The following is a 1,085,385-nucleotide window of genomic DNA, read 5'->3' on the forward strand; positions in this document are numbered from 1 at the left end:
AAAAAGGTTAGAAATTAATCACAGTTGGATGTAAAATTTTATTGTACTTCTTACTATTGTTAATACGTTGCAGAAATCCTTGAAGAAACTTTTCTCAGGTTTCTCGCGTTTTGCGTGAAAACGTCGCGTGCAATTATATTGTTTAGAACGCCGATATTCACCGTCAGAAGATCGATAAAATAAAGTAGGACACATGCACATGTGTGAATTTATATTTTCTTTTTATTTTTATAGTTTATAGTTATTTTTATAGTTTGGAATAAATTAGGGGGAAATATTTCTATTTAATGTCACAGTTTCTTTTAATAACAAGTACTCACACATACGCTGTATTCATTAATTATTTTTTGATGAATTGACATTCTCGCTTTAAGACAATTATATAAGAGATTATTATTGTTAATATTTGTATACCTCTTCTACATATAACGTAAAGCGCGTGTTTCTTTATCCTAATCAATATCACTTGCTGATTATTTTATTATGTCATATGCAAATGGCTTTATGCGAAATGTAGTACGCAATATGAATAGTCAGAAAACTTTCTTTGAGACTATATTATTACATTTAATCTACAGGACGATAAAATGTACAAATGAGTCACTTTTGTATAAATTTATGATGATACACAATGATTTACACACAAATTTGTATAAATAATATTCTTAATCTTATTTTATTGAATTATAATCGTGTCATTTTATTTGTTCATTTTTTTCAATTGATGGTGATATTTAATAATAAATTGACTGTAATTATATTTAGTATTAAATGTTCTCAATAAATCTTAATTCAAAAGTTTTGCAAAATTTAACATTTTTATTGCAAAAGGAAAAGAAATTTTATTCTGGCTTTTATAAAAAATTAAAATTTGATAATAAACAAAATTTAAGTTTTCATTCTGGATTCTTACGAAAGAAATGTTTCTAATCTAGTAATATAAATATTTAGTATCTAACGTAGCTGTACAGCATAAATATTCTCTTTTGATAGAACTAGAAATCACGTGAAGCCAATGTGCATAGCATCACACACTTATTCTTTCGTATGCGGTCATTCCCTTTGTCGTCTATAAGTACAGTAATCTATAATCTACTAAATCGCTGTTGTATTATCTATGCGCTGTACTTTTCCAGTTATTGATATTCTTTTTCTAGTCGTAAAGCTTAATCCTAATAGTTTCCTCAGAATATGTAAGTTAGCAAAAATTCTTTTTTCTATAAGCTGTCTATAAGCTATCTTTTTATTCTAGAAATTAATAAAATTGATTTAGTGATTAGTCTTCTCCACTTCTTCAACGAAATTATTTTAAATATGTTTATTAAGAATTGTAAGTTAAAAAAAATTTCCAAAAGAAGAAGAGACTTGTAGTGCTATAGTGATGATTGAAAAATATTTACAATAAAAAATCAAAGATAAATAACGTGCGAGGAATAGAATAAAATTTTCACTTTAATATGTATGTACGTCTTTTATAAAGTTCACACTTTCGCTTAAACTTAGCACAGTGTTAAATATGTAGAGTATACCTTACATAAGGAAACGAACGTAATCTGTGTTTTCCATATCATACGCTTGTAATGTACCGAATCATTAATTCAGAGAATGATTAGGGCGTATATTTGCACGAGATCGTTAAACATAATGGTTTAATACACTTGTTGCATCAATAAGATGAAAATTTAATGTGCAACTATGAATATAAAAAGATATTTTTTATTAATCGCGCAAAGTGGCCTACAATTATTATTAGCATATAATTATGATCTTCATATCACATTATTATGTTAGAGAAATTAAATTGCTTAATAATGAAATTATGATGTATTTAAATTCTAATGTATTTAAACGAAGACGATAAGGATTATGCATATCTTAATTTTTTATTGTAGGAGAACATTTTACTTAAAAATTTATTCGAGATCTGCAAATTTGTCGATGTTTGCTAAGCAATTTTTCGAGTTTCAGAACAGTCTCTCATTAAGTAAGGTTATCATATCATTATCGTAACATTATTATTAGTTATCGGAAATGATTATACTTACATCGGAGGATTTCTGTATTTTTTTTGAATGTGTAATATCGCCCTTGGACTCTTCACGAAAGTGTAGGTCTCCTTCTTCTGTGTATCGAAGGATATATCGTAAGACTGTAACCCCTGATGGCACATTCTGCACTGCTCCGTTGTTTTTGCAATCATTGTTAATTTTTCTTGCACAATTTAATTGCGCAGAAATTTTACTTTTGAAAGTATGATACAGTATCGCGCGATTTTTAGCCCTTTATAAAAGAAGATTTTTCAAGGCGGTTCTTGTTCACTACTGGACTGACTGAATTCTCAGTGTCTGTTGTTATAGAAACGGATCAACGCTGAAATTTATTGACTTACAGTTATTCGTATCCAAGATACGTAAACTATATTTCATGAATCTCATTTATTATGTATACGAATCAGAATTTTGATTTATTATTTATGGAAAGAGAAAGGATATTATATTTAATATAATAGTTTAATTTTTAAAATTATATATATATATATATATATATATATATATATATAAAATAATTCAACTATGATTTAATAATTTAATATTAATTTTATAATTTAATATTAATATTAATTTAATATTAATATACATATTTAAAATATAGAATATACGCACATATATATATGTATTTTATATATAGAATTTTGTATAAATTGTGTTAGTATAAATTGTGTTTGTATAAATAATGTTTTTTTTTATCACTATTACATTTTATTAATGTAATCGTGGCGTAATCTAGCGGAGCAAATTAAATTTAATTAAAAATTTGTTTTGATTTATATATAGAATTTTTTGAAGTTGTTAATTTTATGTAATTACAATGTCTAAAAAATATCTATACAATTTAAGAAAAAAATGTTTTTATCGAAATAAATTTAGCTATTCTAAGTAAGGTCAGTTTCTACCTGAAATAGGTCTGTCAAGTCGATAAGTATACCTATACTGAATAAAAGACCAATCAATACTTATACCGGGTGTTAATATACTTTAACTCATACTTTTCTACTTTACCGAGTTAGGTATCAAGTTGCGTCTATTGCCGACAGCGGCGCATCAAAGTAAGCGGTAAATCACGATGATAGATATTAACTAAGTGAAAATTTGAAAATACAAAATAGATTTAAATAGAGACCGTAAAAGTGATTTGGGCATCTATTTATACAATGACATTTGTAACTGACATAAAGTACTAACTATGGCTGTGTTCCAAAATTTACTGCCAGTACTGAAAATCTATAACGTATACCATAGATTTTCAGTACTAACAGTAAATTTTGGAACACAACCTATATTGTTATTTTTGATTTTTGATAAATTGATGATTGTGATAATATATTAATTACTCAATATAATTACATTTTATTAATGTAATCGTGGCGTAATCTAGCGGAGCAAATTTAATTTAATTAAAAATTTGTTTTGATTTGTATATAGAATTTTTTGAAGTTGTTAATTTTATGTAATTACAATGTGTACTAAAAAATATCTATACAAATATACAATTTAAGAAAAAAATGTTTTTATCGAAATAAATTTAGCTATTCTAAGAAAGGTCAGTTTCTACCTGAAATAGGTCTGTCAAGTCGATAAGTAAATCCTTTCTGAAGTGCCCTCATGAAATCAACAATTAGAAGTCACAAAAAAAAACATTTCCTTCTATTTACAGGTGTTTATATCGTAGTCTTTGTAGTGCATTATGAACGTTTAATGATATACGACCAGCAAAAGCCATTGTGCTTCATTTATCTTCTGAAAAAAATTATTAGGTGTTGGAATTAATTCATAGCGTTTTACAAGTGATGGGAAGTACTTTCATTAATGTATTTTTTAATGCTCATGTGAAATAAATAACATTCTTTCATTAAAAAACGCTACGAATTAATTCCAACACCTAATATTTCAAAATAATTCAAAGAAATAATCTTTTCTTTTGTTGAAAAGCATTTCTTTCAACGAAAAATGCTACTCATTTCACTGAAATTTACCATTAAATTGTTTGATGTGCATATAAATGCGTAAAAAAGCAATAAAATCTTTTTTCTCTAATACAGATGCATTGAATTCAGAAATGATTAATTGAATAACTGACAGGTACATTTTCATTTTCTTTAATATATGGACCAAATTATTATCGGTTTTTATTTAACTCTATTTTGTAAAGGAGGAACCGTCATTATGACATAGAATCAGATTAATTCATACTAACAAAAATTATATATGACAGGTAACAAAGCGAAATTGATATAATAATGTTATACAGAAAATTAATATTCAATAAATATCATAATTTTAATATTCAATTTAAACATTTTTTAATTATTGAATTTAAAAATAAAATAAAAATTATATGTCAAATCAAAAAATTAGTTATAATATTACATAGAAGTTGAATATTTTATAAGGATCATAATTGTAACATAAATAAATTTTAAAATTTTTGGAATTTGTCGAATTCTGAATGAATACAAAAATATTAATATAGAATATTACGATTCATCAAAAGACAATTCGACAATTTATCAAAAGTCAAATAACAGTATCAAGGATACTGTTCACGTGAAGAAGGTATCGACATTTATCTCAATGGTGAAGATGAGCTCGTCGAGGAAGCGCAGCTCGTCGAAGTAATAGAAGAGAAGAAGGAAGTCTGGGTGTAGGTGGTGATTCGATTTGGGTGAGGAGGAGGAAGAGGGCAGAGATTTTGGCACCCTGCTGCGCTTCCTAATTGCCTCGCCTTCCTTGCCTCGGCAACATCCACATCCAGCACGCCCTTGAACCTTCTCGTGGGTCCACGTAAGGCTCCTAAAAACCCACCGAGGCTTGGTTCTCCTTCTCCTCCTGTTCCTTTCCCTCCATATATCCCACCGCCGCCTCCGTCTCCTCCCAATCTCTTCTTTCTCTTCACCCGGGACGCTGAATAAGCAACATCATCTATCACACTGCGCGAAACGATATATTTGTTTTGTCGGACCTTCTTAATTATTTACAACCAGCCCACGAGCGGAATCTTCCGGGACCTACCTCGAGAAATTTTCGCTGGTTTTGGGGCGTTTAGGAATTTTTGGGAAAATTGAGATCGCGTTGACTAGCGATTAAGTTTTCATCGTTAGTCTGGTTTACATCGTATGATTAATCAGCTGTTTTTGTACAAGAAACAACTTGTAGAAGTGTATGATATTATTAAATTGTTATGAATGATTTTCTTCTCTCTCTCTCTCTCTCTCTCTCTCTCTCTCTCTCTCAACTGTCATCTTCTAAAATATTTAAAAATTCTAAAAAAAAAATTATATTTTATTTGTCAATATTTATTATATTTTAAATATGTTTTTGTCACATATTTTACAAGATTTACTATATTTAAAAATAAGATATTTATTATCTTTGTATATTAAAATAGACTCTCCACGGTGAAAATAATGAAATATATACAAGTAATATTTACATGATATTATTATCAAAATTTTTAATTAGGCAACGTATTTGATATTTTCAGTGATCGATTAATTTACAAGCACTGTGCTAATTAAAGTGCGCGTAATTTCGTGAAATACCTACACATCGTAAATTATAAAAAAATCGAAATTTCACGGGAAAAGATTTTGCACGTATGAGCGAAGGGATGGGTGTGATTATCTCTGTGGAATGTCAGTGTCGGAATTCTTGATGAAATTCGATCTCGGTATTGGAACCACCAGATAATGACTAGGAAGTCTGGAGGCGTGGTAATGAGGGTTGGCCCGAGGCCCTGAGGGGCCTAAGAGAGTGCACAGCACGGAGCGCATTCGTGGTCCCCTTTTTCGTGTCTCTCCTCTTTCTCTATTTTCCGTTCGTGTTTCTCTTCTTCGTGGGCCTGTGTGGCGGGACCTGCCGGTTTTCTAGCTAGTCTAGCTGGGTGATAAATTATGGTTGAGATATCGGCACCTCCTCCTGTCCATTCGTCAGGGGTATGTAGCGTTGCTCCGTTTAAAAGACAACTACACCACCCCTTTCCCCGAAGCTGCCCGAAGCACGTTTGCCATCCTTTAGGTCTCTCATTCTTCTTCTTAACCCACTTCGTCTTCTTTGGCAGTCTCATCTCGTCGGGACTGACTCGAGATAAGACATCAATCTTACGCGTTGCGAATTAGCACCAAGCGCGATTATCACGTTCGGTACCATTCGTAGATAAGACCATAATCGATTTACTCGAATACTTTTAAAGATATGTATTATCAATGCACACATATAATGCAAAAATTAAATTTCTTTCTTAGCAACGATTAATGTAAAAATTCAATAATTTTTCTTTTTCTTAATTCTTAGACATGATTGGATTATTCATGTTCTGCGCATTTCTTTTCTTTAAAATGCTATTATAGAAAAAACAAGTAATTATTTATGATACTTGAGGCGTGCCACGATAAAATGCTATTAATGCAAAATTGGTAATATTCGTTTTAAATGGATTATAAATGCTGTATTTTATTACATACTAATATTTGATGAAAAAAATTGTTAGACGTGGAGAAAATGAGTAGTGCAACTCAAAACATTATAAATCCATTGTGCAATTAGTACAATGGATTTTACTTAGATTTACAACATTTTGACTTATACTTTTACTTGAATTTACAACATTTTGAAACTTTAACACGATTTTTTTTCAATTAAAATTTCTTAATTAAAATTTTTTTAAGAGATTGATATTGCTCATGATATTTTTAATTATTACAGTAATTTTTTGAACTTTTGAAGTGATAGTTTTTTTTAAGGAAATAAGTTTTTCTCCCTCTTAAAAAATTGAAAAAATAACATTTTTGATTTAACACACCTTATTTATAAACAATTTTTTTTAAATTGTATACAATCTTATAAATATTTTCTAAAATTGGAAAATTAAAATAAAAATTAATTGGAGAAAAATTAAAAATCTATTAGACACACACATTCTTACATTCTTTTTCTTAAATTTTTTCTTAATATTTTACATCTGCATTTATAATAGTTTATGGTGAGTGATCCGAACATTAATATTTAAAATTTCAAGGAACTTCTCTTTACGCCTTTTTCTTTTCGAAAACCATTAAATGCTACCTTCGTATCATCATAAAGTCAAAATATTTTGAAATCTCGCATCAGGGGAATGACTAGGGATCGGAGCCGACATCTCGACAAATCGATCTATCCTTGTATTTGCATCAATATTTGCATCAACGCATACAATATTTTCACGCGGTATGAAAAACGAATTTGTTTGTTTTACCATACGAAGGTACAGCGAAGGCAAACAAACGAGTAGGTAATAGGTAGATGAAACAGAAGTGTGTCCTACTCATGGCACAACCCTTGTCTTCGCTACAGTGTGTTCGCTATTCGTACGATCTCGTTTACATGAGTTCCACAAGCCTGTTGTCCTCTACCTTTGTCTTGCTCTCACCTTACTTTCCTACCCCGCTTTTTTCCTTCTCATCTGTTCTTTTTCTCGATTGTGCGGTCCTTCGAGGGCGAGCCGTTGCATTCCTTGAAAGCGGTAGGTCGCGCGCACGACTCCAGCTCGAATTTGGAACAAGGACGACCTAATGCTGTGGACAATGTTAACTGATGAACGGGGAATCCGTTGTAAGGACATTGTCGGGTAAGGAAACGATGGGGGAAAAACAATGGGTGCCCATTAGCATCTACCTGAATCTTTGGGGACTTTATTGTTGCTTTCTTCTTTATCTTTCTCCTTCCTTTTTTCTTCTTTTTGTGTGTTTTCATTCTTTTATTGCTGAAACTATGTCGTAAGGAAGATTTGTCTTGATGTATTTACTCATTTCGTTATTTTTCAGATAGCTTAATGTCGTCGACGTTTTTCTTCGAAACTATGAAGTGTGTGAAATTTATTCTCGCTTTCTTTATTTTACAAATTGTTAAAAATTTTACATTATGTGAAATATTTGCGAAACTCGCTAAATTTAGACTATTTTTGTGAAACCATTTTTAACTAATGCGAAACTGTGTTATATTAATGAAATTATGAGGAATGAAAAAAACTATGTTTTGTCTAAAAAAAATAGGTTTTTTGGATTCTAAGAGCGATAGCGTTGTAGTTCCTATAGAAAATTTTGTCCTGATTTAGCGTAATTTTGATAACCTCAGCGGGTCATAAGAGAGATCCCTAAATGAGGTGGGAGGAAGAAAATTGACATGAGAAAATTGACACGACGCTTCTATTGTTTAAGGGCTAAAAAGATCTTCGGTGTTACGTTCTAGCAAATGAAATCTCGGCTTAAGATTTTACTCGTCAACGGAGCGAAATTATTACTAAGGAGATCCGGCGTTGTCGATTAGTGCCAAAATAAAAAAAATACTTTGATATCTACTAAATCAATTTTTGTGTTGACTGAATTTATACAGTATTGCATTAATAGATATTTTTGCAAAACGGTACTTAATATTCTTAGCACAATATTTTTATGTTTTGTACAAATACATATTTAGACTTCTAGAAACTTCTTTCTTATCAATTAATTGATTCTATCTATGCGCTGTTTTTGCCAAAATGTATGTTTGGTAATCGGTCTAGCAAATTTTCGCTTTGAATATTTAACTTGAGTTAGTTATTTGCATAAAACGAAAATTTGTATTCTGTGTGCACGTAATTTTTTGAATTATTAACAAAAGGAGAGGAAAGATTACATAAAATCGCTTTTAGCAAATTTTAGTGAATGTTTAAAACATAAATAGATATTTCTTCAACTATATTAGTATACCTATCACATTCATTACTACATTGTTCTATTTATATTTAATTAGTTATTATGTTTAATTATTAAATTAGTAAATTATTTAAATGATTTTACAATATTGAAATGAAAATATCTTCACAAACGCCATACAATTATTTTTTTTTCATGCTTATTTAAAGAAATAACTTTATCATAAGGTATGATTATAGTTGAATTCTTTTTCTTAATATTTCAAAAAACATTTTGAGACACTCTTATGAAGAACTCTTCAGTCACAGATAGAATCTCATAGATTGATTTAGAAAATTTTAGTCTGATTGTCACAGCGCTATACATTTTTAAGAGTATCGAAAAAAGGAGCTCGAAGACTGTAAAGACTAGATCCATTTATTTTCAAGACATATCATTTATCAGGGTTTTAAGCACATAATACAATATTCCAAATAAAAAAAAGAAAATATTTTGCATTGAAGGCGAAAAGAGGCAGAAGAGTTAACTTGTGACTATGCAGGATCGCGTCGTACTGAAATAGACTAGGTATAGATAATGTCCAACAGAGATAACGGTCGTTAGATAAAGCCGTGACTGACGTACGATGTACGTGCGCTTAGCGAAAAATTGATAATCCTCGAAAAGTGAGCTTAAACATTTTTCATCGCTCGACTGCGCTCGAGTGTTCATTATGTATGCGGTTAGTTCCCACCTGGCTTGTTTAACGCGTTCTTTCAAATTCATACATAATAATTTATAAGAATTGATGCATATGTATTCTAATAAAATATCTTTTAATCAAATCTCTTTCTTTTCTAATAAAAAATATCTTTATCTTTTAGATAAAATAGTTTCTGAAACTGATGATTATTTTCAACATCTCGCGAGATAACAACTAATTCATTTTTTTAAACATAATAATTATTTTTTTAAAAAGCAACATTGATGTTTTTTAATTTATTTCTTTAATGATCAACTATTATTGCATAATATGAGATTATTAAATGCTAGTAGCTTCATTGACAAATTACTTCACTGCCAGGAAAATTCTGACTCGCGTGAACAGAAAAACGTGAAATGGCAGCAGATAATGCTTATAAAGAAACACGTTGAATTCTGTGGCAAATACGAAGTAACTGGCCTCGGATAAGTGATCTCGCGGAATTCGATGAACGTCCGATCCCGTTGGGCTTAATTTCGCTCATGGATTTCCTTTCCTCGCTTACCCACGTCCTCCGTCGCGATTTCTCACGATCCTACCGTGATCGACCTGACCCACGAAGAAGATTAGATAGCTTTGTCGTCTCCGAATTCTGCAGCGTAACGGACAATCCACTTTGTCATTGCATGGATTCTACCTCCGGCAGTCGTCGAGAATCGGTTTCCACGATCTGTATCGTGTTGTCATTTAAGTGTCATGGTAGTACGTGCCTGTTCTGAAGCATGTTTGAGCGCCAAAATGAACTTAATTACCAGTTGTCCTCCTTCAGGCATACACTTTATATTATTTTATTTTATTAACGGTATCAAGAACACGGCAGGATTGACATGAACCGTTTTAAACCGTTACTTTAGTTTATATAATATCATATAATATATACTTGAGATTGTTTTTTTTAAAAATACTTTCATGATGTTAGTTGTAATGCAAAAACTATTAAGCATTTCACATTTATATTTATTTCATATTTATTAATAAATGAAACGCAAAAATCTATTTTCTAAGAGAGAGAGAGAGAGAGAGAGAGAGAGAAAGAGAGAGAGAGAGAGAGAGAGAGAGAGAGAGTCAAATAGAAATAAGTTGAATTATTAATTATCTATTAAAAGTTTGTCGTCAGTTACTCAGTTATAAAATGACGAATAACGTAATATACAGTGATTGCCAAAAGTTTCTGGTCAATAAGTAATTTTTTATTTTATTGTTCAGATAAAGAATCTTTACAAATAAAAATATAATATATAAATACTCAATATATTTTAGTATTTAAAATAAATCATATTTTTTTAATTGTAACAAGAATTTTATTAATTTGATGATTTTATTAATTTTTAAGATTTTTATTAATTTGTAAACTGAAGAATAGATTAACAAAAAATTATCGTAAAATTATATGTTGGCCGAAAACTTTCGGTAGTTGTTGTAACTTCCCGTAAAATTAGATCGAGTATAATTTAATCCATATTGCAACTACTATGCTCGGTTACTAAACGTATTTTAAATGGGTTGGATCCGCTAATGGGACGAAGAAAGCGTTTATCACGGACCTTATCACATCTCTGACGGACACGCTTGTCGTGTGGTAGGTGCGATTTCCGACGCACCTGTACGATCGTTTTTCTCTCTGCGGGGTGCAACAACGTGGGTTGAACTTTTCCGGCTTTACGCATCACGCCGTGACGCTGCTTTTATCCATGAAGGAAAGCACCAGGATAACCTGTCGTGCTGGCGGTGCTGATGTGCGACGTCGCACCCTCGGAGCGCTAAGACTGTCGGACAGGTATCGCCGTGAAGCGTGTTATTAAAATTAATCGAGTTTCACTGCTCTCTGACAGACCATTAAAATATTAAACGTTTGCGAACTGTTTAAACGTAATGCATTTAAGTATATCGAACATTATCAATTCTTATAAATACAATACTAAGTATTATTCTGATGTCATCTTCTGTGTTTAATTATATTGCTTAAAAAATTTATTATGTTATACCACTTTTTCTATAAGTCGTCATTTAAAACATTAATTATTTTAAGTTAATTATTAGGTGTTGGAATTAATTCGTAGCGTTTTTTAATGAAAGAATGTTATTTATTTCACATGAGCATTAAAAAATACATTAATGAAAGTACTTCCCATCACTTGTAAAACGCTACGAATTAATTCCAACACCTAATAAATAAATAATATTTTTTTTAGATACTCTGAGTGATACAAATATAATCTCTCATTTCTCTTTTTCGAATGAACTATTGCCTAACATCAGAATATCGATCACATGTAATTTTTTCTTTAGAGTGAAATTGACAAAAATTTTTATGTATGTATGTACACACACACACACACACACACACACACACACACACACACACACACACACACAAAATATCCACGTTCACGTTTCCGTCCTAGGAAAAAAGTTACATGATCGATACCCAGTAGGAAAAGCAGTTTTGCAATTATTATAAGATTCTTTAATGTAATTGAAATCATATATGAGGAACTAAGGATAAGGATCAATCATATTCAAGAATCACAATTGCAAAGCTGCTGAACACAGCCATTGTTAAAAAAAAGTAATACAATGACAATAACAAATATTTTTGTTTTTATCGGAGCAATTAAAATGGTGGTTCTTGTAGAACAACGAATTGTATGTGTGTGAGCTATCCATTATATCTGTCACCAGCTTGCAACTCCGACGTGACACGACGGACAAGACACGATCTGGGCAAGATGGTAGCCGTGGTCCTGAGGGATAGAAGAGATTTCTCTCTCTTGGGACCAACGAAGTAAGTATCCTCGATCGGCGGAAGATAACGACAGCAGCACGTAGATCATGTACCATGATCGCGATGGTGACCGGATAGGGCCACTTGCGTTTTGTTCTTTCGGCGATGAGAGCAAGGATCAGATAATCCTATCGGGGATAGCGGGAGTCGGAGGAAAGCAAAGGAAAAAAAACCTGACTTCGTTCTGCACCCGACGATTCCCGATACCGGAAAGCGAGAACGGCACGTTCGCGGTCAACCTGCTCGGCTTTGTCTCTCGTCTGTTCTCTGTCAGAGAGATAGATATAAAAGCGCGCCTTATCCTAGCGCGATCTCGGTGAAAAATGGATTTTTGCCATGATCAAGACGACGTGCCATAAACTGTTACGGTCAGTTGCAATACAAATGTATTCGTCCTTAATTTTATCTTATCTATACCTTATCTATGACTAACTGAGAATCCTGCGATTAATTTTTGACATTTTTTTATTTTTATTTATATTTGAACCTTCTTGAAATTCTTTTTATCTCTTTTTTCAAACCTGATATCTTGAAAGGCCAGTAAAGAACTTGCAAATGATATTGGAGCGATCTTTATCGAAATAGCCACTTGTATGACTGGCGTATGGATGGTGCTCTGAATTTTCCCGAGATCGATCGCCCAAATCGACCGTCCTCTCCTCCGTGTGTACCACGTATCACGATACGCAATGTAGATTCGTGTCGATCGGGTATCCTGTGCCGTAAAACGAACCTTCGTGAATATATCTTGAGCGATCGATGCCGCAGTTTCTCGCTGCGGCTTGTAAACGCGGTCGCACGTCGCAATGCCAACGGGGAAAAAAATCAAGATGAAGAAGGATAGGGTATGATATGAAGGATAGGCCAATGATATTAGGAATATAAAAAAAGGAGACAGCAGGAACGGTTTCTGACCTATGTATTAATATTTTCGAACTTATTTTGAAAATCTTTCGCGCAGCAATTAGTATTTATTTTTAAGTATTTATAAAATTTTATTTATAATTTTAATATATTAATTTTATTTATAGTTTTTTTTTTAAATATAGGTAATCATGAAACGATCCAGAGTTATTTCTGAATCAATTCTATTTCGTATAATACAAAAAAAGAAGAGTCGTCTAACTGATTTTGTTTAATACGATAAATCTTTAAATAAGTTAAAAATGGTCTAAAGATACACTATATCTGAAGTACCGTGGCCACCCCACCTATTCACCCCATCTATTCACTTAAAGGTTAATACAAAGTGACATTTCTGCAAGTTTTTTTTTTTAATATCACCGCGACTATATATAGATGCATGTCTACTGATGTTTCGTGAGTCTTGTTTGTCGCCCAAAGCGGTCTTTGGTAAGTCGAACATTCTGTAGAAGCGTAGTAGAATGGAAGCGAGCATTGATGGATCACAATCGTGCAAGATACATAAATGCATTTACGACTTCTTTTCCTTGTCTTTTGTCTTCCTTTTCTCTTCCTTCTCGACTTTCCTCCTTTTTTTCACCGCGTCACCATTTTGCCGCCTCCGATCTTTTTTCTATTCCGCGACTTATCTTTGTTGTAGCCCGGGACATCAGGCCGCTGTCCGATTCCTTATCGTGCTATATATCCCGCGTCGATGGCGAACGGTTGCCACACAGATAACGGTGAGCACATACATTATTCACGAATACGCCGCGCTCCGCGCATATTACGTATCGCCGCGACAATGCGTGGCCCGAAGTCTTATCGACGTCGCCATATCGCTTCTTGGTACCCTTACGTAAGGGCTCGTCGATGGCGAGCGTCGCTTATTGTTGTTGTCGCTCTCTGGCGAATTTTGCACCATGAAAACGAGATTCGGTATCGATTGCACCGCAATCGGATGTGATATGCGATCTGTTTTTATGCAGTTTACCTAATGTTTAGAATAACAATTGTCTGCCACTTATAAAGACGATTCTTAATCTGTGAATAATTCTTGGCATTTTCTCGTAATTAACATTACAAATAAAAAGAATATATATAACAATATCTTTGATTAGCTTTGTCAACTCATTTTGTAATTGCAGCTTGATTTTATTTTATTGTATTCTTCCAAAAAAATGCTTGCATAAACGCTTTCAAATACATTCTTACAAAAAATATTTTGTATCTAAAGTTTTCCAAAAATATTCTCAATAAGAAAATTTATAGAGTTGGATCTTATTTTAAAACTTAACAATTTTTTTTATTGTAAATTCTGATAGATAAATTTTGAAATCTGTAAAAGATAAATAAAACATAATCCAATTTCTACGACAGTAAAAATTTCCCGTTAAAGCTTTCAAATAGGTAAGAATATTTTCAAGTTTTTTTTGTCCGAAACAATAAAAAAAATCTGCGCTAAAAGGCGTGTTCCGATTCTCATCTGGGTGCTCTTCGAGTGTCACATCATCCTTGTTTAACGTTTGTTAAGGATGACATTACTCCCGGGGACACCTAGGTGGGAATCTGAACATGCCTAAAATTCGAAGAACCAGCTTGAAACACAAATGAAGAGTAAAAATTTTACATTGCCGACGAAGAGTTAGCTTTGACAATATCTGCCCAACGTCAATTAATTCGCTTTAATGATTGCGATAATATGTATTATTGTAATTTTACGTCTACTTAGCAATATTAATAAATCGCACTGTGCTTGCTCTTTGTGAATGATCTTCTGTACAATTTTGACGTAATGCTTATTTTGACATAAGATGCGATCTTACGCATGTACACTTGTAAAATTACAATAACATACTCGAAGCGACTCATTAAAGTTTAAAGATTAGTGTTCGCGATTTTTAGCAAATAAAGCACGCCGATGCAAAAGTCCCGTCATCCCACTCATTTTCTGTCGTTTTGCACACTATCATAATATAGTTTTAATTGATAGGACATGATATAAAGATGCGCATCGTACAATGTGATCGATGCAACAAGCACTTAAGTCCCCGAAAGTTATGAATCCAATGTAGCTTCCGCGGTCAGGTTGACACAATCTTCATCGCAAATCTCTATAGTTTTTTATTTCGCTACTACGTTCTTGGTCGCGGAGGATCCTCCCTTCGTTCGTTAACTCGTCGATCTATCGACGTGTCCATCTAAAGTGCGTTCCCCATTTTTCTCTTTTCGAGAAGAAATAGAGGAGTGAAGAAGCGAGAGAAAGAAAAAATACATGTGCATGCGCTTTGTTTCGCAGAAACAACGATCTTCCTTCTTCTTGGGTTTATCGCGCCACGAAAATCGACATGTATCACACGGAAAATCTACTTTAGAAAACGGGAAATAACGAAAGGTAGAAAAAGGTAGACCGTTGTCAGAAACACACCTACACGTGAAGCTACACAAAATCTGATGTATTGAAACCTGGGCATTGTGTGTAAACATCATGATCATTGATTTTTAAAAAACAGCATTGTCATTAAGTAGTTCTAATCTGTCAATTTGACAATTTTATGTACGACGTCTGCATTTACATTCAAATTTTAATTTATTAATTTATCTGATGTTGAACATTTTTTCTTCATGAGAAAAGCATCTAATCTTTTACTAAATTATTAAACATTTTCTCATGTTAAATATTTATAAAAATATTTCTTCTTCAGCTCTCGCATGCGCACTTTTTTTTTATTCTTATATTAAACTTAATCGAAAACTAAAACAGGAATTAATTGTCTTTTATCAAGTAATTTTTGTATGTTATGTTTATGTGTTTGGTACTTTTTGGATAGAATTTGATGTACTTTCAAAATGCACAGTAGCGCATAATTGCGCGACGGATATTTGCATGTCCAAGGAAATATTATCTCTATTCGCTTTTTGACTGCGCTTTGTGTACTTCGAGGATCCATATTGTCGTTGCTATCACTGTAGATAGCACCTTTGTAAGGACGTGAAGAATAAACGAGAGAAAGGGAGAGAAAGAGAGAAAGAGTCCAAACCCTCGATCGCGCTGCTAGGAAAGTGTGTCCAAATGATAAAGGAATATCTGCCGTTATAAAGGGAACGTGTCAAATTTCATTGCATTCGAGGGGGAGTTATAGGATGCTCTTCGTCGATGAAGGGGGTAGGAGAGGGACAGGAGAGGACGAGGGAGCGTTTCACGTTCGTAGAGAGAATTCAAAGGCGTGGGATTTCACCTGCATAAGCGCATCGCTCTTGGCGAAAAAAGGAAAAAAGAGAGGAGAGGAGGATCCTGCCACTGTCCTGCCGGGGTGACGTCTCTCCTCCCTAGGTGGCAGACCCATAAATAGTCCGGTTTTAGGTATTTAAGCGATAGATCATGTTTTAAACAAAAGTCGCGCTGATCCGCGCTGCAGGATGCATCAGAGAGGGTACAGGGGGTGCAAACGAAAAGAGAGGCCATTGAGAGGAAAGAGAGATGACACAAGAGAGAAAGAGAAAGAAAGAGGGGGGGACGGTGGAGGCACGCCCTCGCTTTTGCGTTGACCCGATATACCGAACCGACCCCATAAATCCTTCATCCAGCACCAACCGCTTCCATCCACGCGGCTGTTTTCTAATATTTTGATTTATGCCGCTTTCGCTGGGCTAATTTAGCGGCTTTTATCCTTTATTTGCGCGTTTAGGGGTGAAATTTGTCCTTCTGACGTGTTGCTCCGAGGGTTACCACACGGGAGGGTAAGAGCGGGAGGGAAAGTTGTTCCCAGAGTGCGATCACAATGCCCGAAAAACCGGGAATCGCTTTCCAACGCGCCATTGTGTTTACGCGACGTACATTTTTGTCCGCCGGCGATGCGTCGCGGAGGTAAACCATTGGGTAAACCATTGGGAGAGAAAGAGGAGGTAGTTGCAAAACCACTACTAACGTCAACGTGGGATACTAAAATATTTTCTAGTCTTCGGTCCGCTCCCGAGACCGGGCTCTTCGAGAGGCAGGCATGGATATATTGAGCGCCTCGGTCATCTTCACGGTCCAGCGCTGCCTCTGAATACATTCCTATTTTGGTTAACGCTGAACATGATGATCTTGTACATACAATTTCGAATCGTGCGAACGTTGAATACTAGGAAATAAAAATAAATAAATAATTTGAGAAAGTTGTGTCCAAGTCAAGAAACTCAAAAATACATTGAATTCTTCTTTAGTGGCCATTTATCAGGTAAAGATAATTTTGAATATTGTTACTGAAAGTGATATACATTCTAAAAAATGTATTTTATAAAAAAATATGTGTGAATTTAACATGTTTATATAAATTTTCATCATGTCCCCTTGCTCAACACCAACACAGTGAGGATTATATTATGATACCTATGGTGTTAAACTTATACGGATATTTTTTAGAATATACTTCTATCGATATTTTTAAAAAATTAATAATAAAATTTGTCTATTCTCAAATATTCGCTTCTAAAAACAATAATTTTATAAAATCTTTGAATTATTATATTATTAACTTAAGCAATTTAATGGATCTTCATTTGATTAATAAGAAAATTCCTTTGATTTTTCTTAATAAACTGATTGTATTAAAGAAACAATTTCACGTTGTCTTTTATCATAACATTGGATAATCTTTTTGTCAACTAAAAAAATCGAGAATGTATCCGGTGCGAGGGTACAGACCGGAGCACATTAGAACGGAATAACAAATCGTAAATTATTCCCGGTAATGTCCGGGATCCGCTTTCGTTCCGGGATCTCGGGTACTTAGATTTAGATATCACGTGTACGCGTTGCAGGAGAAAAAAAAAGGAAAATGGGGGAGCAGAGAATACTGTCTTTCTCTTCGGTGCGTTTCGCAAACTCCGTCGCGCTAAACTTCCTGAGGGTCCACGTGGCCATGCCATTGTGTCGCGATGGCACTAATGATTCGTTCTGATCCGGTATAGCCCCCCTCTCAGAGACCGTTTCCGCAATATCGCCATCGGAGTTTCGTAACGTTTTGTTAGGTGGATCACACCAGCTAGGGTGACTTTCTAGGGAGGTGACGGCAATTTTTAGTGCTGTCTGTAGAAATTATCTTTATACTTTTGATTGACATTAAAATATACCGTGCGTCATAAATAAAATTAAAAGTGATGTAAATCGATGTTTCAAGATTTATATATTATAATTTAACGAAAATCCATTAAACAGAAATATGTTTTTCATGTAGGCTATGCTGCTTTTATATATAATAAAATAATATGTCTTATTTTAAGTATTGATAAATTATGTTTAAAACAAATCCAACGGATTTTATAATTTATCAGTACTTATAAATGAGACATATTATATTGTTTTACTTTATTATAAAGATTCAATGAAGCACACATGAAATGTAATATATTTTTTTCACCGGAGTTTCTCAAATGTGCTATATTCGAGAGAAAAAAATTCAAGTTTTAAATTTATTTAAAAATTCTTTGCCAAAGAAAAATTGATCTCAAAATTCAGGAATGAATCTCTCCTTCTCTTCTGAAACAATGGACAAATATTTCCTTATTAATGTATTTCAGACATCGTTTGATAAATTTTAGTGACATAAAATTATCAATGACTTGAGTGTGTATTTATTCTCGTGTGATCTTTGAAGGGTGACTCCTTTAGCAACTTGGGATGAGTGACTGGATGTTGGGTCGCCCACGAGGAAGTAATGGCTCGGTAATATGATGGGGGAGAACACGCGCCGACCGGAAACGATTCAATCCAGAAACGGGATCTCCTTTCACTGTTACTGTTAATTTATTGTTCGATAAATGACGCAGCTTATACTGTATATGTAGGAATAAGAATATCGAGTCGTCTCGGATACATATATTGCTAACCCATGACAAACTGTTCCGTTCTTATTAATAGTGCTCGTGCAAATATCGATTTTTTTTTATACGTTTTTTTATCGTTACGTCCACATATTTAAGTGAAAAAAAAATATGTTAAAAAAACATTTAGATTTTAATACCAAATCTATAATTTTGAACTTAATCTTATTGCTGTGTCTAAATTTGAATTCTAAAATTATTTGAATTATTAGCTTTCTGAAAAAATAATTAATATTGCAATACAATTGGTAGTACATATTGCTTTGGTGAGACATCTTCTTCTGTAATTATTGATGGGTTTATTCATATAAAATCTCCGTTTGTGGTTGCTTTTCATTTGCGAACAATTTGAACGGACGACATCTGTCTAAAGATCCTCGTTATGCCACTTTTTGTCACATTGCTGCAGGCAATATTCTTAAGTTGGATTAGGATTTACTTTGAAGATTGACAAGATTGGGTCCAATCAGATGCGCATCTGTCTGTCGAAATTAAAGAAAGGATTCGAGGACAATTTAGACATAAAAGGCTAAGAATATAGTCAACGTTGTATTGAGAGAAAAAAATTCATAAGATTTTTCTAAAGATTAGAAATTAATAAAAAATTGCAAATTGTCACATCAAGAAAAAGCCTTTGTTTCGAATAAAAGCATAGATATAAATAATGTTTGCACTATTTAAGCCGTTCGCGCTAAATTGACTTCTACAATGTGCTTGATATATTTGAACAATTTTTTATGCCGGCTTTACTGGACATATCGATTTTCAGCATTAAAGCGCGCGCGTTGTCCGAGGAGGATTTATTCCATGGACTGATGATCTTTTATCTCTTAAACGGTGATCCAACCCGCCGACTGCCAACGACGAGGAAAGAAAATCGTGGAGAGCGTTCCATAGGCCCGCCACGGTCCGCAGAAGAATGGACCGTCGTTTATCAGCCGGGCGTGGGCGCACGGACGTAATAAATTATTTAATTAGTACGATATTTAATCAACGCTCTTCGCGCGCCCTCCGTAAATATCGGACAGGCCCCTCGTGGGTCACGGAAGAATGGTATAGGTCAATGATTGGTTGGCACCGGTGAGACCAGTTGGATCCATTCTATCCAGTGAGGCGCTAGCAGGTACAGTAAACCTCTATTATCTCGTTACAATAAGTTGCTGTATGCAGTCGTCACGTACTTTGCAACTTGCTTTTAACGAAAAGTCTTTGCATATTTCGACGTCACTGATTAGAATGAATTGATTCGTTATATTTAATATTAAAGAAGCATAATTGTCTCGAAAAAAAACGTTAAATATCTTCTTTGCTACATTTGTTACACCTTTCTAAACTTGTTTCTTCATTCTTTCTCATTGCATATATCTTTATTTCATCTCGCTTTCGATCTTGATAAAGCGAAATGTATATTTATATTCTTGCCATATCGATTTCTATTATGACCAACTAATTCGCACAGCAGCGTATAATCGCAAATTAAAAATGCGCCAGTGAGAATGATCAGCATATCGATTATCCTGCACACTTTTTTCAACGAGTCGTTTGATCAAAGATAGAAGAAAATAAGATGGGGGTGGGTTGCGGGGGAGAAAGGAAATACGGCCGCCGCCGCGCGAGTCCCGAATCCAGCGTTGAAGCAGGAATATCAGAATATAATGCATTGGGGTCCAGACAGGCCTTGTTTATAATGGGTTGAACAAGGGTGCTAGAAGCCAGTGGGGGCTCTGGCCCCCCTAAGGCGCGGGTCTTATGGGCCCCCATAGGGACCGACGGTGTTAACCGGCGGGCAGTCTCACTGCGGTCGCTGTTTGCTCATGAGCCGCGCATGGTATTTAGGGATAACAAGAGGGCCACTTCATCATCTGCAAGAACGACGACCCTACGATCCTTCGCTCTTTCTCTTTTTCTTTTCTTCCTTCTTCTTTCCTTTTCTTCTCCTACGATCGTTTGTCTCGCGCTCGCTATCGTCCTCGGCATATTTTTCGAAACTACTCGTTTCTCTCTTCATTCCTTGATCACTAGCTTTTATCTTTCATGAGTCGGAAATCCAGTGATCACTAAGTTTTAAATGAGAGAATAAGAAATTGGATACATCAATTTATTATTTAAAGAGTACCGTCAAACTAACCAAGATATTTTTAATAACTATGGCAAGTATATACTCATCGCATGTACAAGTATCAATCATGTTGATATTTTTATAACATTTTACATAGTCTTGGAAGATCGTGTACCTTTGGACAGGTTGAATATCGTTTATACGATCCATTAACCATCATCCAGGCCGCCGAGAGCCAACTTGGTTGGCAGCACAGCTTGACCGGTCTGACTCGACCGAAAAAATGGATCGCTCCGGGAATAGGTCCCGCTTATGGTAATCCCGTGTTTATGCGTTGACAGTCGTTCGAGCTTCCGAAGTGCAGGGAAAGTATGCAAATCCAGCGTAGTCAAAGATTGAATTTAATTTCATGCCTACCGGCGGCGCATCAAGAAAGAAAGGATCGAGAAAGAGCACGAGGAAGAGGGGTATTTCTTGGTCACCACTTTCGTGGCGTTTGACACATCCGCGTTTGCCGTGTGAGAGATAACCTTTCGTCACCCCGGCGAAATACCGAGTGACCTTTCGACATCGCCGGCTTCCTGCTTCCATATGCATTAAGCTCGGACGTCGGCGCAGTGGCGTTGGACGACGGACCTTTTGATACCGCGCTACGTCGCACCGGCGCAGTATGGCCGTTTTTAATCGACTGCGACAAATCTTTTCTCAATCGGAGCAGTGAATATTAGAATTAAGCCCTTCTAGAATGGCTAGAACAATACCCTTCGTCGATATTAGAAGATTTTGATCTGTCTTTAAAAATTATGAAGAACAAATTTTTAATTTTACTAATATAATTTTATTGTTAAAAATTCAGAAGACTCGTTTTTGTGTTATATTTATTAATTTTTTTTTTTAATATATACATATAATATATTAATAATATATAATTTTAATATATTGTTTTTCTTTATATTAAAAGTGACACAAGTAAAAAAATTAAGTTTTTAGAAAAAAGGGAAAATTATTTTTCAACTTAACAGAAAATTGACTAATCAAATAATATTCAGCAAAAAGATTATATTCTTAGAAACATGATTAAATGTTATTTTTGTCATTTTCGTTTTACAATTTTTTAAAAATCACCTTTTTTAAGCTGTGATGATTTTAAAAAAGTGTAATAAATTCAGAATAATTCTAAACAATAATATAATTCGAAATATCACCAATATTTATCTTGTGATCAGTTAAAATAATTAAACTAAAAATAAAATAATATCTTCTTCGATCATCAAAATAGTCTTAACTGTAAATGTTCTCTGTAGAAAAATTTTTTTTTATTTACAAAAACGACACAACTTAAAAATGTGTCACTTTTGTAGATACAATTACGATTCCTTTGAAAATCTTAAAAACGATACAAATGCTATTTAGTCAACGGACTGTGAAATTAAGTTAGTTTATTTTTGATAATTGATAGAGTAGTATTTCTAACTCATTTGCGTTAATAATTAATTTATGAAAATTACGTTTTTTAAGTTATGTCACTTTTAAAATAAGGGAATATAATCTGTTGCTAGTTATATTTTCATGCATATACAGTCAATTTTCAATTTGCTTTCTAAAGGATTAGTACATGTGAGACTATAAATGTAACACATTTTAAGAATGATTTTCCATCACTATGTCGAAAGTTACGAGATACTCTTAATTCTTATTTTTAGATAAAATCTATCGAAGTAATCTGTATGAAAACTATATATAGTATACATGCTGCTTTTATGATTTGAATAAAAACAAGATCTGTGCTTCACTGGTTGATCGCTTTCGATGCATAAATGCAAGAGTGAACTTATTTGACCTATAGCTAGTTGCTTTATCAGCAATGATATCAGTCTTTCCGGCTTACGTCGTCTAAAATCCGCGAAGGGCCGTTTATGCCCTCTGACATTCTGGAACTACATTTGCCGGACGTTGTAACTCGTTCTAATCTGCATTCGATAACATGAGATCGCACGTTTATCTGTAATCTCATTTCAAATCTTAACGTATGTTCGAAATGAAACAAAAATGGCAGATACAAGTATATCTTTTCTTCAATAAATTTGAGAATTCTCAAATCAATGTTCAAGTAAAAAAATAGAGATCGAATTTTATTTTTTAAATCACATTTTATTTATCTGCATGATAGGTCGTACATTATTTTAGTGCGAAATTGTAAATTATAAGTTTAATGTTTTCGACGAACACACATTTAAGAAATTACAAAATTAATAATACCCTAATTGACACATTATGCTTTATTACAGTCTTGTTTTTTTTTACAGTTGCCGTCTGAAAGACGTGACGTGCGACCTATATTTATCCCAAATCACATCGGACCGGGAATTACACCGGTATTACGTAAATTTCCGTGCGCGGATTAATGTTGATGCGATGCGACGCGGCGACACTCGTACGCTTTGATCGAGATCTTCGCGGTGGTTCATGAATTTCAAGAGTAAAGGAGGCGCGGTCTCGAGAGGAAAGAGAGACTGGAACGAATTTCGACGGGCATAATTTTTCCATTTAGCTGTTGCACGAGTCCGATCGTGAGATCGTTGATTTCCGTCGGGCCGGGACTGACATACGTATGTAAACAAACGTGTACTAATGCGAACTAATGCGCCACCGGTTGTAAACTAATGACCCGCTTAAAATGTCACCACCAGTTCGAGGGTACGAGCCCTTTAGCAGTCGTCGGTTTCGATCCTTCGATTGTCACCGATTTCGAAAGGTAGAGCGGCTTTCTCCTTTTGCATTCTTCGTATAGATCACGTCAACGATCTGTCACTCGTCAACGGTCTTACAGCCCTAGATATCGGTGATATCCTTTACGAATGGTCTGTTTCATCTCGAGCGCGAGTTCTTTCCCGCCCATTGAAGGACCGACTCGTTAATATCTTCAAATCGCTGAATCTCTCTCATGGTATTGCACGCAAAGCTTGCTAGATCTTTAGATGATAATTTATCAGATGATAATTTATCAGTGATTCTCAGACGTGAAAGGATTTGAAGGAATGAAGGAAAAGTCATCAAGATGTATTTTGGATAAAAATGTTTTCAAGTTACCCTCATTATTGAAACACGGACATAGCTTTTGCCTTTTGTTGTATATGCGTTCAAAAATGCATGCTGTTATTTTGTTTACTGTTTCTGTAAAATATAAGACAACTCTAATGGTATGTTCCATTTTTGACCTAAAGTATAATTTATTTTCTTACTAATATTTTATTAAAAATTTTTTCTCAAATATTTGATAATCTCATCTATTAATGTAAGATCTTTTTTCTGTGAAAATTTATTTTTTTATTATTTAGAATTTTTTAATTATGTTGATCCAAATGATATGATTGATTATATAGTAAATTTGAAGAGACTAACAGGATTAAAAGAAGGGTGAAAAAATGTCGCATATCTGTCATAAATTTAAATTATATTAATTTATTTTTAACCCTCTAGAAGTGGACGTTTCATACTTGCAATGTTTATTTTAAAATTAAATTCAGGATAAATATGGGATAGATTCAGAATCTGTGCAGAATAGTTATAGTTAAGAATAGAAGATGGAAATGCATGTAAGATTAAACATTGAAATATACTTCTATTTTCCAAGACTATATATCGTTATGTATTGATATATAACGATTCTGAATATCGATAGATTCTTCATAAGTAATTTTTTAAGTAAACAGTAACAAAATTGTTCTTTTTTAAATGACGCTGTTTCCAGAGATTACCGACCAGAGATTATCTGTTTATTTGAATAATCATTAATTTAATGAATAAAAAAATTTTATCGTATTATATATATTATAACAGTTAATTTTTATTGTTGGTGATGGCAAATCGCGCAAAAATTTCGTATTTAAATGATAATATTTATATGAAATTAATACGATATTGAATGAGAATTTATTAACTTGAATTAAGAGAGAGAGAGAGAGAGAGAGAGAGAGAGAGAAAGTGATATTATTTTTATTGACATGTATTGTCAACACGTGTATCCTAGAGAATCCGAGTCGTTTGCGATAAGATCGATATAGACGAGAGATCTATCTGGCATTCTTATCCACAAATCACCAATTGTACATATTGAACGTTGACGGTCTTACCAACCCTTCGAACGACTTCGGTATCTTTGATCGCTACATGCGTGTGGAAAAAATATTGGTGAGACCGATTTCAGATATTACGCAAGCTATTTCTCACCGTTTTTATTAATACTCCGAGCGCGTTCCCGGACCTCCGAGATGAACGCTGCTCCGGCAAATTAGGGGTGAAGCGCCGTTCCACTCGTGAATCTCTTCGACCCTTCGCCCGAAAAAGAAGATGACTATCGTTTTGTTCTTGAAGAACTACCGTTGCTACTGGCATGTCCTGCCAACGAAAACTCATGAAATTCGCTGCTAATTTATTATTGTCAAGACTGGCACTTCGATAGGTATTCTTCGAAACAGCGCACTCTTGTATGTGCAGGATGACTCTTCCTGAACTTATAAAGATTCGCGAGATATTGATCGTGTTTCTAAATATTTTCTAATAATAATTATGGAAATAATATTATGTACAGTTTTGTATGGGAAAGATGCAATGTTATACTTCAATATTTATCGATTTAATTTTGCGATCCGTTGAACTGTCTTTCTCGGTGGATCTTAAATGGCAGATGATTCTCGCAGAGGCAGGATCAAGCAAACAAGAAGGAAAGAAACTGTAGACGAAGAAGAAGAAGAAGAAGAAGCGGCGCGGCGCTCCGTGACGCGCTCGTGATTCCCTTTAGGCTCGAGCTACAGAGCATTCGCGATCCAGCGCAGCATCACTGATACACACAGACACACACGTACATACGAGGGGGGATAATAACCAATTATTTTCGAGTATATAATTAGAAAATTACGGAGTGAGCTCCGACACAACGCAAGGGACCCTGTTGGGCCTCGTCGCTCCTCCTCCCTCCCGCACAACCACCTCTTTTCCCTTCCTATTCTTTCCCCTGGTTTCCTTCTTAGCTCTTTCGTCCTGTCTCTCTTTGTCCTATGTATGCCACCTTCGTATGTTACGCCGTCAGAATTGAGATACAGATACAACGACGCAAAGTATAGACCGTGTAAGCCCGAGAGTCGCATGTGGACGATCCCTTCGTTTTCTTTCTTTCTCCTTCTTCTCTCGATAGTTTCCTTGCCTTCTTGTTCTCTTCTTCGTCTGCTACCAATCGTTGTTCTTCCTTCTCCTCCTTCACCTTCTGAGCGCGTGTAGGTGAGGGAGTAGAGGAGGTTCGACCTTATGGCCCTGGGCTACCGGGCTTCGTACCTACGCTGATTCATGTATACGGGGTGTCCTATATTGAAAAATGTGAGCACGCGTACAGATATTTTTTCCAGACATTTAATTATCATGAAATTACGATAATAATGTTTCTCATTAATCCTTTATCTAATTTGTATTAATTTGACATGGAAAGAACAACTTTGCTGCAATATCAAAATTTAGATAGAAACATAGATCTGAAAATAATTTTATTGAATGAAAAAAAAATATGTAGGAAACTTAAACATGATGAGCAATGCTGCAAAAAAGTTTGACATTGTGGTTGTTGAGTGTCCTATACAATAATTTTGATAATCTAACAAAATTATTTTCAAATCTGTATTTATAGTTAAATGTTTAGATATTTCAAAAAATTCTTCTTTCCACATATGTAAAATTATTGATTTGAAATTAAATAAGTGTGAGAATATTGCTTGTAATTTTTAATTGAGATTACTTATTATTTACCGTAATCTAACCGAATTTTTGACTATATTTATGAATGAATTAAAACGATTAGTGCAATATGATTTCAAGATATTATGAATCATCTGATCAATGAATATTGATTTTTAGTGTAATGATATGATTATTATAAAAAATGATTTTTTTAACGTCCTGTATACTTGCAACAGGTCACTATGCGCTTCTCGTGATTAGCTAAATTATTAATCCTAAATTCTGCTCAACCACCATAAGTCTCGCCGAGCGATTTTGAATTAATTCCTATTAGGCAGAGGTCAATCAGATTAATTCTTGGATAGTCTTCGACGTTCATTCCAATGCACTTGTAATTTAGAATCGAGTTGTCGTCATAATCATCAGTGGTCCCAGCACGACTGGTCGTGAGTGGCAAAACGGGTTATTAGGCGTGTTTCGTAACGAGGAATCATTGCCGATTAGAGAAGAAGCTGCTTGTTACGGAAAGGTAATCGACCGATACTCAGTCGAGTCGATTACATTCTATCGCCTTACTCCCGATTTCTCGGGCATAAATTGTGTCGACCTCTCATAATTCACGATTTGTCCGAAATCGGTTATGCAATGGTCGATGAAACTCCGCCGACGCAGTCGTCGACCTGTCGCGAAATCTCGCCGAGAAAATTCTTAAACCAGTTCCATAGATGCGAGTGAAATCCTGAGAAATTCGAGGGATTAGAGCGAACATAATTTATTAATAAAACTGAGATAATAAAATTCATTGTGTAATAAAATTCAAATTATTTTTCTTAGAGTTATTTAAATCATGTCTTTTGCATTTGATAAAAGCTTATGGTGCGATTTATTCCACGATGGGTTACACACCCGGTACAGAAGCTTCACCACCCACTCGACCAGCAGGAACAGCCCTGGTGGATCGTGATACCCCGCGGACTAATGCCGATAATTGCATTTTGCAGTTCGTGAATTCCTTCTTTTCTTCCTCGTCTGCTCCGTTCTCTCGCAGTATTCAACTCCTTTGCTCACCTTGATGCTCAGGTCCTTCGCATGGAAACAACTGGCTACCGACTGCTATCAGTTTTATACTGTTCTTTTAAAATCAAGAAAACATAGTTTTCCGAAAACATAGTTAACCGAAGTGACAAAATTTTTACGTATATAATTATGGCATATTTCCTGATTACGACATATTTTTCGATAACCTTGTTAAACTTGTCACTCTCTTACAAATGAAAGTTGAAATTAAATTCGATTTGCTTTATTCGATTAGCTTATTATTAAAGTTTCATTTTAATTAATATATTTCTTTTGATAATTCTTGCTTGCATATCTCTTTTAATTGCATAATTTTCTTCTATCAAAATCAGTGATCTCGACTAATCTTCAATGACTCTGCGCGAATACGGACGATACATTTTCGCAATTATATTCTGCTGCCGACTGCTATCAACTTGTTATGACAACGTTATTAATCACTTCCGCAGAAATGTTATAAATAAATTGTGTGTGAACACGTGATGCAAGTAAAGAACGACGATTTCACACTAACGAGCTTCGATGAGCTATATCAACAACAGAATATCCAGATTTAAAATCCTCTTGAAGCTCTGTTTGAATCATTGAGATAATATCAATAATGTTAGTGTTATATGAATAGTTATCTTCCCGCATATCGATTGTATATATAAAATATTGTTTTATAATTAAGGGGATGGATGGAATAAAGACACAATTCTACTTAGACCCTTTTTCCGGTAATTAGTTTTTTATAATATTGATCGTAATAGAAAAGATTTATAACATGTAACAAGATTTTATAATTAGACCTTTATTCCACCCACTCTTTCAATTAAAATCTTTCTGTTTCTGATATATTCTATTGTATAATACAATTCTAACTTCTCTGATTTCTTTGATGATATTTAACAAAAATTCATAAAAAATTCATAAATTATGAACTTGAAGCTATCAAAGTAAGTAAATTAAATATATTGCTAGAAAGAATATCTTTAACGATTTCGAAATTTTATCATTTCTTATCAAGCCATCACTTTTACATTGATCTGACCTTAATAAAACAAATTGAATCGTCGCCATTCCCGGGGGCGCACTGAACGTTAAGAAGAATCGACGTCTTCAAGCTGTCGAGGAATTCAACTTGTAATAACCTGCTACGTTTGTTTAAATTTATTGTTGCCTGTTCGGCCAATTAATTATCGCGATTGGAAGAGCGTTTTATCGACGAGTTACCTATGAGAGCAAGAGTAATCGTGAATAATGATAGCTGCGATATACAAGATTGAAGGATTAAAAGAATGCAACACGCGATTGTCGCAAGGGAACGGGATCCCTTAGATTATATAACTAACTAATAAATTCTAAGATATTGCAATCTAATAATGTACAATAGTTTTTTATGTTATAAAATTTTGTAATAAAAATTGTATCGTATTTCGAAATAAAAATCTAAAGCTAAGAAATAGATAAATAATTAGAGGAGAATATAAAGGAAGGAGGATATTTGATAAAGGAATTTTGATAATTTCCAATGATTTTGCTGAAGTGTCTGAAAATTTAATTAAATACAGATCTGACAATTTTATTGAATCATCAAAATAATTATGTAAGAAATTCAAGCATGGTGACTAATGCTGCGGATAATTTGGACATTTAGTAACCAGCTTGAGTGTTTATAATTATTTCTATATTATTTTCAGATTTAATCTAGCTAAATTTTTAGATATTTCAATAAAACTGTATTCTTTCCGTGCACTATTTTTAGAAATATTGATTTTTCTTTCGGAAAGAAATCCTGAAAATTAAGAAATGTGCATAAATAAAATTATAAATAAAATTATTTATAATTTTACTATTATAGCAGCATCTCATAGGAAATTGAAATTGTATTATTAAGTGTACAAATAAGTTTCCGCTGTTTTTAATAAAAAATTAAGTATTTATTGTGAAAGAACGATACATAATGTTTTATTGAAAGTATTGTCCATCGCTAGCCACTACTTTTTTCGTTTGACACGAATCTTCATTCAATAATGCTTCCAATTCCGCGTCTTCGTACACTTTCGGCCTTCCGCTACGTTCTTTGTCTTCGACGTCAAATTCACCGTTCTTAAATTTTTGAAACCATTCACAACTTCTCTCACTTAAGGCAGCCTCACCATATGCTTCTACAAGCAATCCATGAGCCTCAGCTGCAGATTTCTTCAAATTAAAGAAGTAAATCAAAAGTTCCCGCAAATGACGCTTATTCGGCTCAAAACTCGGCATTTTCGCACAAAAAAAAATATATGATGTGATACAAAATCGCTAGTATTTCAAGATTATGTTGTTGATAGATGTCCAACCTTACGATATAATGTTTTACATCATAATTTTAATCATAGCTTGCTAGTGGCGCCGTCTTTTGTCAAACGGCGGAAACTTATTTGTACACCTAATAGTTTTTGGACTTTAACTGGGCCTGGTGGCTTCGGGATGAGTTTGCGGTCCCAATCTTCTAATCCAGGATACATAGCATTCAATAGGGATGAAAACAGAGAAGAAAAGAGCAAAATAGTGAGCGGGTAAAGGGAGAAGTAGATAGAAAGAGAGTACGCGTTCCTTCGTGTACGTGCGTGACGTCAATATGTCGAGGGTAATAAGATGGCCGGCGATAAAGTGGTGGGTGTAGATACAAGATAACAATCAGCTGCAGTAGCTCCTGGCAATCTCATGATTACAGGCTTAGCCTCCAGTCTCTCCTTCTTCTGCACTCTCTTTCTGTCTCTCTCTCTCTCTCTCTCTCTCTCTCTCTCTCTCTCTCTCTCTCTCATTCTCTTTTCTGCTTGTTTCGTTTCGAAGCTGCTACCTTCCTGACCGTGCCTTTTCGAACAACGTCCCTCAACCCGCCATCCCCTACCTCCTCATCTTCGCGAAACTTTACGATATATTTCATAAGCAGTATAGATCGTCTGCCCACGAGGGCACGCCGATATTCCCCCTTTCTTCTCCTCTCTCTTCTGTTCGGTCCACAAGAATTCTATTCGTCCTCCTTTTCTCTTGTAATTTCTCTCCCTCTCCGTCCTCTTTCCTCTCTCCCGACTTTCCGATTTTCGCACATCGAATATTATAGGCTGATGGTGCAAAAGGAGCAGGAGCCGCCAGGTTTCGGTACGCCGGCGTCGACGGCGATATAGGGGTACAGAGGGGCTCTCTCCATTCCTCGGGCTCTCTCTTGACCACAGGTACCTCTTAATAATAATTTCGATCGGTAAATTGGCGTGGTGCATATTTCAGACTTCGATCGTTATCTCTCGCGAGACTGTCGGCTGCCCGTGCTCTCGCCGCGGTTCCGTTTTCGTGGGGGATGGAAGGACGACGCAGCCTCGGGGCTGCGCACGGACGAAGGACGAATCGTTCTCGAATTCGCAATTTCTGCCGTGGCTAGAACTAAGAATCAAAAATTTTCAATGCATTGCAGTCACAAAAAGTGCATACGTCAAGATTTTATGTTTCTTAATATATAGAAGACGATAATTGATTAACGTTTCTATTGAAATCTTACTGCTTTCGCGATCTTCGTCTCGTTATCATTCATATTATTAAAAAAATCATTTTGTTAAATCATTTGTTAAAATAATATCTTTATTAATATCTTCTACTCGTTTATCATTTTGTTACTATTATTTTTTGAGTTGTCTATATGTATACACGCTTTATTGACTACTTTTTGATGAATGTAAGAAATTAAGTACACTAGTACGATCGTAATAAATTATCCATTGTTACATCGTTTGATCAAGGAAACAGCAACGGCGAGCGAATACGTGCTAACTTTTAGCGGTAACGTCGCGAGCTGCTGGCTCGCTGCATTAAGCAAGAGCTCGAGCGCGGTGCTTATCGTCTCCTTAATCAACTATACCCAGAGCGTCGAAGTTTCCGCCGCAGTTAGCGGGTCCTTAGAGTGCAAGGATCAAATAGTCCGCGCCTGAGAGAGCGTCGAGCTCGAGCGACGAGAGAGGCCCCTCCTCTTCTCGATTTCAAACGCAAATTCGCGTACGGCGTGAGGTCTACCAGACTAGCGAATCCCGTGCGAGTTTCGTTCTCTTCTGCCAAGGATCCGCGGTCGACGAAGTTAGTTGAGACCGATTCGATCCGCCGGTGATTATAATCGAATCCAAGACGCCTAATCTATTCCACGGCTCGCTCCTCTTCTACGATCCCTCATGACGCTTTAACGAACAGCTCGGCACCTCTCTTCCCGTCCATCGGGAATTTCCATCCGTTTGCCTGGCTGGACACTGGTAGTGTAGTTCAGCATTCGCTTATGGCGACTACGAATTATATAATTCGAAACGTCTCGGCTACTGCTTGCGATTGCTGCGAATGTCGGATGCGCGAAGAGATGAATATTAACCCTCAGCTATAGCTATGAAGTTCTACAGAGTCTCGTTTGAAGTACAGAATGCAAGTGAACCTCCGTCTTATAGTGATTGACAGAGGAAGGTTCAAAGTTTTTTAAACTTACAATTTAGAATCTCATGGTACCAATTATACAGATGTATAATTATTTAAAATTTTCGTGTCTTGTCCAAATGACCTGTTGCTTTGGTCAAGAATTAATTTATAACTCAAAGACTTATGTAACGTTATATTTAACTATGGAACTATCAATCTATGGAACATTATTATCATACGTAGATTTCCATTGAAAAACTGATTACTCTTTCACGAGTATTTACGAAACAATAGTCGCAGCATTTTACAAGCGGCAATCTCGTCCTACTCGAGATTTATATCCTACACTTATATGGGGTGTCAGTGGTCTGGAGCAAATGTGGATGCCTTGTGCGACACAGTATGTCAGACTCATATGGTGACGTCATCGCGGGAATGAATCGGCGATCATAAAAATTCAGATCACGGACCAACTGTAGTAAATAAAACTATTGCCCCCTTTTCCTCTCTGCCCCATCCGCTGACATATTTCTTCGCGTTCCTTACAACCTTGCTCGCGTGAACTATCGATTCTCCTTCCGAACAGCCTAACGTTGCGCTGTGTGGCAGAACTTTTTAAAGTGGAAATTCACGATGAGGGAGGAATCTCACGGTCTTTCACCACGACCAGGATCTTGACGTGCAGTTTGAAATATCGTTTTAATTAAGTATTGATTGGTTACTAAACTTTTGAGAGATCAAAAAGACAAGAAAAGATTAGAAATAGATAGGATTGAAAAATTTGAGATATAAAGATGCGATTTTAACTTTGCTCCGAAAAATATTGAAACTGTAAACGAATACACTGGACACATAATCGGTATTATTAATTTTTATTACTGAATATAGATGTAATCAAAGATAAATCATTTTAATTATTGTAATATTGTTTAATAAAATTTCCAATAATTTTTGATAATGTGAACATTTTTTTTGTTTATGTTTAATTTATGTTTTATTTGAAGGTGAGATTAATTTGTTGTTGCAAATATAACGCAATTGAAATTATTAAAATATACATAATACGTATTATCTTCGAAGCTTCCTTTTCACGAAACTCTCCATTCATTCCATAGATGTCACCATATTTATCAACACATCTCTTTCTCGAGCAACCCCTTCGAAAGGGATATTCCATGAAGTTTCCTTCGCTTTGCGATGGCATAGCCGCGCGCTGCTGCCATCTCATTGTAGTTTTGCTTACTATACAACAATCCCCCTCCCCGCTTCCTTGAATGGCACTCTTGGTACCACCTCCTTCTGTTTTCTCGAACAGTCCCCACTATTCTTAATGCTACCTCCCTCTTTTCTGAACGTCAAATCTCACTACTCTCTCTTTCTCTCTCTCTCTCTCTCTCTCTCTCTCTCTCTCTCTCTCTCTCTCTCTCTACGCGCATAGAGATGCCCTTTTTTCCTCCTTTTCTTACTTCTGAAGGGGAGTAGAAGGAGTAGATATATCACAATAGGGAAAAGCTATAGCGCACCATAAACTCCCTCATAGCGTATTTCGTATTAAAATATTAAAATATTCATTTTGGGCATAAAAGCAACCAAATTACGTCGGTTAACGTTCTCCATTCACGTATGGGTGACGCGACGTTCCCATCCAGTTTTCCTTTTTTTGTTTTTACGACCATCGCGACCTACGACACGTTCTAAATATTCGTTTTTGTACACAAGCTTCTCCGCGAGGAACGCGCGTTGATTCGTAGAGATCGTCATGCGTTTTATTTCGACGATCGTTAAAGCGTGAATATCGTATATGTGTATGTTGTATACGTATGTGTAATCAAGTCACAACGACGATCCAACATTGTCACATGTTGCACTCTGTTTTAACAGACGATCAAATTCGCGCGAATTCGGGCGTGCACTTGCGCGGGATTTTTGGGATTCGTGCATATTTCGGAAAATGGATGCAACGAGATTTTGGTAGATTTTGGATCGTCGATAGAAACCAGAAACTATTTGCACGTCATGCTCTGTGCTTCTGATGACCGATGAAACGTGTTTGCTTAACGAAGATTCTAAAGTACACTGGCTCGTATCCATATATAGATGCTACATTTGTATTCGTTTTTACAGACTTTTATAACTAAACGACACATTCTAAAGTATCTGGATTAAACGCTTCTGACCGTTAAAAAAATTATCAAAATGTCGGTTAATTTATATGGGAATTTTATTTTTTATTAAGTTAATTGTCACAACACAAGTCTCGATGCAACACATAACGAATAGTGTGATTGTAATTTCAAAGATGCCCGAAATAGATGGTCCGACTATTCTTGTGTGCACATTCTATTATCATTACTTTCCACCATTGTCGACAATCATGAGCGTATTGTGTGCGTGCACTATGTATTTCTCTTTTCGAATTCACAAACGGATTTTCGTATGCAAATACGTTTTCTTAGCCACTGTAGTAAGCATTGTCGCATTTTAGTTGGGGGGAGGCGATTATTTGAAATTTATTTTTTCAAAGCGTCGCAAAGCGAGCGAGCGAGCGAGAGAGAGAGAGAGAGAGAGAGAGAGAGAGAGAGAAGAGCGCTAATTTTGGTGCTTACCGACTCTACGTCAGTCAGCGAGCAAATGTATACATATTAAAATTAAGAAGATAAAGGTCAGGGATATGTTTTGTTGCTCCATGTAATGTATGACCTGTTTAGTCTGTATGTAAAGTGTTGCTCAAAGTATGCTTTATGTTAAACACATTTGTATAATAATTTCTATTAATTATTTGAAAATAATTTATACTTTAAAATTACGATGAAATGCGCATGAATAGATGCTATAAGACACTTAAGTAAGATCGGCAAACATGAAAAGAAGAAAAGGCAGGTGATGGAAATTGAGCATTTAACGTTGGACAGAATCGATTTCATGGTGGTATTTTACACAAATGTTTTCGCACTTATATGGACCTCCGATCACGAGACAAGGCACAACTGACTCGTTTGAAGATCCCTTCAGGGTTAAACCATCAGGAAGGAACCATCTAAATTATGCGAGCAAATGTTCAGGTAGCAAAACATTTTCACATAGCCAAGACTAGCTCGTTAGTTATGTTGTTTTCTGCGTTTCCCTGTATCTATTCATTCTAGTCTTTTCTTTGTCTTCCTCTTTCACTATCATCTCTCTTTTTTCTTCCCAAGTTTATCTCGTGTGCCGTGTGTGAAGTGGAAACCAGCTAGAGCTACCTGTCAGATCCTAAGCAAATATTTCACGGCAGCATTCAATTCAATTTGACACAATGGGGGTACACGAAATCGAATTAAGGGTGCATTATAATGTCGCAGCTCACTCAATCGATTGAAACGATCCAAAGAGGAAATTTTTCGAGAGTGACTGATGCTATAAAGATAATAGTCGAAGAGATAGTACATTGCAATTAAATAAATCAAACAATTAAAGAAGTCTTTTCATTAAAAAAAAAAAAAACAACTAACATTGCAATTTTTTAAATCAAAATTTTAAAATAATTTTTATATTTATATATGTTCGAAAATCAAATAGTAGTTATTAATTACGCTCGTGTTAATCCTTAATAGTAATAATAATAATAATAATAATAATAATATAATAATAATCTTTCATCTTAGTCGTAATAATAAAATTTGATAGTTTTTTTTTATTTCGATCTTAACATGATGTCTTTTTGAAATATATATAACAATAAAACGAGGAGAATAAAAAATCAAGATTTGCTGTTGTAATTAATTCGTTTCAGCTATTATTATTAGGTGTTGGAATTAATTCGTAGCGTTTTTAATAAAAGAATGTTATTTATTTCACATGAGCATTAAAAAATACATTAATGAAAGTACTTCCCATCACTTGTAAAACGCTACGAATTAATTCCAACACCTAATATATATATTATCATCTTCTTCAAGCAACATAATTTTAAAAGAAGCATTAAACTGTCGAATCCTTTTTTGACTTGTATTTAAGCACAGGATTAGAACGTATAGAACTGTGTCCTCTTCTACTCTCACCCTTTCTCTCTGAAGCCTCTTCCTCTTTTATCCAATATTATGCTTTTGGTATTAAACACGAGAATGCGTGCGCATTACGTTAAAATCCGTTACATTCGTCAATATTATTTCAGTCGAACGAGCACTGTGAGAGACGTCTTCGGCATTTTAAACAGTGCCATTCATAATCTGTCAGTTCAGCAATAGATATGTAAAGACGATCCTATTATTGCTCCATCTTCCCTACAGTATCCTACGACGAGCAATGGCACTTGCAGCAACGAGATACCGTGTTGCGCGTAACGAACACGAATTTATACGCCTCGCGCGAGTCTTTCTATCAGCCGCTCATAGATCACTAATGTCGACATCGCCGTGAAAAGTTGGTGATATCGGAAGCACAAAAAGGAAGAAAGATGGCTAATCTTCCAATATTTCTAGTTGACTAATCAAAATTAGCTTTAAGATGATGTTAATTTGATATATAAGAAATTTATATTAGGATTTATGAGAATAATCTGTAGTATCATAAAAAATAAAAAAAAATTTAATTAATCCATTCTGATTTATCTACGTGTACAAACAGCATATATTTAATAATACATTTATTTAACATTTTTTTATAAGCATTTAATAGTATGTAAGATTTCAAATGTTTTGCTCAAAAACTTTGAAGACAAACCATGTGTACTCTTGAATATTTGCGGCAAAGGAATGGAGAAAGGGGACGAGGCGAGTGAAATTCCGGAGACCGTTCGCAGGTAACGTACACCCGCGTACACGCGGAATGCATAATTTCTCTCTCAACGACAGAGCTTTGCGGTCGCTGACGACGTGCCGTAGCGACGATAAAAAAGACGCGCAATAAAAGCCGTCGAAATAAAGTCTCGCGGATTCCAATTCGATTGTCGTTAGTGGACGACAAAGCCTATGAAACATCACAATATTTTGAGCATAACGAGCATCCACTGACCGACACGATTTCTCTAGAGCGCTAAGAGGGTCTCAGTTTTACCGTGTCGACCTAGAAACATCACGGCCAACTGTTGCACTTTGTAGAAAATTATTTGGAGAAGTCTTGCAGGGATTCTTCCAAATCACGAAATTTTTGAATTTTGTGCCTGTTTTCGAAATCATAAAATGTTTTAGCACAATTTTTTTAACGCAACTATAATATTCATCTTCTTTACGATTAAAAAATTGACGTGTGTATACATAATAACATTTAGGCTAATTTTAGTATAATCTTCGTATAATTTCTATATAATTTTAAATATAATATAAATTAATTAAAAATAGTTAAAATAATTGTAAATTTATAACGTTTATTCTTTATAGCGTATATTAGATAATCGACTAGCACATTATGAGTAATTATCGCTTTTTTAATTTTCTTATATTGTATTGCTGGGATCACACACAAGGCGAGAAGGACGAGTATCGCCCGTGCATCTGTATTTTTTTTTTTTTTTTTACCGTAACGCTTGAAGCGCAGAAGAACTTGCGTACGTCTCGTACAAGCGATAATTAGTCGCGCTTCCTCGCACGCGCGAATAATAAAGAACAAGAAAACGAAGGAAGTTAGTGGCAACAATAACGCGAATGGCCACAGGTGTGAAGGTGCGCAAAGCCAGTCGGGTAGTTGAAACAGACTACGACACAAGAGGATCCCGCGGCACACGATGATCTAACTCACCCCTCCTGAGGGGTAGCTGGCACGTACTGCATAATGCTGCTACCTGTGGCTCTCATTTAAATGTACTAAACCTCGCTCACTCGCGCATTCGTTTTCGACTACTCTCCTCCTCTCTTCTTCGCTCTTCTCAATACACTTACACGCTTTCGCTCGTTTCTGGTGTTCAGTTCGTTCTTATTGATACCACCCACCTCACGGGTGAGGTCGCGCGCCTGGGCAATCTTTCTCTATAATTAATTATCCTCAATGAGTACCTGTTGCTGTTGCGTAATCGGCAATTGATCAATTTATCTTTGCTTAGATTTCTCTTGAAAATTTTACATTAGCAAAATTTTTAATTATAAAACATAATAATAAAACATATTTTGAGAAATTTAAGTAAAGGAAAATATATATGGATCTTCTTAGTCCTCCGAGTCCTATTTTCTGGTCTGTTATGGAATATTGTATTTTTAGTATAGTCATATATATTTATTATAATTTTTTTTGTTATTTTAGAAGAATTTTGCTAGAATAATATAAATTGAGGTTTTGATCCAGTGACGCGACGGTTTTTATCCATTTCGATTTATCTTTTTTTTTCTCACTTACTATGAGATGCGATGATGATGTAGGTACAGAATATCGATAACGAAGGCGTGCGTAATCAGCGAACGAGCCGAAACCAACGGTTATCCGTGCACCTGTTGCACCGCGAGCTACGCGAAAAGGAAATGAAACTGTCGACGGGCAGAATTGTACCGCGGCGGTGCCTGAAAAATTGATCTTTCGTTTGCGTACGTGACGAGTATGCTATCATCGTTTTCGTGGAAGAATCATAGGACGCAGCAGAATAAACTCGCACAATCAGACATGCGTGTTCCAAAAGCTCGATGGAAACAATGAGACTCTTGTACAATAATTTGTGTCCTGACGGAAGATTCTCTATATGGTTTAGTTATTTTATATACTTTATAATTACTTGAATTAATAACGCCTTAAATGCGTGATTCCCACATACGATTCTCATAACCCCGGATATTCTCACAAGATATACCTATTTATCCCGAAGATGGGATTATTCGAACCGTGCGCATCGCGACGTCTACTATCTTCTTCGTCGTACATACAATTATTCGTTATTAAATCAGTACCTGTTGCGTGCGCGCGCGTGTACCGTGAGAGATCGCGACAATGATCACCGACCGTGATCGTGAAAAAATGTCTGAGGGCATCCGTTGTTAAAAAAAAAAAAATCGAGATAATCGGTGAGAGATATACATTAACGTGGAGAGCTGCATAGAGGTGAAAAATTGAATGCACCTGAGAAGTGAAGTCGCGGGAAGCTGCGTCAAATGCCGAACGTAGACGTGCGCTGGCCGTGTGTGTTGAATTGGTTCGAATCGCGCTTCTCCTAATCGCGACGGCAGAAACAGAACAGAGTGAAACGGTGCGGTTGCGGCACAGCGCAGCACGGCGCGATGTGGCACGGTACGGTGTGGCGGTGGTAGCGCGGCACGGTGTGGCAGCGCTGGCGCGGCGCGGCAGCAGCAACGTCGACAGCAACATCGGCGCTAACGGTGGCGGTGACGGTGGTGGTAGCGGCGGCGGCGGCGGCAACGGCGGCGGCGGCGACGGCAGCGGCGACGGCAACGGCGGCGGCGGTGGCGACGATGGTGGTGGTGACGATGGTGGTGGTGGTGATGGTGGTGGTGGCGGTGGCGGCAACGTCAGCGTCAGCGAACGAGCATTGTTAGCCAGGCGAAAACGTAGTCAAGCGACGGCAAGGGGGGGTCGAGAAGGACTGGCGCCTGGGGTGGCTTGCCTGCCTTTGTAGGCGCGGTCAGAGTAGGTTCCGCCTGATGCTGACGTACGTCGACGGCCACCTTGCGAGCTCGTCCAATTGCGAGCTGCGTAGCCAGCAGTAGTAGGGATGTGCACGACAGCGACGCGCATGACGAACTTCCACCACAAGCGGCTCCGGGAGCTCGGGAACCTCGGGCGAGCTGCGAGGCGAGGCAGTCAGTCGCTTTCAGCTACGACATGCATAACGCATGAGAGCCCGAGCGAGATCTTTCTAACCCGTCTCTCCTCCGTCGCCATACACACATACACATACACTTACACACATACATACTCTCTCACTCTTTCTCTCTTTCTCTCTCTCGCTCTCTTTTTTCCTTATACTCTCTCACCCACACACTCTTTCACATATACACGTATATCGTATGTATACGCACACGTACACTCACGTAAAGAGAGGGACATCTACCATCAGAAGGAACACATACGCACGACATACCTACTCTACTCCCGCCGAGTCGAGTCTCTTCCGTTCCGCGATTACCGTCGTACGTCCCTTTACGCCGAGCCAGTCGGTCGGTCGCTCGTTGCTCGGTCGTCGGTTCGCGGTGGCAACCCCCGAGTGCAGTCGCGTCGTGCATCGTCGTCATCGGTACGCGTCCACTACGTCTGAGCCACAAGCACGCCAGTGCGGAGTAATCCTCGCATCGCCGTGGACATCGCCGTCATCGTCATCATCGAGACAAGATTAGTGATTATTCGACAAGTTCGAATCCCCACCAGGGATGTGTGACCTCGGCTGAATCGATATCCTCGTCGCGAGTGACTTCCCGACTCGATTCGAGGGTTGGTCAGTACATAGCCAGGAAGCGAGCTTTTGTTTCACGTGTAATTTTCGTGCAGAAACGAGTGGCCGGGATAAGGCTGACAACAGAGGAAGAGAGTAAGAGGAAAAATTGAATTCAGGAGCGCCGCGGCAGAGCGGTGTTCCGATCTGGAGACGCGCTTTTCCTCCGCGGGGACCCACCCCGTCGGAGTGAACGAGAGAAATAGTATATATCGATAATCTTTTTTTCACTGCGAATTCGTCGATGTTTCCGTATTGTTGCATACATAACATTTTTGAGAAACTATGGACGAAACTTTGTCGAGAACGACCAGCTTCGTCTGGTCCTCGGTGCGTCGACGCAAATTGTGGATTGTGCAACGAGTGATCAGTGATTACTAAGAGATCTACTTTTCGAAAATCATTCGATCGTGAGGTGATTAAACATACAACTGATAAGAGTACAACTGATAAGTTGCATCTAAAGTCCTTCGAGAAGATTTTATCGACAGATTCTGTCTCGATTCGTTCTCGTGGGAATTCTTCATTAAATTATAAAAATCTTCATTTTTTTCATCTATAAACGAAAATAAGGAATTCACAGGACTATTTGCGAAAGGGGGGTGCAAACAAAAAACGTACCCCGTGGACAGTCCACGGTGGGGAACCATAGAGAGGGTTTCACGAAGCCTCTCGACGAGTAGGAAGTAGATGGCCGCTACCACGTACATGCCGGTTAGTAGCGCAGTGTCTACCGACCTGGATGGTGGTTCGGGTACAACGATCGGGATGAACATCGCCGTGGGTGGCTATTCCTCGGGCTCGCCCCGCAGCGCCGCCGACGCTGGTGAAATGAAGTACATGACGGCGCCGCAGCATCATCACCACCATCACCATCACCATCAGGTGACGTCTTCGCCGTCGCCAAACGGACTTTCCCATCCGGCGAGTCTTTCGTCGGCGAATCCCTGGGTGAGCTTACAGCCTGGCAGCGATCCTTGGGCGGCCTCGATGGGTATGCACCATACTAGCCATCATCCCCATCATCATCCCCATCAGGCAAATACGAGTCTCGATGTGAAGCCGTTGACCGCAGCGGCCGCGGCGACCGCGACGGACCAGGGTATGCACCATCGGGGGCCGCATCAGTCCCCGGGCATGGCCTCACCGCACTCTTGGCACGCACCGGTTGTCCCGTCGGCGCATTATAATCCGAGCGGTGGCGCGGCCTCGCCCACCACCCTTCAACAGTACCATGCAGCGATGAATGGTATGCTGCATCAGCACCCGCATCAGCATCCACATCAGCTGCACAACCATCAGACCGGTCTACCTCACCACTTGAGGGACGCGCACAATCATAGTCCACCGTCGGGGCATCCTTTGCACGCGGGCCATCCTCTCGATAGGGATCACAGCGCCGGCGAGGAGGACACACCGACATCGGATGATCTCGAGGCCTTCGCCAAGCAGTTCAAGCAACGGCGCATCAAACTCGGCTTCACCCAGGCGGACGTCGGTCTCGCGCTCGGTACTCTCTACGGCAACGTCTTTTCGCAGACGACAATATGTAGGTTCGAAGCTCTACAGTTGAGCTTTAAAAATATGTGCAAGCTGAAGCCGCTGCTGCAGAAGTGGCTCGAGGAAGCGGATTCGACGACCGGATCGCCGACGAGCATCGACAAGATTGCTGCCCAAGGTAGGAAGCGAAAGAAGAGGACGTCGATCGAAGTGTCGGTAAAGGGTGCGCTCGAGCAACATTTCCATAAACAGCCAAAACCGTCGGCCCAGGAAATCACTTCGCTGGCGGACTCATTGCAACTTGAAAAGGAAGTGGTCAGGGTGTGGTTCTGTAATCGGCGGCAAAAGGAAAAGAGGATGACGCCACCAAATACACTCGGCGACGGCATGATGGAGGGTATGCCACCGGGCCATCAGAGTCAGGGCGGCCTACACCAGGGTTATCATCCTCAAGATCACCTGCACGGTTCGCCTATGGGTCACAGCCACAGTCCACCAATGCTCAGCCCTCAGGCTCTCACGGCCCATTCGCTTGCGGCCCACTAGCGTTCGCCGGGGCCTCCCCCGTTGGGCCTCGCGGTAACCTCGCAGAACTCGGCGAATGTGTCGTCAACGGCAGAGACGACGACCTTGCCGCCGTTCTATCATCACTACCTTCAGGCACGCACCGGCAGTTACACGACCTCGTAGCTGACCGACTCGCGGCGCCCTTTCTATCTATCGGACAGCGGCGCTCGTTACCGAGACGAGGGTACGGAATGGTGGCTCGTTCGACGAGGTTCAACGGGGTTTAACGAGGCCGAGACCGGTCTACCGGGGAGGCTGAGGAGCTGACGCGCACGGTCGGTAATTTTTTGTCGACCTTGACCGCGCGCATAGACCTGGAGAGAGGATGAAAGCTGCGGATGAAACAGGCAGAACAAGAGAAATATGGAATAGGAGAGAACATATTGCCGTGACTATCGCAGCTGTCGGCGAACATCATGATCATTCTTCGTTCGAATTCTTCAAGATATCTTCGTCATCAAAAACTCATCCTCATCGTCATCGCCGTTATCGTCATCAACTCGTCGTTGCTCACATAGCTTCAGCTATTTATCGTCCAACGACGATGTCCCGGTGATAAGTGAAATGTCTTCATCGTGCTTTTCGCGACGCGACGCAAGAGGAGCCGCCAGTGGCGTTCTCTCGAAGGATATCATAGACGGACGTGGTGATGACGTTCCTCCTTCGCGCGGCCAGGTCGGAGCCCGTTCGTCCGTTCGTTAAGTCTGAGCTGGATTGCGAACCTTGTTGGCTGTTTGCTGTTGTTGTTGTTGTTATTTCATCATCGTCGGTGAGCGGAAGTGGTTAACTCAGCGGTCTCCGACGGGGACCCAGGAAAGGATGGTTAAATAACGAGGTGCGCGGACGCAAAGTGGACTCGGGTGAGGGTGCGGTTAAAAAGAATGGAGGTGTTCTCTGTCTCTCGCTCGCAAATAAAACGGGAATATCGGACACGAAATACGCATCGCAAAGGATGCCTTTTTTGCGCGCGTGCGATTTTCCCTTATCTCCCACAGGGTCCGATATTCGCGACGGACGAACGGGCGTCAAGAAAAGAACATACGTAAAGAGCGAGTGCTGTGTTCGCGCGGGATTTGCTCGAAGCAAACCCAGCGGATGATGTAACATAAGTAAATATGGACTGTAAATAATGTACTAGATAAAGCTAGTAAGTTAAGTGAGAGAGAGCATGAATCGTCGTCGTCATTGTCGACAACGGGCGAAAAAAAACAGACGCGGGAGCTGGAATAAACGGAGGAAGGAGATATAAAGAGAATTGAGAGGAGGGAGACAAGGAATATGCAGCGCGACAAAGTAAAAAAGAGGAACAGTTTATATATATATATATACATATATCATATATAAAGGGACAGGGTGCACATCGAAGAGAGACTGCGTATTGGAAAAGCGCGTGCGAAATCCTAGCGAGACAGCAAGACAGTTCCCCCCTCACGCGAAAAACCCCTTCTGTATAAAGAGTAAGTAACATAAATATATATGTATATATACACACACGAATCTATATATATAGATAAAGATATATTATATTATTATATATAAATAGAAAAAGGATATATATATGTATATGAAAACGCAGAATGGTGCGTTATATTCGAAAGCTCTATGTCTATGTATAAATCGGAAGGTTAGCTATGTCTTATCATTATTGTATTATTATTATGTTTATTATATTGCTATTATTATATACTATCATTATTATTATTATTATTATTATTATTATTATTATTATTATTATTATTATTATTATTATTATATTATTGTGACGTTCGTTGTCTTGAGAAAATGTTGTAATTGGCACAAATCCGGCGTTAACGCGGTGAATTTATTATTATCGCTATTTTAATTATTGTCACTTATTATTATTATTATTCCTTATTGCGATTATTATAATTTTAATTATTATTATTGTCGTCATCAATATTAATATCATCGATATCTGTACTACCCGGGAGTCGAGCGCGGAGTCGAGAATCTCGCGTCTTCCTATCTCGCTGCCGGGCATAATATCGAAGAATTCTTCCTTTCTCGCTCTCTCTGTCTTCCTTTGTCTTTCTACTTCTCGTCTCATTCATCTCCTCTCTTGTCTGGATTGTGTTTTTTTCAAAGAGGCTTAGGCAGATGGCGAGACTGACGTACACGGTTCGTACAGTACTATTTACTGAAAGTATCTTACGTCATGAAGTATAGTATTAGACGATTATAAACTGTGTGATTTACGTAGAAGTTATTAATTATCTGATCAGTTTATGGTGCAGTAATTGTATTGTAGAATGGGACGTATAATCTCATATTCATTTTCTGTTATTAAATTCTACTGTTTTTTTAAATATCATTATGACGACAAGCAGAAAAAGTTCAAATGGAATAATTATACGAATAGTGGAAAAATCCATTTATCGCATAGCTGGTTTATTTAGATTATTATGTATGTAGAATTTTAGATTATTTATGTATTGATCGGCTGCGCTTCTATCAAATTTTCTGTGGTTTGTTTGCCGATCGTCTCTACACGAATCGTCTCGCTCAGTTTTGATTTCTTTTTCTCTTTAGCTGCGAATTTTAACGCGCATAATTAATTCGCACTCATCACACGTGATACAAAATACACAGAGATATTTGGTCGAAGGTGACAAAGCTGTCATTCTTGCCGTCGGTAAAATCAAGTTTATTCTATGGCCTTTAAACTTCAAGTGAATGAAAAATAATGAGAATAGATGCATGAGAACTTCCTTTTATATCATATTTTTTGTAATAATCTTGTGTGATAAGATCACATATTTTACAGTGTCACATTTTATTATTGTAAGAATTGTGTTCAATGTTACTTCTCTAGAAATAATTTCGAGATCTCTTCTTTTTCTCCGCAAAATTGGATTTATATAGGAAGATTTACTTAATCTCGAATTAAAATCCTTGACAATGTTTTATTCCATAAAAGACCAATTTTACATCGGCAAATTTTCTAATGAGAAATAAATATGGCTTTATATGTTCTACGTGTGAAATTTAAATTGTGCCTCTCGACTAGTTGCATAAGCTAGAAATTGAGATGAGATCGATCGATTGTATCTTTTGTTTTTAGTCTCGCACTTTATCAAGATTTCACTTTCTGCTTTTTTAAAGCATTTTTTTAAGCCATTTGATGCGTACCTGCAGTTACGTGTCCGATGCTCCATCCAATACTTCTATCCCAAGTATCTACGCGATTTCTTTTGTGACACGCTCTCTCGTTTCGATAATCGAATGATATTGATATTTCCAATCCGTTCAGTAATATTTTCTATAATTCTCATATCATTAATTCTAGAGAGCGTACTTTAAATTTGCATACGGAAACATCCGTCGCGCGATGTATTCTATAAGAAGAACGTCCCATTTTTCTTCTCCGATTGTCGCGAATATTCCCGATCTCTTGATCTCTCTTTGTCAGTATCGCTTTGTTTCGTCGGTTTACATGTATATATTTTTATTTATCGAACCTTCTTTCGATCGATTCACCGCCTTTTTGCGGCTCTCTCTTGGCGTCGTGAAACGCGTAGGTGGTCGCGAACTCCGTAGCGCCGACGCACACCTTCGCCTTCTTGCTAGCGATTTATTTTCCACCTCAATCGTTGTGTGGTACTTGGTTGATCGCGCCAGTGTACTGAGTGCCCACGCGAAACGCGGCGTCGTCGTCTCCTTTTCTTTTTCATCACGGTAGGCTCGTTACGCGCTGTGTCGCGCGGATTTATTTGTTTGGCGTCATCAGCTGCTGCCATAGTCATTACTAGCGCATCTGCAGGTGCTGTTTTGATGTTGTTCGTTCGATATCCGATTAACGTTAACGAACGTTAATGAGAAATCATTAGATAAGATTTTGATTCTGGTTTTGCAAGCGTCTTATCCCACGATTTCGATTTTGTATGCTTCTTGCGAAAGTTTACATCGGTGATATAATTTTTCAGACTTCATTTCAAAAACGTTCTTATATAATTACTTCATGATCTTTTTATGATTCCACTATTGCACAGTATTCTTTGGTACACGAAATGCAGCATTAAGTTAAGAAAGTTTAGAAATTAAAATTAGAAGTTTATTATTGATTATGAGAATAATATTATTCCGCATATTCTTTGCTAATTGTTTAGTTATTAAAATAACTTTTGGTTATTAAAATAATCTTTAGTTATTCACTACGTATTCTGAATATATAGTTAATATTCTGTGTTGGAACGACAGAAAGATTATGACAGTACTAGCAACATATTGTAAATCGGGTCATCGTAAAAAGCATACCTGACGGTTGCGTTCTTATTTGATTAAGATAGTTCAATGAACTCGTTCGTCATCGTCTATTAATGCCTGGACCATTGCGTTGACATTATTCGTATTTACTGAAATACCGACGATAATTTATACACTTCCGCGGAGTCGTACTTGCGTCTGGCAGCCGGGACCGCATAACGATGCATTAGGTGTATATAAACTGCCCGGCGTTAATAGCACCTATAGTATCTACTTGCTGGGCTAAAAGAGTCGTTTAAGGGCGCAAACGCGCGCCGGGACCGCGGCTTGTAATTCACGGCCCAATTTGGGAAGAGAGAGATTTTTATGGGGACGCGATCGTTTTGTGGAGAGCGCGTCACGGGGCTTTAATAAGAAGGGCCCATCGTACTGGGGACTTTACGGACGGATCGACGTTACACAGCCACCTGCTAATCATCGTAATTCTTGATCGTTATAATACGCTTAACGCATCACGAGCTATTCATTTCCGTAATACTTCGACGTTTCCGTAATGACACGATATATTGGGCCCAACCTCCAGTTAGGCTCTATTTAGGAGGTTTACCTATTGCGCCTCTACAGCATGAAACTAGATTTCGAACGTTTGTCGAGTGAATCTAGTCCTCAGCACCATTATTTATAGAAAACTTCGGTGTTTTATTATAATAATGGCATGGGAATTATGAAATATTTTCATTTTATTACATAAAATTTTATTTATGAAATTGATAAGAACTAATAAGAATTTATCGTAATTCTTAAAAAATTAAAAGTTACTCTATTTTTCCGAATCATACCTATTCTCATTTGTTTGTGCGCTGATAATCTATATTCTCATTGCACCACGACCTTGAAAATTTAGCTCGTTCATTACGATCGATCGTAGCACGCGTTTCCCTTTACGGATTAACATTTCCTAACAAATCAGTTAACGTGTGTATCCGCTTTTCGTACTATCGTGCGAACGCTTTAAGGTCTTATCTATGACTATCATAGTGGATCGGTAGAAGCATATTTGCCTACGAGACGAGCTTCGGAATTTTATGAGATCCAATATTAGGCCATCCATCCTATGAGAATAGAGTCCTTCCCGCATTAGCGACGCTCGTTAGCCTTCTCGTTTGTTGGAATACAAACGTCCTTTTTGACCTAATCACCACGCTATCGTCGAGGACGAATCAAATCCTTGTTAGATCTATTTTACGATGCCGACGTAACAGAAACGTATCCATTCCTGCAGGTTTGCTCCAAGAAATTTCAAGCATTATGTTGTCATTAAGCTCGCGCTAATATATTTCATCAGCCTTACGTTTATTACGATATCTTTCCTTCAACAATCGTTTTTATCCATATGATCTTTTATCTATATGTATTTTGTTGTTTCGTAAACTCATAATCAATTCGGAAGATTATCAATTATAGAATGTATATCTCGAGAAATATAAATCTCAGCAGTTTTACTCATTAACTGGAAATCAATTTCTTATTCTTCACTAATAGTATATAATTCATAGTACAAATATCTGTTCTCACGAACGACAGGATTCGAATAAATCTGCTGCGTGACGAGTGATAATAATTTTGCATTATGGAAATGTTAGATTTCATCTGAGAAGAATTAAATTCGAATTGAATCTCGGAAATTTACTTAAGCATGTCGTATGAAAATATTTCAAAATGTGATGTTATATATAATAGATCTCTTTTTAATTAAAATCGAGAGCTCATCTTTTATATCTAGTAAAATATTGCTCTCTGCTCAAAACAACAATCTCTCTGCTATATATTACATACAATGATGATTATTGCAATTACGTATGCTATCAGTCATATAGCTTCTGTGATTACATATTTGCTCAATTGGCCGCTGATGTTTATCACCGTATTCTTCTCACATTTCCTCGACATATATCTTCGATTTCATTGGCTTTACTGCTTTGCGATGATCAAGCTCGCCCAAAAATTGTTGTCCGACGAGGAATTTCATTGGTGATATTGACATCACCGACCAAAATATTTTTAAACACATACGTTTTCATACGTATTATTGGTCGAACTCATTGTTGATGAAATAATACCGATGAGAATTGATGTCTTTGCCAGTATCTGTTCCTAACGACAAGTGCAATCTCGGTAATTTTAATTAAATGTAATAAATAATTACTGTTGCGAAATTCAAATTCATTTAAAAATGTCGCAAATTAACAGCATAAAAAGCACGTTTATGAATACTGTAGCTGCGAATTGACACGCGACGCTCATTATTAAAATGATTCAAAAGATTTCACTTGCGCCATTTGCAATATACATATGTATATTTTTTTATACGCTGTTCCGCATAATTCAATTGACGCTCGTGAATTATGAATTCCGCGCTGTGGAGATTGCACTGCACGTCGATTTTATGATGTGATCTTTTTTATTGTTGCATAAAAAGCTGTTAGCGAAACGAATATTGTTAGAGGAATCTTTTACCGAGAGGCGCATCGGCTACAAACTTTTCGCATTAGTCAGTTAATCGCGTATTATAACAATAATTGTGTCGTGTTACAAATCGTATAGAATACACGTTAACGAATATGTTAACGTGTATTCTATACGATTAACGGAGAGTTGTATGTGATATGTAAATTCATTCGTCATTTGTTATTGCATGCTAGTTTCTGTTATTATTTTTTGCTTTTTATGAAAGTTGTAGCAAAACAAAAATATACATACAATAGAAGAGGGCGAGAGGCGAGGAAGAGAAAAAGAGACGAGTAGACGCGTAATGTGCGAGAGATTTGTTGAGCCAACGAATCATCTGCCTTTGTGTTTAAATTTGTCGTGAAAAACAAGAAAACACAATCTGTAGCCACAAAATTTGGCAATATCTTCTTATAACGTTCCTTTTTGTTTTGTCTGTTTAATTGAGGAAGAAGGGGGAGCGATATGAGGAGGTAAATACGTGACTGGCAAAGTGATTTTGTTGTATCGACAAACGACTTTACCCATTGGCATCGATGCGCGAATGCGAATTGTTGCGAGAGCGACGGATGCTTATAATTTAACTTTCACGCAAAAAGAATGGGCGTCCCGGGATTGAAATTAACGGTGATTGATCGCACTGGATGATTTTATTGGCTGAACAAATCGGACTGTTCGTTTTTTCGGATGTCGAGACAAGAGTGAGGGAGACTGATGCGAAATTGCGAAACGATGAATGAGACGCTGCGCCAAAAAATTCGACATTATTTTTTTGTAAATGCAAAAAAAAAGAGCGGAAGAAAGGAGCGAAAAGCGAGTGAGAAAAAAAAAGTACGAGTGCGACCGTGTACGGCGTGCGATTGGTAGAAAATCGATGTTAATTGTTGCGATCGTGGCATCGTGCGATTGCCAGTGAACGTGTTCGGACATATGGAGGTCGAGGAGCGCGGTTGTTCGTTAAGGAAATTAAGGAAATTGTTTTTCCGGGCGAATTGGCACGCGCAAACGTAAAACTGGACAATTGCTAATTGGATAGTCCCGAGGTTTCTTTTTTCCTTTCTCTCTACGGAGTTAACAATAATCGTGATTTCGCGAAACAACCGCACTCTTCGATTCGCGTTCTTATCTCGCGTGAAGAGTGAAATCGGTATAATTTTGATAAATTCAATTTTATGTTGTATATACTATACTTATATATTACATATGCATACGATGATATGTACCGCTCATTTGCCACAGCAATGACATAATTAAGAAAGTTTTTTTTAGTTGCTTGTAAAAAAAAAACGATAACACGTTGAAAAGAGAAAACATATACTTTAAAAGTATATACTTTTATTCCTCTACATCAGTTATTACATCAAATTCATTTTTAAAAATTAATATTATACATTTTTAAAATAAATTAAAATATTTGAACTCATTTTCTGGAAATTTTGTTTTTTTTTTTAATTGTAACTCAGCAATATATTATATAAATATGTACGGTCGTATGTGTGTATGTATATACAATATTTAAAATAGCTCATAGGAATGCATATGTTAAATACTATTCTATTTATATTTTTTATAATAAATTTTTATTTTAGATTTGATAACTATTCTTTAGAATATTTTATGTTTATATTTCGTATTTGAATTGTATTCTTTTATATAGAAAATTATTTTTACGAAAAAATTGAAATAAGAATCGATAAAAATTATACCGATTTTGGTCCATGACTTCACGTTTTCTTGAAATATTAACGCGTGCGAATGTTGTGAATTATGATTGACATGCAAACAAGAGAAAAGCGACAGAAAGACATGTAAAGATACACCTTAAGTTACACGTATACACAAAACCGTTAAACGATCTGTAAATGATTCTTTTTCCCCCGCTCCTCTTTCCCCATACTGTATATTATTATATAATTAAATCTTAATTATTATATTAACGTAAAAATAAAAATCTGGCGAGTGATGGTGAACACATTTTGTTAAAATGGCGGAAGCTAAATTAATAATTAAATTTCGATTAATAAATGACATGAAAGTAATGTGCAACATACACCTGGCGTTTTGCTTTATTTGCCGGATTATCGTCACCTATGGTCGAGAAATTCTCACTTCTCTCTACCTCGTCGATATTCTATGTACGTCAGTGTCGTGAGAATAGAATCGTCCTACGGTTCCTCCTTGTAAATTACTTCTTGTTGTACCACAATGTTGATTGTTCAAATAAATGCGAAAGTGCGATATTCCTATTTGGTTTTTATCATTACTGGCAATCTACGTAATCTCTACATTTCTCGATTGACAAACATTCCATGCACGATATAAGGTTAATGGATTTTTAAGCGTTATTAGAAAGCTGTAGCGAATACGATTCGAAATTTTGTAAAAAAGAAAATTCACGAGACAACGTGATTGACCAAAATCAGTTAATCATTCATTTCATAATAATTACGGTTTCCACAGATTTTCTTTATTTCAATGGATAAATCTGAAACTCTTCGAGTTCTTTAAAGTTTTTTTTTTTTTTCGTCGGATCACCGTGGGCGAACACTTTTACTCTCGTGTCTCATTTCCATCCGTGATGTATCCATGAATAATTACGGTAAAAGTTCATTCGCGCGACTTAATCGTGGCGTGGTGGTATTGAAGTCTTTCATTGCATTAATTAAGAGCTTAATGAACAACGTGAGCGACGTAGGGAAACGACGAAAAATGTGTATTCGCACGCATAATCGATTGAACCTGAATAACTCTTCATCTCTCCAAGACCTTTTCCTCGCGATTGTCTCTCGTTTCCACGGACGAAGTCCGGGCTCTGTTTGTCGATCGACGGCGAGAGATACTTCACTCGATCGCTCGATTATTCTCTCCACACATTGCATCGCGTGTAATTATCACAAGATATGACGAAATTGCCGTGACGGCCAAGTGACAAGCGGGATAATGGCGCTTTGCAAAAAAAAAAAAAAACGATTGAGATAGTAATGTGCTAGTGAAATCCATTAAACGTTTATGATATTCTGGGACGGGCTTATCCTAGTATTTCTAATAAAGATATTCAATTCACGCTAAAACAATCAAAAGACGATCTCTCGTATGCGAAACGGGATTATTAATTACGTTACATATTGCATTCTAAAATTAATTAATAGTAAATTATATAATTAGAACTATGCGGTACGAATATATGTAAAAGTTTCATTGGTCGATATTTTAATAACTATTTTATGTGGTTAAAGATGTATAGTCTCTGCAAAAAGTAATTGAAATTAGAAATTTATATTTTCTATATAAAAAACGGACGTTATATACATATGAATATGAAACAGTTCAATAAGATTAATATTTAATATATTTAACAATATAATTTTATAGTTCAAATGAAAATTTTCTCATTTTATTTTAATTATTTTTTTCCAAAACATATCTTCTTATTAAAATAATTTTTAATTCAGGTTCTATATCTTCGTTAAACTTTTTATATTATTTTCAAGTACAATATAAAAAATTTGTAATTTTTTCATAGTTTTTTCATTTTACTAAAAAAATCTACATAATATATCTTTAATAATAACACTATATTTTTTTGTTATAATATTAACGCCTTATCTACTTACTTTACCTATGTTTTATATATTTATTTAATGTCTATATACTTTATATTCCGCAAATTTTGTAAATCCGCAAATGTTTTATCATTTAAAAATAGTCCATTACGCAAAGAAGGTTGGAAAACATTGCTCTAACGTTCGTGAGCTTCCAGCGAGAACTTGGTGTTTGCTCATCATTGAACGCGCATCGGACTGACTCTGAAGGTGTTTCTCGCTACGCCTACGGTTACGCATCGAAGGCTTGTGTCGTTGTTGCTTATCGCGAAATCGAATATCGTAGCACGTTTTACCTTGAAGAAGCAGTCGCCTCCTCCCAGGAATTTTATTGCCCGAGTCGAGTGATGCAATTTGAAACAAAAAAGACTCTAACACAAGCTTCATTCAATAATAATTAACATGTATTTCTTTTTTTATTTGTGAAGTTTTTGATTTAAATTTATAATTGTTTAATTACTGTTTACCGTCAATAGAATTCTGTAATCAGTCTCACTGTCCATAATCAAGCTATTTACAATGTGATCTGATTGAAAGATCTTGAAAAATATTGTGTGATATTACTTATTCTAATTCCTCTCCTCTGTTTATCTGTCCTGTGAACATTATATAAATAACTCGATCGATTAATAAACTGGAATCAACGTTAAAGTTTTAAGTTAAATTAAAAAAGCTGTACAAAGATAAAAATAGTAGACTAAAGAAAAAACAAACATGTTTACATATCCAGAAGAATTTATAATTAAAGATGAAGCATATGAGAAAATAAGATTAATGTTTTCTTCATAATTATTTTCATAATTAATTAACGTCTTAACCTCAGTAAAGGAAAATACCAATCTAATGTTTTCGTCTTTCGATGTATTATTTCAAAACATTTTGCACATTATGCTGCAATTTCGTCGATCGACGTTTAATTACGTATCTTCGATTGTGTTTTTCTCCTATCTAATATTGTTGCAGCAAATTACGAGAGTTCGATGAAACTAATCATTAAAACACTCTGAGAGCAAATAATAAATTATTATTGTAGCTAAAATCATTCTCGACTTAGCGTAATAAGATTCTGCTATCGCAATCAGTATGTCGATGTTCATCGTATCACAGGTGATCTCACGCTGATGCTTTTCGCTGAATTATTGATTGGCGCGACATGCTAAATCCAGAATCCAAAATATTTAGATCGATACACGTCACCCGATTTTGATAGTTTATTTGCACTATTTCTACGTGACTATTCTACGCGACCATGAATTAATTGGATGTATATCACGTTTGGTCCAATTTTTTCCACATTGAGTCGAATGATTGAAGAGGAGCCTTATTTTTATGCGACAAAAATATTACACACAATTACACAAAAATATCATACTGAGAACTTTACGATATTTCGCGATATATTGCTATTTATTTATCAAAAATAATATAATTCAAACACACCAATTTTTAATTTAATAAATATTATTTTAGATCATAAAATACATGAATTACAAACAGGTGATTTTGCTTAATCATCTGTTTATAATTCATTGTATAATTCATAATCACAGCTTAATGCATCCAAGTTAATCAAACTTAATAAGAAACTAATAGTAATATTAAGAATAATAATTAAGAGTAAACGGAAAGAACAATTTTGCTGAAATATCTAAAAATTTAACTAGATGTAGATGTAGAGCTGAGAATAATTTTATTAGACCATAAAAATATTTGTATAGAAAATTCAAGTATAATGAGCATTGCTGCAAAAAATTTTGATATTTTAGTAATTAGTTCGCGTGTTCTACATAATTTTGATGATTAAACAAAATTTATTCCCAGTTATTCAGCTAACTTTTTAGATACTTCAGCAAAACCATTCTTTCCATCCATAATATACAAAATATCTCTATAATGAGATTTTTGGAGTCAATTATTTTCTAATGAATGAATAATATAAATTTTGTCAGAGAGAAGAAAAAATCTATGTTCCTCAAACATTTCTCCTCAGTACGTCTGAGATATTTGACACGTTTTTTTGTTCTACAATTTAAATTATCTTTTTAATCTTTTTAATTGATTTGCAAAATTAGAAGATGAGGATCTGATAAAGACATTACCATAAATATAATATATCGATAGAACAAGTACGTAGCACATTGTTTATTACAATGCGATGCCCAATTATATAACGGGTTTAAAGCTCTTTAAGCACCTCTCTCACGCTAAATGACACGGAATACGACTGATCGTTATATTCTGAATGCGTGTGTTTGTCTCATAAATCTCGTCTGAGTAAGTCACAGTATCGTTTTTTTTTTTTTTACAATCTGCCGAATCTATTCGGGGGTATAATATATTCCTTCGTTTTTCGATGGAAAACTCGTATAGGACACCACTTTTGTCCGTTCCCGCATCTCACACGCAGTCACACGCGCGCGCGCGCGCGCACAAGGGTATTTTTACAGTCGGTTTTTACACGCATTGTTCGCGGTTTATGTCGCGCTTATTTTTACGGCCGTTAAAGGCGAAAGAGTGATCGCGCGACCGCGAAACAGCCCGTCGATTTCATTGCCTGCGTTCGCTTCCTGCTGCGGCTTCCCCGTTCGCAAACTAAGCATCTGATGCATTATTCAATGCTTCATCTCTTGTCTGAAAAGTCGCAAATAATTCCATTCAGAGTGAATCAAGTTTTATTAGAAAGTAATAAAGAAGAGTCATAGATTTATCTTGAAGATGTAATGTAAACGATGCAAAGTAGGAATTTTTCACATTCCTATACTCAATTTTAATCGTTCCCTTTTTTTAGTTTTAGTTTAGTGAGAAAGGAAGGAGCTGCAGATCGTCCTGTAAATTCTTGCTTACAAATTTTTGTAGATCGTAGATAAACGCGCTTATAATTTTCAGAATTAATTCCGAATAACATCACGGAAACCGTGCGACAATAATACACGTAGGGAAACGACGTAAAAAAAAATCTCCGAGACATTAATATGTAAATTTTGCGCGACGATTACGCTGGTGGCGAAGATCGCGGCTTCCTGAGAGTGTGCCGATCTCCGCCAATCGAGGCGAATGGGCGTCACGGCGAAGGTATCGCGTTACAATCTACTCACTTCGGAAGCGCGCAAACATGCTCCGGGTAATCTCTGCCGAGAGAGTAAAATACAGGCGGGGATAATACCGATAATCATAATCGCGGTCGATAGCTGAGACCCCGTGATCCGTCGCCATCGTTCGGATTGGTTACCTGTCGTGATATACCGAGCGTGTCGACCACCATCGTATCGACCTTGAGTGATATATTTTCTTAGATGAGTTTACGATCAATTTTTTTCCTCAGAAATATCAAATATGAAATATCAAATTAATATATTCCGGGTAATAAATCACTGAAAATAAGTGATTTTTTCTAGAATTAAATTTTGGAAAGATAGACATTACACCTGAAAGAAAGATCTATATATAATAATAGGCTTTAAGCGTTATGTGATGTAAATAATACAAGTCAAAATATTCTTTGGTTTAAATTAAAAATTCGTCATTAAGGAAGAATCTGTTCCAGATTAAAAAGCGTGTTATTAAAGATCGCTTCGGCGATGCGAACGATCCTGTTTTCGCATGCCGATGCACGCCAGTAATGTAGTCCGCAGAGGTGACGATCAGGTAGCTGACACGTACTTCCGGTTCCTAGTGCGAACGAAAGAACAGCGTTCTCCGATGCGCGACGTTTAAGTGCCGCTTCCATCCAGGCGTATCCACGCGAGACAGATTATTATGTTAATATGCGAATTTTGACTTTAATTATGTGTGGAAATGTACATCCGATTAAGATGCATCACGCAAGTGGTCGGGAGGGAGAAAGGCGAGATTCGCCGCGAAACGCAAGCGCTTTTAACTTAGTCTATGCATCATTGCTTCTCGGCGAAGAATAAGCGAAGCGCGAAGAATATACTGTGATTAAATCATTAAATACTTATATTAAATAATTTCCGAGTAGCGATTTGTGATAATCAAAATATGTTAGAATTATTATCATTTAAATTATTACAAATTATTCTTTATATATATTCTTTATATATAATTTTTTATATATAATTTTTATAAGATTGTTACACATTGATTTCATAGATATCTCTCTTCTCTTTTGAAATAATATCAAGAAATATTAATTATAACGCAAGATAATCATAATGATGAATTTTTTTCAGTATTTATTTCAATATCGAACCTGCTCTGATCATAACATGCACATTACAACTTTGACAAATCAGTTTAGAACTACGACAGCTTATTAGTTATTTCTTGTTTTTATCAATATCAATCATTTAAATATATCCTGCAATATACAACGTACGATTTATTGAAATTATATGTATTGTAATTTCGCGATAATATATCTCTGAACGTTTAAATCCCTTTTCAAATGACGTTCGTAAAAACATTACTCTTTAAACGTCGTTGTTATAAAACTATCTCTCTCATTCTACTAATTTCACCCCAACAGCTCTATTCGCCTCCTCTCCCCTTCTCTCTCCCCCCGGATGAGATCACAAACGTATACTAATTTGACGCTACACCTGTCACACCCTCGTTAGCTCCGTCGCCATTGACAGTGACATCGGTCACTTCCGTTGTCTCGTCACGATCCACCGATCGTATGCTCTACGACCGGTCAACGGTAACAACGGCTTCTGTGATGAAAGCAGACAAGGGAAAGAGACACAGGGAGATAGAGAGGAAAAAAGCAGCGCGCGAAACCAGGTGCCAGCCAGGAAATCGTCGGATGGTTTCACCTCGGCGATGCGTGACACGCGCGAACAATGAGCGGCGCGTATCGAAAGGGGGTGAAACTGACCGACAAGCGGGAGAAAGAAGGAGAGAAAGCGATAGACAGAGCCGCTTGATGAGGGAAAGAGCGAGGCAGGGGTGAAATTCGAGTCCTCCATGGAGAAAGAGAGGGAAAGTCGGGAGAAGAGAAAGGGAAACGCAAATGAAGGATAGACAAACGAGGAGAAAGATAGGATACGATGGGAGAAACGATGGATGGAAAGGGCGAAACCGACGAGGAGTGGAACGGAGGGAGTAGATGAGAAGAGGGGATGATAATGGAGTGGGGTGGCTGATAAGAGAGGGATACGTTTCTAGAGAAGGGAGGAAAGGGAGAAAGCGGAGGGATGAAGTAGAAGGACAAAATAGCGCAGGCGCTAATCAACCCCTATCAACCCCTCCAATTTACGGCAGACATGCGCTTTGGGGCTCGTGTTCGCGTTTCCTCCTCGTCCCCGTGTGTACTCCATCCCTTCTCCAATGGTGGTTTCGTTCACACCTACTGAAATTATTGTTATAGGCGTAGCACGACGTCTGTATGGGCTTACGCGTGCACGCTGCAATTTGCGCTGCGATGCTTTGTCCTCGGGATCTGTATCGTTTTCTTCGACGATACTGATCGATCGACAAATGTCGGCCTTCCTAGTTCTAAAACTGTAACGACTTCTTCAAATCTATCTTTCATTTGAATCTTTGATCTAATCTCTTTCCAGTATTTCATTTGCATTTTCTACGATTTTCTCGACGCATTGCAGTAATTTTTCCTTTGTTTTACTTGTGCACAGAAAATCATTCTCTTGAAAATTTGATATTTATCATATAGATATGTAATCAATGCATAACACAGAGATCTTCTTAAATAAATCTTAATAAACGAAAATAAAGTGTCAGCTAATAGGAAAGAAGAATAATATTTTGTGAATCTCAGAACGATCTCTATTTGAACGCTAAAATATCAGGAGACGTGAAAGGGTGGTTTAATGGAATCGACATACGGACAGATTCCGGTTCTCGTTATCACGGCGCCAATTCCAATCGCCTTCCTGACATTCCTCGGATCGTGCATTAGCGAGGCGTGAACGCCGTACGGCGATCGGCCGCCATTGCATTGATTTAATAGCCAATTGATAAAAGTGGCCGCTCGTACAAGAGACCAGTAGCCGTACAAAGTCGTTACTACACGTTACCCGACCTTATCTGGAATACCATAATTATACCTAGCGACACCTCTCTTGCACTTTATTGCATCTTCATCTTGAATCGCTGTCGTCGCGCTTTGTTCGCCTGACATTCTATGCGCGTACTCGCAAGGTATGAGTAGACCTCGATTTTGTTGCCATTGATACAGGCTGTTCCAAAGAAAACGATTAATGCTTTAAAAGCGTAAATGATTGTCAAGAACAAGAAGCTTTTCATTATTCTATTGTACGATGTTTGCATATATTTTAAAATTAAATTTAAATTTAAATTGTTATATCCTCCAATTTATTCTGAACTCTTTTTCTTTTCACAATAAGATGTTCTACGTAGTGAATGATGAGAATAGAAGATAACACGTACACGCGACTAGGTAACTGACTTTAATTATATGTAGAATATACACGCACGTGAGTCCCTCGTTCGAGCCACTCACGTCCGCAAATTGTCATTACTTTTGTTAGTTAGTTATTGACGAACATTTCGCCACTCCCTTTAATGACTTTCTTTCACTCTCTCTCTCTTTTTCTCTTGTTCTTTTTCTTGAGAAACACGGAGTATAACGAACGTATAGACGCATGTCGTTTTCACATGCGTGTATGGATGTTTAGACGGTGCGATGAGGAAATGGAAGTGCGATCGTTGCGAGAATAATGTGCGTTCAAACCGCAGAGCGCTATCCAAGTATTAGCTGAATAAGTCTTTTTCCCAAGTGCGGTCAGACGCAAACTTACTCACTCTTCCTTATTCATTCACAAATAACTTAAGCAATCCAGGAAACATTCTAAACGCAATTCTTTTTTCTATTTATATCCTAAAGGATAATTAATAAAAAGTAATTAATAAAATAATTAAAAAATACAGTTCTTGCTTATCGCATTTATCGAAGTAAATTGATGGTAGTTCTTTCACTCAATTTTATTCAATCATACTTTCTAAAATTTTTACAGTGAACTGTCACTTTAAAGAATGGAATTTCATTTTTAGAGATTGAAAATTGACTCTTTTTCGAGATTAGTTCAATTTTCACTCTTTAGAAGGAGATCTTATTCCAAAAAATTTAAAGATGAGAATTAATGATACAAAAATTATCTTATACAGGGTGGGCCATCTATTGGTACGTTTTTGAATTTCGTCGTATGGCAACACCGAACGAGCTACAGACCCGAAATTTTGACAGTTTATTAGTCATACCGTCCGCGGCACGAAACAACATGTTTTCTCTTGAAGAGCGTTTTGAAATTTTAAAAACTTATTTTCAAAGTCAGTGCTGTGTCGCCGAAACTGTACGAATTTTGAAAAGAAATATGGGTCGTGATAGAGCACCCACCGAAGGAGCTATACGCAAATTGGTGAGGAAAGTTCGTGAGAAAGGGATGTTAGTGGATGACATTATATTACGACTGTTTTGAGTGAAATTGGCGCCGAGGTAGTCCAAAATGTCATTAATAATTGGGGTGACCGAATGGCATACTGTAAGGCCAGTAGAGGGAGCCACATGAACGAAATCGTTTTTCATTCTTGACGCGGATACTTTTAGCTTCACAACAAAAAAAAAATTAATAAAAAATATCAATGTATGCTCATTTGATCGCATTTTTAAAAACGTACCAATAGATGGCCCACCCTGTATGTAAGATTCGATTTTATGAATCGATCACTCGTTTCACTTGCTTCCACGGGAGATATTCCACGCGACATTTCGATGGCATTCAGCACACATCTTAAAATCTCTGCTCATCGAGTAACTCGCAGGAAGAAGGTATCTTATCTACCCTTATGATTCGCGAGATTTCTTATACTGCAACAGCAGCCTCCTTCTCTCAAGGTAGTCGCCTCGTTGACATTCCACGAGTGTATTAATGAGGCGTGAACAGATCCTGACACCAGCGCATTGATTTAATAGCCGATGCCCACACTAGGATCTTCGCAGCGCATCGTCTTCTTTATACGAACGGACGTAGGTACGTACCTACGTACATACGCGACACGCGTGTGCGGAGGAAACAATTGAACGCCATCCTTCCCTCTCTCCGTTTTTCTCACTAGATCTCTCTTTTTCTCCCTTTGACTGCAGTTCTGTCATTCTCTCTCTCTCTTTCTCTCTCTTTCGTTGCAGTTGCCTCTCTCGTGCTCTGAAGCTTAATAAGCATCGCTACCTACATTCCATTTCCGGTGACGCTGACGTCACTCGACAATCCGGCTACGGAGAGCGAGCGTGAGCCGCGTACGCGAGACTTCATCTATCGTTTACATATCTCTGCACCGAATTTTTCATTGCGACTTCCTGCTTTAGGAATTAGGAAATGGCACAGTCTCGCGGTTAAATCGACGAAATAAACGACAGGATTAAATTGAGCGGTAGCGAAGGTTTTCTTCTTTTTCTAAGCGTTTATACATACATTACTCCGAAATGCTAAGATGATTTATTAGCTCAGTAAAAATACGTACCAATAGATGTGAATGTAAGAATATTGTAACGTATAATTATTTCGCCATCTTCAAATCCTTCGTCGATTTCCGGGGGTCAGTTTCATGAATCCAACATCGGCATGATCGAAAACGTCGACGCGAAACGACATCACCGTCTAACGATCGTTCTCGAGACTCTTCGGCCGCGCGAACTTGTCGATGTTAAGTACCGGATCCACTTTGCGGGAGATTCTTCGGGATCGTCCTTATGCCAATTTGTTCATCTCTCATCCATTCTTTTTTGTCGATTTTCTGTTTTCTTTTTTTTTTCTTGAGAGATTGTATAGTGGTCCCGATAAAACGAACCAAGAGAGAGAAAGAGAGGGGAGAGAGAGAGAGAGAGAGAGAGAGAAGAGAAAGAGAGTACAGGTAAAAGAAACGGGGAGGCCGAGGTGACGGAGCAAACGTAAAGATCGAAAGACAGACATAACGTAAGAAGGAAAGGAGAGAACCGATCGTGTGTCCGACGGCAACATAACCAGGTAGGCCTTGAACAGAAAAAAAAACTCGGGGACCCACGCGCATACAACTCTCTAGGAGTGTTGGCTCGTATATAGAGGCATTCTTGACTCGCGCTGCCGGGCAAAAGACAGATAAATAACTCAGCTATGGCATTGGCTAAGTAAACGAGCCTACGCATGCGCTCGTGAAACGTACACCTGTACGGTCTACGGTGTCGTGTATATGCGTGTACACGTTACACGTGTGTTACGTGTGTGCACACGCACGTCACTGTGAACGCGGTACATCTCTTGTACGGTACACGCTCGCGTGGGCGGATTTATCCGTGTTGCGATTTTTTTTCATTTCATCTGCACACGCACGCGTGCGTAGCTATGTATATACGCACTCGAAAACGTTCATGCGTGTATCGTTTACGCAGAGCCCACCGCACCGCGGCCGGTGCAGCGCGATAAAGATTGAACGCTTCTCTCTCTCTCTCTCTCTCTCTCTCTCTCTCTCTCTCTCGGCTCTTTTAGGTAGCCGAGATCACGTCGAGATCCACCGACGCTCGCTTGACTTATGCCCGCGTTATCTTACACCCGCGGAAACGCTCTTGGTTACGGAAATGACGGGACCGACACATTTGTCGAACTACAGAAGCGTGGGTGACGGCCTCTTCGCGACGCAACCTGATCGGCGCGATATTATCTCACTGAGAACTTTTAATACGCCCATGTTTTATTTTAAGAAATTATCTCGACTCTCAGCGCGAAGATAATCAATTAGGAATCTAGAATTGACTTTCAATCTTTCCAAGGTTTCTGATATACCTAGGTACCCGTCACTCCTTGAAAGGATTACATTGAAAAGTAATGATTACTTGTTGTCAAAGTAATGATTACTACCTGTCAACTGAATTGGCATGTACAAATCAATATTACTAAATTTATGAAATAGAGAATAAATATATAATAGTTTTATTATAGCTTCATGATATATATTCGTAAATTGTCTCACATTATATATATATTTTTTAAATTACTTATTGATCTCTAATAATTCGTGATTGACATCTATCTTAATATTATGTATCTACCGTCTTGAAAAGGATGAACGTGTCTTATGCACATATGGCAAATGGAATAAGCGTTCCGTGCAAATAATCTTCGTGCGTGCATTCTGCGAGCTCCACCGCTCTTCTGTAGCTCCATTACACCTCAATAAAAGTGCCCAACACCCGGTAGTGAGATTTGGCACTTGTAGAATGAACATCGCATGCAATGGAGATAGAAACGAACTGACGGATGGTCGGGCGCACGCCTCCTTACTCACTTATAAAGTTAATTGAGGGCAAACGTCCACCGCGGTCTCTACTGACTAACCCGAAAACATTCGTCGTGAAAAACTACGTGGAACCATCGTAGAAATTTGTTTCCGACGTATTTAGAAGATATTCTTGCCGCAAAATGTTTCTGTCATAAATATCGATGTGCATTATTCATCTATATTCATTTATACAGTTTTTAATATGTCCAATATAATTTATCGCAGAAACTGTGTTTGCGAAGCTATGGTTAATTTCGATTAGACGAGTATATTTACAAAATCGTTTTTAGTTTACTTCCAAGTAAAGTGCTGTGCCCCGTGAACGTCATGCGTCGCAAATGCATCTCGACTTCGCGAAATGCACTCCGTACGCGTAATGACAAGCTGACACGCCGTGACATAAACGCGACCCATATTCGTCAGTCACAAGACAACTGGAATTATTGATGTATGTGTAAATGTACATTCGTGTGTGTGTGTGTGTGTGCCTAAAAATAATGAAGAAGCTTTTATGATAATTTGCGACGTGTATTATTGACATGTAGCCAAGAGTTATGAAGTCATGAACGACAAACTTCTAACACGAACAATCACGTATGACGTGACAAATCTATCAATTCTTCTCTTTTGTAATACTCTCTCTTTCTTTCTTTCTCTTTCTCTCTGTTCCCTCGTCTCTTGCGCTTCTCTTCTCTCTCTTTTTTTGCTTCCCGTTTATAGAAATTAATGCCGAACAAAAGGAGATTTTCATTTATCACCGTAATCAGTGAATGTATCGACCATGATCACTTGTTTCGTTAGTTTATTATTTAACTGAGAATACTTGTTTTCCGTCGTTGCTGACCTTCGCAATTGCAAAGCTACTCTCCGAGAGTCTACGTTTTACGTTGAAATGCATTCACGATAAGTTATTACGTTACAGTGGCCTTCGGCAAAACTGGGGTCAAAACACAGATATCGACATGTCGAGACCAGTTTCTGCATTTTTCTTGAGAGCGGGCAAAGTTTGTTTTGAATTATTTATGAGAGTAGTGTCGCAGCATTATGATTATGGATTTTTAGTAGGTGGACTGTTGCTTAGAAAACATGTATTACTTAGAAAACAAATATATTATTAAAATTGAGAGGATGGGCGGAATAAAGGCCTAATTACAAAATCTTGATATTAGCAAAAATTAAAATAACTTGTTACTTTTTTTATTATACATAAATGGATACATTATGGATTAAATGAATTTATGTAATGTCTTTAAGAAGTTACATGTTATAAATCTTCTTTATTACGATCAATATTACATGAAAAAGCTAATTGCCCGAAAAAGGGCTTAAGTAGAATTGTATCTTTATTCCGCCCATCCCCTCAATAGTTATGATTTTTATATTACTAAAAGATTTATTTCTCACTTATAACTCGAAAGAGCACACTGGTGCTCTAAATATATATCTATTAAATTTTATATCTATTAAATTGATATTAAAATTAAAATCGTACCTGAGAGAAACGGACGGTATAATTATTTTTAGCTTACTCATTACTTGACGTAACATTTATCGATGTCGATATTCCTAGTCACTTATCTAAATGACAGTGGCAATTAGTCAAACATCTTGCGGATCGCTTTTTCGATGCTCGAAAAATTAATTCGCCCGTCACGTTTTTATGACTGTCCGAAGCTCATTCGTATTAGATTGACATGTACATCCATATGTCTCAATGCGGGGTCTATTTAATTACAGAGAGGTGTTATGATTCGCTGTAGCGAGAATTTACGGAAGATGATCGCGCTAATTTCATCGCGGCGCGTAGCCGCGTATTAATCATACATTTTTCGCCTGCGGGGCAGGATCGGGCTGACAAATCGCCAGATAGACGCGTGGTCGCCCTGATGAATTATAGTAACGGCGTGACAAGCTACAAATATTGAATCTAATTATGGTAATGCGTTAGCAATCTATTTGCATTGCTGAATAATGAAGACACACAGGTGGTACAGAAAGATCCCACTCCGATCATCGTGCGAATGGCCCATAGGGACGAAACCGGCAGAGAGGTCGAGATAGATATACAGAGAGACCGAGACATAAGTAGGATGATTACCGGATCAGCCGCAAGTGAGATAGGGAAGAGAATCTACTTTGAAGCCCTCATTGCTGCGATACCAGCAGCGATCACGAAATGAGTTCTCTGTATTGGCAAAGATAGAGAGAAAAAGGAAAAAGGGAACGGCGAAAGTGATCGAAAAATAATATTAAAGTTGATTAAAATTACACTAGGTTGTTTCTGGAACAATCAAACGATACCGAAAATATTTTCATTACGTTTTTTCTTTTTTTTAATAGAAGATATCACATCGACATTGGCAAAAACCTTTGTAAATTATCATTTATATAGAAAAATTCTTTGGTGCCCTCATTTTCCCGTTCTTTTTATTGCGTCACGATACGGATCGTTGATCTCGTGATTGATTGCGCGTGCATTTGAACCCTTTCGCCGTTTTTTTTTCCTATTCTTGCGCGCACAGTCGTCGCCGAGCTTACGAATCATTAATTAAATTATGTGTCACACGGATTCATGTCGTCACGCTTCAAATTGCGAACGAAACCGTCACAGGCCGCCTTTTTCCACGTTTCGCGACCTACAAGGCCGTTGCTTAATCGCACTCGTACGGCGACATGTGCACGCACTTTCGCGTGTGTTCCGTACAGAACGTGACCCGTGGGACCGATAAAACGCGTTCAGATTAGAGCGTGTTCCTTAGAAACTTTTCATAAATCTCATCGGACTTCTTTCCGTCTAATCGAAAATCTGTCGTAAAGTTTTTGCCTTCGGGAAGCTCTGTTCAGCGCCGGCACGATGATAAAGTGTCTCTGAGTGACCAATTCTGAATACAATATCGTTACAGTTTGGAGAATACTCTTCCACATTTTTCGAGGTCGGTTTTGTTTGTTTCCTGTCTCCAGAGAGCGATCATTCTGACTTATGTGTTTTTAATACGTCGAGTGAGAAATTTATGGAAATAAGGATTGCATTTTACATTCAATAAATTCACAATATAAGGCATTAAAAAAAAAATTTATTATACGTAAATCACGTGCATGCCATTATATCGCGAATACAGACTTTATCATTTTGAAGATATCAGAGAATATAGACCTTATCACTTTAAAGATATGAGCTATAAATAGAGATAATATATGTGAAAAGCAATTTCCATCAATTTTCCCGGAGAAAAGTCGCTTCTCTATTAAAATCGTTATCGAAAGAACCGCCTCGGAAGAAATTTCACTCCAAGCATGATGGTCTTTAAAAGAGCCAAACGGGCGCGTGTCCATCGTGCCGCGCGTGGAACGCGTGTCTCGTGCCGGCGATGCATTCCGCATGCCCGCGGGAGGGCGATAAAACGTATGCAGATTAAAACATTTTATTTGAATGATAATATAACACTTGTTGATGCAACCGCGTTGGCCTAGGTTAGCATAATAAACATTATGTAGATCTCCGCGCCGCCGCCGCCGTTCCGGCTACGTCCCGCCGTTACACAAACGTTAAACTCCGCCGTACGTGTGCGTGCGTATGCACGTGTATTGCGTGTACGTGTACACGCGTGCACATGTACTCGCCCCCTCCCATATCTCCCCGTTCTTCATATCCCTCTTCACCCACCCCGCCCTCGTGGGGCCCCTTACGCCCTCTCCCCCTCCTTCTTCTCTTTACTATATTCACGAGACGTTCATTCATTAAAAGCAGCAGACCGCGTGCATTCTCAATTTTATCGATGCTCCGATCGACTTACCGTTGCGTTCCCCTTTCACTCCGTCCGGCTCGCGGATCTGGACAGAGATTAACATGTTTTCCTCGTTGAATCTTCCAATCGTAACTGATTCCTTAAAAAAAATTTTTTTTTTTAATAAAATCGTAATTGACGTTTTGGTAATTGTTGTCCGATGATTTTATGTTGAAGTTACAACGCGGTTATATGTTTCGCATGCGAGATATTCATTCGCCAACACCTACAGCCTTCTGCGTAACGGATTTGCTTTTATGATATTACGTCTGCTACGTCAACTACATTTTACAATCGCTCTGTTGCTCGTAGCTAGATTCCTTCGGTGACGGATAGAAGGTGGAAGAATACGAGGTGGAAAAATATTTTACTGCGGCATGATTTGTTAGAGAACGCAATATCTCGAATTCCATATGTGACCGAGCTAATTTTTAAAAAATACATGTTACGAACGATTTCATTCATAAAGCTTTCTTCTACTTTTTCCCCAATGTATTTTGCGAGTCTTGTTTATTACAACTCAGCAAGCTGTTGTTATTTTGACGTCAAAATGATGACGACAAACATCAGTTTGCTACCTGGGAAGGATCGCAAATTGTCTGTTAAATATTTCTCATGACAAATTGTAGGATTTTTCAGAAGTTATAATAAATATTATTTATATTTTGCTCGAAAGAGAAGATTAGAAACTTTTTAAACTTCCAATAAAGCGGAATTGAAAAACGGTTTTATATCTAGTGGGACAGTTTGAAATAGGTCGAGTCGTACTATTGTATTCTCTCTTTCTCTCTTTCTCTCTCTCTCTCTCGTAGTACTTCAGCATCGGACAGACTGGTATCGTCATTCTGGCACCAAGTGGCCGCGATAATAGGACCTATGACACGCACATACGTGCATACACGCGCGCACGCCTAAGTTAAGTGGCCGGTACTCGCTGAAAATAATGTTCAATTCCGACGTAACTGCACCTATGACCCTGACCCCGCGATTTTACCTTGAGCGCTCATTCGGATATCCCGAGGAATACTTTCCGTATGTGTGTGTGTATGTGTGTGCACGCGTACGTATTGTTGCTACATTTAAATCATTCTTCATCTTAGAAATGTACGTGTGAAATGTTGGTATCTAATATATTGTTTTCCACATCTCCTCTCTTCATGGCACCAAAATATTTCTATTTTCGCAAATATTTCTATTGATATTGTATTATTTATTTTATCGAAAAGTTTTTCGATATTGAATTGATTTAGCATTAAGATGTTTTTCTTACAGATAGTCAACCATTAGAATAAAGTTTAATTGGAAATTTCAACTGAAGAGATCAGTATTGATTTAATTCAAGATAAATTAACATTATTGCGTATGTGCAGATTAGTGGATGTAAGTTATCTTTATTGCAAAGTATATCCGAGAACGATCTTGAAAATCTTGTAACGTACATGCAAGAAAAATAATTGCGAAAGATACAAACACACGTGTATACGCCTAATGAATTTATTGATATTATTACGTAATTACAGAAATCGTGTAGAATCTCGTGATTTACGATCATTTGTTAATTTTGTTCACAAGTCAACATTTTTCGTTAGATGACAGCGATATCGGTGATTTTCATTTTATCGGTACAGATATTTTCCTTCTTTTCTACATTGTTTTTAGACATGTGTCGTCTTAATGATAATGCACACACGCATACACACATGCACATACACAAAACAGATATTTTAATTTGATTTTAATTTGATAATTTAACTTACAATATATATATATATAATGATAATAAAATAAATTCTATTAATTCTATTATATTAATTATTCATTATACACACACACAAGTCTTATTTTCTATTTTGTTCTAATAATATATTTTGTAATTCTGCAAAATACAGAAAATATAATTTACATTATCTATAATTCACACGTGCCGTTCATACATAAAAATATCCATCGAATAGAAATCAGGATCGTCTGCTGAGCAAATGATCATTTTCTCAGTCGAACGACGGGACATGGCTCCCCTTGGTCCCTCTTTGGCTCGTCTGTCTCGTAAATAGCACTTAGCCGGGCGCGAAACGCAGCTCATTGGACGGAAGGAGTCGCTGAAACGTAGCCGGTGCACGCGTCGGAGTTAAGTGGCTAAAATAATGTCTAATTCCGACGTAAGTGCACCTACGCGTCCCTGATCCTCTGAGGAGGGGACCGGTCAACCCCCTCGGTTCCCTTCGCCCTTCGCCCTTCGCCCTTCGTCCTTCCACTTCCCATCTCCGGGTCCCACCACGGCCACGACCATGCTCGCCGCTTTCAGCCTGCGTTGTGCCGCAATCGGATGTAAATGCCATGCAAATTTCCAACAGGGGAGAGATAGAGATAGAGAGGGCCTCCGAGCACTCGGATGCAGGTACACTATCGGCATACCCGGCTACCGAATGTACCGGGTGGCGCGATAAACGGACCTGCTCTGCTATACCGCTCGGCTGCGGGGGGGGTGACCACCGACCCCCGGGGGGAATCGAGCACGAATTCTGAGCGCGGAACCTGCTGACAAATTTAATGGCCGTCCATTAAATCGTCTAAACCGCGATAACGACGAAATATTTACCTGCGGAAAAAAACGGAGCATTCTCTTTTTTGTTCCTCTTTTTCGATCTTCGTTCTTCGTTTCTCTCTACGAGAGTAATCGGAAACCGCGAGTACTCTTATCTTTAATGTATGCAGTATAACAAGGGTTTACTCTGTTTCTACACGTTTTTATTTTGCTACATGGAAAGAACGATTTTGCTGAAGTATTTAAAAATTCAGTTAAATGTAAATATCTGTAAATAATTTGGTTGAATTATTAAAATTATTTTGTAGGACTCTCAAATATAATGAGCAACACTGTAAAAAGTTTTGTTTCTTGTAATCAGCAAATATCTCTTGCTCTGTAATTGTTTTGGTGATTTAACAAAATTTATTTTCACAGATTTGTATCTAACAAAATTTTTAGATATTTTAGCAAAAATTATTTCCAAGCAGTATCGATAATAATAGTATAATAGTATGTGTTATTGAATTAAAGTGTGAGGAATAATTAATTATGAGCATATTAGTGCTTTACATAATCTATAATTTTATTTACAAAACGCATGTATAATGTATATATTTTATTTTAATTTTCTAAAAATATCTTACCACGTTTTCTGCTATCTTTATCTCTCCGTGTATAACCAGAAGAAACAGTCGACCTTGCGTTACAAGAAAACTACCAGGGAGTGCTCAAGTTCCTCTTGCCGGAACTCAATTTCTTACACTTGCTAGCTCTCTCTTTCTTGTGCGCGCGCACCCATCCTCAAGAGAATTTGCCGTAAGATTTGCATTTCCATCGCATCGATAGAAGCTTTCGTGAGCGCATCGGCCTTTCATGCATGTTCCGCACTTTCTGAATGCTTTGCTTTTCGTTGCTTCACATTTCATTTTTTATTAACGATATTATTTCCCGAGGATGTAAAATTGTTCATACTTTCAAAAGAGCAATCAACATCACACAGAAATTCCATGAGAAATTCTACGTTTAAAGTACTCGATTATAATTTTTGGCTCATAAGAGAGATTAATTTAAGTAAATCTGACAAAAATCTACATCTTCAAGATATTTAAAAAATATTCTTTTTCCATATTTTTTACATGTACGGGTCTTATTTTGCGAAACGTGAGACGCGAGAGCGTGCCGGGCAGATGGAGAGAATAGTTCGCAAAAACTCACAGAGCGGTCTCCTGAAATCCAATTCCAGGATAGTATAGTCAGATCTCGTTCGAGGGTAGATATGTAGGGTGTGGAAGCTGTGATGTATCGCAGCAGGAGGGGTGAGAGAAAACGTGAGGAATTAGCGGTTGGACGCGTGCAATGTGGACGCGGCCGCATTGTTGTCCGGTAGCATTAGCGGCGGTAACAATATGGTAGGTGAGAAGCTCTCTTTATCTCACTCTCGACTAGTGAAACATAGGAAGAAAGGGAGCGCATCCCCGGCGTGCAGCGTATCACCTTTGTTTGCGTTATAAATAAGGGGAGGCAGAATGGGGTTCGCGCGTCGAGCCATGGCGCCATCGAGAATTTTTCTAAGTGCATATTGCTGATTCTCGAGTGTACTTGATTAACAAGGAGCTCTTGTTTATCCATTATCCTTTTACTGCTGGCAATTGTCTGGTAATTATATAATTTTATTGTCTGCAATTACATTTTTAGAAAGCAAAACTGTCGGACATTAGTATTCTCTTATTATTCATTATTTGCAATTCTCTGACTAAAGACGTAACGTCACAATCGACAATCGTTCTCAGTAGCACTCTCGACACTCTCGTGTAAAACAAACTTGAGATATCTTCTTCGATCTCTCGCGGTTTCCCTGGGCGATCTTCCGTGACCAAGGATCGTCCACTTAGACTCATCGCGGATTCGTGACTCGTGCAATAGCGTGCGATGAAGATCGTCGTGAGTCACAACATCGGCGATAAAGTTGCAAGTGGTGGAGTCGCGTCCTTAGATTAATCGACTGCGGTCTAGCGCGGTAGTTTCACGCCGGTGATTTTCCAATCGTTGCTTCGGAATTTATGTTATCGAGGTTGGTTCTTGTCGTTGTTTCGTCATTTGCGTTGCGCAAAAAAAAAAACGATTACTAGGCAGCATTACTTTATAATATGCATAATTAATGCAATTTTCATTTAATAACAAATAATCGTAACACATTAGATTTTTGTTATTCCGCAAAAAAAATATCTTTCATTATTATTGATGTGTTGTATTAATGCGATTAATATGACATTTGCAAAATTAAGCACGTAATATGCAGTTTTTCTGTCTATACGATCTTGCGAGATAGAATCATAAAGGTATAACTACAAAGCAGTTTCATCGTATCGTCGCGATATCGCACTATGTGTGAGCTCGGAAATATATTCCATGAAATGTAATTGCGAGAGCGTAGCGACATTTCCTTCTGTAGACGTAGTAGATTTTCCTGATTAGGCGCCGCCATGCCGCTTATTTCCGCAAATTATTTTCCCCCTTGCTTCTGAACGTATGTCGTGTTTATTATACGAAAGAACATATGATTAAATAGAAATTAATTCATGACATCGTTTAATATATGCTCACTGTTAATCTCTATAATTTTCAAAAAGCGCCCGAGATTACTATCGTCGCAATTAACTAGTCAGCTTTTTAACACGCTTCTCGTTATTTATCCATTACTCCTCTTTTTCCTCCGTTACCTTGATTGGTTACATTCTATCGTGATGTGTGATAAAACGGACAATCTTATCAATTTCGGTTATGCAATACTCAATTAAAGGATGGAAACCGGTTTATTCTTCTTTTTTTTTCTAAACAAGTAACGAAGATACGTATTTGTTATATAAATGTAACTGTTAAGGAGAGGAAAGCCAATGTGTCATTGAGCACGATGTGGCTACCGGGTGTCCCTTTATTACGTCGTTCTGACGTGAAATGATGGAGCACGTTTTGTCAGGCTTTTCCAAGCCGATTTTTGGCACAGGACCGCGCTGGTTGTTCTCGCTTCGATCGACGCCTTTTGTGGATACACACCGTCACAATGTGGCTATTGTATGCGATCCATAGTTTTTGTCCGCGTGCATTTCCGCGCTCTCGATGGCACACGTCGTCGTAGTTTTATCCATGCTGTAGGGTCTGCCGTTTAAGGGGATCCATGATGCAGCTGTCCACGCTTAGTGTTCCACCGGAAAAATATTCTACTTCGAAGTCAAAAGATGTTGCTCCTTGACACAATTTTGTAATTATTCGCAACTTGTTTGTTGTGAAGTGACACTTATTAAAACATACGTCATAAGTAGACGATTTAAATTTGATACAATGTTTTTCGAAAATTTCGCAGGAAATCATTAACTTCCACTAAATAAATATACTTCGGAAGCTGTAATGATAAAGATTAAATTCATGCAAATTGCCAACATCAAAATATATGGTCTCTTATATTATACGTATAACATTAACTAAAGAGACGAGATTTATTTTTTGCGATTAAAATTGTATACTTTAAAATAGTTATTATTTTTCAATAAAATAATCCACGTAATAATCCTATCTTAATCATAGAGCTTTAACGCTAGATTTGAGATTTGATTCATTTAAAGCGACTACACCATGTAATTTCGCGATGACCGCGAATTTTGGTGTCAGTAAATAACGTGCTATTCAATTATCACAGTAGCCGATCACGCGACTTCGATAATTCATTCCTTTTTCCGTATTACGAGAACGAGCATAAATTTGCTTGTATCCGTGGGCACGATTTCGATCTCGGTCTTTCCATAAAAGAAGAACCCTGCGCCCGTAAGCGTGCAATAATTCTCCCTATTCTACATGGTGTTCATTAATTACGGATGGTACGCGCAAGAGGGAAAAGAGAAAGAGAAATTATGGATTCAGCTTTATCCATGCATCGCCCAGGCACGGTCCAAGGCAAAAGGGATGTACGCGCTCGCAATATTCATTTTTTTTTGCTGGTACACGTCGTGATAAAGCTCATACCGAAGGATATTTATTGCCAAAAAAATTCTTACGGTCGTTCATAACGTTCCTACTTGCGTCTCGACACGCGATCAGTCGTTTGTAAAATGTTGTTCAAACGATAGCGAATATGTAAACGCGATGTTCACAAACTTTAAAATATTATATTAATCACAAAATTATTCATGACATATAAAACACGCAACAATTATGAAAGTAAGTTGTTAAAATTTTTATTTATTAAACAGTCAGAAATGAAGCCAACATTTTAATTGTCGACCGTGGGGAAATTTCTTTCCCGTCGATGTTTGTATTGTACCTCGGCGGCGATGGTACAATTGGTATTTCATCGGATTTATGGAATAAAAATGTTCGCACGCGCAGCAGGGTTCACAAGAGAGGTAGACAAAATAGCGAGCGCAAAACACTAATACCAGATAAAAATAGTTTATAATCCGTAGAAGTTAAGATTATGCGACAATGGATCCTGCGGAGCGTATTAAAGGGTGCTTACAGGATTACATGGCTGACAGGTAAGCACATTTTGTGCGTGACGGACTAGGATTTCTTTATGAGAAAGAATAAAGAAAACGACGGGTAATAATATGGCTTTTCTTGACAAAGTAGTCAGAGATAATTGTTTGAAGTAAAGTCTTTGTCTCGTCACGAAAGAATTTAGAAATAATATTTATCATATAAATATATCTTATACATAAATGAAATGTATGCGAATAAAACATACATTTCTATAACATACGCACGATTTTATCGAGCAAACAATTGTCTTGGCGATTGCAGTTCCGAGTGAATTAAAAGCCTGGTGCCAATAGATATAAATTGCTGTTGCCCCCTGAATATTGATTCTAATATCGGCTAACGTGTAACCATAACAATAATCGTAACGAGTTGTGAATACGAGTTATCGTTACAAGAGATTCCGCGGGAAATGTAATAGCAATAAAAAAACCTACACAGACGTAACGCAGGGTGCATCGAATGCGATCGATCAATAGGGCTTTTCCTCGCGCGATTAGTAGGCGAACGGCGTTTACCCGTTAAATACGACGTTCGGTAGGACGTAACAGCGGTAATTACCGTGTCAATGGCTATGCTCACTGGCATCGATAGTCGCTTCGTATTTTCCGCCGTTTAATTATGCCTCGTTAAGATGTCGAAAACCCAATTCGATTCTAAACGATTATTTTCTTCGAAAACATTTCCTATGTTTTCTCTTTTTTAATTGTATTGTATTAGGAAAACATTTTCGAAAAAAGAAGCATAATTGTCTCCTTTCGTTATTCTTCGGTCAGATTTTTTACAGAAAGTGCAGCCCAAAATCCTTAAAAATTATCTGATCGCAAAAAGATTTATTATTTTTCGTAGTACAAATTGCTACCGAGTGCCTGATAACTCGACGGCTTCAGACGTGTCGCGTGTATGATAAAATATGGAGTCCAAACAAAGTGAATCTGAATAATAATGGACGCTACAATGGCGCATTAAAGAGTTACCAACATCTCGCTTCACGACAGACAGCTTCTCGTGGCTCTCTCTTCTCTCTCTCTCTCTCTCTCTCTCTCTCTCTCTCTCTCTCTTTCATTAATTTTTTTTCTCTCTTTTTTTCTAAAAACCTTCGATCTTTTGGCGTGGGCAAGCGCAGAATTCTAGCAAAGTTCGAAAGGAGCGTCCATTCTTCTGATCCTTCATTCGTTCTACATGAAAGAGGAAGCGAGAGAGCCACTATCGAAGAGCATGTAAAGGATATCTCTTACCACGCAGGCAAACTTTCGCTTAAAGGTACGCGTACGTGCCTAACGCAGAATCGTGGTTGTGAAGTCTAAGAAGAGGTAGTGCAACCTGGTGAGATGAAGGGATCTAAGGACGGATGGCAGAGCAAAGAGGGCTTATAATCCTACAACAGCGACTATTGGCACGCTCTTTTTCGGGTGCTGCGTTAGATTTAAGAACTCGAGAGGTACCAAAGAAATGTCTATCGCCGAGACCTGATAGTTTGTCTAAAAAAGGTTCAAAACGAAGTCAAAACTGTTGCTCTCCCATCATACCTTCCGATAGATATTTTGTTCATAATTTTCTCAAAGGATGCGATCGGGTCGTTTTATACAAAATTTTCATATTTTCTAAAGAAGTACGTGCGTTGTCGATGATTTCAATAGTGTTCTGACCTTTTGGAACATAATTCATTATCGTAGCACAAATGGAATTCCATTCTGAATTTCAACCTATTTTTATTTGTATTCTTGCGTGGATGTTTGTGTTGTATAGAGAAATCGTCTCGAGAAAGAAGCCGACGATAAATCTCTTGCTAGGTTGTGAAAAAATTTATATAATCTAAAACAATATAATAAGGATCGGAAATTGCATTAATAAAGGTCATATATTATATGTATTTACCTTGCGATAACAATAGACGATAACATCGCGATATCTAGTAGAGAGATCGTTATTGTAAATTGCATTTGTAACAACCCGCTCGACGGAGATCAGAGGGAGTATATTGTGCTCGTGTCTTCTGTTTTATAGTGAAAAACATCCGCCATTCTCACGAATGCAAGAGAAAACAATCCGGTGTAAGGTTTCCAGATGCGAGTCCGCAAGGGCGCGAGATATGGCCGATCGACCGATTAAAGATTAAAAAGTCAAGGTAAAACGTGCGGAACCGGTGCGGATAACTTCACGGACTTAATAGCTCGTGGAACCCGTTGATTCGTTTCACGCTTTATCGTCACTCGTCGATGTCTTTATACCCTTCGTTAAGCAATTCCGATTTTCGCCTTCTCCATTCGACGATCATCTCGACCATTTCCTGTGAGAATCCGGCCTCGTTGCAGTCTCGAGATATGGAACTTTGCAGTTATGTTTCTCGCCTCGTTCCCCTCTAATTTACGCGAACTTGAGTTAATATCGTAGTCCTCGGGAATGTATTCAGCGCACAGATCGCCGACTACCTACGCACGTTCGTCGAAGCTTTAGAATTGCGCACAGTCTGCTGTAATATTTCACATTGTATTCCACGATGCACGTTACTATTTTTAAATCTATGTGAAATCATGATAATCCGTCAAATTAGAATATTCTTAAAAAATTAAGATAATTGTCGGTATTACGATATCTTGTCGTTACTGGCGAAGCAAAGTCGAAAAAGTGCTCCCCAACTTTTCGCAGCAACGTGTGAGGCTTTTCCACTTTGGAATCTAATAGTGACAGATTGATCTCGCAGGATCGATCATAATGGACGTCTTCTGGAAATCACGCGGATCGCCTTTATATGTCGGTAGCTCTTTTGTCATCTCCTCGGTAGTCTCGGAAGAGCCTTAGAAAAGAAAGAAAGAGAGAGGGAGAGACAGGGCGAATTGTCGTTCTCAGCTTAGTCCACAGGGTGATTCGTCACGGGCGTGAGCTAACGACGACGACGTACGACGTTCCATCCTAATCACGTCATCGACGTCCGCAACGCTCGATTTTTTTCTCCATATCGAGATACTATGTGGCGTTATACGTTGTTACCACATACCATCGCGTCCTCGCTCGCGGGAGCCTTCGTCGTCGATCGGTTATACCGGATTGTCACGTTACCGGACATCAGCAGCCTGATTGTGCTGACGGAGGTACAACATGGCGGAATTTTTCAAAGTTGGAAATCCAGGCCTCACGTCGAAGGACAATGTGATTTTCTTTAGATAACGAATACGATGTATATATCGTGTGAAAGATGTTTATTCTCTTGAACGGAAAATAACGTGTTTATCGAGTAACATATATGATACGTATCTTTTCGAAAAGAAGGATCTCAGTTAAAGCGGATATCTGCGCGATAACATTCTATTGACTCACCTGAGAGATTCATGAAATTCATCGTGGAATTTATCGCGTGCTCAGAAAAAAAGCGTAAGACGTTAGTGGAGACGTCGCGAGTGCGAAAAATATATCGCCAACAACGATGACGGAGTGAAAGGAAGAGTCGCGAGTTAGTTCGAGTCGCATCCGTCATACGGTTGGTATTTTGAAACTGCAAAGATTGTGTGCCTCTCTCCCTCTCTGTCTTTCTTTTTCTCTGCGAATGTTTTTCCGTTACGTAAGAGCATGGTAGTTACACGACAATGAGAATCCGCCTCGCTCTTCCGACCTCGAGAGAGTAGCGACGACGACGATGGAGAGGCTGCGTCGGATTTCCCTCGCGCACCGTGCGAATAATTACATGAAATATCGATTTTCGACAGGCGACGGAGCGTGTTCGGGTACTTCTCTGCTTTGTCCGCCACACTTTCAGGAGCATTGGATAGACTCGAGTGTTCGAAAGAGCGAGGCTATTCGAAGAAAGAAAAAGAAAGATGGACAAAAAGAGAAAGAGAAGGAGAGAGAAGAGAAGAAGGAAGATCAGGTAGAGGATAATCGGCAGCTCGAACTGGCTAGTGAGTGCTCCGGATCTGACTGGACCGGTTTTGTTTGGATTCCCTAGGAGTTCTAGCCTTCGGGAGTCTGCAAGCCTGGCTCTCGGCTTTCTGGGATTCTCTTACTGGTCACCACCGGTTACCGGTCACAGAACTTTAGGACAGGCACTCGTCGCTCTCTCAGACTTCTTTCCCTTCTTCTCTTCTCTCTCTCTCTCTCTCTCTCTCTCTCTCTCTCTCTCTCTCTCTCTCTCTCTCTCTCTCTCTCTCTCTCTCTGTTGACTTTTTTTTTCCTCTTCTCCTGCGTCCGCCGAGGAGTTTCACGCCGCATCGTTGCTGGACGGTTTCAGCCGTTCTAGATTTCAACGTATCATTTATCATCGGACGAGGGCGGCAGCCGTTTGCACGCGCTTCTGATGACTTGATACCAAAGGCAACGATCTCGCGACATTGATACACCAAACTCCTATCTCGGTCCGTGCGGACTGAGCTAATTTGAGATTTCCCAAATGAATACGTGCCAGAGAGTGTGATTAATCGGAGAAGTATGATTAGGATTTGACGTCATGTTTTGGCTTTCGACGTTCTTTAAGCTTGCACTAAATTTTATTATTAAATTAATTATTAAATAATATTAATAATTTAGATTAGAATTAATTTATAATTAAAATAGTTTATAAGTCAGTAACTCTCGAACTTTCCGAAGGAAGACTTCGTCGCGATCTCACGTTAACTAGGGTTCGCTCTTCATCTTCGTTTCAAAATGTTTCGTCGAGATGTTGTCGTTGAAATCCAGTTTAGGAATCGAGTTCAGCATCCTGAAACGGTCCTGAACGACCGTTATAGATGACAACGGCGGAGATCTTCGTTCTGGAGAGGTAAACTGGTCAGCCAGTTGCGTCGTGGTTTTGTCTACTTAGTAATACGCGTGAAAAGAGGTGGTCGTTGAGAAAAAGGGTTACATGCAGGCTTTACTTCGCAGGGTGGCAAGCGGTCTTCTGCCTCATTGTGGGAACGTCCCGATGATGGATTCGATCATTAATTAAGTCAGCTAAGTGGGAACCTCCTGGCTCATTTTTTACTCGCATTCGAGGACCGAACTACTTGATACGCGATGTTTATCCCTGTCGTTTATTTATTATTTAACTACGCAGTGATTAAATTCAGGACTTCTAGCTGCTTATTTACTCTTTTAAATCTTGATATGTCATGTTAATTAACATGTTTAGTACCACATGAATTACTTAGTACCGCAAATAACATAAGGGAATTATGCACACCTAATTTTTTTCGTGCGATCACGCAGCAAGTCACGCAAAATTTATGCGCCATTGAACGTGTTGAATTATATAATTATTTCTACGTAATAAACTTTTCATAAGTGTAATACTTTATAACTGCTGGTTTATTCGCATTAATTTCGAGGGACTATAACTTTAATTCTCTGCTTTGTGCGTTAACAACTTTATTTACCTTATAATCTGCACGAGATCTTGTACTCAAAATTAAAGTACAAAAAATATGAGAGAAAGAGAAATTACAAACCGACGCATTCAAATTTTAATAAAGACAATAAAATTTAAGTTTCAAATCCATAGTGTTATTGAAGCTATAGTGACAGAGAAAAGCATAAGCAATGAAACGAAAACGAAAGCAGTAAGCGAATCGGTCAATTATGGTTGAGAAGGTAAGGTGATAATATTAAGCAGCAGCACATATAAAGAAATGTTGATTTGCTTATTGCTTACGTTTGTACTGCTCACATTTGTCTATATTTGTCTATTCATTAGCCTAAAGGATTTCGTTTTTGACAAAATAATTTTGTCAAAAAGTGTAAAGATAAAAGCAAAAGAAGATATATACACTTAATTATTGGTAGTCTAAGAAATTATTCAAGGAATAATTGAAAAACTCGGCGCATGTTTCTGAAAGGATCGAGTTGTAGGTCAAACTTCACTAAGTCATTGAGAATTATGCTACCTGCATGCTAACACATTTTTTGTATGTTGCGTGCCCGCCGCGTTAGCGCGCGTGGACGACAGGTGATACGCGTGACGCTCACACGAGATTTCGGAAAATCGTGCACATAGAAGGGTGCCCATGGAGTGGAACGTCGGGATTATCGTCGTTGTCTGGCGCTTTAGAAGTGTCATTAGCCACGGCATGTCACCGGTGGTAAAAGAGCGCAGCTGATGAATAGCGATGATCGCTCGCGTCGCATCGGTTTCGAAGAGGGTAAAGTCTACTCGACCGCGCCACTACACATTCATTATGCCACTCTTTTACGAAATAAAACCGGACATACGCACGTTGCTTCCGTAATGGCATTTACGTAATCACTGTGATGAATTTCTTTTTGAAAAAATTAATTTGACCTATGATCGGGATGATTCACCCGAATTTTTAAGATTCGAAATTTCGAACAAGACTTCGTCTAAAAAATTCTAAGAATTTAAATTATTAACATTTTAATATGATTTGCATCAAGGTGTTCGATAAAATTTGCGCAGTCAATATTGCACAGACGTCAATGAGAGTTGTCACGAATGTCGAGGCTTAATTAGCGGGCAGTAACAAACGGAGAGATTGCATCCATTTATTTATGCGACTCCAATCACAAACGGCGTGTTGGCCACGACACTTCGATGTCGTTAAACTTGCGGCAGTTGGCTATCAAAACGATGGATAAACAAAGCACTGAATCAGAAATCGATATGAAACGAGGCACTACGCTGCATCAGATGGTCAGTGATTAATAGTAAACGTGCCGGCTTGTCTAATTTATTCGCCCCGCCAGATCACATTTTTCCGTGCGCACGCCTTAATAACCGTTTAATGCTGTGCTAATGATGGCTCTTTGCCGAGACTAATGATTTTGATCATCCTGCGCTAACGACAGCATCATCGGCATTCAACAGTAACAGGGCTGCTGTACAACCGCACACGTCGATTATGTTGAAGATGAAGATTTATGTAAAAATATTCCACCGCTGAATAGTGCTAATAGTACAGACTCACTATTTCATTATAAAAACGACAACTGTAACTGTCTCAGGCCAATCTCTTCTAATTCATTGCCCATGCGATTATACTTGATAATAATAATGCAATTAATATAATCCTAATGATTATATGTGCTGTTTAAGTTGTTAGATATGTGTGTATATATATATATATATATATATATATATATATATATATATAGAGTTTATTACGACATATATTGGTAGCGCCGAGTCAGCTCCCGGTCATTAAAGCTAACATGTAGCAATAATGCCCGTAATAATGTTTACGCATATTTAACATCGCATTTGTACATTTTGTTTCGATGAGAAATCGTCACTCCTCGGTTCAAATCGCGATTTACATTCATGATTTTTATTAGCGTGGAGAAAGAGATAAATTGTCACTTGTTTGAGATTTATTTCATAAAAAATATAATTTCATATTCAATAATTTTGTTAATCTCTCAGTAACTTCAGAGTTATTTTTCGATTATTTATATACATGATGTGTGTGTATGTGATAATGATTGTTTAAATTATCTTACCTCTGATTGTATTTTACCGGATACTTTCAATGCATGTACCGAAATTTACGCACGATTTGCGTGTCGGAGAACACGCGGCGAGGTGATCGTGGACAACGGGCCTTGTTTTCTTAAAACGTAAAAATTAACGTTGCCTCTGGGCAGAGAAGAAGGAATCGAAGTAAAAGAAGAAAAAAAGAGATGCCCGTCCGATGCGGCTGATGCATCCACAACAATGATAATTACAAGTTGTTCTTTTCATGGCACCGCGCACGATTACCCGAAAATAAGCGTTTGTAATGGCATATCTTCCTCCCTCTTCTCCATTGCTATTCCCCCGGTAAGCCTTTCTTCGGCGCTTCTTCTCTTCCGCCTTTCATCCTTCGGGCACCTGGACAAGGAACCACTGGCTATCTTTCGATCGCGCGAGAGTCGTTGCATATTTTAATATAGCACGCTCCAAGAATCATTTATTTGATCGCGTTGCAACTAGAACGACAGGTGATTTATTAACGTTTTTTACTGTGCAGGTTTATTATACATTTTTCGAAATATAGGCTTTGATCCTTTATCGTATCTATTATATATAGGACACAAGATAATTTATTATAACAATTTATCACAATGAGAAAGATATACTATATTTTAATAAACATTCGTTTGAATAGTACTAACTTAACATGTACTTATAATATACAAATATATCTTTGATTTACTAAAAAAAAAAATGCTAGTCAAATCAAATTAATGGTCCTCGTATCACATAAATATATATTTACATTTAGTAAATATTTAGCTAAAATATTTCAATAAACATTTATTAAAATTTAATACATTTTTCTCTCGAATGGATGATAAAATTTTAAAAGAATAATTTAATAGAGATGAATATTTTTTCCGAAAAATATTTCGCCGATCGAGCAATAAGCTACGCTGAATCACAAAGGAGTTTTGCATCCGCCTGTATATCCGCGGATTCCATCTCATGGGCCCTACGGTGTAACAAGCGAACGCACATAATGATATTAATCAGGGCGGTGTGTTCGGCTTCCTTAAAATTGCCAGCAGGCTCAATTTCTCACTTAAAATCTAATTAGAGCTTGCCGGAGCCCGAGCTGCCGTAGGCCGACCGACGGGATTTAAGAGGGCGTGAGGGGGGGAACGGAACCGAGAGGGGTCCAGTTCCCTTCCTCGACACAAGTGGGCCGCGAATTTGACCTCGGAATAAAAACGAATCCCAACCTAAGGCCCTACTTTGCGAAATTGCAGTTTCCTGCCCTCGGATTGTCGATCGTCCCTCGGACCCATTTTTGGATCCACCGAACTCGACGATCGGCTCATCAGCCCGGCCACCGCCGTTCTGCCGGACTTCGGCCCCTAGTTGGGGCCCCCGAAGAAGCATCCAACCAGTCAAGGATCGATCATCAGGACTTTCGGGACGTCCGGGACAAGTTATCCGTCGATCGCGCGCAGTCAGGATATTCGGGCGGGCCCAAATATCGTCGGATTTGAGGTGAGACATTTTCCTATCATTATAAATCCTTATCATTAAAATATATAATTTTTTGAAAAACCACGTAATACCGAGACACACATCAATCAAAATTTTGGAATGTTACAATGAAAAAATGAAGGAAACATTAGTTATTTTATATATATTATCCCGACATGTTTTCTTTATTATCTCTGTGTTTCTTTATTATCTCTGTTGGATTTTAAAAAAATTATCGGCTTTACGTGATTGTCATGATATTTGATTGATGCATGGTCCGCAAATATTTGATCATCTGCGTGAGAGTTTCAGTAACGATAAAATACGTTTGCATTCCGCGATCGACAGGCTGGTGTCACTCATTTTCAGAATACATCGACGTTTAATGCATAATTATATGCATCGGACGCTAAATCGTGAGGGTCGCATATATTGGGGATGCATACACAACGATAAAAAATGCAAACGCGAAGAGGGTGAGAGGTGGGAGGGAGGAATGACAGAAGCAAAAAAAAAAGACGGCCAATCGTTAGCAAGGTACAAATTTTGCCATTTGCCGCAATAAACCTTCGAAGCCGCTTGTAACTTCTTCTTATGGGAGGCATGAGTAATCGCCTTGTTAGCCCTTATGGCCTATAGTCCTCATGCTTGCTCCCTCATCCGCAGGAGGGACAACAGCAACAACAACGGCGTTTGGATGCACGTATCGATATAGAAAAAAATAAAAAGAAAGAGGGAAGGTGAGAGAAAGAGAGGGAGAGATAGAGAAATAGAGGAAGAGAGGAAGAGAGGACGTAAAACGATAGGAGTACTAAACACACACGATATATGTACTCTATCGATACGAATGTACATGTAACGAGTAAAACAAAGAAACTGTGATGTAAAAGGAAGAGCAGGATAGAACGATGGAAAGACGAAAAAGGAGAGAGAAAGGAAGAGACGAAGAAAGAGAGAAAGCTGCATTGCAAGAAGAGAATAGAAAAAAATCAATGGGGACGACAGATAGAGAAGAGGTCTAGAAGGGGCGGGAAGATACAAGCGGATAAGAAAACGGCGGATCTTGGATAGATTCCCCTGGTGTCGCCACGTACCATTCTTCTATTTTCCGCGTTAAAAATCGAACTAGACGTATATATCACCGCTCGCATCTACGATATCTCTTGCGTCGCTCGTTTTCCATACGCTCCTTAATTAATAGCACATTAATAGAAGGGATAGTCTCGATAAATGAGACAGATGCGAGATACATATGTAATGTTAAAACAAAAACATGTATACACGTGATATGTTAAAACAAAAACATGTATACACGTGATACGTAATGGTAATACATAAAACAAAAACATGTGTTTATGTGCGTTTCTTAACTAGACTTTTCTTTAACAAATTCAAATTGCACTAAATGACTTTAATGATATTTAAGAATTGGACATACCGTTTATTGACTAAATTTTATCAATAAGTAGGAAATATTAATTGCGGCACTCAATGATATTTTGATGAAGAAACAAAAATGGGAAATAAAATCTAAAAAAAAAAGAGATTTTATTCTTGATTGTATTATCCTTCTTGATATCTCATACTTGTTGTGCATATTTGAATAAATGCACATTAATTATATTAGCGATCAGTATCATATCTGGATTACGTCAAATCAAGGACTTCTTACATCAAGAGTATTCCATGTATGTCTAGTAGCTTATTTTTATATATAATTAATAACGGATAATTAATAATGTTAATATGTGCGCATGTGAATCGTGGTACTTGTTAATTTCCATTCGATAATTAATTCGCAATGGAATTGTCTCTTGCGATTACCGATGATCATACGCACTACAACTTATAGATTATTACGTGTTATGATATGAAGTAGTTTCAAAAAGCAAAAAATTAATTTTAATTAATAATAAGTCTCTTACACAACAGTTTTGCTAAGACTTAAGAATTAAAACTATATCCGTAATTACGATACATATACAAAAAAACGTCATTTTTATTTAAAAAAAAATCGAAAGATTAGAAGAAATTCGGATAAGAGAAAAAAATTCCGATAAAAAATAAGTTTTAGAAAAAGATTATACTCGTTCACGTCTAATTGTCCGATGAAGTAGCAAGTTTTTTTTTAAGTGCAATTCGAAGCACGAACATTATTTTTATCAGAAGATATAAGATCGTGCATGTCGTATTTCTTGCAACATGAGGAATTTCGCCGGAAACGAGTTGTCTGTCCGTCGCGCGCACGGCGCCCTCGGGATTCCTTTTTCCTCGTAATTCTCACGGGACCTCCAACTTCGCGATACACGCACGTACACGCGCGCACATGCGCGCGAGGAAGTCGCGTGGCCCTATATCTTCAGAGGAAGCCAGGGGGGGTCCAGTCGAAGGACAGCGAATGGGGACTAACACTGTTTTATCGTGTAGCCAATTAATAACGTCTCCAGAATTCCCTCCACCTTCTCTCTCCGTTGCCACCAGCAGCCGCCTTCGCGAAGAAGAGATCTTGTTTTAGATATCTACCGACTCTCCCGTGGACCCCTTGAAGACGACATCTCGGGCCCCGTAACTGCTCGATCTTGTGCACTTTTTATTTGCGTGCCTCCCCCACGTCGTGCCGCAAGACAGTAATGAGTTAAAGCGTCACCATTGCAGAAATATTAACGATTTCATACTTATGTACTATAAAAACACATAAATTAGCCGTGAAAATAATCGAGTGCCGGTCATTGGAACACATCCAATAAGTATATCTGCCTTTGTGTTTTAGCTTACAGAGTTGTCTCGCATCGTCCTCCTGCAAGCAATCGTTCCAGAATCCAGTCCCAGCCAGGCATCGTGTCAGTGTGTGGAAATACATAATTATATAGAATTACGGTATAAGTTGTGTTAAATCAATGTTAATCGCTGTAGCGAAGTGGGGTATTATAATAAATACATTATTTTATGTATATTTGTCGCCTCGTTTTCCTCGAAGAAATTGCCATGTCCCAAGCACTTCGAAATGGGTATAAGTTCCGATAATAATTAAATGAAATTTTGATTATCGGATAAGGGTGATTGAATCTCTGATATTAATCGGATCATTATATTAATGTAAAAAAAACGCAAGAAAAATGCCAAAGTCGTGACAAAACTACTTTATTACCTGGAGACAAAATCTCATTCAAACTATTGAGTGCGCGGCTCATCGTTTAATTACAATTTTCCGAAGTCGTTCGGAATTTGACGGCAAACTACGCGAAAAATTTGTCGGACACGTTTAATTCTTCTTCCTCTTTCCGCGCGGTAAACGGATCGTGTTACGATTACGAGGCACGGTCGTAATCGCTTTTAAAGGCACTTACGGAGCTTACGGCCCGAACTTTTCCTCAGCTACAAAGAAGCTCAGCTTTTTTCCACGGTCGTTCACCGTGCACCGGGAGGGAAGAGTGGCTCGTAAAGAGCGGCTGCAATAGCCCGGCATCTGCGATGCGCAATTAACGAAAGGGTTTTCGCCTTCACCCCGACCGTCATCGTCCCCCTTATCCTCCCGCGGCAGCTTAAAGGCCAGCCACACCCGCTGACAAGGCGTTTGATTTATAACGAGCTTTTACTTTTTAATTCCGACGCAAGTGTCACCGCGTTTTTTCTTCTCTTCGAGTTACCGGGAACCCGTTGCGTTGCAAATGCGTTACGAGACAGCTTATAATTTATGCACGATCTTGTTCAGCTTCGGCTTCACGTAATAATGTTGAACGTCAGTGTCGAGATTAATCGTAGATGAAAATCTCAGCTACTATCTGTCGAATAAAAAAATTAATACGTCGTATTCGCAGACAAAAAATATGTCAATTTTTTTTAAAAAATTAGTATTTTTTTATCGCAACTTTAATCTTATATAACATTAAGCATATAATTTGACGCGAAAGATCAAACTGACATCTAAGCTTTAATTAAATTTTTAATGACGACATGACAAAATTAAATTTTGTAACAAAAATCTACTTCTTTCGAAGAGGAATTAAAGACAACTTATTAGGATATCGCGGCTTGTCTCAAGTCGCAGAAATAATCGACTGTGCCGTTTCTCGAGCAACTTTTCAGTATCAACTCTATAACTTTAATTGTCGAAAGATAAGACTAAGAGGAAGACGAAAGACGGGAAATGAGGAAGGAAAGAGATCGTGTCGTGAAAGTTTGAAGCTCTCAGTGGGTTCGCGCTTAACTCGGGATTTGGGACTCGAGGGGTACTTAACCCTCGGGATGGGTTATGAAATGACTTTATGGCAGATCAGAGGCTTGCTGTAGATTGCATAAGGGGGTCCAGGAGTACCCGCGTAGGGGTACATACTTTGGTCGCACCGACAAGTCCGAACTGGAAGGACGATCTCTACGGTATGACAACGAGGAGCCAGGCCCGAGAGAATTCCGCAAATGGAATCCTGATTACGAATAACATCGTCCTGTGACCTTTCGAAATCTCTGCACTTCGAACGCGTCATTCATGGATCGGTGGCTCCAATCCGTAAGTAAAATGTTTTTTGTATACTATAGTAGTAAAATTTAATATGAGAATATTTGTGTAAATAACTAAAGAAAAATATGAATAACTAAGAAAAATATTATCGTGATCAAGTGTGATACTATTGTAAAGCTGCACGCAAAATATTTTGCAACGTTCGCTAACTAAAAATAAATCAAGATTATTCCGTTTGAGCGCCTTTTTTATAGCTTTAAGAGAGCTGACTGGAGAGCTGACGCAGTTGGCTCATAATCGTGGTAGATTCAACATCAAATGTCTGACTTTGCATGATTATATGTGATACGTTGTTCATTGCATTTTAATAGTACTGTGTAAATCACTTTTATTTGTGTCAATAGAATTATTTTTATTTTATTTATTTTCTTTATTATACAAAAAGAATGATTTTACTGAAATATCTAAAAATTTAGAGAGATATAGATTTGAAAATAATTTTGTCAGGTCATCAAAATAATTATGTACGAAATTTAAATACGATGAGTAATACTGCAAAATATTTTAATATTCTAACAATTAATTTGCGCGTTTTACATAATTATTCTGATAACAACAAAATTATTTTTAGATGTGTATCTAGCTAATTTTTAGATACTTTAGCAGAACCGTTCTTTCTGTGTGTGCATGTTTGTGTATACATTTTTAGTAACGAAATAATATAAACAAGTAGATGATATAAACGAAATAGACGAGATATGGTCCCCATATTTTGTATTTACTAGAAAGTTATGCATTAAATTAAAGCAATGAGATCTTAATATGCACGATAATGCTTACTTTAGTTTAAATTATAGTTCAAACATTAATGTTTTTTTTTAAATTTAAGTTATAATTATGTCTAAAAAAATTGATCAGGTAACTATAACAATAATAATTGTAATCTGATATAAAAAGATCTAATTTAGTCTTTTGCGACAATTTTATCATGTTAAATTTGCATTGTACATATAACGACTCAGATTATTTCATTATTTAATACAGTTCCGTTCGTTTCACGGTGTAATCGATCGATTACATAGTATCATGCTAGTCTTTTTTTTTTATTCAAAACGAAACACTCGTCGCGTCCGGAATTTTCACAGCAACCTACCATCTCTATTTGCGTGACGGCAGATACGCGAGATAGCTCAGGTTTGAGCACCTCTTTGTAATTTTACGTTGCCGTGGGGTGGCTAAAGCTGACGCAGTGGGGTAGATGGTCGGTGGTATGCCCAGTAGCCAATTCCCGGCTTTGGGCTCGACTCGGCGGGTCCATTCATCGCCGTGCATTACGTGACCGGTTTACCAATCCAGCCCTTCCTGCACCACTGCTGCCGCCGCCGCCACCACCGCCGCTGCCACCATCACTACCATCACCACCACCAATGCCTGTATACCTCTTTTCCGTTACGAGAGCTGGCGCGGAAGGGCCGTCGGATACGTACCTGTGTGTACGTGTATCTGCCAAACAACCCCTAGAGTCATATCGACCGGTTGGAATAGTCCGAACTCCCTTCGCGATTCCGAAATTCGCTCGTAAACGATTTTCCAAGGTTTGATTCTACTGTCCGTTCCGTTCTGTTAAAAACGACGTTCCGCATGACGGTGGCTTCTCGTCTTGTCGCGCGAATCCTTTATTTGCGTCGCGTGTGGAGAGGTCGAGTCACATTCGTGATTCGAATCACGCGCGACCATGTGAATTTTTATGTCGTTGCCCAATGACCGATTGTTCCGTTTGCTCGTCTGAGAAAAATAAATTACGTATTTACTTAATTTTCTGGAATTTATATATAGACGTATATAAGTTTAGCAGTCATAATAATTATTTCGTAACAAAGACGTATAATTTTTGACGCTGAGATCGTGACATTACTCGTGCTTAGGAAGGACGAACTCGTTGCAGACGAATCGACTGGCCGCCGCAAAAAAGGACAACGCCGACGGGTAGGCGCGCGCAGGGCCTTAAAGTAATTATTCCGTCTATAAAACGGCCCGGCACGAATTTCCGTGACGAATTGTCCGCGATATCCAGCGCGAGCAAACGAAACGCCCACGAAGAAGAGGCCAGCTGAATCCGTGCGAGAGGAGACTTTCGAGAGGCAAGTCTTCACAGGAGGGCGTCACGTCTCTGGGTCTGATGACGACGGCACGTTCGACTTGCGAGCCTTGGACGAGCAGCTTGGCGAAGGAGCGAGAAGAAGGAGGAGAGGAGAAGGTTCACCTCGATCAGCTCGGTTTCTACACGATGATGACATGTTAATGTATGGACGCGTAGTACATAAGCGTGTCTGGAAGGAGGTGCCGGAGGAGGGCAAGTATGCTGGTGCCAAGCACGAGCCAAAGCAGGCAACCTCCCCTCCCTCTGTCCTCCGCCGAGCTCCGCGACACCCCTTTCGTGGCGGATGGATTTCTTTCGGTTTAAGACGAACGGGCCTAGGTCCCCGACCGTCGTCCCGAGTCATTGTCGCCCTGCCTTCTTCATCTGCATACAATGCTGGAGACATCCGCGCGGCACCGTTCCTCCTCGCTCTTCCTCTCCTGTTGAATTGACTCCCCCTCCCCCCCCCCCCGACGTATCATCGGGATGTCGTTAATGCGACCGCCTGTCGAAATTATCGAAGGAGAAACTGAGATCCCTGGGCATGGCAAAGCAGTCCGAGAGCTGAGAGACCGGGTTTTGGATTAAAGATGACGTCTAAATTAATCCAGCGAATTTTCGAGGCGGTGGGTGTTGTAAGAACAGTCAAAGAATTCGTACTGTTAAAGGAGTGGCTTAATAAATAAGGAACGTATCTATGATTTCTTTCGCTCTACTTTTTATAATGCTTTCTTTAAAATATTTGAAAAACATAATGCTGTGACGAAAATAGATAATAATTTTCGTATCTAACGTTATTGACAATTGTAATCTGATCGCAGATTTCAAGCCAGAGGGGAAGAACTCGATTAAGAATCTGACGCAGGGATTAGTCGCATCCATTGGAACTAAATAGAGGCAACAGTTGCGGTTTATGAAATTAAATCGTTGTTGACTTCTGAAACGAGGGTCAGCTTTGCCACTATACTTTATATTTTTACTATATTTTATATTTTTATTTTAAAAGAGAATCTATTCTTCTTTATAAAGTATCTTTTGTATATGATACGTTATTTTATAGATAATGTTTATTTCTTATCAAAATAATCAGAAAATTATGATTTAAAAAATGAAATTAATCATATTGTAATTAAACATAACAAACGATGTTTAAGATGATATAAAAGAACTTTGTTGAATATATTGATGTTATTATCCACCTCGCAAAATTTCCATTTTAATAAAGATTTAACTATACATAGGGTATATAGATGGTTTTTACATCTCCGTCGCATTGCTCCAACGTCTTATTCGGAATGAAGTAATGCGAAAGTTTTTAACGACGATAGGAAGGGGAGATTCAAAATGCTCGGATTTGTCAGAAAGGCAGGATTTATTTTTGGAGGGTCCTGTAGAGCGACACTTAGCTATATAATATCCAGTCTGAGCGCAGCCACCTTTATCTCTTCTATTAACCCCCGCGAGGTAATTAAATTAAATGATCCACGGTCCCTCTCGATCATCCGGCTCGTAAGTGCCTATTTATTCCGACACCCTTCGATGAGAATGAAAGCTTCTGCGGACACGTGCTACATATCAATTATAATTTATAAAAATGTATGTTTTATATTGCATGGCGTAAATATTTGTGTAATTGTTTTCCTTTTATTAACCTCTGAATTCTTTTTTATCAGCGCCAGTTAAATAACATATAATTGCTTATGTGAGAAATAATTCTTAGAACTTTGAATATTCTTTTTATTCTTTTTTCTTATTCACACGAGAGTCAATTTGTAAAACAGTGCGCATTGCGATTGAAGCCACAATCGCGAAGTCTCAATTGAATGGGCTAATCCAGACAGCAGTTTCATCACGCCGCTACGTTATCTGACTTGCCACAGAAATTTCAGAGAATGAAAGAATTCCGAAACATCTGGGTCGGGAAAAGCAAGCGCTCGTTTCTTCATTCGCTCGTACGTTCGTTCGAGGAATACATAGGAAATGCGTTCGCGTAAGGTACGAAGGGGCCCCTTCTGCCCTGACCTCCCGACCTCCCGACGAACGCAAGCCACGAAAAAGAAAACGGGGGGTGGCACCGAGGGGGCCCGGTTGCGCACGTGTTAGATAGAGGGTCGACCGAGCTGAGAAACTCCCGAGGGAGCTACGTACCATTTTGCATAAATCGCGAGACACCCCGTCGTACCAGAACCTCGGGGAGATTCTGGAATAGGTTGAATCCACTGGCGCCGTGTGATCACGAAGGGATGAAAGTGCCAGAGGTACCGAAGGTACTCGATATTTCACTCCTTTTTCTCGTTTTTTCTCTGTACCACGTGCGGTGAGAAATACGTACGAAAATGTTGAGGCGGTTCCGTCTTTTCCATCTTTTCGTTTCGCGAAGATGGTGCGAAGTTTAAGTGATGCTATCGTCAACGACTCGTTAATGGTTGATGGATAGAATTTATCACGTGTATGTTCCAAATGGAAAAAAAAATCGAAAAAGGAAAGATGTAATATCTTCTGTTGAACAGGTTTTTTATATTTCGCAGTATAGGTATATATTCAACAAAATATATAGTTAGAAGTTTTGAAAATTTTAATATATTAAAATATATTAAAAATTTAAGATTTGTTAAATTTTTGCATTAATATTAATCACATGAGCAGATCAATGTATCGAGTACATTCATGTTCATACGGCAAACTCTTCTTCGCAATGTAGCTTAATCCAACAATAACCGCAATATGTTCTTTCTCTCGTTGTAACAGAGCAGTATTGTTTTATAGCCAGTACGATGATTTTAAGCGGACTTCTGGCATGGGGATACGTTATCCCCACATATATTCGATGGGGGTGTGAGTGCCCATGGCGCCCTGAAATGAAAGGGAACAATAGCTCAGGGTGTAGTTAATGCTCGTCCTTTCTCGGGGTCTGCCATACCACAAATTATGTGTCTCTTGAAACTTCTACTTCGATGGGTTAGTTATTTTTGTACATTTACATATGCGCGATTTTTATTCCTTTCTGAATTTATTTCATTCGTAGAATACGCGATCAGTCAATAGTTAACTTGTTAACATGCAAGTAACGATACATTGCTCTTATTTTATATTTGTCTTCGCAATAAAGATTTAATTTATTCGTCGTCTATTTGCGGAAATTCGTTTCTTTTTATCATTAGCATTGGTATTATTTCTAGCATGCCCTCCTTTTACAAATGTTCCTAGTGACCATTTCTGGAGACGAGATCATTCACGAGCGCGATCGACAGATATATGCTCCGTGATTGAATACCCAATAAGGAGACTCCTATAGAACCGGTAACATGATATCCTTAGTTGTACCTTGAGTACTGAAGTTGTATTTCATTATTGCATCATTTTTACAGCGAGTTTATACTATCCTCAAACTCTCTATTCAATGTCGATTTTTTCTCGACTAAAGGATTAGTAATTTAACTACGAGACTTAATCAGGATAAATTATTGTTGATTATATAATTACATTAATTTTTTATATGTATAATTAAGAAACTATATACGTTGTATTTTTAGAAATTATATCTGATAAAAGTATGGGATTTAAAAAAAATCTATTTCGAAAATAATTTTTAGCTTTACAAAGTAAAGCTAAAAATTATCTTTCACTTTTGAGTTGAATTTTCACTTATCAGTGAAAATTCAAACTACAGTCAGATACACGATTTATCGAATGTTTCATGAAGGAAGAGAGCCCTCGTACACTGAAAATTAATTAATTTATCTTGTCGATTAGCGTATAGCGACAGGATCATTTATCGCGGTTATCGATGCTTGCCTGGCATTTCAGAAATTCGTGCCACTTTACTAGATTCAGGTGCACAAGGTTTCGAGAAAGGTGTCGGGGTGTGATGGTGGTTCCGGCAGACGAACGAGCAAACGGGCACTGCTGCGGGCAGGTAGTTGGTCGGGTACAGGCTTACGCAAGCCTTATACCTATAAGTTAAGATTAACTTTGCTTAGCGGTGTCCAAGAGAACGGGTCAGGGGGGGACCACAGGATCGAATAACGAATGAGGACATTTGACGGGATTAATTTATGTCCAGTTTGGTAACCGAGCGCAACGATACGCCCAGCCATATCAAGCGAAGAGATGGCAGAGAGACAGAGAAGAATCAATAGAGAAAGACAGAAAGAGAGAGACGGGAGGGGGAGGAGAAGGGAAGAGGAATATGTACAGGTCTCATCGTACACTCGTATGTTCGAACAGGGACTTCGGTTTTAGGAAATAACAAGTTTTGTTCCCCTCCGCCTTCCTCCTCGCTCGTAGATTCCGGTGTGATCTTCGAGCTCCCGCAAACCTATCTCAGGGGTTAACGGTGAATGGACCATCGACGTTGCCAAACCGGACATGCGATGAAACTCGTTTTTACGTAGAACTCGAGGACTTCTTCTTCTTCTTCTTCTTCTTCTTCTTCAGCAGCTGCCGGAAAGAGCGGGGAGCGATTGCTTTTTTCGCGGTGTCATTGATTCGGACCTGCACATATGATTCGACAAAGAACCTCGAGATCGGTTAGATGTTTTTGTGAATTAGAACGGCTGTGCTAAGATAGGATCGATGAAACGCCCATGAAAAAATTTGCTTGAATAGATTTTATGAGATAACTGCAACATTTTCTGAACGTACTCTGTTGAAAAGACCAATTGTATCAGAATCAGTAAAAAGATTTTGCGAAAATTCAAGAAACTTATACACTTGCAAATCAATCTGATCAAAAGCTGATTACTAATTAAAACGATTAGTTATCATATTAAGTATTATGACAATATTTAGTTCCATCACGCAATTAATATGTTAATATATACTAAATTATTAAAAAATTCTAATCAATTTAAATTTATATATCTTAATAAAATATATTTAAATAAATTAATTAATAAAACATATGTGCTAATTCTATTTTCATACCGTTTTATTTACCATCATCGGATTCATTCATCAAATCCCAGGTCAAACTTATACAGAACGGGTCCTTCAAAATTCTGTATATCAACCAAATTCCGTTCGTTATCGGCGACGCGTCCATTCCTACCGTAAATTAAGCGGTTGACACAGTTTTACGGACCGCTGTCTACAGGTATAGGACACTGTAACTTTTAATATATATACCGGCTTGTAATTTTCACGATCACGTACCGGTTCGTTGCCTTTTATTCATCGACGAAAAGGTATGGTCGATCGAGGTCCACGAAGGGGACATCAGGCAAATGCCTTGAGTACCTATCGTGCAGGCATGTGCATGTCCTCGAACCGAAAATAAGGGTTGCGTATTCCCTGGCTGTGCAAAAGCGAGTAGGCGAAAGAACGTTCAAGCTGGTGCCTCCGTCGCAACGCGATGTAATGCGGTGGTTAAATCCGCGAGTTTATGTGCATTTCGACAACCGCGCGCCGTCGTCAAGGTATTCGCCTGCACGCTTTTTTTCGCCTTCTACCAGCGACGACGATTTCCCCGTGCCGTCGCGTCCCCTCTCGGATATCGGGTTTTGGATATCTCGGATCCGATTCCAGATGCCAAAGTGGGTTATCGGCTACGATGCCGCGTGTGTCCATATCCGATACGACCGTGCGAGTAAACTCGACGGTATATAAAATCGTTGATGATTCCTATCGGCAATGCGATATTTGATTCGACACTCGTTTACCAGTTCAAACAATTTTACGCCCTTTATCTGCCGGCGAATTTTTATTTCTGAATAAAGCGCTCGAGAAGTTCCCAGTGATCGTCGTAAGACATTTACAAGAAGACTCGAGTTTTATTTATTCTTTAATGATGACGCGACTTTATGGGAATGTGATATACGTTGATTTTGTGCGACAAGCACAGCGAGACAATCTGTCGCACGTGATAATGTAGTCTTCATTATACACGTGTTTAATATTAATTTAACGCGATAGATGGTATAAACTACGCTGTCGATAATGACTACAGTGGAGAGAATTTTATTTCATAAAGATAATCTTCAACATTTTTTATGATTTTATACGAATATTTTTTATGCAGATTTATTTGCTTTGATTTCACAATAAATCAGGTTTTTGGATATCTTGAATCCAGTTCAAAAGTAGGTTAGCGTCTTACAGTCAAATGTTTGAAATACATGTGGTGAATTCAATCGATAATTCTGTCTGATTCAATCAATAATTTGTCTTTTGCAGCGCGCGTTTTAAAGTTGTTTATCTATTCAACGTACCAGAAATATTAGTCTTGATAGCTATTCAATTTTTCTTTTTTTTCTTCATCATTCACGTATAATGTTTGGCATGTAGTAATCAATGTCAGTCCTGTATGTTTAACGGTAAAAGTTGTGCTACATGTGCGACAGCCTGTGTGCGATCACACTATTAGATTTAGATACTTTATAAACATCGATATTATCGACACGCGATCATGATAAAGGCATGAATACGGTTTCGTCCCGGATCGTTGCGTATGACGTAATACGATCTATATGTTATAAGGAATTGATTTGCAAAGAGTAGATTAATAACGATTGTACTGCGAATTACAGCACTGCCTAGATACCCGTCTAATATGAATGTTAGTAATTGCAATGCTATGGTAATCTCGTCACTGATCTCGTTTATATTTTTTTTGCATAAATACAAAGGATGTCCTAACATAAAAAATTATTTAAGAAGATATCTTTACAATGTTTTAAAGATACTCATTATTTTTCAGTAATATTAATTTATGTTTGTTAATTTCAGTTATGGTGTTACGTGCTTCAGCTTCAATTTAGAATTGTGTTTCAAAATCGATAAATAATCGGCACACAGTTTGTTTCAACTGGAAATTATAAAATTCTTACAAAAATATTATCAGATACCACGATCCGTTTTGATCGAATATGGCTTTTTACTTATTTATGAAAATATCTTCACTTCTATATAAAAAAAAATTATGTAATATATAAAACGTTAATGTTGATATTTATTAATGTAGCTTAACTTTAATCTTTATTTAATCTACTTTTTACCTTTTTTTAAAAGAATTATAATATATAGAGTAAATTAAACCGAGATTAAGTTAATATTGTATACATTGATAGAAATATTACAAGTCATTTTTAAATAAATCTCTATTTATTTTTTCTACATATTTGCGAATGATCTGCATGGATATTTCATAAAAATAATGAATAAACAATAGAAAATTTGTCGAAAGTTAATCGCCATGCATGTTTAAAATGCAAAAGTTGAAAAAGACATTCTTGACGTACATAGCTCGCGCTGTTATGATTTTACGATCACATGAGAGAGAGAGAGAAAGAGAGAACGTGCCAGGAAAAACATTTCATAGAGATCTCGCATAAATACATTACGTGTAAGTTTTACATTCGCACATTACGAAGTGCCATTTACATGTTAGGTCGCTAATAATTGATAAATTATTAATTAAGCAATGTTACGTATGCCGAGAAGAAACGGACGTGTTGCGTATATGGCACGAGACGAGTTCGGGGCGATCTGTGCTCGGTGTTCTATCATCATCATCATGAAAAATCTCTTTTAAATCGTCCGTCTAATTTGACGACCTTGCATTCGTTTGGCCCGCGGCCTTTTCGTTGGGAATTAGATGAATCCTATCGCGTATTGTTCCGATCTTCGTTGATCATTAGAGAGCATGATCGATGATACAAGCGGGACGATAGAGAAGTCTTCGAATTTCACTATAAAAATGTGGTAAATTTATCTCAAAGAAAAAAACAAATACTTTAATTTTTAATACGTATATTAAACTGATATATATGAAATTTTATTTTGTTTCTTTTTTTACGTAATGAATATCTCAAGCAGCGTTTCTTCAATGGACTCCCGAATGTTTCTGCCGCGTCTAACATTATAAGCTCTTCCGCTCGTTCACGCAGCGAGTCTCCTCGCGTAGAATAGCTCGTTAAAGCCGATCGATCGATTTATTTATCGCGAGCGAGGAGCGAAAAGAAGAGGGCTTACAGGAGATTGGCCCGAACATCCGGTGTCCAGATCACCCGGATGATTGATAGTGATTTGACAGATACCGATCTGAGAGGTGTGCACCTGATCGAAAGAAAGAAGGAGAGAAGAAAGAGAGTATGAGTAAGATGGAGCGCTAAGGAGATAGCAGGGTGAAGGTTATCCTTGTTCGGTCAGCGAGAATAGGCTAAGACAGTCGAAGAGGCAGATAGGTGACTATAAGAAGGTTCTGCGGGACTATAAGAAACCCATAGAACCTATTATCCATGGTGGTCAACGACTATCAGCGGGCACCATCTTTCCGTGTGGGTGTCCGCGTCTGAACGCCCTTAAGACCCTATAAGTCGAGTCGTGCCACCCCGTTGAGAAAATCGCCCCCGCGGAGTAATGCCTAGACACCTCCTTAGACACCCTTTCAATTTCCTATATATCCGATAATCATCTGTCCGACCGGATCTCGCCACGGGGAGGACGTTGCCGTGTTCGCGTTTCTTTCTCCCCCGGTATATATATCTTTTCACTTCACACGTACACACACCTATACATTGCTCAGTCTATCCGTGATTTCCCTCCGAAAAATCCCGATTGGCCCAAATAAATCCTTTATTGATGATGGTTTGGAAGACAACCCTACCGTTGACTCATTATTGCCTCTCGATTGCTATAAATGATATCATAGGATGAATTATACACTTATTGGACACGAATAGTTATATAAATCGAATATAAATCCACTTCGCTATCGTTAATGCAAAAAAAAAACGACAATACGTACTTTTCTTTGTCCTACTATTGCGTCACAATTAATAGTTAGCTATTCGCTATTATGAAATGCATGTGTTTGTAGGCATTACAAAGTTTCATTGGTACACGTGGAAAAAAAGAGTAAAGGTTATCTGGCTACCAAACAGCGTGAGCTTCTCAATAAAAAAAAATGTCTGTATAATTATGTATGCAAATGTCGTCGTTGTTCGTTCGATTCTTAGATGGAAGAAGCGACACCGCGAAATATCCTCTGTCCGTAAGAATATCGGTCGTAACGGCTGTATGCGTTAGATCGAAAGCCTCTGTCGGACAATATTGTTTCCCTCGCGGGGTGTAATCTATAGCGCTTAAATTTTCTAAAGTACTCAATCACCCAGTGTATTTTCATGCAAACGTCGTTTCACGGGATTCCCCCCCTTCTTGCCCCCAGCTTTCTGGAGGACCCACGGAGAAACGGACGCACAATAAAGCCGTGACGTATGAATCCACTGGCGAAATAAACTTCGCGCGCATATTATTAGCCGCTATTCCCGGAGACTTATGCCGGCCCCTTAACCGCGGCCCGTAAGGCCCCCGGGGTCGATACATCCGCAGAGTCCACATGAATCGAAGACGTATCTTTCCCATCTGCGCTTGCAGGATCTATACTTCAGCCATCACGTCCATGATTTTAATCGCGGTATACGAATGTGATGACATACGAGGGAAGCTCGGTTGATAAAATATTGTCGACTGTATGAAATGTGCCTCTGTTTGATTATATTATTGTTCGAGTATATTATTGTCAAAATACGGATTATGTACACATATTTCTGTGTGAATTAAGAGCTGAGTTTGAATTCACGCGCGTACGTAACGAGATATGAAAGAAATAATTACTTAATCTGCTAGTGAAATACGATACGTTTGGAAGAGGAACGAAAATGTTTTATAGCGGTTGGCGCAAATATGCTTCGTGGGACCGCGCGGAGCATGGAAACGCGCAGCGTGTAAACTGTCCAATAAGTAAGATTCCGAACATGGGGCCTTACTTGTAGGCCTCCGCTCCTTGTACTTTGCGCATATACACTGTTGCCTGTGTTTATAACGTATGGCGCGCGTGTACGTAGGCACAGGAGAGGCAAAAGAAGGGGACGGTGAGGCCCTTGGGCTCGGCACTATAAAGAATATCCGAGAGACAAGAATAAAATCCGGTTGACTTATTTGAATCGCCGTGTTGGAAGGACGGAACGAGGACCAGGTAGCGGGAGGAGGAAACGCAGAGAGGAAGATTTGCGAGATTGGGGAAGGGAAACGAGTCAGGCCCTACGAGCGCCCGTATGTACCATCCTCGCAGAGACCTGTAGGAACGGCGTACAGGGCCCACAGAAGCGGTGGCCGAATACTGCTATTGCGCGACCTTTGTGATCCGAGCACACGTGCCCACACACGTTGCTACGTTGCGTCAGTGTTCACTTCTTGTACGATTCAACATTGCGGTAAAGACGTCACGCGAAGTGTTTCACTTGTACAGAGAATAAGAAACTCTATTTCTTGGCAATTCAAATATTTCCGATTATATATTGTATTACAGCACGCTCGCTATTTGAACTTTGTCCTTTGTTACGAGCAAGTTATGATCTGAAACGCAGTCTGGTGTAAAAGGATTGTATCCTTGATACATTGACCATGCCCCGATAAACATGCCCGTCTACGTTTTCTGAGAAAGGAGTTCCCGCGATAAATCATATGTTCGTTGCAACAAGTATATGCTATTTTCGTGCATCGCGCTTATCAAACATTAAACAATCTAAAAAGATCGCAGGTGCTACATCACGGACTCTTGAACTATGAACCTCATCACCGGTTTTTCTATTTCTATTTCTCTGTCTCCTAACTGTAAATATCAATGATTTAATAATATGGACATTATTGAGATAGGATCAATCAAGATAGTAGGATTTTCAATCGTCGAACACTTTGATGAGATAATCTACCAACTCACTATCACATGATATCAACGACGAACCTTAATGTACATACGTGATAATCTTGAAGGAAAAATATATTTCTACTTTTTCTTACTTCTTTTCATATAAGATATATCATCATAGGGATTATATAGCAAGTTAAGGCGATTGGTTTGCAGATTGATGTGCATCTCGCGCAACGTCGCGTCGTGCAGCCAAGCTTCGACCGATGAAGCGTTGAACGCGTCAGATACGCGTGGACGGGTCCTAGGAGTAGATGAAAGGCTGCGGCACTAAGTGATGGTAATTATCGTAAAAACAGTGATTTTTCGCAGTATTCTAGTCGGCTATTTTTAGAGACCGAGTCACGTCGACCAGTCTCCCACAAGGTTCTCGCTCTGCAGGGACTGGCGTGTCTAGGTGTGACACTCTCGCACGCACGCATACACGTACGCACGTTACCACGACCATATATCGTGCCAGACTTCCTAGTTTCGAGAAATCGGTCGTCTGCCGATCCGAACACCGGCACGCTTTCGCGAATACACAGAACGGTTCTCTTCCTTTTGCCGTCTACCACAAGCGTTCCGCTTGGAACGGCTTTCCCTGAAACGCCGCGAACTCAAATGCTGTTTCTGACTGTCGCAGCACTTGAATAATTGTATAAGATTTGTTTTAAAGAAATCAATAAACACGTGATCAATGTTTTTCACATACTACGTGCATGTGAATATATATGCATGATATTTGTATAGTAATAATACGTTATATTGATCAAGCGTGAATACTTTTACAAGATAATCAATCAATATATTATTAGGAAATAAAATGATAAATAATTATCCGCGCGATTTAAAATTTTTAAATTCGAATAAATAAATAATTACTTAACTAAACATATATTTGGTACAGTGAAAATACATTGCCATTGACGTCGAGGTCCACGTGGCTAGTTGTTTTGAAAGAAGGTCGTCTGTCTTCTAGCAAGTTGTCAAGAGCGTAAATCCATGAGTAGATGCGTACAGACGAAGGAAAGCGTGAAGGAAGAAGGCGAGACGAGGTCGAAGATGAGAAGTCTCGTAGAGTAAGGAGACAAGCGGATCTTTTCAGAAGCGGGAATGTTTATCGACGCAATATTTGCTCGTCCACACCATCCGGGTCTATACGCGATGGCGGAATTTGTTTAATTTGTTAAGTGTTAATCTTATTTAATTTTTTCTACAAACCTCGCGCGCGTTCGCGGTACTCCCAGAGCATACTCTAAATACCTATGCAAACATCGGGAGCAGGCGGTATGTTATTGGCTTCTTACAGTTGCGCAATTTCGTCATTTATTTCTTGCGTCTAGAATTGAGAAAGGAATCGAGATCTCAGGTTGGATTTATGCTTTGCTTCTCAAGATATGTAGCTTACTTATCTTGATATGTTATCAATGGGAAGAACATAATTAACATCTCGATCATCGATACTGATGAAATGGATAACACTCAACTAATTTATAAGAAATATCGTTTAAACATTAACTCTATTTATTTGACATTCGTATATTCATTTTCTAAAATACAAAATATAAGAAAAAATATTTTAAATCAATATAGATTTTACTGTAGACTTCGTTAAAAATAACTATGTAAGAATATCTTTCTTTCTTTTCTTTATAATTTGTATATATTTATAAAATAAAAAAAACTAAAAAAATATGTGCATGTATATGTTTTTTAAGATCATGTTTAAAAGCGTATTATAAATGTTTCACATTTCTGCTTTCTCAATGTTAGTCGTTGAAAACGTCCAACATAAATCGGCTTACGAGATACAAGTTGATTTTTTAAAAGCGTCAATATCAATCACACTAATTAAAATCCTTAAAATAAAAAATAAAGCGACTTGTTAAAGTTGACTTGTTAAAGTTGAAACCAGTCGATACTTAAAGCGTAAATCCGTTTATTGAGTGTACTCAACGTAACATTCTACCCAGTAAGTTCAATCTTACGCACTGGCATGGCGTACTACTGGAATGTCCTTTCCACTCTCGTTATCTGGGCACGTTTCACGGTCCGTCAGGTACGAGAACGATGATGTCCAAACGTCGTTCTGTCACCGCATGAAAATCGACTCCGAAGATATCAAGAGTCCGCAAATGCGAAGAGAGCGATGACTGCTTGAGGATTAAGGCTCTCGAGGAAAGTAAGTGCTCTCTGTACTCTAGCGAGGCTCGTGCAGATAACGAGCTAAATGCGTCAGAATAGCACATATAAGTTACGAATAATAAATTATACACTTAGGGATAAGCAAATTATTTTATAACTTCAAATTTTTGAGAGTATATAATTTGAGACTTTCTGTTTCACAATTTTTCATATTGTAATCGTGTGAATAACAATTAAGTATTAGTTTAAACGAATAGAAGTATGATTTTTATATCGCGGGCTTAAAAGCCGGATATTTTGATTACGGCTACGCGATTCTCGCATACACTATATTTCGCTTATATCGAATGTTCGATATAGATATTATCAGAGATTTTCCTTTCTTGATTCCTTGTTTTCGCTATGTGAGATAACTGTGCCTTCGATACATCGGTGTTTATTAAACTTATCAGTTTTCAATTAATTTCACTAATTATACTGGTCAACGGTGATTCGCATTGCAACGTGTAATAAAAACCAGTTATCCTCCGGTAATTTAATTAAATTCAATCAAGGGATTAAATCTCTTTGCTACTTTTACGTCTTAAACGTACGTATGCAGGAAACAAATAACACAAAAGCATCGCATTTTTCATTAATCAAGTCAGAATTTTATTAATAAGTCTGTTCTTTGTCCCTACTTTAAAACTTTCTATCTCGCATTCACTAAATTAAAATTATATATATATATTATTATATATTTACTTGAATTATAATTAAAAATTAGATCGAGGAGAATATGTATATAAATCAATTAAAAGAAATAATTCTATCTTTTTTATTTCATACAAGTATGCACTAATAAATATATACTGGTTACTAGTTCAATTGTAAAAAACAAACTTATAATCAAGTCATATTTCATAATTTTTACAATTATTATAATTTATCTATTAATAATATGCACTAATTCTTAAAAATCTGTCATATTCCTCATATTTCATATTGTATTTATTCTAAGTGCATTCGAAATAATTTCGTGAATATAATACTATAGCTCGAGGACTACGAATGGAATGCATTAATAGCGATTCTATTGATTTAATTTTTTTTTAATAACGAATGTCTTTACATAACTGCGCAACACAGTCGCTTATTAAAACTGCAATGCTATTGCGTTTCAATTAAAATTTTGCCACTCATATCGAATGCCGTATTCGTGGCGAGTAAAACGTATAAGCCCGGCATACGTCGGTCGAATATTGGCGAACATATAATGTGTAACGGCGCGCAACCAGAAGCTCGTATATATACATATAAACATAAAATTGTTAACGAGTGCACAATTACTTTTTACGCCTTTCATTATTACGTCGTTGTAATTTTCATTATACGTAGCGTGTGAGTTACTAAAGAGCCCAGCTTGTTTATTTATGAGCTCACTCATAAACTGCATTCGCATCATTTTGTACGATTCAGTTTGCAATTTGTTTCATCACGAATATTTGTCTTCGCTATCCTGCCATCTCGTTTAATCGCCAGATTTTTTAATATGTCCTTGAAATGAACGAGTTCATGGTGAACGCCAAGAGAAATATTCTTTCCAGACCATATTCTTACCATCGTGGTAGATCTTCACCGCTTTTCGGTGCCGAGTAGTCCAGCACCCTCCTGGAGGAAGGAGGGAGTGGGGCCGTTTCAACGTTTCGGGCCCCGGGCTACAAACGGCGATCCCCATCTGACCCATACACGTGAGAATTCTATCTTGCTGACCCGACTTCACCGCGACACTCATATACATACTCACGCAACACACATATACATATATATTCACATCACCTGTAAAAACGGCGCGCCCACGCGAATGAATCGTTTGGTTTTGGCAGACATAACGGGCAACGGGATAAGACGGTGAGAACCGTTGGTGAGACTAATTTCGCGTAAATTTATTACAGATATTTCGACAATCTTTTTATGGCGACATATTTAGCGTGAGGAGTTTTGTGTGAGGAGTTTTTGTCGCGGCTTCCCAAAAACGCAAAACATTTCGCATATGACCAAAGAAAAAAAATTGAGATGAACGCAATGCAAAAGGCGAATTTCTTGAGATAGAAAATGTGTAAAATAACATGTGTGTAAAATAACATGTGAAAAATGTTCATTGACATGACTCTGTATGGATTTTTTATACGATAACAAATGAGCACTTAAAATTAAATTATTATTTAAAATAATAATGTCTATGGATTCTGTAATTTTAATAATGACAGTGATTTGTGATTAGCGATGCGAGGACAAGGCAAATAATTAAATCTTGTGACGATTTAATTGATAGCTGGAAACTGATTATGTTCCCAAGTCCACAAATGTAATGCATATATACATGTATATTATGAAACGAGACATCCGTCGGAGTTTTCCATATTCATCCGCAATGCTTTATATTAATTGCCGTCACAATGGTGTACTTTTAATTAGCGACTCTGGCCGGCACGGCGCACGTTCCTCGTGGGAAGGCAACGATTTTGATAACACACTGTGCACTTTATTACGGCTATAATTCTCTTAATGTGTAGATAAGCGTTTCACTTATGCGGTTTTGCAAATTCAATAAGATGTCAAGTTGCATTCTTCTATAAAAGCGCGTGCGCGTCCCGTTTTGTCACGGTTAATAAAGTTAACAGCTCTTTGAATAACAGTGTATAACAGGCTTTCATATTCAATGGTCAGTTCACATTAGCATTACACATTCACCGATCTGGTAGCAGTCGTGCCGACCAATGGAGCCGCCATTAATCCTTCACCTTACCGCGCGCCACCATTAATCATCGCTTTATCATTTTCATATCATTTTAATAGAATATTCCTCGCGACAGGTGTAGGCCGAAACGTTCCCATACCTAGAACAGCTAATAGCACGGTTCGCCGGTCTTTGACTATCGATCCTCACATGGGATATCAAGCGCCTTTTCTTCTGCCGTCAGACAACGAATGGCTGATTCAAAAACTGTCAAACGCGGTACATGCCGAAGATGAGAGTGAAGTATACGCGGAAAAGTGGAAAAAGCCAACTTCTTCCTTGAGTATTCGCACGGGAATGCATCGCACGTGCATATATACACACGAATGGTGCATACGCGGCATACATTAGCATAGCTTTGCTCGGCACGGGCTGTTTCATAGGTGGTTAACTGGCACGCGACTGTGAGAGGCTCAGCATGGACGAGAGCATGAGCGAAGGCCACGAGAGAAAGGGGAAGGGGCACGTAGAGAGAAAGAGAGAGAGAGAGAGAGAGAGAGAGAGAGAGAGAGAGAGAGAGATTTAGGGTGCAATGTTTTTTGCAATCATCTAAACAAAGTCTCGTGCTTACATCGCTTGGCGCTCTAACTTGGGTAGTCCACGGGAAAAGTATATCATAGACTTTGAAGGAAGCCAAGCGATACACTGCCGGTAGTCACACGAAGGGAAAAAGAAGAGAACATTTCTCCTGGTCGGCCTTAAAGGTTTTTAATGTTATGCGGGATTCCCTTACTCCGTGAATGAAGCGAAGAGTGAGAAAGCGAGAGAGAGAGAGAGAGAGAGAGAGAGAGAGAGAGAGAGAGAGAGAGAGAGAGAGAAAAAGACAGTGGGACAGAAAGAGAGAAGGTCTGGGCCCGAGTCTCTCTGCCGTTCGTAGGAAGCCGTTAGCCCACTTGTTCGTCGTATACTAATGAGGATGAAAATGAGATGACTGCGTTTATTTTAATTTCATCAGGTGCAAAGGATGCCGGCCGTGGCGCAGACTACACCTGCTGGATGCAAGTGCCCAGACGCGTGTGTATCCGACTCGTTGTTGACTCGCATACTTCCTGTCACGTTTCACTTTTCCGCCGCTATACAATGGGATGATATCTTCGATTCAAGTCGATAAGTATCGACTTTAAAACGTCGATATTTAGTCATCGACATAACGATCTATTAAAAAAAAAACCGAAAAATATGCTCGTTTACTTTATTATAAATAAAGTAATTTCAGTCCACGAAGTAACGATTTTGGAGAAAAGAGATTTTCTCAGACTTCAAACACGTCGTTATTCATTCAGAGTCGTTAATTCAAACAACTTGGATGCCAACAAATTTTCACAAATGAAATGAAACTAATTCGCACTTTTATTTTAAAAGATTGTTTTAGATTAATTTTTAATGTTTTTGATAAAATATAAAAATAATTATAGATTTTACAATTTTTTACATAATATATAATAATTTATGAAAACACTGATGATTTTTTTTAAATTTTGGAACACTCATAACTTGTAGTACCCGTTCTATATATCTACCGCTCGAAATACGCGCATCGCAGAGAAATCAAATCGAATTTCATGTCGAATAAAATCACAAATCCGTATCCGTTAAAACTCGAGGAGACGCACAAGCGATGACGAGCGAATGACGTGGAAGTGAGGAAAAAACGGTTGAGGAAAAAGCTCTCTCGGCGAATGCTCGGCGGTTACTTCTTTTGCCTAACAAAAGAACTGTATGCTCTCCTCTTGTCGCTGTCTCGTTTCATCCTTCGTTCTTCATCTTGCTCCGTCACTATTGGTCCTGAACTCGCGCGGTGCTAAGGTCGGCATGAGAACATACCACGGCGTAGACGGACGAATGCTTTTTACATATGCACAATTGTCTCCTAGAGGGAAGGAAGGAAGCGAGGAGGTAGAAAGGACGATGCGGAAAGCCACGAGGAAACTGAGCGATGGGAGGGGGGGACGGGGGGAGGGCGAAGGTGCACTGTGGCAAGTGAGCGAGTGAGAGAAAAAGAGAGGGTTGAGTAAAGGGTTTCGACGTTTCCTCACGGTTCGGCGATGCCACGTTAGAACCATCTATCTCAGGGGTGTGATCTTCCTACTCTCCCCCTTCCTCTCCCTTCTTTCATGGGCGAGAACGGACGGCGGGGGTCACAATGGTTTGCATATACTTTCCCATAGGGATGACACCGCGCGTTCGCGGACGTATACCTGGACCTTTAAACGTGGCAGAGACAGCATAAAAAAAATAGGGAAGAGAAGAGGAGGATACATAACATATGGAGATCTATGCAAAATCGCGGCCTGAGGTACCTGAGGAAGGATATAGCCCGCTTGCGTCTCCGATCCTTACCGGGAGTCACCCTTTCTCCATGGTGCTTATTGTTCCAGATCGGAAGGAAGAAGGGTTGAAACGCGCGAGTGCGAAGCACTAGCTCTACTGCCCCTACTCCCTTAGTGTAGCGCCTCTCGCGTTCACCCCTTTCTCCCAGTAGTCACCCCTGAATTTTAAATTATGCAACGACCGGGCCAGCGTCGCGCACAGACCAGGGGCATATTCAAATGGGCATATTACCTGGGCTCTTCCTATTCAAACATCCGACTACCTTCTCTGTATCTCCCCCCTGTTTCCCCCTTCTTCCTCCTTCCGATCATCGGAGATTTATAATGAAAGCATCACCATGCGCCACCAGCGAAGACCGCTGCCGAAGATTCTCACGGTATCCGTGACTGCTGCTTTGCCTATCAGAAGAGGTGAGGAGGGAGGAGGGGCTCCCGATGCGACACGCATCTTGGGATCTACATGATGTTTGCGATCTTTCGCCGATCTGTTTAAAGGGTTCGATCTATCGTTCCGTTCTCCCACAGAAAACCGTTGCGCAAATTCGTTATTGGCTTCTAACGAAATCTTTTTAACGGATCAGCTGACAAACGCGAGTCGCGTATTTAAATACAACGTCATCATTACCGTGACGGTTGAATTATTCAGATAGAAATGGATATATTTGCATCAGTAATGTATTTGCAGTCAATATTACATTAAAATAATTTTTAGATTAACGTAATAATATAATAAAAATGAAATATTTGCATTAAGTAAAGTTAAAATCATGATTAACGTTTTTCGTTTTCACATTTTCTCGAATAACTCTAAATATAATTTTTATATGTAGGTACGTTTGTATCTTTATGAACAATTCAAAAAGATCAATCGTTTTTCAGTGCGCTTCTAGAAATAGGAGTTACCACGTGCCAATGTTTTCATCCAATGCGATAATCATATACGTCTGGTCCCTACGGTGGGTTAAGGTCATCCCCCTTGTCGCGGAATCGGGAATTAATGCAATGCAACGCAAGGATTGGCTACCTAAAGCTCGGCGTAATATGCAAATGTTGAGACTGGCTCGCGCTTGACGAAACGAGAAAGAGAGAAGAACTTGCTCATCTTCCTCCTCTACCTTTCTCGTCTTTTTCCCTCTTCCAACTCTTTGTCTGTCTTTCTTTTTCTCTTTCTCCTTTTGCGAACTGGACTCATCCAACTGAAGAAGGATGAAGGCACCTAACAACCTTTGTAATACTCTCCGATACGTGTTTCTTCTTCTTCTTCTCCTTCAACGCGAGTTCTTCCTTCCTTTTCCCTTTTTCCTCTTTTTACTCTCATCCTTCTCATACACTTGGCCGTTCCGACAAATAAATAATTCATCGAGGCTGCATGCTTTATGACGATTATGCTAATCCACGTGAACCTGTTACCGCCGCTTGCGCTCGCACGCGCGCACGCACGGCCTGAATGGACGACCGCAGGACGAAGGAATTGTAGGCGATCCTGGCGCACGCGTTCCCGACAACGTCAGAAGTATATATCTTATGAACTACTCCTCAATTCTCGACAGATTTCTTGACAGATTTGAAAATATTTAGTGAGGGGGGGAGGTTAGGGCCAGCAAAGGGAAACAGGCCGCTATAGAGGCTTTCTCGAGAAATGTAGGAAACTGATGACCCACTCTCTCTCTTTCGGCATCCCGTGGATCCTTTTGCCCTTGACACAATGACCGCTCTTTCTCTCTTACAAAGTTCTTTCTCGTTCCATTAAGATTACGCCACATCAAGGAAGCTGTCGCGAGAGGATATTAAAGAAGACGTCGCTATAAATAAACGTCCGAATAAATGCTCGTCCAGCAAGTCAATTTTCTTTTTCGTCTTTATAATTTCTTAGTATTACACGACTGGCACACCGTTGGAAGAATGGCGTTCAAAATAAAACTGAACTGAGAAACTGAACGTACTAGACACACTCCTCTGGAATAGTCCATTACTTTATATTACAAAATTAATGATCCCGTTTATAATCCTTGCTTACAAGTAACATTGTCAGACGCATTAAAATAACGCAGATCGTTTGTATTCGAAACGATTGATTTCCTGGGAACCCGACTACTCGCAAATTAAAAGATATCCCATTATGGAAACTCAGGCTGGTGGCAACCTACCGTTCGGACGATGGTCCGAACGTAACACTTACGGATATCTTATCGGTTGGACGGATAACTTATTAACTGTCGACAGCATGCTCTGCCTAGGGATCGCTATACGATGTCGCGATAATAACGTAGAAATGCTACGCGTGGAATGCGCCATGATATCGAACGTCGCGATGAAACGTAAGTATCTACAGATGTAGTGGGAGACGATGGCGTTTCGCTTTACAGCCTCCGGGATCGCTCGATTCCCAGCTGGATTAAACTCGTCGTCGTAAAACAGCTACGTAGACGACGACAATGACGACTACGACGTCGACGGTCAGCGATCTCCTCTTTCTCGCCAGGCAGTCGGAAAGAGTCGGAATCTCTTTCCGTCGCTCCCACGAGGAGCGAGCGATCTCACGCGTGGGAGGATCGTCGTCCTGCTGCAAGCGAGAGAGGATACAATCCGTGTGTAGCGTACTTCTAAACGCCTCGGTCGATGTGTGGTACGCGAAAACCCGGAAACCATTGGAGATCTCGTCGCAGTCTCTCTGTTATCGCGTTCTACCATCCTCCAACGACGAGCGTTATTAGCATTGGCAGTTATCCGGGACTATATAATAAATTGTTCGCAAAAGAGCGTGAATGCATGTGTGTGTTCACGGTTAGAGCACTCTTCGTTTTACTGGTCACTACGAGACGATCGCGTGGCATTCTATATATCGTTATTTCACACTGCTACAAAATTTTGGATTGTTTAATTTTCAGTTGTAAAATATGTTTAAAAAAATTACATCAAAATTAATTATTACGTTTTGTAAGAATGAGAAAGTACTATAGTACTCGGAAAAGAAACGCCTTTTCGATATACCATACTCGGATTTTTTACAGAGTTTTTTTAATGCTTTTACTATTACTTATGAATCTTTTTATTAATAAAAACATAATTAATTCTTTTTATTTATTTACGTTTATATTCACATATTTTTATGAAAGTTATAAACAATTGAATTGAATTGAGTTGCTATAATCCAGTATTATTCTCGTAGTGTGGTGTTTAAGAGTTGAAAATAAAATAAGTCTCTTGGGATAAAAACTGAAAACATATATTTTTATTATAACACGCAATGTAACAGTTGCACCGAGTTTACTCGCGTTCACAAAAGAATGACGATCGCGCGGTGCTTCTCGTTCATGGCAATTTTTCACGTAGGAAAAAGATTGCGACACACTACTTCCTCCTTTTTAAAGGTGCAGCTCGCAGTACCTGTTTAAACGGAATATCCGTAGATCAGACAATGCTCGTCTGAATAGATGACACTCGAATCCTCGGAGACGGAGACATCCGATCATTTTTATCCCCGATAGCATGTGGGCCAGATGCCCACACCCCTCGCTCAAATTGCGTCTAAACCCCGTAGGGGGCGTTGCCCCGACGCTGATGTAGCAGGTAGAGCAGGTAGTGAAGACCCGTGTGCCTCCCGGCTGCACCCTGCATTTTCTGCCAAGGGTCTTGCCACTGACGACGGCGATCAGGAAACAGCAGCAAGGATATCAGGACACGGAAAGAGAGAGAAAGAGAGAGAAAGAAAAAGAAAAAGAGAGAGAAAGGCCGTCAGTCAACCAATAGCCGCGGCTCAAGTTAATGCGTTTCTTTTATTATGCAACTCGTCGCAACTCGAGCCTACCAGCGGCAGCATACAAGGAGTGCTGCGGCAGGCCGGAACCGTTTAGGGAAATTTCCCGCTACTGTTATTCAAACGAGGGTCGTGCGTCGAAAAAATACCGTCCCGTACTCAGTCGCTGTCCCTTTGCCATACGAGGTAAACGTATGCATATCGATCATTCTTCGATCGAATGAATGCCGCGAACCAACGACGTTAACAGCGACCCTACCTTTCTCGTTACTCGCCTCGAAGGCGCCAACGGTTTTTTTTTAGACGCTGCTTGCTTCGTTGATGGAATTTCTGGTACGCTCGTGCGATGACGAAGTAGAATGTCATAGTTTGTATACTGTGAAATTGTTAAACGTTTTTAACGTATCTCTCTGAAAGTGATATATACGAAAGCGGGTATTGGGAATCTTCAGGCAGAAATAAATGCGCAAGTTTCAAGATACCAGCTTTTGAAACGATGGTCTATCTAAAATGCGCACGTTTCAACAGACCGCGGACTTGACGTGCGTGCGTTTTTAATCAGCTGCGCTTGGACAGAGTCTGAATGCGGGCTCTTACGAGATTTCTCCGCGAGCTAGAAGAAATATTCTGAAGATCCCTCGGACGCCGCGTCTGCGATGTAAAGGCAACACACAGGCATCGTGTGTCGTACACGCGGCAAATGATATTGTCTTTTATCGGCCTAAACTCATTTAACCTTGGTTTCCGGTGGCGTTAAACGAGGACTATTCATCGGGCGTTCCGTTCGTTTCGTCGCGTGCAAACACGAGCCAGGGAGATATGAGGGATATGTAGTCGGTAGTAGATGGTTGACCAGAACGATTCCAGCAGCCGCGTTCCCACTAGCATTTACGAATTCTCCTCTAACCCGATACACGACGGCACAGATGCGTGTGCGTTCTCCACCCCGGTGCGAATGTAGAAGGCGGAATCCAGAGACGTGGAGGCGCTGTTTGTGTTTGAGAAGTAAATTACAATAATTGAATAGACCACTAATTCCCCCTCGGCTTTCTACCGTACCGTTCCTCTCGTACTCGCCTCACGCTCTTTCCCGCCGTTTTCTCCATCTTCGTCTCTCGCATGAAGCCAGCGAGTTGGGATCTGCGAAGGTTAACCACCAGCCACAGCCACTGTCTCTCTACAGCAAGCACGCGGTGCGTTATCCAGGCACCGATCCACGCGTGTTGCACCGGTTCTGGTACACCACTGGCAAAGGGGGCGCGTGTCGTACGATTAATTTCATTTGCCGGTTTGTTTTCTCTCTTTCTCGCGTACACGTGGGTGGAAAGCTAAATTTTCTCCTTTTTTACTTCCCTCGCTCGCGGCTCGGCCGACCGCCACGGCATTTTTATTGTTATGCATCGTTTCGCATTGCTGAATCGGTGATACAGCGTATCTGACCTTTCGACGACACGACACCGACGAATCGAATTCGTCACCCGGCGATCAAGACGTCACGTGATATATATATTTCTTTTGTTTGCGGTGCGAATTTAGTTCTTGACATTTCCACGCGCATAAAATACGACACGTGTTGAGTCGTTGTTCCACGCGCATAAAATATGACACGTGTAAGAAGCTGTCAAGTCTTTCGTTTTTATAATCGATGGATTTCGTTTTTATAATCTTGTCGCATTAAAATAACTGCATATAAGCGCATACAATTTTTTTCAACATATACGTAAACACTTGAATTGTAATAATTCCATTTTTTAACGTATGTGCTTAAGCTCTCTGTTTAAGCTTGATCAAATTGAATTTAAATTGCACAAATCCTATGCCACATTTAAATTACGATTGTACGACGCTTTACCCTGAATCCGCAACGACCGTAACACGTAAATGTTATTGGGTTAAATTATTTTTAGATATTCTCTGGAATCGGAGGAATTCGTTGAAGCAAAGCGATTGCTGCGTTACAACCGGACGTAAATGCGCGATATCAGATATACGAGGTAATGTCGTAAAAAAAAAAAACTAGAATCAGGAATGTCACCTGTTTGTGCAAGTATTAACATTATCCCAGCGCAATTGCGGATAAAACACAACACCTCACACAACCGCGAAAGCAAAACAGGATATTATCTCGAAGGTAAAAAATTTCGTCTTGGGAAACGGCTTTTATCACTTTGATTTATGGCCTCGATCCGCAGCTTAGCGTGCGACGAGCTACGCGTGTAACCCCATTTTCAAGAAGTGCGCATGTAAGTAGAATGAAGGAAAGTGATCGGAATCGAAATGCTTCTGCAATAAACAGATCGTGCGATCAAATCGTCGATTAGCTTCGATTATCTCGGTATTTACGATAATGTCAAGGATTCGCCACGTAGTATTGCGAAACAACATAACGTCATGATGGAATAATTTTCTTCTGTATAATGATTTTAAGATATTTAATAATTTAATTAGTTAACCAAACTAAAACTTGTATGTGTAAAGAAATACAACAAAAATTATTAGATCTTTATTGTAAAATAAAGATGTAATAATTTTTATAATATATTTTTAATAAATTTTAGAAAATTTTGGTGACGCGACTAGAAATACTCTCATTTTTTGTACATAACTATAAAAGGCATACATATAAATGTATTTTTATATTTTATGTACGAAAATGTGAATACTTCTAGTCATATTAATTAAAATTTTTTAGAATTAGATATTAAAAATTAGATTTTGAATTTGTGTACAAAAATGAGAATATTTCTACTCGCATCACTAAAATTTTTCTCAAAACTTTTTTAAATATATATAGTCATAGCCAAAGTATTTAGGCACTCGTATCTTTTTCATTAATTTTCTAAATTCTTTTATCTGTATTGTTTCCTATTGATTATTGACATAAATTTAAGAGGTTCTTGAAATAAGGATAGTGTTTACAGCAAATGTCATAAATCAATTTTTGAATAAGCTGCCTAATATTTCTGGTCAATAAAAGCTGTATATATAAAAGAATGCATACTCTTTAGGTAATGTTAGTCGTGGTACTGTTCTACCTCGACGTTCCAATAAGAGTGCTAACTTATATTCGCACAGTTTTAAAACGCTTTCACATATTGTACACATCTCGCAGCCGTCCAGGTGGAGACGAATAGAGAGACATATTTGTAGAGTGTAGGAGCGAAGTGAAGTCCAGATATAGATAGATGTAGAAAAAGATGATGGAAAAGCGAGGAGGTGCAGATTGATAGAACGAGAAACAAAGAGGCAGAGGAAGTTCGATAAGAGGCTGAGTTCTCCAACGCGCGATGCTCAGCACACAGAACAGCCGATGGCCGCCATTACTCCGCACGATTCGTTCCAACTTCCAAGTATTCGTTATTTGTTTGCTTCTGCTGGACGGTGCCGGACTCAAGTCCACTCGTCTATTTTAGCGGGCGCTGCCACGTCGGACTCGCTCGGTCCACCTTAGTCTGAATACCAGGAATTTCGACGTTACCTAGACGACCCGTGGGCGCGGGTGAGAGAATGCCAGTAGTCTCCGACGAGCGGATCAGCGACTGCGTGTTTTGCAGGCCCGATCAAGGCCGACACCCCGAGGATACCGTTTTTGCACACGTTAAAAAGAAGTCGCAACCACTTTCCGGCATAGCGCCTTCAAACGAAAATAATGTCATTAATTTATTCTGGAAAATTCGTACCATTTTTTCTTGATGTAGATTTATCGATTTTAAATTGAAAAAAAACTGAAGGAAAAACGTATTCGTTGACGTATGCTTAATCGATTTTTTTCGTATCACGTTCTTACTCGTTCTTCACTTAATTCTAAATTAAAAATATCGACCAAAAGAGAAGCGCGTTTGGAATTCTCATGATCTTAGATCGTGAGTCTCGTTCTTTCTGAGATCGTTGAGTCCGTGGCACGTCGCTCTCGTAAAATCGTCGATGCCAAGTGGAATTGCGTCGCGTGATGTTGCATAACACAATCGCGTTTCAACACTTTCGCACTTGTACATCGATGTCATTCGAGATCCGCGTTTATTCTCGTTTACTCCTTATCTTTTGAACTCCAAGGATCATGACGAAATATAAAAACGCGAGGCTCGTGCCGTGCGACGTCGCGCGCAGCGATCATGCATCCTCCTCCCGCACGGTTTCGGAGAGTCAGTCGGAAACCAGTCTGAAGCCACATCGGGATCGGGTTTAGCAGGATTTTGGCGCTAACGTGCACGTTGGTGAAGCCGAAATAGCGCCCGGGAATGCTCGCGGCTAGAGGCGAAAGAGAAAGACAGAAGTGAAAGGGAAAGAAAGAAAAAGAGAAAGATAGAGAAGAGTCAGGCTTTCGGGGCCTGGTCCCCGAAGTACTGGCGACTGGCGATTATAAAGAACAGTAAAAAAGAAACGAGAGGAGACATGGAGAGAGCAGGAACGGGCGAAGTGGACGCGCCGAGGAGGGAACGAGACGGATAGGAGCGGTGTATAGGCATCGTCGTTGGCTGCGTTTAAAAAACCAGTTGTGCGAGCCGAGCCGACAGCGACGGCACTCATCGGGGCACCAAGAAAACCGGCGAGAAGAAGCGCGTGGGCCGCACCGGGTCCTACACGGGCCGCGTGCTTTCGGGCTCTTCGCTCTCCATTGGTGATGTTCGTTCAGTAGTCTGGACAGACACGACTCAACCCAATTCGATGCCATTCTCGCGATGATTTTACGTATCTTCATAGAAGAGTGGTATAATGACATTATATAGGAATAGAAAGTAAAAGTCTTTGTTAGAGATCCCTCAAGCATATATCATACTAATCAGAGATGCATTTCTTTTTTCTTCTTATTTTTACGATATCACGATAATACTAGTAGCATAATTTTATGCGTTCTAATACTTCATATTCAATAAAATTTATGCAAATTATAATAGAGCTATGCTATTCAAAGCTCTCATTGAGAGTGAATCAGGTGGATATTCATGATGTACAACGAAATGAAAGCGTGTGTACTTACGAGCAAGCGGATGTGACTATGCGTATTTTACGCGCGGTCAGGTGATTTTGGTGACGTCACCGTTGGCCGAGAGATTACGAGGCGCAAGATGCAACCAAAATTATGCAAATACGATGCAAATCCCGGCGCGCCGTGACGCTAATCCACGTCACAATATTGGAGGTAATTGGCCGACAGCTTTGTCGCAGTCTCTCTCTCTTTCTCTCTCTCTCTCTCCCCCCTCTCTCCTCTCTCTCTTTCTCTCTCTCTCTCTCTCTCTCTCTCTCTCTCTATTTATTTATCTCTTTAGCTTTCTTTTTCCGCCGTTTGTGAAACTTATAGTAACCCGAATGCCTGAAAATTCATCTTGAAGGAAGTCACAAGACGCTTCGCAATGATTTCTTTCTATATATACGTACATATTTATGAAATAAACAAAATAGGTTCACGTGAAATAAAATCGAAACTTGCGATTTTTTTTAACTTTTTTATCAGAAACAAAAAATTATACCTAAATCTAAAAATAAAATCATACATTTTGCATTTTATGATTAAGAAAATTTATAAGTACAAGAGAGAGAATCCATAAATATTTATCTCTGTGATTTTTGTAGTTTTCTAGAATAACCAATAATATATTTGTGTGGTTAAGAGAAAGTACAATTTCAATTTTTAGGAATTGGTCAACATAATTGCTGTTGATTTTGCAATTTTCGAAGTTTATAACATGTGATAATTTTCAAGGGTCTTCATACTAGCCTATTATACTGTTCAAGTTCAATTCTATTCAATGTATAAGTGATGTTAACAAATTGCAAGTCGCAGTTAGAGTTTCCAGAGACCTCGTAGGGATTAATCAGGAGAGATCATTCCGCATATCTGTCTAGTTCTTATCGACCCTTGTCCACCTTGTCTCATGCGCACGAAGCTACAAAAGGAGGGTACGTCGGGACGAAAGGTGGGCAGGTTCATTCATGCCGCAGAAGAAGAAGAATTATCTCGGTCGCTCCGTTATCTGCGGCGGCGTACGTGCGTGTGCATCGGGCCTAAAGGTAGTCACGCACCTCGAAAGAGATACCGCGATCTCGGACAGGGACCAAGCAAGAGAGAAAGAGAACGAGAAGGAGCGGACAGAAAAAGAGATGGTAAAGCGACAGAGACAGAATGATTCTTCGCGTCGCGGTTTCATCGTGGGGGTTGATGAATGACGGGCGGTCAGCCACGACCACGCTAAAGTTATCTAAGTAATCTGAGTAGGAGAGAGGTCCCACTGTCTTACGGTGGATTTTATTATCGCTCCTCTATTCGCGGCAAGAGTGAGGTCAGCGAGACGGTACAGGCATACATGCATCTCCTGTGCCGAGGCCTGAAAATGAGACTGGGTCAGGCTCGCGGTTGCATCAGAGATAGAGGAGAGATCCCGGCTACCCTACGCTGATGAACGTCTGCGAACAATGTACAAGGGCAAACTTGGGAATTTCTGCATCTCAAGTCCTTGACCTACTATCGGCACATCGTGATGCTTCACTGTGAATTGCATGTATTTGTAGCGACATCTTGCCATATTCACGATGGGCCTTTGGGGTATTTCACGAGATCGGTAACTCCGTACAAGGGGGTAAAAAAATGTAGCGCGCCGGAGAAGACGGCTTCATCCCCACGGATCCTTTTACCTCCCTTAGACTCCGTCGATAATAAAAGGGGCCCATTATAAAGTAGGTTCTACGCGAACTCGGTTCCGCTCGGGATCTTTTTTGTTATCGACTGAATTTTCATCCTTCTATTAATCAATATTATTATAATAATTTTCAAGCTAATGTAAGTAATTCTGCAAATTTATATATTATAAATTTGCGTGATATAACTTGTGCTTAGAAAATGACAATTTCCTAAATTAACAGCTACTCGCAGTATTCAATTCAATCAAAAACCGACTCTGCAAAAATACAAATTATTAATGAAAATTTAAAATTTTACAGAATTACATAGAAATCATATTTAAAATAAAAAAAGATAAGATAGAAAGACAGAACAAATGGATAAAATTGACCAGGGATCTCGTGTATCGGTCAAAATTATAAAAGTCATCGAACGGTGTGCTGGTCGACTTTTTGAAAGGTCAGACGGGTTTTCGTTACCCGTTAGTTCAGCTAAGATGGAAGCAATTTAGTGTACATCAGCTTTAGATTTTAAAGGAATTATAAAGTCGCGTTTGATCCACGGTCTTGATCGGTTCATTAGAGAATTTCTTCTCTTTATTTTCTTTCTCTGATACACACATATACATAAAACTTGCGCTAGAAAGGAATGAAGAACAACGTTGATCTTAACCTTTGAAGGAGCACTGTTCGTCTTCGTGGTGGCGCAGCGCGTGCCCGATCACGCGACGATAGAGAACAATTAATGATGAGATCCACTTGGACAAAAAGTAAATCTCGTCGCGGTTAACCGGGGGCATTAGTTCCCTAAAATGATGATATTTCGCCGCGGGTAATTACATGTCATTAAAATTTCGTCTCACAAAACGATTCAGGCCCGGGCTCGCGCCGGTGAGAATCCAGCCGGTCAACCGATTCGTCCCGTAATTGCCGTTGATGTGGGTTTCGATTGGGACTCCGAGGCCTAAGACAAGAAAACGAAAGCGATGAAGGTATAAGTGTGGTAATTATAAATGATTATAAACAGAACGTTTTTTAAGTAATAATAATAGCATTGTTTAGAGGTGCGGCGAATGTAATGATAGGAAGTGTCAAATATTTATTAGAATATTTATCAATTATGTATAGAAATCTCTATATTATTACAGCTATATCATTTCAATTTATTTTATATTCAAACTAATTGCAACTATCTAGTTTTTATCGAAGATTTATATGGGCACATTTAAAAAAAATCAATGCATTTAAGGAAACGAATAATTGACGGAAAACACCTTCGTCGTCCGATCGCAGCCGATTCACTTTTTGCACGCAGAACGACCTTGTTGGTGATGACGTCAACGAAGACACGGGTCTGTCGAGCATCCTGTGGTGGATTTGCTCGATGCCAAGCGAAGACGTGCAAAAAAGGCGCTGCTTAACAAGCAACGTTACAGCGATACGTGCGTCTACTTATAAAGAGGCCGTACACACAAAAAAAAAAGTTAAAAACGGAGAAAAATCTCAGGAAAAACTGGACAACTTGCATTCCTTTTCGGTCTTTCACTTTGATATTTATGCTCTCTCTCCTAAAGGGTGAAACTTATGTTCTCGTGATCCCCTCCTCTTTCCTCGAAACAATTGCAATTTTTAATTGTGATATAAATATGCGATAGAAATAATAGGGAGTTTCTATAATAACCTGAATCCAAATATGGTGAACGCTAAAGTCACGTTAAGTAGTTATTAAGAAAAAAATAATCTGACCTTAGCATTCACCGTATTTGGATAAACGGTACTGCAAAAACTCCCTAATTCTCCCTGTTTATCTATCTTAAATACAATATAAAATAAAATAATTTCTAGGATAACTTCTCAATTATTGTGCCTGTCCTTATTAACGCTTTTCGATAAGTCATAAAGAAAACTGATACAAATAAATAAGAAAAAATATATATTTTTTAATTAAATTATTAATGCTTACGATATCTCGAAAATAATATTTTATTTTTTGTATTAAAGTATTTTAAATATTTTTCGAACGATATGAGGAATTTATATGAATCCAGTAATACATACTACAAGATTTTAAGTTGTCCCTATTAATGTATGTTTTGTATTAGAGCTGAGAACTTTGTGTTATGAGTGTACTTTAAAATAAATATAATTAAAATAATGATTTATGTAATATTAACATAAACAATTTATTTAGTAACTATATGTTAAAATGAGTCAAATGTGGATAGGCACATTAATAGGGTCATCGCTGCTTAGAGGACTCACTAATATGGACAAAAACATGTTTTTTATTTTTGTCAAAACATCATAAAATATTAATTATTACATTTTTTAAATTAAAGAAATATTATAAGAAAAAAAAGTAGTTGAAAAACCGATATTGATTGCAAGTAGAAAATTAAAGCTACAATATTTAATAATTAACAATATTTAATATTTAATAATTAATTCAGTAATAAGCAAATTGGCTAAAAAGCACATTAATAGGAACCCTATTTGTAATTTGGAATCTTAATAAAGAAATTATTCTTCATTATAAATTAAGTTCAATTTGTTCTTTCGATTAACTTCTATAATACAATATATTACAAAATATCTATCAAATTATTGTATGTGGTTATATGGATATAATGCTGATTTGAGAATAAAAAAAAAATTATCGTCTGTTCAAACTTATTAATCGGAGTAAGCTGTCTTTATAATAATTGCTTGCATGAATCGACAGCTTATAGTGGCACTCTTAAATCACAGTAATTTTCGCAGCGGCGGCAGTGAAAATATCCTTGAAGGCTTAAAGGTGAGTTAAACTGTACGTTTAACTTTAAATGCCTCGTACACAATCGCGCGAAGTTTCTATCATTTTCTCAAACACCTTCACGTACGCGCGTCCTGAGTCATGCTCAGGAGCTTGAGATACGCGGAAATAATAAGACGCACGTATCCACGGATCAGTTTTAGAATAGCGATTGAGATGGCGAATGGCCTTTCCATTCGCTTTCCCGATAAGCAATTATTCGAATCGCTATTATTTGATATCGAGAAAGGAAACGGTAAAGCCGCATTCCAGATTGAGGTCACGACCGACGATCGCCTCCGGAAAATCCATAATGCGTTCTTGCAATAACTGTTCAGTAGTTGTGAACGGATGAATCTCGTTCACTTTCGTACCACCTAAAATCATTCGATGGCAAGTATTGTTCATCTATTAAATGAACGTCTCGCGTGGAACTGATCGAAACAAGAAAAAAAAATCAATAACTGATGGCGCGCCGTATTGCCGTACGCTTACTATACGCTCCTCGACGCCGCCATTCACCGGATCTCTATGAATGAACAGGGACGAACGCACGACGGCGACTTTATACGCGGCGCGTTGCAACGTTGTAGCAAGTAAGCTGGCCGGGCGAGCAAAAGACGAAGAAAGAGACGAGAGTGCGGCAGGAAGGTAAGCGAGCGAAGAGGAAAAAGGAAGAGCAAAACGCGGGTGGGAAAGGGATGGGATGCAGGTAAACGTATGCACATGTACACGCGAGCGTGGCCGGTCTCGCATTGTGTTATTATTCAATAGCGATAGAGTAATTGATCTCGCGCGGCATTCGTGTGTGTGCGGTACGTACGTATACGCGTGTATGCGAACACACTCGTGCACACAACCACGGCTCTGGCCGCTTGTCCATGGCGGAAACGCGCGCGAAAGTATATTCGCAGGGCTGGGAGCGAGACGGAGAGGGAAAGTATCGTTTAATGACTTTGATATGGGAGGCAGGCACGTCCCTCCGTGTAATCTTCATTATTCACGCGATGTCTCGGCGCCCGCGAAGCACCGCCGAGTGGCCGATGCCTCGCGGTTGAACCAGCGGGAGAGATAGCAATCTCTCCGAACCGATATCTTGATCGATAAATGCCACTCTCTCGCTTCGGGATGAACTCGACTTTTTGTCAAGCAAATCAGCTATGCCCTCGAGTGGCCCCTTATTTGGACGTAGCGTATCTCGAATGCGACAGACATGGAAGCAGCACGTCGGTATGAATCAACAATGAGTAGTCAATAATTGGTATAGAGTATTATATGGAGTCTATATAGAGTACATAATTATAGACTTTCATTTTTCTCGTAGTATACTTTTATTTTTAACTCTCCTTAGAGAAGATTTAGTTAACGTTGGATATGAGATCTAATATTGCTGCAATTTTGCAAAGCTACTGGAACATTGTAATGTTACTGTAATATTCCTGGATGTATATACAAGTACATATCTGGTTTGGTGTAAACTGCTCAATTTAATTTTAGATCGTGAAACATAGTTTTAAATTGAAATCTAATTGACTATTTTTTTATACAGATTTGATAAAAGTGTTGTATATGAATAAGGATGTATATCATTCTATATTTGTCAGCCCGCATCTACTCCCATACCGAGTTCTCGTTCTTCCTCCGTCTCCTCTGCATTCTCGCCATACTACCCAGACACAACGCATTCCCGTAAGTATAATTCCTGGCGTGCTGTTTGTATGCGCATGTAAATGCACGGGTATTGTGTTTGCCGATGTCACGGCACCGTAGGAGAGACGCACGATGTTCCGATTCAAGATGTCGCGACGCGACCTGTTAGACACGCATCGTCTACATCGTTTAATCACACTCGGTTCAGATAGTATATTATTATAATTGCAAAAATAAATTTGATGATTTTCTGAATACAAAAGACTGAAAAGGATCAAGTTTAACATATATGTACGTTAGTCATTTAAAACAATTGATGCAGTCTTGCAATGCTTGATATGACAAATGATAATATTATTTCAAAACAATAAACGCAGTAATTGTTCTTAAAGCAACCTGAAAGTTCTGTTATTCATCCAGAAACTACCTAGAGAGATAACACCAAAGAGAAAAATTTGCCGCACGTGGCACGAAAGAGAAAATAAGAGACAAGTGCCGTAGTGTATTGTTCGACATCAAAAATATGGTGGATCGGAGAAACGGAACAGCGATCGCTTACCAAATATTCTGTTACCCGTGTAAACCGATGCAAATATCGCGATGGATCGAATTCCCCGCAAGACGATATCGCCTCTCGCCGCGCCGCGAGACCAACTTGCTGGGGCACCGGCTCTTGTGAAGCGGACTTAACACCAGCCACGTTGCCAGCTGAACCATCCCGAGGCCCGACAACAGGAATGCCGTGTGTTAAAATGCCTCCGTGTCTATGTGCTTAAATCGTATGTGTGCCTCGTGCGTTGTGTTCCGTGCGCGTGTGTGCGTGCACGACGTAGGATGCGTAAAACGTGCGTCTGCGTTCGGTCTCTCTCACTTTATCTTTCCAAGTGCTCTCTCCTCTTCTTTCTTTCACTGCGTGTGTGCCTCAGGCCCAGCATCACCTGTCTTCCCTCTCCTATCTCTCCCCAGGCCCCATCTTTCCCTCTTCTCTTCTCCTTATCCCCCTGGACCTTTGGAACTTCTCTCTCTCTCTCCCCCCCTCTCTCCCCCTCTCTCTTTTCTTATCTCTTTCCTTCTTCGTGTCTTTCATTCTCGACTTCTTTCCTCAGTCCCCCGACTACATAAAAAAAAGACCAAAAATATATCCTTGTACGCGCTGTACGGATCTCCTAGAGGACTAGCCTTTAAATCCCGAATCCCTCGGTGAAGGCTTCTGATCCTCGCACGACGTCTTCCCTCTTCCTTCGATAGTTCAATCCAACAACTTTCGAATGCAGACGATACCACGGCTTAGCTTAACTCGCTTGTCCCATCTTTTTTTTTCTCAGCATATGCTTAAAATAAAAGTACTCTGTTATACTTACTGCGTAGTATTTTTTATTGGAAGAAAAAATATTTAGAAGAAAAAAGAAATATTTAAAAGGAATATTCCTTAATTAGTAAATATTTCTATTTGAAGTAAAGCAATCCTTCTAATATTGTTCTTTCGAATTGACGATTATCGTGAAGATTTTCATGATCATGGTGAACAAAATGGATTACTACTCGCTCGCGCGGGATTTCCGTGGCAACGACAGGCGCGTGCTTGCGTTTACGGCCGTTGCGGTTTTGCGGTTTTGCACACTGGGGCTCATTTCTCCGGTTGCTCGTTCCGTTCTTGTCTACTGTGTGCACGTTGCAATACCTCTTGCGTTACGCAGGAAAGCGTATACGAACGGCGCACCTGCATGCGGAGATTGTTAGCGGTCGGCGTGACGCTGGAAAGCACGGAAATAATTTGTAATAAGGACGATATTTGCGGTCGCACACACGTGGGATGCCCGCCTCTTCGCAGATATGAATCCGCGACTCGAGATCGCCTCGAAATGATCCGCGAGTGGGCAACAGTTACGTTATACGAAAGCATTCGAAGTTATCGTTGCAGCTGAAATGACTACACGTCCCGGATTCGCCTTACATTCTCACCTTCTCATATCATAGATATTCTGGTTTGAGAATCTTATCTATGAAAAAAAAAAAATCTTTTAAGAAATACGTCGAATTGTCTAATCATGATATTTCGACATAAAAATAGATAATCAGATGTACGACGAAGATGCGACTGTATGTCAATATAGTCTTGCAACGTTCGGCGACAAGAAGTCGGCTCATTGTCATTATGTAATGTACGTAATTGCACCATAATTACAGCCAATACAACGTCGAGTGAATCATATCAAATTCCGCTATGCGAATGCGTTTTTTTTATCTTCAATGTATCGCACTTTTTACAATGACGTCTAACTCACTGTCGCAATTAACGTAAGGAATACTTTCCGCATCGCGAATCTCAGTAATTACCGTCGAAGATCGGTTCGTTTAATTCGCTTTTTTTTTTCGACTGCACACGTCGCGCTCATCCCTTCATCGGTTCGCGCCTATTTCTTCGGGGCTCTCAAAATCAGGTACGAGCTAAACGTGCCTCGGGGATCTTGAGAAGAAAGGGTAAGAGGGCCACTTTTACTCTTCAATCTCCCTTCTGATGCATCTATAGGCAGTATCGAGACTAGCATCCTTCGTGCGCCATCTTCATTTTTATTTCGTATTAAACAAAATTAGGCAAAAAATGTACTTCCTATGATAAATACTTCAAAATATGCATTTTAATTCTAAATACACACAATGATTTTTAGGTCTTTCATTACATACGATGGGTTGTTTTTGTCTCGATTTAATTTTCATCACTTTTACAAGTATAGAAAAATTATTAAGTGATTTTTACTTTAATATCTAAAAAGTATTTATAAAATTGCATATTTATAAACTTGTAAATATTGTAGTTAATTACTTAATGCTCTTAATATTTCAAAGAAAAGAAATATGTAGAACATGAATAAACCAATCATGTGTATTAAAGATCAGAGTTGATAAAAATCATATTTTAAATGTTTAATCAATATTTTTAATATGCTTTAAACATGTTCTTTTATAATATTGTTTAAAACGTGTATGAAATATTAAAAACATGTTTAAAAAACACACAATATTATTCTTAAAAAAAAAAGGAACATTATCTTTTGTCAACCCTACTAAGGATTAAATCTGATATAAAATAGTATCATGAAACACCTCATTATTCTACTCTGTATTTTGCGTACTCTTGTAACCCGCATATTACAACACACGTTAAAAAAAAAAGGAGATTCACGCTCGATGTTGTGCACTCTTCCGTGAGGGACGTCGGATCGTTCAAGCGGCTCGTGCGTTTCGACTAGCGCCGGTATCCCGTAACTTTCTGTTCCGAACAGATCCACGGCGGTGCGTTTCCACACTTATGCCCGTATAGTCGAGGAGAGAGAGGCCCTCGACCTCGGAACACTGTTACGTGTCAGGTACCATAGCTGTACGCGTGAATAAGTTATGGTCGGTCTGCCATATCCACGAGGCAGCACGCGTGCATCAACCACGGTGCCATGCTTCTCTTCTTCTCTCGCTCGGGAGAAGTCGCGCGGTTTCTAGTATCCAAAAGATGTTGAAAACCGCTACGTTTCATCGTGACTTCATCATCATAACGTATGGTTATTATATTTATTTACCGTTATTTTTGCGACGGTATTCATTTCGTTGGGTGAAACGCTGATCGTCGAAGAAATGAATATTTAACAAGCCTATGCGAAATGATAAATGCAAGTGAATACATCATGTCCATCTCATATAACAAGACAACAAAGATGACGGATTCTTTTTATTGAAATATTACATAGTTTATCAAATTTTATTTTTTCTACGATATAAATTTTTTTACCATATAAATAAAAACAAACAAAAACTATGATAGATTATATTGATAGTATTATGCAATGTATATGAAGTTGATTAAACATCGAGGTATATATATATATATATATATATATATATATATATATCCCGATGTTTAAGATATATATTATGATGTTTAATATATTTTCCTTAGAGAGTGGAGGAGTGATTGTTAGTGAAATGACAATGGAACAGGGAAGAACAGGGAAGAAAGTGGATGACATGAGGGTGTTCCAAGGCTCCCCATCGCGAACGGTGGCGCAAGTTATCTCTTTCGAACATAATTCACGTTTCCAAGAGGGGGTGGGGCCTTACGTTTGCTTACTCGTTCGCATTGTCCTCCGGGGCCCACTCCCCTCTCTTCCGTGGCAAGCCTTTGAGCTCCCGCATTTTGCGTAGCGTCACTTTATAATATTTACAGCCCTCCGCCAAATTCCTTCCGCGCCGTTTTATTTCGCTGACTGGAAGAGGAGGCGGTCGGTGCCGTTTGCCTCCCTCATCCATCCCTCCCCCTTCGGCAGATAGTTCGTCGGGGCCCAGCGATCGCCTTTGCTTGATTTTCTCTTCTCTGGTCTGAGTTGTAGCTCGAGGGAAAGAAGGAAATAGACATTCTGAGCCAAAGGACCGAAGAACGAGAAGGAGAGTGAAAGAAAAAGAGAAAGAAAGGACGAACAGGAAAGAAGAAAAAAGAGATTACGTGGTGTGTGAGGGAAAGAGAGAAAGAGACAAAGGGTGTGCGTGCATCTTCTATTTGCTGGGAAGGGCCCCTCGGTGGGGTCCCCCCTAACTGCGGTCTCTCTTATAAGCTCGATGGGGGCCCCCAATCGGACACATGAAAGCCGAAAGTTGTCGTTGATCTAGTGCTTCACCGGCCGCTTAACTAGGGCTGATACCTTTGGATAAGGCGAGGGGCCAGCGCTGAACCCATCGATGTTTCGATGCTCGGAGAGGATTGCCGCCGTCATCTATTATATCCGCCATTCATCCTTTATCGAGATTCTTAACGCGAGACTATCTCTTTCCATGATTCCGCCGGCGCGACGCGAGGGTAAATGTATTTCTCGTCGTCGAAGATCAATGAGGATCGTCTCATGATTGGGACCGAAAATACAAAAATTTGAAATTTTTAGTTACTTTACGATTCACAGGTGTGGATGCAGTAAAATTGTATAATATTCTAAATAATAAGATGAAAATGATGCAATTTAATCTTCTGCCGGCAACATGAATTTTAACTCTTCCATCAGCAATAAGAGTCTTCAAGAAATAGAGCAATTTCTTTATTGTATTCCGGATTGTATAAAGATCTTAAAAAAATTTATATAAATATACCTACTTCAAAGCATTAATAACAATTTTTACTATCATCGAAGTCAAACTGTATTATTCTTATTTGTTATCTATTTAAATTAGTATGTTAAAATTCACAATCAAAATATTGATGACTGCCTATTAGTCAGTGAAGGGTTAAAGAATAATTAGGAAATAATGAATCCTATATTCAAGAATATTATTGACATTATTTAAATAGAGAGAAGTTCTCTTAAATTGAGACGTTCTATTAAATTAATATTTGCTAATTTTAATATTTTATGTTTGAAGAACTTTCCAATAAATATCTTTCTTTATTTCGGACGAAGGGACAATTGACACTTTTGAAAATAAATACGGCGCAGATGAGTGAAAGTTGAGCAAGTTGTGTGTGTCTTTCACGATATCAGTATCTATTATATGCATGATGCAGCATTATGAGAACTCACGTTAGGAACAGAGTAACTCCTATCGTCATGGGTGGAGAAAGAATTTTTCTCGGATAGTCTTATTTTACAGACAGACTGGGTTAAAGCGCGCGTATATACACGTAACATACGTGCGCGCTGTTTAAAACTTGGCAGCCAACCGAGATTCAAAGGATCGTGTTGCAACGTTCTTCCTCAAGGTTTTTCGCGCGAGCGTGCTATAAAGGTGTCCCGTAGGCGTCGAGCGTTAAACGCATTCCACCTTAGAGGTTACGCGTTGCGAAACCGCAACGCGTGAGTGTTGCGTCTCGTTAGCCGCGATTCGCGCGTCCTTGCCTCAAGTTCACATCGGTCACGACGCGCTGGAGGTGCTGATAAGGAAAAGAAGAAAAAGAAGAAAAAGAAGTCGTAGCTTCTCTCGAGAGATGAACGCACGACGATTAGCCACGGCTAATCGTCGATACATTATTATGATGACGTGGCAGTCGATCTATGAGAAGATTAATTCTTTTGTATCTGAGTCTCTATGTATTCAACAAAACAGAAAGAGAGAAAAATCGAAACTATCAATTGTGTGTCCTTTCGGTGTATATATTTTAATTTTTTTGTGTCTAGATTGATTTAAATCCATTTCTATCCATGACGCTTTCGAACTCTGACATTTCTGAGCTCATCTCTCGATAAGCTTCAAAAATTTTCGATCTTATGGTTTACCTTGTGAAATATTTATGTATATATGTACAAAAATCTTTTTATTTGTATTATTTATATCACGATCTAGTTTAACTTATTATTATTTAAAATTTTTTTACTTTAATATGTATACACTTTACGTCCCACAGTCAGGCAATATATCTTCTAACAGGACACTCACGGAATTTCAACGCTTGCATCAAGAATGAACTTAGAGATCGCGGAACGCTCGAAATGTCACCCGTCGTACTAAAAACAAAGGAAAGAGCCGACGATAATCGCGCTCTAAGGTGCCTCGGGACATGTATACCGCACTGCCTTAACGCCTTTGCTCGTCGTCATCTTAAGACTGGGACGACAAGGCATGTCAACGAAGCTTGAACGAGGTCGAATCGCGGCGCGAGGTCCGAGGGAAAGTTCAATTTATGACTCGATTTAAGAACGAATTGCCTGTTTCTAAATTCAAGCAAGTCCACGATAATCGTTATTAACATGGATGGAAAGGCAATAATCAAGAATTTGCCAAGCTACCATCATGGAATTTCGCGTCCACACATTCGATACAATTTCTGACTGAATTATTTCTCTTTATAGTAAGCAAATATACATTTCATCGTATTACATAGAGTGCGATGAAAGCTCGTAATAAAGTAACGTCATGTCACGTTCACGCTCAGCACGGAAATTGTCTTTACGTTAAAAGTCGCCCTGGAGAAACGTATATATGCACATAGAAAGAAAAAATTAACACCTTTATATATATAATATTGCATCTATTCGCAGGTTTGCCAAGAGCTCTGTGGAAATGTTCGACGAGCGGCCGAAGCCAACCAAACGACTTCTACTTATTGCGTAATTCCTTGGCGACGAAGGCGAGCAGGATCGCAGGTCGAGTCTCTATTTCTATATATACATACAAATGATCTTTTTATTAATTACATATATATAATATAAAATATATAATATATATAATACATATACTCAATATTATGTGAAGTTGGATGTTGGAGAAAAATATATTGTACATTTATTCGTGACAATGAAAATGAGATAATTGACGTAAGCGACTATTTCCATATTTATAGCATCGAAAAATGAACTCACTGAGATTATACCGGTTTTAAATCTTGCAAAATACATATAACGCGCCGTAACATACACCCACACACATCCGCGTTGCACAGCCGCCCTTTTCCTTTTCTCACCGTGTAGCTCCTTTCATTTCGCTATTTAATCGTTTCGTATCGAAGTTATCTCGATCAGCAGCTATCGACAGGTTTTTCCGCAGGTTTTGCAGATCAATAACGAGACATTTCGCGCGCCTGGAAATTTCCTGCGAGACTCGTCATGCAGGGTGTTGAAGAAACGCATAACTAAACATGATAGCGACCGATTGAGAGCACTTTTATGAAAAATGGCTCCGTATCGGATTCCACATAATTAGAAACGCAATATTAGCAAAAAATATACAAACTGTCTCGACGCGGAAGCAAATATCATTCATATTTAAATACGATTAAATGAGACAAGTATTAAACCTAGATATAAATAAGCCTTGATGGTCAAGTGCGACTTGCGTAGAAGTCATTCTATGTATATATAATAAAAAAATAATAAACTGGTATTGTACCGCGGTAAGAATCAATTTTGATCGTAGTTAAGTTGAAAAGTTACACTCGTTAAGAATCGCAATTTCCCAACTATGCTGGCCAACAGCTACATCATTGCGACAATTTGAGGCGAATACAAGTGAATTATTGTCAAGGCTTGCACAGATGAGAGTAGGCAGTAGCCTTATGATCGAGGCTTGATCGAGATAACGGGACTTAACGTACTAAAGACGTTTCGTCTAACACGACGCGCTTAAAGTGGAGCTCAAGGACAGCTGTCTATATAAGGGCTCGCTCTTTACTACGTCGGATTTCGATACCAGCGTTGATTAGATCTCTTCTTTAGCTCGCTCGTTTAGCCCGTCGAAAGATTAGAGTCACTTTTTAGCGGAAAAAGATGTTAATCCAATCGATTCGACGGTGAATAGTCGTAGTCGGGAAGAGATACGCTAATTACACGATACATTTGCGTATACTTGCCTGCACCCGGCCATCTGTATACATTATCTCGTTAAACCGCACGATCTCGTTAACCTACGATCTGTTAAATCGGCTGAGAAAATTATAACATATGTTAACTTGCGCGCCCAATTTGCATTTTATAAAGCGCATTTCTTCGAAATAGGTGCAAAGAATACTCTGCCGCCTACACCTACGGAATTAGTTTCTCTCTCAGGGATAATGATAGTATCGGCGAAATGAATTTCGGGTATAAGTCATCGTAGATCGTGATCGTTCGTTCGGGATAAACGGAAGCCAGACAACGTGGCATCGTGGTCGACCTTTTGGTCGGAGACCTTAAGAGTTGGGAGCGGCTCAGTGATGAAACTGGTTGCAGAGACCACTTGTTCTGCTATTTTTTGGAGCCTCTCTGACATTGTCGCCTAGTGTCATTCTGATACAAGATATTGAATAAAACAGCTGATATGATATAAGAAGATTTATAAAAGCATTTACTTGTCTAGTTTTGTTGGACCAATCTATTTTATTCTGAAAAAGTAGAACCTAAGATTGTCCTATTGAAAGAATTATGTGCAGAAAGAACAATACACATAAAAATATTTTTTTCTGCATTCCTTGTTCGTGATTTACATCACGTTGACTTGTATGTGTCTGAAAAGACAAAATGAAAGGATAAAATTAAAAAATGAATTTTAATTCTCATCTAGAGAAAAAATATAAAACTAATATTAATAGAAAATAACTCGCGGCAGGCATATGGCGTGAACTAATTTTCAGGTCGATATATACGAACGTTATTCGCAGTCTCTAAATGAACTTGTCCGAACGGAAGGGTACCGGAGGTATTTATGTGCGGCGGTTGCTTGTGCCGCACGAAAGCCACAAGGTCGGGCTGCATTAATAAAACAAACACAATGTATAACGCAATTCTGCATACAAGTAGGCTGTCCGTCCCCGAGGCGATGGTTTCCACGTACGATCGACAGGTACTATCTCGAAGTCCAATGGACACCGAGTAAGTTGCTTCAGTATCTCTATCTCTCCGGCTTCCTCGGTTCCCTCCTTTCGGACACGTCGTCGTTTCACAATGGATTTTCGTGCAGTCCAATCTCTTTGAGATCGTTTCACGATAGGGTCAATAATAGCACGGATTTTAACGCTGTTCCAGATAGCGACGCTTCCATTTCGATGCTCCGTGATGGAATTGTAAGGAAGAATTGAGAAGAATACAAGTGTCGATTGAAAAACACAAAGAGATGCATAATAATAACTCAAATATAACAAAGCATTTTCATTATCTTAAAAAATAATTGAGTAGAGAGAGATATTAGCCACAGAAGAGTCAATACAAAAACTTGATACACATCCTTATTATTTCAAGATAATATACGAGATTTACGTTCTTTTTTTTTTATAAAATCGCAAAGAACGCCAATACAACATTAAATATTAGTTTGAATTCTCATAAACTTCTATTTCCTTCAAAAAGATGACACACTTTTCCGCGCGTCTGTATAATTATTTAAAAATGTATAATTATTTAAATTACTAAATTTTAATAAAAATGTTTTGTTTGAATAGTACAAATTTTACTTACGGTAAAAAAATATTTATTAAATTAAAAAAATAATAGTTAAACCACAAAATTAATGATTCTTGTATAAAAAAAATATATATTTATATTTAGTAAATATTCAGCTCGTACTATTCAAATAAATATTATTAATTTACTACATTTTTTTCTCATTGTAGAAGTCGACTTCATCACTTTTGAATTGCGTTAATCTAAAGCATAGCATTGCCGTGACACAGCGGATATTCAGGAAGCTGCATTCAGGAAGTATCTTCATCTCCGATTGCGCATCTCGTCAATGTGATTGCGATTAAGCCCAATGTCTTCAGGATCCTCTTACGGCTCGTGCCACACCGCGTTATTATCCAATGCATTTGTAATGGGCACGCTCTCGCTCTTTGCTCTCGCCAGCCAGGTATCTCTAATGAATAGCTCGGTGAGAACACGAGACATTCATGAGACGCGTAGAAACGCATAAGGCCTCTCTAGTCATCCCTTCCAGTTTTCTTTCTACCACTCTATCTCCGTCTTTACTCTCTAGCGTGCTAGGCACGTATTATACACGAGGAATAGTTCTTTCGTTGCGATAAATTTGTCTCACCCTCAACTAGAGGTGCACCTAGAGATGTCCGTTTAATCTTCATCATGTTCAACTTCGCAAAGAAAAGCATTAAAAATAAAACAAATGTTAAATGTCAGATTTAATTTTCATTTCAATTAATAAATTAGTCACCGCAAATATTCGAATTGTTAAGTTTTAATTAGTAAATTATTTCAATTAGTAGATTTCAGTTTGTAGTCTCAATTAATAGGTTTAGTTGAAATCGTTTTTGTCTTCCAAGATGTTAAAATATTAAAACATTGCATAGAATTTTAAAATACGTGCAAATCTTTTAAAAGAGAAAACAAGGATAACAGAAACTTTACGAAATTGCACGGCTAGAACGACGTGACATCGGTCTGCTTGGTAATTTTCTTGGGTATCTACAGCGATCTGGTTCTGTCGATGATGTAACGACAGCTCGAAATGTCGTCGGCCTTCCAGGCATTCGTTCCCTCCAGTCTCCCGCGGAATCCGAAGATCGAGTCTTTCCCTTCGCTCCTGCGTCCCTGGCACGTTTCCTCATCAACGTTTCGTAAGTTCGGACTGTGCTGTGTCCTCTTCTTCGCATTTCGCACATCTCAAAGTCACCCCGATAGTCACTGGCGAATCAGTTCTCCAAAATCAGTTCATTTCCATCAAGAATTCCGATAAGTTATTAATTGATTTAATCTTTATACCAAATAATTATATAATTCTCGAATAAGATCACTATTCGAAGTTAATTTAAATATTAAACAATCATCATTTGTCTCTGTCAGCTTGAATCTTATTATTTAGATAAGATATTTCTATTATTACAATAGAGTATACCGAAATGATGGTTTTACTAAAATATTGTATTAAAAAATTTAATTAGATATACATTTAAAAATAATCTAATCAGATTAAAAAATAATTATGTAAGCTAAATTGATTGTTAGAATGTCAAAATTATTTTCGACGTTGTTCATCATACCTAAGTTATCAACATAATTATTTTGATGGATCAACAAAATTATTTTCAGATCTATATTCAATTAAAGTATTCAATTTTAGATATTTTAACAAAATTGTTCTTTTCGTGTATTTTTTGAATTACAGATGCAGCGTTTAATGCAGTCATCAGGACTGTCACAGTAATCATGGCATTCAATTGTTAGATTAGTGCATCATTGACATTGGATGTGTTAATATATATGCTTTATGAGATTTTGACTGACGCGACGATTGTTTCGCGACGGAATCGAGCGTGACCGAATGGACGCTCGTTAAGGTCTCTCGTGGACACCGATGACGTCGTTCGATGAATGTTGCGACACGTAACGGCCGCCGCTACAGCTTGCACCGCGCGGTAGACATCCTTGACTGCCCGTTTACACCGTGACAAAACTTGCGTCGTTTAAAACGCTACACGTATCCGTCCACGACAGTCGTTTTTATTGTTTATCGCCAGCTTTTATGGCACGACCAGAAAACCACCGATTTTCGCGAAATCGCATCATTTTGCGTGCGCAAGATGTCCGATCTCAAAGTTGTAATTCCGCAGGAACGTCAAATAAATATCGCTCAAATAAATATTGTATCAGCAATTATCTCCGCTATATACTTTTTCATTCATACATCTCTTTTCCGCACTTTTAAAATTCATCGATTCGGATTAACTGCTGCTGAATCGGTTAACATGAATGACTGATTCTCCTCAGTTTACAATTCTATGTGAGATGAACAAAAAAAAGAAATTAATCACCGATTAGACTGCTAATTTACGTCGCTGTACTGTCCCTGAACACGATGATAGCGAGAGCTTCTTGAAGTCCGACATGCGTACTGATGACGTAGTCGGATGGAAGTTGCGACACGAAGCGGACAGGATGGCGGCCATCCTTGAGTACTCGTGGCTCATTCCAACCACGGTAAAACGGTCTTCATATGAGAAGTGCATACGCCCGATACCGCGCAACTTGACTTTATTGCATCGTCGCGACCGGATCATCCAACTGTCAATAGCATTATTGAATAAGTTATTTGTTCTAGTTGTAATAGAAAAAAAACATTCTCGAGCTGCTGTTTTCTTGTCCACGTTTCAGGATCGCTAATAGAACCATTCTTTTGCGCTTGACGGCGAAATTTTTCACGATTCTGTCCCGAGTTCGAGTTTTATTCGATGCGAGTCTTGGAGTGCCATTTGAATTTGGAACGGAAATGGCGTTTGCAAAAGTAGGGCTCAGATGGCTCTAGAGAGCTATTTTAATTCCTTCCTATGATTGGGATTCTTCACGGGTCTCCGGAGGTCACCCCATTCGGATTCACGTTCTTCGACGATCGTCAGAATGAGCTAAACTTTTCGACCAGCGGGAGCGTAAAATTAGTGGAATCTTACCGGAGGTTGTAAATCTCGCATGAAAGCCGATCTTGTTGACCCTGATTGGACCAATGACAGAGACAGAAGACTAGTGAGGATCACTATCTCTGCTTATTTAATTTTCTAGGAGCGTGTAACGATAGAAATTATTAGCCGGTTATCGTCTTCAAATATCCAAAATAGATCGCGTTATCTTGAGACGATCATTTAAGGTCATCGTGTTACAAGATAAATCCATAAGATAAATCTCCTTTGATGACAGAAAAAAATTATAACGGCGAGCGATCGCTTAAAACGTGCAGGTTAATTAGAATAATCGTGACAACGGAATATCACGCCGCAATATTTCTTAATGATATATAATTAGTAGCCAGTTTTTTAACGATTTCACACTAATTGTTAAATAAACGATTATGACATTTAATTTAATAATTAGATTTATAATTATTTTGTAGATTATTAAGTCCACGCACCATCGCGAGATGTTCAGTGTCATCAACGTTTATCTTCGTGTCACAGAGCTCTTCTGATTGAGTCTACTTAGGTGCTATGCTTAGCGCGCGCGATCCTCAATTTACTATTCAAACATTTCACCGATTCTCACCGCCTCGGAAATCGCAGGAACTCGTCTCGGTGTAAACAAGAGAATAATGACGAGATGAGTCAGATGAAGAATAGAAGATTCTTCGAAGCAAAGGGTGTCTGTCAAGTAACTGATCCTGGATCATGGACATAGCGCTCATCGTTGGATACTCATCATTTTTCTTTGACAGATTCGAGAATATCGCTTGACTATCGACATAGAAAACAGCACGCTGGAAGTGATGGCACGTTGTGTGACGTAGACAGATATTTATATAGTCAATTCTTATATTTAAGACTGTCTTAAGGTGTCATGAACTAATCAGAGAGCGTCTTAAGATTACTTAAGATGGTCTTAAAATAAGAATAGATTATATATACAAAGATCTCTAATCTTCCCTTTGGGAGATTTTAATAAATTGGTTTGCGCAAGATGGATCAAACTGACGCATCTCCCGAAGAAAAAACGAAGTCGTAGTTTTCTCTCTCTCTCTCTCTCTCTCTCTCTCTCTCTCTCTCTCTCTCTCTTTCTCTCTCTTCCTTCTCTCACATCGATTAGAACCAACGTCGCGAACATGCCGAGGTCTCGCGATGACAAAGTGAGCGTTGGGTGCGCCGCGCAATCCGTAAAACGCACACGCATGTACCGGTCCACCTGTGTTCCACTGTGAGTAATTCATGTATAGTTCATCAGCGCACGCAAACATCATCGACGACGATCTAACCACTCACTTCGATATGCTTCATTTCTTCTCGCGTTTCGTATCTCAGCCATGTAGCTTCTGTGTGTTCGCGCGGCATAAAAATTGATAGATCACATCAACTAAATCCGCTTGTCAGGCAAAGGTTCTTCATAGGTCTCAATAAAAAAATAATTTAATTTCTGTTCTTTTTTAAAATAAAAAGCAAATTAAAAAAAAAATTGTTTTAATTTTTACTCAACATTGTTATTTCATTATTATTATTATTTTCATTTTTAGTTTTTGTAAAATAATAATGCTATTGTTTTATTTAAAAAATAATGAAATTTTCAAAGAAATTAAAAGCTGGGCTTTATCGGTTTTTAATTTGTGAAGTAATCTTTTCACAATTTTTTGAAGTAATATACGTTATGATGAATGCAATAGGAACGAACATGCTCACTTTCATATTATGTCAACGATTTGGCCTTGGCATACGCAGGAAAAGGTTGAGAAACATTGCTGTACGCGACGAACATGCGTGCAGCAACATTCAACCGTGGAGATATCTGTAAAATGTCTATGTTGTTACTAGTATTACTATAGCGATATCTGTCTACAGATCTCAAGGTTCGTGTATTTAAATATAAATTAATATTTCTAAAGAAATAAACTTTAATGTCAATTAACGGGTAATAGTGCGTTTCAGCACGATAAATGCCAATAATTTAAATGTTACAAGTAAAAGTATTACATTACTTCGCCAGTTGCAATTAACATGATCTGCGTCTGTCAGTAAATGGAACATCATAAGGTTTAATAGCAGTTTTGGTACAGATCTTTTAAATTTTTTGTGATTGTGTAATTTTATTAAAATTTATAAAAAAAATACCGTGAGAAATTATTCATCGCGACAATCTTTCAGAAATTCCATCTTCTTGTCGACTACATGGATTTATTTACGAGTTGCGGAAAGTAGTCATCAGCAAGATATGCAGATCGTATGGTAATTGTGTCGTAAGATAGACGCACGTGTGTATCACATCCTGAGAAGAGGTGAAAAAGATCGAATGATGTGTGAAAAAAAATGGTAGATTTTTAGTTAATGTTCACGCTCTCTGATGTAGAAACCTTTATATGTGCAGCTGAGAAGGTCACGAAAACAATTGTCCAGTAAAAAAAGTATATATATTCATAAATTTCGATCGACCTTAACTTGTGTCTTCTACTGTTGTATAACTGAGACATAAATCGTTCCACTTTGAACGTCACAACCAATTATGCATATTTCGACTGAGTTGGTCGACTTAAAGGACAGAAGAATCTTACGTTGTGATTGCAGTTAAAGTTAGGAACCTTCTAATAACAGTCTAGATTTGAGAGACAGCCAGTTTTGATTAGTTCGTTTCGATCATGTTTCGTCAACTCTCGAAAGAGCGAAAGAGATAAAAAAGAAATAAGAAAAAAATAAAAAAAGAGAAAGGGAAAAATAGTATATATGTATATATACCCTTCTCTTTTGGTTTTGACAAAACTGCGTGTTAGACACTAATTAGTGGATCTCTATTTAAAGTGAAAGCTGACATAAAAAAAATCTGTGGCTAAACACAAATTGTTGGATCTGTACGAAAAAAATTATTTTGCTAAAATATCTAGAAATTTAGCTAGATTTGAAAATAATTATGTTGCACTATCAAAATAATTATGTAGACGTTCATAACTGATTGCAGAATATCAAAACTTTTTGCAACATTGTTCATCATGCTTGAGATTTCTACATAATTACTTTGATTTGTCCAAATTATTTTCAAATTTGTATCTGGCTAAAATTTTTAGATATTTCTAGTAAAATCATTTTTTCCATATAATTGTAAGATGCTTCATGCAAGACAAATAACGATTTAATTTCCTTGATATTTTGTCTTTTTTAATTACGCGGCACTCTCCAGGATTATTCTATTTTACCAATGTAATGAAGATTTGTCTAACATAATCGAATGTAGCATTAACGTTTGGCACGTATACAAAATTACGCTACATCTTTCTGCGCGTGTACACCGTAAACTAATGATTAGGTGCTTATTTACTGGCGAGACGCCGGTAATAAGCGGCAATAAGTTAGAGCGCAATAACTCGAAAGGACGAGCAATACGGAACCGATCGTTGCGCGTATCATCGCTTCCTTTACGAGTCTGCGGGTGTTGCTACTTAATAATATTTAGTGAGCCATTATTACGCGGTTGGAGCCCGCGTTATGCCGGCGAAATGTGGTACATCTCTGGCGCAATTTCTACGTAACGTCGCGATATATTATGCGTCGTCAAACTGGTTTATTTACGTATGTCGGCGTCTTTAACGCTCGTCGAAAGGAACAGAGAGAAAGGAAGAAGGAGAACGAAAAGAGATATTTCACAAAACAGGAAAGGCAACCAGACCAGATCTGTATACCGGATTTTCCGGTATATCTAGACGCAATTGAAAGTTACGACAGATACGTACATGTGACATACGTGTCATCTCTGACTTTCCGCGATCTTTTGAATTGAATGGGTCTTGCACGCAGTGTACAATTTCGTGCTGTTCCAACGAAGGTCAGGTGTCAACGGACATGAAACAGTTGCGACCTCGGTTCTACGAACTATACGCTTCTCAGGATTGCACGTGGTGAGATCGTTTACGACACGCGGACGTAATGCCTCGCGAATAGCGAATCTTTCGAAACGGAGTTCCAGTTTCTGAAAGATATTAGATTATGAGGAAAACGATGGTAGATCGCGATTTCCAGGGACCTGAATTTCGCGGGTCAGTTGCGGTTTCCGCTCGGACGGCGCCTCATGCTTTCTTCCTTTTCAGGTCAGACACACATCAGGCAAATCCCTCGTTCGCAGCCTAAATCACGGGATTACCTATTTGTTTTCTCGTGCAATTAGCGCCGTTGTACTCGCGAAAATAATAACCGTTTCCGCGAACAGTATCGTCCACGTTCTACTTACAGCTTACAAGCAAGCTAGGAAAGGAGAGGCGATGCGATTATCGGAGGTTCGCTAAGGCAATCGAGATCACTGATCGTCGACAGCATCGTCTCCCGCGAGCGTGACAACACGCGCAACTCTCATTTCGAAAACGCGAGCGATCCTCCGTCGTACTTCTAACCGTGACCAGCAGTCGGCCATGGCCGCTGGTCAGAACAGCTTAATCGGCAGATTAATTATTTATGAGGCGTGTTTCATTCATTCATTAAAGTTCCCCGAAGCCTCCGCGAGAGATCATTATGACGTGATAATGTCTTAATTAACGGCGTTTAATGAATCCCTATCGCAGAATCACTTCGCTTTATAATGCGAGCGCGCGACCGCGCGGCTGGTCTCTAAACGGCGAATTAACCCGCGGTTAATAAACAGGACCAAGGGAAAGAAGCGCGTGCTCCTGGAATACACGCCGCGACATACAGAGCAATCGTGCGATCTGCCTGTCCCGCCGTGGTTGATCATTTTTGCCGGTCCACATGTTCGGGATGGCGCCAATTAACCCCCACACGAGGGACATTTGACGTTCAGTAATCGCGAGAAATTCTCGCGACCTTAAGTAAGCCCGATAAGATAGGCCTGGTATGCGGTTAGGGCAGTCACTAGCTGACTCCTAATTAATTTAAAAGCCCAACAGCGAACGCGAATTCCTTGCGTGATAAATCGTTTCTCGATAGCGTCGAGAGGAGAAGAACTAGTTCCGGATGCGCTTTCGATAAGAGTATGACCATTTTATCACAAGAACATTATACGTATAAAATATACTATTCTTAATTATGCTTTTAATATAAATGATATAATCTTGTTTCTTTATTGCTACTTTCAATTATTATAGATATTATTTATATAGTTTCTCATATTTATTTTAACACATGATAACATATTAAACTTATTTTTATTATGTATCTAGTTTCAAATGATTATGTTTAGATCATAAATATACCGATACGTGGCAGAAATGCATTATGAAGAACCAGTCGTACCCGTTTCTCTGAAATAGTATCACCGTCGTTGTCGAACACCTCGTGACTACCCGACGACTACCCGAGTTTCTTCGTATGTAACTCGTATTAATTATTTTGACGCGCCGGGCCCATGTTTGTAGTACTTCGCAACCTGCTCGCAGCGATAATTAATAGCGCCAGACGCGAATGAAATCATCGTAATGCGCCGTGACTGATTGCGTTAGGGTTACCGTGTATCAAGCCTTCTCAGTTGAAGGCATCACAACCGGAGGAATTCAAGATTAATACTGCTTGCTCACGATTCTCGGCGCTACAAGACCCTGTAACACCTATAATATGCCAAGTGCACTAATTACGATAGAAAACATCCAGGATAAATTGGTCATCGGAAAACTGATCTACTTTACAAGATGTTTCATTCAAACTTGTCGCAAAAATTATATTAAGATTTCAACAATAATATAGATTATATAGAGGACAAGATAGACAGATATAAATATATTATAAAATATTAGGTGTTGGAATTAATTCGTAGCGTTTTTAATGAAAGAATGTTATTTATTTCACATGAGCATTAAAAAATACATTAATGAAAGTACTTCCCATCACTTGTAAAACGCTACGAATTAATTCCAACACCTAATAATAAATTTAATTAAATCATAAAATTAAAGAAAAATTCGATCACAAGAGAATTAGATTAATTTATTTCTATGAATTATTATGTTCAGTATTATCATATTTTTATAAAATCGATTAAATAAGTTTTACATAATTAATAATATAATCTTAATATTTTTATTTTTTGAAAAATAATCGCATCTAGATTTAAATTTTTATTCAATCGCAATATTGTACGTTTATAAAGAATAATTTTATTGAAGTTTAATTAGATCTAAAAATAATTTTCTTGGATTATCAAAATAATTATATAAAACGTTCAAGCTAATTATCAGAATGTCAAAATTATTTGCAGCATTGCTTATCACGTTTGAGTTTCTTACAGAATTATTTTGATAATCCAAAAAAATTATTTTCATATCTGTATTTATTTAAATTTAAATATTTCAGTAAAATCTTATCATGTATTAATTAATTATAACGCGTCGTTGTCATGATGTTCGTAACACGTACAAAAAAGTGTCAGAACGTTAATTTCAGTTCGATACGCGGGTCAGATTTTTACAGAAGGGACACGAGACTATTCTCCGCACGAGCCGAAGTCCATGCTCTCTTTCTCTCTCATCCCCTCCTCACTCTTTCTCTCTCTCTCTCTCTCTCTCTCTCTCTCTCTCTCTCTCTCTCTCTCTCTCTCTCTCTCTCTACTGCCGATAATTCTATTATGTACGGTTTAATGTACAATTAACCGATCACTTAGAGGCTGACATTGCGCCGAGTCACGATGTCTTATTAAGTCTCTACCGAGCACCGGTTGGCCGAGAGCACGGTGGCGGTCTCTGAGAGCATCAGAAACGGTTTTAAATCGGGCCAGACCTCAGCTATTTAGCCTCAGCTCTGAGCTGGTCGCCGTCGATTTAATGAATGCTACCGTACTGATTTGTTATTTTGTGCATAAACGTATCCATAATCCGCGAGAATTATCGCAAGCCGTTGATTTACTGTAATGGGAAAGGAGTAATCAGTAAGCCATTCCTATCTTGTGTACATCGAGGATTTTATATTTATGGCGAGTATGGTAATTATATGTGCATCGCAAGATGTTCGGGCGTTAAGTACAAATCGCGATAAGGACGATGAATTCTCCGCGGAACTACCGCATCATTTTGTTCCTGTGCGTCAGCCGTTCACAAAGTAGCCACTGATACGAACAAGAAAAAAGAAATTAAAAAAATGAAGATAAATAAATCCTGCAGCTGCGCATCGCACGAAGATGACGCACGCCCGAGGCGCTCGTTCTGTTGAGCAATTATCTTGTAATTATTGTAAACGATAAAGAGAGAAAAACACGTACATTCTAACGCTTTTCACTCTTTTGCTTTAGCTTTCATCTTCTGGGGCTGAAAAATTATTGCAATTACTATTTGCCCGCACATAGTCAATAAGAATTTATGTACGTCCTATTAAATATATGTAACTATTAAAAATAAATTACGCTTTCTTAAATTATATTGAACGCATACACATACAAACAGTCTTCTTATTTAGAATAAGAAAATTTTATCACTATCGATACATCATTATTAAAGCAATTGTCGCACTCTTCGTTCTTCTTCTCACTTTTCCGAGTCTATTTCATGTATTGACGGTTAAAAAGAAATCTGATGATTTCAGAACGGTCTGTTAATATAATATATTGCTTCCGCAACGGAAATTCAGTACTGATCCGATCTCCCGCGAAGCTCGAGTCGACTCGCGGCGATCGTCTAATTTAAGAGTCCATAAAGTTGGCCAGTCCTTTAGTCCCTTGTCTGAGGATCCGATTCCCCTTTCTCTGCAGCAGCGACGGCGGCAAAACCCCACCTGAGACACATCGTGTACCATCGTCCCTAACGGACCCACACCGATGATATTTCAGTGTTAATTGCACCCAGTATCTACCGCTCTCAAGTCCGGAGCTGACTTCTAATCTCAGGTTCATTAAGAACTCCTACCCGGGACCAACCGAACTATTTTCAGATCAGGACACACGTACATATGTGGTAGCTTGGAGTCCATGAGAGGAACGAACAGGAGGGAAGAAGGAACAGAACGATGAAAAAGAGAAGGAGGAAGGATCGAAGGATGGTACATAGAGTAAGCGAAAACACGAGATGCACTTTGCGCGTATGCGTATACGTATGTGTGTGGATGTATATAGGTTTATATGTGTGTGGGATTCAGTGCAAGAGGAAGGACGAAGAGTACGATGAGGACGATGGGTGAATACAGAGTGGGAGTGAGGGGGAAGAAAGGCAGAGAGAGAAGATGGAAGAGAGAGAAAGAGAGAGAGAAACACATAGAGCGAGAAAGAGATGTGGCGAAGCAACGGCCATCCCCGATTTCCATTTTAATTGAACTCAACGCAACATCATACTTAATGCCAGAAACGCGTCAGAAACTCCAATTAAACGGCGACGCCATTTCACTTTATCTCCCTGCACATTCGTCCTGATTGCCGGACCGATCGTCGCCGAGGTAGCCATCGATTACTCCTCCCCCGAAATTTCTCGAAGAAGAAATGCTCCGCATGTGCGACGATTCACCACTGCGGGATTTATGTATCTGCTGCCGTGCGATCGCATGTCGTCGTCGATGAATCGTGCGCGATACCTCGAGGACAAACTTTGTTTGTCATACGTTTAACGATGAATGAACATTAGTTAAATTACGGATACATTGATAGGATTATTCATATCAAATCAAAGTGGCAAGTCATGTGGTAAAGAATATAAATATTCACATTGATGTAATTTAGACCTGTCCAATATGAGCTCTGGAGCCAAAGCGCAAAGCATCGATACAAAAAAATTCAATGTAAATTTTAGGAATTATAAAGTGTTGATAAGTGTCACTCAGATCTGTATCAACATTTTACAGTCCCTGAAATCTTACCCACATTGAATTTTTTTTACGTCGATGGCTTTGCGGTTTGGTTTCGGAGCTCAAATTGGACAGAACTGATGTAATTCTTCTAAAAAAACAAGGTTTCTTATAATTTGATTCAATTCATCCGTCAGCCTCAATAACTTATCGCATTTATAATATATAATGGAAATGTAAATAAATCACTATATTGTACCAGAAAAAAAATTCGCTTAATATTACTTAGAAAAAATTTATAAATCTTTCAGAAAAATTTCCAGAATGATTACAATAATATTTAAAATATGGGATAAATAAAGGTGAAATTCATTTAACTTTAAATGTCTCTGAAAATGGTCTTATAAACAATATTCTTCTTCTAACAACATAAAAGATCAAAATATCCGCTTTCGTTTGATACTGTCCGCTCTACGTGTTTCTTAAGCGTCTGACGAACTTCTTGCTTGAAAGGCGACGAACAAGCAGAACTGGCGGTTGAAACAAAGATATACGTATGTGTATGTATGTATGGCAGATCGCGCTTTTCCCAACTAACTACCGGATGTTGGAAATGCTAGTGGTGAGACGCGTTGACAACCTTCAGGATGACGTTTTTCTGAACGCGACTGACGACGAGACGGTATGAATAAGGAAGCAGCACGCGGCGACGACGACGACGAAGAAGACGAAGTCGCGAGCGGCGGTAACGGTGGCAGAAATGCCGAGACCGGCCCGCGGACTGGCTTGATTTATTGACGGGAAAATCTAGTCGGAGTCGTCGCAGTCGTCGTCGACGCCGTTGAGTCGGTTCGATTTACCTCACTGTCTTCTGCGCGCCTATGGCCAGTATCCTTCGGCCACTAAAATATAAAATATAAAAAAAAACACGTAGAAAGAAAAAAAAAGAGAGAATGAACACCAGTAGCTGTTTCGTGTTTGCCAGGAATCCTTGAGAAAGATTTCGCCGATGTGCTGTCGAGATACCAAAGAATACGTTTAACTTGATCGATTATAAGCGAAACTGCTTGTTCGCATTCTACGCTCTTAGACTAGGTTATTTTACCTTTCGATGAACTTCAGCTTACTCTTTTACTCTCTTATTCTTACGTCCATTAGTTATTACATTTATTCGAAAAAGCAATAATCGGCTCTTAATCTTCTATCGCTAAAAATCGGCGATATATGTTAAACTTTAAATTTTACGTATCTCCTATTAGTGTATAACTTAAATGTCAGTTTCATTTCAAAATTTTTACTTCGAATTTAGAGATACTACGCGATACAGAGTTAAGAGTATACACTTATCCTATACATATTTTACACAAATCATGTATGTACGGGAACTGTCAGATCAGAATGCGATTTTTATTCCTCTACGAAAAAATATGAAAATTTTGGATGTGCGATTGTCTATAACTCAAAACATAAAAATTCTGAATATATAACGGTCTGTACATCGTACTTGTAAAAATTCTGAATATATAATAGTTGAATATATATCGTATTTGTATCACTGGAATGCATTATACATATTGTAAATATCTGATTTTGTGGGTCGATGACATGCTCGACATTTTATATTCCTACCTCTTGCTCAATATATGCGGGAGCTTGAAAGTGTAAAATAACTGCACGTGTCGCTGTCGAACGTCACAAGCGATTCTATTAGACTTTAATTGCCTCAAGATACAGATTTATGTTCAAGTAATTGATTTTTCAAGAATTTTGCATGAGATTTCGACGCCGTTATATGTTGCGTTACGATGTCGATGATGTATATGAAAGAAGTTCTCGCGAACTCAGCTAAAAATTAATCGGCACTTTCGTGCCAATACAAATTGTGTCATCCACGTGTTCCCAAGACTAATGTGGATAACCTTTAATTAGCATTACTAAATCAGACGTAGTTCTTTCTAGCATTACGAGAAGATATCTTAAAAAAAATGTGAATTTAACGAATAAGTCAAAGGTAAAGAAAGCTGTCGGTCTTGAATATAATGAGGTAAAAAATGATCGAATCTTCGAAAGAAATATCATAAACTTTGTGCGAGTATACAACTTCGCATTGCCACACCTTCCGTTTATGGAAATACCGTAATTTATTATGCGACAGAATCAAGATTGCTGGTAACTTTATGGTATTAAATTAGTTTGAATCTTGCCAATTGCTATTATCAATATTTGATGTGAAGAACTCTTTTTTTTAAATATCGGTCAGTCGCTTAATAAATATTACAACATATTTCTACGAATTTAAGCGGATATACATTAATATATGTGCTGTATATATATATATGTGTGTATATATGTATAATATATATATATATGTATATATATATATTATATATATGTATATATATATATATTATATATACAGCACATATATTAATGTATATCCGCTTAAATTCGTAGAAATATGTTGTAATATATATATATATATATATATATATATATATATATATATATATATGTAATATATGTAATATACAATATATATATATATATATATATATATATAATGTCATATTTCTCTCTCTCTCTTTCTCTCTCTCTCTCTCTCTCTCTCTCTCTCTCTCTCTTTTTATCTGTCTATCTATCTATCTATCTATCTATCTATCTCTTAAATCCTGTTTGTTGCTCAAGACCTGTTCGGATTTGTTTATCCTAAGAAAGACAGAAACGAAGAGGAGTGAGAAGGAGAGAGATTCTCTCTCTCTCTCTCTCTCTCTCTCTCTCTCTCGCTCGCTCTCTCTCACACAGCAAGTTTGTGTTCCAGAGATTCCAATCAGGTATACCACGTTATAGATTCATTCCTGGATCGAAGGCTGTCTTGTCGAGTCGTCTGTCATCTGAGGAGAGGAAAAAGCGATAAGGAGTGTGCCAAACACGCAGGTGTAACGATTTCGACGAGTCTCATTAAGCAACTGCGTTACTCGTACAAAAATTTAGAAAAGGATAATCATTGCGAAACAGAAATTCACCGTAGTCTCGACAAATACTAAATTAAGCTAATTATTTATTAAGCAGTTAAAGAATAACTTCGCTATTTGACAACTTAGTTAAGAAGATTGATTCCCATTACTAAAAAAAGAGATCGAAATTAAATGAAGAATTGAAAAAGTTAATTGCGTTAAATGTAGTTCGTCAAATAGAAAGCCGTATGTTTTCAGTCAGCAACAGTATAGGTAATGAACAGAAATTTCTTAAGGATTTTATAATCGCTTTATCTTCCATCAAATTGTCATCTCTCGTCAGATTTATTCGCCATTTATTCGCTGATCCACTAAGACGCTTTTTTAGCTGTAGCGGACCGTGTTTAACGCGCTTATTTAACGTGCTATGGCATCACGGCAAGCGCATCACGGTGCGGCCGATTAGGCGAAAACACCGCCGCGGGCTACCGGTCTTGGTGCGTCGCAGGGCCGGCCCTTCGCCTCCACATCCTCCACCGGCCATCGATATCTCCGTGGCGAAGCAACATAGCTGCTCGAGGTGACTGCGAAGGCGCGTATGAGGACCGAAATCGGTTCCATTCGGCCCTCTCGTCTCGCACGGCTAAGGGCGAAGGCATTGAGATGCAGAGAGCGTTGGTGCTACCGTGCGATGGTCCCGATACCGCCTAATGGACCGTCCCCGCCTCCTTTTCCCTTCGCCCTCGTCGTCGTCGATTCTTCTTCTCCGCCCTCCAGCACCTTTCACACTCTCTCTTTCTTCCTCTCCGTCTTGCTGCCAGTATCCTACCACTGCTTTCTTCCCACCTTCTTGATTTCCTCTCCTCACTCTTTTCTTCGTCTCTACGGTTTCTTCTCCTTTTCTATCTTTTCTTCTCATCCACATCCTTCGTACCACCGGAACTTCCACGAAGTGCAGAAGAAGCAGAACATCAGCGAATCCTTCTGTCGCTTTGCGTGCTAAGTGCCTCAGCGATAACAACCTGTCTTTCGATCTGACCCCATGATATTTCTATCATGGACAACTGATCGAGACTTTTCTTACTTTCAAGAACATAACAGAAAAAAAAATAGCTAAAAATAGCTTTTTCTTACAAAGAGGCTTAAAGATCTTTTATAGTATATATTTTCTTTACTTTTAACGCTTCCTAAGGTACAAACTAAAAAGCTGTGATGTAAAATCTATATGTAGTAGAGGGATGTGGATAGGATCGTATCAGTCCCTATATATCTGAACTTTAGCTACGATTCACTTGATACTACAAATGCTACGAAACATTCTTTGAGGGGTCAATTAGTAAAATTCTTTTTCCCAATTGGTCAATCAAACGCGTCAAGTATTTGTAGTGTTAAGTAGATTACACCCCTAGTCAGAGAGTTACTTAGATCTGAAGATTCCTTTGTGATTTCCGTTAAATCAGTACGGAATACGAAATTTTTCGATATATACGGAATTTGATATTCGCAACCTATCGGTTACAAGTTCGTCACTCTCACGGAGCCACACGGCATGGCATCTCACAATTTGTATATATTGTAGAAAAACTTTAAAAATATAAGAAGTTGTGAAGAATTTCATCGATGCATCTTCAGGTTCGTTAAAATCACGACATCTACGACATGTTTCAGTCGTAGGCAGTGTATTATTGCCTGCTCCAAAACAAAAACCTATTGCGACAGGATGATCCAACCGCGAATCGGCGGCGACGTAACGGGAAATAAGCGAGATGAGAAACGCGTGTGCAGTACGAGATGATCGAAGCCAAGAAAGAAGCTCATCTATGCGTCGTGCGTTTTATGCTCTCGCATCCGCGCGCTACGAGAGACGAGGGGTTTGCACACACGGTAGCACTATAACTGCGTCGCGGCATCATTTATATTTACGAGACATCGCGAAGCCGTGCCCAGGCCGCATTGTTACTGCCCAAGGGCCTTATAGTCGCCGTCTGGGTCTTATAGGGCCGCCACGATATCTCTCTCGCTCCCTCTTTCCTTCCCTCCCGGGTGGACCAGACAAGTCCGCGGGACCGGCCCTGAACGCCGACCAGACGAAGGAGAGATGCTGGGATTGGGGTCCTGTTTCGATCTCGATTGATCGGATTTAGTGCGCGCAAACGCGCTTTCGTGGACGTCGACCCTCTAGAAACTCACGTAATTGGGTCGAGATGCTTGAAAGGTAAAGGAAAAGGAAGAATCGCACATGTATGACCAAGTTGATAAAAGGCATGACAACATTCGTAGCATTTCAAAATAATCTAAATATAGAAAGAGGTAAATGTGTATTGTATATAATTAAAATATACAACCTATAAAAAAGATATAAAAATCACACACATTAATAAACGTAGACAACTATTATAATTTGAGATAGATTATAAATTTGACAGTCGTGGCTCACTTTTCGGCTCCCAAGCGGAAGATTCTCGCTTGAAGCGAGCTGCTTATTCCAAAAAAATCTTTTCAGAATAATTCTGCCAAGAATTTAAGAATTTTTTAATTTGTGAATAAAAATAAATGATATTGTATCATATTTACACATGTTGCTATGTTTATTTACTATAACACAATATGATTATTCATCATAAACATCATAAACATACAAAAAATTGTTTGGAATCAATCGCTCTTCCCACTTAAGAACTTTTCTAGAAAATCAGTATACATGAAAAGTTAATCTTGACAAATTATAAAAGAATATAAAATCGTTTTGTGTTCGATTTCGCAGCAAATGCTCATCAGGTGTACAACAATAGTTCCTTTGTAATGGCTTTCAGAAAAACGGTCGGCAAAGTCCGTCGGGCCTTTCTAAATGGTGTTCTCAGAGGGGGGCGATCGAAGGAGGGAAGAAAGATTTACCGCGGCAATGGTTCGCGCCAATCAGACACGACGCGGCGCATTGCCGGCGCAGATATTTCACAGTTATGGCCAGATAAACCACGACCTTAGCGCCGGATGTACCGCCGTTTGGGGAATAGAGCGCATCAATGATGCAATGTTCGGCATCGAACACGCGTTTGTCTTCCTTACTGGGAGTTTATAGTCGCGCCTATCACGTATACAACTCCACTTATATATTATCTTTCTCACATATACGCCTACTGTATTCCGTAAACTTCCTCGAAATTCCAAAGAATCTTGCATTATGTAATTTATCATTGATTTGTATAAAAGACAAATTGCTAGAATGAGGAATCTTAGTCTTCTTTTATGATATGCGATAACGATTCGTTTAGAATCAGAAAATAATAATCTCGAAAGAAAAGATAATTTAAATAAACACTTTACAACTATGACTAGTGCAATGACTAGTGCAATGAAAAACCTACACAATTAAAAGACCTTCGTTAAAATTAAGCTTGATCTCTTTCTGATTAATTGACTAATACTCTCGATGGGAATTCCTTCATATCTATTGCTGAAAATAGAAGTTAAACTGTTTAAGTTTAAACTGTTTTGAAAAATCTTACAGATGGACAATCGGATAGATGGACGACTAAACTATTATTAAAAAATTATAAAATCATTGCACTACTTAATAATGAAGTGGTCAGTATACACATCCGATGATTAATATCAGAAACCAAACGTCTTCTCTTTCGTTCGAAAGAGTAGCCATTGACTGTAAAGATAACGCCTCAAAGGTGTCTTCTTCGAATGTAAGTAAAGTTAAGGGTTGCACTTTTTGCTGATCAACGTGCTGAATCTTGGTTTCTTGATGAAGTCAGACCGATCGAGAGAGAGAGAGAGAGAGAGAGAGAGAGAGAGAGAGAGAGAGAGAGAGAGAGAGAGAGAGAGAGAAGGAGAGGGAGAGGGAGAGGAAGAGGGAGAGAGAGAGGGAGAGAGAGAAAGAGAGAGAGAGAGAGGGAGAGAGAGAAAGAGAGAGAGAGAGAGAGAGAGAGAGAGAGAGAGAATCATGTGTGGGAGGGAATAGTAGTGAGTTTTAAACCACAACTCGATATCTGCTCGTTTCCGCGCCGTATACCAACCCCTGCTCGTATAAGTCTCTCCAGGGATTTCGATGGAAGCCGGAGGGATGCTCGACAGGATGTGTACGAACCGTACAAAAATGGGAAAACCAAACCGGCGTTGACACTTTCAAAGTCGTTTCTGATCGCACGGGTTAACGATGGTGGAAAAATGCCCTCGTCACCCCGATTTCGGTTAGGGTCGACTGAACGCGTTGTTACAATCGTGACGAGTGTGATAATTAAAACGTTCAATTTAATCCCCGAAAAACCAAGTTATTTCAAAATGATAGAGAATAATTTTAAAATAATTCGGACGTCCGTTATCTAAAGAATAATATTAAATACTTAAATTTATTTAAATTACACTTAAATTACATTTAAAAAAATATTGAGAGCGAATGTGGCAGAGTAGACAGCGCACTAGTCTTCTATGTTAGAGATCCCGGGTTCGATTCCCGGTAAAATCAAAATATTTTCATACGCTCATTTTCCTCTCAGAAGGAAGCGGTAATCCATTGAGAGTATTCTTGCCAAGAACACTTCTCTAAACGAAAACTTCATCGTTCTGAATTGACGTTAAGTCGACTGTAGGTCCCGTATGAACTGTGTATAATCAGCGTACGCACCATAGAGCATATGAGAGAAGTCACCATGCTTGGACATGAATAATAGGACTAAAGAGTATAGAAATTACATAAAATATCTTATAAAATATATAAAAATAATATACAGCAATAATAATAATGCAATGTTTGTATTATGCGAAAATAATATCCTCTTGTGTAATTTCTTTCGCAAGAGGATATTTCCACATAATACAAACAATTCATTATTATTATTGCTGTATATTATGTCGTGTAAGGGGACGTTCGGCTAGACGTTCCACTTGAGAAAGTTACTCGAAGGCTGAGAGAGAAGTCGGCATAGCACCCGATCCCCCGATAAGTTCAAAATCGTGTTGATATTCGGTGCTATAAATCGTTCAGTTGAGGATCGCTATTCGTGGACGAAGCAAGTCGAATCGGAAACGTGACCGAGCGCGGAAACGGGGACAAGAAATCAAGCAAAAAAAAAAAAAATATAAAATTCCATCAATTCGCGAGTCGACCGTGCCGATACAATTTCTCTCTCGTCTTGTGGCATTAAGAGGGTACACCGAGGGCTGCAATGGCACTATCGAAGTAGGTATGTATAATGTAGGAAAAAAAAGAGTGCGCGTTAGAATGGCGAACTTCGCCTTATGTGTGTTTGGGGTTTCAGGTCTTATTAATGATTGATCGAGGGATATCGACGTCTCCCCTCAGACGCAACTGATATATATATGGGGTGCGCGGGAGGAGAAAAAGGGTGGTAGGAGGGAGTTTGTCTATGCCTTCGCACGTGACACAATAAAATAGCACGGCCATATCGGTGGCTTATTGCGAGACTTTTTATCGATCCTGATAACTCCCCGGTTGTTGTTCCATCGAAGCGACGTCGATACGGAACTTTATATAAATCGCGCTCTTGTTGGGGACCGATTTTGTTTTGCCAGCAGATTAGCCGGAAGCGTCCCCAAATATCTATCTTAGAGAATATCGATGAGTCGTCGACGATAGCAGAGGATATTGCATTGATTTATTTATCTCGAAATAGTTAATACTACGTAGATATGTCATGGTTTATAAGCTAATTTTAATTAACATAAAGTAGATCAGCGATAATTTTTCTTTTCAATTTAATGATAATATAATTCAATTAAATCTAATAAAATATTAAGTATTATGATAGGTCTCGATTAAAGAGAAAAAAACAAAAAAAAGTTTTTCTATTTACTAAAGAGAATTTTTCCAAAGAATAAGGAAGGTTGTCACGCGCTCACAAAGACTTCGCTTTTATAAGTAAGCGTAGTCTTATCAACTGCAATTAATGTCAGGATCATAAACAATAATTCGGGTAAAGCTATTTCGAGCAAATGTCGACTAATCTTCGTAAAAGGTGAGCGAGGTCTTAAAAGTATAAGGCATAAAATCGCCCGAGCAAACACGGGGCTAGAGCGGGGTGAATACAGTGAAGGTGGAAAAGCCACGTGGATCCCCGAGGGTGGCATTAATCCGCCCTCACTCTCCCTGATGCTTACCCATCTAGACAACGGAGACGAAGCAATCATATTTTCCGCCCCAGAGGCACGATACGTGTCAATGCGAATCAGGCTTAGTGATCTAATGTGAATTCCGATAGTGTCTGATTTACTCTCGACGCTTCTCTCTAGGCAAGATATATTTTTATTCCGTCTGTGGAGATTGCAGCCGTCTGCTTGAGATTTAAAAAAAAATTGGATCGATGTCTCTTGATCGGTCCGATTTGGCGTTTCCATAAACGCTTCTCAAATAAATCCTTCGATATTGTTGTACATATCGATACATTAAAAAATTAATGTATAATATAAAAAATTATATTTCGACACAAGATTATTAAGGATGAGAAGTCTGTAAATAAAATTACGTTGGTTACTAAAGAAACTGATACTGTTATCAGCTACTTTTCGTGGCGTAATCGCGTAAACGATTGCTATCGTACTTTCGAATACGGCCTTTTAGGAAGAGAAAACGACGTAAGGATTTCGAAAGTTGGAAAATCCCTTGCGAGTAATCCGACGTCCCACCATCAGGCACGATCGTCGTTCGCGATGGACGGAAATTCGCGACTGACTTTTTTTCCCTCGCTTTCCACCGCCCTTTTCTCCCTACCTGGATCCTTTCTCTTCTCGTTTCTACTCTTGTCACGTATGTAGCGAGAAAAATTGCAGCCGAGCGCTTTGCCCAGTACTCGGTTCTGCACGCTCGGCTCCCTCGCCTCGTCTCTCTTTCTTCGCTTCCTGTGCCTGGATACGCTCCTGAAACCCGCGTGATGAATCTTATTGTTAGATAGAGACGCCCTTTTGTTCGACCAAGTATACGTTTATTGTTAGTTACGACGATACCTTTGTTGAATTGTTAATTTGTATTTTTCTCAATATAATTTATCATTATTATAAATTTTATTGCATGATTCTTTTTTTTAAACTTTATGAGTTCCAACAATTCCGAGAAGATAAAATTCACATAACTTATTATATCACTGTCTTGCGCTATATTGTTTTTCGATACGTTGTTCATATGATTTGAATGCTTGATTACGCTTGACAGTACGCATATCTTACGAACTTTAAAATGTAGATGGACTTCAGAAAGAAAATAAACTATTTTGTAGCTATACTTTTAATAACATCATTGCTTTCCCTTTCTCTTTCTCTTTTTTTTTAATGTAAAGGCATAATAAATCGCAAAGGAAAAAGGATCGAAAAAGAAACTAAAAATATCATGAACACTTTATAAATTTAAACATAATAACAATTTTTTAATTATAGTTAATAACAATTAGGTTAATTTCACTCCTAGATATAGCCAGCAAGATTCGATAATGTTGTGTTACAACGACGATTTTAACGAAAAAACGATTTAATTTTATTGCTCGTATTTCTAAGTACCGGAACACGCGATTGTGTCTAACGAGTTCACATAATAGTATCAGGAGGGCGACGAGGATCATCAGTAGTTACGTAGAAGCAGGCGATTACCTCTTGGACGATCTGGATACTATTCGTATAATATGTAAGTAGGTTTTCTCGAAGGCACATGATACGCTACTCTTCTACAACAATGCAATTTCAACATTACCCCTTCATTACAAAAAAGGGAAACTTTAGATTATATAGCGATACACTATCGATACTACCATCGATTTAATTAAACTCGATTTAACAAATCATTTTATTATTTGTTGACATACTACTTTTTACACGTTTCAAGTCAATTACACTATACAAGAAAAAAACATTTAATAAAATTATTTTATCAATTATAAGTTTATCGCTAAAGACTATAGTATCTATATGAAAAATGTTTAGAGTTAAAGTGATAAAGATTGATGATGCGGTGGTTTATTACGATATGGTGATTAAAAGAGAAAGATCTTGACCAGGAAATTGTTTCCGTGATTTCTTTGAAGTGATAAATGCACGTAAATTACAATCCTGCGTATGATCACTTGTGTGTTAGAAATTACTATAATTAATGTTGGAATCATATCCCTATCGTTTATAGAGAATTAATATCAGTCTGAGTTACTTTACATACATTATATATAATGATATATAATCTTAAAATTTTCGAAAGACTATAATTTGGAAAAGTTTAATATAAAATTGAAAAGTTTAATATAAAATTTGATATGATATTGCACGTTATCATTCAAAAGTATTATAAGAATAAGAAAAAAATTTTTTAAAAGGTGATTTTTAAAAGGAAAATATGCGCTCTTAAAAATTTTTGTAACTTTAGACATTTTCCTAGTCCTAGTACTGAGGAAACGATCTTTTATCCGTGATTCATATCTCTGGCTGGATCCTTACAATCTCAGACACACCCCGGCGGAAGTAGTCGCTCGCACTTTTATGTAACCGACACTACGTGTTTTTTTCCTGAACGATTTCTATCAAGGCGAACAGACTGTTAAGGGAAGACACGCGCATCCTGGGTAAGCCGTGACGACACGCGTGTCTGTCTCGACTTCCCTCCGACTCGCAGCCCCGGGTTTCCTTCGTCTCCTTCGCTTTCGTCACTACGTGAGTTTGATCCTTCGTTGATATCCATAGAAGTAAATTGCATGTAACTTACATGTAAGTTCCGCATAAAACCGTTTACATGACTAGCACGTGATAAATTAGATACTTTACCAAATATCGAATTAGAGCTTTAATTGTTTCTCGTAAAAAAAAAGAATTTTATTTGATTAGAGAGAAATTTGAAGAACCAGATGCGTTAGGGGATATTTCAATATAAAATCTACTTAAGATAACTAGACTGCTTATTGAATTATAGAAAGCAATAATCTTATGGAACATCGGGAAAAGAAAATTCGCGACGATGCAATAAATAGCAAAATGCTCGTAAACTACATCGATGAAGCATCGTTAAATCTTTTGTCTACTAGTCGCGCGAGGTGTCACGGGGAAGCAATAATTGTTTCTTATACATGATACCGTACCATGTCGATCCAACACTTCGATCCATTGCTTATCTTCGTGCCTGTCGATGGAAGTGTGTAAGAGCGAATTGTCAAGTATGCAAATGATGAAGCTACTTGTCCGTCACCTTAAGATCGACCGGCGTTGTTAGCAATGATTCGTAAGCCATCACGACCGTTAGTTAGTATAAAACATGGACTCTTCATGTTCGTGATGTGCACCACGTAACCGTGGATTGTAGATAATATTTCATGCTGCATCGTGCTTCGGACAATATTTCTTATCATTAAGATAATGCGATTGCCTGAAGCGGATAATAGCATGATCCAGACGACTGATTGATCTTTGAAGAGTTTCCGTCTGATTTCTTAAAATCGAGGATTACCTACGGAAGGATTATCACTGGAAAGCTTGTAATTGGTCACTAATTGTAGTTATACGTGCATTAATGGACATCTTCTATTGACAAAGGTAATGATTTAGTGAGTTTACTACAAAACGGTCCGTTGTGTAAATTTTATACACTATAAATCGTGAGGTATAATAATTAAACAAGTTGTCAGTCGAATGTATTTGGAAATAATAGCTATTGTTATTGAAAACTATTGGAGTAATAATAATTTTTATTTGAAGATGACTGATGAGCTGTAAACCATAAATTAAGTAAACGTATAAGCTTATTTCGTTAGTGTGAAATATTTTTTTAAATCTTTACAAGAGATAAACCATCGATGGTTCACTGATATTTTTCGAGAAGATACTGTTTTGTTTCTCCGTACTATTCAATTATCCGGCTGAACTTTCGTGCGGATGAATGCGCGTGATTATGCCAGTCTAATGAATCAGAATTATTCGTCAGACAGTCTCATTAGCGTCAGGACGTGCTGCGCACCAATGACTCCTGCGAAACATTCCTGACATAACACACACTTATCATACACGGTCATTCTTTTCCCGACTCATTGACATGAGTCTTCGAGCTACCTCTCTCGAACGTGTTTCGCTCGACTGAGTACTGATAAAGTCGCGCGATCATCACGGAGACGATCGCAACAGTAGCTTCGTTTCGTAAGCGTTCAAGCGACGCACACTATCAACCAAACTGATTAGCATCTCCAGGGCTGCAGACAACCGTCCCGTGAAAGCGCGCACAAGGTCGGCATACTATCTCTCAAACCAGCCGGCGTGGTAAGCGCAGAGAGGGTTGGTTCCTACCACCCCCGGGATGGGTGTTGCGTGTAGAACGCGGCATAAATATGTAAGAGCTACTCTCTCCCTCTCACCTCCTCTTCCCCCGTCCCTCAAGCTGTTAGCCCCCTCGGTACCCCGTCCTACGCAGCACCCTCCTCCCGTACGCCTCTCTCCTTACCCAGACCTTGCGCAATCCCTGTGCATGTACGCGAAAGAGATGGGGATGTCGATGGGGGTGACGTCAGAGTACGTCCACGTCACCGACTGGCTGCGTGCAACGTCAGTGATCGAAGTCAGCTGAACCAACAGTGGTGCTGGAATAAAAACTTTTGAGCTTACGTAGCCTTGCTGATTGATCTGTCCATTAATATTTATATTCACGCTAACCTCTATACACACTTTGCTGCAACTCTTTAAGGCGAGGGAATCGAAAAAAATGATCGGCTGAAAGTATCAGCTTTTAATTAAAGATTGCATCTTATTCATTAACCTGATAAAACATTAAACATTGATCACAATTGCATAACCATAGTAAATAATTCTAATCATGGTCTTATTATTAGCACTGAGATTAGACTGTTCTATCTAACAATTGTTTACCGATGGCGTGATGATCCTTTTGAGAACCAGCTTAGGTCTTTGGTGATAATCGAAAGGGGTTTCGACCCATCCACTTGAATGGGACGAGAGGCGGAAAGGAGCAGGACGAACAGCAAGGCAAGGTGCTCATTGTGATGAAGCATGAGTCTGACCTAGTGGGGTAGTGGGGCAGGTCGCAGCGGATGATACATACATATTTATGTCGCGCACCGCGTACCACCACCACTGGCAACCAGAGTACCACCGTGTCGGCGCTTCCACCATCAGACCAACCCCCTCCCTGGCTATTCTCTCGCTCTTTCCTTCTCTCTGTCTCTTTCGCACGGCACACTACCCCTTATACTCCTCGCGGAAGACCAGGCAGGCAGACAGGGTGCCATTGGCCTTCGCTCGGTCTGGGTTGCTAATCAGGCCGCGAAGGTGCGCATCCCGAGCACGCGCCGTTTTCACGTTGCCGTTGAAAAGCGCCACGAGGATGCCACGTGAGACGAAAGCGTGAGGATTCCCCCCCGCGTGGAAAGTGGAGCGCTTCCGGACGGCTGCCGCCGCTGGCTTTCGCACCGCCAACTGCCGGCACGAATGTACCTACGGGGGAACATCCCCCGGTTACCAAACTTTCACCACGTGGCTGACGAAAAGCTCCCCCGCTGTTCTCGTTCGACTATCGTCGATTTATCGAAAGCGCAGTTTCCGATTTGATCTTGTTATTATCTTTTTTGTTTTTTATATCCGTTATATACTTTCTTATTTTATATTTTACTGTTGCGATTTAATCTTTGGGAAGAGTCATTGATCTACTTATATTGATCTTAAAATGCGCAAAAGAAGTCTTTTTAATACAATAATAGTTTGCAATATTGATTTGTTGCATATAAAAAAAATTTTGATTAAATAAAAAAAATCCAATAAGAATGGCATTTTAGTGAGACTAAACTGAATTTATATATAATCAACAATGTGTTCAGTTTTATCAAAATGCCTTTGTTGGACCTTTTTATAGATTTAATTGGAACTTTTTTTCTCAGTGTAGTTTATTTCTTTTGCGAGGATTTTTTTTAATAGACAAAAATATGCTAGTAGTTATTATTCCAATTGTGTAGTTATTATTCCAATTGTGTTACATTAAATATTAAGTTCATTTAATTTATTAATGCACACGTTGTCAAAGATCATACAAGTGATTAAATAAAAATGTAAAAGTCCTCGCGCGTGCAGAATAGTATCAAATATTATCCATCGAAGTTGCGTAAAAAATTTTTGCTGCTGCAAGTATGAGTTATTAATCAGTGGATTCTTTGCATTACGTGGACGGTCGTCGAGGACCTGTCGTCCTATTAATCGTGCCCACTAATGGCTGGCTACTGGCGTAACACCATCATCGTCGTCAGCTAACGTCGCGTCGCAACGGTCACGCGATCCAGATCGCGTTTCAGGCCGTGCGACGTGCAATTATAACGAGAATGCGCCGCAAGCACGCACCATCACGCGGAACAAGCGTGTCCCCAGAGGAAAGGAGGGAGAGAGGACAATTTTATCCTTCCCTTTCCTCGCGAGAAGGAATCGATTTCGCTTACGACATCGTCCACGATCCCTGACATGACATCGAAGGCAGCGACGCTCCTTCCATTCCGGAACGTCCATCGTCGCGTTGTTCGCATTCGGTCGCACATTTACGACGCCTCAACGCGATAATGACCATCGGCTCGTGCGGCCACGCACGCAAGCATGCACCACGCACACACGCACACGTGCGTATTTACGTGTATATATATATATATATATATATATAAAATGTAAACACTGTGTGTACACACACACACACACACACACACACACACACACACAGTGTTTACGTTTAAGGTAATACGTGATATCTTACGATCCGTATCGCATTTAGAGAACACGATATGTTGATTGGAGGTGATCCTTTCTCATCTAAGTGACTGGCCTTTCGTTCTGCTATTATCGTGTTTCGGGTTATCGGTGCATCGTTACGCGAGACTCAATTAATTACACCGTATCCGCGATAAGTCCGATTACAATTTTGCGCTCGCGCGCGCGTCTCGACATCCCTATTTAAAAGATACCACATGATATTTACGATCGGCACGAGTATCTTACTCGCTGCCGCGGCGGTTGCGAATTCCATGCGAGTCTTTAATGAGAGAGTGAGGATCCGTGCAGAATTACACATCCCCAGGACAATCCAGATCGACGGGCCTGTGGATTTAGAAATTAAAGATGCGGCTTATCGCTTGAAGGGTGTTCTTGAGGCTGTTCTTAGCGAATAAAGAAAATACATCCCAAGAAGCATGCCAAGAAGAATAATTTATTTCGCTGACAAACACCAATATGTCTCGAAAAATAAGCTTATTATCTCTTTTTTCTAAATCAACATCGTATCTTCGTGTCTCAAATTTCATCTTTATTCATGTTTCTTCCGTTTATCCTTGAATTAAATCATTTGGTGACCATCTATCATTTTCATTTTATTCCTGATCACGATTACCATTTCTCTTAGAAGACGTTTTTGCGAGGGACGACGTGGTGCTATCAGGAATGCAGTTGGCCCGAAGAAAAACGAGGTGCGAGTTGACGATGCGTATGGAGACGGTTAAATAGAGATGGACATTACATTGCGTCGCGTCGCGTCGGTTTCTTCGCATGCACGATGTGCAATGATCGACGATAGGTCCGTGGTCTGGAAGATAGAACGGGAATAGAAGTGGACGGCGCGGGTTGTAGGTTCCGATTTATCGATTGATAATATCCTTACGTAAAGTGTTTATGCTATGGACGCACCATTAATAAAACCGTTTACTGTGCCTTTTCGACGGGCCTGCCTCATCTGCGATAACTGCTTCGGTGAATGGCTTGCATCCTTCCTTTTCTTCCTATACTTCTTCTCCACTATACTTCTTCATCTTCTTTTTCTTTTTCTTCTTTCTCTACCACTTCTATTCTGTTCATGAGCAACATCGTTATTCTGACATTTTTCGGTTGATCGTGATACTCGAGTATTTTGCAAGTTGTCATATGTAAACGTAACTGGTATTAATAAAACGAATTCGCGATAATTGTTGCATAGGATACATAGGGCAATCTATAAGTTTACAATCGTGCCAATTCTCTTGATAATGTTTATTTAAAAAATATGTTTTATGAATTTATATTGCGCGTCTCATTTCCACGTATTCTTTCGTGTGAGAACAAAAGTGCAAGGATTCACATAATCGCCGAAGAATCCAATATTCCAGAATCACGGATGCGATAAGTAATAAAACCGGTTTGCGTAAAACCGGTAAACGCTAATCTCTCGCGTTGTTAATCACAATAATCTGTGACAGAACGATCTCATTAGTTGAATCGTCGAATCACTTTATCTACGGGGTACGCTATGCACTTTTTGTAAGAATCTAATAAAAAAAAGTGTAGATCCAAAGTTGTTACTAGTTTTTTAATAAGCAATAAATCATTATTTTTTGTTTCATATAGTTTTCTAATATTTATCTTCTTGAATCACCATTTATGAAGATTAGGAAGAAGCCTAGTTGCGAGCAAAATAAAAGACCAACTCCTGACTTGTCTATTAGCCGTGACTTAGCGGTGGAAAAATAGTTTTTACTCTGGTACTGGAGCAAATAACAAATCCGGTCGATGTCGGATCTTGGTATCGAAGAATAAGAGTCTCAGGTTAATGCAAACAGGTTCTATCGGAGCACGCGGACTCATCCACGCCTACATGTTCGCCCAAATGTGCACAACGCTCGCGATTATCTGACGATACTTCGTAATCCGTGGGTTACCACCGTGATACCATCGGTATCATTCCCCAGGAATTGTTGGTCATCGCAAACCTTCGCCTTTGATTGCTTTTAGCTATCTCCATCGAACTGTTGAGCTCCCTTGTCCTGGAAATAATCCTGGGCATAGTACTTTTCGTATTATCAATATATCGTCTCCTGCCATCCTTGCTCTATATATGCAGATTTAATTTCTTGAAATAAAACTTCGATGATAGAATTTAGAAATTGTATTATGATAAATCGAGAATGATTGAGGAAAATGATAAATATGTGATTTCTTTGCGGAATGATAAACATGTCGATAAAAATACATACTATCTAATTAGCAACTTTTAATTTTTCCGTGATCTAATGCGCATATCGACGGAAATAACTTCTGATCGCGCAATCACGTGCCCAAGTTAGAATATAAAATCATAATCATATTACATTTATTAGTCGTTCTGTTATTTGCATATCTGCGTGAGTTTCGCTTGTTTAGAGGTATTTAGGTAAAAGATGTCCTTTCGTACTTCAAACAAAACCTGTTTTCCAATAAAGTTTCTGTAACCGAACCTTATTACGTAAGGCAAGATATATATGTGTCACCTTGACTCTCTCCCTACTCAATAACAAAAAATGACGTGAGTGCGAAAAGTAACAAGGACTCAATGTCAACTAACCGACAGATGCCTTGTCAGAGCATCTGATGAACAGCTGATGATGGCTTACAAATGCAATGTCAAAATGACGCGATAGCGGCGTCGGAGAGAACTGCCTTCAACAAGTCGATAACAGCAATTAACGCGATTATATCGCTCAATTCTTAATCATTAATAGTTGCTGCAATAGGAGTAATTACAGTTACGACGATTTATTGCAGATAATGGCGCGTAATAAGTTTGTGACAGTGGTGGCTAAGCTTCTACTTGCGTTCCTCATTCCTTTTCGCTTCTTTTCACGCGTTTCTACTCGCGGCTTTTTCTCTGTCTCGCCTCGTGTATCCGCACGCGGTACGATTACGTGGACGAGGACACATCTTGGCACTTTGCGATCAGTACTGCGAAGTCGGGACTCGGCGACTAGGTGTCCTTGCGCTTTAAATAAATGTGAAAATATCGCCTGCGCTGTACAGTGCGTCGCCGATACCGTGGCGCTCCTCTTACGTTTACTTTGAGAGAGGCGAGTTTCTTACACGCCTACGCTTATACGATCGCGATCAACGTTCTTCTCGTTTCTCCCTCCGTTCGGGATCTGTCGCCTATTCTCCATCTCTTATTGATGTAGATTAGAATTGTATTACAAGTGTCTTTGTGCAACGGTTATCAGATTGTAACAATAATTGAAATGTATTCTTTTGAAATTATGCCTTCATAGTAATCCACGCCCGTGGATAAAACCGTTTATATTAGAACAAATAAGTATTTAAAGTGCCAATTATTTTTTGACGAAAAAGGTATCTCGCAGTCTCGGCGTGTAAATATTAAATATGGTAATGATGTAGCCGATACGCATCGTTATCACGCTAATAAATTTGCCCAATCATCGCGGCGATTGATTAACGGCGAAACACGAGTAATCTGTGAATTTTCGGTTGCCGGGTTCGACGATTTTCGTTAATCGGCGTTCGCCGTAATTCGTGTGTTTGCACAGTCATTATTATTGAGCATTTTATGCAATGCCAGGTTCTTCGTCGCAGGTTAAATTTTGATAATTGATACCTGTGAACGCACCTGTATGCACTGTGACGAAAGGACAGCAATGCAGTTGCGCGACGGCAAAAAAAAAAGAAAACAACAGGAAAGAACGGAAGAGAAGAAGAAAAAGAAACGGAAAGACGGTTTCCCGAAGCAACACAAGGCCCGGGGCAAAACCGATCGCTTCTTTTCTACCGCACCCCAATTTTAATCAGGACCCGAAGTATGCAAGTAGGATGGATGCCTGCGAGCTCTCCCGGCGGTACTACCAGGCGTTACGATGCATGTAATTTATTTTTATTGCTACCAATTTTTTTTCTACCCCTCGATCAGCTCCTACTAATTCCGAGGAGGAGAGCACTGCGCGAGAGAGGCATCCAGGCGACCAGCCCGGGGTTATTCCGCGCTTGAAATATGCAGTTTCGAAATTTTCATCAAACGCCTGTTTAAATGCTGTCTTTTTATAATAAATGAAAGATTCCGTCTAAAAAAATTAAAAGATTATTTTACTGATAGAATTGTTAAATAATTGTTAAATATAATTGTTAACAACTCGTGAGCTTCGATAAAAATACACTCAGATTCACACGAGCAATGCTCCACGAATAGTTGAGAGGCCCATAGTATAAGAAACCCCGGCGATATTCTGGAATTGCCTGCCGGATTCCATTTGTGCAAATCTTCGCGGGAGCGGCAGCTCTTCTCTCGATGATCCACCCACGTGGTTTTCCACCTTCGAATCGCGTTTTCTTTGCTGCCTTCGGAAAAGCTGCCGTTCGAGTATCCAAGACACTTTCTTCCGGATTCCTCCACGCAAGGCCGCTCGCGCGTTTGTCCGATTTAGAGGTGCGTGAGATTTATAGCGAGTCAGGAACGTGTAAGAGGTGGAGCGGCAGCCAGTGATGGAGGATCCCGCAGGAAGGTTGGAAATGAAGAGCGGGGGCGGGGAGAGGTAAGAGAGATACATAGAGTGAACGGCGGGTTTTGAGTCTGAGCCGTGAGGGTTATTGCAGTAAGCCTTCTCTTGGGGGTTCAAGAATATTACGATCCGCGTGCTCGCGCGCGCGCGCACGCGGGGTCTACCCTACGCTTTCATCTAAACCATCCTCCCCTCTGCTGTTCACCCTCCATGCCGCCTTACTCGCGCGTTTCTTTCCCTTCGAAAGCCTGAAGCGAATGTGAGACGAGGAAGCCCGGAGACGAGGGAGGAAGAACGATTCCCTCGAAACCCAAGCGATCATACGTGCCTAGGCGATCTTTTTAAACGCGCCCCACTTAAAAGAACACGGTTTACGTTTATGGCCACTCATTCGGCGGGAGAATGAAGGGACGAGGAGAAATACTGGTAAGGGTGAGAGAGAGAGAGAAGGGGGGAGGGGAGGGGTGGAGGGAGGGGTCGGGGAGAGAGAGAGAGAGAGAGAGAGAGAGAGAGAGAGAGAGAGAGAGAGAGAGCGCAAACGATACAATTCCATGCAATTTCAGATGAAGGACAAAAACATTTGTATCGGCGGGAGATGCGCAAGCTGATAAGCAATAATAGTTGGATTAGAGTGAGGTGAGGGTAGTGTGTAGATACCTATGATTTCCATAAGAGCGTTTCATAATCAGAGGTATATTTCCTTGGCGAACAAATCCACGAATTTTTCTCGGTTGAACTTTTTGCAAGCTAGGTGGCCGCGAGCGAAGGTATGCGTGAATAAGAAAGAGTTAATTATACGGCAAATACTGTTTTAATGTGATATTGAATATGTACATGCGTTATTGCGCTATAATATCGATGAACGGGTCGCGTACATTCCCACATTCGCTATTCAGAATTTGCTGGAACCGATACCGGGTTTAGTCTCGCGTTGGATTTGTGTACCGAAACGAATGCATAGCGATGGCCTGTCGAACTGATACTTATTCTATGCAAGCAAAGCAAATACGGTCAAATAATCATAATGCAATTATAGTAATGGAATATTTTTCGATCAAAAATTTAATAATCATTACAAACACATTAATTATAGTTATTTGAGAAATATCTCGAAATAATTATTAATTACATCTCGCTGCTGCAAACAGCTTTTATTTCCGAAGAGAAATTAACATAAATTTTGTTGAGAAGATAGGTTTTACTTTCATTTGACAAAAACGCTTCAGGGTAATGCGGAACAATTTCTCTGTTCGGAAGTTATGAGGCTCTTTCATCCCTCGTTTCACTTTCTTCGCAGGCGCTTTGTTCCTCGCCGCTCCTCGATCCAGTAAGACAGGACACGGTCGAGTTAGTTAAAAAAATGAATTAAAAGTGTAATCCGCGCGCTGATTGCGAGGAGGACTTCCGAGATGGAGAACGGTCTCGCCTCGTGATTCTTTCCGCTCTCTTGGGGACCGACACGGCGGCGGAGGAAGCTGTCTAATTAAAGACGGGAGTCGATCCATGGGCACGAACGAGGCACTTTCTGACAGAAAAAGAATTCCTCCTCTTTCGAAAGAAAGGGAGAGGGGAGGACAAGGGTGGAAAAAAGAAACACAACATCGCCTTCCCCGTGACTCGCAGCAGTCGTTCGAATGGAAGCATTAACGTTCGTTGGAAATTCCCAACGGCGCTTTATTGACCGGTCGATATAACCCGCTTCGTAAAAATGCTCCTACCTCGCGCTAATTCGCAATTCCGGGTCGGCCCGGAAAACGATACGCTTCGTTAAAGTGGAGCGAGAGACGACGAGAGAGTCTCTTCCGATCTCTCAGGAGTACGGAACATCGCCTGGCCAGGAGATTATTGCTAGGATCAACGGCGCGGCTCAATTTACCACAATTTACCGCAGACTTTCCCCGATTCCGAATGCTCCCTGGGAATCTTACGTCTTCGGACCAAATCCCCCCACACGCACGAACGGCAAGAAGAGGCGAGACGAGGGTCGCTCTCGCCCTTCGGTATGCTACTCGCTGTGCTTCTTTAGAAACGCTTACGTCTGTAAACCACGCACTGATCTCCAGGCCTCGAAGCTTAGCCCAGTTTTATTTAACGCGTGTTTAAAACTAATAAAAGCCGGCAGAACTTCTCTCCTGGTAGATCCGCAATCAGAGTCTCAACGACGGACAACTGCATTATCCACCCCCAGTGTTTATGCCTTCTCTTTCTTCTCCATTTCTATGTGAGGGATGTTATTTTAAATTGTAGAACAACAGACAAAGAGAAAGCTAACGACTAAGTAATCTTCAAGTTTCGTTACGATGTTAACTGCTCAGGCGATTTAAATATTTATCGTTTATGCTTTTATCATTCTATATGAGTCACTTGTTTTCCTACGTATACATAAATTCAGACTATTCGATCAAAGTAAGAAGAAAATATGATAACCATTATCATATATGACAAGTTTAATGATAAGTTTTATTATGACTTAATATCATCCTGTTTATTGTCGCATTTCGATTTTTTGATCCATCATTCTTTCGATCTTCGAAATAAAATACACCGTGGTATATATCAGTATATACCGTTCTGTACCTACATGCAATTTTTTGCCTGCAAAAACAGAAGCGACAGAAAAATAACGTAGGAAAACAGCGGGATCGCTTAATCCGACGCGACGCGATCCATGCAGATTGATAAAACAGCCATGACTGAATTTCGCTTCCGATGCTGGTAGCCAGAATTTTGCCAGCCGGTCGCGAACGCAAATATAGAGTACTCTCCCGTTCGAGTTACGGCAAAAACAGCCGCAATTCCGGCGACTTTCGGCTCGCAGTTTGTTTTCCGTTTATAACCGTTTGCCGCCGTTCGCGTTCCGGTATTGGGAAAATTCGCCGCTGCTTCCTGCGAATTATCCGACGTTGCAGGTACATGGAAAAGTTTACCCGTCCACGCGGATTGTAAACGAAACGGTGCGTATACCACCATTGTCTACGAGCTGGTCGCTCGGCTGGATGACCTGCGTGTTGGTTATTTCGGCTAGCGGCCGTATTTACACGGGACCAGCGGGTGGTTCGGAACCAACCGTTACAACGAATCACACGCGCGCGCATGTTCGTTGAGATCCGCTTCCGTCGATGCTGTTACTGACGAGGCTGCTGAAAACATGCTGCCTTGTCGAAACTATTATGACTATTAACGTAATCGTTTTTTAACTTAAGTCAATTACTTTACTTCCACCCGCGTTTTAAATGATTGAATAAACATGGTCAACCAAAATCGAATTCTTTAAGGATTAAGTCTATTACAATTAGTATCTTATTATTTGCTATCATTACTATATATGAACTATCTTCATTGATGGTTTAAACGATTACTATTCACAAATCAAAGCCAAAACTATTTATTAACGTTACATTGTTAATTTAAACTTTTTATCTTATAAAACTTTTTATCTTAAAATTAATTTGTAAATTAATTGTAAATATCACAAATATGATTCTTTTTATTTAATGTATTCTTTATATTCTCTACACGAATTTCTCAAAATATAATTGTAATAATTTCAATTTTCTAATTATGTTCTAATTTTAATTTGTTTAAATCTGTTTTAATCACAACATACACACACTTTTAGTAATATGAAAGTATGTTGACATCATTTAAAAATTATGAACTATCTAAGCAATTAAAATGTCGCAGTTAAAGAAAAAAATTATTATTGATACAATAAGCTTATTCTTTTCAACTGAACTTGTATAGTTCAGCTTTCCTCTTTTTCTCTCTATGTTGAAGCATAAAAGAGAAATGATAAATGATATAAGAAGTTCAGTTAAAAAGAACAGGTCTAAATATATATACATAAATCCTGCATCTGACATGATTGTCAATCATCTGACAATTTGCAGGAACCCGTCTAAACAAAATAATTTAAACTGAAAAACTAAAAAAAATCTATTTTTTTGTTAGAGTTGTTTTTCTTTTCGCATTTTCTTTGAAATATTTAATGATTGTATGGTATAGTTGACAATACACAATCTGAGTTTTGTAAGCTATCTCAATACAAAAAGGACGGCAGATTCGAGAAGTATCCATAATTACGTCAAGCATCAAAACTGTTCGGGTGGAAGAAAACCTGAAAAAAGTCAAGGTATATGTCAATCAGATGTGATTGACGATCAAATATTGGAAGTTCGTAAAATGGCTGTATTTACAATCATATTCGGGATTTCAAAATTTAGTACTATATTTTTCTTATCGTTTCTTTCACGCCTTTAAATGATAATCTATTCTCACAAGCTGTTTCTGATTAAATATATGATCCATATTGCATGAACAATTATTATTTTTAATCAGTATGCTTCAAATAATTATCTTTGCAAGAGTCTAATTTCAAAAATATTTTTATGAAAAATAATATTAACCTGTATTAATTTTATATCCATGTCACATTAAAATTTATAACATTTTAAAATTTATAAGTATCAAAGATAAGCTTATTAATTATTAAGTTGATCAATTTTAAATAAATTCATGATATTGTTTTAATTAGATTTTTGCGCAATAATTATCGATGCGGTTGCGTAACTTTTTTCACCAGATATACATCAGACGCGATTTAGTATGCTATAACTTTTTGTTTTATAATAGGGATTAAAAAGATAATTGGCGTCATTCTGACTAATTTTATCATCAGCGAACTGTTCAAAATCCAAATCGGACTACGCCACGGAATCGTTAAAAAGCAAGTTAAACGCTCATAAAGGATTACTTTACAAATTTAGTATTCGGAAGTCTAAATTACTATATTAATTATAACGTAAACAAAGATTTCAGAAAATACACTTGACGGAATATGAGCTTTGTCCAAATGTATATTTATATAAATGTTATTTCTTTCTCCCAGAAGCACAATCCCTTATCCGCAACATATATTTCATTCGTGATTTATTTATTTAGAAAATTTCAAATTTGTTTAAGTTTAACATATTAAATATTATAATATAAATTCAACTTAAATAAATTAAATGGTTAAATAAATAATTGAGAAAAATTTTTGTGAGCACTATTACTTCTTTTACCCACATAAAAAAAATGAAACTATTTTTATTGCGATATTACGACGAGGATTACATTCTGAAATAAGTTGTTGTTAAGTCGCCAGGTACGAATTTAACAGAGAGCACACTCTGTCGTAACTATAATTAACATTTTCTCTAATTACAACGAATAACTCGCCGCGCTGGCTAATCTCTTTCGTTGCTTTCTCAACGGAGACACAAAGAGCGGGCGTGAAGAGAGAGAAATGCAAGAAGGAATAAGAACCTCTCTGAGAAAAAGGAGAAAATAAATCCTGCTCGCATGGCGAAAAGGAGGGAAGCGCGGGAAGGAATCAACCGACTAGTACCAAGAGGTGTTCTCCCTTAAAAGCAATCGGCTGTACTACTATTTTGAACATTTCGTCGCGGTTAGGGCCTGAGATATAACCACCTCGCGATGAAATTATAGCTGCTTCGCGCTAACCGAGTCTTTAACTTATGCGATGCACAGGCCATTAAATTATCTAACGCCCTCGTAAATATTGCACTGTTTCGCTCGCACAGGATGTTTCATTGTATCGATGTTAAATCGCGCCTCAACGTTTTATCCCTCTTGGTTTCTCGTCGAACTTGCGCGAACTTGTACCTCCGAATGGAGCAATTTGCTAAGTCTCGTTGGCCAAACAATATGAACTGTAAGAGAAGAAAACGAAACGATTTACACGATGATTTAACCATATATTATATTACATAATAGCATAATTTACGAAGGTAATATTGATGTAATTGGATACCTACATGATCTTATGTTTTGTAATGGATTAATAGCTTAATCCTTTTCCATCTACTCGATTTCATCAACATTGTATAAACTTAGTCACAGAATTTTTAGGCATATATAGAATATTCACAGTTCGTGGCCAAATTTATACAATGTGTTACTGAAGTCGAGTAGATGAAAAAAACTATAAATTTATTCTTGTTATTTCCGAAAATTTATTTAAAAATTATAACATTCAAAGATATGCGAGCAGAATGCATTTATTACTATTTCCAATAAAAATATTCAAAAGAATTCGACAGGATTCATTGGATGAATAAAAGCCTACATTCTTTTGAAAGAAAGACTTTTCGAATATTTGTTGTAATTATCGTTCTATTGTAACTATTGTTAAAGTGATTAATATTCTGTCTAACTGTCAAACTCTTTCAAATTTCTATTATAAATTCTATTAAATTATTGGAAATTCTATTAAAAATAATAAATGCATTTTGCTTGTAAACTCTTAAACGATTTAACTTTTTATTGAAACATTTTCGGACATAAATTTACATAAACTTTTTTTACTCGACCTCATTGACACATTATATAAGTTTGGCCTCGATCTTTGATTCTATATTATTTCGCAATTAAAATACCTGTATATTTTTGATATACAATAAGTGTAATCTTCATAACTGAGAAATTATTCCCGCCAACACTTGGTGTATACGAGAGCACAATTCAACCTTCCACCTTCGAGCTGGACGATTCGTTTTCCGATAACGGGGAACCATTTTTTCGAGTACAATTGCTTTTTAAAGAGATAACCGTAGAGAGTGCAAACGGGGACACGGTACGGCGGCACCTCTGTATCCGTCTGCCCTCGTCGCCCCGACCTAGTTCTTGTTACGCGATGTAAGAACGAGAGAAGAAAAATGAAAAGACTCGTAGAGTGAATGAAAGAAAGGATTGAGTAGTCCCAGGCTCGCGCAGCCTGGATGTAACCAACAAAGGGTGTGTCGAGAAGGGCAACGATGGCCCCTACAATGCCGTTCTGATAAACGAGGCGACATTGTCCGTCCGCGTCCGTACGTCTCTTTTTCTTTCTTTTTCTCTCCCCTCCCCCTCCCCTCTCTCTCTCTCTCTTCCTTCTAGACTTCCTCTTGCCATTCTTCACGCGCGAGAGGATGAGAGGTCCCGTCAATCACGGTACGACGATTCCTCCGCTTTTTCACAAAACGAAAATTGGATTCGTAAGTAGGCCGAGGAATCGGAGAGCCGTTTAGTGAATGGAAGGTACTTACTATCTTGCGCAACGAAGGTATTGTCTTATTTTCTATGTAACAATAATCAACGCAAAAACTACTTGAAAAAAGAGATAAGTAGAGATACTATTATCTGGCACTACGTATATAATTGTTTTTTTTTCCAATCGATATATCAATTAAACCCACAGGACAATCCAATTGCAGGAACATTTTCGACGTTAATTTAGAGGTTATGTATTCGGTTGACTCGTCTGATTAAAGCAACCGCGTTTCCACTTCTGCGAATGAACAGAAGTCCTCCTTAGCAGACCTAATCAATTTTCGATCGAGATGCATTGCGTTAATATGAGCCGCTTCATTTCTGGCGGCGTCACACACGAGAGAGATAGGACCGTTTTGCAGCGTCGAAATTGCAGCCGATCGGATGGTCGCGGATTTAAGGCGAGAAAGCGGGGCTGCACGAACAGCGAATGCCCGACGTGCCATGAGAGAGACGGCTCAAAGTTGCAATTTATGTTTAACTGCCCTGACAGTTCGTTAACGAGGCCCTGTTACGGTCTTTATAAGCGCGACGTATATCTACGATCGGTCGACTTGAGTGGACACGTTCCCGCGGCTTTCCTCTCATTTTTTTGCCTTCATATTTTCACTCGTTTAATATGCCCGCCAACACATAAATAAATCCCTAATTGGACCGAGGTCCTATTTGTTTCTCTTCTACATCACACAGCCATACTAAATCCCCTCCTCCTTCACCGTTCACGGCCCGTTGGAGATAAGAACCTAATTTTAAGAATTAGCGCAAGTTCCCCAATTCACCTGCTTCGCTACGGATTTCGTGACTCTCAGCAGTGTGTTGGAATTCTCAGTCAAAACCACGAAGTATTCAATTAAAGAATCAATAACAGAAGTTAAGATTGTAAAGAACATTATAAAGAATAAAAAAGAATAAACAACAAATTATTTAAAGTTATAAAACGTGAAAAATACATGAAACACATAAATAAAATAAAAAAATTTAATTTATAATTGTGATAATTTTGGTCAAAAAGTGCAATTAATCTAAATATTACACAGAAAATAAAATCTGATTAAACTTTTGATATAATACTTGTTATTATAAATTTTGGTAGCATAATGTTAATATATTATAGAAATACTTCACATCATCTCTACACTTGTTCATTCTGTTATTGGCAATATTAAACGGTCACGCCTTCGGATTTAAAGATTAAAGATTTTGAAATTCCGCAACAACAATAATAAATATTATAACGCAATCGATTAAAAATTGCTGGATATGATTGAGACGCGGCAATTTTTTTTTCTCCACTAAATTAGTCACCGCAAAAAATAATTAGCGGCGTAAAAAATTCGGATTTATAATACAAATCAAAACAAACGTACAATTTTCAATCTGATTTTCCTTGGTACGAGTGAAAATTTGTGTTTTATCGGAGCATCTATTGTAGAGTGTCAGTGTGACTAATGATGTGCATTTTGACCATTCGGATAAAAGTTGAAAATGAATTTCCTGAGGTACGATGACCTAACGTGGCCTGACCGTGCCCGATGATGTTTATTTCTCGATGTCGTGCGGGTCAATGCATTATTCATGTGCAAATCTACTCGTCATTCTTTCGCGTGACACGGATATGGATTTCGTCGTAAAATCGTCGGCGACTTTCAGCGAAATATGCGATTAGCGGTATTACGCTTCTCATTTAATCTGCGCCATCAGTCAGATCGTTGTCTATCTGAGAAAATAACGGAACTAATAAAGTACAATGCGATATTATATTGTATATAATACAGCATTATTCTCACAAAAGGAACAAATATAAGATTCTATAATTATCAATGCATCGATATTTAATGACTGTTACATCAATATCAATTCCGTAAAAATAATTTTATCAAAATACATTCACGCCTCTCTTTTGGGATACGCTTCATGGTCTCTTAGGATCATTTATAGCTCACGATATTATAAAAGACATCGGAGTTGGCTCTCCAAATCATCCGAACCCGTTTACTCGTAATCTCTATGGCTTGCAAGCCAAGCGGTAGATAGGGTGTTACCGCTTGTTTTTGCCACCGAGCATTGTCGTCGGAATTCTCGTAAAATAATTAAGAGAGCTACCGCGACGCATTTTAAAGGATCGTAAAAAGGACATTAAAACCGGCGTCATCTCTCTCCTTTTCACGGAAAGACATCCGCCAGCTGGAGAATCGCGAAATTCGTAATGATAAGTATCCTTCCGGATTTTCTCTGCTTTTTAGAACATGAATCGGCGTAATCATGAAAAGTTGTTCGTCATCGGACAAGGTCCAGAAATGCAATTAATAGCAACATCGATTGGCAAACGAAACATTTATTGCTGTCTAATTTAAAGAAATCTTATTTGCTACGCAATAATAATCGCTTTATTTCACAAGATGTCTCGCTATACAAAAATTTTTAACTATGGTAATAATGAAAGAGGAGGGTTAAAAAATGGAGGCGAATGTAATGGAGATAGTGTTTTTTTCTGCATTGTTAACAAAAAAAGAAGAGATCGCAAAAATCAACTGAAGCATCGTGCTTTGAACATTTGATGAAGATAGTAGGAAAGAGAGCGAGGAAACAGAAAGAGAGACGTAGACTAAGAGTACTGCAATTAATTATGTATACGCGATTAAAAGGAAGACTCGCGCGCTTTCGTGTCCATAAAGAAGTCGGACGGACGAGAGAAGGAAAAGAAGCAGAGGTAGGTGTTGCGTTCATGAATCGTGCATTCCTCGACGCACTAATTATCTCAAGAATCATATTGCATTATCACACATTAAACATAAATGGAATCGAAGAAGTGGGATCGTAAAGACATCTTATAAACGCCATTAACATGCGGAATCTCCGTTAAGCTTGTTTACTCATCTAGTAGTCTTACGTAAAAGTAAATGCTCTACTATGTCGATTAATTGACAGTCGAGTGGAATAATTGCACCCTATTAATACAAATAAATTGTGACAATGACGGGGTATAGAAATACGCATTCGCGCATTCATATAATTGCATATAAAACCGGAGTGCAAAGAGATACTGACACGTCGCTTGAAACTACAGAATATTTATATCATGATATATATAATATTATTTCCAGATTCATGTAAATGGTGCAAGTTTGTTTTAAGTCGTTCATTTGGTTTATATAATATGATATTACTATGTTATCAAGCCGGTTTACATAATTTGATCGGATACTATCTAAAAGAGAGGAGAAGGGAGGGGTAGTAAACGCGTCGCGTATTTTAATGAGACCCACGGAAGACCAAGCGTGCGTGGTTAACGATTGCATAACGACGAATAAAATTCGCATTCTATTGGTTAGCATTATATAAGAAGTTTTAGAATATCCCAAAAATCAAAGATCGTTGCCTTGTATTAGAATACTCGCGTGGTCGCCGTGACACGACGACGAAGACGAGTCGTAAAGTGGGCTGAGCCCGTAGTCTGGACGGCGGAACGAGTTTGGTGACATCGATAGGGTCTTTTCACAGGCCCACCTTACCACTTTCTGAGTTCGGCGGCCCCCCGAATATTGGACTTTTCGTGAGAGGCACAGCTTAGAGAAAGTGCGCGTTACACGCGTCGGTATCTCTAAGCACCTACTTCTTTTTTTCGTCGACCAAAAAAATACAAGGCCTTCGCTTCAAATGGCGCTATTTTTTACGACACATGCTTTCAGAATGCCTCGTGTCTACTTCGGGACATTGCGCGACATAGATGACAACTTTCGAAAACAGAACGCCTCGTAACTTTGACGTCAACGAAGACAACTAATGCGGAGCCTTGCCAGATATTCGTTATTTTATCGTCGATCGACAGCCAGTTACTTATTAAATTTATAAGTAGAATGGCAAGTTGTATAATGGTAAGATCGTATAATACTAGTATACATACTATCAGCATATATCATTGGCCATTAATTTCTGAACGTTCACAAAAGATAAAGTTTTTTAATAAAAGAATAAAATAGTGTCTATACCATAAACAATAGATTTTTTTATTATAAATTTTTATATTATAAATCACAATAAAGAGTATTTATGTGTACAAAAAAGCATTAGATCCATCTCGCTAATAAAATTAAAATAAACAAGGATTTTTGGCATTTTCTTTAGACTGATGATGCTAACATCTTGGACGTTACACTCAAATACAAATAAATACAAAATTAATCTCTTCTTATTCACTTCTTTTCGTTGAGAATAATTTAAAAGTGATCGAAACGCATACCATTCTTAAATATTGTATTTCTTTGCTAATGATACAGGATTGCCACAGAAAATAAATTTAAAAATTCCCTGATTTTTCCAGGTTTTCTAGATGAAAATGGAAAATTTTTCAATATAAAATATGTAAATTTTAACACATTTAAAGTCAAGAATTGTAGAAAAGCTAGCATATATTATAAAAAACAACGCAAAAAAGGTTAGTAGTACACTAAAATTTTGGGTGCAAATTCAAACAAAAAAAATTAGTATTGGAAAAAAGAATGCAGTTATAAAAAAGGACTATCAAATAAAAATACTGAATAAAATATAAATTTTAATTATTATATTTTATTAAAATCATTTAAAGTATGCGAGTTTTTGAATTTATTTTACTATAAACATTAGATATAATATTAAAAAATCAACAATTCTCTAGAATAAAAGCAGTTTAAGGAAACTGTGAGCAAATTTCAAAATTTCAGACTTTTTTACATTTTGCTCTGACTTTTCTCGGTTTTCCATGACCAATTTCAATTTCCTTGACTTTTCCCGGTTTTCCCAGTTTTTTCCAGGTCTGTGGCAACCCTGACGCGCGCGATCAATTATTAAATTATTATACCCTGAAAAATTTGAACATTAATTATCGTGCTGACTCCCAATATTAGAGATCCGTATTCTACTTTTTCATTTTGTAAAAAAATCTCTGTACAAAAAAATCAATATATATAAGATTTATAAGAATTATTTCTATAATATTATCTGAAACTTTCTTGAATTTGATAAATGTTTACAAATTAATAATCAGCTCAACAGTCTCGACATGTATTATGTAAAAAATTTTCAATCAAATAGGTACGATTATCGCATTTATCATCATCGTGTTGTTCCGCTTCTATAACAAGATCAAGCATTGTACTCTCATACTTCGCACATGATCGTCTCATCTCCTGCATTTTCGGAAAGAGTATCTCGAAGCATTATATCACAGAAATAAGTGTCTACGAGGATGGTGGTATCCCGCAAAGTACATCTTCGATCTGGTTCCTCACGATTACGTACATACATACGGAGCGTAACTCCTGGTACATATCCTTCGTTCGTGAAGTCCTTTAAGATCTTGCCCTTATCTTGCATCGGGTATTGTCGCTCGCGCTGGCTGACAGCGCCATAGGACTACCGAGGAAGGTATGAAAGTAAGGTAAGAAACGAAGACACGGAGAATCGCGCACCGTGTGTGTGAAGACGACGACGACGACGACGACGACGACGACGACGACGACGAGAGGACATCGTTGAGCGAAGGATGAGATCGGATGTCTCGAGCACGAGATGCGAGAACGAGCAGCAGATGCGCACTTGAGATCGGTCCACGATCGCGTTTGCGATCGAGAGCCGAGACCGTAGCCCGTCACTTGTCCTTTCGCGGACAAGTTGCGTCCGGCAGATTCTACAATTACTCGAGCGCCTTTTGCGAACTTACTCCACAAGCTTTTAACTTCGAGGATATGCGTCTCCTGTATTTCTGCGTATACAACAAGAATGATTCCTAGCTTATTCTCACGCACACGATATTTTATGCACACATTTTAGATATCAACGTGGATTAAAAAAAAAAAGGAAAAAGACGATGATTAGAAACATGCAGGAAGTTACGTCTTCTTGTGTTGTAATTTATTTTTTTGTTTATTTGGCTACGAGATACAAAGATATTGAAGACCATTCTTTAGCGCATTAAAGAACAAGGTTTTTTTTTAGCATACGTCAAGGCAACCGGTTCGGCTGTTTCTAGTGTTAAAATACGACTGATGTTACGTCCCGTGCCGGCTGCTCGTTCCACAGGCGTTTATGACAAAGTCGCGACGACGGGGCAGCTGCGCGATAAATAATTTATTCCCGATTTCGGTGAACATGCTCCCAGCTGTAAATAATGTCACCGGTAACCTCAAGGTTTTGCGATACACGCCTCGCGGGAATAGGCTCGGTTAACCTTCGCACGAGCCGCTCAAAAGAGATTGCAGTACGCCGTGGGATCCGCACAACGGTCAGGGAGGATATCCAATCCATGATTTCCGGTTTGCCCATCGTCACATAAATTGTTACGCCAAATGGGCATTGGTTTGTACGCGGACGGACGAAACCGCACTGCTATTCACGGTATTGGCCACGTGTACCACAATCCTAAAGAGATCGGCACGTTCGGGATAATCAAAAGGTACTGCCCAGTGCTGAGTACTAACTGAGTATAACACAGCGTGAATCTGTCAAGGATGTCGCGATGCCAGAACACACGAGGATTCTAAAAACGCGAAGGTGCACAATGTCAGAATACACGATCGTCCATATTTAGATAATCAATGATTCGTCTGACTCAATACTTTTATTCTTAAAAATCTGAAATTTTATTTTTTAAGACAAATTTATGCGCTCTGAAATTATTATACAACTAATGTGTAGACTTTTAATTTTAGATAACATTACAATCCGAAGCGCCACTACGGTCTAAGTATTAAGATGTTGAACTAATATATATATTATTCAAACGAATGAATTAATTTCAGAAATAATAATTACGTGTCGATATGGTTGTCGACATTAACGCAATTAATCTGAAATGTAATAATCCCCCCAAAATTCCCCAAATTAATCTTAAAAAACTGTAATAAACTTATTGCGAAAAAATATTGCCTCGGCCGGGAGTCGAACCCGGATCTCTTGCATTCCGTGCGAGCGTCCTGAGCCTTTAGACTACCGAGACCTTAGCAATAATTTTTCGCAATAACCGATATGTATCGAGAGTAACGCATTATTTCAGCGCGCGTTTATAAACAATAAGATAGGAAACAAGACCGTTTATATTAAATAACATTACAATCCGAAGCGCCACTACGGTCTAAGTATTAAGATGTTGAACTAATATATATATTATTCAAACGAATGAATTAATTTCAGAAATAATAATTACGTGTCGATATGGTTGTCGACATTAACGCAATTAATCTGAAATGTAATAATCCCCCCAAAATTCCCCAAATTAATCTTAAAAAACTGTAATAAACTTATTGCGAAAAAATATTGCCTCGGCCGGGAGTCGAACCCCGCTTTTTTCGCGTTTTTTCGCAATAAGTTTATTACAGTTTTTTAAGATTAATTTGGGGAATTTTGGGGGGATTATTACATTTCAGATTAATTGCGTTAATGTCGACAACCATATCGACATGTAATTATTATTTCTGAAATTAATTCATTCGTTTGAATAATATATATTAGTTCAACATCTTAATACTTAGACCGTAGTGGCGCTTCGGATTGTAATGTTATTTAATATAAACGGTCTTGTTTCCTATCTTATTGTTTATAAACGCGCGCTGAAATAATGCGTTACTCTCGATACATATCGGTTATTGCGAAAAATTATTGCTAAGGTCTCGGTAGTCTAAAGGCTCAGGACGCTCGCACGGAATGCAAGAGATCCGGGTTCGACTCCCGGCCGAGGCAATATTTTTTCGCAATAAGTTTATTACAGTTTTTTAAGATTAATTTGGGGAATTTTGGGGGGATTATTACATTTCAGATTAATTGCGTTAATGTCGACAACCATATCGACACGTAATTATTATTTCTGAAATTAATTCATTCGTTTGAATAATATATATATTAGTTCAACATCTTAATACTTAGACCGTAGTGGCGCTTCGGATTGTAATGTTATTTAATATAAACGGTCTTGTTTCCTATCTTATTATTTTAATTTTAGATTTAATTATGATATCATAGATAAAAAAATCCTAGAACGTTTTGAATCACATTACTATCTGTCAATATTTTATCTTTAAAAATCTGGAATCTTGTTTCTTATAATAAAATAATTAATTCCGAAATTATCATGAAAATGTTATTACTTTTAATATTCTATATTAAGATTTTTAATTATAAGATTATCATAGATTAAAATTCTGAAAATTCGTTTTGAATCATATTCAAAGTATGAAGTTGCTGAAGAGCTACAGCGAATAAAAATCTCGTGATTAGAATTCATCTAATTCTGAAGATTGATCAAAGGCTGTAAGAACAGATTTGTCGAAAACCACGGAAGTGCCACAAGGAGACAACTGAATCTCTCAATCATTGGGTATCTAACGAACTCATTTTAACAATCACACATACATGTGCGTACGTACACGCATTATACTCAACATACGTACGTGAATATATGTATACATCGGTAGTATCTCTCAGTTTCGTTAAAATGAGCGTCCCGACCAATGCCTTCGTCGTTTCTTTGGACCACGCGCGCGTCTGAGGTTCGATCGTATCGTTGTCGAGAAGGTACCTCCCCGCGATGTCGTGAAAGCTGGTTCGTTTTGGTTTCCCGGGATCATATATTGCGAATTTAGTGGGAAGCAGGGACCGTCAGAACGATCGGTTCGATCGTAGCTGGATCTTCGCCCAATGCTTTGCCGTCATTCCATCCCCCGCCGTCCCGTCCCGCTTCCTTTCGCTGCCCTTTTCCTTTTTTCTTTATATCGACGTACATATTCCGTGCCGCTTGTTTTTATCGGCACGAATGGGACTTTATGACGTCCCGTCACACTGCCGTGCCGCTCTCCGCGAGCTCTCCTCTCCTCCTCGTCTTGCAACCGTCGTCCTGCGATTCTTACCCGGATCGGATTTTATATCGGGAAGAACGTGGGACAACCACCCCGAAATCCCGCGAGGATTTTTTCGACCGCGAAGCTACTCACCCAGCTCCCTAAATTCTGCTGATTCGCGCGGATACAAATTCTCTCTCGGAAACGCGTGTTCTGCTTGTATTTTGAATCTGTTGTTCGCCTGACCCCTCGTATCCTCGACGGAAAAGTTACGGAATAACATCGGATTACTGCTTGATCGCGTTATTTGTTTGAATTAATTCGTAACATATTGATTTTTATTAACTCCATTATTCTATAGTATTTATGTTGCATACATTCACGTAATGAAAAGGAAACATCTAAAGATTATTTAAATAGAGTATTTTTTAAATTTACAAAAACGTGAAAATTCTTTCGAAAGTTACCTCTTTATATAATCGTTAGACTACATTTTTCTTCCAGGTTAAAGTTTACTCTCTATTCGCGCGTGTTCGTATCGCAAGTTATCGGACGCAGGAAATTCGACGCACGTCGTTTCGATCGAAGGTAATCAGATTAATTGCGATAGTGGTCTGATTTTTCTATCAAGTGACATATTGAAATGGCATATTATTTTTCTATTGAGTGGCATAATACGCGAGGTATGGCGTTCATTAAAGTTCGTCACTTTGATTTATAGTTTATATTCGTCACATATCGATGCGTGAACGATTCCAATGATCGCGAAATAGCAGGCGACAACTTCGATTACCATTAAACCTGACAACCATTAAAATTTATATATGTTTTTGGCATGGCATGCCGAGTTTCCATTAAACAAACATATATTTCTTAATTGACTAGACATTTCGTAATAGTTTCCAACATAAATTGGTCGTTAAAAACTAAAAAAGAAAACTGTGATTTTTAATGTTTACAAAAAATTTAATCTTTTTGCAAAAAAGGTACACACAAAAGTACCAAAGAAAAAAATATATTTCTGTTTTAAAAAATAGAATTAATAAATTTTATTCAGAATATATAGTTACAAGATATATATTATATTTAATATTTGATTAAAGCTTATCCATCAAAAAACATTGAAGTATAATATATTTTTTGTTTATCTTTAACTTGTTCTAAATAATAGCATCGCATCGTTATTTTGATACGGCTGATGAATATCGGTAATATTTATTTGGAAGTACCAGATGACTATCAAACAGTAACGCGATATATGATTATCGTCGCCATCATCGAATAAAGCTCAGTCACATAAAATGCACCATGTAATTGCATTGTCTCGTCATCGAAAATAAGTAGGCAAACGATTTGAATTATAAAATCTTCGATAAAAATAGCAAGCTGCAATTATTCGTAATTGCCGCACGTCAAAACAACGGCGGCGTTAAATTTCTAATATCGATCTGTTCGAAAAATGTCAAATCATTTATCATTCATAATCCATTCGGATCACCGGCTTTTTGCGACGTGTTGGAAGAACTTAATATTCCATCTGTAAACTGTCATGTGGCCTTAATCGCTAAAAGCTTAACTAGATTTAACGCTCTTGACATTTACCAGTTTATTGTAGAGTGTATGCGCGTTCTTGTTTCTCCCACTAACGGCGAGTATATAATATTATGCGATGCCATTTATTCCTAACGGCGCGCCACGATACAATTACAATGAAAAATAAAAGTACAGATAGGATCGATCGATCGATTATCTTTCATAACGTAAATTCAGCATGTAATTAACTTACGTCGCTCAGGGAAATGAAATACGGTAGAAAAATGCGAAAAATGACGAGTGCTATATTTACTTTTCACACAATATAATAATTTCGCGGTCGATTTAAGATTTTACGTATTAAGATACGCCTCCAAGATAAAATGCAACAAATTAGCGAGAAACATCTTTTAAATAATTCTTTCTCAATTCTCTCATAATAAAAATTCGATTAGTCGTTATGTTTTTTCGCAACTACTTTTCCAGTTGCTTTTTACTAGTCAATTTAGGATTTTGCGTGCTTCAAGACAGAATGCAACGAATTAAGAAACATCCTTTAAATAATTCCGAGTCAATTCTCTGATCATAGGAAAAATTCGATTGGCCGTCATGTTTTTTCGCGACTACTTTTCCAGTTGCCGTTTTCTAGTCCAGTCACGCAAGAACGTGCGCTCGGATTTTTTTTCCTTTTTTTTTTTTACGCGGGTGTTTGCGCGCGAGCACGCGCCTGACTGGTAACGGAGAACGCCTGGGAATTTTCCGCAGGTCCGACCGCACCTATGCAAGAGAGAACGAGAAATCGGATTATTTTTTTCCGGTATATTGCGACGCGGAAAACGCGTCGACGTCACCGTTGCGTCGTCGTTGCGGTCATCATCGGCCTTCTCTACGCGTCGCCGATTTCGCGCACACGTGATAATAAAGTGCCCGCGGGGCTCTCGATCTATCGAGATCCGACGTTACGATCTATGAATCGCTGCGGGCTGAGGCAAGGTGAAATTATCGCGATGTCCTTTGATGGATGTGATTGTCGTTAGACGTTACTAAAGAACCAGTGATCAACAGTGAGTAGCGATCGATGCGAATACGCAACACGTTTGTTCAAATTGAACTTTGACGTTACTACTCTCTTCACTATACCTGTATATCTCTTCACATTTTTCTATCTTTCCTAATTAATGTCAATTATATGAGTTGTATATATATATATATATATATATATATATATATATATATATAAACTTAATCTAAATAAAAGATATCATTCTTTTATTGATCAAGAGTCTTTTATTATTAAATAATATCATTATTATGTATTATTATTATATTGACGCATAATAATTTTTGTTCAACTTGAATGAACTTCGTCAACAAAAACAGGTGATATTGATATTTTTCAAATCGATTTCGACGAACTTTCAACGGATCGCGCGTGGCTGTTCGTGTCCTTCGCTGGTTTTAATACCAGTCGCCTCGGTTGCGTAAGCGATCGATCGGCTAGCGAACCACTACAGTAGACAGTATCGATATACTCGCAGCTTATACTGGAATTGAAACGATTATAAACGATTCAGGTTACGCCGCGGGCAGATTTCTGCTGTGCGCGGATCAGCTTGAAAAAATTCCGAAGCAACGACTCGTCGTTGCACGAGGGTAGGCAGACCGTGGTCAGGAATCACGTCGGTGGGACGAAATGGCACTCGGTTGGATCTGCTCCCGCGGATAATCGATAACAGTGATTAACGGTGCCAACGACGGGAACGGCAAACCAACTGGAATACTAAAAGTACACGTACGGAGGAAGCTGATTGGATCGAAGAGAACAAGGTAAGGGACGCCCTAAGCGTGAATGGTGTAAGTTATAAGTATAATGAAAAACATACACTTTTCTCTCTTTCTCCCTTCCTCTTATTTATTAGAAATTACTAATTGCCAATAATGGCTAAATTAGCAAATTCTTAATTCTCGCGGCTAATAAATATGGCCTTTTAAAAAACCATATAATTGATTATCTCAATTATATAAATTATAAAAATTTTTTATCAATAATTATTAAATATTAAAATACTTAATAATAATATGTTAAAAGAGGTATAAAAGATAATAAATAAATAATATTAAAATATTTTTAAAGTTTCAAGATCAAAAGGCAAAGTATCTTATTTGAAGCTTACTCGATCCATGGACGTATAACCTGATCGCGACAATTCGATCGACTATATTCGATCAGTTGAAGATCGGACATCGATAGTCGCCACATCGACGAATCTGCTGCAGAATGACGCGCGATGATTGGTTTTCGCGGCACGATCTGACCTAAAACCGAGCTCCGTTCGGTTGGCCTCTGCCCCTCCGTCTCTCTTGCTATCCCTGGTCGACTTTACCTCCTTAATCCTCTTTCTCCTCCTCTTTTATTGACTTCTCCCTCATCTTCTTCCTACATTCGTGATCTTAGTAGTGCCGGTTTCTGCGACGCGCTGGGAAAAACGTTGATTTCACTCGTCTGGAATGGTGACACGACAGCGTACACATCGGATTTATACGCGCGATTTCTTCGTCCCTGTCGCGATACAATTGTACAATTGTGGCTTCAACCACAAGGTATTATATGACCATCGCACTGTGGACGGTTATGGATGTCTGGAGAATCTGCCTAGTGTCTTTGAAGAACAATTTTGTAGTCGTGCGAGGTTATATACCAATAATAGCTTACAATTAAATTTCATATACTTTTTTATGTCTCTAATTTTTATACTTTTTAGTGTGGATATGTTCAACTTCATGGTTCAAAATTTACTTCGACAGATCTAATGGATAGGATTATTTTTGGGTTTTCTAATTTCAAAGCGTCATGTCTCTAATAAGTATAAAATTTATGATCCTAGTAATTTGCAGAGATCAGTTTCTACGTACTTATTTAGACTACTTGCTGAGTCAATTCAAGAAAATAAATCCAGTTAGCTATATATATATATATATATATATATATATATATATATATATATATATATCTCGATAACTTATTAAAACGGCTGGTAGTCACGAACGCCTCCGTGCAACCGATCTTCCTTTGCACGTTATAAATACTATTCCAGAGATATATACCGCCTTAAGCGCAATCGACGCAGCACATTTTGCAATTTATTGTGTCACACCAAACGAAACGCATGCATTTGGCCAGCAGATGTTGTCAGCTGCCTCACCTGCGTATGCAGCATTCCGGTGCAACATGCAGTCCTAAACGGTGCGCTGTATCGCGAGAAAGCAACTTCCCGCCCACGTCTTATCCTTTTCATACCATTCTATAGTTACTTATTTTTTAGTCTGGTTACTTTTTATAGAGCCTTCGTACATATCGACATCTGCATTTATGAAAATATTTATATGTCTAATAAAAAATGTTAACATTATAATCTCATTTCTTTGAATAATACATATATTTCCTAAATTATGAAAGCTAATTGTTTATATATATATATATATATGATATTTTATTAACAAATTGGAACAAAAATTCGTTCGATATTTCTTCAATAGATAGTAATGAAAGTATTAAAATTGTTCAAAAGTATGAGACTTCGCTGGTTAAACATTAAAGTTCCTGTCGCCAACGGCGATCAATCACTTTATAATTTTGCATGTAAACGAAAGGCTATCTCAGTATCATCCTATTACATCATATCCTTCAATTATACCAATCGCATTTTCTAAGAAGCAAGTGAGCGATCATTTCCCGATGATGAAATCCATCGAAACTTACCAGCGTTGCGCGTAGAAAGAGGGGGGGAGGAGAGAAAGAGAGGGGGGAGAGAAAGAAAGACAGAGAGAGAAAGAGAGAGAGAGAGAGTGAGTGAGAGGGAAGAGAGAGCAGCGAAGGCTAAGGGGATGAAGTGGGCGGAGATAAAAGTGGTTAAACGTGGCGGAAGAAATAAAGAAATATCAGCGCGGTACAACCGTGCACACTTGGTACCGGTGGCACCAGCCGCAGGTACTCGCGCGACTGCGGATGTGTGTAAGTGAAAAGGGTTAGTCTTGTCGAGGCACGAGAATGCGGTTATGATAATGCACCGGCCACCGTGCTACGCGAAAGACTTCGAAGGTAGACGTGGCGGCAACCTCGCCGGTGGGGAAGAAACTTCTGCATCGCATCGCCGAGATGCATCCTCTTCCTCTCCCGACGATGCGGCGACTCTTACTCCATAACGTACCGGGACACGCCGATAACCGATTTTGGCAAGGAACGGCATCGTCGTCGTTCTGATATCGTTTTCTTCCTCGCAGTTCTACCGCTTTCAGCGTGCGAAATCCGCGAGCGCGCAGATACCATCGTGGCTACGCACGGTGGAAACTTGCTCGAATCTCCCATTGTTCTTCCGAATGGTTGCACCGCGTCGCACCGAATCGAATCGAGCCGCACGTTTCTCGGTCGATTTTATTGTCGTGACTTTTTCGCCGCGCTTCTCGAGAATTTAGCGAACAATTGTCCTGGCTGTTTTATGGCGTCGCCAGTTTTTCTAAGTGGGCACTGTTCTTTATCCAAATTTGGATGAAATGGAGTAGAATAAAACTATTTGACATATGAAATAAAGCAATGATTTTTCTTTTTTTATTAATAAGATTTATTAAGATTCATAATCATTACACGTACAGAAGAACCTTTAGGATTGAAGGTGATAGTGAACCGATTCGTATGCATCTCTGTTGGGCGTTCTCAATCGTGTAGTATCGATAAAAGAACGAAGATAGGAAAGATAACGCTCCGAATGATGTGATATTATGGAAACTTTTGAGCGCGACTCGATAACAGCGACCCAAAATTTCGCTCACATCACATCGAACAGCGCTCTCTTGCACGATAAGTAGCGCGCACTTGGTTTTGCGCGTACAGAAAGAAAAGACCGCTTCGTTGCGCCAGTAGGGCTAGCCACGTGCGCGCGCGCATGAACTAAACGAATAAATTGTTTCCAGTCCATTAACTATTAACCGTACCGGGGATTTGGATTCGAGGTTTTCTCCGAGGTATCGTAAGACAATTCGCCACGAAGAAAAACGAATCGAAGAGACCGATGGTGTTAAAGTATAAGACATGCCGAAGGTGAAGAAAGAGGGAAGAAAAAGAAGATTCTCTTCTGTCAAGAAATAAGAAAGAGAGGTAGCAGATAGTTAAAAAAGAGTAGAAGGGAGAAAGAGAGAGTGAACGAGAGCGGGTATCACTGGTCCACCCGATAGCAGCCACCGCCATCGGTTTTGCCCATCCACTCGGGCGATGAGGTAGGGGTGGTTTTTAAATAATTCCACTATTTCCATGCATATTGCAGGAAACAATTACAACTGTAATTGCTAATAGAAGATTCCAGACGAGGCTAGGTTTATCTCAAGGTTCAAACCCGCTCCTTACCCGCCCATTTTGTTACCCACCTTACCCTCTTCCATCCCTATTGCTTGTCCCTTTGCTCAATATAGCTCTTCTTACTTGCAATCTTCTCAAACTTCCGATTCACCACGACCAATAGCACCGCATTTCTCCTTGTTTTACTTTCTCTCTCTCTTTCTCTTTCTTTCTTTTTCTCTACGAGAATGTAGCGCGATTGTGTAACTAGGTAGACGGTTTTACGACTGTTGGACACACCGTTTTCAACCAACGATTGTTCACAAATATATGTTATTGCAGTGCAAATTGTTATCCATTACGAATGATCGTTTATAATTTCGTATATTCGACCGGCGTTTACAACCTACTACTTTCACGCCAAGTTGCGATTTCGTTTGCTTTCACTAAAATTTCGCCCGAAAGGCTCCTGTAATTGTCCAAGGGGATCTAAACTGCAGTGGCAAATGTCACACGTGCTCTCTCCCTCTTTTGAGAATAGTATTCGTTGAAACGTCAGGGGATCGAAACCGATTGTGACTGATGTAATCATGATAAGCGTGGTTTTCGATATTTTAAATAGACTTTAAAAGACTGAAGTCATCGAATCAACAGCATAAAAAATCAAATGAGAATTATACGAGTTTTATACCGTTTTCACGTGAAGACAGATAGAAAGAAGCGTTTCGTCCGAAGCAAAAATACGAAGAAAGGGAGACGGACTAGCTACGGGAGATGGGTGGGTGGAAAGAAGAGGGTACAGGGGGAAGAGAGAAAAGTGAGAAAAGGACAAACATAGAGAACGAGAAGGAATGGAAGGAAAAAATCAAGCAAATTGGTATGCAGCACACAACAACCGGCGGGTGGAACGAAGGGGGAGTGAAGTTAGGCCAGCTAGGGGTTCCTGCTCCTGGAGGGAGGGTGGGATCAATACTCTCTCTCTTTCTCTTCCTCTCGTCTTCCCTTACACGCCAGCACGTACACGAGAGCGGGTGCGTAGACACGCGAACGCGTACATGCACGCGCTTCCCCCGTTCTCCTACTTTTCTTATTTTCCTTTCTTCCCTCCTTTATCGGTCGTCTCCGCGCAGCAGCCCGTGGCAAATCCCGAAACACACGTAGGATGGAATGAGATCCGCAAATGAAAAGAGAGAAAGAGAAGGTGGATTTGTTGCCGACGCGACGTGCCGATGGATCACTAGAGAGTTGGGATTCTCCCGGTCGCAGAGTTACCGAACTGTGGTATCAGGATAATTATATTCGATCGGAAGGATGCGAGGTACAATAACCCGGTATCCTGTTATTTATACCATTATGTGTAGGGGCGAAATTGTTTCGAACCGTGCACGGTTCCTGGACTCGCAGGAACACGATCATTTGCCGCCGAAAGTATCGCTCACGCAACCATTATATAGTGTACACAGTAACAACAGCGCGATTGATTAATTTAATGGAAGCTCGAGATAAAACGAACCTATAATATTAAATTAATTTTACATTTTAAATGATCTGTCTGTTCGCTTCTATCTCTTAAAAAAATATGAATTTGGGAAAATATTGAATATTTTGTTAAAGACAAATCAAAAAATGAAAAAAATGAAAAAAATAAAAAAATATATGTATTATATTTACTTTTACATGTAACGCACGCTCTTCTCCCTTAAATAGCGCTGTGACAAGGACCGGATGGCAAATTAGCTGGGCATGGAAAAAGCGAAGAATGGAGGTTGCGACTATCCTTCCATGGAATTTCGCGAGAAAATTTCAACGAGCCCGTACTAATATAATTACGATATTCCGCCAGAGCGGAATATACCGTGAGATTAACAAGGCATACATTCTTGTGAAACACCGGGCAAGTGGCGAAATCACCCTAATTCGAAACCAGGTCGCCATTTTGCGCTAACATTTGCTCTTTTCCTTGTCGGAAAAAGGTAGAAAATTCGCGAAGCTCGATGGTTGGCCTAAGTCATTTCGTTAATGAGATCACTCTTCTCCCTTTATAATTAAGCTCTTTGATGGCGTAAGCTCATACTTGGTAGCTTTGACGCTGTAAGAAGAAGCAGGAAATGAAGATGACAATGAAGATGACTTCTATGAAAAATATTGTGCAATATTGTATATACCCAGTTTACACGAGACGTACGTTTTAAGCAAACAAATTACTATTAATTGTGATATAAACCTGCATGATTTAGAAGATAAATTTTTCTTAAGAATGCGAATTCCCGATAGAGAGGATGAATAAGCGAAATGGATGAGAAAGGATAGACGAAAACTAGGAACGTGCGAGCGGTCGGTCACGTCCTGGGTTAATGCTGCATGCAGCAAAGTCACTAGGTTTATTAAACCGTGGAAGGAAGAACGGAAAGGAGTTGGCGACTAACTTTGAAGTCGCGCGTCGAATTAATGCATTAAAGCGGTAGCGCTTTCTTGCGGGTAATTTGTCTCAATGGCGATTAAGCTCGTGAAACTTGATTAATCTGTACCACCAAAGTTTTCACGAAGTCAAAAGCTTGTATTCCCATGTATTTATCATTCAAGATAGACAAGTTTGTATTCTCATGTACTTATCATTCAAGATAGACAAGACATAAAGAGTTTGATACTTACTCTTCAGTAGTATAAGTTTTGTGTATGAGAAAAAGTGAACTATTTATCGTGATTTATTTAGCGAAAATTAAATAAATACATCCTATCAACTGTTTTCTGGTTTTAATTTTATCACGCTATTCTTGTCGAGAAATTTATAAACGGGATCAAATTACAGTTGATGATATTTGATAATGGAAACTTTAAAATCAACTTCCTGCATGAAACGGCAATAATATATTTATTTTATTTCTAAAAATAACAATTATAGCATAAACATTTTGCATACGATTTGATATTATTCATGATTAAATAGAAATTTATAGGTACATATCAAATTATACAAATCATCTCGATTAAAAACACGCGAGTTAAAATTTTACAAAACTGTTCACTTGAGTAAACAAGTTGATGTTTCTATCATCATACATATCAATCTATCATTAAAATTTTTTTATTTCTTTATAAAATCTTATAGATTTATATATAACACAACATACAAATACAGACAAGGCAGTAAAATTTCAGTTATCAAATGTTGGATAAACAAAATTTTCACTAATGAATGTTTTTAATTCAAGTTTTATAAAAAAATATTTTTATAAAAATCAAAATAATTATACACACGTTTTATAAAACATAAACATAATTTTCTACGCTGCAGCTTTCAGCTAAATTTAAAAAATTTTAAAAATCAAGCATCTTGCAACTAGCCAAGTATAGAAAAGTAAAATATAACGAAAGATATGAGTCTTGTAAAATTCCACTTCAGGCGCGATTAACATAACGAAGAATCATCCGTTCGGGCATTTCCTGTTGAATGACCCGACAACGGAAGTCAGCAGGAAAAATCGGCGACATAGAATAATACGCACCGGCAAACAATGCGAAGTCTTTGCACATGGTATCGCGCGGCCAAGAGTTCACGGCTGTTGCCTGGGTTAGGGGTTAGGATTTCCGATATTATTTATTTTGGGGCCAAGGTTAACCACCTGACCTGATCATACTCCAAGTTATTTTAACTTGAATCACATAGACTTCCTCTATTAGAAAAAAAAAACAAAAGGGACGTCTCAAATATAGCATAAAGCTACAAAAATATTTATTGTTTCGAAAATTATCCTCAAATATCTTTTCAACTGAACTCACTTTAACTAGACTCACTTCAAATGATTTAGAATATAAATAATTTAAAATCTGATTTATCACGATCAAGTACTAATAATATACATAAGAAATTCTGAAAAAATCTATTGCGTATCTTGTTAATGTCGTTGCTTATTTTGCAGTGTATTTTTTTAAATGTATTATCCTTTGCGTGACACCGTGGCAAATAAATTTTCCTAACGATCGCGCGCAGTAACTTGTGCTGGCATTGATTTTATCCGAGTATAACATCTGGGAGCTTAGTGACAGGTACTGTGCCGCAGCAGTTGGTAACCGCCCATGGAGAATGGGAAGCTGATGGGTGAGGAGCGAAAAGGATGAGGAAAGTCGGTGGTTATGGTCAAAACGCACAATAAATAATAATAATTGCCGCTACGTGTTTGCACAATGCAGCCCGTCGCTTAGGCTGCTACATCGGTACAAAAAGATGGCTCGTATAGGCCATAGCTATGACTGCAGTTATGCTCGCGCGCTGGAAGGAAGCGGCGATTTTTCTATGAGGAGATTAAACGATCCTGCTCTCCCTCCTGTAGGCGAGAGAGAATTTTGCGTTGAAAGAGGAAGAAACCATTGAAACGTGAATACGCGACGAGAAAAAGCGCTTTTAAGAGTAATATCGCGCGGATATTTAAAATTAATGGTACGTAAAATGACCGCACAAATTTTTTAATCCCATATTGCAAAATTTTCGCGAATATGGATTACCAAGTTTATGGAGTAAAATATTTTTCATGCAAATGACGCTTGGTGCGCTGAGAGCTGTTTCATTGCAATACTCGACCGGTGACCCTTTTCGGGATTAATTAAAGAACCTTGCGGCGCGTTCTTGGAAGAACGGTGACTACAACGGCCGGTGTCGCTGTCGGCCAGCACAGGATCGCATGTTTCGGTCTAAATTCTTCGTGGTCTACATCGGTCATAAGAAAGCACCAATTTGGCGTCGGATGCACGAAAGTCCAACCACGTCGTTACGAAAATGCTCGAGCAGTTTTCCAAGCTCGTCAGAACTCGGTCAGAGAAGAAGAGAGAAAGAGAAGAAAAAGAGGGAGAATACCGGTCACACAAAAGAACCGCGTACGGATATGAATTCTTATTTTACCGATGAGGTAAAATATTGAAGCCGGTCGCATCCACCGGGGTGGGTCCACATCCATAAATAAGATTTCATCGTGTAATACGTAATATCGCGTGCGCCCTATCCATTGTGTATTTTTATCTTCATTCACTTTGCATAATTTCGCCCGCGGACCGCGTACTCGCCCTTAAATCGAGCCGCGGCGTCGTTCCACGTTGCGTAACCGAGAAAGATTGATCGATAACATCGATAATGTTTTTTTTTTTTTTTTTTTCGTACGAATCTAGTACTTCCGACTAAATCATTGTGAACAATTTTTCAATTGTTGTCTTACATAGGAACTTATAACAAATTAAGTGTGTATTCTAAGTCAATAACAAAGGCATTTTGTTTTCTAAAATGTTCGATGTTAAACAGTCAACGGAGTCCTTATTCAAAGATCAAAAGCTATGGAGAACCGCTAAAACTACATTCGCACTATTCGTTGAATGCTACTACGTGTTCTTTTTCCATTCTAGTCGTAAAAAAAATATATGAAAAAAATGCGCGCAGTGAAATTCCCTTGGGGAATACCGCGTTAAACGAGGGAATTAAGGCAGCTGAAGGGCGCTTGTGGTTTTTCATCATTCTTCATCTTTTATTCGAAGTAGAAGCACGCGATTCTCGGGACTCGGAGATGTCGGTGATGCCACGTTCCTAACGCGTATAAGCATAACTAGGTAATCTAGAAAATTGGCGAATAAATCTCGCGAAGAAGCGCATGCACTATCTGTAAAAAAATTTGTAAAAAAAAGCGAAACACATAAACGAATCTACAAAAATTATATTTTATCATTATCTATAAATTCATTTAGAAATGTAAAATATAAAATATAAACTACTTTGTTATATTCGAATAATTGAATTTATAAAATAATCTAAATTCCAATAAGAATTTCACTTTCCGTTAGCATACATATACAGACACGTAGGTACTATTCCCGACGATATTGCTTGCAAAACTCGCTATTCCACATCGCAAGACTGCATCGAGCGGAATAAGTAATCCAATCGGAAAGAGAACGGATCTTTTTGACTATTTACTTCGATTCTTATCGCATCGAGATTCTCTTGTGCGAGATTGCGCGATTTCCTCGGGGAAGAGTTCAGTGTGCAAGGGATCGGTTCGACGCGCGGAACCCCCATTCTAATGTTTACCATTTATCACGGAGCTCCAGATTGCCTTCCGGATGACAAAGAATCATGTGTAGGTTGCACTCCTTCTCTACTCTCCGTTCCTTTATATGACGCCCTTTTTTATTTTGCGGAAATGCGTGCGTGCCGGTGCATAACTTTCAGATGTCGTGTGGGCTTTATCGCGCGGACACCTGTCCTACTTACAGACTCGTTATTATCGGAACCTCTTATCTCGTGCCTCTGCCAATCTTTTCAAAGTGAAGGATTGCATCGTCGCGTTACTCGCCAGCTACTCGCCAACTTGTTTTCACAGCAAAATTAATAAAAGAAAGAAGGTAAGTATGCGAGAAACGAAGTGTACATTAATTCAATTACGTTGAATTCCCCTATACAGTTCCTTTCACTTTCACACAAACCCAGATCTAGATTACTGAGAATATAGATAATTACGTCTGTTAAAAAAAATGAATTTTTATGAAAAACGCATGCACTTAGCCTGTAAATGATTTTCTTAAATAGCAAATCATGTCGCATAGTTAATTCATTCGGACAATTCGTATTATTTTTTGTCGTACTCTTTTTTTTATGAAAAAATAATTATTAAAAATGTAATGAGTCGATTTTTAGTTGCTTATTATCTCATTGTATTATTCAATAATCAATTTTCACACTGGAAAAATCATCCCTCAATTGCATAGGGCGTTTCATAGCTGGATGCGCGTCGGGCGGACCATCGAAAGCATCGAATACCTATAATTAAACATATAGAATCAATTATATGATGGGGCTGAGAAAAAAAATTTCTGCATAGTCGATGCTATCCAGTGCTCTGTGGCATGCACGACGCACGTACGAAATAGCATTTAGTTAGGCCCAGTTATGGGATCCCGCTAGATTAGGGGTTATTAGGTGTTGGTGTCCCTGTGTTTCGAGTACGGCCCCTTACAGAGTGCTGTTTAGATCGGGCGTGTGTGTGCTGTGTTTTCGGTTTCGACGTTTTTGGGCCTCGCGGTCCCTGGCAGCCGCGTAACGTGTTATTACATGTCTGGCGGTCTGAGGGCCAAGAGGAAAGAAGAGAGCACGAGAAAAAAAGAAGGATCAGGAGAGGAAGGAACGAGAGAGCAGGATGGTGCGTGGCTCCACCTCAACTACAGCAACCCCTGAGCCAACTAAATCGAGGCCCGTTGTACCTCGCGGGCACAGAGTGCCATCAGTGTCTCTCAATAAAGATTATACAAATTGCTTAAAGACTCTTGGAAACGATTGCAGTATGTCCTCCTTCGGACGCCTCATCGATAAGAGAAGATTACAGAGAACGAAATAATGGCACATAATGCTTAGGTTGCAAATGTAGACAAGTTATAAAAATAGATATTATTATTATTGAATGTTAATAATATTAAATTTTATTATTATTAGTTATTATTATTATTATTAATAGTAAGTTATTAAGTAAGTAAAATCGAATGTTTAGGTCTTATGTTAAACATGGAGGGAACGGACTGACATTTCTATCATAGCTGTTATTTTACGTGTATATCGTGGAATAAAAAATAAGAGTCTATTATATATACAGGGCGAACGATGAAGGGGAGGCACTTTTAAAGGAAGCGCGATTAAAGGAAGCCTCGATCGTTCTTTCATGGCTATGATGAATTTCGTCATTTCGCTAAAACAAGGCAAAAGCGCAGCGATGCTCTGGGCGAATCTTTATTATGCGAGGATAGGGTTGCAGGTCGTTATATTATTCAATAGCTATGGAGTCGGGGAGAAGAAGCGTTTCTTCCAAGAAGCCGATGTAGTTTCAGATAATAGACCGGTGAATTGGGATATAACGTGTCTTAAATTGTCTAATGAGTGTCCGAAGGGTATTACGAGTCCAAGGTCACTCTATTTTTTCACAGAAAGGACTATTATCTTAGAAATGCATCGAGATAAAATATTAGTGAGATTAAATCTCAATAAATTGTGCTATAAAAAGGATCTGTACTTCCTATAATTTTCATACTATACGCTATGAAGTCATCATGTTTTTGAAAAACATGTTTGTCAACAGTTTGAACTATCAAACAATTTGTTATTCATCATCCTTTATCATTATAGTGATAAAGACTCTCATTTATCGAATATATGTGTAAAGCGAATATATTTGAATATATTTGCGGTTTTTTAAAAATAAAATTATTGAACTTGAATTTCGTTCTTTTGCAACGAAAGATTCTTCCTATGGCCGATCGTATTTTGAATCCTTCGCAAAGATAGAATAGGCAATGCGTCTTGTTGAGAAGAAGGGAACTAAAGGCGCGCGGGATTCGATCGATTTTTAAAGTAACCGCAATATTTGACAGCTATAGACCATGGTTTTGGCGCCACCTGTTTCACGACCCTCCGCCCTCCACTCATATACACACACATACACAATAACATAATGTATATATATGCATATATATGCGTTTCACGACTCACACACACACGTACGAGAGAAAGAGGGAAGTAGAATCCACTGGCGCGCGTCTGCGGTCCATGAGTAACTGCACCATGCCGGAAGACACGCCGCCAATAAGTGAACATCAGTTGTGTTCAACACCCTCGCTTTGTTCCACCCTCATCGCGCGCTTACGCACCATTCTGAAATCCAATGGCCCACGACATGCCGCAACGATCTCGATTCCAAGGCTGTCAAATCTATGCGATCAATTCAGTACTTCAGAGCTTGTATTTTTTAAAAATAAAACTACTCCTATGAACGCAGAAGAAAGTCACGTATCGAAGAAACGGATCAATATAACTAATAATCTGTAGATTCATAAATTGAATAAATTATCTACTTTAAGATTATGTTCTCTCTCCTAAAACTAATTATTGAATATTTATTAAAAAATTTGTCAGTTTGTAATTATTTGCAGTTACAAAAATAGGACAAGAATCAATGCTACATTGTAAACAAATTGGTTACGGAATCCACCTGACCGTGAATAGCTGAACGAAAGTTGAGTACGCAAGAAGGAGAATTGAGTTGACAACGTCAATGATGTATGTAGGAATGACCTCGAAGTCCGTGGGCGAGACCCTCCTGCGAATATATCGAGGCCTTTGGACGACATTGCGGTGTTATATGCGTAGTGTGGCACGGAGAGACATTGATTTATATGAGCCGAGAGTCAACGGGCTCGTAGAACATCTCGACCTTCTTGGAATATCCTTCGGCAGCGAATCTGCCACGAATTTTCCAAGCAAACTCTTCAAAGAAATGACTTTTTTTCAAGGAATGAGTCAGCTAAGCTGTTTTTTCATGAAGAAAAAATAACAATTTCCAACATTTTAGTCAAATAGTATTTTTTCTCAATTGTAAATGTGTAAAAAATTATTTTTTGTCTATTTGTTTGTATATTAAATTTAACAATATAATTTAAAACATTTTTTCTACAAATATGATTATAATAAAGTTAATAACATTTGCTCTATATTCAAAATGTACCACAGTCGAGAAAACTCACGCCAAAATCGAATATTATGTTCGCAGAGGATCGCAGGTTAAGTTCGGGGGTTAGTTTAGATAGGAATTTACGTATCGACTCGATTTTGACGGAACGTGGACATTATTTATTTTAACCCCAGCAGTATGGCCGATCGGATGGGACGATGGGTGCATTCTTACCAGGAGTCACGTATCCTAGAGGTGGTCGGAGGGGTGACGATGGAAGGCGATATATTGGCATACCTAAACCAAAAAGAATTTCCAACGTGTACGTATCCTCGTTCATCGTGGACTTTGTCCTCCTCGTTTTCTCGAAGCGCACGTCTTTCTGTCTGTCTATCTTTGCTCGTTGTTGGTCAGACTTCTCGCCGAAGCAACACGCTCAATTGCGGATGTCGAGGGTGTGATAGATGTCCTTCCGGCGTAGGAATGCGAGACGAGCCTGATGGAATGGAGGATGACACGTAGCGGAAATATTCGCGATCCCAAAATACCGATTCAGGAAATTCAACGTATACAAGCATTTTTTTGCAAGTTATTCTAAAAGTTGCAGAATTTCTCACATTTTGGATAAATTTAATCAAACATTAATCATGTTTGTATAATTTTAATCGAATTAAATTAAATAAAACTTTATAGTATTATAAGAACTAAAGAACATTGAAAAACAATCAATGATATTGTGAATCGAACATACTTTTTCATGAGATAATGCAAAAGATGTTTTTTTTATCATAAAGAAATGTTGCTTATCATATTCGATGCGATGAACATCTTGCGAATAAAACACGAGCCAGGCGTAGGCCGAAGTATAATCCAGGGTGGCACATAAAGCGACGTTCATCACGTACAATAGACAGCCATGAAGCAAAATGTTGAGCCGCGGCCGTAAACTGGAAATATGTCAAAGATAATAAAACAATTAGCCATAAAACATAACGACCCCCGTATGTGCCGTATATCCGATGTGATGCTGCGCGGTCGGTGAAGAACGATGAATGCGAGCAGCGGGAATGGCGCAGGAGGCCACAGGATGGCACGGCGATTGTAAGTGGAAAAAAGTCACCCGAAACAATGAAGCGAAGGGAGAGTATCCAACATCGATGTCTCGGGGAAGGAAGGGATTTACATATGTTTTCGTGGTAATAAGTGTTTCTCCTACAATCCTGTGCGTATTTCATGTAATCGCCCTCGAGATAAATATTGCCAGAACGTGCCAAGTAAATCGACCGTTTCCATATGCGTTATAAATGCATTATGCGCCGATTCAACGACTATCACATGCCGTGGTTCGATTCAATGACTATTAATGACGAATACAGGTAGTGTGATCGAGTGGATTGTTGTAAGTTGGAGTTAAATATGCCACGAAATAAATATAAATCGAAAACGGACTTTTCTTTCGTTGATATTAGTTACGAAAGAATTTTTGAGAAAGTGAGAGTAGGTTTGCAAAATCATGTCACGAACTCAAGGTCGTTCGAATTTCAGTCGAGAGAATAGGACGGCGAAAGAAAGAGGGAGAAGACGGGAGCCTAAAGGAAAGACCTTGGTCGAAGTGCGACTAGCGCGGCCGGAATGATAAATCGCTCGCGACGAAAGAGTCGCGAAAGAGTATTTAAACGAGACGATTCTCCTCGGACGCAGTGAAGAGATTAAAGCCACCGAATAAGTAATGTAGCTCTTAATAACAGTCACGTTACAGAATCCGGATCATAATCGCCACGGATGTCAACGCAACTAATTGCAGAGAGCATTATCTTTTACATGGCGCGCTCTTTAATAATTACTTCGTTTTTGTTTCTTTCAATGTTATTGATAGTTTCAATCATATATCGACTTGTCGAAGAAAATAAGGAGAGCAAGAATTTTAACTTTCGTAATATTAATTATCTTCATTTTATGTAGAGTCAGATTTCTTATTTAGCACTTTTATTGAACCAAATATTCATTTACACAAGTCTTCTGATAATTTACGTCAATATCGTGTTGATGATTACGGACGAAGGAAAAGAAACGGCTTTGAGGGTACATTTATTTCGACAGCTTGTCAGCTCCTAATACAAAGTGAATTCCTCGAGAAAAGAAAATGCGTTTCAGGACCAAGGGGGAGAAGGCTATCGAGCGAACCAAGGGATTCGTGGTCCTTTTCCGGCAGGGTATACACACGATGCACGGTCGCGCTGCATCAGCTAGGCAGTAATGAATTCGGAGATAAATGGCCGGAGATACCAGCCAATATGTAGAACTGTCGTTCCTTCGTTCCGTTCCTCGGACGCTTTATCGCCCGGGAGAGAAAAGAAAGGAACAGGAATGGTCTCTAGCAACTACCAGTCGCCGCATAACGTCTCCTTCCACGGGATCGTGTCTTTAACATATGAAAACACGTTGTCAGATAGCAGCCGCCGCGGGGTATACCAGTTCCGCTAACACACGGATCTTTCCTGGTGGGGAAATTTATTAGACCGGAATACGATTTAGAGTTAACTCTGCGGACATCTTGCCCTCGTGTTGTTTGAGCAAAACTGGTTCTGCAATCGATACACTATTAATACACATGATGTTATTCGCACTACGATCTAGAACTAGACGCATTTCATAACTGCAAATATCAATTCTTCTGCTACTAAAAAATAAGTTTCCTCCGAAAACATTAGATCTAAGCGGTTTTCCCACCATTAAAGTAAATAATTTTTTCAAGTAAATAATTTTTATTGTGATAGTTCAGGATTAAAATAAAGCGTGCTGGAATGGCGGCATAATTTTGTTCGAGTATATAGTAAAAAAAAGTGGAGAAAAAGGAATTAAAGAAAGTATATAACAACAAACGAGGAGACAAACGCAGCTCATCTCTTGCGATTCTTTTATAAGTTGTACAGGCAGGTCGATGTAATAATACCGTTCGACACAATGCATGGTAACATACTGTAACGGTTTTAGAGAGAGATAAAGCAAGGAAGCGAGAGAGAAGCTTCGCCTTTTGCCACTTGGTTCGTTTCCGGGATCGCGTCTCGAAATAGAAGTTGCAAACCACGACGCATCATTCTCGTTTTAACGCAGTTTTATGGCCTGCCTACGAGCTATCGGTTCGTTTGACGGCTATGAATCTCATCGTCGCCATCAATGTGGGTTTTTGACCACCGGCTGTCAAGCTCTCCGTACTCACGCGATTTGCGTACTTCGAAACCGAGAAAACGTCGTCGTAAAATTTATACAGCCAAACGGTATATGTTATTAGAAACATATCGGGTTTAATGCATTTGAAAGAAATGACAGCAGAAATTCGCAAAAAAATACATCACATTACAGCTTTCCACAAATTTAAATTTCGCTTAATTTACAACGAGAAAGTTTTCACAAATATTTTGAAGATTATAAATAATTCTTCTTAAAAAAATGCTGTCCTTATCATTATGACAATCCGTCATTATATTGTTACTCCAATCTTAGCAAATGCAAATGATGGATAGCAGATTTGATCTTCCTTAACGTTAAAACAACATCGCATTACCAAATGTTGCCAAGGATGTAAAAGAAAGTTACGAGCAGTGGAAGTTACAGCATTGTCTGCAGACCACTTTACGAAGTTCTGGTTCTCCTTATCAAGGCTCGGAGAAATGGTGACTCGACTGAGCGAACTAGCTTGTGACAAATCTTAGCGGGGATGCTTAAGCGCATAAAGCTCTCTCTTATCCCGAAAGGCGACGGTAGTCTTGGGAGGGTGAGACGTTGCTATATTTTCCATTTCATGCCGCTCATCTGTTCCTCCATCTGAGAATTTCGGTATACGAGTTTTTGGAGTCACAATATACGCTCAAGAGAAGAGAAACAAAAATTGTAGCGGTTCAGTAAAATGATTCTATTAATTTTTCCATCGGGAGCGGCACTCGTGCATGCCACCCCACGCTTCACGTGACATCATCTTTCAGATCTTTCCCCGCCGTTATTCTGTTGCAAAATCGTGTTCCAAATATTCTTCAGTTATGTTACGATTATAAACACGTTGCAATGTACTTAATATTGATAAAAAATCACCAATAGCTCTGTGCGTTACAAGATTGTTGCAAATCAAACATCTTCCATCTCCGTATATATAAGTATGTATATTTTATTTATTATATCAATTACGTTTCTATTACATGATTTAAAGATATAAGGGTACTTCAAAATATCAAGGTAGTAAATCTCCCGTTACCCTGATACTTGAATTTCCTTGTACGAATTATATGTACGATTATCACGTGATCACTATAACAACACTTAAATCCTACAGCCAAGTACTAGTACTGCCATGATCTTGAGTTATTTGCGTTTCCCTTCTGGATGAGATACAAGTCGAGGCCTAGCCAAGATATATACCGACAAAAGAGGCAAAGTATACGAAACAGAATGAACCTAAACTAAACATCGAGGGCTGAACGCGAGGAATGGAGGGAGGGGACCAAGAGGCGCCACCGTGACCTCCATCGACCCCAAACCATCCGTCACTCCATAGAATCAATGTGCCAGGAACGAAAAGGGCCGGGTCACGAGTCCGAGCCAGCCGAGGAGAACTCTCGTGTCCCTTCCCTCCCTTGTTCTTCTCTTTTGTCCATGCGGAGATTGTGCTCTCGCTCGTCTTCCGACACCATTAGATCCGCCGAATTATAAGGAGCAACGTCTCACTGCCATTTTTATTGGAATACGAAATGAATCTCGCGTGTCATCAACAACTATTGATAACTCGGAACGAAACATGGCCAGTATTATGTACGAAATGATTTTGCTTCGGCTTCAGACAGACCGGACGTGACATTCGAATTATCGCAAAGTGACTCATTCCGTTTTTCTCTTCTCGATATTTCCTTCTCCTTTCGTCGGAGACATTGCTCGGCTGTAGAAATACTTTCTATCTTCGCGCAATACGCCGCAATGTGCGGATTGTCTCGTCGCCGCCGTCGTTCATTATAATTTGTCTCCCATAGTCAGCACCGCGACCTACACATCGTACCTCGCAATGTGCGCTGGCACTACCTGCTTATATCTGCGTGTGCCGTGAGCCGAGGTTATTAGAGGTCCCCTATGCGTTTCATTGTTTAACGACAAAGAGAGGAGGGAACAAAGGGGGTCCCGTGGCTTTTTCTGCGCGTGGGCGCAAGGAGAGCCGATGTGTCCACGTGTGGTTAGGCAAGTCTGAAGTCACCGCCCTAACACATAGGTACATCTCGCCGTACGCTCATCTCAGAACACCGCAGAGGGGAGGCGAAGAGCGAAGCCAGACAGAGAAACGGAAAAGAGAGACAAGTCACATTCTCTTGAAGGGGCTTCAATTAATTCTACATGATGAAAAAAATAAGTTTGAATACGCCTTTGTATTTATCTTTTTTTTTCCTTTCATTCAAAATAACCATGATATTAATAAATAATTGATAAAAAACAATGATATTAAAAGGCACAGTTAATTTGTAGCATTAACATATAAAACAACAAAAGTCACATAGATTGTAAAAGCAAAGATGCCTTTTAGACTCCTGACAACGTCACATCCGGTTAATTTTCTTTACCGGCAGATTTCTTCGCAGTGGAGGTGTGGCGAGGTGCATCCTTGAGTGAAGAATCCATGTCTGAGTCCTCCTTCGTGTTTTCCCTGGTCCTCCGCCCCGACTACACGGCGACTTCGTCAGTATCGATAAGAGCAACACCTCCACATCCGCTCCTCGCGACCGACTTGATCTGACCTTCAGTGTGATCGCGGTTGCATTGTGGTCCACCATCTCTTTTCTGTGCTCCTTTCCACCTCCTTATAATCACGATCTCTTGAATTCACGGCGTCATCGTGTTCGCAGTCGGTGCGTACGAGGGAAAGACTGACATGAATGGAAGGAGTGAATGGGTGAACCAGGGTGAATGCATTCGAATTACGACGACGACGGGTTTCTTCATGGTCAAAGGGAGGGAAGCGGGGACAGAACAAGAGAGAGAGAGAGAGAGAGAGAGAGAGAGAGAGAGAGAGAGAGAAGTAGGACGGGTTCAGAGACAGGTCAACCCGGTACACTCGGCACGACGTGTTTACAAATTGTCTAATCTCGTCGACAAATCAGTACCAGGCCTGTTTTTCGTGCCCTCAGGGTGTACCCCCTCTCTTTCCTCGCAGTATATCGGTGTATACATGCTCGGTCCTCGAACGACAGCTCTCAAAGAGTCGAGGTTCATAAAATCTTGGTGGCTTCCAGAGTTCTAATCTTTAGATGGACAAGGCACGTGTCGATGCACATTTGTGAGACATGACAATAGATGTATGCAAAGCAATATCAACAGCCAGTTTAAAAAAATGTTCTATCTTAATTTAAAATTATAGTTTCTGTTGTTAAATTACAGTTAAGATTTACAAATAACTGAGTCAAGAGTCATTCAGCGACCTTAGAGCTAAATATACTTTGAAAACATTCACCTATTTCAAAGTTTATGTATACAGTTATAAGTTCAAATATATTCTTTAGACCATATGATCACTTGTTCGAAAAATTAGAAACGGACGGCAACGCAAACGAGCAGCCTCTGCCGTTCGTTCAGCTTCTCAGGTATGAGAAGTATAGTACGAACGCGACGAAACCGCAAATTAAATTAGCGAGTTGTAGAACGACTCGAGGCGGACAAGAAAGCGTTGGCTGCCCACTGTTTAACCCAGCTTAATTACCAATTAGCCAATAAAAAGCCACTGTACCCGGTCGCGCATTATGGCCGCCTTTAAGAACCCGTGGTTGCGCGTACCAAATGAACGAACGCTGTACTTACATGATCGTCTAAATGAAAAACGAGCTTGTATAATTATAACTGGCAAAGCAACAGACATATCGCAAGAGAGCTTCTTTCCACCCAGACTAGAGTCTTCTTGCAGCAAGTCGATACCAGAAAAGATCCTAAGGGTGTCCATCCTCGTGGATGAGCGAGCATGAAACGATTAGTGACTTCTGCATGTCTTTCTCATACTGTCCGTTACACGTTTATGCCCATTAGGAATTTACACATTCCTCATAACGCATTGACGTTCATATCTATCCAGTGTATTAAGTGCGTTTAATCAGAATACGGTTTAATTTATCTCCCAAGATATACATTTCTGTATAATATGTTTGATCAAAAGATCTGTTTTTAAAATTTGGTTAATAAATGTATTCGTTTTATATTCATTCCGAAGATAATCCATCTGGTGCGATAGAAAAAAAAATTCCATGCGGAGGAGGAAGAGGAGGAGACAAAAGAATATGGAGACTCTCTCTTCTCGTTTCTCAGGGGTTCTGATAATTGCCGTGCTCTTCAACTGTTATTATTAAGCCGATATTTTACCGAGGGGACACACGTTCGCGCATATAATTTAAGAAAGCCTCTAATTATGGGTTTAGTGGGTATGCGAACCGAACGAAGCGGGGGAAGCTCGAGTGAAAAGAATGGAGTTAGACAGTGCCAAGGAAAGGGCGAGGCTTCGTCGTGGGCCTTGCACTCTCGATTCGCCTACGCATTGCATCAGCCCGGGACTTTCCTTTTGTATCTTAATAGTAGTCATACAACGTCACTGGTATCTATTATTTTAACGATTATCGCCCGCCAAGGGAAAGAAATATGAATTCCGACGCGTATCGAGCAAATTTGTAAATGCCATCTGTTAAGTATGTTATAAGTTCCTCGATGCCGATTTAAAGATGATTGTAACTCACGTAGGCAATTTTATACAATTTCAATGCGGAAAAAGTGTTCTCTTTTATTATTAATTCAAAAACTTCGAAGAAATTGTTATAGAAATAATATTAGAAACAAATTTTACTGACAAAGATACGAACTATGAAAAAAAAAAATTTTTTAATATATCAAAAATCAATTCGATCAATAGCGATGAAGGACAATAATATCCAATCGAAAACGAATCGAAACGAGAATCGTGACGGATCGTCAAAAAAGAAGATGAGATAAGACTTTGGCTCCAACGTTGAAGACGTCGTGTCGCCGTGGCTCATTGTAAGTACGATCGACCGCGGGACATCGGGAGCGCGTCCCTTCGTCTATCTAGCACCTCTATCGATCGCGGTTTTTGTTCGGGGACACGTTGCACGAATTATCGTGCGCGGTTATAAATGATTGTTCGAGGAGCAGACGGGCGATCTGACAGTGAGACGAAGATGGCGAAGGCGGAAGGGGAGGAGGCAAAGGAGGAAGAAAAGAAGGAGAAGAAGAGATGCGGATCGAGGCGGTGGCGGCAGCAGCGGTTACCTCGCGGCTCGTGTTTCTCATAACTCCGGACCCCGGCAGGGCAGAAGAAGAGGAGCTTTTGAGTGACGTGAGTATAATGACGCGCCTCTGCACCGAGGTACGTATAGTATACCCGGCTCGAAAAACGTCGACGGCGCAAAGGGAGGATGAGAGGAAGCACGGCCGCGTCTTCGTACATGCCTCGGGGCACTTCCCGCCCAGGGAGCAAGGTGGAAACCGTAAGGTGAGATAAGGAATCTGCGATTTAATCGCTCCTTACTGATCCCACCATTAGACAGTGAACGAACTGTCGAGGAGCGAGGTCTAAGCATTCGCCGATCGAGATACCAACGGAGTTTACAATCAACGATCGAGCATACGGGCAGATCAATCGAGGACGACCACGATCGCCGTCCGCGCAGGACTTTTCCATGGACCTCCGTGCGTTAGTATCGACTTAACTGGCGTGTTTTCTCACGATCTAATCGATCGAACAAGACTATTTAAACGCACGTCCATCGTTCCATCGTCGCCGGCGCTCCTCATCGAGCAACTTGCTTCTTAGTGAATGTCCCAATACGACAAAGTTGGCAATGACCGCCGAGTTGATTCCTAAACGGGTTACCGTCGCTGCGAATGTGTGTCAGCCGCTGCGAGAGCGAGAGCGAATCATTCTCTCGACGTCGTTCAGAATTCAACGCTGTCCTTGATCCTTATCAAATTACCGATACTCATCGCAATCCCTTTAGTAAACCACACGTGTCCAGTCACCGATTGTGAAAGCCGTAAAACACGATTACATTTAAAATATATCTAAAATATATCAGGATACATTTCAGTTTATGATCATAAACATTAACTTATTCAACTGCGACGAAACTATCATTGCACTAAAATACTAGTAAAAACTATATGGCTTGCCACCATCATCGACGCCAGGAAACGTGGCGGAGACGGTCGGCAATACATCGATGTTTGTTTTCTTGTGGGCGGGCCGACAAGTCGAGCCAGCGAGCTGACTCGTGGGTAAGGCCCGGTTGCAAGTCACGAGCCAACAATAGTACAAATAATAACAAGCCCGTGCGGAGGTCTCCACTGTGGAGGAATCGTTTCAGCAGTGGCTACTACGCTACCCCTGTAAAGCTTCTTTCACATTAGTAATACGTTGTCCGTGTCTGGCGTTGAGCAAATCATTCTTGCCGCTAACATTATGTCATACATCAAACATTCTGAACAGACCACAGCCGCAAGAGATTCCAGAATCGATGATAGACTGCGTTAAGATAACGATTCGCGTGTCCAGACTGAAAATGAAAAACGTAGTCGTTCAGGCGGCTATGAAATAACTTTAAGAAATGCATAACCGACAGATTTTGGTGTGCGTGCATCTTTATCGGATCTATCGCGTTTCCAAGAGCCGCCAGTTCTACGAGACCGTGAAACCGAGCAGCGATGCTGCCCCTGTAGCTCTCTCGATGCCGTTGCAGTTGCTATCGTTCCTCTTTCGAGAGAGAGAGGCCCACCCACAACGCACGATCTCGGCTTGGACTCGCTACCGGTATTGAATCCGGCGCATTGTTTTTCTTCGGTCATGAGAGGAAGAAGATTATTTGCATCGGAGTTGAAGGCATCAAGTTGAGAGAGGAGAATGCTTTAGACCTTCCCCATGCTTGAACACATCCGTTAAAACTGTCCGGTTGTTTTCCGAGATGAAAAATACTTAAATATAAAAGAAACCCAAAGTCATGTAAGAAGTTCAGAATTTATTTATTTCAGATAATGAGAAAAACGGGACAAAGCGGTAGATTATGATACGTTACATTTTTGCAGAAAATGATAATAAAAACGCGCTACAACATCTTTATATATATATATATATATATATATATATATGTATATAATTGTTTTCCACGTTTATTTCATATGAAAATGTATAGAAAATTTCTCTTCTCTAGAGATTTTCAATTTTATCTTTGCATCTATATTAAACTTAGAAAATATTGTAAAGCAATAAATTGTACCTTATTCTCTAGCATGAAAATAATTAGGTACAGATATGAAACAAAAGATATCACAAAAATTTTCTATAAATATCAGAAGAGACGAATCAAAATGTACAGAAATTTCGCATTATATGATGCGAAAGAGTGGGAAAAATAAAGAAAAGGGTGATAATATGGAAAAAGAAAAAAGAAGGGGGCGGGCCTCCCGCGCGTAATGGCACCTGATAGGAACACGTGGGTACGGGAGAAAGGGCCCTCTCCGAGAGAGGAAGGTATAGTTTATAGTGATTACATGGGGTCAGGTCTCGGCAATAAACCATCTCATGGTGGCAATGGCTATAAGATCGGGTCTATGGTTGCGACCGTTCATTCTCGTCTCGGTCTCGGTCTCAAAGCTCGACGAGACCAAGAGAGTTGCGCCTACGCGCGGGCGGAGCAGAAGCAAAGCGACTTTGAAAAAGCAAAAGGATCAGTCGACGAGGGGCGACCGGTATACGAGAGCAAAAAGCGCGTGGCTGCGCGGCCATACGATGGCACGGGGAGAGAGAGGGTGGTGGGAGATGGCGCAAGAGGGAGGACAGAACCGCGATGGAGAGAAACAGAGCGAAAAGAAGAGGGAGATATGACGAAGGAGGAGGGAGCCGCAACACCGGGAGCCATCCTACTGGAATTTAAATAATAATTATAGTGTTTAATATCATACGCGCGGGCCTCAGCATCTCTCTGGTATCCCCCCTCGTTCTCTCTCCCGCCGCCGCCGCCGTCACCGCGGCTTCTCGAACTCCTCTCGCGTCTCAAGACTCCTCTTCTTGCGGTACGGCGACCAGAAGCCCGCCGGCCGCTGTTGGTTGGCCGATGGATACATACCCGGTAAGGTTCTTCTTCTCTTCCCTCGTAACGTAGACACGTGCAACCGTATGGCGTCCAGCCTGACCGGCCCACAGTCTGTAATAAGGCGTCCGCCAGATTGGAAAACGATCATGGTTCCCTCGGGAACTCGCCGATATAGATGCAACCATGCGAACGAGCCTAAATTTGATATCTAAAAATTTGATATCTCGTTATATAGAAATTATCGGGGCCGCTTTTCGTTCATTATTTCTAAAAGAATATATGGATAACTTTTATATATGCAGCGTGTATGTATTCGTAAGATATTGATTTAACTCGATAGTGTATTCTATAAATGGATCTTAAGACCATTCGTATAGCGGATTAGCATTTGAGCATGGGACATCGAAAATTAAATTTTATTTAAAAATGTTATAATGATTCAATTATTGAATAACAGCTTCTTTTTTTAATTACAGTTCAATCTATTAAATAAGAAAAGAAAAATGTGCTTGACTAAAAGCGTAGATCGAAGCATAGATAATTAGCCCTTAATTGGCTAAAGATGACAAGTCACTCGGCAAAAGCGATTCAATTACAATGTAAGAATAGAAATCAAGCGCCAGGTTTTCTTCAGGTACAAAGTACCGATGTGTGTCTGGTAGTCGCCACTGCTGTCACTTCGATGCTGCAAATGCATTAGTCGTGTTCTCCGGCGCTCCCGCTGACCACCAGGATCCCGGAAGACGGAGTGGTTTACCAGTCGCCGCAAAACGCTACCATTATCGCTACTTGCGGGCTTTACAGTCGAGAGAGAGAGAGAGAGAGAGAGAGAGAGAGAGAGAGAGAGAGATAAAGAGAGAGTGCGTTCTCTCTTTCGTCCCATCTCGGTGTCCATTCACGCACAATGCCGCCTGTCGTTATTGCCCTGCCACGAATGTATTAATAAAATTTATTGGTCGGCCTCCTGAGCGCGCAGCAAACGTTAATGGATTTCGAGCCACCGGTGGCCTCGCCGACGGCAGCAAACGACAGCAACGACAGCAAATGAGCCACTCGAGATGACTCCGGATGGTAACTCCTTCCACGCTTTAACGCGTTAAAACTTGACGGGAATGATATTACGGTACAGAACGACGTACGCGGCAAACGTCGACCACCTTGCACGTTTCTCTAAGAAACTTGTGAAAATCAATCGTGATGCACGAGCGATATGAGTACTTAAGCTTAGAGAAATTTCGATAACTGTATTATCTATTATTTAATATTTTAGCTGGCTATACATCTAAAAAAAAATTAGATTACTTTGCGTGAAATATATTATATTAATTGCCCATACATATATATTTAATTGTACAGGAAATTAAATATTTTCGTTACTTTAAATACGAAATGCCAATAGTGACACTTCATATTTAAAGTAATGTTATTTAACATAAACGGTCTCATTTCCAATATTATTGTAAATATTTTCGAACTGTCGTACATACAAGTGAAATATTGCTGTTCCAGAACATATCGATTTTTCTTTAAGAAAATACATTTTTTATTTTCAAAATGTTATCTTCTGTGCAAGAATAATAATAATAAAATAAATCTACGTTTAAAAATAATTTCTAAATACGTTTCGCGTGAAAATTTCCGAGGTGAGCGCGCGAATAGCAAAAACATCGATCGTCTTGCGAGACACGGTCGTTAAAGGTTCGACTCTCGTACAAATAACTTACATGACGCGAGTTATTCGTGAGCGGGGATAGGGGTGAAGGGGATGAACACAGACGGTCGCGGGGCCGAGTGAGAAGAAGAAGAGGAAAAACAAGAAGTCGACGAACGCCAGTACGTCAGTTTATCTTGTGGCATACGTCGACTATTAATCAACAGACCCTCCTAATCGCTTGACGAACCAATCGATAAATCAATAACTTTCATTCATCGTGCGGACGTTGAATAACCTAACGCTATATGCCGCGTGTCTAGGAGTTAAAAAGTTGCCCCATCGATATTTCGCTCCATTTCAGATGAGAGATCTAATCTTCATTTCGAGTCAAAATTGTTTTTTTGTTGTTGCATTTCTAACTTGGGACCTGTACGTTTTAGCACATAAGCTTCTCTTATAGCAAATTTTCTCCTTTAAAAAAAAAAGAGAAAAAAATGGTAGTTTGCACTCAGCATATTCAAACGGGTCCATCTGCTCTAAGAAAAAAATTGAGGATGAATGAAGCCTCGGAAGGGCAGTGACGAGCTCGTTATCCTTATTGGAGGCGAGATCAGAGGGTAATAGAAGAAACACAAGAGGAGAGATAATCCAGCTATTAGAGGTGTCCCCAGGAGATTCTAGGGGTCATAGCTTCCCGATAGATCGGGTCGTCGATGGACCCGCGAGCCGAGAGGTCACTCGAGGATACGTTGGGTTTGTCACGATGGCAGCTCCCAATTTGTCGTAACAGGCGACCGACACGTTTTTTTTCCAACTCCTTATCCTAAGACCCTACCTACCGCATCTCCTTCGAGTATCGCACAGTTCAGGTCTCCCTAACTGAGCAAACTGAATCACATTGATTGACCGTCTGCTGGGTGAAAAACTGTCGCGAAGAGCATTTCTCCTGAGAACGCGCTTTTTGTCTGTCGCAAACAGAAAACAGGCGGCCCTTAATGGAAAGATCCGTCAAATGAGAATGCTCGGATATCTTTAGTGTACACCTTGTGCATTTATCATGTTGAATAACTATATCGCATAATCGTTTAATTTAATGTCAAGTTGCGAAAATGAATAACTACAGATGTAGTATGTTACGTGATTAAAACCGAGAAATGACGCAATAACGAGAAAATTGTTTAAAGACCGGAGGTGAGAAACGGTCGTAACACGAAACATGCAGTATAACAGAGCCGATAAAGGCAGATATTCTAACGACATCATAAGTTTCGTAACGGAACGAGCCGCGTTAGGTGGGTGATGGGTGAATAGTGGCGAAGTTTTGCAAAGTCGATCATCATGCTTTACTCCTCCTCGGGCACTGATCGATTCGCAGGATCTTGAATAAATTAATTATTCGACAAGTTAATCGAGTTAGTTGGCCAATCACAACTCGGTGCTTTATTAACCGCTTCCCATTCGCAATCTGTCCGGATTAAAGGCCACGCTAACCCGCGGCAATACGAGGTATCGTACGACTCAGTCCATTCAATCGGCATCAAATAATGAAGTAATTTCATCATGCTCCATCGATCGCCGATACAACACACGATTGTCGATCATCGCCAACAGACGCGGCACTAGACACATAATCACATCGTTGCGGCGAATAAAATTGACATTGTTGTTCGATGATCTTTCGAGCAGTCTTAACAATGTCTTGCTAAAACGCTAAAAAAAAGATTCGAAAGTAAAGTAAGTACTCAGATGAGATTCTTTACCAAGAAGAATGTTTTTAGATTTGAAGAAACGCGATAGAGATCGGGAAATTTCGGGCTGATTTCAATCACGACGTATCCAATAAGGAACATCGAACTTTCTTCTTTTCTGAAATCGTGACTGCGGGATTTTTCGCCGCTGGACGGGAGTGCAGGGGTGAGTAACACGATGAGAGGGGAGGGAGATGAGATGCGGGGGTAGAGAACAGAGGGAAGGGAAAAAAAGGTATCGCAAAGAGAAAAACGGCAGCACGTACACCCCGGTGAGTTCGATTCCACGAGTTTAGTTGCAGGACGGGACAGGGCTGCCGCGCGGTCACCGGTGATTAATGATCCAGCCAATCAGATATAGTCGCTCGGTGAGGTGGAACCGAGACGGAAGGCGATCGAACGGAGACGGAACACGGTGATGGGAGCAGAGGGGTGACAAGGGGGTTACGCGCGAGAGAGACGAGGGGAGGCAGAGGTATAGGCAGCGCCCTGTGGAAAGAGAGACGCCCGGTATATGAAAGGGGAAGCGAGATAGAGCGGGAAAGAGAGCGGACGTACAGGCTGAGAGCACACCGCGGTTGATATGTTGCGCTGTCACTGCTCTGTACCTGCGCCGGTGGGATGTTGCCTGGATTGTAATATTGTATTGTACTGTTTGTTGCCCTGGTGTTCCACCGACCGTCTGCGCAGTCGACAGGCTGTCCAAATAGCCGCCACCGGCTTCGACGTAGGAACGTCGGACAAACGCGCTTGCCGCCGGTATGCAATCCGGTCGCGTTCCGCGTTCACTGGTGTTACACCCGCTGCGGGGGATCGTCAGCCTCTTACACGCTAAATATGTTGCATGTTTCAGCGACAAGCAACGATCCTTCACGTCAATCCTCTTGGCCGTTGCGAAAAAAAAATACTCTCGCTTTCATTGCGTCGTACAGCTAGAATAAGTTGAGACTTTGGCGATCAATATAAATGATTAACTTTTTCTCGCAGGCTCGAAATTCTATTAATTAAAAAAAATAGTATTTCGTGCTTTCTTTAAAAGCATTAATTTTTTTATCAGTGATGGACACGTGACAATAAAGATATGTATAAAAGCAATGCGCACGCGGTAACAGCCTACATCCACTGTGTCTCATCCTAGTCTGTGGCTTAGTCATCTCGTATAAGAAATTAGCGAATGCTTGGCTAGCCGTTAGCTTGAACGAGTAAGCGATATTAAATGGCAGCCCTGTTACGTTGCGCGCGCGCGCAAATCTCTCTCTTTCTGCTTGCCGTTCCTTCCTCCGCTGTCTTCGTTTCCAACGTCTCTCGCAGCGACGTTGCGGTCAGCAGCAACCAACGCTCAGCCTCAACATCAGCTTCAACAGCGTATAATCTCGGTGGTTATTAATGGCGATGCTTTGGGAAACTGCTACCGGGCCCGCTCATTCCCCTCTCATCTTCTTGCGATCGTGAGCGCTATCTCTTCCCTGCCTGCGGTCCAAATCTCTTCTTCTTCCTCTCTATCCCGCGATCCTTTCTCGCTCTTTCCAACATACACGCATCCACTTTGCTCCTCTTCCATCTGGTTTATTCTCTTTTCCCTCGCCACTTCAACCCGCTATGAAACTGCATTCCAAGCGTCGTTAAACCTCGCCCCGCGCCTATCGAAAGTTCGCGAAACGCGAGCCTAAGCGCGAGTCGCTTTAATTGCCTGTCTATGCCTGACGATGCCTTCTCGGCGCGCGCAATCTCGTCCGAACGTCCTCGAAAGAAGCATCGCTTCTTTAGGAAGCGACCTCGATTAATTATCGACTCTTATTCACTTGCTCCAAACTGCCCTAAAAAGCGTAACGTCCCCATCGTGAAAACACTCTTTGTGTACGCTCGCTTTGTAGCTTAGCGAGAAATATTTTTCATGCAACTCGTATACAATATAAAGCGAATTAATTAACAAAATAAACAAAGCCAAGGTAAAAGGATACGTCTGATAAATAATAGTCCACCGAGAAATTCATGCGAGATAACACGTACTTATGATACTTGATATTTTTACACTTTTATGAAACGTTCTGAGACACATACATTCATACACATACAAGCACTACGGATATTCCTAAGTAGATTTGCTTGGAATGATACTTTACAGTTATAATGAATATTAACTGCTTTTAAAACAAATAAGAAATTATTCTTTCATACATTTATGCTTTTCGTGGAGAACAATCTATGACTTATAAATTACACATATTTAATTTCCAAATTTACAATTTCATATTTATATTTTACATTTTATATTTTAGTACACATACACAAATTATATACATTAATTTCTAATTTTAATATTTTTTTAGAAAGTAGATTTATTATATAAGAAAGTTATTATATGTATATTACATTTGGATAACTCAAAATTTTTTCTCGCTCATATCTATTTCTGTATCTTATAATTATAGCCACGGATATATTGCTTAATGCAATTGTAACAAGAATCCCGCACAGGCTCGATTCACAGATTTTCTATCCAAAGCGAAACAAGTCACTTGTAAATTGGTAGAAAAGAAAGAGAGAGTAAATCGACGAGTCAACCTGGACGATATAAAAGAGCACGGGAAGTTCATTTAACAGGTTATAAAAAGGAGAAAAAGGGAGCAAAGATGCTCTCTCTCGCAATAGAACCTTTTGCCGCCGGCATCAGTCAGTTTTGTTCAAGAGAGTGCCAGAGGATTTGGAATTGGGTGCTAGCTAGTTGGAGTATGTTAGGGCCATGGGCTATCGGTGATCAACCTCGGGGGTCGAATCCAAAGGCTTATCTGGCCGAGAGGAAGGCTTACCAGGATAAACGTTGGGAGGGCGCGCCGCGAGAATCGCTTGTGCTTAGGTTCTTTCGCGGGATCGACCGCAGGATCGTTCGATCTTAATCTGTCCGAACCTACGCCCATTGCCATGGTATTCTCTAAAAGGAGGTCGACCGGCATTAACCGTTCTCGAGTATGGACCACAATTCATGCGGTGAGTTGGCAAAGATGGGCCTCTGATTGAGTTCTCAAGGAATAACGATCTGAGAGCTGATAGGAGGCAAACTTAATAGTTGTCCGGTATTACGTATAGAAACATTCTTTATTGCATAATAATCGGGAAATCTTTTTATTTAAAAAAAAAATGTATGATAATTCTCTTTTTTATTACGATTCATACAGGAAAAATGTAAAACACAAATAAAAGTTTTTCCATTAGAATATACAAATATATATGTAAAACATGTTTGATATAATATGAGTGCTATCCAATTCTGTTTATGCGGTATTTATCTTCACCCAAATCAAAGGTTGCATAATAGAAATTTCTCCTAGAAGTTATTGTCGAGTCGCGTTTGTTAGATGAGTATTTGGAAACAGAGAGACGATTTTTGCGACGTGCGTGATCTATACAGTTGTAGCACACGGTGAGACTCCCGACTAACGCTTTCCTCCACAAGAAAAGATACGCACGTTGCACGCCGAATGGCTTACCGCTAAGTATTGTCGGTGGTCATGCGCGACTCATAAACGCGCCATCGTCGAGGTTTCTAATATCATGAACCACAAACAGCTTTCTCTCTCTTGCTGATGTAGGTATAGTAGATCGAATATATCAACTAGCATATTACTCCATTATTCATAATAAAAAAGTATTTATAGTAAAAAATATTTATAACTCTTTGTTTCAATTAATTATTATTTTCTATGTATTTATTCTTCAATAATTATTTTTTTTTTATATATCTTATTTAGCATAGATACAATAATAGATAAAATAATTTTAAACCAAACGTTTGTCAAATTCTCAACTTAGCTCACAGATAAAAAAAATGGTTCATCGTTTACATAATTCTTGCATAGAAAAATGTGATGCGATAATCGCAATTTATTATATTTTTTTTTAGAGTTCTGAATTCTGTGTGGAGAATAAAAAATTGTTTTTACAATGCATGTCATTTCATGTTATCACGCCTGCGAGTGTAATATTCTTAAAATAGCTCCTACGTCTTCCGCATTGGGCTACTTCGCGGCGCAAAACAGTCGTATTCCAAGGATCGTAAAAAGGAGCGCGCGAGCGCATCGATGAAAATGCTTCGGCTTCGAAAGTTACGCAGCATTCCACGTTACGCTCGTAGGTCATGAGGCATTCGCACGTTGTTTCTCGCTCAGGTGCGTCTACGACCGTCCAAATGGACAAGAAATGTTCACGTTTTGACTCGCGACTTCGATCATTTTCTGGTCTGTACACGCGCTGATTGACTGATGCCGATTTTCCGGCCCGCCAACTACAGGGATCGTCATTGATCGGGAAGACATTACGCTAGGGATCGCGGTAGCTTCGCGCGACTTCTTTTTCGCCACTCTTCGCTGACGATGATTTCGCGAGGGTGATTTTATGGTGAAATGTATAGCAACAATCTTGGGAGCGTCGAAAGGTCGGCAATCCCATGCGGTCCTAAGAGCGAAATACAGAATTCTCAGAATTTGCAGCTTATAGTAATTGTGAGCGGAAAACCAGAGTACATGAGGAGCACAAATCATTTTATGTTTCTTGGTAACCCACTTTCCTTACGGAAATTTAATACTAGAAGGTAGTGATTAATTATTTATTTTAAATATTATAAACACTTGTTCAAGGCTTTTACTCAAAATGACTCAAAATGACTCAAATACTCAAAATGAATAATTTTCAAAATTAAATTAGATTTTGTAAGAGTTATCCATAACACATACATAGCTATATATTTCAAATGTATATGTTATATATTATAAATAAAATGTATCGACAGTATTAGATACTTGTAACTGCCGACATATTGTTGTCAGTGTGACTTGACAAATTAAAAAGTAAACGGACACTTAATCATTAATATCGCGCAATTTTTGGCAGCATTACATCTGCGCAGAATCAATCCCGCGATAACGAAGAGCTCGACATGGCAAAAGTGGTGGATGTCGACGTCAAACATGTTGGTAGAACGCCGGCGACAGTATTTTTACGAAAAAAAAAAAACGACAGCGCGGTGATCCAGGTGCGACGGTGTTTGCGTTAGCAAACCGTTTCCCGGACGGACAGGCTTCGTTGTGGCCGGGCGACACTGATTGCCAATCAATATGCCCATCTCGCTGGAGTCTAATTCGGCAACAATGTTGATCAATCAGTGCGCACACGGGCTGACCGGCCGGCCAGCCAAGCCGGGGAACTCCCGTTCCATTTCGCGTTCCGCTCGCAATTGCGCATCCACAACGACGAACGAATGAACGAACGAACGAACTAACAACGAACCGTTCTGCGGACAGTGGGGAGAGGGAGGAAACGCGCTACTTCCACCACTCTCTCGCTCTGATCATTTCCGTTTCCGGTCATACACCGTACAAACATCTAGCACTCCGATTTCTCGCCATCACCTGAGTCGCGTGAGATTCGCAAAGAATTACGCGATTACAATTACAGAAAGGTGAAACGTCACAGATTCTTCAAGATCTCAAAATTTTATTCTTTTTGCATACATTTCCGCTTCCAAAATGTATCAATGTAAGAAAATATTTGATAAAAGCTTAAGTAATAAAAGCTTAAGCGTATTTGCGTCATATCGTTTGACATTCAGCCTTCCTTCGTGAAACGTCAAAGTTTCCCGAAGGAGGTCAGAACGAGGTAACGAGAGTATGTCGCCCTTTAACACGCGTCGTTGGCTAACATACAAATAAGCCTGTTATGCTGTTAATTCGTTATTCTCGCAGCGACAAGGTAAGGAATCAAGGGCCGATTGAAAGGCAATCGTTACAACGAATGCCGGCGTATGTTGATGCACGTTTGTTCCCTTGACAATGCACATGTCAGCAGGATACAACAAAACATATTGATACGCATGGGGCCATGTTCGCACTCGATACAGTCGCGCCACTGATTGCATCTCTGTTTGTGCATTCGCACATTTCCAACGAGCGAACGGCGCGCTACTCCGTCACATCGACGTAAAAACGAAAATTCTAAACGATCACGTACGCTGGATCAGTTGACAGTTAGTAATACTTCTCGTGTCGCTATCGAATCGATTAAACCGTTGAGAATTATTCGAATAACATGTCTTCTGTTCTCAAATTGAAAGAAGGATAAGTATAATCATATCTGTTCGCACGTATGTCGAAGCAGACGAATCTTATAATACTCGTTATTATCCAACTCTGCCAATTATTAGAAAATGCCGTAATTAATCGGCATACTTATATCTCTTTATCTGACGTGACATTTTAATTGCAACACGACACGCGGCCTCAAGGGCTCTATAAGAGATCGAGATAAAATCTTAACTTCGATCTTGATATTAACGCATCGCGAGAGAAACGATTAATTAATTTCCAATTTTAATTAATTGGTGTTTCAAGCAAACTGCTGACTGAATCGCTCGGACATGCTGATCGATTCTCCTTACGGCACGTCAGAATCGATTGGTCGAAAGAAAACGGCCGCTAGACATAGACAAATGCTGCCCTTCCGCCGTCGTTACCGCGAAGGGTCAGCAGGCTAACCTGATATAGCGGACGCATATCCGCGGACTGGTCGTGGAGAAGATGTATGCCGACCGGAAGGCACCGTACCCGGAAACCATTACTGCCCCTCTAATTTCTTTACGATCACGATGCCATTGGTCACGCTCCCACTATGCCGTAGTTTACGGCCTAATCTCACGGTTGGGTCGCGGAAGGTTTGCCGAATAGCATTTTTTTCTCTCACGCCCGCAAATTGAGGATTTCCCTCCAAATACTTCAATCTTTGTAAAATCGCCGCTCATCTTATCATCGCGCTGCCGATCATTTTTCTTCTTCGTTTTCTTTCGAAAAATTACCAGCGAGTTACTATATAATCATTGGTACACCATAATTAAAATTTTTATGATAGATCTCATCGATTATAATAACAATCTATAAGGTTACAATTTCATTCGGGTTACAAAAAAATATTTAGGGACAATTTCATGGTCGAAGACAATGTGATTCAACAGAAATTGTGAAGTACCTGTTGATAAGAGAAAGATGATTGAAGACATGAGAGAGAACGACAAAAAGAGAGGAAAAAAAGAGAAAGAGATGCAGCGAAAGACAATGACTGGTATGGTGGTAGCTGATTCGTCGGTAGTGCTAGCAGATAGCACTGAATAGCTCGGGGCACAATGAGCCTATCAGATTATATTTCTATTTTCGACACGCGGCCTATCGCGCAATCCCATCTCTTCGAGGCGGCTACCGCGACGCTGTGCGCCATATACATGGGATACATGTCGATATATACTACACGTACGAACGCATACGCGTTACAGATCGCTGCGAAACATGAACAGCGTGTACGCCGCATCGAGCTGCATGGCACAGCAGGCACGCCACACCAGGCCAGGCCACGCCACGCCACGCCGCTTCGCGGGACCCATCTTACGTTGCCCGCGGGGCCCGCTGACGCTGATGCTGACTTCGATGCTACCACCGCTGCCACTCGCTGCCTCTATCGTGTACGTACGCGTATACACCATCGTAAGGACAACTACAAAACTTTTAGTATGCATATACTGCTCGAATATATCTGTGTCGACTCGCGCGATTAATAGATAAAATATCAGAAAAATGCCAGAAGTTACAACTCTTTATTGTCATCAAAAAGATTAAAAGAAATATGTTGAGAATGTCTCTTCAAATCCAAAACTATTTCATCGCGAATCATTATTTAACATGTAATCAAATCTATTATGGATCATTTGTTTCTTTCCAAGTATTCGCACCAATATCTCAACTCAAGTCAAATAGAGGAACGTACGGGAACTCGATGGCTAATGAATATAAGCAGAGCCGAACAAATGCCGTTTTTGATAGTTAATAACAAAAGGTACTAAAGGAGGGAGAGAGGGACAAGGATGCGACAAAAATAGTAATCATGAATGACGCTCTGGTCATTCGTTCAGATGAAACATAGCCGCAAGCATCGTAACCACGCGAAATACTTTCTTTTTGGTATGCGGCCGGTTCCGAAGCATTCTTCGATTCGAAGGAGGGCGCTGGTCATGCCGTTCGCAACTCGGATCTTGGTGGTAGCTCTCAGCTATTCCTACGAGACCGCGCAATTCAATCTGGGTCCTCCGCAGCCGGAAGGATTCGCGATATCAGGAGACAGCGCGGGCGCCTTTCATATTACGAGGTGCTCTTAAAATGCACCGATGAGCTCCCTTCGCTTTTTCGCATTCATTGCCCAGGCAAAGTTACGTTCTAAATCGCGAGGGTGATGACCACACCATGTTCGTCGTACGCGTGTACGCACGCATGCATGTATGCGTGATAGGTATGGTGGGAGCAAAAGAGATAGAAACAAGATGGAGAGGTTGAAGAAAGAACAGAGATGGAGAGTACTCGAACCGCTTTCTTTCCTTCGGGCGGTGCAGCTTCTCCTGCAACGTGTACTACTACGCCCCTCTCATCTCGTCTTTACCTTCTCTATCCCCTGTTCTTATCTTCTGTTCTTCGTTCTTCATCTTCTTCTTCTTCTTCTTCTTCTTCTTCTTCTTCTTCTTCTTCTTCTTCTGTGGCTGCTGCGCCGCTGTGTTGCTGCTGTTGCTTCTACCTTCTCTCGTTCTCTCGCATAAGCACGAGTAACGCGTTTTTAAAGAGATCGCATATTTCGCTCCGATGACGTTGTCAACGCGACATGCGTCGATTATCGGACTGAATAATCTTTTTAACTAGAGTAAACTAGCGAAGCGCACGTTAACGGACGTCTGAGTGATTTAAATTATTATCGTAATTAATCACCACACCTTCTGGACATTCTTGAAATTCGTATTAAACGTTCGTTATATTCAGCATCATAAATTTTATACAGTAGATTCAATTTATAGTATATATATTTGTAACATTTTATATACACACATACACTTTTACAATATATTTATTTTAATTTGAAGAAATCGCACAACACAAATTAACAAATTCTTCGCGACATACGCGATGGAATAAGCCCTTCTGATATATGCATGTAGATCTCATGCTGCCGCTTATATTTAGGGACGACTTTCCAAGAACGATTAAACCAGGGAGCGAAGTAAATTCCGCGTTTGGCAATCTCGAAACTACCATGACTCTTCCATCGAGACGTGGAGACGGCTCTCGGAAGATGATTGCGGAGAGAAAACGTCAAGACAAGACGTTGGTTGGAACACCTCGAGGTGTTCCTGGTCGACGTGATGGAAAGGACGTGCGACTTGGCAGATGGCTTCCGACCGCGATGGTGGAAGCCTGTCGTGCACCATGGAATGACGTCCAAAAAGCAAAAGAACTGGCTCAGGTCGCAGGGAGGAGGTGGAAAAGCACGGCAGTTATCACGACACTTCGCGCCGCGGATGTGCCTGATATGCCCACGTGCCGCCGATGCGTGTGTGTACGCACGACACTGTAAAATTACAGCGTCAAAAACAATTACGTTACAGCCCAACAGTTCGCATAACCCGACCATGAGACAATGAAGATGAACCAAACCACCACCAGCCAACCGTCGTTGCTGACGAAATACCTCACGCTTTTCCACCAAATCCGACTTCCGCATGACAAGTTGCCGTCGTAGCCGGGGATTAACTCGCATAATCGTCCGCTCGCGTTCTCTCCACTTTCTTCTGCAAAACCCCACGCAACGCATCGCGTCCATTTGACTAATTTTGAAAATTACTAGTCCGTACGCTGACGCAGCTTCGAAGCAATGACAGCGACTTCTATTTAACATCCGCGGATGATTCATTCGATAATGAAGCGTTATAGTGAAATGGTCGCTTGTTGATTGCTTCCTTAAACATTAGCATTTTATGATCTTCGTTTTACTTTAATGATGTACTATCTCTATTAGCAATCCTATTTTATCTTGCGATACATTATGTCAGAATATCTGAGAAATTAGCATTCAATTTTAAATAATAAAATGATTAAGAATAAAAAGTTCTTCTTATAATACTTTTTTTTATTAAAAGCTGATACGTCTGACAGTTTTATTTCACGATTATTAATTTCTATTCGTCATCGACGAGCCGTTCGTTTGATATTATCAACGATGTTGGTTCACTCATGGGGTGGAATCGAGGGGGCGGGGGTCGAGCCGCGGTGGCGCAGCGTTGTCGAGTGGAAAGGGGTCCAATCAATCAGCCGCAAATCAGTATGCACGGCACGTTCGCCTAATGCCGCCACTCTTTCATCATATTCATTTGATCGCGACCCCCTCAGCCTGTGCACGCAATCGTTAATGGCGCTATTTAAAGATCGCAACCGATCGATGTTGAGACGCGCGCGTCCGCGAAGAAGAGACATGAATGTGCAATCCGGTTAAAAATTACGTTTCTCTTTGTAGTCATGCGCCAATGCTCCAATACCATTTAACAGAAACGAGAACATGGTGAACAAGAGTAGAAAATATTTAAATTTGACGTTTAAGCAAAACTCTAAAATTTTAAATTCTGTAGATAAAAATTTGTAATTGTAATTATAAATAAATCATTTCCTTATATTTATCACTTATATATATATATATATATATATATATATATATATATATATATTAGGTGTTGGAATTAATTCGTAGCGTTTTACAAGTGATGGGAAGTACTTTCATTAATGTATTTTTTAATGCTCATGTGAAATAAATAACATTCTTTCATTAAAAAACGCTACGAATTAATTCCAACACTTAATATATATATATCAAATATTATTTGAATTTTATTCTCTTATTTGCACAACTTAAGTGACTGCAGAATATAATAAGTAAAATTTCCAAATTATAATCCCTTATACTTTTTTATAATCCTTTTTCCTTAAACATAAAAATTATAACGACATAAACATTACGACAATATCACCGAGATACCTATAATAAATCATTTCCTGAGTCAAGAACATGCGTTTTATAATAACCGCAAGCTACGTATCCAAGAGAGTCTCGTAATCAACGAAAAAGAAATCAAAATATTCGTAGTGTTTTTATTATAACTGCAGTTATACACATCGTGATAATAATATATCTATGTACACGGTCGATATACGTACGCTACACGCGTTTTCGTGGCTTCGCGAAACGACCGGCTGCCATTCGTAAAGCGTTAAACAGATTACAAACGGCAGACGGTGCGATGCCACGAGGCAAATACGTCTTTGGCTCCGACTGGCGTGAGATCGAGATGGCAGGAGGCAGAGAACCAGGCAAATACGTAATCCGGATTATCGTAGATCCGCTTACCTTACCGGACACTTGCACGGTGGAACGATACGGCGCCGATACCGGTGCCGGCTTCTCACTCTCTTCTTTCTATCTCCCTGTCCCTATCCCCTCGATCCCTACACTCCCCCGCACTTCCACACACCCGCAGCACTTTTAAGAGGATTGTCTTATAAGCCGTAATATTTTTAACGAGGCCTGAATTTTCTTGGTGTGTCCGGTCTGATGTGTGTTTGTAGAAACGCAACCTGTCGAAAAATAATCTTTATTCGCGACGGAAAAAGAAAAAAGGATAATATAATCCTCCTGAAAAAAAAACATTTCATATTAAAGCCAAAATTAATTTTTTCTTCGCTTATTACTTTGATCTTCTATATCATAATTTAATTCTACAAACACGTCTTGATTGTCGATAAAACGGTAGCAGCTTCCTGTATCAAATCGAGCCATCGAGGCGTAAGTCGCAGGAAGTAGATATAAAATGAGCGAAGATAGGCAACGGAAAGAGAAAGGGGAGGACGTTCAATTTAAACCGAGCCCACAGCACAAAAATGCTTCCGAAGGCTCTGGCTCGGTTCATTAAATGAAACCCAATAGCGGTTGTTTGCGTTGCCAGACAGCGAATCCGTCGCAAATTGAATGCCATATTGTATAGGATCCGCCCATGTTTCCTATATAGCTTATACACCGTAGTTTTATAAAATCGACGCAAATGGCGGTTGGCATATAGGTATCGTGCACGCTGTTTATCGTTAATTTGCAAGTTAGGCATTCTGGCGCAGGAACGACAGTATCGTAATGAAATAAAATGGATGATCTATCATTCTTTATTATCTCAAAGTAATTTAGTTATAGCGATGCAAAATTATGCAGTGTTTTCCGATATAGGAATTATTTCTTGGAGAATACGAGACTATTTTAGTCATTTCCTAATGACGCAACAACGCGCATCAAAGAATATTTTACGACAGTTTGAAACAATGGACGGGCTATCGCGACGATGTAGAGCGTAGTTAAAACACAATTACCGCGACGCCCTTCTACAACGACCCCACGACAGACCGCGGGCGTACCGCGCTGTCAAAATAGATAACGCTCGGAGTAAGTCACCCCGAAGTTAAAACCCATGCCTGCAACGGGCGGTGTAGGACTATTCACTTTGGGTTAACGTCGACAAAGGGTATACAGGAGGATAGGAGAAAAGCGGAGTCGGTGGGGAGAGGGATCGTTACGATGATACGCTCTGCGTATACGTTTTGTTACTTGCGAAGTTAGGGGTTGATATTGCGCGTTGCTAGGGTTGTCAGTGACGTCACATTGCCTGATTAACATAAACGGACATACGTATGTTGACAGAAGCGTTATCTTTTGTTGCCCGTAACTACCTTGCATAAGGAAATGTCAATTAAACGCGATAACTTATCAAATAATTCTTTGAAATTTTATTTCGCCGTTGATTTAAATAATGCGAGAATGAGCAACGATTGTTTAGCGAGAAACCGTGCTACGCCTCATTGATCCGTGGCTTATGACGAATCTTGGACGAAGGGATTAGTCTTCGGTGCGGATGACGCGCACGCATCAACCCTTTTATTACGAGACCGGATGACTGTAACTATCTAACGTGACGACATTAGCGAAACCTCGTTGGCTCCGGAATTATTATTATTATTCTATAAATGAATATCGTAGAGGGAGATTTAGATTATGGAACGCGGCTCGCATACCTATTAGAATAACATGCGTCGACTTTTATTTACTTGCATAGTTCCTGAATATTTCCCAACATCTTCAAAGTCTATAACAATAATCACATTTCGTTTTTCAATAAATTTTTTTTGTATTTCATATAATTACTTAATAAAATCTTTCTAAAATTACGTGAGTATGACTATTACTATTAAAATAAAACTTGTTTTTAAATATTTCCAAAAACACTTGACAGTTTTGAACATTAACAGATTTTAATCTAGAATATGCTATCTGGATTGTTGCATTTTTCAGACCCGGGGAGGGAAGGAGGATTCACTTTCTAATTTATTTATGGTTAGATTTAACCTGATGATAATGTAAAAATTGTGTTAATTATGATAATGTAAAAACTGATTTTGTAATAATAATTTTTAAAGTTAACCACTACAAAATCATTAATCTAGTGATTAAGCATAGCTAGAAAAACATAACTTTTACGTTACCATCAGACTAAATATAAATCATGTAAGTTTATCAGAAAATGAAAATTCGAGTTTCATGATTATCTGACAATGCGAACTCTAAATCTCAATTTATAGATCATTTATGGTTCAAGACCAACGTATCATGTTGATCGTAATGCGCACGATTATTTTAGAAAAAAAAAAGATACAGGTATTACAAATAAGGGTACAAAATAAATTTCTATTATGATCGATCTAGTGGTAATGCATGTAATCAGTTCTTGAAGATAAGTAACATAGAGACGTAAGGAAAAAAAAAGAGAGTGAGAGCGATTGCGTCGATGGGACGAAAGACGATCGGGGAACTTTATCTCATTCATACTTTTACATTTGAAAGCAAGGTAATTTATGCGCGCGGTGAAGTGAGATGGAATGCATCACAGAGAAACGAACGAGAGGGAGGAGAAGATAAGTGCGACGGCGACGGAGCGTGCGTATCGGCGTGTATGAGAAAGAGGCACAACGTCGCCATTATAATAGATATGTTAGCATGCAAACGCTGTCTTTTATACGTTTGCCAGTGCACGGTAGTGGTGGCGATCGTTCAGGACCGTGCGCTTTCCCTCATCGTACCCGAATTCATTCAGCTATTTATCGATGCCAAAAAAATCGATCGATGTTATTTTGGTAATACCAGTGATACCTTGTGGAATTTTCTCTCTATCTGTGTTTTTCATAGACATTGTCCAACTAAAGATGAAAAAGTGTATACATTATATGTATAAATATATCCACGAAGATTACACACTACATGACATTATAAAAACTTAAATCTCTCAAGTGAAATTAGACGGTAAAATATTTGATCAGAAAGTCCAAGATAAAGTTAATTGTATTATTACTTATTATTGTTTATTTTATTCATCATTTACATATTTATTAAAATTAATATCAGATTGAGCATCAAAATATTCTAGAATATTAGTGTTGACATATGATCATATCTTCATATCTTTATATCAGTTAAGAGAAGATCGACCCATTTGTTTGAGATGCAACGGGATTGTCGTTACGAGACATCGAGATTTGTCTAGCAGGTCCATAAAAAAGCGGAATTCTGATAAATCGGTGGATACGTCCCTGGAGCCTCGCGAGCGAAACGTGGAGGCGGTGCGAGAGGGGCGGCAAAGCACGGTTCGCCGGAGAGTGGTGAGAGGACAACGCGGTAGCAACTGCGACGGCGGGAGATCGGTGAACGGGGGAGGCCGACGGCGAGGCCTGGCGGGAGGCAGCGGGGGAACGCATGGGTTCCCTGAGGAGACGGGGGGAGGGGGTGGCGGTGGCAGGGGTGTATCTACTTACCATACTCCCAGTATACCAAAGTCCCGCGGTCGACTCGCTACGCGGCAGATAGTAGTCGCTGGCAAAGCACGCTTCTCGGCAGCAGCCGCGAGAACAACAAGAGGGGGAAGAGAAACAAAAAAAATATAGAGAGGCAGAGAAGGTTTAAGAGAGGTAGAGAGCGACACAGAGAGAGGGAAACAGAGGTCAAAGAGCGGAGAAAATTCGCTACACGTGTTCGCCGTTCGTTTTCCATGGGATACGAAAAAAAGGAGTAACAAAAGAGCGGAGATTCAACGAAGAGGAGATACCATGAATCGAGCGGATCGAGATAAAATGGCGGGACGGTAAACGAAAGAAAGTGGCTGGACGCATCGCGTGTGACAATATATCGTTGCGTGTCTCGTGCGGTCACATGGATCACGTGGTAGTCCGTGCCCCTTCCCTTCCTGACCGCAGGGATTTCTATGATGAGTGGTGGGGATCTCAACTGTGATTGGAAGGGATGTGGAAAAGGAGAAATGGTAGACGATTCTTAGAAAAAAAAGAGAAAGAAGAGGATGAAAAAGGATAAAAAAAATCTAAGAAGACATTGCTTGGACACCGATAATAATCGCGTGAGGTAAGTGTACAATATTACTTATTTATAAATTCTGTAATCGTAGTTTATTAAACAACTACTAGCAGAAAAAGATTATTAATATTCTCCAATGATAAAACAAGATGTATCATTCAACATTTATAAAAAAAATTTTTAAATCATATCATTCTACAATTTATCTTACTACAGAAAAACTAAGATAAAATAAAGAAATAACTCTTTAAGATGCAGAATAGATAAATGATACCATAAATTATTATCTGCGACAGACAATATATACACACGCGATATATCCCATTCTTTGCCACAAGATGTCGGCTTAAATCGTCGTTTGGCAATGCCTCCGGGGTTCCGACAACCCGCTTAAATCGTATACTTGGCACACAAGCTAATTGGTCGTATCTCGCGTTAGTCGGTGTGCTTTATCGCACCATCCGTAACCGGTCGAAAAGCATTCGCCAGCGTTCCAACGAGCAATTTAACGTAACGTAAAATGGGTAACGCGCTTGCCGCCATTCGATTTTTCACTCACAGCGCTCCCACGTGGCGCACAGGACCACGTGTTAACCGGAACATGTCTTACGATCGAGAACTTTTCGCTCATATTTTTCCAAACAATCGATATATCATAAATCGTTACAAGATATACACCAAAAAATTATATTTTGTGTAAAAAATAAAATTTAGAATCGATATTTATTTAAATTGAGTCATTCTTCTTAAATAATCTATTTATAAAAACATTTTTATGTCAAAAATATTTTTTATATATGTACTATCAAAAATTTACACTTTCCAAATTCATACATTTCGAAAATTCTTTTTCTTTATGAACATAATTATTTATAATAATCTCATTCATTATTTGAATTTAAGTTTTCAAAATATTTTCATTTCTTTTTCATTGATGCTTATTATTACATGTGGCGAATGCAAGTTTCTCATAGAACACGAGACAGCATCGGAAAGCTTGCTGCTTCTATGTCTAGCTGGCGAGCCGGACGTGAAATTGAATTCGTACCGTGAATAACGACTAACAAACCGCAGTTATATCGTAAAAAGCAATGCAGCGGGATGTGAATTAATTCTGACTCGCACCCCACAGGCCATCCCAGAGCCCTTTTTCCCTCTTCGTCTCTCTTCGCGCGTGCACACGAGCGTTTCTCGTTTCCTCTATCGCAGTACTTCTCTTCTCCAACTGGAACGGTCCCAAAATTCAATAAAGGCGAACGAGTACGAGGTCTCTCCCTCGTCTCCGTCGCTTTCTGTATGGGGTGGTGGCGGCTATGGGGTTAGGAGTACCGGAGTCATCGCGAGGACCGGAGTGTGAGATAGAGGTGCATACATTAGCGGGGGTAGCGTGTGGAGATATTGTCTGAACAAAGGGATTGGCTCGTACCTATCGAAAAGGCGATTAAGCGAGGATAAAGTTAACTTCGCCTTAGGCACTTGCACTGAAAGCATTCTCAGAAAGAACTTTCGTTTCATGATTTCTGATAATACTACGCGATATCGCAAATTTACAGCGATAAAATCTGATGCAATAAATGCACTAAAACTGTAGCAACAATTCACAAGAATCATGGATCATAAAATTATTTAATAACTGCTTAAATTTCGTGTAATTAAAATATGATAATAAATATGTGATAATATCACATATCAATGACATAAAGTGAATTTTTTCTTTCTAAAGAGAATTTTTTAATTCTCTTTAATATGCCATCCAAATTTCAAAAGTATTTGAATGAGTCAATTACAGTCTATTAAAGCCACATTTGCGAAGCGACGAAAAATTATTCACGATGAGTTATGCGATCTGGCAAACTTGACACTGTAGCCAAGACAATGAAGGTGGAAAAGCAAATCGCGCGAGGTGGAGAAAAATAGGACGATAGCGAGGATAGCGGGGCTGACAGGACACAATATTGCAATAACTTCAATTACGGCGACACGACGGATTGCTGTGGGGTGAATTCGACCGTCCTCCGCCTGCGCGCAGCCCGAAGCGAACCAGCCAGCCACCTCTGCCTGTTCTATCCATTTATATATCCGAGTGACACAAACGTCGTGGTCGAATTGGCTGTCGGATCTGAAAGGGGCTGCCTTTAAACAAGTGCTTCTTAATAAACCATTGACGCGCGAAACCACCCTCGAAAATTTGCCCCTCAGCGCTGTGTCGCCACCCTTCCTTAGTATCTAGCGCCACAAGGCTCTGTCGAGGGACTTTTAGCTTTCGTTACTTCGTTAAATTCAGAAAGACGAAACGCATTCCACGCTGCGGAATAAATGTAACGAACCGTCCTGACGCTTTTATTTTGAAAATTTGGATGCGCGTTTACAGATTTACAAATCAGAAACAATCTTATTGACACGACTCAATTATCGCAGTTTAGAAGTATATTCGACATTCTGCTTTATGCCTGATATATCTAATTCAATTTGATATCTATTTGTGCAACAAGGAACAATATGCATATCTATCTGTATATTATGTCGACTATAATTATTAATTTAATTCACAAATTAATTTATTTCCCTCAATAATTTTTATAAAATAAAAATTATAAAAACATAAATCGTTATCACAAATAAGCGGTATTTGATTCACATGTGACAATCAAGATTAGTATAAAACTTTCTCGTGGAAAGAATAAGAAACGCTTTTACATAATTTTTGAATGATAATATAGAAAAAGAATTCGTCCAACTCATTTTTGAGACAAGGCTGACGACCTTGCCGCGAAGTTTAGTCTAGTGGTGACTTATCGACCGCCCGCTGCAGGGAGAGCGAACTCTGGAAAAATTGTGCAGAGCCTTTTGCCCCGCGGGCTAAGGGTATTTCACTAGGGGTGGGCACGCACCCTTCTTCTTCACGTCCCACTCGAAATTTCGCTCGGCTAGCGCTTTTTTTAACATTTATTTGACAGCTGTCGTCCGCAATGCGTGCGCGTTTACCTACTACGCGGGGTTGTCTTCGTGTCGAAATCTTTCGAGAGCAGAAACGACCAGCTTAAACAGCACTCTTGAAAGAAATAGGGGTAGTAAAACCTTAAGACAAATGCTGACGATCGATCGAAACCACGTCAAGTTTCAGACAAAAAAGGAGCTTTTATGTTTTATTAAAATTTTTAAATTAATTTTTGCATGCATGGAAAATATTCAGTCTTCTTTTTAACGTAATATTCTACTGTCAATTTATTATACAATGCATTAGAATTTGTTCAAAAGTACGAAATTATAAGGTAGTGAAAAGAATTACATAATTGAACTTATATGGTTGTAAAAATCTTTCATGAGCATTTTTACAAGCAACAATTATGTACCAAGTATCTAACGTTTAAAATGTCAACCGTATATTTATAGCACGTTAATTATATTTCAGCTATCATTTCTTTATCAAATAAAAAAATATGCTAATAATATCTCTTGAAAATAATTACGTAATATAATTGTGCAATAAGACTAAGATGGAATAAAGATTAAATTTCTCGATATTTAAGACATTGCAGACAATTCCTTAAAGGAATTAAATATATTGAAGGCAAATTTCGCATTTTCTCATTCTTAACATTAATTTAATATACTCCAATTACTTATACCTAAGATTGCTAATTGCGGAACCACATTTTGTAAAAAATCAGCGAGGAAATAACTAATAATCACGTAATGAGTCTCCGAGAGTCTGTCACGCGATGCAAAACGAATTAATGATATCGTCGAGCCAGGTTAATTACTCCATGACCCGCGCGACAAAATGCATGGCCGCGACACCCTACTTTCTCTGTATTTATATTCGTACTTTTCAAAGCGTTAAGATACGTACGAAAATTGAATGCCATACGCAACACGACATAATGTAATCGTATTCGTCACATCATGTCTAATTATCTTATTTTCTATAAAAATTAATATTAATAAAAAAATAATCAAAAAATAACATGAATCAATTTGTTGTAATTTGTTTCTAGAAAAAAAAGTATTTAAAAAACCTTTTGTCATAATCTTTCTTTACAATTTTGTAGAAGAAGAAAGGACATTAAGAATTCTACGACATACGACAAATGTTTTATTTTTGCAATATTATATCATTATTTTATTGTTTAAAACGTTAATTTACGCCAAAAATAAATCGCATCTTTTATTGCTAAGATTTCATAAATCGATACCCGTGCGTCAAGGAGTCTTTTCCTTTCCTTATCGAGCATGTCCAGGAGAATGATTTAACGGATAGATAATCATAGAGACAGGAATTTCGATAAATCTAACACGATCTCGTTGACTCGACCCTTTCTCCAATTTAAGTTTATTTCGAATACAATTCCCAAAACGAAATCTCGATAACGAAGCAGAAATTCGCGCGTGTTTTCCTCCAAGTAATAAAAATAAAGAGATCAAGACTGCCACGGCGTTGCCGAGAATGTGACGTCCAAGCCTGAGAACTTTGTCAATTAGATAGCAACAATTAATTGTAGCTGCCAGACAGTAGTTACGAAGTGATAGGTAATAACTAATAACGGATCGTTGATTGCGATAACTTGTCTCTCTTTCAAGTGTGCCTTATGTGCGCTGCGAACTCGTTTAATATCGCGTTACAAGATGTCCAAAGAATGCAGTTTACCGCACAATGTTTCGTAATTGTCTGTTTTCCCAGATTTTTCTTCTATAAATGTTTTCGATTATTCATGAGTTTAATCCGAGCACTGATTAGAAGAAATGGTATGTCTTACAAAACGTTTAAATTTAGAAGTGAATACTTGATAAAGAACTATTTCTCTGAAACAAAGATCAAACAATATTGTAAAAATATTTGTTTATTATTAAGTTATCACGATAGTATATAGTCCTTTAACTATAGTTGTACACAACATAATTCTTTTATCAGTGCATAGATACACGCTATCCATATGGAATTTTAAAAATAAAAATTTTCATATTTTTTTGTGTGAATTTCATTTCGACATCTCAAAAATTATTTCGGATATTTTTCAAACAACAAAGAACAATTTTCTAAACTTATCTTGTTTTTACTTTTACATTTTTAACAAGAACTTTATGAAACACGATAGTGAAAAGATAAAAAATTATGCATTAACAGAAAAGCTAATTTTGTTTAATATTTTTTTTTTTAATATTAAGCTAAAAAAACAAAAATATATATGCGGATAACTAAGTAATATTCCAAACTCTAATATTTTTCATAATGATACATGAACAAATCTGTCATAATGATCATGCTCATAATGATACATGCACAAATAGTCTATAAGTAACATTTATCAAAGCAAAAAATTTTCGTTTAACAGATTCGAGGAGCAGGATAGTGTGGCTTAATAAACCTGCAATTATCGGCATCGCGCAAACACCGCGGAATTTTTCAAACGCTTCCTGTCGCAATAGAAAAAGAGAGAAAGAGAAGTCCACGGATAAAAATCAGTTAGAATGTCACGTCGACGGATGGCGCGCCTACTTTCCCGTGCGCACCATCTCTCGTCACAAGATTCCCATCGTCGTACTCCCTTTCCTTACACTCGTACCTTTCGCGAAGGATTCTTTCGATCAGTCAACGAGCGCCGGACTGCTGGCCGAAGAAAAACCCGGCTGCCAAGCTCGCTCTCGCGTACGTGAGTTACGTGACGCCGGATCGGCCGTCGATTTATCGTGCGATCGTGTACAACGTGTACGACGACAACAGCGGCACAGTCCGTCCAACCGGATGTGAGATTCGTTCCTTGACGATCGATGAATCCCGCACGAACGTGACGTTCTCTTTAGGGGACGCGTTATTACTACTTTCCGTTATTATTAATGTTTAATCGACCGCAAAATAATAATTTTTTTATCATGATACACTTTTTTTTCGCAAGAACATTACACTTGATATAAAGAGAAATGATTATCAAAATAGCATCGTTTTTGCTGATAAATAATAAGAACGATGCGTTTTAAAAGCACGCTTCACCAAATGAATGAGGGACTGAAAACGCTTGCATTCTCTAAAATCGAATCGCGGAAAGGAGAGGCATGCCGGAGCAATTTTCGGGATGGTCGCAAAATAATGATGATCTTTATCCCTAATGAAATTAGTCCTGCTGCTCCGGAGAGCGCAGGAATAGACATCGTACCGTGAAATTACTATAATAGGCGGCGGCGGGGCGGTAGATCCCCCTCCTAACACACGCACAGGCGTTACTCACATATAAAGACGCCAAAAAACGTTGCTTCACGTGTATATTATGTGCGTGAATTCGCGGGCACGAAAGAGCACGCGGGATGAGATCGGTTCGACTCGGTCCTCGAGCCGATGTGGAACGATCCCCTTGGCCTATTTAAAGAGAATACCTAAATATAGTTCGCTTTTTTACTGGAATTTAAAATTACGGTCGTAAAGAAGCCGAGGGCAAATTAACTGGGGATTCGACCTTCCAGAAGGGGGGCTGTTTCCAACCTCCTCCAAAATTGTGCATGAGTCGATTTTCCATCCTGAAAAGGCATATCTGATGACTGTATACGCAAAACTTTGCTTTTTTTCCGCTCAAGTAAATATATAACAAAGATATAAAGAAAATGAAAGTACAATAAGTGGGAATTATTTGAAAATTGATGTAAAAAAGTGAGATATAATGCACCTATATGTTGTCACCTTTATTATTCATTAAACTGCGTTAACGTTTATGGGTTCAAACGCGAAGTGAGTCGACAATGATTTCGTCGCACCTGCTTGAATGCTGTCCAATTCTATTACTTGAAACGCCATGACAATAGTATGCTCCTTAGCGTCCCGTGGCCTTGTCCAGCTCTTCAGGGTGATAGTGTCAGGACCCGCAGCCCTACGGGCTTGCTCTGGTGGAAACAATTGCTGCCGCGGGGCATCATTTACATCATAAGCAATCATAATGATCGAATTTTCGGCGAACGACGATGATCCAACGAGTGGAACGAGGGGAGCCAATTCAGAAGTGGGTACCCACTTACCGGCTGTACGAACTATGCGCTCGCGAGAGAGGGACTCTGACCCTCCTCCACCTCTTTCGACCCCATAGCTTCGGGCTACCTGCGCCCGTTTATATGAACTGGCATTCATTCTTCCCCCCTCCCCCTCCTCCAACTCTTTCTCTTTCGCTCTTTTTCCTCTTTAAATGTCCAGAGGAGCATTTCGAAAAAAGTAATTCTCCAAAAAATTTTGAGCATAAAAGACGGCATCCTATCAACTATCTACTCACGAATTATATGTTTAGTTACCTTCACAATACGCAATGCGTTGAAATAAATAACGTGACACGTGGTGATCCGTCGTCCAGTTCAGCATGTTAAAACAATCTATCAACTGTTCGTCCACGATTATTAACATGCAACGTCGTATACGAGCGAGCGGGCGAACGAGTGAACGTCCACCTAAAACGGCATACGAGTATTTTCACGTACCGTTAATGGGAAGTTACTGCGAACCGGCGCAGGCGGCGTGCTTGAAAACGCGGGTTCAATTTCCTGAGCGCGCACGAGCAGAACGATGTTCCGGAGGACGTTCACTTCCAGCCGGCGATAATATAAGGAATTCACGCGGGCTATTTGCGCTTTAAACGGCCGAGAAATTCGCGAAGTAGCCAGCTTAAAAATCGTTCGCACGAACGCAAATGATTTCTATCCTTCCTGGCGTGCTTCGATTTTCGAATTTCAGAGGAATCTCCCTCCCGTCGCAGGACGAGGACAAGAGAGTTGTAGAGAACGGTGTGACGACGGCAACGTTGCCGGTGTTTTCCAGACCAGGGTTTACCAAAGACGGTAAGAGCTCTGTTTTGGGCTTTGCCAACGCGCTCGCTCGCTCTCTCCGTATATACGACTGGACCTATCAGTATGCGGACCACGAAACGTGGTCGGAGGCCCCCTCGTCTTCCTTGTCCCTCTTAACCTCCTTCTTCGTCCCATGGAACCTCCCTCTCCCTATCTCTCTTTGACAAACATCGCGTCCCTCCGCGTTTCTCCTCTCTTGCTCTCTGCTCCTATTTGTCTCTTCTCTCGTTGCTCTTCCTCTCGCTTCAGCAACGTGAGAGGCGAAACGTAGGCTGTTTCGGAGAGAGTGTTTCCACTGTAATGCCGAAACAGTATTGATTGCAGCCCGCCTAGCTAAGTTCCTACTGCCGCTTACTGCATCTAACGCTCACACGTAAAGCCGCGCGTATTTTCGCATGACTGCCTCCGAAGACAAACGAAATTAACTATGCATATTAACTAACTGTCATCGGACGTGCGGCGCAAATATCGAGCAGTTTCTCCCTCCTGGCTGGATGTTATCGACTTATCGCGCATTGGCTTTTGCTCGATGTTCTTAACGACCTATATCTTACGAAATAACTTCTAGATTCTCCTATCCAGGCATAATTAAAGAGAACAATCTTGAATCTTTAAAACGGTGCACGTTGTTCGATACGCGTCCATTAATATCGACAAGCTACGATCATACGATTCGTGGAATGGTTCGCTCGCAAATCTGTTCTCGGTCGGTCATGACGGCGAGGCGAAAATCGTGCCCATCGTCCTGGACCGAAATTGGTTGGAGGGCCGTACTAAAGGGTAGTAACGATGTAACAATGACCCGGAAAGGGTAGTAGTCGGCATCGCTGACTCGATGGGAACGGCAATTCCGTCTTCGGGAAAATGGGGTTGCCCTATCGTGACTCGGCAGATAATTAGACGGGTAATCGAGATGGTCGAAGTTCCGAAGTATTACGGTAGTCTGCAATTTAATATAGGCTGGCAGGTCTGTCTTCCTAACTCGTTCTTTAACAGTGTCAATGACCCACCCACCCGAAATGTTATTGTTCATGTATAGATTACAGAATTTCTCATTATTACAGATGTAATATCTTGTTAAAAACACGTAACTAATTTTTTTGTTTTTTTTTTGTCGCATGGATAATTGGTGATAAAATTTTTTGATCTATAAAATCTCTGCTATGTTCAGAATTCTTTTGAAAATATTAGAACAATCACCATAAAAATATATCAAGACACTATCGCTGATAAATCAGGTTCGACAAACTGCCATGGACCTCGAAGGTCTTGACACGACCTTCGACACTCGTCCTAGAATGGTCATCCCGCTCGCATTTTTCCCATAAAAATAGGGTGTATGGAGTTCAGTGGGTTTCGTGTGACTCTGCGAAGTTTTTCGAGGGTTTGGTGACATAATGAGGCAGATCGATTGCTAAGTGCATTACCATTACAATAGTGGAGACCCCCGGAGACGCCTATGCTTAACACAATTGACGACGGGAATTTCGGAAGAAAACGGGAAAAAGCGGGAAACTATCATCCAAGGAAAAAGGAGAAAAAAGAAAGAGAGAAAGAGAAAAGAGAAAGAGAGCGCGGTCACACCAACGGGCTTATTAGTCAGCAATGTGATCTATTTGCCCTGTACTCGCATAAAGAACCTACATTATTGTGCCACTATGTTACGAAGGAGGGCGTTATTGCCCAACAGGGACCTCCAGTTAGGCTCCTACTACCGTGGCGACGTATGGTGTACGGTTATGGGCACCGTTCTTTCTCTCTTGTCTCGTTCTTCATTCTCCTCCATCATCGACCACCCGCGGGGTCTCGCTAATATGCCGGTAATATTTCCTCCATTCCGGATATCGCTTTATTATTTCCTGCCGGCACGCCACGGTTATCGACGATGAATTCTACATATGAAAAAAATAGCGTGAGAAATTTTCAAAGCCACGCGAAATGTATATCACGGCATCTGTATTAAACGCACAACAAAAAATCAGTCTTCTCTTACTACATAGATCATATATAATATTTTTGCATTGGACTATTCTTATTATATATTATATTTCATTTTAAAATAAAAAAATTTGCAAATATTGGAAGCTTTACAAAAATGTTAAAGTACGTTCTTATGCATTCGTCATTATACTGCCAAGACCAGTGGTTGCACTTAGCGACACCAGAAATAATTTAGCATCGTTACAGACACTGAATGCCGTTAATAACAGGATGGCGATACGGCCTTCATCCTCGACACTCCGTACTATTGTCGATTTTGGTCGTTCAGCGTGGTAGGCATTGTTTAGTATCCCGCGGATTCTCAGCTCTGTCTGACTCATAGCATCGGCTTCCATCCGCCTAACCGAATCGAATCGTCCGTCTGTCGACTCGCTCGTTTTGGTTCTCGCGCCTTCGGTCTTGCGAATGACAATGACGTCACATAATATACAAGGAATTTTCATTGTTCTCGACACGATACTGAGTGACGCGACTTTTGCGCGAAATTTATAGAAACAAGATACGCTCGATATGATAGATCTTAGCAAAAAAAAATGCTATATTTCATTTTGTATTTGATATAACTCAGAACTTTATAGTTTGTCAGAGATTTCAGTAGACGATCAGTGATACTTTCAGTATTATTTCGGCAGAAGGAAAGTTCGGCTCTTGGCTTATCACGCAAACTTTGACGGAGGCACGTCGAGAAAGGGGCGAGGCTCGCGGAGCAGCGAAACGCTTTCGGAAAATCCATAGCGTCAAGGAATATACAGGGTTCTGCTGTGGCGGAACACAATGGCGCGTTGTAGAAAGGTAGGGTGATAAGAGGAGCGAGCGAGATCGTTGGCTGGACAAGAGAAAAGAAAAGAGAGAGAAAGACAGAGACGCGGGGAGAGCTTGCGGCGTCGGTCTTTGCCCCGAGTACGTGCTTCGAGTGACAAAGCTTTCAGCATGGAGACCGACCGACCGACCGACCGTACGAACGCCAGAACGATACGATGCATCAAGGTCCTCGACGATCGATAGGCAGGTTCTACTCAACCTGGACTATCGTCGCGCGCGCCGCTCTTTGCCTCTATTTAATGTCTCAGGTAACTATCCGTGTTCGTTTGTACATTGCGAGATTTTTTCTTTGCAATCTCTGCACGGCAAGCTTAATAAAAATATTATGTATATTCAGCGAAAACTTCGAAATTATCTTCGAGCATGACAACAATATGTTTTAATTTTAATGTTTGAAGATCTGCGGCATTTCTCTTCACACAGATGCAGAATAAAGTCCTTATCAAGATGTAATTTTATTGTGATTTATGGTGACTTTCTCTTTTAAAAAATGATATCTCGATTAAGCATATGATTCTCCTTGATAGTCAACAATGGCGGATTAAGGGGGACCGCTGGTAGGTGTCGGCAGATCTGTATCTGACTCCATCGAGCTGGTCGCGCCCGCTCTCAGAAGCGTAAAATGAAATTTGACAGATCAGACTGAAAGACTCTCGCTCTCGGTTTCTCTATCCCCGTTGACAATCCCCCTCTGCCGCCCCCATCTCAGGTCATCTCACTCTTCTTATCACCCGGCAACTTCGAGAGCTGCAAAATGGCGTTGGTGCACTCGTCCCCCGGGTTTCCGCACCTTCGGGGTGCCCCACGGGCATCACCGTCCCTCGCGCACGTTACCCCTCCCCCCTCTCCATCTCGCTTTCTCGCGGCACCCCATTTTATACGATTCTCTTTTATCTGTTGCCTCCCTGCCGCCACCGCCGCCAGTTATGCTCCCTCGGGGGCATCCGTTGAAGCGGGTCTCCTTAGTTCCAACCCGACACCTTTTTACAAATACATCACACGGCCTTCTGGCCCTTCGCCACGTCTCACTCCGGGCCTCTTCGTATCGTATCGCTGTCCCATCGTAACGCTTCGTTGTGTCGGAAGTGCATAGTGGGTGCTCCATTTGCTTAAACACATCAACTGTTTTAGGCTCTCTCTACTCTCACTCACCTCGCTCAGCAGGTATAACATACTGTAACTACGTGAGCTTTAAAGGATACGGAGACATTATCGATGACGAGTTAATTATAATCGATAATATATACGTACGCTATATTGAATACCTATAGGATATATCTTTTAATACAAAATTAATATAACAGTGTATTTAGTAACCTGAATGAACATTTTTCTTTCTTTTCGTTCAATGTCGATGAACAAAACGAGTAACATTATTGCGCAGCGGGAATATCGTGATGCGATTTCGTCAAAACCTAACGAATTTTTTTCTTCTCGTCTTGCTCATCGACATGAGTAACACCCCTGTTCATCGACATGAGTAACATAATCTACGATCAAAGTACGGGAACGTCATCATCCGCGTTGACGATCGTCACCCCGCCTATCTCCTTTCTCGCGTCCAAACATCCGATCGTGTGACAGCTGTTCCCGCATCGGAAACCAAATTATATGCTCAAAGGATCGCTGATCTCTATTTAGATTCTTATCTCTCGCGCCGTGACGCAACGTGGAGATGTCACCGAAGCATCCGCAGTGACCATGATCGTCATTGGCACCTCGTTCCCTGGATATTATTGCTTATAGCACATGATAATGGAACGTGGATAGGCGTCCGATTTCCAGAGCGATTTAGTCGTGTCTCTTTGAAAGCACAGATAGCATCTAATGGGGATATAGTGTACATCAGGTCATGGGTACTTGCGTAAATAGCAGACTAGATCCCGAAATCTCGAGACGAGCTCATTTATTTCAACATCGTGCAACAATCTTTATAACGGAAGGAAGTGAAAATAATAATTTTCAGCGAATTTTCGCTTCTTTCCTGCAACGCGTGCACCAATCGCGTCTTCTTTTCTAATCGTTTCATAAGATATCGCACAATTTTCATTTCTTTTTCACAGTGAAAGATCGTTGTGGCATACGACGGCATCACGGATGATCCGTAAGTGGCGAAACGAGAAAGAAACGAAATGCTGAAACATAAAATTGAAAAGTTTGACGTACGGCGGTTTATGGGACTTTTAGAACGTAGTAAACTCATGCGTTATTCCTCCTTCCGCAAGCCGTTATATTTTTCTTCCCATAGTTCGTGGACACCCCACGGTGAATTTTTGTTGCCATGCTCGTTGCCGGAGTGTTTGTCGCTCAAACGAAATCTTTCCCCTCTCTTTTCCGACCTCTTTCCCGTTTTTACTCTCTTCAACGTGAGTTACCGCTTCGCCACTTGCGCGATGATTTATCACGAGCTACCGCCTCCATTTCTCGATTGAGATTTACTATACTTTCGAATTTCAATTTAATCTTATTCGTTTACGTTGGATTTACATTCTCTATAATAACTATTATTGCTTCTCTCATCATTGCAAGATTTAATAACAATTTCATCATTACGTTAACACATTAATAATAATTTATAATAGATAAACTATATACAAAAATTACAATAAAATTAATATAAAAATACAATTTGTATTTTATCGTTGTATTTTTTACATTTATATATAGTTTCTTCTTTATAATCATCTACTTCGTAAGTTTATCATTTAAACAAAAGAAGTCTGTTTTTAAAATCTTGTTTTGCTAAAGCTTTTGCTAAGCAAAATATATAATTTATTATTTCATTATGTATTGTGTGTGTGTGTGTGTGTGTGTGTGTGTGTGTGTGTGTGTGTGTGTGTGTGTGTGTGTGTGTGTGTGTGTGCGTGCGTGCGTGCGTGCGTGTGTGTGTGTGTGTATTTCTTGCTTCAAATATAACACATTTAAACGTCATTATAATGAGTTTCTCATCCTGTAAGGATTAGAACCTGTTCAGAATAAATTTTCGATAATTAGCATGGAACGCGGAAGTAGCGACAGCAAAGGTCCGTGTGGCCCTTCGATAGAACCTTCGCGCAAATAAAGAAGTTGTTCGGCATTCCAAACTCATTGAACGCTCGCATACCGAGATCCCAGAACGGTTAATTATCCGAGGATTTTTCGACCGTACCCTACCAACACCGAAGCCGACGAAGCGTGGGCCTAAGGGGTTAGCAATGAACTTCGACTCGGTAATGAAGCGCTCCCCCTCTTTGCCTAAACGAGTCGTCGCCTGCGCTTCGGATATATTTTATTGCGCGACCGGTCTGGTTTATTATCGCCACGGTTGCGCGCGATCTCCATCTCACTTTCGTCTGTAACGTCTTCTCACCCTCTACACTATAGCTCCACCCTTTGAACAAAGTGCAAGAGAAAGAGAGAGAGAGAGAGAGAGAGAGAGAGAGAGAGAGAGAGAGAGAGAGAGAGAGAGAAAGCATTAGGCGGTTCTGCCTAGATCAACCCTTCCTCACGCCCGACAACGACGATTCCAACCCTCGGAAAAACAGTGACGCTCAACGAGCCGTGCTGTTGCGCACGACTTCGAGCGATATAAAAGAGTTATAACCGTACGTCTTAATTCTGGAATACCACCATAAGAAACACTTTCAATTCACCTGGACATCTGGTTGAAATTCTGATGCATCGAATTATCGTGACATTTATACAAACAAGATAATTTCTCTTAATAAGAAAATAATCTTAGAGACATATACATCTGGTACTGCGGTTAAAGTAAGCATGCTGTACTTTTAATTTATAGTTAATAGTTCTCTCATTCATAGCATATCGCGAGTTAACGGAGCGTCCGATCTCGCATCGTTAACTTTTTAAGTGTGTATGCGGTAACTTTTAAACGAACTTACATCAAACGAATTATCCATAGAATATGAGAACCGGCGGCTTTTAACGGCACGAGCTTAAAACTATAATGCGCCCTAATCCGGCAATATCTCATGCTGTCTTGCGGGATTCGTCGCTCACGCACAACCGTCCCTATTTAGTGGATCATATATATTATACCATTCTCATCGGCGGATCAACCCCTCGTCGAAGACATTTTATCTTTTGCGATCGCGCACAGAATAATTCCAGAATAGATCGTCACGAACGGACTTATATAATATAAAAAAAAAATCGTCACAAATTTTGGTTACGGATAAATTTATTTGCGGTTTCTTGCTCAACATTTTCACGTTAACCTTGTAACACAAAGTGTTCGAAGTAATCAAAATCCAACGTTTGCCGAGTGTGAATAGTCACAGAGGAATAGAAAGAGGAGAGGGAGGAGGGGGGAGTAAGAGCGTCGTCTTAGCACCGCATCGGCATCTGTTCACGAAGGAATTACGACGTAACTTTGTCTCCCAAGATAGCGCGACGGTTCCTCTGGAGCTGAGTGTTACCCAGGATAGAGTGTAGGAGACGATGGAACTGTTGGGTTATGGGAGAGAGAAAGAGAACGGGGGTACGAAGGTTACGAAGGAGATGGAGTATAATCGAGAAAGACCGAGAGATGAAGGCGAGAGAGAGAGAGAGAGAGAGAGAGAGAGAGAGAGAGAGAGAGAGAGAGAGAGAGGGAGAGAGTACGGGCGACCGGTAAGCACGGGAGTGTGCATGATGGGTGAGGCTCCTCCGAGGCTTGAGTTTCCATTGGGGTTGGTTCTTGCGATATAAGCTCTCGGCAGCCACAGCATCGCCACCCATCCTGGGCCCGCCGCTACCCCCCCGACACCAGAGCACCGACAGAACCTCGCGCCACCTCCTGCCTCCCGTATCACCACGCAGTTCGCCCGCAGACCCCTGCGAGACATACAGCATACCCACTATCACCCACAGATAGTGGTGGTTCGGGTCGTCTCTCGGTGTGCTATGGGGTGTCGCGAGCCTCATACATATTCAGCGGATGCATCACCCTCCACCCACATTCACCCCTCCCCCTCTCCCTCACTCTGTACTCTCCCGTCCTCGCCCCCATGCTCGACCTCCACCCGAACCGCACCGGTCATCTATTGCCCCGGTGTCCCCGAGGACTCGCGTCATGCCAGATGCGGACGAAACTTTCGCCGGCCACTCGCTAAACTCGAATTACGGAGCAGTTTTCGAGACCGATTGATGTTTAGGCGTTTTATCAAAACCGAAAAGCGCCGCGGGAGCCGAGAGGCAGGCCGGCTGGACGTTCGCGTTAACGCTTTGTCGTTCAACCGATAGGCTTCCGAATCTCATATCTGCTGTTCCACCTATTCCCTATTTCGAACTCCGCACTCGCGACAGATCGATACGCAAACATATAGATCAACATCATCGTAAATAACGATATTAACAATAGGGACACAATGTTCATTTTATATTTATTTATATATTATATTTGCATTAAACATTTTACAGCGAATATCTGCAAATATTATAAAAATGAAATATTTCTTATATGTATTCTTCGAGGTGGCACATATTATATAAAAAAAATATCTCTTACGCATATCAATCTTTTTTTTTTTCAAGTCTCATTATTGGTGCAGTATGCACTAATGCGAGATATCTTTTTCCCGATAAAGAAAAAAAAATGCTACGTACCTATCCCGCCATGAACGAAGTGTTTAACGGCGGCCGCATAAATATTTACACGCGTCGCGATGTTTTTAGCCCGGGCGCAGAATCGAGATTACATCCAAATACATATGTAACAGTTCGCAACGATATTAGCAGCATTGCAGTATTTATGAAGCGAAGTTACGCCGAGTGATTTCCATCGCGCAGCAACAAATTCCTGCCCACTTCGCATTAAACGGACAGCGATGACGTATTTATAAAACCCACTTGCCGAATTTCCTCCCAACGAACTTTTTAAGCTAACTCTTGCGGTTACCACGTACAAACGTTTATTCCAATGAACGCAGTCTACTGTGCCTAGGTGAAATCTCTTTCGCGCTTAACGTATTTAACTCACTCGCGAAATTTCCATTTTACTATCCTATCCAACAGCCATGGTACCGCAGTGAAGTGGACAAATCCCAATATCGCATCGACCGCATTTTCGACCGTGCGTTTACGAATTATCCCCGATCGTCGATTCATATATACGTGGACAAAATTCGACACGACGAACACGCGTCGAACGACGCTTGCTTACAACGCGCTCGATGGCGCCGAAGTGCGCAAACGCGATTGCTGACATCCGACGCGACAGAACGGCCATTTACATAATAATCCGAGCCGCGGGAACGACACGTAATTGATATAAATACACCGGGCGATGATGGTACCGACAGACGTACGGCAGACTGTGGCCGCTGGCCAACCTATGGTATCCATGGACTGGCTCCGCATAACTTAGCATAAATAATAAATAATATTGTAAACGCGCGTGCCCCGGTGTTAACGCATGTGCGTCATTAATAGGCACATCCTGTCCCTTTCTCTCTCTCTCTCTCTCTCTCTCTCGCGCGCGCGCTTTCTCTCTCTTTTACTTCTGTCTTCTCTCGCCATCCTGTTGTTCCCTCCTCTCGTTCTCGATTCGCGCACTAACTCCACGTACATAGTATTATACTATATACTTATGTGCATGTACCTGCCAGCTCGCGCCTGTCTACCTTTGCCATCGACGCGCCGTCTCGCCGAGTTCATCGCCACGAGCACGTACTATACAATTCGTGGGGACGATTTATGCACCTTCGATGTATGCTCATCAAATACAACAATCGCCCAGACGCCGCAACGTTTGTTAACAGAAACTATCAAAATCATACTAAAATAGAGATCTATATTTAAATTATAATAACAAACTATAGATTTTATTATTCTACAGGATACTATTGCTTAAGAATTTATTTGTCAATTTTTTAAAGTTACGTGCTGCAAAAAGTAACAGAAAACTTGCTTGCTGTGCTGTGAGAAGAATTATTAACTACGGATCTCAGAAACGTACATCACGAATTATGAAAAATACATTATTCTTCGTAAATGATTAATAATGTTCGTATCGATCGATTTTCTATAAAAAAAAAAGGTAAATATAATCTGAAATATAACTAGTTTATCGCTGTATCGAAAAACAAGTCAGGAAACTAGCGATAATTTAGTAATAGAGGAAAAACACTCGTTATAGTATATTTATGTTCAGTAAGTCACCTATTTGTACCAAGATAATATATCGTTTTAAATACATAACATTATGTATCGCATACATTCGATGTTCAAAATGTCGACCAACGTTTGCATTCTCGAAAATTTTCAGATGGTTTTTATTTAACAAAAATTTGAAAATTGATCATTTCCGCGAAAACACTTAAATTCCAAATGACAAATAATTATATAGCTATTATTCACTCATATTATCAGTATTTCGTATAAAATACGCTACTTCTAAAGTGTAGTACACATCCGAGGATACGTATCTTTACGAGAGCGTACCAATGATACGGCTCGCTATACTTTGTCATTAAGCCGATTACGTCTAGTTCGCTGGATAGTCACTATCCGTATGTGTTCTCACTATCCGATAGAAACGGGTTCTACGCCGCAAGTCTCGCCGATAGGCGATTTCGTAATACATTATAGTGCTTCCGAAGCTGTTAAATCGCGCTGTACGCAAACTGCCGCATCGTCTCCACGAACTTGATCGCTCGATCGCAGGTAGCTTGTTCTTCGTGGTGGTTGTAATGATTGAGGAGAGAAGCGTCCGGTAGCCGGGTGTGAGTAACCGGGTGTCTCTTTCGCGTGTAACCGAATAGCGATGCTAATCTTGTCGCGGTACGTGGATACATGGAACGAGAGAGCCCTGCGTGTCTCACACCCATCTAGACCAGAGTTCCAGTTCACGTTCCAGGGCCGGAGGCGGCGACAACGGCGATGGTGGCGGCGGCAGCGTCGCTCTACCCGGGTGTTCGCTTCCAGTCCTAATACCCTTTATCGCGAATTAAGATGTTGTCGGGGTATAGTAGCCACTCGTTTTCCCTTTCCCCGAATCGACGGAGTCGATTCACCCAAAGTACCCCGCAGGTAGCAACACGCATACGCATGCACGCACATAAATCCAACATGTACGCGTAGGTGAATAACGAAGGCATGCTTAAGCGTTACCGGGAAGAAATAATGAGCGAGCGCGGCGCCACATCGGGCAGCGAGACGGATCGTTCGCTGAAGATAAGTGAAGATAGAGGTACGTAATGCCACGCAGCTTCTGCTCGTCCGAGCGGAATGTAAAGCGGTTCGGAAAATGTAAGGGATTAGACAACTCCGCAGCTTTCCATCTTACCGGCGGATATATATTATTACGTCCGCGCGCTGTACTTATATCTACCAGAGAAACTTCGAACGGTTTCGCGTCCCTACGCGATAGTAGTCTCCATGGCTCATCGATCGTACCGATTTATAACGAGCAGCCGTATTCGCGGCGAATGCATTGGTACTATTGGTAGCGAGCATTGCATCATTGCTATCGTCTTCTTTCGCGCTGTCGTGCAATCGGGAAACTCAACCTCCCGCGATACAGGCATCATATATCCCGCAACCTTCCCCCGTTGCATCCCCGACGTAAGTGCCAAGGGTCGTTGATGCACGAGGTCCCATTACTTCCTGGCACGCCGTAAATAACCGGAGCGGTATTTGCGTGCTGCGTAGTAAACATTCAATAAACGACCGAGATCCGTTTATGGGAATGCATAATATGCCAGCGGAAGGTCGACGACGTACCGAGGCAGTTTTTCGGCTCGAGATCACAATCCACTTCCAAACCGTTTCTCGAAGAGAAGCCAATGCGGGGTCCAAGCCGAATATTCTACGAAGGGAGCTAACTGCGACTACTTATTCGCGCGAAAGAGCCTGGCACGGAAAAACGAAAAACGTGCGAGGGTCTCGGTGTCGCCAAGTTTCTGTATATATGTACGCGCGTCAGTCCGTAACTTAGGATAATGGCACTCCCAGTAATATCTGCATATCGGTTATCGGTCCTGCCACGGCTCAGACTCTGCCCGTCCTTGTCATACCTTCGAAAATCGCACCCAATTTCTAAAGTCGCGAAATAGTGTACGTTGATAGTCGTCCAAAACTTTAAATATTATATTTGGTTATAGAAATCTATTGGTTATAACATAACTCTCTTTATTAGTAGAAATATTTATTTCATTATTTAATTTTAAAAAAATGAAAAAAGAAATGTACAATTAGAAATGTTAAATTTTACACAAGAAGGTGGAAAATCTTGTTTTTTGGAAGATCTTGTTTTTTTCTTCGTTGATAATGATCTCAAGTGTTAGTCAAAATGTTCGATTGTAAAGCAAGTCAAATATAATTTATCTATACATATGATCAATTTGTGCATTAAATACCGTACTGAACTCTTATTTGCCTGAATTTCCTATATTATATTAAATTTTAATTTTACTTCATGTGTATGAGACATTTGATAAAATCGGTGAACGGATGCGGAACGATCGCGATGGCAACTATACGCTACACATGTCATTAGAGAGTAATTATTGATCTAATTATCGATACTACTGGGACAACGTAATTTCTACGTCGGAACAAATCTTGTAGATTCGCGATCGAGAAGCTTCACGCGCATATCGATTAAACCGGAACCCAGTTAACTCGAACGCTAACTCAAAGTCAGATTCTGCGATTTCTCAAGGTCCGTCTGCAATCTCTGTAAGTCGATTTCTTTTCGTCTCGGCCGAATGTACCTGTGATAGGCGATCGCCCGGATGCTAAGAAGATTGCAGGAGCGAGCAATTTATCCACGATCGCCCTGAAGGAACCGATGATCCATGAGTGGCCCGAAGCTACGAGTAATCCGGTCGGTAATCAAGAATCGTGGCGTCGCCGATCGGAGTCGGACTGCGCGGACAGGTTTATCAATGCATATTGGAAACAAGTTGGCCGTTAAGAAACGAACCAGCAGAACGCGGCTGATTCAGTTGACGATGCTCGATCTTTCCCGTAATATTTTCCCCCTTTCGAAGATCGGTTCATTCTCCACGCTCAGTCTCTCTGCGCATGGCGGCACACGCGCCAATGGTTGTCTGAAATATGCCGTGCGTTGTGAGTTAGTTTAATATGCAAATGGCGAGAGAGATAACGGACCGATCCGCGAAGAGTGGAGAAGGCTAAGTCGTGATTCCGGTAGCCGTGTCTTCCCAGCCCTATGTGTCGCACTCCTCTTTCTTGCTCGCTCTTCGGCCTCCGGTTTTATCAAGCGACCGTAGAAGATGAGGAACTGCAAGCGCAGAAAGAAAGAGAGAGAAATTGAGAGAGTGCAAAGAGGAAAAATGCGAATCTCGCTCGCTCGCTCCCGATGAGTGAATTGAGAGATAAGAGGCCCACGCTTAGCCCCCCATGAAAGCGCAGGGACGCATCTTTCTGCAAAACTTAATAATTTAAGAAGATTTGTATTGAAAAGTGTTTTTTTGTAAATATTGATTTCTAAAAAATTTTTTGAGATAAAATAATTGCTTGAAAAATACATACATCTTGTTTAACTGTGAAGCTACAGAAGATAATAAACTTCTGAAAAAAATATTAATTAAATCAATAAAAAATCCAATAAGAATGGCATTTTGATGATTTACCAGAACATTTTTTTTTAGTGTAAAGTTTAACGTTTCTTCGAATATATATTAACATATCTCTATATCTGAGTGGTAATCTGTAAATGAAATTATATATTGATTTCAATATTCGTATACGCGTACGCGCACGCAATGCAAAACTCAGTTAATAAACCTATTCGACCCATATAAACTTCATCCCGTGCAGAATACGGAGGCGAGAACTCTCAGCAAGAGCCTACATCCCTGGCTACTTAATCCTGTAATGGTCCGAAGATGCGAGCGTATCGTACGGAGGTGAATCTACTCTCCGCCATTTCACAGTGATGGTAGTGGCAACCTTCGTCCTCTTCGCCTCGTTCTAGCATCACCAAGTCAACTGCGAAGCGTTTCAAAGATGAAAAGCGAAGAAGCAGCGATCGTTGTTGTCTTCATTTCCATCATCCTCGTTGTTTTCTTCTTCTTCTTCTTCAGCGTTCGCTTCTCAGAGAGAAAGAAAAGAAACTGTGACGTTGTGGTCCAGCATCAATGTTCACCGTGACCTCGGTTGGATATTCGTCAGTGTATGTCGGTGTAGGTGTGTGTGGGAGACACGAAGGGGCCAAGGGGGTTGGGAGCTAAGGTAGGTAAGCGCTTCATTAGGCCGCGAGAGCTCCCTAATTACACACGGCCTCATTAGCGGCTTCCATCCTCCCTCGCCTGCGCTCGTCTCTCCGCACTACTCTGTGCCACCTATATACGTGTATCCTCTGAAACCTCTTCGTCCTCTCTGTGCTATCTCTCACTCTTCGCATATATATATATACACACACACACACACACACACACACACACACACACACACACACACAGAGAGAGAGAGAGAGAGAGAGAGAGAGAGAGAGAGAGAGAGAGAGAGAGAGAGAGAGAGAGAGAGAGAGAACGTCAAGCACAAGCCAGACGGAGAACGAAAGAGACAAGTCGAGGGAGTTAGTGATACGTTGATGGAGCCAGAGGGAACGGAGAGGAGAGACCAAGGGAGCTCGAGGGAGCCACAACGCCGTGTTCGTCGCCGCAATGAGGTTCCCGACAACCGACCGCGTCTCTCTGTGTCTACCTAAACGAGCCAACAAACCGCCAAATGCCATCTGATCCCTCTTCCGAACATGGAGAAATTACTCGTTATTCTGACACAAGCCTGATAAACGTCGAAATTAATACTAATCAAATTTTTCAATCTCGTTATAATATTCAAATTTATAATATTTTAACTATCTGTTTGCAATTATATTTTTACTTCCTCCATCTAAGTTTTTTTACTGTCCTAAGCTTTTAAAAAAACGTGAAGAAATTTAGGATTATTTTTCAACATCTCTCTTACATTATTAAATTATTTTTTAAAATATTTTAGCAGGGAAAATTGAATTCCATTTTCCTTTATTTCAGAGAAATTTTGTCAAGGAAGACTCAAATTGTAAATGAAAGGTTAAAATATTTCACAAAATATTACAAATACAAAATTAAAAAATTATGATTTAGATAATTAAAAGCAATTTAAAAATAATTTACTTCCGACACTTAAATAAATAATGACTTTTGCAAATGTCATGTTTATACCCGCATCAAACGAAAGTTAATGTGAAATGCTATTACGTGACTTTGCTGAGACAAGTAAAACGAGGAAATGAAATGTTTACTGAGTTATAGAATTTCGAATCAGCAATTCGAATTAATTAACACTTCTTTCTCTCTCTCTCTCTCTCTCTCTCTCTCTCTCTCTCTCTCTCTCTCTCTCTCTCTCTCTTTCTCTCTCCCCTCCCTTCTGCGTTCCTCTAGGATCTCGGAAAAAAAATAAAAGTCATTCCGTCATCCTATGTGCAAACGTAATTCTATAGGTTCAATATCGCTGGACATTCCGGTAACAGGCTTCTCATTATTTATGCATTTAAAAGGGTCCTCCCTAATACAGGCACAACCCTTTCCTTGTAGAAGGATCAAAAATAGCTTCGGAACCACCCTCTCTACGCGTCCGACTGAAAAGGGTTCGTCAAGCGGCTTACCGCCGCAACACCCCCGCGTCTCCACATAGGTAAATTTAATCGTCACTTAACGCGTCATTAAGATCCTTCAAATCACTAATTTAAAACAGTAAATGCATCGACATCTCTTTATCGCAAAATTGAAGTGCTAACTTTTCTTTAAATAATATAACACGGTAAATTAATAAAATGACATCCGATATTATTAAATTCTTCGCTGCTAGTGCGGATTAGTCAAATTTCTGTTCACATTAGTTATAAATATCTCATACATACTATTAATTTTTTAATATAACGTAATCAAATATTATAAGGTGAAAGAAATTTATTATTCCCTCAGATAATACAATTACATTTTTAATAATGAAAAAAAAACTCGCAGATAAACAAATCGAAAATGGATTAGCGAAATCATTTTTCCGATCAAGCCTCACTGCGGAATGACCATTTTTTGGCCGTGCCGCCGGCGGCAAGAGCGCGCGAGCGGGAGAAATCAACGGCGCAAAGCCAAATAACACCGGGGGCAGGTACACCTGGTCATTCCGTTTCCCACTGATTGATGCGTGTCGTCTGATGCGGTCGGTCGGCTGCGCAGCCAGTCGCTTCGCCCAGTCCCGCTGGGGTTGAATGCAGTGAATCGCGCGGGCCTTCGCCGCGGCGTTCCGCCGCGCCGGAAACGGTCCATCACACGACCACGTGACCACGTGACGGTCTGGCCTTTGTTCCACGCGATCATTAGTCTGTCAATATGCCCAAACGACGCTCGCCCTCTATACGCTTCTCCTCTCGTCTCTCCCCTTCTCGTCGCCCCCTCCCGCGACGTATATACGTATGCGTTACCTATCTACACAATGCACCCATTGTCTTCCACACGCGTGCATTATACACCCCCATTATGCACGTGGACGCGTGCGTATTCGCTTACCTGCGCACGCATACACGCACGCACGTATGCACGCATACGCGGCATACCTAAAGCCTGCTCCGGTATCCAGCGTGATGAAGATCGCGGAAGATATGGAATGGACGTTAGGGCCCTCATCATGATAGAATTCGCAGATATGGACATACTAGGATCCCGATATAACGTAAGGATAATTGGATACGTCAGATTAATGGTGAATACATTTATGTAATAAATGCAATCGCATAATAATAATATTATACATAAAAGTATAGTCCATATAACATGCTTGCTCAAGACTACTCAAGAAGATCAATTTCAGAATGGCGACGTATTATATGCGACTGCTCTGTCGGCGCGCGATTCACGCCAGCCCTTCAGCTCGCTGAAAGATCCGTAAATCACATTCCGGTTCATTGGATAATCCGGCGGTGTTAATGTTCCTGCGTATCCCGTTGACACATACCTCCCGACCCGTCCTCTTTCTCGTCCTATTTCCCTCCGTACGTCTTCCATTCAAGCTCTTCGTTTTCCTTCTGTCTTCGGATGCATGCCAGCTTTCTCCGATGATCCCAAAGGCACCCTCTACGCGTATCCATCTCCAACGCAACGCGTCGCACCGAAGTAGGGAAGAGAGGCGGGAGCCGGAGCTAAATCCAGATATATGATGCGCGGCCGTGACATGCAAATCTGGTCAAAGCCCGGTGCCATTACGTTTTCAAATCTTTAAAGTGTGTTTAGACAGCCGACGAACGGTGACGAGCTCTCTCGAAGATTGCTGCTATGCTCTCAGGCGATCTCGAAAGATCGATCGTCGAACCAACGCACGTCATCCTCGTCGTCTAAATTTCGATCGCAGAAAAGAGAGTGTTCCAGAACGAATACGCATGAAGCAGTCCACTAACGTATTTTAAAATCAAATGATGTTTGCATTAAAAGTTAGTAGCACATTTATTTTGGAATGCCGAAAGAATAAAAAATAAAGTTTTATCTATAAATATACGATGTATTTTAATACATAAGTTTCTGAAAGAAACAAGATAGTCATAAATTTCTAAAATTACAATTTTTTTAAATGATACTTCCAGAAATAAAATGTACATTAATAAAAATAAATATATAACTTTCTGATATTTTCTCATGTCTCATACCAATTATCTTGAAATAAAGTGCATTCAGTTTAAGTTCTGACAGTTACTTATCACGAACCAAAAAAAATTAAAGATCAAAATTATAACGTTAAAAGTCAGAAGCAAGAATCGCGAAAATTGAAGTATTGTTTGAATGATACTGCAATACAACGCAATATACAATCCTTTTTAATCATCAAGGACAACGATCAAGCGTCGAATTGATGATTTACGTTGATTGGAGCACGGCTATCGATGCGAGAGGAATCGATGCTGCGCGATTGTTGGAGACAAGTTTTTGTCGAGACGATCGTGGTTTACTCCGACTCTTGATCCATGGAGCCGAACGAGCAGAATAGTTTACAGGAACAAACGGCGAGATCGAGCTTCGCGTGATGTTTATACTTTATAGCAGGTCCAATTAATGCCATGTAAAAATTTGGCGGATTTGAGGATGATCAACACTCATTATAAATTGCTAGTCGTTCGTGGGATGTCCCTCACGCGAGGTAGAGACCTTGTGAGGTCAAATCTGTTGAAGTTTAATGAGTTTCTAGTTGACAAAGATACGTGTTGTTCAAGGCGAATCGTGCTCATCCAGATGTCACTCGAAATGCCTGATAAGAAAACTGGGCCGTGATCTGGCCCGGTTTGTTTTTACTTGTCCTCTCCTCAATCAAGCATTCGATTCCGTTCGATTCATTGGCCTCGCCGATGGATCTTATCGATCGGCGAACGATCGAAGACAAAGAGACAAAACGATCATTTCGTGGTATTTCATTTCTTGTCCCGGCTCCGTGGACGTTCAGCCGAACGACGAGTGAATCGATAGCAATATCAAGGCAATGTCTATGTATCATTGTCTTTGTCAAGAAGGAAAATTAACTGGTCATTGTGCGAAGAGGCCATAATTATTTATTTTTTCAAATTAATCAAAAAAGGATTATATATTTCTTCTATAAGAATTTCTATAAGAATTTCTTTTATAAGAACATTACGAAATAATAAAAAGATAATACTATTTGAAATTACATTCATAAATATTTATATAAATTTTTAATTATTTCACTAAACTACGTACTTTATTAATAGCTTAGCACTTCCGGAATTATCTCTCTTTCTCTAAATGCATTATGTCATATATTCTTACGTTATGATAAAAAACTGATTATAAATACACACATACATATATTATACAAAAACGTATTTTTATTTTTATTTTATATATTTAATATTTGATATATATTTAAATATTTACAGATAAAAAACTTTCAATATATCATCGATGTCATATAAATATTAGTGCAATGCATCTAAAAAATCTAAAAAATCTAAAAAATAGTAATGGATTTCGGAATTGTTAGTAAACTTTAATCTACAGAACTTCTGTTTTAACTAAACAAAAATTACAAGGCATAAAGCGGTTGTACAAAGAGAATTCCTAAGTCCGATCAGGATATAATCACATATGCTTCTCCCCTCTCTCCTCCCCCACCCCCCTCTCGCCTGCTTGCGGCGGCATGAAATAATAATAAATACACGGCTGACCAAGTGATATTGCGCGCTAAACTGATTCGTAAGCGTGGAAGCCACGGAACAATGGGCGCGGACTTCGCGTCCCGATGGCAAACATGGGAAAGGAGGGCGGAAAGGGGATCGAGACGGTCGGTAGGACCTGAGAACGACCGCCAACACAATGGAGACCAAGTTGGCGGTCTGACCTCCGACCTCCCGGCTGCGCACCACCGACGTCCTGCATTCGCATTCGGATTCGTTGCTTCGATTGTGTGCTAATGCTTCGTGCAGTGTCCACTATCGCGGCCTTAAGACAGCACACCGCGAGTCTCGATCTCTTTCTGTCTTTCTACGATTCCTTAGTTTCCTTCTTCTGATCGTCACCATCGCCGCACCTCAACAGATATCGATGTTTTTGGAAATAATCAACGCGAAATTCCAAAATTTATTGTACATTGTGAAAAATAACTATGTCTATATAATCCTCACTATGTTAATATCAACACTAATATGATGTGGATTTAATATTGATGTTAAATCCATACTGATATTTTTTTAGAGTATATAAGTAACAAATAATTTTTTACAAATACATATATACATATATAATATATAATTATATTTTAAATTATTATAATTATATTTATATATTATATTTGAACAATCTTTCCTCTTCGTTATTTTAATTTTTCATCAATAAAAGATATCTTAATTTTCAATTAGAAAGAGAAAAGTTACATTTCGTTATATTAAATTCGTATTGGCGTCATCCTCTCTTTATCAGACGGTTCGCAAGGGAGTGGATCGAAATCATTTACTATCGCGATCAGTTGGTAGTGAGCGAGACGTCGGTCGGGTCGAATGGATTCGATTAGCAACGGTTCGCAGCGGTACCGTCCACCATCGCCATAATCGCTCCCGGCAGGCTCATAAGTCTTACTGTACCGCTAACAAACATTACTCTGGAATTCGGATCGATTCAGAATTCGAATCTTCGCTACGCATCGCATAACAAATTCATCATGGCACTTCAATTAGAAACATAATATTTACAATAATGTTTATTATTTTAAAGAAATGTATTATAAAAAGTATTAAAAAAAAAATTAAACTTGAAACATCAATGATGAAACCTACTGAAAGTAACATTCGTTTATGTTACTTAATTGTAACAGACGTAATTATGTCATTATTTTTACTATTACTTGCTAAAAGTCATTATTTTTACTATTACTTGCCAAATCTTCATTTTTTGAGTAACTTAAAGTAATTTTTTTTTCTTCCGTTCATTTGCTTAAAAAAAAAGAGTATATGATAATTTTAGAATGCATTATAAAGCAATAATGCGTAACAGAAACACTTGGCGCTACGCATAAATGATGAAAATCCGCAATTCACTGTCGAAGCGCTCCTATATCTCTTTGTGCGCGCGCGCAAACGCGTTACTGCAATTTTCGATAAATATGATAAGCAGCGAGTGACAACGTTCAATGTGTAGTAAGGTGTATCACGAGCCAGATGCGTGTTATGCATGTCGACCGTATATACAAGAGAATGAGAGAGAAAGAAAGTAGGAGAGAGAGAGAGAGAGAGAGAGAGAGAGAGAGAGAGAGAGAGAGAGAGAGAGAGAGAGAGAGAGCCCTGTAACAATGAGATAGATCTTTCCGTAACGCAGAGGAGGGTGAACTCGGTTTCCGGTGGCCTTGCACCCGAATTTGAAACTTTCCCCGTTACGTCGGTAGCGAAACCGCGCGCGCGATGCGCGCCGTCGGGGGAGGGGAGGGGGGGCAGAGCAACTGGGGGCGGCGGGGGCGGCAGGGAGGAGTGCCGGGACGAAGGTCAGTGTCTGCATAAAACCACCCGAGGCTACAGACTGTCGGTTCTAGACTGCCGAGGCGTTTGCTATGCGGGCTGCGCAAGCCGCGGCTACGTGCCCTGCCTGACGAGCTGCGACTCAAATTCAACTCAAACTCTGCTTTCTGCATCTGCTATTCCGCTTTCCTTCGCCGCTCTCTGTGTACTGTCGCTGACTCTCTATAATGTGTTCGGCCTGCAAAGATCCATGTTGTACATGTTATCGGTGGATGAGTCCAAGAAACCGCGAATGACATGTTACGATACTATTGAAATTATCACAAAAAGTGTAAAGTAATCTTAGGATTAAAAAACATTTAGTAAACTTCAAATAAGGATTCTGTTATACAACTGTTTAAAAAGTTACATTAACAATACTAAAATACTAAAAGTATCCCAAAGTCAAAGTTATGTATTGCAAAATGCGTAACTTTTCATTATTATCAATATTTTCTAACGGTACCAAGTCTTAAAAATTATGAAAAATCAAAGAGTAACAAGGAATGTTTAAAATAGATTTAAAATTATTATTCTTTTTGAGTTCTTCAAATTACGAAAAAGAATTTTCATTGTTCGTGATGGATATCCTTGTCTCCTTGGACTGCACTTATCCAATTATCATTCACATCGCATAGGTTGATCGCATCGTAAATATAATACCGTAATAGTCCACGATTGCTCGTACGAGACTCCGACCGAGTTGTACGTTGCACATACATTTCACGTGGGACACAAGAGGTCCCAGTTGTGGGACAAGCAAACGGGGGAGGCGAAATGACAGGAGGCGGCCGTTTACCTGGCGTTACGATAATTAAATCGAAACAAAAATCTATCCGCGATACGCGGTCGTCAATCCACGCAGTCGACATTTTACGTTGCCAATCGGCCACCCTCTCGCTACAACACGTTCACCACTTCCGCCCCCGCGCTCATAGTCCCCTTCCAGATCGTCGTGTTTTTTGTTCTCCGCGACGTTGACACGGCCTGCGTACTAATAACCCGCGCACGAAAATACATTCGCTTTTCATTCGTCTCTTTTTCCTCCAATAATGACTTCGACGAGGAAATCGAGTGAGTGCTTGTAGTATCCACTATCATGTATTATGTCATAGGGTTTAAAAAATTACGTATTCATGATAAAGCGTAAAAAAAGGGCGGCAGCAATTAAGTATCAGAGATTTATATAATGAATAAATAATTTTTCCGTGTCATAATGTATAACTATCTCTAAGATTCTATTTACTAGTAGATACTATAAAAAAAACTTGTCATTCTTATTTTATAATCTAGAAATTAATTTTTAAAATACTAAGAAAATCGAAAATTTTAATTAATTAAAATTTTAAAATTAATTAAATAAAATTTCCAGTCGACCATCATCTTCCAATTACGTTAAAATTACTGCAAAACATTGTGGCATAGCATTCTAGACGCCATTTTCGGCGACACGCTCACGAGGTTAATCCCACATGCGCGTCGCGTTGCGTCGTGGGAACTGCGAATGACGCGCGACGAGTAGTTACAGTTCAACGAAAGTAAGACTCGCGCGCGACGTTGACGGCAAGAGCGCCTAACCTCGGCCCTTCCCAGCATGTTAGCGACACGGAATCAGCTGACTAGCAAAACTGACCTAATTATTATGCATTTATTCGCGCGTATTCAAATGCGCCGGGCGGCGGTGCTCGTTGTCTCGCTTGCTCGTGCGCACGTTCTATCGCTCTCCTTCGAACCAACCGAGGTACTCAGTCGTCCGACGGAACCTAACACGCGATCGAAGATCTATGTTCTAAGGACCTTACGGGATTATTAATCTCTTTAATTGTGTCGAAAAGAATTAGAATTATATCTTAATCTTTAATTTATCATTTATATCTTTCATTATTTAATTGTTATTATTTAATTATTATGTCATTGATCTTTATGCTAATAATTTCTCTTATTGTAAAAACATTAAACCTGAAATATCATAGCAATTTACATTTTTAAAAAATGCATGAATAAATTAGCAAAAGAAAAAAACATTAATATAATTATAATTACTTTATTTTTAAAATCATCGATTTAATATTGACAATACTAACTTTAGAAGATTTAATATTAGTTTCAAAAAAATTGTTGTAATAATTTTTGCAAAAATAAGAATTAATCTTTAAATCAATTTTATATCACACAAAACAATAATATTGCATTCTTTTCTGTCTGTTGGTGTTTCAAAGAATAGTATAAAATTTTTAAATAATGCTGTGAAAAAACTGGAAAAGCCAAGCTAGCTTTAAGAAATTATGACATAGACACAACATCAACAATTTACGTCCATAATTTAAAAAGATATTGTCTCGCAACAGCTTAAACCATCATCGCGTGACTATATCAAAAGTCGCCTTGACAGATGAGAATAAAACTTCATCTAAACTTCATCAAGACAATTGTAAATTGAAACGGAGATCACCGATTAAACATATCGGTTCATTTTATCGCGACATTGTGGCAACTCCCTAACCTCTCTTCCCTTTCTAATGTTTGTATCGATCGTTTTAGTGACTTATCGAACCAGGAACTTCCGACAGCAAGATCTTTCTTCGAAATCACGTTCGTGTTAATCAGAAGGAGGGCGTGCCGATGACTTTGGGACAGGTATGCCAAAACACATCGTAAACCTCCACGCGATAAACAGGCATAACATACCCTAGAATACCTACCCCGTGTCTCTACGCGTTTGCCTGCTTGCCTACCTGCCTGCCTGTCGGTCTGTCGGTCGCTCGGTCGATGCTTTGGTTTCGCCAATGGTGAGTGTACACCCGCGCTAAGCACGCACACACGCGCGTGCACGCGCCCCGCGTGTACATATGTGCACACAACGAGCGCGTCGGGGAGGGTCGCGGGAGGGCGTCTCGGCGCCATGCTGATTTGCATGCGCCGCCATGACGGCCGCCACCGTTCGAGCGGGGGTTGCACGACGTTGCGGGAGGGAGGCTCGGAGAGTTAGGGGGTGAGCATCGATCGCTTTCTCCACTCTCGCGAGCTCGCCATCTACCCCTCCTAGTCCCTCCTCTAACCCCCTCCTCAGCCTCTGCTCTCTTTGTTACTCCCTTCGTCGGCCCTTTCGTTCCTCTCTTGCTACCATTCTCTACTTCGCTTTGCCCTTCTCTCTCTCCATCACTCCGCTCATATCTATACCCCACGTTCTCTTGTCGTTCCCCTCTCTCTTTTCGTCGCACATTCTCTTTTTCACCGTTTTGCTTCTTCTTCTCCGCCCCCCCCCCCTCTCTCTCTCTTTGCGAATTGCGACCGAACAACCCAGCCTAATAACCGCCACTAATGCCTAAAACTAGAAAACTCCGCACTTTCGTCTCTGCTTTTCTCTTGTTCCACTCAGCGGTCGTCTTTTTCAATTCCTTCCAAAATTTTTCGTTGTCTTATTCTTCACAACTTGAATTTTATTACGGGCTACTGGCAAAGTTTAGCTATATCAGTCCAGATAACTTGGTTACAAGTTGAATTTAGACATTAAAAATGCATTATTTTTCCTCACATTATTTTTCCCCTAAATCGATCTTCTCTGAAATAACCGTCTACATTGATGAGCCATAATATCTCTTTGATTACAAACTAGGAGCCGCAATATATACGATCGCTTTACACAAAGATGAAACGAAGCGATGTGACGAGGGGTAAGAGAGTTCTCGTTTCAAGAAACTACGTTGGTAGGTTAGAAAAAGTGATAGAGAGAAGACGAAGGGAGAACGAAAGCAGCAACGACCTGGCGAACAACGTCCACAGCCGTCTATTTACTTATGCAACGGGCGACGAAGTAAGAGGGCGGCGATTCGCGTGGTGGGTGTAAGGGGTCGGAGCCTCGGGCTCTGTTTGTTTTCGTTGGACCACATAGCGTGATACGTTTGCGTAATGCGCTACGTCCGTCGTCCTTTCCTCCGCCATATCCTCCTCCCAAGTCTCCACCAACCCTCTTCCCCTTTCCTCTTATCGCCCGTCCTTCTGCCCGTACCGTCATTCTCCGGGGGTAGCAACGACTGCGGTGGAATCTGCCAGGCGGTAACTCATCCGCACGGCCGTATTCTCGGATATGTTTTTGCTCGTTCTCTCTCATCCGTTTCAACCCTAGTACGTCCTCTCCTTTTCTTCTTTTTCCTCCATTTCCGTACATCTCTATCTTTCTCGTTGCAGATCTGCATTTGTCCGTTTGTCCGTCCTACGTTGTCATCGTGGTGTTCATTTTTTATAGTGGTTGCCGACGTCACCGCGGGTTGACAGAAAAAAAAAGAAGTTGCTTCTGCCGCGAGAGATGCGGAATGTTTGGTTGCGGGAACCGTGAGACTATATGAATTCACAGAAATATGATGATCACGGGGATTTACTGCGATTGTTTGTGGCTTTCTCAAACATGAGAGATTCTCATGAATCATGGAGTTTATCACGAATAACAAAATGTTATTTAAAATAGAAGAGTAGACTCTATACTCTATAACAAAATATAAAAGAGAAGACTACACTCTATACTCCATAACAAAATAATTCATAAATTACTCTCTCGCTATTTGAACATTCACGAAATTGTCAGTTGTTTATAATGAGGTACATATTAATTTATGACATTAACATTAATTTAATAAGAAAACACTTTAAATAATAAACAAAATTAAATTGTGCTATTTTTCCTGATGCAAAAAAGTGGACGCATTAACGCAAACAATGCTGATTGAACACGCCTATAATAAGATAATTATGCATTTTCCTCGGTGCCTTTCGATAGAGACTGCAGACGATATCAGGCGATGACAGCAATTTGGTTGTTCCAGCACGCCTAGCAAAGCGTTCACTTCCGTTCCTTCGTCTAGTAAGTCCCGATAAATCTCGCAGAGAATCTCTATGCAAGACGGTTAATTTCATAGCGAGCTGTTGAAAACGGTAAAGAGGAAGAAAGATCTCCCCATGCCATTCCGCAAAACTCGTGTATAAGGTGCTTGAACCGGACGAACGATCGCGCAGCTCTCCCTTAGCCTCCTTACAAACGAATGGTGAGCATTCGGGGGAACGGTAAAATGACAAGCCCGTAAAACACGATCTTCTTCTTTCGAACGACCTATCAATGGATAACATCGACTCGATGGGTAACGTGATTCGAATTCGGTCGCGATGTGCGCGCGTCCCGTTTGCATTCAGGAATCCGAAAACTTCTGGCGGAAGGTCGCGAGGGGTCAAGGGAGGACGGGAGAGAAGCAAAGAGAAAGCGAAATTCTCCGCGACTGCGAGAGCGGAGGAGGAACCGACGCGACGTGATCTTGATAAACGACGACGACGACGACGACGACAACGATGGCGACGGCACCGATAGTAAAATCGAAGAACGAAAGAGTTGACGCAAACGCAGGTTTTATAGTAATGTCTACCGGTCCTGGCGCGTCGGTGTATGCCTATGTAAATACGCGTCAACGATCTCGTGTGTAAAACGCACACTATCGTTTCCACTTCTCTCTCACTCTCTTTCTTTTCAGCCCTGCTCTCCTCCTCCTCTCACACACATTTTCCGCAATATCTACGTACGACGAGAAGAAGAGGAATTGGATGGAGAAGAACGAGAGAAAGATGGAGATAGAGAAAGTACGGGTTACATACTACCACCACACCGACTATGGAGCGGATGGCGTGGACCCCTTGGATGGCTGCCTCATGAAAGATGCATAAGACGACTCACCGGGGGCGCGATAAAGAGTCGACAACAGACAAACCGACAGTCACCCCTGTGCACCCCCTAATACCCGGTGCAATACACCGCCAGACGTTGGCGTGTAGGAATACGGCCGATGTGGCCGCCACCCGCCACAGGGGGTGGGGGAGGGTGGCTCCCACTATCAATTAATTATAATCTAGATTGATGGATCCGATCCACGCTGCTCGTAACGGAGATTAGTCTCGCTTCTGTCATTGTCGTGCTTGTCGTCGCTTTTCATTTCCTCTCCTCATCTTCCTCCCCTCCCCCCTCCTTTATCTTTCTTCACTTTTCGATAAATCAAAAAAATTCAGATATGTTAGTGATATCTCGACTGGTGTACCAATCTATCGGTTTCAATTGTCGAATTCGAAATAAAGTCAATAGCAACAATACGTCGATGAATGACGGAAGCATGAAGGAGAGGAACAAAGAGAAAGAGAGGGAGGGAGAGGGAGAGGGAGAGGGAGAGGGAGGGAGAGAGAGAGAGAGAGAGCGAGAAACACATCGTCGATGTAACACAGAGTTACGTTTGTCGAGGTCTGTGGGCTAATGGCATGCAAGTGAGCGGTGGCGATGGCGGCAGCCTCCCGACCCGTCGCGCGCCCGGGTCGATAGGAATTAGCATTTTTATGGGTCTATCTCGCTTACGCGCTACGGTGCCCCGTGGCACCTAGATTCTTCAGCATTGTTCACGCACGCTTCGTACGCACTCGCCGCCTATAAAACGCCCGTCAAACGCTCGCACATTCGCTCACGCCACGAGTTTCTCCACAAAAACATTCACCTTTCCGTGCCTTTCGGTCTGCGGCATCCAAACGTCCATTAATATATATTTTTATTCGTTCTCAGTGTTATAATTTCAGCCAATTTAAACAAATATCATTGTTACAAATAAATTTTATCCGTAACGAATATATGACAACAGGCGTAAAATATATATTTTTTCATGTCTATCACAACTTTTTTCTTTTTTTTTTCTTTTTTTTTTTTAGTGAATCAATAAGAAAAAGAATAAATAAATTCTCGAATATTGTGACCACAACGATAGCAACAATCTCTTGAATAGTGAAAAACTTGCGTATACTATCATGTATACAATCAATTTCTTGAGCAAATCGAGTGAGTTCAAAGAAACTAATTCGTGTTTTAACGTATAAAAACAACTGACAAATATGCCGAAAAAGTAAAGGATAACAAAAGAGCAACAAATTTATAAATAAATTCTCAAACTTTCTTTAATTATAAAAAGAAAATTATATTAATTTTCATAGCAATCATAGCTATTTTTTATGGAGTTACACATTTACAATTGATGTCATTTTATTCAAATGATTATTTTAAATTGGCTGATTCAGGAATGTAATATTTATAACAAAAAATGTCAACCTATAAATCAATGTCAAAAGATAAAAGATCTTTTCCACTTGAAAAAATATATCTTGTTTGAACAAAATATAATATATTGCTCGACTGTTATATTTATTATTTTAAGTAATTTCATCACGCTCTAGATATTTAACACTTTCCTAATTAGATTTTGTGAATGCATGAAAAATGTGAGATGCATCGATAACTTCCGGAGGTTCGTACAGACAAGCCTCGATCGTAAGTTGAGCGTATCTCGATCGACATTATGGCATTGTTCTTCTCTTCAAGGCGAACTTCAAGACATTATCGACGCCGAAACGCCTGGGCGGTATTGCGCCCGAAGAGTAAACACGCGCGTGCATCCATCCCCGTAAAGCCTACACATGGCCTATGGGGTGTTTAGTGCGTATTACGAAGAGAAGGCGGCCATGGGGATGGCCACGAGATCGGATGAGAAATGATGAAGACGAAGACAGACGGGTAGATAGACGAAGGGCGAAAGGGAAAAAGGGAGGTAGAGCGAGGGAAAGTAAGGGCGCGTAATAGAGAGAGGGTGAAAGAGGGATGACAAAGAGAACGCGAGAGAGAACCGGGCACTCGTCGAAGGGCCGAGGATCTTCGGCGAAAGGCGCTTGCGCGTTTCCATGGGCACCGTGTCTGTACGCCCCCTCTTCCGCAAAACACTGACAGGAAGAGAGGAGAAGGTATATGTCCCATTCCAACGCATTCGCAATCCCCCCTTTAGTCACTCCATCTCGTTCTGTCACTGCTCGTTCTCCGCGCCCTGGTGAGCACACTCCAGGAAATCCTCCGCGGCAGCCTCCCTCGCACCCTTCTTCTCTCGTTCGCCTTTCGTCGACTGTCGTTTCGCTGTCTTTTTTCTCTCGCGCCACGTCTACGCTGAATCTCGCGTGTGATGCGCACGAACGACGACTCGATGTTCGAAACGCAACAGCGAGAACTCGGACATACCTACACGATCTCTTAAATAGAATCGCTCGATATCTATTTCATCCTTCGCGAAGAGTTTTCGGTCATCTCGTTAAGTGATGACGTGCCATTCAATCTTATGACGACATTATAGAAGCTCACACTTCTGCGTTCATAGTCACTGAGATTAAGACCAGATGTTCCGAATTGGATAATATAATATTCAATTCATTAACTTTCCTCCAAATAAATTGGAATTAATTTATGCTAATTTTATTACGAGCCGAAACAACTCGCTGTTTGTAAGTATATCCCAAATCTTGAATGGGAGAAGATCCGATTGTATGTATGCAAGAAATTCGCGATGTCCGATCCGATTTCGCCGTTATAAAAACATCAGTCAACCGTCGCCGTTTCTGTTTTAACAAAGTCAGCTTGTTCACCGCAGCAGTTTTTCGGATCTTACATTCAGGTCCATGTTTTGTCCTCTGGGCCACTCGACGAGCGACGGACGTGAGATGGGGACAGGTATAAAAGGGGAGAGGTATAAAAAGCTGCTGCTGCTGCTGCACACTGAAAGTCGAGATGGAACCGACCGCCTACTTCGATCGCAAGACACGCTCCGTTACGCATGCACGGACATACGATCGCTTTTATATGTGTACATTGTTTCGTACGTCTCACGCGACACGATCGATTCGGGGGTTTCGATCCACCTTCTGGCAAAAAGCGAGAACAAGCATTCTGCACCGAGAAAATCCAGTACTGACAAATATTAAATATTTTTTAATATAAAATTTAAAAGCCATTACCAGCGCATATTCTTGAAAATATTATGATGGAAACAATTTTAATAAATACACTTTGTATTTCTTTTATATCTTCGTAAAGATAGCAAAAATTTTACAAATGATTGATATATTCATATAACCCTTAAATTGAATGCAAAATTATTGAACAAATCACAAAGATTTTATAGAAATTTCCCATTCAGAGAAGTACGATTAGAAACGATATTGCGTTTTGTAGTTCCAAGATCAATATTTACGTGTGGCGTAAGGCTTACGTACCTTAAATCTGGAATATGCGTGTATCTTTTATTTAAGCGTCGCCGAATTCACACAAATGCTTAGGATTTCTCTTACGCAACAACCTGTTTTACGAGGCACATTATCCCACGCGAATCGCGTCTCGCGTGGGATACGGCATTGACTGCCGATTGCATTTATGACGAAGTTGGCGAGTCGCAGAAGCGCGATAAACAACAGCTAGGCCCTCGAACGACTATTTACGTCGCGTAACGCTTCTATCGATATGTCCATATAAATGCATCGTACTATGTTCCACACGTTCATACACGTTTCACTTTTGTGTACCATTTTCGTAATTATTAGTTCCGTGATAATCGTGCTATACCTATTTATCGAACATCTTGTAATTGTCAATAATTATTTGCCGATAAAACGCTATTACGTTTGCCCTCAAAGACACGATGACACGCTGCGTCATCATATTCCAGAATAATTAATTATGACGTTCAAATATTCTATTTTATTATATACATAAATATATTTTTTAAAAGATAACACCACATAACTTTAAGCCTTAAATGAGATTCCTGCAGCATATGACATAAGATGTGTTTTATTTAAGTTTAAAAAGTTTAAGTTTACGAATTGATGTTTTCTCAAACGGAGGCAAATAGGTCATAAATACATATTTTTTACAGATTCAAAATAATCAATATTTGCACTGATCGTTTATATCATCAAAAGAGCATCCACGTAATACAAAGCACATTAACAACTAATTAATTATTTAATTTAATGCTGATTTCATTATATTCCATACAAATATAACAATATATCGGATTACAATACACGTTTCACAGATGCGTGATATCTCAATCTCAGTTCTGTATCATGAAATAAATATTTAATTATCTCGATAATCGGCCAGTCATGCGATGAAAAATTGACGGTCTCTCAGGGAGACTCAACGTTTCCTAAACGGAGCACGGCATGTCGAGCTGTACATGGAGGGTAGAGAGTCGTTCGAATAAAAAGGGCTGTTTATGATTTTTCTATTGAAGCGTAACTAGGTGGCACGCAAGGTGGTATGAGTAATAAAGTCCTTTACGCGGCAACTAACCGCGCCGGCGGGCCAGGGATTCAGCCAAGCGCCGCATGCGTTTACCGTTTACTATCGGTGTTACAGCCGGTCGTACACATAAATCGCTTTACGATCTGTCGCTAAAAACGGATTTCATGCGAAAGTAGGTAGCTGCCGGTAACCGCAACCGCGCGTCTTCGTATCGCCGTGCGACTCGTGAGAAGAAATCACCGCACAATCGTCAGATGACCATCAATATATACGAACATTAGCGGCGATTTCACAGCAGGCGGAATCGATCGGTCTGTTGTCGACGAAAGAATCGCGTTTCAATGGTTGTTTCGCACCGACTCACGAAACGTGCGCTAAAATTTCCATAATCACCTCGCGAACGTAACCAACGATCCGTCTCACCGCAAAACGGAATCGTGGAGTTGTATAGATGTAACGAACGATTCCTTTGAAGAAAGTGGAGTTTAAACGAAAGGCCACTATTGTTCCATTTTTATGAAAAATTCGCTTAGCTTCTCGGTAATAATAATTCACTCGATAAATTCTTTTAGTTGTTCATATTTATTTGAAATTATCAATTATTGTCATTGGTGATTCATTAGCTTATTACTGCATTTTTATTGTCGAAATTGACATAATTTGACTTGGTACATTTGAATACATTATCTTTTTTCTCGTTTCAACGGAAACGACGTCATTATCACGAGCGTTTTCAAAGATCGTCGATGCAGCGAACGCGAGAGATCGGAAACGACCAACGTGAGAAGCAAAAGATAGAAAGATGAAGAGGAGGAGGAGAGTGGGATGTGAGCGAAACGGAGGACAAGATGATGGATGGTCCCTCTCCACCCTTAGCTGCGCCGCGCGCGCGAAGTGAGGGCGTCCCGATGCTGACGACGATGCTGACGCTAATGAGCAAAATATGAGGCGCCACCCTACTACCCCTCTTTCGTCTTTTCGCCCTCTCGCTTTCTCGTTCCTCCTTGCCGAGTGCAGGCTCTCTACCTCGCCTGCCTCTCCATCTCCGGCCTCGCCAGGTATCGATTGTCGTTCGCGTTCGCCTAAAGACCAAGAAGAAGAAGGCGAGGCGAACGAAGAGGTGGAAAGGTTTCGTTCCGGAACGAAAACAAGACGATCTATTCGTCTGATTACTCGCGCCATCCTCCTCTGCCGCGATTCCTCACGTATATTCCATTCTCAGTTTGTCTACGTGCATTACCGTATCTTGATCGTCGTCGCAGTTCTGCTCGACAATAAATAATGACCCTGTATGCCATCCACGAAACTCTAGATACCGAGAGGAATCTTTGTTTTGTTCGAATAAATATCGGCGGCATGCGGTATACCACGTAATAAAATACAGTTGACGACGCGATCGTATCATACACAACTATAAAACACATTAAAGGTGCGCGAGAAAATATTAGAAAAAAATATCACTCGGGTCGCGCATCGCAAAATAGCGATTAATAAACATCATTTATCGTAATAAATATCGAGATAAATATCATCGTTAAAGAGACATGATAAATACGAGCGGCTTTCGATGGCGTTAAATGACGAAGTACAGCGGATAGAGCGAAACTGCGGCAAGCAGGACGCTCTTTGTTTGCTCCTTGGAACCTTCGTTCAGCGACACTAGCAGTCAACACCACCAGCACCACTGTCGCTATGGGGTTAGCGCTGGATGTCCACTCGTTTTTACCGCGAACGAGATGCTCCGACGACGAAAAAGGGGCCCGTTTAATTTCATTTTGCCGGTACCGCCCCTACTCTCGACGCCCGGAGCGACGAGGCACCGCGAAAAAGAAACTCTTCGACGTTTTACGAGCGTTCTCGGCTCCTATCCTCCACCATGTTCCAGCGTCGTTCACGCCAACCCCTCAAAGGGGATCTCGAAAATCTGCTTGTTGTCGCGGTGCAGCCCTTCGTTAAACGTCTTGAGACGCGCCCAGTATCTTCACAGTTCGCAACAGCGCGAAATTTCATCCTGTACTGCGCGATTCTTTATCATAACGACCTTCTGTCAACGCAATACATAATATTTGACTTGCAAATATCTGTAAGTTTGAAGGTCGTAGAATAACAATGTCACAAGGTGCACGGAAATACTCACATTCAAAATGTCATGCAATTTAATATCTAAAAATTCTCTCAGATTAAAATAGTAATGATTCTAAAAGTATATTACCATATGTCGCGGGATTTAGTAAATGAACTGGATGTTCCTGACGAAAGCCACATGAGTTATATAAAAAAATTTTACAACTCTTCGTAATGCAAATACCCTTTTTCTCGCGCGTCTCTACTTCTTTTATTGGGTTACTCCATTTTTGTGTTAACGATCCCGTTTTGGTGTCACGCCTACTACTACGGCCGAGACGTAAAAGAAAGGTTTTTGCGACGCGGCTCGCGGCGAGTGCTCGCTCGCAACCTCGTTAGAAATTACCGTACAGCCCATCCTTCTCGCCGTTAATGAAAGCCGGGTTCTGCGCGGCGAAGATTATTCGCGGTTTTTACATGCCGAGGCCATTCAACGCACCGGCTAAGACGCACAACCTCCTGGTCCAAAGGAAAATATATCAGAGACTGACAAAAGAGAGAGAGAGAGAGAGAGAGAGAGAGAGAGAGAGAGAGAGAGAGAAAGAGAGAGACGACAACGGGAGTAGGCTAATTAATTTGGCAAATCATCGCGTCGCAGTGTAAACAGGGTGGTTCGATCTGTCTTTCCCGCACAAAGGGGTGTCGGCCGGAATGAACAGGAGTGACGACGAGGATGGTGCAGGGAAGTTCGTCCGCCGCGAGGGTGATATCAAAGGGGAAGACGAGGGATATCAATCCCCGGAGAAGCCACGGACTCAGCCTCCGCCGACTGTATAGCCGATGCTTCCGCAGTTCTCAACCACGAAATCCTCCGTTTGAATTTATCGCCGTCGTAACCGAACACTTTCTTTCCAGTAAGCTCGTCTCCATAACGTGCGTCAAATCTTTTCCGCGTTTTTTCAAAACGATTGATTTTATCGATAGTACATTTCCCTTTCTTCTCGCCTCTTCCCTCCCCCCCGCTCTTTCTCTTTTTCACTCTTTTTCTTCAGATAATTCTTTATTTATATACAGCAGGATTTTCTCCAAAGCATTAAATCTTTTGAATAAAAATTACCAGATCAACCGGAAGTAGGCCCTCTCTCACGAACGTCTTGTCAAATCAGACATTACTCAGATAAACCGTGATGTTTCATTTCAAATTTTTTTCCAAGTGTATACATACAAAAAAATCTATACAAAATTAATGGTAATTTTATTTACCATTTTTGTATTACATATAACTATAATTGATTCGTTGAAATACGAATTAATTTGTATACACGACAATAATAAAATATCTATATTTATGTTGATCAATATTAATGTAAAAGCTGCACAGAAATACAAGTACTTTCACAAATTTTAAATCGTATGATTTTTATTCGAATTTGTAAGCGCGTACGCCAATTGCGTTCGCGTGACAATCACGAGTTCAGGTATCAACGGTGACACAAAAAACACCGTACTTTAGCGCCACGACTTAGTCTCTCCGCTGTTGTATCTTATCAGAGAATCGAGCTTGGTGCGAGGTCAAGGCGCGCTATCGTAACCACGCAAGCCACCTCAAGCTACCTATATATGAGGTCACCCTCTTCGATCTGGACGTCTTCCTTGCGGTAAAGTACGAGCGCTTCACGTGCCTCATCGAGGTCCGGTCGTGATCTCGTTCAAACATAAAATCTTGCTTTTTATTTGGTTAACTGGTTAGCTGGACGCATTAAAAATCCACGATTCTGCAGCAACGTGAAAAATTGCGATACGACGAAAATCTTTCTCTCATAAAGCGAAGATGTCTCTTGTCCTCTCTATGACCCAAATTCATCTAGTATATTTAATAATAATGACGAAGCGTAAGCAACGGTCGGAGGAAGAAACGACGACGACGATGACGACGACGACGGAAGTTGTCCGGAGCGGATACGGTATGATTCACCTGTAATATCATTCTCTAGAATTCTCGGGGAAGTTGGTATAATCTCGTGAGCGCGGTCGTCATCCGGAATCGTTGGCAGACGTCGTCGTTGCCTGGTTATCTTCGACCGTCGACAAAAGCCAACATAGAATATGAAGGAAATCGTGAGCACCCCTACAGATTCCTTTCCTCCCCCCGTTAGTGTCTCTCTATCTTTCTCGCTTGCTCTTTTTCCATGTCTTTCTCCTCTTTCTCTCTTACTCATTCGTCTATATATCCGAACAGCCATCGCTGTCTCTATCCTGTTTCCTTTCTCTCTATCGCGGAATAGAGGGAGAGAGGGGGGGGATCGAAGGGGTGCGCCGGGCGCGCGGGGTGGTTCTTTCCCTCCTGTGACGGAGGAGTTGAGAGTGCCGTTGAATATGCATGAGAAGCTCGGGCTCCTATCTACCATCCTAAAAACATTCAGTCGACGCTGAAGCGACCGATGCTCGGACCGACCGCGCGCCTCGTCGCTCGCCAATCAATGTCTCCGACAGGGGCTCGTCTTGCGAAAATTTCTGTGAGACGACGAGACGATTCCTTGTAACCACGAACTAGAGAGCGAAGAGAACTCAAGAACGTCTTTTCCGACCTAACGCTGCCATTGGCCACAGACGTGCACTGACATTTTTATTCCGTGGAAGAGAAACCGCGAGGTTCACTGTGCCCTGGGGAATGTTTATTTCACTGAATTTAGATCACCATTTTTTATTGACGTACCGCTACTTCACGACTGAATTTTTAATATTGAGGCTAAACAATTTAATATTTGAATAAGGAGTTAATATTAGAAAAACGATATATCTTGTTTTTTATCGAAATCACCGTTAGATTCTATTTTAGAAAAAAATATTTAAGATTAATCACAATTTCCGCGTTTTTTCTCCCGCAGATACATATACGATAAGTCCGGATAAGTATAATTATCCTCTGACGTAAATGAATACTTTCTATGTGAATCTTTTTTTGCCAGGACAGATTTGACATTGGAATCCGCCCGCACCGTTATAGATCAACTTTATCACAATCACCATCTCGGCCATAATTATGTTGTAACTGCGCGCATAAATGCCGGCGCGTAAAGTGAAGCGTGTTAAGCGTGACTCGATTATCTTTCGAATCAGACACGGAAGAACGCCGTGTCTGAAATATCGCTCTCGATCCCAAAGAACGAGCGCGATCTCGGCCGCGCGCGTGCACGCGTGCACACGCGCGCTACTTAACTACGCGCGAACGCATATATACGCAGGAATGCTTAATGCATTCAAATGATATTCACTCTCGCGCGCTGACGCGAATGCTTTCGACAAATTAACGCCGTGTATCGAATAACTATCTACCCGCTGTGAGAATGCGCGCGTGCGTGTATGCACGCGTATGTGTATGCGCGCGCCAACGCGCGCGGTTTCTCGAGCATCTTGTAAATCAAACACACGATCGGTAGTTCCGATAACGCCTCCCCGGCATTTCGCTCGATATAATTCCACAGAGGAACATTCGTGATTACGTGTAAACGCCTTCCCCCTCCGCGGCGCGCCGTCTAGTATTAATTCATATACCGTAGAAATCACGCTGTAACCCGATAACCCTTTCCAGTAGCTAGCGATAGTTAGTCAGTTAATCGCGTAATCATGTAAATCCATTTTGTGAACACGGTGCCGAAGAAGATAAGAAATAATCAAACTGATTGGAAGCTTCCGCTACTTTTACCGATATGTAGGGATCCCTTCTGAGGAGTATTTCCTCGTTGTATAACGAGGTTTCTGTAAAACGCTCGATTATTTTCTAACCGGAAGAAGTATTCTTCCGGTCCTTATCAGCGAGGTCCGATTAGACAGAACGTAGGTGGATGACATGGTTCTGTCGCCATCTCTCGGTGACGTTGGGAGACAAGGTAGCCATTTTGTTTCTGGAGGTGGCCAGAAGGTCGCCGTGGTGTCGCGGCACACCCGCGCATGTCCATTGGTCCCTCCTACGATGTCCTCCCGACGGCGGTAGCGGCGGCGGCGGCGGCGGCGGCGGCGGCAGCGGCGGCAGCGGCAGCGGCAGCGGCGGCGCGACGGTTTCTCTCCGCTTCGTTTCGTCTTGCCTAAGCGACAAGGCGAGAGACGATGTACCCCTCTACCATGATCCACGTTCTCCTCTTCCATCCCTCTACGCGACGGACTCCCCACTTTGTGCCCATGATTTCCCCACCTCGAGGAACCCGACCATCTTCCCTTTTGTACCCGCCGCACCCTCTGGCCGTCGTCGCCGCGGCGGAACGCTCCCCCTCTCCCTTGCCCCTTTCCTTCCCCTCACCGTCCACTACCGACACGACCACTACTATCGTCTTCTCCTCTGGCTCTCTTCCACCTCCAACGGCGACGATCCCACCCATCCCACCCTCGCGCGATATTATCACTCCGTTTTACTCGCGATTTATCGGCCTTTATCAACTACATTGCCACCGAACGGTGTGTATCGTTGCTGCCTGGCTGCCTGACTGCGATCGCGTAGCCAACGTTCCCCGTAGCTACGATCCGCGCCAGGTTCTCTCCACTGCGCTCGGCACGGCGTGCCCTCGTAAATCAGCGCTGATGGTTTATCGTCGTCGTCCGACTGAAAACCGCAGAACCGAGTTGCTCCCGCTTTCTCCGACCGTATCGTCCAAGGGTCGGCAATAGAGCGTCGAACTCTATGATGACTTTTTCTCATTTGCGCTATAGTGCGAATAGGTATCGAACAACTTCAACTAGCTTTAGATTTATTTTCAAATGCAAGAGAACAGATCTATTTGTATGGGGTTATTTAATCTGAGATAGTTTGCATACTGATAAATGCCAAAGTTAAAGCTATACGTCACGAAATACATGTGAGATCTTATGGACTATTACTGAATTCACATCGTTACTGAAAATATACATATATATTTTCAGAGAAAGTAAAAGAAAAATATAAATTTTGTACAATATTTCAGCAAGAAAATTTATGAAAATATACCATGAATCTCGCGCAATTATGCAAAGATAGTTGAAATAATTTCATTCAATTTGTTGTATTTTAGTTTGTATATGTCGCTCTTTTACTTTAAAAATGACACAACTCAAAAAATCAAGTTTCTCAAAAAAGGAAAAAACTATTTTTTCAACAGAAAATCACTGATTAATCAAATAACATTGTAGCAAAAAGAACATATGATCAAATATGAGCAAATGTCTTTGTTATTTTTCATTTTACTCTTTTTTTATTTTAACATTTTTTTTTAAACCATTTTTTTTAAGTGTGAGGATTTTTTAAATAAATTTATTTTTAATGATTGATAAAGTAATTCATAGTAACTAAAAAAATTAACATTTTTGTAATTGTGTCACTTTTTATGTTAAGGAAACGATATTAGCTAGTTTTAGAGAATTTATTCTTTAATGAATAAATTACTATATCTTTTAACAAATAATACATTATTACTAAAAAATAAACAAATGACACAACAATCGTACTAATTAAAAACTTATAGTCTCAAATGCCCGATAATTAAAGATATTCAAAGTTTTTCTCAGAAAGCCATCGAATTCTTAATACGAACTTCATTTAATGGAAATGTGATTCCTACATTTTATGTGGCGATTAGATGTTAGATTCTGACATTTTTCAGACCGCATATCATATTTTCATGGCTGTTTTTTAAGCCGCCTTAGCCGAGTTCAACTCTGCGAGTCCATACAGCACAGAAGTTTGCAGCAATATTACAGCTTATAATGTTACTGCTGGAACATTATAATGTTGCTGCAATATTGCTGGAATGATCTATGCTGTATGGTAGATGATTCGATCTCTAACTAGTGCATTTAATGCTAGATGTAACATTCGTGTCGCATTTTTCTTGACTTCGATCGAACTTGGAAATCGGACAAACGCGTAGAGCTCCTTCCATCGCTTTTATCTAACCCGGCAAAGTTATCCGCCATCCATCTACGTGGTTCTTTCCCTCTCGTTCCAACTTGGGAACAAAGGGATCGCTGCGCGATTCCATTTCCCGTCGTCATAGTCGTCACTTTACATCCTGTTCCTGACTCCACGATGTGCTCTCTCGCAAGCTCTAACGCGCGAGGGGACACCGCTCACTCGCGTGCGCTCTCGTTTTCGCGCATACGCGTATACATACGTGTATGAGTGAACATGCGACTCGTATGCATACGTGAAATATATACGTGTGTCGCTAGTATAGTCGCTTATACGTTCATATATGTATATATCTACATATACATGCATACGATGGGTAGGTATGCATACATCGGAGGCACCGATGCACGGTAGAGTGCTTTCGAGGCGAGTGCAGTAGAGACTCACGGTGCTGCACGGTCTGGTGATTAGCGCCGCCCCCTGGGGACGGCAACCGCCAATCGGTGGACGGCGTCGCGGCGCCCGCCGTCGTCGCTTCACCGTACGAAGCCGCCGCCGCCGCCGTTGCTGCTGCTGCTGCTGCTGCTGCTGCTGCCGCCGGGAGTCCCCTGCGGGTCCGCACAATCGCGGATATAGCGGATAGCGTCGGGCAAAGCCACGACAAAAATCAATCACTCGCTGCTTCCTCTTGTTCGCGAGATGCTCTCTCTCCCTCGCTCCTCTTCCATCCATCCGCCGCTTCTATTTCTGTTTCTCTCCGGTTACACGGCTCGTTCTCGCTTCCTCTCTTTCACCGTCCTCGTTTTCTCCACTGCCGTCAGCTCCACAGTGGCTGTCTATGCGAACCAAAACGCATCTATTTCCCCATATCCGGTTCTAGCTTATCTCCCGTAATATCCTGCATCCCTACAGGCATCATCCACTTTACGAAAGTTCACCAAAATCGTGACTTGACAGGTGCGGAAAAACAAAGAGAACTAATTGCAGAAAACTAATTGCAAAGTTCGCGATCGCGAACTTTGCAATGAATTCTCTTAAACATGTGTCTTTGAATTCTTTTAAACATATCGATGTTTAAAAAAATAGAAATTTTGTTTTCTCTTTGAACTTATTAATAAATTAATAATTAAAATAAAAAACCATCAACTTTTTGCACTATTTCCTTTCATAGTTTCATAATATTTTGATTTATGCTTCACTATGAAGATCACTGTTCACAGGAATTCTAAAGAAAGTATGTGGGAACGACTTCGTCGTGGAGCTTCACCGTCGTCTCGTCGAGACATCATACGAATCCTATCGTCGCAATAGTTGACCGATTTTTCTCGCGCTATCTTCCCACGTTCTCTCGCATCCCGCACACGCGCACGTATCATTCTTTGCCCGCGTCGATCCACGTCCTCGACGACATGCAAGAACGGGACAAGGACAAGCGAGATCCCGCCCGACCTACCGGACTGACCGACGACCCGCCTTGAATTTCATTCACACACCGCGAGGTCGACTCTCGGTACTTACGCGGAATACAAAACGATGTTCCCATAGATCGGACGATATGGCAATACGTCGGCATCAGCCGCCGAAATAAAAGGAGCAGTCGTCTCTTTCTTCTCTCTTCCTCTCTTCTCAAATATTTTCTAATATTAAATTTACGTCTTATGTTCACAATGTCAGAAATCAGTTCGAGATATCGGATAAAAAAAGAATTAATAAATTACATTTCGATCATATAACCAATTATTTAAACATGATCGATTAATTCTTTCTCTATCTGAAATCTCAAACCGATTTCTAGCATCGTGAATTTGAAGGCTTTAAACCATATTCATAATTGATCTTATTTTAAGACCGTCTTAAGTAATATCTTAACATGTTTGCGGCTTTGTGTGACATGTCGCTTACAATATCTTAAGACGGTTTGAAATCGACTATGAAAATATCAGCTTTAATCCCAAATTACAATCTAATATTTATGTTATGCGATTGACCTTGTCTTGCATATTAATTTCACTTTCTAAATTTAGATTTTTTTCACTTATTAATAAGTTTCAGTCATGGCTATGTTCAGTATTCATAGTCAGTTCTTATATTTAAGACTGTTTTAAGTGGTCTTAAAATGTCATAAACCAATTAGAGCCATAATGGCATCTTCTAAAACATTATTTAAAATAGTTTTGAAATAAAAACAGATTATAAATATCGACCAAAGACTCTTTTTCTGATGAGTCGAGTTGTAGGATTATTATTTTACAAATGCGGGATATAATTAATCTCATATCTTTAAATTTACAATTATTATCAGAGGTTAATTTGTTTCGTTTGTCTATTGCATATAATTTTCATTGTAGTATGAAATAAGAAAGCGAGAGAGTCTCAAAACTCTGTGAAATATGAAAGCGGTATTTTTCTTACTAAAGCGACTCTCGGTATATCGCTTAGCGAAGCCATCGTCACGTCGCAGCAGCGGACGTGGTTATGACACCAAATCGATCCGCGAGCTATCGAGCGGTGAACTTGCTGCGCGCACAGGTATCTGAAAGAATTTCCGCCGCCAATACCACGGTCGTAGATTCCCGAAGCAGCCAATTTCTACGGCCGCGTTACGCGATTTTCATAAATTAAGATCGGGAGGCGTGCATACACGGCACGGACACGGATATCGTGACAGCGATGTCGAATAGGAAGGAGAGTATGAGGAATGGAAAGAGAAACGACGATCAGAGAGGAGGACTGAAGCCCGTGACTGAAAACATCCCATGGCGATAAGAATCTCCCGGCGATTAATTGGTATGACAGCGGCACACGTTGCCGCCGCGTTAGATCGCGCAGTGCGCCAGCCGTGACAGTGTTCCCGTGTATCTCGCGCAATATCTTCTTATGACGACGCACGGTCGATGACTCCTTCGTCTCCTCCTTTACAATCGTCTTTTCACATCTTAGGTTCTTGTCTACCAGTGTAAAAAAAAAATTAAAAGAAGACGAAAACGACCCAATGTTTCCGAGGACGCCGATAAAGAAGGAATCACCACGTCGCAATGTACCGCAAGTTCTCACCGGAACTGTAGTTCCGGGAAAAGCCTGTAGGGAGGCCAGCTACCGGAAGTCGCCAGGCTGCGAAGCGCCGCGCTTTACCGCGAAAGCTCTCGCTCAGAGCGAGGAAGAGAGCTTCGCCCAATGCAGGGATCTACTTGCCTCTCGGGGGTTTGCATCCTCGATGCCAAACCCTCCTCCGCCCACCCTGTGGATGCGCATACCCACGTGGTAATGTAGGGATCTCGGGAAAGCTCGCAGGACCTTATCTTGAGGCCTGTGTCCTAGGCACCGATCTCGCGGTAACACAGCCAAAATGAGCTTTTCACTGCGAGTTTACCTTGCATCCACCGTGACAACGACATTGGATAATGAATTTTAAAACAGGAAGCACAGTTTTCGCAAACGAATATCCAGAAGTATTACAATTGTATATTTAAAAAAATACAATCGATTCTATGAAAAACCTAAAATTATGATTCCATTAAAGAAACTAAAGGAAGTATTGAAATATTCAATTAAATGATAATGTCATTCTGTATACTTTTTCATATCATCTAAAAAATATCGATGTGGATTTAATACTTCTGCTATGGATCCATGCGGTATCTATATAATTTTCACTGTATTAATCAATATTAGCACCAACATGGGGTGGATTTCAAATCTCTGGTTTATATCAACACCATGATGTAAATTTAAGATTCATGTTACATCCACATCATATTGGTGTTAACATCAACGTAGTGAAAATTATATAGATGCCGTTATTTTTTAGAGTGTATCAGACACATGAAAACTATTATCATAAATATTTAGAAAACTTGATTTAAGACATTCATTGTATAATACATATAAAATAACAGTAAGGATTAGTCCATGTACAAAAAAATATAAGATTATTATGAAGATTAATGTAAAGAAAGTAGCCGGAACTTTAAAAGTATTTCGAAATACGCGGAAATATCTAGCATTGAATATCAAGGAAATGTGATGAGATTGATTTAACGAGATATAGCTGTTAATCACCCCGTATCAGCGTTGAGTGATGCACGATCGGCCTTTGTACATCAGTACGCACACACACGAAACGATAAAGTGCAGCTGCAAGAGGAGTCTTGTCCGGATCTCTTCGATTGCCGCTCCGGTGTCCGAGGTCAGCGTGTTGGTTCGTGGGCCGTGCTGGCCCACGAGATCGTTGGTCCACCTGCTCCACGCGCACGCGGCAAGCCTTCACCTGCACTGGACGCCAAACTTACACTTTCATACGTACGCGACTATACACAAGAGATATCCATCTTTTGTCTGATCGCACGAACGCTACACGTTTCAATACCAGCGATTCCAAAAATCTTATATTAAATTTAATGAAATTCATTAATTCTCATACGATGGCTTTGTTATTTCAAAAGGCGTGTTGAAGTCGACAAAGCAATTAGTTTGTTCGCTGAATAGTTAAACATGATTGGTACTTACTCATAAATTCAATCAATCACATTCAGTTGCTCGGCAAATAGGCTAGCAGCTTTGATTAACTTGAATACGACTATTGACTTTATGTAAGAGACAATTTATCTTTTCAATTGCAATAAAAAATGTCGACATTTTAAACAATGCTTAAGCCAATATCATTCATGGTCGGTTTTTATATTTAAGACCATTTTAAGTGCAGTCTTAAAATGTTATAAACCAATTACAAAGCCATATTAGCATCTCAAGACTTAGAATACTTAAGATACGATCTTAAAATAAGAACAAATTATGAATACTGACCTTTAAGTCTAATTTTGTTAATTAACGGACCGTTTCCTTTTCAATGGAGAAGAAGAATATTGCATAAAAATATTTTTCCACATTTATTACATTGTTTCGGTTCTATTAAGCAGATCTACCATAGTGGTCGACGATGTATCTCAAATAGAAACACAATTTTCCTCGATATCAATTATATAATTATCCGTTTCATTTCATCGAGCGTATCATCGTAAGAAAGGAAGAAGAAGTTTGGAAGCACACCTTGCGCGACAGGTGCCATTCTCCTGGATAGCAGGCATAAGTAACAAGTACCCACGCGCGTTCGGCTCATACGGCTTCTCTTTTCCTCCAGCTCTATCTCTTTCGCATGATAAACGTGCGTCCACGATCACGCTCTTACTCCTCGCGTATATGCCTACCGGTCATCGTTGTCGTCGAGTTATATCGTTTTGGTGCGCGCGCTGACCGTGTCCGGTAGACGCTATCGTCGGTACTTAAAAATATGTTAGCGGCCGGCATATAAGCACCGTGACCTCCGTGATAAGATCTAAAGAGCCCAGGAGGCCTGCTGGGACAGCGCGTCAGATGCTTTTACACGCCGGCAGACAGGGTGGATTGCCAAGGGTGACACGGGAGAGAGAAAGCGAGAGGAAGACCATGACTATAACCGTCACGCCGAGCGTCGCCTATATCACCGGAAAAAGGCCGAAACGAAGACTGACCTATCTGATATGGTCTGAGACACCGGGCTCGTGCACGTGTTCGCACATCGTGGTCAAAATTAATGTGTAGAAGTTCCTTAATCTCTGTTATCGCAAGACCAGTCTTAGAAATGCATTATATTACATATTCTTATTACATTCGTTAATAAAATTACTTATTATCCGATTCATATCTTATTTGAGAAAAGCGCGGTCATTATTACCAGAAAATTCTGCACTAATGTGCTATTTAAAGATAAATATTACACGCTTAATATTCCCTAGAAAAATAATTTTCTCTTTAATATTTTTGAAACAAATTCACGAAGGCTCTTCAGGCAAAGCTACCATTAATAACGCGAAGTACAGAAGCTCTTTGTTTAACCGCGCGTCATTTGAACCCGCGATGTGTTAGCTTCTGGCAGGAAGTAAGAAATTGATAGATCCTCTCTGTATATCGGGTGAGAGATCGGGTAAGAAGGAAGTAGACGATAGTCTCCTTCGCGACATGGGGAGGCGGCAGTCGACGAGGCGAGGAGAAAAGAGGTCGCGTCATTGCTGGCCATGGCCGGTGATCGATGGCGCTGGGCGTTATCTTCGCTACCCCCTCTTGTTCCCGCGGTAATTCATCATCTCGGTCTGTTTTTCACTTACTTTATATGCAACATATTCCGTAATTTTTATTCAGTCAACCAGCCACCGCCATCGCCGCCGCCGCCGCTGCTGCCAACCATCTCCATACAGAATTCGTCTCATAAAACGGATCCAACTTCTGGTGGACCACCATCATCCCCCAAGTCACAAGGGATACTCACTGAAGAAGCAGACAGGGCGACTAACGTCTCTTTCGGTCCAAAGTAACTCCTCGGAACGAAGTCCGAGGGGTTACGCAAGCTTGCACTCTATATGCTAAGGAATTTCGATATGGAGATCCGGACCGGGCCGTTCTCCGGGACTGGTCAGTTTGATTTATTGGCTCGAAATCGGCCACGCTAAATTTCGGGGAAAATATGCTGTCCTCCGGCCGTGTCACGGCGTTCCCCCGTCTCGCTACCGAACGCGTTCTCCAACCGAGCTTTCCCGGTCGGCGATATTTCCATAAAATGAATTATTAGACTCTCAGATATATCCGGGAAAACGCGCGGGATGCGCCAGACTCTGTCCTCCGGCATAGTTTGACAGAAATCTCGGGGTGAATTTATGACGCCTAAGACAATCTCGCGAGAGTGGAAAGAGACCCGTATTTTAATGTCTCCTTCGAGAATTTATGAAGTCGAAACGTATGGAAAAATTTTGATTATATCAGAACATAGAGTATGTATACAACGCACACATATTCATAAAATTTATTAGAGATACAAAAAGAACGCGAATATGAAATGCGATTCAAACTATAAAATTGATTAAACTGCCGCATTGATTTATGCTAATAAGTAACTTATTTTTTATATTAATGAGAAAAATTAATTAATGTCATACAGCAAGCTATCAACAGCCTACGCTATGCGTAGTCATAATGTCAAATAAACACTTCTGTATTCAGTGAAATCCAAACAATCGGTCACCGATGGATATCCTTTTGGACGATACCCTAGAAGCCCTAAAGTGATTCTAAGCGCTAAGTAAATCGGAGGGGATGAGAAGTAGGACCAGCAAGAGACATGAAAGACATGAGAGGATGAGAAAACGGTAGATGCCAAAAGTTGAGAATAGGGAAAAGGTGAATCGTAGTAAGGGTGGAGTAAGGAAAGAGGGAAGAAGAGGAAGGTGTGAGAGTGATGCGAGCAAGGGGACTGAGGTGCTTTCCAGGTTCAAGAGTCGCGCGAAATCTGCATTTCAGCCTTCTATCCTTCCGTTTCAACCACCACCCTCTTTCGGTACGGACTCGCTGGAACCTGAGAGCTTTCGAACGGCTCGCAAACACTCCGCATCGCGAGAAAGCTTCCGTAGCTTCACACGGAGGTGGTATGTGCATTTGTGTATGTATGTATGTATACAACTATATGCGCTGTAAAGACTCCCCGATAATCTTCACGTCTCTGTCGTCCTCGTACTTTTACTTTCGTTCCAGTATTTGCCTTTCGAGAGAGGGCAATGCGAATCTTTTATTCGGCAAATCAGCATTTTGCGTACAAAAGAAAAAAACAAAAATAGATTCTTTAGCAATTAGACTATAGTTGTTGACGTATTAATATTTTCTTACGTATTAATATACTATTTAAGTATAAAGAATCTTATCAAAGATTTAGAAAATATAGTTTATATTTAAACACAATTGATTATATACGTGAATAATTGTTCGTACAACGTCTCAGAAACTTTAAATAACGACCGCAAAAGTCCGATGTACAAGACCGGAGGGACGAAACGCCACGCCAAACGCGGAATGAAAAATTGTTTACCGCGCTCGGCCAGCCGGAAGGGTGCAAGAGTCGGGAGAAGGATGGTGAAGAGACGGCCGGTAGGAAGAGGCAAAGGCGACGGGTAATTAATCCGCGGTTTTTCTCGTCTAATTAGTTGGATTTATTCCGTTGGTCCCCCTTATCCACAGACTCTCCTTCGCTCGTCGTATCTCGCTCGCCCGCGCCGTCGAGCGAGCGCCATCGCGCTCTCACCAAGCGTAACTGGATGGGTTGATATATGGAAATGTATGCGGGGAGATGGAGGTTCGCATTTTTCCAGGCACGGTGTGCCTTCATTTCCACCGCAGCTTGCTACACCCTGCCTGTAACCGTCCGGCTCCCCACCCATTCGGCTTATAGCCCCGTACCCAACACCCCCTTAATGACGCGTCTACTCGTTAAATTCGTGTCAGGCCACCGCTCTTTCTAGTCGCCGAGCTTCTCGAATCCGCGCGAGATCCCGCGTACTTAAGAACGAATCCGCTTCCACCTTAGCGAGGATTTTCACTTTCCATCCGTGAAAACCTTTTCCTTGATCTTTCGCAATGATCCTTGTTAAGCTGAGATCTCAGGGACTGTCTCCGAGTTCCATTAACATTCGCGAGAAATTATTTTGTTCAATGTAAATAATTATATAGTTAATAGAAAACGTAATATGTCAATTATATACGTCAATCTGTACTCTAAAGTACAATATTAACATTTAATATACTGATATTATAATTGATTTTCTATTATTTACGTTTTATTCAGACTATTAACAATGTATATCGTAATCTTATTAAATAAAATGGTTACTCTCTCTTTCTTGATGTTCTATCTAATGAAGAAAAAAAAGCTGATGTGCACAAAACAGTACTCAGCAGAGCGGTAAGACAAAAGAATCGCGTTTCCGTGCTTGAAGCCTTGAACGCATGATGTCCGGTCAAGATGACGACTCGAGAACATCCGGTATTCTATTAAAAAACGAAATACGGATAATGTAACATGCATGTACAGTACAAAAATTATCCAAATACGTATCATATATAACTTCGCTAAAATTCATTCGCAAAGTGAAATAGCAAAAATGCGTGATACTATTTTGTTACGAGTATTAAAAAGTCAGATAAAAGGATGCGATATATGCGCAATATGATATCACTTAGTATCAGGATAGATAAAAAAGTTCAATATAAAGACGCGTCAATCTTCGTGCAGCATTTGATTTTTATTTTAATAAAATAATTGTAGAAATTTTTCATTTTAATTAATATAACAGCTTCTAATCTAAGGAATTATCTTATTAAACATTGCTATCGAATAATTCGATAAATGACAAATAAAGAATATCTATTTCACAAGTTTTTCAGTTTTTTTTTTAAATAATAAGAAACATTTAACTTTTGTGTATTTTTATAGTACATTTATTTTTATCAAACTTTTTTTCCATATCAAACATTCATAATAAGATTCGGATGTATCAGGGAACCGTGTAAAGTACTGTCGTCATCTTCAACATCAGCCATCAAGACGACATTGCAACGATGGTAGACGGTTGCGGCAGTTACATTTCCCAACGCAGTCGAAGCGTTTCGACCAGTAAAAGCTCTCCCGTAGACGTGGAGCCGTGCGAGCGATACAGCGATACACACGCGAAACATACGCACACGCCGGCCGGCGAACAGAGAGCTCGCGTGTTGCGCGCCATAGTACACCGGATAGTTACAAAGGAGGGAGAAAGAGAGAAAACGGCACCAAGTTACGAGGAAGCCAGAAACGCGCGGCGTATCCGCGGCGATGCCCAGGCACGTACCTGGTAAGTAGTAGGTACGTAATGGGTAGCAGGCAGTAGGTGGCAAGGCTGCGTGACGAGGCGATTGCGGACCGTGACTAAAATATTTAAAAATATGTATCTTTCTGGCCGGACTGCCGTCCAGTTCCAGTTCCAGTCCCCGGTGCGGACTCCGCCTGCCGTTCCTCGCCGCATGCCGCTCCCAAGCTCGCCGCTGCGCCTCGCTATATTTATTTCGCGTTTCCTTCCTGCCACAGCGCAGCGGCCAGCGAAGGGGTGCTGTTGGCTAGCCTTTCTCGTGCTGAATTTCGCCTCCTCTCTACCGTACTCTATTTCCGAAGCTTACGCAAAGCGAGCACTTGGCTCTGTTTCTCAACGATGTACTCACTAAGAAGATCTATAAGATATTATTTACGATGAACAGCATAAACCTATCACGAAATAGAGTTGTTAATTAATGTTGATAGATATATTTAAATTAAAACGATTATTCTCTACATACCTTTTAAATGTCAATGTTTAAAAAATACAATCGTATTAATAAAACTGTATTTACTGATTGAAATTTACTATTGTAATAATTACAAAACATTTATTTTTTCGTTTAAAACTTTGTTTTATTTATATCTATCAGCACTATAATTACCATTATTCTGCAAGTAGTTTGTGAAGATTAAAGTCAGGCAAACATTTATCAATACGCGCTAATGGCAATGACGAAGCTAAGTTGCCTTGTCAGATAATCATATCATTAATAAAACTTGAACGTACATTCCTTACTGGTGGAACCTTATATCGCTTCATAATAATGGTTAATAATTTCACAGAATTGTCCCGTTATTGCCATTCAATTGCATTCATCTGTAATTACCCTCATACAAACACTTTTGATTATACGACGACGTTACGTTATTAGTAACAAAGTTTTAACGAGCGAGTATCAACATATACAGGATGTCCACAAATGTTGAAACCAAAGTTATATAGTACTAATGAAGTCGAGTAGGAAGAAGTTCATATAAATTTATATCTGAAAATGCTTTAGTAAAAAATATAAACACTTAAATATTTACAAATAAAATGTAGATATTTACTACCATTTTTAGTACAGCAAAAATATTCGAAAAAAGTTTTACAATTATTAGTTCAACAAATAGTAGTCTGTATTCCTTTAAAAAAGAATTTTTGAACATTTACATTTATTTAATATTTACTGATAACTATTGTAAGCAGTTGTTACAATAGTTACAATGAATAATTAAAATGTCGAAATAAAGACTTTCGAATATTCCTATTGTACTAGAAAAATAATAGTATAATAAATGTATTCTGTTTGTAAATCTTGGAACACTTATAATTTATTAATAAATCATTTTTAGACAAGTTTATGTGAACTTTTTTCACTTACTAGACTTCAAATACATTATAAATTTAATTCCTTTGCAGATATTCTCTGTACGTGCTTTTAAAAAAGTGATAGCTGAGATGTTAAATTTATCTAGTTTTAAGATAATTAAAATCATTTTTCATCGTCAAATATTGTATTATGCAGCATGATTATACTAAATACTATCGAAGCAGGTGAACATGTAAAAACACATATGCCTTTTTGTGAATATTATCATTGCAATTCCACCCCCAACGAAAATTTAAAAAATATTCTTACATTATCTGACATACAAGTAACATGCCTTTATATTATCCTCTCAAGATTACCCAATGCCATAAGTCAACGAGCAGGTGGATCGGTACATCATGTAGGCGCATTTACCGCTGGAAACCATACTAATTGACCTTCGAAAATTCGTTTGACCGCACAACTTCCCGCATCTCCGACACAGAATGCATTATGCAAAAATAAACACGCGAGCTACCCGAAGCTCCTCCATAACGCGAGGTCATTCGGTACCAATTACACAGTTATCTTAGAATCTATTCAACATGTCGCAAACCGATTATTCGGTCCAACCCTCATCAATTGTAATACTAAATACGGTTAGGCAGGTGAGTGAGCTAGGCAGCGGTATGCATTCGTAATTGCAATCTTATTTATCATGGGCCATACGGTTGAGAATGCCGAATGACCTCGACGATCCTCGGGGCCCTCGGGGCCCCGGATGGCCGGGTGCGAAACGCCGACAACAAACGGTTGTGCCCGGGGTCCGCCCAATGCATATTCATGATTCCTTTTTCTCTCCGATCGGCCATCGCGGGAAAGAGGAAGTGAGTTCTGTTAGGCGCAACGCTTGTCGTGACGCGTTGAGGACAGCCCGCAGGGCGCATCGCGATACGACAAGGCGCATACTAATCGCAATTTTCGGGATATCCGCCTGTCGGCCTTTCCGTCAACCTGCCCTCTCGAAACATGTGACTGTTACTGTGCTACCACGTGTACTTCTAGGTCTGCATAGGTCGAAAGTTAATGCGATGCAGCACGTGGTGGATCAAAACACAGTCGATTTTCTGGACGTATGTGTCGCAATATGTAAAAATGTTGCATAAATGTATTAGATTATCGAATATTATGCATTTTTCAATTTAAGCACGTTTAATCGCGAAAATAAAACCAACTGCATATTTAAAAGGATTTACTCCATCCATTTTTCAAATTTTAGTGTCAAATTCAATTTTTTTTCTAGTTAAAAAACTTCATAATAAAAATGGAGTCAGAGTTATATGTGCGAATTTTTTAATTGATTATGACAGCTCATTATAATTGATAAAACTGATACCATTATGAAAGTCAAAAAGAAGAAATCTATTGCTTTTAATAAATAAATTTCAAAGTAAATGTCTCGACGTGGTCTTCCGACAAGTAAGCTTCATAAAGCAATAAATTGTGGTCCAGGATACCCAGAGTTTCGGTCGCTAATGAATATTTTTATTTAATGCCCTATTAGTGTTCTTCCCGCCCCAACATTTACTCTATTCTAGTCCGCCCTCAGAACTTGTCGGGAATAATTGTTCAGGATGTTCCAGAGAAATATCCAGAGAATAATATATTGAATCACAAAGAAACCCCTTTTAATTAAGTATTTTTAAGAAGGCATTTTTTGAATTTTTATTGTCAAGAAATAATGAACATTTCGATAAATTATTAAAAGTTTTCGTCATGAAATTCTAAAATTAAAAAATATTCATTTATATATGCATTTAACTCATACATTTCTTTCATAATTTTAATTTGTTTATAATTTACCTTTTAAGACACATACAGATTTATTTATATATAAGATGATAAATAATAATTAAATATAATGTTTAAAATAAACAACATTCCAAGCACGCTGTCAAAAAATTTAAATTGTCGGGTTTATGTGATTTTTATAGCTTTCGTAATTATATACCTACTATAAAACTTAAGCAATTCTTCTCTCATGCAGATTTTCTTTTTACAACACCGACGAACGATTACGTTGAAAAAATGTAACGTGCCATTTCGCAGCCGCTTTTTCGATACTTTTAGATAAAATTGAACGTGATATTAAATAACGATGAGAAAATTTCAAGTTACATGACGGTTTTGCGCGAGTTTGAGGGAAAGGAAGGAACAGGGACCATCTCCGATGGCGTAGCGGGTAGCGGTAGCAGTTAGCGCCAAAATAAAATAAGGATGGTACAAAATGAAAGGCAGGAAAAATAAGTCGGCCCTTATCTCGTCCTCGTCCCGTTCCGTTTGGCCCATGCATATTCAGGAGCTTTGTTCTTTCTTTCACTCTTTCACTCGCAATCTAACTTCGTTCTCTCTTTCCCACTCTTTCCTTCCTCGTAGACTCAACGAGCCATCCCCCTTAGTTCTCGTGGTCGGTGCCACTGGCTCATACCACGAACTCTATACTTACCTACGTCCGCCACCCGCTAATTTCTAGGCTTCCTTCTTTAATTGCACCGGCGCGATAATAAGACCGTATACTCCCTCCCATATATGTGTGTATCTGTATACGTTTGAGGGAACGTGCGAGCGATTGTGTAAGTAGGTATACCGGGATACCGTGTAACGAGGTAACACCCATTCTTGCACCCTCGACCATCGAGATAATCTTTATTGTCCCAATGTCCGATGATACGTCATCAGTTATTATTTGATATGAGAAAAATTATGTTGACATTACTAACTCGAATTTTTGAATAAAAGAATAAAAAATTAAAAAATGAAATGAAAACCACAGATATAATGGAATCAGACTTAAATTTATCTCTAGGTTAAAAAGATCGTCTTCAAAAACATCTAAGGCTTTTAGTCATTTTCGGAAAAACGTTAGGTTAGGTTAATGCGTCCATGGCTGTAAGACGTGCGATTGTTCGCGTGAGAATATTCCTTGATAAGCTTAATCGCGATTATTATGTTTGTAGTACTTTAATTATAATAGCAATAGCACATACCAGTTACTATAATAATTAGTAATTGTAATCAATGCAAATAATTGTTAGATAAATATATGCTATGTGAGTATGAACCAATTTTCCATATAAATAGCATGTTAGCAGATTAGGATTTACATTCATTTAAAACTAAAACCAAAAATAATTTTCATGTAAAATTCGCAAAAATAGGGACATCAAATAGCCTGGACGAGAAAGAACGAAGAAGACGAAGAACTGACGAGTTATCGAAGGATACAGTGCGGTTAACACTCATTTATCATGCATATCACGTATTTTTTAGTGGAATAAGGTCACAAGACAGACTGGCTCGAGGCTCTCCTTCAAGTATGGTATCATTGAGCATCGAGCCGACGCAATGGCAAAGTCCCTCAGAATGGAACGAACACCGACGAGACGGATTTTGTACTACCTGAAAACGGGACGATAGTGTCACGCATCTTGTCGCATTCTTATAGCACGACCGGTATCTATTTATCGCAACGCGTATAGACAGTTTTACTCCCGCTTTACAGCTCGCGGTGATCGGTCACGGTCTATTATGGCGCTGGAAAACGGACCATCTATCGACAGCTGTATTGGACTACCTATATGCCGAGGATGGATGGCTTCATTAGAAGAGAGATATCAATAGATCGATTTGGTGTTCGACGAATTTGATACAACGATAATTTTCGACTTGCAGTGTACGAGAGACGAATGAAAAAATAATTCCGTTCATTAACTGTGATATCTTATATCTCCTGTATTAAAATAAATAAACGTACGCTCCCTAAAACTGGAAATATTAGAAAAATATAAAAATGAAGCTAACAGATGTAAAGGACAACAAAAATTTGCACTGCGCTTAGCGTTAAATATAATAACCATCGGATTTTAAATTTTCATTTCTGTATAAAGAAATTTATTTGATTATTAATATATAAATATATAAATAAAGAACTGTAATTATTTTTGAACGTCTAAAAATTAGTCTGTCTTTGCTTCGCATTTGGCTGAAGATAAGAAAATTCAAAAACAAAAGAGGAAATTCTATCATACGTGTGAAAGAAATTCTCTTTTATAGAAATCGAGCATCGATGATTAAGAAATAGTTGATGATTAATTTCATTAAGGAATAATGACGTGGTATGACAAACATATACAAAAAAAAAACGATATGTTAACAATATTAATCGACAATAGTCTAATCTTATTAATTCAATAACAATATTAATAAAATGATTATTATGCCCTTGTTTTAATAAAATGTTTCATTAATATTGCATTAACAAGTTTATTTTCAATTAAACTGCTGTTGACTAATACTGTTCACACAACATATTTTTTCTGTGTATCACTTAAAACCATATTTATGCTCCACAGCATTTTGAGTACCATCGACTATCAGGTTCCGCGTAGAAATTCTTGATCCCGTTAGGAGCTAATGACGCCGTAAATGTACATGGTTTACGATTTACATTGTAGACTAACTTTCACATACTAACAATTAGCAACCTTTGTTGAAATAATCCTCAAAGGAGTCTTTTTAAAGAGATAATGTAGCTTCATTAAATAAAATCAATATTTTATTTTTGATTTTTTCACATTTTTTTATTATCCTTTTTTTATTATAAGGAATTAATTCTTGATTTGTTCTGAAATATTGTAGTTAGATTTTATCATATATTGTTATCTATTTTTGATGTGCTCATCATAAAACAATTCCTATCAGTATTTCATGCAAAACACGAATGACAATGACAACGCCAGCGACAAGTTTCGAGTCCGCCGCTGGCAGGCTGAAAGTTGAACGCGTGGAAGTTTTCAGTCCCGTTAGGCACCGGCCTCGCCAAGATACGAAACGGTAAAACTTCGCGATGACTCCGAGTCACTCTCGCGATCGATTTAAAGCTCCGATTCCACCGCAACTGTGTCCTGATCGTCCCGATTATCAACCGTTTGTCGCTTCGCGTCGCTCAGGACTCGCGAACGAGCAAACAAGCGAGGCAGATCGTGAAAAGATGGGCGCGGCATACCGGCATTCCTCCTCGAAGAGTCCCGATGGCATTGTTCCATCGCGTCGCACCTCGATCACGCTTCACGCCTCTGTCACGTGGCCCACAATTCACAGGACGTGACTCCCCGGAACTCTTAAGGTGTCTGCCCAACGACCGCGGTCGCTCGTACGCACCATAAGCGCGTACATTGCTGCGACGCCAGCCATTATTTCGTTTTTGTCTGACGTCTCCCGTAATGTCACGTTGCATAAAAGTAACTGCATAATTTCGTTGAGATATACGACGGCAAAATCGACCCAGGCTACGCCCGTCAGGACAATCAAGAAAGAAAAAAAGACGGTACAACGTCGACTGTTAGTATCGATGTAATTTGATGTAAACGAGAGAAGAGTTGGAGAATGTAATTACAATTGAATGAAGCTTAGCCCTATGAAGATCATGTTGTTTCTACACATCATAATTAGGTACTGATTTAAGCCGAATCTATTAACATTAATGTCAACGTATAGATATTTTCTCATCTGTTTTATGTGCAGGATAATTATTAATATTTTCCGTTATAATACTTTATTCCATAAATAAACATCGCGAAAATTGTGTCGTCATTCTTGAGTACACACTCAAGAAAGTTAGCGTCATGAAATAATTAAGACGGAAGATTAAAAAGAGATCTCATTTTTATAAAAATAAATAATTAACGCAGTTCTTTTTTACGATTCGTCTAAGGAGAAAGAATGTACATCGAGCGCTACTTAAGAGATCGCATTTATATCCCTTGTCATAAGTCATGCATCAAATGCACTGAACGACCATGATACGCGGCTTATATTTAGTCATTTGCTCACTTATTCATTCACCTGTCGCTCATTAGAAGCCTTATCGTTAATTAATCCAACAATAGCATTACGGCTCTCGTGTCGTTCGTTGCCTTGCTTCTCCATCCTTCGCCAGGTTTCGCCTTCTATCCTTCTTCACTATCTCTCTCTGCCCTCCCTCCCGCAATTATAAGTATACTTCCTGAAGTCGTCACCCTAGTGTTGAAGCTGTTCGGGGTGCGAGCGGCAATTATGCGGCTTCTCATTTCGATACAAGATATTAACGAGTCTGCGAGAAGGGTTATTGGACGAGTTATCGCAAATCTTTCCGGTTCAAGTCAGCACCGATGCCAACAAAAAGATATATAAGTTATCTTAGACTGTCCAAACGATATTTCATGAACAATTTCTGCGTCCAATTCAATATATATGTGTTTTACTGGAATCGTCAAGTTATTAATGATTGTCAAAACTTTTCGACGATTGGATTAAATCGAAATGATGGAATCCCATTTGTTGTTTAATTTAAAGTAACCCTTACTTTATCGTGTGAAACTATATACATATGAATATATTGATTAGCTCTTGATTACAGCAAAAGCATTATTTAGACCCGAAAATTTTAAATGGTTGTACAATTTGTACTATTCGCACTATAAGGTTAATAAATTTTTAAAAAAACTTTAAATCTATTTTTTTATCAATCCTATAAGAATTGATAGAAGGTTTATTTGCATTCTGAACTTCGAACAGCACTCTTTAGAATTTAGGAATAGCTTTTATAGCTATAGTTGAGAATTAATAATTGATAAATTGCTGCTTACTCATGAAATATAGGTATTTTAGTACATTGCAAAGAAATATGCTTTTTTTATAATCTTAACAAAATTAATTCCTGTTCATCTAAATTGGGCTAAAGTCGGTAAGATGCTTTGACAGTATCACATATTTCTGCTTAAATGCAATCATCTCGCCGTCTTTCAATTTCTTCCCCGCGTCGATCGCATCGACAGCGACATTTACAGTAATGTATGCAGTCAATGTGTCAAGAACTGCCTGAATGGCTGCCGACGATTATCGCCAGTGTTGTTAAGTCCATTTAAATCCACGGTTACGCGACAGCTGGCGTAGGTCAGTATCATTATCTCGCGAGAGGAACGAGAGTGAAACGGCGAATCGATAAACGCGGACGTACGGGACATTAATAAACATGAAGAGACGAGCGCGAGCGAGCGAGTCGGCGGACCCTTCGCTGTCTCGTCGGCTTCTTCTTCTTCACAGGCCAACTTTTTCCTCGCTTTACAGAAAGGACTGATCGGATTTCTGTAAAGTAGTACCACTGCCACAGAATCCTCTCCACCAAAATATAAATACGGGAATGATCGAACACACCCCTTTCGCGTCGTTAATTCAGAATCATGGAATTTTAAATCCAATTCTCCTTTTCCGTCTTAAATGCGGCACACGGTTATCCAGTCTTTGTTTCTTGACAGTGAATCGTTTTTACGCACACAAAGTGGAGAAAGCGAGAAACTACCTGGCAACAAACAGCGAAAGCGATCACTTTCATTGATTCGTCTGTTCGGCAACTTTACATTAAATTATCTTTAATTCGCAAGCAAATCGCAGTAAGATTTCGATACATTCAGATAAGAGTTGATAATATATATGGGTATATAAAAACGCGTATACTGAGTTGTATTGTAAAAAGAAAAATCATGCAAAAGCGAAAGACTAATTACTACGAAAGTAGGTTATCATATTTCATCGCGCGAGAAGTCGCTCTTTCGTGACATACGTTTTTTACGATATTAGACATATAATATCTCGAGAGTAGCCGCCTAATCGTAAGTGTCGAACATATTAAGATTTAATCGACCATGACGCTTGCACACACACACACACACAGACGAAAGCATGAGAAGGACGAGGAGAACACCCATCATCTATGCACCGGTACCGGTACGCGAGCTCCTTGCACGCGGGCAAGGAGCCGGCAACTTGTTAATTATTAATCAGCATGTTTAATTCATATTGCGCGCGCCAGCTGTTTGTTTCCTTGATGCGCGCTAAGGTCTCGTACTTACTTATGGCAGCGCTTAAACGTTACCGCGGGTAAGCATTGCGCTCCGGGTGCTTAGGAATTCCTTCTCCTTCTCTTCCCGCTCCCACACCTGCGACTTTTTCTTTTGTCTTTTCTTCACTTTCCCGCGTCGCTCTTTCAACGCACAAGTCTATACGATTCTGCATACCAGACAGGCACACTGCAATGTGCACATATAGCTCGCTCACAAGGTCGTTCCCATCAACATTATCGATGTACGAAAATTCATTCCTTATAAATTTTATAGTCTAAATTCATCAAATTATGATATCAGAATTGGTAATAAGAACCGGATAAATTAAGGATCTGAATTCCAAATATTCGATGATTTTTATATTTCTAAAAAAATCGATCGTATCATGTACATTTTATTAAAGTATCTAAAAATTTGGACAATAATTTTGTTGAATTATCAAAATAATTATGTAAGAATTTCAAGCATGATAAGCAATGCAGCAAAAAATTATTTTGACATTTTAGCAGTTTGAGGGTCCTACACGATTATTTTGAACCTACAAAATTATTTTTACATCTGTATTTAGCTAAATTTTTAAATTTTAGCAAAATCTTTTTTCGTGTAGAAATAAGACCAAGATAATACGAGTACATTTAATTTTCATTTTAATCAGCAGCTTTTGGTAGTAGTAGTTCATTAATAAATATAGCTTTTTATTTTTATTTTTTGTATCTTAAGACAGAGAAATAACAAATAAACAATGTGATTACTTGACCTTTCTCAAAAAAAAAAAGAACGGTGAACTTCTTAATGACAAGGAAGATATTCTCGATTCGCCGAAATGACAAACTCAACTCTCTTGAAAGTTATTTCGAAGATAACGTGACGATCAATGTATCGCCGCGTGTATTCGTGGCTAACGTTCAGAGCGTGTGCACGGCATTTTATGTATCAATTCGGGAGGGGTGGCCTCGTCTATCTCTTGCCCCTGTTTACCGCCCCGCGCACTTTTTCTCAACGGGGGTGTTTATGGGTTTATTATACGACCGATCCCGTCCGCTCGGCCGCTCACACACACGCACGCGATATAGTATATGCACACCAGCATATGATTCAGTGCGTATGCACGCGTGTGTGAGAGTCCGTCCGTTGCGGATTGGGCGCGTGCGAGGTTCTTCCCTCTAGGACTACCCTGAACAGCGTCTATAACGCGTGCGGGACCATAAAAAAATATCCGTGGAGTGAAAATAAATCTAACCTCTGGGCCGAGAGACTAGCCGACCAGCCGCGCTCCCTTAACGCGAGGTAATAGAAACGAATGGTCGTGAGAGGCGGAGGAAAGACGTATACGAGGCAACGTACGTGAAAAAAACGACGCCGGGACTTTTTTCCGGCGGCGTCGCGACAGAATTTCTATTCTATTCAGTTTGTAACGCCTCGTTAGCACGGCGATATTCCGTGCATATCGCGCTCATTTAATGTGCACGTGAGGCCGCGTCAAGGCGTTTAAGCAAAAGGCTTTGAAGGTAAAAGTACACTATAGTCTCATATCAGTATGTATGAATATATATACAAAGTGTTCCATATTTTCTGTTCTATTTATTATGCAAGATTGAAAGAACGAGATAATGCAACTCCAATGAAAAATAGAAATAATTTTCTGATAGAAATTCATTTTCACTATCTTAAAAAAACTCTAACTGTAACACTTGTTAAATTCAATGTTTTACAACGTTTAACAATCTACGTTTCGAATGTTATTATGGAAAATACGAACAAATCTATCTGTCACTTGAAAGGCATTAACTCGAGCGCTCTTACTGTGTATAACCATGGAACACGTACACAATCGCCAAGCCGCAATGAAGCTCTCGCATGTTCTATACGTAAGACGCCATCCAGTTTCCACTATCTTCTCCCAACTAGTCCGAGAAAAAGGGAAAATGTTATTGAAAGATCGTAGATCGGGAAGAAGGAAGGCGGGTAGAGGGAGACGAGGAGAGATAATCGCGAGAGCAGAAAGAAGAGCATAAACGACGACAAAGAAGAGGACCACGGATGCTGAAGACAAGAGAAGGGAAGAACGGTGGGTTTACCGCAGAGCGGTACCACCCTTAGCGCGGTCTGAGTTCATTGCGCGAGTCATCAGTATCCATAAGCGATGAGTTACCCTTCGCTCGCTTTCCCTCCTTCTCTCCCTTATCCTCTCTGATCTCTCGCCCTCTTTCTCTCTCATCGCGAGAGTGCAACTCCCGTCGATGGAAGAGGAAGGTTAGGATCGGGGCACCTGGTTCGCTTGTTCACCGCAGCTTCTCTTCTCTCGGCTGGATGGTCGAAAGGATGGCGGGGCCACCGTCGGAGAAGGACGAAGGCCGAGGACGTACAGCTGGCGCTGCTGCCGATGGTAGTAGTGGGTGGTTGATTTTCTTAGGTCAACGTATAATCAAGCCACCGAGGAGAGGCACTACGGGGAGAGGGATAAAGAGAAAGAGGGAGAGAGAGGGAGGGAGGGAGGGAGGGAAGGAGGGAGGGGGAGAGAGAGAGAGAGAGAGAGAGAGAGAGAGAGAGAGAGAGAGAGAGAGAGAGAGAGAGAGCACGGATAGCTATCGTCCTAGACCAATCCCCGGGCTTCGTCGGCGAACAGCCCCCGAAAGCGGGGGCGAGCCAACCGGCGGCTCCACTTTGAGGAGAAGGAGCCTTCTCGAAGGAATCTTCCGAATGGAGGTACTACCTTTGGATATTCCGCTCCTCTTCGAGGAGAATACACTCTCTCTCGGTGAGCCGCGTCCGTAAACCACCCAACCCTTACCAGAAACGCCATCTCAGAACAACCACGTCTGCGATAGCTCTTACGTACTACGTGGTTACGGCTAAAGTTAATAACGGATAGTCCGCTAGTGCACACTACGACGATTGAATTAAACGAGCAGCTCGTCTCATCCCCAAATGTTCGCAGGACTACTGTGCGGTCTCTTTCAGAATGATTAGATTTCAGAAAGTCGACTCTGGTTGACTATGTGTTCGGAAGATCTTTCACTCGGAAGATATCGCTGGAAACGGAAATGTAATGCTTACCTTCCTAAGTGCGAAATTATTCGTTTTTATTGAAATATCTGATTATATTTCTTTCAAAGTCATTTCAACTCTGCTTTATTATTCTTTCATCTCAATATTTTTTATTACAACTACACTCAATTATTTCAAATGTAACATGATAAAACATTTTAAAATTAAATTTATAATACATTAAAGTTTTGGAAATTTTACATACACTATTCATCAAGATATTAATTCTTAAATATTTTAACAAATTTGTACAATACAAATTTGTACAATACAAATTTGTTGTTTTTTAAAACTATTTTGCACAAAATATATGATGTCGTTTTTTATTAATTAAATATTGTCTAACATCAATTCTAATCGCATTCCTTCTGCTACTCATAAAATTCGTGATGGCAATCTGATTGTAGACGTCGACTTAAGACGTCCCTTCAAATTTCGTGTCGCGTACAGGATATCGGTTGATGAGACCGACTGATTCGAAAGAAAGAATATAAAGGAGAAACTCGCTGAAAAGAGAGAGGGGGCAGAAATAGCCAGACGGCCAGCGGTCTCGAAACGTCGAAGTCCGTGTTCTTGAAGGCAACGGGGCGAGATGGAAAAATTGCCTCGATGTAAAAACATGAGAATCGCTTCTCTGCCGTCCACACTCAATAAAATGACCTCGATCTAAGAGATACGCGGTCCACTGTGCCGCATATACATGTAGAGGAAGAACTCGCGCAAACATACGGGAGAACGGTGTATACCGAGCGAAAAATATACACGACCACACAGGATCGCGCGTCCACTTGGACGGCTTCCTTTTGCAACATGGTGGAGGAAACGGGAACATGAGGGAAAGGACACACGAGGAACCAAGGGAGAAGGGAAGGAAGCAGTAGCATCCACATCCAGTCGAGTGGTCAGCTATCGAAACCTCCTACTCGCTGCCAATCCGTCCCACTCCCTTCGCCCCCGGGGGATCGGCTACATCGACCAATAATAAAAAATATACGAGATCTGTTCGGGCTCACACGGACGCAACCGACCGGCACGCCGATCTACGTAGACGTAGGCGAATTATACTTCGAGGCCGGTTCTAAGTGATCGCATTTCCACATAGACGAGCTGCCCCGATACGATATGAAAGACTGCCCGGTGCCGTTATTGCTGCGTAGCGAGGGGTTGAGAAAGGCCATCGCGTCGGCGGGGGGCGCTATGAGATCCGAAACGGAACATTATCGAGTCGAATATTTTCTTTTCTTTTCGAGATCTTTATGATTGCCGCTTGTGACGAAAAAATGTAGAAGAAATGGAGAATCATACAATCTATAGTAAAAACAAATGTTATTAAGTTCATGGCAGTCCTATGAATGTGCTGAAATCTTTATTGAGATATAATTTTATAAATCTATCTGAAATATTCTCTTTCTCTTCCCAATTTTTAATTTTTCATTAAGTAATAAAGAATCATTAAGAATTTTTAACTTTTCAACTTTTTAAAAGACAAATGTATAATTTTTTCTTATATTAAAAATACGTGTATGATGGCATAGTCCTTTAATAACTGGCAAAAATATGTACACATCGTTTTTAATATTTTATAATATTTTTCGAAAGAAAATTCCGTAGAAAGAAAATATTGAGTTCATTTGCACTGCAACTAACGAGCGCATACTAATGCGATGGCAAGAGAAGTAGTTGCCGGAAGAGCACAAAACAGTTGCACAAAATCTATCACCCGCGTTCGCTTTTGTGGTTCTGGCGCCCCAGTAGGGCCAAGTTAACGGAAGAAAGATGATCCATTCGTCATAATATAAAAATGGCTGTGACAGCGTTATCTGTGGCCATTTCCTGCAGTCGTAGCGCCAGTTCCCCGGGCTCACTTGTCACTATGCCGGAGGTAATGATCATTACTGAGGGTTTCAACCCTACGCGCAGTACAGAGATATACGAACCCTGAGAAAGAAAGTAGAGGATCACGTAAGTAGAGAGAGATCGTCCCTGTCAAAAAGAGAAGTCGAAAAAGAAAACACAGAGAAATGATGTAGGGAGAGAGGGAATTGCGGGAATGAAGAGCAAAAGACGATGATATAGACTGTGTTTTCGACCCTGCCTTTGCCTCCTCCGCGATCTCCCGACTACCCATCCCACAAGAGGGTGGAACAAGATGGCCGCTGGTAGGACTTCCCGGCCCAGGTCGGGTTTATGTGTCGTAATAAATGGTAATTTAAAACAGTGAGAACTAACAATTTCTTTCTTTATTTCTTCCCCAACGCTCCGCGCTCAAGAGCGCCCACGACGAACGCGTTCACCCAGCCGAGTGCTACGAACACACCGACACGCCGTGCAAACACACGTATACATACTGGGGGGCACCGCTCGCACCTAGAAGGGTAGATCTTTTCGAAGGTGGTAAACGGGAGAAAGGCGCAGCGAGGTCTGAGAGGATAGGGTGCTAGAACACTGAGCCACAGGAGTGGAAAAGGGGCTTGGTGGTGGTGGCACTTTCGTCGGGATATATCCAAGCCAAGAAACCGTGAACCAGCCAGTCAGCCAAGCAGTCCACGTAATATAAAGAGATATGTGCCGCGGAATGGCATTACCATTAGGAGATATAGTTTAGCGGAGGAGGCAGATGAAATGAGATACTGCGGCTGAATCATGCATGAAGCGAAGAAGGTGCGATTCGCCGTTCTCTTTTCGCTCGACAGTTTCCGTACACGCGTTTGCCTGCATGTATACACGCACACGTGTGTGCGCGTGTATATACAAACCGAGTGAACATCACAGTGATCTCCGCTTCGCCCCCTTGGCCGCGGATTTTCTCCGTCAACTTTCCCCGCCTTTTCTTACGCTTTTCTCTTTGCTACTGTTCGGCTCCGATTCTCCTCCATCTCTCTCTCTCTCTCTCTCTCTCTCTCTCTCTCTCTCTCTCTCTCTCTCTCTCTCACGTGCGCGCGCGCGCGCGTGCACACATTTCCTCTCTCTTTCTCTTATTCTCTTCCTCATCCCTTTGCCAACCCTCCGTCTCCTCCTCGCGCGGACTCGATGAGAAAAGTGAATATGCTACAATATTCAAATGGCAGCCGTGCGACACTTTATTAAACGCGCTATTTGCATCGCCGCCAACATCCCCCGCATGCCTCCCCTTCTATCACCCACTCCCTCTCGGCCGACGGTCGACGGTCCTTTTTGGTTGCCGACCAGACAGAGACGAGCACGTTACTCTGTGCCTGATTAAAAACTCGCCAACGGAGCCGTCGCAGTGATAGCGACGCGTTACGCTTCGCACGCTGAAAGCACTCGGATCGAGAATCGTTTTTCTATCATCGTCGTAATCGAAATCAGTAAAGTCTTAAAGTTAATTTAAAAAAAATTAATTTTAAAAAGTAATGATATGCTTTTAATTCAACTATTTTTGATAATAATTTCAAGGTAAAGAAGGTATACTGCTTATAAAAAAAGGATTTTGATTCATTATTGTGAGAGTCGTAGTGCATGCAGAGATACTAGAAGAGTATTCGAGCAGACCATCCCCGTAATTCTTCGCAGGGTGCCGTGCAGGCACACATTATGCTAATTTGTCTTTTAATCTCGTGGCACCACCGGTGCGTCTTCTCTTTTCGTTCAGAGAGGGAGACTCGTATCCCCCGACTAATACCAGAATACAATCTGAAAGTGTGCAAGCGTGCTATTTACTTTGGAGAACATGAGTGACTCGTACCATCATAATAATATTGTTTCTGTAGAAATCTTAGGGATCCTGTAGACTCGCGCATAGTTACAGAAATAGAACAATCTCAAATGGAAATAAAATAAAATAGGCGATAAATTTTTTCGAATATATGAATGAGAGGAGACATCTTTTTCTTGTCATTTTACTTTATATGTTTCTATAATATTCCTGTTGGAATTTAAGATAAAACATTCAGTATTTTTCACTGTCCGAATTCATACTAATGCAAAAGTGAAAATTCAACCTGCGAACGGGAGAAATTCCAGTGAGCGCAGGTTGAAGGGCAGAAAGCATCTTCGAGAAAAGAAACTCGGAATCACGACTCGAATGAAGTAGGCGGGAGGACCAGATGGTGGTGGCCCACGACAGAGTGGTAGTGGGAGCACTTATGCATTTATGCATTCATATTTCCGCGGTCTTCGTTCTCAAGACCGTAAGACGACGTCGTCGACGTTGGTTGTCGTCGTCTTCGTCGTCATAGGAGCGCCTGAACTACAACGATGCTCCACGCCATCGAAGAAGAGGAAAGGTAGGGAAACGAAAGAGGTGGGCGTAAAGTTGCTTCGGAATAATAATACACGCCGGCGCTCGCGCTAGCTCCGCTCACAGGAAAAAATCTGAATATATGAAACGTAATGACAGAGTGTGTACGCCTTCGCTCTCGCAGAACGTTCGCCAGATTCAGGATAGCCGTGTCGGCAGAAGCAGGTCCGCAGGAGCGCCGATAAATGTTCTTCGACTTTGTTACGACATCACTTCAGCCTGCAAGCTGCGATTGCAAAATATTCAACTCTTAACGAGAAGAAAAAGAGAGCTATTCAAAAAACTATATATATCAAAATATTAATTCAGTAGTAATTTATTTTCAGCAAGCAAAAACTACAATATCTATTTGAAATTAATGTGATATTTAAAATTCAAATTTACAATAAAAAGAAAAATAGTTACAATAACAAAAATATGTATTATATTGTTGTTATTCGACGAAATAATTGCAAATCGTTCCTAAGGATTGTGTCTAACTTAAGACCTGCGCACTCCGATAAATGATGATAATGATGATAGTGACTATCAAAGAACAAGGCTATCGAGACTAAAAAGGATGACGAGAGACTAGTCAGCGATGCCGATGACGTAAGGGTAGGAAGACAGATGGATGAAAGGAAGGAAGGAAGGAAGGAAGGAAGGAAGGAAGGAAGGAAGGAAGGAAGGAAGGAAGGAAGGAAGGGCGCCGTCGTAGCCCGGGTACCCGTGGCTCCGCCTATCGGCGCGCTGCCTCGCGGTGGTGAATACATTTAGCCTGGTTAGTTTACAAATGAATACAGCGATTGAAGCAACTTATAATATCAATGTACCTCCAGCCGTCTTGCTCGCACGCCGTGCGCCACCCCTTGCTAGCATCTCACTTCCACCCACTCTCTCGCGGGGTTCCATACAGAATGGCCATATTAACTTGATAATTAGCTCGGTTATACGACTTGCAGATGAGGAAAGACTCGGGACGGACGTCGGCTACCCCTACCAGGAGTGGTGCCAGTGTTCCTTGCTCTGCTCCCTATGCTATGCTCGACTCGGCCCGGCTCCTCGTCGCTCGTCGGATGGATATAGAACCCTTAGTTCGTATTCCTCTCCCTGTCTGCTAGGAACCCCGTCGTAGTTCGTCTCGCAGCCGGTAAATTCAACGCCATCGTCATCATCGCTGTCGTCTTCGTCCTCGTCCTTGTTATCGTGCTCATGCTCTCGAGACGTATCTTACGGAGTACTAATCTCTCAGTGAATTTTCAAAGTGCCTATCCTCATCCCGTAAGTGACAGGGTTAACCTAGGTGATCACGTGTGATCGCGACCACGTGCCATGAGATTTTTATAAGATTTGGAATGGCGAAGTTAACGTTATTATCAGCGAAGTTCTATCAGTCATCTTGCAGTCATAATAAAGAGGTACGTTTCTTGACCAAGGTAAAAAAATTATATTAAAAATGCAAAAATACCGATGCATCGCCACGACAGTCTACGAATCGCGACCGTCAGGTGACGACCTTCTTCCGACGATCAGATGACGGCAAAGCGAACATGCGTGTGCTAGATGGCGCCTTGAGGACTCAAAATGGCCGCACATTGGCTAGGCGAAAAGCGATATCTCGAGCGCGCGTTTCAAAATCGAGGTAGCGCAGCGAGCCGAGCTATATATGAGCCCTGTGATATCCTCCTTGAAGACTCGCGCTTACTGAAGGCCTTTCCGTGCACTGTGCGAGAATACAAACTACGAAATACGCGTACCAGCGTATTCCGGGAGATGACTGGAATTGAGAAAGCTCGCCTTTGGAGCCGCGCCCGACCGCTCGCTCGCTCGGCTACTCGCTTCACCGTCTACGACCGGAATGCAGAGAACGTGGCGGCCATATTAGGCCTCGCCTCTCTCTTTCTCCTTCCATCCGCCTCCTCTCTTCTTACTTTCTCATGCCTTTTCTTCTCTTTCTTTTCTTTTGCTTCGTTTTCATCATTAAAATAATTAAATTTTTACATCATCTTTACTTTTAGTGACATATTTATGATAAATACAAACAAATAGCACGTGGCATACACTTCTCTAAAGATGTCTATGTGACATCTCGTTACACTCTCGAATGACAAGCTTGAACATACATTATTTTTTTATGTTTATTATTTTATCTTTATCAAAGAAATTGGATAGACTTTTTATAATGAATATGACTCGAATTAGAACACATTTCCATCAAGAACAATTTCCATTTAATTTCATCATCGACTTACTTTCCATAAACACGAACGAATAGTGCTCATACGCAACCTTGGCTTTCAAACAGTCTATTGCATGCGTTTGTTTTATGCTTTCTTCATTATGAATGCCATTGCTAATAAATTTTTCTAAGATATAAAGATTTCTTAATCATCTCGCGTACAACGTTTAAATCCTACAATGCAATATGAAAGAAATGAGGAGAAAACAATTACGCGTAGATAAATTATCTTACTCTCATTAATATTACACATATATATCGCCAATTCAGCTAATGCATAATATTAAACATCACAGAATTATCAACTTAACTTTAAAATCGAATACTTTCATCCTAAACATTTGATTACAATGTCGCATCAAATTTAACAGATAAAGATTAATGTTATCGTGACATCATTATTAAATCGCACTATCACTACTGTCAACTTTATTTAAAAATTGGAAGCTTCGTAACTTCGCAAACGTTATGCGTTTTCATGCACTTGTAGCGATCGTGAACGATCGCTTTCATTTTCTCAACGCAATACTTCAGATTCGACAGCTCAATGGCGTCCACTATAAAATGATAGCAGCGAAATCGTCCTATCGCGAAACGAACGAACGCGGTAGCGAAAGAAGGCGGAGGAACGTCGGAGGCGGGCCCGGCGACACGATACGTACGTGCCGTCACGTACGCGACGGGGTTTTTCACTGAAATCAAATCTAAATAAAACGGCGAGTTCGTAACACGGCGATATACGAACGCCGCGAATTGTTCCCATGGCGGTGCCCGTGAGATACCGCCGCGTTTTATCGTTATCTCAATGTTTCGGTGTACACCGTCGCGTCGGTGCGCTGTTGTACTTGTTATACTCGAACCGAAATCTGAACAATCAGTTTCATTTTCAGTTCATACTTATACAATGTTAATTTTCCGCTAATCAGGTGGGATGTAACATACTCCAGTAAGATGAACTTCTATAATTTCTTAAAAAATATCACACCCAAGTTATCGATTTCGTGCAACTGGAGAATGCGTTATTATCAACCATACTAAATTATAATATTATATATTTATGATGAAATATAGCATGGAATATGAAATATTCTACATATGATCCATGGTGATTTTCCTTCTGGTTCGCGCGGAGGTTTAAGTTCCGGTCACAATATAGATGTAGTAATCCTTTAGCCTTTTTCTTTAAACTCCGAGTTGCAACGTTAATTTGCTCTAACAATAAGCTCTAAGCTTTACAGTTGGTATCTGATCAACTTACTTAAAGCTTAGGGATTTTGGCTTAAGACAGTGCCAAAAATATTTTTAACTGAAAAAAAAATGTTATAGTTTGGAGCTTAGAGCAAAAGACTAAACCTATTTTAGACTAGGATTAATACAACGGAGATTGAGAAAAAATTAAAGAAAAGGAAAAATTTTGAACATCGAGAAATCATTGATATTTTTTGAAACAATATGAAAGCAAATGTATGACGATTGAAATCTAGATATAATATAAATCAAATTTATGTCATAAGAACATTATTTAAAATAAAATCAAATATAATCGACTTAAGCTATAAAATTATTAAGATATCAGAAAAAATAATTCGCGATTTTCTATAAAAAAATCTTTCACTTAGATGCAAAAATAAATATCTACAATAAAGAACAAATTTTTTAATTCATTCCTCGCAATTTATCGAATGTATATGTATGCGTGTAACGATTTCAAAATACCGCTACATTACTGTCAACACAGTACGAGCTTTACCATTGGCCAACGAGACGCGAATGCGTTTGCGAGACTCCCGATTACGACCACGGCGATAATCGGCGTCACGTTGCACGCGGAAAACGAGTTTTCACGGGCGATAAATTCAAGGATAGCGTGAGCGCGACGAGGACTCGGCCAGTACCACAGGGTATACGGCAAACAACACCTGCCGCGACTCGCAGTGTGGGTGCTGTGAGGAGAGTATAGGGAGGCCTGACAAAAGTAATGTATGCACCCTTGTACGCTGTACAATGGAAACTCCGAGAGAGCGGAGCCACCTGAGCCTGCAGGCGAGCCAAGCGTCATTCGGACCGGCTGTTTGCAACCGACGACGCTGCAGTACCGCTAATTATTCGCGTAATTTCTCTCGTCAGTACGTCACGTGAGAATATTATTATCCTATTATTGTTACTTTTATCGAACAAGCTCGAGAAAAGAACAATCTTGATTCTGATATCCCACATCGGGTCGACTTAGCTGCGTTATTCGCTCCGGTTGCAACCGACGCCGTAATCTCGCTAATTATTCGCGTAATATCGCCCTATTACTATACGCATAATCGGCAATGCCACCAATTTCCACGTACATGTACATGTACATCCCGTACACGAGCAGTTCTCCTCTCTAATTACTCACTCGGCAGATAATAATGCGCGAGCGCGCTCGTTCGACGCGATAATAAGCCGGTCGACGCCATTATTTTTCCCTCATGCTCGTCCTCGGCGGAGGACTCATGGCGAATTCCCGACTAGCAAAAGGAAGAGGGAGGAGACGAGGGAGCGAACTGGAACGAGAAGTCAGGGCATTCAGCGTGGCTAATTGCTCAAATCATTAAGAAAAAAACATGAAATCTAAGCCTCGCCGTACAGTGGGAAGCCGTAGATAGCGATCGGCCGCGTTGTATACCGTAATGAAAATAATCACGGTAGTGCGGCAACGACTACGTTTCGAGCCAAATTTATCGCGGTTCGCCGCATTCTCTCTTTCGTTTGTCCTTGCGAGCGAGCACGTTAGATCCCCGATACACATTCGAGATTCCAATCGCGATGAAAATCCCTGCCAATTTCAATTTCGCATCGAACTTCCGTTTCACATTCAAGACTATAAATACAAGTTCTGTTTCTTCTAACAGTATCTCTTTTCACAGTTAATATGTAACAAACATATAGGTATATTACAACTCTTGTCAATTCATGTATATGCAGTTCTGAGTCCATTGATTTTTTTTCTCCTGGTTACCGTTCACGATCCTGCGAATCCACGTATACTCATGTAAACAGATCATTATGCAGGTGGAATGCTAATCCCACGAATGGAATTGCAAAAAGTAAAAGTAATGGCTCTCTCAGATTATTCATTATTCTCATACTCGACTACGGAAATCGAATCGAGATCGATGAGTCACATCGTTGGCGCGAAATTCGTCGCGGTGCAAAAATATCGCGGTGAAAAGTAAAAAAAAACGTAAGAAAAAAAGGTAGGAAGATAAAGAGGGGCGAACGCGCGAAGAAATAAGAAAACTGAGGAGTGCGGCCGCGCATTTGCGTATTGTTATGTTAACGCTCGCGCGAAGTAACAATCGGCACCAAGCACAATGGCGAAATCCCTGTTGAAAAGGGGGCAAGGAGGTTGTGGAAGCCGAAAGCAAGGGTTGGGGGCAGAACCAGGGAAATGCGGGACGGGAAACATTATCGCATTATCGTATTGCGGCGCCTCGTTGCCGAGACTCGCTTTGCCCTTACGTAAATTCCTGCAAACAAAGATTTACACCGATACACCGTGAGCACAGTACCGCTGTCCTCCCTGTTGCTTCCTCTTTCTCATTCTCCTTCTTCTCTTTTCCTCTTTTGCCTTCTATAGTGAGATTGCGAAACCATGTCGAGTAAACGGGAGGCGATGTCCACCGCCCACTTTAATATTCCTCGTTTCCATAAAAATATGACGTTCCTTGAGAATCTCAAGTCTCAAGACGAAGATTTACCACGAGCCGCTTGACCTGTGACGAAAATCGACTTCGATAATGACAGATACAATGAGATTACACGTCGATGCTTGTCTGTTATGAAATAAAGAAGCTACTCTTGTCATCTTTGCATCGTAACAAACTTGACTACGTCTAATGTCTGCAAATATGACAATCGAATACTGAAAATGTCTTAAACATGAAAAGATAAATTCTGAATAAAGAGACTAGAGACAACAATACTTATTATTAGTCAATAGTATAATTTTATTTCTTACAATACATTACTTATTGTAATATCTCAAATATTTTTCACAACTGCAAGAGTAAAAGTCTAAAAAAATTAACGATTTTTTATAATCTTTGGCTTCATTATATTAGGTGTTGGAATTAATTCGTAGCGTTTTTTAATGAAAGAATGTTATTTATTTCACATTAAAAAATACATTAATGAAAGTACTTCCCATCACTTGTAAAACGCTACGAATTAATTCCAACACCTAATATTTTCTTAATAATGCATTATAATTGTTTATCAAGTGTTTCAAGTTAGTGCGATCTTCCTCAATCGATGTATATATAACTGAGGCAAAACATACAGCCCCTGTGTTATAAGGGGTGGTCTCGGGAACTGAACGAAGAGCGGCGGGATGGACGGGACGGACGGTGGCGGGTCATGGGTGGGTGGTGAATATGCAAATGTAATTGATATTACTTTTTAAATATTCCCCACTCTACCCGACAGAGAGGGGCCACCCGTCTGTCGCTCGGTCGCTCGCTTGCAACAGAGGGTGCGCCTGCTTTATACACTCTTACTCTAAGTGCCTTTTACCCCCATGCCAACAGCCTCCCACCCTCACCCGTTTGGCTGCAACGTGCGACAGTGGCCTCGTAAGTAAAGGTAATTAATAGACCCCGAAGACCTATCGCGAGATTTCGCCAGATAAGCGGCGAACGGGCTATAGTTACCAGTGGACCGTGGCGAATTATCGCGTCTCGATAATTTGTGAAATTTCACTTCTGCTGGATAACTCCTTTTTAATTCTAAATTGCATGATTTCGTAATAAAATAACATGTAAAAATAAAAAAATAAAAATTTTTTTGTCGAGATTAATGTAACTTGCATAAAATTAATGTTAGAATGATGATGTAAAAATATCTAACAAGAAAATTATGGAAATTGTATAATATTAGATTCTTATATTTATTTTTTAGAAATGAACCACATTGTTTACGATTCAAATAAAGTCTACTTAAATAGCAAGTTGACATTATTTATCATCATTTCTTCAACCTGGGTAGACGAATAATTAAATTAAAATACGATATATTATAATATTTGTGTGCATATGTATGTCGAAGAACTCTTATAATAGTTATATACAATACAATATGCTGATTCTCGAAATAATTATGCAGGAATAGAAATGTATAATAATTAATTTATCAGGTGCGATATGGAGTTTATAATAGGAATAATTAATAGATCAGAATACCTGATACTCTTATATCTGCATTCGTGTTAATAGTCATAAGGGATTTAGCAATTCCGATATGAGCATTACTCTCGTTCATTTTTTTAATCCGTCGTTCCGTCAAACATCATCTCTCCCCTTCCTGATTGATCTAATTCTAGCTAGTAGCAAAATCTACTAAATTATCATACATTAATTTGCACACAATGGACAATGAATTTATTAGTTAAATGCATTGCGTTGACGTTACGCTAATTATAATTTATGGTGCAATAATAGACACGATGTATGATTGTCGAATGGAATGCAAGCGATATAATAATCAAGAGGCTACGACGAATCATTGCCAAAAATATAAAACTGCTGTCTACTAATTAACACTTTAACTGTCCTAAATGCTGAAAAAGCATTTTCGTAATTCTATTATTGCATGTCGAAGACATCACTATCAAATAAGGAGAAATCTTGAGTCGATTAGATTTTATATATTAGGTGTTGGAATTAATTCGTAGCGTTTTTTAATGAAAGAATGTTATTTATTTCACATGAGCATTAAAAAATACATTAATGAAAGTACTTCCCATCACTTGTAAAACGCTACGAATTAATTCCAACACCTAATATATATATATATATATATATATATATATACACATCAACATACATAAACTATACCCACAAAAACAAATAATTGTATTTAATTTTCAAGAATTAGTTATTGCCAATTCTAAAACAAAAGCCTCACTTACGAGTTTACATCGTATTGAAATTTTTCCATTAATCTTTCTTCGACTTTTTAATAAATGTCATAATTTCGACATTCACCGAAAAACTCATAAATAAAAAAGATGCAGATTATAAAATATACGCAGCAAGAATAGTTTTACTAAAATTTAAAAATTTATCTAGATCTGAAAATAATTTTCTCAGATTAAAATAATCATTTTTAGAATATCCAAACTGGTTACTAGAATGTTAAAACTTTTTGCGGCATTACTCATTATGCTTGATTATATTACATAATTATTTTGATGTTCCAACAAATTTATTTTCAGATCTGTGTGTCCAGCTAAATTTTTAAATACTTCAGCACGATTGCCGACGGCGGAATTCTTCTAGCAAAATGTCTCGTGTACACTAATTCGTGGCACATATATATCGAATATCACGAGCAGAGAGACTCAATGAGTATCTTTTCTCTTCATAAGTTCACCACCCACTCATGCATAACAGTCGCGGCTGATAGATTAAATAGCTTAAATAATTCGGCCGTGTTCGTAAAATCACCGTGTTATATATCGCCGTATACGTTATACTTCAGCACAATCACCGACGGCAAAGAAAGAGCGATCGGTCGCCATATTAATTCGTCGTACGAAGATTGTTAAAATCCGATGATTAAAAATTCTCCCGAGAATATTCGCTGTTATAATATTGTTATAAAGGTACATTGTACATTCTACCGCAAAAAAAAGCAATTCTCAGCAAAGACACTTAATGATATTATATCCTTTTAAAATAAAACTTTATCAATGATTAATAGCGAATATTATAACGAAATAAATTGAAAAATTCACTCAGAGTAGATAATAGACGAATAGGATATTTCTTACATTTAGACTTTGAGCCTCAAATTCAACGTCTATTAATAATAATATTTCTCATGATATAATCTCGTATGCAATAAGGTGTACCTCCTTCCAAATATAGATACTCATTAGAATACAATACGATCGTTCTTATATCGATGAAAGTAATCCTTTTTCCTGCAACTTGCTGCAGTTTTACGCGAATCCTTTCGAGCAGGTGTCAGTAAGATTTACGATAATTGGCTAGACTATTGAATAATTAGCAAGAAGTATATAACGGCACGCGTTATAGAATTCTACGAGTCTCACAATCAGCATTCGCTCAATTAAATTGACAGGACAAATATGACTTAAAGGTCGCAATAACGAGTATGTTTTCGTAGCGATAAAATAGTGTAACTAGATGCGACTTGTGACATTAAAAATTTATGCGTCAAACTCGTAAGCGTACGTAAAGGATTGAAACTACGACCCGCACTCGTTGAATAACGAATGGTGAAGGAATATCGTAAAGATTTATGACTAATTACGTGGTGATTTGAATTCGCGGCATTTAGACAGCCGACGATGATTAATTAATTGGCCCAAGCTCGCATCGCGATACGACGGGTTAATTGTTGTTTACGCTTATTATGCGGCATAACATTATCGCGTTTGATGATCGATAAAATTTCGCGCATCGCGCCGACGGTTTTCGACGATTTTTCGATGAGAAACGAATGACAAACGAGCGGATGTATCATTTCCCTCTCTCTTTTTTTTCCTTTTTCCTTCGTTCTACCAAATAAATGCGGAATTAATTTGTAACGAATTCATCGACGATCGATGATTATTATGCAGAATTATACAAAATTACCTCGATTTTCACGATTTATTTTGTTGCCAGCGGTGTGTAATATTGAAATAACGCGTGGAACAGACGCCATAGTCATCGACGACGTAGGCGTTCGCATACAAGCACAGTGCTCCATCGAGCGTGCACACCGTCGGTGATTATCGGGTTTCCTGTCGCACCATTTCAAAATGGTGGGTTATCTAATGGTTTTTGCGCCACGCAATGGTGTTCACTTAGAGGCCGTAAATCGCATAAAGAAATAATTTCTTTCCCGCAGCATCGCGTACACGATGCGTTCAGAGAAGACTGATCGTTGGCCGACACTACTCGCCTGTCGCATGAGGAATTACACACACATAGATACGTATTGTACGTGCGTGTGGCTAGATGCGCTCATAATTGCACGTCAGCGCGAATATAGAAGCAGCGAGTAATTATCGCGTTTCCTATCGTACGACGCGCGCAATGGCGAACGGCACTCCAAAGATGTACACTTCGCCATTGCGAATTCGCCTTCGTTAAAACGTACAGATGTTACGTGAGATAATTCGCCGCGATCGAAAATTAACTCCGTCATTTTTCTCATAGAGATTTTTTTTCTTTTCTCAAACTAATTGCCGCGTCCGATGAACAAGAAGAGGATCCAAACGATAGGACTTAAATCAATAGGCGAGATGACCTATCTCATAATTACGCCGGTTATCCTTCTCGCTCTATCCTCGCGATCTCAATAATTATTATTGTCGGCAGTGTATCTCAGTATCGGATGATAACCGGGTGCGATGTTTGCCGATGCCGCGCGATGGAATTTTAATTTCCGCCACGGTGACGTGGGAAATTGAAATAACATTACGTAAATAATGCACGCAATAGTAATGCACTTTTACCGTCATAATTCTGCAAATACAAACACTGCAATTGCGGACTATGTGTGCATTCGGTCGTGTGTTCCTATTTTTCGAAAACGGAACTCTAAAACTAACGTAAAATGATTAATATTGATAAACAGTCTTTAACAAAACACTTCATAAATACTTAAAATAACCGCTTTATAGATATATCCTATTACTCGGTTAAAAACTGTTTTCATTATTAAATGAATAAAGTTAATTAGGCTTATCTTAAACTTCAGCCAACTTCAACGAATGTTTAAAGATAATTCCAATTATTTATATACTCTTTTTTATTTATATACTATTTATCTCTTTTTTTTTTTAAATGATCCTCGTGCGTTTAAGAAGATTATAATCGCGTGTGAAAGAAAATTAACAATCGCGATCGATGTGATCTTCTTGCGGCTCTTCAAATCCTTCAACCGCTCCGGAACCAATTGGCATAAATCGGCGTGGCGATGCGTATCCGGTTCGAGCCCCATATACCGCTGTGACACCTATCTATCTAACGTTGAGAAAGTAGCTAGCCTGAACAAGCCCGAGCGGAAATCACCGGAATATACGTACCGCCATCGCGAGCAACAACAACAACAACAACAACAATGATGACGCGGAGTCGGGGAAGAGCTGACGATGGAGCATTCGTGCACTATAACATGGTGCGCACATAGGTCGCACATCCACACGACATCGTGCACACCATGCACACATACGTGTGTACGAAGTTGCGTGCCGCGGATAATTATCAGGTTTCGCCGTAGTAACGCACCAGCGATGGCGGATCCGCCTGCGTATAGCCGCGGCGGGATTCAAGCATTCGGGCATTCGGGCGACGCCACCGGCACACACGGTGTGTTCCCGTCACACCGTTGGTTTCAACGCCAATTAAACACCCGCTTGTCAAGGAAATCGGGGGCCGTGCACGAGGCGTAAGGGGGCCCGCCGTCGCCGCCGCCAGCACGCCGTCCGATTCCCTGCGATTCGCTCGCTGTCGCACGCGATGCGTTACCGGGCGTTATTATTACGTGTCATTGCCACCCACGCGATGGCGGTTTGGAGAGAACGCAGTTAGGAGAAATCTACGTGGGAAGAAAACGCGCTACAAGCGAACTGCAGATGCTTAGAATCTGAGCTGAATTGTGACACGTGTCATACATGCATTGCGTTATACATTCTTTGTAGTATTTCAAAAACTAAGAACTCCCTAAAACTGAGAAGAGTTCCCTAAATCAAGGATAGAAAATATAGCGATAAAGTTATATAATAAATTATATAATAAATCTTTAAATGTCACAAAGTCCATATCAGAAATTGAGATCAAAATTGAAATTGATTAATCGGAAAAAGATCAATATAAGTTTAATAACTTTGCTTTAATTAATCAAATTCGATTTCAATTTCAATCTTTAGTCTCATATGAGCATAATGCGATAAAATAAATTAAATAATAAAATAAATTATTTGTATGTAATCGACTGCAATAATTATTTCGCAATGGCTTCAATTGTTATTGTATTATATTTCGGTGGCTACTTTGAAAAATTCAGATGACTTATAAATTCATTAGAAAGTGCATATAATCATAAACACGAAAATAATCATAGAAGAAATGGGGCTGCGAAAACATCGATGCAGATTTCCTTCGCCCACTATCGCGTGGCATAATTTTCCAGACCGGAAACGTCTGAAGACAGAATAAGTACGCACTTGTTTAGATGAAAGGAAAGGCGGTAGCCGTGCGATATCGGGGATTGTCGTAAATCCTCCGACAGGCCTCTGGCGCGCTGCGTGCAATTAACGCTTGTAACGAAAAATATGCGGGGAAAGTAATATTCGTGATAAAACGGGCCACGTCGTGCACGGAATAAAATTTGCCCCGCAGGGAATGTTGCGACAAATGTCGTTCGCACTGCGTATAACCGTACGCGCTCGTTTCCAGTGCGTATCGTCCAATCACACCACGCACCTGGATTTTTCCAGCCACCCCCTGCCGTGCCCAATCGCAAGAGGGAAAAATTGTGAATGCATATAGGTCGCGGCTGAGTAGGCAATACTCACGATAACAGCCGCTGTACGTGCCCCGATAAAAAATATGTCGTAACGTGTGTGTCGGTCATATGTTCGCCTTGGATTTACGTGTTAACAAAGAGGAAAAAAAAAGAAAAAAGGAAAACGTATCTTGATAATGTAAGTCGCGAGTGTTTCGCGAATCGTTAGGGCTGCTTAAGTACGACGACATAGCGGTACTCGTAATTGAATGGAATATTATTTCTCATGCCGTATTTTTTGTCGCATTTTTATGCATGATATTATTCAATTTAGATTATGACATTTTATGCGAAGCTTCTATTGCGGTGTAACAGCCGTCTGTCGCGATTACACGCTCCATTTATGTCTACGTAATTTTTAGCGATAACTCGTGGTTTTCTAAATATCTTCTTATATATTTACAAACTTTTCTGTATACACACATTCGTACGAAAAGTTTTAATCAGAAGATTAGTATTGTTAATTACTAGATATATATCGTACTTATAGTAGTACCTAGGGTAATTTTATTTTATTTTTATAAAATATTAACCTTTTTGATAAAGAAAATAAAAATTAAATAAAAATTAATTTCTTTCATAATTAGCGATTATTCATAAATCATTTAATCCTATGAGGACCCTATCCTGAACACTGCGTTATACACGCGCTCGTGACAAGGATGTAAAAAATTGTCAATTTCGGAACGTCACATATGCTAGATAAGTTGTTATCGTTCAACTGACAGCAGATACTAAAATAAGAACACCTTTTACCGGTGATTTGTACCTGTCCAAGTTAACCAATTATCTTATTCAACGTCCTCGACATGCCAAATTCGACATAAAAACTTTTTCCATCATATTGTTATCTTCAATCTTTATCGTGATCTACGATGCAAAGCGATGTCAACATTGTCAAAGTACTTTGGCATACTATCATCAGAAAAATATGTGTCATACGTTTCACCATACAATTTTATCGCTTGGCAGAATTCTTCAAGAAAAATGAATACCTTGAGCGCAACTGTAAAAGTTCATTATCTATTAAATATCACTAAACAAAGTAAAACTAGAAATCTTTTTTATAAACGTCCAATTTATAAAGGTAAAAATCATAAAGGCAAAAATGTTTATAAGATGCTTTTTGAGACAAAAATTGAGATGATTTTAAAAATATAGTACTTATATCTGTCACGTGTTATTTTTTTAATTTCTATGTACGTAGATGATAACGATTAAATTTTCGGCAAATAGATTTGTTAAATTTTTTAAGACACACTTAATAAGAAGTGAAAGCGCCGCAATGAAGATTCGATGGCATGACGACATCTCGGTAAATTAGCCTAAACACGGGGTAAGGGCGACTCTTCTCACCCTCTGACAATCAGCCCCCCGTGGCTTCGGCACCGTCAATTCAACGCTAGTTTTAATCACGTCACAGTCATGGGGCGCTGCAGTAGTGCTATCACCCATTGGGGCCATTTCGTCGAAACACCGGATCCGCTCGCGGATTATCCAACTGCTTTATTAGCGCCATTCGTGTCTTCTGCTTGCTCTTTTCCCCCGACTGCGAAACGAAAATTAAAAAATACACGCCTCGCGTGCTCCGTCGATCACGGATTGCACGATCGTGGCGTGCAATTAACTACGGCTTAAAGTCGCAGTTTTACCGTTACAATTGGAATACCGGCAAATTATAGTCATAGTTGTAGAACAACGAAACATGCTTTACCTTCACTCACAGCCAATTTATGTTTTTATTTTCGTCACGTATCAACGTTTCGCGATATGCGGTTGCCCTTTATGTTTTTTTAACACCGTCGTGACCTTTCACTTCTAAACAATTACATGCTACTCTTTCTATCTCGATAAGAATTAAGATATAATTCTGAATTACAAAACAATATTTTTATTAATGTAATATTGATTCTTATTAATGTTATCAATGCCATAGTGTTTATTAGACATATAGTCCATTAAAAAAGTCACTTGTTATGCGCATATCACGATCTTCTTTAAATAAAATATTTATTTATATCTATGCAGAGTTGATTTGTTAAAATTAATCCTTATGTAACGCTAATGAATAATTTTTTTATTTATTTTCTCGACTTAATTATATTAGAACGATTTAGAAAAACGACCGGCAAAACACACGTTACAAGTCTTGGTATGACCTCTCACATATTACAAGCAAAAAACCGATACCTCGATATAGATTCCATGCCCGCAATCATGCTACGAGCTCCGCTTTCGACGCAGAGCCGTTTATGATTCGATTTGCATGTTTGATAAGATCCGCATTGCTAGGATAATGACCGTTAGACCTTAAAAGCAACGCGTGTGACGTTAAAGCGGAAATTACGCTTACGAGCACAGATAATAATCGTTTCCGACAATGCTTACAAACGTCCTCTCTTTCTCTTTTTCTCTCTCGTTTCAGGTTACGTAATATCCAAATCCGAGTTTTCAAGCATACACATTTGAGACAGTTATATATTTCAAAAAGATTTATATGTTCCGGTTATAAATATATATTCAATAAAAAAAATACATATGCTTATGGATTGTACTTTTATATTGAAATACGATAATATATCGCTCATTTGTTATAACAATGACTCAAAAAACAAAATTTTCTAAAAAAATAATTTTGAATATTTTGAATCATTAAAATTTTGTAATATCAATTTAAAAATACAAGTTTAATGTAATAACTGTTTAAAGAGGAATAAAAGTATATTCTTTTAAAGTATGTTTTTTTTTCTTTGTATTTTTTCTCTTTTTCTGCAAGCAAACAATGAAAAAATGATAATTTTTTAATTACGTCGTTGAAGCAAATGAGAATATCTAATAATATATTTTTGTATGCGCGAAAGACAATACACGTTGAAAGAAGAAATAAACATTCGAAGGCTCAATTCTAGTTAGGAAATCATAATCAATTTACAGAAGAAATCGTTATTCCTATCTAGGTAAGACATGTCGATATTGCCATTGGCACCGTCGCAATTGAAGCCGTTTAGCTTTTTCTACTTGACGTCTTGCAGAAAACGCAACCATATTACATTCGCGGCGTATCGTGGTATCTTGATAATCAACTCTAGTTCTCTCTGCGTGCCACTACCCATCCTGCTTACCTATCTACGCAACAACGGAGATCGTTGGTCATGTCGCGATATGACTGGCAGATAAAGGTGGATGGTTGATAATTTTTTTTTTTGCGTATACGACGAATTCTTGCATAAGAGGAAGGCCGCGCACGCTATCGCGGCGGATCGGCGTTTCGCACGCTAATTACCCATCGTGCCTGGCAAATGGCTTCCGCAGGTTACTCGGGAGCGTGCCCGTTGATAAGGCGCAAATTTTCAGAAATCGACGCAGCAAGATCACAGAACTTTCTTCGCACGATAACGTAACTATGTTTTCAAGATACCGTAACTTTGTTTCAACAACAGATATCATCCAACCGTCGATAACGAAAAGTTATGATCACATTCAATCTCTGCTTGATTTGATGAATAGATATGCGTTAATGCATAGATATTATATAGGTTTTTATAAAGTTATAAAGTTCTATATAGTTTTTGTGACAATTGATTCCACGAATTATTTTCTGATAATAATAAAATATCTATTATGCTTTAGAAATAAATTTATTTAGAAATTTTATCGGTTTTCTCCGATAAAATGACTTTAAAAAAATGCAAATTATTACCTAAATGCTCTTGTTCTAATTTACGTATATCGATAGATCGCAATGTAATGCGATGCGCGTTCTACAACGTCGAATTAAAATACGATGCTTGTCGAAGAATGAAATGGGAGCGATACTTCACGGTTATCTCTTCGAAAGCGCTTCAAAGACAGACATTAAAATGCACTCGTTATCGAAGTTTAGCATAACGTTTAAAGTTCAGCGTTTGATATTTAAAGAAAGTATCTTGTTACATAAAAGTCCATTATTATGGAAGCTTATCGTAGATAAGTCTCACAGTTACTTTTCGAGTAAAAATAAAGGCAAAGACAAAGATATAAAATTTTTACCTGAAGACTTTAAAGTAATCTTTTCAAAGCTGACAACTCATATTTATAGTCCTTATAGTAAGGAATCTTTATAATCAACAAACGTTTTATTTTAATTTAATGCTATTAAATAAATAAGAACCTGATTCTTTTTTGCATAGTTTGAAAGGGTTATTCAATTTATCATTAATCTCTTCAAGAGAGAAATTATTATAATGGTTAATCTCTTGAAAAGATTAGTCAATATAATAAATTCTATCTCGTAAATCGACTTCTAAATTTTTCATTGCTGACGTTAATCTCGAAACTGTCATACTGAATCGAAACTTAAGATCCACGTAAACACACGAAAAAAAAGTACAAGTTATCGAGTCAAATATCGTCCCCGAAACTCGTTTTGCCGTTACAGGAAGGATTTCGAGGATTTATGAGTATTTTCTCGTACGATTGACGCGCACATCATGCAGACATCAGTCCCGTCGCGAACCAGCCGCATCGGGCTTCTTTATTAAAGCCCAACCTCGGGGCTCCCCTTGGCCCCTCGTGCCCAAGCTTATCCCGGAGAGACCTTCCATCATTTTAAAGCCCGCCGTGATAAAATTAGACGGACAATTTCATCCGAAGACCTCGAATGCCACGATCGTGCGGGTACGCGTAGGTAGGTGACGGTTTAATTTCATGCCTAGGGGTGATTCGACATCCCTCGACGTACGCGAGCACAATAGGCGCCATGTGCCTATTGCGTTAACAGATTGGCCGACAGAAATTTGAAATAACTCTATTACTATCTCCAACCTAAAGCGAATTCCGGCAAATTTTTTCGAAGACACTGAATATCGAAAGAACTGACTAAAAGATATAAATCATCCATTGCAAGTACAAGATTATAATAATTTAGATAATTATGTTCGAGCTTTGAACGTAGAAAACTTTTCGTGTCATATATCTCGTTTCTGAACAACATCCGTTATTACAATTGATAATATTGATGAAAATATCGTGATAAGAATGACAAGATTCGTTTATATTTATGGCCGCCTGTCGCCTTAAGCTTTCTTGTCAGAAGTGTAGTAGCGACGGAAGTGACATTTATTGCAGCACAACGTGTGCAGCTTGAAGGAAACACGGGAGGTAAATGAGGGGACGCGTAATCGTGATATAACTTAACATACATGAAGTGCGCACCTCGCGACATAGTATGGATTTAATGCTGCACAGCAATACGAATAATGATTTGAGTCTTGCTTTTACTTGGAAAAATACAAAACAAAAGTAGTTAGTTCGATAAAGCGTGTAAAATTATTTTAAAGTTATCTCCTTATAAAACCTTGAAAATTGAAACAAATTACGATAACATTGCATATGCACAGCAAATAATTACAATTAACTGTTAAAGGATGAGATATATTTTTAAAATCTTACAACTTTTCCTTAAATAAGATTTATTTATAATTCATTATTTTTCATTGTATCTTCAAGAGAGGACACTTTCAGCATCTTTATTTCATCCCGAAAGATTAAGTTAAAATTGAATTAATAATAAATTTCGTGTAAACATGTGATGCAATAGCATAATCCAAATGACTTGATTCTTCGATAATATACGTTCTGTTTCCATAATTTACACAAATCTATATAATCTAGAAAACTATCAAACAACGTTCTGATGAGCTCTCGTTTTTCATCCGGCTCGCATAAAGATAACTTAAGAACAAACGAACGAACGGCAAGCGCGCATGCATTCGCACACGTGGAATAATAATTAGCCGGTGCTGATACACGTTCCACACAAATGACGTGTCAGGTGCAGCTGTTGCGCATCGTTCCGCAATGCGGGCCAATGTACCTCTCCTTCTTACCCAGCGGCTCTCCTTTTCTCACTCTCTTTCTCTCTTTTTCTCTCTTTCTCTTTAACTCACCCCAAACTATACCGTCTACTTAACTTCGTTCCACCCTTTGTCTCATGGTTTCATAATGTCTCCCTCGGCAATCTCGGGTCCCAAAGTGCGAACCTACATGCGACGCGCGATCGCGTGCTACTTGTCATTAGACTCTCGACGGACTTGAAGAACGACTACAACTATACCTATATACCATAATGTTCTTCACCTCGTCCACTATAGTCTCTCTTCTATGGATGCACTTCCTGCCTTCATAATTAAGAATTATGCTTGCGACTTATACATCAATTTTTCACAATAAAGTAATATTTTTTAGTCTTGGTTAAGTAATAAAAAGAATAAATATACAAAATTGTTTGCTCTGAATTGTATATTATTTGATATTAAAATAATAAATTGAAGAAGTCTCAACACTCCTATCTTTTAGATTCTATTTTGCCTCAAAATTATTCTACATTTATTACAAAGAAAAAAACACTGAGATAAAAAATAGCCTTTTTGCACTAGAAAAAAACTTATGTGTTTTTATAGAAGAATATAATTTCGTTATTTGAAACATTAATAAAACGAATCTCACGTCCTGAAAGGATACTTTTCAAGAAGCAGCAAGTCGGACACGAGGAATACATGCGGTTCATACTCCACTTATGAAGCGGCATTAGTTGAAGCATGTCTCGATCGTGCCGCTGTTCCGATCCGAAACAGTTAGATCTGATCGGATCTCATGGAGCGGATTAACAGGAATCGCCAGTCGTTTTCGTGGCAGGACTATCGCGAGGGAGGAGATGAAAGAGCAACCGGCAAACGGGCAACGGCATTGCGGCATAGGTCGTTCATTACCCCGTTGCCCGTAATCGAGAGGAAGACACGGAGAACGCGCCGGAATAGAAAAAGAGGAGGGAAAGCGAAATGGAAGCCAACGTGGCTTCCCACGGCGATTCGTGGCGGCCGTCACGAATCGCATGACGACGTGACGGCGACGATGGCGACCAGTCGTCGAGGACAATACGTCTCCCTTCCCAAACTCGGTGCCGTTCCCTCGACTCGTTCTTAGCCGCATCATCAACACTGCATCGCCATGAACACAAGCAGCGAGACGGTGCACAGAATGCCAAGGGGAAGAAAGAGAAAAGAGAGGGTGATGTGATGAGAGGGGAAGGTCTCTGGACGCTTCTAGCCTAGATCAAAACCCGTAATCACGACGTAATAATACCCGATCACGGAAGATATTGCACATTTCCCCGGAATCACTGCTATTCCCAGGGAAGATGCCCCCGTCGGGGTTGTTTGGGAGGTCTTACTGTTCCTCGACATGCAATCCCGAATTCGCTATATCTCTTCCTTCTTTGCCAGCCGATTCTTACACGCCGCTCGACTTTGCCCTGGGTCATACCGCCGTACTCTCTCCCCTTCCTATCCTTCGTACCTATAGTACCTATAGTTTCGTCCTGTAATTTCCTTTTTTTTTAGCTCGTAGCTAGCGATTACACGCCTTCGCGGAAGACAGACTAATGCGTTCGCACCGTCAACGATTTTATTTCTCAGATAAAACAATTTTTCGTAAAAATAGTTGCTCTAGGCCTTGCGAAAGTCTTAATATATATATGACCTCTATTCAATGTAAGCTGAAAATCTCGAAAACTTTAAAGCATGTAAAATTATTAAATTATAAATACAGACGTAAAACAGAACGTACGTCTAAGCGATATAAAAATACAGATACTTTTTGATTATGTGTACAGTAATAAATATAAAAGAAAATATAAGAGTTAAGGAAGAAGCAAAGTCGTGTATACGTCATCGTGCTCTTGTTAATGCATTAAATTATTGGAAATTTAAACGAGAAATGGGAACATCTCTGCAAGCAATTTACAAATAGCGTTAACTACCCGCAAGCCACACATCGAGTAACGTAAATGTAAAAACGGAAAGCCAAAGCTAGATCTTAATGAAGTTCGCGATTGTAAGATACGCAAAGTAATCTAAATATTTAATCTAGATTAAATGGAAAAGACAGGATGAAGATAGGAACACAGACAGACAGACGGACGAGCGGATGAGATATGGTTGGCAGGGGCAATGCGGGTTTAACATTGTACGCTTTTTTACATGGTAACCGAACAGTTCGTCGGCCGGCTCGTGTACCGCGAGTTCCAAAGCCCCCGGAGCCGTTGGGCCCAAGATGGGCCGGTAGCACGTAGTGACGGAGGCCGCGAATGGATGTAGGCGGTGGGGCACACACGAGGAAAGAAGAGAGAGGAGCAGAGGGGCAGAGGAGAATTGGAAAACAAGGTGGAAGAGTGCCCCGAGCCAGCGCCGTACCATTAATCATCAGGATAATTCCATAGATGGCTCTTTGCTGTTAAAAGGAGCGAGCAATGCATGCCTAACTTACCTCATCCGTCGAACGACCTGCGAAAAGACGCATTCGTTTCTGCATTTTATACAATCCATGGCGCGTTTTTCATATTGTGATGAAGTCTAGACTAATTAAAAAGACAGAGTAAAAAAAAAGTTCCGTAAAAACCAAAGAGAAAAATATAATCATTCGCCTCTATAATCATTCAATCTAATCGATTAAATTTTCCTTTTAAACCGGAAAAATAGATATATTAAGTACTTTGCACATCGAGGGAATATTAATTTCTGCAAATAACTTATTATATTTGACACTTATATTGTCCATGTCATTATTCTATTTGCACGTGTGTGTGTGTATGTGTTCTAATGTATCTATACAATCACTCTCTCTCAACTTACAAAATACACGCAACAAGACTGCCTGTCAATTTAATCTCGAGTCGAGGTGTATTACCCGCGTTCTTTTCACATCTCCTGTATATTTATGCCATATTACAGAATATTAACGACACGCCAGCTATCGCGTTTATTAAGATATTGTAGAATCGATAGTACATATCCACGTTAATCAAATAAGAATCAAAAAGGAAAAGCGTTAGAATTTTTTACCTACATGATAGATGTTATCTTTCCGAACTATAATTTATGATTAATCAATATTTATATTTTGAATTGAATACCTCCATCTTTTCTTTCACTTTGCTTCATCACCTGTCTTCTGTGAACTATGAAATCGATCTTAATTTATAACCGTCACCAAATGTTCTCTCAATGTGATGAGTAAGATAATTGCAACGGAATTTTATCGTGATTAGATCTTCCGAAGTATTCGTTAAACAACGTCAAATTTTACTTCGCTAAATTCTTGACCAACAATCGGATCATCACTGGCCGCCGATCGCATGAAACACCGATTGTCGAACATAAAGTACGAGTTACGATTCGCAGTCCGCGAAGTGACGAGACAAAAATGAAAGGGAGAACGGACGGTGCGGCAAAAAAAGGGCCAGCTCTCGGACCTGCGGAGACACGGTGGCCACCGAGTCGTCCGAACGATGTCAGCAGTTTAATCAATGCATTTAGCCGAATTCCCGTCTGGCCCAAATAAAAGGCGAGACAGGAGGAGATTAAACGCAAAAAACGCTGTGCGCGCGACGAGTCTCGTTCGGCCCTCTCTCGGCTTCTTTTCACCGTGCTGCAAACTTTTGGGACCTCTACGACAAGCTTCATGGTCCCTCCTTGATGTCCCAAAACTCCCAAAGTCGTTAGGTATTCTGCGAGCGTACGTTTCTGCTGTCCTCCTCTTCGTCCCCCCTTCGTCGTATCCTCGCGGGAGGAACTCTTCTTCGAATAACATATACGTCAGCCATGAAGACGACTACGAGACGAAAACCGGTGGCTCCACAAATCTTCGAGTTGGTCTTTTCATTCACTGTTTCTTCTTCTTCCGTCCTTCCGAAATTGTCCGTTACAGAATACTGTCTTGCCGCGCGACGTTATCTATATTTTATTCTTCGTAATTTCTCCTACTAATTTTTGGAGTTTTCAATGTTAACGAAATTAAGGAGATTGAACCTCTTTTAATTAAACTTCGATATTATTCAAAATTTTTTTTTAGTAAACTTAGTGATTCCTACTTTCATCATTAATAATTTTGTTTAACGCTAAAAATTCCATAAAAAGTTAATATTTAGAAAATCTTTTTTTTATGTCTCGTTTTTAAATATTGAATATTTTGCATATTTAGCGCTATAAATGTAAATATAAATGTTTTGTACATATCTGAAGCATAACTACGTATTCGAGTCATTGATAGTCAACGAGTCGAGCATCCTGTCTGAATCTACTATCTCGTTAAACATCATCTAACAGTGAACCTAAAGTTGTTTTGTGAAACGTGACAAAGAAACCGACGGAGGTAAAAGAGATGTCAGAAAGCGATCTTCCCTTTTTCCTTTAAAATTACGCGTTTCGTATTAAAAACATATGAATTTATAAATATCTATTCTATAAGAAACACACACATCAATTTTTTTTGTTCTTGATTCTTTGTCATGATTTACGTATACAGAGATAATATATAGAAAGAAGAATTTTGCTGTTTAAAAAATTAGCTATAGCTAGATCTGAAAATAATTTTATTGATTCATCAAAATAATTATATAGAAAACTAAAGTATAATATGATAAGCAATGTAGCAAAAAATTTTGACATTCTAACAACCAACTTGGGCATAACTATTTTGATTGATCAATAAAATTGTTTTTGATCTGTATTTAGTTAAATTTTTAGATTTTTAGCAAACTTTTCGCATAATTTTATGCAATGATTGAAAATGAGACGTAAATAAAAAAAGAGTCAGAGATAACAATCTCTTAAATTATTCATATAAATACCTAATATGTATATGTATTTCATAAAATTCTCTATGTTTTTGTTACATTATAAGTAAGTGATCATTTATAGTGTTTTAACATATTTCTAACCTTCGCACATGCAATATAGCCTTCGAGCCGAAAAGACAATTTCCATAGCATCGCGCGTGTAATCTTATTTATATCAAGTCTTCAATTTGAAGGCGGAAACTGAGCGCAGATGCAGGTATACGGTTTATTTGCGCAACGAAAAGCAAACCGCGATATTCTTATTGATTTATCCTTTTCATTATTTCTTTTTTTGTGCAGGCGATGGATGCATGACGCCGCGCTCTGACCGCAAGCTCGTTACGTCTGTCGGAAGTATAAATCAACCGCAAAGTTATTCCACTGTGCTGTCGGGAACTCCCCGTAGGGCGCCTCGTTGGAAACTGCTACCACCTTCTTGTCCACGATATCGTTCGCGCAGGTAAGTCTGTCTCACGTGATCGCGTCATAAGCGATTTATAAAAATCGCAACGACAGGTAGTGCAGAGTTAGCGTGACGACTCTCCGTCAAACCTGTCGCTAATTTTCCACATGAAAAAAAAGCCCAATCTCCTCCCATTTGTTCTGCGTCTATTTTTAGCATTCTTTACTTTTCTCTCTGAAGTACCTTATTTTATTTCAAAAGAGGTGCCTCGTCAAAATGAACGGAGTCATGCAACGCTACTCTGTTTAATAGCAATTAATATGACTTATCGCCACCGCAGCGCCATGGGATTTTGCGGTAATTATAATTTACGGCCACTTAGGACGCGTATACATTGATAGTTTTAACTGTATTTTCTTTCGATTATCTCTCTCGTCCAGGTCATGTGCACGCACGCACATCAGCGCAACGAGACACAGCAATAGCGGTGCCCTCATAACACCCTGAGAATCTAATTGTAAGGTTGCCGCGCGCGAGAGCAGGTCGCATTTTCTCGATAACAAAGACGTAAGTAATGATAATGTGGTAACGACCCCGAGGCCGGTACAGTTACTCGCAACGGCACGCGGAGAAAAAAATTATTTCCTAACTAATACAATCACAAGAGATAAGACGTGGTTATAATAAGCAACATTGTACCGACGTAATACATAATTACCGATCCGGTGAGATCTGATAATCGTTACGCCGGTAATTGGCACTGGCAAGAATAACATTTCTCCAATGGTCCCAACGTCCCGATTTCTCACGAGAAATGTTCGAGGAGCATCTACAGTTTATGTTCGTTTAACAGAATTAACTTTTTTTTTATTCAAAGTATAGATATATCCAGTTGCTAATCCTAACGGATCTACGAGGAAGGCAAGCATATATGGCTGAATGTTGCGAGCACGCGAAAGGGCGAAAACTTAGAAAAGTCGAGTTCCTAGTAAACCCGGAATCGTAGGATAATCCGAGATGATCGCCTAATAGCTTTAGGAAAGAATCAATTGGGGATGACTACTTTAAATTACCATAAGCCCCGACTCTTTCTAGTTAACGAGCAGAAGAGACGAGACCCCAAAAGTGTTAAAACTAGCAACGGTTGAAACCGTCGGAATAAGGGGAACGACAAAAATCGATGATGATACTGTGCACCAATATTATTATGAAAGAGAAGAGTCTAATTCTATGTAATAATATAGGGAAAACAGTAAAATCAAGAAAAAAGTTTGGTCGATCTACACAAATGGTTTATAAACATTATCTCTCAGCGATGTACATCGTCTCAAATTTGCTCGCAGCTAAGCGTTCAGGTTAAAAGAAATAATTTGGCGATGCAAATTTATACATTTATTGCTTTTTATCGGGAATATATAGAAATTGATAATTTTCTCTTAGCAAATTCTGTATTCTGTACCCAAGAGAAAGCGCATGGGGGCATCTGATATATCCTATATACTCATTTTAATAAATAAGTACGCGTTGACACACAAAGCAATCGTGAGATTGGCTTTATTAATTAAATACGTTAATTAATTTATGGATAAGGGGAGAGCCTGAATAATTTCTCAGTCTAGTCGCAATCGCGGTGAACAAATATAATGCAGATCGATACACATCGTAAAGCACTGTAGACACGGCAACAAAACAACATTTCTCAGTCTGCGTCAGTCCAGAGACTCTCCTATGATTATATCAGCTATCCTTCCGTGTGTTAATAATTATCTCCCGATTTCTTCTCTAATTTAACGGCGCATATGTTACACGCGTAGCGTTCCGGTTACGCACTGCTAAAATCTAAGAGCCGCGCCTCCTTTAATTGGCCCCGAACAAGAGTGATTTACAATTGTAGGAAAAGAAAAGAAAGTATCTCGTTTCTTTCACGCTTTTCCCATTGAGATAACAAATAACGAGTATTTAATATAATATTAACGCACACGCGTCTTAATTACGTGTCTGGCCGTCTCTTTCTCAAGCGCAGCGCGGTATAACCATCGCGGAAACGTCCCAAACGAATATTTCATGAAACTCACTGACGCAGATGAGATATTTATCACAGAATCAAACGAGAATTCACTGCTTCTCCTATAAAAAAGACATCCCTCTTTCCGAGTCCACCGAAAGTCGTAAAATGTCCAGCACCCACGTAGAAACTGGTATCACGTACCGCCGTACTAAGGCCGAACCTTTTGTGTGCTCGCGTGTATTATCACGTGTGCATACAGTCGCTACCACAAATAGATCCGAGACTCTTGTGTCTCGCGTGGCCGTTCGAAGCTCCAATCTCGTTTTAAATCACGGAAATATTGGATAAGTACTTGGCCGAAAACACAGCCTGCCACGAAACGTCCCGTGATCTTTACGAACTTCAATTTTTGCGAAATTGGAACAAGGCCATACTAATGCTACTGCCACTAAATCTTTTTGACAGAATTCACGGCGATATTTGTAATCATAATAAGAAAGATATTGCTGTTGCAGTTCTTCCATTTTCCTATAATCTAATTTATTTCATTACGTCTTTTCTGCATATGTTTTTGTTATAAATTCTCGGTTAAAAAAAATTAAAAAAAACTTCTCTTCATATAAAAATTTGTTCACTACAGTTCTTATAAAAAAAAATAAGGTTTATTCACGGTTGAGACTGTACCATACATGTGGACGTTCTATGTGTGTCGTACGTGCCTGTGTCGTCCGTCCGTCCGTCCGTCCGTCCGTCCGTCATGAGTGCGTGCGCGAACGTCCGGGCTCGTCGACTCGTCGGAGGACTGCTCACTAGCTTGTTCACTTTGCTCGATCATGGGACAAAAGTTGAGCCTACGTCTCGTGGGAACGCAAAAGTCACGCTCGCTCAAAAACCAATCGTCGTGCAACACGTATTAAATTGAGTGCGAGCGGCTTTATGGCGACTCGGCCGAAGCATCGTTTCAAAGTATACCAAATGCTGAAAATGTTCTTGAAATTATTAATAAAGACTGTATGTATATATATATATATATATATATATATATATATATATATATATATATACATAAATAAAACAATAGTTAGAACTCAATAGTTGAGTGAGTAGGTACTTGCTGTTATCGGTATATTCTAAAACATATCCGTATGGATTTAACGCTGTGCGGTATCTGTATAATTCTTACCGCATTGGTGTTAATATTAATATAGTGAGAATTATGTAGACACCATACGCGTAAGATCTTAAATTCACACCGATATTTTTTAGAGTGTATATTCTAGATCATCCAATCAGACCTTCATTAGACTAGAAGAGTACATAAACAGCAGCGAGTGCTCACTCAACTATTGAGTCTGCTGAACGCGCCTAATAATTATTATATATTTTTATATACACAATTGTAGATACATAAAAAAAAACAATATATTAATAAATATCTTACTGCTATGGAATTTTTCCAATTTAATGAATGAAAAACAAAGAAATTAACTTTAAATTGAATTTAAAGAAATTGGCGATAAAAAAATTATTATCAAACAATAAAACCTATAAGAAAATGATGACATCAAATTTCTATTACAATATGTAATGCGCGTTGGCATTCTAATAACACTCGGCTATTAAAATCACATAAAATCAGTTCGATTTGCAAAGACACGTACCATATTCATTATCGTAAATTCATAGCATCGATAATTCCGACACTGATGGTGAGAAGGATAAGGATTATGATAAATGCGGTATAATTAACTTACTTTTTCTGCGCGTGCAGTCAATAATCGTCGCAATCTCGATTTCATGCGGGTACATATATACACGGCGCGCAATAATACGTGGTGCATCATGCGCGAAGCCTTGATTATCTCGTAATTCGTGAAAGTATCTCGCGCTTTTACGCGAGGAGAGTTGCGCACTTGCTGATAATAGAGACACCGAGGTATAATCCGCATCGCTTATAGCCGCGTCGTTGGTCAGGTGCGTCGGTCTCACTCTCCTGGCTGGATGTGCATCCTGACACGGTGCACCTGTCCGCGCGCAGGCTGCCCCGTTTTATAGAAGGCTACTTTCTATATCGCCGATCTATCAAATTGGTCCCGGCAGATAAGAAATTAGGGGAAGCGATCGTACCTTAAAAGCGCCGTGACGGGACATCCCTGGCTGTTATTTAGCCAGCGTCACCCTCGTCTCGCTCACGGAATTTTACGGCTCTTCAGTTCACCTGCTGCTCGCTACCACGAAGCAACGTCCCTAACCATTGCTTAAGTTATCATCGGTTCCTTGAAACTGCGTAAATTACTTATTAACGATTTATTTTACGCGATACATATTATCGAAATGATTTCAGAGGTTTGAAGCGGAAGTGAACTGAATTATAATTCTAATCCCGTATTAATCCTAATCCCGTAATTCCTAATAACCGCTTTTTGTTGTGAGAGAGATTTTATCTCACGTGTTTTTTTTTGTTTCTCCAAACAAAAGCAAGCAGTCCGCTCGCTCGTGAATTCGAAATGTTTCGCGCTCGAGAAAACATTTAAACGTTCGAGACATTCACGAGTATTTGCAGAAAAAGTAAAAAATAACTCGACGGCAGTAGCGGCAGCGGTGTCTTAAAAATGGAAACGCATTGTGAGATAATAACTTGATTACGCGGCGTGTTTTATCAAAAAATCATAAAGCAATTAATAACGTTCATTAGAGACGATCGCGCGCGCGATAATAATTCCGTTTGATAGGTAATTAGACGAGGGAGCGAGTAATTGCATTAATTGAGACCGAGACCGAGCGCGCGCACGTTGCGCAAAGCTTGGCTAGATATATGGAACCGTTCCACACGCACGCCGCAGTCCGTAATCGTTCTAATCGCGGTTCTTCTTGCTGGAAATACCTCACCTCGCCTTTAGACTTGTTCCAGAGCCCTTTCGCCCACACAGTGCTTTTCTTTCTTCCTGCGAAAGTCACGCGAAAAAAAGTTACCTGCCAACGATCCATAGAGATCGCTAACTTTTACGCCTAGCATCGTGCAGTCACTAACGACTTGGCGTCCCATAACCGTGCTTTGAATTATGTTCAGGTTAAAACATTAAAATGATTGATTTACATACACCAAAATACGAATAAATTTTATCCCCATAAAATATCGCTATAAAAACTATAATGATCGCGACAACTAAAATTCAATTAAATATTCTGATCATCTGCTTACACATTTGATACCGCAAAATATTCAACACACATGAATGAAAAATGCCATATTCGATCACGGTTCTTCATACTTAATATTTCTTATTTAGATGATTTCTAATTCAAGAGCTAACTGTGCATCAATTATTTATTAAAACACGGTCCTAATCGAAGCTGAAGTAATAATATCATAAATTAATTTCACAAACAATTTAATATTATTGCTGTAAATAAGCATCTTAGAAAGCTGTTAATGATTTAAGATACTAATAAACATCTTACAAAATTTTTAAATATTCAATTAAATTTAAATTTCATTTAAATTAAATTTTTGTTATATTGAAATTTTGTCAGGAACCATTGCAGATCTCGACTATTTCTTTACATACATTTGTTGTTTGACTGATAAATACTATAAGGTACATCCAACAGAACGATAAACACTCATCAAGATTATTCCCGCAAGTTTCCGTTTCCCAGCTGCTTTTTTCGAAGGGCACAGGTCGCACATTTCTGGCGACACCAAAGTTCATACATGTATTTATACATAATGGAGAATCGTCCCGCGTGGTGCGTAGACACTTATAACAGCGACATCCTGGACATCTGCCGACCCTGGCCTCTTCATCTCGACTTTCCTGTATTTTTTTTTCTTCCGGAGAATGTCGCTCAATAAAGCCGCTGCCGTCGGCATAATACGGCAGTAAGCCCTACCGATATTTGCTATTTTATGTAACGTGTACTTATGCAATCTGCCTCATATTAAACAAACACGAAAGATACGAGTATGTATTGTAGGAAGAAGCGAGAAAGCAAAACTTGATTCTCTGTTTCGAGGACGTTCATTCACTTTTCTTCTTATTTCATTCCGAACATCGCAAATAATAAAGCAAAACATTTATAATCGATCTTTACGATTTAATGCTTCATGTAGAAACATGAAGATCCGTATACCAATTAAAGACATTGTAAATTCTACACCGGATACTATCGCCTCTAAAGTGATCGAAAACAAATTTTCGCATTAGCATAACTAGATATCATTATAACTTAATCCATCCGTAAATGTACATAACACGTCCAAAGCAAGATATCATCATGAAACTGACGAATTTGAGTAATGGTGATCGAAAATATGTTAATGTCAATTGAAGGGGATTAATGAGAACGTCAATAATTTATATCCTGTTGTCAGTACATCTCGACCGGATTTTAAAACAACTTGATCGACATCTATCGTGGAGATACCGATAACGGAAGAATGTTAACGTCACGTCATCTCTACAGCGTCAACTAATCATACGTGCGATTAATTAACATACTTAGATAATTTATTAACGTCGAAACACTTATAATACGTTCTATAAATTTACGCTGTTCGGGCGCTTATTAACGACCGTAGTTAAACGTAATTACGGTCGGAATGTTTACGCACAAGTATCAATTACTGGAATTATTATATCCGAGTATTTACGTAGATACGCTCGGCGCGTGCATAATCCGCCTGTAATTTGTGCAATGCAAATTTCTATCCCGGCAAACGTGCACTTATTAATACTTTCGACATAACGACGCGACGATAGTCCTCTTCTTACATGTAATGTTTACACGCGCATCATTCATCGGGATCATCGTTAACGAGAGCATAAATATGCATTCGATTTGCCTTCATATACGTCATTTTCTTATTACTACCGAAATAAATCTACATAATTTAGAAAACGGCAGTTTTAGAAGTACTAAACTCGATGTAATTAAATACATGACTATTATTTAATTAATTTGTGTAATAAATTATTACATAATTTTTTACATAGGTATATATAAAATTCAGATTTAATTAATCACTCAATCAAGCGTTAATGCTTCTCGTAACGTTCTCGTATTTTTTTGCAATAAACTGTGCAACATAACACTGATAAAATCTTTGCGTGTCAAGGTAAGAACTTATCAGCAGATAAATTTTCGTTTATTTATATACCGTAGCTGATTTTATCGCTCATTAGGAAAAATTTCTGTTTGAAAATAAACAAAAAAAGATTCTAATCATATCGATCAAAATTTTTATGATTATCTATAATGATAATAGACTCTCAATCAGAATTCCAATTAATATAGATTCTTTTTTCAATACGTGCAATTGCTTATTAACAGCAAAACGGAAAAAAAACAATCGTCGACAGATTTCACGGCGATTCCTGATTCATGGAATGTCGAGACGGGGAGGAAACATTTTACGTGAAAAAAAGAAGAAGTCCCAAGGGAAAACGATTTCGGAAAGGGCAGTACGTGGGCGGTCCCGTTCGCGGGCGGAAAAAGTCGCCGGCGGAACGTCGGTCTTCGTAGGTGCGGATTATTCCGGCGTTCATTAATTTTGTACCGTTGTCACCGGGAGAAATATGCGTATTCATGAGACACACCGAGGCTTATAAACGTCGGGCTATTAGTGATACGATTAAAATGTGCATTTCTTGTTGTTTTAAACGCAACACCCGACCCGTGACTCCGCCCGGCCGCGGCACGGTACACGTGCGCGTATATTTCACATACACGATATTTTATTCCCGCTGCCGCACGCAGTTTTATCTACCGGAAGAAATAATAATGCAGCCGCATCGCCTCTCGGTGGTTTGCGCGCCGCGCCGCGTCGCCAATTAATTTCTTTGCGTTTCACTCAGTTATCACGCGACGGAGCGACGCGTACGACATCGATACGTAAAATCGCCAATGCAATTTCATTACACGCTTGAGAGACGAATTGCGTATCTAGAAACAATGACATATCGAATCACGTGTATTGTAACAGTACGGAAGTGAAAAATAGAATAAAAAGTCGTGTGTATTGTCGACAAAAAAGTTAGTTAATTTTTTTCATTTTAAAAAGTGGAAACATCATATTAAAATAAAATAGTAATATTTGTGACTCCAAAATAAATCCAATGCAAGAAAAATATCTATTTGCCTCCACATAAGTACATCCCAATTGGTTGCGAATTGTATTTTATTGCATTATAAATAATTTACGCATCACCAATCTCAGAATATTTTTCTCGTATTGAAAAAACATTATTATTGGTGTCATTCGACAAGGCGGATTAAACAAAACGTGAGAGAGAAAATTGAACTAGGATCGTAAATTATTCGAAATCACCTATAATTCTTATTAAAGAATAAGAAATAAATAATGTTCTTATATTCATAAAATTAGTCCCTATCGTAACGCAGTCTTTACTTTTTTATTAAAAGTCCAGTGAATGACGACAAAACTGATTTTCATCGCGAAGATATCTACATCAATAATAGTCCATATCAGCAGTAGAGAAGATTTGGCTAGGGCGCCAAAAAAAAGAAGAAAAACAACGTACATATCGTATAAATCTTCTCAATCCTTTCCCCCGATTTTTCGCGAACGAACCAGCTCGAAAAACGAGCCACGCATGGAGATCGGCATGCGCATTATATATATATATATCCGCACAACTGCATCGCGAACACGGAGGAATACGCGAGCGAAGTGGCCGGGCCGGTTCGTACTCTCTCCCTCCCCTTATCCTGCCGCGCGTCGCCGGCAAAACGGATGCATTTCGGATGCAGCTGCAAGTTCGTTAGAGCATCTAACGCGCGGGTGCACGAATTGTTTATGCGTCGTGACGTCGCGTCGGCGGCGTCGGCGGCCCGGTCGTCCGTCGTCCGGGGTGGAGCCCCGGGACCGCGCGCACCACTCGGTATAGTATATATTTCGCAGGAAGCGCGCATACGCGTATCAGAGAGCGATGAATATGCATACCTTAATTCGCGGGGCTAATTGAATAATTTGTAAAACGCGACGGGCCGGCCCGGGCCGCGACCTTTTTGCATTCCCCTCCTCTTGATGCAAACGGCGCAACGTGCCGACAACGTGTCCCCGTGCTTGCCTTGCCTTGCCTTGTCTGCCCGACTGCCTACCGGCTGACAGGACGAGCCGGCGGAATGATATCCTTACCCTTACCTATGCTGGAAGCTAAGGTATGCTGTGAATAACTCGCCTAAAATGTGGTTTGGCACTCGTATAGCTGTCGGGAAGAACGCTGCCACTGCGATCCTATGCCTCGTGAATCATTCCGTCGAGTACGTCAGAAAGATACTAACTTTATTCGCGTCCGAAAAAGCCAGAGAATAACCAACAGTTCTATGATGTCAGATATAATTTATTTTGTATTTTTTATTTTAGCGATCTGGTAGCAAACGATTATATGTTGACTCGAGAACAATTTTACAAAATATATAGACACTGTTAAATTGACGCAATGATCATTAATCTTGATAATGATTCAGCATGTTAGCAAGACGAAACGTTTCTATAGATTACTGAAAGTGAAATAAAGGTCACGTCCATACAAGTTGCGCGTTATGCTAATGCTTGAGCTCTAAAAGGAAACTGGACTGAGGATCGTTTTCCTTATGAAAACTAAAAAAGATATCGGTCAATAATTTTTCGCAATGACAAATTTGTATTTAAAAAGATCAAGTTAGCATCTGGTTGCCGAAATTTTTAACTCGAGTCAAAGAAGCTCTTTCGACGAGTGGTTTCAGAGGGCCTAGTCCCCCGGTTAGCCGATGAATCGGCTCAAGGCCCTCCTTACTTATGCGATACGTGCTTTCGTCGGCATACATCACTGCCAGTGAACGTTTTTACAGGACACGATGCGAGCAAGAATACGCTTACGCGCGTTAACATTCTCGGAATATCATTTGTCTACTGCCCAAGGACCCTTAGTCGGCGCCATACTATATTTTTTCATGACACGAATTAACAACGCGCGTAACAAGAATCGAAAGGTTCAATTAACTCATTAACGAATTAATTATATCTGCTAAGGAATTCTATTCAAGCATTGTGTAAAACCACTAAAATTTAAAAATAGGAATATAAAGATTGTTTTTATATTTTTATTTACGATATATTACTTATTAGTCTTAGAATACTTAAGTCATGAATAGAATATCATTCTTGAGAAAACTCTCGATATTTTGCATTAAAAAATTAATCTTATATAATTTAAAAATAAGATCTCGTGAGACTTATGTTCATAATACTGATTTTATCGTTCTTCATTATCATTAGTAAAGTCAAGATAAATACTTAGGTTATTCAATCAATCCAAAGGATTAGTAGCTTTGCTTTAAAATCTGATTATTAACGAGTTATTAAGATTCCACGAATATTTGGAAAGCGAAATCGCGCATTGTCGACAAAAGCAAACACGAACGGCAAAGTCAGTCGATAGATTTGGTGCATCTCGCCAAACCTATGGCAGGAAGTAACACGAGTAGTTGAAATCTCGCGTCGAAGAAAGAAATCAGCCGTACGATCGACGATTTAACGACAAAGATCACGATATCGAAGATCTGAAGTTGGCTGTCGTGATGAGAGCCTTTTTAGATGCGAGCCAGAGGTTGACGGCGAATCCCTCTGCTCTATTTCGGACTGTCTCTGGGTCTTTCTCTTTCTCTATGCCTGTTTCCCCTTTCTCTCTGTCTCTCTTCCTACTTCCCTCTCTGCCTTCCCATCACTCATTCCCGAAGAGAAGAGAGACGTAAGCCTGGCAGAGGGCCTTTGATCCTCCGCACTCGGTGTCGGCAAACAGGAGCTCCGCTGGTGAACGCAGCCACCGCGCTTTAATACCTCATGCAAATTTCAGGAAAAGGGCACCCCTCGTACCTTCCCCCTTTCCGGGGGCCCCCACGCTCGCCCCGCGCGCTCATCCGCGCCTCCTTCGTCGCCTCGTACTCCTCCACAACGGTGATAACCCGCTATATTGCTTTTCGAACAAATCACTATCCGCCTGCCACGGGAAATGCACCGATCGAACCGTCTGCCGGAAAAAATTTCGAAATTCCCGTCGGAATGCATCACTCGTCTGGACATCGCGCTATTGCGAAGAAATATAATATTATATTGCACAAAACGAAAAATATTTTAAACAAAAATATTTCATTCGCACATATACTAATCTCCAGAAAGCTTTCTTATCCAGAACAATACATAATTAACAGCGATAATTATGATTCACGTAGCTTCTGCTAAAGTCTCTGACAATATATTTTTCGAATATTTCAGAATAAAAATATAAGGGAAATGAATCAAGGTAAGATTTTTGATAAAAATAGAAGAAATAGTAGTTAACAAGAAAAAAGAAATGTATACGATTAAATATATCAATTATAGTGTATATATTTTTAATCGTTATCGATATGGTTGACAAATGAACTCAGGCAATAAAAAAGTATGTAATCAAATATCATGTTACTATTAATGATACAAATCTCTTAACCGAATTCGAACTAAAACGGATTCCCTCCTTATTTCTTATTCTCATCGTCACTTCCTCGCAGTTCCCCTCTAACTAGCATTGTTTCTCTCTAGGTATGTGAGATCTCCCTTTCCCCTTTTCTTCATCATCTCGTCTACACCACCCGATATACATACAATGCAACGTATGCAATGTCAGATCAGAGACATACGTAGGTGTGACCAAATCTTTTTTCCCCCCTTTGAGGCCCGCGAGTGGCACAAGAGAGAATTTATGCGTCGTGAATTACCAACCCGACACGTGGCTCGCGACTTCAACATCTAAAATGCACGACAGACGTTGGAGAACCAATCGTTGGCCATCGCAACCGCAGCTGAAATTAAATAGCAAAAAATAAATTTCTATCTGCAGTTGTTATGACACAATAGAAATCGACAACCAAATTTTTTAATTCTAGAAATTGAATACTAATATATTTTAAATCCTATTGATTAAAACACCCATTAAATTCCCCATTAAAATAGTAAATTGTAATAGCAAATGTTCAATTCAAGAGCATTTTTATTAGAAAAGTTGAATTTCATTTTTAATTAGAAAAATTGCTTTTCATTTTATATAGCAGTTTTCTTAATAAAAATTAAAAATTATTTCGTAATGCAATTATAATAGACAAGTGATTTTTACAACGCTATTTTTAATATCCTACAAATATGATTTATTTAGATAATAATAAAAAAAGATAGAATTAAAAAAGGAATAAAGCAACGAGAATTGCCAAATGAAGAGCAGACGCTTATTGGTGACATCAATTTCGCGCTTTAATAATATTGGTAATTTTATGGAATTACCAAGCTAGTTTAAAGTTGCTCCCGTGTTTGTTGGGCCATAATATTCTGCTATAGTAGAAGTTGTAGACGTGTGTCCCTGGAGCGATTTTGAAGTTCCGTGATTTGGGAAACGGCCACTGGCGAATACGGATACACCGTTATATGTATATATTTGTCTACGTATTCATGCCCCAAAACCGTCGGTCTCAACCAACGAACCGCATAATCCTTGACGAGTGAATCTCGTCAATCACGTCCCCAACGCATCGGACGAATCGATAGGAATTCACCCGCGGCTACCGCGACAATCGCGATTCCCATCCTCGTTTCTCCCGTCATGACCGCAAAGCTCACGAATTGAACCGATTTTTTAAACCGAGTCTTCGATCGTTTGAATAATCGCTAGCTTTCTCCAAGGAAAGAGATCCTATAATTGTAAGTCACTGATTTAATCGCCGAGAAATGGACGAAACGACGAATCTATTAAATGTGAATTATTGCACAAGTATGAATATAGTAAACGGACAAGTACTACAAAAAGATAACTTTGTAGCTATTTGAGAATAACGATAAATAATTGTTATCTAATATCAAGATACATCGACAGATATTTGACGATATCTTTCCTAGTGATAAATAGAGATGTTTTCTCCTCGGGATTTTATTAAGATCGAAATTTTTCACGTGCTTGACGTAGTTATTATCGTGAACTCTTAGATGCATCAAAGTCAAAGATAGATCGCTCAGTATAATAATTCACGAACTCGCTTTTGGCCCGTACAGTTTCGGGGGCACAAAGTCAAACCACGACGCCGTCAGAGTTTCACAGCATCGCGTATAAGTTCCACCGTTGCACGTGCAAAGGACAGGCAGGGAGCGAGTTCGCGAAAGCGGCGGGAGAAGGTCCCCCTCTGGAGGAGGTCTCTGCTGGACCAAGGTAGGTATCAGGAGGGTATCGGAGGACACCAGACCCCGGGAGGAAGCATGGAGTCCTCTTCTGGGAACGGATGCCTTTTTTGTCCCGCGATATGGCCCGGGGAATGTCATCCAATGAGGGTGAAGTAAAGGGAAAACAAGTAAAATAATGATAAAAGGCGGAGCCCGCGGCGTGATTTGATTGGTCGAGATATCGCCGGCGTTCGGAGTCACAACCCGAGGAAGAAGAGGGGGTTGTCCTCTCTCTCCTCTCTCTACGTCTTTTATCTCTGTCCCGCGCTCTGACGCGCGGCCGCTCTCCGCTCTATCTCTATCTGCGGCCTCTCTCTCTTTCTCTCGCCTTCCTCCAGCGTTTCTCTTTACCGCACCTTCGCCGTCGTCGCGCTGTGTTCCTCCTTCCCTTTCTTGCTTACGCCCGGTACCCTCTTTATATCCTCTTCTTCCTCCTTCATCCCGTATGTAGAAGCACATACACGCATATATACAGAGGAGGTTACTTTATTCTCCTCTCCGTACAGGTCCATGGTCCACGATCGTGTCCTGACTCTGACAGGAGTATCGGTTTTCTCTCCCACCTTCGTAACTCTCCTCCCTCCTTTCCTCGTATTCCCTTTTGTCGCCTTCTTCATCATCTTCTCTTCTCTTCTCTTCTCTTCTCTTCTCTTCTCTTCTCTTCTCTTCTCTTCTCTTCTCTTCTCTTCTCTTCTCTTCTCTTCTCTTCTCTTCTCTTCTCTTCTCTTCTCTTCTCTTCTCTTCTCTTCTCTTCTTCTCTTCTTCTCTTCTTCTCTTCTTCCCTTTTCTCTTCTCTTCTCTTCTCTTCTCTTCTCTTCTCTTCTCTTCTCTTCTCTTCTCTTTTCTTCTTCTTCTTCTTTCCTTTCCTTCGCGTTCTCCTCTCCTGTTCGTCGTTGTATACTCAGACAAGTTCGAGTATACCGCATGTCGTATAAGTACGTGCACGGATAGTTCGTCGTATTTAAGTGAAATGTAGATTCGCAATGATCGCAGTAAACCTTGAGAAAGAAACATCGGGCACGGAATAATATCGTCTTATGAGAGGCGCCGTCTCGCAATACTTTCCACGAAGTAAATCGTAAAGGATGATAGAGTTAATAAATATCACGCGTTAGTTAATTGCAAGACACAGCAATACTATTGAAGTTAGTAATAAATAAGAGGTTTTCTTTTATAATATTACATGCACATCAATAATAGCTTTAATATCATCTAGCACTAACAAAATAATCATTGAGATTAAAAATCATGATTTATATACTTTTAAATATACAATAGTTCTAAAATTTTATTAACGATATAATCTCTCATTCCCCATAAAATATTTCTATAATATATTGCTTTGTGATATTTTAGGTAAGATTATTTTAGCGCGTTTATTCAGCGATTTCTCTACCTTAATCAATGAACAACCATATGCGATAGACGCAAGTCCAAAGAAATAATTAGCGGTCGTAACGAAAATTCAGAGAACACGTCACGTGTTCCCGCAATGCGAGGGTTTCGTGGTGGAAAAGTATATTGACTCGTGATACGCCATCTGTGCCGAGAGAAGGCACCCTCGCGGCGTTATTGGCAAAATTAATAATCCCCGCTATATCGCGGTCTGTCGAAACGGGAAGCGGTTAATTCGGTCCGCCGCTCATTGATCCGCTGTATTGGCAGATTAGAAACGTTTCCAAACGAATGGAAACTGTTTGCCCGATGGCTTCGACGGGACCGCAATTGTACTCTCTTGCGGAGGGGAATACTTCGAAAGCCGACCCGGCAGCGGAAGCCGCCTCATCTCCCGAAGAAACAACCGCGATGAACGATCACTGCTACAAACGACGAATCAACATCCGGCGTACTTATCCGGCTACATCGCAGAGTACTTATTGCAACGCATTAAGCGAGACGAGTTTTCTGTATACACGGCCGACGGTCGTTTGACTAATTGCAATACTGATTTGTCGTGATCTGATGTATAGCTGATGTAATATTAATATATCATCTTTTTTCAAGCGTTCTTTTGAACACAATAGTTAAATAATTATTGATAACTACCGCAGTAAATGACTAAAAATTCAACAGTAAACACGCAACACAAGTATAAATCAATATCGAAACAATAATTAATAAGAGAATTTTAATAATACGATTTTTGCAATATATCAACAAAATTTCAATATCTTTCGATATATTTCGAATAATAAAAATATGAAAAAAATAGAAAGGCAAATTAGAGTCAAATTTGAATTTAGATATATGTAATAATCAGTTAAATATTTTATATTTTTAATAAATTTCTATGGAATATAGATATGATTAGTAAGAATACATTACATGTTTCGGTAAATTGTTAGAAAAAGAATAAGAATTAAAAATGCATAACTCTCTATACATATCGGTTATTACGAAAAATATTGCTAAGGTCTCGATAGTCTAAAGGCTCAGGACGCTCGCACGGAATGCAAGAGATCCAGGTTCGACTCCCAGCCGAGGCAATATTTTCCGCAATAAGTTTATTACAGTTTTTTAAGATTAATTTGGCAAATTTGAGAGGATTATTAATATTTCAGATCAATTGCGTTAATGCCGATAACTATATCGGCACGTAATTATCATTTCTGAAATTAATTCATTTGTTTGAAAGTATATAATATTATATATTAGTTCAACATCTCAATACTCAGACCGTAGTGGCGCTTCGGATTTTAAGATAATGTTAGATAACATCATATTTTAGCGAAATTCTGCGAGAGAGAAAGAGATATACGGTCTCAGTCTATCCAACAGACTGTCAGTTTTAGAGTTAGGTGCAATAGCATTGAACGACATAAATACGTAAAGGTACATTGATAAAAATAAAATTATCGAAATTATTTTAGAAATATGGTTGCATATACAATACCGTTTTGTAACAATTCATTAAAAAAAGGAAATATGAAAATAATTCTGAAAGACACAGAACGCCGAATGAATTGGTTAAAGAGTATAAATGGCAAATATAAAAATTGGATACCGTCAAAAAATTCATGTGTATATGAGGTAAAATAATTTATTCTTTATAAATAATGAATTTAAAATATTAAAATAAAAATGTAACATAAAATATACACAGATTAATTATAATATCTCAAGACACGGTAGTGTCTTGGCACTAAGTATATGTATAGTCATCACATTAGTACGAATTTAATTCTTTCTCTTTTTGTCGTAATCTTTTCAATTATATCATTGCATTGTGAGTCTAAATCAAATAATATGATAATTACGATATTTAATATATAATATTTTATGAAATGGTATATATACATATAATATTTTTCTGAATTTTTGATTTTCTTTTATATTATTACAGATGCATTTTGCTCCTAAAATGTAGGAACAGAGAATGGATAACTAAATTAGCGCATTTAATAACGCAAATAATGTGCAATAAATAACGTTTTGTATAAAGTAATGTGCAATATTACAAAATGTACAATATTGCAATAGTACAAAATAAATGAAATTTTATAATAATTAATATATGTAAAAGTTTTATTTTATATACAATATTTATTTATTATCATTTTTTAATTTGTCACAATTTTTGAGCATTTTTTAGCATGAATTCAAAATTTAGAAAATAATGCGTTTAAAAAACTGGAGGGAATGGCTAAAACATGGCGGACCCATCACAAGTGATATCCGTACGGCATCACTCTAATTGTAGGCTCTCTAAGGTCTCGGTAGTCTAAAGGCTCAGGACGCTCGCATGGAATGCAAGAGGTTCAACTCCCGGCCGAAGCAATATTTTTCGCAATAAGTTTATTACAATTTTTTAAGATTAATTTGGGAAATTTGGAGGGATTATTAATATTTCAGATTGATTGCGTTGAAAGTCCGACAACCATATCGGCACGTAATTATCATTTCTGAAATTAATTCATTTATATGAATATCAATAATTTACTTACCGACTCGATGCGCAACAGCAAAGTCGCTACGATGATTCTGTAACAAACAGATATGAAATCCAAATTAAAGCACAGCAAAAAACTAATCAATATTTCAAAAAATAAATGCATGCAGTTTTCTCAAAAATAACGTAATTTTCAAAATATAATTTTTAAAAGCACATCAAATTTTATTCAATTAAATATTTATGAAAATAATCACACATTTTCCGAAAAAAATCTTAATTAAAATAAATTTGCATAAAATTTTAAATTATTTCTCTGTTTTTCTCTAGTTTTTTTTTTGTATTGAAATAATGCAAAGAGCCAATATTATATGATCGTGTATATAAATGCATTTATGGAATGGATAATATAGAAGTAGACATTTCAATCCTACATTTACATTCTTTTCAATACATAACTTGAATGTAATTACAAAAAACAAATATAAACAATAAATGCGCTTATATATACACACACCTTTATCTAGTATCTTATTGATATTATTTCAATTTCATTGATTTGTTTTCTATAGAGCATAAATTTATTCATATTATTTATTCATATTTTCAAATTATTATGAAATACAATATAATTAAGATTAAACAAGAAAAAGGACCAATTTTGTACAAGTAAAAAAATATCTATCGTAAGATTGCTCCGCTGACGCCCGATACCTTTCCTAGACCATCTTTTCCTCCTCTCAGATTGTCATCTTATTGTCAGATTTATTTCCTCAATATGACACTGTATCATTATTTCTCAAACATTTAAAAAAAATGATTCAATTAAAAAAAAAAATAAGGGCAAAAATTATTATATAACGTAATATAACGATCTCTCGTAATATAAACATCTCTCATTACTATATTATCAATACGTTACTAAAATTATTTGCAGTAAATGTTATTTGAACATTAAATACTTCAAATAACTCTATTTCAGTATTTTATTACTGATAATAAGATATAATATATTAATCCCAAAATAAGCTACAAAAATAAATTCATACATATATTGCGCTTAATTTTTGTATTCTAAATAAGTATACAATATTTAATACAATATTTAAATAAGTAATATTTCGATGTGTGTATATGATGGATGGACGGAATACTCTTTACACCCTAACGCGCTCACGCATGGATCGTTTGAGGACAGAACGGTTGCCGACGCATTGCGGCGCGGCATCGAAAATTAACGCCACCGCGAATCAAGACGACAATGTGATTCATCAGTTAAATCCGCGTGCATAATCCTTTACACAGCGTCCGATCCCCGGTCCAGCGCCGTGAATGGGGTGGATCGTGGGATATGAAGAGGAAGGAGGGGGATGGAAGGGAAGAGAGGATAGCAGAGAGCGGGTGGCTCTGTCAGAGCTGCGAATTATAATCACAGTTGTGGTTGGCGCGATGAGGAGACACCGGGGGTGTGAGGGGTACACGGTGATGGGCCAGGAGGAGCGAAGGACGATGGCGACGACGAGCGTCCGCTTCCAGAGGGATGGAAAAGGGTGTATTTACCCACCATCGTACACACCGACGCTGGCACCGAGGACGGACCTAGATGGAAATCTGCGGCATTCGGAGGCACTGGCCAAGAAAATTGGCTGACAACATTTCGCACGGGCTCTGAATTGCCGAACCGATCTCCTATCCCCCCCTCTTACACGCTACCCCCCTTTTTGGACGGTACGGTGGCGACGTTCAAATTTGTGGTCCAGTCTGCTGCATCTACATGGATAATGTCGCGTGTTTCAACAATTTATAAATAAATTTAAAAAAATATAGATTAAAATATATAGATTAAAATAAAATACTCTAGTATATGCATAATATTAAAAGCCTTTATCTTTGAAAGTTAAACACAATAAAAATTTAAACAAAGAGAAAAAGTCTTGCTGTTACTAAACGTAATATATTTTCACTAAAAGCATATATTTATTCTCATTAAGAATAAAGAATTATTACATAAATTGTGTTAAGAAATATATATTATATATATATATTTTTTTACAATTTGTTGATTTAATTTTAATGACGGATTCATTGACGAATTTGTAGCCATTTCCGCGTATAAGATGTAAAATCGTAGCATTTTTACTACTGTGCAAATTGCATAGGCACTAACTAGTGGTATTATGCGTACAAAGGCGCGGTAATGTCAAATAAACGTGCTCAGTCTGATAAAAAAGGCTTAAAGGCATTTCTACAGTGGGAAGCTTTAATGAGCGCCTCGTGCCGTCGACAAGCGCCGAATCCCGGACAAAATAAATCCGACTTGATTGAATCATTGTTAAGCGAAACCGCGTTAAATACCCGTGAAATTAACCCGGCTGATCAGTGGCCGGCACGCGATCGCTGCTGATTGGCTTGAGGATATCGCCTTTAAAGCGTCATTAGAGCGCCTCATGCTGTCGACTGACGATTAATGATGCGTTCGCAAGGATGTGTCTGACTCAGGTGCCGTTCCGGCCGTAACGTCTTTCGAAAGGAACGAGTCACCCATCCCACGAGAGCATGTCTGGAAAATATGTTTCGTGTTTGACGTCAACGATGAAGTCGGGGTAATTTGCCAAGAAGATTACACCGACATAATACTTAATGTGCTACACAAGTATCCCAGTATTACGAAATGTAACGCTGCAAAGCATAATTACTCAACTTTTGAAAAGCAGAAAATCGTGTTAGACTATAATTCTCCAGTGTACACTGTGTTAAATATAAAAGAAGCAATGATAATTTAATCTTTTAAGTTAAAAATTAACATTTATTATTTTTAACTTCCATGTGTATAAAAATATAAATTATTTCATTTCTGTGGTTAGATTCAAGGTAAACAATTGCACTTAAATTAAGTAAGTAATATAAATTAAATTTAAGTAAAATTTACATTAAGAAAAAAAATCGAAATATAATATTTGTAAGCAATGTTACATATGAGATTATCTTCGATTTTTTTGTCCTTACAAAAAATTTTACTGTAAGGACAAAATATACATTTCTGTGAAATATATTTTATTAATTGTAAAAAAATTAAATAGATGATTTATTTGCTAAGAATAAATTTCATTTCATATTTAAATAAGGATTTATTTCAGTGAAATAAACTTTATAATAGCATCAAACAATTTTTAAGTATCTTTCATCATTGTCAATGTAATACATTTTCTGAAGTTAAATCATTTAATTCTATTATTTTGATTAATATTGAGTAAGAGTAACGGCGGTTTACCGCCGAAATGATTAAGAATAATCATTGAGTACAATTTGAATTATGAATTTAACAGTGTATCAAATCGTCTGAAAGTTATACTTTTGATAGTCAGAATCACTAAGGTTCACGTATGATGTATAAGTCACTATTTCGCAAAATTATCAAGAATCTTGCTTCATTTACCGGAATTTAATCTTTTATTGCTTTAGAACTTTAGAAAATAGAATTCTCTCTCTCGCATAAAATAAAGTAATACGATGATAGCTATTTGAACTCATTCATTTATTTCATCGGTCCGAAATGCGACCGCACCCGTGGTGAATTCTCAGCGTCAATGAACCGGTACAAATTTACTATAGCTGCCGTGACTTAACGAGATCGGCGCACCCGTAAATATCTCTCCATCGGGATCATCTCTACTCATTTTCGAGAGGGACGAGATCGCCCTTTACCGATCTCTCGTAAGCCTATCCAGATTCTTCTTCCAGCTTGCGCCTCCCGTGCAGATTCCATCTTCCAGACGTCGTCACACTGCACCCTGCGGATGGACAGTCGAAATTAGGGTGAGTACCATCGTGGTAGCGTGGACATATGGGAGCACCATGTGGTCACCACCGTATCGTTCGTTCAGCCAACGAAAACTAAAACCAACCCCGTGCGCGAACGGGGAGGAGTCGATGGGGGAATATAGGAAGCCGCAGATTCGGCCGGACGGCTAAACGCCCGCCGCAATTTGTAGCAATTTGTTAAGTAGCCGGCCAGAACATTACCTATATTACGTTTACTCCCCCTTGGACACCAAGATATACGGCGTACACGCAGATTTATCGTTTCTGTGGAGAGAATCTGAACGGAGGTTGCGAGATTCTGGGACGCTGTGTTTCGCTCGTTTTAAGTTATCGCAGTGCTTAACCCTTTCGACAATGCGAAATAGTTGCGATCGATCCATTTGTTTGGTAATTCATTGTCGTAAATAGCAGATGATACAGTTTAGGCAATGCTCTTTATGCTAGGTATTGTGATTATTTGCCAAGATTTTGTAAATTTTACGCTATTTATAAAATCAAATTATACTCTACTAATTGAGTTATTTTTAATCATTTCTAAGTCATTACTCATACTCAGTATGTTATTATAATTCAATTAAATTTTGTGTGTGTGTGTGTGTGTGTGTGTGTGTGTGTGTGTGTGTGTGTGTGTGTGTGTGTGTCATATTAATTAAAATTATATAATTAAAATAATGGAATTGAATAATTTAATTCAAGAAAATGTATTAAATTTTACTCAAATTTAGTTTATTATTTACTAAATACGCTTACTTAAAAATTAAGCGAAAACGTAGATTAATTTATATTTTGACACAACGGAAGTCAAAAATAATGAATTGTTATTTAACTCAAGAGATTGGGTTACCAATGATATCTAATAAAATGTAATATTTTTATAAAGAGTTAAAAATACTGCTATATACAATCCAGTTTGTACATAAATTTCCACGAATTCAAACGAATGTCTCGTTTAAATGAATGTAATTATCTAGTAAAGCGTATTCAAGTTAAAGATACAAGAGTACTTCAACTTCTCGATTTTCTTTCAAGAAAATCAAACAAGTCAAGAGAGACCAAGAGAAATCATCGGACGACGAAGCTTTTTTTTTGGCTGCGTCTCTCGGATCGCGGGATAATTTAAACCGAAGGTAAACATCAAGAGCACTCGCTTTATCTCCGTCCATCTCGTCTTCGTGACGAGTGGCCTCCCTGCTCTTCACGAGTGAGAGGAGCTTCCATAACGGCGTAGATTCGAGAATAAACCGAAACGACTTCGGTCGCTTCCGCGAATGCTTTTAGTCGATGAGTTCACTTCCCTATATATCCCGTGTCGTTTTCGTCTCGTTCCGCGTAACGCCGTACTGTCCTGGCCTAACCCAGCTTTCTCATCCATATGTAACAGTCGCCTGGTATTAATGACAAGGGGAGAGAACGAGTAGGACACTGTGGGTTCTTTATCCTACAAAGGACTGTCCTTCTCCCACCGTGGACTACTTCAGATTTCCCTCGCACTTACACGCTATTGCAGTTTTATCGTTGTCCTTTCATTATCTGATAGATGTAATGGAATTGTTTATTCGTCGTTTGTTCGCCCGTTACGTCGAAACTCACAACAAGAATCGCGATATACAGTCCATTAATCTTAAGTAATGTGCTAAATCTCAAAAAATAAATATCTACACTAAAATCATTATTTCTAAAGTTTTTTAAATATATATTTTAAATGGATATAAGCTTACTTTTAATTATATTAAATAAATATACTGATAAAGTAATAAATAAAAAAATAATAATAAAAAATAATCTTTAGTAAAGAATATGATACAAAAGTGTGACGAAATATACATTAAATTATATTCGAGCCGCCAATCCGTCAAAAAATTGCCAACATCCGCCGACTGATTATTTTTCGTGGAACTCAAACTGCTCAGATCGAACAACAATTTTACGGCTGAATGCAACATCGATCGATATTTATGATCAATATTATACGTAGCAATGAATAACTACTACTTTCCTTTTTGGAGATTAGTTGGCCAAAAACTATGAACTCTATAGAAAGCGTTAAAGGAATAATTTTCACAGATTTACATAGAAAATTAGAATTCACAGACGAATCCTAGAATCACTTCGCCTTCAGCAACATTGGACCACCCAGTCAATATCGTTCATCAAAATAAAATAATTCCTAATTTCCATTTTTAAATTTTGAAATTTTCATGCTCACAACTTTCCCGATTTTTCTCGTGTGCGGAATCTCGAGAAGATCCCCAAGCAACGTATCTGAATGCGATGGATGCTTTTGTGAGCAGCACGCACATATGTCAGAATTAGTGACGATGAGCGGCACGGATCGAAAGCAGAAGAGACAAACAGGGTGAAGAAAAGAGAAGGTGACATCAAGGATAACCCAGCCGTTTTCTGTCACCGTGTTCGAAGTACTTGATGAACGGCCAGCAATCGGTTAGTCTTTTTAAATGGCTCGTGATGACGGATCTCCACCTGCGAGCCAGTGGCACTCCAGCTGACCGGCGACAATAGAATGAAAGGAGCAGGAAGAAGATTGGAAGGGATACGTATATACGTACGGATGTTTGTCTGATTCAATGGCTTGCATTCGTCGACATCAGTTACGCTATCTCATTGACCACTTTCTTTTCGAGTGTCGTCCGCAATATATTGTGTAATTTGTTGTCCCTATTCACAAATAATGACCAAAAAATGTCTGAGAACATGATACCAGAAATTTTTGAGCCAAATTAATATTCACGTAAGAGTTAGCAATATTTTTTTTATTGTTTTTAATTTTAGCAATACTGTCTAAATAATAAATTCGTAAGTAATTTAAAATTATTTATTTATTTATTTAATTATGATGTTAACCATAATTAAATAATTTTTAATTATTTCCTGTTGAGTATTACATGTACACGGAGAGAATTTTTTCTTAGAATTTATCCTGATATGACAGTCGTGAAACAACATTGTATTTCGAAGAATTTTAATTTAAACCTCTCATTAATAAAACTACAATACAATAAAATATAAGATAAGTTTGATCAATTTTACTGAAGTGCAACCATGATAAAAATCTTTAAAATATTGTATTGTACTACAACTACCATATTTTCCGAGTAAATTTTAAAAGAAAATTCTCTCCGTGTATATATATATATATATATATAATATATATATATATATATATATTAAATTTTAAACAGTAAAAATTTTTATGCAAATTTCGTTATAGCCTTAAAACCCGATTTTTCGAAACAATAAGGAATAGTAGTGCACAGATTTTATCTCATTTTCAACTTTTACCTTTTTGACGGGAATCTTGGAAAACACGACAGTGAAAAACTAAAAAATTATGCTTTGACAAAAAAATTAATGAGTTTGCAAGATTTTGATAAAAATCAAGTAATAATGACACTCCACCCCCAAGCAATGGTAATTCGAATTAAGTATTGTTAATATCCTTCATATTAGTCGCCATTTGTCGGGATCTTTTGGGTGCTGACTGACATAAGGTACCATTAACAGCTAAGTAGGAACAATTCGATCGTCGAGAATGGTCCCAGTGCTGCAGTTAGTCCTGTGTAAATTGTCACCGTCGTTCTCCTGCATTCTATCTCTTTCTATCTTTTTTTCCGTCTATCTTTTTTCTCTCTTTTGATGAGCATCAACCGTACGAATTACATATGACGAGGGCTCCATACGTCCTCGGGCACCGAGTGCCCCGCGGGTCCATCGGATGTATCAGCGACAGAGGAACGAAAAAAGGGAGTCAAGACTCGAACATGTGGCATCATTTGTTACGTGCGAAGTGGGATTTCCAAGCCCATCAAGCTATACCTTATCTAAGCTTGTTTAAAAGCGTCTACGTATCCGGAAATCCAAAGACGTAAAGGAGCAAGAGATCGTTCGAGTATGTAAACGATCCATCGTCTCCTATTCGAAGAATGTCAGCTATTCGAAGAAGGGTCGACAATTCGATTTAACCGAGGGAGACAACTCACGATTATGATACAACCAATAACAATATTTCTTAATAATAACTCACGATATATATTATGATATAGATATGTAACTATATTTCGTACTTAATTAACTACTGAATTTAGTTATCCAAGCAAATAGAGAAAACCAAGATTAATTTATTCATTATATAAAATCAATCAATGTTAAAACAAGAAAATTAATTATTTGATTTTAGCAAATCCCCCCTAATTTTTTTTTATTTAAAAAATAAACTTCGTTTCAAATTCGATTTCGAAAACATATTAAAGATATCACCATAGCAATCGAGGTCGCTTCATTTCGCGCAACGTCATCGAAACAACGCGTGACAACTATCCTCTACATACGGGGGCGAGAATCCGTGTGGAACGCGCTCGATGGGGATCTCGGTTTCCGTGGACATATGGTCAGCCCGTGCTTCACCGCGACAAAAAAAGCGCTACAGAAACAGCGACAGAAGTTGGGAGTGTCGGCGGGCGATATATCAGGGCTTAAACTGTCCCGTCGCAGCAAGCATGTCCTACCAGCGTGGTTCTGCGCACCCTGTCTGACCGACTGGATAGTTGGTTGGTTGGTCGGTCGGTCGGTCGGCTCGCTGGTGCACGTATGGCATTGCGTTCAACAGGGGTGCTGGCATTAGTTAATAGCTCGGGTGCAATACTGGGGACACGTTAATGCGAGAGAGCGAAAAAGAGAGAGAGAAACAGGATAAGGGTGATCGACGTCTAACCAAATGTGGTTTCCAATCTATTGCGTTTTTACGCAGCGCGTCTAACGCGTTCCGGGCATTAACGCTCACATTCACCGCTTTTGGGAAACATCTTTTGTGAGAAAGAAGAACTACCTGTCAAGAATGGCAAAAGATATGAATATATTTGCACGACATTAAGTTAAACCTGATTCTTAATATCGAAAACAGGAATCAATTTTTCAAACGATATAATAAATTCGAAAAATTAATATTTTAATATGTCTAAAGAGATAACACTTTAATCAAATATTAAAAAATATAAAAAAATTGTTATTGCTAATTAAATGTAATGTCCTCGAGTCAACAAGAATCTGCGTCAAAAAATGTTCGAAGAAACGAGCTAGGATTTGAACATGGAACGACGATGTACGATATGGGGTGGCAAAGAAGTCTGCCAACACAGACTGTAGTCATTATAAAAATAATCAAAGTTTCTCGGGGCAAGAGGGATGGATGATGGGTCGCGAAACGTTCCGGCGACCAGCGTCTCATTACGTTTGACGATTATGCGTTAATTTGCGCCTAGCAATACTTCAAAAGATTTTTATTCATTGCACGAGCTTTGCCGTCGTCCTAGGCTGGAAGTCACGCGACGTTCCCTAGTAGCCTCTCGGAGCCTCTGCGTTCCGTCACGGAGACGACTCCTCAAGTTTTATATTTTTCCTGTCTTTCACGTCGAGGATCGAGTGTCCTCGTCAAAGGATCCGGGAGATATGATAATCTCGACACCACGCTGAATGCGTAACGAGTTTTTCGCCGACGACGAGAAGTGGACTCGCTTCTGATTAGCTTTGCCTTTACGTACTCCGAGGGGATGAGGGCAACTCGGTTCCTCGCGATCAGGCGTCCTCGCGGGTTGGTTATTTATGGAAGCAAACTGCAACGGAATCGTCTTGTGCTAATATCATTTTGTTACGTGCTCAACAAATATGCAAAATATTAAATCAAGAGATGCAGCAGGAAGATTTTCTTAAGTGCGCTTTTTCCGTTATAAAGAAATATCGTGCTTTATTAATTTTCTTCTTATCTCAAATCCTCATTTTGTTTTTTATCTCCTTATTAGAGCCTCGACTGATATTCCTAATATACTTTAGAGAAAGCTGATTCAAATTCTTCTAAATATTTCCATGTCATATCTGATCTTTCCAACCTGTCATCGCGGTGACGAGTTACGGTCATGTTCTTTCGATCAAGCCGCCAATCAAAAATCAACGAAGCGTAAGGAACATGTAGTGCGCTTAAAAAACATTTTGCCATGGCCACGGCGAGAGAAAGCGCGAGAACAAATCGACAGAACTGACTCTCTGTCTCCCTCGCGCTCGGGAAGCCGGACCCGGTACATGGGCACGCTTTTTCCACGGTGCTTACGTAACCCTTGCTCGATGCCGGATCACGATGCTGGTATCAATTAATTCCGTCCGTATATCTCGGAGAGAGAAGCCGTCGGGCCGCGCCATTGTAACGGCGACTGCCGATATACTCTCGCCAGTCTCGATACTACCACGCTCGAATACGCTTCGGCCGACGGTCGCTCTCTCGTTTTGTAGCACGGTGGCACGTGCCGCTCACAATGGCACCGAGTGACTCCCGATGTTCTGTCTTTTTTCCTCTTCCTCCAAGAGCGAGATCAGCATCGTCATCAATCGACACGGTCTCTCGCCCTTACGTACGCACGCCCACCCGACCCTGCGAAATACCGAAGGCAAACAAGAGGAGCAATGCCAAAAAGCATTTATTCCCGATTCTTTATCTGACATTCGCCCGCGCGTTCCTCCCTTTCTCTCTTTCTCTCTCTCCTTCTCGCTGCGGTCGTTTCTCTCGATGCACACGCGTGTCCTGGGCGTGCCTGCCTCTCACGCGTGCACCCGTAGACCGGAGCGCCGTTCCCGCTTTTATTGCCGTCGGAAATTAATGAGATCGCGAAGCGATACGACAGATATGGGCAAGCGAACGATTCAACTAGCAGCACGTTCGATTCGGCTTACGCGTTGCGTTCGCACATTCGCTTTCATTAAGCGATATCCTTCGAGATGTGAATCGCAATCAACGAGCGCATGCTACACCTTCAAACAAGCCGACTGATTAAGAAATCGTGCGTAAATCCTGTACAACTTGCGCCATAATTAACAGACGTACTTTACAAATTGCGTATTGATGTTTGTACTACTATGACACGATTAAACGATCATAGATCGTTAGTTCACCGATTTATCACTTGTGTGATGCCAAGCGAAACCGAATCATTCACCGATCGCGAGATCGAGAAGGGGGCGTAAATCCCAGTGACGAGTGAATGCGATCGCGCGTGAAGACATTTTCCACGTTCGATTTGACGCTATCGCGATGATGAATCGCAACGTTACACCGACGCGAAAACTTCTCTCGCGATCGCCAACCGCGATCAACAACGGTACATCTGGCGTTCCAGTAGCGGGGAAAACCGCAGTGGAATCTTTCTCGTCCGATGAAAACCGAAGGTGCAGCTGATGGATGAAGATCGATGTCATGTACGCGACGCTGCATGCATCCTCGTCTATATTTCGATACCACACCCTCTCTTTTCATCCCCCTTCTCTCTGCCCCCCTCACGTGATGTCGTTACACCTCATATCCTTCTCCTTCGGCTTAATATCCTTCAGCACGTGTGGAGATTCCAACGCGAAGAGAAGCGCGTCAGGTGCCTTCTGCACCTAAAAATTCACCGATATTTGACGAGACGCCGCTGTTCGAGAAACGATTATCCCTCTCTTTGAATAAACTCGAGGTATACACCGGGATACCCAAGTAGGTGTAAAAAGGCGTTACGAACTTATATATTATATTTAAGATTATAAAATATAATATCCGATATAATCCTCTTAATTTAATCAGTTCCTCTGGAGCTGATGTCAAAATCTATAACACAATCACTGACGTTAGATTTGTAACATTTATATATATATATATATATATATATATATATATATAAAATTTACGTTAATTAAAACACACTAATTAATTTCAAGAAATCAAAATGACCTAACTCATGCAAAAAAAAATGATTATTCAGTATTTTAATGAGAATAAGCCAAATATGCAAATATAACATAAAGAAAATTGAATTATCTGACATTTTTGATGAAAAAAAAAATGTATAATTGAGTGATTCATCATTAGTTCCGGAAGTTAAATAATAAGTTACAACTTGTAGTCTGATAATATTAATTATTAATCGCATATAATCAGTGAATGAATAATTATATTTTCATTCAGAAATATAAAAAATATTTCCTATATACAATCTTTTAAGAAATTCTGTCAAACTTTCCCGAATATAAATATCTGATGTGGTCGGATATACGTTTCGTGTTTTATGCTGTTTCAGCAAGAAGTTTCAAAGCTTCTCTGTGACCATTCGGCATATTGATATAAAAAGATATCCAAGTTGCCTATGAGAAAGTCAAATAAATTGCAAAACTTTCCGACGGCAGCGAGACAAATTGCCCGAGAGAATCGACGAAAACCAGCGAGTTGCTTCTTTTCGTAGAATTAAATCTGTCCTTTTTCTCGATTATTTTCCGGCAAAACTACTTATTCGATCAAGGAATATGTTGGTGACACATGCTTGTTTACGAATGCACCGCATCTTTTCCACCAGTTCTTGCCTCCTTCTATCTCGTTGTACTCTCCAGCATTCCCCAAATTATTCTTTCTATTTTTTAATCTCGTAACATATAAAATATTTAAGATACAATTAGATAAAATATAACTATTCGACGGAGATAATAAAGATATCACACGTTGTAGAGATTAAGTATAAGAGCGAGATGATGAGCATTCGCGATGATTATTACGCGATAATTAATCGCCATGAAGATGGTATAAGCTTGATTAGAAATCAGCGAGTAACCATTCTCAGCGTGCGATGTTTACCGGACGATCCGGGTGGATCGAAAACCTAGAAAGACTCCCGCTGGCTGGAATCGGCTGAGCTGTCAGACGAGCGATTATTGATGATGCACATTGATGGCTATCGAGAAAGAAAGAGCTGACCGCGGTCTTCGTAGCGCTTGGCAACGCTTGCTAACGCGGATATAATATGCCGGGTTCTCTGCCCTCTTCTAAGGGCGTCCAACAATACAATTTTCATTTTCGGTCGAAGGGTAAACGTTTCCCCCATACATCGCGTCATTCTTCTCGTTCTTTTCTTCGTTTCTCTCCTTTCTCTCGAACGACCTGTGACTCTCCCTCTCTTGTCTGATCTAGTACGAAGCTCTCTCCCCTGCCTCGATCATTTTCCATACGAGTGGAATATTCACTATGACGAGCCACCATCGTGGATGTCGCTCTTCATGGTCGTAGCCGTAGTAGTCTAGCTTGTCGCTCCGCAGACACGTCGGAGGTAATGGCGTGTGCCCTTTTCGAGAACCCTTCGTCACGGACGATTTTGCCGGTCGATGACGTTATTTATCACTTATTTCCAGTAAGATTCCACGTACATTCTTCTTTTTAAAGCTTTCTTTCGCGAGAAGACTAACAATAAGAAGTTAATTGTGCTTGTATATTTATCTGCGGGCTTATAAAGATTGCATTAGCATACAATTTTTATTATATTAACTCTCTAATCCCTTCCATTTAAATCACTTTCGCGCAAGAGGGGCAAGCAAATCCCTCGTTAACGCTGCATATTTCACGATATAAGCCACTTTATTTTTAATAAACACAATTCAATTTAATTACGTATATACAGAAACGGTCGTATAATCGTGAAATTTATAATCGAGCATTCGCGAAAGAAGTCAACCTACGTTGCTAGAATTTGTAACGTAAATCACAGTTACACATAAATATCGCAAGTCCTCTAGTAATCACTAATTTAAAAACTTTTTACTTTAGTTAGCTTATACTCATGGAAATTGTTTGTTCTTTATTTTTAGTATCTATGTTTGTACACGCACGTATATTTGAGTTATGGGTGAAGAAGCAGCAATTGTATAATTTTGCATCCCGTTTTCCAGCCATTTCAATCAATTCCAATCCTATCTGACTCCAATTGGAGATCATTGCTCGTTCAAGCGAGCGACTCGCGCAAACAAAGCTGACGCAAAGAGCACGACGCATGCACGTGTGTTTGCTGCTACCCGCCGCGCCCTGTGAGAGGTCCAGGGGAGATACAGACCTCTCGCCCCCCGCGCGAATGAAGCTCTCGGTATCCATCGAGAAGAGATCTCGTCTGGCTACCTAACGCAGGGAACGAAACGGGCCGTGGCCGTTGCGTAAATCCGTAAAGGGGAGCTCGCGACTCCATGCCGCTGCGGAAGGGATCAGAGTGCCACGTGACGGACGTGTTTGCTGGGTACACAGAACTCGGTGTTTGGTACACACGGCCTTGGAAGGCACAATGCTCGATGGGTTACCAAAACAGCGACGCGACGTCAGCATAAGCGATATTTGTGTCAGCATAAAGGACCCCCTGAAGCCGCGTTAAAAGAACAACCGAGGCTCCCTCCTCCGCGGCCGCGTCGAGTACGGTATAAGTCAGTTATGGATCAGAAATAAGATGGTGTCATTTTTTGCCATGAGTCTAGGCTGCGACGTAATATGGAGAATAATATATTTCATTGACACCCAAAATATTTGGAATCGGATTAAGTTTTTTTTTTCTGTTTTGTTCTGTTTAATCAGAAAAAACAAAGAAACAATTCAATAATTACATACCTCTATATCGATAATTAATTAAGGTAACTTCGATATATACGCCGCACCTATCGAAAACTTAATTTATTAAGTATTATTTACTATGATTAAAGTAAACGAACTATATCAGTAAAAATTTTGTACTGTCTATTATTATGAAAAAAAATATTAAAAATCCGAAATATTTATATTTCGTATTAAAAAATGAACTTTTTTAAACTCTTGCATTTTTGCCGTATTCCATAGGAGTGGGATATATGGCTGCTTATAAAGGGAGAGGGGTATGTACGGTTCACAAAAAATTTTCAAATAATGCATATAAATAAGACGTAAAATGACACAATAACATATAAAATGTGTATATAAAGTTTTATTAAGGAATAAGAATGGTAAATATGTATAGGAAATAATAAATAATAATTACAATCTTCCTACATATATTACAAGTGACATATTTCATATAATGAATTTATTACATTTAGTGCACTGAATTCAATCTATGCACTTTGTATGTTTTGGGCATAAATCCCGCCCGTTAAAAATGCCATATATCCCAAACAGATGGGATACAAAACAACAAACTAAACGAAGAATACGAAAACAAAGTACTTGTATTTTGCTATATAACATGCTTTTCTATTTTACTACACGTATGTATCACGAAATAACCACTAAGTCTTTACTCGCTCTACAATAATCATTTTATGTAGATTATAATTTATGATGGCGTTACTTATTACAGTGACACAAATCGATTCAACTCACAATAATTTCATTAATATTACAATAGTAAGAAGCTGAAATCACAATATTAATATAACATAACGGCATGTAACAGAGTAGTTGCGAGAAAATTATCCCCACTCCTTTTATTTTTTCTGACTTCTGCGGCGTAAATCCCAGCGCGGCGTATTTGCCGGAGTTACCCTAATTGTAAGTTGATAAAAATATAGATAGAATAATTCAAAGATTGTCTTATCCTTATTTTCAAGTCGATGCACGTAACACCAGTCATAAACCGCCACTTTTCCTCTGTCTTCGCGCAGTTTTCAAACATTCTAACTATTTAACGCGAGACAACATTCCAGAAGCGTGACTCGCAACCGTAAGAAGAGTTCTCGACTTTCGTGCGAAAGTACAGCTGAAAAAATTCTGCTCGCAACAAGGCGGAACCCGATGTACGCGTCCTGGAAGGATTTTCGAGGTAAACGACCGTTGGCTAATGTTCGCCTGCGAAGTCCTGCCTGCACCCGATTTCAGCAGGACGACGACAGTCGCATTAGCCACAGGACGAGCTTACAATGGACCCCTCTGTTTTTCACGCATGATCGGGACAGCCAACGGGGGTTCGTGGCCCCCTCGATCTCTTGCCTGGAACCCCGTACTTAGCGGAGGAGATTTGTGAATCGGGGGGTGTCGCGCCCGAAATAAGTAAAAAATTGATCGATGATACTATAGTTCGTTTTTTTCGTTCTTCTTATTGTCAGAAATTCTAAAAATCATTCAGCTAATTTTCTGATAATTAAAGATAATTTCTATTTTTGTCCCCTCGAGAACTTATAAAATATAAGTTCTTGCATTCAAACGCAAAGATCTATTTGTAGGCGTGAAACAAAAAGTTGTAATAAATTCTAATGTAAAAAATAGGTAACATATAACAGTAAAAACTCGATAAAAATATCATAAAAATCAGATTCCTACTGCTACATATTATTTAGAATACTTTTAATTGTTGAGTTATTATGGTTGAGGAAATAAGAATAATAAATATAGTGCTAAAAGAATAAAAGCCAAAGCAATTTTAAAAATTAACCGGAAGCTACAACAATCGCGTTACAAAATGACGAACTGTCGCGTCGATAATTTTTCTTTTCGACCCGTTGGTCGTTCAACGAACGCACGAACTGGTTTTACACTGTCGGTGTCACGCTAAATCTCCGGCGCATTGTTCGCGCCCCCTCTTACCGTCACGATTTTCCATCAGCACCCCTCCGAAAAGCCTGCCACAGTCAACTCCCACCCCTCTTCGTTCCACCCTCATCGTAAACCTCCACGAAACTTAGCCCCTGATCGTCGTCCTCTTCGTGATCGCCGCACGAGACATGGATTTGTCAAAAATCGTGCATTTGACCATATCGATAAATCATTATTTTGTGCAATATTATCTCTTTATTTCGTCCAGAATTTCGATTTGCATATAGAGACAAAATATTAAAATTATAATTCATTGTCGAGTTGTCATACGTCTGCCAATAAATAATTATGTTTTCAGTTTTGCAATGAGTAAAATTTTTTTATCATATATAATTTATGTATCATTTTTCGTGCATTCGATATTGCTCTTTTGAATTCTATTTATGTATAATATTATATAAGAAAGTGAAGTAAATAAAAAATTTTCCGTTATCACATTTCGCGAGATAACTGCCAAAATTTTTAATTTAGGAAGCGTATTATTTAACTAGAGAAAGTTTATAAAGTCTAAATAATACTCCGCTTCGTTTCTATGCAGCAAACTTAATTTTAAGATCCAAAGTAACTCCTAACGAGACTTTAATGCATCTTTTTTACCCGTGTATCATCATCCTTATTGCGCAACTTCCTTAAATACACGTTTTCTTAAACATGCATCCCTTTATCCATTAGCTCCCGCCATAAATCACCGACGAAGGAACGATCAAGGAAACAGATGAATTCCTGTGATTATTGTATTCGGCGCGGTATTCCCCGTATTCGGCGATACTCGCTGTATCTGAGATATGGCCGTCGGGCGGGCGTTGCCGATTGGCTTGATGAACGAGTGCGATTAATAATTAAGATCACCGAAGCCGAGTGGAGCCCTAAAAACCCGCGGGCGTTCTCTCTCTCCTCTGGTCGGGAACAGCGGGTAATGGCAATTTACGCGTCCCGCGGGACCAGATAACTTCATATCTTCGCGGTAATCATTTATTCTCTCAATGTGCATGATATTGCCAAATTGAATTAGATAAGCGCCGCACATGCATCTTTCGCGTGTACGTGCGCGCACGGAAAAGAATTCGCAATGGTGATGTTACCACGCAATATTATCCATTTCGTGCGCTTATCTAGGGATTGATTTCCGCGCTATTCATTAGAGAAACGTTGCTCTAGAGTCAGCTACTCGTTAATAAACTCGTTTCGAATCTTATGCAATGCGTTTTAAAGAAATTCAGAACATATAATAATCGTGATTTCTAAAAAACAATGTCCAATGGATATTTCTGCAAAAAAAAAACCGTATTATATGAATCATATGAATCACCGTTATATAAATAAAAGATCAATTTGTGATATTGTAGAATATTCAATTTGTGATATTTTTTTTCATTTCGTATATATTAAATGTATATATTGAATATATTAAATAATAGAATAATCAAGTTTACAATGTGTAATTAAAATAAAAAAAAATTGTTTATTATGAAAAATCACGTTGGATAATAACTATTAAATGCTATTATTATTATTATATTATTAGGCACATCAATTCTTTTATCGATATTAGACATTATCGATATTAGATCAATATTAGACATTACCACAAAATTAAATTTCCTAATTTACTTCTCTAGTATATCTTTTCTTCTTTTTTATACTATATAAATATTTTTATATCAACATTAAATTTCAACATTTCTCGTGTATTTCGATGTTTCTGTCCTTCGTAATGCGCGCATGAACGAACAGGCCGTTCGGCTACAGAAAATCACACCCCGATAAATTGACCCTCCATTGCTAAATACCTCCCTTTGACATTGTCGATCGGGGTAAGAGAGTTGTATAGGGACAGTATAGGGTGCCTCATAAAGGTCCACGTGGTACAAGGGAGAGAATCGCATCGCACCGTGAATAGTTCACTATTCTCGTGTCACGGAAAATCTATTGATGCCGTCCATCAGTTTTTCCAGGATTCATGATCATCATTGACAGATTAGTCCGATTCACCGCGGTTGCGAAATCCATCCATGTATCACGAGAAACATTTGCCACGTTTTATAATTAAGATTATCCAATCTATTTTCGTAGAGGGAGAAACAGAATTTTCGTAAAAATTAAAGACTCCTATATTTTTTCCGCGTATCTAGTAGATATCAAGAGAAAGTAATTGTTTTTCTAGAATTTGTTTTTCATATTATACTTTTGGTACTCGGCTGTATTTTTTACGAATATAACTTTGCCACTCTTGAAATAAACTCGCCATGTATTACGTAAGGCACTATGTTTCCTGTTTGGAGAAGGAAGATAATAAATAGTATAAATAGTAGGACGATTTAGGCGTCATCGTGACTGTTGTCCCTCGAAACAGCGGGTACGTCAATGCAGGCCACGTGGGGCAGGGTACACGCTGTTTTGTTACCAGCGTGCGACCCGCGCCACGTGTCTGAGATTAATGTGTTTTGATTTTTAGACTTCACATTATATCCGCCCGTAAGCCTTCGCCACATTGTGCGCACTGAAGTCGCTCCGCCCGGTTCCGCACAGTGAAATCGTGATACGCAAAGTGGCCGAGAGACCGCAGAACTTTTGCAAGCCACAGTATACAGGCAGTATATCGCTTTCTTTTGCATATTCAAATCCTTGCGAATCGCAAATAACACTAGTCTTCCGTTCATTTATTGCGCTGTTACACAGACGAGAAAATAGATAGGATATGTATAATTGTGTAACGTGTATTATAATTTATAATGTAATTGAAAAACAATTAATACGACATTATGATGTATCGTATTCTTTTCCACAATTCATTCTTTAGCATTAACATGTGATAATCGATGGTAATCCGTGACAGAACATTGGCGAGAAAAACCACGAGAGGCCGGTACATTCAGGCCGTTTCAGTTTATCTCTGGTTTTTAACATTTCAATTTAATTGACGGCACTTGGGAGTGAGGACCCGCGAACCTTTAAAAGGGAGGAAAAGGAGGAGAAAGAAGAGACGAGGGAGAACGAGACGACCCGATTAATTCCTTTGTCGCCTATCCGCCGCTGAAATAACAAACCTCTTCGGCGGACGGGAGTCGAGAGGATACAAGGACGATAAAATCACGAGGGTCCATGGAATAAAAAAAGCTGGAGAATGGTAGAAGAGAAGGGGGTAACAGAGGGCTCGACGGGATGAAAACCGGCGAGAGGAGGATGGTTTGCAGTCCTCTGGCTCTCCCTTCATTTTCCAGAATCGTCCGTTGCCCAACGACGACGACGACGACGACGACGACGACGACGACTACGACAACGACGGCGGCGGTGGTGGCAGAGGGAGGAATAGCAATTAAAAGTATCTGGCACAATCTTCGTTAAACTTCTTCCTCGCTCCACCCTACCGGAGAAAAGGCATTATTAAAACGTGCCGTCGGCTGCAACCGCTACATAGCCCCGTCGGCCGCGCAGCATCCCTCAACCCGCGTTTTCAACTCTTTTGCATAGAAAATGCGGCCTCCTAGCCGAATCTAGACTTGTAAGTGTAGCTCCGTTATTCCTGAATCTCGACGTCCTCCTTCGAAAACATCTGCGCTCATTGGACCGCTCATGTCATCGTCACAAGATCGACTGGAGATATCTTTTAACTGCTAATAAATTATTAGTGTTAAACGTTATTAAAATGTAACTGCTTAAAAATGAAAAAATAAGATGAATACAAAAAGATTTTTAATTAGAAGATATTAAGTGAAATAATCTTTCAATCAAAAAAATACTAAAATAATATTCTTAAAATATTGCAAGAGCTGTTATTTTCACATTTTTATTCGTATTCTTAGCGCAAATTAACAGATATCGCGGCCATACAATAATGCCTCGTCGAGGCATTCCAACGAAAATCCCGATTTATCGAGAATTTTGAGAATGGTAATGCAGGAGGGAATGGCGTCGATAGGAACGTGGAAGCCGAGAGGTTTGAGAAAGGTAAGAAAGGGAGAAGTTCTCGAGGTCTCTCGAAGTAATCCTACTGCCGGTACGCGCGGAGGCCGGAGAATATAGGATGAAAATACCTGGAGTTAGGGAGGTCTTACTTGTCCCACCCTTTCCAGTCTGGTCTCTCATACCCACCGCGGGCGATGCCGCCCCAAATAAGACAGAAGTCATCATATAATTCCACGACTAACACTGGCGCGCGTTAAGACCCGTGCTAGAGAGGCTTACCGAGTATCCTCGATTTTTTTTCAAGCCAGCCGAGGAAATTAGCACGCCGTTCTGCCTCGCGACGCATTCAATATGCAAATAGCGCACGTAATCGGCACGTAACCCTTCACGGAAGCTTACGGCCCTTTAATACGATCGAAATACGTCTAACACCCCTGCTTGTAAAATACTGATTCACTTCGAAAATTCTCTTACAAATTATTAATATAATTTTTTAGATACATTTAAATTTTATTACCCACACGGAAAAAAATGTTTGATTAACTAGAATTCTGGTGGAAAACGAACCATCCAGAATTTTTAAATCTACTAGGTTTCTGGTGAATCTATTAAATGTTGGTTATCAATTAGAATTTTAATAGATTTAACCAGGAATATCTTGTAGATTTATATATATAACTGGAATTCTGGATCGTTTCTTTCTATCAGAATTCTAGTTAATTCAATCAAACTTTTTTTTCTGTACACATACACACATACACACACACACACACACACACACACATACACACACACACACACATAAATATATATATATATATATATATATACTGAATACGTAACTTTAATCTATAAGACATATATTTTTATATGTATATAAAATTGCATTTAACACAAAATTAATCTTAAATTTTATAGCGAAATTTTTTCGTATATAAGATAGGTGATATCTGTAACCCGGATTGTATGTCTGATTTCTCAGAATTCTCTAATGGAACAGAGAACTTTATACTGATAATATTAAAATGACAGAATTACTCAACATTACCATCAGAGGAATTATGTCACAGTTGTCGAGAACAGCTCTGACTTGGATGTACGAATTGCAATAGTAAGAACTGCTAAGATATCGTATAATTTCTCCAGAAAAGTTATATTAAAATGCAAGAAATTTTGCTCAGCAGACTTTGAAGAACCTTAGAGAAATCTTTTACTCTTTCCCTTTTAATCTTTGCCATCTTGAAACATTCCAATTTACAAAATCGATTCTGTGAAATTAATGTAATCATTATTATCGATATCAATCATTACGAGTTTAGTATTCGGAAAACGTATTAAAAATCAATAAAATATATTTAAGTCGAAAACACACTTCCAGCAAAAACGGAGACATATTTTTATTATCGTCCGCATATTGAACGCCAACGACATACGGTGTCTCGTAAATTTGCCGGTATCAGGACGAGTCGAAAAACTCGAATATCAGTAGAGAACTCAGCGGCACTCGACTTCGACGAGGGGTTGAAAACGAACAGACGAAGAATGAAAAAGAATTCCGTCACGACCTCGTCCGCGCTTACTTTGTCCCGACTCTTTGATTTCTTCTCTTCGATGCTCCACGACTGAGAAAGAGAAAAACAGAGGGTGTCGGATAGAAACGGACAAGTGCAGTAGAAATGAGAGAAAAAGACGTATCGAGAGAGCGGGATGTAGAGCGAGAGGCTTCGCTTACTTCGGTACCGGGAGAGTGAGCGATATTTACATGCGATTTGCATACTAGTTGATCTCTATTGCTTCCATCTCCAACGACCCGGCAGGGGTGGCGGCGTATTCGCAACCCCTCCGTCAGATTTCATCCTCTGCCTCTCTTCCTCCCGTTGTTGCGCTCGCGATTCCCGACGAACCTCTCTATCGCTATCTCTTTACTTCACGACAAGTAGTAGTAGCTTTCACACGTTCAGACCGATGACGAAAGCGAATAAGCGAAATCCTTAACACCGAAACGAATCCGCGCGACGAAGGAGTTCGGCGTTCTTCGAATCCTGCCGTTGCCTCGTTATCGCTCGTCTTAATGAAGTGTCCTTCCCCACGAAGAGCACTAAGAAGAGCGAAATCTTTATTCCATTCTATCCCATTCTTGTGTTTATCCCAAGAAAGAATTCTCGATAACAAAAATGTTGCAAATGATCAAAAATGTTGTAACTAAACCTTCTTCATCCTCCTTTATTTCTCTTAATGTCAAACATCGATATCATACTTTTTACGTAATTGTATAATAATATATACTGTTAATATATAACTGTATAATATGTTGTCATTACATTTTCCCAAATGAATTCCGATATTTAATTAATTAATTTTAATATAATATTTAAATCTCAAAAAAGCTTTTAAAATAAATGTATAATAACTTCAATAATTACAGATTTCGTATTAAATATTTCTCTTAAAATATCAATAAACGATTGCATTAATGACGTTTACACAGAACAAGAATGATTAACAAAAAGATTTTGAACGAACGCAAATTTTGTGATTACAAATTCCTCAGATTAAATGAAATTGTGGAAGCAATGTAATCAGTTCATATAAATATATGCTGGCTAATTATGGATAACCAGAGATCCTTTAAAAAGAATAAAAAAACGAAGAAGATCTCCAGTTAATGAACACAAGAAAATTTTAATTTGCTTTTGTCTCGAAGCCAGGCTTATGGCAAAGATAGAATTAACCAGAATAATCAAGAGAGTAGAACAAGATAAAATTACTAATAAATGTCTCGTTTCTTTTATCGTGGGAAGTGTTGCGATCTCTTTACACGCAATTTAACACATGAAAAAAGCGATTTTGCTTGAACTTATCTAAAAATTTAGACAAGTATAGGTTTGAAAATAATTTGTTAGACCATCAAAATAATTATGTATAGAAAATTCAAGCATAATGAACAAAAGTTTTAGCTGCAAAAAGTTTTAACATTCTACTTGAGCGTCTTACACAATTATTTTGATAAAAAATTGATTCCAATAAAATTATTTTCAAATCTGTAACTAGCTACATTTTTAGGTACTTCAGTAAAATTGTTCTGCAATGACATATACAATGAAGAATTGACACTCGGAAATATCCAATTATACAGATAGATCAATTCAAATCATTTCTGGTCAAAGAGATCTCGTATTCTGATTAATTCTATCTTTGCCATACGGGTTCGAGATAAAAGCAAATAAGAATCTTCTGTTCATTAACTAGAGACCTTCGTCACTTTATTTTTTTTTTTTTAAGGATTTCTGGTTATCCATAATTAGCCAGTACATTTATATGAACTAATTACATTGCTTCCACAATTTCATTTAATCTGAGGAATTCGTAATCAAAATTTTTATACCTAATGACATGAGATAAAAAAGTGGATAAAAAAGTGAAAGATCTACGGGAGAAGAGCAAAGAAAGGAGCGAGAATGGGAACGAGGTGGGAATCTTTTAAGAAAACCGGACGCTCTGTGGTCCATTTAAGAACGTGGAGGGGCGATTGATATCTGGGCCTCGTGCCACTTGAGCGACCGCCGAAGCGCAGCGTCTAATTAACTCCGTGACTGTGTGGCTGACCCTGTGTGACCCATAGGATTGTTGCATGCCTCATGTGGCGCTTGTGTGCCCTAACACGCGAACGAACGCATCTACGTGTTGCATCGTTCGCACACGTAACGGACTGTTGGCCGCTTCATCGAGGATAGAGACATCATCGTGCCACCGATCCTACTCGTATCCCTACCTTAAAATACAATCTTTTGCGACCCTAAGTAAAAAGAATTCCCCTTTTGCTTACCTATATATTAAAACTATACATTAAAATAACGCGAGACGTATAGTCATCACTCATCACGCAACTATTTTGACGAAAGGAAAAATTAAAGTTTAATTATGAAAACAGAATTTAAATAACAACGAAATTCGTTTAATAAAAATTTTTTGTTCTCTTTCGATAATGTAAATGACGTTATAAATTAAAAAATAATCATTTCCCCTTAACAAAAGCGCGCGTGCTAATTATAAAAATCTGAATAAGAATTAATACGTAATGAATATGGAAAGTATCCTATGTATTATAAAGCGAGCGTTTTGGTAATCGCTGTCGATTTATGTCGCGTATCTCCCGTAAAGTGTGCGGATCGCGACAAAAATGATTGACAATACAAATTCCAGACTCGGAGCACGGCCGAGCGGTCGCATTTGCAACGGTGTCGGAAAGATCGACGTGCCGTATCGGTTACCCTCTCTGTGTGTTTCGTTAATTAAAACGAACGAGCGAACGCGCGCGCGAGCTGGTTAATTTTATGCAGGTGGCGCGAATCGGACCGGCGTGCATGGCTTTCCCATTACCGGCGCGTTTGCCTCCCTCTCGCGCCGATTGGTCATCGGTGTCACAAAACGATCATGTCCCGATTCCGTGGCATCACGGTATTGTTAAATATCGTCGCTTCTCCTCCTTCGAGCGCGGCGCGGATTTGATACGTGCCACAGCGTCCATTTAACGTCCTGATGTTTAATAAGCGGGCGGACCACTCTCTGTTTTTCTCTTTATCTCTCCCTCTCTATCTCCCTCTCCTCCCCCCTCCCCCCTCTCCCCTCTCTCTCTCTCTCTTTCCCCGATTTAATAAAATTCCGGAATATAAATTATCGCGTGTAAAGCAACGACCGGAATTTATCGTGCCGAATTACAACGTGCATGACGAATTATCGACATTATCGACGTAGATAAATTTGCGAGTCAAAAGGAGCATACAAATTCATGTTTTGCGCTGCTGAACGCGAAATATATTTCTAGCGAGCGATTCATTGTTTTACTTCCGTTTTTTATTGTCCACGAATATCACGATGCGCCGTTACGAAAGGATGATACGATTTGTTTTGCTTAAGTTCATGAAAAAAAAAATCCCGATGGGTATACCGCTTAATGTGCCGGGAAAACAGTGATACACCGTTTATTGCCGACAGCTCGGCGGAATTTAGAGTAGGAGTGGCAATGCCAGATATACAAGTACATCGCCGTATCATCATCTCCCTGACATTTTTATTAAGCACTCGGAAACAAAGAATTCTTATCCGGGTTAAATCTTCGCGATTTTAAATTCAAATTGTTTCCCATATCTAAAAGAGTTCACATTTCGTTACGCGTTTACGCGACTCGCCCATGATTTGAGCACTCCCGACAACAGCAAAGAATGTACCAATTATGCGAATAGCAAGTGTTGAAAATTCGAGAGAGAGAGAGAGAGAGAGAGAGAGAGAGAGATATTTAATTGCATCATAACATTATATTAATACTTAACATTATACCTTGATAAAATGTACTTGTAAAATCATTTAACGGTGTAGTTGAGTAAATAGTAAACAATAAACTTCTCACTAAATACTAAAATAAAATTTACGAATTATTTTCCTAATCTTTATTTAATACAAGAAATTTATTTTAATATGACGTAAAATTACTGTTGCAAAATCAGAATAATGTATCTTCAATGCGAAGTCTTCCGGCAATATCCGAGCAAAAATATTCACCGATGGCGGTTGTTCTCGAATCGAACGCATCGAGGCTACACCAAGCCGGCGCATTTTATTTGATTCTTTTTTTATTTTTTTTTTTATTTTTTTTTTTTTTTTTAGAAAAATTGTTTTGCGCTAGGGAGAACGATTTCAAAATTCCAATCGGTCGTAGTGAGGAAACGCGACCGACTGGGCATCGAGAATGTGTGTGCATGTGTATGTATGCAAGTACGGGGGATGATTTCAATGCGGAAAACAGGGTGTGGCGCGTGAGAGCTGGCTCACCTGAAACAACACAACGTTTTCAGATCGCTGATCCCATAAGCGTCCACGTTTGATCCCACTGTTGTTTTGTCGAGCGCGCGCTCTCCCGCTCGTTTAATTCGCGAAAAACTGTAGCAACGTTCTTCGATTTTGAGAGGAAGCATCCAAGCGTGAAGTATCCAAACCTATCATGGCACGTTTTATGTATCGATACGTCTCTACATCTGATTACAAAATATTTGCAAATTATAAGAATAATCCTCAAATATCGTTATGTCGAATCTCTTTCTAATTTCTAAGTTTGTTCTAAGTTTGTAAGTTTACTATTGTTTGATGCGTAAGATAAATGTTTTTAATTTAATACGACGTGATAAAATTTTCCATGATAATTTGAAAACACTCTCGATTTACTCGAAGTGCAATGTCGTCGTTAAAAAAATTATTTTAAAAATCATCACGTTCCCCATCGCGTCGATGAAATAAAAAAAATTGATTGTGAGAGGGAGAAAAGGAACGTGACGTTGGACGAGACTCGTCAACTCGTGTACAATGGTGGAGATATATCGTGTCGTAATATGCAAAGCGGATCGGATGTACCCAGCGGGGGGTGAAAGCGGGAGCCAAGGGGTGATTAGCGGGACAAAAGCCGGCGCCGCTACAAGTGGAACCAAATTGGTAGAAAATTGATAATCAACCGCCAATATCAACCTCCATTGGGAGCTGGCGGTCTTCGTTCTTGAGAAGAGAACAGAGAGGGGAAACATTATGGAGGAAATATACATATTTTCCCATGCAATAAAAATAATAAATTTGTCATAAAAGCATCTCGTTTGTCATATAAAGATCTCTAAAAAGAATTACGTAAAAAAAGTATTCCTTTTGTTTCTAAATAAAATTCTAAAAATGAAATAATTGTTCAGATATACATATATACATATATAAATAAAAGATTTAACGCAATCTTTTTTAATCCTACACCATTTATATGTATATATATGTATATATATTAGGTGTTGGAATTAATTCGTAGCGTTTTACAAGTGATGGGAAGTACTTTCATTAATGTATTTTTTAATGCTCATGTGAAATAAATAACATTCTTTCATTAAAAACGCTACGAATTAATTCCAACACCTAATATATATATATATATAAAATTAATAAAAGTTAAAAACAATTATATAATTAATTCGTGATAATGTTTAAGATTGACAAAAAGTTATGCTCTTAGCTCGCTGGTTATTAATTAGCGATCGCGAGTTAAAGTCTTGTGCGGGCGTGTCGTGAATTTTAAACGATTCGTCGGGCATCGAGTTATTTCAGGGAAACTTAACCGTGCAACATCGTCAAGCCAAGGAACGTTGAAAGCAACCACAATCGAAGGAGAAAGGAGAAAGGAAAAATTTGAAAGGAAAAATAAAAAGGGATCGAATATGTCGCGCGTAAGAGACACTTCGTCGAAGCGAACTATGCGGCCGTTCTGGTGTGAATGGAACACGTGTACGGTGTCACATCTATCTGAAAAGTTCATCGTTACTGGAGGATCCTCTCAAAGAGTTTTCTAGAATGCGAGCTAACTTGACGGGCACACGGCGCGTCGCGAGTGTGTAATCGAAAGAATCGTAGAGCACTTTTCTCATGCAAATACCCGACCGATGCGGGACGTGGGGCGCGAGAAGACGGCGAACTTTTTCTTTGGTCCGCTTAAAACTCCGAACTTAGATCCTTTTAAATTTAAATGCTTTCCCCGCCGTCGCCATTCGTGGGCCTGCTTGCATGTTTTACCGTCTCGAGATGGCTCGTGAAGGTGAAGCAGATAGTAATAAAGAACAGCACGAGAAGAAAGATGAGGGACGCGAACAGATAGGCTGGCGAAAGTCAAGAAAAAGTAACTGAGCCTCTTTTGCGCTCGATAAGTATCGCAAAGAACAGTAATTCGCATAGAAAATAAAAAAGTTCACTCATCATTTTTTATAAATAATTTTATAATTTACGAACCAGAAAACGCAATGTTATTTAATAAAAATATTATTTAAGAATAATATTAGGTGTTGGAATTAATTCGTAGCGTTTTACAAGTGATGGGAAGTACTTTCATTAATGTATTTTTTAATGCTCATGTGAAATAAATAACATTCTTTCATTAAAAAACGCTACGAATTAATTCCAACACCTAATATAATAACGTATAATACTGAATTACTCGAAATTAAGAATTACGTTTAATAATAATATTAATATTAATAGCATATAAAATATTGATATTAATAATTTCAGAATTAAAGATGTTATATTTGTATAACTTGATGTATAACTTGTATGTCAAAAGATTGAAATAATCACAAGCAACAGATGAAAGAAGAGTAAGAAAAAGAGCGGCTGTTTGCTAACGCAAGCATAACACGTACGGACAGCGAGAAAGTGGAAGAGACGAGTTATTAAAATGTAAATATGAGAATCGACAATCTGTAACGCATCTAGTCGCGTTAAGCGCGTGTGCGCTGCTGTGTGGATAAACGTGTCGCGAATGTACGCGAGAGTACGATGACATCCGCAAATGGGCTCGACAGAGGACTTAATCGAACGGATTTTTCTCACGCATAATTCCCCATCATAGCCGCCAATGTTGACGCCCTTTAGGCGTCGCAAACGCGGCTTATACGCACCGTAATTTCTCGGGATAACTTTTTTATCATGCAATTTTCAAAGTGTTAACTTTTCAGAAACTTCTTTTTTTTCTACATTAAAAATTGCATCATATAAGTAATATAAAATTTGATATTATTTTTTTGTCATATTTATAACGTAATGTCTATAATTTTTTTCATAAAATCATAGGATAATCATCATCTGACATTAATAGCGTATCAATTGATATCCATTTCCCATATCCAGGATCAACAGGATCCTGCTAATCTGATAGTCTCTTGGAATGCCTCGGCAAATGCTGGAAATAAAATTCTGCTTCTGTTTTTTTACGGAGACCGCCATAAATTCGTGCAACCGATTCCACGCCCGCCTTCCTTCTCTCAAGAAGATTCTTTCTCTTCCTCCGTCCCGTCTGTTAGCAGATTTATGGGCTTATAGATTCTTCTTCCTCTAAAAACCTCCCTGAAATTTCACGGAGGTAGAGTTCCGCCCTGACCATCGGCCATTCCACCCTTATTTACCTCTTTTTATTTTCTACGATTTTCTCCGTCGTCATCCTCAATTCTTCTAAGTGTTTAGTGCTACGTAGATGCGAATTACATACGCGAGAGTAGAATAAGCATAGATTTATCCGTTTTGAATTGTCAAATTTTTCAATTCATTTTTTATTTAATCCTGATAAGTATTCTATACTGAACTTTTCTGTAAATTAAAAATGTTTCGCATTACCTATTAATTTCGTATTTCTCTTATATTATACTTCTATATATATTTGCATCGCATGGACTTTGATACTCCGAACGTAATTACGTCCACCGGAATGGCGCATCTTTGACGAAGTCGAGAGCGAAAATCGTAATCCCGCGGGATGACAGCAACCGCAGCCGGTTCCTTTCCACGCTCGCCGAAATCTCATTCTTCGTCCCCTTGGCGGCGACATCCTCTGGCCCCTCCGAGCCCCCGTAGCAACGTGGCCAAAGGGTCTCTTTACCATCTCCTTCGCACTCTTACCCTCCTACGTCACTCTCTCAGTCTCTCTCTCCCTCTCTTCGTTTCTCCGCGCCAGCGAGCGACCGCGATGGCTCATAAATATTCAATGGCCACGCGGCCAAGATAAACTAATTAAAACTTAGATCTCGGTAGTCACTTTAGATTTTTACTTACACAAGAAGCATTTCAGCGTGGCTGCTCGTCGCTCGGAAAAAAAGTCTACACGGTCCTGTCCTTTCGAAGCCGCGAATCCGATTCGACTTCTCCGTGAATGCAACGCAGAGAGGGAGGTAGGCACGATGACAACGCAAGGAGAGGACGGACGAAAGGCGGTTTGGCAAAAGGAGATGCAAAGAAAGCTTTACTCTGTACTTCTCATTAAGAAAACCACGCTCTTTCTTTCCTCTTTCGTCGTTCAAGGAAGCGAGAGCCGTTTCTTAGTGCTCCGTGAGCACCTTTTTTTCTCGCAGACGCGAAATCTTAACGGGTGTCGAAAGGGAACGACAAAGAAACGTAAAAGTCACTGCTTTTGTTGCAAATTCTCACTTTGTGTCATCATAACACGTACCATATATCGTATGCAAATAGCTTCTTTCTCTTTCTCTTACAAATGACTATATAGATAAGACAGAAGACAGTTTTGCTGCAGTAAAAATTTAATTACGTACAGATCTGAAAATGATTTTGTTAGATCGTCAAAATAATTATGTAGGACTCAAACCAGTTGTTAGAATGTCAAAACTTTTTGCAGCATTACTCATCGTGCTTGAGATTGCTCTACTCTACGTAATTATTTTAATAATCTACGTAAAATTATTTTCAAATCCGTATTTAATTAAATTTTTAGACTTCTTTCTTTCTTCGTTTCTTTTCGTATTTTTTTCACGCAAGATAATATTTCAGTAGAAAATAATTTCTCGAAAGAGATGGTGGATCTTTGAATTATTCACACATGTTCTACGTACATTAATAATTATTTCATCACATTACTTTCTATTAACTTTCTAAAATAATTTTTCACTTCCGATTGCCATCCAAACTCCAGACAATCTTTGGTCCCGCAATCTCTTTTTTCTGTTCGCTAGTATTTTAATTCGTCGACCGTGTTTTCGCGTAACCCCCTCAAAGTCTCTCCCTCCAGCGACTCTCTCTCGTCTGACGCAACTTATTTTTTCCTCCTTTACTCTGAGCCAGGTTTACTTAAGATATTAAAGCGCTCACCCTCTTGCCGAAGCTTTTCTTCCGTTTCCCTTTTCACTTAGTCTTCTTCTTTCTACCGATAGTCGGTCTTCTTCATGGCATTCTTCCGTGAGAATTCGGAAGCCTCCACGCTTAATTTGTAAGCAGATTTTTGCACTAATCAACGGATTTAAGGAGCTCGGATTGTCTCGTAGGCAAAAGAGAGAACGAGAAGACAGTGACACCAAAGATAGGGGACAAGAAAGTCATTTGAATTTATTTTAATTATCCTAACGAACAAGTCTCGAGGAAGCCTTAACGAATTATTTGCTCGAATATGATTGTGCAGAATTTCTAACGAAGGATCGACCGATCGTCGCTTCTCTTTAGGGTCCCTAATGTTCCTCCCTCTCCTCCCTTCCCGTTCTTTCTTTCATCAATCATCGACAGTGGAATGCGTGATTCATAAATCGATCGTTTTTCATTTCAATGGAAAAAAATTTGGCCTAGATACAATGATACAATATTTAGACCATGTTAATATATGAAACTATCGAAATGCAATAAAATTTTTCTAAAATTGTAACCGTACATTTAGAATCATTTATTGTATATGTATTATCTCCATTTTTTATCACAAATTTTTTTCATTAAAGAATATGGCATGCAACAATTTTGCATATAACAAAAATCTTGCATGCTACAAAATAATAGCAAGTACTGATCCATGTCGTTTCTGCTTCTCCCCCGAAAATAGATAGAAACGTATATACTCGAGATAGTTTGTCGGCCGCTTTTACGGGAGAACTGCGTACGACGTATAGAAAACTGTGACGTATAATATGATAGATCGCAACGATTCTTTACGGACCTCACCCATTGTGTTCTCTCCATTGCGATCGACTAGCGTGACCAGCGCGCGACAGGGTGACTCGGCCTTTTCTATGCTACAGAAAAATCCGAGGCCATACAGAATAATCCGTCTGCATAAAGTATAATACTAGCAACATAAAATGCAACTTATCTCGCATTTAATCTTTAATCTTTAATTGAAACACCTCGTTTTATGCTACTTTTTGCATTATACATTGCCATATTTTCAAGCAACAATTATTATCAAAATCATATATTTTATAATAGAAATTATATAAATTTTACATATTATACACTGATATAGACATTAATATACGTCTAATAACAAGTTGCAGTATATTTAATGACATGAGTTACTAAAGTAATTTTTCAAATAAAAAATATAAAGATCAATGGGCGAAGGTCTACATGAGAAAAAGAACAGAGAAAAATTTAAATACTACTCGAGAAACAATGTACAAGATATTCTTAAGAATTGTACTGCTAAAGTTACGAGTAAAATGTCAACATGATCTTCGTGACTGCACTGCTCTAGTAGAATTAATTTTCAATTATACATCTCATTAATATCGAAGCAAGCTAAGACGGTCCAAAAAGTAACGCCTGGTGTGTAAATCTATATCCATCCTACGCGGATCACATCGTTAGAGTTGTCTCGTGCCGTGATTCATCCGACGCAGGCCTCGGATATAGCATCGAACTCGCACACGCGGCCGATTTCCCCGTAAAACGTGCACGCTCTGACGTCGTCCTCTGGTGTGTCTGACTGTGGGCGGAGTGGGTTGCACATTTGCAATGCAAACGATAACACGGCGTATCGCACGAAAACGTGCACACAGAGACGCAGCCGGACGGACGTCGGAAGAGAGAGAACGAGTGGCGAAGTATCGAGAAAAGAGAATTGTCACCCTCTCTCGAGAGGATTCCGAGCGCGGACATGATCTCTCTCTCTCTTCCTCTCTTTCCCTCTTGTTCCTTTTTCTCGCGCCTCCTCTCGCGCTGCCACCGCCGCGGATGGATCTGATTATCGGATGGACCACCTCGATGAAGTTATTCGCGATTTCCGTAATCTGTCTGGATTTGTCTCGGTTAGGAGATTTTACAGCTCGTTTTATCGGGATTATTTCGCGTAGTCGTGATGACGCATATTGTATCGCGCCATTATCCGAAAGGGATGCCATCACGTTTTATTATTGTCGATTAACATATTTCTATCGTTGCCGGCCTCGAAAAATTTTCTTTAATCGCCGTGATTTCGACGTCTAAATGAGTACTTTTTATATAAAGTACACTTAAATCTATCCTAAGAGAAAACCTCTCAGTTTCTTTACTCATTATTTAAAGAAAAATAAATATAAAGTTGGTTTACATATAATATTTTGGATCTTTTAGTTTTTTTCATCACTATAAATAATATATTGTACTTTGTTCGGTTACCAAGGTTTTTCTTTCTTTCCTGATTCAAATGTGTGAAACCTACAAGTGCCAGTTTGCACTTCTTTTATATTCTACTATCTATAATTATATATATTTAAAAAGTATAAAATAAATTATTTTATAAAAAAAAAATTCTGTTTTCGCATTCCCTCGCTCTGCAAGAAAGAGAACGATGTGCCCCTCCCTTTCCCTCTTCAACATTTCTCAGACGCGCACGGAAACTTTGCGCCCCATCAATCAACGGGAGAACAAAGTACAAACTTTTTTCTGGCACATACCACATTTCATTTACGCCGACCAGCGACGGTATCTTACGATCTCTCTGCGAAACGGTGCTGCGCCACAGCCACGCGAGTTGAACCAAGCCGGCCCAACTACGAACCTGCAGGCAACCCCTTACGGCCCCGTCATCCTTCATAGCTACACTTACGCAACCCTCTTGCGCGATAGAGGCAAGCGGCAAAGTGGCAGCAACGTCGAGGTACCGAATACCGTTCCGTGGCACGCGGAACACGGAATATCCGTTTTAGAAATGAGCTTACTTTAAGGCCGCCCGACAACCCTCCTTCGTACGTATATACGTGGGATCCCTCTGCGCGATGGAGATCGGTAATTAATCATTTAGGGCGGTGGTCTCACGAGGGGGTGGACGCTGCTACCGAGGTTGGAATAGGCTAGGGATGGCACGGATCTTTTCGCGAGCGATTTTCAAACTCAGAAAAAGTAAACTCAGATCTCTTTTAAATTTTATTAATTTACTGGCAATTTAATAATTTACTAACACACAAAACTATAAATAGAATAATCCTGCTTCTTGAATAAGGTAGTCACTAAATTTTCTCACATATGCAACTAAATGAAAGATCAGAAAAGTATGTTTTATATATATATATATATCTTTCAACTTTAATTCTAATTATTCAATTCGTGTATTCAATTGTAATTAATTATATAATTTCAATAATAAAAAATGTGTCAAGTTTTTCATTTTAATTATTAATTTTAAAAAGGAACATGGATATGTAATACAAATGATTGATCAAATCTGGGTTAAACGCTCGGATCGAATCCATTCCTAGCAAGCAAATAAAAGGCCAACCTCTAGACGAGTGTGCACGAGGTAGGAAACGCCAAGTGGCTAGCGTTGGACTGAGATTGGCTCGAGCCACGCACAGGCATATATACGAAATCAGAACTTCCTCGACGCTTTCGTGTCGACGTCGCAGTATCATACGTATGTGGAAAGTTTAGGGCCTCTTACGTACACACAATAGGACTTGCTTACACACAATATGCAAACGATCAAAGTTGTTGCGTATTGATCATGATGGAAAGTCTACGTTGGTTGACGTATCACGCCTCGCGAACAAATCAAACTGACATCCACATCTTTCGAAGATGTACGCAATTACAACTCGTTTTCTTTCGACATTATAAGAGTTGATATGTTCCTCGTTTTCAAAATGTTGGGAAACTATGAATAAAATTTATTTTTACTTTTCTTCAAGCTCGCTCTCTTTAATTACTTATTTTAACGTAAAAATAAAATAAAAATCTTTCGAGAAATTATAAAGCAAATAAACTTTTAACCCTCCCTCACTATATAAATTAATCCATAAATTATACAACACATACACACACACATATATATATATATATTCTCTAAAACTTTAAAAGTAAATCTCATTCTAAAAAAATGAAATCTCACTTTTAAAGATTGAAAATTGAGTTTACTCTTTTTCAAGACGGTCTCAATTTTTACTCTTTAAAATGAGATTCCACTGCAAAGAGTTTGCAGTTTTTATGTAGAAATATATTTATGTAGAAATATATTTCATTCAAGATATATATGTAATAATGAGACTCTTGTATTAAAAATTAAATATTCCAACATCAAAGATTTCAAAGCGCATAATGATAAAAAAATAATATCAATTTTTTGTCGTCTGTTTTCCACGAATAGATAAAAATTCTACAAGATTGTATAACAAAACAGTCAAAATCTATATATTATTTATAGATTTTGATTATATTGACACAGATTCCAGCATATACGCGCAATGTGACCAACACGATCTTGAAAGAAAAACGAATACGCAAAGTGACGGTAATGTTTCTCCGAGCTCTTTCCTGCGTAATGGAAAGGTACGTTCACGCTAAGTACTATGGCGGTACATACGTACTACACATACGTAAACCGTGTATCCGACGTATGTTCCAGTCGTTATCGCAATCTCGACCCCGTTTGATATAACAGTCACTGTGACGACTATCGTCTTCCGACACGCAAGGCCACCGTCGCAGCCGCCGGACTTTGCAAACTCGCGAGGGTCCGCTATAAAATTGTTACAATGCGTGGAGTAACTAATGGCGACGGTGATAACGCTGATCGGTATGGTAGGTAGAAACGGCCATGTTGCGATACATCGCAATGAACGGTGAACAGGAAAACAGAGAAATAGTTATCTCGTCGTAATATAGCCAATCCTTTGTCATCGCGACATTTACGCGTTAATGACGTTTCTCAAAAATGGTTCATTGCGCCACTACGTGCTACAACGGAAATATCAGTTACGAGTGCAATTAATTGAAAGCCGCACGTGATGGGAATACATTATGCTTGAGTTAAGTGAAGAGATTCTTTAACAGATATCCTGGTATAATTGTGAGAATTAATCTTTCAGAAACGCAATATTCATTATTATAACGTTACATGTGGCATTTATGATTGTTCTATATATATCACGTAAAGCACTTTACATTGATTATGTGTGTTAACAAAGTATATATTAAATCACTCTACATTATAGTACATTAGTGAGCCTTCTTTTCGTTGCAAAAAATTATATAAACAAAAATGAACAAATAATAAAATGCTGGAATTAAAAATTATATTGTTAATTAATATTTCTCTCTCCAACTGATTTAACACACCGTTTGAAAGTTGTGTAATTTGTACACTATGACTGCAGGCAGAAGAGTGCACTGATTCGCGAAATATGCAATTTATTTGCAGTTTGATGAACCAATATGCTTCGATATTTAAATCATTTTCCTACCTATATTTGTAAAAAGTTTGTACTAAAACTGCTTTTCTAAACTCCTAACAAAAGGGAATTAGCGTAAATTCTAATTTTTTTCTTTATTATTTTAGCTATATATTCTTTATCCTTCATCTTAAATAATTCGGTCTTTGACTATAATTCTCTTATTTTGCTCACGCATGACCAATCAAACTCATAAATAAAGTTATTCAGCGGCAGAGGAACAGTAAATTAACGCGAGGATAGCTCTAATTAGTTGCCAAGGAGTCGGAAGGGTCGGTAAAGACGATATGGGATGACGGTTAGATTTCCTGACAGAATTCATAAATGCGACCGCGATGATCCGGGACAGTTAGGAGGTCGCTAACGAGTGTTTCCTCGCGAAGATCTATCCTTCAAATCCGAGCGATGTCCCTGGGGCTGCCATTATCGTTGACTTGGTCGTCTCCGCCATTATCCACCATGACTACAGTACCCCGTAGCTACATCCTCCCTCTAGTCGTCCACCCCTCCGAATCACGGCCCTCCTCGTTAACCTCGAAACGATCGTTTCGAGGGCTCTCTCTCCCTCTATCCTTCTACGAAGCCCTTCTACTCTTGCGTTTTGCTCCACCTTCGCCCACCCTCTTCTGCAACGCACAAATACATTTAGTAACGTCAACGCAGGAGAATCCGAAAGAGGGTGGCCTCCCGAGAGTATTCTAATGAGCGCGAGCTTGTCTGATTTGTATAAATACATGCAACTATCATTTTCCTTAGAAAACACTGAAATAATTTTTCTACATTCTATCATACTTAATGAACGTAATTTTTTTTTAATAAAGACACATTAAAATATAATAAAATTTGATAACGGCAGTATTAATTAAATAAAAAAAAAAGTTTAAGCTCATAAACATTTAAAAGAGTTCGAGTAATCGCCTTTGTTACCGATTACATTTTTTTTTTGCGACCTTATAGATTTTCAAATATCTACAGAACCTTAATTTCGTTTACGAATCTTTCGAAAGACCTTTTTCTTTCCCAATGCATTCGCACGGACGAAACAGCAACCGAATATTTTTTTTCGGATGTATTTTCTTTTTTTAACGCAAACTCGCATGCGGTATTCCGCGGCACGCAAACCGATCAAGTTTGCCTGCCGCGAAAACAAGCTGCTCTTGTTTTCGCGCGATGATCAGTCCACCGTGAATCGCCTCCATCTCCCGCATCTCTCCCTGTTTTTGCGCGCAGAGAAACAACAGTTTCGACGTTCTCTCAACGATAACAAAGGAACGATGAACGGGCCGGATCCGTTCATTTCACCGAGTCGTGAAAAAATATACTTTCGCCGACGACGAGAACGACGCGAAATATCTGAGGCGTGCGAAGCACAGTTTACATCAGAGTTCCATGTTTTCCCGGAAGGTACAGCCACGAAGTTACAAAAATTGCCATCGGCCAACTCCGAATACCACTCGTGTAGGACATATTATTTTACCCCATTTAATCGGAGCATGCTTTATTTTTCTTAAAAATGCCCACGAAATATAATGTCGATTATCACATCTGGAAAAATTAAAAATCTATAATCGCATAATTTTTCTCCGTGAAAATAGACGGTGAAAAATTTGTATGCTTTTTGCACATATCACGCATGCGATATTAAAAACTATGGCGTTTGATGGGAACGCATTGATTGCGCCGCGCTTCGCCACGGCACGGCGGTTGGCGATTAAACGTTGATTAGAACTAATTATCGAGCGGCGCGCATTTACAGAAGATCCGTCATTTATAATTCCCCTCGGAAGGAGGAGGTTTCCCATAAGATTCGCCTCGGAATTCCACATGCGGACGCGCGCATAGACACGCACTGGAAAATCCACGCATTCGATAAACGCACGCCGTACGTTGAACTCATTCGCCATATTCATCGACGAAGAAGGGGGCAAAAACCCTGAAGAGCCTATATCACGGAAAAGTTCTTTAGTAACCTTCTAAACCCTTGATTAAAAATAAACGCGCGGGAAAGGACCGAGGCGACATCGAGGAGGAACGACAGAAACCACGCGCTAACTGATTATTTCATCTCATCATCGCGTTGTTTGCGCCGTCTAATCACAGGATAGACTGCATTCTTCCGAAACGCACGTCTTCCTATGATTTATCAGAAATTTCGCACGACTGCGTGCAGACGTGGCGCCTCCTCGTAACGACTTCCAATTAATTATCTAATTAACTTCCAAGTAACGGTAATGCTGTTTGTCCTGACACAAAATGCAGGTAAACGCGATGTGTGGCGTATCGTGCGGAAAAAAAGGAGTTACGTTTTTATATAGATGCTTCTTTTAATGAAGGAGAGAAACGAGATCGCAACAGTTCTTAATGTTACAATAGTCAATTATTTTATTCGTAATTAAAAAAGCCTACCTAATCTCACATAAATTTTGTCTAATCTCACATAAATAAATTATTTCTATTTCTGTTAGCTAAAAGATTAAAATACCTATCACATATAGAGTATAAAAAATTATTATTTACTTATGTAGGCATTTCGTATGCTACGAAATAAATTTAAGAAAACTTAAACAGAATTATAAAATATAAATTTTGCATTATCTCAAATAATCACAAATCGTATTATTACAATTGTCGGAACGCAAATCCTCCATACAAGGAGGATTTCCTCGCAATCGCGATCCCAACTTTATTCACTTTAAATCAAAGTTCCACGATTTGCATCATCTCTGAGGAAAAAAAAAACGAGGATTTTTCGCGAACTCGGCGTGATACAACTTCGTCGAGATGCACCCTCTGAGGCTGATCCCGTACAAGAACGAGAAACGAGAAGAAGAGGACACGTCGTCGTCGGCGGACGGTCGCGGTAGAAGAAGTAGAAGAGGAAAAGGAAGAAGAAGTAGCGGGGCGGAGACGGAACTCCGTCGTAAATCACCGACAGTACGGAATAACTGGCAAAAGCGCGATAAATCAGGGATCCCCGGGCACCGAATTAGGAAATTGCCTGCTTAAAAACCGCAATGACGTTAATCCCGGCGTGCCAGCCAGCGAGCCAGCCAGAGAGCTGCCGTTCGACGCGCGTATATATCGGCAATCCGGAAAATAAAACTGATTCGGCCAAGGAGCGATTCCTGGGTAGAATAATGCAGAATAAAATCAACGTAACTCAATCGCGCTTGTCTTTCGAGATCAGCCTCCCCGTCTTCGCCATTGATAAATGTACGATATACACCACGGAGTACCTGTATACGGAAGTAGCTCGTTTTTCTAATTTTCTGCGTCTGTGCTGCGGGTACATTTAGGAAAAAACGTTGTTTGGGGAAGTATCCAAGACACTATGGTGATATTCGATTCGAACTACGGTCTCATGAAAACGAAATCTCACGCCAGTTCTCATGCTGACAAGATCCCAAGGAAAGATAATTAATATTTTTATAAGATTATTCTCAATTACGTTTTTCAACCTGTTCTTAGCCAAATTATGAATTCTTTTTAGAAGGTACAATAAATCTGTTCGCGTTGTTTGAAATTCTCGAAAATTATACTTAAAATGAGATAAATATATGCATATTCGGGCGATGGAGAGAAAAAAAGGCGAAAATATTTAGTGCAAAAAGTACAGACAACGCGAACAGACCTAAAGAACCTTATCTAGAAACTTCATATCTATTATTTACTAACTTCAACTTCATTTGTTTAAAGTTCTTTATTTATTAAACTTAACCCTCTCCTAGCAACATTAAAATTTCAACTCTCTTCCATCAGCAGTAAGAATCTTCGAGAAACAGAACAATTTTTTTATTATTCCGGATTATATATAAAAAAATTCTGATACAATTGTCAAAGCTTTAACAAAAAATTTTTACATTATATAAATCAGATTATATTTTCCTTATTTCTTAGAAATTAAATTTTACCAGAATTCACAACCAAAATATCAATGGTGTCTTTAAAGACCCCAGTTGTCGGCGGAGAATTAACAAAAGTAAATTCGCGAGAGAGAGAGAGAGAGAGAGAGAGAGAGAGAGAGAGAGAGAGTTAAATCTCTTAAATTCTATAATGACATTTATACACGTTCGTCAACGATCCTCGCGACCGTCGTTTCGAGAATTCGAAACGCATAATGCACAGCTGATAGACATCTACGACCGACTGTCGTGACATTCAATATTGCCAGATTTTCGATGTGATAATTGACAATGTATCTGACAGTGTATCTGACAATTGACCGGAATTAATGACGACCCGGTGCACGAACCGATCGTCAGCCGGTCCAACTTCCCTTTCGGAATATGAAATGACTCGCTAATGAGTTTTGCCCCGCGGCAACGGGCCTAAACATACATAAACGTAAGCGAGCCGTGCCGGTGCGATGAGCGGTAAGCATAAGCGATCGGTAGCGACATTATACGACGCAGTATAATCGATTACGACGCAATCGACTACCGGCGTAAACGCGAGATATCCACGAGTTGGCGGGCCGCGGCAGGCCGGACCTGACGAGCACGAATGGACAGACGTTCCGCTTCGACGCATTAATCAAGTTATTAATTATGTAGTCCTCATGCTAATTGAGCCTGTAATCTGCTCGCGCTGCCGTAAAATATCCACGCCGATTTACGCGGGGTCGAGCGCGACAACAATACGTTATCATTGTTATTATCGCCATTCTACCGTAACGCATTCCGCTTCCGCCTTGAAATTACGACGCCTTGAATCTACTTTCTATAAAAGTGGAAAATGAGATTCAATAAGAGATGCCACGATGTAATTTTTTTATAAAACGTCAAAATTATATTTGATTTTTCTATTTATGCCCTGCACTTATATCTTTTTTTATCATCTAATAAACATTTCTGTCAATATAGATTAATTTTAATTTCGGTTTAATTTATTCTTTATCTTTTCCTAATTTTTAGAACTAAGGAGAAAAAATTAAATCAAAATTAAAGTTACATTGATAGAAATGAACATCAGTTCCCTATTCGATTACACCTATAATAAAATGCTAGATAAAATATTAATAACTTTTCAAAACTTTCATACAATGCTTCGTATATAACTATTAAACATAATCGCTTAAATTTCTGTTACAGAAGATAGCGACCAGGAAATGGAGAAAAGCCGAAAAAGCGATAATCAGCAGGCAAAGGATGCAAGAGGATATTCTTAACTTCGAGAACGAATTTATTCTTGCGCAACTTCTGTTCCACGATCGAGTTTAACAAAGTATCTTGCGTTTCGCTCGTATAATAAATAAATATTCCAACTCACTGGGAGCTCTTATCTTCCAGCAAAAACTCTATGATCCTTCGATAACCGCGATGCGAACTCACTAATCTGCGATCAAATTAATTGGAATGAGCATTTCTGCACATTGATAAAAAATGTCTGCCGAAACATGTCAGCTTCAGAACATTAATCAAGAACGAAACAAAAAGATAGAAAGATAATATTAGTGCTAGTCGGTAACAGTGGTCGACATCAAAGAACTTCCCCTTTCTTTCTCGTTTACAGTGATGTACTTAGAATTTTTAGATTCTTATGGGAGGTCTATTTCAGCCTTGTTAACATCAAAAATAATTTTAGATCTTTATGTTTTAAAATATTATTACTATTATAACAACAGTGCCAATGATTAAAAATAAAAATCTAATACAATTTTATAACGCTAAAAGAAAAGTTTCTAGCCGCAAAGCTCTTTAAAATAAATATGTTGCACAACAATGTGTTATAATAATACCAACCAAAAGGTTTAATATGCAAATAAGATCCTAATTTAATGACTCCATTCTTTAGAATATTTTTTAAATACAATTTTCTTTTAAAGTTAATCGCCCTGCTTATATTCTTCATCGTCACTATTCATTTCGCAATAGCTACGGGCCTGATCGGCTTGCTTCCCTTCGCCGACGTGATCGTTTTAGAATCCTCGGCGGCACCTGCCGTGCAACCTGGGGCACCGCACTCTGCACGTAAGTATATACGAGTAAGTATACACTTAGTCCCCGTGTGCAGGCTGCGTGCCGCGCGGAGAGGCCGCGCGGCTACGGTTATTACACGCGTCACGCGGCATTCCATACGGTCACGCACCCTCCCTCCTTCCTTCTCCCTCCCACGGAAGCTGCCGAAGGAGGGACTCTTATCGTCACCCTCTATCTTGTCAGCCATATGCAACCCCATTAAACCACTTGCGATGTGCCTTACATGACCCAAGAGCCGTGGTCGTCCATTCCGAGGAACAAGACTTGTACACGAAGCCAATCGCTAATTCTCTACTTTAAATATACGCAATTCGAGCTGGAAAATGCAAAACAATACCGATTACAGTTTTACAAGACATAAAAATATTCGAATACAAAATGAAACGAATAATTCACGAAAAATCATTACTGCACTAAAAAAACTGTTTTAAATTTTAATAAATCATTTGTTTAAGTATCAATTAAATATTTATTAAAAAGATAGGTTTATTTGGTATAAGAATCATTAATTTGATTTAACAATTACTTTTATATTAAATAAATATTTATTTATTGTAAGTGAATATTTAGTTGATACTATTTAAATAAATGTTTATTAAAATTTAATTTTTTTTTCAATACGTAAATAAGTTAAATAAATATAATATTTATAAACAGAAAAGTAGTCAATAAAGATGAAATAAAATATTATGCACTATAAAAAAAAAATCGTCGTAAAACCATCCTTCTCCTCGCTCTTTTACTTAAGCATGGGCGAAAAAATTAAGATCGACACCTGCGTCGCCTCACACAACTTTGGCGAGATAGAAATCAAATAAAACTTCTTTTCATATTGCTCTTTCTTTCAAAAGAACTTTGGCCATTGATTATATATGACAATCTAAATAATTGCAGAACAATTATTCGATATATTCAATGAAAAAGTATTTTACATTATGCTTGTATACTCTTGATTATTTAATATTTTGTTATAAAGCCACTTTCTTCATTTGTGTGTATTCTATTTTATTTTAAGTATTCTCAATTATCATTTGTCAATTCAGAAATGGAATCAGATGTAATTACAATTCATTCCCCAAATCTTTTCCTTATCAAATTCTTAAATTCTTCTACTCTTTTAAGTTTCTTTTTGAAATTTAGAAAAATAAACACATATTTTAAAATAAAATGAAAATATGTAAAATTTTTTTATTTTATATAACATTTTCTTTCTCTGATTATGAATTTTTCGAGGAGTAAATTTAATACGAGAATGTAATGTGATCAGAAAAGATTTTTATGTTCAATGATAATTTTTTTTATAATTTTGTGATTTTTACAAGCTTATTAATTCTATGGAATATTTTACAAAAAATATATCGAACCAAGAATGTTCTCGTTATGTCAGTAGCTAAAGTCATAACCGGAACGTGTCAAAGAGCCGTAATATTCCTCGAATATTATCCTTCTGAGAAGTCTAAGATCTCACCCCGAATAAACTTCGTCCGGTGAAATTTCCGAATTACCACGCGCGACGTGAGCAATTCCGTCAAGCTATCGGCCACCAATATCAAAAGTGAACATCGAGAAACGGCCGAACGATCTCTAGCATCTATCGAGAGGGAAGAAGCGAGAAAATTTTCTCAGCCGAGAAAAAGAAGATGGTCGATTTTCGTAGAGAGAGCGGTGGCGGAACGGACACGATATAGTCACTGATGGGCTTACATATATATGTATATATGTACATACATACGTACGTACATACGTACACCTCTCCTTGATATAGTGAGCGAAATCGTAGCGTCTTGAGGAGGCGGAAGGCGGAGAGAAGAACCGCCACCGTTATCAGCTCGCGGCGGGATTGGCCGAGCAGGGGGACGCGGGGCTTTGTCGGCGGCCAATGGCGTTCTGGTCTCGGCTTTTCAAGGATTCTGCCCCCCGAAATCCGGCGTGTCCTGTGCGCGACGTACACGCGCGCGCGAACATCCTCGATGTACACGAAACTCCGACTTTTCCAACCCCATGCACACATACATCAAGGCCGCTGCCCACCGGTCGCCAGGGTTCACCGTCGCCACCGACGGTCGAATGTCCAGCTATTTCGTATATTCCACCCTCGGCCAACCCCACGACGACCTCGCTCGTCGCTCTCCATCCGGTCCGTCCTTCCCCTTTCTTACGAGCATCTCTCCAGGAAGCATCTCCGATTCGCGCCACAATGATTCAGCTTTTTCTCCGCTTTCTGGAACTCCGAGGAAGCTCGAATGGTTGATGATGGCGGTAAGATGTTACAAAAGAAAGAAAACGCGACCTGTATAGCTTTCAAACACATTTCAGGATAACGCGAATAGAATTTATAAGTTTTTATAAATTTCTTAGTACATATAAACATAATTACTTGGATCTATTTTCCTGAGAATCAATGAAGAGTCGATTCATCTTTAATGAATTTATATTTTTCACGTACTTTATTCTCATTGCCAATATGTGAGATATATATTAATTATTAAAAAATATTGATATTTGCTTTGAATGAACTTATTTTATCATAGATATTATTTAAATTTTAAAAACATTAAAAAATTTGACGTTGAAAAGTTAACACTACATATGATTACAGATTTAATATTACAGATTTAAAAAACGCTGTATTATAAGATAATAATGAAAAATTATTTTGATTTATCTAATTATCATAGACTGTCAAAGAAAATTTATATCAAAATATTTAATATCTGATGTGCAATTTTTTTACAGTAGATAAGAAAATATCAAAATTAAAATCGTTTAAGAAATTGGTAAGTGAGTAGAAATATAAGAGATGACAAAATCGCAGCTCCCACTTCAAGACACTTTCCGCCAGTTGCCACAACTGTTTCTCCACTTGCGGAAAGAATTATGAAGGCGCTGCGAGTGACATCGCGATGCCAACAACAATATATGAGAGCATCTTTAAAGACACCCACCCACTCTTATCTTCTAGAGTTCCCCGATATTTTCCACGGTTTCTTTAACCAGCTTTTTATCGGCAACTATGGATAAATACGAAAAAGCAAATATAGCAAAAGTATCTATGATATGATTTCTTGCAACGATTAAACAAGACACTGAAGAAGACGTCGAAACAGAAATATTTTTAACCGAATTTTCTAATATAACATTAATATAAAACGCAACAATAGGTCCATTGTGAAACGAATCGAAAAAATAACGCGGCGTCGTGCTCGTTAAAAATACATGCATCAATTTTTGCGTCATTAACGTATCTCTAATATCATATAACGCTCTAATATATTCGTCTTGGGGCATTAATCGGCTAAGTAACTTTCACATCAGGTGTGTTTTTCTACATGGCGATCACACCGTTACGGTACGATCTGCGGCTTTTGTGTCCAATTAACGCTAAAGATCTCTCAAGACGGCACTCTCGGCGATACAGGTGAGCGATAAACGCGGGCTGTAAATAAGCGCGGTCAGCTGAGAGAGAAAGAGAGAGAAAGAAACGAGTCGCACGAAGGAAAACAAGACTATGCTATTGATAACATTATCATAAAAGCGACGTTAAATGGTCAGTCGCGATGTTACACCAACGCCACGCACCGCTGCTGGCGAACGACTCTATAAATGCGTTTACTTTGAACCGTAAAAGTGCCGTACTTCGTCTGGCACCGTTAAACGTACATTGGCGGGCACATACGTAGCACATACACACGACACACACGTATGGATGCAATGTATACTTCGGTGTCTGTGTGTGTTTGTACGATGCAGGAAGGAACGGGAACGTCGACGAAGCACCCGGCGCTTTACGGTAAAAGCCCTCTTTGAGTGATCCGTTTATTGGTTGCTAAACATCGATATATTGCTTTCGGGGTTGCGCAAAGAGCCACGCTATGTCCTCCCCGTATACATATATATATATATACGTATACGGTAGGTACGTCTCTTTCTTTCTCTCTTTCGCGTGCGAACGAGTGTGTATGTATGTACACACATACACATACACAGACGTGTTTCATATATATATATATATATATGAAATACGAGATGCGCATATAATACCGTAGTCCCGAGCGTATCACGCTTTCTGAGCTTTTGAAAGCACCGCGACAACATCGCGGGTCGCCGGCGCGCCGTGAGGCGAATAAATATCTACGAACCTCCTCTCCGAGCAGATACTGCCGATTTCACGATAAATCCCGCGAAAATACCGCGTTAACACCTTGAGCCGTTATTTTCGCCATGCGTCCACCGCTAAATGTCTTTCAAACATGACCTTATTCAATCCTTTTATTATACCTCAGATGCTTGAAGAATATAAAAGTGTTTTCACCATATATTTTCCTCTTCCTCTTTTGTAAATTCTTTTTATAAATAAAGCAAGATGTAATCAAGATGTATCTATTTTTACTTGAAATTACGCAACAAACTTGAATTAATAAATGAGAATGTTGTGATATCTACATGAAGAAAAACAATTTTGTTGAAGATTAAAATTATTATATTTTATTGGACTATCTAAATAATTATTAGATGTTCCAACGAGTTATAATGTAGAAGTTTCTTACATTATTATTGTTATGCTTGAATGTCCCTAGAGAATTAGTGATAGTCCAATATAATTATCTTCAGATCTATATATCTTCAAATTTTTAGATATTTCAACAAAACCATTTTTTCCGTGTATTTATTTTAATATCTATCTCAAAAGATATCAAATACGATAATATTGCTTCTTTTGACCAAAGTACTTTAAGATATTCTGATCGTGTAACGAAACGTATCAACGGCAATTCACGCAATACACGTGTAGATTGCAACGTATGATGAATACACACGGATTTGCTGACATGTGCATGTGTGTACACTAAAGACGTGTCTTTAGGGAAGAGTGACGGATGATCGATTGACGATTTCTCGGGATAAAACATGGAATCAACGTGGCTTCATCTAGCTTCATCGAGACGTCCGAAGTTTCCCCACATTCATCATGATCTTGAAGAATGCCCTCGGTCAAAACATAAGGAAGAATAATCATAAGGAACAGATATAGATATCAGAAGATGGATATAACGATAATATATATAATTGTCTGTTTTGTAATATCTATTTCCTATTATCTTAATTGTAAGAGTAGAGGCTCTTAATTGTAAGGGTAGATAAAAAAAAAAGAAACAGTTTCTTCATTTAAACATTAAAATCATTTAAACATCAAAATTTTCTTCCATGATTAATAATCATTTGGAAAAGAATATGTGACAGCATTGTCATGAAACAAACATCTCGTATTTCATATGAATTAAAATCGTACGTATCGCGACATCAATATTATGCGGATCTTAAAATGCCCGAAAATCTTGGGCTCAACAGCAAGCCGTTACCGCAACGACCTCAAAATTTACATGAAATTGCTTATTAAATTACTAAGTTTTTTGGGATGATTTAATGGTACCAAAGGCCATTTGTCTCCTCGGCTTTTATTTTCTTCTTCCCTGTTAATAAAGCGATGCGGTTAGGCTTTACGCCCATACTTGAAACTTTACGGCATAATTCTCTACTTCCGCTAATTCCGCTAAACGAATTTACGTAACTTAATCGTGCATTTTCTCAATGAGCATTTCTTCAACTTAAAGGCATCCATCTTTATACAAATTTTGAAACCCATATCGAATCAAGTCTACAAAGATTCAATTCAAAAGCAAATTGTGCAATAAGTTCTTTCAAAGTGATGAGAAGGTCTTATCGGTCTAAACTTAATGCTTAAATAATATTTCGGTGTGAATTTATATATGCAGTTCTGTATAGAACGCATGGAAGTATTATTTAAGCATGAAGATCCAGCTCAAATCGATAAGGCTTTTTTTACTTTGAAAGAACTTATTGTATAATTTGCTTTTGAATTGAATTCTTTATTGTTAGTTGTGTATTCATATGCGGTCTAATATCATTTATTGTTTTTTTTCAAAATATTCTTTGCTGTAAATTTCAAAGGTAAACCTGCACAAAAATGAATGCGTATATTAATTTGAAAACATTTCTTTCTTAGGAGAACAACATGAAGTAAGGTATATATCATAGCTATAGAAAATAATAATGCTTTTTGTATATCACTTTATTATATATTCTAAAAACTTCAGTCACGATATCAGCTAAAAATATAAGAATATCGCCTGCAAATTTTTACACGCATTTTTTCCTCTTTCAGTATCGAATCCATCAATATTGCGACGCAACATGACATCCGCGACATTTTTGTTTGAATACCTAAATACTGAGATTGTGCCATGGATGAAAACGAACAATCTTCCCTTTTCGAACAGTGCGGTATAGCCGTGGATAGTAATAATAGTAGCGGGAATATTCGACGGTATGTTATGCGCGGGTGTGCGCGGCTTTGCGGGAAGTCAGTTGGCAACATGTGGTTCGACGAACGCAATCTGGCACTGACATTTCGAATTAAACTTGTTGAAGACCAACCCTCTCCTGTAACTTTTACCAGCAGAAAGAGACAAAAAAAAGAGAGAGAGAGAGAGAGAATCGGTCGCCGAATATGATGAAATTTATGTGAAACCGGAGCGCCGAATTTGATAGATAAAATTTCCTATCGAGATCCAATCAATCGACAATAAAAGAAATTTCTTGATGGGAGAAATTTCGCGCTCGTTTTAATGGAAAAATTTAAGAATACCATAGATTTTCCGAATTAGTAGTTATCATATTGCAATTTTTAAGTCAAAAATCGTAGTGTAATAATTACTAATTCGAAAGCCCTGCTGTTGTATATAAATAAAAATTAAATTAAATTTTTATATTAAAACGAATGAAGAAATCTCGCATTAATTATATGGAAAATTGATCAAATGAATTCGTTTTCATATATGTGTAATTTAGAATATGTAAACAAAAGATGTAATAGATACAAAGCTCAATAATGGACAGTTTTTGAGTTATAAATCTCAAAAGTGCTCTATTTTAGATCTTTAATACAAAACAGCTCGAAAATTATTGATGTGTTTATTACATCTTTCGTTACATCACCTTATAAATTATAATATATAAATGTAAAAAAAAAAAATCATTTCAGTAAGACCAAATGTTTCATACAATTAGCACAAGGTCCTTTATATTACGATAATATTGTGGTTTAAAAATAAACCTGCAGAACATATTCAGTCAATTCGTCATGAAAATGCAGCGTGACGCCCTGCTACACGCGACACATGCAATTATCACATATAAATATCGAGCATTTGACCAGATTTCACGATAGTGTGCTTGACGTTCGCTCATATTCATTTTGACCAATGTAGATTAACTGTAATCTCGATTTAATTAACTCGTTATCTTTTTCTAATTCCCATTTCAATATAGATTAACTTTAATTTACTTTTTTATCTTTCTCTAATTCTTAGAAGAAGATAAAAAGCAAATTAACCTTTAGTAGGTAGGCCACAGCACTCTATGCATAATTATATCTTAAAAACCAAGTTCTGAAAAAAGAAAATAAAAAGAACTGATTAGAAGTCTTAAAGTTAATTATTTTTATATTACTCTTTGTCTCATAAGAATATAAATAATATAAATTTAATTATACATACATGTTAAAAAATGTAATTATAAAAATAAAATTTGTTTAGGATTCTGAGCACTCCACTTATTAAAGATTAAATTAAAATTAAAGTTAATCTATACATTGGTATAAATGAACATACTTCTTATGCTACAATATAGATTAACTTTAGTCTTAGTTTAACTCACTTTTTGTTTTTCTAGTTTTAAGAATAAGAAAAAAAAAAATAAAGAGTAAGTTAAACCAAGATTAAAGTTAATCTACATTGATAGAAATGAACATTAGAGAGCACCGGCTTCACGGTCTATCGCGAAAAATATGCGGATTCTTCCGCTTTCCTTCGACTGCAGAGTCGAGCTCGCGAGCACCAAAAAAGGGTTCTCAACGGCCGTTCCTCTTAGTCTCAGCTAAGCCGATATGCATTCATTATAATAAGAAATGGAAGGCGCGAGCGCCGAGTGAAAAGTTCGAACGCGCACCCCGGCTTATCAACTTCCTCTGAATTTTATATTATTTAAGGGGGTTATACTTACTCCCAGTTAACCCTGCATCCACTGGCATCTGCGCTCCTCTTTCCTCATCCCCCGATGACGCTATTCTCGTTGCGGCACGTAGACGCGGAAAGACTTCTCAACTTTTCCTTTTCCGATATGGCGCGCAAAGACGAGGATACGCGATATTCGAGAAGTTCGTCGCAGTTCATCGCCGGAGTACTTGTTATCATATTTATCTGTCACTCTCGAATGTGAGACTTGTACGTGAACGCCATATTTATTCGCTATCGGATTCACTTTGCGTTACTCCGCGATTAAATTGAAAAACGCGACTAATACAATAATTAAGCCGTTACGTTTTAATGGCGGTCCCACGAGTCTTGTCTCGCGATTCCGCGTATCGTCCATACTAGCGCCACCTGTAAGCACACATACGCACCTAATAAGACTTAAGCAGGTCGATAACGTCTGTAATACCGACTATCGATTTGCGTGAAAGAAATCTATTTTTTATTCTCGCATTAGAAATTTTTCTTGTTTTTATCAAATATTGAAAAACGAACATCTATTTCACTTCTAGACTCGTTCAGCTGGAAACAAACCTAAGACAAAATAATCTATCCAAGGCCTTAGGCCAGTATTCATAGTCGTTTCTTATTTCAAGACCGTCTTAAGTAATGTTTTAAGACGCTAATGCAGCTCTCTGACTGGTTCGTGACTTCTTAAAACATATTTAAGACGATCTTGAATATAAGATCTGACTATGAATTCCGGTAAATTTAAAAAGTATTTAAAAAATTTAGAAAGTATTTTAAAAGTAAATCTAAATGTATTTACATACTATATATAAATAATGTCAATATGGGCTGCGTTCAGAAAAAGCAGCTTTACAACTATTGTAAAATTCTTCAATACGATTGATTTACAGTTTGCACATTTAGATCTATAAGAAATCAAAAGTAAGAACCAATCGTATTGAAGAATTTTTACAACAATTGCAAAGCTGTTTTCTCTGCTGAACGCAACCAGTATAAAAATATATTTTAAAAATCATTTAATGCAAAAAATGTTTATTTAAAATAAATCTTTGAATCATGTATTATATCGATTTATAATTCTGAATCTCTTTTAACTTTATTATCTTACTTTTAAACTCTCTTTACAATCAACAACGCTGTAAATAAAACATGCAAATTTAAATTAACAATATAAAAAAAAAACAATTAGTACGATACCAAAAGTAAAAAGCATTGCAAACTGCGGAGTAAAGATAATACGTTCTGCACATTTTTTATTGAGTTAAGATAAACATCGCGCCGCCATGTAATAACATTACACTTGGTGCTTGTATCGACATCAAAAAATAGGCAAGAGAGAAAAAGTAATGCATGTGTGTTCATCGGCGGTATCTTTGCAGCACTACTTATGTCAAATTACATTACTTAATGCTGCAACGCAACGATACAATCTCGTAATTAAAAAATCGTTATTCTCTCTCTTTTTTCGTTCGCTCCGCGTGGCGGTTGCGGCGATACGCAAAGTGGCCACGCGTATGCGTCCACCGTTGTAAGTCATAAATGACGTAAAAAAGTACCATAAATAACATATAAAATGTTTGCATGTAGAACATAGGAGTTAAATGCAGGTAACGAGGCATGCGAGTCATGTCGCGCGACATGCGGAACGTTTATCGCTCGCTGCGGTACACAAGTGACGTAAGTCGAGTCACACCAAAAAGAACATGTAGCAGCTCGTGATTTCATATCTTCGTGATTTAACAAGACACATTAAATCTGTATCTAAAGCTTAATAGTTCTTTGGTTGATTTTCCTTAATACGCGACGCATAAAACACCTTCTACAAGATCCCATTCCTTACTTGCCTTTCTTTTCTCGAAGACATTGTTAATAAAGTCGGTATTTATAGTAAACAGTCTTATTTTTAAGACTGTCTTAAGTACAATCTTAAGATCAATCATAAGCCAATCATGAAGTATTAATATATTATTAGGTATTGGAATTAATTCGTAGCGTTTTTAATGAAAGAATGTTATTTATTTCACATGAGCATTAAAAAATACATTAATGAAAGTACTTCCCATCACTTGTAAAACGCTACGAATTAATTCCAACACCTAATTAAGACATTATTTAAGATAATCTTAAATAATGTAAAATAAGAACTGACTATCCCCGATATTCATAGGCCGATATTTATAGTACATTCTTATTTCAAAATCGTCTTAAGTAATGTCTTAAGATGCTAATAGGACCCTCTAATTGGTTCGTGACATCTTCAGAATGTACTTAAGATGGTCTTGAATGTAAGAATCGACTATGAATACCGCCCATAATCAAATCTTATATTCAAGATCATCTTAAGTTCAATCTTAAGAAGTCATAAACTAATCAGAGGACCGCAGTAGGCACACAAAAAAAAACTTAAGCAAGTAAGCAGAATTGATCAATCACGGTAGAATCCGTAAGACCTAATGTAAGCAATAGCCAATCCAACATGTTGATTTTCATACTACTTACTACTTTAAGTTTTTTGTGTGCCATGGTCTTTAGTGTCTTAAGATATTACTTAAGACGATCTTGAAATAAGAACTGATTATGAATACCAATCTTAGCTAGTATAAAAAATCCTATTCATATTTGTTGACATTGCGATTTAACAGTTCAAAAATATTCAACCAAGCCGATAAAATATTATGAAAAATTTGTTTCATGGAAGTTCTCCAACTGCTAAAATTTAAACTGAAAACTTGAAAATTGACTCTCTTTTCTTCTCTCTATCTTTGGCTTGTAATATTAATTTTATATTTTATTATCTTAATTCACAATATAATTTGTGGTAATATTATTTCTGATTAAATCACCAGACTCTCTCTTTCGAATGTTTAAAGAAATCTACACGTTGGTTTAACAAAGTGTTGACTATGCATCAATAAAACTATTTAATTCTTTGCTTGTATCATACTTTTAGTTCCTTCGTTTGCAATTTGAGTTTTTTGTCCAATCTAGTCTTTTCTACTTTCTCTAAATTTTCAAAAAAAAATTCAAGATTACTTTTCAACATCTCTATTACATATTATCAAATATAACTCAAATATATCTCAACTCAAATGTTAAAAGCTTTATTTTATAAAAATTAAAATTTGAATAAAAATAATAGAAATTTGCGAATTAAATTTTGCTTGTGCCAAAAAAAATTCAGATTGCAGATGAAGGGTTAACATCAATATATTTTCAAGTATTATATTAAATCAAAACTTTTAACAAAAGTACAGTTAATAAAAGTTTCTTTTACTTAAAGAATCTTTTCTTTCATTTAAAACTACTATCAGATTATATATGTCATTTGACAAATTTTCAATATTATAGAAATCAATTACTTACTACTTCACGTGACAATATTCAATTGTTACTGAATTAGAAAGAAACATATTATGTTATGAATACTATAAAGTAAATACCTCAAATAGAAAACATCAAATATATATAGAAAACTTCATGAATAATATTAAATATCATATAATTTTTCTTCCTTCTTTCCTTCTCCCTCATCCTTTTTCTCTTTTTCTCACAATAATTTAATAGATCTGTTGATAAAACCTGTAATTATAAATATACATATAATGTAAAATAACATACGTATATATTAATAAATAATTAAAAATAACAATATAACGTACTTTTGTTAATATCAGTAATGCTAGCAAAAACTAAAAAGATGGCTTCTTCTGGTAGTCCCACAATAAACGAATCGATAATCAAGAATAGGTTCCCTACCGTATTGTACAAAATTACACCAACGGTATATACATCCGAGCTACGCCGCGGGCATGATTCCGCTGAATTTAGTTTTTGTAATTCCGCGTGAATAAACCCAACAGGCAGCACTTCCCACGCAACCATGATTTAAGCATCGTTAATTCGGGATACCAGAGGAGTGAGGAAGCTTCGTCCGATCTGTGGTCATCGCCGGAAGCCAAGAGATGCTATGTTTTCCCGCGCGATTCGTAATTATCAGCTGAGACGAGCGCCATCTAGGAACCAATGTGAAAAACGTATTCGTAAACGATGATTTAGCCCACGAAGGGTAAATCAAACTATATAAACGATACATTTTTATCAACTGTTAGTGCACTAGCACACGCTAATTGTTGAAAAAAAACATTGAGTATTATATGAGTTTTAAAATACTAACAGTTTGTAATTAGTCTTGTAAAAGATATTTTTTTTAATAACTGGATATAGTTATAATTATTTGAAAGAAGATAACCATATATATATATATATATAGAGAGAGAGAGAGAGAGAGAGAGAGAGAGAGAGAGAGAAAGAGAGGAAAGAGAGAGCGATGTATTAAAAAAAATAAATCTAAATACATTGCTGATATTTTTCAAACATATAATATATAATTAATATATACATATATATATATATACTATATATACGTATATATGTTCTATATAACATTCTATATATTTTCCTGTATGAAATAATCATGTAAAAGAATAATTTTTAAATATGTAATATTTGTGATACATAATTAAAAAATAAAATGTAAAATAAAAATATATTAGTTATAAAAGCAAAATTATGAATATAAGTACAAGCGCACAGTAATTAATAAGTCTATTTTTTTAATAATTGCAGTGGACTGCACTATATTATTTTTTTATATACATATTTTTTTATATACATATTTTTTTATATACAAGGTGTTGATTATTTCGTACAAACTTTAACATAGTACGTTCCATAAATTAAAATAAGAAAAAAGAAAAATATATAAACATACAGGTCTTTAAATGCTTAAATTATAGCAGAAAAATATAAAAAGTATAACAAAACAATATTTATTGTAGTACAAGATGTTAGCAATATTTAATTTTATTTAACCGAAGAAGAGTTTGAAGATGAACAACATCAATTAATGAAGTTTAAAATTATTTGCTTGTAAATTTTTGTTTACTAAGGATGGTTCGAGAACCGAAACGTTTGAAGTATTTTGTGAAAGTAAAGATTTAGTTGCACTGTCATCGTGCTAAGCTCATTGTCCTTACATAGATTCTATTATTTTGTAAAAAATGTTTTTATGTTATACCTGACCTTGAAGAGAGCATTCTTGACTATATTGACGTTCCGTTAAAGTTTTATTTCGTTACGTTGACGATATTGTTACGATGATTCCTATTGCTGCAATTGATAATTTTTAAAAATTGTTTAACTCGGTACATATAAAGTTACAGTTCACAATTGAGATAGGAGGTGATAAAATTAATTTTCTAGATACAACTATATTAATAAAACACAACAGAGTGATATTTGACTGCTATCAGAAATCAACTTTCTCAGGTAGATATCTGCTTGAATTTTTTATCTAGATTTTATCTTTTTTATCTCTTTTTATGTTTTCTCGTTATAAAAGGAGTCTTATAAACTTGATCGATAAGGATTTTTTCATCTCTGATCCGGAATTTTATCAGAAAAACTTTGAATTGATTATCAACATTTTACTAAATAATAACTATCCTTTAGATTTTATTTTTAACATAATTTCTCAGAGATTAAAAGATCTTTTAAAAAATAGAAATATCAGGAATAAGGCTAAACAAATTTCAAATACAAGAAAGAAAATTGTTTGGTTTATGATTCCCTTTGTTAACAAAAATTTCGGACAAATTTAAAAAAATAATCAATGGTATGGTTTCAAAAATTGTTTTTACAGCATTAACAAACTTCGTTGTCTGATTAAAATTCAGAAAGATTCATTACCAATTCAATCAATTTACAAAAAAACGTCTACAAGATTGCTTGCAAAGATTGCGAGGCCTCTTATGTAGAAATTAAAGATCGACAATTAAAGACACATATTTTTGAATATCGAAATCATATTACGAGGCAAACTTCTACTTACTCTGTTATTACAGATCATGAAAGTTACATTATGACGATCAATTCGATTGAGAAAATGTGCAGATTTTGGATAGAGAAAGAAATTGCAGTAAAAGATTACAGTTAAAAGAATCTTTTTAGTATAGTGAATGAAGTAAGTCGAAACGTGTACGAAAGATCGAAGATATACATTAAAGTTTTTGTCATCATATATGAATTTTTAATCTTTTATTATTATACTTGCGCAAAGTATCGCATTGATTCTTACTTCCCTATATATTTTGTTTTTTAAAAAAATTGTTTGCCTCAATTTACTTTGAAAGTTGTACGTTATAAAATTTATACATTTTTTCTCGATATATCAGAAGAGTTTAAGCGTTTACTTTGCGCTTTACGTTCAACTCGTGCATTTCTACTCCATTTTCGATCTATTTAATATTTTCAGAGCAAAGGAAAAGGGTACTCCTCCATCCTCTCTCCGCGCCGTTTTTTGATATAAACCGTATACGTAATATAATGACTCCCACATTCCATCAACCGTTATATGTATAAGAAAAACACTTTTCATCGTCTCGATACGGACAGATTAGGTCAGTCGATGCATAATGTATATACCATGAGATTAGAAGTAGGGATCGCGAAACTACACATATGATGAAGTTGCTTTATGTCTAAGAGTTTGCTGAATGCATATACTCGCTCTCCTCTCCCCCCTCACTTTCACCTTAGACCCTTTTTTCGCGATAAAGGAAGATAGACTAAGATATACATATGTAGTTGTTTTTCGAACATCATATTTTATCCCTTAATACACACCTTTGGGTCATTTGTGGCCTGCGCATTTCTTTTCTTTGAAATACTGAAAGCGTCTGGTCAAATAACGGTCTCTTTTATGTTCCTAAAAAAAAGTTTGGCATCTAGAGAACAAGTTTTGTGCCGGCCTCAATTCATGCGTATCCTTTAACTGGCATAGTTCACCTCTGGATCACAAATGACCCAACTTGTATACAGAATGTACATTTTTTGTAATTACAAAATTTTTATTTTTTTTTTATTTTCAACTAATTCTCGATTGTATTAGGGGAATAACTTCGCGAATTATTAAAAAAACAATTTAACTCTAGAACAACACATTAGTCCTTAATAAACACGATTTTTTATTAAAATGTCAGTAATATTATACATATATTATGTTATCTGTAATGTTATAAAAAATATTTTCTTAATAAATTAATAGTTTATAAATTAATAAATTATAAGTTCTTTTAATACAATAGCAATAATAAAATTTATTTAAAATGTAAATGCAATATATCTTCAATTTATAGCCATTCATGCATATTAAAAAAACATTTTTAGGTTACTCAATTATTAAACTTTTTGGACAGCCGACATTTGAACTATTCTTTTTTTTTTGTAGTTTGGAATATCAATTTTAAGATATTAAACTATATTTTTCTTTTAAATCTTTTTGTTTCAGAATTTTACATTTTCATATAAAACAGTGCATTTTTCTTATTTTATTAACTATATAATATATTTAGTTATAACAATTTATCTACAATTTATTATAAATATATAACTGTACAAATACTTTTTAAATATGTCAAAATATATGTAAAAATTGTTTAATAATTTTTTTATATATACTTGTAAAAGTAATGAAAATTAATCCAGGACACGAATGACCGAATATGTGTAGCGTGACAAAAACTAAGGTACAGAGTTGCGTAAAATGTATTTCAAATTCCATTTAAAATACTAATTGTAAAATACTTTTAAAAGGCGTATTTAAAAAATGCAAAATACAAAATAGGTTTTTCCAATCTATTTTTAATGTAAAATGGATAAATAGGTATTTTAAATAGTTTTTGAATACAAAATGATTTTTCTTGCCCTAGCGAAGAAAAATTTTTACAAAAAAGTATAGAAAAACTATAGATTGAGACAAGATCTTAGAAATTTTTAATTTTTCATAGATTTGTAGTGAGACATAAAATGAGTTTTGTTTGTCTCAGAAATCTATAATTTTTCGTAGATATTTGTAGCGAGATGTAGAGTGATGTTGTTTAAGAGCGGAGAATTTCTTAGTTTTTCAAATAAACAATGCTACTGTACGTCCCACTACGAACATCTGCAAAAATTAAAAATTTCTAAGATTCTTGTTTCAATCTATGTAATTTTTCGTAAAAACTTTTCGCCAGAGTGGTATACATTTTTCAAAAATATTTTACGTTTGAACGGAATCTATTTTCAACGGAATTCAAAACTTTAACTATAGTGTTATAAATAAAGTATTTCTGACGGGAATATTTTAAATTTTTTAATATTATAATTTGGAAACAGGATCGTTTACTTGAATAAACCAAATTAATATGAGAAGCATCGATTACAGTCAAAATTAGATGTTAAAAATAATATACATTTTTAGAAATCTATATAGTATTTTACATAAAACTGGAACATTCGTTTTTTTATTAAGATTCGATATTCATGACTATCTGAAATTAATTTTCTCTTTACAGCTAATTTGCAGTTTGTTTAAATATTCATAAAAATTTTTAGCCAATCATGGAACTTGGTTTTTCTTATACATCAATGATTCTACGAAAAATTTGTGAAAATATATAGGAAAACCATTTATCTATTTTATAAATAGTTAAATGATAGACATGATTCCATTTCAAATGTAAAATGAAAATAGTTTTCCAAAAACCATTTAAAATTGAAAATACAAAATGCCATTTCCATTTTAAATACATATTCAAAACTACATATTTAACTATTTGAAATATTACCCTACTCAGACAACACATTGAGACAAAGACGTCTTATTTATCTTTTTTGGATATTTTATGTTATCTGGGAGCCCTAAGGTATATACTAAGAATTAATGCCTCTTTTATTCAAAATAAAGAATAGCATATATATTGTTCGATCTTACAAAAATAACACTCCCTGCTGACAATCCCTTTGTTCAAGTTTAGTCTCGTATTTGTATAATATAAGATATAGTTATCCGACCTATTAAAATGAGTTACGGCATGCGGTGATATAGATCGAATATATCGTATAAATATCTTAAATTAAACGTTCCTAAAATATCTGTGTAAATAACTTTATTATACCTATATAACCGTGCATGCCCATAATGCTCTTATTTAAAAAAGTTGCCAATAAAGATATGTTCCATGAAAAGGAAGTAGAAAAAGAGCAAACAACTCTTTTAAATGCTGCTTTAATTATAGTGAAGTGGCAGTAAAAAATCAGCTTTCTTTCACTGCATATTTGACTTCCTTTTTTCTATCATAAATCACGTGTTAGAAAGAACATAATAGTTTAACAGTATTAAAGATAAATTCAAAGTTAATCGCCTTGCGTGCCGGAAGGTCGCACAGCAGGCCATAAAAAAAACAAAACAAATACATTTTTCTCCACTAATATTATAATAGTGAATAGTATTGTCAGTATTGACTGTATCCATTTATCTTTTTCACTTTCTACAACCTATTATATGACCTTCAAACTGCTGCAGATTCGAACCACCAGATTTTTCTAGAACGTTTGAACACAGTCAAACTGTTTTCTTTCAAAATATGCTATGAAAATACTTAATGTTTAATGTTAAAAGATAGTAGTTGCTGGAAAAATACTATTGGATTAATTTATAAAACTTAGCTGTAATTGAAATTAATAGTGTACGATAATATAATGTCGGATACAAATTTTTCAATTTTTCGCAAATCCATCGTTAGAAATTTCCTTTGTTGGAAAAATAATAAATAATTTACAACAGAAAGATCAAAAAACGGTAACGAATTATTTGTAACGCCATTTTCGTTAACGAATTTTTTTTCGGTAATGGTCGTTATTTTTTTATCTATAAATGATAAAGACAACGTTATTACATTTTTATAATAATGTGGTTACGAATTCAACTGTTACTTTCATTGTTATATTTTAATTCGTTATTATAATCTCTATAACTACTCGGATAGCATTATTTTTAATTAGTTAGAAATATTTTCTAATAAAAATTTAAATATTAAAAAATGTTTTGTCTTTTTTATTTTAGGCTACATAATTCCAGTACAGTTATTATTAAAAATTTGTAATATATATGTGAATATATGTATACATATGTAGTATTATGTAAATGAATTATAAAGTTTTATTATTGACAGACAATATTTGGAATGCGCTGTTATAACAACATTAATCTTTAAAAACAATGTTTAATAAAATCTGCATTTGTAAATTATAATTTAATTTCCTAAAAATAAGCACATATTAAAAAATCAATAAAATAAAATTCATTTTGCCTTTTTGAGCCAAACACAGAATGTTGATATAGAAGATAATTTATTCAATTATTTAACATCCTAGCCATACATTTCATTAAAAATTAAAATATTAATATAAAAATTATAGATTTATTAATTGATTTAAAAAAAGGTTGCTATATAAAGTACTATAATCTTTTTTTCATGTGCATCTAAATATAATGCACTTATGAACGTGTATCTCTAATCGTTCAAAATCATGATCTCTAATATAAAGGCTATAATCTAAATTGATTGTTTTAATATTAATTATTACAATTAATATTGATTATTAAATAAAGTAATTTTTAAATCTATCTTACTTTAATATCACAAAAAGTAACAAAAAATGAATCATTATTTAAATAATCAATAATGAATTATTTTTATAAAAGCTAGTAAAAAATACTTCCAAGCTTGCTTTTAAAACACATTTTATTGCAACAATATTCTGTAGTATTGTAGCATATAATATTGTGTGTAGCATTTTTTAATTTTTTTCAAATATATTTAAAAATAATTGGTAGAATCTAAAGGTAAAATTTTTTAAACAGTTATAATTATTTTTATATTGCAATTAATTAATAAATATTTCATAAAACGAGTACGTTTTCCATGTTGCTTTTTATTTTAGTTATAAAACAAATCCGTAATTTATCTTAATTTTAAGACTTCTTTCTCTCTCCTCCCCTCCTTCCTCTATATATATATATATATATATATATATATATATATATATATATATATATAGAGAGAGAGAGAGAGAGAGAGAGAGAGAGAGAGAGAGAGAGAGAGAGAGAGATAATGAGATATATATAAATATATATATATATAAAAAGAACTAAATACATTTACTTGATGGATCAGGACACGACGCAATTTTTTCACCTTGGATATCGGCGACATCTAAATCTCAAGTTCTACAATAATCAAGCGGCAGAAATGAAGCAAATATTTGATCGACCTTCCTTGAAGGAATCTTCTTTTTGATATCACATGGACCTACCAATGTTATACTTCAAGGTATTCCGAATTGCTCCAAGTTCAGCAATGTTCAGAACATTTGTATTCCCGTTGTCGGTTATCAATTATTAATAATATCGAGAATGATCGAATTGCAGTCGCACATTCCCCTCTCATTCAATAGTAAGAGAGGAATACTCGACTGTGATTAGTCAATTCGTACAGATTATAAGCATACAATGTACGGATAGAAACGCTCCCTTAGTTTAGAAATTCTAAGATGGCAAAGTTTTGAATCAGGCTCTGTCATTGGCTAGCAAAAAATGCGCGCGCACAAAACTTCCTTTATTACTTCCACGACGGTACCGAGTACGGATGCCTATGGTGACCAGTCGAGTGAGTCTAGTCTTCACTCTTTATTAGACCACGGTGCTGTGCAGTCGTACCATCGTACCGACGATCGCTACAGAACGTTCATGTTCATGCTCGTTTTCGCACTGCATGTGACCGCCGGGGCATGAACACGCGCGTCTCATAATCGGGCCGAATCAGTTTTTTTTATTTTATTTTAATTGTGCCGCGACGAAGTGTGATCGACAGTTTCATTATTTTCGTATACGCCGTTGTACCACGCGACCGCGCGAAATCGTGTCACGCCGCCATAACGAGACGTTGAAAATAACGTGTGGTGTCGACAAACCTGTGATCGTCGCCGAACCCAGAATCACCGGAGCTTCAGGCCCCACGATTCGTGCGATTTTTAATGTTTTGTACCAATTGTGGAAACGAAGATGGATATTCGAAACGAGGTAAGTCACCATAGCCGACTCGTAAGCGAGACAAAACGTGAAAGTGCATGCTTTTCGCGCGACCAAGCGTGGCCGTCGAGGTTAGGTAGCCGCGTCTCTCGGACAGAATTCGCCGAGGATTTCTCATTAATAATCATCGTTTTAATGCTTTCTATGAGTTATTTCACGAAGTCATCGATAGACGGAATCGTCTTATGTTTCGACACAATTGGATTTCCAAGAATTTCGTTCTAGACGCCTCCACGTGCGCCACTTAACAATGTCTCTATAGAATATTCGATTGTTGAGAATGTTTAGTAGTAATTTACGAGTTTCTGATTAACTCGCGTCGATAGCTAGCCGCTCATAATTGTACGATGCAAGTTTGATAAAATATCGTTTTTTTTTAATTATCGTTGATTCGTGACTCGCTTCTATGATACTACATAAGATGGCTGCATTTGGAAGAATTTATTGCTGATGATTTATTTTTGAATACCCTTTGTAACATGTTACGTTTTTTGCACGTGCCTTTAACATTCTAGAAAAAAATAATCATTTTTTTTTTAGTTAATTTATTCGGAGATGCACCTAGTAGGAAATTATATTATTACAAAATTTTTGTTTGTCGAAACCAGTTCATCTTTTATAATAAACTTTCATCGGTTAATGTTCTTTATTTTATCGAATAATTCAGAAGAAATATACATGTATTTTTTATTTCTAACTGCACTAGAACTTTTTTTAGAACTTTTTCGCTTTCGTGAAATATTAACTTTCTAGATCATTGCTATTATATTAATTTTAATTTTTTTCAATATTCTGCCAAATTCCAAGACAATGATTTTTTATACCTGAACATTAGTTTTACGATGTTTCTGGTTCGACAATGTATTGTACGTTTTATATTATTCAATTTGACAATTTTAGTGATTTATTCTAGAGTGAAATTGCTATTTGGTTAATTTCTAAGTATTGAAGAAATCTAAACGCTCTCCCTTGCTAGAATAGGAATATCTATTTCATTATTTGAACAATACATTTTCTATGCATGTCCATCTTATATTGGTTTTACTGGCTTTATTGAAATTTTTTTATTTATTGCTTTAGAATCTTTATTTTTTTATTTTTTCTCAAACATAACTCATATTTCATTGGCTTTCTTTTACTCGGAATAAGAGATAGTATATAATATGTTATTCTAAAAATGAAAATAAATAGAAGGATAAAATTTTTATTATTTTCACAATAAAAGTTTCTGGTTCGACAATGTATTGTACGTTTTATATTATTCAATTTGACAATTTTAGTGATTTATTCTAGAGTGAAATTGCTATTTGGTTAATTTCTAAGTATTGAAGAAATCTAAACGCTCTCCCTTGCCAGAATAGGAATATCTGTTTCATTATTTGAACAATACATTTTCTATGCATGTCCATCTTATATTGGTTTTACTGACTTTATTGAAATTTTTTTATTTATTGCTTTAGAATCTTTATTCTTTTATTTTTTCTCAAACATAACTCATATTTCATTGGCTTTCTTTTACTCGGAATAAGAGATAGTATATAATGTTATTCTAAAAATGAAAATAAATAGAAGAATAAAAGTTTTTATTATTTTCACAATAAAAGAAAAACATATCACGCTGCTATTATTTCATTTCAAACTCCAAAAATGATTTGCCATTATTAGGGTACCTCAGGTAGTAATTCAGGTATAGAAAATAGACCTTTCATTTTTAATGATTCTTTACTTTATCCGCTTTGAATAAAATGAGATAATAGCAGCTACAGAAATATCTCGAAAATATTTCTATAAAATATTTCTAGAAATCTTAAGATACTAAAATAGTCATAAAAGTAGGAATTGTTAGTAGATTTTACTATTTATTTATTTATTAAAATTTTCTTTTACTCGAAAAAAACGATATTTTCTTTAGTATTCATCAAGATATTTATTGTTTAATGTGAGAAATATCAATGCATCCACCGTAAATTAATACCTACAAATAGCAAGGAAATTTTTTAATCCTAATTAAGTTGAGACTTTCTGATAAATTTTTTATGATAAATAATATTGATAATGTCGAATTGTATATTAAATTAATAATGCAAAATTATAATATTTCTAATTTTGAAAAAAAAAAGTTTGGGAACGAATAATAATCAATATTTTTATATTCTAACAATAAATATAAAAGCAAAATATATTTAAAAATGTTCAAAAATTTATTAGATATAAAATTTTGCTTAATAATTGAAATTTTTTTATATTATTTATGTTAAACTTACAATATATGTTTTATTTTAACTTTTTATTTTTTATCACTTACTATATGAGAGACGTATTTCTTAATTATAACGAAATATTAAGCGTCAAGAATATAAGATTTTAATGTATACAGTTGTCGAAATAAAAATATATTAGGTGTTGGAATTAATTCGTAGCGTTTTTAATGAAAGAATGTTATTTATTTCACATGAGCATTAAAAAATACATTAATGAAAGTACTTCCCATCACTTGTAAAACGCTACGAATTAATTCCAACACCTAATAATTAGAATGGAAAGATAATTTTGAAGATACTTGCGAAAAGAGATGAAATCTTTGAAAGTTAGAAAAGATAAATGTGAAAAATTATTTTTCACAAATTAGTTATAATTATTGTAAATATAGTTTTTTTAATGATAATCTCACATTTAGGGAAAAATGCGATACCAAACACTGCAAAGACGTTTATTGAAAAATATAAATATAATATTCAAAAAAGATTTTGTTTTGTCACAATTGAACAATTTTATCGTGAAATTTGAAATGTGACAAATAATATTTTTTAGAATAAATTTTTTATTAATTACATCTTCGAAATAAAGTTTTGTTGACAAAATAGTTATAAAACTAATTTCTTTAGAATTTTTAAAAAATATTCTTTTAGAATATTTAAGAAGGAAATTGTTTTTTTTAACGATATTTAAATTTAATTTATATAAAATTTGATTATAAAAGATTTTTAACAAGAGAAAAAAAAGAAAGATTTTTAAGAAAGATTCATTGTGATATCAATTATCATATTAAAGAATCCTCGTCTCAATATAAATTATATTCTTGATAAATGATAGTAAAACTAAAATGAAATTGCAGAAAAATGTAATTTTGAGAAAAATGCCTTTTAAAGTTTTAGTTGATTTTCAATGTAATAAAATATCTTTCCGGCTCAAAATTTTTCTTTGTTAAAAAATGTAGTATTGAGAAGTCCTTTAATAATGAATAGTTTTTTATTATCAATTAAACATTAAATAAAAATTAATTTTTTATGTTTTGTGATACAAAAATTACAAATTTAAATTTCGCGATTTTGAACTGCGCTGAATTGTAAATAATAGTTTTAAAAAATGTAAATGTTGCATGATATAGTATAATTTATTGCAAGAATCGCAAACGTTATGTACGAATATGAATATGCATTGTGTAATTATCTAATGTAATTTCTAATATAACATTTATTTACATTTAACATATTTCTATCTTTTCTCTTTTAGATGAATTTTCAGTTTTTAGATTTACATGATTTAACTGATAATGATAAGCGTCAGATATTTACCATTCTTAAATCTGACATTACTGAAGCCTTAAAACTACCATGGGACGCGAAAGATATAGAGGGTAATAACAATAACGTTGATTCTGTTGGAATAGCACAAGTACCCGAACTTCAACAACATCATTGGTATAATGGTGAATATACTTGCATTTCTATAAATTTTATTATATAAAAATTTTATTCTATGTTTTTATATGATCCTTTAAAATATATTAAGATATGTTTAAAGCGAATTTTTTTAAAATATAGATTAAATATAATAAATAAATATAATAGCCAGTTAATATCTTAGATGATATAATATATGCATTTATTCATGCATTTTGAAAAATCAAAAAATTTTTTTAATGTTAAAATTGCCTCTTATTTGTAGCTATGCCACCGGCGCCTACTTATCCGCAACAATTGATGACGCAAATGTGTAATGACTGGCAAGCATCAATGTACAATGTTTCCGCGAACGGCCACATTCCGCCGTTTATATCTGGAGTAGCATATGCCCATCCTGGATATAATCTTGGCGCTGAGATTCAAGAAATGAATTACAGTAGGGAAAATGGACGCCGCAACAGTCGGGGCAGAGGTATAAGGAGAGATAATTATAATCGAATACTTAATCCCACTAACGAAGTCCAGTCGGGATACATCGGCGATCAAACGCAATATCAGATACCGATCATGTACATCTATCCTGATCATTCTGTCTCTACACAACAACATCAAGTAGCTACCGGACAGGTCTATTTCACACAACCAATGTATTCAACGATTCCTCATCCACATCCAAATGCGCAATCAGCTTCATCCAATTCGCATGCACATCCAACTTATCCTCAACCGAATCATCAAGCGCCGCAGATAAATAGATCTGTGCGACAATCTGTACCATCCCAACAACCGAATCAAGAACCCACGAAAGAACCTGTTCCATTTCAAAAATATGTGCAAAGCACTCCTGATAAATCAACGCATCAAATAAATGAAGATAATTCCTTGCCAAGTAACGTCGCTAATACCATTATTGTAAATAATCCTACGTTAGAGTCCCCTGTGAAAAACATAAATGAAAACACTGCCGATAAAAAAAATGTGACTAATAATGAAAAGATCGATGCAAAGCTTCAAAATATTGTATGGACTGTAAATGAGAATTGTAATGGCACGGAAAAAGTTGATGTGCCATCTGTAATAAATACTAACATTGACGTCAAGGTAAACCAAAATAATGAGGCGGATAAAAAGTTTAAAAATGAAACTGTACCCAATATTACAACAAATGCCGTCAAAACTTCGCCTAAACCTATCTCTATAAAGATAGAAAAAAATGAAACGCAAATTGAGGAAAATATTGCATTGAAAGATTCCCAAGATAAGACTATTATTAAATCGCCAAACAACTCCTCTGCTATGCCAAATGACTCTTTAAGCACACCAAGTACTTCATCATCATCTATACCTGAAATACCACCTGCGGCTCCAATCATCAGATCCTTTGCTAGTCTTTTTAAGAAAGACAATACATCAGAGACACATACTTCATGCAAACCCATAGAACATACAATTTGTCAAAATGAATCACCAAAAACCCTGGTTCAAAAAGAATCAACTAGTCCTGTTCGTACTCCAGAGAATCAGAATAATTCATCTAGCACACCAACTTTACAAAATGGCATACTACAGAATTGTTATGACGATCCTAATACGTACAGGATAGGTGGTAAGTACAAAAGGCGATCCAATCTTTTAAAATAATAAATTGTTGAGATCTACATATGTATATACATTGAATACAAATTTCTTAAATAAATATTATTTGTGTCTTAGAATTTTTGTTGGATTATCAAATGGACAAGCAAACAGTGAGCTTATTACCGAGGGGATTAACAAATCGCAGCAATTACTGTTACATCAATAGTATCTTACAAGCTTTACTGGCTTGTCCACCATTCTATAATCTTCTCACAGCTTTGCCACTTCCTAAAAACCGAGGCAGAAATTCTGCTACGCCTTTGATTGATAACATGTAAGTAATTACAGTAATATTAAAAAAATACTTAATATAATATAATATTTATTATTATATATAAAATATATATAAATATTATATATAATATTTATTATAATATTTTTCTGTAGATCTTATATAAAAATGATGTTCGTATTTAAAATTGTTTTATTTTGTTAAGGGGCAAGTTTGTTCGTGAGTTTACACCCTTGACAGAGGCCGCTCGTATGCCCAGGAAAGATAGAGTTAAACGAGGAGAAGATACTGTCATGGACATATATAGCGGTGTTGCGTTTGAACCAGCATATGTATATACAATGTTAAAACACACTTCGGCTTTTTCTGTGGAAGGACGACAGGAAGATGCGGAAGAATTCCTATCATGTCTTTTAAATGGAATCAATGATGAAATGTTGGATGTATGTATATACACATTATTATAAAAATATAAATCAATATTTTTTAATTAATTTTTTTAATTTAGATAGCTACTAAAAAAAATTATTTTTTTGCAGGTGACCAAATTAATTAACAACGATCAAAATGCAATCGGTAATGCGAAAAATATCAGCAACGATCACGATGAGGAAGAGTGGCAGGTAAGATATTTTAACAATATATTTTAAAAAGTTATTAATATTATATAAATATCTTTCAAGTTTATTACAATATCAATCAAAATTTATAAAAAAACATTTGTTTTATTCTATTTTTAAATTAAAATTACATTCATTTATATTTTTTTACATTACATTATTTGTTCCTATTTTAATATAGGTAATGGGACCAAAAAATAAAGGAGCTGTCACGCGGTGTACAGAATTCGAAAGAACACCAATATCTGATATTTTCCGCGGACAATTACGATCCAGAGTGTCAAGAGCAGGAGAACAGCCAACGGATAATGTACAACCGTTTTTCACATTGCAGTTGGATGTTCAAGTTAGTACTAAGACTTTTGAATGAATTAAATTGTAATACGAAATTTTTTATAACTAATACAATATAATATATTACAGAAAGCCGAATCCGTAAAACACGCTCTTGAAATTCTCGTCGGTAAAGATCAGGTAGAAGGACTGACCTGCAGTAAGACGAGACAACAAATAGAGGCTTGGAAACAAGTCACTTTAGAGGAATTGCCAGTCATCCTCATATTACATCTAAAATGGTTCGTGTATAAGTTCGATAAATATTCAAATGGTTGCTCCAAAATATTAAAGACCATGGAATTCCCAATCGACTTGAAAATTGATGGCAGTAAGTATATTGAATAATTTCAATCCATCTTGCTCTACTCTAATTTCTATGAGGCAAGCGTAACGTGGAAATTATTTTTGTAGAATTTTTATCACCGAACACCGCGAAAAAATTAGGAGCCAAACAAAAACAATATAAATTATTCGCGGTGACATATCACGATGGGAAGGAAGCCACCAAGGGACATTACTTCACCGATGCCTTCCACGTAGGATATGGCTGCTGGGTTAGGTATGACGACAGTACGGTGAAGAGTGTTACAGAGAATAACGTACTGAGGCCCACCTCACCTAGGGTACCTTATTTACTCTATTACCGAAGATGTGACACGATTGGAAATAATCAATCAAGTAGTGCGAAAGCACATTGAAAAATTTTGTATAGAAAACTTATGTATGTATAGAAAAAAACCTACGTTCCATTTGAGATGGAACGAAAAAAAAATTCTTTTTACAATTTCAAAGTTCTTGTTGATATTTATAAGTAAATAGAAATCTATATAAATAAAGAGAGCTTTTATATTATCTACAATAGCGTGGAAAGTAGAAATATATTAAACCCGCTGTACTTCCATGAAATACTTCTATTAAGATTGTTATTACACGTATACATAGTTCCCGCCCCTTAAAAATCATGAAATAAACGTAGGTAATGTTAAGGCTCGTCAAGTGTTCCAATCTGGGTTCACGTTTTCTAGTGAATCTAAAAAAACGTTATATATTAAATGCTTTATACGTTGCAGTTTGTGAGATATTAGAGCGTCTTACGTGTGTATATAATTTTTCTTTCTGAATAAGATTACTGTAAATGTTACTGGTTTTCCAATTTCTTTAAGAAGACAAACAAAAGTGTGAAAAAGATTTTGAAGTTTGTGACAATGTGTGTATAAAGTATAGAAATAGATATTACATGTAGTTTATTTTTTTATATAATCTTCCTGTACAATGGAAATCAATTTCACCTTTTGCCAGTCATTCTTAAATATATATTACAATTTTTATATTAAAAAATATGTTTTACGTGTATATGTATAAATATTTAATATAAATATATATGCATATATTATATACATACATATATATTATTTATTATATACATATATTTCCAAATGATGTAGAACAATATCATACACACACATTTGACAAAATCTTTATATGGATTTCTTTTTTTATCGAATATATTTAAATCATTTTAATAATTGAGAAGACTGGCAAGATTTGTAAAAGACTTAACAGGAAGATTGTATGTACAATTATTAAACATTTTATATTTAATCTTTCCTGGATATGCAATACCGTTTCATAATAACTCTTAAAACTCAAGTGTTCAATCAGGTTTGTTTATTAATTGCGTTTAAATTGTATCGTATTTTGTTATCTCATAGTCTCTGATTAACTGTATAATGTGCCCTGTACGCAAATAAAATACCACTTATTTGCGACATAAGTTTTATTATTAAATAACTTTGAAAAATCAGAATTATATAAGTTTCTATATATATATATATATATATATATATATATGTATGTATATATGTGTGTATATATATATATATATGTATATATACACGCACATACATATTCATTATATCTAGCTTATATGTTTGTACAATATAGATAAGAAGTAAGATGTATTCTAAGTTTTGAATCTAATTATAATTTACGCATTAAACATAATACCTCTCATTTATTTCCGGTTTTGTAAATAAATATTCGAAGTTTATAACAAAAAGTAAAACTGTACATATGTTAAAATTTAATTATGATCAAGAAATATATATACATATATACATATATATTTCAAATATGTATTGAGTTTTATTTCAGTTTTCCCTTGTGTTTATTTGAAAACTATTATGATTTTATTAATATGTTATTTTGTTATACAACACTAGAAAAGATTCTAAAATGTAGAATTCCAACACTGTTCCTAAACTATTCACATATTCTTCAAGGACATTGATATATATTATAATTTAAAGAATCCTTTTATCTGTACAGCTCTTTTATAAAAGATTATTAAATACTAACTTATTAAATACTAATTGCTATAATTAATCCTTATAGTATTTTAACCTACTTAATATAGTAGAGTTTAATACAACCTCCATTAAAGCTTTATAAAATTGTTATTGTAAGATGAAAAAAATTATGTATCATGAATATAAACGATACTGAATAATATTAGTGTAAATGTCAATAGAAGATAATTAACAAGTATTTCTGCTATGGAACAATGCTAAAAATGTGGTAGACAAACTTTGCCTGCAAAAAGCTCGGAAATTACTGTGATCCATAGAGCCAGAACAAACAAGATGTAAGCAATTCCAACTTGATGTGAATTAGGCAACTGATATGGTTGCCCGCCAATCTCATTAATATGAAATCCCATTGGAAATATAACTGCTGCGTTACAAAACAGTATCACTGCAATTTAATGTCATTTAATATACAACACAATACATTGTAACCATACATAAATTTTGCATTAATAATTTATCATCCAAGATTCTCAAATATAACCAACTATATTATAGAGCGGTGTTTTTATAATTTAATTATTTTATGACTTTATATAAATACTATGGTTATTCCGTACATGTATTACTTCCATATTTTATTGTGCTAAATATTGTATTTTTCTGATACGTACTGGCACTGAATCCTACCCAACGTGCAAATGGAATGACGGTACGGTCCCAATGCGAAAGTATCAATAATATTACGGTTGCTGTGATCAGAATGCAACCAATAAATATGCAGACCAGTGCCATCATCCATTCTGACTCCAGCTGTGATTTAAAACAGACTTGTGGTCTGTTGTACAAAGTCATACATGACCACATGAGACCTAATCTTGTATCACCTATTAGAGAGGAAGGAAAACACAATTAAAATGATGTTCTCAAACATCATGTGGTTTTTTCGCAATTCACAATTCACATTTCGCAATTCAACTTCGAATTGATTCAGAGTGACTTTAATCTTTATTTCATCGGCGTAAATAAATGATGTGCAAGGCCATGGTGAGTAAAGGTAATGAAAAAAAAAGATTGCATTTCTGCAATTACCGCCGACGTCAGTAATGATCCAGTCTGGCATGGAGATGCTGATTATGGCGGAGATATCCGCGAGAAAGAAGAGTATCACCGAGATGATAGTTAACTTGTCCATTTTTCGCGCTCAGGATACTCGACAATCAAAAGTGAGATGACAGAGAGTTGGCACGTTGTTCGGAGCATAAGCTAATTGCCACCATATTTACGCGTCGTTTACTGTCAATTCGTCCATGCAACACGACTATCCCCCGGTGATCCCGGAATCGTCATCCGCGAATGCACAAGTGCCATTTCTTTATTGACAGTTACTGACAATTAAACACGCAGAAGTGTCAGGAGTAAACAAGTCGACAGAAACCGGAGATGCAGTACGGGATGACCATCACATGGGATGACGTTTGATCGATTAATGCCAGAGTTCGGTACGATTTGCACTTTTCGACCGATTTTCGACTTGACTCCGCCTTTCGCTACTCTTCTCACCTCATCACCCCGCGTGCAATCCAAATGCCGCTTAGGAGCGTATAACACTCGTAGACGTGAAGTCCATCTGCTTTGGGTGCTCACTCTGTAAATTCTATCTCTTTTTTTCATTCATTATATAACTAAGATAGAATGAAGCAACGCGCGTAAGCGCTCAATTTTATGCGCGTTACTTCATTCTATCTTAGTTATGTATGTGAACGAAAAAAAAAAGATAGAATGAAGTTTACAACGTGAGCACCCAAAGCAGGTGGACCTCATGTCTACGAATGTTATACGCTCCTAAGCATCGAGTGGATTGCATGCGGATGATAGGTGAAAAGAGTAGCGAAAGGCGGAGCCGAGTCGAAAATCGGCCGAGAAGTGTAAAACGTGCCGAGCAATTAATCAAATTAAGTCGAGAATTCGATTTCTCGTCTCGTTTGAAAATCGATTATTTTCGAATTTGCTTTCATTCAGAGAGAAATCTGAGAGAGGACACGAAGGTCTTTTTCCTGTGACCGCAAAATGCCTCCGCGCACTACTGTCCTCTGAAGAAGTGGATATCAACTACACGACATCCATTCTTTTGTAATGCTCCTGATGGAAATAAATCGTTGAAATCATTGAAATCTCTATTAATTTGATAGATTTATTTCAGCAATTTCAGCATAAACGGATTACTATAAATTATAGTGGCCCTTTTTTGCGGGTGTTTATATATTCATTTTTTTACATTTATACAATATTTTTATTTTATTTATTTACTTTATTTCACTAATCATTTTGCTAAACATTTGTATTAATATACAAATTTTAATATTATCTTCGATGAAAAAAAAGGCTGCTCTGTTTTTACCAAATATATTTTTGCAATTTGCAAAAAAAAGTTTAATTTCAGAGGAACTGAAAAATTAATGAAAATTCAAAATTAATTTAAATTTAAAAAATTTACAATTAATTTGGCTTATTTTCATATTTGATAATTGAAACGGGATAATTAAATAAAATTTAAAAGTAATTAAAAATTTTATTTAATTTTTAATCCCTTCTTTCCAATTATCAAGTATATACATATGATATCTATGTATCCCTATCTACATGTCACATAGTTCATTTAAATTTATTATATAATATCTTTTATATTCATTATACTTATTTTTTTTAAATAAAATTTAATTATCCAATCGCGAAATTTATTTAAGTGTAATTTTATTGTAATAATTTAATTTTTTAATTTAAAATGATTGTGTTTATCTCTATCTATCCATACTTGTTCTACCTACTCATATTTTCATTTATTCGTGTTTATTCGCGTATCCTATCTCTAAGCATATATTCCTACCTACTTATTTCATCAATGTAATAACACCGTAATATAATACGTTAATGACTGCGTTTTTAGCAGAGAAAGCAGCTTTGCAAATGTTGTAAAATTCTTTAATACGATTCTGGCTTTTGGTTCTTTATAGAATAAATCAATCATATTGAAGAATTTTACAACAGTTGCAAAGTTGCTTTCTCTGCTGAATGTAGCAGCTAATGCCTAACATATTCTATCGCGTACTGATAAATTCAGCGGAACAACCTAATCACGATCACATTAAATAAATAAGCAATAAATAATAAAAATTAAAATAGACTTTCAATCTTTAAAATACAAAAAAAAACAAATAACAGGATTAACGAGAGTCAGTCTTGGATAATCAAGAGCAAGTTTTGTAGATAAAAAAAGAAAAAATAACTACCTAAATACTTTGCGCTTGATTATCTGCACTGGCTCTCATTAGCTCTGTTGTTTTTTTATTAATTTTTGTATTTTAAATAAAAAATAAGAACTCGCAGTTCGCAATTGCGATTTGCGAGCAAGTTACCCTCCCGAATGTAGTCACAGATTTTTATATCTTTATACATATACTTTATAAAAACTTAAATTGATGTTACACATCAAATTACTTCGTATAGATCTCTTCTTTCTTCTGGCCAGATTGAACTCACCTTTCGTTGCTACTGGCCAATATTGTGGCTTCATATGCCAGAAATCGACAACAAAGAGAAATACTCCTTTTTGCTGCCGATTAACATTGTCAGCAATAAGCATAAAATTTTACACTTTTGTATGATATGTAACACGAAGTGTTTTGCGTCGCAAAAAGGACATCGTATTAATGAAAATTAACTAAAATATTAATTAGGTCTCAAATATTAATATGAACAATTAATAATAATAATAATAATAATTCCGTTAATATAGGAAGAAATAAATTTCGCGTTTATTCTCTATTCGCATTTATTCAAAATTAAAAATATAAATATTTGACAAAAAAAACAAATTTTAATTTTAAAAATCTTCAAATTTTAATTTCAAAAGTTTCAAATATTGTGAAACTACATAAAATGTCTTAATATAAATTTCACAAACAATAAAATTATTAATTAAATTATTAATTTAAAAATAAACTGAAAATTATTAAATCGATTAAATTCAGGACCTGACAAAATTCAAGGCCCATGCACGTATTTTTAACGATTCGAACAATTTGTTGCTGAATATCTATTTTTATCATACTTTTGAGATTGAATTACTTAGAGAGTATTAAATTGAACTTGAATGACTTACAATTATAGTATCAAAGTGTTCACATTAACGTATGAATTTATAATAAGTAAACAAAATTTTAGCCTTTAATAATTTCCTTGAGTTAAATAGTTTTACTCCATTGTTTTTAGTTAAATTAACGAGTTATTGAGTAAAAGTAGTGGCAATTTATAAAAATGATTAAAAATAACTCAAACTGGGTATAACAAATGTGATATTGTAAATTTAACAGTAGTGCATACACAATAAAAAAATAAATTCTACAATTAAGAGGTATCCAAGATTAAGTTTAGCCCAATCTGTTATAACTTATCCATTTTAAGGCAACGGATGTTTGAAATGCTATACATACATTTATCCGAATATTTTTATTAAATTGATGCACATATAAATCTAGATTTATAATATATTAATAAAATGACCATACATCCGTTACCTTAATAAAAACATTAATTCATCACTCACCAATCCGATGCGCAACAGCGGAGTTATATCTGCAACGTCGCTACGATGATTCTGTAACAAATAAATTAAAATCCAAATTAAAACAGAGCAGAAAAAATGAATCAATATTTTAAAAAATATTTACTAAATATACAGTTCTCTTGAAAATAATTATATAATATTCAAAATATATAATTTTTATATAAGCATCGAATTTTTTAATTCACCATTCAGTTAGTTTATAAAAATAATTACATTTTCTAAAAAAGATCTTAAAAGTGCATTATAAATGTATATAAAATTTGTAAATAATCCTTTTCCTCTAATTATCATTTTTAAATCATTACAAAATAAAACGACTCAAGAATAAACAGCAGAAAGATACTGATTTTACATAAGCAAAAAATGATATTTACCGCAAGGTTGCTCCGCCGATGCCCGATGCCTCTTCCAGACCTCCTCCTCCTCTCAGAATTGGGTTGACATCCTCTCGCACAGGACACTCACGTGAAACACTCGCGAATAATACATTACAATCGCACGCGGACTAATTGTTTAGAAAAGTCTTTCACGTCGAAGTAAAATTCTATCGAATGGGCTTTGTGAAAAGTCCATTAGTCCGATAACTTGAACGGCACTCCCGAAGCAAACGCGCGACGCGATGAACCGGCTGCGGTTCGTTCACTTTCAATTAAATCGACGACGATAGCTTCCCCTTCGTTGGATTTTTACATGAAAAGAATGATTTTGCTCAAGTATCTAAAAATTTACCTAGACATATCGTTTAGATTCGAAAATTTTTAGATTTAAAAAAACCGTTCTTTTTGTGTATATCCTTCGGATTGAATTCTCTCACTACGTCAAGGTCGTATCCATGAGAGGAAAGAATCAAATTGAAAAATATTACATACAGCTATTGTCTGTATTATCGGTTAACTTTTAGAAATGTATATCAAACACGTGTCAATTCATCATCATTGCGAAATAAATTCAGAGCGAATAAAAGGCCGAATCTCTTATACGATGTCTATAAGATATGATTAAAGTCGATGGAATGGGCTAGAAGTAAATAAAAAAGAGAAATATTTCTTTTATTACAAATAGTTCCAAAGTACGCTTAATTTTTTATACAGTATAACGAAAGATGTATGAAAACGAAAAATTAATTAAATTATTAATTACACAAACTATATTAGTTCTGAAAGTAGGAATAGCTTGAATTATATTATTTGCACGAGAGTAACGTTGCTTTTTTATAATTCATATAATACCGTTTGATGCATAATCGAGAGTTATATATACTTAAGCAAGCGAAAAATTTTACGTTAAACAAAAATAATTATCGTCCGTAATTATCGCGAAATTGTAATACAATTCTACTTTTCATCGCGTTTTATTTCAAATGAATGAACCGTACGAAATATCTGTTTCGTGATATATGATTGTTATCTCGATTCTTTTATGAATAATTAATCGTATACTGTGAGTATTCATAAAATATAACGTTTCATATTATACGTAACATTTGTCGCGATGTATTTCAAAAAGAAATGTGAAGAAGAGCGGCACGCGGTAAACAACTACCCGCCTGTACGAGCTGCGATAAGAGAATGACTGCGTGGTAACTTTACACAAACATGACGCGTCACGTCGCGTCGCTCGCCCGTCCTTCATTGCCAAAACAATCCCCAAGGCCACGCGCCGATCATTTAGCTAACTGCCGAAATATTAATGCCTATTTGCAAAATAATCTATTCGTAAAATAATCTATTCGTTACATTACTCGTTTTACATTACTCGTTTTAATATTCTCCGATGAATAGGCTTTTTATATATTGCACGATTTTTTTACTTTTTACATTCATCACGCACACAATTCATCCATGTATTAGATATTTTAAATTGTATTACAATTAGCGATTATTTATAGTTTGTAACAACTTTTTGTTACATGGAATCCGTGCAATGTACGCAATATTTTTAACAAAAGATTAACGTATTGTGGCTTTTTGTTACTTATGTGAATCATTTAATTCTGTCATTCACATCTTATTTTGCATTCTTATTCTCTGGAAAAAGTAATAAATAATTATATTTAAATTATATATCTCTAAATATATATATAAATGCTATTTATATATATTATTCTATTTAGTCCAAATCATTATTTAATTAAAAAAAAATGTTTGTATTTATTTAAAAGATGTATAACTTATTATTAATCTTTATTTAATTTTAAATCATCAAAGAGTAATAAAAATTGAGATATACTATTGGAATGTCAAAAACATTTCACGTGCAATTATGTAAAATAACTTATTTGCTATCTTTGCTTTTCATCAGCACATTAGTTTATATGAAATATTTAAAATTATAAAATAAATATTATACATTCTTCGTTGTATCTCGATGTAATTACGATATCACATCAAATGACTCGTGCCGTTAAAACTAAACTGCCTATTAATCTTTAAAATTTATCTCTTACATTCTTTTCGTTCGACTTACCGTTTCGTGATAATCAATCATTTGAATATACACACGAGCCACGTTTTTCGTCAATTTTTGAAACTTAAAGGTAAGCATAACTTCGTAAAAACATTAAAAAATTTTTTCGCAAAACACGTGTCTGATTTTTTAATGTCTAGAAATCCGCAAAATTTTAAGATTCAGAATCTTCGATTTTTTTTTATTAAAAAGTGCCCGATTTGACGTGGAGTGATCGATATATAGGTCTATTTTTTAGCTGATTTGGACTTGGTTCTTTTCTCCTTTTTTTTTAACAACAAAAAAACAGAAAAAATGAATCATCATAAATTCAGTTAAAAATAACAGGTCTAAGCTTTTTTTGCGGTGTTCAATTTTATTTACAAGATGTATGATTATATTAGGTGTTGGAATTAATTCGTAGCGTTTTTTAATGAAAGAATGTTATTTATTTCACATGAGCATTAAAAAATACATTAATGAAAGTACTTCCCATCACTTGTAAAACGCTACGAATTAATTCCAACACCTAATATTTTATATTGCGTTTTACTTATACAAAATTTTGTGCTGTGTTTTATTAATACAATATAATATTTTATTAAACATATTCTATAATTAATAAATGAAGAATATAGTAAAAGAACTAAATAAAGATAAAGATTTATACATTGAGACATGTAGCTTAAAATTATTTAAAAAAAAACAGTATCAAAAAACTAATTATGAAAAACTAATGTCAAATATCTATCGCGGAATTACGAAGGAAAGTTTTGCAGCATGACTGATAAAAACAAAACTGATAAATGCCAACATTTGTAGGAAAAGGAAAGGTAATCTATATTTGTGATCAATAAACATTGACAAGGATGATCAATTAACAAATTATTTTGAAAGCTTTCAATATATATGTAATCGATTATAAAAATTTCGTGCTATTTACAAATTAGATATAATACAGAAAAAGTCCACATGAAAACAAGTGAGTGACAGACGCAAATACCTAATAAGGAAGACACTATCACAGTTAAAACGTGCTAGAGTATACAGAATAATTCCGACGTTTAAACTTTTTGCAGTTCGGCTCGGTTTGAACACAACCAGTTTGTTCGCTACCTGTAATATAAACAATCTAATCATTTCAAAACTTTTCATTAAGAATTCTCTATATTCTACACATCGTTTTATTAACAAAGTTACAAGTTATTTTGTGATAACATTACTTACTGTCGTCCATCGAAGCGGAATCTGCAATTTCTGTAGTGGTTTCTGTGGTCGAGCTATTAACTGTTCCGTCCAAGGTGCTTTTACTCATATCCCCGTTATCCGAATCATCACCATCACTCTTAGGAGAAAAATTCGTCGGTGAGTTGTCGACGAAATATTTGTGTGAATTCTCCTCGAAGGTGGAACTGAATACACTTTCCTCGTCAAATGAGATATCCATGGATTCTGGCGTGTACTCGCCGGATGTCTCCATCGACAATTCGCTCGATCTACTGTTATTCATTGTAGTGTTTGTGATAATCTGTAGTAAAGCAGAAGGATCATCGATACCCAACATCCTGCAGAATCGGGTAGTCTGATCGTTTATCAGCAATCGTGGCCATTCGATCCGAGTATTCATGTCACACGGATCATATGGTTTGACAGTTCGAGTGAAGTTGAGAGGAATTCGTAGATTGGAGCCAAACTTCTCATACACGATCTGCTTCTCCTTTGCCGTGGGTGTGTACGTCCATCTGCCGCCGCCATATTGACCGGGCATATAATGGATACTGCTCTTGATGCTCAACAGATGATTTGTCAGATGAAGTATTGTCAACCATTCTAGATCGTAGTTCAATTGTATTGGACCGTCTTCCTGTGAACGCACCTCCAGCACTTGAAGAAATTTCCGTTTCGGCAGACATTTGTCCAGCGCTAAAAACTTTGTCACTCGTGCTCCTCCCTTCTCAGGAACAAGTGCTGCAAATTTGCAATGCAAATGCGCGGAGAACCAGTAGGACGGATAAAGACGTTCTAGTAGTTCCATACATGGAGGACTGCCAAGCGTATTGCTTTCTATGTCATCCCTAAAATAGCAAAGTGTAATTAATATTGAAATAGTGTAATTAATATTGAATTTTAACCGTTGAAATATGTCTATCGAATTTCAATAGAATTTTGCATTAATGTTTAGTCTTGTCATTGAAAACTTACTTAAAAAATGGTTTTTGTTTCAGTAATATATCTTCATCTCCATATTTTGTTACTCCTGCTGGCCAATCATGTGATAAAAAAATATCAATTTTGCCAGAAAGCTAAAAACAAAAAAATCTATATGTAATTTTCCAACTATCTAAGAACATTTATAATTTTATCTAAAATTGTATGATTAGCTGAAGAAGTATAGAAATATATTAGGTGTTGGAATTAATTCGTAGCGTTTTACAAGTGATGGGAAGTACTTTCATTAATGTATTTTTTAATGCTCATGTGAAATAAATAACATTCTTTCATTAAAAACGCTACGAATTAATTCCAACACCTAATACAATTTCATTAATCAACGTGATAATTAATACCTACTTGTTTTAGTCTAAACACTTCTATATTTCTGATATGATAAACACTTCGTATAGTACTATCAGTGTAGGGAGGCTTCTCATAATGTCCCTGCATCCAATGTCGACTCTTATATATACCAGAAAGTCCTGCAATTCTGATTCCAGCTACTTGTATCACACCTGCGTATCCAAGATAATAAATATTAGGTGCAACCCATCCTCCATATGGCAATTCCTGCAGATAATTTGATGCTTCATGATTGCCTCCAATAAAAATGGTTAATATAGGAGCTTTCTTTTCACCAGAATAATATCTGTAATATAACATCAATATTATAAAAATATGTTGTTTTCTTATTAAATATCATTAAACATATAAATAGCTTATCTGAATAATCAAGTAAAAAATTTGTTCAAAATAAATTTTGCTAAATATCCATTGCAATATCCGCAAACTTTATCAGTAGAATGCTAGCAAAAGTAATGAAATATAATAGCAAAATAATTGTAGAAACCAAGCATAATCTGCCATTTTGTAATCATTTTAATCATTTGATATGTTCTACTTAATATAAAATTAATTCTGTTTGGTTTCTATTAACAATCTGCTTACTTTAGCACTTTAGCATTCTGCCAACAAGATAATGAATAACAAATTTAAGATGATATTATTATTATTTATGACAAATTTTTCAAATCTATTAATCTTTTTAAATCTTGTTTGGCTGTAAGATAAAGATTCTAGAATCTTTCTATCCTATAGCTAACTAACACGCTTGAAACTAACAGATGCAATTGATGTCACTCTGCTACAATATGTTGATCTACTGGCAGATTGCTAACATACTGCCAACTGTTTGCTTTTTAAGTAATGCTATGAATAGCTTACATTTAGTTTAACCAACTCTTGCTTAAACAATACTCACTTGTAAAATGTACACATATCCTTGTACTTGTCCGATATTGCCATACATTTTAGATCATTTAAATTTCTGGCAGCTTGAAAATCGCCGCAGCAAATAAGCAAATCTATCTTCCTTCCATCGATTTTTTCTATTTCCTGTATAGTCTCGTAAATAATGTCCAGTTCGCCATGAGCGCAACCTTCCACAGCGATTCTCATTTTCGAAACTCAATCGTAAAATCAAGATCTACACGATCTTGCGATTAATGTCATATATGTTTTTCCCAAACGTACGACTATGAATACGATGGCTAGAATCACCTGTAACGCCTGTAAACAACCTCATTACACAATCATCGGCACATAAACTTAACCTCACACGAGAATACAACCGCAGACTACTCCATGACCATTGTAACATAGATTGGAAACAATACCGATCTCGCGATACCGCGATAATATTTCCAAGAGTAGAAGTAAATGATGATTGGCAGGAAAATTATTTTTTTAATTGTACATCGGAACGTATTATTTTAAAATGTGTGAATAAGAGGCTCGATTGTGTATTTTAAAATGAGATGAAAATTACTCTAATAGCACAAACGTCGATATGTCGACTATAAGTTGACTTTGTTAAATCAGGCCTTTAAAGTCGACTGTAAGTCGACTTTATACAGACGTCCTTCCAATATCGACTTTAAGACGATCTAGTGCGATTTAAAACAGTTTCATATATATATATATATACATATATTTTTTTAATTATCGCATTTTATTTTATTGGGTCATCTAAAAAGTATCCGCGGTATTTTGTCACTAGATATATGACCATCAACACACATCTAGTGACAAAAAACCGCGGATACTTTTTAGATGACCCAATAAAATAAAATGCGATAATTAAAATATATATATATATATGAAACTATTATCTTTTCTACGTAAATTTTATTTTAAATATTTTGTCTAAATAATCAGAAATCAATACTTTTCAACCAGAATATTATTAGAGAATAAATCCTTTTATTTTTTTGTTCTGTTTAAATATTACATTCACATTTTATATAAGCGTGTCAATGTACTTACATCTAAGACTGCATTTTTGTTTTTATAATTTTTGTGTTCATTGAAGTAATATTTTTTTCAATATCTTAATGTGTACAAAAATCTCAAATTTCTTTAATCCATTGTATTGCTATTATTAATATGGTTCACTGAAATTCTAATTGATTATGGAATGAATACAAAAAAAAGTCATTCTACATTCTTAGTGATCAAATACTAAATAATTACTAAAATACATGTGATAACAACTATTTGATTATAAAATGTGATTATTCAATTTGCAAAAATAAATTTTATGTTTTATGTTTACTGTTTAAAGTTTATAAGCAAGATATATTAAAAATATATAAAATGTTAAAATATATTTTACATTTTGCGTAATGTCATATAACTTTATAATTAAACTTATAGTTTGTTTCTTTAAGAATATTTAAGTCAAATCTATCACAATTACAAAAATTCTTCACACCAATCAGTGAGACATTGATAACAATCTGTTGACTGTTTCGCATTCGCCGAACAAGCATCTTTCATCCATTCTTGAAATAGCTCCTTATTCTTCTTTAACACTAAGTACTGTCCCAGGACTACATATGCCTATTAATAAAATTCATAATTAATTCATTATTAATTCATATTCAAAAAGACTGATAAAAAATCATGTAATTATTGTCTTTTACCACAATTATAAATGTGGGAATACTCTTTCAATTATAATATAAACTACTACAAACTTTAACTAAATTTTTATTAGATTAATTAGTCCAACTAGCAGAAATATTTACAGCAAAAGTATCATATAATTATAATCAAGTCAATCATATAATTTATAATATACTAAAATACTGCTACTTGATAAGATACGATTAAATTAGAATTTGTTTAAGAGTCACACTAAGAGTGATTCAGATTTCTTTACATTCAACTAAAATTATGAATGTAAAGAAATATTTACCTTATCAAAGCCTGCAGCCTCTAATCTTTTTCCTAGCACCTCTCCGACACCAGCTAGTTCGGTCACAGGTTTGTCTCCCATCGGCTCAGCCACGAAGTTTCTGTGCTTCTGTGATGTAGTAGACATTTTGACCTGTAATAGCAAAAATTTTATTTTTTTTCTAATACATCATTAAACAAAGCTCATTTATATATCAAACAAAGTGTTTAATCTATGTAACAAGAACTTATATTAAAAAATTCATTACTAATTTACTGCACTGTTTTAGCATTATAACCTTAATGTAATAAACGTAATAAAATCGTTCAACTACAAGTTCAATTACTGTTCGATAAGATATAAATAATTTACGAAAGTATTTTGTATAAAACTTTACGACAAACGACAGATAAGAGAGCTGGGAGATATAGATATAAACAAAATGATAAACTGAACAAATTAATAAAAGAGATAAGGGACGACTACTTACGATTGTGAGATTGCTTCCCGATTGTTTCTGATTATGAATTGTTGTCAATTATGATGGTTATGAACTGCGATCGTCGAAATAAGTTTTAGGAATACCAAAAAATTCAAAATTTGAACATAAATGAGACACAATTCTTTCTGTTTCGTTCAGACTTTGAATGGCCTTGATTGTCATAAGTTCAATGTAATCAAAAATTGCTTAATTCTATGTCCTATGGTCCCATTCTCATTCATCGAACGTGGAACAAATATATAAGTAGAATGAAGCGCATCAATTCTTTTGATTCAACAACTTGGGGTCACGTGTGTGAACGGTTTCGCAATACTGGTTTAAATTCGACTACTATTTTATTATGTAGGAATATATATATATATTTATAAAAATAAAACCTGTAGGTATTTTTACGGATAAAAACCATCAGATACGCGTAAAGAAATCTCCAAAATTGTAAAATTGATTGCCGCCAAAAAAATTTGGACAAAACGAGAAATCAGCCAATCAGGACGCAATGTTTGAAAAAAATGTCCTTCCAATTATCTGGATATCAATCATGAAACTTTTTTCCTAGGATGAAAAGTAAAGTGAAAAATTTCTCTATCAACTTCAATGGTTAAAATTTTCACTTTTCACTTTCCATCCTAGGGATAAAGTTTCATGGTAATATCCAGATAATTGGGACATTTTTTTCAAACATTGCGTCCTGGTTGATATCTCATTTTGTTCAAATTTTTTGATACCCTGATTCTTTGCGATCTGAAATTTTTTAAATTAATTTGGAATTAGGATAATAAATGACTAAAACATATTAAATATTATTTTTACTAATTTCAAACTTTAATAATTAAGGGCGACTTTAACCAAACTCCCATTAATTTGATCAGTGATTAATTCAATCAGGAGCTAACTTAAAATTTTTAACTATATAATTCATTATTTTCAATTTAATCGTTTTTTTCAAATATTAACAAAAACTTAATTCTATCTACGTAAATAAAATAATATATACAACTATTTGATAAGTTAATTGACGTTTGATCAAAGTTATCCTAAACACACGTTCGTTTAATAATTCTTAATACGGATAGAATAAATTTTTTGTTACTTAATGAAAAACAAGATTAAATTAAGGATAACGAATTACATATAGCTAGAGATCTTACAGCAAAACTGCCGATTGAATCAGTCTCTGATTAAATTAATTGGAGTCTGGTCAAAGTCACCCTAAGACCACATCTTTCTCCACAGTAATTGTAATGGAAGGATGCCATTTCTTCTCTGTAATGTTGGGTGAAAAACGTCAAAGTCTACATTTTTTAATTCTTCTAAATAATTTTCCACGCAAACTGTCGGTAGAAATATCACGTTAAGATTCTTCCCAGTCGTCTTTCTAAGCGATGTTACCTAAAACAAAAAAAATATTAGGTGTTGGAATTAATTCGTAGCGTTTTTTAATGAAAGAATGTTATTTATTTCACATGAGCATTAAAAAATACATTAATGAAAGTACTTCCCATCACTTGTAAAACGCTACGAATTAATTCCAACACCTAATAATATCGTACAAATCGGAAACTTTCCCAACCTTTTCATTTAAATGCAAAAACATGAAAATTGCGAGTCATAGACGCAGATTGACTTGATATCAATTAAATTCCATGTATATTACTAAATTATCTATTGCCTACCACTTTCAGATGCTGCTTGGCACAAGATGCAATTTCAAGTATAGCATCTTTAAATCCAGCACTTGATTGTCCCTGAAAGATGGATTCAGAGGAAATGCTGTGTTTTAGCAGAACATCCTGTGGCAATATTATGACTCGTTTCCGGGCATTATATGGCACAGAACGTATCAAGGTGACTAGACCATGTGCTTTGCCGAAGTGGCTAGCTGCATGATCAGCATTGACGCTTGCTATACCCTGTGCCTCTAGCAGCAAGTAATAAATTGATGATGTAGTATAATCACAATATCTTTCGAGCGATTCCAAATCCATAAATATAGAGCTGCTTAGCTTGCTCAAGCGAGCGTCAATCAAGCGCTTGAAATAGCGTTTAGATAGTTTGTGTTGCTGAAGAATCTGCAAGTGCGAAAGATCTCTGATTTTTAGCAACAGTCATACGAATGTATCTTGGAACAATAAGATCTATTTATATACCCTATGTAATTCCAATGCCACGGGACTCTTCGGAGGATTACCATTATAAATTCTGTTCAGAGCATCTGTCCAAAACTGTAATCGCATAGCACCTATCTTACTGTCACTCACTTGATCTTCCACTTGTGCCACTTCGACATTAAACGCACGTACAGCAAAAGCCGTCGATTTAATACTATGAGGAAGTAATAGCGTACATAGAAAGTTCTCATAATCGCTCTTCCTAGAAAAACAATTTTGAGTAGATTTTGTTGGAGCTTTTGCTGATTTTGTTATATACAAACTTGCACAATTATTTTGATGTATCTTGCAAAAAATTTTATTTAGTTTTATTCCAAAGAAATACAACTAAGTATATCTATTCTTCAAGAAATAGAAATTTTGAAAAATTTATTTAAATATGTTAAGTAAATGCAATACTACAATATCTGGAATGTATGTACTAATATTATATTATATATTAAAATAATATTGTTACATTTATTACATAAATGTACAATTCTTGTTTATATTTGTGCAGCTTCAATTTAACAAAGTAAAAACAAGTACCTAACCAACTGCAAACAATACTCGGTTGGAGTTTGTTTTTGTCTTGCACTAGTCGTATTCATACGAATTATACATCGCAACTGTGTTCGTACATTTTTCTCGATAACTGTTAATTTATACATATTTTCTAAAAAAAAAAAAATAAAAATTTGTTTTATTGAATCTAACAATAAAAGCGATCACACAATTATCCCAACGAAAACGCTAACGACAGTATATTAAATTTATCTAACGTGAAATCATATTTTAATATTTTTTTATTACAATTTAGAGTATACAATCTCGGAGTATACAACCTATAAACTAATGTATAGTGTATTCAAAACAATCAAGATTGCCAAAGTATTTTTTTGTAAATTCCTAGATCCTGATGCCATAAATTAAACTAGGACATATCGAGTGACTTTAAATGTTGGCGACCCTACCGAATCGACTTTAGTCAACTTCACGCTTTACTTACAGAAGTAAATATGGCAAATTTGACGAAGTTATTAGGGTTGGATAAATTTGCGACGTTATTTCGTACAATACGCGACCATGGTGGTATTATCGGTTCCTTCAAAACGTTTTTCAGGTTATTAGGCATATTAGCAGTTATATTAGTAATACAGCGAATGTTCAAAATAGTATCACTTTGATCAGTATTGTGTAACTCTGTTCTGTATTTGACTTTGATCTCTTGCAGCTTGTTCAAATTTTACTAATGTATTATAACATTTCTGCAGAAAATATTTTGCAATATAAATGCAATGTGTCAACATAATATTCTTACAATTAATGTAGTGAATATACAATAAATTCATTTCAGAGTGGATGAATTGAAGAGTGGTACCTTGATCGGAGAAGACAAGTATGGCAATCGATACTATGAGAATAATATGTACTTTTTAGGTCAGTTATTATTAAGTAATATACATTAATATGTACACTATAAGTATAAATGTCAGATTAATATAAATGTCTATACATCTAGCAAACAAGAATAGCTTGAAATAAATTGAAATGGATTCAGATTTTTAGAAATATTGATTCACGAATGTGAAAATGTAATGTAAAATGAATGTTTTTCAATTCTGAATGCATTTTTATTCATTTATAGGAATTGCATAAAGTATATCTCTATCCTTTTAATCTAAAAATAATATTAGCTTTTTCTACGCATACAAACATAATTGTCAATTCAAAATTTTGAATAGGAAAGTTTTTCAATCCAATTGCATTCAATTGAATCTAATTGAATCCAATTGAATCCAATTAAATCTATAAAAAAAGTATTCGCTATTCAAAATATGCATTCAAATAGAAAAAAATTTTAATTCATTTTAATCCATTCTCATTTATTGGATATACATGTCACTTTTATTAAGATACTTTTCAGCAAGACACTGACTGTATTTAATTTGATTGCTCAAGCAATGTTTTCGCTTCATTTTTTTCGCTCATTATGTATCACATAAGAAAGATAGAATGAGATTTATAGGGCATGAGCATCTAAACTGAACATTGAAAGCTAATGTAACTTAGTAAATCATTATATCCTTGTTTGCTAATATTAAACAAAGATGAAATAATTTACTGTGTTATACTGTTGCTTTCCAGCAAGAGATAATGATCATGTTATTTAACATTAGTAAATAACAAGGTTAGTATAATAAGTATAGTAATTTATTGTTATTTATCTCTTGCTAGAAAGCATCCTTAATCTTATAGTCTTGAAAGTATATAACAGTGTAAAATACAGTTAATATCATGTTTATTTAATATTCTTTATAGGTCGTAACAGATGGGTGATATATGCAGATAAAGTTGGATTGAATTATGATGGTTCACAAGTCCCACCTGAATGGTTTGGTTGGTTGCATTACAAGACAGATTTACCACCACACGAAGATCCATCTCGACCAAAGTATAAATGGATGATGGATCATCAACCAAATATGAGTGGCACAGATCAAGCTTACATGCCTTACAGCACCACAAGATCAAAGATTGAACCTTGGCGGCCACCACAGTGATCTTTATTGGAATAGCAGTGAGATATAAAGAATAAAGTAGCTACTTCATAATTATAGTTACATAAAATATTATTCAATGTAAATAAAATTACTATTAAGAGATAAAAAGATTGTAGATATTTAAAGAGAAAATTTTTATTCGTCCTTTTTTCACTAGTTTGCAGTATGATAATGCAGTAATAAAATAATTTAGTAACCGAGTAATAACATTTAATTCATTTCTAATTATAGTGCGTATAAGGAATAATGAAAGCATCTATTTTTATACATTCCTTTTAAATATTTATTTGGATTTTATTGGACTAGGCCAATATTAAACTATATCGATTTCATTTGTTTTGCTGGCTTCATTTCTTTTATACGATTCATGCATTGTTTCAAGTAGTTGATCCGTTTTTTTACATTGTCTTGTGCACTGAAGTTTTCATAAGAAAGTGTTATGATTTCGTATCCTCTGGCTTTTAATAATTGCGTATATAAATATTGCGATCCTACGAGATCATTCTGTCCTATGCAATAATCGTGGTAATCGTACATCATTATTGCTATTCTGAAAGTTATATATGATCGTTATTAATTTATTATTAATTTATATCTAAATAAAATTTTATAATTTTTTATCACTTGGAAATGAATAGAATATCTTAAAATTTTGACTAAATTATAGAATAATTTTCACTAAAACAATATTAAAATATAGCTCTTTTTATTAATAATACATACCTTCGTACATTATTTGATCGTTCATTCCAATCTTCCACTTTCATAAACCTGTGTTCACTATCTATGCAATATTCAGCATCTAAAAATAGTATTCTTTTATTTAACAAAATTGTATTTACTTACTCCAAATTTCATTTTGTTAAAAAAAATAAATTAGTATATAATTTCGCCGAATTTATTTAGATAGCAATAGATTAATGGTTTATTTATGAATAAATGAAATGCAATATTTAACATATTTTTCTTAACACATTTACAATTTTGAAATCAAATTTTAGGAAATTATACTGGCATTAATTTTTGGTTTAAAAAACTTACCTAATAAAAAGCCCATGTTTGTATCAAAATTTATTTTAAAATAAGACGAAGATGGTAACATTTCTGTTAATGTTTCCAATAATGCGTTTATATACATTTGTTTTTCCTTTGATTTAACTATAGATACATTATTAAATTCTGAATCTTTCTTTAAAAAAGGTCCTGTAATTTAAAACAATATAAATATTGATGAAGTATTATTGAAAATATATACTAAAATATGTACATATCCGAATGTATACCTTCATAATCCTTCAGTACAAACTGTGCAACAGCGTTGATATTTAATAATTTTAATATCTTTGATATATTTAACTGATTAAAGGCTATAAAAGTCACAAGAAATTAATGTCATTGATACAATATAGATACAAAATAAATTTTAGATACATTATTTAAGTAGATACAAACCATTTTTTTCCATTAATAAAGGGTCCAACAGGTTTTGTATGTGTTGTGGTTTCACTACATCTAAAACTGCTAAGGCCCAAATAATATCCAGCCATTCAATCCAAGACGTTTCAAATGGACTTATATATTCTGTAAATTTCTAATCACAAAAATAATAAAATTATATATATTTGTATCAAAGAAAATAAAATTTTCTTACGTTCGAAGAGAAACTTCAAATATTTAAAATAAAAATAGAAACATTATGAAATTGTCTCAATATACCTCGAGAAACAAGTTTGTTTTCTGGGATTTATACTGTAGGGCCGCAAACGTTTGTATTATTGATGAATAATGCAGAAATTTATAATCTATTGATTTCATATATAAGGTGTCACAGAATGCATCAAGTATATCAGTATTTTTATAACGTAGAAATCCTAGTGACGTTATTATGGATTTGTTTAAAGCAGCGTTCCTGTTTTTTGGTATATACTTCAATAAGTCAGATGCAATTTTTTCCAACAAGACCTATTGCATATGTTATAATTTACAAACCTGATTCTTATGTTTTCATATATATATATATATATATATATATATATATATATATATCCATATAAATATGATATGCATACCTTGTCTGGAAAATTAAGTATGGCCATACTATACAACAAAGTCGCACATTGGTTTAAAGTTAATGTTACATTGTATTTGACAATATTGTACGACAACATCTTTAATAGTGGAGTATTTCTGTCTCTTTGTTCTCTCAACGATGCTATCACCTTCATCATATAAAAATATGTGAATACATATATTCAATATACATAGTACCTACTGCAATTATTGCAGATGTAGATAACTGCAAATATTGCAGGCATAGACTCTCATATAAAAATATATCAACTTTTATACGTGTTAAAATTGTATAATCATACAAATATCATACTCACAGTAATCATTGCAGGTGTGGCTAATTGAGAGTATTTAGACAAATTATTTGATTTTTCATAAATGTTCACCTCATCACTCTTATCACTCTTAACTATCTTCCTGAGGTGAATAAATCGTTCATCAGCCTCAATGTCTGATATCTCTGATTTCCCACTATTTATCTGATTAGTTATGCTCGATATCAGCTTCAGAGCATTATTTGTAGACAGGTTTGGTAATACTGCCAAGTCCAACAAATCGTTTACAGACTTGGCGGCTTGAAATTGCTTGAAAAATACTGAGTTGCTGTCATTCAATCGTTTCCTCCTACCATTTCTTTCTTCTGTCGTATGAAATGTCGACTGGAAATTCATATCCTTAGGTTGCTGCTCTTTTTTTTTCTGCACGATATCTTCTATTTTTGAAAGATTAGCATTGTTGTCTTCCTAAACAAAAAGCCACATATAGTCTTTTTTTCCAAAAAAATTGTGAATGAAATGTGAAGATTGTTACCAGATTGAGCTTATCAAAAAAAAAAAAAAAATTAGATCGTTGTTAATTGTACTTTACATTCGTAGCGGGTTGCTCGCTGGTGACTGCCGTACTGGAGTTGCAGGCCACAAGAGCGGTGAAACGCCAAGATGAGCGAGGTGCGATCCTAGCAGTCGCAGTGTACAGCATCGCGCTGAACTGCAGCATTGTCATTAATCTGAAAAATGGTTATTTATATAATTGTTGCGATCGGGGACATCTGCGATGACGGTTCAGGCTCATCGATTCATGACAATCATGACACTCGCACGAAACGACGACAGTATAATTGCTCTGTACGACTTACGTTGCAAACGGGTGCAGGAATAAGTAGCGTTATCGCGAAAATAAATAATTATCGTGAATGATCTCGGGTACACCAGGTATGCATATTTAGGTTAGGAAATCACCATGCATCCGGTCATAGATATAGAGAAGTTAGATGCGCGGTTGCGAGTTAAAATCGCACTATCGTCTTTTAATGGAATCTCTCGATCCTTTCAGTTCATTTTAAAAATTTAAAAGAATATCAATTTAAATCGATGAATAATAATAAAATCATGTATGATTTTACAAAACAATTCGAGAGCGCATATTAATATTTAAAGAAAATTATTTTAAGGAAAAATTAATGAATTAATAAATTAAGAAGGCTAAATAAGATCTAAAAAAATATCACTCAGATATTCTATAAATTTTTTTTCTTTATTATATCTCTTTATGTAGATATTATTTAGCTGCGAAGAAGCTTAATAATTAAGAATTTTTATGAAGTTTATTTCCATTATAATATTTTTATATTTGCAAAATGAAACAAATTATTATAGTATTATGCGCTATTTTATTTATCAGTATTTATTATATTATTTCATTAAATTTATTAAATGTATAATTATATTATTTATCAATATAAATATTTTTCAATAATTTCAATAATAACAAAATTAAATTTAATAATAATATAACACTTTTTTTTTAAGACAAAAGGAGTAAAAGAAAGATATAAAGAAAACATATAAGAAAACAGAAAATACTTGTATAATTGATTGTTTTTTTACAGTTGAACTTTTTGTAATTTTTATCTTCCTCTCTTTCTCTAGTATCTGATTATATATTATATAATAATTAAAAAATTGTAATAATCAAGAAATAAATATATTTTACATTATTATTTGTTTATTATTTACACATCATTATCGCGTCATTTTACTCTGTTACTTTTCTAAATACTTTTTATAAATCTAATAATATATTTTATTGATATAATTATACAAAAGATATATATATATATATTTTATTTTATTTTAAGTACCAAATGTATAATGTATAACGTAATTAAAAAAAAATAGATTTAAAAAATGTCAGAGCTCGCTGTCGTCAAATCACTGCACTGTATTGAGTAAACACTACATAAGTATTAACTTGAAGTTATTTAATATGTACAGTATAGATTATAGAACAGCCTAGACTCCAAAGTCCAAAATATTCTGTAACAGTCTTTTTGAATGACTCAGCAGGGGTGAACGTATTCTTGGTTCGAACGCTTCGGTCCGAGGGTTTCATCATCTTCAATTTTTCAAAGTTCCTGTCGTAATTCCTGTATTTGTGAATTACGACAATTACAATTGGTTACGTCAATCTCGGTGCAGAAATCAAGATCAATCGAAAGAAGGAGATAGCGCGACAACAGGTGCCGGTTGTTACAAGTCGCGGACGTGAATTGTGGCAAGTGTGTCAGAAGCGCGAATCAGCTGGTCAACTATGCATTCCGCGAAGACACCGCGTATTCTTTCGATCCAGAGTCATGTAGTGTCAGGCTACGTCGGCAATAAGAGCGCTACTTTTCCGTTGCAGGTGATTCCTGTGGAGGAATTTTATGATTGTCTTTTCATCAAATTCCCATCGACGACGATCCTTCCCTTCCAATTCATGAATTGTCAGTTGCAAATCCCACGACAATCCAATATCATTATTTTTTTTTGCATGGAGTAAAGGCATGTAAAACATTACAGATAAGATACGAATATTTAGAGATAAAATGCTTTCATCAGAGAAAAAAAAATTCCAATGACGATGACAGATCTTACTATTATATTTAGCATTTATATATTAATTTAGAAATTAATTTGATATCTTTTTATGATTCTTTCCGATTTAAATATAATTCTTGCTGATGCTTAATTTGTTTCCGCTAAGCTATTGTCTAGACTAGTTTTAAAATTTTTAGAATAAGTAACAATTGAACAAATAATTTTATATACTTGATGAAACACGAGTGAATTAAAACAATACTAATATATTAAGTAGTTAATAAGTTTATAATTTATATATTAATAATATGTATTAAGTTTAAAATTTATGTATTGATATTAAGAGATAAATTTGTTTCTATTAGTTATTAGGCTTTGAGGTCGATGCAATAAATTCTGTACAGTTGTCTAATCATACTGGTTACAAAGCATTTAAAGGCCAAGTACTCAATGATAAAGATTTAGGTAAAAATTTGATGGGAAATAAATGACGCAAATATGCTTATTTAGCAACGAGATATATCTATAGTTTAATTCTAATGTAATTATTGTTTTAGAGGACCTAGTTGATGGTTTAGTGCAAAATGACTTAGACAATTATACACACTTATTAACTGGATATATCGGTTCTGCCTCCTTCTTGAAAAGAGTGGCATTACTAGTCACAACTTTGAAAGCCAAAAATCCAAATCTTATATATGGTACATTATCTTTTAACAGTAATTTTTATGTGATCAAATTTTTTTCACGAATTTTATTTATTATACGTTTTTCATATTAGTTTGCGATCCTGTTATGGGTGACAATGGCAAGATGTATGTCCCAGAAGCACTGAAAGAAATTTACAAAGAGGAGATAATACCATTAGCGGATATAGTAACTCCAAACCAGTTTGAATTAGAGTATGTGTGATATTTAACATAGTGATATTAATTTCCATTTATTGATCATTATTACAATTGCATAAATTGCTAATAACTTTTAAAAATTAATGTGTATTCTCTTGATGATCACTTATGTATTGCTTTTATTCATTTTTTCAGATTACTTACAGATGAAAAAATCACTAATATGAGTGAATTGCAGAATGCTATTAAAAAATTACATCGTAATGGACCAAAAACTGTAGTTATATCGTCAACTGATCTTAGTGAAAAACTGACGGCAGTAGTGAGCGCGGCAGAAGGTTGATCATGCACTACAAGATAAAACGAACTTTGAATTGATTATAGATTTGCATTATTTTTCTTTATTTCAGATAATACATTAATAAAGGTAGATATTCCTAAAATACCAGCAACTTTCACAGGTTCGGGAGACCTCTTTGCTGCGTTATTTCTTGCCCACGTATACTTACAAAATGATATGAAAGTCACCATGGAAAAAACTATTAATTCTCTATATGGCGTGTTGCTTAATACATATGAATATTCTAAAGGTAAATAATATTTTTACAATACGAAAAAAATCTTCAGTATTATTCCTAACACAAACAATTATTTGCAGCGTATATAGATACCGAAGCACAACCAGCCAAGAAAATCGAATTACGACTTATACAAAGTAAAAACAGTATTGAAAATCCAAAAATTCGTCTACTTGCAGAATTCTTATAACATTTAAAGTTATAGAAAATAATTAAAATAAATGTTTAAAATGTTACTTATATGTAATATTTTTAAAATTTTTGATGCTATATTACATATAGTTTATAGAAAGATTTATCTCAATAATTGAACACATGTTAAGGTGCGTATTAATTAAGCATTTATTAAGATATATATCTTAACATGCGTGTGCATACATATATATAGAGAGTATAAGAGTGGCCGATTCATAGTTTATGAAATTTGAGTTTGAGCTCAATCCACGTATTCGATTTGTAAAAAGTTAATAGAAAAATTGAAGGTAGTGAATGATTTTATTGTGAACGTAACTCGTGTTGGGAATCCATTTATCAACTATTTATAATGTAAAAAAACATTTGTTGACATTTACAATAACACGCGGAGATGTATTCTCCAATAATCAAACCCCAAAGACCAATGTACGTCTTCCAAAATATATACAACTTATTTATGTATATAATCCGCAATAGATTCTTATATGACAGATAACAAATACAATTTTTACTTTAGAAAGATTTAAATAAATCTAAAATTGTAAAAACTTTGTGTTTATGTATGTATTGAACCAAATCCAAACTGTTCTTGTATTTTATTGAAATTCTTTTAAAATTGCTGAAACGTGATTTTTATTTATGTTCTTATTTACATTTATATTTCCTTATGCTATACAATCAATCACAATAATCTTTTAAAGATAAACGAGGTACTACGTTCATGGACTGCAGTTCTTGAAATAATAATTTACAAGCATAAGGCATTGTTATCGTAGAAACGGAAGAGCTGGATTTACACCTCTGGCACCAACCGTTGTATCCTATCAAACCGCATTTATTACATACATCAACCTTAAAAGCATCGCTCGATATCATGAGCCTCTCTACTAATAACATGCTAGCTCCGTAACCGATCAGACAGTCTCGCTCCATTTCACCTAATCGCAAGCCACCTTCCCTAGAACGTCCTTCTGTCGGTTGACGTGTGAGGACTACCCTTGGACCTCTGGCTCGAGCGTGCATTTTATCTTGCACCATATGTTTCAATTTTTGATAATAAACCTACAAATCACATTTTTAACGTTACACGAGAAATATCAAATATGTTCATCTATTTATCTGCATTAGAAATAAAAAATATTTTAAATATATATACATATACACACATACACACACACACGCACACACACACACATATTCTATTACTATTTTAATTAAGATGGATAGAATTCTTACAAAAATATATGCTTTTTAACAATGTATTTATTATTCATATAAAAAAATTAAATTATATATTTACTTATTTTCTATTTTTTAAAAATAAATTTCTTATCTAAAATTAATTTAAATGACAATCTATTTATCCATGAGAAAAAACTTACTGGTCCAGAGTAGATGTATCCTATCAGTGGTTTCCCAGTCATGCCATTATAGAAGAAATCTTTACCTAAATAATTATAACCATTCTTTGCTAATTCTTCGCGGATATCTTCCACTTTGGCGCCACCGAACGCTATCAAATGAAAATAATAATATTAAACATAGCATTAAACATTAAATATATTAGTCATTTTCTTTTAAGATATACCTGTTGCATCATGAAATTTTCCATTCACGACGCCAGCTTTGCCTGCAAGTAGCTCTATTAGCTTACCAACAGTCATTCTAGAAGGAAAGCCATGCGGGTTCATAATTATGTCGGGACATATTCCATGATCATTGAATGGCATATCTTCTTGTTCTACAATTAAACCTAAATGGACATTATCGAAGATTAGTACGTTTTTCTTGCATTTATATAATACGAAATATCGTGCGCGCGAAAAATAATTATACCTATAACTCCCTTCTGTCCATGGCGACTACTGAACTTATCACCGATCTCTGGTCTTCGAGTTTGCCTTAGTAACAATTTTGTTAAAAAGCAATCATCTGCATTACTAGTTACTATAACTTTTTCCACATATGCTGGAACCATGCCTTTGAACGGGATTTCTGCGTTCCGATATTCCACTGCTTGTGTTTGTATAGTGCCAGAACTCACTGGACCGATATTCTCACTCGGCGTTGGAACCGACTTGTTTACCATTACCTACATATATAGCATAATATTACAATGTAATGAAATATCTAATATTGTTCAAATAGATAATACTTACGGTTTTGTTTTCCACCATCTCACCAGGTAAAACAATTCCATCGACATCAAGTACTTCATGCTTCGTTATAGGTTTTTTAGTATTACCATCTAGCATTGGTCCCATAATTGTGTCTTGAGTTCGATTGGCATATTTTTTGAGTATACATTTTGCATTTCGATACACTAAGCATCTTCCGTATCCTCTATCAATGGAAGCTTTATTGAAGATCAATGCATCTTCGATATCATATCCACTGTATGACATTACAGCGACAATCGCATTTTCACCGGCTGGTAATTTGTCGTAATTAATTAACTCGATTGCTCGAGTTTTCACTATAGGCGTTTGCGGATATACCAGATTGTACATCACTGTGTCGATGCGGTTACGTTGATTGTATCCTATGATCCCCATAGCCTGTTTACCCATAGCGCATTGATAAGTATTTCTCGGGCTCTGATTGTGATGCGGGTATGGTATCAATCCTGCACACACTCCCAGTATAGTGAATTCCGCGATTTCCAGATGCGTTGTATTTTCATTGATTTCTGATTCCGTGCATGCGATTAAACTATCATTCTCTTCATTCACATCTAAATATTCTATCAATCCTAAATAATAACAAAATATGCAATGAATAACAAACGAATAATTACGTAGCTAGAAAAAAAATATCTATGTAAATGCAATAAAATTAATTTGAATTATTTACCATCATAAAGGAAGTCTTCAAATGATGTGATATTTCGTTCAAGATTCTCTATGTGCTTTGGTTTAACAAGAGATTTTGCATTCTTAACGATAATTAATGGTCTGCACAATCGCCCGCCATCAGAACTGATTTGAATGCATTTATGCCGATGTTGCGTATATATCGATACGAAACTGTTAATATATCCTCTCCTCCGCAACAATCTGAACTGACGTACCAGTCTTTTATGATTCTGCACGATGCCCACCATGATACCGTTCACAAAAACGGAATATATATCTTCGCTAGTTAGTTCTTCTCCAGCAAGAGTATAAATATTCTCCACACCAAGATTAAGCACCAGTTTTATTATTAATTCTTCTGGTACTTCCGTAGTAATATGAGCCATCAAAGCCAGATTCTTCACTAAACCACAAGCTTCTCCTTCGGGTGTATCGTTCGGGCACAACATGCCCCATTGCGAGCCCTGTAATGATCGTGGACCAGAGACTTTCCTGGTCTTTTCAAACTGAGAATGGACTCGCGTCATCATGCCAAGTGCCGAAATGTACGACAGTCGTGATAGTACCTGAGTCACACCATGCCTTTCCATTCTAAATCTCTTGATTGTCCAATTACCCGATGATATAGCAAAAACCAGCCCATTGGTAATGAGATCGTGTCTCATGTGATTAACAATGTCAAATGCTGCCGCTTTAGTCTTGGGAATATTTTTATTGGCAATTTTCTTGAGTTCCCAGTTAAATCTTTTAAACAAATCTTCGAACATTAGAGCGAGAAGGGAGCCAGCTAGTTCTAGACGTTTATTACCATAATAATCCTTGTCATCAATGAGACTATGATCAGATTGTGCATTTATAACTCTTCTGATCATTAAGGCAAGGTACAACGCCTTCGGTCTGAAATTGAAGTCGACAACAGGTACATGAGATAATATATTCGTTGCTAATACATCTTTCATCTCATCAGTGACATGAGATTTTGGTACATGGAATCTCATCTGTTTTCGTTTGTTATTGAGGTATTTTAACGCTTGATTTTGTGAAAAGATGCCTAATTCTTGGCAATCTTCTAGACTAGCTGCAAATTTATTTAAATATGTTTCTTGTGTTCCGACCATTTGCATGATCTCCAAGTCGCTTACGATACCCATAGCTTTGAAAATAATAGTAATCAGTATGTCATCTTGGAACATATTGTGTCTTATGTAATATTTTCCAGTTTTGCCCACAACATTAGTTTTAGTCTTTTTGTCGTGAGTAAAACTGTTGCACGCCGCAACAATACAATTTTTACTATCTTCTTCTAAAATAATTCTATTCCTAACCATTTGTTCTTGTATTAATATAACTTTTTCTTGGCCATTTATGATGAAATAACCACCAGAATCATATAGACATTCGTTCATTTTGGCTAACTCGGATTCAGACTTTTTAGTTAACACACAGTTAGAACTGCGCAACATTATTGGCATCCTGTAAACATTTACAATTATATAATATTATATCTTAATACTTTACATATTTATTATTATATATTAGGTGTAGTAAAAAGAAATCCATTATTTTTCCAATAGATGGCTTTAGTAATCTGTATCACGTGTAGACGAGATACAGATTACTAAAGCCATCTATTGGAAAAATAATGGATTTTTTTTTACTACACCTAATATTTTATATTTATTGTTCTTACTTTCCAATAACCATATTATGCCTTATTATCCGCTGATTACTTCTTATATATTCAACATCTACTATAATTGAGGCAGAATAATTTAAATCTCTTAAGCGACATTCGTGTGGTGTAGTTGGTATAGTCCTAATAGAGTTGGATGATTCCTGAACTTCAGGCAAGCCTACTTTTATATTTAAGTATCTGGAATATGAGAAAAAAATCTGTTAAGAGTCTGCAATGTTTCTACAATTGTATCTTTCGAAAGTACATGATAATGCTCTTACTTCAAATAAAAATGTGGATCTTCATCGCTTTGAACCTTTTCATTTGCTTTAACAATGTTTTTGATTTCTTCATTAATGAAATAATTGTAAGAATCTATGTGTTGATTTACTAAACCTTTGTTCCGAAGAAATGCAGCTACTAATTTCCATTTATCCTGATAATATGTAAGATTAACAATAATTTAATAATTAGTAATAGTTATTTGCAAATCTCTAACACGTGAGGACAAAAGTAAAAAATTTTAAGTAACACTGTAGATACACAGTACATGCATCATCAATGATCTTTTTATAATTCATACATTTTATATATGATGTATAAAAAACAAATTCATTAAACAATTATTTAAAAAAAGAGATAAAAAAATAAGAACACTATTTTCAATATATATATTATATATATATATATATGTATATATTACAACTCTGAAAAATAAAATTTGAATGGAAATGATGTTCTTATTTTTTTATCTCTTTCTTTTTTTAAATAATTGTTGAATGAATTTGTTTTTTATAGATCATATAAAATGTATGAATATATATACACCATACACACACACAAACACACACACACACACACATACGAGTTGAAAAACGAAGCGCCACATTTACATACCTCCATTCTTTTCGTTTGTCTTGTTCTTCACGAATATGAAAATTATATTAGATAAAATTAATACTTTTCACCTGTTCTAAAAAAAGCCGGCAACATGCTTGGCAAGTTGGCGAAACATCACCAACCACACTACAAAATCATAATGTAAAAATGCATTCACATGCAAGCGTGCAAACATCAAGCAGCGGAAGCAGCAACCAATCAGCTGGGCGATAAGGCAGTGATATATTGGGTCATCTAAAAAGTATCCGCGGTTTTTTGTCACTAGATGTGTGTTGATGGTCATATATCTGTGACAAAGTACTGCGGATACTTTTTAGATGACCCAATAAAAATATTTTTTATATCACTGTAAAAATCACCTCGTTGATTACTTGACGATTGCATGTGAATGCACCTTAAAAATGAAATCATGACAACAATCTCCATCGGCTATTGGCTAACACTAAATTTGTTGCTTAGGGGTTCCGCACAATAAACACTGTAGTCAAAGTCTTGCTACAAATATTTTGAAGCATTTAATAAACCGATTAGAAGAAAGAATTTTACAAACTGACCAGTTAAAAAATGCTTTAAAGCATTTGCAGCATCGCGTTGACCGTATCCAAAAGGAACAGAAGACAGAGAATAAGAATTTCAACCTATCAGAAATCATATATTGTGGAATACACAGTTTCTGATAGATTAAAATTCTTATTCTCTGTTTCGCTGTTTCTTTTATTGTGCGGAACCCCTTACACTGGACTAGTTTCCACCGAGGATTTAAACCGAATTAGAATGTAAGACCCAACCAACTACACTCGAGTATTCCCCTGTTACAGTCGAACGAATACTTGACTGTAGTTGGTTGGTTCTTACATTCTGATCCGGTTTAAACCCTCAGTGGAAACTAGGCCAATGACATTATAATACAATAATACATGAGTGTACCACAAACATAATTTATATTAATATATATAATTTGATTGGTTATGTATGCCTTGTCCCCCTTCTCACGCTTATCTCAAATATGAATGTGCACATTCATGTGTCAGCACTTTCACGTAGTTCAGTAACTCAGAATTTCAGAACTCTTAAGTCTATCCTATGACGAGGTCTCTTATCGATTTTTTTTTATTATCGATTAAGATCATTTAATTATAATATTTATGTATAAACGCTTTTTATTAATTCTCTTACAAATAACATAAAATTTTCGCGCGTGTTCACAAGTGTTTCTCCCCAGCAACGAGTAAAGTATTTCTAAATCACTATTTCTAATATCGATCAACGAGAGATATAATGATTTTGTTGCGATATTCCATTGTTTCGCGGCACCTCGCGAATCGCGCCGGTAAAATTGGTGCATGTCACGTATCGAATTATTGCAAAATCGACGAAAGTGTCCTTGGGTTGAACGATGAACAGAAAGAGGTTAGCAATTAGATCGATCATACTGATAGCCTGCGCATAATGGAGGAAATATTAGGAATATTAAGATTTCAACCTTTTAATAGGTTGAAATACTTAATATTTATTAATATCTGATTAATATCTATTCCCTATTTTAAAATGTTTGATGCATTGTGCATTGGTCCTATGAAGTAAGAATAAGAAATTGACCGAGTCACAGTCAATTATTTTTTTCATATCTGACTGCGGTTGATCGATTTCTTGTTTGACTTATATAAAGTACTTTTACATTGCAGCATCGAGCGTCAGAGCATGCACAGTAATATATGTTTAATAATTTTACTGAGATTGAATTTAATGTACGAGATACACTACAATAATGAAATTTTGTAGTTTACACTATATAATGTAAATAAATATAAATTTTCAGCATTATATATTGGAATAATAGTGTATATCAAAACATAATCTTTCATAATTTATCATTTTGCGTCAAGAAGCTGTGCAGAAAAAATTATTGCGCAAGAGCCTGGAGATTCAAACTTCTGCGCAATAATCTTCTGCGCAGATGCTCGACATTTGCATCAACTTATTCTACAATATTAATCTTGTTCTTTTCAACTGAACTTTTGCACCAATTTATCTTTCTTCCTCTTTTTTCTTCCTGGAGAGAAAAAGAAGAAAGATGAACTGGTGCAAACATTCAGTTAAAAAGAATAGGCCTGATGTAAACAAATATGCATTGAGTGCATCCATGCATTGCTGTGCAATCGCGACGGAAATTTAATTAAAACAAATTTGCACAATGAATATGTATATAAATGTTTGTGTAAGTTATTATTTGCATTGCAGTTTACACGCAGTTGTATGTTATAAGCATTTATTTACGTATAATTATCCGGGAAAAAATGTTTCATATATAATTATATATAATTATAATATATAAAATTATATAAAATTATATATAATTATATATAATTACGCAAAATTGTATAAAATTATATACAATTATATATAAAATATGTCCATAATAACATTTTTTCTTGGGTATTATAAGATTTGGTAGTACATAACTAATTAGTTAGTTAAAAATTAAGTAATATAATTAAAAAGTTAATAACTTTTTACTTATTTTTGTTAATTTTAAATAAATTAACTTTTAATTTCAATTAGTTATGTTGTAAAAACATTAAATTTTAACACGTATATAAAAAGACCATATTATCAATTTTAACTTATTCATTTTTTTAAGTTAAAGATCGATATTTAATATTTATTTTCAAAATATTAGGAATTCAATAAAAATTTTACAGAGTGTTCTATCATTATCTGTAGCCATATTTGTAACAATCACTATTCTTTTTTAGCTTCGTTCGCTCGTTTTCAATTTTGCACAAAAGGAGTTGGCAACTAAAGCTGCTGAAATCGATCAGAAAAATAATTTCGATGAATTGAAAGTAAGTGCTCCTTTTATGCACCGATTTTGAGGGAAAGAAATATAAATAACTAACAAACCATAATGAATTAATTAAATTCTATCTTCCGTGATGTCCTAATCAACGATTCAATTAAAAAAAAAATAATGTGATCGCGCAGACATTTTGGAAACAAATGGGTAAACTGGGCCTGTTAGGTCCGACGGTAAAACCAGAATATGGAGGCGCAGGCTGCACATATCTCGATCATGTAATTATCATGGAAGAAATTAGCAGAGCATCTGCCGCTATCGGGCTCAGTTACGGTGCACATTCGAATCTCTGTGTTAATCAAATTCATCGAAATGGCACGGAAGAACAAAAGCAAAAATATTTACCTAAGGTAGCTCACGCCAAACAATGTATGTACATATTTTTAGAGAATCTTATATCAGAAGAAAACATATATATATAATATGCATACAAATTAGTTTCGAATAAATTGTAATTTCGATTGTTAAAGTAAATAGTATATCTACAATTGTACATGTAAATCATAAAAAGTTTTTTAATTCGTTTTGACATATGCGCTTAATATTCTTGAAAAGTTTTATATGAAAAAAATACATGTGTAATATTTTAGTGAATAAATATATCTTGGTGAATAAATTGTAATTAACAGTTGTAAAAAAATAGGTTGGGTATTTCCAATTGGGTTATACAAATTTGAAATTATAGATAGCTTTTTCACGGAAATTAAGAAACGCCTTTGATATCTTCATCAATAGGATTAACTCATGTCGCTCGCGCGATTATTGATAAATAAAATATTCTTGTTATATGAAAAATTCTATAGCTATGCAGTGGTGAACACATCGGGGCGTTGGCGATGTCGGAATCGGGTGCCGGATCCGATGTTGTCTCCATGAAATTGCGGGCCGAGAGAAAGGGGGACTACTATGTCCTCAATGGCAACAAGTTCTGGATTACCAATGCTCCGGACGCGGATACACTAATCGTCTACGCGAGAACGGATCCGAATGTGGACAAGCCGAAGCATGGTATCACTGCTTTCATCGTTGAACGTGATACAGAGGGTTTCAGCACGGGAGAGAAGCTGGACAAGCTTGGCATGCGCGGCTCCAACACGGGCGAACTGATTTTCGAGGATTGCAAAGTGCCAGGTAAGTCCGGCGCTCGAATGAGAAACGCGGAAAAGATATAAAGATTTGTTACAATAAAATTAATTTGTTCAAATAGAATAGAGTAAGAACTGTAAGATATTTTAACATTTTATAATATTAAGTTTATTGACTCATTAAAATCGATCATTATCCTTTTGTCTTCTAAAAGTCTTTCCTTATTTAAAATTTTTGTAAAATTGTGAATTTCTGTTACAGCTGCAAATGTTTTAGGAGAAATTAATAAAGGTATTTATGTGCTCTTTAGTGGACTGGATCTGGAACGATTAATACTATGTGGCGGACCTTTGGGGTAAGTAGGAAAACAACGAATGTATAACACAAAATTTAACTTGATTATTAACTTTTAGTATTTTTGTATTTGGATTTTGCACGTTAAAAGCAGCTTTCTAAAAACTATTGAATATACTTTTTGTGATTAATGAAATGAAAATTATACTTTTTGAAAGTTTGCTTGTATAAATAGCGTGTTAAATACAAATTTTTACATTTCGATGTGTCTTATAGAATGACAGATTTAGACACTTTAATATTAAATATCTATTTTTATCAGATTATTAATAAGAAATTATTTAAGCTTTATTCATAAACGAGCGTTTATATTTGACTATGTGCGATTTGAAACGTAATTCTAGAATAATGCAAGCTTGTTGCGACGTTGCTTTCGAATACGCTCATACAAGACAGCAATTTGGCCAGTATCTTGCGAAATTTCAGATGATACAGGTAAAGCAAGAATTATCTTGTCTTCTTAAAAATTTTTTGCAATCTTCCATTGATTTAATCATATCGTTATAGGCAAAAATAGCGAACATGTACACAGCTCTGAGTGCGAGCAGAAGCTATGTGTACTCTGTCGCTAGGTCCTGCGATGCCGGTCATATAAATCGCAAAAATTGCGCCGCGGTGTTGCTCTTTTCCGCCGAGAATGCAATGAAAATGGCATCAGATGCTGTACAGATACTCGGTAAATCTATTTAAAAAAAAATTATTATAACAGTAATAAATTATTTCAGACAATAATAATCATAATTATATCAGAAAAAAACATAGAGGATATAAGAACTTAGTAGAGAAAATAGATGTTTAGCAAGATGTTTAATGAGAATGACAGTCGCGCTTTTAAAAAATTTTTTTACAGGTGGCAATGGCTACACCAATGATTATGCGACGGGGAGACTACTGCGAGACGCGAAGCTCTACGAAATCGGTGCGGGCACCAGTGAAGTACGACGTATAGTCATCAGCCGAGCGATCACCGAGGAATATCTGAAATAAGTTATAGTCCCGATTTGATGATTGTATGAGAAGAATGATTCTATTGAAGTATTTAAAAACTTAGATACAAATCTGAAAATAATTTTAGATACCTTTAAGGCTTTCACGGATATTTTCTTCAGAGGATTATTGCCATGTCGTGATCCATTGCTAATGCCAATGTTTCGTGAATCTTGCCGTTCACTTAATCAGGATAAGGAGCGCACTGATACTGAGCTGCTCCTTCGAAGGACTCTCTTTATATAAACTCCCTTTATACAATATAAGATAAATTTGTTAGACCATTAACATATTTACGTAGGAAGCATGATAATTGATAATGCAAAAAGTTTTGACATTTATAAACAACAATTTGAACGTCCTATGCAATTTTGACAAAATCATTTTCAGATGTAATTTAACTAAATTTTTAGATGCTTCAACAAAACCTCTCTGTCTACAATCATGCATGATAAATGCGTAACGTAACATATAAATTCGTAAATTTAAATTGATGATTGGAAGTTAAAAAGACAACTATTATAACATCGTATTAGATTTGCTGCATTTCAATGATTGACGAATTATTCATGCAATTATTCGTTCATTCATACATGTTACTGATATATATATATATTTCTTATAATTTATATATTTTTTTTATAGAATATGGTTTGTTATTTTTATAAGATTTTTAATTTTTATTATATTTAGCAGAAGAATAGGCAAGAGGAGACTTATCAGATTTATTAGAATTATATTTTATATAACAAAAATGGTGATATGATTTCCACGAAATCGCAGATGTACTAAACTGATTCTGACGATTAAATCTTTTTTTCTCTCTTTTTTTTTTAAGTTTATCTGCAATACATAATTAAATGATGATTCATTATCGTCGACTGCCAATGTTGGACATATCGCATATTGACGATATGTGTTAATGATTCTATAAATTAAGGTAAAGTGAGTCACTAGACCGATTGACTAACCTTTCGCGCTATAGGTTGCTAATTTAAGTCATACAAACACGCGTTCTTTCTCCCTCTGTCTCATTATTTCACTCTCTTTCTTTCTCTCTCATCTCTGGTTCTCTAGTCTTCGTTAATTACAGTGCAGCCAAACTAATTGCATCGAAACGGCCCGCATAGGGGAGAAGTTTCTCGTCGTCCGTGAACGTATTAGCACGGCGGAAGAAGAGTGAGTGTCTTATCTAAACGGGGGGGAAAACGCGACTAGAATCAAATTTTCGAGAATGGCTCTCAAATTCTCCATAGGCCACTTTTACGAAACTTATGTAAGTACGAAGAATACGTAACCCGTAAGAAATCCTTTTGATTTTCTTTCTAATTATACTCCAATTTATACTCCAATTTATATTCCAATCATTTGGCTACCGAAATTATCGATTTCTGATGATAGAGTTTTTTAAAGAAGTCTAGATAGCAATCATGTAACCTCTTTTTCTAGGAAATATGAGAAGTGAAAAATTTCTCCATTACTTGTAAAGAAAATTTTCACTTTTCACATTTCCACCTTAGGAAAAAAATAGAGTCGTTCTTTGTCTTGCGGAAAATGTGATAAATCATTAACTGAAGTTACATTAAAACAAATATAATTTATCGATTAAATAAATGGCTTAAAACAATGATAGCAAAAAATATTTGATAATAGAAATAAAGCGACAATTTGAATTTTGAAAATATGAATAAAATATCTCCGAATATCTAGTTCTGTTAATTACAAACAGTTAATTGTAATTTCATGTATGAAATAAATTAACAAATGAATCTTTTCTGAAATTCGACGTCGAATTTGTGAATAAAGAAGCTGTTGTGTAAATATGTAGCACGACAAAATGCATTTCATTTGCCAGCTTTCATTGTGAATACTAAGCTGTATATAATAAGACTGTCCCACTTACAATAGTTCGCTTATGAAACATGTGTCGAACACATTTCGAACTGAGTCAATAAAGTTACGTTATATGCATGAAAGAATTATTATATTAGAAATTATTTCGATATTTTTGTCATGTCCATTTCAATTCCTTTCTCGATATTCGTTTATCGCTCGCGCGCGCTGTATGTCAACTTATGTCATACATAAAATTCGTATAAAATCTTAGTACTCTACATTATGGCATCTTACATTGTTGCCACTAATAATTTCTGTAAATTATTGTGATAAATAGTTTCGCATAATGTTACAAAATTAAAGCTACATTTAATCCTATGTATCTCCTTAATCCTACTGAAGAAGTTTTTTGGAGAGATGATGTCCAGAATTATTAGATTTCAATGGTATTACACTTTAGACTCATGTAGGGATCTTCGATTCAAATTTTAATTTATTTTGCCGCCTGTTGATTTTGCCACTTGATTCATTTTTATTAGATTAAGTTGCCATGTTGAATTAATTGAAAGCAATTGTTTTAAATACCGATTTAAAAGAGTCACAGAAGAAATCATCATTGTTTTAACTATTATAAAAGCGATATTAAGAAGTAATGATTATTAGAAATGTTCTTTTCCAACCGCGCATTCTGATGTTGCTGAAGTATAATTATGTAGTTATTTAAGATTTTTTTCTTTAATTAACTAGTTTGTTTAAAATTATGTAAAAATTCAAATAACAAGAAATAAATTTTTTTTTTGTAGAATTGTTTCATCTTTATAGTATATCATCTTCAAGGATTTCTCGCGGTAGTTCATATTCATTCTTCACTAATAGTTTGATTTTCTCTTTCAAGGCGAGACTAAAACATTTATGCACGTACACACGCATACATTTAGTAAATACCAAAGAAACGAGTGCGAATCGGACCATCAGAACAATACGCCAACTCGAAATGGGGCCAGAATAGTGAAGAAAGAAACAGAGAGACTAGAGGCGGTGGTCTCTCCGTTAGAATTGAGCAACTAAAGTTCTCTCTTTCCCTCCTTCTCCCTATCTTTCTCGCTTTCCGCTCAGGGCTCTGTCAAAGTCGGCATATAGTCGGCAAGTGTTACAGCTGCAGCTACTATCTCAGTAGCGAAGCAGAGAGCGATCACGATCCGGGAGATTCATCGCTCGCGACTGTTCGCGGGAGGTCTTTTCTTCTTCTGAAAGAGTCTTTGACTCTTTTTTCTTCTTGGAACTTACTCCCTTTTTTATCTCTTTTTGCCTCTCTCTCTCTCTCGTCGTTTTGCCTACATAGTGCATCTCGCGATTAATTAAGTGCTTGTGTCGTGGCTATTTGTTGTGTTATTGTTGGTGGTGGTGTTAACTGAACCGAGTTTAGAGTATGACGAGAAGGCACACATTAATTGTGAAACTTAAGAGATCTAGCACCGGTAGGCCATGGGGCATAAGGATCGCCGGAGGCGCAGATCTGGGCACGCCGATTGTTGTCACCCGCGTGAGTCTGCTTCTTCTTCTCATCTTAATTTCTGCCCGATCTCCTCACACATCTTTAATTAATTTTTGATTTAAATTGTGTTACAATTCTCCTAACAAGGTTTTAAATTAATTGCTTCAATGTTAAACCTAAATTTGTTCTGAAATTTTATGGTCTTTAAAGAAAGGATGATATAAATAGTAATAAAAATATGATAAATGTAAAGAAAAAGATAAATATAATGAAAAATAAAAATAATGAATTTTTTAATGTTTTAAATAGAAGCAATAAAAATAATTGTATTTTGGGACAAGTTGATCAATTAATTAAAGAAACTATAAATGAATAAAATTATGTATATATAAAAGAAATTATATATAAACAATTATAATTTTACATCATGTTTATAATTTATTTCTCATAGTACTTCAGTGATATAAAGTCCTAAGTCAGTACTTTATGCTTCTAATTGTAAAAGCTAGTAATCAATGAGTCCTCAAATATGCGTTTCGTAAAGAAAGTATGCAAATCTCTTTTTTTACGGCATTTGATAACGGATTTTGTTATATTCGGGCAATGATTTTTATCCGGGAAGAATGAGACGTTTTTCTCATTATGGAGACTTCGTTACGGTATCCGCTTACTTGGCTTTGATACGATTTCGCACTGGCGAATGACGCGGCGGAACAATAGAGGTGGACGTAATGCAATCCCTGTGAACATTTGAAATGGAGAAGGCTGCCAAGGAATTCTCAAATCAACGATTTGATCTAGCGCCGTTGACATTGATATCCCCGGCGCATTGCATTCCGGATCTTACGCTGAAACAATCCAATGAGATGACAAAAGCGTCTTTTTGTTAAGCGTAAAATCGTATACGCTTAAAATTGAGGATTGAACTCATATTGTTAAAAAAATATTCTTAATTCTTTACTTTTGTCTTATTTGTTTCTGTTTTTATTAATAAACTGACAAATAATTCGAATATTATTTATTACCAAATTCTGTTTTGCCCCATAATATTTCGTAATTTATCTCATTCTATAACATTTCGGCAATCTTTCTTTTATGAGTGTCTTTTCATACATTAATTTTTTTGAATTTTTGAAAACGTATCTGCCATTAAATTATAATGACAAATAACAAGATAATATTATTCTTTTATTTTGACTATTACTTTTTAAAACCTGTTTAGACAATATCTTACAATTTCAAAAGAAGTAAATGAACTATTAACCTTGCTGATCTATTTAAATTTACTATAATTATAATCATTTAGATTAATAAGCTCTAAAAAATAAAAAATAAATTTTCACAAAAAAAGGATTTTATCTAAGAAAAAATTTTTAAATAAAACATTAGTAAAAATAAATTATATTTTGAGTCAAATAGAACTAAACGGAACAGCAGAATTGAAGCAGATTTTTATCTTTTGTCACATATTTTAGATGTTTGATATTACTTTTAATTATTTCTTAAACACAATAATTGAAAAGTTAGCACAGAGACAATAATTATTGCTAACAACGTCGGGGCGATGATCTGCTTGCAGTCGGAGAACGAGGCGCTCCAGAAGGGTGACATGATCAAGAAAATTGACGATTACGACGCGCGTGATGTGAGGCATGTAGACGCACAGAATCTCCTCCAAAACTCCGAAACCATAAAGCTAGTTATCGAAAGGTCTGAGCCATCGAGAGTATCATCACGTACAACCACCGACACTACCATCACTACGTCACCATCACCACCCACGATTTTCAGGCCGATCGTTGGAAACGGGGCTGCGGCCACTAGTCTGTCAGAATGCAATATTATTTCTATACGCGTTTTTTTTCACAATACTGCCACAGCAATGACACCGCGTTGCCGCCGCAATATCGCAGCACGCCACTGATTAATTCGATTAATCAGTTTCTCTCTTCGCATAAAGCACGACTGACATTTTTGGCCGCTGCTTTGAAACTTCTACCATTTACTTTTGCACCTCGGCGATCGTCTTTAACCGATAAAGAATTTCAATTTACGTTTGAAAAATGTTTAACCGAAATGGTTTTTATGATGTATAAAAATATTAAATATTAAATTTATTAAACAAACTAATATTAATATAAATTCAGGCAAATAAGCGAGAACACGAGTTATTATTTGTGTTTAATTTACAATATTTTTTTTTAATTCGTACAAACAAAAGATCAACGTTTTGGTTGTTATTTGCAACCATCTTCAAGGGGGATAATATAAAATAAACTCTTAAAATCCAATAATTCGCAATCAATATAAAAATTTGTATCTAATTATTCTTAATAAAACAGAAGAATGCAAGTATAACTTCTCAAAACCTCGAGTGATTAGCGTCAAAAACACAATTAATGATACATAAAAGTTACAGGTCAATGTGCCAAAAAGACAATAAATATATAGAAATAAAAACAGCAAACATTGCATTACAAATATAATCTATTTCAAAAACATTAATTGTTAATTAAATTGGCTGAGAATTAATGTTGCTATGGTGAAAGACGTGAACACAGTCTAATGACTTTCCTAAGATACATTAATTTTGAAAAGAAATTTTATAACAGAATGAAAGAATCATTTTTAAAAACCGATGAGTTGATTAATGTCTATCTTTTTGTACGATAGAATACGTGTTTTTATAATTATTTTGTTTTGCCATTTATAGCACGTAACAATTTTGATATTGATTATGAAGAGCTGTACTCACATTCTAATGAAGAACTATTCGAGGTTTTAAGAAGTTATATTTACATTCTTCTGTTTTATTAAGAATAATTAGGTACAAATTTTTATATTGATTACGAATTATTGGATTTTAAAAGTTTATTTTGTATTATCCTGAAGATGATTGCAAATTGCAACCAAAATTGATCTTTTGTTTGTATAGATTAAAGAAAAAAATTTTGTATAATTAGACAAAAATAATAACTATGTTCTAGCTTTTATTTGCCTGAATTTATATTAAGTTATTTATATATATTAGTTTGTTTATTGAGAGTCTCTTTTTTTATTACTATTGTTTATTAAACATATTTTGAACATAACTGTATTACTTGGGTTCTCTTGAACATGTTTTCCCGAGTTATACACAGTTAAGAATCATTTTTATACAATTAATTCTGTACAATTAATACATTTTTACTTTAATGTTCATCCTGCACGATCGGAGTCTTTAATTTTTTTTTTGCAATATCACAGTTAATCGATCTTTTTAATGTGTAAAAGGCGATGATCGTCGAGGACCCACCACGAAGCTGCTTGTGTTCTGCTGCTACTGCGACACAAATACGCGATCTGCTATATTATATTAATGTTTCTTTCATTTCTTTCACGCAGATACAAACAGCCGAAGGAGTATCCGCAAGAATTACCAAAGAGCCCAATTCGGCCGCCTTCGGTCGAGGAGTACAGGTCAACGCCAACTCCGGAATATACTCTTCGCAGTACGATTATTACGCCGCATGAACACCTCGACGAGATTCGCGAGGAAAGAGTTCATTTGTCGCAGGTATTAAATTATTTTTTACTATTTTTATCAACAAAAAGACTTATATATAAAAAGATTAAATTAAAAATTTAAATATAAGGAGTAAAAAATTGAAAGTAATTAAATATATAAATAAATTATATTAGAAATAAGAGAAATAAGTTATGTCGAAATTCTCAATTTGATCTTACAAAGAATTGGTTTGTAGAATTTCCTTTGTTAGAAATAAATCTTCATTAAATCGATAAAAGCATTTTGTGTTTTTGAGTAAAATCTTGATTGTGTAATTTAAAGCCAGCCAGTCTCGCTTAACTACTGTTGGATTTGTTTAGATTCAACGATAAAATCGGTAATGGTTCTTGAGCATTCTAAGGAATCTGGAACGAAAGTGCATTTAGTCTTTGAAAATCAAATTTTCAAGCACGTGTCGGTAATACAAATTCGCTGGAGAGTTCATTGATCCGCGCGAAGGAAGTCGGCTTTATTTTAGTATATAAATCAAGAACTGACGTATTTACTTCTTTCCCAGAAAATAGCCTACATTAGTAAAACAGCGTGGCCATATCTTTGAAAAATATCTCTCTTCCAATCTTAATGTTAATATAATCTTAATGCATTAATTTTAATGTAATCTAAACACGCAGAGAAATTATATATATATAAATAATAAGATGTACTAAGATATATTTTAAAACGTAATAATATTTAGGAAAAAAAAGTTTTATCATATCGAAATTTATCATTTAAGTATAGCTGAAGAAAGAAAGAAATGCGCGTTGTACGTAAAATTATCGATATCAGCAGACGCTATGATTCGGTAAAACGTAATTGACAGCTTCGAAATTATGCAAGCGAAAGCTAAAAGTAGATACGAAATACAGATCTGAAACCGTCTCGTCGTAATTTCTTGCTTATAACATAAATGTCTTTTTCATTTATTTTCCAAGAGTTCTTTGGGATTTTCTCTGTAACGAATTGTTGAAACATCGCGAAAATTGTATAAATCAATATGGATTGCTCTTACATCTGAAAATGTTTTTCTTCTTTTCTTGAATAATTATTTGAAAAATACGAAGAGCTTAGCTCTACAGGATTCATTGAAGGGAAGAAACGAAAGAATCGTAATCCTAAGTAATGTGTTTGTAATACGAAGTTCCGTTTGAAGATTTGGAAAAACAGATTGAAGTACATATCATAAAATAAGTATATAGACACGGCTGTGTCAGAAGCACGCGAATTACTGTAATAAGAGTCTGAACTCTGGTTTCTCGAGTCAGTATGATCGTGGCGTCTGGCAAGTTTGAGCTCGTTCCGAAATACCCTTCTGTACTTTGAAATTCAATAACTCATTGTCGAATCACGGATGTAGTGTGACAGGACATTTGTTGCGTTTAATCCGTCTCCCACTTATTTCGAAACGGCATTTCAGGTGACGAAATTTTGGCCCGTCGTGATAATCAATAATATAATCGGTGACGAAATTATGTGACGGCCCTTATAAAAATTTTGCAAAAGAGGTTTCGTAAACGGCAGTTTCAATTAAAATTGGTTCAATTAATAACGTAAATGTGTGATCAATTCGACTAACTCATAGAGGCAGAGAAAAAAGTCGCGGACTGCGAGGTTTTAGAAAAATATTGAAATTTTGCGATTTTAACAACAACGGGGGAATGATTTGCGATATCGCGATTTCGCATCCAGATGTCTCCCGTCGTTTAACGAAACGTTTTAACAGGTTTTGCGAGATACCGACGAGAAAGAGAGAGAGATAGAGATAGAAAGAGAGAAAGAGAGAAGCGCGTCATCGCATTTATTACGACGACATCGCGTATATCGCGATACCAAGGTGCACCGTGCATCGCTGCGAAGCGACGGAGGTGCCTTTATTCGTGGGAAGTCCGAAGTGTGAATATATTTTTGTTGGCCCGCCACGATGCCGGAAAGTCCGTCGCCACTAGTAGAGCCGGTTGCCATACGCTATAAATATCGCTTTTGCATCGAAATCACCTCTGCCTGTCCCGATCTGATACGTCCCGCAGATTCAGGACTTTCGCTTTCTACATTCTCCGTACGGTGGAATTCATTTTTCTTTTGCGACCCCAAATAAAGAAGCAAATCTTTCCCTGATATATTAAAAAATATTTAAAAAATATTAAAAATAATGTACTCTCTCGAAATTTTTTTTTAATTATACCCTAATGATATTAGATATTTTTGATTACGAAAAAAATGCGATATTTAAAACATTTGACGTTGTTTAATAAATAAATGGGATAAATGAAAGATTTATCGAGATCTCATTTTGGCGATTGAAATTTACACACTCTCGAGTAACTCTCTCATTAATCTCGTCACGGAATTTTGTTGCCAAAGAAAACGGTTGCCTTCTTCGATCATTCTGTGGTAATAATTATACAGCTTGTAAGAAATTTTAAAAGCTAAGAACATGAATAAAAATATTGGTTATAAATAATTTTATTTAAAAAAAAAAGTCTAAGGAATTTTGAAGGTATTTTAAAAAATACATTTAAAAAGTTCATCTTTCTTCCTCTTCTTTTCTCCTGGAGAGAAAAGAAAGAAAAATGAACTGGTGCAAAAGTTTAGTAAAAAAGAACAGGCTCATTTTTTTCTTTTATGGATTTCAGAAGCTCGGTCAGCTTTTCTCATAAAGCGGTTGAATGTAAAATGGTTAGATCTATAAGTAAGAACCAGTTGCTTGGTTGCATTTTGAAATCTATCGAAAAAAAAACAAAACCTTGCAGAAGGTTGTAACCTTTTAACTTGAAAACAACCATTTAATTGATAAAAGTGTATACATTAAAAAAGAGTACATTCTTCAGCAAGAATGTACTTTGACTTAAAAACCCGACATATCTTTATTTATTTATAAACGTATTTACTCTTATTTCTTAAAATCAGATGATAATTCTATTGGTCGCTGCGTCTGAGATTACCGAAGAACATTTGACTTGTGACGTTTTTTTCGGTGTCAAGAGCTTTTACGAAAGCGAACGAATTTCAAGAGAGGTCTCCGGAGAGAAAGAGAGAGAGAGAGAGAGAGAGAGAGGAGTCGCTTGAAAAAGGCCAGAGTTAGTGCCGCCCGCGCTCGCGTCGAGCCAGTAGTGCTTAAGCGCGAATAATCCCGCGATAGTCGCGAACGAGGGACGACGTGAGAACGAGGACGATTGCGAGATCCACGAAAGGGTTGCCGCGCGCGAAAGGGGTGACATAAGGTCGGTGGTTGCGAGGGAAGCTCTCTCCGCGGGACGCCTCTCGGACGGAGACGAGAAGATGCCCGCTTACACGACCGTCTATCGTTACAACATCGAGCATCATCCGAAGGAGGAGGAAGCGGCTGTTTACTGGGTAAAGAGAAGTGGCGAAAGAGAAGTTTCATTGGTTTTGTTTAGGCTCATTAAAGGAGGAAGAATCATCGGATGATTCTCTTCTTTGCCCTTGAACGTGCACCTTTTTCGTGGCCAAGATGTGCTTGCGGATTTCGCGCGCGAGTGACGAGCTACATTGTTGAAAAAGCATCACGGAGACGTCCGAAAAATACGTTAATGTAAAAGTAGTTTTGTTCTTATTTTTTCAAAATTCTTTTCCAGAATTTCCGATCCAAACGAATATTTCTAGATTAGAGATAGCACAAGTCACGTGCATTTTAGAGTAAAATTTGTATTCTTGCGATGTCAAATTCTCTCTTGATAGAGATATCTCTTAGAAGAATTTTTTTCATTTAACGTCCAATTATTTTAAGCCTTTTTTAATTGATTAAATAATTCACATTATAGGTGAAACTATATATGGGGCAATTATTTATTTAGTAATTTATTTATTAGTTATTTAATTATACAAATAAGAAGAATAAATATAAATTAAAAGTATAGTAATGTTCACATATAAGTAGATTTATTTATTATTTAAAAATGATGTTCTTTTAAGTGATTTTCTCTCACGATTTTCTCTTCTCATTTGAAAGCAGCATTACACTTGTTATAAATAACATTCTCACCTTGTTTTATAAAATTTGTTGTTTTTTCGTCTGGATGACATTTATGTATTCTTGTCCACGATAAGATATAACAACCATAAAGCTCGAGCTTAAGAATGTCGCTGGATCACAAAATGTATCTATGATCTAAAAATATCAAAATTCAATAGCAAGTTTTAGCTTCACCCGTCGACACGTCGATATCGAATAACGATAATAAGCAATAAGATCGCTAGATGATCTAGATTTCGCGTTGTTCAACCTTGACACAGTACACAAACGTGTCCGCAGAACAATTCTGCCATTCGCAATGGAACTTGATTAATTTCGCCTATCCCGCCCCCGAGAAGGGCAGATACGCCAATTTCGGAGTTAATCGGAGCAACCCAGATGAAAGGCAGACTTGCGCGGGCGTTAATAACACGCTATGCAATAAAACGCACGTAGGCATCGCCATTACGGATGCCGTTCATCGGTATCGCGTTCTATTTTCGTGAACGAGATCTGGGTTACTCACGAACACGCAGGAGAAGTCGTCATACAAAGACACACCCACAGTCCGTGTTTTTCAAACTTACCTCCCGTTCGAAAAATCGAAAGACTTTTCAAAAAGCAATGTTTTTAATGTGATGATTAATTAGCTTCAACGAGTTCCAGAATTAGTGATCGTTTTTTTATTTCCTGAATAACATTTAAATAGAAATGTATCATTATTTTTGGATACATAAAGCGATAATTTATATATATATAATATATATATTCTGTACCATGATAGAAAAATTTATTTTTAACCATGATAGATAAATTTATTATTTATTTTAAATTTATTTTTAAAATTTTTCTTTCTTGTTGGAATAGGACTGCAACAAAACGTTTAAATTTGAGGAAAAAACTGAGAAATATAAAAAATAAGAAATAGTGTATCTTTATATATTAAATATGTTTAGTTATTTTAATTATTTTAATTTATTTATTCTTAATTTGACAATATGGTTTTTAAAATCAGAAAACGATGTAATGAACTAACGACGATTTGACATTAACTATTTTTACATCAGAAATGGAACAAATCGGAATTTACTGGTTATAAAATTAATTCAAAGATTATTTTAATTATGTATCTTCCAGTATGTGTTAATGAAGTTGAAACATCTGTTCGTTAGCGTGCCTCTTGCCAATGTGCTCCAATCAGTTTCCAAAGAGTTCAAGTTTCATCTCGACGCCAAGCAATAAACACTTCGTGAACAGCTGTTTTGCTCCGTCTGAATTTAGTTTGAAAGATCTTTTACAAAACGACGCATGAGCGTGCGCACGCTCACGCAAATCTTCTAAAAAAAGAAAAAGATCGTAGATTTGCAAAATAAAAGTTTCGTTGATTAATTAAATCAATCAACCGAACTCGATTTTTAAATAATCTTTATATACTTTATCACTTTTAGAGGAGACAATCAGTCCCTCTTCTTCAAATATTAAACTTCATACGAATAAAAACTTCAGCATTTCATTTTTTAAATTTAAAGGAATAAAATTAAGTAATAAATTTAATATTAAGTAATATAATTTCTCGCGTTTAATTGATTAATAATTTTAGATCTTTAAAGTTTAAAAAGCATAGAAAAATTTTGTATAACAATATTGAATAGAATCGATTTCATCCAGATTTAAAATAAATATATCTAATAAATACTTCCATTCATTTCAAATATTGAGACATTTGTTATCGATGGCAAAATGGAAGTAAGACGCCCTTTGGGCTTTAGGCAGCTTTGCATCCGACTCATTCCTTTCTTCTCAATTATCGTGCGACCTTGCCAATGTTCCCCGTCCAAGAATGAAACGGGCGGAACGCTTCCTGGTGAAAAAGTCACGGGCGGAAAGAAGCGGACAAGAGAGGTTCGTGGGGATAAGCGGTTTTTGTGGCTCAGGGTGCGTGTTATTTTTGCCGACCGGAGGCCTTCATCTATTTCGAGAGAGTCACTCGTGGCTCACCCTCTAACATAATGGAACATTTCTGACCCATTTATAATGGAATCATCGTTATCGTGCGATTTCATGTCGTGAAACTTGCGCGCGAACTTGCAACCGCAACCGCGATTCTAAAATTGTGAAATGTTTTAACGTGCACATTGGCTGCGTTCAGCGGAAAAAGCACAGCTGTTTTCTCTAAAATTTTTTAATATCACTAGGTTTGTCGTTATAGTTCCTTATTGGATTTAAATGTATAAATTAATCATATTATAAATCTTAGTTGTGTAAAGCTGCTTTTTTTGCTAAAATGTAGCCAATACCTCTGAACAATGTATGCATAATTCAACTCTACTGAAGAGATCGAACTTCATAAATTATACAGGAAATTTTGTATTTTTATATAAATTGAAATATATTTATTATTTAATCTATTAAGCAATTATTTGTTAAACTTCTTTATTATCTTCAGTTGTTCAAGTGATGACCAATTTTTAATTGGTCATTGTAAAGATAATAATATTTTTTATAATTATACTTCTTATTTCTTATTATATTTTATATCTTCGATTAATCCAGGCAGAACACAGTGACATAATAAAATTATAATGATATTATAGGACGTCATCATGATGTCACTTGATATTAAAAAAAATAAACTTATAAATAATAAATAAAATCATGATGATATCCTTATGATATTATTACGGCCTTTTTTTTATATATTCTACTTGAAAAGAGATTAATCTAAAAAGTTGCAAAGGCAAAAAAGTGAGAGAAATTTTGTTACCAGATAAAGATACGTGATATTAACACGTACATCTGTAATATTTCTCCATTGTATTCTGAAGCTCAAGATAATAATTTCAAAACTGACGAAAACGTTACTGTTGAATTGTTCATAAATCTCAAGCCGCTCTTCAGAAACGATTAAACGTGATCTTTACTTGAAAAGTAAAATGAGAAATTGTTTTCCAAGAAAATATTACGAAAAGTTTTATTTACGATTCTCTCCAAAGGTCGCGATAATAATGCCTGGCATTTCCAAATTTTCATTCTGGCTTGAGACTACGCGAGAATATCCGCGACAGAATATTACAGAGAATTCGTCTGAGATTTCATCTCGCGTTGTTTTCACGGATGTTTCAGTAACTCGTATTGTAAACATAGAAGATCCGCGTGGCGAATCGACGATATACGACGATGCACCTGCAAATTTGCGTAATTTCGTAATATCGCGCAAAAACGACGGCACGTGACGGAACGACTCGTAACTTGGCAAGTCGAATTCGTCCGCCACGAGGATGACCGTTTATTTGATATAATTTTCTCATTGTGAGCCAGCTGCGCGAAATTTTTGCTTCTTTAGAGACAATCATAATGATATCATTTCCTGTTCGTAACGTCATTAGCCAGAAATATTCGACCTATTAGAACATTATTTATACTACGAAAATATAGAAAATATATAGAATATTTATAATGAAGTTATTTATTTGATTTAAGAAGTTAAATATTCACTGTTTCTTTTCTTAAATGATTTAGAATAGAACAATTTGGAAATAAAAGAAGTAGGTATTCATGAAAGGAAGATTTTATTCGTCACAATGTGATGTTATCTAGTCATTAATTATTGTAAAATATGTTTTAAAAAAATATAAAACCGCGATTAGTAATTGATACATGTTTTTTTATGATACTTTTTTTAATTTGCATTTCACCTCATTAATATTATGAAATGGGATCACTGTCAAATTAATCTGTGATATCATCATCATTATTTATTTTTGTCGTTGCTCGGAATTATGCGACGTAAGAAGCGTCAGGAATTAATGAGCCACCTTTCGATCACCATGGCCTCTATTGCAGTTTATTTTAAATCTCGTTAGTTAATTAATTGGCACCGCTTCGACAGGATATTATTTCATCTGCCCTATTAACTATTACTTGCATAGTTATCATTATTATCGTTAATGTCAGTTTATACGACAACCAGATATTAATTCTATAATTTATTATACAATAAGATATTGCATATTAATAAACATGAATAATATTATATTTATGGACGTATTTAGAGAAATTTGGGAGGTCCAAAATCCCGAAAATTTTTATTTATTTTTTCATTCTTGATTATAAAAAAATACAACTTTTTTCCATTTCGTTTTTAATAATTGTATTTTGTTTATATTTTCTTCAGGAAAAAAAATTATATAGTTTACAAAATATAATATTTATTATTCAAAAAACAGGTATAAGAAGGAGACATTTGAAAAATATAAAATATCTAAAAAAGCAATTTATTAATGTAAACAATATTGCTCATATGGAGACAACAGAATTGATAACCCTTTTCCCCTAAAAAATTTTTGATACACTTATGAATAATTATATATATAAAATAGTAAAATATAATATACCGATGCCGATAGAGTTACAATTGTGAAATTTTTCAGCCCTACCGTACGACTCCTCTGGTCTTGCCAGGTGCCAAGGTCAAGAAGGATGCCCCTATCGGTGAATGTTACCTACGACATCATCCGAATCCGATGATCAGGGCAGCACCCCATCATTACGAACCAGCTCATCCTGAAGTTGCTATGAAACAAAAGGTAATTCGGCGTTATAAAATCATCCGAATACATTCAATCCCTCCGACTTGCAAATAAATTCTTCTATTTTTTTGGAGATGCATTTGTCAAGTCAGGATTTAAATTGTATTTTATTTGCACGTCGTCTGAGCAGGTGGCAGAAAGAGTACTTCACCGTGTCGTGGGACCGAATGAAGTTCCAAAGGTTTGGATCACTTCCGTTGTTTACTTTCGTAAGCCGCTTCTGCTTCGAGAAACGCTTACGCTTTCTGGACAACCGATATATATCTGCAAGAAACTTGAGTTTCGTTTGACGAAATATCCCCGCTATTATGATATTTTCTGCTAATAACTAATAATAATTATAATCGCGATGTTAACGCGATTATTACAGGATTAATACAAGATCCTCTGGATTCATTTGTTGATAATCCGAAAAATAATACCAACGTATCGATTACACTGTGAATCGATACAGCTTGCATCAACTCCTATTTATGATTAAAGTTAATTGAATTGAATTATTTTAATAATTAAATCCAATTTAATTTGTAATATAAATTAATTCGATTATCAAAAATTCTTATTTTGAATAACATTAATTTACCGATAAAAGTATTGCTTTAATTGTCACTAACGTGTTTCGAAATATGAAAATTCTGGAGGTACAAGATGTAACAAAACCGTGACGATTATAGTTACATTATTTTGTAATGGAGGTGCTTTGTAGAATAATAAGCATCGCGTGAGTCAAGCTCATTTGTTAATACTGCGAAATTCTGACATAATGGAAACTTGGCATTAGTCAAATATTCATTCTGTCCACAGTGCCAACAAACTAGAGTTATGTATATATTTTTTACAGTGCTATATTATCATAACGTAATACCGTAGTCGTAAGCGACACGACTCGAGGACAGATCGCAACAACACAATACGCAACATCTTTAGTGAATATTCTCTAGTAAACATTCACATAATGCGTTAAATTAATATATAGATTCCGCTTATACTATATAAAAGTTTCAAAACATCCATATACTGTGTATATAGCATTATTTTTCAAACGTTGTGTCTTTAAATAAAAATTAAAATAAAAAAAGAAAAACGAAAATAATCTCTTTTGCGCTTCTACTTACAAAACTGTCATTTTTGGTCGTGTTGTTTCAAACCACGAGAGCTGTTTCAAGTTCTATGCGACATATACCGTAAATTCTGTATTATATCGATCGTAAACGTTAATTGTGTCTTTCTAGATTGTCCACAAGCAATTCAACTCGCCGATCGGACTTTATTCGGATCAAAACATCGCAGACACTATCAAGTGCCAAGCGTCCGCCGTACCGTAAGTAGTCAATTTACTTATGCGAGTGTCCACTGGTTCTCTCTTAACTATTCTTTAACCACTGAACATATTTAAGCATATACATATATATAACGAATCGCTAATGCCGTGATGCTTGCAGCAATCATAGGTTAATACAATTAATATAAAATTGGCTTCACCGCTGAATGCCGCTCACACTCACGTAAATCACCATCATATAATAAAAATCGTGTGCGAGAAAATCTAATTGTCACGTGAATTGAAATTAACAGGTTAATTCGCACGGTTGATAATCGCAGTGGAAGACAATAATGTGAAAAATAATTGGAGTGAATTCAAAGAAATCTACATGAATTTATTCTGGGAAAAAAAATGAATTTTTATTAATCTGTATTAATCCATTTATTTTGTATAGACGTGCTTTTTAATCAAACGTCCATGAAGCATTAATGATTTACGCCAAAATAATTTTCTGAGACTTGTTTTTAGAAAATAACGGAACGCGAATGAAAAAAATTATCCTTTTCGGAAGACGACGTTTCCATGAAGGCTGTAATTCGGGAAAAGAAATTACCAATTGGAGAAATATAAATCGAGTTTACTCGGAGGACGCACGATCGTCGATCGTTAAACGAGAAAGGATATCGGCTCCTTTTCTCTTTTTTCCTGTACGGCTCTCTCAGATCCTTCTGATGATTGATTACTTACGTAGCGGTTTGTTTGTTTTCCAGCATTTTCATAGACTTTTCCTTCCTGAAACAGAAACAGGAAATACAGGAGCAAGCGAGAATCTTGAAAGAACAGGCGAAGGCCGCCGCCTCGAAGAATGTGTGGCCGCAATTCAATAAACCAAATTAAAAATTGTCGAGAGACGTTCGAGACGTTTTCCGATGCTTCTCGTACGTCGGATCTACGACGGCAGAGTTTCCCAATTTTCACGTGAATTCATTGGGCACGTTCTCTTATTAAAACATAGAAAATTATGCATATTATCTGTCGAAATTGTTAAATTAACAAAATTTTGCAATACAGTTTAATGAGAAAAATTTTTAAATAACTTTATTAATTAATTGAGATTATTGAAAATATTGAGAAATAATTATCACAAGTCAACAGAAATATTTTGTATTCATTCAATTAACAATTCAATTATTCGCGATGCTGTCATTAAAATCTTACAATTGAATTATTTATCTCAAATATAGAAAATCTTTCCGATTGCTATCAATATTTGAATTAAATCTGAGTAATTAATTTAAACCATTAGTTTAATTGTCGATGTATTTAACACAGCGAACGTGGCCATTGAGTATGCGAGTCCCTCGAAATGATTGTGCGATTATTATTTTGGGTTAGTTTGCCGTTCATATTACACATATAGTAGAAATCATAGACATGAATTATTTGACAAAATTGTAAATTTCGTAAGGTCTTCGCGAGTCCGTGCAAAAAAGCTTTTCTTTTAGCAGTAAAGTCTTGCATGTAGCAGAGTAGTGAATAATCAATAATGTGAATATAGTAGTTGAGAATATGTGAGAATATCTACTAACTTCGTCGTTTCCTTAACGAGTGTTCGTAGATGCTTGTATCGTAGATATCGTGCACGAATAATTCGAGACGACTTTTGAAAATTGCGCCATTGCGGAAATCTATTTTTGCTGCTTCTATTTTTTTGAGATGACGAGCACCGCAGAGAATTTAATGGGAATAAAAATAATCTGAAAATTATATTTGCAAAAATATTAATTAATAATAAGGATATAAATAAAAATATATTAAGAGCATCTTTTATGAGACATTTTCCTCTTATTTTTTTTCATTAATATATGATTTAATTTATTTATTCTCTTTTTTTTTATCGATAAGAAATTATCATCGTAGAATTAAAACAAAGTTTTGCTGGTGAGAAATAAAATTACGAACATATTTTGTTTTAAATTAAAGATATTGGAAAGTGTTTTGGAAGGCTGCTAATGTTTTCTCAGATCTTATTTTCTTATAACAAGAGATTATTTTTGCATCTACTATTTTTCGAATATTTTTTTTCCAAAGATGAAAGGCGCAATTTTTGAAGTGTCCGACGAACGCGTTCTTCTTGATCGGGCATGCACGCAGGGTTTGCACGATGAGGAATGACTCTTTCTCGATTGAACTCGACTGAAGGACGCGTCTGAAAGTCGCTCTCGAACAGACTAAAGCATAATTAAATGTGCAAGTGCAAATTGACAAATTGTAACCCCGGCCGCTGCTAACCGATCTGGATAGAAAACACAAAACAAAAAGAAAAGAGAAAGATAAAAGTCACACGTGAGAGAGAATAAAAGAGAAATTAAAAGTCGTCCCCTGTGTACACATGCGGTACGTGCAGCCTGAAGAAACCAGTCAAGTACGATCCCAGCAAGAGCGAGGCGTACAAGGCCCTGCAAGAGGAGGAATACGGGGATCAGGTACAGGAAGTCAGACAGCCGGCTCGCACCGGTGTCTTCACGCCACAGAAATCGAGCAGAGTACGTAAATTTTTTCTTCTCGGCAATTCGACGCTCAATTTTTTCGTCTTGAATCAATAAATTCTTCTCTTTTCACTGGTAAAAAAATTTTTCATATCCGGTAATATTTTTAAGAATTTTTTAAGTTTGTGAAGATTTCTGAAAACTACTTTTAGATTTCGTTGGAAATTTTTCTTTGGAAATTATACAATGAAAAATTTCAGAATTCACATACTTATATAAAGAATTCTAGGAAAATCTAGACTTCCTCAGTATTTCTGAAAAATCTAATTTATATAATATAAAAACTCAGAAATGTTGTAAAAAGTTATAAAATTATATACAGAAATTTTGAAAAAAATCTGAAATTTATATAGAAATTATGAAAAATTATATGAAGAATTTGAGGAAAAATTTAAGAAACTGCGATACTATTCTACTTCAACGATACTATTTGTTGTACAGGTATACCAGGCTCCGCCCAAGAGTCCTGCATATGTAAGTATCCGCATTATTCTCGATCAGATTCACGATCGATTTTGCGGAACGCACAGTAGAAAATATTTTGCCGGGCTGAGATCACGCGGAAATGCATTTCTCACTCGCATGTCGCCGCATGGGTTCTGTGCAAGAATTTCAGAGCTGTCGCTGCAGCTGCGTAGACTACTATATTCTCGACGCGAATTTGAGAATCTTTACATTTCGCGCGAAATCGGTCGGCTGTATTGCTCACCTCGCAGATCTGTAGAGAAACGTCGAATTGTTGAAAAAAATTTTCAACGATTTCGACAAGGAAAATATTTTGAGAATATTTCTTTCGTCGTTAAAATAGCAAGATCACAATCATTTTTCACGTTACTCAATTACCGGGTCACTTTTTACTTCGCCATTTATTTATCGAAATGATTTATCGATCACTGGCTCGGCACCACGTACTCTTATAAGTTACCCAACGCAGCCGGACGATAAAACGGCATCGAATTATATAAGCGACTTGGCACGAGACGCTATTTCTTCTGTTCTTCTTTCTTTTTCGTCTACTGAAACACCGTGCCAAGTCATCTCTCGGTAATAATCGCCCGCCGCATCTCACCGACGGAATATTGCGCGAAGGATTTGATACTTCCTTCTTTAAGGATGTATTATACGCATTTTTTAACAAAACAAAAAAATTATATTTTTCTATATCGCGTTTGAGAGCAATATAAAACGTTTAGAGACGATTTAAACAAAACTGGATCAAAAATTATTTCATAAAAAATAATTAAGATAAAATGAGAAAATTTTCATTTAAACTAAAAAATTGCTAAATATTGACCTTATTCAATTGTTTTGTATGTATTGACATTCATTTTTAAGTCTTTATACAAAAAGTATAAGTACTACAAATATTTGATTTGTCATTTTTTGCAGATTATACATTTAATACATCCTTAAATTTTCAAAGACATATTTTTCGTCAAATCGTTCCGATTGTTTAACGATAATTACCTCGTGTTAGTACATCTAATATACATTATCGTCACTAACGTTAACCATCATAGTCAAAGACTCCATCGATCTAATCTTCGGCATCTGTTTCATTAAGGGTGGATCATATAGACGTCCTTTTCCTCTCCCTTTCGTTAAGGATCTTATCAACGACTATTAAAATTTCCGCAGAAACTTGTACGTGCATTTTCTGATACTTTTACATTAAATGCTCACCTGCTTCTGCGTAGATAAATTAATTCATAGGATAAATACGCTCTCACTGCAATACTATATGTTTTCTACATACTGCGCATTAATTCACTACGAATATATGCATGCCGTTTTGCGAGATAGAAAATACGCCTTAATACAGATTAAAACATAGCTCATTTGTGGAGCATCTTTATAATTTGAAGACGTGGAGAGCGGAATAATTCAATTTTCAGATAAACGTGCTCGATGATGATGGCGAGAAGATCCATCAGAGCAACAGCTTCAAGAGGATTATGTACAGTGTGCTGGGGCAGACCGAATTTTAAGCCGAACTGACGCTATAAATATATTACATTGTTTATTTATATTATAAATAAATCTATATATTTTATTTATTGTACTACGCAAAAAAAAACGAGTGTCGAGCGTGTCCAGTTTAGGCAATTAAATTACATTATTGCACCAGCGAAGATTTAGAAGCGCGAATTTGACGGAATTCTAGGTCTGTTCTTTTTCCATCCCAAGTTCTGAACTGTTGTACACTGATGTAATAAATTAGAGCGAGATAGGTATAGTTTGTTTCACTCTAACTTATTGCACTAGTTCTTCGGAAAAGAACATTTTCTACTTGATATTCATTGCTTATCCGATGAAATGCAGTGCCGTGTATTTCTTAAGCGTAATAATATTTACTTTAATACGCGCTGTTAGTAGTACGTGGCTTGCAACATTGCATTCTACTCGAGATTAATACTTTTCGCTGGCTTGCACAAAAATAGCTTACTCTTTTCTTTCCACATATTTCGATGTATCTATTTTTTGACACTCTATTTACACACTATATTATACTTTTAACATCACGCACAATGAAAAATTAATTTTCACAAATATGTCGAGTTTTTTAATCCTCCTTTCCTTTCTAATATTTCAATTTATGAAATCAATTTTTTTTCTTACGATTTGAATACTTATTATTAAATAGGTATCAACATATCGCATTTCTTAACGTTCTGAAAAATATCTATGCAATACGAGCTACATTTTCTTTCTATTATTATGTTTCAAGGAACTATTTCGAAGGGAGCAAGATTGATCACGACACGTGGAGACGATGAGACAATTTAATTCAATTAGCAATAATACGCTACAATATCGGGTGTAATATCAGTGGTATTTGCTAAATAAAATTTTTAATATCAGACATTATTTGTTTGACAGAAAATTTGTTTTAAGCATATACGTATTCCGTGTATTACAATTACGCATATATGACGGATGCAACGGATAGGAACAAGTAGAACGATATTGTGTCTTTTGTTGAACTAACAATAATATCGTGCTAGATCAATAGAGATATCACATAACTATCATTTTGTAAGATATCAAGTAAAATATAAGACCGCTTTCTTGTCAGCACCTGCTTTCCAACAATACAAAACGAATATTACAAGGTCTCTTTTGATCAGCGCAAAGATCGTGCATAGCGTCTCAAGATTCTTCGTGCGTTCCATTTTTCAAACGATCCAGATAGAAGAATATTAAATACTACGCACTTTCACTACACTATACACGCGAACCACGGCCTTTTTTCGGCTAAATTATTATTATTAAAATTAATTTCTAAACGCTATTAGATATTACTAATTTGTCTTCCACTCTCAACATTTTTTACTGAGAGCTGCATCCGTCGACACTGTCCATGGGGTAGCACTAGGGCGTCGGTCGCGCAATCAAGTTTAAACCAAGATCAAAGATCCGAGTTCGATGTGCTTCTATTACTAGCATCTAATGTGTCACCGTGTCAGTACAACCGAAGCCAAGTAGAGATATATCTCGAAGGATTAGTGCTACGTCACACTTCTTTTGCGTCGAGAACGCTGCATAATCCGCCAATCATTTAATTTTTTATAAAAATACAGCGACGATAAAAAGTTAAAGTGATTGGCAACAGTCTCATGGCGCATAAATAAATTACTAGAGAAAAAAAATTGGCCATTATGTACCACGTAGCCTTTTGCCATAGACAGTCTCTTCGGTCCGAAGTGTACTACAGGACTATACGCTACTACACGTTAAAATGTACGCGCTGCGTAACATTGCATAAATTAATAATACTTTCCCTTTCTGTAAAATCTTATTGACTTCACAAAATTAATTTAGAATTAAAGTATAAACAGGCTGAAGTACAGAGAACAATGAACGTACAAATGTTTCACGTTTACGTAGATTAATGGACTAGCAAGTTTCTCTTTTGCTTATTTATATATATATATCTATAAAATGATATATATCTAAATTTCCAACAAACCCAATCACACGCATTAAGCATATCATTCAGACCTACATATGAAAACGCGCAGATTCCAGAAAAAAATGCATAAAAATCACATTCAAACATAGGTAAAAAGAATTAAATCACATGTAAATGAGTAATTGATTGAGAGACAGCATGAGCTAAAAGCTAATATAAATTAATAATCAATATTCAAGTATATTAATGGAAAGCTGTCACAGTTTAGCCTGTAAAACTGTGATAGCTATGTATATACATGCGTTAATAGGAAAAAAAAGAAAAATTAAGAAACAAGAGAAAAAAAATATATTTCAAATAAACGAGCGTGAAACATTTGTGCGCGCTACGAACTTAAATAGGACTTCGCCATTGTGTTCGAAGAAATCATTTAATCGGCTATGATAATATAATCTCTGTTCTGTGGTGTATGTCGAGCAAGACACAAAATTGTCATAATGTGTACATTAAGAGAAAAATAAATAAACTTTCAGTTCTACATGTAGTGCCACAAAGGATTATTAAAAGTTGAGGGAGTCATCGAGCAACTGTTTGAGTTCTTTGAGGTGTTGCATTTTGCTTCCAGTGGCAGGTGACGATGCAGTGGGACGTCCAGCGTACCTAAAACACCAATACAGATTTTGCTCAAAATATGAATATTACTTTTAAAATGCGATACAATTACAATATACACTGATAATATCACTCGATTCCAACAAATAAAGAAAACATTAAAGTATGTATTCAAAGTGTAAACATTATCATTGGCAGCAAATTTATAATTAATTTATAATTAATTTAATTTACCGCAACTTCATAATTATTTCAAATAAAATATATTTTCATGTTTTTAATGTAATTGCAATATTATAAATTTTGTAACATATAATCATAAATAAAAATAATATTTCAATGATTCGTTCATGATATTTTTAAAATAAATATATCTAAATGGAAATTAATTCACAATAATTTTATATTAATACAATCTTCCATTGATTATCTTGCCGATATTACCTCACTGTTCTTTGCTTTGGTTCCGTTGGTTCCGTTGTTTGCGGCTTTGACACAGTTGTGGTTTCAATCGGTTTAGTCGACGAGAACAAACCGGCAAACCACCCTTGACCATTTGAGTTTGACGCGCTACTGCAACACGGCCCAAATTTTCATTTTATTTTAATAGAACATATAAAACGAGGAAAGCAAACGGTTGTCTTTATAACTCATAATAAAGAGATAACTTATAACAAAAGCGCGTTACTCTCCAAATATATCGATTGCGAAATTTTGACATCGCACTCATTATCGCAAAATAAAAAAGTGGGCCGTGTAAACAGTTAAAGGTATAAATATAAAAAACTAAAACGCAATATAGTGTAACATGGGTGCATTCATACACACACATACATATATTTCAGTGTACATATTTTCGGCTGCAGTGAATTTGAATCGATCCGAGATTGATTGAGTAAAGTTGATTGATTAAAGACCGTAAGTGATCTCGTTCAAAAACCAAAATAAACCATATGACTTTAATCAACTATGAATTCAAAATCACTGCAGTTGAAAACGCTATCAGTTTTTGATACTTACACTACGTTTCGGATGCCATTAAGCGCCGTGTGGAACCTAGGTTGCACGTAAGTCCATGCGCCTTGGTTCTTATGCTCTTCCTGAGCCCAGATCAACTCTGCATTCGGATACTTAGCAGCCTCTATCTTGACGAGGTCGTACGGGAAAGGCGAGATCTATAGCAGAATCGATTAAAATGTTGACATGCATTGAATATTTCAAATTTATAATTAATTATGTAATTAAATTTCATTTAATTACATAATGATTGATGATTAACATTCTAAAAATAACAACTGACCTGTTCCACTCTCGCAATCGCGACTTTGTCTTCCAAATTCTGTTCTGTGCGCGCTTTCTTCAGATCATAATAGACTTTTCCGGAGCAGAACAGCAACCTCTTAACGCCGTTGGGATTCTGAACTGCCGTACCTTCTTCAGGTATCACTCTGAGAAATTGTGTATCCTCTAGCATCAAGTCGAAGTTAGACTTAGCCTCTGGATGACGGAGCAGCGACTTTGGTGTCATCAGAATCAATGGTTTCCTGAACGGTAATGCAATTTGACGTCGGAGAATGTGGAAATAATTCGCTGGTGTGCTGCAATTAGCGACGATCCAGTTACTATCGTGCAACTGACGAACAGCAAACTCCTCACTTTCCGGTGGGAAATAATCCGAATCATCAGCGGACATTTGAAGAAATCGTTCCAAACGAGCACTAGAATGCTCGGGACCCTACAAAAAAAAAAGAATGCAAATTTGAAGCCAATAAATAAATTATATTATTGCAAACGATTGACTTGTTAGATTGATTCATATGTATGCCTCGATTATATAAGATTAGAAGATTGAAGTTGTGTAAGTGAATATGAGGTGAATGGTAACCGGTTTCCATGTCATATTTCAAAAAATAAATTATATACATCATAAAATAATTTAATAATTTTATAGATTTACCATTCCTTCGAGACCGTGTGGTTGCAACATGACAAGACCGGATTGTCTAACCCACTTGGCTTGACCGCTGCTGATGAACTGATCAATTATACATTGCGCCGTATTGTTAAAGTCTCCGAATTGAGCTTCCCAGCATACCAAAGCATTAGGATTCGTCATAGAATAACCTAGCTCAAATCCTATAATTACAAATTATTTTAATATGAAAAAATTATGAGTACTTAATATATATAGTACATTTCGAAATACACTAACCATTAAAAATTTATAATTCACATTATAAATGCTGCAGATTTTCAGTACAGTTACTACATTGAGAATGTATTATAATTATATATAAGATTGTAAAAACTATAATTTCTCTTACCGAGAACGCCAAATTCGGATAAAGAACTGTTGCACACTGTGTAAGGTGCCTGATCAGGATATAAATAGCAGAGTGGTCTATAAGTTGCCTTATCTACAGTCTGATGATGCAATACGTGGTGCCTGTGAGAGAACGTGCCTCTTTCCACATCCTGACCTGACAAACGAACGTGAATACCTTCCTTGAGAAGAGATCCGAAAGCCATAGCTTCGCCAAGAGCCCAGTCGACAGTTCTAGCCTCAATCATTTCCATACGAGATTTCAAAATACGCTCGATACCTGTAATAAAATAATTGCCGTTTTTCCTAACTCTATTGTATAAATTATATATTGCTACATGAATTACTATATAAATTTGTTATAAGTTATATTATTATATATATTTTTATAAGTTTGTAATTTTAATTTTTTATTATGTTTTATTTCAGGTTTATTTTAATTTAATATATCTTTTTATTAGAAAAAAAATATTATCACATTCATCTTTTAACGCTGCTCTACTCACCTTTGTGGATGACAAATTCAGCAGCATTCGGTGGCGGCGATGAGAATTTCTTTCCAATATGTATAAGCGTGTCTTCCTTGATACCAGTAGGCGAAACCTTCAACGGGTCTTTTCCTTCAAAGAAACCTGACCATGGCGAATCCAACCAATCTTTGTACTTAATGTGTGTTTCCTGCCTAGCATTGTTATATGCTTCTTCGCAGATCTTTTCGTACTTGGCTTTGACATCCTATAAAGAATAAGCGCTTTTATATTGCAAAAGTAATTATATAAAATATTTGCTATAAAATGAAATTGCTTTATATGGTTTGAGCTGGATGTTTATTTTTTAGTTTTATTTTCACGTAACAGTCTTAAAAACACTGTTTAATATAAAATATATTGTGTGCGTGAGAGAGAGAGAGAGAGAGAGAGAGAGAGAGAGAGAGAGAGAGAGAGAGAGACTGACTGACTGACTTGCTGACTTCATACCTCAACTTCCGCAGGAGTGACGACAGTACTTTCGATGAGCGAGTTGGCATATTTGTCAAGAGCTGACAAAGTATCTTTGATCTTACGATACATCAGAGGCTGAGTGAACATCGGTTCGTCAATCTCGTTGTGGCCATTGCGCCTGTAGGAGACCAAATCGATCACAACGTCCTTGTGGAAGGTAGCCCTCCATTCTGCCGCAACTTTACACACATGCATTACGGCTTCGGGATCGTCGGAATTCACATGGAAGATGGGTGCGTTTACTACTCGAGCCACATCTGATAAATAAATTCGTGAGAATTACTGCTATTACAGAAAAAACATAAATCAGTTTTCACTAGTAAATACCAACCAGTGCAATATGGCGACGATCGTGAATGCCTCGGATCGGTGGTAAAACCGATCTGATTATTCACAACAATATGAATAGTGCCGTGGGTTGTGTAATCAGGCAGATCAGATAGATGCATTGTTTCGAAGACAATACCTTGACCACAGAACGCAGCATCTCCATGAAGAAGAATGGACATGACCTAGAGACAAATAAAATTATATTCATCAAAATTAATTAATATTTATAAACAAATCAAGATTATATTATTAAGATAATATAGCTGCACTATATTATTTGATATCCAATAATCAATAATATTTAATCATTTTAATAATTATTTAATCTCATAACTTAAATTTTTAAAGTCATTTTTCTTTATTTAGTATCCGCTCATTGCCACCTAATTACAAAAAGTATTCAAGGTACAATTTTATTTATATGTATTGCTTACTTTTTTGCCTTCGCCATCGCCACGGTAAAATTGCTCGGCGCGTGTTTTGCCTTGAACCACCGGATCTACGGCCTCCAAGTGCGATGGATTTGCAACCACAGCCAGACGAATGTTCTTGTTCGTCACTCGATTAAGACGTTCTATGTAAGTGCCCAAATGATATTTCACATCGCCAGAACCCTGGAATCACTTTACCGTTACCAAGAATCTCAAATCGACAAATTAGCCGCGATAGCAAAATACACTTTCTATAATTAAATTCTATAATTAAATAAACACAATTCGTTTTATGCTTACATCATCAGCGGCTTCGAGAGCAGCAAATTGTGTAAAAATTTGACTCAGTGGCTTACGACAGACATTAGCGAGAACATTGAGACGACCACGGTGAGGCATACCCATGACAATCGACTCAACTCCCAATTCCGTGGATTTATCAATCACTTGCTTCATAGCTGGAATTAAAATTTCGCAACCCTCCAAACCAAATCTCTTCTCCGAGGACCATTTGCGTGCCAAGAATGCCTCGAATCTGTGATTTAGACACTTGCTAGTTATATAGTTATATTTCCTAATTATATTTCTTAGACGCTAAGCAAATATGTGAGAAACTAAATTCCATACTTTTACATGTCGATTTAATTTTTCTTTAAAAAGTTATTTTAGAAAAAAATTCCATTTAAATATAAATTATGACAAAAAAGATTATAAAATATAAAAAAATACAAATAAGGACTAAATACTTTGGGTTTCCTAAAAATTGTCAACTTCAAAGCTAGCACTATTTTTGGAATTCATTTAATTAGCGCCGATGTTATTACCCGGTTGCACGTGTCAATCTGGCTAAAATAAGTCTCTTCTCGTCATTCGTCATTTCCATGATTCCGGGTGTTTCCATCTTTTGCCTGATCCAATTGCACTGCTCCAAAGAGTTAATGAACATGAACTCAACACCGATGTGACCGCAGTAAGCCGCTTCGAGCCGTTTCAGAATCTCACGCAACGGCAATGATTTCTCCTTGCCGCCAATAAATGTGGTGGATGGCAATTTGAAAACACGATCCATGTCCGACTCCTCTGTATTAAGCAATTGAAATAAAAAATACATGCGTTTTATAAATCAACATTCATAATAAAAAATTACAATTCTAATATATTTATAGATATTACTGTAAGATGTTTAAATACATCGCGCGTTTCTATTTATTTAATATCAAATAATTCATTTATAATAAATAAAATGTAATTGTATAAGTTTAACTGTACTAAAATATACTTTTTTTAATTTGTTCTTTTTAAAACTGATACTGAAAATGTCTTTAAAACTTCATTTTCAACAGTAATTACTTTCTTGTAGTAAAAACAGAATAATTATTTTTAATTTAAAAAATATTTAATATACATCGCATATATATATATAAATATTTCTTTAATAGACACAATATTTACATACTGCAAAATATCTGCTGAAACGAACATGCAGTATATTTTGGAAAATATGTAAGGATATTGATGGTCACAACATATCACTATACGCACGACAGTGCAAACAAATACGAAACTCAAAGAAAAACAAAGTTCTTTGATGCAAAAGAAAAGCTGTGAGCTTAAGTAAAGCATCATTAGTTCAAACAACAACCACCATTGAGTCAACCATTTGAAAATGTTTCAAACTAACTAAAAAGATGTAATAAAAAATATACAGCAAAAAAGACAATATAAATAAGAACACAAGATAAAAAGAAAAAAATATATATTAGAAAAATTTCAGAGATAATATACGCCACACTTTGATTTAATAGACAGGAGAGAAAGTAAAACAAAATTATTTTTTTTTTTAAGTTTTACATCCGTATTCATAGTCCATCTATATTAAGATATTCGTAACTCGACATCGATACTCAAATGTCTCTCCTCTAATTCCTGTACGGAAAACGTTTGAAAACTAGCTGTTGTTTGCGAATATCTTTATATAGTCGAGAAGTTTACGCAGAAGAACCCAAGCACCTGTATACAGGCTTTCGGCCAAAAATTATCTTGATTCAAACTCAAGATAAACCAGTGCCTCCCAATATGCTAGCATAAGTAAAAGAGCGGGAAACTCCCGTTTTGGGTGGCGACTACATACTTTGCATTAGGACAGCTCGGTATTGAAGTTGCTGCGAGAAAGTAGTGCGTGGTCTCTTCCCTGTGGACATTAGACTCAAACTCAACGATCGGATCGAAATTAATCCCAAGGATTCAGGATTCTTTGCAAGGACCTGCTGCATTCAGCTCATACTTACTCGTAATAAAACGAGAAATTTAATAAATTAACCGATAAATCTAGATCTCTGCTTATATAAATATTAAATTAAACGTATGTTGCACACTACCTTTCAATGATATCTTTTTTTGGTACCAGCAATACCAAACCAACAATTTATTCACAAATAAAGAAAATAAAAAGTAAATATATAATATAAAAAAGTGTTATATTAAAAGAATTTTGTGTGTTATATTAAGTGTTATATTAAAACAAGCGATAAATTAATATACTGAATAACATAGTGAATTAATAATGCGAAAAAAACTTTATAGTATGTTTCCATTTGTATAAGTTACTTGAAAGAATGAAATATTCACTCCACATTTGAATTAAACAAGAAAGAAGAAATTAAATGCAGTTTTATACAATAGCAGCCTATAAATAAATTTTATAGAGAAAATTAATAGACAAAAACATTCGAAGATATATAACTGTGATTGTTACATCATTATCGTTTAATATTCGATAGTCATTCGATTACTAGTTTTCAAATGCACCGATGATGCATTTTTGCATCGAAACGTTTCGAGAGTAATTCTTTTTACTCTTCTCTATTTACGCAGAAACACGTTCAATTAAGCTTACCGAATGAATAATGGGTATAGAGCAATTCTTGCGGATGTCTATCATCAAGATCAGCGCTGTTGATGCCGAGTGGATCCAATTTAGCGATATGATGGCCACGAATCTGTCAATTTAACGCCACATTCATGCGAACCAAATCATTTTCAAATTCTCATTTGATTTAAGTACATTTAATCAAAATATAAATTACTATATTTGATGTTCTACTCAAAGAATGTGCATCATGACATAGATAATACATGGTATTCGATGCAAGCTATCGTCATGCTCTTTAAGAAAACATCATCACAGTAATTAATATTAAATACGCACAACATACGAAGCTAATATCTTAACGTTTGTAAATGTTATCTGCTCCTTAACTTCCCTATTATTAATATGTTATATTTGTTTAATTATATGTTATATTTAATTTAAGATATAATAATAAGTGTCTGCTCAAACATCCCCTTATTTATTGCAACTCACACAAGAAAAAATAATCGCGTGCAGTATGTTAGTGTATACAAATTTTATAAAGACAAGCATACTAGACGAAAAATATGTGCAGATGTCCAAAAGCAATACATATACAATAACATATATAAATCATACATGCAAAAAAATCAACATAAATTCCTTTATTCTTACCTCCAACGTTTTACTCATATATTATTGGGCAATGTACATTTATCTATTTTTACTTTTTGTCAAATATAAACACAATGAATGCATTATGATAAATGTCATACTCGACAATGTCTGCGCATGTATATGAATATTCAAATTACGAAATCCTTAGATAATTGATAATTATGAGATAAAAGATGAGACGCATTCATTTTTGTGATTCCTAAAATGAGTACAATGTTTTTCCAAACATTTTCAGTATCAGTATGCCACAAGACTCGCTTTTTCTTTTGTAATACATAATATTTAGATTTGTATAATTCTTTTTAATTACTAGGAATAAATTATTTGTAAGGTATTTTCAATAAAAAAAAAACTTAAAATAATTTCCAAAAATATCAAAAAAATAATAACTGATTATTTCTTATTTTACTTTATATAGATATTACTTCAATATAATTTTGAAATACGTTCCATACGTTGTAGAGAAAATCATTAAGATAAAATTGCGTCGCCTAAAATTGTATCAAAATTATAAATAATTTTCGTAGTTATTTTCTAAAAAGATTGAAATTTTATCTAAAGTAGAAAAATTCTATTTTATGGTCCTTAGAATTTTATCTAAAATTAAAAAATTCTTTCAACTTGGCAAAAGTGAGATTAATATGTGAAGATGATTACATAAAATGATAATACTGAATGTATTATGAATAAAATTACAGTAAACATGAACCGAGTAATTTACGGCTATATGTATATACCACATCACTCCAAATCAAGTACAATGCGATTCTCATATACGTATGGCACGTATGGCAAGAAAACGCGTCTTTAAAACAAAAGCCCGCGTAAAATGCTTAGGAAGAAAAATCTTACCAAGCATATACTGTCGCAACACTTGTTCTGGAGATCCTTTGCGTGCTGCATAATGAGTGTGTATCAGGTCTGTTTGCATAATACCCAGCGGATCCAGATCAGCAACTAAGTGACCTCGGGCCTATACGCCAATAATCCCGAAAAAAACCTCACATTTATATAAACTGTGTCTATTCTCACAACTATGCTGTACACATAATTACAATGTAGAAAAAAAAGAAAAAAATACAGCAGCTATATACAGCAAAATTAGCAAACAAATATCCCAATTATATTTACTTATAGCATACACTAAGATAACACATATTATTGATATTTATTGCAACAATGTTTGTGAAGAAATGGATTCTGTTTTTCGTTTATTTCATGATTATAATTTCACTATAGTAAAAAAAAAATAGAATCATTGTTATAATAAATATAGTTATCATAGTTTTAATAAAATGATTAGAAATAGTGTGCTGCTGCTTCTTCCTTGATAGGAGTATCTATATGTATTGAGAAGAAGGAAAAAGATTAAGACATAAAAAATCATAATTTAAAAAATTATCCATTTTTTTTGTTGAAAAAAATATAAAAATGCAAGACATGCTTGAAATAGAAGATGCAGTGAGTCACTAGTATAGTCATACAAAAAATGAGGCTATTATGCAATATTCATAATATTTGCTATTTGTATTCAATATATTTATCATGTGTTAATACTTGAGACAAACAGAATGTCAGAAAATTTGGAAACACACATGATAGCCCCTAACATTAAGCAGAAATACAACAAAAAAAACATTCCACGTCCCAGACTCATATAGATATATTCTCGCATAAAGTTTATAATCGCGCAAAATACATAAATATAAATTTTAACACATACATATTATCAAAAAACATTCTATCTGTTCCATGGAAATGAAACTGAGACACAAAAGATATTAAAATATTTTCTTCAATGAAATTTACAATGTATCTACATATACGTATGCATGTAAACTTCATTGAACGAATAAATGGCTGTATAAATGCATGCCATGGCAATTTCCGTAATATATGAATACATTTCAAAATATAATAAGAAATAGCTTTCGTTTTGGTAATGGCAAAGTTGAGAAATCGTAAACTTTTATCGCATTAAAATTTTTTTAACATTCAACTACAAATATCAATGGCCGGTATTTATAGTCGTAGTTTTTCAAGACTATCTTAAGTGTATTCCTAAAATGTTATAAATTATAACATTTTAGGAATACACTTAAAATAGTGTTTATTATTAATGTTCCAATTATTAATGTTCATTTCTATTAATATAGATTAGCATCTTAAGATCTTTAAGACGGATATCTTTAAGACGATCTTAAAATAAAAACATACACCATAAAAATACTTGCCTTATATTTTTAACATATTGCTATTATATATATTTTTATACATGCAGCTTTTAATGGACCAATTTAGTATGATTCAAAAGCAGATTTCTCCAGGTTCCCATTTAATTTATTAAATGTTATATAATAGTAAAAGAATATTACATTATTTTACATTACGACATTATTATTTATATAGATAATAGAGATAGGAGCAGAAATTTATTAAAAAATAGTATTTTTAATTTATGCATAATAATCAATATTAAAAAGCAATTTTTACTGTTATTAATTATCATTTAAATTATACATGACTGAATAAAATAATCTTGCAAACAAAAATAATGCAAGTAGTAATGATTACGTGAATTATCAATCACTCTTAAATATTCTTCATAATCTTACACACGATAAATTATCATATCCAAAATATGTATTTGTTTGCAAGAGTAGCACATCTATATTCATTACCAGGAGTAAAGTAAACAAAATATCGTACCTGATAAGAACGAATGATAGCTTGCACCGCTAGATGGTCATCAATAATTTTTTCATTGACAGGCGCCTGGCCGAGTTGCGTTCCGCCACCCAGGGGCAACAACGCTCCGAGTGGTACTTGATTGTAACTTGGAGCGAGGGATGGTGGTGCCTGATATGCGAATCCTGGGGCAGCTCCAGCGGTGCTGTTTCGAAAGAAGGAATCCCATGACTACAAATAAACAAGAACAAAATAAATTTAAGCAAAATCTTTCCATCTATAATATAAACAACCGACACAATTAAATAGTTTTTACAAAAGAAAACAGTAAAAATAATAAATAGACACTCTTTTTATCTTTCGTCGGGTTTTAATTTCCCTTGTAATAAAAAATTGATTTGAATGTTTGTGCAAAGATGCATTTAAATTTATTTACCACGTGCACACTGTGTGGATCTTGCAGCCACGCGTTGTACATCTCTTCCACGTAAGAGCTGGTGCTGCCATTCAAGAAGGGTTCGGTTGCTACTCGGCTATTGTATTTGCGCGCGGGCTCCGTGAAAATCAACTGGCTGGTCCTAGTCAATGAATGACTACGGACCACCCAGGATGCGTATCTTTCGGGCCCGCATATGCGCGGCGCCAAAGGGACCAGCGTACTGAATACTGTCCTTGCTTTATACATTTTCACCTGGAACATAACACGGCAAATCATTCAATGCCTTATCTTGCTTCATATCGAAGAGATGTAAATAATGAAATTGCGTAAACATAGTTACCGATAAGGCATACCCAAATTTTATGTATCATTTAAATATCTAAAGTTATTAAATGGATATGCGCTGTCTTAAGACCGCAATTGCAATTAAATTAAACAAAGATTCAAATGTCATGCCCGGTCATGAGGCATTAATGAGAATATAAACTTTGATAAGCGCAGTAGCAACGTATATTAAACAAATCTTACACGTACAATCACAATCTGGCTTTATCTATTATAGTCTGTCATCTTATCATTGTTCTCATTGCATCACTGAAATTCTAGACTTTGCCTTTATGTCATCCATTGATTACTAAGAAATGCGGAGAATATCAAAGGCGCATTTTGCAATTGTGTAAGCATGATTGGTGCATTTAGCTGTTCTCATATGTTGCAATATATATGTATATGCGCGCTTGTTTGTGCATAAGGTTAAATAAAACCTGAGTCGATATATGTATAGACGTATTCGTAGCATTCGTTATACTGTATCTTATCATGTAAACATAATTGCGTCATTATTAAATGTAATACGTCAAATTTGACATACAATTAATATTCATAAAAGTAAAGTATCAATAAAATGTAACTTTACAAGTATAACTATTGTACAATTTCCCGGAACTTCAATAAAAGATTATTATATAAAATTTCAGAAAATATATTTATCATTAAGACATACAAATAATTGATAATCATAATAAATAAAATTGAGCTCTCGAGATATCTAATAAGTATTATAAATTACTGTCAGGTGATTGAGAGCAGAATTATGACGCAGTTATTCGAGCTATATATAAAATTGTATTTTATAATGCGCTTTAAAGGAGATCAGAGGGGTTTAAAATTTCGAGAAACTGAACTTTTTGTTTTTTATATATTCTAACAGTGTGACTTTTTAAGAATATTTTCCTGTTTGCTTTTTTGAGAAATTTATAAAATTGAGCTCAGGAGAACCAAAAATAGAGGACAATGAAAATACAAGGGATCCCCATCGGAATCCCTTGTATTTCTCTTATTTTCTGTGAAGCTCGATCCTAAAGAAGGGAACGATAACAAAATTCGATACACAGTACATTTATTATCATAAACACTGAGATATTACTATTCTATTTTTATTCTAAGAACTGGCCAGTTTTCAAATTGCGTAACAATGTTCGAGGAAAAAAAAATGCAATGAGGTTTGTCACAGCAAAACATAACTCCTTTCTAATTTTCAAAAAAAAAAAAAGTTATTTAAAAAATTTTATTAAAAAATACTGTATATAAATAAAGACTATATATAAGACTGTATATAATAACTAAAGACATAAGCAATTAATCTCTACAAAATTTTAGTTAATTTTAATTTTTAAAAAATTAGGTTGAAGTTAAAATTTTAAAACGTAAGTCCAAGTAAAAATGCCAATGGCACAATTTATGACGTTTTGAATTGCACTATTCATTTTTCTCCACTTATAATAGCAACTTTTCACGCTAAATATTAATGTGTCATAACACAGAATTTACAATCCATTCATATAATTATACATTCGTATAATTTTGACATTTTGATGTTTTTTGATGTCGTAACACACCTTAAATATTTCGGAGAAAAAATTATAATAAATTAAAAAATATTATTAAGAGAACACATATTTCCTATATACTTCTGCATAAATATAAAATTGCATACGTCAACAGATTCTCACGACAATATATTTGTAGTAATGCACAAAATGTTATCTAAAGTACTTCCTTTAAAAAGTAGAGTAAAGATTAGAAAGCATAGTACACAAGTAAATCCAAAGTTTGCATTATCAGGACTTCACGGAGTTCCAGATAAGCTTTGATAAATGTCATTGTATCTGTCAGAAACGCAATAATAGTCTAACAATGAGTTAAAATACTATGAAATATTGCTTTTTCTTAACATAAAAAAGAAGTGTTTCTTCTAAAAAAAGAATCTTATTATTGTTTCAAGCTAGACAGTCAAATTTTAATTAAAATAATTGTATATTTATTATGGAATATTTATTAAATATTTATGAATACATATTAACTCGAAACCTTGAGAGCTTTTAACGTATAAAAGTAATTACGATTAGAATATTTCTCAATAATCATATCTAAAATGGCAAATATCATCTATTATTTATTTAACAGCGAAATCTCTAATTAGATCCTGCTTATCAATCGAGATAATTCACTTAGAGAGGCGGAACATCTGGCGTCACGTACATGCTCCTCTTTTTTTCGAAGATTAGATTACAAGATAAAAAACCTATCAAGACAAGAGTAACGAAAAAGAAAGTAGAAAAAAATTCGCAGATTAATTTTACTTCCTTTCACTTTAACAGTAAATAAAATCAGAAACTTAAGGAACGAAGGCGAGGCCATCGAGTATCGTTTTTTCTCCACAGTTGTATCCTTACAAGACACATGCCGCGTTTACCTTCAGAAGTCCTATTCGTCTTCTTTTATCCGACGCTCAAAATATGTGGAAAAATGTGGAAAAAAGATATAGTCGAGAAGAATAATTCAAAGTCCTAGTGACACACGCGATAAGATTGTCTCGGAATTCGTTTCGAGGCGATTACTGGCCTCGTTCAGGCACATGTGACTATCGGGAAAAACTGCGGGCTCTCCCCGTCTCTTTACATAGGAGAACCTCCGTGAGATCGCAATGACTGGAAGTGGGGAATACCTGATTGTCGTTTGCGATCACGTCAGAAATGCAGATGCGATCACGTCGGTCTTAAGAACGTAGCCGCTCCGTTACTTAAATATATACATACCACGACAATTTTTGTACGTCTGATATAATAAAAGCAAATCAGCAAATTAAATATAGTTATCAGTAAGTTTACCAATCAATTTATCAACGATAAGGACAATTAACATATCTTTACTAAAGTAAATGTACATATTTTTTGCTAACAGTATTAACAGTAACGTGTTCGTTTTTTACTCTTTAAAATCTTAAAATTACAACTGTATATATTTACCAAATTACAGTAAATTAATTTATGTGACACATTGACGAAGATAAGATCTATCATGTAAATTATACAATTTAATTACACGAGTTCGTTTCTTCCAATTATTTCCAATTCTATCGATTTGAAACAGACACATTATCATAATTTTTGGGAAAAAAGGAGATTTAGGAGAAGTGAGAAAGCGAGGAACTTCCAGATTACGTGTACGATCTATTTACTTGTCAGAATTTTTGAAATAAAAAAGGAATTACAAAAAACTTCTAGACCAGGAAATACTATATTTATGAAGTGTACAATTCGTTTGTTCGCTGCCAGAACTTCGAGAAAAGAGGGAAAGTTACGAATTTCCAAGCTACGATCTTCAATTTACTATTAATATATTTATTGTCAATATTTTTGAGAAGAAAAAGGAATTGCAAGAAATTTCTAGGCCACGTGAATGATCTATTTACTTTGTTAAAATTTTTAGAAAAAGGTGGAGTTGCAAGGAACTTCCAGATGTCTACGATCTATTTTCTCAATGGAAAAGAAAGGGAATCTTTCAGACCACGTACATGACCTACTTCTGACAGCACGTGTCTACACTCTACGTTTACCGCGCTTTTACTCTTTTCTCTTTTCTCCTTGCCGTTCTCTCTCGGGACTGCGATAATCGTATCACTTAAATTTCACAGGAAAGCGGATGATGCAAGCATTCGTACGTTTTTCTTTTACGAACAAAATTGTATCTTTGCAAGCGGAAGAAAGTCAAAGAGCATAAATAACGTAAGACGCAAAACTAGAGATGTAAACGACGGAAAAATCCTAAAATTTATTGCTATAGAAGTTATTTACAGTAAAAAAAAACTAGTTTTTTACTTGATACTTTTTTCCGAAGTAAAAAATACCGTTTTTTTTACATCTCTACGCAAAACGATCGCTGTAATTCGGGGAGAAATCAAACGCGCGTACACACAACTGTAATAAAAAAAAAAACCGACCCCTCTGAATCGCTAACAAGAAACGAGAGTGCTAACAATATTGCTAACAAGCCTTTAACGCCTATTAACGTCCTAATAATTCGCGGAAAATACGGATGATTTATATCACAATCTGTACCGTGAAGAGAAAACACGCGGGAGAAAACTAAACGATTAAACGTGTATCTCTTAACCTACGAACTCGCCCACGCCTCCCCTTCTCATCACAAAAATGACGAGGGATGAGGGGTTAGGATTTCGTCACGAGGCGCGCGAGATCGAAACCGATCTGACTGGGTGAACCCCTTATCACGAATTGTCACGAATGTTTCTCTTTTTTTTCGTCCCCTTTCGATAAGACTATACAAAATAGATAGGAAGAGAAGGGGAAGGCGCGAGATCGTGAAGTCAGGTGACTATTTTCGGTCCGTGGCGAATTTTTACGTAACCGAGCATAATCCCATAAAACGACGCGATCGATCGGTCAACCGACCGGCGACAATCTCGGATGACGTCGACGTTACCAGTCGACAAGAGACGCGACGCAATCTCGACAACGTCGTCCGTCGGCTGGAGTTCACCTACCTGATGTTAACGCGACGAGGGTCAAATACTGTCCACCATTTGCAACTCGATACCACTCACTTCTCGCTTGCACTTACTCTGCCACCGCCACTGTACGCTTCCCTAAAATACACTCGCGAAGAGAACCCGAGCGCGACCTAGCGACGAAAAGTTCCCTCGCGGTCACGTGACAGAAGCGCGCGAATTGCTCGAGAAATCTCGAAATTTAAATTCGACCTCGAGAAATACAATATCTCGTGCGCGAGTTTGATCAAATTCCATTTTTTTTTTATTAATTTGTTTAATATCTATTATTTATAACATAGATAGAGTTATTTTTTGCTGTTTAATATATGGGACAAAAATAGAATTTTGCTTCTTAAATGATTATACTATTCAAATTAATTAGAATTTGGTCAAAGTCGCCATTTACTTCATTTTATAATTGCTTTAGTTTCAGTAAAATTAATAATAATTATAATTATAATGAGAAAATCTGAATTCGCGATTCGAGAACAAACGTCACGAAACGGCAAATTAAATTTTGAGATAAATTTGATTTTTTTAACTATTCGTAATGATTTCACTTCTTTTAATAAAATTTCAAAGAATACATATACGGATTCTAATTTTAATTGTCGTCACTACATTAAAATTTTTGATACTTTCGTTATCAAATTGTATATAAGTTGAATTTGCTTCTTTATGAATTTTTCAAAACAAAAAAGAATTCGTGCGACAAGAGAACGATGTGATCGTCCAACGTGTTGTGTAACTGTAACCTACGTATTATTTTTTTTAATTTTGTACGTATATTTTATATGTATGTACTGCGAGAAATCATTTTTAAAACGACAAAAACAGTGTAATTTAACGTAAATTTTGAATAATGTATGTAAAATTTAATTGTATATTAAATTGCGTGAGTGAAAATTAAGAAAAATTTGATGTAACCAACATGAATGTTCATGACGATATAAGTGAAACTTTTGGTAATGAATAATAAATAAATATAATAAAATCGTGATAGAGATGAACATCTTAAAAAAAAATCTATAATTAAATATCATACTTAACATTGATTTTTTTTAATTTCTATATATTATGTCATATTTTTGCTTTCAGAATTACCTCTGAAAAATCAATTCGAAATGCAATCATGCAAAATAGATGAACCAGAAAGCAGATCAAACATCGCATTAAAAAGTATCATCTATAAAAACCAAATTTTTTAAATATTTATATATTGACATTATATTATATGAATTTTTATCTATTAATGTTATGCTGAGATTCTAAATCTCTCTCTCTCTCTCTCTCTCTCTCTCCTCGATAATTCTATCAAATTCTAGATGTCCAAAAGCGGTTTATATAAAAAATATATACAATTGTTAAAGGATTTTCAAAATTACAAGTTAAAATTTTACAAATTAAAAATTTATGAAAGTACCGCAGCACGATAATTGTTGTGCATAAATTTCAACTTGTTATGTATTATACATAAGTTACATTGATTATATTAGCTTAATCCAGTGAACAAAATAAAATTTGTGAGCAAATGATTATATCGCGCTGCAATTTCATAGCCTTTCAATTTGTAATATTTTAATATGAAAAATAATTTAAACAATGCCAGCTACTATTAACTTCATTTAGGGATCGGACTGGAATTGGATAAAGCGGAGACCAAATGTTTCACGTTAAAATCAGAATTAAATTACATGATGGATGTTTGTCGAAAGGCTCAAACGGAAATAAAAGGAAGTAAAGAAGTTTCTGACATTTCGTCAATAATGTCATTTAAAAATTCAGATTCAAAGTCTTCATTCGAACGTAATGACTATAACAGCGAAATTATGGATGTCAATAGAACTACAAATTGTAACATCTCTCAGAGAATTCATAACATGGAATTGAAAGCTGAAGAAAATTTTGGTAAAAAATTTTTTCAGAATTAGAATCAATCTGTATATTTAAACATCTATGTTTTCGTAGATGCATTCAATTTGAGTCCAAAGTCTGCACAGTTTTCACTTAGAAAAAACATAAACGATAATGGTACTATCAAGGGATCTGATGAGAATTTGATGGAGGGAAGTCAAAAAGAATTATTGAACGTTACAATTACACCGAAAACTCAATTAGATAAGAAACTTCCTCGTTTGATAATAATGCCAACTCAGAACATGGAAGAAGGCGTACGAGATTATGTTTTATAAATATATGTGTATTTTAAGTATATATATATTGTTGTATTTACATGCTCGATGATACAAATAGGCGAGTAAAGAATATGAAAGTTATTACTTTCCGTCGAAAATGTCGCTCGAGCGAATGACATTGCAAGCTGACGACGAGAGTTATATCCATGCAACGCCGTGCTCTGCGAGGCCAAGTGTCAAAGATATTGAAGATGTTGAAGATTCGAAATTGAATTTGAATTCTGAATCTCTGCATACCACAAAAACTAGACGATTAGTGAAAAGTAGATCGAAAACGGGGAGAAGCGAAATAAACTCCGTGCGGAAGGTGAATAACGCGGGGCCTAAAGTGCGAAAGAGAAAGACGAAGTTACGAAGTTCCATTTCCAAGAGCACAGTTACTACCAGAGACACGGGTTTTATTGGTAGAAAAGAGGCGAAGAGGCGCCGGCATAAAGGTGAAAAATCTCACACAGCACATTTTTCCGAGGGGATGTTCTGAAAAACGCCCTTACGATGTAGGACGTCCCTTGGAGATCCGGGTATATTGATCGTATAATTTTTTCTCTAAAGCGAAAATGTGAAAAGTGTACATTTTTATATATGTATATGTATGTACATAAAACACAGATGCATACAAAAAATTTTCACTTTCCACATTTCCGCTCTTGAAAAAAAATTACATGATTGATCCTCTGCGCTTCTTGGAGTCGAGTTTATGTACAATCTGTCTACATATCTGTTTACAATTATATTTATCTCTTCAGAGATAAATCTCTGTTATTTGTGATAATTTTTGACGCAGGTCTTCTTATTAATTGTCAACCTCTCATCAATCGCTCATCAAATACTTGTCAACCAATCCATCAACCACCATCCAATCCGCCAAAGTATATGAAGAAGTCCAATGATGTTGTAGAGATTTTTCATAATAATAAATTAAAGAATAACAATTTCGAGGTATCCATTAAACAATCTAAAGACGATGAAGTTAAGTATGAAAAAAAACCACATCTTCCTGAAGTCAAGGAAAATCCAAAGAGAATTCAAGAGACAGTGTTGAATTCAAAAGATAGACGTTCTGAAAATATTAATCAGAAATGTGAATCCCATGATAAGAAAAATAAACCGGATCATTGTCTTCAGATGTTAAATCATCAAAACAATACATTATCAAAGTAATTGCATAATAGTACTTATAGTTACTGTAATCGTTACGTTATCGTAATTAGTGATGGTCAACATTATAATTATTTACATTTCTCTCTATTACCATTATTATTATTATTATTACTCTCAAAGTTCCATCATTCCATCATTATTACTTATTAAATCTTGAATCTTTTTCTCTCATAGAGCGAAGCCCCAGATTACACAAGAACAAGATAAATTAGAAAAGCCGATCCATTCCACACACAACAATCTTGATCCATCGATACAGGATGAAACGCAACAATGCAAACGAGTTTTCAATAGATACGACGATCCATTGTTCACGCCCAACTATGAGATGCCGACTTTGGCGTCGAAATTAAAACGCTCGAACAGATCGTATTTCAGCGGGTTTAATTTCCAAAATATTCCGTTTGTGGTGGGAACTTCGGTGACCCCGAGTTACAATCTCGGATTGAATATTCAACAAGTGAGCTGACGAAATTCAGCGAAAAGCAAGCGAGTTATCTAAAAAAAACATTCTCCTGAAACGTAGGTGTTGAGCATAATGAAGACGAGACAGCCGATCACGAGCGATGTCACCCCGTTATTAATCCGCAAAGTGAGCAAAGGCATGAGGCCGATGTCGGTTCTTCTGGGCCAGATGAACGATGACTATAAGGAATCCGTCCCCAACGAGAGCTTGCAAATGACTGGAATGCTTAAATTTAACAGCAAGGAGAACCTCGGTCGAGATAAAAGATTGTCTATGTTTAATTTACACGTGGGAAAGACGCAAAGTGGTCGTATGCCAAAAACGTTCACGAATGCAGAAATTATTTTTGAAAAGGAGAATAATATTTCTAAACAGCTTTATAAAGAGAAAGTTGATTCTTTCAATCATAAAATTAAACAGCAATCTTCTTCCGCTGTGAGCAAAAGCGACACTCCGACGAATCCTAAAATTCAACAAGGAACTTCGAGGATATCATTAAAGGTAAATCGCATTCTAGCAGTTTATTTTAAAGCATATTATGACATGTTGATGTCGTAGGGTAATATTGGCAATCACAAAATGCATATTCCTGATTTGCACAATTCTAAGGAGATACATGACGTCCTGACCAATCTTCACGATCAATTTGAAGAGATGAACAAGTGAGTGTATTGGGTCTATTAAAGGATCCTGTATTGATTAAATTGAGTCCTGGTGAGTTATAGTTTTCACATATAATATAGCTTATAATATAATGAACAAAAGATGTTATAAATAGGCTCAATATTACTCTAATAGCACAGATCTCCAAGAAACGTTCCAAAGAACATTCAGAGAATATCCCTATGTTTTAAGAACGTTCGCCAGAATAAAGTTATCCTATTTGGATAATGATTAATTTTTTTAATTATGGTGTAAAAATGTAAAACTGTGCTATGATATCTTTTGTATACCATTTATTATATATATTATATTTATTATAAGTTACATTAGGATATTAGATTTAGATTCTCTTCCAAGTGCCATTCACTTTAGGTATCATTTTATTCTTGTTGTTTATCAAATATTAAACAAGGATAAAATGATATCTGAGTGACTTGGATGGGAATCTGAACATAGCTTTACAATAAAAACTAACTCATTTCACCAAGGCTCAATTTCTTATTAAAAATAATTTTGATAAATATATTACACTTATGTTTTTTATAGAAAATATGAGAAATTACAATCAGAAGTGGACAAATCCAACGATAAATCTTTAACGAAGGAATTATCCTCTCTGGAGAAGGAACTTAATGTCAAGGAAGAAGAAATCAACGCTGTTGTAGGTCTCTACAAAGAGGTAAGAGCCATTATTGAATATTTATGTATTCCGTAATCACGCATACATTGTTTTTTCAATGACAATGCAAAAACAGGTAATGACGCTGAAACAGCAAATGAAGACATTGCACGAAAGAAACAGTCTGGTTTGTATCGCGACCGAATCGGTCAAGAAAACCAACAAGGATTCTTTTTCCATATCTATTATACCTGAAAAATCGCAGATTTTTGGTCGAAGAAAAATTCTCAATGCCACACGAGAGCCGCCCGTTTCTATGCAGTTGGCTGCGTTATTACGGCAGATTCAAACTTTTCATAAACAATTGCAGCTTGTGTCGTAACGTCACGAGTTATGATAAAAGAGTAAGAAAATGGAATAAAATTAGTTATTTTATCAAACTGCCTACACGTTGATATAGCGGAATTTTAGTATGTCCCGCAGGATAGAGGACATTAATTTTTTCTTCCATGATATGAAAAATATATTTAAAAGTGTGTTCGGATTTCCCAAAAAGGTCTCATGTATTATTTTATTTTTGTTTAACATTTAAGGTGAATTCCATTTTGCGCTCACAGCGTTTGTAAGCACTATTTGTCATTCTTAGTGAATAATAAGGAAATGACAGGGAGACCCTCGAATGGAGAATCCGAACAAAGAACGTTTGGGAGGGATTTCTACTTTTTCTTCTTTAGGGCGATAAAAAAACACAAACATTTTCAGCAGATCATATTCCATTTTATTCAATTCTGTCTACTATCCCATAATAATGTGTATTATTCGTTCGTATGCGTGTTACGATTGTATGTAATTCATATATACGCAACTCTGCTTTGTGTATGTGTGTATGTTTGTTTATGTGTATACCTCTATACATATAATATATTTATATATATGTATATACAGAATCAACATGTGTGTGTAAAACGCCGAAGGTGATTTTCTTAACTCCTGCTAGAGACGGATTCATCGTCGTCGCGGCTTCCACGATCGATTGTAATTTGTCAGTTGCAGTTACGTACGACGATATCCAAGAGAAATTGAATGTTACGCTACTGATTTCATTTTTTTACGCTTTTTTCGTTTCTTTCTGTCGTAAGATTCTAATCTCTCTAGATATGTTCGTAAATCATGTGATCCGCATGATGTATCTAGCATTCTTTCTTTTTTAGTATTAATTAAATGATTCGTAATCTAGCCTGTCTCTTAGCTTCGCTAAATAAAATGATTTTTGCTTCCTTCTGTATTCTGGCTTCTTTTCAAAAGTATTCCTGCTTATCTCTCTCTCTCCCTTCCTTTCAAAGCGTCTACACAGAATCACGCGATCTATATTTATGCGTTAAAGATACTATCCGCTACAAAATGTATCTTAGTTAACGTTAATATAAAATGTTATCTTAGATCTATATATATATATATATACTAAGATATATATATATATAGATCTGAGATATATATATATATATATACACACGATAATACTAATTTGCTCTCTCTCTTTCTTACTAGTGGAGGGGCGCTTAGGTGCACCCGCGAGAAATAAAAACATTCCTGTGGGCATCAAATATAAAATTAATTTTCTCTCATGTGAATAGCGTAGTCCTTTTGGCAGTACGGATGGAGGACAAGTTATGTGACGAACGCGGAAATGATCTCGTCACGGGAATAAAGTGCTCTTACTGTCGCACATTTTTGTTGCTACATACAAATGATGGAATAATTATAAAATGGCAACAGATAAGACAGACTTAATTTCAAGGATTGTCAATCAACAAAATGATATATCCTTATTGGATTTCTTATGTCAATATTTATATTCGAATAATATTTATTTTCTTATTCACTCCAATTATTGATGCGTCTTTATTGATAAAAAATCCATTTTCTTACTTCTCCTTATTCTCTAAGATTACTCTGTCTCCAACCGTTCTTTCGAAAAAGGACTCTGCTTTATGCTGTCGTCATCGCTATAAGATCTCCTGAAGATATCGCCGACTTCAATCATCTCTTGCAAAGAAAACAGCGGAAAAATCATCTCCTTTTATTCCAATCTTCTACAAAATTGTTTTCGCAAAAGGAAGAAGAAAATAGAAACGGAACCAAGTACTCCACACACACATTCTCCCATCTTAACGCAAATATATCTCTCATTATATCACAGACTAAAAAATGCTTTGGTCTAAAGAATTGTCTTGTTCTTTTTTATTTTTTTTTCACTCACTTTTGTTAATTAGAACGAACACACATTTACGTGTTCGCGACTGGCTTCGCTGCCGCGCGTCGGTGTATAATTATTTTCAAAAATGTTAATTTTTGCTTGCAGGGGAATACGAAATCAGCAAATCATTCACGAATTTTCGTTTCCTGCTTGATATCGAAAAGATTAAAACCACCTTGATCTTGTTGTCTCAATTATATATCAGAACTTTCGAATTTGAAACAGTGGCTGATTTCGTCATTGTGTCGTGGTAAAATGAGAAAAAACACCTTCGGCGCAGTTGCAACTTATCGTCAGTGAAATTCGCAAAGCATTTCTTTCATATTAGCCGGCATATGGTAGAACTCAAGCCATTAGCACCCTTGATTCTCGAGATTCTATGTGAAAAAATCGATCCAAGTGGAATTTTAAGGCGTTTTTACGATAGTAATCCCTAGTTGGTTGTGTGTGTATACATTGCGAACGGCCTTAAAATCGTACTTGTACAAAAATATAAACGCAAAAATCAACGAGCTTTTCTTAGTGAATATTCTTTTTTTTCTTTCTCTTTTAATACGTTATTAAGATCGTAACATTTTATAGTACTCTACAATATTACAACATGTGATATCTCTTACAAGGTACTTATATTACGAGTATAACCCCACAGATTCGTTCTTTACTCTTTCAGCATTACACTTCTGCGATTTATTTAAGATGATAAAATAAATATCGGGTCCATTATAAACATGTTAATCATTATATGGATACCCGTTCTCTCCTATCTTTTCCTTTTCAAGTTTTATCGATCTTATGATAATCGTCAAGTTTATCGCCAGTGAGAAAAATTCGACTCTTTACGAGCAATAAAACTAAACTAAACACGTTTCTCACAGTTGTATGATATACTTCGTTATATTTGTCGGAAAAATCTTGATTTGTTTTAACGATTCAAAATGACAAATTGGACTTCGTTCGTTCGATATCTGTTCTTGTGTTAACCGTTATAAAACTTGATACTTTAAGTACAAACAAGTTTAGAAATCTTTGCAACAAATATATATATATATATATATATATATATATATATATATATACATATAAAATATAAGTACATTTTTTTATATATTTAACTAACTGATCAATTTCACGAACTGTAAATGTATCAAAATAAGCATCCAATTTCTCGTTAGCATAAAAAATGTATCATTAATGCTGCATATACAATGAAATGAATGGAGGACAATCAAATGGAAATCTTCCATTGCAAATGAATACAAAATGAACAAGATGTACGCGATTATATCATCGAACAATTATTTTATATTATGTCATAATAATTAGTTTAAGTTACAGAATTATTAGCGTTTAAAAAGTTCAAATGTACTACCATGATACCATGCTCTTATTCTGTAGACATACTATTGCTCACTATAAGTTGCGCATTTTCGATATATCGATTATGTTGATCAAAAACGATGTTGTAAAAAAGATGCGTTACTTTAAACATTGAAAACATTCGGTATTATTTTTCCAGCGTCGTAACGCGAACGGAATCTTATGCAATCGAAAGAGAAACCGTATAAGAGGATATACGGCACGATTTTATGAAAGCGAAATAAATCCTACACTAGAATGTATTATTCACTTTCATATTTTTGTTCTCGAAATCTTTTGATTTTATATGATAAATTCTCGTTGCGTTACAATAGTATTCTTCGTTCAGGCAGATATTGTTTCTCTTCAGGCCTTTTTAATCGCATAATGCTAAAATTGCAGATAGCGATAAATGTGCCTGCGACAGCTGTATCTTCTTACAGATATTTAAAGATCATTTAACAATGTTGTTTCAACAATGTTGTTTCAAATCAGTTCTTCATTATTCGTGAATTAAATACTACGTCAAGCCTTTTTAGCTATGAGGGCGTCAATCAGTCTCAATTTCGCTTTCGCCTGCTTGTACGATTCATACACGGTAGTGACTTGCGGTCCACGATCCTCACGTTGCATACGACGACCAGCTCGAGCTTCAAATTGCGCTTCTAATTCTTTCAACGCTCTACGAAGCCGCTTTTTCTCCTCTCGAGTAGCCCGTTGTTGTATCAATAATTCTTCTCTGTAAAAAAAAGGAGATAATGTTTAACGAAAATTGTCAGCAAATATGTTTTAATTTAAATGTTGTTTTTTTATTAGAAATCATTTCTAATGTTTTTATTTTATAAATCTTTTCTGAGAGCGTAAGTATATAATTAATCCTCCGTCTATAATCTTATTTTTCTCCCCATTCGCAATCTATTATTTTGTTACAGATTTTCAAATGTGAAAACATTCAGAATTACTTTTCAACATTTCTATTACATTATCAAATAGTTTTTGTAAATATTTTAAAAGAGGAAATCGAATTCCTTCTTTATTTCGGAGAAATTTCAGAATAAAATTTCACGTGTGTCAAAAGACTTAGATTACAGAAAAGAGTTAGTATCATAAGCAAACAGAACCTAAAAAAGTATATATTGAAAGTGTTAATTTAATATTTTTTTATATATCTATATGTGTATAACATTTTCATATTAAACAAACAGAATTTTTATATTATATATAATTTTAATCTAAACTTACTGAGGAAGAGCATGAAGACCTTCACCGGCATCGCTACTACTATGCTGGCTATCGCTATCAGTTGGCAACTGATCTACGGGATCGATACAGTCCAAGATGCCTCGATGTGACATATCAGGTTCGCTGGCTCTTCTATCAGTTTCCACAGAATTTCCTGGAAGATTCGATGACGTAAAATCCATCGTTTCGTGCTCTAGGATCGTGGCCAGTTCGGTAACGCTGTCCTTATTTTTACTCTACAACATGTACAGAACACATTGTCATTTTTTTCCAAAAGTTATTTTAAATTATATTTAGTTAACAACAATTAATTATTCTTACCGCACCCGCTCTAATGAGCAGTCTCTTTAAGGTCCTGTACCGATCGTATAATGGTCGAACAACTGTTCTATCTTCCTTAGAGACTGGTCTGCCGAAAGTGTTCTCGATGTGGAGCAATGCTTTCTGCACGGCCGTCTTTTCGTCTAATAATTGATCGTAACTGAGTTCGTCCATGTTATCGGGTCGGTTGTACTTAATACGCTTCTCGCTAAGTTTTTTCTCCGCTTCCTTGATCACTTCCTCCATTGTCTGAGATTTCTCGTGACCATTATTGTTGTTTATGGGACTACCGGTAGTATTCAGTCGATTATTGGCATTAGCCAGAAGCGCACCTATTGGATCTTCCTTCAATAATTTGTGTTCTTTCCGAAGCTTATTCAGCTCCGTGCACAGCCGTTTGATGTCGCGATTGCTCATTTTATCAGAATGACTCGGTCGATAGCCAAAGTTTTCCTCAAATTCATCCTCATACTTTTTGATCTTCTTCTTCAGGCCGTTAATATGCTTTGCAAGATTTTTTAGTCCCATTTCCGATGGACTAAGTGTATTTGATTGTATTTCCTCTTCGGAGTAAAATCTCCTGGGGAGCAACAGCGAATTCCTTGGCGAGAGCATAGCTTCCACTCGAGCGTCCACGGCTTCTTCCTACAAATTCCAATTGATACATATAATTAATATACGTAAAAAAGTTTAAACATTTATTTTTTATAAAAATTTTGACTTGTATATAGGGTGTCCCATTTCAAATAATGCATTGAGATTTCTCGAAAACTATGATAGATATGGAAAAATGTTTCAAACAAAAGTTGTATGAATCGAAGGGAGACATAAGAAAGTACCATTGATTTGATTTTGGCGTCGCCAAGGCTAGGTCAAAGTCACATCGATTTTTTTTAAATGGAACCCCCTATTTTTCATTACATATTCTTATAGCTTACCTCGAGAGCTTTTCAAAACACTATAATAAAATATTTTTTCTTTAAGTGCTTTTTGTTTTTATGAGAATTGAAAGTTACATATCGTCAGTATTAGCACGAAAGGTGTCAGATTATTCCTCTTATTTTCATTTCACTAAAAATTCATTTTTACGTTAAAATGAAAATAAAAGTACAATCTCCAATGGCTTTGATCTTAACAAATGTTATCCAGAACATGATCCTGAACAGCATTCAAGAGATTTTAACCATCGGTCGGATACCTTGCGTAATGCTAATACTAGCGGTATTGTAACTTTCAAACCTTGTAACTCGAAAAGTATGTAATGAAAAATAACTTTATTACAGTGTTATTTACAGTGGTATACAATTTTTTCTATATATCTCTATTCACATAATTCTTAGGCCGGGTTCACATCTTGATGGAAAAGCGGAAGCCAATCAGAACTCGCGGAAAGACAGAAGCAGACAAGCGAAATATAAATATTAGGAGATCAAAACAGGCGGAACAGAACACACGGAAACGCGGAAATCTAGACTAAAGTTAATTTCGTCTTCCGCGTTTCCGCATTTCCATGCTTCGTGTATTGATATCCTTAATCTTTCGACTGAAATTACATTTAATTGTTAATAATTTTGTGTAGAATAATTTCTTAATAATTATCATTACATAATCTCTAATTTTTAATTAATTTATATATTATATAAAATTAAATATATTTACATTTCCTTCCAAATGTTGAAAGCCCCAATTAGTCAAACTGGGATTATTAACGTCTTCGTGATCGACGGTCGGTGGACGAGCTGGCGAAGGTGATCTGCTCGGTCCGCTGCTCAACATCTCCAAAAAGCTTTGAGCTGGCGAGCCATTATGACTATTAGGACTCGGTGACACATTGGAGATGTACATATTTTCAGATTCCTCTTCGTTTTCCTAAAGAAATAAAACTCTTAATTTTTCTTATCAAATGTAATTCGTGATATACAGAATATGAATTATTTTAACCATCGCGATATTATCATTTCAACATCTGTAAAGTTCTATTAAAAATATTACAAAGGGTAAAGTATAAGTGATTGACCACGATACAATCATGGGGCTCTTTTTAGTTAAACTTTTGGCACAGTTTATCTTTTCTCTTTTTCTCTCCAACGTAGAGAGAAAAAGAAGAAAGATGAACTGTGCATAGAACTTTAGTTAAAAAGAACAGACTTATGATGGAAGAAGCAAGGTATAATAATAATGCGCATATGCGTATTGTGCATGATCTTCTACGTTATGATCAACTATTAAAAAATACTAGTAAAAATTAATGTTCCTATAATAAAAGTTAGAACAAACCGCCGCCATTAATAGTCAAATACTACAGACTATAAATGAATAGTCAAATACTACTACAGAGACTATAGATGATATACAGAAAATACGACACGTCAAACACATCTTCTTCCACTATGGATACAGTGATTGACTATTTGTTACATATTAAATTTGTCTACAAAATATTAAAATCCAAGTCAAATTAACAGCTAATTTCACAACATCGTAATAACTCCCTGTCCTATACTTGGAAAAGAAGAGAATACATTAATCACATTCATTTTCTTCGTTATTTTGATGGTATTTATACTAATAGTCAATTACTGTACACTTTATCCTATATATTTTGCGTATATATGAGTTTCATGATTATACCAAAATTTAATTATACTAATTTTAGTAGTACTTTTATGGAATATCAAAATCTATTTTACTGTAATTAAATTTTAATTAAAATTAACTTTTTAACACCACATAATATTATGTACGAGTCTAAATATTAATTAACGTTTCTCTGTAATGAAAGATTTTATTTACCTTACTGGAACTCTGGTCAATATCTGGGATTCTGTGCACTCTTCTTCTGCGTGCTTGTCTTCTACCTCTCGGGGTAAGACTTCTACTAAAGCGTTCGCTATTTCTCAATTTTTCGGCGTCGCAGTCATATTTTTCAGTCGCAACAACTACTTCGCACGGTGAAGGTACTGACGACGATTTTTTCGATACTGGCGAAACGTTGGTTCTCTCATGGAGCGGTAATCCGCCACATCTCTGTGCCACATCAAATCACGAATCAATTAGCAATTGAAAAGTTTGCATTTTGCTTATAATAAAATTGTGCAACTCTAAAAATATTAATTTATTATATATCAAAACATATTCTCTATATACATAAAGTGAAATAATTCATGTATTATACGATAATTAAACTTTTGATATGTTTGATAATGAAATAAAGGAACGTTTATTAATAGATAATCAGTTCTATTACAAAAATATCTTTCTAGAATTACATATAAAGTAGATCTGATATATTTAATAATTACATAAAAATTATACAAAAATGTCAATTTTTTTTTAGAATCGAATCTTAATTATTGTGATTATATACTCACCACACCGTGACCCATGTCTTGGCCGAGTTGCGATAAAATGTGCAAATGTTCCTGGCTATTGAAATCTTCGTGGCTGCTCACACGTCTGATCGTATCCGCGACGTCAGTGGGACTGTCAAGAACACGTTCTTCACTGCTACTCCTGAAAGATATAGTCGTAGCATTCTATGTACAATTCTAAATTCGTCGCAACGCTATACTAGTGAAGACGAACAATGCTCGCAAACATATCTATAAAATTCAAGTCGTACGAAAACTTAGCAAATAGACATTTTATATTTTTGCATCGCGTATAATTCTTGTATGCAAATTTGTATTCAATATTTATTGTTACAGCAATAAATTAAAAGTTACACAATTCAATAACACGCGAATGAGAGAAATCAAAACTAAGTAAAATTCGGAATAATGTAATCTTTTACCGCATGTGTAAAACACTCTCACAGTTATTATACTTAACAGGCCATTACATTTTATAATTAACACGACATAATTCACACGACATTTAAAATAAACAGCAAATGTTTTGGAGAAAATTGTAACATCTAAGCGCGCGATAAAATTTACATAAATTATGAAATTGATTTCATCAATAAATAATAATTCAATCCAATTCAAAACGTTTTTGTCGAAACATAATGTTTAATGATATCAAAATTCACTAACAATATAGATAAATTTTCATGAGTTGCTCAAATCGGCTGTTTCAGCGATAAAAAGGATTACAAAATTGACATCCAAATTAATGAATATCAAGCGTCTATTTTGATCACATGATTCTTTTTATCGTTAAAACAGCCGGTTAGAGCAGCTCATAAAAATTTACCTTAAGATCAAATTAACTCTCGAACACACATGAGTTTCTCAGAGCCAATCGAAATTTCACTTGCTCCGTACACGAAGAAAAGAAAAGTAAGGAATTTTATTTTATAACTTAAGAATATAAAACTTTTTGGCATTACAATCTATGCAAGTATATTTCTAAATCTCATAACTTCAAAATAAAAAAAAGAGTCTAAAAATATTTATCTAAATTGAACTTACAGTGGATTTTCCAGACCCATAGGGTGTTTTCAGAATTTTTCGGAACGGTGTGTGTTCTAGAGTTAAGAATATTATGAATGACATTAAAGGATCTGTATGATTTTAGTATGCAATTATAAATACCTTATTAGCTTCCGTTCTTGGCAGCAGGATTCGCGACGTTCCTTGCGCTTACGCGGTTTCAGTGCACAGAGCAGGGAGGCACCCTCGGAGTCCTTCGGTTCGTCTCTCGTATCCTTGCAAATCTTACAGTCGCCGGCAGGTACCAAGCCGTTCACCGTATTCTCACGAATACTGTAGCCATACAGGGACAGAGAAGAAAAAAAGAAACCAGGTCAGATCGTAGAAACAAAGCGCGACGATCTTGAAGGTGTCAACCTTCGAACTTAATCGACTGCCGTTTCAGTCAGTCGGCCGTAGTAAAAGCGCAATTTACGAGCGTGGATATGAGACTGCGGAAACGAGCGAAACGTCGATATATTAAAAAAAAATACGGTAAGAATTCCGAGTCGCAGAATTAAAAAAAAAAAGAAGTTAAAAGGTAAATTTAATTTTTCACGGCGATTGAACGTGGCGAATCGCACTTACTTTCGATAGTCGGTGTACTGAATTTTCCATTCACGCAAAATACTATATAGTCTCCGTTTTTTTTCCCCCACCGTTAATGTCGAATAAAGCGATCTATCGTTGTTACATTGTGTCATACGTAGGATACGTGATGACAGACGCGACGAACAACAACGGAGGCAAGGAAAATGTGTGCAGCTATAACAATATAATCATGAGCAAGACACTCGAGAACAATGTGAAACACGTACAGTAATTAGACTAATGCGGCAGGTGAGCATGTTTACTCTGCATTTAGACATCAAACAAAAAAACAGTAATTACAAAACGGCTGGCTCAGGTGTTTCGATGGGAAAGAGCCACTATCGCGTTTAGTTTTCTTATCACTTCGAAATACAAACCGGATTCAACCGGCTAAAGTGCGTTTTCGTGCACGGGAAAAAATATCGTTCGCATCCTTGCGGGTTATTGCTATAACAAGGCGACGTAATTGCAACCCGCGGTTCGTACCGAGGGTAGTTTCCTGGGTGAATAATGTTCTCGCGCGATGCGAGTACACGACTACTAATTGTGTGCCATTAAATCATAACGGACCAATAAAAATCACAAAATATTTATTTCACATTCTCGGCTCTGAGGAATATGATGCTAGGTCACAAAAGATTGTTTCAACACAAATACAGACAACAATCGAAAAATTGCTGAAAGTAAATAAATAACTATTATCTTATAATAAAAATGGATAGAATCAAATAAACTATTCTACAAAGAAATTTGTCATTTTAGCAAAAAGAAAACATACGTAAACATTATTAAGACATAAGAAATTATTATATTTATATTATATATGAATACATTAAGTACGATAGGTGACGTCATCACGGTCAAAGTTAGATGTTTCGAATAATACAATATATATTCTTTATTAGATCAATTTATTTCAGATTGCACGCCGGTTACTTTCGGACTTTCAACATAATCAGTCTAAAACGTTAATAATTCTACCTAAATTAAATTAGAAAAATGGTAAAGTACTTATTGTACGAAAAATATTACCTTAGCCAGGATTCATGGAACCTGAGACCTCTCGATTTTTCGGGACAAGTGTCTTAACTAACTTGATGATTGAAACGGAAATATTTTTCGCAATAACTGATATATATAGAGAGAACGCGTTATATAGCCGCGTGTATATGAAAAAAAATTAAAAACTTAAGAAACGACTGTACATGAATGTCGCAATAAGTTCTTTAGTTTTTCTAAGTCGCAATAAGTTCTTTAGTTCTTCTTTAGTTCTTCTCTATTGTATTTGATAATATAAACTCGCAAAAATAAATATTTAAAAAAGCCAACAATTCGGCTGTCTAATATGTATGTATTTTAGAATTGATTACTATCTAAAGTTGGACAATTACAAATTTATAAATACATATTTTTTTATAATATGGGCTAATGAAAATGATAGATTTCTTTTAGTATTTATTTTATTCTATCCGTTCATTGTATAAAATAAGCTATTTATCTTCAACAACTTTTCAATCACCTTGTACAAATCACGTAGCTTAAAAATCTTCAAAATGTCCTCTTCACAAATAATTTTATATTCAATATTAGACATTATCCTCTCCAATTTATAAATTGTCACATAAAAAATCTGTTTAAAAATATATAGTTGCCTTAATGCCAACCATTTCATTCAGATTTAGATTTTTCCTGGCAGCATGTGAATTACGTTTACCTTATTGCACTTAATTTTACGGTCTAATCCTAACATTCTTTTTCCAGATGCAATTCTCGTTCTCGGCAAAAGTTTCCTCGTGCGCAAAAGTATTATCACAGTCAGCGAAATCTAGTTACCATTCTAAGGTTACATTCGCAACTATGATTTAAATTCACATTTCGCGAATCTAATCTTTCCACGTAATCATTTTTCCTTGCAAACGTGTAAAATTAAAATTGTTCATCTCAGTTTGCCATAACTTTCTCTCATAAACGCTAATTGACATTTAATAAAAAATGTTAAATTTTGCGCGATAGCGCTATCTTAATTTTGAAAAAATAATTTTTTTTCTTCCTGTAAATCGAAATTTTTTTCATCTCGTGAATTCAGGTCATCCTCGACGTTTTGTATCACAAATCGTGATCCGAGTAGCGGCGTATACTTAAATGAAACATTAGGCGATAAATACTTTCATTGTGACTCATCAAACCGCGTGGTAGCTTCTTCGTGCAGAAACGAAGCTTGCGGAAATAAAGACATGATGCAACAATATACGTCTCAATTTTCGTCGATTCTTCTGACAAAAGTATTAAATATAATGAAAATAAAAATTAAGATTCAGTCATTTCGCAAGTCTTTATCATTCTTAAACAATGTCTTTTATTTTAACAATTTCATAGTTCAAAAAAATATCCATCAATTTTTTAACATGTCGATTAAATTAGCTACCCAAAATTATAAATAATATATTGCTAAAAACAGTTTATATACAACATAAAATGTATATATTTATATAGTAAAATTAGTAAAATTATTAGCAATATTATAATTTAAAATATTGCCTAAATGATATAAAAAAATGTTTGCAGTGTTTCTTATAATTTTAATATGTAATTAAAAGCTGCTAATCAAAGTATGCAAATAAGTTTTTTTTTTAGTTAAAAACGATTGTTTTTAAAGTTCAAAGAGAAAACACTTCAATATACATATATGCTTAGAAATATTCAAGGCGATATTTATAGCAACGTTTAAATATCGCAATAAAATATATTATGAAGTATGTAACAAGAAAAGGAAATATCCTAATCAAATGTCATTCAGACTCAATTAAAGCCTCGAAGCGAGTCAAACATCGTAGTAACTGCATTATATGCTCTGAATATAATTTCTTCACATGCATATATGTATATAAATATTACTTGTATATCTATCAAGAGTTGGGAAAATTCCAACGGTATAGTATCATTGTTTTGCTACATCGTACTTTCGATGATCACAGGTTGGAAAGTATCGCAGGAATATCAACACAACCACGAGCCAATTACACCGTCATTCACGCCGGTGATGCGCCGTTAATAGCTGAGCGATCAATCCTTAATGAATGCGCGTCAATTTAGCAATGGTGCTTCGCAAACGCTGCTGTTACTCTGAACGTTCGTGCAAACACAGATAAAACAGAGATATAATATGTATCATTGCAAAATGGTAGTCTTACATAAGAGATGATTAATAAATTTGTAAAAAAATATTTGCATTAATTATTAACTGAGGAATGGACTAATATTATTTGTATTAGTGTATTGATAAAGAATATTGCATTTTTATCAAACTGATAAGAGCTAATTATGTATTACAGCGTTCTTGGTGATAACAAAAAAAATCCCGACAACAGCACTTTTCATTTCGATTAGCTTCTCGATCCTCCGATTATGACAGAACAGATTTTTTGCTTTCCTTCATATCGGATATTGACCGATTGATAGATCAAGACACTATATTCGCTCGCGATATTTTTATGATAATGAACAATTAAAATAATGGATAAAAAAAAGTACGACAAAATGGAGGGTGCTGATTTGCGAAGGAGCGTAAGCCTATTGAGAGACAATCGAGGTGACGCGATGATGAGGATGATCATGATGATGTATCGTCTGCGTCGTCACAAATAAATTGGCAAGCCGAACTCGCACAAGACATAATCCGATTAATTCGCCAATGAACGACTAGACTCTCGCGTTTGTCAACTTTGTTCCACGTAGATTAATGTCAATTAGCAACATAAACGAGATCTCGTGATAGCCGTTTACTATGAATCACCATATCTTCTAGAGAGACTTCTACACAATTTATTTACTCTTAGAAAAATCCAAACCTGTGCAACATCCGTCGTAAATTTATGATACTAAATTTCTAGATAATTTCTTTTAAAAATATCAAAGCAATTGAAACAATGACTAAATAAGTTTACATAAACTGTATAGGAATTTATTACATTTTATTTTAAAAATTTATAATATTTTTCTAACAATTTAATACATTTTAATAATTTATCGATTTCTCGTCTTGACATACTCTCGTTATTTGATCAAGGTAGCATTAAACGATAATTGAGCAGATCAAATTCTCTCGTGATATCGCTTCTAAAAATAAAAGGTCACTTCTCTCGTGTCAGCTATTGTTACCATCTAGCCATTGCATAAGAAATTTCCCGGGGTGAGCGATATCAAGGTGCATAATAAGCGACGCGCGAACGTTATCCAATCCAATGTAATTCCGTGCGGTACTTGCACTTTTGCCACGGTTAATAAATTTCGATTAAGGGCAACGTGGAAATCTACTCTTCGCTGCGAACTCCGGCGCGTTCTAACAAGGCCTCAGCTCTTTTACGAATTACCATGGATTATGGCGCCGAGGCGCCACTCGGCGAGACGATGTGCCGTGCGATCAAACGCCTTCTAATGTATCATGATACACTGAGAAAAAAATGCTGTTGATTCAATTAAAGTCTATATTATGGGCTGTCATTAACATAAGTGATTAATTAAAAATGTATATTTTTATTGACATAAAGACATAAATTATTATTTAATAATCAAAGTCTTTATGTCAATGAAAATATACATGAATTAATCACTTATGTTAGTGATAGCCCGTAATATAAAATTTAATTGAATCAACAGCATTTTTTTCTCAGTGTACAAACGATAGATGCAGAATATATGCTGTTGCGATCTGCCGACATTGTAGAGAGTAAAATCAAAATGTTTCAAGAATTTCAATATCTTAAAAAGAATCCCGAAATTTCTGAAATGTTTTGGGTTTTACTTTTTATAACTCCTTGCGATACAATTCCGTTAGTTTTGGAACGATCGAAACTAAAATTTATTTTTTTTTATAGAAAGTACATGAATGGCGTAAAATTAGAATATTGTAGAAACTATTTTTACAACAGTAAAATAAAATTACAAAATAAAAATATAGTTTATATTAAGAACCTTCGGATCGGAGTCGTTCTTGCAATTAAAATTAAATTGTCAATTTTACATGTACTTATAGATCATAAAGAGTCTGTTAAAACTCCATCAACATGAAATTATGGAGACTTTTAATGGCATTAAATTAGTGTTTAAATATTTTATTATTATTTTAGATGTTATGATGTATCATCCTCTTTTTACTCCTTTTTTTAAGTGCTATTGTTTTTTTATAATTCTGCGTCGTTTAGTATGTTATATGCTTCTAGCGGTTTTTTTATCGATATAAGTGTATTTTTATTTTAGCATTAGCTCGATACTTAAAAAAAATATCATGGCCTTTGAGATTAGTTTTCAGAGAAAATAATAAGTAGAATCGATTATCTTAATCTTGTTTTAATGTACTTTTAATGTGTTTTAGCATAAGTTCGATATTTTGAAAAAAGAATATCATAGCCTGAGATTAGTTTTCAAAGAAAATAATGTATAGGCGATTATCTTAATCCTATTTTAATGTAGCACAAAATTGGAATTGCACAATTGTTGAAATATACAAATTCTGTATAATATATTCAAATATCAGTCCGTCTATCTCGTCGCAGAGAATCTTGTAACAGCCTAGAAAGTCGATTATATTCAAGAATTGAAGCGACACGATCTCGATACCGCAAAAAGGAATTCTTACGTTTATCTGACAACGAATTGAAATAAACTTCCGCTTTTCCGCATTCACAACCAGCGGTCGAAAATAAGGTCGAAAATTAAGTTCATCGAAATTGAAACAAGCCCCTCAGGGGCACAATCAGAATTTCAGGTTTCCACCCGAGTGCCTCTCACGTTTTATTTTTTTATTGCTCATCGAATATTAAACATGGAAAAATGACACATGCGGAGCATTCGGGTGGAATCCGAACGTAGCTGAGCTGATTCGTTACTACTCGTTTCCGGCCGCCTCGCTTCCGATCGTCCTCAATTCAATACCGCCACGGATAAACCGGATCGGATCGCGATAACGTCAACGTCATCGCGTGCAAAGTCATCGCCCCGCAAAATTACGCTAAATGTGCAACTCACTGGCCCGCAGGTCCCCCGTTGTCGCGTGTTCCGCTCATGTAATCGCGAGCGCCAACTTTCTTTTCCAACGACGGAGCAGCGCAACCGGCAGAACGGAGACGAGTCTCTCGGTGACTCGATGAAACATTTATATGGTCGTCTGCACGTGGGACTGCACACAGATGAGAAAAGCGAACACACAAACACACACAATGCACAGACGAACGACAGTGGTAATCTCGATATGTATGATCACGAGGAACGGCGTTGCACGACGATGATCGGCGATGTAATGCCCTGTGTGGTTTTGCTTTCCCCTAGAGGAACGCACTTACGCTCGAGAAAAGCGACTCGTTCTTTTTCCGCTCGTCGATTGACTGCCAGCAGCTGCATAGTAACACAGAAAGAGTTCCTAAAGCACCGCCTGCACGCTGGTGAAGATTTCCGAACGATTATCCCAGTCATTACGCCGATGACGTTTGCAGATGTCGATACAGAGTGATCCGCTTTTACTGCTACTACCGTTACTATCGCCGCGATTAATTTTAACTTTGAAATATTGACGGATGAACGAGTATAAATCAAAACATTAATAACGGTACGATAACGCGTGATATGAAATTAGCCCGGAAAAGTGATGAACAGCTGGAAACGATTCCTATACATTGATAGAAACCATATACGCCAAGATTAATAGCACTACCGTGTGAATGCATGCAAAATCGTTCTATTTATTTTCACATGAGAGAAAACATTAAAGGAGATTCTTTTTCAATTTGAATTTCTATCTTTTATTCGGCATTCATTTTTTTATATGTAATCATTACATTGAAGAAAAATTTACTAAATTTTAATATTTATTCGAACAATATTAACATAACATTTACTTACAATAAATATTTACTCAATACAAAAATAATACTTAAATTAATGATTCTTGAGCCAAATAAATATATGTTTACATTATTTAGTAAATATTTAGTCAGTACTCTATTCGAACAAACATTTATTATAAGGTTTAATAAATTTTTTTCGGTGTAAAAATAATTCACTCTTGGGTTCCATTAAAAATTAGATGAGATAGAAAATAACACTGACAAGTCACTCTGTATACTGCAACCTATCCATCATCGACTCTAACTGACAACGTAAAGTAATCCAATCCGTGAGGACAAAGCACCCGTCAATGTTCGCGCTGCGAAAGCTATTCTGAAAATCGCTTTTCTTTGCGAAATTCAAGAATAAATCTGTCTGCTCTCATTTTCGTTCAAATCTCTGACAAACGGATAAATTACGAGATCTCTCGCGGAAATCTTGTTATCACATTAGCTTCTGAGTGCCGGAATTCCGGGAAATACCGCTCAGAAAGTTTCAGCACTCTGGAATGGATGCTCTTGGAAAGTTTGGTTTCGAGGTCAACTTCGAATACGTCTGAGGATTTATTTTCGGTAAATTTCAGTCAATTCTTTTTTTGACTGTAAGTTGCGTAAAGCCCTGATTTATGTACACACGAATGATAACTAATGTCTCTTATTTTGAGCAACGCTTTCGACATTCACGGACTCAAACCTGTGTCAGCCGATCGGCGATCGAAACTGCGGTAACTAACGATCGAAGCTGCATTACAACTTAATTAAATTATCCGAATTACGGTCTTACCCGCAACACGCAGCCGGACGGAGAAAATTTGGTTAACCAAAGTTAGCGTTCTCGGTGGACGGACATTCGTAGCCGCGAGTGAGCCGATTCCGCCGGCTCTTCAATTAACGATCCTCGGCTTGCGCTCGCGCCTAATTGCAGCGAGCGCGATTAATTAGGAGCGGATCAGGGTGATCGTGGTGACGCGATGCCGGTCACGCGGTCTCTCATCGCATTGTTCGAACACTGTTTCTTTAAAGCGGCGTCTACGATAAAATTTTAAGGCATAAAATTTGTTTGGGCTATAATAAGCCGTTAAGTCTTCTAAGCTTTAAGTCTTAAGCCGTAAAAGAATTACCAATCGCAGTCGATTATTCTCCTTCTCATATTCAACTGTGATTGATCAAATTCTTACGGCTTAAGAATTCTTACTTGAAACTTAGATAATGGTTTATTGTAGAAAGTCTATTAAATTTTAAGCCTTGAGTCGTAAGAAATCGACCGATCACAGTTGATTATCTTTCTCATATTCGATCGTCATTGGTCAATTTCTTACTTGAGTTCTAGCTTGAGTCTTAAAAGCTTAAGATAAAATTCACGCGTTAAAATTTCATTATAGACTCCGTTTAAACTGCGACTGTGGTGCTTCTTTACCTCGGTTTCCAAGTAGAGAAGAGACAGGAGGAGTCACGCGTACACGAGTGCTCGTCAAGGACGATTTTCGCGTCTCGCGCTTTCACGTTCACGGGCACGCCATACACAGCACACAGCATAATACATGCGAATCGCCGTACCTTCTCTTGCATATGCACGCACGATGCTGGCAGAAAACCGACTGCACCACTTGCCGCTCGGGCCTTCGTCTATATCGCGCTGTCGCGTCGCACGTCGCGCGTGCACGTGACAGAACGACTCGTGCACGCGATTCTTTCTCTGTGTTACAGCATGCAATCGCACGATCGCACGAGAATTACACGCGACCACTTCGGGATCGAATAGATCAATTGCTCCAAAAATAAAAAGAAATTGCTATGTATATCGTATAGGTAAAAATTTCGTTCCAAGTTTTCGACTTTTTTTCATGTAGAATTATTTTTTATTCTTTTCCTGATTACACTAGAAGACAAATGAACCGGTCAGTGAATAGTTAATGGATATGACCCAATTATTGGATAAAATATAAAAAAAATTTAATGTAAGTTTTTAATAATATGTATGACGTTAAATAAATTCGTTGTTTATGAAAATTTAATAAGACGAATTTATTTAGAGTTTACATATCATTATAAATTTGATATCAAAAATTTTGGTTATTTCATCTAATAATTGGGTCACGTTCACTGTATGTATAACTGTATTTACCTTACCAATTCGTGAACAGGTTTTAATTTTCTATATTTGGTATTCAAAAGTTTCAATATTGTGTAATATATGACATGTGCTTCGTTTACTTTTCATACTGAATTGTCCAAATGACCCAAAATTTGAGGACGAGTTTAAAAAGCTGTTTGTCTTATTAATATCATTAGCGATTTTGAAATCTAACCGTAGAAGGAAGCGGAGATTTCTAATGAAAATTTCGTGAAAAAGTTGAAAAACGTAGTACTGTTTTCGGGAGTCGTGTCGTTGAATTATGCATGGAGTTCTCTCGACTGCGGGATGCAGTCGTAATGAACTTTACAGTGAATCATAAATTGCAAAGAAAACCGAGGTCCTTTTTCTTCCTATAGCCGGTTGACAGGCCAAGTTGTGGTCGTTTACCACATATGCACACGATATGTGTGACGCATGTTCATGTTCATGAGAGAAACACATACACGTTTCGGAACCGGTTTTCGAAGCTCGTTCCCGAGCTGTAAGCTTTACGGCCGAAAGAAAGCAAGTCTCGAATCTTGATGCATCACCTTCTATACTGCACTTGAAAAGCTCGGGTGGATATATTTTTTGAAGTTTTCGACTGAAAAATCGAATTCCCCATCCGACTGATTGTGAAAAAAATATTTAAGGCGAAGATTATCAATTTTCTATTAATTTTCTATTCTGTCATATTAAAATCAGATTAAGAATTAACTCTCTTAAAATTAATTAACCTACATTATTTTTGATGGACACGAGAGGAAAAATATTCATCATTAGAGAATATGTATGTACTGGACATACAATTATGTTTGTTCTCGTAAAATATGTAAACTTCCCTGTGTCCGGACATTAAAGATTTGCGTCTCTTTTAAATATATAATACGTAATTTATTAACAGCATTTAAATAAAGGAAAAGGAAGATTCGATTTGATATGCAAATTGAAATATTTATTCGGCATTGCACGAGAGAACTAAATAAATATAAATGAGGCTGCGCCAATCGATACGTCATTCGGTATAACACGCCGGTAATTATTTATCTACAGTCAGTCGATCCAAAACAATTCTCAATTCGGATATGCCGTTGTTATATATCAATCGAGACAGAGGAGAGGGCGAGAGGGAGTAAGATGAAAAATAGATTCGCTGTCACAAGATATCTGCAAAACGGTTAAGCTATTTCTTCGATGAAATTACGTTGTAAAATTGCGCTATTTGAATAAATATTTGAAAACAGCGATGCCGCTGCAAGCTCGTCGCGATCGTGTCTAACAATAAAGAAAAGAGAGCAAGTTCAGCTACGTCAGTCGTAGGTGAACTCGTGTGAGTAACTCTACGTATTTGATTATATACAATTATTGGTAAAATAATCTTACGTGCGAATATATCCACTTTGCCAGTTGGCAATGTTCTCTTGGATTTTTCAAAGGTATGAATTGTGATGTAAAATGCAAGAAAATTGAACAGTATCGCGATCCGACAAGTTATGCGAATGAATATAGTCGCGTTTGGAAAATTAAGTTTTCAAAATAACCATCCCCTTCGCGATGGAAAATTTAGAATCGTGCGAGATATTAAAATAATAGTATTTAAAATATTGACAGCGGAGAATAAAAAAGATATTTAATATTCAGAAATTTGTCAAATAAAAAAATAGGATTACGTATAAATTTTTATATTAAAAAGTATTTTATAATTTAATAAATTAAAAATTAGATAATTCTTTTGCAATTAATCAGATAAAAATATATTGCGCTCTTTTTCTTTTATCTAGTACGACGCTTTCGGCAAATTAGATCATTTAGATGTATCTAAAAACTTGTATCGATCAAAAGAGAGATTGTATTTCACAATCTTCAGCGCTTGTTTTCTCTATTACAATAACAAACATATCCGATTGTTATCGATCTCTCACTTCTATTCGAAGACGTCCAAAATTAAACCGAGATCGATATGTCGCAAGAGTTACCGGAAGGACGGTAGCTCGTTTTAACGTCGGGGTTCGTTTTAGCTCGTTTATGCGACGTATACACGACAGGCACGCAATTCGTGGCCAGTAGTAATGCTTGCTGTGCCGAATGCAATCATTATGCCTGTATGTTCGCAATCTTGTGCGCGCGCGCGTTCGGTACCCTTGACGTCAATGGCTCTATTTTCAGTCGTCGTACATTTAGCGCCGGGCGTACATCGTAAAATCTAACAACCGAGCTGTGTGTTCATAACTAAATTGCACTTCGCAAAAATTTTCTCTCCGTCCCCTAAGAGAATTCCTAAGATTGGTAATTCTACGTCGAAAATTAATTCACTGATGGGACTCCCATTTAAAACTTAATTTGATTCAAAATAAAAAATTATTTGTTATATAATAAGACATTATAAAATCACTTATTTTCTGATCAAAAAAACAGAGAAAATTCATCTATTAAAATAAAAAGTTTTCCTTTATATATAAAAAATAAAGAAAAGTTTCTGTTTTTTATCTTTATACGCAAAAGATAAAAAACATAGAAATTTTCGTCAGTATCTATTTTTAAATATTTTTAAAAATACATACATACTTATTTTTATATATTGCCTTCAAATAATTTTTATCAATTTTTCATCTTAATTGTTTATACATAATATTATGTTATTATTTACCTGATAGAACTAATTACATTTACTGCCGCGCGATATTATATAAATAGTTATATAATATCAACTAAACAAATATTTGTTTTTTTAACAAAAAAATAAACAATTTTTAAATTTATATCATAAATAATTGTAAGAAAAAAAATAATTGTGATCAATGATTCGTGATCGCAAATTTGTGACTAATAAAAAAAAGAGGCAATAAAAGAGAGATAACAAGCTGTTTGTTGCCTGCAAAACTTCAAAGGAGTCGTTCGCGTATATGAGTCCAACGTATAAAACAAATTATTTTTCCATCATACGTTTCAAAGTTGGTACACCCACAACGGGATGCTGAAAAAAAGCCCGAGTTATTATTGCGTGATTTATAATCGTATATTTCACGTAATCATTTCTTTGTGATGTTAATTTCTGATATTTAATTCTCCAAAAAGTAGAACGTATAGATCTGTATTTCATTTTCCGATTTTTCAAAGTTCTTTGACTTTTTTTATGTCGTTATAATTAACCAAAAAAATTTCGTTTTGTCGTCTCAATATTAATTATATCACCGCGATAAAAATACGAGCGAACTTGGGAAAATTTAGGAACGAGTAACGAAGTAATTAATGTAATCGGTCTGCTCCCCATTTCCGTGAAGTGCAGACAAACTATTAATTTTCTCGAAATTAAATAGCCTTGAGCATTCAAAAGCAATTTGCATAAAACATCACATAACTAATATCTATAATCCTTCATTTCCTGACGTTGTTACAAAATTTTGTATAACAAACATTTATATAATATTAAATCTAATTCATGATAATTATATTTTCAAAATAATATTATGATTATATAATAAAAGTTAAACGTATCTTCTAAAAATATCTGCCTTCTGTAAACAGATATTACGCCAAATATTACACATAAATATAAAGATACTATTTTTACATTACTGCAGCTTCGAAAACAGGATTTATGATTCTATTGCCTGATTTATATGTTATCAATTTTTCAATTGATATCGAAAAAAGTAGCTGCGCACGGTAATTGTGTTATTTATATTACCAGACATGACTCAAAACTAGCTTTTTTTTTAAGTGGATGTTTCCTTTGTCAATCGTGCCAAGTTTAGTTGAAGTTTCCGATGAAATCTATTAGAAAACGTTACGTCATACTTGGACCGCTGCCTGCGACGGAAGAACATAAACCGGACACATAACGATAATACATAATTGCATTAATTTATCGTTGTCTATTCGTCAAAAAGAGGAATTTTTCTAGATAGGAATTCAAAATAATATTTTCTAACTTCGTTTTTAATTTATTTGCACTTGAGAGAATCTTTTTAAATATTTAAGTTTTCGTTATTGTATATAATTATAAATAATAATAATAAGTTAATAAATAATAGCCTTTAAAGAGCATAATAAATTGAAGTAAATATTTACTATAAGAAGAAAAATACGAGATTATTGTGAGTTAGTCGATTCCAATGATATCGAATTAATTACAATGAAAGATTATTGAACATTTTGATAGCTATAGTAATCATATATGATATGAGATAACGGATAAGATTAATATGATGATAGAGGTTTAATAATTATAAACGTAATGAATATATTATACAAAAAGCACTAATTTATGTGTTTTAAAGTATATTAAATAATAATTAATAATTTAATTTGCGAAATTATAATATTTTATAGAGAGATTGTTGCTTTAGACCAGGCCTATCCAATTTGAATTCTAGAACCAAAACATAAAGCAAAAAATTTATCAACGCAAAAAAATTTAATGTGATTAAGATTTCGGAGGTTGTAAAGTGTTGATACATATCTGAATGACGCTTATCAACATTTTATAGTTTTTAAAATCTTACTCACATTGAATTTTTTTTGCGTCGATGACTGCGTTTTGGCTCCAAAGCTTAAAAAAAATTGGACAAGCCTGCTTTAGACTACTCGGAATATACTATCATTTTATAAGGTATCTCAAATTCATTAAAGTCCCGATAGTCATGAATTTAGTTATCACAAAATTTCAAATAGATATTATTATATATAAAATCTAATCTAAATTTACTACTTTACTAATGTTAAGTTAGAATTTCAAGATAAACCAAACTATGTATATGTATAATATATGAAATTCAAAATAAAAGAAATTAATAAATTATAAATAATTGTGATAAATAATTATATTTATTTTTGGTTATATTTATTTCTTATTATATTTATTTCTGTTACATTTATTTCTGTGTGCCTGTCTAATCTTGGTTACTTTTAATTTTCGCTCCACGAACATTCCGAACTTCAATTACATAAAAATCTTTTATTATTTATTTCTAATCTTTGATATTAAAATTAATTTCAACTTTTATTAAAAACTTTGATAGGGTGCAATAAATATCAATATTGATATTTTTTGGAATCTCTTCCAATGTCGAAACAATAATTTCAAGATCGTATACGTCCACGATCCAAATGGAATTTTCCTATGAACCGGATGCGAAGGTGAGAACTTCTTTTTATTTTCATAAAACACATCATCCAATTCAGGATAAACGGGAGAAGTAGTATTCAAGGTCAACGAGAGTGTGTATGTATGAGTACATTGTGATTCATTCGCCCATGAAAGAGAGAAGACGTCTAAGATGCACGGAAGAAAAGAACGGATGGATTCGAGCAGCAGATCCACTTCCTCGACTTGTCTATTGATGTAAATGCATGTTCAGAATAATAACATTTCGCGATAACCTTTCGCATACATCAATAAACTCAAACTAAGTGGGATGGAAATAAATGAGTTTCGATCGCAAATTTTAGTTTCAAGATAATAAAACACAATAATAAAACACACACTATAAGTGTTTTCTAAATAAAAATAATATTCAAAAAATTTCAGATTGATAGTTTATTCTAAATTGATGTGGCAATATATATATATATATGTATATATATGGCGTTGCAAAAATAATATCACTTTAAAACTGGTTAAACGTAAAAGTTCAAGTTTCGAATTATAAGAGAATTAAAAGTTTATCCTACACGGAGAGAATTTTTTCTTAGAGTTTATTCTGAAAATGTGATAGTCATGGGACAACATTGTATTTCGAAGAATTATTTTAATGTAAATCTCTCTCATTCATTATAAGTTCATTCATAATAAAACTACAATAAAGTATAAAATAAGTTTGATTAATTTTACTGAAGTGTATGGTAAAAATCTTCAAAATATTATATTGTACCACAACTATCATATTTTCAGAGTAAATTTTAAAAGAAAATTCTCTCCATGTAGATATATCAAATTGTAGTTATAGACTGGTTTTGAACTTGAATGAGGGGAAGATACAGTTCATAAAGAATATAAAAGAATTGTTTCAGAAATGTGTCGAATAAAAAAATTGTGTCAAAGAAAAAACTCCAGTTTGAAAATATAGGACATAATTTGGAATCTTTCTCCCATACTGCGGAAATCTCTTGCAAGTTGTAACTATAGCAAATATCAAGGTATGTAATAATGTACATGGAAAAAAATTGTTAAAACAATTAAAAACTTCGTTGAATCAGCAAATCTACAGTTATAATATACGGACAACCAGTTTGTATGTTAAAATGGCAAAATTATACAGCTGAATGAAATTGAGATTATAAGTAATCATATTTGATGTAAAATACAGCAAATTTATTAATACAGCAAGAATAACTTTCTATAAAAATCAATTCAATATATAGATTAAATTTTTTAACAAAACATGCTAACTAGCGCGTATTTTTGCTGCTGTAATGAAGATAACTTGTTACATTAGCAATTTTCATTGTAGCAAAGAATTAGCTGAATTAGCATAGTGATAATTGCTTATAGATAATTTCTTTATTAAATCATCAAATCTTTTTAATTATAGATCTTGAACTTACACAGTATAGCTTTGCTGAATCATTCAATCTTTTTTTGTAATTATACATATAAAATAATGATAAGCATACATTTTATTTTGTAAGATTATTATAATTCAAGTAAGAATTTGTAAGTTTTAATCCTGTTCTCAGATCGCATGGTTATTAAGAAGTAAATTTGACAGGAAAAATTTCCATCAAGTCATCAATTAACTCACCTCGTCAATTATCGTCTATCGCAGATGTTATTCAAGACATTTATTATCGATATTATCGTCGATGTAGGAAGTTGGCTGTTATAAACTTCATAAAAGTCCGCGGAGGATAACAACGATGGTCATTCAAGTGTCACTATAATTAGACTCACAATCTATTTTCGCAGTACAGTGTATTTTCTTGAAACTATCGACATCAGTTGATGGACGACTGATTAAGCTATGATCTCGAGACATAAAATGCCGCTATCAGTACGTCCGATAAGTTACGAGACGTGTCTCATACTGAGTGATGTAATTAATGCCACGGCAGTAATATACCTTGCGATTAGTGGTTGTGAAAACATTCATCAGATCCCGAAAATATATTGTCTTATCAGCAATGCAAATTACTTTTCTGGATAATTTTCTCGCAAATCGGTAAATCGACTGTGTGCGATTTACACACGCTCTTCTTTATTATACTTCCCTCTCTTTCCTTTTCTCCAGAGTAACTTATCTCGCTTCCATCAATCAATAGCGACTCAAGACAATCTGATAAAAACTACTCGAAACTTCTTTGATTCTCTCAGACTTTCAATCTTATACGTTTTTTTTTAAGTTAATAAAATTACTATGTTTTTTTAACTTACAGCATCAAACGTGATATTTTTATACTGGATCTTGTGAGTTTCGAGGACACACGTTTTCAATAGATATGAAAATATAAGAAAGAAAAAGAAGTTGGCGAAAAGAAGGATTCGAATACTGTTGACTCACATAAAGTATGAAAAGTAATTTATACGATAAAATAAATATACATAAAAAGGAACATAAAAAGTAACATAAATAAAAATTTGAATGCTTGGTAATCTCTCGTGTCTGTTCTGAACTTTTGCGAAAATAATTTCATCTGAAGAGCCTCTAAATGAGAAGATGCGAGAGATGTGAAAATTTTACTGTCAACATTTTGCACGCGTGCATTATTTGCACTATATTCGGTGAGAATCGGATATTTCGAGTTCTGAAACAAAAAGACGAAGAGGCGCGTCATAAAATGTCACGTTGCTAACAAGATGACGTACTTGTTTTCAGCTCGTCGAAACCAGAAAGGAGCAGTTTTAGATGAAGGTTTTCAGTAAAAAACTTTCCGATGTTTGTGTGTCTTCTGCTTTATTTTCTCTCGTATCAGTCAGCATCTTATCGATTCATGTTAACACAGAATCAGCATCTTGACCCTCCAAACTACGTTCTATTTCCGGATCAAGAGCTATTTCTCCGAAGTTTATACGATCATTTAATTCATGACGGCTATCATAAGTGCAATAAAGTCGTTCCTACGTCAGAAACATAAGGTGTTTGCCATTATGTGATCGACATTGGCTTTTTATATCAGTACTACGTAAATAACAATTTATAAGAATAGCTCGTTAAATATCCCTAAATACAACAAAGTATCTATTTCAAAAAATCTATTTAAAAATCAACATTGGAAATGTTAAAGTAAATTTTACTTTATTTGCAGTTTTATATTTAAATGTTAAACTCTATGAATTAAAATTATATCATAAAAGCGTAAATTTTTATTTGCGCCATATTTCTAATTATCTCATTATTAAATTAATAATTAGAAATAATTAGAGAATTTTTCAATAAAATAGTTGTATTATTAATAAAATTTTTATCAATACTAAATTCATATTGGCATTCAAATCTTGATTGAATTCTAAAATCAGTAAATTAATTAAAATCCTCAGTTAATTAATTTTCTTTGTACATCTTTAGGTAAATTTTTGGTTGTTTTTTTCTGAATAATAACAGATATTTTCAATTTTTTATCAAATTGTCTCGGCTTATCAAATCGTTCGGTTGTTCAATCAAAGCTAATTCTGCAGTTACGCAATAGCTATAATTGAGCAATTTAAACTCATCTCTATCACTCATCGATTTTCTATGCTAGAGAAATTATTGACTGAGAAGCGAAGACGACGGGATAAAATACAAAAAAATTCTTTCAAGAGAATGTCTGACCATGATGACGGAATAGGAAGACGCACTTTTTTGTGGTGGAACCGCTACGGAATTACGGCGTGGAATGTGGCCGGAGACCGTCGATGCTTAAAATGAAGTCCTGGTCTGCTGCCAGGATCATATTCACGAAGTCGTGCGCGAGAAAAAGAGATTCCGATGAACTCTTCTCACACTGAACTAAAGAAAACTGCGCAATTTTCTATCTACGCAAAGGTAATCCTAGAACATTATGCCGGTCAAGTATCATCACAGTTTCTAACTTAACAGTTAGTACGTTGAAATCTTTGCATTATCGAAAAAAGAAAGGAAATATTAATATCTCACATATTTAAAATAATTTAGAATAGTTTGCCTAACCAATATCTTTTTATTTCTAGACTTCGTAAAAATGTTAAAATGGACTCTCAAACGAAAAAATATTTAGGGCGAATAAAGACGATACGAGCGTAGTTTATTTTTGTTGATGGCCATCGCTTGTGCGTGTTTAGCTATTATGTAAGATTGATAAGCATCGCATTAAATCTTCAGATACGCAATTAGATCTGATATCGCAAATTTCGTGCAAAACTCGCAAAACTACGCGTGCAAAAATTCTCGATAATTATTTCTTATTAACATAATCTGTCCAATACGTTTATTAACTGTTTATTATATTATGAACTTTGCAGTTTGTATATTAAAATTAAATCTCATCGATAATTCCTGGCGTGTATAATTGTGAAACGAACTTTCCGCGAACAGAAGCAACGTCAATATTGCGATGGGGAAGAAAAATATTTTTGAAAGCCGAGAGCTGAACGTATTTTTTACGGACACAACTCTATATAAATAACTTTGCTATCAACATTGCCACCGATAATACGTATAGCTTTTATAAACTGATACAACGTAGGTATCTTTTTACTAATATTTGCACTCTAACATTCAACAAATTACTATTTTTTTCAGCATTGCAGATTATTCAAAGAGATTTTATTTAAATAAAAATTTCTATTTTGTTTGATAATTCTTTTACAAATATTTTTTAATTTATTTTATAATATAAATCCCAAAAAATGTATATGATAAATGTTACCAAAATAATTTTAATTTTACGTTACAAAAATTTCAACTTTAATTTTTGTTAGTCAGACGTTTAATTAAGTTTCGTATAATGGCAAAAGTATATGAATTTAATTCATTATGCGTGATTTTGTAAGATTAACAAAATCCATTCGATACATCTGCTTTAAATTAATCGACGAATTGACGTGAATGACGTGCGGAAAATTCATGATATTGCGTGTCGTCGACGAGTTCGTTACTCTGATCTCTGGGATCGTGCGCTTAATCGATCCGTGGCTTCTGATTGTAATCGGCAGCTTTATCCGATCCGGGTATATCGTGTGTCACGGCATTGTTACTAATCGAATTGGCTCAGAGAGAAATCCGAGTGCATCATGTTTTGCTCACACGCTCGCGCGTACATATGTAATAAAACGCGTCGCGAGTTCCGCGGACGCTAATAATTTCGGATTTTTATCACTGTCTTTTATTTCCACAACGCTTGGTTGTGTCATATGCGTCAAGTGTAAAATAAACTCGCGTTAAAATTGAAAATGATTTTGTATTTAACTATTTCTAACACATAAAAGGCGTCCGGAACGCGTTTCTACTGCAACTCTCCATGACAATCCCATCATAATTCATTCAAAAATAGGTGTCGAAGTCATCCTACGCATAAGTTATTCATTACCTTATCGAGAAATATTATCTCTCGTTGTGATATTTATTTTATTGTATCCTTATCTAGACTGCAATGCACCAATGAGAAAGTTTAATTCATTTTCGATATTTCACTACGAGGAATTCTTAGATAACTTGATAAATGACGCAAAGAATGACGCAATCAGAAAACAAAGAGATCAAATCTTTCTCCTAAAAAATTTATGGATGTAACAAATCTATAGACATTTTTAATAAACCTTGACAATTATATATTATACGGTTTAGAGAATCGAGTATTGATTCGTCTACGTGCGGCCGCGCGGAACCCACTTGTGAGATTTATTCTTTTTTTTTTTCATAATCAATTGCGCGAAATTTCAAGAGAAGAAAAAATTCAAGTCAATAAAAATTTCATGCAACAGCAATATGTTATACATTCTTTGCATATATCTATAATTAATTAATTTTAAAAAATGCAACACATGTACTACGTTGCAGAAATATTTTTTGTGTTATATATTTTACATTTGCATAAAATACGAATATACTCTCGTTCTTTAAACAAAAATATTTTTTTTGTATTTTAATTAAAAATAACAATAATAACCGATTCAAGGCTTTGTATTTTAACGTACAATTATTGAGAAAAAGCTATATAAAGGTACAAAATTAATAAAAAAAAAATCTTACGATGACATATTGTCCGTGAAATAAATTGTCGAAAACCTCGAGAGTATAAGAGATGTACGAGTGTTCTTTTACAATGCCTTGCCAAACTAAGATTGAAGAAGTTGCTACAGTATCTTTGGATTCAAAAGGGATGCCAGGGACAACAATACTAGAAAATAGAAGGTCACTTGGGCAACACGTGAACAGAATTTAATCGCACGTCTTCCGTTGCGATCGAACACGTGCGATCGCAATGTTAGACGATGCAGTTTGCGTCGTACCTACTAATAAGCATGATATGACGTCAGTTAAGATTGACAGATTTGGCGCCTATTAATCAAATCGAAAGTAATCAATGAACTATGTATAACCTACGAATTCTTAGAAGTGCAATTTCTCTTAGAGATCCAGAGTCTATCATTTCTTCTGAACCTCACAGATATTTTGTTAAAAGTTTTCGCAATTACTTTCAATTTAAGCAAATTTAAAATTTTGCATTCGTGATTAATGCAAATTAAATTGTTAATTATTTTAATAATAAGTCTTCAAATATTTTATATTTTATAATAATTTATTTACACCGAAGGAAATTTTTAGATATCTTTTAGAAATCTTTGTAGATTTTGATTTCTTGATAGATTTTGATAAAAATTACGTCTTATTCTGTTACAGCTTTATTAATGGCACTTAGTTTATCGTCGAGAAATTCGATTGGTCTCGCCATCTCACTGTCGGTCTTGATACAAATAGTGTATTCATATTGCATCGAGTGTATAATCAATGCGATACTGCGTATCGATCAGATGCGATTGGGAGGATGATTTTGGAGCTTGTTCAAAGCAATTGATTGAGGATAGATAAAGCGAGCACGGAATTGTCCATCGTACTATGGAATATTCACGGTAGATCACCTCAATTGTGCTTGCATACATTAGTCCGTAAATTGCGAGAAGAAACTCCAATTCGGCTAAAAAATCTTTTATCAGGTGAGTCTTCTCTGAAAGAACTCGTTCTAACCGGTTTCCGTGGCTATACTAGAGTTTCTGTATTGCGTCTTTGTTTCGTTTACGCGAAGCTTTAAATAACGATCGTTTCATTATCATTTTTATTTTTATTTTCGTAAAATTCTTTCTTGATATTTTTATATAAATCTTACATTTTTTAAAATGTTAAGACACAAATATTTTCTTTTAAATTTTCCAACGTCTAAAACGTTGAACTTTGCAGTAATTTCATAAAATTGTTTAGAATTTTCTCGTTATTACTACATATGCTTTTAACGATCTTTACTCCTTTATGTAAACTTTATACGCTCTTAAATCTTTCAATCCTCTTCAACGCTTTGAATAAGAAAGCGAATTTCACGAGCACGATACAGTTAAAATCGTGATAACATAACGACGTTTCTGTAATCTTTTTATATGCACTCGCAAGTCTCATGATTAGTTAATTGGAACTTTATATGCCGCGCCAACCATCTCTGAAAAAGTTGAAGAGATTTTTGGACAGAGACCAAGTGCATATGGCGCGGGGAGCGTGAAATATTCATGCACACGATGCACTATTCATGGACGCTGCTCGACGGTGTCGGCGGCGATGATGCAAGATCTATGGAAACGCATGACCGTGCATAACACCGATTACCTTAAGCCAATACCCCAAAACGAGGTCTCCATCGATCGAGAACGTGCAATATCTCATAGGTATCTCTCTTTCTCTCTTCGGCAACTTACCTGCTCGCTGGCAGGTTCACTTTATCATCGCTATCTCCATTGCGAAATGCAGTGTGTGTCACAACTAAAGGCTACTTAGATAGAATTTTTATTCAATTTACCTGTAATTAATATATCACTCCTCATTTTATCGTCGTTAATATAAGTGACATAAAAGTTCTCTCTCTTGCAATCTTGTTTAATCAATTTACTCGATTCAACTTATGGATTTATCCGCAACATAATTCATGCGACTACATGTAACAAATCTTTCATGCGTGAATAATCCGTTTATCACTTATGTGTCTTTTTAATTCCTTTATCGCACAACAAAATGATTAAACGTGACGTTAATTTCCGTCTGTCGTGTATTAGCAGATTTAATCTATATAATAAAATTCAATGACGATAGTTTGTCGTCTACCCACGCTTGTACGATATAGTAAGTAGATTTATAAATCGCTTTCCTCCGAAGTCTGTTCTTTATAATTTTATAAGGTCTAATTCTAAGTAGAATCATAAGACTCGTAACTTATTCTCGTAAGACTTGTAAGAGAACTGACTTGTAAGAAATGGAAGACTGGAATGTTTATGCAACTTTATGCAACATCTTTACAGACAGCGTCTTGCTAGCCGTAATGAGCTTTCTACAATAAGACGGTAATAATAGATCAAAAGTCAGGAATGAGTTGCAATATGTCATAAAGCAATAACAGGTCAGTAATAAGTGACTGCATGGAGATAGCCAAATTTCATTTCTTACAATTTAAAACTTAGATTACGTTATGACTGATCATATAATTTATTGTTATTAGTCCTGAGAACTGCCACTTTTTTCTGATTGGCTAAAACATTGATGAAACGATCTAATATGATTTAGATATTCTGGATGTAAGTTTCCTAAGATTTATTACTTTTGATTCTGACTTATTATTAGTATGATAGGAATGGTGACTTATTTGTAGAAAGCCTATAAGATTTATGAGAAATCGTAGATATAAATGATCGTACGTCTTCAAATCGGCATCAAATTACAATTCTAGTTATAAGTTCTTACAAATCTTAAACCGTGTATACACTTAGCGAACGCAAAAGTATATGTTGTTATTTGTTACATAAAAGTTACACAAGTTTAATTGCTATATGCAACGAACATCGAATCTAATCGAATACTAATATTCGGTACAATTAAGAAAAATAATAAACTGCTCAACAAACACAAACACAAATGTCCAAATTTCCATTAGCATTCGGTGTTCATTCGCTGAATGTATACGCGACTTTACGAGAACAAGTTACGAGCCTTGCAATTCTGTTTAGAATCGACTCATTAATTTATCGTTTTCTTAATATGCTAGCATGTGCCAGTACAAAAGAACACACAAGTAATTAAAAATTTCAAATCATACATGAGATTAATAAATACTATACCAAAGTTTAATATTCATCGATGATATAATTACAGTCATTTGAATAATTCCTTGAGTCATTAGTAACACTAACGATTCATTGATCGTAGAACTATATCTTGAACGATTACAACATTGTTCCACATGCCTATCATAGTCTATTGTGTCTGATGAAGCACGCGGTATAGTTCGCCAATCTCGCGTGATAGTCTCGAGAAGCGCGATCAATCTTGGATATTGTTTTTTTTTTTTTTACCGGGAAAAAGAGCACTGTACTCTCTTAAAAATATTTATTATCAAGCTTTATTATCGGCTTTTTTACGTGTCGTTCATGTGAGTAAAGTGGCAATCTTTTTTCTATCGCACGACACGTTTAAGTATTTTACAAGCTAAGATTAATCGCTCGCATACAGTTTCATTTAACTACAAGGGATTCTAAATGCGTTGCTTTAAGCGCAAGGAGCTGAATACCATTATCAATCTTGCAAATTATTTAGTTAATATAAAAATCGGTGTTATAATCTTTTATATATGAAAGTCGGACGAGAAAGAAAACGTGCATAACGTGTATGCAATGAGAACGTACATACATATTGCACATATCTTACATATAGCTACTGTATATTATTATCTATAGAATCTCTCTATAATTATACTATTTAACTTTCAATTTATTTATTTAGATTATTTGTCTATAATAATTTAATATCTCCTATTTTATTTTATTCAAAATTTTATATCTTATACTCTCGAACAAAACAAAAGTCTTTGAAGTACCTATAATAATGAAATAAAATACTAATTAGAATTAAGAATAGGCATTCGATCAAAAAATTAACATTACTTAATTACGAAACACTTTGATATTATCACCAATATTAAATCAACTGTGCACTGTCCTTTTATCAAGAACTTTTTTGCGTAGAAATTTATTAATAGCAACAAATAATTTTACGTCGTTCTCGATATTTTCAATACGCAGAAAAATACAATTGTTAGAGAAAATTCAATACTTAATATGTACTATTAGATTACTATCAAATCATAAAAGCTCAGTGCTCTGTATCTAAAAATTTGTGTAAAAATATATTTTTTCAGATTGTTCAGATAGTCATTATAGATAATAAATCATAGCGATGAATTTCTTAATATAATCATAGAGTCGATAATTTTTAACTTAGTACAATCAATATTATCATATAGTAGACAGCTAATAGATATCCAAGAACAATGGAACAATAGAAAGTGCTGTCGGAACAATTATTATTTTTTGGAAATTAATAAAATACCGTGCTAACTTCACAGACATCGTATTTCTATCAATTTTCAATGTCGAACTCTGAAACATATTTAAATTGCAAATAGCGAAGATTCATTACTGCGAGATAAAAATTCTTTTTGAGGAAATGCGGCGAGACATGTATTAAAAAGGTAGGTGTAACTACATTAAAGTTAATGCGAGTAAGAAACTGATACATTCATCAAAAAACGCTGCTATGTGGGAGGAAAAGAAATATATCGAGCGTGCATTCAAGTACGCCTGCGTCAATGACGCGCGACAAGGCCAAGGATCGCAATTCTGTATCATGTCTTAAACGTCTCAATGACGGTGAGATATGTAACGATAAAATTAATCGTGTAGAAGGTCGCGAATATTCTCAAGCGCGTTTCCCACTTACGTCTGTATAATCCGACGCCAGCAATTTGCTAATGCATTTTTGTGACTTTTCCACTTATTTAATAACTAATTCGCAAGCGCTTGAAATAAAAAAAATAGTCACGCGCAAAAATAACTCGAGCTAACTTTAGGTTTGTTTTTTGTTGCTGCACTGGACTGCACTAAAACTTTCCTTTTCGCTCTTGCTAAATATAAAATATAAATTTACTTTTTAAATACAAAAAGTGTACCCTCTAGTTTTCAGCTATAAAAACAGATATCTATAATATATATTTTATTTTTATCGAAGTATGTGTGCGTCGAATTTGAGTAAAACCCGCGGAGGGTTTTCTAAATGAGGAATTTTTATACCGTTAGTCGTTTTAATATTTACAGTTAAAATAAGTATTAAAAAATGTATTGTCTACATTTATTATATTATTTAACTCATTTTTATTTTTATTTCTATTTCATCAAATCGTTAGATTTTACAGATCGTTAACCAGTTACAATAAATAGAAGAAAAAATAGAGGCGTTGGAATTCTATATAAATATAATAATTCCAAATGCACAACAAATAAATGCCCACCCGCTTTACCAATTTCGTGTCGCTTCCCGCGTGATCCGAATTATCGATGCTGCTTAACATGTTTTTTGCGTAATTCAGTAGCTTTCGTTACGCGATGAAATCGTACTGTTTGTACGTGAAGAGAGAGAAGCCCTTCATATCCACGCGAGAAATACGGAGTTTTTTCACATACGTGCGCAAGAATCGAATTGAATTTATAGATTCACCATACAAGACGCAGCGCGATAACGTTTATTTAATTTTAATATATATATTTGCAGATTTCTCTTTTATTTATCTCTTATCTCAATACAATCTAATCATAATTGGTTTCCGCTTAAGGCTTCTGATGACTAATCGCCGCGAGCGGATATAAGAATTATGACGTCATAAGAGAAATTTTAACATATCATTTCTCGTTTACACTGTTAAATATCAAAGAAGCAATAGTAACGTAATCCCCTGAGGCAAATAACATTTTATTTTTAATTTCCATCTATATCAAAATGTAAATCAATCTATTTCTGTAGTCTATAAGTTTCAAAGTAAACATCGTCCATATTACTTGTTTGTAAATAGTGAACTAGATTTAAGTCAAATTGAATGAATTAAGTTTCTTGAGTTTAAATTGTTTAACCTTATTATTTCAATCAAATTAACGATTAACCACTAGATAGAAACAGTGGCGACCCATAAATTAGTATAGATATCTATGATTAAAAATAAATTGGATATAATTTAACATAATAAATTTAGCAGTGTATGACGTCACGATTATAGCCGCGACCAGTCAGTAAACCTTAAAGAAAAATATATCTTAAAAAAAAATACATTGAAGTATAAACTTCAGTTTAATAGCAAGCACCTATTTTTTCTGTTTCATTCTTATATATTCTGCGGCTGCTGCGGATATACGAAAAAAAACAAGAAATTATAAACGCACTTGATCTCTTCATAGAGACTTGTCCAAGCGATCGAGATGTAATCGTGGTGAAGGAACAAGCGGAATGCCCCACGGGTTAGAAAATAATATCTAGATGTCGGCCCTTAGTCGAGAGAGAGAATCTCTCGAGTATAAGTAGAAGAGTCCAATTAGACAGCCGGCTGTCGAGAAGCAGACGTCCGCGGAAATTCTGCTTCGTTTGTGATTTCGAAGAGAGGAACAGTTTATCGAAATAATATAGATCCTTCAGCCGCGAGCTAAAGGGAATAAACGTTGGAAATGTGAGCAATATCGCGAGACGATCAGACAGCGCGGCAAGAAAATCGAAACACCAATGTACGTTAAGAGAGTTACGTGCACAAGCACGACGCGGTTGCGCCGTGCTTTCCGCAGAGTGTGCTTTATAATTTATCTTGCAGCAACGTTGGCGAACCGACGCATTCAAATGTGTTGCTCTTGCGTAATTCACAGCACGATTAATACACGACGTGGCGACCAGATCGGATTTTCAGATGAGTAAAGTCAGAGTCATTGTACTTTGTCGATTTATTCGACTCGAACGAATGTTGAGTAACCGTAAATTGTGGCAAGTCTCGTTGGTGAAATATTAAAAAAAAACTACGTAGAATATTCCATGCTATGTATTGTAATAAATTAAATGAAACTTTTCTATAATTCTTAACTACTTTTCGTATTAATTATTATAATAAATTTATTTCAAATTTTATTTCACTGTTTTTCATTAAAATTCCTTTTAATTCTGGTTAAAAATGCTTGAAATTAAGAATTTAAAAAAAATTCTTCTCAGAGCCAGAATAAATACATGTGTAATTAAGCTCAATAAAATTGTATTACGTTTCATGTAATAAATATTCAAATATTTTCATTTTCGAAAATTTCGAGGTAATAAAAAGAATTAAAAACATTTATTTTACAAGCGAACAAATATCGGAATATGAATTCTGATCTATTAAATGAGAAACGTATGATTGATTTCATTGTTATATTCTGATATAATATGCTTGTACTTTTTTTTTATAATCTGACAGTTTAATCTTTCCACCTTTTATCGCGTAAATAAAAAGTCATGTGAGATCTCACGCTGATAAGTCCCTTTATTTTATTCACAAAAAAGATGAGCAACCGACCGAAGGATATTGATCAGCACGTGCAACGGTGCATGAACAGACCATAAAGTTAGGTATGCGAATGTAGTTAGCCGCACTTTATCGTGATTTTGTGCTAACAAGGTTTTTTCACGATTTCAAGAACGCTCGCAAAATTACCAATTTAACGCAAATCAACTACTGTATTTTACATAATCTTTTCTCATGCAAAAATTAAATTAATATTTTCTCAAAATTTTCTTTTACATCAATACAAAACTAGGCAAGTCTTTCAAAAGATTAGAATTTAATAGGAACATAATGTTTTAAAAAAAAGTGTAAAACTTGACGTTTATATTTTTTTAAAAATTCGATTTATACAAAATATTCGACATTTTTTATTATTGCTTAACGTATATCATAAATTACCATAAATTATTTTTTCTTTGAGAGCTATTTTTTCAAGGAATATATTGTGCATAGTCTTAATGATTATAAAATAAGAAATGAAAATGCATGAGACAGAATAGACATACCGCTCGTTTCCTCGTCGCTGGTGAAGTACATAAGTTCCTCGCGTGAGGAACGTTATTTTGCGAGACTTCCGAGACATTATGTTAAGAGAATCATCATATGTCACTCACCAGTCGGGAAAGAGCACTGGTGCCTCGGCGAGGATATCCCGCAGAAGGGTAGTCGCAGGCGGAACGTGAGGCAGAATGACGGGTGCAAAAACACCGCAAACTCCGGCGCTGCGTCCGTGTCGTGCCTCATAGCGACTAAGGTAAATCGTCAGGTAGCCAAGCAGATGATAATGCGAGGATGGCAGAGTCGACAGCAGCTCCTTCGTCGAGGCGATCCACGAGTCGTGATCGTTCGCATAGCTCTCTGTGACAGATAGTTTTAATAATAACAAAAAGAATAAAAAAGACAGACCGCAGGATTTGTTGCGTGAGAAATAAGAGATTTAATAAAATTATTATTTACATATCGATAGTTACGTTAAACATCGTGATCAATATTACATATTTCCGCTACGAGACCGATCTTCAGATATCCAAAAACGCGGTAATGGTGAGAAAGTTCTCCCATGCATAAGTCAATCAGACCAAAGTGAATGACAAAAACAGTGCTCGTAAACAGTTGAAAGACCGTACGGAGCAACTTTCTGGATATTCTTGTGTTGCACAATATTGATAGCATGCACATCAAAAAATTGTATAAACAATAGTTCGAAGAATAGTCAAAAAGTGAATAAAACTAAGAGTACAGAACAAATAGTTAAAATTAATTGTTCAAAAGTATTAAGATTATGTTAAAAAATTAAGTTGAAAAATAAAAATTGTAAATACAATATCTTATTTTTAAAGAAATTTTCATCGATCCAAAGAAATAATTTTTTCTAATGCGAACAAAGAAATATTTCTTTAAAATTACGATTTTTTTCAGTGCATCAATGACGACAGACAAACACTGATCCGATTTTTTTAAACACTAAACAAATATTTGTATTATAGATTTTATACGTCACACAAAAGTGACGAAATTCAATCAGAATTGTGGTAAGGTTGTGTAGCAAAGTTTCCCTTTAATACTAAAACATTCTGTGGTAATTTAAATTTTTTAATGAAAATTTAAATTTTTTAAATTGAGACCACATTTGTACGTGAGGTATTCCGGAATAGACGTCTCATTGCCAATGGAGTTCCTCGTTCTCGAATCCTGAATTATTTTGTGAAATTGGTAGGATTATGGATTCTCACGAGTGTGAATGTTGAGCAGTCTGCCGACGATGGTGGATGGTACGACCGGCTGCGGCAATTCCTTCAGATATTGACGGAGAAGGGTCGCGGCAGTCGGTGGGCACCCGGCTGCCTCTAGATCGGCGTCACCCCGTCGCTCGAAGGCCGCCCTCAGTCGCTCTGCAAGCCGAGGACTGCCACCAGACAGACGAAACACCGCCGCGCTCTGGAAGCCGTGCACCTCGATGTAGCTGCATAACCGGTGCACCACGTACGGTACACCTGTGTCGAGATATGACTCGACCAGCTCCAGCCGGGTGCCGAAGATCCTGCTGGAGCCAGCACCGCGGCCCAACAGCGAACCCGCCAGGACGCGCTTTACACGAGCGAGACGAGACTCGTCCTGAAACAAGCGACGTTTGATAGGTCGCTTAGGTCTTGAGCATTTATTAAATAATTATTATTTAGTTACAATGTTATTTATATTTTATGTCATATATACAATTGTACAATATACTTAATAATTAAATATAATACACAACATTGTGCAGTTGCGCATTACAATTCAATTAATTTCGTTCTAGATAAAATCTATATCTATATAAAATTGGAAAACTTTGATAGAGTACATTTTGGTCTCCATATTTATTTTTCTTAACTCATTCAAATGCCATTTTACATCCACTTTGCATGGATTTTACATTCTCTACGTCAAGGATCGAGCAATAATTGATATTTCCGACATTCGCAAGACATTTATGTACGGGTCGTATAAATGATTAGTAAAGTGACAGGGAACGAGAAAGCATATAATCGACGAACGGTCGCTAACTGTTGAAAAGGAATACCTCGACAAAGTGGAGTAACGAATAGATATAGACTTCGCATTCTCGTTCAATGCAGTAAAAGGACCGGAAAGTTTCTATAGCCGTATCTCGAATATAGAAACTGCTATGCGTCATTGTTTATTTATTAAGACTGCACTATAGGAACTTTACGCAGCAGTTCTTCTAATCATTTAAAAATAACAAACATAAAACGATAAAGCTTGAAGATTGAAAAAAAAAACGCAAGTTTATCGAATAAAAAATAATTATGTCATTATTATTCATATTAAAAAATACACAATTTCACAAAATATACATATATTGAAATACATATGCACTTGTAATATTTTCTGGGCGCATCAGATGTTTATCAAAACGACTAATAATTATAAAAAAACATTGGAAAGAAAGTTCTGACTTCTCGTTAAATATGAAATTGCAGTAAATGCCAAAAAAAGCACTTACCTTATCGTGTGTTTGACGAGAACACGTGGGGCTTGTTGAGGATCCATGGTGATGGTGATGATGGTGGTGGTGATGATGATGATGTTCTTGCTGAGGGCGTCTCATCCCACTTTGTCTACACCGCGACCCGCTGCCGCACTAACAAAAGCGACGGGCAAACTTGTAAGTCGCACAATATGCGACGGCATATAAAACAACGGTCACTCAAAGATTCATTTTTCACTCTCATTCTTATATCTTCAATTGCGATTTATATTCATGGTCGAATTAGGTTAGAAATATCAAATAGAAAACTCTTTCTGAATACAAAGACTATTTTACAAATATAAAATATATAACATATAAAGAATATTTTATATGCTAGAGAGGGCTAATTTTATATAGAAAATTTCGAATGATATAATGTCGAAAAATTCAATACCAATTGTTTGCACATCGAAGGATAATGGATATAAATTAAAATAAATACAAATCTTTTTCAGAAGTAAAAGCAGATTGTAAAAATGACGAAAAAAATTACTGATCCTTTTTTAGATTAGTATGTTTTATATCGATCTAACGCGTGATAACTGCCGTACACGATCGTACTGAAGAAACACAGAATGTCAGTACATCGACATTGGCGGAACAATCGTGGGGGTAATTTCAATATTTTCGCAAGCGCGCGATCGATAAGCGCGTGACGAGAAATGCGCATTTCATAACACAGGAAAAGCTCCACTTAAATAGATCGATGAATCGTAAATGTTATCGTTATTACTCCTTTATCAATAACTATCATAAAAAATATGTGATTAACTATTACATCGTAATGAATATTTCCGTAATAAATACATATCTATTAATTATTCTTAGTATTTTCTTTTTTTAAATATAATATCTTTATAATATTTGTGTCAAAGAGAATTGGTAATTCTCTTTCTTTAATTAGAATGTTCTACTTTGTTTTAATTATTATTGCAAAATGTTGTATTTATAACGCGATTCCTTCGGGGCGTATTACATTTCAGTTTGCAAAGTCCAAAGAAATTATTCATCGAAAGTCCTTGACAATTGCCGGCTCTCTTAAATAGATAAATTTTTCTGCGACGTAAATTTCCAGCGATACAAAGTATGTTATCGAAAATAACCCGCCGACCGTTGCACCGATAACCGATAACCGCGATCGATCAATTTACCTTGTCATCCCTTTTTGCGTGAGAGAAAGATGCGCAGTTTCGAAGGGCGATTACGAGACGGTTAATGATCGCTGATGATGCTCGCGCGCGACTGAGACGAGGAAATTTTACGTGAAACGGATTACTCATGTACCAAAATTGTGCCAAAATTTCATGATTACGTAATCGAAGAGGCAGACGCATAGAAGCTCTTGCGTGTGCGCGACATAAATGTGGCTTTTAATCCATTAATCACCTATATACTGAATTTGTGACGCAAAATGGAAAATTACTGTAGTGTCGGTTTTTAACCACACATGAGTCGCGCCAAACATTTTGAATGTTTGCCATCAGAAAACAGATCTATATAAAGTTCTTTGATAAAGACACGAAACATTATATTTTATTATTTCTGTAGAGACATTATAAAAACTACTAATTAATAAAAAAAAAAGATATATTTGTAAAACAGTTCCATAAAACTGAGCTATCATACTTTAATCATTTTAAATATATCATTGAACATCTTTCACGAGTTTGATAAAAAAAAAAAAAAAAAACAAACTCTAATATTTAATACTTCATATTAAAATAAATATCAAATTTTTTAACATCTCAATAAATAAATAAATTAGTATATAAATTAGTAATAACTAATTTATATAAATAAATTGGTAATAAAACCAATAAAAAATAAGATTAGGACTTTTGTATATTTAATTTGATTAAAATCACATTTGCTTCATTGATTTGTACATTGGTTAATCGACTAATTAAAAAAAAAAATTAATTAATTATATATAATAATACAATATATATTCTATTATTCATATCGCTTTTATCGAATATCTTAAACATCATAAACTAAGTTAAGGTGTTAAAGAGAAATACTTACAATGCACTCTTTCGCGATCCTCCACAGGTTGAAGTACACTGAGCTCAGCGTGACAGCTGTCTCGTTCTGCTCTTCCCTCCTTTCTTCCCTTCGTCTGGGTTCGCCGTGAGTATGTACTGACAACGTCTCTTCCGGGTTATGATCGTGCTCCTTCGATCCGGCCAGTTCCGGCGACTGGGATCACGGATTTATGTATCGAATACCGCGAGTACCGAGTACCGAACGCGAGACCGTGTAAACACTTCCTCGCTTAAAAATGGCCCGTTACGTCGGGATTTTAATTTATCTCGAAATAAGGAGAAAAGAGGAGTCGTTCTTGTTCGTTTTCGTGGTTGGAAGAGCAAGGAACGACTCGTGGGGATGAGTGTGGTGTATATGTATGTACGTATATATGCGAAACTTTCGCAGAGAGAGAGAGAGAGAGAGAGAGAGAGAGAGAGAGAGAGAGGTTCGTCGAAGAAGAAGAAAAGTCCTTCTTGCGTGAGAAAATTTTGAACGACCGTATGTATATTTTTTCGTTTTTCTTACGACGACGGCGACGGCGACGGTAACGCCGTTGAGCGGAGATCGTGCGACTCGACTAGTAGTTCTGGGTTCATGTCCCTATCACGGCACATCGCATCGAGCCCTTTCTCTAAGGCAAAGGGCACTGCCTATGGCTGCTTCAGGAAATGAGTCGACACCAGCCGTAGCGTAAGCATCGAGGGTCGGAGCCGGGATGAGGTCTAGGTCACCACTCCGCCCCTGGCCCTGGCATGGTCTACGTACCTTCTGCTCGGGCGCTTACTGCACCCGCTGCGCTCTGAAAGCAGAAAATACAAAAAAGATTCTTCTATGTTCGCTATAATTGAAGAAGAAATACTTTAGCATCAATGTATCCCTTTGTAAAGAGCCTTTTCTATTAAAATACATCTTGTAAGTATATTTAATATAAATTTTCTATACATATTTAATGTAAACTGTATTTAATGTAACTGTATTTAATGTAAACTATCTTTTAGGTCACGATTTTACTCGCGTGGGAAGTATTAGGCTGATTTGATTTTTAGTCCGATATTAATTTAATCCATTCTGTGTTAGCTTGATGTTAACTCGTTTAGTATTAATATTATAATAATAACAAGCTGTAATAATAGCTCCTGACGATATGATATATATTTAAAATAATTTATATCTATGTATAAGGCTATCGTGCTATTTTTGCGTGCGCGGCACATGCATAATTACATTATGCATATATTATTTGACAAGCATAACAGGTCATTCGCATTTAACTGGTGAACACACATCAATAATTGAACACGATACAATCCACATTACAATGCCTCATCAGATGATTTGTTTCATTGATATCTATTTTTAAAAGAAAGATAGAATTATTTGACACATAACAAAACGAACTCATATGTATTCTGTTCTGAAAAATATTTGTCAATTTTTATAAATATTCTCCTTATGCATATTTTGTAAGGAAATAAACTATAAAAGTTAGAATAGATTCGTCGTTTCTCATGCTTCGTACTCGTGGAAGCCACAAGATCACAACTAATCCTGACACGTAACACGCTCCAATTTGATTATGTCCACTGATTCGTTTAACGTGTACGGTCTCCGTGGACTATGACTATCTTTGAAAAATATACATCGCAATTGAGAAGAAAATGGAGAAATACGTCTTATCGACTTTTTTGCAGCTATAAATAATTTTCTCGTGACGCAAAGGGTTTAAAAGATTATTTAAATCTGAGCTTTAATTAACCTAGCGATAAAGAAATTGATTAAGCATGTATTGGTTATATTAGCGGCATGAAATAATAATATATTTATATGGAAGACTAGATAAATCAAGCTTCTGTCAAATTTACATTGATACGTTTTATTATGCGTATGAAGCGAGAATTATGAACACTGCGATTTTATAGAGATATACACGACGAGTCGACGTTAATGCGTTTTACAGCAGAAGAGTGTGTAATTAATTGTAGTTATCAAACTTTTCAGTACACACGACAGCTTACGAATTAATTAACGCCCGTAGTACTCGAATTTAATTTAATTAATATTCATCATTCGTCGATTTGCAACACTCGTCATCGCAACCTGACAGCAACTGTAATCGACTATTATCTTAAAGATATTTCTGTAAGTATATTTTTGTCATGAAATACAGAGATTCTCGTGATAAAATTTTAATTCGATTTATTTCAGCAGATGCAAATAAAGTAAATTTCACAAGAGACTGTTTAATATTTATATATCTAATAATTTTATTTAAATATTTTATTAATTTAAATAACACGATTTATTTAAAGATCAAATTATTATTAATTAGAATGCTTCGTTGTGATTATTAAATTATTTTATAATATTTTATATTACATATAAAATACTTTTCCCCGAAGTCTTGAAGTGTAGTGAATGTTTTATTGGCTCAATCACATAGCTATTTTATTTTCAAAGGGGCCTAAGATTTATTTCTTTTATAAAAATTTGTAAAAAAATTGATGACTTTCAAAATAAATTCTCAATACTATATTTTATTTCCTTTTCTGCGGTGTTTCGAAACGACACAAGGGATTTCTCGAACAGCTTACATACAGTCGAGTGAAAATGAAATTTGCGCAAGTCGCCTCGCTTTTGCGCGCGATTCTCTAAACTCTCTCACATTTTGACAACCACGTTACGTGTGAAACAAAATTTAATTTCCATGAATAATTACGCGTAAAATGCGTTCGGCGAGTTTAATAATGTTACATAATGGTCCATTTAATGCTCATTTAAATTATCTTCAAGATCGAACCTTAAAGCAATAAAGAATAGTAACATTGACAAAATCCTGCAATCTGTGAAGCATTCATAAATCTTATGTAATTTTGGTATACACAGCGCTCGCAAATTACAGGAAAGAGTTACCTGCGTCACTCTTCCCCCAACTTCGTATGCACCACATTGATACGGAAACTACACTACCTCGGTACGGAAACTGCTCGCAAATGTACAACATATTTACTTAATTCAGTGATATTACATCCGTAATAGCAATGCAGTATCAGCAAAATGTGACTGTTTGTTTCTATGCTTACTCTACGTAGAGAACACCTTTGACAAATAAGACAAGACAAATAAGATTCTGATTCAAAGACACAGAGAAAATTGACAGTCATGTCTTCGTACATAGGTAATCGAGTTTCGCAGTCAACAAATTGCACTGTGAGCATTGTATCGGTAAATACAAAACACAAAGACGATCAATTTTACAAAGACGAATAAATTTGAAGAAAATCAAATCTATCAATCAACTAGATCTCTTTTAAAGCACAGAATATCAGAATACTTTAGTATCCAATATTACATTTTCAATATTACATCCTTACAAGCAAAAATCAATATTAGTCGGAAAACAAATCTTTTGAAACCGATCTTTTGAATATTTTAATAGTTTTTCGACATTAAATATTATCGACGTTTATATAAGACGAAAAAGTTCGCTTGAGAACACTGACCTAATGCACCCAGTGGAAAATTGCATAGTGGAAAGATTCGTGCGCGGACGATCGATTCGCTCGAATGCGAGATATCGTGCGTGCATCAGCTCAGCGGTGCATGCCCGTGTAGGGTGTCTGCGATCGATATTTCCTGCGAGGGTAAATGGAATGAGCGTTTAATTTCGTACAACGGAAGAGCCGGCGTTCTCCCGGCAATGACGTGACGATCAAACGAGATGCACCTGTTTGCGAAGACGTAACCCACAAAATCATATGTTCGAGGCAGCAGGACAAGTAATCTTCGCAAGTAATTCGTTCCTTATTTCCTTACGAAAGATGTAAGGAATTAAATGTGAGGGAGGAAACATACGCGACTTGTTTATTCGCGTTTCAAATTCAGGACTTCTGCCTTAAGTCCGTAATCCGTAAGAGCTATTTTACAAGGCGGATTTTGCGTTTCTGTGAGAAATATATAAAAGGGAATTTAAGGAGAGGATCTCGTAAGTGGATATTTTACGCGGATTTTGTAAATCTTGAAAAGCAAAAGATGAGCAAAAGTGAATCTAGATTATAAATTTACTAATTACACGGAGTTATTACGGACTTAATGACAGTACTTTAGTTCCTGATACACTGGATATATATATTGTACCTTTGAGAATTTTATACAATGCTTATACGTATAATTTAATATTTCTTCCCTTGCGTGCTCTTTATTTCTTACACCCTCACATTTCATTTTTATAGTTCATTGTGCCACGACTCTTGCACCTGCGTCTTGGTGAAGAAGAAGAGGGCGGCGGGAGCACGTTGCGCTTAGCAACAACCGCACATTTTTATGTAACCATAGAGAAGAAATCGAATTCCGTCGGGTCGATGTGTTCGTTGTCGCCTGTTTACACGTTCTTCGAGATAAGGCTTCTTTCTTTACTCTTAAATACTTATAATGCCTGTTAATCTTTGTTTAATCTTTGTAAACTAACTCTTCATCTTTTTATAGTCCTAAGAGTTAAAAAAAGATGAAAAGCAAGTTGAACCGCAATTAAAGTTAATCTACATTAATAGAAATGGGCATTATACGTATATCTATATGAAAGAAATCGGCCTTCTAAAGAGCTTTCACCCCTTCTCACGTATAGTTGCATAAAACGTACGGATACTTCGCGCAATCTGCCTCTAGACGGTACCTTCTTATAGCCTTTCCGGGTTAATGGACGTTGTATCGAGGTCATTTAATTTCACGCGACAAAACACAAATTTCAATGCAGCGACAAGTGTGATATAACGATCCATAGTCACTTCCGCTTGCGCGTTCTACTTGACTTGCTTTGCCATTACCGAAATACGTAATGATAACAAAGTAAAGAAATATAATATTTCTTCTCGCTATCTCGATATATATATCTCTCTAGATTGGTTCACTTTCGATTCGAATACAAGAACGACGTCATCAGACGATTCGATTATTATATAAAAATTAATTGTTCGTTTCTGCTTATAAAATATCGGTTTTTTATTTGTAAGTGAAGATAATTGATAAAAAAATAATTTTTCCCCACATTATAATTCTACATAAAAAATATATATGTATGTGTGCTGTGTGTGTGTGTGTGTGTGTGCACGTCATAATTGTTATATTATAATTCTATCTGCAATATCGACGAAACATGAAGAATATGTCAAACGCAGCTGATCCAATTTTTAATTTACGTATAGCTTGCACAGCTGCATCAGCAAGCTTTTCTGCACTTAACACCAATTTCAGCCTTTTGCGCAGTTGTCGATATCAAACTGTATTCACTTGTAGTAGTGAATTAGTTTTCGCCGAAATCAACCGCATTTAACACGAACGAGTATTAAATCATTCGTCATCTGAATTCGCGAGAAAAGGAGCGTTAATTGTGATTAGAGTCAACTAACATTGTTAGCTTCGCGAATTCGCGAAACTGCGTCGCTCAATCGCGGTGGTAAACATAGACAGAAACCACCCTCTACAAACTCTATCCAGAAACACCAGTCTAGAATAAAAATCTCGGTTTTTTTTTTTTGGAGAATTTCATAAATTAATTTTAGAATATCAAATTTTCTCTCAAAGCGTTAAAATTACATTGGAATGAATAAATTAAATAAATCAAATGTTGCCTTAGTGTGCACAGAGTGTCACAGAGATTAATAATTCAGGACAGTATTTTCGAACAGTTCGCAGCAAGTGACGACACGTAAGCACTGTGAATTATAATAACAAAAGAGACAAACAAAGATCACCGTTTACTTTATCATTTCGAATTCACCATCTTGCGCACTGACGCGCAAAAGAACGCAAGAGTTCCGCTCTCAATTTAATTCACAGAAATTATTTCTTGCTCATGACAGTCGATATACCATCCACTGAAATATCAAACTTATCCACAGTGAGACTCTCTGTGCGCAATAAATCTTAAATGATTAACGACGCAAATCTAAGGAATAACGGTTTTTCATGAATAAGCGCTGAATCGAAGATGCGTTTAGATGCGTTTAGATGCGTTTCGATCGAGATGAGATACGCACTTGAATACGCAACGCACGAGTTATGTCAATGTCGATTGTACCTGATGATGTGCGGGATAAAGGAAGTCATGATGACCGACCGAAAAAGATGAGTCTGACCGCGACACAGACGCCACACAAATGAGACTGAGTCTCCGCCGCGATCCTCGGTAACCCTCTCTCTTTCTCTCTCCATCCGCCATCCTTCATCACTACCCTCCTCCTCGTAACCCTCCTCCTCGCAACCCACCTCCTCGCAACCCCTGACCGCCTCACTAGCGCTTGAACACGCCGCCACCCCCCCATCGGCAATGGGGATTGAGGGAATTCTCGAATTTTACGTCGAGTACGACGAATCCGATTAAATTTTTTTGGATTTGTACGCGATCGTCAAATGGACTCTTCTTAACTCGTTATTGATATTAAAAAGATTGGATGAAAGAGAGAGAGCGATGAAGATTGGCAAAGAATTGCAAAATCCAAGTCGACGTTAAGAAGTTTTAAGGACAAACGAATATTGGATAAGAAATGTAAATCAATGAAATAGTGACAAATAAAAAATAATAGCAACTGAGAATAATTATAATTGCAGGAAAAATTCGGAAGCTTTTGATATTTGTGTCCTGTTTATTTCGTTAAAAGGCAGATTCGAAGAATAAAATATGTTGTCAGCTAAATCAATAATTTCCACTTAAAACAGTAGACAATAATAATGTTTAAAATATTGGTATCGTGATTACATATACAAACGCAAAAAAGTATCTATTTTAAAATGCTATTATTGAATTACGACAATTTTGTATATTTAAAGGAGATTTTTAAGATTCCAAAAACTGCACATTGATTCCAATTTAATTAAGCTCTCTAATTTATTTAGATAATCAATATATAAAAAAATATTCAATCTATAAAATAGCGTAAAAATCCAGCAAATAAAATATTTATGCGATACTTTAAATAAAACTGCTTACAATACGTGTTTGAACCGCCATTATATAATACTTATTTTATTCGTAACGCCTACAATTTTTTAGACTCTGCTTCAGCAATTACTTATTTCATCCTATCATAAAAGTGTACCATCACCATAAAAATACATAAAAACCACTACCGACTACGTTCAGTTTCTATCGCTATCTTTCCCTTTCTCTCTCCCTCTCTCCGTCTCTTTCTCGACGTCCTACGTTCCCCGACAGCATCCCGCTTCCACCCTCGCCGACATCCCCTCCACCGGGACTTCCTCCAAACTGATCCCCTCCAACGCGTACAAACCCCTTGACAGCAGAGATCGCGTGCACGAGGGCGCATGCACTACCCTCGAGGAATCAATAGACTGTCCCGGTCACGTGAATCGCGAGGTGGAGGAGGACAGACGAAGGGGTAGAAGGAGAGAGAGGTTCAGAGTCTAAACGAGCCAAGAAGGGATTGGGAGATCGAAGGAGGGAAGGAGAGAGAAGAAGAAGAAGGAGGAGGGGGGGGGGGAGAGAAAGAGAGAGGCAAAGGACGGCCGCTGGTCGCGGAGGGTTGCCCGAAGGTTTGTTGACGATTATACGCGCGTATGTGGGTAAACAGCAACACGAGTTCACCCGATGGAAATGCATAATGTAAGCATTTCTCCCCATTGTGAGGAGAGTGAAAGGGCATGTGGGGAAACGATGAGTAGTGGAAGGACAATGCTTACTACGCTTCATTTCTGTAATATGATACCTTCGAACACGAAACGATCGAAACGATTTACGTCTTAACCGATATACCAAAGTCAAAACGCACGCAATAATCGATCACCAGAGTGATCGTTATTTCGAAACCACGCAATTGACGTTAACATTTGAAATTATACCGCTTCATACTTCGTTATATTCCAGCGAATTCACATTTATATTTATCGTTCTTTATTTTCAGTTTCCATTGATTATTTGCCCGCCCCACGCATCCTAAAATATACTTCCGACGATTCCTTGTATTTACGTTTAAAATACGAAAAAAATTATGATATATTTCATACAGTATTCACAGGGCGAAAAGCTATAAATATTGTATTTCGAGATGAAAAATATCTTTCTGTATATTTCTGTATGTGAAGATCGTAAAGTAATTTTTTCAAATGTATAAAATGTATTATTTGCATAAAAGTCTTAAAAAAATGACTTTTTCCTAAAAGAAAGATTCCTATTCTCGACTTTATTTGTCGACTTTTATACTCATTCTGTGATTTATGTAAAGTGGAAGTTATATAATAATTTTAAAAAGTGAAGACTGAAACACATCAAGAAATTTCGCTTATCGACGAATTATCTTAATTGTTTGAATATAAAATCCTATTCGTTCGAAAAACGTATAATTTAATTAATTAACTGATGAATATAATTACTATTAATCACTTATTCATTTAATCACTTCAATTTCCTCATGATTCAAAAATTAAATTTATACGAATGCAGTTATAAAAGTCGTATTTTCCCAATTAATCATAAATTTCTTGTCTTTTGAATTGATTTATGAAAATCTCTTGTAAAATTCCAACCGAGGTTCCAACATTCCGAATCTTTCATCAACTTATTGAATAATATTAAAGAGCTCTCTGCTTTTTGCGGTTCAAGTTACGTAACGTTTTGCACCACGTAGACGTACATTTCAAACGTAATTCTCTATGCAACGTCCGGCATCGATTGCATTCGAAAGTGCGTAACTTTTCGCGAGGGGATGCGTGACCTTCAACTTCAAATCCTTTCCCCGCAGGAAAGGATTCCCGGTCCTCCCTGTTCGTCCTCGAGACCCCATTAAAGCCAACGAATCCCATGAATGGAGTGACTTCACTTCCCTCACCATTCTGGGATTCTATATACGCAGCAATGCTTTTGCGCTGCGTAATATTTCCTGGGGTTTTATCGCCTTTCACATTCTCTTTTTATTCCAGCTTCTAAAGAAAATATCGCGAAAAACATCGCGAGAAATTTTATAGATTTCAGAATATAATCAAACAATAAAGATTGATGCAACTTATTATTAATTATTACATATTAATTATAATTTCAAGTCTCAAAACACATTTTATCAAAGTGTCATTCTTGGACAATTTTCTTGTCAAATTATAAAAAGAGCAATGGCTTTCGCTCGTAAATAATAATAACAAAAATAACAATGATTGGGAATGGTTTGATAAAATATCGCAATACCGAGAAATTTTCGAAATTTCAGAATATAATCAACCTATAAAGATTGAGAGATGCGAGTTAATATTATATATAATTATTATTATAATTATTATAATTATTATTATAATGTCTCAAAACACATTTGATTAAAGTCAGATAATTTTCTCATCAAGCTGATGAGGAAGAAAAGAGCAAAAGCTTTTTCGCTCGTAAACAATATAAATAATAATTTATAGTAAAAAATAAAATCATCGTGAAATGTTCAAAAATATTACTTGACATACAAAAATTGTTGTCTTGAATGAATTATAGCTAATCAATAAATAAATATAGAGAACGCTTGTAAAATGTTTCTTTCATCATCGATAAAAAAAAGGTCGCAACTATGCGTATTTCAGTACAAAGAAGACAGGTGTTACGCAAACAGTTCTACAACTTGCGATATGCGACGAGATATTTTTTCGTTAATTTTTTATTAATACTTCAATAATTTAATTATCGCTCCCGCGATTTTGAATGCGATGTTAATTTGGCAGATGGTAATAAATAAAAAAATGTAATTTAATCACGTAATTTTCCGCAATTTTTCTTGTTATCTCGCGCTGTGTGTGCGTATGTGTATATGTGGGTGCGCGTGTGTGTGTGTTACATATTCACGAAAAAAACACCTCGTTTCACCCCGAAGCGCACTTTGCCGCTCCTTGTCAGCGAATGTATTAGTGATGGGAATAGAACACGTGCGGGCAATGACCCCGCATGCAACGTTGCGCATATCACGTAAACTAGCGAGCGCATGCATATATCCGTGCATATGCACGCATACATACGCCGTCACTTGAATAGCGAACTTTTCGTACGACGGGTATTTATCGATTGTATAATACATGAAGCCTTGCGATGCAAGATAATGAGGTACGGACGCGCGAGATTACTCGGCATTTATCAACATTCAACGGGCGCGAGTCTTTTGAACGTTCTATTATTTTTTTCTAATCAATATCTACGATTGTTCGTTAGAGAAGCAAGAAAAATAACGTCGATCAACTTTTCTTCTCAGCTCTCCTGATGAAAACAAAGCGTCGAGCTTATTGAGAATAGAATTATGAATTTTCTGCATTATACGTATTTGCGAGAATTTTTGTGTGTTTAGAATTTTAGTCGTTTCTCGTTTCCTTTTTATTTTCTTTATTTTTCAAGCCGCGTGAGTCGCTCGTAAATTATTACGAGTGGTTGTAAAGCGATTTTAAAATTCAAACACGTGACGAAAAATTCAGCTTAAAATTCGTAGATATTATTATATTTGCGTAGCATAAAAATACCGTAGCAATCAAGACCGCGAAGAGAAAATTTTTATATGTTCCTTGATGTTATCAACTGTATAAATTAAATAAAGTTAATAAGATATTAAATAAAGTCGAAATATTTATGTAGCGAAATCATGTAGTGAAAACACTTGAGTAAATACACTTGTTTGAATGTTTAAAATTGTACATGCTAATAATAATTGCTATGTTGCTCTCAGCAGCCTTTTCTTATTATTAATTTATTTTAAATAAGAATCTTATTTTTAATCTAATTATTAAGAATCTTATTATTCATATTTATTTTAAAGATATTAAGAGTCAGAACAAGAAATGTTTTATTACTCTCATTTTTTGTCAAAAAGCAATAAATTCCGACAATTTCGTTAATATATTATATAAACATTTGCAAAAAAAAAACGCTATGAAAGTCGAGATGATTTTCTCGCGCGAATCTCCTAAAGAAGTCGTAACAATTTGCGTGCTTTGTCAATCATTGACGCAAGCCAGTTGTCAGCGAAGTGAAAGGAATGCCGCGGACCGCCGCAGGAACACAGAATCGCATCCAGGTCGAAGATGTGATCCGGATCGATTTCACGTCATGGGATTGACGCTCGACGAGAAATATCTCCGGAAAAGTGTACGCAGCGTATTGCGTAGACTATCGCGTATAGCAACTTTGATATTGTAAGAGGATAAACGTCCGATCGATATCAGACTTCTCATCGAAATAACACTGGGTTCATCGTCATCGCGTCAATATAAGAATGTCCGTCAGTTCGTAAATAAGAGGTATATAGATTAAAAAAAAATACGCCGCTTTTATAGATCCAGTCCGTGTTTGTTTTTTATTTAGTAGTTACGTGGTTTATTATTTACTATCAATTGTAAAAAATATTAAATAAAAAATATAACTTTGACCAATATAGTTCTTAAAAAATAGCAATGTTTATCGATAAAAGAAGAGAGAGAAAATTTGAAATATAATTAAGAGATAGATTAAATATATATTAATGTAAATAGAATATTCAATAAAGTGTATTATATGCAAATAATATTGAAATATGATTATAAACTAAATATATATATAGATATTCTCTAACTTTTTTTTAAGTGAAATTTCACGCCAAAGTGCGAAAACTGAACCAGTCTTGAAAAAGAATGGCTCAGTTTTCAATTTTTAGAATAAAATTTTACTCTTTAAAATGAGATTCATTCTAAAAGTTTTAAAAAGTAAATATATAAATTACATACACACACACACACACATATATATATATATATATGTGTGTGTGTGTGTATTAGACTTATGTATAGAATGTCATGTATAATCACGTTCAAAATTTACACAATGTAATAACGTCCGTCGACATTAAGTAGAACATTATCTCGAAAGAGACTATAAAAGCATATTAAAACAAAATGAATATGTCTCCTGCGCATATCGTTTGATATGAACAAAGATACATAAAATGTAGATAAAACTAAATGGACGACGCCAGTCGACAAGAGTCGTGACTGCATTTCTATGCGTTTTGATTGTACAATCGATTTTTCCAGTGCCATTTTATTAGCGGTACCAATTCACATATAACTTTATATTAATATTCACATCGCATTCTTACCGTAAACCCGATAAAAGAAAGATAAAGAAACGCTCTTCCGGGAAAAGGATGACCGTTGTATAAATATGACACTTTAATCGACTCAAAAGTCACGAATTTCGCGATTTGGCATTGCCATGTCGCGTAATAATATATATTTGCCGACGTCGGCACGGCATTTATGACTTACCTTGGACAGCGACCGGACGGGCGGAGACGAAGCGTCGTAGCGGATTCTCCGCGGATCGAACGATGCACTTCCACTTGACTTGTTCAGCAATGAACCAAACGAACGTGTCGCGAGGACGCGGCTTGGCCGACGAAGGGGTCGCGCGCCAGCGTCAGCTCCATCATCCGCGATGGCACATCGCCACCGACACGGGATGCTGATCGATAATAACTCGAGGTCGACGCCGAGGAGCGCCGTGCGCGGTACGCGAGACCGCGAGATATCCGAAGTTTGAGGTATACCGAGATCGGGCAACTTCCGAGAATTGAGAAAAAGAGAAAGAATAGAAAGGAGAAAAAAAAATATATATATATATGTGGTGTGTGTGTGTGTATATATATATATATACGCGAATGGCGTCGTGCGACTCGTACGTACACGCTCGCGTGCGTTTCGCACGCGTTTTCACGACTTCGAGAGAGTTTGAGATACGAGCGTAAATCACTGCGATAGGCAGAGCAATACCGGCGCGGGTACGCGTTCCGCCATATTATCGCAATCGCACATTTTATAGGGGACGAGATCGACTACTCCAACTTTAGTTCGACTAGCAGCCGCATCGAGGGAACTGAAGGAGACCGACCGACTGACCGTTCGTCCATCCTTGACTCGGTCGCTCTTTTATCGACGCCATCGAAATTCGTCATCGATGGAGCGCTCGATCAACTCGCGTTTATTAATCATTTTTTTGATTTTCTTCCTCCTTTCTCTCATCTTGTTCGCCTTGACAATCCAATTTTCGCACAGCTCTGAAAAATATCTTTGCTTGTAATTCATGTATCGTTAATGTATTAAGATTTATTATATATATATTCTATTTATTATTTATTATACATACTCGTGATTTCTCGGCGCGTTTCACATTTATCACTTGATGCTGTTTAGAACGCTATAAATAGTATAGATTTTAAACTGAGCACAATTCTTGATTATATTTGAATCCTACGGCACGAATTATATACAACAGTCTAGATAAGTAAGAGATTGGACTCCAACAACCTTTAAACAACTTTTGATTGGTCCGCCATGTGTTTAAAGTCGAAATCACATTATGCATTGAAAATTGAGATTAAAATTTGACCAATAAAAGCAAATTACATTATTGTCGCTTGACTGTAACAGGGGACTGTAGTGTACTCGACTGTAGTTTGTTGGTTCTTACATTCTGATTCGGTTCGAATCCTTGGTGGAAACTAAGCCACTGATTAATAATTAATTTCTATTTACAATAGTTTAACACCCACGATAAATACTGAATCTATTATTAATATTGTATGGGTACTATAAATGTATATTTATTGCAATAATACACACATATTATGCACAATTATTTTAGTAATAAAAAATATTATTAATATTTTATTAACACATTCTTTGCCGTAGTCATTTACAAGCAGAACAACAAATCATTAAAATGATATCAAAATGATCATTTTTTAAGAATTTCCGATTTATTTTAATGTCATTTTGATGATGTTGCTGTTATTCAGGGGATCTATTGTGTATCTTGAAATGAGATAAAAATTAAAAATCAAAAGTAAACAAATTCACTAGAATATTCATAATTTAATTGGTCAATACCTAGTAATCATTGCTCATTTTTGTAATTTTCACCTCATTTCAAAATACACAATCGAGTCCCTACTTGGATTACCGACGATCAGGAACGGCGACTTGTCGATTCGCCATGTGTGAAGTTGGACAACTTAATTATGAGGGATAGAGAAAAGAGAATTTCAAGACAATGTCTGAATTTCAAGACATTGTTATAATTATAACAGATCATCGTTATGCTGAGCACAATTTAAATGATTAAATTATTGTTTGGGTCCAACTAAGTACAATAGACGATAATGAAATTCTTAATTTTGGATAACGGTCTAGAGATGATTCATTGATAATATTGGGTCATCTAAAAAGTATCCGCGGTTTTTTGTCACTAGATGTGTGTTGATGGTCATATATCTAGTGACAAAGTACCGCGGATACTTTTTAGATGACCTAATATTTACCTCATTGTGTTACAACGCATCAATTTTGATTCCGATGAGTAATTGTTACACTGAAGATGACCTAATCTTATGGTCGAAACGTGGTGATTGACATATATCTTATTTTTGACTACACAAGTACAAATGTCGGTTCTCAGTGACTTTATATTCTTTTATAGATTTGATCTTTAAGCCTTTTTTAATTTTAATTTTAATTATAAATTTGATGAAATTTAAAACATATGTAACCAAAGACGATAACCAATCAGACCCTCGCTTTTCTGATAATTTTCATTGGTTGTTCAGACTCCATCTAGTGTCGCGTAGTTCTGGGTCGTCATATCGTTGCATTGGCGTCCATTTGCGTTCATTGCAGTTCATTGGCGTCACAAACGTTTTTTTCTCATTTTTCTGATGCGAGCACGCGATATTAATTCTCGTGTCCTTTCCGCTTAGGGTTTCAAGATGGTAAGTTTGTCAGGCATCGCGAAATCTGTCTAAATCACGCGTATATGATGTGAATCTGTTTGATACGCAAAAGAAATAGGTAGTGTACATTTTTGTGCGTCGGATGGTATATTTATGAAATATTAAATGCGTTCTGGTGCTGTGAAAACGACAGTGATATTGCGACGTGTCACACTGCTTCGTTTTGTTTCCTTCCGAATTTCTTGGTATTTTCTAATGGAATCTATCGTGTTACGATTCCATCGAAATTATTCTATAGCAATGCATGAAAAATTATATTTTTATTCAAATTAAAATTACTTCCATTTACTCACATAAATGGAATAAATATCAACTAACCTAAATTTAGAGTTAACCTAAATTTCACGACGAACACCGTTCGTTATTTCTCATTCTAATCGCATGGATGGTGTTAAAAATTTTACTTTAGCACAAAAATGTAAACTAAAGCTTTACATTTTTGTGCTAAGAAGTTTTAGTTTTGACAATTGTTTTCTATATTTGCATTTTGTATGATTATAGATTTAAATTTTTTCAGCAAATATTATCTATAATTGTTTTTATAAATTGTAACCATGGTGTTATCAGTTTAATGAAAGCAATAATTTCGTGTTTATATGAGAAAATTGTTTATATTACATCAATATACAGATGAATCTTACAGTTGTAATTGCACAATACTATGTTTATTCAATTGAAGTCTGACTTAAATCTTATTAATTTTTAATTATATCATTAATTTTTTAATCGGGAAAATAATTATTAATTTTTATCATTAATTATATTTAATTTCAAAATATTCTTAATATAATACAAAATTTTTTCAGGCTCGTGGTCCAAAGAAGCATCTCAAGCGTCTTAATGCACCGAAAGCATGGATGTTGGACAAACTGGGGGGTGTGTATGCCCCTCGACCATCTACTGGTCCACACAAACTCAGGGAATCACTTCCTTTGGTTATCTTCCTCCGTAATAGATTGAAATATGCTTTGACAAATTGCGAAGTTACTAAGATCGTGATGCAGCGTTTGATCAAGGTTGATGGAAAGATTCGCACTGATCCCAATTATCCTGCTGGTTTTATGGGTGAGTGATTTTGATATCTCATGTCCACTTAATATTACAAATGCTTCGACATTTAATTAATCAATTAAAAGAAAGAATTTTGCTAATTGATTAAGCAAAGAATTTCAAAACATTCATAGCATTAAGTGGATCATAGCCTGTATCTATTATAATACTTTTTCTGCTTTTATGTTATAAAATGTTTGATGAAAATGGGCCATATCGAAGATATGATACTTATAATATCAAGAGTAGCATAGTCAAAAAATGGCCAATAATAAAACATGTTCTTCATAATGGTCACAGATTAAATTATGTATTTTTTTCTGTATTACCCAAGAAGTGCACAAAAATATTTTGTAGCTTATATACAGAGATGTAGGTATAAACAATTGTGGATTAATATCATTATGATTCATTTTAGATGTTATTACAATTGAGAAAACTGGTGAATTTTTCCGCTTGATCTATGACGTTAAAGGACGTTTTACTACCCATCGTATTACTGCTGAAGAAGCCAAGGTAATTCATTATTGCATACTCAATTTCTACTCTTTTCATCTAATGATAGAAAGGGGCCTTATCGAAGCTATGGTATTTACAATATCAAGAATATCATAGTCAAAAAATGGCCAATAGTAAAGCAAGTTCTTCATTTTGGTCACAGATTGAATTGCATATTCTTTCTGTATTACCCAAGAAGAGCATAAAAATTATGTATTTACAATGTATCTATAATATGATGTTATATTTTATAGTACAAATTGTGCAAGGTAAAGCGCGTCCAGACTGGTCCTAAAGGAATACCGTTTTTAGTTACGCATGACGGTAGAACAATTCGATATCCCGACCCTGTTATAAAAGTTAATGATACTATTCATCTTGACATCGCCACTAGCAAAATTTTGGATTCCATCAGATTTGATTCTGGTAATTATTTGCCTATGAAATTGAAGAAATATGAATTAACGAGAAAAAAATATTGAGCATAATTTTCTTTTGCTTGATTGCCAGGTAATTTATGTATGATTACCGGAGGAAGGAATTTGGGTCGCGTTGGTACTGTCGTGAGTCGCGAGCGTCACCCTGGTTCTTTTGACATTTGCCACATAAAAGATGCTCAAGGGCATACTTTCGCCACGAGGTACTGAAAATAAGATTTTTAGTTGTCCAATCTGCATTGTTCTTTGTATATAATGTAAATTGTTTGCGTAGGTTGAATAACGTTTTCATCATTGGTAAAGGCACAAAGGCGTATGTAAGCTTACCAAGAGATAAGGGTGTGAAACTGTCGATCGCTGAAGAACGTGACAAGAGATTAGCAGCGAAGGGAGTGAATTAATAAATGTACATTTTCAAGAAAACATGAAATAAACCGAGATTGATTTGGTAAATCTCTCCATCCTCTTATAGATGATTTTCATTATAATAATTTATTGTCAAAAAACAATAACGTAATGCCAAAATTACCATCATTTTCCCCATTTCTTTAAAATAAATTTACAAATTCAACATTTGAAATATTTTGTTGAACAAGGCCTAATAAAGGAAATTAAATGTAAAGCTCATACCTATAGATTCATATTTTGTTCCCTTAAAAAAGTATATGATTTTTGAATTATTACCATGAATGATTTCGATAAAGAATTTAGTTATTTAACTGATCAAGGTAAAATATAAATATCGAGATTAAATATAAATTATTGATGATATTTTGAGTTATATCTTTTGAATTATTCTAGATTATTTGTTGTATTTTTTAGATATTAAAATCGTCACAATTCAAAAAGTGATTTTTTTTTTAATTTTTATAAAACGAAAATCATAAAAATATTTTAATCATATTTCGAGTATATTTTTTCGCTGCTATTTGAAAAAACAAATTTTTTTCTTGAAAAATTAATTTTTTGAGTTATTTATTAATTATAATAAGGGAGCAATATCATATAACTGTTTTAATAATCTTTTTGATATATTTGAAAGATTAAAGATAAAAAATACATGATAAAGTGATACAAATATATAGAATTCGTATTCGAAAAGTATGTATGAATAATGCGTTGCGTTCAAGTGCGTTCAATTTACAGATAGAAACGTGAAGTATGCAACGCGCATGCTCGGCGGCCATGTTAGTTACAGCTACTACGGATCGAGTGTGACTTGCGGACGCGTTCTCTCGCGAATTTTAATAAAAAATTTACAACATGTCCCAATTTTACATCGGGATTAGGAAGGAAAGTTTAGGACTATCGTCACGTCGTACTTATCCGCATTTGCAATCGTCTGCTATTACGTATTTTCGTCGCGATAACGAATTCTCGCCCGCCAAAGATTTATCGAATAAATCGGGGACCACACGAGTGATCGCACGACTTGTTAAAACAACGCACACGACCGGTAAGCGAATGCAATTTATTATTTTATCATTTGTTATGTATTTTTAAATCATACACGCATATAGTATATGCAAGTAGGTATCTCACATTTAACGATATCGCGATTGATTGTAACAATAATTTGTATTCATGATTGTATGTAGAACGTCGCGTTTCTTCCGGAAATTCGAGTTGTTGCAAATGAAGTGGGAAGAATTAGCCGAACGCTGAAAGTTGAAAGAGTAATTATACGGATCAACGAAACGCTTGGTGAGTTAGAAATTTAATTTATTATTATTAATAGAGGATCCGTGTAATGTGATTCTTTAGATGCATTTTGGCATGCTAAATGTGGTCATCTGTAATAATGAATAAATTTGTGTGTAGAATAATTGTTATGTAATAATAATAAAATTATAAAAAATATTAGTAAATAATTTAATTATTTAATATTAATTAATGATTTAAATCAAATAATTCATTAGAGAGAGGTAAAAATATTGTTATAATAATAATAAGCTCACAAAAATTTGAATAATTATAACAATACGAAGTCAAAAAAAATTATGAAAAATCAATTATAATGTTGCAGTTGTTATTATCATTGAATTAATACAATGATGTAGTAATAAAATAATTTTATTTGCAAATTGAGCATGAGATGGCTACATTTAACGCTAAATGATTAACAATGCGAATCTAACTGCTTAATGAATAATTACAATTACTTTTTAAATATATATTAAATATGATGTATAGTAAAGATCGATGGAATGAAAAAATGCACGTTTAATATAATGTGCATTAAACATCATACGAAATATTTCTTAAAATAACACTATATATGAGCAAGCGTAAAATAAATTTGAACATCGTGAGCAAAAAATCCAGACTCCTAGGTTTTTACTTTTCTGGCAGCCAAATTTCTGTATTTAATTCGAGTGCTTTTCGCAAAAGAGCATTGCACTGCTCGTCCGTGAGTTTTTCGTTCCTCTGCTGCACTTCCTTTGCAGCTTTTAAATATCTATTTGAAAGAAAAATTTATTATAAGATTGTCGCACACATTTTTATACTTCGTATTTATACTTCAATAGTTTTGTATTGTCATAATTAAATGCGTTAATTTTTTATTCGATACTTAGAGTTGTCACTTATTTCAATTTTTTTGAAAAAAATTGTAAGTTCGCTCTCGATAGCTTTGAGACAACTCATAAAAATTAAAGAATTAGATATCGAAGATTAAAGATTACTTTTGTATAGACAGGACCATGTTCTTGATTTCATTTTCAACAATTCTGGGTGACGGTCTCGTATATTCCGTATTCTCCATATGTTTCATCCGAATAAACGGGCAAATACGAATCCATCCGCCTTCTCTTACGCAGGAAGTCCTCCAATCTCTACCATTATCCCAAATCGGCGATGACGCATGATTCTCGATCGTATTTCCTTTATATCGATGTATGTATTTGTCCATTAACAGCTGGTTGTAATGGCGTGGCCAGGTAGTAGGACAAACTTCCGGTGGTGATTGTCGCAACTGAAAGAAAATTACAGCAATTACCAGCAAGATATGTTATTTTTCCTTTTTTGAATAAATAATACATATTAATCTTTCTCGATATTAGTATTAATCATTTTTATTTAAATGTTTTGTTTTTTTACTTGGAATTAATTTTTTCTTTTTTTGTCGTAATTTAATATATTATTTGTGCAATTTCGATTGTACAAAAGGCAGAAGATTCGCTCGCGATTTATTACCGTGGCTTGGGTCTCCGAGGAAAAATTTAGAAAAGTTTCAGCTTCTCGTCCGAGTTTCGATCTCTTTTTCACGGAACGACCGAATTTGGAAGACACTTCGCCCTCATCCTCCTCGATGCGGTCGGGAGAGGACCAGATTGTAAACAGAGAGAGTCCGGTATTGCATACTGGAAGACCCAATAAATCAAACAAATCATGCAACAGGGGTTTTTTCACTTCTGAATCGACTTCGCAGTCGTTACTTAAAGCCGGACTTAAGTTCACCTGGAATTTATTAAATTGTTTATCTGATTCAATTATTTTATTTTGTTTTTTCAAACGACACTTTATTTACTTCTAAAAGCCACGGCTTTAAATTTTCGTCAATCAGCACGTCGAAGCCAAAAAATTCAAAACAATTCGAAGATTTAGGAATGCCTGCTGCTTGACTTAGAATTGTTAAAGTTACGAGACAGGAGATTCTCTGCCACAGAATCCAATCAAAGTATCCTGACTGTTCGAAATATCTCCGCAATTGTCTAAATGTCCATTTGCATCCTAAAAATTAAAAAAATTTGTGTATTATTTTTAAATCTTCTTTTAACTTTTGCGTGCAGTATAGAATACAAATATAATAAAATTAATAAAGAAGGTAGTTAACGTATAAAAATACCGGCACCGATGCGTTCTTTCTTTTCTGAATAACCTGGTCCCAGTTTGTTTAGAGAAAAATTTGTGAGATGTCGAAAGGGATCATCTAATCGCTCCAAGGAAAACTTTTCAGTGGCAAAACGAGCCAGACCTTCCTTGTACAAATAAATCGTTAACGGACGATACGATGGCACGCATACATATAAACGAAGATCGAATTTGTATCCTCCGATTAGCAAAGGATTCTCGATATATCTTTGTACAACCGCGGCATTGTCATACGATAGATCGCTTAATTTCTGAAAAAATATATTTATTATCTAATTTATACGATTTGTATTTCGATTTCCATTTAAAAGCCTCACGCGAAATAAAAAGATTCCTCTCCCTTGACTTTGGCCGACCGGTTTGCAAATCCAAATTTTATCATCTTTCTCGTAACGACTACACTCTTCGGCCAATTTTGTATATTCAGAAGGCAGGTTATATCCTACGGGACTAATATGATGAATAAATATCAAACAGAGATAATCTTACATTCAACTTGCAATTTTTTATTATTATTATTACTATATATATATTTATATTTTATTGAGAAATAATAATTATATTTTATTGAGAATTTTTGCAAAAATTCGATTTTAACTTCACACGTTTTAATTGAAAAAATATTTGAAACAATTTCATTGATGAAGATAATAATTTTTACAAGAAAAAAGCTTTATGCTAACGCAGGCAAACTTAATTAAAAGTTTATTTATGTACCTGAAATCATATATCGCACCATGGACTTTTTTCATGCACTTTAAGTGACGGATAAGCTTATCCTTTCGACAGATGGAATTTCCCTTTGGTATTCGATTGACGAACTGTTCGAAAAATAATTCGACATACTATTTGAGCAATTCTTTTTAATTAAGAGAGATTTTTTAATTTAGATAATTAGAAAAATTATGTGTGAAATAAATAGTTAATTTTATATTAAATTTAAAAAATTATATAATCAATTAATTAATAATAAATTAATTATTAAAAATGGATAGAGCATCAAATATTATCACAAATATTAATAAGTCAAAGTTATAATAACTTTTGTAGATAAACTTGGGAGAATCACAATGATTTAAAAAAATACAAATTTACATAATAAGAAAATTAGGATTTTTCAGGAAAGGATTGAAAGAACGATCCCTTCCCTGATCGTTCGTTGTTTACGATTTGAAGAGAATTCGAGATTTCATAAAACTTAGCTTAGATATTGCGTTATTACCTGGCAGGGGAATAATGGCCTGTAATGTGATGTGGGGAAACCGCCGGACCGCCACCATAAATTCCATCGATCTTTGAATACATTATTTTCACCGGCGTACTCCCGCCATCCCCTTTCCGTGCAAACCTACAAAAGAAAACATCCGCGATAGCGAAAGGATGGCTGATATTACGTCGATGTTTATTCCGAGGGCCGGGTATACTATATACTTATATAATCCGTCTCAGATTTCAATATACGCGTGAGTGCTCATTTTTTTCTGCTGTCAGACGGCAACAACAAAAGCAACTAATCTTTTCTGTATTATTTGCGACAACGTGAAACGCTAAACGTCATGATGAAACGCAATCGTTATTCTTGTGTGAGTACATCAATTTCGAAAAGACAGCGATCGATATGTTTATTTATATTAACAGATTTATAATAATTTAAAATTGAATTGCGTAATTTTGAAGTAAATTCGTAGAATGACCACGTTGGATGAAAATAGTAGTTTTATCGATGCAATCGATTTCTAGATATATAAATATTCTCACAAATAAATTCGTAGAGAGTACGACTTATTTTAGAATCTTGCTAAATATGCGCTTATACCAGAGGTTACAACCAAAATATCATAATCGATATCTATTTAATTCACACAGATGTGTTGCATCGATTTCTCTATTTGGCCAAATTGATAGAGTGTAATCACTTTCAGTTTGGTAACCGAAAGTGCATTCCTTAATTCCAGATATCTACGCATTCTGAAGTTTCAAAACTTTCGAGGGTGAGGCACGAAAATAGCGACGACCGCCCTTGATTTATTGTCGTGTTATTAGAACATTAGGGATGACTGTTTGTATCAAAACGAACCAAGGCCTCTGATTATAATTAAATCGGTATGCACGATAGATCTCTTTAATTGAAAAATTTATTTTTAAATCATCTCATAAAATTCATATTTTTTAGAAACAAAGAGTTTATACACTTATAAACTTAAAAGATTTTATAGCTTATCATTATTTTCGACTCTAAAGTGATTTAAAAGTAACCTCTAATTACGCGCGTAATTAGAGATTACTTCTAAATAACTTCTAAATAAATTTACGAAGCACTTAGGCAACTCGAGAATGATTATTTTTATTTCTGCAGTTTGAATTTCAAAAAAATGTATTTTATTTATTATAATTTAATTGTCTTTTTGTTTTCGAATTGGAAACAAAAATAATTTCTTAAACATGATACAAATTTTCCTGCGTCATGCAAACTTCGAAAGTATGATATTTTCTCTTCAGAATGTCATTTAATTTGATCAATCACACGTTGTGTGAAACACAATTGAGTTACTTTCGTAGCTTCAGAGTTCATTTTAGCATACATTTATGCAAACCATCGTATAAATCACGAATTACACATTACTATTGACAAATCTCTATTTTTTAAGTCTTTCTTTCTGGAATAATCCAATTTTTTTTTGCTCTCTTTTAACTTTTCCCGTTAATGATCCAAGACAAACAAATAATGTAATAAATTAACGAATTGGATGAAAAAAATTAGATTTTATTTAAATAATAACAATATGCGAATTTTCGAATAAGTCTTAATTAATAAATTACGCGAAGTTATTTCCAAAGTAAATGCGAAGTTTAATTATGTGACAATTCACTTACAAAAAATTTTTCGACTGACATGGAATTTTTATTACTGTTGACTAATTGCAAAACATGTTAACTTTGTGCTACATTATCGATACACTTATTATCATATATTTAAAAGAAAATATTAAGAAGAAATAATATCAATTAAAAGAACAATGTGTGATATCTTTCTAAATCTTATCACTTCTTTTAATAATAATTTAATATTTACACAGGATGTATTTTGATTTTTAATGTAAATTTCAAATAAAAGATTCAGGATTTTTTTAAATTAAAATATTATTATTTTTTAAATTAAAATATTGAGGAAATAACAACTTCTCTTACAGAAAATCTAATTTAATTTTGAAAATTACTTATTTTGAACAGCAGTGTTTTTAATATTCAAAAAATAAATAGTATATTCTTCCGTATTATTATAAATAGTATATTCTTCAGTATTTTTGTAAGAATTGTACATTATAAGCGGTCATATAAATATTTAATTGTATTAAATAAATTAAATTGCAAGATTTTATTTATATAAATTCGACTTTATCTTCTTGATAATTATTATTGATTTAATTATTGAATGTAAAAAATTCACGGCAATTTTCGTGATTAAATGATCTCTCGAAATTTTATTAAAAAACGATACATTCCAAATGAAAGAATCAACCATTAAAATTCAATTGTAAGATAGTCTATACTTAGTACTTGGACTTAATACTTGTTAATCACTTTTTGTAATGTATACAACAGAGCATACCAATAGTTATAAAATATGAAATAGTACGGAGATCACAAATCTGGCGCCGGAAATTTTCACGAAGTTCAACTTATTGTTAGTCCTTTAGTTTTCTACTTTTGTTTTTTACCATTGCATGTCGCACTTACCTAATCATCGCGTCTAAAAGCGGCAAATGCACGCAGAGGCGCGTTGCAGGTATGCATGTATGTATCGCATACCTTGAAAAGTATTTGGTTCAAGGGCGCTAAGTCTAAGTTTGTAACCATGCCGTGAATAAATTCTAAGGGACATAAAAAAACTAAAGCTAGAGGAGGCCTATCTCTGCGTTTATCGCGGTATATTACATTACATTATCCGTCGAAGCCGACGACCTTTCGCGTCGAATCGTATCGATTATCCGCGATCCATCGCGCGGCAACGCGTACAGCCGCGTATCGGCATTTGTACGCCGAATGAATGACGTGCAGATTTACAATCGAATTACAATTAGTCTATGATTTAAATTGTGCTTTATCGAGGACTTCATCGTTCGTTTCTGAGATTGTAGGAATTTCATCTAAACCAATTATACCTGTACAAGTAGATGCGGTCCGGTACCGTTGTCATTTAGTCTGAACACAAAAGGCCCTTCCATACATTTTACTGCCATGCCGAAGCATCGTATTCTTTTTGAGATACAACGAACTTCCGGTTTAATTACGTCGATATTGCATTATATTTAAGAAGCTCATTATAATATGCAATCTAAGAAAAAGAATAATTAAATTAATTAAATATTTTGTGTTAGCAAACGCATTGATAAGTTAATTACGCTATCATTTTTATTGTTTCGAAGTAGCACTTGTAGATAGCTAAAACCATTGTTTTTTTTTATCAAAACATAAAAGAGTTTAATTTCATATTTTCTTCACTGCGGAGCTCGTAATAAAACAAAATATGCAAATATCTGTGATAATAACTATTTTTATTTGTTTTCGAAAAAATTCAATAAATATTATCTCGTGCTTTTTAATAAATAACACAAAACTAAATAAATATAATAATTTTGTTGAAAATACAAATTTCTATAATAGAGATAATTAATGTGGATTTGTTTTTATTTATTTTTATATTATTTATTGCATATTGAAAATAAATACGGATTAAAAAATTAAGCGTGGAGTACTTTATCGATATTAATTATAAATTAATAACGCGTTGTGTTTCTATTAATATGCTAGCATGTGTGTCATATAGATGTACCAAGTATCCTCCAATGTCGAGGATATTTTGAAATGTAAAGCGTATATATCGTGGACAACACCACGTGTGTTGTGTCTATCGTTCAACTCTTATAGTATAAGCAAAATAGAAGGTAATATACAGGAGAAATCTTACCTTTACAGATGATAAACCTTTTGTCAATAATTCCAATTCTCATATACTGAGAGTTATCTGCAAAAATGAATATTATATTACGTTATTTATGAATTTGTAGAAATCAATCATTACACATAACACATAAATATACTCAAGATCACAATTTGTTGTATATGTAAATACTAATAAATTATATCATATGGGATACAAAATGTAAAAGTTTAAAATTAATATTACTATTTTCTATGAATTGTAATTCTATTTGTTAACATTTATAAAGAACTTACACAGAGGTAACAGATGTAAATAAATTTACTGCCAACTCTGCTACCATTTTGACTTGATGAATCGAGAATCGTTCGTAGCTTCGATACATCGAAGCTTATTTTTTTCCCCGCGAAGTTTCTCGCTGAGATGGTTAGTGTAGACAAGGCGGGATCTCGGTTCTCACTGGTACGCGGCCACGTTCTGGTCTACGCAATCGCTTTCGGCTGATTCTCGCAGGTGCGCAGGCTACCGCTGTGAGCCGCTTGCAGCTTTTATGCGCTTTCCACCACGATTGCCGCAAGGGACGGCAAGGCCGCTAGATGAGAATGTCGGTTGAGATATGTAATAGGCGGTCAGAAACAGCTCGTTGTGGAAGGATCCGAGAGAATTTAGATAATTCGAATTTATGGAAGGTTATTAGAAGCACGCGACGGGCACTGTCGTTCTTTCTCGTCAAGGTACAGGGATGCATGTGGCAAAACTAATAAAGCTCTAGACTTCTTCAATTGAAATATAGTATTACATTGAAATCATATAGCGTAATATTAAATTGAATACTTTCCGACAATTAACAAAAGTATTCGACTTTTGTTTTGAGTCCTGTCTCTAAAATTTAACAAAGTAAATATAATAGTAAAATATTAATTAATAAAATATTATCAGAACGATGAAATTATAGTCTCAAAAAGTAAAATATTTTTAAAGGGAATTTTAGAAATTTCGGAAATATTCTTAAGTTTTTCACATTAGATGTATATCATTTTAATTATTAATATTTATAATTAATTTAGAGTATCTGAGAGATCTATAAAATACTTAATCCAACCCTGTGTCTCCGATGAGTATTTTAGGCTTTAAAGACAGTTTCAATTATTTCAGCTCGAACGCGAGATTGAACTTTTCTCTAACATTTCCGCGTGCTTTTAAAGTCTCTTTTAATGGTCGACGCATTTTTAATGAGGGATAATTATAATCGATGTTTGCAAAAATTCTGACAGAGATAAAAGAACATTCAGATGTCACGCGACGATAAATGCGGGAATAATTAAAGTTCGTGAAAAAATATTATAATTTCAGTAATTATGTTTAATTAGGACGTTTGATTATCCAAATTAAAAATGAAAAAGTTTTTACTGCGGAACGATGTGCGATATCATTATATTGATTGTGCTTAACAATCAATTAGAGCTCACTGACGACCAATGGATGTGTGAAGGACACAATTGCGGATTAGGTGATTGTACTTAAAGATGAGGACTGTGTATATCTCAGGTATAGGAAAATCGACAAAAGTTCGAAAGGGCGAGCTGACGTCGCAACGACTTCACGTCAAATGTCAAATGTCTCGCGTTAAATTAAATTCCTCACCGGATACTTTTTTTACCGCAATCATCCGTGCAAAGGAGTAGTTAGGCACTAGAATATTTGATATTATATTTAGAATCGAAGCAAATGAGAAAAAAGACAAGGATTTTAGTTACAAAAATATACAAGAAGGAAAATTGTAAGAATTTCTATATTTAAAAAATCACTCGAAAATTTCGGATAAAAATCTCGATATTTGCAAATATGAAATTTGAAATACCTTTTTTTATATAAAATTTAATGATTCTAACTTGTTTTATTTTCTTTTGCTTTATATGTTTTTTTACGTCAATACGTTTTTTTATCGAAGTGTATTGTTGTCCAAAATTAATCTTTTATAAAAGTCTTTTAAAAAGTTTTTAATATCTAACTCTAATTTTTATTTATGAAATATTCTGAAATATTTAATTTCTGAAGAAGCAAAAGACTGTCTTTCATCAGTCTCTTTCGAAGACAGATACCGCGAGGTCGTACTAATGATAAATCCATGAAACAAAGAGTAGCAACTTTGATCGAAAAATCTGAATTGATTTGATCATTCTTATTGAAGATCTTATTCCAATCATGCATCGATCTCTTTTGAAATCGTCGATAAATGTAGAAGATAGTTGATGTTGTGATATGCTCGTGGTTCTTCGCTATTTCTCAATCTATTTCATGACATAATCAATATTCTTAGTTATTAAAATACTAAGTGCCAGTTGTAAATAACACTCGTAAATAATTACGGTTGTTTGTACGTTTTATACCTTACTGGATTTTTATTATATATCTCATTGTACACGCAAATCTCCCGTAAAATTTGCTTCAACTGACTTCATAAAAGAATCTTAAGAACGCTTTTTACATGCGTTTCGATAAATAAATTCAGAAGAAATAGTAAATATATGTACGCATACTATGAATTTAGATGATCAAATTATTTTTTGAATTAAGCTCGATACAATGAAATGGATGTTAAATATGTATAGAATTAATATAAAAACGGAAAAAGACATAATCATATATATTGAAAATTTATTTTAAATATGTTTAAATGTATTTAAAATAAGAGTTAACAGATTTCTATAAAATTATTAAAAATTACAAAAATGTTTTTTAAAATTCTATCTTTTAACAAGTAAATTTGTAATAATTTAATAATCAATTCCAAAATATCCTAATGTCAGCAAAACAGAGAGGATAAGAAACTTGGAACTCTCGAGTGAATATTTTCTTTTATTTCATAAGCAACACGTAACACGCATACAGAAGTGCGATGCTCAGCTGATAGTCAGCCAAACAAAAATTGAAATTTCGTGGTCCGCGCCGTTATATGATTGTCGATGATTTGATCGAACGGCGATAGTCGATCGATTGTTCGTTGTCGATGATTATTTGCGATCGTGCAGGTAAAGTTAAATTCTTTGCACATCATACTTTCTTTCCTTTTTTCAGAATTATCCCCAACGCAACTTAAAACACTTACATACTATATAATTATACTATATACTCGTTCCACGCAAATAAACGAGTTCTGTTCAAGTCTCTCGCACATATACTCCTTTTCTCTTTCTTTTCTCATTCACAAAGAAAGAATAATTACGCAATAACAGAAGCGCACGCAGATGGCACAATCGGTAACATATTAGAAGTAATGTAATAATATGACAATATCTGCCATTAGAATCTCTTATTTCGTAAAATAGAGCCGACAACTAGAAATCAACAATATTTTATTCCGCGTATCGTCATATCCTGGAAAAGATTTCTTTCATTGATTTGTAAGAATATTTGTAGTGAAGTAGATCTAGAAATTTAATTATTATAATCCCCCCCCCCCCATCAAAAAACCATAAACTTAAATATTATAGTTTCAAAAAATTAAGAAAATTTAAAAATTTAAAAACTATGAAATTTCGAAATTACGAATTCTGATTATTATATTATTTAAAACACAATTCAATATATATGTTTCAAAAAATTTAAAAACACGAATTTATTTCAAAGAATTTAATGACAATTTTAGGGAGAGAGTTCTCTTTAACAAAAGACTGATGTAGAGGTTACAGTAGTTAGGAGTTTAAAGAGTTAAGAATTGTCAGCAGGTCGTTCCTACCGTGCGAATTTTAGCCTTTCGTTTTTCTAACTTGCAAATCGATCGGCTGATTAAATGAAAGCCCGAATGCATGTTGAACCTGTTATCAGTCTCGGCTTTAATCGGCTGATTCCAGGGTACGGCAGATTCGCGGATGACTTACGGTGAAGTTTGCATGCACTAAGATTATATATTTGCTCGTCGTTGATTTAGTAAAGCTATTAAGTATCTTCGGCAAATAATCCTTAACGATCTACATGCACAAAATATGTCGAATTAACTTTCATAAATTAATATTACTCGCTTCTTCTTCTGCCTATATATTTCTTTCGTCTATAAATTAAGAACAATTTGTTGTTATTATATGAAAAATGTTCATAAATTTAAGAATGGAATTTTCAACATTTGACTAGCATATATTTCCGAGTATGCAAATTTCAACTGTTTGTTAAACATTATGACATTTCTCATGGATTAATAATGACTTTAGAACTAAATTAATTCTTTTGTTATTAAAAATAAATAATAATATTATTTAATGTGACATTTAATTTCAAAAGTTTGCGTTTGTAATTATTTTAAAATATATCCACAATAGAATTTGCAATTGTTGGACTATTTTAAGAATATAACAAATTTTGATAATTACAAGACTAAATCTTATAAAAAACAAAGCAAATAAAGTCAAATTACTTGAATTTGTTTTATTATTATCATTAATCTTATATCGGAATTGTACGTGTTTAAAATTTGATCGCATGCAATTTGCCATCGCATGCAATTTTGATTGCTCAGAAACCATGTAATCATTTTCTCTCTTTATGTGTAATTAACGCATTTACTCGTCATTCATACTTCCAATCTGACTTCTACAATCATTTGTTCTATTTTTTCACGATTGTGCTCTCTTTTTCTCGTCACGATGCACCGCCGTCGTCGATTGTCAAGCAAAGAAATGCTATCTGAGATTTTGTTATCGCTCACTACTTTCCGATGCACCTTGGAAATACGAAATTATGCCCACGTAATACTAATTGTTCTGATGACCTTTGCGTGATCCATGATCGAGACGACTCCGCTGACGGCTCGTTCGTTATGTGTTGTATCGTCCCAGTGTTTCCTGCCGTGAACGATTTTACGAGATATTCCGCTAATCCTGTTAGAATCGCGATTAGGCTTCCTGTTATTAAACGGGAACCGCAAAGTGCAAGGATACATCATTAAACGTCCTCAACGTAATTAATTGTTCTGCTCTGTTCGCTCGCGGTTGATGTCAATGTCATGACGCAAAGTATGACGATAATTCAATATTCGTAAACGGAATTGTTAAAAACAAGACTGCATGTTAATAGACGCAAGATCATTTAATTCTAAAGAGCACAAATGAATGAATGTTTAACGAAAGTTATGCGACATATATAAAATCATGATAAAATTAACGCTCTTTTTAAAAAATATTTGATTAAAGGAAACTGTATATTTATATAGTTTCTTATATAGTTTCTTTTGACTGCACCTTTTAGAAAGATTATATATGAATGAAAGATTAATAAATTATTAAATTTTATAGATCTCCATTGAACTCTTTAGAGTTGAGATGATTGATGGTCTCCTGCGCCATTTTTAATTAAGCTAGGTAATAAATATTAATAATAAATCTCTCTCGTAGCTGGGCGACGCGCGACATTAGTAGTATTCGTGTGCATTGCGTAAAATTAATTAAGGTGATTGGTGACGCTGAAAAAATTTAATATTTAAATCATTTAGTATTATTGAACCATCGCTTTTTAAAATTCTATTTTTATTACTTTATATTTTATGATGTATCTATTCTATAAATATAGTCACATTTTTCGTTCATTTACTGATATTGCGATTTATTATTAGACTCAGTGATAAAGAAGTTTCGTTGTCAAAATCACCCTTAATTAATCCTGTATTTTTGTAGCTATACGAAGGATCGCTTGTGGATTTAACAAAGGGTTAGTTAAAGTGATTTTGATCGAAGACACAGAAAAAAAATAATCACGATAAAGTAATTGATGCATTAACATTGTATGCTTCTTTCTTTCGTTGCACTTTCCCTTCATTTCTTTGCTCTTTCCTATTTTTTCTCCTCTTGTCATCCCATCGATAGTCGAGGATTATTTTAACGTGCGTGATTTTTGCAAAAAGGACGACCGCCTTTCGCATAAAAACTTTGGCCCTCGAGATTCTTCTTACACATCTAATACATCAACAAAAAAAGATAAACGCTCATATTAATCTTCAAATAATTTTACATCGGTTTAATAGATTTAGAGATTCCCTGTAGATTTCGATGCACGATAAAAATGATAAAGCTTTAAAAAACGAGTAAAAATAATATAAAATAAAAAATAGAATGTTGACACTTCTAAAAATAGAATGTTGACTCTTCTAAAAATTATTATTTACCGTGCAGTTGAAGCACTGGCTGTGATAGTTGTTGTTTAGAGCTTCCACCCAACGGTCGCCAACCTCGACTGGGAATCCACACGCAAAGCATTTCGTGGTAAACAGCTCGTTCCAATCTATATTGAGAAAAAGATTGCCACTTATAATTTTGCATATTTAATTGAATATGTAATTTAATATGTAATAAATGTAACTTAAATAAAAGTATTTTAAATATAATGCATATTATTATTATATTTTTTCGCCGTGATACACTTTACGTTTTTTTTTGTTTTATCGCGGAAATACTAACCAGCTTCGCAATAAGGCAATCCTTCCTCCAAGAAGAACGGACTGTTACCAAAGAGTTTGCCACAATAAGCACAGTTGAAGCATTCAGGGTGGAAGTGCTTTCCAATCGCGTTCAAGCAATCCTGTACATTAAAATGAAAAGGATTATTAATATATCGAATCATAATCAACGATAAGTCACTTATAATACTGTACTTACGCCCTTGATTTTGTTGTTGCACTTGTTACACGTAGGAGCAATAAATTTCTCGAAACAATATTCGCAATAGAGTTGTCCTTTTTCCTCAACGAAGCCGATGTCTTGAAGAGGACGACGGCATTGGGCGTTAACGCAGACAAAATGATCGGGGCACCAAATTTGGCCCAAAGCGGTGATGAAAGGCCCTCTATAATTATATTATAATTAATTTGGTGTCGTAATATATATGTATGTATTTTTTTAAAAAACGAAGTGTTAATAGATATTTGCAAAGTAAAGTTTTATACAAACCTTGTGCACTCTTTGCCGTCTTTACAACACACTGGTTTTAGAGTGAAGCCGTTCGACTTGTGATTAGTATTTTTTTCATTAGCTGTCAACAATACATGCAACGGAAATTATGTTAATCACTTAGACAATTACTGATACAAACAAATGCAATGAATTTTCGTATATCATTCTGATAAACATAATGCAGAAATATAACAAAAAATATTATCAATATAAAAAATAAGTTTTAAAAAATATTGTTTAACAAAATATAAAATTTTAATAGTAAGATATCTGGAAAAATTGCAAAACATAACATTGTGTATAATAAAATTAAATAATATAGAAAGAATTGAAATTGCGTTTCAATATAATGACATAAAATTTTTTTAATTAAGTATATGTAATTACATCTATATAGTAATATATTTTTACATTATTTATATTATCTAAAATAGTGCATAACTGTATAAATTAATTCAAAAATAAGCCTGAGAACCTAATTCGAATAAGCTGCAGGTGAAAGATGCAAAAATATGATTGCTTTAATTTTTCTAAAAATTCTTCGAATAATTTAAAATAGGAAAAACGCCTAAGAATAATAAAAACAACATCAACAAAAAATAAGAATAGATTCACACGCACACACACACACACACATGCACACTAATATGTACAAGCATCAATGAAAACGAGGACGAATAAAGAAAAAACGTTTGTAAGAAGTAAAACATATATGTCTAGAACAAAATACGAAAAGCAACAACGAAAGTAGCAAACATTGTTATCGATCCGGACAATCCTAAGTACCTGACATATGAGTTGCAGTGAGCGCACAGGGGTATACGCGATCCCGCTCCGACAGCCTGATTCAGGATACCCCGTCCACGTTTGGGTGCACTGCTACCAGCGAACGATCCAGTCTTAGAACCCGCGCTGCCGAGGCCACCGATTCCAGTACCTAGATCCGGGTGGGACGACAAATTTGGTGGGTCTACTAAATTCTGGGTTTCACTAAGGGGATCACAATGGATCTGGTCTTGGCAGCGGTTCTGAGTGTTCTGGCAATGATTGCCGGATTCGCAGTGGGTTTCGCGGTAGCTCTGAGTGTGATAATAAGTGTCTTCGGTGTAACTCTGGGGCTGAAGAGTCTGAGTCTGAATCGGTTCGGTCTGGATCGATTTGTAAAGCTGTACCATAGGCCCGTTTGATTGGCCGTTCTTGGCGGTCAATCGGGCAAGCTGACCACTTAAGTTAGTGCGAGGTTTGAAGCTAGGAACTGAACATTGAGGAGCTGATGGGGGAATTTCTTCATAGGGAAGCGGGATTTGAGGGAAGGGAAGATTTGCCTTGGATTGATTCGGACCAAGTTTTTTGCAAGGTGCCACGCAAACAGAACCATCGGCACACGGAGTTACGCAGATGTCAGAACTTGGACAGTTGGAGATATTGAAATCGCAACTGGATTCGCGACCGCAAGTACCTGATGGTTGACCACAGATACCGGATCGCATACCGAACGAAGGCGACACGCACACGCCTGATTGATCTTTCGTGGCTGTCACGCAGATTCCGGATCTAGAACAGGTCTGAGAATCATCGCAGGGCACTACGACGATGCCGGCTTTGATTCCCTGATTAGAATATGCTTTGCAAGGTAGAACGGTCACTCCTGTTTCCGGACAAGGTTTCGGTGAAGGAGTCTCATATCGCACATGTCGCACTTCGGTGGAACTACTATAGGTTGGTCTAACTGGCGCAGATGATATCATAGGACATGATAAAGTGGGCTTCGTATGGCTCACCTTATTTATGGCACAGGTGCTTGGTTTCGGCTTTTGCGGTGATGATGCCACTGGTAATATCTCTTTTTGCTGACATTTCTCGTAATCTTCGAGTACTTGAAGCGCTTTCTTTACGTGAGTCGCAATATTTTTCTGCTCGCTAATTTCTTCACTTGTCATACACCGTGTTTCCTGGAACTGGGCATAAAGTGCCTCCGTCGGACCTGCTTTGAGACTGCTGGTCTCCTTCTCATCGTAGTTGACAGTCCTCGAAGCAGAATATTCCTGCTTCCTGTGACCACTATCAGTATCTTCCTCTACATGGTAAGAGATGGTCTTACGCGAAGGAAAATGTACTCCACCGCGTTTCGATGGTGGTGGATCCTCTCGAATTCTTGGGGCTCGAGTTTTTACGTAACACGCTGGTGGCTCGGGCGGTCCTTGAGCAGGTGACTTAGATCTGCGAGGCGTTGGAGTAGGTGTTCTACTGGGAATGAATGGCTGACCCTCTACAGGTCCTTTCTTCATCGCCACTAAATTCTTCTGATAGGCCGGTATGGCGTCTGGCTTTTTTAGACAAGCTGTAAAAGATTTAGATGATTTGAGAATTTCTGGTCTCGCAGCAGGTGATGCTGAAGAGTCTCTCAGACGATAATCAGGTGGCGGAGTAGGTAAAGGTCGCGGTCTCGATTCCTTGACTTCTTTCTTCATATATATCTGTTCTCGCGCGTAAGATTCCCCCGTTGTACTCTCTTTACCGTATAGAATACCTAACGGTGGGCAGTATTCTCCATTTTGTAACTGAAGACTTGGAGTCTGCGATCTAGTAGCAATTTGTTGATCTTCTGGTCCGATTTCACGACTCAGAGGAGTGTAGGATCGTTCAGGCGCTATCGTTAACGCTTGCTGGAAAGGTGAAATTGGTCGGATCTCCTTTTTGGGCGGCGGTGTCTTAGGGCGACATCTGTGGTCTAGGTAGATGGTTTCTTCGGTATATAATTCTTTTACGCTGGAAGTGGCATTCAGCGGCGTGTAAGGACGATCAGATGCAGTTGTCAAGGCGTTCACCATCTCGGATTTCCACTCCTTGGGTGTGGAATTTTTTACAGGCGTGTCAGACAGAGGTTTCGGCCCCGTCTCCGTCTCTTTCAAGAATTGCACCTTTTTCTTACAAGATTCCATGGTCTCTTGAGATTGCTGTCCATATCTCGCGACAACATTTCGTCTCTCCGGCGCCTGTTGATCTCGAAGACTTTGATGAACCTCTACTTGCTCACGCAAACTCTTTCTACGTTCGTCTTCTACGGCTCCTCTTTTTCTGACGCGTTCCTGAACCAGCACTTCTTCAGTAATCTCTTCGTATGTCTCTTTTGTGATTTTGCAACGTCCTGGAGTAGATCCGTCTGACTCTGTAATGCGTTCTTCTCGTACGACAGTTCTGCCCAGCGGCTGCTCTCGCACTTCTTCAATCTCTTCATCCTCTGCGCTGAAAGTCACATGCTTTTTATTCTTCTCCTCTTCTTCTCGTTTCCTCTTTTCTTCTTCTTCTTGACGTCTTTGTTCTTCTTCCTCACGCTTTCTTCTTTCTTCTTCTTCCTTTTTTCGCTCTTCTTCTTCTTCTTTTTTCTTTCTTTCCTCTTCCTCTTGCTTTGCTTTTTCCAACATCTGCTGAGCGTCAATAGCCGACGTAACCATCTCAGCGGACTTCTCCACAGTTCGTTCCGTTGTGTCTTCCACCTTTCGATCGATGTATTTTTCAGTTCTTCTCGCGAAACACTGAGACTCCATCTTGTCTTCCGCTTTCTCTATCATAGGAATATTATATTTCTCCATCGGCGATGATATCCTCTCCACAGTCTTTTCAAAAGTTGCCGATTGCTTCGTGTGCATACCGTCCACCGTCTCTTCGGCCGTCTCGGTGATCAGATCATGTTCACCCTGAATACCTTTTGAAACTTCCCCTTCATCCGTCTCGTCACCTCTTAGATTGGTTACCTCAGTGTCTATTTCTTTAACCGTCTCTGCTGGCTCTTGCTTAGGTGTGGGTAAGGGCGGTTTCGGGCAGATTTGCTCCCTTCGACAGATCTCTGTTCTGTAAGCTCGTTGTTCTTCCCGATGTTCCTTGCTGCCCGATATACGTTCTTGACAAACTTCCCGCTGCGTGAATTTCTTGTAAATTTGTCCTGCAGGCTGTTCTTGTTGTGCCGATATTGCATAACTCTGCTGATAGAGATTGGTACCTCCGCTGCTGACGGTCGCAGTCCACGGTTTTGGAATCGGTTGAACGATTCTGGTGGGTGTCAGCGACCTTCGGACGCTATCAGTTGAACTTGGCCTCGAGGTTGTCATATCCGATCGAGAGGTTCTATTGGTGTCCCACAGCTCGATACGCCGATATACTGGCTGTCCAGGACAACTCAGTCGCTCCATCACGTCAGTTTCGTGCTGATGACCGTTTTCTCTCAATACCCTTTCGACCTCTCGATCGATGCTTTCGCTTCGATGTCTCTCGGTTCTACGGCTCAAAGCTCGCTCGCAAGCCTCAATACTAGCGCGTTTCTCTTTGATTTGATAGCACCTTTTATCGAGAATAGGATTCGGATTGATATATAGAGGACTGGCAGTGGGATATGTAATATCTTCGATAGATTTCGGAGGTGGCCAAAGGAGGCTCCGACGGGATCTTACGGAGCCGGAATGGGAGGACTGATCTTTCGTGTTTTCTACGACCTCGTGATAATAGGATCTTTCGTAAGTCTCGCTGTTGGAGGTTTCTGAGATGGCAAATGGGGATGGCGGTAAGCGATAAAGATAACTCGCCGGAATTGCAGGGAAGAGAAAACACGACACACAAAAAGTGTATAATACACACGTTCGAGAGGATAAGTGATTAGATTTGTCAGGGTACGTTAGAAAGAACAGACAAAAAAACAGAGAAATTTGCAGTAAGTAAGAAGCACGATGAACCGTGCGCGCCCGTGGTCTCTTTCCGAATATATAAAAGTATATATGTATTTTAAATTTTAAATATGCAAACGCAATAAATAATTCTTACAATTAGAGATTGATTAGTTTGTTTTATCTTAAGTAGTGCTCATCTTAGTAATTATGATAAAGAAATGTGGATGAGAAAATGTAATTAAATATTTTTTAAATAATAATATTTATTATAATACTATCGATATTTTATTTTATATATAATATAAAAATATATTTATTATATCTGTCATTATATATTTGTGCAAATATATCTTAAATAAAAGATTTTGCTTACCTTTTTTACTATAAAAAATTTATAAAATACTAATTATTAATTTTTAATTACTAATTATTAATTTTTTATTTGTAAAATATTTTGCTAAAATAAAATATTCAAAAAATAACAAAATGGGACAGAGTTATATTAATTCAATTAATAAATAATTCTATTTGATTTGATGATTTTTTTGACGGAAGAGGACCACAAGCGCAACCCGGTATGCAAAATTAAGAAAAGAAGCAGAATTATAAGGTATTAAATTAAAGATTTAGTTTTCGTGAAAAGATCTTTTATAATATATAATTATTATTTAAATCAACTGTGCATTTCTTGTGATAATCACTCGGTACTTGATACTTCAAAGCAGCGTGAAAGCTGCGTGCCTTCGTGTGTTAAACATCGCTTTCAAACCGGTCGTAAGTAGCAAAAAGATTCTACGAGAACAATGCGTATTATAGCATCAATACACCTCGAATATTTGAGATCATTGATGTAAAGCGAAGAAAAACGCTGTAAATGTCAATTCATGGTCATGTATTGAAGAAATGATGTGACGCAATGTAAAAAAAAATCAAAGATGTAGATGTACGTTCTACGAAGAACTTGTGCTTTATTTCGCATCTGCATTTATTTATTCAACATCCTGGATTGATGACAAAATGTGTCATCAAATAGAAGCAGAAATCGATGTGTGCTATCTCATGATTTTTTTTTAGAAAAGATAAAACAATTCCAAATATGATCAGAATATAATATAATAAGCACTGCAATATTATATTGTTAAACTGATAGACATATTTCAAAATAACTAAAGAAAAATAACTTTTTTCTCATCCATGATATTTAATTAAAAAACTCGAAAGAAAAATCGTGAATAGTGAAATCATAGTCTGGCACTTTTATCATCTGGATCGTGTTTGCATTTCGGTTGCCAGCATGAAGACGACGACGGCGCCATTGAGAGCTATTGATTCATGCGAATGTGAGGGAGAAGGGTCTGGGTTTCGGGTTGAAAGACGGACCGGCTGAAAAAAGATAAAAGAAAGATTATGCGCGGAAAGAAAAAGCACGATAACACGCGGTTAAATTGCAAGAGTAGACATGGGGAACGATCTATGTATTTTCCAGAAAAGTTAATGCTAGATTTTCTTAAATATAATATTTCTATGATGAAGTTAATAATATAAAATTTCTTTATTGAAAATAATACTTTAAAAAACTCACTTTTAATATAAAAAATTATATTATATCTGAAGTAATAAACTAAACATTAACTATAAAAACATATATTACATAAATTTTTTCAAAGAAAAAGTATCATATAAAAATTATGAGAAAGAAGAAAGATTACAAAGGAGAGTATTTATTTTCTTAATGAACATAAATATTATTATTATTATTATTATTATTATTAAATATTAGATTTCTAATTTGATCTTATCTCTCACAATGGCATATTTAAAATAATTAAAATACAGCTATTATGAATAATTTTCCGAGTGTATCGTGCAAATTTTGAAATGAAAGTAAAAAGGGATGAAAGCATATATATATTGAAAGGTCGTTACAAACTGTCATAGCTCTCAGAGTTCGCCGTCGTCGTCGAGATAACGACGAATGATAAGGAGCCAAGAATGAGACGATCAAAACTATGAGACCTTCCTCCTTTTCTCTCTCTCTATCACTATTTAAAGAGACCATCACAATGTATAGACCAGCGAGGACCAAATGATCGATCGATCGATAATATGAGACATGTATATACGAGCTGCGTGCAAGGGAGAAAGAGCGATATAAAATATGAGAATGTAAGCCAAAGGAGGCGTATCAGCCAAAGCTCGAAACTCGGTCAACCGACGGCTCTAATCTATTCGTCGTACCTCTGAAAGGCGAACTTTTTGGCTTTGGCAGGGTAGAGTACCGACCTATTTGCAAGAATCGAAGGCAGAGTTAGGACAAGGACGTATAAGACAAGATCACGATTATCTTAAATCGATTATGAAATTGCTTCTTCGAACTTCTCAGATAACTACGTAAAATCGACGCAGTTCTCCGAATCAAAAAAAAATGATGAAGAAAAGAGGCGATAGTCTTGAATAAAATTGTCTTTCTCTCTCTGTTGTTCTCTATCCGAATATTTCGATTTATCGCAGAAAAGATTTTAATACATCTTTAAAAGTAACGTCATCTTACATTACCTTAAAATTCCTCTTTTATACTCGAGATAAATACTTTTAAGCGATATTACGTAACGTGAATTATATAAATATACAGATCTGAGCATGGATTTTGCAATATTTTTTATCAAACACTGATCTTAAAAAATACATGAGTTTTCGTCATCCTATATTGCATCAGTTCTTTAAGTTTATATCATACCTATTTATATTTATAATAATAAGATTGACCTACCTGTCACAGTCTGGCTTTGAGGACGTGGCAAGATATTGCTTCCGGAATTCAATGTCGGAGTCGGAGACAAATTCGATGAGAAACCTCCACTCGATCCACCGAAGGGCTTAGGACCAACGAGATTGTTGCTCGTTGGTGCCTGTAAATTTACAAATTTTCTTCTTTAATTGCCATTATTGTAATATATATGTTTTAATTTTTGATAAAAAAATGGAGCATTGTGCACTTAAACAATGTTTTAATACAGTAATTTATATCACATTAATTATTTCTTTTTTAAAATATTATGATAATTCTTGAATCAAATAAATAAAGTACTTTCTTATTCTATAAGAAACGAGGTATAAATTTAAATCACAACCACAGAATTAACAGATTGTAAAAAGTTGTCAGTGCCAAATATAGCGGAACATGCGAGATTTCGCTGCTTTGATAACGTCTGTTAATGCAAAAGTGCGATAGGTTAATCAGTGACCCATATCGCGCAAAGTCTCAAGGAACATTGCACTCCTCCCGTGCTTAAAACTGTTATTTCCGCTATGGAGGTCACATGCAAGCAATTGCATTGCACACAATTTGATTATAAGCTTATGAAATTTTTGGGATAACTAATTGCTACATTCTTGTGCATATTATATATCATGAAGGTAATTTTACACCCGTTTAAAAATTTTACTTTGTATATTTTAATTTTTATTATTTATATTTAGAACCACGAAATTTAAAAAATATGCATAATAAAAATTGTATTTTTATACAAATGGAATAATTTTGACCAACTTTTAAATAAATTAAAGCAAATATATTATCTTTACATTTATCAATTATTTTAAAACTTCGTTTTACATTTCGTTTTAGATTATGTCAAATTTGAATTTAGATTTTCATAAGTTGAAAGTTCATTGTCCAAAAAAAGAAGAAAACAGTTTAGCAGTTTGAAATTTAAGTTTTTCATATTTTTGATAATAGAGAAAATAGAAAGAAGACATCAAGGTACATTATACTTGAAATATGCTCTAAGGTTTACAATTTTCACTGATTAAATGTCACTTTATAGTTAATTATGATATCTTGATACATTTTCGATGACAATTTGAATTAATTTCCGCGTTGAATCAAAGCAATGATGTCTCGAATAACAATTTGTATGGGATAAATTATATACTGACGATCTTGAAGGGCGATCGAGATCAATTAGAACGTTACGAATCGTGCTGGGACTTTACCTGGACTGATCGTAAGCTCGGTGAATCGACGGGCGGGATGCCAAAACGGGTGGTGGGCTGCACAAAACGACACATCGATGTCATGTGGGACGAATAATTAAAAACAAGATGAGAGAGAAAGAGAGAGAGAGAGAGAGAGGGGGGTGGGGAAAGAGTGGGAGAGAGAAAAGACGAATTGGCAGAAACGTTCCCAATTACGACAGACTAATTAGTCACGAGTTCGAAATAGTCGGTCGCGAATATAATTATTAATATATTTACGTAATCGACTGATTCAAAGACATTTTAGTAATATCATAATGATTTTTGCTTCAGTATATATGATTGATGTTTATTAGTGTATTAATCATTAAAAATTTTTAGATATATTTCTCGTTTTGTATAATCAATGAATAAAAAATGTATAAATTATATATACATATATATATACACACACACACACACACATACATATATGTATTATATTTTATATATATATATATATATATATGTGTATGTATATGTATATGTAGAAGACAACATGACACAGCAGAAAAAGTTTATCACAATTCAAGCGATATTTCTCGTTAATTTTAACTGAGTTCTATGTTCTAAAATCATTTTTAAACAGAGCTCCGACGATATATAGATTTTAAAATAATTTTCATATTTTCAGTTTTGATTTTTAATATAAAAAATGCAAAACTTTTTTTCATTTTTATAAGGAACTGTAAAAATATGAAAACTACTGGAACTGTCATTGTTTTATTAATATGAAAAAAATAATGACAGTTCTAATAGCACTCTCTCTTTTTAAAGTTTTACATTTCTTTATAAAAATAAAAAGATTCTGCATCTTTATATTAAAAAATCAAAATTTGAAAATGTGACATACTAACATTTAATTTAATGTATATACATATATCATAATGCAATATTTTATGATATACAATATATAACGAAAAATTACTGTACAATGTTTTATCTTGATTACGCCAATTTGGTTTTGTAATTATTTGATAACTATTTACACAAGGAAATCATGATGAAAAGTACGTTAGCATGAGCGAATGCAGAAATCGAGTATTTTCGAGCACATTGCCAACCTCTGTGCCACCTGTTTGGATGGTGATCGTACTCGTGAACGTTTTCGACTCGCCGTTGCATTCACCATTCTTGATGCATCCATTCGTATTCGAAGTTGATCGCCACGTATGCTGAAATCCGGACTCGGGGCTCGTACGATTGCACGCCTGGAAAAGCGATTAGTGCCAAGCAAGGACCACACTTGTTAAACTCTCAAGATAAGCGCGCGCATTTAGCTTGTCGGAAATAGATCTTTCGTGGCACACGGTGTAATAATCGTGAAATTATAATAATTAAATATTTTATCATTTATCGTGAAGAAAATTTCAAAGTCGTAAATTATTTCCGTACTATTATATTTTATTCCGTATTATTATGTTTTACCGATTAAGAATGTGAAAGGGATAAATACGATTGTCTCATAATTAGTATTTAAAATACACACGGAGATACATTTTTAAATATTCGATACATGAATATTTTAACGAACTCTCTTTCTATTTAACCATTAAAATTATTCTCAAATTTTTTCTTTTAAAAATGCTATGCCATTGTTTTCTCCATATAAAATTCGAGAGAGAGAAATCGTTAATGAGCGAGAAATTTCGCTGCGACCTTCGCCCGATTTGCGATCATAAGAAATTCCATGAAATCACGCGCAGCAAAGCCACACGCTCAATACAAAATGCTCGCTTCATAAGCCATGCCAAAACAGGCAAGAAAATGCGTGCGCGAAAAAATTCGCTCGTGACCATGCCTCGTAAAGAGAATCAAATTATGATGAAGCAACTCACGGAGAATGGCTGAGGCGACGATCCATGATTGCTGAGGGGTGGCGATAAAGGTGCACTCGCCAATGCCGCGCTAATGGTACTAGCTGGTGCTTTGCCACCTCTGTCGAATCGTAAAGGATATATCTTTTCAATTATTTGCATTTCATTATCATCCTAACTTATTCATTATTTATTTATACATTTATTTGTATTTCTACTTGTGTTTTATATCGTATATATACATATATTATATCGTAATTTTTTATTTTTATTTTTTTATAAAACTTTGTATTAAATTTTTCAAGCGTGTAACATTTAAGAACGAATACTATACGTTATATAACTTACGGTGGTATAGTAAGAGGTACAAGACCAGCCGGAGCATTTTGCCTAGCGACGAGTTTCGCGTGAATATCGCAGTATAATTTATTGTTGATATTGTAGTAACCGACATTCTTTAGGGATGTGCCACAAGTTGAGCACTTGAAGCATTCCACGTGGAGGTTCTTGTCCTTGATCCTGACGAAGACACCTCTGAGAAAGAATAAGTAGGTTAATAACGTAGTTATTTTGCATCTCAGTGCAGTAATTGATTTTCTTTAATGTAACAACAATAAACGACGAGATGATGGCGCGTCGCATGTGCCACGAGTTTTGAATTTTATTACTATTCACTCTAGAAAAAGGAGAGAAAGAGACGTAAGAAACTCGATACCTCGACGAAGGAGGCCGGGAATAGCTATTAATTAATTATTTATATATGATTTCCGTGAACATTATATTCGAATGAGAACGATGAAACAAATAAAGCTACAAAAACGTACTTAAAGTTGATTTTTGTAGCGGAGTGGCTATCTCAAAAAATATAACACCGTAAAAAATAATTTAATATTCGAAACTAGGTAGATGATAATATGTGAATGTTTTGAAAAGTAATGTTGAGTTGTATTGTGTGATATTGTATTATATTCTTTATAGTAATCAAGCTTATAATTTGTTTCTTAAAAAAAAATTAAATATATTTAACATAACATCTATAATGTTGCAAAAAAATAATGAATTTAGATAGTCTTTGTCGGTCGTAAAATATGTTGTCGATCTGTAAATTTTTTTCGTACAAAAAAAGATTGTTTTCCCTCGTCGAGCATAGAAAAAAATTAGAGATAGAAAAGTATCACAAAAAAATTTTGTTCTAAAAAAATATGAACAAAAATAAAAATCCACAAAAATATTCACAACATCGAAAGCAGTTTTCTTTTATACGTTATCAGTCATTCAGTGTGCTATAAATGCGCGAAAGGTGCTATTAAGAGAGTAAAGTGCAGAGAATAAAGAAACATTTAGATAGGGCTGCATTCAAGCTGTGAGCGAGTGAGAAATTTTCTTCTCGCCCAGATACGACTTCCAGTAGGTTGTAAGCTATAAGCTCGAATGATCAGAATTCTTCCAGAGATAATAGTGATAACAAAAATGCATAACGATCGAAGTGCTTGTTCTTCCTGAACAAGCGATGTTGACGAAAAGTGGCGATAGAGAAAGGCGTGCTTCGAACACATAATCAAGGAGATAAATGTGCACTTCTTTTTATCGCGTAAATTAATTTTTACAAACTATGAAATTACGCAAATTTGTATCATTTATTTATAGTATAATTTCTCTATTCCCGTTTATTATTAGGCTGATATTATTGTTATTCGATATAAAATGTTTATTATATATTGTTATTCGATGACACAACTCTACATTTTTATAACTATATATAATTTAAGTACAATAGGAAGGGAAAGAGATGTGCACATGTTCTCTTCGAATCGGAATCTTCAAGATGATACTAGCATACGACAATCGAGCAACTCAGAACGGCGTCGCTTTTGACGATTGTACGAGGTGCATTAATCGCCAACTCTGAGAACGATGAGATTACGAATTACATTTACTATTTTCTATAATTACGAATTATTATTATTATTTTCTATAATTATTTTGTATAATATTTCACACTTATTAACACTTTTAATATTTAAAACAGACTAATGCTATTAAAATATTATAATTAAAAAAATATCTCTTATTAAGCTCAACTCAAATTTTTATTAATAATAATATTTACTTTTAACTTGTGTGAAGTTTTTGTTCCACAACTTTTGAAAAATTAACTTTCTATAGCTCATTCAATTGTTATGGTATGCAAACGAAAATATGAAATGTGCAAATGGGTAATCGAATGAGCCGTAGGAAGTTAATTTTTTCAAAAGCTGATGGCAATTGACAACTTCATATGAATTTAGTTTAATTTAATTTATTATTTAATTTAATTTATCAAAATAAATTTATTAATAATTTATTGTTTAAATAATTTTTGCAAATTTATCATTAACAAGAACTTTGCTTTATAATTAATAATTAAGTCGCGTGAGCGACTTTCAATATAAATAATCTTTTGCGATTGATAGACTCTCTAAGAATCTGAACCATCACAGTTAATAGTTTCTATAAACTTTCGCATCGTATCGCTCTCGGTATGCGAATGTCAACACCTTAAAAACGTCAAAACGAAACCCGCCGTGGCCGTCTCGTGCACAAGGGTGGCAAGAGTCTCGCTCGTAAATAGTTACACGATCACTCGGTCGCAGTTGCTACAAACGACCCCGCCCGGTGTCGACGAGCCCGACCCGGCAGAAGATTCCTGCTTTTGCGGTTGTGGTTCTCGATTCTTCCCGTACGATTCGTCTCTCCATACAAAGTGCCTGCTATCGGCAGGTGCGCTACCACCACCACCCATAGCATGAAACAGAGGCGTAGGTGACCTCGGTGAAGTGGCCCTTCCGCCAACCGCGTGGCTCACCGAGGAGTAAAATTCTGTCCTTGAAGGAACTACGACATGGAAGTAGAGAAAAAGCTCCATAACAACTGGACAGCAACAGGGAAGTGTCGAATCAAATATGACTGGTCAACGAAGGCGATCGCGTTCGCCGGTTCATGCGAGTTCATTTCTACATACATTCTCAGATTAAAACCGTGGTTATTAAATAATTCAAAAGAGACTTCCATAGATTTTATTTAATATATAATTAATTTATCTAAAAATTAAATTAATATAGATATTAAATAGATATAAATCTCATAAATTGCAAAATTCTAATCTGAGAAACTGAAAATTCGCATGACATTCGATACGCAAATGGAAAACGATTGTTGTCGTAGGATACCATCGTAATCGTCGGCATTATCTCCTCTCGCCTTATCTAGCCTCTGAAAATAAAAACCAAAACGCGTCCCGAGTATACGTAAACTTACACGATGAGCCTTTCGCACTCGGCACAAATGTTCTGTCCTGGTGGTAGACTCGTTTGCGGCGTCGATGGTGTCTGTGGCTTCGTTTCCGGCGCCTGGACGGGCCTCAGTCCTGCCAGGGCGGGCGAGGATGGCGTTATCACGCCGCTCACGACATTTGGCTCCGCTATTTCGCAAACAAGTTATCGTATCGGCATGCAACAGGTTGGCTGGAACCGATTCTGGCCCAGCCGAAGAATGCATCGATTTTTTAGATAGATAAATTTAGAAAAATTTATTTAATGATTCAAAATTAACTTATTATTTCAGATAAATAAATTTCAGGTAGAATAATTTTTAAATAGATTTTATTTTTTTTTTTATTTAATTTTGCAAAATATCTTCTATGTACCAAATGTAGATACCGCAAATCAAAAGATTATAGTTGCAGTAAAATAGAGGAGATAAAAAACAAATTATTCGATTTGCGAAAATTTCACTATAAAAGTTTGACATTGCAATATTTTTAAGAAAAGTAAAAGTTATTTAAGTTGCATCGTAGACTAATGATTTTAACAAATAATATTAATATACTCGAACGGGCATGAATTTTGAACAATATATACTCTTTAGCGATCTCGTATACCTTTTGTGTCTGTGTACTTGCATAGTAAAACTAATTACATATATTAATATTAATGAATACAATTTTTTCAGAAATTATATTATGAGAAATTATATTAGAATGTTACTAACCAGGTTCTGGGGTCTTTGGTTCCTTGTCCGCTTCTTGGACCATTTTGAAAACCTCGCTGTTCTCAGCATTGTAATTCTTCTCATTCTTTTTGAAATTTACCCTGCAATATTTACATTTATTGATAAATATTATAAATATTTTTTTAACTCATAAAGCTAACCAGCAAAATTAACTGATTAATAACACTTTTATTGAAGAGAGTAACTTTTTTGATAATGATTATAAAATTTGATCTTAATCGTGTAATTTCAATCTAAAAATAATTTTAGAAAACTTAAAGAAATATTTTAATCCCACATCATTAATTATTCCACGATTTTACCCAAGGACACCTCCGGCAAGGACCTCTGCTTGAGCGGACAGTGTCTCCGCGATTGTTTCCTCGCTGTAGATCCCCACGGGGCTGTTGTACTGTTTGTTCACGATGGACTTAATTGGACCGTCGCCGGTGCCGTTCAGCTGAAAATTATTACGTTCCGGTGTAGAAAAATAACTAACTGCTTTTCGTGTTTTTGTTGCAGAATCAGTGCAACGAACAGACGCGGATTAACGGTCGATACTAACGAATGGCTTGGGGCTGAAATTGTGTCCGCTGCCGATGAGAGGTCCGTCCTGTTTTTTCACTGCCAAAGAAGTCTTTGTGACTGGCGTGATGTTACCCGCGGGTGCGGTGTGCATCGGAGACGGTAAACTTGTGGTTGCAGGCGTCACATGCGGTTTCCAGGTACTACCGCCTCTGTAATAATTATTTATCGCCCGTTAAAACACAGCGGTGGGCTTCGAATTATATATCGATCGCAATTTTTTAAATAAAAGCATAACATTCCTATTATGAAAATAACGTACATTTGTTCAGAATTAAATAATTTTTTACGAAAGCCGAGATTTTGTGTAAATAGAAATTGATTTTTTTATTTTTCATAAGACTCTTAAAAGACTTTGTACTAATCATACACAAAAAATGATTTTAATTAAATTATTAGGTGTTGGAATTAATTCGTAGCGTTTTTTAATGAAAGAATGTTATTTATTTCACATGAGCATTAAAAAATACATTAATGAAAGTACTTTTAAAACTTATAAATACTTTGTAAAACGCTACGAATTAATTCCAACACCTAATAGATATTTTATAATATAGATAGAATATAAAATGCTTTTTAAAAATCTCCATAGACATAACCATAATAAATTATGGTTTACCAATATAAATTATTTATTTTTTGCTAACTGTATCTTAATACTTTTATACCCAAAATAATAAAGAGGATCAATTGATGAAAAAAAATACATAATTGTTTTCTCAAAGAGGATATGTAGTTGCATATTATACATAATTTTTTTAAAAAGCAAACATGTTTTTTTTACATCAAGTGATTCATTATTTTATGCATTAAAGTATTAAGTTATATATATAAGTTATATATAGTTACTGAAGTGCATTAAAGTATTAAGTTTTATATATATATATATATATATATATATATATATATATATATATATATAAGTTATATATAGTTACCGAAAAATAAATAGTTTAATAGATAAAAGTATTTTCATTAAATCTAAAATAGCAGCGTCCAAATGGTGTGTGTTACACTAAAATCTGTCCTTTTTATGGTTATACATATGGAGACTTTTAAACAGTTCATAATTTACAAAATATTACAGTTTCAGCTAATTTAATTAAAGCCGCTTTTTTATATGATTAGTAATGCTTTTATAATCATGAAGCATTTTAGAATAATGAATGACGTGATATTTTTGCTGATTAACGCAATAATGTTGATTAGACATTAATGTTTGACGTAAGTCAAGCCGAGATCGTTGAAGTATATTTTTAAATACTGAATCATTCGTTTATCAAGTGTTATGCTTTGTTATGCTCAGCGTTTTACCTTTGGACAGTTATTTCGAAATTATTTCCGGCCTTGACTATGACATCCTGCGCGTCCTTGTGCCTCAAATTGTACATGTCAGTGGTGTTGACTCTAATAACCGCATCGCCAGCTTTAAGACCGGCAGCTTCCGCCGGAGAACCACTGTTAACCTGTAATTAAAGTAGACTCGTATTTATGACTCATATTTCGAGAAAAATCTGGATTAACAAATTATCATTACATCGATTACAATTATATCTTTTATACATTGACCAAGTAGACGCACTCTAAAAAATATTAATATAGATTAATATGGATTAACACTATGCGATGTCTATATAATTCTCATTATTAGTATCAATATTAACCTGGTGTTAATATTAACATTCACACGGTGAGAATTATATATAAATAGTATTATATCCGCTTAGCATTAAATCCACTTTAGAGTGCAGTGTTAATCTGAAAATATAATAAAAGAAGGACTTGATCAGCTGCAACTTTTAAAACTCCTGTCTCGAATCTCCGGTTTATTTTTATGAGGCACGTCGCCGAAACTTTCTTCTCTTCTCCAGAGTCCAGACTCCAGACTCCAAAGCCACTATATTTAAGTGCACGCGCGTCATTACGCTTCGAATGTCGGACACTGTGCATCCATTCACGTTAGAGACAGTATTGTTGTCAGGGGGCGGAGAGACGGTTGACAAAAAGGAGATGGGGTGAAGAAAGTTGACAGAAAACAGAAGAACGCCCAAATTAAAAAATCAAGCGGTCTTTTTTGTGAACGATCTTTCGTCGGCGTTTTTATCGAGCGTGCTAATTACGAACTCGGCTCGATGATGATGATGAGGGTAATATTAACAAAGATTTTTCTATGCGTCGACTAATATAATTACGAATAAAAAACTAGCAAAGAATTTATGTGAGCTTATTGAATATCATTGATATAAAAATGTAAAAATATGAGAAACCTCACCTAATATTGACTTTATTTAATTAATTCATCGCTTTGTACAAGTGATATAATTTTAATATTTTATGTGTAGAAAGTTGAAAATAAACAATCCAAATATTAAACTTTGAATAAAATATTGAATATATTTTAGGAAAATAATTTGAAATGACAATCGATAATTTTTTTTAATTATCTTACTAAATTAAAATGCATCGTAATATTTTTTCGTATTTTTACAAATTACTCATTGATTTTGTAAGATCACGTTCAAAATAATTAATTTAGACCGTTAATCACCGGATAAAAAATGTATTATTCATTGCATGCGACAGATACGATAACTGAGTAGTGAGGAAAGATACACGCGAATGGTTCGTTATTGAGTCAGTCATAATTCTTCGATATTCTGGCAGAGCATCGGAAATAATTAATAGACTTCGACCTAATTGTAAGCAATCGTACGAAGATGGCCTCCAGCTCTTTTTCTTTCTATAAATATATGTGTCGTAATATATCGTTATTTTTATTAGTCACACGACTGGAGCAATCGTCTTCCCGTAAAATATCCCAATGAAATAGAGTTTATTTCGTTCACCTCCTTCTCGAAAAGTGGGTCACTTCGTAGACAGTTGGAAATACTTATGACACGATATATATTTTGCATTCTATAAATCATAAATATGATGACGAACGAAGAAAATTATGTCAGCGAATTTTTATTACTGTTTATTTGCAAATCGTATATATTAGTATTTCCAAAGTCATTATTTTAGTAAACAGTTTAATGAATAGATATTAAAAAGAATCATAAAAGTGTCCTTGCATAATTTATCGGAGGCATTGTGCTTCCGATAAATTTGCAATGTTTCTTTTAAAGATCTAGATCGAAAATTATATGTGTATGTGTAATTTGAAAACAAAATTTCAACAATCATCACTTTAAATATAGATACCACGGCATTTGAAAAAAGTGTCGTGCTGATAATTTATTGCAATTTCAACATTTCTCATTAAGTTCTAGCAAAATTTTATGCTCTACAATCATTTTTTACAAACAGAATCCCAGCTGTTACTTTTTCAATTTAGTTAAAAAAAAAAATGCGGAACTTTTTTATTTCTGTAAGGCACGCACTACTGGAACGGTTTAATAGAAGGAAATGGAAGAGTCTACAGTCATAAAAATGCCACTTTCGAAAATATATAGTCTATAACATGCTATAGTTAAAAATCTCATCTATTACTTTCTCGGATTTTCATTAATCTTTCTCATTAAAGTTAAGATTTCTCTGAGATCTCTTTAAGATTGGATTCTCTTTATCTTAAAATTCGCTATTTAATCTCAAGATTTTCGACATACATACGCAGAACTTCACATCAGTGCGAAATCGGAACATGAGCTTGAGAGAATAGTTTGATCTGTAGTTGCCACAAATAGAAGCTCGAAAGCTTGCGTCATCGCCCTGTGTGATCGTAATACCTAGTTTTACTGTTCAGCCTCGTCTTCGATTTCGATAAACTCCGATAGTCTAAAGCACACAACTTTGAAACGATCTTCACATTTAAAATCTTTACGATCATGATATTCTCTATAGGTACGTGTACTGTATATGAAATTTCCAAACATCATTGTTCTTTATTTGATGTGTGTTTAATTAAAGTAGGACGATATAATATGATTTAACAAAGTACAATTTTACGTCGTTAAAATGTTCGTGAATAATAAAAAATTGGTTTTATCTTTCGCTGTTATCATTAATGAATAATAATCATTATGTATCGTAATTTATAACAATTATGATAAACGAATAGCACGCTTTGTGAGTGACGAGGGATTGAATGTCAAAAATTTTAATGTGGCCGGAAAGTATGCCGCGTGTTTCGTGCATTGCTCATTTTCTGGCGACCGCATGTCTTTCGGCTGATGCGCTTAATGGTCCACCGATCTTCGCGGTGTCCCTGCGATGTCCACGAAGACATAGGGACGTAAGTCAGGGTTAAGCTGCCGGTGGGCAGGCCGCTTCTAAAAATAATCTTGGACCGGTCTAAAAATAACCTCCTCGAACACGTTGTGGTTGTTACGTACATTCGCAATCAAATCGCAGCAGCAGCCGAGAAGTAGAATGCATCAAGGTGTATCAAAAGCTCGTTCCGATGCACGCGATACGTCCACGGCCGCAATCGTTTCCATTCAGCGGGTAATTGTGGCGTCAATGCGAGAGTCGATGAATGAACGCGCGCAAGAATGTCTTGGGACGTGCAACGATCGTTTCCGCGAAACGTAGTTCGTAAAGAATCGAAAAATTACTTGCGACATCTCTCTTTTTCCTCTCATTCTGAGAATTAACGAATTAAAGGGAATTAAAATTGTTCTACAAGTATATCTTGAATTTGTAAATTGATTCATGATTACAATGTGAACGGATATTTTTTATTTCACATGGAAAATGATTTTGCTGAAAGATATAAAATTTTGCTGGATACTGAAAATAATTTTGTTGGAAGTACAAACTGGTTGCTAGAATATCAAAATTTTTTTCAGCATTTTGCTCATCATTTTTCAATTTCTAATGTAATTATTTTGATGGTTCAACAAAATTATTTTCAGATCCGTATCCAGCAAAATTTTAGATCTTTCAGCAAAATTGTTCTTTTCATGTCTTTTTGTATGGTTTTGATTAATTCTTTCCCATTTATTCTTTAAAGGAAATATTGCAATGTTAATAAGATAAATTGCAATATATTTTTATTCTTTGTCTTCCAAGATGCAAATAATAAAATATAAATAATATAACGAATTAAATTCGCTTTCATATAATTTTCATATTCACAGTGCGTTTTGCGCCTTTTTTATTTGGTATTGAACAATTATATTCTCACACACACATACACACACACACACACACACACACACACACACACACACACACACACACACACACACATATACACCATTGAACAATTATGTCGTAATCAATGCCACATATTTGATCTCGCGATTTACCCAACGAATAAATTCTCGGATGTCAGTTATTGCATCCGAAACACTATCACATGTCCGCCTGTTAAAATTGCTCTAAAAATAACTGCCGAATATCCGCGACATATGTATGTGTGTGTGTGTGTGTATATGTGTGTGTGAAGGTAGATGCAGGTAGATGTTGGTGTGTAGTGAAACTGAGAGGGAGAATACACCAAGGTGTACGAGGTACGCATTCCAATGGGCGGGTTATCAGAGACGGATCCATCCCACCTTTCCATGTTGGAATGCATCTGTTCTTTTTTCTCTATCTCTCTCTCTCTCTGTCTCTCCTTTACTTTCTCTGTCTCACTTAAGCTTAAGACGAGGACTGTTAAGGCTCGTTCATACGTGCAATATCCTCAAAAACGTCGCGCCGACAGGGAACGTCGTTCGTGCGAACCAGTTGCATTTTATACCGGCAAAACGTGCAGAAACGCGAGACGCGTTTCACATTTTTCTGTACACAGTGGTTTCCTTTGTCGATGCACCGAGAGAAACTCTGAAACGTACGCATTTTTAGCCCACTTTTAAATCGCAATTGATATAAGAATATTTCATTTTTAAATTTAGCTGTATATGTTAATGTTTTATTATTACTTTTATACCTTTCAGTTTTTGTGATTTATGTTTTAACATTTTTTGCAAAATTTCGTTGATGCGTCAACATATAATAATATTATGACAGTAGATGTAAATGTTGCAGTATTCGATTTTTTATTTTAATTATACAGACATATACATAAAAATGTATTTAAGAAATAGATTAAATAATAATAAAAGTAAATTTTTAAATCATAGATATTTCATACAATTATATAAGCAAAAAATGATTTTATTGAAATATATTTTATGTTAATACTTCTGTATTATAAAGATAAATTTAAATGCGGAAAGAGACGGAATAAATTTTCCGACCTTTGTTATTGCTTGAGTCATTTCGCTTCGAGGTCGAATATATCGATGCGGCGATGACGAAATAAATATCGAAGAGAAACTAAGCTAAATGCCTTCGCCGGCTCTTGTCGGTAGGAGAAATAGGACAGTAAAGCTAATCACACACACACACATACACACACACTTTCCGTAACAGTAAGATTTTCGATCAATCGCGTTGCTCGATTCTTATGGTTACGGATGACCGAATCGGGCAATGCGATCGAAAACCAACGTTACGTTTACGGTTATTGTTACGAAAAGTGTGTGTGACTAGCTTAACATCAGACCGAAATTATCGGCGCACGGTCGACCGCGCACACTGCTCTTATCTCTTTAAACAAGCTATTCGTTATTATTACCGTAAAATATAACAATAGACGAATGCATATCCGTAATACAATGCGCGAAAAATCATATGGTTTTATTTGCAAAGTGCTAAATATCGATGATGTTGATCTATGCGATAGATACTTAAAATAAATATTACTCTAAAAGATTTCTTGGATTATTCTGATTTTTTATTTTAAGTTTAATTCTCGTATGGAGATGCGTAGTAGTACGCAAAGATTTGAAATTGAGAATAATCTCAGAATTGCGTTAATGATCATGGAATATCAATTGCCAGGAAACGAAAACGAGAAAACGGAGGTCAACGGGACCGTGAAAGTAAAATCGATTCTCAGAGGTGCGTATGAGTCGGCATGACATGGAGGAGATAGTTGAGAGGAATCACAAAGGATTGTAGAGGAGTGTACCGTCAGAATGCATTCGAGATCAATGCCAAACGCGTGTGACATTCGAGAAATATTCAGAAACCGATATTGATTGAAGCAAAATTAATTTCATTTAGGGCCAGTTGTTCCATCTTTAGATAAACTATATGGTTATTTACTTATTAGATAAACAGAAGAGTAAAAGAGTAAAATATAAAAGAATAAGAGAGCTAAGACAGTGAGCTAAAGTTTACCGAAAGGTAGAACAACCCAGCCTTAATTTCTTTAATTTAATTTTTTCTTAAAATAACATTCTTTTCTCTTTCGTAGTAATAGCTAGGACACAGAGATGTTACACTGTGTTCCATTGTGTAAAATACTTGCTGGAACGCAGTTTAGTTTCATAGTGTAACACCAGAATGCATTGCATTCTTCCATTCTATTCTTATAATTATATTTAGCGTATCAATAATAGATTTATAATTTTTATTTAGACTTAAATTATAATTTTTTCAGAATTGACGATTTTCGAAGGTTTTGCAAAATAAGTACAGCTACCAAATAATTTTTTGAAAAGTTGATAACATTGACATATTTTACACGCTCGTACTTAGCTTTTTAGTGTGTCGAGCAGTGTAACACTGTGTCATAGTTGTAACACTTTGTGTCACCTGTGTACGTTGTTGGAAAACACCCATTATTAGTAATCGCGAGATTTCGAATGTTCTATGTCTCCTAAATTTTTTTTAGAGAAAAACAAAATTTAGAAAGTAGAACCTGAAAATGGGATGTTGCAATTTCGGAGAACGAAAATGTTTCCGTTGCAAGCTGAACGAATCCATTTGCGATTATTTCACGAAGCAGGGAGCAGATCGGTTTTCGCAAACACGGCGCGAGTGTTTATTTGCGCGTAAGCGCGGGTGAGTTACTCGACTACCATGGAAAAAAAATACTGAAAGCGTTTTCAGTCACTCTCTTGATTCATCAGACCAGTCGAGGTTCCACGAAGCATTTAAGCTAATATTTGTATACGCCGACTGCAGCGAAAGGAAGAGTATACGTGGATGCGAAGGTACGTTTCGGTGCCTGGATGATTCATGTCTGATGAATGAATTCTGATAACTTCAGGAATTCCGGCACATGATGAGCTCATGTCAAAAACCGTCCGTAAAAGTGACGAATGATGACGTTTGTCACGTGCGTTTTAACATAAACTCAACTGAGCATAAATACGACGATGATTTCATCTCGGATTGCATCGTTGAATTGCGCTTAGATGTGAATTCTCCTGCTTATTATTCACTTAGTTGAATCATTGACAAGATGAAATTATGTGCCAAGCGAGTCCCAGTTTTTTATATAATTTTTTATGAGATTTTTTTTTTTATTAACTTTGATTAAATTTTTCCACTAAAAACGTGAGGATATTTATCGTATTCTTTTTTCAAGGAAGAATTTTAAACTAAATAAAAAATATTTTTATTGATTCAATATACCAAATATTTGGAATTGAAAAAAAAACAGAAATCTTATAATTCAAATACAAAAAAAATAGAAATTTTGTAAATGCACGTGTTGAAAAATATAATCAGCTTTCGAATTTCGTTTGGATTGGCAGCAGTTTAATTTGAAAGTTCAAGCAATGCCTTCGCATGCTTTTAGTAATACTAAGTAAAATCGGACAAATGTTTACGCGCACAACGAAGACATGTGGCGCCCGATATCAGCAATTCTGCTTTTCTACGACGCGAATTCGTAAATGTATATATAGTTCAACGCAGAGTTCGACTATCCACAGTCGTAATCGTGACACAACCGCCGTCGCGATGGGGGTGTCGCGTTACCAATGGATTCACGAGGTGGTATGGCCACGACAAACAAACGGGAGAAGACCGATTTCTGCCACGACTTTTGGCAAGTTTCCCACAACCGCCTCCTACTATCTTCTCTCCATTCTCGAAATCGAATCGACATTTACGACAATAGTGCACTGAAATCTTCGACTTCGTCATCGAGATACAATTTCACACGCTGAGTTTTCCGCCGATTTATTAGTCGCTTCTACTAATTTTTTCTAGTCTAAGAAGTACTTTATTCGGTTTAGACGATTCGAGAATTAATTAATTTAATATTTATTGTCAATTCTTCTACATTACTTTTCATTTATTTGCAAGACAATATTGTCCGATAATTCTAATAAAAGAATCTCTTATAATTTGATTCCTATATTAATACACGCACCGTTGTTATCAATCGTCTTTCTTTCGTCTGATTTATCATCATAAGAATGATATTTCTCATGATAGTTCTGATAAATTCATATCACCCTAGTTTATTGCTTATTAAAAACTGTTTTATAAAGTATTTAAATGCAATGGCAATATAATCAATTTTAACAATAAAATAATACATGTATATTCTCTTAAATAACGTATCAATATTTATTAGGTATTTAATCGTTTTAAACATTTATATATATATATTTAATTTTGTAAATTTCATGCACTTTTTAATATGCACTATTCTAGTGTAATCTAAGTGACCGAATTCGCTATTATATTCATATCTTAGATATGTATCGACAATGATCTTTTTTCCAAATTGCGACTGACTGAATTTTTTTCTTGGAAATTTCATTCCTCCGCCGGCCAATCACATCACACCATTGCTGCTCGTGCAAAGAGAGTTTGCTACGAGAATGCCTGAGAGGAAGCCCAGTCCGTGGATATTAATAGAGGCTGAGACCCGGTGGCGGACGCGCGCCACCGAGCTTACTCCCGTGGATATAAAAATATCGCTTTTATTTCTCACCGTGGCGTCTCGTCGAGTCGCTGAGACTTTTTTTCTTCTCCTCCCTTTCGCTACCGTTCGCCATACACATGACTCGATCTTTCGCAAAGTATCCGCGTTATCCCCATTATTATTTCAATATCATTTGTCGCAAGTTCTACCATAAGTGATATTAAAATGGATATTTATGCGTCAATTTTTCAAAAATGTGACACTTTTATTCTCGATGTAAATTAATATAAAATATGATTATTCTCAAATTAAGTCATTTCCGTTGATATTTGAAATTGCGAAGAATTGGGGACTATCTATAAATTAAAGATTTATGTAATATATATTTAATACTTATTCACGATTGGAATGTTTATTTAGAATCATATTTAAGAATTATAATTACAGTAAAAAAGAATGCATGAAGCGTTCGTTTACTAATATTCTGTTTCGCATTCGGAATGTCGTTGTATCGTGTGCAATGTCATCCTCTCGCTCGAATCTCCAAAAGAGTTGAGCCAAAACACCTACGCAACGCAAATCTCTCATCACTGTGCTTGCCTCTCTCCACATTCTTTTTCTTTCTTATTATGTTGTTACTTACTCTCCTGAATATCACCTGGTTCGCTAGAGCAGCCAAAAATCCCGAGTTTTCATCTCACGGGAATTTAAATTCGTGCCATATTTACGCGTAAAATATGCATAACTCTTGTCAAAACAATGTAAATTAATCACTGGCTCTTTGTTCGCCTTTCCTGAGAACACACAGTCATGTTACATGTGCGGGGGATTTAATTTACCATGACTAATTAACTTAATTACCTGATGCTATAAGCGATTAATTTTAATTGCTATATACAATGTGAGTAATTAATTATCTTGTTCTTTCACATGTCACGCATTAATTTTAAACATAAAATTATCAATATTTGCAAACAAATTATTTTTTAACAGTGGTAAATTTAGAATAATTATAACTTATTAATTTGTCTTGGCTAGTAATATATTGCTCTTATGCTACTTTGATATTATTTATATTCTGCGGGAATTGCTGGAAAACTGTGCAATTTTTCGTGACATAAACGGAAGAAAATAAATTGGCTTTCAAGCGAGTTTATCGCTCTTGGATCGTTGGCCAAGGATTCACGGACGATTTTCTCGATTTTTGTCCTCATTTAAACACGACAAATCGCACGCGAATGCACTTCGCGGAAATCCAAATTGGATGCTCGTCTTCCGCCCTCATCGATGTCGTCGTTCGGTCGAATCACCACGAATGGTCCATTACGAGAGCCGTGAACATCCTGCGCGTGAAATCCGATTCACTCTCGCCTTATAATCTGCAAACAAATCGCACCCGTAATTTCCCAGTTGTATCGCGCAATGGTACGGATGCAGCCGCGTAAACAGAACTTGCAATTGCCGATGCACAGCCGCAGTTGCTCGGAGGGATAATTTTAGATAGTCGATGAAAAAGTCAAATATTTATCGTTGAATAGAAACCAAAGGGCACTTCCTGCTTGATAAGAAACTAGATAAGATTTGAGATATTTGATGAACACCTTCTTGTATCTAAAAACTCACACTTGACAGCTTATCATCATTAATAGTGGTACCTACACATATTGTCATTAGATAGCTTAATCGCTTAAAAATAAAGATTATTTCCTTCAGTGTTGCTTAAAACTATTTCATCGTGTTGTATGTCTTGTAATATTTTACAATTTTGTAATTACTTTAATCATAAGAATGTCGGTACATTTAAATAATTAATCTTAATTATTTAAAAAAATTAAAAGGATGACATTTAACTTTAATATAACTTTCTATTTAACAGCTCTGTAATAATAATATAATAAAGAGAACGCTTCTAGTTTATTTTTGTACAATGACATTTATCGAATTAAGACAAGCAATTGTTTTTGCGATGTATACCAGAGCTGGTTTCAAATTTTGCCAACAGCGAAAATGATTGCACAGATTCATATCGCAATTGGAACACAATATTTCTGAAAGCGATCGTTCTTGTAAGAAACAATATAATCCTTCACATTTAATAAACTACTTTATTGCGCTACTTTATTGGATGAAGATGGCACATTATTATAAAGATTTTCTTTTCAAGATGGAACGCATCTATTCTCGCGTTGAAGCATCCACGTGTTTGGCAAATTGTCAACTGTTGCACACATCGTATATTCACCTTTATCAGAAAGATTTATTTAATTTTATTTATAGATTCTTGAATTATTCGAAATTACTTAAAAATTTCAGACAATAGATATATAAAATTGTCAATTGACATTTATAGGTTTAATTGTAACTTTAATTTTCAGCTCGAAATTCCTATGCATTTTTAAAAAAGTTTAAATATGAAAATTCACATTAAAACTTTAATATATTCATTAATGAATTTAATTTATCTCCAACAACAGTTGTTTGTAATAAAATAAATTTTCTTGCTCAGTGTAGTCAATAAATACGCCTATACAACGCTGAGGCGCAATGCAAAATGCTTTCTTGCATGGCCTCGTTAAATCTCCATTATATACATAACGCATGAGGAGGTCCAGTTTAATTAGCAGAACGATACATAATTAGCAGGTCAATGTGCGTGACGTTAGTAAACGCCGAAAAATTCCTTTGAAATCAGGTCTTTTTCTCGTCACGCGTTCACTTACAGCGGTCTCCTCGCACCTGGAAAAATCCTTATCAACGGTATGACGTCGACTAGCATTCACAATTCGTGTCGAGTCCTTCCACGATGCGATAACGCAACACGTGTGCGTGCTCGCCGTTTTCCAGCAAAATATTCGCGTAACGCAAACACCCACGCTTTGATGCATCACCGCAACGAAACGCATCGTGCTCACCGTGGAAACACGGAAAGCGCAAGCAGATAGAATCTCTCTTTTTCGCAAGAAGAATATTTTACACTAAAAACTTCCTGCATGACAAATCTTAATAATTTTTGAGAAATTTTTGTAAAAGGGAAGATCAAGGTGCATCGGATATCTTAAATGTTTTCGACATTTTATTTTTTTAAAAAACGACAAAAATTAAATGTAATATACATAATATAAAACATTAGTCTTATATCAAAACACTTTCTTAATTGCATTTTTTTTAAATGAAAATAATCAAGATTTTTATATTTTAAATGTTTTTACATTTTTTTTTTAATTAGAAGGTGATTTTGAACTGACATATATTTTTTAAAAACATTTTTTTTAAGTTTCACTGTTGTCTGTTCATGATTTTATTATTATATCTTCTGTTCCTATTTAAATAACTTTTAATCCATCTCTTAATATACTTTTGGAATAGAATATCATTCATTCGTCTTTCTTATGTTCTTCCTTATTATTTTCATAACAATAATATCATTCTCTCGCTTTCCTATTTACTTCATATTATAGAAGATCTATGCTTCGTATTTTCCCCATATTCTAGAATAAAACACAGCTGTTAGAAGCCAAATCTCGTTGACTACTTGGGTTGTCCGATAGGCTACCGCCCATTTCATGATCTAATATCGAATGATGTGCAACGAAAGAACGACGTACGAAATAAGTAGTTTTTAAATAAGAAAGATTTTAAACTCACAATTTATAAAATAATAAATTTATATTGGTGAATTAGAAACGAAGTTCTACATTTAATTATGTGATTGATTGAAAGTTATAATCTAGCATAAACAATAACTAAATAATAAAATATACAATACTCTATCTTCAATGTGAAGAAGTCTTAACTCTCAGGTGGATTTATCAATTACTTAACAAATACTGCCACGTTTCTAAATCTTTAAACAGTTTTTATCCGTAATACTAGCTGTTAAAATTTAATGCTTGCAATTAAAAACGATGAAGAAATTTCATCATATATATTATATGTATACACATATATATGCATACACAAGAAATATAATATTAAAGTACAATTAAAAAAAATAAAACGTATTATGGGAGGTGCACAATAAATTAAATTAAATTATTACAACTGATGCATAAATGATCATTCAATTAAAATTAAAAAATTGATATTTTACACGTCATTGATATTAAAAATTTTATTAACTTTCTTTATACTAAAATTATATTGTTGATATTTTGTTGTATTCATTATATAAAAAATACGTAAGAAAAGTTGGAAATGAAGTCGTCCTATCTGAGATTATACTGAAGATATTTGCTTACCATTCCTATCTCGTAAGTAGGAGGAGATACGTATTTTTGTCGATTTACACGAGTTTGATCGGTCTGCTGATGAAAATATTTATTGCCGCGATGAGGCTCGCGTGCTCACATTGTCCATAGTTACTCATAAATCACGTTAAACGCGCCCTAACATCTTTTATGCAGCCTCCAAAAATGCGCGTCTAAATATTTTTCTGTCCGCGCTGGTCGACGGAAATCGTTTTGACTTCGTTTCAACGGGATCGCAAACCGGATACGCGCGACCGCATTATTTGTCTCGGAAAGAAAACGTGGGTCCCGTGAAGACGACGTCGCCGTCGAAATCGCTGCCATCATCGTGGCGAGCGAGGCCCGACCCGGCTCGCGCGGGTTTCGCAAAGGCACCTTCTCGAAATAGAACGCCCAAATAATTTGCCTCGGATTACCAGCGACGTACGACGATGCTCTCTCTTCTTCTCTTCCTCATCGGAGCTAATCCTCGTGGACGCATTTTTTTCCAACTTTCAAAACAAGATCACGGAGTTATCATACAGAATCTCTCGCGAACGATATAACATTGGAATGCAAAAGTCACTTATATAATAAATACATTTCCTCCGTGAATATGCCAGTTTTTAATTAAAATATGAGGAAAAGAGAAAGTAGTCACCACTTTATAATTTCTGTTACTAAACTTTTCTACACAAGCGAGAAATCTGACGTAATTGATAAAAACGAGTAACAATGAAATGAAAAATTAAATTCTTATCGAACCATCGTGATTTTCATCGTGATTTTGATATCGCGGAAGTATTATGCAAATATTGCATTTCAAAATTGCCGACGATAGTATATAAATATTTCGCAGATGTCCATATCGTATTTCCTTGTCGACACTCCGTCGAAAATACACTCTTTACGACCGAAGAAAACGCGTATGATCAATTATTCGCGCGATTGAAGGGTTGGAAATTATCGCGGCTACGCTAAATGGTATTATTCATAATCGGCGTTTCGAACTTGGCCTTCTTCGTAGCGCACCACGTGGTTCGTTTATTTTACGAGGCCACAAATACGGCGAGCGTCCGGCCGCCCCAGGCTTTCTCGGAAAGGCAAGAAATATGAGTCCGACGGTGTCAAAGGCGTCTTGTGCAGATTCTCGCGGTGAAACGATCGCCGATCCGATTTCTACTTCGTAATTCGAGGTACTTGAATTCGATCGCGCGATACCGCGACGTCTTTTACCGAAACGCGTTAAGATCCGCGAAACGATCTCAGCGTGCGACAGGAAACCCGAGGAATCTGCCGTCTTTGCACTGAACAAAATTTCTGGTTGAAAATGAACGAATCAGATTTTTCTTTAAATTTATTAGAATTTTGATTGATACAATATTTCTGCTAAAATCTACTACAATTCTTATTTTTATCAGAATAATTATATATATATATATCATAATTCTAGTTATCTCGACTAGAATTCTAGTAAATTTAACCAGAAAATTCTGATTTGTTCTATTGAAATCCATTTTCCACGAGAATCACTATTCAATCCAACCAGACCATTTTTCTTAGTGTGAGACCCGAATTATAATGATTTAGTGTCGAAATATATTTCATGCAGAACACAAAAGTATCCTCCTCTTAAGAATCAAATACAAAGTTATCATTTGTATGAGAGTTACATATATTCCTTAAATATTCTTTGGAATTTCACTTTAAAGCAAAATTAAGCCAGTCTTCAAAAAGAATGACTTAATTTTCAATTCTTTAGAATATAAGATTTTACTCTTCAGAATTCATTTTAAAAGTTTTAGAGATTTATGTATTACAGGAGAATTTTTATTTTTTTTTCCTCAACGGTAAAACAATAATTACACTTTTTTATTATTTAATTAACGATTATTACGCGTGTATTTTGTAACAATTACGTTTTAGATATCACCCGAACGGCCTTCGGAGCGAAATGAGTCTACAACAATCTGAGTTTTTAAAATTCCTATATGGCGAGTAGACGAAATAGCGTAAACATACTTCTGTCAACAAAACGTTCGCGCGGGAAATTATTTGACTACGATAGCACGAGAATGTTGTCGAATATCTGACAGTTTGCGCGTGAAAGCTGTCGCTAAATCCGCGACGGTCGCCGCTGCTCGACATTGGCACTCTCTTAATAATAGCGCTTATGGTCGTATAACGCTCGGAAAAAGTTACTTGGGGAAAGAATCCGCAATTCGCGTTTCTACATGTTCGCCAAAAGCTTCTCGTGTTACAGCGCCAAGCATCGCCAAAACACGTCGGAGGCGGCGGTGGAGGCGACGGCGGCGGCGAGCCCGGCGTTTCGCACGTAGTTGGCAACGATTTCTGCCGATGCGCGTGAAATAATTTGGCATTTGCTACTGCATTACGTAACGCGTACGTGGCTTCTCTATAGATCGTAATATCAAAACACACCCGCGATCATGTCTCACGGTCGTGAAAGACTAGAAGACAAAAATCTCATGCACGCAGGAAAACTCGCTTTTTGAATCGGCTTTCCTTTTGAAAACGAGAGTTTTGCTGATTGTATTAATGATGAGAGATTCGTAAGTCAGATAAAAGAGAATAATGATAAACAGAATGATAATGATCAAATAAACTGCTCCGATTTTTAGCAGTTTTCTCAATTTGATTTCAAATTGGGCAAAATTTAAAGGAATATTCTGATTTTTTTATATTAATGATATTTTCTATGAATTATGTATACTTGAAATGTATTTCATCGCGTAAAACAAGAGACCAACGAGTGATTTCAACATCCTAATTTCCGTTGTAATTGACTTCGGTATTTTAGATCGCATACTGGAGAAAACGAGGAGTTCGTGTTACGAAACATCAACACGTGCCCGTCTGCCTGTCAACTTCAGCCTTTGATACTGATTTCATTTCCGAGGACGAGTCGCGAGGGATCCCGTTTGCGTTTCACTTTCGTCTCGCTCTTACTTTCGGAGTTCATTATCGTTATACGCTTCCGCGTACCGGAGATTCACAAATGTTCATTCACACGTCGCAGGATAAATTTACATCACAAAATTCATAAAAATCTCCAATGCAATAGGTATGACGGAAGATATCGCATAATTGCATTAAAATTGAATTTTAGGATTATGTGTGTAATATTAAATTTATTTTAATTATAATAAAATCTGACAAATATCAGATTATATTATAATTAGAAAATAAAAATTATATAGATATTCTGTAGATGTTTGATATAGATATTTCAATAGAAAATGTGTCGACGTCTTAAGAGAGATTAATCGTTGCAGTAATGGAAGCGCTGCTACTCGCGATGATTTCAATTGTCAAATGGAAATATTGATCGATCCTCGTGTTCAATGAAAATTCTATTCCGCTCGAGTTGTGGCAATTGATATCTTGCGAGCAACACGCGAAGGAAGGATGCAAACGAGAAAGAAGTCTAGAAGTGAATGCACAGAGAAGCATTATATATATATATATATATATATATATATATATACGTACATACATACATATATATATATATATATATATATATATATATATATATATATATATATATATATATAGAGCACCTCTTAATTTTACAGTCGGCATTTCGTGACATCGAGGCCGATCCTCTCTACTGTTGAATTATTCGACTATCGAGAAACGTTATAGAGGCGAACGACAAGGAACCGCAGATGAAAATAGCCATATAAAACATCGCTATATATAAACGGCTGCAAGAAATATTTTTACTACTGCTTCTGCCTCAGTCAACTTGAGATCCAACTCAAGTGGCTTCTTGAAAATGCTCCTTCAAAATCCCTCAAAAAGTCTCTCGCGATTCTTTCATGATGATTCAATGATATAAGAAACCTCGTATATAATAAGCCAATCATTGAAATAAGACAGAACACGCATAAATAATTCTATGAATAGGAAGCGCATTTGTCAACAGAAACTCATAGAAAAATATAAAATACATTTAAGTCGCATTTAAATCTCAATCATAATGTTATGTATATTTTTGCATGATATTATTTAACATTTGAAATACATATAACATAATATGTAGGTAGATTATTTATTAAAATTTGCTTTTTATAATATATTTTATATATTAATATAATGATCGAACATTCTTTTTAAAATTTTACGAATATTGTAACGCTAGTTTGATGACAAGAGAAATACGTTATAAAAGAGATTTAGGAAGACCTACGTTATCACTTGTATTCGTATCACAATTGATAAAATACTTGAAAAATAAATATTAACTGATGTAAAATCCCATCATAAAATAGGGGGTCAAATAGACGATCCAGATTGACTCACCTTTTGGACGATGAGCGGTGTGCCAAAATCCTTGCCGCCTTGCAAACGGAAACCCCAGGGGGATCCATCGAACCTGGACAGCTTGACGCTGATCAGTTGTGCCATATCACTGTCTTGCCTGAACTTGTCGCCCGTATGTCGAGATAAACGATCGTATGAACGGTGAACGGTCTTGAAAACTGTCGACGGCTATTGGTGAACGAGCCCTTAGCTCGGCTCAGCTATCTTGGAGGTATCGCGATGCACCACTGACAATTGGGTCGACAATGTCCGTTTGTTAGCCGTTTGTGTATACGTACTTTATAAAAGGGGGGTATATGTATCGCGCTCTCTCGAGTGGAACGTGAAACGGGCACGTACGTTCCCTGAAGAACGCGCAGACCGGAGTAAAGGTATAAGAGGCGCCGAGGACGGTCAGTCGGGCAGCGGGGCCTCCTCCGTCCTCGCCACGCGATTCGGAACGAAGAGGAGGAGTACGAGAGCGCGGAAGGAAAGGGAAGGAACAGCAGGAGGGAGACAGCAGGAAGAAGGAGGGAAATGCGTGGATAGTGGACAGCTGGCGGGGATAGGGAGAGGAAGAGAGAGCAATTTATTATTATATGTATGTTCTGGCAGAAATCTCTTCGGAGACATATTTTAGCGACATATCGTGAAAATGAATGACGAAATTTCATTAAAAGAGTATTAAGTTCCGACCAATTTCAAAATCGGCACTTGGACAGGGCACTTCCCGACAGAACAGGTTCAACTTTGAACCCGAGTCTGAAATCGTTCGGAAAGAAGATATCCGGATTCAGCTACGATAACGAAATAAAAGAACGAAGAATGATTTCTTATTAGCGAAAGAGGAACAAAAAAGTCAATCACTTCACCTTATAATGCAAACTGTTTCGCTGGAATCTTAATGTCCGAACTGTACAACGAATTCTTTGGATGACGATCATCTTTGTTGCAATGTTATGAAGCGAAGACAATTGGGTTCTGAAATAAGATCGCGGAATAATAGTCTGCGACGGAATGCTATTGAGCGATCTAAATAGAGTCCTAAATAGAGACTAAAGAACCAAGGTAGCGAGATTAGCGAGTGAAAGAGAAAATTAAACATTTTCTTAATTAATTATTAAAATAATAGATTGAATTTATTAATAAGTTAATCTAGACCGCTATATGAATAAATCTTGTCTTTTATTATTATCCATTATAAAATTCCCAGAATTCTATCGACCGAACGTGTCTACAGACGTTGCATCCGGTGCATCGTGCAAGGTGCTTCTTACACCGCGACGATGGGAATCAAGGAGCGGAAGATGTAGGCAATAAGATATAACGCCGAGGCGGAAAAGGAGGACTAGATTGCAGGAAAAGGATGGAACAAGATCGGGAATGTCAAGTTGACCATCTCGATGACCATAATAAAAAGATCGCGCAAGCATTTTGCGTTTTTCCGTTCTTCTTTGCTATTAATTACGTTATTCTCTCTCTCTCTCTCTCTCTCTCTCTCTCTCTCTCTCTCTCTCTCTCTCTCTCTCTCTCCCTTCCCCTCCCCCTTCTCTTTCTCTTTCTCTCTGTCTGGCTTTGTTTGACGTGGTCCAATTATTTTAAAGGTGATATGGCAATTGAAATTTCGTTAAATTATTAATTAATTAAAAAAAAAATTCTAAATATTTTCTTTATTGAACAAACTCTTATTTTGTCTTACTATTTATAAAGATTCAACATACACACAGTTATTTATGAATCAATTAAAATTTAAAATTCCAAGCTATTTTAAAAATTAATCAAAATATAAAGGAAAAAAAGTTTTATTATTTTTTTCGAGAGTTATATTATTCTCTCTTGATTATTATTTTATTTTTTTAAATTTATTCTCATATCTCTTGAAAGACAAACTGTTTTTATTTATTTATTGTTGATATGTATATTCTTAGAATACGATATTCCGGTCCTTTACACATATCGAAATGAAAATTAATTTTCATTACTTTTACAAGTGTATATGAAGAATATTAAATGATTCTTTAAAGTGAATAGATAAGAATCGTCGAAACTTAAACATGTTAAAATTTAAACATATTAAAAAATACGTATAAAATTGTATAGAGCTGAAGCAATAAACTATTATAAAAATGAGACTCATGTATTCAGGGTTAAAAAAGGAATGTGCGTGTATAAAAAGGAATTGAATTTTTAAAATATATGAGCATGTTTAGAATTTCTCGAAGGCTATCTTCCAATGCATGAGAATATAATATAAAATGGATCTAGTCATCGTCGTCGATAGGTCGCGTAGGAGGTCATGAATGGAAACTTGTTAAATAAATCCTAGCGCTGTCACATGCTTCCCATTAAATCTCTCGGCAATCAGATATGAATTTATCGAAATTGACGTGCGGCGAAAACATGTGAATGAATTATATTTATCGAAGAAAATAATCTCCTCCTTATTCCTCCGTACAACTGAAAAAGATTATATGACTTTTTTATCTTACTTTAACATTAATAACAGACGAGAGAGTACAAGTTGCATTATGCTTAAATATAGTTAGAACAAAATGCATTTTTTCCATATGTACATTCTATATATACATTAATGTAACGTGTGAGTTCGAAAAATCGCAGACACCTTGATGGACGCACCCGTGCTCGCGGCGACTGCATTCTGCGCCGGTGGCGGTCACGAGGGCGCGAACTAGTTCGTGAATCATGCTTAGAATGCTTTACATAAATTGCTCGAGGCCGACGTCACGATCGGAGAACCCTAAGCGAGCAAGAGTGAGAGGGAGAGAGAGAGAGAGAGAGAGAAGGGGGGAAGTAAAAGAGAGAGAAAGAGAAGGAGAAAACTAAAAAGAAGTTCATCGGCCAGGAAGGCAGACGTGACTCAACCCATCGTACGCATACGCGAGACGCGGATAACAGAGACCTCGGAAACCCCGGAAAGGAGAAAGTATGTTCCGCGACTCATCCGCGAATTTCCAAGCGAGCGGACAATCGCGGTCGTTTTACTTGGAAATTTGCCTTTCTAGGTCGACTTCAATTATCACGTGTACCGTAAGATCCAGCAATTCGGAGATCGCCGCGGTTAATCCGCATTGTGTGGAATGTTGGTTCCGCGTACAATGAGAAACAATGGTACACAGAGTGTATCCAACCGCTTCGAGAAATCAATGAAAACTAATGGTGACAGGTAATGTTATCGGTTCCCGCGTATAACAAGCATGCGATTTGACAAACGGATCCTTCAGCTTATACTAATAATTTAGTGTCCTCTTATTAGCGAACACAAATGTCAATACAGAGTGAAATGGACGGAACGCAACTTTCACGTACTTCACTTTCTAAATCACTTTCCTTGAAAATCAATTAATTACCAGGCACAACTACGCACCTGTTACGTACCTCATCATACCTGATTATTAAGTGATCTGTATATGATATATAGAAATATGTATTGTTGGTAAAAAAGTAATTAATGCCATTTTGAGAAGCATAATGCTTGATTTTATTCTGGTAGGATATAAGATTTCTTGATTTTGCAATTTACAATTATAGACAAGTACGGTATCAAGACATAGCCACAGCGCAAATTAATTAAATATTTATTAGATTTTAAATACATTTTATATATTTAACCCTGCTGATTCATTCAAATTTACTATTAATTATATCATTTAAATCAATATGATTAAAAAGTTTTAAAAAATAAAACATAAAAAATGTTTGAAAAAAAGGATTTTACATTAACAGACAAAGTCATTAAATATTAGAGAAAAAGTTTTTAAATAAATTATTAATAAGAAAATTAATTAATACATTTTAAATCAAATAGATCCAAACAGATCAACAGGGATAAATGTTTGTTGAATTAATTGATCTGAATGTAAATTTATCCAGAAATGACTGTAGATTTCTTTATTGCGGAGAAAATCTTTCTCGAGGCGGTTTGAATACAAACGTATTTATACGTACACGTGCTTAGAATTATTACATTATTTGTATTGATGATAACATTCTTCAGACGCGATTGACATGCCAAATAATTACATTTCTAGTAATTCCTAGTGGTTTTCTTGAACTTTTAAGATACGTAGATTTAACACATCCTTCAAATATACATAAATTTCTTGCGTATACTATCATATTACATTCTGATCATTTATAATCGCTGTTGCATTAGTGGCTGACGCTTCGAGCGCTCCTGTCGTCTGTAACACTCAACGCCGGTGATTTCTGAAAATATATTAAGAAATAATATTTTCCTTTTCCCTTGGTTAGTAATATTGATAATAATCTTAAATTATCTACTTAATCTTATAATTTGATTGAATTATTACGGATTAAATACTTGAAGTTGTTTACTCACAGACAGATTACATCATCTGTTCTAATTAATTTAAAATAAGATAAAAATGTAATTTTTATAGGATCAAATAACATAATTATATCGGGATGACAATGATTAATTGGCAATGCTACCAACAATTTCATTAAAATGTTTCCGTAAACATATTTAAAATCGCTTAAGAAATATATTTTGGTTGTCAATTAACGGTTTTACAATTAATTATCATCACCTCCATTCTGCCTAGGCGATTTATATTGACAGCCGTGAAAAATTACAAAGAGAGGCTTACAACTCTTTCGATTATATCTTCCGCCGCATTGACTTTAGCGGGTCTGACGGGGATACCCCTTTTCGGTTCTCGCTCCATTTTATGAATCATCTTATAAACACTCGAATTCATCAGGTAATCATAATTTGGTAAATTCGTCTTCTCATACTTCTTGAAGTTCACTCTGTACAATCGATTAATTTAATACCTTTTAAAACAGTCGCAACATCTTTCTTGAGATTTCTTTCCATCCTGCAGTACAATTTTGATTCGTTTTGAAATTGTTTTGAATAAAATTGTACTTACCCCATTGCTTTACCACGAATAACTTCCGCCTGACAGGTCAACACTTCCGCTATCATCTCATCGTTGAAGAAATCATTCGGGCATCTCCATCGGCGACCTTGCGTAAGTTCGAGTTGCTTAGCCTGCGGCCACAGTTCTTGCGAATGCTTTTTGCCTTTCTTGTGCACCCTTTGCTGAAAATTAAAACATAACAAATTAATGGTTTTGCTCGAATTTGAATGTTCACCATGCATCAATCGCGTAAAAGGAAACAAAATTACGAAATTCACATGTACAAACTATTTTAATATCAATATAGAAATCTATTTATGGCAAAGAGGTGATGCAGGAACGATAAATTCACAAAATAGGAATATCAACCGTAAAAATGATACATATTTTAATTCATCGTGCATTTACGCAATTAACTCATTAAGGATTTTAAAACAGGGTGAACTTTCATCAATATTTAACGAGTTTGTAATTTTTTAGCACGAATAATATAAAGAGGAATCATTTCATCCTAAGACACAGATCATTTTATTCATCGGATACCTGGAATTCCTGTATAACTTGGTCTTTTGGTGACAGTTTAGGATCTGGTTCGAAACTTCCTATAATGTAGCATTGTTGTATTTTACAACATTGTTTTATATCTGACTCAAACATAACGCGAAAAATAATATTTTAATATCGCAAAATTTTACGCACTTAAGTTATACTTCACTGTTTAGTTATAGTTTTTTTGCAAAATTTGAGACCAATAGAGAATTCATGCATGAGTATAAATAATATTGATAGTTACCGTGCGATGGTGCTGGACTGGGCGATTTTAGAACTTTAGTTTCATAAGAGACGATAAATTTCTTCACTCTACTTCCTTCCTCGTTCGCGCTCTTCACGGAAATCATACCGTCCAGTTCTTTCGTCTCCGCTTCCTCTTCCTCCATTTCCCCTTCGTCATCACTGGGCTCGATCACTTGCGGTGTTGACCTCGATGACGTCCTTCGTTCCAAACACGCAATCTCTTCGATGTAATCGTAAGTCTCCGTGAATTCCTCGTCCTCTTCATCAGTATCCTCCTCCTGCTGCTTCAACTCTTCCTCGTCCTTTTGCCGTGGCATGGTATTCTCTTCTGAATGAAACGAATCTAAAATTACAAATTAAAAAATTTAAAGTATTCTCTATTTAATCTAGGCTTTATTTTCACATACACTTGAATTGATCTAAATATGAATGAGTTAAATTAAAAAAAAAAGTGTAAAATATCGAAACAATGTTTTGTTTGAAAAAATATTTAATTTTGATAAAACGCAATTTTATTTTTTAATTTAATCATTTTTCAATCATTTTTTAAATTTAATATTGACGCGAGAATTGGCATCCACTCAGAATCGAAGTCACATAGCGACGAACTCGAAAATATGCCTAGAAAATAATCGTCAAGGTCCGCTCTGGCTATTTTGAACACGATTACGAATCTCGGTCACCTGACAACCCGCGGCAGTCACCGTTTCCGTTGCCAAAGGATCGCTGTACGCCACTAAGTTCCATGATCATGTGCAGTTGCTCGGACACAATCTTCAGGTGATTTTCGATTTCACTTGGAAGCTGTTTCAGAGCGAGCAATTGTCGCTGCACGTTCTCCAATTGTTGCTCGAGGCTGATCTCCGTGGATACCAGTTGCTTGATCTTCTCTTTGTTATTGGTTTTTACTGCCACCGGATCTGATGTGGAGACGCTCGAATCTTCCTCGGCTACTGTTTGCTCGTCCTGCGTTAATCTTGCCTTACAAGATTCGGGACGATCCTCCTCCTTGAATTCTGGTCTTTCTTTTGCTTCAACCTCGTCGACCTCGTCGCTTTCCTTTTCTTCTGTTTCTTCTGCCTTTGATGCGGGACGTGAATCAGATTTTCCCTCTTCCTCTGCCCTGCATATGAACTCTTGTGTCGCTGAAGTTGTTGTCTAAATCGTAAGAAAAATTTAAATTATAGAGAATATACTGGATAAAAGTGTATTTGTTATTAAAGGATTTTATATTATTATATGAAAGAATTTCATCTCCGAATGACTTTTGTCAAAGATTTTTTAATTTTTCGATCTTTTTAACATATATCTTTTAAGATATTATTTAAATCTTTAGAACAGTAATTTTTAATTTTTCATAAAATTTTTTCATAAGTTATATTAACTGATACATTTTGGTCTGTGTAACAAAGAATAATTGTTTTTGATAAAACGAAATGTGAGATATATGTCAAAAGCTATTTTATGCAGTAAATTATGCTACATAATAGTTTTTAATTTGTAAAAAATAGAGAAAAAGATAGCATATCTTTGAAATTTTTATCGGAAATGAATAAATTAATAATTTTATTTTTCTTTGAAAAGTATTATTTGTATGTTAAATATAATTATTTTAAAAAATTATTTTGAAAATAATAAAACTATATTTTTTAATATTATTATAAAAAATTAATAGCTGTGCAATTAATCTTTTCATTAAAAAAGTTATGCAATGTTTAAGAATTATGATCTTTTTATGGTAATCTTTTTATGGTAATTGATAAATATTGTAATTTTTATTTTTAAAAAAGCGTTAGAAAAATATAATATTGAACATGTACCTACCTTTTCAAGTCAAATCAACGTTGAACATCTTGTTTTGAAAGTACTGCACTGAATCGGCACTTATGTAATGTATGATTTAATTATATTGTATTGTATGTTATAAGATCAGGCAACAAAAATTAAATTAATAATAAATGCTAATAAATCAATAATAAATAGAATAAAAAATAAATAAGTTGTAATACGATAATTATAGCTCATATATGTATAATAGAACGTAAAATTGTAATCTTCTTTTTTGTTGCGGTTTATATTTTTTTATGTAAGAAGAACGATTGATATGTATATGTATATCAACAGATATAAAAAAGTTAAATATGAATTACCAGTTTCAATAATTTAATTACTTAATATATTTCACACAATTGAGGAGTAGTATTGAATCGTCACATTAGATATCTTTGCATTCCGATTATTCTACTATGGATTATTCACTCTAACACTTATTCTAATGACAAAAACAAAACATATGATTACATATGATTAAAATTTGAGGATACATCATTATTTACGAGACATTTTTATATACACGGGTACCAATGCGTGTTTTACGTAGATCTATAAATATCTATGAAATTAGGACAAATATCTATTTAAATTTAAATATACAATCATGAGATACATTTGTATTAATCTAAATTACGATTAATTAAATCAAACTAAAACGAACTGACGCGATATTAAATTTTTAAGTAAAATCAAAACTGAGTTTCTATATCGATTATAATTACGTCTACAGTTTAATTATGTTGATTGCATCAAAACAAGGTACAAACGTCATTAGATGATTATTAGATGATAATACTACTTATACATATACAGAAGGATAATTGAAGTACAAGGTACGAAGGCGTAAACCACAAATTTTGTGAAATCGATGCCGATGCGATTCGTGATATCCCGATAGAGAATTGTTGGCACGAATGATAATCTTCGATTGTCGAGTTCGATTTCGGAATCAATTTTCTCCTCACAATCTTCGATATGTTTTGTATTTTTCTTGGTGATTCTGAACGAAAACCAAGGCAGATTGAGGTGCATATTCTTCAAACCGCCCCACAGAGTAGGAGCTGCAAGGGAAACAGATTCCCTTCTAAACGATCTTGATAATCTCCTACTTCCACGATGGAACATCTCGCTGGAGACATAATTGCTGGTCGAGCGGAGGACACTTGTAAGAACATCCTCTTCTCCTTGCTCTTCTCGTTTGTGTGATCTTGAAAGTCGCCTGCTACCACGATGGAAGACCTCGGTGGAAACGTAATCCTCAGCCGATTGTAGGAATTTCGACAACGTCTTATCATCTTCTTTGGAAGTGATATCGACAGATTTACGCGATCTTGAAAGTCGCCTGCTACCACGATGGAAGACCTCGGCGGAAACGTAATCCTCAGCCGATTGTAGGAATTTCGACAATGCCTTATCATTTTCCTTGGAGGTATCGATAGATTTCCGGGATTTTGAGAGTCGTCTGTTACCACGATGGAAGACCTCGGCGGAAACGTAATCCTCAGCCGACTGTAGGAATTTCGACAACGTCTCGTCATCTTCTTTGGAGGTGATATCGACAGATTTACGCGGTCTTGAAAGTCGCCTGCTACCACGGTGGAAGACCTCGGCGGAAACGTAATCTTCGGCCGACTGTAGAAATTTCGACAATGCCTTATCATTTTCCTTGGAGGTATCAATAGATTTCCGGGATTTTGAGAGTCGTCTGCTACCACGATGGAAGACCTCGGTGGAAACGTAATCCTCGGCCGACTGCAAGAATTTTGAAACAGCGTCTTCTGGGACCACGTCTGTAGGTTTGGCCAAGTCGGTACATTCATTGGTTTCTTCGAATAAGACTGGATTGCTATTGCATTCGAGAATCTGGCGATCATTTTCAATAATTTCTTCTTCGACTGGATCTGAATTGTTGGAAGTGTTAATGATAAGGGGTTCTTTTTGCAATGGACAGGCTGGACCGTCCTCGTGCCATTCGGAGATTTTTAAATCGGAGGCATCTTTATCAATTTCCTCTTCATTTAGAATTGAATCATTGACAATGTCATTGGAAGTACCGACGGTGGCAACAGGAAATTCATTTCGTGATGTGCACGACAAACCATCCTCGAGCCATTGGGAGATTCTGGAACAAATGTATTCCACGAACAATTCAAGTATCTCGAGATTTCTACGAATTAACCGCTCGATATATCGACCTTTCATTGTACTTTTCATTCTTGATGATTTGGTGATAGTGAAGAGATTATCAAGACTCCTCTTCACGTAATCAAGAAGATTCATTAAAGCGAATTTCAAACGCAGATTCTGTCGATGGAGACATTTTTTTATGTAATATCCTTTCGTCCTGGTAGATTTTAGTTCCTCTTTTTCCTTTTCAAACATCTTTAATTGATCATCGATGAAACATGTCTCATTGACGCATTCAAGGACAGGAGCGACATTCTTCTGAAGAACGTGTTCAAAGTATCGACCCTTGAAACTCAAACGTCGTTCATGAATCTTCGACAAGTTCGATGACTCGGAGACGCTTGGTCTCTGTAATAAAAACTGGAACAATGTCGTAATCAAGGACATTAGCCAGAGACTTTTGCGTCTCAGATATGTCGCCAGATATCTTCCCTTCATTCTAGAGACGAAGACGCGCGTCATCTTTGGTTTTGGACGAAAGTGTGTAACAACAGCGCTAACGTTTTGAAGCAGAATCCTTTCTACGTAATGTGCTCGTGCACATCTGCTTGTTCTTCTTTTAGTCTCGCTTGATGAAAAACCGTCGAGGCCAATATTTTTTAGACCATCATACTTCTTCAAGTATATACTTCCCGGTTTAGTGTTCGCGAACTCATCGACTTGTCGATCACGAAGAATGCATGAACGAGTGTAACCGCGAAGGAGGTTCTCCAAGTAGCGACCCTTGAACAGCGATCTCGCTCCGACTTCATCATATCTAGTACTGTATCTTCGAGAATGACTCGGTTTAACATAGCATTGCTCTGATTTGCATTTATGTGTCTCGCGATGCGCTAGTTGATCCTCAGAGGTGAGAAATTCATTTGAATCAGATTCCGAAAGACATGGGGACAACAGTGAATTGTTATTGGAAGAACAGGTTGAACACGAGGAATTTGAATCAGACACGGTAAGGGGATGATTTTCTTCGAGTTTATTTTCCGTTTCATGCATCTTTACCTTAGATGGTTCCGGTGGTTCCGGTGTCTTGATGATGATTGATTCTGATCCTGGCGGCAATAAACCCTTTTCCACGAGACGTGCGATTACTGTCTTCTTGTCCTGTTTCTTAATCACAACCTTGTAAGTTTCTCCCTCGTCCTCTTCCACTTTCGACTCGCTCTTCACCTTCGGTATTGGTCGTTGCGGCTTTTGCAGGAAAGTGGAAGTGCGCTTCAATTCTTGCACTCGCTCGGGCTCAGCTATCGCGATATTCTGCAGCTCCTCCAGAACTTTTGAATCTTTCAGGATTGAGGCTCGCGGTTTTAATTTCTTGAAGTTTACTCTATCGTGTCAAAGGCACAGAAAAAATAAAAGTTTTTATTATTATTACTAAAAAAATTCGTATTTTAACACTTCTAAAAAGTATACAATTTGAAGAAAATATACAAGAATGACGTTCTATATATTCTTGAAATAGAATTTCAATTATTACTGTGAGATGAAAATTTTACAAATAAAAATAAATGAAAAGTTTTCGATTTTTAGCACTGAGAGAAAAGTTTGTTAGATTACTAACAAAATATATCAAAAAGAATGACATTTTGGTGAAGAAATTTTGTTTTGTTTCATTAAAATATCATTCTTGTTGGTATATTTTGTTGGTTTAATCAAAATATTTTTCCCAATAATTAATATAAATATACCCTAATATTTTCTGAATGTTGAAGATTCTTCAATATTTAAACTATTTTTAATTAATTTTTAGAAAAAAATCTTTTACTTGTATTCTTTAAATGAAAAATATAGCAAGGGGATGAATTCTCAATCGCAGTTTCATCATCAGTCGATTCGATAATCCCAGAAATATACCCCAATAATCCTTTATCGGACAAGAGCTCCTCCTCCTCGAGGATCAGCTGAGCGATCTCATCATCCGTAAGATTTTTGTTGGTCACTATTTCGCTATTGGCGTCTACCGGTTTCTCCTCCGCGAGCTTCTCCTTCTCTTTCCTGATCTCGTCCTCAGCGGACAATGGCTCGACGACGATATTCTCTTCTTCGTATCGCTCGATCACTGTCTCCTCCTTTAAGATCTGTTCTGGGAAGACCGGCGGTAAGTCTGCAAGCTAATAAGCAAACTCGACGTCATCATCTCGTCGCCACTTTCTCTGGTACACCATATCTCTCTTTAAATGTCAAGCGGATTTGAGATCACAGATTTTCCCCGTTGAAAGGCGAGGTTTAACTTTCGATGATAAATATCGCAATATTTTTTCGTAGATAGGAAGCAAGTAGGAATCATGCTGTTACAAGTGCTGTTAACGTTTAAAAAAATATACTTAATTCATCATAATTAAGTTAGACATTCTAGGAATTATAAAAAAATGTTTTGTGACATAAAATGATATAAAATTTTTTTTAAACTCTATGAAAATATGTCTGCTATTATATGAATTTTAAACATTTGTTAAAATATGAAAATATATATATAACTATACAATAACAGAAAAATTTATGGTTGAAACAAACCAGAAAATTTTAATCATATTAATCAAAATTCTGGTTATCTTGACTAGAATGATAACAGATGCAACTATTTTGATTTTCATTTTTAATCAGAAATTCAACATCTAATACAACTAATACAACCATCTCTTTTTTCAGTGTAACAGGTTCTTTTCACTCTTATCTGATGACGTGTGAATACTTATTTTCTTCTCATATAATTTTTAAAATCATTCAGACAGAATTAATTTTTCTTTTCATATAGGAACTCGTGTAAAAATTTTCAAAGTTTCGCGAACGTGAGAAAGTACACGGGCAAGAGTCGGATGTGTCTCGGGAAGAAGATGGGGACGTCGCGTAGTCCTCGTCACCAGTTAAGAGTGCAATAGGGATGCTGTTTACCTTTCATCTCACGAATATACTCACGGCGATCTTATATGGGACGATGGTCTCTTCCGATATCGCTTCGGCGGCCTTTCGTGTCTCCTCCTCTCTGCGCAACAAACACAGCGACCAAGAAAATAGACTTTCTCCTGCTCGCAATGAGATCGACTGGTATTATGCGCGCGGATGCAATTATACGCTGAATACACCGCGTGCGCGGATTCCAAGTGTCGATCTCTCGCTCTCACGGTCTATCCTGCGCGCAAGTAGCGGATCCCGCGAATGCGACAAATGGCAAAAGACGGGCCGCGACCGGGGACCAGTAATAAAATCGCCAACCAATGATAAACAGATCTCTCATTCTGGGTCACCTATTTATAGGTTTCGCAATACATTGCTACACACGTAGCTCATACGCCGGGATATTCTTGCAGCGTCGCCGAAGTTATTATCGAGAGTATGCCGGTGATGAATGACGCGTACCGCCCGTTCTTCTTCATTAGGCACGAGATCGGGAGTCTCGTTAAATTTGATCACGGCCTTTGGTTATCATGCTTCGAAATTAAATTCGATTTTGGTAACATGTAAGACAATCGAAAGAATTCGCTAATTCGCTCGGCAGTTCTTGAATGTCTCTATATTATTCTATTGTATTAGTACCATCAGCCAAAAAATAGATAATATTTAAGGATTGATAATATATTTTAAATATTTTATTTATTTTCCTCATATATATTTTATTTTGTATTTTTTATTTTATATATATATATATATATATATATATATATATATATATATGTGTATGTATGTATAATATGCTTTATATTGGATATTAAAAATTTTTTGCAGCAGCGAGAAAAAATAAATCGAGACTCGGTAATAAATTGCGCATTAATATCGTAAATATTTTATCGCTGTTTCGACACGTGGCGCAATTTCACTATCAACAATCTCAAGAACTAATATTGGTTAAGAGCGATTTCTCCCGGGAGAGACCGTATGGGACAAGAGCCTAATTTATGCGAGTCGCGTTCGACTTAGCTGTTGCATTTATGTACCCGCTTATTCTTCGTCTTGGCCGCGGTGCAACCGGCGCAATCGAGCGTAATTTATCTCCATTTCCTGTTTTGTTATTATCCAATGTAAACATTATGTATATGTATGCATGAATCTGATTAATGTGTATTTTTTAATAGCAATATAAAATGATTTTTTTTATCTAGTAATTTCTAATGGATAAAACAAATGAAAGCATTTGAAAGAATTTATTAATTGAGATTTTAAATGATGTAATTTAAGAAGTTAAGAACATTTCAATTTTTCCAGCTTTTCTGAGTTACATCCTATATAAATACATACATTTACAATTATGTTCAGAGTACATTTTAAATAGAAAACAAAAAATTCGAGTTATGAATTACTTTCGAAATTGAAATAATATAGGAAATAATATAGTTTCCATTCTTCTGTGGAAACCATTTTTTCTTTGTTATCTCGCTGATGATGACTTGAAGTATTGGTCATCGATTTGGATGTAAAGCAAATTAAATACAATTTATCTACACATTTAATTAATGTTTGTTCATTAATGATGCGTTCGGGGAGATGCTACTTCTGTTATTCTATCTTTATTGTTTATTAGACATAAAACAAGGATAGAATGATGCTATTAGCACTAATAGCATCTCCCCGAACGCACTTTAAGTATCACACTCTTATTTGCCTGATTTTCCTATATTATTTGAAAGAAAAAAAATTGTATATAAGATGCTACGATTAATCTTCCTTATGTTCGCGCATAATCGATGATCCTTGCGAGAGACTTACCTTTGTACACCTAAAACGAAATTGTTGCCAGCGTGCACTAGTGCTTCATGCGCTTGTCCGTGAGTCAAGTTGATAATCGATTGATCGTTCAATCTTACTACGACATCTCCGACCTTTAAACCCATACATTCGCCCAGGCTTCCCTCCGTGACCTGTAGATTACGATTTTCTCAATTTTAATTTTATCCTATTTTTCTTTTAATTTTTAAGATTTAATTACTGAAACAATAATCAAAACAATGATATTTTAAATAATTAAATTGTTACGAATGAAATAAGAACTGTCATATCCTATATTTACGTCCTATATTTTCATGTTCAGAATATGAAAATAATTAATATTACTTGAATTATAATTTTGTGATTTTAACGTTCACATTAAAACATTAATAATCGTTAGATAAGGAAAATATAAAACTCACTCTGATAACAGTAAGTGGCTGCGGAAAATCACTGCCACCAGCTAGTCGAAAGCCCCATGGTGTGTTGTCAAATTTTGTAAATTTTATATTGATTGCCATGATGCTCTACATCTGAAATTGTATCTAATAGACTCATTTTTACAATAAGGTGATAAAGTCAATGAAATTTATATGTATAATATAACACTTTCTTTTTGCAGAATCCTAAATGTTACGTAATAATGATACGGCAACACGAAAGTCGGATACGGGCTTTTTGCAAATTCCAGTGCTATTTTAATGTTGTTTACGAACGTAGCCGAGGAAGCAAATAATCCTACATGTATATCCTGATGAATGATAAAAATATGCGTCATTTAGAGAGGGGTCAACGATTCAGTGTTATGCGAAGTGCCAAGGTAAGATATATCTAAAAATATAATCATAACTCTTAAATAGAATCCAAGCCGGCAAATAGGTTTTAATTGGCAAGCGAGCAACATGTGTGACGAAATCAAATATCATCAAATGATTGATGATATATCTTTTTAACTTTGTTATAATTATTAAATCAATATGACTGAAATAAAATCAAAGTTTTGTACAACGTCTTTTCTTCTTTATAAATTCAAAACATCAAATGAAATCGCGATAATAGATTTGGCAAGTGCTGGAGTTTTGCGCAATATAATCGAAATTGTAATCTCGATTCAAATTTCGATTTATCTGCAATAATATACGTATAAGCATCTTTTAAAATTTTTAGAGTGAATCTCTGTAGAGTGAAATCTTACTCCTAAGAATTGAAAATTAAGTCACTGTTTTTCAAGACTAGCTCAATTTTCAATCTTTAGAGTAAGTAGATTCCATTCTAAAACAATTTAAAGTTCACAGCGGAAAAATCGAATTCTTTCATCGAGTAACTCACAATTTTTGTTATACGTACACGATTCGTCGGAAGTATTCGACTTTCAATTCATTTGCAGCTACAATTCAACTTTTGTATACAACGAATTATATACTCTCAAAATTTTTTTTAGTGGAATCTTATTCTAAAAAAGAAAAATTGAACTTTTCAGTCTTGAAGAGTTAGCTTTCGCTCTTCAGAGTAAGATTCACTCTAAAAGTTTCAGAGAGTAATTTAAATCTTTCTTGCAAAAGCTCGTAATAAGTAGCATAATCCGGACGGATCAACATCGCAATCTCTCCTTCCGTTTTATTCCCGTGCGCGCTTCGCCGCGCCGACCCGCAAATCCACGCTATGCCGACGCGGAAGCGGTGGTATCCGAATATAGAGTGTATGACGAGGTGATCCCGTATGCCGATGGTACGATATATCTCGCTTGGTGATGTCGTGTATATTACTTGCCGAGAAGCGGCGAACCGAGCTTATCTAGTACAAGTTATCCAAGGCGAGTCGGGAGGGGTGGCTGCTCGATCGGATACAACGCGTGCCGCGTGGACGAGAATGTACGCGCGATCCGGGGGACTCACCGCATTCGCTGGTGCATGACACGACCGAGACGCGCGAAACGACCGCTGGAGCCGGGCGAGCCGTGCGACTAGTGCGGAATAAAGCCGACGGTGACGGAAGGATGGGCCGGGCCCCGGCCGTTACCCGGCGCAATGCGACTGAAACGGTGTCACGACAAGCTTTGCCAGAGGGCAAGACGCACCGGAGCTTGCAAGCTGCAAATACTACACGAGGGGCACGAGCACCCGATGACGCGGCCACACGATCTCGCGCCGGCTCGAGGTCTATTTACTGATCGATCTATATTGGATTTGAGCCTCGATTTCCGGTAGCGAATTACGCCCGCCTCCGTCTGGAGGAATCTGCGGATCCGAGTGGATCCTAAATGGAATAATGCTCTCGAAAGAGAAAGAATTTATATGTAATCGAAATATTTTCTATATTCTTCAATTGTATTGCAAAAAAAATTCTTTATGCTTAAGAATGAATTTTACATATATATCTTGAGATGATAAGAAAAATATAAATCTTAAATAATAAAAATGTGACTATATAATATCGAAATATTTTGTAAGGAATTTGAATATTTGTGGATTTATTATGAAGGTTTCTTCAATAATTGAAACTTAGATGAATAAATTGAATCTCTATTTGCGAATTATTGTATATACTTAAATTGAATATTTCTTTGAAAAAAAACTAACTCTCTAACATATATATCTTGAGATGACAAGAAAAATATAAATCTTAAATAATAAAAATATGACTATATAATATCGGAATATTTTGTAGGGAATTTGAATATTTGTGGATTTATTATGAAGGTTTCTTCAATAATTGAAACTTAGATGAATAAATTGAATCTCTATTTGCGAATTATTGTGTATACTTAAATTGAATATTTCTTTGAAAAAAAACTAACTCTCTAAACTTTAAAATTTTGAGTACTCTGAAAAGTAAACGAATAAACTTTTAACGATGGAAAATTAAGCCACTGTTTTTTAAGAATGCTCAATTTTTAAGAGACGTTTAAGATAAAATATAGAGAGAAATTGTATTGGCTGTGCTATGATTTTTCTCGTTTTTTATGCATTTTATACGCATGAATTAGTTATACTGCATTTTGATACGTTTTGATGTAAAATATTTCTTATAATGATAACGCACGTGAACATTAGTATTCAATTCCTAGTAAATTCTCCCAAATTTGAACACTTTATGATTATCTGTGTGATTTTCATATCTTGATCATGTGTCATATCAGTTAGAGAAAATGAAATTGAGATGAATTTAACGAGACATTTGTGTATTTACGTGTTCGCAATAACATTATGTGTATCAAATATGTTAATTATGTAGGATCTATTTACTGATTGATATATTTAGACGCATGGGCGTCGCGATATCACTTATTCTGACGTATTCTGTACTACTTATATGTTTCACACATGACGTAGTTTGAAAGATAAGGAATTGTGATAAAGACCATTTTTGACTCCCCCTTACAATTCAAACAAAACTGGGAGAAATGTACCTCCATATCGGTCTTCCCCAGAAAAATGTGATCCTAAATCTCATCATTATGTACGTGTGTGTACGTGTGCGTGCGTGTGTGTGTGCGTGCGTGTGTGTGTGTGCGTGCGTGCGTGTGTGTGCGTGTGTGTGTGTACACTAGGATTGGTACTTTTTTTTTTAAGAATAAATTTTTTTATTAAATATATTTTTAATCCTACAAATATACTTTAAACAGTATTATAAAAAAACATATTAAAAACATCAATTAAGCATGTTTTAAACTGTTTAAAACATGTTTAAAACATGTTTTTTACCAACCTTAGTGTACACATATACACGCTCGCAGGGAGAGAGAGAGAGAGAGAGAGTGTGTGCTGATTTTAGCGCTTCGGGTGAATTTTTTAATAAGTTAACTCTTGGAGCATCATGAAAATAAAATTTATTCACATTTATTAATACGTACAAATTATTTTTGAATATATGATCGAAATTATGAATATATAAAAACGATATAAAAATATTTTATCACTGTCTTATCTAGACCCAATTAGACTTTTTATTTTGATCTTTATTTTTTCCTTTATCTTCTACATCTTCTTGATTATCTGCGTCATCTTCTTCATCTTTTTTGTCTTTACTATCTCCTTCATCGTTATCTCTTTCAGACATCTCATTTTCAAAATCTTCCAGTGATCGTGAAATTGACTTGTTTTGATATGTTTTGCTAATTTCAGTACTAATATTTTCCAATAAACTTGATGCACCGATTCTAAAATAATCGCTTGTCAACCAATCATTCCCCAATTCTTCCTTAATCAAGACCATCCATTCTAAAGCATCTTGCGCAGTCTTAATTCCTCCGGCAGGTTTAAAGCCAGTCTGTGAAAATTAATTAAAGCTATATTATACAAATCTCGAGATTATCACAAATAATTAAATTGCTATTTAATATACCTTTATTCCAGCCAGTCTTTGAAACTCTTTTATCGCTCTACACATAACAATTCCCGCTTGCAAAGTCGCATTAACTAAATCTTTTCCTGTAGATGTCTTAATGAAATCAGCACCAGCAAATAGAGCTACCATGGATGCCTTATATACATCTTTCAAATTGAACAATTCTCCTGATGATATTATAACTTTTAAACATACTGTCCTTTCCTTATTCTTAGGCAAAAGTGCACGAATAGATAGCAACTCTTGATACAGCATCATCCATTGATGATTTAAAACTAACGATCGATCGATCACAATATCTATTTCTTGTGCTCCATACTCTATTGCTAAACGCACTTCCTCTATTCGAGTCTCCAATGGAAATAATCCAGAAGGAAATCCTGCTGCCACTGATGCAAAAAATATATTAGATAATATTGTTACTCATACCAGGAAGAAATGATTAATATTTCGTACCACTAGCGATCTTAATTATATTCGTTTTCTTCAATCTCTTTAAGGTATTCATTGCATCTTTTATTTTGGATGGATAAACACAAATAGCAGCAGTATGAAGTGGTTTATCCCATAGAAACGGAAGGTCCTTTATAGGATTTGCAGCCTGTAATATTAATTAAGTGATCAATTATAGATATTATATTCACATTAAAGTAAAGAATAATAACTCCATGTTTCAATTTACATTTTCACACAATTGTTCTATGGTGCTAGTTGTATCGTCGTTATTCAAAGTAGTTAAATCAATGAAACTTATTGCCTTTAGTAACCAAGCAATTTTATTATCATCTGTTATTGTGGTTGCTAAATAAGATATTTGTCGAACACATTTGTTTATTGCTGGTTCATTAATATATGCCTCCAAACTTGTTAACCAGGCTAAAAAATAAAATTGAAATATAATATATTAATATTTATATAATATACAATATATTATAACTTCATATATATATTCCTATTATTTTTACACACACACATACACACACACACACACACACATATATATATTGTACAAAAAAATAATATATGCTTGCATAAAATAATATAGAATTAGAGAATTATTAATAGCATTAATTAATTACTTTGAATTGCGTCTTTCGAATTGAACTCTGGGCAACGATAATCCATGATTTCGGAAAAAAACTTGGATAAACTTATATGAAAACTATATTAAATTAGCAGGCCGTGATTATCGTACACATCCAACAATGTCCCTGTTGATCTGTTTTCTTTTCTTCTTTTTATCGGCTATCCCCGGCCCCAGACCTTTCTTCGTCTGATATATCCAATGTTCCGTTGATTTGTGTTTTCGTTTGAAATAAGATGTGCAATTACGTATTCTCCACTGCTATAAGTGATAAGCATGATAGGCACGATATGCAAGAGGTACAGAATGATACAGAACTATAGGCACTCATAACACGTGATACATACACAAATTTTTTCGCATTTAGGACTAGAGATAACAATTTCAAGCATATTTCTTGTATTTATATATTTTCAAAAAGTTTATTTTGTGTTTTTATATTGTGGATCGGTAAACTGTTGGAAGAAATACACAGACTTTTAGAGTTATACACATATGGACACACACATACATACAATCTACCTCATCGAGAGACAGTGAGTTCTATAATATACTGGAACACGTTTTCTCTATATTAAATTATAAAAAACTGCAGTCTGGCAGAGAAAGGCAGGCAAATACTTGTCCTTCTAACTCTTTTCTACTTATGTAAAATAACATTCAACAAATCCTCCCTCCCAAAAAAAACAGTACAATCTTTTGCACCAGTGTCACTGTTAGAAATCGGGACATTCTTTTCTCAATAATTCGCTCCAATATATCACTAGGCTTACTGAATCCGTAGATAATTAAAATACCAATATGACCGATAGTCGATAATCAAATCTGCAAAGATATGACATTCGATCTCGATATTATTGTAATATAGCAAAGAAACGAATAATCAACAAACGTCATCAGTGCAAAATTTCATTTAATTGAAATATATATACATATACCTACACAAATACAAACATATATATTTGCATTAGGGCAATTTTTTTGGCATTCAATAGGATTTTTTGCACATAAATCATATAAATAAAATTAATGATTAGAGGTAATCTTCAAGGAACTTGCGTTCCTAACAAAATAATTTACGAAGTAAAATACTGAAAGCGCGAAAGTTAACGCTTCAAACGTAAAGCGCACACCTGATGAAAACTTAAATAACTACTCGCAAGAGATCGTTTTATAAAATTACAATCATCATTAACAATCTTTAGTTTTAAGTGAGTGGGAATTCGTACGGAGCCACATAAATCTATTTGTACTAGTTTTAACACCATCATTATCTGTGGTGTTCCCACTGCTCCCAATACTGTGAGGTCTGCATCTCAGCCAAACGCGATACGGTACGATCGAACGCGAAGATTTCCTCTTCTCCAGTAAAGATGTTTGCCTTGTGATCCTCCTGAAAACAAAATTAACATAATGTAATAATTTTTCATACGAGATTTTTTGCGTCATTATTGTAAAATCGACGTCTACCGAGCCATGCGTAATCTTCAAATCGTCCATCAGCATCCTTTTCTCATCGGTATATTCGGACTCGGTTTCTGATAAAAATAACTGTGTGTGTGGTACAGCCGCTGACATAACTACCCGTACCTGCAATTTAATAAACTTTCGTTAGTCACATATTGGCTCTGGTAAAAAATTTGTTCCGAATAATTTTTTAGAAAATTTCTTAGATTTTTTATACAAATTAAAGTCGAAAAAGACTATAATTTTTTTAGAATTTTGCATATACATGAATTTTGAAATATTTTAAATTTCTAAAATTTTTCTCATTCTATAATTTCTGATAAAATTTTATAAAATCTAAGAAAAGTTTACGGTATTTTTTAAAAAATTATAGAGTGAGAAACCTTTAAATTTTTCAGAACTCACATATTTGAAAAATTCTAAGAAAAAAATGTAAGTTTTCTTAATATTTCTAAAGTTTCAATTTACACGAAAATTCTTGTTTGAAGAAAATTTTCATCCTATTTGCGTTAGCCAAAATTCTGTCTCTTCTCTTTTATCAAAATTTTCGGTACTTATTATATAATTGAACCTCTAATGTCTCAAATCGCAAATATTATTTAATTTGTAATTAAAGCCGCATAATTCTTACCTTATTATCGTACAATGTATCGATAAGAGTAATGAATCGTCTAGCTTGAGATTTAAGTCTTAGGTTCAATTGAGGCATGTCCCTTATTATGACAGTATGAAAAATTTGACTCAACTGCAAATAATCGCTTGCTCCAAGAGGCTACATGGAGATCAATATCATATATAGTTCTATAATCAACATAGAATATAAATACTAGATCACAAAAAAGATCTCTCACCCTGTCACATAATTCCTCGAAAGTGGAGTCCAGCACCTGCCCGCAGGTTTTTCGAAAAGTGACATTGCGTCCTCTTATGGAAATCGTGCGCGATCGTATCACGTCGTTCTCCATGGAGCACAGGTATTTGAAGACTTTATCCACGTCGTTCGTGGCATCTTTACCTTTTCTTGTATAATTAAACGGCTTGTTAGACGGCAACAATATAGACAGTTATCACAAATTGTACACATTAATTTCTACACACATGAAGTAAATCTTCTTATTTCCGGATCCCGATTTTAGTCTGTAATCTATCCCAGAGTCCAAATTACTAACGAGGCAGTGATCTTTCAGCACTTTTATAAATGGTACAAAATTTCCTCTCTGCAGTCCATTCTTATACAGATCATCTGGCGATCTGTTACTAGTCGCGACCACTATCACGCCATTATCGAACAGCTCCGTGAACAGCCGTTTCAATATCATCGCGTCTGCGATATCCGTTACCTGCAACGCATCTGTTTTCATTGATCTTTTATTTTTAATTATACCTTACAAGTAATATTTGTTTTCTTGAAATAATATGAATCTGAACCTGAAATTCGTCGAAACACAACAGCCAAGTCTCTTCTGCAATGCCAGAGGCGACTGGAGGTATCGGATCAAAAGGTTGCAGCTTGGTACTAGTCATATCTCGTACAATGGTCTTCTTTACCTCGTGCACTCTACTATGCACATCCAGCATGAAAGAATGAAAGTGGACCCTTTTCTTATTTTCAATCTGAAACATTTTTATTCGAAAGTATGTTACATTGTACTTTGAAAAAAATTTCATTTTTGTTCTGTACTATACATGGAAAGCCATAATATGTGTTAATCTTCAACTATATACATATGGATTGCTAATGCCAATTTGATATCTGATATAATGTTGCACTTCATTATCTAAATGTAATAAATCAAGAATCAATAACACATAAAAATATTTAAAGGTACCTAAAACATCAATACGCAAAAAATATGCATTCATTATTTTATTAAAGATGATTTGAATGTACATGGTCTGTCTTGAAAACGAATACAATTTCATATTTTATCTCTTATATTTGGGAGAAATAAACGAAAAATTAATTTCAGTTTAAAGTTGATATAATATATGAAAAGTGGGAGGTACTAGCAATCCATGTGCATTGTAGATGTCAATCAAGTGACTTATTTATTCTGAACGATTTATTTTTATTTAAACTTTTATTTTAACTTGTTTGTTTCAATTTTAAAAATCTCTTATGATATCTCATTGCACAATTATCTATCTGTTACTTTAATAATAAACAACAAGTCGTGCAAATTACACAAGAATTGTTATCTCTACTTTTAGATTGTGCAAAAAAAACATGTGTTGTCACATTGAACAGATTAAGGTATAAATTTAGCCTTCCATGCACAGTGCTTATGCATACAGCAACCAGAGAGATACCTGGCAACAATTGTAAAATAGGTCCATCAACATTGTTTTACCTCCACCCACTGCTCCGTAAATGTACAACCCTTTCGGCGCATCTCTCCGCTTGCTGTAAAACCATTTTTCCAACATATTTAATTGTTGCGGCTTATAATCTTGAACTTCTTGGTAAATTTGCTGCAGGGTCTGTGCCACTTTCGTCTGGTACGTATCGTTCATCAGCTTGCCCCTAGCTATTTTCTGCTTTAGAATACTGACTGGTCCACCATTCAAATTTATGTTTATATCATGAGTGTAGCTAAATCTCTTAATACAAATCATAGGTCGTACATGTGTCAACACATGACAGAGACTATTCGTGCTAGCACACGTTTTTGCGAAATGATAAGACATAATTGCAGGAATATTACCTGGAAAGCAAAAAAGCTACCTATTAAGATGTATGATTCATCATGTTATTCAAGTATTACACTTATAATATGCTACAAGCTTGAATGTGTAGGACAACTTAGCTTCAATTAATTACTTGACAACTAATTCAACTGACAGAATCACTTCAAATTAAATCTCCAATAACTACATAATTCATCATTCCTAATCTTTTTTTCCGTATAATTAAAATTAATAATTGTGTTATCAAATATATGTATTACTTGACAACCATGATCATTAATAACGATTAAGTTAATCGGAGTTTGGTCGAGGTCGCCCATAGTCTCAGAAATCTGGCAGAGTAATCCTTTCATCGATGTTATCATCGGTATTATATCAGTTTTATATCTATTAATGTATAGATGCGATAACCTTGAACGGAAAAAAAAACAGGCACGTACACGTGCCTGACCTAAATTAGACACTCACACATGTGGAGAGCCGGACAGGTCACGTCGTTTCACTTGATCTCACACTCACAACCAGAGCTGACCGGATCGCGGCACTGACAGAATCGACTAAGTCGAGGTCCACGTCCACAGAGCTTCAATACAGGAGGAAAGGCCTGCTTTCCCCCCGCTTCGTGACTATCCTAGACTATCCGTTTAAACCATACGTGCGAATTGTCCCGCGCACCTGTCACGCGCTTCTGCCATCCGTATTCATTCGCTGGCGAGGACGTGTATTTTGAAAGATTTCGTTCGCGCCGTCATGAAAGCGAATTCATACCACGAAGTAACTATCCCGGCAGTTTGGCACAGCTTGACCAATCCGCGTCATCGGTATGACTGACATCATTCTGCGCTTATTTGCAGTCTAGTAGACCAAGGCGTATGATCAACGCGATGTTGCAAACGCTTTGAAGCGGTTTTTAATTGGTCAGTTTGTAAAATTCTTTCTTTTAATTGGTCCATTAAACGCTTCAAAATTTTTTCCATTTGTAGCCAGACTGATCACAGCCCAAGAATACGCTACTGATGGTACGCGATTATTTTATTTTTTATTTTATTTTATTAATTGATCAATCGTATTTATGCTCAAATATAATCTTGCTCCGTAAAAGCTGAGGAAGTCGGTATATTTATAATTTCATTGGTCAAAACTTAAATTCATTTTAATTTTCATCTCGTTTAAAAATGCACAATTAATTCCTTGTATTTGCACATAACACATTATATAATTAATCAATCGACGAAAATTCACCTTGTTACAATTTTAATCCACAAGCTTTTCACACTGTTGAGAAATCATTGTAGGATATTCTATATTAATTTAACAAAAAAATGTAATGTATATATATTTTTATATAATTATATTTTGCTAATAACAAGATATAGATTATATTATGTTACATTATAAAACAATTGTATACAATGCGACGTTTCTACAATATAGATACGTGAAAAATATATCGAATACCTAATATATTTTTATCTACATTGCATTGATAGTTGTCTTTCTTTTTTTTTTTGAGCACATCTGACAAAATACTTCCATGGGAAGATTAGGAATGTGAATAAGAAATGCGAGATCGATAGTCTTGCAATACTTAATTCGCGCAATCCTATAACGCTTCGTGTCACAAGAACAATTGTTCTGTATAACAAGAAATAAGATTCAGATCTCTTGATACTCAGTGGCACTCTTGGCACTCAGTCGTTATGATAAAACTTTGGATAGATCGAAGAAGTATATAGTGGTGGCCTTCGTTTATCAGGACTGATCGCTTCTTTGGAGGAATAGTAACGTCTTTCGATAACTTTATCGAAGAATCTACTGAGCTTCACGGACGAACTGGAGCCTGCTGCCAAAGATCTTATCTGATGGCAATCCTATTACAATAATGTAAAACAGAAACATTAGTCACATGTTGATTAAAAATTTTAATATATCGAATTAAATTTTAATTAATTTTTTTTAAATGGCGAGTCTCTCAGGTAAGTAATCCTTACCAAAAATATTTCGTCGGCACCACATTCTTCTGCGATGGTTGCAGAACGTCTGTGTATGTTGGATTTTACGAAATTAGAGTCCGAGATTAGATCAAATTTCGTGCCAATGACTAAAATTGGAATCTAGGAATAAGTGTTATTTATTATATTTATGTAATTTGACATTAATATATCACAATAGTTTGGAAAATTATTGCCACCTGCGTTGAACCCACAAACTTCTCAGGATCAAAATCCTCGAACTTAGACTTTGAGGAAGTCCCATCTTTACTTAAAACCTCCTCCAGCCATTTCTGCAGATTCTGCTGTGATTTACGATTCGTTAAATCGTGGACTAATATTATGCCTAGTTGTAAACGACATATATTTGCAATCACTGTTATATTCTGTTGCAATTATGCATTCGTATATCAAAGAAATATAGATGTTGTACATTTAATCATTATAAAATATAGGTACCGTTTGTGGGATTGTAAAATACAGATCTTATGTTTTTATGACTTTGGCTGCCACCAACATCCCATAGCTCGACAAAATATCTTCTTTGATTAGGTGTGCCTTCCTTGTACTCGTGCAACTTGACTTCTACTGAGCAACCTATTGTCCAAGCAGGATTGCCGATAGGTTGCTGTTGGCATATTAAGTGTGTCAGCGATGTTTTACCGACCCCTGCAATAATAAAGATATTTATCATTGTTACAATTTATCATTATTATTATATTTATATAATATATTGTTATATTTATCATTATTATCTATGATACATTTTCTCATAAAAGTAATAATTCTTCTTACAACACTTTCTAATCTGTACATATTAGATTTGTTTTTTATCACTGCACTGCTCTAAAATTTTCCTTCTCACTTTTGTCAAATATATAAAAACATTAATTAAATCTACACTTTTTAACTTCTTGCACAATTTATTTTTTTTTCTTTTCTTTATTCAATGTAAAAAGAAAAAAAGGAAAGATAAATTGTGCAAGAAGTTCAGTTAAAAGGAAAGGACTAATAATTTCTTTTTAAATACAAAGAGTACTCACCAGTTTAGTTATAAAAAACATATATATTATACATAATTATACATAACCTAAATGTATAAATATTAGAAATATCTTTGATATTAATAAAAATATTAACGACAAGAAATATTTTTATCATAATATGTATCCTAAGTTTCATTTGATTTCATTCACATAAAATATTACAGAATATCGATAATAATCCAGAAAAAAGATTATTGTATGTTTAAAATATTAAATATTTTTCTTATGCTTACCTGAGTCGCCTACTACGATAATTTTAACTTTATCGATCGCTGCCATTAACAAATCTTATTAAAATTCTTTATACGTGAATTATTTGTGTGAAAATTTATTGACATTTGATTTTGATCGCAATCATTTAGCAGACGTGTGTTGATAGTAGTTTCACGACTGCCACGCAGTTTTCCATGCAACACGCATGCGCGTGTCTTCCAGTGGAAAAGACTAATGAGATGTAAGGAAATGTCATCTCTTTATTTTCTTCTTCTTTTTCTTTCAAACCCCTGTATAGATTTCCGATCTTTTACAAGTCACAATATATGTGTTATTTGATATTACGATCTAGTTTTTGCCTCTTCGAGAGCAGACACAACTTAATTTCTCTGATTTCCAAAATAATCTTCAAAATACTTCAGAGTCCTCTATGAGACTTCGCTCGAACGAAGGTATCTTTTTATTTTCCTTGTCAATATTTTCTTTCAAGTAGGGAATGTAGAGAGAGTATTCTATTTTTTTTTTAAATAAATTTATATTAATAAAAGAACATCACAATGCTTCCAAAGATCAACCTGTAAATAAATTTAATTTTCCTAGGGATTTATTCGAGGAGCATAGTCTACGCATGCGTAGTCGCGCGACTACCACTGGCAGACGCGTTCTCGGAGCCGCGCACGTATTCCGCCGTGCGCGCTCACAGCACTGTGGTGCATCATGCGGCGCAAATGGCGCAATACCGCAATTGCGGGATTTTCCTGATTCTAACCTAAAGACACTCCAAGATAGTCGCGACATAAATTCACCGCGCATCGACGGGCGATATTAGGTCTGTTTTTAATTGCTGCACTCTAAACCGATGCAATAAGTTGAAGTGAAACAAATGTATATTTGTTTCATTTAAACTTATTGCACTGTGTATACCAGTTCAGAAAGCGCAGCAATAAAAAATAGACCTATTGTGTTCTTGTGATTTTTCCAACATTCCTGAAACGTAGAGCGACGTTCTAGCTTAGGATATAACGAGAGAAGAAGAAGAAAAACAGGAGAAAATTCTGATCATTGTAAGAATTCGTAATGTAATATTTGTATTCATGAAACTTTTGTATTTTCCATTTGTCGATATTTTACTATAAAATATTTATTTTTAACAAAGTAGATCTGATTTCTAGAAGAAAAATGAAGATGCGCTTACAATTTTACAAGTATAACGATCGTATTTTTGGAGAATGCGGTGTGTGTGCTTATCGTAAAGTGCGTTTGATATGAAATTGTGAACTTAGTCTGTGAACGGACAGTAAACGTAATATTATAATAATAACGATTATAATATTATTGGTAAAATTATTGTTATTCGGTAACGATATCGATTGTTAGAAAACCATTTTTATCATCTGAAATATGAGCGCCGAGGAGAGACTTGTCACTGAGGTACCTAGTAGCTTGAAGAAACTGGCACGTCTTGTTGTACGTGGGTTTTATTCGATTGAAGATGCTTTAATTGTAGATATGCTGGTTAGAAATCCATGTAAGTAATTATATACTGATTTAGAAAATATTTCATGTAATTGGAATAATATTTTATAATAAAATACCACCAGGTATGAAAGAAGATGACATTTGTGAATTGCTTAAGTTTGAACGCAAGATGTTAAGAGCCAGAATATCCACATTGCGAAATGATAAGTTCATTCAAGTGAGATTGAAGATGGAGACAGGATCAGATGGCAAAGCACAGAAAGTCAACTATTACTTTATTAATTATAAAGTAGGTAACATGGTTACGATTCTCTTTAACTTGATAGAAAATGCTAGCAAATAGAAGAATGAATAAAAAGAGTTTGTGTCTTTGTTTTAGACGTTTGTAAATGTGGTGAAGTATAAACTTGATTTAATGAGAAAAAGAATGGAAACTGAAGAGAGAGATGCAACTAGTAGAGCTAGCTTTAAGTGTCCGAGTTGTTTAAAGACATTTACTGATCTTGAAGTAAGTATAGCAATGTGATAAGCTTGATGTAATCTTAAGAATTGAATTAAGAAAATTTCTTTTTTAAGATAAAACAGTTTTTATTTTGTTTTATTATATTATAATTAAGATAATATATGTATGTATATATATATATATATATATATATATATATAAAACTAAAACAATATGACAGTTTAAACAGACTTATTATAATACATTATATTATAATAATAGATGTTTTTTTTTACTTCTGTACTAAACTGCATTAGAACTGTCTCTTGCTTTCACCAAATATTAAATATATCTATTTCACTTTAAGTTCCAAAAGTACATTAAACAAGAAATCTTTTAATTTAAAGTACATGATATATGTTACACAGATTTGATTTAATTTTTGTACAGGCTGATCAACTTTTTGACATGAGAACTGGCGAATTTAGATGTACATATTGTCGAGAGATAGTGGAAGAAGATCAGTCTGCTCTTCCAAAGAAAGATTCCAGATTATTATTAGCAAAATTTAATGAACAATTGGAGCCACTCTATATACTATTAAGGGAAGTAGAAGGGATCAAATTGGCGCCTGAAATACTGGAACCGGAACCCATTGATATCAATACTATTCGAGGGTATGTGTTTCTAAAGAAATGTTCATGTATAACGATATTTATTAAAATAATTATTTTGAATAGTATTGACACAAGAAAACCAAGCAGTCTTAGAGCACCTAGCGAACAGTGGTCGGGTGAAGCTACTAGAATGACAGGCTTTATAGTGGAGGATACTAGAGTGGATGTTACTATTGGAGACGAATCTCCCGATGATGCGTCGAATCACAGAAAGGAGAGACCCATATGGATGAGGGAAAGTACAGTTATCAATTCCGATGGTTCACAGGTATTATTTCTGTTGTTCTATTGCATCTTTTTCTGTAGCTTGAGATACAATTTAAGGCACAATTGAAAAACGCAGGCAAATGGAACATGAAATAACAAATCAAGCTGTTAGAAACTGTGTTCTAATAGATTGAAATCTCTTGTTCTGGTTGCTTTTCAATTGTATCTTAAGTTATATAGATCTTAATCTTTATTTTCGAATGTCTTACAGCCTGATGGCGTGAATGCGCAAGACAGCATTTTGGACAAAGCTGCAGCCACTGCCACAAACATGACTACGACGAATAATAAACAGGGCGAAGACATTATGTCAGTGTTATTGGCTCACGAGAAGAAGGGCGGGACCAATTCCGCGGCGTCTATCAAAGCAGCGCTTCCACAGGAATCTAGCGACAGTAGCGATAACGAGGAGGAAGAAATGCAGACAGTTGATACTGGTGAGACATAAAATTTATCAAAAGATTCCGAATTGTTCGCGACAATCAATTGTCTGAAGAGAGAATAATATACAAAAGACTTCGAAAGTGAAAAATTATTATATAAAAATGAAACTTGCAGAATATTCGAATGATTTCTAATTAATCTGTATCTTGTTAAATTTTACTATTACCGAATCTATTTTTAGGTGAGATAGAGGCAATGGATTCCGAAGACGATGAACTAGTACCGACCGTCAGTGTCGGCGGCAAAACCGTTGCGATCACCGACGTTAACGACACCTTAATTGCGGAAATGACGCCCATAGAGAAGGAATCTTATATCCAGACGTATCAGGAATATTATTCGCATATGTACGACTAGGCGAAGAACAACGAGAGTCGTCTTCATAATGCTCTGCATAAGACTGATATTGATTTGGTATCGTTGTTCTCTGTAATATTTTGTATAGCCACAAAATATATATAATTTTCGATAATGATGCGATGATCTTTTATAGTGACGTAGCAATCCTGACAGGTTCGTCCTGTATGTATTTTTCTATATCGATAATGTAGCAGGTGCATGTATTCGCTGTAGCATCTGAAGTATTTGAAAAATCGATTTGAATAGAGAAAAGATAAAGGTGCATTTTTTTTACAATTTCATATGTATTTTCTAATGTAGTTGCAACTGAACAATATCGTTAATCAACAGTTCTTTGTTAATAAATAAATAATTTAATGTGTGGAATATCATAAAACATAAGAAATTAATTGGGACGAATAATATACATACCATGTCACTTCTGGTAAAACGGGAAATTCTTAAACTTAATATTACAATTATTAAATTTACTTGACATTTTTTTTGTTCATCTTGCAATGAATTTCTGTCCAATCACCACCATTGCACAGAAATTCCGAGACGATTTTTTTTATATTTAGTTATCTTTTCGCTTTTTTTTGTATTTTTTTCATTTTTTTTTCTTCAGTAACAGTTTCATAATATTATACAGTTAATTTTTCTTGAATAGTGTTCTTTTTTACCTACATTCATTTAATACAGCTCGTTTTATTAGGAACCAAGTCAAAAGAATCCAAAGAGACGAAAATTTTAAGTAAATTATAATATCTCAAGTTATATGTTTTTTAATTATGTGTAATTAATTTTAGGTTTAATAATTGAAAAATGAAATTTTTTATTTTAAACACGAAAGATAATTCACTATGAATAGAAAGCTTAGGATTCTTTTAAAATAATCGCAAAATAAAAAACGTTAAAATTTTTCACTTTTTTCTTCTATCTCTTTGTCTCTCTGGTTTACTCTGGTTCATTCAAGCGCAAACGAGCAAAGTCTTCAAATATGATATTATCATCATCATCATTGGCGTAGCAGGAGTTCTCATATCGTGCTCTGTCAATACTCTTGCTTTTCTTCAATATAGCATTTTCTCTTTCCATGGCACCTGTAGAAAGAAAGAAAATGCTTGAATAAATCTGAATTGAATATTTAAAATGTTTTATTTAAATTTTAAATGCTTTCGTCTAAAAATGGAAGTAAACTTTGTTTTGTTCAATTAAGATATTTACAGTAATCTATATACATAGTATCTATAATTATAATACATATACAATATCAAAATATTTTAAACAACATACCAGGAGCTGGATGCATCAGTTTGAATGGAACATCTGTAACCAGCTCACCACCCAAAGTACCGCAATTCAACTTTACTCGGATTGAATAAGAGATTACAATACCCAAAGCTTCAGTTGGACACTTGCCTTCGGCTACCAAAGTTGAGGATGCTAAATTTACGTCGTCATCCTAAACAGATTACTCAAGATGAATTTTTTTATATTATTATTAGTACATATATTAATTTTTTTATATATTTATATGTCATATTAACACATTAATTTTTATAAGTTTATATATCGTATTTATATAAACAATATTTTTAAATAAATATACTTTGTAATATGGGCAATGTTTATGTTGTATAATCTTTTATATATTTTAACAGCATAATATAAGAAAAGAGTCATTGATTAATAAAATAATTACGTTTAATCATTTCAAGCTTATTTAAGCTTATTACGCACTTTGAGATGCCCGTCGAGAGCGATGCCACGCCGATCTTTGTTGCTGCTGGCCAGAGGCACAAGATAGAATTGTTTCGTGAAGGATGCACCTGGTGTGATTGGACAACCCTCGCGAGTCTCCAAACTAGCCACATGTCGCGAAAATTGGGCGTTTACCATGGTCACCTCGCAATGTTGAACAACGTACAACTACGAAGAAAACAGGATAGCGTAAAATGCAAACACTTTGATTTAATTTTGATCGATTCATGAGAAAAAGATAGAATTTAATTTTAGAATGTACCTTAATGTTCTTTACTGCCTTTCGCGAATTATTCGTAATTGTGACGTTCGCCGCGACTTTCTCGCCGTGATAATAGAGCTCTTTGTCCAGTGTAACTTCTAGATTCAATTTGCCCTGGGAGAAAGTGAATCCCTTATAAACCAAAGAGCTGGGAAGTCGGCGACCTCGTATTGGTGGAGCGTACTGTAACTTCTTGATGGCCAATGAAACAGAAGACCTTTTGTGTCCCTGATAAAATATAAAGTAGATTTTTGCAATAATTTTGGTTTAAATTATTAATTTGTTTTTATATCGCACATTAATTTCTCATATTTATGTATGTCTCATTTCCCATTTCTATACCTTGTCTTCTTCGTTATCTCCAACAAATATTTTCACAGCGTACTCGACTCCTAAGGGTTTCCCTTGATCATCATCACCGGGTTGGAGAGTGACCGAACAAGGAGCCGTCTGCGGAAAATGAAACATGAATGGATATGCATTTGAACCCAAGCGCTTTAATAAACGATCCTGTATTGATGTAGTCTCCTGCTTCTCCTTCTTCACCGGTATTATCTGATCGCGACACAAGACCAGCTCCTTGCTGAATTTGACTCCCATAACTTCGTCCTCTTCACGGCCATATCGGTAGGTTGTCGAGACCTAAATACAATATATAACGTTATAATATTATATATTAATGAGAAATATGCTGGACGACTTTCAGGAATCATATCTGAGAACATTTTTATAATTACATGTCTTTTATACTTTACCTACCTGACCAAAGACCTTGCGTCCTTGAAGGTAGTCATTTTCCACGACGATAACACCGTCGATGGGATCAGTGCGATCTAGATGGTCGATAAAATCTCTTTTGCCCAGATATACCGTAATTTTGCCTATAAGATATTTTAACGTGATTTTTATTATTAAGCGCAGCTCATTAAGGAAGATAAATAACATTTTGAAGAAGTCTCAATAGAAGTGTACTCAAGCGTACTCACCATTAGGAGTGGTCTTTTTAAATACTTTAATGGCTACAACGAAGACCAAAAATAATATAGGGAACATTTGGCACTGTTTTTTTTTTTCTAAACGAACGAAGTGTTTTAGCAGAGAAATTTATTTCCCGCCCAGAAGTGACACGTCTCCGATATCCAGTGCGGATTCATATAGTCTTGCCGGGGCTTCCCTCGAAGCCATACTATTAATAATACTGCTAATGGAATTACTTCGTTATAAAACTGATTTAAGAGGATTGCGAGTTATGTGTGACAGAAAGAATCGTCGTGTACATTTTCGATTATTGCACATTTTCGGTCAAGACATAAATATTTAATACCAGTAATATTGTAATATGAAACATTTATGTATAAGTATATAATATATTTCTTCGCAATATGTTACCTGCAAATAATAAAGTAAATCGTTTGTGACAATTATGTCTTGTATAGAAAAATGGTAACAATTTTATTGAGAGGAAAATAATAATCTTACACCTTTTCAGTCTTAAGTTTATTTCGATAATGAATGTTTACATAATATAATACGGAGGTATTTTCTGCAGCTTAAATGAAATCCCCTGAATTTTTCAAACGATCGCTCACGTGTGTCCACGATTTTCTTTAACGCGTATCTATCGCGAACGTCAAGTAGACATTACTTAGCATTAATAATTGAACCCGCTTATATTTCTTCGTATTTATTCTTCTTTTTTCTCACAATCAATAGTCGGTAGACAGTCGACGTAACATAGTATATATTTTTCTGTGTTTACGTGTGTGGGCGTGAACACCATCGGCGTACGATGCTCCAAAAAATATTGTGGTAACTGAGAGACACTTTCTTTCTTTTCTTTTACGCAATATGAAAAAGGCAGTAGTAATTCGAATGCCCATCGAAATCGTACGACATATCATTTCCTCGACAGTCGTGACCATAGGCATAGTCGATCGAAAATCACTTTACATTGTGCTTACAACTTTCGACAGAACTTTCTACTTGGTGCTTTAAATGCCTTTTTTCAATACTCGGCGAAACAAAAATTTTCACGCTAGGATATAAAAAAAATGCACGCAGCCACCAAGATTCGTAGAACCCTATCTTAATCGAGTAAAAAAAGAAAAAGAAAACATCGCGCGCAGTATATAGTACTACAACGTAATGAGAATTGCTACAAACTATAAAAAAATTTTTTACGACGGCGATAACAGTAAATAATAACATAATAATAATCGTGACAAACATGTCTAATAATAGGCACAGTTAGAATACAGTATATAGTTATATTCATTACTCAGCACTTTTTTTTTTAATTACAACTACAGAAATTCGTTGCTACCAGGGAACAGAAATGCTGTGTGTGACGAGATTTTATGAAATCTTTATTCCAAATAGTCACGCTTCACAATGCCTTCATACAATATCTACTATAGTCTACAATATTATCCCGACACTTTTACAGCTCTTCGTAACGTTTATCTTAAATGAGATCTTTATTTTGTTTTTTACAAGAATTTTCGATAAAAAATAAAAAAATTGCAAAAACATTTTCAATTTTATTTTTCTGTATATCTATGTGAAATGGGAAATTTTCTAGTCAAAAGAAAAAATCGTAGAATCTAATACGAATAATATTATAACTTCAAAACTAAACAAAACAAATTTACTATCAATTTAACAAGTTATTATACTAATGTAGCTTTCTTGTAAATTTTAATTTACAAGTAAAAGTCGTAGAATTATTTAATCTCTTAATTTTAATTTATACGCAATCATACATTGGATTCTAAATGTTAGCCCGCTCTTCGCTGAGCAGATAGGATTCAAAAAGGCAATCCTTTTATTCGCGAATGCACATTATCTCCAGCCTTGAAATTCATAAGATGCATCCAACACATTTGTGATAAGATGCTTAGAGCATTGGTTGCCGTATATATTTGAGCAATGTCTAAACTGTCGTAGCGTCAAGATGAACAAACGAAAAACTTATTGAAATACCTTACTTAGTATTCGACACAATGCTCTATCTATACGACATGCGCAAAGTGTCTCAAATTTTCGTTTACATTTTACAATATTCCAAACAAGCTAAGAGAAAAATATATTCATGTGTGTGTGTGTGTGTGTATGTGTGTATGTTATGTGACAAGCTAGAAAGAAACCTTTCAGTTTTCTCTCTTGCTCTCTTTTTTCAGCTGGATATCAAGTTTCGCGCTTTAACCTTGCACATATATCGTATTTTTAACCGTAATAACATTTGTACATAAGTAGAATCAGTTCCCTGATACCAGCGCACTTCTAATGTCGAACAGTACAAATATTGTTAGTCTCGAAAGTATACATGGTAAATTTTCGTAATATGTTTACAATTCACTGCAATTTGCTCTTTTTTTCTCTCTCTTTCACTCTCACTCTCTTTCTCTCTACGAACTTACATTACAATCATTTTTTTTTATTTTTCCCCGTTCTCACCTTTTTTAGTTCTTTTTTTTTTTATTAGACACTGCTGAAACCATTTATCTTTTTAGAGGTGATTCCTGAAGCGAGGCGGCGCTGCGAACCTCGGCGCAAGCAAAATTTGTCTCACACAGTAAAAATCTATAAAATGACAAAATGTTTTTTAAAAAAGTAGTAATAGATTTCTGCTTTATATCTTATTAATTAAATGTTTCATCGTTTTCTGTAGGAAAAAAAAGAACATGTTCACAAAATTTACCTAATACTCCTCACAGAAATGTCTTCTTATAAATAAGAAACTTTTCTTATGATAGATCTGGAAATATAAAAATCATGTAGAGAAAAATGATACAAGAAAAACAAAAGGCGTGCAGACATCATCGTTCTTAAAGTACTTACAACTCGGTGTAGCTGAGGATTCAAATCTTTTTTGTATCTGATCGTATGTGAATTTAACAAAAGCGTCATACTGTTCGGAGAGCTTTAAATGTAAGATCTTATCATACTCTTCTCGGATTTGTGTTTCTTGTTCTTTGAGCATTCGCTCACAGATCAAACCAACCTATAACATCAATCTTATGAGCATATCAATAAAATCAAAACTTTTACTTATAATAATAGATATTTATCCCTAATGAAGTAATCCCAACTCTATACAGATCATTCCAGCAATATTGTAAATGTTGCAGCAATGTTCCTGCAAGTTTCTGTGCTATACGGGAACGTAAACAAAAAGTGATCCACATATTTGTATTTGCTATTGAGATATACAAATGATTAGAAGATTTTACCTGTCTAAATGTGAAAAGTGATTTTTCTTTTCCACTAGTGTTATGACTAAGGAGAGTTAAAGAAGAGCCAGATGGACCAGAAGGACTAGAAGGTCCTTCCATGTCTGATGAATCACCACTGTTTGTTTGAGGCTGAAAGTGCAATTGTTTACGTCGCTGCAATCTGCGGATTTCTTCTCTGATGTTGGCAGCCATCTTTTCTGTATAAACAAATATACACTGTTTAAAAATATATATATATATTTTTTTTTTATATTAAATTTGGATTAATTTTCAATAAAATGCACAGGTTAAAACGTCAAATTAACGTACAATTTATAATAATAATATACAAGAAAATAAATGTGTTTATCAAGGACTTTCTCTCTTTAAAATAACAAAAATAAAGATAATCTAGCTACTAATCAACGCAGAAATAGTGCGCAAAAAATTTTTAAGTAATATTGATTATTACTCCATTTGATGTTAAACAATAGTATGCAATATTTATCCAGATAAATGTTATATTTATAAGGAGGGATCGTATTCACAATAACATTAAAAATATGTACTTTATTGACTCCTATTTATGAGAAATTAACAGTTTCTATTTTTATAGTAATAAGACTACTTGTAACAAAATTTTATGTAAAAAAAATATTTAAATTTAAATATTAAAATATTTGTTCGGATAAATACTTAAGGATGATTTGGCGAAAGTTAAAATGACTTTTCAACAGTTTGTTTCTTTTACATTTCATTACATACTTATATTATTCATTTTATATTGAAATTTCATAATTATTAATACAATTATATGACTAAAATTAATATTAGGTAGTAAAAAGAAATCCATTATTTTTCCAATAGATAGCTTTAGTAATCTGTATCTCGTCTACGTGTGATATTATATATACCTAATATAATAACATGTCATTTATATGAAACAATATCCATCATAATATAAATTTGTAAAATATTTGAACATTTTTTTTAAGTATTTAAATGTATATTATACATATACTTAAATAATTTCTTGTCTAAATAAAATAATCAAATTATATATTATATTAAATTTATTGACATTTTTTTCAGAGATGCCAAAGAGTTTGCGGGTTATTACCATGTCATGATACATTATTAAAGGGCTTCTCGCCCTGATAAAGTGAACGGCAAGATTCACAAAACGTTGACATTAGCAATGGATCATGATATAGTGATAAGCCCTTTGATTTATTATATTATATAAAGATTTAATATATTACATAAAATATCATGTATCGTCCAGGTATGTCGCATGCTATGTAATGACTTATAAGATCTAATAATTTAATGATATGCATATAGCTATTTTTATAAATGCACTTGTAATGTTTTTTTATGACAACTTGTGGCATGTTGACTGGATTAGTTATCGTTTCTGTCTCAATTTACTATCTGCTCATTCCATTCGTAGTTTTTATCTTATATTTCACTGGCACGCTTCTAATAGCTGTTTTCGTTTCTCTCAATTTTTCTCAATTGTGATTTTTGTGTTTTCGACTGATTACGCAGGTTTAACAATTTATTCAGCGGTGTACCTGAACAATACCTTATTTTCCATCCTTCAATATATTCTAAATCGTCCAATCATGTCTCTGAAGTATTCCTATTGACAAGACGGACGCGTTAGCGATAACTCTCTTTAAAAAATGAAACATCACTTTCAATATGTATATGTATATATATATATATATATATATATATATATATATATATATATATATATGTATGTGTGTGTGTGTGTGTGTGTGTGTGTGTGTGTGTGTGTGTGTGTGTGTGTGTGTGTAATGATCTCTTGCATTAGCATATATATATATATATATATATATATATATATATATATATATATATATATATATATGTACTATCCAGACTGTGGCGTGTGTATGGAAAGTAGAAAACGCTATTCCAGACGCATCTTTGCGGGCTTCCTTTCGCAGCACGGAAAAACCGGAGAAGAAAAAAGAAAAAAAAGGGGGGAGGAGAGGAAAACCCGAATCCCCAAGCGCGTCCGTTACTACATTACCATATGATTTACGCGTGCCCTCCCCTCTCCCCCACCTCCAGTGTGGACGGGTTTTAAATCGCTGGAGCTTAGCCGCCCCTACTCGCTGTCTCTCTCTTTCGCCCAATCTTTCCTCCTATCCCTTCACGCCCCTTCACGCTCATTCTCTCTATGCGCAAGGAAGATAAATACGCGTGCGAGGGAGGGACGGAGAGAGAGAGAGAGCGATCGAGAGAGAAAGAGACAGAGAAAGAAAACGACAGGAAGGCAAAAGGAGAGAGGAGAATGAAAGACAGAGATAAACATAGGGGAAATGCGACGGGTGCGACAAAGAACGAGAGAAAAAATGGCCGTAGCCTGCGGTGTAATTACCAGGCGTCAATTTGTTAGCTATCTCGCCGAATGGCGACGATTTCTGCGGCAGCGATCCACTGCGTGGTGACGACGCGGAAGCGCCGGGCGAGGCACACGACATCGGCATGCACCTCCGTCGTTTGCTGGGCCGACCATGGCTGTGTACCGGGTCGAATTCCAAGGACCTCTTGAGCGTGGCGCACGCCATGGTGCTACTGCTGTCGGTGGTGGCGCAGTGTTCTCGGACTTACCCGTCTCGTGTGTCCCGTGCGCGACTGACACCCAGTCGCGAGGGCCGTGGCCCCCCCCCCTTCGGGGGAAGAGAAGGGTGGGGCGCGGAACCGACGTTGGCTACAAGAAGCTCAAGAGGGTGAGGGGAGGGGAGGAGTAGCGGGGAAAGCGGGGTGTCTTGAATATGACAAAACACCGACGTCCGTCAGCGAATTTAAATGGATGCGATGATGGTCCTCGTGATTGCTTGAGATTTCCCACAATCTGCCAGCTTGCTTGATAAGAGACGCAGGGACGGGATTCGTATACGTGCGCGCGCGCACGCATGGGACCAACGCGCAGCTTCCACCGACAAAACAAACACTACGCTCGATCGCGGCAATATGGCCGCGACGATTCCTCACTTTCTCTCTCTCTCTCTCTCTTTCTCCTCCTCCTTCTCTCTCTCTCTCTCTCTTCTTCTCGCCTCCAGCTGGCCGACTCACTAGTCACCGCCGCTTGCTCCCTCTCTCTTTTTCTTCTTCTTTTAGTTGACATGAGGCTTGTTCTTTTTAACTGAACTTCTGTACGATTCATTTATTCTTTTTTTCCTTTTTATATTGGAAAGAAAAAGAGAATAGAGAAACTGTAGGTCTGTTTGCATTGTTTGAAATTCTCAACAATTTTTGTACTTAAAATGAGATAGATATATATATTGTACAATATTTGGATATTAAAAAGAGAAAATGCGAAGGTGCTAAGTGCAAAAAGTGCAATCAATGCGAACAAACCATGTATAAAAAGTTCAGCTGAAAAGAACAGACTTAGGAAAATAGTCATGACACATACAAATATCTAAAATTTGGATGATTCGCAATGTTCGATATTCAATGTCCAACAGGAGAATACGATTTCTAGGGACTTTTGCTAAGGATCGTGTAAATATGTTTTGTTATGAAATATTGAACTTTCCGCATTGATATGTAGAGGAGTGGTTCACTTACACACTGTTGCAATTGGCACTGCCAATCACATTGACTGCCAATACAGCCGATTTGTAGTTGCAAAAATAAAAGAGAAAACACAATTTTAATTTTATCTAAATCTAATACAAAAGAATAACTTATTTATTTTAATAATAGCATGGCTTCAGTCTCCTGTATGACTTCAGGGGGTCGATTCTGTAGCTTCAAACAAGGTGAAAATTACAAAAGCGAGCAAATTTACTAGGTGTTCGCCAATGAAATAATCAGTATTCTAGTAAATTTGCTTACTTTTGTAATTTTCACCTCGTTTCAAGATACAGAATCGATCCCCAGAATTGATCCCTAGGGAGCTGATTACGGTTCTTTAGACGAAATGAAAATTACAAAAATGAGCAAACTCATTAGGTATTAACCAATGAAGTATTGTATTACTTTATCCTTGTTGTTCACCAAATATTAAACAAAGATCAAGGGCTACATCAAATAAAATTTCTGTAATGCTGATTCTACAATGAGGCTGTGGTCAAAGTCTCGTTACAAATGCTTTGAAGCATTTGATGGACCAATTAGAAGAAAGAATTTTACAAACTAACCAATTAAAAAACATTATTTTAAAGTGTTTGTAGCATCGCGTTAATCGTATCCCGAGTCGATAGTCAGAAGTCTTAAATCGGAATCAGACTACGCATTGAAGAATGAGATTGAAAATTGAAAGAATAAAGTTTGACCAATCAGAACAAAAGGAATTCAAACTTTTTTGTCCTCATTGGTGAAATTTCAATCTTTAATCTTTAATCTCAATCTTCAATGCATAGTCTGATTCCGACTTTAGTCTTAATCGGTGAAGTTGGCCAATCAGCTTTAGTCGTACAAGTTGGCTATTGATCAACTTCACCGATAAGACTAATCAATTAGTGACTCATTGTAGAATCAGCGTAACAGTAACCTTAAGAATGAACTTAAGCCAATCAGAACACTGCTTTAGATCTACGTACTCTAACGGAAATAGAAATAGCAGTAAATTTATCCATAAGACGTTTCAACTGGTTGAAATTCACTTTATTACAAGATTATGGATAAATTTACTGTTATTTCCATTTCTGTTAGATTACGTAATCTAAGCAGTATCCTGATTGGTTTATTGGCTTAAATTTACACTTTACGCATACTGTTACGGAATTTTGTGTGCAGCAGCCTTAATGCACCCAACAGTTGAATGAGCGCTCGCTATTATTAGAATATTCTTCTATATTATCCAATGAGACGTTTAAATCTAAAAGACTACACCAATACGCAACGAGCATGCACTCAACTGTTGAATCTGCTGAATTCGCCCAATGGTTGACACATTCATAGAAACAGTGATATGTGTACACACATTATGCTATATGCATAATACGTATAATAACATATACATATGCGATTAGTTAGTATGCTCGCGCTTGCGTTGTTACAGGTGATTATTCGGCCGAATCCGTCGAATACGGAGCAGTACGGAACGCAAAGGTCATTCTACACCTGTCTACATCGATAAAATGTCGATATTTCCGAGTCTTATGGTCGAGCATTAATCTTTTACAATTTACGTAGACGTGTCTGATCACTTGGATCGCGTGCGAGTCGCAGTGAAGAGCGGTACGTCACATTTTAGGGATCTCGAGTCACCTCAAGCAACCTCAAGATATCTTTGATTGGAGGGGGAATTGACGTGCGTGCGTGCGTACGTATATGCGTGCGAATCTCTTTTACCTGCATAGTGCTGTTTCATACGTGCTTGTGTATATATCATCATCTTACCCTCGTCGCGTCGCGTCATTTGGCGGCGGACGTGCGGTAGGGAAAGGAAGATTGTAGGTTATGAAAAAATCGTGCAAACACTGTACAAGCGTGAGTAACATATCGACGGTGTGTCTGCCGAAGACGAATCGTAATCGCGCGACGAGTCTCGGGGACGACAGTCTTTTGAACCTCGATATGAAGGAGCAGGATATACCCGAGTATCTAGAGGGCTGCGGATTATCGGCTTGTACGGCTAGCAACGAGATATCCGAGGACGTGGAACTTCAACTGATGCATGACAAAAAGTTCTCCACCATGTCATCCTTTGGAAGTAGCAGCAGTAGCAGTCTGGTCGACTCCAAGAAGATCGTTATGATCAAACATCCAGACTCGAACAAGCTGAAACCCGCTGGTAAGAAGACCAAGCCGATCCAGGCGGAGTTGGACGTGGGCAAGGAGTTCATCCGATGTAGGGAAGACTGCGTGAGGCGGTTGGACCTGAGCAAGGCCTGTATCACGACTTTACCTAGTTCCGTAAAGGAACTGAAGCACCTACGAGAGTTCTATCTCTATGGCAACAAGCTGACGACTCTGCCACCCGAGATTGGCTACCTGTCGAATCTGGAGACGCTCGCGTTGAGCGAAAACTCGCTCACCAATTTGCCCAACACTCTGGAGAATCTCAAGTCGCTGCGGGTGCTAGATCTCAGACACAACAAGCTCATCGTGATTCCAGATGTAGTGTACAAACTCACGTCGCTCACTACGTTGTTCCTGCGCTTCAACCGTGTCAAATATGTCAAAAACAACATATGTAACCTGACGAATCTTACCATGCTGAGCTTTCGGGAGAACAAGATCAAGGAACTGCCTGCAGGGATAGGCGAGTTGGTCAATCTTCTCACCTTTGATGTCTCGCATAATCATTTGGAGCATTTACCTCCGGAAATTGGCAAGTGCGTGCAATTGTCTACCCTGGATGTGCAACACAACGAACTGCTCGACTTGCCGGATACAATCGGCAATCTGGTGTCGTTAACGAGACTAGGAATCCGATACAATAAACTGACAAGTATTCCTAAATCATTGGCGAACTGCAAGTTGATGGATGAATTCAGTGTAGAGGGCAATCAAATATCGCATCTACCAGACGGACTGTTGGCTAGTCTGTCATATCTTACGACAATCACTCTGTCTAGAAATTTGTTTACTTCGTATCCTGCAGGTGGTCCAGGCCAATTCGTCAATGCTTATTCCATCAATGTAGAGCACAATGAGATCGACAAGATACCCTATGGCATCTTCTCACGATCCAAGAACCTTACAAAATTGAACATGAAGGAAAATAAGCTGAACACTTTGCCGCTGGATATCGGTTCGTGGGTGGCAATGGTCGAGCTGAATCTTGGAACGAATCAGCTGACAAAGCTCCCAGATGACATACAGTGCCTGCAAAGCCTGGAGATATTGATTCTCTCTAACAATGGACTGAAACATATTCCGACCACTATAGTGAATCTCCAAAAGCTGCGGGTGCTGGACCTGGAAGAGAATTACATTGACGTGTTGCCGAACGAGATTGGGTTGATGACCGAATTACAAAAGCTGATCTTGCAATCGAATAAGCTTACAGAGTTGCCACGCACAATCGGTCATCTGAGGAATCTCACATATCTCAGCGTAGGCGAGAATCAACTAACTTATTTGCCAGAAGAGGTTGGCACCTTAGAGAGCTTAGAGTCACTCTACCTCAACGACAACAAGTCCTTGCACAATCTGCCATTTGAACTGGCATTGTGCAAGAATCTCGGTATTATGTCAATTGAAAATTGTCCGCTGTCGCATATACCAATGGAAATTGTAGCCGGTGGACCATCACTGGTGATTCAATTTCTTAAGATGCAAGGTCCTTATCGACCAACATAATTGTTTTATTATTTTATTTTATCGCGTTTTTTTTTTATGGTTATATAGATGTCGATTCTTAATTATAAGAGATAAATAGAGAGAAAGAGAAAGAGAGAGAGAGAGAGAGAGAGAGAGAGAGAGAGAGAGAGAGAGAAACAGAAACAGGAAAGTTCGATGACATACGAGAGAAATGTATTTATAATAATGACATACATATGTCGATTTAAATTCTCATTTTAATGATCTCATTTTAAGGAAATATATAAGCAATGCTATCACATTACACTATATAAAACACGAAACACACAATTCACTTTGTTTCCATATCGTAAGAAAAATATCTCTTTCCGGGTGCAGGAAGATGTAATGTATAACATAAAGTTGAGTAAGAATTTTTTTTTTCAAACAAGAGGAAGATATATAGAGTAACTCTTGTACAATTCTAACGAAATATTTTAGATATCATGGTAGATGATAATTTTATTAAAGTATTAAAGTATAAAAAATATATATCGTATTTATATATTTTATATTTGCGCTTTTAGTTTGCGTTTTATATTTATCAAAACGTATAATCCGATGTTGATAGAATTATCAACAAAATACTGTATAAAAGTATATGTTTTTATAAAATGCAATGAACCGGATTTTTTTATATATACATATATATGAAATATAAGAGTTCTTTATATATTAACGTATTAAGTTCGTTATTAATAATATTAATTATTACTTAGATTTGTTAAATATATAATGCATATTGTATTTTTATCGTTAATAATTGGTTTAATACTTAAAATACTTTTGTATTTTAACATTGCTTTTGATTGCAAATTAACTCTTTTATTATTATACACAGAAAAAAAATTTTAATTAAGTAACTGACATATAAGATATTATAAATGCATATATTGCAATTATTTTTTAAAACTTCGTAAATCAAATAACGATTTATTTTTATATTCCACTTGAAAAAGTTGAACAGTTTAGAAATATTTTAATGTTTTTATACGCAACAAAATTGCGTAAGAACGCGTGTTGTTATAAAAAGGAATAATAAACGTCCTACAAATATAAAAAAATAAGATCTTTAATTTATAAATGATAAAGAAACATTAAGAATCGGCATCATTTACATAACATTGTTTACTATATAAAGGTTGAAACTTCGTATATAAGCAAAAAAAAGATATTTTACTAAAGTATTTAAATCGGGAAATTGTGACTATGAGCATATGAAACGAAACATATACGTAAATTTCTACACACATTTTCTCATTCTCCGATATCATATTTGTCGATATGCGGTATTGTTTGTCTTTCGTCAATGCATGTTACCTTGTAAGGTACAAAATTGTAGATGTAAGATCTTCTGTGGGAAATCACTGATACATAAAACTATATAGCTCTATTTATCTGATACAACAGTTCGCATCGATAATGGAGACTGTGAAGGTAAGGATTTATGTACAGAAAGCAAAAAGAACAAAAAGCGATGATTTACGCTTATGAAATAATGGTGAAGTACGACATCGCGCATACCAGAATTTAAGATTTACTCTTATAATATAATTTACAGTAACGAACAACGATTATGCGTTTCGTCGAGATTCATGGAGTAATTGTAAGATGAATTCTATGTGCAATTATTCCTATGTAAAGTAGCGCGAGATTTCTCATGGTAATTCGCATCTTTCTGTGTTTAAATTAGGTAAATATAGATATAAGAGCTGGAAAAAAGAGGGAGCGCATCCGAGCGTAAAATGCATATTACGGTTTGTAGATTATCAAAGAAATTTTTGAAACAAAAGTGATATTAGACAAGAAAATGATAACGGTGAAAATATCCTGTAATTGTACAAAAAAAAAACGGAAATAATATGGATCTTATTCTATTTGATTTATTCTGTATGACAATTAAAGCAACGAAATCTCTGTACTGTTTCAGGATGTGTTTTTATTAGATTAAAGAGATTGTGCTGCCAAGTGTAAACGTTAAAAAAAGAATGAAGAAGACATTGAGCATTTTCTTGAGATTATATTCTGCTAAGTTCCATAAAGCGATCAATGTTGCGACTACATTTCATCTCATTCTCTTTCCTTCTCTCTCTCTTTCTCTCTCACATACGCTCGCACATTGTTGTTATTCTGCTTTTGTCTTTACACAAAGAAATAGTGCCAATGTAATTATAAAATTACATGTATTATACATCCATAAATATTTGTACGTCCGTTTTATTAATTAAAAATAAGTATTATCGTACGTATATTATATAAATAGGCTCGCATTTAACAATGTGCCTATAGATCTTAAGAGTTTTGAATTCTAAGATCTATAGCTTATCTGATTTCTTCATTCTGAACAGTCTTTTCACTTGTGCATGTGTTATAAGAGATGTGCGAATCAAAGTTTTTTAACACCGAATCGAATCGAATTAAATTTAATCAAATTACTAAAACATAAGTTTTAACTAACAACAATTATTGTTAGATTGAATTTTACATAGATAGTAAAAAAATTTTTATCTGTTTACTTACTAGTGGAATTTTATAAGATTGTTAAATATGTAATTTGTATTCAAATCTTTTAGATTCAACATTTTTGAATAGTTCGGATTCGAATTATACAGATCTTATCTGATTCGATTCGTATAGTTCGTACATTTCTAATGTTATTGAATTGTTTCTCTATATACATATATGTCAAGTGGCGTAGTCGTGTAACATGCACTAAGATGTCATAATTTGCATATTTGTAATTAGCTAATTTGTTCTTATTACATCGTTTCCTATGTCTTGTGGCTTACTTAAGTGTCGAGTCTTTACTGTTATCGCATATTTAACACTACGCAATCGTGTAATTAATTAAATTAATTAATTTAATTGTAGAAATTAGTGCTTTTTCGATAGGAGATAATTTCATTTAGTATTAAATATGCGAGCATAATCGGGATTATCGCATGCTTCATAATAACTATCGAAAACTAAATTATAATTACGTTTTAATATGTGTTCAATTGTGAAATCAATCATACGTGATCTCTGTTAATGTGCGACATTCGCCGAAGATGATTTGCGAAAATATAGCTTCGTTTGCAAATATGCATTCAGCATTGTTTGTATTTGTTGCAAATGCTAGATTATTTGGTGGCCGCCGACATATCAATTATTGACGCGTTCTAATAATCAATAAACATTGAGTATTGTAAAAATCTTCATGTATCATAGTTGAAGATATTAATTCCACACAAAAGAGGCGTCTGCCGTAATCTCTATTGTCCGCAAATAGACAATAGGTATATCTTGTAAAAAAATTGCAACTACTATGGCTGTGCGATAATTTTTATTTAAGTGCTGCAATTATCTCTGTATATCAATAATCCATATTAATAATCCTTATTCTTTTTTTCTTTCGCTCTACATATATGTGTATGTCATAAATTTTAAGCTCCTGTTTTCCATTATGTAACAGTTTCTAACTGTGAATTAAAGAATTTTCTTCGATGTCTATCGAAAGCCGCTCAATAATAAATTTATAATATTTTAGATATTCTAATTTTTTTCTTCGATCTTTAACGCGACGAAATTCGATATTAGATGTTGCTATTGTATAATTTGTAATTTATTACAAATTTTATTAGACATTTCATGATCTATTAATTGTTATTTTAATGAAGTTAATAGAAGTATTCCTTCGCGTTAAGGTTCAATACGTTACAAATTTCGTTTCTGTATATGAATATATCTATCTGTTTGTATGCTATCAGTCAGTATGTGTATCTATGTTTTTTGAAAGAATGAAGTATGCACCTCGCAAGGATCGCGATGAGATTCGTCTCTTGGCTTCCTGTTTTAAGTAAGAATCTTTATCGCTGAAAGATTGCATGTAAAATACATTAATTTGCAAGTTCTCTCCATTAGACTGTACATACGAGGGCGTTTCGACGTGGTCGGGTTTGCGAATTAAAAGTGATTAGTGATGAACGATAATTAAAGATTCGTTCTCTCGCAAAGATTATTTATAATCCATTATGATGATATGAGCATGTTATGAAGGAGGAGACGTTGTAAAACTTAATTAGTACAATTTAAAAGAGCACGTCGGACAAGCGTTGCGAAGGTTCTTGCTAATTAATGAGTATGTCAGATATTTTAAGTCTGAAAGTGAAAACTTCTTTCATTGTATTATAGAGGATAAAGGTTGCGATATAACGGTCGCCATGAGCTCCCACTTATGCGAACTATTAATAGTGAAATGCGTCGACTATTATCGAAGACGTAAGCGGTTCATCGATATTAAACAAAAGATTTTCTTTTTTTAAAAGTATGACGTAATTTATTCAACGTTATGTAATGTTAGAAATAGTGCGCAGTGTGTGCATTATTTTAAAATGGAAATGTTGGAATTTTATAATAATAAGTAATATAATTTTGTATGTTTATTGCTTTTAGTGTATTTTACACGTTGTATATGTTATCTACAATTATAAGGATATATTATTATATCAGTGCTTTTGTATTTTTTCATTTTATGCATTTCGATTATTAAATTTATTTATTTATTGTTGAAAATGTTACATGAAGGAGTTAAATGAAAATACCAAATCACGATATCGATACTTATATATATTTTAATTTATAGATACATGTAAATTAAAATATACATATTAAAATAAAGACAAATTGAATTAAAATTTTAAACTTAAAATTTTTAATTGCATTTTCAATTTAACAAAGAAAGTGTCCGAAAAATTTATATAATAGAAAAAGTACGAACATTAGCATGTTCGATAAATAAAGGCTGCAATTTAAAAAAAATTTAATTAGATTAATTAATGTTAATGTTTTTTACGATGTTATCGAAACGACGTGACGTGGCGACCGTTTAAATTAGTTTCTAGCTATTGTAATGAAAGTCTTCTCATGTAGAAAATTCATCGAGTCATTCACATATAAGTTGTCAAGATCGTTGATACAATACGATCTAACTGTTATAAACAGTTAAAAAAAGAAATAAAGAAACAAAACAAATTGATAAACGCGGCACATAATCCACGTGCAAGTGATAAGTTTACCGTGACGATTGTAAACGCCCAGTACACTATTTCAAGTAAATAAACGCTTGTTGAATAGTTCATTGCGTAACATACGATATTGTGTTAATTGTGTATAATTCCAAGAATGTAATATTAAATGTAACTCAATGTATATTACGTGACTTTACGTCAGACGCTGTATAAATATTTCTAAACATGCAAATATATTATAAAATATTTTCCCGAAAATCTCTCTTATTTCTCCGTTTCTGCGCGATCTTTCTCCGATATTATAAAACTTTGCGTATAATTTTAAGTTTATATTTAATTTTTTTATTACAATGTAACAGTTAAGATAATAATTAAAACAAATTTTTATTATTAATTATTAATTATTATTAATTACTATTAATTATTATTTTATTATTAATTATTGATTTTTAAAATTAAATTTTTAATATTTATATTGAAAATCAAAATATCCCTTAATCATCTTTAATCATTTGTGCGAATATGCTTGTCGAAATCAGTTATAATTAATACTTATGCTTGTGATATTGTTGAAATTTGATAGAAATCTCGCTGCGTTTCTTGAGAGTAAAATTTTGGGATTTCTTGTTGCTTGTAGACTGTAATCGCCATTAATGCATATCTCATTATTGCAATACAAACATAAAGTAGTCAATAGAGAAAAGAAATAATTTTGAAATTATTACTTCTATAGATGTGTTCGTGATTATTGTGTTCGCAGTAAATATGATACTTCTCTCAAGCGACAATTCGGGATAATTCTTAGGAACTGTAAATACGAATTTCTTCTTAGGCATAAAATTCGATTTGTCGTTTTTCATTTGTTCTAAAAAAAAACAAATATGAAAACCAAAAATGCAAAAATGCAATAATTAATGGAAAAGTATTCTGACAAGAATGATATGCTAAAGAAATCATTGCACTGATTGATTACATCCATTAATTAAATTGATTTAATTAGAATTACATTGGAACGTACTTGCGCAACCTGAATCATTCTTGCGTCGTTTGACTTTATTTCCATTATTAGAAATTATTTCATCATATATCGGCATCGATATCGTTTTAAGTTTGTACGAAGACTGCGGAGAACATATCAATCTAGAATTAAGTGATAAATTTTCTTATACAGATATCGTTATAATAGTTTTAGGCCCAGTTCTACTAATGTAAGATTAACTTTAATCTCGATTTATCTTTTAATGTTTATGTTTTTCTAATTTTTGGAATTAAAAAAAGATAAAGAGTAAATTGAACCGAGATTAAAATTAATTACACTGATGAATTCAGTTGTACCTCAATAATTCCGTGACATCATCCGAGATTAATTGCAACTTTCGTAATTTTGTTAAAGCATTTTCCACCTCTCGTTTAACGCTTTTTCCTTGATTAAGATCAATCATTTCTGCTTTGATAACATCGATTTCATTTACGAGATCAATCAGTTCGGAGCTCCTTTTCGTATCTAACAGAATTATCTTCGGTTTAACGCGCGCGTGCGAGTGAAAGAATCTGAACCCTTTAAGAGTAACCTCGACCGTACTAATAAGCGATTAACTTAATCGATAAAATTAACTTAGCAAATAATATTGTTTCGTTAAAATGTATAGAATTAGAATTATCATCTTTTTTATATGAAAAAAAGATTAAATTCGAGATTATAAATATCGTATAGTTGAATATTGTATTTTAAATAGATAATTTTGCCAATTAATTTAATTCTCGATTAACTTAATAGGTAATTGACTTACAAATACTTATAATATATTGTTGTATATTTTATTAATATGGATAGAATTATTAATTTTTTTGTTTTTTAATATGTGGTAAAAAAATCGGATCACACAAGGAATTATATAAAAATTTATTTTATATAATTCTGTTGGTTGAATCAATTGTCGAAGTTAATCAAAGTGCCAAAGGTCAAAGTTGCCAAAATTTTTAATTTTTATATGATCCCACCATCTTTACAGTTGCTCCTTGGCTTTTCACAATTTGTAACAAAATGATGATATTGAAAGATAACAGCAAAATCATGTTCATGTGAGAATCGCCATATCTGTTCGCATAATGAGTCTTCCAGCGACCACACTTGATAATTTAATTTCTCCTGAATTAAAAAAAAATATCTCGTGCATTTAATGCAATTAAGAGATGAGTCACAATTTAACAATTTAAATTAGACATAGTCCAATAAAATATTAAATTTGACAAAAGTCAATTATTTAATTAAATAACTATTATAATAACTTTAATTTATATAATTTAAATTTATATTTTAATTTATATTCAAAACTTCATATTTAAATTTATAGAACTAATAATCTCGTATAAATTAATGCAAATAATTTCTGCAAATATTTAAAGAAAAATTTGAAATTATTTAGGCAGAATTTTATCAATGGATTTATCACCAGCTCTCGTTTTTCTTCCTCCAGTATCTTTTTCTTCTCCAGAAAGCTATCTCGATACATACTTATTGCGTCCTTCGTGATTCTCAATTCTACATATTTATTTCCGTATGCGATTAGAAAAGGATCAGGAGCAAGATTTTTCGTACTGCTCGAAGAATCATTCTTGGAATCAATCATTTTTGTCGTTTGCTACATCAAAGTAAAATGAAATTATCTAAAATTATAGCTACATATATCATCAAAGTCGTTTTTTGTTCATAAGGTTTCTCAAGTATATAAGAGTTTGGACCTTGCTTATAGATACTTTTTTTTGGTTCTCAAAATTATTAATAACTACAAAGAAATTTATATTTTATCATTATTTTTTAATATATTTTTATTATTATTATAGCTATAATATTTATATGTATAAACTTTAAATTAAATTAAATCAGTTTTATATTAATAAATTTGTAGACAATAAACTCTGTATATAATTTAAACATTTTAATAAAAAATATTGCAGTTAATTAAAAATATGTTTAAATTCTTACTTGAAGAATTTTAAGTCCTTTTCGACCAATTTGCAGAGCACTTGCGTGGGCAGTCAAATCAGAAAATCGATTGTATTTTGAAATGAAATAAAAATTATAAAAGTGATTAAAAAAATTCACTAGAATATTTATAACTTCATTGGTCAATACCCAGTAAATTTGCTCACTTTTATAATTTTCACACGATACACAATCAACTCTCAACTGTTCTCAATTGTTGAGTCGAATCGACGAATGAGAAACCGTTATGTCTTTCGAGTTTCGACGCGCATTGAAAACCGTACATAAACTTCTCAGCACATAAACAAACTTCAAACATGCGAGTGCATGATAAAACGTGATCGTGCGGTCTGAGATCTTTCATTCATTATACAATTATTGAAGGTTATACGTACAAGACGAAAACCAACCTCATGAACTGGAACGGGATGAAACTGTTGAAGAAACCGTAAGTTTATATTTCGAAATAAGTTACATTTGCATGATATCAAAGATTCCACGTAACCTTGAAATATTATGAATCAATGACGCGAGTCTAACACGCCAAGACAAGGCGGGAACAGATGATATTGTTATAGTAATTCCTCTAATTTCTATCACTGTATTTGCAGCGATCCGCGATCTGCATATCCCCAGGGAGTGCGATGCCAAAAGTGTCTGGAGATGGGACACTGGAGTTACGAATGCAAAGGCAAGAGGAAATACCTACATAGATCTTCTCGCACTTCGCAGCTGAAGAAAGCTATACAAAAGCAAGAGAATGGTGATGAGTATGTCGTTTAAATTCTTCCATTTTATATATATATATATATATATATATATATATATATATATGTATACAGGACATTTTTTATTGAATCAATATATTTAATATATTTCCTTTAGAACTTTAGAACAAGGAAATATATCTCGACTTATTTAATAAACTAGATTATTTTAAGCAATGTTTGTTCTTCATAAAGGATATATAAACCGAGACAATATATCAGATATTTTTTTAAATTTTGATCTTGATACGAGATAACATATCTGTAGTTAGGCTAAAGAATGTTTTTCAACAAAGATATAATTGACATAGAGGGATATCATCTTGTTGATGGATTTATAAAGGATTTATAGTGAATTGTATCATTCTTGTTTAATATTAATAAATAACCAAGGTATAACGATTCTGTATTATATTAGACCTGTTCTGTTTAATTGAACTTTTTGCATCACTTATCTTTTCTCTTTTTTTCTTCAACATGGAGAAAAAAAGAGGAAAAATAAACTTTGCAAAAAATTCAATAAATTATTACTCTTGTTATTAATGTTAAATTTGGATGAAATGATTTACTGTCATCTGTGTTTTACTGGAAAACATTCAAATTGAGGAAGATCTTAATGTATTATTGTGTCATGCTTTAGTCAAGAGCAAGAAAAAGAAGCAAAGCATCATCACAACAGCAAGAAAATGAGGAAAGAGGATTCCAGCAATTCAAGTGATTGGAATAGCAGTTGTAGCACCTCCAGCAGCGATAGTAGCATAAGTTCTAGTAGCAGTAGTAGTAGTAGTAGTAGCAGTAGTTCCTCGGATAGCGAATCGGATTCTAGCGATAGTGTGTCTAGTAGCAGTAATAGCAGTACTACTAGTAGCAACAGCAGTCATGGTTCCTACAAAAAGAAATAACACAGATGCTATTGCGTGAAGTCGAGAAGAAATTTTTTTTCGACTATCTCTGGCTTTTGACAAAATATCATTGTCCTATCTGAGTACAATGCCATTTTGTCTTTAAGCAAAATAACTCGATAGATGAAAGAGCAAGTTGGCGACAAAATTCTTTATGCCTTTTGTACAGTAACAAATATTTTTATTTTAACATCGAAGATGTTTGCTTAAAACAAAAATTTCAATAATAAATTAATTTTTTCTTTTTCTTTAATTTTGTAATCTAATCACATTAAGATGATTCATTATATTTCTGCTATTTAGCTTTTTTATGACATGTATAATTTGTTATATTTCTACTATTTAGTTTTTCTATGATATATAATACATATACGTGTGATCACTTAATTTTGTTCACTAAATGGTTGAACAAGATAATGCATCATATATATCATGTGTGAAACAGAATACATATTATATCTTATTATATGAGAACTTTTTCTTTGACATTATTTGCGAGAATTCGTATTATGTTAATAACTGTCATTTCTTTCATAAGGGCTTTAAAATGTTTTATAGTAAATATAAATGTGAAATCAATTGCTAGTTGTATAGAATTGATATTTAAATAGAATGTATTAGTTTTGTACTGTTGTGTGTACGCACATAGATATATGATAGAAAAAACTATTTCATTTGTTAGAAACGTTAATATATTTAATGACAAGTCACAATAATTAAATTTATATAATATTTGATAATGATAAAAATGTTAATGAGCGCTCTGTCAGACATTTCAACATTAATGTATCGAAAAATTTTATGTGTGAGATAAAAAAAAATCGCTGTTTTAGTATAATTTAAATACATGTGCAAAAATACGACGCCGCTTTTCTCCGGATTAATCTTCAATATCTTCGGGCAGAGTCTGTATTATTACTTTCCTTCTTCGCTCGTAAATAAAATTATTTGTCTTGAATATGTCACTCTCGTAGAACGGATGTAAATTATGTATGTCGATTTGTTTCGCCTGCAATCAAAACACTTTATATATTAGCAAAATGCGCTTATCTTCCCACACAGGGAAAAATGAATGAAGTTGTCATGTAAACCTTTATAAATAATGTAAGATAATATTCTTATGTAAACTATTTTTTTAAACTAATTAGGACAAATAAAGTTTTTTTAGCCCAAATCATTTTGATATAATTTTCTAATTAAGTGTAATTATATTTGTTAAATTCTTTCCCCCTCTTTTCCTTTCTCATTTTTGCGCGAACGTATTAAATTAAATATAATAATATAATTTGCATTACCCGATCCAACAGATCCTTCTCAGAGATCTCGACGGTCGTGATACGTCCGCCGTGCAAAGCTTTTTGAAATGCCAAAGTGTCTAAAGTGATTTGTCGCAGTATATAATACAAAAGTTCGCTGTGATCTTTCTTATACGATAGGTATTTCTGGAATGTCTGTAACGAGATTAAGAGCACGCGTTAAGATAGAAAGTAAAAATAAACATAAATTGAAAGTGCAAACGAATAAATAGAAATGAAGAGATACCTGACGCATAGATTTCATAACGGAATATTTCTGCGTGTCGACAAAACTATCGAGAACCATCCTAATGGCCAGATTCATATCACTCTCCTGAACATGATCCCTCAGATGCATCTTGGCACTAGCCTCCGCCATACGAATAATGCTTTCTATGTGGCGGACGGTGATTGGCAAACTCCCAGTCGCCTAAAATGTGATCATCAAAAACAATCATATTGCAATGCATCAAAATCTTTTTTACATTATTTAATAATACTAATATTTTTTTATTAATCTTCTAAGATTATAAATAGATATATTCTTTCCTTTGTTTTACTGACTCACCAAGCTTTCCTGCCTCAACTGGCTGTACAATTTCGCCACTTTGTCTTGATCGATGCTGGTTAGTTTTGGATGTACATTCTGCTTCGCGTAAACGATATACTTTTTTAAAAGATCTTGGGGAATGCATAGATTTTGCGTGGCTGGATCCAATATTACAGCTTGTGTTCTCTCCGTTCTTTCTGAATTATCTGTCGGGTGATGTTTGATGTGCGAATTTACGACAAATTTGGCCAGATGACGATCTTGCATGGGATCAACCTCATCCTTGACTATACATAATACATCAAATCGCGAGAGAATCGGTTCCGATAGGTCCACCTATATGCAATTTAATATATAACATATATAATTATCATTTAATCCCACATGTTTGTACAATCTTTAAGGAAGATTCTAATTTTATAATATTATAAATCTATAATTTTATATTTCCATGATATATTTCGCATATATTTTACATTTTACAATTTTATTTACAAATTATAATTTTGTGCAATCGCAAATTAAAAAGTGCTAAAAATACATACATTTTCCGCAAAGGTCATACTGGGGTCGTATCGACCACCGATGGGATTAGACGCCGCTATCACTGCGCATCTGGCATGAAGAGATGTAACGATACCGGCCTTCGAAATAGAAATACTCTGTTGCTCCATAGCTTCATGGATAGACGTTCTGTCCTGATCATTCATCTAGAAAAAATTTATGTGTTGTTTCTAATAACTATATTCAAATTTTGTAATATAAATTATATAAAACTAAACATAATTTTGATATTATATATAAATAGTCTATATATTTAGATGAAAACTATAAACTTCTCCTTTTCTCTCTTTATAACAGTCGTTATTATAATAACAAAAAAAAAGTACGATATTTATAGATATTTATCTTATGAATGAGTTTATTAGTCGCATAAATTATATAAATTTATACTTTGTCGAACTCATCGATAAGGCATATTCCGTGATCGGCGAGAACCAAAGCTCCAGCTTCTAAGGTCCATTCTCTGTTGATAGATGATCTCCTAACGTAAGCAGTCAAACCAACGGCCGAAGCACCCTGACCTGTAGTGAAGACAACTCTCGGTGCCACTTTCTCTACGTATTTCAAAAATTGTGACTTAGCGGTGCCAGGATCTCCGCACAGCAGGACGTTTATATCACCGCGAACTTTATGCTTGTTGCCTACATGTTGCAATATGATGCAAATAAGAAGGAAGAATATATAGAAAACTGATAGGATAATTCAAAGAAGAAATAAATACCAGGATTCTTCGGCTCGCCACCAAATATCGCCAGTGCTAAGGCTCTCTTTATATTTTCATGACCGTAAATCGAAGGCGCGATACTCGCGACTATACGATCTGTGATGCGCTGATCTTTACTTAGAGCGAGTATACTCGAGATGTCCTCTTCCGTTAGCGAATCTACGATTTCTTTCGAATCTTTCACAAATAAATGATTGGCTAATAGAACTGTGGAGAATACTGGAAAGCCCTGTAATACAAAATACAGTAGATATAATCTTATCCCTGTAAAAAGTTACTCTTCTGAGACAAACTTGTGGAATAGATAAATGTAATATAAAAAAAAACATAATTAATATATGCAACAAAAATTTAATCCCACCTGTTCAGTGTTCAAAGAACCATCATAATTATTGGTATAAATAGCTGTGACGTCTATCTCGTCCCCTGGTTTGCAACGATCACACAGGTCGGATAGCAGAATGCAATCTTTGCTGCGCGGTATTCTGCCAGCGGGTATTCTACCCGGGGATTCTTGTATCGTTATTTTTTGATAATTTCTATATATAGTTTGCTCCATATTGATCTGATATATATACACGCGATACATTGTACATAAGTAAATGTGATAATTTTAAAATTAGCTATAGCAATCAAACGTAGAATTCTTTGACTTACTGTGAATGGACCGGCACTCTGACATTCGGGACAAGAGCCTGGTTTAACTTCTGTGTTTTGAGATTGGACGAACGGTCCAAGAATGTAGTTGCATTTTGTACAGTCGTACTTCACCACCGACAATTGCGGCAGGACTCCCGTAGTTGCCGTTACCACTCCAAGAGTTCGAACTAATTGATTCAAGTGGAGTTTTCTGTTGTAACAAAGTAATAGCGACGTCATTTCATACATATTGTATTTGTATTGCTGAGTAAAAATAATATTAATTAGATGATGCATATAACATATTTTTACCTGAATGTGCGTAATTCTTCGATCAACGGCAATTCCGATATTCTCACGTGAATCTCCGACGTGACTCTCTCGTAACTGGGAAAAATTGTAAGCACCAATTCCTTTGCCACTTCATCAAATATCTCAAGCATTTGATATGGCGCTTCTGGTAAAAAATAGGCTAAAACATGTTCCTTACTGGCGAGAATAGGAAATTCCACTATGAAACTGGACTATTAAAATAAATATAAAAACCTCCATAAAATAAAAACTTAAATAAAAAAATTAATATATACAATAAAATATAAACATTTTATTTTATTAGAAATAAAAAATCTTATTTGTATAACTATAAAAGATTGCTATATAAGTTATAAAATAAAATATTCTATAATCCCAAATATCATAAAAAAAATAAAATATATATATAAAAAAGTATATTTTTTAAATTAAAACTTAAATTACATTAGAATTATGTAAGAAATTCGATATACCTGATTGCTCTCACACATATGGCGAATACGTTCTTTATACATGTATTGTCCCTTGGAATTTGTATGAGTGCGAAGAAAGCTTTTAAAGCGATTCGAAATTTCCGTTCGTGGTCCTAACATCATAACCCATTCCTTTACTGAATGTCCTTTGGTATCCTCTAAATTTTCAATGGATTCGATCATCTGAAATAATCAATAGAGCTCATTATTTAAATTATAGATACATTTTTTTACATGAAAATTGAAAGGATTTTACTTCTGCATCCTCCAATATGCCAGTAGCAGCCTTTTCAGCCATACGTCGTTTACGTGCTTGTACATCTTCTTCGTCAGTTTCATCTAAAAGTACAAAGAAAAATATTTATATAAAGATATTTAATTTTATAAGTACACTTTTGAAACTTAAGAGATCAATGTAATACAAAGTTAATTCAGTATATTTATTTTATCTTTAGATATCAGTAACTAATGAAACAAAATTACCATAAAGAAGATCACGATCATCCCTTATGATGCCAGCCGCACGATCTCTTTTTCGCATTTCCGTTTCCGCGGCTAAACGTTCGCCCTGAGACATTTCTGAATACTCTTCGTCATCCAATAAATTAGGATCATATCTATCTAACCCTGACATTGGTCGATAATCTCTGTCAAAAAAAATATATAATTTTATTAATATCTTTGAGTATTTTTCTTGTTCACATAAAATAATTCAACAAGATAAATCATTTCTTCTTATTAAAGTTTCTAAAATTTATTTATAGATATTAAATTGATTTATTCTTATTGTAAGTTACTATTTTTATATATTAAAACATTTTATACATATAAAAACATAATATATCCTTACGCCTCCATATTATCTCCAAATAATTCTTCTCCTTCTTCCTCATTATCAACATTGTCTCCATCAAGTAAATCAGATTCATCTTCAAATGGCTCGTCTATATCAGGTGCAGGAGAAGTTTGTTGGCTTATTGGATCAGTGTGTCTCTCAGAATGAATAGGAGAACTTGGTTGACTCTGATATATATAAAATTAAGTATTATTTTAATTTTTAAAAATTACGAATTCAATAAGCCATATTATTTAATGCATGTATATGATAAAAATATATAATTATATATAATTCTAAATATATTCAAATATATGTATTTATTTGTTTACTTATGTGTTTACAAAATTTTTATATGTAATATATACTATATTTATTTGCCGTAATTTCTTTTATTTGCATTTATAATTATATCATATTTTATTTGTTTATAATATGCGTATATACATATATGTGTAATATATATATATGTCAGTAATAATACACAATTTTTGTAAGTTTACCATGTTGCTGTTTATATGCTATCGTCGTGAAAGAAATCCTGCTCCTATATTATTGCAAAATATTCAATATAATGACGTTTTCCTTCTTCTGTAACAAAACTGGCGACACAGGAATTAAACTATCAAACCATCTGCCACACAAGCCACGCTTAGCTTTGGTCACGCTTCTTCTTGAAAGTCCTTGTCTGGATTTATAAATTGATATTGGCCACACTTGGCGGGAACACTTCATAAAGAATTATATCATAGAATATCGATAATAAAGGTAAGCATGTCACTTGAAATCCTAATTAATAAAATTTGTCCAATACTGAATCAGCTTTCATTTAATCTCATGAGGGTATGTATTGGGTCATCTAAAAAGTATCCGCGGTTTTTGTCACTAGATGTGTGTTGATGGTCATATATCTAGTGACAAAGCACCGCGGATACTTTTTAGATGACCCAATATATTGTAGAATTATGCATTCAAAACGGATCCTGATCAGAATTATTCCCTAGATTTCTATTGGGTGCATTCAGAACGACACTGAGTGCTTAGTGAGCTCTTTCATATGATTGATCTATATTTTAGAATCTAATGGAACATGCCAATCAGATGAAAAAGCTTACTGAACACTTAGTGAACAATCGTGCTTTTTGAATCATGATGCACCTATTCTGAATGCACCTATTGGTGCATTCAGCGAACTCAACAGTTGAGTAAGCGCTCGCTGTCATATTCTTTTAGATCATTCAATCAGCATTTTAGATCTAGAAGAATACATCAATTGCAGCGAGCGCTCACTCAACTGTTCCGAATGAACGCAGCCATTATGTTTTCTAGCGAAAACAAAATAATTCCGCTCAGAATCCAATTCGACTTGTTCCATAATCTGTTTTTTATTCCTGCACTTTTTGAACTGGGAGTCGATTCTGTATCTTCAAACAAGATGAAAATTACAAAAGTGAGCAAATTTACTAGGTGTTGATCAATAAAATTATTAATAAATTCGTTCACTTTTGTAATTTTCACCTTGTTTCAAGATACAGAATCGATTCCCTAGTGCGGAAATAAAGAACAGACCTTATGATAAGTGCCAACATAGTTTAAATTTTTCGGAAAAGTATAGATTTAAAAATTTAAGAAGATACTTCAGTATCTTCTTTTTTTCCTTGAAATTGGAAAGAGAAGATTCATATATTTATCAAATAAAAGACATTAGAAAGAAAGATTAAAAATAATATACTTCACGTTGTATTTTTTTAATAAATATTAAAAATATTCTAATTTCTATAAAAACGAAAATTCATTTTTGTTCTGTTGTAATGGTTTACTAATTATATAATTTTAATATTTTTACAATGTGTACATACACAAATTTTTTTATTAAAACGTAATTTATTATAAAATATAAAACTTATTAATATTTAATGAATTTCACATTTTACATACATTACAAACATTTCATACAATTTCATTACATTTTTTTAATATTATTTTAAAAATATTACTTGAACAATCGATTAATATATACACATAAGGAGCAGACTCAAAATGTGTTCTTTCTAAAATTTAAATTAATAAGTAATTTTCAGAAAATGAGAAAAAACTATGCATACAAGAAAAAACTACGCACTGTACAGAAAATAACAATGTCAATTAAAATGTAAAATATTAAACAAAATTGCTTAACAATTGCTAAAAATGTTAAACAAATACATCTTGTTTGTCCCTAGTTAAAAAATATAATGCACTTCAAAATGTCTATGATTTTTCAGCGTATAAATTAATGATGAAAAAAAAAATGTTTTCTAAACATGTCAGAGTAGTTTATAATTCAACATTAAATATTACACTGTCTCTAGCTAAAAAAAATGAAATTTTTGACAAAATGTATTTTGAAAGTCTGCTCCTCATATCCTTTATGTTTAATTTTTTAATCGCGAATTATATAAGTAGGAAGCGTCAAATAAAAACAGCTATGACTTTAACCAATTTTAACTAAAATTATGGAATGAAATAAAATTAAACAAAAAATGAAGTTATATTCTAATCATTAAGACCTGATGTACTGCTACTACCGCTTCTACTCGTACCATTATTAAAGTGTAATTTTCTCATTTCGTCTAGATAATCATCATCTGTAACAAAAGTCATATGTTATAAGAATTTCATACAAATTAAAATTGCCTAACTCGTTACATTGATATCATATATAATATAATTATATTAAATATGATATCATATTTATTTATATATATTATTTAACATAATAATTTTTAACTTTTCTTCATTGTCTGATTCATTACCTGATTCATTATCGCTCAACTGACGTGGCGAAAATTTACATCCTCGTGCTAAGTATTGCTTCAATTTGCCAACACTGGCTAAAATTAGACCGAGGAATGGTGGCGATGGTTTTAATGGCCTTGACAAATATTCAGGATGAAATTGAACAGCTACATAATAACTGTGTCCTTCTAATTCGGCAATTTCCATTCGTATACTTTCATCATCGTCGCGACCTATAAGAGTGTTGAATTATATTCTTCCTATTATCTTAATTATGTACACCTAAAATTGTTATATTTAATGAAAAAACTGTAATTTTATCAGGAGATGCAAACTAACTCACCTACGAATTTTAAACCAGCCGCTTCTAAGTCATTGACAAAATCCGGATTTATCTCATATCTATGTCTGTGCCTTTCTTCAATAATTTCCTTATTGTCGTACAATTTTTCTAAAGAATTGAGAATTATAAATGAAAAAATATATCGATATGGAAAAGTAAATTAACTCAATCTCAATGAATTCTATTACTTACTTAGGATAGAATCACCATTGTAAAATCGAGTTTGTCTTTTGCCCAGTCTCATCGTTCCGCCCATAATACCATGAGTATGTTCTGGCATATCTATCACTACGGGACTGTTAGTCTCTGGATCGATTTCTGTGGAATTTGCTGTTTCAAGACGTAAGACATTTCGCGCAAATTCAATGACCGCAGCTTGCAAACCCAAACAAATCCCGAGGAATGGCTTGTCGTTCAATCTGCACCACTCGCAAGCCTTTATTTTTCCATTCATTCCTCTCTTCCCGAATCCACCCGGTACAATAACGCCGCTGGATACAACGAAAATTTTAATTTAATATAATCTTGTATGATCAAGAATTATGTGAATAATACATATTGAAAAATAGATCATAAAAATATTACAATGAAATATACTTACTTGCTTTTACAAAGCTGTTGCCAAGCTTCATGATATAGGACTGGATTCTCAGATAGTGTAGTTTGTTCTAGATTAGCAGCTTCTATGAACTATAACGATAATCCAATACTTAAATATATATATGTGTGATCAAGCGTGCATGATACATGGTATATAATCATAATAATTGCAACACTTTACTGTCAAGTTTAGTCTATATCCAGCCCCAATGGCAGCATGTTGCAATGCTTTTGTAACGGAAGCATAGGAGTCCTCGAGTTTCGTGTATTTACCCACTAGAGCAATGTTAACGTCTTTTCGTAGATGATCAACGCGTTCAGCTAAATCCCGCCATTTTCGCATAAAGCATCGCGGACGTGGAACTCCGATATTCAATTGCAATCGATCATTAAGGAACTCTATGACACCTTGATATTCCATAAGAAGTGGTACTCGATATATGGATGTTAAATCATGAATAGTTATGACCTGATTAAATAAGATATAAGCATACATACGTTAATATTATCATTAATGTTTTCATAACAATACATTGTAATATTAAATATTTTTTATAGTTTACCTGCTCCGGCGCCACATGGCAGAAATTCGAAATTTTCTCCTTAACGGAATTACCAATAGGCTGTTCTGATCTACAAACTATTAGATCAGGTGACAAACCTAATCCTCTTAACTCCCTAACGCTGGATTGCGTCGGCTTGGTTTTAGGTTCACCCGTCGATTTTGGCTAATAAACCCAAGCAGAACACAAGTCATTATGACATAAAAATGATGTGAAAATGGTTCCAAAATGTTTACTAAAAGTCACTTTTCAATTATAGCTATGATTCGTTTTAATGTCATTTTAACGTCATTATTTGTGGATATTCACATTACTGTAATTGTTCAGAAGAAATTATTCTCATAAAAATCATTCATAGAGTTTTGCAAAAATTATTCGTGCACTTATTATTGAGTGTATTTGTAGAAGAAACTTACATAAGTATGTAAAGATCATAATAGTTACCTGTGGCACTAGAGATACATGCGCCACACAGAAATTTTCTTTTTTTACTCTAAATTGAAATTGCCTAAATGCTTCTACAAATGGCATTCCCTCTATATCCCCTATTGTGCCTCCCAATTCCAATATGCAAACCTATAAAGGATTAATATACAATTAAAATAATTATATTATACATTTATACACATAAAATATTATTTAAAAAATATCTATTATTTAAATTTATATTTGTATTTATATTTTTTGGGGAATTATCTAATTGTACATAATAATAAAAATTCACAAATTAACAATACTTCTGGTTTAGTTCCATCTTCTGTTACAGATTGATTCGCGACTCTCTCCACCCATTCCTGAATAGCATCTGTAATATGGGGCACCACTAAAAAACAAGATATTCTTTTTTTATTAACTTCTATATAACTCAACGTACGACAGACATCTGCAATAGATAATATAAATAGATTTGTAACCTTGTACTGTTTTTCCTAAGTAATCTCCCCGTCTCTCCTTCGTAATAACATATTGGTAAATTTTTCCAGTTGTTATGTTATTGTCTCTATGAAGAGTGATGTCCAGGAAGCGTTCGTAATTACCCAAGTCCAGATCCACCTCTCCACCATCATCAAGTACATAAACTTCACCTGTTTAACATCAAGAGAACCCTAGAATGCACGTTTACAGATAGAAAGACAGCAAAGGTGCGGAAATAAAAGCGGATGCGTCTATAGGAAATCAGTAACATATGAACGTTTTCCTTCAAGGAATTCTTGTACCTGACAGCTGACTGCATATCTGACTGAACAATGGGACGGGCGTATTATGTTTCACTTACATTAAATATCTATCATTCTCATTGAATGGTAAAGATAACTATAGGAATATAAGCATTTATGATAATTAAATTTTAACAATAGTTTTCTACCAAAGTGATTATACGTATGATATTAAATTTTCTGTTTTGTTTTGTGCAGTTAAAATTACAATAAATAATTTATTATTAGCATAAACAATATTGTTTTAATCAATAAGAAATATTTTAATTATAACGTAATCATGAATAAAATACAATTTTAAACGTAAACCTTATAATTTGTAATGAAAATGTTTTCTCACAAATTTTAATGTAAATTTTTAATTGACTTCCCTTTTTTGTTATCTTTTCTTTTTTAAATTACATGTTTCATACTTTTCTCGTATTCAAAAATTAAATATGAGATTATTTTATTTCATTATGTAAAAATTTAGTAATCTTATCCTTATCGCAATCAATTTGACGATATCTAGCTATGCAGGAAATATGCTTTGATTATTCTAATTCCTCATATAGAAAAGAATTATTTAATATAAACTTAAAAAAATTAACGGCTGATTTTTGTACAGATCAACGTGACAATCAAAATTTAATTAATCATAAACAAATTAAAATTCAATTTTTCATTTTCTGTTTACAATATAAAAAAGCTATAAATTGTAATAACGGTTCGTTAACTTGACGTCAGCTAAATTATTGGATCAGAAGAAACTAAACTGATCAACTCTGATTAATTTTATTGATTCTATTTATATTATACATTGATTAATTTATCAATATTATTTGGCTAACATGAATTAGCTATTAATTTTCTTTGATATACAGAAAAAGATCAAATTAAACGAGTTCAAAAATTTTTTTTATGACCCGGTTAAATTAATCTCTGATTAGGTTAATCAGAATTAACTTATGTTCGTTTCTACTAATGTAGATTATCTTTAATTTCGCTTTACATTTTTTTTCTTTCTCATTTTTAGAAAAAAATTCTAATTTTCTAAAAAAAAATCTAATTTTAGAAAAAGATTAAAAGTAAGTTAAACCAAGATTAAAGTTGTTCTACGTTAGTAGAAACAGATATAAAAATTGAAAAAAAAATGAAGAGCAAATTGAACAGAGATTAAAATTAATCTACATTGATAGAAATGAACTTCAGTCGCCCTAAAAATATTTTTGCAAGTCGCAAACGAATTAAGTTCAAAATCAAGGCGGGTTATAACATATATTTGCACTTCTCTGCGGCGGAGTCATAATTATAAGCGATTGTAAAATGTTACGATATTGACAGAAAATGGCGACGCGCCAGCACATGGCTGAAAATTTTACCGCCACAGAAGGCTGCCGCATTATCAATATTTTTTAGGATCTTTATCATATAATCATATGACAAGTTTCATTCGGATGACAAATTAATTTTTTTTCTGCTCTCAACGACGAAAAGATTGAATATGAATAAACGGGATTCGACACCGGTGAATTTATTCGAATTTAACCTCGTGATCTTTCGATATTCCTCGAAAAACTTAATATATTAAATAAATGTAATAAAACATTTAATATTTTAAATAAATATAATATATCGTTTGAATGGAGAAATCGCAACAATAAAAAAAGAGAAGTTTCGAATTATTTTTAGCGTCGAGACGCTCGAGATTCCGCTGCGATTTTTCCATATCGAACGGACATGAGTGAAATCGATGAGATCGAATTCGACGAAAATCCCGCCAATATTCATGACATTGAAGCCGTGTCTGTCACCATGCTCGTAGGGCGAGAACGTCCCGGCGTCTATGTTAATGTAGGGATCGATTTTGATGGACGTCACGCGGATGTTGCAATGTTTGAGGATGGTGCCGAACGAGCTGGCGATGACACCCTTGCCCACACCACTGATCACACCACCGGTCACTAAAATGTACTTCATGGTTGCCGAATTTGACCAGACTCGTTCACGATGCGAGAAAGAGGAGAGATTCGTCCGCGCATACGCGCGCGAAAATCTCTACTGGTCTCTACGGTCCGGAGCGAACTAAAGTCAAGTTCAGTTACTGAACGAAGCGGACCGGACGGAATGCAGAATACTTCTATATATGTAATGTGTATATTAGATCTGTTCTTTGTGGTTGTACTGTGCTGTACTTTCGCTCCTAAAATGAGACAGATATATAATTGACGATGCGAAAAAAAAGATGGAAAAGTGTTAAAAGATTACAAGGAACGAACTTGTAATGTCTGGTGAAACAGTAAAGATAATATTAAAAAGAGGTCTATCCGCAAAAAATCAATTTTACTTCAAAATCAAAATAGCAATATTTTATTCCAACATTTACATTGTTAATTTTATATAAATAGTACATATTATGTATATACATACACTATATATTGTATATATATATATATAAAACATAAAATATATATAACATATAATTATGTAGCATATATTTATGTAGCTTTAACCTTTTATCAATGTTTTAATTTTTAAAGAGAAATTGTAATTACAGAGTTTTTCACTAAAATTAAAATTACAAAGATATTGCGATATAGACTATATACATTTGTTTTTCTTTTTCATCTAGCAATGCATAAAATTTCATAAAATAATCTTGAAATAAATTTAACAATTTAAAAAAAGCATAGGATAAAATAATTATCAATTATCTATATAACATATTTAAAAATGTAGGACTATGTAAAATGTTCAAATATTAATGACAGACCATATGAATAATTCTTTGAACATGTACATATTAAAAAAAAAAGTTTGGACTATTCCAGGTAGCAAGCTACGTCATTTTGTCGTCATTTTGACGTCAGCTTGCTATCAAAGTATGTTACACTCGATATTAGGATGTACACAGAGACGTATACAAACTATACAATTTTAAAAATATCTTTTTACTTTTTTAATATTGTTACAAGTTTAAAATAAACGCAAAATCTAATAGATTTATTTAATAGTTAAAATAATTGAATTTTATTCCTACTGAGAAAACAATTATTTGCATTGGTGACACAAGTCGAAGAGAAATATCACTTATATATCTATATATTATACTTATATCTATTAGGGATGCACCGGATATTCGAAAAGTATTCCGGTATTCGGTATTATTCGGCACTTTCTTACTATCTGACCGGATAGTTGAATATCATTAGTATTTGGGAATATGTCCGACTGAAATTTTATCATTAAATTGTTGATTTTTTATTATATAAATGTTCTATAAATAAGTATGCACTAATAATGCTAGCGATGGGCATTATCTGTTACTGAATAACCATTATTGAGAAATAACTTCAATAAGTTATCAAATTTGAAAAATAAACATTATCAATCTTAAATGATTAATTTTAGATTTTATAAGTCAATAAAAGATAAATAGTAATGTTTAAGATCTTGCTATTTAATTTTTTTGCCAGAAGTGCTATCGCTGCTGCTGTATCAAGCTAAGGGTCTGAGCACAAGAATTGTTGTAACACTTAGAGACTTAAGTTGTAGACGTAAGTAACACACAAGCTTTAGCGTATGACGTACGATTTATTGCAGTCTCTTGGAGACACGACAATAAGTTGTACGTGAAAGCTTGTGCGTTACTTACGTCTACATTTAAGTCTAAGTAAGTGTTATGACAATTCTTGTGCTCAGATCCTAACATTACATGCGTCCATTTTTTGTCGTAAAACAAATTTTTCAAGCCTGTTGATTTTGGCTGTAAAACAAAGAAGTTCGAGATCCTCTGTTTTTTCAGTCAATTAACAAGCTTGAAAAATTCGTCGTACGATAAAAAACGAACGCATGTAATATTGACTTACATCAAATTAACATCTATCTTTTGCACAAAATTTAACATTTTATATTTATTTGTTTACACAAATATTTCAAATAGTTAAATATTTCAAAATAGATTTCTTAGATGAATTAAGTAATAAGAAATAATCCCAAAAATGTGACTACTGACTAGAGAGTATAGAATATTATAAAAAATAATCGTTTATATAATTGATAATTATTTAAAAATAATTGATTATTTTGAAGTAACAATAACTGTTATAATCGTTAATAAAAAAATAACCGTTTAGCCTATCTCTACTGTATATTGCTACAAAATTATAATGTTTTAATGTCTTAACCCTTAATAACTCGATTCACGAGATCGATCGCCGCTTTTTTGCCAGATTTTTTTCGTTTTAAGTGAAAACATGTCGAATAAGTCTATTTTTATTAAGATTTGAGAGGGAGGGTATTCTGTAAATAATTACCCAATTTTTTGTCCAGATTTTTTTTTAAAGAAGACATTGTCTCGGAATCTGGTCGGATATCCAATTTGGAAAGTTGCCTTCCCTGATATTCAACCGAATGTCTGATGTTACATTCTTTTCGGATATTCGATATCCGATAATTTTACAATGGTGCATCCCTAATATCTATTATATATCTATATACATATATATTACCTAGCTATCCTCTATATACATAAAAATACATTATGCTCTCAAGTTTGAGAACTGTCTTCAACATAATGCTGCCAATTTTCGGACTGTGTTCAAGTCACGAAGGAGCATCTGGACCGTCTGCTTAGTACGAGGTTGTACAAGCGGATCTGATACAAGTTCATCCGGGTCCATTGCCTCTAGAGCTGTGTATTAAAACATATGTATTAATACCAATTTAATCTTAAATCCCAAACAATAGGTGTAGTAAGTTTTAAACCATAAGATATCGGCTAATCACAGTTGAATATAAGGAAAATAATTGACTATAATATATTTTTTACAATTTAAGGCTCATTGCACCTACTGTTTCGGAACTAACATATTTTTTAAACAAATGCATGTGTCACATTTCTTTGTGTTATATATGTATTTTTTTTTATTACGTACCAAAAATTTGCGTTTCTATGGATGTTAATCTCGAATCAATGTGACATTGAAAATGCTCAATATGTTCTAACAATCGCATTCGGCATTCGGCTGGATCAATCGGTGCTTCGGGCTCTGGTATAAAAGGCTGCGGAAGTGCGGAGACTTCATTCTCGACGGTTATACTAGTTTCTTGTTGTACGTTGTCGATAATAAGCGATCCAGAATTGAGATTCTCAGGTACAGGATTAGCAATAATAGTTTTGTCAGCTAACAAATCTGCATAAAAATATCGTATAATATGTATAACGCAGTTGTATTTATTATCTTGTATGTTAAAAATTTAATTCTATCGGTAAAAAAATAGAAGGCTTATAATTTTTTTTCTATTTCGACTGCACTATACCTATTTCTATTTCACTGTACCTGCTTCTTCCGCTTTAATGTCTGACGTAGTAATGTCCTTTTCTTTTATGTCTGAATTACTACTCGTTAATGCGTCTAAAAGTATATGGCTGTCTTTCGAATTCAAGCCTTCCTTCTTGATAATCCTGGATTCATCAGAATGTGTGCTATCCTCTTCCAAAATTTTCATCAATTCCGAATCAGAAGCGATCGATTTTTCATCTTGATCATCCTTCGACAACTTGATATCAGTCTTTGTCTCGACACGTCGCGGAATTTCCGAACCTGTATTAGTAAAACTTGCCACTTTAGTTATTTCCATTACTGGTACTGGTTCCATATCTATTTTTGACATATCCATTTTTTCCCAATTCTTGGCCCAAAGATATAGTTTCGGATGATCTTTCTTTCTGTATAAATTTAAACAAATTAGTCACTATAACGCAAACATAATTTTTCCAAAAAAAGATATAACTTACTGTGCTACGTTGATTTTTACACGCAAACTATGAAGAAGTTGTTGGATTTGTAAAAGTGCAGCAACTAAGTCATAAGAACGCTTCAACATTGCAATCCTTTGATTGATCATATACTGATTTCGAGTTCGATTAGGTAAACTGCAAATAAAAAAAAATAAATAGATTATTATATATACATAATTATTGTACACAATCGAAGTACAAACATGAATAAACTACCTTGGCAATTTTCCTTCCTTAATCCAGTCCTGATCGTGAAAATATTTCTTAGAAGGCCGTTGTCGATGTGGATTTCGGCATATGTAACAAATATATTTTTCAGGAACATCCTTTTCCTTTTCAATGAAATTACAATGACCATGTTGCCAGCAGAGACAGAGATCGCACTGTATCATCAAACCGTCCTCTTCCATAAAACCACACGTGCAATTTATTATTTCTTCTCTTCGAAGCTGTTCTACTTTTACCAGTTCGCCATTGATCATCATCATCACTCCTTCACTTTCTATGATACGAAGTCAACACATTTATTTATGTAAAATTTACATAAAATTTTATAGACATGTGAGAGGTGTATATTAAGTACTAATGTGTATTTCTTGCGAGCATATAAAATAAAATGTAACAACGAAAATAAGATTGGCAATACATTAAATCATGAAACAAAGTCAATAAAAGATTAAAAAAAAAAAAAAAATAAACAATGTACCTTCTGCATCATTATTAATATCTGTTTTGATTGCATCCCCTTTTAGGGGATCAGCTTTATCAATGCGTGAATCATTTAGTTGACCTAAGAAACAACAGAAATAATACAATAGTAAATATTATACAACGTATTTCCTGCTTTAAAGAATCCCAAGTACATAGTTGCATTAAATTAAAGAAAAAAAGCATATCTAAAACAAAATAATTGTTTTCGTAACGTATGGCTTTGTAAAATATAGCAAAACGCTCACACTTACTATTCTGGCTATTTTCGTCGCTCTTTGAATCGGATTTTCTACGGCTATATCTATACATAAGTGCCGTAGGTCCTTCGACGTCCATAGCACTGTCGTCTAAATCACCGAAACTATCGGTAAGATCTGGCATACCTACTCAAAGGAATATTGAATGTTATGTAATCTTTTTTCATAAATAATTAATGAAATATAGAACTTGCCTTAAAAAGCAAAAATCTTGTAAAAATGTGGAAGTTTCTTACCATGTCGCTTCTTTGTTTTAACTGACAAATCCACATTATGTTCAGTAAGCCTTTTTTTCTGATTTTTTGCGCGCTCACCGTGCGTCATATCATCTAGAGGTTTTGTCCTATCGGTCCTTTGCACCTCCGATGCTGCGACTGGTCTTACAGGCAACAGAGTTTTAATGCCACCTTGCGCTTTTTCTTCTTTTACTTTCATGTCAAATAATGTACCAGGAGACAATGCACAGACATTCTCCCTTTTCTTTTCAATATCTTCATCTATCTCCGTACTGTGATTAGATATAGGTGACATTGTTTCAATTTTCATATCCTCCTTCTGCGAATCATTACACTTTGTTAATTGATCCATTTCCTCTTCTTCTGGCATCACTGGACCAGGTATTGACGGAGATGTTGGTTGCATAGTATTTAATGTTGATTGTAATAAAGTAGATGGCGATTTTTCAGGAAGAGATTTCTTTTTCGCAGATTTATTCATTTTCTCCATGAATGTCGGTTTTTTAGGAATTATATCTTCTATAGATTCCCCGATCGTTCTTGCATAAGCTAAATCTTCAACTTTTGGAGTAGAGCCCAGAAATTTGGAATATTCAGGATGATAATGTTTGATATGCATTTGCAGCAAATTTTCTTTCCGAAAATTTTTATTGCATCCTTCTTTGGGACATTTATAAGCACTGTCTTCCATTTCTACACGAAGTCCACCACGAAGTCCAATAAAAACAGCTATTTAAAAGAAAATTAATAAAAAAATTATATTATAAAATATTCAAAGATTTATATTATGTTTTATAAAACCACATCTACTTAATTTATATAATATAATTTATATAATTTATATAATTTATATAATCTTATTAATTTCAGCAATAAACAAGATAAAGAAAGATTAATTGTTTTTAAAAAAGAATACATAAGCTTATATTTGTTATACTTCGCTGAGTCTTAATTTTGCAAAAATACAATATCTATGAGTACTTACAATAGATCATCTCTGTTGAATTAGTAGAATGTAAAAAACATTGCAAAGATTAAAATGTGATGTGCATTAAAACGTAATATATTGCAAAAATCTTACCACCATCCGTAGATGTACTAGACATGGAGGTAACTGGTGTAGTGTCGATATTAGTCACCGTCGTAAGTAATGTATTCTCAGGTGTTTTTGTTTTAGGCAATAAGGTTTTGATCTTCTTTGGTGTAACTTCTGATGCAACTTCCTGTTTCACACGATGCAGGTGGTTTCGTTTTCTGCGATGTATACAGAAGTCGAATTTTTCGGGGTCAAAGTCGTACTGCCCTTGATTCTCCATGAATATTCTGATGTCATTTCTCGATCTGAACTTCTTCCCAGTCTGTTTACTTTTATAAAAAATTGTACACAAATTTTATTTCATATAAAAATTTCATTATTAATCATTGTGAATAAAATATATCTTTTATCTTACTGTATAAACAAGACGTCCCATTTTCCAGCAGATGAGCCAGCTTTTCTCTGTGTAAAGTGTTTTTCCCAACCAGGAGGCAATCTCTTGTCTGGTACTATTATAGATCGGCGAGGCCCTGAAATATTTTCCATATTTTAATTAGTAAAAAGACTATGAAATTATACTTATATCAAATTATTAATTAGGAGCATAAAAATCAAAGCTGGTTCTTTTTGTGAAATTAATTTCTTCTGTCATTATTATTATATAGTTAATTTACAAATGTTCAGATCTCTGATGGTTAGACCACTTTCAGTATGTCAGGTAAACAATGTACACATATAAAATTATTAATAAATAAATTTCCATGTTATATTAAAATATTATTATATCTTTACAGACTTAAAAATATTTTTAATGAAATTCCACTGTAACTCACCATCATTGCCATCTACAATATAAGATTCTGTTCCTTGTGGTTCTCCATCAATCCATTCAGGACCAACGTTTTCTTCAATTTGATCCGTTTCAACCTTGGGTACTTCTTTCTTGCTTTTCTTTGAATATGATTTGATTTTTGAGGGATTAGTTTCAAAACCTTTCAACAAATCTGTTCCTGGGTCATAACAAGGACCGTATTGGGTACCATCCATCTCGATCTTATTCTCTGAAGAGGTTTCTCCACTTTCCTTGACGACAGTCTCCTCCTTTTTTGGTGTTTTGTCAATATCTTGTTTCGTGCGTTTCCTTGAGTGAGTGTTAAACAACTCCATAACTATATGTTTCCTTTTCTTATCCCTTCTTTCTTGTTTACTGCCAATATATCCATCCAGTTCACTTAATTGCTTATGTAAAAAAAAAAATTATCTTAGAAATCATGTCAATAGAATATAACATAAGATTTATTTTTTTTTTTAGTTGGACTTTTTGAACAATTTATTATTTTCAGAAATTTTTTTCATTTTCATTCAAAAAAAAAACAGACTTAATACAAAAATCTTCTGAAAAATTATAAGAATCTCAATTAAAAAATTTCATCTGCAACACAGCTTGTTCCAAGTTTCTGCTGTAGAATCACTTTTGCATTCATACGACTTATTGAAGTAGTAGTTAAAAAATAAAATAAAATGATACAAGATTCACTATGGAAGTACTATTTGGTTTTACCAATTCAGGATTTCTTTGAATAACTGAAAAATAACAACATAACCTCAATCTAGAAATCTATACCTTTGAATTTCCAGCGATCTTGGTCATTTTCGACGACTTGACGATCTTTGCGTATCCATCGTCGAAAAGTACGTTATACCTGTCTGAGAAAAAAAGGATTTACTTAGGACCACCTCTAAGCCACATCGGGACAGAAAAAAATGTTAAGTATATCCACAGATTCGTCTCTGAATATAGCCAAACGTCAAATCTATGGGAACGCAATCTAGCCTCTCCGCTCGTGCGGCTAGGTTAGGTTAGGTGACTTACCATTCGTCAGGACCGCGCTCACTTTGGCTGGATATTTTTTGCCATCCGCCCACGTAGCAAGTATCCTTTCGCCCACCGAAAATTCTTTCATCTTCACTTCCCTGCGGGTGCGAAATTTTCGCATTATACACGCGTAACAGAAAACACGACGATCAACGATACAATACGCACACGAATTTTAGCAAAACGGAGGGAAAACTACAAATGAGGGTTGGAGAGGGGAGGCAGGAAAAATATGAGTCGCGTCGTTAGGGTTTCTCATTTTTTCCCCCTCTCCCCGAGAACTTGACTCCTAGAGGGCTAGAATGTCCATAGAATTCAATTGTTAGCCATTGGAGATTTGTCCGACTTTGAAAGTCTGGATTCAACGTTTTGATAGAAAATTGTTATAATACATTTGAAATGTGATAACGTAAGTATATCGATGAAAACGAGATATATAGTAATTATACAATGCTCGTACGTATCAGGCAATGCATGCGAGACACGATGCAATGCATAATTAGTATTACATTACATTACACAATGTAAAGAAAGTTTCCTCTTATCCTATGTTATCCGCAATGATAAGTCGATATTTTTATTTTTACTTTATATATTTTTGCTTGTGTAACATAAAGAAATCAAAGTCGATGTACACAGTGTAAAGTGAACATTTTATTTGTGTATTCCGTTGTTTGAGATATGTGGATAATGGGTCAATATTTACCATCCTTGCCAAATCAATATGAAGATTCTAAATAGTATTTAACTCTTGTTAATTGCAGCACATAAACAAGTAAAACAATAAACTATTATAGCTATCAAGTATTAGAACTATTCATTAACGCAATTTCAACTTACGGAGATGGCGGAATCCAAGCCTGTTCGCTTTAAGGAAAGACAAATGACAATAGCTTAAGATATAATCCTTTTAGACCTTTGGCTAATATGGAAGATTCTTATTTAATACTATCTTAAATATAATCTTTAAATGTCATGAACCAATAAGAAAGCTGCATTAGCGTCTTAAATATTACTTAAGATGGTCTTAAAATAAAAACAAACTATAAATACTGGCCAGAATCTATTCTTATTTCAAAATCATTTTAAGGGGATGCTAAAGTGACCAAATTATATTGTATAAAAATTTTCAAATTAATTAAACGGAATCATAAATCCTTTTACAGAATTAAAGTAGACGCAAAATTAGGAGTGTAGTGGACTTTACACTAAAATCGAAAAAAAGTAAAAACAACTTTTTTTTTAATTTAGTATAAAGTCCATTGTATCATCTCTCATTCAGTCAATTCGAGATTTTTATATGTTAATGTCGATAATTTGGTCACTCCAGCATTCCCTTAAGTAATATTTTAAGATGTTAATACTACTCTGTCGCCAGTATTAATAGTCTACTCTTACTTTGAGACTATTTTATGTAGCGATTTCAAATGCTAATATAGCTCTGTAATTGGCTTATGACATTTCAAGGCTATACTTAAAATTATTTTAAATATGTGAATTGACTATGAATACCAATCTGTGATTTAATTAAGTTATTAAATAATTTATGATATCTTAAGATAAGTTTAAATAAGAATCGACTTTGAGAAAAATATAGAAATGAATGAAATAATTTATACGAATCATCGATGCTGTTACGACACTTTCAGTGACAAAATTAGAGCACCAACTTACTTTTGTGGGGTTTGCAATACACGTAGTCTGGAACTGTCCATTGGTATCCATTCATCAAATCTCGAACTCCATTTGTCAAAGTGTATTAAAACTTCCCTCTCGTCCCAATCTGTTTCTACCACTTTTGCAGAATACCTGCGCATAAATATTAATCAATATATATTTATTTCATCAAAACTTTTAACATAATTTTTAATTTGTCTTGTCCATATAAAATTGCAAGTATTTTTTGTACTGCAATAATTTCTCGTGTCTTCTTCTAATAAACATTTTTTATTGAAATTGTACCCGATGATACTTGCCACTTATCATTAAAGTCTTTCGCTTCCAATTTGGCACCAGGAAAAAATTTCAAATCACCACGATTTAAAACCTTTGGTTTCAATTCTTCCGATTTGTCGAATTCCTTGTTGCCAGATAATTTTAATTCCTCCTTTGCTATTAGATCTTTGGCACTAGTCTTCATTTCCGTTTCTGGCTCGACGATACCAAGTTGCATCGCTACTGTATTCACTTTATTATCCGAATTTTTGCTCGGTTTATCCGTCTCGGATATTTTTCTTTCTTCTTTCGAATTTATCATTTTGTATTCATTATCTGTTACGTCCGAGTTATCAGGGAGATTTAAGGAGTCTGCTGACGACTCAGGTCTGGAATAACACGTTTCACCGCAACTGTCGGATTTAGGTGTTCTCGCCTCAGATAATAATGGTGAGGCAGAATGTTCCAAATTTAGTATTTCCGAATTGATCAGGTCCAAATCTTCTTGAGCGTACGATGTTGAAGACTTCACCGACATGATAACAGGATCTGAAAAGGAAATATAATTGTTCTTATCTTAATAAAAATATACAATCTTTATCCATGTGAAAAAAATCAATTAAAATAAAACAAAACCTGATAAAGTTATTTTAAGAAATTGTTCTTCCCAAGAAAAAAAGAACATTTTTTTATTTTCATAAAGATAAGCTAACGAGGCTGTACAAGATATCCCAAAGTATCGAAAGTTTCATCTCTTTTATAATAGGTTTGAAAAATTTTAAATAAATGGAGTTTTTTAAAAATATCGAAACGTCAATAATTTCTGGATTAGGAAGTTCATTTCCTGTGAACTAAATTTCAAATAGAAGAAATGAATAAGAAAATTGTATTATTTATTAAATGACGTTCCCTTCAAATTTCAATAATTTCCAGATTAGGAAGTTTGTTTCTCGAGAAATAAATTTCAAATAAAAGAAATAAAAACTTGTATTCTTTAGTGAATCTCAAGTGGAACTTCCTCCAAATTTTAATTTTTTTCTTTTGCTTAGGAAAAATAAATTTAAAGTCAAAGAATCTCATTGTGAAACATGTGATTTTTTTTAGATGTGTGTGTGTGTGTGTGTGTGAGTGTGTAATCAAATTTGCGATGTAAATGTTACAGTGAATTACAGTGAAAGCATAAAATTCAATAATTATATATTTTGAAATCCAATAATTGTACTAGTAAATATATACAAATATTTAAAGTACTAATAAGTCTAAAAAATAAAAATATATTTACTGTCATTAATAAATTTACGCTTATCAGCAAATGTATACACATAATAATGCACTATGTCATATCAATTGACATAAATTCTTGCAAAATTGCACATTTTATTGTATTAATAAACGATTTATTATTTGAATTGCATAAATAATTTAATATTTTCTCATTTAATTAAAATAAAGAAATAAGGATAAAATTTTTTTTTAATAGAAAACAAATGAATATTTTTATTACATTATTTAGCAAAATATAATCTTCGTTCATTGCACAACACAAGTGGACATCGCACTTTGAAGTGTGCTTCATTTTGTATCATTTGTAATGTTCCATTTAAAAACACCTGTTACATTAGAATAGCAAATGTATACATTTGTCAATGTATCGATTTGGCTTTTAACATTTTTGAATGATAACATTAGTAAGTACACGTAGCTTCCTAATGATCGACCATTGATTTCATGCTTTTATTATAAAACACTAAAAATGCTGTCGCGTTACATTGCGAGTACCGGCTTGGCGAGTTATCGCCGGTGAACATTCGAACGTCGCTGATTACTCGATTTCATTCTCACGCGAGCGTTCGTTAACGCTATCAGGCGACAATGACACACCGGTGTGTTGTTAGAAAAAACGGACTTTTTAGAATAGAGTACTACTGGCATGACGCCGGTGCGACGTGACACGTTCCCTCGGCGAACTCGAAGCTGGCGCTCCTCAGCGCTCCTATATGCATGAAACAGACTCCCGGGAAGGGACAGGACGAGGAGAGCCGAGAGGTGAGGGAAATTGGAAGAACAACACTGAACGGGGAAGGCACAAGATAAAACGAGGCGAGGGAGAGAGGAAGGAAAGAGCGCGCGCGCGCGCGCCAGAGAGTGAGTAAATGAGAGAGAGAGAGAGAGAGATAGAGAGAGAGAGACGAATGCGCGAAACGCAACTACGTTTGCACTTCGCTCTCGCGGCACTAGGCGAGCAGACGTCTCTCTTCCCTCGTCCGGTCTCGCCGCGTCACACGTACCGGGATGATCGTCATAGTCCGCGAAAATCGTGGGTATACTGCCCCGCTTGAGCAAGAGCTTGTGACCGCCCCGCGCGGTCTCGTAGTCGGCACGTTTAAAATGCCTATGGCAGACGACCTGGCCTGGCGTCGGCTTGAAATTCGTCTCGAAGCCGCCGCTGGCCAACCACCTGTCCCTTAGCGCGGTGTCCTTGGGGAACTTATGTAGCGGCAATCCTTTGGCGCGTGCCTCCCGCACGTCCGTCTTGCAGCTATCAACGCAGCATTTGCGCGCCATTCCCATCGCCCCCGCCGCCGCCGTCGCCGCTGCCGCCGCAGAAGTCGCCGCAGCCGCGGTTACGGCGGACGATACCCTCCTCTCGATATGCGAGCGCGGTATACGCCGCTTCATTTACACCGCCGGCCGCTACATAGCGGTTTACGCAGGAAACGTTCCGCAGCGCGGAAACCGCACGTACCCGGTTTCCGCGGTGCGGACACTTCACACTCGCGTTAGACAACACACTCTCTTGCACCGCTCCGCGTGGAACGCGGTGGAACGCGACCTTAACGCTTCGCGCGGGATGCCGTGAATCGCTCTTTCTTTTTCTCTCACACTCTCCTTTCTCCCTCACGCCGCTTATACGAGAGCAGCGATATATTCCGGTTGACTCCGGTACTTGTGCGGTCTGCTCCGCCGCTGAAAACGCCCGCGAGACGACCGTTCGACCAAACGTTTCGGCTACACGCACGACACTGATCAACCGATCGATACGGCAGCATCGAGCAGTCGGAATCTCCGATGTCGCCGTAGTCGCTGTCGCTGCGACCCACAGACTCAGTGGCGCTGGCGTCGTCGCAAGTGCGCCTGCGCACGTGTCAGGCCCGCGGAAAACTATCGCACGTGTACCCCTCTACAATACAAATAATAAAATATGGAGTATTTCTTTCTGGAGGCTCTCTGGAGCATCTCTTGCGACTCACGGTGAGTCTCACGCCATTGTTGCATCATGAATTGCTGATATTTCCAAGAGAATCGCGCGTCCATCTGTTCTTCATCGAATAAAGGAAACAGTTAATGTGGATTAATTAACTACAAAAAAAGGCTGAAAGGATCGTTTAAATATGGTAAAGTTTATTTAATAACATCACAGATACAATAATTATGTACATAAGAAAGCGCCAGCATTTTCGGGCTGTACACTTCCGTCTCTATCTCACTTGTCAACACTGTAAGCACTGAAGTACTAAGTTTCGGGAAATAAAGGTGCTGCGTATAAGGGCGGATATTTAACGACTTCGACAAGGATAATTCCGCTCCGAGTTACGAAATCGTATAGTTTAAAAATCATCACGCGTCCGGGACGCGCTTCATAATTCCGAACCGTGAAATTTGGCTAATCACCTTCCAAACGCACGGATTTTTTTTAACGACCGTTTCCGTCTCCGAAGTATTATAGATTGTCCTCGGACGAAGACAATTTGTCGAATACGTAAAGTTTCAGTTGAGCATCGTGCCTCTGCGGTGGCGCGGTAGAGTCGGGCTTCGCCATTTGCGAGGCACATGGAGGATCTATGGTACGGGGTAACAGAGTGCGGTTGAGCTCGGCCACCGAGGCAGTTGGGTCCTTCAAGGGTAGAGTAACTTCTCTTAAAGAGTCCGTAGGTGAGGAAGGAAGCACCACTTTCTCGGGAGCATTTTGAATAAATATCACCCTGGAATAGTTGGACGTAAAATAATTTAGGACGAATTTTTACTTCAGCGATATTGTAACGCTGCTGCAATATTACTGGAATGCTACCTACATATAAAAATGGAAGGAAGTGGAAAAATATGACACCTACCTATTAAATGCTCGCCACTTTCTGCATAATGTAATATACGCTTTGCATTGAATATACATAAAAACTAATCCGCCAGTAGAACCAATCACGACGACTATCAATTTGGTCCAGAAGGACCAGTCGACGAATCCGCGTCGGGCCTCCTCTACAGATCGTTCAACGAGTACATATAATGACCATGCCACGCAGAGCGCGGCCACAGCATGAAAAGCAACTGCGCACCATAATTTCCGCACTTCCAGCGCGGACATCTCGAGCTTCTCCCACTGCAAAGATATACCTCATTTATACTTATATCGTTAGACAAATTGTAGCATGACAGGTACTTTTAATTCTCGGAAGAAACTTTCCTATGATGAAACAAGTTTGCCTACCTCGCAAAACGGTTTTGTCTTAGCATGCATAATAAATGTGAATTTGCACAATTCGCAGGCGCGCGTGTCTGAAGCTTTTATCCATTGTTGAAGGCAAGCTTGATGCACGTAGCGTAGACTGCCACTGCAATAGCAAGGTGCTAACAAAGGGGCGCCTTCCTCACCCTCGCAATGGCAGATCCTATTTTACAAAATGCATGATTTTCTCACAATGAAATAAAGATTGTACACGTATATGTATATAGCTATAAATAGTACACTGTACAATCGTATATAGTAACGATAAGTACAGGATAGAACTACGGTCTATTTACCTGCAAATATCATGGTTGGTCGAAGATAATGTGTTCACGGATGAGTGGCAATCATCTGGTATAATAGTAACTACTGTACCATAAGCAAAATTCTGAAATGAGTATATTTCTGAGTCACGGGAAGAAGTTATTATCAAGATACTCTTTATCTTTCTATACAATTTATGTCAACGCATAAGTACTTCCCAGATAATATGTTATCGAGCTACATTAATAATTATCAAGGTGACAAAATTATAATATTTAAGAATATAAAATATCTCATTTCAAACTTTGCGCTTTATGTCTTTGTTTTCGCAATATTGCTTTTGTGCCTTTATTGATTCAATTTTTTTGGAACATAATATACAACGTGACTTCTACTAACTTTTTAAACTGCAGAATCTTTAGTCTATATTTTGAAAATAAAAAGCGAAATAAATTATCATTTGTCATAAAATAATGTATCTTTGTATTTAAGTCTTAAGTTAGAATTTTGTCAAAATATAGTTTGAAAATTGACTTGAAATTAATTGAAAAATATGATTTTATTTTTTGTTGCATTTTCAAAAAAATTTTTATTTCCAATCATATAAAATAATTCAAAATTACAGTTAAGTAGAATTAACGTTTCTGCATAAAGAAAAACTCTACACAAAGACTCTGCAATTTGCAGAAAAAAAGCACATAGTAAAAGATATTTCATATTTTCCACAAAGATTTAAAAGAGCTAAATAAAGTAATGCATATTAATTCTCAATAGAAGGATCACCTGTGGTATCCATTCTGATAAAGCTTCTCCACCAGCAGGACTTGTATTATTGGAAGGACCAATTGACAATGGTGGTTGCCAATCAGGCGGATTAACATTAATCTGATGAACCGGCATTACTCTCCAACCTCGCCAAATATAGTAATCACTGACAATAAAATTTGATTAAATGTATCTTGGATACATGGTTATTACGTTTTTTGGTATGTGTTTTGACACCAAAATTGTAGTATTATATTATTCGTATCTTTCAAGCATTATTCAGCCTTTAACATCAAATGTGTATAGCCTGAAATCAGATATACAAGTGTTACGTTTATAAACACATCTATAAATAACATACATAAAGTTATTTGGTACAAAACATTACATGCACACACACAACATACATCTATACATATATGCTATAAGCTACAGCTACATTTAAATGCAAATTCTTTACATAATTATATAACTATAATCTGTTTGCAGTGGCAATTTTTATCCACACATACACACACACACATACGTGCGCGCGCGCACACACACATCACATATACGTACGTACGCACACGCGCACATACATACATACATATATATGTTATGTATACATTTTACCAATATGCTGCCAAACGTATTCAATTTATAAATGTCTACTTAACGAATGAATAATTAACTTCAGATTAAAACGATCCGTTTAGCAAATATTCCGACAATAGTTTAACAGATAAACTCGACGAATAATCAGTTTGTCAACAACATATCCAATGACATTTAGCATAAGTTTAAATAAGACAGATTTTTTTCTTCTCGAGGAAATTTATGGTAATCGAGCATTGTTAAATCAAGTTGCTCCACGAACGAGGATCGGGGAAGCGACAAAGGTAACTGGCGTGCGTCGCGCTGCGTCGCAAATCGCGAAGTCTCTTCGTGTTTTGTCCGAGATCGAGCCGCATAAAAATGCTCGTCGATATCGCCCCGCACGAGGGATTTCAGCGGCGCACTGCAGGAGGAACAAGAAAAGAAGAAGGAAAACAAAGCGCACACCGATACATCACGTACATACACGCTCCTGCCCAGTCGTCCGTCGTGTGTTGTCCCTCGATCGGAGTCTTCTGTCGGCCAAGTGACGAGAATCTGCCGGGCCGGGCGGCGAAATTATTCACGGACCGTTTTAATATATTACGTCGCGATGACGGAGGAGAGAAATGGGCGAAAAACGAGCACGAGCCAGATTTTGACACTTCGCCCTGAGTCAATGACACGACAAACGGGAGGATGTGTCGCTCGGTGTGTCTCTCCCTGCAATTCCGCGTGTGCGCCCGCGCCCGCGTGCACGCGCGCGCGCGTCGGAGTGTGACAGCGAAGCCAAGCGAAGTTTAATCGCGTGCCTTGGCACGGCGGCTGGCATCTACGTAACACCGTCGCGAGTGTGAAAACGCGCTGACACTCGCCGCAATAACTCGCGAGACGACAACACTATGCGCCGTCCTCATCGCAATGCGCTACCCTTCCACCCCCGCACGGCAAAACAGACAACAGTCAAAAGACAGCTGCGCGTGAACGCCATGAACCCCGTCCGTCCGTCTGCTACGCCGCCATGACGTGCCGCGGCCTTGGACGCGCCCGGCCAATGGCCGGCCGCGTGAGCGCTGTCGGGTAACGTCTCGCCAATAATACCGCGCGATTTCGAATCCCGCTGCTAAGCTGCTATTCGCGGCTACTCAACACCGGCTGATTATCTTTATCGATAAATACACGAGAGTTCCTGCGATTATTCGCCATTATTCGCTGTCCAATCACGATAATGTCACGCTCCACATGTCGTTTATCTCAAATTAAGGAATATCTATTTATGAAATTTTCATATCTTCAGTTTTTTGAACCGCGCGCGAGCATGGGCGAATCTGCTTAATTTGCGCGAAGATATAGGAAAGAATTGAAAACGTAATCAATAATATAATAAGTCAAAGGATAATAATTCAAGAATAATAACAATTCGGAGAATACGAATTCAAAGATTTGCAGATAATCTAGAGTAAAAATTAAGCCTTTTCATTTCGCGCATTAAGCAAAGATAAAAATATACTCATCTCTACACATATACATAATATACACATATGTATATACATTAAATATGTGTGTATGTATATATATATATATATAAAATATATTGTATAATGTGCATTATATGATAATACATATTATAATATATTACATACAATACATTAATACATGTTGCTCTTAGATCGTAGAAGTATATAACATACATGCTTATGTATATATAGTATTTAGAACTATTTGTAAAAAATTTCATCAATCTTCTTGGTAACTGATTTGATTGCAATGTCAAATTGTTCCGAATTGTCTTTATATATGTGTAGAGTGTGTGTGTGTGTGTGTGTGTGTGTGTGTGTGTGTGTGTGTGTGTGTGTGTGTACGATGTATATAGCATAATTTTTTCCTCTGTATCGCGACTGTTATTCATTAAGTAGATATGTATTCGTTTTTTTTATAACAGATTTTGTTAATTATCACCTAGTAGAATGCGTAAAAGTCGAAAACTTATTTCCTTTTTGTTATGTCATTTATTAATTTTTATATTCATATTTCAAAATTATTCGATGCTGGTTCAATACTGTTTTAGTTGATCTAAAAAAAAAACGTGAAATTCTGAAAATTTTTATTTCTCTAGACCAAGTAGCGGTAGAAATTTATGCACACCGTGAATAATGACCGAGTATATTAATAAAAACCTTTAATATAGACACCTCATTATTTACAGAGTCGATTATATTTCGTTTTGTCATTTATCTTGGTATTGGCTGTATTCCAATATACTCATCCACTGAACTGTAATAGATATATTATTATTACAAGATAACAATCTTTCAAAATATACTCCAACTATAAAGAATATTTACTTGTAATTCAGATAAAATTGTACGATAGAAATTCAAATTGAGTGAGGCAAATCCGATAATTTACTCACTTAAAAATCCTACAACAGTTCCAATGAAAAATAATATTGTATCATGAACATTGTCTATATATTCCTTTTTCTTTGAAAACGTTAAAAGAATACATCATACCTTTTCAAAGTAGATTTTAATTTGAAACAAGATTGCGTTACTGTGTCTAAGCAGAGAATAGGAAGTAATTATTCTCTTATGACAGTTAACAGATATCACAAGGTTACATACTCAAATAACGTAAACAAATAATATATACATTTTGGGTCATTGTATAAATAAGAAAACATATACACTTATATATTAAATTACGAATGTAATTATATTAAATTAAATTAAGACAATTAAAAGGTGTACTAAATCTCTTTCTAATTACATTTTAATATTGTAGCATAAAATACATAATTTGTTATTTTGAAAATATTTTATAACTAATTATGGTAATAAACTAACTTGATTTTGTAATCGCTTTCTCTTAAAAATTAAAATTTGTTTATATAGGCTAACAAAAATAAAAAAATTTCAGCACTTCTCTTAATATTATAAATTTACAATGCTATGTCCAGAGTAATGAATCAATTCTAAGCAGAATCGTAAAACTTGTAAGAACTTATGACTAATATTCTAATTTTGTGCGTACGTATTGCAAGACATATGATTATTAATTTTAATCATAAAGTTTACAAGAAATCATAGATATTTACGAATAATCGTACGTAAGAAGCTGTCTAAAAATATAAAGGTATAAGTACTTAAAAATTCTTACAAGAATATGTTACGATTTTGCTTATAATTTAGACATAAGTTACCAAATAAAATATAAATTAATTGAACGTATATATTACATGTTTTCTTAAACGATAAAATATTGTAAAAAAAACCTCTCTATGAAAAGTTTTTTTAATGTATAAAAACAAAATTTACAAAACAAGATTTACAATTGCCAATTTATGTATATATAAATAATTACAAAATATGAAATACTACCAAAAGATATGGAACGGCTTGTATAATGTTTTACAATATTTAAAAATATAAACGAGTACAAGATTTTAAAGCTATAGTTGTTTTACAAGTTGGGCATTTTTTAGCTGTCTGAAGGAATGTCTGCAAACATTCTAAGCAAAATAGATGTCCACAACGAGTAGTATAAGGTTTCAGTTTGGAAGATAATGCTTCAAAACATATTGGGCATGTAAGAGGTACTGGTTCTTTAATATCTGATTGAACTGAATAACATATTTTATCTTCTTCAATAGTATCGTCAAGGATCAAAACTTCACTTGTAGCCTGAGAAACTCTTTCTTTCTTTCTAGTACTTTTCCTAAAAATATATTTTTAGTTTTAAAATAAATCTATTTACTTTTCGTTAAGAAATCAATAAGATATATATACAAACATTTGGGTATCTTGTGTATTTCCTAAAACAATGGGAGGTATAGGCCTTTGATCTGAATTGCTGGTTACATTATTGCTAGAAGATACATTTTCGACATTTCTCTGACGTGATTTTCTTAAAGGTCTGACTGAACTTGGTGATTCCTTAGTTAAATCAATAACATCTATTGAAGGGGAAACATCTATTACTGAATCATCCATGAAATTATTTGTATCTTCCATTATATGTATATATATATATGTCAATCTAAAAAATGTAGAAAATTAGGATATTTTTATATATTTCATTTTGCTGCTAATTATAAAAACATTCAAAATTATACTTATACTAACTATACACTAATTATACTTATTATAATTAAATATAATTAAATTATTATTCATTATATTTATTATTATAAAAATAAATCGGTAGAAGCTGTTTTATGTAAAATGTGACATCTTTTATACGATGACAAAATCATGTAGGTTAAGTTATAGATATGATGATATATAATGACATTATACATTTCCATAATTCCAAATCGCGAAGATAAGGACATATGTCGTTAACAGGCATATGAGGCACATACTTACTTTGCACAAATTATTTTAAGATTTCCGGTTACACTTCGTCGCGTTTATAATTGTTTTTCAAATCTCAGCTGTCTCTTCTCTCTCCAAGTGTCTCCAACTGTCTGAAACTACTCTTACAATGGGCGCATTCAACGGACTCAACAGTTGAGTGACAATTCGCTGTTATTGGTGTATTCTTTTCGACTATCCAATCAGAAATTTAGATCTAGAAGAAATGTCAATTGCGCTCATTCAACTGTTAAGTCTGCAGTTTATAATCCCCATATCACATGAAATTGCATTGAAATTGCGTCTATATTTGCGTCTCTTGACTTAAGCTAGTCACACACATTTTTCGTAACAATAACCGTAAACGTAATGTAGGTTTTCGTAGCCAATCGCGTTGCTCGATTCGGTCGTCCGTAACCGTAGGGGTATATCCACACATATTTGCATAGCCGCATAAACGTAAGCAGAAAATTATCCAATCGCATTTCTCTTATGAAGTCGCACGTAAAATGTGATTGGATAATTTTCTATATTATTTATGCATATGTTTATACGGCTATACAAGTTATGTGGATGTACCTTAATCGAGCGATCAAAATCTTATTGTAAGGGGCTCCGCACAATAAAAAGAGTAGGAAACAAAGGATAAGAATTTTTCAATCTATCAGAAACTGTGTATTCCACAATACATGATATCTGATAGATTGAAATTCCTATTCTCTGTTCTCTGTTTCCTCTCTCTTATTGTGATACATGGCTACAATTAGCAGTAGCAGTAGTGGATTAAGGAGTAGGCGTAGAAATCGACCAATCATAGTTGAATGTAAGAAAAATAATCAACTATGATTTGGTCGATTTCTACGCCTACTCCTTAATCCAGTACTGCTACTGCCCATTGTAGACCATGCATTACGGAAAGTGTGTGATTAGCTTAATTAAAAAGAAGCTGTTGGCGCAGACGGCAATCTTCAATTCCTAGTTGATAATTTAGGAACATTCAAGATCATAGATTTTTTTTCCTGTCCTGCCTTAAATGCACTAGAATATTTTAAAGACGCGGTATGTTATTGGTATGCTATGGTGTGCTAACCAACAAGTTTATTTTGAGAGAATCAGAGTCATAAAGATTTATATTGTCAAGTTAATTCACTTCTTCGTATTCACGAAGTGGAAAAATGTCAGACGACAAGGAAAAGGACGAAGAAAAACCTGTAGTGCCAAAAACAGCCGTGGATCTGCAAAGATTGAAATTAATGAAATTAATGAAGAACGTTGTAAGAAGGCTTGCATATTTATCTATTGATTTATGCGTTATTTGAATCAGAATTGTATTATATAATTTGTGTTTTAATTGTACAGGATAAACCAGTTATACTACCAGAACGTCCAAAGGCCAAGAATACACCTTCTGTACCAGAATTTGTTCGTAATGTTATGGGTAGCAGTGCTGGAGCAGGTAGTGGAGAGTTTCACGTGTACAGACATCTGCGACGTAAGGAGTATGCGCGACAAAAATTTATTCAGGAGAAGGCATATAAGGTGATTATTGTATAATATACATACATCTAGAGTTGCCTAAAAATCACATATTTTTTTCCTGTTGATTACAATTTTCTTTTGTCAAAATTATAGGAACTTTTAGATGACGAATACCATCAGAAATTGGAAGAGAATAGAAGATTGGCAGAGGAGACAACAGCAAAGAAACGTGCTAAGAGATTGAGGAAGAAGCAGGGACGTAAGCAGAAGAAACTTAAAGCTAATAATAAGGAGGACAATGCTGTCTTGGACGAAAAGTATAGTGAGGATGACAGTTCAGATGAGAATGAAGAAACTAAAACTGTAGAAAATAATAAGGTAACTGAAGAAAATGACAGTTATCCTAAGAACATTTCCATGAATGAAAGTGAAGTAACGTTAGCGACAGAAAAGGAATCATCATTACTTGTGGGAGAAAATCAAGAAGATATGTTAAAGACACAATCTGAGGTATCAAGCGAAAATATTCAATGTGAAGATGGCACTTGACATGTATATTAATGGTCCGATATTTTTTGTTGAATTTGAAATTGATCTAGTTTCCACTGAATCATTCGATGTGGAGTACGCTCAAAGTCTGGAAATATGATTGACTCATTTCACTTTTGCTTTGATCCACAAATCTAATGAAAAAATATTACTCTAAATTTGCATTGTAGTGGAACCGAACTGAAGATTTCAGTGAAAACTAGAACATTGATAGATTTTTTAAAGCAATGTATCAGTTATTCATTCACAATTAAAATTGTATATCATACTGTATTATATATCATTATAATACAATTTTATATTGGTATGGATTTTTTGAACAATATTAAAGTAACTAATTTACATGTATATATTTTTAATTCCACTGATATCAAGCTTTCTTTATTAATAAAAATTGTAAATTGCAGTAAATAGCTGGTAAAAAAAATGTTAAAAAATATATTACATTGCTTTATTTTTTTTTTCTTCATCATTTTAGTTGTATATACAATTCTATATCGTAGAGGTAATGGCATCTAGATTGTCATAGCGATTAGTCTTCTCGAATATATTTGCCAAAGATTGAGCGATTTGTCGTTCTTCAACAGAATGTGCATTTTTCACATGCTGTGCTAATTGGACTTTTGCTTTAATTAAATCTCCTAGCTTTTCAGGTAAAACAGTCTCCTACAAAATTTCAATACATCAAAATTATAAAATTATGTTCGTCTTGTATATTTGATTTAATAATTATATTTTGTATAACACACTATACCTGAAATTGTTTCATGAAATTAGAAATTTCTTCTAAATGGTCGCCAATCTCTATCCAAAGACTTTGTAGTTCGGATTTTTCTGTATGGGCAGCTACACAACTAAGAGTAAGGCACAACTGAAAAATATTTTCTGCTTGTTAAATAATAATTAAAAAGTATATATTTTTTGTATTAATACATAACCAATAATATTCCAAGAATATTGTTATGTATTATAAGAAAAAGCATACTTACTTGCTGAATGAGTGCATCTCGATGCGGATATTCAACGTAGCTTGGTACATGTTGAGCATTTTCAAATGCTAATACAATATTTTTCCACAACATTACAGTATATTTACCGTAGTCATTACATGAAGATAGTGCCCATGCGGCGTTAGTTCGTACTTTAAAATTAGGACTATCGCATATCAAAGTCGAAAGCGCTGGAAATACTTGATCCTATAAAAATATCTAGTTTTACACATTTACACAAGATAAATTCACTAATCACATTTTTCCAAGTACATACTTTCCAAGAAGATGGCAATATCGCGTCCGGATCGTGGCTCAAAACCAATCCTAAAGCTCGGCAAGCGTTCCATCGTACCTAATGTTATAAATAAAAAAGATTTATTTTTATTAAGTAAATCAAGAAATATTTATTGCAGCTACACACTTCATTATTGCAAAATAATAACAAAACATTTAATGCATAAGTATCGAGATAATGGGATTTGATCATAAATAAATCTATTTTGAGTTAAAAAATATATACATAAATAATTATGGAAATTAATATTATAATAATAATTATTATGAAATCATTAGAACTTTTCTCTTACTTTCATATCGTTTCCTAAAACGGCACATTTGATAAGTGCGTCCAACCCTATTGTCGTGTCGGAAAGTATATGTTTCTGTGGACATAAATGTAAAATAGTTCCAATTGCTCTGACGGCGTTACACTTCACTTTATCATTATCTTTTGTAGCCTTAACGCTTATATGATACAGTTTGGGTAATAAATCTTCTAAAGGAAATGGTTCCACATCTTCATGCTGTCTGGATAAAAGATATATTTTTATATAAATAGAGAAGACATCGCGTGCAAAGAAGATAATGAAAGAAGGCAGTCTGAAAAACAAACTTTTGCCTGGAAAGACAGTCACACAAATTCGCCAATGCCCAAGCACTTTTTACACGAACACCAAGATTTTTGTCCTCAAAAGCTGAACAAACCGTATCAGCCAGATCCATGAGAAAGCCGGTATCGTGTTCCAAAGACGGTAAAGTTACCAACATTCCTAATGCACGTAAGCCGGCTGCTCTTACAGCACTTTCTTCATCACGAACTGCTCCAAATAGAATTGTAATTATTAATATAACTCTTTGTCTCTGCAAATATAAATGAAAATAAAGCAGAATATTAGAGATGACATGAAAAATATTTAGCTTGATGAATGTCATAAGTTCATAAAAGAAATAAAAATTTGGATAATTACATTCTTTTTGTTTCAATTATTCTTACCGATAATTGTGTGAATACATTTCCACTGATGCTACCTAGACAATCGCAAGCAGCTTCTCGCAATATGGTCCGTGATGTTTGGGCGAGTGATATTATAGGTTCAAATATAATGTTCCAAAATAATATACCATTACTATAAGTTTCAGTATTTGTGAGGCAACCAGACATAATTTCTAAAACTCGACATGCGTGCAATATTACTTGGTTTTCTGTTTCCTCCATAACCGAAATTAAAACCGTAGTCACATTCTCCAAATGAGGAAATATAAGATTTCCTGTATTAAATACCAGTCTGCCCATAAGTTTTAAAGATTGAAGTCGTACAGGTATTTTAACTAACTAAAATGGAACAAATTAATTTAAGTAATTTTTTCAGTTTGACTGACAACTACTTTAATTACAAAATCTTCAAATGTGAAAAACAAAAGTATAATGTGTATCGTTTATATATACCTTATTAGATATATTTTGTAAACAAACGCGAACCAGCAAACAAGCATTTTCATCTTTTGATATTGATGTGATCTCATTATAGCTATTTGTCGAATTTTCGATATCCTCGATATCTATTTCCTCTTCTTCTGTTCCAATGTCACTGATGGGACTAGTATCAAACTGCGAACTTTCTGATCCTATTTCACCCACAGTTTGCTTAGCTAATATGTTTAATATTTCTTGCGTTATAGGTTCATTTGAGGCAAATGCTTCAAAAATAGATAGTGCCGCAACTCGTACAGTTGGATCTAGAAAAATAACTTGACTATAATGAAAGTAATAAATTAAAAATTAAATAGAATAATAAAGGCAAAATATACCTTTGTGAAATATATGCGGCTTACAATTCCTAACTAATTTGGTAGCCAAACCTGGTTTCAGTCGTTCGTATGATGTGCCCTGTACAAGAGCTGCTGTGCATTTTAACGCGTGCGTTAATACAGCTACATTTTTTTCAGCCAGTAAAATTAATGATAATGTAAAATGTAGTTCCTTGACCATTAAACATACTGTGCCGAAGAATGTGATGAAAGAGGTATGATTGGTATCCTCGGCGTGTATTAAAAATGGTTTAGCACCTATCAACAATTCAGTTAATGCACACAATACATTCTGTCGCACTTTAGACACAGGTTCAACTAGTATGCTTCTTGTCAATACTCTTGCGTCATTTCGTGAACCGGTAGCTACGATTTGTGGCCAGTATCCAAAAATCTCTTTACTTCGAGTGATTTCTATTAGAATCTGCAATAAACGTACAGCTCCCAATCTTACTTTGGAATCGATGTGGATAGAATTATTAATCTCTGTATCCGAAGTATCTGAATCACTGGAATATTTGGAAATTCCTGTATGTTCTAGAATGGCATTATTTCCTGAATCGGACGTATTTTTCTTGGCTAATGTTTTTCTAGATCTTGCTTTATGATTTTTAAGATTCTTGCATTTGGGAACTATGTGAACTCGTTCTGGGAGATTCATAGCAGCTGGACGAAGTAATTGTGGCCTTGTAACTGAATAACCTTTGATGCCATAAAATAGGAACGCTTGCACCACTCCTAATATTTCTCCAATAAGATCAGGAGATTTAAGGATCAATTTTTCAATGATCATACAATGTAAAATGTGCAAGCATAAATTTATGATCTATAAATGTACAAGCAACTCTATGAAATATGTATATATGTATATATATACCTTTTGAATTGTACAAAAAGTAAATTATATACCTTACTGTAGTAAAGCTTATCATCATTATGATATGGTAGAAGTGATAAAATTTTAAAAATTATATTTTTTATCAAATATGTAAATTCATCTGATAAGCAATAATCGTTGCTTTTGTTTGTTACAATTTCTTCTAAACATCCAAGTGCATGAAAATTAATTTCAGACCATGGATTACATAATGGATTTAAATGCTTCATTAACAAACCCTTATCTTTAAGTAACAGACGTACATGCTGAAACATCAAGCAGTTACCTAATTTTATATAATGATATAATAATTTAATTTAATAATCTTTGTTGTTGAAAAAGAAGCCATATACTAACATGATTGATATCATCAAAATAACCAAAATGTAAAAAACTTTTTATAGCAATTAATACATCAACTTGTGCCAGTGGGTCAGAAAACTCCAATGCTTCTAAAATCCATCGTTTGCAAGTTACAAATGTCCGACCATGAAGCTTGATGTTGCTCTGAGTTAAATTGTACAGAAATTTGCAAACATTTTGAACTAAAGATGTTTCTGTAGGTAGAACTGCTGCACAAAGTTGATTCACCAATAATAATATTGCCTGGAAATAGATGTAATCTTAATAAATAACAAAATATAGTTTGAGCTGCAACTAGTACAAGTGTTTTATATTAATCAACAAAATATCAAATATTCCTTACATCATTATTTATAATATTGAGACATCTGTAATCTAGTTCGTTGAGATCATTTAAGCACGTATTGATCTGTTTCTTGTTGCTGAGTTTTGTACTAGTTAACGAAAGTAGTCTTTCGATTAACGAACAAAACTGTGTCGTAGTATCACTAATTGTACGATTTACGAGTAACGAGGCCATGATCACCGTTTACATATAATTTTGTTATTTAAGACAGCATAAATAACTTCAATTATGTTGTAATTTGTATATTACTACATGACATTGCACGATTTTTAATAAATTATAAAAAACAATGTATTTACTCCGTATAGAAATAAAACCTGAGAGCACCCATTGTATAAGCCCGGATCCTCATTCAGACAACAGTGCTTTGACACAGAGCGCTGATTGGTGAAAAGCCAGTTGTGGAGATAAAATTTACCTCCATCACCCGTTTTTCACCAATCAACATTCGATGTCAAAGCGCTGTTGACCGTATGAGGATCCGGGCTAAGATATTCTTATGCTATGAGAGCACCCATTCCGGCCTTTTTCGTGACATCACACCATACGGCACAAAACTCTCGTACACTAGCGACACCAATATCTATTTAATAAAATAGATATGAAGTATCACAATGATATGTATGTATCGACATTGCTGATAAAATCATACTGTTGATCATGAATGTGATACGAGTCCTGCTATATCCACAAATTGTGGATAAAAAGATAGATAATAATATACAGGGTTGGCCATATTCGACGGAAAGATCTGGCAAACACTGTAACTTTTGACAGAGATGTTAGATCGAGTAACGACGTTTCCCATGATTGAAAAAAAAAACATCTTTCCGTCGAATATGGCCAACCCTGTACATATAGAATTATATGTATATATTTATGCCTACGTAATTTTTCTTTTGCTCTAGCCTACAGAAAGCGTCTAATTTTTTAATCATGAAGGAAGAAAAATAATACAGGATCACCTAGTTAACATCCTATCATTCTGGAAAATGTGTGTGTGTGTGAAATAGATAATATTTATAACACTAAAAAAAATTTATTTTAATTTAATAAATTGATATCAATAATATAAATTTATACATTATACTGTCTTAAATTTAAAATTGTTTTTTTTTTATATTCTATTAAAAATTATTTTGTGTTCTATTTTGAAAAATTATTTTGTGTTCTTAAAAAATATATTACATTGTATGCCTTTACAATGTAATGTATATATAAGTATTTTTATATATTTTTCATAAAAATATAAAACAATATAAGAATAAAAATAAATGGAATGTTGTTCCAGAAGAAAGAATATCGTATATATACATTATGTAACTAACATTTTAAATAAACTAAATTTTTATGTTATATATTTACAAAACGCGAATATACAATAGTTGCGTCACAAGTTAAAATTATGAAATAGTTAAATGCATTCAGTTTTATACGAATACAATAAAGCATATGTACGAGTGTCGATGGAAGTTTTTTAACCGCATTTGCAATTTTTAACGCGTGTAGCTTTACTCGCCTTTTGCATTTCATGCTTTATTATATGATCCGATTACACAAAGATCATAGATATATTAAATTTGTTACTAGAAACATTGAGGTTTTTATTTAAAAAGGTTACGGAGTTGAAACTTTATTTAAATACATGTAAGAGCACTAATTACATTCATGAAAATTTTATTTAATTTTAGTTGCCCAAATTATTTATTTATTAATAATTTAAATCTTTTTAATAACAATTCAAAGAAAAATATTTAAAATATAGAAATACTGTACAACAATCTTAAATCACAGTTATAATCATTTTAGTAATATATTGCTAACATACTGAAATTATGATACATTGATAATGTATGGAATCAAATCTTTCAGTAACTTGCAGTGGTCAATTGACACTATCCGTGCCGTCGCATATCTACAAACTATATTTATTATATTAACAGAGAAAAAGATTTATTGTAAAACTATCTACTTGAATGTATATTTGTAACGTATGTAATTGTTTTCATTGGCATTAATAATTGCGTACGAAATGCTGTTCTTTACAATTGTCAATTGCAAGCTTTAGGTATGGCGCTGTATGCAGGAAATGCGCAAATGAGTGCTGATACACATTGACAAGCACATCAGAATACTTTTGCACATTTTGTATATATACGAGATATTTTACGATTATAAAAGAAATAGAAAATGTTTTTACGTGTAAAAAATAAATAAATAATTTAATGCTCATTTTTGATGCATGTATCACATTTGATAGCATGCTTAATTATGCAATAATTTGGCAGTTAAAAGGAATGGTAACATTACAAATGGGTCAGACTCGAAAAACTTTAGCAAATTTTACATGTTACGATGAGAATCTTGTGCTATCAAGCCAAACAAATTTTCTCAAGTTTCGTTACGTGTTCAATCAACCAACTTTCTAAATCTTTTTGCACTGTGTCATTAAACTGTGCTTATTAATTAATATACAAATAACTGCACTCTTGAACTAGTCTCTAAAGCTTTACCATTGTTTTGTTCAAGATACATCAATAATACCGTGTTATTCAAGAATATTTCCATCGCTAAACGATATTATTCAATGATACGATTTTGCACTTTGCGTTTGTGAAATATATAAATTTACGATTGATTTGGTTGACAGGCCGCATATATTGGTCTTGCTTTTTCCTTTGCTAAATCCGTAGCTTTCTTAGCAGCGTCTTTGACCTTCTCTGCTTTACCCTGTAAAGAATGTTGTAAGTCCTCTGCAAGGCTCGGTTTTATCATAACACCATCATCTGCAATGCTGTGGCTGGCTTGCACCGAAAAACTCGTCTGAGACAGTTTCGGATTTAGAAACTGTGTTGTATGGGGAAACATATTTGCGAGAACGTAATTGAAGCCCTCCGACATTTTGGCGCAATTCTTTTTAAACCGATCTAAGCCGAAGGCTTGAATCGCTCTGCTAAAACCAAAGACTTGACTATCTATCCATGCTGATCTTTTTGCAATTGTCCAGTCTGGATTTTCATCGGAGATCTGATAAACCACTTTCTCGACGATGCTCTGAAAAAAATTATAATTCTGTTGAAAACTTAATTACCAATGATAATTATAATTGTTTTCTTTATCAAGATTATCAATTTTTAAATGTTTTTTACTATTAAACAATCAAACAGATAAAAGAATTTATAACTAAAAGTTTTATAAATTTTGTACGTTTGGTATTATTTAATTTATACCAATTCATTTAAAATAGGACTTTTGAAAAAAAAAATCTTCATTATCTATTTCTCTAAAATTTAAATCACCTAGGAAATAAGCTAGGAAGTTATCGTTTTAACATTTGTCCTAAAATAATGATAATATTGTTTTCTAAGTAGCCTACCATAACTTTGGTGTATCCCAAATTCCTTGTATACGTAGTCAGAGTCTTTGCTTCTGGATCGACAATACTCTCTTCCACAATTTTTACAATGTTTTTACTAATGAATCTTTCACCCCATTTGGGTACTCTGTTGGTTTTTGTTAGCAGCCGCTTGGAGTAGAGCTTTCCATTTTTAATTTCTCTGGAGATTGTATCCTCAGTGAGAACGTGTGAACTGAAAATCGTATTGCATTGTGAATTCCGATGAATGCACAATGTTATGTAATATTTGTATTTTAGTTACGCATATGATGTAATGTGTTCAATCACCTGTGCGGATTCGGATATCTCTGAAAGAATCCTCGAACGACCTGCGTCCAATCGAACTTGAAGATTGTGATATTCTCATAATATTTCACCATCGTGCAAGGACGACGAATCTGTTTTTATTCGGCAGGGAAAAGGGTCTGTGAAGAAAGCAACGATAGTGCGAATCTTCACGAGAGATTGACACAGATTACCGCGAGAATACGGTCGGTAATGGATCTGAATGGATCAGAATCCCCGGCGAATACGCCGCTTGTCGAACATAACGAAGATTGTGTATTTAACACGCGATTACGTGCATTAAAGCAATATGCAGTGATAAGAATGTGGTAAGGAGAGGGAGGAAATCATAGAAATAGAAGAAGTGAGAGTAGCGATCGCGCTAGGAATCATCAAAACCATTGATGTGATATTATGGAGGATAGAGACTAAAGAAATCACACGATGCTCGATTTCTTGAATGATAAACATGCATATACACATGCATACTGCTATGCTTGCTTTGAATGCTTGACGTTTGATAAATATCTATGAAATTAGCAATTATTTCTTTTGATGCGTGTAAAGAAATAATGAAGTAATCCATAATAAATATAAAAATCATATATATGCAGCATGCAGCACTCAATGTATGAACGAATTTTAGAATACATCAGAGTAGGCATGATTGTATGCATGCTATCATTCAAAAAATTGAGTATCATGTGTTCCATTTTAAGGAGGCCGAACTTATTGTATATGGATGAGGCCGTCAAAAAGCGTGTTCAAAAGTGATCATCTGAATCAGTTCGATCGAGATGTCATTTTCGTTCCATACACACCTAAAGTCACTAGATAACAAATAACGCGATGAGAAAATTCACTGAATTAACATTTGAAGCCAAAACGACATTGAAATGCTATCCTAAAGCCATAAGCAAGGGAATAGCGATAGCGATAAGAATAACACGATTTCAATCTATTGGAAATCGGATATATCGCAAAAAACAGTTTCTGATAGACGTGTTATTTCTATCGCTATCGCTATTTCCTCGCATTGTGTCTTGGACTTAACCTGATTCTGTTGTAAGATCGGAAATCCATACAAGGGTCTGGAAGAAAAAGAAGAAGAACTTAATTCTGTTATTATCGAAAATGTCCGGTTGCTGTGTTGAAAATTGCAAACCGCAGCGAAAGAGATTGAAGTTTTGAATAATCGCGCGTCATGGAGCCAAAATGGCGGCAGTTTGCGGTACTTTGTTATTCTAGTGATTTTAACGACACCGTTCTCGCAGTTTGCATGGTGGTTCATACCAATTTTATATGAAGAATGCTCCATTCTTCATGCAGTTTTTTTAATGGCAATTTATGTGAATTTCGTTTTTCTACTATTGTCAAAGCATGATGTCAAAGAATAACATCTCTATTCTTAGGTTATGTATGTTCGGTTGTGTTATTTAAACATATGGAGGAGTTTTGCGATTTGAACGCTATCTATCGAGCACTACCAATATCAATTCAAAAACTTGATTTTGAACACACTTTTCAAACCCTAATTTGGTTTCCTCAGATCTCCTTAGTCCCCATCCTCCATGGATATTATTAAAGATATAAATCGTCAATTTATATATTTGAGATTGTTTTTTAAGATGTTATAAGTCAATCAGAAAGCTACATTAGCACCGTATGTTGTAATTACTTGAGATGGTTTTAAAATAAGAACAAACTATGAATATAAAAATTGATTTGTTTTCTATTCCTGCAATTAGACTAGAACTCTCTTTTTCGCTTTAAACAAATATCAAATGTATATCTACAGACATGTTCTTTTCAAAACTGAACTTTTGCATCAGTTCATCTTTTTTCCTTTTATCTTTAGGAGAAAAGAAGAAGAAGAAAGATGAATTGGTACAAAAGTTTATCCAAAAAGAACAGGCTTTATCTCACTTTAAGTTCCAAAAGTGGTCAGCTAGGTCAACTACAGAAAACAGACCTAATTTTTGTGATCAATGGGACTTGGAAATAATTAAAAAATGATATTGTTAATTGTTGAATATAATTTTTTCGATTACATATTTACAAAAATTGCTAAAATTAACAAAAAAAATTAAATGCAAACGTATGTAAATATTTTTAAAAATTAAATGTTTAAGGAAATCTTTTAAAATCATCTGTATTTTACTAATTATTTTTTAATAAGTCTTTTTCTAACTCATATAGATTTAAAAACTCCTTTTTACAATTATAAACAATATAATCCAAACCAATTGATTTTAAATATATCGAAATAATATGTCCAAAAATAAGATATAAGATATTTTAAAAACGTTTTAAAGACTTTTTTTAAAAGACATCTTTATGATTCGCCTATTTGGATATCTTATATCTCAATTTTGGACTTTTTCTTATCTAGGATGGTCAATGGTCAATTGAACGCGTTTGCGCGGTTCGACTTCGGCGAATCAGGCGGATGTGCTGTGGCACATCTATCGTTTCATAGTCTATGGTGTGATCAACTTCCTTTCCTACGGTACGAAAAAGCCGTGAGGTGCGTGATACGTATTGCTGTATAGAATAATCCGTAAGCATCGGGTATTTTAACGGTTTTTCCGCTACATTTCGCATCGCGTTTGCGATCAATGTGCAACGCGGTTCCCATTCACATGTTAATGTTTAATTCTTGTTCTCAAAATATATTTGCTACCAGACAATCGCGGGGTTAACCTCTTTGGTCGAGCCCCACGTCGCGTTCCACAACGACCGGCTGCTCGGTTGTCATCAATTTCTCATGATTTCGTTACTTCTTGGAATGTCACACTACGTAACGTGACGCCTCTGGTTTTTCTTTTCTTTTCTTGGATTATAAATTTGTCTGTCACGCGACACGAGAGGTTATGTGATGCTTGATATGTTAAGATGTTTACATTGCCAGCAAGAATTAATCTCGATATGATTGGCTTTAGATGAAAAATAGTGACACTAATGTTTTCGATTCTATAAAAACATTCGTTAGAATATAATTTATAGTTATGTCATAGTTTGAAATTTCTTATCTTATAATTTATAATTTGTAATTGATATGTCTTGTTTCTTTTTCAGCATACAAGATGGTGAAGATTATGAAAATAGGGAAAGTCGTGCTGGTCCTCAGTGGCCGGTACGCAGGAAGAAAAGCTATCGTTATGCGTAATTATGATGAGGGTACAGCAGAAAAACAATATGGACATGCTATGGTTGCAGGCATTGACCGGTACCCACGCAAAGTTCACAAAAGGATGGGCAAGGGTAAACTGCATAAACGGTCTAAAATCAAGCCCTTTGTTAAGGTACATTTTCTCATTCTCATGAAATTCTTTTTGGAAATCTTGGATAAAGTTGAAATTTTCCATTGTGCAATTTTCAATATTTTTATTATATCTTTTCATTTCAATATTTTATTCAATATTTTTTTTCATATTTAATATTTTTATTATATCTTTTCATTTATTTGTAAAACATTTTAGATCCTAAATTATAATCATTTAATGCCAACGAGATATACAGTGGATCTACAGTTGGAAAAAGTGGCTCCTAAAGATCTTAAGGACCCAATGAAGCGCAAGAAGGTTCGTTTCCAGACGCGTGTCAAATTCGAAGAGAGGTACGTAATTTAACATACTGCTGTCACCTCAAAATCCGTGCATCATAATCATAATTATTATCTAATTTTTGATCGTATTTTCTAGGTATAAAAACGGTAAAAACAAATGGTTTTTCCAGAAATTAAGATTCTAATTGTTTCTAAATAAAAGTCTGATATACAGATGTAAAAAGGTGAATACAATTTTTTCCATCACATTATCCTATGTAAACAAGATATACTGAACCTTTATATATATTTTTATTACCTTCTATTTTATCTGACTTTTAATTTAATCAACTTATACTTAAGTTATACTTCATAAGCTCGTTAACTCTCCTACCATTCGTATCACACATATACATATACATATATATATATATATATATAATCAATAAAACTTGTAAGTTTTTTTTACTGAAATTCCAGTTTTATTTTAATTTGCATGTTTTATTACATGAAGTTATATTTCTTATGTTTGTGCATTGCATATCTAAACGACTTTAGTAGGCTTTTATTTCAGTAATTATACTGTAAAAATTAAATGTTATACTATAACAAGATATTCAAGAAGAAATAATGAAATAATCGTGGGGTATAAGGCAAAATATATAGAATTTATAAATCATATTAAATAAACAATAACTTAACTTGATAGAAATATATAAAGACTCCGAGTATATAAAGCGATTTTTATAAATTGATCTAGCTGCGTTTTACGACTAGATTTCTACTTTAATTTGTTCAGTTTTTTGACACGTTCATCAAGCAACGCCAAGTTGCTTTTTATGACCTCCATATTAGAAGCAAAACTTTCCTGAACTCCCTTCAGTAAAGATTTGTTACTTTCTAATCCCGACGAGATTTCTACTTGCAGCTCCTCTAATTTTATTAAAGATTTACTGAAAGCAGCAGCTGAAATACAATACATTTTCTTAGAATGCATTTTTAGACAAGCATACATTCGCCATCGTTGATTAGTTATACCTTGTTGATGAATATCACTCAATGCCAATAATCTTTCTACTGTTTGCGGTAATATTTGTGATATAGCATCCGTTTTTTTCATTATTTCATACATTTCAGAGATCTGTAAAAAAAAATGCGAAAGAAATGATTTATTATGCAAGATATATTGTAAAGTTAAAAACACTCGGTTGGTACCTTTTGCTCTTGCTCTGATTCTTGTTCCGTTGTTGCTCTTTTCTGTGCAATACTGTCCATCCGATAAATCAATGTGCCTAATCTCGTTTCAATGGTGTCTAATTGATTAACATCTAACAACGAAGCCTTTGCTTCTAATTGTTGCACAGCTTCCATGACGCCCTGACATTTAAGATTCTGTGAAGAAAAATGAAGTTACAAATCTTTTTAAAATATGTATGCTTGAAAAATTTTAATAACTCCTACCTGTGAGAATTTCGAAAGCTTGTCATTACTTGTTCCTATGATATTTTCTAGACAGCAAAGTCTTTGCTCGAGCTGTGCGATCCTAGCAGCTTCCTGCATTCTTGCCTTTTCTGGCAAATACATCATCTGATACTTAAGAGTACCAGGCTCAACCAACTCGTCCGTCTTTTTACTCTCCGACGTTTTGGTGGGAGGCATACTGGTTTGCTTAAACAATTCTATCTGCGATATCAATTGCCTGTAAAATTAATATCATTCTATAACAAAGGAACAATTCTTCAAAGGAAAAATGACATTTGTACATAATAGTAAGTTTTCAATTTCATACTTAAGTATAGTGCCTTGTGGATCTGATAGACTTGCAACTACATCAGGTCCTAAACACTCTTCCAATTTCAGAGAAACCAATTGTTTTTCTATCTGTTGTGCTTGAGCAATGATTTCGCTTACAGATTTGATCTCTTCCTCATCCTTAGATTTTTCCTGCATATATTATCAATGTATATTAATTCTTAGAATGTTATTATGAACAAAATAATTTTAGCATATTCTATTGACAACGATAGTTTACCTTTAATTCATTCAATTCTTCGTACAATTCCTTAATTTCACATTGTAGTCGTTGGAACTTTTGGAGAGGAGTCTCTTTCTCGCCCTCACCAGCAAGTTCCCAATCGCCGAATCTGAAAATACTTGTGTTTATACATTGTTCTAGATTGTTAAACATATTGTTAGAACAGCTCACTTGTATCCTGTTCTTGGCTTGTTAGATAGACGATCTGAGAAATCAACCGGCTTTCCGACAATCTGCTTGCCCTTGAACTTGTTGAATGCTTCTTTGGCACTGATGTGTAGCTGTTCCACGCAAGAGCTATCAGGTTCATCCTAAACAAATCGATCAATTAATATAATAAACGTTATGTACAATATATATTTTATGTCTTTTACCTCGCAGTACATTTGCATTTGCTCCGATTCTGGCAAATCACTTGTCTCATAAACGTCAAGCTGGTCGTACGCCTAGAACATTCATTCAGTGTACGACATAAAACTGTTTATTCATGAAATGCATAAAAATTATAATAAACGTGTAAAGTAGGTATAAGAAAACTTACAATTCCAGGTAAATCAGCGTATTTGGGGTCCGCCATTTCTTGCGATTTCCTAAGGAATTCAGAAATAATACGGAGTGTTGTCACTGTTGTCAGAGCTTTGGTAAGACGTCTGTAAGTATACACCTGTGTACACTATGGGCGCATTCAGTGAACTTAACAGTTTAGTGAGCGCTCGCTGTTATTGGTGTATTCTTTTAGATTGTCCAATCAGATCTTTAGATCTAGAAGAATACACCAATAACAGCGGGCGCTCACTTAACTGTATGTCCATCGAATACGCTCAATGAAATGATCACGTATGTATGCCATGCATTAATTCAGGTCATAGTAGTGGCTTGACTTACCGATGTTGAGTCGATAATTTATATAATATAATTTATTATCAGAAGGGATTATATATCGACTCAACATCGGCAAGTCAAATCGCTATTTGTACGGCATTGAATTAAATTTTATAACTATGATTAACGGTAGATGATAAGAATGTGAAATTTGAGTTTTATTTATTTTTTATAATTTTCTAAAAAATCGCATTTTTAAAGCAGTTTTCTAGTTCCTAACGATTCAAAATAAAAAAAAACTTAATGATTTAATTGTGCTTATCACAACATTGTGTAGCTATTCATATAAAGTTAAGTAGATTTTTAATAAGAAATAATTTTTATGATTTAATTTAATATTTTTATTTTAGTTTATATTTCTTTCTTCTGAAGAATTTATGTTATAAAAATATAATAATGTCTTTAATTTATCATTTTAGAAAGTGTGAAGTCCTTGAAAACATTTTGAGGAAGAGTAAAATTTAATATCGCGGGTGATTTGTCGCGTAAAGTAAAGTTAATATAGTACAAATTCTGTAAAACAGAGGAATGTAAATAAGTTTACATTCCTTTACAATTTATATGTTTCAATTTTTCTCTTTCCTCTCTCTTTTTCTTACCGGTTTTATTATATAGATGCACGAAATGCCTTCAATAAATATTTTTCTGATAACAGTCCGAGTTTGTTATTAGACTGCTAACGTTATGTACATGTGTATAATTAAAGTTCGTTTAAATTATTTATGAAACATTACATTTTTATGAAATTGTTCTGACGCCATAAATCACAAGGTAATATTTCTTTAACAGTATATCCGACACTTTTAATATTTTTATTTATTTTAAAATAAAATAAAGAGCTATAAAATAAAAATTGCTTTCCACGCTTTGAATCGTATCATAAAATTAATACAAGCAGAAAGCATTTTGAAAACCTCTCTCGATATAAGCTACATTATAAGACAATAGTGAATTTAATTAGTTCGCAAAGATAAATACCGCACGAAACAAGTTCCACATATTGTTTCTCTTGATGTTCAACTTGTACACTCTCTTTTCTTCAACCTCGTTTCCACGTAAAAGTCGCATTATTATTCTACGCTGTAGATAGAAGAGAATAAATCGCGAAATTCCTGAGCAATTGATTCTGTGCGTACATTTTAAATTGTTTTGTCGTGGTCGGCTTTTTGATAATCACTTTCACCAACAAATCGAGAAAGAAAAGCCGGCTTATTGTGGTTTTATATATAAAATTTCAGTAGCTTTCACAGAAAAAAATTATTACTATCATAAATCGGAGAAAAGTTTATTGAGTCTCATTAAAACAAAAAGAATTTACCAATTTAATAAATTTTTATTTATTTAAAAAAATAAAAGAAAGGAAAATAAATATAAAACTTATAATTTATTTAATTTTATAAGTATATAATATATATACATATAAAATTAAATTATATTGTACCTTACACACACACAATTATATCACACAAAATTAAAAGTAAATTTTTGGAGAATTATTTCAGTGAGACGGTAAAATTCGACGTTTTGTTAAATTTACTGCGATATAATGCAAATATTAATAGCAAAATTAAAAATAATTATAATTCGAAAAGAAGGATCATCTAGTGATATTTGACCTTGACTATACTTCCTTCTGGACGGCGATACTTCCTTCCGCGGAGAAATCTTTTGCCAAAAATATCTCAATCGATCCGTTTTGCATACGAATTTCGTCATTAGTTTTGAGAATTTTCATTTATCGTATAATACAGTTTTCTTATCTATCTATCTCTCAATTACTGGCATGCTGTTACACGTTTTGCATGGAAATATGCTGCAAGTGAGCGTGCAAGGACGGCGTCTTTTGTAGGTGCGGAGCTACAATGTGTTATACGTACTTATCAAAAATAAAACGCGTTCATTTGATTTTTGCTTGACGCCGCACCAGAACTAGTCCCGTGTCTTGTCATGCATGCGTTTCCTTCGTTCTTTTCCCATTGGCATTAAAAAAATATCTAGTTCCTTTCGCTTTCGACTGGGTAGTTTAGACGTTGTCCAATCTATTCATCAATTTGATAGTAATTTTTAACATAAATAATTTTAACTCGTTTGACTACTCGTTATATATACTTCCGCATCTTAAGTTAGTTTATAATTAATCGCTTTTTGGAATATTTTTTGTCGCATACTCTTTTTAGACGAGCTGACTTTCTCTTAAAAATTATGAGTAGATACTTTTTGAATAATTAATAATTAATCACAAAGAATTTTAGTCATACTAAATTAAGTTTCGAAAGAAGAAATATGAGGAAGAAGATTCCATTCCGTTTCGTTCTATTAATATTATAGACATCTTGGTTTAATAAAAAAAATAAAATAATTAATTATAAAAATTGCGTACTGTACCTGCTAAGAGACCAACAGGTGTAAGTAAGTGCTAAAGCATGACAAGCGAAACGAACGACGGCGAAACAATCGGAAATAGAGAGAAGAGTCGAGTGATCGCGCGCGGAGAACCCGGAAGGAACAGGTCGTCCTCTCATCTGCCGCTGGCAGGATCTACGCTAGCCAGGTGAGCACAGGTGAGTATACCCGGCCCAGTGTACGGTCGGCCGTCGGCACGGCAAGAAGCGTATGTAAAAGCGATAGGCTGAAGAGCCCCGAGTGCATTCAACTCGGGGAATCGTGTATCGTGTATCGTGAATCGCGAATAGCGTGCGACGAGACGAGAGTGACGAGACGAGACGCGACGCGACGCGACGCGACGCATTCGCAATACTTACTTACTCCCGGCGAAGAAGGATCGAGGAATATGTTTGGGATATATCGCATTGGTGAATACGCATTACTGGTAAGTGAAGTCGATTCGTCATGACTTTTGTCGTCAGCCTGGCTATTTCGTTCATTAGTTTCGGTCGCGGTAAGCATAGACTCATGAAATACGAACGCGTGCCGCGTAACTTTCGCAATGATTTCTTAACTAGTGTTCTTATACAATTATGATTTTTTACATATGCGGAAGCACGTTTGTTTACGTCTGCAAAAATACCATTCTAATACGTAAGTATTTTCTATTCTGCTTGAAACGATCTACAATTTGTGCTGTAGATATTATAGGATCGAATATAATTTTAGACAATCTGTAATTCGTGTCAAATTTTTATGATTCAAATTTTTACAATTCTACTTGTAATTTATTAATTTATTTTATAATTAATAAACCAACAAATTAAAGAATAAACCAATAAATCGTAGAATAAATCAATTTTAATATGTAAATTATAGATCACTTTTATAATTTTATATTATATAGTTGCTTATATTAATATGTTTACATTATTTAATATATATATATATTTTTTTTCTAAAATACGTGATATTTGTGAATGTATTCTGATTTCTTAAACATTTTTTATGTTACATCTCTCACGTAAAATTATGAAAATAATTCTATCTTGAACCTTATACGAATTATAAATTCTCTAAAATAAGGGTTAAAAAATAGCTGATCAATTTTTATTAACATTTAGATACAAATAATTTAAAACATGTTTTATTGATAATTGTAGAATAAACTATGTAAATTGTTTTAAACAAAAGACTTTTGTCCAATATCTCGTGTAAAACCAGATTTCTGTATGTACTCACAAATTTTGTGTGTATTACATATGTAATCTGATTTTTTTAAATTCTTATATTAATCTTTTTTAGACAATCTGTAATTCGTGTCAAATTTAAGAATATAATTGTATTTATAATTTTATATGCTGTATATTTTTTGACGTATACTTCTACAATTTAATTTTATTTTAATTCTTTTTATTTTAATTCTTATTTTAAATAATTTTTATATTACATTGCATGTAATATTATTACATGATGGAATAAAATTCCTAAATTCTGATATGAATAAATTACAAATTATCTAAAAGGGACTTAATATAAAAAATCTAATGATCGTAAGTCCAAGTATCATTTTCACAAATTCATTACATATGTAAAAATGGAACGCACATCAAAAGTTACATAATTAGGTACGCTTCATTGCATTATATAAACTATAAAAAATATTTTAATTAATTTAATTAATAATTATATTAAAATTTTTGTAAAGTGTACAATTCCTAAATGTATTGAACGACATTTCGAATTTTTGCACGCGAGCAATTTGCCCGAAAACAGGTTACGGGGCTAGTGGTTGGCGAAGTAAAAAAAAAAAAAATACAAAGGGGAGCGACAGAAGAGAATAAAATAGCATCCTTATTCCATGGCGATCGAGCGTAGAAGCGTCGCTTGAATTTTAACTCAAGCCGCTCTCACATCGTTTACAAACAGCCGCAAAGTGGAGTGGACTGAAAGCGCAGGTCAGCGAGCGCTCTCGTTTTAGGAAACTTCTTGAGAAGGTGACAAGGTCAAGGTTCACCGTCGTCAAAGAGATCTGCGTTCGGGGAAGAGAACGGAAGAGAGTACATTAAAAAATACCTGGTCAGTGATGCAGTGTGTTTATAGATTATAATTTATAGATTATTTCATAATAATCGATGCAGGCACTTCCGTGAAGAGATGATTAATCATTTTCCTTGAAATTACGAGAGCAATTTTACTTTATACAATATACTGAATTTAATTATAAGAATAATTACATAATAATCAAAATATTATAATATTATAATACCGCTCTAAATTTAACCCTTATAGATAATAATATAGATAATGATTTTCTGCTCCTTTACTATACACGATAGATCATTCATTCTGGATTAATTTTTATTATTCTTCACGTTAACAAATATGCAAAAATTATTAAGTGTTTCTTACCTACTTTAAGATCTTTAGAAAGTACTTTCAAGGTTGTGTATTTCAAAAAAATGCATATAAATGTTATAACTAATGTTATTTGATGTTTCCAGTTTTCGAAGAAATAAAATGTGTAGGACACGAATAACCCAATCGTGTGTATTAAGAATTATTATATTTAACAAAAATGTAAATATGCTTTTGTGATTTTATATATTTAAAAGTTTGTATTATCTTATATAAATATTATCTTATATAAATAAATTAGCTGGGAAGTGCTTTCTATCTATGGAAAGTTAGATTTCTATAAATATTTATAAATTTTTAAGCGTCAGTTTTAAAAGTGAAGATAAACGAGAATGTGTCCCAAGGAAGTTATAAAGCATAATTTTACGTTTTAGTTTATCTTGAAGTAGCAAATCTATGATACAATTTAAAGTCGCAAGAAACAACGCGATAAATTGTTATCGCTCGGTACTGTACGACTTCCTTCTGTTACACTCATCTCTAACATATATAAACTTTGAATCCAGATTACAATATAACGGGTCATTTTTCAATACGGACGAATAGTTCACCAGTTAAATTTATGAGATATAAAGAAATACGAAATTCCATATTTTTACTTTTGGCAATATTTTTTTTTGAAAATATTTCAATGTGCGATGCTTTCACACGTGCAATTATTCGAAAACAATGCAAAAACGTAAGACATTTTTGTGATAATAAATTCTTATAATTTTATACAAAATAATAAATAATATAATCACTGATGATTTTTTTATGAAATAAAATTGAAAAGTTTGAAGTTAATCTTTTTTAATTGTCGACACTATTTTCCAAAGAAATACTTTTCTATACTTGTAACATATCAATTGATTACGTATTGCACGTCTCGATCTTTAAGGTTTATTACAAATAATTACATAATTACATAATATCATCTTCTGGATATAACAGTTAACAAAACCGACGTTGTTTAAATTCATTCGGAATGTAAGGTCATTGTAAGTGTTTGTACAGATACAGATTCGCGTGTTTGCTCGCGGGATTCTAACATCTTGTTAGAGAAACTTGGATGGCATATGTTTATCTAAACTTCTGCTCGCACCGTAATATTATGTCTCTTCGCGAAAGGACTTATTACGTGCACAGGTTAAACGGTACTACCGGTGCAACCAGCGGCAATTACCGAGACACTCGGTTAGCCTTGCTAAGACGTCGCAATACAGGCCAGCGCGATTACTTGATATCCGCATGAAAGACCGGAATTCAACACGGTTATCAGGACGCGCATCGCTAATTCGTGTTAGGAGTATCGTAAGCAAGTTGTCGCAAGCGCTAAGTCTTCTTGGAGAGGAAGGCGTGGATATGTTAACTTTGGTTAACCCCGGAGTACTAACTACAATTTATCCTGACGTAACATACTGAAATGAGAGAAAGAGCGGGAGAGACTAATATGTGAACTACAACATATTACACACGTACGTCCAAATTGATAGGTATTGATTTAATTGTAATTGATACCCGTGAAAATTCTTGTTGCAATTAACGTTAAATTCTGGAATAATTATCGACACTTTGACCGACGTAAGTATCACTTCGAAAGCTGTCGACTAGCTATCGGTGGTTGCATTTCGATTGAATTTTTCATCGCTTACACTAATTGCGTAATTTTATTGCAACGGACCGGATCCGGGCACCGCTGCACCGATGTGGTGGAAATTGTGGCAGCGGTTGATCTGGGTCCCGTCCTAACTCTCCAATGCACGTGCAAGCGAGTATTTCGTTCTCGTGGTATTCTCTGCGAAAGGGCACGTGGAAATTCACACGCGTGTTCTTCCGCATCTGCCGTGCGAAATGGTGCTGTGGTGGCCAAAAAGCATGATCCGTAGCATTTAAGGGAATTTTTATTAAATGCCAAATGTAACATTGTCGTATGTGGTATTTCAATCAATTTTTACGTATATACACACACACGCACACACAGACACACAAATATATCTACATTTCTTTGAATAGAACTAAGAAAACATTTGCTTACAGTAAATAAATATTTACTCCATAAAAACCAAATAGTTAAATAATAGTTGTTTAATTTTATTTTTAATTCTTTTTAATTTCACAATATTTTTTCTAAATTAGTTTTTAGAATAAATTATAAAATTAATTTATAATAATATAAGTTTTAAATTATTAAAATTATATTGACCTGGTCAGTATTGTAAGTAATTGGTGTCAAGTGAAATTGTGTAGGTTTTTCTAATATATTGCAGTAGAGCATACTTAATACCTGTAGGAACGCGGTCATCGCAGTGCTGACCTTAGTGTTGACCTTAGAACTCTACGCATGAATCTGTGAGACTCGGTGAAAATTTCCAGTCGCTAGCATTCTTGAACATTTCTTCTTGTTAAATTTCTTATTTGTACGTTGCAGTAGGATTTAAATTTGACTTTTATAAATATATATTCTAATTGCTGTTCATGTTAAAACTAAAAGAATTGATATGATACTTGGAATATGCATTCGAATATGCAGAATGACATTCTATACATATAGTATTAATTTGAAAATTAATATAGTTAATAATAATAATTGGAATATATACACACATATAATTGGAATATTTTGTACATATAGGACAGTGTTTAAAGTTTAATTTATCAAATTTTTCGCGAATAAAGAATGTGGATTGTGTAATTATTATTAATAATTAATAATCGCATTCATTTGCGTATTCAGTTAATAGCGAAGTAAAGTTACGAGAATAGGACATCCGTATTGCTTGCGCTCGGCGCTCGAGATATCTGCTGAATCGAGTGCATCATTGAAGCTTCGTTCCGCTAAACCCGTCGGCAAAATCCTTCATTAGTCTAAGAGATGATCTGCTCGAGCGTGTCTCTCCTCGCGACGGTGCATTCGCCGATGATCCTTCGAGCGTGACGCACGACGGTCCATCGTGGTCTACTATCATGGTCCAATGATCTTTAGTAGTTTCTTATCCGCTACGCTCACGTCTTCCTGAATATCCCTAAACGTTAAACGCGGAAACCAAATCGAGATCGAGAACTGGAATCTAGACAAAACTGGAATGATGCTTGATCGATGCTGCAAAATTTCAGATTTCAAACGAACTAGAACGTCGTATAACTTTCAAGTATCTACAGAGCAGAGTCCGTTTATACTCGTTGAAGTTGTTGTTTAAGATGATCAGTAATATTGAAACATGTATTTCTCAATTTTATTTCTTTTCTTTACGAGTTTACACGACTCACGTCGGTATAACTCACTTCCGGATATTGAAATGTCAGATAGAAAGTCGACATAATATAGATTATATTATACAATGAGATATTAATAGAAATATCACTTATTCGTGTATTATTAAAATATTATTTGTCTTTCCTAAGAAAAAATTAAAATTTAAAGACCAAAATTATGCAAAAACACTTTTCTCGCTTTAGAATCTTATCTAAAGGTAAACAATTTTGGCAAGAATAAATAATAGAAAATTTCCTTATGTGGAAAACAAATACGTTCAATAATCTTTCATTTGTATATCTCATTCTCGATGAAATTAATAGATAAAGAATCCAATTTTACTCTCGAATCCAAATAATATTGTTGATTATGTGTGTATGTGTTTCTGCAATAATAACAATTTATCGAATCATCAGGTCTTCGTCAAGTATGAGATTTTAAAGTGGAATATATATAGAATAGGTAGTTCTCACGTCTTTGGTACGTTTATTTCATTTTCCAGCGGCATGATCCGAGTTATCGTCCTTGGATACGACCGCCATTTCGGGATAAAGTGTAATCAGCCGCGACGGATAATACCTCCTTGATCCGAACGCTCGCTGCTATGAACGGAGAGAGCGTCCCCTTGAACTCTGAGGCGAGAGGAAAGTTCGGATAAAGTGAAAAATCGATGCGGATCAGTGCGAGCCGCGAGGTACTTTCCTCGATGCTTTCGATTGATTTTAAAGTGCGCGAGACGTCGTCGTCCGAGAAAAGCGCCGACATTGTCCGGCGCAGCAGGCACCTCACGATTTATCGTAAATTGCGAGAAAGAAAAATTGTATTTCCCCGCCTTGCGCGGCGCGGCGGCCCGCTTTTCACACATTCCGGAGTCAGCGATGCTGAGAAGAATATATTCACGAACCACGCGATTCTTCGCATGTATCAGCAAATGTCTTCACGTGAATAATAATTATTACTACTACTGTGAAAATTTGTCTCTTAATGATTAAATACTTATCGAATGCTATGAAAATTTTATTGTTAAATAATCATCGTATATAATCGTCTCTTTTAATTCGCAAATATATCATCGTGAACATTTGGAATTTATTGCAAGCTCCTTGTCTCTAGGAAGTCGAATATCTTTGTAACTAAGTCTTATTATTCTCAAATATCGTAAATCTGTTCAAGTCAAGTCCATTTGAAATTCAATGGAGGATAATCTTTCGCCATGTGCTCGCACGTAATTTAACTTCCAAAGAGTTCTTTATTTATAGTCGATCATAACTCAGGGAATATTGGCTTCTCGATATTTTTGTCAAGAAAAGGTTTCCAAATTGATCAAAGAATTATAAGAAACGGTAAGGTAGGTCTGGGACATTTTGTATAGTTGATGTTCACATTGGAAACACTCGTGGCGACTTGCAGCCCTGCTGGCACGGAATTCTCTTAAATACTGACTTGTGTGCGACCTGTCCGCTGCAGTTTCGCTCCGAGGCTCTAAGATCGGCTGCGAAAAACTGATGCGGCATGTGCGATGCAGTCGCGCGATCGATTATTTCGACAGCTGTAAAATAATCGGATTTCGCGTCGGCCTAAGTCATTAGGAATCGTTTTATCGTAAATGAGGCCAAGGCCGAGAGATGCAAAATACGATGTTGCTTCCCGACATTTGGTGACTTTGCGAATTTTGAGAAGAGAAATGGAGTATTTGGCCGTACGATACGCGAATAATAGGCGAATAATAAATACCGTGCAATACATCACGCAGGACGTTGCACAAGAAAACAGTCTCGATGACAGGTTTGCCACTTATATAAAAGGGGAGCGATCCATGTCAATGACACAATTCATATGCGATATCTACGTAATTTTGTTACTTTGACGATTGCTTCTGACGTTAGATATTTCCTTTCACTTTTACGTTCTGTGAAGTTAAAGTTTGGACTACGGCAATATTCTGTTTGTTTTGTATACATGTAAAGTAACGCAGGGAAGGATTAATTTGAGTGATTTTTTAAGGTTATTGAATTAATCTACGAAAAAATATTGTTTGCAAATATTATTAAGCACGAAAAATCATGTTTTGTATTTACTGTCATCTCTCCCCCAAATGTAAGGGCAAGATGTCATTGTAATTTTTACGCATAGAAGAATATTACAAATTGTAATTTATATCAGTTTATACATTTAGATGACTAGGAATCATTAATAAAAAATCATACATATTGCTGGGCTTTATTCTTGTGTTATACTACGCATTGAAGATTGAGGATTGTGAATTAAAGATCAGAATTTGATAATATTAAGTCAGATAATATTAATTTCAATCCGTTTTGTTCTGATTGGCTGAATTCTAATCTTCAATTCGCGCAATTCTTTATCTCTAATGTAGTGTGACACGGATATTACAGTAAGCACTGAAGCATAGATTTTAAAGCTATTAGCGTATCAAATGTTATAAAGATTATAGGAGGAATCCGTAGATTACTCCAGATGATTACTTTCGAGATGATCTTAAGCTAGAACTAAAGATGTCAAACGGCGGTGATCATTTCCGTTCCTATTTTAAGATCGTCTTAAGTAATGTTTTAAGATGCTAATACACAGTTCTCTGATTAGTTCGTGACAAGTTAGATTGTACTTTAGACAGTCCTAAATATAAGATCTGACTAGAAATACCGTATTAGTCTTATAGAGCCGTATTAGCATCTTAAAACGTTGCTTGAAAAGAATCTTGAAGAATGAACTATGAATATTCATATTTCAGACATACTTTTTTACATTTTGTTAAATCTTTTTCGACGTCGACTGGCACAAACATTTCCGTCTCCGCTGATAACACAATTATTTGTCACACACTTGTTCAGAATAGCCAACGCCCCGAGTTATATTATAACGGGCAATTTAAATAATCTTTTCATCCAAACTATTTGCTCCCACCGATCGCTTGCAAAGTCATAAAGATGAAGGCAAGGGCAAAGAGTGCGAAGGAAAAAACAAAAGTCATCTTTAGACGAGACGGCGCCAATGGTTATTATCCTTTTCCCATACGACAAACAAGTTGTGCAACGTAATGGTCCAGTAACATAATAAGAAGAGCGAAAACATTCGGTGAAATTCGCATTTATTATAACATTCAAGTGCAAGTGTGATTCGAGATCTTTTAATTCGCAAGCTGGTCCGTATATTATCATTAATTTTGTAGTATGACAGATGAAAATTAGCGGCCAGAGGTGAACTGAACGAAAGTGCCGCCGAAGACTTTCTTGTCTCTTGGCACGCTCGATAATGTTATGCAAATGTCAAAGTGGTGAAACGGTTCTGCCATCACTTGCGAAAAGCTCATTATGCGAACAGATAAACTCTATGGCCTGTCACAGTGAAATCCGTGTTATTATCTGGATTCGCGATTGCGCTGTTGCGCTTGTTATGCTGACTGATTGATCTTCTTATACTTTATTAGATGTGTCTCACATCGCATTACATCTAATAAAAAGTAAATCGGTCAATTAGATGCATTTTTAAAGTCTCTTTTAATAAAAAAAAGAACAAAAAATGTGACATAAAAAGTCATCTTATGAACAGTTCTGTTTATGGTTAGTCATTATAGTAGTCATTATAATTATAATTGAAATTCGTAATTATTGTTATTCTATCCTTGATAAATCACAGAAAAAACGTTGCTTTGAGGATATTTACTACTACAATAAAAATAGTGCAATAAAATGCACACATATATATATATATATATATATATAAATCAATTGAGAAATTTGTCCTTATTTCTTGAAGACATTACAGTCTAGAACCTTCTAAAAACACATACCATTGGTCTGAAAGATCCATTATAATTGATAGATCGGAGTTGAGATTAATATTTAGGCCCAATTTTTCGTTATCTGGTCAATTTGTTAAGCTGAACCTGATTCCACTCAAAGGAACTTCACCCATGACATCATAAATAAAGCTCAGCGAATAAAACATCAGGTTAAGCCTAATTACAAATTAAGAAAATGACAAACTGGGCCTTTAGACTCTATTTTTTATTTTGAAGCTCTCTTTAGGAATATACCTGCGCATAGGTCGTAATGCCAAAAAGTTTTGTTATAAAATAAAACTCTCCTTTTTTTTTGTGTACGGAACAAACAAAATTTTAATTGGGTCTGAGAAACCCAATATGTTCTAGGCTTAATTAATCTCAACTTTAGACGAGAGAGAGAGCGAAAGGCCCATGAACTTGACATGAATGTCATAATAATGTAATGCACCTTCGGCCTTTTGAACGCCCGAGGATCTAAAGTCAGACCGCTAGCTATTACGAGGCGATCTATCAAAGAGCGGTGCACCGCAGGAGGTCCCAAAGTGAAGGAAGTAAGGTTCCTTCACGGTGCTACACGGCAAGCAGGGTAATGGTGGTCAGTGGCCGCGCTGAAAGCGAAAGGACGTCCGTGCTCCGCTCGAGAAAGGGGGGTAAACTAAGAGAGTAGGTACATAGCTATAGTTGTGTACGTGTAGTGGACATTTAGCCATACCTCCTAGAGAGGTGTTCGAGACTCGTAGGAGCGGCGCTGATCGGATCACCTGAAATCGATTGAACCGGGGACTCGCAGAAATCTCCCTCCCGTCGGAGGGAACGCAGGTGCGTGTATCGAAAGTGGTGAACACGAGCGCGGATCAACATCCAGCTGCGGCCAATGCCAGTCACTTGTGAAACGTGAAACGCGAAACTGGGCGAAAGTTTTGCGCCGTGCCCACCGAGGTGGACATCGAAAAAGAGAGACAGAGAGAGAGAGAGGGAGAGGGAAAGAGAGAAAGAAGGGTAATACATTCGGAGGAATCCCGGAGGAGATTTCATTCGACAAACGACCGTGTCATATGCTCGTTTCTTATTATTATCTTTCAGTAACGAGTAACAAGTCGGACGACAAGTTACGATCAGAGTGCGCGTGGAGTGTCCTCGGTGTGCACGTGAGACCTTGGGTTTCCGGTGCAACTGAAAGAAGAATTCGGAGCTGCCGTTGCCACTGAACGTCAGCGATTGAGCAAGGTCAGTGAAGAATCGTGCACGTCCAGCTTTCTCGGATAATTGAATTTTTGCAATTTTTGGTTTTTTGCGCGGGCGAAGGGCCGTGACGGAGAGCCGTGATGGACAGCGATAGTGTAAATTCGCAGAGTTACAAGAGAATTCGATCCTTCGTTGGCATCCACGCGACAATCGCTCGCCGCTGACCACTCTGCATCGACGATGTGTACACTCGCCAGTCGACCGCGACAAATCTCTCGTTCACTCGTGAAGCACGAACTAGAGCGAGATTTTCGCTATGTTGTATTTTGTTACTAGCGAACGAAAAACGATGTCGCGACCAGCTTGATATCGCTCGGTTTGGAAATCCGGGTTGCAGAAGAAAATACCCGTGCCCCGCAATTCTTTTTTCGGTGTTGCGTTAAGATATCTCGTAAAGATATCTTATTATGAATTATTTCCAGGTAAAAATATATGTTTAACAAAATAGATGAGAAATTTCTCGCGATAATTTGTTTCAGCTCTTAAAAAGATATTAAGTCATTTATTTTTATGTCATGAAATTTTCCATTTTTAATTTGTAATTAGAAAAAAATCAAGCAATTAAAATTGAAACCTATACGAAGAATCGTTCTTCAGCTTTACCATAAATTCGAAAGTGAAGATAATGAGAGCTTTACTTTTCTACTCTTCAAATAGTCCTTTGCATTTGCGTGCAAGTGCATACAAATTATCGTATCATGCACGTCTCCTATTCTGGTCAATGCCGTTTGTCTCCCAGTACGTTGTCATCTCGATAATCGCTCGTTTCCTTTCTTTTCCCGTTAATAAAGATTTTCTCATGTATGATCAAAGTACAAAATTGGTTGCTGTGTGATGAATGGACAAGTACCGTCTATTTTTCTATCGGTTCGATGACGCCTGAAAACTTCATCCGAGCATGACAATTACCGTTCGCTCGCGAAACGTGAAACACGTAATAGCGAAAGTTTTCCTGGCGCATTCCTGCTATTACACATATGTAGGAAGTGTATCGACTATACAGTATACAATGTGCATCAATATATACATCACACAAGCCGTAAGAATTTGAAAGAAACGTGCTCGAGAGAGCATGAGATCCTACTCGCTTTTCGCGCTGATCATTCGAACGGCACCGAAAGTGCACTTGAACCGTCATTCGCATCTGAACACTTACGCAGTGCAGATACAGCCTCCTATATCAACCATCCATGTCCCAAACAGCTGATTTTTATTATTCGGACCGGCGCAACGACATGGCGGTCGATAAGCATTATCTCTTTCGCGGAGCAGTAGGTTATATATAAATGGATTACATTACGTTTCATTGCCTCCCGACATTTTCTTGCGAAGATAGACGTCGTATAGCGGAATCATTTTCAATTCGTGGTAAATATAATTCATTCGCGAAATGCGAAATCTTTGCTGGTAATCTCGGGCGAAAGTTCTACCCATTGAATCTTCCTAAAAGACGTCGCGCGAAGTGGTACGTTCCTTATAAAAAGAAATACGGATAATGTCCTGAATATCCCATCGCACTCTCACTCATGCTCATTTTATCTTTTTCATATAAGATAAAAGTCATATACATTCTTTAGGATGAAATAAGTACGCAAAAAGATGGTATACTTTTCTTTATCCGGCTGAAAAGAATGATTAAATGTCAATTTAAATTGACTAAATGTTATGACTAATCTGTTTTGAAAATTTATCTTTTCAGTACATTTTAGATGATATTGTATGTTTTACTCGTTCTTGGCAATAATTTTTCCTGTTTTATTAGTTAAAAAAATAATTTTTTATAAAACAAATATTTATATATATATTTATATATTTATTTTCCTTCAAATCATACAAATGCATCTGCCATTAAAAACAAAACTAGAAAATGATACATGCAATTTTTATTTATATTGTTTTACTAAATAATTTATGTAACAACAGAAAATTTTAAAGAAAACGATAAGTTTTAAGATTTTTATTTTTAGCATAATTTATTTAATGTATTATTTTGTAAAACAAAGTTTTAGAACACTTTTGGACTCTCATTTTTCACACTTATCTAGTGTTTTTCTTTTCAATTTTTTCTTAAATAAATCTTTTACCTCTTAAATTTTGCTTCGAGGTTTTGGTAGCATCTCGTATAATCGATAATGCGTGGCACGCGCATGTGACCTGTATCTGGCCGAGAGAAATGAGATTCGCTCGCGAAACACGATGCATGAAACGGAGCGAAAGTTTTCACCTTTTACCTTAACAAAGGCGGATTGAATAAATGCGATACAAGCGCGATGAAGAGAAACGAGAAAATCATAATCGGAAGTTTCTCCATCCTGATGAATTCTCTGCGCGAACGTTTCAAGAGCGATTTAAATTTAATATAGATCGTATCTCTTTTTGTTTATCCGAAAATACAGGCGGAACGATTGCTCGATACCCGAGAGTATTCTTCAGTAAATATGAAATTGATTGACAAGCACGAATCGTGTAACGCCAATTTGTTCGAGTTACGGTCGCTTGTTCCGTTGAAAGTGAAATCGCAGTATGCAAGAACCTCGGCATAGATCTTCATGTTGATTTGTCGTTGTGTTTTTCGCATTTTGTACACGCAAGCTTCTTTATGATAATCGACAATATCAAATTGAGTACTATGAAATTGATATGTTATTTTAGAAGCATTTGTTCTGTTATTTCATAAGAGATCGATAAAATTGTATTTTAGATTTTAAGAATTAATATATAATTACACATATTATGAAACTTACATCATAAAAAAGCTAACGATTATTGGATAATTATAATAGCGGCGATTAAATTTTCAGGTCATTTCAAAATGATTTAGACGATTTGAAGTGCATAAGTTTATCTAAAATATTGTGTTATTAAAACACTAACAAAATATATAAACATATAATTTACGGTTAGAAATGATTTCGATAAACTACATACTAATTTTTTGCAACACTGAATTAATTTTGTTCGAAGGAAATTGATTCCATCGACTCGATTGAATCTCGTTCATAGTGAAAAAAAGAGATTCTGAAGAATTGATTAAAGAGAATCTGCCGTCAGAAAATATAATACGGTAAAAGTGAAACATTTTATACGGAGTGTTGTATTCTATTAAATGATAAAAGAACTCATATTTCTATATATATATATATATCTTTCATCTATGCGCAAGAGAAAATCCTTGATCATATAATCATTAAGATCATATAATCATGAGAAAATCATAACTGAATATAATGAATTTCTTCCGATATAATGAAACGGTGTGCAATGCAATTTCGAAACTTGCGAATGCACCGGCGAGACTGAATCTCGCGTGGGTCTTTTGCAACACGAATGCGTTACTTTCCGTACACCACGGTTAATCTTTTGCGCAGGGAAGAGGTAAATAAACCTTTCCCTTCCCCGTGCCGTATCGGAACGCGATTGTTTCTCCCTTGATCGTGGAGCGCGTGTAAGAGCCTTTTACATAAGACGCGCGTGGCTACCTACGTAGGATGCACTTTACAATTAGTGCAACCTGCGAGGATGCATCGTCACGGTTCTGCGCCTGCCGGCAGCCAGGTTCGCCAGTCGTCGACTCACCGTGAATAATTTCAGGGATGTACGTGGCTACAACGTGACTGACGCGCACCGGAAGCAGAGAGGAAGCCAAAAATGTCGCTGCGAAGGAGGACGTCTACCTTTCCACCGCAGCATTCCTGGCTGATCACGGTGGTTCTGCTGATTTTTTCCGTCCAAGTTCAGCGAGTAACAGGTATGTGCGCGCGTTGATTTCCGTAATTTTTATTCTTTCCTTTCTTTTATTCTTTCTTTTTCGAAAAAGGTTTTCGACAGAAAAATTAATTGTGAATAAAAGAGTAAATTGTGTTGATTTTTTTAAAGATTTTAAAGGAGAAATTAATTATTATATTACTGTTTTTATTTTTATTTAATTTATAATTAATAGTTACTAAAATTAATTAAGTTGTTAAAACGTTTTAATGTATATTTGAAAGTTGCATTGAATGTTGATTTTTTTTTCCGATGCTACTTCGCTACGATTTATTTAAGCAATGAAATATAAAAATTAAAAAACAAAATAATTTCATTTTGTATTACAATCAAAGATACAAAAATATATATTAGGTGTTGGAATTAATTCGTAGCGTTTTACAAGTGATGGGAAGTACTTTCATTAATGTATTTTTTAATGCTCATGTGAAATAAATAACATTCTTTCATTAAAAAACGCTACGAATTAATTCCAACACCTAATATATTATGCAATAATTAAAAAATTATGTATAATAATATTGTAAATTTATAAACAAATATCTTACAGGTTAAAAGATTATATTCTTGCAATCATAGACATATTAATATTAATTGTAAATTAATTTGAAACACAATGTATGACAGATGTCGAATGTACAGAGCAAAAATTTGTAATTGCGATTAATTGTACTTTAAACTCTCTTATAAAAATTGAATCTTTTAGTAAATATTTAAGTAATAAAAATCTAACACTGAAAATTATTAATGAATATTCTGAAATTCTTACGCTTCTCTAAGTAATAATAGATAAAAATATTTATATCGATTTATGAGAACTGCTTCTCATAGCGATAGATATGATTTGCTGATTATTTAATGCGGAAAAAGTTAATGTTTCAAGACGTAACTATGTTAGTTAGGCGATTTAGCCTATCAATCATCTAAAGATGATTGAAAATTTTATCTAAAATCTAATTAGTAGTTACATAGAACAGTCTGTACTCGATATAGCAGCATACCTTTGTGCAGCTTACTTATTGTCGCCGGTAACAATGCAAACGTACGTGTACGTGCGCCAATTTGCACATACAGGGTGCAAGCGAAACTGGTAAAGGCTTCGCCTTACCGAAGATGGACTGTTAATTCCCATCGTTACCATTTTAGATCGTGAGATTGCGGTCGGGCCTACATCAATTTGTCGGCGCGAGTTAATGAATCTTTGTCGGTTCCCGCCTATTCCGGCCTCTAAGAGAATCTGCAATATCTCGGCAGTTCATGGATATAAATATTCGATTGCCGATGCGTATATACCGTTGTGCATAATAGATTGATTCGCGCGAGAATCAACGTCGATGCAACATTTGTGCGGCGTTTGCCTCCGGCAAAAATCCAAGCAGTCATCCATTACAGCTTCATAGCTCCGACGATGCACTGCGGAAGTTGACTCCATAGAATAAAGCTCCATAAAGAATATAAGTCCCGTAAAATACGGTTTAATGTACCTTAGGTCTGATTGCAAACCAACGTTATTTTAATTTTAAGAGAGGTTTAAAACTCTCTCCCTTTCTGCCTCTCTCTCTCTCTCTCTCTCTCTCTCTCTCGATTTTAAAAAGAGAGAGAGACAGAGTTTTAAGCCTCACTTAAGGCCTGTTCTTTTTAATTCATTTTTCTTCCTTTTCTCTTCAGGAGGAAAAAAAAGAAGAAAGATGCATTGCAAAAGTTCAGCCAAAAAGAACTGGCCTTTAAAATCAAAATAATGTTGGTTCAATTAAAAAATTATTATTTAACTGAAATGATACATTGCCCTTACAGAAATCTAATACAGAATAATAGCCAATTTATTAATATTAAAAAACACAGTAATAATTAATTACTTATTTTATATATTAAAAGTATTAAAATTCTTATTCAATACTTAGTAACTCCAAATAAGTTACGGTTTACTCCAAATAATTATTATTTTTCTGTAATAGACTGATCCATAGATTTCTGCAAGTATAAATTTTGTATATTTGATAATAACAATTTTATTAAATACATATTGAATACATACTTATGAATACATATTTATTGAATACATACAAACAAGCATTTGGTCAAAGTATTGCACGTGAAAAATACATGAATAGCGAATACATGTACAAAAGAAAGAAATATAAATTTACAAAAAAAATTAAATTAATAACATTTCGTAATAATTAAATCTAGTTAATTGAGCTATCTAGTTAATGGAAATGATATGAAGTCAAATTCCTTAAAACAGAAAGAAAGTATAAAATATTTGAAATTATTATTACTGGAATATCTCTTATCGCTTATATTATTAATTAGAAGAATACATAAAATTTATGAAACGTTTATATACATATATGGATATCGTATAATCTTCATGCTATGAAAATGCATGTGTTATACGTAGAGCTACCACGGTGTCCGTCCCAAACTGAAGACGTTACGAAAGCATACAAAAAGTAGGCTAACCTTGGCCCATTTTTATTAAAGCTTTGGAGAGCAGCGGGCTTATTCCTGTAAATGCAACGACACGCATACATATGTATGTATGCTGTGTATGACAGGCAAGCATATCTATTGTCGCAAACAATATATAACGTGCAGCTGGCTGAAGATGTGTCCGTGTGTGTGCCGAATACTTGCTCGCGATTTTCTTGGCCTGCTCGCCTTTCAAAAGTAATCTCCCTCTCGCGCATCGACTCGAGAAATAGACATGGAAGAAAGATAGCTAGATAGAGAGAAAGGGGAAAGAGAGAGAGAGAGAGGGGGGGGAGAGAGAGAGAGAGAGAGAGAGACGTGATTCTCACGAAGTGATTCCTTTAAAACGTTCGCAATTCTTTTGGAAAGTGAAGTTTCGAGAGATTTAATGCTGACCACAAAACAGCTAACTTAGAATTTACTTATAGTTTGAGATAAATACTTTCATAACAATTATGCTATTAAGAAGTCAGACAAAAATTAAAAAATCAAATAAGTAAGAAAGTGCCAAATAAATGGTCGAGGCTAGATACTACCTAATAATATTTTTGTGTAAATAAATACATCTTTTATTTATAACTACGCTTTAATTACTAGACTTGAAACGCTGATTCACAACTGAAATAATAATCTTATAAATTAATTGATTGTTGATTAAGAATAATGCACCTCAAAATCGTGTAAAGAATTTATTGGAAAAATATTATTTCAGCTAGAATTCAAAATTAGAAAAATTGAAAATTGATGATTACGTGAATTAGCAAAGTATCAATGTTATCGATGTATAAGCACTATAACAATAATACGACAGTAACATTACAATATAACATTACGCTGTTATAACAGAAGTCTAATAAAAGAGTAGATTTAAACATACAACAAACAATTTTTTCAAGTTATACTATTATTATTGTATATAAATTAACACTAAAATATTTAAGCACGAAGAAGAGATCCACTTTGACTGAAAATAGGATTATTTCTTTTCACTGATTTATTATTATATGATACATAATTATATTATATGAAAAGTTCATGGGGAATATAGATTTCATGGTTGAAATCTTTGGTAGCAATTTATACCGCTCATGACTGCTCAAGCAATGTTCGCATTAAATTTCTTGGCATCGCATTATTCACGCATATTACACACGTAATCTGCCAGCATTTGAATCAGAAAGTGGCAAGTAGAAGCTTGGACCGGCACGTTCGCACCTCCCAAGAAAACGCCTCGATTGGCGTCGCCTGAGACGGTTAGAAAGTGCAAAGTTATTTTTAACCGTATCTACAATATTGATGATAATTAGACTTAGAATTAAGTTTCACAATTAGTTCCGCCATGTAAGTAAATTCCTAATTAAGGTATAACTGATTCGTGTTTGACGTGACATCGCGCATATCAGCGTAAAATCACCGCCGCTGAAAAACCACCGAGAATATTATAGATTGGAAGTAATCGCGTGTAATCGATAGCAGATCGATATGATTTATATAATGAAGCAGGTGTTACTACTTTATTTATCTTTCAGAGTAAATGTTATGAGAAACGTAAGTGAAGGTACTTAGAGATTTACTCGCTCGTGCCCGAAATTAAAGCCTATTCTACAATGCTCTTTGTTTCCTGTTTCTTGCTTTTTGCCTCCCGCTTCTTCCACCCTTTGCAACAGTTTTATCGACAATTGTATTTCTTGCTGCGTGTTTCCTGTTTCTTCTGAAGTTCGTTAACTTTTATATCTCGGGCGACATAAAACAAAAAACCGGATAAAAAGCAAAAAGACAAGATTTTAAAAAGTATCAAAATCTAGAAACAGAAAACGAAAAGCACATTGTAAAATAACCGTAAGACTTCCGTACAAGATACTTATCAAAAATCGTTACGAAAGTATAGTCGAAGGAAACTTCAGTCAGTCGCACGTTGACGAGAAAAAAAACAACGAGGTCTGCATGGCGAGGTACGCATGAGCGCGCGTCCACCTCATAATCGGAGTATGGCTACATTCACCGTGCGATAAGGTGAAAGTCCGATAAGTGATAAGTACAAACGGTCACCTGCAGCACGAGCTAACTGAGACGGCAAATGCCGAAGTGGCAACAAAACGCGGAGATCGGCACTTGTCGTCGTCATCGTCGTGAAAGACCGAGCTTATAAAGTGGGATAACTAATGATAGCCGGGTTAACCCACCGCGACGTAAATAGGGCAAAATAACAATACATCAAGTCCGAACTCACCTTCGAGTGGATTGAGATTTATGAGATCAGGATACGATAATGTTACGCAAGAAATATCCTAACGCGAGTCGGCTCTTCTCGCATCCGTTGTACAGAACGATTGAAAAGAGTAACGGCGAGAAGTTGCCAAGAGCTTATTACAAACTTCTTCTCTTTTTATTCGTAAAATAAATAATTCGTATAAACGTTTGCCGTAATAATTTTGATTTGGCAGAGATAGTGCTTGAAATATTCTGTAGCAAACCTTCTATTTTGTAACTCGTAACAAGACTTAGTATCCGTATTGTTATATTATCATTGAGCAGCTTTTTTTTACCATACATACGCAATGATAATTCATGTCATTGACGACGATATTGTCATTAAGAGTTATAAAATAGTGGCTTGACTGGATTCTCTTTTTAGATTTTTTTTCTTTTTAAAGTACTTAGATGTATGTACGTACATATTTTACGTGTTTTATTATAACTGTATTTACTGCGTGTAATTAGAATTATATAATATACCTCACACATAGTAAAATTATGGAAAATTTAAATGCAGAAAGTTTCTTATATTTTGTTCATTTTTACATAACGTCTGTCGACGAATGACTTCATCTTTGGTACACACTTATATTTCTGTGAGTTCTTTTTTGTGTGATTGCATATACAGAACGGGGAAATGTTTACATCGTGCAATTGTTCAACTCGTCGGAGTGCCGGGGAAAAAGTACGGACGAGGATAAAATGATGATCTGCGCGTTACGTTGGTAGTGTAATTACAAAGATACTGTGCTCTCGAAAGGAATCGTCGGCCTGTGACGTTTTTACGACGGGGGTGGAGATAAAGCCGCAGTTCGCGAGGGAGTTGTAAATGTATCTTAACACGAAACGCGAGGAACGAATCGTCTCGAGAATCTACGAATATATCGCAGGTAGCCATCACGATTCTTCCTCCGACTCGATCTGATCGGCTGAACGATCGCAGTTCAGAATAAATTGAGATAAAATCAAGGCGCGAGCTTCCTTCGTTGTTGCCAGATAAGCGCACGCTCCGCTATCCGTCTCTCAATCCGTTCCCTTTCGCAGTCGGAAGCGATGTTTCACTCTCGCGTCCAGATTATGCTGGATAATTAGTTGGTCGTGTTTCCCTGCGTGGATTTCAACGCGTACGCAACAATAGTGTAAATCCAGAAGATCGTTTACGTGCCAGAAGATGCGTTATGTCGGTTTTGAATGACGAAACGTACAGCAGATCTGAAAACCTCATTATATGAGATAAAATGTATGAAATAATACCGTTCATATAACGGTTTACTCGATTCGTTTTTGTCTTATTTGGAGGGTGTATTGTGTTGCGAAAATAAAAAAACCTACAATATATTCTATATATACTTTTTGAGGTAAAAGTATAAAATTGTAGGAGTATCCTCGATTAGAAAATGATTTTTCTTTATAAACAACTCAATAAACATCAATTATCAGTAACATAACTTACATAACGTAAATGTTAAAATTTCGCATTCAACAATATAAATGCAACTCATATGTTACATAACAGTTACATGTGAAATTGTATCATTGATGTTATGTTATTTTTAGTGCTTAATGACAAATGTATTGATAGACGCTGATACTGTTCGGATGCAAGTTATTATAAAAATATTAAGTATAAGATTTTGTCGGCGATTTGATAACTTTATTCTACATATTTATCATTTCCTTAACATGAGGATCGCATGACGTTCGCGTTACCGATCTTCCTGACATTTTTCGTGCACGAAGTATTTATCTACCTGATACACTATACAAGTTAGAAAATGTCTATTATTTAAGTATCACGGAGAAATTTAATCGGAAAGAAAGTTTATGTTTTTCAAGTATATTTATTTAGTATTACATGTAAATAATGCATAAACGATGAATAAAATATTTATTGTGCTCTTATGTCCATTTCTATTGATGCAGTAGAGTAACTTTAATCTCGATTTACTTTTTATCTTGTTCTAGTTCTAAGAATCAGAAAAAGAGTGAGTTGAACCAAGATTACAGTTAATTTATATTGGTAGAGAAATGGACATTAAACTTTTTTCAATAACTTTGACTTGTTCTTTGATTATGACTAAAAGTAACATCTTTTATTATATCGGAGATTCTATACGTATTTTTCTGCATAGAAATGTTTGAAAGAGAATTTAAGTAAGGAATTTATGACACAACTCCAATTGGAAAGTCCAAAATATTTTATTTTGGCTGTATATATATCGACTTTTCCTTGTCATAAACTTTAAAAATAAATTGAGGAGAAGCAAAGTTTATCGACAAGTAGGTGGAAATTGAGGCAAAACTGGCCAAGGCAAACAACGCTGTTTATATTGTCGTATTCGACATTGTATTCAACACGGCAATGCCTTTTTACTTCTTATCTGATGGTAGAGAGAAATAAAAGTAGAAATAAAACTGACTCGATTACTTCTACTCTGTTGAAGGAGTACATCGGCATGTTCTTATTTCCGCAATGCATAACAGTGTATTTCGCGAACTCCATTCTCCGTATTTTCATTCCGGCGTCTCGCGACTGCTCACGCTCGCTTTTAATCAATTTACGTGCAAGCTTAACGTTGCGTTTTCCTCCTTGTTAGGATGTCAGTTTTATCCTGTCGGAGAGTACCTGAAATTCGTGAGGGTACCGGAGAATCTGGAAACAGGGACTGAAATTCTTTCGCTAGAGGCACATCCTAGAAATCGACTCTCCATTACGCCGGTCGACAAGGTACGTCATCATCTCAGTGTACTAATCTTATTTATTTGAAGCGTAAAAAAAATAAATCTCGTATAGGAGGAAGACGCCGGCTTCTTCGCTTACAAGGAAACGAACGAGACGCACGTTTCTCTGATTTTGGCGCAATCCCTGGAAGATCTAGTGGATGCGGAGTCTCCAAGGAACCTATTAAAATTTCGAGTCTCCTGCGACTTCGGCTCTGGTGACTCACTGGTAAAGACATGAAGCTACGTATCATACGCTTCGTCGGTCGTCGACCTCGCAATCATAGACAATCATGAGAAGAATAGACAATAATAAGAAGAAAACTGCGCATTCCTATGAAATTGTCACTATCGATTTAGAAAAAATGAGAAGTTTGAATCGTATCGCGCTGTCTCTTTCTAAAGTATCGAATTGAAGTGAGTTGCTGATAAAAGTCGTAAAGAGATGCTGATTGTTCAATTCTTTCTAACGGAGCTAAGATCTAACAGATGCTATATATAATGATCGTGGAATGCGCAGCCTTTTCATTACGTTGACGTTTGCAATAATCAAATTCGAAATAACGGTTCCCATCAGTGCATACAGCAAAATACTTACTGTACACAAGTAATAATTACTTTTAAATATTTTATAATATAAAAGTTTATATATCCGCAAATCTATTGTGAGTTTATCATAAGTATAAAATTTATTCAAAACATATTCTGAATTTTATAAAATAGTGAGTTTAATACTTCAATCAAGATAATTAAATTGAAATAAATTCGATTTATTTATTATATAAAATTGCTTCTTCGCTTCAAAAGAAAATGAATTCTTATTTTAGTACATAAAAATTTGTAATGAGTATATTTTGAGATTATCATTAAGAAACTATTTTTTGTTAAAGACCGTTACTTAAAAGGAAGAAAGTAAATGAAATAATCAGTTTTCTTATCAATAGAATGATATTTTGCGTGATAATTTAATCGTGTTTTACACGTATTGCCGTGGATATCGTTCGTTATTCTTTGAAAGATTGTTATAACGCGCGCGAATTTTTTGATTTTGGATTCGAGCGTGCAATTAGAACGTGTGTGAACCGGTTTAATTGCAGGGGGAAAAAAAACGAACGAACGGGGCGAATTTACCGGTTTCAAGCTCTTTTTCGCGTGGTAATAAACGTTTACGTAACGACTCCCGCGCGCGGAATACCGAAGCGAGTAAGAGTTGTTAACGCACGCAACGCTTAACATCTCCCTAAATATTGATCCGGGATTTCGTCGTATTTTCACGTATTTTCGGACACCGAAACATTTTCATTTCGGCGCGCAAATTGACGGATGCAAATCGACGTTTCTCGCGGTCCACTTTTTAATAATTCAGCGCCCGATTTACTTGCTTTCGAAGATACTCGGCCGCGACGAGCGTAACGCGCGAGGAAACGAGCGGAAAGTGGTGATCGATAGCGCGCCATAGATCTTGCCGTCTGCCGTACACTATTTACTCGACTTGATTACCGATGATTATGGCTTTCGCGTGAACGGCCGCGCGCTAAATCTCTGCTTAACTCGCCATCCACGTCGAATATGCACGCGCCTAAACGCCATTCCGCGGGTGTAGCTCGTGGACCGCCAGAGTACCGTTTCCCGGGGAAACTATCGATCCTTTTTTCATTTCCCGAACGCGATAACATCACGTTTTATGATCCGCGCCGTAAAACGTGCCCTGAGACGTTGAATTGTGTCGACGCATAATTCAGCATGGATTAGAGATGGCGATGGTCGACCGACGATCAGGTGCAGCCACCGAGTGTGACTTATGTTCTGCCGTTTATGCTCAGGTATCGTCGCATTTGTCGGTGACGATCTACGTGGAGGATATAAACGATCACGCGCCACAATTTGTCGATGCGCCTTATCACGTGACGGTGGACGAGCTTACGCCAGTCGGTGAGATATTAGACCCACTAGCGATACCATAAATCGCTCCTGCCGCACCTGAATGTCACATAATTGATATCCTCGCTTTTGCATAAATATAGGTATATGTCGCGTAATCCACGATCGCGGAAATAAAATGTTACTTGACGCTGTTACACGGTCCGCTGCACGTCGAGAGGGCTTTTTAGAATCTGATATTTCATATTCTCCCCAGATATTTTCCCGAGACCGGACGTGCACAGTTTCGTCATATCAAATTCCATTTTTCCAAATTCTGTCGTGAATCGCGCAGTGATTTTTCTTTCGGATTTCCTCGCTTTTCTGTTCGATAAGTTGACATAAAGCGCGACATAAAGATTCGAAATGAACTCGCAGGTGTGACGATATTTCGCGGGATTCACGCGCTGGATGGCGACAAGCCGAACACGCCGAACAGCGACGTTTATTATGCTATCGTGAAGGGAAACGAACAAGGCAAATTTTCTCTCGAGTCCGGGCACAGAACCGCCCTGATACTCCGGAAGCCAGTCGACTACGACAGCGGAGATCGCGAATTCACCTTGGTTATTACTGCGACGGTGAGTAATATGACGTACCTGAAAATATATAATATAGCTTTTTTTTTTACTTTATGAAATTGTTCCGCTGAATATGAAAAGTTAAATGACTGTTGCGTTCTGCAACAGTCGACATTTGTAAGAAATTGCAACTCAGCAATGAATGACAACCGGATTGATTTGCAATAGTAATTCCTGACGTAACACATGATGCAATTCCTTAGGATCGTGGTGTCCCTGCCAGGAGCACGAACAGCACCGTAAAAATTACTGTGGTGGACAACGATGATCTTGATCCGAAATTCACGCAAGATATCTACAAGGCGAAAATTTATGAATTTTATCCTATGCCGGTACGATTATAAAAATTATTCTCTTGCATTTGCAATGCGCGAAGTGTTTTAGAAATTATTCAATTATCATGAACGTATTTAAGCAAAAATAATAAATATCTCATGTAGTCAGAATTAAATATAGTTATTTAATGTTCAAAAATAAATTTAAATGAGATTTTATTTTAGAAATTTAACTGTCAATATGCCTGAAATGAACTGAAAATTGAACAAATTAAAATCAACGAATGTTCGTGAATATTTTTCGAGTTTGGCCTTCAATGAAGCATTTAATCCAGTAATCATCTGAAATGTTTTTTTATCTCAGCAAAAAAAGCAGCAAAAAAAATGTGAATTGTTGTAAAATATTATTTTGTATGAATATTATTTAACATATTTTCTTTCTTTTTAATAACAAAAGAGTATTTATAAAGCAAAAATAACATTTCTTAGACACTGCAAATTTTTAATAATATTTTTTAATACAATATTTTTAAATTTCGGAATGTAATGTTATTTTCTTTTGCAGGAATATCCAATCTTTACAGAGATAAACTTTACCAATCCGATCCACGCGGCCGATCGCGATCGAGATATAAATGTGCCAGTACGATACGATATAATATCCGGCAATGAGAGAGGTTTCTTCCATCTTGATCCAAAAAATGGATCGCTATTTCTGAAACGTGCGATTGATCTCGACGCCGAGCAAAGCTTGCCGGGCAATACATTTAATCTTCAAGTTCACGCGTCACAGGTGGATAATCCATTGAAAATGACCGTCGCGCGGGTTGAGGTGGAAGTGTTGGACCTGAATGACAATCTACCGCAGTTCGAGGTCGATCTTTACAATATCAGCATCGTGGAGAATCTGCCGAATGGCTTCAGCGTGCTGCAGGTGATCGCACGTGACAAGGACCAAGGCGAGAACGGGGAGTTCGATTATCAGCTGGAGGATTTGTCTGGTGCCTTCTCTGTAGACCCACAGTCTGGCTGGCTCACCGTAAAGGACCAGACAATTCTAGATCGCGAGAAGCGCGATCATCTGAAGATGAAGGTCTACGCTGTGGAGCATAGACCGAGCGTCGTTGTGACGGGCGATGGATCCAAAGGATCTTCCGTGGATGTCGAAATTACTCTTCTCGACGCTAACGACAACAATCCCATTTTCGTGCCAGGCAATCTTTACGAATTAGTGGCGAGGAGTGACGTGAAAGTCGGCACCGTGCTGGGTCAAGTGCATGCGGTAGACGACGATTTGGGTCCCAACGGATTGGTCCGCTATCGATTGCAGAAACCTGGCAACTCCACACTTCGGAAACCACCGTTCTTGGTGAATGAGAGCACGGGCCTGATCACGGTGTCGGAAAGTCCGATACTCGAAGGTAGACACGCGATTTTCGTGGAAGCAGCTGATCAGCCGGCGAATCCCAGCGAGAGGAGATTCTCTTTAGCGGTTGTCACGGTGGATGTCTTTCGTGCGGACGGTAAGTCTGAAATTTAAGACAGTGATAGAATTAATGAACAAACACTGTCTAATTTAAATGACAGATGTAATTATGAGAGCCTTTGTTTGTAATTGAATAACAGTAAGCATCATTATTCGAGTTAAAAACAATAGTTCCTAATAAAGGAAAACTTTCAGGTACCATCTATTGTTTTTTCACTGTTTAATGATATAATTATTATTTTTTTAAAGAACAAATAAATAACTTAAATGCTCTTTAAAGTGTTTTCAATGACGATAGATCCGTATTTACGTAGACATTTTCAATTGCTTGTAAACACTATAAACTTTTACTAATTGTGAGACATTATTCGAAACATCCATGTGTTTCAGGTCCAAATTCGTGGGAACCAGATTTCGTCGGTGCGCCCTACGAGTTCTGGGTCGGTGCGAACGTGCCCGTAGGTACCAGTGTCGGACAGATTCGCGTAAACGACGCTGTTAAAACTAACGACCTTATCTACGATCTTCTACACGGTTACGAAGAGGGAGGTACGTATAAACGTGACAGTGACGTGCGCGTTGAGTTAATTAATCCATAGCTCTCGCAGGAATTAAAAGTTACACACGTCGCGACTTCTTAACGGTCTAATAAACCCCCGCACTGGGGATATCCCAAGAAGCGTCCTAATTTCAATTCAACGCCTCCGCGACCGGAAACACACTATGCGCAAAATGCCTATATTATTCATGCAAATACGTAACACATGCTGCATACATATATGATGGGATTTCAGTTCCATTTGCCGTGGAGGAGCGCTCAGGCACAATAACGGTTGTGGAAGAGATCGAGCGCTTTGATCGTTCCATGTACGACTTCGAAGCGATCGTCAGCGACGAAAGGGAACTGACACTGATCACGAACGTTTCGATCCACGTGGTGGATCCGAATGACAATCGGGGTATCTTCACAAAGTGAGTGAAATTGCATAGCATTTAATTTGTTCTTAACGACTTTTATGACATTTTCGACGAATAAGAATGGAGCAAAATATATGAAACACGTCCTTTTACATTTTCTTTAATTGTTGATTACGTTCTAGGAAGCTTTGCTGATTAACGTCTGACTGATTTGTTAGCTATTTGATATTCAAGTAAAAATTACTACTCTAGTAGCATAATTCATTAATGCAATATTGACCCAATATATCTCGAATGCATGCCAATGTTTAATCAATGTCTTATCAATGAATTGTGCTATTAGGATAATAATTGTCATATTATGTGGTTCTTTTCTTGGCAAATTATATTATTTTCCACAATGATCTGATCTTTCGGTATCGCTATTAAGTAATATCCTTTGAGAGGCTTGTGCCTTGTCGCGTCTTCCAATAACATATCTCTCTCATGAAATCGATACGCCAGATTTGCCGACTTCGTTGGACGCGTCGAAAGGTCAAAGGTCCGGTGACTTGGATGGCTACCCATTTGCTTATTCAAAAGTCAATGACCGTTGATTGCAGGGGAACGACCACTGCTCCTTTGATTTTCCATGTAAAGGAGAATGTTCCCGGCGCATTGATCGGCCAAGTGCTTCCGTATAATGGCACAACGGCGGCTATGTCCGGTACTCAGTTTCTTATTGTCAATCAGCAGGATGTGCCCGATATCGCCATTATGGATGACGGTTCTCTCTATGCTCCTCAAGGTTTGGATCGCGAGGCAAGGGAGAATTATAGTATCACCGTGATTGCCGAGAGCTTACGCGGCGTGGGCGTGTTTCAAGTAAGTTTGTCATTCGCAAATCGAGCCACGATCCGTTTTATTTGTTCGTCTGTCGTTCTAATCGTTGGATTTACGACTCTAATCCTCAGGTGCGAATAATCGTGGACGACGAAAACGATCACGCGCCGGAATTCACGTTGTCCGCTTACGAAGGCCGGATTATGGAGAACAGTCCTGCGGGAACGGAAGTTACTCTGACAAATCCGATTGCGGCGAGCGATAAAGACGAGGGCGAAAATCGAGACTTTACGTTTGCATTGCAAGGCGATGGTAGCAGCCAGTTTAGAATCGATCCGATAATGGGCCAAGTGTACTTCGAGGGTATCGATGACAGTGTTCTAGATCGCGAGACAAGGGCGAACTACGAATTCCAAGTTATTGCCACTGATAGAGGTAAATCCTCTGATAATCCGTATTTCTATTAATATCGGTTAAACATTCAAGCATTTATTACAACGATATTTAATTCTCACAATAATGAGTTATTTGGATCCAAAGTGAAAATTTTAGATTATCGGTTGTATTATCTGTATTAACTGTGAGGTTCTAAATTGTACGTAAAAAAAAAACTTTGATGAATCTTCCTCTGTCATTTGTCATAAAACGGAAGTTCACTCTGTATTTCAAATAGGACGCTTTAAAATTTAAATGTATTTATAGCTGTAATTGAAGATTAATAATTGTAGTTGAGATTTAAGATATAGTTTTTAAAAATTCGAGGTATAATCGAAAATAAGTTATTTATTTCTCGTACAGGCGGATTGCAGTCAGAGAGTACTTTGAGGATAACGGTGCTCGACGAGAATGACAATCCTCCGAAGTTCATACGGATGGTAGTCCTGCCGGATCAGGGTGTGCGCGTATCGTACAATCCAAGTGACGATACATCTTCCGAGAAGGATGAGATAGAAGACGTAGAAGCTCAACCTGAAAATTCAGATAGTGAACGGCGCTCACCGTTACTGTTGGTGCCAGAAAATACGACGATTGGCGTACCGATAATACGTCTGTTGGCGGACGACAAAGACGAAGGCGCGAACGCGGCGATAACGTACAGTCTAGGGAATGAGACGACTTCCAGCGGGGCTCGATCGCGTCGTTATGATGCGACTAGCCGTCGTTACTTTCATCTCGATCCGCGCATAGGCGAGATATCTGTCGCTCGGAGCTTACCGCCGGAAAAGAATATTCGATTGTTCGTCTTGGCAAGGGACTCTGACGGTCTTACGGATAATATCACCGTCAGGATCCACGTGACGGATGTAAATGACCACGCGCCTGTTTTTGACAAATCCTGGTATACCTTTGATGTGGCTGAGGGCACTTACTCCAATTACGCTATCGGTACGGTGCAAGCGCTCGATGCCGATTTCGGTGAAAACGCTAATCTCAGTTACGAGCTGATCACTAGCCATGAGGATTCGAAACAAGTCAACAACGCGTCACGATCGTTCGAGGTAGATCCATATCAAGGAGTGATACAAGTGAGCGGGACTCTTGATCGAGAGAGAGCTATGACTCATCGTCTTCTCGTAATCGCTCGCGATCAAGGCTCACCAAGTTTGAGCTCTTCTGTGGAAGTGGAGATAAATGTATTGGATGTAAACGATAACGCGCCAATGTTCCACGGTTACGACGAACTTGAGGAGGGTGATCAGTTGCCGGTTTATCGGGTTTCCGTCCTGGAGAACAGTCCAATCGGCACGCAAATTGCCAAAGTATACGCAAACGATAGCGATTTCGCTGGTAATGGAAACGGGTTAATCCTATTTGATCTGAGTTATGAGGATCACGCGGACAAACAATATTTTGCGGTAGACAGTAAGGAGGGCATTATCACGACTATTGCTAAGCTCGACTACGAGACCAAGAGTAATCATCGTTTGATTATCACGGCGAGCGATCTCGGCTCGCCGATTAGTTTGACTTCCTCAGCTGTGGTCCTTGTCACGGTATTGAACGTTGACGATGATGACGAGGAGGCGGACAACGAGGTGCACAAGATGCCAACTTTCCGACATCGATATTACGAAGTGGAGGTTGACGAGAACGCTTCCGTGCCGTTGCTGATTGCACAACTCGATCTCATCGATGATCGGCATGGTGATTATATAAGATATAGCGTCGTAGCTGATGGGTCTGACGGCAGAGATCACTTCTCAATCGATCCTAAGAACGGCTCCCTATATCTGACGACGGAGATCGATCGAGAAGTCAGAGATCGGTATGAGGTGAAGGTCAGAGTCGACAGATTAAAGCTCGGCCGTGGAATGCCAGTGATGATCTATCCGGTCGTTGGTGAGAGGCTGAATGGACTCGCGCCTAATGAAGCTAGAGTGGTCGTCAGAGTAAAGGACGTGAACGACAACGCTCCCAGATTCAAGACAAAAGACAAGCCCATCCTCGCCGTTATACCTACTACTGCTCATTATGGTTACGAGGTCGTCAAAGTGGAGGTATGTATGCGCGAGTCAAAGCGAGCTCGTTTTAATCCATTTTGGTTTTTACATCGGTCTTTCATATCTTCTCTCTACTTTTTCATATTCGGTCTTGATGTCTCTATTTTCAGATTTTATTTAATTTTCTGAAGTTATTTCTCTTGTTAAATTACTTTATCTTCATCTATATATAGGTCATTCTATTAATTGCGATGTAACGTAATGAAATATGCTAATGAAACAAGTAATATTGCATTCGTATTATGTCTGAAATAGAATTTTTATTAAGAATTGATGACTCTCGAGTTAAAGATTTGAAACTTAAAAAATCAGCCATCAGCTTTAACGCTGGAATTTATTTGGACCCATTTGGCGAATCGCAGGCCGAGGATCCGGATCTGGGAATAAATGGTGAAATACGTTATCAAATTCTTGGCCGAGAGGATGCTCCGCGTTTCGCCATTGACCCACTCAGCGGTCAAGTGCGATCTGTAGCGAGTTTTGGCCGCGACGCCGGTCGCGTCTTCGGTTTCGACGTCAAGGCCACTGATAGACAGGGCGCCGAGAACGGGCGCAGCAGCATTACCAATGTCTTCGTAAGTTCACATTCTGTACTCCCACGTACTTTTCACGCGGTGTATCTTAATTACTCTCCGTTAGAGATAGTGCCCGGGCTAATTTCCCCGCGAGGAAATGGGATGTTTCAAAGGACGGAAACTCCCTCGCTCCCTCTCACTTCACTCGGCGCCGACCTTGACAGTTTATCGTACCATCCAGTACGTATCTCGCTTTTGAATTCGTAGGTGTACGTGTTGGACGATCAGAAGCAAGTCGTCATGGTCGTGGGTCGGAAGCCTATCGAGATCGAGCCAGAACTCGAGAACATCACTATGTAAGTTCTGCTTCGTGATATTCGTAACAAGCATGACGACACATACTAATTGTTTTTCAGAGCGTTGCAGAATGTCACTGGCTTGGACGTACGGGTAAGGAAGTTGGAGCCCCACATTGAGAAGAACTTGATCGATGCAGCCTCGTAAGTGATTTGTTCGATGAGTGATACAGTCAAGTGATTCAGTTGATTGTTATATTTTGAATTATTTTTTAGTACCGATGTTTATCTGTATGCGATCGATCCACATTTGAATGTTATGATAGACATGGAAACCTTGCACAGGTAATCAATCGTATTATTATCGAATGTAAAATATATTTTAAATTCGTTCTCCTTATATAATATAACTTTTATTATTTAATTTATTAATTAATTGAAAGTTTTTCCAACAATTTAATACAATACTTAATTATAAATAAATCACTAAAAATTTAATTAAAATTTTATATAAATTTTCAAGTCAATTTTTCAATATTTGATATTCAAATATAATAACACAGTAATCTGATTTTTTAATAATACATATACGCGTGTCTTTTTAGCGTTTTTAATACCAAGAAAGCAGACATAAAACGCGAACTAGATGAATATCGTGTACTGGAAATCGCTGGAAATGCCCCACGTAGAGGTAGTCAGCGTTATTTGCTGTCCGCCCTCGAAGTAGGCGTCGTGGTACTCGCCTGCGTCGTCTTCGTAGGTGCCCTCGTAACCGCCCTGTGTATTACCTGTGTTCGTCGCAACAAACGGTACGCGGAATATGGTTTTGCTCGCTCGCCACCTCGCCTAAGGTCAACACAACGCTTATCTGCGTTGTCGTACTAACTCCTGGACAATGTTGGCTAAAGGGTCTTATCATCTTTTTTTTCTTTTCTTACCGCTTTGACATACCAAAAAGTCGAACTATCTATTAACAATTATTAACATATATATATTACATTATTCTATTTAAACTCATGGCAACGCTTAATTATATAAAAAAGAATTGCGGAATAAAATAATGGCATGGGGGATCGAATCGATGTCTTGTTGGTATTTGATCGGCATCGGCTAATTTAAATGCCAATTCTTTTTATCTTCGACACAAAGTTCGCGTTCTGAATCGGGAGTCTCGAATTCCATTCGTTAGTCGTAGACGACGAGACAAGGCCATGTTCTCGACGGTTGGTCCGGTCGGATTTGCTCTAACAGACCCCGCCGGCACTCTGCAAAAGCCACCGCTCTTTCCTACCTTCGTCGACGGTCTCCATTACGACCCGGAACCCTTCTGCACCGAGATGTCTAGGCGACAGAGCATGTGCGAGCACGGCAATTGCGTCCGCTTTCACACGTAAGTCTGACCTGATTAAAGATTATTAAATAGTGAGGAAATTTTGTGACTTTAATTATTTATGTCAGATATATTAATCTTTTTATGATGTAGATATATATAAAAATATGTATTGAATTTAATTAATATATACTAATTTTATGAGATTATATAATTATTTTAAACTTAATTTTATTTTTCACCTTAGAAAATCTATATAAACTTGTTTTGTTATCTATAACAGCATTTGACGCATTAACATTTACGAACAAATAAGTTATCATTTTAATATTAAATATTTAATATTAAATATTTTGTAATGAATTTTCTATTAGTATAAAATCTATTTACATTTTAATAAAGAAAACGCTTATATTTGTAGAAGAATAATCTTCAATAACTCTTTTATGTACAAATAGAGTCATCAATATGTTCAATAATTATGATAGTGGATAAACTATATCGTTTCATATTTTTAATAAAAATCTGATTTTTCGAAGATATGCTGACGTTAGGAATATGAAATTGGAATATATTATGTAATCGGTATACTCGAAGGCTTGCACAGACTTATCTTTATAGACTATATATAGTGTCGGGAAATTTCTGAGTATCTTACATAGATGCTACTACCACGGGCTATTTTCAGGATGGGCGGAGGCGGAAAACACGCGGTGAGATCGACGGGAACCTTGAAAGGCCTCGAGGCATCCGCGACATCCCTGCATTCCAGTGGTCAGGACTCTGGTATCGTAGCGCGCACTTCTTGTCGTTGCAGTCACTCGTCTAGCCCTTCTAGTGGCGAGAGCAGCAAGTAAGTTGGGTTTCTAAGTAGAAATTTTTGTCAGTCGAACGCAAAACTTCCCCGATAAAAAGCTCGAATTTACTTACATCATGTCGAATTTGGCAAATGTTTTGCATTGTGAAATAAAGAAAAGTAATAAATTACAGCAATATATGGAATATATGGAATTATAAATTATAAAAATATATGAAGAAAATAAGAAGTAAAAATTATCGTGTGCTTAAATAACATATTTTAATCGCTACATAATAAATTTTGCTGAATCCAATGTAATATATATGTATACATCTATAATTGTCCCAATTTATTTAACACGAGCTTCGTACTTCTCACCCTCCTCCTCCTGTGGCAAAAATTTCCTCTATTTTCTTTTAGCGGGTACGAAGATTCGCTAAAGTCCCTTCAACGTCGCGAGAGATGCAATGACGTTTCCCGTGGCAGTCACGAAACCTCCAGCGTGGTCGGGAGACGTGCAACGGCGGCGAAACGGCGGCAGCGGTTTCACTCCTTCTCGAACGCCGAATCCGTTTATACCCACGAGATGACCCTGCAGCGAGAGCAGCAGCAGCAGCAGCAGCAGCAGCAGCAACATTGCTGCATCGGTACGGCGAAGAGACAAAAAGCGGAGCATCGCCGTGCTCATTCCGAGGCGGAGAACAATATCACGGAGACGGTGATACACGAGCACCCGGGCACGGAGATATCGTTAGTGGGCTCCCTGCCGAATACATCGACTATGCATGGTAGGTCAATATGGCCAAAAACAAGAAGTATTATTGATAAATATGGAAAACAAATACAATTTTAATGTTATAAAATAAAAGTATCAAAAACGGCTTACTGCCGTTTATTGAATTAAAGTAACGATAATCCAACAAAATTGAACAAATAATCAATTCGCAGGTTCACAATCAAGAACCAGCCACATGCTCTATTAGCAGTATCGATTTGTAAAAAGAGGAGGAGCTTCCAAGGAGCACCGAGATACAGCGGTTATTTTTATTCGATAATTTAACGTCCTCCTTTGTAAATTCGCGTATAAATTGCTGTTGTACCTTGCATGCTCATGGCGTGTCATCTCGTTGCCAAAGTCTTCGTACGTCGTCACAAACCAGAGAATCATTCATTCTGTAAATACACGGCATCGTCTTTGGTATTCGATCTTCCATGTTCTTTTTAACTAATCGAGATAGATTAGGTAACGGCGTGACAATTGTTGTTAAGATTATTTATCGCGCTAATGTTACAATGTGAGATGCAAATGTTTATGTACAATATTAATATATTGTATATTAAGATAATTTGTTGTGTAGATTATGTACAGATACATTTGCGGTAAGTCCATTTTGCGATGAGTTATTACCTTGACGTGTTAGCAGAAGATTTATTTAATATATCTATACGTAATATGTACGTTTGTGTAAAATGTAACATAGTGTAACATACGTGTAATTTATGTCTTAATTAAGTTGTCTTTTCTTATTTGATAATATGTCATAAAAAGTTTAATATTATAAGTAATAAATTTTCTTTGCTTTTATTCTAATATGCTGGCAAATAATTAAAATTTATTAATGATGAATGTACCTATCATTGAGATGAAATGTCTATTATAAATAAAATAATTTTAAAATAATAAATCACTTTTTACTTTTCGTTGATTTTCTATAAATAAATCACTTTTAATCTTTATTTATGTCCGTTTCTTTAACCATTAATATATTTATTTATTGTATCACTTTAGATATAACAAGCTTATATTTTTTTACATAATAAATATATTTAGTATGTAATCTATGTTGTAATTGGAAAGATTTTGGAAAATTTCTGATCGAGAAACTTTCTTTTGACTTTTGAAAAATGAAATATGATTCTTTTAATCTTAAATTTGTTTAAGTATTTACTTGATTTTAATATTATAGGAAATTTTTCAAAATTATAATTTAATTAAAATTTGTATGCTATAATTATAGCTTTTTTAGTGGGTTGAAATAGCTGCTGTACATTCACGGGCGCAATCACGGCCGTCGTCAAACCTGACCTTCGAAGACTCGTCAAAATGCCGATATCCCGCAATTCCTCTCAAAGTCCTCCCCGATGTCTGAGGAATTTCTCCACTTAATTAAATCAGCGAGGGTGTTTTAATTACGATAAATCAAATCAGCGTGCAGGAGCGTTATTAATTCCTCTTTAAAGGGAAATATCGGGAGAACGCTGTAAATTATTAATAATACTGCCAGCGTGAGTAAAGTCGTTTTTGATCGACTTTTTATTACGATTTGCTTTAGATAATGGATGATTGTCTATCCACACCCGTTTTTAAAACGCGACAAAAATGTTCTCCCTCTTTTGTTTTCCACGGCAAAAACAATAACCAATACCATTTACGAGAAAGACGGTCAGTTGCAAGAAGTTCTTTCTCAGTAATCACAATATCGTTAACTTTTTACGTAATTACAGTAAGTAAAGTTTAATTCCGCCAGATAAATAATCAATAATATCGTTTTACAAACGCCACAGTTACTGAAAAAATATCTTTTTCAGTTGTTATATCTACTATCTTTATAATTGGTTAATTGATACAGGTAGATTTTAGATATTTATTCTAATCATAATAGAGGATCGGTGATTTGTTGACTAAACATGACTGAACGTCCAGAAGAATGTTCTTCGGGTGCCAAATAGGTTCGGTAAATAAGTTTTAAGCGCTCGATCGAGCACTCAACTGAATCAAATTATGTCATCGATTATGGAATCAAGCGCATGGTTTAAAAGATCACCGATTAACGTTGATGATCTCGACCTCAAGCTAGAAGGATCCAGAGGCCTAATCTAACCCTAAGTCTAATCTAATCTAACTTGACCTAACTTAACCAAACCTAACACTAACTTAACCTAACCTAACCCGACCTAATTCGATCCAACCCGAACTAACGTAACCTAAACTGACCTAATCCGATCTAACATAACCTAACCTAACCTAAACCGACCTAACCTAACCTAACCTAACCCGATCTAAACTAACCTAACCCGACCTAAACCGACCTAACCTAACTCGACATAACCTAACCTAACCTAACCGGACCAAACCTAACCTAACCTGACCTAACCTAACCTGACCTAGCACTAAACCGACCTAACCTAACCTAACCCGACCTAATCTATCTAACCAAACCTGAACTAACCCGACCTAACCCGACCTAACCTAACCTAACCTAACCCGACCTAACCCGACCTAACCTAACCCGACCTAACCCGACCTAACCCGACCTAACCTAACCTAACCTAACCCGACCTAACCCGACCTAACCTAACCCGACCTAACCCGACCTAACCTAACCTAACCTAACCTAACCTAACCCGACCTAACCAAACCTAACCTAACCCGACCTAACCCGACCTAACCAAACCCGACCTAACCCGACCTAACCTAACCTAACCTAACCCGACCTAACCCGACCTAACCCGACCTAACCCGACCTAACCTAACCTAACCTAACCCGACCTAACCCGACCTAACCCGACCTAACCTAACCTAACCTAACCCGATCTAACCCGACCTAACCTAACCTAACCCGACCTAACCTAACCCGACCTAACCTAACCCGACCTATCCTAACTCGACCTAACCTAACCTAACCTACCTAACCGAATCCGACCTAACCGAATCCGACCTAACCTAACCTAACCTAACCTACCTAACCTAACCTAACCCTACCTAACCTAACCTAATCTAAGCCGACGTAACCCGATCTAACCTAACCTAACTCTAACCTAACTCTAACCCAACCTAAGCCGACCTAACCTAACCTAACCTATCCAAACCTGACCTAACCTTACCTGACCTAACTTAACCTTAACCTAACCCAATCTTATCCTAACCTAACCTATCCGAACCTAACCTAACTCTAACCCTGAGGGAGATGTCGCATATCTCGAGAGGACAGAAATCACAGATCCTAATGCAAAAAGTGGGAAGCTTTCTGTGATGCGCGTAACATGAAATTAGGTATCTAATATTTCATTCAAGTATTCGAATAACGTTCTTGTCGGAGCTCAGTTGTGATGAAAGATGCGATCTCAGTCAGTTATTGAACAAGATCGTAACCTTCGATTCTGCGATTGGAATTTTCGATTCATTTTCAGCATTTCTGCTCTCCTTTCATTTATTCACGACTTTGGTCAGGGAGATCTGTCACTCTTCTGAACCTTTACCATTGTGTTAAACGCTAATCAACATTAACGCTTAGAAACATCTATGGTAAAAACATTCTTTTTCAGCAATAAAAATATCATTAACTTTTTAACGTTGTTATAATATAAAATTTAATTATTTCTTCTGATATAAACACTTAATGATCATCATGTAAATTTTGCCAATGTCTTCTTAATAATTTTTTTACATATATTATTTTGATAGTTATCTTACCTATCCGTATCTCACTGTGTAATGATATTAAATTCGAGAACCTATTAAGGAACTAGCAAGTCAGATTGATATTCTTGACATATTTTAAATGACAAACTGAATAACTATACGAAATTAAAATTTGATCGAAATTCACAACATAAAAAAATGTTTTTTTTATTCACAATTGTAAATATATATATATATATATATATATATATATATATATATATATATGCGTGTATGCTTCGAGATTTCTAGCTAGATTTGCCATAATTGGATTACAAAGAGATATCACTGCAAAATAATGATCTCGAAAAAAGAAACAGGGTACATAAATATATATTTGTCATTAAAAAACATGTTTTTTGTTTTTGTATGTTTGCATAAACTAACTCGAAACTTCACTTTCGTACATTTACTCAGTTTGTTGTAAAAAATTATCAAAAATTTCAAGCAATCTTACTCTCCAGTCTCTAAAATAAAGACAGTATTTAAGAAAATTCGGATTAAAGCAGAGATAAAAAGGAGAAGGATATAATTTTATTCGGCCACTACGATGAAATTTATCATTCTGCTTTGCTGCAAAGAAAACTCATTTTTGTACAAGCACGTTCGCAGCATTAGTATCTCTCCACACAATGCGTTATATTATGAATATACGATACACTTAGGTGGAAATGCATCTCGAGTAGCCAACACCCGCTGGCTCGCATCCGGAAAACGCCCGATGGATTCTCGGAGACTCTTAAGTATCGATCCATGGGAAAATGAATGACTTGTTTCGTGCTTTGGGCGTCAAGGCGAGCTAATTCGCATATTCAATCGTATGCATTAAAGTCGGGCAGCTATTAGGTGCACGTGAAGCAAGCATGATGTAGCAGCCAGCAGCCGCAACCTGAACTCGATCGCTCGATTACACGCAGTTCGGTTGCCTAATATCGTGCCAAAAGTTACAGGTCGTGTATCATGTAACGACCTTATCCATAATCCCTACGCCGTGACCATCCGATTAAAGGTCCATCGAGAAAATTTGAGAAAAACGACGATGGGAACTATCTTCAATCAACGAGCGATTCCTGAGGGCCAGATGGGGAATGCCGGTTTAAAATTGCCTGAAATTCTTCTGCGATAGTTTTGCCACAGGCGATTAATTCGCGAATTCCCGCGGCTGCAAAAGTCGCAAGTGGGAGAATATAAAGTCGCGAAGCGCGTGCGAAGGACGCGTTCGAGACACTTGAGTCCCAAGTCTTGGGACATTTGATAAATTCAAGAGAAAGAAACAGAATGAAAATGAGTGAGAGTGCGAAGCAAACGAATTTTCAAAGTGCAATTTTTCACTGATGACTAAGAAGATGCGTGGAATGAGAGCTGTGCGCTTTTCGAGGACAAAGAAAAAATCCGTCCTTTTCGGCGGGCACGAGTCATCTATAATGTAACTTGTACTAACGAAGGGAGTGTCCTTGTCTCATTGTGTGCCGAGGGAAAGAGATCGTCGCTGAGATCGCCGGCGAGATCTGAAATCTGAACAGTCTCTTTTGAGATTCTCGCCCGGATAATAGCGACGGAGATGAAAGTGGATTGCAGCGGGGGAAGAAGAGCCGAGTGATATAAGCGGGCAGGATAGGAAGGGGATACCGATAATTCTCTCGCCCTCTCCGAACTGCGTCCAAGTATCACGAAAAATACCGCAGAATTTCGAACGCGACGTTCATATTCACGCTTTCATGATTTTTAATGTACTTCGATTGAAAAGACACACACCACGAATGATGCTGTTTTAAAGAGATGTATATAAATCGGGTTACCAGTCACCTAGAGATAACTGATGCGGCATCGTCAATAATAATTGTGATCCGATAATCCTAAATCCTACGGATCTTTTCAACTTCTCTCTCTCTCTCTCTCTCTCTCTCTCTCTCTCTCTCTCTCTCTGTCTGTCTCTGTCTCTTTTCCTTCGTTTTCGCTCTCGTTCTCGCTTTCACTGTGGAGACAATCCGGCGATAAATTCAACACAGTCGGATCTCCAGTTTTCCGTTTAGTGTGATGGAAAATTATCGTCCTTCGAGGATCCTGTGCTTGCTTGCCGGATTTGAAAACGCTCACGAGTCCGAATCCGGGTCTTAACCAAGCTTGCCAATAATGCAGTTCTCCATTGCACCACTTGGAAAATCCTCTTCGTACGATTAGGTTTATATATTTGCCGGGCTCTGAAAACGTTGTGCTGCCGACGAGGTGGTATTCCGGAAGCGCGTTTAACTTTTTCCACTGGCGTTTGCCAGTAAAACAAGTCGATACTCGAGTCTGCATCGCGTATTGCAGTTGGATCCATCAGCAACGGTTCGGAACTTATGATTCGTTCCTCGAAGTTTTCGCGCTGTGCTTTCTCCCGCCATTGTCCCAAACATCTTTCCGCGATACGACTTGCAATCTTGTACGCGAATAAAGAAGGTAATCTCAGTGGAATCGCAGTCACACGAGAATATAACAAGACGAAATATAAGGCAGCTATTTTGATGGGAGTTACAAAGCCCAATATGAAAAAGAGAATGACAGTTAGCTATATCGATGTTGCATCGTGACTTTAGACATTGATATTTTTTTTCCTCTCGCACTTCATATCGCAAGACCATTTTCCTTTATGGGATGGTTATATTAAGAATGTGATAGGACAAAATACATATAGCTATTTTGGCAATAAATAAATGAAGCATAAAAGAAATGGAAATCGTCGCGAATTTTAGCTATTGTAATTTGTGTTTCTTTGCAATATGAAGACAAAAGATTTTTATAATATTAAGAAGGTAGACTTGTAAAATTTAAAAAACATTTTTACAAATAATATTTAATAATAATTATTATAATAATTTTAGTTATTCTATTTTACATATACGAGGACGAAATTATTGATTATTTTTATTTGTTTAGATTGAACTTTTTTTTGGGAATTAACCTTTTCCAGTTTTATGAATGCAATTAGATAGAAATCTATTTTCTTTGTCTCTAGATTTAAATAAATTTTAATGTTCTCATATCAAACTTATTTATGTAAAATCAAATATAAATATCAAATAATCGAATTTAAATTTAAATGTGATATTTCATTTATAAATATATCATTATGTTTAATAATATTTAACTTAACAAAAAAAAAAAATAAAAATAAATAATGTCATTTAAATTCTTGTTGGGAGAAAATTTACTCCAATGTGCAAAAAATGTTCTTAGATAAAGATTAATATTATTTATTGTTGGATTTTATATATATATATATACATATAAATTATGAACTAATTAAAATAAACATTGTTGGCACAATTTTAAGTAAACAGGAAAAAATTTACAACTTTTAATAGAGAACATATGAGTAAATGATGAGAATAAACCAAGTATGATGAAACTTGGTAAATGATGATAGGGAAGGGATTAAACGAGATTCTAATTGAGTTGTCGGGATAATCGTGTTATCATCGATAATTCGAAACGATGCCGGGAGAACAGGAGGATCTTTTTAACAAATTTCAGCTGACAAACGTTTAATAACCACTAATTTTATTTGGACAATTTATTTCACTGAGCGTCCTTGGAAATACGATTCAATTAGCCGCTTAGCTGTCGCTCGCAGTAACGTTGTTCTAGAAACCGGAAATTTGGGCAATTTCGCCGGAGTCATACGATCCTACATAATCAGCGAAAGACGACGACGGTGGGCGTCACGCTGCAAAAAACGTAAACGAAATCAAGCTGATGAATGGAGAGACATAAGACGAATGACGTAATGTGGAAAGGAAAGGAGAAAGTAAGGAGAATGGGGAGAATTACGACCAAGTAGAAGAGAGAAAGAGATTAATAGGAGCTGCACACACTGCTACGTGCGACTGTATTTGTCTCGAATGTGCATTGCAGTGCCGCAATTGATCCGTCGCGCTGACAGTGAACCGACACAGAGTGGATACTCTCCTTTGCCTTTCCAAAATTTATGTCGTAATAGTAATATTTACCCATGCATCTTACAGTTGATGGCATGTCTTAATCCCGAATGCATTTCCACGCCAGCAAACATTTGATTATTTTTGATAATCGATGTACAAACAATACGCAGATGTATGACATAACGTTTTGTCAAATTTAAATAAATAGCAGATAATAATCCTAAAAAAATTAATTAGATCCTAAAATTATTGTATGTAATAAATACAGTCACTTGTAAAAAATTGATTGAAATTTTTAAAAATTAAAAGTATTTAATATAAAAAGAAGAAAAGAAGAAATTAGATATGCAAAAGCAAATTCTCATAATTTGTATATTATGTAAAAATTCTGAATAATATATTTTTTAAATGATAAAACTTTCGAATACGCACAATTTTTTCTAATTTTCAAAACACTCGATCAACTTTGTGTGTCAATGTATACATTTCAGTAAGTACTTTGTATGTGACGACTGGACATTTTCTATCAAAATCTCTATATTCTACACTAGGTCAAGTGTCGAATGTTTTGTAAATTTATTTATAACCTGTGTCTGATATTGGAGAAAAAGATGCCCTCTTCTGCTATTTGTTGTAACACCAACTTGCTAGAAATAGAACGAACTAGAGCATTGCGATAAGAAATGCGTAATAAAAGCATAAGCAAAAATGCTGTGCTGTTATAAAAATTAAATACATAACTTGTAAATAAAATATTATAAATATATATTATAATAATATTTATAATATTATTATAATATGTACTAAAAACATTCTATTTATTATGTTAAAGAAAGACGAATTTTATTGAAATTGAGCAGAATCAATGATTGAGGCTCGTCACGCAGTCGTCTTCTTTAAACGACCCAGAAAAGCTCTTTAAAACTGATAAGTCCCATTATCTCTGGAACAATTATGAAGAATTAATTATTATTAGGTCATTATTAGTCGATTATCATCGATAAATCAGGAACAAGTTAATAATGAGGCATGATCTCTCTTGTTGTTTGTGTAATATATTTCAAGATTATAAATCAATCGTTCAAATCAAAATTATTAGAGAATAATATTTAAAAACAAAAAATTGCTTGAGAAAACCTCTTCAAGAATAGTAACAATCCCTTCACTATGATATTTCACGGGCACAATACGTTGTTAAAACTATCATGGCTAAAGTGTTGAATCCAAGTGTTCTCTCATAGAAATATCTATTTGTTTTTCCAATATAACGTATTACTTCTTTTATAATTTTTAATAAAAGATAATTGAAACGTTTCTATAAAACTTTTATAAACTAACTTGAAAAAATGTGAATTAATTCAGAATATAATAAATAATTTAATATACACAAGCGCATATCCAGAGAAATTAAAGAGGTTTCACTCTCAAAATTTTTTACTTATTTTTTTATTTTTAATTAACATATAAATAATACAACTTATATGAAAAATATAACTTTACCTGTACCTCCTAGTAATTTTATTGTCTAAGGTATAAAATATTTGTTTCTCTCCGTTACGATTGTATAAAGAATTTTCGGAATTTCCGTTAATTAAAACTTTGACAAAGTACTCAATACAATAAGGATAATTTTTACAAAAGTTTTGAGCTTAGGAAAACAATATGTGCTGAGATATTAATGAGAATATTTATTGACAACTACATATTATGTTTTTAATAGCTATATCTTTCCATATCTTCTTCAGAAAAAAAATTATGATTTACAAAAACTAATATTTTTCCTAAAATATTAAAAAAGCATTTCATTAACGCAAAAAATTGCTGTTTATATAACAGAATTGATAAAGAATCTTTCTCCTTCCGAAAAAAATCTTGGATACACAGATGTTAATATGTGATGATAAAAATGATGATAAAAATTAAAGATTATTATACTTTGTAAAAGAATTCAGAGATGTTTATCGATACAGTTGTTTCATTTAAGAAAAGAAAACAAAACTTGTCATTTGAAGACAGATATCCAACATGAGAGATTCATTCGACGAAATTCCGTCGCAAGATAAGAAACACCTGCTACAGAAATATTTCAACGTCAATGGAAAGAGCTGCGAGATTCCTTTAAAATTACATATCTCCGATATTTCATATTTTCTGTATACCTTTTTTATAATAGTACGGTGAAATTAATCAAACATATACATATCTCTATACGATCTACGGTTTCTATAATCATTTTAACTGACATTAGTTTTACTATGAGAAAGTTATTCAATAATCGTGAGAAAAATATTAAAATTGCATTGTTAAAAAGATAATAATATCAATTTAACAAAAAAATTATTTCTTATAATGTTAGTTAATAGAAGGGTGTTTTCAAAGCATATTGTGCTCATCAAAGTGACGTAAAACATTCATGAAACGCGTCTCTTTCGAGTTACAGTCACTTTTGGCACAGACTTCACGTCAGTATAGCAACAGTATTTGTTGACAGCGTTAAAACTACGCAAACGTAATGTGTCTCTTTTGGGTTACGGTTTTAGTTTTGGTTCTGACACATTCAGGAAATTTTGAGCGTATGTGCGTTTTCAGTGGAACATTCAGCTCTGCAACGCATTGGACGCCCACAAAGGTTGAATATCTCTTATAAAAAAATATACCGACTTTTTACTATCCTTGTTCATTTGTTGCAATTGAATAATTTGATTTATTGTAGAATTCATTAAGAATGCAACACACTTGGTGTAACTTTTTTATCGTTCATACGATTTTTCAAAATATTATTTTACTGACAAATTCTTTTGACAAATTCTTTGACAAATTTGATTACGATTTAGTTGATTATTTTATTACTATTATTTAGATCCTATTCATAACTTTGAGATAAATATTTCATATTTTTTCCTTTCTAAAATTTAAATGTTATCATTATAGATCCAGGATTTAATACTATCTTATCAATAACGCTATTAATCAGTTTATGGATTGTCGAGATGTCAGTTTTCTCGTTCCTCTTTGTATATTATTGTCTGCTTTCTTAGCTTCAAAATATATATATAATTCGAAGTGATGATATAAGAGCAATAAACGTGGACGATGCACTTGAAGAACGTGCGGCAAAATCGCTTGGCGACATTTGGCTAAAGGGGTAAAAGGGATGGGGAGTTCCGACGGGGGCGCCGAGTCGGCGATGCGAGCGATGCCAACGGAGGGGGTTTTACGAATTCGTCGCGCGTATTTCGGCAGAAGGATGGACGGCACAGGAGGATGGACGATGAAGGATGGACACGCGCGACCGCTCTCTGTGCGATTGCGGAGCAGCCGCGTCGCGCTGTCATCGTCGCCAACACTCTTCCTATTTTCCCAGAGTTTTGCTCGCACAGTAGTCTCTAGTGGGTTATAGTGCGCGAGCACATTCGCATGCGGGTGCATGTGCCGCTGGATGTAACGCTTGCGCAGTCGTGGAGCATCGCCAGACAGCTCGCCGCGACGGGTGCATCTCGCAGCAGTTCGCGGTCGTCCTCTAAAGCAGGCCCATTAGTCGCTCAGCATCCCCGGCCGCGGCAAATACACGTTTTTCATACATATACTCTTTCCTCACTTCGTTATCCATTTCCTCCCTGTCCCATCATTCGACGAATCACTTAGTTCGATCACTTTAGACTCTTGCTACTTCAATTTTCACCCTCGATCGCATCTCTCCGGCAATTCGGAGAGTGGTCCCGGGTCCCGGGTCCCGGTTAGATGGACTTTGGCACACGTGCAAAACGCGCTCAGTTAGACCACGCGTATCCTTCAGCATTCGATCTACGCGTGTAGATACTCATCAGATATCCCCAAGAAAGAAATCGATGCCGAAAGTCATCCTCCATCGACGCATTGTTTTCGGCAATCGAACGATCGTTTGCGCGAGTTTCTCGCGTTTGTCAATCTAATCGGTCGCTGATTGGAGCATGGACTTCCGAGTGCGAGGAAGTCTGTAGAAGAAGCTATCGAGTGAAAGCTAACGAGACGACGTCGTTCACCGCGACCGGAAGGTCGCGTAGGTGTCGAGGTTGGCCGGGGTTGTCGACACGACGGCGAGCGCGTCGAGGAGGAGAAACGACGGTGGCCACGGTTAGCGTTTCGGCTAATGGTCGAAACGTCAATCCGTCAGTATACGCTCAAGTTCTCGATGCTGCAGCCACCGTCTCCCCTCCTGGAGATGGCGTCCCTGAGACTACCGGATTCGGAGGAGTTTGACGTTGATACGCGCCGCAGGAGTAATAACGGCAACGTGCCGGCCACGACAGTCGCGACCGTGCCGCCGGGTACCGGTACCTTCCTGCAGATGAGGGACGATCTGGGTGATTATTTCAACAATCTGATCACGGAAGCGATCGCAACGACGAGTCCGCGTGCCACTATGGAGGATCAAGTCCTATTGTTCAATGCCAGTAAGAACCTGTCGGTGATCGAGCACGCGTCCGATCGGTTTTACAGGCACAGCGTGGCCATGTCAGCGGTCTACTGTGTGGCGTACGTAGTCGTCTTCGTAGTCGGTCTGATCGGCAATAGTTGCGTTATCGCCGTGGTGTATCGGTCACCTCGCATGCGGACCGTCACGAATTTCTTCATTGTCAATCTCGCGGTAGCCGACGTGCTCGTCATTGTCTTCTGTCTGCCGGCCACGTTGATGAGCAACATTTTTGTCCGTGAGTATCAAGATACTTTTTCTTTCACTCTTTGAGGATTATTTTTACTTAAAGCTAAATAAATTTACAGCGAAACAGATATTTCTAGTATTTTTTGTAGATTCAAAAACGTATAAACGTTTTATTTTCCAGATGTTACTTTTCCAGAGGTTACTTTTACAGTCGTCGATATTCTATATCAAATTTCTGTGTTGTTTTTAAATTGCATGTTGTTCACTGTATTATTTTTTTACATTCATCAGTAGATTTAATCAGCATTGATCGCGAGATCAATTTGTAAGTCATTTTTCACTCCCACGTGAAGCGCAAGAAATGTTCCTTCGAGCATAACGAAAATATTTATGAGCTACCCTCCAACGCTAAGTGTGCTCTATTTAGAAGAAGGAAGATTCTCAAGGGCAGTTAAGTGGTCGTCACAATGGTCGCATACAATTCTAATTTGACGTTGTGAAATTTTCGTTTCAACCCCCTTTCCGGGTCGTGTAAGGGGGGTTGGTCCTAAGCCAAAGTGGGAAGGTGGTGCATTCCTTTCGTATTACTGTAAAATCGATCTCCGCGTCTCTCATTCCCTCTGCCACCGTTGGCACTCGAAGCAACTCTCCAATTCTCGACGAGTCGACAGTCGGATCGCGAGTAATCGGCTCGTTCTTGGATAATAGCGCCCGGCCCGAGTTAATGACGTGCGGCATGAATTACGAAACGGCGCGAGAAATAGACGAATAGCGTGCAAATTTAGACGTTATCTTATGTCGAATGGTATCGACATTATCGATAAGCGAGAGAGTGGATGTCCAATCCGAAGTAATGCAAACAGATCGCAGACTTACGACACCGATCGCAATTTGAGCAAACAAACGGCGTATTTGCATTTCCACGAACAGCATCACGCGGCTGACGCTCGAGTAGAGAGAAAACAGAAGAAAAAACACGTGGTTTGCCGCTCTTTAGAAAATCAACGGATCGTAACTCCGGTGTAATTCCGTCTGTTAATACGTGCGTGAAAATCACGCGGTTTGCACGCATCGCCATATCGCCATACGAGCTTCCAATTAACTCGTGCTGTAAGCTTCATAAAAATTCACATTTTTCACATGCTTTGATCGAGCGATATGTCGCCGTAAAAAACTGATGCATTAATACCGTAATATTCAAATATTAGACATCTAATTATTTCATTAAATTACTACTAATATATTTGCACGATAATTTCAAATAACGCACATATAAGATAATTATATACATAAAATGTTTTTAATGATATTTTAATTATTTTAGATAATATTTTTTTTACAATTGGAATAAATTTTAAAAGATATTTATAAATGTAAAAACATTTTCTAAAGAAAGCGGGTAATAAATTATTAAAGAAGTTTTAGAATGATAATACTCGTACTAATTTCCTGTTGCTGTTTCTTTGATTGACCTTGTACGTCGAATTTTCTGGAGCTTTTGTTCTCTTACTATCGATTGTACGTGATATTGCCATGTAATGCGTTTTGTTTTATCTTTAGCTTATATAAGTGCGTATTTAAAAGTAGAGACATTTGCAATTTTAATTTATACCACACAACGTGTGTCACGTAAAGTGAATGCAACATACGTATGGCCAACCATGTGGGAACGCCTTTCTGCCCTTGCCGGACTTATCTTATATAGCGTATATTTCGCCAGTTACACGTCAATACATACATACACACATACATACGTACATTTATATATGTACACACATATAAAATAATATATTTGATATATAATGCACATATAAATATCATATTGCTAAATATACATATAGAGACTCCATAGATATTTATATCTAACACTAGATCACTGACTCGCTTATATATCGTGCATAAAAATTGATTCCAAAACCTATGCATTAACGTGATATAGGAGAAAACGGTCACGTGATCACACAATGTGTAATGGCCGATAGGGCCACACATCAGCCACATGTTTGCATTATATATTCATGCTTTTACGTTAAAAGTTACAATATCGATATCTTGCCGCGTGAAAAGTTGTCACAGTTTAAGTGGAAAAAATTCGGAGATAATATTATCATAGATAAGTTGCAATCAATCATGGTATACGGTGTCGATGTAACATATATATGGACTTACATGCGCATGCGTTGACTAGTAATGTTCCTACGTCAGGCACCATAAGTTTAGTATATATTTTTCGGAATCATATATTAGAACCAAGTCAACGATCTAGTATTAGATACAGGATTGATAAAAATATATTTAATATGTATTTTAAACACTTTAAAACATGCTTAATTTTTAATATGCTTTAAATATGATTTTTTTTATAGTACTGTTTAAAGCATATTTGAAACATTAAAAAGATATTTAAGAAAAGACACAATACGTTTTATTCTTAAAAAAAAAAACATTAGTCTTTACCAACCCTGGTTAGATATATATAAATATCTATGATAGACTCCCTCTCTGAAACTTTTAGAGCGAATCTCACTCTGTAGAATAAACTCTCAAAGATTGAAAATTGAGCTACTCCTTTTTCAAGACTGGTTCAATTTTCATTCATTGAAATGAAACTAAAGAATTCAGAAAAAAATGTATTTTATTTTCCAAATTTTGTAAAGTTCTTCTGGTACCCTGGAAACACGTAATCAACGGTATTATGTTCCGTTACTAATCGTCATCAGGTTTATGAATGTAAAAGCCACCTGTCTATACGTAGCCACGCTCTGCACAGTACTTGCATAATTACGGTAGCGAAGCGTACGATCTTAAGGCGCGCAATCGTAAATGGGAACGTAAAAGCGTGTTTTTACGATCGTATTTCGTTTCCTATCGAAGACATGCCGTTTTATCGGCAGTTACTGGGAATGCGCTATTAGGCCCGTCAGATTCTCTCGGCTATCTCAAACCAGGCGCCGCAACGCGGGGATTCACTATCACACCCCTTTCGATTAATCCACGATCAAAGCCAGCCGTCTTGTGTATCGCGAGTCTTGTATATCCCTCTGATAGAGGATCAATTTGCTGCTAACGAAAATATCGAAGATGTTTTTGCTCGCATTGATAGCTCTTAGCAACAGAAGAAGCTCTGCAATTCTTAATTTTCTATCGAATGTCCTTTGAAGGTCCATGTTGGTTGAGTCTCGATTCTTCTTCTATTTTTCCTAATACGCTGAAAGCCTATCCAAATAAATCTACATGACGGCATAACAAATACGAGCGAAGAATTTAATCAAATGTAAAAGAAATTGCTGTATTATATTATTCATATTTTATTGGATAATATGGTACAAGTCTAGGTAAATTTATAAATTTTTAAATTTTAGAAGCGCTACGTGTTTTTGCAAAGTATAAACGAATATGATTTAACGAAAAACAAGTAGATACACAGTGAAATTTTTAAATTATTGGTGATGCGCGTTGAGAAATAAAATACGAAAAATAAAATACCACCTTCTTACCGAATCTTTTATCTAAGCAATCATTCGTTCAGTAGGAAAGTAGCTTCGCAGCTGGTACAAAATTTTTTAATATGATTGGTTTATACATTTCTCGTAAGGAACTAAAGGGCTAAAACCAATCATATTAAGCTATCACCATACTATAAGTTAGTTGAAGTTTCTGGTTATATTTTAACCAATCATGATGCAGTTAGTCCGTATTCTAAAATAGAATTGTCAACCGAAAATTGTAACCGGCAACCTATAATGTGATTACGGCTTTAAAGAATTTTACAACAATTTCAAAGCTGTTTTCTCTATTTAACGCAGCTATTAATTACATGATCGATGGTATCACTGAGAGGTGTCCCTGTTTCTCATTGAGAATTCATGATCATCGAGCGGTTCATCACGAACAGACTCATTACGCGGCATTACGTGTACGCACGCGACGTGTGTGTGTATATATATATATATACACACACACACACACAATACATCTTACATTCTGTGGGTGGGAATGACGATATGTTAACGCGCCAGTTTCGTTTTCGTTCGTGGAATACGCAACGAATTTCCGCGCTATCGATCCCGATATAGTCTACAGTCACTACTGTTGGCTTGTGTCGCTCTTACTACCATTCGTCGATTATTTACGAGACGAAAAGTAGAATGTGACTGTGCGCCGAACGTGTAAGTGTGTCCCTCGATAATAGGTCGTTATCGATAAAGCCGATGGCGCGGATCATTTCGGTGAAAGTCGTTCGTTCGCCTCCGGATGAGAGACTCCGTTGGCTGTGAGAGCTTTCTTTCAAGGAGCAATCTCGTTTCTATGAGAGCCACGTTTAATTTTCGCTCCCCTGCGTACTTTATTGAGCGGAGCGATTTACAGGACGGACGCGACAGATCTGTACGTGTGGGCTTAAAAAATGTCTTTGCGGAAATTAGACTTCTCACGGAACTTGAAATAGGAATTAATAACAGAGATGTGGTTTTTTCTTATAAGAAAAAAACCACATAAAACATGTGGAAAGAGAGGTTTTGCTAAAATATTAAAAAATTTAGTTAAATACAGATATGAAAATAATTTTGTTGGACTATCAAAATAATTATGTAGGACACTCAAGTAGTTACATTTTACTGAGTAGCAAAATGTCGAAACCTGTTACAGCATTATCATCAACGCTTAAGCATTTTCCATTTTGGTTCAACAATTGTCATTTATATAGTATCTAAATTTTTTTATATATTTTAGTAAAACTATTTTTTCTGCGTAGCCTATGAAGGTTTCATAAATAATAGGTTTAATAATTAATAATTACTGAACAAATGCATTATGTTTACATACCATAGATAAATTTATTATTCTATTCAAAAATGCTATAAAGAAAAGATAACAATGATGAGTAATTAACTATTAACGCTTGATAAGCGTTGCATCTTACGAAGGCGAAGATAAGAGCTACTTTGAGACACGTTAAACGGCAGTTAATGCTCTATTCTTTACGCGAATATTTAAGTGTTTCTTGTTAAGAATGTCTTCGAAACACCTATAAAATATTAACGTGTTTATAGCATGTTTATGATGTTTATAAAAGCACGTGTGTTAATGTGTGCATACCTTCTCACGCGTGCGTTTTCGTACAGTGAGAAGAGCTGTTTCCCGTTCGCTTTGACATGGAAATTGGCAGCGATCTGGGGATTTTGAACTAATGACACGGCAAATCGAATTACTTGCTTTCAAAGTCGATCACCACATCACCAAACCGCGAGCTCAACGTAAATAAAATCACATTTGCCAAATACCGCAAATGGCCACGAACGAATAATACGTTATAATAGAATAATCTTCGCCCGCTCGGAAAAATTACAGTATACGGAAAGAATTTTCTCTTACAATTTATTCTGAAAATATGGTAGTTGTAGGACAACATTGTATTTCGAAGCATTATATATAAATCTCTCTCATTTACTAGTAAAATTACAATAAAATGTAAAATAAGTTTGATTAATTTTACTGAAGTGCATGATAAAAATCTTTAAAATATTGCATTGTATATCACAACTGTTATATTTTTAGGGTAAATTTTAAGAGAAAATATTTCCTTGTTATTTAACGTGGCCCCGTTTAGCACGATCTTGTTTCAGCGCTCATTAACCCTTCATTACTCGCGAGGCAGAACACAGCTCCCGCCTTATAAATTAGCTAAATGTTATTTAAAAAAAATATTTTGCATGTACCTTTATCTAAAGAATGTATAGAATATTATTAATTTCCATTTAATTGCAAACCATCAAAGAGAATAATAAAAATTAAGATATAATGTTATAATAAGGTGTTAGAAACACCCCACTCGAGTAATTACATTAAAAAGAAATCACGCGAATAATGTAGAGTTAACTTTCATGATTACAATCTGACTATTAAATCATTTTTTTAAAAAACCTATTTTCATATCAACTATATTTGAGTCTTTCTATCCAATATTGAATAATACCTCGTTTAAGTAGTGCTCCACTTTCTAGGAATGTATGTTAAATGCTAAGCTCGGGATATTATTGTCCATGTTCTGCGGTTATATCTAGAAAAGAAAGAACGATTGACGGTTCTTATCGATTGATCTATCATTATGAAGGAGGTTTTCATTTATCTTCGCCGTAAATCACGCTTTTATGACCTTGGGTGGGCAAGTGTCTCGACATAAGTAAATCGGTTGCCTTAACATTAATTCTATAACGTGAGTATCATTAATTATGCTTCGGGTCACGGTGAGGAGAGAAACATGAAAGTCTTACCGAGGCACCCAAACCGGGTCGTTTTTCCGAAGTGGCTGCAAAGTGGCAAGTGCCTTCTTCAACGTGCGCTTCACAAAGTCCCGAGTTACAAATAGTTCTAATAAAGCGGTGATACAAAACCCCGCTATCGTTAATCAATGCCCACACCTTCTTGTGCCTATCTTGTTGCGAACGTTGTTTTTCGGTAACAAGCCACATCGCGCGACTGAATTTAAGGTCTCTCGTCGGTAAGCCGATAAATCACGGCCACAGAAATTCGCTCGGCATAAATTTTGCTCAAGTCGCTTTTTTGTTTGTATTGCAAGAGGAGATGCGCCAATGCAATACCGCGACACGGTGATGTAGTGAGGATCAATCCTTCCTTTTTACATTCCCTACTCACTAGTTTTAATTTCCTCGCCGTATCGATTAATTCTCAAGCATTAGCACGAAATGTGAGGTGCAAAATATTATTTTATATGCAGATATTTGAATTATTTTCATAAAATTTAAATAATTCAGATAACGTATCACAGCCCTTCCGGTCGGACGCGTTATGCGCGGGCACTAAACTCTTTATCTTCCTACAAGACTACCATAAAGCATGTTGAGTCCGGTTTGATGTGGCGACCACAAAGGACGGAGGCATTTCGCGAATGTTGTCGAAGCACAGCGTTCTAGATAGTTGTTATACCACACACGTATACAGACACATCCGAGTAGTTCACACAGAGACGCAAAACGGCTGTATCGAGTATCGCTGGCTGCAAATTGCGTGCGTGTGTATGTATGTGCGGCACAGGGTGAACGCCCCGAAGTGACCGCCTCCCGCACCTCCCTTATACGGGGCTCCCTAACCCCGTCGGAAACTAGAGCTCGTCGGCTCTCCGCGCGCCGCGTCGGCTTCCGGTTCGATCCTTTCTTTTATTCCGTGCTCAAATCCTCTCCCAAATATCTTTTTCGCGCCATCCGTGCGTAGCCCCCATTAGCAACTTTTACTGTTTATCAACGTCATTTAGTAGAAATCCACAAAAGCGCGACCTCCTTCCGAGTCACGGATATCCTTCGCGTTTGACTTCGAATCCTCGTTTCCGAATATTAAATGTTTGCGAGATCGTTCAATCGTATCAGCATTAAAAATAGAATTACTTCAATTATGGATTTATGAGAGAAAATGAGGTTACTTCAATTATGGATTTGTAAGAAGCAGAAAACGGATAGACTATTTCATAACTCAACTTTAAAGATACAGAAAAATAGGTTACTTAAATTATGAATCTTCAAAATAAAAGAAATAGGATATGCGTACTTCGATTCATGATCTTTTTATTTATTTTTCTAATCTACTATTATATTTTAATACAAATGTTTTATTTTATTAAATATGCAATCAATAAAATTGGAAAGCACTTCAATGCGATTCATATACATATATATGTTGTACAAAAATACATATTTTTATTTCAATTTATTTGAAGATGCAGAAATAACGTATTTTGAATTCAGTAAATTATTTCAATTATTTTTATCTATCGGTGATCTTATAAGGTGATCACAATATTTATAAAAAATAAACAGGTTCTAAAGAAATAAATCTAAATCGAGAAGTTTAAGTCAATGAGAACTAATACAAGATGATAGTGTAAAAATTTCTTTGTATTATTTATTCTATATAAACGTTTCAATCCTTGCTTTGAGTCCTCTTCAATTTATCACTGAGTTAACAAATTAATGATCTCGCAATACAGTACGCCAATAAAATTGTTAATACATAATATTATAATAATTGTTTATACATAAGTGTCTAAAAATTTTTTTACACATGGTCACCGTTGTGTTGGTTTTCATTGGCTTAAACCATATTTATTATAGGAACTTTATGCTATTTGCTTTCTGATACAGAAATACCTACTGAGAGATAACAGAGAATTTTGATATAAAAACATTCAAAAGTCGAGCATCGTCTTAGATATCCCTTCACTGATGCCATTTATCTTATTGATAATTCAACCGATGTCGAACGCTGCAGTAACGTCATCGATTTACGATTGAGTGTTTCGAAGATTCCTCAATCGACTTTGTTTGCTTATTTACCGATTGTTTTCCCTGTTGTTTGCGGGTTTTACTGTCGCCACGATTGTCTACTTCCTCAGCCTATGATGTAATTGATAGCTATACTTGTCAATAGAAACTTTTCTATATACAGTATCACGTTGAATATTTGTGAAATGAAATAAAATAAAAATTGATAAGAATTGATAAGAAGAAAAAGGACTCTTAATTTCAATAAATAAATAAATATATTAAAGGGCATATAAGGATCTAAATTTCAAATTTTATGTTAAGAAAAATGATAGAGTATATTACATAATAAATACTATTATATTCTATAATCGATTAAAAATATTACACATTAGATTTTAAGTCTTCTTGAGATATACAATAATAAAAAACGCAGTAATGTTACTAAAATATGATCGTAGTAAACTTCGTACTAAACTTGGAAATCATTGTATACGTAGTACATTGTATTACGAGAGATCAATTAAAAGCGCCACAGATTGAGGAACGGAAATTGTTCATCAAAAGATTAGACGACCAATTGAACAGAATTTCTTGATGTTCTAGTAAAATAATCTATTTAATTAATTATCTTAAGTTAAAAAGCAAGCAAATACGTCTCCTCGGAAAACTTACCGCTCTGGTTTAAAGTTCTGGTTCTGTTGTATTATATGTCGATGATATACGATACTTGTTAAAAAAATTCTAATAGTGTAGTAATAAAAAATGTATAACCGTAGTCAGAAAATAAAAATACAAAAGTTATAGTCAATCTAAAAATAAATTGTTTAATATCAAAATTATTTAAAGTAAAAATTAAAGTTGTATATGAAGACGTAAAATTAGTTAAGAAATAAAATTAAAAATGTATAGCTGTTAAATAAACAAACAATAACTAAGAGAAAAATAATAGATAGAATGTAGTCTTGATAATGCAAAGTTAGACCTTGTTTACGAAATATATCCTTTATATAGGCCTTCTGCATCGGTTTTGAGATTAAGACTGTTTTTTGTTTTTTAATATAAAGAACATTTCCGAAATTAAACGTTTATTATAGCAAGGTTCTTCGTCTAAAATTTCAATATTATTCCAATCGAAATCATGCTCTAGTTGTAATCTGTGCTTGGAAATAAAATAAGCTTCTTCGTAAACTGTACTATTAATAAAACGAGGTTTCGCTCTTAAGATACTAGGCTGAATGAAGAAGGATATGCGCTGCACAAAATTGTGTCAATTCCATTATCGACTCATCTGCTTTTAAACGAACTAAAATTGAGTTCTGTTAATTAACGTTGTTATAAATGAAGGTTTGTCTAAAATTAGATCGAGATATTTATTGCATAAACATTTTATTGATACTGTTATTGGATTCTTTCTAAAATTAGTTCACGATATAAATAATGCTACGAATTGTGATCAAGGTTTGTAAAACCCACATATTGAATTGATGTAAAAGGAAAAAGTGACTGTTAAAAATGTCATTCTCGTTCAATGTCTCTATTTACGTAATGGCTGTTGTTAATAGCAAGAATATGACGAAGTTGGGAGAAGCAACGTTATTTCGAATGATGTTTGTCCAACGAGAACAGCTGTAATGCATCAGGATGGAAATGCATCGAAAGACAAAAGTTGATTTATGCTGTTTCTTGTCTATTTTCTCTTCCTGCGCGAAGCGAGAATTTGTCGCGGCCTCGACGGGATTTCCGGCTGAACGAACGCGACAAATGTAAGAAAATGAGAAACAACGTCATGATGTTTCCTCAGCTGAGACACGTAGATCCAGCACGGTGTACACAATTGGTATCGTCTTCTAATCGAATGCGAGCGCGAATGTCGCCATCAGGGCGCCTTATAATTACATACAAACGTGCTATTAAGCGGACAATGCGCGATATCGTAAAACATCTGAAGTTAATACAATGAATCATGCGACGTATGTTCTCAGAACAAGGAAACATTGAAGGTGTGAAATGGAAAATTCTCAACTTTAGGGTAAACTTGAGTAAGGTGACCATCTTATCCAAGTTCACCTTTTTTTAATTTCGGTGATGACTTAATTTCGGACATGAATTAATGATTAATATTATTGCAATAATGAGTTTTTATGAACATGAGCAAAATTTGCATGTTCACATTTGATACGTCAAGGATTTTCTTATTGCAAAATTTCGTTAAGAATTTAAGCATATGCCAAAATTTTGTTTTTCTCTCAACAAAAATGTAGATTTGCCACAATACTTTACTGTAACAAAATTACTTCATAATTTCGATCTTTTGAATATTGGACGAATTCTTGAGATAACATCGTTTTTTGCTTAATTAAACTGTCCAACATATAATCTGTAGACGATTACAAACGAAAGACTTTGCGCGAAATGAGATTTAGGCCAGGTGAATTTCAATGAATATCAAGTAAGTTTTACCTCAGCAGTGCAGCAGTGTCTTAATTTGAAGCTTTGTTATTGAGGTAATTAATAGCGAATAATTACGTGAAAATAATTACAAAGACGATTCAATTAAAAAAAAGAGATGAAACCATTCCATTTGTATAAAATGCGAGTAAAATCCGCCGAAATTTTCTCTAAGGGAACTCAGCGATGAATTTGACTTTGAAATTAAGATTGAAGATTCTCCGAGATATTTCTTGTATATTATATTGAGGCGCTTTGTGCACGGCGAGTTATATGAATTGCGTCGATAATCTTATGTGTACATAACAGTGTGAAATGAACTGCGATTACCTTGACTGTGTAAGAAAGTTGTCTATATAATTTATGGATTTACCATATGCATCATTCTGTCTCATGCACGCAAATTCACAAGTTTGTGTATTGATATTTAGAAATGGAGAGAAACCGTACAATGCTGGTCTCGATGTAACCGGTGCCAAAATTGTGTAAAGCGAGAGAATATCAAAAGTGAATTCAATAACTTCGTCTGGTTATATAAAATAGTTGCTTGTGTTAATCTTCTACTGTTAATTCCGGCGCGGTATAAATTTGCAGCTTTCCAATAATCTTCTGTAATCCTTCATCGGGATTTCGAGGATCCGCGGAAATTAATTCGGGAAACCAGGATATAAGACGGACTCAAGGCAATCTTCGAGAGTGAATCAAAAATCGCAGGAAATCCATTGCTCATTCGACGGTTGTACGAATAACTGTCGCGCCTTACGTATTCTTCCCTGGAGACGACGTGGTGTAACGATTTTCTCGATACATGATACTACGAATTATGGGTGGCTCGATTGTCTCCGCCTTTTGAATTCTTGCACACACATCTTATCCGCTTCGTAGAATTTGAAAAGTGCGACAGCACACCGATAAGCTGACCCAAACCGAGATCCATACAACCTGTATTCGTGTCAAGGCGAAAGGGGCCAACACTCTCGCCTGGCCTACATCGGCCGATCGCACTCCAACCCCTCGACTTCGACCCCGTTCGCGACCCATCGTTTCTACGTCCCGACTACCCGCGCGCATCTATTCTTCGTCTTGCGTACCGTACGCCGCGATGCATCCAATGAATATGATTTCAGATTTTCAGATTTTTCCAGAGAGATCGTAGAAATCCCCCGAAGACATGACCTCACATCAACGATAACAGTTAATTCGCTAGATTAATATTGGTTTACTGCGTTTGCAATTTAAATTCGGACGATCGATCAGATTATTTCTGTCATTGTTCAGTAACGAGATCTTACGTGCGATGCGAGGAGACGTGAATCCCGTTTGTCCGATTTCACCGAGCGTCGTTTCAACGTGACCCCAAAGAAACGTAATAATCGACCCGCGTGCGAGGGTATATTGGCGGTGCCGGTCGCGTCGTGATAAGGAAGAAATTCGCAACGTTTTATTAGCGAAGAATTCGCGTGTTGCGTGCCGCAGGATTGCACGAAATAAAATTACGCGTATATCTACACGGCAATATGCCGCGGCCGCGTCACACCGCGCCGGCAGACCTGCATCCGGCGATACGGGTGTGTTGGCACCGTGTCTACAGGTGAACTAACTAGGTCGGCGTCCCACTTGACTAGGGGTTGGAGGGTGGCGGCAGAGGGGCGATCGCTGGATGGGCAGGGAGTTTACCCGAAGGCGATTAGCTAACGGCGCGTGCCTTTTTTTTTCTCTCTCGATAGAATGCAAGCGATAGACTACTATTCTCTGCTTTCTTTCGCCGAACGAATCATCCACATTTCTTCGAAATGTCATTCTCGAACGTTTCTGTCAGTTCGATTATCCTGCACTTTCGAGATAAAGGATTACTTTTATTTGCGAAGCTGAAAAATCGATTTGGCAGGAACAGTTTCACTTGCATTCCGATATTCCTGAGTTTCTTGAACCACTGGTGCAAAAAGCCGCGGATGACCGAGCAGATGACTCGCTCGAAGTGAACCTGGTAGACAGAGACATGGCCCAGTTCAGATTTGGTCCGTTCAAGGTCGTGCCACGCGAAAAGATAATTACGTATTTGGGTCAGACGAGTGAATATCTGTAGTTTGGTCTTGATACAGTCAGGCAGATTCGTGCCCATATATATATATATATGCGGCGGCCTATTAATTTTTATTGCCTCTAATGTAGCGTTGCAGTCAAACTTTACAAAGCCTGCTTTCCTTTTAGTAGACACGGTCGACTCCAACTAGTTCTATCCTTTTTGACATTCAATGAATAACAAAGACAGAATGATACTTGTGTCCTCTGAAAGGAAAACAGCCAAAATTATCTGGTCTTTGACGTGATATGTAACGTAGTATTTCATTGCAAACGGCACAGTAATCATCATCACGGTGATAAATGTATTCAACTCATATCGTATAGCCGGTGGAATCTGGGATGGTCTGATTCTTTAAGAAATAACACGTTTACTTAGATTCACAAGAAAATATGTGCGATTTATATACGCTCTTTTGTGAGTCTTTCGGAGATAGACAGCTAACATACATCATGTGGAGTAACAAAATTTCGACGAACGGAGGCTGAAAAGAATGCGTTGTAAAAGCTTCGGACTGAGCATTTCAAGAACGCAACTTTAACGATTTCCTATATTCATTTAAAAGCTGTCCCATTCAGGATAGAATTATTACAACGATACATCTCGAATTTAGATTATTATCACAATTGATGTGGTTGGTGTTTTCCGTTCGATAGTCTCTTTCGACACTATACAGTTGATCAAAGGTCTCCGTAAGCAATTTCGCGTGACATATGTTATTCCGGTACTTTATGGTTGCATTGCAAACTCCACGGAAGCGGATCTCGTCGCGGTTCCACTCAGGCGTGCTCCGCCTTCTTGTATCCCGATTGCAGTCACTAACTTATCGTTTCCGTGGACGTCTACAAGAGCCAAAGACGTACATACATGGATCCATCCACCGCTAAGCTGTCATGCACGCACGGTGTCAGTCTCAAACAAGCGTCGAGACAGCGCTGTGTTTCCGACAATTCGTAACTTGCGACATTGACTTTGCGGGAACTATTATCCGGAAATTTGTCGGGAGACGCGCGTGAATTGCGAACTGCTTGCCAAGGACGAATATAAATCTAGTCAATGTAATTGAGGATGGTGGCGCCGATAGACTGCGTTTTTGGTAAAAATATACGGATGTAATATCACGCAAATCGGTAAAATTCCATGGACAATAAGTTACGAAAAAATACCTTACAAAATACCATTATTTTTAATCGAATAATTAAAGAAATAAACTAGTTGGAAAATTTCAATGTAGTCTTCCCCTTTTTTTCTCTTTTTGAAAAGACCAGGTGTAAATTTTTATATTGATAATTTTGTCCTATACTATATATAACATAATACATGAAATAATTAAGTAACATTAATACAGCAATTGGTTTATTCTTGTACATTTTAAGTATCTATCCAATGTAATCGGAAATGATGGTGCCAATAGACTGTGTTTCTGGTAAGAATATACTCTTTCGAAAACTTTTAAAATGAATCTCTCTCTTAAAGATTGAAATTGAGCTAATGTTTTTAAAGATTGGTTCAATTTCCATTTTTCATTTTAAAAAATTTACAGAATGTCACGGATGTACGTGACTTTATGTATTATAAATTGGTGATTAATTATATGGACAATAAGTTATATTCCGAAATCTTACGAAATACTATTAATTAAACGATTAAAAATTACTTGTTGGAAAATTTGAAAGTGTAGATCTCCCTTTTTTCTTTCTCCGAGAAGAGTAGATCTAAATTTATATTTATAATTTTTCATTCCTAATGAAATAAAATCTAAAATACATAAAATAATTAAGTAACAGTAACAAAGTAATTGGTTTATTCTTGTACATCCTAAGTATCGATGTCACGACCAGAGACGTGCATGATAAATCTACCTGTCCACATATTGTCATTGAGATTATAGTCTCAATCAACTATAATCTTGATGTGATCTGCTTTAGTTACATAATAGGCTGTACACTCGATATAGGATAGAGGTCGATGCCAGCTCATCATCGGAGGTTGACCCTATCAACGGATACTTTTTCGTAGGATCTTAAATTCGATATTACGCGAAGGGTCGATATATATGGTTGTTTCCTTTTCGAGCATCCCTCAGGACTTCGTGTCTCTTTTCTCGACCTCGACGTGTTCGAAGTCACTTTGTGCTCCCGAAGAGGGTAGAGGCCAGTGGGACAAACCGCCGGCACACACCTGTATTGTGCCGGTATTCGGGTCATGCATCTCGGCCACTTGTACTAGGTCACTACCTCCCTCGTTCGTTTCATTGCGTACCCTCCCTCTCGTCAACTTTTTAATCGGCATATACACAGGAGCCAAGCTATTTGATACTGTGAATTAATTTTTGTTTATTTAATTTTGAAAGAAGACTACGCGTACGTCGGTATAAGTATGGCACACGCAGAATTCGATTGTACAGAAACTTGGGGTCGACTCTCTGGGTTACGCGTCTCAGCGTCGCGAATAATGAATACGTAGGAATTGGTGACCCGACGATAAATCAGGACTGGGGGTGGAGAAGAAGGGATAGAGTGTAATCGTTGTAATCGGGGATGCTTGTGCTAGGCGAAGGCCAAATCGCGGCTCGCAGCATGCGAGATGTCGATACGAGGACGCACAATGAAACGCGACCAGGAGTTGAAGATATACGATTTCGGTGGCTTCGTTTCTTGTACACGCGATGTACAATTAATGTGGCATCGAAATAGTCAGATTATATCGTCGATTCTTTTTTTTTAGCGATTTAACGTGCAAGAATTTTTTTCAAATTCTTGAGAACTATTTAGAATTTTAATGCTCAAGTTTAATTTCCAAGATATTCAATATTGAAGACGTTCAGAAAATACGAGATAAAAGGTTCGATCAAATTTACATTGAGGGCAAAGTCCAAGTTGTTCGAGGAATCTATAAATGAAAAGAAGAAACGTGACATCGTTTAGATATTAGGAAGATCGATGGCATAAAGAGGAAAAAAGAAAGAAGAAAAAGAGATGTATACATCTATATATATCTATATATAGTGATACCATTATAGTTATACAATTAAAAGTTTGATAAAGTCATAACCAACTCGGTACACTGTTGACTGTCTGTTGGCCCAGTTCGATCACGTGCAATACGGAAGGTATCCGCTTTTGCAGTGATTCGCCATCAATCATGCGTAAATGTTTTTTCATTCAACATCGAGCCATTCGATGTTGATGTCAATATATGTTCGAATCTTCGTCGTTCATGTCATGTTGGAAAAATGTCGAGAAACGGCGGCGCGGATGGTGGAGAACTCGATTAACCCAGGGTAGGAGCGATGCTACCGCTTCCAGTGCGTCCTAGCACCTGGCTTTGGCGAACGCGGTGGGATCGTGTCGCGTTGCCGCGCCAGCGAGACCTTGAAGGTATTCGAAACCGGGGCAGTGTCCCGAAGAGAGGTCTCACGCAGTCGCAGTACGCGGGATGATCTAACACACCGAGCTGCCCTACATACAAGCTGCTACAACATCGAAACCTCACGCTCGCGCTCTCAGCGAATCTAGATCAAAACCCTAGGTTCGAATCCCTCGAGAGAGCATGCCTTTATCCGTTATTCATGCATTTTCCTACAAATATATCGTTCCTTCGGATTAGCGTACCGTTATTAATACAATTGACTCTCGTCGCTTTAAAAAATTATATCGTCGGTCGATATCCTAAATTTCTAATTATAAGTAGCACAGAAAACGAGGACAACCAAAATACAAGACATAAGAGTTAATGAGTATGAATAAAAAAAGAAAAGAAGACATTCTTTTTATAATTAGAAAGGACAATGTTTCAACTGGTTTTATTCATATATGAGATTTTTAAAATTAATCGTTAATAATTCGCTTATGTCGATGCAATTATTTTAGTGATAAAATGAATCAAAATTTTGAATGATTATAAATTTTGTAAATTTAAATTGTTCTTTGCTATTTAACCGCCAATCATCAAATCATTTATGATTGATACGTTCTCATCTACATCAACTTTTACATTAACTTTTCGATAAGCAATCTGCAGAAAGTGCTGAGAAGGTACTGAGAAATCATAATTCGCAAACTGCATATAATGGCGACAAATAAATTATTACGAATAATCTTAAAATCCAATGATATCTATTCATTCTTTTTCCTTTCTGTCGATCTTTGCTTTCCTTTCGCACTTTTACTTTTCTCTGTAATCTTTGATTTAATGTGTAAGAAATTATTAAATACTGTTACATTTTTTTTTCAATATAAATCGGTAAATGAGAGAGAGAGAGAGAGGGAGAGAGAGAGAGAGAGAGAGAATTTTTATATCGTGCTGTATATATTTACGCTAGATTTCTTATAAGTACTTAAAAGATAATTTTTACTCAACGAAAATATTTGAGCAATAATAATTTTTGAATAATTAATTGAGTGTATTCCTTTTTCTTATCGTGATTTCTAAGTATTTATGCTTTGTCATATAACTCATTCAGCACCTACAACATGGCAATCGGATCAACATATCGCACCATCGAATAACAACTTTGCAGCATAAGTTTCTTGCTAAGAAAAATTTTTCAATATTATTATACACAATGCCTTAGAACCACCTAATGTTTTTTTTAATAAGAGATTCTTTGGTTATAATTTAGAACTGACTTTTTAAATTAAAATATCAATTAAGATATCAATAATTTTTACAAGCGATCGAAAAGGAATATAAATTTGATTAATTAAATAATATTTTTAATGTTAGATAGAATTTATTTAATAATTTGAAATCCATTTAACAAAGATTTAAATCTTTCGTGAATTAAAATCCAGGATATAAGTAATGAAATTATATTCTTAAATTTAAATGATGAATAATTATATTTTTAAATTAATTAGAAATAAATATATATATTATTTTATAATAGAATTAATTTAAAACTTGTAATTATGAATGTAATGTTAAAGAAAATTTTATTAAATAGCGCCTTTCTCATCATTTCCGTTGAGGAAAAAATCAATCAAATTTTTTAAAGAATCCATTGTTAAGCGTTACTTGGCAGAGACAAGATACGGAATATGTTACATCATGAGTGTTGAGAAAAAAAAATGTGAATCCGCGCAATGTTTCATTAAGAGGAACCTTTATTAAAAAAAAGCTCAAAAAGCTCTGATGCAACTGTGTTGGGAATGAAGTATATTAGACCTCGGATTTATTAGAGGTTCATTATCTTGTTAGCTATAATTTTCGATATTATATAATTTTAGCTATTTCTTCCCTCTCTTTTCTATAACAACCTGGTTAATGAAATTTAAAAGAGATAGATTTAACGAATAAATGTTACTGTCTTGATCTCTATTCATTCTGTCTATCTCCGCATCTGATCTTTATATTTTTTTTAGCGAATTTCGTTACGTGAAAAATACTGATTCGAGAAAGTTATATTGTAACAATATAAATATAGTTGCTTGATCTTTTCACGATCAATTTTTTTTGAAAAAAAGAAATGTCCAAGTATTTAAAAAAATTTTTTGTATGGCTAAAAATATGAAAACAGAAATTCAAAATGAATTCAATATAATGGATGCAAAAAATATATTTTATATTTTCAATAAAATTGTATATCACATGCTTTCTGCGGTCGTTGAATGTAGAAATAACGCTGAAACATAAAAAGTTTTATAGCGAATTCAATGTAGCAAATGCAAAATAACCAATATAAATTCTCGTTAAAAGTATAATCTCATTATCTTTTACTTCTACAATTTTGATAGTCGTTCTGTGTCCACTGGGTGACACACGTGATTTAAACTAATAATACAATAGCACGGTTCTGTGTCTTGGAACACGCTGATATTATCGTGATACACGAAAACAAAGTCGTGTGCGCGCGCATGTTCAGTTAAGCTACCATCGACCTGAAAATTCGCAATCGTCACGCGACGTGCTAATTTACTTTTATTTTCTTATTGTAAGTACACTCTAATGCCAGGTCTGTTTTAAAATAAAAAAAAAAAAAAAAAAAAAAATAAGAACCTCACTGGCCGAAAGTTCATACCGCGCGATCAATCTCTATGAATTTTCTAGTTTGGAAAAGGCAATCCTCGAAGAGATAGGGGATATTCCGATATCGTTTGGTTACGGGGTCACGGCTTTTCGATTGAAATTCCTTCTACTTCACTGACGTTACGAAGATCAACTATCATCGCAACCAACATGGTACCCAGACAGGCACATGTTCAAAGATACATCAGCAATTTCTCTCGAAATTGTACATCTTGAATAAAAAACAGAAAAAATATTAACGAAATTATATGTACGAAATTATATACACAATGTTTATTCTTCATTTCTAAATATTAATTTCCAAATATTATAATTTTAAATAATATACATTGCAACAATTTTTTTTTCTGAACATTCATAAAATGCATGAAATGCTTGAACACAATGAAATCTTGGGTTTATTGCACTTTTTGTAGCCTCATATAAAAAAATCATATTTAGTTTCAGATTTGAAATATGTCATTAAACTAGAGAATTTCTACAGAGACACACTACATCTGTTACCTATTATCTTTCTCTTAGTCTATATGAATAATCATGACGTTGAGCAATACGGTGAAACTTCTTTATGATTATTCATGAACTAAGAAAAGAAATGAAAAAACTGTTACGTTCCGTCGCTTGACAACATTTTCTTAAAAATACCGGAAACGTCTGTGCTTTTCATTGCTCATACAGTATAAAATAAAAATTTAATAACGTACATTGTTATATAAAAGTTACCAGCATGGAATTTTGACTTCCGTGTTTTCTCTCTTTCCTTTTATCTTCCTTTCTCTGTTTAAAATTTTTGATACCTTACAAAAATGTTAAATCGAGGAATGTGTAATGAGTTCATATCACGTCACTTGATAGCGGCCGCAGTCAATGCAAATTTCTGCAAATCGTAATTCGTAAACAAATCATAACACGTCTCTTTACATTGCAAGATGCATCAAATCTCACTTGAGTCGACTCATCGCAACGAAGCGAAACGCGCGGAATTAATAACACAACCGGGACATTATTCTTTTAACAATAATCTCTTTATAGCTGCATGCGTAGCCTTTATAGAGCCCCGAGAAAAATTGTTAGGTATACTTAAGCGCTGGTTTGAGTACGGAATGGAATTTCCACGATGCAGAACTTTTACAAGCAACTGAAATGTCTCTCGCGAATGGTAAAATTCAAGATGTTATCATCCGCACTCGGTGCACAGGGTCTTATTGCAATGCACTTCCGCCGGAGAGATCCGACTATGTATATTTGACGATGACGAACGCGAAAGGGGAATCCCGCCGACTATGCTTTCCAAGCTGCGAAAATTTCAATCCTTCCATCCCCGTCTTACCCCCTTCGGCGATGTCTCATGTACGTACATTACGAAGTATACGATAAGTTTTCTCGCCCTCTTTCATCCCTCCTTTCCGTCGGGTCCGGATATTAAAAAGAATCGAAACAGCGCGTTTCCATAACTCCGTAAGTCCACAGTTCGACACTCTACAAATTATAGGTGCCGTAACATCGACAAGCGAGGTTGGATTTAACAACACAGAAAACATCATAAATTTGAGATTCATGGTACATACCATTTCGCGTTACAAGACGGATGAGTTTTAGAAATATGGATCTATATTTACATTGTTTCGAGTACCTCAGAGAATTTCAAGTGAGACAAAGATAGATTACATGTAAAACAGGATCAGTACTAACTTATAGTAACAACATGGTATAATAATAATACAGGGTCATTTATATTATTAATCCATTAATAATCTATTTCCTAAAACTTTTAGAGTAAATGTCACTCCTAAGAATAAATCTCACTCTTAAAGATTAAAAATTGAGTCACTTTTTTTCAAAACTCGATTTTCACTCTTTAGAGAGAGTGAGATTTCATTTTAAAGAATAGAGAACAGATTTTTATTTTTAATTTTTAATGAATAATGTAAGAAACAATTGGTATTACAATTAACGATATAAAAATTAAAATGTCATTTGTTTATAAATGAGGACCATCATGGGTTAATTACTCAAAACAGTATTATCTTATTACAAAAATTCAAGTATGTATTTTTGTATTTTGCAGTTCTTAAAGTAACGAGTGATTCTTTATTTTCAGTAGTATATTTTTAATCAATTTCAGCTATCTGAATGATATCACCGCTGAACTATTAAAACCACATTTCACAAAGCGTGATATCTCGCGTATGCGTAAGTCGATAGTTATGTCGTGGTTCAGATAACATTTTCAGGCCGTTTCGCGCAATTCGAAACGGAATGTGAAAAACAAATAGTCGACATTGGGAGCGATACCGCGGAAGCGAAACTGCGAAATTCGCACAATGGCAGACGTCTGTGCGGACGTCAACGCTGATTCATCACGCGACATCGCACCTGTACTTTTTCTCTTATTTCCTACTCGATAGGAAGGGTCCCAATCTGTCCGAGAACATATTGCGGTCCAGGGCACTGCCAGCGCGTGTCCGAGCCTATACGACGAGCACTCGTCTTCGGCGCTTTATGGCAACATCATGGACTTCACGATTATTTCTTCATACAGTCTCGCGATCGAGGTATTATATAGTATTATGGGAGCCTCATGTAATTATTTCGTTAAACGTAGTCGGCATTGACTAACTTGAATATATTAAAATTAGTAGTATCACTCTTTTGCCAAATCTATTGTATATATTAGGTGTTGGAATTAATTCGTAGCGTTTTTTAATGAAAGAATGTTATTTATTTCACATGAGCATTAAAAAATACATTAATGAAAGTACTTTTAAAACTTATAAATACTTTGTAAAACGCTACGAATTAATTCCAACATCTAATACATATAGTAAACTTTTAATAGTTACTGTTATTATTATTTTTAATTTATAGAAGTAAATTTGTAGAGAATTTTCTTCAATATAATAAAATAAACCTATCTATTTCGCTTAACAATATTGCAAATCGAGAATAATTTTTCCATATCAATTGATGATTAATTTTCAATTGATGGTTAAATTGATTTTAAGATTTTAATAAAACATCTTGTATTGCTCGTATATTTAGTCGTTGATATTTCAATTGTTTTGCTGTAGAAAAAAGTATTTTGGAAATCTAATTTAAATAAACATGTATATGTAAAAATGTTCTATTTAATATTCCTATAAAAAAAAGATAACATAATTTTTTAATTAAAGAAAATTGTGTCTTCTTTTAATAAAGAAAATCGTAGAAAATTTTTAAGAATTCTGATTCTGATTAACTTAGATATAAAAAAATGTAAAAATCGTTTATTTATGATAATCATTGTTGGTTTCGTTAAAAAGAAAGTAGCGTTACTACGTCTTATGACCATAAATTAAAGTACAGTTTTTGCACAGAGATATTAAAACATCATAAAGATGTTTAAGAGAGTTTCCTACTTTTTCAGATGTTGTTTGAACTTTTCTGTTTTTAATAAACCACTTTCAATGAGTCCCAAATTTAATAACTTCTTCTTGATAAAGAAGAAAGATTCCAAAGGACTTTTTGATGACCCTGATCTTAACTTAATCTACGATCTGGCCCTTAACCTAAGTTGGCTCGACTCCAATCTAAAAACCGTGAAGTAAATTCCATCGGCGAGTTGGTAAAAAGTATTAAGTTGACATCTACATTTACAGTCGTGATATATATCTTCAATATGGCTCTTAAAGATTTTAACGCACTCTTAAAAAAATCAATAGGAAAATTTCGCATATCTCAATAAAAACATTATCTTATTTATGCTAGAAATCCTTTTTATAATACATATCCTTCGTACAATAATCGAATCAATGAGATGCGGGCGCATTCGGAAAGCGTCCGAAAGGGTTGTAATTCATTTTTAGTTAATCGATACTCAATGTGGCTCTTGCCATTTAACTGTCTCGTCCGTGTAATTGAATCGTGTTACGGTAACGCTACACTTCTGAGTCTGCTAAAAAGCTACAAAAACCGTAGACTATTCTTTCCGTTCTCATTAATTGTAAGCGAATAGTGCACTGTACTTATGTGGTGTAGTGTAGATCGTGGGGTCATAGCCACGCCGACGGTGCGTATATAGATTATATCTGGCTAGCAGCTTATCCAATCGAGCGTAGACAGTGAAAGTAATATGCAGAGACGGCATTGCACGTGTATATTGCATCTATACGTATATGATACATAATATACACGCGCAGACGGCGTGATTGTAAAAATTTGACATTTAAAATCGTGAACGTGACTTTGGGATAATTCGCTACTACCGGTCGATTAGCCGGACCTTGTTTCCACAGTGGACAATTAAAAGCGATGATTTTTTTCTCTTTTATACCGGCGACGAAGGCTACTGTGGAAAAAGGGTCGTTAATGCATGACATTGTGCGTTTCTGAGATTAACTTAACTTCCATCACATGCGATCGTTTTTCATACCGCGCAATAGACTTCAATTGAGACGATAGCCATAAAAAGGGTTTTACTTGTAAAGAAAAGTGTACTAAAAAAGTCGATAGGAGATATTCCGTTAAGTTACGAATTTGATGGGCGAACTTGATACGAATTGTTCGAAATTATGAGTTCGAGAGTTAAAGTTATGAGAATTGTTCTTATTTTGTAACAATAGTTCTATTATTCGACGTTAGTTCAAAAGGCAATCACATTCACTTTTCGAACGTTTCTGTTTACTACTTCAAATAGTGTCACGTGTACACTCCTTGTATTAAAGATATGAATTTTGTAAAAAAATTGGACACGTAACTCCATTGAGTCAATGGAATGAAACATTTTGGCGCACAAAAAGGCTCTGATGAAAATAGGCCAAGGCCATTTTCCAATTATTGCCTTAATTTTCACTCTGACATAATATCCATAATTAACTATTAATTACCATAAAACATAAATGACAGCTGTGAGACGAAAATTATATATTATTAACGGCTAGACGAACAGAAAAGAGAAAACCTGAACTAATAAGATACTTGGTTAAAATTGACCAATAATACTTACCAGATTTTCAAGTTCGAATACATGACCAAGCATTAATTTAAATAATGAAAAAATAGCAAATGGCCGCATTACTGGTAAGCCTTATCAGTGGCCTTGTCTCTTTATTGAGAAATATCCCGCCACGAAAAAGTATAAATAAAAATAATACACATGCTCGAATCGCTTTCCACGAAGTGGTGGCCGAGCATTTATCACCATTATCAATCGTTATTGCACGTTGCATTAGAGTTATGAAACTGGTTCTACGTGCGTTAGCCTTTGTAAAGTGGCGCAATCGACATTTCTTTCGCCGTGGAACAGAAGGGAAAATACTAAGCCGCGGGACGATTATGTAATTACATACCTACGGACGACCAATAAACGGCTTTATGTAGTACGAGGCTATTTTTTTCCATCTCATAAGTTATTCACGTCGACGCGACGTATCAGCCACCTAACGAACTTTAGTATCCCGAAGTTTAAATATGTTGTCCGCTACCTTTTCGCCAGCGTAAAACTTTTCCTGACGGTAAAAGATTGGAGCGATAAGTTCCAAAGCCGAAGAAACAAAGCATTGATTTTATTTTAAATCGACGGTTCACTCTCACACATTCATTTTGAAATGGTTCGGAAATTCCGTACAAGTCCCGGCGCAAGTCACGTATATACGATCGCGCGTTATTCAGCGAAAAACTTTTTGAATGTCCCATCGGAAGCCGCCGGTTGGAGTGTCCGAATAAGAGGGTTTCTTCATGAAAGAGTGAATTTTGCGAAAGTTTTCCTGCGACGCGAAATCTAACTTCCATCATCCGTGACGCGCGTACGTATTAGCTCGACAATGACCACGGTGTTTTTGTCGATAAGTTCTAAAACTGACACCGTACGAAAGTCTTTCGTAAAATTATATAGCCGGAAGTTAGAACTTAAATCAAGACCAACTAGGCGAATGAAACGGAACTGGTATTCGATAAAAGCGAATTTTTGAGCTTGGGAGCCGAAAATCGAATTGCCGAATTGGATCTGAACTTTTCGAGGTCTCTTTAATTTTGTTCCAGTCTATCATCATCTTTTTACTTGAGAAGCTATATGCGTGATAATTTTATTTAAACTTTCATATGTATTTTACGAGTCTTTGGGGTCCGCGATATTACATTTGATTCAATATTATAAAAAAAGCGTTTTATGTGTCCGAGAGTTAATTACTTCTGTGGAATAGAATGTAGAATCTTCAATTAAACGATGAATATGCATGGAGAAAAAAATTCATTTTTACATATATCTAGATGCTCTTTTTTGTAATTTTATAAAAGTTAACATGACTGGTATTTATAGTTCATTCTTATATTTAAGATCGTCTTAATCCTGCTGACTCTGATCTATTTGATCCAAAATGTAATTCACTTTTTTGTTAATATTTTATTTAGAAACTTTTTTCTCATTTGAAGTCTTCGTCAATTAATATAAGATCTATCAATATAAGATTTTTTTCTGTAAAAATCTTTTATTTTTTATCTTTAAAACTCAAAAAACTCTGATTGAAAATTATGTTGACTTAAATGATATAATCGTATAATATAAGCAGGTCAGTAGGATTATGTACAGTTATGTACAGTTTTAAAGTGTTATAAATCAATCGTAATAAAGCTGTATTAGCATCTTAAGTCTTTACTTAAGACTGTCTTGAAATATAAGAACCGACTATAAATATCAGCCTAATCGTCTAGGCATCAAATGAAAATCTCGTTGATTTGATATTAATTAAAATGAATGAGGCTTACTTTACAGAAATTACCGATGACTGTTTCACGCCGCGAGCGGTTAACATTCCCTCCCCCGCGCAATTCGTATTGTCTATTATCTCTCGCGAGCGGATGCATATTAATGCAATACGATAGTCGGACTTGCTTTATCGAGAAATTACGTATTCGACGGAATAAATAATTATCGGCTTAACGGCCGCGATTTGCACAGGAGGTTCCCTTCTATGTGACCTCGTACACCATTCACTTCGTGCACAATACTCCATGGCCGGATTGTATCGGCCCGAACGTGTCGTCGTACGATTAGAGCAAGCGGAACATCGAACGAATTCGATAAACAAGCGTTTCGACATTCTCTGAATAACACATCCTCCATACTCCATTTCTGTTAAGCAAGCAGGATCAAATAAACAAAATTGAAGAAATTGAACCATTTAGTGTTCATTTTGTGGTAATTTGTGCTACAAAACATAATTCTGTATCACGCCATTTAGAAGACACTCGTGGCATTGCTAATTTAATATTAAACTAAAACTCTGCCGCTGCAATTTTCGCCCGCGACGATTGTTGTTACTTATTATTTGTGGCGTCGTGCATTATGCACGAGAGTTGACGACAGCACGAATCGTCTCGTTTCGTTCAACTCTATTTCATAACTGTTAGAATTTACGACATGGTTGTTCGAAACCACAGTAGCGCGAAATCCGGTCGCAAGCATACCGTCGACTAGCGATGATCACAAAGAGATTGGAATGGAGTCAGTCGAAAATCGAGAATAATCCTTGTTTGCACTTCGCATTTCTTGATGCGATGTTACACGGTAGGTAGATGCTCGATATTTATGAGCAATCTTTCCTTTGATGGGTCTATCTACTCCTCTCCCTCCACGTAATCCTATTATTCTGAGGACGGGATAAACTTTCCCATCGATCATATTATACTACCAAATGCTTTCAATATTGTATTATGTGAGATAATTATTTATCGTATCATCAATCGCAGACAATGATGGATGGCTCTGAAAATTTTCCCTCTCTGTCTCTCTTGATGAAAATTCTCTTGTTTTGAGCTTCCTTCATTTTCGGGTACGGGATTAATTATTTTCTTCTCGAAAGAGAATATAATAGTCGTTGCACGCGTATAGAAAAGTGACGGGTAATAAAATTGATACACGCTGTCTGGCTTTTTTCTAAAAAATAGGTCACTCGGATTTATAATGTTGTAACTACCACACGATGATACTATCATTCAGATATTATTTCGTTCAAAAATAACGAGATTTTTAGAAAATAATTTTATTTATTTATTTATTTTATTTGTAATAGGAATAAAGCAGCGTAATAAATTTTTCTCACGCTGACGGCATTACAATACGATGACACACACAATTAAGCATGTACTAATTAATTTCAAATATAAATATTTTTTCTCTCTATTCTATTATTTGTGTCATCACGACATCCTAAATTGTCTTCAAATAATCCATTTAAACTCACTTCAAACTATTATAATATAGGATACACTCAATGAATCGCAACTTTCCGTTAATTAGTTCGTGTAATTAGTTGAAAATTGCGAATAGAATTCCCGCTTCTTGAAACGATCAATTTTTCCGAAAGCTAGCTATGTACGTAAGATTGTATATTGTACAAAAATTTGGGATACATCAAGTCTAATAGTCTTAGCAAAAAGTGACTGAAATTGAAAATTTATATTTTTTGTAAAAAATTAATGTTATATACATGAAATAATTAATTGACAATAAAGTTAAAGGTATTTATATCTAACAATACAATTTTATAGTTTAAATTCTCTCATTTCATAATTAATATAGTTTAAATTCTCTCATTCCTTAATTATTTTTTAAACATCTCTACTTCTAATTGAAACAATTTTTTATCCAGATTCTAAGTTACCGCCAAACTTTTTATATTTCAAATACAATTTAGAAAAATTTCGAACTTTTTCATTTTATTAAAGAATACTTTTATATACATCCTTAAACAAACTTACGATTTTTATAACTATTCGCGTAATACGATACAATTAATATCTTTGGCAAGTATCCTTAGACTTAGCGTTCCTCGCTTTTACTCTGAGTACGTTCGGCCCTCGTAAGTCGGCCGCTCCCGCAGTAGTCCCTAAAAAGCCCTTCGGCGGCCGCCCAAAGTTCCAAGAGCGATACTCGAAACAATAAATTACGGACTTGTGTTTCAGCGTGGATCCTGGGATGGTTCATGTGCAAAGCGGTTGCTTATATACAGGGCGTCTCCGTAGCAGCCTCCGTCTACAGCTTGGTTGCGGTCTCTCTGGACAGGTAAGTGTTACTTTTTATATCTATATACAGAGATCGTGTATGGATGTAGTGCATATGGGAAGGTATTTAATACACCTACTCTTCACGGACGCGCTAGATTGATAGATCGAGTCGCTTATGCTAATCAAAGACGATATCGTTTATATGTCGATTTTTTTTTAATCTTGAACATTGAAAGTGAGATTAAAGTTGCCTTAAATTCAATAATTGAGTGGCCATGCGCGTGCCATTATCGACTACTGTAAAGTAATTTGACAAGTTTTGACAGACAAACCCAAATTTTTACAGACAAACCTGTTATACAAACCGGATAAATTAAATGGAAAATTATGTATAATTATCTAGACGAGATACTAATGAATTCTTATATTATTTTGACATGGACTTACAGTAAGGTTACTAAAAATATACAAATCTGTCCTTATGTCTGATGAAATCTAACGCTTTTCTTGCGGCAGCTCCGTAACGGGTTCCACCGTGACATATTTATCTCTCATCAGCAATGCAATGCGCTCACGGACAATAATTATAGATCGCGGTGTAACGCACATATTATCGACATGTTTTCATTATGGTATATTAATCGTGATAATGGGCACACATTATACCCACACTCAAAATTTATCATGTAATATATAATGTGGTATTAATAGGGGAAACAATGCGTTTCAGTGTGTCGCGTGATATATCGTAACACGTATCGCATTATCGGTATTATATTGAAGGTTTATTAACTATCGTTAATACATAGTTTTCACATCGAACTTATTTCATATGAAAATCGCGCACGTTTGTAGACATTAACTTTTATACGCAAACGATATGTGCGCGGCACCTTACGTGACACTTCCGTTTTATGAGAGAATAAAACGTAGCCTTCGTATCTCATTCATGGTACAAATTATTACTATCTATTCGCCCGATGTATCATAAAGATGCACCTGATCAATTGAATGGTACTCGTGCGAAAGACCAGAGTTAAAAGCTCCTAACAGTCTAAAAAAATTATCTCTAATCGCAAATATAACGAAAAAAAATCAGAGAGAATAAGTTGGAGAAGCGAAATATAAAGAGACTAAGTTAGACTAGAGAATCGAAACTTATTATAGGTATCGTATTTGAATTTTTTGAAGAAAAATAATCTGATATCAATTTCACACACATTAGAAGATAAGACTTTTACCGTGAATCCGAGGAACAGTTTTATAGAATCTACAGAAACGATCGATCTTCCGTGAATTGCTTAGTGAGAGGGACCGTGCCAAACCTGGAAAATTGTCTTTCGCCTACCACGTGCGCAAATGTATCTTCCTCTTGTCACGTGATCGACGATGCAACCAAGAGCGCTGAAAATATATCTTCCTCCTGTCCCATACGCCTTGCAACGAGAAATAGCAGGGAAACCTTTGAGCTTGTACCTGAGAAAAATCCGAGGGGATATCGCGCATTGACTGGACCTCGCATCGAAATTGCAATGTCATTGTTGCAATTCTTTGCAAACCATGCGAAACCTAAATTACACCAGCTCGTTTATTTCGCGAAATAAATTTCGCGCATGAGAGGAAATATTCTATTTGCGAGCAGCGTTATTTCCCCTTATTGAAAACTTTCAATATGTCGGATAAAAGCGGAGCTTCGATGCTGAAAATTTTACAGGATCTTATTTTTGTTACGATTTCTCGTAGGAATACATGTGCATCTGTATTGTAAGATATTGCTGCATCTAAAACACACACGCACTCTTAACGTTCTCTCGTTATGGATGGTTAACTCTATCTCTAACTGCTATAAGAATCGTTGCGAAATTGAAGAGGATTATTTCAATGTTGTCTGTGATTTACCTAGGACATTAACGGCCGATGATAAATAAAAGTGCATTCGGTTTTTGTACATTAAAAAAAATTTTATTAAATTTTAAATATTTCTTTGAATATGGTATTAACTAAATATTTGCTATATGTAAACATATATTTATTTGATACAAGAATTATTAATTTGATTTAAATATCATTTTTTTATTGAGTAAATATTTATTTATTTATTATAAGTAAATATTTAGTTATTACTATTTGAACAGATATTCATTAAAAGTTAGTAAATTTTTTTAATGTATCATTTTGCACTGCGCACACATATATACATATATACACACATGTATACATATACAAGGAGACTCTAAAAAGTATCGATTTGACCCGCGATATTTGATCGCACTTGTCGTGCCGCTGTTTCACGACGCGTTCGTAATTCGAGTCCTAATATCACGCCGCGTTATTCAATCTGCTGTTAATTTACGCAACACTTTCCATTGATAAAAGTTTCATTTCACGCTCCGGACGAAGAATCTCTGGAGACTCTTACTGCGGCTAGGATCTGCTGCTCCCTGATGTGTGGTGTTGCGCGAATTAAATTGCTCTTCCTCTAATTTCAGATTCGCTTAGCGAATGACAGGAACTATTCTAATCTCCGTGATTTCCCGAACCGTTGCGTCGAACTTCCAACCATAGATTTCAAGTACGACTGGAAATAATTTAATTCGTAAGAAATAATGAGACTAGATGAATAGCAAAATTTGATCAAAGCTCAGCTTATTTAGATTGATCAAAATCTTGATATTTTAATCAATCATGATAATTTATACGAAGTATGTACGTTTATATCTGTACTGAACATTAAATGATGTAAGTTAGCTAAATGCTCTAAAAATTATAAGTAACAAAAATGACATTTCAAGTTTTTTCTTTGTAAAAATATTATATATTAATTTCATTTATTTGATAGAAATTTTTTATCAATTCATAAAGCTTCACAATTATGTAATTATGTAATTATTTAGGGAAATGCATCAAATATTTATTATAATTATTTAGTCAAATCTGGAAATGAATATTGAATGATATTGCAATTGATAATTAATATTAATAATTAATATTGAAACAATATTGTAATAAAATAATATTGTGAATAAAATAAAAACGCGCGACATTTAAAGTTTTATTCTGTAAAATGTTAATATATAATATGTGTCGCATCAAATATTGGTCACTACATCAAATTATTTTATAAATGCATCTTTTCTAACAGACCCTGTATTTATAAAATTAATCGAGATCGATTACATTTATAAAATTAATCAATCAATTACAATTTTATAAAAGTAATGCTTGCTAAAAGAGGCGTTTATAAAATAGCTTGACATACTGACCAACATGTTGATGTGTAACACGCGGTATATTAATTTTATTTATTCCGATAGAAGTTTTCCATAACTCCTAAAGCATAATTATCTAGGAAGATACATCAAATATGTATTTTATGTAATTACTTAGCAAAGCATTGGCACACGGCCATCCTATTAATATTCTAAATCTTGGTGCTTGATTATCTTGCGAAATGTTTGTACAAGAGAAAGAAATTTTAAAATATTGCATTCAGTTGACATCTGACCGTGGTTCTCTAATTAAAATTTATAGAATTGCATTACAACTTTAAATCTCGTAAAGTTTTACAAATAAATTTCTTGCTTTTCGCAAAAATTCTTAGATTCGAGAAACAAAGTTTCTATCTCAACTTAGCTTCATTTCGAGACTTCATCGATAAATGCTCTCACAGCATCCGACGTTTGAAAAAATACAAAAAAGGTCGTAGATTTAGACTTTGGCTGCATCTTTATGGAACACATTTGCATTTGCCGGCGGACACTAGTCGCGATTTTTCTTCCTGCATATGTATTATTTACCCCACACACTCACACATCCGCTTCGTGTCAGGTATCGCTGGTATCGGTTCTGCGTATCTTAATACAGGAGTGTCTTAACCCAATTCTCGCAATAAACGCGAAGGGTTGAAAGCACATTATTGGCGAACCGGTGAGACGATCAGACTAGTATCATGGAGACGATTGGTCCACCAGCTATCCCACCATGTCCAGTGACCGGCTGACTCAACTAACTGGCGCCTATCGTCATATAGATATCTCAGGTCACGTGATCAAATTTATGGCGATTTTAAAAAATTCCATGCGGTATATAAGGCTTCCAAGTCGCCGAAACGGACATAAGCTGTCTTTGCTTCCAAGAAGTAACAAGCTATCCCCAACCAATCAACATGTTCAAGCTGGTAAGCTAAAACTTCATTTTATTTTATAATCTTTCTATATATAAAAAATTTATCTAATTATAAGCTTTCTAAATTTGTCTACAAGTTTCTTTCTTACAATTACAAGACGTTCGAACGGAATAAATAGCGTTTTCGCTTGTTTGTCGACCATCGCATCCTTTGTCAACTTAACGTACCGATTGACTATCGATGAAAACGCAAATACCGTAAAGTATACGCGTCACAGATATCCTAATAGAATTGTCGATCGATTTTCCGAGATGTAAATTTTCCACAAATAGGACGACAGTATTTCCGCTGACTGATTTTACGGAGGCATCGTCGCGATTACTGTTCCTCCGGTTCGTTCTCTCTCGGATCTTCGTTGCAAACATGATTCCTACGTCATGTCGCACCCATCATTCATTGATCCGAAAAGAAGAAATCATTACGGGAGGATCCGCCAAAAGACGTTACGGTTTTAGCGAGAAACGCGCCCGTTTATCTTTCAACTCCGAGTCGAGATTTTCTTTTCGCCGGCTCGGAATGACGCGTCTGTATATCCCGAGTAAACAGTGCCTCTAATACACCGTCGCTGGGGACTCCTTTCGTCCTCACTCTCGCACCTCCTGTGATCGATAAAGAGACGGGCAGCTATCCCACGGTGTACATATATGTAAACACAAGAAAAAAAGATTCCCGGCCTCTCCCACCCTTGGCTTTCGCGTTTGCTGCGACCTTTCCGCTTTGGCATGCAAGCGCGTATACGACACGACGACGAACCCGCCCTTACACCGTTCACCGGTCTCACAGCGCAATGGCATCCGAGTCTTTGCAGCGGAAATCTACGCGAACGAAATCACTGAAGCATGCATATTGTTAGCAGTGGTGGTGGTGCCGCCGACGTCACTGCCACTAAAGCGGAATGCTATTTGCGTGTCGCATTTTTTTAACGCAGTTCCACCGATCGACCTCGTATTCTCTGTCGCGATTTCTTGCGAAACGATGTTCGATATTGTATCCCACGCGTTTTTAATCGATCGATTGAATTAGCGCGATGTCTGACATGATCGAGAAGATCGGATAATTGTGAAACCAATTTGAATATTCATATATAAATATGATTGCAATAGTATTTAACCAATTTAGTGCAATTTTAATTATTTTGCAATGTTGTTGTTTTTATAAATAATACGGTGAATTTTCTGTAATTTTAATTATTGTCTTTATGAACAACGTGATGATCGGGACCATGAATTACACGGAACATCCAACGGAAAATACATACACAAGCTCATCGTAGGATAACTTTCGGACGGATTATTATAGAAGACTATTAAGAAGAGCAGTATAACTCTCTAAATCCACCTTATAATCTTCTTCATAGGCTGTCTTCGCTGCCATCCTGGCTGTCGCCGTCGCCTATCCCGGTGGTCTCACCGGCGTAGCCATCAGCCATGGTCTCGGTCCGATCCACGCCCCGCAGGTCGTTGCTGCTGCCCCAGCGATCTCCCACGGCGCCGTTGTCGTTGCCCAGCCCATTGCTCCCGTTGTTCATACTCCCGCTGTTGTCACCAAGACCGTCTTGGCAGGCCACGGTTTCTCTCTGCACGGTTAATCTAGGAGAACCAGCGTAAACTCACCACCACCACCACCGAGTCACGACGACGCAGCCTGGAAGAAAAAAAAACACATCCCCTACTTCCTCTTAATGTGAAGGAAAGACAACAAATTTAGCACGCAATTCTCATCGCCGATTTCGACTTCTTCACACTTTATCCTCGCCGTTATCCACGCGTGAACCATCAGGCCCAACACTCCGCGTGGGATCGGTCAAATTCCCGTCTCCCTATTTGTCTTTTCTTTGTATTTCATCGACAAAATTTTCGGACTCTCACCTGGATCATTCCGCCATCATCCCGAACCCTCCCCTCGTTCATATGAAATTTTAATAAAATTTTAATTACAAACCAAAATGAGTCTTATTGTTCGCGCAATTTCTAATCCCAGAGGTAGCTCGCTTTAAATAATAAAGGAAGGAGAATAACGCTGCTATAAAGATAATATCCTTGCTGGCCCTGCGAAAAGATTTTTATGCCTTCCGTTCGCCATTCTGCGTCTGCCGACGTTATCCGACCTTATCCACAATATTTCCATGCTAGTAGCAATTTTATTGAACGCACGTACATTATTAAGGGCATAATAAATCGGAGCGCGCGTAAACGTATTTTTTTGTTCTCCCGATATAGATATTATAGATACATCGAAGCATATCTTGTTTACACACAGACAAATGGAATACAGTTAACACACGCCATCTGTAACTAGTGCAGAGTCCGAGCTTTGCTTTACGAGCGTCTCTGCCGAATTATTCTCGAAATAATTCCTCTTTTATCCTTCGTCCTTCCGAAAATATTTCTATTTGACGAGATGCTTGCTACGTTGTATTCGGTTTATCTTATCAGATGCTACGTCGAATATTGCGCCTGGAACGAGTCATAGGCGCAGGGAGAATGCCATTTTATGGCTCGTATAAAAGTGACATTGGGATTTGTGAAAATTAACGAACAAAAGGGACACAAAGTCCTTCTTTGTAATCCCGTATTTTATCTAAAAATATAAATCCCGGTGATTGTACATGATGCATTAATGCATTTTATTTCTCACTTGTTTGATTTGTGAAGCTCTCTTATTTTCATGTACTTAAAAAAGTAAATTCTTTTTATTTATTTTAAGCAAAGGGACAGTTTTCTGAGGAAACCTACTCCCATCGGTTATACTTATGTATCATTCGTATAGAGCATAAGTTCTTCAGCTAAAATATCGAAGGTTGTCAATTTTTGGTGATAATGTAAGACATTATTTTTTTTACAGTGATAGTGTAAAGAAGCAACAGTCCATACGAAATATATATCACAAAATTATATTTAATAATTTTATAATAATCGGAAATGTCATTTTTTAACGATTTTATACGAAAATTTTTCATATTTCACGCGATATCGTATAAAATTATTAATAAATTTAACATTACATGTTTTCAACACATTTTTCTTATATAATTCATGTTTTCATTCATGTATCTTCAGGTTATCTAACGATAAGTTATGGAGCTGAGGCTCATTAAGATTATAGATGATCCAAAATAAATCGTCGCGAAAAGGGAAACATTTTTCCCGTTATGAGCATTTAATCTTGTTGCTTTATGCTTTTGTTCACATCTGTTTCCTATTTGCTTCACATTATTTGCGCGGAATTGTTTATTGCGGCATAGCGCATACTACAGAATGCGAGATCAAAATTTAACATACTATCCTGAAAATGTATCGTTGGCAGATAATGGGTTAAAACGGAATTACTTGTCCGCGAACAGCGCGATTATGCGGTATAATGCGTGTTGTTTCATAAATTTTACCGGCGAACAAACGTACGAAATTGATGGGCCGCTCGATAACGCGGAGTCTGCCAAAAGCTCGGACGAGAGATCCTCTTTCGCGAAGCAGTATTAACGGCTGTAGGCTGGAAAAGAGGATGGGTAGGAGAGAAGGCAGATGGAGATCGTCATAGTCGAGCACACTGCGGCGTTTGCGACAAGAGAATATTTTATTTTAGAAATGTTCCACGATTCAGAATCATTTGGCGCGTTGCGGTGAGTCGCGTTATACGAGAAAACTACGATGGTGTTGGTGATCCACTGAATAGTCTGGATAGTACAAATCGATGTTAGTAAGCGTACGCCGAGCCTGGAAACTTGTTGTAGTAGCCATTATAATAACCGTTATAGCCAAGGTTATACGCCAAGGGGACCGGTTGATATGGGTACACCTTCACGTAAGGTGCAGTGTAGATCACCGGGTAAGGAGCCAACAATGGCGGCAGAGGACCTGGTGCCGGTGCTGGTACCGGTTCCGGCATCGGTGCGCATGTGACCGCTACCACCGCGATAGCCATTAGAATCTGGAAAGCAATAAGGATGATTACATTTTGAAATCGGAACACGTCACTTAAATCTCACGTCCGGTCTGCCTATCACTCTTCCCCCCATCATTTCCCGATTCCTGGTTTTTATGGGCACTATGAAAAATGTCGAGGGTGTGCTTGAGCGAGCAAGTGAGGCGCATTTAGCGTCGTCGATGTGACTTTGGCGACGCTTGATCGGCCTGTTTTTTTGCAACCGCGAGCTTGATATCACCTCGCTCCAATTAATCACCGGGACGATCGCACGTGCCAAGAACGATCTCTTTTTTTCCATTTTCCTCGATCCTCGATGATAGCGCCCTGCTTTTATTTTTCTTCTTTTATGGTAATTCAATTATCCGTTTAACACGGACGTCTCGCGAAAATTTCGAAAACATTTCTGCGGTACTTCGATTTCGACGGCACTGTAATTTCACGATAACGTTTTCCTCTTTCCATTCTGGATATTCCGCTTTGAAAAGGATTACACGGATTGATCGATCGTGGACGCTTTTACGTACGAAGCGAAGTGTTTGAGCGTTCTCGATTCGGGAGAACTCGACGAATTTATGAAGCGAAAGCGCCTCTGTCGATACGTTTATTAGCGAAATTGAACAGTACTCTGTAGTCGTAATGTTAATGCTTAGAAAAGCATTAAAGGCGCAGAATGTATCCAGTACTCGGATTTTACTCCAAATTTTATTTGATGCACTGAACAAAACTTTATATTGAACATTAAAGATTGTGCTCCAATGACAATTTTGATGTATGAATTTTTCAAGAATCTCACATAACGCGATACTTTGTTGCCAATACTTGAGAACTAAAGCTGATATTCATAGTTAGTTCTTATATTTAAAACTGTCTCTAGGTATAGTCTTAAGATGTCAATCGCAGAATCATTTAGGCACGATGAAAGGAATAAGAAGTAAGGAATATTCAATTTCTAGGTTGAACTCTATTAATCCTTGCTTCTCATTACTTCAGATCAATATTTTATAGGCAGGTATTTATAGTCAGATCTTATATTCATGATCGTTTTAAGAAGTCACGAATTAGAGGGCCATATTAGTGTCTTAAAGATAGTCTTGAAATAAGAATGGACTATAAATACCGCCCATAGAGGGCCCTATATAGTCAATTTTTATTTCAAGACCTTAAGTAATATCTTAAGATTCTAGTACGACTCTCTAGCTAATATTCATAGTCCAGTCTTACATTTGAGACTATCTTAAGTACAGTCTTAAGATAGATCATCAGAAGGCTGTATTAAGACATTTAAGACGATCTTAAAAAAAGAATAAACTACGAATACTGCCCTCTGTCTCTTTCATGATATCTTCGCCAAGACGTCAGTAAGATAAATATAAGAATCTGCATGAACAAATATCGGTCTATAAATACTGGCCTAAGTCATAGAAATATCCTCGTGACTGGAAGTGAATCGGACACACTACAAATAGATATAGACGAATGTATACGGTGGATATACTTGCCAGTTTGAACATGTTAAGCGTTTTATCAGCTTTATTCCCGTTAAAGAACACACAGAACGACACTGTTCGATACTGTAGTTGCAACTACGGGAAATCGATCCCTTTATATAGATACATGTCTCCGGGATCATCATTGCGAACGTCTCATTGTTCGCCCCACCGCGCGACCATAGGCAGCCTTGAGCAAGCTAGATTTCCGCGTTGGCTATTTTTTTCAACTTTTCTCGCCGTCTGGCTTCTCGTCGTTGAGTGGATATCAGATTCGGAGGTTCGTTGTTTATATCGAGATAAGTGCGATGTACACGCGCCGCTACTCGGAAGTGACGTGGCATTCCGTGAGAACGCTTGCAGATCGGTATCGGACTCATTGATTTATGGAAGGTCACGACGACAAGTATTTAAAGTTTATTCATTGAATTGAAGGTCACAACGACGAAGATGCAGTCGATGATGCCGATAACACGGAGAGAAGGGCGGCGCTTGTAATCGCGGTATAGCGGAGGCGGAAAATCCGCGACTGTTGGTGTGAGTGGTAAAATGGCGATTTAATGAATTCGGAAGCTGTACGATCTGTACGGGCATCGCGAGAGAGAAACGTTCATTAAAGATAGTATTCGACGTTTCTCCGTGGGCGGGGACCATTTAATTAATGAGGAAAAAGAAATACCCCCGCCTTTCGCGCGACTTGATGAGTGTCCCGCTTTTATGGCTTCTTTGCATCACAAAGACGCGCGCACTTTATCCCGCGCGAATCTCCTCCGAATCTGAACGTGCTTCATAAGACTCTGAAACGAAAGAATCGTCAATTGCTCTCACCTTGCGTCACCGTCGTCATCGTCGTTGTCGTCGTAGTCGTAATCGATGGTCTGCGGATCCTAACTACTTTGATAGCAATTTATGCGATTTTTATCCTATGTTCTTATCTCACGATCTTAAAATAGCGAACACAATTTATATGATTTTAGAATTTAACGAATAAATTGCTCTTCCCCATATTATGTCATTATTTTTTTCTTGTTTCAATATACATATTTTATATGAGAAAAAAATTGATTTTTTTAATTAAAAGGGATTATTTTTAATCAATCTTTTTGTAAAGAATCGCTTTCTTTTTTAACAAAGAGAATTATTTTAAAACTATTTTTTCGCAAAAAATCGATTTTTAGCGAATTGATTTGGAGTACATCCCTATTTGTACACATTTTAACAAAGTACGATGTAAGATAAATTGTTTATATAATTTTCACTGTGTTGATATAAACAGATAGAAATGTCTTTTCATGATATACGAAGCTAATACTTGTATACGTCAAGATATGTAATGTAATGTAAAAAGGATAAATATAACATTAACTGTCATTATAGAACCAATAATTACGCTGTAAGAAAAATGGATGTAGGAATTTAACACCATGCGATATTTATATAATTTTCTTGTTATTTATATCAATACTAACACGGTGAGAATTATATAACCTGTATGGTGTTAATTTCCCACCCATATTTTTTAGAGTATAATTATCAGCTTTATAATAAGAGTTAAAAAAATGTTATACTTATGTTTTTCTCTTACATCACATCACATATGTTTTACTTATATAAGTATTAGCTTCGTGTGTCGTAGAAAAATTTCTAAGACATTTCTATGATAGCAACTATAATTACTTCTGAACTTATTATCTTTTGTCTTAGAATGTAATGGTTGGTTCATTCACTTGAAGGTGATCAGCTCCATCGACATCGAAACGAAAACATGCCTCAACAGATTTTTCTCAAAATAATCCAACTTGTCTTAAATGATCCAGACGCTAATTCTTAAGTCATATAAGACATGTTACTCATATATAACTCGCGGCATGCCCATCGAAGCGTAACGGGTACGAGTGTCTTTCGAAACAGCGAATGGAATATTTGTTGGCAATTCCGTATATAAAGTCTAAAAATGGCGACGACCTGCCTGATATGCAACGGGACAGCGATTTTCTACGCGCGTAGGTGTCCGAACCTGTCCTGGTGCCTGTAAAATGGCTATTCTGCATTCTTCGTACGATACAATAAATTAAACGGTTATCTAATGCGCAAGTATATTTTGTGTAAAAAGGGGGTACAAGTTTATCGCTGATAAGATAGTTGCTAATAATTAGAAACTTGTCTGATCAAAAGGTATCATTCCCTTCTTATATCCTTTTACACTAAAAATCTTGTTTTTTCGCGACAGGCTTGACGTATATTTTAATCATTATTTAATAATGGAATAGTCATTACTTGATTTCAATAGTTATTATACATATATTTTTTTTGATGTATTATTGCACTAATTATTGCATACGTATTTCTTTTGAAGTTTTATTAATAAATTATATGAGAGATAAAACTGTGCGTATTTATTCTTTTTATCTACTAAATATTTTATCTACTAAATTCCTTTTATCTATTTCAACAAAATGAGATTATGACGCGAGATGTTGGACCAAGAATCTTTGATATATTAAATAAATTCTACTAATTAATACGTTAAAAAAGGCAATTTTTAAAATTGAATTGTTTCTACCTTTTGATAAATCTTAGCTCTTTCTTACTCTTTATAATCTTATTCTTTTACACTCTTACTTATTCATTATATAGATAAATTATCATATAATTTAGCCGAAGATGAAACAATCGGTCTTAAATGCTTAAATATAATTTTTTGTGTAGTTTTATATATCTCGAAAATTTCCAATTTTTTTTTAAACACACATATATATATATATATATATATACATATTATATTTAGAATTATTTCAGATGAATATATTTTAAATTTTCTCTTAAGAATTCTCTTAAGCGGATTCTTAATTTAAATTTAATCGATTTGTATGAGTGTATAAATATAAATATCTAATATCATTTATTTATGTTATAACTTTTAAACTAACGATTTTTATGTGATTTAAGCTTTTATTTTTAAAATTGACGAATAAAATGATGATAATAATTAACGACTTATGCGGTTTATCTTTTTCAGGTTTTTGGCAATCTGGTGGCCGTTAAAATGTCAAATCACGAAGCGGCGAGCTCGCATGATAATCGTCGTAATCTGGTTCATCGCTCTGACAATGACGTCACCCTGGTTGCTATTTTTTGACTTGGTCTCCATCTACGACGATGATCCCGATTTACGTTTCTGTCTGGAAAAGTGGCCGCATCCTAAGGACGGCTCACTATTCTTTCTGATTGGCAATTTAATTCTTTGTTACGTGTTACCGATGATACTCATATCTCTCTGCTATATTCTCATCTGGATCAAGGTGTGGCGCAGGCATATACCCACCGATACTAAGGACGCTCAGATGGAGAGGATACAGCAGAAGTCAAAGGTGAAAGTGGTCAAGATGTTGGTCGTGGTCGTGATACTCTTCGTCCTCTCATGGTTGCCTCTCTACGTGATCTTTGCTGTAGTCAAACTGGGTGGCGACGTGGCTGAGAGGGAGGACGAAATTCTGCCGATCGCCACGCCGATCGCTCAGTGGCTGGGTGCCAGCAATTCCTGCATAAATCCGATCCTTTACGCTTTCTTCAACAAGAAGTACCGGCGCGGCTTCATCGCCATCCTAAAAAGCGGCCGGTGCTGCGGCAAACTCAGGTACTACGAGACCGTCGCGATGATGTCCTCCTCAACGAGCATGAGGAAATCCTCTTATTATGTCAACAACAATAACAACTCATCGACGAGACGCTGGCACGGACCACCAGTCCATCAGGATAGCAACGTTTCTTACATATTCAATCACACTGGTGTGTAATTGTAGCCATGTGAGTCGAAGGTGCCCTGAGGTAGCCTTTATTGTGCTGATTTGATACCCGATCAACGGTAGACAAACTGAAAGAGAACGCGGTGGCCTTTGCATCTCGATCGGCCACTCTAACGTATGATCGAAGCCAAAATCTGGCCGAAGTCAGCCAGTCCGAGAATTATGGGTCATCTTGGATGATCGACATGATTGTTACTCGGGCCGGAAGTAGTCAATGGAAAAAACGGAGAGCCGGAGGAGAAGAAGCCTTTCCCGGCAGACCACGAATCGTTGCCCTGCCATTGCCCTTACAAAAGACATCATTATTTGGATTTTGTCACAATGTTAGCCACTGCGTATCCTACGTAATATATTCTAGTTGTTAAGACGAGTTCACCGCTGCGAGCGGTTGTACAATTGTTCGTCCAACGACACGACGAAGTAGCTTTCTAGATGATCCAAGAGACGAGATTTACGCTTCAATGAATCTTAGAACTTCTTCTATGTTTGAGATATTTGTACGGTACGTTTGAACGAAGAGTCTAGTTAAGTCTATCAATTAAATGTAAAGTAGGATGGGGTTTGTTACGATTGCGGCGGATGCATGCACCCTTGTATGTCGAGTACGTCAGTACGTAATTAGCGCGACAGCGGTGAGTGGCGATGATGATTCGTGTGAACGCGAATACGAATTGAGTCGTTGTCTCTTGATAATAGACACACTGCATTTCCGTCATGAAAACAATTAAGCCGATCCTCATCAGTGGGATATCGTAATTAAGGAGGCAGAGTGGAGGTATGTGCACCAATTAACATGGAGCTTTATCGAATATACGACGGAAGGCACAGCATAGTGTAAGACTCGATTTTGTTTCGTATTTCATACGAGTGGTCTTCGAACAGAATAAGATATTGATAAAATAAATCGCATAAGGCATTATCTACGCGTGTATCTAATACTGCATACCGCAGATTCATTCGTACACGTCTCGTACACGTTGAGATCACCAGTTGCACTAAAAATCGAGATTAGATAACACGAATCCATAGCGAGACGAACGAGCACATAATAATTTGCAGATTGTCATTAATGGTCAATATTGTGATTAAAAAGAATAATTTGTTTATATTTTTCAGAAGAAACTATTGGTCAATATATCATGATTGGTTTCTTTGTAAGACTACAACTTACGTCATTCTCAATATGTATCTCTAATATCCATTTAAATTTTTCATTCTATAATATATTTATTCTTAGAGTAAAATAAGAATAAAATTAATTTACTAGTAATGAGTTAAATTAATCGATCTTTGTAAATACTACCAGTACATACAGTTTGTTTACATGTATTTTCCAGAAGAAAATATTGGTCAATAAATCATTGGACTATAACTCACGCCATTCTCTAATATGCATCTCTGATGTGCATTTAAATTTTTCATTCATAATTTTAAATTTATAATTCATATATTCATTCTTTGTGGAGCAGAATAAGAAAATAATTAATTTGAAGTAACAATGAAATAATTGATCTTTGCAAATACTACCGATACATGTGATTTAAAATTATAATTACTAAAGTTACGTATGTATATGTTCTTACCGAGACATTAATCTGAGATATCTGTTTATAATCTGTGCAAACGTCGTTGGTCTCCACATTTGCGACTCGTGCCAAGGACACGAGATAAACTTATGATAATGCAAATGTGTGAGATAAAGACGGTTTCTTTTTTCCGACGTTTTTTCCTTTAAAGACGTTTTTAAAGACATTTTTTGCATTCTTGTATAATCGAGAAACTAAATAACCAAGTGGCAGTCCAAAGTAGATCCTATCACTATCACTATCATCATAGGCGTTTGTTCGTTCTTGCTGGATTAATTGACAGGGTTTTTTCGAGCTTGATCGTTTACACCATCGCGTTTGCACATCGAGACTAATCCAGATTTTCCGAGGGCATTTCCCATAGCCTTCTGAAGCCGCAACATTTATCGCACGCTTGTCACAGCTCGTTATTTCGTCGCACGTGATTATCCGTCGACGATAAAAGAACAAAAGGACGTACTTTGTTCATTGGCATCGCGATCGATCAGATCGCGGATTTCCGGGCGCGTCGATGACGTGATAGAGTGATCGAATGATCGTGTAATTCGTTACATTTTAAGGGCCAAGATCGGCTTTTGCTTTTTCTCCAAGGGCAGCGGGATTACTTTGAATCCTTATAATTGTAAGATGGTAACGCCGTAAGCGAATTGCCGGATTTTACGGATAGAGTAATTATTTTCGTAAGGTTTTTATACGAGAGACGATACGAAAACTGTAGATTTAACTGCAGATGTTGCGAATTATTACAAAATCACCGAGTCTATTCCAATTCATATCCATCGGTGGCGATTAAGTGTAACAATGATAATAAAATAGGACGGGAAAATAAAAGAAGGATGCGATCAGCGGTGATAGCAATTAACTGAAGGAACGTAGAAACAATCAGGATTTTAAAATTGATACAATTTTTGGCTAGTTTTAAATTTCGATGCTATAGACACTTACACATACATACGTGCACACTCGCGTGCAGAAATGATATCTGAATGTACATCCAAATTGATGTGAAATATGTTTTTTGGTATCTGTAGCATCGGCAACTCGCACCGAAATTACGCCGGTTATAACACTTGGCGATAATCTTGGACTGCAACTATACAACAAATATGAAATGCCGAATACGTGTTACGAATAATCAAGTGTACGAGCATGAATATAACTGATCACGTAGTATGCATGTAAGGATCAAACGTAAGTCTATCCGCTCTGCATGTACGTACTATATGTACTGTTGCTACGTTGTGTTAAATATACATTAACACGTTCCAAGTTTATCGTTCCGTCGAGGATCCTTTTTGTACTGTTGATTGTTAATTACTATTATTGATCTTTGTCGCACGCACGGAGTATCTTCTATACGCACATATTTTAATAGATTTTTTGTAACTTTTAGAAAAAAAGCTTTTGTTTATAAAGCAATTAACAAACGTAAATTCGTTGGAAGAATTATCTCCCTTCAGCGTGCGATTATTTTTTAGAAATGCATTGCATAATTGTCTATGATAAATTGTTTATTAAGAGATAATGAACATTTTAATTATATATATATAGCGAGATAAGAACTACGTTGGTCGCATTTGTAAATTAGATGCATGCAAGAAGATGTTGTAACAAATAAATGTAAAAAAGTTTATAATAGAGCTATGTAAAGTAAATTTTTGAAATCCTGGTACGTTTGAATATTTGAATATTTAGATATTACTGCAATCCGATTTTGAGATGCGAATAATTCTATTTCAGATAGAAGACGAATAGTCGAATAATTCGAGTACTTCAAATATCATGCATATTTTCAGACGGTTGAATTGTTGCCATGTTTGTACTGGTACCGTCATTTTGCAGTATATATATTTCCATATTTATTATATATTTCCATATTTGTGATATTTTTGACCAATTCTACATAGACTATCTGTATATATTTAAATAGATGCAGATTATCTTGATATTCAGATACTTGAAATATTCAGCTATTTTTTATCGGAAATCTCATGTTGAAGTTTCACCGAATTATCCGAATAACTGCAGAATTACTCGAACATCTACAACTCACTCCTACTCATGCTTAAGTTCTGTCACTTACGAGATGCAATAAAAAAGTTTCCGGACTAACGCTGTAAAAAAATAATTAATTCTATTTTCTCCCTTCAAAGTAATTCCTTTCAAAGTAATCTTCTTAGACAGCAATTCTTAACTGGTGATGTGAAAAAAAGTAAAGAAAGTTTAATACAATTAATAATCTCTCAGTTTTTTTACTTTCTTTAGATTTTTTTTTTTAGTTTTTTCAGAACATATAATGTTAATCATTATAAAGATTATAATGATTAACATTATCCGCGTTTCGCGGGTTTTCTCCATGTCCTGATAGTATCAGGATGCTTCTCGTCTTGATGAAGTGGACTGCAAAGTTCACGAAACGTTGACAAGAATGAATCTGGACACGGAGAAAACCTGCGATACACATAATCTTTATATAGAAAGCATCCGTGGAAGCCTCAAGAATGTTAATCATTTTTATTGATCATCTAAGAAATTTAATAATATAAAAAATAGGAAAGAAATATTGTCGTATTAAAATTAATGCTTTTGATTATTTAAAAATTTATGAACAAGAACTAGAAGACAAAATTTAAATTCTTTGGAAAATCTCTCAAATACCTTCTTAGGTAAGAATTAAGTAAGCGATCAGTCTAAGAATTAATTTTGTACCTCGTATGATTGACATCAAAATGGTTGAGACAGTTTTTTTTAGTGATCTTTGAAACATTTTCGATACTTAAGAGACGCTGTTTCATCCATTTTGGATTTTGACATTGAAACCGGTATTTATAGTCAAATCTTATATTTAAGATCGTCTTAAGTACAGTCTTAAGATGTCATGAACCAATTAGAGAGCCACATTAGTGACTTAAGACATTACTTAAGACAGTCTTAAAATAAAAACCGACTATGAATATTGATACATAATAAACCATAATAATATGTGTTCGAGAAATTCATGATCATGCCTTAATCGCGACAATTGAACCAGTCCTGTTGTTAATAATGCTTTTTCTCTTATAAGGATTTAATATTAATTTAAAAATAACACGTTTTACACACATATACAACGTATACTGTTGGCATCTGCCAAGGATTTTATCAAACGTAACGTAGATTAGATTACAAGATACTGCGAATTTATATCATAATAACGTATCGCGTTTATCGCATATTTCTACTTAGCGTTGGTCCTTGACATACAATTATTTTATTTGGTTATTCTTTCGATTATAATTCAGAAACGTAAATCACGTATTTAAAAGAGTCATGTTGATGAGTATTTCAAAAATAATAATTTAATAGTTAATTTTATTAACATAATTATCCAGGATATTGATATAAATATTTTCTATATTCGATTGATAATAAAATAGGTACTTTTCAAACGATATTTTTCTACAAAAATATTACTTCAATAATAGAAGAAGATACATTTTTGTTGGAACATTTTATTAAAAAAGTATACTTTTTTTATCATAGAATCTCTTATATAATATATTGCCGATATTGTGAATCATTTATGAGATATTTCAAGATGAGTTGAAGATACCGTCTAAAATTAATTCTCAGAGGCAGCAGGAAAATTGCGTAGAGTATCTGAAGCCAACGCTTAAAGGTTAATCTATCGTTGTGAGCCTTTTTTCTGATAGCGCGTAAGATGAGGGAAGACGATAACATGAACTAACATTTCTCTCGATAGACATAAGCATTCTGTTATACAATTTTTTATAATCGTTTGCGAGACACTCCCTGTTATATTCTTAGGTAATCTCGTATCTAAGCAGGACACGGAATACGAATAATTAAGCGTTTAATTAATAGAACGTATTTACGGTTATTGGTATATTATTAGTGTCAGTTGCGTGTGAAGTGGCTAAGTGTGTTTAATGACGTTGGCAGAGCCTTGATACATACAAGTGAGATTTTCACGGAGAGATATTGGAAATGCACATTTGTAGCTGCAAAATAATGTTTTTGTATATTTGAAATACCTTCTTTTTGTAGCGAAAAGTACTACAATAATGCGAAAGAGACGTTATTTACGTATTCATCATAAACTATAAATTATTATCTGCAAAAGAGAGGAGGAGGAGTAGATTGTCGGAGTACTTGTCAAATAACATTACATCTAGATTTTTATTAATTAACGTGAAACATCAGTTTCAATCACTTTTCTTTGTAATATGTAGAGAAGTTTAAGTGTCTTTTCCAGTAATTAAAATAATTGAATTTATTTTAAGTGGAATTTAGTGGAAGATTTTTTTGTACTAACTTTATAATTAAGTCTCACACGCGCGCGCGCGCACACACACACACACACATACACACACACACACACACACACACACAAAATAGAATATCGCTTTTGAAAACTTGCATAAGTGTCATGGTCAAATTGATACTTTCGTTGCACGCGTTACCGAATAAATAAAGATCAAAAATACTAGCGATTTGAATTGAGCTCACGCTTTATGAGACGGCTATAATATAAAATCTTCTACATAACATCTCGAACGATATACCATCTTCTTTCCTTTCCGTTATTTTATTTTATTGACGGTTACGCGTTATATGGATAAGCGCAACGTTATCTGTATAACAATGAAATAATAGAAACATACTAGAAGGTAAGATGACGATTGCAGATGAAGTGTCGATAAGTGTTTAGCATCCTATCAGAATATGTATGTAACGTACCAACAAAAAAATGTTATCGATGTCGATGACCTTCATCCATAACTTATTGATAAAAAAATAACGAAAATACTTACGATTAAGACGAATACGTAAATACCACGAAAGATAGTCTTCGTTTGTGTATGTTTTGAATATATGTATATGTATATACATATATAGATGAATGTAAAACAACTGGCGATTCGGTGTTACCGCTTGTCAGCCGAGACGCCACTCTCTGTCCACTGTTCAAATTAGCAATAAATTTTAATTTTCCTAACTTTGCTGTCATTTTATAGGAGATGTCGTGGTAACGTCGAATCGTATCCCAGGTAGCTAAAAATGTATCGAGTTGCGAGTATAAGTACACTTATTTTCTCAGAAAAAAAACACATTAAAATATTAAATATTATATTATATATATATAATAAAATATCTCCATTGTGTATATGCTTTTATATAATTCTCCTAATTCCTATTAAAATTATTATTTATGCGAGTTATTAACTGAAGAGAAAGACAGGCAAGCAATTTTTTAATTAATATGAATTATAGGAAATTAATCTGCATAAAATTATAAAATTTCATGAAAATATAATATATAAATAAATTATTAATTTATATGATAAATTTTATATTCATATCTCTTTAATTTTAATTTAATATACAGATAATCGGATGACAACGTGCTAATAAAAATGTCAAATTTTTTCTACAGAATAGTATTCAATTAATTTTATTTTGTTCACTTATTACAATCTAATAGATATCTAGTTTTAGCAATATTCCGATTATTAACCTATAAGTTACAAACATCTAAATTTTCTACGTTTTAACTGAAATTTATTGTAAAATGTGAAATCAAGTTTAAAATTTGCTTAAACGTGTAAATCAATTTTCTTTAACAAGTTTCTGTTTCCTACCTGGAGTTGCTGAAAACTGCAAAGCTAGCCGATGCTGCTTTAAAGAGATTTACAGATATCTTGCATTTCTCCTTTCAACTTTTTTATTAGTAGTATAAATACAAATCTCCAGCGATAATTATAATTTTAATTTTTACACCAATAAAATTTTTATTAAAGTTCAAGTAAAATGCACTTGTTGTTTAAAAAAACTTATCATACGACTATTATTCGAATTGTCACATATTAACATGTGAAAATTTAAAACACCCACGAGATACGATATCTAGCAACTACAATCAACGACTGATATCTTTTGCCTCTGCAAGAAGCATTCTGTTATCGCATGATTTTTTTGCTACATTTCCAATCCCTATTTCTTCAGAAAATTCTCTTTAGAATCTTGTGAATGTAACACCTGTAGGAAAGATTGAAGAGTATATATGCAGTAACGTGTATCTTTTTATATTTCTTTATGCCACTCGCGAGCGCAAAGACGGTTTTAATCTAAATATACTTACGAATAGAGTTCGTCGACAGCGCGAATACATTAACATTGCATGTTCCTCTTCACGAGAAAGGAGGAGGGTATGTACTCCGTAATAATGCAGTCCTTCTATTCCGTGATACCACTAGCATGATAATAGGCTGGAATAATAGAAGGGGAAATAACTCGATCAAAGATTATGCCACGATTGCTATAGTATACGTCTGTTATTACGTATCTTTCAGATGTATTATTGTAGTGTGCGATACCACGAATCTCGTTAATACGGCATAACTGCCGAAGTAGCAGTCGGTGCATGATGATGATGAAGAATGTGAAGAAGAATAAGTTTCTATCGATACGATTAGTGAGGTTTCTCATGAGGGTTACCGGTTTCTGGCCTGCCGAGTCAAAAACTGAGAAACGATTGTTGAATGGAGTTTTGAGTTATACAATATGTATAAGTAGTATATCTTTGTGGTTAGAAGCAACCGAACTATATCTAGGTAAAGGTGATTTTTATGTAAGTATCAAAATTTATATCTAATAATACAAATAAGAAAATGATAAAATTGACCAACGGCTAATATCACTGGATTAATAATATTTACTTAATAATATTTACTTATGCACAATAGTAGTCAAAATTTAAAATTGGAAAGTAATACTTTACTTGTATTACCGTTACTTTACTTTTTTTGTAATAAAAACGTATCGTATCGGGAGCGTTATTTTTTATTTTGTAATAGTAACGTAAGTTACATTTTTTCAATAATGTAAACAAATTTAACAGTTAACTTTTACCGCTATTTTTTAATGTAATCCATTATATATTTTTTTAAGATCATCTTTTAACTCATTAAGGAGATCCTTTTCTACTTTAAATCTTGTCTATTTTATTTCTACAGTAATTTTTATTGATATTAAGGTTTTTATATTATATATTATTTATATATTTATATATATATTTTTATATATTTATTTATATATATATTTTTAATTATATATATATTTTTTATAGAATTAATGTAAAATTATTTTCTTATTTTTCAGTAGTATAATTTATATAAAAAGTAAGAACTCAGTAACAAAAATTGTATTGATATTTTAGGCTCTTACGTACACTGCTTGCAGTTCTATGCCAGTAGTCATAATAATGCTGAAGATAATTTTCTTCCTTCGTTATCGAAAAGAACTGTTGAATATGTTAAAATATACACAGAATAATTTTTGGTACCCTCAATATGATGAGTATGGTAGCGAAATTTTGGAAAAGATTAATAAAAAGGGATTAATATTAATGTGCACGTTTACATTCTTCGTTCAAGGAACTGTTTGCACCTATATCCTGACTCCTATACTCGGTATCCTGAATCTAAATTTACATCGCCTACTTACAATTAGTAGAGAATAGAACACGAACGCGATAAAAAGTCTTAGTTCAGGTACTAAGCACTTTTGTTCGTAAACTGATGCGCAAACAAGGATATCATATTTCTCTTTTACGTTACATTTTTATAGAAAATATAGGGAAAAACGAAAGCGACAGAATTCTTCCTTTTAATGTCTGGATTGGAATTTCAACAACCGTTTCGCCTATCTTTGAAATAATGTTTACTATCGAGGTAATACAGTATGATCCTTCAAAATTGTGTTGCAATAGAAACATTCAATTCTGTATTAATTTTTTATAAAGCTGCGACAAATGTTAAGACTTTATTGTGATATTAATTAAGTTTTTGAAGAATTAATAATATTAATAGTTATGTCAGCAATTGCATTTGATGTAGCATTTCGTTGCCGACATTTTGCTGAAGTATAAAATTTTATTTAGACACAGATCTGAAAATAATTTTGTTGGACTAAAAAATTATATGCAGGACATTTAAACTAATTATTAGAATATCAAAACTTTTATCAACGTTGCTCATGCTTGAAATTTGAGATTTTTAAGTAATTATTTTGATTGTTCTCAGATCTGTATCGAGCTAAATTTTTTAATACTTTAGCCAAATTATATTTTCCGTGCGTAAATATTTTCTTTTAGAGTGTATGATTTTATAGATTTCAGCACTCATTCACTGTGGCATATGCTTCTGTTGTTTCGATAATCTTTTGGGTCTATTAAATTTACACACTGCTGGCCAGTTCAAAATTTTACAACACCGATTGAAAAGTATCCTCATGAGAGTCGAACGGACCGATACCGTAAAGTTACTTATCGAGAAACAGAAACAGAAAGTATACGAAAAGCTCAGAGAATGTGTCATATTGCATCACGAATTGATATGGTACAGCGAAAAAATGGAACAAATTTTCATGTACTCGACTCTTTGCCAGCTGTTGGTGTCCGGCATCATGCTTTGCGTTGCGGGTTTTCAAGTGTTTTTGGTAAGTACCTACGTGTAGTTGTAATGAATGAGAGAGAAAAGACAAGATGTATATACATATCGGAACCCTTTATTCATAAAACGACGTTAGATAAGTAAAGGTAATGTAAGAGAGAGAGATAAACGTAATATAGCTTATCCGTGTTACTTACTGACTTTCTCTACGTGTCTTTATTGGAAAAGGCTCGAGGTACTTTGATCAGACGACTGATATTCATCGCTCATACAAATGGTTGCTTTGTCCAACTGTTCGTGGTCACACTGACGGCGACTGATTTAATGAATGAGAGTCGTGCTGTCGGAGATGCGGCGTACAACGCCAATTGGCAGGTTCTATCCCACGAGGAGAACAGGGGAGTCAGAACAGCTGTTCTGATGATTATGATACGATCAGCACATGCTTGTTCCATATCCGCTGGCGGTTTCTTCCCGGTGTCTCTCGAGACGTTTATGGCGGTAAATCTGGTGTAAAATATACAATTACAAGCAAACACTTTCCTTAATACAACAATATTTCTTTCTTTCTTCAGGTATTGAGCACAGCGGCGTCCTATTTTACATTGCTTCGCAAATTCGTGGAATGAGCGCTCGAATTTAAAGTTATATAAGGAATAAATTGAGGCAAAAGCTTAGAAGTATTTAGAACATAAGAATATTTAGTTTTTGACTAACTGAGAAATTTCCGACGTTGCGTGTAATCTTAGATATTGAAAAATACAATGTTTATACAATATTTGAAATGTATCTATGTAACTGTAATATTCTATAGAATGTCAAGGATAAAAAATTACTCAATTTTATTTTTAATGACGTTTTCTAAAAACTAATGTAAATAAAATCAATCTTTCTTCTGATAGAAATACCTCGCAGAAATATTTTTTTCCTTCGTGTAAAATTGTTCGAAAAAGAAATGTGCGCAAATAAAACTTTGGTTATTATGCGATATAATTAATAAGCTAAAGCTCGTTTGTAAATACTACATTACCTCTAACAATACCGTACGTAGCCGTCCAATTTATGATAAAGTTTGATAGCTCGCAGTCGGGATACTACTGACGCATGACGGAAGCGGCGGAGAGAAAGGGCTACGGCATTGTCCACCGAAGATCGAACTTAATACATGTACTATCAACTGATTGCCTTCAGCAAAGGAGACGCGTACGATTACAGCCTGTCACTAGGTAAGTGCGCGCCAATTTTCCTGCTTGTTAGCATAATGGGCTTCCACTTATATCGAAATGGCACGGCTATTCGGATGCACTTAAGACCGTAGCGGCGTAAGAAAATCACGAGGTTCGGTATGACACGAAGTAAGGAGTACCGATCGGTGAATATTACACGGCTCTTTATGAAAGTAGTCGGACTCTGGTATGTCGAGACACCGAAAGAAAGATTGCTCTTGCGTGTTGTGTTCGGCTATACTGTTTGGGCGATCGTTTTCGCCATTCTCGTCGAGGGCGTTGATCTGTATCACTGCATAGGTGACTTTTACGTGAGTGACGCAGCGATTGCTTTCGCAGTTCTATCTTGACGGACGTAGAAACAGCACGTTCTTGAATTTATTTTGATATTTAAAGTATTACTTTAATTTTTACTGTGTATTATTTTCAGTTGTTAAATTAAATTATTAAACGTATAAACTAATTAACATTCCCAGTTTTGAAAAAAGTAGTATAGACGAGTATAGTAGATAGTAGTTAATAGTAGAGAGTATATGTGTATTTTATTTTTATATATTTTTTAAAAATATTTTTCTTCTATTTCGGTGAATTGAAATTGTTATAATTGGAAAAGTATAATTAGAGAGTTTTTGATGCTGTACGTGTATTTGTGAAAGTATGTATGTAAAAAGTGTATCTTACCTCAAATGAAAATTTTACGTAACAGTTTTTAATTGACATAATTGCATGTCAAAGAGATTGTAAGATATCATGTTTTGTTTTTTATAATTTTATTCTATCTTAAAAAATGTTTTTTATGCTAAAACTAATATGATATTATAGTAATATTTAATGTTATATATGAGAATATTTATAGCATAAAAACTATCATGTGCGAAATACTTCTTAAACAAATAAACAGAAAACCAATATCATTAATATTATTATTTCCGCAAAATTTTTATTTTTAATACTTACAGCTTTTTAATATCAAATCTCTCTTTTTTACAATTTCATTAATGTAATTAATTAATTATGTCCTTAATAACGTGCCTGTTATAACATTAGCGAAATTATTTTTATTATCTGTTTATTTATGAATTTGCATTCTCACAGCAGCAGAATGTTCATATGAGGGACAAGATTTATTTAATTCTTGGTACTTTTATTACTCATAGGCTGTCACATCCAACTTGTGTGCAACGTTGCTCTTGATAATGATACTATTGAAGCTAGGTAGTTTTATGTTCTATCGTGACATGATAATGGGCTTGATTCATTTTGCTGAGAAGAATTTTTGGGGTGTCACTTATGACGAAGCTAGCGCGCAAATTTTAAAAGGATACGACAAACTAGGGATGACTATGATCTACACTTTTACATTTATGGTTTACATCGCGACTTTTAATTACATCTTCGCACCTTTCTTTGGTATAATTTACTTTTCCGCTTACACTGTACTGACGAATTGTAATGCTACTTTTCAAACTGCTACGTGAAACGACGCTGTACAGCGCGTCAAATATTTCTTTGCTGTTTGTAATAGAGCCTCAAGAAAAGAACGAAACGGAGAAAGTTTTACCTTTCAAACTGTGGATCGACTTTCCGTATCACTCACCGTACTACGAAATTACTTACACTATACAGGTAATGAAACAATGTATGAAATGATGAATTTTACTCAATTCATGTTAATAACAATTTTATTGATACAATTAATAATTAATTAAATGTTTTTTTATTCATTTTCAACAAAGAACATTTTTTTTGTTAGAATAAATTACTTAATTATATAAAAGTATTATTTTAAATTAATAATTGTTAAAGTCGAAGATTGCAATACATATGTTAACCTCTCTACTACTTTTATTGTTTCAAATTAACATTTTTAATTTTTCATATAAAAATTTAATTTGCATTATTTTGGTTACGTTTGTAGTCACTTTCGACGATGCATTCGGGTATCTGTACTTTTTGCTTTGATAATTTTGTAAGTACGTTCAACATTCACGCAGCCGCGCAGCTGAAAATCTTGGCTCATAAAGTGGAAGTCATTGCCGAACATTGTATCGGAGATACGATGGACCAGAAACGTCCGTTGGAAACGGATGTTGCAGTTCTGGCGTTCAAAAAATTGCGAGACTGTGTAAAGCAGCACCTCACGCTCATATGTTACGTGCGTAACATGCAACGCGTGTTCGCCATTATATTGCTCGGACAGTTGCTGCTTTCCAGTGTAGTCATCTGCTTCGGTGGATTTCAGTTCCTCGTGAGCTTTGGAATTTTATCGCCTCCTTATTTCACGTTCCGCTGTGCTTACTCGCCAGTTAACTCTATTATATTTCCACTGCAGCGTTTTCTCAAAGTGAAAAGCAATTAGATCTGATAAATTCAATTCTGCGTTTAAATGATATTGAATTCTTCAACTCTCTTATATTTATTTCCAACGTTTATAATTTGTAAACATAAGTATTAGTCTACTGCGAAATTAAAAATTTTAGAAAAAATTCTGAAAATATTTATGATCATAAAAAATATTAAATTAAAAAAAATAATTGTAAACTTCATAAATACTAAAAAGATTAACATTATCTCGTTTTCTAAAATTTTCAGTCTGACATTTTTGTTTGCAGGCGACGGATGTGATTATCAGAAAGTGTATTTTTGCCTTTCATTTCGTGGGCGGTCTTATCCAGTTGCTTATTTATACATGGACGTGTAATGATATAATTGTGCAAAGCACAGCTATCTCTGATGCCGTTTATAATTCTAAGTGGTATCTTTTACCCGATAATGATCTAGGAAGGGCAGTGAAGAGAGGGTTAATTACGATTATGATTAGAGCACGTCGGCCATGCATATTAACCGCTGGAAATTTTGCAGTTATGTCCTTGGACACTTTTATGGGGGTAAATATGACGCAACAAATGGCTCTTTAAAATTTTCCCAAAGAAATTTATTTATTGTAAGTTGTAAAAAGCACCGCTGTATCGGAGTCAGTTATTTCTTTGCAATGCTATACACTCGCACTTTACATTTTTGCGTAGTTGTAAAATATGTCGATAAGAAAATATATCTCACACTCTGGCACTTTTCTTATTTAAAGTTTTAGCTTAATCTTTACGTTAATCCTTATCCATATGACACTTTAAATTCAAAAGTTTTTTAGTTCTTAAAATAGTCCATCAAACGCTGTTAGATTCCTACTCTTCCGGTAATTTTATGGATTAATGTGCTAGAGAGAGAATAAAATTTAAATTTAAAATATTTAAATATAAGAATTATTCCACTATTATTCGATAGTCAGATTACTTAGATACCCATGTAGGAAAAACTATAAGATAAATTGTAAATAATATATAGTAAAAGAATATTTTTTATATTTTTCTATTTTTGACTAAAACAATTATCTTTACATGATTAATTTATCCTACTTGATTTTATGCATTTCTAAATAATTATGCTTACTAAATAATTATAACAATATAATAGTATTTATACTTGCAACAGATATTGAGTACAGCGATGTCGTATTTTACGTTATTACGACAAATGAGTGAAGATGATGTATAGTTATAAAATATAGTCTTATAGGAGAGATTCCTAGTATTGAAGTTGGAAAAATTCATCTTAATATCTCATAATTCATTTTAATATCTCATAAAATTTCATATTTGATTTTTAATGAGATATATGCTTAATAAAATTCCAATTCAAGGCAGCGAACATTTTACATCGCTAGAATCTTTTCTGTCGGTAAGTGTGCAATTATATTGAATATCTTTATGATGATAATATTTACTATTTATGAAAATAAAGGTATTTTTATAAAAAATAGAAGGCTATTTTTATTTTAACTTTTGTGTAAAGTATATAATTTTTAAAGTAATAGTTCTTCTACTATGAATTGTTATACTTACCTTTCATGTAAATATACAATATATATAACAAATAAAAATTAATAATTATTAAAACAATGTTGAATTTGATATTCTAAGGATCAAATTAATTTATATCAATATTGTATCAAAATTTACTGAGAAAAATATATAAACAATTAAATAGAACAACAAGATATTGCAGGTAGAAACGGGTTCCAATATTCCATACTAAGCTTTGTATAATCTTCAGAAGATCATTACCCGACGTACGATATAATGAGATAATATGTTGAATGTGAATTTTAAAAGAGAGAATTATCTAGGCAACATGCAATATCTAGAAGATATCTTTAAAATGCTTTTTAGATATTTTTTGATCCCAATGTACATCCTAAAAAACATCTTCATGATGTCTTTATGACGTCTTTTAGATATGTAGTCTGTAAAATTTTAGTATAGTCGCATAAAAATCGCGTTGCCATCAGTCGGCATGTTACTCATCTTTGATGTTTTACGTTTTCAACGTACGAAAACAATAAGAAATTGTAGGAATTACATATAGTACAATTTAAAACTATATAATCAAAAGATATCATGTTTTCAAATTAATATGACACTATTTATGTTATAGTAGATAACAACTTATTATTTTTATTTTATGCTATATTTATCAGCGTTATTTTTATTTGTTCGTATTCTTACTTTCGTTCTTTTAATTTAATATATTTTCTTTTTAATTAGAAAACTTATATCGTAGTTTCAAGTTTATCGATTTATTTATGTGTTAAAGATTAAGTATTAATAACTGAGTAACTCTTTTTAATGTTTTCCATTAAGAATTCAGATTTTTAATTCTATTATCTTTAATTTTTAATTCTCGTTAATACTATATATATATATATATATATATATATATATATATATATCTCAAAATTAGCACTCTTTTAATCTGTTTAACAATCATAATTTATTTATACAAAGTCAAAGTCTATAATACATAATAATTCTAGAAGAAAAAATACTGTAAAAATAATACAGTATCAATGTATTGTACAGCTATTCAATCTATGCGACGAAATTACGTCTTTTTTTTATAGTGTTCGACGAGGTCTGCGAATGCCTTCATACCAACGCTTTCGAGATCACTGTAATTAGGAATTTCAGCTTGGATCTTAATAAACCATCTCAGAATGTTGCTATATTTACTCAAGTCATAGTCCACAAGCTGTAAAAAAAAAATATTAAATTGCTAATTTAATATTATTTTGTTGTAATAACTTTCTTGCGAAGCTATATCTTTGTTAAAATTTATGTTTTTAATTTTGTTTGTCATATCAAAATACTTGTTTATATATAGCGAAGTGTTATAAACTTAGAATAAAGTTTTACTTAAATTATAATAGTATTAAAAAAAATAATAATAATAAATTATAAATAATAAAACTAATATTTAATTTAGAAACAAGAGATGCTTTTTTATGTCTAAATCTATAGACGTGTTTTTTCCCTACGCTATTTTATCGATTTAATAAATGTTTTAATGAATAAGTAGTGTTGTATAAAACTATATTTTCCTACCGGAAAATTAGAAACGGAGACGACCAAGGTAATATCAGCGAGAGTTAGAGTTTTTCCTGCTACATAATTTTCCCCTTCCAGGAATTTATCCAAGAGAGACAAGGCTTCGTGCAGTTTATCATATTTTGCTTGCTCCGGAGTGATGCCGGTGAAAATTATTGGATACTGCGATTAATGTATGTACATACATTATATACGTGTATCATTTCTATTAATCTTAGATATTAAATATGATTTATGAAGTATTATACGTTCCAAGAATAACTTACGTAATAATCAGCGAACGATCGATATAGAGTTCCCATATCGAAGTAAAGTTTTTGGTCCACCATAGCTCGTTTTTTCGGATCATTTGGGTACAGAGAATCGTTCTTGCCGTATTGATTAACTAGATAAGTCATAATTGCGCGGCTGCAAAGCGATGCAAGCGCGTAAATAATTTATTATAATAATAAATGACTATTGATTTTACTAAAGAATTTAAAGAAAAATATATGACAAAGACAGTTAGATACAAAAATATATTTATTTTATATGTGTGTAAAAATTAGACTTGTGGACATTCACTAAATTTTAATATAAAAAGATTAAAAGATAAACACCTTTCACACAAATATAAGCCATCATCGTCCAATGTAGGTACTGTATGTTGTGGGTTCATCTATTATATAAATATATATATATATATATATATATATATATTATAAAAATATGTAACAAAATAACAATTAGAGTGCGTTCGCCTCTGTACATAAATCTATACGAAACTATCTAATCCGTATCTTTCCATATCTCCTCCTTCTTAATCCTTTTTTTTTTTAAATAAATTCTCGGAGTTTTTGTTGCATGTTCTACAACTTTATAGAGTGAAAACTCACTCTAAAGAGTGAAATCTCATTCGTAAAAATTGAAAATTGAGCCAAGTTTTAAAAAGTGTGGTTTAATTTTCATTCTTTAGAATGAGAATCCATTCCAAAAAATTTAAAGAGTAACAACATAAAAATAATTTAATTTAAGAATTCATATTGTATTTATATTAAAAAAAAATTTTATTATAAGTCACCTTAATAAATTCGGATTTTAGGTGTTCGCCGGCAGAGAGATCCACATTTTTCACATTTAAATCAACTCCTACAGCTGCCGCTGTTAAGAGAACGGCCCGACATGGCGGACTTCCGGTAAGTTGGTAAAGATCGATGGGCATCTTGAAATCTGCGAAGACGATATGCACGATATGCTATTAATGAAGTGGCGATAATACGCGCCACATGTGTTTTTGTATTTAAAAGAGTAATTAATTATGCGAGTATGACTGAAAAACAGAAAGAAACGAAGAAGAGTAATCAAAATATCAGACACAATCAGGCAACATTGTCTCAAATAAATCTAATTTACGGCACATAATTTGCGTTAATTAATTAGTCAAAAGAAAACTTGTCAATTATAGGCCACAAGTTATAACGAAAAGTGGACCGTGGCTTCACAAATTTAATTATGCACTAGGCAGATATGGAAAATGATTCAGTAAGTTTCTAAGTTCATAAATTATCGCGTAATGAAGTACGATTCATACACTCGTCGAATTCCAAAAATTATAAAAGTCAATATCGCACATTAAGAATCACAATTCGCAATCGTTCAAGTATAGTCTTATCACTTCAGCGGTTTTGGTGAATTATTTATGGCAGGTAAAGAGAGATGGAAATGAAAAATCACATCGAACCGAACCTGCAGATTGTCTGGAGATGCGTAGCGAGATTATGACAGACTGTCTAATCAACTTGTTTGTCGGAGCTATATAAATAGTTCGCGAAGTGTCTGTGTAACAAGGAATAGTTCTGTATTGCACACATGCAAGAGTGAGATTAATTATCATTGAGAATTCTCCATACTTACTAGTAGTCTTGTTTGTTTCAAACAAGCTATTTTATTATGAGTTACTACTACGCTTCCTCTTGCATCAGAAAACAATAAACAACAGTTTTGTATTGCGTGTGATTCAATGTCAGTCGACGATATAAGCTGACATTGAATATCGTGAATGCATGAAAAGTTGTTTTCTCTTACATATAAAATCTGCACGATTTAAAAAAAAATTACAATTTTTATAACTTTGTAACGAAAAAGTATATTGAGACTTATGTAAATTATAATGATTTTTATGGTGTATAATTTGTTAAATCAGTCTAGTTAATTGGTGATTTGCTTCGCTTTTCAATTTCAAAATGAAAATAATTCCCTTTTTTATGTTTTTTTTTTGCAATAAGAAATACCGCATTTATGTTTTTATTTTATTAAACCCAGCAAAAATTATAAAAATTAACAATAATAAAATTAGAAATAAGACCATTTATACGAGTATATCACCTAAATGTTGTAAAAATTAAGAATTTATAATAAAACTTAATATCAAAATTTATTTTTAATTACTTTTTTCACCAATCAATAAAAATTAATCTAATTCACCTCGGTCTACTTTACTTTGCGCTAATCGACTTTTACGATCACTTAATTGCTTTTGCTTTTGATATTATTATTACGCTTAATTTAGTGTCATAAATTAATTATTTTAATATCGAAATGCGAATAATTACGTTTGCAATAGGTACATCTATTCATAAAATTACGCAGAGTTATACGAAAAAGCTTTGTTAATCTAAGTTGATCTTACTTGGACAGAGTTCTGACAAGCCTCGCAAGTTTAAATACTCGTTAACTTGATTACGTTGCAGTTATTTTGCAATTCAATCTATCAATATTTTTGATATATTAATTTTATCGATTAACAATTTGAGGTTCGACGGTACAAAACCGTCGCGTAAGAACATCAGTCTTATTGATATATACCATCATCTATCATTATTATATGCAACAACTGTTATCAGGAGACATGGTAATGTCTCATCGCTAAGAACACGCATTATAGGTAAAAAACAAAAACATTATATATATATATATGTGTGTGTGTGTGTATGTTTAAACAAAACAATGTGAACGGCGTAATTAGACGGTATGTGATACAAAATGTCAGTATATCATAGCTATAGTTCGTTACAGTCAGATGATGTAACGTATATTGCAAGTGTTAACCAGCGTTAATTAGTTCCAGCATGATTTGTCATCATATATAAAATTTGCAAATCATGTTCTTCTTTACACATCATGACGAAACTCTTAGTTTTTTAAAGCATTGTTAGGTAACTAATTTAAAATATTGGCAATGTAAAAAAATAACCATGAATAATTATATAGTTACATGTATAAATTATAAATAATAATCACATGAAATTTATATCGATTATAAATAGAATTATTATAAATTATAAGCAGTATGACTTGTAGTGATAGATGTGGGATGAGAGCAACATTATTTGATATTAACTTTTTAATAAACGAATACTTTTTATAAATAATAATTCTTTTATAAATAAATGAGTATATAGTATAAATGAGTAAATAGTATAATAAGAAATTCTTTAAAAATCTTTAAATACTTTTAAATCTTTATTTACTTTTAAAAATATTAACTTTATTGTTTATTAAACTTTTCAAAAAATAGAGATAATTAGAGGGTTTGACGTGAATTTTCTATTTTACAAAGTCTGCAATACGTTTCTTAGAATACAATGCTACAGATACACATTTATTTCCATTTTTTTAAAAATACATAAGTTTTACGATATTTGTACAGAATACTATTTTTTAAAGAAGCCGACAATAGACAACCGTTTGATAGCAAATGAAAGCATTAATCTGAGCGTTTGCAAGGCCTTGAATCTCAAGGTTTCGCCTTCCCACATTAATGTATGCATTCGATGTGTTGCGCATAGCATTATAAGCATGCAACAAAAATGAAATACTTGGAAATTACTATTAATATATCCGGAGCAATGCTGCGACTTCGACTAAACTATGATTAATTTATTCAACATTATGATTTAGTTAATCAGTTGCTTAAATCGTATTTTGCAGCATGTTACGAAAAAGCTTAGAATAAATTAATTTTAATTAATATATATATTAGGTGTTGGAATTAATTCGTAGCGTTTTACAAGAGATGGGAAGTACTTTCATTAATGTATTTTTTAATGCTCATGTGAAATAAATAACATTCTTTCATTAAAAAACGCTACGAATTAATTCCAACACCTAATATATATTTCTTTTCTTTAATTTTTAATTCTTTTTGTTGTAACTATTACATGTCCTTAAATTAATCTACTTATAACAATGATAATTTATTTATAACAAATTAAAATATGTAATATATAAAAATATTGAAAAAATTATCGTGAAAATGTTAAAGCACTGATGCATTATATAATTGTTAAATAAATGCTACGATTTTACAATTTTTTTTTAAAGGGTTCGGCGAAATCAGCGAACACCTTCATACCGACACTTTCGATTTCATTGTATTTAGGAGCTTCGGCTTGGATCTTAGAATACCATTTCAGAATATTGCTATATTTATTCAAATCATAGTCCATAAGCTGCAAGAAGAAAAATGTTTAAATCGTTAATTCGATGTTATTTTCATTATAATAATTTGCGAAGTTATATCATCGATAAATTTATGGTTTTAATTTTGTTTATCAAATAATTATTATATGTATGTATATTGTACAACAAAGTGTTACAAATCTAAAAAGCGTAACAATTTACTTAAATAAATATTAAAAATAATAATAAAACTAATAAAATTTGATTTTTTAACAAAAAATAATTTTTTTTTATGTCTAAATCTATAGAAATATTTTTGTCTTGTATACTTATTTACTGACTTAATGAATATTTCGAATCAGTGATGTGTTGTGTAAAACTAGTTTTTTACCTTAAAATTAGAAACAGTGACGACCAAGGCAAGATCAGCGAGAGTTAGAGTTTTTCCCGCTACATAATTTTCTCCTTCTAGAAATTTATTCAAGAAAGTCAAGGCTTCGTTCATCTTAGCGTATGTTGCTTTTTGTGGAGTGGCGCCGGTGAACATTATCGAATACTGCAATTAATATATATATATATATATATATATATATATATATATATACATATATATATACTATGAATATTTCAAAAATGTAAAAAATGAATGTGGTTGGTTATAATTTCAAAAATATGAAAAGAAAGAGCATAAAGAACCACAGCACAAGATGTAGTTAGTGATATTTAATTATTCTTGCATTACGAATTAGAATAAAAACATTAAATGTTTCTGGCCACCTTCAGTAAAATTAATAATATTCTTAAGACGCAGAGTTACATCAAGTTGGAATTAAATTCAATCCTCGTGTGTTATAATTGTAAAGATCGTGTTTGCATCAAAGCGACGCTGCTTCATATAATAATGTTAGAACGTCAGAAGTCATGTAGTAAAAAGTGTAGAACGAGATTCTAATTTACAATAATTTATTTTATTATTAATATCTTTTAAAACGGAATATAAAGGAAACATTACCTGTTTTACAGCAAAATAATCGATGAATTATAAGTATACTCATTTCACAGATAGAAATTTGTCGTGACACTATGTGTTGTTATTGGTCGTATCACATATTTTTCCGCTATTTATATCTATGAGAAATGATACACATTAAAAACCAAATAAGTGAGATCAATAAACAAAGTGATACTGAAGGTTTGCCTGATGTTTATCTTCCTCTTCTAAAGAAAGATCTCTCTCGCACTTAATAAATAATTCTAGAACTTTCTAAACTATTTGACTCATGGATATAAATAGCGGAAAAATATGTGATACGACCAATAACAACATATAGTGTCACGACAAATTTCTATCTATGAAATGAGTATACTTATAATTCATCGATTATTTTGCTGTAAAACAGGTAATGTTTCCTTTATACTCCATTTTAAAAGATATTAATAATAAAATAAATTATTGTAAATTAGAATCTCGTTCTACACTTTTTACTACATGACTTCTGACGTTCTAACATTATTATATGAAGCAGCGTCGCTTTGATGCAAACACGATCTTTACAATTATAACACACGAGGATTGAATTTAATTCCAACTTGATGTAACTCTGCGTCTTAAGAATATTATTAATTTTACTGAAGGTGGCCAGATTGTGGCCGAAACATTTAATGTTTTTATTCTAATTCGTAATGCAAGAATAATTAAATATCACTAACTACATCTTGTGCTGTGGTTCTTTCTTTTCATATTTTTATATATGTATTTTATTAAAATATTTTTTTTTATAATATGGTAAAAATAGGATTTCGATATTTCGCATAGTTTCAAAAAAATTTAAGTACGTTGATTAAAATTAGACACATTATATATATATGTGTGTGTGTGTGTGTGTTTTGTGTGTTGTGTGTGTGTGTGTGTGTAATTATTAATTTTATCAATTATAATATTAAATATTATAAAATTTAAGAATAATTTACATAATAATCGGAGAATGATTTATACAGCGTTCCCAAGTCGAAGAATAATCTCTGATCAACCAAAGCTCGTTTTTTTGGATCTTTTGGATAAAGAGAATCTTTTTTGTCATATTGATTGGCTAAGTAAGTCATAATCGCACGACTGCAAATTGATGCAAACTCTTAATTAATTAAAATCATAATAATGTAGAATGTTATTAAACAATTTGTAAATAAAATATTTATTTAATATGTAGAAATCTGAAATTAACTTATTTTGCCCAAATATTGGATTTCATACCAAATAAATAAACTTAAAAAAGTATAGCAAAGTTGTACAATTATACAATTATAAAAAGTATATATTTATTTTACGTTTATTTTACAAAAATCAGATATTTATTAAATGTTGTTAATATAAAAAATTTAAAGAAGAGTACCTTTCACATAAATAAAAGCCGCCGTCATCCAATGTAGGTATTGTATGTTGTGGGTTCATCTATTAAGAGCAATACATATAAAATAACAATTATTTTAAATTATCTTGAAATTTGAAATACATTTTTATTCGATAAGTAAATTTATAAAAATCTAGAAACACAACAGATCTTTTTGATATTAAGAGAAAGTTTAAGAAAAATACGTTTGAAGAATTTTCAGGTCCAATTATAAATTACTTATTTTTCTTCCGGCATTATTTTTTTTTCTTTCAAAAAAACGTAAATAAATCCTTGTGGTTTGGAACATAACAATCACAGATAATTTAATTTAAAGAATTCACTTGTATCTTTAAATGCTTTATTTTGTAAAAAATTTTATTACGAATTACCTTAATAAATTCAGATTTTAGGTGTTCGCCGGTAGCGATATCCACCTTTTTCAAATTTAAATCCACTTCTAAGGCTGCCGCCGTCAAGAGCACGGCCCGACATGGCGGACTTCCAGCAAGTTGGTAAAGATCAGGCATCTTGAAATCTGTAGAAATGCGCAACACTATTAATAAAGTAATCACTATGATCTCTAGCGTGTCGAAAGTATTCGAGCGACGCGAAACTCTTTTCGATGATATGGGAGTTTTTCATGTTTAAAAGAGCATTGAAAAATAGAAAAAAATGAAGAAGAATAATTAAAATATCAGATACAATCTGTTGACATTATCTGATACAAATTTAACTCGAGGTACATAAATTTGCGTTATTAAGTTAATTAGTTAAAAGCAAACTTGTTAATTATAGACCGGAAATTACGACGAACCGTAGCGTTACATTTAACTATGTACTGAGCAGAACGTGGAAAATAAATCAAAAATTTTATAAATAAAATTTGTTTTATAAAGAATATTCATAAATTATTGTAATAAAAAACGATTTAAGCATTCGCCGAATTACAGTCGTTTTCGCGCACTGTGAACGTGTATTCACGAATATTCACAATTGTTCAAGTAGTTTTATCACTCTAGCAGTTTTGGCGAACTATTGATAACAGGTAGAAAGAAATGCAATTACAACGGACCAGCAGATTGTATTCTCTAGAGACGTAGCAAGATTAGACTGTGTAACCAACTTGCTTGTCTGAGGTATTTATAAAGCTCGTGTAACATGGAACAACCTTTACGTACATATGAGTGAGATCGATGATTGAGTATGTTGAGGTTCTCAATTTTTGTTAATAGTCGAAGGTGTTGCCATTTTCTGCTTCAAATGTTCCATTTACATAATAAACAATAATCATAATTGCATAATAAACAATAAGAAATTTTTTACAATAGATAAACATAATCGATATATATTATTAAGAGAGAAAACACCTAAAGTAAAAAAGTAATGCTTTATTTTGTGTGAATTGACCTTATTGATTACTCAACCGCTCTTGCTCATGATGTAACGCTTTTATCATTATACGCTTATCTAATTGCATATACGTAGCTAAAAGTTATTGATAAAGTTATATATAAACAGGTTTTGTAAGTTTATGTTGTCTGAAATATAAAATAAATAAATTTACGTTAACATTCCTAATAACTTCAACTATTGTAAAATAATATAACTTTTAACATTTTTAAAAAAGGAAATATTTATAGTTAATGTTTTCCTAATCAACAATTTCCTAATCAGCATTTTTGTTTTTTTAATAATCGGCATTAATTAATTTCGATACGCACATGATTTGTTATCTTATAAAAAATTTGCAAGTCATGCTTTTCTTTACATGTTTGCATTCATTACATTGTATTCATGAGAAAACGTTAAAAGTTTAGTATTGATTATCAGACGAATGACTCAGTTAAATTTGTATTAGTAGCGGAAAAAAATAATGTTCGTTTCAAAAAAACAATCTCGTTTCACTATCATTGGCTACAATATCAACTCTTTGGATGACAAAAATTTTTTATATTACAAAGTCTACAAAGTAATAGCGAAATACAATGCTACAGACACACACTTATTTTCATTTTTTTAAAGCTCATGTAAGTTTTACAATTAAAAATTGTAAATCTTACATAAATGTAAATTGCTTTTGTATGTAAAATATCATCTTTCAAAGAATTCAGCAGACAAACCATTTGATAGTAAATGAAAACATTTGCTGTCTTTGTGATCTTGAGCTTCAAAATTTCTTCTTACTTCAATATACATTTGATAAGTTGCGCGTAGCATCGCGTGAATGTAAAGAATGAAAACGATATATCTTGATATCATCGTTAGCATTGGAAACAAAAACTACGTAGGCGAAAATAATGGTAAAAAAGGAAATCAATAATTTTAATAGCCGAGTATAATTCCCTTGAGAAATTAGTGATGGAAGATATTAGCTTTTCTAACAATAAGTTGCAACAGAGGTAAATTCTTCTTTCCCATTCTTTCTACTGTTTCTGTATATAATTTTATATAAATAAACTTTTTGTTTATCCTAAGTGATATTTATAATATTTGGAGGCTGAATACGAAGGTACTTCTGTTTATATATTAAAAAATAAATCCTTCTTAACTTAATATTTGCTACAGAAAAATACTGCAAATAACCCATAACTAACTGGAGCATCAAAACATTTTATGTATGCGTTTATATATGTCTATGCTCGCGCATGCGCTCAATTGTTTATTTATTTTTACAGAGATCGGTCGATCGGTCCCGACAAGTTATTTTTATAGAGATTCAATTGTACTTATAATAAAATATTAAAAGCTTTGATAACAACGTCTTATCGCTAGATGATAATGATTGTGTTAAAGTTAAAAATACACTTTTTCGAAGTAGAAACATTTATATGAGTAACCATATTTATTCAACATTCCAATAAATACTATGTTCACAATTTTTATTGCTTCATGTTATGTTTATTTTTTTGATATTCTTACATGCTATATTTATATAATATGATTTATATAATATTCTTTAATTACACAATTTTATTGTACAATTCAATAATTGTACATATTAATATATTTATTAATTTAATATTTAATTACTTATAAAAATAAATGTATTTTTATTTCAACTTTTTGTATGAAGTACATATGATAAAATAACAATTTTTTATGACTATTATGAGTTGCAACTTGTGTTTCTATCATAAATCAATTGAAGAGTAATCATTATTTAAACAATGTTGTATTTCATATATATTCCAAGAATTAAATAAATTCCTATTAATCCTGTTAGGTTAAAATTTATTGAACAAAATATAAAAATAATTAATTAAATAAGATGTAAATAAAGATATAAATTAAGTTATAAATAAAAATAGGTTTCCTATAATGTGTATGGATTTTGTAATCTTTAAAAGATACCCGACATACGACACAGACGGAGTGACATATGTTAAATGTGAATAACGTAGAATTTTAGTAGCGTTGCCATCAGTCGGCATATTATTCATCTTTGATGTTTTAAATTTTCAATAAAAAAAAAGTATAGAAATTTAAAAAATTATAAGAAATTATAGGAATTATATATAGTATAATTTGAAATTAATCGAATGATGTAATTTTTTCAAATATATTAATATAATACTAAGACTTATTATTATTATATTAATAATTTACTTTTTTATCTTATAATATATTATGCTAGCAGACAATATATACTTCTTCATTTGTTTGTATTCTTATTTTTATATTTATAAAATATATTTATAAAATATATTTATAAAATGTGCAAAAGTGCAGAAATTTAAATAATATTAAATGCGTTTAAAAATCAATGTACAATCATTTTAAATATGAGTTTTGATAAAAACCTTATGCAATAGATAATATTTTTTTTTACACAATTACATTTAATTATTAGCATTACAATTTAATTAATAGCATTACACGTAAATGTTTTATATATTTAATATGTGTTTAGTTTCGAATTAAAATAATATATTACGTATATTATTCATTTTCTTCTTCTCCTTCAGCTTCTTTTTCTTTTTCTTCTTCTTCTGCTTCTTCTCCTCCTCCTTCTCCTTCTTCTGTGTTGCCTTGTGAAGCTTGAACCATTTGCTTGAACATCTCGACAGGTTCACCATTAGCTTTCTCGTATCCAGGTGCAGATGTTTGTATTCTCTCCAACCAATCAGAAATGTTATTGTATTCTCCCAAATCAAACCCAAAAATCTAACAAACAATCGATTAGTTTTGCAGATCTCAAAATGAATTCAAAATATGTGACAACTGACAACAAAGCAACTAAAATCATATAAAATTACTAATAGGAGAGGGAGAATAATCTTAAAAAATATCTACAAAAAAGGAAGATTACACCAAAGAATTGACATGCAGCATTTTGTCGTTTTAGTTTGTTCTAAAAATAATTATAGTCAATTAATATTACATAACATTATTAAAATTACCATCGCTGTTGTTACTGACGCAACTAAGGAAAGATCGGCGATCGTTAAATTATCTCCAGCCACGTAAGCTTGTCCTTCAAGAAAATTGTTCATGATTTGAAAATTTTCTATTAGTTTTTCAAACTGTGCTGGATCACACGTATCGATTTCCTTTCTGAGAACTTTCAACTATGATCACAGAATGTGCAATGATTGGTTACATGCAGCCTCAATATGGTTTATTTAGAAATAATGAAATGTATACGTACGTAACAATCAAATATATTCGGAAAAAGATTGCCAAGATCGAAATATAATCGTTGATTAACTAAAGCACGTGCCTCTATATTGCGCGGATATAATGTATCATCCTGGCCATATTGATCGACCAAATAAGCCATGATAGCTCGGCTAAAATGTCATTTCTTGATGAAAATAGTAATATATATATATATATATATATATATATATATATATATATAAATATTATATATTATATATAAATATTATAAGATGAATTACATAACACTTATTAAGACGCTTCTACAGACCTTTCCGATATTTTAAGATCATCGTCGATTAGAAAAGGAACTGTCTTTTGTGGATTCAACTAAAAATAAAATTATGCTCTTTCTAATATTAAAAAATATAGTGCTTTCCAATAATATTTTCTATTTAAATTACAAAATTATCTAAAATAGCAGAAGTATTTTTACTGAGTAATATTTAAACACTATTAATTTTTCATACCTCCTCGTATTCCGGTGTCAAATGCTCACCAGTCATTGTGTTCAATACTACTAATTCCATTTCGAGTCCTATTGCCTCTACCACGAGCATGACAGCTCGGGAAGGTGGACTCAGAGGAAAATAATATAATACAGGCATTATTTGTTTTTAAAATAACTCAATTTGTTCGATTGATATATATGATATTCACGTAATTTATAATGTGTACAAAACCTCTTTTTGTTAATTCTAAATTAATAAGTATAAAGTATTCGTTTTTTCGCGAAAACAATTGCGTGCACAGATCCAGGTTTGTACGAAGACTGAACAGTTCTGGACTATAACTTTTCATTGAATCGATATACTGCCTTGTATTTAAATATTACTGTCAGCCTGTAGCTTTGACCTTTATTAGATTTTTATGACGGATAGGCGCAGATAGATGGATAGCTTTACTTACGGTTTTTTTTTGTAGGATTGGAAACTATGTTATGAACAATTATAAAATGCAGTTTAAGTAAGATAAAAAAAAAGAAGCTATATGTATAATTCATATATAATTTTAAAAATATTAAAATTAATTTAAAATCTAATTAATTTATATAGCATTAATGAATATAAGTTTTAATATCTTTTTGTGCACTGCACTTGAGTCTCATAAATTAAAATGTTTACATAGTATTATTTTTACAATATTTGTAACAAATTCTACAATCATCGACAAAATACGATTGATGCAAACACAGACTCTTATATTGTAATTGCTATCGTTATTTAGAGAGTAGAGTCGAATGAACATTAAATTTAAGACAAACTACCAGTGACAAATTACGAGCATAATGAGAATAGACGAATTCACGGTTTGAAAGACTCGTTAATATCGAGTGTTCGAAGATCGTTATAAAAGGTGAAGGAGAAATAAAAATTCTTTTCAGTTGTTAGAAAAGTTATTAATATTAAAAAATTTCAATAAATTTTTAGAAATAATTTGTATTTAAAGAATTATACGATACTTTCTATTTTAGAAATTGTAGTCTTTTAGTCAAATTGCTTTAAACATATTAATTAAAAAGTATTCAATATAATGATATTTATATATCATGAACAGTTGTTATAAATATAAAATCTTTAAAGTAGAGAAACAGTGAAAGAGCTTATACGCGAGTCGAAAAAGTTATTTCTGATATGAAGAATCACATTGTACATGTCGTATGAGCGAATTCTGTGATATTCTTTGTATACAATATAAAAATTTTTTCATATACATAATAATAAATAAATAAATCCTAATAGATTAAATAAGAAAGAAATTTTTATTAGAATAAAATTTATGACTACATTATTAATCTAGTAGTTTTTAAATTTGTTTTGCATATATACAACATAACTTTGCAACGGTCGATATGATGGAATTTGCCTACGACGTTTCCAGTGGAAAGAAGAAGATTTTGGGCTGGTCGTGAAAACTTTTTGTTCGCGACAAAGCTATGCACAAGCTAGGTCAAGATTCTCTAAGAGCAGACCGTTCATGGAAACTATGCTAAAGTTTTCCTATTATTAAATGACCAGTAGAGGTGAGAATTCTCAACTTTATACCCATGAAATTTTGCGGAGAGAACATGTATTATCTTGTAATATTTTAATTATAACTTTCCTTAGATATTATAAGAGGTAATTGCAAATAGGATATTAAGTAATTTTATATTTGGAAACATATAGTGTAAAATAGCACAACTTTTGTGTTATCTGCAATTGTATGTATTTATATAGAATTAAAATCAGTTCTTATGTACATAATAATTTTTTATTACGTTCTGTTAGATTAATATGTGTGTTTAAAAAAAAAATCCATAGTAATAATCATACTATCGTCACATTATTTAATTTTTTAAATGCAATATATTTTCTTTATATTTTTTTTTATATCATAGTTCCAAGTTTATTAATATACTTATACGTTAAAATTTATTATTAATAATAAAACAACATTTTAATATTTTTCAGATTTTTTATTCTATTTTCTTAAGAGTTTTTTGTTAGAACCATGTATTTTTTCTAAAAAGTTTTAAAAGATAAATCTCACTCTGAAAAATGAAATCTCACTTTTAAAGATTAAAAATTAGGCCACTCTGTTTCAAGATTGGCTCAATTCTCAGTCTTTAGAGTGAAAATCCACGCCAAAGAATTTAGAGAGATACATATCTTTAAATTAGTATTATTTTTAACTGTTTAACAATACATAATAATTTATTTATTTAAAAATTCGAAATTTATGATATATAAAAATATTGTAAGACAAACTATTATTTCATAAAAATATGAAAGCACCAATGCATTACACAACTGTTAAAACAATGTCACGAGATTACTTCTTTTTTCTAGCATTTTCGACGAGATCTCTGAATGCCTTTATACCAACGCCTTCGACTTCATTGTATTTAGGAGCTTCGGCTTGGATCTTGGCAAACCATCTCAAAATGTTGCTGTATTTACTCAAATCATGATCCACAATCTGTAAGAAAAGAAATGTTAATATTTAAATTGCTAATTTGATTATTTTTGCTATAATGATTTACAAAACTATTTTTTTGATAAATTTATATTTTAGATTTTATTTATAATTAAAATATATACATATTATACTATATAATGAAGTGTTACAAATTTAAAAGTGCAAAAATTTATTACTTGAAATTAATATTGCAAATAATAATAAAACTATTCATATTTGATTTTTCAAAAACAATTTTTTTTGTTTAAATCTGTAAAAATATTTTTTCTTCCACGTTCACAATTTACTGTATTTAATTAATGTATGTTTCAATAAACCGGTGATGTATACTTGTGTAAATCTAATTTTCTACCTGATAATTAGAAATGGTGACGGCTAAGGCAAGATCGGCGAGAGTTAAAGTTTTTCCTGCCACATAATTTTCCCCTTCTAGGAATTTATCCAAGAAAGATAAGGCATCATTCATTTTATCGTATTTTGCTTGCTCCGGAGTGACGCCGGTAACTACCAGTTGATACTGTAATTAATGTTTATTATATCTATATCGTCATCGATTTTGTTAACCATTACATATTGCGAAACATTATATGATCCAAGAATAACTTACATAATAATTGATAAAAGATTGGTACAGAGTTCCCAAGTCAAAATATAGTCTCTGATCAACCAAGGCTCGTTTCTTTGGATCTTTTGGGTAAAGAGAACCGTTCTTATCATACTGATTAGCCAGGTAAGTCATAATCGCGCGGCTGCAAATTAATGCGAGCATGTAAATAAATGAATAATAAATGTTATAATAATAATAATTAACTAACACTAATTTTAAAGAATTTGTATATGATTTTGTAAATCTGAAAGAATTCGTAAATCTAAATTAGCTTTAAGCAAATATAGAATCTAATACCATGGGAATTTAATATCAAGTAAATTAAACTATAACAAAATGTAAGTCATTAATTATTATAGAGAAAGTATATTTATTTTATATGTATGAATGTCAATGACATTCGCTAAATGTTGAAGTAAAAAAAATTAGGAAATACATACCTTTCCCATAAATGTAGGCCATTATCATCCAATGTAGGCACCGTATGTTGTGGATTCATCTATAAACAAAATATATAACAAAATAATAATTATTTTTAATTTATTTTGAAATTTGAAGTGTATTTCTATTCGACAAATTAATTATAAGAACTTACAAAACAGAAAGGATCTGCCTTTTTTATATTTAAAAAAACAGTTTTTAAAGAAAACATGTTTGAATAATGCAGTTAATTGTACATTACCGTATCTGTATTTTTAGTATTAACATATCGATGTTATTGGAAAGCAAATTTATATACAAAAAATTAGTATGAAATAAAAACATTATACGTAAACAGAATGTTTAAGTTTTCGTTATAATAAACATTTTGTTATTTATATAAAATGTTTTTACACCTTTAATATTAATTGCTTTTAACCCTTAGTACCCGCAAAGGATTAGTGTAACCCTTCTCCCCCTTTTCATAGACTTTTTTCCGACTTCTTTTCACTTATTGCAAAACATCTTTTGTGCTATGATATTTTAGACTTTTAACTAAAAAATTTTTTTTTTCAGTCTTCAAACGATAGATTAAAAAAAAAAGTTAGTTAAAATCGATGCACTACAATCTGTGATACAAGCAAAAGAAAACGCTGGGTTACAAATATGATGTGGATAGATAGGGACTTTTTTGAGATGTGGGTACTGAGGTATTTTTAATATCAGGAATATTAAAAACAGTAGTACGTCAATAAATATTGCTCAATATAAACATTGCTGTTTACGTATTAAAAAAGAAATGCTTAAGCAATTTGCAATTAAAACTCTCAGAAAGTTAAAAAACTGTTAATTAAAGAAAACATAAATTTTTAAATAAGTTATTTTTAGAAAAAAAGTTATAAATACTACATATTTTTGCGTCTTTGATATTGTTACGTAAAAATGTGAAAAATCTTTCATGTGATAAGATAAGAAAAAACAAATAAAATATGATTTTTGTCAGATTTGTTTGGTTATTAGCAATCAAATTTGACACCAATGCGTGCTGTAAGATTTGAAATCTTGAAAAGAATTTGATAATGAGCAAATATTGCCTAAACAAATATGTTGTCTTCCTAATGAATGTGGAGTCTCGACGCGGGTCTACGATTTTTGTAGAATCCTCAATAAATGCACGGTTTCCATTGTTCTGTATAAAGCTCTATTTAGGGTACTCAGTTCTGAAAGACAATGGAGACGTTGAATGGCGTTGCGTGGCTTCATACGTTGCATGGTCGTCTGATAGTTGAGTTCCGGTTTCAATCCTAGCTTTCACCTCCACACTATGCTTCATTAAGAGGTCGGTATTTTTCCATGAATTAAGAAATGATAATTCCATACGCGCGCGCGGACTAAGAACATTGTGTTCTAATACCTTTTATGAATATCTTTTATGAATAAATTTAATATTAAGGTATCAAGAGAGCTTTCTTGAGGAGACTTATAACTCAATTTCAATAAAGCGAGTACTGCAACCTTTAAAATATATAAAGTTAGAAATCCAAATAGAGGCAATAGAGGAAAAACAAAAATTTGCCGACGTATTCTTGATACATATCAAGAGAAATTAAATTAAATCTCGAATAACGGAGTAATTAAAATCACAAATCGATCAAACTTTAATGGACATTTGAGTTCCATCGGTTCGTAGAATCTATAAATTCAGAGCGAATGCTAAGCATATCTGGAATGGACAAAACAGGTGAGAGAGAGAGAGAGAGAGAGAGAGAGAGAGAGAGAGAGTGTGCGCAAACTTCAGGAGAAAACTCTAGCTAAAAAATATGAACAGCTTAAATTTAGTTATCGCTCTCTGTTTTTTTGCTCTACAGTTCCGGATCCTCCAGTTGATATAGAATTTCTTTCTAGTGAACTTTCTAGTGAACGATTTCTCTTCTTGTTTTCTCGTTTGACTACCTTCCGCCGAACGGAATTCACCCTTCATCCACTTTAACTGAATGAATATTTTCCTCCTTCTATTTCTTCTATTTCCCTATCATCGTATGCTTCTGTTTACTTCTCTGAACAATTTTACGTTCTCCTCTTCACATATTTCACAACTTCGAAGGTAAAATTTGTAGGAAAAATTTCTGTCTCTTCTTCTCTCCCTAGATATAACTTTAGACAACACAATTCACTAGAATCACAAATATCTCAATTTCCTCAATTAATTATCTCGCTATCCCTTGACTTATACAATCGATATACCCGACAATTTCAACATCGATAAAATTGGATCTATTTCTGAACAAGACTTTGATGTTGAAATTTTTATTTTTCTCTTTCTCTCTTCTTTTCCTTATTCAATTCCCCTAGTATTTTTTAAATATTTTTCTCCTTTTCTCGGCTATAATTAAGGAAACAGATTTATTATATTTAATTCTTTCTCTACTCCTATAAATTCATACTATATGTTAACACATTTATTTTATTTGATTATTAATTATTCACAAAAATTAAAATATATATGTTACTCAGCATTAGTAACATAAATTGACAATTTCATTACTAAATCTTAGATGTTAAATAATGCCGCGCGTCGCGCTATTTCTATCTATTTAAGTTAAAGTCCTTACTCTTAATTCCTTATCTTATAAATATCGCACAAGGTCAATAATCACAGATTATTGGAATTAAATCCTTTGATTGGAAAAGATCAATATTTAATATTAAGGTATCAAGAGAGCTTTCTTGAGAAGACTTCTGCTATAACTCAATTTCAATAAAGCGAGTACTGTGACCTTTAAAATATATAAAGTTAGAAATCCAAATAGAAGCAATAGAAGAAAAACAAAAATCAAATTTGCTGATGTATTCTTGATGCATATCAAGAGAAATTAAATTAAATCTCGAATAACAGAGTAATTAAAATCATAAATCGATCAAACTTTAATGGACATTTGAGTTCCATCGGTTCGTAGAATCCATAAATTCAGCGAATGCTAAGTATATCTGGAATGGACAACATCGCACTACTTTACAAAAAAGATACTATAGAATTTTTTTCGAGGACGTTGGTCTATATTCCAAAGTCATAAAAGCTATATTTGATTCGCAACACGCTCCTATATACCTGCAGTGTCTAACCCCCAACCTTTCATACTCCCTAGTCTTTTCTCTTTTAAAATAAACGTAAATGAATCCTCATGGCACATAAATGTACAATATAAAGACATAACAATATAAACATAATTTAATTTAAAGATTCATTTGCACTTATGCTTATATGTTTTATATTTTACAAAATTACAAGTCACCTTAATAAATTCAGGTTTCAGGTGTTCGCCAGCCTTGAGGTCCACGTTCTTCAGGTTTAAATCCACTCCTATGGCCGCTGCTGCCAAGCGCACGGCTCGACATGGCGCACTTCCGACAACCAAGTAAAGATCGATGGGCATCTTGAAATCTGCGAAAATGCGGGACGCTCTATTAATGAAGTGGCCAATGTGATCGATCCGCACGTCAAGCATTCCAGAGTATTTGAGCGACGCGAAACTATTTTCAATGGAACGTACTTTTTATATTTAAAGGAGCAACTAATTATCCACGCGTGATTAAAAAAAAATAGAAAGAAATGAAGAAGAGTAATCGAAATATCGGATGACACAATTTGATTAGATATTATCAATCTCAAAGCAATTCAAATGTGAGATACATCAATTTGCGTTATTAATCAGTCGAAAGAAAACTTGTCAATTATAGGCTACAAGTTACATTGAACAAGTGTCCCAGCTTTACACATTCAATTATGCATTAACTGAGTAGACATGAAAAATGAATAAACTACAATCCGCAGGTTTCCATGTTCATAAATTATCACATAACGAGGAACGATTCAAACACTCGCCGAATTCTACGTATATTACAAAGTCGATCTCGCGCATTATAAATCACAAATATTCACAATCAAATTTAAGTAGTCTTGTCACTTTAGCAGTTTTGACGAATTATTTGTAATAGGAGACAGGTGAAGAGAAATGGAGATGAAAAATCATATTAGACCGAACCTGCAGATTGTATTCTCTGGAGACTAGTAGCGAGATTATGGCAGACTGTGTAACCAACTTGCTTGTCTGAGGTATTTATAAAGCTCGTGTAACACGGAACAACCTGTGTATTCGCACGCACGCGAGAGTGAGATCGATTATGGGTCGAGGGTTCTCAATACTTGTTAGTAGTCGTTAGTAGTGTCGGGGACATTGCCACCTTTTGTCGCGACTTTCTTGATCCCAAAATGTTCTATTTACATAATAGCGATAAATGATAAAAATTCTCTCGCAAGCAGTGACATTATCGTTACATTTAATTTACATAAATTTATTATTCTCTCAGTGCTTTAGTATTGAAATATTAATAATTATATTCGTAAAATATCTATTTGCAAAATTGTGTTAAATTGTTTTTAGAAAAGAACACTGCTAAATTGGAACGATTGGTCCTATTTGGGAAGAACTCTGATATACATTATTAAAGCCTTGCATGTTCGGGTATTCGTGAACTTGATTAAGCTATAATTTGATTTGCGATTCAATCAGCATTTTTAATGTACATACTCGTATAATATTGATCTTTTATTGGCTAACCGGTGTCAATTAGTTTTCAGTATATCGATGATTCGTCGCTGTATAAAAAAATTTGCAAATCATGCTCTTTACACATTATGAGGAAACTTTAACGTTCTAACACTGCCATTATCAGGCGACTGATTCAGCAAGATTTGTATCGACAAAGGAAAAAATAATGATCTCCTTCCATACCTACTTCCTCCCCATTCAGTAATACAATATCAGCTTCTTAACGGACATCTTATTTCTCGCAAAAAAAATAATTTTATTATAAATAAAATGGTTTTAATAACACGGAATTTTTCTTTTAAAACTTTTAGTATTTAATTTTAAGGACATTAACTTAACTATTTAGTTAAAGTCTTTAGAAGACAGAGATAATTATAGTTGGGCAAGAATTTTCTGTATTACAAAGTCTGCAGTAAGTTTACGAAATAATAGCGGAATACTATTATACAGACACACTTATTTCGATTCTTCTGAGGCGAATGTATCGCCACTACCAGCTGCAATTCAAGTATAATAAAACGACATTTTAAGTAAAAGTATTCGGAGAAGATAGCATGTACGTGATTCGCGAGAAATATTTTATATATATATATATATATATATATATATATATATAATATTTCTCGCGAATTATTACGAAACCCGCTCAGCTGTTCGAGCGCGAGGAAAAAAAGATAAACACACGAGTAGTGTTGCAAATGGCAGGCTAGAAGATTAATATCTGCTAAAACGTTTAAATGATATATAATTAGATTGCTTTAGGAATTACGGTGCACATTATTTTTTGTTATAGCCGAATTGTTAACATGACTATAAGCTTCGTGTGAATTTAGCACAAATAGCATATGCTGTATAAGTTGATTTGATAGGAAAAAAGAATTGCGTCAATTTTAAATGGAAACAACGAAATTGTCTCAAGCGACCGAGAGATAAATACAATAGATTTTTAGGAGACGGGTCACTCGACTGCCCGCGGGCAGAACGTTGACATCTTTTGAATCGTGCAAACGCAAAATCAGACTGGACTAAAATAAAGATACACACTCATCACTCAATGGAAGTTTCATTTCTATTCTTTGATCATCCGTTCCTTGTATCAGTGACTATACTTCTAAAAATTATATAAATTTCAATTATATAAATTTCAGTCATTTATTTATACGGAATTCCATTTTCTGGAGAAGCCAACGGTAGACAACCACTTGATAGCAAGTGAAAGTATTGGTTCAAGTATCTGTGTAGCCATGACTCTCAAGGTTTCACCTTCCTACATCAACGCACATTTGATAAATTGTATTATTAATTTGATAAATTGCGCGCATCATCATACGGATATAAAGAATGGGAAACTGTGTATTTTGATAGTACACTGTTAATGCTGGAAACAAGAATTACATAGGCGAAAGTAAAAGTAAAAAAGAAAATCAGTAATTTTAATGGCCAAATATGATTCTCTTGAGAAATTAGCGATGGAAGATATCAACTTTTCTAATATTAAGTTACAATAGCGAACTCTTTTCTCTCTCCTTTTTCATTTCCTCTACTTCTTTATTTAATTTCAAACAACTTTACGTTTGTTCTAAATGATGTTTATTTGAGAGTTGAGTACTGGATACTTCGGTTTGTGTATTAAAAAGATGGGTTTCTCCTAACTTAATATTTACTAAAGAAAAATACTGCAGATAATCCGTAACTGAATGGAACACCCGAACGCATGTGTGTGTTATATGTGCACGCGCTCCAGTATGTCGTATTCAATTTTATTTTTCCATTTATACACTATGACGTTTTAACCTTTGTGTACGCCTATAAATTGTACACTAACACGCTTTTACGTTTCGTGACTCTTTTGCGAATAAATAATTGTCAGTTGGAACGCCAAAATTTTGCTTTTTTCAAATGTTCAATCAAACTTTTCGCTCTTTAAAAATAAAATATTACTTATTTTATTTAGAATTGTATAAAATACAGTAACATTGAAATTTGTATAATCTTCGTTCTGCAATAATTCTATGTAATTTCTTGATACATCAGATATGATTATAGTTTGAACAGAATAATACAATTTTAACATATGTATATGTACATATAGCATTAATACACAATGCTGTAATTGTTATAATTATCATCTGCGAAAGTATATAGAAGTTAAGTGTGATTCTATGTAAGTTTATAAAACAAAAGGAATTTTGATTATTTTGCCAACTGTAGTCAGCGACAAATGACCTAACGTAATCGATTGTGTTGATTTACGTAAGTAATTGTTGTAAAATTGTGGCACATTCTTTTCTAGAACTACACAGAATTAATGTTGTATTCCCATGCAAACATGCAGCGCATAAGATGTTAAGATATAATATATAAGTAATAAATACTAAAAAAGCTATTTCAAATTAACATTTGCTCTAAATTCAAGAGACACATCTTGATCAAAAACGGATGGATGGTTTTAATTGTTCGCGGTTGACCGTCTAACAACTTCTCCGGAAAACATGAGAAGCATTATCGCATAAGTAGCTCTATCGAATTATTAGCTAGTTGCGGTTCGGCCGCATGTTTAAACTTTTAACACAATTATACTTGGAAATTTTCTACAAAGCAAATTAATTCTTCGCGAAACTAACTAACATAAAGCGATTAAGTTAATAAAGTCGATAGGTTAGCATAAGCGGTTAGATCAGATTCATTTGTTAAAAATTTTTTCTCACATAACAGCATTAAAATTATTATATATATATCCATATATGTATATTATATATAACTTTGTTAGTTTTCTACTACATGTAAAATATATTGAGAAGAATTGAGATTTATGCAATGGGAATATATTTTTATTTAAAAAAATTTACATTTTGTGGGCGCAAAAGAATAAAATTTCTAGGAAGCTTATTTCTTTTCTAATTTTTTATAAGAAAAAGCCTAGATTCACCTCGTATAGATCGTTCTTCTAAGCAGTTAAAGTTAAGTGGATTTTAACGGCCATGATTCTCGTAACATAAAGTATGCGTGTTCTTAAGTCTGCTACTGCAAGTCAAGTAAAAACTATAGTTTATTTTTGAAAAAGTTTTTTCGTATAGTTACTTATTAATTAATATATATGTTTAAAATATACTTTATGTACATGTATACATAATATAATGTTTATATAATAACATATTATGTGTATAAAATTTGAAACTATTATAATAATTACAAGGTTATACATATATAAATATAAATATATACATGTAAAGTATTATTATATGTATAATAAAACAACAATTTTTTTTATACCTCTATAAATTATAACAATCAAATAATATAATAACTGCATGTATTACTCCAATGAAGACATAATATCGTTTATACATTTAATGAATTATAAATATCTGATTATTAATGAGGAAAGGTAAAATTGCTTTATCATGTATCGACAAATGAGATAAGCTTCTTGCCAGTCTAGAATGGATTGAATTCTATTTGACTGTAAAATTCTCGTTTCGTTATCGTCATACACTGCTTACTCACTGGTTGTTACGTAATTATTTGTAATAATAGAGCAGAGGCAATCATACATGTTTATACTCAATATCAGGCAGTATCAACGGAGATAAACGATTAAACGATTATACACGCAAGATACGAGTCTACGAGAATATTTAAAACCGTCAAAGTAATCAAATAATATAAAGCGTAAAATAATTGAATGTAAATAAAGAAAGAAACTAAATAAAAGAACTTATTTTGTAATAAAAAATATTTATATTAAAATTATACTGTACAGTTTATGTATCATCGCTATATGCAGCACTTATATAATTATATTTTATATAGCAGTATTACAAAAATAATGCATACGAAATATAACTTTTTATAAGTTATTATTTTTTTTAACGTAATACATATGTATATTTTATAAATTTTCTTGTTTGTACATAAGGTATTTCGTTTACATTTCAACAACAAAAATTTTTAACCGATCGATCAATGTCAAGAACGAGTTGTGCCAAAAGCTGATTTACTTAACCCTTTTTAAATCATCGAATTTTAATAAAATGACTCAATATAAAAAAAAATTATATAAAGATATATATAATTTTATATAATTCTATATAACTAGACGTATTTTATATTGTGCATATAATTAAATATATTTATATATTATATAATTATATAAAATTATACATAATTATATAAAATGTCCATTTATATAAAAATATATATAAAATTATATATAATTTTATATAATTTTATATAATTATATATAAAATATTTTTTTCCGAGATTACATCACAAATGTACTCACGACAAGATATTTTATCACAAATGTACTAAACGATAAGATATTTTAAAGATATGGTTTTAATTAAAAAACAACGTTTTATATTGCCATTGCGATAATGTTGTGATTATGTTGTTAAAATAAAAAAATAATCCAACTATTTTTAAAATAATAATAAGAATAATTAATAAAAATAATTATTAAATTTTATTGTTGGGAAATAGAAAATGATGACTAAAATAAAAAATAATACTATGTAAAAAATTGCTAAATTTTTTTATTTTAATTACAAAATATAAATGTGAAAAAAGAATTCAGAAATTAGATAGTTTATATTTTAATTAATTTAAAACTAACCATTTTAATTATATATTGTTGGAAGTAAAAACATTTACCTGCATAACCATGTCTATTAAATTTTCCAGTGACTATTAACGTGTAGCAGTGTCTATAATTTTTTTAATTGTTGTATATGTACGTGTGTGTTCCATACTATTTATGATTTTTTGGCACTACTTACTATGTCTAAAGTAGGTTGATATTATAATTCTTTATTTATACAATTCTATTATTATTAAAATACAATTCAACAATTATATATAATATTAAATTAAATATATATTTTTTCAATATAAACATGAACGTTGCGTTATTTATACTTACTCTTGAAATTTGAATCATAAAATCTTCTCTTTTTCAATAGTTCATAATTTCAAAAATATTATTTATCTAATATATAATTAAAATGGTCAGTTTCAAATTAATCAAAATATAAGTTATCTAATTTGTGAACTCTATTTTTATAATTCTCTATTTTATAATTAAATCAAAATAAAAAATCTAGCGACATATTTTGCGTAGTATTAATTTCTATTTCAATAATTATTTTCAACTTTCTAACGACAAAAAATTTAGAGATTATTTTTATAGAAAATATAAGTAAGCTATGTAAAATTTGAATATTACGTGCGCGACAATCCGTAAGTACGATCTATTCGTTTTTCTCTTGCTTATGTAAAGATATAATGGAAAAAAAACTTAGGTTTGAATAGACTTATTCTTTTCCTCATTTATTGATTCGTCATCTTTTTCTAATGCTTTTTTATTGTCATCTACAGCCACTAATATGTCTGTACTATAGCTTATTTTCAATATGTTAATGTTTATTCAATTCTTAACAGACTTAAAATTAATACAAAATATTATTTTTTCTGTTTTAAAGCTTAACTCTTAAACATTCATCACGTATTAGGCTTTTATCTTGTTTCAATGATTGTTATCTATTTAGTCCCAACACGCTAAAGAAGAATAATACGTTTAATGCATGTGAAAACTTTTATGCTTCGCATGACTAGACGTCACGCTGTAATTAAGAAAATGAAGTGTAATGATGACAAAGCGAGATATGCGGTACCATTGACTTTATATAATTCGCGGCTCGACGCTGCCATTATATTCTTTCAATGTTCGCAGGATGAATATTGATTCTTGTTAGCTTTATAAATTTCATTGTGAATACCATCTACGGGAAGTGTGGCTATAAAACTAATGAGAGTTGAAGTATTGAGGAAGATAAAAGACCTAAGAAGAAGTAAGTTTTAGTTACAAAACTAATTATAAATTAATTTCTATAAATGTATATTTTTATCAAACTTAATTTTATATATATTTTAACACATTTTATTGTAGTTTTTTGCTTTATCATGTACAGAGAAAGAAATTATAAATATTGCAGAATATAAGCTCTAGGCGAAGGATCAGCTAGGTAAGCTAAGTATGCAATAACAACAACACTTTGAGAGCACTTATATTATCTGGTTTATTATAACAGAGCTGTTGAAACGCCGAGGAACGCGAAGGTAAAAAGTGAATTTTAAATTCTATAAAGTATAATAATGAGATTCCATGTCTAATCTCGATCTCAGGTAAACGAGTTACTATCGATCCTTCGCTTTAGGCGTGCACAAATATCCATATTCACGTTAACTAGATTCTTGTAGGTTCGCGTGGTACATCTCGGTAAACGCTTTAACACCCATAGCGTGCACCTCCTCGAACCCGAATCTCTCCAGGGTTTCCTTGCAACGCTCGTAATACGCGGCAACGTTATCGTAACGGCTGATGTCGAAGTCAAAACACTGCAATTAAAAAATCGGCTTCGGTTTATTTGGCTACAACTGATCGATAAAATCATCCTTCGCAAAGATATAGACTTACTAGTAGTACACAAATAGTTGTACTGATAGTGAAATCGGCGATGGTTAGATTATCACCGATCGCAAATTCTTTGCCATCGAGAAAAGCGTTGAACACTTCAAACGATTTCTCTAATTGAGCTACATCTGCTTCATTAACTGAATCCGCTTGACCTCGACAAAGTGGCATCTAAACGATGACAATTTTATCCAATGTTTCTCGTGTCAACAAATAATATTATATATAAAAAAAGAATTGTGTAATTTTGAATGGTCCAAAAAAACAGACGATATTTTTTAATTATAATTAAATGAATTATAAAAAATAGTAAAAAAATTAATTTACTGAATACAGCTGAATAAAAAAACTAACAAGAAAAATCAATTTCATTAAGGATAAAGATTATAACATACTACATAATTCCGAATGTTCCAAAAATATAGATGATATTTTGTAATTATAATTAAATGATGTAAAAAAGATAAATTTACTGAATGCAACTGAATAAAAACTCACGAGAAAAATCAATTTTATTAAGGATAAACGTTGCAAATTCAATTGTAATATTAATTAATTAAATTTTAGAATAAAAATCAATACGTACATAACAATTAAATACTTTGGGCCAAAGAGTGCCACCATCAAAGTACATCATTTGATCGACTTTTGCCCTTTCTTTCGTATCTTTCGGGTAAAGAGAGTCATTTCTCGCGTATTTGCTCACTAAATAAGCCATAATAGCACGACTGTAATGACACAAATTGCGAAATAATGCTAAGTGCTTGATTATAGATTAGAATATAAATCCATCGCCTACCTTTCCCACAAAATAAAACCGTTGTCATCGATGACTGGTATTGTGTGTTGCGGATTAATCTAAAATAAAACTAAATTAAAATTTGATTCTTAAGTATCAGTATTGTTTCACCACGTCACAATATGTCACAGTACAATAGATATTACGTATGTAAAACTAAAGTGACAAATATTGTCAATAATAGATTATTACGTACGTAAAACTAAAGTGACAAATATTGTCATTAATACTGATCGTGTAAGGTTGTAAAGAACGTAAGGTTGTAAAAATATTGATGCATATTGTATTACTGATTCAATATTATTGATCGTGTCACCTTAAGCGATACTAAATCTTTTGCAAAAAACAGTATAAACTGAAACACCTGTAAAAATTCCGGCTTTAAATGCTCCCCCATTGGAACGTTTACGATCTTCAGGTTAAAGTGAATGCCTAGTGCTTTTGCGAGTAATATAATAGTGCGACTGGGTGGACTTATAGGGAAGTAATAACAATCAATTGGCATCTTGCTGCTTGTCTTTGCTTATCTGTTGCTCGTTGTCTTTTCCCCTCACGTTTCTCTTCTCTGTTTCAGATTTTTATACTGCAACTTTAACCAGAGAGAAAAACTTTTTAAATTTGTAGACCTTAGATCTACATCCCAGCTGCGTTCAGAAACTTCACTTGGATCTATCCAGGTGTCATTTTATCCTTGTTTAACATTCAGTGTGTAACAGGAATAAAATGATGTACTCTGAATTCCTGAACACACCCCTGTGCACCGCCGCTGCGTACGAATTTTCATCGTGTCTAGTTTTAAAGCAGGATGAGATACCTTTACAGGTAACTTTTCCTATCATTTCCGCACGAGACACGCATAATATTTGACAAATGAATACAATTTATTACAAACGAGAACATTGTAGGTAAAAAAAAAGTGTCTCTCTTTAATAATTAATAAATTCGTAATAATTAAAGTATCAAAAACAAAATTAAAGCGTTGAAATAATAATGAAGCTGAGTGTAAAAAATAAGATAAGAGAAAAGGTGAGGATAATTAAATTTTCTGTTATAAAGGAACAAGTTTATTATAAACGTTATTTATTAATTCAGAATATTAAATTAAGCATTAATAGTGCAAAGGGATATTTGTGGTACGCAAATAACGTGAATAGTTACATCTCGCGAGAGCGTAGCAATCGCTCCGTTCCAATTACCGTTAATGCAGTAATTCCGCTAATTAATGCGTCGTTTAAATGGCTTTCAAATGTGACCCTTACCTGTGACCCCGCTCAAACTCGACCAATTGATACGAATCGATGATACTTGCAACTGTTAGACATCAGCTTAATTAATTAGCTTATCGTTCATTCAGGCGATGTATGTTTATACCGGAAATATGTCGCTCATCGCCTCTTGTAATGGTAATAGTTGATTGTAAGAATTATTCGCGACGTGTACAAAAGTGAAGAAAATGCGCGCGCACAAACAAGGCGCAAAGTTACCATAGCAATAGCGTATCGCCAAACAAAACCGCGAAACTCCAACGTTGACATTATCCGTTACGATCGAAAGTTCCCGTAAGGTCGATCGATCGGTTAATAAAAACAGAAAAGAACTTGCCCAGTAAATGGAACTTTACTATACTGGTGAAATATATAGTAAATGGAGCAGCGGAAAACATGTTGAAAGATGTATTCTTTTATTTGAATTTTATTCGATATTTTATTCAAAAATAGAACGATTGGCTAGATACGTATTTTGTTTTGAAAGGAGTTAAAATTTCATACGTCAAATGTATATTTTTGATATATTTCACACGTATAACCTTCATCCCCTTGTCTATAAAATATTTTATAAAGAATTAATCAAGGTATTTGTTTCTAGCTGCATACTAGTACAGTGAATATAAAAAGTATTTGTACGGAAAGCCTTATTAAAAAATTAGAAAAAAGCCTTATTTATAGAAAATAAATACTGATTAGCAATTTTTTACAACAAGTACAATTTGTCATATCTTGCAACTATGCGAGTTTCTGATGCTAGAAGCTAAATTTCTTGATTGTATGTATATTTTTTGTGAATCTAAATAACACAATTTTTCATTTTCGTTTATTAAGATAATAAATTTTAATTATTATATATCTTTATGATAAAGTAGTTTTGAAAAATATACATAATCTTATTTTTTATTAATGAGTTACTAATTAGTTTATTTTTAAAAACAAGATTTTTAAAAGAATGTCTTCCCAATACTGAATACTTTTTGCATTCACTATATGTTCTCGAGATACTGTAAATTCTCGACAAAATATATTTCTGTGAGTAATCCACGAGTAACTTTTGCTATCAAAGATTGTACTCGGCAAGCTGTTACGTTAATCGACAATTATGTCGGGCTTTACGTTGACCGTTAGGTAGGTTCCTTAATTCTCCAGCGCGAAAGTGGTAATTTCGGTGCAACGTGGTCGGCGCTTTTACGTCGCATCGCGTTAACGACGTATTCCCGTAGTTCTCATGGTTTTGTTTGCGCCCCGCCATTCATCTCAATAAATTTCTTCCGTTATTGCCGTCATCGCGATAGGACGCTATGGTCGTCGACCTCATTTTTTAGAATGAACCTCCGTTACGCTAATATGACGTATTCGCGCCATGCGGCGATATAATTTTAATTAGCTTTAGAAATGCATGCTCGGATGAGAAGATCGGAACGACATCGCAGTGTCGTCGCGTGCCAATTCAATAAAGCGCATACGCAGACCATTGCTAATTGCCTCGGTTTAGTTCCGGCAGCAATTTGCGGCGGACACGACGCTCTATTGACCAACACGAAAGAAAACGGAGTGCATGGATTCGATCGGACGTTACATGGACGCGCGATCAACTGTATTCCCAGCAACCGGATGTAACCAGCTGACGGTACCAGTTTAGCGATGACTTCTGCAGTCGATAGCGCGTAGATGGAACTTGATCAAGTCATTATTGAAGGAATCTTACATTTATCCACAATACTGTCTAGATATTTTTTATGTTTTTATGATGTCTTTTAGACATGCGTATTGTCTGAGGAATAATGTTTGAAAAAACATAAGTTCGTCGTGTATATATATATATATATATATATATATATATATATATATATATATATATATATATATTATATATATATAGATCAAATTTTTTTCAGATTTAAATGTAATATTAATATAAGAAATCAATTAGAGTAAACTAATTTCAATAGGATTTGATACGCGTGAATATCGATAAATCGCTAGACGACAGAAAATGCCTGGAAAAAAGTTGTACACTAAAAAGAATTTCTGGTTGAAAATGAACGAACCAGGAAATTCTGATTAATCAGAATTCTGGTTACTTTAACTAGAATTATAATAGATTCAATCAGAAAATTCTTGTCCATTTTCAATCAAAATTCCAATTAATGCAATCAAACTTTTTTATATTAATATATATATATATGTTTAAGAGGCTCCCAATTTTTGACATCTTTCGCACTTTTACACGCAGACGAGATCTCTCGCGTAGAATTTTGTTAAATTCGTACAATTTATAACTTCGAGAAAATAATTTTGTTGCAGAGGTAAGAACCAAGGCTGCCGACTGTTGATAACGTTGCGGAATGGTCGCGATGGGCGAAGTTGGTTTTCCATTCGCTTGCCTGTTATCGCAGCGAGCGTCGGGCGTGTCTGTGGTGCGATTATCGATTAGCCCCGGCAAATCCACTGAGATGGAAAATGAAATAGCCGCGCACCCCGTGCTCGGCTCATCGACGGGGCGTCAGGGAAATGCGTGATCTATCAACCCTATCGGCGTTACGCTCGCATTCTAGGCTCGTTGAGTTGCCGCGCGGCGGACGCCGGTAATATGTTTTAATAATGGGAGCATAATGCGCGTAAAATGCACCGCGCGTCGATACATACACTCGTATTGGATCGGATACCCGACGGTATGTTTTATTGGGATTATCAACGTACAATGAGAGAGAGCTGCGATCTCAATGTCGTACGCTTGTTTCGCATCCAGTCAATATAATACCCACCCCGCCCCGCATCCGCCGGGGAAATCCGACACACTTTTGTTCGCATCATACCTGAAATATTAAATGAGCGCTGGAGAAACGCACGATAATTATTGCCGCGCGATACTAAAACGCTTGTAACATTGATGCATCGAGCGTCGCGCATGTATGTTTATCTGAATTATCCCCTTATGAACGAATAATGGAGAACTTGGCACGGCTCGCTGCCAATATTATACGTGCCCATAAATATCACATTTCGAGTTCATCGAAGATGATCGAACAATTAAGCCAAAAATTATTGTTGCCAATGGATTAACAGGCGTTTCGACGTTGATAAGTCCGATATTATATTAGTCGACCGTGCTCGTTCGACAAAGGACCAAAGGGATAAAATTCTCGTTTCATCGCGCACCGATTCGACGCGCTCACCAACGATTTAATTCGCTTTCGACGAAGCTTATAACGACGAGTAATTATAACGTTGCTCCGAACGATGTAAGCGCACTTTGTTTTGTCGGGGCAAATTTGATTTAACGAGTGAAGAAATACGATTCCTTCGTGCCATCTTTCTTCTTCCTAACGTGGCCTTTTGGTCAACTATGTCAAAGACACCATGTCCAAAGTAACAAAATGACGTTTGAACGTCCGTCCGTTCAGTTGTGGGAGCACATCCCTCGATGCTCGATGGCATCGCGACACGTAAAAGATCAAAGCGTCAGACTGCGAAGATGTGTGCTGGGCGATGCGTACGCGACAGGGAAACGTCGCTTTATGCCTTTTCAACCTGTTCCGCTGTTGTCACTCGAGAAATAGCAAAGATGTTACCAGTTCCAACGAGTTCCAAGGAGTTACGAACTGCTCCCAGCCCTCAATGTTAGTTTTCGTTCGCTTTCTCGCTACACCGCCAGGGGAGTCGGTTGTTACGGGACGCGATTCCCCATGTTGGAATCATGGCCTGGGTGAGTGTTACGTCAAACTAGTAGAAACGCTTTTCCCTCTTGTTTAATCGTCACTAATGCTGGCACGATGTGCTTATATTCAATTCATCAGCTGTGTATGTAGGTATTTTTCATTATTCTGGTCAAATATAGACCATTTGGTCTAATCTAATCTTTTTTTTGCTGCTTTTCAGTAAAATATTAAATAACTTTTATCACATAAAATCGAGTGGTGTCTATTGATAGAAATGAATTGACACTTGGACTTGATAAAAATAAATTCTATGTTTATTATATGAGATTCTATATTTTTTTTAAAATAAATTCTATATCTGTTATATAAGAGTTCAATCATATTAATTTTGTCTCATTTTCATTATTTTAAAATTTATTAATACAATTTTTTGTATTTTATACAAAGGAGAAGGGGAGAGCCAGGGAGGGAGAGAGAGAGAGGGAGAGAGAGAGAGAGAGAGAGAGAGAGAGAGAGAGAGAAACTGTGTATGAAATCAATTCTCATAATTGAAGAATTGCCCTTCGACATGAAAATGCAAACGTCATAGTTAGCCGACAGGACATTACTTTAAGAAACTTGAGCTCTTGGAAATAATTTTCGACCGGATGGGAAACGAGAACTTCACGGACTCGCGAAAGTTATTTCATACTACTTTGATGCAGCGTGCTCCGCTCGACGAGGCTCCCGGCTTGGCTATACAAAGACACTCGAGTTTCGAAGTTGGTGGATTACAACCAACTTCTCCCGCAATATGTAACTTATAGAATTTACAGATACTTCGGCGGAAACGGTCGAGAGCCATTAACCGTTCTCGACATGTTTCCTAGACCCGGAGAAACATACTTACTACATAAGCCTAATCTAGACTAGTGTCAAGTCTCTATCTACCTTGTTCACGCTGAAAATTCATGTTTTGCTCGTCAGATATACATACGTTAGGTAGCTGATAACTATTGTTATTTGTAGAATTTCCTTAATAAGTTACGTTTTTTATTTTAATAGATTTTTTAAGACTCTTTAAAATAAAATTTAGTTTTTAAAATAAATTATATATATATATATATGTACTACATAAACATAATAAAAGCCTAACTATAAGTTTGATAATATATATAACTTTTGTCGAGGCGCTCTTAGTAAGTAATTTCCATCTACTGTATTTCAAAGAGAAAATATGCTTACATTTTGTTAAAAAATTATATTAGAGGATAAAAAAAGTTATGGGCTTCATCAAAATTCTTTACAGTCTTTATACCATTATACCTTTATCATGGGTAACTTTTAATAAATTAAATTCGCGGAAGTCCCAAAATGATCTCAGTTGGATTTCGCATTTGGCAACATCAAACCTGTCGGTGTTTATTTGTTTTCTCGATAGTTCCAAAACAGAGCTGCGGTAATATACGGAAATCGGTCATCCTTCGAGATACGTATACGCGGGCATGGATATTAATACAGCGGGCAACAGCATAGGATCCAGTGACGCTAACTCTTCGTAACGACGCGTGTAGTGGAAACGCATGTAAGCAAATGGACAAGTACAAAATACACGGCGAAGCACAAACGAGCTGGCCCGCGTTTCGCTGGGAGCTATACGCGCAGGTTGCATACAGTATACTAGTACACTGATCTAAAAGCCGAATAAGCATCCGTCGGCTAATGAGAAACAGCTAATCATATGCCGCACCGTGTATCATGTTTTATTACGCGTATTTGTACAATATGCGCGCGTCTATCCAGCCGATGTCTTGGGAAATACTAAACGTATCAAAAACAGCCTCACGCCTTCCTATTAAACACATCGCCGTCGTAAATCACCGTCCGATATTTCGCGCGTTAACTCGTCCCACGTTCCGGAATATATTTTATCTCGCGTTATCCCGCAGTTGGAGTGCTTTACGGCAGCCCGTGCTGTTATTTCCACTCCGTCATATCGTTCTGGCGAAGAAACTCCACCGATGCCGGAGTTGCGTGAGGAAAACACGAGTAGAGGAAAATTTGCATAATATTAATACGACGTTATTTATATATATATATACATATACATACATATATATATATATATATATATATATATATATATATATAAAAGCACGCGCGTACAATGCCCTTTTTTCATTCGTGCATTGTAATTAGCATACTTTCGCCCCTTCAACATGACTCTTCGCCGACAAGCGGTGACATTATCGCGCTTATCTTCGCCCTGTTATCTCGAATTTTGTCGCGTACGATCATTTTATACGAAATGCCAACGCGAGTTATGCAATATGTAATTCCCGGACTATTTCGGAGGACCGACTGTTGAAGCGCGACTGATTACCGGCGGAATATTCACGATTCCGCAGCTGTGTACATCTCCGTCGCGCACACGTGTGCACGTCCTACACGTTGTATATTTCACGAGAATTTGTACACAGCCGCCGCCGTCCTCGCCGTTGCTGCCGCCGTTTGGTTTGCTCTAATCAAACAACTGATACAATGTCTCCGGAGTGAGAGAGAGAGAGAGAGAGAGAGAGAATCTTTGCTAACGTCGTCATCGCGTTTGAATATTTCTAATTTGTATGTAAGTCAGGATATCCTCAAACGCATCGATACTCGAAACGCAATTTCTGTCACGCGCCTTGCCGTTTGGTCGTAGCAGAGAAAACGCGTGCTCACACAATCCGCCGAAGTAAATTCCGCTGATCCTAGTTCAATTCCACCCTTTCTCTCTCTCTCTCTCTCTCTTTTTCTTTTTCTTTTTCTTTCTTTTCTTTGGAGTCCTTCTTTCGCATGAGCAACACACGGAAGGAGCAGATGTGCCCGAGCGCGTTCGGCAAATCCAAAAGGAAAGAGGCAAAGAGAGGCGAAAGTAGCGAGAGAGAACGAAGGGGATCAAACTTTACGCTTGCTTCCTTTCTCTTTCTCTCTCTCTCTCTCTCTCCTTTTCCTTTCTCTTCTCGATGCGGGTGAGACCGGTGAGACTCGCCTTATCTATGTAACCATTCGGCACAGTATCCTACTTTACTTTTCCGCGTACGTACTTCCCGTTTTGACAGCGAGGCGCGGGAGAAGCGAATCTCCGCCACGCTAGCTGCGAAATCCCTCGCGTTTCGTCATAGTCACCCAATTCCGCGGCGTATGCGGTACGTGGATGCGCGAGTGGGATGAAATATGCTCGACTAACCCGCGCTTACGTACGTTATCCACGCGGGTGTTACTTGGATATTTACGATATTTCGAGATTGCGGAGTATCGGCTTTTTGAGGAGAATATCTGGTAACGTGTCTTACTCGGCGAAAGAAAATATCGAGAAACAAACCGATGGATTCTTTTGGAGAAATTATATCGGGCACGTACCTGGTACGTTTTGAGAAAATCGTATTACTCGCGATGTTTACGGCGCATTCACGTATTCAATGAATAAAAATATTCCGATATTTCCTTATTAATTTTAAACATTTTTCTCCCCGAGAAATATTTCATAGATATGACATTCGATACCGAAACATTAATATTTCGACTCGGATACTGAATATCTTATGCAAATGTTATATATTACTCGATTATTGCGCGACGTATTGATGCGTTTTTCGGAAAAATAATAGCGTCAATTTATTTACGATATTTTCTTACATAATATGAAGTGGAAATATCGACGTTTCGTTAAATGTAAAGAGTCTGCGGGTATATATACGCGCGGCGCGTTACTTCCGTCTTCTCAGACACGAAAGCCGGAAGCGGGTATTGCCGTTACTCTCGTTCGCTGACAAAATTAGTACCATCTCCACCCTGGGCTTTGCGATGCGACCTGTTCCTTATCTGTAACCACCATACCGCCACCACAGACCGGTATCCACTATATCATCCGACTGGCACTCTCCACGGACTTTGTGCCTATCTTCTTCCCTTCCCCAACCCCTGTTTCCTCGCTCACGCATACCGGCGTATGCACACAACTCCCACGGATTTGGTTACCACGCGCCGATGCGCCGGTTAGGCGGGTCTGTTCGAAACATATGCTTTGGTATTAATTTCTCTATAGTCTACCGATATGCGCGTTTTGACAAGCATATTCAACGTCGAGGGCAACCAGGTGAATAATTAGGCATCTATTTAACCTTTTGAACGCTGCATTTGCAGCGATAATTCCTAAAGCTTTTTAAAGCTAAATTTCAAGTTGATAGAGACAAACTTAAAATCTTACGGTATTTATGAATTCACATAAATTCCTCGTATCTTTCGAAAAATGTTTATTATACTTTAATAGTTAAAAAATAGAATATTATTTTTAGTATCGTGTACATTAACAATTGAATTTAGTAAAACAAAACTTTTTCGTATTTATCTGCGCTAATTTTCTTTATGGCTTACTTAAATACAAAGATACACTAATAGACACAGACATAATAGAGATAGTTATCCTTTAGTCGATTGTCTTTTCGACGTTAATTCTCCAGCAAAGTCAATTTTTCGTTAGCAGAAATATTTAAAAAGAGTCATTTTATTGGCCACATCTCCGATATTACGTGACTATTAGAATTAAATTGTAAATTAAATCTAATTAATAAAGAGAGAAGTTATCGGTTATCATTTATTTTCATTTTTATAATTTAATATAGAAGTTTAAAACGTGTTAACGTTCTTAAGACGTTAATGCAATAATATAATATAATCGTTCTTTGATGAACACATCAGTAGATTTAATATTTTATGTATAAACAAAGGGCAAAATAAACTGTAACACAAAAAATATTATACGTGAAGAATGCTATAAAAGAAGACTATAAAAACAATTTCCACAGCGAAATACAATCATTAATAAGATCCTTATAAAAGTTTACAACCATCGTTAAATTTCAGCATCGATTCTAGAGCATAAAAGGTAATACTTCTTCTTCAAACAATCAGAATACGCTATTACAAGCGAACGCGGAAGTTGTTCCTTGTGCTGTTGTACAAGTACCTGCTTATGAGCTTACAGAACATATCGAAAACGGTACATTTTTCCCTCGTTACAAATTCTTTATAGAAGGTTTAACGTTTGAAGATTTAATCAACAATTCGGTCGAAAATCATCTACTTTATTTGCAACCTTTTAGTTTTTAGATACAATGGATATTAGCTAAAAATATAGAAAAATAATGGGAAAAATATAATATAATAATTCATAATATATAATTTATAATATAATGACTCTTGAAATATAATGGTTAATAACTTTTGGAGTACAAAAAGATTGGATCTTTACAATTAATTTTCCTTAAAGCTTTTGTCCAACTTAAAAATTATTACTAAACTTAAAAATTATTAAAGTAAAAGGAATAATAAACACTAAGTGACAAAAAGGATTTTTCGATCTGAGATCGATAAATCTTAATACTTAAATAATATTTCAGTGTAAATTTATATACACATTTAGTTTTACAATTGTGCTCCGAAATCATTTTTAGTCTTTAAATTCAATCTTACACGCCAGATTGGGGTAGTAATATCACAAATTAAATTGCCAAGCAGTTTAATATCGATGCTAATAAGCGTCCTAAAGAGCTGTAATTAATTTGATGCTAATAAGGCATTTTAAAGGGCTATAAATAATTTATTGCAAAAGTAGATGATAAAGAAATATAAAATATAATACGTTGTAAATATGCATCTGCGATCGAGAGTAAGGTCAGGCAAGAGAACATTTCATATCCGGTTTGAGGAAAATTGTAACGCAACGTTACTATTTTTATGAAGACGCGAGTCGACGTATGCGTCAATGTAAAGCCAAAGAAATGTCATTGCAGAAACGCGGAAAATTGAACGAACAAGAAAAGAACGAATAAAAGAACGACAAGAATATATATACATACACACATATACACGATCGAGGACATCAGGCTGAAAGCAACGGGCATGACAGTTAATAGAAATGTTCTAAGCAACAATCATATTCACCATATGTGGAACCGGCATGACATTAGCAGCAGTTGAGTGCCAAAGAAATAGCATGTCCGTCAGACAAGAGCGTGAATAAATAGAAACCAGTACAGAAGACATAGGAAAATACATGGAAGAACATGGAGGGACTCTCGGCTGAGGGGATCGAAGGAAGCGCACTTGATTTCTGGTTAATAAAACGTTATGCCAGACATAAAGTGATACGGCAATGTATCGCGAGTTATAGCACAATCGAGGCAGGATGAGGAGGAGGGAGAGGGAGACGATGGTAGAGAAAGCCACTACGAGGCTACGTGTTGCGGTGGCGAGAGACTCGGTCCGGGGCTGTAGATAGACGGCAGGGGTCTCAGGGGTGTACGCGGTGCGAGAAAGCAGAAGAGAGAAGGATTGGCAGGAGAAAAGAGAAACAGAGAGAGAAAGAGAGGGGGGGGGAGAGGGAGAGAGAGAGAGAGAGGAGGGAGAGACAGAGAGAGAGAAAAAGAGACACCAGCCTCTCTTCCCACACGTATGCGATACGTACGCGTAAAGAGCGTGTTGTCTCACGGTCACGCGTGTGCAAGGTACGTAATGGGTTGAAGAGAGCAGAGAGGGCGCAGTCGCGAAGCTGGAGCCACCCTCGCGACCCCCAGCAAGCAGCGCCGGTATCGGCGGCGGCGGCGGCGGCGGCGGCGGCGGCGGCGGCGGCGTCAACCCCACCGGAACACCGTCCCGAGGAGGTAGCGAGTTCGACTCGTGCCGGGTTGCGAACCGCACACGGTTCGTCGATCGTTCACCTTGCAAAAGTGAGGGGGTGTTTTCGCTGAAGGGAGGAAGCGTCGCGAAGCGACGCGGCGCGACGCGGAGCGCGGCAATTTTCGTCGCTGTCACTCCTTTTCTCTTTTTCTCCGTCTGTCGTCGATGCATATTGCGGATATAACGTGCTACAACCGCGTTGCAAATTCACGAAACGAATAAGGAAATCGGTGCTCAGGAATAAATATACGATTTATCTTATCGCGAGTGCGGAAAGGACTTTACGGTGCCATCGGGAGCGGAAGAGGAAGAACACGGACGAGTTAGGGATTGTTCGCCGGCGGCGAAGAATGATTCGAGTGGGGAAGAAACGTTGAAGACTCTATCTTCTGGGGAACGATATATAAACCGCGCCGGTTGGAACCGCTCTGTGATTTATAAGCTGCGATCGTAAATCCGCTCGCGCGATCGGTAGAAAAAGGAAGGAAAAAGGTGTGTGTAGGTGTACCAAGTGTGTACGTGTGTTCTTCGGTATGACCAGTCACGAGTGAGAGGCTCCCGGTACCCGACATCCATTCTCGCGGAATCACACGAACACGTAAGTGCTGATTGCCTTTCGTCCGCAGTCGTACGGCGAGGTCTTTATTACTTCGGTAAACGCGTCGGTTCAAAAGGCGTAAAGCGGAATGAGTCCTGTCGTTCGAGCCCACATAAGAGTCTGTGTATAATTGCTCAAGTTGGAAACTCCTTCGCGTTTGCCGACGGAAAGGGATGGGTAATTTTATCAGTTGAAAACGTTCTCAACACCTTATTCGTTGGAAAGTCTCGAAGAATTCCGAGGGATATTGATATATATCTGCAATAATCTCTTCGACATCGAGATACTCGGATCGAAATTCAGAATATCATCTATCAGCAAATTGCTGGAAGATGATATTTCGAATTTCGGCAAAAGAAATATTTCAAATGGAAATATTACTTCTTTAATTATTTTAGACGAATAACTTATAAAATAGCAAACCAAATATTTTGGAATGTTAGTACAATAATAAATTGTACATTTGGAAGTGAATTTCGCATATTTTAGTCGTTTAAGAGAAGAGAATTAATGTGTGAATTTGACATTTAGCTGATATTATGAAGTATATTTCTCAATCACATTTTGGACGGCTTGGCATCGATTGTAATAATTTACCGGGTTTTGAACTGCTCATCGCAAAATCATTTTGGAATTTGAAACAATATATTTTATATTTGGCGAAAGTGAGAAAAAGAATTCTAGTCCAGTCTAATGTAAAAATAAAAAACATATCTCACGATAAAAAAATAACATTAAGTAGCTTTGTATACAAATAGTGTATAAACATTCGACTTTTTTAAACTTTTCTTCTTTTATTCTCTTTTTTTCTGATTTTTTTCTGTACATACAAATTCTTTATTCATGTAAATATTTAGCATACAAATTTAACGTACATTATCTCAAAACATTTCTACCTCTTCTTTTTCTGCGAGTATGTCATCTTGCAGTTTATAGTGAATTAGAAAATTTAAGAATTTGTTTAACGAAAAGATTGAAATATTATTTTATCGCAATGGCTCTTTTTCGTTTAATAATAAACAATATAAAATATATCTAATGGATTTTTTTCTTCTATTTGATAAATAAATCATAAATATCGTTCATGTCTTCTTTCTCAATATTCAATATTTAAAACGAATGCATTTTTTAGTGCTCACAGATGCAAAAAGTAATAAATTTGTTGATTAATTAATTTTGAGAAAGCTCGCAAAGAAATTTCTTTATTTTGCTTCGCCGAAATGTAAATTCATTGATTTTCTGACTTTCAATGTCGTGAAATGTTAAATTGACATCCGTTATAATTGAGTTCAAGCTTCTCTACTCCTAATTCATTACTTTCCTTAAACGCTGCATCCAATTTACACTGGCGCTCAGTGAAATCAGAATTTCGTGGAAGAACTAACTTCAGAATTTTATTTTTCACAAATGGAATTATAAGTCTTTTTCAAATTACGTTTATTTATTGAAATGGCCGACAGAAATATGAGAATTTGTCGTACGAATACTGGAGCAGTGATGTATGAAAATTCGAAATTTCAAATAAAATTACACAGTAATTTTTTAACAAAAGTACAGTTAAACGCAATGCGCAAGATTATTTAATAAGATTCTATGGTTCTTGTCTTTTTCATCAGCTATAATATTCAGCTATAATATTCGTGTAATATTCAGCTGTAATATATTACGTAATCGGCGCCCGCCGTATCTTGCGAATGTGATTTTCCCAAAGCTGGAGAACACGGAAGTTGATTGAGTCGTCTAATTGGCAACCAGGCGCGGCTTTGATCTGGGAAATTGCAATTTCTGTTGTCTTGAGCGCGGTTGAATTGTTCCTGGTAGGAACTGTCTGTTTGCGCGGCGCGTTATCGTTAAACGTAACAATCGGTCCTCCGTTGCCCTGTAAAGAACTTAAACTTTACTTTAAAACGTCCTAACGGAAGATAAATTATTACGAATCCGCGTTAAACCCACGTGGCGGCAGTCGGGGATGCACAAGGAATACATTAATGCGAAATGCATCACGCGCTTTCGCGGCTGCACCGCGCTCGCGAATGCAAAACTAACATCTGCGTTATCCTCGAGAAACGCAAAATCGCTTAAGCGCGTCTTAAGCGGAGAGGCGAAACTTTCGCTATATCCATCTGACAGTTATCCGATACATTACACGGCGGGATACCCGATATATTATGCTCAGCTAATATACATATATATATATATATATATACATATATATATATATATATATACCGTGCCACGTACACGTTGCGGCCGGATAATTTTATTCTAACACGCGAATTCTGGCGTGGCACGCGCGAATATTACGCTTTTTCTTCGAGCCGATCATACATTTCAGCTCCTATGCGAATCTCGCGGCGCGAATGGAATCGCGGACCGATTTGCGGCGTAATGATATTACACGCCATAAATTTTACGCTCCGACGAGGAAGGAAGGGGACGAGGGCTGAGAGGTATAGAGATGCGGTAAACTCTTGAACATCGACCGATGTACCAGACGTGTGTTAGCCTCGCTTTCATCTCGTTACAACCTCTAATGTGCGCGCGTTGCGGCTGCATCTGCCAGAGCCTCCATGACGTGCGCTCCGCCGAATTCGCGAATAAGCGCCTCGCTCCAGCTTTGTACGGTTAATCGACGTTTCCGTCAGCCACATCTTTCCCCATCCGAACAGTGCTCAGCCTGCTGTACCATATTGTATGGTGACCTCTTTCCGGTTCCGACGTGACAATGACTTGACACACATATCGAATTAGATGAAACAATTATTCGTCTAAGGATTACAGAATAGAAATTGTACCGCAAGTAGTAGTTGAAAGTTCTATAAACTTAGCACATTCGCCGCTCCACCGGTGACGTTTTTCGCATTGTATTCCATAGAAATGCAAGTGAAGACGAAAAAGTTTGCAAACTGTTGTTAGCTAACGTTGTAAACAAACGATACTCGGAGCGTATTTTTGTTTTTCTTGTATTTTTATTTTAGTTCGTTTCGTTGTTTTATCATTTTAATATCCTTTTATGCAATTTTGAAGAAACTCATAGAAATACCAGCATGAAAATTACGCGGTTTAGTCGGTTTTTTTTTTTGCTACGATGTAGTGGAGCTTATTAGACGTTATATTTCGCAAGTTTTTGCATTAGTGCGAAACTTGTTAAAAATAGTTGTGATGTTCGTACGGATGTGCAAGCACGGCGATACAGCCATCGGGTACATATTACCGAACAAGTTTCTCAAAAGAAAAATTCCATAACGAAACATAATAGGCTGACTCGGCTGTTTGCAGTAATATCGTATCAACCCTCGAAAGGTATACCTTTCGGAAATCGTTTTTGATCTGTATTCTATTGGATAATAATTGGATAAAAATTGCTTCGTGTATAAATATACACGAAGGGATAATAGCAGCAAAAAGTTTTCGATCGACATATAATTTTACGATCATTTTTGTCAATCTCTTTTGCAATTTAAATTATGAGTTAATAAGACATTCAGTTAATAAGATATTCTTGTTAGAATAAAACTAAAAACACAATATTTTTAATACTAGAATGTATTAAGTACTTAAATATATATTATTATTTACTATATAAATCTATACTATTCTACTATATTTAGAATATTACTATATTATTCTACTATTCTACTATATTTATTCTACTATTTTTTTTATAGATTTTTATTTATAAAGATTATTTATTTAAGCAATTGAATAAAATTATTCACTGGAAATAGGCAGTTACTACACTTACAATCAGTTGATAAAACAACAGTTGGAAAAAGCAGTTTTTAATTTTTTATATCCTTGCAATGTAAAGAGAATGTACGAATTAATCTTTGAAAACAAACGAATATCGAGTTTCATGGTGTGTGTGTGTGTGTGTGTGTGTGTGTGTGGGGCGCGCGCGCGCGCGCGGGTGTATGTGTGTGAGAGATCCAGCCACCGTTCAAGGGTTCGTAAAAATGATATCCTGTATTATATTAGTGACACTTATCGATATCTTAATTGTCAGGAAACGTTGTACGAAATAGCAATAGAAATAAAACGCTATGATGCCATTGTTTCGACGGGTCGAAATAAATTGAAGCACTTACTGCTGCAGTGATCGCAAATAATATTCTTCAATAATTTAAAGTTTTTATTTTCTTCACTGCAGTTGTATTAAATTATGATATCAAAAACGAAAAGTTACGAAAACTTTTTTTATACTATTTTGAAATAAATGAGATCTTTTCGCTTATATAGCATTGATAAAATATACCAATCTCTACTTTTAATTTGTAAATTAATAAATAGTCATAAATTTTATCGCAAGGTTTATATTTGCTGGGAATATAGGGCGCATTAAATTATATGCTCGTTTACTAACACAAAATAGAAAAGAGGGAATGTTTTTTGAATCTTTTACTTATAGGATTTATATATAGCTATTAAGTGTGTGTATATGGTGGCGTATAAAAAGATTAATTTATAGCGATATATATAATGCACAAAAGAATACGATTCCTCGCTTTCTGACTTCATAATTCACTTCAATATAACTGCAAATAGAAAATGAATGATTAAGCGCTGAAATATTATATATAAATATATATTGTAATATATATATTATATATATATATATATGTATGTATATAATTATGTACATAGATGTTAAATATATATATTTATATAATATATTATATACAGGGTGTTTCAGACTCGATGCATCTGCTAATGGTAGATTCTTGAAGTCATTTTGAGATGAAAATTCTAATCCCTCAAAAAAATCTCGAGACTATAATAATATTTTAATCACAATCATTTAAAACTATATAACAAATTATACCGTCTAAAATTTGAGCGTTCAAATCTGATACAACGCAAAGTGCTAAAAGTAAAAGCTAATAATTTACTTCTTATTAATATCGATATAAATATTATGTAAGCGAAGATAAACCTCTTGTTAATATCGATATAAATGTTATGTAAGCAAAGATAAAATTACTGATATTTCTATTATTGATATTTATTTTGTTAGAAGAAAATATTTATCCTGGACATTATGGTATTAGAATTTTCGTATCAAAATGATTTTAAGAATCTGTCATTATCATTGGTGCATCGAGTTTAAAACATCTTGTATAATATACTATTATATATATATATATTGCATATGTATGCTTATATATAGAATACTGCTGCAAGTATATAAACTCAGAAGAGAAGAGTGCAGCTCAAATTCAACACTTGCTTTTTGAGGAAGGATGACTATGCTATAGTGTTTCACAGGCATCGCTTTTGTCATCATCAAGAGACTCATGTGGTGGCAGGTTGACGTGCCTGCAGGTTCTGTGGAAACTACCATATAAATGGAATTAAAAGAATTTTGCGAGATTCCATTCTATAAAACTGATAACCTAACGTACAAAAGAAATAGAAATTATTAAAAAGAATAATTAGAATTTTATTTTATTCTTTTTATTTTCAACATATTATCCTAGTTTATAAAAGCAATTAGATAAATATATGATCTAATTTCTACGGAATAGAAAGCGTAGGCTACACTTAATAAACGTCCATTGTCAAGTTTCGTGAAATAAATTTACTGTAACATATTTTAATCTTTGTGAAGACTTTATATAATCTCGTTAAAGATTAAAGTGTTAATCAAAAGATGAAGAGATTTAAAATTAATTAAATTAACTTTAAATTAAAAATTTAATTTCTTTGGAATTGAAATCCATTTTTACAGGCATTATTATGTGATGAGTCTACGGTCAATTTAGATTTCTATACTGCAGTACCATTGTATTGTCTCTTCAGTAAGTCTTTTACGAACGATACTTATCACTTGCGAACGCAACGTTCTCACGGTAATCCGTTTGCGCTTGTCAGAGTAACAGACGTCGCTTTTGTTTCTAGTGAGACATTTAGAGATTATTTCATCTCACGCAACGAAGTAGTGTCGAGAAACTGAAGAACATTTTTCGAATTATTATATTATTCTGCATTATATCAACATTCGCACCGACGAAGATTCTCGAGATGGAAACCCGATTCTTGTGATTAATTTGAGTTTCAGATTAACGATGGATACACGACACTTTCAATCTCATTAATATTTGATGCAGAAATAGCGAGAAAGAAAGAACAAGAGAGAGAGAGAGAGAGAGAGAGAGAAAGGGGGGGAGAGAAGGAGAGACAGACAACGCGATGAGAAAGCTGCGCGCGATGATAGATGGAATGCGACGTAAATCTTATTTGCCTCTATCTACGTCCATACCATAGCACCTCGCTGCCAATATTGTCCGTTTTCGTATGCAACTTTTAACAGTCGAGATGTGTCGCTGTCATGCAAGTTTTCGTTTCTCCTGTATGCGTTCTCACGTATATCGATGCAACGCTGCACAAATCCGCGAAGAAGCGACGCGTACGGACTTATAAGTGATAAGCGTAACTCGTCGGAGTACCTGAAAATATCGGAATGGTTGAATACGCATTCACATACACGTACACACCCACACAGTCTAGTCGTTTTCAGCGTTACACGATATTTCGCTACACTAAGGGGAAGCCGTCAAATGTCGTCTTCTTTTCATAAAGCTCAATACGATGCCGGGACGCGTCGCAACCTTTGACGTTAATGCTGGATAATAAAGTTTTTTTTTTTACTTGCACTCTTCGTTAGAGAGTTCGCGGAAAATCTTGCATTTTTAATTCTTTGTAACTTGAGACTAGTAGCGCTACGACATTTTAGTTAATGAAAAATCGACCGCAACTTGATTAAAGACTCTACTATTTAAATTAAGGTCAGCGTTTCAGAACTTTCTATGTAGAATATTGATGGGACAAACGCTTTGATGCATAACCGTTTAAGGAATATTGATTGATAGCGCACTATCTTCGTAAAATTGAAATGTTATTGTTATCGCAAATGTTTATCAATAAACTACGGGAATATACCATAAATATACATTTTTATGAAATATCAATAATGAATTAAGATTACCTTTAATATGCATTTCATCATTTATAAACAGGAAATCATTTCTGCATTTTCGCAAATTTAATTTAGGTAATATTCAATTATTATTTTAATTAATAATTTATCTTTCAATAACTCTCCAAATAAATTTAAAATATATTATAAAAATTGATCACATTTAGATTCGACAAATAAACAGAATTCATCTTTCGAATCTCATCGATATGTTTTCTTAAAACTCTGGTACAATGTTGATTTGTTTTGGTAACAGATATTGTTTCCTTTTCAATTGTAGTACCACGGCAGTCAAATCCATCTGTTGACATAAAGAAGTAATTTACAATCGATTATTTATTGCAGAGTAAGATTGCATCGCTTGGTTCGATATCGAAAGAAATAAGAGATCGTGAATTTTGCTTTTTGTTCCCAAACTCTGAATCGTTTTTGCAATCTTGAGCTGGCCAAGGGGCCGGCCATATCCGTCGGTGAGAACAGCTCGCGAGGGATAACGTTGCACATCCGGTCACACGGAAAGCGTTAAGAGCTATCATCTCGGGAGACTCGTTTCGCGTGTCGTAAATCACGGCGAAAAGTCTCGTCGACTATTTGACGCGTTTTATAACGCCTTAAAAGTGACCATTAATTATCGTCGGCACACACATAGTTGAATGCGTTGATGTGCGTTTCGCAAAAGCGCACGTCTACGTACGTACGGATATGACTGTGCGCGTGCGCACACGCGTATACGTCGATGTGTGCCTGTTCACATAAATCTCGAGCATACAACTGTCGCTATGCCAGCCACGTTCGCGGAATAAATTCGCCGAGGGAAAGAATCGCGCGGCGCTAGCCGCGTACTACGTGTTCGAGTTTGAAAGTGACGCCGGTCGTTCGATCAAGGGCGCCGAGAGAACCTGGAGACCCTCTCCCAGTCTCCCCAGCTCATTACAGCATAATATCATTGTCGATGATAATAATAATTGATCTCTAATTGGGTTCGTATTCCGAGTATTGTCTTCTTTTCACTCCCTCCCGGGGGATGTTTGCATTGTACTTTATGAATTCTGTTCCGCTACCGTAAATAATTCAATGTGAATTCTCTCCCCCGCTTAAACCGATTACCAATATAATAACCACGCCAGACGTATAAAAACAGAGGACTCCGCCGCGCTGTGTTAATAACGATCGCCAAATGAAACGCATCAAAGAGAAATTCGCGCGGCGGATCGCAGAACAAATGCACGATTCGTTCCGAAGTGGCGCGTAGACCGCAGCCGCAAAAGTGTTAATGGTGCGCGGGGTTGTGGTATTTCTGCGCCCATGAATATGCATCGCTGAATATATATCGAACAATAGTGCATTACGACCGAGAAGGCACTGCAAAGTGAGTCCCGGAGAGCCGTGTGGATAAGAGAAAGAAGAGGTGAGGCTAGGGCTAGGAAATAAATCTTCCGCGGCCCTCAAATTAAGACGACCGCCGCGCGAGAGAGCGAGGGAGGACATTTATTCCTTAATGCGTCGACATGATTCCGCGAATGCTAATGCGTTTTCTCTCTCTCTCTCTCTCTCTCTCTCTCTTTTTTCATAGGCCAATGTATGATAACGATCCGCGATAACGATCGCCCGGCGCAGTGCACGCGCCTTCTTCCACGCCAGCTTTTTCCATTCCGCTTGACGCGCGCGCGGACCGAGCTTATTGCACCGTCACTAATCGATTCGTATCAACATTCCGTAGATTTTACGCACCATTTTCCACACGACCGGGCAATTTCCTACGGTATAAGAAGCCCTGAAAGAGAGGGAGAGCTCACCGATATTGCCGTTTATTATATTTAAATAGCCGTTTTCTTCGCTCGCGCGATAAACTTTACGTCGAGATGGATGATTACCGTGACAACGAGCGCGATAATGAACCGTGTCGCGTTCAATCTCGTTCGAAAATTACAGCTCGATATTTTTTTTTTTTTTTTTTTTTTCGCTCGCGATAAAAGTCTTCTGACGTCCCCTACATGTAATTGAGGAGATATTTTATTCAAGAACTGTGCAAAAATAAAAACCATAGAAATACACTGCGAAAATGTACGCGGTCGGCAACGTCTGTTTTACACTCGTCGAAAAATTCATGCACCTACTGACATTTGTCACCTGTACGCGCGCGACGCGATAACGGGACCATAACGAGATTCTGGTGCCAGTCGACAAAGCTGGCGTTGATCAAATTATTTCCTATTATCCGTGCCGCGCGCAGCGCTAGTTACCGTAATATCTAAAACAGCTGGAAACACCGGTGGCGCGCCCGACGACCGCTAAACAGCACGATCAGCGATACTTCCTCGATATTTCGATGTTAAAATGTGTGTCGCGCGAAATTTTCGGTGAGCTACGTTCGCGACGTAACCGGCTTATATCGCTTAATGAAACGCAACGTTTTTTTTTTTTCGCGCTTACTAGGCGACTGCGATGTTTGACGCGTGCGACCCACGTTGGTCGACCTTAATATGCATCGACCGCTCGGAACTTCGCACAGTATCAATCACGTTTTATTGGCCCCGGCGCACTGTCTATACATTTTTTTACGACACGCCAACACAGGTATATCCACGATATAAATACGTGCTTCGGTATGACGCGCTCCATTCCCAATTCATCGGCAGTAACAATGGACGTAAAATCCGCTCGAATGAATCTCCTTTATTCTATCGAGATAGGGGTAATGGTATACCACAGAGTTTATACCATAGTTCTTTAATTTAATCCGATCGAATACTTTGGTAGCCGATAAAAAAAAAAAAAAATTACCGAGCATTCGTTATATGCTTTTTGCGCGAGGAGTCTAGGTAAAGCAGTCTAACTCGATAAAGTTTTTGCACAACATCTGAATGATATATGAGAGATTTCTGCTAACTAGCTCTTAGAGTTTTCATTTAGGGCGTTCTCTCAAAATAAGAAGAGCGAATTGAAATGTATAATACGAAATAAAGCATGTTTTTCTATAAGTTTTTTATGTCAGTTAAAATTTTTTTCGCTTTAAACATTCCTCGCCAGAAATCGTTCTTTTCGTGTAGATAACAAGATTCCTCTTTCAGGAAAGAGTCGTCGTCTGTGCGGAATTGGCGGTATTTTCGTGGCGGAAGAACACTGAGGGTGAAAGGGGTTAACGAACGAGTGTGTCAGGATTTCAAGCTCGGAAATTCTTTTGTCCTGCTACCCCGATTATTCATTCGATTCCTTCAACACTATCTCGCCGTAAAACGGCCGTGCGCACGAAACGTTCTAATCATAACGATTGTTTCATGGCGTGTACCAATTCACGCGCTGACTTTCTTCTCCGGCTTGTCGTGGATTTATTGCGGGTTTGCCAACCCTCTGTTATCGATACCATAGATTATCCGCACGCATAGGCACCTCTTTTGTTCTTGGCACTTCTCTTGATTTTAAGGAAGGATTTCCCTCTACACTCTGTTTTCAACTTCTTTCAACGAGCGCGCGAAATGGTTCAATCAACTTACTGAATTTCAAGAATGATTATAATAATTACAGCACAAGAATTACTAACATCAATTTAAATAATAATTACAATAATTATTAGAAATTAGAGTTACTAATTATACAAATCGTATCTGTAACACGAAATACGGATCAAACAATTAAATATAGACGACGAACGGAACAGAATATATTGCAAGACATTCAAAATTGATTCCTAATTTTCGAGAATAATCCAATTTTGTGGAGTGAATTTCCATTCAGTCAGTTTTAATTCGTTTATTTTTCGTCTGTTGTACATTATTCACATACATCGCTTTTTTCCCGTCATTCGAAATGAATGCAATTATTGTGCACGATGTGCGTTATTCGATTTCCAATTCATCGGATTGTTCGCCTTTTATAATTCAACAGTTGTATATTTTATAAATATTTTATAAAAAATAGAAAGGCAAAGTGCCTAGTTGATTACTTTCTGACACGAATTGTTCATCGCATTTAAAGATTAAAATATTTCCCTCATTATCTCCTACTTACCGAAATAATTGCGATTGTTATAATTATGATAATATATATTACAAAAGTATCGAAATTCTAATAACGAAATACCATTTGCACAGTTGACAATTTTACATTTCTTACTCCTCGTAAACATTTTTTTATTTCTTATTTACTTAAAATTTTTATTTATAATTTGTCGATATTTCAGTCTCAAGTTTTTATCAAAGCTTAACATTTTCAGATGTGTATCTCTCATAAAAATGTATCTAAACGTTTAAAATATTTCTTACTCAGCTGTCTGAATGAAAACTGTGAAATTTAGTAATTTCCCCGGAGAGATTCTTGCGTATCGAGAATTTCCGCGAAAGTGCTAAAGACACGCGAAGAGTTTTGTGAAAGAAATGACGCGTAAATCGGAGGATTCCTGCGAGATCGTAAGGACGGTTGCGCCACCTTCTCAGGAATGCGGCGCAATTTAACTTAATTAAAGCAGCACCGGAGGATCCGGAGGAACGAACACGCGTACATTCGTTCGTTCTCTCAGCTTGACGCCGATCGATATCGAGGAATTTTCTGCGGTGCTGCTACTCGGTTTCGCACGCGGCGAGGATGCACGACATGCAGCGAGAGTGGCGCAGTTTCTTGTCACGCGCGCGTTTCGTGCTTTCGCGTACCACATTTCCGATCCCCCGCTCATCGTCGAACGTATTTCCCGACACGGCCGCTTAGAGACCGCATTTACCTGCAAAACGTTTCAAGAGCGCATCTCACATCGCGCCGCATCGCGTCGCACCGCAGTGGACCTATATATGCGGTAATTGCGCCCAGGATATTTCGTCGCTCAGGACCAACTAAAACTTCTCAACGACTTCCGTTCGACAAGCTTGCCTTTACCACTCGCTGGTAGCGGATTTTTCCAAAAGGTTTACAAAAAAAAAAAACTTCGTTTTCCTTCACTTACTTTCAAGGAGGTATAATTGCATTTAATTCAGCGTGCGTCAAAAGGTTTTATGAAGGAAGCTGAATATCGTCTTTTTTGTTAATATCGTTCAGGCAATGCTGTCTCTAGTACGTTCTATTATCTCATAAAAATATTTGATTTTACTTTGCCTCCTGTGACAGCAGGTAATAAAAAAGCTGCTGTAATTGAGGGTAAGTTATAAAACATGCGAAGTGGCATGATGGAAATCAATTTCTTATAAATCTTTCAATTCTATTGAATGTTTTATATGTGAACTCATTTAGATCCCATATTTATTAAGAGCTTAACAAGATTTATGGATCTGATTAAAATTAATGATCCGTGAACTAGCGTCGTTGATGTGCAGTACAAGTTATTATACTTTTTAATCGCAAACGGAAAAAAGGATAAGAATTTTTGTACTTAAAGTGACAAAAATTTATTACTATGAATATTTTTTAAACATTTCTTTCAGTCATAAATTTCTAATTGTGAATCTGATTGTGGAAATACAGGACAGTACACCGTCTTTTTGAGTTTTTTAAAGTAATGCTGAAAAGATTTGCAAACAAGTTTTAAAAAAAAATATTATAAAATCTTTCAATATTGATCTTAATTTATATTTTAAATTATATATGTAAAATTTGAATATACCAAAGTAAAAAATATACAAGAAAAATGTATAACGAATGATGGTACATCATCTTTATAATTTCTAAGATTTCAATAAAGTAAATGTAAAACTCATTATTCGTAAAACAATATAAAAAGGACGAACAAATAAAGTTAAAGTGATAAAATTAAGTAACAGTAAATAATTTATTCTCTAGTTATTTAGTTTTCAATCAAGAATAATAAAATTAAGTAATAGTCAATAATTTATTTTCTAGTATATAATATTTCTAGTAATATATATCAATATTAGATTGTTTTATAATAAGTATTTCTTTGTGAGAGGATTATTTGAAAGTCTTTCCAGCGTTACTTCGAAAAACTCAAAGAAACAATATACTGTCTTGCATCTACAACCGTAGAGCCGGTAACGCTAAACGCGTTATGTATATACACTCGTGATTGGCGATATGCCAACATAACGAGCACGTATTCCATGTAAAAAAAAAACGTGTTTGTTCCTGATGTAAGAATTCGGCGGAAGAATGTATAAACAGCGAGGGCGGGTCGACGAGATCGCTGATTAAAAGGGGTTGCGAGCCGGCACGACGTAGGGTTGGTCCCGGATAGATAGTGGCCCGGGCGAACGTTATTACGACTCGGTACGATTTCTTGTAAGGGCGGAAAATGAGCGAGAACTTTAGCCTATTAAGCGCAGAGAGTACAACTCGCCGCCAGTAAAGACTACACGCGATCGTTCATTTGCATTTTCTTTCCACTGTCAAGCGGCATCAATTTATTCTGTTCGCCTCAATCGACTGCGTCGTTGATACAAAATATTTCGGAATATCAATTTAAGCTTTAGTGACAGATCCATATTGAGTAATTTAGAGTCAATATCTCTTTAATGAAGAGTGAGAAAAAATTGCAATTTTTCCACATAAAAATTCTGTTAAAAATAAATTCATTCGGTTGCATAAAGAAAAAGTTCCATTATTTATATATGCATTTTATAAATTCTGGATTGTCGTATTTATTCCAATTCTTTACTTGATAATAAGAGAGTTTTTATTACTGAACAATTGACTGTGCAAGATGAAGACTGTTCATAATGAAGGAAATCTGCTGAAAATTCATAAAATTTATAAAAAATACATTTCTTAATACATATATTGATGGATCTGTATTTTTAATAAGGATTTAATCAAGATAAAATCTTTCTGAAATATATTAATTAAGTATTGAAGTAACAAAATATTGAATATTCACTTAAAAAAAACATTAATCTAAAATTGTTTGATACTAAGTTTTTCAATTATGGCTTTTACGTGGACTTTGAAACGTTCAATTATTCAAAGAAATTTGTTTAAACTTGAGCCATTCGTTTCAGGATAACTAAGAACGACAGAAGAACAATGTAATAAGGAAAAATAATTTCATTGCACTCCCGCGGGTCGAATAATAATGAGTAGCGAGTGATCAAAGAAAAACGCGCGAGGGAATCAGACAACCCGGCACAAAAGATACGAGTTAGGTGAGAAAGAGCGGGATGGGACCGATACTCTTGCGAGTATCCATTACGAGTCGAGGGCTCCTCGGTTCGCGAGGGGTGGTAGGAAAATAAACGAGAGTTCCAGCTCGTTAGCCGTCGAACGGCTCCGTGCTAATAAATGCAACACGCGATGTTCTATTTGCATCTACCTCCGCAACGATGCGGTCGAATCGGACCTTCGCGTGCACTTTGAGAAAAGTTTTCACCCGGCGAGGTGGGCTGCTGAAGCTGCGAATTAGCCGCGATTGGACCCCGGTCGCGCGTTAAGCGCGACCGAGATGCGCGACGTGACGTGCGCATGCATGTTAAACAACCGTATCTCTCGCGAGCTGTGTTATCGAAAAACATAAAGCTCGGCCGCACTCGCCGCGATGAGTGCGCGCTTTCGAGCGAGCGAGCGAGCGAGCACTTCCTCTCGACAAATTAAAGAATTCAAAGCCGAATTAAATGGGGTGGAACTATACATTTTCAAAGAGGCGCGCCACGGTGCACGCGAATTAAATATGTGAGCAAATATTTTGCAAAAGTCATAAAATAAAGAGACGCAGACGTCTCTCTTTCTCTCTGCAATTGAAAAAGATATATGAATATGTATGCGTTTAAAAGGGACGTCCCGGCACTCTCAAACGACGACGTATTACGTATCTGAAAAATGCAGCCCGAAAGGCTAGTTAAACTAAAAACTCGCGTTTTAAAGCCTGTGCAGAGTTCTCGAGATGGGAGAATATATGGTATACGGGAAGCAAGAGAGAAACGAAGAGAAAACGATACATCGTCCACGATATATGCAACGTTCGCTGATTTAATTTCGGCGCATCACGCACGAGTGGCAGCTGACGTTCGCTGTCACTTGGTCGGAAACTGCTATCGTTTCAAGCTTATCGAGCAGTATGCTCGTACAAATAAGGCTATTCGTGTGCTATCTCTCTCTTTCTCTCCGTCTGCTGCACAACCAATTTAATAATAAATATTGCAGTTAAATTCAACTCAAGTGGCACAATTAATTTTTTTAAATTTGGAAATGGTCTAAATACGTGTTTATATTTAGATATTTTATCGTTTACTTTAAACTATTTTTTTAAATTCTTATTTTTTCCAGCTTTTTTAATATTTGAAATGAAAAATTATATTGTGAGAGTTGAAATAGAATTGGCTAGTTTATACATAATTTAATTGTTGTCGTTTGCTATAATAAACCACGAAATAAATTATCACTAGTCACTAGTAGATTATAGACAATTAGAATCATTGTTAAGTAATATTTTTTATGAAATAAATAAGTTTGCAAGAATTCTTTCTATCAGATCGATATAATATATCGAAAATGCTACTTTATTTTTAACTAAAATCTATGTTTTGCTCTTGCGGTGTTAACGGTGTTTTTTTTCTACTCTAAAAATTTGTGGTGAATAAAGTTAAGAGTTTGAAACTAGTTAAAGAGCAATTACGAAAACATCTTTCTAAAAAAGAAAATAAACTATTAAAGCTAATTGAGCTAATTCTAATTAATTAGAAAAGCTGTTTTGATTAATAAAAATAATTTGGAGCTGATATATAATAATATTCTTTTCGAGTTAACAAATACAACGAAAGATTGCACACGATTTCGTACAGTTTTATAATAGAAGAAAAGGCATCGCGTGTAGATTTTACTACGAACCTCGTGATTTTGCAGAAGCTGTCCCAGCGTTCTTGAACACGTACAGGCGTTCTTCAAGGTATATCCAATTTCGCAGGGTGAATTTACGCACCATCCTTTGCGAATCCTCTTCTCTTTTTTTACCGCAACGAATCTCTCTCGCCAAGAGCTCGTCCGCTGCTACCTTTTAAACACTATCCCCAAAGGTCAATTACCGATAAACTCAGGGCGGGGAGCACATAAGCTCGCGGTATATAAAGGACGATGCGGGAAGACGGCCACGCGGGGGTGGAGAACGAAGAGGGTTAAAGCACCGCTCGTAAACGCGCGATGGGAAAGATACAGCCCATGCGGTATTCGATGTAAAGCCGAGCGCGTACGTGGCTGCGGGTTTAAGAAGTTGTCACGTGAGCACCCCGGATAGGCGAAGCCCCGGGGCGCCCCGTAATACCGAACAACTGCCGAGAGCTCGAGAGAGGTCCGTTGATTTTACCGAGATTTATAGTACCGAGGCAGTTTCGGGCGCGTATCTGACATCGCCGTCGCTTCTCTCGTGACGCGTCGCGCTTAAAGAGAGCCACGATTCTCGCAAACACGCGAGCTTGTCATAAACGTCGCGTCGTGTGGAAATTTTTGACACGCTCAGTCACGCCGAGTACACCGCACAGGGTAACGACGCACAGTTTGCATATCGAGCTTAATGCAAACAGATAGAATGTAATATAGCATACAATGACATCGATGATAGCGGGGATTGTTTGTCGAAGATTAATGATTGATAAGAGATTAACGTTTCATCAGTAAATGGTCAATCTTCCCGATTAGCATGGCTGAAAATATCTCTATTAGGCTGTTGCACAAATACATCTACAATTGACTGAACAATTCCGTGCGGAATAAAGTCTTTTGTGTAAATTCTCTAAATCAGTGGGTAATCACTGATTACCTAGTGGTATATACTTGGCACTGGGTAATCAGTGAAATTCAACTAAAAAAGAAAGGAAGTTTGAGCATTATCCAGATAGCGCACAAAGAGTTGAAAAAGAAACCAAAAAGAATTCAGTCGTACGTCATCAATTCTGAGTTTATTTTCAGATGCAAAAAGAATTCTTTTCAGAACTTTTCAGAAAAAGAATTCTTTTTTCATCTGAAAATGAATTCAGAATTGATGACGTACGACTGAATTCTTTTTGAACTCTCTGTGCTATCTGGATGTATAAAATATCAATATTTGCGCGTCAATTCCAATACCATATACATTGAATTAATTTGTACACTAAAAGAAAGTTACCCAACTAGAAATGGCTCGATGTATCATAATGACATGACCAGGTAATCTTAAAGCGTGCTCTGTTAAGGCTATTCTGAATAGATCCTTATTATCGGGTAACCATAAGAACTCGGTATATATACCTTGTCGAAAAATATTAATTACACACGCATTCATAGGGTTATGTAAGCAGGGACTATTAATATAGTCCTGTCCTGAACAGAAATGGGCTCAATATACGAGTACTACATGTCCCGATCAGTACCTGCTTACATAACTCTATAAATGTCTGTGTTTATAATTAATATTTTTCGACAAGGTATATATGATTAAATCTTATTAAGATTAAATTATTTCGTTCAACTTTACTTGCTGCTGTGCTATGGTTAACCGATTGTATAATAATAACGTCCCAATCAAAATAACCTTTACAAGGCATGTCTTTAGATTATCCGATCAGAAGTTTACTATGTGAACCTATTTCTAGAATAAGACTTGTCAGGATCTTATTTTAATTTCTAGTCGGATAACTTTTAGTGTATATATAAATTAATTTTATTATTAATTAATTCTAGATTAGGGTATTCCACGTTTCATTAATTTTTTTAGTTGTATTTCACTGTAAATTCATTGATTACCAGTGGCATACTTGGGACTGATGTCAGTGATTGTCCACTGGTTTAGATTTAGAGAGAAGCTGTTTCCGTGTTTTCGGATTTTTGCCTTTTTTTTATAAAGTTCTTTTTTCCTCCAATGAAATATTTTTTCCAATGATATATTTTGTCCTTAATGCCAGTGAAGATATACACCCCACAGAGGGTGATGCACTCCTCGTCGCATCGCGCGGGCTCGCGCGAAAGCACAACGGGGATGTTGTAAACGGACGGCGTGATAAGCGTCGTAATTTATAACCGGTCGCGGATATTTCCGTGGGTGGCTCTTAAACGGCGGCCAACGAGCGCAATCTGCGCGCGAATATACGCGTGTGTTAACGTTGACGCGATGAAAAACGTATTACGCCGCGCGATAACGTGCCGCGAGCCGCGTTCTGTAATGACATTTCCGGGACAATTTTGATTTGCATTAACGAGGCGAATGGGGGCGATTTACGTCGCAATCGTGTACCCAGTACGATTAACGCGCAACGCGAATCGCGCCTCGGGCGAAATCGAGCGAGGTAACATCGTGGAGGAGGCGGAAAAACGATATCGGATAATGCACAAATTCATCATTGCGAGGACAAGAATGTTGCGTCGAAGGCTAATTTCCGTTTTGTTCAATGAAACAATGTGTAGTAATACGTACAAATACAATACAAATGTAATAAAAGATGCATTATATAGGAACAATAATTATATGTTAATAATAAATCAATTTTCGATTTTAAAGTATTATAATTTGCGCGCGTTATATTGTATAGTTGCGTGATTACGCGTGCGTCATTTCGCGTTTAAAAAAAGATTGTGCCCCGGCTGATATAAATCGGTGCAATTTAGCCTCTTTCAATTCAGAGGTTGTTACCAACAATAAGTTCGCTGTAATTTGGTTCCGAGCACACGGATGGCTAACAAATTTCATAAGAAACTCTTTCGAGACGGCAAATATTGAGATATGCTTTTCCGCATGCAATGCTCTTCGGTAAGACAGTAAATATTGAGACGTGCTATTTCGTATGCAACACGATGATGCAATTTGGTATCCTGATTACAAGTTCGCTTGTCGTTGGAAGTTGGATTCTTGTTATTTGATAAATATTTATAAATAATGTTCGTGAAAATCTACATCGCGGAGCGTAACAGCGCTGGCGCAGAATGATATTAAGTTTGATTTGAAAGCTAACACAGAGAAAACGTAGAAAAGACGTGTTTTCTTATGTTTGCTGTATCTGGAAGCAATGATCACGTATAGAGCAAACTAAAAGCAAACAATTGTGGAAGGTGTTGCTAAAGAGAAACACAGGCGTATTGGCGTAGTGTGGATGCTCGGACAAAATAAAACAAAATCCAAAAGCGGCTATGTGCGATTTATTTTGAAACATGATAAAATTGGATCTTGAATTCTACAGAAGGTAACCAATCAACAATCGAAAAATTGCTGGTTGGCTTCCTTCTGTAGAATATAATCCGATTGAGGCACAGCTTCGAAAAACCAATCAATACACTTATTGTATTCGCGTATATCTCCTTTCGAACAGACATTCTATCCTAATATTTCTTTGTACACAATAATGGGTAGCGTTGGCACGAATTTCGCGTCGGCTTTACCTTTCCTCGTGATAAATGACGCTATAAATTAACGGGAAGCTTTAATCGATAATTTACTAAAAGTTTCATTTGCTTTTACCGTAAACGATCCTAATTCTTGACGAATGTCCATGAATCGTCTTTACGTAGCGATTGTAGGAATTAAATAAAATTGTGCCTCTGAAAAAAATTTCAGTAAAAAGGAAACGTCTTCTCATCTTACGCCACTATCTTTAAATACAATTTCAAGCTTGGATCTAGGAGGGCCTAATCGAAAATGCGCCACTGGCTTCGGCGGATATCGCGAAGGAATGGCAACTACGTGCTTCCACTTTATCGCGATCCCCTACTGATTCCCTACTGATTGCCGATAGTTGCGATAGAAAGATTACATATATGGCAAAGTGGAGAAATGTTCGATAAAGGCGATTCGATCGAGAAAACGGATTTCCGTAATGCCTGCACGATAGACAGTTCGTTAGTCACCGACCTAAGAGTGCCGATAATTACTCCACCATCCGTGTATCAGGAGGTCACTCGGATGACGCGGTATCGAGGTCAACTGAGCGTTTTCCAACATAGAGGATCCACGGATCCGAAGGACGGAATACATCGCTCTAATATAGACGAGACACGTCGAGTAATGGCGCGGTAGGGGGTTTATGGTCAGACAACATCCTCAGCCATCCTGTTCGATGATGCCAGTGATGTTATCTACCTGACAACGTGCTACTATAATCAGATATAATCTGAGTTTATCGGAGCGCGAAGTCTGCGATTTAGTGTGCCTACGTTGTCAGAGTAAGAAAATACAGAACAAACAGTGCGAGTATATATATAGTTTCTCTAGAAAGTATTGTAATATATATATTCTCTCTCTCTCTCTCTCTATGTTTGGATTTCGTTGAAAACAATTTACACAAGAATTTACACAGGAAGTACTTTTTCTGTAAACTTTGAGATTTATTTTCGCAACTTCTTGATCATGTGTACAGAGATATGTGCAATTTTTTGAAATTGTCAAGAGCGGCCATGCTGTTCTTATGAATAATGCATTACAGAAATTATCGAATCTTGAGGGAAGTCTTTGTGAGTGAATTAAATTATCCGTAGCGCACCGTCGTACGTATTGTCATGAAATGTTCGAGAAATATTGGAAAATACACACATATGTGAAATATATATGTATTAAACACATACGAATCCAAATATGTGTGGTACATATAAAATTATAAATAAAATTTGATCCTAAAATCTAAAACGGATAATAGATCGTCTAAAGTGAAATTCGGACTTAGGTCAAGTTATATAAGTTTGTCCCGCATTTCTCGAACGGAACTTCGTTTGCCGAGTTATCGAATGGAATAAATCTTCTCGTGAAGTCTCTCGACTCATAATAATAAAAATTAAAATTTTACGGATCATAATATATGCATTGACGAGCTATTTATCCAAAACACGCGCTCGCGCGCGACATAATAGTATTTATGCACTCGTTATTTTCACTCGTGGAAGTAGCTATCGCGTTAACACATTACGCGGAATTCTTATGGCGACTCGACATAGCCATTTGTGCGATGTGACATGCGATTACAAGTAATTACACCTCGCGCGTGTCATGAATATTTACGAGCGCAGTTTTTAAAGTTTCGTGTTTAGTTTAGTGAGCCGCGCCAGCTATCGTATCGAGAAAAATGATTTCTCGTTTACGAGCTTGATGTTGAATGAGTTTTCAAATAAGGTGCACGTGATACAAAAAATATATTACAGCCAAAATGTGTCTCAATTAATGAAAATTATTTATATTCGTTTGCATCAACGTAGATTAACTTTATAATTATTTAATTTCTAATTAACTTATTCTTTATCTTTTTCTACTTTTTCGAACTAGAAAAGATGAATAAGTTGAATCGAGATTAAAGTTCATTTATTGGTGCAAAAACGGATGACAGCATTAAAAATAGATGCGTATTATTCTCAATCATATTTAAGAATGACGAATCTTTTACATCGACTTTATATGCCCTTTACATCTTATTTCTTTTTACTCTGCTGAAAATATTCATAAAATTGACTCTACTTCCATGTCCTCGATTCTTAAATTAAGAAATACTATTGTTTATTCGAGAAAGCAACATTAATGCATGCATGAACAGATAAGATAGAAATTGTTGCAACTATTTTAGTTGTGTGAAATAAATTATGAAGTCTTATCAAATTAATCTCCGCTCATTTTAATTTGAAGCTTTTTCGGTAAAACTTTTAGAGTTGGAAAACGTTGAGACAGTATCACGAACCACTTCTATTTTAATCTATTCTAATTAGAAACGGAGAATAGACCATGTCATAGACATCTGGGTGCTTAATTTTATCGTCATTTGCAAGAATTGTCGCAAAGAGACGATCCTCCCAAGCGAGTTAATCAATTCCGTCGGGGGAACACAATCGATCCCTCGGGTAACAACTAGAATCATCAGCGCAATTACTTCTGCGCAATTACGTTCCTCCTAATACCGCGATATCGTATCGACGTTTTGACACTCCGTGTCCCTGCGAATTATTCACGCCACGACGCAGTGGTTAGGGTCGCTTATATGGCAGACAGGACCACCGCGCGTATCGACACGCCGCGCCATTATTTTGCATTAAGTCGTTAGCGCCCGGCGCGCACACGCGCGTCCGAAACGAACAAGAAAATCGCGTGTCCCATCGTAAACTTCCGCCCACGGCTGTACAAAGAGCCGTCCATGATAGACCGATTGCCCGTAATGGTTCGCTTCGTCCTCGTAATTCTGCTTGTCGTTCCTGTCGTGCGCTAGTCGCAAATTGAAATTCACGGTGGCCGCCGGGCCAAATGTGCCCGCCCTCCACTCATCCGCTTTTCAGCGCTCCCAGGCTCGGGCAATACGTTAAGCAAGGTAAGCGTGTGAATGGGCGCAGCCAAAATATCTACAGCAATTTCTGTAAAATGACGAGAAATGGAAAAACTCAGTGTATAAAATATCTGGCGTTAAAAATATTACGGAAAAATTGACGATTGCGAATTTGTAAATAAAAACATTTTTCGCCGCGCGAAATAAAGTCTCTGATGAAATATATATATATGAAAATAATAACGTTACGGCGAGAGAGGGACGAGAGTATTAATGCAATTTGCGAAAAGGAGCTGCACGTGCACGGAAGAATGGTTTTACTAAAGTATTTGAAATCTTTTAACTACAAGTTTAAAAATAATTTCGTTAGACCATTAAAATAATTATGTAGAATGTTCAAAAATGATTGCTAGAACATCAAAATTTGCATTTTCAAATCATGCTTGAAATTACTAAAATTATTTTAATGATCCGACAAAAATTATTTTCACATCTGCATCTATAGCTAAATTTTTAGATAAAACTTGAGTAAAACCGTCCTTTCCGTATTAATTAGTTCACGTAGTTCTGATGTCAGAGATATTACATTGTTGCGAGTAATAGAAACCGTAATGTTCGTAATGAGTGTTTAGCCATATGGGAAATATTCATGCAAGATGCTTGAGTAACATGTCGCGTTATTGTTCGCGAGGCAATTGTCGTCGAATTAAATCCGAAATTAGCGCTTGTTTATCACTTGCCGCGGTGTCATTTATCTTGAATATTTACGTTTCGCTGAGAACGAACACGACGCGCACTGCATTAATTATACGCAGCGGTTCGTCACATATTTTTCCTACAATAATGAATTTCATACATCCGACGTAAACGGAATTTGATTTCGAGTCCGATTCTGTCAATTTTACGAGAGTCCCGAGCACCGTGCGCGGTATATAACAGCTTGATAGTTTGATTTGTAACAAGAGAAGCATGCGGGAGTAGCCTGTTTTTTTGCGCAAAACGTCAAAAGCCAACAAATTTGTTGATATTGGCCCGCAACGCTCTTTGCGACGTCAAATATATAGATCAACAAATCTTTTTCTATTGGTCGAATCTAAAAGTGTACCGCACATGATTGAAATTATTGAGCGCTAGAGTAAATAAAGCTCCGAATGGCATTGCCGCGATTGCGAATTTTCGCGGGACGTGGAATTGATTTTTCCCACCTCTATATATGTCTTGGAAATAGAAGTTGGAGAAAAATCCGGATCAGATCCAAATTCGGTGCGTTCACGGATGAGGGGGCGTGCAGAATTATCCGTGGCCGTACTATCCGACATTAATGGCCGACCTATTTGCATATCACGTTTTAAACTGCGCGAAACGTTATTCCGCTTTAATACCATGCCGAGGAGACCTATATATATATATATACTTATCATCTTTTATGACTCTAAGAATATCCAGTCTGTCGGAAATACTCCATCTCATGGCCGAAGTTCTTGGCTGCAATCTCGCGAGCGAGAGAAGTGGACTCGTGGGCGCGCAATCGCGCAAACAAAGCCGTCTTGCCGTGCCGTTATCACCGATACCGATTGTCGACATTCGGTTTCTGTGGCGCTCAAACGCAGTCTGTAATTACAGGTGCGATTCCGGAAAGATGATACGCGACTACCTGATACTGCTCTCATGGCTCTGCGCGGTGCAAGGGAAGATAGGTAAGTGCTGCACGTTCCGCAACTCCGTATTGGCGAATTCCGCCGGAATAACCGTAGTACCTCGTTTACCGTAAGACACGCACGTTATACTTCCTTATGTACTGGTAAATGCAATTTTTAATCTTGTATGAAAAGAAATTATCTAGCGGTTATATGATTCATCCGATTGCCTTCAGGCGCAATCTGACGTTTATGCGCCGCCAGAATATCCACCTCGCGGCGTAGCTTTCTCAAAAGAAAAACTCCGCAATATACATAATAGACAGGAAGTAACGGCAGATTCAGAGTGTAGTACTTCAAGTAGAATCTCAATATGAAAGTGTACTTTAAATACTTCAAATCCATAGTTATACTCGATTTTTGTTAATGCAACTGCACGTACACCGGAATAATGTAGCTGAATATCTCTCTATTCTATTTTATTTTTCATAAAAAGATATAGAAATAAGGCAGTCAGAAAGACAACAATTTATAAAATATTTTATATTTTGACTCTGACATATTTTGATATGAAATATTAAATATCTTCTAAAATATTTTCGATTATCTTATTTTAATATTTTTATGCACAGATTAAATGAATTAATAATGTTTCCAAGAAAAGCTATTATACGTTATATAATTGCAATAACGAAAAAAACTTTCTTTGAAAGAATATATACAAAAAGATAGCACTTATTGAACTATTTAAATTTTTTTTATTCTTTTATTCCGTAATTTTTTTCAGCTTCAACAGAACAGGAGATATTAAGTTACTGTGAGCCATTCTGTATAACCTCTCTTTTACTCATAATAATAAAATTTTAAATATTTTTATATTGATAATTTTTGTAGAAATAATTTTTATTATTTTTTTATAGACAATTAAAAATTGCATTTGTTAGTGCATCAAAAAAGAAGCATAAGATTCCAATTAAAATTGAAATTGCAATATTGCGCACAGCGACATTTATATTATAACACTAATAAATAAGAAATAAAGCTGCAACACAAAAAGTAAAGCTTATAATATTTGTACAATGTTGCACTGTGACGTTTTTCTTAACTGCATTTTATCTATTGTATTTAGTTTTTCTCTCCAAGATATAATCAGCTAAATTTCATGAAACTTTGTACTCGTGTGGTTTACTGACGAAAAAGCAAAATTTCCATTTGCTAAACGAATTTCGCTATATGCAGCATTTTCTCGTGTAGATACGCAAATATGATCTCTATGTTTATTTGTGACAATGGAAGCGCAGCAATGGTGTGAGATGTATTTTTCCATATCTACAGCAACGAAAATTGGACTCACCGATATGATACTGGTTTTAATCCCTGGGATATTTCGACAAGGTTATACGTACTGGTAGCCAAATTTTACGGGAGGGAAGTAAAAACCTGTTTATTTAAAAGAACATAAAAATGACAAGCTTTTTGAAGGTATAAATTAAGCCTCTTAATAAACAGTAATACGTATTCGAAATTTTTCCCTATTTTGCACTGACAAATAGATTATTTTTATTCCGTGCCATTCGTTATTACTTTTTCGAAATATACGATTTGACTGAAGCCAGAAAGTGTTCGACCGTGTTAAGCGCCAAAATACATATCGATTTGATATTGAAATTTTTGTAACTGTTTGTGGCGCTTTTTACGTTCTCGCATCTCATATTCACCATTAATTCTGGTCAGAATAAAATTTTCTATTTTGCAGGATATTTCTGGCATATCACCGATATTCATTACGACCCAAAATATGCTGTGCAAGGAAATACACCTAGTAATACCAGTAAGTTAATACGCGTTGTTTGTAATTTTTTACAATTTTGTAATGCGAAGAAATCAATTAAAAATAACTTTATTGGGATATAGATTAGAATGTTTTTAGAATTTTTTTTTTTTTTTTTTTTTCATTGTGTTACATGGTTTTCAAGAAAAATGATTTGCATGTACTTGCTAATTCTCGCCCAATACGGCCAGAATTGCGCGCCGCGCCGCGCCGCGCCGTACCGGGAAGTTGATCACGTAATTGTTAGAGAGCTTTTTCTTTTATCTCATCCGGTTTTTCATATCTCATACGATCACTCACGTGAATCTCATCCTATTAAATTTCATCGTTTCGCCTCGGTTAGGTTACGTGACCACGATTTCGCGAAATTCGCGTGAAAATTTTCACTTTTTACTATTTTGCTCTTAGAGAAAATATACGTGATCGACCTCCCGTTGCGAAATCCAAACCTTGGTGTTCTCACCTAGTATCGGTGTTTGCCAGATGCTTCGAGGTATAAACTTTCCCAAGCGTTTCATACAAATTTCCCTCAAACTTATTAGTATTTTGTGAAAATTTTCCACGAAACTTCATAATTTCTGAAACTTTTCTACTGGATAGCAAGTGTTTTTTTTTTTTTTTTTTTTTTGAAAGAAGAAATTTGCATGGGTTTTTTTCCCAATTATTTTTTCAGCATGCGACGAACTGGCTCACAGTCGAGCTTTAACGAATATACGCCTTCGAATCGTTATACATTTCATTTTCCGACGATCGCATGAGCGAATTATTATCATTCCTCTAATAGAACGTTAGACTGTTATTTACTGGTCTACACGCGCGCGGGTATTTACCGATCATTCTAGAACTTAGCGTGCTCGGCTGGCACGAGACCTGCACGAAATAGCAGCGACTTGAATTACCCCACCCTCTCGTTTATTCGACTCACCATCTTAGGCCTCGTGTCGTACGGACGTTAAGCGAGATACAAATAAGTAGTGAATAAGCGTGATCCTGGCTGGTTCTTTGTCACGCGGTGTGCATTTTTTATTTCACCAGTTCCCACGATCAACACTGCTTTTTCTCTCGCGACCCTTCCACTTGTCGCTTCTCGATAGTCTCTCATGCGCGGACCTCCATTTACCATCGTGTTTCAGAGTGCTGGAACATGAGAAACCTCGTCGATGGCGGACGTATGAGGCTCGACAGAAAACTGGCGGGCAAGTTTGGCGACTACAGCTGCGACTCGCCCTGGGCTTTGATCGAATCGGCAGCACGGGCGATGAGATCGAAGCATGGCGATATCGAATTTGTTCTGTGGACGGGGTATGTCGAACTATCGTATAATTGTCGGTTAATGTGGTTCGATACGTATTTCAGTACCCGAATCATTGTATAGTGACATCCAAATGAACTTTCATGGACGATAATCTGTTCTTTTTTATTCTTTTTCATGAATACGATATAATTGGTCTACGTTATGATTGAGATACGATATATCGATGTAATAGGGGCTATTTATTAACCGATAATTCGTACTAATATCTTTCTGCTTCGAGTTCCATATTGAAATATTATACAAGGATATTTTATTGTTATTATTATTATTGTTTTTAAGAGCTCTTTTTCAATTGATTATTTTCGGTAATATTATTATTATTGTTTCCATTGCAAATCATTATCGTTGTTATCATTATTACTAATTTATGTTACGTATTTGAAATTTATGAAAATATTCAGGGCTTTTATAATAGTCAAACGATATACGACCTGCTATCGTTAATAACGATTGTTGTTGTTAAATGAATCATTAACGTATTGTAATTTATTCATGAGATCTCATTTATCATCAATGAAATTATAAACAAGATCCAGTTTGGGAAACGGCAAGTTGTTAATTCAGTTAATAACGCGATTATTATGTGTTGAATATATTACCGTTAAATAAATTTACTTTACGAACGATTTACTAGTTGGAGGTGCACGACTTCCAATTAATTACCGGAAGCGACGAGTACCGTTGACCAGTACAAATATTACGACCGATGACTTTCTCCACTTATGTAATACCGTCTCTTTATTGCAATTATTATTAGAGAAATACAGATGTAAATGAGTACAAGCAGTAAATGTTAAAATATTGATATAATATGAAATTTCTATTTCCGAAAAGTTTCAAAGTATCATGAATTTCAAATTCGTCACACATTAATGTTAATACATTTCGACATATTGAACTCGCGGGCTTCGATTTCGGACTAAATTCCATTTGTATTAATCTTGTATACGTAATCATTCTATTTAGAGATAACTGTAAATTACCTGAGTTTTCTGCTTGTAATGATATTTCGGAGCAAAGATACAATTTGTAAAATTATTTTTTAAGGAAAACGATATAAAGCTTTTCGTTTTTTACCAATTCTATATTCATAGTATTAATATTATATAATAATATAAATTGATCAGAAAAATGAACAAGTATAGATGTTATAAATAATTAAATGTAGTATAAATAAGCAATATATTAAGAACAAGAATGTTTCGCACTTGAGTCATATTTCAGTTAAAATATAAAGAAGTAATTTAATAATAAATATTCAAAAAACTCTTAACAAAATTTATATCCAATGTTAAAATAATTAGATCTTCATAAAAATTACAAAAGTCAACAAAAATCATACGAGTGATTGAATAAGAAATAAAAAAAAAGTAACATAAATAATTTAATATAAACAATACACACGTTTCCTTGATAGTCATAATAATTTAAAAGTAGTAAGAATATGATCCATTTCTAAAAGAATATTCCGTACAACTACACTATAAACGTTTATATTTATGAATTTCCTCCTAGTTTAATTTCAGAACATGTCATTTATATTTCTGCCGTGTCACTTTCCTCCCATTTTCGTCATCCGTCGGTGTTTAATCAGTTACCGTTGAAGTAACAATTATCAGCGTCTCGTTTGGGTGACAATTCGCACGTCTCATTTCGTCGTTGAGGTCGTACCGCATTGCGCTTCATCTCGCGTGTCGACACGACGTGACGGGACGCGACACAACGCGACGCGTCGCGACGCGGCACAACGAGACGCGCGTCCTTATCCGGCGACATTTCCTCTTCCTCGCTGTATTTATCGGCGATAATCACCGGCGCTCGCGTTGTAATCCCTGAGTACGAGCGTTCTATGTAACTAGGACTAACGAGGCTGTAACTACTTGTTGCAGTGACGCGCTGACGCGCAATGCCGGCATGAACGCCGAGCTGCGTCTGCAGTGTTTGCGGAATTTGACCGAACTGTTGCATCGCACGTTTAAAGGACAATTCGTGTTCCCCGCACTCGGCCACGAAGACATAGGCCTGAATTATACGCAGCTCGCTTCCGTCTGGCAAAATTGGCTACCACCGGAAGCGGTGGATACTTTTGTAAAGGGTAAGTAAACAAATGCTGTTACGCGATCCTCAAACGATGAACAATACGAAATAAATAGTTAAACGGATTGAAGTAGCGATGGAAAATGTTAGTTATTGAAATACATAATGTGAATAGTTCAAGTAATAAATTAATTAGAAATATGTTGAGAAGGGCTACGAGAATCATGTTAATTATTGAATTATAATTACGGTTTTATTACAAATTAATTCTTAAACGCTACACTATGGGAGCAACACTATTATGACATATTTAATTGCTTGTAACTTTTATAAAAATGAACATATCGCATAATTATTACAATAATGACATGATTAAAAAATTGTCATTTTGGAATTGCTTACAGTAAAATAACGAAAACATAAAGACAAAAACATACTCTGATTATTATATTTTTATTCTTTTAAAATCAGCTGTTACTCCAAACTTACACTTTAAAATTAATATTATAAAATTTTACTGATTTACAACAATCACACTCATTTTCTAGAAACTTTGTTGTTTTCTTTTTTTAAATTGTGTCGTTATTGTAGCAAATGAACGATATTGTAAAATTTGTTTCAATCAAAGTGCCAGACATTAAGGGACGTAACGGTATCAAACAAATGTATCTTTACTAATAAAAAAAAAATTATAAGTGATAGAAAAAAAAACATTGGAAAAAAAATCACTGGATACGTGATATCGAAAGAGTATTTGATGGTTAATGACGATTTATCCTACAATCGGTTAGCCCTTTAGCTAATCTTTGTAATATGTATGCATATCAATAATATCGTACATTTATTATATCGTACCGTAATGTATTAAAATTCAAAAAGAGGTATCTTACGGTCCCGAGAGATGCATAAATGATCAGCAAACGGGGTTCGCTCTTTGATTCGAAACGCGCGCAACGGGTCGATGCAACATTTATGGATGCCCTCTCCCTCTGAAAATGTTACGGCACAAAGTAAGCTTATTGGCGGGCATAAATTCACCCTGGCTTTACCGCCACGGCACTATTCAAAATTTGTTGCAGCCGGCTACTATACGATCGAGCAGCGCTCGAAAAAATATCGGATCGTCTTCCTTAATACGAATTTGTGGCTGAACCCAGTCGACAGCCGTATGCTGCATCGCTCTGGAAGCAGTACGGTCGATAACACGCAGGATCCCTTCGGCCAATGGTCCTGGTTCCAGTCGGTCCTCGAGAATGCGCGGAAGAAGAAGGAGACGGTAGGTTGTTACTTTACGATATACGATATTATTTGGTCTTCAGAGCTATTATACTGCCGTCGGGCACGCATTACTTTCTTTCTGTTGTATCGCGCTCTCCTTCGTCGCCAGGGTATACGACGATAATAAATAATTCGCGACATCGCCGATATCGATAAACAATTTTATGGATTTTTGCCGAATAAAGAAGTACTGCGAAAATGATAAAGGCACGCCTGACGGTTTGATAGAGAGCTAGATGGAGGGAGGGATTTAAAGTCGAGGATGCGAGTGAGAATCGAGGATACGGCACTAATTCAACTCGGATCGATTCCTATTTGGACAGTCTGTCGGGATAATGGAATTTTCATCTTTTAATGTAAGTGTCGCGTTATTTTGTCAGTAATATCGATTTTCGGCACCATTGAACTCTTCAGCATACGTGGGAACTAAATTAAGCGGAAATATTCTATGAGACTATCTTCGTATGTAACTCGATTCGAAACGAATATTGGACGCCGGTGATAAAGGATGCATTGAAATTTTTCGTGTCCGTTGAACCGTGCGCATATATATTTGCGCGTATGCGTGTATCTATCCCGTGCAGAGTGTATGTAAAAAGATAATGTAGGACAAAAGAATTTTTACATGCTATCAGTTTTCTCGGATCGATGAAAACGACAGGTATCTCAGAGCGAATGTCGAGTCGTTCGCTATTATGACACGCGTATGTAAATTAAGCTCTTTCTAATAAAGCTGATCATCGATCAGCTTTATAAACCAGTGGACACGAGTCTTTTAACACGAAACTTGATTGAATAAATGGGCGTTTAATCGTTGAAAATATGCTGTAATTCGGTGCCAGATACATGTACTCTAATCTATAAAATTATACATTTTGAAATGCGCGCGTATTCGTGCACTTCTAGATATTCATGCGTCAAGAGTCGTTGTGAAAATTACATTTGACAGTTTAGCTTTTGTAAATATCAATACGTACTTGAAAGATAAAATATAATTTTTAAAAATATTGTTTAATGAATAAGTTTTTCCTGCTCAATATTGAATTCATTGTTAAAAATAAAATTTTAGAGACTTTTAACTAACAATTATGAACACTTTACCGCGCAACGAGATGTGTTTTTTTTTTCATTTCTTTTATTTCAAGAATAAGATACACGACGAGCAATTGTATGAACAATGAAAAAATCGCGCGGTGTATGAACGTGTTTCGTGCTGCTTTTCGTATTAAAGGGCCAACAGCTCGCCAAGGAGATAAATTTTAAACACAACACAATTTATGTTTCTTCCAAAATGTCGCACGTCAATGTTCTGAAATCGTACAATTTGTGTTACGCTACTTCTGTGTAAGTACATTTATAAATTCTTATTAAATAATTGATTAAATTCATTCTACACATAAAATATCATGATTATTAAACGAGGGTTTAGCGCAAAAAGAAACACGGTAAAGTTAAATGTATGCTAATGAAATTGAGATTTTTTTTCTCGGGATGCATGCGTTACTTGCCTATCACAAAGAAACTCGCATCGAACAATCGGTGCAAATAACACAAAAAGAGAAGGGTGAGGAGTAGTTGTTCTTTGCACGTCCAATAACTTATCGAATAGATTTTTAATCAGTGCCGCCGCGGGCGGCTTGTTTTACACGGAACTTCGTCGACACACGAATATTCGATACGAAACTTTCATCCGATCTAAAAACGACCTCGTCAAGTCACTCACACGATCGTGCTTATTGGAAAGCACGTTTCACTGAACTTTCCTCCAGGAGATTAATATCAGAAGTCGCGAATCTCGTGCGCGGCAGTGTCGCGTCATTCAATATCTTACTTTTCGCGAAATATCCCGCTGTCCAATAACGTTACACCGCAATTTTTTAAAATAAAGCCCGCATTTTTTTTTCCTCGCTCTATATATACTTAATCCCGTTGATGCATTTTGATTGATAAATTGGCAGATTGACTTAACGATGTCGCAGATTGACTTAACGGTACAACAATTCTGCACCTATAGTTATAATATCGCTCTACATCAGATACACAAGCAATTCTTCCGATTACCCGTCAAGCTCGCCAGACATCGTAGAATTATGGCAAGTGTTTCACCGGGTAAATATGCACGTATAAAACATTCCCCGCGTATCTCGCGTGTCACACGACAAGTTGAGTAATTGAAGGGTTGCACCCATGTAAAGGTATTATTCAGTTTCACAGTTTATTGTTTCGCGAAAAGCGTGGAAAACCCAGGTTACTGCCGACATTGGGGAAAATTTAAGGTGACGGTATTGCTCTCGTCTCACTTTACCGCGCAACGAGATGTGTTTTTTCTCATTCTTTCTTTTATTTCAAGAATAAGATACACGATACGACGAGCAATTGCACGAGCAATGGAAAAAATCGCGCGGTGTATAAACGGCGCGGTGTTTCGCGCTGCTTTTCGTATTAAAGCGCCAACGCGACACAGATGAGATCGTCAAGGAGATAAATTTTAATGAAATGAATTCCCATAGAGCGTACGAAGCGAATAAAATCCCGCTGATCGGGCTTCAATAGGATGTATGATTTATCAGGCGAGCTGTTTTGTAGTCATCATTTTCGTTCCTTCTCGTTTGCGCGTTTAAAAATTACCGTGTGAGTAGATACATTTGTTGGCCCGACAGCATGATACATTACGGTTATAATTACCAGCCAGCTTATTAACTCTTACCGACGTACACCGACGAATTTAGCTTAAGGAGATTCTTGAACGAAAATTTGTAATAGTAATAGCTAACCGTATATATCCTCGTAGGAAGATGGAGCAAATTGTATAATTTCCAGCGAAGATTTGAATGCAAATCGCAAGAGTGGGTCCCTCTCTCTATTCCCGAATACAATTTCTCCGGGATTTCCGTTTTCGACGTATTGCACTTTCTCTTCCTCTCTCTCGTACGATTCGCGTCATAAAGCGCGATGACAAATCGTAGGTAATGCCCATTACGCCCGGGGATCGTTGTGGGATCCAACGAGATGAGAGAGAGAGAGAGAGAGAGAGAAAGAGGGAGGGAGAGGACCGATCGCAAAATCCTCTTCGATCAGCGAGGCAATTAATTCGGCGCACTCGCTTCGCGAAAGCTACGTCGCGATGGCTCCGGTATCGCGCGAGCGAGCAAGCGAACGGAAATCTTCCGAGCCGGGACCTATCGAATATCGCGGTTCCCGGGGTTATCGGTTATCGATTACGCCGCGGGGCGTGTAGTAGAACGAGTTCGACATACGCGAGGGAGATCCTTCACGCGACCGAGATGGCACGACCGACGATAAATTATGGAGGGACTTGGTATTCCATACATGGGCCCGCAAGAGGAGACCCCGTCCATATACGTAAACCGTTGCACGCCACCGCCATTGATCCCGATCGTATTAACCGAGCGGCGAGCGCAACCAAGAGAGAGAGAGAGAGAGAGAGAGAGAGAGAGAGAGCTGAGCCGCGCCATCGCGTTCATACACGTCACTATCGGCGTATTCACCTACGTGCACGTTCGAAAAGGCAACCCTGTTACCCCGGGATGCATAACGCCACCGACTGGCTCGCGTATGAAGAGTGACATTATTTTTCAGTGTACCTTCGAACTACGTGTGCAATAAAATTCTGCGTAAATTTTTAATTCCGTATGGCCAAAAGTCAGAAATTATTCGTGGAATTTACTATGGCAAACTGAATCCCACTCTATATTTCAAGCTGAACGTGGTTACATACACTCTGGTAGCCTCGTATTATATTTATATATATATTAAAAAAAAAAAAAAAAAAAAAATGTGGTCTCTAATTGTTGTTATTCCCGCGAATTCGCGTATCCGCGCTTCCCCGAGTGCGCTATTATTTTTACCACGGAACCATGATTTGTTCGTTAATCTCCGGCCAATTGACAAGTTTCGAGAAATCTTCTGGAAATTTTTGTAACGTTTCCGCAAGTTTTTAAACAAAACGTAAAGTTGACATTAGACGAACATTCACAATAGAGTAATAACGCATCATATGATGGGTTATGTGATGGGTTTCGATAAACCAAGTATGTTCTTTGCCCGATAGCCATGCACGATACTCCACGAAGCTCTCAGGAGACTCTTAAAGCCTTCCTCTTTCTCTCCGTTTCTCCTTTTCCTTCTCTGGCTTTCTCTCCTCCTTTCTTCTCGGAAAGCTCTTAATGCGGATCAACGAGCGTGGAAGCAAAATAGCTGTCCTCTTGAAAAGCGATGAAATGACCAGTAGGGTAATAACAATCGGAAAATGTAGCAAGCATGGCTCGTTGGTCGCGACTCTGATAACCAGCAATAATTTTCTCCGATCCTCCCGCGTCACCCTCTTATCCTCCAGTTTCTCCGGAGGTATCCCGCTCCTCGGATGCTCGCTCGATCGCACCGCGCGGACATCCCGACGCACTCCCCCGGGGATTTCCGGAGAAGAATTCTCGGAAAATCTTGTACGTCCTTATGTGCGCCCGGATAAAAAGAGCGTGCGGAGACAGGGAGCGAAAGGGGTTGGAAGAAAGGGAACGCGGTGAGGGGTAGGTGCCCAGGGTTCCGAGATAGAAATCCGATTTTCCGTGGACAGATATAATCCTGCGCCGTTGTCGTTTCGCAAACGGTCCAAGTGGGCTTCTCGATCCCCCGGCATTCCCATGGAGACGGGAAGCGATGTCGTGGCAAACGGTAAAACGGTAAACGGACGGGGATCCTACTACAGGAGAGGTTGCTGGCGGTACAGCTGGCGGAAGGGAAAAGGAGGAAATGGATCGATCGATCGTTCCCGACGTCGGACGGATAATGCGATTACAAATTACGAGTCGTTTAAGAGCGTCAGCGGCAAAACTGACCAATCAGCGATCCATTGTAGCCCGGTCCAATTCGTTCGTGCCTCCCTTGAATGGCAGCCGTGATTCCTGCACCTTCGGCAAAAGGCCCTCGGCAGCAATTTAAAATCGACGTCTGTGCGCTTTTCACGCGATATTTTTCAATCTCCGCGGCGTCGACGATTCGGTTGTTTGCGGAGAGCGCGCTTTTTGCATCTCTCCCTTTGCGTCTCCGTCGCGTCGCGCGGACGAACGTTTTTGCGTTTATTCCGCGGACCGCAACGCCCGCGCGACGCGACAATTCGCCACATAATTCCAAACGCGTCACTCTCATTCAACCGCGTTCGTTACCATTTATCTTTCAAAGAAGGCAGCCTTTTCCCCACGGCGCGATTTGACGAGAAAGAATCCCGGCGAATGAAAAATGTATCTCTCTTCCGTTATTCACTTAACGAGTTTTGTTCTATCTATTTTATTTACTATTTTGGTTGGAATGACCCTATGGGAATATAACCGAGTTCTCGATTCGAATTGGTGAATTCTGATTCATTATATAATAGATACTTTCGTCAATAGTCCCTGTTAATGCCATTAATATTTCTGTTATTGTTGAGAATAACAGATGCAGTTTCGTTGATCGTCTAAAACTATCAGTTACATATTAAATAATTAAGAAGAATTAATTATATACGTTTCATTACCGTAGAAATAATTGAAAAGACAGAAAAGATTCCAGTTGAATTAAGATTTTTAATAGAGTTAAAAATAAGATGGCACAGTTTCATGGTAATTTTGGCTAATCAAGAAAATAGTCGATCCTTATTAGCTTTAATACGTTTTCCGATTGTTCTTCGGAGATGTCTTCTCGACGATCAGGGACATATCTGGGCTACTTTTTCAATCAGAGGTCTCGACGCTGAGCACCAACTTCTGCGTCAATTTGCGTTTCGAACCGGTGGGACTAATTTCGCGTACGTGTCCGATTAGATATCAGGTCCTTCGTATCTCCAATCCTCCGTCGTCGCGACAGACACCACGATCGAACAAGCATATCTCTGTGTATGTGTGTGTGGGTGCTGTGTACACTAGCGCTTGCCATCCGCGAGTGACTGGCCGGTTTGCTGATGCTAACGAGACTTCCTACGTCCCGAGAGACACATTGCGTAGCCACGTACGTGATTCACCCTAGAGCGTCTGTTTAACCGGAACGTAGTCACGCGACGTAACTAAGGATATCTCCGTTGAATGAGAATGCTTCCGCTCTTTCGTATCGGACGGGAGTTGTCGATATTTAGTATCCAAGTATTGACGGCGATTCTCGGCAGTTTTTTTTTTTCGTAGTCAATAAATTATTCTATCATAAATTTACGATATTATCGTTATTATTAAGTTTCCTACCGACATTGTGGCACAAGTTTACTTTAACAAAGTTACATATTTCCGATTTTATCATGTATTCGAGCATGCATGTGTATCATATATATATATATATATGCATGTAGGTTTCTCCGTGATAAAAATAAACTTTGTAGAGTTCGCAACACGATAATAACAGAAGGTAAATATTTTTAATTATTATGGGTATATACAAAACTCTAACAATAAGAGTGGCGAATATTTATTTTTTATTTTACTCTATCTATATAAAATATACTTTTCTCAATGTAAATTCCAATAATAATTGTAATTGGACTGATACATTTCATCGTTGCAATCTATGTCATTCGTAATTATTTAGATTGATTTTATTTTTAGAATATAATATCAAAACTAAATCTATAAATCTAATATCAAAACAAGAATATAAATAAACGCTCGAAGTTTGCAACGTAAAACAATTCAAAAATCAGCGACCAATTAACGAGCAATAAAAGGTATTTTGTTAATATATTTAATATAAATTTAACATATTAATATAATTATCAATATATAAATTACAATATAAACGTTTCGGCTACATAGAGTCTTTCTCAGTATAAATAAGTTAATATTTCTTTCGCTTTACAACGATTTTAAATTAAAGAAAAATCCCACGTCAATTATTGATGATAAATACTGGTGAATCATGTCAGATCTTCAAAAGATGTCCAAATTAAAAATGCAAAATCAATTACTCGTTTAACGGCGAAAATTACGTTTAGTCCCATAATGTAAGAATTTCTTCACAATTGATTTATTTAGATCAAGATATATATAAATTTGTAGAAATTTCTAATTCTAAAAAACTACATACAATACTCACATAATGATGCGACAATTTCCTCAAAAGTTTTTATAAAAAAAAATGTAACAATTTAATATATTTAACATTTGATATTCATTTAGTTTTAACAACGATATATAATGTTATGTCTAACGGTTCTCACGGATGATCGAAAATATACAAGCCTACAATTATGACTTTATATAGTTTTGTTTATTTTTAAATACCAAAAATGTATTAAAAAACGATATTTTTATTTTTATGTACATTTGGATATAACTTTGTTTAGAAAGTGAGATAATGTTCTATAAAAGCTTTAAAAATTCAGATCATACTGAGACAGCATTCTATTGCACAAAAACATACACAATCGATACTTATAATAATCTCTTAAACTTTTAAACTCTTACTTTGAAGAGCGAAATCTCATTCTTAAAGATAGAAAATTGAGCCATTTTTTTCCAATACTGGCTCAAATTTCATTCTTAAGGTGTGTGTACTTATATACTCTTTAAATTCTATTCCAAAGAATTTAGAGAGTATATAAGTACACACACAGGATGAAGCATTATTAATGATAATAAATAGGATTAACATCAAATAATGGACATAGAAAATATTTTTATAAATTAATTGGCCAAAAAAGCCTGACATTCTAAAAGTTTCTATTTATCGAACCGCCATGTCTTATGATACATCTTCACATCACAATAAAATCTTATACGCATACGAGAGAAAAATTAAATAAAAACTTTTTAGGAAAAATTTATTGTAACATAAAAGTATACATTGCATCAGTGTCTTCACGTCAAATAACGTGGCTCGTCAAAAATCAATCCAATGTGGGAAACATCGAAGATAGTATCGGAATACATCGAGTTTTCATGAATAGATATTAAGGTAGAACACAGATAACGAAACGTCGAACCGACCTAACTATGCAGATTCCTCGAAATATCGATGTTCGATGATCATTCCTATTCTACTCTGTAACGGTCAGGTGTACATAGTCGGCCACACACCGCCGGGGGTAGACGACCACGAAAGCGGCGCCGCGGCGCTCAACGAGAGGCACAACACCAAATATCTGCAGGTAGTCCGGCTCTACTCGGACATCATTCGAGGACAGTTCTTTGGCCACTGGCATTCGGATACGTTCCGCGTGATATACAGCGACACAGGTATGTTACAGCAAAATTGTCAGGACTTATTTACAAACACTAGTTACAAAAGAGTAGTAAATCGTGCGGGTAGCTAGTAGCACTAGTACAACCATAGATAATATTTCTCTGGAATATAACAATTTCTTGACACGATACAAATCATGTGGACCATTTATCTTTATTTCTTATCTCTTGTAATTTAGAATGAAACAACTTCGATCTTCGTTTTTCTTTTCAAAGTATTTTGTTGAACTGTCCTCCTTTTCCCTTTGATAATCACAGAAAAAGGGGATCGATCAATTTCTCAGACAAATTATCTATCAGTATTTGTCGTTCCTTTATATCGCACTGGTCTAGATGAATTGGTTTTTATCGGTTTTCACCTTAATTTTATTAATACTTGTAACGCGCGATTAATTATTCGGTGAAACGATACTCGTATTGAACAGGTCTACCCGTATCTTGGATAATGATGGCTCCCAGCGTAACGCCGAACACCGTCGGGGGGCCCAACAACCCGGGTTTGCGACTCTACAAGTTCGAAACTAACACCGGACAGGTAGGTGGTATGGCGGGCGCGTATACATTCTCAATATTATCGCGAGGTTTCCGTAACGGGAACGCTCTATTTGCGCGACGTACCAATTTCAAAAGGGACGCAGAAATGTAGAAACCTGTCTATGTGTACGTGTTGCACGCTGCGCAGATTCTGGATTACACGCAGTACTATCTTAATCTGCCCGAAGCGAATTCAATTGGCAAAGCGAACTGGATAGTCGAGTACTCGCTGCTCGACTATTATGAGCTGGATGAGATAACGGCGATCACTCTTCACGATCTGGCGGACCGGTTTACGCAGTCGAATGATTACGCCTTCGTCAGGTATGTATGCGATGAAGTGGATCGATCGATCCGTTCGCGTAATTTAGCCCTAAAACCATAATGGCGTACCCCGCTAATTATTGGCCTCGATTACGTCTTAAGCCGCTGGCTCGCTCGTGTCGACGTACATTCTTTTTTCTTTAGATTAATCAATAGATACGACGTAAAGCAAATAGTGATCGTTCAAAAATACCATTTGTATTATCAAGATGCCAATCGCGATCTTTATAAGAAAAGAATCAACTCAGGATCATGTTTGTGTTGCGATCGATTTATTAAAGGCTTTCTACAATAAGCCATTATTTAAGCTTTAAATTTTAAGTCGTAAGAAATTGACCAATTATAATCGATTATATAATCGACTATGATTGGTCAATTTCTTACGACTTGAGATTTAAAGCTAAGGATAAGAGACTTTCAACAATAAGCCACAGTCGAACGTAAGAAGAATATTCTTCTCACACTCGGCTGCTTATTGTTGAAAGCCTCTTACGTAGTACGTTTCGCATAAATGTCAGTCAAAATATCTCAATGGGTGTTTCATGCTGACGTGCGGAATGTGGTTAAGTGACGTCGGTCGTGTGAGATATCGATGCCCACGGTTGAGGATTAATAATTCCCGCGTTTCTCCATGAGCCAGCAATTATATCTCATAGTAATACCTGACTCTGGCCCGGCGACATTGTGATAACTGTCAACCCCTTTTCGAGACGCGCGCGCCATTACGATGCTAATAACAGTCCTGATACCCGACCGCTCTCTCGCGTTTCTCCTAATGCACAAGCTCGGTCTCGGTCTGTGTATATTATCCTACCTCCCCACGCCTCGCAGTCGTGCGTACGTGCGTGTGTGTGTGTGTGTGTGTGGGGAGTGAGTATATTCTATGTCCCACAGGTATTACGCGGCCAACACGGTCTCGCTGCCGCGCGAGGTAGAGCAAATCTGGGGCTGTGGCGGTCCTCTCAACGGAGTCTGTGCGCTGCATCATTACTGCACTGTGACGAGGCTAAATCCCGAGTCCTACAGGTATAGCTTGAGCTTTATGCAAGCGACTCGGAAAAATAATCGAGTATTCCGAAAATTTCATGTAATTATTTGGAAAGTTGTTATTTTAGAAATATATCATTTGCAATCTTCTAATAGTAATCTTGTATTTTCTTTTTAATAATGAACATTTGTTTCGTAATATATATATACGTTAGCTTTCTAGTTTCTCCACTATTTGGTTATAAAAACTTTTTATATGATGTTTTTAAAATACTTGATCAATTTCGTGAGTAACTGCAATTGTGCGTTTCGTGAGCATGGGGGTTACGATAAAAGTGTACTTCAATCTACCGTTTAAACGTAAGTAAAAGCGATTTCAAACGTGGATCGATCGTGCAATATACGCCGAGAAAATTGCATTATCACGAAAATATATTCGTGATATCGACAAGCTTATTTCACGAGAACGATATTAAATTTTTCTCACAAAACAAAATTGAAGGTATGATTTTCTTTTTACGAAAACATTTTATTTTTAAATAAATCTATCTTGAGTTTATTTCTTATTCAATATATATGTATATATAAAACGTCTTGATTAATTTTAACAGCTAATTGAATTAAATATTTGGATAATAAGTTATCGTGAATTTTCACAGAAATTTAATTCGATCGCTTTCTGCCATTTCGAAAATGCAGCAGGATACAATAATCCAAATGATGCCTCATGAAACTTGGTATCCATTGAGAGTAGGCTCTCGATGTTCGTCGTTAATTGGTTGTGTATACGTGAAGTGAATACCGATTAGATCAGAGTATTCTGTAACGAAACATATCGCACGTATTCTGCCAGCTAAAGTAATAGCACTATTACAAGAGGAAAGCGAAGAAAGTTTAGAAAATTTTATCAATGAAAGCTCTTTGCTTTGAATTAATTGTGTAATATTTTTATAGTTTAAATATTTTTTAATTTATTATTAATTATAAACTTAAATAGAGAGCAAAAATCGACGATGATTGACAATTTGTCGAGACAATTTGTTTACTAGAATATTTAAAAAATGCTATTGGTACAAAATGTGTTATTAGATAGTATATTAGACCAAATTATATGAATAATATTTACTTTCTTTATATGTTACACTTATCAACAATCGATGTAAATCATTCTATTACGAAAAATATTAATATCGATTAAGGTAATAAAATTATTTACAGATTTTAAGATATTTATCAACATTAAATTATTAAAATGAGAATCAATGTTATTGTATATTGTCAATTTAATTTGTAATATTACTACTCCAGTTCTGTTAGGATTACGTTTCAAAACTGAAAATTAAGCAGCGCGCAATTTACAGGATATGTATATAAATTTACACCAAATTATTCAAGCACTAAAACTCCAATTTGACCATTTAGGGCCTTTATTTCCTATTCATTGTGTATTCATATTACAAAAAGATACTTTGTTTAATAATCGATGTACTTTTTCATTTTCCAAAGTATGTTAAAAGCCTGACATATTAAAACAACAGAGGAGATAAAGGTCCAAAAGAGTTGTCTCGACAGTTTGAAATTTCAAAGTAGAACAAGTCAGTAATACACATAACGGGCTAGATAAATGTCGGCATGAAAATGGATAAATGGAAAGACGGATAGAGAGGGATTATTGCACTTTTCAATATTCGCAAAGCGGCACGAGACGTTTTCGTAAATTAAGCACTGTGAAAGCTCCCGTAGTTTGAAAGCGTCATGTAATCTTGCAAAGTCTTGAAGGAGTCTCAAAGAATTCAAAGATTTCAGAGAATTCTCAGCGAGATGGCTTTAGCGCGGTAATGTTTCGAAGTTGGGAGCAATTTCCTATTAGCCAGTAATGTTGTAACACCTTACGACTGACTGCCGTTGCAAAAATAATATGAACATACACGCCAGACAGATTTTTAAAGAAATTTCGCGCGAATCTTCTTTAACGTACATTCGAAGCGAGGAAAATGTATTATGCATCGGGCAAAACGATGCTGGAGAAATATATTATTGATGGAATAAGAAATGTCTACTTTTTTTTTTTTCCTCGAAACGACCTCGAGTTGACAAATCGCGCAAGAAGATAACAGGAATGTAAACGTCGAGTGATTAATGCATACTCCGAGTCGCCAGCTAATTTGTCTTAGAATTTTCGAAGTTAGGTCATAAAACTGCTCAGCCCTCGTAAGATTCGGCAGAAAAGTGAAACTTGGAGCCTAACAAATGTATAAATACGTTCATTTGAAAGGACGAAAGAAATTTATCGAAAAATTGCGACAAAAAAAGGATAGGAAAAATAACATTGTCCGTGTTATTTTTCGCATTCTTTCAACCGTATTCTCATACCCTTTATTTTAATTTTAAAGTAAACTGAGATAAAAGGCAAGCTCGAATGATAGTTAAGAAAGGAATGTGAGGTATTTCACATTTTTGTACTAATTGTAAAAAATTTCCAACAATCTAACTCTGAAATAGTATTTTCCTACTCCGAATAATCTCGACAAATTGTCAAAACTTTTTACATTGTTTATCATGGAAGATATCTTATACATGCATGTATGTTACGCTCGCAGGGAGTGCTATTCATCCTACGCTTATGCCCTGGCGTCCACGGGACACTCTACCGTACGCCTCTACTTTGCGTTGCATCTGCTGGTCCTGTTGATTTGCGCTGAGGTTCTGAACGACCGGTAGGATGAGCGAGACCAAAGGACTCCTGATAACGCGGATTGTAACCCGCGTCGGCCCTCCACAACGACGGTCCGCGTCTTTTCTCTGGCAGAATCCAATCGAGACGCACCATCGATCGGCTACGGATCGGATCGGTCGAGGAGTGGTCTACGAATTAAGGCGAATGCGTCTAGCGATACGGCATTACGCCGCCCGGTGTGTCATCTACTTTGTCTATGTCTCTGTCGTGTCTCCGTCTTCTCCTTGTCGCGCCACCGAAATTGTTCAGGTGCTCTCTCTCGTTCCGTCGTGTTTGGTGTTGCGTGTGTGTTCGCCGGTACATGGTTTTCATGTGAGGCTGTAAAATCCGAATTCCGGATGAGATATTCAACAGATATCCAGAATACTCGGACGCCGCCGCAATTCAGCTTTGAAATTGAGATATCCGAATAATTCGGGTAATACGATTATTCGAATAATTCCAGTAATTTGGACAATTCGGATAAGTCGGATAATTTGAGTAATTTGGATAATTCGTATACTGAAATAATTCAAATAATATTTGAATTAGAATACGGTAAATAACAATTTATTACTTCCCCTTCTCCCCTCTCTCTCTCTCTCTCTCTCTCTCTCTCTTTCTCTCTCTTTTTTCGAGTAAATATAAATTCGAAATTTGTACAAGAATCTATTACTAAAATTAATCAAGAGGTTTAGAGCAAAAAAATTCGATTGATAAATTTTTAATAAATGATTATTTTAATAGATAATATAAAATCAGACTTTTTTTTTCAAGTATCCAGATACTCTGAATGAGAATCCTCATATTCGTATTTATCCGAAATATCCGAATAATGAGGGGAAGATTGGATTACTTGGCTAACTCGGCAAGCTTGCTAATAATTCTTCTTTGTAAATCAGTCGCCAACAGGATATAAATCACTAGATACAAATCTCAGAAAAATTATCTTGAGAAAGATTAGTTTCCAATTTCTTGGTAAACTGATTGTTAGTTTAATTAAGATTTTTCTTACTTTTCCTTATTACTTTTACATTACGATACACAGATTTACAAATTATTAGTATTGAATATTTTCCTTAACAGTATTGATATCGTAACATTCTTAAACAATTTTATATAGAACATGTAATAAAAGTTTGCACAGAAATGAAAAGATGTGAACCATCCAGAATTATGAGCAATATGTCATCCGAGATGCAGTCTTCCTTACGATACCTGAACAATTATCCAAATATTTACAGTCTTAAGTTGCAAGTTACTCACGTGGAAGTAACTTGGCGCGTTTCTTCGGCGCGGCTGCGGCTGCCATTGCGAAAAAAAGAAAAAAAAAAAGAAAGAAAAAAGAAGAAGAAGGAAAAGAAAATAGGAATCGCGTCGAAACCATTCCTTTCGTCTTTGTCCGCAAGTTTCGTGAGCTCTCGAGCGTAAACCACCGATCGACATAGCGTCCCCGCCCAGCGCGGCAATCCGAACGTTTCGTGATCGCGAACGGTACGGAAGGCTGCAACAACAACAACAACTGGCCTTACCACCGCTTAAGACGCGAACCACCCCGCGGGAATTACGTAAAAACGGATCGAAAGGGTCGAGAGAGAAGTCCCCTTAGCCGCATTCTCGGATAAGTACCGGCGTCCCCGCGGCGTGCTTATATTCAAATGTAATTAAAGTTTTACACGGGGGACTTTTACGCCGCTTCGTAATCCAATGTCAAAACTCCGGAACACCGCCCTGGAAAACGCTCCGAGCAAAGTCGACGACTCGAGAAGGAGGCTGCGTCGAAGCTCTCATAGCTTAAAGATTATATTCGTACTACCATTTCGCGATTGTCGGAACGATGCAGTATTTCTTAATAAAGGACTCATGGATTTGTAAAGAGCGTTCTCTTATTTATCCTACATTTATCACTATTCCAATTTTCCTCGTTACCTCGAGAAATGTCTCAGCTTTCTCATTATATCATAAGTTTATCTTAACCGCGTTTCCTCATCGTAACATTTAAAAACAGTATATATTTTTAACTGCTTGCTGTATTGAAATAAAATAAAGTCAACTACAATCCTATTAGAAATTTGTTTGCGTTTCTGATTAATGCGAAAAGTCACTAAACGTAAGTAGATATTTCTGAGTTCTTTTCATTTGGTGACACAAGTGCCTTTTTATCTTTCATAACGTTCAGTGAACAACAAAAATAGAATATCGGAATCAGCAAATATGGAAAACATTCTCCGGCTGAAGACTTCTCGCGGTAGAATAGAAAAAAAAAGTATAGAAAAAAAAAATGGCAATATCAATAAATGCGTTAGGCTCGGATTAGTTCTCATCTCTCCCTTTGAAACCGGTGGATATTTCCACATTGCGAATATGATCGCGTTAAAAGATTATTACTGCAGATGGCGAGAGATTTTACGGGTCGATTTGAAAACAGCATTCTTCGCCATTAAAAAAGTCATTAACAATTACGAGGACAGAATCCGCGGAACGAGCGCGAGCTTTTAAAAAGCAATTACGCTCCCAGATATTATTTCTCATAGATACAGCTGAACGCAGACTGCCAGGACTCTCGTCCCGGCTCGTTTTCAGACTCCGATGAGCAGTTACCAGAATTCAGAATTTACTCGTATAACGAGATATAGCGGGGGAGAGGTCTCAATTAATTCCGCGGCCGCTACAGTTAGCAGGCTAACCCAACTTCTCTCTAAACGAGCTCCGGGACTCGTGCACGTGGTGACAGCAAATATGAAGATAAGTCGTTCATTAACACGAAGGGAACATTTAGCGGAAAATGTGAGAATTTTGTTGGCGTAATGAGAGCTCGGTTTTCCTAACGACAAGCCGTTCCCTTAGCGTGGAGCGAAGGAGGGGGAGGGGGTGTTATAGGAACAGGTGGAAGATATTCAGGATATTCTAGCTAGCCGATGCTAATCCTTTCGGTTTCACTGATTATATCTCCCGCTGTAAGTACACTTGAACTGTGCGCAAACCTATGTGCGTGCCTCATTAATTACGTAAGTTAACAAACGTACAGCACGCGCTCGCTCTCGCCAGCGAGGCCTGGGTGTTACGCACTCGTACGGATTATTATCCGTGTAACTTTGTATATCTTGTATACGTATCATGTAGGAGTATGTACAAGTGGAAAGAGTAAGTCGCGTATTCTCGGATGTATTGCACGAATTCATCGCTCATCGCTGCGGAGAATCGCGGTATCGTGAACATCGGAGAATCTCATCGCTCTCTACGTACACGTAGAGATACGCTTCGCAATACTTCGTATATGGCGATTTGCGTGTGCGCATTGCACGTATACCGTATACGCCGCGTATACGTCACGTACGTGATACGGTATGCCCGTTGTGGGTTTTGCATACGCACGGCTGTGTACCACGAGACGCCTCGAAGCTGGCAAACACAGTTATAATGTGTGTTTGTATTGACATAAATCTTTCGCCCACTTTCCGTACACGAGCCGTACACGGGGAAATTACCGAGCGCATCTGGAGCTGCAACGATACCGTCGATATATCGGCGTTATCGATGTTGAAATATACACGGTGTCCAAAAAAATATTTTCTTAATTTTGCATGGTCTCGGTATTGTACGGTATTGAATTTATCTTGACAGTTACTAATGCATAGAGATAAAAAATGTGTCATTTTAATTTAATAATTAAAAATTGTAATTTATTTAATTTAATATTTTATAATACACATTGCTATGAGGAAATTTTTTCTGTGGATATATCAAGATTATTTTAATTTTTTTTAATAGAATATTATGTATATATATTTACGTAAGTATATAATCTTTAGAAGCGAGACAATGTAACGATCTGTCATTAAATTCTCCAAGTATGTTTTTTTCGGTATCTTTTTAGTCAACATGTGATCTGTCATGTTCGACACTACTTTCTTTGAAAGTATTTTAAAAAATCGGAAAAAAATTTATAAAACATTTATCTACATTGTAGTTGACGATTTTATTGATGTTTTGTTCACTGAATGTCTTTTTTTACTGAATTGTTTACTGAACTTTTTTTTTTATTAAATTACGAAGAAAAATGAAAAGAAAGTGAGTTCTTTTGAAATTTTTTTTTCTATACAGAAGAGAAAAAAATTCTTTCAAAATTTTTGACTATGAAGACAGTTGTTAAAAAAAAATAATACACGTATCTACAAAAAAATTTAGTGAACCTGTGGATCCGGCACGTTTGTGCGAGATTTTACCTGCTATTCAGCGATATGCTGGTCTTTCATAATAACTCTGAAGCCTCGAGTCCTTTCTATTATCTTTTTTTTTTTTGAAAAGGACAACCAGACAGGCAGGAGGTTTGTTAGTTTAATTAGGTTTACAATTATAGATGTTACTTTATTTAGAACGCCGTAATTTTTCTATTTTCAAAATTATTTTTTTTAACAACTAACTTTTGTATGTGAAAAAGTTTTATTATAATATAATTCTAAATGTCTAGTTATATAAACATTTAAAATAGTTATCTATTTAAATTATAGAATCTATATTATTTATTTATTTGTTTATCACAAAAGGAAAAAAATTATATTCTTTTTGTGAATATTATATTAACCCTGAAATATTATTAGAAACACATCATAATATGCAATACATATATATGCACTATACATATATATATCGCGATACTTCAGATAAATTTCTCTTTAATATAAAATATAATTTTTTAAGATAAACTTGAACTCGTTAAAAATTGACAGCCAATATCAATATCCGCTACGTCATAAACAATTTGATGTTGACACATCAAAGTTACGTCAATCTGCATATCAATAATTATCATAAATATGCATCCTTAATCGCGACGCATCATAATTTAAATCACGCGAGTCGTTCGCTCTCTCGATTCCATTCGACAGCAAAATCCTTTTATAAGAGAGTTTGACTCTTTACTTAATTCTTCTAATTCGGAGGCTGGGGAGTCCGTGACCCATCCTTGATTCCCGGCCATTTCCATATTTCTTCCGTCCCGCTGCTCCCTTTGGGAGCACAGAGGGAGTTACGCCGCGCCGCGCCGCGCCGGCAGTGGAAAAGTATTGTCGTAGTTAAGACGGCCGCTCGCGGCATACAAATAACGTAGTTTTCATAGCACCGTGGCGTTCCAGCGTCGCTAACAATGAATGAAATGCCGACGTCGTTATCATCCGCGCTCGGCCGGATAAATAAATACGACGGAGGTATGACGGTGGGAAGGAGTGAGAGGAAGAAAAAGAGAGAAAGACGGGACGGAAGAGCGATTTTTATTAGAGATACGTTCTACGAGAGAGCAAAACGGCCGCGAGCACGTGCACACCGATATCGTCGAGATTATGGCCCAGATTTATCGTGTGCCTATAAATTTCAAAATATATCCGCCCCATGAAAAAACTATAATTTCGCGGTTGGTCCGAAATTGCCGGATTGAATCGTGGAATTCTTTATCACTTGCAGATGTACACGTGTGATCGTGATTGATTCATGGATATATTCAGGCCGGCGGTGTCGACGAAGCCGCGAGATTAATCGGGCACGGGAGAGTATCCGGCGTTAAATATTGGATTAGCGCTCCATTCATTCTCTCGTTCAATCATTAATTATTGAACAAAAGCAAAAGATTTCTGCGGTAATTAATGCCCACAATAGAAGTTTTGCTGTGCTATATTAAAATCGACAACAATAACCAATCGACGTGGGACACAACGAGGATCAGGGGGGAGGGCGGAGGGGGGGGAGACGCGAGATAGCTTCAAATGTCACGGTAAACGTTGAACGAACTCTACGCAACACGTGCAATCTCGTGTGCGTGTTATGCCAGAGCAAAAACGGGTATTTCCAACCCACTCGTCGAGGGTCTCTGTGATGTGCGTTGCCTACACACAACGGTATTTCCAGCTGATGCGCGGCTGGAGTGTACGAGCAGTCATTCGGCTGGCGAACGTCATTGAACCTTGTCAGCGGAGGCACGAAGCTATCAAAGCTACGCAAAACAGGAACATGGCGACAACGTTGTTCCGTGTAACGTAAAAGCCGGTTCGCAGCTTTTAAACCTAAATTGTCGTGCCCAAAGTCGATTTAATCGCGCAGACAAGCACACACTGTATGCTATATTTCTTTTTCGAATAAGATAAATCCATGTATTCCTCTAACAAAATAAATTTCAAATAAAAGTCCCACTAATTTCTATGTCTACCAATGTGGTTTAATTTTAATCTTGATGAATTTTAATCCTTCGACTAATCCTTTGTCTGTTTCTAATTATAAGAAATGGAAAAAGATGAAGAGTTGAACTGAGATTAAAATTAATCTACATTGATAGAAACGATCAAGAATAGAAATAGAAAGGTATAAAATGACATTTGAGATTAATCTGAAGAATATATAACATTACAGAACTGTTCTTTTTAAAATCTGATTCACCAATTTTCCCATTTCCAATCATTAATGGTTTGAAAATTGCATATTATAACATCTTCGTTGAGAAAGTATAGATCCTAAGATATTTTTAGTATGTTTTATGTGTATTTAGCATATTCGCAAGAATTTTATATTTTGAAAGTCAATATTTTGAAGTAGCTTTAGTATTCAAATCAACTTATTTATATGTGAATTATGTTAATCCTATGTTTACTTATGTTAACTAAGTTTCGGCATTGGTACTTATGATAATCTTGGCTGTTTATGTTAAATAGGCTTATCTCGACACATTGAGAGCTGTGTCTAAAATAACACTACTACTAGAATAACACTAATCTATTATTCTATTTAAACTGTGTATGACATAATGCACGAGCTGGCTTTAGTTTCAAAATGTTAATAACGTTAAATACTAATAACAAGTTGTTCCACTTAATCTCATTTATAAACGTGGAACGTTCCACAAATTAAATAAGTTTCCTTCATTTTCCTGAAGGAAGACTGAAAACTGCAAGTCTATCGCCTTTGCTTTCGCTCTTTTATGTATGCATGTGATACGCAATCACCTTATCAACGAGATATATAAGCATCGATAGTGACTAGAAAAGCGATGAACGACGGCAAGAGGAATGGACGGTGGACCAAATTTAATTTAAAACTTGAATTCCACCGTAAGATTACAAAGCCCGGGGACGGGAGTAAGACCGGTAATTAATTTGCGAGGATTACTTACCGGTAACTTGGCAAAAGTTCGCGGACCACATCGCGGGGATCCCCCGGTCACTATGCACCAGGACGGCCTGTCTATACGCAAACTCATTATAATGGAATCTCCAATAATCTCGGGACGTCATTCGACGTCGGATACTGGCCGGCAACACGATGAGTTATCGTGTTAACGCCCGGTATATACGGGGTATCGACCGTCGCGTTGGTTGTAGGGTATAAAGTAGCATCTAGTACGTATCTCGGCGAAGCCGTGTATTACATACGTACGTACAGAGCGTCCCTCCTCACCACCCCCCGCCCCCTCTTTCCCCGCACCCCTTACGCGCCATGCGTACGCGCGTCGAGGCTAAATCCCTCGCCAACGGCCGCCAACGGCCGATCGTTCTTCCTCTTTTGGAGTAGACAGCTTTATGATCGGCTTTTGTTATCCCTGTCACATTTTATGGAAACGCGAAGAATAATATCAGGGTGCGAATATATGGAACGACTGTAATTGCCATCACACCCGAGCCGACCAAAGTCGGAACAGGGATCTCGCATTTACATTTCGATGGATACAGGACGATGGGGGTTGTAACTTGAAAAGTATCACTTTTGTGTGTTTCACCACTAGCGGGGGATGTCGAGCCCCCTTTGTTAGTGAAACGAAGTTGCATGTCAAATGTTGAATAATAAGCGCTCCTAACGATATTGAATTACCTTTAACTGCATCGAGATACGTTTCATGACTGTAAATATGAAGAGGGAAGATATATAATATCCATTTTATGAAACTACATCTCGCGATATTAAATTTTTTTCTTAGCTGCTGACAGTTTATCAAAAAAATCATTTCTGCCTTTGCGACGATTGCTTTATATAATTGTATTATCTTCTTTTTTTTTTATTTCTCTTGATATTGTTAAAAATCATTTAATATATTTAGTTGCAAAATTAGCAGGTTATAATTAATGGCCTAATAATTAATTATCATACGGTTTTTCTTAGTGTCTCAAGGCGTTGTACTAACACGAGCACACGTTTTACTCCGCGGTCTGCAAAAAAGCTGCACACCGGCTTACGGCATATCCGCTATAATGCGTTAATTAACTCGGCTTAAAGCCCGCCTGTGCCTTTACGTTATCCTATAAAAGCCAATGTGCACAGTTCATTCTTGATGACCGTCCTAGATGAATCATCCAAAGCGAAAGATACGTGAATTATTTAAGCAGAATATTCACAAAGATAATTCACGTTGACTAATAAAAAAAAATGATGAAGTAAACCTCTATTTTTGTTCATACCGCGAATATCCAGTATGGCGACACAGCCATAAATCTTTCTGCAAAAGTATTTCGCTCTCTCTCTCTCGTGTTACAATAAATAATGTTATAAATACAAATATAACACGACGGAGAATATATATGTGCGAGAAAATAAGCTCAAGCTGATTGACGTTTTTTCTCGTCGAAGAAACGAATTTGTCAGTCCTTGTCGCACACTTGTTATACATTGCCGAGTTACAAAGAACGATATTGTACACGAATATTCGTGCATTGTGCAATTATAATATAGTAACGTGGTCAAATGGTTAAACAGGAGTCCCGCATTTCTGTTCTCTCGAGTTTACAAGCTCGAGGCAAACAGCGGTCTACTTTTTGTGGATAGTTTCGAATGGCCATACTGGAAACCGCTTCGGTTACCAATGATAACCAAAAAGTATTACGTTCAATCGATCCATGTTGCTCCGGATAAGAAACGCGTCGTCCTCGTCGTCGTCGTCGTCGTCGTCGTCATCGTCGTCTTGCAACGAGAATCCGAGGCTTCGGCGTTTTCAATATCTCTGATAGGTTCCTCCGTACAAAGTAACTCTACACCGCCTCCGTTGCGCCTTTAGTATGGAGATAGATATCGAAAGACGCGAGGTTTTTATGCGATGCGGCGTTCGCAATATGGCTTCGGATTCCTGCAAAATTTTCGCCACAATACCTTTCTTCTGCAAGACAACAGAATACGCGCGCGCAGATATGCCACGTTAGCTTTTAATAAATATCCTTTTAGACACGATGCCGATTACATTTTGTGCTTAATAAATAAAAGTAAAATCAAAACATATTATAAAATAATATCATGATGTTGTATATTCGAGGAATTGCCATTTTCAACGTTATTAGTCATATATAATGTCATTTAATTTAGTTTATTAAGCTAAATTAAATCATGAATTATTTATAAATAAAGAAGAAAAAATATATATCTTTTATTCAAAAATTTTACAATTACTACAATTAGAATTACAATTTAATTTCATGTTATTTTAAAAAGTTAATAACTTTAATAAGTTTTAACATTTTATATAAAACGTTATATAAATATAAATAATACTATTTTGTTACTATTTTATTAAAACATAAAAATGCTCACATTTTTATACAATTTTTTTAAAAGAGTTCTAAATTTAATGTTTCAACTTGTTGCAGTGATTTAACTCTTAAAAAATTAATATAATTAAAATTTAGACTTATTTATAAGTTACAAACTATTAACAGAAAAATACAAACAATTTCAAGTCTTATTTAGTTAATGCTTTGATGCTTTATCTACTATCTGAGGTATTTTCTTAATTGATTTTAATTCACGCTCTTTGAAAGAACACTCATATATCAATAACATCTCTAGCAAGAAATTGGCTCGCGTTTTAAATTAATTTCGTCTGTTTTTTCCTTGAGCTTTCTTGTTTCGAAAAGGGTCAACGATGCGGAGCATCGCAAAGCAACGCAACGATTCCGTCAGTATCGTTTCTTATTTTAATCACGATAATGGCGATTGCCTCCATCCGCATGAATGCCTCGCAGAATCTAAACGTGGAGATCGTCAAAACTTTTCCGTTGAACAAGTAAATTCCACATCGCCATTCACACAGATGTAAATGACTACAAACGTATTGGTTTTTAAGAGATATTAATTACTGATTAGATTATTAAAGTACCATGATCATCATTAGAAATCGTCTCAATAAGTCAGTTCTTTTAATATGATCGAAAAGTATAAAAGGATAGTATAACAAAAAGCCATTTTCTTTCTTAAATCTACGAAAGAAAAAGTAATCATTATCTGTGGTTCTTTTTTTTATATTAGATACAATTTCAATTTCCATTATAGCCGATATTTATAGTCGGTTTTTATTTCAAGATCGTCTTAAATAATGTCTTAAGATGCTAATGCTGTTCTGTGATTGACTTATGGCATTTTAAGACTATACTTAAGACGGTCTTAAATATAAGATCCGACTGTGAATACCGCTCTATATCACAATTTTGAAAGATTTATTGAAAAATTTAAAAAACTTAAAACTTCAAGAAAGGATATTTTAACGTACTTTATCATGTCATATCCATTATCGTTAACTGTGATATATGATATATTGAAAAAATTTTAGTCTATTCAAAATTAAAGGTATTAGCAAAAGAAGACTTTAGTTCTCTTGAAAGAAATCTATTGTAAAAAATAATATTCATAAAATTTTTATAATTAAGTAATAGGTCTATTTTTATGAGAAAGTTGTGAATTATTAGAGAATCATAAACAATTTATTTAATATTTTTCAATAATTTATTGGAACTGAAATGTGTTTGAAAAAATCAATAATTTTCAAACAAATAAATTATAATTTAACAATAATGAATCTTTAATTTTTAATTGAAGTTTTATAATTTTCCTAGATTCCTAAGTATGATTCTGATATTAAAACTTAACAATGAATCTCATGCTAAACTAATATTAAAAATATAAAGTTTCAGAGAGCTTTTCTTTGAAAAACTTTATAGAGAAAAAATTGACAAATTTTAAATCGAAAGTAAATATAAAATTTCTTCATTTGTAATCAATAAATCTCTAATAAGAAAATTCAATATTTTCAACTGTGTCAAAATAATTGTGCACAATAATGCTCAAATACAATAATTATAAACGCATTGTACGATATTGACCAGCAGTCTCTTTAAATTGTTTATCAGAACATATAATGACATACCGCTTTCGCGATATTATAGTTATTTCAAGTCAACTGATTTGCAATTGTCGCATTATGCGATATGCTTGCCTAAAGGGGTTTTCAGTAATTTCATTCATGGACTTACACAAATCGCGTATGCTACACTAAATTGATATTTGAGGCTTTGATAGAAATATGCAATCTATCTAAACCGATCTAGATTCATTTAATATGAAAGATCACACTATTTCTTTATATAGTATTTTATAGCTTTTTATTTTTCCAGTTTGAATCAAATATGAAGAAAAAAAAGATAAAATATTTATATATAAATGTATTTTAAATAATAAGTAATTATAATTAAATTTACACACATACATACATACACACACACATATATATATATATATATATATATATATATTTATGCAGATATATATTTAAAAGGATGACACTTTATAGATTATTTTATGTGGATCCTTTGATACTTAAAAAATTCTGAATTATTTACGTATTATATTTTAAATAAAACATGATAGAACATAGTTCTAAGACATAAAGTATATTTAAAAATTATAATTTAACTAAATTTAATAATGAAACATAAAAATATAGAAAGTCATTCATTATAATTTTAATATAATATTATATATAATTGTTTCAAAACATTTTATTACTAAAAGCAATATTACGTATCTATAATTTGTTACATACCTGTTGATTTGAATATTTTTTTCAATATCCAATCTTAATTATTGATGAACACATTTATATAAATATTTTATTTCACAGCATCTTACTTGTTATTATTTGATAACAAAATTACAGAATTAGACTTTTACATACATAAAAAATATGCATATCGAGAGAGTAGTAAATTATGGATACTCCAATATTCCAATATTACACTGTCACAGAACAATTAACAGTTTAATTTGAAAAGAAATAGAAGGTACACTCAAGAGTGCTGAATATTCACATTTAATCCGCTGCATTATTATGTACGATTGCACGAATCGGTCTTTGAATCTGTCGCCGAAACTGTCGAGAAGGTACGATACGCGCCACGAAGCAAATCCTTACGCGCCCGTCCAACTTGAAGTCGTTTTTGTTTCTCGCAAAATGGAGAGCGATTTCGGTCGAACGAGTGGAGCGGCGTCGTGTCGCCGCGTAATGGAGTTAATATTTTAGCGGCGGAGAAAGAGGGGAGGTATTTCGCGTTATGCCAAGCGTGTATCCCTCCTGTCCTGAAACAAGAACATGAAGAGGAGGGAGAGAAGCTGTCGGATTCTCTACGTGCGCCGACCGGGAGAAATGACTAAAGAACTCCTTCGGGGTACTGTCGCCTGGTGAATGGGGGCGCATACATTTCACGGCTGTTTTCGTGACAAACGTTACGCGGGGTGCACCGACACGCGGGAGAACGAGCCGCGAGAAGAACAAAGTGCCTCTCCCGGCAGCCTCGTTCTTCAGCCTCACGCTAACCCGTTCGTATCGTCGTGCAAACGACGACGACAACGATGAGTCGCAACTTCCTCTCTCTCTCTCTCTCTCTCTCTCTTTCGAACAAGCGCGCGCACTACTTATACGTACAAATTCGCTACGGTGCAGCTTGCGCTGCAATTTCGACATTACGTCGCTATACTATTGACACTTGGATTTAATCAATTGAGGAAATAAATTTTATTTTAGAAAATAAATATTTCAAATAAGACTTGATCATTTATAAGACGTCAATAATCATTGATTTTTGTGTAATTTAGAGAGATCCTTGAATTATTCTGCGTATAGAAATATTAAGGTGAATTCAATACAAGTAAATTAATACAAATGAATAAGTAAATAATAAAATATTAATTATAATTTCTAAATAATAACTTATTCTGTATTTTATTTTGACATTTTGACAATGTATATTTTTCGATAATCAAACTTTAATAATGAAATCAACGAACAATTAATTATGCACAAAATAATAAAGTTAATCAATTGAAGTAAAGAAAATGAAGAACATAATTACATTTAACAAAAAGCATTTAACGTTTCTCGAATGAGAAACAACTGAAGAATTGGTATAATACCAGTACAAACGAAAGCTTTCGCACCGTGAAGCATTACGTGAGGGAAGTTCTATTTCAGCCGTTGAAAGTGGTCCGTATAAAAAAGTAATCGCACTTAATGTAGCAGAGTGCGTACTTGAGTAGGTACCCATAGTCGAACGTGAGGCGCAAGTTCACGTTTGATGTAAGCTCGCGTAGATCAACTGACGCTTCCGTGAAACGCGGGATGTAAATAAATACGCGACAGTTTGTTGCGATAAGTTGTCTTCGGCGGGCTGGCTTTTACTATTTCAGCGATCCGTTTTATCACGTCGCGACCTTACGGCGTACGCCCTCGGAACGTGCAACCCCGATTCGTCTACGTCGTCCGTCGAAGCGTGATAAGTCAGCGTCGGCGGATATCGTTGCAGACAGACGATTGCCGCGCTTCTCCGCCACGCTCACGTTTCGCGGTTCACCGTCGGCGGATAGACGCGGAATTATTCTCTGAAATATTTTTCGCGTCGAAGACGTAACTCGAACCGCCCGTCGTCGGAGTGACTCTTGTCGAGTCCATTGAGCCAATAATATCCTTTATAACGTCCCTTATAATGAAACCCTGGTTTCGCAACTTTGGGAACTGTGTATTTGTTCCTTTGAATTTGCTCGTCTTCCCTCATCTCTCCGCGATTATTATAAAACAGAGCGAAGTCGATCGAGATGATTAAAGTTGATCGCGCCTCTTCCATCTTAGTTAATCTTTATTCCGATAAGAATTAAGAAACTAACGATCTCGTTTTACGCTTCTTGAACAATATAGAGTACGTTACCGCAATATAATCTTGAGTCTTATATATATATATATGTATAATGGAAGATTGAGTACCGACTACAAACGAAATATATGACACACATTAGACAACATATACCTGTTTGTATCAAACAAGATTGGTTATTGATCCTGCTTTCGAAATTGCCTGCAAAATAATATATTTTTTAGTTTTCCATCTGAATTCTTCAAAACATATTTCCATGATACGTTTTGTAGTAATTTTAATGGAAATGTGTAGTTCAGAAAAATAAAAATAAAAAATGTAATTCTCTCTATTGAACTTAATTGTTATTTAAGTTAATGTAAAATTTAACACCCTACGGCATGTTTTTTTTTTAATTAAATAATAAAAGATTAATAACTTGGTATGAACTACGATACAGAATTGATTAAATATTTTACGGAAATGTAAATTTCCTCAATTTATGTCAACGTGTGTAAACAAATTCAATTTTGTTTTTAATTCAATATCATCAATTAAATGTTAACTGCAGTGACCACGATGGAACAAAAATGTTCGTCGGGTTAGCTTTTATAGATCATACGTTATTAATATACAAAATCAATTTTTTTCCATTCATATGTATTGTTTGTAAAGATTTGTTTGCGCACGTTGTTATTCTTCTCGAAAATTGAAAAATCGTGCAATAAACTACTATTCATTACTCTACAAAAAATAAGAAGACCTCAGAGTTATTTTTGCTTACACAATTTTAACTTTGACTCTGATTTGTTTTCCATACGTCAGTTCTCTAAACGGATTTTCACAAAAAGCGAGTGATATTTTGCCTTACGCTGGCTCCTGCGAAGGCAATCTTTTTTCGCACGTTAAAAGGGCGACCGGTATGTGTGTACCGGTGTTGTGTGTGTTATGTGTTATAACCCTCTGAAAAATTTATCACTGATGGACTTACGATAGATCCACGTCACAACGAGCGATGTTGCCGATACGAGAGGCCGCGGGCCTTGGTCGGAATTTATCCGTTAACCGCTTTCGGTCGGTCAGCCGCGCAAATGAGCAGTAAGCGCAGATAGCGCAGTGTTGGGGGAGCCTGCCACCTACAATCGACAATTTCGACAATGCGCTTTCAGCTTTGCGCTGTCGCAACCTCACGACGTATAAGCCCGATACGTCCACGTTCGCGTCGAAGTGCAATAAGTCAATGCGGTGGAGCATCGTCACCGACCAGCCGGGATAACGCCATCGATATTTTATTCGGTTTTATCGGAACACAGCGGCGAATGCGTCGAAAAATCAAAGGCGAGAGACGCAAGTTAATTCGAGCGTATGCGAAATGTGAAGGGGGGGATGCTTGAATTTTCAATCGAAAATTACTGTAATATTTTATTTTACTATTATATTAAATGTTATAATTTTAATGTATATTTCACTGACGATAATTGATATATTTTTATTCATTCGCGAAATATCATGTACGCGCATATATAGTTTTGATTAATTTTTATTACTTAATAAATAATACTTAATAATTTGTCCTAAAATTATTGTTGAAACTTTATTCGCTCGAACTTTACTTGCTTATTATCGCTTATTTTTTCTAGTCACAAGAAACTTATTACTGTGAATATTATTGTAAAAGAATACTTTTTAATTAAGTTACTATTCAGAGTATAACTTTTTTTCGTAATAAATTAAATAAAAACAATATATTTTGTACGAATATTTTACGTTGTTTTTGAATAGATCGAATTTTGAAATGTATTTATGTACTACTTGATAAACATATTTGCCTTTATTATTTGTATTTTTGTAAATTTTCTAAATACAATGATATACAATATGTATGTGGCATGGAAATAACATTACGCAAGTTTTTACAGATTATTTATCTTTGTCACATTTGTTGATGCAAACCTATATGTATAGTCGGTTAATGTTTGTTTTACTTTTTGCAGTAAAACAAACAAATTCATTTATTTAAATAATTGGAAAGTCGCCTTCTATATCGTCTACTTGTAAAATTATTAATGTACAATTCTATATGCAAGCGGTATCTCTATTTTTTTTCTATTTTCTTTTTATATCGTGACTTATCACGATGACTTAACAACAAATTGAAAGTTAGGTAGAATTAATACATATTTATATTTACAAATAATAAGATCAGAACATTTCGAAAATAATGAGTATGAAACGTTAGTTAATCAACTGTATTTGCATATTCATCAAATTTTTCATCGAAATCGATTTTTTTCGACGGTTCGTGGACAAAATACATTATCGTCTCGCTACCCCGACTTATTTTTATATACATAATCACTCTCTTTTTTTATTGCGTTTCATGTATATGTATATGTACGTATATTCGCCTTTTACTTTTAAAATACCCTAGAGCAAAAATATTCTAATGAAATAGTGTTTCTTTTTGCGTTCGTAGTTAATTACTTTCCTCGAGCAAAGTCAGTAGAAGGAGAAGTTCGCGACGGAGAAAACGCAGCCGACGATGGTGGAAAACTCGGCGGGCAGTTAATACAGAGCGAGACCCAGGAAATAAATTGCCCGGCGCGGCGCGGCGCGGCGCGGCGCGATGCGGCGCGCGTTTGCGGCGCGTGTCCGCTCGCTCGCCTCGTGCTCTATATATAGTTATGCATTTATTTATTAACCAAGTTTTATTTGTCTCCCGGGTAAAATAACGCAAGGGAGAAAGAGAGAAAGAAAGGGAGCGTAAACAACGTGGTGTGTGCGGTCGCGCGACAACTCACGAACTGCCACCGCCAATTGCTGGCGATCCGTTTTATCCCGGAGCGTCCTCGATCCGTCTACGTCGTACGTCGAGGCATGATAAATCAGCGTCGCGTCGCGTCGCGTCGCGTCGAGTCGCGTCGAGTCGCGTCGAGTCGGGTTTGCCCGCTCGTTCGCTCGTGGCGAGTATCGCATCGACGATAGGCGAACTCGGCCGCAACATGGCCGTCTGTCCCGCACCGGTTCGTTTTTACCTCTTTCTCTCTTCCCCGGTCCCAAGTTGTTTATCGCGGTGGGATTAATGTCTACTTTTTGCGCGTGCGAGCATGAAAAATTTCGCGGCCCGTACGTCGCCCGCCGGATTCGGCAGCATTTTTAACGATCAGCCTTTCTTCAGTCTCCGGCGTTAATCCGATCAATGGGGATGGTAGCGAAAATGCGGGAACTTTATTTGTGGCTTCGTACGGTTATACATAGAATCGGATTATGACACGTCGTGACGATTGTACGATAAGAATGGATATCGAAAATAATGGCCAATGAGCGTGACTGTATCATGGAAAATTAACGTGATTACTTGCAGTCGAGCTTGCAGTGATTATATAATGCTGACAACGAGTCTAACACGGTTGAATCTTTAATGATCACTTTGAATGGAAACAGACGAATAACTATGCTACGCGAGCGAGCTTCTCTTTAGACGCATTTATGCAAATAGATTAACAAATTCAGCCCAATCGAGTTATGTGATAATTCATAATTTATTAACTACGAAAGCACGTGTTTCTGTACAATTACCTTTACATTCACGTGGAACGGACTTTACAGCTTCCAGTTATCTTCGATATTTTTTTCTTCATTTCTGGACACGAAAAGAGATTGCATTTTGCATTCGCGGAAATGTAACGGGCGAATATTTACGAAGCATTTTGAGGCATCAAAAAATCTTTTTCAATCTCTACGTTCTACAGAAGGATCTAAAGCTATGTGTATACATACGTATGTAAATCCTATACACAACTAGACGAGCTAAACCGATTACAACCATTTACGAAATATTGTATGACTGCTCGAAAGTGAGCACGCACAGATTGCTTCTTCTAAAATTTATAATCAATTTTTATACTTTTATGTGAAGAAAATGTCGTTATCATTGTTTTATAACTTTTCAAACTGTCATCAATCTTCAAAATCGTCAAAGTATTTTTCGACAAACTCGTGTGTGCGCGAGTCTCTTCGAGTGATAAAAATGGCAATATCCTGAATTTTCCGAAATTTGAATATAAAATTTGTTTTTATAAATTAAAAAAAATCTATCTGTAATCACTCTGAAAATATGTAATATTGTGGAACCGCACCGATTTCCGCAAGAGTGAAAATATACTCTCCGTGACAGAGTTAATAAAGAGCGTTCCCTGCTGAACTGAAAATGCATTCTCTAAATACCTCTGATCGTCGGCTTGTCCGGTGCGTTCTCGTCAGACGAGAAGGGACGACAAGAGAGAAGACTTGAATGACGGGACTTCCAGAAGTACGTATACGTCACGTGACGACCGCCGATCTCTGCCACGGACATCGAACGCCCGCGATTTGGACCGACTTCTCCGCGCATCGGCTTATGTTGGCATTGCGCGAATAGTTCGGCGACTCTTCGGTATCCGCCGACCACTGTTTATTGCATACCGATGCCAAACACCGGGAACCATCTCGGACGAGGCATGACGGCGAGGATCGTTTCCAAGTCTCGATCATCTCATGGTAGGGCCGGAACGAAAGATATCGGAATGTTAGAGGACGCAACGAGCCATGGATCCAACGGCTCCTGAATGCTGGAGTCCAAAGAATCCCGGGACGTAATAACCTTTTAAAATTTTAAAACGTGTTTGGCGAAAAGATTTGTGCAATAATATAGAAATACAGTCGATGCTTTGGCTTGATGACTCAACTACTTTATCCACGTAATTTCAACGCGGAAAAGATAATACGGCTCTCTGATTGATTTATGACATCTTAAGATTGTACTTAAGACAGTCTAAAGCGGTGTCTACAATGAGATTTTAAGGCATAAAAACTCAAACTTAAATCTTAAGTTGTAAGAAATTATTTCATTATAATCGATTATCTTCTTCACTTTCGATTGTGATTGATCAATTTCTTCAGGCTTGAGGCTTAAAGCTTAAATTTTATGCCTTAAAGCCTCATCGTAGACGCCATCTTAAATATAAAAATCCTACTACGAATATCGAACAAAGTGTCATAACATTTTAATTTATTTAATTGAAGCGTTTCTTATTTTGCGACATTTCCCATGCGTTTGTGTCGAACCTTCATATCACGCGCGCGTTTTGTATCGACCCACAGAGAGGAAGTGGATTCTCGGACGCAGCGAGTTACGTAATATATCCGGATGAGCGTAATATATCCGAGTGAGCATTCGTTTGTGGAGTTAGGGAAGAATGAAGAAAGAAGCGAGTAGATATCACTAGCGTCAAATGGCCGGAGATAAAAAGACGAGCTACAATGGCACGATGAATGTTCCAGACCGATAACGTGCTGACTCTCAGTAACGCGTATGTATAGCGCACAATTTTTGTTTCCTAATGTATAATAATTTCCGCTATGATATTAGATCTCTTAGGTTTTTTTTTCTGTGGCTGAACTAGTACACTTTTGAAACTTAAAGTGAGATAGGTATATGTTTGATATTTGACGCAAAAGCGAGAAAGAGAATTCAGAAATAAAAAATAGATCTATTAAAAAAAACAAAAGATATTTGTGAGATTTTAAACAAACTTCAGACAAACGAATATTTCATTAGTCTATAGGAGAGGTTAGGGACAAACGTAACGTTTGCTTTTTTAATTTTATAACTTCTATAAGTTATGTAAAATTTTTCAACAAATCCTATACAATAGTAAATCTATATTATTAGACAACATAATTGAAACAAAAAACTAATAATATATTACATCAATTTTATAAAGTATAATTTGTTACTTCTTATTTTTATTCCTAGGAATAAAAGTAACACGCAATAAAATTGGGTAGAAACTGTAATACCCTGTTTAACTTTAAATATAATATGAATTAATAGGAAAGATGCTTCTAAAAGGATTTTTATTTACTCTATAAGTGAATATAAACACAATTAACACAATTGCGCTAATTTCGTAATTATCTGTCAAAAGTCAGATTCAATGAAGCATAGCAATATGCACGCATATTCATCATTCAAAAAATAGAGCATCGTGTGATACCATCGTAAGCAAAACGCATAGAAAAAATCGAATGATGGGACAAAGTAACATCTTGTTACCTTTTTCCTCATTAGCGGTATTTCTCATTAAGATATCATTACATGCTTATTTAACAAATTTTATACCTATCTTTAAAGTCTAATGTCTATTTAATATAAACAAAAACAGAGAGTTTGTATTGTCAATAACTAAGGTGAAGGAAGAGTGTGATTGACGTGTAAAAATGAAAGGAAAAAATTATTAGTCGATTGATACCTTTTCTATAACATCTTGTTATTTTTCATACATTTATCATGATACATTTCCCTGGTCTCCCCTACTCTGCACATCGAAGGTGATGATTACCGATCGAAGAGTACCATGGTTACTTTATGACTAACAATTGACTTAGGTATTGTTTCGATGTTGCAATTGCTTGCAGTTTTAAATGGAAACTGGCCGAGTGTAGATTGATAAAGAATCCTTATCAAATAATCTCGAAGACTATATACAAAAATAAATTCTCACAGTAAAGCTTGTGTTAACGCTAAGGTGTAAAGAGTAATCATTTTTGGACAATATAATTCAAATTGTTATATGATATAAGTTGTTGCGAACTTTTGTTTTACCGATAACGACAAATATGTCATTGAAATTTCAAAAATACGTAAAGTGCAAAGTGTGGCAAAAATGGCAGCTGTTCCATGCTACGGACTTTCAATCGCTTATGTATCCTTGCTTCACCTTTAGCCGCATATTTGGAATATTTCCGTATCGCATCAACGCTTCAACTTTTGAAATTACGAAACAAAGCTATTTTCTGACAACCTTCATTACTTGCGTTTACTGTATTTATGGACTAGTAATGCTGTACATGATAGACATTACTGGAACGATCAATTTTGGTACCATACCTCTACATCTTCAACGCAATTGTTTTTATGTACTTGGCGGGTTTATCGGGATTATTACGTACATTTTGAACAATCCTCGGATGCGCTTACTTCAAAATATAATGAAAATCTCTTTAAGACTGTCCCCTGATTCGTATCGAAAGCTATCTAAACTGATTCACGCTAAAGATATTTTTGGTATTATTTATTTAATTGGACGAGCAACATTTTATTATTTTATAATAGATCATGGTATCGCAGACAAGATTCTTGTACAGTACATCACTTTTGTAATATTTCAAATGGATATGTTGTATATAAATTGCGTATGCGTATTAAAAGCCTGTTTTAAGGAAGTCAATAATAATCTAAAGAATTTACAAAAGCTCGTGATAAGCGACGAACCGCATCTTTTGAGGAGAATTTATCACGAACAGAGATATCCATTCTTTCTAACGAAACTTAAAATTTTGAGAAAAAAGCATTTGGTGATCAGTGACACAGTGCAAATGTTGAATACGATTTTCAGTCTACAGCTTCTTGCTACTATAGTTATAACTTTTACTGAAATTACCTTTTCTCTATATTTTTATATAAATCATTGGATAGATAACACGAAAATAAACTATACGTTTTATAGTATGTTATTGATAATATCTTTGACGTATCAATGCACCAAAATAGTATTAATGGGATGGGCTTGTGATACAGGCAAGGATGAGGCCATAAGGGTCGGTATCAATGTCCATGAAATACTGAATAATATTATGGATGAACAAATCAAAGATGAAGTAAATAAAACAATAAAATTTGATTTGTACATTTTTCTGAAAATATTTCGCATGTCAAACTTTATATATTAAATCTGTGTTAGTAATTATTTCTTAATTTTGTACTTAATTATCTTCTAATCTGATATTTTATAGTTGCAGCTGTTTTCCTTGCAAGTACTAAATCGAGAAAATACATTTTCCGCTAAGGGTCTTATACTAGATGCAACGCTTCTCGTTGCGGTGAGTGAATAATTATTTGTTTTAGATAATGTGCATTGCTTATTTATATATAATTTTAATTTTAGATAGTAAGTAACATAACTACATATCTATTAATTTTAATACAATTTTTAATTACCGATCAAGTTTGCAATAAAAAGATTACAAACGATATCGCATAAACAATTTAATTAAGAGATGATAATCAAATTAAAAAATAAAAAATATATATTTAAATATAAAACGTATTCTCTTGTGTATATTTTAGCATTAGATATATGTGAATGTATATGTGTATATAGAAACAAAACCTTATATGTTAATTGTAAAAATAAATTTTTATTGTATGGAAGTCTCTTATTTGCTTATATGTACTGTATGTCAAATATAATAAATACATTTGTAAGAAATATCGTCTTAATAATATGATTTAACTTGAGGTTAAAATTTAATGGTATTTTTTTATTAACCCTGGCTAATATCTGTTTTGATTAGGTATGCGTATAGCGCGCAATTTTTATTTTCTAATAATAATTTCCGATACAATATTAAGTTTCTGTTTCCTGTGGTTGAACTAGTATACACTTTGAAACTTAAAATGAAATAGATATATGTTTGATATTTGACGAAAAAGCGAGAAAAAGAATTTTAGTGCAATCCATATAGTGCAGAAATAAAAAATAGATCTATTGAAAAGCATTAAAAAAACAAGAACTATCTTGAGTGAGATTTTAAACAATCTTCAAAGAAACGAATATTCTATTAGTCTATAGGAGAAACTAGGAATAAACGACGTTTGTCTTTTCGATTTTATAACTTCTATAAGTTATAAAATTTTTCAATAAATCCTATACAATAGTAAATCTATATTATTAGACAACATAATTGAAACGAAAAATTAATAATATATTACATCAATTTTTCTAAAGTATTATTTGTTATTTTTTATTTTTATTCCTAGGAATAAAAGTAACACGCAATAAAATTGGGTAGAAACTGTAATACCCTGTTTAACTTTAAATATAATATTAATAGGAAAGATGCTTCTAAAGGGATTTTTACTTACTCTATAAGTGAATATAAACACAATTAACTCAATTGCGCTAATTTCGTAATTATCTGTCAAAAGTCAGATCGAATGAAGCATAGCAATATGCACGCATATTCATCATTCAAAAAATAGAGCATCGTGTGATATCGTAAGCAAAACGCATAGAAAAAATCGAATGGGACTAAGTAACATCTTGTCACCTTTTTCCTCATTAGCGGTATCTCTCATTAAGATATCATTACATGCTTTTAACATAACAAATTTTATACCTATCTTTAAAAATCTAATGTCTATTTAATACAATGCAAACAAAAACAGAGAGTTTGTATTGTCAAAAACTAAGGTGAAAGGAAGGGTGTGATTGACGTGTAAAAATGAAAGGAAAAAATTATTGGTCGATTGATATCTTTTCTATAACATTTGTTATTTTTCATATTACATTTATTGTGAAACATTTGTCTCTGGTCTCCCCTACGCTGCACATCGAAGGTGATGATTACCGATCGAAGAGTACCATGGTTACTTTATGACTAACAATTGACTTAGGTATTGTTTCGATGTTGCAATTGCTTGCAGTTTTAAATGGAAACTGGCCGAGTGTAGATTGATAAAGAATCCTTATCAAATAATCTCGAAGACTATATACAAAAATAAATTCTCACAGTAAAGCTTGTGTTAACGCTAAGGTGTAAAGAGTAATCATTTTTGGACAATATAATTCAAATTGTTATATGATATAAGTTGTTGCGAACTTTTGTTTTACCGATAACGACAAATATGTCATTGAAATTTCAAAAATACATAAAGTGCAAAGTGTGGCAAAAATGGCAGCTGTTCCATGCTACGGACTTTCAATCGCTTATGTATCCTTGCTTCACCTTTAGCCGCATATTTGGAATATTTCCGTATCGCATCAACGGTTCAATTTTTGAAACTACGAAACAAAGCTATTTTCTGACAACCTTCATTACTTGCGTTTTCTGTATTTATGAACTAGTAATGCTGTACATGATAAACATTACTGGAACGATCAATTTTGGTAACATACCTCTAACTCTTAAACGCAATTGTTTTTATATACTCGGCGGATTTATCGGGATTATTACGTACATTTTGAACAATCCTCGGATGCGCTTACTTCAAAATATAATGAAAATCTCTTTAAGACTGTCCCCTGATTCGTATCGAAAGCTATCTAAACTGATTCACGCTAAAGATATTTTTGGTATTATTTATTTAATTAGACGAACAACATTTTATTATTTTATAATGGATCATGGTATCGCAGACATGATTCTTGTACAGTACATCACTTTTGTAGTATTTCAAATGGATATGTTATATATAAATTGCGTATGCGTATTAAAAGCCTGTTTTAAGGAAGTCAATAATAATCTAAAGAATTTACAAAAGCTCGTGATAAGCGACGAACCGCATCTTTTGAGGAGAATTTATCACGAACAGAGATATCCATTCTTACTAACGGAACTTAAAGTTTTGAGAAAAAAGCATTTGGTGATTAGTAATACAGTGCAAATGTTGAATATGATTTTCAGTCTACAGCTTCTTGCTACTATAGTTATGACTTTTGCTGAAATTACCTTTTATCTGTATTTTTATATAATTAATTATATAGATAACACGAAAATAAACTACATGCTTTATAATATGTTATTGATAATATCTTTGATGTATCAATGCACCAAAATATCATTGATGGGATGGGCTTGTGATACAGGCAAGGATGAGGCAATAAGGGTCGGTACCAACGTCCATGAAATACTGAATAATATTATGGATGAACAAATCAAAGATGAAGTAAATAAAACAATAAAATTTGATTTGTACATTTTTCTGAAAATATTTCGCATGTCAAACTTTATATATTAAATCTGTGTTAGTAATTATTTCTTAATTTTGTACTTAATTATCTTCTAATCTGATATTTTGTAGTTGCAGCTGTTTTCCTTGCAAGTACTAAATCGAGAAAATACATTTTCTGCTAAGGGTCTTATACTAGACGCAACGCTTGTCGTTGCGGTGAGTGAATAATTATTTATTTTAGATAATGTGTATTGCTTATTTATATATAATTTTAATTTTAGGTAGTGAGTAACATAACTACATATCTATTAATTTTAATACAATTTTTAATTACCAATCAAGTTTGCAATAAAAAGGTTACAAACGATATCGCATAAAAAATCTAATTAAGAGAAGATAATCAAATTAAAAAATAAAAAATATATACTTAACGTATTTATATAAAACGTATTCTGTTGTGTGTATATTTTAGCATTAGATATATGTGAATGTATATGTGTATATAGAAACAAAACCTTATATGTTAATATTTAATAGTAAAAATAAATTTTTATTGTATGGAAGTCTTTTATTTGCTTATATATACTGTGTGTCAAATATAATAAATACATTTGTAAGAAATATCGTCTTACTAATATGATAACTTGAGGTTAAAATTTAATGGTATTTTTTTATTAATCCTAGCTAATATCTGTTTTGATTGGATACGTGTATAGCGCGCAATTTTTATTTTCTAATAATAGTTTCCGCTACAATGTTAGGTTTCTGTTTCCTGTGGTTGAACTAGTATACACTTTTGAAACTTAAAAAAAGATAGATTATTTAAAATGAGATAGGTATATGTTTGATATTGGACGGAAAAGCGAGAAAAAAAATTTTAGTGCAATCCATATAGTACAGAAATAAAAAATAGATCTATTGAAAAGCAAAAAAAAAACGAGAACTATCTTGAGTGAGATTTTAAACATTTTAAATCTCCAGAGAAACGAATATTCCATTAGTCTATAGGAGAAACTAGGAACAAACGATGTTTGTCTTTTCGATTTTATAACTTCTATAAGTTATGTAAAATTTTTTAATGAATCTTATACAATAATAAACCTATATTATTAGACAACATCAAAATTAACAATATATAATATTATATCAATTTGTCTAAAGTATCATTTTTTATTTTGTTTCTACCTCTAAGGATAAAAATAACACACAATGAAATTGGGTAAGAATTGTAATATCCTGTTTAACTTTAAATATAAAATGAATTAATAAGAGAGAGACTTCTAAAAAGATTTTTATTTATTCTGTGGGTATATAAGAATATAACACAGAATATAAACACAATTAACACAATTGTGCTAATTTCGTAATTATCTGTTAAACATCAGAGCGTAACATAGCAGTACGCACGCATGCTCACCATTCAAGAAATCGAGCATCGTGCATACGATTCCATCGTAAGCAAAACGTATAGAAAAAATCGAATGAGACAAAGTAATATCTTGTTATTTTTGTCCTCATTAGCGATATCTCTCATTAAGAGATATCATTATTTGCTCATCTAACATACAATCATAACAAATTTTATATCTATCTTTAAGTTTTTAGTATCTATTTAATACAACGCAAACAAAAACAGAGACTATTGTCAATAACTGGAAAAGGAAGGGTACGTGAAAGGGATTGACGTGTAAAAATGGAGGGAAAAAATTACTGATCGATTGATATCTTTTCTATAATGTTTGTTGCTTTCACATTATGCATTTCTCGTATTATATTTGTCCCTGGTCTCCCCTGCTCTGCATATCAAAGATGATGATTACCGATCGAAGAGCACCATGGTTACTTTAAGACTAACAATTGGCCACTTATTGTTTCGATGTTGCAACTGCTTGCAGTTTTAAATGGAAACTGGCCGAGTGTAGATTGATGAATCCTTATCAAATAATCTCGGAGGCTACATACGGAAAGAAATTCTCACAGTAAAGCTTGTGTTAACGCTAAGGTGTAAAGAGTAATCATTTTGGACAGTATAATCCAAATTGTTATATGATATAAGTTGTTGAGAACTTTTATTCTACCGATAACGACAAATATGTCATTGAAATTTCAAAGATACACAAACTACAAAGTGTGGCAAAAATGGCAGTTGTTCCATGCTACGGACTTTCAATCGCTTATGTATCCTTGCTTCATCTTTAGCCGCATATTTGGAATATTTCCGTATCGCATCAACGGTTCAACTTTTGAAACTACGAAACAAAGCTATTTTCTGACAACCTTCATTACTTGCGTTTTCTGTATTTATGAACTAATAATGCTGTATCGGATAGACATTACTGGAACGATTGATTTTGGTATCATACCTGTAACTCTTGAACGTAATTCTTTTTTTATACTCGGCGGGTTTATCGGGATTGTTACGTACATTTTGAACGGTCCTCGGATGCGCTTACTTCAAAATGTAATGGAAATCTCTTTGAGACTGTCTTCTGATTCGTACCGAAAGCTATCGCGACTGATTCACGCTAAAGATATTTTCGGTCACTTTTTTGTAATCGGACGAACAATATTGTATTATTATATGATAAATTTAGGTATCATAGACAAGATTCTCGTACTGTACATCAATTTGATAGTATTTCAAATGGATATGTTGTATATAAATTGCGTATGCGTATTAAAAGCCTGTTTTAAGGAAGTCAATAATAATTTGGAGAATTTGCGGAAGCTCGTGATGAGCGACGAACTACATCTTTTGAGGAGAAATTATCATGAGCAGAGAAATCCAGTCTTACTAATGAAACTTAAAGCTTTGAAAAAAGAGCATTTGATGATAAATGACACAGTGCAAATGTTGAATACTACTTTCAGTCTACAACTTCTTGCTACCATAGTTATGACTTTTGTTGAGCTTACCTTTTATCTATATTTTTATATGATGTATTGGCAAATTAAGAAGAAAATAAATAATCATACGTTATTTGATACATTTTTGACAATATCTTTAATGTATCATTGCATCAAAATATCATTGATGGGGTGGGCTTGTGATACAGGCAAGGATGAGGCCATAAGGATCGGTATCAACGTTCATGAAATACTGAACGATACTATCGATGAACAAATCAAAGATGAAGTAAATAAAACAATAAAATTTGATTTGTACATTTTTCTGAAGATATCTTGCGTGCCAAATTTTATACATTAAATCTGTGCAGTTAGTAATTATTTCTTAATTTTGTACTTAATTATCTTCTAATCTGATATTTTGTAGTTGCAGCTGTTCTCCTTGCAAGTACTGAATCGGGAAAATATATTTTCCGCTAAGGGTCTTATACTAGATGCAACGCTTCTCGTTGCGGTGAGTGAATAATTATTTGTTTTAGGTAATATGTATTGCTTATATATAATTTTATATATAATTTTAATTTTAGATAGTGAGTAACATCACTACGTATCTATTAATTTTAATACAATTTTTAATTACCAATAAAGCTTGCAATAGAAAGATTACAAACAATATTACATAAACAATCCAATTAGAAGAAGATAATCAATTCAAATAAAAAAATATATATTTAAATATAAAAACGTATTCTTTTGTGTATGTTTTATCATTAGGTACATGTGAATGTATGACAAATATAATAAATACGTTTGTAAGAAATATCGTCTTACTAATATGATAACTTGAGATTAAAATTTATTAACGATACCTTTGATTAATCTTATCTAATATTTATTTAGATTAATTCAGATTTATTGTACTCTTGTTTTTCTCACAACATTAACAATTGAAAAGAAAATATATTTTTGAAATGGACTTTACGATTAAAATTGATTTTCGTAAACAACTTATTGAGTATTTTTTTGCGTTTCTAATTTATTTATTAACGATGATTAAAAGACATTTCATTGAAATGTGTAATACGATTGATGAATTAGCGTGATAATATTCATGTCTTTCGTCACTGCATTATTTTATTATTGCTGAAATAAAAAAATTAACCATCCTGCACACAATCTATAAATTACGATCTGTTACAAATTTCACCGAAGAGAATATATCGATTATTTTTAATCTAGATAAGTAGTTATATCGATTATGATTTATTAAAAATTTTATCAAGAAAAATATGTCGATCAATTTTAATCTAGATAAATAGTTAGATTAATCATAATCTATAGCACTGTACTTTGATCCTGAATAATTTTATCTTAACAACTGTGTGACGGTCTGTTATAGTTTTTGAGAAGTTTAAAGTTAAAATGCAATTTTTAATAGTAAATCTTCTCTTTAAAGAATAAATTCCGAAGGGACTACTTTCCGTCCGTCTTTCCACAGTGAGGTCTTAAAGTGAGGTCTACTCCACCTCCGCCTAAAGATGTTCAATTTTCCATATAAAACGAGGTCCATTTCTTCCCCCTATCTGTGGGCATCCGACTTTCCACGCAAAGTGAGGTCTACCCCATCTGTCTTTTTGCTTAGGGGCGTCCTTTCTAGGTCGAGAGATATGATGTAGATCTCATTTCGCATAAAAAGTCTGACATTCTTAGACAGGGCATAGAAAAAAATTAAACGGGCACAAAGTAATATCTTGTCACTCATTAACATGTTAATTACTACATGCTCATTTAACTTACAACCATAATAAATTTTATATTTATCTTCCAGTTTAATGTCTATTTAATATAATGCAAAAAATCAAACAATTTTACGCAATTAGAAAAAAGATTGAAACTGATACTAAAAACTTACTTTTCATGTAATATTTTAATAAAATAAAGTAAAATTCCAAGAATCGTTTATTTATATGTATTACTAGTTATACGTATAATCAATAACTGAAGTAAAGGAGGAGTGTAATCGACATATAAAAGTGGAAGGCGAAATTTATTGGTTAATTGGTATTTTTTTTGTGACATTTGTAATTTTCCCGTGTTATATTTGTCCTTGGTCTCCCTTACTTAACATTACATTTGAGCTCACGTGTTGATGAAAACTCGGAAGAATTTATGTTCCTTTGAAGTCCACTCTGCATGTATTGGTACCAAAAGTATCTCGCTTTTTCATAAATGAAAACATGCTTTTTACGATGCGTTCGCATAAGCGCCCGGAAAATAAATACACACACAAATACACGCACGCGTTATGATATATTATATGTTTTAAATTCGCCTCACGAATGTGTTCCTTAACATTTCAGATTTGCCCTTCCATATTCACGAGTGCAGGTCACGAGTGTGCTTTCCTTTTTTTTTATTGCCATCTCTCAATTTGCATATTTCGTGTCTCTCAAAGTATCCGTGTCGCGGAATTTGGTTTCCTTCGAAAGAAGCAAGCGGATGTTGTACTGCTCTATGCCAACTAGTTCCCTGATGCGTTAGCAACGTTCGTTACAACATTAACGTCGCGGATGTTGGTGGGAAATACAACCTTCCGCCGTCAGAAATACAAACATCAGGCCGATTTATTTATTAGATACAATAAATACAATATAATGCCTGAAAACTCATAAGTCTATCCAATTTCCAAACAGAAATCTCTGTTGAAATATGTGAAATAAAAAAAAAATAAAGAGATTAATAAATTACTCTATAAAATAATTTACAATAAATTACATATTGTTTGTTTTTGGCAATTTCCAAAATTTAAACAATAAATATTTTAATAATAAGATGCTTAAATGAGAAAAATATCTAATTAATAGTTGCTACTATTTCATTCAAATAAAAAAAAACTGATAAATTTGGCGAAAAAATTATGAGCCATTAAAATAGTAAAAACCGTGATTTGTACTCGTACTGCATTTGACCTAATGCAATGTGTATATTGTAGATTGCACATAAAGTAAAGACACGTTCTTGATAAAACGCGCGAAGGAAAGATTTAAAACGTTCCTGCGTAACTATAGCTTTCGGTAGCCGCTGTTAACGAGTGGCATCGCTCAGGTGGGGCTTAAAGCCTCGTTAGAAGGCTAACAACCGGCCATGTATCTTGCGAATCGCCGATTCGGAACAACGTAGGTAAGTAGATAGGTAGGTAGGTATCTTCTAGGATCGTCCCACGGGCGCTGGAATCTACAAATTTATACGACCATCGAACCGAAGCCTCTCTACCAAGACCTGTCTTGCCTTGACATTTGTCACCGCGGATTATTTTGTATCGACGAACTTACTCCGGTATTAACTCATGGAAAGGACTCTCTCTTCTTCTCTTTCTCTTTCCCCCTTTCTCTCTTTCTCTCTTAATAATTTAGACTTAAGGTTATTTGTAAGAGTTGTATTTTTTAAATAATAATAAGAATTTATTCGTTCTCTCTCTCTCTCTCTCTCTCTCTCTCTCTCTCTCTCTCTCTCTCTCTACTTTTTTTCATCTTAACATCGATTACTGTTTTCGTTTTTTTTTTACATATATTTTTTCTGTTCTCGCTTATTATATTACATTATATTCTATCTAATTTTATTCTTGTAATATTTTCCCCAAATTTCTACGCTACTTGTCTATAAATTTTCTTATTTTGTATTTCTCCAAATTTCAGCGCTAATTGTTTGTTAAATTTCTTATTTTTGTGTTCCTCACTCTTGAACGTCGTTGTTTATTCTGTATGTTATTAGAGGGCATGACCTAAAACACCAATAAATGTTTCATCTATCTAGCTATTTATCGATTTACCTATCTATCTCTTGATATCTCTCACGCGCGCGTAAGAAATAATCGATTACTGACGAGGATCCGCCACACTGATACGTAGCGAGACAGAACGTGCGTCGTTTTTCGCGGCCCGATAACGCTCTCACTTGGTACAGTTTCGTAATCTCATTTGTAGCGGACCTTTTCATCGAATTTCGGGACATCCCGGACTCGCCGCGAGAGGAAATTGTGTATATCGGCCAGTCTCGTGCGTGAGAGTAGCCAGCCTCCGCCAAATTTCCGGACTAGAGATATCTGGAGATTCGCGTATCGAATCAATTTCACTTTTTATCGTCGATTATTTAATAATTCCAGATAACTGTCTGGCACATTCATCATCGGGGCGGATTCTGCAACTTCAGTACTGCCGATCGTGCAGTAAAAACGAAAGCTTCTTCCACACTTCTCTGAAGTTTTATGTAACTCGAAATCTTTCGAGTAATCTAAAATCATCGAGGCTTTCCGCGCACAACTTGACTTCAATAAAGCAGGTTTCAAGGCAACTTGAAAATATTGAATATAAGATTATTATTTATTATTTATTATTTATAAGAGTGATATCAAAGAATCACGCTTTAATAGAAATTGAGTTATTAGTTAATAACTAAAAATAAAAAATGAAAAAAGAAAAAGACAAAAGAGGAAAATTTGAAAAAAGCTTTCAGGTCATGTTAACAGAAATAATCTACTAAATGGTAGATTAATTCGTGCTCTAGAATATTTAAGTATGTAAGACCAATATCCTTTTACTTATTGTTCAATAATTGGTAACGATAGAGATATCATATAAGAACGATAATTTTGCGATTTTAAATGTTGGAAAAGAGCTACTTTCGTCAAATTAAAATCCAATAAAAAGTGAAAAAAAACTAGGACTCTCAGAACAGCTGTCGCACGAGAATTGGATATTTTATACGTAGCGCGATGAAGAAAATATTAATAATCTTAGAAATCAATATGGAGAAGGAAGAGAAAGAAATATATAAATAAATTTATTTTGGGGGGAGGGAGTTAATATAATATCTTTACACATACAGAACTTATATCCAGATGGCTTCAAACGATATAGCCAATGTACTTAATGCAAACATTACACATTCGCTAAATATTGGCCTACAGATGGATAATTACATGCATGTCACATGTGTATGTGTTTATGTGTGTAATATTTGGTAATGCTGGCATCGGCCATATCATCTCTGAAGCCGCTCTTAGAATAATAAAGAAAATGTTTGCGAAAATGATATTTAACGTGACAAAATAGTATGTAAAACTAATATTGTGAAAAAATAGGAATAAAAAGAAAGAAAAAGTAATAGTAAAGCTTTCAAATAGTTAACAAAAATTAACTAAATGACGTGGCAGTTGGCACCGACGTATTCTGGAATATTTAGGTATATGGTGCAATATCAAGAGTCGAGACGATTTTCGATATATATATTGGTTAAAACAGGGGGCACGTAATCGTTCGCGCTTTCTGTGCCGAACGAAAGCTCAGCATCTTTTCGGATGGAATCCGCAACGACGTCGGGAAAACGAAATTTCATTCCACGGACATACACGTATTCTATAATATAGTACAGCAAATCGAAATAAGTAAAATTGCAGCAGCGTCGAAGGAATATCACAAAAATATGTATTTCAAGAGAACGTCGCTGGAAAATTATCACAAATCATGTTTGCGATGATTATATAAATTTCAAATAGACGATAGTCAATTAGTCATTTTTTTATCTAAGCGAGATAATGGAAAACAAATGAAAAAACAAATGTGTGCAAACATAAAAATAGATAAACTATATCGATTTACGGATAATATAAATACAATATTCAGTTTTAGATATGTGATATCATGTTTTAGATAACTTGATTTAATCAGCATTTTTTTTTTTCAGAAGCTTAATCCTTAGTACACACCATAATTTTCCGACCCTTTGTACATATAATGGGCTGTTCGTGTCCGGGTTAATTTTCATTACTTTTATAAGTGTACCAAAATTATTATATTATTCTTACATATACTCTAACATCTTTAGAAAGTATTTGTAAAATACATTAAAGAAAAGATAAAATAAAGACCATTATTTAGCTAAGTGCTCTTAATATTTCAAAAAAAAAAAAATATACAGAACGTAAATGATTCAATCCTATATATTAAAGATAATTAAAGAATATCTTATGCCAAGTATTTTTTATGATATTTAATGATATGACAAATAATAATAAATTTACATTAAGAAAAAAATTCATTGAATATCTTCTATCTCGTCGTTAGAATGAATTGAGTAGGCAGAAATAGGAGCAACCTGTATACGACTGTCAGGAGGCGTATTTCGGAAGGACACCCAAAGGTATCCTTCCAACGAGCAGCGGCCCGACGGGAATAGACTCATCGTGAGGGGTGGATCCCAGAACGATTCCAGTTAAGATGGAACGGGATGGTATCCCACTAAACAACGGTATCCAATCATCGGTGCGATCGCTCGTGTAAAACGGTAGTGGCCATCGAGGTTCGCCAAAGTTTAAAGCCAGGCGTCCTGTCTCTTTTTCTCCTTTCCCCCCCCCCTCTCTCTCTCTCTATATATATATATATATATATATTTTCCTTTTTCCCTTTTTCTTCATCTTCATCCTTTTATTATCTCTTCTTCTTCTCTCTCTCTCTCTCTCTCACGTCGTCCGTTACGTGACTTACTCGCTACGGATCGACTGATCGCGTGACACCGGGCGAAGGAGTAATTAAAAGACCTTTAGAACCTGCGAGGCAGTCACCGCTCGTTCCCACCACACGCAATTCGTATTTGAGGTCGTATTTGTCCTGCAGTTCGTAAGTTGCAGCGCGAAACGTCGCGCGCGTTCAACGCTCGCGATCGCTTAAAATCACGCCAGGCTAATGGCCTCGTCGGGGACGAAAAGCTCGTTGAGAGCTCGATATCACCTCCTCCCCAAAAGCTATATGGACGGCTGTTATATAAAAGCAACTGAACGTGGCTACGTCGAAACTTGGAAATAGGCTTGTAAAACTCTTCCCACAGAGAAGGACTTCATTATTCACTTCGCAAGAATTTTATAATTTAATATATCTTCCAATATGATGTTAATAATAGTTTATAATTATTTTAATTTATCAGATTAATTAATAGTTGGAAAAGTCATACCTTAATGAAAGGAAAAGGACTTCATTATTCACGTCAAGAGTTATATGATTTAATATATCGTTCGCGGTAAGAATTATAGGTGATTTAAAATATCTTTCAATATATAATGTTAAGAATAGTTATTTTAATTTAGATTATAGTTCAAAAAGTTATTGTTCTTATATTTCAGTGGAGCACAGTATTAACTGTGTCTATAAAAGATGTTACAAATTAAAATTAATTTTCTATCAAAAGATTTCTCTATAGAAAATCTGTGTCATGTGCATTAAGAAAACATTTTTCCAAAGTATTTATATCCACGTAAAAATGTAAAAATTAATAAAAACTTTAAAACTCAAAAGCTGCACAAAAGAAGTTTTTTAATCTTAGCTTTTTTATCTTAGTAAAAAAATTAATAGCAGTAATAACACTTGTGATTGAAAACGAAAGGGTGAAAAAAGAATTTCGACATACTTTAGTAAGTTTCATCGTAGCTTCGAATTCACGATTAGAATCTAGGCTCGTTAAATGGTCGACGACTGCGTTTGTCTGCGCGAGTCCGGCCGCTAGATTTCGTTAAGCTATGCCCAATATGCCTCTTTCATACCGCAGCCGTTCTGCGCGTTGGTCTTTCTACATTATAGTGTTATCGGGGATTACCACTCAATCGCGAATACGGTCGACAATTTTCCGAAGATTAAAATCGGTGCTCGCGGAACGTGTGATCCGACTTTTATATGCGGAAACTGTGACGGGTGCCGGCGGCGATTGTAGTTTTTCTCTCCTAGTCTCAAATTTTGATACATTTAGCCGCGCGCAGTTTTTTCGCGTTAGCGTGAGGGGGAGTATACATCGACGCGTATCGGATTTTCTGGTTCAGAGGTGCAAAGCGCTTGTCCCGATTCGAGTTCGCGTGCGCGCCAACGACGGGGCTATCAGCGATATATTTTTTCATCATCGTCGTCGTTTATAGAGCTATAGCGCAACGAGCGGAGCTCCGATTTCCACGCTGTCTCGCATACGGATCAATGAGCCCGCCGACATTGTGTGTATATATACCATAATTCCCTGCGTAGTTCAGGAAACGCTGATTAGTCATCTGTATCTACGTATCGTCCACACGATCTGGTTTGTGTATATCAAACTTTGTATCGTGCATGCAGGATATTATGGATTTTTCAATAAAACCTCAATCGTGAAGTGACATATGTTCATCCGACTGTTAACTTGCGATATCTCGTTTGTCATCATGCTTTAATTGGTCGATTAACCGTTGTTAATCAATGTGTAAATTCATAAATATTTACGCCGGATTATTTTGATATTCAAGCTATTCGAGATTTTCTTTCGTTTACATTATTGTCATCAGAAAGAAAAACGGAAATAACTAATCTCTTGTAAAATTTTCCGTTATTAAATTTAGCCTTGGACTGAAGTTTGTCGCGAACAATTGCTGACTATAATTGCTTTATGTAATTTAACCTGATACGAATATGACGAATGTGAAATTACATACCTACGAGGTATCTACAATAGAATCATCTAACATTCATCTAGGGGTAATTAAGAATAATTTAAGTCTCTGCTTCCTCACACAGAATAGTCTCTTCATCTCTTATTTTTAATTTCACGAACATTGAAAATCAATATTTCCACGAAATAGATCGCAATTTTTTTCGCTTAGATATACTTCAGAACTTATTCAAGCTGTCTTCATTATCAGTTATTTTCCGTGTTCATATATTAGTATAAGATTCCTTACAGAATAAAAGATAATTATAAATGAGAGATAAAAACAATATTTTATAACATAATATAAATATAACATATATACTTCAAATATTTCAATTTTCTCGCAGAAAACCAATATGCTTGAAATATAAACGTACAATACATGCATCATTTGCTGCCGAAAAATCGATTGGTTCTTATTTCTGCATTGTATTTTTGTAAAAAGGATCATGTTTTTATTTAATGCATTCATATATGAAAATATCAGTTGACGTACAACATGCAGTGTCTCGTTTAATAATACTTCTTCCTTTGTCTACGGGAATGAATATAGTGTTTTAAAAATCTGCATTCTCACGACATATATTTTTATATTCTTTTGTTATAATTACTCGTATTATTTTTATTATTTTAGAATTTAAAACAACAATGATGATATTTTATCCAGTATTGATTTCCACATAATTTTTATTTTCTCTCCTCTCGCATTGATAAAAAAAATTTTCCATGTTATCTTTTTTATAATAATTTGTATGTATATTTTTATGAAATAATAAAGAATCAAATGATATTACATAAATCGTTTATTTAATAATTTTTCAAAGTTTTACCATAATATAATAGTTATAATATAAAAGATTTTCGTACATTCCGTGTGAGATTTATGTCATATCAAAGAAGATATAAGGAGAAAGCAGAATTATTACTTTTAGCACTATAGATCAATTTAAATTAATCTTATGTTAATTAAGGATTAAGTTTCTTCATAATGTCGACAAAGTTTACGTAGAATAATTAAAGTTAGAAATTAGTTAGAAAAATGACTGTTTGTAGTTAGGCATGTAATTAGAATATACATGTGTGAACTGTCATGTCAATATGTATTAGTGTCAGAGAATGGCGAGTTTCTCCCTTAATCCTTCACAATTCACCAAGCGATCCGTCACGGCTAGACATGGCTGATATCGCCAACTGCTAGTGTCACAATTTAGAACGGCTAACGTGTATTTTGTTATTTCAAACATTGGCGGCCGTAAATCTGACATAAAGTTGTAGATACGAAAATAGAGGATATTTCGCAAAAAAAAAAAAAAAAAAATAGGACTCGGGGAGAAACGCGAGGACCGATCGATCGATCGGTCGCTGATAATACCCGTCTATGGAAAATTCGCATAGTTACTCGTTGCACAGGTTTTCGGGCGGTCGACATTTTTCGTAGCATATGGAGCGGAAATTTAAACGCGCAATTTGAAATCCGATCGGCGCCACGCAGCGTCCGTGCCGTATTGCGGAGAGAGAAAAGAGAGGAAGGGTGAGAAAAGAGAAATGAGGGGGTAGGAAGAGAGTGATAAAAAAAACCACGCGAAAACTCGCAAAACTTGACGATGCTAATCGCCGAGTGGACACAATAGAACGTATTGGACGATCTCGCTTAAATACACGCATAAACTCTCTCGCATAATCGTATCGCGCGCATTTGGGACAAACGTTTTTCCGAGCGCGCTGCTCGAAACTTGATAATTCGCTGCGCGATATGTGGATTTTGCACGCCGATTACGCGCGCAGTATCACGTGGGATGAACAGCGCTTTTACGTTTACGTTGTATTACGTAGCTCCAACGCTAATTAACAACCGTGCGTTAAGCGGGCTATTCGCATCTTGGCGACATGTAAGACGGCGCGTATAATACACCGCCGTGTAAAGGGCTTCTTGTGAGGTGTTACGAGGGCGGTTGTGCTCCTGAATGGCTTTTTCGTGCCCTGCTATCCGGCATGTCGCGACACGCGCGTGCACCGTGTTCTCGTTAATTAACGAGCTCCGAACCACCGTGCAAGAATTATGTCGAAGATGGAAGATTATTTCATCCTGCTTAACTTCTTGTAAGATGCCTTTTCATTTACACACTCACATTTATTATATTACGTTAACTCTGGTTGATTTAACCAGCATGAATTATTTATAATATATATTTTTAAATAATTTCTTCACATATATGTAATTAGAAAGATAACATGTGTAATTTTGTAATAATGGCTGAAGAGGATTAAATGTAACTAAAGTTGAAATGTTTTGTGTGTGTGTGTGTGTGTGAGATCATATATTTATTAATTCATAAATATAGTTAGAATTATTTGAAGAGACATATTCATCTTGCTTAATGGATTATATTATCTTATTATTACTGCAATTATTAATACAAGCTAATGAAATTTATATGATTTTATTTTTGTCAATTTTCAAAAAATGTTCTTTCAATGGTTAAATATTGCGAGATGTCAAATAAAAAATTAACTTGTGCATTAAATAAATAAATGAATTCTTCTAATATACTAAACATTAATAATTGCCAAAAAGTAATCTCCTACAAGAGTGCTACATGAAAATTCCTCAAATTCGTAATGTTTTTTAAAGGCTTGTAATCTCTGAAACAGATATGTAACGTGAACGCATTTCACGTATGTTTTCGCACGTACTGGCTCACATAATCAGTATATTCATTGTCCACATACACTCTCTGGCTAATGAATTGTGCGAAAAAATTGCACCAGCAAACTTTCATATTTAACGTTATATTTGCATTTCTGCGTTATATTCGCTCGTTCTTCAACCTATAATAATATTTGCGTGACATAAACCTGAATATACTGTGGGCAACATCGCCTGTAGTTAAAATAATGCTTTGTACTCGATGTGAGTATGTAATAACCCTTATGATAATCAAAATTGTGCGCAAGCTGCTTTAATTAAGTTTTTATCTTATACAATGGTTGCTCTCCCGTGCACAGCACCTCATTATATCTTCACATTATTATGTCCGCACATAATAAAGCGTTACATTCGTTACGCGTCCACATTACTATTTCATAAAATTATATATCAACACCAGCTTTCCCTTTTCATCATCTTGACATTTTTATCTCTGTTTAATTCATCATATTTATGAGAGTGTAATATATGGAAGCAAATTATTTTATTCTCTACTATTATTCTTTTTTTATTTTATGAAATTAAATGTAATTGATAATACTTACTTAACATTTCTTTTATTTAATTTTCGATAAAATTCATCTTTTTAAATCCATATGTGTATATACACACACACACACACACACACACACACACATTAAAATATTTAAATATCTTGCAAATAAATTAGACATATAATTTATCATATTTAACTTCAAAAATCATTTATCTGGAAAAAGAGATTTTATAAAAACATTTTACTTTGAATTTTAATTCTTCTACTTTAATTCAACTTTATTTTATTCTAAAGCATTTCTTCATTTCTGATGATATTTTATTCAATTTTCGATAAATCAAATACTTAATTTAAAGTAGTTTCAAATATAAAGACCTCAAATAAACACACATAATTATTAATTAATCGATTTAATTAATTAGTTGTTACATTTTCATAAATAACATGTTATCTTGATATCGTGCTATTCATGACGGATACAATTACAGAGTAAAAGCGCTTAATATACTATGGTCTTGGTGACGGCAGAAATAATCTAACGATCAATAAAACGGTGTATACAAACAACATTGAAAATTTATCAGTGGTATACGTCAATAGTGCTAAAGAATAATATATCTTTTTGGCGGCATAAAAGCGTATGAAACGAATGATGAATTAAATATGCAATTATCTTTTCATCGGTAGACGGGCGTTGTAAGTGCGTGTATTCATATGCCACGGGATAGTCGTCAACTGACAGAGATCGCGATATACACGCACGGGTGACGAGGGTCTGGTCTGTAAATAGACGATCTATTCCGTCACTTTTGTTACACGCGAGCTGAAGTGCAAAAAGAAATGAAAGATGGGCCACAAAATCCTAAGTGTAAGCGCGAACAAATTTTTTTTTTTTTTTAATTGATGAATAATCTCCCTCAGAATAATCTTTTTACTCAACTAAATAAACGGACTTCCATACTAGATGGAAGTCTATTCTGTACATTGCATGCAATTTAGTTAAAGTATAAAAATAAATGAAAAATGACTGGCTGTAGAATTCTCTAAGTAATATAAAAAATAAGGTTTTTTAAGAGAAGATGAAAATTTGTTCTCCTCTGTAATATATTTTACTATTAGTTAAATAAATATAACGCGAAACCAATAATTTCTAAATAAAAATAAATTAAATGTAAAAATAGTGCAATATAATAAGAAAAAATGTTTTGAAATAAAAAACAAGCGGTATATATGTATTACAGAGAGTGATTTATAAAATAACAAGTTATGAAAAAATATTTTTCAAATATATACTACTTGCAAACGCATGCGGTTTTATTTATTTATAAATATATAATATTAAAAAACTGCTTTTTTGTAGAAATGCAAATTTTTATAACAATATGACATTTTATTTTTTATAAATTAGTATCAAATATGTAGGAAATTTGAAAGAAATCTAAATTACATCGCACGAGCGCGCGTGTAATTATAAATGAAAAAGTTTTACTTACGTAACTTTAAATACAGTGTTGTCATAAATTCAAGTCTAGTCACTAGTGAAACATTTTATATGTTAATAAATAAACGAAATCCACCTTCATAGGGCATTTTTCCTTAAAATGAGCTTCCTTACATAGCTTGTCGAGTTTTACGACGCAGTGATAGATCGCTACCCTGCATCTTGCTCTACTGCAACAGTTTCTCAACAGTTGCATCGCTTTAACCCGTTTAGTGCGCTCAATTCGGAAATATATTCTCATTATCGATACATATTGACAGATATAAATTATTAACTACATGGGATAAATTCGAATTATATATAGATCTAGTATTATAATTAGATCTGGCGTTATTAGATTAATCTCTTGAGCTTTATACATAATCTTGAAAAATGGCGTAATGATAAATATTCAAATTTCATTTCATTATCAAGCTGTAATATTTAATTCCAGTCACGAGTGCTGAGTTTTATGTTCAGTAGAAAAATAGCATTTTAGATTAATTTCAAGGAAGGAATCCGATATCAAATATTTTACATTCAGGCTATCGTATAATAAATTTATTATAATAATAAGTAAAACTAGCGACCAATATATGAATAACCGATATTAAAGGAATATTATTATATATTACACATATGGATATACGCATCTATTATGAAAATATACATTTATTACACACTTACCCATAAAATTTGCGTGAGTTATGTATATTTACGTTTGCGTATATAATAAAACTTTTATATAACAGTTACAAAGCATACATACATTCCTCCCTTTATTACAAATATATGATTTTAAATTTCCTCTTTCCACCTTCAGTTTGATTATTTGAACGTTAATGCCTGTAACGGGAGTCAGACGTTAACACGTTACGCGAACGAAAGAGAGACCCAACCATTTCCGCTGCGTCATCGTCGCCTAAAACGGGTCTTCCATTTAATTATTGTAATATCCAGCCCGTGATATCGAAGCAGCGTATTATCTCTCTTCTCCTCTTCCTCCCCAATTCTCACACCACAAGCACAACACGTTGGCGCGAGGATGCGACGTCGAACGAAGAAACTCACCCAGTGGTAGTAGCTCGGTAATGCAAATTCCAGGAACACCTGCACAGAAACTAGAGTAATGCGCCCAACGAGCACAGCAGCCGGTCGTTGTATTTATCTTCCGCGTCCGGAACGATAGGCGTGAGATATTCCTGGATTATGAGCTATACGGAAGTTACACGAGACAAATGTTCGGAAGAGACACATACGTTCGCCAGTACATGTGAAATATCAAGGTATTGCGAATATATCGCAGATAATTTTGTCGTATATTAAGAGATAGTTGCTTAAATTCATAATGAAAGAATTTAACATTTTTGGTTTCTTCTTCTTTGGATGAGAAAACTGTTTTCCACCATGTTCTGCTGGAGAACAAAAGCACTGTTTAGAATAGCACACGTTGTATTAATATATGTCCATTATTAAAACAGCATCCTATTAATAAAGAACATTAGAGTAATATTAAATCTGTACCTCTCGTATTAGATTATATTTAATTTATAGAACGTAATAAATTATTTATCTAAATGTGATATTGTTTGAAACAAAATATTAATCCGACAATCGGCTTCAAATTAATCAAAGGAATTGCAAATGGAATTACAGTACTTATATATGAGACTATAGAGTTTATAAATTATACAGTTGCTATTAATAGAAATGCAATCGAATCGAAAGACTGCGAGACAAGTGGGAGCAATCCGTAGTAATGCCCGGACTTGGGCCGTTATTTAGTTAGTGCACGCTCGTCGAGCCAACAGTAAAATATTCCTGAATTATACAGCACGCGCGAATTACCAGCTTTATGATTATAAATGAGTTACATCGTCGTGACAATATATATGTCGCAAAGAGGACGCTATGCATTAAGATGTGAAAAGTTGTTTCCTCCGCTAGTCGCTAAACGAAGGTAGCTAGAATCATTTGCAATGCGACGCAGGTAATTCCACGAGCGAACCGATGTGAGAGAGAGAGAGAGAGAGAGAGAGAGAGAGAGAGAGAGAAGAGAGAGGTGGAGGCTGATGACAGCGCGAATTCTACAAATACACGCGAAGCTATGCTATGAGTAGTTGGCTATTGCAATCTATTCGTGTCATTTGTTCCTGTAGAACTGATCGCGATTGAGAAAGTTTCTGGCGAAACAATAGCGGAAATTTCCGCTAAAAACTTGGTTTCAAGCAATTAGTATGATTAAAACTTAAAACACGGTCTGACTAGTTTACAAACGTAAAATTGGTAAATAGAATTCTTTTACGATATAACATTCTTTAAGGCTAAAACAAAAGTTATAAAGCTACTTTTGTCATCATAATGCAATTACAATTTACGCAGATACAACTTTTCCTTTCTTTTTTTTTTTAAACTATTTCTTTCGATTTCTTCCGTTTGGCTACGCTCGCCGCATAATTTTATTTTGATAAAGAATAAAAGAAACCTTTTTTGTGCTTTAGAACACAAACCAGCCTGTGTGCTCTATGCGCTGACACGAGTACTCGTAGCGGAAATGATTCGCATATCTGCATTACTGCGTCTGCTTTTGCGACACAAGCCGCGCGGAAGTCAACGTATGTAAACGTCAAGAAGAATAATACTTCGGGATTTTCGCTGAGAGACGTACGTGACACAATATATATTGCGCGAACGATTATAATCTCCATTCGAGTAATGCGAGTTGCGTGCAGTGATGCTTCGTCCATAAGCTTGGTTGGCGATTTGGTTACTCAAGATTCACCGTATGTTTTCTAGCGTACTCTTCTTAGCCTAAATCACTCAAGTGTGTGTTACACTTTTCAAGACAAATCCAGAGTGAAAGATACGAGCCTCGATGAATATAACTGTGGTATAAAGAAACGACTCGTTTGCAAAAAAAAAATTAAATCATTTATTTTCCTTAATGCAACACAACTTCTGTGTTCTACTCTCAAAACATTATTATCCACCTAATTGCCCACCTAAATTTAAAACTCTGAGATAGACTGCAAGATAATGGACAACGTGGTACGTCCTTTGAAAAGACGCACCGTCAAACGTATTTAATTATAATTATTTAATAACGTCTCATGTAATAAACGAAGAAAGATAAACATCCGTTTGTCTATATAACAATATTGGCAGCCATTGTGGCCTTACGCTATAATTAGTACTAAATTGCCATCGGGAAAACGGTTATCAAAGCGCTAATTGCATTGTAATACCAGCTTTAATATTAATTACCATAATTGATAGTGATTATAAGCATAATTGCGAATAATTGTTATGTTGTCGTTAATATTATTGTTATTTTAACTATTTTACACTATACATAATGGCAATATTGACTAAGTTTCCCTGACGCGTAATGTCTACATATATGTAAATCTGTTGGTGATTGATTTAAAAGTCCAAATATCATAGATCAATTTAAAAAATTTGATAAATATACTATATACTATTAATAAAATATTAATTTTTTTTTATTATTTTTACTGCATATATAATTTGAATACCACAAAATTTAAATTGCGCGACAAAAATTAATGTAATTTGATATTGATAAAATATTTCACAGATTAAATATGAGAAAACTTGTATTATTAAAAAAATATTATTTAAAAAATAAAGTCAACTAAAAGTTGATATGTCATATGAACATTTTACCATATATTCTAAAATTAATCAAACAAGCAATGCAATAAAAAATTTCATTTAATTTAATACCACTAATGCATGTACATTCATTTTGTGTACACATGGTGTGGCGAGTTTCAATTTAGAATGAATTATTGTCCTTTACAAGAAAAAGTTTGGTTTTTAATTTCTCATTTTTCTATCTAACAAATACATATAATAAAAATGAAAAATTAACAAGGACAGAAAGAGTCATGATACATGAAATCAATACTTACAGAACTATAGTTGTTTAAAAATAAAATTCGGTCAGAATAATCCTTAATGGAACGTTGGAGTTAGAAATATCGAAATGATAGAATGGAATGATTAAAAATAATTTTACCAACTCTCTCTCTCTCTCTCTCTCTCTCTCTTTCTTTTTTTGTAAATCACTTTTAAAATTCGTTTCACTCACGAGCAATATAAACTTTGCGTATCGTTACAGCATTACATTTACAAGATCGTCATTTTCCAGAAACGATTATCTTTGCTTGGGGAGACGTGCTCATTAGGTCGATGGTACATCTAAAGGTGGCTATCCCGGTAATCGTAAATGAATAATATAGAAGCAATTTTTTCGCGCCTCTAGCGAGTTGGAAACAATCGCGCAGGATTCGGCCAAACTATCTCTGAAAATGGCAGTTATCTCAATGGCTGATCATTGGGATTCTATATACGTTATATATGTGGTAGCGGGTTATGGTTATTAATTAACCGTTCTGTTCGGTGGCCGAATTTAGAGCACAACGCACGGATAATGCAACCATAGCCACCTACATTTGCATATTTGAACGTTGTATACGCCATGATGTGGTGATTACGGACCGAATCGTGTTAGCTATGACGAGAGTGTAACGTTTTCTTCGATTATATGTTTATATGCCCGCGGGAGAGAATATAATGGAACATAGAGTGATACAGATTCGTCCAATATGCAACTGATGTATTATATGACATGTATCATATCCCGTAAATATACAATGATGAATATAGTTTTTTTCTTTAACTGATAAATAAAAGTAAATGAACAAGTAAGTGAATTTTAATCAATTATGGGTGCGTTCCGATATTCACTGCCAGTGTTGATTGAAATGATTGAAACTATAACAGTACGAATATCGGAACGCATCCTATATATATATATTTGCTGCCATTATATATACATGTAATGCTACTCTTTTTTCCCATTTTCCATTTAAATTTTGTATGTATTTCCTGCTTCCACATACATCACAGAAATACAGATAGCTTACAAGTTTGTTCTCTCTATTATTTCAAAAACATCTAAAATTATTGTATTATTGTATATAGGACGACTTTGGTATTGATTATCTGGAACTTTTAGATTTTACATAAACATCATATCAAACGTACATATTTACATTCTGTACTTCCTTACAATTTTTCGTTCTCTTTTTACTCCCTTTCTAGAGAATTTCTAGTGTCTATTCTATTTATTCATCCATTTGGATAGGAAAAGACCTGGATTTCGCGGAAACTTGAAGCGCGCGTGACTTGCTCGCGACGTGTCGTAGCACCCGACGTCGGATGCGTCGCCAGCATCCGACGCTATTAGCTAGATGCTTCCTAAGATACCGGGAAAGGAGCAGGAGCAAGAAAGAGGGAGGAAGGGGGAGGGTTAAAATGGAGTTACATACTAATTTCCGTTCCAGCGCGAACGAGTTTGTATGCTTTATGACGGTACCGCGCGGTGATAGATAGTAAATGTCAACGCGGCGAGAGAGCGAGCAAGCGAGCTGAGCAAGCGACTCCTGCTGCGTGCCTGCCACCCTAACCTAACCTAACCTCTTGTGCACCACCCCTGTATGCGCGTCGTGCATCAAGTCTTGCTCCTGGTAGCTAGACGTTATACCAACGTACCTTCTCCCCCCCTCCCCCTCCTCTCTCTCTCTCTCTCTCTCTCACGTGCAGGAGCACTTGCGCGCTTGCGACCGCCATGTTTATAATTTATGGGTATTTCTTTTCATAAATCTTCGGGACAACGGGGTTGGTGCACGCCCAGCGTCCGGCAAGAGCTCAGCCGCTGTCACCTGGGTCTCTCAGATTTCCGCAAGTCCGAGCTCGGAACTCGCACGTGGTCGCCGCACGCGATGACGTTGAATCGTTAAGGGAGGTTTCCTTAGGTATTAACATCTCAACTTGTATCGCCTGCGTCGACGGATATCGTTACAAATTCGATGGTCGGAAATGATAGATTAATTTTTTGTTATATAAAAAATCGACCAAAAAACTATGTGAGAGAGAGAGATTGCGAGAATGCGACCTGATTTGTGTCTGTTTCTTTGTTGCAATTTTCTCTTATCGTTTCTATGTGAATTTAAATCAATAATAAAGAAGAAATTAATAGCATTTAAAATTTAATTATCTATTTAATAAAGTAAAAAGATCTATTGATAATTATATATTTTTTATTAAAATCTATAAGCATTATAGAAATATAAAAAATAAAAAACAAATGACGGCTACAAATGATAATAAAACTATTTCTGTGTATTATAGAATTGTTTGGAATAAATTCCGATCGGAATTATTTCGTTGTCCCTAGAAAATACAATAGAAATCCAAAGAATAACTGAATAATTTCGATTGGAATTTATTTCGAATAGATCCATAATACGTGCCTTGTTAAAATGCGCAAGAGATAAACAAAATGCAAACAATTAGATAATATAAAATATAATTGCGATATACGCAACAAATATGAAAAATATGAAAAGCGCTTGAAGTTAATATAGCGTAATGGATCTGAAAACAGTGCATAAATCGATACATTGCATAACAATATCTCGATCTGCGTCTTTTATTATACATGCAACACAACGTAATAAATTATTTGTTTTTGTATTATCGCTTTGTAGAGGCTCGATTTGTATGTAGTCCAATAAAAGCAATTGTTCGTACACAGGAAGTTTTGTGAACGATCGTTACAATAATCTTTCGTAGCGAAAGAGTTAATAAGAATTTAGTTTTGCAGTTGCCAATCGTTGATATGGTTCCCGTAATAAGAGATTGAGTTGTGTGTGCGTGTGTGTGTGTGTGTGTGGTGTGTGGTTCTTTTTTTTTATTAAAAACGAGAAACGATACGATGCATTTAACGTTCGTAAAAACTCGCGCAACCACTGGATGCGAAATGATTTATGTTCCGATGATTCTCTAAGTACGTGAAGCGAGAGTGCGTGAACAAATCATCTAACGAAGAAACGCATGAGAAACCGGAACTGCCAGAAGGCAAGAGGAAAATGAACGACGTCGGGAACGATGACGATGGAGAGGGAGGAAGTCAACGGACGAAATGCTCGGCACCGATAGCAACCCCGCAATGGTGCCGTGTCCTCGCCTTCATTTTGATTCCCTGGCGGCATTACGGACCCGCCGGGGAACATACTGGGCACATTATGAAATGTGGCGCGTAGTCTCCGGGGCAAATAAGTTTTCGAGCTTGGAATACATCAGGCAACACGTGTCCTGCAAAAAGCTGAGTTTCGCGCCTCGACAATAAGTTCATGGAAATATAGTGCGCCGCAGGGAGTCAAGGCGGTATTAAAACTTTTTCGCACTCTCTCCCCGTTAACGTATGAACGCGAGTAATTGTGGCCGCTGGTGACATTTTCTTGCCTCTTCCGTACGAAAGCGATATCTCTGACAGGATAAGATAACTGCGTTTACACTCGGGAAGGACCGTCTTTATCGTCTTAGCAAATGTTAAAAATACATGACGAGATAATGCAGCGCTGATAGGAAAGGACACAAACGAGGCTTTTAATGCATGTACTTGCCTCGAAAAAAATAAGTTACACTTTACGTTAAAAATAGTCAATTAATTGTTAGATTTTTATATGCTTTATTGTAAATAAGAGCAGACAAAATTATTTAAAGAAGTAAATAATAATTATATAAAAGAAGATAATTTGTTAAAAAGCGAGATAAGAACTTTTCTGCATAAGAGGATAACGATTTTTCTCGGAGCACGCGCTTACAAGGTTTCGGTGAATTAAACTTGGAGGATGCGATCGGGTGGCAAAACCTTACCTTTTAATTAATTTTGCAGAGACTTTATTTTAACAGAATTTAATTTTCGACGTTAAATGCGGGGATAGTTAAATGCGTATTAAGAAGTTGAAAAGTATAGATTGCAGCCTTTAATTATAATCGTAATTACTTTGATGGCATCTGTCTTTATATCAAACTTGAATATTTATTTGTCGATAATACTGTCTGATGAAAAATTATTGATATTCGAAGCATTTTAAAGATATAAAGTTTCAATTTGTAAAGAAGAGAATGCGATCTATTTTAAGTAAGAGAATATAGTTTCTTTCCCTCATCTTGCTTCAAAAGTGACACAACTATATAATAAAAATATTCAATTTCTTAGAAAAGAGAACAACTACTTTTCAAGATGACAGAAAATTATTGACTAGTTAAATAAAAGAATATGTTCTCTAAATTTAATCAAATGTCATTTTCGTTTTAAAACCCTTAAAAATACTTCTCGAATTACAATGTTTTGACGATTTTTCAATAAAGCTTAATTAATTAATTTTTAATAAATGCTGAAGTAATGTTTACTTAATTCATTTAGGATAATAATTCAAAGAATCACGGTTTTTTTAGTTGAATCTCTTTTGAAGAAAGGGAACGAATGTATCATATAAATTTTATTAAGTATGTAAGTAAGAGAGAGAGAGAGAGAGAGAGAGAGAGAGAGAGAGAGAGAGAGAGAGAGAGAGCAACAAAATGATATATTTTTAATAGAAAATCGCGATTATGTATCTTAAATAATGGATAATTTACGTTCTTTTGTGATGCTATTAGTAAATTATATGATTAATGCATCATTATCTCGACTTAAGCAAACCATCATATTGTATCCTATTGCCATTTGATAAACATGGTCAAAGCCGTGTAATCGGTACGAATCTTACCTTCAATAATAGAGCTTAATTAATTTTAATGGTGCAGCAATGGTGTCGGTTGTGCAGCTGCAAATTGCTCGAATAACTCGCTTGTATCCCTCTCTTAGCTGACTGAAATTCTCGTGGTGCCTTTCCTATATTATATGAACCGCTGAGGATAATATACATCTGAGCTACAAAGAGGTGAAATTTTAGAGGTACGTTTTTACAATGTAACTTGTAATAATTTGCTTTATGTGACGTTAAGTTAATAATATATTTTTTCTTCTAGTTTATATATTTCACATAGACCTTAAGAGAATTTTAATTTAACCTTCAATTTCACAGAGAATTTTTTCTATTAATAAATATTCAAAAATTACAAAAACTAATATTATGCCTGATAAGTGAAGATATTTCATACACATATTCCATTTCACTTAGCGACTTGAAATAACATAAATTTACGATAATCCACACCATCATCGATTTAGATGTTTTACAAATGTACTTCAGTAAATTGTCGCAATTTCGATAATAATTGAAATATTGTCGGGTGCACATCGTTGCGCCGAACTAGGTGTTATGACGCTGAGTAACATCGCAATCAGCGAGAATCGTTAAAACTTTTGCAAAATTAATCGCGCGCTGGCGCTGATATAATCCTATTAAATCGTTGTATAAACGCTTTTAGTAAAGCTCCAGTAATTCCGCTTTCGTATCGCGCGATTTAGCTGTAGCGGCGCGGTCGTGCGAAGAGCTGCCACGACGAATCGTTAAAACGATCAAGATGCAATCGCTAGGAGTAACTTCGACCAAGAGCGGCCTCAAACGAGGAATTACGACGTTGCGTGAAGGTTGGTCTTAACATCCCTAATCTGGGAGTGGTAACAGGAACTTTCATAATATAAGTAGTAACACAAGATATTCTGAAGGTCTCTATCTGTATTACATTCTTTTATATAAAAAGATGAAATACCGAAGAGGTTCTCATGTAAGCAGAATGCATAATAAAATTAGCGACTAGAATTTTAGATTCTTTTTTTTTGTAAATATTTTTGCCAACAATGATTTTTTTTAACAAAAATATACTTAATAATTCTTGAAAGTTAACGAGCGCAAAAATTATATAGTCATGGTAAATTCTAAAATTATACAAGGTAAGAAAGATTACGATATTTTTTCTCTGGTCTGATGCAAATAAACATTAGTCAAACAGAAAATTTCAATTTAAAATTTTATTGCTATTTAATATTAAATATTGAAGAGATGTAGAAACATTATTTAATAGAATTTTTATTCAAGAAGAAGATTGTAAGTCAATCCAAAATTTTTATGCAATATACATATGCATTTTCAAATACATTAAATTTCATTGTGCTTTATTATACGAATGTTATACGAATATTATATGACATACCTTTAAAAATAGATAATACGATAAAGAAAATATGTTACATTGCTTTGCTTTTAGCTTTGTTTCCCTCTTTATCTTTCATTTATTATTTGCTCTCAATCAATCATTTTTCAATCAAAACTGTCAATACAGGTGTCACCACCAATCGGAATTTGCGCTCGTGAGTTACACATTTGGCAACAATCAGCACCACGTAAAAGGAATAATAATCAATACTTCTATTATATAAATAACAATAATAACGAGCTAATAGAGAAAAGTTGAAATATCTACTAAAGTAATTAAAATTTGTTGCGTTAAAAAATTGTTGTTCAATTTACTTTCATATATATTTTATATATAAATCTTATATATTTAATTCAAAGATTGAATCCTATTTTATAATTTTTAATCCTATTTTTATTTTTACATATTAATTGACTTGTGCGTCAAATATATAATAACGTTTAATTTTTATGTATTAATTAATTATATACAAAAGTATCGTTTATAGTAGTTTTTTTCCATTAAATTTTTTGTATTAAATAAATTAGTGTTTTCAGACTTTCTTTTTAAAAACGATACAAATTTCTCTTTTAAATAGCCATAAAAAGCGCGTTAAAATAAACGATACGTATTGTACCGTTTGTTTTAACGCGCTTTTACTGCTACTATAAATAATAAAAGTTATTTCCATATTGTAATTTCATTTTCAATTTTGACAAACATGTTAAATTTTGAAATAACTTATTAAGTCGTACTTTAGCAGTTTCTGAAATACAGAACAACAAATAATTCTATTGTCGATTTTAAAATAAAACAACCTGATTTATATAATTATTGAAAATGCAAACACATTTTCAATATCTTCAATAAACAGAACAATAAACATGCAACTACGTGATGCTAAAGTAATGATAGCCTGGAGTGAATCTCGCTTTATCCAATTTCTGGATTAACAATGAACAGAATAATTATAACCCGAGATTGTCAAGGTAAACAATATACCTACAACGTTGACAACATGAAATTGGAGAGTGCATACATATATATAGAATATTAAAATTACTAATATTAGAATTACTTTTTATCTAAAAAAACAAATTAAAATAAAAGTAGATTATATATGTACGTTTATATATATATATTTTTCCATTATGAAAAGAAATGCATCGATTCCAACATGCGTCATTTTGCAATGTATATCTTGCACAATGATATACACTCTAGCAAAAGTACAAAGAATATTTCTTATCAATGCTTTTAGAATTGAGTGTCCACGTTATGACATATGTATTTTCAATATTACGAAAAAACATATTTGTGCCACGCAAGATCGTTCACGGCTCGAAACTTTCTGGCTTCGTTTACAGAATTGCCCGAAGCAAAAGCTCGTGTTATCGCGAAGGATTTATCGTCGTCTGACTGAAGCTTAATCGGTGTCCCTGCAAGAAAGCATTAAGAGTAAGTGAATAAGTGAAAGAGAGAGAGAAAATATATGTCCTCTTGCATCCCATTCATAACGGCTGCACACCGACAGCTTTTCGAACATCGTGCATCAAGTAATGAATAACGATATTGTACGAGGTGGGATCAGGGTGTAAGGATGAAAACAGGCAGAAGAGGAAACATAAGAGGTTTAAGAAGAATCGCTAAGGTTTTACGAAGAGAGAATGCTACAGGATGGTGTCACGTTCGGGGATGGGCCGGAGAGAAACGGGAGCGACTTAAGTTCAAGAGGGTATTGCTCAGCGGAAGTGGAATAATCTGCTGGTACTTTCAGATACGCATTTGGTTAAATCGTTGAGGAACTACTTAGCGAAATTACCGAAACGTTTGCGGTACTGCGAGCATTGTCTTCTAACAAAACAAGTGTATTGTTGGGGCGTCACGATCGTTGTGTTAAGTCTTTTTCTCCCAGCAACTAAGATTGTCGCTCATAAATAACGAGCAAATGTAGACAATTACAAGAATACGAAAATTGTATAAATTATTATATAATCTAGAGCGATATGTTATATAAAATAAAATGGTAGCACGTATAAAAGACTGCAACCTGACGTATCTTATACGTGAATATTGCATTGATAGATAAAATACGCTTCGATGGATCGCTTTGCGAGCGAGTGCGCGCGTATGAGAAAATGATAAAAAATTGTCGTTCCTGTCACGAAAGATCTCGAGATGTTGGAATTGTTACAGCAGAAATTTTATTCGCACTGCTCGCAACAAAAAACTTGCACTGACATTCCACGAGAAAAGTGGCACTGCATTTTTTGTTAGAGCGATAGTTTTTATCTTAATCGAGGTTGTACGTATTTTTAGATACAGAGAAGCGCAGCAGTGCTCGATATCTATGAATATAATCGCATTTGACTGTTTTGATTGTTATATCGTTGTGTCCAGATATTGTTGCGTGCAAATATATAAACGTTCGTTTCACAAGCTCGAGGATTAAATTACCTCTCTGGCATAAAATTGAAACTGCGAGTAGTGTAGTGGACTAAATAAATTTTTGAAATTTCTCTTAGTGTAGTCACGCGCTCGACAGATAAATTTTCAGCCAGAAGCACGACTACGTTCTTTTAAACGACCAAAGATATTTTTCAGCTACGCTCTTTGTTTCGTGTTCGGAATTAATCTTCGTAAAATCGTAAGAATCTAATTGATCCCGTTGTAGCAACATTCGACCGATAAGAGCGGCTCGTTAAATTACTAATGTAGAGAGAGAAAAAGAAGAATGAAAGTCGATCGCGAAGGAACTAAAGGTGGTAAATATTTAATTTAATCTATCTTTTTCCCTCCCCTTTCTTAACAGACCTCTCTTAATCTTCCATAAAAAAAAAAAAAAAAAAAAAATTCTACGAAAATGTATGATAGCTACAATTTTGTTCTTTGCCGCATTCTACCGGCCTAATTAAGTTAAACGTAGTACTACAACAGCAGGCGATATCATGAGAGACAGAGAGAGAGAGAGAGAGAGAGAGAGGGAGAGGGAGAGAAATAGACGGCGAAGGGCTGGAAGGGAGAAGAGAGAGCTGTACGTTGCCATAGCCACTCCCGTGTCCCTGCGGTCAACTTTAACTCGTAAGACATTGACTTTATCGTTTCAACCGCGAACCAGTCGGCGATCTTAAGTGCGGAGCGCGCACTCATACTGCTATCTATGTATTACCCGTCGGAGAACCTCTCGAACCATCCTCGTTGCAGGAAATTAATTTCTCAGCGGCGACCATCGATATATATATACTCGGTGACTTGCTGGTTAGCAGCTGCTTTTGAAGTGAATGTTATGAAACAACTAGTCTTCGATCTTAATTTTATTATTATACAAATATATCTAATACATTTTTATAATATAAATACGTGTGTGTGTGTGTGTGTGTGTGTGTGTGTGTGTGTGTGTGTGTGTGTGTGTGTGTGTATATATATGCATGCATACATCACGTACATACAAAATACTTATCTAAAGCTCAATATTAGAAATGTTATACATATAATATAACTTGAATTTGTAACATTAATTTTTAGATAAACATTTTGTATATATATATATATATATATATATATATATATATAATATCTAATGCATATGTATGTATACAACCATATGTATGTATGTAACCTGACGTATCTTTTTATGAGATAATTTCGAGACAACGTGTTATAAGGGTCTTATAACAAGAAGGTTCCATGATATGAAGCTCGGCAGGAAGTTAGCAAGCTACTCAACAGCCTAGGCAACACCCAGGCCGGGCGTTGTTGTCGATATAATAGGATTAAAAACCTAACTTGGTCTTTCCTAGACTTAGAATTGAGAATACACGACATCTAAGATTCGGATGAATACAAGACAAATCAAAATACTGCGAACATTCTTTTTTTTTTTTTTTAGAAAAAAGGTAAAAGTATAAGTGATACATATATTATGTAATTTTTTTATTTTAATAGAAAATGGAAAGATCTTAACTCTGCAAATCCGATAGAAGTTTGACAAATTCTAGCAAAAATTTAATTAAGAAAGCAATACAAATAAATGTTAAATTTATTTGTCTTAACATTACCGTTTGTATAATAAATAATCATAATACTTATTTTATCCAACTCATTTAAATATATTACTTGTCACTTTGAGTAATTTAATTGTACTTCAAGAAAAAACCGACTGTACCAAAAATAAACAAATAAGAAGAAGGAGAGAAGGGGAAGCAGAAAGAGTGAAAAAGAGACGAGCGATATCGCATAGTTAATTTACTCCGGCAATAATGCCCAGAATCATAAGCCCCAGGTGTTACGTCGCGAATCTTCGACCCTCATAAACACCGAGCACAAGAGCACAAGACTGAGAAAGGGGTGTATGGAGGCGAGAGAGGAGCGGAAAGCGTGGGGGGGGGGGGAGGGGAGGAAGCGAGAGGAGTGAGAGTGGGTACCAACGGCTTTGCTCGGTGTTACAATATCAGTAGCTATAGTTGGATGGAAACTGGTTGCCGTGGTGGAGAATAGAGAAAGGAACATGGGATAGAGAGATGGCTGCGGGAGATGGTGGAAAGGGAGGAAGTGGTGTGGAGGGTAACGTAAGGGCGGGCGGTAGACAAGCGGAGGTAAAACCGTTAGCTGTATAGCAATTTCCCTGCGCGCCTCCCTCAATTCCCAAGACTAGTTTCCATCCAACTCCGTGCAGCGCGCCAGTAATTTGTACCTGGCCGGCGCGCGAGAAGCGCCGCTGGTCCCATTTTCCCTTATCATTTTTTATAACCGACCGATGCGACGCTACGATGCTACGAAGCGTAACAGCGCAGCGCAAATGGACGCGAGGATGGTCTCTTCCTATCGGCATCCCTCCGTCAGACGCGTGACTCAAGAAATTGCCTTAACTTTTCTCGATCGGAGGATGAGACGCTAATAACGAAGAGAATTTCTTCTCGCATTGTCCTATCTTCTTGAAAAGCGCTATAAACTTTTCCCCCATATTTCAGCCTATTTTGGGAAATCTCTTATACGTCATAAATTATATATTTCTTTTCTTTTCAAAAATTAAGATAACCTTTGAGATTGATTCAATTTAATACTGTACGTAAAAACTGTAAAATATACAATATTAAAAATGTTTTACATAAAAGTTTATTACGTAAACTTTTATGTAACACATTTTTAATATTGTATATTACATAAACTTTTATGTGAACATATGTGTTACCGAAAACAAGAATACATCGCAACAGTGCATTTAAATCAAAAGTTTAAAAAAAATCAAAAACTTTATTTTAAACAACTGTAAAATTCTAATTTTTAATTTATCATTTCAAACTTTACAATATTTCTAAAGCTGCAAAGGGATACGAAAATCCAAACGAATTGCCAATATTATGTTGCCAATGGCATTATATGGCAACATAAATTTTCTTGTAAATAAAACAAACGCGACGTTTTAGTCGGATTAAAAATAGAGGCGAGACGCGCGTGAAAGAAAAAAAAAAGGAGAAAAGAAGCTTCAATCGATAATAAGGAGCATCTCAACGGTAGGACGCTCCGGGGTATTTATGTCTCTCTTTAGAGAAGGGGTAATTAATCCATCGCGTACGTACATCACGCGGCAACGGTCTCTCTCTCCTCTCTGAGCGCGCCTTTGTAAGTCACGCGGGAATATGAGCGCCGCGGTCGATAAGTTTACAGCTGCATGCGCCTGAACGAGTTTACGTTCGGAACTGCAATGAGTTACGTCGCTATTGAATATCGGCGGGTGTGCAAATATATACATATACACACACACAAACATATATATATACATACATACATACATATATATATATATATGTGTGTATGTATGTGTGTGTGTGTGTGTGTGTGTGTGTGTGTGTGTGTGTATGTATACATATCGCGACCAAGTTACGACGCTGGAATCAAATTCATGTCTTTGAGAGATGAGATCTTCGTTAGCTACAAAAGTAAATCAAATCTATCGGATATATCAGACAAATATTTTATAACATGCCAACTTTTTATAACGATATGTATTCCACAATACGCTTTGACAGTAAAAACCGATACACTGCGTATAATTTTCTCATACGCATGTAATTTTAGAAGTAGGTATCGATTCATAGAGATTTTTATGGGACTCGCGGGCGAATAAGGAAATGTATTTTCGATATCGCGGAAAAATAGAATCGACCAATACACAATTCGAATAGCATTTTAAATGACGAAAACGATCCATAACGGATTCTAGGTAAGTTTTAGTCCAATTCCACCATATCATTATCACGATAATGAAAAATATAATTATCAACATATCGATCGGTGAATGCAAATACGTTTCGCTTCGAAGTTTTCGCGATAAAATTGTTGCTATTCGCTACGACCTCATTCCTCACAGTTGCAGCAAGCACAACAAGATTTAAATAAGAGTCGTATCTCAGCCACAGAGTAGAACGTACTTTACTTAACTCGAGTAACTCTTGCGATTTCGAGTTTACCTACCCGTACAAGAATTTGACCGCATTACCTCTTCAAATTTCCTTTTTCAAGCCCTAACTTTGCAGCAGTGCGGAAAGGATTTAAACATGATATTAATAATAGAAAGCATAATAAAGAAGAAAGAATATCCATGGATCCTCTTAATGTAAATAAAAAAATTCTGCTTTCTTTTCCAAACAAGCTTAATAAAACAGTCAATAAACTTTCCGGAATACAAACCTTGAGTTAACGTTTAATTTATCGTATACATTATTAGTACAAAAATCAAGAAAACTGTAGTTTCGCGATATTTGCTTATTAAAATATGTATGTACATCCTGTACTTATACTTATAACTAACAATTCAATGGTTCCGGTTAAAGCTCCATATACGTTTATGGAACTTTAACCTGTATAACATATGTATATACAACCATTGAATTGTCCCCTTGGAAGGCGACAACGACCATACTCGGCAAAAGGACCAAATATACGTGTAGCGAATTTCACATTTTAAAATTCTTACCTCGGCTGTACGCGTACCTATACTGGAACTGAAACGCGCGGGAAAGCCGAAAGAAAGGAAACGTTCCAAATGTGTTATGCGATACATTCCGAAATAAATAGAATCGATAACGCGCTGCGAGCGCCTCGCTACTGCATCGTACGGGATAACTTTCACCGATATTTGCATCCATAATGTCCAATATCGCAATCGCAAATCGAAATGACAATGGCCGATGTGTATGCTGTTTTGTATCGGGGGAAAAATCCAAGTCGTTACTGCCAGTCTGTGCAAATAAAACTGCTTGGTTGGCGCAGGGAATATGCAGCACGTAAAATTATGTCAAGGAGTACGAATCGAGTTTTCGCGTTGACAGTAGAAGCGAAGTTGGACAAACTCCTCTCACGCTCGAAACTGCTGTAGCACTTTCGGACCACGTGAATGGTACCTGGCTTTGGTATCAAATTATTGTATATATTCACCATAATTGATTATCATTGAACATGATGTTTTGCGCGGAATTACCCACCGGGAAATACGAGCTAATGATGTCAAAGATAATAGCTATATGACGTTATTTAACCCAAATGGAGCATGCATATGGGGTGACAATCAGGAAACTAAATAGCTGTTATTTTGTAATGAGTCAATAGAATGAAATAAATTAAATATCATATTTACAGAAGAAATTCGTCATTTTAATTAGCACATAATGGAAGATATATATATGTATAAACTTGTAAAAATAAAAATATTTTAACAACAGCGTGTACACTTCAGCTTATTATATGACTCAGTGACATTTTCAAAATAACGACCTCCTGCACAATAATCAAGATGCTTTTAAATATACATTTTAATAATTGTAACTGTACTTTTGAAAAATACCAGGGAAATTTCTGTCATGTAAATGGCCTTTTATACTTGAAATCTTTTATGCCTGAAATCTTTTATGCCTGAAATCTTTTGACTATACATTACTGAGCCATCAGTTAAATTTTGACAATACACATATTTTGTAATATTTCTTTTTATACATACATGTTTTATATATACATATATACAATATATACATACGATATATAGATACATATTTCTTTTGAATTATATGCTAATAAAAGTAACAAATTCATTCTGTAAAATGTTGTTGTTTAACTAATTTTAATTTTGTCTATTTATTATAAAATAACTATATAGTTTCAGCAATTTCTCCATTGTCCATGATGTATAACAGAGCACAAATGCTATAGAAATATACTATCCACACCACTTTCATTCTAGCGCAATGAAAATTTCAACTTTTATAACAAAATTTGAAATTTATTGTTACATTACCATCATAATTTGTGCATATTTATCTATATTTATTTGGGATGGAAAAAAATAGAGAATACGTGCACGAGAATTGAAATTTAATATGCACTGCATCATCATTAAATCATGGCAAATAAATAAATAATTAATCATACGAATGTAATAAATGAAATTATTGACCAATTGATGTATCTGCTCGCTGCCTTCTCAGTTGTTTAATACCTCGGAGCCGCTCATCCGCATAAACACAAATCGACTGGGAAAATCCGGTTAATTACAATCTAATATCATACTAATCGAGACGCGCAATTAGTTATTATGGAATTATTTTATAAGATACTCTCGAAATCTATTTATTTTTAAAGTATAAATGCTAAATTCAATAATAATTAGCCTAATTGAACGACGTTGATTAAACACAATCTAAGAGAGAGGAATATGAAGAATTATTATTTAATATATTATTGCAAGAAAATTTAATAGTATATTAAAAATTTTCAGATTTTGTGATGCTTCGCTATATTGATATAATTCTTTAAATAGGTACATGAAATTAGAACATTTTAGAAAACTTATTGATTTGTTATAAAATCCTGTTTCTAATTATATTTCCAATATAAATTTAACTTAAATATTTGTATCTTATATTTTAGTCTCTGCAATTGAAAAATTTGATTTATGTGTGTCATACTATTTAATTCTAAGCATTTAATATTGAAAGCTAAGAAGCTATTAAAAATATCATTTTATCAAGTTGTTAATACATGGAAAGTGACGTATTTAAATAAAAAGTAAAAATAACAGTTTATTATAATAATTACATCATTCTAGATATTATTTCTACTTGTTATTATTTGATTTTTTTTTATCTAAGTACACGCATATAATGTCGTATCGTTATCATGTATCTGCATCCAATTGTGAATAGTAGGATTCGGCCTTTATTAGCATGTCATGCGATTGTAATTAGTCGGGTTTTTTCGATCGTATCGTACGCACGAGTGTGCCCCGCGAGCAATGAAGCAGCTGACGCCACAGTAATTAGCTGATGTACACTTCGCATGTGTGGTTTGAATATCAGTGTACAGCCGCCTCTCCGTGTCTTACAAATTTGCCACATGTACAAAAATACATTCCAATTTGCAATAGTAACACAAGTTGAGCAAAAAAAGACATTCTCTTTTGAATCCGAGGAAGATAGTAAACATTTACTGTAGTTCTTTTGACGCTGAAAACAAATATTTGCACTAAATGCTTTGTTGCATCACAATTCTGAGAAACGCGAACTCAAAGCTATAAAAAAGAATTACTTTAAAAAGTATTTTATTATATATTACGATATATTACGATATTAATAAGAAATATTTGATATACTTATTCAAAATTACGTATATTATTAAAACTTTTAGCTTGTTGAGTATAATTTAACGTATTAAGCAAGAAAAAGGGTGTTATTATATATTTTTAGATTTTTTTTCTTATTTTGTATATTTTTCGTTTTCATTATTACATTTCATTTTATGAATATACACTTAGAGCTGCATCATGTGATGATGAGTCCTTTTCACTATATTCTGTATAAATGTCACAAGTCACAAGAATCGACAACGAAGCAGTAAAATGATAGCAGGCTATTGTATTTCGTATTATCCACTTTTTCCGGATATACCGCAAAATCAATAAGCTACGGAAATGCTGTATAGAACAACCGGCAATCGTTAAATTTGCGTGTAAATTGGCGTGCTGTGTGATCGTAATTAGCTGCATTTTTTTTCACGCTATCGATCAGTATTCGCGTGAGTGAACGTCGACGAGAATGGAAAGCGATGAAATCCCAATATGAAAGCACAATGCGGTTGGTGAGCACATTCATTTTTCACGGACTAATGATACTGCTAGTCAAGAGAGATTTAAATGCAAGAAGAAATATTGATTTTTGTCATGTTTACAATACCAATATTCTAGACAACTAGATAATTTCCAATATTTGTAATAACTTTGAAAATGGAGAGATTTTGTGCATAAATGTGAAAAGAAATATTGATTTTTGTCATTGTTTACAATACCGATATTCTGAATAACTAGATAATTTCCAATGTTTGTGATAACTTTGAAAATTGTTTTCACGTCTGTGACATACGTTTGTAAAATACAAAAAAAAATCGAGAACGCTTTTTAAAGGATAAAAATGCCTTTTATGAGCAATAAAAATGATACTGTGATGTAATATAACTTAAATCGAAATACTGCAAGTAAAATGATGTATAAAACGTTATTTTCTAAATTATATTTCAGCATTAAAACATGTAAAATATATTGCGTTTAATATACCATTATGCGTTCGTATATGGTTACCAAAGTTATCACAAAAACTTCATAAATATGTGAAATTGCATTTTTAATTTAATTCTGTTATTTCATTTATTTATATGCTTCGCATTTAAAACATACGTTTCTGTAATTGCTCATTTATTCACGATGATGCGGTATCATTACGTTATCGTAATTGCGCTGTAACGAACACTCCGTCGTGCTGGATGCATTTTCGTGAATTCATTAATGAGAGATACTATTTTAATAATAAAAAGTACTATTTCGTTTCTCAACCATTTAATCGACACTGCATTCCATTATTCTTTATAATAATCTTTTATTATTTAAAATGTAGCCTCTCTAAAGAATTTCTCTCTCTCTCTTTCTCTCTCTCCTCCCCTCCCCCCCCTCTCTCTCTCCTTTGTGTACATATAATGTTTTTTATATTTGCAAACAGCTAAATTTAATAAAAAAATCACCTATATATGTAATATATATGTTCTTATAATGTTGTCTAATTTACCTGGTTTTCCAAAGTCGACAGTATTACTTACGTTACAAGTGTCTCTTTAACGATTTTGCTTACTTACCAGTAATTTCTCTAGCGCTCTGCTTCATCGTTACGAACCGCGATGTTTCCTCGTTACGTTAAAATTTCCCTCGAACTAGTTAACGGAATAAAATTGCATGACGTATCGCGAAACTGTTGGTAAAGTAGCAGGGGAACTTTTCTACTCGTTGTCGAAGCATATTTCACGATCTATATCGCGAGCAAAATGAAAGCAAATTTGGCTTTTGCGTTCCGCGGCGAATATACCGCGCCGCCAATAATGAAATAGAGAACGTAGCTTAAATCTTGACTTTTACGCCGCTGATGATATGTCTACATGATTGGTAATTATTTATCGAGGATGAGAATAAACTCATCGATTATTTAATGGGAGTACCAAGCGAATACCGTGATCAAATTAATTATTCTCTTGCGGCTTTAACACGAAGACGTATATATATATATATATATATCTAACATGTACGCATTAAACAATAACGTATAGTTGATCAATATATATATATTAGGGCTTCAAACATTTACCTCGGCTGATCGCCAAAAGTGAACCGTGTAAATTCGCTTTTACGCTCACATCTTTACTCGCGCATACCCCGCCCCGTATGTACATCCTATTCTATTGGGTAGCTATCCGATCCAATGTTCCTTACAAATATTCGATGTCACGGAGACGAAGAGTCTCGCCTCATTTTCTCAGAAAATTCTTTTTATCCTTTGTCTACGGTCTCTATGCGGATGTGGAGAGTGCCGCTACGGAAACCGATAGACGACCGTCTACTCCTCCTGTCAAGTTCCTCCCTTCCTTTCTCACCCCCTCTGAGTGGAGATAAGTCAGATCGCGGAAACGGGTAGCACTTCTGACACATACATCGCCTGTGCTCTCTTCATGACCTCGTCATTGCGGTAAAGACGTCGTGTTGTTGTTTCTGTGTAGCAACGTAGTACGGTCGGTTGGCTGAGCGAAGAGCAGAATGAAGGAAGACGAGCGGATCCGCGGTGAGAAAAGTTAACCAAGTGGAAGCGGAATTTCTCTTTCCCTTTTCCCTTCCTCTCGAGCTATTTCAAAACGAGAGGAGATAATCACGTGTATTCGCTCGACAAATATTCGCCGTTCTCGAGCCGTTCGGTGCGAAAACATAAAAGCGAGTTCTATGTGAAGTCGACGGCACAAAGTTTCTTTCCCATTGTCGACAGAATTTCGTGAGGAAGAATCGTGAGAAGACACTAGCAGAAGGTGCTGAAGCAAACCACAACTATAACCCAACTTAACCGAATATCTTACACGATTTTCTCACAAACTTTCGCACGTATATCTAGATGTCGTTTTAATTAAAATTTTTAATCAATTTTTAATTAAGATGACAAAAAATGGCATATGTCAATTTAATTCTGGAATTCTCGGACATTTTTATACGTAATTCTATTATAGTATAAAAGTATATGATTTCCGATAAATTTTTCTTCTAGGAGAATATTAAATATTGCAGAATATAAAAATAAAATTCAAGTCTACTTGCTAAATTGCAAAGTATAAATGTTTAAATAGACAAATGATTCTTTTTTTAGATCAATTTTACTCCTTTTTGAAAAATTTGCGTAATCTCGTTAAAAATAAAAATAAAACAATTTTCTAATTAATTCCACGAACAATTTGTTATATTATTAACTTATGTAATAGTTGTTTTAATTATTATTGTTGCTATATTGATTGTTATATATATTACTGTGTCGATTGTTCGATATATCATCAATTTCAATTATTTTTTGTTCAATAAACCGCTATTGAATTTGTTCAATCTCATGTGTTTTTTATTTTTTTTTTGTGTGTTATAGTATCTATATAAATATTTTATAAATGTAATTTTATTTACGTTATATTTTTATGCCTTATTCAGAAATAATACGAAACAAGAGTTACACATACAATTAATAAACTCACTGACCTGTAATATTAACCAGCTTGAAAAAAACCAGTCTAAAAAAAAATTGTTATATGTTAGATAATTTATAAGCGTACAACAAGCATCATATTGTGGTTGCTATACCTCTGTCTTTCAGGCTTTTTTTACTTTTTTTTATAAAGTATAACAATTTCTAAAAATGCTAAAATGTTGATATCTTCGCCGAATGTTTGGCAAACTCCCTATAGTTCTTCAATTAATTTTAATATTATTATTACAATGTTATTGTAATATATTTTTTCCATTATAACCCATGCCGTTAGCAAGAACCCTCCGGAGCCACGTTACGTTTACGTTTGTACATGCACACGTATGTCGGATTGGTTTATGCGTGGTTTGCTTATGTTTACAAATCCCATTCTGTACTATACGAACATTACTGTTTTAGTGGGCATTCGGGAATGGATATATTGTCAGAATGACCGAAATGTAAGCATAATGTCACTATAGGCATACGAGACAGTTTTGTGATAAGAATAGTTTGGAAAGCGAGTAGATTTGAACTCGACCCAATCTGTTCAACTCGATTCAATATCGTATCTGATATTTTTTTACTTACATGTCTAAGTCGTATTAACTCATATTACACACGATGATATTCTGGTTCTTTACTACACACGATGGAACATTCGCGTCCTGGATTAATTTTCACCCGAGTTTTCATCACTTTTACAAGTATATAAAAAATTATTAAATAATTCCTATACGTATTTAAAAATCTTTAGGAAGTTTTATAAATATATGTATTAAAAAGAAGGAAAACATAGATTCTAAAGAAGAAACAATTATTTAACTTAGTGCTTTTATTTAAAAAAAAAAAATACGGAGAACAACGAATTGTGTGTATTAAGTGTTAATATATACCATTATATATTACATTATATTTATATATACATTATACTATATTATATATATTTCTATATACAAGTGTATCATAAGCGTATACATTATTTTTCAAGATTAAGAAAATTAACTTGTTCTTAAGGATATATTATAATATAAAGATGATATTCATATCTGTTCTTTGTACTTTTACTCTCTTCTTTCTTTTTTTCCTTTTGTCTATCCTATATCAGTAATTATAAAGCACTATATCTAGATATATAATTTAGAAATTTCGAAAATTAACCGAAAATTTTTTAAGATTGCGAGTGGTCAATGTGGAACGAGAGATCGCTCATTTGCTCCTACGAATATTACCCTTATACTGGTTCAAAGCTCAATAAATCATTTGCCTTAATCGCAGTGCTCGTTGCTTAATCTATTGAATTACCGAGCACAGCGGGACATCCGAAAGTACGGTTCGTCATGTGCGTAATCGGGGAGGAGTTGAATAAAAGAATATATATCCTCGACCAATTCCACACTTGAGTCGCAGTCGTAATCGGACCTACCGTCATTACGAGTTAACGCAAAAGATAATGAGCGGCAAAAAGAAAAGTCTGCGTTCGGCCTGTGGCAAAACGACATCCATCGCAGTTTCCACGGCGTGTAATAACGGCTGACAATGGTGCACGGACGTTCGGTTTAATTAAGTTTAGTAATTTTAATTAAATGCACGGCGTGCGAAGTAACTCGCGGAAAACGGGTCGGTCTAAATTTATGTTCGATGGATCGCGTTCTGCGGCTGATCGCGCGTACCTTTGAGAGTTTTCGCCAGCTATACATGAACTACCTTTGCAGCGTGGTAACGTGTACAGAATTTAATTGCGGAATAAATTAATGTCGTTCTTTGAATAGGCAACGAAATAGGCAGCCGTGTGCAGGAAAGAGGTAAATGGCGGTATGGCGAAGTCTGACGTATCTTTGCGACTAGTAAAGCGACATGAAAGCCATGTGCAAGCAGTTTTAGAATACGTAGCGATAGATTGATTTATGAACATCTATACATGGAATGATTTTCCCCCAATATAGAAATTGTCTCGATTGGGATTAATTATCTAGTTATATTATTTAAATTATAATAAAATTGCCTTAGAATAATAAAGTTTATAACAAAGTTATTTTCAGAAATATTATTCTGTAATAGAATTATTACTTGACACATTCCTATAAGTTCCATAAACATTTTTGGATACTATAGAAATAAATTGAGATCGTAAAGACCTAAAATACTCTACAAATATGTGTTATGTAGGTCGATCAATGAGCGCGCGCTGTTGTAATCACGGTATCCCTATCGGAAAATCGTAATCGACATTATCGTAAAAATCTCAATAGTACTAGATATCGTGCTAACAGAATGCAAAATTAATCATTGCGGAATATCGACGCGCGTACGTATCCAGGTCATCCGTCTAATAATATTTTCCTCAAAATTGACAGATGGCAAGACAAGACGAGTCCCTAGCCATTTCCTTTTGTAGGCATCAGAGAGAAATCATTAACAAGGTGCGAATACATAAGATCAGAAGGGATCTTTGAACCTATGATCCGGAGAAATTGCCGCGTTGAGAAAGATGCGTCGGGTTGAGAAAGACCGCGCGCCAACAATACGGTCGTTATGTAATATCGTTATGCCATTTGGATCGTACCGCGCCAGTTACCGCTGGTATCCGATTCCGAAAGCGAACCGGTTCGAACAAAAGGGCCCGGGACAAAGAGCGGGCCGAAACGCGTGACTGCGGGTCATCTGGAATCGAGCTAATTTGACAGACGGTGCCAAATGCGGTGTGGAGCCGCGAGCAAGAAAAAAGTACGCCCGGGTCTCATCGGGCACACTAAATGCAAACGTTTTGACTGTATTTGAACGGCGAAGCACTTCCGGATCTACTCTCGCTTGCGAAAAGCGTGGATCGATTCGTGCGCACGTATTTTCACGATGCGAGCCCCGAGGAATCGCTTTGTGGCTAGGATTGTGTTGCTCCGTCGAATCATAGAGAACAGACAAAGCATTTAACAGTTTCGAGGAACGACATGTGCTCAAATATGTGTTTTATAACGAAAATTCAAAGCTGCCCGTTTGTTCTGTTCGTTTATTAAATATCATGAACTGCACAATGATTCTTGTATGTAGTAAATACATTTGTTTTGTAGCTGTGATATTTTTTATTATAAATTATTTTCAAAATTATTATAAAAAAATATATAAATTTATTAATTTTCTAAAAAACAAAAAGCTAAAAATTCTGTTGTATTATGATATTATATATTATAATTAATGACATTATAATATATTATAATATGTACATTATAATATATAATATCATTGATTATCCCTGCAAATTTTTAATGATCTATTTAAAATACATTAAGAGTCCATTTCGTTTCCACAAAAGTGTCGAAATATAATTTTCGTATAATTAATGCCTAAACACGTATAAGAATGACATATAACGAATTAAATCTAAATGAAATAAAATGAAACGTTTGTTATTTGCATGGAATAACTATGAAAAATAACGTTATGATGCTATTATTGAGATAAATTACATATAAGAATCAGTATAAAATGGAAAACTTAGATTGCGTGTGTGTAAATGTAATAAAAAGCGGCAAGTACTTAATTGCAATTGTGGATGACAGCAACATGAACAAGAGGTAGCAGGTGTTGTCTTAAATTTGTAAAAGTGCTACCGCTAAGCATGAATAAGCAATTAAAAAAGCACCGCAAGCCTTAAAAAAAGAACTCTTTGTGAGCTCAATTACCCACGGGATTTACGTTCCGCCTATCTACATCCCCCACATCTTACTACCCTAAAAAAAAAAAGTATATTTCAGTTAATATAGTATTAAATATTTAAATAGAACGAATTAACCAGAAATTAATAAAAAATATAATTAATGATATACTGATAATTAAAACTTAAATAAATAAAGGTTAAGTAAACATAATAATAATTCTAATTACATATATGCGTGACTCTGATGTGAAATTCAAATTTGTAATTAGTATATTATAAAATGTTTTCTTCTATTTATTATATTTGTAATTCGATATGAAAAATTATACGTAGAATTCTGCCAATAACAGATTAATTATTTGAAATGCACATTTCAATGAAACAAGCCTAAGGGTGTGCAATTGGACACTATTTCGTAGAATACAATTTATTCACAGTTAACGGGATAAACGTACCTATCCAATATGGTAACCGAAGAGAGACTTTGGCGAGCAAGCGTTTGCTATTGGCGCGCTCTCGTGTGTTGCAATAATGAATTTACGTCACGCGCTCGTCTGAAAATACCCGCTCCCAAGCTGTGCTGTAATCGCAACAAAACCGAAGCTCGGATGGTGCCGCGTAATTCGCCCGCATTAGTCACCGTGCTCGGCAAGGTCCGCGACTACAATAGTAGTCCTTAGAACGAGCTATCGTCAACTTCGTACAGGTCTCACGACGTGAGCAACAAAGGCTTTTGCGGAGGTGCGATGTTGCATAGGCGGCTCATTTAGCTTCTCTTTGGACGTTCTTCTTTAACTGAGAAAGGAAGAGAGAGAGAGAGAGAGAGAGAGAGAAGAAACTATTTACCTCCACATTGATTTCCAAGCACGTGTTTTTTTATCCAATCCATTTGCCTAATCATGATCCAAAGAAATAGTTCTCTCTCCTTTTGACTTCTTTTCACGTAAACGTGTTTCTGTATTTTTACACACAAGGCTCATTCATTACGTTTTTTTTTTCTTCTCTGTTTTCGCTTTTAGCGTTGACAAGAAACAAATATTAAACAAAATGTACTAATATAAATATTACAATTTTAACTGTGATGGTATATCATTATTCATTACATATGATAGCGGATGATACCTATTACGTTTTAACTTTACATCAAATAAAACAGGACTTTTAATGTGATAAAAGCATGTTTTGAGATTATAAATAATAGCCCATTCAATTTAACGGCATATTACAAACTGACTCGCATTTCCACGATGCAATTTGCGTATTGATTAATGCTCTGTTGCCGAGTAACGATTAATAAAATACATTCACCGCACATTTACAGTCAGTCGTAATATAACAACACGATATCATAATTTACAACAAATTTTCAGATGTTTCGTATCAAGGATAGGAAGAAATAATTGTTTTAACTATCGTATCTTTGCAGCAAAATTACTATAATTTGAAATGCTCGTTTAAAAAAGAAGGAATAAATATTTTCATCTTTAAGATCGAAAAAAAATTTTAATTCGAATATAAAAAAAAATTCGAAAGTTACAAATGAGACATAAAACGATGCCGGGATAAGTAAAATCATTATTTACTCTTAGCATTATCAAAGAACTTTCCAACTTAAGCCTAAAATCAGTTTTAAGTCAAATACTACCTTTTGCTGTGTGTACGTCTAAAAAAAGATTTACAACCGAATTTAGAGTTAAAAACAAGACGACCAACTTGACTTGACATTTTCATACAAAAAGGGGAAACTTGACATGAAGAACATCGCAACAAAGCGATTATTTCCACGGATATACGAGATGTCGACATGTGGAACTTCCCTCACGCCTCTCTTCCTCTCACTTTCTTCGTATTTTGCGCGACGATCCCCTTTCGCGTCTTTAGTCTTTCTCACCGTGTGGCATTCATTCGGCACGCCTCCATTTTTCACATCCTTTCCTTATCCCGCCCTTGCCCCGTGTCATCTGCCACTACGATCTTTCGTCGACTTCTTCGCCGACTCCCCTGGGTATCCCGGGTTCTCTCTCTCTTTTCACCCTTAGTCATGTCTCACTTTCTTTTCGCCCCCTAACATCTCGCGCGACCCTAGGCTCTTATAAAAATACTCTAACGTGCCGGGACTAGAGACGACCAAGGCGACGCCACGACGTCTACGACGTTGGCGACACAAGAGAATCGCCCTCAAATAAATCCCGTGCGCATGATCCTTTTTACAAACGCGGCATTTGCATAATTGGTGTAATAACCCGATACTTCTCCGAGAAATCTCGCATAGGAAACCAGAATAAGAATCGACCGTACCATAATGACCACATTTACATCTATGTCGTTAATAATTAGAGTCATTGATAAAACACATTGTTTCGTGGGTAACATATATGTGCGATATTATCATAATACGTCTAACTGAAAACTAGTGACTAATAAAAAAATACGGGCAAATCGTTTTTCTGATTTTAATAAATTTTGAATATACATATGTTTGAATATATTGTAGGTCAAAATAGGATAACATGAAAACGTTTTTTTTTTAATGCTCTTATGCACAATAAGGAGATGAAAGAATACCTTGAAAAAAATCAACTTTTAAGTCTCTAAGCATAAGTCATAATATAACAGTTATAATGTTAAAACAGTCAGAGATATATAAGAAGATTTATTTTAAAGATTTTATAATTTCAAAGATTTAAAGACGTGTACAATTTTTTTAAAAATATTAGATACATTTTTTATAATTTCTCCATTATTTATCGTCTCTGAAAATTTAAAAATATTGTTACGACAAGCTTAAAGATTAAAGCTCAAAAATAAGAGCTTAAAGATTACAAATAAATTTAACCGTGTATAAAACAATTCTAATATTTCCGAAAAGTAGATGTCAGAATGTTTTAAAAAATGCAAAATTTTTAAAAGTAAAGTACCTTTTGAAACTATAACACTTTAAAATAAAATATTTTTTATGTACCTACTACTGTTGCAACAGTATGCTCTTCAAAAAAGAAAAATCGAATTTTTTGCAATCCTATCTCTTCCTCCGTCGATCGGTTTATTCGAATTCTAGTCTCCTCGCTCTCCAAAACATTCTACAACTGTTGAATGTTTTATTCTCTTAACGTGTGTAAGATCAGTATTTTATATAATAAAAAATATATCGTGTGTCTCTTATTCTGATTTTAATCCACTACAATACATCCAAGGCTCATTTAAATCGAGCAGGGAAGAGGAGGTTGCATGCACACACATTTCTATTAAAATATATTCTCTTGTATTTATTAAAATGTACATATTTTCTCGTTAAATGTATTAAATTTATCAATATGTTCGATGAAAAAAAAACAAAATTATTACATTAATTTATACTTATCTTACAATTAGACAAACATCAATCCTTGGAGGTTACTTTTGGAACAAAAAGTATTTACTTTTCCAATAATAACTACATACGTCTTTACTTACGCTTGTGTTCTCGATGTCCTCGCTATTGAGGAATCCAGCTCAGTCTTCCAGAAACTAGACGCTCGATCGGATACGAGAACGAAAGACATCGTTGCGGTAAAAGTGCACGCGGATACGTATACACACTCGGAATGTGTCTCTCTATAAAATTGTCAGGTATCGTTTTCTCTGGTACGTAACAGCGCATAAAGTCCGTCGTCCATCCGAAGAAGCCGCCATGGTTGTTTCTATCGTTTTGCGAGCGGGTCCGCAGGTGTTTCCATAAGGAATTCGTCTGTTTCCGGTGAGACTCTCGCTCGAAATCGATTTAAATCAAATACAATATATCAATAAAAGAAACTGTTTATTGACATGGTTTGTAATTATGTATTTTTCCTTTCTCTTTTCGTTTTATTCGCTGCAGAAAATGACTCGGTACAGCTAGAGATATAACCGAGTAAGGTAACTGAGTATGAAAAAGAAAATAAAATATATACAATAATATTACTTTCTACGAGGCAAAAATTAAAAATGACAAATTATTTTATTTGAATCACTTGTTGAAAAATCATTTAAATTTAAAGAATTAATTATCTTCTTCAAAATTATTATTTCTTGAAAGTAAAATTTTATAATGTTATTTTATATTTTATTTTTGAAACTTGAATGATTTTTAACAACTCATTCAGTTTAGAAAAGAGTAAACACATATTTTTAATAGTTATAAATTTATTATTAAAAAGCGTTATCTTTATAAATAAGTTCAACCTTTCCGATTGTATCACTATATATGCGCTACTACATGGAAAGAATATAATTTTACCAGAGTATCTCAAAATTTAGTTGGATACAGGTCTGAAAATAATATCGTTAAACTATCAAAATAATTACGTTGGAATCACAAGCATGATAAACAATGCAGCATAAAGTTTTGACATTCTAACAATCAGTTTGAGTATCCTATATGCATAATTATTTTGATGGTCCAAAATTATCAAATCTGTAGCTAACTAAATTTTTAGATACTTTATAACAAAGTCGTCCTTATATACACATATCTCTACATGAATCTGAAACGAGGAAATTGAGGAATATATCCTGACTGTTATGAATATAAAATTAGATCTCAGGAGAGAGAATTACTCATACGTCGAGTACTAATAATCAGTGGATATTATGCACATACTAAACGTAAATGTCAAACAGCTTCGAGCATCTCTACATACAATAGAGGCGCGTAATCACGGAGGATTACTGCATACATCGGTTGTTTTGTCATCAGGTAGAGACCGGCGGGCAGGAAAGGACCGGACGTCGTGTACGACCGAATTCAGCTATGAGTTTCCTGGTTCGTATTCTGGTTCGCGTTTGATTCTGTGCACCGGCGCAGTTTACGTTGCGTAATGTGAAACCTTTGAACGTTCCACGGAGGAGGATGTGCCACGCGCTTGGTGGTCTGCTTACACGCATACATTATGACGGAGCTAAAATTTAACAGTAATAACCACAAACAGTAGTTACGTATGCATGGTTTACCAGCAGAACGAATCGATACTCGAGCGGTACGCCTCGCACCCGCGTGAACTTCTCGCGTGAAGTGGAGAGAGAGAGAGAGAGAGAGAGAGAGAGAGAGAGAGAGAGAGAGAGAGAACACAGAGGGCCGAAGCGCGCGGAATAACCATGCGAAAGTTTTAGCACAGGTGATTATTTGCACGGGATGAAAGTAATCGAATATTAATTACTTTCGAACGGCTACGTTGCCGACCGGCGCGGCGCCGGAGATAAAGCAGCGACCTTGCCTTGATATTTACATGATTCTCAATACACAAACAACATAGGAATTTCAATGTACACAGTCTGACGCGCAGCCACCTCCTATTTTCCGTAGTGGCCGTTATTAAATTTTACTCTAGATAGCCCGAAATGCAAAACTATTTTGGTATATATGGAAGCAATATGGAGCTTAAAAAAAGGATGAGAGTAAAAAGAGTACGCGCGCATTCGAACCTCGGCTACAATATTAATTCTTTACTGTAGAATTTTTCACTTTTCTTTTTTGCAATCCCTTTATATCCCCGGATTCGTTTATGAATAGTGATGCCTACGTCCTTTATTTTTAGCGCGCGCGCGCAAGAAGGGATAGCGAAATGCGCAGTTTAAATATCGGTACGTTGTAATTTTCAACTATCGTCTCGAATGTTCTTTCGCGCATACGCTTTTCATCGGCGCGGCCCGATCGCTTGTGATTTTTCCTTGACCCGGTCGGAAATTACGTAAACTCGCGAATAAAAGCGGTGTGTACGTGTCCACAATTTTTCGCGGTGCACAAACGACGCAGCACGAGTCGCAACAAATAACATTCATAGGACTACGCGCCCCAGGCGCATGCCGGCATTTTTGCGTTTTCCGGTTTTGTTTTTTTCTTTTTTTGTTTTTTATTTCTCACGTAGTCAACCATAGGAAAACGTCAAGCAGTGATTACGAAGTGAGGACAGGCGACCGTATGCGACAAGCGACAACCATTTTCAAGCTGAAACCTATTTATTTGTTGACAAAGATTCAACGTACACATGTTAAATAATAAATATCTTTTAAAAGACAAAATCTCTTTATGTTCCCGTGCATCCCGCATGAAGGGTACATTGACTCGAAATTACATTTTAATAAAATATAAATTTCTGTTATTCTGAAACTCAGCTTGCAAAAATAAAAAACTATCGAAAACTTGTATTTTCATTAAATATAAATCGAATTGACTAAAACATGAATAAAGAAGTGAAGTACGATTCTATCTACGATAAGATAGCTAACTTCAAACGTTTTGTGAGAGAGAGAGAGAGAGATATTATCTTAATTATTTAAAAATCATTATTCGCAATATTACAAAAGTGGACGTATTTTGTAAGCAATAAACTAATTAAATTGCATATATATACTAATTAAAGTATTTTGATTATCTAAAACGTAGAAGATTGCATTTGAAAACGCAACTTGGGCGAGAATTCTCAAACCAAGCAGCACGAGCGAGCTGCGTCACAGTTTCATGCTTCTGTGACTGACTGACGCTATTTGACGATGCTATTTAACTAGTTTAGATAGGGCTGGTTCGACTTGCCTCGGCAAGAACGTAACAACGCGAGAAATTATTTAATACTCCCGGGGATGAACGTTACTCTCGCTAGAAGCGACTTTTAAAAGGAAGGAAGGGGGAAGTTAACGCTTCTTGATTTTATCATGTAAAGTGAAATCTGTAATACCAGAATCGTTTTAATTTTAAGGTATTAATTGGCAGTTCGCTTAAAACATATCTATTTAGCACAGATATGTAATGAATATTTCCTACAGTTTGATAGACGCGAATTTATAGCATGATTATTGGAACATTGAAAAAAAAGATTGATTGCTGCAACAATTTAGATAGTAAAACATGAATTTTTAGTTGCGTTAGCCTATCGACAACTAAAAATTTGCTGCTACAACCAAAAACTAGTTGCTGCAGTCATATAAAAATGCTATGCCATATTTTACTAAATTGTTGCAGCAACCAATCTTTTCTTTCAGTGAATAAATTATGCAGAGCCAAATTCTTTATTCATTTCCTAATAAATTTAAATTTAATTTCTATTTAGTGAAAATTATTAATAGCTTCTTATTTATAAATAATTACAAGCAAAATGCTGTTGAGTTTCGCAGAAAGAGTAACAGAAATTTATTAAAACAAAGTTTTCAGTTTCAATAACATTTAAATATAATAGATATTTAGAGAGAGATATTTACATAAATATTAGGTGTAGTAAAAAGAAATCCATTATTTTTACCACACCTAATACTTAGATTAAAAAGATACAATTATCATAGATTAAAAAATATTAAATAATACACAATGTGTGATGGAAATATTCAATGTTAATAAATATTCAATGATCGAACTAGGTCACACGCGATTGCAATTCTTGTGCAATTTTTTAGTTTAAAAAACTTAAAGGAAATGACTAGGCTACTTTGCGCGTATACACAATCTCTGTGAATGATGTCGTTCAAGTTTCAAACTCTCAATTATTCAACGTGGGTATTCTAGCATCGCTTTGGTTGCGGAATTACGAGATATATGGCCGGTTGAAAGTGTCGAATGTGTTGCGATGAGCACGACGGACTGGGATAGTAAAAATTTCATTTACGTCGGGTCCACGGACCCGTGGCACATTGTTAAACTTACGATCCGGTTACGGTGGGTTCCAACGTCAAAGATTTCAGCGCGCGCTTTCCATCTACGAACTGTGCTTTGTTTACTGTATCACATTCGCCAAAGATACCGGAGGGTACTATTACAACGAATGTACCTGCGGGCCTTGACGGATTTTTACGTATTTATTCCATTCTAAGCGCAAATTCCATCTCTTTGTGCATATGGCCCTCGCGGCGACGGAACCCAATTACTCTACCATTTTTTTTTGTTGTATTAATTAATCACGATGGTAAACCGTAGAATTTTGTTTCGCAAATGCAAGCTAAATATATCGGAAGAAACGAAACATATGTATAAAGGTTAATTTAATTGTCTTTGTTAATTAAAGGACTAATAAGGATGAAATTAATCAACGTAAATAAGAGAAACTGAAGATTTCTTACGAGAATATAAAAACATCGTGACAACAGCGATATCCGATTTTTATAAACGTTTATTTCGCAAATGTACAAAAAGTATGTAGTTATTAATTTTTTCTAAGAAATTAATGTAATAGAAAATTTCATCTTAGAGAATAAAGACTTAGTTATTAATAGAAATATTTCGAGTAAACGTTTAGAAGCAATTAGGAGTAAGATATAAGCAACATATAGCTTTTTAAATTGTAATGACATTTAATCGTGACATTATTGCGCTCTTAGCAATGGATATTTATGGAAGTAGCTCATTCTTCAACTAACTATTTCAACACTATGAAGTTCATGACGCGAATCCAATTAGTTTTCGCTCTGCTTAAAATTCAAACCAAAGTGTATCAGTGCCGAGTACTTTCCTATATAAGCAACATTGCGACTTATTAATATTCTTTATATAATTAAGATTGATCTCTTTCTATAGAAAATAAATTCATACGATAAAGTGTGTCTTGCAGATGTCTTGCAGATATATTCGGTGAGTAAAAATATCAATGCAAATTAGAGTTAAGCCCACATTAGAAGATAGGATTTGCATCAAATTTCAGATAAAATTTTATAATTTTATATTTATAATTCTATTCTGAAGTATAGCGCAAATTAGAGATCATTTTAGATTTAATCGTAATTTTCTAATCTATATTACTATATCTATCTATATCTATTTATAGTATATCTATCTATATTTATATCTATCTTATAGATATCTATTATATTTATATCTATTATAGATAGTAAGAGAGGATAGATTAGAAAATTCTAATTAGAAAGAAAGTAGTCAAATGCAAAAGTCATGGATATGTAACAAGTGGATATGTTGTATTGCTCCTTCCTGACGTCGATCGAAAGGAATGGATTAATGAAGCGAAATATGATTTTACAGAGCAAATATTTCTACGATTCTAACATAGGGCATAGATAAATATTACTTCGTCCGACGCTGCGGGAAACGTTCGTTTCTCTTTCATTGTTCTTCTTAAATATAACTAAATATGTATAAGCGCATGTAAGTACGCACGATATGTATATTTGGAGAACGTCGGAGCTACCATCGTACCGGAAGCACTCGTCCGCACATGGATCTTGTTTTGCGTGTATTACCTCTTTATGGAACAGTATTTGTCGCGTTTCTAGAATTTCGTAAAAGGAGAGAGAGAGAGAAGACGAGGAAACATTCTACCGCAGGCGAATAAATGACGTTCTCTCGGCGTTGGGCTAACTTTAGTATCCTACGGACGATTCCTGTACTATTCCTGTATATTTGTATGTGAAAAGTAGAACAATGTAAGCGCAAAAGCCCACTTTTTTGGAAGGAACCCGCAGAAAGTGAGAGAGAGTGAGAGAGAGAGAGAGAGTGTTAGTCTCATGAATGTTTTGCTAGATACATTTTATTCTTGAAATAAATTAAAATGACAGCGATTTAGCCTTTTCTAAAAATCTTAGAAAAATAAATCTGAAGATGGCAAAAATTATCTTGTTGAAGAATAGAAAGATGAATATATAATAATCTTTCTAGTATATAATTGTATAAATATGGATTGTAAATATTATATTAGATACTAATTTTTATAATAAATGTACTCTTCATTGTATTGTCACATTTTCCACGAATGGCACTCCGCATTTGAGCTTTATGCTGTTCATTGCGAATGGGAAATCGTTTTGCGCGAGCGTACATTTCGCCGCGTCTAACTAAACCGGCAAATACGAAGCTGGAAACTCATACGAGGAGGGCTGAAATCTCGACAATAATGGCCGTAGAGCACAAGTGGTCGCACACGTATTTGGACGCCATTATTGTCGAGTTCTGTACACAAGTGCGACTTAGATGGCGCATTCTCGTACGGTTGCCTCGTTCTACACTCGTCGTATCGTCCCGACTACGCAGGAGGATTTTCGACATTAGATGGAACGATCTAAATGGCGAGGAAACGTGGAAGAAGGGAGCGAAGAACAAATGCAGTCAAAGGTAGACTTACTAGTCGCATATGCGTCTGAGCGACATATCATCCCTTTGAGGATCGCAACAAATGCTCAATATCACGAGAACAGAATCGAATCTCGAAACGGAATACTCCATGGTTAATTATACTCGTATGTCAAAGTCCGGACAACATCGTTATATGTATGAGTACGATAAAGAGATCGGTCGGGAACATCCTCAGAGATATTTTCCTAGTCCATCGCCTTTCTCCCAGTCCTGATATACGTTAAAGATAGGCCAAGCTGGCGCATACTAAAACAAACGTTTACTAGGATCGTATAAGTCAACGTACGTTGGTTCGTATTCGATGATCACCGCTTAAACGGAGTATCCAAAATACCGGTCCCGCCAGCTGTCGTATTTGCGACTGTATTTGCTCAGCAGACACCGTGGCGATCCGTACAGGCTGATGAAATTACTAGCAAAGAGGGAGCTCGTCCTTTCCGGACTCAAATTAGCTCGGCGCACAGTAATTGCGAAGCTTATTTTTGAGCCATCTTAGATTTACGATCTTAGACTCAAGGAGAAAGAAAACATTTAAAATATCGTGAATTATAATTATCTAACGATATATATATATATATATATATATATATAATTATTATTATTAAAGAGTATAAAAAAAAATGATATACTATTTCGTTTAAAATAATCACATTTAGGAAATTGACCTCGACTTATTTCTCATTATGCAACTTATACAGCTCCTTTTCCTAATTGCAATAGAATAAAGACATTAAAATCGATAATTTTTAATTTAGTTTTTCCTGATGAACATAGACGAGCGCAGACATACGAAAGATACATCGTCGCATTGATAGAAAAGTGATTGAAGTAAAAAGTTAGAATTTGTTTCTTTCGTGTTTCTTTTCCATCAAAGCAACGATTGTACGAATAAAAAATTATATGTTTATATGAAACAAAATTATTGCATATAATTGAAAACAAAATTCTACTCGATAATTATCTCGAAATAATATGTTCAATTATCATATTTACAAAATCAAATTTTACACAGATCTATCGGCTTAATTTAGTCAAACCGACTGAATTAATTCCTTTTTTTTCGTTTGTTATTGCCGCTCTAATTGTCTGTTAACCACTGTTCCGATATTTGTAACCGGCATGATAGAATTTATTGATCCTCTAGTATATTCCACTCGACGCGCGGCAGAGTGATTCTAGACACTCGTTTGGATTTTGCGTTAATTAAAAGTAATTAATTAAACTGTCCGTCAACCAGCGTCGGTGGTGAATCGATAAAAACTAAATTTCGTTATGCATTTACGATCGTTAAATCCACCCTTTACTTCCCTCCCCTTACCAACCGTTCCGTGCACGGTTTCATGCGTAGCGTGATGTATACACGGGGATGCTGTATCATCTCCAGTTCTATGTATCGTATACGTACTATACGTTATGGTATATATACGCGCACGTATATATATATATATATATCGCGGCATACAACCACCTTCCCAAGTCACATCGAACTCAATTATAGCTCGGAGTTTACTCTGTGCTCCCGTCACTCACCCGAACCTGTCTCGAGAAATCGATGGTGAACGATGGCTTCTTTCCTTCTTCCTCTCCCTCACCTAAGCTCCCTTCGTCGGACTCTCCCCCCTCGTCTTCTCTGCTCCCGTTTCACTTAACTATTTCATTTTCGTCTTCAACTTTATTCTGGGCGTAAGCGCGACTTGCCCGATCACCACCCTCGACTGTGTCCGATACGTGGCGATAGGACAGCAATCCGTATAAATCCGAGAATGATGGAACAGGAACCAGAATTCTTGATAAATTGTTCAATACAGGCTTTTTCATCGAGCCTTCCGGAATTCACGTATTTTATATGTTCTGAAGCGCGAAAAATTTAATTTGCTTAAAAAAATTGTTACCCTCCGATGTTCATATATTTCTTTATATTCTGTCTTTTATTTCAATTCTTTTATTTATATGTATATTCTAATTTTTTTTATTTTAAAAGCAGTAATTTTAATAGCGACTTCCTTTGTGTTTGCCTAAGTATTATTGTGGCCATCCCACACTCTTTAAGCCGAACGTGCAACAATGGAAATACACGGACTTTCAGCATACATATATATTACACGCACACAAATATTACAATATACTTGCACTCAAGTAGAACAACAAGTCACAATAATATCAAAATGAATTAAATGAATCGGAAATGATTGAAAAATGACTTCTAATAATCATTTTGACATCATTTTTCATGTCTTATGGTTCTGTTTAGTCACGGTCGGTTCGTTTTCTAAGCGAAACTAGTGAAACACGAAACCTTTAAACGCATTTCTCTAATTTTTTGATGGAGTATCTTTTCTGATGGAGTTATATTGTGTCGCTCATTCAAAGTAAAATATTTTCTCTAAGGCCCTATATTTATTATCTTCGCTTAGAAACCAAATAAATTGTGTAAGTAATGTTTGGTACATGCATATAAAATATGTATGTATGTTAAAGTCAGTGTACATATGTTTCATTCCTAAGTACGATCACATAACAATACATCAACGGTTAAGAGAAACTTTTTCGAGAGAAATTTTCTTGAAATATATAAAGCATAGGTAACAAAGATTCAATCAAAAAAGATCCACGAGGTATATATTATACTTATCATTAATATTATATACATAGAATATCTATATTTAAATTTGATTATATAAAACATTACAGAAAAACATTACAAAAACAACAATTTCTTTAACAAATTTAATTTCCATCTCTTAAAACACATAAAAAATTTATTACAGTGTTCTTTTATATTATTGAATATTATTATATTATTATTTTTACATTGTTTACCAATGTTTCTTTTCTTGATTACATACTTCTCTGCTTTTATATTATAGATGTTCGTATATATTATATATTTATATTTATATATATATTTATTTATATGCATCTGTCTTTAGTAATTTATTTATTTAGTGAATACGCAATAACACAAAAAATATTACGGAAGTGAAAAATATAAAAAACCAAGTATATATGTAAAAAAGTGTTTATGCACACGTAATTCATTTCAACATATTGTTTTTCAAATTGCTTACTTCGTTGTATCATGTCTCATTTCATTCTTTAATCGCTAAAAGAGTCGGAAAAACATTTTGAATGAACAAATATGAAGAAAGAAAAATAGAAAAAAAAGTAATTTATTCCGTAATGGTCGGTACTCATTTAAAAGCAGGAATATTATAGATGACGCTATACCATAAAAATAATTATAAATTATTTAACTAATTTAAGATTTACTCTTCTTGATAAAATTTTGATAACAAGAATCTTTTTCTAGATTTCAATTTTTTTTTTCAATTTTCATCATAAAATATTTTTACGTCTTTAATTAAAATCCTATTAAAATAGCTTTTCATTTCTGCAGTAAAATTTTCTGTCTGCGTCGCTCTAAAGCTTAATTCTTGAAAAGCTCATTTTCAGTTATTTATGAATCGAAAGTTATTACTATCAACTTTCAAAGAGAGATCTAATAGAGATCACAGAATTACACATTTCATATTATAAGTCACCAGTAGTGAGATAAAAAACATTTTATATAATACCTATTTGACCAATTAATGACGTAATGAGGTCTTTTTATATTTTCTATATATCTTCCCATATTTTATAAATAGAACGTAATCATTTTCTGAAAATACACAGAGATGGAAAAAGGAAGGAAGTAAAATATTAAAATTACTACGTAAAATTCAAAATATAATGCTGTCTCAACATCGAGCATAAAGGATGAAGAAGAGACTGATGGCATAGAAAGCAACTTCGACGCGGAAATTTACGCGTACCTCTATTCGAATGTGCACGCAGTGCACGCGCGTGCAAGAAGAAAAGGAGGGTAGATAAAGGGAAGAGGGAAGAAAAGAGGAAGAGACAGCGATAAAACGACTGCAGTCGCGTCGTTGTGATTTCGTTTCCCGCGCGTTGCATTCGCGCAGGAAGCTACCATTAATTAAAATATGGGCGGGAGAGAAAAAGTGCAACGGAAACGGCGTACATGGAATGTATAAAAGGTTCTCGTTTAACCGAAGCTCGCGCGCGAACATTGCGAAATAACCGCGACACAGCCGAGTTTCTGACAATGGCTGCGGATCCGACGAATGAATTTTCTACCGTTACCGTATGCCATTCGTATTCTCCCATTCTTACATGTTTTTCTCTATTCCTTTCCTCCCCCTTTTTGCTCTCTTCTTTCTTTTTTTTTCTCTCTTTGTTCTAGATACACATCTGCAATGTGCTTTTGATTCCTGTATTTTACAGGTAGCGTAAGGTGATTTAAACATATATATACCTACTATCCTATCGCTTATAGACTTAAAAGTTAAACACTAAAAATTGACATCTCGTGTGGGATTAAATAAGATGTCCATCTTATTTAATCTCACTTGCAAGTATTACTTATTTGCGCGCATTATTCTAACTGCTGTTCACCCCCGTCCAACGAATCAGCGTCAGTGCAGTGCGCGAAGTTCCGGAAACTCCGTGGCCACTCTCATTCGAAGGAACCGGAAGGGTTTCTATCCGCTCTTTCTGTCAATATACACCGATATTGCGCTCACGGCGCAATATGCAATCGGCAGGAAAAATGCAATGGAGACGCGCTGCCACGACGAGACGCGACCGATGTGGTCGACAGGATGGCGGGGGGTGGGCAGAGACAAGGACGATACGCGATCATTGATGCGGAGGGTGCGATCGTGGATGAGATACACGCTCAGCCGAGAAGCGTTTCTGCGCTCGATGTAATCCGAATGCACGTGCCAGTCGCTCATTAACAACGGCCCCGCCGCGCGCCGTTCTAAACTCATTTGCATAATTAGTGCGTGTCGGTTGCAGTGCAACGCGTGACTGCCACTGCCGGGAGAGAGCGTCAGACTCAAGCGCGATATCGTCACTAATGTGAGAGCAATAGGATGAACCGGCGTCGCGGCACAGCGCGTCGCGTCGCGTCGCGTCCGAATGGTACTCGCTAACTTCCGGGAGCATCGTCGTAAATCGTTGATTCGCTGATCCCTTCGATTCGCCACCCCTTCCCCTAGTTAAATCGCTCTATCGAATAATTTGCAAGCGATTCTCGTGCGCGACTTTTTTAAGCTTAAACGAAAATCCAGTCGTTCTTTTTATTTCATCGATTTTTTAGAAAGCTATTCTCGTTGTTTGTTTCACTAATTATCAGAAACTGTAATTATCGTGCAGTTACGACTTTATTCAATGTGTGAACATTTGCATTATTTTGTTGCTTTATCTTAATATCAGTGCGGAATAGAGATAATTTTGTGACATTAAGGTTTCTATTATGTACTCTGAACAGTGTCGATGTCATTATATGTCGTTGCGCAGATTTTATGGTAAAAAAGCTGCACAATGATAATTATCAATAACTTTCCATTTAATTAAACAAATCGAATTATTATCTGAACATGTTATACGCTTTCTCGGTGTTGGCGGAAAGGACATATTTTGTCATATATAGTAATAATATGTAAATGGGATGTTAAAAAAGGTCAAATTATAACTTAACGTTATCGACAATGTCGTTAAGAATTACAAAATAAAAGCCAAAAGATGAAAAAATTTATAATAGAGTAAAAATTATAATTATATTCGATCTTTTATGACATCCTATTTATAATATTATTATTTTATCACTATGTATGACAAAATATCTTCTTTCCGCCAACATCGAGAAGGCATTTGTATAATATGTTCAGATAATAATTCAATTTGTTTAATTAAGTGGAAAGTTATTGATAATTTCAATAAATATGAACGGAATGGCGGAAATGTGTCCTCAATATTGAGCCATTGGGATGTAAATTATAACTCCGTTCGACAATTCCTGTGTTAATGAAAATTTCAGCGAAAACATCATTTTTCGTAATTTAAATATTATTTAAATATTATTAGTGTAAATATCTGTGTGTATGTGTGTTCGAGATATCTTAATAAGTATATTTTGATTGAGAATGATATTTGCTACAATTAGTTGAATTTATTTTAAATTTAATTTAGTTGAGAATTTATCTTGAATTGAGCTACTTGCATAAATTTATTTTGATAGCAGTAAAAGAGGAATTAAGATATAAAGGAATTAAGATATGAATTTGATACATAGCACGAGAGAAGGCAGTAAGATATGAAAGAATTAAAATATGAATTTAATATATAATAGCACAAGAAATTAAGAAGAGTAAAAATGGCTGTCTTGTATTCTTATAAATTATTATTGTGTGTAAAAAATACCAAAATTTTTCTGCATTAAATATTTTTATATAAATTCAGTAGAGCGTAACTAAGTCTTAGAGAGATTACATTTTGGAAATGTAATTCAATTATAAAAGTTTTAGATCAATCTATTTCCACTGGCTCTCTACAACAACCTAATTTAAAACTTAATTATCCAAATTATATTAGTATATACAAGTTAATTGTCTATAAATAAACGATGATTTCTCACGAAATTTTTGCCAAGAAAAGTCGCGATGTCTAAATAAGTAATAAATATATAAAAAAAAGCATACGATTAGAAAAAATTCGATAATTTTGGAATATCTTGTGTGTATGTGCGTGCGTGTGTTTTTATAAAAACAAATGGTTAATTTTTTATCAAACACACGCTCGTATAACTTATGACATATTGATTAATCGCTCTGATTATTGAAGTGGCGATACCATTGTTAGAGTCAAAAACGAGAACAAATTAAAACAAAGTTTGCGACGTCTACCGTAGCGTTGCATCGGAAAAGCCATAAGCAATAAGCAGAGACGTTGCATCGGAAAAAACGTGAGCAATAAGCAGAGATGGTAACCGGAGTCATTCTTGATCCGTCACGTCGCGCGGTCTCGCCTCATTTCAATCCTATATTGGTATTTCCGTGGTATTCGTATTCCTGGAAAAAGAAGGAAGAAAATATCTAATGGGGAATGGAGCCGAAACATCCCGTATACCTTTCCTCGCGACGAATAATTGGCGAAGCTTGGATGGGGAGCACGCGCCCGTTGTACTCTCATGAATTTCATGTTCCACCCGTCACGCCTCTGCTCGCCCCGTTCCGGCCAAAAATTGCCGGAAGCAGAGGCACGCGAACAGGAGAATGCAAATGCTACGGCGACTTTAATAGCACGGATTATAAAACTGATCCGAACACCAGGATCCGTCCGCGCCCGCGCGTGCGTAACGCTGCGCTTGAAAATTTAAATCCGCTCCATGGATCCATATAATTCCATTATGCCTGCATTTGTAGCAAGGGAGGGTGAGGTTGTTTTCACCGAGTCCAGACTCGGTACGACGTGTTTGCGCTGACAAAAAAATCTTTAATCTTTCATTACGTGTACAAAGATAATTGGAACTTGATGTTACATTCTTTTAGTTTAACTTGTGATATTCTTAGTTCATCCTTCAGCGAAATATATATATATATATATATAAATAAGAAATTTTTATTTGCTAAGAAATGACAAATATAGCTCTATAATAAATTATGTATTTATTACAACACTAACATAATATTAGTTGCCTTTTTTATCTTCAAGATTACATATATCAATATTACATGACGATAGAAATATAAAAATTATTTGAAAACAGGAATATTAAACAATACACACCTTAATAAGTGCAAAATATTCCTGTGAATGTTATATTATTAAAAAAATTAAAATAAGTTATAATATTTTGAGAATACCTTATAATATTTTTTAATATTATAGAAATATTCTATAGAAGTTATAATATTTTATAGAGGTGCCCACTCCTGATAATATTGTATGATCTGATTAATAACTTTCCATTAATATTTCGAGAATATTATTTAATATTATATAATTTTAGTACAATATTCTTAAAATTTTACATTTAATATTCTAAGATAGAATATGCTTAAAATATTACTTAATATTAAATAATATTATGCGCTTAGAGTATTATGTAATAATCGTAATCTTTTAACCTTAATATAAGACTGTCAAAAAATAAGACCGACTGTAAGTTTGAAACTTTTAATATTTCATTTATTCTTCAATGGATTGATATTTCTGCGTTTCCGTATTTTAAAAACGCCTAGAAAGCAGTCGCGTGCAACATCGCATTAGTTGGTTCGTCAACTTATTACTCGATTTAAAAGGAGAAGTAAGTACTAAGAACATTTAACAGCAATTCCGAGAGAGTAAACGTGACCAAATAAAAAGAAATGACTACGAACGTATATCGTTAGCGCGGTTGCTGTATAATGAGGCTCGTTTATTGCCGGCAGGAACGTCGTTCTATATACTCTGACGTAATTGTTCCGCCGAATCTATCTCTGCTCCCGCCATTATTTTCAACCGATAATTATCTGATCCGGGCGGTGATATTCTTAACAACAAAGTACAGCGCGACAGGTATCGTCGTCGTTGCACGTCAGCTCGCTCCGGTTTCACGAAAAAGTAAACTGGATTCAGAGTAGAACCTGATACCGGACCCGTTCGATATTCTCCCTCATTCTCGAACCGACTCAATTAACTCGGCCGAACGTGCGAACGTGAACGAATGCGGAAAGCAGCAAGCAAAGTGTGCGCGATAGCTAATGAGATTTAAAGACTAATCGCTCTGAGACTTATTGGCTGAAATTTCATTCAGTTTACCAAGGTAATCAAAATCTTCCGCTATTCATGTGGAATTGTCTACTTGAAATTGCTACTATCTGACCGGATAATCGGTTACTACCTAACGGTAGTAACCTGCATTCTTTGAATGAATTGATGAGACTCATTGTAAAAGGAGATATATAAAGTACTGTCCCTTCAAGATTTCCACATGCTGTGAAAGTTGTCATAAAGAGATAATTCAACGTCTTAAATGAGAAACTTTGTGTCAGTCATTCACTATTTCTGTAGTCCTTGACAATAATCTGAGTTGACAAGGTTTTAAGAACGATAAGGAGTTATAATAGAAACTTTCTTTTGTCTCGAAAAAGGATTTCTACAAAAGAGATATTTAGAAGATTCAAGACGGCAGAGGATAATTGAATCAAATGGAAATTAGTTCACTGAATATAATTAGTTTCGGTATGAATTTTATGCTCTCTTCTTCACGAGTACTAGAAATGGCAAAAACTTCGGCGGTCACCCGATGTGTTCGCACTTACGTCACGAATAATAATGCTGTCCGTATAATCGCTGACGGATAAAAAGTACGGGATCGATAAAATATTATACAATGTAATCTGCATTGAGCTAGTCGCATCAATCACTGCCGCGATAATACACTAGATAGTGTGGCACGAACACTAAAAAAATAATAACGTCGAAATTAAAAACAGCGTGGACACGCAATGGAAATTCATCGTTCCAAAATGTCGACGCCTTGAATTATTCCCTGCCCTTTGCCTCTTCTAAATTCGAGCCGCGCACGTAAAAAATCCTGAGAGAAAAAATATGATTTCGAAATTAGCCGACGCGGGGAAGTGTCTCAATGGTCTAAACGCGAGAGAACTTTTAAATCCGCGATGACAATTCGCGATAATGCATTTCCAGAATAACGCTCCATTTGCATACCTCATATTTTTTGCGAAGATGGATTTTCATACGTTAACATACTGCCCTAATTTCAAGACTCTGGCCATTTAGATTTTCAACGGAATATATTTTAAGAAAATTATATTTCCTGACTTATATATCGACATTTTCCATTTCTAATTTCCGATCGTGTGCATACGTATCTTTAAAAAGTGTATTTTCAAAGGTGAAACAGGATGCTATCTAGAATCTCATCAAAATTTGAACGTTTCTCACGTTATATTTACACACACACACACACACACACACACGAGTACTCGCGTATTGTCCTATTATTAATGCGTTCTGAAATTCTGTCTTTTTTCAAGTTTTCAGATAATAACCACAATCGTTACCGCTGAATAAAACATTATTCTGATGTTTTAATTTTGCGAAGTTTTTTTCGGCATTTTCCACATTGCTTATAACGCTGTGTCTGACGGCAAATCCCTCGCATTGATCGACATCCACGTATGGCAACGGCGCAACGCCAACCGTAATTTTCATTAGAGACGAGCGTATTCCAGCGTATTCGTCGCATCCGCTTGCGTTCCCATAAGGCGGCTTATAAGCGGCCGCCTCGTCTAATGTTACAACGTGCAGAGACATGGAATCACGAGTAGTAGCCCATGTTCGCAGACATTAATTAGCAGGAAGGACAGCATGAAGCAGCGAAATACTCTTCGCTTTTCTAACGTTATTTTATTGATTCAAGCGACAGTGAGCGACTACATCTCTTTTTACACAAATTATCATATAATTACATTTTTTAGATACTGTATACTTAATATTTATAATATAATTATAGATATTGCTATTACAAGTGTATAACGTACGTTATGAATGTTTAATTGTTCTGAAAATCGATTTTATAATCAAAAAATATGATATAAAAATAAATAATATAAAAGTTATTTTTTTATTTACTACGCTAAAAGAAAATTTTACTGAAAGCAATAAATTATTGTAATCACTGTAAAATTACATTAATTAAAAATTATTAATTAAAAAACTTGAGAGGAAGCGAAAACCAATTAAATCCAGAAGCATAAATTTTTTAAAAATATAAACAAATATGTTATGTATTCTTTAACACATATTAAATTAAAAATTTTACATAAAATGCGATTGTTATTTCATATATCTAATATCAAAAACGCGCTAAATATACATATATCACGAATATTAGCTTTTTTGTTTTTACTATGTAATAATATAATTATTTAGAATTATAAAATAAAATATTACTATCTATATTTTTGTATCTAAAAATGTAGATATATATTAGTTTCTTTCAGTTTTATATAAATAGTTTTAGCAAGCACATTTGATATGTATCGAAAAAAATTTTCGATAAGTATAGGATAGCATAAAAAATATTTTATACACGAAAATATAAATATTTTTTTCTATCGCTATTAAATAATTTCTGAAAACGACGATTAAACTGAGTCCAGAGTTTCGTCAGAAAATATACCGTTGCGTAATGTAAAAGTATTTATCAGTTCTATATTTTCCACTATATTAATTTATTAACATTCTATACTCTCACAGGTGAAAATAACTTATTTCTAAAACGAAATGAGTTATTGTCCCCAAAGTATACAATTTTCCCAGGGCATCCTGATATTTTTTCAAATTATCACTTATTGGGTATACCAAGTAATTAAATTTTAAAATCTGTCCGAAGAATCGTACGTCGGATTGACCACCGCAGTGCTGACACTAACGGTATCCAGAGTATCCTTCTGCTCGGCTGCCCTCCATAATGGCGAGGGTCGAAATAAACTCCGGAAGCTCTGCGAACAATTAAAAGGGCACAAATTAAATTGTTGCGAATCCGATAATGGGTGAGATACGTGCCGTTGGCGCTATTCACGTTCCCGCGAGGTCATATCTCCTCGTGCGAAACCGCACAAGTACTTTCGAAGTGTGCGCGGAACGCCCGAAAACAACGGGAAAGGAGATAAGAGTAATGTTAAATTTATCGGCTAACAGAAAGCGGAAGCGGTCAAGAAAAAGGACTGCCTGCCTTCCTCATCTCTCTTTCTCTCTCTCTCTCTCTTTCTTTTCGTAGAAATGGATAGAAATACGTGCGGTCCGAACAGGGCCGCTATTGATGTGTAAGTAAAAATTTAAAATATTATAAGTTATTTTCTTGGAAGTATTGAGAATTTTTATGCTATCTTGCCTACGTGAGCGATCTGGCAATAATATCTTATGAATAAAATAAAAAAGTTTGAATAAATTGTAAGATAATAAAAAAAAACATATTGTCCATATATTAATTCTAGACAAAATAGCTTACATATAATATCCTATCGAGTCGTATACAAAAGCGCCCATGCAAAATTTTATTTTAACACCTCTTGAATTTTTGCGTATAAAAAAAAAACAAGATTTTTATGGGATACAAAATTGACATTTTGCAATCTAAAAATGTGAAAAAATTCGATATAGAGATTCGCAATGTTTCACACATTTATTTGCAAAGCAATTTATACAATGCGATACGCTCCATTTGTTGGTGAAAATCCCGACAACGTGTAGAAGGTCGTCAGTTTAATCAAAAAATTTAATCCCGTAAAATGTTCTTTTAAACATATGTCAATTTGTGTATTTTCAATTTCGTTAAAACTCGCAATTGGCGACTCTCTCTTTGTACGGTTGCGCTCTTTGTGCGATGCGCACGATTTGCACGCTGGCTTCCGGCGCGGCGGCCCTGTGCGGCCTGCAGCGATGGAGAGTGGCAGGCTCTCTTCCCCACCATGAAGAAACTTTTCGTTTCAAAGTACGATTACCAACGTACCGTGAAAAAACTTGTATTAAGACGTTCCCCGAGTTCCTGAGATTTTACGGTGCGGACCGTAACTTCTAAATCGGCCCATAACCGCAACTGCGTCGACAACGGCGGGTATAAGCTTTCGGCAGACTCTCGCTCTAATCGAGATATCGGGAATAGCGTGATACAATAACGAGCAACCGGTTCACACAAGCGTATCACGATTTTTGCACTTTCGGCAGAAAAAATTCTTTTAATTATGTTATACGCATATGAAATTAAGAATAAACTTCAGTGACTTTTCAATAAAAGAGTTTTAAAGAATTTTATCCGTCATTGATAATTCCAAAAAGAATAATTTATAACATTCTTTATGCCGGATGCGTAATGGCGAAAGTTTTTACTCTGATTAATTGATCATACATAGGAAATGAGACAAGTTGGTCAAAATTGTTGGGAGATCCAATGATCCCGCAGCCGCTTCTCATTAGTGAAAATTAATGGCCCAATCTCCTAATAAAACAATCTCCTTTTCTTGAAAATAGCCAACCGATAAGTCATTAAGTATCAAAGAAGAATACTGATTATTAAGAAATCTCAACTCAAACTTTTCTCTGAAAAGTAGACGCCTTTCACGCTTGTTTGATAAATGTCTTTGCGGAAAATAAATTATTTTTAAAACTTAAATGCGTAATATGTCATGCATATCTTAATTGATGATCAAAATCAATTATTTTTTCAATTTTAAGAAATATATGTGCACATTACTTTCATTTTAATGATACCAGGAAACTCTCCAAGAATTATTGAGTATCTTACTAATCTTAATACGGATTTAGTTAATACAAGAATAAATAGCAAAATAAAAAATAAATAAATATTTTTACGTGAAAAATTGAATAAAAATAGATTTATTTCAAACTTGTTTAAAATTGTATGATTTAGGTAAAGTAAATAATATTTCAAGAAAATTTCACTGCAAGAAATTCAAAAGATACAACGAAATAATAGAAAAGCAGCCTCATAAATTTTTTTAAAATAGATAACCATCACCAATTATACAAGACCTTTCCCAATTTAGGTAAAGAAGAGAAAACGAAGTTTGGCAAAAACACAATGGTCAAAGAGATAAAAGAATACAAAGGTTTATACCGCAGATTTTGAATTTTGATCTGATTTATTTAGAAAAGTATTTTTCAAAATCATTTGTACAGTTCAACCTATGGCAAGCTGTTTTACTTTCTAATAGCATAAAATAAATTTTGCTTAATGTAAAATTCTTAAAAATTTATTATTAAAAGAAAATTATTATATATTATACATATAATCTGTATAGTGAATATCACATAAGCCTATTTTTTTCATTTTTTATATTTTTTAAATTTTATGTTATTATCTACTTAATTTATTTGTTAAGAAAATTATTTAAATACAGTTTTAATATTTGTCGAAAAAATACACAAATATTAATATATTTTTTAATCTTCCAAGTATATAACCGAATAAGAAGACATTTTTGAAAATTATTGTTAAATGACAACAAAAATAGTATACGAATAATTTTTTAAAGTTTGGATAATACTTAGTGTCAAGATTAACAAAGTGTAAGTCTACGAAAGAATAAAATAAAAAATCGGTACCTAGATAAAATCGAAATTTTGTCTATTTTTAAATTTCTTTTTATTGCATGTTTTATAAGGCTTTATAATTTTAAAGGCTTTATAACTTTTAGAAGTACTTAGATAAAATAGAAATTTAATTTAGGTATCAGTGCTTTCCAAATGTTTTTCTTTTATCTTCTAAATTTAATAACTTTTCTAAATTTAACAACAGAGAACCTTTGTTATTATTAAAATCTTTCAAAGTACGCTTTTAATGATCTAAACATTATTTAGATAAAGAACTGAATGATTTCTTCATTTAATTCATCCCGATAATGATTATATTAGCTTCATACTTAAAGAAATAATATTTCATTTAATAAATAATTAATTTAAAATAAGTTGTCGAAGAAGTTACGTGTAAAATATTAGCGTTATTTTTATTTTATAAGTAGAATGTTGCACTTTTTTAGTAATCTGTGACCTGGATGCAAATTCGCAGAAGTAAAATTTCTTTATTTAACACGCAGTTTTAAACAAATAACGTTTTGTTTTTGGAAAGTTTAATATTATCAATCACGATTAGTTAGAAAATTTTGCATTAAAAAATAATTTTACTTTAATTTTATTTTTAACTTCTAGAAGATATAAAACGTTAAAACTGCCTGGTACGAATTCACGAATTCACATTCAAATATTCTTTGCAGATGCTTAAAAGGGACGTATCCTTTACGGATTAAAACTTCGAGATCTTTTATTTGTGAACAATTGACTCACCTCCGCTTTCCAGCTTTGTAGGATAAAAAAGACCGGCATTGGCGCCAAAGTAGCTAGTCCAATTCCAATTCCAAGGGCACTCGCCCAGATGGGGAATATATAATCGCCGTAACTTCCTCGAAAATCGGTTTGGTATAGTTGATATCCAAAGACTGCCTGCGGATAAAGGCAGAACGCCAATTAGTTGGATGTTTGATTTCTCATATAGCAGCTGGAACTATGCTGCAGTAGATATATGTGCGCGAGAGCGTAGCACAATTATCAATTAAGGGAGATTTCGAATTTTTAATCAAAACTAACTTTCGCGCAGAGCACCGTTCGGCAGCCGTCGAGGGAAATATTTCGATTCCCGCGACGGCGCGAGCGAAAAATTTCAGCGGTTATAAATAAAAATTCGCTCGGCACGCCTCGACAGGCAGCCAGATTAATTAAGCAGTTTGGTCGTCGGAAATACGACGCTTTGCCTCCAAGGGACGTTGAGTTTTGTGAACCTAAAGCTGGTAATCTTGCCTAGAAAGTCCGATAAATAAAATAAATAAATAATTCCGTATAATACATTTTCGAATTCATAAAAATTCAAAATAAAATAACAAATTAATAAATAAATTTAATTAAATAATATTTATAATAATAATAATACGAATATCTAATTATTTAATTTGTATTACATTTTCTAATTCATAAAAATTAAAAATAAACTAATAATAAAAATAAACTAATAATAATAAAATATATAATGTTTATAATAAAACAAAGTAACACACACGTTTTTTAATTTGCTCATTTTAATTAAATTTTCATTTTATGCTTATTTCATTTTTATTGTATTAAACACACAAATTATTTATCAACAGCAAATTTAAATCTTTAATTTAAGTTTTAAATTGTATTTATAAACATTCGATGTTTTACTTCCATTACATAATTATAATTTGTACAAATGCATAAGAATATTCATTAATTAATTTAATTAATGAATAATTATTTATTAAATTAATAGATATATATAAACATCAAATTGCTATTTGCATATGTATATAGATCCTAATTTTACATCGCCTTGATTTCTCATTATTATTGAAATAAATTATTACGGTCCTTATTCCTACACGATCGTGAATAAACTACATGACAATTAAAACTTTAACGATAACACCGATATATGTATGTATAATATAATCGGCAGTAGCAAAGGCAGATAATGCATATTATAAATGCTAATAAATTTATTTATTATATCTACTAATAAAACTGATTTTTATCATTTTGCCATTTAAAAAAGCCTACAATAATGATATTTCTATTTAAAACGGTTTTTCCAAAAAATTGTTAAACATTTTTAAACTCATTATAAAGTAGAGAAGAGCTTGTACAAATTGAAAAATTTGTCGGAATATTTCTGACAAATTTTCTCACGCGTTACTTCACTTTTAATAAGCTCCTTGGCGATCGATAACCTAAAGCTTTAGTTTCATTACTTTCCATATAAATTCGATTAATCGTCTCTACGCGATAGGTCGGGACTAATTTACGGTTTATTCTCTCTCACTATGTCGCTGAACTTTCCACAAAGTTTACAGTCAATAAAGGTAGGCTCCTTACCTCGACAGGATTAAGCATCGTCTGTGATGGTCTGCCTTTCATTACTACCACCGATTGTATCATAACAGTATACACACATTGGAGTTGTCGTTTGAAGTTTTAATTGTTGTATAGTTTATTCACGATCGTATAGAGATAAGGACAGTAATAATTTATTTCAATAACAATGAAAAATTAAGACGATGCAAAATAACGATTTATATTATCTGAAGGATCGTTTTATTATTTCGCATGACGCTGTTTTCGAAAGGGTACAAAAGGATTCAATTATTAATTTTCACAAAATTTAATAATAAATATCTTTTTAATAATTTCGTTACAGATGCAGGATGTATTTCAAGAATGTATTTCAATTATATTTTATTGATAAATATCATCGATTATATGTAACAGATGAAATATTCGAACATTACCCGAATTAAATTTTTCATTTAAAATAAAACATTTTCATGTATAGTTATCTACATGCCGATTACCACGTTAAGCTAGACTATTCTTCTAACACATTCAACTAAAATTATTTATTTAATTTTTTTAATTTCTATTGAATTGAGTTACTTTCTATTAAATTTTATAAAAATAGCATCATTAAATCCTTTATTAAATTTTTATTATAAACTATAAATAATTGCAACAAGTAGATAGGGTAAGATGGCTATAGTTTTTTTTTAAATGCAAAAAATATACTTTTTTTGTTATTTTCTAATATTGTATGTGTTTGGTATCCCTTCGCTGGATTAAAGTAATAATAAGTATCGAAACTAAAGAAAAAACATTTAGCAAAAATTTAATATTATCAAAATATTATAACGTAGATATAATTTAACTTGACATTTAGGAAAAGATGGCCCACAGCTAAATAGTACATACATACGCGCGTGCGCAATTATGATAAAAAGATAGACATAGTATTTATAAATAATGAAAAAATGAAAATACCAATTATAGGTCACATTATAATTTATGTACCTCTATTATGTATATAACGTTAATTATGGCAACTTAATTATAATTAATTATTGAAGCTTTTAGTGAACATATTCAAATTTTACAGATATTTGAAAGTAAAAATATTATTATTAGAAGTGTGAACTAGTTTTGAAGGTTTTTTCTCACAAAAGTTGATTTATTCAAATAATATGTCACGTAAACGTTTAATAACTGTTGTACGATCAATATTTAATTCTTTTACAAATTCTGAAGTGAATTGTGCTAGATTTTTGTCCAATAATGCTTGCATTTTTCAATTTTTGTCATTAACATTGTCATTTATATGTCTTAATTGATGGAGCAACATCACCATAAGTTTCTATCAGAATTCTATGATCGCCGCGCCGTTTTCTTCTAATTAAAAAACAACGCATATCGAAAATGCTTTTTAAGAAGCTCCATTTTTTAAATGGTATAAACGCGATGTTTACTGCATCTATTGTTAAACGACTAAATATCATGGAGTAATATCATCGACATATAGAATGGACCAACGATGGTGGGGGTAGAAAGACGAGTAGAGTGAGAGACAGATAAATGGATGAACGTCTTTCTCTGTTTACTAAAGCCTGATTGGTTAATAGGTACTGCTGGATCAACAACAACCAATCAGGCTTTAGTAAACAGAGAAAGACGTTCATCCATTTATCTTCCTCTCACTCTACTCATCTTTCTATCCCCCACCACTGTCATCGGTGGTCCATTCTATATGTCGATGAGTATTAAAACATTAAAAAATAAATTATGATTGGAATGTCTTCGACAACACTGACATTAGTACCATCTCTTGCAAAACCCTTAAAACTAAATTACCCTCCTAATACATAATATTTATAATATTGTTATTTCGAATAGTATATAGCCCATAAATTATTATAAATATTGATTTGAGAATGATTATAAAAATGCACTATTTAGCAATAAAGAGAACACTTACAGCCTATATGACCATTTTTTCCGTATGATAGCTTCGGTATAATACCGGAGTTTACCCTTACGTTTTCAAATTTGACATTGAAATAACAAGACCATCAATAAAAAAATTTATCAATGTCGAAATTCTTTCTTACTGACTCTTTCTACCTGAAATTTATGTTATGGTAGATATCCTATTGTGCGAAAACTGCAAAATATTATAATAAGAAAGAGCACTTACTAAACAAGTAATGGGTGCGAGGGCGACCCAACAGATCCACCAATAACCATGAAGAAAATGGCCGAATTTAATTTTCATTTCGGCGAGATTAGCTAGAAATCTGTTACATCCATAGAACCAGGAAGCCACAATGAGTTCAGCGAAGCCGATCAATAGGATCGCCCAAGAGGCGGTATGCCAGTCCATCAGCTTGAACAGGTAGATACCACCGTCGAATACCATCGGAATCGCCAGGAGCCAGCAGGTAGTGCATATAGCCAGTACTACGAAACTCTCGTATTTTCGCAAATCCGGACGCCAGTCCAGTATGGCGGTGTTTATCGCCTGCACGCCTGCGAACTGTATCGTAAAAAGTAACGACCGCGCGGCCGCGCATTTTCCTTCTTCTTCAACTTTTCCCCGCGCGCATCGCCATTTCCTCTCTTCCTTTCCTACTTTCTGTTTCTACATCTCTCCTCCTTTTTTCCATTTACTCTTATTCTCGTAGCAATGAGTACGCGTTCTCAATACGAAAGCGTCTAAATTTCGACACGGAGTAAAAGAAATCGAACTTCGAACTCTCTCTCATTCACCATTTGCATCATAACAAACATGTATCTCGTTCGATTGTATTCACATATTTACGGGAAGGGGGGGAGGGGCATATTTTACGGTTTCTCGCAGCTCGCTCGTGGCTGCGTTTTCGTATCATCGGCGAACCGCTGGAAAAACGGAAGAAGAGAGCGGAGTTGACGTCGCGAGAGGAGGAGAAGAAGGTGTGGATTTCACTCTGTGAGACGGCGAGCCATAATTCCTTCCGTGATATACGAGCCCCGAGGTGAAAAGATGAGAGTCTCGCGATGCAAAAGCAACGCGAAACGATCGCCGTCCGGCTACTCGCCGGGATGAGGCGCATCCCTCTCAGAGAGGGATGCCCGCGGCATCTTTTGACAAATACGCCGACCGTTTCTCAAGACTGAATGGCGCCTTCTTAGCACCGCAACGGATGTGAAATCTTCGCGAAGTAACCACGCCGATGAGCGATGGAAGCTATAGTACATACCGTACAATGACCGTATCTCACGCGAGTTTGTTTTGTAATTTTGTGTAACTTTTTAACGGGCGCGTTATAACTGCAAAGATCTATTTGCGCAGGTGCATAAAGCGTATGTGAGGAAAAATCGGTATATCACGAGTCTAACTTCGTGACATATTAGATCGCACTATACAAAATTGACAATTGATTGTGATTAAGTAAAGTTGAGATTGATATTTATAACATTACGTAAAAGTGTGAAAGTTTATGTACGATCTTACAATGTTTTAGAATGTAATGGTGAAAGTCTCTCTTTCTCGAGATACAATACGACAAGCTTTTTATAATTGTTAGAGCAATGGAATGAAATACTAATTATTATGCTTTTTATATTAAAACTACTGTGCTCTATCATAAAATATTATATTTAAAATAATAAAAAAAAATAAAAATCCTGAATTACATCGGAAAAATTCAAGCCGCATTATTATTGTTTATGTCGCACATATTATTTTGTTCCACTATTTTGCCATTACGCTATTATAAATATAACCAGAAAGTCGTGCGAAGTGCAAGAAGGCGAAAGTCGGGTCATCTTGTAAATATACAATTCGTTCGGAACAAATGCAGTTAACGCGGCGATGTTTCTCGTTATGCGAAAGAAAATTGAAATTCACATCTCTCACTTTCCTCTCTTTCTTCCCCACCTCCCTGCTACTTCTATCTCAGCCGAGCTCATCGCATTAATATTTTTTTTTCATCACCGTAAGTGACGAAGAGTGGAAGTGGTTTTTGCGTGAAAATGAAAATAAAATCTTTTATAACTCCTTTAAATGTTCGTACGATAATATCTCTCACTCGCGTTTATTGTCACTGCGGCGCGAACGGAAATTCGTAAGATCAAAAATCATGCAATATGTATACGCGAGATACGACCGTGTTTTCTTGATATAAAGCGTAAATAGCTCGCGTGCTTACCTGACTACCGAGACCGAGTATGAAGAGCATAACGAAAAACAAGATGGCCCAGAGATTCGACCACGGCATCTGCACCACCGCCTCTGGATAAGCGACAAAAGCCAACCCCTCTGCGCTCTGGACCACCTTGTCGATCGGCATACCCATTTTCTGGGCCAGAAATCCAAGTATCGAAAATATCACCAAGCCGGCGAAAACAGATGTGAATAGATTGGTGCAGGTGACGAAAATAGCGTCTCTGAGAATAGAAAGATAAAATTCAAATTATTACGCTCAACGAATACATATGAGACGAATACATATGTTAACATGGAATAATTCTCTCAAATAAAAAAAAAATATAAATATGTGTCACTTTAGGAAAAGGACGTTCTCTTTTTAAATCTCTTTTTAAAATAAAAACCAAAATATTCCACCTAACCGTATCGAATTCTTTTCTGTTTTCCCAATCTTCAATACAATCCCAAAGTATCCCTCATATCCCTCATTTTTTCTTATATCCTGTGTATAGAGGATTTGTCTTGCTCGTCTTTTAGGTATAGAACACCGCATACACTATTCGAGAATATCACGAGATTGTTATTCAAAAGAAGCAAATAGAAAACTGTCATGTTTACAAATCGTTCTTATTAAATTATTATGCGCGCTTAAAATTATCTACAGTAGTTGTCTTTAGCTTTACAAACTTGTTATTATTATTATTATTATTATTATTATTATATCTTATAGTTGACCCAGTCTCGGAATTACGTCAGCTGGTCGCGACGACATCCGGCCACCGCCCGTCACCGAAACGACGTCGTCCCGAGTTAAAATAAAATATGCAACGATTGCAGTGTCGTAAAGAGACTGAAACGTCGCTGAACGATGAACCAGAAGATTAATAGGCACTTGAAGTGCTTAGTCAGTGTAGTTAATTAAATACACGTCTTGTGATAAATTATTATTCGCACGATCAAACGCGCGACGAATTTGTACGTCCTTCCCAAAGAATGGGCGTGTATAAAATCAGACGTTCTGTTTTTAAGAGCTACTTCTTTCTGCTTCGCTATTAAGGTATCCTATGTTCGCAAACCGTCTACTCTCTCTCTCTCTTTTTTTTTTCTTTTTATCTGAAATGCACAAGTTTCATTTTAATATAATCGCACCTGTGGCAATTATTGCTGAAGTTGCTGTAACTTGCGAGAGTCACCAGAGATCCACAGCCGATGCCAAGTGAATAGAAGATTTGGGAGGCTGCGTCTGCCCACACATTTGCGCTTCCCAGCTTCGAAAAATCGGGATATATGTACCACAACATGCCATTATCGGCACCATCCAGTGTAACACCTACGATTATTTTCCTTAGTCATGATAGAGCTATCTAGTTTCCCATTAATGTCGTGTGCAGTAATACGAATGAATCTATCTTGGCAAATCTCCAAGCCAATACAATTCAAATATATCAGATGTGACACAACTGTGATTAACTGAACATATACGGTTTTTCATAAATTGTGCCTATCTATTTAGCATAAAAATTTTTACTATATTATTCTAACTTTGATTACATTTTGTCCTATTCTGAAAAGTAAATAGAGATATTTTACGTGATCAAAATAAATGGCCATTTTATATAGTATAATTATCAATATTATAAATACAAATAATATTTGTAATTATTGAAATTGTAAAGAATCTTTATATTGTATTCGAATGCCATTGTAACACATAAAAAAAATTTAATATTACACAATAATAACATTACTTTTAAATTTATTAAAGCTTAAAAATTATTATTATTAATCGATTTTATTCATAAAATTGATACTTTGCGAGTACGTATCTTTTAATAGATTAAAACTGAAATAGAAATAAAACAATGAATTAAGTTCAAATAAAAATATTATACGTATATTTAGGAAAGCCTTACATGCCTTGTTTCTGCCTTGTTTCTGTTTCTTACCGCGTACTAGAAGAATTGTAAGAATGACGTAAGGGAAGAGAGCGGTGAAATAGACAACTTTGCCGATAGTCTGGATACCGCGTACCAGGCATAAGAAGCACACCACCCAAGCTAGCGTGAGGCATCCGAATAGTTCCCATCGTATACCGCCGAAGTTTTCCCATGTGGCTCCGTGCAGACCAAGAACGTAGTCTCTGGACGCGATCGACAATTACATGCTTTGTAGGCTTGTGATCCTCAACAATTTTTGTCTTGCTCCTCAACGCTGGACAGCGACGTAAAGGCTCGTTACCGATCCTCCCGACACGATGCAGCGCTGATGGCAGGGCTGGGCATATTTTATATATCACACTTGTATTTGAAATGCCAAAAAAATCCTTGATAATAATCCTTAAAGCAACGCGGACAGGCCTACTAGCTGCGTTAGGCAGAGAATGAGACGTAACGAGATGTAACTGTCGTGATCGTGACGTAGAGTGAGACAGAGAAGGACGTAGATCGTAGTCGTGACTAGTCGGAAAAATGCCGAGCACGCAAAAAAATTTGGAAATATATTGTATTAAAAAATATTTTGTATTTTAAAAAATTTGGAAATATTTTATATTTTGTATTTAAAAAAATGTATTTTGAAATACAAATTTTGGACGTATTTTGTACTTTGTATTTCAAAATCGAAAGATTGAAAGTATTTTGTATTTTGTATTTCAAATACTTTGATGATGTATTTTGCCCAGCCCTGGCTGATGGCTATACTGTACCTGAAGTACTCCTCGGATGATAATATTCGCTGATAGAGATCCTCGAACGCTTTATCGTTTTTCGAGGAAGATAAACAGTGGGTTTCATTATTATTATCGTAACCTAAACTGGAACAGACCGTGTGGATGGCTATGCAAGTCTTATTGTAAAATATAGAACTTGAATTAGCGGTCTTGCACTCTTCAGCTTGAAGGTTGCTGTAACAATCTATATTGATATCAGCATTAAACATATAGCTCAAAGACAAACGATCGTGATAGAATAATTAGTCCTTGCTTTAACATTTTTTATTAAAATATCCTACAACTTTCGACTGTTCGATCAAAGTCTAAATTGCATAAAAAGTGATGTTAATTTATATTTCTTTATATAAAAATCTAATTAATTAATTGATCCCTTAATCAATTAAAATTCTTTTTAATTAGACTTATATAAATTGTTCTTTATGTAATCTTGAATAATGTAAATAATCACAAAAGCTAATAGCAATACTCAAGATCATTTCATACTAGTAGACGTTTAGTCACTGTAATAATTAGTTCCTTAAAGTTGAAATTTAGTTAAATTTTTGTTTGTTTAAATACAACGACAATAAATTAAATGTATAGTACATACATTTATTCTTACTTACTGTTCGTGTTGAAATCATTATCGCAATACGCCCAAGCGAGTTTTGATGAGAAAGAAATAAAAGTGTAAAATAATGTCCATGCGATTATTACCATGTAATATATCAGCACAAAGAAAATGACGACCAATGTACAATAACCAAGGCCATGAAAAGCTGGCGCTATGCGACTGAAAGCTTTTATAGGCCCCAGCTTAGTGTACTGACCCATACAAAGCTCTAAGAAGAATATAGGCAAACCCATCGTGATCAACATGAGAATAAAGGGTATCAAAAAAGCGCCTGTAACAATTAATTACGCAATTAATTAATCATAGTTTTTCATATCAATCTGAAGATAATTATAGTTTTTATAGTTATATATAATGTGCACTAAAGTTAATATAAAATGTATTAAAATCAAATACAATAAGTATTATATAATTACAATAATAACTACTGATATTTCATTAAACGAAGAAAATTCTACTACAAAAAGTATAACGTACTACAACTAATCGTTATTATACATATAAAAGTTGATTTAACATTATTACATGTTGAGAATTTATCTATTTTCCTTGATAATTACTTCTTCCTGTATTATCAATCAACTTGAAAATTCTTTTCCTAGGAGAATATTAAGTATTAAAGCGATACATAGCACTACTTTAAACAATTTGATAACTTATATCGAAATTAATTTATTAAAAAGTATTCGTTCTAAATCATTTTTATAGCTTCAAAAAAATCTCTCCGGATCCTTATTTACGGCGACTATTTTTGAATCCCCGACGCGCAATCTTAAAGTTTACGTATCAGTTTCTTAAAGTTTGTATCTATAATTTTTCGACGCTACATAAGAACGAAGATACTATGCGCATCGCAATATGATATAGAGAGCGATCCAAGTTTTAACAAACTGTAGCTAAACTGTACCATTATGTTTTACAAGCAAGAAAGCACTTCAGATAAATATTATCTACAAAAACTTTGTTCAATATAGCTTTAATATAAGCTGATTAAAGAATTAAAAATATTAAAATTTGTCGCCTTCTAATTCTTTATCGTTCAGTTCTTTAATAAAGCACTTATAGATCTATACAACACTTTAAATAACACTTTCTTTTACTCATTTAACATGCCTGCACAATTTCATCGCGACCTGAGACACTATTTGTACGACATATAATACGACGGTTGCATCTGGAGCACGTATTTCCCATGTATACCATGGGACAGATACACACGTGAGCCACGGTTACAGGCGTACGTACCACCGCCATTGCGGTATATGAAGAAAGGAAAACGCCAAACATTGCCGATGCCAACGGCATACCCAATGCAGGATAGAATAAATTCGATCTGGTTGGCCCAAACGCCTCGTTTCAGATCATCCTGCTCCACGAAAACGCCGCCAACTCCGAGCGAAACCCTCTTCACCTGCCAATAACACACAGGGAGCATATTATATTTGCATCATATAAATTATCGCCAAATCGACGATGAAAAGATCTGACGTCATGCTGCGGCCACAGAAGAGCTGAGCGACCGAGAAGAATTGCGGAAAGAAAAGCGGACCTCAACATCAGGTCGGCCTTCAATATATTTGTACAAATAAGACGTGTAAGATTAGACGTGAATCAGTCTAAATTTATCTTTCAAGTTTGACTGCGAAAATATTTAATCTAACTAATAAACAAGATATTACATAATTATATAACAAGAAATTTTATTCATTTTTATAAAAAATTAATTTTAATTTTATTAATTTATTTATGAAAAATATAATAAAGTAACGTTATAATGTGACAAGTTTAAAATATTTTCTTATCTTCCTTGCGAATCTTCCATATCTCGTGTTTTAATGTCAGAAAGATAAGCATTAATGTGTCTATAAAAAATGTCTATAAACATCACTTTAATCTTCTGATAAATATACAAAACTCTTAAAAATAATTTTATATAAAATACAAATATAGTGTACGTGGAAATATAATTATTTATTTATATCCAAACTTAGTTTATTTAATTAAATTTAATTTATTTAATATAAAAGTTTTTTTTTCCGAAAAGATCGAGTTTAGATACACTTGTAAATTATTTATAACATTAAAAATAAGTTTTATTATATAGAAAATTAATACAGAAAAGTATTTATAGACAATTCGCTTCTTAGAAAGTATTTATCATCGTCCCAGATGATAAGAACCGAGGCCAAAAGTCTGACCTGCTTTACTCTTCTAAATTATGAAATTGCTGCAATAATTAATTACAGCATTTCGTTGATCAAGATATGTTTATATAAGCAAATGACTAACCTGGGACGTTTTCTTAGACTCTGCCATAGTAAATGTGATGTCTGATTCTTATTTCTAATGATTGATCCTCGGTCTGTCGTCAAGACCGCATTGACAACAACTCTGGGCGTCGACACGATCAGACTGCTATAATAATGGCAACAAGATAATCCAAATTATCGAAGATAATTCGAATCCAAATGATTATCTCGAAAGATAATTTCCGGATCTACTTAATCAACTCTGACGTTCAACAAATACGTTTTCGATTGCATCTTGATTGATTTGCGCAACGTGACGCGTTCAATGTATGTTTTTATTACAATTTACGCTATGAGATATATCGAAGATTGCAATGAAAACATAGAAAATCTGATAAGACAATAATGTCATAAGATTTGCAGATAACGAAGTGCGTTTCTGAGAATGCCAATTCATCTCAACACTTTAAACTGAAAAAATATGCGCATACAACGTTCCTTTAATAAATGCTGCTTTAAAAAAATAAAATATTTATATTAGGAAAAAGAAATTTATTTCCCCAATTTTTTATAAAGTCAAAATTTGCCCAGTTTTAATATGAAATATATCTTATTAATTCAGAGAATTCTGTATAATTCGCTCCTTGTTATTATAAACTGAAGGAAGCCCGCTTGAAATTATAATATTATCAAATGTAAGATCAACTTTAGTAAATATTTGAAATAACAGAATTTCGTAGCAATGTGTAACGTTATCTAAAGATAAGACTATAAGAAATTTGCAAGGAAATCTTTTCTTTTTAACATATTCGCTACGTTCTTTTTCCACTATCTTGGCGCTTAGATATAGAATACTTACCGTATACTGTAAGAGCCACACTTTTCTCAATTAAATAGAAGTAAATTCTTTTTTAATTTACAAAAAACCATACAATAAAAAAATCATAATTAAATTGTAATTATTTTTTTCTGATCATTAAGCGGGCAAATGAAAACGGTCCATATATTAAATTAAAAACATTTTTTTAATAAATTATTTTTCGCACATTCTGAGTCGTGTAAAATAATTTTTGGATGTTTAAATGCTTAATGTCTAGATAAGAAATGAAATATGTAACCTTTTTGCCGATCTGAATAGTTAAAAGCGGATCTAAATGAATGATCTAAAAGCAGAAAAAATTGATTTTAAATTGGATTTGTTTGATTTATCACCTATGTTAATCTCTTGTCAAATAGAATAAAGCAATTCTTAGCAATGAATAGAGAGAAAATGAAGGTAGAATTGATCTTCTCACAATACACAGACTTTGACTAGCTGAACAAAAGGATTGCTCAGTTATAAATAGAAAAGCCTACATGTTTTATTGCCACTATTGTACTTGTTTACAAGAACTATAGAGCTCTTGGGATTTTATATTTCTTAAACTTAAGAATTTAGAAAACGAAGATTACTCTTGTAATCTTAATAATAAAGAAATTTCTTAGGCTTAGAAAACTGATTGAAACTGGTTTAGCCCCATTCATTATCGCTATTATTACTTCTATTACTATTACTATCACTGTTATCTAATAATATTGTCTATATTTGCAATCTTAATTTGAAATAGATAAAAAAAAAGAAAAATAAATTATTACATAAAGTGTGAGATTATGACGTCAAATAATATTAAAACCTCTGTCTTATAAAATCATAATGAATCTTTTTCTTTGGAAAGATTACTAAATCAATTATTATAGAATTTTTAAATCTCTTAAAATATATATGAATTATAAATGTAATGTATAATTTAATAAATGTAAAAAACGAATGTGGTTATAATTTAAAAAATATGAAAAGAAAGAGCATAAAGAACCACAGCACAAGATGTAGTTAGTGATATTTAATTATTCTTGCATTACGAATTACAATAAAAACATTAAACGTTTCGGCCACAATCTAGCCATCTTCAGTAAAATTAATAATATTCTTAAGACGCAGAGTTACATCAAGTTGGAATAAAATTCAACCGTCGTGTGTTATAATTGTAAAAATCATGTTTGCATCAATGCGACGCTGCTTCGTATAATAATGTTAGAACGTCAGAAGTCATATAGTGAAAAGTGTAGAACGAAGAACGAGAATTTCCAGATTCTAATTTACAATAATTTATTTTATTATTAATATTTTTTAAAACGGAGTATAAACAAAAGAAACATTACCTGTTTTACAGCAAAATAAATCGATGAATTTCAAGTATAATCATTGCACAGATAGAAATTTGTCGTGACACTATGTGTTGTTATTGGTCGTATCACATATTTTTCTGCTATTTATATCCATGAGTCAAATAGTTTAGAAAGTTCTAGAATTATTTATTAAGTGCGAGAGAGATCTTTCTTTAGAAGAGAAAGATAAACATCAGGCAAACCTTCAGTATCACTTTGTTTATTGATCCCACTTATTTGGTTTTTAATATGTATCATTTCTGAAATTCTTCGATTTCATCAATGATTGTTCTGTATCTAAAATTTTAATGTTATCCCAATCAAACTCATGCATTTCATTCACACGGTGACGTGAAACAACTGATATCTCAGAAGTAGATTTCTTAATATCAGTCTTGTGTTCTTTAATACAAGTTTTTAATTTTCTCTTAGTTTGGCCAACATACGACGATTCGCAATTCAAACAATTAATTTTATAAACTACCCCACAATGGTCATCCTTAAGCAAGGGATCTTTTCCTGTTTTTATAATTGTATTTAATTTATTCATCGGTTTATAAGCTATATTAAAACCATGAATATATGCAAGTTTTTTGAATTTTTCAGAAACCTTGCTTAAGTATGGTATCGCGAAAAATTTTTTCTTGTTGGAATCATATTCATTATTATTTACTTCGCGATTTTTTTCTGGATTAGTTCTATTTTCCAAAGTTTTTATTCTATTGTTAATCGTCGAAAATACGAATTTGAGAGGATAGCCATTATTTTCGGAATTAATTCACACTCTTCTCAATAATGGCTTTATTTTGCTGTAAAACAGGTAATGTTTCTTTTGTTTTATACTCCGTTTTAAAAGATATTAATAATAAAATAAATTATTGTAAATTAGAATGTGGAAATTCTCGTTCTTCATTCTACACTTTTCACTATATGACTTCTGACGTTCTAACATTATTATTATACGAAGCAGCGTCGCATTGATGCAAACACGATTTTTACAATTATAACACACGACGGTTGAATTTTATTCCAACTTGATGTAACTCTGCGTCTTAAGAATATTATTAATTTTACTGAAGATGGCTAGATTGTGGCCGAAACGTTTAATGTTTTTATTGTAATTCGTAATGCAAGAATAATTAAATATCACTAACTACATCTTGTGCTGTGGTTCTTTATGCTATTTCTTTTCATATTTTTATAATTTAATAATTTGTTTTAAATACTATTTATAATTTTATTAAAAATTATGAGTAAAATTATAAAAATTACAAAAGGTTGACTTTTTCAAATCTAATTAAAATTCAGAAATAGCTTATATTTAAAAAAAGCATTGATCAAAATATAATTAGTCATAAGAAAAAGGATTTTGAAAAAGATTATTCCAGTTTGAATAAGGAAGAGAAATATAATGACAGATACAGTAATTTCATTCTATGATTTCGCAACTCTATCTTTATTCTTATTTCTTTTAATCCTCTATTTACATATACAGAATTTGAAAGAGAGATTTTTTTAAACTACGATGTAACAAACCTAATATATTTGTCTCCGAGTACTATTGATTTCTTAGCTTATACGGACCACGATAAAATTCAGAAATGAAAGGGAGCGACTGCGGAGAAAAAAAGGGCGTGCCACTTTATCGCGGAAATGTCGACGGCAAGGAAAAAACTGTTTTATTCGAAAGGATCGGAAAAGAAATGATCTCCCTATCGCCCGATCGCGTATGCTGGAGCATCGTGATAAAGGGAAAACGATTCTCGAATGGGAAAAGCGAACAAATCTGCTCCCACGGAGTGCTGGGATAAAAGAGACGATTTGCAAACTTGCTCTTGGAGTGACACATACGGAGCCCCGATTCCGTTCGGAAGGCAAACGCAAGCACGAAGTTATCGTTTATAAAGATCCCACCCGACAGAGAGAGAGCCACGACAAACTTTATGAATTATGGAACAATCCCGCGTCGGAAAAATAATAGGCATCGCGTCGTTTCGTTTTGATTCGATTATTTCGTCTCATATGTCAGCTAAGCGTTTCTAATTTGGATTCTATTTCCGGAAAAGGTTCCAAAACAACGTATGGCATACCACATAAAAAATTTCATTGAGAGACCTCGTTATTGCAATATAATGTACGTAACTTGTACTTGTACGAGACAAAAAATCCAGTCCGACCAGCAGATTTGCAGGTCGACCAGCAAAATTCGAAAAACGGAACCTTACGCGTGGATTGACTCGTCGTGACTCTTTATTTACAATGCAAATAGCCAAAAATGGAAAGTGGTGTAGCACGTACCATCGTTTCGTCGGGAAATTGCGCGTTATTGCGAGACAATTTCTCCAACTTCGGTCAATTCGACAGTTTATCTTTCGCCACTTTATTGCATTTGCCCGGTGCGGATGGTACGCTAATGCAAACGTTTTTCTTTAAAGTCCTACCCCACCGGTCCGCATTTGCTCCATCCCTCACTCATATCCCATCCACCTCCGCTCAGCGAACTACGTTGAGTAGATGCGCGATCGATGTTACCAATGGGCCGACCACTAAATCGTAGCGTGTGTATCCCGGTTGCTCGAAGTCACAGCACTAACACTACAGATGAAATTAACAGAAGCGACCGCGCCAAAAAGGGCAAATTTGCTAAGCTTACGTCAGGATAAATATAGCCCTTCTGTCTCGCAGAATGTATGGGTGTATCTTAAGCTTCGAGATTTCGACGTCTGAACTCGTTTAATTATTCCACAAACAAAATGAATTCTACATACATTCTTCCTGGTTTATGGTTACTCCTTTTTTTTCTTCACTCTGAATTTTATTTCTAAATGGAACACAATACCAGGAGTTTATATCTTCTATCTTCTCCTCATTTACGATATGCTTGGTATGTTGCTGCCGGGTCGTTTCACAACAGAGGGACGAGCTTATTATTTAGATTATGTATATATAGGATTACGATTACAAGAAATCCTAAAAGAATTCCAAATGATTAAAGAAATAAAAGACTTAGACCTCGAAGAAGATAAGAAGATAGTAAAAGGTGATGCAAGAACCATACGGTGATGGAAAAGGCACTTGAGGGAGAAGGATAAAGGCAGAAATTAGAGGAGAGAGAGAGAGAGAGAGAGAGAGAGAAGCCAAGGCCCAAATTAAATTATAGTACCATAAAAGAAGATATGATTAGAGATAGTAGTATAATTTATTTCTTTCAATCCTCTTTCTCGTATCTTTTTTTCTATCTTGCTAGTATACGACATTTATCATTAGTGAGTAAGCTGAGCGTTTTATGGCGATTCAATTTGCCTTCCGCGCTCTATTTATTTTCTTTACCCGCGAGACATATCTTTAAAATGATGACGTAATTGCGAATCCGTGATGCGTCGCGTTCAGTCTAGTTGTGTGCATACAGCTACGTGGAAATAGACCATCAAAAACCGAAAACACAAGTGTACGAGAGTCAAGCACTTCCGGTAGTCGTTAGTAACATCGATAAAAGCACCAGGAAGATAATATCGCTCGCACACGTATGATCTGGAGGAAGGTGAAGTAATGGTTAAGGCCATCTTCTGACAATTCGGCGATAATGCGAACAGCTAAAATGTGGCGATCAATAATTAAAGAAACACCGATAACATCGATGTGATATCGTTTCTCCGGCAAATCTCATTGAAAACATATCGCGTATCCGGCATATGTAACATATATCCAGGACATCCGGAAATTCGTAAGGCACTAGAACGGGAAATGTGAAAAAAGTAAATAATAAAAGTGTTAATGATTTTTTTACTCCAAACAGAAGTTTTCAAACGTTGTTGTTGCGAGCATGAGATCGTTACAATGTAACGATCAACATCGGGCATTTCGCGATTTAACTATCCGATCGATAAGTCGTTATTTTTTATAAATTTTGTTATCATACTTTTCTAACTCGTGTAACAAGTTTACAAAAAAAAAAAAGAAAGTCTGTACACATTTAATTTTTGATTCATACATGAGCAATGTCGTTGGCGTTACGTCGTTCGAATCTTCTTACAGTGTCGTTGTGACGAATACGATTATGACGAGACTGGGCCCGGCAAGTCTGGAAAATGGCATTCTCGATATATAAAATCATGCGCAAGCTGAAACATACGTACTCTTTCAATACTGGCCCTTCGCGTGGTCACTGGTCGTTCAGTTGTGAAAACTTAATTCGCCGATTTGCTTCACTGTGTTATTTCTCGGTCTATCTATCGGCCGACGTTCGGGTTTATTGGATAGTCTGTTTGCGTCAATCTTTTACGTGTAAAAATAGAATTTCGCAATATATTCCATAAACGTTTGGTATAAGGTAATCAGACCCTACATATCCTATCTAAGCTTTGTGATTTTTTCTAATTTTTTACTGAATCCAAAATTTTTTGAAAACTGTTAGATTCAAAAGAGAAAACATTTCTGAATATTCCACTGTTCGGAATGGCTTTTACTAACTTATTTATTTATTTTTTTTTTTTTTTGAGATTCTTGTTGTGGCATTTTGATTTACAAATTTTGGAACATTCCAAGTATATCACAAAAATTATGAAACATTTCTTCAATTTCTTCAATTTATTTTATGGTAATCAAAATTTTATTGTGTTACTCATAGACATAATAAAAATAGATCGTTGTGTCCTCTATTTTGGCGTGAGAATTAGGTAAAAAAGGACAGAGAGTAGGTATTAGACAGAGTGTAAGATATTCATACCTTACTTCCTCTCCCCCCTCCCCCTGCATTCTTTCCTCGTCAGAAAGAAAAAGCTACACGGCATTCATTGTCCATCCATTTCTACCTGGTCTTCACGTTTCAAACCTAACGCTCGGTCTATTCTTATTAAATCTATGATGCCACTAACAATCGATATACAGGCTATATATGAGGTTTGTTTTCTATTTCTGCACTAGTTGTACTAGTTCAAAAAGTGTACACTAATTTAGACAACAGACCTTTCGAATCAGCGCAAGCAATAGAAGTATTAGTGTACACTAATTCAGCCACAAAAAACAGACTTTGTGCAAATAATGCAAAAGTTTATGAGTAATAAAACGATAAATATACAATATAAATGATAGTAAACCTACATACGAAAACATTTTGTATCATCATTTTTAATTAAAAAATTTTTTAATGGTAGAATTGTATTAATACTTTCATTTTTATCACACGAATCTAATATTTCTGTGTAAACAATATGGGACGCCATTTTTATCTTGCACTAGAATGTTTTTTTATTCCTTGCCTACATTTTTACACATGTCAGTTCAGTTCAGTTTAGTTCAGTGCAATCCTCATGCAGGAACAGAAAACAAATCTATCATTATCTATATAAATTATCTACGATAAAAGTGATGAGAGATTACGAAGAAAGAAAAAAAATATCTCGTACATCAAAAATGTAGACATAATAAAATGATAGAACGAAGAATTCACATGTTTGAATAAAGGGACATAATTAAATATAAGAACGAACAGATTTAATTGTTTATTTTATATCACACTAATTCCAACGATTTCCTATCGAATGTAAATGATATAATTTATGGTGCCTGTACATTGTTGGGTGACGCTTAAATCGATAATGTATTAACAATTAGTGTATTTCTTTTATTGTCTAAATTCCATATGGATGATATGTCATCCGGTTATTTGTTAGTTTATTAGACTTTGATCAACTTTGACGGAAATTTATCAAAAAAACAGTGATTTTTCTGTTTACAATAGAATATACTATTTGTATATACATTTTTCATATTCACCCAATCGCGGCACACATACGCTTTTATTTAATCCTTAGTATATTGAATTGTCTACATATTTCTTTTCTTTGAAATACTAGGAACTAGATAATTAGTTTCTATCTCTTTTCTTTCTATTTAATACATTACTTTACAAATATTTTCTAAAGATCTTAAATACATTATAGAATGTACATATGTAGAATTACTCAATAATTTTGGAAAATTTATAAAAGTGATGAAAATTAATCCGGGACATGAACGATATCGTAATAAAGGATCAAAATTATCATGTATACTAAATTAATCTTATTAACATATTTCATTAAGATATTATTTACATTAAAATTATTTAAACAATTTTATATGTAATTTTATCAATATATTATCTTTGTTTTTACTCTCTGAAAATGCATGCAAAATATGTGAATGCAGTTGCACAAAAACACAAAACTTATTAGCAAAAAGTTCAATAATAAATACGCGAATATAACAGATATGTATACGATATTCTCTGCTGAATAGCGCTTCGTTGTTGTTGATCTCCGTTGAAACTATTTGGTTCCTGGTTCAGTTACATGTAAACTCGTATATACATATGTAGCTTAAGATTGCGTCTTTCTATCCTTGATGCTAACGGATTAAAACATGCGTCGTGAAATGTGAGCGCAGTACTCACAGCGCGAACAATATGTGATGTATCTCTCTTGCTGCGTTGTTAGATGCACTTGGATCCTATATACTTACCGGCTGCCTGCATGTTCTATTATTTATCCATATTTTTCCATAAAATAGAAATTTTTTATTTACAATATCGGTTTTCGCAAATTTTGCAATATTCACGATGCAATTATATACAGTTTCTTAAATTAATCTAGCTTTATCAATAACAAAATTACATTATTAATTTAATAATTTTTAAACCTTTTTAAATATTTATATCATATTGTTATAGAATAATATGTATTATTAATTCTAAAATAATAAGTTATCATATAGGAACAATATATATAATATATCATAGAATGAGATATACTTAAGTTTGACTTTTTATTTTTGTAAAAATAAATATCAACTTTAGACAATATCTCCACGCCGATATAGTTAAACAATATAATATTCTCTCCTTTTTCCATTACATGATTAATCGTTTGAGAAGAAGCGCGACTTCTGCTGTTTTCAACATTTCCAGCAAATATTGCATTAAGCATATATATTGATTATATACTCGTTTTTGTTTTTATTCTAACTATAAATTAGACTTTATTAAATCGAAATATTTTGTTTTTTTTTACAAAAAATAAATTTAAAAATTGCAATTATAAAAAAAAAATTTTCAATATAAAATTGAATAAGGAGACAAAAGAGGAATATAACAACGCTTGTCAGCATTTCGCAAAATAAAAAATTCAGTTATGTTATTACTAGTATTTTTCGCATGCATTTTTACGATTGTCTTCAGCAGTTGTATAAAATAATAATAATAATAAAAAATTGAACAGTAAAAATAAGAAAATTACAATACAAAAATCTATAACAGACTAGAATAAATTCAATTAAACAAGAGAAATCCTATTTTTCGAACGAAGCAGATCTTAGTGTTTAAATATTTCTGCGTGACTTCTGTATAATCGAATGAAGACACCCGCACGGAATACGGGAGATCGGGAAACTTGATTGAGGCGATAGTTTTTCGCAATAAATTATTTGTAAGTTTAAGATTCTGATTGTATATCAAATTATTAATATTTGTATAAAGATGTATATTAACAAAAATTATTAAATTACTTGTTAATTTAAAATGTAATATCACCACTCTTCTGCTCATGATTGCGTTTCAAGATCAAAAAAGATTTCGGCGTGTGATTTGCAGAATCAGGTATGTATGTAAATTTACACACACAAATATTTAAGTATTAAAATCTGTTTTAACTAAGAATAAAATTTCTTCAAGAAAGAAAAAATAAGATTTAATTGAACAAAAATTTTTATTACTTATCAATAAAAAATTAGATCGCTTAATAAGTTTTGCAGTAAATATGCTATAAAACTATAATAAAAAAGTAATACACATTTAAAAATTGTGTAACAATGATTTTATCGTTTATGTAAATTTATAAATGTCCGAGTATAATAATAATAAATAACAATAAAGAAGAAAATTTATTTATGAAATTTGAAAATTTCAGCAATATTTTGACCCGGATTACTACCTGCTGTGACAAATATATTTCCTTTTCGTATTTTCTTTTCCTTTGGGAGCTTCTTTTGAAGGTAAAACTAATACCTGAGAATTTCTTTTTATTCAAAAAAGAATTTCTTTTTGTCAAAAAGTATAAAAACTTTCTACAAATCTAGATATGCATGACTTCGAAAAATAATAATTATACTTAGCAAAAAATATAAAAGTCATTAATCATTTCTTTTTCATCATTCTGCAAAGAAAAACATTAAATCAAGGTCTTTCAAAACTTAATTACTTTAGGACATTCATATTTTATGACAAAATAAAGAAAGACATAAAAACTTCTTAAAATATTCATTTTTCGTTAACTCTTAGAGTTAATACTTTTATTTGCTAACGGACAACTGATTTATGAAGTGAGTATAGTAAAAAAAAACGGGGGGTGTGCATTCTTGCCTACCCTCTTCCATCTAAGGAATCCGGCAGCTGCGACACGTGAAAGGCCATAAAGTTCTAAAGCTATAAAACACGAAACAAAGCACAAAAGGAAAAAAGATTTCATTGCTATCTCTAATAGTTTTCAAAATAATAAACGGCTTGTAAAACTTTTTAATTTTCTACATGTGCACGTATTAATAAAACACTATAAACTTTGCAACATTTATTATAAGCCATATAACTTCATAACAATCGTGTAACGGTTATATACTAAAACTATAAATTGCACATCGTAATTTTGTACCAAAAGTCACTTTGATCTTTCAAGCGATATACAACCAGACATTCATTTGAAACTTAATATTGTAATTCCTGGAATAATTAAGGATTGAAATTTTTTTAATGTTCCAAGCATTCCGAAGATAGCGATAACAGAATCTAATCTATGTACTAATAAATTATATGAAAAAGACTGATTAGATAACTCAAATAATGACCAAATAAATAATTACGCTACAATCATGTTAACATAAGATATAAGATATTCTAATAACGTAGGACAATTAAATATCTTTAGATTACAGCAATTTTTTCATTATTTACATATGTAACTAATTAATCTATCGGCACATTATAGATATTTAAAAATAATGAACAAAGCACATACTACGAGATAAAGCCAATGATCAACGTGATTTTGCTTAATTAATTAACATAAAATGCTAAAATTTATAAAATTTATTTTCAACAAAAATACGTCAGAAAAAATCTGTAAGACTTTATAATAAAAAATATATATATATAAATTTACACATCTAATCTGTTACAATCCCTACAATGCCATCTCGTGATTACTTCAATAACGTTTATGCACACACATAATTCAAGTAATCTGAATAAATAATAACGATAATAGCCATTCGAATAGTATCGAAATTGCAAAATTACAATTTCATATCATTTTCAACAATTTAATTAATTTCACTTTCGCTATATGCTTTAATAAAGGCAGGCAAATGTTCGTACTTTGCCGTAGGCGACATCTAACTTTAGGAATTGTTGTTCAAATAGCTTGCTTTTGAAACTTACAGTTTGCCAGCGGCACCCTGTGGACTACCGCTGCAGTTAGAAACGAAACAAGTCGGTAGATATGCAGGTAATGTTCCGCAGAATTTCTTCACACACACATTTACACACACACACACACACACACACACACACACACACACACGTATATATATATATATATATGTTCCTTTCAGCATATGTTTAATACTTATAAAATTAACCACGTAATCATCTTTAATAAACTCGTGTTATATGCAATAAAAACGATCCCTCCTCCCCTTGGAAAACTGTGGACCTCTATATAAGTTTTTAATTATTTCTTATATTATTAGTAGTTATTGATAATATTGATAATTATTATCAACATACAATATGTATTACATATTAATAATACTGTACTACTTTCGTATAATATGTCACATTATTTTTCCTAAGTTATTTAAATTATTTAAAATAACCGATCCCTTATAATTTTAAGTATAATCCTAAACTTATAATTTTCGTATAATAAACTTTTTAAAGAAGTTAAAGAATTTGAAGTATATATTTTTGTAATAATTTTAACATTTTAATTATTATATTTTATATAACATATTTATTATTAATAACTTTAATATTTTAATTATTTGTGACATGTTTGTAAATAATCGTACGCTTTTGCATTTGCAATAAACAGTGATCAAGTTTCCCATTACATTCGCAATATGTATTAATATTCAATAAGTCAGTAAATGTAAAAAGTTAAGAAATTTTATTACTACCGTCTATAAAGTATATTATTTTATTAAAAATTATTATTTTTATTATTGTTATGCATTTCTTAATTGCAAAAAAATTTCAGGCTTTCTTAAAATGTTTCCCATTCAAATTTTGTTCTTTTCTTTAGAAATTCAACAATACCATTCACTTCCGGAAATAGCCATTCAGTAATATGACTGGCAAATTTTCATCTAAAATGAGCAGGTCAATTTTTTGAATTTTCAAAATTTAGGAACCGCCTCAGTGGCATCACTTGTGACCAATCAGAAAAATCGAGGTCACTTTCACTCACTTATTTCGACAAAACGTGAACGCTATTGGAACTCAGGTTCAAAAACCTACCCCATCTTCGCGGGAAAAAACCTTCGGGGGGGAAAAAGCTGCGCGCGCACGAGTATAGGAGGGTTGAGTGATCATCGAATATAAAATGCGCCAGCAGACTCCAAACTCCAGATTCATGAAAGTTGCACGCGTGTACGGACGTCGGTCGCAGTAGAGTGCATCGTACAGTGATACCTTACTATATATACGCCGGGTACGCGTGGTGTGAACGAAGCTTGTAGCAGTAGAGAGACTTCGACTCGAGACTAGTTGTCGCAAACGTGGTAGTCACGTGTACGCGTGTTCTCGTTGAAACTGCCTATCAAAAATTCGCTCGTCGTATCAAGTAGCGGATTCTTCTCCGCGAACATCAGTATCGGCTTGTATTGTATATTACGCGAACGTGGTGTCATTCGAGCATCGAGTTCCTGCCGAATACTACCGGGATAACCACGACTCTAACGAGGTTTGTAGCGCTTACTACCTGACACGCGTTACCGCGCGGTGTTAATTCATCAATCGGGATGACGTAGGAAAGCAACTCAGCGCAAAATCACGTTCCAAATAATCCGACGTAATCACACGGAATAGCGTTCTCGTGGAACGTCACCCGCTATTCTCCGGAGGCGTGGTAGCTGACGCGGCGTGGGCAAGCATGGCTAGCCGGCTCTTCTGTCTCCCTCTATCTCTATCTCTCTTTCTCTCTCTCTCTCTCTCTCTCTCTCGCTCCGGTCTCTCTTCCTTTCACTCATTTCACGAATACATAGACACGTTCGCGCCCACTACGGGCGCGTGTACGCGTGCGTATACGACGTGTCTCTCTTTCTCTCCGCCATGCAGACGTAAAGAGAGACGCTCTCCTTCCAATTTCCATGTGTAGACTTCAAGAAGGTATCCTCGAAGCAGCCACGCGTTCCCTCCGTCCATCCGGAATATTATCGGACGCGTTGAGTTTCTCGATAGTCGCGTCGTGCAAGTTCGTTACAGTGTGTGTCGTCATTGCGAATTTATTTTCTGTTTTTCGCGATAGAATAACGGTATCGCGGACGATCGGTGATCTCTGCCGCCACAGCTGGTTCGATCCGTTCCACGGCACAGTGGTTCGTCGGCGCGGCGAACTGACCGCAACGTGGACGTGATTTACGTTGCGAAATCCGCGTCATCCTCGGACAGCCCCATGTACGTGCACATGATCATCTATCGTTCGTATAAAGCTACATAAAGCACGTCCCAAGTCGAATGTCAAGTCCTTAAGCCGCACACGTGCGTTCCCGTCACACTCCCTTACCCCTCGGTATAACATAACCTAGAATAAAGCCGCGTGGCTTAGCGTGCCAGTGCGATCGAAGTTGCATCGCGTCAGCCGTCTGCTCAGTCAGTATTTTTCGTCAGTGTATCGTTTGTACCGCAGGTAACGAAGTGACAAGTGCCAAACAACGATTTGAACGATGGAAGGTGAAAAACTATGGTGGAATCATACGATGGATACGGAGACTGGAAATCTTATTGCAAATGAATACGATCCGTTGTTCAAGGAATTATTTCCCGATTATCCGTTATTCTTAGCTGACGACGAGGTAAATTTCTTATATACTCTTATATACTTTCTTATATATATGTATATATATATATATATATATATATATATATATATATATATATATATACTTGAACAACATGCTTATGAATGTCCGATGATAACGTTAAGAAAAAAAATGATTTCATTATCATGGTAATTTTATAATCTTATTATCAAGAAGTAGAGCTAGTTTCTTGTTCTAAATACCATCTGGCGGAACAATCTTGCAAAAAAAAAAGCTGTAACGTTATTCGTAACAATTCTTTCTTGAAAAGAATTATTGTATTTCTGAAAATACTTGTTAATTTTTTTTATTACTATATGTTTGAAAATAACTTACATTTTTTATAATTACTATATTTTTTTAAATAATTGTTACATCTTGCAAAAAAAACTGTTATAATGTTATTTGTAATAAGATTAGTCTTGAAAATAATTACTATATTTTTAAAAATAATTATTACATTTTTTTAAACTATTTTTAAATAATTTTTTTAATCATTTTTAAAATTATTTTTTTGAAAAATATGAAATTCTGTTTCTATATTCATTTATTACTACACTTTGATTTAAAATTTAAATAGACATTCATTTATTTTAGCATGATTTTGCATATAATTTTGTATAATTGCACGTCGAATAAAATTAATTATACGTATGACAATTGATATTTTCTGATTTGTATACGGAAGTCTTTTTAAGCCTCCCCCCTCCCCCCTGAAAAACAATAAATAATTTATTTATTTCTTAAGATTCATTCAATCATATAATCTTGATAAAAAATATTTTTTGTTGGTTAATATCCATTTCTACCAATGTAGATTAACTTTAATCTTGATTTAACTTATTGTTTATTTTTTTCTTAGAATTAAAAAAAAATAAAAAGTAAGTTGAAATTAAAGTTCATTTTACATTGAAAGAAGCAGACTAAATAAAGTATCATTTATTGACGATTATTTTAGCATTTTTAGCATTAATACTTACAGTTAGGTATATGTTCTTCTTTTTAACTTCTGGTATAAACTTTCCTAAACATTGAGATAAGATCAAAAATAAACTTAATAATGACAATTAAGAAACTTTTGTTCGAAATTTGCAAAAGTTGCGTTGCATTGCCTGCTTTATTCAACACGAGGATTAGTTAATTAGATTTTTTTTTAACACTCTAACATGTTTTGAAATTGTCTAATTTGAAATGAGAAAAGAATCTCTTTTGAATAATTATAATAAAAATATAATTTTTTCATTATTTTTAAATTTTTGCACTCGCTTTGTTTAAGAGTTTGAATAATTTTTAAAAACACTTTTTTATAAATCAATATTTATCAAGATAAAAAGATGCAATATTCTATTGATAAAATAAAAATTATTTTAATTACATTGCCCGTAATTTCTTTGATTGCTTATTTAAAATTATTTATAGAATTATTTATAGTATATTTTAAATTTATAGAAGAAAATGTTATTTTTCTTTAAGCTTGTGTGCTAAATAATCATTGTCGGGATGAATTCATATAAGATTATTCAGATTTCTTCTTATCGAAATAGTATTTAGATATAATTAAAAACATACTTTTAAAGATTTTAATAGTAATAAAGGTTCTCGGTGAAAGTTGTTAAAATCTAGAACATAAAAGGAAAAATATTTGGAAAGCAACTATACCTGAATAAAAGTATTTTATCTAATATCCTATTTTATCTAACAATAAATACCATGAAAAATTGTAAAGCTCACAAAAGCAAATGAAAAGAAATTCGTAAATAGATAAAATTTTTAGGTTCCCATTATTTCTTTATTCACGTAGCTTCTTTTGTAGATTCTTTGTTAGATTTCTTTTGTAGAATTACTTCATCTTAATTTATGTGCTAAGCAGTATTCAAACTTTTAAAAATGATTTCCATTATGCGGGCACTATTTTTGCTATTCTTTCGACAATAATTTATTGAAATATTTTTTTAAGAGATTATATACATCTGAAAGATAAAAAATATATTAATATTTGTAAACTTCTTCTAACAAATATTAAAATTGTATTTAAGTAAGATTTAAGATGCTAATAGCATTGAATTAAAGATAATTTAATAAAAGGAATATTATTATAATGGAAGGAATATTATTATTTCAATTTGATTGTGCTGTAAAAGCAAAGTAATTGACGCGCAATCAAATATCTGAGATAAAAATTATTTAAATATACATACATATTTTATTCTAACATCTTACTTTACATTTCTCTTTTATTGTTAATTGATTCATAAGCGATCTTGTATTCTAATTTTAATATTGTGTTCGTAAGTCTTGATAAAAAAAAGTACGTACACATTTAAATAGACAATAACGTAAAATTTATTTCAAAAAATGTGAGTAAAAGATAAGTAGATTGCAAGATATAGACTTATCTATGTAATATTTCTTATATAAATTATGTTTTTAGAAATGCGCGCGTTTTGCTGCAATTATATTGACTGACATATGTTTAAGAAAGAAGCGCTTGCATTCTTTCTTTTACAGAAATAGAAATGCTCAATTTTTATTGTCGCTGTTACAATGCCGATTATATTCAAAACTCTGGAAAAGCCATCGTAAGGTCAAAGAGACAAGAAAACATATTCATTTTACACATTTCTGTTTCTTTCTCTTTTAGCTTTAAAAAGGAAGGAAAGATTCTTAAGCTTCGTTTAAAGTCAAAGTAATGTTGGTGTAAATTAAGTGGTTAGAATTCAGAATTGACATGCAGGTATAAGACCTTTGTGTTTTTTTGTCTCTTTGAACCTTAGTAACGCATTTCGTTATTTTTGAGAAATTTAAAATGAGAATTTCTAGACTAATTATAATTTGAATAAAAATATATTAAATCGATTATAAAATATATTGATTGCGTGTTTAAGGCAAACTGTTTTAATAGCATAAAATAAATTTCGTCTAATGTAAAACTCTTAAAAACTGTCTAAAGATAATTTCGATTCTTATTAGTGAATTAAGATCACGTGACATAGGTTGATTCTCTAAATTAAAACTATGCTAAGACATAATAGAAATACGGAATTATTTTGTGTCTCAACATATTTTAATTCATGGAATTGTTTACTATGTACGCAACATAATTTTAAATGCTTAAAAAAAAATCATAATTTTTTCAGGATGTCCAGCCTTACATATCCTTAAATCCTAAAATTATCCTGGAATTTAACGTATCCTAAAAAAATGCTGGAAAACTCTTCCTTTTTATGTCGATTAATTTTTGTTACTTAATTAATTTTTATTGTGATTCGCACCATTATATCATTATGTTTTGAATCCAAGTTAGGATTCTATATAATAAATGTTAAAATAAAAAAAATTTGGACCAATATTATTATTCACTATCTCATAAATAATATCAAACAAACATTCAACACAAACTAATTTAACAAAAAAATTTGGATTTATTATCTACAATTATAAAATAGAATATAGCAGAGAAATTATCGTTTGTGTTGAATATTTATTTGATATTATTTATAAAGCAATATAAATTATATTATTCCAAATTTGTTAAAGTTTTAATTTATTCATATAGAATCCTAACTTGAATACAAATCATATAATATTGTGTGAATTGATGAAAATTAATCGATGAATATAAATCCTGGAAAAACTATAGGATTTTTACTTGAAATTATTCTTGAATTGAATAACCAGATTTTGTTGGACACCATGATTTCGAATTTCTGTTGCACACTTCTGATGTTCAAAAAAAGTTATTGAAAAAAACAATTTTGGAATGAGTAATTTCACATTAGTCTGCCAACCACAAACAAATTAGATTTATTTAGTCTCAATCGATATATTATTATTTGCATATTTTGAAACAAATTGATTTTTGTTTGCACATTTTTGTTAAAAAGTTATTAACTATTAAATATAAATATACATATATACATATATATAAAGAAAAGAAAATAAATCATTGTAAAAAATGTGAGATTGTAATGTCAAATAATAACAAAATCTTTGCAACATATTTTCCGGTAATCATATTTTTTATTTTTAGATTTCGTTTTTTTTTTAAATTACCAATGTTTAGTTTTTTAAATCTCTTTAGAAATGAATAAATTATGATTTCATTTAATTTTAAAACATTTTATGATAAAAATTATAATTATTTTATCAAAAATGTAAAAACATTTACTTCTTCTTAAAACTATAATTAAACATAAAAACGTATTTACAAAAATGCCAATCGAAATACAACTAAATGAGAAAAAAAATATGATTATTTCTTTATTAATAAATATTTGCATAAAAAATTTCAGAACTCACGGCTGATGGAAATAATGGACAATATTTCACCAGAGGATTTAAACGTAGTGTACAATTATAATTGTAATAATCCAGAAAAGTAAGTGTATCATTTTTATCAAGAATGTTATATATATTATAATTGTAAGAAATGTATAACATGTAAATACATTTAATTTTTTTTTTTTTTAGTAACGAAACTAACGAAACAACAACTATGCTTGTTGAAGATCTACTTGCAACCTCGCTACAGGTTAGAAATTTTTCTTTATATTAATGAATATTGTATATGAATTCTATTGTTTAAAAATTATACAATATAATTATAAAATGCTTTTCTCCAATCTGCAGTCATTATCTCAAGAGGATTACTTATCGACGCCTAGCAAGAACGTATATCTGTATGACGATATGATTGAAATAAATAAGAAATCACTTAGTGAATTACAATTAAGGGAAGAAGAACAAGAAACTGGTTTGTAATCAATAATTGTTAAATTTTTTTGTCAATTTTGATATAAAAATAAAATATTTTTTTTAATATTTTAAAAGGATCTGAAATATTTGATAATGCAGTAAAAATGGAAATAGAGACTGAACAAGAAAATTTTACTGAACAAGAAAAGGATGAAATATTTAAGCCTCCAACAAGTAATACTCTGCCTATGTTATCTTGCGTAAAAAATAAAAATAAAGCAAATATCAAAACAAAAAATCAAAATACAAGAAGGAAAAAGAAAACGAAAGAAGATATAACATCAATTAAAGATACAATAATTAAAAAAGTTAAAGCAGAGGAGCAAGAAGATTGTGTAGATGTTGAAACGATAATGAAACGAGATGAAATACCAAGTAATTAAATCAATTTAGATTCATATCGAATTATTAAATAAACATTAGTATTGTGGCATTTTACTGAGATTTATTTTTTGTTAGTATTAGAAGCACACGATGTAAAGAGTTTGTTCGAAAAATTTGAGGCTTGCGAGAATTCAAATCCATGCAATAAATTGACCGTTAAAAATGATCATACATATGACACGAGACCAAATAAAACATGTCAAGTGATTCAAGAGTGCAGAGCTAACATATCGGAAAAATCCGTTTCTCAAGCTTCCAATCAACAGTCCTCAATCTCATCTAAACAAATAATCAATAAAACAAAGGTTATCTATTATTTTAATAAATATTTTAATATTTAATAGGTTAGTACATAATCTAATTATAATTATTTTGTTGAACTTTAGCTGTCAAAACGTAGAAAAACTAGTCCAAAAATTGCTACGCTAAATATACAAAGTAATAAACGTAAGAGTACACAAATGCAAGACAGAGTTTCCTGTAACAAGATTTTGAAGATAGATTCTACAGTAAGTCCTTTCCTTTAAGTATTATGATTTGAATATGTATGTGCGTGCATCTATTTCTCACATACAACTATTACTGCAAAATGTTTGATGTAAAATAATCCACCATTAATTATAACACTTTTTAGGTATCGAATGATGCTAAAAGAACAATCAGTAGAACTTTGGTACAATTGGATCACGATTATTGTAATAATGACAACTTTCAACTTTTTTGTTCCACGAGCTACAATAGCAACAGTAAGTACGATAAGTAATAAAATGGATAGGAGAGAGTGGGGACCCTTGGGCAATCGGGAAGATTGGATATTATCTTTTAAATCTTCCACCTTGAGTGGCGTCGTCTAAATTAAACGGATGTGATTAGTAGATCTTTTTAAACCCTTTTTATAACTTTTATTTGAAACATTTTTCTCAAAAATGTTTACTTTTCAAGATATTTAGGGATCTTGAATTTTTTGTACATTCTATATATATAATAAAATTGATATAATATAATATGTTAAAATTATAGCAATCCAGTTAGTTTAGTATACCTATATTCATTAAATATTTATAAATACGTTCCTTTTGTGTGTTACTGTTAAATTATATTTAAAAATTTAATTTTTTTATACAAAATCCCAATAAAACAAAAAAAAGAATTCTGTGTTTTTTGGGGTGGGTAAAATAATGCCAACCCCGATGTAAAGTTTAGAAGAATACCGCTGTTTGTAGCCGTCACAATGGCAACACATGAGTAATAGCAACAGTGCAACGCGTGTGTACGTTTGTGTACCTGTGTACGTGTGTGATTACGTTTGTGTACCTGTGCTATTTTAGGATTTGAATATCGAACAGTAAATATTTTGTGTGTTTTTGTCTAATTCCATTATTATTCAAAATTAAATAATTTTGGTCTCTTTAAACTTAAACTTAAAATTAATTGCAAACTGGAACGGACATATAATAGTCAAGCGCGGTTAGAACGCAAAAATCTTTATTCTTGACGTTACTTCTTATAAATTGATAAAATAAATTGACGTTTTGGCTTCCTTCCAAGGCATCATCAAACTTCTACAAAACTTCTGCTTATTTCTCAAGTCTCTTATGGGGAAATACTGTGAATTTCATTATTATTATTATATGGCCATTATTATTACTTTGCATTTACATAAAATTATTAGGTGTTGGAATTAATTCGTAGCGTTTTACAAGTGATGGGAAGTACTTTCATTAATGTATTTTTTAATGCTCATGTGAAATAAATAACATTCTTTCATTAAAAACGCTACGAATTAATTCCAACACCTAATATATTGCCAATAAAAAGTGGGTGTTTTATGTATAATGTGAACTAATTTTCGGGCGTGCTTCTTTAAGCTAAAAAACTTGAACGATTTCATTTATTTAATAATATAGTGGTTGGGAGTCTTGGGCACTAGTTGATTAAGACATGCCCAAACCTAGGTCTGTTTGCTTGCATTTTTTGCACTTAGTATTTTTACAGTTTCTTTTTTTCAACGCTATTTTTTTAACATGCATTTTATTTAAGATCTTCCTAAAATGCCCGAAGGTCACTCTTCCTTAAGTAATAAAAATAGAAAACGATCCTAATTAATGACATTAAAATATATCTATGTATACTAGAAACTACAAAATATACATCTGTAAAATCGAGTCAAAATGAGAATTGGGATGATTCTAATCAACACGAAAGACATCACAAGACTGATAGTTCAAATGAACAATGCCATCTGGAGTTGGTCAATATATGTGACGGTAATGGAAAACCAGCAGTCTTACAAAACGAAATCAAAGATAATAGGCTCGAAAATGATCATAAAGATTGTCAAAAAGAGACTCCTCTAAAACATTCTCACAACTTAAATCATCTTTCATCTGTTAGAAAGATAAATATTTCAGAGTCTCCAACCATCGAACCTTTTCTCCATTCTATTCGTTCACCTTTAGCTAGAAAAATCATCCTGCGATCACAGAAACATATATTACCTAAAGCGAATAGTATACAAATGACTCCTAAAACGCAATATATTTCCGTATTGAAGAATCCACCAAATGCATCACAATCACAGTTCTCAATAAATAATCCTAATAAAAATATGCCAACCATTGTGAATAATGAAATACAAAATATAATTGGACAAAATACTCAAAACACGCCTCCACATGAAGAAGACAAGACATCTCGTGTTAAAATTAGTGTATTAGAATATCGAAAAAGAATACTGAACGATAAGACTCGTAATGACAAACCCATGATAATGAAAGAACCATCTCGAACTATACTAGTGGATATTTATCATGTTTCAACTATGAAATTACCACTCAAGCCTGATCAAGAAATAAAGGATACGTTTTACTGTCAGAGAGAAATTATGCCATGTTGGAAAAAGGAATCAGATATACAAGAAGAAAAAAATAAGCCAAAACCACCTACTCGCAATGTACAAACAGAAACGGATGAAAATATTTTTGAATATTTAAAATCAGTAGATGTTGAGGAGGAAGAGAGAGATGCGAAAATTATGGAGAGAAACGAAAAAAGGTAAAGTATTAAATTATTATTATTAATCTTAAAATTTATCGGATTTCATGATGAAAACCTTCTTATTCGAATGTTTCATATATCAAAACCACTTGTTCCAATAATAATTAGTAAATAATTTAGTAAAAAAACATTTTTTTATGATTTGTTCAATGTGATGATATTACGAATAACACATTACACATACGTTTTAAAAAAGATCTTTCGAAAAAATCTTGGTCAGTTTTAAATATTTAGTTCTTAAAATATTTGGTCCTCTTTCTTGAAAGAAGTCATCGTGAAATCTTACGAGAACTTTTGCATTCTAATTATATTATAATAATTTGTACAATATCATAATAGGGAGGAAAGTACAAAAAATAAAAAGGAGAAATCCTGCGAAAAAGTCTCTGATAGTTTGAGTCAATCTAGATCAAAAAGCAGAAGATGTACGACAAGTGAAAGCAGTAGCAGCAGCAGAAGTAGAAGTAAGAGTAAAGACAGAAGAAGTAGAAGCAAAAGTCAAGATCGAAGCAGAAGGAGAAGTAGGAGTAAGAGCAAGACAAGAAATAGGAATAGAAGCAGAAGTGTTTCTACAAGTACAAGCAAAAGCAGCAAAAACAAGAGTAGCAGTAGAAGTAGAAGTAGGAGTAGATCTCGCGTAGATCGACGTAACAGCCGACGAACAATAAGTCATCGCACGCGACGCAGTTCTGTCACTTCAACAAGCACTTGGTCATCTCCCGCATCTATTTCAATGAGATCAAAACATTCGTATTCACGTTATTCTAGCTCTCGATCTAGATCTCCCGAACGATTTTATTCTAAACGATCAAGGTAGGTATAACCAATTCCAATCAGAATTATATGTATAATAAATAAAATTGATAATATACTAGCTTGCAAACAAGATTAATTTGAATAAAATTCTTATAAAAATTATGTTAATAGGTCTCCTTCGACTTCGAATCTTCGAAGAAATAAATGGTCTAATAAACGAAGAAAGGATAGTAGGGAAAGGAATTATGATAAATATGACAGACGTGAAAGAAGTTATGATAAATATGAGAAACGTTCCTTAGCCAATCGCCATGTCAATAGAAGTTATAGGTAAAACATATTTTTTGAGATATAAAGATGCAATTTCTATTAATATTGAAACGAATATTCATCTAACAAATTTCTTACTATACAATTTACTATATTCTACCCAATTTTAAATAATTAATTCTAATTACTAATTCTAATCGCTAATTATCATCTTATTTTCACGGTGTCTTAAGATTATAACTAATTATATATATAATTAAATAATTATACATATAATTATATTATATTTAATACAAAATGTTTATAAAATTTACATATTTACATATTTTCAAAAAAAATCAGGAAAAAAATAAAGAACTTATATTTCGAAAATAAACTTTTCAATTATTGTTAAGATCAATAGATATATATAATAAAATCCTTGATATAACTTCATCATTTTTATAATTTGTCTCTAGTAGATCACCATTACATTCTTATTCCGGAACTTACGATGATTGGCACAACAGAAAAAAGCAAAGAGAGATAGAAGAACGAAGAGTGGTATATGTAGGACGTATAGATGAAGGAATTACCAAATCTGATCTACGTAAGAGATTTGAGATTTTTGGACCTGTTGAAGATATCAGTGTACATTTTCGTGAACATGGGTATATATCTTTACTTATATTCACTTTATTATTATTTTTTTTTAATTATATTATTCTCATACTAATTCCTACAGTCTCTATAATTTGAGATATTATTTTAGGGAAAACTATGGTTTTGTCACTTTTCTATACAATAATGATGCTTACGAAGCCGTGGAACACGGTAATGACAATCCATCTTTACCCGAATATACTCTATCTTTTGGAGGTCGCAGAGCGTTTTGCAAATCCAAGTACGCCGATCTTGGTAAGATAATTAATATATCGTGTGTGTGTGTGTGTGTGTGCGTGCGTGCGTGCGTGCGTGCGTGCGTGCGTGCGTGTGTGTGTGTGCGCGTGTGCGCGTGCGCGTGCGTGCGTGCGTATGTATGTATGTATGTATGTATGTATGTATGTATGTATGTATGTATGTATGTATGTATGTATGTATGTATGTATGTATGTATGTATGTATGTATGTATGTATGTATGTATGTATGTATGTATGTATGTATGTATGTATGTATGTATGTATGTATGTATGTATGTATGTATGTATGTATGTATGTATGTATGTATGTATGTATGTATGTATGTATGTATGTATGTATGTATGTATGTATGTATGTATGTATGTATGTATGTATGTATGTATGCCTATATCGAAATTTTATCTTCTTTATTTATGGCGATTATATTTTCTTGACAGACAATGTAGAAAATGGTGCCTCTAAGAGAAGACCTCACATAAATGAAGATATGTCCTATGATTATCTTTTAAAGTCCACAGCATATATGCTCAAAAGAAAAGTTTGACATACGTATTGTCTAATCGTTTTAAATTTAAACAATAGATTGATTGTTATTAAAGTAAATTTTTTAGAGAAAGAAACGCACCTGTATCAATGCTCATATACAGTGTGTTTCGGTGCTGCACTTTTACTATAACAAATAGTAATTAGAAATATGTAAATTATAAATATATTAGGAGCATTTGAAATTTTTAATTATCCAATGCTTTATTTAAATTTTTTAGTCTCATCAGATATTTGTTTCCTCAGCTTGCCAAATCTTATCGAATTTTCTGAAAAAAAATGATATATTTTAATGATTTTCTCATTATATAATATATCTCGTTATATAAAATACGGATAATTGAAAATATTCAAATTACAATCGCACTGAGCAGGTACCTGATCTTGTTAAATACAGAGAGTCTATGTAGAAGAGAATCGCCAACTAATCACATGAACAAAAATTATTTCAGTTAAGCAGGAAAGCCTATTCATTACTCCAACAGATCTATTCTGTAACTCTTAATGCAAATTTCGTTATCATTATAACACTACTGCGTAGCTTTTTTATCATGATGAAAGAGCGATGAAAGATACATGCTGTGCAGCAGCGTGATAATGACAATGAAATTTGCGTAAAGAGTTACAGAATAGGCCTGCAAACAATCATAGAAAAAGTTAGATAATTCTATTGGCGTCGCTCTCTCTTTAGTTGAAAATAAATGAACTCGATTCATCATGCTATCTGCCTATTTTTAGAAATAATGATATGACGAGAGACAAAATTTGTCTTTATATATATATATATATATGTATATATTTCAAAATTTTCGGAAACGTTAATAGTAGTAGTTAATGAAGGACTGGTATATATAGATTTGTTTTGTGTACAGATTCCAATTTCATATTTGCAAATACGGATATGCAATTTGCAAATATGAAATTCGCGACTAAAACTTATAGCAAAAAAGCTCTCGAAAAATCAAGTCAAAAAGTTATTTGTAAAGTTTTATTTTAAACAGTAGTTTTTGAGATAATAAAAGTATAAAATGTGGCTAATTACAGATTACGTGTCGAAGACAAATTTCTCTTGTCTTAAATTACGGCTAAATTATTAAGAAAATTACAATATAATTATGATATTCATAATCAAGAGAATTGCCTACATCTTGCTAAAGAGTGACATTTAGATAAAAAATAGGCATTTTTAATATCTCATTCAATGTGTATTGTAGTGTAGCTGAATATTGTAGTGCAGATAATTTTATTTATTATAATGTTTCAAAGTTCAAATTACAAAAAATCTTTAATAAGCTTAACAGCTTCAATACAAGTTTTGTGGCCAAATATTTCTTTGACAAACAAATGGTAAAATGTGGATATATATTTATTCCTAATTGAAATGTAAATGAATTTTCTTGTCGCCAATTCTTAAACGTAGTCTGTAATTGACTGTATTTAAACTTTTTTTTTGTATTAAATTTTTTATATTATGTTGTATATTGTTTATAATGTAAATTTAATATGTATATATAATACAAATAACTTTTTTTACTTAATTTTTTGAAAACTTTCTTGTAATATTTTGATTTTTGGACATCCTGTATGAAAATTAGATAATTTTAGCTAGAACATTTTTAAATAAATAAATTCAATTTTTTTTACAAATTCTTTGACGTTAATTCAAATGTTATTTATTTCTTCCTTCATGATTTCTTATATTTATTTTAAATCATGATATCAATCAGATATTTTTCATATATTATTCATATATTATTCATCTCTTTATATATCCTTTTCGCAATTAAAAAAATTAGTCAAGAATTATTGTCATTATTTTCAAAATTATTTTAATTTCATCAAATATGAAATTTGACTATTTGATATGTGTTTACCTGATTTTATTTATTTATAACTCAAATGATGACAAAAAGAACACCTCTGGTAAATTAATTAAATTACATATATCAAAAAAATATGTCGTATATTTGGCTTGACATAAAAGTCTACTACTACTGTCTACTGTAAACCGAATTTTTTAATGAAATGTAAGCGTTTAGTTACATCTTCATTATTGTATATTATATATATAATGTCTCTATTATACGATTAATCATTTACTGCCATGATTAATTAAAAGCAATCCAGCAAAAATAAAATGATCTTCAAAAAAAGTGAAAAAATTTTATCAAATGAAGAAACTTATTGTAATTTCTTAATTAAATTTGTGCAGATATACGACCGAACATATTGTTAATAAATGCATATTAAAAATCATACGTTATGATTATTATGATTAATACCTTTCCACATTTTTTTATTCGTTTCTCACCAAAGCGTTTCTATATTCTTAATACCGAAATAGAAAGTAAAAACAAAATTTATAATTCGAAATAATATTTCGAATTATTTATCTTTACACTTACTTAATGTATAATTACGAAGTAATGATAACTTTAGGATCGTAAGCAGTCGATAGTGTATACTCGGAATTCTTTATCATCTAAAGACGTAAGAGTGAGCGTCGCTTCATACAATGGAGGAGTTGTTGGTAAAATATGTACGATCATTGGAACTTGCTGATTAAATGGCCTCACATCTAGACATACATACATTATAAAAAAAAACTTTCAATTAGAAATATATAAAATGCGATACATTACATACGTGTAAATTGAAATATATATACCTATATATTAAATGTATATAGGGAATGAAAAAAAGATATATCTTAAAATTATACTCGGATGCAGAAAAAAGATGAAGAAATGATAAAATAGAAAAGAATTAATTTATTTTATGTATGATTAATATGAGAAAAATGCTTCTTAATTAAATGAAAAACAAAATTACATCCTATTCGTGCATTTCTAAAATTAAATTCTTGAATTCTCTCTTTTAATCGTTTATATTTAAAAATTGTTGGACAACATTTTAGTTACATAAATATTAATTCTAAATTATCTAAAGAGTTTATAGCTAAATAATAACATAATATTGCTGTATTTTTGAATGAAATAGTAAAAATAAATTCTTTTGCCCAGAGTGCTCTTTCAAATGAATTATTCTATGTAAGTAGAAAATAAATTTATGTCCTGAATCTTACTTACCTTGTATAGTAAAACGTTCTGGTAAAATAAGAGGACTTGATTTATCCGAAATTGTAACTTTATATGTCACTGTGGTGTTAAAAACATGCACAAATTCCAGAGCTGCAGAATCAATGTCACTTCTCATCAACCACTTTATTAATCGTAGCTCGATATAAGTATCTGAAAGCAATAAATAAAAACTGAGAAAAAAAGCAAGAACATAAATGACAATTTGTCCTGCAGAATAAATATATTAGAGTTACAAATAGATTAATAAGATTCGGTAAAGAAGCGTTTTTAAATGTTATCTAACATACTCGAGTATTTGGACCAGAATAGGTATTCTCGCGGTTCGAGAGTTTTTTTAAACATTTCAATTACACATCTCCGAAACTGCTCGTTACAGGATGGTATAGGTACGCTGATATTAAACGGACAAGTCTCTCTTACGCCGCTTCGCTGATTTGAGCAAATGCATTCTTCTTGAACTGTCCATTGGACAACGATGCGATCGTTGATTGACTTTTGCCAAACCGAATTTATCTGTTGCAATCAACAAGAAATGTTTAATTTTACAAGATATCAAATCAAGGTCATTTTCTCAGAGTCTAAATACGTTTTTCTCCACATTTTACGTCATTTATAGAAGACCTCGTACTTTGATATACCATAAAACAATTCCTCGTCAAGTGCTTACTTGAATAATAAAGTCACCCGTTTTCGCTTGAAAAATCAACCAAAACGTTCGTTGCTTAGGTACGATACACGCCACACTGATTGATAAATGTGCCTCTGATGCACCCTCGGCGACGACTATTAAATCTTGATTCAAGAAAAGTCTTCTTGGTATTTTCCTGGCTCGCAATTCTTGCCATTGCGTCATTTTTAGAGTCGCTAAAAACATTCGAGTTACGATTATGTCGTATAATCGTGTAAATTATATATCTGCATATATATAATTTACTATAAAATTAAAAATAATGAATTTTTTTTAGGAACAATCTGAATATTATTGCTAACATATTAGCGTTTTTAGAATAAAGCTAACAAATAGTTTAACACATTAAATGTTTCATGAGCTTAGATTTAAAAAAGTAGCTTTTGACAGATATATTTATACGAGAAAATCTTTGATAAATTCTCCACGTTTTTTTTTACAATAGTCAGCCGTAAAAATCTTTAATGGCAAAGAAGATTATATTTTTTCTTACAAGGGTTGCTCGGCCGTTCGTCTGTCATCCATATATCATATTCTGCTGCATTTTGATAGGGTACATGGATTTTCAGATTTGTCTCGACAATCTGATATAATTTGCTACGTATAGTATATTTGCTCGCAATTCCAAGATTATCGATATAACCTTCCAAGATGATAATCTGATTTCTTCCAAAATGTGATCCAATAGCTCGTCCACAAAGCATCAAATATGCTATTGATGAATTAAAAAATCCGACACATAAGAAAGATCTCATTTTAAACAATTTGCATTAAATCAAATTTTATTTGATCAAAATTTATTTGATTTAAATATCAAAAATAACAGAGATGCTTTAAATCATTTTGTCAAGTTAAATAAAATATCCTACATAATCTGGGTATATATATATATATATATATATATTATATATATATATATATATGTATATATATAAGCAAAGATAATTTAAATTAAAAAAATGTTTTACCTCTGTTTTTTTGTATTTTCTTAGCATGAAACTGTATTTGTATTTGGCCACTACCGTACGCGTTTAAACGTAAGCTCGACTCGGGCTTCAGGATAGTAAAAAAATTATTGTCATCGTTTATGAGCAACAATAAGTAATTTACAATGTTATCTGTCGGATTTGAAACGCTTATTTGCTTCGTGACGATTTGGGATAGTGAACAGTTAAATTTGACCTGTAAAAGTGAAGTAATATGTTATACGCGTAATATATAAGACTATATATGTTTTTAGATTAAAGTTTTTATTTAAAAAGTAAAAATATTATGAAATATCATAATGTAATGAGAGAGGAAATAAGCATTATAAAGCGTGATATCATGATTTTTTTTGTACAAACCTTGGCGCGAGGTACATATGTCGGTAAAACTTGGAAAAGATGGACGACCAGCATTAATATTTGCACTTGATTCGGATTAACCAATTGCATCGGCGTAATAATAAAGCCAAGTCGTATTTTCCTCCAAGCAGTAACTAGGCAAATAGCGTTATGCAGCATCTAGACACGGTAAATTGCGAAAATTATGTAGTTTGCATTGTTTGCAATAGGATTATACGATGATAAAAAATTAGAGATAACATTAAAGGCTCAAAGACTGTTAAATCATTCAGAATGTCAATTAATCTTTTTTTCCCAATTTTTTTTTAAATTATAATAATTTGCATAAATTTATAGAAAAAAATAAACGCTGTTTACAAAAATTAATTGTTAAATCTATCTTCCAATAATAACTATTTACTGTATTTAGTTCAAAATTATTTTGTATTTATTAACGGTATTATCTTATACTAACAAGAAATACAAAGTTGCCTCGATATTTATATGGATTTGGTTTAAGACTACATTTTAATGTCGAATAAAATTCATGAAGATTATACTGTTAGATAAAAGATCTCGTCCTATGACTCATAAAATATTAATAGTTTATGCTTGTATAACAACAATCTTATTAATTTACATTATCCTAAAACTCGAATTTTAACGCACATAATTTTGATATCGTTTTAATTTTCAATGTATAATCTAATATATTTCTTTTTAGCTTAAGATTAAGAGTCAAACGCTTAATAATTACCTCTTGTTTGTTTCTCGAGCAAATGTACAAATTGCTAAAGCATTCGTCGATGAGAAAGGGGCAATAGGCTGCGGTAACTGCAATTAGTACAAGGCTATCAGATAAATCATGATGAAAATTTTGAATCGCTCGATATTCGGCCACATCCTGCTTTTCTTGTGGATTCATGATTATACGACGATCGGTCATCCAATCTCGAACGCGTTGTTGTTCATAATGATATCGAAGCCAAGCTAGCAAAAACTTTTCTTCTGAACAATGGTCATCGGAAGCGAGTTCGCAGCTTGGCAAATTTGCAATATTCTCAATAGCTCTCTCGTGAAGTTTACATTGTTTCGGCAAGCTGAGAAAGATGTATCCAATTAGAGATGCAATTGTAAAATCACACAATAACGAACCTCGATGTAGACGATACTGTCGATTCCCGATACTCTGTGGATCTCTTCGAAGGACACGGCGACATCCAGTATTTATCCTCGTGTATTCTACGAAGCACGAAACACTTGTACGTTTGCAAAGTTACATCCAACCAGTATTGTTTACTTCGCGATTCGAATAATTGTCGCGATAACCGTTCATATGATACGCAACTTGTATTTAAATTGTTTCTTTGTGCCTGTAATATAAAAAAAAATTAATCAACATATGGATTTTTGAGACGATTTGATGGAGTTGTATAGTTGTATAGTTTAGCTAAAAGCTTTTTTCTTATATATGGCTTCTTTAATTCTTATCATTCTAAAAAAGAAAGAAATTATCATAATTTACAACTTTATAACTAACATTGCTCTGTACGATGTCAATGCTAATTAGATAATCGTCATAATTTAGTAGAAATTGTGGCGAAACGTGAACTAAATATGCTCCTTGAGACAGAAGAAAGTCCAGTATTTTATCATACAACTGGAGAACATAATTTATTCTTTCGATGTCATTTTCAGGTAACAGTTGCTTTGATCTTGAATAAAAAAAATAGCAATGTATTTGAAAGGAAGCACATATGTATAAATGCATGAGTATTACAATATTACAATTTTCCCAAGTAAGTATGAATGTTTGGTCCTACGATTGATTCGAGGACATCGATGAACGACAACATAATTGTATGACTTTCCTGTTTAGAATTTCTCACGTAAGATCGTTTTTTTATACGGAAATACGAAAAAGCTGCCGTAATGCCATAAGAAATGTTTGGATAAAAGCTAAATTTCAATGGGCCCGAATACATCCATTCTTCCACAATTGTTGTTATTCTCTGCATATATTTCTCATAATCACTAATAAAAATAAACACATGCAAAATGTTTGTAAAACAGATGCGTTACATTTTATAATATTTGTACAATAAATTATTCACTTCTACATAATTTTAATTAACTATTAAATTGATTTTTTTTAATTCAAATTTAAATTGGTTTTTAAATATTCAAAAAATATTTAAAATCAGGAAGGATACAAAAAATTCTCTCATTTTAAGTTAAATAGTAAAATTATTATATTTCATCGTATAAACTTACATTTTTTCATAATAATCATTTGTGTTAAAATTAACTATCAAATAATTAATTTTCAAGTAAATAATAATTAATTTTAAAATAAAAAAATCTGTTTTATGTTAAGTTTAAATTTAAAAAAGAACAATTCAAAATTATTTTAAACTCTATTATTCTTATATATAAATTTATTTTCAATTCTGACTTCAATTCAATTTATTTTAAGTTCTTTAATTACGGTGATTTCTTATTTTTTCAAACTTACTTATTTCGATCGTTGGAGGAACTAGAAGACAATCTTTCGAAATATCTGTGATTTCTCGCTTCGAAAGCAAGAAAAGGAAGCTCAGAAGATTTTTTGTGAATCAGTATTCGTTTATCATTTAGCATTTGTTTTCTATGCATATTCTTGTTATATATGTCTATTTCACTATCATTTATTTGTTTGTCCCAATATAATTTCGAATCTCTTCTTTTACCAATAATACTTCTACTTTGATTATCAAAATGCATAATACCGAGTTTCGATTCAAATATTTCGTTCTAGATTTAAATAAATTTAAACTATATATTAAATGTACATAAATGGAATATACGGTAATTGATTTTAAACAAAAATACAGCAGAGAGAGAGAGAGAGAGAGAGAGACAGAGACAGAAAGCTCAAATAATTAAAACAAAGTAATAACTATAAACAGCCTGATGCTTTGTAATTATAATCGTTATAAAATAAGATACATAATCATTATAAAATAAAACAAACATAATGCAACGTTTCGATCTCTATCAGATGACCTTTAGTGTACGCATAAACAATTTAGAATGAATAAATCTATAGAAATCGCATTATTTTTAATCATTAAACAGTTTTGATTTACATCAAAATGTCAAAACTGCTCTCAAAACTTGTGGCAAGTACAATAAAATATGCATCTAAATATATATGTCAGTGTATATTTAAGTTTTTTTCTAAATAAATATTATAAAAAAAGGCTAAAAATATAAATTATAAAATTATAATATTCCTCAATTCTAAAAAATAAAAATTAGAATAAGACTGATATATCATTCTGATAAATTAAATTTCCAATACCACGCAAAATAGGTTTTACTTATTTTTATTAATTTATAACAGAATTCATAATTAAATTTTATTCATTCATATTAAAATCTGAATTTAGTGAAATTATATCGATAATTATTTCCTCTTCTGAAATATTTTATATGGCAAATTGAAAAGTGAAAAAATAAAAACATACGCTGTGAATATTAAAAATTTCTTCAACGTCACAATCGTCATCATCTATTGGGCTATCTGATGTTATTGATGGATATGAAACAGGTTTTAAATATCTGGTATATGTCTTATCAAAGTTGGACTTAGGGCTTATAGGATACATGTATGTCGTTAACAAATTATTATCCGCTGTTGCATATATCGTTAAAAAACACACAGCAAGTTGATTATCGTCCGAAAATTCAATAATTAAGCAAAACGATACTGGTTGATTACTCTTAAACGTTACTTTTGCTTCCAGTTCTACGTATCTTGCAACAAAAAACAAAACAACATTTTAAATATTCTTACATATAGAATATTGCTTTTTGTGAAAAAAGTAATTCTATGCTAATATTTTCTAAATATTATTAAATTATAATTATTTATTAATATTTTTAATGATAAATAACAGAAAATATTTCAACTCACGATTCAGGAGAGATGACATTACCGTTTGGAAAGTCAACGCGCAACAATTCATTTTTGTAATCGCCGCTGCATCGCGGCGTTAAAAAGTTCGGCCGTATAAACGCCGTGTTATCAAAGTGCTTTGCTCGGATTGTAAACTTTTTCTCTACCGCCGTGCCGAGAGAAACAGGCGTAAAATATATCTCCGTTGGCTCAACGTCGATCGAACTGGCGGGAAACTCGCCGTCGAGACGTAATTTATTGAAGACGCCGTCGTCGAGCTCACCGCGAATGTATATCGGTGCCTCTGCACTAAAATTGCCACGTTTTCTCGGCTTGAACTCGAGAATGAAAGAGACGTTATCGCCAGGATGTAAAGTGCACTCGATCGCATCTGTTGTTCTTCTGATCTCCGCACCGCGAGACCATTTTATGGTGAACGGGCAATCAACTTTGTTAAACTCCTCGATATTTATTGACATTAATATTTCCTTCACCGTTACTCGATTCTCTATAAACAACTCTTCAGATAGCTAAAGAGTAAAAATATCAATTTAAAATGCTTTAATTAGATGTAAAAATTTTTGATCCTATAACATAAAATAGCTTAATATAAAATTTCTACTATCTATGTATAAAGATAAAAATATTTTAACTCATTGTATAGAAATTTTTTCTACACTTTTTAGTACATTTCTGCATGAATCTTTTTACAACTATTTGTGTTTCTATTTTTTTGTATTCTTTTTTATTTCATCGATGTAAAATCTTACTTTGTTAGTCAAAGCGTTGAATCGAAACAAAAGTTTGCTGAAGAAAATAATGCGGCCAGCCACGGTATAATCGATAGATACAGTTGGTAGTTTATCAGGTAATGTCGTCATGGAAAAACCTGATAAATACATGTAATGAGCTTCATGCCATTTCAAAATTTCTGCTGGTCGAATGCTCTTGGGATTCAACATCGATACTGGACCAAGCAGCTCATTTATCACAATCGGCAAATAGAAAGCGCAACTGGCTAAATCGATTGGTTGAAAGTGCAAATAGAGGTTTTGACTTATACCTGGGGCGATGGTTATCCCTTCCGTACCTTTTTGTTTATTAAATATATAAATCGAAGTTAAATTACCCGATTTATTAAATAAAATTCATAAATTTTCGAGTTATTCAAGTTATTAGTTATTAAAGTTATAAATCTGTGTTTCTTAAGCTGCGATCGATAATTACAGTCTAAGGAATTCTTCAGCTTTTTGCTTTAAACTTTTAAATTGTGACGTTTTCAGTAAAAAGTTTCTGATGTTACCGTAATCCTTAAGCTTTAAACAGGCTGACCAGATTTTAATTGTAAAATTTAAAAGATAAAGCCAATTAACGTCACAGCTCAGAGTTTTGAGCAAAAAGCTTAAAATCTTATTATACCTATTGTAAAATAGATTGGAGCTAATTATAAAAAAATTTTAATTGGATGTAATTGCTATTCCTTCATTGAAAATATTTTTTTGCTTCATTTTAGGATACTTCGAATCCGCTTAACTATTTCCTATTTTTTACCATCTCTCATTCTTTCTAATCATTTATAGGAGATACTTTTTTATTTCATTATTTTTATATTGCCATTACCTATTGTCGAACTCTCGTCATTTGCCGACAGAGAAACGTGAAACTCGGGATACTCTTCCAACAAAACCTGGAGTTTCAATAACGTTGTCCCAACGTTCGTGGCTGTTATCTGATGAGTTTGAATGGCACCGATTCTAAGGCGTTTTATGTCTATTCGTTGCGGCACGAGCCTCAATCGCGGAAATGATACATTGCCATTTATTCTATACAGTAACTGTAGGCACCCTTGAATCGTAATGGCAATTTCGATAGTAAAGTGACAGCAAACGTTGAACGTAAGGTATACCTAACAAGCGGTAATGAATATTGTTTGCGTATTACGAAATATTATTACGATTGACGGAGAACTTACCTCAAGAATTGCAATACCGCGCGGAGATATTTTCCCTCGCAGTGGATTAACGTTGCAACCGTGTATCAATGAACCGCTATCCACTTCATACGTCACCTCGTTAAATTCAAAGTTTTGGAGAACGGCGATCACCTTCGTTGGCAAATGGAGGGGTATTTCCCCGAGATTCGCATTGTCATTCACGAATTGAACTTTCGGCACAAATCGCGGTGCGCTAAGCCGCAGAGACACGCGAATTCCGCTCTCGCATATCATTATCGCTTGAGTGTAATAATTATCCTTCATGTTATTGAATTCGTAGTGCACGTAAGCGAGTGAAGTAGCGTTATCCCGCACGGAACCCGATTTCGGTTCTATATAGAATCCAGACATCGCTGATATTTCCCACCTGTGACAATTTATCATTTTGCAGTGCATAAACTATTCGAAATATTCTACAAGATTTATTATCAAGATTACAAGCGCTTGAAAACGATTCAATTATTCTTTAGAGTTAAACACCTTAAAAATCTCTCGTTATTATTGAGACATTGATTCAGAGAAATATCATATGAACTCATACATTAATATTAAACCAACAATCTATCTAAGAAATCAATAGCCATTTATTTACTACATTTTAATAAACTGCTATTTTACTTTTTCAAATGTGTGCTCTTGTCAATAACTTTTTATGTAATAATTCTTTTAATTATTTTGAAACAATCCTTTTGTTAAACATTGTTTAAATTATTTACACGCAGAAAGAAATACATTTTACCTGAAGCGTATTTCCGCGTTCAATTTATTTGTAATTCGAATAATAGAAGCTATTGGTTGATAAAGTTCTTCTCTCGACCATTCTTTCTCAAGTTTAATCTCTCTTTCATCGATATACAATTGTTTGCGAACAATGCAAGCAGTAATATTGAGCTCGAAAGAGTGATTATGATTAATTATATAATTGATATATCCATTAAACTTGCCGTAAACTTCGTCCGCAAAATACTCGATTAATTTGGTCACCGTCGAGCCTGGTTGTAAGATCATTAAATCACCTTCCGGAAAGGAGATGCCCTTGATTGACGTAGCTATTAATTGTATCATCACTGGAATGTCGTTCGTATTCGTTACAACCAAACGATGATAGTTGAAACTATTCGATGCTACCTATCCCAATCACTCAATGTCCATGATTAAAATAATTTAACGAGCTTCTATCAGAATCATTGCTCTTATTCGTTCATAATTCACGAAATCGATTACATTTTTTAAAATTTTATATGCAAGTCTACGAAAATTTTTGATATAATAAAAAGAAACAAATGAAAAAGAGAAAAAGAGAGAAATGAAAAAAAAAGCAGACATTAAAAATAAGTGTTTATAACTTATACATTATTTCTGGTAAAAAAATAAAACCTCTTTCTAAAATAATAAGTTTACAAGCAATTTTTTAATGATTTTTAAAACATCTAATCAATTTTATGAGTCTCTGTATTATATTTTGGATTACTTACCAGTCCAAAGACTATAGTGGTTGGATAAATGTGGATTTTATATATTTGTAAAGGCGATAAAGGTATCAGTATAGCTGCCTTGGTTGCGAAAATCGATTTCTTGAACGAAGATTTTATGTTTTCTGTAAATTTACACATTTGCGAATAATCTTTATATAATAGCTTCCATTTGGGTAAACTTAAAAGGCGTTTCATAATTTCCTCGTCCTCGTCAATTTTTTTTATTGGCAAACTTTTTCTACCTTTATTAAAAAAGCGATTCAATTTTTAAAATATTGAAGAATTCAAATTTTAATTTATTGAACTACTTAACATAGGCTTACTTAAAAGTCCCTTTTTGGACTTGAAAATAATATTCACCGTGCATACGATACAGTAACTTCCAACTTTTATTCTATCGAAACATCGTCTTAATACAGTCGAATCATAAGAATCTGCTGCGACATTAAAGAACAATTTGAAGGAAGATTCAACTGTAAAAATAAATTCATAAGATAGAGCCTTGCTCAATCAACTTATCGAGATGCAAAATTCGAGGAGTGAGCATTCAAATGAGTCAACATGTTAGCAAAATAGAAGAGCAGTAATAATTACTGCTTTCTTTGCCGCAAATTTTAACAAGAACTTCGATCGACGTTTTAGGCATGAGTTTCATCCACTTCGGATAGCAGTGTACAGCTGCATTTGGCGCACATTCTAGATATATCGGTGCAATGGCAGAAAGATTTGTCAGACGAAGCACACGCTGCGATATCTGGCCGACAATTAGGTCTCCAAAATAAAGAGTATCAGGTTCGAAATGTACTTGTATCGCTTCCATTTCACCATAAAAACAAAGCTTTACTACGTCATAGATTCCTTCATCAGTTCTTAATGAGTAAGGCAACATTGAAATTTCCGTCATTGATTCTTCTGTTAAAATGTATAACAAAATAATTAATTACTATTTTTATTACTATTATAATTATTCAAGAAATTATCCAAAAAATTCAAAAAAAATGATCTAAAGATGTTATTTATATGTATAAAATAAGCATGAAGCTATGTTAATAAACTTTATAAGATGTTAAATTGTTTAAAAAAAATTACTCACGTATGTAAATTTTTTGTGATGATGGATTATCCTTTGAAATATCTTTTATAGGATCAATGCCTGTAGAAACATTATTTAAATAAAGATTTGTTCAGTTGACTTCGATGCAAAATAAACTAAAAGAGACACACTGATGATATTTTCCGATTCGATACAATGTACCCTGACTATTCGAATAAATTGCATGAAATCTATATTCTCCTGATTTGAATATTTATTTTTACATATTCTCCATTGCTTTTGCTCTTGCTCTTTTCTTTGTTGCGATAATATATTTATTGGTGAAAATCTAGAATTATATATTAATAGATATTATTTTTAACGTATGTGTGTGTGTGTGAAATATTTATTCCTTTTATAGCTTTATACAATATACAACAATGAATAATTAGACTTACTTTACTTCAAAGATAACACCTTGAAATGGATCTATTCTCCCTTCAAACGGATGAATTTCAAAGAGACTATAAGTCGGATGTTGCTTGCGATCGATATCCTATAAAAATAATTTTAGTAAAACTTACTCATTATTTCCGAGTCAGATTGATTAAGAGCAAAGTCAGTGGCGGAGTATAAATTCATTAATCACATAAGATTTACGTATATTTCAAAGATTCCAATTTAATTACGCTAGCCTTAATTACCTGCGTTCAATTTTTCTTTTATTTAATATTGTAACAAAATGTTTAATCATTCTAAATAGGAACTTTTATGACATTTAAATAAATAATTATAATTGCTCAAATTAATTAAATTTATTATCATTTCTACTTAAATAATCTTCTATAAATTTTAGACATAAATATTTTAAGTAAAGTGCCAATATTATTTTACATTTTAAGCTTCTAAACATTGCTTTTGATAATCCGCTACTGGCTAAAATTTCTAAATTTTTGTAACAATCGTTTCGTACTGGAATGCATTTTACTTCGTTATCAATTTCACCAAGGACAACATAATTGGATGCTCGAGACGAAAGATTACGCAGGACAAAAGTATCGTACCTACAGGTATTTTCTACCGTAGGTGGAAAATCGATGAGGGTAAAATCTCCAGTCGTATTCGAATGATAAATTACTAATTTTGGCACAATTACATGCACTTTGATGGGAACGCGTATATTTGGAGTAGACTTAATCCTAAGAAAATTTATACGAATTTTTCTTACAATGATAAAAATTACGATGACAAACAGCAAAGATATTTTACCAAAATTCGCTATAAAAGATGCCTTCGTTTATGCCCGTTAATTTAATTTGAAGTATTATTTCTTTTTGTGGTTTGATTCTTCCACGAAGAGGTTTTATCATTAAGCCTAAATCATTTTGTCCGAGATCGATCGAAAATCTGGAAAATTTTAAATTTTTACCAATTTATCTCAAACTTTATTTTATATTTAAACTTATTTCTCATTTAAAATATAAATTATACGAAAAATCTGATTAGAGTTAATCCATATTTCATGTAGACAATACAAAAATTATTTTTATAATCTAAAATTATTGTCTTTTATACGATAAAGAATTAATTAAAAACCGAAAAAAACATGAAAATATTTTTCTAATAAAAATAAAAAATGTATTACCTTTTTTAATGCAATTTTATTTCTAATGTCCAAAAAATTTCTATAAATACCACAAATACCTGGTACTTTTGTTTCCTTCGTTACAGATTGTTATTATTTTTAAATGGGATGAATGGCCAATATCGACAGTGCCAAAGTCAATTGATTTCGGTTCGATGTTGATATATTCGGTGGCTAAGGTAGATATTACGTGATAATTGAAAATCTTTCCATTGATCTCAATCGGAATTATTGCACGCAATATAGACGGTCTTTTGAATTCGTAAGTCACATATGTTGTTATACTTAATCCAGGACTCACTCGTATTCCACCTTTCAGAGTTTTTACTTGAAAAACCTTTCGAAAAATGATAATCATTGAGAATTTCTCTTACTTCTTAAAATGTTTAATTATGACTTACACAGATTAGACATATTTACTATAGAATTTAGCGGGCAGATTCTGATAAGCGCTGGTTTATACCCGACATTCTTGATAATAATACGCTGTCGATACGCAACTCCTTCGAAGGCTTCGTTGAATTTTATATGACTCGGTGAGATGTATACATCATCATACCTTATACCTGTTGCTGACTCATCTATAGCGGGTGCTATCAGTGTTTTCTGTCTCTTTTGCATCGAAATGATCGACTTTTTGTGATGTAATATTAATATATAAATTAAAACATAATAATATCTTCAGAAAATGGCATTAGGTAGAAATATTGTATGAATACATTACAGTTTATCAATTTTTAAAAAATATTTTATTTTTCTTAAAAAAACTAATTTATTAAAATTGATCTTGTTTATAAATATCCGCATTTTTCTATTTTATATGTTTTAGTGTATCTAGCTTAAAACATGTTGTTCGTTTTAATTTTATTATACTTACAGTTGTTGTTGAAAGATTCATGATATTGACTTAAAACGCGGAATTGTAATACTTATAAAAAATTGATTCACCGATTAGAATCAATCATTTAAACATGCACGTCTTTAATTAATATTTGCAAAATTATAAATCTTATATTATTTTATATTTGACATGTTGTCAATAGGCATGCTATTCATTTCTGCTGTTCGAGAGAAAATATTCTTTTGTTTCCGAGGAAAAGAAATAAAAAGAGATATATGGTGGAAGGAAGTCAGGTATGCTCGTTTTCAAGATGAATTTTGTATACGGTTCTGGAACTTCTGGAAAATTTTTAATCCGGAAAAAGTAGTAAATAAATTATATTCAAATTCACAATGTAATATGAGATTTGTTAAATTCTAAGCATCAAATTAAAAAAATGATAGTAATAAAACAGTGATTCGTAATTTTTACATTCTATTGAGTACGCATTCCATTTCAAATAAATAAGTAATACGGATGTTTGCTTCACTATGTCATAATTGTCGCCACGATACGTTTACATTAATCTCAAAAATTAATTACACATGCGAACTGCTGAATTATTAGCAATCGTATTTTGAGAGATAAAAACCCGAAACGATATAGATACTACCTTCTTGCTCGAGCATAGTGTGAATGATGCACATACAGTAATCTCATCGTCGCGGCGCAGGTCGGCGATTTTACGTAAACAAAAGTGCGTTGTACATAGCCACAAATACGCAGCAAGATTATATTCTAAATGAAATATTTAATTCTTTATAATATAAATTAATAATAATTTACCCGAACATTTTACTTTTTAAATTCAAAAAATAATTTTGTGTGTGTGTGTGTGTATGTGTGTGTGTGTGTGTGTGTGTGTGTGTGTGTGTGTGTGTGTGTGTGTGTGTGTGCATCATAGGATATTAAATCTAACATAAAGATTATTGTTTTATTTAGTCAAATTTAATTTAAATTATTTAAATTATTAATTTAAATTATTTTATCATTACTTTGTGCCAAACTTTTGCATTTCCAAAGAAATAATATTACGTTATTTTAAATAAATAAATCGAGAAAATTTAATTTTGAATTTTAAACATTTAAACATTAGCATACCTCTGAATTCTTTACACCAGGAATAATATTAATAAAAACGGCATTTAATTTTTCGATGTAGTAATTTAATGAATAAACGATATATTGGTACTCGATGATTTAGATATATAAGTAACTTAATTTTTTAAATTAACGCCTACGCATACATATACTTATAGTATATGTACTTTAAAATGTTATATATTATGTATAACAAACATTTATAGCTTAATTTTATTTAAATATGTATTAATAATTGGAATCAATTTAGTTTATGATCGCTTAAACTACGATGTTATCTCTATTTGGATGTTGATCAAAATCAGGTAAGCCGATTATAGGTATGCTCTCAATAATTTTATGAATCCAATTGACGTACATAGAAACCTATATAATCATAATAAACATGAAACAAAATAATATATAATCTAATAACATTATAAGTTATGTAAATTATTAATATTATATATAACATAATTTATTAATTTAATAAATGATTATAAAAATTAATGTAATTATTGTGCGTGACAAAATATAATAAAAAATATAATAAAATACACTACAGATTTTACTTTAGGATAACTTACGGATGACAAAATTATATATTGTAGATGTAAACTTAACATATTCAGCATTTTATAAGGATATTTATATTATTATACCTTTGTGAAAACAGCATAGAAATTCGGATCACATACATTGGTACCCAGTTTTCGTGGGCTCACAGAAACGACTCCGTGAATTTCCCAGACACTGGAATTCGGTCGCTGAAGCACCAAACCTCCACCGCTATCTCCATTGCATACTCCAGTACCATTCGCCCATCCGGCGCAAAAGGAAGTGTAAGTCAAATATTTTCGGAAATCTCTATTTTGGTTTTTACGACACTCATCGTCGGAAATGATTTTTACTGTAGTTACCCTCAAGACTGAACTAAATGTGTCGTTCTCCGTTAACCCCATGCCTGAAAAATAGGTCTCAAGTTCCAGGAACTGTTAAAAAGATCCATTTATTAATTGTTGCCAATCACAGTTAGCAACATAGATCTTTTTATCTTTAATTAGCGAGCTTTAAACTAAAATTAATTACTTTTCTTTTAAAGCGTTTTTACGTTACGTGAATAAAGAATTTGTACATAAAGAATTTATTAAACATATTAAATAAAAAATTATGTGTGTTTTTTTATTCTCTAATTATATCAGATTTTTAATGTAAAATTTAGATTTACCGGCAACTAATCCAAACCCACTGTTTCGTTGATATTCTAGTAATATCGCATCGGAATTCCGAGGAATGCAAACTGGTCCAACAACCGTATTAATAATCACAGCTTTTTTCAAAATCAGCAACGCGATATCCGAGCCATAGTTACTTTCGTGATCTTGATACGCGTTCTGCAACTCGATGCTTTCCACGTCGATCACTTGCGCGTTTTCCCCTATTTGATTTAAGTCACTCGAGAGAATCCCGAAAGCGACACGTATCGTATCTGCAGCAGTCTTCCAAACGCAATGACCTGCAGTTAACACAACGCGTTCTGCTATCAACGTGCCGCCGCAAAAGAAACTCCACTGACCATCCTCGTGCGAGAAAAGAGTGGCTTGCCACGGTAGTGTCTCTTCCTTTTCAACGCTCCAACCCTTTACAATTAGTGCTGCCGCTAAGAATATTAACATTTCTTATATAAATTTAAAAGTTTAGATTACCACGCGATTATTTTATATATGTATGTAATATTATATTATATTTATATTATATTATATTATATTTATATTATTTTACATTATATTTTTTTAATAAGAAAATTATTCATTACAATGATTAAAAACAAAGGACATCGTATTAAGAATTCCAAAAGGGCTAACTATAATAAAAATAGTAATTCATAAGAATTCGTAAGAAACTAACCAGTCATAGTCGAACGTTGAAAGAATAATCGACTATGATTGATCAATTTTTTACAGCTCTTACGGCTCACTTTATTGTAGACTGCTTCTAAAAATACTTATGCATTTGCTTTAAATACAACAATTTTAACGAAAATGTTGAACAATCATGGTTTATTAGTTTTTTCTAAAAATATAACACTTGCTATAAAAAAGATATTTATGAATGACAACACATATTTAATTAGTGTTAATTTTAATTCATTGAAAGTAAGCAACCTGTCGAACCTGTGGAGTCTCTCATCCCACAGACAGGAGTACAACTCAAAAGTGATTGGCTCCACGTGCCATCGTGAAGGCACATGACACTGGAAGATCCTTTGTGACGCTCATAAAATGCTGGACAATCAAGAAAAACTCTCGTGCCGACTGGGAGGGCCTGGTCACAAGACAACCACCCTTTGTGAGGACCCCACATCGCCTCACATTGTCTAATCGCATGATGCGCCCCAAACGGCGCTGGACACGTTATTCCTTCCGTCTCATTTTCTGGAATATGTTATATGCGCGATCGATCGTAAAAAAATAATTTATTTGATAGATAAAAAGACAAATCTCGCATTCCGATCGAACGTTACTTACTGAAGGTACAACTCGGAACATTGGGAAACCATCGGTTATTTTGACAGTAAATTTCACTGGCACCTTGCAAGGAGCCTTCGACGTCGCAGACATAGTCAAGGCGAGTGAGCTCGGGAACGACTTCTCCCGGTCGACATCTAGAGCATCCGCTTACATTGTAATAGGTCCCCGCTTTTGCGGCGGGCAATCGACAGGCACCTTCGGGCAACGTTATCCCGCATAACGACTCATCCTCGTCGCTCCAGTCGTGACAATTAAGTTGAGAATTACACTTCAACTCCGACCGAATGCATCCGCCGTAAGCGCAACGAAACCAATTTTCAGGACATCTGTAGATAAAAAATAACGACTACTAAAGAGCATACAAAACTTGTGTCAAGTGACTTAGATTAAGTATTTCTTATAGTATTTTCAATCGTAAAAAACAATTCCATAAGTCTATGCTTTATTACAATAAGTTTTAAAGTTGTGTTTTGAATTTTAAGATGAAAAATCAACGATTATTGTTTTTTTGTGACTGAAAATCTACTCTGGTTAGAGTTACTTGACATACATTTTTACTTGACATGACGGGACCTTTCTGATTATTAATGATCTCTATTAATTATGTAGTCACGAAAAATAGTTTTCATATTCTGGAAATATTGGAAATGGATATTTTGCAAAGAATTCTCGTAATTTCAATAAAATAACGAACATTGACTGAAAAAAATCAATTTTTAGTAAAATAATTAATCTCTTAGAATTAATATAAAACCTTTTAATCATGAAATTAAATTACAGAGAAATTACTCAATCTAAGTCGCGAGTTATTTTTAGTGTACGTACTCACGTGCTTCGCACAGTTTTGCACTTTCATCAGACGCATCTGCGCAGTGTCGAGTACCATCGCACACTTTAGTCATCGGTAGACACTGCCGTCTATTCTCGCATGTAAATTCTTGATCTCTACAAAAATAGAAAAATAAACTATTCGAATTTTAATTTTTTAATCAACAAGAAATAAGTCAATTAACCGGCATTGCGAACATTCGTGATCTTCACAATTGACAGCCGTGCACATGCTCGAGTCTTCGTCGGTGCCATCGACGCAATCCTTCACGCCGTCGCAAACCACTTCCTGATGAACGCAACCTCCATACGAACAACGGAACGTATGCTCAGGACATGCATATTCGCGACAGAATGTCTCATTCTCATCGCTCCCATCTGAACAATCTTTGTAGCCTTGATAAAAAGCGGAAAGAATATAGGATAAAATTTTTTAAGTGTAAAAAAATAGAATATCATATTATATTAAAAGGTAGTATAAAAGAAGGGCAAAGAGCCAATAACGTATAAAAGAATTATAATTTAGATAAGCAAACCTAATACAAAACAATTAAAATACAATAAAATAAAACAAACGTTTCAACTCCAATTGAGTAATTTTCAATGCAATCTTACAATAATATAAATATCGTTCTAAATTAAAAATTCGTACATAATCTTACAATATTCTTACAATTCCTTAACAAAAAAGTTCTTCTTCCTGTGTAATACGCTGTGAGTCATTTATATCAGAGCAACTTAATAAAATTAATCTAATAATTACAGACCATTGCACACCTCGGCGAAAGGTATGCACTCTTGATAAACAGTAGAACATTGGAAATCTCTGTCGGAACAAATATCATCGACGCTTCGGTCACAAGCGATTTCATCACTAGCGTCTATACAATCTACCAGACCATTGCATCGTGCAATACGACTCACGCAGGCACCGTAATTGCATTTGTACATATAAGTGGGACACCTGCAAAAAGATTTAATAATATGTAATATTTCATAACGATTGTTCAAATTATTGTATATATATATATATTATTATTTAAATTATTACAATTTATTCTGTTAATTATATTTCCAAATAACATTTATGCGTCTGAAGGACATTTTTTAGATGTCTTATGTCTAAAAAGATATCTAAACGTGCACGTCTGCAACGTGCATGTGTTATCTGAGATTTTTTTCGATATAATTAATAGAACATGAAGCTGATAACATGAACAATCGTGATTCATGCACGCGTATGTGAAAGCGGATATGCACATGTAAATCCATATCACAAATGCATTTTTTGAGATATTAAAAGTATTTTAGCAAAATGTCACAACGTTGTAACAAAAATTCGAATACGTAAAATGTGCTTAAGACTTTTCTCGAATATATGATAGAGAAGGTACAGTAAAGTAAAAAAAAAATAGTCTTATCAGTACTTTAACTGTTTTATCTTTGGTTGGAAAAATATCCGGTTTTTTTTGCGATACTCCTGGTTTAGTGACTAATGGCGGAAGTTAACGGAAAATATCTTCTTACACAACATGACGGCAAAGTGTTCCGACTTCGTCTGACGAGTCCGGACAATGAGGGATACCATCGCAAACGTTCGTTAATGGCATTACGGTGCCGTCCACGCAAATAAATGTCAATGATGAATACACTTGGCTATTCTCTTCTGCGATAATATGTATCCTACTAAATCCTGCAAACTCGCGTTTATTAATGACCTCGTCACGATTACATCACCACGCACGTACGTTCATAATACCAATGTACTCTTTAATGCGAGATTAAATATCTTCAATATAATAATGCGACCATTACGGTCCTTTATTATGCATGCGCTTTATTATGTGCAAACGTACCGAGGATCGTTGTAATTAATGCGATCATCCCTAAAGAGTAATCACTACTTCTAAAAATTAAGATTGCTCTTCTCGACACAGACTTAAGCGAAAATACATAGCCTTCGGCTCAATATATACTCGTAATTATCTGACAAATTATTCTGGTACTCGTACGTGCATAATTTTTATAGCAGCATGAAAAATTGTATATTTTGTTCGTCTGGACACAATGGAATATCTCATGAATGCTGTTTATTATCAAAGACAAAAAAGTACAAGCTGCAAAACATTACTACTTTACGTTTCTAATATGTGAAAATATATTTACGTTATTTTCTTTATCTTTAGTCTTTTTCTTTATCTTGGAAGGATTCAAAATTAGAATAAAATAAGTCTATACTTTATAGGATTTATTTTAAATGTAACTTTTAATATTCTAAGTACATCTTAGAAATTTAATTGATACTATAACTTCAAAATTTTGTTATCGTTGTCGATATCTCAAATTTTGATAACCATCTTTTATTTATTGATCAAATAAAGTTCTACAATATCTATTGGCTGTTAAAAATTCGTTTGTATTACTAACAATTATTGGCTACAGATTATATTTCTCGGAACAACTAAAACTATAAGAAAACAAGATATACTTGTCTTTTTTGTATTGAAAATTTAAGGGAATTGATATTCATTGAAATTTAGTCATCAGTTGGCTGATATCTTCGTGGAAAGCTATCATCTGATAAACGAGTAATATATTGCTTATCTTGGAATATACTCATCATTGACGACTTAACATTGTTCGTCATGATGTAATTAAAGAAACATTAAAGACAACTTCCGAAAATGTAAACCATGATTAAGTCCTAAAAATGGATCGTAGAAATAAGAGCAATCATTTTAATAGCGTATATGTGCATCTATGTAGCTATCTCTCGAATTTCCGATTAATATAACGTAAGAATTCAAATTTAAAATTTATTTAATTTATTTATGTTTAGTTACAATTCTATATTTAAATACACATATATCATAACATATTAACATTTATGTACTTATTATAAAATTACATGTAGATTTTACAATTATATACAAAATTTCATCGGCTTTATTTAATATTCCTACAAGCCATTGGAAGTAGACTTGTGATAAATGTCGCATTGTTTCCACAATCGATGATTTGCACCAATGATCTGATTCTCAAAGGATAGGACAGTATGGTTGCAGAAATAACGATAGTAACATATCGATATATGTATGTATACTATATAGGGCGTGTGCGTTCGTTATCGGAGGCTTCTTATCGTTCGGTTTGTGAAAAGAGGCACACCTAGTTCCTCTTTGCTGTCCATGTTGAAAAACGCTCAATCGCTCCTACGATTCAATCGCTCCAGTTCGTATTAAACTCTCGGTGGATATTGTCTCTAGATCAGCAATGAGGAATCTCGTTTGGGTAATTTTGCTCGTTGCAACTGCACGTGCACAAGATTCAGAGAAAAGGAATTTTTGTAAGTAAATTTATTCTATATCAAAATTATCTATTTATTATATTTTAATAAAATTATCCATTTATACAAAAATAAAGTTGTAATAAATTTTTTGTATTTTCATTTATCATAATTATTTATAATAATTTAAATACAAATTTTAAAAACAAACAGTGATTCTAAAGTTCATCTGTACAAGTTTATTTTGTCTTTATCGCTCACTGAATGTTAAACATGATCTGGGTAAAATTTCTAAACGTAATTCTAAAGAAGAATTTTTCAATCTTTATATTAAAAAGATGATAAAATTTATATTATTAACGGATATATTTTCGTCCAATTGAAATGTATGAACATTCAACTTTACTTTTGAGAAATTTGAATCAGCAATTTATGATAACGCTTATTTTTTGCATTATTATCAAGGATCAAATAAACGGATATCTTGAGAATGATCAAATTATTTGATTGTAATTGACGTAACATCTTATTGATGTAAAATATGTTACAGATATTATTTTATATTATAAATATATTATTATCCTGTCATCTTTTTATATCATATAAATCTTCTCGAAAATATTATTAAGTTTTGACTCCTGATACATAAACGGACAAAATTAGACTTTGATGCAGTGCACACATATAAAATCAAATATCGAGAAAATGATAACACTCTACGAATTATCTCGATTAAAGAGAGCTTGAAATAAACTTAATAAAATTATTGATAAAAATGTATTCAGTATTTAAAATAAAAGATTAGAAAATAAAGAGTATTTCGACAATTATTTCATTCTTATTATTCCTCATTATTAAATTATTTAATTAAATTATATATTTATACCTGATTAAATTTCTCCCTCTTTCTTCTTTTTCTCCTTTAATATTTTAATATATAATATACTTAATATATAATATATATAATAATAGAATTTAATATATAAATAAACGTTTCTAGAGCGTCAAAATATTAATAAATCTGATAATTAAATTTGTCAATCGATTCACAATTTTTCAGACAAATTCTGCGCACCCGTTGATGTGGTATCCGAAAATTCGTGCATCGCTTTGCATCGAGGAAATTCTGAAGTGTCGTGTTTAACCGTGTCGGACAGCTCCGAGTGCGCTATTCGCTTAGCTGAAGGCAACGCCGATTTCGGTGTTTTTAATGCAGAAGAATTGTTATTGATAAACCAATTCTATCCATCTGAGATCGAACCTATTATTCAACTAAAGCATAGGACCAAACTATTAGGTAATAGAAAACTTTAAAAAGAATTTATACTGAATTTGATTTATATGAATAAAAATCAGAATAAACAATCGGAATAAAAAATCAGAATTAGTAATAAACATGAAATTATTGGAGATTAATACGCGAAGTTTTATCAAGTTAAAAATTAATAATTTAGAGTCAAACACAAAATACTAATAATAAATTAATTAAAACGTATTGCTTAATGCTTTTGGAGTATAACTTTCTTGAAACTATGAATTCATCAACAGTCATCAACAGTCTCCTCTGAAATTAATTAAAAGCCAAATTAATTAAAAACAACTAAGTTCCAATTGTTTTCAAAAATGATATTTTGTTATTGAGTATTAAACAAGTATTAAATTTAATATTAAATTTAAAATAAATATTAAAATAAACACAATATTTTCTTAAATTCTTAAATTCTTCGGTATGATAATAAACCTAAATATAAACATAATTTAATTTTCACAGATGAGTTTGAATTTCAAATGGTAGCAGTAATCCCCACAGATCCAACATTCATACAGATAACTCCTCTCGAACGTCTTGAACGTTTGAAAGATAATGGATTTTGCCATCCTGGTTTTAGCCAATCTCAATGGCTGAATGATTATATTCTCAAGTATTTTGAAAACACATTGTCAGTGAATCCTCTGCAGTGCCAAGATAATGTAACCGTTATTGAGAACGAGATCATAAATCTCAAGAATTTCTTTGGAAAAGCTTGTAGACCAGGCGAATGGGCCCCTAATAAGTCCATCGATCAAGAACTAAGTAAGTAAAATTCTTTATGTTAAAATAATCTTATTTTCTTGTATTACATGCATTTACCTGTTATAAATTACCTGTTATAAACTTTTACTTAAAAAAAAAAAAAGAAAACTTAAAGTTATTCTAAAGATTACATAAGTTCAAGAATAAACACTGTTTCTAAAAGATATATAATTAATAATAATATAATATTTCTCAGAGAAGAAATATCCAGAATTATGTGCTCTTTGTGACGACACGGCAGATTGTAGTTATAATAATAAGCAGCATCACGGACATTTCGGAGCTCTGGAGTGTCTAAGTCAAGGTCGTGGTAAAGTGGCATATGCAGCACTTCACTACGTTCAGAAATATCTTAAAGTAAGTAGGGTGTTTCATTTTTATTTAAAACAACAGTTACAATCGCAATTCATAGAAGCATTATGTAGAGCAGTTATTAATTGTTTATATTGATTTATTAAATGGTATTATATCAATTATTTTTTGTATGTTCCAGACAAATGAATCGTATCAGTTTTTATGTCCAAATGGCAGTATTCTTCCTTTATCCACTTCATATCCTTGCGCGTGGCTCCAACAACCGTGGAGCGTCGTCGCAGCTAGACAGTAAGCGAATAGTAGTCAAGATAAAAGAGAAAAAAACTTTTCTTTGACATTTTTCGAAAATGTACTCAAAAAAATTACTCAAGGTCTCTTTTTGAAATAATCCGCCTAGATGTACCTTGATTATAATTCGCTTTTTTCAGAGAAGTCGCATACCATCTTAAAGAAAAATTATTGCACTGGCTAGATAATCCGAATTTAGAATGGAAAAAGAGTTTAAGTCGAATTATACAAGAGGATAGCAAGGGTGTAAGTTTGGTAAAAACGACTATAGCTACGTACTTGAAGGGAAGAGACATCGATATTGAAAATATTGAAACCTGTGGCAAGACCATTAATTGGTGCACGATTAACGATTTAGAGACTAATAAGTGCAAATGGGTAGCGAAAACAGCGAAAACTCTCGGTGTGGCACCGAGCATTTCTTGTATCATGTCAAATTCTACATTTCAATGTTTCCGCGATATAAAAGAAAATCGAACAGATATAATCGTCATTGACTCCAACTATGGTTATCTGGCACGAAAGTAAGCAGAAAATTTAAAGTATCGACGAAATTTTGGTAAATATACATACGTGAAATTATGGCATTACTAAACGTTCTTTAATTTGCTTGCAGAGTTTATAATCTGTCAACGCTTCTATACAGCGAAACTGAAGAGGGTAAGAATAGTGTGACATTCGCTGTGATGCGTGAACCTAAAGAGGATAATTATCCCATAAAAAACTTCCAAGATTTAAATGGCAAAAAGGCATGTTTCTCTGAATATGGCGGACTTAGCTGGTTGAGTTTCATCAATGTCGCGAGACAAAACAATATCATTTCATCTAAATCCTGTGACTATCCATTAATGATGTCTGAACTGTTTTCGGGTGCTTGTACCCCTGGAATAGAAGATTTCGACCACTCGAGCACTGCCATCTCATCGAACGTATCATCTAAACTTTGCTCGGCTTGTAAAAATCAAAATAATTCGTCCTGTGCAATGGATGAAACTAATCGTTATTACGGTGACAAAGGAGCCATACAATGCCTAATTGATGAAGCCGGCGATATAGCATTTATTGAAACGACAAATTTGATAATCAGTAATAAAAAGCAATATAATATTATATAGAAGTATTATTATAGAAATTTATTGTATAGAAAGTAATATTATATATATATATATATTTTTTTTTATTTTATATATTTTATATATTTATTATAGAAGTATTATTATACATTGAAACTTAAGAAAATTTATAATCAATTCTTTTAATTTCAAGGATCATTTTACAGAATGCTTTTAATACATCAATTTTTCAAATATTAATGCAAATAGTTTTCTTCAAATTTATTTTGTAATATTTATTTTTGTAGCTTTTTATTCATAATTATAGAAAATATTTTTACTAAATTTGAACGACGCTATGCATTATTCTTAATATTTTTTATTTAGTAGTTAATAATTATTAAATTATTATTATACAGCCGAACCGAACAAGTACCGTATTCTGTGCAAAAATGGAAGTTTGGCCCAACAATCAGGATTTAATGTTGACGAACAGTGTGCATTATCGGTGACAATTGATAGCGAGGTAAATAATTTTTTTGAAGATCTCATTTATATATAATATTTAAATAAAAGAATATTCTAATAAAAGAATATTATATAACTTTTTATATAGTTTATATTATTTAATTAACATTTTTAATGAAGAAATCGAGAAATCAAATATCTCTGTTAAAAACTCTTATTATTATTGATTCAGTAATTATGTACAATTTTATCATTAATTAAATATAAAAGATATAGCGATATGAAATTAATTTAAAAAATATATTGATATATTAATACAAAAATAATATTAATTTGAGATGATATTAGTTTGAAATAATATTAAAAAGATTATATAGTGTATGCATTAACGATATTTCTTTGCACAAATTGAATAAACTATAATGTTCTCAGGTTGTTGGCCTTAAGAAAGATGATAAGGAAATCTCTAGAACGGATACTATTTTAGCTTTACTAAAGTTGGAAGACTGGCTAGGATATCGTGTAAACGCTAGAAGATCAATTCATATTTACGGACCATTCAACGGCACAAGAGATCTACTCTTCAAAGATTCCTCGGCCGGCTTGATTTCCACATCGTCGATGAAGGAGTCAGTGGTTGCCTATAAAGAACTTCTTGATAACATCGAAGAGTGCTCGAATGGTTCTTTAGCCACTGCTAATTTAATCTTTATAATCCTAGTCGCACTTTACCACATTCTTTCCAGTCACGTACACTAAATTTCTCTGCATTGTTAAATCCAATATTTATAATATTTACGTAATACATTACGCCACACATACTTTTAAATGCACTGCTAAACATTAACTATACTTCTGTACCTTTTATAAAAAACGAATACATTTCTACTACATTTCTTTATTATTTTAATAAAATAAAAAAAGTATTATTACTTTTCTATTTAATTAAAAAATATTTATTTATATCACGTATTCCACACATACATATATCATATTCCTCTATTTTTTGTAGAACTTTCTTTTGTAAATTTAAAAAGAAAGTGATCAGAAAGAAGCAAATTACATTACAACTAGTATACTAATCATTTTCTTTTTTTTTTTACTTTAAAAAAGAGGAACCGATATATATATATTTCCCGATATAGATATATTTCCCGAAAAAAAATGTTTCATTTATATATAATTATATATAATTATATAAAAATATATATAAAATTATATATATAGTTATGTAAAAAATTGACATATTTTATATAAAATTATACATAATTATATGATAAAATATGTCCATATATATATATAACATATTTTCCCGTTCTAATACACATTGTATATTCACATTTACGGTCTTAAAAAATTCTTTGTTTAATATATTTCTTAATTGTGTTTTTCTTTTATATGTGTAATAAAATTTATATGGATGTATTTTAATAATATTGATATAATAAATTCATACACATAAGAATCTGTATTGCCCAGTAAGTAACATCATATAATTCATATTTTGAAAATCTGATCAGATGTCGCTATCATCAACGAAACACTTTCAACATGGATGTTCTATTCGAGTCGCACTACTGTTGAAAGAATCCGGCTTGATTTTATCGTGCTCTTGTGAATGTTTTAAGTCAAAGTAAATTGAATTTAAAAATAGAAATGGAAACAATATTGGAGCAACAACGACGATATCATGAAGAAAGAGAGCGGTTGATGGACGCGATGGTGAAAGAGATGTTGCATAAAAAGGCAGGACATCGCGAGAACATCAATTCGGAGCATCGTTTGAAGATGTTGCTGGATCAGTTTATGGATAGTACAATACATTTGCAAGACTTGTATGAAGATAAGGATGGACAAAGAAAAGAAGAGGTACGTTGATTTAAGATTTTAAATATTACAGTTTATATATATAGATGAAAAAATTAAAATCTTTAATTTTAAATGATTTCTAACCTATCTAACGATTGTCGATTCATGAGTTCAAAAATAAGTTCTAGTTCCTCGTTTATCATTTTAGGTTCAAGCACTCTCCGGTCCAAATGAATTCTCAGAATTTTATTCACGTTTGAAGTCGATAAAAGAATTTTATCGACGACATCCTAATGAGATCAGTGTTCCTATGTCCGTTGAATTCGAGGAGTTAGCTAAGATGAGAGAAAACCCAACTGAAGAATTATCCAATCTTGTCGAATTTACAGATGAAGAGGGTTATGGAAAATACCTCGATCTTCACGAATGTTATCAAAAATATATTAATCTTAAAGGGATAGAAAAGATAGATTATATAACTTATTTGTCAACTTTTGATCACTTATTCGATATTCCTAGAGAAAGAAAGAATGCAGAGTATCAGAGATATGCTGATTCCCTCTTAGGATATCTGACAGATTATCTGAACAGAGTCAGACCTCTGCTCGACATAAGTACAGAAATTGAAGAAGCTAATAAAGATTTTCAAATTCAGTGGGAGAAGAATACTTTTCCTGGTTGGCCTAAAGAAACTGGAAGTGCTCTGGCTCATGTTGGAGCACATTTGGAACTGTCTGCATTTTCATCTTGGGAAGAATTAGCGTCTCTTGGTTTGGATAGATTAAAATCAGCTTTGATGGCGCTAGGACTCAAATGTGGAGGTACTCTGGAGGAACGGGCGCAAAGACTTTTCAGCACAAAAGGTGAAGCCTCCTTAGATCCCAATCTATTAGCCAAGAATAGAAAGGGAAAATCAGCTAAAGGCAAAGATTCCGAGAAGCAAAAGGAAATTGCACGGTTCGAGGCTCATGTATATAAACTCGCTGAATTAGTATCCAGTCAACGAGTGGCTACGAAAGAAAATGTACAAAGGAAACAAGCGAGAACCGAGGGTGAAAGAGGAGATTCTGATGCAGAAGCAAGTGCAAGCGAATCGGAAGAAGAAGACGACAACGAGGTTCCATACAATCCAAAGAATTTACCATTAGGTTGGGACGGAAAGCCTATACCTTACTGGTTGTACAAGCTGCACGGCTTAAATATCAGTTACAACTGTGAGATTTGTGGAAACTTTACGTATAAAGGTCCGAAAGCATTCCAAAGACATTTTGCGGAATGGAGACATGCACATGGCATGCGTTGTCTTGGCATTCCGAATACAGCGCACTTTGCTAATGTTACTCAGATTGAAGACGCTCTTGCTTTGTGGGAAAAACTGAAAGCGCAGAAACAAGCCGAGCGTTGGCAACCAGAGCAGGAAGAAGAATTTGAAGATTCGCTTGGCAATGTAGTCAATCGTAAAACATACGAAGATCTCAAAAGACAAGGTCTGCTATAAAGTATATATCTGAAAATATTATTATAATTTTTGAGTATCAACTGCTTCACTAATTGTTTATTAAAGCTTGTTCATTAAAGCGTTTTCATCAATGAAATACTTTCTTATACATTTATTACGTTTATTAAATTGTGTTATTGCCTTAAAATTTGGATTTAAACAATCAAAGAATAATATTATTCACATGAGTATGCATGCATTTATATGTATACCTAAAGAAATATTTTATTTTAAATGATTATTTCTAAGATTATTTTGAACAAAAGAAAGTTGTAAATAAAAGTAAGATTTTTTATAGATCCAAAATAATCTCAAATTTAGAAAAGGATACCTTCTTGAAAAGCTTTGAAAAAGGCAGACATTTTATTTAAATGTAGTTTTTTAAATGAGATTATTCCTTTTATAAAGATTAAAATTTACAGAAATTTTAATTTTTTTTTTCATGTATGTGAAACACATTTCTGGACATGACTGTATACATGATTCTAATTTACATTAAAGATAATGAAATCTACTACTTTGCCAATCCTACTAGATAAATAAGATTAAAAATATCTAATGCTATATGTAAGCATTTTAGTTACACATTCACTAAAAAACATATTTTTGTAAGCCCACGATTATAGACAACATTATAACTTGTATTAGAACGAAGATAGAATATTATATTTTAATTTTAATTGCTATACATTTGTGTGTGTGTGCGTGCGTGCATGCGTGCGTGCGTGCGTGCGTGCGTGTGCGTGTGTGTGCGTGTGTGTGTGTGTGTGCGTGTATTTGAATATGTATTTTCTATATATGTATATTATAATTTTTTAAAAGTTCAATGTATTGTAAGATGTGTATAAAATTTTAAATTATAAACAGAATTCCGTTGCAAATTATAGATTGCTAAAAGTGGACTGCAATTTAAGAAACATTTGCTTAATTAATATATTGAAAGCTTGGGAAATATATTAATAATTATATTCTAAAAACTGATTATTTATACAAATTAATTTGCTTTTTTGCTAAATTTGTACTGTACTTAAAAAGTATATTTTATTGGAACTGATTATTTAAATTTCTATGATCGATCATCTTTGTAACTATCTTTGTCTACTCTATTAATAAAAATAAACGTAGCCTAGATGAAAAACGAATTTCCTAAATTGTTTTTTTTATTAATGGATTATAATTGTTTTCCATTATATAACAATTGAATTTGTATAAGAATTCTATTTTTAAAAATTGATAAATAATAGATGTAGCTTTTTTATATATTTAAAAATTTAAATTAATATTTACTTTATTAATTTTACTTTGATTAACGTGAATGGTTGCCAGTAATATGATTTTTCACACTCTAGGCATTTGGTAAAAAATTATACCATAAAGTTGGAATATTTAAATTCTTTTCTTCTTTTCTTCGACAGTCGCAATTTCCTTACTTACTTTTTTCTTGCTTCCATATGTCTTATATTTAATTACAACGACAAGGTCTATGCATATATAGATATGGAATATTTAATAAATCTTATATTTGTTTCATTACTCTGCATCAGATAATATCACGATGTCAGCGAATATTACATTTGGAAGAGGGAAAACATTTAATATACATGAAAGCACATTAATTGTGATCACACATCCATTTACTATTCCAAAAACACTTTGGTATTTCTCTGATCGCAACGCATAATACTGATGTGATCTATCATTAGTCAGGCAGGAAGTATAATTGTTCCGGATTTTCTGTTTACACTGGACAATATATTAAGACTTTCATAAGGAACACGCATAGAATTAAATATTTTTAGGCATGTACTCCGAATAACATTTTATCCTGGCACCAACAAGTTTTTCATATATCGTTTAGAATTAACGAAATTTCAGATGCCTTTAATTCTCCATACCGAATATACAATCACAAAAATCCTAGTAGATACGCTAAATCATGCGTATCATCGTTTATATTTCACAAGTAGAGTTCTCTGGATTGCGTCTCGCATCGTTAATCTTCACACAATGTCATTTCCCATTTTGAATATCGTCCATGCTAATTGCAAATTGGAAATGTAAAACGTCGTAGGGTTCGCAGTCTACAATTATTGTTAAAATTTTATCGATCTAATCAACAGTTTGGTATCTCTCGATACATTTACATTCCGTTGATTAAAAATTTCTTATCGATATGTGTCTAAGTACTTAACACAAGATGTATACATTCTCATTTCTACATTGTTTTTCAATGCAAACTACGAATTTAATTAACTATTAAATTATTTTAAATTATTAAAATTATTAAATATTAAAATTAGTGTCTAAGATTATACTATTAAATATCTTTTGGCAAACTGAATTTGCGAATACTGATTTGTAAAGGAGTTCTACGAAAAAAGTTCATAAAATCCCGTACAGAAATATTGTAATCATATCATTATAGAAATATTTCTAATCTTAAAAATTATTTCTTTAATTTAATCAATAAATTATTGGAAAAAAATCTGAATAAATGATTTCTATCATCTGATCATTAAAATGCGAAAAGTATACGTACAAACGTATACGCCTCATACTATACTTAGGGATATTTTCAAGTCGATTTTTCAATTTGTATCTAATAACCAATTTAGTTGTCTTCACTACTCCACATTAATGCACACTATAAAGGCTGTTGTATTTGAGATATATGGTGCAACGGCAGAACATTAAACCGATGAAATAATTTCTGCTAAATAACACAATGATATATTAGATATTTTATTGACCAAAATACAATTTATGTTATATTTTTGTATTTACGAAAAAACATATGAAAGTGTCTCATCGTTCCCTATCATTTTTGAAAATATTAAAATTCTTTATATGTTGAATTTTATATATTCTTTATATAATTGAATTTTTCTTTAAAGCTTTAATTTCGTCTAAACATTTTTTAATTTCCAAAAACGATAACGATAGAGTATTTTCCTATACAGCACAGATTGTTCCAATATTGCAATGTTGCATCAAACTTCGGTGTTGCATGGGTTAAGAGATATAACAATGTCTCAGTTTTCATTGAGAGAAATAATATTTTTAAAAAATTTGAATACATCTTCAAAAAAGTTCTTTTAAAATTACAATACTTTTGTTTTGAAACATCTTCACATTTATTGCTTCAACAATATACACATAAAAATCAATCTTTTTCAAGGAAATATTACATCCTCTTAACACGCGTAAGAGTATTTATGAAAGAGTACATATCTCTTATTTTTTTCTTCTATATTATCAGATATTTATGTATATGTTTCTTTAGATTTTTAGATGCCTTTAGTGCGCGTCAGTATGGAATAATCAAGCGACCGAATTCGCTATAAGGCCCATATTTTGCATGCATATATGCTTTTTGTAGCCAATAAAATGGATTTTCACTTTATGCGAAATGCTTCGGATACACTCGTTAAAGCGACATCAATCGGTGTCACTGGACGAGGAGGGACGGATGTCTTGCGATAGTTACTTTAGCTCATAGCTTCTGGTTCATTATTGCAACTATATTGGATTATGACATCAGATGTGAGAGATTACGCTTATGATATGAAATAACACTATACATCATATTCATAGAAGCGATTATTCTCGCACAATGTACATCAGAATAAATTAGTCTTTTTACACATGCTACCATCTGTATTCAATAAAATAAGCCAGATAAGCTTAAATGCCAGATTCTCTTTTCAATTTATGAATAGATAGTCGTAAACCTTAATAATGAGACCTATTTTTGTTAAAATAACGTAATTAAATTACATAATCACTTATTAATTTTCGCCTGACGAATACGCACTTTATCTCTGATGAATGTCAACTCGTCTTTTTCCTGATTGCGTAAAATGCATCTCATAATATCTAAACTGCGAGGAAAGGATAAAATAACATGTAACTTTTGACTTCAGCAGAGATTAACCTGAATATATCTGGCATTATTAGTGAAAGTTTATGAAGGATTAAATGGGGAGTTTTATATATTTTTTTATTTTATCGAATGAAAGTAGGGCATTTGAAAAAAAAAACCTAATTTATATCATTGAGTAGTGCAAGAGAAAGATTTATATTTTCTTGTAGATGTCATAACTCAATATAATTAACAGTAAAGAAGTCTTACATATTATTCTCCGAGGTGCGGCAATATAGTGTCAACGATAAGCGTCCTCGATAAAGGAATATCGAAGAGGAAGAGACTTAGGCACGATAGGTCGTACGTTGTCGGAGTTGCGGTAGGTGTTGGAGAAGTTTCCTTGTCTCTTATTCGACGCTATCTACGACCGCACTGTCGTCCAAAGTGTGAAGCCAATTGAAGATCATCATGTTCCTTTCATACTTGGACAGCTGATTTCCACGTTCTCTCTCAACGTCCCGTATGGTCAACGCATGATTTCGCTCCTTCCGCCCAATCAAGGAAGCACCAGGAACTCCGGCGGCCGTTCCGGGCACCAGCAAAGTGGTACCATGAGAGCTCTGTGCCGCGGTAGCCGCCGCTTCTAGCTGATCTAGATTAAATTCACTCTGCGAAAGGCGCTCCAAAGCGCGGTACGTGGTCAGTAACCTAATGGAACATGAACGAAACACTCTATTTTTTGTATTGAAACCTGAAACGGCGTGACTTAATAACTTTGACGCGTTTAGTTACGTTCACTTCAATTACAAGAAAACGTACATAAATGTCTCGTTCTAATTTTGATAAAATTTATTAAATGAAAGTTATCCTTTCTAAAGAAACATTTCTCACTCTAAGAATATTTATAAGAAGATACATGTCCCTTATCTTGATTTATACTATAAAGCACACAAAACTCATCAAAATTAAGAAAGGACACTTACGTACATTTCCTTTTTAGACAAACAAATATACAACTTATTCTAGATAAAAGAATTGAAATTAAATTGTCAGAAGACAAGTACAAACGTTCCGATTTTTTTTTTATTCCAAAAAGTTATATAAAAAAATTCATGAATTTTGAACCAAGAGAAAAAGAAAGATTTTCTTCATCAACTACCAACCTTCGGCGTATGTAGTTCTGTCGGACTTTCTTATTGACGGACCTCACGAGATCCGCTCCAGTGAAGGGCACAGGTGGTGGCGGCGGTGCCGGTGGTTGTGGTGGTAATTGTGGCACCGATTGAGCGTTTGATGAAGATTGCTGCTGCGATTGGAGCTGCTGCGACTGCGACTGCTGCTGCTGTTGTTGAGGCTGCTGTTCTTGCGCGGTTCCTCCATGCGGGCTAGGAAGCTGGGATGTACTGGCCACGGGTTCACCCACGGCAACCCAGGTGCTACAGGACCTCGAGGCATGATCGAGTCTGGCATGTTCCAGCAGCAAAGTATTACGCTGGGCAGTGTCGAGAGCTAGAGCGGATACTGCCGTTCGTAGGCCACCGGCTCCAGCTGCGTCTGGGCTAGGAAGTTGCGACACATCGCTCGTACTAAAACTCTTACGCAATCCCAATGCTGACGACAGAACACCGCAGCTGCGAATTAGTTCGTTCTCTTCCTCAAACCATAAAATCTCTGGTATGTCTGCCGGCCTAACATAAAATGCATAATAAATAAATACTAAGTCAAGAGTGAAATAGCCGCGTATCTCTTCAGCATGGTAACTATTGTTTTACGAACCTGTTGCCCTGAATCTGTCGAGAATCTGTCGGTTTCGGTGAGGGCCCCCGTCCGGTGAGTTGCGCATCACTGTAGGATTTGAAAGTGACCAACCTGTTGGCGCTGCGCAGGTCGCTTGCGATCGACGACACGCTGAAGAGTGATAGGTCAGTGGTGACGCTCTCATGACTCGGTGAGCGCAGCATCCGCGAGGTGACCTGCAGAGCCGGGCATTGTGTGGTCGACAGACCACTACCTCCACTTCCGCCGCCACCGCCACTGTCACCACCGCCGTCATTGCTGCTACAACATTGCGCGCACATAACCGTGGGTATCGGTGAAGCCGATTTTGTTTCGTTTTCGGACATTTTACACTTGTTCACACTTGATGTCCGTTTCTCTATTTATCTCTTTTTTTGGTTACACAGCGCTTTTTTCGGCCGTTTCAGTTTCTTCCGCGGTAGCTGTAACTGGTTTACGTCATGCCGAACGTCCAACGCTTCTTCTTCGTTTCCAGAGTAACAACTGTATGTAATACACAGAAAAGAAAGCGATATAGCACATTAGGATAAGAAAAACTTAATTTTTAAATAGAAATCTTCTAGAGAAGCATTTAAATATAAAGCTTCCGTTTTATTATGGCAGCCATATTTGATTAGAAGGAAGAAATTCATTTATTGTTTTCTGATATTATACACAAATAAAAATAAATAACTTTTTTGTATATAATAAAATAGATTTTATACATACAAGATGTCTCCAAGAAAGAGATTTTAAAGACATATAAAACAATAAAAAATAAATCAAAAAGTCCTAATAAACATAAATCCAAAAACGATGGTTGCCAAGACATCTCTTGGTTTTCCTTTAAAGAATAAAATATCGAAATTAGACATAAACATTTTTCGATTAAATTTAACAAACATACTATTTGGATAAGCCACAACCTCATACTAATTTAAGTTGCTCCTTAGAAATTTACTCAGAAATCGGCCTACAGTTTGTAAACAAAGATTAAGAGATATCTTGATTCGAGATTAAGAGATATCCATTTATTTTCACACCTATATATTTATTAGAACTTTTTGATTTATTTTTTCTTTATTCAGAAATAATTAATTATTAATATGCCTTAAAGTCTGTAACCCTTTTTTGAGGACATCCTGCATATAATAGTATAACGCAAAAGTTCCTTTTTTTAAAAATATTTATTAATTCACGGACTAAAAAGAAAATTATTGATACGTATTGCAAGTTTATTCCATCAATTAGATCTGACACGTGCAATATATAAAACTTAGCTATGCTATAAATATAAATTACAACTTCTCGCTTCCACGTCATAATTTAATATGCAATGACCAAACAAAAGTTTAAAAATATATAGTTTTTGTAGAACATCAGTACTACATCATACTATTATTGTAACTTTATTTTATGAAATATGTAGTATAAAAGCAAATTTATTTATAGTCTGAAAAGATAATTATGGTGAGACTAGAATGTTAATAAACATTATAAATCACATATGATATCACATATTGTGGATTAATATGAAGATGGAGAAACTTATTATCTAATCGCAAGTCCTTGATCCAATCTATAGAGCTGGAATGTGCAGGTAAGGTGCTAAACGCTTTGCACGCCGTCACCACGTGGGCGTGGTGAAATATAGTCTGTCTTGTGATGTATACGCCTATGATATATGCGAGAAAGCGAAAAGCACATTTTATACCGATACAAAATACTACTAATCCGATAGACATTATCTAGACTAATTAGCAGTAACATTACATTGATTACATCATATTATAATTTTATCAATATTATAATTTTCCACTCAACAATATATATGTAATATAATACACGTTTAATATAATACACGTAATAATTATATTGTCGAGTATAAAATTATAACGTATAAAATATTGCGTTATGTTACTGTTAATTATTGTTTACTAATAAGTAACTCTTTTCAAAATCGAAATATTATTTAATAAAAGTATCAATATATTTGAATCTTTTAATATTAAAATTTTAATTTTTTAAAACAAAATATGAAACGTAGACATTTTCAAAGACTTTGAACAAACGATTACTCCAAACACTTTGTTTTCTACAAAGTATATTTTTAACGCGCATGCAATTAAAATAAATTTATTAAAAGTAAAATCAAACAGACTCTTTGTGAAATGATTTTCAAATTGTAATTATTAAAATATCTAATATTGAGAAAGTGCAATAAATAATAACTTTCGTTCGGAATTTTTTTAAAAGACAATTAATATATTTTTTTTAACTTTTTAAAGAACTTGTTCTTAAAATTAATGTTTCATGTAACACATTAAGAAAGTTCTAAAAATTTCTAACATTTAATTCGATGATAAATATATAAAATTTAATATTATATTATTCTTCCCCTCTTCTCTATCACCTTTCTCTCCCACTCTTTCTGCTTATCTATTTCTATCTCTATCTCAGAATCGATTAACTATAACCTGAGTTAACTTTTTATTCTCCTTTCTATATTGCAGAAAAAAGCAATTTCTAAGCCGAAGTCAGCTAAAAGTGAAGCATCGTTACAAATGATATATGAACATCAACATAGCTACGTAATCGATAATTATATATTATATTCTGAAGTCAAGGTTCAAGAACTTTTCCTAAGATTGATATTTCGATATATGCCTTCATCAGCCAGATATTGACTTTCTCATTTAGTGTGTCATACGTGTCATCCAGCGCAAATCGAATAAATTAAAGCCATATGTTTTTTAATTATCAAATCTCTCTCTAACATTAACTTTGACAGAGGATACTTAATAGAAAGTTGGCAGCCATATATGCATTAAAAATCTAAAAGAATATTATATAAAAAAAGAATAGTATATAAAAAAATATTTTTCTTAACAGTGTATGGCAAAGTTAGAAGATTGATGATGCTTTTTGCATTTTTCAAATGAAATGTGTTATATTTCTAATAAATATAAAAATCATAAGAAACTATTTAACTATTTAAATTATTTTAACTATTTAAATTCATTTTAACTATTTAAATTATTCCAGTTCAAATATACTTTCCATTAAATGTGAACAATATTAAAATTAAAATTTATATTCTTCAATTTTTTAAATTCAACATTACAATTTAATTATTTTACTGCTTTTCAAACTTCTGATTCCATTTAAAAATTAAACTCTTCATTGTACTGTTTTTCTGCAAACTTATCCTCATTAATAAAAAATATGCGAGTAACTATGTTCTACTTGACTTGCCTCTGCAGGTTTCCTGTAGACTAGACATAGTCATAAACTAAATTGTTATATTAGCGCGACTACACGTCACGAGCTGCGCTAATTAAATGGGACTACAGACAATATGTGCGTTCAGCCAGTTTATATCAACTGCGCTAGAATCGCGCTTTCTTTTCGGAGTTGATTTTCATCGTAATTATTAAAGCGTCGCTGTAAACTCATCGTCAGCGATGGCAGGCTCCAATAACAAAAGTGAAGGACCGGCGCAGTTCTATAAATACGCACGAATATTCACGACTCTCAGCACACCTAATGTATCTCGCACTGTCAGCCACATGACGACGCGTTTCGTCGTGTCGAGGATGCCGCCGTCGTGAACGGCGAATCTGTCAGCCGGCTACGTGGCTCCAACGGAGCCACTCAAAGGAGAAGACTCTCGGCCAGGAACGCGAGACAGATTCGCGGTGAACCACGAAATCGCCGGCAAGAGGCACGTGAAAGGGAACAACAACCACTGTCCACACTCGCCGTTCTCACACGCGTCGAGCGCGTCGAGTTACGTCAAAGAGACGACACGATTGTTTCCCCTGGGCTCTACGGTTGTCGATCGTGGCTCGGGCTCGCTCACTGCACAGGCGTCGCTATCCACATATCGATCGATAGCTGTGCTCTCCTCTAGTTTCGCCGCACCCCACGCGATTCGGACCTCTCTCGCTAGTACCGAGCTAACGGCCGATCCGCATCCCTTCTTCATCCCTTATTGCAGCGTGGGATGTGGACCAGTGGACCGGGCCTAGGGGCCCTGGGTCATTTGATAGCGACTTTGTTACGATCATTCCTTAATTTACAAAGGAAATATTTCTTCACTTCCTTCAAATATATTTATAATTAAAAATCATTAATTAAATATAATACATATAAACATATATATATATATATATATATACAATAATTATTTAGACTATCAGCAGTATTAAATGATTTAAAAAAAAAACAAATATATTTCATAGAAAGAATATTGTTCATAATGAACAAGTCAATTTAATATTTGATTGGAAACGATGACCCAAGCTTTCACTCCCCATGCTAGAACGTTCACAATAAATAATAAGCTTCAACATCATGTAGACTAGATATATATATTTAGATATGTATATTTAGATTATTTATTAGATATTTCGATTAACTTATATTAAAATACGAAGATCTCCCTTTTTGATCGAGAAATTTTGTCGAGAATGAGTGCCACTAAAGTTCGTGCAGATGAAAGCGGACGCGGACGGCCAGTTGGTCAAACTTAGAGTAAGTGGGCGATACACGCGGCGAGGAGACAGGAGAGATGAGAGCTAAATAGAGCCAAAGAGACGAGATGACGCGATTAGCACATATAGCGACCGCAAGCCGTAGTGTAGTTTAGGGCCTCAGCCTCTCTTAGTTGGCGACGGTGTCTCTCGCGAGGAGGATTCGCCGCTCTGCCGAATCCAACAATATACTCGGCGAGTCCGATTGGTCGGCTAAGATACTCTTACGTCCTCAAGAAAAACGGTAAGTCCATTTTTGTCGCGATTCTTGTTCATTAGTAGCTTTTAGCTTGTCGTGACTATAAAATGGAATGGGGCGTTTCCAATTTCACCAAATAACAAATAATTAAAAAAGTGTTACGTGAGAAACTACAGTTTACTTCAATTACATGAAATTCCGTCTCTATTATCGTTGCATGGTTTTTGAAACGTTCAAAGGCTTAATTAGAGAATTCATCTAATTAGAACAATTGAAAGAAAAAAACACTCTTGATTCTGCGTCCTCTCTATAAAGTAAAGGTATTTAAGATAATAGCATTAATGCACATACTAAAGTATTGGAAATAATATCTAATATACTCATCATGAAAGGATTTATTGTTCCGCTTTGAATCCCATTTGCAACCTTTTAATGGAAGTATTATTTCCATTAATTTAAAACTTAACAAAGTCTAAAGTGGAAACTTTTAATATTAACAATTACTATAATTCTGACTGTGATAATAAAATAATTTAACACATTCAGAATTTTAAATGTTAAATTTTCGAGGTTTCGAGATTTACGAGATGAGAATAGCAATGATGAAAGGCATTTTCTTAATTGCAATTTGATATTTTGCATATAAAATGATTTATGTTACTGAAGTGCGATTATTTTTAAATTTGTGTACATAAAATGTTCTTAAGAATGGAAATGATGCTCTTTCTTGTAGTTCTCTAATTAAATGCGTTTACATTAGAAGATCTAATATATATATATACACACACATATGTATTATATTTAAACGTTTGAACAAGTTTATAAATACCTGCGCTTTTTTACTAGAGACGATGGCAAGCTCCTCAGAGGGAGACACCGTCAAGCCGACGAACACGAACAAATCAACAACGACTGGAATCAACATTCTCACACTCAAAGAGGGTGCGAGAAAACGACGACGCTTGGAATCTCTGACAACGAATTCGGAGATCCCTGAGAAAACGCAGCGACGCGACGAGTCGTGCAACTTCTATGCGTAAGAATATTTATAATGCAGAATTTCACATGTAATACATATCTACCATTAATTATCAGTGTATTAAAAAATCGACATGTAATTAAAAAAATATTTATTGAAATAAAAAAAGTTTTAATTATACATACAAAAAAGAAAAAATTCATCAATGCAAGTATTTTCAGAATTTTTAACGCTTTAATGAAGTAAAAATATTCTTTGAATCAAAGAAAATGTTTAAAAGAAATAATGTAAACTATAAAAATTTAAAAGAGATAAATTATAGCTATCATAATAAATATAGAAATATGTACGTAACAAATTTAAGGTTTTTTTTTATAAACTTAAAAGTATTCTCGTAAATTGAAGCAACAAATATCTGCACAATTACTATAATTATTTCTATAATCGTGTTCTGTATTTAATTGGATTTTATGATTCGCATCCAAAAAAATATGAGTTCGGTCAATCAGAGAATATTATTTGAAATTAATTACATATTCTAACACACGATGCAATTCTTACATTTTCACCCTCAGCGAAGCAACCAGCGAAAAAAGGGCTCAGCACATAGAAGAAAAAAAAGACTCGTCACAGCCACGCCTGAGAAAAAAGGATCAAACTGTTCCAATAAATTCACAAGATGTTCGAATGTCACAATCTTGCGAAACAGGCGTGAGAAAAAATGATGCGACTAGATTAAGGAAAACGATACAATGGCTTGAGGAAGGTGCGCGAAGATTACGCGAGGACCTGGCGAACGTGCGAACCGAACTACATGAAGAGCGAAGGGCTGCAAAAATTGCCAAGAGAGAGTTTGAAACTACTCTCAGAGAAGCCAGATTTGCTGAGGCTGCCAAGTATCAATCAATCATAGCCGAATTAAAAACCAGGTAAAATATAGGTATTCTTATCTGAAGCTTATATGTCCTCAAATCTTTTTTATTTCTCTCATAACAATTTCGGTTCTCAAGTCTAAAAATTTATTTGTAATTTTTGAATTTGAAGACTATCAAATAATTGGTATTATTAAAAAAAGTACCGAAGGTAATATATTTTCTGTCAGGATCGTTCAATCTGCGTCGCCATCGCCGTCACCGTCGCCGCCATTCAAATCGGATCCCGTGAAAGACGAGAGTCACAAGCGTGAATTATCAACCCTCAGAAAACGCTTAGTTGAAGCTGAGGGCACGATACGAAGACTCGAACAATTGGTGAAATCACAAGCGAGCATTACTCGCAGTACCAATAATACTTCTTCCTACGGTGATGCGCGCCGTCTGGAAGCAGAAATACGAAATTTACGCGCAGAAAACGAGAAACTCGAAGAGAAATTGCGTGTAAGAGCCAATCCTTTAATCTTTTAAATTTGTAGAGCTTAAACTTTAAAAGGACTTTGAAATTAATTTATAAGTGATCAACTTTAATGCTAAATATTGATTATTTTAATAATTACAATTACATTATATATATAAATAAATATATATATGTATATATATATATATTTATTTATTTATACTATTTATTTATTTATTTATTTATTTACTTATTCTATATTTCTAATTTATTTTAACAAGTTTGTCATTGATTTATTACGTTCATAATAAACGTCGTTCTTTTTATGATATAGTTCTCACTTATAAGAGATATTTTTACATTTAGATCGCTTTAAATGCCGAGAAAACTCGCATCGCTGAGATACGAGCTCAACGGGAAAATCACGAAGCTGAACTTTCCGCATTGCGAAAATCACTTCGCAGCGAAGCTATAAAAATGGTAAATAATTTAGATATCAATAAATGGCTTAATAGCTCTTAATAATTATACGACCGTGACATCGCTTGAAGCAAGAATAGCGAATAATATCGCTCTGAGGGCGATTCACCAATCGGGCACGTAAAAATATCCTTCTTCACGAATACGAGAGCGCTAGCGTCAGCACGAGACTCTTCGAAGATGCTTATTAAAAAATTATACCCTGCGGTATTGGTCTGCACTAACTAGAAAAGAGTCTGTCCAAAATGCAGCAGTCCGGTCTGACGCTTACTCGGACAAAAGTTTTACCGACATGGCGAACAGTTTGCCATAGGCATCGACGAAAAGGAATGCCCCTCGCTGTGCGATTATCCAAAATGATCACGCGTTTCCCACGCTATATATTCTTGGGCCCCGGAATTTCGGATGTGATTCAACAATTTGCAAATTACAGGGCAAATTGTACGTGCACAGCAACGAATACGGAAAATTACGTGTCGTCTCGAAATATTAGTTTAAACAACTGATTTTTTAATTTAATCCTTTCGATGTTGATATGAGTACTATGTAAATAATCATTCGACAAATCGCTATACAAAAATTGTGAATTTTTACGAGAGTGAATTTTTTAGTTCTTTTTTTTTTTTTTAATTTTGTTATCTCAAACATATCAAAATAAAAAAAATATTTTAATAATTTCTTTCTCTAATCACGAACGATTAATTTTGTTTTAGTTCCATTTGTGAAGTAATGCGACAATTGTATGTATATTGAATGAAAACTTGCATCCAACGATTTATTTCAAGCCATGTCTAATTTCTACCGCGTTACCGCGTCCATGTCCGCATCAGACGCTATATTTAATTCTAATATATTTATTCCTATCGGCACGCCGTGTAACTCGGGGAGGTACTTCCCGCTTCCTAGCATGCCACTACATTGCGGTTGAAATCGTGCAGTAATGTTGTCTACCGCATTGCCAGTGTAGACTAATACGATCGCGACCTGATTCTTGGCAAGTAGCCAAATATCGGAGATAACGAAAGGAGAGTGAGTCGGTTTTGGCATATGGGGCGATCAAAAATGAAGAGTTATGAATCTCATTTATTTAATGGAAGCCTAATGAAAATTAATTTGAGCATCAGATTCACGGGATTAATTTTATTCTCATCTATTTAAAATGGTTACAAGAGGGTAAAATTGTAATAGAGAGAGAGAGAGAGAGAGAGAGAGAGAGAGAGAGAGAGAAAGACTCTTTTGGATTTTTAAATCAAATTTACAATATTATTATAAATATTTAAAATGAATCGAGTATTTTAACGCTAAGAATTGAACGAATTCAATTGTAGGCATTGTTTTGAAACGAAAATGTTTGAAGGATTATTAACCGGCGCGGCACTCGTTTATGTATGTGGCCGTCACGTTCCGATCGTAATCCGATCATGGTAATAATTGATTTAAGACTTCCGGTCGCCAGATGATTCATCGTTCTCAGAAAGCATGTACTGCTATCGTGTGCAACCGGAACAAAAAGCACGCGCTCGTACGTGCGAACACCGTGAATGTTTAGAGACATCGACGGATAACGCGGCGTTTCTCTCATCCCACACCTGTACAGACAAGGTGAAGGCAAAAAGGCCCCCGGGGCCTGACAAGCCTGACTGAACGCGGTGGGACGAGGTGAGAGCTCGAAAGCGGTACGAAAGGGACCGATCGCTGCCCCTCCCCTTCGTCATCGCTGTGTATCCCATTCTTCGTCGCGATCGCTGGCGATGTTAATTTTTCTCATTGCAACTTTCGCCACACGTGTCCACGCGCGAGAGATCCGCCGCATTCAAACGAGTTTTGCGGATTTTTGCAGATGGATGAGCTGCGTGGCAAGAGCCGAGAGATTGAGAAGCTGTCGAAACTCTTGAAACGTCGAAAGTTGGCGCCGGCGGAGCAAGAGATGGTGAGTATTTGCATTTATCTACCGTGTTTCCGCTTCCGTGAGACATGTAGTAAATACGATACGTAAAACCTGGTATTTTTAAATACCAGGATCTCTAATGCTCGTATCAGACTAGAAACTGAGATTGAGATCGAATTTGATCGATCAAAGAAAAGTTTATTGATATTGATTTCCTTTTTTCTAATTGGTTAAATTCAATCTCAATCTCAATCTCGATCTCTATTTCTAATCTGGTACAAGTATAATGCAGAGCCTTCAAAATAATAGCTACTTAGATAAATAGTGTGTACGATATTAGTTTTGTTGAAAATTAATTTTTTGTTTAAATAAATTGTGATAAATATATTTTTTCCAAGATTTTAATTCAAAATTAAGTGTCATAAGTTGATTTCAAATCGAAATTTTATCTAATATTCATTTAATTAAAATTAAATGTTGTAAATATCAAGTTGAATAATATTTTATAAAGTTAAATAATATTGGCATTTATATATTTAAAATTGAATCTTTTATTATTTAATTCATTACTGCTAATATCGTATCATAATATTTTTGTGATGAAAAAGATACATTAATTTTGGAAGAAACATTGTCGAGAACATTAAATACATTTATTAATGAAATTTCTAAACCTTATAAATCGAAATTTATAAACATCATAAATCGAATTTATAAACGTATCTTTTAAAAAGCCTCTTGTTTTCAATCGCTTATAATTATTCTGTTTTCACTATTTATAGACTTTCCACATTTTAGTAAAAGTTAATTCTAATTTGATTACAGAGTTAAAACGTGACCTATATAGAACATTCTATTGTACATGTATTTATTCATAGAAATTTTTTTAACGATTCTACTGCTCAAAATTTTCAGCCATTTGAAAAAAAAGTCCAGAAACATTATAAACAAGATAATATTTATATTTTCAATACTTTCAATCTAAATATTAATATTCACTTCAAATATTGACATTTAAATGATTTACAGCACATTTACATCTGTTTTAATTGCGATCGTTTATCACGAACGAAACGAATAGTCTCTTTTGTCTCATTCTCGTCAGATATCTCATTCTGAAATTCTTCCTTATTTCATTCGTTCTCAGATATGCGCGACGGTAAAGAACCATCGTGTGAACAATCCAACGGTTCACTCTGAGGACCGGTGCACGCGATTATCATATCGTGTGACTTCCGATGTAAGTTTATACAGCATCAAGTTCCTAGAAGTCTTTGGCATGGACACTCGATTCTTTCAGAGTTAAAATCAACGACTCAGTATATACTCGATTTCTTAAAACTGCCATCTGTCTTAATAACAGTACTTGTGTTAAAGTATCATTTTTAAAGAACATCTCATAAACCGGAAGTTACTCGTGTCCTATTTACTTCTTTTCTTTGTCAGAGAAGTACTAAAAGAAGCTATTAGTCATTAGAATTACGTCATTAAACGCAAAGCTATAAAGTATGATGGCTCGCCGATGCGATGGAGGGTTAATGAACCATTATGTGAAGCGATACCAAAGTGCGCTTAAAACGATACCGCACCGTTTAAGCATCTTAGATATTTGGACATGCTCCAAGAGATGCGCCGACAACAGTTAGTCGGTACTTTTCGGACAGCGGTCTTCACTTTCGTCGAAGCTTTTAATGATTCAACGAAGCCATTACGAATCGCTGAATCCAAGGGATATTTCATATCTTGATAGTTCGCTTTTAGCCGAAGGTACTCGGATATCGTGATATCACCGGGTCAACGTACCAGGTCACGTCGCGAGACGACCCGCGCGGTCCGTGCATTGTGTATTATACGCGTCTTCGTCATCTTAAAGGAACTTAAAGGCCATACGAGCGAGCGGTCGCAGCTAAAAGGTTGTAGTTATGCGCCGCGCAATATAATTGACACCCTTTCCCGTCTTATCGCCGCTTAATCGAGCTAGCTAACGGTAGCGCGAGATCTACAGTAAAAGCGGTAAAAGCGATAAAAAAAAAGCTTTCTTTTCTTTGGCAACGGTTTCGTGAACTTTGATCTAAAAAGAAGAAATGGAAACAGGAGAAACGTTTCATTCTCTTCATCTCGAGACTTCTCAATTTCCAATCTCAATCTCAAATCTAATATATACTCTCTCTTTAAGAAACACTCTCCTTTCGCGAGAAGAGAAACACACACGACCTAACAACCCTTATTGGAAAGTTGCCTGAGCGTTATTTCTTTCAATATCAAGAATAACAATGGAAGCTGTCATTGTTGTGGTCCAATTCATTCATTCTTTCTTTCTTTCCAAGAAAATTCTGTCTAAGTTAATTAAGCGCTAAATTAGCAAATTGTTCAAAGCAAATCACACAGGTACGAGAGTGTGACATAGGAGAAGATGACACATAGGAGGGTGACACGAGCGCATCGTCTCGCGTCACACCCTTTGACGAGGAAGGGGAGAGGAAAGAGGGAGCAGTTATGATCCTAATCTTACGTTTCATTGTGTCTCGGACTTAAGTTCCTGCCAGGTCAGCAAACCGTAGATACGCCTGTAACTTTCCGAATGGAATGGAAGAGAGGAACGGGTCCGCGCTCGCAACTCCGCGCACAGGTAGCGTAGAAGGCCCCCGCGATTATCGGAGGTGCCTCGCTTCAGTCTGGTCTAGACGTCGGCCGTGCGCGCACCGTTTCTTCCGACGCGACCGCACCACTTTTCCGTGCGTGTCCCGGGTGTGACACACGATCGAGGGATTCGCAGGGATCTCTCCGTGTATCGTTTACCAGGTATACCGGCGTATATCGACATCCCGATACTCCCCCTTTCACGCCCGTTATATGAATTCTCAACATCAACGTGAGCTTCATGGGGTTCGCGTGGAACGAGGTAAGGATTACGGTCTGCATCTCTCTTGTCTCTCCTCGTTTACACGTGATTATTCATTCGTGCTTTCCGTTACGTTCAACGCGAAATTACAGCTTCCCTTAAATGAATTAATCATTTACGGAGCGATTATAGGTATTATATTCTAAAGTATTACTTAAAAAAAAAAAAAGAAGAGAGATTGACAATTATAAATTTGATTTTAGATTTTATACTTTAAAGTGTCATTCAAATAGAAAAGTAAGAGGGAGAGATTGACAATTATAATTTTTAACCTTTACGCTACAAACAGCTACTATAAGAAGCTTTCACCTATGTGTTCATCGCATATGAGAAATCATTATAGTGAAAATTTTCACTGCTTGTATGTATATGTAATGACATTATAAGGATTCATCGTTAAAGCAATGTTATGAAAGAGCATCCTTATTAGGAACATCGTTAAAGAAACTTTCAGTAATTTTTTATCAACAAATTATTTTTCAATAAATTATGTTGTTTGACGATGCGATAAAATTATATATTTCAATTCTGTATACAACAACAGTTTTCTTCGAATATAATTTGTTATGATACGATGACTTTTAATTTAGATTTGTCATCACGTAAATTAATTGCTGTATGATATTAAAAAATACTTGGTAATAATAAGCAATAATTGTACATTGCACGAATAGTATAATATTTTTAATTTCTTTCTTACTTATTATTTAAATAATATTTATTTATTAAAAATCGCTAAATTTTAATTCGAAAAAATTGCAAATAAAGCGAAAAAAGGAGATATTGATTACAGCAACGAATATAATCCTAGTAATAATAAAAAGTAAAAAATGTAAGCAGAAAATGAAATAAAATAATAATTAAATTCTATTATACAGATACAATTCAAAATTTAAAAATATTGAGAATGATGTACTTAAAGAAATCTAATTGGCCAATTTAATATTAAAATCACTGAACAACAGTGCTTTTAATATTCAAATTAAATAATTAATTACTGTCTTTTAGTATTGAATTGACCAATATCAGATTTTTGTAGGTTTGTAGACATTACTTAGGATTCCTACAAATATTTTCACTATTATTCTGCGTGAGCAATTGACTGTGACTAAACTCACAGCTCGCAATCATCGAGATTGAATATTTTCACGCTCCTATTCCAGTTTCACTGGCGCCTTCTCTTGTCCCTGAGTAGAACGCGAATAGAGCGTAGTCAATCGCGTTCCCAGGGAAATCGACATAAGTTGCGTGTCGTCAACGTACCGTGGGAACAATCTCGTGATGCGGGTCGCGATGCGAGAGAAAAAAAAATAGCAGAAATGAATATGCCGTACGATTGTAACAATAGTTCCCGTAATTGAATTATTTTGTCAAGTCATTTTGCGGAATAAAGAGTGAATCCAGTTAGCCATACACAGTTGAACCAGCACGTTTCTTATATAGTATCTAATAATCCATAAGAGACAATTAGCTGAAAGTAGGTATCCTCTTTAAGATTCCTACTTAGTTTTATGTTCCTACATACTTGAAATTAGTTTTCTGTTAATTGGCAGTCGTTACCAAGTTATTACAAGAACTATTGCACAAATTGCCGACAATGTGCTGCATTATTTAATATTGTAGGAATTTTAAATAAAAAGTGGATTGAAATAAAACAGATTCTTAATATGTTTACAAATAAAGAATAATATACATAAATATATAAATATGTCAATCTAATAATATATCATATTAATGTAGTCTGCACACATACATTAATATATTGTGCCAACCGTTAATCCTTTCGTGAAGTCATAATAATAGTTTTCATCATACTATTTATTATGTATGGAGAATTATAGTGATTGCGTGTATAAACGCGTTGGAACTTATCATTCACCTGGGGATCATCTGGGAATATATAAATATATTGATTTACCTGAAGTAATAACATACGTTTCAATATTATCCTTCTATAGAAAAGAAAAGTGCTCTTAAAATAGAATAACATTTTATTACATCATACAATTTAATTTTTAATTAGCTAGCTTCTCAAAAAATAAATTCGAACAATCGAAATGTTCGCGATTTCCCAAGAACGAAATAACAAAGTTTGGATATTTGAATTAAAAAATAATCAGCGTCTATAATATATAGTTTACATAAAACTAGTCTAATTGTAAGACTAATTTTAAGTAAATTCGCAAATCCGTTGAAACGTGTCCGCTCACAGCAAATCCAAAGCGGATACCTGCGCGTGTAGGCACGAGCGGACACGTAAGTATGCCTTAAGCACTTAACTATCTACCATTGTCCTCCTTTGAGGCGGCACGCGGGATGAATTTCAATGACTCCGCGACGCGTAAAAAAAAGACGAGAGAGAGAGAGAAAGGCGGCAGCGATCCATTGCGATATACCGGCTCCAAACGGCACGGAGCTGTTATTTCACCGGATGCGCTTCCTCGCTTCGTCTCGATTGCAAGTGGAACGACCTGCACGCGAGTTCTCCCTTCGATTCTATCTTGAGCCTTAGAATCAGCGGGGAATACTCTCGGGACGAGAATGACGACGGCGCGGTGCCGGTAGGCAAGTACCTTCTCGATAACTAACGATACCAGCGATACCGCCACTCTCGGTGAGCTACTTCGCAGAAGAAAGTTCCCAATCTCCCTTCCCACCATCCCCCTCATCCCCCAGCAACCGCAAAGATACGAGCGCGGGTCGTGATACATCGGTGCATGAGAGCGCACATATATTAGCGTGCAATCGAGCCCGCGGTCACGTTACCACCGGACCGGATCACCTCGAGGATCGCCGTCGCGGTTTCTCTATGTACCTACTTAACAACACCTTCGCTCAACCTCGCCTCCTTTATCCTTGACTTTATAAAGAAATCCGCGCGGGCGGATCTATGGGACGAATGATCGAGAGAGATCCGGCAAAGCCATTTTTCTATATCCTTTTTTTTCGCGAGGAACTACCATAAAGTTACACTTCCAGGAATCTTCGTGACATTTGGCGCACCTCGATATTTTTATCGCTGTATCTCAGCTGATGAGTCAGAATCTTTTAGAACCATTTTATCCGAGGAACATCAGGATATTCTTTGGAACGTCCCTGGGAGATTTGTGCTGTATGGGGATCTTTATCATTTTTTTTTTTTTTAAAGAAGGTAATAGATAATCATTGTTAAGAAGGCCTGAGGGATGATCGAAATCCAAGTTCGTGGTCAGACCGCAAACACGATGTGCCTTGAGCATCTGTGCAGATGCATGAAAGACCTCGACGGCGTGGGAGAGATGCACTGAGATGCGCGCTTACGTAGTCTCACGTCTACGCGCAGTGCTATGTAATTCCAATCCAATCGTGGTCAGGATATTAATAATACCTGAGTAACAGTGGGCGTGCACCACAGTGTAATTAGCAACTTCCTCTCTTAGTAAGAAGTAACGAGCATGCATAGGAAGGACGATACGTTATATGTGTTAGGCGCGTTTGGCACCCACGGCACGTCCTTCGATAACGCGGACATTTCGATTTTATATGCGGGTCGGCGAGCGCGAGTAAAGCTGACAATGAGAGCGAAAGTCGCGCTTCGAGCGCGACAGACAGCGTACGAAGGCTTGGCAAGAATCGAATATAATAATAAATCATAAGTGAGCGGAATTAACTGTCATTTTTGAAATCTTTATTTTATATTATAATAAAAATTTTATTTTTATTTATAATCAAAATTGCAAGGAATTTAATATATCGTTTCAAAAGCTATAATACATATTCAAAAAGATTATAATTTTTAAAGTTCTTTCTTGATTTAAAAAAAAAATGGAGTTTTGTTGTACATTTTCTTCATAGAAAAGACGTTTTGAAGTATCAAAAAATTTAGCTACATACAAATCTAAAAATAATTTTGTTGAATCATTTAAATAATTATACAGAACATTCAAATTGGAGTGGCTAGAATATTAACTTTTTGCGGTATCGCTCATTATGCTTGAGATTCCTATCCGTAATTATTTTAATAGTCCAATAAAATTATTTTCAGATCTGTATCCAGCTTTTTAGATACATCAATTATCTTTAAAATCATCTTTAGTGTTAAAGCTAAATAATTTGTGTTGATAATTAGTTTTATATTTTATTGCTTCAAAATTTGGAATTTTGTGTATTATACAATATATTTGCAGGATTAAAATTATATTTACAAGATAAAAAAATGTTTCACATTTTTATGAAAGGAATTCTCTATAAATTGCATTAAAAAATAAAACTCGAATGAATCTTACTCTCCAATGAAGTAAACGAATGAAGTAATTCGGTACGTAAGTCTTGATTGACCGATTGCGTGTTCTATAAGGAAGTTTCGTTGATCCTTAATAGATGATAATACATTAGAAATACGCAAGCCATCCGAGAAACACGCAGACGGATTACGAGATCATAAGTGGGGGCGGGAGATGATCGGTGAAAGTAAGATTAGGTACTGTATGGAATGGTACAGATTGAGTCAAGATGCCGCAAACAAGATACTCATAAGATATCCCAAATTTAATTTGTTTACAGAGTGTACGAATATATAAATAGATATACTCCATTACGTTACACGATAGAGCTGCTAGAAATGTGAATTATATACAGATATGTTTAACTTGTGGGTGTGCGCGATTGAAAAGAATTTCTTTTAATATTCTGAATATTAAAAGATATCTACGATTATATATATATATATATATATATATATATATATATAATAGTTGGATAATATATGAATAGAGCAATATAAATAAAAAATAAAATAATAAATAGATAAAAACAAAGATTATTTTATATTTCTTCTAGTTTATTTATATTTCTTCTAGCTTCTTAATTATCATATTATATAACGGTTCAAGTTTTATTTTTTATAATTTTTTCGCAATTATAGAAAAAAAATGCTACAACGAATAACTATAGGAAAAACATTATTTACATATAATCATTTTTCTACTTAACGACTTAATTAATATGTGAAGAAAATTATTTAGAGGAGTTATTAAATATTCATAAATAATTAATTTTTCCGGGATTCGTGATGTGAAACAACATGATTTCTCCATTTTCCAAAAATTCATATCTTAATTGATATCTAAAAGAAAAATAGATCATGTTTTTACTTAGAAAAGAGATCCAATTATTTATCAGTATTTATTACAGTAATTACTAATTTATCGGAACATTTTAATTATTGCTATCAATAAATTATTATATAAAAATCGAAGAAAATCGAAGAAAATTGTCACGAGTGAAGTATCCGCAACATTTTGGAAAATAGCGTTAATTTCTTCTGTGGTCATTGAAATTGCTAATTATTTTCAACGCGTGTCCGATAACTGTACGGCAGATGTCGAATAAATATAAGAAAACGTCGGGACAAAACAAGATGAGACGAGTGGCGAAGCGCGGATAACGGTAACGCGTGACGCGCTCGTTTCACCTGTCCCAATATGTCTTATATCCGATATAGTCGATCCCCCTGGCCCAAAGAGAGGAGAAACGAGCCGGTGTAACGAGCGCGCGTGTCCAACAATTTACATATATGGCGCAAAGTGCATCATCGTGCGGTGCGGCAAGTGTGCAAGGTGCAATCGGCTCTCTCGGCGCATCTCGTACGTTCGTGTGTACTGTACACACGCTGCACATTGATATCACCTGAGAAGGAAGGAAACTGCGAGACGCGAGAGAGGGAGGAAGAGGCTTGCGCGGCTGTATGTCAGGGGGCCAAGCTAACGGTCCACCCAGACTCTCAGGACTCTCTGTAATCCAATCGTTGCAACGCAACTCGCGTCTGCTTTTCTCTCTTCTCTTTCTCTCTTTCTCCCCATCTCCCCATCTCCCGCCTTCCTTTCGCGGCTTCCCGGCTCGTTGCACATACGTCGTATCGGACCGTGACGTTCATCCGGAAGACTGAATTCACTGAAACGATCGCGATAGATTTCTGCCACTTCCTTCCGAACAACGCCAAGAAAAATAATGTAATTTTCCCAGCTTTGAAAGAAAGCCACATTATTATGCTCCTTCCTTTGAAAATTCAATGATTTTTTTTTTTTATTTACCTCGCAATTAAACGTGGTATCGATAGGACAATGTCGGAAAATAATTGTAATTAAAATATGTTTAAAAATAATGTCATTCACAAAATTAATTTAATAATTTCCGTAGAAGTTAATTGCTGAAGTTTTTACTTTCCTCTTATTTTAACTTTGACATTTAATTTTGTTGCTTAAAAAATAATTTTTTTCAGATTTTGTGATTTTAACGAAAGAAAACACAGAATATCTTTAGGTGTATCTATCTACAAGAATAACTAGCGATTAATTATTTTGATATTACAGATGCGGAAGTTACGGGAGAACGAGGGAAACCGACCGATACAATCAGCATCTCGCATAGAGAAAAAAAATCTCAAAGACGATGATCACATGGTACGTTATTCTTTAATAAACGCATAATTATGTATAATGAGTAATTTTCTAAATAATTCCTCTGATACAAATGCTTCCCCTGGCGAAAATTTTTTTCAGAATTTTTTATATAATTTTTCAGAATTTCTATGTAATTTTATAACTTTCTCACATTTTTTATACAAAATTGGAACACTTCTCAGAAAATCTACATTTTTTTTTTAGAATTTTCTATATATATATTAATTATGAAATATCATAAGATTTCTAAGATTTTTTGTAAGTATAATTTCTGGTGAAATGTTATAAAAATCTAAGAAATTAAAAAATATTTTTAAAAAATTATGGTATGAGAAATCTTAAAATATTTTAGAATTCACTTGAAAAATTCTGAGAGAAGATGTAAACTTTCCGAATATTTCTGAATATTTCTGAAAAATGTTCCAATTTATAAAAATTAAAAAACAAATTTCACCAAGGTCTGATATGCAAAATTACTTCAATTATTTTTCTGTATAAATCAAATTAATATTTCAACTATATTGAGTTCTACAGATATACGTAAGTGATTATTTATTATCATATGTATTTCTCACAATATCTCTCATATCTCGCGATAAAAGTGTATAATGACATAATAAGAATTAAGGTGGGGTATCGTTTAAGGTGAGGTCATATATGCGCGCAATAGAATCCAACAGAGCCATAAATGAAATCGAGGTCGAGCGCCTTCGTGAACTCGCTCTTGAACAGCAGGAAGTCATCGAAATACTTAGACAGGCAGTTAAGGTAATAGAATTTTTTTTAGGAAGTAAATATGAATTGAAAATTTGAAAAATATAATTTTTTATTTTTCTCATAAATTTTGAAGGTTCCTAATATATTATAACTAATATATATATATCATTAATTTGAAAGAAAGATATTTCAACCTTAAATCTGCAAATTAAAAAAAACATATGAAATAAGAGTATAGACAGCTTGATGTGAAAAAAAGATAATAGATTATATAAAGATTATAAGATTACATTGAGCGAATTAAAAATTTGCGTATTAATAAAACTAATCATTCTAGTAAAACTAAATTTGAAAAATAAAATCGGATATTTTTATGTGTTACTTAAGGAGAGAGAGAGAAAGTTGGAGCAATTATCCAACAAGAAGAGGAAGGAGGAATTTTATAAACAGTGGCTAGAGTTAGAGCCGGTGGCTGAAGTGGATGACGAGGAGGATCATGAAGATGATGACAGCGCTCTATCGAGTGCCCCGTCCTCGATGTCGCCACAACCTGGGGGCTATGGTCAGTGGCAAGGCAATGGTGTCACTAGAGAAGCATATGAAGCCGTTCTCATCGAGATCGAGGATCTACAATCAAGGCTTCTTAAAGAGCAACGCGAGCTATCGCATGCCAGAATTCAAATTTGCGACTTGGAGAAAGCGCTCTTGCAAGAGGTAAAATTTGTAATTGTAATATAATTGGTGTATAATCCTCGATGATTAATTATAATAGACGTATAATTCTTGGCAATTTCTTTTCGTTTACATTATAATTGATACTTATAATAACAGATGGATTATAACCTAGGAGTACATGAAAAATTTTTAGCTTATAATATTGCATACCTGAAAGTTTTGATAAAGGCTTTTGCATTTCACAGAGATGTGCTGATCGTGACAAAGAATTAAGTGAATTGAATGATAAGCTTCGAGCTGCTGAGGAACGAGAAGCCGCACTTTTGGTGGAGCTTTCGGAGATACGAGAGCAAAATGAACTGCTGGAATTTCGATTGCTCGAAATGGAAGAAATACCTATACGCAAAGATACTCCCGATACGGTGGACAGCGGTATCGTTTCACCAGAACCTGTTCATACGAACAAGGTAAGTTTTTGTTTCGTATTGCGCATCAAGTTTAATTTAAATTAATGCAGATAATAAAATAACTAGTCACTTAGGAATTTTTACTTATTATAAAATTAGGAAGGAATTTTTTTATTTATTACATAAAATTATTATTGATACGCTAATAATCGTTCGTGTATCTTCCATTTATATCTTGCAATACAATGATATTTCAGGATCATTCAATTAACAAACAGAGAAGCCGTGCCGTGGCAACCGTGATACCCTACACGAATGCTACAATGAACTCTATAAAATCCACGTCACCCGTGTTACCGCGAAAGCCCCCGCTTACTCTTCAGGAAAGTGGTATCTTTGAGGAGGAAGAAGAAGAAAAAGAGTATGAAGAAGAGCACGACATCGAGTTTAATAGCCGCGGTACTCAAACGGAAGCACCATCCGGTGAACTCCTGCAGGAAGTGCAACGTCTTCAAGAGTTAAGGGCTCGAATTCAGGAACGAGCGGCTAAGATCACAACACCGGTCTTCCATCCGATTGATTCATCTAAGATCTGCTTCGATGTGTCAACAATGGATTCGATAGTCCAGCTGACTTCCTATCAGGAGCGGGTTCGTGATCTCGAGGAGAGACTTGAAATATATGAGGAAGCTGAAAAGAATCGAGAACAAGAAAAGCGACTGTCTAAACAGCGGGAGGAGGAACTATTGGATGAAAACTATAGACTTACAGAGAGAACATACTGGTTGGAAAACGAACTGCGGACTATCAGCGCAAAGTGTACCGTCAGCGAGACTAACAGTGGAGAGACAACTGTCATGCATCAAATAAAGAACATGGGCCAAAATAAACATCCAGAAGATGTACAGAATTTGGAAAATGTACAAGATCAACTTAAAGATTCAAATTGCACGCGTGCTGTTCAAACCATAGAAACATACGGAAATTACATGGCTACAGAATGTCCTCGATGTCAAGATAAAGATAAATCCGACAAGCAGGTCACTCTGGGTGCTGAACGTAATGTCACGGTAATATATGTTGTATCGATCTAGCTCTTTTTTAAATTCATTTACCGATTTGAATAACTTAATTTTATGTTACGGAGTTATTTCTTCTTTAATTTGAAGTAAACAATAAACGATCATTGCATATTTTTGCAGCTTGTATCCCTAGAGGAGAAGGAGAAGAAAGACGAACTGAAACTCTGTAAATCCGAAGAACCGGCCGTAACTGATCTTACCAAAAACGACTTAGAAAAGAAGGTTAGCCGAAGACGAGTTAGGAATAAAGAGCGCGAAATACGGTCCGCAAAAACAGCAAGAATGGCAAATGTCAGATTCGTCCACGACGTCTCCTTTGGACGAAGAAATCATCCGTTGGTCTTGTATCAGGAAATTTGTGTTTAGCTTATGCCGTCGCTCTATCAAATCCTTAACAACGAACTCTAGTAAGACGGGCGTGGCTTAAAAATTCGATAACATCGTCTAGTAAACTTTCGCTGTAATTCCCCGTTTTCACACCGAAGAAAGTTGTTGCTCGCGTTATAATCAAAAGCTGATGTCTGCCTAAGTTGATGTGTAGTTTTTGAGAAGCTGGGAATCTTCCTCGCAATAGAGGATTGCGCAGAAGAAAGCGCATGTTCTCCGGAGCGACAGTTTCCAGAAAATAGCGACGAACGGAAGAAGACCGAGGTCGTGGAGAGAAAATGAGGAGGTGAGGAAGAGAAGGAGAAGGAAAGCTAACCGACAGCATATCTACCTTACGTCTTTGAACGTACGTATGAGACAGACGACCGACAAGCTCAGTTTTATTTGGAAAACATGAAAAAAAATACAATTACTAAATATGATAGCCAAATATAGCCAAGTGTCTCAGATTACAAATAAATCCAACAGATTCATCAAAGTATCTGATACTTTGCTAATCTTTCTCCAGACTTTTTGCAGAATCTGTTCTCGATAATAATCATGTTTGCATTCTCAAAATTATTAATTACAGTGTAGTGCACTCTACGACTTTTTATGCGTCTTGATTATTCATCGAATTATGTTCAAAAAATTCTGACTAACTATTTGGACTGTAGTAGAGCTTTATAGCAAGTTTCCGCCTGGCATAATCACAACATTATATATTACGCACTTGATACCAGTTGGTGATGGTAACGATTATGCTTCTCTTCTCCTATTTTCTTCATCTGTCTCATAGAAATTAGAATTATAGTAAACAAAATGTATAAGTATAACATAACATAGCATAAGATCATCTGGACCAAATAAACATCCAGCACAAAGTTTCCATATTGATATGTTTACATAACATTCATCTAGATGTTTGATGTTAGCTATGCTGTGCTTATGCATTTTGTATTAGTCTTATTAGTTCTTAATCACCATAACAAAATATATTCGTAAAAATAGCGAGCATTAATTTTATTTAAAGTAAAAATTTCTTTATTTTGAAACAAAAATACGCATAAAAATTTAATCTTTAGCGATATTTATTAATAATATTTAGTAATTATTATTACACTTTTTCGTTATATTTAAAACAATACTATATAGCAGATTCGACTGCCACAAAAAAAAATCTTTTAAGTTTACAGTCGTTTTATATATTGGACATTTAGGCAATTATTGTTTTTAATACCAAAGAATTAAAACTTGTACAGCACAAAAAGATTACAGAAACATTTCTGAAATCACTGCAAGATTGCAACACATATATCATGCAATATTTTTTACAATATTTTTATCATTAGTATTACTACAAATTGTTGAAATTGCATGTCTCTCTATAATGTCTGTAACATTTTACCGTAATTCACAAGATTACAATGTTGCTGTAATATAATTGAAAATTTCTATGCTGTACGGGGGGAACATGATGTAAGCTCATGCTTCACCGTTGTTCTTTACGCAGGTGATCTATTTTCGCTGGAGATAAATGCGAGAAGAGGTTCTCCATCGTCTCTCGTCGTCGCAGACTCTGTCCATCAACCCACGAGTTCCACGGAAGAGTCAATGAACCCGTGGGTAAAACCCGCGGCATAAACGAGGTAAGATAATTTTTCTAAACGCTTATATCATGATTTTAATAAGTAGTGAATCAATCAGCTTCCTAAGCACTTCGAAACTTAGATTCAATTCATTCTACAAATTGGATATCGATTTATGTCTGCATACCTGATACTACTTATTCACAAATAAAAGAAGGATGTGCAAAATAAACATAACATACAGACACATTAGCGATCGGTTAACTTTGAGTCAGTTTACCTATAACTGATCTGACTTCGGTCGGTCCTCATTGATTTTAAATCATAAATATATACAGTTCTTTTATATAAATATTTTTACAATTTGTTACAGGACAATACGGCTGGCGCTGCTTGGTGTGCCCAAGTGACGATCAGAAATGGTACGTCCTAGAAATAAAACGAGGGCGCCTGCGGATCGAGTGCCAACCTGAACCCTCGGTTTGGCGTACTTCACCTTCCCCATGTCACGACCAATCTTTTCGTACAAGCTGTGAAATCAAGTGCCAAATAAGCCGTAGATTATATATATATATTATATATATCTCCCTCACACGCGAGCGTAAATTATATAAAGCGTTATTATAAAATAATTATAACGATGTTTTGTAATAATTATTGCGTGCAATAATTATTACAAAATAATTTCACGTATGATTCGGAATATTCGTAATTGATGCATTTTTAAGAGATAAAGAATGACGCCCAGAAAAAATCAGAATGAAGATAACTGCATTAAACAGACATGTATTTGTACTAAGCGACATATCAAATGTATCTTCGAATCCTTAGTATGTCTTTATCGAAATTTAAATCTACGTTTCGACATAAATTTAAATTTGATATGACAAAAATGCAACTGTGCATGCGTAAGCTAATTTGATGTCACGCATCACATGTGTGTCGCAAATTATCGCGCGATTCGTGATATCATGCATTCAATGAGCCACAAAGGCATGTCTGTGTAGTGCCGTTGAGATTCTATAATGTCTATATCAACGACTATTGGAGATTCTATTATAATTTCCATCATTATACACTGTGTGAGGAGCAACTTCGTTAGAAACAGTAATTGTAGGAAAGTAATATACATGTATTATAAGGAATATATAAATTCCTCAATGATTCACTTCACTCCGATATCTTTTTCTTTTAGTTTTTCATTTTAAACTTTTGCACGCCAATTTTACGCGATAAAGTATATAATAGAATTATATACTGAATTAAATTGAGATAATTGCTACCTTCATTGTAGAATATCATTTCATGAATTTTATCGAAACTAAGCTAGGCTTGCGTGTGTCTTTATATTGGAAAAATATATACATGTATGTGCGTATGCTTCAACATTTAATGTTCATTGATATGCGTATTAGTGTGTAAACAATGTGTTTCTAGTCCTACTTTTCGTTCAATCGTATAACACAACGAACGTGCCTTAGCATCATGTATATCGATCTTGAGTGATTTCATAGATTTAGTTAGATTTTTCGCAAGAAGTGTGTATATACAAACACTTACTCATTTATGCTGTATAGATTTTCGGAGCAAAAATTATTCCATCAAGCCTGTTTGACCACTATGGCGCTGTTTGCTTACAGATTCATTTCATATATAGAATTGATTTTATTCGTAACGTGTGTATCTACAAGAAATGAATAAAAGTGCCCATCTGTTCTCCGTCTCTCTTTCTTATTATTAAATTGCTAATTTCTAGAACGAATAAGTTAAATCAAATCTTATTTTTATTTATTCAAATAAAATATCATTTTATTTGAATAATACTAATAATTTAATTTCAAATAATTACAAAACAAAAGATCGTTTATGTAGTCAATTAATCATATTTTATCATATATCTAAAAGATTAGAGCAGAATATTTTACAAAATCTGTTTTTGGCAGATTTTACTTGTTACGATTTGCAGCTATGTCCTTTAATTAGAGGACTTAGATGTGTTCTCTGAGATTTTCGCCTGTTTATCGGGGACTTCTCGTTTACCATAGGTGGTAGATGCAGCGACGCCCATCAGCAAAGATGGCAATGTACATTCTATAAAACGGACTCTTTCAACGAGTACGTTACGCTTTCTCTCCAACGAAGCGTTCCTCTTCTCGTAGCTTTTCAGCATTTGCCTCCAATAATTCCTTTTACTAGTATTAACTTCACTTGCAGTTCTATCTATATTAGTATTTGCCACAGCGGCTGAGGTTCTGGAGAAATCAGCCATTGTTCACAAAAAATTTTGACAAGCTGAAATTAGGTTACTAAATAAACGTGAATAAACGCTTTAGGCTACATCATGAAGTATCTTCCATTAACATCAACCTTTAATCTTCAAGTTTCGAGTCATGTTAGTACCGAAATAACCAAAAAAGGTATAAAATGATATGAAATGACAAGTGACATGGCGATATAAAATAAAAATGACTCAACATTATTGGAAGTCGTCGGAATCATCCGTGTTGTCATTACGCCGTTATTACTTCAAATTAGACTGAATTTATTTTGTTTAAATTAAACACAATGGAAACAGCAAGCGACGCGAAAGATGTCGCAAAACTTTCTCCTCTTCCCATCGCGATTTTATCAAAGCAAGGTGATAAATCCATCATGCTGATAAATCCCGACACCCCTTCGTCAACACATTCACAATCTAAAATGCCCCTTTGTCCTGCATATCGCTTCTGCAGGGAGTTAAGAGGGCCTTATCGTTCGCCTGTGCTTGATAGCGATCATCACCAACAGCAAGTAGGTCGAATTTAGAAATCGAATCTGATAAACGCACACCTTTTCTGTCACAGTAAAATTTTATAATTTATTTTATCTATTTGATATCGTAAATAATAAATTAAGAAAATTTGAGTCATTGTAAATAATAGACGTGTGCAAAACATTTAGAATTTTATTTAAAGAAATGATAGAAGTATTAATAAACATTGCGAAATAAGTACTGATCTTATCATTAAAAATCATTGCAATTTATTTAACCTACATATGTGTGCGTGAATGACCATAATTAATTTACTTGAGTCTACATTGAGAGGAAATAACAAATTGCTAACAGATCTTGATACTCCACGATTTATTGCAAGCGATTAAAGAAGCTGCGTTAAAATTGATACAATTAATTACGATAGAAGAGCGACGGAGAAGAGGCGCAGATCCTCGGATACGCTATCCTGATTCAGAACGATACGAGAAGAGTACTCAAGTAATAAAATTTGTGGATTTATCATTATTACATTTGCGATAAAAAATAATTAGGAAGAATTGAAAATAAAATAGCACTAATTGTGAGTAACTTCTGTTAGCCGCATAATCCTGAATCTGGATTAATCACGACCACATCCTCCTCAGTTTGTGCACTCTGTGGCGTCGCACTTGATCTGAAGGATTCTTCAGAGAAACCAAAGCAATTCGATAGAGGAAAAAGTGATGAATACAGTATCTCACCGAAACAGTTTGAGAATACATTATTGAAAAAGTCCACTAAAATTCCTTTATCTATCGAAAAGGATAAAAGTAGCGATGATTTTTCTGTTCCTGGAAGTATACTTGATTATATTCTTTCCAAAGAAAATGGTCGTATTGATACGAAAGGACAAGAAAAAATCTTTTCAAAAATCCAGTCCA

General features: G+C 35.3%; 62 protein-coding genes, 16 long non-coding RNA genes, 1 other non-coding gene and 1 pseudogene across 154 annotated transcripts; 40 read left to right on the forward strand and 40 right to left on the reverse strand.

Moving 5' to 3' along the window:
• The first annotated feature begins 40,009 nt into the window (after positions 1-40,009).
• Positions 40,010-85,987, forward strand: vvl (ventral veins lacking). Of its 2 annotated transcripts, XM_011061197.2 has the most exons (3): positions 40,010-44,173; positions 82,814-83,057; positions 85,807-85,987. In XM_011061197.2, exon 1 carries the CDS (start codon positions 41,340-41,342, stop codon positions 42,693-42,695), a length of 1,356 nt encoding a protein of 451 aa, XP_011059499.1. In that variant the 5' UTR covers positions 40,010-41,339; the 3' UTR covers positions 42,696-44,173; positions 82,814-83,057; positions 85,807-85,987. The 2 variants fall into 2 exon arrangements, with proteins under 2 accessions (XP_011059499.1, XP_011059500.1); XM_011061198.2 differs by lacking the exon at positions 82,814-83,057.
• A 1,565-nt stretch (positions 85,988-87,552) lies between these two features.
• LOC147908586 (uncharacterized) lies at positions 87,553-106,427 on the forward strand. Its single transcript, XR_015546081.1, has 2 exons — positions 87,553-90,261; positions 90,457-106,427. It is a non-coding gene; the product is annotated as an uncharacterized LOC147908586 (long non-coding RNA).
• Positions 106,428-106,602: 175 nt separating this feature from the next.
• LOC147908587 (uncharacterized) lies at positions 106,603-119,691 on the forward strand. Its single transcript, XR_015546082.1, has 2 exons — positions 106,603-116,044; positions 116,249-119,691. It is a non-coding gene; the product is annotated as an uncharacterized LOC147908587 (long non-coding RNA).
• A 63,462-nt stretch (positions 119,692-183,153) lies between these two features.
• On the forward strand, positions 183,154-381,971 carry LOC147908588 (uncharacterized). 3 transcript variants are annotated; one of them, XR_015546080.1, is made up of 3 exons: positions 183,154-183,401; positions 322,867-323,026; positions 381,316-381,971. It is a non-coding gene; the product is annotated as an uncharacterized LOC147908588 (long non-coding RNA). The 3 variants fall into 3 exon arrangements; XR_015546078.1 differs by lacking the exon at positions 183,154-183,401 and adding an exon at positions 282,113-282,576; XR_015546079.1 differs by lacking the exon at positions 183,154-183,401 and adding an exon at positions 297,220-300,534.
• Positions 225,591-267,619, forward strand: LOC147908589 (uncharacterized). Its single transcript, XR_015546077.1, has 2 exons — positions 225,591-226,243; positions 260,330-267,619. It is a non-coding gene; the product is annotated as an uncharacterized LOC147908589 (long non-coding RNA).
• Positions 381,972-401,826: 19,855 nt separating the features above from the next.
• Positions 401,827-410,541, forward strand: Usp10 (ubiquitin specific protease 10). The gene is made up of 9 exons (XM_011068383.2): positions 401,827-402,246; positions 405,769-405,964; positions 406,204-407,547; positions 407,655-407,853; positions 408,017-408,254; positions 408,351-408,434; positions 408,613-408,777; positions 408,855-409,095; positions 409,179-410,541. Exons 1-9 carry the CDS (start codon positions 402,229-402,231, stop codon positions 409,463-409,465), a joined length of 2,772 nt encoding a protein of 923 aa, XP_011066685.1. The 5' UTR covers positions 401,827-402,228; the 3' UTR covers positions 409,466-410,541.
• A 369-nt stretch (positions 410,542-410,910) lies between these two features.
• Positions 410,911-412,628, reverse strand: LOC147908590 (uncharacterized protein C16orf52 homolog A-like). Its single transcript, XM_087409176.1, has 3 exons — positions 412,166-412,628; positions 411,748-411,960; positions 410,911-411,521 (listed from the first exon to the last, which is right to left on the reverse strand). The coding sequence occupies exons 1-3, from the start codon at positions 412,266-412,268 to the stop codon at positions 411,334-411,336; spliced, it is 504 nt and encodes a 167-aa protein (XP_087265302.1). The 5' UTR covers positions 412,269-412,628; the 3' UTR covers positions 410,911-411,333.
• A 6,402-nt stretch (positions 412,629-419,030) lies between these two features.
• Positions 419,031-422,171, reverse strand: LOC105153509 (lariat debranching enzyme). Its single transcript, XM_011068407.2, has 5 exons — positions 421,621-422,171; positions 420,717-421,008; positions 420,348-420,448; positions 419,373-420,220; positions 419,031-419,261 (listed from the first exon to the last, which is right to left on the reverse strand). Exons 1-5 carry the CDS (start codon positions 421,815-421,817, stop codon positions 419,173-419,175), a joined length of 1,527 nt encoding a protein of 508 aa, XP_011066709.2. The 5' UTR covers positions 421,818-422,171; the 3' UTR covers positions 419,031-419,172.
• A 430-nt stretch (positions 422,172-422,601) lies between these two features.
• On the reverse strand, positions 422,602-424,332 carry baf (barrier to autointegration factor). The gene is made up of 3 exons (XM_011068382.2): positions 424,088-424,332; positions 423,619-423,750; positions 422,602-423,260 (listed from the first exon to the last, which is right to left on the reverse strand). The coding sequence occupies exons 2-3, from the start codon at positions 423,742-423,744 to the stop codon at positions 423,114-423,116; spliced, it is 273 nt and encodes a 90-aa protein (XP_011066684.1). The 5' UTR covers positions 423,745-423,750; positions 424,088-424,332; the 3' UTR covers positions 422,602-423,113.
• Positions 424,333-424,899: 567 nt separating this feature from the next.
• sicily (NADH dehydrogenase (ubiquinone) complex I, assembly factor 6 homolog sicily) lies at positions 424,900-427,109 on the reverse strand. The gene is made up of 4 exons (XM_011068381.2): positions 426,796-427,109; positions 426,247-426,469; positions 425,773-426,168; positions 424,900-425,488 (listed from the first exon to the last, which is right to left on the reverse strand). Exons 1-4 carry the CDS (start codon positions 426,915-426,917, stop codon positions 425,309-425,311), a joined length of 921 nt encoding a protein of 306 aa, XP_011066683.2. The 5' UTR covers positions 426,918-427,109; the 3' UTR covers positions 424,900-425,308.
• A 96-nt stretch (positions 427,110-427,205) lies between these two features.
• ND-B17.2 (NADH dehydrogenase (ubiquinone) B17.2 subunit) lies at positions 427,206-428,942 on the forward strand. Its single transcript, XM_011068379.2, has 3 exons — positions 427,206-427,369; positions 427,604-427,686; positions 428,569-428,942. The coding sequence occupies exons 1-3, from the start codon at positions 427,266-427,268 to the stop codon at positions 428,808-428,810; spliced, it is 429 nt and encodes a 142-aa protein (XP_011066681.1). The 5' UTR covers positions 427,206-427,265; the 3' UTR covers positions 428,811-428,942.
• A 127-nt stretch (positions 428,943-429,069) lies between these two features.
• LOC105153485 (FAST kinase domain-containing protein 4) lies at positions 429,070-432,173 on the reverse strand. 3 transcript variants are annotated; one of them, XM_011068380.2, is made up of 10 exons: positions 432,016-432,173; positions 431,748-431,886; positions 431,198-431,623; positions 430,880-431,029; positions 430,527-430,772; positions 430,263-430,401; positions 430,094-430,177; positions 429,852-430,013; positions 429,534-429,612; positions 429,070-429,360 (listed from the first exon to the last, which is right to left on the reverse strand). In XM_011068380.2, the coding sequence occupies exons 2-10, from the start codon at positions 431,880-431,882 to the stop codon at positions 429,129-429,131; spliced, it is 1,653 nt and encodes a 550-aa protein (XP_011066682.2). In that variant the 5' UTR covers positions 431,883-431,886; positions 432,016-432,173; the 3' UTR covers positions 429,070-429,128. The 3 variants fall into 3 exon arrangements, with proteins under 3 accessions (XP_011066682.2, XP_087265463.1, XP_087265462.1); XM_087409337.1 differs by lacking the exon at positions 432,016-432,173 and having other exon boundaries at positions 431,198-431,619; XM_087409336.1 differs by lacking the exon at positions 432,016-432,173 and having other exon boundaries at positions 431,743-431,883.
• An 875-nt stretch (positions 432,174-433,048) lies between these two features.
• Positions 433,049-435,907, forward strand: Pdxk (pyridoxal kinase). The gene is made up of 7 exons (XM_011068377.2): positions 433,049-433,562; positions 434,104-434,203; positions 434,296-434,439; positions 434,520-434,640; positions 434,782-434,924; positions 434,997-435,176; positions 435,245-435,907. The coding sequence occupies exons 1-7, from the start codon at positions 433,470-433,472 to the stop codon at positions 435,352-435,354; spliced, it is 891 nt and encodes a 296-aa protein (XP_011066679.1). The 5' UTR covers positions 433,049-433,469; the 3' UTR covers positions 435,355-435,907.
• A 68-nt stretch (positions 435,908-435,975) lies between these two features.
• Positions 435,976-440,963, reverse strand: RpIII128 (RNA polymerase III subunit RpIII128). The gene is made up of 9 exons (XM_011068376.2): positions 440,787-440,963; positions 440,171-440,325; positions 439,905-440,087; positions 438,213-439,687; positions 437,519-438,111; positions 437,196-437,451; positions 436,948-437,112; positions 436,742-436,872; positions 435,976-436,421 (listed from the first exon to the last, which is right to left on the reverse strand). Exons 1-9 carry the CDS (start codon positions 440,790-440,792, stop codon positions 436,038-436,040), a joined length of 3,348 nt encoding a protein of 1,115 aa, XP_011066678.1. The 5' UTR covers positions 440,793-440,963; the 3' UTR covers positions 435,976-436,037.
• An 821-nt stretch (positions 440,964-441,784) lies between these two features.
• On the forward strand, positions 441,785-448,052 carry LOC105153481 (isovaleryl-CoA dehydrogenase, mitochondrial). The gene is made up of 8 exons (XM_011068375.2): positions 441,785-442,199; positions 443,546-443,635; positions 443,775-443,996; positions 444,450-444,777; positions 444,994-445,087; positions 445,431-445,521; positions 445,594-445,762; positions 445,937-448,052. Exons 1-8 carry the CDS (start codon positions 442,068-442,070, stop codon positions 446,071-446,073), a joined length of 1,263 nt encoding a protein of 420 aa, XP_011066677.1. The 5' UTR covers positions 441,785-442,067; the 3' UTR covers positions 446,074-448,052.
• On the forward strand, positions 447,148-467,876 carry Zasp66 (PDZ_signaling and DUF4749 domain-containing protein Zasp66). Of its 9 annotated transcripts, XM_011068369.2 has the most exons (10): positions 449,097-449,452; positions 450,984-451,231; positions 452,789-452,960; positions 461,355-461,510; positions 461,644-461,694; positions 462,746-462,834; positions 465,185-465,323; positions 465,768-465,800; positions 466,891-466,970; positions 467,222-467,876. In XM_011068369.2, exons 1-9 carry the CDS (start codon positions 449,339-449,341, stop codon positions 466,951-466,953), a joined length of 1,065 nt encoding a protein of 354 aa, XP_011066671.1. In that variant the 5' UTR covers positions 449,097-449,338; the 3' UTR covers positions 466,954-466,970; positions 467,222-467,876. The 9 variants fall into 9 exon arrangements, with proteins under 9 accessions (XP_087265311.1, XP_087265314.1, XP_011066674.1 ...); XM_087409185.1 differs by lacking the exons at positions 449,097-449,452; positions 466,891-466,970 and adding an exon at positions 447,148-447,349; XM_087409186.1 differs by lacking the exon at positions 465,185-465,323 and having other exon boundaries at positions 449,077-449,452.
• Positions 467,877-468,095: 219 nt separating this feature from the next.
• Nc73EF (oxoglutarate dehydrogenase Nc73EF) lies at positions 468,096-485,590 on the reverse strand. Of its 9 annotated transcripts, none has more exons than XM_087409179.1 (17): positions 485,439-485,590; positions 480,590-480,844; positions 480,175-480,384; positions 476,833-476,935; positions 476,068-476,127; positions 474,761-475,016; positions 474,237-474,471; positions 473,940-474,119; positions 473,507-473,687; positions 473,152-473,432; positions 472,681-472,909; positions 472,176-472,454; positions 471,809-471,987; positions 471,152-471,586; positions 470,872-471,026; positions 470,296-470,424; positions 468,096-469,899 (listed from the first exon to the last, which is right to left on the reverse strand). In XM_087409179.1, the coding sequence occupies exons 2-17, from the start codon at positions 480,836-480,838 to the stop codon at positions 469,800-469,802; spliced, it is 3,261 nt and encodes a 1,086-aa protein (XP_087265305.1). In that variant the 5' UTR covers positions 480,839-480,844; positions 485,439-485,590; the 3' UTR covers positions 468,096-469,799. The 9 variants fall into 9 exon arrangements, with proteins under 9 accessions (XP_087265305.1, XP_087265306.1, XP_011066667.1 ...); XM_087409180.1 differs by lacking the exon at positions 485,439-485,590 and adding an exon at positions 483,348-483,495; XM_011068365.2 differs by lacking the exon at positions 476,068-476,127.
• Positions 485,591-486,533: 943 nt separating this feature from the next.
• Positions 486,534-491,632, forward strand: LOC105153508 (uncharacterized). The gene is made up of 10 exons (XM_087409131.1): positions 486,534-486,623; positions 487,074-487,298; positions 487,413-487,615; positions 487,698-488,097; positions 488,493-488,796; positions 488,975-489,260; positions 489,327-489,767; positions 489,825-489,928; positions 490,476-490,608; positions 490,685-491,632. The coding sequence occupies exons 1-10, from the start codon at positions 486,569-486,571 to the stop codon at positions 490,928-490,930; spliced, it is 2,397 nt and encodes a 798-aa protein (XP_087265257.1). The 5' UTR covers positions 486,534-486,568; the 3' UTR covers positions 490,931-491,632.
• Positions 491,304-546,151, reverse strand: LOC105153477 (protein FAM13B). 5 transcript variants are annotated; one of them, XM_011068361.2, is made up of 12 exons: positions 545,597-546,151; positions 533,333-534,134; positions 531,281-531,418; positions 530,010-530,391; positions 528,891-529,134; positions 500,263-500,433; positions 499,096-499,237; positions 498,518-498,751; positions 497,384-497,593; positions 495,725-496,369; positions 495,404-495,639; positions 491,304-494,900 (listed from the first exon to the last, which is right to left on the reverse strand). In XM_011068361.2, exons 3-12 carry the CDS (start codon positions 531,383-531,385, stop codon positions 494,687-494,689), a joined length of 2,583 nt encoding a protein of 860 aa, XP_011066663.1. In that variant the 5' UTR covers positions 531,386-531,418; positions 533,333-534,134; positions 545,597-546,151; the 3' UTR covers positions 491,304-494,686. The 5 variants fall into 5 exon arrangements, with proteins under 5 accessions (XP_011066663.1, XP_087265256.1, XP_087265253.1 ...); XM_087409130.1 differs by having other exon boundaries at positions 530,010-530,425; XM_087409127.1 differs by having other exon boundaries at positions 532,459-534,134.
• Positions 516,793-524,236, forward strand: LOC147908591 (uncharacterized). Of its 4 annotated transcripts, none has more exons than XR_015546065.1 (3): positions 516,793-516,884; positions 517,099-519,362; positions 521,523-524,236. It is a non-coding gene; the product is annotated as an uncharacterized LOC147908591 (long non-coding RNA). The 4 variants fall into 4 exon arrangements; XR_015546066.1 differs by having other exon boundaries at positions 516,811-517,798; positions 518,404-519,362; XR_015546064.1 differs by having other exon boundaries at positions 516,811-517,444; positions 517,539-519,362.
• On the forward strand, positions 534,115-539,056 carry LOC147908592 (uncharacterized). Its single transcript, XR_015546067.1, has 2 exons — positions 534,115-534,247; positions 534,334-539,056. It is a non-coding gene; the product is annotated as an uncharacterized LOC147908592 (long non-coding RNA).
• Positions 546,152-547,953: 1,802 nt separating the features above from the next.
• RpS4 (ribosomal protein S4) lies at positions 547,954-550,569 on the forward strand. Its single transcript, XM_011068359.2, has 6 exons — positions 547,954-548,094; positions 548,922-549,180; positions 549,584-549,681; positions 549,918-550,089; positions 550,174-550,303; positions 550,375-550,569. Exons 1-6 carry the CDS (start codon positions 548,092-548,094, stop codon positions 550,499-550,501), a joined length of 789 nt encoding a protein of 262 aa, XP_011066661.2. The 5' UTR covers positions 547,954-548,091; the 3' UTR covers positions 550,502-550,569.
• On the forward strand, positions 549,732-549,871 carry LOC147908593 (small nucleolar RNA SNORA16B/SNORA16A family). The gene has a single exon (XR_015546294.1). It is a non-coding gene; the product is annotated as a small nucleolar RNA SNORA16B/SNORA16A family (small nucleolar RNA).
• Positions 550,570-551,810: 1,241 nt separating the features above from the next.
• On the reverse strand, positions 551,811-561,622 carry LOC105153473 (putative tubulin polyglutamylase TTLL2). The gene is made up of 11 exons (XM_087409589.1): positions 559,212-561,622; positions 558,943-558,999; positions 558,137-558,309; positions 555,196-555,321; positions 554,691-554,794; positions 554,291-554,423; positions 553,948-554,224; positions 553,630-553,832; positions 553,296-553,559; positions 552,785-553,074; positions 551,811-552,558 (listed from the first exon to the last, which is right to left on the reverse strand). Exons 3-11 carry the CDS (start codon positions 558,212-558,214, stop codon positions 552,438-552,440), a joined length of 1,596 nt encoding a protein of 531 aa, XP_087265715.1. The 5' UTR covers positions 558,215-558,309; positions 558,943-558,999; positions 559,212-561,622; the 3' UTR covers positions 551,811-552,437.
• A 134-nt stretch (positions 561,623-561,756) lies between these two features.
• LOC105153507 (PDZ and LIM domain protein Zasp) lies at positions 561,757-599,591 on the reverse strand. Of its 3 annotated transcripts, XM_087409583.1 has the most exons (17): positions 599,179-599,570; positions 582,277-582,428; positions 580,943-581,114; positions 580,701-580,837; positions 580,378-580,478; positions 578,964-579,222; positions 576,697-576,882; positions 576,370-576,469; positions 575,596-575,742; positions 574,511-574,567; positions 573,285-573,423; positions 572,753-572,797; positions 566,640-566,790; positions 565,560-565,746; positions 565,362-565,482; positions 565,070-565,185; positions 561,757-564,860 (listed from the first exon to the last, which is right to left on the reverse strand). In XM_087409583.1, exons 1-17 carry the CDS (start codon positions 599,281-599,283, stop codon positions 564,783-564,785), a joined length of 2,253 nt encoding a protein of 750 aa, XP_087265709.1. In that variant the 5' UTR covers positions 599,284-599,570; the 3' UTR covers positions 561,757-564,782. The 3 variants fall into 3 exon arrangements, with proteins under 3 accessions (XP_087265709.1, XP_087265708.1, XP_087265710.1); XM_087409582.1 differs by lacking the exon at positions 572,753-572,797 and having other exon boundaries at positions 566,640-570,387; positions 599,179-599,591; XM_087409584.1 differs by lacking the exon at positions 572,753-572,797.
• On the reverse strand, positions 593,857-598,322 carry LOC105153474 (uncharacterized). Its single transcript, XR_847097.2, has 2 exons — positions 594,862-598,322; positions 593,857-594,111 (listed from the first exon to the last, which is right to left on the reverse strand). It is a non-coding gene; the product is annotated as an uncharacterized LOC105153474 (long non-coding RNA).
• A 159-nt stretch (positions 599,592-599,750) lies between the features above and the next one.
• Positions 599,751-600,608, forward strand: LOC147908594 (uncharacterized). Its single transcript, XR_015546190.1, has 2 exons — positions 599,751-600,246; positions 600,392-600,608. It is a non-coding gene; the product is annotated as an uncharacterized LOC147908594 (long non-coding RNA).
• Positions 600,609-601,867: 1,259 nt separating this feature from the next.
• On the forward strand, positions 601,868-614,606 carry LOC147908595 (uncharacterized). The gene is made up of 2 exons (XR_015546191.1): positions 601,868-602,362; positions 614,221-614,606. It is a non-coding gene; the product is annotated as an uncharacterized LOC147908595 (long non-coding RNA).
• Positions 603,073-609,990, reverse strand: LOC105153475 (Z band alternatively spliced PDZ-motif protein 67). The gene is made up of 6 exons (XM_087409599.1): positions 609,900-609,990; positions 604,879-605,223; positions 604,629-604,687; positions 604,095-604,267; positions 603,810-603,972; positions 603,073-603,405 (listed from the first exon to the last, which is right to left on the reverse strand). Exons 2-6 carry the CDS (start codon positions 605,195-605,197, stop codon positions 603,349-603,351), a joined length of 771 nt encoding a protein of 256 aa, XP_087265725.1. The 5' UTR covers positions 605,198-605,223; positions 609,900-609,990; the 3' UTR covers positions 603,073-603,348.
• LOC147908596 (uncharacterized) lies at positions 606,936-615,599 on the reverse strand. Of its 2 annotated transcripts, none has more exons than XM_087409585.1 (6): positions 615,494-615,599; positions 614,021-614,131; positions 613,599-613,750; positions 611,814-611,880; positions 610,752-611,008; positions 606,936-610,224 (listed from the first exon to the last, which is right to left on the reverse strand). In XM_087409585.1, the coding sequence occupies exons 2-6, from the start codon at positions 614,117-614,119 to the stop codon at positions 607,509-607,511; spliced, it is 3,291 nt and encodes a 1,096-aa protein (XP_087265711.1). In that variant the 5' UTR covers positions 614,120-614,131; positions 615,494-615,599; the 3' UTR covers positions 606,936-607,508. The 2 variants fall into 2 exon arrangements, with proteins under 2 accessions (XP_087265711.1, XP_087265712.1); XM_087409586.1 differs by having other exon boundaries at positions 614,021-614,143; positions 615,494-615,572.
• A 1,810-nt stretch (positions 615,600-617,409) lies between these two features.
• Positions 617,410-619,776, reverse strand: Dera (deoxyribose-phosphate aldolase). Its single transcript, XM_087409598.1, has 5 exons — positions 619,025-619,776; positions 618,628-618,821; positions 618,402-618,546; positions 617,943-618,334; positions 617,410-617,867 (listed from the first exon to the last, which is right to left on the reverse strand). The coding sequence occupies exons 1-5, from the start codon at positions 619,068-619,070 to the stop codon at positions 617,526-617,528; spliced, it is 1,119 nt and encodes a 372-aa protein (XP_087265724.1). The 5' UTR covers positions 619,071-619,776; the 3' UTR covers positions 617,410-617,525.
• A 149-nt stretch (positions 619,777-619,925) lies between these two features.
• LOC105153471 (putative ATPase N2B) lies at positions 619,926-624,214 on the reverse strand. 3 transcript variants are annotated; one of them, XM_011068348.2, is made up of 8 exons: positions 623,653-624,050; positions 622,807-623,201; positions 621,925-622,110; positions 621,595-621,836; positions 621,348-621,516; positions 621,128-621,268; positions 620,500-620,619; positions 619,926-620,422 (listed from the first exon to the last, which is right to left on the reverse strand). In XM_011068348.2, exons 1-8 carry the CDS (start codon positions 623,654-623,656, stop codon positions 620,300-620,302), a joined length of 1,380 nt encoding a protein of 459 aa, XP_011066650.1. In that variant the 5' UTR covers positions 623,657-624,050; the 3' UTR covers positions 619,926-620,299. The 3 variants fall into 3 exon arrangements, with proteins under 3 accessions (XP_011066650.1, XP_087265716.1, XP_087265717.1); XM_087409590.1 differs by lacking the exon at positions 623,653-624,050 and adding an exon at positions 623,445-623,641; XM_087409591.1 differs by lacking the exon at positions 621,128-621,268 and having other exon boundaries at positions 623,653-624,214.
• A 295-nt stretch (positions 624,215-624,509) lies between these two features.
• LOC105153470 (rab-like protein 3) lies at positions 624,510-626,869 on the reverse strand. The gene is made up of 5 exons (XM_011068346.2): positions 626,455-626,869; positions 625,635-625,844; positions 625,376-625,521; positions 625,176-625,298; positions 624,510-625,055 (listed from the first exon to the last, which is right to left on the reverse strand). The coding sequence occupies exons 1-5, from the start codon at positions 626,498-626,500 to the stop codon at positions 624,876-624,878; spliced, it is 705 nt and encodes a 234-aa protein (XP_011066648.1). The 5' UTR covers positions 626,501-626,869; the 3' UTR covers positions 624,510-624,875.
• Positions 626,870-627,094: 225 nt separating this feature from the next.
• On the forward strand, positions 627,095-630,215 carry TfIIEalpha (transcription factor IIEalpha). 10 transcript variants are annotated; one of them, XM_087409593.1, is made up of 9 exons: positions 627,095-627,263; positions 627,362-627,498; positions 627,594-627,962; positions 628,036-628,202; positions 628,293-628,421; positions 628,806-629,032; positions 629,096-629,300; positions 629,511-629,736; positions 629,925-630,215. In XM_087409593.1, the coding sequence occupies exons 3-9, from the start codon at positions 627,836-627,838 to the stop codon at positions 630,098-630,100; spliced, it is 1,257 nt and encodes a 418-aa protein (XP_087265719.1). In that variant the 5' UTR covers positions 627,095-627,263; positions 627,362-627,498; positions 627,594-627,835; the 3' UTR covers positions 630,101-630,215. The 10 variants fall into 10 exon arrangements, with proteins under 10 accessions (XP_087265719.1, XP_087265721.1, XP_011066644.1 ...); XM_087409595.1 differs by having other exon boundaries at positions 627,433-627,498; positions 627,591-627,962; XM_011068342.2 differs by having other exon boundaries at positions 627,433-627,498.
• Positions 630,216-630,578: 363 nt separating this feature from the next.
• Arr2 (arrestin 2) lies at positions 630,579-633,263 on the reverse strand. Its single transcript, XM_011068345.2, has 7 exons — positions 633,095-633,263; positions 632,868-632,989; positions 632,451-632,750; positions 632,109-632,336; positions 631,826-632,014; positions 631,379-631,547; positions 630,579-631,185 (listed from the first exon to the last, which is right to left on the reverse strand). The coding sequence occupies exons 1-7, from the start codon at positions 633,159-633,161 to the stop codon at positions 631,040-631,042; spliced, it is 1,221 nt and encodes a 406-aa protein (XP_011066647.1). The 5' UTR covers positions 633,162-633,263; the 3' UTR covers positions 630,579-631,039.
• A 327-nt stretch (positions 633,264-633,590) lies between these two features.
• akirin lies at positions 633,591-639,353 on the reverse strand. The gene is made up of 5 exons (XM_011068339.2): positions 638,739-639,353; positions 636,341-636,540; positions 635,949-636,111; positions 635,809-635,865; positions 633,591-635,690 (listed from the first exon to the last, which is right to left on the reverse strand). Exons 1-4 carry the CDS (start codon positions 638,926-638,928, stop codon positions 635,855-635,857), a joined length of 564 nt encoding a protein of 187 aa, XP_011066641.1. The 5' UTR covers positions 638,929-639,353; the 3' UTR covers positions 633,591-635,690; positions 635,809-635,854.
• On the reverse strand, positions 636,876-638,732 carry LOC147908597 (uncharacterized). Its single transcript, XR_015546193.1, has 2 exons — positions 638,227-638,732; positions 636,876-637,967 (listed from the first exon to the last, which is right to left on the reverse strand). It is a non-coding gene; the product is annotated as an uncharacterized LOC147908597 (long non-coding RNA).
• Positions 639,354-641,345: 1,992 nt separating the features above from the next.
• Positions 641,346-648,888, forward strand: LOC147908598 (leucine-rich repeat protein soc-2 homolog). Its single transcript, XM_087409588.1, has one exon. It carries the CDS (start codon positions 641,774-641,776, stop codon positions 643,619-643,621), a length of 1,848 nt encoding a protein of 615 aa, XP_087265714.1. The 5' UTR covers positions 641,346-641,773; the 3' UTR covers positions 643,622-648,888.
• LOC147908599 (uncharacterized) lies at positions 648,781-651,278 on the reverse strand. Its single transcript, XM_087409602.1, has 6 exons — positions 651,084-651,278; positions 650,622-650,779; positions 649,966-650,130; positions 649,649-649,770; positions 649,356-649,495; positions 648,781-649,268 (listed from the first exon to the last, which is right to left on the reverse strand). The coding sequence occupies exons 1-6, from the start codon at positions 651,258-651,260 to the stop codon at positions 649,176-649,178; spliced, it is 855 nt and encodes a 284-aa protein (XP_087265728.1). The 5' UTR covers positions 651,261-651,278; the 3' UTR covers positions 648,781-649,175.
• Positions 651,279-651,812: 534 nt separating this feature from the next.
• Positions 651,813-654,459, forward strand: LOC105153506 (uncharacterized). Its single transcript, XM_087409601.1, has 3 exons — positions 651,813-652,064; positions 652,228-652,386; positions 653,024-654,459. The coding sequence occupies exons 1-3, from the start codon at positions 652,030-652,032 to the stop codon at positions 653,283-653,285; spliced, it is 456 nt and encodes a 151-aa protein (XP_087265727.1). The 5' UTR covers positions 651,813-652,029; the 3' UTR covers positions 653,286-654,459.
• On the reverse strand, positions 653,955-659,443 carry Mcm2 (DNA replication licensing factor Mcm2). Its single transcript, XM_011068337.2, has 15 exons — positions 659,181-659,443; positions 658,693-658,865; positions 658,326-658,489; positions 658,099-658,181; positions 657,843-658,025; positions 657,370-657,581; positions 657,076-657,268; positions 656,780-656,983; positions 656,416-656,647; positions 656,085-656,335; positions 655,676-655,840; positions 655,149-655,466; positions 654,828-655,010; positions 654,581-654,736; positions 653,955-654,294 (listed from the first exon to the last, which is right to left on the reverse strand). Exons 1-15 carry the CDS (start codon positions 659,181-659,183, stop codon positions 654,166-654,168), a joined length of 2,649 nt encoding a protein of 882 aa, XP_011066639.2. The 5' UTR covers positions 659,184-659,443; the 3' UTR covers positions 653,955-654,165.
• LOC147908600 (uncharacterized) lies at positions 655,833-656,773 on the forward strand. Its single transcript, XR_015546192.1, has 2 exons — positions 655,833-656,016; positions 656,168-656,773. It is a non-coding gene; the product is annotated as an uncharacterized LOC147908600 (long non-coding RNA).
• Positions 659,444-660,472: 1,029 nt separating the features above from the next.
• Ctps (CTP synthase) lies at positions 660,473-666,310 on the reverse strand. Of its 2 annotated transcripts, XM_011068335.2 has the most exons (11): positions 665,972-666,305; positions 663,876-664,046; positions 663,699-663,784; positions 663,406-663,537; positions 662,962-663,126; positions 662,580-662,867; positions 662,400-662,488; positions 661,991-662,289; positions 661,799-661,906; positions 661,473-661,688; positions 660,473-661,304 (listed from the first exon to the last, which is right to left on the reverse strand). In XM_011068335.2, exons 1-11 carry the CDS (start codon positions 666,135-666,137, stop codon positions 661,213-661,215), a joined length of 1,812 nt encoding a protein of 603 aa, XP_011066637.1. In that variant the 5' UTR covers positions 666,138-666,305; the 3' UTR covers positions 660,473-661,212. The 2 variants fall into 2 exon arrangements, with proteins under 2 accessions (XP_011066637.1, XP_011066638.1); XM_011068336.2 differs by lacking the exon at positions 660,473-661,304 and having other exon boundaries at positions 661,604-661,737; positions 665,972-666,310.
• A 188-nt stretch (positions 666,311-666,498) lies between these two features.
• Positions 666,499-679,062, reverse strand: MBD-R2 (PHD finger protein MBD-R2). 4 transcript variants are annotated; one of them, XM_011068332.2, is made up of 17 exons: positions 678,300-679,062; positions 676,053-676,560; positions 675,751-675,885; positions 674,917-674,943; positions 674,074-674,174; positions 673,825-673,907; positions 673,034-673,439; positions 672,616-672,730; positions 672,246-672,529; positions 671,165-671,893; positions 670,923-671,054; positions 670,667-670,750; positions 670,177-670,462; positions 669,958-670,095; positions 669,500-669,888; positions 669,095-669,352; positions 666,499-668,850 (listed from the first exon to the last, which is right to left on the reverse strand). In XM_011068332.2, the coding sequence occupies exons 1-17, from the start codon at positions 678,688-678,690 to the stop codon at positions 668,726-668,728; spliced, it is 4,191 nt and encodes a 1,396-aa protein (XP_011066634.2). In that variant the 5' UTR covers positions 678,691-679,062; the 3' UTR covers positions 666,499-668,725. The 4 variants fall into 4 exon arrangements, with proteins under 4 accessions (XP_011066634.2, XP_087265250.1, XP_087265248.1 ...); XM_087409124.1 differs by lacking the exon at positions 678,300-679,062 and adding an exon at positions 677,791-678,293; XM_087409122.1 differs by lacking the exon at positions 674,917-674,943 and having other exon boundaries at positions 678,300-678,829.
• Positions 679,063-679,393: 331 nt separating this feature from the next.
• LOC105153462 (E3 ubiquitin-protein ligase MARCHF8) lies at positions 679,394-683,127 on the reverse strand. Of its 3 annotated transcripts, none has more exons than XM_011068326.2 (6): positions 682,608-683,127; positions 681,563-681,851; positions 680,812-680,903; positions 680,498-680,678; positions 680,124-680,389; positions 679,394-679,994 (listed from the first exon to the last, which is right to left on the reverse strand). In XM_011068326.2, exons 2-6 carry the CDS (start codon positions 681,677-681,679, stop codon positions 679,733-679,735), a joined length of 918 nt encoding a protein of 305 aa, XP_011066628.1. In that variant the 5' UTR covers positions 681,680-681,851; positions 682,608-683,127; the 3' UTR covers positions 679,394-679,732. The 3 variants fall into 3 exon arrangements, with proteins under 3 accessions (XP_011066628.1, XP_011066632.1, XP_011066627.1); XM_011068330.2 differs by having other exon boundaries at positions 680,812-680,884; positions 682,604-683,127; XM_011068325.2 differs by having other exon boundaries at positions 682,604-683,127.
• LOC147908601 (uncharacterized) lies at positions 680,903-681,745 on the forward strand. The gene is made up of 2 exons (XR_015546061.1): positions 680,903-681,036; positions 681,554-681,745. It is a non-coding gene; the product is annotated as an uncharacterized LOC147908601 (long non-coding RNA).
• Positions 683,128-684,874: 1,747 nt separating the features above from the next.
• On the reverse strand, positions 684,875-686,645 carry LOC105153461 (uncharacterized). The gene is made up of 3 exons (XM_011068324.2): positions 686,488-686,645; positions 685,913-686,158; positions 684,875-685,837 (listed from the first exon to the last, which is right to left on the reverse strand). Exons 2-3 carry the CDS (start codon positions 686,131-686,133, stop codon positions 685,540-685,542), a joined length of 519 nt encoding a protein of 172 aa, XP_011066626.1. The 5' UTR covers positions 686,134-686,158; positions 686,488-686,645; the 3' UTR covers positions 684,875-685,539.
• A 637-nt stretch (positions 686,646-687,282) lies between these two features.
• Positions 687,283-688,940, forward strand: LOC105153460 (uncharacterized). 3 transcript variants are annotated; one of them, XM_087409126.1, is made up of 4 exons: positions 687,283-687,298; positions 687,377-687,749; positions 687,835-688,014; positions 688,108-688,940. In XM_087409126.1, exons 2-4 carry the CDS (start codon positions 687,651-687,653, stop codon positions 688,501-688,503), a joined length of 675 nt encoding a protein of 224 aa, XP_087265252.1. In that variant the 5' UTR covers positions 687,283-687,298; positions 687,377-687,650; the 3' UTR covers positions 688,504-688,940. The 3 variants fall into 3 exon arrangements, with proteins under 3 accessions (XP_087265252.1, XP_011066625.1, XP_011066624.1); XM_011068323.2 differs by lacking the exon at positions 687,283-687,298 and having other exon boundaries at positions 687,325-687,534; positions 687,644-687,749; XM_011068322.2 differs by lacking the exon at positions 687,283-687,298 and having other exon boundaries at positions 687,326-687,749.
• LOC105153459 (HEAT repeat-containing protein 6) lies at positions 688,941-693,522 on the reverse strand. 4 transcript variants are annotated; one of them, XM_011068320.2, is made up of 12 exons: positions 693,167-693,514; positions 692,818-693,066; positions 692,493-692,726; positions 691,584-692,409; positions 691,222-691,511; positions 690,769-691,107; positions 690,480-690,635; positions 690,083-690,298; positions 689,770-689,847; positions 689,493-689,699; positions 689,258-689,374; positions 688,941-689,169 (listed from the first exon to the last, which is right to left on the reverse strand). In XM_011068320.2, exons 1-12 carry the CDS (start codon positions 693,341-693,343, stop codon positions 688,996-688,998), a joined length of 3,063 nt encoding a protein of 1,020 aa, XP_011066622.2. In that variant the 5' UTR covers positions 693,344-693,514; the 3' UTR covers positions 688,941-688,995. The 4 variants fall into 4 exon arrangements, with proteins under 4 accessions (XP_011066622.2, XP_011066619.2, XP_087265251.1 ...); XM_011068317.2 differs by having other exon boundaries at positions 690,083-690,302; positions 690,388-690,635; positions 693,167-693,513; XM_087409125.1 differs by lacking the exon at positions 693,167-693,514 and having other exon boundaries at positions 690,083-690,302; positions 690,388-690,635; positions 692,493-692,746; positions 692,818-692,957.
• A 159-nt stretch (positions 693,523-693,681) lies between these two features.
• Positions 693,682-694,765, forward strand: LOC147908602 (uncharacterized). Its single transcript, XR_015546062.1, has 2 exons — positions 693,682-693,790; positions 694,078-694,765. It is a non-coding gene; the product is annotated as an uncharacterized LOC147908602 (long non-coding RNA).
• Positions 694,766-694,770: 5 nt separating this feature from the next.
• On the reverse strand, positions 694,771-697,229 carry prel (preli-like). Its single transcript, XM_011068316.2, has 3 exons — positions 696,855-697,229; positions 696,546-696,759; positions 694,771-696,223 (listed from the first exon to the last, which is right to left on the reverse strand). The coding sequence occupies exons 1-3, from the start codon at positions 696,944-696,946 to the stop codon at positions 695,798-695,800; spliced, it is 732 nt and encodes a 243-aa protein (XP_011066618.1). The 5' UTR covers positions 696,947-697,229; the 3' UTR covers positions 694,771-695,797.
• Positions 697,230-699,288: 2,059 nt separating this feature from the next.
• On the forward strand, positions 699,289-700,642 carry RpL27 (ribosomal protein L27). Of its 2 annotated transcripts, none has more exons than XM_011068315.2 (4): positions 699,289-699,378; positions 699,930-700,156; positions 700,334-700,470; positions 700,556-700,642. In XM_011068315.2, the coding sequence occupies exons 2-4, from the start codon at positions 699,938-699,940 to the stop codon at positions 700,602-700,604; spliced, it is 405 nt and encodes a 134-aa protein (XP_011066617.1). In that variant the 5' UTR covers positions 699,289-699,378; positions 699,930-699,937; the 3' UTR covers positions 700,605-700,642. The 2 variants fall into 2 exon arrangements, with proteins under 2 accessions (XP_011066617.1, XP_011066616.1); XM_011068314.2 differs by having other exon boundaries at positions 699,299-699,411.
• A 215-nt stretch (positions 700,643-700,857) lies between these two features.
• On the reverse strand, positions 700,858-703,133 carry DCTN2-p50 (dynactin subunit 2). Its single transcript, XM_011068313.2, has 9 exons — positions 702,975-703,133; positions 702,808-702,879; positions 702,605-702,744; positions 702,431-702,542; positions 702,188-702,342; positions 701,860-702,097; positions 701,614-701,790; positions 701,437-701,539; positions 700,858-701,364 (listed from the first exon to the last, which is right to left on the reverse strand). Exons 1-9 carry the CDS (start codon positions 703,008-703,010, stop codon positions 701,180-701,182), a joined length of 1,218 nt encoding a protein of 405 aa, XP_011066615.1. The 5' UTR covers positions 703,011-703,133; the 3' UTR covers positions 700,858-701,179.
• A 2,537-nt stretch (positions 703,134-705,670) lies between these two features.
• On the forward strand, positions 705,671-740,794 carry Cad89D (cadherin 89D). Of its 3 annotated transcripts, XM_087409830.1 has the most exons (23): positions 715,513-716,157; positions 716,242-716,385; positions 719,995-720,151; positions 727,494-727,624; positions 727,691-727,846; positions 729,441-729,549; positions 729,916-730,118; positions 730,322-730,450; positions 730,959-731,916; positions 732,270-732,428; positions 732,674-732,851; positions 733,400-733,661; positions 733,751-734,054; positions 734,418-736,117; positions 736,483-736,695; positions 736,903-736,991; positions 737,052-737,135; positions 737,208-737,276; positions 737,537-737,740; positions 738,121-738,321; positions 738,950-739,114; positions 739,481-739,848; positions 740,009-740,794. In XM_087409830.1, the coding sequence occupies exons 3-23, from the start codon at positions 720,052-720,054 to the stop codon at positions 740,041-740,043; spliced, it is 5,817 nt and encodes a 1,938-aa protein (XP_087265956.1). In that variant the 5' UTR covers positions 715,513-716,157; positions 716,242-716,385; positions 719,995-720,051; the 3' UTR covers positions 740,044-740,794. The 3 variants fall into 3 exon arrangements, with proteins under 3 accessions (XP_011066610.2, XP_011066614.2, XP_087265956.1); XM_011068308.2 differs by lacking the exons at positions 715,513-716,157; positions 716,242-716,385 and adding an exon at positions 705,671-706,145; XM_011068312.2 differs by lacking the exon at positions 740,009-740,794 and having other exon boundaries at positions 715,511-716,385; positions 739,492-739,653.
• LOC105153452 (uncharacterized) lies at positions 739,689-803,686 on the reverse strand. 3 transcript variants are annotated; one of them, XR_015546239.1, is made up of 6 exons: positions 803,546-803,686; positions 801,038-801,164; positions 800,538-800,934; positions 799,710-799,950; positions 740,161-740,233; positions 739,689-739,823 (listed from the first exon to the last, which is right to left on the reverse strand). It is a non-coding gene; the product is annotated as an uncharacterized LOC105153452 (long non-coding RNA). The 3 variants fall into 3 exon arrangements; XR_015546237.1 differs by lacking the exons at positions 739,689-739,823; positions 740,161-740,233 and adding an exon at positions 779,866-779,956; XR_015546238.1 differs by lacking the exons at positions 739,689-739,823; positions 740,161-740,233 and adding an exon at positions 798,919-799,009.
• On the forward strand, positions 748,954-795,729 carry SIFR (SIFamide receptor). The gene is made up of 3 exons (XM_011068306.2): positions 748,954-752,136; positions 779,865-779,964; positions 792,523-795,729. The coding sequence occupies exons 1-3, from the start codon at positions 751,575-751,577 to the stop codon at positions 793,298-793,300; spliced, it is 1,440 nt and encodes a 479-aa protein (XP_011066608.1). The 5' UTR covers positions 748,954-751,574; the 3' UTR covers positions 793,301-795,729.
• Positions 783,985-786,038, forward strand: LOC105153451 (uncharacterized). Its single transcript, XM_011068302.2, has 2 exons — positions 783,985-784,083; positions 785,450-786,038. The coding sequence occupies exons 1-2, from the start codon at positions 784,072-784,074 to the stop codon at positions 785,678-785,680; spliced, it is 243 nt and encodes an 80-aa protein (XP_011066604.1). The 5' UTR covers positions 783,985-784,071; the 3' UTR covers positions 785,681-786,038.
• LOC147908603 (uncharacterized) lies at positions 787,647-789,687 on the reverse strand (annotated as a pseudogene). The gene is made up of 2 exons (XR_015546236.1): positions 789,516-789,687; positions 787,647-788,019 (listed from the first exon to the last, which is right to left on the reverse strand). The product of XR_015546236.1 is annotated as an uncharacterized LOC147908603 (transcript).
• On the forward strand, positions 801,195-804,253 carry LOC105153505 (odorant receptor 49b). The gene is made up of 6 exons (XM_011068403.2): positions 801,195-801,526; positions 802,115-802,367; positions 802,525-802,628; positions 803,068-803,394; positions 803,577-803,849; positions 803,924-804,253. The coding sequence occupies exons 1-6, from the start codon at positions 801,320-801,322 to the stop codon at positions 803,975-803,977; spliced, it is 1,218 nt and encodes a 405-aa protein (XP_011066705.2). The 5' UTR covers positions 801,195-801,319; the 3' UTR covers positions 803,978-804,253.
• Positions 804,254-804,611: 358 nt separating this feature from the next.
• LOC147908604 (odorant receptor Or2-like) lies at positions 804,612-809,330 on the forward strand. Of its 2 annotated transcripts, none has more exons than XM_087409832.1 (6): positions 804,612-804,885; positions 805,732-805,984; positions 806,100-806,200; positions 806,493-806,822; positions 807,187-807,462; positions 808,046-809,330. In XM_087409832.1, the coding sequence occupies exons 1-6, from the start codon at positions 804,694-804,696 to the stop codon at positions 808,124-808,126; spliced, it is 1,233 nt and encodes a 410-aa protein (XP_087265958.1). In that variant the 5' UTR covers positions 804,612-804,693; the 3' UTR covers positions 808,127-809,330. The 2 variants fall into 2 exon arrangements, with proteins under 2 accessions (XP_087265958.1, XP_087265957.1); XM_087409831.1 differs by having other exon boundaries at positions 804,652-804,885; positions 808,064-809,330.
• A 46-nt stretch (positions 809,331-809,376) lies between these two features.
• LOC147908605 (glutathione S-transferase 1-1-like) lies at positions 809,377-811,845 on the reverse strand. The gene is made up of 6 exons (XM_087409834.1): positions 811,741-811,845; positions 811,076-811,224; positions 810,615-810,673; positions 810,282-810,423; positions 810,013-810,177; positions 809,377-809,659 (listed from the first exon to the last, which is right to left on the reverse strand). Exons 2-6 carry the CDS (start codon positions 811,214-811,216, stop codon positions 809,513-809,515), a joined length of 654 nt encoding a protein of 217 aa, XP_087265960.1. The 5' UTR covers positions 811,217-811,224; positions 811,741-811,845; the 3' UTR covers positions 809,377-809,512.
• A 1,779-nt stretch (positions 811,846-813,624) lies between these two features.
• On the reverse strand, positions 813,625-818,046 carry LOC105153504 (glutathione S-transferase 1-1). Of its 2 annotated transcripts, none has more exons than XM_011068402.2 (6): positions 817,918-818,046; positions 817,235-817,380; positions 816,846-816,904; positions 816,427-816,568; positions 814,847-815,011; positions 813,625-814,505 (listed from the first exon to the last, which is right to left on the reverse strand). In XM_011068402.2, the coding sequence occupies exons 2-6, from the start codon at positions 817,370-817,372 to the stop codon at positions 814,359-814,361; spliced, it is 651 nt and encodes a 216-aa protein (XP_011066704.2). In that variant the 5' UTR covers positions 817,373-817,380; positions 817,918-818,046; the 3' UTR covers positions 813,625-814,358. The 2 variants fall into 2 exon arrangements, with proteins under 2 accessions (XP_011066704.2, XP_087265963.1); XM_087409837.1 differs by having other exon boundaries at positions 817,911-817,982.
• Positions 818,047-820,663: 2,617 nt separating this feature from the next.
• Positions 820,664-822,303, reverse strand: LOC105153503 (glutathione S-transferase 1-1). Its single transcript, XM_087409835.1, has 5 exons — positions 821,975-822,303; positions 821,776-821,834; positions 821,494-821,635; positions 821,246-821,413; positions 820,664-821,009 (listed from the first exon to the last, which is right to left on the reverse strand). Exons 1-5 carry the CDS (start codon positions 822,110-822,112, stop codon positions 820,785-820,787), a joined length of 732 nt encoding a protein of 243 aa, XP_087265961.1. The 5' UTR covers positions 822,113-822,303; the 3' UTR covers positions 820,664-820,784.
• Positions 822,304-823,941: 1,638 nt separating this feature from the next.
• Positions 823,942-829,619, reverse strand: LOC105153450 (glutathione S-transferase 1). Its single transcript, XM_011068301.2, has 6 exons — positions 829,536-829,619; positions 828,786-828,934; positions 825,513-825,571; positions 825,073-825,214; positions 824,818-824,982; positions 823,942-824,465 (listed from the first exon to the last, which is right to left on the reverse strand). Exons 2-6 carry the CDS (start codon positions 828,924-828,926, stop codon positions 824,319-824,321), a joined length of 654 nt encoding a protein of 217 aa, XP_011066603.1. The 5' UTR covers positions 828,927-828,934; positions 829,536-829,619; the 3' UTR covers positions 823,942-824,318.
• Positions 829,620-836,020: 6,401 nt separating this feature from the next.
• LOC105153449 (glutathione S-transferase D1) lies at positions 836,021-838,797 on the reverse strand. The gene is made up of 6 exons (XM_011068300.2): positions 838,636-838,797; positions 837,741-837,965; positions 837,377-837,435; positions 837,164-837,305; positions 836,581-836,748; positions 836,021-836,501 (listed from the first exon to the last, which is right to left on the reverse strand). Exons 2-6 carry the CDS (start codon positions 837,879-837,881, stop codon positions 836,346-836,348), a joined length of 666 nt encoding a protein of 221 aa, XP_011066602.1. The 5' UTR covers positions 837,882-837,965; positions 838,636-838,797; the 3' UTR covers positions 836,021-836,345.
• Positions 838,798-848,926: 10,129 nt separating this feature from the next.
• On the forward strand, positions 848,927-894,458 carry LOC105153448 (cyclic GMP-AMP phosphodiesterase SMPDL3A). The gene is made up of 11 exons (XM_011068299.2): positions 848,927-849,603; positions 873,325-873,398; positions 875,095-875,169; positions 876,303-876,471; positions 878,374-878,579; positions 879,601-879,797; positions 887,835-888,015; positions 888,447-888,556; positions 888,704-888,879; positions 889,774-889,905; positions 892,467-894,458. The coding sequence occupies exons 2-11, from the start codon at positions 873,341-873,343 to the stop codon at positions 892,585-892,587; spliced, it is 1,425 nt and encodes a 474-aa protein (XP_011066601.1). The 5' UTR covers positions 848,927-849,603; positions 873,325-873,340; the 3' UTR covers positions 892,588-894,458.
• Positions 894,459-908,545: 14,087 nt separating this feature from the next.
• Positions 908,546-914,927, forward strand: LOC147908606 (uncharacterized). Its single transcript, XM_087409486.1, has 3 exons — positions 908,546-914,202; positions 914,338-914,424; positions 914,490-914,927. The coding sequence occupies exons 1-3, from the start codon at positions 913,162-913,164 to the stop codon at positions 914,583-914,585; spliced, it is 1,224 nt and encodes a 407-aa protein (XP_087265612.1). The 5' UTR covers positions 908,546-913,161; the 3' UTR covers positions 914,586-914,927.
• A 469-nt stretch (positions 914,928-915,396) lies between these two features.
• On the forward strand, positions 915,397-918,798 carry LOC105153502 (uncharacterized). Its single transcript, XM_087409485.1, has 3 exons — positions 915,397-917,272; positions 917,408-917,494; positions 917,560-918,798. Exons 1-3 carry the CDS (start codon positions 916,232-916,234, stop codon positions 917,653-917,655), a joined length of 1,224 nt encoding a protein of 407 aa, XP_087265611.1. The 5' UTR covers positions 915,397-916,231; the 3' UTR covers positions 917,656-918,798.
• A 110-nt stretch (positions 918,799-918,908) lies between these two features.
• LOC147908607 (uncharacterized) lies at positions 918,909-926,044 on the forward strand. The gene is made up of 3 exons (XM_087409487.1): positions 918,909-920,414; positions 920,553-920,639; positions 920,713-926,044. Exons 1-3 carry the CDS (start codon positions 919,371-919,373, stop codon positions 920,806-920,808), a joined length of 1,227 nt encoding a protein of 408 aa, XP_087265613.1. The 5' UTR covers positions 918,909-919,370; the 3' UTR covers positions 920,809-926,044.
• A 601-nt stretch (positions 926,045-926,645) lies between these two features.
• On the forward strand, positions 926,646-936,232 carry LOC147908608 (uncharacterized). The gene is made up of 2 exons (XR_015546166.1): positions 926,646-927,196; positions 927,300-936,232. It is a non-coding gene; the product is annotated as an uncharacterized LOC147908608 (long non-coding RNA).
• A 44,376-nt stretch (positions 936,233-980,608) lies between these two features.
• Positions 980,609-997,721, reverse strand: LOC105153501 (sodium- and chloride-dependent betaine transporter). The gene is made up of 10 exons (XM_011068398.2): positions 996,231-997,721; positions 995,187-995,352; positions 993,934-994,212; positions 993,302-993,509; positions 992,544-992,737; positions 991,747-991,927; positions 990,599-990,836; positions 988,606-988,944; positions 984,858-985,013; positions 980,609-981,496 (listed from the first exon to the last, which is right to left on the reverse strand). Exons 1-10 carry the CDS (start codon positions 996,255-996,257, stop codon positions 981,371-981,373), a joined length of 1,914 nt encoding a protein of 637 aa, XP_011066700.2. The 5' UTR covers positions 996,258-997,721; the 3' UTR covers positions 980,609-981,370.
• Positions 997,722-1,008,981: 11,260 nt separating this feature from the next.
• Positions 1,008,982-1,023,331, forward strand: LOC105153500 (uncharacterized). Of its 6 annotated transcripts, none has more exons than XM_087409387.1 (15): positions 1,008,982-1,009,386; positions 1,010,332-1,010,497; positions 1,014,796-1,014,881; positions 1,014,974-1,015,034; positions 1,015,133-1,015,256; positions 1,015,334-1,015,633; positions 1,015,718-1,015,947; positions 1,016,029-1,016,151; positions 1,016,277-1,016,388; positions 1,017,778-1,018,696; positions 1,019,039-1,019,512; positions 1,019,627-1,019,785; positions 1,020,184-1,020,375; positions 1,020,477-1,020,622; positions 1,021,064-1,023,331. In XM_087409387.1, the coding sequence occupies exons 2-15, from the start codon at positions 1,010,369-1,010,371 to the stop codon at positions 1,021,168-1,021,170; spliced, it is 3,162 nt and encodes a 1,053-aa protein (XP_087265513.1). In that variant the 5' UTR covers positions 1,008,982-1,009,386; positions 1,010,332-1,010,368; the 3' UTR covers positions 1,021,171-1,023,331. The 6 variants fall into 6 exon arrangements, with proteins under 6 accessions (XP_087265513.1, XP_087265515.1, XP_087265512.1 ...); XM_087409389.1 differs by lacking the exon at positions 1,008,982-1,009,386 and adding an exon at positions 1,009,686-1,009,811; XM_087409386.1 differs by lacking the exon at positions 1,008,982-1,009,386 and adding an exon at positions 1,009,761-1,010,122.
• On the reverse strand, positions 1,021,351-1,027,696 carry LOC105153499 (cilia- and flagella-associated protein 47). The gene is made up of 9 exons (XM_087409391.1): positions 1,027,041-1,027,696; positions 1,026,305-1,026,463; positions 1,025,927-1,026,140; positions 1,025,452-1,025,670; positions 1,024,938-1,025,134; positions 1,024,558-1,024,783; positions 1,024,259-1,024,420; positions 1,023,575-1,023,747; positions 1,021,351-1,021,438 (listed from the first exon to the last, which is right to left on the reverse strand). The coding sequence occupies exons 1-8, from the start codon at positions 1,027,227-1,027,229 to the stop codon at positions 1,023,605-1,023,607; spliced, it is 1,509 nt and encodes a 502-aa protein (XP_087265517.1). The 5' UTR covers positions 1,027,230-1,027,696; the 3' UTR covers positions 1,021,351-1,021,438; positions 1,023,575-1,023,604.
• A 4,773-nt stretch (positions 1,027,697-1,032,469) lies between these two features.
• LOC105153498 (cilia and flagella-associated protein 47-like) lies at positions 1,032,470-1,037,087 on the reverse strand. Its single transcript, XM_087409870.1, has 6 exons — positions 1,036,790-1,037,087; positions 1,036,429-1,036,706; positions 1,035,994-1,036,131; positions 1,035,698-1,035,923; positions 1,035,183-1,035,280; positions 1,032,470-1,035,073 (listed from the first exon to the last, which is right to left on the reverse strand). Exons 1-6 carry the CDS (start codon positions 1,036,988-1,036,990, stop codon positions 1,034,860-1,034,862), a joined length of 1,155 nt encoding a protein of 384 aa, XP_087265996.1. The 5' UTR covers positions 1,036,991-1,037,087; the 3' UTR covers positions 1,032,470-1,034,859.
• A 1,326-nt stretch (positions 1,037,088-1,038,413) lies between these two features.
• On the reverse strand, positions 1,038,414-1,043,807 carry LOC105153447 (modular serine protease-like). Of its 5 annotated transcripts, none has more exons than XM_011068298.2 (10): positions 1,043,545-1,043,797; positions 1,043,216-1,043,381; positions 1,042,456-1,042,652; positions 1,041,874-1,042,084; positions 1,041,686-1,041,805; positions 1,040,858-1,041,186; positions 1,040,495-1,040,764; positions 1,039,558-1,039,989; positions 1,038,992-1,039,293; positions 1,038,414-1,038,716 (listed from the first exon to the last, which is right to left on the reverse strand). In XM_011068298.2, exons 1-10 carry the CDS (start codon positions 1,043,570-1,043,572, stop codon positions 1,038,612-1,038,614), a joined length of 2,160 nt encoding a protein of 719 aa, XP_011066600.2. In that variant the 5' UTR covers positions 1,043,573-1,043,797; the 3' UTR covers positions 1,038,414-1,038,611. The 5 variants fall into 5 exon arrangements, with proteins under 5 accessions (XP_011066600.2, XP_087265992.1, XP_087265993.1 ...); XM_087409866.1 differs by having other exon boundaries at positions 1,040,504-1,040,764; positions 1,043,545-1,043,796; XM_087409867.1 differs by lacking the exon at positions 1,043,216-1,043,381 and having other exon boundaries at positions 1,038,418-1,038,716; positions 1,043,545-1,043,791.
• A 1,038-nt stretch (positions 1,043,808-1,044,845) lies between these two features.
• Positions 1,044,846-1,050,125, forward strand: LOC105153446 (transferrin). Its single transcript, XM_011068295.2, has 9 exons — positions 1,044,846-1,045,034; positions 1,046,035-1,046,271; positions 1,046,746-1,047,048; positions 1,047,245-1,047,405; positions 1,047,542-1,047,651; positions 1,047,792-1,048,175; positions 1,048,268-1,048,737; positions 1,049,123-1,049,229; positions 1,049,604-1,050,125. The coding sequence occupies exons 1-9, from the start codon at positions 1,044,962-1,044,964 to the stop codon at positions 1,049,928-1,049,930; spliced, it is 2,172 nt and encodes a 723-aa protein (XP_011066597.2). The 5' UTR covers positions 1,044,846-1,044,961; the 3' UTR covers positions 1,049,931-1,050,125.
• Positions 1,050,126-1,050,686: 561 nt separating this feature from the next.
• Positions 1,050,687-1,053,620, forward strand: noi (splicing factor 3a subunit 3 noi). The gene is made up of 2 exons (XM_011068294.2): positions 1,050,687-1,051,040; positions 1,051,189-1,053,620. Exons 1-2 carry the CDS (start codon positions 1,050,828-1,050,830, stop codon positions 1,052,476-1,052,478), a joined length of 1,503 nt encoding a protein of 500 aa, XP_011066596.1. The 5' UTR covers positions 1,050,687-1,050,827; the 3' UTR covers positions 1,052,479-1,053,620.
• A 361-nt stretch (positions 1,053,621-1,053,981) lies between these two features.
• LOC105153443 (hypothetical protein) lies at positions 1,053,982-1,062,085 on the reverse strand. 2 transcript variants are annotated; one of them, XM_011068292.2, is made up of 4 exons: positions 1,061,375-1,062,085; positions 1,058,120-1,058,623; positions 1,057,507-1,058,031; positions 1,053,982-1,057,051 (listed from the first exon to the last, which is right to left on the reverse strand). In XM_011068292.2, the coding sequence occupies exons 2-4, from the start codon at positions 1,058,464-1,058,466 to the stop codon at positions 1,056,751-1,056,753; spliced, it is 1,173 nt and encodes a 390-aa protein (XP_011066594.2). In that variant the 5' UTR covers positions 1,058,467-1,058,623; positions 1,061,375-1,062,085; the 3' UTR covers positions 1,053,982-1,056,750. The 2 variants fall into 2 exon arrangements, with proteins under 2 accessions (XP_011066594.2, XP_011066593.2); XM_011068291.2 differs by having other exon boundaries at positions 1,061,663-1,062,084.
• Positions 1,058,623-1,061,354, forward strand: LOC147908609 (uncharacterized). Its single transcript, XR_015546244.1, has 2 exons — positions 1,058,623-1,059,719; positions 1,060,633-1,061,354. It is a non-coding gene; the product is annotated as an uncharacterized LOC147908609 (long non-coding RNA).
• Positions 1,062,086-1,062,733: 648 nt separating the features above from the next.
• LOC105153442 (uncharacterized) lies at positions 1,062,734-1,083,433 on the forward strand. 5 transcript variants are annotated; one of them, XM_011068288.2, is made up of 15 exons: positions 1,062,734-1,062,898; positions 1,063,700-1,063,889; positions 1,064,408-1,064,761; positions 1,064,935-1,065,208; positions 1,065,531-1,065,644; positions 1,067,485-1,067,574; positions 1,068,680-1,068,772; positions 1,076,785-1,076,874; positions 1,077,520-1,077,642; positions 1,077,979-1,078,305; positions 1,078,512-1,078,733; positions 1,078,931-1,079,743; positions 1,079,876-1,080,428; positions 1,081,635-1,081,770; positions 1,082,084-1,083,433. In XM_011068288.2, exons 2-13 carry the CDS (start codon positions 1,063,705-1,063,707, stop codon positions 1,080,119-1,080,121), a joined length of 2,931 nt encoding a protein of 976 aa, XP_011066590.2. In that variant the 5' UTR covers positions 1,062,734-1,062,898; positions 1,063,700-1,063,704; the 3' UTR covers positions 1,080,122-1,080,428; positions 1,081,635-1,081,770; positions 1,082,084-1,083,433. The 5 variants fall into 5 exon arrangements, with proteins under 5 accessions (XP_011066590.2, XP_011066592.2, XP_011066591.2 ...); XM_011068290.2 differs by having other exon boundaries at positions 1,079,876-1,079,977; XM_087409864.1 differs by having other exon boundaries at positions 1,062,762-1,062,898; positions 1,063,702-1,063,889; positions 1,079,876-1,080,488.
• The last annotated feature ends 1,952 nt before the right edge of the window (positions 1,083,434-1,085,385 follow it).

This window comes from Acromyrmex echinatior, chromosome 9 (assembly GCF_024713525.1).
Source record: "Acromyrmex echinatior isolate Ae372 chromosome 9, ASM2471352v2, whole genome shotgun sequence".
Classification (NCBI taxonomy): Eukaryota; Metazoa; Arthropoda; class Insecta; order Hymenoptera; family Formicidae; genus Acromyrmex; species Acromyrmex echinatior.

Coding starts and splice junctions, on each gene's coding strand:
- LOC105153508 (XM_087409131.1), top strand. CDS start 486,569: ATGCAATCATGCAAAATAGATGAACCAGAAAGCAGATCAAACATCGCA. Junction 486,624..487,073: donor ATCAAACATCGCATTAAAAA/GTATCATCTATA, acceptor AACTTCATTTAG/GGATCGGACTGGAATTGGAT. Junction 487,299..487,412: donor TGTCAATAGAACTACAAATT/GTAACATCTCTC, acceptor ATGTTTTCGTAG/ATGCATTCAATTTGAGTCCA.
- baf (XM_011068382.2), bottom strand. CDS start 423,744: ATGTCTACTACATCACAGAAGCACAGAAACTTCGTGGCTGAGCCGATG. Junction 423,261..423,618: donor AGGCTGCAGGCTTTGATAAG/GTAAATATTTCT, acceptor TTTTATTAATAG/GCATATGTAGTCCTGGGACA.
- RpS4 (XM_011068359.2), top strand. Junction 549,181..549,583: donor TTATCCTGCTGGTTTTATGG/GTGAGTGATTTT, acceptor GATTCATTTTAG/ATGTTATTACAATTGAGAAA. Junction 550,304..550,374: donor GGGCATACTTTCGCCACGAG/GTACTGAAAATA, acceptor TTGTTTGCGTAG/GTTGAATAACGTTTTCATCA.
- Zasp66 (XM_011068368.2), top strand. CDS start 449,339: ATGACGAGAAGGCACACATTAATTGTGAAACTTAAGAGATCTAGCACC. Junction 449,453..450,983: donor CGCCGATTGTTGTCACCCGC/GTGAGTCTGCTT, acceptor ATCTGCTTGCAG/TCGGAGAACGAGGCGCTCCA. Junction 462,835..465,184: donor TGCCAAGCGTCCGCCGTACC/GTAAGTAGTCAA, acceptor CGGTACGTGCAG/CCTGAAGAAACCAGTCAAGT.
- LOC105153477 (XM_087409127.1), bottom strand. CDS start 532,641: ATGCGTCTGCCTCTTCGATTACGTAATCATGAAATTTTGGCACAATTT. Junction 498,752..499,095: donor AAGACATGGGTCACGGTGTG/GTGAGTATATAA, acceptor GATGTGGCACAG/AGATGTGGCGGATTACCGCT. Junction 495,640..495,724: donor TGCTCATTAGAGCGGGTGCG/GTAAGAATAATT, acceptor TACATGTTGTAG/AGTAAAAATAAGGACAGCGT.
- LOC105153500 (XM_087409387.1), top strand. CDS start 1,010,369: ATGGAAGGTGAAAAACTATGGTGGAATCATACGATGGATACGGAGACT. Junction 1,016,389..1,017,777: donor CACGAGCTACAATAGCAACA/GTAAGTACGATA, acceptor TATGTATACTAG/AAACTACAAAATATACATCT. Junction 1,020,623..1,021,063: donor ATCCAAGTACGCCGATCTTG/GTAAGATAATTA, acceptor TTTTCTTGACAG/ACAATGTAGAAAATGGTGCC.
- Cad89D (XM_011068308.2), top strand. CDS start 720,052: ATGTCGCTGCGAAGGAGGACGTCTACCTTTCCACCGCAGCATTCCTGG. Junction 731,917..732,269: donor GGATGTCTTTCGTGCGGACG/GTAAGTCTGAAA, acceptor CATGTGTTTCAG/GTCCAAATTCGTGGGAACCA. Junction 739,849..740,008: donor GAATACATCGACTATGCATG/GTAGGTCAATAT, acceptor ATCAATTCGCAG/GTTCACAATCAAGAACCAGC.
- prel (XM_011068316.2), bottom strand. CDS start 696,946: ATGGTGAAATATTATGAGAATATCACAATCTTCAAGTTCGATTGGACG. Junction 696,760..696,854: donor AGATATCCGAATCCGCACAG/GTGATTGAACAC, acceptor TACGATTTTCAG/TTCACACGTTCTCACTGAGG. Junction 696,224..696,545: donor TGGGATACACCAAAGTTATG/GTAGGCTACTTA, acceptor AATTTTTTTCAG/AGCATCGTCGAGAAAGTGGT.
- DCTN2-p50 (XM_011068313.2), bottom strand. CDS start 703,010: ATGGCGGACCCCAAATACGCTGATTTACCTGGAATT. Junction 702,880..702,974: donor ACGCTGATTTACCTGGAATT/GTAAGTTTTCTT, acceptor TGAATGTTCTAG/GCGTACGACCAGCTTGACGT. Junction 701,365..701,436: donor GAGTGATATTCATCAACAAG/GTATAACTAATC, acceptor ATTGTATTTCAG/CTGCTGCTTTCAGTAAATCT.
- LOC147908605 (XM_087409834.1), bottom strand. CDS start 811,216: ATGCCCATCGATCTTTACCAACTTACCGGAAGTCCGCCATGTCGGGCC. Junction 810,674..811,075: donor TAAAATCCGAATTTATTAAG/GTGACTTATAAT, acceptor TTTATATAATAG/ATGAACCCACAACATACAGT. Junction 810,424..810,614: donor GGCTTATATTTGTGTGAAAG/GTGTTTATCTTT, acceptor ATCGCTTTGCAG/CCGCGCAATTATGACTTATC.
- LOC105153505 (XM_011068403.2), top strand. CDS start 801,320: ATGATGATGATGAAGAATGTGAAGAAGAATAAGTTTCTATCGATACGA. Junction 802,368..802,524: donor TATCCTGACTCCTATACTCG/GTATCCTGAATC, acceptor ACATTTTTATAG/AAAATATAGGGAAAAACGAA. Junction 803,850..803,923: donor CTCTCGAGACGTTTATGGCG/GTAAATCTGGTG, acceptor TTCTTTCTTCAG/GTATTGAGCACAGCGGCGTC.
- LOC105153447 (XM_011068298.2), bottom strand. CDS start 1,043,572: ATGATCGCATTAATTACAACGATCCTCG. Junction 1,042,653..1,043,215: donor ACACTTTGCCGTCATGTTGT/GTAAGAAGATAT, acceptor ATCTTTTTGCAG/GTGTCCCACTTATATGTACA. Junction 1,039,294..1,039,557: donor TGGGTTTGGATTAGTTGCCG/GTAAATCTAAAT, acceptor CCTATTTTTCAG/GCATGGGGTTAACGGAGAAC.
- LOC105153462 (XM_011068326.2), bottom strand. CDS start 681,679: ATGCCGGTTCATCAGATTAATGTTAATCCGCCTGATTGGCAACCACCA. Junction 680,390..680,497: donor AGACAAAACCGTTTTGCGAG/GTAGGCAAACTT, acceptor ATATCTTTGCAG/TGGGAGAAGCTCGAGATGTC. Junction 679,995..680,123: donor AAGTGGCGAGCATTTAATAG/GTAGGTGTCATA, acceptor CAACTATTCCAG/GGTGATATTTATTCAAAATG.
- RpIII128 (XM_011068376.2), bottom strand. Junction 439,688..439,904: donor CATAATATGGTTATTGGAAA/GTAAGAACAATA, acceptor AAATGTTTACAG/GATGCCAATAATGTTGCGCA. Junction 436,422..436,741: donor GATACATCTACTCTGGACCA/GTAAGTTTTTTC, acceptor TGTGATTTGTAG/GTTTATTATCAAAAATTGAA.
- LOC105153504 (XM_011068402.2), bottom strand. CDS start 817,372: ATGCCTGATCTTTACCAACTTGCTGGAAGTCCGCCATGTCGGGCCGTG. Junction 816,905..817,234: donor TAAAATCTGAATTTATTAAG/GTAATTCGTAAT, acceptor TGCTCTTAATAG/ATGAACCCACAACATACAAT. Junction 816,569..816,845: donor GGCTTTTATTTATGTGAAAG/GTACTCTTCTTT, acceptor ATCAATTTGCAG/TCGTGCGATTATGACTTACT.
- LOC105153450 (XM_011068301.2), bottom strand. CDS start 828,926: ATGCCCATCGATCTTTACTTGGTTGTCGGAAGTGCGCCATGTCGAGCC. Junction 825,572..828,785: donor TGAAACCTGAATTTATTAAG/GTGACTTGTAAT, acceptor TTTTGTTTATAG/ATGAATCCACAACATACGGT. Junction 824,983..825,072: donor AATCTTTTATCAATTATTAT/GTAAGTTATTCT, acceptor CATTAATTACAG/TATCAACTGGTAGTTACCGG.
- akirin (XM_011068339.2), bottom strand. CDS start 638,928: ATGGCGTGCGCCACGCTCAAGAGGTCCTTGGAATTCGACCCGGTACAC. Junction 636,541..638,738: donor AGCTAACAAATTGACGCCTG/GTAATTACACCG, acceptor TTGTTTATACAG/AAAAGATGGCTGCCAACATC. Junction 636,112..636,340: donor CACTTTTCACATTTAGACAG/GTAAAATCTTCT, acceptor TTGATGTTATAG/GTTGGTTTGATCTGTGAGCG.
- LOC105153442 (XM_011068288.2), top strand. CDS start 1,063,705: ATGGCAAGCTCCTCAGAGGGAGACACCGTCAAGCCGACGAACACGAAC. Junction 1,076,875..1,077,519: donor TCAAAGACGATGATCACATG/GTACGTTATTCT, acceptor GTATCGTTTAAG/GTGAGGTCATATATGCGCGC. Junction 1,079,744..1,079,875: donor GTGCTGAACGTAATGTCACG/GTAATATATGTT, acceptor ATATTTTTGCAG/CTTGTATCCCTAGAGGAGAA.
- LOC105153499 (XM_087409391.1), bottom strand. CDS start 1,027,229: ATGACCGATCGTCGTATAATCATGAATCCACAAGAAAAGCAGGATGTG. Junction 1,026,464..1,027,040: donor GCTCGAGAAACAAACAAGAG/GTAATTATTAAG, acceptor TACCGTGTCTAG/ATGCTGCATAACGCTATTTG. Junction 1,023,748..1,024,258: donor AGAACGTTTTACTATACAAG/GTAAGTAAGATT, acceptor ATGTATGTCTAG/ATGTGAGGCCATTTAATCAG.
- noi (XM_011068294.2), top strand. CDS start 1,050,828: ATGGAAACAATATTGGAGCAACAACGACGATATCATGAAGAAAGAGAG. Junction 1,051,041..1,051,188: donor ATGGACAAAGAAAAGAAGAG/GTACGTTGATTT, acceptor TTATCATTTTAG/GTTCAAGCACTCTCCGGTCC.
- LOC105153506 (XM_087409601.1), top strand. CDS start 652,030: ATGAACTGGAACGGGATGAAACTGTTGAAGAAACC. Junction 652,065..652,227: donor ATGAAACTGTTGAAGAAACC/GTAAGTTTATAT, acceptor CTGTATTTGCAG/CGATCCGCGATCTGCATATC. Junction 652,387..653,023: donor AAGCAAGAGAATGGTGATGA/GTATGTCGTTTA, acceptor GTCATGCTTTAG/TCAAGAGCAAGAAAAAGAAG.
- LOC105153509 (XM_011068407.2), bottom strand. CDS start 421,817: ATGAGAATCGCTGTGGAAGGTTGCGCTCATGGCGAACTGGACATTATT. Junction 420,221..420,347: donor AAACAAAAACCATTTTTTAA/GTAAGTTTTCAA, acceptor TTGCTATTTTAG/GGATGACATAGAAAGCAATA. Junction 419,262..419,372: donor TTCCGCTTCGATGGACGACA/GTAAGTAATGTT, acceptor TTTATATTACAG/GTAGCGAACAAACTGGTTGT.
- LOC147908598 (XM_087409588.1), top strand. CDS start 641,774: ATGAAAAAATCGTGCAAACACTGTACAAGCGTGAGTAACATATCGACG.
- Ctps (XM_011068335.2), bottom strand. CDS start 666,137: ATGAAGTACATTTTAGTGACCGGTGGTGTGATCAGTGGTGTGGGCAAG. Junction 661,907..661,990: donor CAATGGTGATTCTATCCTAA/GTAAGTAATAGA, acceptor TCAATTCTTTAG/AAAAATTGTACGACAATAAG. Junction 661,305..661,472: donor GTTGAGCGATAATGAATCAG/GTAATGAATCAG, acceptor CTTTTGTTACAG/ATGATGATTATCTAGACGAA.
- LOC105153502 (XM_087409485.1), top strand. CDS start 916,232: ATGTCATTGAAATTTCAAAAATACATAAAGTGCAAAGTGTGGCAAAAA. Junction 917,273..917,407: donor ATGAACAAATCAAAGATGAA/GTAAATAAAACA, acceptor GATATTTTGTAG/TTGCAGCTGTTTTCCTTGCA. Junction 917,495..917,559: donor ACGCAACGCTTGTCGTTGCG/GTGAGTGAATAA, acceptor TTTTAATTTTAG/GTAGTGAGTAACATAACTAC.
- RpL27 (XM_011068315.2), top strand. CDS start 699,938: ATGGTGAAGATTATGAAAATAGGGAAAGTCGTGCTGGTCCTCAGTGGC. Junction 700,157..700,333: donor AAATCAAGCCCTTTGTTAAG/GTACATTTTCTC, acceptor AAAACATTTTAG/ATCCTAAATTATAATCATTT. Junction 700,471..700,555: donor CGTGTCAAATTCGAAGAGAG/GTACGTAATTTA, acceptor CGTATTTTCTAG/GTATAAAAACGGTAAAAACA.
- LOC105153446 (XM_011068295.2), top strand. CDS start 1,044,962: ATGAGGAATCTCGTTTGGGTAATTTTGCTCGTTGCAACTGCACGTGCA. Junction 1,048,176..1,048,267: donor TATGGTTATCTGGCACGAAA/GTAAGCAGAAAA, acceptor ATTTGCTTGCAG/AGTTTATAATCTGTCAACGC. Junction 1,048,738..1,049,122: donor AACGACAAATTTGATAATCA/GTAATAAAAAGC, acceptor ATTATTATACAG/CCGAACCGAACAAGTACCGT.
- LOC105153475 (XM_087409599.1), bottom strand. CDS start 605,197: ATGCCACGGCAAAAGGACGAGGAAGAGTTGAAGCAGCAGGAGGAGGAT. Junction 604,688..604,878: donor CAGTCCAGCACCATCGCACG/GTAACTATCAAT, acceptor GCTACATTATAG/GAAGTTTCGAACCAGATCCT. Junction 604,268..604,628: donor AAGTTATACAGGAATTCCAG/GTATCCGATGAA, acceptor TTTAATTTTCAG/CAAAGGGTGCACAAGAAAGG.
- LOC147908590 (XM_087409176.1), bottom strand. CDS start 412,268: ATGGACAAGTTAACTATCATCTCGGTGATACTCTTCTTTCTCGCGGAT. Junction 411,961..412,165: donor GATCATTACTGACGTCGGCG/GTAATTGCAGAA, acceptor CCTCTCTAATAG/GTGATACAAGATTAGGTCTC. Junction 411,522..411,747: donor TTGGGTAGGATTCAGTGCCA/GTACGTATCAGA, acceptor ATTAAATTGCAG/TGATACTGTTTTGTAACGCA.
- MBD-R2 (XM_011068332.2), bottom strand. CDS start 678,690: ATGAAGCGGCGTATACCGCGCTCGCATATCGAGAGGAGGGTATCGTCC. Junction 669,353..669,499: donor CATTAAAGCGGAAGAAGCAG/GTACAGTGAAAT, acceptor ATTTTTATGCAG/ATTTGTTAGCTGACAAAACT. Junction 668,851..669,094: donor CATAGAAACGCAAATTTTTG/GTACGTAATAAA, acceptor TTTAATACACAG/CTCTAGAGGCAATGGACCCG.
- Nc73EF (XM_087409179.1), bottom strand. CDS start 480,838: ATGTATAAAGCAAGGACAGTATTCAGTACGCTGGTCCCTTTGGCGCCG. Junction 480,385..480,589: donor ATCCACACAGTGTGCACGTG/GTAAATAAATTT, acceptor GTTTATTTGTAG/TCATGGGATTCCTTCTTTCG. Junction 473,433..473,506: donor ATCGTCGCCATATTGCACTG/GTTGGTATTTAC, acceptor TTTATTTATCAG/ATGTGGCTCGAGTAGTAAAC.
- Pdxk (XM_011068377.2), top strand. CDS start 433,470: ATGCATTCCGCGAAGACACCGCGTATTCTTTCGATCCAGAGTCATGTA. Junction 433,563..434,103: donor GCGCTACTTTTCCGTTGCAG/GTGATTCCTGTG, acceptor TGTTTCTATTAG/TTATTAGGCTTTGAGGTCGA. Junction 434,440..434,519: donor AAATCCAAATCTTATATATG/GTACATTATCTT, acceptor TTTTCATATTAG/TTTGCGATCCTGTTATGGGT.
- LOC105153459 (XM_011068317.2), bottom strand. CDS start 693,343: ATGGCCTCGTTACTCGTAAATCGTACAATTAGTGATACTACGACACAG. Junction 691,512..691,583: donor GCCGCATATATTTCACAAAG/GTATATTTTGCC, acceptor TTATTTTTCTAG/ATCCAACTGTACGAGTTGCG. Junction 689,375..689,492: donor GAGATGCACTCATTCAGCAA/GTAAGTATGCTT, acceptor AATATTTTTCAG/TTGTGCCTTACTCTTAGTTG.
- LOC105153449 (XM_011068300.2), bottom strand. CDS start 837,881: ATGCCAATTGATTGTTATTACTTCCCTATAAGTCCACCCAGTCGCACT. Junction 836,749..837,163: donor CCAAAGTATTTAATTGTTAT/GTACGTATTGAT, acceptor GTCATCGTTTAG/ATGCCACTTTGTCGAGGTCA. Junction 836,502..836,580: donor CAACTATTTGTGTACTACTA/GTAAGTCTATAT, acceptor TTTTAATTGCAG/TGTTTTGACTTCGACATCAG.
- LOC105153443 (XM_011068292.2), bottom strand. CDS start 1,058,466: ATGTCCGAAAACGAAACAAAATCGGCTTCACCGATACCCACGGTTATG. Junction 1,058,032..1,058,119: donor CGACAGATTCAGGGCAACAG/GTTCGTAAAACA, acceptor ATTTTATGTTAG/GCCGGCAGACATACCAGAGA. Junction 1,057,052..1,057,506: donor CAGAACTACATACGCCGAAG/GTTGGTAGTTGA, acceptor ATGTTCCATTAG/GTTACTGACCACGTACCGCG.
- LOC105153470 (XM_011068346.2), bottom strand. CDS start 626,500: ATGGCAGCGATCGATAAAGTTAAAATTATCGTAGTAGGCGACTCAG. Junction 625,522..625,634: donor ATTTTACAATCCCACAAACG/GTACCTATATTT, acceptor GTTTACAACTAG/GCATAATATTAGTCCACGAT. Junction 625,056..625,175: donor GTGCCGACGAAATATTTTTG/GTAAGGATTACT, acceptor TTATTGTAATAG/GATTGCCATCAGATAAGATC.
- LOC105153501 (XM_011068398.2), bottom strand. CDS start 996,257: ATGGCAGAGTCTAAGAAAACGTCCCAG. Junction 991,928..992,543: donor TACAATTCTTCTAGTACGCG/GTAAGAAACAGA, acceptor AAATAATCGTAG/GTGTTACACTGGATGGTGCC. Junction 981,497..984,857: donor TACAAAGCTGGAAAGCGGAG/GTGAGTCAATTG, acceptor AATTGTTCGCAG/AGCTTCCGGAGTTTATTTCG.
- LOC105153498 (XM_087409870.1), bottom strand. CDS start 1,036,990: ATGCAAAAGAGACAGAAAACACTGATAGCACCCGCTATAGATGAGTCA. Junction 1,036,707..1,036,789: donor TCTGCCCGCTAAATTCTATA/GTAAATATGTCT, acceptor ATTTTTCGAAAG/GTTTTTCAAGTAAAAACTCT. Junction 1,035,924..1,035,993: donor ATCTTTTATAGCGAATTTTG/GTAAAATATCTT, acceptor AAATTTTCTTAG/GATTAAGTCTACTCCAAATA.
- LOC147908607 (XM_087409487.1), top strand. CDS start 919,371: ATGTCATTGAAATTTCAAAGATACACAAACTACAAAGTGTGGCAAAAA. Junction 920,415..920,552: donor ATGAACAAATCAAAGATGAA/GTAAATAAAACA, acceptor GATATTTTGTAG/TTGCAGCTGTTCTCCTTGCA. Junction 920,640..920,712: donor ATGCAACGCTTCTCGTTGCG/GTGAGTGAATAA, acceptor TTTTAATTTTAG/ATAGTGAGTAACATCACTAC.
- LOC105153503 (XM_087409835.1), bottom strand. CDS start 822,112: ATGCCTGTATTATATTATTTTCCTCTGAGTCCACCTTCCCGAGCTGTC. Junction 821,414..821,493: donor CGAATATATTTGATTGTTAC/GTACGTATACAT, acceptor CTGTGATCATAG/TTGAAAGTTCTCAGAAAGGA. Junction 821,010..821,245: donor CGTCAGTAACAACAGCGATG/GTAATTTTAATA, acceptor ATTGTTTGTTAG/ATTTTTGGGTTTGATTTGGG.
- LOC147908596 (XM_087409585.1), bottom strand. CDS start 614,119: ATGGCAATCAATATAAAATTTACAAAATTTGACAACACACCATGGGGC. Junction 613,751..614,020: donor AGCCACTTACTGTTATCAGA/GTGAGTTTTATA, acceptor CGTAATCTACAG/GTCACGGAGGGAAGCCTGGG. Junction 610,225..610,751: donor TCCGATAAAGGATTATTGGG/GTATATTTCTGG, acceptor TTGACACGATAG/AGTAAACTTCAAGAAATTAA.
- LOC147908606 (XM_087409486.1), top strand. CDS start 913,162: ATGTCATTGAAATTTCAAAAATACGTAAAGTGCAAAGTGTGGCAAAAA. Junction 914,203..914,337: donor ATGAACAAATCAAAGATGAA/GTAAATAAAACA, acceptor GATATTTTATAG/TTGCAGCTGTTTTCCTTGCA. Junction 914,425..914,489: donor ATGCAACGCTTCTCGTTGCG/GTGAGTGAATAA, acceptor TTTTAATTTTAG/ATAGTAAGTAACATAACTAC.
- ND-B17.2 (XM_011068379.2), top strand. CDS start 427,266: ATGGCAAATTTGACGAAGTTATTAGGGTTGGATAAATTTGCGACGTTA. Junction 427,370..427,603: donor TCCTTCAAAACGTTTTTCAG/GTTATTAGGCAT, acceptor AATTCATTTCAG/AGTGGATGAATTGAAGAGTG. Junction 427,687..428,568: donor GAATAATATGTACTTTTTAG/GTCAGTTATTAT, acceptor TATTCTTTATAG/GTCGTAACAGATGGGTGATA.
- Mcm2 (XM_011068337.2), bottom strand. Junction 657,269..657,369: donor GAAGAATTACGCACATTCAG/GTAAAAATATGT, acceptor TTGTTACAACAG/AAAACTCCACTTGAATCAAT. Junction 654,737..654,827: donor TTATGAAATCTATGCGTCAG/GTATCTCTTCAT, acceptor ATCTCGTTACAG/ACATTCCAGAAATACCTATC.
- LOC105153473 (XM_087409589.1), bottom strand. CDS start 558,214: ATGGCAGTAAAATGTATGGAAGGGCCTTTTGTGTTCAGACTAAATGAC. Junction 554,424..554,690: donor GGTGCGATATATGATTTCAG/GTACATAAATAA, acceptor TCATCATATTAG/TCCCGTAGGATATAACCTGC. Junction 552,559..552,784: donor ATGGTCCTGTCTATACAAAA/GTAATCTTTAAT, acceptor TCTTTCAAATAG/ATATTTAAAAGCTGCAAAGG.
- LOC105153460 (XM_087409126.1), top strand. CDS start 687,651: ATGTCAGACGACAAGGAAAAGGACGAAGAAAAACCTGTAGTGCCAAAA. Junction 687,750..687,834: donor TGAAATTAATGAAGAACGTT/GTAAGAAGGCTT, acceptor TTAATTGTACAG/GATAAACCAGTTATACTACC. Junction 688,015..688,107: donor TTCAGGAGAAGGCATATAAG/GTGATTATTGTA, acceptor TCAAAATTATAG/GAACTTTTAGATGACGAATA.
- LOC105153448 (XM_011068299.2), top strand. CDS start 873,341: ATGATACGCGACTACCTGATACTGCTCTCATGGCTCTGCGCGGTGCAA. Junction 875,170..876,302: donor AAATACACCTAGTAATACCA/GTAAGTTAATAC, acceptor ATCGTGTTTCAG/AGTGCTGGAACATGAGAAAC. Junction 889,906..892,466: donor CTAAATCCCGAGTCCTACAG/GTATAGCTTGAG, acceptor TTACGCTCGCAG/GGAGTGCTATTCATCCTACG.
- Arr2 (XM_011068345.2), bottom strand. CDS start 633,161: ATGTTCCCTATATTATTTTTGGTCTTCGTTGTAGCCATTAAAGTATTT. Junction 632,990..633,094: donor TAAAAAGACCACTCCTAATG/GTGAGTACGCTT, acceptor AATATCTTATAG/GCAAAATTACGGTATATCTG. Junction 632,015..632,108: donor AGGCAGTAAAGAACATTAAG/GTACATTCTAAA, acceptor TTTTCTTCGTAG/TTGTACGTTGTTCAACATTG.
- SIFR (XM_011068306.2), top strand. CDS start 751,575: ATGGTCGAAACGTCAATCCGTCAGTATACGCTCAAGTTCTCGATGCTG. Junction 752,137..779,864: donor GATGAGCAACATTTTTGTCC/GTGAGTATCAAG, acceptor CTTGTGTTTCAG/CGTGGATCCTGGGATGGTTC. Junction 779,965..792,522: donor GTTGCGGTCTCTCTGGACAG/GTAAGTGTTACT, acceptor TATCTTTTTCAG/GTTTTTGGCAATCTGGTGGC.
- LOC147908604 (XM_087409832.1), top strand. CDS start 804,694: ATGACACGAAGTAAGGAGTACCGATCGGTGAATATTACACGGCTCTTT. Junction 805,985..806,099: donor CATCTTCGCACCTTTCTTTG/GTATAATTTACT, acceptor TGTTTGTAATAG/AGCCTCAAGAAAAGAACGAA. Junction 806,823..807,186: donor TCGGTGGATTTCAGTTCCTC/GTGAGCTTTGGA, acceptor TTTTGTTTGCAG/GCGACGGATGTGATTATCAG.
- TfIIEalpha (XM_087409592.1), top strand. CDS start 627,836: ATGAGCGCCGAGGAGAGACTTGTCACTGAGGTACCTAGTAGCTTGAAG. Junction 628,203..628,292: donor ATTACTTTATTAATTATAAA/GTAGGTAACATG, acceptor TCTTTGTTTTAG/ACGTTTGTAAATGTGGTGAA. Junction 629,737..629,924: donor AATGCAGACAGTTGATACTG/GTGAGACATAAA, acceptor ATCTATTTTTAG/GTGAGATAGAGGCAATGGAT.
- LOC105153485 (XM_011068380.2), bottom strand. CDS start 431,882: ATGACAATGCTGCAGTTCAGCGCGATGCTGTACACTGCGACTGCTAGG. Junction 431,624..431,747: donor GCGAGCAACCCGCTACGAAT/GTAAAGTACAAT, acceptor CTTTTTGTTTAG/GAAGACAACAATGCTAATCT. Junction 429,613..429,851: donor AAACATGGGCTTTTTATTAG/GTAAGTTTTTTA, acceptor TACTATTTTTAG/ATGCTGAATATTGCATAGAT.
- vvl (XM_011061197.2), top strand. CDS start 41,340: ATGGCCGCTACCACGTACATGCCGGTTAGTAGCGCAGTGTCTACCGAC.
- Usp10 (XM_011068383.2), top strand. Junction 407,854..408,016: donor ACGCCTTTGATTGATAACAT/GTAAGTAATTAC, acceptor TATTTTGTTAAG/GGGCAAGTTTGTTCGTGAGT. Junction 408,778..408,854: donor CATTGCAGTTGGATGTTCAA/GTTAGTACTAAG, acceptor AATATATTACAG/AAAGCCGAATCCGTAAAACA.
- sicily (XM_011068381.2), bottom strand. CDS start 426,917: ATGTATAAATTAACAGTTATCGAGAAAAATGTACGAACACAGTTGCGA. Junction 426,169..426,246: donor TGGCATTGGAATTACATAGG/GTATATAAATAG, acceptor TCGCACTTGCAG/ATTCTTCAGCAACACAAACT. Junction 425,489..425,772: donor CCAAGCAGCATCTGAAAGTG/GTAGGCAATAGA, acceptor TTTTTGTTTTAG/GTAACATCGCTTAGAAAGAC.
- Dera (XM_087409598.1), bottom strand. CDS start 619,070: ATGGATTATCGTTGCCCAGAGTTCAATTCGAAAGACGCAATTCAAA. Junction 618,547..618,627: donor TAGAACAATTGTGTGAAAAT/GTAAATTGAAAC, acceptor TTAATATTACAG/GCTGCAAATCCTATAAAGGA. Junction 618,335..618,401: donor TATAATTAAGATCGCTAGTG/GTACGAAATATT, acceptor TTTTTGCATCAG/TGGCAGCAGGATTTCCTTCT.
- LOC147908599 (XM_087409602.1), bottom strand. CDS start 651,260: ATGATTGATTCCAAGAATGATTCTTCGAGCAGTACGAAAAATCTTGCT. Junction 650,780..651,083: donor AGGAAGAAAAACGAGAGCTG/GTGATAAATCCA, acceptor TTTTTAATTCAG/GAGAAATTAAATTATCAAGT. Junction 649,496..649,648: donor GAATGATTCAGGTTGCGCAA/GTACGTTCCAAT, acceptor GTTTTTTTTTAG/AACAAATGAAAAACGACAAA.
- LOC105153481 (XM_011068375.2), top strand. CDS start 442,068: ATGATTTTGTTGCGATATTCCATTGTTTCGCGGCACCTCGCGAATCGC. Junction 443,636..443,774: donor ATAATTTCGATGAATTGAAA/GTAAGTGCTCCT, acceptor GTGATCGCGCAG/ACATTTTGGAAACAAATGGG. Junction 445,763..445,936: donor AGATGCTGTACAGATACTCG/GTAAATCTATTT, acceptor ATTTTTTTACAG/GTGGCAATGGCTACACCAAT.
- LOC105153471 (XM_011068348.2), bottom strand. Junction 621,269..621,347: donor TCGAGGAATTATGTGACAGG/GTGAGAGATCTT, acceptor ATCTCCATGTAG/CCTCTTGGAGCAAGCGATTA. Junction 620,423..620,499: donor TGAAGATTACGCATGGCTCG/GTAGACGTCGAT, acceptor TTTTGTTTTCAG/GAGGATCACAAGGCAAACAT.
- LOC105153461 (XM_011068324.2), bottom strand. CDS start 686,133: ATGGAAGATACAAATAATTTCATGGATGATTCAGTAATAGATGTTTCC. Junction 685,838..685,912: donor AATACACAAGATACCCAAAT/GTTTGTATATAT, acceptor ATATATTTTTAG/GAAAAGTACTAGAAAGAAAG.
- LOC105153507 (XM_087409582.1), bottom strand. CDS start 599,283: ATGGCACAACTGATCAGCGTCAAGCTGTCCAGGTTCGATGGATCCCCC. Junction 576,883..578,963: donor AACTGCGACCGAGTGATCGT/GTAACTATTTAC, acceptor ATTCTTTCTCAG/AGGTGTCTTCGTCAGGATCA. Junction 573,424..574,510: donor CGAGCTTACGATCAGTCCAG/GTAAAGTCCCAG, acceptor GTAAATTTACAG/GCACCAACGAGCAACAATCT.